The 1,052,043-nt window shown below is 33.9% G+C and overlaps 45 protein-coding genes, 10 long non-coding RNA genes and 2 other non-coding genes across 95 annotated transcripts; 32 read left to right on the top strand and 25 right to left on the bottom strand.

Moving 5' to 3' along the window:
* Positions 1-2,388: 2,388 nt before the first annotated feature.
* Wnt2 (Wnt oncogene analog 2) lies at positions 2,389-62,661 on the bottom strand. Of its 3 annotated transcripts, none has more exons than XM_069037398.1 (5): positions 61,658-62,661; positions 36,251-36,474; positions 4,406-4,677; positions 2,962-3,319; positions 2,389-2,911 (listed from the first exon to the last, which is right to left on the bottom strand). In XM_069037398.1, exons 1-5 carry the CDS (start codon positions 61,681-61,683, stop codon positions 2,760-2,762), a joined length of 1,032 nt encoding a protein of 343 aa, XP_068893499.1. In that variant the 5' UTR covers positions 61,684-62,661; the 3' UTR covers positions 2,389-2,759. The 3 variants fall into 3 exon arrangements, with proteins under 3 accessions (XP_068893499.1, XP_068893500.1, XP_068893498.1); XM_069037399.1 differs by lacking the exon at positions 61,658-62,661 and adding an exon at positions 56,558-56,753; XM_069037397.1 differs by lacking the exon at positions 61,658-62,661 and adding an exon at positions 56,016-56,531.
* On the top strand, positions 9,565-10,080 carry LOC138124462 (uncharacterized). Its single transcript, XR_011157153.1, has 2 exons — positions 9,565-9,647; positions 9,722-10,080. It is a non-coding gene; the product is annotated as an uncharacterized lncRNA (long non-coding RNA).
* Positions 62,662-66,382: 3,721 nt separating the features above from the next.
* On the bottom strand, positions 66,383-70,004 carry LOC138122956 (ataxin-10). Its single transcript, XM_069037396.1, has 4 exons — positions 69,764-70,004; positions 68,735-69,716; positions 68,591-68,654; positions 66,383-68,278 (listed from the first exon to the last, which is right to left on the bottom strand). Exons 1-4 carry the CDS (start codon positions 69,919-69,921, stop codon positions 68,079-68,081), a joined length of 1,404 nt encoding a protein of 467 aa, XP_068893497.1. The 5' UTR covers positions 69,922-70,004; the 3' UTR covers positions 66,383-68,078.
* Positions 70,005-70,156: 152 nt separating this feature from the next.
* Positions 70,157-71,460, top strand: Prosalpha5 (proteasome alpha5 subunit). The gene is made up of 4 exons (XM_069037401.1): positions 70,157-70,317; positions 70,473-70,744; positions 70,800-71,005; positions 71,059-71,460. Exons 2-4 carry the CDS (start codon positions 70,473-70,475, stop codon positions 71,307-71,309), a joined length of 729 nt encoding a protein of 242 aa, XP_068893502.1. The 5' UTR covers positions 70,157-70,317; the 3' UTR covers positions 71,310-71,460.
* Positions 71,461-87,789: 16,329 nt separating this feature from the next.
* LOC138123236 (uncharacterized) lies at positions 87,790-90,646 on the top strand. The gene is made up of 2 exons (XM_069037846.1): positions 87,790-88,200; positions 88,252-90,646. Exon 2 carries the CDS (start codon positions 89,314-89,316, stop codon positions 90,640-90,642), a length of 1,329 nt encoding a protein of 442 aa, XP_068893947.1. The 5' UTR covers positions 87,790-88,200; positions 88,252-89,313; the 3' UTR covers positions 90,643-90,646.
* Positions 90,647-99,661: 9,015 nt separating this feature from the next.
* Vajk4 lies at positions 99,662-101,357 on the bottom strand. Its single transcript, XM_069038684.1, has 2 exons — positions 101,205-101,357; positions 99,662-100,967 (listed from the first exon to the last, which is right to left on the bottom strand). Exons 1-2 carry the CDS (start codon positions 101,214-101,216, stop codon positions 99,873-99,875), a joined length of 1,107 nt encoding a protein of 368 aa, XP_068894785.1. The 5' UTR covers positions 101,217-101,357; the 3' UTR covers positions 99,662-99,872.
* Positions 101,358-121,338: 19,981 nt separating this feature from the next.
* Positions 121,339-168,810, top strand: Poxn (Pox neuro). Of its 3 annotated transcripts, none has more exons than XM_069038956.1 (6): positions 121,339-123,745; positions 140,413-140,451; positions 156,115-156,335; positions 157,437-157,466; positions 167,315-167,531; positions 168,091-168,810. In XM_069038956.1, exons 2-6 carry the CDS (start codon positions 140,439-140,441, stop codon positions 168,579-168,581), a joined length of 972 nt encoding a protein of 323 aa, XP_068895057.1. In that variant the 5' UTR covers positions 121,339-123,745; positions 140,413-140,438; the 3' UTR covers positions 168,582-168,810. The 3 variants fall into 3 exon arrangements, with proteins under 3 accessions (XP_068895057.1, XP_068895059.1, XP_068895058.1); XM_069038957.1 differs by lacking the exon at positions 121,339-123,745 and adding an exon at positions 127,147-127,415; XM_069038958.1 differs by lacking the exon at positions 157,437-157,466 and having other exon boundaries at positions 121,377-123,745.
* A 613-nt stretch (positions 168,811-169,423) lies between these two features.
* Positions 169,424-180,324, top strand: DppIII (dipeptidyl peptidase 3). Of its 3 annotated transcripts, none has more exons than XM_069037687.1 (7): positions 169,424-170,322; positions 176,916-177,255; positions 177,305-177,598; positions 177,649-178,174; positions 179,174-179,322; positions 179,380-179,748; positions 179,808-180,324. In XM_069037687.1, the coding sequence occupies exons 1-7, from the start codon at positions 169,424-169,426 to the stop codon at positions 180,246-180,248; spliced, it is 3,018 nt and encodes a 1,005-aa protein (XP_068893788.1). In that variant the 3' UTR covers positions 180,249-180,324. The 3 variants fall into 3 exon arrangements, with proteins under 3 accessions (XP_068893788.1, XP_068893790.1, XP_068893789.1); XM_069037689.1 differs by lacking the exon at positions 169,424-170,322 and adding an exon at positions 176,712-176,870 and having other exon boundaries at positions 176,922-177,255; XM_069037688.1 differs by lacking the exon at positions 169,424-170,322 and adding an exon at positions 176,713-176,870.
* Positions 180,325-180,671: 347 nt separating this feature from the next.
* LOC138123134 (WD repeat-containing protein 20) lies at positions 180,672-182,632 on the bottom strand. The gene has a single exon (XM_069037690.1). The coding sequence runs from the start codon at positions 182,447-182,449 to the stop codon at positions 181,094-181,096; it is 1,356 nt and encodes a 451-aa protein (XP_068893791.1). The 5' UTR covers positions 182,450-182,632; the 3' UTR covers positions 180,672-181,093.
* A 1,449-nt stretch (positions 182,633-184,081) lies between these two features.
* Positions 184,082-184,546, top strand: LOC138123688 (uncharacterized). Its single transcript, XR_011156884.1, has 2 exons — positions 184,082-184,252; positions 184,321-184,546. It is a non-coding gene; the product is annotated as an uncharacterized lncRNA (long non-coding RNA).
* A 10,904-nt stretch (positions 184,547-195,450) lies between these two features.
* Positions 195,451-198,506, bottom strand: LOC138123211 (UDP-glycosyltransferase UGT5-like). The gene is made up of 5 exons (XM_069037805.1): positions 197,495-198,506; positions 196,470-197,062; positions 196,200-196,422; positions 195,930-196,149; positions 195,451-195,871 (listed from the first exon to the last, which is right to left on the bottom strand). Exons 1-5 carry the CDS (start codon positions 197,706-197,708, stop codon positions 195,583-195,585), a joined length of 1,539 nt encoding a protein of 512 aa, XP_068893906.1. The 5' UTR covers positions 197,709-198,506; the 3' UTR covers positions 195,451-195,582.
* An 801-nt stretch (positions 198,507-199,307) lies between these two features.
* LOC138123212 (ejaculatory bulb-specific protein 3-like) lies at positions 199,308-200,279 on the top strand. Its single transcript, XM_069037806.1, has 2 exons — positions 199,308-199,529; positions 199,890-200,279. The coding sequence occupies exons 1-2, from the start codon at positions 199,352-199,354 to the stop codon at positions 200,084-200,086; spliced, it is 375 nt and encodes a 124-aa protein (XP_068893907.1). The 5' UTR covers positions 199,308-199,351; the 3' UTR covers positions 200,087-200,279.
* Positions 200,280-205,253: 4,974 nt separating this feature from the next.
* Positions 205,254-207,448, bottom strand: LOC138123210 (UDP-glucosyltransferase 2-like). 2 transcript variants are annotated; one of them, XM_069037804.1, is made up of 6 exons: positions 207,294-207,448; positions 207,107-207,231; positions 206,443-207,050; positions 206,170-206,389; positions 205,747-205,966; positions 205,254-205,677 (listed from the first exon to the last, which is right to left on the bottom strand). In XM_069037804.1, exons 3-6 carry the CDS (start codon positions 206,983-206,985, stop codon positions 205,401-205,403), a joined length of 1,260 nt encoding a protein of 419 aa, XP_068893905.1. In that variant the 5' UTR covers positions 206,986-207,050; positions 207,107-207,231; positions 207,294-207,448; the 3' UTR covers positions 205,254-205,400. The 2 variants fall into 2 exon arrangements, with proteins under 2 accessions (XP_068893905.1, XP_068893904.1); XM_069037803.1 differs by having other exon boundaries at positions 207,107-207,446.
* Positions 207,449-211,453: 4,005 nt separating this feature from the next.
* On the top strand, positions 211,454-212,311 carry LOC138123213 (ejaculatory bulb-specific protein 3-like). Its single transcript, XM_069037807.1, has 2 exons — positions 211,454-211,784; positions 211,896-212,311. Exons 1-2 carry the CDS (start codon positions 211,607-211,609, stop codon positions 212,090-212,092), a joined length of 375 nt encoding a protein of 124 aa, XP_068893908.1. The 5' UTR covers positions 211,454-211,606; the 3' UTR covers positions 212,093-212,311.
* Positions 212,312-217,873: 5,562 nt separating this feature from the next.
* LOC138124739 (ejaculatory bulb-specific protein 3-like) lies at positions 217,874-218,627 on the bottom strand. Its single transcript, XM_069039896.1, has 2 exons — positions 218,289-218,627; positions 217,874-218,168 (listed from the first exon to the last, which is right to left on the bottom strand). Exons 1-2 carry the CDS (start codon positions 218,467-218,469, stop codon positions 217,972-217,974), a joined length of 378 nt encoding a protein of 125 aa, XP_068895997.1. The 5' UTR covers positions 218,470-218,627; the 3' UTR covers positions 217,874-217,971.
* A 4,998-nt stretch (positions 218,628-223,625) lies between these two features.
* Positions 223,626-224,200, bottom strand: LOC138122968 (ejaculatory bulb-specific protein 3-like). The gene is made up of 2 exons (XM_069037416.1): positions 223,961-224,200; positions 223,626-223,904 (listed from the first exon to the last, which is right to left on the bottom strand). The coding sequence occupies exons 1-2, from the start codon at positions 224,139-224,141 to the stop codon at positions 223,708-223,710; spliced, it is 378 nt and encodes a 125-aa protein (XP_068893517.1). The 5' UTR covers positions 224,142-224,200; the 3' UTR covers positions 223,626-223,707.
* A 1,771-nt stretch (positions 224,201-225,971) lies between these two features.
* Positions 225,972-227,005, top strand: LOC138122969 (ejaculatory bulb-specific protein 3-like). The gene is made up of 2 exons (XM_069037418.1): positions 225,972-226,205; positions 226,561-227,005. The coding sequence occupies exons 1-2, from the start codon at positions 226,028-226,030 to the stop codon at positions 226,755-226,757; spliced, it is 375 nt and encodes a 124-aa protein (XP_068893519.1). The 5' UTR covers positions 225,972-226,027; the 3' UTR covers positions 226,758-227,005.
* Positions 227,006-228,911: 1,906 nt separating this feature from the next.
* Positions 228,912-231,146, bottom strand: LOC138122970 (uncharacterized). The gene is made up of 5 exons (XR_011156671.1): positions 231,050-231,146; positions 230,822-230,995; positions 230,363-230,769; positions 229,381-230,310; positions 228,912-229,315 (listed from the first exon to the last, which is right to left on the bottom strand). It is a non-coding gene; the product is annotated as an uncharacterized lncRNA (long non-coding RNA).
* A 4,622-nt stretch (positions 231,147-235,768) lies between these two features.
* Positions 235,769-236,249, top strand: LOC138122971 (uncharacterized). The gene is made up of 2 exons (XR_011156672.1): positions 235,769-236,073; positions 236,122-236,249. It is a non-coding gene; the product is annotated as an uncharacterized lncRNA (long non-coding RNA).
* Positions 236,250-239,790: 3,541 nt separating this feature from the next.
* On the top strand, positions 239,791-241,124 carry LOC138122967 (ejaculatory bulb-specific protein 3-like). The gene is made up of 2 exons (XM_069037415.1): positions 239,791-240,015; positions 240,838-241,124. The coding sequence occupies exons 1-2, from the start codon at positions 239,829-239,831 to the stop codon at positions 241,032-241,034; spliced, it is 384 nt and encodes a 127-aa protein (XP_068893516.1). The 5' UTR covers positions 239,791-239,828; the 3' UTR covers positions 241,035-241,124.
* Positions 241,125-246,295: 5,171 nt separating this feature from the next.
* On the top strand, positions 246,296-246,899 carry LOC138122966 (ejaculatory bulb-specific protein 3-like). The gene is made up of 2 exons (XM_069037414.1): positions 246,296-246,550; positions 246,604-246,899. The coding sequence occupies exons 1-2, from the start codon at positions 246,352-246,354 to the stop codon at positions 246,792-246,794; spliced, it is 390 nt and encodes a 129-aa protein (XP_068893515.1). The 5' UTR covers positions 246,296-246,351; the 3' UTR covers positions 246,795-246,899.
* A 207-nt stretch (positions 246,900-247,106) lies between these two features.
* On the top strand, positions 247,107-247,831 carry LOC138122965 (ejaculatory bulb-specific protein 3-like). Its single transcript, XM_069037413.1, has 2 exons — positions 247,107-247,350; positions 247,522-247,831. Exons 1-2 carry the CDS (start codon positions 247,158-247,160, stop codon positions 247,716-247,718), a joined length of 390 nt encoding a protein of 129 aa, XP_068893514.1. The 5' UTR covers positions 247,107-247,157; the 3' UTR covers positions 247,719-247,831.
* A 6,986-nt stretch (positions 247,832-254,817) lies between these two features.
* Brd8 (Bromodomain containing 8) lies at positions 254,818-257,933 on the bottom strand. The gene is made up of 2 exons (XM_069039985.1): positions 257,371-257,933; positions 254,818-257,318 (listed from the first exon to the last, which is right to left on the bottom strand). Exons 1-2 carry the CDS (start codon positions 257,759-257,761, stop codon positions 255,127-255,129), a joined length of 2,583 nt encoding a protein of 860 aa, XP_068896086.1. The 5' UTR covers positions 257,762-257,933; the 3' UTR covers positions 254,818-255,126.
* A 119-nt stretch (positions 257,934-258,052) lies between these two features.
* LOC138124824 (uncharacterized) lies at positions 258,053-258,675 on the top strand. The gene is made up of 2 exons (XR_011157283.1): positions 258,053-258,259; positions 258,321-258,675. It is a non-coding gene; the product is annotated as an uncharacterized lncRNA (long non-coding RNA).
* A 54-nt stretch (positions 258,676-258,729) lies between these two features.
* Ih (hyperpolarization activated cyclic nucleotide gated potassium channel Ih) lies at positions 258,730-450,350 on the bottom strand. Of its 14 annotated transcripts, none has more exons than XM_069039987.1 (13): positions 450,193-450,350; positions 410,783-410,845; positions 323,103-323,615; positions 281,825-281,988; positions 281,631-281,767; positions 275,480-275,617; positions 274,120-274,209; positions 272,285-272,383; positions 271,309-271,458; positions 271,036-271,254; positions 266,561-266,825; positions 266,202-266,490; positions 258,730-261,953 (listed from the first exon to the last, which is right to left on the bottom strand). In XM_069039987.1, the coding sequence occupies exons 1-13, from the start codon at positions 450,258-450,260 to the stop codon at positions 261,623-261,625; spliced, it is 2,526 nt and encodes an 841-aa protein (XP_068896088.1). In that variant the 5' UTR covers positions 450,261-450,350; the 3' UTR covers positions 258,730-261,622. The 14 variants fall into 14 exon arrangements, with proteins under 14 accessions (XP_068896088.1, XP_068896087.1, XP_068896089.1 ...); XM_069039986.1 differs by having other exon boundaries at positions 275,480-275,623; positions 450,193-450,349; XM_069039988.1 differs by having other exon boundaries at positions 266,214-266,490; positions 275,480-275,623; positions 450,193-450,349.
* On the top strand, positions 284,016-287,633 carry LOC138124820 (15-hydroxyprostaglandin dehydrogenase [NAD(+)]-like). Its single transcript, XM_069040001.1, has 5 exons — positions 284,016-284,176; positions 284,238-284,364; positions 284,520-284,626; positions 287,010-287,344; positions 287,398-287,633. Exons 1-5 carry the CDS (start codon positions 284,078-284,080, stop codon positions 287,528-287,530), a joined length of 801 nt encoding a protein of 266 aa, XP_068896102.1. The 5' UTR covers positions 284,016-284,077; the 3' UTR covers positions 287,531-287,633.
* On the top strand, positions 287,728-289,007 carry LOC138124819 (alcohol dehydrogenase-like). The gene is made up of 6 exons (XM_069040000.1): positions 287,728-287,862; positions 287,917-288,048; positions 288,101-288,227; positions 288,281-288,387; positions 288,433-288,767; positions 288,818-289,007. The coding sequence occupies exons 1-6, from the start codon at positions 287,770-287,772 to the stop codon at positions 288,942-288,944; spliced, it is 921 nt and encodes a 306-aa protein (XP_068896101.1). The 5' UTR covers positions 287,728-287,769; the 3' UTR covers positions 288,945-289,007.
* LOC138124822 (15-hydroxyprostaglandin dehydrogenase [NAD(+)]-like) lies at positions 289,057-290,251 on the top strand. Its single transcript, XM_069040002.1, has 6 exons — positions 289,057-289,197; positions 289,254-289,449; positions 289,498-289,624; positions 289,678-289,781; positions 289,831-290,054; positions 290,109-290,251. Exons 1-6 carry the CDS (start codon positions 289,127-289,129, stop codon positions 290,182-290,184), a joined length of 798 nt encoding a protein of 265 aa, XP_068896103.1. The 5' UTR covers positions 289,057-289,126; the 3' UTR covers positions 290,185-290,251.
* Positions 337,903-337,984, top strand: TRNAS-AGA (transfer RNA serine (anticodon AGA)). The gene has a single exon. It is a non-coding gene; the product is annotated as a tRNA-Ser (tRNA).
* Positions 450,351-450,713: 363 nt separating the features above from the next.
* Positions 450,714-455,802, bottom strand: LOC138124823 (uncharacterized). Of its 2 annotated transcripts, none has more exons than XM_069040003.1 (4): positions 455,660-455,802; positions 455,452-455,603; positions 455,096-455,325; positions 450,714-455,045 (listed from the first exon to the last, which is right to left on the bottom strand). In XM_069040003.1, the coding sequence occupies exons 2-4, from the start codon at positions 455,509-455,511 to the stop codon at positions 454,847-454,849; spliced, it is 489 nt and encodes a 162-aa protein (XP_068896104.1). In that variant the 5' UTR covers positions 455,512-455,603; positions 455,660-455,802; the 3' UTR covers positions 450,714-454,846. The 2 variants fall into 2 exon arrangements, with proteins under 2 accessions (XP_068896104.1, XP_068896105.1); XM_069040004.1 differs by having other exon boundaries at positions 455,096-455,310.
* Positions 455,803-457,444: 1,642 nt separating this feature from the next.
* Positions 457,445-460,355, top strand: LOC138123223 (dynein intermediate chain 2, ciliary). Its single transcript, XM_069037820.1, has 11 exons — positions 457,445-457,565; positions 457,622-457,732; positions 457,787-457,991; positions 458,044-458,384; positions 458,439-458,730; positions 458,777-458,938; positions 458,989-459,239; positions 459,296-459,473; positions 459,535-459,763; positions 459,814-460,047; positions 460,106-460,355. Exons 1-11 carry the CDS (start codon positions 457,518-457,520, stop codon positions 460,287-460,289), a joined length of 2,235 nt encoding a protein of 744 aa, XP_068893921.1. The 5' UTR covers positions 457,445-457,517; the 3' UTR covers positions 460,290-460,355.
* Positions 460,356-461,690: 1,335 nt separating this feature from the next.
* Positions 461,691-463,569, bottom strand: LOC138123224 (ribitol 5-phosphate transferase FKRP). Its single transcript, XM_069037821.1, has 2 exons — positions 462,621-463,569; positions 461,691-462,567 (listed from the first exon to the last, which is right to left on the bottom strand). The coding sequence occupies exons 1-2, from the start codon at positions 463,350-463,352 to the stop codon at positions 461,785-461,787; spliced, it is 1,515 nt and encodes a 504-aa protein (XP_068893922.1). The 5' UTR covers positions 463,353-463,569; the 3' UTR covers positions 461,691-461,784.
* Positions 463,570-464,308: 739 nt separating this feature from the next.
* Positions 464,309-467,851, top strand: LOC138123225 (borealin-like). 4 transcript variants are annotated; one of them, XM_069037823.1, is made up of 6 exons: positions 464,309-464,487; positions 466,163-466,250; positions 466,303-466,431; positions 466,484-466,612; positions 467,249-467,433; positions 467,489-467,851. In XM_069037823.1, the coding sequence occupies exons 2-6, from the start codon at positions 466,163-466,165 to the stop codon at positions 467,762-467,764; spliced, it is 807 nt and encodes a 268-aa protein (XP_068893924.1). In that variant the 5' UTR covers positions 464,309-464,487; the 3' UTR covers positions 467,765-467,851. The 4 variants fall into 4 exon arrangements, with proteins under 4 accessions (XP_068893924.1, XP_068893925.1, XP_068893927.1 ...); XM_069037824.1 differs by lacking the exon at positions 464,309-464,487 and adding an exon at positions 465,773-466,006 and having other exon boundaries at positions 466,147-466,250; XM_069037826.1 differs by lacking the exon at positions 464,309-464,487 and adding an exon at positions 465,774-466,006 and having other exon boundaries at positions 467,285-467,433.
* Positions 467,852-471,043: 3,192 nt separating this feature from the next.
* Sema1a (semaphorin 1a) lies at positions 471,044-711,752 on the bottom strand. Of its 4 annotated transcripts, none has more exons than XM_069037258.1 (15): positions 711,452-711,752; positions 682,666-683,030; positions 564,100-564,199; positions 507,165-507,273; positions 494,939-495,134; positions 483,591-483,695; positions 483,435-483,523; positions 483,241-483,382; positions 479,140-479,488; positions 479,005-479,087; positions 476,688-476,916; positions 476,348-476,631; positions 475,801-476,011; positions 475,509-475,756; positions 471,044-473,713 (listed from the first exon to the last, which is right to left on the bottom strand). In XM_069037258.1, the coding sequence occupies exons 2-15, from the start codon at positions 682,757-682,759 to the stop codon at positions 473,709-473,711; spliced, it is 2,244 nt and encodes a 747-aa protein (XP_068893359.1). In that variant the 5' UTR covers positions 682,760-683,030; positions 711,452-711,752; the 3' UTR covers positions 471,044-473,708. The 4 variants fall into 4 exon arrangements, with proteins under 4 accessions (XP_068893359.1, XP_068893355.1, XP_068893358.1 ...); XM_069037254.1 differs by having other exon boundaries at positions 475,513-475,756; XM_069037257.1 differs by having other exon boundaries at positions 475,513-475,738; positions 711,452-711,751.
* On the bottom strand, positions 618,691-630,669 carry LOC138124385 (uncharacterized). The gene is made up of 3 exons (XR_011157128.1): positions 630,570-630,669; positions 629,331-630,509; positions 618,691-629,282 (listed from the first exon to the last, which is right to left on the bottom strand). It is a non-coding gene; the product is annotated as an uncharacterized lncRNA (long non-coding RNA).
* TRNAW-CCA (transfer RNA tryptophan (anticodon CCA)) lies at positions 681,009-681,080 on the bottom strand. The gene has a single exon. It is a non-coding gene; the product is annotated as a tRNA-Trp (tRNA).
* LOC138124712 (uncharacterized) lies at positions 686,688-687,893 on the top strand. The gene is made up of 3 exons (XR_011157249.1): positions 686,688-687,264; positions 687,320-687,703; positions 687,761-687,893. It is a non-coding gene; the product is annotated as an uncharacterized lncRNA (long non-coding RNA).
* An 8,379-nt stretch (positions 711,753-720,131) lies between the features above and the next one.
* LOC138123096 (fanconi-associated nuclease 1-like) lies at positions 720,132-725,703 on the bottom strand. The gene is made up of 9 exons (XM_069037624.1): positions 725,406-725,703; positions 724,995-725,342; positions 723,399-724,452; positions 723,220-723,345; positions 722,238-722,466; positions 721,980-722,188; positions 720,749-721,289; positions 720,589-720,700; positions 720,132-720,415 (listed from the first exon to the last, which is right to left on the bottom strand). The coding sequence occupies exons 2-9, from the start codon at positions 725,335-725,337 to the stop codon at positions 720,363-720,365; spliced, it is 2,667 nt and encodes an 888-aa protein (XP_068893725.1). The 5' UTR covers positions 725,338-725,342; positions 725,406-725,703; the 3' UTR covers positions 720,132-720,362.
* Positions 725,704-726,155: 452 nt separating this feature from the next.
* On the top strand, positions 726,156-728,272 carry LOC138123097 (uncharacterized). Its single transcript, XR_011156715.1, has 2 exons — positions 726,156-727,753; positions 727,811-728,272. It is a non-coding gene; the product is annotated as an uncharacterized lncRNA (long non-coding RNA).
* A 1,254-nt stretch (positions 728,273-729,526) lies between these two features.
* mRpS17 (mitochondrial ribosomal protein S17) lies at positions 729,527-730,466 on the top strand. The gene is made up of 2 exons (XM_069039551.1): positions 729,527-729,850; positions 729,906-730,466. The coding sequence occupies exons 1-2, from the start codon at positions 729,731-729,733 to the stop codon at positions 730,263-730,265; spliced, it is 480 nt and encodes a 159-aa protein (XP_068895652.1). The 5' UTR covers positions 729,527-729,730; the 3' UTR covers positions 730,266-730,466.
* Positions 730,456-734,594, bottom strand: Fcp1 (RNA polymerase II subunit A C-terminal domain phosphatase Fcp1). Its single transcript, XM_069039546.1, has 5 exons — positions 734,271-734,594; positions 734,066-734,219; positions 733,643-734,013; positions 731,103-732,339; positions 730,456-731,052 (listed from the first exon to the last, which is right to left on the bottom strand). Exons 1-5 carry the CDS (start codon positions 734,486-734,488, stop codon positions 730,675-730,677), a joined length of 2,358 nt encoding a protein of 785 aa, XP_068895647.1. The 5' UTR covers positions 734,489-734,594; the 3' UTR covers positions 730,456-730,674.
* Positions 734,595-734,690: 96 nt separating this feature from the next.
* Rab2 (RAS oncogene family member Rab2) lies at positions 734,691-736,596 on the bottom strand. The gene is made up of 4 exons (XM_069039549.1): positions 736,438-736,596; positions 735,834-736,149; positions 735,547-735,727; positions 734,691-735,354 (listed from the first exon to the last, which is right to left on the bottom strand). The coding sequence occupies exons 1-4, from the start codon at positions 736,481-736,483 to the stop codon at positions 735,256-735,258; spliced, it is 642 nt and encodes a 213-aa protein (XP_068895650.1). The 5' UTR covers positions 736,484-736,596; the 3' UTR covers positions 734,691-735,255.
* Positions 736,597-737,557: 961 nt separating this feature from the next.
* On the bottom strand, positions 737,558-738,259 carry Spase12 (Signal peptidase complex subunit Spase12). The gene is made up of 3 exons (XM_069039552.1): positions 738,048-738,259; positions 737,846-737,992; positions 737,558-737,791 (listed from the first exon to the last, which is right to left on the bottom strand). Exons 1-3 carry the CDS (start codon positions 738,078-738,080, stop codon positions 737,675-737,677), a joined length of 297 nt encoding a protein of 98 aa, XP_068895653.1. The 5' UTR covers positions 738,081-738,259; the 3' UTR covers positions 737,558-737,674.
* A 762-nt stretch (positions 738,260-739,021) lies between these two features.
* LOC138124501 (BOS complex subunit NCLN) lies at positions 739,022-741,226 on the top strand. Its single transcript, XM_069039547.1, has 6 exons — positions 739,022-739,308; positions 739,396-739,910; positions 739,966-740,175; positions 740,229-740,633; positions 740,685-740,905; positions 740,960-741,226. The coding sequence occupies exons 1-6, from the start codon at positions 739,143-739,145 to the stop codon at positions 741,099-741,101; spliced, it is 1,659 nt and encodes a 552-aa protein (XP_068895648.1). The 5' UTR covers positions 739,022-739,142; the 3' UTR covers positions 741,102-741,226.
* Positions 741,227-741,341: 115 nt separating this feature from the next.
* On the top strand, positions 741,342-743,031 carry PMP34 (Peroxisomal Membrane Protein 34). Its single transcript, XM_069039548.1, has 4 exons — positions 741,342-741,696; positions 741,747-741,807; positions 741,865-741,934; positions 741,991-743,031. Exons 1-4 carry the CDS (start codon positions 741,637-741,639, stop codon positions 742,661-742,663), a joined length of 864 nt encoding a protein of 287 aa, XP_068895649.1. The 5' UTR covers positions 741,342-741,636; the 3' UTR covers positions 742,664-743,031.
* Positions 743,032-743,168: 137 nt separating this feature from the next.
* LOC138124498 (AT-rich interactive domain-containing protein 4A-like) lies at positions 743,169-758,157 on the top strand. 5 transcript variants are annotated; one of them, XM_069039545.1, is made up of 13 exons: positions 743,169-743,581; positions 743,643-743,913; positions 743,967-744,041; positions 744,096-744,129; positions 744,185-744,403; positions 744,453-744,648; positions 744,706-745,404; positions 745,462-746,119; positions 746,233-748,528; positions 748,614-748,741; positions 748,797-749,072; positions 749,130-749,270; positions 757,473-758,157. In XM_069039545.1, exons 1-13 carry the CDS (start codon positions 743,579-743,581, stop codon positions 757,508-757,510), a joined length of 5,034 nt encoding a protein of 1,677 aa, XP_068895646.1. In that variant the 5' UTR covers positions 743,169-743,578; the 3' UTR covers positions 757,511-758,157. The 5 variants fall into 5 exon arrangements, with proteins under 5 accessions (XP_068895646.1, XP_068895645.1, XP_068895644.1 ...); XM_069039544.1 differs by having other exon boundaries at positions 744,096-744,135; XM_069039543.1 differs by having other exon boundaries at positions 743,967-744,129.
* A 23,851-nt stretch (positions 758,158-782,008) lies between these two features.
* tara (taranis) lies at positions 782,009-805,057 on the top strand. 4 transcript variants are annotated; one of them, XM_069039842.1, is made up of 3 exons: positions 782,009-782,725; positions 786,651-786,846; positions 802,263-805,057. In XM_069039842.1, the coding sequence occupies exon 3, from the start codon at positions 802,272-802,274 to the stop codon at positions 803,223-803,225; it is 954 nt and encodes a 317-aa protein (XP_068895943.1). In that variant the 5' UTR covers positions 782,009-782,725; positions 786,651-786,846; positions 802,263-802,271; the 3' UTR covers positions 803,226-805,057. The 4 variants fall into 4 exon arrangements, with proteins under 4 accessions (XP_068895943.1, XP_068895941.1, XP_068895942.1 ...); XM_069039840.1 differs by lacking the exon at positions 786,651-786,846 and having other exon boundaries at positions 782,014-782,725; XM_069039841.1 differs by lacking the exons at positions 782,009-782,725; positions 786,651-786,846 and adding an exon at positions 786,870-787,260.
* A 389-nt stretch (positions 805,058-805,446) lies between these two features.
* LOC138124693 (U3 small nucleolar RNA-associated protein 25 homolog) lies at positions 805,447-808,241 on the top strand. The gene is made up of 5 exons (XM_069039839.1): positions 805,447-806,677; positions 806,732-806,974; positions 807,027-807,653; positions 807,707-807,883; positions 807,951-808,241. Exons 1-5 carry the CDS (start codon positions 805,589-805,591, stop codon positions 808,113-808,115), a joined length of 2,301 nt encoding a protein of 766 aa, XP_068895940.1. The 5' UTR covers positions 805,447-805,588; the 3' UTR covers positions 808,116-808,241.
* Positions 808,242-808,325: 84 nt separating this feature from the next.
* LOC138124695 (uncharacterized) lies at positions 808,326-826,406 on the bottom strand. 2 transcript variants are annotated; one of them, XM_069039844.1, is made up of 3 exons: positions 824,975-826,406; positions 824,492-824,911; positions 808,326-808,710 (listed from the first exon to the last, which is right to left on the bottom strand). In XM_069039844.1, the coding sequence occupies exons 2-3, from the start codon at positions 824,853-824,855 to the stop codon at positions 808,532-808,534; spliced, it is 543 nt and encodes a 180-aa protein (XP_068895945.1). In that variant the 5' UTR covers positions 824,856-824,911; positions 824,975-826,406; the 3' UTR covers positions 808,326-808,531. The 2 variants fall into 2 exon arrangements, with proteins under 2 accessions (XP_068895945.1, XP_068895946.1); XM_069039845.1 differs by lacking the exons at positions 824,492-824,911; positions 824,975-826,406 and adding an exon at positions 808,802-811,734.
* LOC138124697 (uncharacterized) lies at positions 818,920-822,028 on the top strand. Its single transcript, XR_011157242.1, has 2 exons — positions 818,920-821,402; positions 821,669-822,028. It is a non-coding gene; the product is annotated as an uncharacterized lncRNA (long non-coding RNA).
* A 6,739-nt stretch (positions 826,407-833,145) lies between the features above and the next one.
* Positions 833,146-834,798, top strand: LOC138124690 (transmembrane protein 192). Its single transcript, XM_069039833.1, has 4 exons — positions 833,146-833,396; positions 833,488-833,733; positions 833,785-834,064; positions 834,118-834,798. Exons 1-4 carry the CDS (start codon positions 833,331-833,333, stop codon positions 834,345-834,347), a joined length of 822 nt encoding a protein of 273 aa, XP_068895934.1. The 5' UTR covers positions 833,146-833,330; the 3' UTR covers positions 834,348-834,798.
* Positions 834,799-835,922: 1,124 nt separating this feature from the next.
* LOC138124691 (uncharacterized) lies at positions 835,923-838,856 on the top strand. 3 transcript variants are annotated; one of them, XM_069039834.1, is made up of 5 exons: positions 835,923-836,120; positions 837,584-837,862; positions 838,240-838,443; positions 838,498-838,682; positions 838,732-838,856. In XM_069039834.1, the coding sequence occupies exons 1-5, from the start codon at positions 836,036-836,038 to the stop codon at positions 838,783-838,785; spliced, it is 807 nt and encodes a 268-aa protein (XP_068895935.1). In that variant the 5' UTR covers positions 835,923-836,035; the 3' UTR covers positions 838,786-838,856. The 3 variants fall into 3 exon arrangements, with proteins under 3 accessions (XP_068895935.1, XP_068895937.1, XP_068895938.1); XM_069039836.1 differs by having other exon boundaries at positions 835,924-836,120; positions 838,243-838,443; XM_069039837.1 differs by lacking the exon at positions 835,923-836,120 and adding an exon at positions 836,855-837,447.
* On the bottom strand, positions 838,846-839,603 carry RpS29 (ribosomal protein S29). The gene is made up of 3 exons (XM_069039838.1): positions 839,441-839,603; positions 838,984-839,083; positions 838,846-838,930 (listed from the first exon to the last, which is right to left on the bottom strand). Exons 1-3 carry the CDS (start codon positions 839,500-839,502, stop codon positions 838,922-838,924), a joined length of 171 nt encoding a protein of 56 aa, XP_068895939.1. The 5' UTR covers positions 839,503-839,603; the 3' UTR covers positions 838,846-838,921.
* A 34,612-nt stretch (positions 839,604-874,215) lies between these two features.
* Positions 874,216-874,813, top strand: LOC138124828 (uncharacterized). Its single transcript, XR_011157287.1, has 3 exons — positions 874,216-874,355; positions 874,406-874,564; positions 874,685-874,813. It is a non-coding gene; the product is annotated as an uncharacterized lncRNA (long non-coding RNA).
* A 22,595-nt stretch (positions 874,814-897,408) lies between these two features.
* Positions 897,409-901,709, bottom strand: LOC138122568 (golgin subfamily A member 6-like protein 22). The gene is made up of 2 exons (XM_069036781.1): positions 901,202-901,709; positions 897,409-897,617 (listed from the first exon to the last, which is right to left on the bottom strand). Exons 1-2 carry the CDS (start codon positions 901,707-901,709, stop codon positions 897,409-897,411), a joined length of 717 nt encoding a protein of 238 aa, XP_068892882.1.
* Positions 901,710-959,322: 57,613 nt separating this feature from the next.
* LOC138124030 (limbic system-associated membrane protein-like) lies at positions 959,323-985,553 on the bottom strand. 2 transcript variants are annotated; one of them, XM_069038949.1, is made up of 7 exons: positions 985,346-985,553; positions 984,829-984,895; positions 984,601-984,788; positions 973,451-973,662; positions 968,339-968,549; positions 965,115-965,402; positions 959,323-959,659 (listed from the first exon to the last, which is right to left on the bottom strand). In XM_069038949.1, exons 3-7 carry the CDS (start codon positions 984,725-984,727, stop codon positions 959,547-959,549), a joined length of 951 nt encoding a protein of 316 aa, XP_068895050.1. In that variant the 5' UTR covers positions 984,728-984,788; positions 984,829-984,895; positions 985,346-985,553; the 3' UTR covers positions 959,323-959,546. The 2 variants fall into 2 exon arrangements, with proteins under 2 accessions (XP_068895050.1, XP_068895051.1); XM_069038950.1 differs by having other exon boundaries at positions 984,601-984,771.
* Positions 985,554-1,020,183: 34,630 nt separating this feature from the next.
* Positions 1,020,184-1,027,357, bottom strand: LOC138122567 (uncharacterized). The gene is made up of 3 exons (XM_069036780.1): positions 1,027,304-1,027,357; positions 1,025,531-1,025,654; positions 1,020,184-1,025,267 (listed from the first exon to the last, which is right to left on the bottom strand). Exons 1-3 carry the CDS (start codon positions 1,027,355-1,027,357, stop codon positions 1,020,184-1,020,186), a joined length of 5,262 nt encoding a protein of 1,753 aa, XP_068892881.1.
* Positions 1,027,358-1,052,043: the final 24,686 nt, after the last annotated feature.

The raw sequence follows: 1,052,043 nt of genomic DNA, 5'->3' as shown, positions 1-1,052,043 counted from the left end.
GCATTAGGTAAAGTCAATGTGCGAAGTTTGTCATTTTTTCATCGTGGTAATTTTTTTCCTTACCCGGACGACAAGCGCAAAGAGGATATTCCCCGGACGTGAGCGGGAAAATACATTACCATACGCTCCCACAAATCCCACCATCAGGAATGAAAGCATTCCAAAACCACAAAAAAAATCTAATCTAAAATCTAATTTAATAGAAAAATATATCAACAATCGTCAAAAATAGATACCTACTTATTACTTAATTAGTATCATCAAACTTGAATGTATAATACAATACAAGTATTAAGTGTACAAGTAAAAACAATGGTATGTATATCGAAAATTTATAGAACTTGGGAAGTTTGCGAAATAAGCCGACAAATGAATTGTATTCTGAGGTGCGACCTTATGCTGTATGGCCGATAATAAGTGCAAGTAAATAGTTCATTGAATTGTAAGGATCAATCAGAAATCGAGTACTGTCTTTGACATACTTTGACTTACTGTTGACATTAAAAAATGCAGCAATATTATTCTTTTAAAGTATTTATTTAAATTGTGAAAAAAAATTTAACTGTTAATAGGTAAATAATTTGTACAATCTACAATTGTAAAAAAACTCTCCAACGCCTACTGCGAGGTGAAATTTTAAATAACATCCGATAGTAATTTATTATACGAGTTTTATAAATTATAAGACACCATTTTATTGCCACGCGATTTTTAGAGTACGAGGAGCGCAGCCAAGAGTGACAAAAAGCAAACAAGTGCGACAAAATGGCTTATAAAACGAGTTTAATACAATATTTTTTCTATTTTGCACCTATTTTAAATTAAAAAAAAAGTTCAAAACACAATGCTAGGAAAATTATATTTGGCAAATATAAAGGGTCCGTGACAATGGTAACTAAACGAACAATTGCAGGTTTTGAATTTAAAGTATCGTGAAGCGCAGTGATTAACTGATTACGTAGCAACTATACTCACTGTGAGTCGCTACCAACATTAAATATTTAAAAGAACTCCTTTTCGAAACCCGTTTGAGTGTTATACTAACTGTGTTAAAGGTGTAAAATAGAAAAATAAAATTAGAATTCACACATGTATTTTGTACCCTCGAAAAATAAATAAATAAATAAAATACATAATTTTTAACAAAAATTCTAACAAAACTAAGAAGTTCCTAACAATTTCCAAAGTATTCAAAAATTAAACCAAGGCGGGATTTATTACTGAGAAGAATTTATGAAATTATAATCACGTCAACGACAATTTAAATGTATTCAATTTAATTCAATGAACAGAAAATTATAGGTATGTAACTATGTGTAAGTGTTAAATGTTTAAGAAATCGCAAATATGTATGTATTGTCTTTTTCGATTGCATAAAATGCAAATTGATACGTTTTTATTCTTTTTTAATTAAATGGCACAATAAAGACCTTTATTTCGAATTAGATCATAAGTAGTATACGGGTGTGTCAAAAAGGACAGACACAAAGAAGGTACAAAATTTAGGGTAATTATGGAACTTTTTTTTTTGCATTTGGGATTTCGTTAACGCACAAGAACTTTTGGAAGTTACAACTAAATTACAGGGTTATTCTAAATGATTGTAGTCGAAGTAGGCGTGAAAACTGAATGTAAAATTTATGGTTGCCGCTCCACATAAAAAAAATCATCAAAATGATGTGTTAAATTGGGTGCAAAACAACTCAATATTTTTAAAATTGATTGTAGAACAACTCAATGTTTCTGGATTCAATCGTTAATTTAACAAAAATAAATAAAATCCTCATCACCGCACTTTTCACCTAAAAAATGACAGTGACAGCGACACAACTGACAGTTCACATGAAAGCGGCAAAAACGTAATAACATGGACATGGCCTACTTCGACTACAATCATTTAGAATATGTATCTGTAAAACTAAATAATCCTGTAATTGATGTGGGAACATAATTGTATGTGCCAACTTCCAAAGGTGCCACCAACAGTGTTGAATATGATGAAATTCAGTGTGGGGGAGTAGTTTTCAAACGCGGCAGCATTGCTAACATGCGAATAGTATCATAGTAACGAAAAAAGAACACCTTTAAATTGTAACCGTTTTCATATTGTTTTCAAAATGAGTTTTACCGCAGATGAATAACTTGGTATTTAGCTGCACGGACATACGCTATGTATCCCAATATGACAGTTATTAGGAGTTTTGACCAACGACCATTTTCATTTCCACTTTCTGAAAGTTTTTTATTTAACTAAAAGCTGCAGTCTATGTTATGCTATGCTATGCTACTGAAATGCCTGTCCGTCTTTTTAGACACACCCGATATAATAGTATATTATGTTTTGCTTGAAAAAAAAATTGTACCGTTTTACTGAAATAAAAAAGAACATAAATTTGTAAAAATTTATTTGCAGTTTTACAAAGCACAGTATTTGTAATGATTAGTGGATAAAATTGATATAATAAATAATTTATCAACTATTACTAAAACACTAATCTACAGCTGAGTTAGTTTTTAAAATTAAAATTAACTAGTTAACAATTAAATTGTCAAGTCGGCTACGCTCTCCTACATCTAATTCGACATCAAAATCTGTACAAACACAAAATATTACAAAGTCAGTATTGGAAGAGTATTTATTATGTACACAAAGTAAAAAATACGTTTAAAAATTATGGTAACTGGCGAACGTTGAAGTACGAGTTGTGCGTTACTGGAAACTTAACTAACACTAAAAACGCGAGTATTAAGAATATTAGTTATTTGCAAGTGTATTCTTCAGTTCTTTCACTGCAGGTGTCACAATCGACATAGCAACACCAGTGAAACTTGCATCTACATTGCCACGTCTTGGTATATTGATGTGTGTTGTATCCTCTGCCGCAGCACATCAGATCGCAACCATCATTTCCTGCAACAAATCGGTCACAACAAGTCAGCAGAAGTAAGCACAAGTGTCACCTCTAGAAGTCCGATTGCACGATCTACCAACCGTTCCTAAGGAGCCCGCTGCCAAGTCGCGTTCGCAGTAATTGGGTGACGTTTGCAAAAACACCAAGTCCGATTTTTTTGGTGTCTTCTTAATCGCCATTTTGCCTTTCTTTAAAACTAAATGTATCTTGCGCGCCCTTCGATACGAATCGATGCCTCTAGGACCTGGCGATATAGTGGATGTCACTGGACGTGCTCTGTAATACTTCTTCATTAAGGTATCGCCGACCTGTCTGAATCCTGGAAGAGTTTTCCAACAAGTTTTCATCGTGCAGCTTCCAGAAACGCCGTGACACTTGCATTCAGTCAGCAGACTCGTTTTTACCGCCTGAAAAATTACAATGCAGAATGTGTAATTGTTTTCTCGCAATCCACAGTTTTACTCTGCGCTTAGACGTTACACCCCTTGGCGTAATAATAAATAAGTGTGCAAAATGTGCACTTGCATGCGCCTGGGGTCACCTTCTAGACGCATGTTTCAAAAAGAAACGACTTCAGGCTACTGAAATAACTTCATTGGTATGTTTATATCTCATTATTGGTGAGTAATCGGAGTTGATTTATGTAATCTAACAATGGACTAGGTAGCAATTTATAAAATTAGTCTGCGGGTAATAACTAAGTGTGTGGATAAAAATAACAAACTTTGAAATTCTTCACCTTATAGGATTTACGATGCTGAAGACAACAAGATCTTTCAACACTTGTTTCATTTTATTTAGGTAATAAATCAGTCAACGGAGAACCAATACGTAAAAATTATTGATTTTTTATTTTCAATATAGAAAGGAGTTCTGGAAATGTTCTGAAATTCTCATAAAACGTCATACACAGAAACAGTTAGGTCTTCGTAATTACAAATACATTCTTCTCACAGACTTTAAAAACTTTAATAAATAGAAAACCTTACTGGGCAAATCAATTTATTTGCTAGATTATTTCTAGATTTGCTTTTCTTCTGTTAATTAGTTGGGAAGAAAATGCTGCATTATTGACTGGACCACAAAATGAACAGAGAAATCGATTGACAAGTAAAGGTTTGTCAAAAACACCACATGAGAAGAATTTCATTGGTCATTTATCAAAACGACGACTTTGATGGCGATACACCACATGATTACTCCGGTTAACCGCAAACAAGTTTGTAGGCAATTTAAAAATCATTTAGAGAATTCCATCGGAATCGCGTTTGGCGTACTACCAGATCAGTTCTCATGGCCATCATCGATATTTTTTCGCGTCCGAGTCCCTAATTGACAGGTCCTGAATGATGTGGTAGTTGTCTGCGGTAGTTAGCCGTGATCTCATTGACGAAGATTTAGATGCGGGTCCATCTTCGGCCACAAAAGACGGGAATTTTGGGTTTACAAACGCTACACGCGAGCCTCATAATGACGATGGTGCTGACACGAACCTTTCTCCCAGCCTTGTTGTTGTGGAGGTTCATCAGACTTCTTTCGTCGCCTTCGAGTTCTCGGGCATCCATGAACTTGCGAGCGAACCTCATCCCGAAGTTGATGTCTACGCTGCATCCACCCCATTTCCATCCGGACGGCGCCGGCTCCCGCGGTTTCGGACCTGGAGCACAGCCGCAGGCGGATATATTTCCCCGAGCACACGCAGACGTCACGGCGTAGGCCACTCCGGCACTGGAAATCGCGTATGTGAAAGCAGCCTCCCTGGAGCCTGAAAGGATTAGGGTTCTGCATTAATTTGTCGTAAATGTCGAAAACTATAACATTTGTGCTCACAAAAAAACGGTCGTTTAGAAACATTAAGGTATTTAAATTAATAATCTAGATCGTTTAAAATCATTAATAATCATATTTATATCTCATTAAGAAGGATAAACTGGAAATATTTGATTGAATTTGGTTTTTATTATTTATGTGACCTTTCAAATTTTTGTTTTAGAAATTGAAAATGATCAAAAGTATTTAATTACCATGAATAATTTGACGGTTCCACCTTAAAATGTAATAAAGCGTAATTTAATGACAAATTATTTAGTTCCAAAGCTATACATATAAATTTTATAAATATCTATTAAAACAATTTAATATACAGGGTATTTTACGAGTGATAAAATGATCCCGGCGGAATTGAAAATGCAACCCACAATACATTTCCAAAGTTAAAGTGACTATTTTAAATACATATTGTATTGCTTGAAAATGACATTATGAATCTGTGATACGACGATTAAAATGTATGTACGATGAGAAAGCAGACATGATCCTGATTTATGATGAATAAAACAACTCTTCGTATTTTCACAATTTTAACCAAGTGAATGACGTTTATGTCAAAATTTACGAAACTGCACAGCTAACTATGTTTTATGTTTTTTAAATAAACATCCTTTGGAATGTATTGTGGGTTGCATTTTTAATTCCGTCGGGCTCATCATCACTCGTGAAATACCCTGTATAAATAAAATAAAATAAGATCTTTTTTTATATTCCTTAAGTAGAAAATTTTAAATATGTACAAAGAATTATAAAGTCAATGTCGATTTTATACCAGGTCCCTAAGAAGCAAAATATTTCCATAGATTAATTATTATTATTATTATTATTTGTCGCAAACAAATTATCCAGAACATGAATTCAGAGAGGAAAAAATATAACAAATGAATGTTTGATAGCTGAATTAATTAATTAAAGTGTAGAATAACAGAACACCACAGGATGTCTCTTTTATTATCTTTTTTAATCACATAAGAATCAAAGAGTAACATCTTTGTAATAGTTCAAGACTATTTCGAGCCGGGTTTACTCTCATAAATTATTACCGTCTGTTTTGGTCAGGAGTTAATAATAATCAGACGGTAAAAATGAAGAGATGTCATGTAAGTGATCAGGTATTAAATCTTCGGATTAGCATATCGCATCAATTAGACGAGCAGATAAGAACCTGTGGGCCGCAGTTGCAACAATTAACAGCCGAACACATCAATGATAATTACCAGAGTAACAACTTCATTAGCTCCATTAACGACCTTTAAGCACGAGGATTCTCCTAACACAACTATTTAGCATTCATCAAGCGCTACACTGTGTATGAGCTGCAAAAATGTGAGCAAAACGTTTGACATCCCATATTTCTCACATGAGACTGAGAAACATTAAAGTACTTTTATTAGTTTGGAAGACCATTGATAAAATCATGAGTCGAGTTTAATAGTCGTTTGTTCCTCGTCGGTGATCATTGCCTATATAAATCAATTGCCGCTAATGATTTAGCGCCTCCCACGAGCCGATGCCGTCATTCAAACTGCACGAAGCACACCAATTAATACGTGATTGCGTGACTTTATGTACCCACATTTACCCATCATGGTTCTATCTACAGGCTACGTTCATCCTACTTGTTCCGATAGTGGGAACAATAGGCGTGTTTTATTCAAGTACCTGTACGTGGTTTTTAAATTTATCTGCGCGTGAATTTTGTTGGCAGAAAACTAGTCTCGCCACCTTTGGTCGAGTTATGTGTCAACATAAAAACCGATGCAATTGGCAAGTTTGGCACTGAAAACCCCGAACATGGGCTCGTGATGGAACCGACGAGTTCCAGCAGTATGCTTGTCCCACGTTGAAACACAATAACGCACGTGTTGAAGAAAAATAAGCTACTGATGTACATCTTTTTTGTATTGATAGGTTTCAGTAACTTTCATGTTTAAAATAAAGGTAGTAGGGTAAAAAAGCTGTTCTATTTTAAAAGTCACACCCAGCAATATTTTTTTTAATAATAGCTCCGTCCAACCATACGTAATCACTACTAAGTTATTTGTTTCATGTTAAAAAAATCGAACAATGTACCAAAAGTCAAAGAACTAGTAACAAAACAGGAACAGTTATTTATCATTCTACTAAATTTTGCTATTGAATTTATACCGTTGATTTCGGACAAAAATTCGCGGACAGGTCATCTCCACATGTGGTGCCAACATAACATGTTTTTTGTTCGAATTTGTCAGAACTTGAGAATTTTCTCCTGTGTGAACGGATTTTGATAAATGTCACAACTTGTCAAAAACGTTGTATTCAACTCGTTCGTGTGTAAATTGGTCTTTTTGGCACTCGTGGCCCTTTAAAACGCTTGTTTCACTCGCCTTTTAAACTGGTCCACTCATGCCAAAAAAGCCCAATTTACACATGAACTCGTTAAATAAACTAGATATGATCGTGCTACATATGTATTTAAATCGCTCGATTAAAACAAAAAACGGTATGAGTAAATTTTAGTAGGTATAAGTAAAAATATCTCGTCAATTAAAATTCTCAAAATGAACGAATGTAAAATGTGGCAAAGTTAACTTTGATTAGAAATTTTTAGGCATACTGTTAGTCAAAGGATTTTTTTGACTCTTTGCTAAAATCATGCAGCAATAAAGAAACTTTAGTTGTAAATTTAGATGTGGGTTTGTTGAATGAGAACTTATTATTATTATATTTCATAATTAAAAAGTATAATGAAAAGACTCTTCGTTGACTTTTAATATTTCACACGTTACAACAACAACTTTGCACAAACTGATAATACATACTAGGTATTTAAAATTTAAACACATACATACTTTGTTAAATATTAATTTGATTAATATTTAATTATACCTTTCTTTTTGATTAAATTTTATAATTTACAGTTTTAAATTTAGAGGTAATAATGCCAATAAGAAACATTATGTTAATTTGAAGAGAGAGGGATCTTGGCTTCTGTAATTCAACATTCTTCATATGTAGTGTAGCAAGAACAGTTGGTCCAATGACAAGTATTCACCGGGATTATCTTGAAAAGTACTGACCTACATGAAAAACGCTGAAACAGGTCTACTGCAATGTCACTAATGTCAAGAGTGTGCAATCATTTAAATTAGCTTTTTTATTTTGAAAATCAAGGGTAGTAAAAATATTGTATCTCAGAACTTTTATGTGGTTTTTACCATGCATATCTTTTTAAACCACCATTTTCTGTAAAAAAAAAGTTAGATTTATGTCCCTTCGTGCGTGTAAGCATTTCTTATGTGTTTTTTACATTTTTAGATTTCGAAAATGTTCTTGTTTATAATATTCACACAAAGCAAAAGCCTCCTGTGTTGTGTCTTTTGTGACCAACATTTTTAAATGCCTACACCCATGTAGTAATTAAGTTTACTATTTTGTTGTCATTTGTCTAAAAACCAGTTCAATTTTTCAACCCATCACTTCTGTTTAACTAAATGGATAATAATTGTCAGTAACAGTTTTCTTTGCGAAAATGTCGTCATAACATTTCTTTCATAAGATTCTATTTATAAAATGATGGGATTTTATTCAAGTCGTTTTTATTCTATTCCTGCACAAGTTGTATCCGTATTTTACAAGATAATTACATACATCATTATTAGAATCTGTTAATGGAGTACTTTCCTCTTCTGCTTAAGTCTTTGTGCAGTTAACCTTGATTAATTCTGAAATAGTTATGACCTTATCTCCTACATAGTCACAGTAAACTGTGGAAATTCCAGTAATGAGTAAGATTAGGTATTTCAATAAAATTATTAGTTACTGTTCTGCTTGGTTGATAAATACCCATTCCAAGGTTTAAAAAAACGAAAAACAGTCATCTCCATGTCAGTCACAATCCAAGTGTAAATAGTATACAATACATATTAACATTTTTCTTTAAAAAAATAATTATTTTGTACTTGAATTTTCCTTAAATAATTGTCTGTTATATACCTACTACATTATGCTACAAAACTAGATACAAAAAGATTTAATTTTATAAGGGGGTCATTCACGAAACTCGGTAAGGCTCGATAAGGCGTTGCAAATTGCAATCAGTTTCGAATTTTCTGTTTAAATTCACGTTTAATAAAGAAGTTACTTGTTTTATTTGTTTTGTTTATTTGGTCGTAGAAAAAGTATAGTATGCAACTTCTCTAGACGCTCCCGCTTGTCCCGAATGAAAATCGTGCAGTTTATAAATCTTGTTGCATAATATACTATTAACGATTTTGTTAAAAGCAGTTCAGTTGCCGACCATTCTAGTACCTATAATGTGTTTCAAAATCAAAAATCCATCACCTGTTGAATTATGTTGGCACAAAAAAAGAAATCCCTAGAATAAGTTTTATTTTTTTTGGTTGGCCTAACCTCCCGCCAAAATTTGACATTGAACTGTTGAGTTTATTTACGTAACACAAAAGAATTATTATATACAAAAAGGTGGTAGCTACCATATCATAACTTTTGAGTGATATAATAAAATGAGAACAAAAAAACACGATGAATTACGACCTAAATGACTGTCAATAGTTTTCTTTCATAACCCCACTTTTTTCTGACGCTTGCAAACACACTAAAAACAAAAGTTGGCGACGTTGTTGTCGGTTGTATTTTCGAGGTAGAATGCAGTGTTGGTGGATTTTTGATTTTGAAACAAATTATACACTTATTTTAAATGTATCTAATACTTTAAGGGTCAGTTTATAGAAAGATAATTAAATATTTAATTCGTGTTCAGTTAATCTGGAATTTGATTACGATTAAAAACTTAATTTCACTTCTGTAAACTGGCCCTATGTGTACTTTGACCAGTGGCGGCTCGTCAGGGGTGGCAGGGTGGGCAGTGCCCACCCAAAACCAAATGACATATTTTTTTTAAATGTATGTATTTTAATTTTTAAATTTACCAATTATTTAATTGATGATTTGTTATTAGAAAGTAAATGTTTTTATAGGTACATCAAAACATTTCCAAGGCGAATTTTTGTCAGGGTAGACATGGCTTCCCTGAGAGGTGTTCGTTGAAATATGAAAGCTCTACGAGTATTGTGGCTAACCGTGCGAAACTGCGAAAGAAAGAGACCGAAGTAGAAACGTTTGTTTAAGATTGAGTAATTAAGGCAAGACATGTCTGCCCTGAGTGAAAAGCATTCATTTGTACACATTTTATTTAATTTCTCCCAACCTGTTCAATTGATTTATTCCAAATTTTGTGTAATAATATTTAGGGCTAAGATACATTGAAATAACTAGTAATTGTGAGAAATTATTCACTTAATTTTAAATAAAAAAAATATTAAAATAATTTTTCTTTGACCAAGATTTAATTTTTGCAAAACGCTGGCGTTATTCTTAAAAATATAAAAAAAAGTTATAAAAGAAAGTTGAATATCAGAGAAAAATCTTCAAAAACCTCCGCGACAGCATATGTCTAAAATAAACCATAAAGCTATTAAAACAATAATAAATAAATTCATTCGTATAATACTCGTAGCAGGCCAGACATGTCTTCCCTGTAACTTCGTCAAGAATCGGTACCTAATCGGTAACGTCCGCACAACTTAGTCGTTGGCAAGATCGTTGGTTTTCGTGTGGTAGTTCGTCAATTCGTCACGAAGAATTTGCGAGAATTAGTAAGAAATAACGGTGATTTGGTTAATTATTTAATGACAAACGCGTTTAATAAATTATCGTACGATGACAAAGTTTTTATTAAACAATTAGACAGGCGAACCCCTTCATTAAATTCATTCTAATCGTAAATTTAATTCATCGTGTCATTGGCTGACGGGTAGTGAAATCAAAAGTAATTTTTTTGCTGGCCCTGTCTTTTGTTCAACAATTCCAAATTAAAAAGCCCACCGTGTACGACAGGAGTCGATAATTTGAAGACGTTGCATCAATCGGTCGAAAAACACGGGAAATCTAAAGATCATACGTACGCGGCCTTAAAATTAAAATTATTTGGAAAGCAATAGTTATTTATTTAACGAGTTGAATACAACGTTTTTTTGTTCGACGAGCACCCACCCCCCCCCCCCCAAGGCTTCAAATGGGTGAAAATCTTTAAAATTAGCTTGACGTTTCGTTTTGACAAGTTGTCAAATTCATCAAAATCCATTCACACAGGAGAAAATTCTCAAATTCTGACAGCGTCGAACAAAAAAACATAGAAAATTCTTTGGAAAAGAAGAATTGAGCTTTCCCAGGTCACAATAAAAAAGAAGACTCGTCAAATCGCCGTAATTATAGGAAACTCTCGGAATTCTTGTCTTCTTATGATTCAACACAATAGATCAATTTCGACTAAATAATCTCAGTCAAATTTCGATAGAAAAAGAATTAATAAAATCATTGCGTAAAACGGATACATTTTTTGACCAGGTAATTGATTATTTCGCCGATCGATTTAATTTATAAAAAAATGCAACATCATTTTTTTGTTTATTTAGAATTTATTTTATTTACTTTATTGAGAATTTATTTTTTGTTTTATGTTTATGGAAAATTTGTTATTTTTGTTGACTATATATTAACACTCTCATCACTTCCATAATAACAAATAACACTTCCTATTCCTAATTCCTTTCCCGGCAAGAGATTTTCTGAACCTTCCCGTAGGTTCTTGCTGGACACTGCAATTAGCAGTGACTAACACAGAAATTCCTTTCCAGCAATTACAACAAACATAATAAAAAATGTAATAATAACATTAAAATGTCTGCCCACCCAGCCAAAAATGTTACGAGCCGCCACTGACTTTGACTTCGATTTCTTCACTGAAGAATATAGTTATGCAACTCTACTCTATTTTACTAGTTGTCAGGTTTGTCACGGAATTAATTTATAGCTTCATTACTTTTACACTTTCTGTCATTTATTATTCATTGTTAGAATTAGTTATGTTCAAGTAACAAAGAAGCGTTCCACTTGCTTCGATAATAAATGTCAATACAGGCTTAATACGTTAAAAAGAATTTTGCTTATACTTACATACTTATTATAATAAAAATTGATTTTCTTCTTAGGACGTTCTGACATAATGGCACAAGCGTGACTTTAATGATTCAGTTGCTGGAAATCAGTGTCAAATACCCCATATTATGGGTTATTGTCAATTTACAGGATAACTAAACGCATCGAGCTTAAAGATTTACGAAGTACGACAACCGCTGAAAGCTGAAAGATGTGACGTGAATAAAATAACCTACAAATCCTTCTACATTGTTAATCGCGTTTTAAGAGCCGCAATTTAATTATTTTGATTAACACCATCCACATTTCAAAGTCGACCCACGTGTCGGTGAATCGTGAGTGAGGCAAGCCAGAGTTATGATTCAGAGTATTCAAGTATCGTGGGTTGTCGAGGAAAGGGATGCTAATATACTATTTAATTATTCTGTGCTTTTATGCACCGCCGTCGCTTTAAGGTACTGCTCTCCCTTGTTTTTATTTATTTATATATTAAAGAATAATCTCTTGCGCCTCCTAAATTATATACCGGACCCGACTTTCTCTTCATATTATGTTATTATGATTATTATGCACATAATGCAATTTTAACGTAGAAACACGCCCAAAAACAAAAATCTCGCCCATTTTTTAGAACGCATAATTTACAGACCTATCAGAAATCAGATCAGCCTTTCGTCTGTTTTAAACACAGTAATAACAACAATTAAATTCAGCAGTGAAAATTGTGCCAAAACTGCTTCTGGCAAGTATCGCATCAATAATTATCCCAGCAAAGAAAATTATTGGCATTACAAATATGTATTTCTTTCAGCTGGATCTGATCATTATTATCATTGATAACATTATTTTATACATATAATTCATAATGTGTCCTGTAAGAAAATCAGTTATTTTTAAAATGGTACTTTTGTAACATAAAATGGCAGAAAATTGAACCCGGGAAAGTTTACCTCAGCTTAATGGACACTATTTTAAGTATACAAAATATTTGTTTAATTTTTTCAGCTTGTCTCTGGAGAACAATGGAGCACTAGATTCAGACTCGGCTTTTTTATGGTTCTTCCTAGAAGCCTCGGTTCAATAAGAATTCGTGGATACATCTACTCAAGTTGCAAAATAACCATTTAAAACTGTCGGATGAACTTCTTGACGAATAGATCTTTCAAACAATGGAATAGTCTATCAAAAAAAAATGTCTGCTTCTCTTTAACCTCGCTAAACGTTTTTATTTTATTCACGATCTTGATTAGAATCTTTTCGTTGATATAAATCTGCTAATACATACTTACTTATTAAAAATCATACAAATTTTTTTATTTCAAATATAATTAAAAAAAAAGATCTATGTGGTTTTGTTTGATTATTAAATGAATAATAATTAATAAAACATTTACATGTGTATGAATTCCAATAGAAAATATAGAAGAATAGAAAATAAATTAATTCAAATATGTATTATGGAAATTGGACAGCGCCACCTCATGGTTGAATGTAGTTGAATTAAAAAACTTCTTTTGGTTTTCCATTCCGACTATGCATAACTGCATTGCATTATGCTAAATTGAGTGTAAGCTTTAACAATAAAAGATTTTTGGAAATATTCTATAACAAATCGAATGCATCGAAAGAAACATGTGGTTCCTGACGTAGCTAATTTTTCTTATATCGAGTGTTTTTTAAATTTCACCTTGTAGTAGGCGTTGTGAACCCACCACTAATGTAAAACGTAAGATTTAAACAGTTGATCCGTGATGCGTAACCTGCATGGTGCGTTCACAATCAACCCTTCAACGCCTATTATGGGGTGAAATTTAAAAAAACACCCGATACAAATGTGAAGCAAACCTTATATGTGTCCGACATAATATCAACTACTCACTGCACCGTACTTGGGCAGGAACAAGTGTTGAAATGAATTTGTGGTCTTTCACCTGTTTCATAAAAGCTGATGAAGCTACGCCACACATCAGCAGAAATAAAAATAAGCAGCAAGCTACTTGAATACGCGTCCGACTCGGCACGCTACTTCTACTTCTTGTTCATTGTCGATAAATGGTTCCAAGTTAAAGAGAACGAGTAGCCGATGCCAAGTCTTCACATCTTTGCTATTCGGGACTCCACAAGGAACCGCCTTGACCAACGCTCTTGCATCTGTTATCCGCTACTGCTAGGGTTTTGCGATTTTTGGATGTTTTTGAAAGGATACGCGATTTAAATGGCAGAACCCAGCACTGTGACCAAGCGTTTGAAAAGACGAGGAAGGTCTCAGCAGTGCGCCCTTCATAGGGAGGTCCTGTATCGTCTTTAAAGACAAAAATCACAATGATGTGTACTATGTCTGAAAACGAATCCAATTAGAATGTCCAGAAGTGTTAACTGGAGATTGAAAAAAAGAAATTCTTTATGGCCACATTTGGAAATTGTGTTCAAAAAGTGAAACAAAGTTAAAAAGTGGTGCCGGCGCTTGTGACATATAAATTCAATTGCAATCGAAGGAAGTTGCTATAAAAAGAGTTGTTCAGAATCACAAGCTGCTATCTTAAATATGACATATCGTATAAAATTAGGTACTATTAACTTCAAATTAGTGTAAATAATACTCCAAAAGGTCACATAAAATTCGGCAAAAAATAAAAACTATTGGAAATTTTCTTCAACACACTCTTTTTTCTAAAAAGTATACATTTACAAAAAAATTAACATAAATGCTTCTCGTTCAAAAATTTTGAGTGATACATTTTTAGCGTCGCTATTTTGATTTATAAAAATTGCAATTTGATGGGAAAATTCACTCTAACTAGGACTATTTTAAGAACATTTTTAACACTGTTGTTTCTCTTTTTATATTGGTCAGAAGCGCACATGTGTGACGTTTATTGTATAAGAGATATTTTTCCTTACTTAATTCATCAAAAGAGAAAGATAAAGGATGTATTTATAAACCGTAAGATTACAAAGTAGCTATAAAAACAACAATACATTTAACATTATACATGACCCCACACGTTCAGTATTTTGCATTTGAAACGTTTAGAAACGATTGTTACATAGTTGTAAAAAAAATAACTCGCGTAGAGAAAATGCTAAACGGGTGCATTTATGGTCAATTATATAAATTCCACAGCGGCAGTTTCTAATGCACTTAGCACCAAGATTAAGATCTAAATGGAAACCGAGATCACATTTAATTTCTACTTGAAGAACCCGAGTAGCAAACCAAAATAAAACTTCTTTAAATTGTCATAAAAATATTTGCATAGTGTCTCTGCAAATAAATCACAAGAGCAATTAATCTTGTGTGCAAATATTTCTTCTACTTGGCGCTATATAATATCTATAACATGCTGGTGTATGAAATAAGATCCCATTTGCACGATAGCATCACTCCTCAACCGACTTGCTATAAATAATAAAGAAAAGTAAACATATATTTTACGTTACATCCGTCTTACCGCGGTGGAGCTTTCGTGTAATAGAAGAGGCGTGTTCGTGCGGTGTCTCTTTCACTTCTTTCGCGGCTGCCGCTAAGTGAAACTTCTAGTTCGTGACACTAAGCTTCAAAATGAACAAGCGATTAATAAGAATCCGGACGGTTGGACATGGTCCAGGATTAGCGAGAGTTTCCGTGTAGACAGAGTTGGTTTATAGACGTCGGCTCCGGCTGTGCCCAGACTCCGGTTGCTATTTACGATTCCATTGGACTCTTCAGCGCTTTGTGATCTTCAGACCAAGTACATACATAAATGCGGTTCATTCTATTACGCATTCCATATAAACTATCTCTCATGCTTCGGAATAATAGCCAGTCTAAATCATAGCGTTTCATGTAGCGTGTAAGCTCTCTAACGCCCATTAAATAATTCTTTCCACACCGTGACAGTTCTCTATTATAATTGCTGAGATCCAAAGAATAGCCGAGGTGCTGCCGAATGATCATTATTTCTAGATCGTCATTAAAATAACAATCACAATAACATAACGACCTAACCTAGATTTGACTAGGAGGTATGTGTTTTACTATACCAGGTGTTAGCGCGACCTCTGGACTTTTTAAAGTTACAAATTTGAAATTTTTTAAATGTAGGTCATATCGTAGGGGGACGGAAATTAGTATAGTCGTCAATTCACTATTCTGCCCCAGTCGTCCCCAGCCCTCATAAAAGAGGACATCATTTTTAATACCTCTCAGCAAAAGAAGTGTTAAATTACCAAGGAAATTTTTTGATATTTTTGAGTTTAAAATTGAATATTTTTAACAATTTGAAGGTAATTTCATATTTGTAACGTTAAAGACACCAAAGAAAAAGCACATCCGAACTTCTCGCGGGGGCACCCGGTATACCGGGTGATTCAGATTGGTATTCGCGGCCCTACATCCAAGGGCGTAGCCAGGATTCTATATAGAGGGGGGCAGATTAAGAAAATCCTAGACTATATTGTTTTAATCGTTTAATATAATTTTTAACATATGAGTATCTCACATTAGTAGTGGAGGTGAGGTAAAAATTAAAAACAAAATGTAACAACCAGCTTTATTACTTGATGAGTAATCTGCGCGGTTCTTCACTAAATTTATTTAAAACTTCTCTTACAATTTCATTTTTTTTTTCTTGGACAATTTTCCGGTGTACGCTTAACATACACAACCCGTTTAAACGGTTTTCGGTCATCGTAGACCTCAGCCACGTTTTGACACGTCGCAGGGTAGAAAAAGACCTTTCTATATTACTTGTTGTACACGGTTGTGCCAACGATATAAGTATGGCTTTTTTGGTTGCCGGGAAGAAAGTGTCCGCCTCCTTTAATACATCAGTAAAGTCTAATTTTTCCAAGCCTTCTCTTTCTATACCTTTATCCTTCCAAAGTTTATACCATAATTCGTGAGCTCGTGAGCATTATCCGATCGCTCTTCTAGGGGGGGGCAGCTGCCCCTCCCTGCCCGTACCTCGCTACGCCCTTGCCTACATCCTTTTTGTTTTAAGAAAAAAGTATAGCAAACCATATATATTTGTAAATCGCTTGTGAAACTACAATAGATGATGTCAAATCTTTTCTACGATGACATATGTCAAAGTTAAGACACTCAACTTTTTTTTTTAAATAGTACACTATACATTTATTAGCTTATTCTTGTAAAGCTTTTTTTTCTACATTTGAATGTGTAAAAAAAGTTGACACTTACATCAGAAAAAAATCGAGAAAAATAATAAAATATGATTTAATTTATTCGAAAGCGTTATTTTCTAAAAAGAGCTAGTTAGTCAAACATTTGTAAATTCGCATTATGTTGGTTCCCTGCATGTCACTACTTACAAGACAACCACGTAGCCAAAAAATAAAATTATTTGACCTTGTTTGTTTAAGCCTCGGGTGTGCCTCGGTCAGAAAACTGAGACTCGGACGAAATACCAAATCCATACCGAATTTACTATGCTACTACCCTGCATCTTACTATTTTAAGAATTACACAGCCAAAAAATAAAATTATTTGACCGTGAAATACCCGATCCATCCTGAATTTACTTTATTCGAATATTAGAATTTACACTTATTCGAATTTTACATAGTCAGCTATTCAAATATTCGAATAATTCGAATACGATTCCCAAGACTCATCATGTCATTCATGCACTATCAAAATTCAACTACATACAGGTGTCTCAAAAATGGCGCCCAATCTCCTAAGGGTCTTAAAGAATAGAAGTCTGAGAAGGTAAATCTCAATACAAAATTTTATCGGACCAACAGATTTTGTATAACTTGCTCTTAAATATGGTAATTTCAAAGAGATGTATCTCCTTTATTACCAAATTTTACAGCTGAATTATAAATTACTTTACAATGTTACTTTTTCCAAGACCCCTTTAGGTAGTGGAACAACACCGAAGTAATTCTTTTTAGAGTAATGACCTAGCAAAATACGCTAAAATAACAGTGGCAACATTGACCTCAAAGGCGAATTGGTTTAGTTGATTGTGCATACCAACCAATGTTGCCAAATTTGTTATTTTAAAATGTGTATAACTTATAAAATAGTCAAAGGAAAAAAAATTCACAACAAAATTGAACTCAACTCTTCAAATAGTTTAACCCCGCAAGAGATTGGGCGCCATTTTTGAGACACCCTGTATTTTCATCGTGTATGCATTCAAAGCGGTATAGTTAGGAAGAAGTTAGCTCTTTTTAGAAAATAACACTTTCGAATAAATTAAATTAGATTTTATTTTTTTTCTCGATTTTTTCCTATTGCAAGTGTCAACTTTTTTTGCACATTCAAATGTATAAAAAAAAGCTTTACAAGAATAGACTAAGAAATGTATAATATACTATTAAAAAAAAAAAAATTGACTGTCTTTAACTTTAACATATGTCATTGTAGACAAGATTTGACAACGTCATCTATTGTAGTTTCATAAATTATTTAATTTATGAATTTAAAATAAAAAAGATATAGGGGCGCGAATACCAATCTGAATCACCCGGTATATTATATAAATACCGGGACATTTTTTTAACTCTGAACATGGTCCATACTTGTTCCCTATGTTCAATTTTAAAAAACACAGATCAATGCATTGTGAGTTGCTATGCAACCAACTATAGAGAACACCAGAGATTTTGAAATAATGTTAAAAATTGTTCCGATTGATGGAATTGGTTTATCAGGTGTTGCATTGGAAATGTCACGCACATTTCTAATGCTCTGATTGTCATAGAATAACTGCATTATGTGTATTTCTTCTTCAAACAACTTGACCATTTTGTTAAACTGTCAAGTACTTATTTTCGTTACCTTGGTTACGTGATTACATACATGCATTGACCTGTGTTTTTTAAAACTGAACATAGGGAATAAGTATGGACTATGTTCAATGTTAAAAAAATGTCCCGGTATGTTCTAGTCGGGACTTAAAAAATCACCAGGCTTATCACAATTATTGTTGAAATTGTTGACTTAGAATTAGGTTAGGTAAACTGTGAATACCATTTTTTGTAAATGTAGCACAGCACAATAAATAGAAAAGCTTACTCCGTTGTACTACATTTGATTTTTACCGAGTGTTTGTGATTTATTTAAAATCAAAACAGTCTAAGAACCTAATCATTATACAGGGTTATTCTAAATGATTGTAGTCGAAGTAGGCCATGCCCATGTTATTACGTTTTTGCCGCTTTCATGTGAACTGTCAGTTGTGTCGCTGTCACTGTCATTTTTTAGGTGAAAAGTGCGGTGATGAGGATTTTATTTATTTTTGTTAAATTAACGATTGAATCTAGAAATATTGAGTTGTTCTACAATCAATTTTAAAAATATTGAGTTGTTTTGCACCCAATTTAACACATCATTTTGATGATTTTTTTATGTGGAGCGGCAACCATAAATTTTACATTCAGTTTTCACGCCTACTTCGACTACAATCATTTAGAATAACCCTGTATGTATTTCTTGCTAGAACTAGTTCAAGACGAAGTGAAAAAGTCAGTTCGTAAACGTCGAGTAGCATTTATTTTTCCATCTTATTTTTACTTGTTTTTCAGTTTTCAAATATTTTTCACATTTTTACAGTGTGGAATAAAATGATTTACATCTCGTTACCTTTGGAATTTTCGCACATGTAAATTTTCCTGTACCGCTCTACTTTTTTTTCGAAGTGCCGAACTATTAGTTCTGTCACTAAATGTCATCAATCGAATTAACAATTGTTACAATTTACTAAATTGATTTAACAAACGTTGGTGGCCACTTTCAACACTAGCTGTGACTTGCTTTTGTTAGCTCCTTTTTTATTTCAATCTCAACTTTGCATTCATATCATCCCTTCGCAATAAATCACATTTGGAATTTGGATATATATTTTGAGGTTAGGCTTTCTTTTTTTTTTGTAGAGCGGCATTTCGTATTTTTACAAGGGTAATGCAAAAGTAACTAGATGTAAATCATTTTATTCCACACTGTATTAGAAACATTATTTTTAAATTAACGAACATTTAAATATACACTTATATAATTTCGGCTTTCGTACATTTATAAATTATAAGTTGATAAAAAAATAATGATCGGTAATATTCTAGGCAGTTCTTTATTTTAGACATTTAGACATTACCAGATAAGGGTTTGCGACAAAAAATTAAAGAAACTGGAGTGGGTATGACATCAGACGACTTGAAATAAGAGCAATTTTTTCTAATATTACCACTAAGATTAATTAGAAAAAAATATAAAGACAATATTTATTCATCTTAAACAGATAATGGAATAAATAAAATAACACTTTTTTGATAATAAAATGTAAAAAATAAAGAAAATTGTAAATACGTAAATGACCAGTAAGTAATAAAACTAAATATGCCAATTAAAATTTAATTATGCCAAATATCTTTAAATCAGGAATAAAGCACAATGACATTTAATGTAAAATGTGGTAAACGAGCTGATTTTATAAAGATATTTAAAATTCTAAAAATCTCTGAAATGTTTAGAAAATCTGCAAGATTTTATTACTCTTCGAAGGTCACTATATGCATTATTCAATTTAAGAGGCACATTTAAAAAATGTCAATGGTGATTTTGAAATTATGTCATTTTAGTGTGATATTTCAAATCAAAGCATTATTTTCAGAATTTCTCTCTAAAACCACTAGGTACTTAATTATTGAAGTGTTACGTACTAAAGTCTCATTAATCTGGAATAACTATAGAAAAATTAATTTCATTGAATTTACATTATTTTCAAAAATCAGGACGACGTACCTACTAAATAAAACTGTTCCTTTCAAGAGCAATATGTGTTTATTCATATATAAAAAAAAAATAGTAAAACGACTCCAGACCAAAGATTGCATGTCTTTCCTCAAAATTTAATTTTGTTGCCTGTTATGTTGAACTTAACAAACATTTTCTCGTTGAAGCAGCCGACTATTTTTATGACGATGTTTAACAAGTTGTAAGGAAAGCGGGTGCATTATTCAGAGAAAATGGAAGTGTTAATAGAAAAATCTGTAGTGGAAAACCAAACAGAAGAACACCCAAGGTAGTAGAAAATACAAAAGAAATTATGGAAGCAACTCCATCCACATCTATTCGAAGGGTTAGGCAAATAAGAAATAAGTAAGGTCTACTTTGACAATTTTTTATCGCACTGTATTTGCGGCATGCCATAAAGCTTTTTGAAAAAAAATCATGGGCGGATGTGGAACAGTAAATTCAAAAACTGTTTAGTTTACTATGGAACTCACTTACATTTTATTTCAACAAATGATGCAGTAATCATTGTGTGATACTCTATTTAAGTTATTAAAGAAAATATTCATATAATTTTGATAGAAGTTTATAAATAATGGAGTTGCAAGAATATTAACGGAAAATAAATTACCATATTATTATATTTAATAGATTTCTTTGATCATAATAGGTTTGAATATGTCGAAAAATGAGATTTATTGCGTCAACAAAAAATAGAGAAACTGGTTCTGTGTATACAAAATTCATGTTAATTAAATGTTATTAATATATTAACTGATTAATGAGATAAGATTAAATATTTAATGTAAAGTATAAAATTACAAATAAGATGATTACTTTGACATTTAGATGTTAATAGTTTATACTGACAATATCATTAGTCATTTTGTTAGCATTTTAATTTTTTCATTGCGCACGTAATTTTTCTATTAAGAAAAATATATTCACAACATATGAAAGGATTTTACTTTGATACGATCAAAATGAATCATCGGCAAATCTTCCTAAGCCTAACAACGTCTCGACAACAGTGTTGAATTTCAAAATTTTATTTTAACTTCTTAACAAAACTGGATGCCAAAATGCTTTTGTTTTCAAATTTTTAGATGTGAGTCGGCTCATAGGGTGACGTAATGTAGCATAACTGTCATGTCATTACTCTGCCCTTAGCCGCCCCTAGCTACCCCCACTTCAAAATTATAAATGATACCAAATGAATAAAGTACTATTAAAAAAATAGAAACCTAAATATAACAAATAAAAAAAATATATTAGGTATACTTCGTTCAGCGAGAGATGGGGAGATTTTAAATTGTATTAAATTAACCCAACACTACGAAATGGACAAGAATACATTAATTTAGAGCATAATTTCATGGCAAAAATGTTACTGCTTGTATATTTCAAATTTTACGTGCACTAGGTAGGTATGTACTACTATCTTTACGTAGAATTTACTGATTTTTATGTCAACCAATCTTTCGCTGGATAAACTATACCAAGATTTTTGTTACAATTTCAAAACAATTAGGTATCTACTAAATGTCGTAGTTTTAACTAAATTCATTGATCACCATTTATTCTTTAAACAATGATATAATCGATTCTGAAATTCATTTTGAACATTTTGAAAAAGTTATGGTTTTAAACCAAATTTCTTTTTCTAATCCATAAAAATATTAAACTTTTAAATTTCAGTCGATTATCTCAAAATTTCGTCCGTAAGATTTCACTTTCTTACACAGACGTAGTAAGAATCATAGCCTCCTCCACAATCCGTTATTAAAAATGTACTTTGAAGTGGGGATGGCTGGGGGTGCCTGGGGGTGCCTGGGGGCTTACCTACTGAGACAAACATTTTACAGAAAGAAAAAATGTCAGTAAAATTTGCTAAAAAGTTCTTACTTGCATTTAGACGATAGGTACTGTTATAGGTACTGTTATACGTAGGATCAAAATAGGTGCAAGACTACACAATATTTTCAAAACAGTTGATCTGATTAGCATCAAAATCAATAAGCCATGAGTCGTCACTGTGATAAAGATTTTGCAAAAAGAATCATTCAATCGGTACAACATCTGCCAAGCACAAAATCACGTTTCAATTTAGTAATTTGGAGGACTTGGAAACTAACGGATTCTGAATTATAAGATATCCCAAAGGTACTGATATAATGGTTTTGTATTTACTAAAGCTAAAGGGGTATTATATCAATAATCGCGTTATACCTTTCGGACAACAATATGTCTTTATTCCGTACATTGAAATGCTCACTGGTTTTTTTGGTCCCGCAATTACAAGGAACGCTTGGTAAGACACCTTTATGATTCATAATAATTGAAAATTTTTAATAACCAGCCCTGGAATGGGCCCCTGCCGATCTCGCATAATGCACATAAATCTGAGTTGTTTGCCGACGTCGTCAAAACTCCAAGAGGAACAGTGAGTTCCCATTATCTTGCAGAAGTAATAACTCGCCTCTTCTGACCAATTACATTCGTTGCCGGGTCCTCTGTTGCAATGGATGCAAATTCACCTCTCCCCTATAAATTAGACTCATTACCCACCGTATTTATTACGTACGTATCCACATTAAAGCATCGCATGTTCGCCGACATAAATAACGATGTGCTTTTTAATTTGAATTTCTTCATTCCAACGGTTGCACTCCAAAGTTGCTTGTCTATAACAAGCTGCGACCGTAGATCATGATCTGCCTACCTGTCACTACTTTATTATGTTTCCGGCGACGTTCGCACGTTCTTCTTGTTTCTTGTTGCGGCACCGAGAACACATGGTCTAATGATGGAGATTAATACTCGATTTGATAGGGAATAATTCGAGTGAGCGTGCTCGAGCCTCGGGGGCGGAACGCCTCTTAAAATCCGGACAGATTCTGATATTTGGGAAGATGGACAGCGCAATTAATGTGAACAAGAGTCAAGTATAAAATGTGTGGGTTGGCGGCGGTGACGACTTCCAGACGGATTGCAGAGACATTACGCACGTCTCTGGTTAATTAGCCGCCGTAGATTTATGGCTGATGCATCGATATGCCTTATTGGCGAACAATGGACGGCAGCCACTCACTGATATTTTTGAAAACTATACGGACTACAGGTATGTGACTAGAATACAGATGAAACAAGAATGTCATCTGGCTTACCTTACACGTAATTTTTTAACAAAATCCTTTGGAATAACTAGTTCAGGAAAGATTCCATAATTTCAGATTGAAAAAAACTTGACCTTATCTTCTGATAAATCAAACAAAAATATTTAAAGAGTGAAATCGACCCGTGAAAATATTGTTTTTGCTTACAATAACTGAAAGAGATTGCGAAAATGTCTGACAAAAACTCTTTTTTTTAAGTTTTACATAAAAGAATCTGTAAATGATGTGTAAAAAATTGGATTTAATGTACAGGGTATTTCTTAAGTGATAATGAGCCCGGCGGAATTGAAAATGCAACCCACAATACATTTCCAAAGTTAACATGGCTATTTTAAATATCGTATTCTTTTCAAATGGATTATGAATCCATGATGACCTCGCTTCCAATAATTTTATTCGTCACAATTGACATTTACGAAAAAGTTAAAATACAACGATACAAATGTATTCGTTTTTTTTTTACAATTGCATTTAACCAAGCGAATGACGTTTATGTCAATATTTACGAAACGGCACAGCTAACTATGTTTTATGTTTATCAAAAAAGGAATATCCACGTTAACTTTGCAAATGTATTGTGGGTTGCATTTTCAATTCCGTCGGGCTCATTATCACACGTGAAATACCCTGTATAATTGATATATGATTGACCTCTAGTGCTAGGAAGTTGAACAATAACCTTAAAAAATGTATTCAACCACATAGTTTTGATTTAAAATTGAACATATTATAATCACAAAAGATTACGACTAGTTCCGGCATCAACTTACTTTTCACGTTCACAGAAGAAGTTAGGTGCGGTGTTACACGAACAATTTAAATGAAATATATCGCGGCATTGTAGTTATTTTCTCTACCGTCATTTGAAGTTTGAATTCAATCAAGTTTAACTCAACCGAACAATCGAGAAGAAAGAAACTGTGTTGCAATCATCGCCATTTCCTACATTTATTGCAATATGACTTTTTCTCTTGTTCGCGTTGTACACGCAGTCCTTAATTTAATTGTGTTGTTGATTGGCAAATAGGAATTCCATTTGGTATCGGGTTCGATTCGAATATTAAAAGATTTACACATCTTGTGTAGATTTCTATTAAGATATGGCAGATCACAAGATCTGATTGCAATCTTTCTCCAGTCATATCGCCAATAATTATCGAGGGTTATTAGAACTGTCGAAATGCCGTTCTCTTGTTGGCAATTCATTATTATTGGCAGCAATAACGAAAACACGTACAATAAACGTGTTCTCTGTGATTTTCACACGTGATATGATTTAAAGATATTACAGGAGGTTGTAGGCGATATTGTGATGCCCGACGGCGATGTGTACGCCAACACGACTATGATCCGAATTATACCCACGTGTTAAGATTTTAATTGACTTTATCGATGCCATTATTCTAATCTGACGACCATTTATCGCATCATTTAAATATTATGCTGTAGATTATTGACTCGATCTAGTTGGTAAGAAAGTTCATAAACATAAATAAGTAGCTTAAAGTGAAATTTATCTAGTTTTAGGATCTGAGATGCTACTGCGATGAAACGAATAAACTATCTCTATTTTAATGCTAAACTAGATTCTAATATTTCAAGTCGTACAAGTTTTTATAGGCGGCCAGACTGGAGTTTAAAGAAAAAAAGAAACATTTCAATGACAAATTTTGATGATATAATATTTTTAACACCTGTTTTATAATTTTTACAAATGTTTCTCGTGATAATAAGTTAAAATTCAGTCTTGGTAGATTACACTCCATAAGTAAAACGGCTGTAAAACACAGAATTTAATATTAAAAACGTATTCAGGCTTCAAAATGTCTAAGCACTATGTAGTTATTAGTGTTCCAATAAGATAAGACAATAATTATATTACGGTACTTCATCTGGAAAGTTGTAATTTAAATTGGTTAAGAGTAGCAATACTTAATATATTGTAAAGCAGTAACTGGTTGTTCTTCATATCTAAGATATAGATACTAATGTAAAATAATAATTCATAGTATGGCATTACGTTATCTAGATATATCTTCCTATAGAAGTAATCCTTTTAAAATGAATAACATACATATATATCTTTGATGGCCAACATAAGTCTGTGGCAATGCAAGAATTGTCTTTACAACCAATTTCCTGAAGCAGTAATCTGTTCTTCAGATAAAAGTCGATGTTGAAAATATTCTGGAACTGATTGAAAATTTCTTGTTTGTTCACAATATTTAATCTTGGCGTCGTATTTGAGAGATACCTAATTATTGTAATTTTATTTGAAAATTATTTAATTAAATTTCGTAATTGTTACTGTTTAATTTCCGTCACTAAAGGGCCTGACATGCGAACCTATCAAAATGAACATAACATGTTGCTGAATTTCCCGCGATGTCTGAGTACTCTTCTATTGTAAACTAGTAAAGCTGACAACAATGCATTAGACATTGACGCTATTTATAACCTCAAACGTAGAAAAACATAACCTAATTCAACAGACAGACAAAAGACAAATTAAATGCAAAATTTCGATGGCCTCCCTTTATATCAAAACAACGCTAATGCATTTTAATCTTATTCATTACAGCAAATGAAAAACGTTATTTTTACAATAAGAACTACCGTAAGAGCAAACAAAATTCCATCAAGGATAGCTATGAAAAAGAAAGTGCCGTGTCTTTGATTAAAAGAAATTCGTCATGCATTTGTAGAATCCTGAAATTGCATCTTTTTCCCTACAACTTACAGTCCACAAGCGCACTATGAACTGTGTCATAGCCTCATAGCTATCCTCGATGGCATTTTTTTTTGCTCTTACGGTATATCTAAGCATTGAATTTTGAATAAATGTGGTTAAAATAGTCTTTCTCCACGACTATTAAAGAATGAATGCATTCTTGTTGGATGTTCAATGAAAGAATGATATCAATTCCACACCCAGTGATAAATGTACTCAGGGCTGTCGCCCAGTTACATCCCTCGTATCCTCATTCTATCATCCGCAGATCGTCAATCGGATGCGTTTGTAAACAATAAATCGGGCATCGCGTGGCAACCGCTAAACGAGGCACAATTTTAATTGTCAAATATTAACACTCAAATGAAATGAAATTTTCAAAGATCTTTTTTTCTTAGTATAGTCGTGGAGAAAGTATAGTCTTCAACTCGCGTATAATGGCTATTATTCAATCGGACGATTCCACCACTCGCCTACGGCTCGTGTTGGATTTTTCATCTTGATTTTCCAAATAATTTTTGTTTTAACAAACAATTTTCTTTGATCTATCTGATTAAAATAAAGTAAATCTCATTTAGTTTACAGGAATAAGTAAGTTTATCAGAAAAATTTAGATTTTAACTACAACTAGAAACTTTAAAATTCTGTTTTACTATGAATTCCTTCAAGAAATTAGAACCATTTGGTGCAATATACTTGTTACAGTAATATTTTTTGTATGAATACGATTGTTAAATATACATAAGGTACGTGTGAGAATGTTTATCTTTTGTTAGCTTTGCCGTAGACGTCAATTGATAAATCAAAAACTATTTAGCAACGAAGGATCATTTATTTAAGAAGCCATGAGAAATCCATAAAGACATAAGTGAAATATTAGGCGAATCTGCGTCTTCACGTCAAGTTCAGATACATATTTTAAACTTGACAGACAACAATGTAAACATGTTGTAACAAGAGTGTTGATTAGGTCCAGCTTATGATATTAACGACAGAGTTATGGCTGTTTTGTCATACATTTGGGCTAACATCAGCACAGAAGCACATTCGACGAAAGAGTCCAAGAGGTCTTCGAGGTGAATTTAACCATCTTTAAGAAGAATCTCTATTTTTTTACGTGTTAATAATGTATGAAACTGATCACTTGGACCCAGAGTCAAAATACTAACGGATGGGGATAAGGGTTCATTATTTCGAAGAAAATTTAATGCAACAACTTCAGACGTTAAAGTAACAGATTTGTGGGATCTCGTTGAGAAGGTTTTGACTGACCATTTATTATGTGGATAAAGTTAAACAGGCATTACATAATGTTATTAAAGAAAAAAGAACACCTTTTGTGGACTATGAAGCAATGATGACGGAGATCGGAGAGTGGAATGATAGACAAACTTAAGAATTTTTAAATTTAATTTTTTTTTATCTGGTGAAATATTGAAATTACTCCCTAGGATTTAGGGATATTCGTTACTAGGTTGCTATACATTTGGTTAGGTTGGAGGCTATGCGGTTTCTGGTGACAAACAAAAGATATCGTAACAATGTCAAAAATGTAGGTTAAGTCAGCTTGTATTAACTAGCATTATTAAATTTGCAAATATCTCATTTCTCGCTACAACTGATAGATGTTTTTTTCGTTTCACAATCCTATGAAAAACGTGATTTCCCTAAAAGTTCGAAACCTAGAGAGTAATTTCTTGTTGATATTACCTACTTTACGTTTCCAATATTTTGTAGAACTTCGGGGGGATGGAGTTATCATTCGTAACGCAAATAATAGAAAACTATACCTAACTATCTTCAATTTCAGTAAAATAATTCTTGGATACCCAGGCCTAGTTGATTGCAAAACTTCATCAAAAACGTGTTGATGAGTGTCATAGAATAATTTTCGATTGATGTTTCAAAATGATATGTTAGTTGACCATGATGCCTAGATGATTTGCAAAATTATAGCCACCATAGCCAAGAGCCTGAAGTTGCGCTGTGTCCTCCTCTAGGTATGTTGAAATTGAACGTCTTTCGACGTTTCGACGTAGGTACGAGTATATCTGCGGTTTTCCAAATAATCCGATTGGGTGCTTTTTGTTGAGCCACTCGGTTGCTTGCGAGTGTAGAGGTGTCGCACTTAAGATGAAGATACATAGTTTGATATTTTCGTTGTTTTTAGGAGTAGAACTTCGGTCTCGGGAACAGAACCAATTTTCGAAGTGTTTCTTTGCCTTGGAGATATCTCTAGAAATTACGGGTACTACAAACACATGTTCACAAGCAAATTTTGAGCCCTTGAACCAAGTTTCAATGCAAAAATTACATTTTAATTTTTCAAAAATATTTCGAATTTCATTGTTTTAATATCAGTTGTTTCATTACTTTTTCAATTTTTGTCGACAAAAGAATAAGCATCTAATTTATTATTGCTTTTTAGTTTGTTTTTGACAAGTTTTTTCGTTAAAATAGAATTTTGATCAACGTTTCTTAATAGTTTCTTTTGATATCTCCATCATGAAGTAATGTATCGAGAATTAATTCTATTTGTAAAGTTGGTATGCTCCTAAAAAGTACGAAAAAATCAAACTGTCTTCACCTTAAATGCGACACACTGTATATTAAAATTAAAAAATTTACCAACTGTAGTCAAAACATGAAATCAAAATTTTTTTAGAAAACATTAGCTTTATCATTATTTTGTACATTATCCTGATAATCAGATAATCCAGATCGGTTTAGTTTGAGTCACTGTCGTAAGTGTTACGTTAATGTAACTATGTACCTACATATTTGTGGATACCTGAAACGTTTTGTTTTATTTTTTAAAATTCAAATGTATGAGCAATAATTTTGTAAATCTTGATTTTCATGATACATTTCCATAGTCAATTTGTTATTCTACGCTTTTCGTGTTAACACCTTATCCGGTTCCACCAACCGCAATAAAACTAATAAAAATTAATAACATGTAAAATTGGTTTGCGATTATCGCTCCGTTCAACTCCACCAAATGCCATTAATTAGTGAAACCTTGCACACGAGATACACTTATGGTCTACGAGGGCGTCAGATTGATGTAACTCTCTTGTCCGGTTTAGAATTACAAGAGCCCACAATGCACAATCAACAGATTTATTATCGACATCTTTGTACATTTGCATTCGGTGAAGTACACACACGTCTTCGTCCACCCACAGCCCCTCCGCCAAATGTCTCTATTACGCCCGGAACACTCCGGAATCCGGGCATTTTCACCTGAACAGTCATCAGAATTCAAAGCTCGTCTGGAAGAGTCTTGTTTGGTTAACCAATGACGAGAAGTGGGCCCGACGGTAGCAGTCACGGCTATCTGCGATCAGTAATCATGTTGTTAGCTCCCACGCGACCCTCGACATACACTGGATCTAAACCTTTAAATTTCGTGTAATGATGCTTGTAAAAATGTGAAACGTTTAGGAATCTGGAAAGAAGAGCCCAGATAGGTCGCCACCGTCGACGCACTTATCGAAAGCACAGGATTTCTCAACATCGAGTCCACCGCAGGGAAAGAAAATGTCGGTGCACTTAATTTATACGGTTGCTTGATTTGTTTATTCCGCGAATTAGTTGACAAGCAATATTTAAGGCTTATCTTAATTTGTCGACAATCCGACATTTATTTATTTGCAGAGTATAAGCAGAGAATGTCGATTTAGATAAGAATACGCGAAAGGCAAATTAATCATTACCTGATTGAAACATCAGTGCAGGGCAATAAGCCCAATCGCCACCGTTACCCAATCGCCTTTCCACGCCGATCCGAAAGCAAAAACGCACGGTTTCGCCTTTCCTAATTAATGAATATTGGAATTTATTACATTTATCATCATAAATAATGGTAGCTGCAAATGGTAAATTCACCTACACACCCGCATTAATAATACACAATAAAATGTAATTAATTAACGCAAACGTTGGATTTATGGCCGCGTACATCTTTAACCTCGCATTAATAATTTATAATTTTCATTAAAATCCGATGTCAAACAAAAACATCTTCCATCTTTGTTGCATGGGACGGTAAGGATGTGTCAGGACACCGTCTCTGAACTACGATATTGAATTAAATGCACTCGTGATTTATCTAGACCCAAATAAATAATATCAGCGATGTCAAGTTTGGGATTATCATGTTATCCTCTTTAATCCTGACAGATCATAAACTACGGCATTAATGCGCATAAACAAGTCCTTTGCCAGCGGGGAGGTAACCGTGTTGGACCACAGCTGTGCTTTAGTCAGATTCTCACCACTTCGCTTATTCACTCATATAAAATTATACACTTTTCTCGTTCACTAAACTAAACAACACTCGGATAATTATATGAGTTGTACTTTTCTATTCTAGTCGAAGCAGAATTCTATCCTTCACATAAAGTTCCGTGGCTTTATGCCGCAATTAAAAAATACTACGCCATTTAGAACTGGAACGTTCTACTATTCTAAGCAAACTTTTATAAATCAAACCTACATGTTTGTACAACTTTAACGCTTCCATTATTCTTCTGTCAACTTAAATCTATTTCTTGTCGTATAATTCACATATGAAATTTATTGCACGCATCTATACTACAGTCGTATAGTTATCTATTTCATATTTTAAGATTTATTGTTTTTGAGAAGTCAAGACTATTATAGTACATATACGTTTGATTGATATCTACGTCACATGAAAATGATTGAAATGATTTTCAGCTTCACGCTGCTACACACCACCATAATCGACATGTTAAAATTCCTCTTTGAACAGGTTTCTGAATGGATTCCTTCCTGGGAGTTAGTTGAATCGAAAGTTATATTTTTTACACAACAATTTTCTTAAGTCCACTTTTTGCTTTACTTCAATACATATTTAGATTTAGTCTCAAAGAGATTTATTATGTGATGCCTCTGTTTAAGTAAGACTCTTTAAATACGTTTCTTGCACTTTACGTCAATTCCTCTGACATCCTCATAAATTAAATTTATGTCCAGTTTTTCTACGTTTCTGCACTATAAGTATAATTTGTGCTTTCACCCTCGATCAGGACCAATGGACGATCAGGATCATAGTCTGTCTTTGTCATTTTTACAGAATTTTCTGTGAAATTTAGTATCGTGTCACACTAGTTTAAATCTCTTTTAAGCTCTGTCATTAAAGAAAAATTTAAGAGTGTTTTTTTTTTTAATTTAGCGTGGAAGTTGGCGTTGAAGAGTCGATTGTGAATGAACCACTCATCTTAAAAACACTGATTTTTCAAATTGCATATTAAAAGCACCCAAAAAATGAGGTTAGATTAAACAGCTGATCAGAGTTGTAATCCGGTGGTGTGTTCACAATCGACTCTTAAAAAAAAACACCCGTTATATTTACTTATCATTTGAAAATCAAATTTTCTTTTCAAAAATATTTGATATGTCTTAAATGTATATCTTTATTTTTTTTATATCCAAAAATATATCACTTGTGAGGTTAATTGTCTAATTAAAGTCTAACAGAAACAAAAAAATATTCATTTTTAAAATGTGCAAATTTATAATTTGTAAAGTACTATGTTTGAACTAGCTAAATTAAAATGCTTTAGCCCTTTACATTTATTTCCAGATTTAAATGGTTCATCTTTATGAAAAAAAAGTTTTATAAAAATGAATTAAAATATCGGCTGTTCATTTAAATTTATCCTCAAAGTTGGCGTTGGAAGGTCGATTGTGAACGCACCACTTGTCTGTAGAATAAAAACACAAACAACGCAAAAAGTGAGGTTACATTTAAACAGCTGATCCGTGATCTGTAATCCGTGGTGCGTTCACAATCGACTCTTCAACTCCAATTTTGAGGAGAAATTTTTTTTACGTAAAAATCCTCGTTTTTGGCATAGATTCATAGATTCAGATTCATATTCTAACCAGTGGCGGCGCAAAGAGAGGGAAGGACAACTCAAGTAACAGATGTCAAATTTTATTTTTATGTAAAAGCTGTCTATTCAAGAACGAAAGCATTTTTACGAACTCTTTTTTGTAGTTCAAAATAAGTGGCTGCACAAGATTTTACGCCATAGTAATTATCTTAATGGTTCATAAAATGGTGGGACTCCTATATACAATTTATGTGGCATAAATATTCTTTCCTTAATTTGAAATTAAGTGTACATGTGTAATTAATATTAATGCCAAAAGAATCTGCAAGTAAATTCTTGGATGTAATAAACCGATGATGAATATTTTACACCGAGTCACGGAAATCCAAAGGGAATACCGTAAGATTACTGCCAGGACGGTGTATTTATGGCTCGGAATAGAAGAGGTAACCCAGAACTGCTCATAAATAGCAATTATTTATTAATACGCCATAAATGTATGTAATCTGTCGCGTTAACAGGAAAGCCCATACATTGTGCAGTTTGTGTTAGCGCACGCTTTGCAATTACAAGCTCTATGAGATATTAAGTAACATAAGGACAATACCGGATAATTATTAAATGCAGCTATTTATAGGGTACGTCTAATACGAAGCAGTATTTATTTACGGAGCAACATTCAACTTTTAATGATTCCATAAAATTTTATATTTACGATAAGCCAAGTCGCATTGCTAGGCTCATTATGAAATTAAAAATTCCATGGGCAGTAAATAATACCGATTTGTTATTTAAAAAAGTCAATGCAGGCATCCGACTACCGACACACTAGAAATAAGAAATAGTCGGTGAAAATTGTCGTGATGATAATAGTGGACATTTATGGACGCGACGGTTTTATGTGGGTGATTTTTTATTTTATTATATAACCGTAGAATAAATTAGAATGGAAGGTATATTTTTATCGTCGTTCTAATTTTCAACAGTTTTGTAGACACCTTCACACACTGGCCGACAGAGAGATGTGTCGGTAGTGAATCCACAGGTGTCTACGTCCCGCCCACGCCATTTGTGTTCCGGGCACACAACAACGATGTAAACACAAAGTGACACAAGACATTATGGGCATTTACCACAGGACTGACTTGATGCCGTTTTTCGACAATTTATCTAAGTCGTCTGGATCGTTATCCTGCCTCGTTATTGCTGAAGTCAATTAAACAAGTCTAACTTGTGAAAAATCGTCTGGAACTATGATCGCCAAAAATGGTCAGCTAAGCCACGTTCTCAAACATGTCCATTTTGTAAACCGTATTAGCACATATTTTGAATTAAACATCAACAGTGTATATCAAAAGTTTGGAATAATGGAAATATTTTTTTTCCTGTTGAGCTTTTCGAAAATAACCGGACAGGTCAATTTTATTTTTTTAAAACATACCTACGTTTTTCAACAATTTGCATTTTTCGGCCTCTTTCGTATCTGTGCAATGAGTTATTGTGTAACCTGTGGAGTCTCTCGATATCACTTCATTAGATTTTTATAAATTTGAAAATTTGCTTTGGTTCGTTCGTTCGAAGATTTTCTAGTTTTAAAAATATTCATTTTAGACGTCCTATTAATCTGTAGTTTGGGTTTCCTGATATCGAAATTACTTTGGTAATATTGAAATCTCGAAATCTAACCACGTGGGATTTATTTTCTTTTTGAAGTATCTTTTTTGTGGAATTAATCATAACACGTGTTATATTTGTTGAGAGAATATAATTTATTATACATACAAGTGACTTATTTGCTGTTAAGGCAGGAGTGTAATACATAGTTTTATCCAACGCCTCCTTCTGTAACAGTTCTTATTCTTTTTGATGTTCAATAAACTGTTCAATTCTCTCTAAACTCATTAATTATTATCAAAACAGTTTAATTATCGGTTCATAAGTCCACTGAATTATAAAAACAGTTTAATTATGGGTTCAAAAGTCCACTAGTGTTTTATAGACCTCATAATATACATTATTATGACTTCATAATAAACATGTGTTGGATAAAATTAATTTTTAAAAATGTCAAAAATTTTAAACGATCTGTTAGTTTGACAGTAAATAATTACAGTTACAGGATACTCAATACAATATTTTTTTGGAGTTTTCTTCTCAATTACTTTCGAATCTCTTCCGCGCTAGCACCTCCCCATTGATGGTATGGTGATCTACTGGACTACTGGTTGAAACGTTTTCTAATTTTAAAGATTTTAAGAGATTTGGAGCCTTTACGAGGCTGGTCGAACAAAAAAAAAACGTTGTATTCAACTCGTTAGTGTGTAAATTGGGCCCAATTTACACACGAACTCATTAAATAAACTACTATTATACAAACACAATAAAATCTAGTTAAAAATATCTGGGATCTAGTGCACACAATTCTTGCTTCAGAAATTTTAGTAATCAGTCAATAAATTCATTTTTTGATCGGTTCCAATTCTGTCATAAACCTTCCATCTAAAGTCAATTCAAAAATCAAAAAACCACCACCTGTTTAGGTTGGTAGAATTTAAAAAAACCATAGGTAGATATTTTTTCATACTATGTTGGTAGCTATAAATTATGATTCATTTATATTTTATTTGATTCAAAATAAAATTCAATTGCTTTAAATTTCGTTCATATTGTTTTATTACGAGAGTAGCACGTTTCATTTATTTTATTTATTGATTCTTATTATTTTTACTTAAACATGAATTACAATTCTCACCAAATTTTACATTAAACAGCGTTGCCGATAGTAATTATCGAGGAAAATGCGAGGTTGGTGGTTTTTTGATTTTTGAATGGACTTTAGGTTCCGGTTACTCCGTTGTGAAAATATCAGTAGGTACACATGAAGTAATTTATTTGTGTCGGACATTGTTTGAAAGAACTGTTGCATGTCTGTCACTCTACAGTAGAAAACGTAAAAACGTTTTCCAAATAATACACAATGGTGACGATATCACTTTCAGTGTTAGGCGTAAACTGACTCTTTGAAAAACAGTTGTAAAATTCTTATTAAAAAATTAGGCGAAAGAGAAGTTATCGGAGTCGCATTATTTCATGGAAAACAAAAAAATTTCTGCATGAAACAAAGTTTGTGTACACTGAACCACGACAAAGCTAATCTGTACGTACATATTGCTGTCATAAAGTGATGAGTAATTAATTAAACGCATGCACGAGTTCCCGTTTCTTTTAATCCAAAAAATGGAGTTACTGGGACACTTGAATGGTTCAATTCTGACTAAAAAGGCATATTTCGGAAAAGTCACTATGATCGTCGAAGCTCAAAAAAGGACCACAAAGACTATTCAAAACCAAAACTGATTTTGTTTGACAAATTATGTATCAAAAATTTGTACCACCGAATCAAAAGATTAATGCCACATTCTGGTTTCTACACGTTTAATAACCAGAATAGATTGGGCGTACCCAGACTATCGCGGTTCAGCCTGGTGCAATTTGTTGCGATAATGCGTTAGCGATAACTAAGTTTTTGAGAGAGTTCTCGTAACAAAAATATTTTTCATGTAAGTACCTACATAATTTTTTTGTTAATTATTGTAGAATTACCTGTTTATAGCATTTAAATGCTTAGATTATTCTTTAGTTCATTAACAGTCGTAAAGTCACGAGGTTAGTATAGGTCATTGCTTATATTAGTTAATTACATAAAGTCATAAGATTTTAGTACTCGAAAGGCTACTAAGAGCTAGCCTTGGCTATTTTACTTTTAACGTGGCTTAAACATTTCTGTTCCACATAAAATTCTGCGTGTAAATTGTACATTTTTCGCTTTCGCATCGAACTCGAGTTTGATGATAACAATATTAACAATATGTATGTTATACGTTAGGACTCTTCCTTTGCAAGAAAGAAAGGTGAGGTGAAGAAATGATTTGTGTGTCGATGGTGAGATCGCAAGAGTTGAAAGTTTACAAAATAGCTGTGCAAGTACCCACCTACAATGACGACATGCCCGAAGGATGTCGGATTGTCGATGCCGGTGCAGTTCCATCTCTGATGTCTAAACTGGTACTTGCACTCGGTGGTAGCTAGGCGTATACCGTCGCCGACGGCGACCATAGCGTCCGGGGAGGACCTGCACATATCCCTTTGGCGGCTGGTGAGCCCGGGGATCCGACTGCAGAATACTTCGGATCCGAGAGTGATGACACCATAAACCCTGGAACAAAAACGAAATAAATCGGTCGTCGGCAATTGCGAAACGACAGTATCGCTTTGGCTCTTTATTATTTCGCTTTTGTGTAGTTGGTAGCGAGCGCATTAATTGACATGAGATATCTGTTGGTAATAAGACCGACTCCTTTAAAGACTGACTCGGCGATTATCTTATTTCTTCCATTAAAACGGCCCACATGTTAACGAGAAATACATTTTGTTTAATAAAATACGTAACGGTTAGAGTCCACAGTTAAATTATACTTAAAATCAGTTTTATTGACTTGGTTTTATTGGCGAGATTTTATTGCTGCCACCGTGATAGCGATGTTACTCGTAGGATATTACCGGGTTTCATCCATAACAAGATAAATCTCAAACATAAAAAAAAATCAGCCGTTTATATTGTCATCTCTTACTTGTAACGTGCCATGCCCACACTCGATCGATTTTATTTATGTGTTTTTAATGAGACATTGAATATCTGGCCATAATATTTTTATGCAAACGTGCACCTCGCCGGCCGCATTAACATCATTCGCTTGATTGACTTTCTGCAAAAAATTCGACGGCACATTTTATGGACACTATCTCTGGTGGAGATATGAGTGTGTAATAATTCCACGCTTGATTGGATTCTTGATTTGTTGATGTTTTACGCTTCAACGGGAATTGTTTAATTAATAGCCTGTCATCATTCAAATCCGACCACGTTTTTAAAAATCTTTTACACCTTTTTTATGAGGACTAAAAACAGAATCGTATTCAAGAAAATTACTACCTTATTGCTACATCAACACTACCAAAATTGTTTGTCATGACCAATCTACTTATCAAAGAAGTAACTGAACGAACCTGTCAGTTTCCAATTTCTATATTTTACACTTTGTCTAATAATAATTAGCATTCAACTATTATTTTACAACAATCTCCACTCTGTTTTCTCCTCATAAACTGCTCTTAAATGTATATTAATTACAACTAAAAACTTTAATCACATGTTTACATTTAGAAATGCTATCTCTTTGAAATCATAATTGCAAAAATGCACTTTTAACGTTGGGCTCTTTGTGTTCTCGAACTTAAATTCATTGCATATGTTGTAAACTATTTTTTGAGAAGGCATTTCACTGCTAAAAGCAAAAAGGACCCTTGTGCTGCATCGCTGCATTAAATTTTTATCATGCAAAGACCTGTCTGACTACTTTGTAAAAAATCAGTGGTGACAGTTATTGCAACCAAAGGACCGTAACTGTCAAAGCACAAAACTACAAGTACTTGTTGCGTAGTCTACTTAATTGTAAATATTCAATTGATATGTTAGAATATAGAAATTTTCGGTGCCACCTACGCAGAATGTGCTGTAATCGTGCAAATAGTTTTCTTTTTAAATCATTATTTGTTCACATTGTTACGGCGTAGTGGATTCCAATGTTAACATATTTAAGATTATAAACCTTTCTAATGTTTACAATGAAGAATCAAATAAATTTATTGTATTTTGTAATTTTTGTAATCTACTAGAAAATAAATCATAAATTATTTTCGTTAACGTAATCGCAGTTTTATTTTGCATCTGTCGCAAGGAATACATACACTGTAACGTTGTAAACACTCAGACATAAACTTACGTAAAGAATATATTTTACTCTGCGTACCATGCGAATTAGTGAACAGCGTTTTAGAAATTCTTTCAAAATTTATCAAAAAGAATTGAAACACTTTCGGGACTGATATATTCTAATTCTTTTAAATATTAAGAAATAATAAAAAAAATATAACTAAAACCCACACTTTTTCGTTTCCAGGATGTTCTCAGTTGGCATAACTCAGGAACTTTACAATTGTGCATATTTAAGAGCATTTAATATGTCGTCATGATTATTGTTGTACCTATCATAAAGATTTATTTACGGTAGTTGCAATTGTAAATTTATTTCTAAAAAATAAATAAAAACAAATCTAATCAAGGCTATGACTGTTTTAAAAATAAAAATTATATTACAGTTTTTTTGTATTTCTGTAAAGTCTTCAGATTTCTTTTAAAAATTTCATACAGGCTGTCACCCAAAAAACGCCGCAAACCATATATAGGGTGTTCATTTAAATTTATCCTCAAAGTAGGTGTTGAGGAGTAGATTGTGAACGCACCATGGATTACAGATCAAGAATCAGCTGTTCAAATCTAACCTCACTTTATGCGTTGTTTGTGTTTTTAGTGTTCACACTGACGAGTGTTCACAATCGACTCTGCAACGCCAACTTTGAGAATAAATTTAAATGAACGCCCTATATATTGTCCCGTTTCACTTAATAGAGAAACAGTATAAATGATTCGACAAATAATGTAAACAAGTCTTAATTTTTATTTATTCCAGCATTCAGTACTATGTCAAACGTGAGTTAACTTTCTTTTCAAATTGCTTCCTACACTTTCTTAAATTTAGTCTTGTTCAAAACTTTTTTCTGAACCTAATAGTGTGTAACAAATTAACTTTGGTGCAAAGTTCAACAGAAAGAATTAAACATTAAGTTGGATTTCATTTCCAAATGGGTGATGAAAAACGAACAACTTAATAATAATAATAATAATATCGTGCGTTCATTTAAATTTATCCTCCAAGTTGGTGTTGAAGAGTGTATTGTGAACGCACCACTCATGTAAAAACGTAAGATTTAAACAGGTTAGCCGTGATCCGTAATCTATATAGTGCGTTCACAATCGAGTCTTCAACGCCACCTTTGAGAAAAAATTTAAACGAACGCACGCGATATAATGCTTGAAAAAATCAAAATTGACACCTTTTTACAGTATTGTCCATTCAAAAATCAAAAAACCACCAACGTCGCATTTTCCTCGATAATTACTATCGGCAACGCTGTTCACTGTAAAATTTGGTGAGAATTGTAATTTTGAGGTTAAGTGTTTATTAAATGTCTTGTTTTTCTGGGCATGTTTAAGTAAAAATAATAAGAATCAATAAATAAATGAAACATGCTGCTAATAAAACAATATAAACGAAATTCAAAGCAATTGAATTTTATTTTGAATCAAATAAATGTCATAATTTATAGTTACCAACATAGTATGAAAAAATATCTACCTAGGGTTTTTTAAATTTTACCAACCTAAAGCAACAGGTGGTGGTTTTTTGATTTTTGAATGGACTTTATGTACTATCGACTAGCAAAAAAAAAACTGGTACAGTATGTTACTATAGATACTCACATTTTTGATTGAGTTTTGGAAGTTGTCTAAAGCAACACCATGTACCAGTTTTTTTTTGCTAGTCGATAGTAGGTACTTGTAATTGAATAATTATTTTGTTTTTTTGTTTACTAAAATCGGACAATAAATAATGTAGTTTTGCAGCGTTTTTGAGATACAGCCTGTATAAACCACCAAGACCAACATGTTTCCAGCATGTTTCCAGCAACAGGAGTTGCAGGAGCTTTTAGATATTATTAGTATTACTGTCACAATAGAAAATCTCTTTATGGAATTATTTATCAACAAGATAAAAAAGCCTTCTTAGCATCCATCTACAGACCTAATTTTAGTCGTAAGCGCAGAACACCTAGGAAAGTGTTGCTTGCCTTTGCTGTTCTAACTTCTAACAGGCCGACGAGAACCCTAATGGATAAATGTAGACAGATCACCAATATTTTTAACAAATTGTTGTTTCGTTCATTTTTCCATTAGCATGTTGCCCGTTGCAATGAACTTGTTTATGCAAAATAAAGAAAAAGCTCTTACTACTGCCATACTAAGAAAGCAGGTACCAAGAGCAAGCAACAACTTGTTTTGCTAAATCCCAGTGTAACGAAATATTGTTAAAATGATGTTTTTTCTTTATTACGTCGTAAAAGTTGTAGGTGATTATGTAAGTAGGTACGTCGAGGAAAAAATGTATTTGTCCTTGAGAAGTGGGCAGCTGAAAATTTGTTTTAACCTGTAGATTTCTGTTTTTTCTCATATTAAAACGAACATATCCTGATATTAGCAGTTCATGAGATATTTGGATTTTATTTATATTTATTAATAAAATCTGTACCAACTTGGAATGGTGTGTTTCAGATTAGTCTTCTCCTTTTTGGTAGCGCTTAATCCGGTCCTGACCAACGGAGAGCACTTCTCAACACACAATAGAGCGGCTTCACTTTGACACACTTTGAAAATCCTCCTATTGAGGTGTGAAGCTGTTTTGAAAACACAATCGCTACAAATTTCAAAGCCTAACAATTCGGGTGTATTTTCTTGTGTATCATACATTTTGAATGAAAGTCCGGGCCCTAAGTAGGTAAACAACTAAATTCGGTGCCGGACATTTTATAATAAGCGACAGCCGAGCCGTAAATTGTGATTATAAAATTATCAATGTCATATTATTAAAATTAGTGGTATCTTTAGCTCTCCTTTTTAGTCCATACGAATTTTATGACGCCGCCACCCACCATCTGCCAATAAAACGCGCGACGATTTGTCGAATGAGAAGAAAGTTTTCCTTTATTCGAATTAGATAACTTCATAGCACTAAGCATGACATGATTGTATAACGTGATGACACGATAAAGCTGACCATTGTAATGTCATTTGGAAGCGTGAATCTCCTGACTCACACTGATTTAATTATCTGATGTCAAGAGCAAGTGGGTTGGAAGCTTCTTTACTGCCTCAACTACCGTCCGATGTGGCTTTTTGGTTTATTACTGTGCCTCTTGACAGACCAACTACCGATTTCATTTAGATAAAACCCCACGGGATCTGTTAACTACCCGGACCGCCTCTGGAAATATGCGATTCCGGTCGAAAATGTCACATTTACGCTTTTTTTACACCAGACGACATAAATCTCGTCGTAGGTACACGAATGCTGCTAAAATCTTCAAACTGTGATTGCATCAGCGTTTATTGGTTTTATATGCAAATTCACGGTCAAAATGAATAGTTGGGCCCCTCGATGAGCCACAGACAAATGATCCGTACCAGCGCCCAAAGTCCACCTAGAACACTGCACAACTATTTCTTATTCATTATTTCCAGTATTTTTATCGTAATTTATGTACCAATTAAGCAGAATCTGTTCGAATTAATTATGTCATCAATTATCTTATTATACATAGTTGAATATCAGTTTCTTTGGAAGCGGTAATTCGAGTTTGCCGTCTGGATTTTTTGTTATTTTGAAATATGGTGCAAGAGGACGGTTTGAAAAGCTGGCAGAAGAGGTTTCTTCCAGTGGTAACAAATTTCGGGTCGTCCATAAACTGGCGCGTTGACAGGGTGTCCTGGGTGGTCCTGCCTACGGTTCGCCCTACACGTTTTCAGTGCTCTCCAGGAACCTCGTGATTATTAGCGAAGAGATAAATCAAGAGTCGATAGCCGTAATTGAGCCGTCATCAGAGTTTAGCCTTCGCAGCACCAGTCTGTTTCTCGACCATATTTGTTATCACTCGATCGACATTTATTAAACTTGGTGATTTGCATGTTTCGTCCGTATCGAGGTGGTGTCTTTGATTTATCGCTCTTTGTTACCACAAAGCGCGCAAAAGATAAAACTGGAATGGGCGTCCCAGTTTGCAGAATTCTCAAAGAACGAGATCAGCCGCAATATTAGTCGATTTATTATGATCCCATTGGGTTTCCGACAAACGAAGGCGATAATACATGCTAATTGCCGGTTATATACTTTCTAATTACCCACGGTCTCCTCCCAAACCGCCCTCCTCGCGTTCGACAGGAAACAGCCTCATAATTTATTGATCTTTTACAGTCGTTTAGTTTTAATAGTTTGATAGTGATATCGGATCTTCCTTTCAGGTTCTGATTTATTGCCTGGAGTTAACTTCAATTCAACCGCTTGTGATCGAGTTTGCGGCCAATCCTGGATGGAACTCGTCGTCGTGGTGTGTTCTTTGTTTTGTTACCGTTTAAATTTATCCTGTTTTGAAAAACTTAAAATGTCGTGTCCGTCCAAAAATCTACGATTTTATCAAGCGAGTCAAAATGGAATGTTGAGCATCCGAAACGTTCTCTTCATTTGGAATTTCTTCTTTGTGTAATACAACGTACGTAGAAGGACATCACTTCAGTCGTCAGTTTGACGATCAAGAGTTTTCGGAGCACTCCGTAATTAAAATTTTATTTGTATCTGGTTCATTAATTAATCTTAATTGAGCCCGGAATCTAGATTCTCATTTACTACACCTCTCAGTTTCGTTTAAAGTCGTTATCCAGGTAATTTCACTTTTGCTGTTTTAGCTGATTAAGGATTATTTTGTTTATAGTACTTTAGTTAAATTACACAATTACGTTTGTTTTAATTAAGTATTTATATTGTTCCTTCACAGTATTCATAAGAATTGTGTTAGCAACTTAAACGTCTTAAAGTAAAGTAAAGAGAATTAGAAATGTTGTAAAGATGGTAAACAGAAACATTGACTTAATAACAGTTAAAGCTAAAGAGAAAATTAATATTCTTGTGTCAGGTTCAACTGACAGAATGTATGTGTTTTTTAACATAACAAAAATTAATGGTATGTAACTACTTATGTAATTTAATTATTGTCAAAAATATAAATCACTTGAGTTAAATACATTGGAGTTGTCAGGAAAAACAGATTTATAGTTGCCTGTAAAAATTTAAATACATAAAAAGTTATTGATAGTAAAAACTTGTATCTGTGAGGTTATAATGTCACATTAAAACTGATTTCTACACTTTGAAAACTGTTGTGTAAAACTTTTTTTTTAATTCAGTGTTATAAATTTATAAACGAATTTTTCAAAGTGCATATAAGGAATCATCTAATAATTGAAAACAAAAATAAACAATTTAAAACAAAACTTCAAAAATTGGGAATACATATTTTGGAAACTTATTGTTTTGTTGAAACAACTAAGTAAGTAGCTGTAAGAGGTAAGTACCTCTTAAATTGATTTATTATTATACAGGGCAAGTTACGTAAGGTTAATTTCTGAATTTATTTTGTACGCAACCAAAAATACTAATTACGCTGATCACTTGATACCGTTTATAGTGTGTTTTAATTTAGTAATCAACGTAGGTATGTAATTTGGCTAAAAATGTCAAAATGACAGTTGATGAATTTAATTTTTGATTTCATTATTCTGAACAGGAAAACGTCATTTTGACATTTTTAGTCAAATTACATACCTACGTTGATTACTAAATTAAATCACATTATAAACGGTATCAAGGAGTCAGCGTTGTCAGTATTTTTGGTTGCGTACAAAATAAATTCAGAAATAAACCTTAAGTGACTTGCCCTGTATATTTAACTAAAGACATGACAATTATATCGACAGTTTTAACTTACAGGAATATACAGGATCGCTAAAAAGTATGGAAACAGTTAAATATTTTGAAAACGGTTAATCAGAATTCCTTTAGATTTAACATAGGGTTAGAGGAAGTATGCTTGAATACATTTTTGAAAAGAGCAATTTCTTCTGAATTCAGTGATGTAGTAAAACTTTAAAAAATATATCAAATAAGCTCAATTGAAATAATGTTAAATTTTGTTACCTTTGAAACTTTTTGTCACTAGTCTGTCAAAATTGTACCTACCAACCTGAAGTTGCAAATCTTTTCAATGAAAATCATCTCCAGTTGAACTGTCTCAAAGACTGCAAAGATTTTATAATTGAAACTGTTGGAAAGCGTCCAAAACCTTGACGACCAATAATAATAATTCTTACAAATGATGAAAATGCACTAAATGATGTCAGATACAGTAGAAAAAAAAAAGGCAAAGACTTTCGTGTCGCCGGAAAACATCATCCTACAAAATTAAGTTGCTGCGAGACTCCTTTGACTGCAGAATTGAATTTTTCGAAACAATGGTCTATAGGATAAATCAGGACGTCAATTTCATCAACCGTATGCTCTTTTCTGATAAGTCAACTATCTGCTTAAATGGACATGTTAACTGCAGATATGGGTTAGACAGAAAAACATATGGTTTCAACAAGACATCAGTTACGCCAATACGTACTTACAATTAGATGACACATTTCCGGACTAGCTATATTCTCGAGAGGTGTCATATTTTGGATTATTTAAACTTATTTTCAGTTCATAATCTGTAACAGTTCTCTCATTTTGTTGGTTCCCTAACAACCGACAAGGATTCGGTAAGTTGATTTTACTGTGCCTGTTAACGAAATGGGAAACAAATATATTTTATTTTGTTTATAAAAATAATGGGATTGCGAATTGTACGAAATTGACGATTAGACTCATCCCTAACTCAAAATACAGCTGTCCCAGAACTGCCTTTCCAGAGAAAAGAGGGAGTAAACACCGTTGACGTTGTTTTGGCATAATTGGAGGCCACTGTTTGATTTCCGTCACTAAAGTGCCTGACATGCGGACCTATCAAAATTAATGAATTTCCCGGGATGTCTGACTATTCTTTTATTCCAAACTAGTAAAACTAACAACAATGCACTAGACATCGACGCTATTAATAACCTCAAACTTAGAATAACATAACCTAATTCAACAGACAGTTTTACTACTAAATCAAATGCAAAATTTTCATGACTTCCCATTATGCCGAAACGACGTGAATGCATTTTATTTGGGTAAATGTGATAATGTGAATTTTAAAGAAAAAAGTCCTATCTCAAGCGATAATCGAGAAAAGACATCCTAAATTTGACCAATCAGAGTTGAACACCATCAAGGTAGGATGATGCTATTTTGCGTTGTCGGGGTTTCGAAACTGGGATCCGAAAGCACAAGAAAGCTTTTGCAAGCATACTTGGGATATCGGGAAAACAAATTAATGGAATACCAGGGTTCACCATTTTCTCTAAAATTTCATTTATGTAACCATTTGCAGGACTACGAGTATTCGTTAAGTGAACCCAGTATAACAAGAGGGTATTTCTGTTTTTAACTAGGTACTTACATGATACTACCAAGACAAAAAGAAGAAGTTAAACCTAAGTGTATTGCTCCAATATTAGGAGCTACTATCCCTATTCACGAGATACAAGTCCTAGTTTTTTCTAAAATTAAAAAAAAAACTCTTCAATGCACTCATAATTTGGATGATGGAGCAGTGATGATGAAGGCAAGAAGCAACTTGAGATATAAATTAAAAAAATTCAGTGGGCACCAACACATTTCAGTGTCATTACAGCAAATATATCAGTGTCTGTTGAGTAAGAAAATTATTTGGCCTTTCTTATTCTCTCGTCTCTATGTCAAGGATAATAAATAATAAACAATAAACTCTACTGACACAAAATACAATTTTGACTTTATTATGTGTTTTTACTTTTACCAAAATTAATGAAAAGTATTTCTTATACATATAAAAAGATTGTTAAAGGAAAAAATTGTTGTTGAAACATAACATACTTGACTTAAGTTGATATATGTACACTTCCCCGTTAGTCGTTTAGATGACTGTGTATATTCACCGGTGACTTTGCACAATCATCACCGGATCGTAATGTACTGTAATTTTATTTCTGTGAAACTTTTTTGCTAGTTTCCATTGTTAATTTACCTATATGTAATATATCGGGCGATCAAATAAAATCCTGGACTGAGAAGACGTTGGTCAATTGTTTTGCTTTTTTAAAGTGTAAATTGACAGTTGTAGTTAGAGCATGTTGGCAGCTAACCTAAAATTTATAAACAAAAAATCTTTCTGTTTTTTTTCTTTCTTTGCAATATTTTATATTAAAAATAGAATAACTAACGATTCCTATTGTCGAAGCAAAATACATATAAGGACAGCCTTTATTATGTGCCGATTAAACATAAACAAATGTCGTCATTCGTGTCAAACGGCGTGAAATTCAAACTTTACACTGTTCCAAATGGTTTACTTTTTTCAACGACTACTCAGCCCAGGTTTTCATTTGAACGCATGATACAATCAAATTTAAAATCACTTAGCTATTCTCTCGGCTACATAATTTAAGAACCTTATCACTAGTTATCACGTTAGATCGAAAAAATTATTCTGAAAATGAAAATTCCAAATAAAATTCCTGAATAAGTAACAGTAGCTATGGGTTTCTTTAAATATATTGATTGAATTATTGATTCCAAAATTCGATGCACCAAGTTAAAATGGTAACGAATATAAGATAAAATTGTTGTGTTTGTTGATTTGAGTAATTTGGGGATTATGTGACCCATAATAAAAATGTTGTGGCAAAAAATGTGAACGTTGATTAGTTACCATAAAATATGAATATCTGTAATAAATATGAGGAGCAGAGGAGAATGTTCAGTTTTATGGCTAAAAATCCGATTAGCTGTAACAGGTAATTTATTTAGCTTTTACCTCAGCCATTTATTATTAAATGAAAATTTGTATCTGTCTGTGTTTTGTTGACAAATGGTTCTTAACGTACAGAACCTCCGAGCCAGAATTCTATAATTCATTCAGGATATTCAAATTACTGTTTGACTAGACACCAAACCTGCAATTTACTTAATGTTAACCATATAATTAAGTGATACTGTTGATGTATTTTGGTGCAGAATATCTCAGAGTTGCTCTACATTATAATTTGCTTTAGGGCTAAAGCATCTTTGTTAACGTCTCACCACACGCTGCCTTTAAGGTAAATGTGAGAGAAGTAATCAGTTTTAAGTATGATTTTTGTTTTGTTGTATTACATTTTAATTTAATCAGCTGTTTAATTACTGTTGACGTGATAAATCGGTTGAATTATTGCAGAAAATTAATTAGATCGTGTGCCCAATAAATTAACGTGGAAACGACTATAGCTTACGTGCAGCTCAGCGCAATTAATTTTATTGAATTAATTGTTCACATGTTTGCTAAAATATGGCCTGGAAAGGAGTCGTGGCCAGCAGGAATGAAAAACATCGAATCCTGTTCGAGGCATTGTGGTTTATAGGACCTGATCGAATTTAATCGGTTGCTTTTGGTTTAAACGCTTGTAAAGCTTCCAATAACTTTCAAATTTATGTAAATATTTTGATAACATTCCTAATAATGGTGGCACGTTATTTACATAAATTCTGTTTTTATACCCCAACGTGAAAGTGCTTAAATGAGTTAGCGTGTTCACCTGCTGGTCATCTTGTAACGGTAATTTATAGTATTTGGGGGGTGTGAACGCAGCTATGCACTTATCCTCATCCCATATCGTTATCAAAATGATAACGGCGTCGAATAAAAAAGGCAATCGTGTCGCACGTAAGCGAAGAATGCGCGTTGCTCTCGAACCTTTTACTACCATTTTATCTTCGTCAGCCCTTGTTAGTGAATCGTTCATATTGTGGGAAAATCTCCTTAACGAGACACACTGTCGGTTGTGCTTTCGTTAATCCGGTGCTGTGCCTTCAACGAGCGCAGATATAGACAACTCATTACGATTTGCATTGTTCACTCTCCGCAGATGATTAAAGCAAAAGGTCCACCCACCCACTCACTGCCCCCGTCTCGATAAATTGTAAGAATGTAAGTAAAATCGAGAGAGACCACAACTGTCGACTTTAATTAAACTGTCACCTTTTCAAATCATTACTCGATTTTAGTGTCCGCCCTCCTATCAAGATTTTTAGAAGACAAGCAATTTGTCTGGGTTTAGGCACAAAGTTCATCAACGATTTTATTGTTGTGGAATTATCGAGTGTATATCTTCGAACACGGATACACGCTTTAATAAACTCTGGTAAAATAAAAACTGTTGGATTTCTTGTGTTTAGAGTTGGCTATTTCACTATTCATTCTTGATCGGTGATGATGTCAAATAAATAAGCTCTACATCTTGTGGATGCAACTGTAGACAGGGATCAGGATTTATAAAATGACTAATTTTCGTGTCATAACATGTTAGTGGGAATAGGTAAGAACTGTAGACAGCATTTAAAAAAATTGCTGACATTTGTGCAAACGAACATGGTTCTTCATCAAATGGTGAGAGAAAACTCTAAATATAGAAAGCTTGCGTTATGTAATCAATTGTCATTTTAGTAATATTTTAACATAACATCGTGAGGAAATATTTTGATTGATAATTTATAAGATATTTTAAAAATGCTCAGTGAATAATTCTTGTATAAAATTCTTACAGCTGAGAAACTTGTGTAAATTAATTTGCCATTCAAGTGGGAAAAATTTGAAAAAAGACGAACCATTGATCCCTCGTTAAGTCGCTCATGCTTCTATGGAAATTAGTTAATTTAAAAACAATCATTTATCTAGCATAAAAGTATACCATCACATTCCACAATTTTGTAATTTATCTACATATTTTGAACTTCGAAAATAATCACCACTGTAGATTATAACTTTAAAAACCTTTAGAAATAAATTTCAATGTAGAAATTTTCATTTTGTGGATATAAAAAAGTTATTTACCAATATAGTTAACCAAAGATATTGGATAGATTAATGAGCTATAGCGTTTTTTTTTTTGGACAATTTCAAAGTTGTGCAGATATTTTAAGATGCCTCGTATGTACAAATATTTATGGTTTACAAGAAAATCAAAGGAATCAGTTTGTTTGGGAATCCTGAAAAATTTCAAATTTGGCGGGCAGTTGTGACGTACGACCAACCTAAAATGTCAAGTTTTTCTGTCACTTGAGGTTATGTTAGGGTTTTTATCGTGGAGGGAGAAAAGACTGGAGATGGCATTTCCTATGCTTCCCATGTTAAAAATCCGTACCCTCTAAAAGCACGTGCAACAACCTTTTATGACCCAGTCCACAATGCGCTAGATAAAGAAGCACAATGCGCCTGGAAGGAAGGCGAAGGAAGCTATTGGCCTAGCGTCTACATTCAGAAACCTTTTATGACTCTGTAGTTTTCGCGGGCCGGTACACTTATTTGAATTAGTGCCATCTCCAGTCTTTTCTCCCTCCACGGTTTTTATCGTTAAATTTTTTTTACAGTGCTAGATCTGAATATTCACAGGCTTCACCTGATGAAAACCATATCGGTTTTCTTCAGGTTGGTGAAAGCCATTTGTAATTTAAATTGAAGTTAAGATTCAGGTTCTTGTCAAAGTTACTTCATTTTGTCAAATGACAACAAAAAAGTCTATAATACATTCATTTTTGCTTTAGACCAGAGTAGGCTATTTTAATTTTTTTAAATGTTGGTATCGGAGCTATGTCAAAATAACAAAATCAAAATTGTTCGAACTGCCAGTGTCAAATTTGACATTATTATAAGTGTTAAAGTAAATTAGTTTTAAATTTGTGCAATATTTACATTTATCATTAAATACACATATTATTGAGTCCTCGAAACTATGTAGTTAATTGGAAAATGATAATGCTTGGCTACATGGTCATGAATTTTGACAAGAAAGTGTAACCTCAAATATTATACATGATGTATATTGTCATTCAGCCACAGTCTTACCATACATCTCGCCAAATTTCCATAGCCTACTTTGGTCTAAAACAAAAGTGAATGCACTGTATATACTATAATTTTTTTGACCCATTTTTTCATAAAATTCAGTGGCCTCCAAACTTTTTTTTCTCGAAAAATATCAACATTTGTATAAGCCATTAATTCTCTCAATAGTTACTTATTGTGGAGTTCTACCACTGGTTAAAATATCTGCACAATTTTCAAAATCACCCTGTATTTTACGGGTACAAATAGATATTTTTAAAATTCGCTTGGACAAATCGAATTCCAAAACTTTTCTATTAACTTTACATTTACTTTAGGTACTTTAGTGTAGTAAAATAATTCCAAAATTTAAAAAATGATCGACTAATGACTCAGTTCATCACTTCAATGAGTCACTTTTTGAACAAGAACTAATTTACATTTTAATGTAAGTGCCAGACATTTATTGCGGTAATAATTTTGCACAAAAATTGTTATGTCAATTAGTGACCAATAAAAACTGCGAGTGACGCTTGTCAGCGATTAATTAAATCCATCATAACCCGTCGAGCTTTCTGGTGCAGTTTTTTCTTCAACTCTATATTAATTCAAATAGAAACTGAAAACATTCCTACCGATATGGGTCTGCAATATATAGTTTTTATTGGATATGAAACATTTATGTTTATTATGTGATACAGGTTTTACAAATTACATTATAGGTTGGAGAGTCAACAATATAATTTATAGCTTAAATAAAAAACGAACAACCTGAATAAATGAATTCAAATTAGGCTGATTACATTGAGCATGAAAGTACTTGCATTAAATAACGACAATGCAGAAGAATATTGTCAATAAAAGAAATCGGTGGCCAGGATTCGAAGAACCGGGACCTTATAACATAATAAAAGAGCCAACTCCGGTACTCAGGACGCATTTATACATCAAGTTTGTTGTACGAATATAATGATTTCGGTTTTTTATAGATGTCGTGCCAGGAACCACATTTCTTTCAATAACATTTGTAGAATGAATATATTCAGACATGTCAAAGATGCTCCACCAGCAAAAAGTCGATGCGAACTCAACAACAGGTTCTCAGGTGGACGGAACGTCTAGCTCGGTTCCAGCTGGAACTAGCATTAGAATGACAACCGAGCTGCGATAACTGACCGAGGCATCCGGAATAGTCCGGGATAACTTCTTTAGGTGAAAATTGTTTTATGATTTACGATCACACCCGAGGCGCATTCAATTACTAAACTGGCTCGTTTTTTACCTGAAATATTCATTAAAATGCCGGACTAATTGTAAACACTACAGCAGGTCGTTTGCATTCATTGGTACCCGAGTAGTTCCATATTTCAGAACTTAAAGTCTGCTGTATCATAATGCGCCTGGCCCATCAACTGGAACACTTCGCCAATTAGGCCCGCGGCTACCGAACACTTTCCTATCTATCTTATTTTCATAGCCAACAGGAATATGACTGGTGTTTATGACCGAATAAAAGCTGAAAATGAAAGAACAAACTCCGGTGATTCCTTTTATTGGATCGGCTGCAATTAAGCCACAATTCATTCCTACTTTTATGGTTTTAGTGTGTCGATTAGCAGCGTCGTAAACGCAATTTGGGCCCTGGTCTGTCCATCAGAAGGAGAAAAATCAAAGGGAACGAGACTCCAATTAATAAGATAACAATTCGGAATATTTAATAATGTCATGTAGGAGCTTGGGAGTACATTAACATGTCGTTAAAACATAAATGTCATAAAAAATTTAATGTCGCGAGCTGTAATTTTATGAGTATTTAACAAATACCTCTACCTGCAATAAAAAGGCACTAAAAGAAAGAAAATAATAAAAGCTGCAATAAATAAGTAACGGAGAGGTTTTCAGACAATAATTGTTTTTTTTAGGAAACTTCAAGCGTGGATCAATTGGAGAGTGCGTTTTAAGAGCTTTCGAGCTTTCAGTGATTTAATATGACATCTTATTACAAGCTTCCAGTAAGTCAGAGTAATAAAAATAGTCCGGGATCGTATATATGTCCACTTTTAGTTACCGAAGGTGGTAATGTAGCGAAGAATTATCGCTCATTTATGATTTGCGGCATTCGATTGGTATTGTTGGGTCGCCTATTGTTGTTCGCGGCCGTTAATGCGACTTTACTCGGAAATCATCCCATCCCATTATGTGATGGGTCCGGCAACTGAGAAGCGTGGAAAATTTTAAATCAATTTAAAATTACGTGAAATCGAATTTTCTACTCGCATGTATCGACGATACCCCTATTGAATATTCAAGAGGAAATTGAGTGGAATAAATAATAATTTTTTGTCATACCTATTTAAATTTTATGGGAGTCTGGGACTGTATAAAACATGCAAATAATATACGTGCTGTTGCAAGAGCGAACATTAAATCGACTGTGATATGGCCAAATTTACAACCAATTATCCTCCGATAGAGAAGGAATCGATCGGACAAAAGCCGGGATGAGAAAAGCACGACTGCGGTTTGGGTCGTACTTAATCACCGCCAGATTCCCGTCAAATTACGCGGAATTTTCAGCCGAGGTATAATTAAGAGGACGATCATCAACTTCCAAAAATTACAGTCTCGGCAAGGTCGAATTCCACTTTTCTTCGTCATTTTATTTTAACGCGCGAGGGTTTGAGGAGAACGACACCGAGCAAAAGAACCACATACGGTTGCCACGAGAAACGATGTGCAACCACGTAAGTAAATACTAATTCCATTCATTCACACTCCAGATCTTTTTCAAATAACCGTAAAGTCAACACAGTTAATCTCATCACAACAACGACGGAGAGGACGCCGTCCGACCAACTCAAATAAGTGAAAATGGTCAAGTCGAGTCGATACCTGTTGCATCGAAGAAAGTCACACGATAGAACCACCTCATTCGGTCGGGTCATTAAGGCCATCTCGGGTGAGCGCGTGGAAGCGAAAACTGAAAAATTTGCGACTCTCCCGGGTTCATCTGCCGGTAAAGGCCGTAAATAAATCTCGAGCCCAACGAAATAGAGCTGTCATCGACGCCGCAGGTGGTGGAAATCTTCGACTAACAAGAAGAGCACGCAATTGTTTTTAGCTAACATTATCGTAAGCGTGATTTATCGGGTCTGCAGGTTAGTTCTTAAACTGACTGAAATTGTTACCGCGTCGGTAAATACCTGCGATTAATTAAGGCCGCAGAAGGCATCTGAAAAATATGCAACAGTGACAAATGCGACTGAGCGGAATAAATCACAAACACATCAGACCGGAAAATACACATTGTTAACGACGATTTATAACTTTTGCCTATTGAAAGTTATCCTTCGGGCGGTCCTGCCGAAGAAACAATGCGCCCGAAACACGTAATAGGCGGTTGATTTACTTTTAACAAGGAGAACATTTTTGTCGAGAAATGGTGCAAAAGAGCAATGACTGTTGTAATTCGCTCGCCGCATACCTCTAGAGATTAGTTGTGTAATTTGTAACCTCGGAACTTGAATCAAACATAATCCATACAGATGTACAAACTAAATCTAATAAATCGCTTCAATTAAACACACATCACAAAAAAAAAACGATAAATTCCAAGTGACAAGTATCAACTGTATTTACTCAAGGTTGCTTCAAATTAACTTAAAATGTGAATAAAAAATGATTTAATAATTCTTCTTTGAAATTAATATGCTGCTCAAATTTATAGTGAATATTTGCAGATTTGTACCATTAATCAGGAAACTGGTCGCTGATATGTGAAACATTCTTTACTAACGTTAAATAAATATGTAGATATTTAGAACAAAGGTGGGTACCTACACAGGAAATTTAGTAATTGTGATAGAGGAAAAAATATACGAATGTCGCTTGTGTATCGACATTTATCCTAATTTAATATTCAAAACATCATCAACACTCTTTATTGCCACATTAATTTCCCAACGAGCCGGTGTGTGGAGCTAATTTTAGTAAATTTTCTGTGAAATGTTATTCGTTATATATTCATATCCCAATAATTAATTAAAATAAAATATGTAATTGTTTCTATTATGTGGTATCAAATTAGATATGTTATGTGTTCAAACATTATTATACATATTTAAAACATCCTGCCAAATCGTTGAATAAATTTTAAATTGAAATTGTATAATATTTTCGGATAATAAATTCAACGTGCTTCCGTTTTATTTAAAATTGTACATACATCCAAATTGTATAATATTTTATTAGGAGCAAAAATGAAGTTTTATATGCTGAGGGTGATAGTGCAGCGAAAGCACAAAACAAATTATTTTTTCTTCAAACGTTCATAAGAAATGTTAAGAAACCAGGAATCAATTTAAGGTAGAAGATTTGGTAGACTGATAAATTAATGTAGCTTGTTTTGGAAAGCGTTACTATGACTATGACTAGTATAAACAACGCTGTGAACAAAATTCGAATTTTTTTAAAATAATCGTCTGTCAACCAGTTTTAATTTGGATAGATTTTGTAATTTGCAATTATACACAAGTTTCTTGATTAAATTTTATTTATTTGAGTTAGGAATTTCAAATGATTTAGCTAGTTTACTTTATCTACCGCTCGTGAACGGAGATAATAACTTTATCTGCCACTCGTCAGCTCGTCAGATGTAATGGCAATGAAGTGACACTTTAGCATTATCAATCCAGCAGCATAATGTCATATTCTTAACGTTTGAAGACAAATACATTTTTGCTTCGTGCATTTTATGCACATATTTAAAATCTTTGTAATTTGCCAGAGAGAAAAACAAACATATCAACATAGCCCTTCGCAAAAATTTCAATATAACAAAGCTCCAGAAAAATTTAAAATTTAAAAATAAAAATGATTGTACAGTACCTTGATTTTTATTTTATCATTAGGAAATTCACATTTTTTAAAGAATATTTCTGTGTTTGTTGTTAGATTAAGTGGTAGCTTCCATTATTGTCTGTTATAAAACTACATAACTGCAAAAATGTTCTTAAAATTTCCCATTACACTTTCGAAGTGAATTATTCCTTTAAATTGAAGAAATTTGTATAAATGACCAAGTAATTGAGTACAAAATTAACCAAACAAAAGCTTCAAAAAGTAAATTTAAAATATTTGTCGTGATGATATTTTTATAATCCCACGTGATTAATACGATATTGTGGGTAGGTAAACATAAATAAAATTAACTTATTTTTAAATAAAAAAATTATACACAAATGTATATAATTTGTCTTGCTAAGAAGAACTGAATTTTTCCAGCCAACATAAACTTGTTCATAAAATATGAATTAATTAGTGACAGAATAATCTATAAAAAAATAATTACAAAATAATTTTAGAAATCTTGTACGGGTCTAAAGACAAATACATAAATTAAGCGTATTTTAGTTAAGCTTAAGTATCCATTTCTGAATACGTGAAAAATACATAAAATGTATATATTCCCACGCAGAGCAATTTTGCATTCAGAACCACAACAACAAAATTTTAATTTGTTGATGGTATGTCCCTAAATCATTTTATATTAGGAATAATTGGTTGCAAACGCAACCAATTATTCTTACAAAGAACAAGACAATTCTTTTCTAAACAAACGACAAATAAAAATTAATAAAACAATGCTAATAAATTTAAAAAATTTCTCTTCAAAAATTTACATTTTTAATTGTCCTCCTAAGTAATCAATTTGCATTTATGGTATGAAAATATTTGACCCTTTTAGATTTTTGACGTAATCTTTATTTTATATAAATTTACTTTACGTTTCGCTAATATTTATTTACGAAAATTGGAGCAGACTAAATTTCCTTAGCTGAATGCACTAGCTTAAATTTTCACAACGCTGAAAATTAAATTTAAAAGAGTAAAAACTTTGTACGGTTCAAGCGATAATGCAGATTAGTTCGTTTCTTTTCGAAGGATTGTTTGAAAAAGCAACATACAAAATGTTTGGCCTCTAAAATACCATAGGTAAAAAATGCACAAGATATCCTGATGAGCCAGTCAACAGTGCGATAATAATTCCAACAAATCCGATTACTAACTGTCGATTCGCTAAATGTATTTTTTTATTCGACAAATCATCGATGCAAATCGTGGATGACACAAAGGAGTAAATGTTAGTGTTAGTTGTAAAATGATCACCTGGTAAAATGTGCCGATAAGACCACATGCACAAGAAGTGCGAAGATTTTCCGGGGAAAACCACTAGGGCGCATGCTGAGTCCTCAGCAAATTCATTTGATTATCACTGTCACAAAACATCACTGTACATCACAACACAATCCTAAACTACATCACATAGCCGACAAACCATATTAGCGTGAATAGATAAAAAATAAAAAATCGGAAACGCTTCCTTACACACCCAGCTTCAAAGTGTCACTATCTACAAATTTCAACGACGGCAATATACTGCTTTATTTGATATGCAATAAACCACCATTGTTTAACTTGTTATTAACGAAGTTATGACAGCATTAAACATTGTTAAGACGATTTGTATTTTATGTAATAAGCGCAGTGATTGACATGAGACTCGGCCCTGTGGAGGTCCACATTATACGTTTCGGTTCTCGTTCGCGGTCTTATGGGCAGATTTCGCGTGCGTTTGGAGATGCGGATGGACCGATACTTGGTCAGTGATGCCGTGTACTCCTTGTGTCTGTATCACCTGCTTAACGTACCTGAGAGAACAACCAATCCAGGACGACAGTACCCCACCAACCCTGCTTTACTATGTAGGTGATAATTATACTATACACTGTATTAACCATATTCAATCGAATCTGCGGCCGATCTGCGAACGGACCGTGCCATCCGATTCTGCAGACATTCTTCGACGCGTTTTCACCAACAAACAAAATATTAACTGCACGGACGCAACTGTGCGAGGACTTTGTCAAAGACGTTCTAACAGCGACCGTTCGATGAGGAGCTACTTAAGCGCGAGATAAATCGATTATAAATCACGATGCCGATTAAAAGTGTATAATATATTGACACACAATAATCGAGCCCAACAAAGCCGAACGCGAGCGTCGATAAATTCATGGTAAATTATGTGAGACCTTAGAGACATTTGTTTTCCGCAAAACCAGAAAAATATTTTATTGGTCGTGACTAATACAAACGATTGGCATCTTTCGGCCGAGGCGTCGTCTAAATCTTCATCTGTCGGCGTGACATTTGGTTGCGTTATCCTGCGGGAAGCCTTCTTGAATCATCGATTATTATGATTATATAACGGACGGTAATCGCCAGTTGTGTTAATCGTTAATTATGTTGGCAAAAATGTGGATTAACCCGAGTCAAGCACGCCTTTTCCATGTATCCATTGTTTATAGTCGGACAACTATCTGAAGAATTTCGCCCAGTAACACAAACCCGCGCTGACCCTTATTGCATAAGAGCTGAAAGCAGCCGGAATGGAGATGGGTGCGCTGCAGCTGAATGGACCGAAAATAAAATTATGACACATTTGCACATCGAAATGTTCCATTCAGTCGTCTGATGTAGTAAACAATGATCGAATAGAATGGAAACAACCGTCAATCGCTGGAATTAAGTCCGGTCTGCAGTTTGTACTTCCGATGGGCACAAAGCAGCGGAACTACAGCCCACAGCCCCTTGCGACCGTGTACTAACCTTTAATTATACGTATATTTAATATTATGAAAAGGCAGATATTCATTAATAACCCCGAGACCAGCATAAATCACTATAGACAGATGCCCTGGCCGACCACAATGCGTCCTAACGAGATATTAGACATGATGTTCTTAAGAACTTTTTATCATTTCGAAGGTATATTGGATGCATTAATGCAGCCGAGGGTGTATCGAATCTTATGCGCAACTAATGCGCCCGCTTTGTTTCCACGACCGGCCGAAAAGATTACACGAACCGTCCGAATCAGAAAAATTTCAACTTATCAAACTGGACAGAATTTATGGAGCGCTTACTAATTTCTGTTTATTTTACGGGACGTTATAAATGAGTGAAATTACGACAAAATTAAATTAAGTTAAAAGTGACGTTTTTTAGTGAGTTTTTATGCAAATTGTCAGATTTATGCTTCCTTTCGACGTTGAGAAAAATAAATTGCCTCGTTCCAAATAATTATAAATACAAAATAGTTTCATCCTGGTTTAATTTCTTCATAGAAACTTTCAGTTTCTGTATCACTGGTTTAACCTACCTACGTCGGAAAGTCAATTGACATCGAATCTCAACTAACAGCCTTCATTTTATCAGACATCTGATCAACATAATTCACGATGTTAACTATCTGGATATCGACTTATCTAAACGCCAGGAGCACTCCAAACTAGTTATTATAGATGCTCACTTCTTGGTTCGTTGTCTGCTTCATCGTTGGAGTCTCCGATAAAATGCACGAGATCGGACAAAAAAGCACATTCCTATTTTTTTTTTTAAATTCGTTCCAACTAAATCACTCCCGTTTGAGGACTTAACTACAAGAATTACTAAATTATCGTGGAATTGCCTCGGATATTTACCATCAATCACGTATGCGCAACCCACAAAAAGTTGAAACCATCACCTCCAAGACAAGAACGCCTAAAAATGATTCTCCATCAGACTCTTTTGTGTGTTGATCTGGTTTGACACGTACGACCGCGGTCGTTTCCAAATTTTCATCGTGAAATTGGCTCGCTCTACAAATTATCGAAATTACAAAACCCAATAAAAACAGATTCTCCGAGATGCTATCTCTTGTAGATTTATGGCGCAAATATAAATTGTGATTTAGGATGCATCAGCGGTAATAAATTTGTTGATGACGGCACGACAGCGTTGATCTAATTTTCCTGGTACATCGGGAAATTGCACGTTTTCCTGCAAACACCTGCAGTGCGTTGTGACTAATAATGGTTGAGGAACAATCGTGAACGTGTCGTGTGTTACAAGTGATATCTGTGTTTAACTTAACGTAACTATTTCATTGTGACGTTGTAACCGACATGCGTGTACCTCTCTGTATCATAAAAATCTGTCGTCACGACGGAAACGTAAAAAAGCAGAAATGTCACATATTTCAGACATCACCGTGGTTATCTCGACCGTTTCAGTTTTTATTTTGAAGTTTTAATGCAATGCGCTGTATCCTTAAAGTTCGTTCACTTGAGTGGAGCGCCTCCGGCCCGGCGATTATTAGAAACCCATTTAATTGGCGAAATCTATTTTTGGAACATTTTTACATCGCACCATCATCAGAATTAAAGATTTTTTTAACATACCCACAATATAAATAATGCATTCCGTGTGACTCATTAAATCTACAATTTGGCGTTTTGAATTGCGAAATGTACCCGCTTACCGATCTAGATAAACTATTTTTGTAAGAATAAATAGAGAAATTATTTTTAACGACTTGCTTTATTTCATTTTTTGGAAAACTTGTATAGATGTGTGCTTGGGATATACGAAATTCAGCCTAATTATATAGATGTCTTGAGGCATTGTGTCTTATACATCCTGGCCCCTTATCTAACAGATAAACATGGTTTATGAGTTGTTTTTATCTAAGTAATTCATCACATTATAAATTCTTTATAAACACTTTGTTTGCATAATTACCAGTTTATCTCCAACGTTAGTTAAGTGGTTCTAGCAAATGATTTTACTTAATTAATTTGGTTTATGTTCAAAACCGAATAATTTGCAGTTTTATAAATTTTTTTTTGACAAAATGTTACGATAAGAAATACATATTATTACACACTTAACTAACAGTTTGACCAACAGCTAAATAAATTAGAACACTTCTGTGGTGTTAATTTACTCTTGTTCACACTGTCAACCTGTCAATCAACAAGTTTCATCATTTTTATTTCGAGTCTGTCAGTTTTGAATATTTACTCTGAACTCATTTCTAATATACAAAATTTTGAATACTAATTATATTTACTATAATTTTATCCGTCCCACATATTTTTTTTTCTGTATGAAAATACATATTAATGCGTTAATTGGCTAGGGACATATCTACTAGTTATACAGCCTGTCCCAGAAGGGCCTCCCCATAGAAAACAGGAATATGCCGACAGCAAAAGAAATTCCAAAATGACTAAAATAAAATTTCCTGTAGCTCACATAACCAAGTTATAAAGTTCTCAATTTAACCAATCCTAGAAGTTCGTCCTCAGCTATTATTAAAAAATCGGACAGCTTGCTTGACTGCAAAAATTATTACATATTGATAACTCAACAAAATTCGAAATCCCGCGAAGGCAAAATTACGGTCATCCTACCTTGATGGTGCTCAACTCTGATTGGTCAAGTCTTTTCTCGATTATCGTTTGAGATAGGAGTTTTTTACATTAAAATTCACATTTTCACATTTACCCAAATACTCTCTTTTTTCTCTGGAGAGGCAATCCTGGGACACCTGTATAAAATTTTTAAAGTAAATCTGCATATTTTATTGACAAAATTAAGACAATGTTATGCACCGTTTACTCTTACTTAACACAAAAAAAAATTATAATTAAAATGTTTTAAACTAGGAAAGATGTAGAAAAGAGATTGGCATCTTTTACTGTCTTCCTCTAGATATTTCTTTGTGATTGTTTTTAATAATCTTGATCCTTCAGATGCAGTAAATGTAATTAGCTTATGAAGAAAAAAGTACATACTTAGTTTAGGGCTTTTCATCGGGCATTTATGTTTTCCTCACTTTGTTTGTTTTCATATAAATACACTCCATTAAATATTAGTCTTAATTTCCGGAAATTTACCACTTGGACTGTCGAAGTGTTGGTTTTCTTGTAGCAAAAAACAGTCCAGAAGGTAAATTTCTTATGGGAAATGAAACCTATGTGTAAAGGCTAAAGGCTAAAGAATCACACGCCGGTAACAAAAATCTTGTCTGCGACTCGAGCTTATTTCGACAACAAAAGCATTCATCATGTACGAAATACATAACTTTTTATAAATTCATTCAAAAATTTCAGTTCTTTTGGAGTAAAAATCATTGTTACCTACCACAAGATAAGATAATACTAAAACAATATCTTGAATAAAACACAATTTAAGCCTTCCTTCGGGTAAAAAGGTTTAGACTTTCCTTTGTTACACTTAGCATTATGTAGAATATACACATTTTCAGCTGACTGATCTTTCAGGAAACTAAGCCGAATATGTGTTTAATGCTTTGTTTCAATAAGAAAAAAAATTAGAAATGAAGCAAGAAAATCTCTTTGACAATCAAGAGATCATATCGAAGAATGTCAAAGAGTTGCTTGTCTGATGTACATAAATACACTGTAAAAATAAATCGGAGAATATACTCACCACGTTTCTACTAGTACTATGCAGGTAACCTTTAACTGACATTTTATGTTAATGTTTATTTTAAGAATATGGTGATAAGAGCGCTTAGATGGAACTACACGTTTAAAAAAAAACAAAGACATTTTGTTTTAAACCCGGAACCATAAGGTTTTGAGTTTCTCTTTAATATTCATCCTAATGCGACTTTTTTATACATGGTTTCATGTAACAGTAACATAATATTAGCCACTACGTAATCATTTCAGATTTACAAAAATAAAGAAAAACAGTTCTGAAAATTATTTATTCTTAAATTGAAACGTAGATATCTTATTATTTAATATGTGTATTTATGTATGTGTTAGGGAATTAATTTTAACTATCGTATGATGTCAAATTTACCTCTAAGCAATTGGGTAACAGAAATTTGAAGATTATTAAGCATTTAAACAAGTGACAATTCGCATAATATATTTAATTCTTCTCACCATAGCCAGAGCAACCACTGCCCCATACTTTCTTCGAGTTCACTCGAGTTTCCATCAGAAAACTAGGAGATTTTCTCTGAGTAAAACCGACACGGTGAAATCCAAGTTCATAATCTAGTTTTGTGATTATTATTTACCGCAATACATAAGCACGCCACCACCGCTACTGTTCTCAGGTTTAACTTTACACCTGATACGGTCTGTGATAGCCCGCGGATGTAATACGCAAGCTTATCAACCCCTCTCCCATTGTCGAATCTCTCGTCTTCCAGATGTTACCAAAAGTTGCACCAGTCAGACTGTTATCAAACTGTAATTAGCAATAAGGAAAAACTGCGTGCGATTCATCAACGTCGCAAGGGTGATGATGGATTAAATCAAATAAAAACTGCGCCCTTAATTTAACGAAGTGATGCGTGCAAAAGTGTGAAACATCTTTTTCTACGGATTTATTTTAAATGAGTCGCACGGAACGTCGGCGTGAATTTCCTCGTTATCATGTTACAAAATACGGATATAGTTGGCAATAATGAGCGGTATGAGTTCGTTAGTAGTTGTGTAAAATTCCGGTATTGAGACCGCAAGTCTCGGATTTCAAGAGGGATAAACTTTTCTTTGTACGGATCGGTTTATCTCGGGTGACTCATGTTTTAAAATGTAAAGGTTACCCTAGATTTTATCCTCTGTTACGCTAATTTGCTACAAACTGCCTTATTACCCCTAGTTTCTTACTGACAGAAATTTAATATCTCGGCAGATGGTTCCACAACTCGAATGAAAAATGAAGTAGCGGTGGGTAGCAGTAACAGATTTTAAGTTATAGGAGTAATACCTTCGAAATTTGTACACTTCGTGAACCAGCACTCCCGAATTTACACTTAAACAAATAAAGACGTTCACGCTAACACCCTTAGAAGTAAAAGCACAGCTTATTAAATTGGATTGTCAAGGTACGGAATATGGAAAAAATACTACGGTAATTGTTCACTTTAACTACTTCTGGAATTTTCGCGTTTTTTCTGGCTAGACAGCCTCAGGGCGTCCTCGTAGATCGTTTCCCACCAATCAAATCTTGTGCAAATGAATTTTCCTTACCCTCTAGTTATACTAAAGCTTGTTTGACACGATACTAAATTTTGTAGAAAATTTGTTAGAAAATGAGAGAGACCCTCGATCAGGATCATAGTCTGTCTTTGTCAGATCCTGATCGTTCATTGGTCCTCTCTCATTTTCTAACAAATTTTCTACAAAATTTAGCATCGTGTCATACAGCCTTAAGACATTGGCGCGACCTTGACGCGACCTTGAAACATAACAAGAGAGAAAAAAAGGCATTTGCACAAGGTTTGAATGGTGGGAAACGATCTAGCAGGACGCCCTGAGGGTGTTTAACCAGAAAAAACGCGAAAATTCCAGAAGTAGTTAAAGTGAACAATTACCAATACTACATATGTATATACACCACGGGACTAAAGTCCCTTGAACATGGATGTAGAGGACATCCTAAGCTATAAGAAAGTTCATGTAATGGAGTAATTTTCAACCATTTTCATAAATATGTAATTTGAAATGCTGTTTGTTATCTTAATAAATGCACACAACAATTTTTAAAGAAGTATAATATTTTGCTAATAGGGGGAACTTTGTATAGTGTGATTATTTTTTGTAATACACAACGAAATCACACATTACACAAATTATAAACAGCCTAGAGTTTTTCGTGACAACACTAATCTTTTTTGTTTTTTATGGAAATTAATCAAAGCTTTCTAAATGCAAATGACATGATCTATTGTCAGAGCAGTTCTTCTGAAACACGCTGTATTTGTGAAGAGTTTACTATTCAATAAATAAAAATAGGCACTAAAATAATGTAAGTATCTTTAACATACTCGTAAAAAAATTAAAAAAACTTATATTTATAATTAAAGTAAGCTATGACGTTTAAATTAGATTGGCAACACTGTTACAACAGCGAGTTAACAGTTGATCCAAACCGGGTGTTCGATACAACATGGATACAACCGTTAACTCGCCGTTTCATATTTTGTATTGAATTTTGAAGCGTCACTTTGACAATTCAAATCAAGTTGTCAACAGTGTTGCCAATCTAATTTAAAAGTCATAGCTTACTTTAATTATAAATTTAAATGATCTCACGGTATTTGCGAAATTATTACTACACAACCATGAATAACGAACATAATATTCGTGGTTATTGCATTTTGAATAATTACTATTGGTTTATGCGTTACAATCGATTCGAATTTAACATCAAAAACATTAAAAATGTTGACAAGAAATGTACTTTTAGGTTACATAATGGACTAAGTTTTGAACGTTTTTATCTTCGTCACGCTATAACAAAATTAATCAACTTACATTTCGAACACTATCGATTTATGGGGTTGCGTTTTTATATAAAAAAACATTTTTGTCCTGTGGGATGATACTCGTAGTAAGTACAGCGCCAGCGTGATAAATGACCGAGTCTGTTGGCAATGAAACAATTGAAAAAAAATTTTTTGTCTCATAATTGGCACTGGCCGGATGTTATAACTTGACACGACATTAAAAAAAAAAGATTATCTCGGTTAGGTTTATGCTATTACAAAAATAAACCTTTGATGGTAAATTTCAAATTAGCCTGTCAACACTGTCAAAACTGACAACCGGAAATGCGTTTAGATTACAGTGGTACCAAAATCATTCAAATTTTCATTGTATACCAACAGATTCAGTAATTCTTGATCACGCTGTACAAAGTGTCTACTATAAAAAAACGTAAAGTTAACTCTTGTTGCAAAAAACCACTTTGCATTTGCAACAGCACTTTTATGGTATTAGTCATTTGAAATTACTTTTAAACTGTACTTATATGGAAAATATTCAACCCCAACTATGATTTTCTGGTCCCTTTGTGCCTTTATTTGGTTCAAAAATATGAAAAAAATGCTGTTGCAAATGACAAGTGGTTTTTTGCACCTTGAGTCAACTACATAATGTTGACTCAAGTCAGTCAGGTAAAAATGTTTAAAAAAATCAATCTTCTTTTTTGTAGAAGATATGGACCTATTCGTTATACTAGATGTGGCAACATTTAAAAACATTAGTCTGCAAATATTTAATTTTTGTTGTATCCATGGAAATGGGAGGGAAAAATCAAAGCCGTGTTGCCGTACGCTGTTTCAGGTAAAACGAACATAAAATTACTACTTGGAAATGCTGTAAATAATGGAGAAAATAACTGCAAACCTGATCAGAATCGTTCAAAATTATTAGGGCACTGGCTAGTAAAAGACAAACAGTCAAAATCTTTTTTATTATTTAAAATAAATGAGATCAAAGCTGCACCTTTTGGGCCCCCATATCTTCAAATTTGAGAGGTATAGAATTTTTTTATTATTTTTCTCGTTATTTTTTAACATGAATTGACATTACCTCATTGAGTTGTTCCGCGAATTTTGGGGCACCCAGTATATCAAGAGCTCTGTGGAGTTTGAATATATTTGATTTTTACCGCTCTGTAGCAAATAAAAAACGCCGGTATGAAAGTCCATTAATGACACGTTTTTAATAAAGACTATTGCTGATTTGAGAAAGTATTACTTTTTATAAATTTAGGAAGCTAGAAATTATTAGAAATTGTAGTTTCGGTTGCATATAACGAAATTTTCATCGCCTCTCCTGAATAATCCTGTATCAACTAAGGCTGGGAATCGTATTCGAATGTAATTGACTATGTAAAATTCGAATAAGTGTAAATTCTAATATTCGAATATTCGAATAACGTAAATTTAGAACGGATTGAGTATTTCATGGTCAAATAATTTTATTTTTTAACGTCCGTCAAAAAAAGTGCAAGTTTTTTCATTCGTTTGCGTTCATAAAATATGTGATTTTTGAATCGGTCAAGAAGCGTTAAAAAAAGTGCCATAGCGGTTCATTTTTGCACGCATTTTGCGTTAAAAAAAGTGCCGTAGCGTGTCATTTTTTTAACGCAATTATAAAATTTTTCATTCATAATTAGTAGTTTTTTTAACAAAATTGAGATTTTTTGGTATGAGGGCTAATTTAAAACGCGAGTAAAACGAGCGTTTTAAAGGTCCACGGGTTCACACAGGAGAAAAATGTCAAATTTTGAGTGTCGAAAAAATTGTTATTTAAACTTACGGGAGCCAAAAAATTTTTGTAAGCAACTCGTTAGCAAAGTATCGGCGGCAAATTTTCCTTCTCGTAAAAAAAGTATTACTTCACTCACTTGTTGCATAAATAACTATTTTAATGCTCAATACAATGTGAACGTGAACGGTGTATAACTATTCGAATATTCGAATAATTCGAATTATTGGAGTATTCGATTATTCGAATAAATATTCAAGTGACTATTCGAATACCAAAATCCAAGAAAGAGTATTTATTTATGGCCTAATAATTACAACAAGTGTGTCCATAATGTTTTTACGATTTTATTTTGAAAGTTTGAATTGTTTCAAATTCAGAAGGTAAATTTTTGAATTTGGGCGTAGACTATTGTAGGTAGTAAATTTTTTTAACAATTGCAGAATTTAGTTTTTGTGGGCCCTAGCTTCAATACATTTTTGGTCTGTTTTGAAAACAGGCTAAATAAAAATAATTGACCTTGAGAAGATCTAATATAAAATATTTATTCATTAGAAAAAAAAAACACAAGAAACAGACAAAGGCAAATAAACAAAACAACACTACGTCTTAAATACATTTTAATTTTTAACATTATTTCAAACCTCTTCTAGTTTTTTTATGAGGTTCTGTAAAATATAATTTTCATTTACAAAGGATGCATTTTTTTGTTTTTGACAAAAAATGATAAAAACTCCTTGGGATTATAAAATGTATGTACGAGTATGTTATGTACGTATCCACTATGTATAGCTTTATGTTAGGTATTGTATAGAGCATGGTAAAGAAAAGAACAAATTCTTAGCAACGTAAAAGTTTCTCAGTATACAGAGCACGTTCGTTAAAAACTTGCTGATTTCCCAAAATCGTATTAATATGACTACATATTCCATTCACCTATCATTTGTTAAAAATGGACCAATAAAAACACAATTTTACACATTTGTTACCATGGTTTGAAAAAATTGGACCGAATATTCCCACTCGTGGAAATTGTATCTGTAATACCACTAATGATCCCAGCGATAATTTTTTACAAATGAATGCAGCCTTGAGAATTGCTTCCAAATAGACTCACGTGTCTTTTTTGTGTTGTTGGAAATATTTTCTTCGATTTCTGCGTTAATTTTTTCTTCCGATTTGCTGCCAAATTGCCAAAGTTGGTTCATGGAATAGTCCTCCGAATACAACTCGTAGTCCAAATTTCGTAGACTATTTTTCAAACTGGTTTTACTCATTTAATTGTGCTTGGGAATCTCACTCGTGCTGACGCACTCGTGGATTCATTCCCAAGCACAATTGATAATTCGTGACCAGTTTGAAAAATAATCGACATAATTTGGACTACTCGTGGTATAGTCCATGTAATACCCCAAGTCAGTAAAATGAAAGCTTATATTTTTAATTATAAAATTCATGTGCATGAAATTATGTTATGCATGATATTCTATAAAACAACAAGATTCAATTAATCAACAGAGATGCGTTTTTTTGCTGTAGTTGTCCGTTTTATCCAAAATTTTTATGTTAGAAAAGGATATTTTACTGACTTGGGGTATTACATGGACTTTATTATAAATGAAAATTGGTACCCAACTATAATAATAACCGACTGCTCCAAGTTCAAATAAAATATTTTCAAAATGGCGACACTTCAAATTTGGATTCTACGTCTACGTTAAATTTTGAGTTTAGAACGTCCTTTTGTCAACACTTATCTGTTTTTTGTTTTGTTCCCTTAAAAATATGATAGGTATATTTTAAATCAGATCTCGTAACTGATATAGTTACCTACTTGAAAAGAATGTATGCCTACAAATAGTAATTTATAATTAACATTTTTTTTAAATTGCATCGAATCATATTAAGGCCCGGTTTATTCACCTTCAAGTAACTTTATTTGAACGGTAATTACCATAGCAGATTCTAAATTATAGTAACTACTGGTCAGATAAATTTACTTGAAGGTGAATAAACCGGGCCTAATTGTTATTAAATAAAAAAAATAAAATCCTCTCTGAGAATATAAAAATCCTTGGTTACCACCTTTTATTAGTTGAAAATTTAAAAAATTGTTTCATGGAAACCCAAAACATTTATGCAACCAAAACCGCACGTAAGTGTTACCAAATGCTACTAATCGTTGCCATATCGAACTAATAGTCAAATTTAACAACTTTAGCAAAACTTTTTCATTATTACTTATTATACTAAATTATTTAAAATAACAATGGAAATAACTGTATTAGTAAAAGTACAACTACTTCTTTTGACTCCTCAATACATCCAGAGGAATAATTTTCAAGGAATTATTATCTTCGCTTTGTAAGGTCAGCCCCATCTCTTCTAAAGTAGTAGAACTAACTGTTCCTTCTTGATGTAATTCAGCAATAATTGCTTGATTTTCCAAGTTATTTTCACATAAATTATGAATTGCCAATATAACCCATTGCATGATAACTAGACATTATAAGGTTAATATTTAATAATATACACTGCGTTTTTTATTTCGTTGAACATACAATAATACAAATACAACAACGTAAAATGGCTATGTTCAGTTCTAAAGTGGACAAGTCAATTCTTTGAGATAGGCAACCAAACTTACAGATGTATTATACGTATGTTCAGTAAAATAAAAAACTCACGATAAATGAGTACATGAAAAACAGTAGTAGCAATAATAGATAAAATATATTAGATTATGCTTATAGTTAGAAAATTATGATATATAAGTATTATTTCTTAAATTACATTTTAAAAAAAGGATACAGGGATTTCGCGCGTCCATGTTGCAACAGTCTAAAATGACTGGAATAAGTTCTGCTTCTCTGGTCTATTGAAATATAAATTAATGTCAAATATTTTTTAAATTATGTAATTAAAAATTTAATATGCAAATGTACATAATCTTACCAAATCTTGCATAAGTTTGTTCTTCCAACATAAATTTCCAATAATCCGAATTAGATCAGCTTTAAAACCGAAAGCTGGATGTTCGTGAAGATTTTTATTGGGCTCTCTAATTTCAGCTAAGCTTTGAATTGGTGAAAAACAATTTTCAGTTTCTTTGCCTAATCGATGTATGTTTATAAGCAAAACACCACTATTAATTAATAAATCTTTATCAGTCTGCAAAATTTTTAAATAGTCTTCATTACTACAAAGTGAAGAAATAACTTGCAACAACTGAGATACTTCATATGGTTCTAAATTTGATTCATTACTTGAAATCGTCTGAAATATAATTTCTCCTGAAGTAACAAATTGACTTGTTAAGGTTTTTAATCCCTTTGTAGATAAATGTAAATTTTGTCCTTTAAGCTGTTTATCTCTAATGATTGCTAACATAGTTGTTCTATTATGCATATTGAATTTTTTGTAGTCATTCCAAAAACTGTCATATGCTATGAATTTTTCAAGTAAGAAGTGGATAAATTCTATCTCATTTTTTAAATCATATAATCCTAATATACAACAGTATATATCGAAATCTAACACTAACTCTTTATGCAAAGAAATGTTATATATTAAGGCTGTTGTTTCATACAGGTTCATCTTGTCTTTTAAAAGAGTACATAATAAGTTAAAAAATATATCAGATACTTTATAAACTGCTGATTGATTTGAAACTATCAAATTAATTAAAAACTGTAAAACAATTTGAAGTATATCAGAAGTTCTTTGACTTTGTAAATGAGTAAATATAATTCTAACATTATCTAAAAAATGTTCATTGTTTATTAAAAATGTTTGAACTTCACTATTTATAGCATAATTTCTTAAACTCCGAAAAAGTTCTTTTAAAATATCATTATGTATTTTACTTATTTGTTCTCCTAGAATTTTTTCTAAGATTTTGAGTAAAATATTGAGAGCATCTGCTGAATATTCATATCTAGAAATATTCAAATAACTAAAAAGTAGGACAACAAAATAACTTACTGAAGAGGCACTCCGTTTTGACTTCTTTGAACCTTAAATATGTTTTTCAGATAATTTGCCAGAGAAATATAATCACGTATTTCTAAATAATTATGGGCGGTTTCAGGAGATATATAAACGGGCTTTGACATGACTTGTTTGATTACTGAAAACAACATGTGTGTGCATTAATTTTCATTGTGCTTTTTTGGGTTAGAAAATTGTTTACTATCTGTTTGATGTTTGACATTTTATTGACAAGCATGTTCGCCAACACTATGTTTAAAGAGTCCTCTCGAGGAAAAAGCATAATTTAAGTAATAAATACATATTTTATTTATAACACATGGCCAAATATTTACAATTAAAATTTTTAAATATAATCAAAATTATTGTTATGTGTCGAATTTATAAAAAAGTTTTTTGTAATTAAAAATATATAGTTAGATAGTAATTTAGTTCTTTAGATTGGTACTTCAGTTTCTTCTTCTTGACTGTTGTCTGTCGTAGTTGCGGCACAAGTTTGCAGTGTCAGTGTATTAATTAAAAAGCTTTTATTTATTAATTTGTGAAAGGTAACATCATTTGAAAGTTATTTTTTCTTTAATTCGTAACGAATAACGCATTTGAACATTTTTATTTATTGTAGAAAATAAGACATAAGTTATTAATATTTTTAGTTGCCTTGTCATTTTGTTGTACATAACCTCACAAAATTCTACACTTTTAGATGTTTCTTACAAGAAGTGAATATGATAGAGGCGTTAATACTTTTTCGCCTGAAGGACGCCTCTTTCAAGTAGAATACGCAATTGAAGCTATTAAGTTAGGTTCAACAGCCATCGGGATATGCACAAGCGAAGGGGTGGTACTTGCTGTAGAAAAACGCATTACTTCACCATTAATGGAACCAACAACTATAGAAAAAATTGTGGAAGTGGATAAACATATTGGTTGTGCTGTCTCTGGATTGATGGCAGATTCAAGAACAATGATAGACAGGTTTGAGAACTTAATTGTGTACCAAGTTTTTTTTCCATTATTTAATTTTTTCTAGAGCCAGAGTAGAATGTCAGAATCATTGGTTTGTTTATAATGAGAACATGAGTGTGGAGTCATGCGCTCAAGCTGTCTCCAACTTGGCAATTCAGTTTGGGGATTCAGATGACGATGGTGCAGCAATGTCAAGACCATTTGGTGTAGCAATTTTGTTTGCCGGGATAGATGAGAAAGGCCCACAGTTGTATCATATGGATCCATCTGGTTTGTTGTTGAGCTACATCAGACAACAAAAGTTACAATAAACATGCTTGTAGGAACCTTTGTACAGTTTGATGCAAAAGCAATTGGGTCTGGTTCTGAAGGGGCTCAACAAAGCTTACAAGAAGTTTATCATCGCAGTATGACTTTAAGCGAAGCAACTACATCAGCTCTCACAATCTTGAAACAAGTAATGGAGGAAAAGTTAAATTCCTCAAATGTTGAAGTAATGACTATGACTCCATCAAAATTGTTTCACATGTTTACTAAAGAACAAGTGGAGGAGGTAATTTCAAAGTTATCTTAATTTATACAGATTATTCTTATGTTTTGAAGTTTACTTATTTTGATAACTGTTTACCAATTGCAAAATATACATTTGTTTCTTTTTACATAACACACTTATTTGATATCATTAATTTAGTCGACTGGAAAAATAAACAAATAAGAATAAAATAGTTATGTTTATGATTGTCACCTGTATCCTGATTTTTTCTTGTCAACCCACATAATTACTGATAGTTGCTACAAGTGTTTAAATTGCCGTAACTATTTTTATTTTATCATCAAGTGGCATGTACAAAGTTATTAAAAGGTGCTACCCACATCTGATTTTTATCAATTACTTTTTACACTGTCTTTATTTCGAAGATAGCTTGTTGGTAGTTTTAATGAATCAACTAATAAGTAGGTATTGCAAGTATATTGAAATAAAATAATTCAAGTAGTTGCACCAGTCACTAGTTATAAAAAAACTCGTGTCAGTAACAAATAATTACGGTGAAATTTGAATTTTGTATAAAAAAGAAGTTAATGGCAATGAGAACAATTGAATTTAAATTTTAAACGAAACATTTTGATGAAATTTAATAATATTTAATAATTAATTGACAGCATAATAAATCTATCATATGTCGGACTTTCAACAGAAAGGTGACGCAATTGTAAAACAGTACATTTCTCATAAAACATTAATTTATTTTTAAATACTTGATTTTTTTGTAAGGAAATCTAGTAGGTATATTTTTTATTGTGTTATTTTATATTTTATGGGAGAGAAATCATCCCTGTGTATCATGTCAAGAAAAAACTAATAAAATGGAATTTTCTGATTTTGTGTTTTTTTACCATTTTTCTGTTGAAGGTGTGACATGTTTAGTTATTTCTAGAAATTAACTGTTAATATTTGGACCTCATGATAATCAATGATATGAAACAAATCAAGATTTAAACAAAACTGACCTTATTGCAATTAATTTGTTTGATGTAAATTAATGCAAATTATTTTTGCTGGGTTTTTCAGTTTTAAAAATTTTGTTGGTGAAATAAACGTTTCCAAAGTAGTGAAACAATATTTTATTGCCTTTTATTCAGTACTGACTAACAAACCCTATTGTACTATGGCGGACAATAAATTTAGGCCGGCCTGTCATTGCCTTGACATCAAAATGTGAAGCTGGCATTATGTTCAACTAACCCCATTTTCGATTTTTGTCATTCTTGTCATCGTGACAGGGATAATCAAAATTAAAATTGGCAAAAGAAGCGTGCACCAGAGAGAAGTGCTACTACAAATCAGTAATGCTAGTGCGTCATGATCTGAAAGTTACGAAAAGGGCGAAGGAAACGCCAAACAGCTTGATAAACATTCAGTTTGACAAACTGACACATCAGTCATAATGACAATAAATGGTCGCTTGCATTAACTTTTTTGAAATGTCAGAAATTTGCCGGCCTAAGTTTATTGTCCGCCATAGTACATTAAACTATGTATTTTTAAGAGTTCACAATTTTAACTTCATGTCAAATTGAATATTTTAAATTTATAAATATAGCATAAACCAGTTTGGTTTAATCCAAAAATTTTATCCTTTTTTTTTAGAATTTCAGTAATTCATTGAAACTTGAAACATAGGTATTTTAGAATAGCAACTTTTATAAAGTAAGTATCTTTCGGTTCTGTGTTCGGTAATTACAGTAATACATTTCTATTATAACTAGGTTATGTATCTACATAGTTTCCGACTTATTCATAAACGAAATTTTTAACTATTTTTGTATCTGTTACACAGTCAAAACAGTTTTTCCAGTTGGCCATGTTACCACACAATTATTTGCTAATCATGGAAGGAACGTTTACCGTCTTGTAGAGATGGTTTTTGTCGAATTTATGATTTAAAAAGATACCTGAAATTTTATTTTTATTTTCAAACTTTTTAGGAACCTCATAGTTTATTTCGTTTAAAACTTTAATGACATTTTGTAATACTGAATACTTCCTTATATTTTTATTGAATTTGCCTTCTTCTAGTACAAGTTAGCGTGAAAAGTGAATGTAAAATGATGTGAATAAGTGAATACACACTGTTCAGACAATTGACACTACTATTGACAATTCACATCACATTAGACTTACGTTTGAATAGAGCGGCAAAAATTTCATAACATGGGCATGGTTTGCTTCGACTACAATCATTTATGAAGAATGACGACCGTATATGCCAACAACTCTAAACGCAATGTTTTTACACTTAGAAATATGAATTCATGTTTATCGGTCGTTCTTTTTATTATTGCTAAGAGTAGCGTTAATGATTTGTCACAACTGAATATATAAAATTAAGGCCTGGTTGTATAGAGCTTAGTTAATATCGTGTCAGCTAACACCGCGTCAAGTCGGAAATCCGCCCATTTGATTGGCCGATTCAAATAAAATGTTAAATATCCTCCAATCAGATCGCTTGACATTATGTTAACTTTAACAACGACTTGACATCGCTTTATGCAACCGGGCCTTTTTAGAGTATTTAAGATGTTTTGACAAACCAGAAATAAAAATAAGTACAGTTGCGGAATTAAAATTTCGGACACTATTTTTCTGTCACTTCAACAAAATCTCTGTAAAGCACCTTCTACTGTCATCATGACTGACATTCAAAAATTAAACTTTTCTGTGTCAGTCACCCAATCAATTTTGAATTTTGAGATTTCAGTTAGTTGCACTGACTAATTAAATCATCGCTTTGATATGTTACCCGTTATTAAGCCAAAATGACAATTTTTGAATGCCAAAAAGACAAAAACATGACAAGAGTAAAAAATAAGGTTATTAACGTAAAGGTTGTTTTAGAGTTTATATCATGACATTGACAATAGTGCCCGAAATTTTAATTCCGCAACTGTACATACTTAACACTTTTTAAGAAACTAAAAAGGTTTCACGTAATTCCAAATTTAATACTCAAAGGGCCAGTTTATAGAAACATAATTAAATATTTAATTGAAATTAAATTTTGCGCGATTAACCCATGAATCCGAAATTTCGATTGGTTCAAGTTGATCACGTGTTCAGTTAATCTCGCATTTGATTGGGTACGATTAATTTAATTTCGCTTCTGTAAACTGGCCCCTAGATTGTCGTTAGCATTAATGAGAGATAACTTTCTATTAAAAAATTACATTTATCGCTATATTTATATGTATAGTGTTTTGCATTGTTGGGAGAAGTGACTTTTGTTTTGTAAAAAGTTATTAAAGTTAAATTCAAATTTTTAGGATTCCAAAGGGAAACCGGATAAAGTAATGTCGAATATTCGTTTAATAATGATCATGTATTGTAATTTCAGGTACTCGTGAATGAACAGCTTGTCGATCAGCTACCGGCAAGTCAGAAAATTTCTGCATATTAAAGATATCTCGTTTATTTATTCTTGCAGTTAGCAGTGTAATCCTATAATTTTTGGTAAATATAATTTGGTAATTTGTATGTTGCTAATAAACACGTAATTATTTTAACATAAGTAGTATGTATGATTATCACGACATTTTGTATGTTTCTTGTATATCAGCGAATTCCAGAGAACGTGCTGACCTGCGGGCAAGCAGGATTGCTCACAGCTGCTTGACAGGGGCAGACAAAAAACGACATAATTAAACTAAAAAAGACGACTTCTTCAAATTATGCATTGAAAGCGAGAGTGTTTTTAGCGAGCTCGGAACACTTTCACTGATATGAATTTGAGAATGTGTGGGAGACATTTACGATTCAGTTGCGTAAGTGTTAATCATTTCCGGTAGGAGTTGTGATCCGGGCGTAGATGGTTCAACGATAGTTGTTTATCCAAAAGACGATTAAAGTGTTATGGATTAGTGAGGAGCGGAACTCGTGAGGTGGAACAGCCTCCTCGCGTAGTTGTACATCTCCGGGGCGCTTCGCTTTAGTATAGCGGCGCCTGGTCTCGCCTGATAGAGGTCTCTTGGGACTCGCTTTGTGCCGCTAAATCACTCATTAAAGCGCTCACCCCTCCTGTGTCCCCAATCTCGCCGACCGCGATCCGCTACCGTCAGACTGTCATAAGTTTCCTATCCAATTTCTGAGACGCTTTCGTGCCTCTTCCGCGAAAAACCACCCCGGCCCACCTTTCCCTCACTATCCAATGGCAAGCAGGGGCACTGTATACATTTTTCATAATTATAAACGCCAAAACAATACTTTCTTTGGTGTTGTATTGCTAGAGCTGTTGTTGTTGTTTGTTGGAGTTTCGGCAAAATTCTTCTTCATCATAATTGAAGCTTCGCCGCACAGTTGCAAAAAAAAAAACGGAAAACGAAAATTTTCCTAATGTAAATTTGATTTTGTCCATTTGTCAATTAACTGTCTACTTGACAATACCCATCGAATAATTTTAAAAAATGTCTTGTACAGTTGGCTTCAAAAAAAAACGGGAAATGAAATTTAACCTAATGTGAATTGGAAATTTAATTTGTCGGTTTATGTCAATTTGTGCCTGTTTGACAGTAGTATTTCTGACACATAAGTGCAGTTTTTTAACCTAAATTCTAAAAGGCCGTTTCAAACTATAGTCTGTTTTTTAATCAAAAAACCACGACCTGTTGATTTAGGTTTGCAAATATAAAATTTTACTAAATATAGGGAATTTAATGATATCAATTAGCCATACCAGTCAACGTCTGTCATTTTTAATGTCCTTGAAAGCACGCAAACTCGCAGCTAAAATTTGAACGTGTTATTAAAAATGCCTCGCAAAGTTAACACATTTATTAGACTCTCAAATTAGTTGTTATTAGTTGTTATTAACTTTATTAACATGCTGCGCTACTAATATCTGTAATAACCTCAATTTTTATATGAGATTTTTCACCCTAGGTTAAAAGTGTAAAATGTTGTCAGCTCTGTTTTGGGTGTAAATTGCGGTGTTGTGGTTCTTTGATTAAAAAATAAACTATATAAAAGTTTAATAAAATCTGACAGAACTTTTTCTGACAGTTCCCGTTTTTTTTTTGAAGCCAACCGTAAGAAGCTTTGACACTTTGAAAAAAATTGTAAAATGTGTAAGTTTTATTCTGACAGTTTCCGGTTTTTTTTGCAACCAACTGTACATTTTCAGAAGTTTTTGTTACAAATTCGTATTTTTTCTGCCCAAAATGGTGCGTGAACATACTCGTAGCACTTTTGTCGGCGTGTCGCGGCACTGATGTCTTTTGTTAAGAATATATGTATTTTTTTTAAGGCTATTGCAAAAGAAAGCAATTACCTATGTAAGTACGTAGGTATCTTTTGAAACAATGCATTGACTTAAATCGGCTTTACACTTATTATTATTATTATTATGCACTATATTACTCGTTTCCGATTCCATGTTCACTATGAATCAACCAAATGTGGATGAAATTTTCGTGTTCATGAAGGAATATTTGCCATGTATAGCGAACACATACATTGTTCTGCCTAGAGTCGGTCAACTACCACACATTAAAAAAGCGGATAATAACCATGGCGGTCAGCACATTCGTTAACGTAGGTACATGTGCGGTAGTATACAGTGCCGTGTTTGTTTTCATTTAAATGATTTTTTATTATACCTGAATCATAATCCCTGTTTTTGACACTAAAATGCCTGCGAAAAAGGGCCTCTAAAACACTAAAGCTTTAAGGGTTGCTTAGGTAATAACAAATTCATCTACATTTTGAACAATGATAAATAGACATTTATAAACTCTGTCCACTCATAGATTGCTTGACATAAATGTTACTAAAAGTGTTCGCTCTACGCTACAACAAATAGATTCGGCGCGAAATTTAAAAAATGGAAAGAGCAGGTTTACACGTGATGTTTTATTATTATTCTGCATGTTTGCATTTAGGAAAGACGAAAGAAAACTTCAGTATAGTAGGAGTAATATATTGGGTTTTATTAATACAGGGTATTTCACGAGTGATAATGTGCCCGACGGAATTAAAAATGTAAGGCACAATTCATTTTCTAATTTCCGAAAAAAGCTGGCTACTGAAATTAAAATATCCAGCTTTTTTCGGAAATGACTAAACACAAACAAAAGATTTATTTAATGCATGAACAAAAATTACCTCTGAATCATTTTCGATGTTTGTAATGTCACTTAAAGTGTTCATTCTGATAGATTCTTGAGGCACGCACTCACTTCACAAATTCAAAAAAATCAACAAAAATCGCAACGGAACAGATCAAAACAGCAGCACGATCAAAACTAATAACTTTTAAAACCAGAGGAACGCAAAACATAGCACTAAAGATGAAAAATCGCAAATCTAAATGCTTAAACCACTTGACAGCACTGACAGTTTAAAATTTGAAATGTCTTATTATTTATTTTTCGCGTGGGTTTTATAAGAACCAATGAGAATCAGTGGCGCGAATGTTTCAAGGTATTACCAACACAATCTACGATACTTTAATAATATTTTAATGTTATGGTTTGGGGATTTTGTTATCTAAGGATATTTAAAAAAGTGCAATCTATCAGTGGACGGAGTCTACACAATTTATGATAGCAACGAAACAACAACAATTGACCATTTCTATATCAACGATTAATGACACAGATTACTTCGCAAAAGGTATTTCAATTTACTTTTTTTTGTTATGATTTTCAGATTGTAGTGCAGGTATAATAAAAAATAGCGTATGATACACGTTTATAAGGGCCTTTAAAGCACTTGCGACGTTAAAAGCACTCCGCTGCGCGTCGTGCTCTTAAACTCGTTGCGCGTGCTTTAAAGGCTTCCTTATAAACTTGTATCATAATATACTATATCGTTCGTGTACTCATATGCACTGCGTTTTTTATTTCGCTGAACACACAATGTAAAGTGGCTATGTTTAGTTCTAAAATGGACAAGTCAATTCATTTGAAATAGGCAACCAAACTTACAGCTCCATGTATCCTATGTTTGAAAGATATTTATAAATACAAGTAAAACTCAATTTTTAATTTTTTCATTTTTATCGAATACTTTAAAGTACGCTAAACTTTAGCGTTCTTTACGGCTAAACATGTATGCATGACTCGACGTCTTCTCTCTCTAATGATATTTTAAACAAGTCCTTCAGCGATGTTTGTTCACGAATAACAAATATAATTACGTGAAGATGGGGTATTATTTAGTAAATAACTATACATGAACAATTGTGAAAATTAACGAATATTCGTCGACACATCATGTATCGGGCTGGGTTTAACTACATAGATATCAGTAGGTACAGCTGCGGAATTATAATTTCGGGCAGTATTGCCAATGTTATAATTTATAAAATAAACTCTAAAACAACCTTTACGTTAATAACCTCATTTTTTACTCTTGTCATGTTTTTGTCTTTTTAGCGTTAAAAAATTTTGATTTGTGGGCATAATAACGGGTGGGCAACATATTAAAGCGATGATTTAATTACACTCAGTGCAATTAACTCAAAATTCAAAATTGACTGCGTCACTGACACAGTAAAATTTAATTTTTGAATGTCAGTCATGATGACAGTAAAAGGTGGTTTACAGAGATTTTGTTGAAGTGACAGAAAAATACTGCCCGAAATTTTAATTCCGCAACTGTAGCTACTAATATGTTTTTCTGGGTTTGGATTAAAAGTCGACTAAAGTAACGTAACTAACATTTGAAATCCAGGGAAAACGAGAGCTAACAAATTGTTTTTACTACTCCTATTGGATAACAGGATTCATTACCTACCCATGTCCCGTTGAATAATAATTAGAAAACTCGCTGCAAATATCATAGCAACTAGTTTATTCTATTCGCGGATATTACGCCACTCGCCTGGGGCTCGTCGTACAAAATCATCCTCACGAGTAATAGCCGTCACTATCCGCTCATTGAATAATATGGTATTTTTGCACTCGCGTAAGTCTTAAGTTGTTGATTTCAAACATCGCCAATGTGCTACAGAACAACAAAACTAAATTTAAAGAAAATAATTTTTGAAAATTTCTGCAGCCTCTGGTGGATCATCCTCCGTTCACCCTCAGTTATTGCACTTTTGATAATTTTGATATGTTGCTACGGGGAAATTAATGATATCTGTTCAAATTTTCCTCAAAAACTAAAAGAATTAGTTTTATTGGATCTTTCAGGTAAAGTTCTCCAAGAAAATTTCATAAATTATATCTTATTCTTAGCAAAAAGACGGTATAACATTTAATAATGTTTTAATATAAACAAGGTTTGGCATTACTACTTAAAAATATATGAATTGAAATGTTGTATTTCGTGTCCACCTCTTTCTCAACAAATATTTAAGTATTTCGGTTGCGTTTGCGTACATTATGCTTAGGTGTACGATTTGACTAAAAATTTGTTATTCTATCCAAAGAATTTTTTTAGAGGATTTTCAGAAAATCGACCAATTCTTAAAGGCAAACCACTAATTAAATTTCAACTCTGTTTTCTTATTTTTACTTAAATCTTTGCACGTTAAGAACCATAAGTTATGAACCACCCTCGTAAGTATTAAGTTGCTTTTCTTAACTATCTATTATTGTAAGAATTTTTGGACTAAATCTGCATGTGTTAATTTTTTTACAATATTAATTGTTCCTAGAAAGATGTGACCATAATATTGTACCATCAGATTTAAGTCTGTTTTTTCTTTGTCTTTTTGTTTGAAGAACTATCCCACCTCCACCCGGCGGCACGGCAATTTTGCCGGAGTACATACACTATTACGGATATTACTATCAAGTAATAGTGCAGTGCCTATCAACATAATTACCGGCGTCTTGCCTCCGCATTTTGACTTTGTTGTGTATTATGTTCTGTGTCAATGTTAAGGAACTTCCTCACGATGTGACATGAGTATAATAATATACCTTTTTGAATTTCAACTACCAATGTGTTATCTAAATCCAGAAATTTTAAATTTTTAAAAAGAGATTGCGGTACTATTCCCGTTGCTGAAATTACAAGTGGTAAAATCGAAATTTTTTCTAAACACCAAAGATTTCTCATAGCAACGGACAGCTCTAAATATTTATTAATTTTTGTGTTATATGTCTGTGTTATATTATGTGAATTTGGAACAGCTATATCTAAAAGATATGCTTGCTTTTGTTGTTTATTTAAAATTATAATGTCTGGTCTGTTATGCTTAATATGAATGTCAGTTAAAATTGTTCTATCAAAATATAACTTGTAACTGTCATTTTCCAAACAACTTTCTGGTGTATAACTATAATGTGGTTGTGTATTCTTTAATAAATTGAATTTAACAGCTAAATTCATGTGTATAATTTTAGCGAATATATCGTGTCGTTATTAAGCTTATCGATAAACTATAGCATTTTCATTAGCGACGTTTTCATGATTCGGCGATACTTTTTAATTAGTAACAAAATGGGAATTCCACCGTCATTCAGACGTAAAACAAATGGCCCCGCAAAACAAAAGCGTGCTGGTATAAAACTGAAGTTGATAACGGCCTGGACGCTTAGCGGGGTTAAAAATAAACGGCGGCCGCTTTTCAATTAATGCTCAAAAATGGAAAATCCTCCTAAACCATGCACCATTTCACTGAAACCAGAATCAAACTGTCACATGTACAATCGCTCAAACATTTTGTCGGGTTTCCGTTTTGGAAGTTTACCCAAGACTAGACTGATCATTTAGCTTGAATGAATTTCAATTTACGCGATGTTCTGATAAGAACTGGCGAGAAGTGGCGGCTATGCGCGGTGCTCTCTGCGGGGAAGCTCTATGGCGAAAGCTTGACGTCAAACCGGCAATTACCAAACAGAAATTCCGATATCTATCAACAGACGCCTCGGAATAGGCGTTTTTATGTTCTGTTCCTGCAGATTCTTCACCTCAGTGGCGTAAATAGGCGGATAGATGCCCAGGGCGAAATTACTCTTACGCGACCCTTAATAACATTTTTCAGTTTAAAAAAAGTTATTTTATACACAAGCAAATGCTTCTGGAAGTTATCTCCGTAAGACATATTTATGTAAATTTTCTGCCTACGATTTCGTTTGGTGCTTTATGTTTTATGTATGCTACAGGGATTCAGTTTCTTTAAAAGTGGCCCAATCATTTCCTCTGGTCCCGATGTTGTATTAATTTAAAATTTTGCCCTTCGAAACGTATTCCAAAGATAAAAGCCTGTATTTTGCAAACTGTTACACCGAGGGACATGACATTCAACACTTTACAAAGAGATAAAAACGTTAATCTATTGGGGCGATAGTTCCAAATCGTTGTTGACAAGGAGGCGTTTAGGGTCGCGTGCAAGGGATTGCCTCCACTGATGCAGTGACAATAAACGCTTGACTTGGCTTGGTACAAGTGGCCGCTATCTTCGGTGGACAGGGCACCATGGGACACTTTCGCTTATACCCACAATTCGTAATGTAATTCGCTCAAATGAACACCGGGAATCAAGCTGCTTACAATCACGAGTTCGATTTCACATTCTGATAACTCCTGAAACAGTTTATTTATTAGTTTTTTCTGCGGTAATGGCACATTGAATTTATACGGTTCAGCGTTCTCGTTCCTGGTAGACGTTTTCGAAAAATGTACACCTTGAGGTATTATTTCACAAATCCAGTTTTTAGGGTGGCAGATTGACTGATAGAATCTCCGAACTATATTTAACGTAATTGGGCCATGCCGCGTAAAAAAAAAACTCGTTCTGGACTTGCACGACTTGTAATACCTATAACCCCTGTAATTTTATTTGTGATGGTCTTCAGTGCTGAATATTCAAGTAGCTAAAGTTTTGCGACTAAGTGGCTCTTGCAGGTATTTTGCAGCTTCAAAAAAAGTTATAAATTACTTTGTGAATATTAAGGTAATACGCACTGAGGCTTCATGAATGAAATTATAGCTCACTCTTTTCACAAGCCCGTATCTTATTACCCCTCACTGAAGCTGTAAATCACTGTGGTTATTTAAAGGAATCCTCTTTTTAGATTTATTTGTTAATACGTAGAAATTATCTACTCATGTTTTTCTTACTTTTTATTGAAATTTGCGCAAATAAATTTTGCAAATTGCACTTATCTCTGATTATGAATGTGTGCAGGTGCTTCAATACTTTTTTAAAGGATTTAGGCACTTGATAAGGGTCATTTCCTGTGCAAGAATCTGTTTATTAACATATTATTTTACAGTCTTGATTTCAAAGCTGTAAAAGTCAAACAGTTGTGTATAAATATTTTTAAATTTTTAAACTTTTTAAAAATCCATGTTCATTTTTTTTTTAATTTTTATATTTCTACGTGTGTCAATAGTTGTCATTATGGGCTGTGGAGGAGATAGAAATAAATTAATTTATTAATAATGGACACTAGTCTGGGATGACTTTATTACAGTGAACATTTAAAAATCTTTAGCGTAATTATAGCACCTTTTTATGTGATTTTATTTATTGAAGGTACTGATCATTAAACCTTGAATTATCAATTTCCATTTATTTATTGAATTTGACACATATTACTCCATTACTGTATCAGCATAAGCAGCCTGGGTGCATAAGATGGACAATTTCTCATTGATTCAACAACATTACCAGTGTTACCAGTTACCAGTGGGCGAAGGTTTCTCTTTCGTTCATCGTTTTTCGCTCACTGTCTTTCGCTCACTGGTTTTCATTCACACATAACTGAAATTCGATTTTATGAAAAGAATTTGTATATTGAAAATACATAATAACTAATACTAACTATAACAATTCATCATTTTATATAATTCGTCACAACGACATCCACCTAATATGTCGCCCATCATTAATACAACTTTCTCACACTCTTGATTCTCCGTTTCCAGTAAAAACTTGCAAATATCGTTTCTTGAAAAAGTTCCAGCTTTTTTCGGCTGATAGTTTCTACATTCCTGGTACGACGCCATTTAAATTTTGAAATCCATTTTTTTTTGCTATTGTAAATGAAGATGTACTCTTCTTATTTTTCTCTGTCTGTAGGAATAACAATAAAAGTAAGTATGATCTGCAATATGGGTGTCGCGATTGTTGACACTTGAGCAGAAACACGTTCCTTAGGAAGTGATAATAAAGGACAATTTAGATATACTTATTGACGAAAAATGAAACACTGTAATTTTCTTTATTGGCAAAAAACGAAAAGAGATTCATCGTTCGGAAAGGTCATGGTGTCAGTGTTTTATTATTCCAGGGGTGTAGTAATAACTGATTATCTGCTAAGAGGTTAGGGTAGATCATCATCGGAGAGAATCACGCGAGTTGGATTGATCGGGAATGGTTAAGAAGAAAATTTTAACAAGCATCGTACATCTGCCTACATGTCGCTGTGGTAAAACTTCACCAATTTTACCACCAAGTGTTGTTCCAAACACTTTATTTTACAAGGCTTATAATATAGAGTACCTGCTCAATTTGTTGCCGTAAGGGCTATTAAAAAAAGGAATATGATTATGGAAGATTTGGTTAAAAATTATCCACATACGACCGCTGCGCAAGTACTTACTGACCAGAGGGCTACTACATGAGAGTACCTACATATTTGCACAGAAAATGTATACACAAATTAAAATTGCAAAAAGGCAACTCTTTAATAGGTATAATAAACTACCATTAAAAAGGTACCTAGTTCATTAATATTTTTTACAACACGAAATAAATAGGAGTACCTTTTTCTATTGTTAAAAAAAGCTGTACTATATTTCACTATTTTTAGTGTTAAAAGATCTCTTTGTACAAAATTAAAAAGCTTTAAAAAAAGTGTCGTGCATGTCGTTACTTTACTCAGTAAATATGTATAGTAACGAAATAGCCGAATCATATGAGTGCATTGAAAACAATGAAGTTTTCTGGCGATTTAGAAAACTCAAATTTTAGATTTGTGTTTTGATGGTGATTGTTGACAGTCGTAGAATAGTTATGTTCATATGAGTAGTGCTGCCAGATTACTTTTCAGGTATGAGGCCGAAGTTTGAAACACGAGGCGTTAGCCGAGTGTTGCCAAACGGGTCGAATACCTGAAAACTGACAGCGCACCAATATTGAATAACATTTTTCGTGTTCTTTTGGACAAAATCTTAAAAATCTTTGACATATGTCGAGTTAGGTATATAAACTGAAAAGTTTATGTATTTAGTTATATACCACTTTTTACGTTATGTGTCTCAGGAAACGAACACGAAAAAAATATTGTATGCATGCATAAGGCGGGGATTGCAGCACTCGTCTCTAGCTCCTGCGCTCAAACTTCCCACTTGTGCAAAAAGTACTGCGTTATGCACATGTTGCATAAATTATTATTATTTCACAATCTGGGGAATTTTATTTTCCACTTTAGCACGCCTTCACTTAACCAAATTTTGCTTACTTTGCTACCACAATAACAGTTTTTGCTGCTAGAGTAACATCTCTTGAGTTTTACCTAAGTAACGGAATGACAGTACCCAATTACCTAATTAATTAATTACTTAATTCAAATTTTGAAACTTTATCATTTTTTCAGTAATACACAATGGTGTTGCAAAAATTGTGTATGCAACTCGCCTATAGAGCGCTTTATTTACGCCCTGGATTACAATACTCACTGCGCTCGTGCATGTAGACTTCCTATTTTTAAAGAAAGTAGTGTTTTATATACAAGTTGCATAAATAACTTGTCTTTTTCTTATACATATTGTGATTAGTGCACTCATATAATACATATGTCTAAGATTTTCGTATTTTAGAAATGATTTGCAGCATCTCAGGAAGAGCTAGAAATGATCATTGGAAATTACAGAAACGATTGTTATTCGTGTTCTTATTTTCTATTAGATTTCTTTAAAAAATAAATACTTTAGTTTTAGTGGACGTACGAGTATACCAAACAGAGAACATTGTGGCAGAGTATGAATACATTTTGTCATTTCGTTTTTTGCACTTAATTTCTTGTTGCAAAATACTCGTTACGTAAATATTTTGGGATGGGCGTGAGTCTTGATATCTAATTTCATTTTATTAAGATTTGTTGTATGTATGTAGGTCGAGCCTCTTTGATGTCGAAATCTGCAATAGCCAATTTCCAATTATCAGATATGTAATTTATCATAATTTCCACACCTACTTTGACTTTATAACCTAATATGGCAACAACTTATTTCGTATTCTATTTTGTCACTTAAAAAATGATTCAAGAAAAACTGGAGTTTTATCGTTTTAAGTCAAATCTGATTACTCGATAGCAAAACGAAACAAAACGTCTACCTATTTTAAAATAGAGCAGTAGCTAAAATAAAACAAAGAATTTAGCCAGTTTGCGCCGCCCAAGTAATTTAATGCTAAGTAATAGTTAAAATGGAATTGTTGTTATTTGACTTGTTTATCAGCATAACTAGTTCTTATCCCGATGCATAAAATTCTTGTTCTGCTCCACATTAATATGCATGCCGCATTAACACGTTCATCAATTTTCAATCAAAATAGCCTTTAAACATCCGCAGCTGTAATTATGCGTTTTCAGTCAAATTATCAATCTCCTAAACACGCAAAAATTAAAAGCCATCGGTTCGCTTAAAGCTAAAGTCGTTAATACTTAGGGCAGCTTGCAAAAATGTAGGAAAATTAACTAGTTAACATGAACTGTCTGATTGTACAGATAAAAGCTTAATAATATGCAAAAAAATAAGAGTTTCTTCACTGAGTGGCGGTAAAAGCTGCAGATGTAGATTATGCCCATCAATGAGTGAATAAGATTAACAAATCATTTTATCGGATGCATCTCAACGAGCTTCGGTGTTGAATATGTCAACGACATCTCCAATCGGATTCACCCTGATTCTATTGAAACTAGTAGATACTTTTATCAGTTAGTGTAGAACTGATGTTTGGCAAATGGTCGATTAATTAAACTAGTTGGTACAACTTTCTTCAGCATGTGATGCAATGGGTTATGTGATGTGTTTAATTGCAATTAAATTAGAAATGGCAACAGATGCATTTGCTGAGATATACTGGGTGCCCCAAAATTCGCGGAACAGCTTAGCAGTACGTTGTTAAGTAGTCATTAAAAGATCAGGCAAAAATGTTAAAAAAATCATTCTTCTTTCTTGTAGAAGATATGGACCTATTCATTACACTAAATGTGGCAACATTTAAAAACATTCTATGTATCCCAATAGTCTGCAAATATTTCATTTTTGTTGTATCCATGGAAATGAGAGAAAAATCAAAGCCATGTTGCCATACGTTATTTGAGGTAAAACGGACATAAAATTACTATAATACTTGCAAATGCTAGAAATAAATTTTGGACGCTAGTGTCATACATTCTAAAACGACCCTTCTGTATTAATAACCTCAATTTTGATTGTTGTGTCAATTTTGAAAATGTGAATGTCAGATTTACCGAGAAAACATTCAAGAAGCTTTAAAAATGGAATAGAACGAGGTTTTAATTAATAAAAAAATACACAATAAATAAATAAATATTAAAAACTTAATATTTTAAACCGGTGGCATATTGACAAATTGTAGACAAATTTGACAACAATTTCATCATTCATGTGACAATTTCAATAAAGCATGATTTAGAGTAATTGACAGAAGAATTTTATGTTCGTAATAGTACTATGGCGGCCAAAAAATTTTAGCCATCACTATCTTGACATTCCCATAAATCGTAAATAAACCTTTAGAAACCGTAACCCCACTTTCGATTCTTGTTATTTTGACAATTAATTAAACTGTTTAAAGCTCAGATAATTCAAAACTCCGACAAGAATGAACAAAATTAGAGCAGTCGTACTATTCCGGACACGGAATCTTGACCAACATTTTTTTAGACATTTCTAAAAAAATTATATAAACCAGTCATTAGTGTCATTAATAAATGACAATTATTAAAAATCACTTTGAAGTTTTTCTTGTGACATCAAAAAAGCAGGGAAATGGCATTATCGAGTCAAAAGTTGGGTTATATTCAATAAAGGCCAGTTCACACATATTTGTCAGTTAAATGTCAGTCGTGGCCAAGATTCCGTATCCGGAATAGTACATAGATAACCTGAGGTCAACGTTCTGTGTAGTAGAAATGACAAAATAATTTCGAGTTTTGAAATTTACCACCCAAAAAATAACATTCATAATGAAGACGGTAATCATGTTGACAATAAAGTATGGATTACAATTTGATTTTTTGAAATGACAAACAATGACATAGTACCTCTAGGAATATTAAAATTAATTAACCATCATCTAAAATTGTTGGAATTACACCGTGGGGGGCCTTAACAGATATTTATATTATGCAATTTTAACGAGAATATTAAGAAAATACAATGTTCACTCCATCCAGTTTTGTACTTTTGATGATTTGATGTTATAGATACATCTACTATACTTCGTCCAGCGAGAGATTGGGAGATTTTAAATTGTATTAAATTACCCCAACACTACAAAATGCACTAGAATACATTAATCAGAGCATAATTTCAGGGCACACATGTTACTGCTTGAAGAATATATTTCAAATTTTACGTGCGCTTGTCACCCTTGGTTTTTCGCCCAACATACCTCTTCAGGAATCGTTGGTTGCCTACAAAATTCCCTCTTTTGCTAGCGCGAAGACAAGCGCGCGCGCGACTCCTTCGAGAATATTCCATCTTATCAGGAGAATCTTCACTCACCTTTTTTCTCTTCTGAATCTACCGTGCCACGTGCCTTTGCGGACCGTTTCGTTCGAGTGAAATCAATTTATTACCTGGTGCCAGGGATCTTCGTATTCGTCGAAACCTTGTGGATGGTGTGCTGTATCGTCTCCGTGTGGAAAATTTGAGCGCACCCTTCCAACTCCGCTTAGGGAGGATTTTGGTCCAAACGCTAAGGCTCGTGACGCAATCGAAGTAGACTCCTGCGAGGCATTTCCCTTGCCTGAGGGTATAGGTGAGTCTTCATGTAGACAATGTGCTACACGTAGTACTCCTCTAGGGAATCCTCCATCTCCACCCCCTAGACTTCGACCCCAACCGTCTTACGTCGAGGTCAAGAGAAAACCGTGCGTCGGGCTCATCGTCGACGCGCCCGAGACCTCTGTGGCTCCAGTCTCGTCTCTAGAACCGTCAGCTCCGCTCAAAGGACTTTGCCACCAGATCCCCGAACGACTGGGAAAGGACACGCTCCTCTACGGCCCCTGAGCGCGGACTGCTCCTGGAGACCGGCAAGCCACCCCTCTTATTCGACTCAATTTCATTTTATCTAACCTTTTTCTAAATATCTTACTAACCATATCACAATTTACAAACTAACTCAATCTAGCAAGTGAAATAGCTCGCGTACTTTTGTTATATATATCACATTATAACCTTGTTAACATCTCCGCGTAGACATCAGCGAGATTCGCTTATTGTAAAGCTCTGCGGAAATAGCTATTTCGGCCGGATTGCTGGAACCGAGTTTCCACCCCTTTTTATTGTACATTTTTATATCAATTCACATTTATATTTATATCAATTCAGATATAACTACAGTCATTTCAATTACATTCAATTTTCACCTACATAGTGTGTATCAATACTACCCCCCTCAGCTCGCCCGTCTGTATTTTTTTGGTTTCGCCTGTTTGAATAGCGCCTAGGTCCAGCCACGTCCACTTTGTGCGTTTCTTTTCGTTCTCGCGAACTTCAAACACCTCTCCTGGCCAGGTCAGCAGGCTACTTGCGGGGCCTGCTACCAAAAGAACCCTCGACTTCGCCGCAAGTGGCGCCCTGAGATCGAGCTAGCCCAAGTATTGTGCCCTCTGGCCAGTTTGAACCGTGGCATAATATTTTGGCGCCCAACGTGTTGGCTCGAGGCGATTATTCTCAGTTTTCGATTTTCAATTTTGATTTACCTTACTTCAGGCGAATAAAAGTGACGAGCTGATAGGGTGTTTGATACTTACTATTGATATTCAGTTCGATTTCTAACTATCTCCATTTTCTCTTGGCTCTGACGTGACTCTGTCACTCTATTTATTTCGGTTCGGGAAACGGAGTCAAACTTCCGTTGAACATGGCTAGTCTGCAGTACGAAGTGAACCGTTTGGCTCAAGACGAGCTGGTTTACGAATTAGCTGTTAGAGGGTTAACCGAAGTGGGAACCGTAGAACAGATGCGGAAAACCTTGCGGAACTTGTTGCGTATGGAGCGTGGTCCCAATCCACTCAGTTATCCGGCTCATCCGTTTACCGTTGCGGAAGATCTTGCCGCCCTCACTCAGAAAGCGGAGGAAATTAAAGCTCTCGTGGACGATTTCGACGGAATTTCAGAAACCGGTCGCAAGAAAATCCTGTCAAAATTAGCGTGTGCTTTGGGACGGGCGAATACGGTTAGGTCTGCCGAGACCGTTAATCAGTCAGCCATTTCGAAGATAGTAGTGTCCTTACTCAACTCGAATTCCGACATGGAATACAAGGTTAGACATGCTACCGCCGATCAGTCTCTAGGAGCGTTAGATGTCAGTTTGCTAAACGTTGATAGCGGAGAAGACTCCGATGTCGAGACATCACCTACCGCCGCTACTTCTTTCGCGCGAGGCGACACCTCGTTTAGGGCACCTAGTGTTCCGGTTTACAAGTGGAACCTCAAATTCTCCGGTGAGGACTCTCGCCTTTCGTTAAGCGCTTTCCTAATGAGAGTCGAAGAGTTGCGTGTCTCGCGAAACGTCACGGAGGAGGAATTATTCCAATCGGCAAATGACTTATTCGAAGGACGAGCTTTGACGTGGTTCCGCTCCGTTCGTCGAAACGCTTACGACTGGCGCTCCTTGGTAGCTTTGTTGCGGAATCAGTTTCAGCCCGCTGATTATAACGACAGGCTGTTTGAGGAAATTCGTCGCCGAACTCAGGGTCCGGATGAGAGCATCGCGATGTTCGCTGCAGTGATGGACAACTTGTTTGATCGGGTGACAGTCAGAGTTCCGGAGGCTACGCGTCTTAAAATCATCTTAAAGAATCTGGCCCCATATTACCAAAATCAACTGGGTCTCTCTCCGATCACGTCTCGCGATCAGTTGCTCGAGGCGAGTAGGCTATTGGAAGCCAGAAAAGCATCCGTCGAGTGCTACGTTCAGCCAACGCGCCGCCGCGGACAGATTTGTCTAGAACCTGACCTCGCATACGTCCAAGTGGAGGCCTCTTCGGCGAAGAGCTCCACCCCCAATTCTCTCGACGTCCGGCCCGTGAAGGCCATATCGGGAAAGTGTTGGAACTGCGGCAAGCCCAACCATTCTTTCCGTTCGTGCGCTGAACCCCGGAAGAAATTTTGCTACCGATGTGGTGCTCCGGATTGCACCGTTGCCACGTGCGGTAAGTGTTCGGGAAACGGGACACGGAGGAAGTAGATGGTCGTGAGCATTCCTCCGGTTCTCCTTCTAATATCGACCGCACCGGAATCATCCTCGACTACGTCCTCTCGCATTTACACGGCGATGAGCGTCCATTCCTAAGAGTAAAGATCGCGGGAACTCCTTTTCTCGGGTTGCTCGACTCTGGCGCTTCGCGTACCGTCATGGGCGGTGTCGGTTGGCGAAAATTGCAGAACTTGGGTTTACCTCTCCAACCAAGCGTCGCTGACTGCACGGTCGCCGACGGTCGAATTTGCAAAAGCCTAGGTTCTGTTCGGGCTCCGATTGATCTGTTGGGGAAAGTTCGACTCGTAGAGATACACGTAGTACCCGATCTGACAGAAGGGTTGTTGTTGGGAAAGGATTTCTGGAAGACAATGGAGGTCGTCCCCGACTTAAGCAAAGACGTCTGGTATTTTTCCTCGGACTTGAGCCAGACCGTAAGAGTTGCACCTCTGGGAGACGTCTCCGGATTACTCGACCAGTCATCTCTGACCCCGCAACAAAAGTCCGTGCTGGGATCGTTGATCCGGACACAGTCGCAACTACAGCCTGCGCGTATCGGGAAAGTGAAAGAGGTACAACATCGCATAGAAATATCTTCGGACGTCCGCCCCATAAAGCAGAGGTATTATCCCGTTTCGCCCGCGAAGCAAAAGATAATCGACACCGAAGTTGAGGAAATGTTACGGGAGGGAATAATCGAACCTTCACGAAGCGCTTGGTCTTCACCAGTTTGTTTAGTCCCCAAGAAGGACGGATCGTATCGTTTTTGTGTGGATTACCGAAAATTAAATTCCGTTACGAAGCCAGACGCTTACCCGCTCCCGTACATATCTTCAATTTTGGACCAGCTACGCGATTGCCGTTATATGAGTTCGCTCGACATCAAGAGTGCCTTTTGGCAAGTTGAGGTCGCTCCAGAACATCGGGAATTTACCGCATTTACTGTCCCGGGACGGGGACTGTACCACTTCAAAAGAATGCCGTTCGGTTTAATAAATTCGCCGGCCACCTGGCAGCGCATCATCGACTCCGTCGTAGGTGCTGACCTCCAGCCCTACGTCTTCGTATACATGGACGACATTGTGGTCACCTCTTCCGACTTCGACACTCACATTCGTGTCCTAAGACAGATATTCGATCGTCTCCGTGACGCCGGTATAACGTGTAACTGGGAGAAGAGTCAATTCTGTCGCGCCGAATTACGTTATCTCGGTCACCTGGTCGATAGCAACGGCGTGAGACCAGACACCGCTAAGGTGGAAGCAATTCTCAAGATCCCGGAACCAAAGAACGTCTCTGACGTCCGTCGCTTCGTCGGTACTGCCAGTTGGTATCGCCGTTTCGTACCTCATTTCGCTTCCGTTATCGCTCCTCTTGCGCAATTGACTCGCAAGGGCGTCCCATTTTCGTGGACTGAAGAGTGTTCTTCGGCTTTCGTTCGGGTGAAAGAACTGCTCATTTCCGCGCCGATCCTGTCTTCTCCAGATTTTTCGCGACAGTTCGTTGTGCAGTGTGACGCCTCTTCGTACGGTCTTGGTGCCGTGTTGACGCAAACTTTTGATGACGGGGAGAAACCCATCTCCTACCTATCGCGATCGCTAACCCGTGCGGAACGGAACCTGTCCACGACGGAACGAGAATGCCTTTGCGTCATCTGGGCTGTCGAAAAATTACGCCATTATCTGGAGGGAGTCCATTTCGTTGTGATCACCGATCACCACAGTTTACTGTGGTTGAATCGCTTGAAAGACCCTCAAGGTCGTCTCGCCAGATGGGCCTTACGCCTCCAACCCTACGATTTTGAGATCAAACATCGTCCCGGCAAGGACAACGTCGTTCCCGACATGCTGTCGCGATCCGTTCCGATCACCGCCGTCACTGACTTCGATCCGTCTTTCAGCGATACTAAAGACCCGTGGTATCATCGGTTACGGACCGAGGTCGCGGCAAAACCTCTCAAATACCCTCAGTACCGAGTCGAGGACGGAATACTGTTGAAGTACACTCGCTGTCGAATTCCAGAACTGTCCCTCGAACGAGACTACTGGAAGCGAGTCGTTCCGAAAGATTATCGCGTCAAAATTCTCCGACGTTACCACGATGAAGTCACTTCCGGACACGTTGGTATCTTCAAGACCTTTCAGAAAATCCGGACTAGGTACTATTGGCCTAAAATGAAAGCCGACGTAGTGCGTTACGTTGTCGGTTGCAAAGACTGTGCTCAGCACAAAGTGGAGCAGAAACCTCCAGCTGGTCTGATGGGAAAACGTGTCGCCCCTACCGCGCCATGGGAATTGATAAGCTTGGATTTTATCGGCCCATTTCCGCGTTCTGCGCAGGGTTACGTGTACGCGCTGGTCGTCACCGATTATTTCACGAAGTATGTTCTGACGTTTCCTATGCGATCGGCGACAGCCAAAGCGCTCACCAAATGCGTTGAAGAACAAATCTTCTTGGTATACGGCACCCCCCGAATGTTGATTTGCGACAACGGCACGCAATTGAGAGGCAGATCTTTTCGAGCGTTGTGCGAGAGGTACGAAGTCAAAATACAGTATACGCCCCATCACTATCCCCGTGCCGATCCGACCGAACGAACGAATAGAGTGGTCAAGACCATGATCGCCACGTACATCAAGTCCGATCATCGCCACTGGTCCGACCATTTGGCCGCAATCGGTTGTGCGATTCGCACAGCATGCCACGAAACCACTGGATACAGTCCGTACTTCGCAAATTTCGGGCGCGAGCACAAAGTCTTGGGTAGCGAACACTATCATCCACTATCTCCCGCGGACCCGCGATTAGAGGACTTTGTTCAAAAGCGTCAGCTAGGTTTCCAGAAACTCTTTGGAGAAATCGCAAACCGACTCCAAACTGCGCACGAGAAAAACAAACGAGTCTATGACTTACGCAGGCGTCCCGTGGACTACCAGCCCGGACAGTTGGTATGGCGCCGAGACAAAAGTCTCTCGGACGCGGTTGGCCACTACACCGCCAAATTAGGTCCGAAATTCGTTGGCCCGTTCAAAATCGCCCGGAAAATCGGTTACGGAACGTATGAGCTGACAGACGATACCGGTACTAAAAGAGGCCATTGGCACGTCCAAGACCTAAAACCTGTTCGAGATCCCTATGATGATGTCACATAAGTAAATTTCACATTGTGTTAGGGCTGTAATGACCACACCCCTGGCGCATCCTAAACCACATAAATAGGGCAAGCTCCCCTATGGTCATAGACGAATCAAACGCGTCCTCTGTCGACTCGGTCGACTCTAAGAGCTAAACTTTGTTTTGAATTTTTGTTTTTTTAAATCTCGGATTTATCCCCCTTGCCGTGGTGCAGTAAGATCGTGGTCGGTATGGTTGTCATTATCGTTATCGTTTGGTTTTGGCCGTTAGTCGGTCCTTGTAACCCTAACCCACCACCTTCAAGTTTCTCAATTTCGACATTCCTTTTTGTTACCGATTTCGTCTTTGTTGTTGTCTTGACATCTAGCTGGTTTTGGGGAGCAATCCACCACAAAACCAGGCTAGACCCAAGTGTTTTCTTCCGATCGCGAGGTCCACGAGACCGAAAAATTCCTGGCAGTTGGCGCAGGTCGGAGAAGATTTTGCAGTGGAACATGGCAGGTGGACACGACCGTCGTTGAGTTGGATCTTCTTTCAATTTATCTCTATGTTTCTTTCTCCACATTTCCGTTCCTCTTGCGAGTGTGTCGCTCGACCGCCATGTGCACCGCACCTCTTCTTCGAGATATTTTGTTTTATAGACTTTGTTACCGGAGTAGTCATTCGCTCTGTTTAAGCGTCGAAGCGGCTATACGGCTTCACATCAATTTCAGGCTGGTACGTCTACATTGTACTGGGTCAGTGGAAACCCCGGGCTTCACCCCAAAAAGTCCATCCCGCTTCTCATTTTTTTGTTTTTTTGTTGGCAGAGGTTCAAAGAAAAATTTTCTTCAAAAATTTTTCTTTTGGAGGAAAAGAGGGCCTTGTCACCCTTGGTTTTTCGCCCAACATACCTCTTCAGGAATCGTTGGTTGCCTACAAAATTCCCTCTTTTGCTAGCGCGAAGACAAGCGCGCGCGCGACTCCTTCGAGAATATTCCATCTTATCAGGAGAATCTTCACTCACCTTTTTTCTCTTCTGAATCTACCGTGCCACGTGCCTTTGCGGACCGTTTCGTTCGAGTGAAATCAATTTATTACCTGGTGCCAGGGATCTTCGTATTCGTCGAAACCTTGTGGATGGTGTGCTGTATCGTCTCCGTGTGGAAAATTTGAGCGCACCCTTCCAACTCCGCTTAGGGAGGATTTTGGTCCAAACGCTAAGGCTCGTGACGCAATCGAAGTAGACTCCTGCGAGGCATTTCCCTTGCCTGAGGGTATAGGTGAGTCTTCATGTAGACAATGTGCTACACGTAGTACTCCTCTAGGGAATCCTCCATCTCCACCCCCTAGACTTCGACCCCAACCGTCTTACGTCGAGGTCAAGAGAAAACCGTGCGTCGGGCTCATCGTCGACGCGCCCGAGACCTCTGTGGCTCCAGTCTCGTCTCTAGAACCGTCAGCTCCGCTCAAAGGACTTTGCCACCAGATCCCCGAACGACTGGGAAAGGACACGCTCCTCTACGGCCCCTGAGCGCGGACTGCTCCTGGAGACCGGCAAGCCACCCCTCTTATTCGACTCAATTTCATTTTATCTAACCTTTTTCTAAATATCTTACTAACCATATCACAATTTACAAACTAACTCAATCTAGCAAGTGAAATAGCTCGCGTACTTTTGTTATATATATCACATTATAACCTTGTTAACATCTCCGCGTAGACATCAGCGAGATTCGCTTATTGTAAAGCTCTGCGGAAATAGCTATTTCGGCCGGATTGCTGGAACCGAGTTTCCACCCCTTTTTATTGTACATTTTTATATCAATTCACATTTATATTTATATCAATTCAGATATAACTACAGTCATTTCAATTACATTCAATTTTCACCTACATAGTGTGTATCAATACTACCCCCCTCAGCTCGCCCGTCTGTATTTTTTTGGTTTCGCCTGTTTGAATAGCGCCTAGGTCCAGCCACGTCCACTTTGTGCGTTTCTTTTCGTTCTCGCGAACTTCAAACACCTCTCCTGGCCAGGTCAGCAGGCTACTTGCGGGGCCTGCTACCAAAAGAACCCTCGACTTCGCCGCAAGTGGCGCCCTGAGATCGAGCTAGCCCAAGTATTGTGCCCTCTGGCCAGTTTGAACCGTGGCACGCTAGGTATTACTTTTTCTACGTAGAATTTAATCATTTAAATGTCAACCAATCTCTCGCTGGACAAACTTTACAAAGTGTTTATAAAAGAACGTACTCGCATATCAAAAGTCATATGGAATTCGAATATGTTTGATTTTTCCCGCACTGTAGCATATTGTGCAGGGTCATTATAAATGATTGTAGTCGAAGCAAGCCATGCCCATGTTATGAAATTTTTGCCGCCTCACTGTGAACTGTCAGTTTTTGTCAGTGTCAATGTCATTTTTTGCGGTGATGAGGATTTTATTTTTTTTTTCTAAATTAACGATTGACTGTAAAAATATATAGTTGTTTTGCAACCAATTTAACTCCTGTGTGTAAACGGTAACCATAAATTTTACATTCGGTTTTTACGTCAACTTGGACTACAATAATTTATTATTAGGTATTATTAAATTAAGCTAAATTGCGGAGGCAAACCTTTTACGCAAATTTGTTTAAGCGTTAACAAGTACGAGTAAAATTTAATTAATATAGTCGGATAAACTAAGCACCGAGCGATCCAAAAGTCTTTCTATCAAGTGAGATCAAGTGAGCCACGACATTATTATAATTACACCATAAAATAAAAAAATGTGAAATTAAAAATATCAAAGGATTTGGACAGACTAATAAAACATATTTTTAATTTTCATTTAAATATGCCCAAATATGCTGCAGCCCAACGGCATTCGTTTTCACTGTCATGGTCCACTTGACAGAAAGACTTTTGGATCGCACGGTATATTAATTATAATGACCCTGTAGAAAAGCAGAGGTTATGTTCATCAAATCGCTTCTCATTTAATTGTTGCGTTTTTTAGTCACGTGATGACTACTGGTTTGAGTGATTTGAACAACATATTCCCTACTTCAAAACCCCAATGGACTTCAGTCCTGTATTTTTCCTGATTTTCCAGAAACCTTGTGTATTATATTCTGAATCACTGATTGATCAACTTTGTTCATTTTGTTCTTTATTCGAAGTTTCTGCTGGTTGTTATTTCTTGGTTTCCACCTTATCTCATACATTTTTTCACTGAAATCTATCCAAAAGTCTTGGAAGCATTAGGAAGGAAATTTTGAGATTTCGGAGATAAATGGAATTAGTTAATCAATCACTTTTTGTGGATAATGTGAACTTCTTGGGTTGGACCTAAACAATTATTATTATTATTTGGTGATTATTATCTAGAAACATCTAGAAACCCAAAAGCATCAGAAACTCTACAAATGTAAGACACAATTTTTTTAAATCACCACCTTCACATGTTTAGAATGCGTTTATTTTTTTTGCACTTTAAAGGGATTTTTTTTCAGCTGCTTCTCACTGTATTCTGGAGACTTCGTTCTCCTTTAACTTTTCAATATTTTAAACTTTCTCGTCTCAAATATGTATCTGAAAATTCATCTGATGTTTATCTGACTCATCGAAACTGAAAATGATGCAAGTTCAATGTATTTTTCCGGAAATAGTCTTGGAAACAACATTTTCCTGCTTATTTAGACGCAGGAAAATTGAATTTTCCGGACTAGTACTGTAAAGACTTTTTCTTTATACCATACTGTTATTAGGATTTATCAGTACTCAATGCTTGATTGATATGATACCTATAACAGTCTAGGCCGTTATTCAAAATTATAGACCGTTATTCAAAATTATCAGACCGAGGCCGTTATTTTTGCTGCCGTTGCTACGGTTACGGCACAAATGACAACAAAATTTAATTTTTGAAGTAAAGAGAAATGTCAGTCTTACAAATAAATTATCGTTAAATGTTAAGTATTATTGGTATAAAGAAAACTATAAAACAACATACGGCCGATATGGATATAACAGACTCGGTTGATTATAAAATCTCGGCTCCGCCTCGATTGTACAATACCTCAACCTTGTCTGTTATATAACCCATATCGGCCTAATACCGTTATATACTATACAAGACGCAAAATATTTTTTTTATGTTTTTTACTTTGTAACTATAGTTGCCAACAAAATTGACAAACTTGACTTTTGTGGAATTTGAAAAAAATTTTTCTAAAATTTGTAAATTTCGTCTTTTTTACGATTTCCGGAAAAATTTAATACAAAACACTTCAGTAAAATCTCTTACTTGACTCGGAGCTTTAAAATACTCGGCACAAAGTGCCTCATATTTCAATTTAGCTTCTCTTCAGTAATGTGAGATTTTCCTGACTTTTATGTAAATAACTATTAAAATAAGAGAAATCTTGTAATAACGGATTGCACCAAGATTATAATTCCAAAAGCTACAGATAGCTTAAGCTCCAAGTTGAGGTAATAGCAAATTTCAACGTCCCATTTGTTTCAAAGCTTTTAATTCTCTCTTTCAGAAATTGTCTGTTTATTTATGTACAGACGTTATTTTATCCAATCTCTGGATCAGAAACCAATAGAGCAGTAAAAAGTAACCGTTTTCTACGATAAAAATAAATTATTTTCAATTAAATTCAGTTGTACCGCTGGTGGTACTTTTTCCAGATGGAAATTAAAACAATATCGAAAAGGTTGCCTTTGCTTTTACAATTCCTTTTTACTACTTTTTAAATAAAGATTTCTGTTTGAACCTTAACACTTTATTTTTCATCTGGAGAAAAGTTAAATACTTAAATGACTTTTATTGAAATCCCGATATTAATATATTTTATTTCAAAAATTAACATAATAATTAAACAGCATATTGAAACACTATGTTTAAAAAGAAAGTGATATCGTAAACTGACGAAGAACGATAAATTTCGCCTGAGGTACCTACTTAAATCGTTTCACAAATCACGTTCATTTGATATCTTTTTTTGTCTAATTTGATATTCCTTTTCCTTAATTAGAATTTCTAATTTGTTTCCGTTTTACTGAACGGCGAGTGCAATAATTCTGTTTATCTGTTTACAAACCCGGCAAGAATTAATGAAATCCGAAATTTTTGTCTTACAATCGCATTGTTATTGTGCGATGTGCAACTTTCAATCTACATATTATGTACAATTACACACGTTTCACCTTTTCAAAAAAACTAAAGCACAACACAGTTTTATCTTACTTGAAACTTTCATTGAAAGTAATACTTTTACAGAACAATGCATGAATTGTAAGTTGTTGGCTGTTCGGTGCTAACTAGAGGGAAATGCGGGACATTTAGATAATAATTATAATCACCTGTATATTGCAGTAGTTCTTAAACAAGAACTGTTTACTTACTAAATGAGTATAAGTAAGCAAATGGATTGCCTTACATAAATTTGAAATAATATTTTTGTAGTCGAAAGGTACCTACTTTTTCCTCTTGTGATTGCGTATTTTCAGATCTATGTCAAGTTCCAACACTTGATTTTAAAGATTGCAATATCTGACGGCGCTTTGATTGTAAAGATTGACGAGTGACATGTGTTCAGTTTCTAAAGTCGCCGCGAAATCATGTCCTAGTGTGATATTAAACGGACGGTGTTGAATAACCGTCATCTTCTTTTACTTTCTCCGCAACTGTTCTGAACTGAAGTGCACGTATCTGCGTTGAAAAATACGCATTAGCTAAACATTTGTTCTAGAATCTGAATGTGAACTTTCTATATTCACTAACGTATATTATTATAAGCACCACATTACTAATTAAGTAATATTACTTTCGATTTGAGTCGGCGCTTTCTACATAAACACATACTGCTCCAGTATAACTATTCCAGAATAATAAAACGCAGTTGGACGTAGAAATGATTTATTATAAAAGTAGATAAATATACTAATTAACACAGTTTCTAAGTAATAATACTGTACGCTTTATGAATTTAAATGAGGAAATGATTTAAATTGAGCAAATGTCGAAATGAAGTTTTTCTCAATTAGCGCGTTTAACAAGCACGAAAGTACAAAGTAGTAATTATATAACAATTAATAACGATCTAACAACAACTAGTGGTGGTACCCCCCGAAAGATCCTTCCAAACCCCCGAATTGTTCGTGGTGCGAATGAACCTTAACGGGTATGTGCACGGGAATTTTCACCGGAACTGGTACATGTTTTTCGACTGGATATGGGATTTCCTTGTACACAGGGTAAGGTTTATCGACTGGTACCTTGACTGGAACTGGTACGGGTTTCTCAACTTCGTATGGTACCTTCTTTTCAACGGTGTAAGGTTGGGGCACCGGTACTTTAACGTGGTAAGGTACGGGTTTAGGTACTTCGACGGGGTAAGGTCTGTCGATTGGAACCTTAACTTCATAAGGTACTGGTTTTTCGACTGGTACTGGAATGTGTTTTTCTACGGTGACTGGGTATGGTTTGGGTACGTGCACAGGGTACGGCCTATCCACAGGTACTTTAACTTCGTAAGGTACCTTTTTCTCCACGGTGTAAGGTTGTGGAACAAGGATTTCTACCTTGACCGGGTACGGAACTTTCTTTTCGACTGTATAGGGCTGTGGCACGGGCACTTTGACTGGAACAGGGATTTTCTTCTCGACGGTGTAGGGCTGGGGAACAGGTACTTTGACTTCGTAAGGCCTTGGCACTGGTACTTTCACTTCGTAGGGAACCTTCTTGATGACCTCATAGGGCTGAGGAACGATGTAAGGTACCTTGATGTACTCCTTTACTGGCACAGGAATTTTCTTCTCGACAGTATAAGGCTGAGGAACTGGTACTTTAACCTCGTACGGTACCTTCTTTTCTACAGTGTAGGGTACGTGTTTGGTAACAGTGTAAGGAACTGGTACTTTCTTCTCCACTACAATAGTTTTGACATGTTCGTGGTGGTGGTGCTCACCACCACCGATGTCACCTATTCCGATTCCTCCTTCGAAACCTCCGTGTCCTCCTTGTCCCCCGAACTCAAACCCGCCGCCTCCTAAATCATGTCCACCAAAGTCTCCGCCACCAAATCCGCCATGGTCGCCGAGCCCGATGAGCCCGCGTTTGTCCTGTTTCTTGGTCTCCTGCGTTGCCTCTTTCTTTTCAGGCTCAGCAGCTAGAGCCACGCACAGGCACACAGCGCTCATAACAATCTGAAGCAAAACATATCTGTGTGAAAAGATCTGACAGTTGGCACACTTTTACAATAGTTACATTAATAACAAGACGCAATAAAAAACAGTGAACAAACATCAACGCAATAACTCATCACAAATTAATCGATAATCCTCTTAATTAATTTGCTCACTCAACACGTTGACGTATAATTCACTATTTTTTATCACTGTAATCACTGCGATCACTGCACTGTGTGTCGGAGCAGTACTCACCAAGGCCCTCATGATTGGAGATGTGGAAGGCTCTGTGCCGTAGAAGCCGCGCCGGAGGCTTATATATGGTACCGTAGACGTACTTTCTCATGTGTAACAGTCGTTCACCACCAGAGGGTTTCACTTCCACATCCGTTAAATCTTCTTATGCAATATTTTTCAAATTCCTTTTATACCAGTTTATATTACGATCGCAGATAAACAAACGACGCTAGTGTTTATACTTACGTTGTGTTTTTGTGTCACTCAGTAAATTTTGTAACGTTGTACCGGAAAAAAGTCAAACACTTTCTTTATGCGATTACACAAAATTAATTAAGAACAATTTACGTTTTTATACGTTATCCAAACATAATTTTATTCAGCGAATTTACGACCGCGGTATATTTTAAAACCTTTAACGATAATTATGTTCTACGGGATAACACAGAAAAAATCATGTATTAATTTTTATTTACTGCACTTCATGAGTATGTGTGAAGGGTGTACCATCATTCGTCAGAGGAAAAGTAAAAGGTATATGACGGCAGAAATACATTAAGAGTAAGTACATACTTGTACTTAAGATGATTTACAATTTTATTCTCTCTCGATGCTGTTTTAATACTTGCATAACTGGTAAGCCATAGTTTAATTTCTTATTTGTTTTTATTTTTGAGGATTATTAGAGATTAATATATTTTTAAATTCTTTCATTTATTCTTTTGGAATTAGCTTAAAAAAGAATTTTTTAGGCACCCTTAATGAAAACGGTAATTTTACGTACTCACAGGCGGACGAAAAGTAACTCTTTTTCGGACGCACTTTTTCGGGCACTGACCGTGGCGCCATCTGTTGGTCTGTTTACTAAATTAGCAACGAAACCGACAAAACCGATAATTGTCCTGTCACCATAAATAATTATGTATCTAAATAAATAATTGTATTGCAAATAGTAAATTTCTAGTTTTGTTGGCAAACTGATAACAAATACTATAAAACAATGTTGTTAATATGTATTAATAAATTTATCAATTTGAAAAAGATAGATACAAAATAAATTTGTAATTTTTCTAATGATGTCTTTTGTTTTGTAGTTCGTGCCTTTTGTCCTCGCCTGTTTTGAAGCCTGGGCTGCGCCTCGGTCAGAAAACTCAGACTCGGACGGAAAAGATGCACTTTTTGGCCTTGATACACAAACAACTAAATATTTTATTTAAATAATATTTCCATGTTTGACAAAACTAAAAAATATGACAATTTAGATGAACTGGGAGAAATTTGTCCACTAACAGCAACCTAAGGTTAAATTTAATTATATAGAGTGTAGAAAATAAAGCAAATACATTGACCAAGAGATTTACTGTATTAATTACTAAGCTTCACGTTTCCGAATAAATTAGCTTGAATAATAAGTGTAAGTAATTACGAGGTGAAAAAAGCGCAAGATTATACTTTGTAATTCTTGAAAAATGTGAACGTTTAATTAATTTAGTTATTTTCCAATTTAAAATTGAAGCGATGCGTGATTTTAACTGGGGCAACGTCCTTAAAATTCAATTTACATAAAATTTGTTATGCTATGAATTATGCAAGTGAACTGGGCTCTCTCTCTAAATTAATATTAAAAAAAAATCAGTCCTGTTCGAAATAAGTGGTCGTAGGCGCTTGTATAATGAATTAATTTATTGTAGTATTCTAAAACTAGTGAATTTTGTATCACCGATTGGCGAGTAAAAGTAGAAAACGTGATTAGAATGTTGCTCGCCGTTTCGATATAAAGGGATCGAAGGATAGTACCGTGGAACACTTCGAAAAAGTGCCACCGGAAAATGGCCTGTAACGTATGAAGATTACAGAAAGCAGAATTTATGTAACGGATTAATTTTGTTTAATTTTTTCCTATAGCGAATTAGCATAAATTCTGGTTCACGTTCACTCGCACGATCGTACTTTCTTTCCATTAATATTCCTTTTTTACGAAATCCAAATTGGTAATTAGGCGCCTACCGAACTCTTCTCTGAATTATTGGGGTGTAGCTTTCGGACGGACCTCTTGCTTGACAGGTGCAGAATGACCGAAATTTACCTGTTTTCTAGACATAATTCACACAAAACGAGCAAAAAGATACGCTTAAATGTCCATAACAGAGCAATTACTGATAATTGGCGCAACAAATTGCGTTGTGAAATTCACCGTTTCACTACGCAACGAAATTAAAAGTTTCAATTGTAGATTTGGGTGCAGACCAGTCTGACAAGGGAGGATTCAGATGCGAATAGACTTGGACTGCTGAAAAAATCGTAAAAGTTTTATGGTGGCCGTGAAAAATGATTGCAGGTGTAAATTCGAGTCAATCGTTACGACTCGTATCAAATTATCAACTAATGGTTTAATTTCCAAGATTAATTTTATTGTGGGCTTGCGGGGGCCTACCATGAAAAATACCTCCGGACTAATTTCAGATTATTTTGCATTAAGAGTTCGCAGGTGGGCGATATTTTATTCTCACGAAAGCGATGAGCTTTTGTGTTAGTTTCGACCTTCACTGGACTGGGATGACAGGTGTGATAAGCAATAACCAACAAAATGACAGTGTTAATTTTCACAGGAGGTCATGATTTTTGTCACAATTTTTAGATTTTTTTATGCGTTGACAATAATGGTAATGATCAATTGACAGTAGAAAGTCCAAGAAACTTGCAGGCGTCATGCGTAAAGTCGTACGGAAGCAGCTATGTCTATGATATTATAATAATTACATAAGAATAATGCATTAATGCGAAAATCTAAAATTGTTTCATGCTGAAGTTTGCTGCAAGGAGGACAAGACTTTCTTTAGTTGCACAAATCTTGTTCCCATATTTCACAGAGCGGGCTCTAAATTGTAGGTAGTTATCGGTGAGTCGTGTTGTGAATATTTAAGGCGAGAATTCCCTCAGAAAATATTTTGAAATATTGAGAAAATAATTCGGAATTTTGTAACGGTGTTGTGTGTGTGAAATTACTTTCGCCGGCCAAATCTTGACGTACTTACTTCGGGAATTTTCATGAAACGAAATATTATTTCATACGTTTGCTTTGCAAGATAAACAACAACAATGGGATTGTAATGACATTGTTTCGTAAATATTACGTTCACCGACGTCAATTACCCTAATTGAAAATTTGTTCGTGATAAATAAATTGCATAAATCAAGAAGTACAGATTTAGGTCAAAAAATTACAAATCACGAGCCACTTCATTATTTATAAGGCAAATTTATTTATTGTGACTTTCTTCGTACCTTAAACATTTGTTTTATAACTGTAATAAGCGAAACAAGAGCAACTTGGAGCAAATAGGAACACTTTTGAATAATTTTCATTTAAATTTGTAGTTCACCATGTGATCATGTATTAAGTGTAGAACTTTACAAATCAAATAAGACAAAAACTTAGACGTACGTTCAAGAACACATTGGAAAGTTGAAGAATTTAACCAGGCGATATTCCATACCTACTATAGTTTACTAAAAAGGCAATTACTAAAAAGTAATATTTTTCTAATTTCTTCGAACTAGACTAGATAGCAATTGTAGGTAATAGCTTGCTATACACGGCATATGTACATATGTTTTCTTTACAGCGTTATAATTGGAAGAAAAAGCTGAGAGGAATGAAAAGAAAAGAAAATTACAATGATGATTGCATTCTAAAGTTACGTGATGCATTTTAATCTCCTGCATTATTTAAATTTTTGTTCGCAACCAATCATTGTGGATTGTGATGGAAATCTGCAAAGTAAATGGAAATAGTGCATTCTTAATGGTAACTTGGACGCCAGTAATGCTGATATCCTGATTTGAATTGTGAAAAAGGTTGATTTACAAGTTTTGTTGCAGGTAGAGTTGCATAAAGTATTCCTCTCGTATTTGCATCATTTTATGAAACATTTTACTGGATTTATTACAAATCGTCCAAATTTTCTAAAAATATACAGGCTGCATTAAAAATGACGCATAATATTTATGTCACGTGAAACTATCTTGAATACCACACAAAAAATTCTAATTCGAATTTGGTCTTACCATTAGACGAATATTTTAAAATTATTTTTAGAATTTGCGTCTCTAATAGGTCTATTATTGTATGAAATTTCGAGTCGTTTATGGCTATTTCTTAAAGCACTCGTATTTTAATAGATCTCTAAGAAAATTTTTATCAATATTTCAGTGTATTATTGTCATTTACACCAAAAAACTTCCAATATTAATGTTCAATGTGTATTACCTTGAATTATCAATTAATACAAAATTCTCTAGGATTTGAAAATTCATTTTTTATGTATTTACAAATTTTAAAAAAGGTGCAAATTAAAAAAAATAACATAAAAAACTCATTTTATAAGGGCATTGGCGCACTCGCCCCATAGAAAACTCCCCTACGGGTCGTTTTCTATGCCCGGGACTCTTGCGCCAAATCAACCCTTATAAAACTCGTTCTTTAATATACTACATACAGGTGTTTCTGAAATAAGTGCATTAATTTTAACTGGTAATAGAACTCATCAAAAGGAACAACTTTTCTCTCTGCCATTTCGGCGAAAAACGTTGCGTAATGGCTTAAAAAACTAGGAAAGATTTTCCTAAAACCGTTCATATCTCCAAAACTAAGCTACCTAAAAACGTGAAACAACCAGATTCTTACGAAGTGGATTTTTTGCTATACGGGTAGATTTATTTGAATTTCGATTTCGGCGTTAAAACACGTTTTCTGGATGAAAATGGATCTTTTTTTCATATTAGCGCTGATCTCAATTAGCCAAAGCAGTATTTTTTGTGGCGTAGGGCTATTTTAGTGAAAAATCTCTCCAATTTTTTTTGGAATTAAACATCGTTTTTCGGCAAAATGGTAAATAGAAAAGTTGTTCCTTTTGACGAGTTCTACTATCAGTTAAAATTAACGCACCTATTTCAGAAACACCCTGTATATTATTATCAAAATGACATTAATGACAATCCTTGTTATTTTCTGACTTTACTCAAGTTCGAAAAATCATTCTAGCTTAGTTGCGATTGCGATGTTACCATACATTCTCTCATGCATTCTCTCCAATAATCAAAATGGTAAAATTAATGCTAGAATATTTATTGTGTTATTGATGCTATTTCTACATTACAATCGAAGCAAATTTCTAAGTTTGACTGTTAATAACTCCATGAGCAGTAAATTGGTAATAGAGTTTTTTTATTTATCGTAGAATCATGTGATGTAAATTTATGCGCCATTTTTTGTACAACCTGTATATTATTGTTGATATTACGGATTTGTAGATTTCAAGAAATATATTTAGGTACGTACAATTGAACGTTGTCACATAATAAAGTGAAAAATGATTTTGTCGGTTTTTTCCTACTGAGAGTTTATTAATTTATTAATTTGATACTGACAATTATTATGACAACATGCTATTTGGGTGAAATATACAGTGCGCGCCAAAAGTTTGGACTAATAGAAATATACAGGGTGTTTTCGAAGTTGAAGTGTTCCTTTTAACATGTGATAGTATGCGTTGTTCTAAAGAGTTTTAGCCAAAGTCCCTTAGTAAAATGTGTACGGCAATGAAGATACAATAAGTTAATTTTTTTGAAATTTTTGAAACCGGTCCTGCTCAAATTTGCGCTGATTTGTTAGAAATTAGAATTGATAAAAAAAAATTAAATGAGCAATGACGTTAATCAAAATTACTGCCAGAGTTGTCATCTAATTAGTCGGAATGGCTTTATCATTACGAAAATAATGAGCTCACAGATATGTTGCTAATGTATGGGCAATGTTATCACGTTATCAGAATGCAGCTGCGGCGTCCAGAGAGTATGCAGAGCGATTTCCAGAAAAACACCATCCTGGGCCATGTTAGTTATTAATCTAGTACAGCGGAGAAATGGACAGGACCGGACTCAAAATTTTAGAAAAAAATAAAAATATACAATCAATTATCTCCGTTAATACAAACATTTTACTAAGAAGATTTAGGCTAAAATTCTTAAGAATAATGTATAGTATCTCGTGTTACGAGGAACGCCTCAACTTCGAAAACACCCTGTACTTTCGCAATGAACTTTTCTTAAAACAAAAATATTTTTTTAATATTCATTTTTCCGCCCCTTTAAATTTTGATTAATGTCTACGTACTTTGGACTGACGATTCCTGAGTCACATATTTTTAAATGTGATAAAAGTATCAGTAAAATTCCAATTTTACACCAAAATAAAAAAAAAGAACGAAAATTCTCACAACAGGAAAAAACTGTAAAAGCAAATGCTGAAATTGCAACTAAGAGCAAACATTTTGAAGAGTTTCAGGCTGGATTGTCCTCATTGTATACCGGACCCTTTCCTTCAATTACCCAATTGAAGTTGGCCGATTGATACTTTTGATTTAACCCGATTGATGTGAAATCGAAGGATCGTGCAAGGCACTTAGTAAATCCGCTACCAAGCGTTAATTATGCAACGAGGTCATTTGAGTTTAAAAATTGTGAATTTTTGAAGTTCTTTAATTTGTTGTTTAGTTTGCTTTTGTGAAAATTTCACTCTCACACTGTTTTCACTTTTAAATATCCATAGTTCAGGAGTTATCGTCCAAGAGTCATACATGGAAAATATTTCTTAAAAAAATAAAATGTATTAATCTGCTCAAGTTTTTTCTAATAAAAGAAAGTTTCCATTATTATAAAGTTTTAGTGCACACAAATAAGGAAATCGGTAAATTTTAGTACACTAGAAACAAAAATATTCCATCAAACTATATTGCTAAAAATGGTACATATATACTTTTCTACTCCACCTGCTGTTCTCAAAATGAGCTTCACTACCTTCCTGACAGACAGCCAAATTGTATTAAAATTTGTTAAAAATATTAAGAATAATGTGTGGCCTAATTAGTCGAATTACGTTCTTGCCCTTGGCTATTGAGGTACTGAAATCCTTTTCATTTTAATAGACCGACCTTAAAACTGCTTTCATTATTGGATCATTATTGAGCTTTGCTGTTATTTAAAATTTTTGAGTTGTTTCCCATTGTCTAGTCCTAGTGGAGTAGAGAGGTAAATTTTACAATAATCTATGCTCCGTGATTTATTTGGTCCAGAGCAAAATTGTTAAAACTGCAATAGGATGTTAATTATTGTAAGTAATAGACTTTTCTTCACTTTACTTAATTCCGACCGGTACCTCGTTTAAATAGATTTAGGAGTGATTTTTTTTTAACTGATTGAAACTTGAAATGCACGCAATTTATTAAACAACTTAAAACTAGATTGAACACAGAATCATTCTTGCAGTTTTAATCTTATAGAATCCAGAGAGGAAACTAAGTTAGCTCCACTTTTGCTACTGCGTTGCACTATTATTCAAATAGTTTCATATTTGTATAGAGAATAGGCATTGTATAATTTGTATGAAAAATAATTAACATTTCCTTCCAGCGACGCTGCAAAGGTTGTCAATTTAACTAACCTTTTGGATTCTAAACTGATATTTAGCTGTGACAGATTTATTACCATTACCAATCTAGTTTCGCAAATGTAATATATTTGACCGCGTTGGCTCCATTCTGGTTTCAAATAGACAACTTTGTAGCTGTTACGCTGCTTTCAATCTTCAGCGGAAGAAGACAATTTGTCTTACATAATGGATATAAGTCAAGGAGGTTTAATGTTTCAATCAAAGACTCCGTAAGGTTTGACCCCTGGCTTGTAAGTTCTAAGACACTCATCTTTGTAGGAATGTAATTGAAGAAATTCCGGAACTTCTTTAATTACTGCAAATCTTTTACATTTCAGATTTATTGTTTCACCTTGCTCTTTCATTAATTATGTTAATATGTACTTCAAAAATACAAACATGTTATATGATTATGGTTTATGAAAAATAGAAATGCACTTTTTAAGAATTATGACTAGACCTGACCTGACCCGACCCGACATTACCATAATCAATAGTTATCTATATTATGCAAGACAATCAAAAAGAAAAGAAATCAGAGCAGGCGTTGCAAATTGTTGGTCATGTCGTAGTGGAATCCTACGCAAATAAGCGTTCAATGGATGGGCGTAGACAATTTGCGGTCTCAATCTCATCATGAATTTTAGATGTTGGAATTAACGTCAGTTTTAAAACAATGGTGTTGATGTTAACCTTGAAAAAAGTTTTCGATTTAGGCAAAGTTTTCGGACGTTTCCTGTAATTATAAGCAACAATTATTCCAGAATAAGTGGTGAGTTTTACCATTGAAGATAAAGCATTAATACCAATAAAACGACTGTGCAGGTATAGCAATACATGTGTGTACGATTAAGCTAAGACAGACGTTTCTCGAAAATAGCAGTCTTGCTTTGTTTTCTTGTTGATCATTTTGTAAGTTTAATCTAATTTAAAATATGGAAAATATATAGTCATTAAATTCCCGGGACCAACTGACAGTATATGTTTTTTTCAGTTGATTTATTTTATTACTAAAACTAATATTAGCAATTTACGTTAATATTATCTTCACAAATATTTTCGTAAGTAGGTATCAACGTTGCTGACTTGGTGCAGTGCATACGCTAATTATTGTATGTAATTAATGACTAATAATTATCGATTAATGTACTGTAACAAAAATTAGAAATTGTAATTACCCTAAAAATCTGAAAACTTTTTGGAGCTTGACCAAGTTCGCAATAAAATATCATCCTAATTGCTCACCTACAAATTTAGTAATAATAGCTGCAAGGCAAGTTATCAAAAAACGAAAGTAAAACCCGTCCAGATAACTTTTATCCAATTTAATTGTTACGTACAAACACTTATTATCACATTTCCGTCCCTTAATTTGGGACTAAACATGTAATTGTAATTAATTACGATGCGTGCTCCTAAATAATAAATTGTCAAAGATCCTTTGATAAAACGTATTTCCCAATTACACCCGTCAGGTGTGCAGGATGGTCTCCTACCTATCTACAACAGAAAGTACAAGTTTTGCCACGTTTTCCAAATAAATTGCAAACTGTAATCTCCTTCGATCTGATTTGAAACAGATTAATTACATTGTTATTATCAACCGACTGAAAAGCATTGCTTACTGTTTAGTAAACATCACTTTCTCGCATGTGAAAGTTTTACTGTTATTGTTTATGACGGCTACAAGGACATTAATCAAGGCGGTTGCTAATAAAATTCAACCGGCCCGAATAGTCGATTAAGTTGCATGTGCAAGATAGGTACAAATGCAAAATATGTTGGCGCATACCTATCGTAGCACAGATGTACGTCGGTACTTCTTGCTCATCGTAATTAATTTAATGCGAGGTGACGACGTGCTGTGGTTACGGATGGTGATTTTGAATTATTACAAACCAACTAGGGGTGGTTATGGCAAGTTCACTTGTGTCGAACCTGATTCATGCGAGATGTTTTATTCAAGACTTTTTTAATTTTTATGCAATTAGGCATTAAATCGGAATGTAATTGGCGATTTAGCGTGGGGCTGGTTTTTAAGCATAATTCATTAAAACAAGTCGCTGACTCGTGCTCTTTAATAACGTGGCCCGGTGCATCCATCCACCTTATCAGTCAAAAATCACCGCCTAAAAAGTAACACATCCAAGTCTTCTTCACCTGAGCGGTTGTTGGCTCAGCAGTAAAAACGTACTTAATTCGAGATCAAGATTAACATGTGCTATTATAGCTCTACTTAAATTATATCTTAATTAAGGAACTATCAAGATTAGATAGTGTACCTGCTAAAAATATGTGTGGATAAAAATGTTTGCGGTGGGTTTCTGGCGAGCCACGCTATCAATTAGTTCGTGTGTGCTGAAAGTCGCCTTAATTTATTTTTTCAATTTTTGGAAAATTGTCGCACGCGACGTCACATCTGCCATTATCTTCCAAGGTTAAATGCGACGTGTAATTACGAAGCGGCAAATCGATAAGGGTGCTCGTAATATTTCTTCATTGGGTTATGAGAGCCGATCCTCTGGAGTCGCATTACGCATTATTCGGTGATAATGGTTTTGTTTGGCAAATGTTGACATGTTTGAGGGTATAAATGAGATCGGTGTAGCGCGACCACAACAGTTGCCGTTGTTATACATCACCGATTACCCGCCGGACCTGGACCAATCGGGATGAGGGCCGCCGCAGGCTTGGATTAATGGGGCTAAGGGTGCTGAAGTCCCGAACTGGTAGAACCGAATTTAATAAATCTATAATTGATAAGCTATTATCTGGAAATGTATTATTATAATCATTTTCTCAGCAATGTTCTCTTTCCGCCATCAAAATTATTTAAGCAACTGAAAGGAAAATGTTAATATACCAGGTGACTATAAAAGGTTGTCACTATTTTTGATGCGTTAATAACATTTCTGAAATATTGCTTTGGCAAAGCTAATGTTCAAATCAAGAAAATGGCGTGCCCAAAATAAATTAATACGAGTAAACATTTCTAAAAATGATTTTTACTGTTAAGCACACCATATTTATTACAATGGCCCATTCTATTATCGAAGCAATTTCATTAGAAAAATGATTAATGGGAATATTCCTGACAATTGGTATTTTGTTTTGTACTCAGAAGAATAAGTGCAATATCGTGTTTTCTCACAGAATTGTGGAAGAACGTTTAAATTGTTTGTAAATACTAGTAGTGTAACTAAGTATAGATAAATCTATTGGATGTGCTACAGTTGTTACCTATACAAGTTGTGGAAAATGTAAAACAAATTGTTCAAGAAAATCCACACATTTCTGTGCGTTGTTTCTTTCAATAAATAGTTGGGATGCGAGACATTACCTTTTTTCTGAAGAGGTTTCACCATTCTGGTTCCGTTAAGTATCAAAATTATAGAACTTGGTCCCTACAACGTTATTGAGGTGCCAGCAAAACATTAAACACAGCAAATAAAATTTTAACGAAAAAAAAAGTAATTTTTTATAAAAAATTTTATGTTATGAAAAATTGCCAAAATCTGAACAGCATTTTGAATTAGTATCTCGTATTGTCAAATTAAATCTTTTAACACGTAAATCAACCGACAAAAACACAACATGGAAGTAGCCTAATTTTCAAATAATTTATTTAAACAAAACAATTCGGTTGCCATGGTGACCATAGCACTCCCGATCATTGAAAATATCCCAATTTAACTATAATAAAGAAAAATAATTTCAAGATCATTTATTAAAGAAATCATAATAAGTCGTTTTTTGTGCCGGTCAGTGTATTTTCATCTAGTAGATATAAATAATACATCAAAAATACTCTTCAATCTATTGTAGGGAATAGCTATTTATAATCGAGTGTGGGAAGTTACATTTTGCAGCGCGAAGTTTAATTTGAAGCACGACGCGCAGCGGAGTGTTTCATAAACTAAGCGCTGCAAAATGTTTCACACAAGGTATGTATAATACTTTTTGGCCGACGTTTTTTAATTTAAAATGTTAAAAACAATGACTATTTTTCGAATTTTAATGGAACGCACCCAAGAATTGTCAAATGTAAGGCAGAACCGACAGATGGCGTTGCTATTTTCATTTCTTTTAGATTTTATTTTCTAAACTAATTGAATTCAAAATGTATACATATTGTTCTCCTGAAACTCAGCTTCATTAAGTTAAAATTGTGTATTTCTTCTACGTTTCTTAATGGTTAAAAACAAGGATTATTTACTTTGCCGCATAGTATGTGGGAAAAATTCACCGTCGCACAGTTGCTGTAAAAACAAAGTTTCATGTGACGCGAAAAGTGCGTGTTTGCAAAGTTTCCATCACAGGAGGCCAAAAAACATTTTACATCATCTAAGGTGATATACATAGATTAGAAAAATTTCTTCAAGAAAGCTTCTTTACTTTTTTCATACAAGCAACCATTTTTTACTTCGCTCTCGTCAAATGTTGTTGGAACTTCGTCCAACCACTTTTGCAACACCCCCTCTGTCGAAGGGGTGGGGACATCAACCCTCGACGACAGATCGACACATAGACAAGATCAACTTAACACTCGAGACAAGACTCGTCTCAATGCAAACACTTTCTTGTTACTTGTTTTATATTATTCAATAAATTGTTAGTTTATCCAATATGCGACTATCAATTTTGGTCCTTCGACACAAGTGAACAAATGTTATTTGTCAATGATGCGGCTGTCTGCGTCAAGCCGCCAACAACCGGAAGTTACTTCAATTGTACCATTAAAAAAAAACTCAGTATCACCAACTTAAACAGTTATTCTTGATCACCCCGTAGATACTCTGTATTTTCATAGCTTTATTTCTTATCTGGCAAAGAGAGATATATCGATTTAATATGGAAGCCATTAGAGCTTGATCCAACACTGTACGCCTCTCATCTTGCCAACTTTTCATCTCCGCCGAGCGGGTTATAAACCGGCAATCAGTGTAATTGAAAAGGATAAATGATGAAGACATAAAAAGTCATAAAACTGAAGCGATGCGCGTTAACTTCCATGCCAGTTCGTTACTTTATTCATTAATAAAAAAGCGGTTTTATGTGATCTGGATTGAGTCTGATTGAGAGAAGACTGATGGGCGGACGAGCGTCGTCCTGGGGATATTTCTGCACGATTGACACGTTCGTTGAAAAATGTGTGCGTTTTTTGCCACATCTGCCAAATCTGAGTTTAAGGCCGCTAATGACACACAAAAGCCACGTCTGCCGTCGTTTTTTTGATGACGGACTGAGCTTATAATTATATTTTCGTGATATCTGACTTCAGTGTTGCCAGATTGAAAGTGACGAATTATCGAACTAATGCCTACAAATTATCGTATACAATCGTACACTTTATTGTTTCCTAATATTTTATACCGTACATTCGTACACACGTAATAATCACAGTACAGAACTCAACTCAAATAACATTTATTAAATAGAAAAATGATATTAAATATAGAAAATATAGTATAAAATACAAAAAGAAAGCTACTCTGCTTCTGTCTCTTCAAATATAATCTCTTCCTCTTCTTCTTCTGCTGCTGCTCTTCTTCCAGGCACCGATGATTCTTTATTTTTGGTATATAAATTTGACGACGTCATTGCTTGTACCATTTTATTGGTGGGTTTAAAGTTGACACAACCGTTCTCCAAATTCATCCGCTGTGATGAAATCAAAATGCCATTTAATGTGCTTGTCAATAGTTTGTTCCTTGATTTTGTTTTTATTAAATTCACTTTAGAAAAAACACGTTCACAACTGGCACTTGAGTGTGGAAGCGATAGAACATTCATTGCAAATTTACTTAAATCAGGAAACAGTGGTTCCCCAGCAAATCCAGTTATTTTACTCAATGCAAAATAGAATTCGTCAATTTCATCAGTTTCAGGTATATTTTCAAACGATTTCAAATTCCTCCATTGATCATCTATCTTTTGAAAGTCTTGTACATTCTTTGGATCACAAATTAGAGGAACACTAGTCATCAACGAAAACAATGTATCAGTTTTCTTAATATTGGGCTTGGACAATACATGCATTTTACTCAACACAGGATCTTTAAAGTTGTATCTTTTTTTAATTTCAAGGCATGAAGTTATTAAAAAACGCCTGCATCTTTCATAAAAATCTTGCTTAGCTACTGGATCTGTTACCGACTCCTAGGTACAGTTGCGGCCGTTGAAATCTCAGACAGGAAAGATTTAAACACTCTGTATAAATTCCGAAATTTGATTAGCGTAAACAGGATTTTCATCAAGGATTATAAAGTCAGTGTCAGTATTCGACATATTAGGTCAGAATCGCGCGTAACTTTTGAAATGCCGCAATTATCTGATTTGCAAAAATGTGTTTGACTGAGGGACGGTGTGAGTATAAGAGCCATTGCGAGAGAAATTAATGTGGATAATGTTTGAGTGACATTTTGAGAAACGTCACTTTCAATACCATTTACAAAGCTAAAAGTTTGGCGTTGTCAAAGTGTCTGAGTTTTCAACGGCCGCAACTGTACATATTTTCGCAGGGAGTAAATTGCGAATTATTTGCAGGGTCTATGTTTTCTATGTCTGTTTGTCTTTTATAATTAGGCTGCATGTAAGAAAGCAACAAGTCTTTGTAAGTATCAGCCATTTTCTCGTGCAAATTTAAAATCACTACTTTTTCACTTTGAAAATATTTGTTCAAGTCTACAAATTTCGGTAAAACCCAATTCAAAAATATGAAAAACAGTTTAATTTTCAAATTATTGAGAGCATTATAAATTTCTTCGCTGGCAAGAAGACGATGTTCCATGTAATTTTCAGTAAAAAATAGTTTTAAAGGTTCCCACTGCTCTAGTATTCTTCTGACGACGGACAACAAAGACAGCCACCTAGTTTGCGCAGGCCGAAGAATTTTATGTGGATCCACATTACAAAATATTTGAAACTCTTTCAGCATGGCTTGTCGCTTAGCACTATTTTAAAAAAAAACTATAAATGTTCCTTGCCAATTCCTCGCATAAGCGCGGCAAACACTTGCAAGCTTCACTTGCGCATGGATGGAGGGAATGATATATACATTTCTGCACAATTATCCCTGGGTTAGCAGATATTAATTTGCTGGCAACAGAATTAACTCTACCGAACATAGTTGTACAAACATGTCATCTTAAATGTTAGATTTAAATTCAATAATTGTATGTATTGTAAGAATCATAGCTTCCAGCTATATTTAACCGATCGGGCCAGGTAGCCACCCACCCCTACCAGAGACGACTGGCGGGTAGTTCTTGACCAGACGAGAAGCTTGTAAACTCTGAGAGAATAAACAACAGCCCTAACTTTTGTGTTTAAATCTAAAAACCGTCCAGATTAACAGGCATTCTGTAGATCAAACAAGTGATCCTACAGAATCAAACAATAGTGTTACAGCCGTCAGAGGCAAAACCAACAAGATTTTTTAGAGGAATATCGCTTGAAGATAATGCTGTTTGAATTTCATTAAATAACCTATCCGCAGTTGCTCCTTCATGCGCCTTATCTGGTTCATCACCGGAAAATATTTGTATTAGTTTCCAGAATAATGTTAATACTTTCCCCATCTCAGGATGGAAAAATCGTACGCACACACATAACGTTTTTAAAGAAGCAATGTTTGTTGACTCGTCAATAATCAGGCTAAACTTATTGTTTCTTAGCAATGTAACGATATCATTTTCAGAACAGGTGCCCAGAACATTTCGTGTGATTTGTGTTGCTTTGGTTCTACCGAGGGACATTTCTTGTGCAATTTTTGAGTCAGGGAAACATTCTTTCAAGACTTTTGTTAAATGGTCCACACAGTTGAACGAAATACTGTGCTCTGTTAAAAATCCTGTAAGTTTTAGTTCAGCTTTTTTTTGCGTCTCTACGGAAGTTTCAGCTTTTTTGAAAATGCTCGTGATTGTCGTTTTGGGAATTGCCATGCTTTGAAAATTTTGCATGGTTTTTTATTACAGTCAAAACTGCAGTAATGTCAACATTGCAAGCACGGCAATGTGCTTTTAGGGGATCTGTACAAAGTTGAAGGATTCTTATTGTTAGCAGGGTACATAGCTAAAAGCTTTGTTTCTTACCTTTAGCTGCTGTTAACCAACCCTTAAATTGAATTTGGGACTCCCATTCATGTCGATATTTCTGAGTGCGATGTTTGTTGCCCATGGAACTTTCACCTCGCTTCTTTTTTTTATACTCAGGTGTTGAACACCGTAGATTTTCATCTGAGCTCGACATTATTTTCCCAATAAACAGTTAATAAGAAAATGACCGTTTGAAAATCAACTACATAGATAAATTAAAGGATTCAAAATCTATGAGACAGACGTAAGCACATCAGAAGCAGACCTAGACTGAAGTCTGAAAGTCGACTAACGACCAATAATCAACATGGAAAATGAAATAAAAATCTTAATAAAGAAATCAAGACATCCCATTTTTCTTGTAATTCGATTGAAGAAAATACGACAAAGGTAGCCGAAATCGATATTTTTATCGCAATCTTGGGAATCGCCGCGCCGCAGGCTCATTACAAAGAGCGGCCGACTTTCGATTCTTTCTTTGGCTTTGGCGGCTTTTATCCTATGAATGTTTTTCCGAAAACTTATATTACGAATGTTATTTTTAACAGTTCCAGCAATTATGGAAAAAAATAAGTAGGTAGATACCAAGCAATAGATTTTTTGAATAAAATAAAAAAAATCGTGAGACTTGTATGATTTTAATAAGGAACATTTGTAAATTATCGTACATTTAGGCATTATCGTATACGTGATATCGTACATCGTATCGATGGAAAATAAATCGTACAAATACGATAATTATCGTACATCTGGCAACACTGTCTGACTTAAAATACCGAAATGAATTAGGGATGGGGGTTTTCTACCGATAATAACCGGAGTGTGCAGAAAGCGGTATTAAAGAAATTTCACGCACGCCAAGGGCGAAGTAGAAACGACGGTTGTCGTCATTAAAGGTTGTCAACACAAACACAACAGACACTCTCATCTTACTCATCTCACGTAGAAAAGTGGTAGGTAAGAAGTTGCTGCAGCTATTTTGATGAAAGGTCTTTTTACAAAATATGGAGACACTAACTACTTAGGCTAATAACTGCGATGTTCTGTAATCTTAGGGTTTCGTTAAGTTATTCTGAGCTACACGATAAAGAAGAACTTTTTAATGTAATTAAAAGTTTTTAATTTGGTTGTGTGAAATCTTATTAAACTGCAAATAAAAGTTTTGATCATTTGACATTGTAAAAAATATATGCAAGCTTTCAAAATTTTATGCACATATTTGCGTATATTTATTACCTATCATTTTTTGTAACGGACAAGTTCGATAAACTTGATATACTCGTAAAATAATTAAAGGTGAATTAATTAGCCAACTTTCATAGAAAATTTTTTGTTTATCTGACTCACTCTAGTACATATAGAACTTTCGAAAGTAAAAATTTTAGTTATGAATTACAAAAAGTTCACATGACAAGGCAGACTAGCTTTGCATAATTTGTTTTAATAAGGTAAATACTCGTATAATACTTGTGTTAAATTTGTATCCAAAAATTGGATATGCTGTTTTAAGTATTATACAGGGTATTTCACGATAAATAAACCATTATTTCTATTTAGCCACACCGACTATCAAAGACAAACTTTTCTGAAAGTTAGGTATATGTATACGGTGTAACTTCGATCATACCAACAGCAGCAATGAAGAGAAAGAGAGGCTTTTGCCGAAACAACAATGTTGTTTATGGTAGACCTATTCATCATATTCTTCCTTTCCATTTCGAAAATAGGATTCTGTCATGAATGTTTTATGTTCTCGACCATTTTTGAAATAAAATTCACATAAATGCAAAGGAGTTTATTAAGTTACACTGTAAATTTTCAGAGATTTTGTTATCTCTTTTTTTTGTTGATTGCATTGTATAAGATGCTTTGTTATACAGACTGATAACTTTCCGACCCTAACGAAATTTATATGCAGCCAGTAATCCCTTACAAAAGTCTCAATTATAAAATAGCAGTAATCGATAGTTTTTAATTTTATTTAAGTCGCTCATTATATATCGATATCATATCGATCCGTTCGTCATTGGAGTACATTTTAATTAACAAAAAATATTTCAGAATTATACAAAAAAGAATTATCAAGTGATCAAATAATCGCCGTAACTTTTTAATTTGAAAAAATATGAAAAAATGTTCAATATAAAAATTGTTTGGTTTATTATCATGCATGACGTTCAACAAAAATTGTCAACATTCTTGATATTGCATTTTATTACAGTAAGTTATTTTTATCACCTTTGTTTTTTTTTTAAATTTTATTCTTTTTCCCCATAATGGCAAAACTATATTTATGAATACAGAAAGATACGCTTGTTTGAAAATCACACAAAAAATGTATGGGTGCTATTTAAAAAACCAAAGTTGGTTGCCATAGCAGCGAAACAAAAGAAGATACGAACAAACTAGAAAGACCAGATGATGCAGGATAATACACCAATCAACTTTTATTTTAAACATTTTTTCATAAATTGTCAAATTAAAAAGTTACAGCCAATATTTGATACTTTTGTTCCATCCTGTATAATAATTAGGGATACTTATGTATTATAATTTTTTTTATTTTTATTATATCTTTCTTGATAAAATGTATTTGAAAAAAAAAAAAAAATAATAATAATAATAATAAATATATTTCCTACAGGAAGCACCCAATTACAGGAAACAACGTGCTGTACAACTAGATTACAAGCTAATAAATAAGTCACAATAATGATCAACTCTTCAAAAACAACAGTCGGCACTCCACAGCGTCGAGAATTGTCTTCAAAGAGTCAAAGTGAATGTCACACCCTGCAGCGAACCGATCAAAGTTGTTGCACATTAAAATAATCGGCGACTTAAGCAACACATTTGTTCTGTAGCCAGGAATATAAAACGTAGTGTAGTTTCGACTATTCATGCGAGGAACATGAAAGCTAATTTTGCTTAAAAGAAATGAACAATCAATTTTATGATGTACAAGCTTATACAGAAATGATACAACAGCATTTACTCTGCGAGTATACAAAGACTTAAGCTTAAACCTGCCTAATAACATGTTGTTATCATAATTTCTTATAGGGTAAACACCGTCAAGTTGAAAACTTAAAAACTTCAAAAATTTTCGTTGGACTTTCTCGAGTTCATTAATATTTGTGATGTATATAGGATACCATATAAGTGAACAATATTCCAGTTGAGATCTAATCAATGACGTGTACAGTAGCAATAGAGTTTTTGGATTGCTGAAGTCTTTACAATTTCTAAATACAAATCCGTACGTTTTTAGAGCTTTGCTAACAATATTGTTAAGATGATCGTTAAAATTTAATTCCGTATCGAAAGTGACACCCAAATCTTTGAATTTGTAGACTCGTTCTAAACGATGTTGGTCAATTATATACGTATGTTCCTTGACAGAACGAATCCGGGAATATGAGGATACAAAACATTTAGCAGTATTCAAAGAGAGCCGATTTCGAGATGACCATTCAACAACAGCGTCTAAGTTATTTTGTAGTAGATTAAAATCACTATCAGATTCGATTCTAATAAACAATTTAAGATCATCAGCGAAAAGCAACTTTTCACAGGTAATAACATTGACCATATCGTTTATGAAAAGTAGGAATAGAAGAGGTCCAAGGTTTGAGCCTTGCGGAACGCCTGAGGTCGGTGTAAAGGACTTGGATACAAAGTTTTGGTAGGTAACATAGTGGCGCCTATCTAGCAGATATGACTGAAATAAGGCAAGTAAAGAATTATCAAAACCAAACTGTTCAAGTTTTCTGAGTAGAATGAAATGATCGATTTGGTCAAACGCTTTCTGAAAATCTGTATATAGAACGTCCACTTGATATTTAGAGTCAATTGCCTCTGAAACGTAGGTATTGCGAAAAATAAGCGAGGTTGGTGAGTGTTGATCTTCTTTCTACAAATCCGTGTTGATGAGGTGAAATATAGTTCTTTACGCCTGCATAAATGCGTTTATATAATATAGATTCTAAGATCTTTGAAAAATTACATATTATGGAAATGGGTCTAAAGTGTTCGATGTTTGACAAATCTCCTTTTTTAAAAATCGGTGAGACCCGTGCTTGCTTCCAAACTGTGGGAAAAGTTGAAGATTTAATTATGAGGTTGAATATCGAAAACAGTGGTGTTACAAATATTTGAGCACAATCCCGAAGAAGGAAACTTGGAATCCCGTCAAGCCCAGCAGTCATGGAGGTTTTAAAAGATTTTAGTGAAGATATTATTTCCTCTTCGAAAATTTGTGTAATTGAAATAATATTATGAAAATTAGTGTCAACAACTCTCTTCGTATATTCAGGATCGGATGCTAAATATACTTGATTGAAAAAAGAGGAAAATGCATCAACAATGTCTTGAGGTGAGGATAGCGTTAGATCATCAAAATGCATCGTGCCAGGTATTCGAGAACGGCCCTTTTTCTGGTGAATGTAACCCCAAAACCTTTTCGGATCTTTCGACACTTTACATTCAATGGACAACATATATTTTTTGTAGGAAGTAGAAAAGAACATTAAAAGAATTTAATTTAATTTCCTAAACAACTCTTCGGATAACAAAAACAAGTTTTGTTCTGCAAATTTTATCAAAAAAATCCAGATCATCTTATTTTGATTTATATAATGTTTTCTTGCATTTATTTAAGAACTGTTAGATTTATGTCTACTTAAGTGCTACGTGCTGTAAATAATAGTAATTTATTTAATCTCCATATATCAACAATATCATTTGTTTCCGAGTGATAATGCTATTAAAATTACTAAGCCTTTAGAACTATAAAACCAGTCAATCTACCTACTTAGTATTAGTGTTCTTGGGGCAAATATTTTATTTTGTCAAGCAGAACGTCTGACATTTTGTACCGTGGTATGACCACCTACTTCGCGGTCACAAATTCCTAAAAACCTCCAATTAAGCGGACTTAATTTTACAAAATATGCCAATTATGGTCAGTCTGGCGTAATTTTTGACCACCCTAGTTCCTACATCACTAGCACTTTTGCAACGGGGGTTAAAGTTACAAAAAAATTACAAATTTAATTAATTGTATACCCAGGATTAGGATATGACGAAAACCAAGTCAATTTTAAAAAAGTCTTTAAAATGACGTAACTTTCGATCCTACAGTTAAGCATATCAATCGCAAAAGACATACGGATTCAAATCCATGGATGACTCGATTACAGATTAATTTGATGATATGTAGACATTTTTCACAGGCACAGAATGGAAACGACGCACGATGAAGAAATATTTGCCCCGTTGTGCCTTTTTTTTAATTTCAAGACTGCCAGGCTCCAAACTTGACTAGACAGGGGTTTGTTTCTGAGCACTATTCATTTCGAATGTATCACGCTTCCACTCTGTGTCCTGCTTTGAAATCTTTTCGTTAAAATCTGTTTATGTTTATTAAGGTACACCTACTTGCTGATTTCAATGCCGGTATTTAATATTAACCTGTAGATACCATATTCTAAGTAAAATATTCAAAACTAGTTTACTTTGCTTGATTGCGGGACTCGATTAGAGATTTGTCAAAAATGACAATAATCGTACATTATAATCTCTTCAAAATACACATAAGCTGAATTATTATCTGTGACATTGCATTTACAGTAGAAAAAAGTTGTATCCTATTACACCACAAAAGTTACTAAAATCACTAGATTTAGTAGTGTATATTGAAAATGGAAGGAGTTTATAATGGGTTCTTATGGAAAAATGCGGAATTTAATGTAGTATGTAGTAAGTGCTAAGTGGTTATATTGACGGCCCTGAATTAAAAAAAAATTGTAGACGGAAAGTCCCTGCAAATTACATTGTTCATTTGTTTCTGGTAAGTTAAAAACAAAGTAAAGTAATTGGTATATGATATAACAAAAACATAACATAAATTTAATTTTTTGTAAATTTTTTGTAAAGAATAATATTCCCCAAACGTTGTAAAAACCGTTTTATCCCGTTAATATCTTAATAATCTATAAGGTGGCGGCTGTTGTCCAAACACGATGATTATAAACCATGGAAGACATCGTTGAGAAGCGTGTGAAGAAGCGTCTGCGTCATGGGAAGTCAACAATGAGGGCAAGCGCGTGCCACCTTGGGGCTAAATTAACAGCAAAACGTTATTGGTCCATCTGCCTGTTGGCTCACCAGCTCATTGGTTGCGCGTGCCCCTTGCTGTCACGCATTGGTTCAGAGAGCTTTCACAGAAGCTCTTCAAAGCGTCGATCCACATATAGTTTTCAGTCCGGCATCCTCTTTAATTTACTTCAGGAATTGATCGATTTCCTACTTGAAAATTTTGCCTCACTGAAAGATACAATCTCACTCCAAATTAAATGTTAAATGTTCGTGTCAATAAATCACCAGTATTTTACCGAATCAAAATGTCAGTTCTCATCGTGTCATATTTGCAGTCGAACCTTTTTTTTTTGTAGTGACCCTTCAACAAAACTGGAAATTCGTTTCTTTCTATTTGTCAAGATTTGAGTAAAAGTGTTTGTACCATTTCCGAGGCGACTGATCAAGAGAGTGATTTTTTCGGTGAAATTCAATTCCCATGGGAAATATTTTACTGCATTTGTAGTTGTTATCGCCTCCAAAATTGCCCATGTCGTCTGTGTGGCGGATGCCGCCAACGTAACTTGCCTAATTAATCCCTTGCTCGGTTTCCGTTAATCGAGATAGCATCAGGTTCTGTAGCTAGAACATATCTAAAGACCGGATCGTGACTGAAAACTAAACTTGAACTTGCAAAAGGGGCGGGATGTTTCGACCCTCACACGCACATGCCTCGGAGAAGACCGACAGAAGTGACCGCTGACACCAGTAGCGTGGACGTCGCACGCCGTTACGCCAACTGTGTCGTCGTCGTCCTGTTAAATCGCCTTCGACGAGGGCAACGACGGTGCCGACCGGACTACCTGCCGTTTCAGGACTTCGTCGACACGCTTCAGGTACATGTTTTATCAAAAGTGACACGCTCTTTACCACCATCAAATTTTTTCAATTTTATTTGGAATTACAAAAACATAATTTAAAAGTATGTATATTTTAAAATATGGACATATTTTTAAAAATGCCCTACTTGTTTGTACATGCTCTTTTTGTCATTGAGTTTTGAAGCCATCCTATTTTTATTATCAAGATATCATTGTCACTACCAGTTGTAATTTCTTTAATTTTTTTATTTTTAGAATTTGTTTTATTTTTCGAAAATCGATTGCTGACAAATTTATACACGTTAGATATTCGGTCCACAGATTCTGGACAATTTATAAAATTATTCTTGGTGTTAATGTTCACTCTTTTCTCATTCTCTAAATTTTATAATAATTTTTAATGTAATGAGGGCCAATGATCGAAAAATTCTGGCATCTTTAAATGTTATAGGTACCTACATATTTGTATTTTTCTGACTGATGTAGATATTCTCAAAGTAAAATTCTTGTGTGCTTATTATTAACTTTTTAATTCTAATAATAAGTTACAACATGTACACATTTATACATATGTACAGGTGCGTCCTAAAAAACGCCGCAAGCTATATCTCTGTTATTTATGGGTCAATTTAAATAAAACAAAAACTGGAATAAATCACTTTAAAATCACTATAAGCACAACATACATTAACTTTTTTCCAAAAAGTCATTCAAGGTCAGATGATAGTCAACTTTGTTTTTTCAAATAGCTTGGTACATATTATTTTTTATCATGATATTGAAAGAGATTATTTTTCTGATTCCAACGATATGCCACATATTAGAATGCATTTAACAGTAACCGCAAAAATAAATAAATAAAATAACATTATACCTTAATATGTGATACCAATTTAAGAAGGTATTTTTTTATTTAATTACTAAATATATTTTTCAGAGTAAACGTGTCCTGTTTTTTCTTTAATTATCGAAACAATAAGAAAACTCGTGATCCAATCTAACACAATGTTTTCATTCTAAAAAATTACAATTTTCCATTTTTTTTAATGAAAATAATAATAATTATTAAAATGCATACATGCATACATAAAATAAACAATGTAATTCTTCAAGTGTAGTTACATAAGGCAGAGTGCCCAAAATACTTGCGAATGAGATTCATAAGTTTTACACCAAAATTGAGTTTTACTTCTCTATGACAAGGTATTAAAACTAGATTTTTCTGCAGACGCCGTCGCTTAAGATATACAAATTTTTAAATTATTCATTGTGTAATTTTCCAACTTTGTAAGGTATATGTATTTTCAATTTGTTTGGTCGTGAATGACATTTTCGTTCATATTTTTGCGAAATTATTAATTACATAAAAATTGCAATTCATACCTGACGCAATTTATCTGTAAGAATATCTTTCTTCCTGTTTTTATTGCACTCAGTTTGTGCCATTCCGATCACTAATCCTACTTATTTAATAAAAGAAAACATTTGTTACCAAAACAATTTTCGCTTATAAAAAATTTAATTAGCGGTGTTAATTAGTTATCTTGTGTGCAATTTTGACACATCAGTGTTCTACGAATTGTTAATAAGTAATAAAACCATATTTTCCATTAAGTACTTCAGACATAAAAAAATAAATCAACTATTTTACAGTCATTAGAATTTTAAATTACGAAATTTAAAGTGAAATTGTACTAAATTTTATACGTCTTATGCTCCAAAATACCGGGTGACTTTTAATGATCGAAATTATTTTTGTTCGGTTGGCAACACATTTAGGATTCTACGGGGTGATCAAGAAGGACTGTTTAAGTTGGTAACACTGAATTGTATTTTAAATCGTATAACATGAGTAACTTTCGGTTGTTGATGGTTTGTCGTTGTTAATGCTATACCTACATCAGATATTTGTCAAATAAACCAACAAAACATATCTGGTTGCAGTTTTATAAATAACCGAATTAAAAATTTTCCTTAATTGTACTGCCAACTTAAACAGTCCTTCTTGATCACCCGGTATATTGCTACACTTGACTGTCAAATTCAAATATGACAGTTCAAAAGTCAAAGTAAATCAGATTGTTATTATCAATTTCGAGAATCTTAACCTAGAAAGCGAATCAATAGAGAACTCTTTGACAAATGACTAGGCGTACCAATTATTCAAAAGTGCCAACCCCCTAAATTTGTCTCAATTATTAAAAGTCATCCGGGATATCTGCCGTAATTGAGTTTTCTTAATAGCCAAAGAAAATTAATTTGTTCTAATATTTTTTTAAAATGTAATAAGAAAATTTTAAGTAAAATCCCTAAAAATTTGAGATATTTAAATTACTAATCATTAAAGCTAAATGTTGAGTTGCTCTACAATAATACTGGAATATGTAGTTAAAAAGTGTTTAAGCGTTGCTACTTTGGATCTACGTCACTTGATATAATTACAGAAAATGAACACTCATAAAAATAAAGAATGATTCTATTTTTCATTTTTATTTTTACCTCAGCTTAATGAAAACTTCTCTTTGTTATATTTTTATTTTTTATTTAATTTAATTAAGTTATGAATAAAATGAGAATGAACTCGTGGAGTAAAAGATAAAAGTTATCACATGACATATTGATCTTGCAAAATAATTATCTAAGTGGTTTAAAAAAAAATTATGATATGTTTTTTATTAGTTGAACAAAGCAAAATTTAATCCCCATAACATTATCCTTTTAGTATATAGCATTTTTGCAGTAAAAGACCATCTTAGTCACCCTTTAATTTGATTATAATTTCATTTTCTTATAACTTTTGCTTTTCAATTATGTCAAAAAGAAATTTAAATTGTCTTATAAATAGCCCGTACCTAACAGTCGTAAACTCTAGTGATCATTCTTGGTGTTTTATGGTCGTATATTTTATGCGGGCAAATGCTCTAATAGTAAAAATAATGGAGTAGAATTCAAATTTGCCTATGTGTCACTAGTAGCAACATGCTTTTCTGTAAATGTGCAGACATTCAAAAGATGTACAAAATAGACAAAATTAAAGTTATCTAATAACACCAATAATAATAAATAACCATAATAAAATAATATTGTTTATTGTTTAATAAACAAGACGATGATGTTTCAACTGTACTTCTAAACTACTCGTACTGAACTTTCATGGGAATTTATTAAGATTGAAGAACTAGAACGTAAAAAATTATTAAGTTTTTTTTTAGACTGCAGATTTTTTATTAATATAATTTTGATAAATTTTCTGGTTATAAATTATAATTAAGTTTTTAAGAGCAATGGTTACGTAAATATGTAGGTACTATAAATCAATCAAACATACAGATGCGGCGAAAAATCTGTGCACATACGTATCAAGTTAAAAGCGGTGCTGGTAGTACAAATTTATGAAATCTGGAAAAGAATTAATTAAGCCCATGTTTATGTAAATTTTGCGCATAATTTAAGATGTTTGAGGCGATAGAATGACCACAATGTCGTTTAATTCGCGTTATGAATACAGCAGTTACTTCACCTGCACAAACAGTAACGTGCACAACCCGTATAACCCTCTCTTTTAACACATAAACTCACGCGAATGCATCAATTTTCTTACGGGAATGGTAGTGTCATTAAATTACAAGTGACATTTAATGTTTGGACTTACAGAAAAGCTGATGGTTTGGGCCCTTATCCTAGTGTAAGTGGATAACCTGTATATGTTGGTGCCTTATAGATAATAAATCGCACAATGCATTTTCGACACGTGTAAGAAGATGGGCGTGGAGGACGTCGAAAAATTGCAAGCAAGTTAACAAGGAAATAGTTTAATACTTCTATTTCTATTTTTTTTATTTTTGTTTCTTACACAAGTTATGTCCATACCTTAATTAATTTTGTTTTCATTTTTGTTTCATCATAAAATTCAATGTACGATTTTTCTGTTTTTCTTTTGTCATTTTCATTTTTTGGAAATTTGATCTTTATTTTATGTTCTGCTTTGCGTTTAAGAAAAATCTCTGATTTGTTCATTCGTTGAATTTGAATAAAAATTTAGCATTTTTTGTTATATCGCGCGTTCAAATGAAATCCTGGGCTGCGAAGGCGTTGGACACCGTCAATTGTTGTGCTTTTTTAAAGCGTAGATTAATTGGAGCATGTTGACAGCTAACCTAAAATTTAGAACCAACAATTTGAAATTGAAACTTTACACTGTTCTAAACGGTTTAATTTTTCCAACGCCTACTCAGCCCAGAATTTCATTTGAACGCCCGATACTGGAAATAACGGGTGACTATTAAAATTTTCACTGGGAGTTGGCTTTGAACGAGTTTTTATTTTTTCTGTTACTTTAGACACACGCAAGAACAAACGACAAATGCCAGTCAGTACAATTGAAACATAACCAAATTAAGAGAAAAAACATTTATTGAAATGTCAAACTTGGCAGTGTCTAAGGTGCAACTGAAAACAAAGAATGATCCATAGCCAATCCTAAGTCAAAATTTTAATAGTCACCGGTTATTTTTCTTTCTACCTATTTCAGGAAATATTTTATGTATCCATGGTAATAACGTAGCTTTCTCATTGGATAGTAGATTCATGAATGCGATATGAATGCGATTTTCTGGTTTAGTTTAATCTTTAAATACTCATTAAACTAAACAGTACCCAAAATATCGTTCTTTGAATAAATCATCTTCTTAACACTAGATTTGATAAAAACCTAGAATTGATATTTTTCAATCACATGTTTCAATTTGAGTTAGAATGCTTTTGATGACTATTCAACTCACATCAAATTCTCCAATAAAAATTCACAACTTGTCATTTCTTGACCAATCAGAACGAAACTTCCTGATTATTCATCACATGTGAAAATTATCCGTTATTTTCGGTAGTGATGATTATCAGGAATATTCGAATATTTATTATAAATTTTGTTCGTTGAATAGTCCCTCAAATACAACTCTTAGCCAAAGTTAAGTAGACTATTTTTTTGGTGTTCTCACTCATGTCCCCCACGCTTGAGAATACTATATAAGAATATTATAAGTGATTACAACATCAATTAAATTATTTTAAAACTCAATACTTTTCTATTTTTAAATAACATTCTCTATACCGGGTGTAACAGAAAAAAGTGCATTTATTTTAACCGGTAATAGTACTTATCAATTACAACTTTTCTAAATAAAGTTTTTTGAAATTTGCAAAATTGAATTGCCATTTGCCCCCCTTTATTTTGACGTGCCGTTCACGTTGAATGCAATTTTATAAATCTGAAAACTTTTTTAAAGAGGAATCCTAAAAGCTGAATGTTTTTGTTTCCTTCGTAGATATTGCATTTGATGAATAAAATGGTTTCACTTTCGTTTGTTTTTTTTTATTACTGCTGTTTGTTTTGTTTCTTTATTAAATGTAGTTAGATTAAAATCGTTCCATAGGCGGGTAAGCAAATTTTTAGTAAATTTAGATTAATTTTTAAAACCCTTCAGAATTTGCTTTCGAAAAAATAATTACATATTTAGAAAAGTTGTAGTATAGGTGAGTCCTATTACCAGTTAAAATAAATACACTTTTTTCTGTTACACCCTGTAGATGATGATGATGAAGGATAAAATTTCCGAGTGGTTCGCTAACTACTATTGTAAGCAAAAAAAGTGGGGCATCAAACTTTATTTATTAAAATTTAATTTTATAATGAATTAGATAATCACCTTTATGATATTTTTGTTAGACTTAATTCCAAACAATATTTAACAATGTAATTTAATGCTGATAACTCTTATATTAAGTAGGTACTTTTACATAAAGGATTACTTTCAGATTAATCTGTAAGGTACCTATTTACATATCGATATTACTATGTAAATTATTATGTTGGCATTATACATATTTACACCACTTAATGTGTATATCTGTATATCTACTCGTAGTTGAATTTTGGACTAACTCGTTCATCTAGTAGTGAACTTTTTGACAGCATGAACACCTTTTGTAAGAAATTTTCTCGCTGCCTCTCCCTTACATTAAAAGATTGCAGCAGAATCCTGGGTTTTTTAATACAAATTACGAGTACATATGTGGAATATAACTTTAAGTGCAACGGAAATATGGGGGGTCCACTTCTGAAAATGATAGGTTGGCAAAAATAATAAAATAAGAATAGTTATGATAATAATCAGAGGTAAAATATCTACTTAAAATCTCTCTCGGAAAAACCTAAATTGGCAAGGATCATGACAATTATAAAAAAAAATCAAAATATCTGCCAAGGGAAACTTGAAAACTTTTTTTTTCAGGTAGTGTAGTTTTTTTTTAAAGAAAATCAAACACACTCCGAGCTTATTGTTAATGCATTAATATTTGGTATCACTTGCAATATAGAAATATGTCGAATCTTTCTTGGAAATTATCTCATTTTCGGCTAGCCAAATACAAAATTTATATTTGACTCCATAGTACATTCCAATTTATGTTTTTTATCACCCGTTAATGAACCCTTGAAGGTAGTGATCCACACTTTGGGAAACACAGATGTGGTAGATCAGATGGAAACTGGGTTATATTTTCCTATAAAAAATTATTAAAATTATTTTTAATTTAAAGTTGCTGAATTGTCATTGGTACAAAGTGTCTGTTAAAGAACGTATATCAAGAGTCCTGTGGAATTCGAATATGTATATTGGATTTTTGCTGCTGTGTAGCATATTGTGGTACCAAGTAGAACAGAGATTATGTACAGTCGCGAGCAATAAATTTTGATCGTCAAGGTCATTCTTTGACGCAATCGAAAATGTTCCATTGTAAATACCATAACCTATCATCACGTTGTATGACATTAATTGTCATTCTTTTCTCATTTTTTGACACTTTGTTGACATGGACATAATCAGACAGGGGAAATTTTTAAATTTGTGACAATCTAACCAAATTTTGAAATGACATTCACGACCAAAATTTATTGCTCGCGACAGTAAGTCCATTAATGACAGGTTTTTAATAAATACTGTTGTAAGATGAAAAGTAATTAGAATGTAGAAAAACTGAAGAAATCACAAGCAAAAAACAACTAAGACGTTGAACTTACAACTGACAGTAAAATTTAATAATTTTATATTTGACAGTTTACAGTTCGAGAAAGTTCAACACAATAAAATTATAAAGCCTCACAATTCCACAGGACTCTTGATATACATTTTTTCATAGACACTTTGTACATTTTATTGGGTTTTCGGTTATTGTAGTGACCATTTTATTCATATTACTAGAAATGAGTTTGATGACTTTAAAAAATTATAACAAATAACTATTTGAAAACTTAAAATGTGTCACAGATTTTTAACCGTTTTGAGGATAACTACGTTTTATAAAACATATAATGAAATACTTCTAATTATTTACCTACACTTTTCAGCATTGGTTTATTCTTAGAAATCCATGGGGAATCTTGTATACTGGACTGAAGTCATTTTATAGCCGTAATAAGTACAACGTGCATATGAAGTGATTTTTTTAATAAATTTATAATCGCCAATAAAATGTTAATGTGGCAATAAAAATTTACCACCGTGTAGAAATTCGTTCACAAGTTTTATAAATCTGATGTGACTTTAAATAATTTAAGTATTAAAATTATAGAGTAATAATAATCATCTGTTTTTCAGTACATTTAAATTGCTTGTTAGTCATATTAGTTAATATAAATAATAATATTATTTAAATGAAACTAGTTTGATTCCTTATTTGTAAAACGTTAAACATGGTATCTAGCAATTTGAGCTTTTAGTATTTTGTGTATTTAATGTAATATACTTAATATGAATAATAATATCATCGGAAACCGACTTATTGCGGAATCCGCGATTCAAAATCAAAGAAATTCCTTTTCGAGAGGATTTCCCTTGCCATGCAACGTGGAAACGCTGCAAGCATTCGCAGATTCCGCAATATTATCGGAAATTTTTGTATTGTAAAACAAAAATATTATGTACTTCATGCATTACCTAATATAAATATAGAGTTCCCGCGAAAATTTAATGTTATACAATACAAAAGCTCAAATTGTTAGATACCATGTTTAACGTTTTATAAATAAGGAATCAAGCTATCTAGTTTCATTTAAAAGTCAACATTGATATTTTATTCTCTATGTAAGGTTATATGAGAAGAAATATTGGAAAAATTCAATGTTTTGAGGGTAAACATGTGCAGCTTGAACAATATTTTTACACCACTCACTAAAGATCAAAATCATGTCTGTTTTTTCATCGTTCATGATAAAATCGCGTAAAAACTGACATCAGACACTAAAATAATTGACAATATGGTGCCATCATGGATTGTAAATTATTTAAAATTAAATCAAAGCACTGGCGCTGGCGCTGTTTTAACCTGTATTTTTTGTTGCATAAAATTAAATTTTCGCGGGAACTCTGCGGTGAATAACCCTGTATAGGCATCCGGAAATTATAATTTTGCAATAAGTAAACCTTGTTATCGTATAATCATGTTTTCTTAAGAGGGTTAATGAATTATTAATGTTATATTCAATGATAAAAATGAATATGAATTAAACGTTTAATAAGTTCGATTTATTTGCTCAATATGAATAATAAACCTTACTGCCACTTAAAAACTGTCCCTTATTATTTAAAGTATTCCGGTTACAGTTGTTAAGTTGATAAAGGATGATATAAATTTAGAAATAACAAGGTAGAATATAAATATGATTAGATTAGTAACTACTGTTAAATAGTGATGATTTTGTCAAAATAACCGATGTGTAAAAACCAATCTTTTCAATTTTGATTTATTTAGGAAAATTCCACGTTTGTTATTAACTTTTACTGTTGTAGATACTAATATAAAGTTTATAAAGCTAGTTGTTTAGTTTCAGAAAATAAACTTGCATATAAAAACACATGATGTAAATTGTAGTTATTATATTATTGGTAGCAAAGCTGAAACATCCGCTATAAGATTAAAATGATGTGAATAGTTTTAGTTCGCAATGGATTCGATATAATACAGAAATAAATCTTTTTACACCTAATATTTTAAGGTATATCGATAAAAATATTCAATTTTGTAAACTTCAGAGTGAAAGTGAGTAAAAAAATTTTCTTTCTACCTATCACTTTTTTTATACAGATACAAAAAAAGTTCTTTCATAAATCGTCATTTACAATGTAAACTCATTAAAATTTTGAAGTGTGGGTAGGTGGAGGCGGCTGGGACCAGAGTAATGATATGATAACTGTACTTACATCCCCCTATTAACTGACTCATATTCTAAAATTTTAAAATTGTAACTTTAAAGACACCAAATGTACACCCATCCAGACGTTTCGGTTGGACACCCGGTGTATCTTTAATGTAATCTTTCCAGTCAGAGTATAAGCGACCGTAATTCGTGCAACCCTCTAGTCTACAATAATTGAATTTCCAAAGCTGCTAATAATGTCGGATTCAAAGTATTGACACATGGTATTTTTGTTGGATACCTTCCTAGAAAGTGAGTCCATTCATAGTTACCAGTGGGTGAAGTTTTCTTCCGTTCAGTTCACTTTCCCTCATCGTTTTTCGCTCACTGTCTTTCACTACTGGTTTTCATTCACTCGTAAATGTTTCAAATTTTTTCTGAGAACGTACCTAATTTTGATTTTTTAGGCAACACTTGGTACCTCACGGCACTTGCCTCTTCCAGGACATCATCAAAAACACATAACTCTTCATCATCGATTTTTACAATTTCGGCAATGTGCACACGACCACTTTATTGACGTTACAGAATTTTGTTTATTTTCAGCTATAATATAACAAGTGGTATGATTATTATCGATGATATTATGAGTGAAATTGTGCTGGAGATTTCACGAGTCCGAAGGACGAGTGAAATGTCCTGCTTCAATTTCACGAATTTAATATCATCGATGATTAATCATACCACGTGTTATATTCGATGAGACAATATAATGAATGAAATACAAAATTATTCATTTATTTGTCAAATTGACAAATTTATTTCAATCAAAAATCGTAACGACGAAAGTAAATAAGAAAATATTTTTTTTGTTTTTTATAATCGCTGTGATAGCCATGCAACTAAGAACTTTTACGCGTTTTCATTGGATCATTCATGATCACGTGATACATGAATTATATTGTCTATTTTATGTGATTTATTTTTATTTAAAATTCTGAATACACAGTTACAGACTCGCTTTCTAAGGAGGTATCGAACAATACCAAATACAGTACTCTAGAGTAAGGCCGCTTTCGTTCACTGGAATTGATCGTCCACCAAGCGGAGTGTGAACGAAAGCTTTGCCTTCCTCACTCTTACTGAAAATAACTACATATTTGGATAATGAAATACATAGTCTTTAAAACGAATGTACGAAGGCACAAGCGAAAATAATTTTCCAAGGGCATCAAAGCATTTCAGCATCGTTACGCAAAACGTATTGGGACTTTAAGTGACTGTTGAATAATTTTGTTCCGATTTTCTTAGTTCACAAAATTCTATCATTTGGTACTTTGTTGTGAAATTTATAACATAAAATAAAAAAACAATTAGTCAAAGTCAACTATGGACCAAAGTTCGCGTGTTGTTTCTTAAATTGAATTTCCCCGCCAAAGCGGCCGACCATTAAGACGATTTTTATCAAGTTATATGAAAATTTTAATTAATTTTATTCGCAATCATTATTGTAATATGCCTATTTTTAACCTGATTTAGATTAGAAAATACGTCACTGCTCTCTGAAAATGGTTTCTCTTGGTTGAAAAATCATCACTTGCATCTTTTGGTTGGAAAATCATTACTTGCATCTCTTGGTCAGAAAGTGATGTTTCTGTCAAATCTCAAAAATATCAATGTCAAATATCGGTTCAACGTTTAAGAGGTTAATTAAAAAAAAATGTGTTTCACAGTCTAGGACTGGTTTACAAATCTATGAGGGGCATGATGACCAACTCAATAGACCGGGACCAATGGCTTAACGTGACTTCCGAATCACGGGATAGAATATAGCCTTTTTTTTTTAATGTCGTCCTGGGTCGGAACCGAACCCGCGACCCTCACGTCCTTGAGCCAAAACGGACTCCCTTAGGCTATATTCTATGAGATTTTAAATTGGACACTTTGTTGTCAGACAAATAGAGAAACACATTCAACTTTCCGACCGAATACCTAATAGCAATATATTTTGTTCAATTTGCCAAACATAACCTCAAAAAAATTAGATAAAATAACTGGTTACATAAGTCACATAATGACATTAGAAAATTTACTTAATTCATATGTTGAAGTTTTATTAATTATATTTTTCTTAATAATTTTATTTTACAGAGACTTTATGCAACTTGTGCATAAAGCATTTTTACGCCAGGGATTATAACACTCTCACTTCTAAAAAAGTACTCATTTACACATGTTGCATAATAGTAGTTTATTTAACGAGTTCCTGCGTAAATTGGGCTCATTTCACTCGAGTTTTAAACTGGCCCACTCACGCCAAAAAGAGCCCAATTTATACACGAACAAGTCGAATACAACCTTTTTTTGTTCGACGAGCCTAAATCGCTCCAAATCTTTAAAATTAGCTTGAGGTTTCATTTTGACAAGTTGTGACATTTATCAAAATCCGTTCACATAGGAGAAAATTCTCAAATTCTGGCAGTATCGAACAAAAAATAACTATTATGTATAGACAGTATAATGTACAGTGTGGAACAAAATAATTATCATCTAGTCAGCTTTGGAATTTTTTCACATGTAAATTTTCCTGCGCCGCTCTACTCTTTTTGAAGTGGCCTTACAGTTCTGTCAATAAATGTCATCAATTAAATTGACAATTGTTACAATTTATTGAATTGAATTAACAAACGATTAAAATAGATACCATGCAAGAAAACACTTTCATTATTGAGGCGTATTTCCGATCTCATCCCTTCGCAATAAATCACATTTGGAATTTTGACGCATATTTTGAGGTTGGGGTACTGTCTGTAGAACGGCACCTCGTATTTTTACAAGGGTAATGCAAAGGAAACTAGATGAAGATCATTTTGTTCCGCACTGTATGTGTATTACAAAATCTGAGTGAATTTTGTGATTCTGACATCGTCAAGGTCTCCATTTGCTTCGCTATTAGCCACGAATTATGGCACCTGATTAGTGTTTTTTAGCTGGAAAGCAGAAATAATTTGGCGAGTGGCAGTTCGAAGCTTCTTTCTTGATATATTTATTTCTGGTTAAGAAATTTTGGTTGGTAATTATTACGCTGGCGGAGTTACTAATGACGAAGCTACATTAGGCGAAGATCATCAGCGACAAACACCGTAATGGAACTCACATGGTCGCCGATAAAACCTTCAACGAAATCAGCAGGGTGTCCTGGTAATCGCCAATCATATTCCTAATAATTTGGATAATTTATTTGTGGGAGCGGAATGTGCGTCGTTATAATAACTAATATTAAAGCGGTTATGATAACAATGTCCTAATGAAGCCACCCAGTTGGTAGTCGAGTGACCGCACCGTAACGACATTTCAATAATTGAATTATTTATAGCCTGTCTTTAGACAGGTAGCCAGTCTAACCGCCTCTGATTTCTGTTATGATTGATATTTGATTAGCTCTGTTTATTGGTAATTACCATAATCAGAAGGAATATCTCCGGACCTCCGAAGCCCCAAGCATGGAACCTGAATTACACTAATAAAATATGGCAATTTTTACCAGGATTATCAGATCGGATGTACCGTCGCCGTGCTTAGATTTTTATCAGATTTTCGATTTTTATCCAATACGCCGAACGAGACCATAAAAAATTTGACTCGTAATTTCGTAAGTTTCCTTCATGTAAGCAGAGCCATGATTTTATAAAGCATACAACGACTATGCATGAATAATTTAAATATTGATTATGTTTTATGTTGAAAAATATGAAATTAATGTAAATCAAAATCACAAGCGCGACGTGTTCAAGCCAAATTATTCTGGTAGTTAGCTCTCATTTGCATCGCATATCACGCATTTTTACCCTTAGGGAATACAGATTTACAATTTCAGTAATGTGCTTAAAACATCAACCTCTAATATAACAACAGCTGATTAGTAAAAATTCTGGGGTCAGCTTTAAGTATCGACGTCCATTTATTATCATCGATTGATTTAACAACATTCACAATACATCGAGCCAGTTTGAAAACACAGCAAAATTAACTGGCAAATATGTTTGAATTGGCAGTCCATTCCTTGAAACATATGTATTTCCCTTGTTAACTTTAATTTAAAAATTAAAATTTTAAATTTTAGAATATAAGTAAACACTAAGATGATAATAATAGCACATTAATTTAATGTTTTTGAGGTTATGTCAAAGGTTAAAAACCTTCATGGTTAATCTGTTTTCTGGGTAGTTTTGGAAATGACGATATAGATCTTGCACGCTTTCCTTCAACTTAGATGACGTTGGTTCAGTGAAGTGTGAAGTTCAAGTTCCTTGTTTAATATGTATATTGGAAAGGAAAGAATGTTATATTTCGATTACTACAGAACACATTTTTTTTGTTCATTCAGGGATCAGCATTTCGAACACTAAATAAGTGTATCCAATCTAATTTATGAGACTGCCTAAATTATTTTTTTTAATCTCAACAACTGACATTTTTTTAATGGCATATTTTAAGAAATGTCTCCAGGAAATGATGCTAATGATCCTAAGTAATCAACAACCCGCTGGTATTGTTTTTCATTTGGCTGTATTAGCGTAGACACAAAATAAGAAAATATTATTATTGCTATATGTACACAACTCTTCAAATATTAAAACCTTTAATCTCTCAGTCAAAGTAATATTGATTGACAACATAATTGTTATGTTAATCGAATGTAATTCTTTCATTTTCTCTTGAGATTTTAAATGTAGAAGAGTGGATATATGTACCTACTGTTGTCTTCCCTCCAACAGAAAATGGTTAGAATCGATTACATAATTAAATTTCTATTTTTTTCAAGGTCGTATGTATAGTATACATATTTATCCCTAATAGAAATATTCACTAAAACCATAAATCACACCAACAAAGAAACAGTTTACAAACCACTTACAGTCTTCCACGAATTACTTTTCGTGTTTGTTTCCCGAGATACATAACATGAAAAGTGGTATATAACTAAATATATAAACTTTTCTGTTTATATACCTAACTTGACATATGTCAAAGATAATCTCAAAATTTAGAATGAATTAATGTTTTTTAAGACTTTGCCCAAACGAACACGAAAAACGTTATTCAATATTCGTGCACTACTGCACTGTCATTTTTCGGGTATTCGGTCTGTTTTGCAACACCCGGGTATCGCCTCGTGCTTCAAATTTCGGCCTCATACCTGTAAAATAATCTTCTCACAGTGCTACTCATATGAAAATAACTATGTATTACCTCCTTTCTTTGTTAAATACATAGCTGGATAGGATTCAAAGATATTAAAAATATTTGCCTGAGGTTATTTAGCACTCTGCCATAAATTAATTGGAGTGCTTCAAGATCCGTTTCTTTGTTGGTGTGATTTATGATTTTAGAATATTTCCATTAGGGATAAAATAACTATACATAATTGGAATGTGACCTATAGTCTTTGACCACATCTATCTATAGTTTCTTCTTTCCTCTTTAACAACTTAAAACTAAATAAAAGAATATTAATTACCACACAAATAAATATTATACTTGATATTGTTTAAAATACTTATTTATTGACTTTTGTTAAATTAATCGCATTGTTAGTAATCAAATTAATATCCACAATATTTTATATTGGGTGTTCATTTATATCCTCAAAGTAGGCGTTGAAGAGTTGAGTATGAACGCACCACGGATTAAAGATCACGGATCACCTATTTAAATCTAACCTCACTTTTTAAAATTTCAGGCGGTAGATCCTATTAAATAAAATAAGTAAATTCACTATTCCGAGAAGTTTTACGCGTTCCTAGTAATTTGAAATTTGATTTCACTCTTAATGTTGAGAATTGGACAAAATCGTATTAAAATGTATTATAACATGTTTTAACAGATTTATTTTGTACTTGGCAACTATTTTTATTTTTTATACCCTAAATTACTTACTAGGTTTCCTAAAAAAAGTTTCATTTATTCTGAACTGGGAAACACCAATTACGTAGTGATTTTTTGAAATGAAATAAATGTTCACCGCAGTTTTGGCATATGATTGAAACATTTATTGAAAAACAAATTTCATGTTCTTAAAATTTTGAAAAAATTCACAGTATTTAGATACTGTGAAGACATTTTTAATGTGTTTTGTATGTTGTATTGTGTATGTAATTAGTGGTAATTTCTAATCATTTTCGATTTTTCAACATTGAAAAACATAACATTTCCACTTTTTACTAAACTTTCAAAACCTCCCTAGAGTAGAGAGTGGAGATAGATAGTAATATCGCGAAATTGTACCTATAAAACACTTCACGTATTACATGATCAGTCATCTCAAAAACATCAAATTGATACCGTTATGCCACTTGAATTATGACAGCAAAGCTCACATTTAGGGAGTGATTTGCTTTTTTCAGTGGGCGTAGCCCAAGGGTTAACCTAGTTTATCAGTCATCTATGGATTTGCGATTGAAGCTTAATTAAAAACATTTTTAAAATTGATTTTTTTATTACATAATGTACCTAATTTCAATTTTTCGTCAGCTCCTAATCCTAGGTATACAATTAAATTGTTTGTAACTTGTAATCACCATTGTAATAGTTTACATGAAATGTCAACTGTCAATTCAAGTAAAGACATGCGATTTCGGATTCATGGATGACTCGATTACAAATTAATTTGATCGCCCGATATTTTATTATTTATCATTACCTTTAAATTTTACATGAGTTATTTTTACGTTATAGCATTTTTGACAGTTATGAAACAGTTGCTTTCAAAGTTCGAAGAAATTTTAAATCGAATGTCACATTTAAAGAAGAACTTCATTACAATAATAAATGTTATTGTTGATATGGTGTCTATTCTTCGTTTAATTTTTCATATGTCTTTAAAGCTTGAACGTTTTCATGTAGCACGCATTTTCCTTGTTTGCTATTGGCAGTGTCCATCGTAAAACGTCCTTTGTAACCTAGTCGTTTCAGTTTCGCCATTTCCATTCCAATAATTTATTTCGCCATAATGAAGGTATCACGAAGGGACCTACGCGATGGTATCAATGAAATGGTTTTCAGCAAACGTAAAATTTCCTCGATTGTCGTCGGGTATTAGTTTAATTGATATAGCGGAGCAGTCGGTGGACGATAAGATTAGCTCATAAATATCTGGAGCGTGTTCGGAATTTGTGTATCACAAATCTGTTCCGTGCCGACTGTAAAATAGCACGGTACAGGTGAGCGGCGGACGCTTAATTCGTTTAATCGGGCCCACCTCGGCGACATTTACATCTCAAAGCTCACTAACGACCCCTCGTCACGCTCCCACTGTGACGTGTATTATGCGAGTGGTTGTACCACAAGGGGTGCCCGTTAACCGTGTCAAACACTCATGTACGATCTGTTTTGTCACCCCTCGAAATCCTGTCCATTTTTTATTTGTCTTAATTGTAACCTGCTAGTCTGCTCTACAGATATCTCATTGTCAGCTTTATCTTTACAGGTGGTGACCGATAAAGGAACCGAAATATGCCTCACACTGGTAAGTCACTCTCGTCACCTCTGACAGGAGACCTTGACCCAGGTTTACAGTTCCTGGCTTTTATCGTAATGTACTCGCTTCTTCAATAGAAAATTTCTAACATATTTTCTAAATGTGACAGATTTCCTTATTTTAAGAACGATGTAATGATGTTTAGTTTGTTGATTTTATTTATGTATGAAGATTGCTTTCTCTACTTCTCTTAAGCGAACATTTTAAAATAATTAACGTCAATATTTGTTTACGGCAACCCAACAACTATGAAAGCACCATCATCGTTCTATCAGTGAAGTTAAGCAACATCGGGTGCGAACAATAGTTGCATGGGCGGCCGCTAGGGGGAAACAGCGTTTCGTTGTAACTTCAATACTTAAAAGCTGCATTACTTGATTTTAGTATTGTCTGTAATCCGTAATGTCATATGAACAAATTCCGACCTGGATGTCGTGTATAAACCGACCATAATGCAAAGTAAATGATAATATAAATGGCCCTCTCAAAGGAATTATTATTTGATAGAAATATCCATAATGATAAATAAAATCCGGTGTCCCCTTTTGTTTAATTTGTCAAGGATCTTCCTGCATTTTTCAATTTTTTTTACTATTTTCTTTAAGTAGATAAATCCACAATTTTCAGTAGTTTAAATCATTGATTCATACAATTTCAACTCTCGAGTTAAAAGCGGGTTAAATCTGTCAATAATTAGATGTTTTAGTTTTAGTCAAGAAATTTCCTTTTAATTTAATTATCTAATGGGTATTGTCACAATTATTGTGACATGCTTGTTATTTTTTATTTCATCATTCTTACCCTTCTGAGAAATTATTTTTTAATATCAGAAAAAGTTGTCCAGAATCCAATTTCAACCCCATATACCGAGTTTCAATGCGAAATCGCATTCGCAGCTAGGATAACAGAAATATTCTAAAGCAGTGCTGCTTTTAAATTAAATCTTACTTAATTAAAATTTGATTTTTTTAAATAACGTGCACTCTAAAAAACCCCAAAGCTATGACTATTATGACAGTTCAGTTGGCAGCGCTAGTTTAAACATTTATGTATTTGACAGTCAAGTCTCTTTACTACAGGTTGAAGGATTTAAATATGTTTCTTTCATAACAGCAACATTTAAACTACCACTGTCAGCTGAACCATGATAATTATGGCTTATTTGATTTATTCTTCGATCGCAGGGTATTAATGGGTTAGGGCCCGATTTCAAGTCATGGTGGCAAATAGGTGGTGCAGCGCAAATGTATAGCTATCTTTGTCCTACACATTAATTACCAATATGCGTCATCTTTCTCTCTTGCTCCGTTACCATGACAACAACTGCGACAGTCGCAAGTCAACTTGAAATCGGCCTCTTAGAGATGACGCATATTGGTAATTAATGTATAGGACAAAGATAGTTATACATTTGTGCTGCACCACCTATTTGCCACCATGACTTGAAATCAGGCCCTTAGGTAGTAGTAATACGTACCTCTTTTGCATTCAAAAATTAACCAGGTATTCGTATTCAAGAGATTTTTTTTTTCCAAAAATAAATAAAATCAAGTTCCACACAGTAATAAAATATCTCTATAAAATGAACTTGTTATAAGCTCCAAATATGCCAAATATGCATAAAATGTTGGAGCACAACAAAGCATTGGTTTGATTTCGTCTACCATATCGTTTTCTGCATGATAGAAGAGTTAGTGACATTTATGTGATTGTAAGCTATTTATCTTTTTAACCATAGGGTGTGCAATATAATGTTAGAGTTCTTGGATAACTATAAGTTAATGATCGAGACCATATAACACTTAACAATTAAACTTTGTTTCGCCTCTTATTCCTAAGATATCGGAAAACAACTTGTTTCTCTTTATTTATGTAGGTGTCCTCAAAAAACATAACTTCCTTATTTATCGGAGGATTTTAATTATTTATACACCAAATTAAGTGGTTGTGAATAGGCTACAAAAGGACCTAATTAATTTATGTATAGCCCTAAGGGCTTCAAGGCTAAACTGTCAAAAATATTTTGCTTGCAAATGGGAACACATACTTTTTTTTAGTAATTCTGATAGAGATTTGTATTCTTAAACAACAGTGTATCACGAATATACACTTATTGGGTGATTCAAAATGATTGTGGCCAAGTATGGCAACTATGTACGAAAATTCGCGCAATTTTGAAAACTGTCAAATCAATGTGTAATAATATCAAAAAAATCAAATGCACGCTTATGAAATATCATAAAAATGACAACTCTATCTCATTCACACAGTTGCCACATAAATTTTCGTACATAGTTGCCATACTTGGCCACAATCATTTTGAATCACCCAATACATACCAAAGATACAAAAAAAAACCGCTATTATCGTCTATGCTCAAACTGCGCTAAAGCTTCCAGCTTGGTACTCGTCATTTGTTCCAAAAGTTAGTGTTATTTTTTTTGTGAAGTTATACTTGTTGTTTTCAGAATAAAAATCTCTATCAGAGTTACTAAAAAAAGTATATGTTCCCATTTGAAAAAATATTTTGACAGTTCAGCCTTGAAGGCCTTGAGGCTATATACTAGGCCATCTTGTAGCCTATTCACAACCATTTAATTTGGTGTAAATATAATTAAAATTCTCCGATAAATAAGGGAGCTATGGACTCGTCTTCTTTTTTGGGGACACCTGTATAAATCACTAAAATTAATTTTACTGAAACAAGCCCCTAAACTTATGTTGAGCCACTTTTATATTCACAGTAAATCATGGCAAGATAACGGAATTTGATAATTTTTTAAGCAAAACTGATTTACATAAAACCACTTGAACTTAAAATGTATTAACATATTCGAATAAAAAGTCACATGACTTGTTCAAGAAATATTAATAAATTATTGTAAGGTTTTAAAAAGATTTTATAAAAAAGATTTTGCGACTAAATGAATTATACCGGTTGTGATTCTAATTACCACACAAAATGTAAACACGTGCTGATAAAATAGCAGACCATTATTAATTTGTATATTAAAATTATTTCTTTGCTTTAAACAATATAACTATCGTGTGTTTTTGTAAATTTCACCTCAAAGTAGGCATTGAAGAGTCAATTGTGAACCCACCACGGATTACAGATCAAACTCAAGTGTTCGACATAATGAATAGTTCGAATAGTTGTATGTATATTTAATACCTATACAGGTTTATAAATTATCCGATTTTCGACATTTCCCACTAACTCAATAAAATACAATAAAATATAATATAATAACTAAAACTAACTAACTAAATAATTCAAAACAATAACAAATTAGCAGCTTTCCAAATACAATTATCCCTCCCCACATATTGTCCCTCTTCTCCACTCAACCTTCTTCATCCATTCGATCCCTCTTCCGTCCTCATTCAACATTTCTTCTCTACTTTCCTCTCTCTCTCTCAATTCTACGCATTCATTCAACATATGTTCTATCGTCTCCTTTTTTTCTCCACACATCCTGCACACTCTAATCCTATCCTCATTCCAATATTTATTCTCTCTCTCCTCATTTCCACACCTAAATCTTGCTATTATCACTCTCTCCTTTCTACTCTCTCTTCCTAGGTACTTTGGTAGTTCTTCCGTTATTATTTTTTCATACTTCCCATTGTACCTAGATTCCCTAATTCTCGTTCTTCTTTCCTGCACTTGCACATCTCTGTCTCTCTGCACCAATTCATATGTCATTGCTCTGCCTCCCTCTCGCATTCTTTCTATCTCCGCTCCTGCATAACCATTTCTTTCGAAATATGCCTCCCTCTCTTTCCATACCCCTTTTCCTATTTCTTTCCTTTTTTCTTTCAGACACTCTTGCAAAATTCTACACTCTCCTCTCTCTATCAACCTCTCCTCAAATCTTATTGCTCTCTTTCCTGCTTCTATTCTTATTCCATCCCTTTTTGTTTCCTCCATCACTATATAGCCCGGTGTCTCTCTATCTACTCCTAGCACCCATTTCAAATATTTTCCTTGCACCCCTTCCAACCCTTCTTGCTCTCTCCATCCCCATATTTCCGCTCCATACATCATCACGCTTTTCACCAGACTATCAAACATCATTATTCTCCTTCTAAAGTCATGTCCAAATTTTCTCTCTCCTATCCCCCATACCGCTCCTATTATCTTATTCGCTTTTTTCACTAACTCTCTCACATGTGCTGCTGCTGTGTTTCTTTCATTCATCACATAACCTAAATACTTAAATTCTTTCACTTCTTCAATTTTATCCTTTTCCCATCTCCACTCATTTATTTTTCTCCTACCACCCCCCTTTCTAAACACCATCATCTTGGATTTCTCTACATTCACCGTCAACTTTTTCCTCCTCATATATTTCTCCATATTTCCCAACATTTCTTTCATACCTTTCTCCTCTCTCGCTAGCACCACCAAATCATCCGCGTATGCCAAAGACCACACTTTTTCTTTGCCCACCACGACCCCCCCTGCCTGCCCCTTCCTGAACATCTCCTCTATATCTCCTATAAACGCTGCAAACAGGCTGGGGCTTAGTGGACAACCTTGTCTTACTCCCTTATACGTCTTGAAACATTCACTCACTCTTCCATCCACTCTCACTCTACTTATCGTCTCTTCATATATCTCTTCTATTTTTGTTACCAGATGCTCATTTATCCCTTTCTTTCTCAAGTATTCCCACAGTAAGTCTCTTTCCACATTATCAAAAGCCGCCTTCAGGTCTACAAAAAATGCATATATCTTGCTACCCCTCTTTTTTATCTCATTTCCTATTATATGATTCAAGATATATACGTTGTCCATAGTCCCTCTACCTTTCCTAAATCCCGCCTGCCCGTCTGGTAACGCACCCCGCTCATTCATTTCCTTCATCAGTCTTTCTTCCACAATCATCGCGTAGTGTTCGACATAATGTTAGGAACACATCGAGCACAGCTGAGCGGAAAGGAGCACAATCGAACTCAAATATTGTGATAAATACGGGGTCATTATAAATGATTGTCTCATCGCAGTAGGCATTGGTGACGTAGTTGAATGTGCCGCAAGCTTTATAACATGAGTGAGACTAGCATCGCCGATAGGTAGCGCTGCTGGCGGTAGTGTAAATTTGTCCACTAGTTTGTCTAACGTTGCGAAGCTAGCGGCACATCCCAAATTTGTGTGGGTTTTCAACGCCAACTGCGATGGGACAATCATTTATAATGACCCTGTATATGGGAGGACAAGCGCAAATAAACACCAACATTTACACCCGTTTGGTAATTGTTCACTTTAACTACTTCTGGAATTTTCGCGTTTTTTCTGGCTAGACAGCCTCAGGGCGTCCTCCTAGATCGTGTCCCACCATTCAAACCTTGTGCAAATGCCTTTTTTTTTCTCTCTTGTTGTGTTTCAAGGTCGCGCCAAGTCTTAGTATAACTAAAGGGTAAGGAAAATTTTCATTTGCACAAGGTTTGACTGGTGGGAAACGATGTAGGAGGACGTCCTCAGGCTGTCTAGCCAGAAAAAACGCGAAAATTCCAGAAGTAGTTAAAGTGAACAATTACCACTCGTTTATACGTTGTAAATCAGTACCTACACGATACTTTGTTATTTGCAAAGTTCTCCCCTATTTATTGAAAAACCAAATAAAAACAAAATTATTTTGAAAAATGCTTCAAATAATGCATTTCATATATGGCTTAAGAAAATGCTTAGTGCGACAGAGAAAGTAGTGTTATTCGTTTACGCTTGTTTGACAATCTTGAATGCATCTATAAGTAGAGAATTGCAAAGGTCAAATGTTTTTTGAACTAGACCACTTTCGATTAAATGACAACTGAAGATATTCTTGCGTAAATTTTCAAAGCGGACTAGATGTATCGTTATATAAATATAAATTAAATAATAACGACCCCACTTATGTAGTACTTACCTCACTTACTGCCGTGAAAGAAATGCTTTACCTGTCGTAAATAAGATGGAGATATTTAACAATGTTTTTGTCCGTATAGCTGCGTAAGTATTTGACGCAATTATCTTTTTCGCATAAATTCTTACAAAGGCAATAGGAAGATTTATTATCGTGAATGGTACTGAAGTGATCACTAACTTCACAATAATAGCATTACAGAGAAAATGAGAAGACATTTTTGCAGTTTTAACGTCCTTTCATTTATGTTTTTAAAAATTGTACAGTCTTCAGATTATTTTCTAGTCTATTCACAATGATAGCCATTAAATGTCGTGTTAAAGGTCGCGGAAAGGAATTCTTTTGTACAAAAAGCATGAACGTCACAATGCGACAGTGGCTTGTTTAACAATTGTACAAATCGCATCTACATTTGCTATATATTGTGTTTGCATTTTTCAGTATTTCAGATTTAATAAATTATTAATTAAATTAATGTTTACCAATTACTACTGGTAAATGTTTTATGTCAGCGAGGTGAGCAGCTTTTTTACTTTCAAATAATTGATGACATGCTCTCGAACAGCAAATCTATTAATATTTATATACGGTGTATATCCAATTACGAGACCATCGCAGAATGACTGACTTGTGTTTACCCACATTTCACAAAAATAAAAACATAAATCAAAATAACCATGATAAAACCAGGCAGCATCTGCATCCATTGCATGTTACTGTGTTTTTTACTGTGGTCACATGTCCCATAAATACGTAATAAAACATTTTTTGTGGCCTTCCATCAAGTTTGCCAACATTATAAGAGTGAAATTGACAGAAATTGGAATAGTTTCACGTCGTTTCTTTTTCTTATTTTTTCGAAAGTAGATTTTATTAAATAGAAAACTATGGGTTAATATCCGTATTAAATATCAGTTAAGAATAATTTATTTAGGTGAGAGAGAAGAAAAAGAAAAAACACTTTTAATTTCGTTTACCTTCATTTTACCTATTATCCAGAATTTTAATAAGCCAGGATGTTTCGAAAGACCTCTTCTACCATTAACTCAATTATAAACAACCACCACGGCCTTTACTCACCTAAAACTCCATTTCGCGTGATCCAGTTCCAGCACCTGCCGGAGTATTTCATGAAAAATTTTGTGTTGCGTTAGATTTTTTACCCCCAAATTGCTTGCAGTTGTTTGCAATTACGGAATTAAAATTCGAGAAAATTAGGTATTATTGTTTTTTTTTTCTCGGTGATGGACAGAAAACGCAACGGCGCGACGTAGAGCTTGGCGTCAATTAATTAAAAGTTTAAAATATGACTTGTTTTCCTCATCATGAATATATCTCTTTAATTATCCCGCCGTTGAGGTTAATGTTAATTTGACATAATCGATTCCAGTAGTGGGAAACAGGTTCTCTTGGTTCTGTAGATTTTATCATATCTGGTAAATGTCCTACCAGATTGTACCCAAATTTATGTACTTACATGAGGACGCCACAAGGGGACAAAAAATTAATTACATGAATTCACCGCTTGTTATTAATTCGCCGCGCAAAGGAAGTGCTTTTTGACAACTTCCGGAAAGAAATTTTAATATGCACGTAATGCAACTTGCATTTTCAAATATACTAACTTATATCAAATATTTATATATTCATCTCCACTAATTACCAGTAATTACTAATTATTGATCGTCTGCGAATGAAACTGTATGTAGATATTGGGAATTTTTTCTAGGAAGATTTTGAACAGCATTGGAGACAAGGAACATCCCGGTCTAAGCCCTTTGTTTACTTGAAATGGCTGTGATATATGTTTTCCTAGTTTTATATCACTACGTTGATGTTTATACATTTCTTTAACGGTATCTGTCTAATATCTATGTAATATTTTTATGCTACATCTTAGATTTCAAATAATTTTTGAAGGTTCACAGTGTAGTAGGTTTTTTCCAAATCATTGAATAGCAAATGCGTTTCTATGTTGTTTACTTTCCTCTTTTCTATTAATTGTTTACTTACTACAATATGATTAACAAAAAAAGAGATAAGGGGCGGCAATGGAAAACTTGTGGTGTAACTTAATAAACTGTCACTTGTCAATTTGACATTTACGTGAATTTTACTCAAAAATGATTTTCACTCGAGTATATAAAATATACATTCACGACAGAATCATATTTTTGAAATGAGAACGAATGAAACGATAATTGGGTTTTTCTAATTTGCTGTTTGAACAAAGCTGTTAACGCATTCATCCGTAATCTAGGAACTATTTTCAGTTGGTAACACACAGTGCCGGCAGCGAATTGACTCTGGTATTCTCTGCTATTTGCCGCATTTCTGGATAATTCATCTTTAATTGCAATTTCACTTGCGAAAAATGACAATTATGTTTAGTCTAGATTCAAATTTAGAATTTTACTTTAAATGTTAACCATGAAATAAAAATGCATTTAATGTGCAAATTAAAAAAAATAGCATAAAAAATTCGTTTTATGAAACGTAAGAGCACTCGTCATTTACAGGCACTCCTGCTTGCAGCAGTCGTGCTGCAAACCTGACTCGTGTCTTAACATAAGTTTTATAAAACTCATGTTTTAATATACTATTACGGCAACCTACGCCACACATTTTCAAACGACCTGTTTTCCATAGTCGCCCTTTATATGTGTTAAGGGAAATGTGATTAACCGGTCATCTATATACAGGGTGGTCCCGATATAACCTGCCAAAAGACATCCAGTAATAGGTGACGATGAGTAGAACTCATACACAAAAAAAGTTTCTAATAAAAGTCTTTTCGTTTTCGAGATAAAAATAATTGAAAATTTGGTCAAAATTTGCTGTACGCTAATGAGTTAATCGGTTTTAAAAAGGTAATTCTGGTTACTTGGCTGCAATTTCTTTAGCAACGGTACCTGCAACACCTATGACATTTGTCAAGTTTAATTTTAAATTTTCGAATCCTTCAAAAGGTTATGAAATTCACAAAACAAGAATACGCCGATTTGCATTTACTCTATGGCGAAACACGTGGTAATTCAAGACCGGCAAGGCGACCATACGGCGAGCGTTTTCCTGAAGGAGTCCTTCCGTCCCGTTGTACTTTTGTGGAGCTACATCCGCATTTATGTGAGGTTGGTTCTGACTGATTCCAATACGATGGCGTCCCCGATCCTCCATTTAACCCCTCTGGATTTTAATTTTTGGGACCACACGAAAGATTTGGTATACGAAGTTGAAATAAATACAGGAGGCCAACTCCAGAAACGCGTAACAGACGCCGCGAACCAGATTCGTAAAAACCCAGAAATGCTGAATTCTGTTTATTAAAATTGGTACCAGCGTACTCAAATGTGCTTAAATACCAACGGAAGGCACACAGAACATTTATTATAAAATAATTGTTCTAGTCTAGTTTACCTTTCATTAGTTAGTAGATATTCTCAGTTAGAGTTGAAAGTACGAATATGTAAAGTGTAAATAAATTTATTCAATACATTATTTTGGCTATTTAACCACAATTAAGACGATACTCTTGTTACACAGTTCTTCCACAATTTTGCACACACTACCTCTACATTTATTTACACATTGAGGAACACCACTTTATTTATTACTCATTCATCTCAGTCTACAAAATCAGCTTTTGTACCTAAATAAGCTGGTGAATTAACGCACACAGTGTAGGTACAGCGTTTTCAATAAATGTCATTAATTTGATTTAGTTTGTCACATCTGAGATTTGTCATAAACGATTCAGGTACCTATGTTGCTTAGATACTGTCATACTTACAAACACCAACAATTAATTCCTGAGTAGGTACGTATTTTTGTGGTCAGCAGCGTCGAATGGGTGTGGATAGGGGTTAATTTATCCCCATTATTTTGGACCTAACAAAATGGGGTTTTTTGGATTTGTTAGATCCTTCTAATGACCCAGAATTTTTTTGGCAGGTTATATCGGGACCACCCTGTATATAAAACTGAATGTCTGTTTCTTTATTTTGTATGCAAATCTACAGTTTTACTCCGATCTTGATGAAATTTTGTACACTTGATCTTCAAAACAATGAGAAATTTACTGTCTACTTTAATTTTACAAAAACCAACCCCTACTATCATTTTCAACCCTGTTAAGAAAAGAAGACAGTTTTTTCGAGTTGGAAATACCCTCACCTTCGCCGCTTCACCCCTATTTCATCCTCTGAGTATATCGTCACCTTCGCCGCTTGACACCCACAAAAAGCAACCCCTTTTATCATTTTTAAGCCTGTTAAGCACAAAAAAAAGTTTTTTTTTGAGTTGGAAATCGCGTTTGCATGATATGTTCAGGTGTCATAGTTACATTTGGTGGTTTATAAAAGTAGCAATTTCGCAAAATGTGTTTGAATGGTTGTGTTTTACCGGAAGATGTCTTAAATGAAGCAGAACAAGCTTCAAATAGCTTAATAGCGGAAAAATCAAAAGGCAGGTATCTGAAATCAAACGAGACAATCAAACAATAGGAAGATCTAAATAAGGTTACAACTGAAAATAAAAGTGTTATTTTGGCGTATTTTCATGAATTGGTAAGTGATAATAGTGTTAGTTTCTTATCGTATTGATCTTTTTGTTTATACAGGCTGTTTGATGAAAAACGCCTCAACCTATAACTTTGTTATTTATTACCCGATTTCAATGAACAAAAAAATCAAGATATGGTTTTTCAAGCGCTACAAAACAGCCATAAAATGTTTTTTTTTTGGCGTTATCTTCAATAGCTAACGATAGTCAACTTTTTTTTTTAAATGGACACATGTAGTTTTTTAGGCTTGGTCTGGTAAGGTTTTTTTTTCTGGATCTAATGATGTATTGAAAGTTATCATTTGGTTCATAGCTAACTGAAAAAAAAATAAAACATTTTTTTGTGGTTCAGCTTATAAAATTTTTAAGAGTGCCGTGAAAAACAATCGGAATACAAAGTACGATAAATGTCATCTAAACGTCAGCTTAGAAGTTTTCATCTGCTTTTTTAAACTTTTTTTATTTAAGTATAAAATAACATTGTCAGTCATGCAGGATAGCAGTCATTTGACTATTATTTTATGTTCGAGTGTAATAAAAATCGTAATTAGTCAAAAACAAAAAGTTAATAGAAAAAATAATAATAATTAAAAAAAAAAATATTTTTTTAAATTATTATTTATGTTTTCCAAGAAAATGATAATAAAACTCTTCAAGATTGCACCTGAAAATTTTCAAACTCACACTTGACATTTGTTGCTATTTGTATTCCAATTGTTTTTCACGGCACACTTGAAAATTTCATAATAAACTGAACCACAATTAAAAATTGTTTTATTTTTTTTTCAGTCAGCTATGAACCAAACGATAATTTTTAATACATGGTTAGATTCAGAAAAAAAAACTTTATCAGACTGAGCCTAAAAAACTACATGTGTCCATTAAAAAAAAAAAGTTGACTATCGTAAGCTACTGAAAATAACGCCAAAAAAAAAATTATTTTATGGCTGCTTCGTAGCGCATGAAAAACCATATCTTCGGTTTTTTTGTTCATTGAAATCGGATAATAAATTAAAAAGTTGTGGGTTGAGGCGTTTTTTATCAAACAGCCTGTATAGTCGAAGAAAAAAGTAGTCTACAGTAAAGATTTAATTATTCTTCGTAAAAAGACAAACTTCATATTGAAATTACTTCGTTTATCACAATACATGAAAGTAGAAACATAATTTTAAAACATTCTGAAATTTGCGGGCAAAGCCGCGGGTAAAAGCTAGTTATGAATAAAATGTAATCCATATGAAGCGATGTTTGGTTCACCAATAAAAGTCGTCGGTCTTCAAACTTCAAGTCTTCCCAATGAAACTATTATGAATTTAAATACAGAAGAAGAGTTAATTTTGCAAAATATAGATAAAAAATAATGGAGATGGTAATGACATCAATACAGAAAATGTTGGAATGGTAAAAACTTCTCAAAATAACAAAAACAGTAACTCGAATACAAACGAAGAAAATGAGGAAGAGATCTAACTAACAACTATTCAAAACGACAAAGATGGAATTAGTGGTTTATCCGGTTATAGTTTCGTTAAGGAGTAAGTAGTAAGGTATATTAGAAAAACGAAAAATAGCAAAAGCAAATCTTAACAAGCAGTAAAAATGAAAAAATACCCGTGGAAAAATTTCCTGCTGGAAGATATGACTTTACAATTTCTTATCAAATTCACCAATGGGCACTGGAGATTATGAATAATAGCCGGTAAATGCAATAAATTGCAAGATATTAATTATAATAACCAATATGTACTTATTCTAGTTATAGGTGACTCGATTCGTATAACAGAATCTTCTGATCCATTGTTTCGGTTTGCAACATTTATTTTTAAAATCTAAGGGAGACGTTTAAAATAGTTCAAATTTTTCCTTATTTAAATATGTAAATTTTTTTTAGTAGCAGTCGCAAACTTGTTTAGGGCTATTCAATTTCAAAGTAAATAATGCAATTACTGGAAACCACATTCTTGAATTAAAGATCTTGTTTTGATCCTTTGATTTTGATCCTTGGTGACGGTGATATCTCGCAATGTGAAATCACTCAATAGAGTCCATAACATTATAGATTGTGTTGATTGTTACTTGCATCAGTGTAAAGTACTTACTGTAAAGAATCATCATTTTATTTCGGGTAACGGTGGTAAAAATAATGTGCTACACCGGTTCCAAATGAAGCTTATTAAAGCTTCATTTGGAACCGGTGTGGCACATTATTTTGATCGCTTTGTATAATTATGGTATACATATAAGGTAAATAGTAGATAGATATTAAGCTATTATATACCATAATTATACAAAGCGATCAAAAATAAAACAAATCAGAGTAGGCGTTGCAAATTATCAGTCATGTCGTAGCGGAATTCTATGCAAATAAGCGTTCAATGCATGGGGGTAGGCAGTTTGTGGTCTCAAAGGCTACTTTATAATAAATCATGGTATTATTAATAATTGTGGATTTTATTATTATTATTATCTGATAATGGACGCCACGCCACTGGTAAGCAAATTTGTCGCAGAAATGTCAAAGAAACGTCAACGATATGCTGTTGTTAACCTAGAAAACAACTTTTCGATTTTGGCAAAGTTTACAGAATAAATGGTAAAATGGGTTTTACCATTGAAGATAAAGCATCAATTATTAATAATTAATTAATTTTTAATAGATGTTTCGAGAGGTAGGCAACCAATAAAACGTAATAGTTGATCTAAGACAAACTTTTCGATAAAACAAAAGATGAGGTACGACTCTTGATGTGCTTTCTTTTTGATCACTCGATCATTTTTACAAAAAAAAATTAGTGTCAAGAACGGATCTGAAAAACAAAAGATTTCAAAAGGTATGGCTTAACTTGAATAATCCGACCGTAAATGTCATTATTATGATAGTTGTCATGAACGAAGATCAAAAATAGTCCCGACTAGAAAACGGTTCGTTTTGATGAATCACCGTTACCAACATTTTACGGAACTGCCGTTCCGTAGATGCTGTCCAATAACACTGTAAATTCAAAGTCACGTTATGTGAATTTTATTCTGTGGTTATGTCTAATATGTATTGTAAAGCTACGCCGCATGTTTTCGATAATTTTATTTTTCACGGCCACTCTCGACCATATATTTTTTAAAACATGGCGTATATACAGGATGATTCAAAACGAACGCACCAACTACTAGCAGTTGTACAGAATACAGTGAGAACATAAAAAAAATTGAAAAATTTTTTACAGCGTGTTAAAGTTTTTTTTTGTTTCAATTATACCGGGTGTAGAATTGGTTTACGAGACATAGGATTTTACATGTAATAATAAGGAGATCCAATTATTGGCTCCCCTAATAATTTTATGGCAAAATGGTTAAAATGAAAGTTAGAGAGAATTAAAAGTATTGTCTAATTCTTTGTTTTTTTCTAACATCTTGTGGTACTGAAAGAAAAGCAAGAAAGAAGTTAAGACAAAAATACTAAAAAGCAGTAGTAGGAATGATATTTGACTTCTAAAATTATTTGTCGGGTGGTTTCACTATTATTTAAATTTCTTTTGATCTGCCCTTCAAATGAACTCATACAGGACTACAGGACGAATGAAACGGTATCTTCTATTAAATGTTCAAACTTTTCTCCAATTCTTCGAATTGTTTCTGTGGCTGAAATTGGTCGGTCTGGGAAACCTGAAGCAAATGTTGCTTGGAAGTTTCTTAAAGAGGATCCTCCATAATACCATTTAAAGAAAGAAATAAAATTTCATGCCTAGTAGTACTTTTTAGTATTTTTGTGTTAACTCTTTTCTTGCCTTTCTTTCAGTACCACAAGATATTAGAATAAAACTAAGATTGAAATTAGACAGTAATTTTAATTCTCTCTAACTTTCATTTTAACTATTTTGCCATAAAATTGTTAGGGGAGCCAATAATTGAAACTCTTTATTTTTACATGTAAAATCCTATGTCTCGTAAACCAATTCTACCCCCGGTATGTATCAGACAGAGTATTCATTCAATTGTAATAACTTTCACTAATGAAATTATTTTATCTGCTTTATACGATTACAAGTACATAGTATAGTTGGTACGGTCGTTTTGATACACCTTGTATAACTTATAAAATCCGCTATACATAATTATACCTACTGTCCATTGGAAAGGACACATTTTTCCAATTGTTTTTAGTTCTGTTTTTCTCACTTTTTCTACACGATAATTACGATGGTTTCTTTCTTCAACGATATCTCCTTTTAAACCGAACTAGTTCATTGACTATGACTTCGTCTCATCATCACCAATTACCGGGTTTTTTTCCAAACTTATTTCAGAATCACCCTGTATATCGACAATATTAAAATCACGAGTATCAATTTAAATTATTCCTAATATGACAAAAGGACATGTTATTTCATCAAAAAAAAACATTTGATACAACCTTCTAAGTACTTCTTCGAATTTGTCTTTTTAACCGCTTAACTGTTCAATTTTTGATTAATTGCTTTTAATATTGTAATGGTTAAATCTAAATCTTTATCCTTATTTCAGCAATTTTCTTTAATATAATTAGGACAATAACAAGACTAACAGTAGCAAAACGTCCTTCCCGAATCAGCAAATTAAATTGTTTTCTGAAAGTTGAATAACAACTTGTTAGTTATGGAATATTTTCTCCTTAAATAGACCGGTTACCATTGTTTATTTTCGTCATTTTTGGAGAGCGATTGCTTTAACAAAAACATGTGTTTTGACGTCAAAGCTAAAATTTACCACAACACATAATTTGTGTGATAGAGTCATCCTGCAAAAGTTTATCTACATCGGCCAACGAATTCAGGAAAAAAAGAGAACCAGGTTCGAGAGAAGCACGCGGTATATTATGTCTACAATAATTAGAGGAGACGGCTTCACCTGGTGCATGGGAGGCTCGACACGAGCAGTGACACTCTTTGACTCTTTTGATCCGCAGGTGCTGCCTTGATTCGTTAATAATTACGCCTAAGCGCCGCATCCTGAAGAATAATATTAGTATTGCAAGGCGGACGTTCTTCCAACTGCAACTGCAGATGTAAAATGATGCGAACATGAAGTTTGAGGCCATTCTTGAGGCACACATCGCAAACATTCACTTAAGAGTCATTTGATTCACGATCAGCGATTTTTTACTTTTGAACGATCGCATTATCTCACAGGTTTATTATTGTTTCAGGTCAGGCAGGTGTAAATCAGTTAGGTGGTGTGTTTGTGAATGGCCGTCCCTTACCAGATTGCGTACGAAGGAGGATAGTCGAACTCGCACTGCTTGGAGTACGACCTTGCGATATCTCAAGGCAATTGTTGGTCTCTCATGGATGCGTTTCCAAGATACTTACCCGTTTTTATGAGACTGGTTCAATTCGACCCGGTTCTATTGGAGGATCGAAAACAAAGGTAATTCTACACAAAAACAAGAAAACTTTAAAAGTAAACATCCAACTTATACTGTGCTTGAAGTAGGAAATTTATTTTAATTGGAAACCTTTAAAGAAATTTGTTTACAAATTAAACTTGAGTATCGAGAGAACGAAGTCTTTCACTCACAACTAAACACCTACACATTTGCATTTTAATGCAATAATTAATACAACATCTCTTTATCAAAAGTTTTTTCACTCGCAGAGCACCTTGAATTAATACATTTCTAAACGTGTTTCATCGTAGTAAAAGTAGTTAGTTGGTAAGAGGGAGAATCAAATAAATCATTCAGAGCGTTTTTTTGAAACGGCGAACCGTGTTCTACATTTTTCAAGCTGCCTTTTCAATCGAATAGTTTAACATTTTTAAATTGCAAGATGTAGTAAACGTTTTATGCATCAAGTGTTTTTTTTTTTATATTATTCCTCTCCAATATATTTTTCATTCAGCATAACGACAAGTAAATTGATTTATTTCAGTTTCCTTTTGAGTTTAGAATTTTGAAATTTGACTAAAAGTGTAGAAAGTAAATAATTTTACTACGACAAGATTGAATTGCTACATTTTTTGGATAAAATAAAATTTGAGTATTAAATACATATAGTAATACAATATAAAGTTTAAAACATATGTTCCATTGAGTTAATACATATATTCTTGCGATAATATGTAGATTCAAATATAAATCGAGCGATCAAATTAATTTGTAATCGAGTCATCCATGGATCTGAATCCGTATGTCTTTTGCGATTGATATGTCGAGATCTAACCTGTGTTTCGCGCTGTGATTATTGGAGCGTGGAGTTCAAGTAACGACATACGATTTCGGATCCATGGATAACTCGATTACAAATTAATATGATCGCTCTTTACTTGCATCACATGTCTAATTATTAGAATAATGGTGAGTTACATAAAACACTAAATAACGTTAATTGGAACGAGTATTTTTTCCAGAATTTTTTGAGTAAATACAAACTATGTATTCATATGTTACTGTAAGTTTTCTATGTTTTGCTTAAAAACAAATCTGTTTTTCCAAAATAAAAGTATTGTTAATAAAATACAAAATTACAGGTGTCGAGCTTTACCTTCGTTACAACAAAAGTAAGTGTAACTTTATAAAATTATGCATGAAATTTTAAAATCCTTCATTTAATTGACAAAAATGATTATCAAAAACGACAAAAGCCTATTTTTTATTGTATGCGTTATTTTGTGAAATTTCAAAAAGTTACTTCAAATTAAGGATTAATTAAATGGATTTTAATTCAAAATGTCTACACCTAAATGTGTATTTTAAAAATTTTAAGAGCAACATTTTATAGGAAACCTAAAGCTTTTCGTTTTAAAGCATTACGTGGTTTTAGAAATTCTATGAATATTTTTTTTTTGTCACTTGGAAATATTGATTTATGAACGTACCTAAAAATTTACAAGGATCCATAGAAAATGTATTTTATCAATGTTACTTCATTTAAAATGAAATATATACATATTTCACATTATTGCACTTCCCCCTGCTGCAACTTCCTTGCAATAAATTTGTTACACTTGTTACAACACTGACTATAACAATTTTTTCCATATACCGCGTGAGCAACAGTTACTGTTTCAGTTGGCAATAAAACTATGGTGACTTTTGCGTCCCTGCTGGGTAAATTTGTCACATAACCGGAAGTGACGTGATTTAATAGATCGCCGAAAATTAAGTTGTGTGATGCGAGCAACGGTTTATTGAAAAATGAGTTTTTAAACACAAACAAGTTAGAGCGAGGAAATAGTTATTTTTATATTAAGTGCGCGAAGAGTGTTTTTTGTGCATGAAAAGGTCTTTTACGCCGAGACGAAGTTCGAGGCAGTATAAGCCTTTGAATGCACAAAAATATTTTCGCGCACGAAATATAAACAATATTTTTTCTATAATTGATTCAAAAAATTGAAATTAAAAATTCAAATTTTTGAAGGAACTCTGAAGTTTCAATGCAGTGACCATGTTGCTAGGTAACTAATAAAATACAGTGCGTGAAATGAAAAACAGAAATAGTCGTATGCGTGAAATTGCATTTCACACACTGTTTTGTATGGTTTCTATGGTTTCGATCTTACTAACAATGCAAAAAAAAAAATACACGTCAGAAAATGACCCACTTCAGGCACAGATAACTATGCGTGAATTTCAATTTTTTGAATCAATTATAGAAAAAGGCATTTAATTTAAAGGTACTGCTCCAAGTGACTGCAATTATCAACAAAAGATTTAAAAAATCAACACGTTTAAATTTGAATTTTATGTCAGCTGTCAATAATGAAAATAAAACAAACGGAAGTAGGTATAGTAAATTCATTTTTGTAATGACGAACTAGAGTTACTAAATTTAGTAACTTTTGTCTTGCGAACACACCTTTTTACCGCGAATTTGGGCTTTTAAAAAATTAGGTTATGGGTCACGTCATTTGTTTCAACAATTTTATACTTTTTTATTGCGTTTCTATTATCTCCATGAGTCATTTCTTTTATTTTGTTGACAGTCTTTAAAATGTGCTGCTTCGTCTGTTTGCTTATTGGTGCTATACTCCGTTTTGGAAATTGATTTATTTTGGCAGCGACAATAATATGACAATTGAAATCTTTGTCAACTGTGTAGTTTTTATTTACTTTGTAAAAAAATCTAACAAAAAAAAGTTCCAGCTTGTTCGTCATTACAAAGATGAATTTACTATAGGACAATTCACAAATTTGCATGGTAATTTAATGAAAGCTCCCCTCATTAGAAAATGGAAGAAATACCATCGTTGTAAGATTCGTGTTATGAATTAAAGTCCAGTCCCATTTTTTATTACCTTGCATCGTCAAATTTATCATGAATTACATGTCACGGAAATGAATTTTTTGAAAATGACAATACGAATATTGATTTTAAATTAGAAAAATGTTAGCAAAAGTAATACTAATTGTTTTATTTATGCCTTTTTGTTGTAAGATATCTTTTAAAAAAATCATTCGAATCCGAATTATGGTGGTTAACCACCAATTTAAATTCGCCTCAAAGGTTAGTTGTTCAATGCGCTTCTGATCTGGCGTTAACATTTATGATCTTCACAGCGCAGCAATTTTTTACATTTTTTGCTTAATCTACATACATGCTTCACTTATTTTTTGCGGTATTTTATTTTTGTTGAATATCTAATACAAAATGTTCGGAATAATTTACAGTAAACAGAGGCTCCTCCCATCAAATGTATCCCAAAGAACATTAGAAGGTTCCGTGATATTTGAATAGATTATTTTTTCAACTGAATTTAAAAAAGTAGGCAAAACACAAGTAGATTCTAAAAATTAATTGATGAAGCTAGTTTTCGTGTTATTGTTCAGTAACAAAACAGGAAGAGGGCATTTATTGTAGCAAGACAGCATTTATCGATATTATTGTGTTGATTTTTAACAGTTAAAAATTCAAATTTGATAGGTGAAGGAAATAATCATATAATATTACTGTCACTAAGGACCATACTTTTTAACTTAGGTATGTATTAGGTTTGTTATTTATATTTTCTTTTTACTTATCCTATAACGCAGGTCTACAAAATTAAAAAAAAAAATTGGTGCCACTGAAACTTAAACGTGATTTTAATGCATAGGGTCTAGTGATCTTCTCAGTAATATTAATTTGTGAAAACTACGTACAGTTTTTGCGGTAGCCGCAGCGATAACTGTTTGCCGTTTCACGTATTTAGTGTTGGTGTTTGTTTAATAAAAAACGGTCCGAAATAAAATCTTCGAGATATTTTTGTCAAAACGATCTTATCTAAATGATCCGAATACATTTTGTTATGTTTGTGGCGAATATACGATAAAGAAATGTCGAAAACCTATTTACCTATTTCGCTTACTTCAACATGAAAATCAAAAATGTTGACAAACCTTGGATTCCAAACAATGTTTGCAAAACGTGTAGGAAACATTTGAGACAGTGGATGAATGTCAAAAGACGTCATTCGAAGTTTAGTGTGCCTATGGTTTGGAGGGAACCAAAAAATCACTACGATGACTGTTATTTTTGCTTAATCAATTTACATGGCGCTAACCGAAAAAAAAAAGACCTATCCCGATCTAGAATCCGCCAAGAGACGTGTGCTTGTTGTTGAGGCAACATCATCAAAACCCCTACCTTTTACTCAAGCCGCTACATAATGGTAATAAATATGGTGCAGTACCTATTGCTCCTTCCACTAAATTAAAGGAGGGGTATCAAAACAAATTTCTGGTTTTGGAAAAATTGAAGTACCATGCATCAAAGTCCATTATCTACGAGTACATAATCATTTGGATAAGTTTCCTGCAAATCTTGGCTCTTACAGTGAGGAACAAGAAGAGCGATTTCATCAGAACCTAAAAATTATACCAGGGTCGATATGATGGCTGACTGCTGCTGGGGTATCAGGCGTGAATGTCCTGAAGAAATTCACTCAAAGAAATAACGAAAAAGAAACTTTCTTTATGTTCAGTAATGTCATAAAAGGTGAAAAATATGTACAAGCAGCAGTTTTTGGACACGTGTTATATCTCGGAAACTACACGTAGATTTAGAAAAAAATCTATACCATTCGAATCAGCATAGCAGGCATAGTCAAAAACAGTTTTAATCTTTCCGGCACCAAATCCACTGACCTGACCTGACCTGTGTAATTGAATCTGTAATTTTTTTGGGCACTAAATTGTTATTATCTATTACTATATTTTCAACAAAGATTCAAATCAAATTGTCAATTGGTTTTTTTACAGTATGCGTTTTGTGTATCGTTTTCTTTTTGGCAGGGTTTGTAATTGGGCGTCTAGCCAGTTAGCCTTCAATAATAATAATAATAATTAGTAATATCTACAGTTTTTTTAGGTGTCGAATATTGTTTACATTTACAAATTAGATACGTACAGTCGCGGAATCAAAATTTCGGGCAGAATTTTTCTGTCATTTCAACAAAATCTCTGTAAACCACCTTTTACTGTCGTCATGACTGACATTCAAAAATAAAACTTTTCTGTGTCGGTCACGCAGTCAGTTTTTGAATTTTGGGTCTTGAGTTAATTGGTAACGCTTCCAGAAATATAGGAAATCGACACCATCTTTGTTTTTTTAAATGGAAAGGCCCCATTTTGATTTCACATTTGGATTCTACATTAAATTTCGAGTTTAGAACATTCTTCTGTTAGCACTTATCTGTCATCGTTCTTGATCTACAAGGGACAAGTACGAATTGACACTATAGATGGATGTTGGCAGAATCTTGCCAAAATGATAAATTAAAAATTTCTAGTAGGCGCTAGAGGGTGTCAAAGTTTTAGTGAAAAACTATCGGGGGTTCCTTTACATTCCTCGATACAACTTGAATCACGGCTGCACTTGAAACCTGAACAAACAACATTCTAACCTTACTTTCTCCAATTCTTGTTCTTTGGCTGGCGTTTATAATCGGTGTTTATTTAAATGTATCCTCAAAGTTGTCGTTGAAGAGTCGACTATGAACGCACCATGAATTACAGATCACGAATCAGCTGTTTAAATCTAACCTCACTTTTTGCGTTGTTTGTATTTCTACTATGCAGACTGACGAGGGGTGCAAACAAAAAATACAATTAAGTAACACAATTTTTGTTATAATTTTAAAAGACACTACATAATAAATGTTCTAAAATCAAATTGAATGTTGAAACCTGCCATCGTCTAATATTTAAACAGAAATACACTCTATTCTTAAACTCATTTTGGCTATAGGTACTAATTCACTAATAGATAAAAGCATTCAATTTTTTATACTTCAAAGTCAAATAAGTAGATACTCGTATCTCACATTTTCCTTTAGAACTGATCTATCATTTTCTTTTGATATTTCTGAACAAATTTTTTGCATTGCATATTCCAAATGTATCAAGACACGAATTTCCTAATTGGAAAGTAGAAATATGAATTTTTTTCAGTGATAATTGTATCAATTTCTGAAAGGTGTACCTGTATGGATGTAAACAGCTTTCCACTTAACGAGCTTAAAAACTAACAAACAAAAACAAAGCAATAATGCGTAGATAAAGGCCCTATCTAAATTGCGGGCGCATATTAATTTCAGCGTGCGTGGAGAGCGTGTAAACATAATGGAGTTTTCAAATAGGCGATAATGAGTTTGTTTAACCGAGATTGCAGCTGTGCCAACAGGACATCCACGTAGGAATTAGCCTTAACACCAGGCGTCACAATTCACACGGCGAGTCTGCAGATATATCTGCTCTCATCTAGCATCACTAATAGACCTTTATAGCACCACTTGTCGCTACCTCCAGCGTACCTAATCGAACTTCACTGGAAAATCGTCTGCTGGGGTCGGTCAACACCGGTCAACACCGACGCAGAAATAAAAAAGTTATAACTCGTTTGTTTTTCGGTCGGTCGTAATTTATTCAGGAAATCTTTGGTGACATCTTTTGTAAATACGAAGGGGTGAAATTTACCACACGTGAAATAATTACGTTCTCATTAGACAAAAAATAACGATACAAAACGAGTAAGCAAACAAGAAAGCGACGGATATAATTACACCCCTGTGGTTTTATATAAACATAATTACGATGCCACGTTGTTACGATAAATTACGTCCTATTCTATAATATTGCGTCTACTATTATTGCAAAAGGGTGTAATTATTGTTAAACTTGATTACAACATAACATTTGCGCAATCGTATTAAAAACATCAATCCGGTTCGAGGTAAGGAAGACCGAATCAAAAATGAAAGACGTTCGGTTATTAAGCATGTCGACAATTATTGTTTCTTGTTGTTTTTTATTGCCGACGATCTACAATAGAATTTTCAGTCCTGTAATTACGTTTTTCAGGACATGTGAATGGTTGCGGTTAACGGAAGGTCTTACCTGATGGATCGTCCGATAACGGGGGCTTGTGTCACTACAAACACCGGTCTAATGCGACCGTGACACGCGCGATGTCCTTTTGTCCTCATCCTTTTCAACAGTTAAGCCTCTTGTCTTTTCTACACATCAGAATATTTCTAAAATTATTTGACAAATTTTAATTAAACACAACAAAAACTAAGACTTTGTAAATATTTTCGAGGTGGAAACATCATTGACGAATTTTGTGACAATTTATTGAACAATAGACGAACCAAAGAATTTACAAAATGTTGAAAAAAAAATATAGAAAAATATTTTCCGCAAGTTAACCTAGTTTCGTACTTTTTCGCATCAAACTTAATCCTGAACTAACATCGTGAGGTTTAAATTGATCGAGCTCACATGTTTTTGGTTTTCTATAGTTTGTCCAGCGAGAGATTGGTTGACATAAAAATCACTAAATTCTACATAGAGAAAGTAGGTAGTACCTAGGGCACGTAAAATTTGAAATACATATATCCTTCAAGCAGTAACTACGACAGTAGTTCCAAATTAAAAGGAAAAATCTGATCTATAAGATGTTCAAATTAATATTTTGCGAAATATGACCAAACAAAGGAGTTATTTAACAACTGTCTGACAATCTAAAAATGAGAAAATTCTATTTAAAAAATTTAATTTTAGGTTACTGGATGACATTTTAGTGTATTAACATGGATTTTTTTTTATTAACAAAGCATAACGTTAATAAAGTATTGGGTGATTCAAAATGATTCTGGATAAGTATGGCAACTATGTACGAAAATGTATGTGGCAACTCTGTAGGTAGGATAGAGGTGACATTTCTTTGACAGTTTATAGTCGCGTAATTTTGAAAATTATTGTCAAGTCAATGTGCAATGGTATAAAAAAATCAAATGCACGCTTATGAAATGTCATACAAATGTCAACCATACCCCACCCGCACAGTTGCCACATAAATTTTCGTACATAGTTGCCTTACTTATCCACAATCATGTTGAATAATCCAATACATGAAGTGCGTCACACGGATTTCCTCAATTTAATATTATTGCATTATATTACTTTGTAACTTTCCGTTAATTTGGGAAAATCAAACGTTGTCCTTATGTATTCATAAACAAATCATTATTTAGATAGAATTTATTTTAGCTTTTAATTACGGAATTAATTTATTCTTCTGGTTGATTATTATTATTAGGTAATTTTATCTGGATGGAGAATGAATAAATTTTAAATTTCATTTAAGAATCCACTGATGTAGAAACTACTAATGCAATTAGTTTCGCTGTCACCGTTGTTGCTGCATAGAGTTCGTATTGTCAAAATAACAGGACCCGTCAAAATTGGTGAGGATGTTTAAGACGTTACCATCAAAAATTAAAAAAATATTAGTTGTAGGTACAGTTGAGCGCAAAAAAACGGGAAATGAAAATTTTCCTAATGTAAATTTGGTTTTGTTAATTTGTCAATTAATTGTCTACTTGACAATAGCTATCAAATAAGACAGGCCTACAAAACAAAACTTTTTAATCGTTGTTTTTTCACAATGAACAAAAAAAAATTAAGCAATTTATTGATGAAAATAAAAAGTTTATAATAATTCTTGGTTTAAAATTAAACTAAATTTTTATTCCTTATGAGAATGGCATCTTTGACGCTTTGTGACGAAACTTGTTTTAATTGATTGTCTGCTGTATGTTTTTTTTTGGTACATACATCGTGCTGTAACATCCAGCAAAAGTCTGCCATCATTGATACGCCCCATATTCCTTGATATTACCTGTCCATTTCGTTTATATCTTGGTGAAAACGCTAATATAGCACCAAGATTTTTAGGAAAAAGATTTAAGTGCGAAAATAGGAAATGCACTTTCAAACTCATTATATCCCAAGATGTGAAAATTTTCCAACAATTTTCTTAAATGCGTTCCAGGCATTCCTTTTAACAACATTCATAGAATATTACAGTATCGGAATTTTGAATTAATTCATTCATTCTAGGTGAACATTCCAATTTTAAGAAAAAACGAATTGTGAAAAAACTAGACGTGATAGCGCAAAACCAAAACATTTTCGTAATCTGGGTGTCGAAATCAGTGTAGACCTATGTAATTTTAAAAAATGTCATTGAACAACTCTAACCTATCTCTCGTAAGAAGTTTTCACACTATGAAAAAATTGTAAAAATATGTCAATTTTATTTTAACAGTTCTCAATTTTTTTTTTTTGTAAACAACTGTAGTGTAAATATTGTCAAACTGAAATAGTATATTATTTAACAAGTTCGTGTGTAAATTGAGCTCTTTATCGCATGAGTGGGCCAGTTTAAAACGTGAGTGAAACGTGCGTTTTAAAGATCCACGAGTGCCATAAAGAGCCCAATTTAGACACGAACGAGTTGAATTCGACGTTTTTTTTGTTCGACGAGCCCCTTAAAGGCTTCAAATCATCGCTTAAAATCTTTAAAATTAACTTGACGTTTCGTTTTGACAACTTAGCAAAATTCGTTCACACAGGAGAAAATTCTCAAATTCTAACAGTGTCGAACACAAAAAATAATAATTAGAATTCATTCAAAGTGACACATGATCAATTGATCAAATGCTTTTATCCTTTAGAAGGCTATGAATTTTTATTTATGTTGACACAGATGTCATAGTCGTAGCCGGCTAGATATGGAATTCAAAAAAATCACAAACAACAAAATCATACCCAAAAATTAAAATGTATGCTTCATTTTTGGACAAAAACCGACACAAAAATGCCAAATTATTTTTTATTTTAATAATGTTTTTAATACTTGAGAGAACTGAGTAGGTAGCTGGTTATTACTATCATACGTAAAAATAATAAATAATTTCTTCGAAAAAATGTGGTAAATAAAATTTGGGACATTTTATTCAAAGTATAACAATATATTATGTAATTTCATATTTGATTTTTTTTTTTGAAATTTGACTGTTACGCTTACAAAATACAGAATTCAAATTATTGTTTTTTTTTTAATATATAGGGTGATTCATATATGTAGTTTCATAAATATTTTAACCAGTGAAAGATTCCGATCTCAAAAGGTTCTTGACAATAAAATTTTGAGTCATACATCAAAAATTGGCAACAATTACCATATCGGTTTTTTCACTATTAGTAAATGCCATTCTTCGCTAAATCATTCTACTTTACGTCCAATTTATAATAAATGTCATGAATGTCATAATAGAAGCAAACAATTGTTGTTATAGGGAAAATATTGGTATTATAAAGTTCGCTTTAGTTTCATTTTGACAACAATGCCTAACAGTTTGTTTCAACGTAAAATATTTTCATTTATCTGCAGTTCTTAACAGGTGGTAGTACACTCTTCAACATGCTTTATCTTCAACAATTTTAACCTTGGAACCTAGACATTTTTGTAAGAGTGTGTAAGGATTGGGATCTACCACTTGTTAAAGTTTGTATGATACTATATGAATCACCCTGTATATTAAAAAAATAATTTAAAATTTTCAACAACAAATGCAAAAATACTGTTGCATTAAAATATGTTTCGAACGTAAAAGTATAAATTAATGCAATGAAATAGAAATGTACGGGAAGCACAAATTGTGCCTTCCACCGTAATTCTTACAAAAATAAAAATAACGAGATCAGCGATGTCGGCTTCCATTTCATAGTCCCATAATGATTTTCGATACGTTAAATGTGTACATGTTTACACTAAATGGTTCTGGAGTAGCTATGGAAAATATTTCAAGTCCTGATAATGAAACATGCATGCAGCAGCACTATCGTAGGCCCATCTCGTGTCAATATCGGTGTTTACAGGCAAGGATAAACATATCAGACAGTTGTGCTAGTCACATCGATCATGTTTTATTATGAGTTTACTATATTATTATCATTAGCTGAATTGCACGCGTTATGTTCTTCATTTTACCCATAGACAACCGCCGCACAATTACACAAAACAAATCAACCGTAATTTCTCCGAAGCGGAAACTAATCAATCACAAAAATCTTGTTACAGCAAGTCGCCACTCCGACGGTAGTCAAAAAAATCCTGAGGTTCAAACAAGAAAATCCGGGCATGTTCGCCTGGGAGATCCGGGAGCAGCTCATATCGCAGCGTGTCTGCGAACCCCACAACATTCCTTCAGTCAGCTCTGTTAACCGAATATTGAGGAACAGTGGCGTTTGGCCGGATCCCCCGGAAATACTACACCATGCACGACCTCCACATCCAGGTAAATTAAGAGCTCTAGTGTCTCTACCTGGGACTCTATTAACGAAAACGGCGAATGGTTGAATTTATGAGGATAATATTTTACAAAGTGCATCTTCATCAAGATGTCTTCATTAGGAAATCGACGAGTCCGATCAGAAATTAACTCAGCGACTCCTCCTGCTCGTAAATATGAGACAAGATGTGCACAACAAGAATAAATAAAGCCTCGTTATGATGATCGCGAACTTAAGCGACTTCTTTAACGGTCTTGTAACGATTGACATATTGACGTCGGCGCTTTCTTTTTGTGGCGACAACAAATAAAATTCATTTTTACAAGCAACTCGTTAACAGATTGTTAATGTTTTACATCCTTTAATGAATCAGTGTGAGCGCAATTACATAACTAATTGGAATTAATTGTAGAAAGTTTTATGCTTTTCTAACCTAATCTCACTTTCGATCGTATTACTCGCCTGCAATGGGTATGATCTGCTTAATTTCGATGGTCTGCACCCATCAAATACCTATAATTTGACTTGTTCGTGTTGTGAAATTAAATTAGCCACTTTTTTCAGAGTCTCTGATGAGAGGTGAAATGTATTCAAAAGTATCAACTAGTTTGGGAAGTACTCTTCCGTACTTTTCAATGCACGAGACCGCTTATTCCACCAGTAACAGACTAGCGGCGCTCCAACACCAACTCCACATCGCCACCACGAGTCCTCTAGATCTGCCGGCCTCGAACAACTGGTCTAATTTAATCATTCCCTATCACCCCACTGTCAACTCCTTAAGCAACCAAACCTCCAACCTTGTTGAGGACAAGGAGTGTGTCCTGTCAACCGACACCAAGGAAAAGCAACAGGAGTTGAAGAGAAAAAACCCGTACTCTATCGAGGAATTGCTCAAGAAACCAGACAAAAAGGTGAAACCTCCCAGTATTACGTCTATAGGAATTCAGCAACCTTACGGTGTGTTTGTTACGCACGCTGGAGACGATTTCGAAGAGAAATGTGGAAGTGGTGATAGTGATGTTGAAAGAGAAGTCAAGATTGATGTCGAGTGAACAGATTCATCCTTCTTCGTTTTATTTTTCCGTTAGGATTTGTTTAATTATTATTATCGGTAGGAAATCTGTAAACCTTTTATGCCATACTTGTACAAATATTTATTTATTTATTATGTAATGTAGATATGTTTTTCATTAAAAGATGCCATCAAGTAATGTAACGTTGTTTATGTACAAAACTTGTAGGAACAATCAAGAATTTAATAAAAACTAGCGAGACAGGAAACATTATTTACTACCTGCTTCCTAAATTTTGCGTGCTACCTAAAACATCTCAACGATGATATTATCGGATAACGACAACCCGAAATATAAATGGTACAATGGGTCTTAGATGACAGATAGCAGCTTGTAGCCATCTCCGAAGATTCACCTGCTAACGGAATGATCCTTTCTAAACGGTACCTCCGCAACCAATTAGCAAAAAATCAGGTCCCTGGAATCCTTGAATTTGATCGCTCGTTCGACAAAGTTTGTCAGTTGCGTTTAAAAAAAATGCAATAAATGTTTATAATAAACAAATCGTGACTTGTGGAGATTTTAAAATATCTATTTTCAATTCAAAACATATTATTGGTTTAATGATGTGGGTATTGCAACTTGTAAAACCTTCAAATTCTGTGACTGTCAAAAGTGACAACAAAATGCGTGTAATGATTAAGTGGATAAAAAGTTTAACATATCACTTACGATAATAAAGCTCTGCTGGTGTCGACTGAGTTAAGTTTATGTAAGATGGGACTAGTTGCTTATCAAAACGTTGCAAGTCTGACTGGAAATGAACAAAACTGCAACTGCTAAATAGTAGGTAAGTGAAAACTGTTAGTTGACAAGTGATAATGTTTCAGTGTAAAGTTATATTAGATAATACCAGCGCCAGTTTCCATACTGACTCGCATATTACCGGATTGTTTAAATGTCATTGCAAGCACAATGTTAGAATTAGAAGTGTGAAAATTCGATTAGACTGCATCGAGTATGTAAACGTGGGCAGGTGGTTCAATTTTGTAAAGTACGATAATTACAACGTGATATACAGCGCCGAAGAGATTGTTTACTCTGCCAAAAGAGGAGTCAAGCAAATCAGTAAAACGGAGATGGTTTACCCTTTCAAAATCTACATACCTAGAGATTTGCCATCGACATTTCACCATACATATGGCAAAGTATTTTACGTAGTAACAGGAACGATAGTTCCTTTTATCTGGAACGACTTCACGGATTCTTTCGTAATCACGGTCGATTCGCCGGTGGAAATGCGCGCAATGACTAGAAGTTTTCAAAAAGAAAATTTCTTTTACAAGGAGACGACCTTTCGACGTTTCGGTTTCCGCAGAGAAGGAAAATTGATCATGCAGATATGCTTGCCTAGAATAGCTTTCGTCGCTGGTGACATCATTGATTTTAAAGTGTTTGTCAAAAATGATTCCAGCGAAAAAGTAAAGTGCTTGGGAGTGAAATTCAGCAAACGAGTCAAATTTAAACCGTTAAATTATACGAACACTTACAAACAGTACGTTGAAACCATTCTGAAGTTTAAAAAGGACGGAATTGATGCAAAGGCGGAACGTATCTATAATATAAGGGTAAACTTTCCAGAAGTGTTAGATATACCCAATTTGCAGTCTTGCAGTTTGATTAAACTCGAGTTTATTTTGAAAATATGGTGTCAGATGCCTATTTTCTTAAAAGATAATGTTATTGAAATACATCCAGAGATGGGACATCATTTTACAGGGTAAGTACCAGAGTTGATAAAACCATAAACATTGCATTGAACACAGTTCTGAATTTTTGTTTATTCAGCATACCTAGTTCCCTTCTGAATATAGATACAAGTGAGGATGCCTTAAAAGCAATTGAATGAATCTACAAGTTCAAGAAATGTTACGCCACAGCCTCTTGAATATCATTTATAACATCAAAGTAGAATTCTTATTTACCTTTGGCAAAATTAAATTCTCACTGCATTATCATGCTGCAATTCTAGTCATCAAACATTCAAAATTGTAAGATAAAATGTGGTGTTAACCTTTTGACATAGTAGTACTTTTTTTTGTTCCTACACAATACCTTTTTATCGTAACATTCTTTTGATTTTGGACGGTTTTGCCGTATTTTTGGGGTTTCGACAAACCTAGTGACTTCCATTTGGCACTTTCTTAGCAATTTTTTCTACTGGTCGTATCTACTCATTAGAAGGACTGCATCTCATCTCTACTCACAATCAATCCGAAGAAATTAGGGTTGCCTTTTGTTATGTTATGCGATATTGCTCTAGGCTGCATTTTTTCGTTTTTGCATAAAACAAGCACAAGCTCTTCGTTTTTTCAATTGTTCACTTTCTTCGGAACTGCCCAAATAACCTTTTACCGCCTAATTGTCGCAGTTTCTTATTTTAAGGCTTTAGACCATCTTCATTGCCTTTCAATGTTTCATGATATTCCCAAGAACGTTTATGCCATATGAAAATGTCATAAAAGCACAATGAATCAAACCATCATGCTTAAACTCTGTACGCTCGTAAGTGTGAGATTTACTTTTCAATCGGTGTATAATACAAATAGATTCCGCCATATATTAACGCTATATCCTCAGTCTGACAGAAACCTGGACGCATTGTGTAGGTATGTATTAGTACTTTCATAAATTCTGACATTCATAACATTAATTTTGAAACAAAAAGAGCAAAGACTTTTGAGCAATATTTTCAGATTTTGCTTCATGATAAATAACATTGCAAATAGTGAAGAGTTGAATAATTATGTAGTTTAATTTAAGTGTTCAGACAGTCTCACCATTTACTCGTATCTTAATAAATTGCAGTAGATACTATTCCGGACACGGAATCTTTGCCAACATTTTTTAGACATTTCTAAAAAATGATGTAAACCAGTCATTAGTGTCATTAATAAATGACAATTATTAAAAATCACTTTGAAGATTTTCTTGTGACATCAAAAAAGCAGGGAAATGGCATTATCGAGTCAAAAGTTGGGTTATATTCAAGAAAGGCCAGTTCACACATATGTATTTGTCAGTTAAATGTCAGTCGTGGCCAAGATTCCGTGTCCGGAATAGTACTATTGGGGACACGGAAAACTGGGCAGATGTGTCATTCAGTTGTCAAAATTTCTAAACCATACCTTAGCTACTCATAACCAAGTTGACAGTTTTTTTGAAAATATCAATTATAATGACGGTAAAGGTGCATTTACATTGACACTTTTTGAAATGACAATAACAGACTGCCCAGGATTCCATGTCCCTCATTGTACTTACTGTAGACATAGGACATTTAGCCATTGTTTTATAGATATAAGGAATTTTGCAATTGTTTGATTCGTATTTTAGTATTGAGATGTCAGATGTCTTCTAAAACGTATTGTACTCCTTAAAAGTAAAAAGGAACTTGTAAACCAACAAATTAGATAGAGTTTATCAAAGAACTATTCATTGACAACACGACAAAGCTAGGGTCTGAAGAAATTCGCTGTGCATTTACTACATTTTGTTCCTATTCTTTAGGCTCAAGTTTGAACACCTTTTCCATAAAAGTGGTTTTTTGTTCGACACTGTCAGAATTTGAGAATTTTCTCCTGTGTGAACGAATTTTGATGAATTTGACAACTTGTCAAAACGAAACGTCAAGTTAATTTTAAAGATTTTCAGCCATTTGGAGCCTTTGGGGGGGCTTGTCGAACAAAAAAACGTTGTATTCAACTCGTTCTTGTGTAATTTGCGCTTTTTTGGCACTCGTGGACCTTTAAACTGGCCCACTAATGCCAAAAAAGCCCAAATTACACACAAACTCGTTAAATAAATAACTATTTCCGTCACCTCGTCAGAACTAATTTTACATCAAATCATTAAAAAATGTGGTTTTCTTGGCCCTAAAACTCAAGTTTTTGAATGTTCTTTAGCGTGTAGTGCATAGATTCTAAAGTTTTGTCGGATCCTCCACAGTTAAGACATAAGTATTTTCGCTGGCCAAAAAAAAAACTCGTACAGCCAAAATTTAAGTATTGTAAAATCTACAACGTCAAACGTTATTGTCAGTGTTAAAGTCAATGCGAAAAAATGGGTTGAACTGAAATTCAAAAACAGGCTATAGCGCAACGCTTAAGAGACGGGATTTCGACACGGGCAGTTACTGCTGAGGTTGGTGTTGATAAAGGTACCTACCGTTTAATTGCCCAAACAAAAAATCAAATCTATGCGTACAGTTGCGGCCGTTGAAATCTCAGACAGGAAAGATTTAAACACTCTGTATAAATTCCGAAATTTGATTAGCGTAAACAGGATTTTCATCAAGGATTATAAAGTCAGTGTCAGTATTTGACATATTAGGTCAGAATCGCGCGTAACTTTTGAAATGCCGTAATTATCTGATTTGCAAAAATGTGTTTGACAGAGGGACGGTGTGAGTATAACAGCCATTGCGAGAGAAATTAATGTGGATAATGTTTGAGTGACATTTCGAGAAACGTCACTTTCAGTACCATTTACAAAGCCAAAAGTTTGGCGTTGTCAAAGTGTCTGAGTTTTCAACGGCCGCAACTGTACATAACCTTTATTAAAAAAGCGATGTTTACACAACTCAAATTTTTAATTTTTGGATCTGTTGTTCTGTCATCTGTGTAGGTACAATTGCGGCCAAGGAATTTTGGCCGTCACTTTCATGTCAATTTAAAAAATTTGTCATACTTCATTCATAGTTGCGAACATGCTACCAATACCCTATTTCAATAAAGTGCGGATAATATCTCTGTTCCAAAATTGCACGAGATGAGGAAGTGCGTTTTCTTGCAAGTCAGTCACAGTCAGCATCAAAATGACAAGTCTTCTAATATGTAGTAGAAAGTGAGGTTACGAATAAGTAAGGACCGCTTTACATCTCATGTCAATGGAATGACAAGTGACGGCCAAAATTCCGTGGCCGTAATTGTACGAGTTTTTTTTTTTGGCCAGCGATAGTACAGTGGCGAGCACGGAATTTCGCACACATTGGACATTTCACTGACATAATTTTATTAAAATGAGATACTCGCGGCAGTTTTGTGACAGTTTAGGTGAAACATCAGTCATGATCACATATATCATGATTGATTATAATGACAATAAAGCTTAGACTAGATAGTTATTTTTAATGACATACAAATTGGTGTGCGAAATTCCGTGCTCCCCACTGTACATATTTATTTCATTTTTTTCTTTAAAACATTTGCCAGTATGTTTCTTGTGGGTACTTAATCTTGTCCTCAATATTCTCGAGTGATTCATTCTTTTAGAAAGGACGCTGATCAGCAGGTATACTTAATGTAAATTCATAGATAGTCTTCAACATCAAACGATGAGTGGGCTTCTTAATCTTGGTGTTGAGAATGCCCTCGAACAATTTTGGAACAAAGTACTTCACAAACATGCAATTTATTCAAAATTATTGCAACATTTCGAAAACATTTTTATCCCATACTACAGTTTTAAGGTGCTATTAAAGGTATTCTACTATTCTGTTTTGTCTATCACTCGGCACTCCATGTTATAATTACACTGTTTTTTTTTATTGGTAACCAATTTTGCCCATTTAAAACACGCCTGAGCGTGTTTAAATCGAACTTTAAAAAACGCCCTTTTCCATGGCAACATCGCGCGTTTTCCATGGAAACATCACCATTTCCATGGAAACATCACCAAACCCGAGAGGACCGGAGTAACGTGAAGTCTAAATGTTAACTCATTTAACATAAAAAAAATATATCGTAAAGTATTCATGGAAAACTGGTCTTTAAAACACTTGCTCTATTTCGAACACTCCGGCTGCGCCGTCGTGCGTTTTACAATGGAGTATTTTCCACTGTGCCAAAGTTTGATTTTGACGACCAGTTTTTTTTTTTTGCTCACGACAGTAACGATATTTATGTGAGTACTTTTCGTAAATGTCGGTTGTAACAAAGAAAATTATTGGAAGCAAAGCTATCATGGATTCATAATTTCATTTTAAAACAGTAGGTACAATGAGGGACATGAAATCCTGGGCAGTCTGCTATTGTCATTTCAAAAAATGTCAGTGTAAATGCACCTTTACTGTCATTATGATTGATATTTTCAAAAAAAAACTTGTCAAATTAACTTAAGGTTGGTTATGAGTAGCTACAAAGCAAGGCGATCTACATTTACTTGAGACCGCCTTGTACAAAGCGATCTTCATTTACCAGGCCATGACACTGACCAAAGACAGTGTGCTATGGAATGGCCTACCACAGTCTGGCAACATTGCTTCACCAACATTTGGTGAAAAAATTCGAAATCCACTAAACCTGTTATTGAATTTGCATTTGTCAAATATGAGTGATCTAATTTTGCGAGAGTTCAAAAATGCATTATCGCATTGTAATATACAGTTTAAATCCACCTTCGGGACAGAAAAATAACGGTGCTCATTACTGATAATATTTCAAATGTTCTGCTGTGTTCCGGGCTATTGAAACTGTTTGGTTATAAACTAACGCGAGGTGGGCATTTCCAACTTAAATATAACAATTTTGTTCTCCCCATTGCCTAAATCCCACCCCATATCTTGTAACTTGCTTCTCGGTCTCATTTCAATATTCCTTTTTAAAGCTAAAAGATTTTTCCCAGTGATTGTGTGGTCATTACTAATTTTGATTATTTCTTCCCCAAATGTAATTTCTTCGTAATTATAAGTTATTTGCACCGCGTTTGGTAGAAGTCGCTTCATTTTGTCCCCATTTATATCTGTTCCCCTAAAATATTTAGCGCAAGCATGGCTGCTTTTGCGATTTCTTCACTTTTTGATTATTAAAATTTCTTTCCAAATTGGCTTTCTTTCCTCATTTGATGGAAACTTAAATACAGGTACCTACGTAATTTGAAGAAGTCGCATAATTTGAGTTGCAATTTGGTACGCAACACTTAAAAGGCGCTTTTAATTCAGTTTGACGAATTTGACCAAGACTTGTCAAAATTTATTTTAAATGTCGAATTGGTTTCAAAATTTTAGGAACTGCGTAGGTCATGGAATGGCCTACCAGAGAATGTGGCAACGTAGCCAGTGTCCTGGCCTGTAACTTTAGACCGCCTTGGTAGCTAAGGTATGGTTTAGAAATTTTGACAACTGAATGACACATCTGCCCAGTTTTCCGTGTCCCCAACAGTACGATATTTAAAATAGCCACGTTAACTTAGGAAATGTGTTTTGGATTGCATTTTCAATTCCGCCGGGCTCATTACGTATAACTCGTGAAATACCCTGTAGTATAATACAGGGATATCAAAAATTATCTTGGTTAAAGGTGGTCATGGATATTCAAATAATTGTCGAAGCATTTGTCAAAATCTGTCAGACAGTTTTACCCCTAGTTTTACCTTTTATTTTTTCCCACACTTTGCAGTAATGCCGAAGGTTTTTATGCATGTCTTACAAATTGTGTTGGTGTGTTTCGTGAAACTGGCAATGTGACTCATAAAAAAGATGCTGGTAGAGTGGTAGACCAATCGTTATCGAAGAAATCGTCACACGAAATAGGTCGAGACGGACGTTTTCCAATCCATGATCACCTTTGACCAAGATAATTTTTGATATATCGGTAGATATTCATTTAAAATCATTTTTTAATGAGTTGGATTGAATTTTTTAAGGTTTAGCAATTATTATAAAATATCGTGCGATCAACAATTGTTTAGAAAGAAGCCTTTGAAATTTGGACGTAGGCAGGTATGTCCAAATCAAGTCGTTTAGATGCTCTGGGTGCTCGAAGTATTTTTGTTGCATATACCTGTTTCAATTTAAATTTGGAAATTTTTGCCGAAACTCTGCCAAACAGGCAACAGCACTGAATGTCCATTCTCCGTTATTGAAAACACCATTACCAAAGTAAGATTCAATTATGAATCTTTTATGTTGTGAAATAAAAACCATTTTCCGTTAAAATTTGATTAATAGTGACAGTTGTTTGAGTTAGCAAAGATACGAAAAATCTGACACTGTCAAAGTCATAGCCAGTAGCTGCCCCTTGTCTAAATTAATGTTAATTTTGTTGTTTTTTCGCATCAACGTCGTAGGCAACCCACAGCACAAATGTGCTTTGCTGTTTATATACTCTGACTCTGCAGTTTATGAAAAGTTGTCACTTCACTTTCCTGCAATTAACCTGAGCTTTCGTGTTTCGTGTAGCAGATACGAAAGTGATAGTTTAGATAGAGTTAACGTTAATTTGAGGTTATATTTGCGTTGTTCATTTTCTTTGACATTTTCTCAGCGAAGTAAGTACTTGGTTTTTGTGTGTTTTAACCAAATTTCATGTTTAGTTTTAGAATGAGTTCAGAACTGGACAAGTCTCAATATGTTTTACCATTAGACCAACCCATAGTTTCTTTAGAAGTGGCGTCAGCATTTAACGGCTTAACTGATAAGGAAAAATTGTATTCGCATTATATCAGCCAAGCATCATGGACTGGGGGCTTAATCACCTTCTTACAAACAAGTCCAGAATCAGGACCAATTTTTGTACTTTTGCACAAAGTTTTTTCATCTCAAAACCTAAAAGACCTTAAGAATGCAGCTATTAAAGCTGGGTTGACTGAAGATGAAGTTAAAGCTTTCCTCATTTATACCTGCGGAGTTTTTAGTAATGCTGGAAATTACAAGGTAATAAATAAATAATAATTTTTAATGCAAATGTAACATTTTAATTTAGGGATTTGGGGATTCAAAATTTGTTCCAAGTATTTCTGAGGAAACACTAGAAAAACTTCTTGAAGCGAGTTCTGCCTGGCCTCAAATTAAAGCACTGTGGTCTAAATTAAAGGGGCCTATGTATGATCTTAGCTCAGGAAAAACCTGTTTAGGTTATTCTCCTCATGGGTGTACGACTTATATGTCGCAAAATTGCATCCCAGAAGATAACCAGCGAGTGCAAGATTGGATGAAAACACAGCAAATAGAAGGTTACAATACACGTTTATTCAAAACTGTATCTGAAGATGGAAAGGTAAATATTGTTACATAATAATGATACAATATGTAATTGTCTATTCTCAGATTGATTATGAAATTCGTTTAGCTTCAAAAGAGGAAGGTGAGCTGAAGAGTGAAACTTTTGGGAATATGACATTTCGACTGACCAAAGGTGATTATTCACCACTGATTGGACGAGTTGCTGCGTCATTAGAACATGCGGCAAAGCATGCAGCAAATTCTGTTCAGGCCAACATGTTGAATTCTTATGCCCAATCTTTTATTACTGGCTCACTCAACCTTCATAAAGATGGTTCACGCTATTGGATTAAAGATAAGGGACCAGCTGTAGAAACTTACATAGGTTTCATAGAAACCTACCGAGACCCAGCAGGAGTTAGAGGCGAATTTGAAGGGTTTGTGGCTATTGTTAACAGAGCTATGTCTGCAAAGTTTACAACTCTAGTTTCACAAGCTGAAGACTTTTTACCTTTATTACCTTGGTGTAAAGGATTTGAGAAAGATAAATTCCTAAGACCGGACTTTACTTCACTTGATGTTTTAAGTTTTGCCTCAAGTGGAATTCCAGCAGGAATCAACATTCCAAATTGTAAGTATAAAAAGTTGAAAATGACATATGTATGTAAATAGAAACAGAGAGTTTAAATAAGATAACATATTTAACCTGTTTACTCAGTCTTAATGTTACGAATTCAGAGGCAGCAGTGGTAGATTATTATTGTAACAAAATTTGAAACCATTTGAAATTTAATAGTCAATGAAATGACATTGCTTTATCAATACCAACCCAATGCCATTAAAATAAAAATTACTAGATAATTATTTTATACTTCAAAAAATTAATTAATGAAGCCGAAATAGAAAAAATAGCACGTTACACACGTTTTACAAAAGATTACATTAATAGACAGACTGTCTTGTGCAACTCCTTTATATATCGGGTATTTTTTTTTTTTATTTCACTTCGTAGAGGTATTTTCATATTTGGTGGCGGAAACAAAAGACTGAGAAATGTCACAAAATTGTATTGTCAGTGTCAAATTTCTCATACACGCCGTAAAAAGGAATGTCTAGGTAAATTTAAATTTTCGCTAAATAGACTGAAAAAATAAATTCTAAGGAAACCAGTTTTTGTCAGTGGTTCTAAAGGAAAAGTTATTCTCATATAATCAAACGTATTACAAATTATTTCTCTAGTTCGACGATGAATAACTTTCTTATTGCCAATTTGCTACATTTCTGTCGAAATCACGAACGTCTTTGAGAAATTTGACAGTGACAATACAAATTTGTGACATTTCTCAGTCTTTTGTTTCCGCCATCAAATATGAAAATATCTCTAGTAGCCGTTGAAGAGTCGATTGTGAACGCACCACTCGTGTAAAACGTAAAGCTTCAAACAGCTGATCCGTGATCGGTAACCTGTATAGTGCGTTCACAATCGATTCTTCAACGCCTACTATGAGGTAAAATTTAAAAAAACACCCGGTACTATTGGATTATGTCAATTTTTTAACAAAATATACATTTTAAAGTAAAGACTTCAATTAAATACTGAACAGTTTAAAAAAATACTATTACGATTTAGATGATGACATACGACAGAGTGAAGGTTTCAAAAATGTCTCGCTGGGAAATGTGATACCGGCAAGTTATCAAATGTCCGTGACACCCTTCCTAAGCAAATCAGACGCCGAGCTAATACAGAAGTGGCGAGTGGCTTCTTTCGAACTGCAGGTAGAGCGTTTTTTTTTTTTTTTTTTACTTAATAAAAGTCACTCCAACATCTCTTAGGTGGGTTTGCACGAACTGCTGGGTCACGGATCCGGAAAATTGCTGCACCGTGCGGCCGACGGAAAACTGAATTATCCCAGTACTTTGCTAGACCCCCTAACCGGAAAACCACCCGCTAGCTGTTACGAACCAGGCGATACCTATGATTCACGTTTTGGACCTTTGAGTTCGTCTTACGAAGAATGTCGCGCCGAAGCTGTCGGTCTTTATCTCAGTTTGGAACCGGCCGTGTTGAAGATCTTCGGTCACGAAGGTAAACAAGCCGAAGACGTTCTCTACGTGAACTGGTTGTCGTTGGTTTGGAACGGAATCGGTAGAGCGTTAGAAACTTGGGACCCTAAGCGCGGGTGGCTTCAAGCTCACGCTCAGGTAGTTGTCCTCAAATACTTATTGTATACCTACTTTTTATTTCGTTTAATTTCTTTCAGGCGAGATACGTTTTGGCCAAGGTTTTGCTTCAAGCAGGAGTCGCCAGTGTAACTCAGCCCAAGGAAGGTGATTTACTGGTGACCTTGGATCGATCCGCATTAAGAGGCGCCGGAAGAGCCGCACTCGGTAACTTCCTGTTGCAGTTGCAAGTGTACAAGGCAACGGCCAATGTCGAGGCTGCGCAACGGCTGTATCAGCATTATTCCGAAGTTACTGAGCCGTGGGTCAGTTGGAGAGCAATTGTGTTGGCTAATAAACAGCCCAGGAAAATATTTACTCAAGCTAATACTGTGTTGGTCGGCTCGAAAGTCGAGTTGAAAACTTACGAAGAGTCACCAGAGGGGATGATTCAGTCTTGGGTCGAACGTTTCCCCAAACCTGAACCGCTCTACGAAGCTATTTTAGATTTAAGTGCCTCTGATGAGCACCATTTTATTTAATTTTTGATAAACTGTATTAACAATAGATTTGTGTACTATTCATTTTATCATAATAAAACAAACATTTATACAATGACTGGGGATTTTTAAGGTCGATTACAGGATTTCGTAGTGAAAAATGTCATAATTCAAACTTAATGTGCCTTTTGTCACTGTGAATATAACACATTTGTAATGCCAATAAGTTATGATATTGATAAATATCAAATGGCATTAGAAGAGTGTTTCCTTAAGCAATAGCTTATTTTTTATTCATTATTAAACCAATGATTAGCATAAATTTATAAGCTTCGATAGTATTTGTATTAGTTATTTCAATTCTAATTATTACCATTACTGGACTGCATAATTTTAAAATTTGAAATAAAAGAATTGCATACTTTAAGTTAAACTAAATTTTATTTTATAAATAATATTGATATATCAGGAAAACGTGTATTTATTTTGTAAAATTGATACTTTTTTTTTATTTGTCTAATTTAAGTTAGATGCTACGTTTTTAATTTTTCTAATTTAATGTTTACGTTTTCAGCTTAAGTATAAATTTGTGAAAGTTCGTTTTAAGCGAAAATTAAATAATTTTTCGCAGTATTATTTGTTACGTTAATTTTGTGCAAATGTTCAGTTGAGATGGTTCGAGTTTGTCCTTCATAATGAAAGAGGTGTTTTCAAAAAATTTTGTGTATATTTATGAATGATAAAATTACGAAAAATCACACTGATTAGGTACATATTGTAAAACATATTCTACACCATTAATTATTACACTTATTACAATATATACACTTTGATTTCTAATAGGTATAAAAGTTGGAAAAAAGTCTAATTACAAAAATACAACATATTCAGGAAGGGGGTCGTGCCCATGTGTAAACGTATCCATCTTGGCACGCCGTTATAATGCAATCAGGTCGAAAAACTAGCGCTGTCAACCTCTCGTGAGCAATTTTTTTACAAACTAAAGGTTCCAACACTGGACACTCGTCTAATCGAGGACACGCCGGTGTTCCAACGAGCTGTAGAGGATCAGATCTCCGTTTCACTCTAGGTTTCGACGGTGTCAAAGCGTCTTCAGGCAGTTCCCACAGACACAGTTGTGTGTCGTGGCCTACAGAACCCAGTCTGTAGCACGACTCGGCTTCCAGGAACCAATCAAAAGCGACGGATGCTACCCAAGATCTGTGTCCTTGGGCTCGCCCAATCACGCGCTTTTGTTCCATTGAATAGACAGTGACGAGATCATCTTCTCCTCCAACTGCAATTAGTCGACCGTCGCCAGACCACGCCACGCACAACAAACCACCGAAATATGATCGTGCGGTTCCTAAAAGTTCCATACTGTCATACTGAAATACTCTCAGCAGGCCATCTTGAGACACGATGGCTAACTGTGAACCATTGGGACTGAAGGCTAGTTCGTTGATTGCACTACCCGTGCCTAACAGCCATCGGAATAAGGGATTACGCGTTGATTTTGTTTTACAGGTGCTAACACTAAAACCTTCTCCTGCCTTGAAGGGTTGGTAATGTGGAGCTGCTGAGCCACACGGCAATTCTTCATTATAAACGTACAACTGACCAGAAGCGTGTGCAGCTAAAAACAACGAACGGCTTCCAGGTACCCATCTCAAACAGGTCACTCTACTTTTATCAATTAGCCTTTCTTCATTAAATAACTTATTTAATTCTTTCTTAATGGGATCAATTAACTGAATTTGTCCAGTGCTAAAACCAATTAAGAGACTAACACTTTCGTTAGATGCTGAGGCTACATTGAAATCATGACAAGTAGGATTGGTTCCTTTATACACTTTTTTCTCTAAAGGCTTACTCAAGTCAGCAGCTTTCTTGATACCTTTATATACGTAAACATAAAGTTCTCGACCATGATTGAAACAAATTCTTTCACCCTGATCTGGAAGAGTCACGAGGGAAACACGTACTTGCGGTGGGGTCTGTCCCTGAGTTTGATAGCCTACTCTATTAGGTCTTGAATATTCACTTAGAGTCATCAGACGGTATGTTCCTTCACGAGTTACAAACTGAGTTTTTACATCACCAGGCTCTCCTCCCAGTGGTCTTTCCAACGGTCGTTCTCCAGCTTCCAAAAGTGACTGACTGCATAGTGTATCTGCTCTTGCCATTTTGGGGGCCAGTATGCGTGAAGACATTCTACAACGAATTCTACAATTAACGCACATTTATGGTACTCTATAGACTCGTCTATTCATTTTCACGTTAGATTGCGAGAAAATCAACAAATATATCACATGTTTGTGTATGCTGTTTTACATCCACTACTCTACTTGGGTGTTTATTGGCAATTGATACATAATAAATAAGGTTAAGAAATAAATATTATTTGAAAACTAATTCTACCAACATAACAACTGTATAATGGTAATTGCAAAGGTGACAGTGTCAAAACGAAAATAACTAAAACCAACACAATAAATAAAAAATTAAATAATTCATTAGGTACTTTATTTTTTACTTATATATTTGTTGTTTCATGCATTTATTTATCTGGAATTTGTTGTAATGTTATTTTGATCTTTTTTTTGATGAAATATTTACAGCAATATACGGGGTGATCAAGGACTCTGCTTACTGTTTGAATTGGTGGGACTGAATTTATTTTTAAATGGTACAACTGGAGCAAACTAGAGTAATTTCCGGTTATATATATATATGGTTATTGACGGTTTCACATCATCACATCTGACCGTAGAGCATCTGACATTGACAGCCGCATCATTGACAAGTAGAAAAATATTAATTTGACATTTCAAATTAAATTAAACATGCAGGTGAATCTGTTCGAGAGCCTAAAAAGAAGAGTTAATTTATGTTAATAGCAAAATGGTGGGCATCTCGAGCATTTCCTTTAGTTCATTTTTAAATAATTGTTCCTGATTTCAAGTTTAATTTCTTTTTACCGTTAATTTTTACTCTCATAGTCATCATAACTTACCATTTTGTCTCTGTTATGTCACATATCACTAATATGTTACTTTAATTTAGTGTAAAAAAACACATTTACATGTATTATTATTCCGATTTTTAATTTTTTTATTTTTTATTGTCTAATAAATAATCATAATCATAATAGGGAAAATCCGGAAAATACAACCTATCGGGTTGGCAGCTGTGTATGTCAAAAAGTTTGACATTGTACTATCGAATTCATAAAAAACTAGTATAGTGGCGGCCGGGGAAAATGAGAATGACTTAAATCACTCTGGGCTGTATTCAAATAAAATTGTAATGGTTATCATTATAAAGATTTACGATAGGGCCAAATTTTTGCCTGTCACCACCTGCAAACAAAACCCTTCTTAAATCGTTACTTCTAAGAACACAGGTATTCAAAGAAATCGGCCCCTGTCGTAAATTTTTATAATGATAACCATTACAGATTTATTTAAATACAGCCCATAGTAATTTAAGTCATTCCCATTTTCCCCGGCCGCCACTATACAGCAAAATTTTGTTGGAGTAAATTGGGCTACATGAAAATGTCAAATACTGGGTGTTAGGGAATGGTCTCTCAAAAATTTCAGGGTGAGTTTATTAGAGAAAATGTGGTCGAAAACCTTTATACCGTTTTTGGATAAACTAAAGCACTTTCTGAAAATAAAATTGTTCCCAGCTGTTTTGGGACTGCTAAAATATTGTTTTGTTCAGGAAAAAATGTTTCGATTTAAAAATGATTGCTTGGTAACGATTCGAAATTGACTACTGTCAAAGTATACACTTTGACAGTTGACTTGACCTAATTTTTATCGGTCGCCTGCAAAGATTACAGTCGTTTACAATGTCAGAATATTATACCGAGAAGTATGCAGATATACATTTTGTGTGTGGGGAACGTAGCGGAAATGCCAATGCTGCTGTCCTAAGGTATGCTAATCGGCGGAGACGAGTTCCTCCCGGTACCCAAAATATCCTAATCTTGGATGCAGGTAGTGAAGGGTTGGGGATTAGACTGCATTGCAGGGGTGGTAATTATGATCTGCACATTTAAAAAATAATTTTTATTCTAGTCATCCTTCCATTTTTGCTTTTTTAGATGTACTTATTAGTTTTCAAACATATACGTATAGCAAAATTCAATCTGCAAACAGAGGAATGAAAAAGTTGAGAAACGACGTAAGAAACAAAAAAGAGACATTACAAAAATTAATAGAAAATTGTGAGAATGGAATACTCCATAGAATAAATTTTGTACAAATAATTTCTTATCGTGATAAACCTATGTTGTAATAATATTCCTGAAAGTAAAGATTTTATTTTAATATTTAGTAAGTTTTCCTTTATCTTGCACTCAAAAATGTAAAAATATACCTGTCGCCTTCCTTAATCCTTCGACAATAAGCGGGAGCAACTCGTCTACAGATAACAGCTAAGTACCGACCACCTGTGGTGTAAACTGACCGCTGGGAGGAACTCGTCTATGACCATGCTAATGCTTGTACTATGGCGGACAATAAATTTAGGCCGGCCTGTCATTGGCTTGACATCAAAATGTGAAGCTGGCATTATGTTCAACTAACCCCATTTTCGATTTTTGTCATTCTTGTCATCGTGACAGCGATAATCAAAATTAAGATTGGCAAAAGAAGCGTGCACCAGAGAGAAGTGCTACTACAAATCAGTTATGCTAGTGCGTCATGATCTGTAAGTTACGAAAAGGGCGAAGGAAACGCCAAACAGCTTGAAAACCTTCAGTTTGACAAACTGACACATCAGTCATAATGACAATAAATGGTCGCTTGCATTGACTTTTTTGAAATGTCAGAAATTTGCCGGCCTAAATTTATTGTCCGCCATAGTACATACCTATTAGGGCAAACGGAGGATATTTTGAATATTTAGGTATCATGAATTTTTTCAATACAAATAAATAAAGTTACATAGAAATGAACGAATCTTATTACTTGGTGGTCAGTGCTCGATTTCAAATCCCTTTAGAGGTTGATCGAGATGTGGTATCACAAATAAAGCTGCAGAAATAATTTCAGTTCTTTGCAACAATAAAAGGAGACCTCAAGGTTGTGGTGAATGCAGATAATTATTTTGGACATTTTATTGATTTTGACACTAAAAAATGCAGTCCTGGTAGTTTTGGATGATACGGGGTGATCAAGAATGACTGAGTCTGTTGGTAACAATGAAATTTGGCAAATTTAAAATTTACCAACGAAGGTTAATTTTTGTAATAGTATAAATATAACCTGCATAACCAAGAATGTTTTTAATGTGATCTCAAGTTAAAAAATCCGGTCAGTGCGTGGTCAGTGCCAATTACTAGACAAAAATCACCAGTATTTTCAATTGTTCCATTGCCAACAGACTCAGTCATTGTTGATCACGCTGTATAAACTAGGCAAAAATGAATAGGGAATTCCACAATTTTTCTTGGAAAGCAAAATAATTGCCCCAGTCCTCCCACGTATTCTTAAACACTCGATAAATTTGAAATGTTACATGTACTTGAAACATTACATTTAATGTGTATATAATTTTTTTTCTAACACATTTCATTACAAATTTTAAACTGTAGTTACAAAAATTCAAAAAAGGAAAAATTCTCTATTCACTTTTGCCTAGTTTATTATCCAAGGGAAATATGTAAAACCGAAACGTCATTGTGACAGTAGGTACTCGATAAAATCTGACAAAGAGGCATTGTTTGTTGTTGCTAAGCAATTAATGTTCCTTACAAAACCTTAACTATTTTGTTTCTCTTATATACGGATATACCGTTTATGTAATTATCACAACAATAATAGTAGTTTATTTGACGAGTTCTTGTGTAAATTGGGGTTTTTTGGCACGAGTGGGCCAGTTTAAAACGCGAGTGAAACAAGCGTTTTAAACGCCCACGAGTGCCAAAAAAGCCCAATTGACACACGAACGATTTGAATACAACGTTTTTTTGTTCGATGACCCCCTTAAAGGCTCCAAATCGCTTAAAATCTTTAAAATTAGCTTGACGTTTCGTTTTGACAAGTGGTGACATTTATCAAATCCGTTCACATAGGAGAAAATTCTCAAATTCTGACAGTGTCGAACAAAAAAATGATGTTAAAGCCCCCAACCAGTGGGGCATCATTTAAAATTTTTATTTTTGAGAAAACCATTCATGTTAGGAAAAAGTGGTATTAAGGTTTCCGACCACATTTTCCCTGACAAATTCACCCTGAAATTCTTGGGAGACCATTCCCTAACACCCTGTATAAACGTATGTCATTATGTCAGTTCGAATTTAATATGGTCAACCCAACGTCAAACGTGTTTAGGTTATCTATGTACTTGACATGTTGGACATTAATTACACTACAACATTTTTGAAAAGTTGACAAATCTATGACGTTTTGCTGTACTAGTTTTTCATGAATTCGATAGTACATACAGAGTGTAGAATGGATTTTGGTACATAGGCACTTTACGTGCAATAGTGAAAATCCTCTGATATTGGCTGCCCTAATTATTTTCCAACAAAACCTTAAACACAAAAGTTGTAGAGTAAAAAAAATTGTACCAAATCCTTTTTTAATTATTTTCTAACACCTTCTGGTTCTGTTAGACAAGAAAAATTCAATATTAAAAATCTACTGATAAAATAGTAATAGCCATGACTCCCGACAACAATAAAGTTAATTTTTTGACAAACCTAACGAGTTTGCTGATTCCTCAAAGAATGAACTCTTTTAACAAAGAAGAAAAAGTTAACTTAGTAAAATCGTATCTATTACCCCAGATTGTCTTTTAGAGACATGCAAGCAACATTTCCCATTTCCTGTATTCTATCCGGAGCGACCAATTCCAAGTGTGATATGTCAAATATCGGTCACCTCGGTTACACTTCCCAGCTATTTTGATTTGACGAATCGTTTAATTCTTTTTTCCATTATTGTGTACTTCCGGAAGATGTTCAAAAACAAAACAAATAAGAATTGGAACCATTTTTAAAATTCTACAACTTTTGTATAAAGGCTGTATGACACGATGCTAAATTTTGTAGAAAATTTGTTAGAAAATGAGAGAGGACCAATGAACGATCAGGATCTGACAAAGACAGACTATGATCCTGATCGTTCATTGGTCCTGATCGAGGGTCTCTCTCATTTTGTAACTAATTTTCTACAAAATTTGTTAGAAAATGAGAGAGGACCAATGAACGATCAGGATCTGACAAAGACAGACTATGATCCTGATCGTTCATTGGTCCTGATCGAGGGTCTCTCTCATTTTGTAACTAATTTTCTACAAAATTTAGCATCGTGTCAAACAAGCTTTAAGCTAGTTTGACACGATGCTAAATTTTGTAGAAAATTTGTTAGAAAATGAGAGAGGACCAATGAACGATCAGGATCTGACAAAGACAGACTATGATCCTGATCGTTCATTGGTCCTGATCGAGGGTCTCTCTCATTTTCTAACAAATTTTCTACAAAATTTAGCATCGTGTCAAACTAGCTTAAGGGTTTGTTCTAAAATAATTAGGGGAGCCAATATCCGAGGATTTTTACTTTTACACGTAAAGTGCCTATGTACCAAAATCCATTCTACACTCGGTATAATCCGTTGTATCCGTTGCTTCTTCGCCTAAAATGAGTGTCTAAAAATAAATGTTTAACAACATATTTAAGAGGTCTCCGACACGATAAAAGTCCGATAGTCCGGGACATTTTTTATGTATTTTTTTTGTCAGTGTTTTTCACCAACATTAATTTAATTTTGATGATAATTCTTTATGAGAATAATAAGTAATATAAGTATTATGTGTAAAATTGACATCTTCAATATAAGATATTCACCTCTATAAATTTTTGACTCACCACCAAGAATTAAGTCAAGGCTACAGGTGGATGATTAATTTCTTTAAAACCTGCTTTCCATATAGCTTGAGCTGTGTGAAGTGTGTTCACTACTCAATTTCTATGTTATGTTATGGCACAGTCTATTTCCATTTCCCATAATATGGGCCAATTATTGTATGCACAACAATTAATTAATAACATTCAAACAATGTCCCAAAATTCCGTCATGAAATGAATTTATTCGAGAAACGTAGAATTTTAAACTTCCTTGGGTCGATTTTCTTCGTCCCTGTGTATTCAATGCATAAACCCTTGTTTATTTAGAGTTTAATCGCCAGTTAAAATTACTTCTGGATCATCTGTACCCATCAGATACCTACATCCAAGGCCGTAGCAAAGGGGGGGGGGGGTGGCGGCCCACCCCAGAATAAAAGTAAAACATGTTAAAAACAAGATACATCTGCAATATCTATCTATCATCTGTCTGTGGTTTAAAATCTGGCCCACCCCAGCAAAAAATTATTGCTACGCCCTTGCCTACATCACCTGAACATTTGATTCGCCATATCGGTGTCGATGTTTTTGGTAGGTACGGTCGGTGGACAAATAAAACTGGGACACTTAAAATTTAATCTATATAAATCAGACCATTGAATTGTCAATATATTTGTCAGTGTCTATATAATATGTCATACCAAAGTTAACCTATTTGTGATAAAGTCGTAATTAAAGGATGCAAATTTGTAAATTTTGACTTATGTGATTGTCATTTTTGTCCCAGTTTTATTTGTCCATCGACTGTATATTGCTCATGACATAAGCAACGACTAATGATTGTGCAGGAATTCACCAATGTGATTTTTGTTTATCCTCAACTCTTCACTTATGTAAATTCAACGGTCTTCGGTCCTAGAGTTCCATTTTTTATTTTTTTAAATATTTTTATCGATAATAAGTAGGTAAGTACCTACAGTTGTCGGACAAGCCTTCATTTGACTGCCGTTCTTGAGTGGCACGAGTTCATGTTTATATTCAAAGAAACCTGAATCAAGTTTGTCCTGTGCAAGTGACTTGACCTGATGATTACCAATTTATACCTGATTTATTCAAGGAGAAATAATGTTAGTTGCCTCGAAGTGACCTGAACACAAATCTTCTTTGCAATAATGCACAGATTTTTATTTGACCTAGGTACTTACAGTAGCGCCGTGGCAACACAGGGTGCTATGGAAGTACACGTAAAAAGTTTAATCACCAATAGAACTCTTTAAAATAACATATGTATTCATTTTTTTTTAATCGAGTATTTTTGTTTACATTTTTCTAACCCCAATTCGACCCTTCGCTCATGGAATAATCATCAACTGAAACGAAAGAGTGAATGAAAATGTTTTTGTGCGGTGAAAACTTTACAGTTTTTTGAAGAAAGGACGATCTCTGTTCTAATACTAACAGTTTTTACTATTTATCATTTGAGTATTTAGTATTTTAATCCACTAATTTTTTTTTCGTGCTTCATTATCAATGGATGTGTAAACACATGAGCGGGTATGAATTTTAGGGTTCAAATTATATTTAATTTTAACTCTGTTTTGAGGAATTTGCGGAAAAAATGATAAATAAAAAAATGTCATTTTAACGAGTCCTGGTGGTTAAATTTACTATGTGGAATTTCATAACGCATAACACCCGGTATAATGTTCGGCTTGAACCCAGTCAAATATTTAAAACTAATCTCAATTGCTGAAATTCTAGTTCATAAACCGATTCGTTTTACTCTGAATTTAAGAAAACAGCTTCATCCACATCCCCAAGCATATTTTCAAATAAAGTATCGAGCGATCAAATTAATTTGTAATCGAGTTATCCATGAATCCGAAATCGTATGTCGTTTCTTGAACAAAAAACACAGCTTAAAACATAGATTAGATCTGGGCATATCAATCGAAAAGACATACGGATTCAAATCCATGGATCATGGATGACTCGATTACAAATTAATTTGATCGCTCTTTATTATGGATCTATCTTTCAGTTTAGATTTTGTTTTTATATGTATTTCTGTTAATAAGTTCTTAGCTACAGTGCTACACTCGACTGAAGTTAGGCCTTCATATTTAATCCTTTTGTTTAATGGGAAGTTTAAATAATAATAATAATATTTTATATCCAAGAGACGACAGAATTTCCTTAAAGGATTTAAACAATAGATAGTAATCATAGAAAATACATAGATACTAAAAATACTATCTCTATTGAAAACTCCCTAAGTTATCAATATAGTAGGCTCTCATAACTTGCTATGGAAAACAAAACTTTTGAAAACGTACGACATAGCTTTAATCATACTAATATTCGTGGTAAAGACATATTTGTCGAAATTCCTACGAACAAAGATCTCTACAGTAAATCCAGTTATCATTTTCTTCGTTTCTACTTCGAAAATAGGATTCTGTCATAAATAATTTTTAAATAGTATAATTATTATGATACAAGTTTATAAGGAAACCTTTAAAGCACGCGCGTAGCGGAGAGCTTTTAACGTCGCAAATGCTTTAAAGACCCTTATACACGTGTATCATATGCAAGCTACTTTTTTATTATACCTGCAGTATAATCTGAAAACTATAACAAAGAAAGTAAATTAAAATCATTTTTCGAAGTAATCTGTGTCAATAATCGTTGATATAGAAATGGTCAATTGTTGTTGTTTCCTTGCTATGTACAGGGTCATTATAAATGATTGTACCATCGTAGGTGGTTGTGCGCTATGCTTTAGGTGCGCCGCTACGCCCACTAGTTGTTATAAACATTTATAATGACCCCGTATATTTATTATAAATTGTGTATAATTGTGTATTTATCATTGTTCAAAATGTAGGTGAATTTGTTGTTACCTAAGCGACTTTAAAGCTTTAGTGCTTTAAAGGGCCAATTTTGCACGCATTTTAGTGTCAAAATAGTATATTAAAAGACAAGTTTCATAAGACCAGTCTTGAAGCACGAATTCAAAATTAAAAAACGAGTGGCGTAGCCACGAGTTATTTTAAAGAATGAGTGCTTCAAGGTCTTATGAAACGAGTTTTTTATACTTTTTTTGTAATTTGCCCTTTTTGCCGTTTTTAAACAAAAATGTTTACTTTCCTCGATTTAGGGATTTTTGTGGCGGTTGGTAATGTCTTAATTCTAAAAGGGAAAATTTGATCAAGTCTTCAAAGTCGCCTTTTGTTTTATCCAAATTCTGTCACAAAACACGAATATGGAAGATAATCTTTCATGTACGGTCGCGAATTTGTTGCCTGATAAATCCTGATAAATAATTCTTTGCACATTTTGTAATTTAAACTGACACGCATGACGGATCAAGCTTTGCCAACCTAAAAATTTTCGTAAAATGTTCCGTGAAATAATGGCTATAAGGACATCCCAGATGATGACGTCGCGTTCGTTAATATGTCTATTAGAGAATCAAAATGGAGGCAAATTACAAAAACAGAGATTATGATTCAGGTTTAATAAAAAATATTATTTGAAACTAAACATGTAATTTTATTTTTATCTAATCATTTCTAAACATTGTAGATGTGTTTACTGTAATAACTTCTACAAACTAGTTTGCATCATTTCTCTGTAAACAATTATGGATAATGTTTGAAAAAAAGGTCTTCCACGTAAATACTTAGGAATATAGCCTGTCCCAGAACTGCCTCCCCATAGAAAACACGCATATATACAGGGTGCCCCAGAGTTGCGAAAAAGCTCCATAACTTGTTTGTTATTAAAGATATCAACTTTTACTTTTTTTCTAGATGATAGCTACGGTTCTACTGCACATTCGGAAAATATTGCGGTATATATACAATTATACAGTGTGTCTCAATGTTATAAAAACACTAAAGTTATGTTTTTTTAAACGGAACCTACCCAGTTTGATTTTATTTTTGAATTCTATGCTAAATTATGAACCAAATTTATACAGGTCGTTTTTACTTATCTGCCATCATTTTTGATCAGTGGCGCTTTTTTTTACCAGAATTTCGAATAGCAGGGGTCCCTTCGAAAATTCATACCTTCCAAATCGTTGCAATAATAATGCGGGGTGCCATTTGAAAAAAATGAGTTTTTGACATTTTTAGTTTGTTATATTTAAAAAATCGTAGTAGACATATGCGACTAAGCACGTTATTGGATAAACACTTTACAGATGCGGCAAATATTCAGGAATCAAACAGCGTCAATTATTTTAATTTATGTGGAACTATTTGGAAGGTACGAATTTTCGAAGGGACCCCTGCAATTCGGAATTCTGGTAAAAAAGGCGCCACTGATCAAAAACGATAGCAGATAAGTAAAAACGACCTGTGTAGATTTGATTCACAATTTAGCATAGAATCCAAAAATGAAATCAAACTGGGTTGGTTCCATTTAAAAAAACATAACTTTAGTGTTTTTATAATATTGGGACACCCTGTATATATACCGCAATATTTTCCGAATATGCAGTAGAAGCATAGCTATCATCTAGAAAAAAGAAAAAGTTGATATCTTTAATAACAAACAAGTTATGGAGCTTTTTCGCAACTCTGGGACACTATAAATTTTATAACCGAGTTATAAAGTTTTCAATTTCACCAATCCCAGAAGCTCGTCCTCAGGTATTACTAAAAAATTGGACAGGTTGCTATATCGCAACGATCAGCGAAAAGTTTGGAGATCTTAATAACCCCGACAACGCAAAACTGCGGTCATCGTCAAGTTTATGATGTCTTTTTTCAATTAGCACTTGAGATATTTAGGACTTTTTTTCTTTAAAATTCAGTCAATCACCATTTAACCAAATATTACTCCCTTTTTCGCTGAGGAGGCAGTTCTGGGACACCCTGAATAATTACTTTTGAAAGATTTACATTTAGATGTAGGTATAATTACCATAAATATGTATTACAAAAGTTTAATTATGTAATAATATTTTTAAAGTAACTACGTAGTCATGCAGTTGATATTATAAAAATAAATTAAGTTTTTTGCAATAATTATGCTTTTACTCCAGTCCAGTCACATTGCAGTAATTATCTACAATAACTATGTTTCAGCTGACGATATAACGATTAGTTATATTGAACTTTTTTTTTTTTGTTTATATTTATTAAAGACATGTAGGATTGTAGGTACCTAATTAGTAATTATCTAATGAATGGTATTTTTTCCACTGTAGTTCTTTATTTTAAAATTATATCAATTTTATTTTTTTAATAATATGGGGTTAGTGATGAAACCGGTTTTACATGATTGTGTGTAAATCAACACTAGATGATATGAAGAAATATACAGGGTGGAAACTGGAATAAAATTCATAACTTAGAAATATGGTTTTTGCATATCTGCTCCCGGAAGTGCGCAACAACCCCCAATTTTTTTTTTTCAAATGGAAGGGTATGTCAAGTGACACCTCGTTTGATAGACCACTTCGCAAGGAATACAACGCACATTTGTTTCCTAGATATTTTCAAAGCCTACGTGCTAAAAAATAAAAACCAATTTTATAAGTTTAACATTATTTAATGCAAAAAATGTTCAAAATGGCCACCGTTTGTTTGTTGGCAAATTGCAAATCGATAGTAACCTGCATCCCTTACGTTTTGTAACATTTCCGGTGTGATTTACCTAACTTCATGCCTAAAACCGAAGAATATTGAGGACCTTAAGCAACGTATTACGATGCATGAACCATAAAATTAGCCAAATCACACCGGAAATGTTACAAAACCTAAGGGATGCATGTTACTATCGATTTGTAATTTGCCAAGAGAGAAACGGTGCCCATTTTGAACATTTGTTTCATTAAAAATAGTGTTGAACTTATAGAATTGGTTTTTATTTTTTAGCACGTAGGCTTTGACAATCTTAAAGAAACAAATAGTGCGTTGTATTCCTTACAAATTGGCCTTTCAAACAAGGTGTCATTTGATATACCCTTACGTTTGAAAAAAAAAAGTTGGGGGTGGTTGCGCACTTCCGGGAGCAGATATGCAAAAACCATATGCGTCAAAATGTGGGCAAGGAAAAATAAAGATTGACCTGTTTCGGTATTTTTTACAAAAATCGCCTATTTCCAAGTTATGAATTTTATTCCAGTTAAAGTTTTCACCCTGTATAACGGGTGACTATTAAAATTTTCACTTGGAGTTGTCTTTGAACGAGTTTTTATTTTTTCTGCTACTTTAGACACACGGAAGAACGAACGACAAATGTCAGTCAGTACAATTGAAACATAATCAAATTAAGAGAAAAAACTTTTTTGAACTGTCAAACTTGTCAGTGTCTAAGGTGCAATGGAAAACAAAGAATGATCCATAACCAACCCTAAGTGAAAATTTTAATAGTCACCCGTTACATAACTTTTATGTTATACATATTATTTTCAGTGTTTGTAAAATGGGAAGTCCGTTGAGGGAAGTCAAACTGTTGTTATAATTATATGAATAAAAACTGATTGCTCAATGTAAATTTGTTGTTGTCTTATTTAACCACTTATGTACTACGTCATCATTTTTTAGCAAAGGTAAATCCAATGATTAATAAAATTATATCTAGAATAAATTTCCTAGACAAAAAATATATTTTTTACGACCAATGCCAACATTTAAATTACTTACTTCAATTTGCAAAGTTTGGGTGTGCCGGCAGCCTCGCAACGTTAGACAAACTTTAGTACATAGTAGTCTCACTCATGTTATGAGGCTTGCGATACATTCAACTGACTTTAATTCAACTACGTCACCAACGCCAACTGCAATGGGACAATAATTTATAATAACCCTGTACCCTGTATAACTTTGAGGGTAAATTTAAATGAACGCACGATATTATACATATAATAAAGATTATCTAGATTGCAGTTATTTTTTTCCAATTCTTATCAAGAAATTGTACATTTGTAGGTAAATGTTATAATTTAGAAGATGCTTTTTCCAATTTACAGAAGTAATACATATACATGCAACTTTTACTATTTAACATATCGTTAAATTTAAGATGATCTACAAGTTTCTCCAGCTATGTTAAACACAACGAGAACATACTTTTATCAGTGCAGAAATACTTTTCAATTCTTTCAGAACATAATAACTGGTTTGGAAGAATAAATAAAACAAGTACAAGTATGTATCTACAAGGAGTGTTTGTTTAGCATGTTTGTTTAAAGCAAATGTGAGATATTATGGACTTTGAAGTTTAAAAAATTTAATTCTTTCGTTGATTAGAAAAATCAAGATTGCTTGCTTAAAGCAATGAAAACAAATACGAGAACTTATAAGAGAATATAAAGTACCTATATAATTATCTCCGACCAATTAGGTTACTAATTGTTCAACATTTGAATTATTAACATTGTTTTCACTGATACAGTTTATTTTTTTCCGTTTTGGTATACAAAGCGCTTTACAAAGTGGATTTATAACAAATTTAACTACTCTCCATAAGTATATTTTTATTCTGTATTTTAACTATGAAGTTTTAATCTTTTCGGTAACCGTTTGTTTACTAACACGTTTCAAAATTAAACAACACATGCAAGTAACAGTAACACCTAAAAGTAAGAATACTGAAAGAAGGCAAATTAAAATGATATCCAGATTAGCAATTTGTAGAAAATTCATGTCTCTTGTAGCTAGATTCAAATGTTGTGCGGTTTTGTGTCTTAAAATGTATTCGGTCCAGTAAACAGCGGTCTCCAAAGGTTTATCCTGCTGGTCTTTATACAATACTGACAATTTTTTAACGTTTTCTTTATAACTATAACACATAATTTTAAACAATTTAACAAAACAAAAAATGAAAACATTCAACTTACGACTTATTATTTAACACACTCTGTATAACGTTGTACAAATTCTCTTCTGTAATATCATTAAAATCAATCTTGGCACCGATTCCTTTTTTAACATAGTTTGCGACATTTTGCAACTGATCCAAATTGAATGGAACCCCAATCACTGGTACTGCATTGTATACTGCTTCATGTGCACTTAACAAACCTCCATGTGTTATGAAAAGAACAGTATTTGCATGACCTAAAATGTCTGTCTGAGTGTGTAACAGGTAACTAAAATCTAAAAATTACCAAGAACATCATTTTGTGGTAACCATTTACGAATATGAACATTTTTCGAAAGACCAGGTAAATTATCTTCCTCAAATTTCCAGATGACAGTTTGTGCTAACTTCGACAAAGTTTTAACGATTGCTCTGATCTTGTTCTCGCCTATATCTTTTGATCTTATATTTGACCCGAACGAAAATAATATTACACCAGATTTAGACATATCTAGAATATTTTGCAAATCCTGAAAACCTCTTTTAATTCAGTGATTACAATTTTACTAAATCCTACCTTTGGTAAAGTTTTTGGTTGAATATGTAGACCACCGACTGGTATAACATTAGGAGGTAATGCTTCGACATAATTAAAGACGGGATTATGATTAGATAGCATCAAGCTAACATCTCTTTCGATCTCTTCAATATTTAAATTGAATCGTCCAAAGTACATTGTCGCTAATTCTAATTGTCGCGGAAGAAAAAACATGATTCTAGACACTTCAGTAAGTGTATTAAGGAATGCACTTTCTAGCCTTTGCCACAGAGACATGTGATCCGTATATGCAAGTGTCATAAACGGTATATAACTCTGCCAGATGTTTTTGAAAGTATTTGGTTGATTTATGAATGGGTTTATTGCGATCATGGGAGGTCGCCCAAATTTTTCGACCAAAGGAAACAAACACTGGCCTCCAGTAGAATCCCAAATAATCAAATCAAATTTAAAGTCGTCTGGGTACCGCGTTATTTTCCGTAATCCTTCTGTCTCATAATCTAAAATGCAAGTAATTTCTGAAAATGACCACAATAGGTTTATAGTTTCCCAGTGAGACAAATCCTTCATTTTCATTGGGTCAAAGTGATCTTTTAATTTTTCATACACTCCTGCAAAAACAGTACGCTATGAGTAGTTGAATTTTGAAAGAAAATACATAGTTCGAGCTTAGTAGAGGTGTTGCATTCTCTCATGGGCTGTGACCTTGGAAATATGTGCGCGAAGGCAAAGCCATAAACCAGTGAAAAATCTGTAAATGAGAACTGAAAACGTCGACTACTTTCAAATTCAAATATTTACATATAAATAGAGGAGAGAGAGAGAGAGAGAGAGAGAGAGAGAGAGAGAGAGAGAGAGACACGAAACTAACGTAACGAATGACGATGTTATGCGGTCGGTTTGTAGCACCTACTTGAGACCGATATTCGTGGTTTGCCCAGATATGATTCACAGCCCACTAGAAAATCCAAGACCTATACTGTAGACTAGTTTTGAGAATAAAAATTGTTCACCATGAAAAGACGACAAATTCGTGGTCTTACCTTCCATAATAATATGTGTGTAATTGGGATGGTTATGTTTGTCTTCATCGTGCCCCAGAAGAGTAACGTTGTGACCCCTTTTTGCCAGTTCAAATAAATACACATCATTGAAGAGGTGATGACTTGGAGAAAGAAGAGTCGTGATGGCCAAAATATTAGCACCGCTAATAAATTTGTTTATTAGACAAAATATAAAGAACCTTCGAAGTATCATGACTTCGTTCGAAGTTGTTACTGAATCACAGAAACATTGCGTGTCTCATTGTCCAACACCAACATCTAATCATATCCTAACACGATAAAGAGAAAGCAGTTACATCAAATAATAATTTGGGATTATTAAAACAAGCACTGTGTAATCGGAAGTTCTAATTAAGACGTACATTCTTCACGACAAATAACGTTAAATTCGTTCAAGACTAAATTTAAAATTTCCAAAAAGTTAAACTTGCAAAGATTATGGTGGCAGTTCTTTGCCACTTAACTTTTAGGTACTTCTCTAAATTATCCCTTAATTAAAATTAAGTTTTTCTTCAAACGTCCGTAAATTATGACATTATCCTGCTGCATTGATAATGCTAAAGTGTCACTTCATTGTCATGGCATCTAACGAGCTGCCGAGCGGCAGATAAAGTTATTATCTCCGCTGAGAGCGGCAGATAAAGTTATTATCTCCGCTGAGGGCGTCCGTAAGTTATTATCTCCGCTGATGAGCGGCAGTAAAGTAAACTAGCTAAATTATTTGAAATTCCTACCTGGTTTCTTAACATGTCTTAAATAATTTGTTATGAAGGTTTGAAGAAAAAATAGTATATGTTATTTTTCCAGACTGGAAGTATAAAGACAAATTACGTAAGTGGAAATACCTGGTGTAACGTGGAATTATTTAAAAGTTGTCACTAAGGAATTCAGTGATTAAAAACGAGTTGACCTAATATTCCATTGCTATTATTTTTGGCGACCATTCCGATGAATAAACAAGTGTATTCAAATAAAATTTTCCATAATTTGAGCTAACGGCTACGATTAATCGATAATTATTAATTAAATAAAACAATTAAATGTCCAATCTTTATTTTAGATTAATACACACATAACAAGCAATTATCTTCCAAACAAGAATGTTCAATAATAAAAACTTATGAAATGAACAATTAGTATGTACTAGAACACGTGCCAATTTAAAACGAGTTTAACACAGCGTCATTAAATATTGGTTCTCTGGAAACTGGAATTTTTATTGCAAGACTAATGGATTTTGTACTTTTAGCGACAATTGTCAAGTATTGTTACCTATAAATATGTTTTCAAAGGTGTAGATGTAATGTTTACTTAATGAGCAGTATAATTTTGTTATTGAATTTCGTGTTTTGGCTGACTAATGATATAAGACTACAACGTGATCTAAATTTGCGGAAGTATTTTGACCAGAAAAACCAAACCTTGAACATCTAGACTCATGCAAATAAGACATTTACAAGTTTTTATTGTGACAATAATTTTGGTTTCACATTTTGTGCGAAAATAATCTTGTTTTTGCGCACGGATGATTCTCCGAATTTTTTTTCGCCATTTATTTTTAAATATTTGTTTGCAATTAAAGTGACATCAGTATTAAATCACACATTGTTTCAAAATATACGAATGGTCTCTTACCTTCAATTAAACTAAGTAATTACTATCTGAAATAATGTATTTATTTTTTTAATAATTAAAATTTGCGTCAGAATGAAGACATTTGTCCGTGATTCTTTCCGCTAACCAGTCAAAAAAACCTGCCCACTTATAAAGCTCATTGTTTGTATAAATAAGGTTGCATTTCCAACATCGGCTAATAGTATCGATAGAACTACCACCATGATTCTAGTTGCTCTGTTAGTTCTTGCTTCAGTACAAGTTGCTCTTTTCGAAGAGTACATCATTCCTGACAACATCGACATTGACGACATCCTGAAGAATGACCGCCTGTTAAAAAATTACGTGAACTGTGTCTTAGATAAGGGAAACTGTACACCTGAAGGCGAGCGGCTTAAAAGTAAGTCAATTAACTGGAATAAGACAATTTGTCAATATTTTACTGAAGGTGCGACTAATATAAATGCAACTCCAAAGTGCAGTGCGTACTTTTTTACGTTTTTGGCAATTTAATAAATTGCGGAATTTACAAAATTTTACCATTACTTTTTTAATACTGACAAGTGAATTAATTACTTTTTTTTTAAATATGCCCATATTAAGTGATTAAAATAAAAAATAAAAATATTTAAAAAAAATTATAATTCTAGAATTAACTTTACGTGCTGCAAGTTCTGTAGAAGATTTTTCACAAATTGGGGAACTAACTCACATTAATTAATGTGACAAGAACTATTATTTACTATGATTATTTTTTCAGAGGCAATTCCGGAATCACTCCAAAATGGATGTTCGAAGTGTAATGACAAAGTTAAGGAAGGCACAAAGAAAGTTATTCACCATCTCATAGAAAAGAAACCTGATATGTGGAAAGAACTGGAGGCCAGATATGATCCAAATGGTGACTACAAGAAGAAATATAAAGATCTTATAGAAAAAGAAGGCTTGGCGATATAAATTTTAATAGTAATTAAAATGGATGTTGTGCGAAAAATGTTTTAAAATATCTTTGTAAAAAGCAAAATTTTAATGAAAAACAGTTTTCGATAAAGGAGTAAAACTCAACAAATATACCAAATTTATTGATGATAATTAAACATATTATATCGAAATGTTATTCTTGTCCAGTGATATTAAATAGTTGATTTAATACAGGTTTTTATTATTTAAATCTAAAAGTGTGACGACTAGAACAACTGTAATCCATTTTTTAATTATTGTAAATTATTCTTTGGACATTAAAACTAAATAGTTACTAATCGTCTATAATTAAGATTAAACGGTTCACAATAGAGTATTTATAATTTTTTTATAAAATTAAATTTTAATGGTGTCTAGCGATTATACAGTAAACTGGCTTTAAATGAATGGCAATTAAAAGATTATCATAATTATTTAAAACATATCTATTTTAATTTTTTTTTCCTAGACACAGGAACAATGCATTTTTAATGTAGGTAATCAGAATTTATATCGATCTTTATCCATTATAAAAAGCAATTTGCATTTGTAATGAAATTTTTACAGTATCAGATTACTACTTGTACCAAAATTTGTTTGTTATCTATTCATCAATCAAAAACTAGAAGAAGTAAATTTTACACACCCTGTAAAGTGTGACTACAGATAATTAACAATATTGAAATATAAGCATTAGAAATATTGAAAAATAAAAAAAATAGAAATAGATACTTACTAAATTAACATAGATAATATAGGTACGAGTACGTACATACTCGTATATCCATGTATCCGATGTGTTTCTTTCATTGGTAATTTTTCCTTGAGATATTTGCAATTCAAATGCTTACAATAATTTGTAGTCCCCTCGCATAAGTCGCATATAATTTTATTTACAATTATATACCGGGACATTTTTTAACACTGAACATAGTCCATACTTAAAGTCCATTCAAAAATCAAAAAACCACCAACGTCGCATTTTCCTCAATAATTACTATCGGCAACGCTGTTTAGTGTAAAATTTGGTGAGAATTGTAATTTTGAGGTTAAGTGTTCATTAAATGTCTTGTTTTTCTAGGCATATTTAAGTTAAAATAATAAGAATCAATAAATAAATGAAACGTGCTGCTAATAAAACAATATGAACGAAATTCAAAGCAATTGAATTTTATTTTGAATCAAATAAATGTCATAATTTATAGTTACCAACATAGTATGAAAAAATATCTACCTAGGGTTTTTAAATTTTATCAACCTAAAGCAACAGGTGGTGGTTTTTTGATTTTTGAATGGACTTTAGTTCCTATGTTCAGTTTAAAAAAAAACACAGATCCATACATTGCCAGGTATTTGCTATGCAACCACTTATACCACAAAAATTCAAGATTAAAATGACAATTTCTTATAAAGTTTCGATTAAAATAAAATATGCATGTGTTATATTGGGTGATTCAAAATGATTGTGGATAAGTGTGGCAACTATGTACGAAAATTTATGTGGCAACTGTGTGGGTAGGATAAAGTTGACATTTCTTTGACAGTTCATAGTCGCGCAATTTTGAAAATTGTCAAGTCAATGTGCAATGGTATAAAAAAAATCAAATGTACGCTAATGAAATGTCATACAAATGTCAACTCTACCTCAAATTAGCTTTATATCATCAAAATAAATGATTTTAGAAAATCTTATATATGCTTTACCGTTCTGAAAATATTTAGCTTTATCCGTGCTTTTTAGTGACCTGTATATTTAGTAAAGGTTGGTATTATTGAGTCCAATACAATAACTAATTTCAGAACTACATATGGAAAATCGATATTAGTTTTTTGGTAAAAAATGGTAGAATATGCAATTTTTTAAACAGTAAATATGTGGTAGAAGTAAAGAAAAGTGAAGGTTTACTAGCGTGTAAAAAAAGTGTGATTCACGAGCGATAGCGAGTGGATTACATTTTCAGGGGCTAGTAAACCTTCACTTTTCTTACAAGTTGAACATGCTATTTTTTGTGTACAGTTGCGGATTTAAAATTTCGGGCACTATTGTCAATGTCATGATATAAACTCTAAAACAACCTTTACGTTAATAACCTTATTTTTTACTCTTGTCATGTTTTTGTCTTTTTGGCATTCAAAAATTGTCATCTGTGGCATAATAACGGGTAGCCAACATATCAAAGCGATTATTTAATTACACTCAGTGCAACTTACCGAAATCTGAAAATTCAAAATTGATTGGGTGACTGACACAGAAAAGTTTAATTTTTGAATGTCATGATGACAGTAGAAGGTGCTTTACAGAGATTTTGTTGAAGTGACAGAAAAATAGTGCCCGAAATTTTAATTCCGCAACTGTACAACTCAATGGAAAGGTTTGATGAATAAGTAATTTTTTATACAAATTTCTTGGTTTCATCAAGCTCTATTTTTTAAAAACATGCGTTCGTAACTACGCATAAACAAACAAAATTGTTGTGAAACATATGCATTTGTCAAATCAAGCTTTGATCGAAGATTCTCCTGAAATATTAACAGCAGCACAAGAAGCGACTTCAAATTTGCTACCTACCAAGCCGAGACACAAGTACATACAGGGTGTAATTGAAATGCATGGAATAATTTTAACCACGAGCCACTGGCTTCATGTAGAACTTGGAAAAAATATTTAACAAATTCTATGTAAGAAAATAAAATGACATTTAATGTTTGAGGTACAATTTTTTATAATTGCTTTTAGTCTTCTACGTTGTCCCACAACCTCGTCGGTAAAATTTCGGCACACTTAAAAATATGTACACCCTTGTATTATAAAACGTACACCAATGCGGTTTCTTTGTTTTAAAGGATATTTCCTTGTAAAATTACTGTTTTTCATTGAGTACACAAAAAAAATATTTTGTACCGTAATGAACTATACTACTGTACTCAAAATCGTACAGTGATAGATCATTTTACAGCATAGCAACCATTACTGTACGATTTTCAATAATATTCAAGCTTTTTACGAACAAATTTTAATATTCTTATAATGCGAAAAAACAGTATACGCTTCTCGTCAGAAAAGTGATTTCACTGGACTCGCTGACGCTCGTGCTTAAACTTGCCATACTCGTCTAGTAAACTTCCACTTTTCTGAACTACTATTAATGCGTTGTGTGTATTTTTACGGCGAATGGTTTTGTACAAACTACCATTCTCGATGAAAAAAGTTAACACTAACCCCCTTAAATTCGTAAATAACTATGTATTTCCTTTTAAATTTGTTTAATTGAATGTTGGAATGTAGCAAGGATAATATCACGATCAGCATTAAATACGTTGTACGCTGTCCTTGTATAAATAGCAGCAATTCATTTACAAGATTGAATTATTTGTGTTAACTGCTTATGAATTCTAGTCTGTTCTTTTATAACAATAACAAATGATCACTTTTTACCCTAGTCAAGTAGGTTGTTTGTAGTATTATAGCTTATGTCTAATTCTGCTCTAGTTGTGTTAAAAAGCATTATTCTACTAATTGAAAAGGTTGTTGCATCTGTTTTAATATCTAAAACCACAGCAAACCACGCAAAATTTGATTTATAAAAACCTGTTTTGGTTTTAATAAGATTTTTAAATCTTTTTTATGATGCTGATTTCAGATATGAACTTAATTTTTCTTTATCACGTAAGAGTGTTTTGAAAAAAAAATGTTAAAACACGACATACACGTAAATAAATTTTGATTTAAAATCGGCAATAATCCTAAGAAAATGAATAAGGTATACTTTTGCACAAACTCCGTTATATTTCTTTGTTGTTTCTTGAACATTGAGATAAATTTATGTCTTTTGTCGACATTTCAAAATTTTTTGTAAATATTTATTTCGACAAGGTTTCTTTGTACAAATACCATCGACAATAAAACTATAAAAAATGAATTTAAAATTGCAGCAAACATTTTTTAGTCAAAAAACTTGAGTAGTGAGGATAGATGCAAAATTTTTATTCTAGCTCAGTTTTAACGTCCAAAAAATCTACTCTCTCCTTGTACCAAATTCAAATAAACGACAAACAAAAAAATTTTTTCTTTGAAAACTGGACTTGTTGGAATTTTTTAAATATTTTTGCCGTCATCAGCATCCAAAAGTCCATCATATTTACTCTTTGATTTTGAGACAGGTTTTTCATTGTTGACCTGTGTAAATAGTGGCTACTAACTTGGAATTTCTTAATCGAAAAATCGATGCTTTGTAGTAAAATTCAATAAGTAATAAAAGAAAAGTAACTTAAATGTTAACGCAACAAGAAAAATAACTATAATTCAAAGTAATATAATAATGTCGTTCCCGAACTTCTACGCAACGATTCGTTGACGTAACTCAACTTCTGTTTGGACTAGTGTTTCGTACACTAAACTCTTGAAGTGGCCCCAAAGAAAAAAATCTAATGGGTTAAATCTGGTGACCGAACTGGCCATGCTAGAGGTCCACCATTACCAATCCATCTCTCTGGAAACATTCTATCTAAATAGTTTCTTGCGATCAAACTATTATAAAATGTGTTGGAGCTCCGTCATGCATCAGCCACATTTGTCGACGAATCTCTAGTGGTACTTCCTCAAAGCAATTCTGGTAATGTGTTTTGCAAGAACCTTTGATACATTTCTCCCGTTAACCGGTCAGGTAAAATAATAAGGTAAGTATCACCAATTCTACACCACACGTTTACGCTGAAAGGATGTTGACTCTTACATGACTATCTTAACTATCGTGTGGAGATTTTCTTCGACCCAATAAGTATGCATATTATGAAGGTTTGTGATGGGGTCTCTTGGAAAATTTGCTTCATCCATTCGTGAAAATTATTTTGCATGAGAACACAAATGAATCTGCAGCATTTGGATTTAAAGAATTTTCACAAAAATGTTGGCGTCTTGGAAAATCTCCTGGAAGTAAAACTTGAACCTTCTGTGGTCGATACCAGTAAAGAAGTTGCTCATGCAAAACCATCCAGATGGTCATAATATGACTTCTACCAACTTCATTTGCTAAACTTGTTTTATAACTAGAGTGACTTATTTTATTGGTGATAAGTATTTACCCACCCTGTATAAGATTTAATTGTTTATTGCACAAAGTATTTAATCCTGTATCAAATGTAGCTAAAATTTCTTCAAAATTAGTCTTAAAGATTTTCTAAATAAAACTTTATTATCTTTATTATAACCATTTATTTAATATTGTCTTAGTAGTTGAATTGAATAGTCTAAAAAGTTTTTCAATTCAGCAATTGTATAATCAACTAATAACAACTGAATTCTGCAATCAATTTAGTTTACTTTGACTTTCGTTTTAGTACTGAATAATTTTAAAATTAACTGAATTAATTTCAAAAAGATTGAAATTGAAATGATGCTAATTAAAAGTAGAAAAACAAACACGTCCAGCCCCGATGATACGTAAAAGGGATAATCTCTCGCAGGAGTATTCAAAAAATTAGCTCCTCCGTGACGTATGACGTATTCTATCCAGAATATTCCCCTCTCTAAAGGTGTCTCCGTTCTGTCCTTGAATCTACTGGCAGTTTTCTGCATATTTTCTCTATATCTAAAACAAAACATCAATTAATACAAAAACATTTTATTATCATTTTAAAGAGGTCCAAAAAATACTTACGTAGGATCATCTAGGATTTCCCTTAACTTTCTTAACATATAACCTGCGGTAATACTTTTGAAATCGACAGAAACACCTAACTTTCTCTTGACAATCATTCTTGTATTGATATGTTGGTCCACGAAGAAAGGGATACATATCATGGGTACACCGTGAAAAATAGATTCTTGGGTACTTAACGCACCGCCATGCCCGATAAATAATTTCACGTTAGGATGTCCTACATAAAAATACATTATAAGAAAGTATTAAAATTTCACAGATAACTTTATGTAACTTGCAAAGCCATAATTGTTTTAAATTTAAAAATTGCTAGCAAAATATTTTCCATGTAAGCATGAAAGAATATGCTGCTTTTACATTCTTAATAAATTAATGACTATTTTTTAGTTAGTGAAACATTTGATAATAAATTCAACAGACCTAAAATATCATTTTGGGGTAGCCACTTTCTGACAATCACGTTCTTGGGTAAATTTTCAAGTTCGCTTTCAAATTTCCAAATAACCGTTTCCGAAATTTTACTAAAAGCTTCTAATAACGCCTTTTGTATATTTTTGTCTAACTTGTCAGAACGCACGTTCGTACCTAACGAGAACACAATTACACCATTTTTGGCATTATCAAGTAATTTTTGCAGGTCCTATAACATCTATAATAAGCAAAAATCATCAAAAAACAGTTACATATACACACCTCTGGAATATTATTAGATTTTCTTGTGTGAAGACCACCCACCGGGATAAAGTTAGGAGCTACCGCTTGAGGATGGTCTAATATCGGATCAGTATTGGTTAGTACCAAAGACAAATGACGTTCCAGTTCCTTCATGGACGGAATATTTTCTCCAAATATTTCTTTTGCAGCGTCATGCTCGCTTGCATATTGCTTAACATATCTAAGCCATATGTCAAAATGCATATATACAAAGTTCCAAACTCTCTGAACAAAATTCATTTCTGTTGTGTATGGTAATCCATACCAAGGAATGTATGCAGGATACAGGTGGTTTCCAAAATTATTCGCTACATATGTTGGCAAGAGAAAGGCAGTAACTGCAACTGATGGTGGATAGTTTAATTTGTGCATTAATGGGTAAAAGCAAGTTCCTGCTGTAACATCAAATATGATCAAGTCAAATTTGAAATCTGGAGGATAATCCAATAATCGCCGAAGACCATTTGTCTTTAAGAGTTTCTTGCAACTAAAAAGACACCACTCTTCGAATTCGTACATCATTCTTAGTGCACTATACGATGAAAACGCATTTATGTCAAAAGAATCATGTAGATCATCGTAAATATCTTAAATTAGAAATTTACAAATAAAAAATATTGTTGGAGTGAAATCATTTCTGCACCTTCTAACAAAATGTGAGTATAATTAGCTGGCTTTGGTACTTTATCTTGATCAGGTCCAATAAGTGTAACATTGTGTCCTTTATTAACTAATCCAAAGGCAAGTGCACGATTCCATATATGATGACTAGGGGATGGTACGGGAGAAACGAACAATATATTAGAACCAATACAACAATTAACACTTACTAAAGTCAATAACAAATATTTAAACAAATTATGCATTTTTTTGAGTGTCTCTTCACTAGGTATCACACAAAAACTGGATTCGATTTATCTAATCTTTTATTCTAACAATCATTCACAGCCGAATGGGTTCGATTAAATGTGACCTCTAAACAACTTAAGTACGTTAAATAGCATCATGTCAAGGACGAATGCAATTACGTCAAGTTTTAAATTGAGTGCTCGCCAGAGTTGACACCGGAAACATTTATGTAATGTTTCGTATCAGTTATCTGATTTGTTTTGTTTGTATTGAGTGTTCAGACTTCTGACCGAGTTAAAATTTAAAAATACCTACTCTTATATCTAGTACTCTCACAAATATTGTTTTCCTAACTCAAATTAGTATTGAAATGTATGTATTAGTTCTCCAAACTCTAGTAGAAAAAAATCGGCTTCCCTAAGTGTAAAACACACCTTTACCTTTCTGGCTGTGTAGCTGCGATTTACCGCCGGATGTTGTAACTTTGTGGGGGAGTGCGGTAGCAATCACGGTTTAAAATTAAAGTGGTCATACGTTACTTTAATTTACTGTAAAAACACATTTACATGTATTATTTTTCCAATAAATGTAAAAGTGGTCAGCGGAAAAGTCTAATACAAATGTCGTGCGGTAGGTATTTTACAGCGGTCCAACTAATTAGGTACTCGGCTTCGCCTCGTTCCTGAAACCTAGTTTTCGCGCTGTAAAATACTAAAAGACTGAAAAGTTTGACGTACAACTGACAAAAATGTGACACAGCATGATATAAAAAATAGACGTTCCCATTTAAAATAAGTAATTGAATCGTTGAACATCAATAGGTTCATGATAAAAAGTGTAAATAACTACCTTTGTTTTTGATGTTACACTTTATGCATGGCTAATTAATGAAGTGTGGTAAATATTTAAACTTATGAACATATTTATAGGCCCCCGAAAAAATAAGAAAAAATCTAAATCTTACGATCTTAGAGAAAAAATAAATCATAAGAAACTAAGGAAGCTATCAGCAGTTTTCTGTTATGTTGAACTGGTCAGTATTGTTAGCCTTGAATCTGCTTTGTCTAATTGAGCTTTGTCTAAGTTGCAAACGTGCCGAATGCTATGCGCATGCGTGCTGTCATCATCCCGTCCATTTGAAAAAAAATACTCAATAAATTATTAATAAGGCGTGTAATGAAATGAGTTTCATTTCATACTTTATGCCGGGCATATCTGAGACCTTAAAAATTATTGTAAGTGGTCTAAAGAGTCTTTTATGCTGCAAGTGACTGCTTTTACATCTATAAATAACGCAGTTTTATTACACTGATTTATCATTTGAGAACCTTTAATCTTGAAAGAGATACGCGTATTTTTAATTTATTAAATAATATTTATCATTTGAGGAATTATGTAATAATGAAAAATATGTCACTCACGATGTCCCTGAACTCGCTCCCCAGAGAAAACTGACCAATGCCGACGACAGTCTAGATCCCAAGAATGCAAACGAAGAAAAATTAATGACTTGCTAACATAGTTGTGAGATGTCTAAGAGCCCGATTTCAAGTTGACTTGCGACGGTCGCACTTATTGTTGTCATGGTAACGGCGCAAGAGAGAAAGATGACGCATATTGGTAATTAATGTGTAGGATAAAGATTTGGGCTGCACTACCTATTGGCCGCCATGACTTGAAATCCGGGCCTAAGATCCACCAATTCCAGAAAGGGAACACCAGGTGTTAATGTGAATAGAATCAGTTGCTAAGCGTATATTATCACACTATCAGAATGCCAAAGCGTCAACATCAACATGTTAGGTCATTCAAGATCATCAAGATCTCTCCATATATTATGAATTTATTTTAATTTTTTAAATAAAACAATAAATGGCGATTTTGAAAAGAACCTTGTTTATTCTAATGAACGTGAACAGGAGAAAAGGTATAACATAAGCCAAAAGGGATCATGAAACGAAAAATAAATACAATCAGAGCAAGTACTCAAAGTGGGCACCATTCATTTGCAAGCATAACCGTGCCCGTCGCCCGTCGGTTTAGAATTCGTAACCATTTCAGCAGTAATTGCAGCAAAAGCTTCCTGAGCGCCACCCCTTCTATAGCAACAGGGCTTCGGTATACAATATTTTTAACGTGGCCCCAAAGAAAGAAATCCAGAGGATTTAAATCAGGGGACCGCGCAAGCCAGTGTCGTGGACCGCCACGACATATCCATCGATAAGGATACTGTTGATCCAAAATGTCTCAAATTTGTCGACTGAAGTGAGGTGTGCGCCATCGTGTTGAAACAAGTCGTTAGCACAAAAAAAAAGTGGAATGTCTTAAAGCAAATTGGGAAGTTCTACGTTCAAAAATTCTGCGTAAATGTCTCCCGTTAACTGTGCAGGAAATTCGAAAGGTCCTACCTAAAGAGGGAAGTTAGATGACCATAAACTAATTTCTACTGAAGACTGAAGATTTCCTAATAGAACAGCCCACAAATTTATAAAAAATCGTTCTTGAAATGCTTTTGAAAATAGAGCATGTGGATTTTCTTCCACCCAGATGTGTCAATTTTGCGCATTGTATCATCCTTTGCTGCCGAAAATTGATTCATCAGAAAACAAAATTAGGATTGTATTCTTCTAGATTTAAAAGCCATGTACAGAATTCCCGCCTGGCAGGGTAATTTTCTGGCTGTAAATACTGCACATGCATATAATAGGTACATAGTATGAATGTCGTCGTTCAGTCTTCATCACTCGATGTACAGAAGTCTTCGAAATATTCTATTCCTGAGCAACTTCGCTAATGCTTTCGGTACCTTCTTCAAAGGCATCTAAAATAGCCTCTTCGTTCCCAATAGTGCGTACAGTCCTGGGAGCACCACCAATCTCCTTTCTATTTGGTGAAATTTGACCTGTCTCGACTGTTCGTGCGATAACACTGAGAATCGTTTTGTGACCGGGATCATTCCTGTTAGGAAAACGTTGGGCATAAACCCTTGTTGCCTCTCTAGCATTTCGTCCACATTCTCCATAAATTATCAACATTTCCACATAATCCGCTACATGATGAAAGAGCACGGTTGAGCATGACGGCGGTACCACGGCGGTACTAAAGCGATTTGAATGAAATTTTGACACTGACGTTTCTCAAAAGTTTATTGAAAACGTAATAAAATATGCAACCTAGCAACAATTACGAGAAGTAACACCTGGGTGGCTTAAAACGCCTCGATTGGTCGAATTAAAATGTTCTTTTCTTGAATACCGTTCAAGCTAGAAAAAAATTTCTTTGGCATTATGTGTTTGTCCTTTTTTGGAGATTCTCCCATTTTTCTCTGGGGAACGAGTCCCGGGACACGCTATAGATTTAAAATCATTTTATTATTTGTAATTTTAGACGAATCGAAGGTCCACAAAACTGTACAAATAATTTTGTTCCACAAGTTTACGGGTACTTAAAGTCTTAGGGGGCTTTCACAAAACCCGGTAAGGCTCGATAAGACATTGCAAATTCAAAACTGATATTGTTGAAGCATTATACATTTGGATATTTGCCGTTTCGATCTGAGTTTCGTGAATCTACTCCATACTAACTTTTAGATAATAGTAGTAGATCTAATGTAATATCAATTTATCAAATTGTTCAGATAAATATCGATTCTTAATTAGAAGTAACCCATTCTAGATACATAGATATTCACAGTGCTTATCAAAAAGTTCGCGCCATCTGGGCCAATTTTTTATTCCTTGATTTAGCGAAAAATGTTACTCGGCAATCATCGCTGCTTATCTGAAAATTAGAAATAGAATTCGTTTTTGAATTTTTGTTACTCTTCAAGTTTGAGGCATACCAAAAAATCACCTAATAATTTTTTATTCCCGTTATAACATTTTTATCAAATTAATGAATACATAATTTTTTCCATATGGTGCGAACTTCTTGGCAAAGATTATGCTTTAAATTTTCTTTTCTTTTACATTATTATTTAATTTATAAGTTATTCTTTAGTCACATATTTTTAATTTATAATCAGCGAATTTGAAAAAATGGTGAAATGTGTTAGCTGGTTAAAAATAATTGCAAATTAAAATTTTAGATAAAGACGATAATTAAATGAAATTTAATTTTCAGGACTAACGATGTACTTACTTGCAAAATACATTTGCACAATTAAAAATTTACATCATAATGAATACATTCATGACATTTGTTACCAAATTTCGTAAAAGTTTTTTCCTCTAGACATTTCTATATAAAGTGAATTAAACTAAGTTCGACATCACAGACGTAAACAAGCATCAACATGATCGCAACAGTGTTTCTAGTTGTTATTTGCTTGCAAGTAATTACTTGTGAAGAATATGTGGTTCCCCAAAATATTGATATAGATGAAATTATCAAAAGCGACCGATTGATGAGAAACTATTTGGACTGTGTTCTTGGAAAAGGTAGATGTACACCTGAGGGGGAGGAGCTTAAAAGTAAGTTGAATCAATAGCTGGTACTAATAAAATGTTAAGTAGGTGAATACACAAAATTAATTTTTGTTTACAGTGCATTGCAATAATAACAATAAATTGTCATATTTTTAGAAGATATCCCAGAAGCTTTACAAAACGAATGTGCTAAGTGCAATCAGAAACATAAAGATGGTATTAAGAAGGTGCTTCGTCATTTAATAAATAACAAACCTACTTGGTGGGAAGAAGTTCAAGTAAAATTTGACCCTACAGGAGAATACAAAAAGAAATACACCGATTTCTTGGAAAAAGAGGGTTTATCTCGTTAAAAACGTTGACGATATCGAATAATCAATTACTAAAGTAGTATTGTATAAAATGTATAAACTTTCAATGATTAACTTTTCCTTAAAAGGGTGTATTTAAATGTACCCGCAGATGATAAAAGTGTAAAAATTAATAAATTTTACTAACTACATATTTATATGAAAATATTTAATGACTTATAAAAATGCCCTTATTAAACGAGTATAATATAATATTTTATCTACTTTGCTTTACTAATTCCTGAAATTTCGGCTGCTTAAGTTTTCATATACTTAAGTGGTTATTCACAATGGACATAAGCTTGACATAAGGCATAAGAAATTTGAAATTCATGATACATGCAGTGTGTATGCTATTAATTTTTATATAACTTGTGAGAAGTGACCTCAGTGAACATTATTGTTGTATACAAAAAGGCATGGAGAATCATATTCCAGTTATATAGACACATACATTATTTTCCAATTGCTCAAATTTACAAATTATTCTTAGGTATCTCTTATGCAGTGACGGCTCGTGTTTCGCGAATATGGGTCGGCCGAACATGGGTAGATCGGTAAAGCTCTAATTAGTCAATTTAACTTTTTGATAGGCATCCGCGTGACAAATGTAGGTTCATAATTAAAAAAATGTTACATAGTAAAACTAACAAGTGCAAGTGCACTTGGCTGCCCGTTAACCATATATTTTTCTGGTACAGAGTTTTAGAAAACGCGCGATTATGACCACTTTTCGATTGTATTAAATCAACCATTGAGGGTTATGGAAATGGCAATTTCTTCACAAATATTGTGTCATCATAAGACAATGTATGAAATTTATTTACCAATAAATAGTTAATCAAATCGGCATTGGTATCTTTTACATTTGCCATTGTCGGTGTGTTTACCTACTTACCACTTACACTCACAATTTAAATAATACTATAATAATTAATAACAGATTAAACACACAAAACAGAAACAAAAGACGATACGTTAAACGGTTAGGAGCAGACGTGAATTTGAAATTAAGGAATTAAACTACGCAAACGCAAACTCTAAGGTTCTCGATGATAAATAAGGTAGCGACAACTCATTGTTTTACGGGATGTTTGTATCGTGTCACGGGATGTTTGTATCGTGTCGATTAACTTGCATAGACTCCAAATTAAGTGAGATGGAAATATTGGCGCAACCGTTGTCGTTACCTTAGCAAACTCAGTTTAGCAGCGCCACAGCGCTGCAACAGCTATCGGCCAAATTAACTTTTGCCGGGGTTGTGTGAAACGAGCTAAGCTATCCGTTACAAGTTACAGCAACATAACTTAAGATTGGTGAGACGAGACAGCTGGACGTACTTCTGAACGTATTCATCGTTTCAAAATCGCAGTGCAAAGATTAGTCTGTGTCAGGGGGGTGAAACAACATAGGGCGTATTGAAACCGCGAGCATCAGCGCCATCTGCTCGCCCTGAGACGACTTATATTCTCAGAAGTCAAATATAATAATAAAAAAAACTAGTAACAATAAAATTATAGTACAAAACACAATGTTGTAACTTAATTTTAATGAAAAAGTACATGTTAACTCGTATTTTTTATTTTATTTTATAATTATTTTATATAGGTTAGCGCCATCTATTAGCTCTGAACTAAACAAATATAAGAAACCGTGTAAATCACAGAGTCAGCAGTTCAGCACTTCAAAATTCAAGATCAGTTTAATTTAATTAAACCATGCTTTCGTCGTTTGTGTTTAAAAAAAAGTGTTGTATGCCCAATTGTAATAATAAGGATGCTTAACGTCGCCTCATCCATAATGTGTAACTCATAACGTTCTACAAATACCTAACCTACCGTCTACCGGACTTATAACGTAAATTACTATATTGTTATTAAAACGTTTTAACAGACAATAATTGTACCTGTCTTAAGTTGATTACTTGATTAGTGTCGTTTTGAGTTAATATTTTTGTGATAATACATTTTTTTAACAGTTATTACAGAATGTTTTGTTTTATCTTCGACTTGAATTAATTATTATCACTGACAATTAGTCATTAATAATGTGTTATAAAATTGTATAAAAACAATACAACATAAAGTAACACATTATTAATGATTAATTGTTATTGATAATATTACCTTTGAAATTAAAAATTTAAATTTGGTAGTAGGTTTGGACCCGTGGTTTGGTCTGTTGCCTGGCTAAATGTTTTGGCTCAGGGCGGATAGATGGCTCTGAAACTGGTTCTCATTCTTATACAAAGAGTGGCCTATCCGTATTAGTAATCCGTGGTCTGTGTGCACTCGGCAAATACGTCACTGGCCGACCCTTCCCCTTCCTTGGCCGAATGTATTTATTACCTATTTAATAAACACTTGCCGCAGGAGCCTAGGAACGGCTTTGTCAATTATTGTCGTAGTTTTGTAAATATTCGTATACATTTAATTTTTGTAATGGTGAAAAAATAACTTTAACTTCAATATCTAATTTAAATTGGTCTTTACTGAGGCAATTAAAAAAAAAACGATGAAGGCGAACAGACATCATAATTTATGTTTAGTAGAATTTTGCGTTTATTAAGTGGATTTTTATTTACACACACTTTTTTTTTTCAAAACTATCCTGGATGCGTTTAGGTATTTATACTACATAATATGTGTATTTACAGCACATACGGTACACAGTACAATGTAATTAGGTACGAGACAGAAATGTAAATTGTAATTTAAGTTGTTATTTGTGTTTGAAGAAAAATAACGTAAACATTTTTTTATCAAAGTATGAAAATAAAATTCGTAATTATGTGTGGTACGGCCCGGCCGACTCTGCCGCCCCTAACGAGCCGTCACTGCTCTTATGTATTTCTTATGTCTTATATCCATGTGAATTAGCACATAGACTACGAACTTTCACGTGGGTGGGTAACAGACATTTTTCACAAAAATGTAGGGTTATATTTAGTAAATTTACTTCGTAGCTTGACGCCTGACGTCAAACTGCTGATGTTGCCAATATAACGAAAGCTAAAAGTTACCAAAAACAGTTTAATAATATGATTCATTATTAAACTGTTTTCGATATAACATAATGAACGTATGTCAGTTGGGCCAAAAAGTACGACGCAGGTAAACGGGAGAGCAGGGGGAGGATTAAGTTGACCGTGCAGTTGGGCCAGAGAGATAATGCTCTTAAATTTGACCACATCTGATAGTCTAAGATCCCACTGCATGATTTCTACGTTCATCTGTTTTTTAATGGAAACAAAATTTTTATAGATAATTATGAATAGAGAAATGTTTTTGCAGGGTTGCCTATCAAAATATGGCCGCAAGTATTTTTTAATTAAAATTAAATTAAATAATTTTTTCCCAAACAGTTTCGTTCACTTGTTTTTTACATAAATTATAAGTCATTTCAAAGAGAGATGTGTAAAGAAATTGAAAAGTTTGGGTTGCCATTTCTCACTTGGCCGCAACCCCTTGGCAACCGGGTGTAAACATGTACCTCTCTGTTTAATCTATACCTTCATAACGTATCCTCATAAATTATATATCAAATTAAAGCTATTTTTTTTTCTCTATAGTAGGAATACGGTTGCTTATGGAAAAGTGGCCGCAAATAGGGGTAACTGCTAAAGATAGATAAGAGCCAAAGAGAGTTAGCGTACCACACCGTGCATTTTTTTATGTTGTATCTTTGATTTTAAATATGTATTCCTTGGTGCTGTCGAGAACATAAACATACGAAGAGAAGATTACAAATAACGCTATAATCCTACCCCTAACTAATGATCGGCCCAACTGAACGATAAATAAATCCCTCTACCTGACGCCTGGCCCAACTGACCAACGCCGAATATAATAATAAGCCCATTAGTAACGCAAAGTAGATAAAGATATAATTTAGAACAATACATTTGTACATTTGAGAGAGATTTTATATTTTACATCAAAGAAACTGAATGAAAACAAATTTCAAAAAGCATTCGTACATACATAATGTACATCATTGCTAGATTACTCAATTAAAGTATATACATTTTCTTTAATTCTTCTTTTTCATCTTTTAATTCAAATAAAAATGTTGCAATTCTCTTTCTACTATACAGGGTGATTCTGAAATAAGTTTGAAAAAAAAAGTGGAGTATCCTTGATACAAAATAATTCTGCGTAAATAACTTTTGGAGGTGAAATCAAAAGGAAGGAAATTACCCTATATCCTTGTATTTTCAACGCCTATGAATAGGGAAAATTTGTCCGACTTTGTTCACTTCATTAGCAACCATTGTTACACCAACTCCACAATAAAGGCGTAGGTGCAAGCACACTGCTTTGTAAATGTTTCTATGGAAATGATCTAGAGGGGTAAGGTTACGTTTGTGACTGACGAGCACCTTTGATTATTATTGTTGCTAAACTACCAGGTTAATCGATTCATCACCTTTAACTCAGCAGCGTACTTGCAATTTTGACCAAATTTTCAAACATTTGTATCTTGAAAACGAAAAAACTTGACTTCTTCTCATCGTCACCAATTACCGTTTTTTTTTCCAAACTTATTTCAGAATCACCCTGTATTTAGGTGTTGAAGTAATAAAAACGACTGTACTAACAAAACAGAGTAATCGTGTGTTTACATCATTGTATGTTGTACTCGTAGGCCACACAATAAATTATAAAATTATAATTATGTATTAGTTGATTTGTAATCTTACCTGACACTGAAATACGAGTACATATTTACAATTAAGTGAGTTTAAGTTATTGTTTGTGATTTTTAATAGAGATATTACAAGCCTTGGTTTAAAATTAAATTGAAGATTTTATTTACAAGGAAACATTCCCACGGGGTCGACTTTGTAAGAAACTGGTGTAGAGACGGAGGACTAAGATAATGATAAAGTCTAGGTAACATATAAAATATTAACTGCTAATAGCTTATACAGTATGAGAAAAAAATGGAAAAAATCCCAAGAAAGAAAGATTACTTCAATTTAAGTAAAATTAACTTTTGTGGTATTGTACCAGTCATTATATAAAAAAAGTAGGTGGCTATAAATTTCATTTTAATACAAGTTCTTTAACAAACAAATATCCAATAAATATTCAACGTGCATGGTGCACAAATATATTATGTTTTGAGTATACTTTATCAATTCATCTGGTGAGCACTTTGTTAAATAATGTATACAATGATTTTTTATCCTGTTAAATTATTATTTTCCAAATAATTGAAAAATTCATTTCTCGTATTGTACAAAATATTAGCAGAAAATATTTTGCTTGGTAGCTAAACTTTACCTAAGGTTTCCGTCTGTATGGGTATAGTTTGTCCAGCGAGAGAGTGGTTGACATAAAAATCACTACATTCTACGTAAAGAAAGTAGTACCTAGCGCACGTAAAATTTGAAATATATCCTTCAAGCAGTAACATTTTTGCCCTGAAATTATGCTCTAATTAATGTATTCTAGTGCATTTTGTAATGTTGGGTTAATTTAATAAAATTTAAAATCTCCCAATATCTCGCTGGACGAAGTTTAGTGGAAACGCCGTTATTATTAAGTATTTCCCTCTAACACCCAGCGGCGGCACGGCAACTTTGCCGGAGTACATACACTATTACGGATATTACTATCAAGTATTATAATAGTGCAGTGCTAATCAACATAATTACCGGCGTCTCGCCTCCACATTTTGATTTTGTTGTGTTTTTTAAGTATTATTATTAACACATATAACATTTGATATTCGATAATCTTAAAAAATATATGTAGATCGAGTAATAAGTACACAAAGTTAAAATTTAATTGTTTTATTTTAGATTATATTATTTATAATTTACATTATAGAAACTGAATCTGCTTCTACAAGTGAAATTGTCATTATTTTATAATCTAACGGATTAGTCCTTCCTCCTCCAAGAAATTACTATATTTTTGTTTATATTCTCCTTTGGGATCAAATTTGGCTTGAACCTCTTCCCACCACTCAGGTTTATTTTCAATTATATGATGAAGAACTTTTTTTATACCTTCTTTATGTTTCTGATTACATTTGGCACATTCATTCTGCAAGGCTTCTGGAATATCTTCTGCAAAAATGTAAGAGAAATGTTAGTTTCCCGTATACTTACTAATGAAGCATTTTGATTATGAAATAGGAGCTACAGTAACTTGTTTGAAAATGTATGTTAACGTAAGAAATAACTTACTCTTTAATTCTTCTCCTTCTGGTGTACACTTGCCCTTTCCCAAAACACAATCTAAATAATTTCTCATCAGGCGATCGCTTTTAATTATGTCATCTACATTTATGTTCTGTGGAACCAAATATTCATCGCAACTAACGAAGATTTGAAGAACAAGAAAAATGAATACCGAAGTTAGAATCATATTGTGTAGGTATTGTCTGAGAGAACAATGTTTGCTTAGTGTGTGGTTGCATTATTTATATAAAAAGTTAATGAGAAAGTGGGGTAGCATTTATGTTATTCACAAAAAATAATAATGGAAAAAGTCACGGACACGTTACTTAATTTTATACATTTTAAATTAATTATTAATTATCATTATTTCAAAAATAAATGCATATAAAGTATGGTCCATAAAGAGCAGGAATAAATTATCTGTTTTATAAATACACGAAATAATGGTAGAACTTAAGTGTGTACAAATATAGTCACATGAAAAATCTGTTTGTTCTCGTTTCGAAGGAAATAAAATTATTCAAGAAGAAGAAACACTCTTTTAAAGATTTTAAAGAATTTACCAGTACTCAGTAAAAGTGTTATTTGAGGAATTAGTTTCCGATTCACTTTCTGTGTTAAAGAAAATTGTTATACTCTTTTTTCAAGTTCTCTGTTCTAAGTGGTGAATTTAGATTCATTTTTTCCTCTAGCACTTGTTTCAAACTTATTTAATCATTTATTCTATTTTGGTCAATAATCGTCCTTATACGCCCCCAAATGAGGGCATAAATTGGCCTTTATGGCCCGGATTTGTCAAAAATCTGCCAAGCAAAGGTTGGCTTAATTATTCAAACAATATTTGATTAAAGAAAATCATAGATTATATACACAGTAACCCTAACAACATCAAAATAGCTAACTAAATTTGCATGGACACAACTTTTAGTTGATTTCCTTTAAGGAATACTAAATATTTGTTTGAATCTTTTAGAAATTATAAAATAGAATAAAACGTTGTATGTACCACGGGCATAATTGTCGATTCGTTCCTCGGGCTTTAAACATTCCCTCGTGCCACAATCTCCTGATTATGCCCTTAATACATAAATAACTATTAATCATTAATCTTTGTGTTTTCACTTAGTATTAGTTAGTGTTATTGCTGAGTGGTCGGAAAATTAGTCTTCACATTCTAAACCAAAAAAGAATTACCCATAGCCATCGTTCGAATCCTGAGTTATGGTCTTGAGTTCATAAAAAAAGCACTCAGTTTTCCCCGAATTATTTTAATTTTTTGAGTTATTTGCATCCCGGGGCATATCGACAAAAAAAAAAGAATTAATCAAATATGTCGTTCCTATCGCCAGTTATGTTATGATCGAGAATGCATACAAAAATGATAATTTTTGCCCGAAATTTTCGACTTTCCTTTGTAATTGTCCCGATTTTATTTCTGAAAACTTTTTCACGACTATAATGAACAAAATAAAAAAAAAAGAATTATGCATATCCATCACAAAAAAGCACTTTCAGTTTTTCCTGAATTTTCCAATTTTCCGGACAACTTTTCCAGTTTTTCTTTACATAAAAACCTCATACGGATTATTACGAACATTTAAAAAAAATCTGAAATCGTTCCAGCCGTTCCCATTGAAAAAAGCACTTTCAGGTACGATTAATAAAAATTCTCAAATTTTAAGGAATTGTTACGCAGTGGATTGATTAAAACTAAGAAAAAATTGTAGATATGACTGTAGGTGTGTATCACATAAGATACAAGTTATATTTGATGTAGCCGTAAAAGACGATTAGCTCTTAATCTAAGTAATGAAAAAGTGTTTACTTGTGCTAATCTAATAAGCCATATTTTAGTATCCCTCCGCCACTGGAATTTTTTTTGAAATGAATTGTTTGGCGAGGAATATTTTGGAATGGTGAAATTCTAGTCACTTTCATAACCATCGAGTTAAATTTAATGTTCTTGGTTTATTCAGTACAGTGGTGTATAATACGTTGTGCGTATTAATTATTAAAACACTCCGATTTATGTGCCTATAACCAAGGGATCGTTGTTTTAATAAAATATTAATTTAAGTAATTCTGCACGATTTTAGATCTGTTCAGTATAGGAAAATATTTGTTTAACTGAAGACTCCATAGTTTCCTATTTCGTACATGTTTATGAATCAAAAATATCTTTCATAATAAAAAAAATCAGAAGATTCGAAGGATCAGCCGGCAGAAAGAGAAAATCTTGTAGGTGAAATGGGCGAGAAATTGCAGTTATTGTGCAATTATGTTTGATTGGTGGGGCCGGTGTGAAATGGGTTTATTTGGCGTTTCGGTTCAAGGTCTGGAATTGGAAGATTAGATTGCGCACTTCCTTGTCGGGCGGCGTTTAAAAGTGAGTAACCGGACGTAATGAATATCCATGGCTTGATATATTGGGTTTTGTAAGGCGACGCCTCAAATTGGGCCCCAATTGCCTTGATCTGGAGTACGGCAAAGGCCCCAAATGTCATTTCCTCGCTCAGTTGTAACTGGGTCGTCGTTGGCGGGCAAGGCGGTCCTGATCAATAGGCCGCCGCGTCCGGACTTTACTCGTACATACTCTCATCTTGTGCGTTCATTGCGCTATTGTTTTCTTATTCTATGGCCTAATTCGAACGTGCCCTGAGCGTTAAAAACTTTCCTTCTTTTTAATTCCATTATTCTTTCATATAACGGAACCCGTGACAAACATAAACTCCAAATCTCCACGCGATTGTACAAAATTTTACCTTCCTTCCTGCGGTTTATCCTGACTCTATTTAATATGTTTTGCATAAATTCAAGTCATCTTTTTACAATATTGGCATCACTGATTGTAAACGTTTAATAATATGTAAAACAGTGGCAATTGTATCGGGTGTTTTTTTAAATTTCACCTCATAGTAGACGTTGAAGACTCGATTGTGAACGCACTATACGGGTTACGGATCTCGGATCTTAGTTTTTTTACACGAGTGGTGCGTTCGCAATCGACTCTTCAACGCCTACTACGAAGTGAAATTTTAAAAAATACCCGATATCTTAGATTTTGTTTCGCGTGCAGTGTCACGAATGTCTATTAATACCTGAAATTTCCTGTTATTTCTTTACCATAAAACGGTTCTTTGAATATGTAGTTTTAACTCTTAAAAATAACTTATATTACGAACTAAGCAGCACATAAACAAAAAATAAATAAACATAAATATTCAAAATTATATGTTACTTGGATATCAAATGAGACACAAGATTTTTTTAAACAATAACAATTCCCAAGAAACATAATAAGATTCAGTTGGGCGTAAGTAGAGCAATTACACCGTATGAAAGGCATGTGGCAAAGTGCTTGAAGATTGCGTGCAGGTATAGACAAACCTATTAACTATGGAGGATGCGGTAAATCAATTAAACCATTAACTAATTTGAATAAAAGACCTAACTTATATTTCCTGTGCTTTTGTAGCAATTATATTTAAATTACCTTTAATAAAATCTATTAAAACACCTTTTTCTATGGTCACTATGGAAATATGCATTTTTCCCCGCCTTTACTTTATTAGTCACTTACACGATCGTAGTAAATATTGTATTGTGCATTAATTGCAAAAAGTTGCCAGTTTCTCACGAGTGTGTAGAGTTATGGAACGAGACGAAGTCGAATGCAGCAACCACACGAGTGACAAATAATGATATGTTCCTATGACAACTGTTATTTACATTAAAAGTAGTATATGGACATTGTTATCGCACAGATATGAAGTTTACACAACGAGAGTTTATTATGTAGGTATATGTAAATCATATAAGTGGGATAATAATGTGGTATCTCACACGTTACATACGATCGCTCAAAATGTAAAATCAACAAAACTTGAATTCAACGGCAAAACAGCAAGAGGCACTGACTGTTCTCAAAATTATAGGAACACCTTAGCAACTAGATGAACAGTAAAATTTAGATGTTCGTTCGTTTGAAAATTTGCGAAGAGTTTTTTGAAAAAAATCTGCCTTCAGACATAGAAGTAGCAGCGTCAGTCGTTATTTTGGTTCCCGTCTCTGAAAAAACACAAGTCAATTATCCAATAGCTTGTTTAATTTTATTTAACGTCTTAAGTCAGGACCTGTCTGAAGTGAATGGAATAAATAGGATATGTATATTAATTTCATTTCATTTCCACATCTATTTTGAAAATTATATCATAAATGTACAGTATCATTAAAAATAATGCACACTCAGGTTGAGAGAATTCCTTGATAAAATTATTAATGATCAAATGACAATAACAAGGACAACCATTCCTACCTAGTCCGCTTCTATGTTACGGATGAACCACCCTCGTAAATTGCGATGATTGGTTTTTCCCGAATTTTCCAATTTTCCGGGCAACTTTTCCAATTTTTTTTCTTTTTAAACCACCCCTGTATTAAAGCGAATAAAAGAAAAAATAAATATTCAAATCGGTCAAGCCGTTTTTGAGTTTTAGCGAAACTAACGAACGGCGATTCATTTTTATATAATAGAAGAATATAGAAGAATATATAGATAGAAGGAGATTATTTGGTGGAATGTCTCTGAGATGAGACATAGGTACATCTATATTTTCTGTCTGTAGAGCTGGTAGGAGCTCCTATTGATGATTCAGAAATCAGAATGTAGTGGTCGACACTACAATCTTAATGGTAGTAAAAATCTTTCATTTTGGGTATAAACTCCCTTAGTACTAATTTCTAATTGGAATTTTTTTAGTTAATAATTGATATGAAGTTTTCTTGTTTTTCCAACTTTGCTAATATCAGTTGCAGAATCTGTTCAATATTGTTATCCTGCCGTTCTTTTTTGTCAATTTTTCTTTCATTTGTTACTCCGTTGGTAAATGTTAGATTTTCATTAGTTTAGGTAGTTATGTAATTTCTGAAGGATGCTTTCTTACAGTTTTATTTTTGCTTAAAGCTTTGTTTTTACTTCTCTGTAGCTCAATAGCCACCTTACGAGTACTTCCAGGATTGCTGGGTAAAGAAATGTGTCTTTCTCAACTCCATCTTCAAACTGAAAATTTTAACTTGCTTACAATTTTGTAGGCTTTTTTTGAAGAATAAAATACATTTTTGTTTTTGTCAATAAGAATTTAAATACAATATAGTATAGGCAGCAATTAAAAAAAATAACCGTCGTTTAACACTAAAAAAAATCAACTTTCTATAGTTCTTTTAAATCATTTGCTTTGGTTTCTTTTGTTTACTGAAATAGGACAATAAATAACGGACTTCTGGCTTGCAACCTTATTCGGAAGACAACTTGCTCAATAAAAATATAAGAGTATAATGTTTACGTTTTAATTCATTTTATTTAAATATTCTATGACATGCTACATAAACTTTTTTGTAAATTAAATTATTGTAACCGTTCAGAGCTTTAACGTATTAGTCCTTCTTCCTTCAAAAATGCATTATATTTTTGCTTATATTCTCCCTTGGGGTCAAATTTAGCCTGGAGCTCTTGCCACCATTCAGGCTTATTTTCTATAATATGACGAAGAACTTTCTTTATACCTTCTTTATGTTTGTCGTTGCATTTGGCACATTCGTTCTGCAAGGCATCCGGAATATCTTCTGCAAAAAAAAAAATCACTTGTTTAATATTTATAAAATATGTAGAAATTTCTTACTCTTTAGTTCCTCGCCTTCGGGTGTACATTTACCCTTTCCCAAAACACAGTCTAAGTAATTTCTCATCAGACGATCGCTTTTAATAATGTCGTCCACATTAATATTTTGTGGAACCAAATATTCATCGCAATTAACAAACATTTGAACAGAAGAAAAAATTAAGAATATTGTTAAAATCATGATGTTTATTGTCTGATCCAATAATGTGTACTTAATTCTACAACTAAGCGTAGATGTTATTTATATAAAACACAAACCCTCAAGTGGGGAAAGATTTGTTATTTAACATTTCAACGGAAATTGTCATGGATATTTCTTAATTTTGTACATTTTAATTATGATGTAATTGCATGTATAAACAAAATTACTGATGTTGTTTCTATTGTTAAAAAACTATTAACAAGCACCTAATTAACAGGGGAAATTACTCCGAGGGCCAGTTTATAGAAAGAGAATTAAATATTTAACTCAAGTTAAATTTTAATGCGCGATTAATCCATGAATCCGAAACTTTGATTAGTTCAAGCGTATCACGTGTTCAGTTAAGCGCTCAATTGATTACGATTAACTTAATTTCGCTTCTGTAAATGGGCCTTAAAGTTTCAATACAAGTTAACCATTAATAAAATATGTATATGATTTGGAAACAGACCCAGATGATCTAAAATAATAGTATATTATGTTATGAGGAGCAAAAATGAAGTTTTATGTGCTGTGGCTGGTAGATTGACTGCCGAACGCAGTGAGGCAGACAAACCAGCCAAAGCACATAAAACCATTTTTGCTCCGATTAACATATACTATTTAAGACATGTTAAAAAACCAGGTAGGAATTTCAAATGATTTAGCTAGTTTACTTTACAGCCGCTCATCAGCCGAGATAATAACTTCACGGACGCCCTCAGCGGAGATAATAACTTTATCTGCCGCTCGTCAGCTCGTTAGATGCTATGACAATGAAGTGACACTTTAGCATTATCAATGCAGCAGTGCAATGTCATATTTTACGGACATTTGAAGAAAAAATCCATTTATTCGTTAGAAAAACTGTACATATTTAAGTTCTTATTAACTTGTTTGTTACATCTAATAACATCTCAAGTAATAATAAGTTCATGTTTGCACTCCCATTGAAAAATAGTAGGTACATTATATTATACGTGAAAGATATGCAAAATTATACGTGGGTGAGAACTTTGAATCACGAGTGCGTCAGAGTGATACACATCCTTCGAACTTATAATGACATTTCGCTCACGTGTGATATACGATGTTTTATCTTACAGTAGAAATTCTTGCTCCTAAATGCTTTGTGCTGTCAAAATATGTCGCGAAATGGACAATAGATAGTTACCTACGATAAATATGCACTGAAAGCATTATCTAATAAGCAACAAATTCCCACTCCTGCTATAAATAATAAAAAAACTCACTAGTGAGTAAAACTTCACTTTAGTCACTGAAAACAGTTGTATAATGTAAGTATAGCAATAGCCGCTACTGTAAGATAATAGTACATTATAATAATAAATGTACTGAGAGACATGTAGTGAGAGACATGCAAAATTATGTGCGAGTAAGAATTTTGCATCATGAGTGCGTCAGTTCGAGTATTAATATAGTAACCAACCATTTATGTAAGCGTATTGTCTCACTAGTGAGTAAAACTTCATTTCTAGTCTCTAAAAACAGTTATATGTATAATATGTGCCAATAGTCGCTACTGTAAGATACAAAGTCTTTATAAACTTTTAATGAAATATCGTTTAAAAAGCTTCTTACATCATACCTTTTAACATTTTTTAAACATTTGAGTTAATAAACAATGAGAAAATAATTAATGTGAAATCTTTTGTTCTGGCAACAACAGAATCAATCAATACCTAACTACAGATGACTAGTTATCTTCTATAATTAAATTTTATGTGTATCGTAATGTTATTTGCAATTATATTTTTCAGAGAAGTTTAAATAAAACATGAAATTTTTTCCACTTAAATGACAGTATATAAGTAGAGATTCACCACAAATTCGATCAAGTTTTGTAGAGGTAGCTACTCGTAAAAATGAAGCTGATGTTTGCATTATTTTTTCTTGGGATTGCCAATGTATTTGGCGAGGAATATACAAATCAATTCAATAGTGAAGTAGATGTAGTTCTTAAAAGTGAACGACTTCTGAAAAACTACTTAGACTGTCTTTTAGACCGGGGAAAATGTACTCCAGCAGGACAAGAACTTAAAAGTAAGAATTTTTTTTTATTAAAAATTTAAAAAATTTGATGTTTTAAATGTTTTGTTATTTCTCTGATATGTAATTAATAAACAGTGTGTTCTTAGTTATCTCAAATAGTAACTACTACATTCATCTAAAAAATCCAGGAATAAAAATCATTCTCTGAGTCTACACAGGGTATTTCGCGAGTGATAATAAATAACCCCGACGGAATTGAAAATGCAACCTACAATACATTTTCAATTCCGTCGGGCTCATTACCACTCGTGAAATATCCTGTACTGTGGAAAAATTAACGGGGTGATACTGTGATACATTAAGATTACACTAATTATTAGCCCTATAATGTACATTTCTGTTTCAGAGGATATTCCTGATGCTTTATTAAATGAATGTGCAAAATGTAACGATGAACATAAAGAAGGTATTAGAAAAGTAATTCATTATTTAATTAAACAAAAACCTGACTGGTGGCAACAGCTACAAAACAAATATGATCCCGATGGTGAACATGAGAAAAAATACAAACATTATTTGGAGAAAGAAGGACTAACACGTTAACTTCAAAAGTATTTAAAACTGAAAAATATTGATCGCCAGTTATGCATTGGCTAATATCGAGCAATCAAATTAATTTATAATCGAGTTATCCATGAATCCGAAATCGTATGTCGTTACTTGAACAAAAAACACAGCTTAAAACACAGGTTTGATTACAAATTAATTTGATCGCTCGATACATTTGTACCTACTTATAATTTGTAATATTAATTTCCTTAATAATAATAATCAATAATGCATAGAACTTACCATATAATTTTATTCGTAATGAAATTCCAAACAATTGCTTTGAAAGCTGCTTTTTGTGTGAAACATTTTTTTATATACCGGGTGATTCAGATTGGTATTCGCGCCCCTATATCTTTTTTATTTTAAGAAAAAAGTATAGCAAACCATATATATTTGTAAATCGCTTATGAAACTACAATAGATGACGTTGTCAAATCTTCTCTACGATGACATATGTCAAAGTTAAGACAGTCAACTTTTTTTTTTAAATAGTACATTATACATTTCTTAGTCTGTTCTTGTAAAGCTTTTTTTTCTACATTTGAATGTGTAAAAAAAGTTAACACTTGCAATAGGAAAAAATCGAGAAAAAAATTAAAATATGATTTAATTTATTCGAAAGCGTTATTTTCTAAAAAGAGCTAGTTAGCCATGGAGACAATTGAATTTTGACATTAATAGCGTCAATTATTAAAGTACCTACATTTAAATAAATAGCTATGTTATAACCTACATTTAAATAAATAACTATGATATAACATCTGGCTTCGAAACCTAACTTCTTCCTGACTATACCGCTTTGAATGCATACACTATGAAAATATGTTGTTGAATTTTGATAGTGCATGAATGACATGATGAGTCTTGGGAATCGTATTCGAATTATTCGAATATTTGAATAGGTGACTATGTAAAATTCGAATAAGTGTAAAGTGTATTCTAATATTCCAATAAAGTAAATTCAGGATGGATCGGGTATTTCACTGTCAAATAATTTTATTTTTTGGCTATGTAATTCTTAAAATAGTTAGATGCAGGGAACCAACATAACGCGAATTTAGAATAGTAAATTCAGTATGGATTTGGTATTTCGTCCGAGTCTCAATTTTCTGGCCGAGGCGCACCCGAGGCTTGAAAACAAACAAGGTCAAATCATTTTATTTTTTGGCTACGTGGTTGTCTTGTAAATAGTGACATGCAAGGAACCAACATAATGCGAATTTACAAATGTTTGGCTTACTAGCTCTTTTTAGAAAATAACGCTTTCGAATAAATTAAATCATATTTTATTATTTTTCTCGATTTTTTTCTGATGTAAGTGTCAACTTTTTTTACACACTCAAATGTAGAAAAAAAAGCTTTACAAGAGTAGGCTAAGAAATGTATAGTGTACTATTTAAAAAAAAAAGTTGACTGTCTTAACTTTGACATATGTCATTGTAGAGAAGATTTGACAACATCATCTATTGTAGTTTCACAAGCGATTTTCAAATATATATGGTTTGCTACACTTTTTTCTTAAAACAAAAAAGATGTAGGGCCGCGAATACCAAACTGAATCACCCGGTATATTTTTTTTTGTTCATAAAATACAAAATATCGCACTTTCTTAAATAGGTTTTCGTCTTAGCTTAAAGAAAGACAATATACAGTATACCTACATACAGTATATAATCATATACAGAGTGTCTATAAAAGAACATACATCAAGAGTGCTGTGGAACTCGAATATATTTGATTTTTGCCGCTTTGTAGCATATTGTGGTACCAAATAGAAAAAGAGGTTATGTAACTCCATTCATGACAGGTTTTTCGATTTTTAAAATAAATTTGTTAGGTACAGAACACACCACATGCCATTGTATCTATCTTTCATTAATTACAGTGTTGTCTGAAGAATGATCACTTCCAATTTGTAATACTCGATGGACTAACAATAATTCACATTTTTATTCGGTATAAACTATCAAAACATAACTTCTGCAGACACCTCATAATGAAGATTCGGGGTAATTAAAACAAACACATTTTGGGGGTTTATGTTATCTCTATTTCAAGGGTACTATTACGACCCAAAAGGCGGGCCGGCCACAAACAGATTTCTGGTCCTGATTGGAGTACGGAAGGGAGAAAGAGATGCCAAAGTTCAAAAGACAGCACAACATTTATTGGGTCCTGAAATTACAGGGGCGGCTTGCCCGGTCTCTGCACCGCGCAGGGTGCGATATTGCGAGTACTGGTCACTCCTCGTTCGGGCTTGGATGACGTCGCGTGGTTCAGTGGGGCCGAAGGTGGCTCGAGGGTGGACAGTAATAATTCGTCGGAATGTGTGTGGTAGCCGCCAACGGAGCTCCTCCGGAGTCGGGGCTCGCTTCCTCCCTGGTTGGGCTTCACTGAGGGGTGTCTCCACGAGGTGGTGCGACTGAAGAACTGAGTGGTGGAAGTTGAGCGACTCGAGGGAGTCGTGGGTGTTGAGAAAATTGAGAGTCTCGATGGAATGTTGATTGAGACTGAAATAGAGTCCTGGAAAGGAGAGTCCTGCTGGTCGCCTGTGGGAACAGTGAAAATTTTCTAGCTGCGAGAGCCACCATTTTGGTTTCGAGGTCGTACTTACTTGCGACGCTAGTACCGAAATTTCTCCGTCTTCGACGTTTCCGGTTCCGATCCCTTAATGGTCGCGAGCCTGTCTTTTCGCCGGTTAATTTAATCGGTCCTTTGACCTTCGCCTCCGAGACGTTATTACGCTGAACGCTCGGACACTAATTTTAACTCGGCGAAACGGTACTACGTGTTGTTCAGTGGACCTGGACCTTTGCACGGAAAAGAGAACGATTTCTTCCGTTATCCGTTGCGGGTTTTGCGTCGGCGCTCTTCACTAATTAGTGGGGACGAATTTGCGGGTGGTTTTACCGACCGATAAAATCGTCACAGTACCTACCCAATTTTACAGAAATTGTTGAAAGTGGCCCCCATTATGTTCTAAACATTTCCTAATTCGTCTCTTTTTATTGTTAAAGATATTCTGCAGCATCTGCTGGTCTATAGTGTTGCAGCAGTTTCTTAGTTCCTCCAAAGTGTGCATTCTCTTTTTAAAAACTTCATTTTTTAGATGGCGAAATATACAAAAATCTAACGGTGTTAAATCTGGAGAACGTGGGGGAAATTCAGGATTTAATCTATTACTTATAATTCTATTGCCATAAAATTGTTGAAGATAAACCAAATTCTCTTGTGTTGTGTGAGCTGTAGCACCGTCGTGTTGAAAGTATCCATTCTGCAATTCTTCATCATCCAGCTGATTAATAAATATTTCTAAAATTTGTTCCCGGTATCTAGTGGCATTTACAGTTTCATGGAAAAATATCGGTCCAATTAAACGCCTTCGTGAGACAGCAATCCACACTCCAACCTTTACAGGATGCAATCGGGTTTCTACAAATGCATGTGGATTTTCTGAACTCCATATTCTATAGTTTTGTGAATTTACATATCCAGATAAATGAACCCATGCTTCGTCCAAAAAAAAAAACTGATGTCTAATAATCTGCAAGCAAAGTTAATATTAAAATTGTTTAATTCAATTCATCATTACAAACCTGTCATCATTCAAATTGTTTAAAAACCAATTGCAGTATTCTAAGCGCCTCTCAGAATCACCTGGTCGAAGTTCTTGAAGTGTAGTGATCTTGTACGGATATAAGTTCAGGTTTTTTCTAACAATTTTTTGGCAAGTGGAAAGTGGTACATCAGCTTCATTGACTGGCGGTCTTCCTACACTTTTACCCTTTTCAACACTTCCAGTTGCCACAAATCTATTCACAATCCTTCTAATGTGTGCAATTAAATTTGCTTCCACGATGTTGCAATTTGGAAATTTTGCAAAAAATTCTTCCTTGCAAGCGTTTATCGAGTAAACCCACTCTCCATTCTGCAGGGTATCATTTCGGTAATACGACATCACAATGAAGGTGTTTTGCTCTAGCGATAAAACCATTGCGGTTTACTGAAAAGGTTGCTTATTACTTACTGTAAACGTACGAAAATAACTGTCTTACCTTCGCAACTCCGTAACTTGTTTCTGGTATTATTCACAATTCACGCTTACGCGGAAAATCGTTTTAGTCTATCTGTTTAGTTTAGACTGTTGAAGAAAATCACAAGGAAAACAACTAAGACACGGAATTCACAACTGAACTAAACTGAGAAACTGACGCTCTGAGTCTCTGACGCTAAAACGTATTTATTTGACATTTGTCACTTGACATCAATGATATCTAATTTACCGGCTTCAACGGCTTGACATAGTTCGGTCAAAAAAAGTATAGAGCCGCACAATTCCACAGCACTCTTGATGTATGTTCTTTTATAGACACTCTGTATTAACTAAGATATAGGTACTTATTTTATCATTTTTATCGACCGTAATTACTACAGCAATTCATTTGTTTGAAAGAGTGACTAAATAAATATTGTAAAATAAAACTACTATTTTCAATTATTATTATTTATCTCGTCGAATTACACTGGAAACTTTTTTCTTTAGTGAATTTGATTCGAAAAACTGCCTTTGCCCTCGCAATTTTGTTGTAACAGATTTTCCAGGCAACACCTTTTGGAGGTTTACCTACATTTGGAAAGTAAAACTGGATATTTACCACGTCCACATCCAATTTTACGTTCCAAGTGTATTGTGGGTTGCATTTTCAATTCAGGCTGGCTTATTATTACTTATGAATTACCTTGTATGTTTCATGTATAAGATATTTTGACGCCACAATTTTTGTCTTTATCTTCATCATAGACACGGTTGACTTATCTGGGTCAAGTTTTTGTGTCTACATTTCTCACCAAAATCGCCTAAGACAGTTTCTACAAGTTTTATGTGACTGTGAGTCAGGCCACGGAGTACCTACGAATGCTCCGGATTTTAAAAATCACTTTGGGCCGGTTGCACCAACGTGAGTTAAATTTAACTACAGATTAAAATATACGAAAACATTGTTATAACAATAGGTAACTAAAGTAACGAAGCATTTTAACCTACAGTTAACTTTAACTGGCGTTGGTGCAACCGGCCCTTTAACATTCGGAATGTGGTAGATCTCCAAATTCCTTCCCATTGAAAGTGCTGAGCTTCCATTTAATATGCTGACGATATTACCGAACAATTCTTTTTGTGAGGCAATCGTGTTCCACTTTTTAATTTTTGTAAATGCAAAGGTACCCACAAAATAGTCGTAAGTGACTCATTATTGTAGTAAGGAGGTTTCTTTACTCAAATTCACCTATGCAAAATCAAATTTACCTCTTTATCTTCGAGACAGCCCCTTAATTTCTTGCAAATGTAAACCATCTTCGGAGTTTAAGAGGTTTTAATTTTTTTTATCGTTAAACAAAAACTTAATAAATCGAACAGGGGCTCTTTTTTTTCCAAGGTAGAAATTTATTCAAAAAACAATTAGTCAACCTCAATTAGTTATTAACGTTACATCGACATTTTATTCTTCTGTGTTTATTTGGTTGCATACCTGTTAGAATCAATTTATTGGATTAATTTAAAATTTAAATATCGTGTGATGCTGAAAATTTGTGATCAGTTTTGGAGATGATATCTTCTCAGATTGATATGTTTAATTGTGGTATCTAATACAATTAATTTTAGTAGCTAAAAAATATAATTATTCAATTTTTTAAGCTGACACGTCGTCAGAACTGCAGTTTTTGCTAACTATTTTTTGACGTTAATTAAATTTTTTTGTTAGATTCTTAGAAGACATTTCGTAATTTACATCACTGCTGCACACGTTTACAAACAAACACCTTCCGTCTAACAGTCGTTTATGCAGTACATATTGCTACAATTTAACAAAATAATAGCCGTTTGCACCGTCGTAGTTTAAAATTAAGAAGAGCTTAAAACCTTAGTTACAATTATTAAAATCGTAGCAACAATTGTTTGTAAGCTTGGTTTAAAAATAAAGAACGTCGGTGCAAACGGCCATAAGTGTCCTAATATTCAATTATCGTTAATGATTTTCAACAGTTAGCACGTCCGCCATTTTTTCTTTTGTTTTTTCATTTTATTTGACAATTATTGTTGATGCAGTTCAGTTACGGACACTCCCATCCCAAGGATGACTTGATTATAAATTTTCTTGGACACACAATTAATCTATCATTGCATTGCATTGTAACACATTATGTAAACATAAAAATATTTAAACATGCAATAATTAATTTAAAAATCTCGAATTTATTAAGATTAAATCAGAAAATGCAAATATTTTCAGCTTAGAAGCTTATAAACTACAATAAGTAAATGTAGGTAATGTAAAATACGAGTATATCATTAAGGTCAAATACGACAACATGACTGTCTATTTTCATTTTCCTCTACAACTATCTATAAGGTTTGACGACTTTTCCATTCTTTCAAATAATATGACCATATTCATAATATGTATATACAGGTGTCCCAAAAATGACGTACTAACGGTGCACTACGGTGTAGAAGAGACTACCGTAAACGTCAGAAAAATGTTAAAAAAATTCTATTGGACTTATTTGCTGATTTAGCAGTCTTTGAAAGTGCCATTTAACAGGTAAATTATTTCAAAATATATTTATAAAATTGTCATGACAGCTACTTCTAATCGTACATATTATCACAAAGTACAAGATTTACTCACTACCAATACCTAATCCTGCATAATAGAGAATAGAAGCTTTGGAAATCGAAAAAATTATTTTAAATCCACTACGGGAACATTGCATGGTAATGTTGTACGAGTACATCTTTGTTTACATTGTATTACTATTAATAATAATAATAATAATAATTTATTTTTTCGTCTGAAAATTTTTTTCCATATTTTTTTCGTGTACATTTAAATATCCTCGATACGGTAGTAAGTAGTTAGTACGCCATTTTTGGGACAACCTGTATAATATGATGTCCCATTTTTTTTTTTTTTGCCCGCAATAGTACATATTTAAAGTTATTAAGTTATATTATTTACGAAAGTATAATTTCAAAATGTTTCTAAACAATAAGCACAATAAACATGAAATAAAATAAAATAAACACTTTTGGATTTGGGTTTTGGAAGGATTTTGTTGTACAGTTGCGGAATTAAAATTTCAGGCATTATTTTTCTGTCACTTCAACAAAATCTTTGTAAAGCGACTTTTACTGTCATCAAGACTGACATTCAAAAATTAAACTTTTCTGTGTCAGTCACCCAATCAATTTTGAATTTTGAGATTTCAGTTAGTTGCACTGAGTGTAATTAAATCATCGCTTTGATATGTTGCCTACCCGTTATTATGCCACAAATGACAATTTTTGAATGCCAAAAAGACAAAAACATGACAAGAGTAAAAAATAAGGTTATTAACGCAAAGGTTGTTTTAGAGTTTATATCATGACATTGACAATACTGCCCGAAATTTTAATTCCGCAACTGTACTTAAATTTCATGAATTCTCTAGTTTGTCCAGCGAGAGATTGGTTGACACAAAAATCACTAAATTCTACGCGGAGAGAGTACTACCTAGCGTAAATTATTATTCGTTCGTGCAGCAAGATGCAAGTAATTGCATGTAATTCTCTCTCCACAGCAGCCAACGACCAGTTTTCTTCTAGCACTAACTTTGCAATAGCCCTAGATGTCTGTCGGAGTGAGATGTTGTGGCATTTTAAAATACTTTCAATACCTTTTTTAACGCTAGTGTCAAACTGTGACATTTTAGGACGCCTATGATTTAAAGTAAAAATCAAACTATTAAAAAAAAACGTTCACTTTTGGATGACCGCAATTGTACCTATTTCTTACTTTTTTTTTTTTTGATAAGCCGAAACTTCCTTAGGTACCAAATGAATAGGTACATATACAGCTGAATTTAAAAAAAAACAGGAAATGAAAATTTTCCTAATGTAAATTTGGTTTTAAATATTTGTCAATTAATAGTCTACTTGACAGTACCTATCAAATAATTTTGAAAAATGTCATTGAATTACATATTTATTTATAAACTGACATACCCTCAAATAATTCTACCTTATTTCAAATAGTACCTATATTTGACGAGCTAATAATGCCTATCATACCACGAGGGTGAAACTTTAAAAACGAGTCGGAGTCGAGTTTTTTTATCACCAGAGTGGATTATAGGCATTATTCGCCAGTTAAATACGACGTTTTATCTACGACGTAGGTACGACTTTTTTCATAAAACACTTAGCTTACAAAATTTTTAAGATCTGTGCCTTATGATAAATCACAAGTGACTTATAATAAGTCACGGGTGTAATTTATGACTAGCATAATGTATCTATAGTTACGTAAATAATAAACGTATTAGTTAATGGTCGTAGATAAAAGCCATTTTCAAACTATGACAAAAATGGAAAAAAAACGTGTCATTTTTTTGACATTTCCCGTTTTTTCTGAATTCAGCTGTAGGTATGTCTTTTTACATTTACATAAAGTTATATGAAAAAAATGGTGCGTTCTGTTGTTTTTCTGAAAATAGTAATTTTTTACAAATACTTAACACGTAAACCTACGAAGCTGTCTACAAAATTTAAATAAAATTATAATGTTTGCAATAATTCAGTAACAAGCTTCGCAAGTGTTTAATTTTGTCATATTCTCTGACAAGTGATCAAGAATTAAAAAAAAATGTATGTATTTTATTATAATTTGCGACATTTTTGAATAATTTCAGTTCATTTAGGGCCGGTTGCACCAACGTGAGTTAAATTTAACTACAGATTAAAATATACGAAAACATTGTTATAACAATAGGTAACTAAAGTAACGAAGCACTTTAACCTCCAGTTAACTTTAACTGGCGTTGGTGCAAGCGGCCCTCAGACAAATAATAAATGTATGCAAAACTGATGATGATAGCATCTTAATCAACTCTTTTTATGTAATTAGTATTTAAATATAAAAATTAAAAGTTGTTGTAACTAATCTCTTTAAAAGTATAATTTGATATCCCTGACTTCTTCCTGTAGAGAGTTTTTAGTATTTCGTAAATGTAAACTGCAAATAATTATCCCTTCCTCTACAAGTTTTTGCGTTTATATATTTGGCAATATCGCTTTAATTCTGGTTATTGCAATTTTACATAAACATGAAGTCTTTTGTAATTATATTTATTTGCACATTTTCGGCTATTTCATGTGAGGAACAAATAAGTGTGGAAGAAGTGCTACAGAGTGAGACGATGATTTTGACTTACTTTGATTGTTTAGTGGACAAAGGCGTGTGTCCACCAGGGGGCGACGAACTGAAAGGTACTTTTCACTTTCATTTTTATTCCGTAATACAAACGTACGTTTTAGCCAAGATACCAGATGTATTGGAACATGGGTGTCCAGACTGCACCGAAGAAGTCAAAAGTAATCTTTGGAAAGTAATAGTTTATTTAATCAAACATAAACCAGATTTGTGGAAGGAGTTGGAAGCAAAATATGATCCTGACACCAAATACAAGAAAAAATACGCCACAATCTTACAAGAAAAATTAAACAACAATAATTAACATATTTTTACATACTTGCTTCTTCTATAGCTATTTCCTTATAATTCGTAACGGTTAACCCCTCTCTTAGTTAAGTAACAAAATTATTCAGTCAACTAAATTTACTCAATTATGTTAAAATACATAGTAGTAGTCTTAAAATAATATAGTCACAATCTCACCGTCGTATAATAAGAGGTAATAACTTAGTTAAATGTATAACATGTTACGTGCTCTCAGATTTGAATTCGAAGACTCAAAAATCTTCCATTCAAATTTAACTGAAGTCGTTAAGTTGTTAGCGAAATATGTAAATGACTCTCGTCATTTTTACAGGATGATTTATACTACCTAAATATGTATCGATAGATAATTTAGATTTCTTTAAGTACCTATAAGTTAATGGTCAAGTTGAGTACTAACTGCTGTTAAGGAAAATCCAAGTCAACGATGTTATAAGCAGCCAGAAATTTAAAATCCATGTACGTAGTTTCGTCTTCGCATTTCAAAGTTTTTGTTTTTTTTTTTATTTATTAAACGTTTGCAATTTATCAATTTGTTTCATTTCATTTCAAGGCGACGTTGTCCTAGTATAGGGGCAATATGAAGATATGCAATTTTACAGTGACAAAACGACATCATTTTGAAATTAGAAGATAATTATTTTATACTTAGGTATATTAACAACAACAAAAATGTTCCGAGTAAAAATACAAAGTATTTCACGAGTCATAATGAGCCCGACGGAATTGAAAATGCAACCCAAATGCAAAGTTAACGTGGATATTTGTTTTTTGATTTAAAAAACGTAAAACATAGTTAATTTAATTTTGACATTAATGTCATATTCGCTTTTATTATTTATTACCTGCATAAACGCCCAACGGCAGAAGCATTTTTATTATATAATACATTTTAATTGTCATTCTCGTATTTTGACTTTTTCGTTAATGTCAGTTGTGACAAATAAAATTATTGAAGTACGATATTTAAAATAGCCACCTTAACTTTGGAAATGTATTGTGGGTTGCATTTTCAATTCCGTCGGGCTCATTATCACTCGTAAAATACCTTGTATAATTCATCTATGTGTAACATTTTTAAATTACAATTCTTCATCATTTTAGATAATAGTATATTACATACCGAGGAGGAAAGTGTTCCATTCCTGTCGAGAGAACAATAGTTTACCGAGAGGCTTGCCCTCGAGGTGAACTATTTCTGGAGACACAGGAATGGACTTTCGCCGAGGTTTGTATATTATTTTATTCACAATCAATCATTTAACAAAACAAGCAACAATATAATAATAAAAAATAAATAAAAACCAACCTCCGTAATATTATCGCTTATTTCGGCAAAATATTAAAATAGGCGCGCATGATTGAGATTGTATTAAATTTTAGTTCACAAAAGTGAAACCAAATTGATATTTGCTCACATTTTTTAACAAACAAAGGCCCGGTTGTATAAAGCTTAGTTAACATCGTGTCAGCTAACAACGCGTCAAGTCGGAAATCCGCCCATTTGATTGGCTGATAAAATGTGATAAAATCCTCTAATCAGATCGCTTGACATTGTGTTAACTTTAACAACGACTTGACATCGCTTTATGCAACCGGGCCAAAATGTGCGATAGTAAAATAGAGTGTACCCTCCCCAGAATTGCGGGAATCCACACACAAATTAACACTTAATCTCTTACCTGAGAAAAGCAAATTACATTACCAGAAAAACGTTCAGATTTTCGCTATTTGTCTGACAGTAGCGCCACCACAGGTCAGTTATGGGTTTCATTACTGACCGCTTACGACTCATTACTGACTCCTTTTTTCACCATTGCTGACCGGTTGATGTGTACACGAGTAATCGCTCACTTTCTAACCTTTAAGAGGTTATAAAAGCTGTTTTATTAAATGATTGATTGTGAATAAAATAGTAACTATACAAACCTCGAGGAAAGTCCATTCCTGTGTCTCGAGAACTAGTTCACCTCAAGGGCAAGCCTCTCGGTAAACTATTGTTCTCTCGACAGGAATGGAACACTTTCCTCCTCGGTATGTAATATAATATACTATTATCCCCATTTACATTAGCTCTCAATGCGTGTACGCTTTTTTTTTTAATAGAAGTGTACGTTACTAACCAATTGTGAATAATAGTATACCAAGGTGGTTCATGATTATAGCCAGAGCGCCAAGATTAGATCCCGAGGCGTGCCGAGGGATGTAAAGCGCGAAGGCTATAAGGGATTTCTCCACCGTGGTTTATATACACTTTTTTCACTACTAGATACGTTAGAACCCTTTCTAACAATAATTATTTATTAAATTATTTTGTCCGATGCGACGATCCGAGTTCACATTTTTCAACGTCTGTCTATGTTAACCAATGAAATCAACGAAAATCTTTCGTTGCTAGATGACGGCTGTTCATTATTAACCACTGGTTAATAATGAAAATTTATTAACCAGGAGGAGAGAAATTCTACTCCTGGGTTCAGTTCGAGAGTCAATAATGACGCCTTATATAAGCGAAAAAAAAATGTTTCTAACTTTTTGCTTGTCAACTGATCAATCTACATCCTTCAAATCTTGTTCTACCTTTAAAATTATTGTTTACACCATGAAGAGTAAAAATAACTTTAATTAACACTTAACAGGTTTTCTGCTACCTACGTTTGCACCTTTACGTTCAAAACAACCTAATTATTTTTCAACTTTTTCACCAAGTAATGCAAGGATGTGGGTATAACAATTATTTTTGCTGACGTTCATATTTGTTATATTAAATTTAATTCGGAAACGGAAAAGTTTTTTGGAGTTTTTAAAGGACGCCGATAATATGGATAGTGAACCATTTACAAAATATTAATTAATAAATTGATATACTTATCAAACAATTATGTACTTTAAAAAATCACAAAAAGCATATTTTATGAAATAGATAATTAATTGATAAAGTTAAATATGTATTAAAAAACCGCAAAACTGAAAAATTGCAATTATTTTATTGGTTTATAAAGCAAATTTCAGAATCATTTCTTTACACATTGCATATTTTAGTTGACACTAAATTTATTTTCATATTTCTAATATAACTGATATTTTCTTTTACTGACCGTAATGATCTTTTTATTGTTTTAGAATATTTATAGTTTTTCTTGTATTTATTTTTTTTCTGTATCTACATTGTTAAGGACACTTACTTTTATGACCGCTGACGTTGTATATTACGTCACCACATTATGTGCTTACCTACATCTCTGATTAATTAATATCTACATAGCTATGGTACATTAGAAAATGATAGTGAATACACAACTATTCCATTAAAACTTCGATTTGCTTCATTATATTCCGTTACGACGGTAATAAAAATATCGACGATTAGAAACTTTGAAGTGTCATCTATGTAAATGAAGTTAAGGACATGTCCCCTTAATTAGTAAATAATTATAGTACAGGTATAAGTATATAAACTCAGAACATTTTCGAAATGGTTTTACTGTGATTTAACACCCTCAACATGAAGCTACTGCTTTTTGTCGTCTTGACTACTTTCTGGGCCGTCAGCTCCTCAGCTGAAAAATATACCACAAAATATGATAACGTTGATCTCGAAGAGATATTGAAAAGTGACAGATTGCTGAAAAATTACGTGAATTGCCTTTTAGACAAAGGCAAGTGTAGCCCTGATGGTCAAGAATTGAGAAGTAAGTTTTTTGCATGATATTTTCCGATACATATATCATTTCGTTCATCAACCTTGCAGACATTTACGGCTTTGATAAACAAGAAATTAGACTCGTGGGGATTACCGAATGAACCTGGTGAACCAGTTTTACTAAATTATGTTCATCTGGATTAACTCGTATTTCGCACAAGCTCGGGATCAGTTGCAAAAAATTCATACAATATTATAACGATTTTTGCCGTCGTTAATTGGATTCTCTTTAAAGTGAATTTATTATTGTGCAAAATTTATCACGTATTGTGTTTTGCAAAAAAAATTAATTACTTGGAGCCATTTACACCGTGAGGTGACCTTGTGTTATAAATATTCTCGTGTATTCATCAGTTATTGCAAAACTAGTTAAATAATTGCTTTTTTTCTTAGATGTTAATTTATTAAAATTTAAATAATTATTATTATTCATATATTTCTTAAATTAGTCAGCCCGTGTAGAAGCTACTCTCTTTTGAATGGATTGTTAAAAATAAATCTCGTTTACAATTTTATTCCATCATATCACAAGTTATAGAAAATTATAACGTTTTAATGAAAAAAAAAATATTATACTATACCGAGCACTGCGTGTTTTGTATTATTTTATTTTACATAGATCTCTTAAATGATTAAATCCAGTTACGTCATTTAGTAACTCATGAAAACTCATTAGTCTAACTTTTAGATAAAATGTTAAATACTTACCTCACATAAGGATAATTTTTGGTATTGAAAATGTAAATGTTTCAAGTACATTTCATTCTTTACTTTAATTTATAAATTTTGTTAAATGTGTAATCGCTTTCAGCACATATTTCCGACGCATTGTTGACTGAGTGTGAAAAATGTAGTGAAAAACAGAGAAACGGCAGTAGAACCATACTAAGATATATGATAAAAAATAAACGTGAGTGGTGGAATGAACTTGAAGCCAAATACGACCCTGATGGCACATACAAGAAGAAGTATGAAGAGGAACTGAAAAAAGAAGGAATTGTATTGTAATTACTTTGAAATACTGGTTTGCATTTAAAAACAATGTAGTTATATTTTTAACATATAAACATAATGATGAATAAACAATATGCTGGAGAAGTATTGTATTTAATGACCTTCAAGTTCAAAGTATTTTTTATTAATTATAATATAATTAGGCTTTTAATAAAAATCCTAATAAATAATACTTAAAATATAAAAACAAAATAAAATATAAACCAACAGACAAAATAAGGTCGTTTCTATGCATAGAACACACAGCGGAAAGCCCTATGTTGAAACACTACTTATGTCAAATGCTTGATTACCTTGTTTACTGCTCGTCTAATTTAATTTTTTAATTTTGTTGTAAATCTGTTCTCAACGCAACAACAAAGGTGTGGTTTTACCAATTGTACAGAAATTTTCCGCTTTTATGCTACTCTGCTTCCAATAAGTATTCTTATTATTATAAATTTAAGATTTTTAATATGTCTAATATTATCTATATTTGTTAGGTGTTTCTCATATGTTTTATGTAGAAACCATTAACTGGCAAAATAAAAACTGATTACGGTTTTTTTATTGACGATAACATAATTATGAGAAATTTGATTATTGCATTTTTGTGCATTTAAGAATTGAAACTGTTCATTAGTCAGTTAAATTCAAAGTTATTTTTAAACGGATAAAATCGGTTTGAGCGATAACAAAATAATTTTGTTGAGGTTCCATTGTACAGTATTATTTTTTGGACTATTTCACTCATAACTAGTTGTTTCAAGCAATCATATTCCGTCACTCAACAATGACTACTAAATTTCAACTGGAAAAATCAATCTAATCAAAATTTTGCCAGACCGTATGGTCCAATGAAATCGCGAAGCTAGAGGGTTTTTAAATGGCAAAATTTTTGTCATAGCAACAAGTTTAATATGGCAAGATTGACAACCAAATAAAAAGTCAAAAATTTGTCTAAAATGAATGAACAGAAACGTTTTTGTTCATGAAATAGTTCTGCGAATATCATTCGTGGTAAAATTTTGTCTCGCAAAATTCTACGATTGATTTGCTCGAATTTGTTGCCAATTTATCTCGTGACATTGGACAAAAAACACTCGTCTGCGACTCATGTTTTTTTTAACAATGGCTATGCAACAAACTTGCGTACAATTTTTCCGACAAAATTTCACCACTTATGATATTATACAGGGTGGAAACTTTAATTGGAATAAAATTCATAACTTGGACGTAAAAGATTTTTGTAAAAAAATCCCGAAACAGGTCGATTTTTGTTTTTCCTTGTCCATATTTTGGCATATATGGTTCCGGAAGTGCACAACTTTTTTTTTTCAAATGTAAGGGTAAGTGACACCGACACCTCGTTTGAACACCCACTTCGCAAGGAATACAATGCACTATTTGTTTCCTGAATATTTTCAAAGCCTACGTGCTAAAAAATAAAAACCAATTTTATAAATTGAGTACTATTTAATCCAACAAATGTTCAAAATGGGCACCATTTCTTTCTTGACAAATTGGAAATCGATGCATCTCTTACACTTTGCATTTGCAACAGCACTTTTATGGCATTAGTCATTTGAAATTACTTTAAAACTGTACTTATATGGAAAATATTCAACCCAAACTATGATTTTCTGGTCCCTTTGTGCCTCTGTTTGGTTCAAAAATGTGAAAAAAATGCTGTTGCAAATGACAAGTGGTTTGTTGCAACTTGAGTTAACTATACCTACTAAAAAATAAAAACCAATTTTATAAACTGAACACGTTGGAGGTTTCGTATTTTATCGTAACTTTTTTCAAAAGAAGATCTCATGCCAGCGTCAGCGGCCTTATTTCCAAATCCGTTAGATCCAAATTTATCTAATGAAAGAATATGGTAAGTCTCAACAGGACGGAGCTCCACCCCATTATGCTCTGATCGTTCGTAGATATTTAGACGAAGTTTTCCCCAATCGATGGATTGGAAGAAGAGGTTAAAATGAATGTTCAGCAAGATCTCCGGATCTTACTCCCCTCGACACACTGTATGCCGTCTCTGCTTCTAATTTTTGTACCTAGAAGGTATTAAATAGAGATATTGGACCAAAACTAAATCAAATGTTATGTTAAAGCGTGAATCTGCAAAGATGACGCTGAGGGCACTAAGAATTTTGAAATTTTAGATAAAGTCCATCCATTTTCAATATACATTACTGTTAGGGAATTTTCTTTTTTGTGTTGCAATGAAAGTGTTTTATTTTTTCTAATATTGAACATTCAAAACGGGCGGTTTGAATTTGTCAAAAAATTTGACTCTGTAATTGAAAAAAATACGATGAAGTAGCGATTTAATCTAATTTTCGGCGATATATCACTTCCGGTTATGTGACAAATTTAGCCAACAGGGACGCAAAAAAGTCACCAAAAGTTTTATTGCCAACTGAGACAATAATTGTTGTTCACGCGGTAGTATGCTGCATAATTATTATTCAATTCGATTTTTTTCAAACTTATACTTTGTTTGTTATTATTGTTATTGTTATATGTGAACCTATTTAATGTCATTACAATCCTTGAACCTATAGGACGAAAGAAATTCTATTTAAACATACATACCTACATTGTGAACTACATATTACCAGGAATCCATAATATTTATGTTACGCCAATCTACGTTGAATACCAAACAAAAAATTCGAATTCGAATTTGGTCTTACTGTTAGACGAATATTTTTTAAATTATTATTATTATCAAAAATGACATTCAAGACCATCCTTGTTACTTTCTGACTTTATTCACGTTCGAAAAATCACTCTGGCTTATGAATAGCATTTTTTAAAATGAAATTACAAATAAACCAATAATCAAAATGGTAAAATTAGTGCTGGAATATTTACTCGTTGAGTTATGTCACTTATGTGTTATTGATGCTATTTAAAAGTATTTCTCCAATATAATCTAAGAAAATTTCCAGGTTTGACTGTTATAAATCAATGAGTGGAGGGTCAACAGTAATTGGCACTAGAGTTTTTGCATCTATTTCATCATAGAATCATGTGATGTAAATATTATGCGCAATTTTTAATACACCCTGTACATAGTTTGGAATAGGTATAATACATATTATGTAGTTGTAATTGTATGCAATGTAACGAAATGTATACAACAATGGTGATCTTTTGAGGGGGAATGTAATTACAGTTAAAACGTGTTGTTCGATTTGCCTTTACATTGATAATAAATTCTTGTTTATGTTAAATAATGCAAGTCTTTACACTCGAGCACTAAGTGTGTATATTTATGTAGATAATGAAGTTTAAGGCAAAAAAGTACAATGATGAAACTTAACAGAATAAACTGAAATGAGACACTTTAAATGTACCGGGATATCAAAAATTATGATGGTCAAAGGTGGTCATGGATTTTCAAATAATTGTCGAAGCTTTGTGTCAAATAATTTTTCGAATGTCAAAATCAATTTTCGCGAGCACTTCTCACACTTTGCAGTAATGCCAAAGGATTTTTGTGCATGCCTTACAAATTGTGTTGGTGTGTTTTGCGAAACTGGCTTTGTGGCTCATAAAAAAGGTGCTGGTTGGCCAATCGTTCGTACCGAAGAAATCGCCACAGTGCCACACTAAATAAGTTGTACGGACGTTTTCCAATTCATGACCACCTTTGACAAAAATCATTTTTGATATTCCGGTATAAATGTGAACATAAAAATAATGTGTCGAGGATCGTATTTTTTTGTTAGTGTCATATTCAATTTCGTTATTACCTGAAATGACTCAAATGAAAAAACACTAAATCGGGTGTTCATTTAAATTTCCGGTCAAAGTTGGCCTTGAAGAGTCGAAATAATAATAAATCACACTCCTGTAGAAATATTTTCAATTAATTTTTGTATATTCAAACGTGTCACAATGACTGTCTTGATATATTTTTGCATGTACTATTCCGGCCAAAAAATTTCGTCCACCCATTTCCTGTCATTTCGCAAAAATTGGGTGTAGTTTAACCTTTATTGTCATTATGATTGACAATTGCAAATTACAGTTTGAAATTTATTACTGTCACCCATAAGAACATTGACACAATATGTCAACATATGTATGAAGTGAGGTTATTCGTTCCTAAAGGCTGCTTTAGAGCATACGTGAGTGGAATGACAGTTGTGGACGAAATTTTTTGTCCGTCATAGTACTTTCATAAGAATAAAAAATGTACCTAGTTCAAAGACAAAACCAACATCCCAATTGAATTTCATTGTGAGGAAAATAATTCTTTCGGGAATCCCGAGAAAACATTTTCTGGTTTCTTAAGGTTAACGTTAAATTTTTGCATCTTTACTGCAGCAACAGCGTTTTAATCAAAATAAGTAACAGGCCATTAAATCTTTGACGATTTTGAACATTTAAAGTTTTATACAAACATTCGACTAGACACTAGATAACAGCAGAAGAGTATTTGGTTTAAACACTGCCGTGTTGTTTTCCACTTTTCCTTTAGAAAAAGATTTCTATGATCTTTTAATAATTGCACCTGACAATAAAATTGTTAAATGACAATTTTCTTTTAAAGAATTTCTGATTACCTCCTAGGACATAACTTCTCAACTATCAGAAGTACACTAGTGCACTAAGGGCGACTGACACTCTGCTAGTTAAACTGCAGCGATTTCAACGAGGCCTTAATTCCTTAATTGTTGTTGACAAATCTATCTCCTGTTGTGTGTGATGTGTCGCAATTGCAGTCAAGGTCTGAATGAACGAATCCTAAGAGAATCACTTGGTTCGAGATTAGAGTCCACAAGTAACAAAAATTTGTAATATTTTCATGCAACATTTTCTCAAGCCCAATTGTCAATCATTGTTAATTTTGATAAGGGGTAACATTGTACAGTAACTAACACAGTAACAAAGTTATCCATAAGTTGGTTATTAATTGTATTCACTCAAATTTAGTGATTTTGTAGATGAGGCTACAATATTAAGAAAATGTTAGATTTGTAATTATTATTTGCTACAAGAAATTATTATTTTCTCATTTCATTTTTGCAAAAAGTGCGCAAAACAAAAATGTTGTGCAATACTAATTTAAATATGTATTATGATTATTAATAACGAGGTTAAATTAAAAAAAAATCAAGATCACAAAGCGTTTCAATAAAGCCATTAAAGACTTTCAAAGTATGAATCAACACCTCATCAACATTCATAAAGGCGTGAGATCATCCCCTCTACAATAATACCTTTTGATTATTGTTACGATTTTGATATAAATGGATAAATTAATCACGGCAAGCCAAGTACGCTAACAATTATCAATAAGGAAACAATCATGAAAACAATAGTGGTGCTGTGCTGGTCTCTTGTGGTGATTGCTACTACAGAAGCTCACCCCGAGTCAGAAAAATACACAACAAAGTACGATAATGTGGATTTAGAAGAGATCATCAAAAGTGATCGTCTTTTGAAAAATTACGTCAACTGTCTCTTAGAGAAAGGAAAATGTACCCCGGACGGATCCGAACTTAAAAGTGAGTTAAAATAAGTCTTGTCAACTTTTATTTTTTGATTTCTAATTTTTCAGGAGTTTTACCCGATGCGTTGCACACTGAATGCTCAAAATGCAGCGAGACACAAAAGAACGGCAGTAAGAAAATCATTCGACATTTAATCGACCACAAACGTGAATGGTGGAACGAATTGGAAGCCAAATACGACAAAGACGGCACATACAGAAAACAATACGAAGCAGAACTAAAACTAAAAGCAAAATAAATACTACGGGAACATGAAAATTAAGAGGTAAAGGTTTGAGTTATTCGAAATATTTTTATTATGTCATTTTGCTTGAAATGAGTCAATAAATGCAATAAAAAATAACAGTGTCTTATTTTTTTGTGTGGTCACCTTGCCCTCCGTAAAAATTTGTTCAAGAAATTATGCAAATTTGCACGTTTCATTAATTAAACGAGCTGCCGGTGTATTTCCAGACCGCGTCTGTGGGATTCTCGGAGATGTGTGACGTAAATGGGCCCCCTCTTGGTCTTTTTTTGTGTTAATTCTTTAGATATAAATTTGCGCTCAGGAACCGTCTTATTCAGATCTTCTCAGACATCGAACGAAATTTGTTAAATAACAATGAAAACATTCGTGCTTGTTGCTTTCGCGGTCGTCGTCGGCCTTGCTTGTGCCCGACCTGATGAAAAATACACCACCAAATACGACAACGTCGACCTGGACGAAATTCTGAAGAGCGACAGGTTGCTGAAAAACTACTTCAACTGCTTGATGGAAAGGGGCACCTGCACTCCTGACGGAGAAGAACTCAGAAGTAAGTTAATTTTGTATTTTGCATATTTCATTCACAAAAACAGTTCATTTATGTTAAAAATTAATCATTTTCACTGATTAATTGACATTATTTTACATCCATTTGATTCTAAAACTCACTTGTGCTAACAGGTAACGAAAAGAATTATATTAATTTATCTTTTGCTTGCAGAATTGTTGCCTGACGCTTTACACACCCAGTGCCAGAAATGCAGTGAGAAACAAAAGGAAGGCAGCAAGAAAATTATTCGCTACTTGATCGACAACAAACGTGATTGGTGGAACGAATTGGAAGCCAAATATGACAAAGATGGTGAATACAGAAAGAAATACAAAGCCGAAATCGAAAAAGAAGGTTTAAAATTGTAAATCAGTAGCCATTGTTTGACTTGTTTTAGCTTGATTTAATTTTTTTCCTAATGATAGTTACTATTATGTTTTGAACTAGAGTGTGATCTTTCCAAAATAAACGCTTAAAAATATTTTTGACTATTTCTCTACAAGCGACAGCACTATACACTATACCTGCCGTAAGTGTAAAGTCGAACACTTTCTTCATCCTAACCTTGACACCTGTGATCTTTAATTGATCTTATTAAAAATATCAAAGACGAAAAAAAGTCTAAACAGGTTTCGCTAACGAAGTCGTTAATTTTGTTGTTGTTGTCACTGCATGTACCCGCGTCAAAATATGTCATCTTTAGATGACAAAACAAACACTTTATGTAATTTTTTATGATTTTTTTACGATGGATTGTACCTGAAAATTATCCCATTTTAATTTTACGACTATTTTGGACTTTACTTTTCCTTAAAAACAACCAAGATCAAATATTCAATCCCTCTATTATGATTCTTTATAAATTTCCACTTGGATCGATCCTTGATCCTTCACTTAAGTTACGATCGCCAACCTTAGATGAAATAATGAAGCATTAATATTCACATGATAACAAACGTGTGCGCTGATTTATCTTTGGTAAAGCCTTTCTCGTATCTTAATTGAATATGACGCAACGCAGGAGATATTCAACTCAAAAAGTAATTAGCTACTGTTGTCGACCTTCGGCTGTTATACATAAGTAATTCTTAGCTGGAACAAACTAAAACGGAAATATACAGACAATTTCAGATGATTGTAAAGACGTAATAGAAATAATGACAGTGCGAATGCAACAAAACTGTTTTTTATTTTAATCAATGGTTCTTAGAAGTTAACGATCCTATTAAATTTATGTGTTGACATAAGTTAGCATAAAAACAGAAAATTATAATGAATGATGAATTGAAAACAAACGAAGTTAACGTGAAAACGGAAATTTTTCAGAATAAGTTAAATAAGCTCGAGTCGTAACTTTCTCCATTTTTAGCCATTACATAAAATAAAACAGAAAACCAGAAAAATTCTTAATTAGTTTAAATTTTTCCATCAAGGTAGCATTCCTAATAGAGTCTACTCGGAAGCCATGAATATACAATAGTTCTTCAAATAGGAGTGCAAATTTTGTTATCCTTGTACGTATTCATTGAAGTCTGTTGTAATTTCTTATAAATTTTTCCATATTTTTTATTAATAATTAAAATGTTTTCGTGGACTGTGGTGAATCATGTTAATAACGTCAGAATAAACCGCTTTGACAATTTGATTCTATTAATTTTTGATTGTTTAAGTGTAATGGTACTTTTGTAACATTGTTAAAGTTCAGGAGTAAACAGATTTGACAATTTATTTCAAATTTTTCTATTAATTTTTGATTGTTTAAGTGCGACAGTGCTCTTATTAACAGCATAAGGCGTAAGTCCACGATAAATTTAAATGAAGATTAGGCACTAAAATTATTCCGCTTTTTACAAGATTTCTAATAATTGCATTGTGAGTAAAGCGGAACTAATTAATAAACCAGCCTGCAAATTTTAGTTAATTCATTTTTAGCCATACAGGGTGTTAGGTAAATGTCTTGCCAAACTTTAAAGAGAGCATCAGAATGCTGATCAGATTCAAAAAGTCCTCAGTCGTTTTTGGCTCAGCTACACAATTTATTTTAAATCTGTTGACAAAAAAAGTACCTACACCAACTCGTTGAGAACCACCGAAATAGCTATTTACGTTAGAAGACCGGTAGTAACGTTTTTATGGACGAGCTAGTGAATTACAGGTCGAGCCCGATAGGGCGAGACTTGTAAACTAGCGAGGCCATAATGCGTCTACCGGTCGTGTGACGTACAAGATTTTTTAGTATACTGAGACAATTATTTAAAAGAAAATAAATTTAAATAAAAAAATTTGGCTTTGAAAAAGATTGCTATGCGTTGTTACTGTGATAACAAACGATTCATCAAAATTCAGTCTGTCGAAGTTTTTCATGTGATTTCTTTCATTTGCGCTAACCTCCTTTAATAAAATGAATTCTCACAACCGAACCGAAGCAGAAGTCAAGTTTTCTTCCCAGACCAGAGACCACCTTTTGGAGAAGGTAGATAGTGCGCGATCAAACTTATTGCTCCAAAAATCATCGAGAAGATATTTGACAGAGTACAAGTTGTTCTACAATTGGAGAATACGAAATAAAGTTGTTTGGATTGATCAAAGGGTAATGCTTGCCTTTAGAAAACCATTTCAATGATATAAGTAATTGTACATTTAATTTTTATATAAATAAAATCCAATAAATCTGACAAATTATTTGACATTTGCTACCGGCCGCCGTGGAAAGTAAAACGGACTAGATCATAAACATGTGTCTACCGGACTCGTCGTCAAGGCAGTAGACACTACTACCAGCACAGTATACTAAAAATTGTATTATTGCAGTCACTACTACCGTAAAAAATTTAAGTACATAATATCCTTGGAAACGAAACTTTTTTTTAATTGTGGATCTCAAACGATGAGGTACATTTTTTCCGTATCCCATTTTGAACGAAATTAACATCCAAATAAAAATGATAGAGGAAAAATCTACTCAATTTTGCCTGACAATAAACTGTTTACATTTTGGCAGAGCATTTACCTAACACCCTGTATATCTATGTGTGCTCACAGACCTTTAAAAACAACAACATTTGGTACGTTTTCTGTGAACAATGTTTGGTAAGTTCAACAAGATAAATTTCACAGCTATCCGGCTATGTCTCCATCGATGACTAGATTTACTTCTATTGCTTTTATAGAAAATACTCGTATCAACCCATCTTTTAATATGTGAAGATGGTTCAGCATTTATTTCCCTGAAGCGTTGATGCTTTTTTAAAATTAATCAGTTAATAGTTTTGTGAAGTTTATTTTTTTAACGATGCTTAGAACTGAGATCCGAGCAGTAAGATAATAGTTATTTACGGTACGAGTGTGTTATACCGTGTGAGCAACAAGTACTGATTGAGTTGGCAATAAATTCTAGTGATTTTTGGTGACTTTTATGTCATGTTCCAACGAGAAAACCATTTTATTAATAAAAGATTACAAAAACCAAGACGTTTAAATTTGAAATGTATACCAGCTGTCAATAATTTCAATAAAACAAACCGAAATAGGTACCTACAGTCTTGAAAATTTTATGTAAATTTTTTTATTGCCAACTGTTATTGTTGCTCACGCTGTAGAATATAACACATGAGTGGCATACAAAATTTTATCCAACAACTGCAACAGTTGCAACGACGTTACATAAACAGTAACAAAATTAGTGTACCTAGTTATAAAGTGAGTTTAAATTGCTTTAAAATTATGTGTCCGTCGACCACTATTCCAGGTGAAATTTTTTCAATATGAGATAAAACCCAAATTATGGTATCATCAAGAGAATGTAAATTGCTTTAAAATGATATACGTTCCCTATTATTATTTTTCTATTTTGCACCTATAACACAGTCAGTATAACACTCAAACGGGTTTCGAAAAGGGGCTCTTTTCGATACGGGTTTCAGGAACATTTACTTAAATTTTTAATGTTGGCGGTGACTCATAGTGAGTCGTTGCTACGTGATCAGTGATTCAGTGATCACTGCATTTCACGACACTTTAAATGCAAAACTTACAATTGTTCATCTATTTACCAGTGTTAGGTACCAACCCTTAGATTTGCCAAATATAATTTTCCTAGCATTATGTTTTGAACTTTTTTTAAATTTAAGGGGCAAAATAGAAAAAAATATTGTATTATACTCGTTTTATAAGCCATTTTGTCGCACTTGTTTGCTTTAAAAAACGCGTGCGACAAAATGGTGTCTTATAAAACTCGTATAATAAATTACTATTATAAAAGGGTGGTCCCACCTAGAGCAAGAAGATGAAGTTGTGCTGTTGAAATTGTCACCCTTATGTGTCCCCCTCGATATCAACTGACGTGATTCGACGTTTTCAAAGACAATCCGGGTGGATACTTTTCGTTGGGCCACCTGTATACTGAAAGTTGGAATTGTTATAGATACTTCATAAAATTTCCTAGACTATTAGCCATGCCCATGTTACGAAATTTTTGCCGCTTTCATGTGAACTGTCAATTTTTGTCGCTGTAACTGTCATTTTTTAGGTGAAAAGTGCGATGATGAGAATTTTAATAATTTTTTTTTAAATTAACGATTGAATTCAAAAATATTGAGTTATTTTACAACCAATTCTAAAAATATTGAGTTGTTTTGCACCCAATTTAACTCCTGTGTGCGAGCGGTGTGTACTCTCACTTATTCACATCATTTTGATGTTTTTTATATGGAGTGGCAACTATAAATTTTACATTCAGTTTTTACGCTTACTTGGACTACAATCATTTATAATAACCCTGTAGATTAATTCTGATATCATTGTTGCAATTCCTTTTATTTTCATTGCACATCTAAAGTTATTTTTTAAACTTGTTCCAGTAAAAAGTAGGTAATTATCACTGATTGATTACCTACCGATTGTTTGAATGTATCAAACGATTAGTCCAAGATGATAAAAAACAATGATTATTTTGATGCGACCAAAATGTTATTTCATCTTATTTGTCGACGTATTCCTAGTTTTAATTTTATTTATTTTCAGAGAAAAGAGTAAAAAATAGATTTGACTTGTATGTAGACCGTCGTTGACCAAAATAAAATGGGACAAAGTAAATTTCGATTGTGTAATTCGATGTTTTGCGAAATCCATCTAGGTATTAGCAAACAAGTGTCAAAAATAAAAAATAAAAAATGCTGTTGACATTTATGTTAGTTTATTCATGGGTATAAATTTGAGAATAAAACATTTTAATTTACAATCGCAAATTCATGTTCGTTTTCCTATTTTAGAAAACCAAATAGGTACAGTGTTTGCAAAAAAACGGGAAACGAAAATTTTCCTAATGTAAATTTGGTTTTGTCCATTTGCCAAGTAATTGTCTACTTGACAATACCTATCAAATAATTTTTAAAAATGTCATTGAATTTTGACGTTAATTCTCTCGTAAGACGGTTTCACACTATAGAAAAATTATAAAAATGTATCAGTTTTATTCTGACAGTTCCCGTTTTTTTGCAATCAACTGTACAAATGAACAAGTTTACCAAATTTTCAAAAACTCACAATAATTGAACATAGGTAAGTAGTGACAATGACAAGTAAGTAGTGACAATGACAAGGTGACAAGTAAACAAACACAACCTAACTTTTTGTTTTGTAGATCAATGATCAATCGTCAAGTCAAATCAAGTTGTGTAATCTGAGACAGATACACTACACAAATCTTTGAATTGTGAAACTGTCTAAGGTAACACTTTGTCCTATTTTATTTTGATCAACGAGCAACGACTGTACGTACGTCAAAACAATTTTGAAATAAAAGTAATAAAACATTGAAACGAAGTAGGTAAAGTAAATTCAAAAAACTCCTGGACTGTCAAAATTAAATTTTAAACAAAATACTTGTTTTAACTGTACTTGGGTATAAACATTTTTCGCTAGAGTGTACCCACGTCAAAATCTAGTTACAAAATATATTTAGGTTATGTTTTCCTTTTAATTATTGAACTAAATATACATATTTTGAACATTTGAAACGAAATGCAGCAACTTAAAGAACTGGAGCAATTTAATCAAGTTTATAAAAAACACAAAGAAACATAGGTGACACAGGACAAACTGAAAACCGGTAAAAACTAAACAATAACCAAAATTGAAAATCGCTTCCCATACCTGCCTGAGTCAGATTCACGGATTCCGCTAAGGATATATTGGGTGCAACATCTTTAATACCCACATAGTTAACCAATCAGTTTTAATTAGGTTTTCATTTTCACAATGCAAGATGCTATGTATTTCTCCACAGTTGGGTTAAAATCAGAAACCTTTTTTGTTGAAGGTATCGCTTTATAATATAATAATTTGTTATGGCCCTCTTCTCTCGCGCCAATAGAACCGCCATAGTTCGTTTTGAACTTTCCATTTTAACCTTTTTACAAAATGCACTTAAATAATTTGCAATTTATTTGACAATGTCAATTTAAACAAATGAATAGTTTGAAAAATCAAAAAATCATAGATACCGACCGGGCAATATGAAAATAACTAGTGATTTAACCAACCTAACAACTGCAATTTTGATTTTGACAGTCCAGATGTTTTTTGAATGGACTTTATGTAGGTAGCTATTGACTAAATGAAAAATGTGAAAATGCAGCTTTTAGAGTAACAGTCAAATATGTCTGAATTGAAATTGACCTACCGTACATTCAAAAGTAGTGGAATATATTTTCAATATTTAATTAATAAAATCTGACAATGGCAGACGACTACCATTTGTTTTATCTTATTCTTTTCTTTTCCTCTGTAGTGTTTTTGCTTGTGTGGTCGGCTTAACCAAACAGGCAGGCAATTAAAATTTCCTTTTTTTACCTTGTTTTTATCTTTATTTATATTGGATATAGTCCACAGACGACTAATTTGACATTCTTTATAATTATGGATGTGGAGTTGTTTTCATCTTGATTTATAAATAACTTCTTATTTAATTTTACGTCAAACATTGGGATTTTATTTCACAGTGAATCTTATACATATCAAAAATAAATATTTTCTTCAAAGTCTTTATTTCTAACTTTACCGTGTTTAAATAAAAGTTAAATAAGTAGTCACTAATAGAAAATTAAAAATACTGCTTCACTTTTCATACTTCTATACATTTACGAATGAAAAAGTTTAAGGAATCTTGTTTCAAATCATAGCTAAGCTATTATTATGCAATTTTGTGAGTAGCATTCCAGTATGTTCTATTATTTTCAACGACTTAGGTAAGTTTTATGTACATATTTACACAATTTACTTAAAAAAACATTATGTAGAAACTACTGTCCAACTCAAAAAACGTCAGTCTTCTGTACACGGACAATAATTTTTCTCCATCATAAGAATCCAAAGAACAAAAGTTATTGTTATATCTTACGGCAACCTTTGACAAATGAACTATAAATATTTTCAAGGAGAACAGGACATTAATTGAGAAGACGCTAGTTTAAACAGTCGATCTCAATACCTTTAATTCTACACAAATTCGTTATTTACATTAAGTTACAAAAATATTATAATTAATGTCTATATTATCACTTACTAGATAATTAGATTGATGGACTACTGACATATTTACCAAATATGTACATACATGCTAAATATTGGTCAAAACTCTGAGACGACATAATCAACTCTTCCTTCTTGACAACTTGTGGTGACAAGTAGGTACAATATTTTTTTTTTACATGTAACCGTTAATTAAAAAAAGTCACTAAAATCAAATAACTTATCGGAGTAACGTAAAACGTAATGCTAGTCCTCTTTACGCTTTTTACTTCTTACACCGTCTTCATTTACACGTTTTCTTTTCGAGCCGGGCTCACTGGTTCTTGTTTCTCTCCTAGCAGGCGTGTCCACTTGTGACTGCGCCTGCAAGAGAATCTGAATCTGCTGCATTGATTCTTGCTGCATTTGTCTGGCCATATTGTACACCGTGTCGTTTGTCTTGTTGTACATAATTGCGTTGTTGAACATCAGCAGAACATCTCGCTGAAACTCCTGAGTTGTACGGATTACTCCACTTTCAATATGTTTCCTGATTGTGAGCAGATCCATCGGTCTGTAGACTATACTGTGATAACCAGGAGCTTGGTCGTCTGTGATTGGCTTAGTAAAAAGCGACGCGTATTTATTTGCCGCCAACCTATTGTACACCAGCATCACAGATTTCTTCCAGATTCTGTGTTCGCGATCGTCGTCGTAGTAGTATATACTCGAAACTGGGGAGTTGGGGACTGAATCGATAGGGGTCGCTGGCGTCGACAATCGCCTCCTTGTGCGCAAGTTTGAAACGTCTTCCTCTTCGGTCCACGGACTGTTGGATCTTTCATTTTCGCTTTTGATCTTTGATTTGTTGTCCTTTCTGTCCAATTCGCTATAATCGCGATCGGAAAATGTTTCTTCTACCAATTCGTTGTCGTCCCGGTGGGATTTTTCGATTGCTAGAAGTACATCAAACTCCTTTTCGTCCTTCTTTTTTGTTCTGGAGTAGTCTCGCTTTGCTTTACCGCTCTTGTCCACTTTCACTTCCATATTTATGTCATCATAGAGTTCCTCACTGAAGTCTGTACTTGCAATTGTATTTGCTTCGGTGGAATTGGGAACGTCCAAATTTGAGTCGAATTCTTTTTTAACCGACTCTTCAGATGATTCTTCCTTTTCTTTAACGGGTGACTTTGGCGGATCTTCAAATACTTTCGATTCAGTTTCAACTTTTGGTTCAGAAACATCTACCTTCTCCCCTTCTGGTTCCTCTTTCTTCTCAACTTTGACAGAGTGGACGATATTTTCTATTTGAGACTTGTTGAGTTCTTTGTCTATGTCTTCATCTTCCATAACAACTACTTCTACAATTTCTACAGAACCTGGTACTGTATTTTTCTCTTTTTTTACAACCTCATCAACATCACCTTTTGTTTCTTCAGTTTCATTTTTTGTGGCCAATGTTATTTGCCCCAAGTCTTTATTTTCATCTGGAACAATTTCTTCAACAACTTGCTGTTGTTCATCTTCATTAAATTGCGAAACAGTTTTGCACCCATCTGAGGATTTTGTTGCCACCGGTTTTGATGGTTCAAACACTTCAGGATCTTCTTGAAACTCAAATGGATCTACTGTTGGAACTGACTTTTCAATTGGCTTGTCTGATTCCGTTTGCTCTTCTTTCACTTCAGTTTCATTCTCCTCAAAATCTTCTAGTTCTAGATTTAAATTGATATCACCATTTCCATCCAACTGTAGATGTTGTTCAGGATCAGCAACAATGTCATGTGCATTTTCAATTAAATCAGAAATAATCACGTCAACGTCATTCTTCATCTCCGGAAGAGGGCCATTCTGGATCAAAATACTATTTGCCAAATCAACAATCTTGAGGATTTGCAGATTTGCATCATCTAAAATATCATTTGATGGGACATTCTGTTGCGTTGTTTCTATTTGTGAAGCTTCTATTTCTTCCCCAGTGGGTTCTTGTCCAATTGCTGAACTGACCAATTGTTGCAATCCAGGTGAAACGGTAACTCCTGTTGAAGAATTTAATAAACTGGCGATCATGGGGCTGGTAGTTGTGGTCGTTGGACGCTGATTAGTAATAGCCGAATGTAATATAGAAGAAGTTGCAACATTTGGTACTTGAGAGGGTGACTTCAGTAAACTTGTTAGAAGTGGGGAGAGGGCAGGCTTGGGTGGTTCTTGTACATTTGTAACTTTATGTTCCTCAGTATTTTCATTTTCTACAGGTCCATCAATGGTTTCAGAATTTTTACGTTTTTGACCAGCAACAGGTGCAGGTTTAACTGGTCGCCAAGCTCTTTCGATTTCTTGTTTACGCAGTTCCCGCTCACGTAGCCACTGCTCATGTGCTGCCGCTTCTTGTTCCTTTCTTTGTTCTTCTTCATCAATTTCCTTACACCAAATGTCCAACTGCTCTTCACTTACATTACCTTATGTGAAGAAAATAAATTTACAAATAAAATTAGATAAAAAAAACATTACCTGTTTGAAGTAAAGCTTTGTCTCTTTGTAATTTTTGATACTCAGCTTTCTCGTCTGCAAGTAACTTTTTTAACTCAGCTTTTCGTTCGTTCAACAGTTTGCGTAGAATCGCTTCCGCTGGAGTTTCAATGGCGACTTCACCTCCTGGTGTCCTCTTCTTCCTTTTGGGTGTTTCAACATTGGCCAGCAACGCACCATACTGAGCAGCACAATTCTTTTGGTGGAACCAATCGGCTGGTCTGTTGGGCTCACCGAAAGGTTTCAAAGCTCGACTCACTGATGTTAAGTTTTGGTCGCTGTTTCTCGCCACTGCTAAACACAACTGTTCACGAATTGACCATTTGTCCAACGGCTCCCGTTTTATTTGCAAACGTTCTTCGATTGAAGCCATTTTTAGGTTATCTTTACAAATTTGTACACATTAATATCAACAGCGGCCACATTGTTTATCTACATAAATTTAGGATTGCGTTTCTGTTTACTGATCTTAAAAAACACTCGAAGCACAGAAGCCGGTTAATATGATTCAGAGAAATAAGATTTATGAGATTATTTGTGTACAATTTTAATGCAACTAAACACCGTACGAGATCATCAAACATGGCTAAAAACAAAAACCGATCTTTTGTGATTTTTTTAAATCTCTACAAAAAAAAAATTGAAATCATTCACACTTCATAATAGGAAATTAGAAATTACAACTACAATTTTTTGAATAATTATATATATGATTAAATTAAATAACAAATCATTCTTCCAATCTTGGTTACAAAGTTTGTAAGTAAATTTCCCCAAACTAAATTCATATTTTGTTTGACATTGAGTGTTGACGTTGACTTTTGATTTGAGGGTTAACTTTCCTGTTTAGCAACAAAAATTAGGTCAGGAGGTAGGAAGATACATTTTTTTGTTGAATATAATGTTATTTACGTTAAGGACGTATTCTACAGTTAAGACCTAGGTATGTGCAGTTGAGATATTACTCGTATATTAAAATGGTTAGAGAAGGGCGAATAAGTTACTATATAGACAAGTATGGAGTTTTTCATAAGAGCACGAAAAAGCCGGAAAACAGAAAATGTTTATCGTCATTTCCGGAAAATGCACCTGCAAAACCGTCGTCGACTTGGCTGCGTCTGATAATGATGTTTTGGAATGCAAGAGTAATGAAAGCTGCTTTTCGTTTTGGTGTTGCTGCGATTATTATGAATCAGTATGAACGATTGGGATTTGCCTTACTCCTGTTATGTTTCACAATATGACTTTGATAATGTAATTTAAAAATAAACGTGATTGTGTGTTGGAGATGTGACATGTTATTGTGGAGTGTTTTCAGCAGAAATGTAAACAAACAAACAGTTAACTGTAAAAATGCAGCTTTATTCAATTATAAACCAAATCATAACAACAGTTAAAACATTAAATAATTCAAGATTATTCTAATAGTTGACCAAGAGGGTAGCAATGCGCAATTTAAAATAGGCACTTTTCTACATTTATTTACATGATTTTGAAACAAGATCCTACTTATAAGGTGAATGAGTGTGATGAAAAAAATTGATCCAATTGTAAACTGTGAAACTGAAGGAGAATTTTAAAAAATCGCTCTCATCATCAAAAGCTTTTCCCAAAATTACATCACCTAATTTGATAACAGCATGAGCACTTTTGGTAAAAATATAACAGACTCCATTACAGAATTGCAGTTTAAATCCTAAAGTGTGTATAACTATATCTTTACAACTAAAACATTTCATATACTCTACTTGTCATTATGTAACAAAGCAATATTTATAATTTCAGTCTAGGCTAGGATTTCATCATGGCAAGAATTTGTGAAACCTATTTTAACATAAATTATATGATATAATTGATATTCATTATTCTTTTACATTCTACTTATAAATAGGTACTCTATGAATGTTGCACCATGAACAAACAGACGAAATAAAAGCATGAGAATGTACACTTTTCTATTGCTATTTAATACTATTCAGACAAGATGAGATCATCCTCCCTGCTAGTTCCATTCTTTATCACTAACTAAAACTTACTTAAATTAGAGAATAAATTAATCACGTCTAAGCTAATTAATTCACTGATGCAACACAACTAAATTAACATATATGCTTATTTGATAGTTCAGTCAACTACTTATTAAAAAATCACTGTACAATATTAAAAACAAATATGTCATTTTACAATTTACAAACAAAATATTTTCCTTGTAGCGATAAACTATAACGCGACGAATCGTTATCTATCTATAGTGGTAACAAAAACAATTTATGGATGAACTTTTTTTTGATTTGTGTTTTTACGTAAAAACTGGGATGGAAATTTAATTGAATTGTTGTACCATACATTTTTGTCGAAGTTTAACTTTTGCAAGCACACAATAGCTGATTAAGATTTACATAAAAATTAACTTTGACCCAGAAGTTTCAACGAAACGTGAGTATTTTGTTTCCACATTATAAATTACCGAATAGACCTTTTGTTAAATGATAAGACATCCATATTGTAGATCACAGCTAACAGTGTAGAGTCTCCTTCATTACATCATTTAATTATATTATACAAATTCGAATTATCCACACGAACCGTTTTTCAACACAAAAAATATAACATTTAATAGTTTCACAGAATCATGTTGTATGTTTTCTTCGAAAACAACATCACGAGAAATTGGAATTTGGACAAGGCATTTGACTTAATTTTTAGTCAATTATCGTTTCGTTTACACACATTTTTCATTGTATCAAAACAGGGCCGGCTCCAGGACTCTGGAGTTGAATCTTCACGCGCGAATTCCGAATATCAGAAAGTTTCAAGTGGCGTTTAACATCGAAACTAACGTAAGTTGCTAAAGGGTTTTGTCACTAGTTCTGTTTGCGATGGCCCCAATAAAGAGTCGTACTGAAGCACAATATGCGAGTAGGCATATTGCTGTCTGAGTTACGAAATGTGAAGAAACGTTTCAATTAGTTTCTTAATTATCACAACTAATCTGTACCGATTTCGTCGATGACACACCGGGATCTAACGCACGAGTTTCACCGTGTACGATATTTACACGTCAGTTGTAAAATTTGAAAATAATCTCTGGAATTTGACTCTCACATTTACAACATACACGCAGTGTCCAACTGTTCGTATCGTGAGAAATATTCACGAATACGATATCACTTTGCTCTCGTTCTTATTTTATACAACATGATCAGTCTTTCAAATAATAAAAATCACCAACTTGACAACAAACTAAGATGCGGACGGATCTGGAAGGAGCACACACGGCAAGTTTTATTTGTCATTAAAAAATAAATAGAGTATTTGAACACATCGTGTGCTCCTCGCAGAAACTTCCACGTAGAGTGTTAATGGACTTGGCTTTAAACAGTTAGTTACTTCGTTAAGTTCATGTGGCATATATTCAATCAGTTTTATGATATAAATGGTCCTGCAAACTCATAGATTAGTAAGAGTTTTGTCTTAGGCCTAACTTGCACTTTTTTCTATCTCGCTATGATTAACGCTAATATACTAGTCTGCAGGATACTTCATGCATTTACTTTTAGCAAACAGGTGACTTTCTGTGTGCCGAATGACCACGGTTCTTGACTCGTCGGTGAATTTCGGCAACCGCGATCGTATCAGAAACAACATTGTTGGTTCGGCGGATGGCTTCAGCAGCTGGCAAATTCGACCGGAGTGGATGCCGAGGAACGTTTTTCTCAAATTGACATGATCGCTTTGCTCCACGTCCGACTAGAAAGCGGCATAAACCAGGAAAAAGTGTCGCCCCCCTAACATGAGTTCACAATACATCTTTACAAAATAAAGTGTGGTTTCTCTAAAAAATATGATATGATAGTGGTAGTCTACGCCTGTCCTTGAAGAGTGCGGCCGAGTTGGGGCGCGTCAGGGTGTCGAGACGGCAAAATTCGCCTGCTGCCGCTGCGGTTCGGCCAAAAACCGGGCGGTGTTACTCTAGGATAATTAAATTTATTGAGCACCTAATAATTAAAGCTAACTTAATGTAGTATCTAATATTGCACAATTCTAGCGTAGTGTCCGTCGCACGTATTGCTTAATACAAGACACAGCAAAGCGGCACGCACCAGCACCCCAAGTGTAAGTCAGCAGTTCAGTGGCGATCTGTGCGAATTGCCAGTGCTGCCGTGGCGACCGCCAGCACCGGCAGTTGACACAGTTGTCCGGTTAACACCGAGCACTAGTGCGTGGAGTGGCGTCATTGAAATGCTGATTCCTTATGAAATGTGTCAGATTTGTGAAAGGAAGGTCGGCCGTTGTGCTCGCTGCCCCGCGTCAGGGGCATGTCCTGGGAGGCGAAGTTGTTCTCCGACTTGGGCCTGGGCAGTGTCAGCCTCTGCAGCGTCCTGCCCAGCTCCTGCAGGCTGCGGTCGCTGGCGTGCAGCCGCGCCATAGACTCATCTGACATATTTACATGGTCCGCTTCGGCGGCCAGAGCATTGACCACGGCGTTTATCGTCTTGCTCTCGCTACCCAAGTCTTCTTCTCTGTGCGCTAATAGATTGGGGTTCTTGCCGATCTTGTTCAACCTGGGGAACAACGACGTCAATACGGTTTCTATACCATGCACACCGTGTTCAATGCAAAATAAATTTGAAAAGCATCAAAGACCCAAAATTAAAAGTTTCACTGCAAAAATCCACAACGCATCTTCGAACTGTGTACTTGTGTGTTTTATTGAATTTTATTGACAACATCGCCGCTTCTTCGATTCGTGTCTATCTGTGAGTGTGTGTATGTGTGCGTTTGTCATACTTTAAAATATACGATTCATTTTTCACAACATTTACATTTTAATCAAACGGTGCTCTTTCCTCCCAACCAATCAAATTTTCTTATTTATCTCTCCACAAAACAAAACGAAAAAATCATAAAATTTTCGCCTGTATCCAAATAAAAGAATTCATTCACAAAATAAAACAAAACATTTATTTCAAAACAATGAGCTACAGCGTATAAAATTGGTCTCAGTTGTATCTCTCAGAAATTGGAAATTGTCCTTTTTAGGAGGCACTGTTAGTGGCGTCAACGATATTTACAAACTCCATACGCTTTTCCTGTAAAGAATTTTTAGTTCCAAATAAATAACTGCGGACAATTAACCTGAGTAAATATTTGGTGATGGTAAAATTTGGGTTTACGACAATAACTGTTATCTAAAAATTGATGCACGTTTACATTAACATTGGAAAAATTGGACTCGGTCACCAAACATTTACGTGAAATATATTTTCACGTGAAAAATACTTTAAATTGAAACATGTAGGTCGAAAGATGTGCCACCATAGTCCTCTAATGATATAAAAAAGATGAAAGAAAGATTAAGCCATTTTTTGTGGCTCTAGTGGGAATAGTCGTGAATGGGAAAATCACTTCTACAATTTACGTCTTCAATAAGTAATGTTGGTTTTAGGCGTTTGTAAGTCATTTCCTGTTTGATTTAAATTATGTTTTAGTCGGCAGATATTGTAATCGAAACGGACGTCTTAGTTTTATGTATTTTCTATTAAGAGTGCATAAAGAACGAACCATACAACTGCAAAATTCTGCAATTTTTTTGATAATAAAAATAAAGTGTAAAGTGTACCTAATTATTGGATCTGTTGAATCATACTACACATATTTAGTATATAAATGAAAAAGTCTGTTTGCGGAAGTTATTTTCTCATTGACAATCGATCGTTACAAAACAAAAGGACAAAATTAAAATAAAATGAGTTATGTGCATAGCCATTTCAATTAAATAACGGGTGTTTTTTTAAATTTGGCGTCGAAGTAGGCGTTGAACTGTCGATTGTGAACGCACTATACAGGTTATGGATCACGGATCAGCTGTTTACATCTTACGATTTACACGAGTGGTGCGATCTCAATCGACTCTCCAACGCCTACTTCGACGCCAAATTTTAAAAAACACCATCTCTTTGAGGTTAGAAAGATTTGTGTATTTACATTTGACCACACTAGAGGATTATATCAATTTGTTCTTCTTAAAACATAATTTTGACAGTAGGTAACCGCAATTAAACTTTCAGAAAAGATCTTGTTTGAGTTATTAACAACAAGAATATCAATAATCAATTTCATGAAGCGAATTTTCAAAAAGTTTAACTAATCATGTGTTTTATTTTTTTATTTTAAGGGAACTATTTTTGAATATGTAACATTGGTAATTGTTCACTTTAACTACTTCTGGAATTTTCGCGTTTTTTCTGGCTAGACAGCCTCAGAGGGTCCTCCTAGATCGTGTCCCACCATTGAAATCTTGTGCAAATGCCTTTTTTTAATCTCTTGTTGTATTTCAAGGTCGCGTCAAGGTCGCGCCAAGTCTTAGTATAACTAAAGGGTAAGGAAAATTTTTATTTGCACAAGGTTTGACTGATGGGAAACGATGTAGGAGGACGTCCTGAGGCTGTCTAGCCAGAAAAAACGCGGAAATTCCAGAAGTAGTTAAAGTGAACAATTACCGTAACATTGTACAGGGTGTCTATAAATGTTTGTCTGGGCCTGATTGCTATGAAAACTTGCCAAATTTTGAATATGCGGCTTTATATGTGGGATAAATGCGACAAATTCTGAATGTCATATTTTCAGGTTAGGTTGTTGGCTAAATCCTACCCTCACAAATTTTGTTTGGCTCTAAAACCGGATGCTCCATTTGCAATTTGTATTGAAAAATACAGATTTTTGGTGTTCATTACCTGTGATAAAACGAATATAAGGTACGAAAACTGGATTGAAAAGTGCTAATAAAAGGCCATTAATGTCAGAAGCGACAGTTAATAATAAATTAAAATTGGACATCTGTTTCAAAAAGACGGCACAATAATATATTTTTCTAAAGCTGGCTTGACCCGACAATCATTTATAGATACCTAGGTACTCTGTAGTTGCAATGGTCTATTTTTATTTTATGATCAATTATTTCACCCACTACTGCCAAAAATATTATTAAAACACTAAACGCATCCACATAATTTCAAAAATAGAAACATTTACGTAAGTCATATAATTTACTGTTCATAATATTTACATGTACAGTTGTTTCTAAAATTACCTGGTCTTAATCATGGTAGTGTGAATGAGAAATTGTGGCATGGAACAATCCTATCTTGGGAGACACTACAGCCACTTGGAAAGAGCTTCATGTTTGTCTCCAATAAAATTATTCGGGTACACTGATTGTACCAAAAATTGACAGAGATCAGGAAGTTCATGCGTCGTTTGGACATTAAATCCCATCTAAGTTGTGAAAGCCGACAGCGAAGTTGCAAAAAAACTGTGGGGCACCTGGCGCGCCCCGCAAAATTGAAGCCTTCCCCTCGGGGTGGGCGTCACCCGGGGGGTGACCCGACTTCGTCCCAAGTTCATGGGAATAATGTGATTAATAATTTAGAACTCAAAATCAAAAACCAAAGATGGTGGAGACGAACCCACAAGAAGGCGCCTTTCTGACCAAGTCGATCAGCTCGCCTTGCCACTCTGGAGCGGCAACCCCGACGAGGGAAAATATATCGATCGTGGATTTGACCTGGAATGAAGACAGGTGCAGATCCGTTAAAAGGAAGAAGGTGGAAACATGCGAATATGACCCGCTTGATGAGAAGGATCTGAGTAACCTCAACGCGAAGTGCGTCACAATTCTCAAGAAGCTGGACAAGGAATCGCGGGAGCTCCAGTCGGTCGTGAGCAGCAGCAACAACACAAAACGGGAAATAAAGGACCTGACCGGACTCCTTTTTAAAAGTAATAAACAATATACGCCCCCGAATTTCAAGGCGGGCATCATTAAAGAAGATCTGGGACAAAGGTGCTTACGCCAAACATATTGAACTTTGCTGACAGCTGATTTAAATGAAAAAATAAAGAAAAGGAAAAAATAATTGTTTCTTTTTGGTCGAACAAATTTTTCGCATGGGCAAGAAACAAAACAGTAAAGTGTACGTCCCAGTAATTTAAAAACGCTGTTAAACTTGTGGTTAGGACCGAGAAATGCCATCATTCGTATCTGTAATGGTTTCATAAAACATCAGCCGTGATGGGTAACAGAAATTCGTTTTTTTTGCCACAAAGGTGTATCCTGTATCCACACCAGCAACGAAAACTCGAATGCGTTATAAAACAACTTGATGGAATGAATCCTGTTCACAAACCAATCATTATAGGTACTGCACGCCCTATTATTAAAACATGAAATAGCTTAATGAAGAATTCGGTAATAAACAAATAGATCCTTAACGGTGGGTCTTTAGAAAAATTTTGAAAAATTTTTTTTTGTAAGTATGGCCATTCAAATATTTAAAATAAAGTTTTAGAGTAGTGTGTTTTATGGTATTTTTTATATTGAAATTAATTAAAAAATTGTTCGTGTCTTAAAAATTACAGAACAAACTTATAAAATTTAAGCATCACATAATTCACAGAAAAATGGTGTTAGTTTTTCATGGCTACACACATAAAGATGTTCTTATGTGAAGATTATTAGTCGAACATAAAAGTCCCCTTACATACCACTTCCCGGGGCGTTGTTGTATAGAGTAGTGTTATTTTAAAGTATGACAGTGTTTGTGCAAACAAAAATTCTACATTACATTTCAAGACAGGAAAATACGGATCTCTTGTGAACGTGAGAGGTTGCAGTCACCAGAATGATGTAAGGTATCCAGACGTCACAAACAGCGAAAAATGTGATTGTTGAGAAATGAAAATAGCACACGGTAAAGAAGCGATGATACAAAAATAATTCAATAAAACCTCCTCGGTTTTCTTATACCAACCAACGCACTGACCTCTCCGCGGCGACAGATTCCATTGTGCGTCGCATAAGTGGATATTGATCAAGTACTGCATTAAAATGATCAACAGACAGCGAAAATAAGTTGCAATAAGTTTCCGCCCTCACAGAGGCTACGCGTCTCGCATTCGTCAACAGGCAGATCTCGCCGAAATATGAGCCGTCGCTGAGGCTTGTCGCCACTTCTCCGTTCGCCATCACAATATCCACAATACCTTCTTGTATGAAGTACATTTTGGAACCGATCGTTCCCTCTTTTATTATAATATCACCTGCAAAAAGAGCGGTTACGATCATTCACGGGGACAGAGACGGGTTTGGGTATTTAGAGATGGCCCTTACCTGGTTGGAAGACTTCATATTTCAACTTAGTAACGACATCAGAAACGAAATTCGAATCGGCATTGGCAAAGAATGGGACCGACGCCACCAAAGATCTGCAGTTGTAGTTGATGACGTCCTCTCGCAGCTTCTCCGAAAGCTCCCCCAAAATAATCTCTTCGTCGAAGAATTTGCCTTGGTAACGATGTTCGAAATACTCTGTGATCCGCTGGCGCATCTCCCGAGGCAGTTTCCGATATGCCATGTACTCTTCCACTTGCTTCACCTGTTTGGTGCAGATACGTAATGTGCATAAAAATGTTACGGGCTCGGGCTGCAGTCCTAACACATTACTTGACACATATATTTGTACGATTACAACATTTAATGGAATTGGAATTCGAAAATTTCAAGTCTTCATTAAATAAATATTTAATTTAACACTGACGGAACGAATAAGTACACCAGTAACATAATAAGCACTTTTTAGCCAACATTCTAAGAACACGTATTATTTTGTTAGTAATTATGCAAAAATTCCCCAATAACTTTTATAGTGGTAGCTGTTTAAACAATATTTCAACATCCCATCGATGGACCACAAACATTTTGGGTATCGATATTTATTTTTACTTTTCGTACCTATCTCATAACTTTGTATACAATTATGGAAAAATGGAAAATCATTCACCGGTAATGACGTGCTTGTTATCGTTTCAAGAAATCGTTTAACTGTTTCCTAAAAATAGAAGTCTGCTATTATGTATTTTTGATTATACTTTCTTCATTAACTCGCAGAAAAGAATTTTTATGTGAAAAGATGATTTATAAACGCACGTAGGTGTTACCACAATATTACGTCACATTTAAAAATGAGCTTTATTGGGTGAAAATACATTGGAAAATTTCCATGTCTCGACAACCAAACTCAGAAGATTTTTAGATTGCTAAAGGTTATACAATATATTTTTTATCTCTCAAAATGTTAGAGCTGAGTCGAGTTTCCGATTTTGGATATTAAATGAATTTACTTTGTTTCAAGAGCTTTAGGGTATACGCTAAATGTTGAGGCAGGGGAGTTTTCTATATACAGCTGTAGAGAAAATTTATTTTCGCCAGTTTCATTACACCACTCAGTGGAATAATAACTTACTTATCCCACTCAGTGGGGTAATGAAACTCACTTATCCCACTGAGTGGAGTAATGAAATACGTCCAGTAATGAAGTTCCTTATTCCACTCAAATGAGTGGGATAAGTGTCATTTATCCCACGGGATTAGATAAAGATAATTTATTGTCGTTATTATGGAATGAATAATAACTATATAGGAATAACTGAATTTCATTCACCTCAATGTTACATTCCGGCATTGAGAAAGTGTAGACGTTTCTAAACTGTGAGTACTACTTATTTCTGTTTTCTATTCCGGCTTTTCTCAATTTAGGCACTACGTAGATAAGTATATAAAATCTTAACACTAGGTTTATTAGTTCCGAAAATACAAAATGAAATACAATTAGGTAAGTGTTCTAACAATAAGGGATTATATTTCGAATTATGATTTATGATAATTTTCATAATGATTTGTTAGAATGCAGCGAGGCAATAACAAAATTAGGCTGTTCAGGAAAAACTGACCAATTTTTTTTTCCAATCGAACTTTTATTTATCCCCGTTCATTTATCAAAGCATCTTCAATATTGATTTCACATAAGCTGTAGTAAATAATGTAAGCTGATTCAGTGAACGCTGAAAAAATGAAATTGAAGTGGGTGTATATAATTTTACGATTCATATTTTTTATGTTTTTTATACGAGATCCCGGAAATAAATAATGTCATACATGCTGAGGCAAAATTTATTTTGTAACAGACCCCCATATATCATCAAAATTTTGATGGAGACCTACGTACTCAAATTGTTATAGTTGTTACGTAATTAAATTGTTAAATTTTGTTCCATGTACTAAAACGTTGAATAAGTAGGTAGTTTACGTAAAACTCCGGAAAAAGCGTCTTTACAGAACGCCTAGCTGCTCGTTCTGGAAGGCACCCGTGTTTCTTTACCACATTTTTGGTGAATTAATTCGGGATTCCGAGGTTTTGCTTTGACAAGTGGTGTTTGTTTGCGCTATCTGCTGGTGTTATACTTTATTTGAGGATTTCTCGAATTGATTTATATTTTGGGATCGCAATAACATGTTGGTTAAATAAAATATTAAAGCAAAATTGGATAGTGGAATTGAGGTTAGGTCGCCGTAATTGTTCCGTATTATCGTTGTAACGAACAAAAAGCGACGCTGTCCTTGCAATCGCTAGGATTGAAGCTTCCATATGAACCAAGTGTGGAGGCGGCCCAGGAAGAAAAGAAAAAAAGAAAAAGAATAGGGAAAGGCAGAACAGGAAGACAAGTAAGGGAGGAAGAGGAGGTATTTGGGAGTTGGGACAAGCAAGAAAACAGCAAGATCACCTGCCAAGCAGGCAGGGAAATAGAAAAGATACTAGAAAAGCTCGAGGAAATGAAAGATGAATTAAGAGCTTCACCACTCGCCGAGAACAGTTTCTGAGTTATTCCAGTCTATGTATTTTATGTAAAGCATTTTTTGCCTCAAAATCAAAACCCAACGAATGCTATAAACCAATTTGTAGGAACAAATTTTCTAGGGAAAATACACGTTGATTGTTAGTTTTTAATTATTTATCAATTAAAATTTAGGTTTATGTCCAAAACTTTTAAATAACCTACTTAATAGGTAGGTACCTACCTAGGTACTAACAATATATCTTTACTTATAGCTGGGCATTTTTTGTAAGGATAATGTCCTGCAATTGTAACCTGTTGCTATCTGCTGGAATTGAGTGAATGAAAGAGTCATGTTTCAACAAGAAAATGGCAAACCACATACTGTTAGTGTAATGGCCTGCAAAGCAACGATTTAGAGACCGTTAACTGCCTTATATTACCTAATTCTTCATTTATTCATATTGGAAAAATATGAGTTATTATTACTCAAATTTTGCAAACATCATCCCAATGATGCACTCGGGTTTGCAGGGGGCGAAAAATTAGTAAATTGAAATATATTGCGGTGGAAGTAAAGTTGTTCTATCAGAATAAAATTCTAGTGCACAAGAGCTGCTTTTTCATGTCTTCAATTCATTTCTATTCAAGGGATAATAAATCACTTGTATACGGTTATATTGAGTAGCTTTTTAAGCCTACATTTTAGTTTTTTTGTTTGTGATTTCCTATGTTCCCGATTCGGTTCTCGAGGACAGACGTAAAAGAAAACATTAGATGAAAACATCAACCTTTCTTTCAATGTCAGTAAAACAAAATTGTTTAAAAATTCTCTTGCTTTAATAATTTCTTATGGTGTTAGATAACTTTATTTTTTACTAGTGCTGTAAACCGAACTATGGAAAATGTATTGAACGTTTATATGGCGCGCGATGTACGAAACATTAAAAAATATTTAACATTTTTTTAAACGAATTAAAAAAGATTTAAGCACGATGAAAATATTTGGAAATTAATTCAGAAATAGACTTAAAGTAATAATCTTTGTCACTAGTGTAAAATATTTCATTCCGCAGCACAGACCATAGGTACTGCCCTTTAATAAGCATGTAATGTTTTCTATAAAATTGTAAAAACTAAATAGTACAAGGTCTTTAACCAAAGTTAACTCAGTACACCAAACTCGTGAAGAATTCTAAAAACAATTATAGGTATCTTGTAAAGGTGTTGGATTCTCTCATGGGCTGTGACCTTGGAAATAACTGCGGGAAGGCGGAGCGATAAACCAGTGAAAAATCTGTAAATGAATGACAATGTTTTCCGGTCGGTTTGTAGCGCCTACTTGAGACCGATATTCGTCGTTTACGCAGATATGACTGATAGTCCATGAGAAAATCCAACACTACTTTTTGTTATGCTTATTTCTGATGTTTTTTTTTTATATCTAACTAATTACATTACCTTACTTAACTAGTCATGCAAATATAATGCAAAATACCTATACGTTGTACAAGAAGTTAATAACTGATAAATAATATCACAATACATAATATATTCATATACAATTCATGCCCATATAAATGCATTCCTTTAAAATGTCATTAGAAATACCTTAACCGATCGAATTAGCAATGCTACAATTAACCTAAGTAAATAAAGGCAGCTTTTAACTTGTAAAAAATAAAAAAATAAAAATACCACATTCAAGAGACCATTCATTAGACAATAAAAATAAATATTACTTTAAAATACATTAGCGGTAATTACTTGTTTAAAATAATTTTGTTAAGCGTATTTTAGTGCAATTGAACGGCCAAACAAAACATTAATTCCCATTCCATCAAAAATATACACAGATATTACACAAAAAAGCCGGTTAACTATTATTATTGCATGCCGCTTAAAAACAACATCCACAACAACAACATTTATGACAAGCACAGCAAAACCGCAGCCAACAGGAGCCATATTTACCTTTTCACGATATTGTCTTCGCGATGAATCCAAGCTCTGGATGAGGTTAGTGGCGTGACCAAGGAACAACGCGTAACATGTAGCCCCAGATATCATGGATAACATTGTTAACCACATATCTGTCAAGGACTGGGGTGGAAACCGGCCGTAACCAATACAAAGCATGTGCGACATGGCTTTGAATAAGGCCCACGAGTACTGCTCAAGCCAAAATGCCTCCTGTAAAAATTGTTAATTAAATTGAAAAGCGAGCAGGGTTGAACGTGGACGAACCTGTAATTCGTTGATTGCAACCCAAGAGTTTGCAGGAAATCCTTGGAGCATGGGTACGAGGAATTGGAGGCAACCGGACCAGTGACCGATCAGTAGCATCATGCATATTAGATTGAATATCCTCATGAAAACACTGGCCATATTTAAAAACTGTAACATTATCAGTTAAGTGATTTAATAATTAATTGTGAAAATCTGTTTGCGAATTGTCTAAAACAAGATCAACAAACGGTGCTTGTTTTAAACGTTACAACTACGATATAATATAATTTATCAAAACTGCATACGCTGTAACATAAATAAGAACGAAAAAGAAAACACAACAAAATCGTGTAAAAAAAATGTCAAAGAAGCATCGTCTCCTTTGTCAGTCTAGGGAGCTGATTAACCGAAAATAATAGCCTCAAGCCATTTCAAAGCAGTGCCTTAAGTAAAAACGCACAAGCAACTTTTATGGTAAGCAAGTGTTGTCAATTTGAAGTAACGTGAGCTAAAATTCTATGTACCCAGCACCTCAAACCAAACAAATAATATTATTCCATAAACAACGCTATATAATTGACTTGATTACTGTATATACATTGAAACAGTACTTGATGTTAATGGGACAAAAACGTAAAAAAAGATGTACTGAAGCGACCCTACGACACTACAGGCACCTCTGAACTTACCTTCACATAAAATAATACGGCATGCACCTCAACTGTGCTAATACTTTCAGCGTTAGACTGCCAGGTTGTGGTCAAAAAAACGTGACAACTAAGCGCAACCTGGCCGCTCCTAGGCTGAAAATGTGTGCAAGTGTGTCGTGCAAAGCAACTAGTGGAAACTAAAGGTAGGAATCTGGATCGAAGCGGGTCAACATAAGGCATCAATGTTTTGTAAATGGTATTCCATGGGGCTGGTGGACCTAGGCGGAAGCAGAGGCGCCGCGGGTCGGTCATGCGCATTGCCAAGCAAGCCCGAAGCGGGTTACCTTAAAGATGAGATTGCTTTTGGTGTAATTAGACTTGTTGACGTCCGAACTGAGGCGCCCCCTTCGTTCCGTTCGCTTTTTTTGGAGATTCTGCAAGATCTAGAAAAAGCGAAGAACACAAGGTAGTAGAGAAAAGCGTGGCACACTAGTCTCCAGAAGAACGACTTAAATAGAGAGAGCAATGAAAGTTAGTAGATTACAGTCGGTGAATAGAACAGAGTGCAGTGCGAAGCTAACACGGACAGAGCTACATGCCACCACGACGACAATGATGAGACATTTATAAGCTTGGACGAGAACCAAATGACTACTATGAAAGTGATTTCTATACACCACTACCAGTTGTTGTATAGACACATAATATAAAACGTACAGGGAATTCTGCCAACAACGGAACATATCGTTGTCTCTTAAACCAGTGAGAAGTTCATTTCTTAGAACTAACACCAGAAATCAACAGATATGGAAGATGTTAACTTTACCCAATACACAGAAGTGGGACTATCTATTTCATGGAAATTCTCCTTTGGGTGTTGCATGGGTCTGGTTTACGATGAGATACTCTTTTGATATTTCAACTGACGATTAACAACGCACACATTTCTCCGACTGTATTCACAATTCAACTACAATTCCCTGTACAGCTAAATGTTGAAATACACATACAAAATAAGTCTGGACAAAAATAAGAACGATCTTTGGAGATAAAACCGATTTTATGAAATTTCACTTTGTACGTGTATTTCAAAATTATTTCATATCAGTAAGAATAACATAGGTATACTAAATTTATTAAATGGGCTTATTTAGTTTTATTGATAAGGTGGTCAAATTATACGTCTAAATTTAATTTAAGTATCTAAACATAACACCGGATAATTGCGATAATAATTTAGTAGGTAATTCTAACAGATCTGATAGAATCTAACATGCAGAATCTACATGATTCAAATTTCATGCTAAATATTTAAATAATGGTTTTAATTTTTCTCGGTCTTAAGTATACTTTTCAGCTGCATATTTTTAACAGTTCCTCTTTATATCAACCATTTCACGTAATTTTTATGTGAACTTTTATCCAATTTGCTTAATAAACAGTTTTAGTTGTTGGTGAAAAAGGTTCTCTAAAGCACGGTAGCTATGGATAGTATTGGGTGCGTTCAGCGTGCAAAAGAGGGAACAGTGAGAAAATCACGTGAAACTTACAAACTGTCAAGGAACTGCAGAAAAAAAAAGAATAAAAAGGAATAGTAAAATGGACTTAGTAGAATATATACATTGTATAGTGGTTTTTGGAAAGTGACGTGTGAAAGTATACCTACCAAATGATTTAAAACTGAATCTGAAATTTGTGTTTAAACGGTGGCTAGCAATTGATCAGATATAGCTATAAAATCTAACATAGAACACCAAATAACTTACTTAAGCGCAGATGTGTCTCAATGATAATTTATCGATATGGCTACCAACTTATGACCCTACGCTAGAGAACGTGCTTGCAAATACCGAGCAAAGAACCAAGTCATAGGATGTTGTGCATTTGACATGTAAGGTTGAGGGATGGAGTCCTATAAAAGCGTTCGAGATGGGGAGATTTGCAGAGAGGGCTGGCTAGATCGGATAATGATGAAACCTGTTGAATAACCGAAGAATCGGGGATGGTATTCAAATGCACAACAGACGATGTGTTCAACAACTAACGTCAACGACAACGCCGCTAACATTGACATTCCCACCTCCGAGCTACCGTCACAGCGTGGCGTGTCGACGGCTCGGAGCCAAAATAAAAAACGGACAGACAGGCAGACAGACAGACAGAAAGAGTATTGAAGCACCTCGGTAGTCCTGTCTCTAGGTGGAGGGATTGGGGTACCGTCGGGAGCGTACTCTGCCTGTCGTCCAGGCGGGTGCTGGTACATAGGTATCTGCGCAGCCCAAACACTTCTATTTGTATATTTGGAAAAGGCAGCCAATAAGCAGAGAATCGCCCTTGCCACACAACACTCCGATCTACCTTCTAATAAAACACATGCAGCAATTTACAGCACCGATCTTCTTCCTTAGTGCTTACAGATTGCAACAAGGCCGCCGAAAGGAAATTTTGCTGCGTGTACCTTATTAAAAGGAAATTCGAATTTGCCGAAGTTACAACAGATCGATGTGTCCATTGTGTTTCTCTGCATGTGTAGACACAGTGTCCAAAAAATATTTAATGTCCAGTTGTGTGGCAATGTAAATTTAGACTATAAAAATAAGTATGTAGGTACTTCACTTAAAAACAAAAGTACTATCGAATGTAGATGTTCGGTAGATGTCTTTGCTTCAGTGTAAGTATTTGTTTTGTTTTGGGTGTAACAAGTAAAATAGTAGCGGAAAGGAAATGAAATCATTTTAGAAAATCTAATCAAACTATGTGTGTCTATAAAAGGCAACAGTTGATTTAGATAATTTAGAAGAAAATTCATCTAACTGGAAAAATACTTTCACTACGAAAGGAGAGATTACGGCTTCCAAAACGAGAAGATACTATTGGAGCTTGTCTAGATCGATGTGGCCGTACAAAAATAATACTTCGGGAGAAGTTTTGTCGTTTCCTGAAACCCGTTCTATTTGTTTAAACGCAATCTATCCTTTCGCAATAAAACATTTTGATAAATTTGTTATTCCTTTTAGTACGAAACTTGAGGATTTTGTTTTTAAGAACAGTGATAAATTTCGAGGCAATATTGTAAGCTGAAAAGTGCAAACTGTAACAATGATAAGGTGCTGTAAAATAGCAAACTTAGCCTCATTCCAAGCACGCCTGAGCTTATTGCGGAAGCCCAAAGCTCACAATATAATTCCTGCCTTCGCCTTCCCTAATCTCCCACTTCTATTTTTTATTCGAATCTAAAAACACCTTTCAATTTGTTCGCTCGAGACGAGTCCAATTTAAAATTGAAAGGTACATTTAGACAACTCTCTTATATTTAAGTTGGTTTATTTTAATAAACAAAATAAAACAAGAACTTACTAATTAATACTTAAATTAAATTTCTATAAGGAGATTTCGTGGATTGGACGGATCATCCTCGCAGTATCACTAGAAGATCTCCACGAAATCTCATTATCGAATCTAAGGCAATGAAATGGACTGTTCACAATGCGTGAAAGCATGTGCGCTTCAGTGGCTACCACGAAAGCAGTTCTACTTACATAAACTTCTTCCCACTGGCTGACGTATCTTACAAGACGGGATAATCGCAGCAATCGCACTAAAGATAACAACTTCGCGAGCCGCAAGATTCGTAAAGCGCGGCCCGCGTGAAGAATCTGGAAACTGTCGCCGTAATCCTGGAACAGAGGGTTTGAAAGTTTTGGTAATTCGCCAAAGTACTATAACATCCAACAGATCTATACAAAAAACATGTAACACCACAATCATCTGCTAGCGGCAGTCCTGGTTCTAATCGGTCAATAACCAATAATCATGCCCACTAATTACCTGGCCGATAATCCCATTTCCATAATTATGATATTCTATAATTCCCCACAAAAAGAGCCATCTGATATTTCTAATCTGTTTAGCCGATATAATCTTCCAATAACAAGTTATTAAACCAATTATTTGTTTTCGTTAATTCTGATCCATTGTTTACCGCCACCGCGGCACAATTACAATTATGTTTTTGTTGCGTAAATCAACTGGGAACGTTTGTATAGTGGAGATGTAAATTCATTTTTGCAATATGAACAATTATAAAATTAAACGATTTGTGTAGACTATCATTTAGATCTAATGAATCTTGGCTCTGGCTAACAGCAAAACATGCTAATTCAAATGCTCACGACAATGCAACAGTTAATGTAAATATAAGACACAAGTTATGAGTTTTTTTAATTGTTAATGTGAGTTACAGTTATCATAACAGGCCGTAAAAAGTTGGTTTAATATTACAGGAACAAATTTTATTAGTGAGAAAATCGATTTCAAGTTTTCTTACAATTTTCATCACATTTTACAATACACATTTTGTTCAAATATTCAGGGGATGGATTTTTTTTTTGCTACCGATCTACTTTCACTGGTTCCCGCTTTGTTATTAACAAGCATAGTAAAATTAACTTCAGGAATCCATGTCGGTTATTAAGGAAACAATAAAATAACAGAGCTATTATGGATGGCAGCAGACCTGTTGTGGATTAGAACTGGGTAAGGTGCTGTTATGAACGGGAAATAAGTTTAAAAAGCAAGAAACACTATTTTTTTATTTTTAAGAAGGATGGGTGGCCCAAAAAATAAACTAGGCAAAAATGAATAGGGAATATTTCCTTTCCTAAATTTTTTATAAATACCGTTTAAAATTTGTAATGAAATGTGTTACAAATATATTAATATACACATTAAATGTAATGTTTTAAGTACTTGTAACATTTTAAATTTATCTTGTGTTTAAGAATACGTGGGAGGATTGGGGCAATTATTTTGCTTTCCAAGAAAAATTGTGGAATTCCCTATTCATTTTTGCCTAGTTTATTTATACGATACTCGCTTATAACGGATTTAAAAATTGGAAAAACACTTCGGGTCTTCTTTCTCTTTTCTCTCGATCTATTACTTAGTGATTTTGTAGCGTAATACGAGTAGGTATGTATATGTACTTAGTACATTGGTTCTTGTAATCCGACGATAAATAAAGTTTATGTGCCTTTGTATTTTTTTTAAATGGTTGCAAATTAAATTGTTAATTATCACTTTGGTTAATTTATCTGGACTTGATATTTCTAGTTGACGTTTTATGAAAAAATACACCAGAGAAGGTCATGCGTAGTTATTATAGTGTTATAATACCGTGTGAACAACAATTACTGATTGAGTTGGCAATAAATTCTGGTGACTTTTGGTGACTTATGTCATGTTCCAACGAGAAAACCATTTTATTAATAAAAGAATACAAAAACCAAGACGTTTAAATATGAAATGTATACCAGCTGTCAATAGTGTCAATAAAACAAACCGAAATAGGTACAATTTACAGTCTTGAAAATTTCATGTAAAATTTTTTATTGCCAACTGAAACAGTTATTGTTGCTCACCCTGTAGTAACTTCATGCCGAAATAACTGAAAGAGTGCTACGAGATATTTCACCGATTTCATGAATGGAGAAAACATCAACGTCTAAATACTTCCATAATTTTAGTATTTTCTTCAATATGGACGAAATAGGCCATATAAATGCCGTTCACGATTGTTTTAAACACGCAGGAGGCCATGATATTTTTTTGTTAGATTGGCGTCAGGTCCTGTCATATGACGTTTCGTTATTAAATATTCGTCTTGTTGTCAATTCCCTAATTGATTCAGTGTAATTCAATTATAACCTAAAATAGATTTATTATGCCAAATCAAAATATTGCCAACTAAAATGTCAGATTTTCATAGACAGTCCGAATTTGAAACAATCGTGAACGGATAATACTGAGAACTATCGTAAAAGTATACAGGATTTCCCAAAAATGCCGCACTAACTGTAGACTACGCTGTAGAAGAGATTACCATAAAAGTGAGAAAAATGTTAAAACAATACTATTGCGGTTTACAATCGATCATTGATAAATGTAGGATTTGCGGAACTGAAGGGGAAACCATTGAACATATCATTTCTTCTTGCACCGTTTTGGCTCAAAGCGAATATAAAAAACGTCATGATATATTCGCAAAAATTATACACATGAATTTAGCAGTTAAATTCAATTTATTAAAGGATACACAACCACATTACATTTATAAACCAGAAAGTTGTTTAGAAAATGACAATTACAAATTATATTTTGATCGGACAGTTTTAACTGACATTCACATTCAGCATAACAGACCAGACATTATTATTTTAAATAAACAACAAAAGCAAGCATATCTTTTAGATATAGCTGTTCCAAATTCACACAATATAACACAGACATATAATACAAAAATTAATAAATATTTAGAACTCTCCGTTGCTATGAGAAATCTTTGGTGTTTAGAAAAAATTTCGATTTTACCATTTATAATTTCAGCAACAGGAATAGTACCCCAATCTCTTTTTAAAAATTTAAAAATTTTGGACTTAGAGAACACATTGGTGGTTGAAATTCAAAAAGGTATATTATTATACTCATGTCACATCGTGAGGAAATTCCTTAACATTGACACAGAACATAAAACACAAAAAAGTCAAAATGCGGAGGCGAGACGCCGGTAATTATGTTGATAAGCACTGCACTATTACTTGATAGTATTATCCGTAATAGTGTATGTACTCCGGCAAAATTGCCGTGCCGCCGGGTGGAGGTGGGTTAGAGTTGGACTTATTTGCTGATTTGGGGGTCTTTGAAAGTGGCACTTAACAGGTCAATTTCGGAATATATGTATTAAATTGTCATGAAAACGACCTCGAATCATACATATTATCACAAAGTACAAGATTTAGAAATTTTTAAAATTATCTTAAATCTACTACGAAATTTTCTCTTCTACACCGTAGTGCACTGTTAGTGCGGCATTTTTGGGACACTCTGTATAAAATTGTTGACATCAAAATACGGGAAATTGATTTCATATTTGAAAATTGAATCAAGAACTTATAAGTCTAAAAACGAGAAAACTTTGGAAAGGGAACACATTGAGAAGTTTCTGATTGACGCACCTGACTGTCAATATTTGATGAAGGTTTCATTAATTGGAGTATCTAGTATTTGTCGTCGTAGCGAAATAAGCAAGTTACCTAACAGTTGGCGATGTAGAAGATAGGGAAGCATAATTGTATCTTTCGATATCTGGCATAAATACAAATATGTCATAAAGTTTTATGATCATCAGAGATGCTAACAAAAAGAATACCTTTTTTCTAGACATATGTCGACATTCTTGTAAATTAAAGATAACACCAAGGAAAAAAATATGTATTTATGAAGATACCTATTGTACGTTTCTTGTTGTAACTATTTTTCCAGAACTTATGGAAAATTATGATATTCAATACGTGTTGATATTTTATTAGGTATACATATACGAACCATCTTTAACTTCAGCAGAAATAACTGAAGCATAACCTTCTTTGAGATAAGATTCAAGAATGTAGTAGGCTATTTGAAATGTGCTTGAAACAACATATCAAGCGACACTGGATTCTGTAAAAATTTAGATGATGAAATTTGAAATACACGGTATTTCACGAGTGATAATGAGTCCGACGGAATTGAAATTGCAACTCACAATACATTTGCAAAGTTAACGTGGATATGTATTTGTTTTCTGATTTAGAAAACATAAAACAAAGTTAGCTGTGAAGTTTCGTAAATTTTGACATAAACGTCATTCGTTTGGATAAATAAAATTGTGAAAAAACAAAGAGTTTTTGGGAAAATGTTTATTGTCTGCATAAACGCGTAAAGGCAGAAGCATTTTTATTAATTATTACATTCGTCATAAATCAGGATCATGTGTGTTTTCTCATCGTTCGAATACATTTTAATCGTCGTATTTTAACTTTTTCGTAAATGTCAGTTGTGACAAACCCATCTTGGATTCATAATTTCATTTTAAAACAATACAACATATAAAATAGCCACGTTAACTTTGAAAATGTATTGTGGGTTGCATTTTCAATTCCGCCGGGCTCATTATCATTCATGAAATACTCTTTATAATGAATGCTAATGAATGAATGTTACAATCCTTCGTGGTTGATACTGTTAATAGTAATGAAATGAAACATTTTCGACAGATCTGATTGCGAATTTTGCACAAAGAAACACGATGAAATACGAAATTAACGTCGGTGCGGAAGTATCTACTTAACACGAGAATATATCGCTTGCAATAGATTCGTTAAAAAAGGTATTTTAAATTTCTCAAATATTTGAAATTGTAATAGACTTTGTTGATTTAGCCTTTAGTATTTAAGCAAAACTCCAAGTGAAGGTAACCCTCGTCAAATACTTTGCTTTAAATCATACTCTCTCGAGCACAGAGGTGTTACGTACTGAATCAAACTGTAAACTTCTTCTTTCTCTGGGGTATTGTCAAACCCTTTCATTCAGAACCGAAAGGCTAATAATTCCATTATTCACTGTTGTTCCGGTTCTGCCTGTAGAACAAGTTGTCGATGAACTAAAAAGAACGAGGAGGTTTCCCATTTCATGCCGCTAATATTCCAGACATAATGAATTCGGTAACCATCTGGATTTTCATATATTTGGAAGATTAAAAGCAGAATTTTCCGCGTGTAGCACAAATTCGGCAACGATTATTCCAACATAGCACCAGCTAGTAGATATCGAATTTGTTTCCAGGAACTTATCACAATCAAAGTTGAATTATAGCACATATTGACCCGAAGTAATTTTAGGCTAAATGTTTCACACTTATTTTTCGCTTTATCAAAAGATAATTATATTAAAACAGTAAACAAATCGGATATGTCCAAAAGAATCTACAGTTTTCGTTTTAATTACATTTTATCCATTCTATCACGGTTGTTTATGTTACAGAGACGTACTAAAACTTTTAGTTAACTTATTTTTAGTTGTTTACTGGCGCGTAAATTGAAAAATTCTGCTTGGCTAAAACACACTAGCTAAAATATGCAGTTTAATAACCATGCCAAATAGTTCTGGAATATTTATTTGCTTGCGACTGTAATGTATAAAAGTTTAGAGATACCTATGCTTTGAGGTAAACAGATAAAGACAAAAACTCATAATAATCAATCAATAGGGTTGTCAGCAGTTCTCTAATGTGAAAATATGGATTACGAATTTTAATCGAAATGGTTTTATATTGTTACTAGTGTCGAGTGACAGACATTTGAGATGAGTTATTTACTTAAGCTTAAGTAAAGTCAAGAAAAAAATTGGTGGCGTAATTATTAAAATGCCTTTGGTAATTACGTCCTCCCAATAATAATTATAGAACTATAAAACAACAATATTAGAGTTTTACAAATAAACTAATTCGAAAATCCAAAAATAGGTTAGGGAGCACAAATATGTTGCGCATTTCCAACACAATAAATAGAAAACGGGCCGAAACTTTGATCAGATGTTGTTAGATTAAAAGATAATCTCCAGAAGTAATTGTTGCCAAACACGAAACATCGATTGAATCTACAACCCGTGTTTTTACTTTTTATCATTAGGTTTGTCGATCAACGGACAAATGTGAGCCAATTTATATATATTTTTTTCAATTTAGTCAGCTGCTGGGGCAATCTTTTATCAGCCAACATACGCTTTCGGGAGCCAATGGACATCGTGGTCTTATATTTGCATCTTAATGCAACCATCAATTACCCTGTGGCACTTAAATTAAACTCCACTTACTTGGTTAAATATAAGAAAAATATAGTCTAAGGGGATGGACGAAATGAGGTCGAGGAAAAACCACGTCCTCAGGTAGTGCTTGGCGATCAACTTGGGGTCCAGAATGACCTGTTCAGCGTTATCTTGCTGCATTATCCCTGGAAAAAAATTAACACTTGTCTTAAAAGCAAAGCGGTGACATTTTAAATACAGACCTGTTCTAAAATTGACTACAATATCAATTAGGAATATTGTATCGGACAGACAGTTAAAGGCAATCCAACGGGTGCTCAAGTCATCGTTGAAAAAACTTATAGCCACCGGTAGAATTATGAGGTTGGCCACTAACAGCAGAAGCATACACAGATCCCAGTAAAATCTGAAACAAAATCAATTTCAGACATGTATAATTGAAATGGCTTTATTTAAGTGCAAATTTGTTCGATTGTCATGAAGAGTGTTTAGATGTTGAATGGAAATACAGATTCTTTTGTGAGATAACAAAAATGAAAATTGGATTTGGGAGGAAGACCTCAACGGGGGTGGCATTTCAGCTTAACAAGATTACCAAAAAGCGTCCCAAGACAACAATGGGTTTACATAAGAATTGGAAAGTTTGCGGACGTCACTGGAGGCTGACGTTACATTTCCAAAGCGCAAAATTGAAATGACATTTAATGTGTGTTAAACCGCGCCAGTGCAATCCAATTTCATCAAATTTAGATTCCAGAGTTAAACTGAACAACGGGCGACGAGATTATAAAATTCTTACATAATAATTAATTTCCCAAATAAATTCCAGCAGCCACTGTTTTGATAGTGAGACTTGACCTACCGGAATTAGCCGCAATCGGTCAAATTTTTTTTTAGCAATTGACAACAACATAAATTAGTCGGCAAATGTTTCTTATCTCTTCATAAAAATTTGTGAAAAAACCATATGGTGTTGATAAGGTATCATGTTTGGATGACATATAATCCATACTCTCCCCTTTGTCCCTGATTAAATAACACAAACACAAATAAATTATCAAGATCGTACATATGTTAATTTTGTTTTAGATGATAAGCACTTGACGAGATAATTAAAACTCGTAAGATAAATTACTGCTGGATTATTCCATTTAGACTTTTACAGATGTTTCCAAATTGCATTTATTTATATCGACCTGCTTCCACACATATTCTACTTAAATATCTAGAAAACTTTAAGAGTATATTTTTTAAATAACTGGCTGTTATCACAAAAACCTCCCTTAGAAAATTAGAAATGAAACTCTATCAAAAATAATTTTCAGTTAGATAATTTCTCTCATGGGTATCTACTTTATTATACAATGTATAGACTGACAGATATTTGCAAAATAAATCGTACAAATTGTTGATAAACATTTCAAGATTGATTTATTTTCCTAATGATTTGACAATCAAAATTTCTTAGAATTATAGTTCCCAGAACAAACTAAAAATACAAAATAAAATCAAATAATCCTAATAAAATTTCGTAATTTGAAAAACAAATCTGATTTGATTGTTTTTATAAATTTGCAGGTTCAATATATTTTATGTGTTTTAAAACATCGTTGGTATTTTCAGAAACTGCAATGTCTGTTTATTTCACTTATTTGTTATCGCAACAGACAAAGATTTGTGGAAAACGAAAAGTTTAGAGATTTTTGTGGTCATTGATCATGAAAGTACGAGTATGTCACGTTGAATTAAGTTGGACAAATGATTCTGGAAAATACACTGAAAGTGCTACTTACTGATTATCTTTCAGAATCTATTTGTTGCTTGCAGCATAATTAAAATTAATGATCGTAAAAAATGTTTTATCGACACTTGTTACAATAAGTGAACTTTCATTATCTTCATTTTAAAAAAGAACCAGGACTGTTTCGTTAAAACTTCTTTTTTATTCACAACAGATTGTTGTCTTGTTACTAATGGTGATTAATTTTTTATCATCGAAAAAACAGTGTATTTTCAAAACATTGCCTCGTAATGGTTCTCCCGTCCTAAAAATAACCATAGGGAGTATTTTATTGCTCGTTCAATAAATTGTTTACTGATTTTTTGCTATGTTTATTTTAGTAATTTTATCTACATACTGTGCGTTTTTATTTACAAATAATATTACATAATTCTAACTTTTCACTGCTCTTGTTATTTCTACATATATTATCATACATTTTTCAGAACCTCTGATTTTTTTAAACAGGTAGAATCAGAAATAAAATATTGCTTTCAGTGACAGGATGAGTTAACGAGCATATGTTACATATTATGTATTCACCGTTACTTAATTTGTTGCCATAATAAACCCGAGTTAACTGCTTCTTTTAAATACATTTCCAATGGTTTATCCAATTATCTTATCTGTATACAAGGCATATAAATAAACTGCAGTAGCCCGATCGGAGCTAAACTGTTTGCAACAGTCGTAAGAAAAACTTGGCTCCTCCAACATGGTCTTCGATATCAAAGGAAAAATTGCCTTAGTTACTGGTGGAGCAGCCGGTATTGGTCTGGCTTACACCAAAGAACTTCTTCGAAACGGCGCTAAGGTAAGTTTAGTCATATTTATCTCGAAACTTGATTTATTTTAATCCATTCGACTTGTACCAGGCTGTCACCATCGCTGATGTGGATGCTGCCAAAGGAGAAGATTCAGCGAAAAAACTGAACACTGAATTCGGAGGCAACAAAGTGATTTTTATTCGTACTGATGTCACTAAAGCAGATCAATTGGAAGGTCAGTTATTATTTTAATTATTATTAAATGTTTGTCGGTCATTTGTGTCTTGGATACATTTTCTGTGGATTTTGAAAATTTCGCGTAGCTCTGCAATTTTAACCGGCCAAATAAGATTGTTTTGAAAGTTTTATTGATGTAAATTTCTATTTTAGCCGCATTCAAGACTACTATTAATACGTGGAAAGGCCTTGACATTGTCATCAATAATGCCGGGATTATGAACGACGCCAACTGGGAGCTTCAAATTGCAATCAACTGTGTGAGTACATCATTATTCTTGTTTTCATTAATTCATTTTTCGTTAAATTAAATTTGCGAATTTATCAAGATTCTTAAAGGAAATTGATGAACATATTAGACTGCTGTTTTTCATTAACCTTTCCGTCAAAATTTAATTATGCGCTGACAACGTAATATTCCAAAATCAAATACTGTTCGGAGCAAAAAATTGAGACTGACTGAATGGATTGATAAAGTGATGTGGAATAGGTTGAAAAAAAATCAATGATGGCTGAAAATTGTCAAAAATCAATAAATTTACATTACAAAACAAGCTTACCGAGCTATATTTAGATCGGGCCCAAAATTCAGAGTTTACTCTATTAATATAAGCAAAGTTGAGGAGGGAATTTTGTGTTGTGGACGTGATCAGTTTAGCTGACAAGGTTTCACGTTTATTATGTTTCGTATAAAATTTTCACCGTGGAAAATTTCATCTCTCCGGACAACGGTTAAAGCAGTGTGGACCAACAACCACCTACGTATAAAAATGTTTTAAAAAAATTTAATTAAAATTAGTATAAAATAGAAAAAATGTGTTTACAGTTGTATTTGATTCTATAAATACATTTGTTTTGGATAAGTAAAGTAAAAATGTCTCAAGAGAAACATTCAAATAAAATAGATTTCACGACCGGTGCTTTGTCAAACTTACTATTTTTCAACTCATTCGTTGCACGTTTGTCGTGAATAATAAGTCATCTGTAGAAGTAAAGTCAAATGTCGGAAAGTTTCCGGTCTAAACCTAATTTAGTAGAGGAAATAAAAAAAAGTTTTTTGCAACATAATTCTTCCGCAATTCAAGACAGGCTAACATGTTTAAACCGTGATGAAAACAGTCTCAAATTGTTTTCAAGAAATGTCGAAACGCAGTCACTGTCTGAAAGTTTCCAGCCTAACCCTGATATCAGTTTTCAAATTTTATACAGGGTTATTCACGTAAGATGATGAGCCTGACTAGGTAAAAATGCAACCCAAAATACAATTTATAAAGCTGTCTCGATCCCTATTACATTATCGAAATGCATAAAACATAGATAACTTTTAACGTCAGCCTAATGAATGTCAAGTTCTGTCAGAACAGGAAAAATACCTGTCTCAAGAAAGTATGTTTTAATAACAATAATAAGCAATTAAAATTACAAAAGTAATGGGTAAGTAGGATCATGTCGGTTCTGTCATCGTTCGAAAATATTTTCAAATGTTAGGTAAATACATATAAACTAAAAATGCAATGACAGATCTTTCAAAGCAGTAGAATACCTACTTGGATTCCTGATTTAATTTTTAAATACCAAAACACAACGAATGCTTTGTAAAATGTATTTTGGGTTGCATTTTTACCTGGTCAGGCTCGTCATCGTACGTGAATAACTGGTACTACGGCGGCCAAAACATTTTACCCATCATTATCTTGACATTCATGTAAAGTGTAAATAAACCTTTAGGAACCATAATCCCACTTTCGATTCTTGTCATTTTGACATGAATATTGTTATTCTGACAATCAATTTAAACTGTTTAAAGCTCAGATATTCCAAAAATCCGACATGAATGAATAAAATTTCCAGCAATTCTTGGGGTTCGCCGAAAAATTTATAAAGGGGCTCGATAATGCAGTAATCAAAAATACGCTATTAACTGTTGCAAGAAAAAAATATTACCTACTACTCATTCTGATTTTATATTACCGTAACATTTCCTAAATTATTCAAATTTCCACATGAATTAAATATAAATTAAAAAATTCTCTCTTGGTAAAATTGTATTTTTGGAAAATTTTGTTGACATTAGAAATGATTAACAATCCCAATCCTGCGTTTAAAAACATATGTTTCTACAGTGTGGAATAAAATGATTTACATCTAGTTACATTTGCAATACCCTTGTAAAAATACGAAATGCCGCTCTACAAAAAAAAAAGAAAGCTTAACCTCAAAATATATATCCAAATTCCAAATGTGATTTATTGTGAAGGGATGATATGAATGCAAAGTTGAGATTGAAATTCAAAAGGAGCCAACAAAAGCAAGTCACAGCTAGTGTTGAAAGTGGCCAACTGGCCACCAACGTTTGTTAATTCAATTTAGTAAATTGTAACAATTGTCGATTCGATTGATGACATTTATTGACAGAACTAATAGTTCGGCACTTCGAAAAAAAAGTAGAGCGGTACAGGAAAATTTACATGGGCAAAAATTCCAAAGGTAACTAGATGTAAATCATTTTATTCCACATTGTTTAACAACATAAACAGTCTCAAAATGGTTAAGGAAATATTGTTATCTTCTAAAAAAAAAAAAAAAAAAACATTCAATTACCATCTCTTTAATATAATTCATACAATTATTATTTTTTTACAGAACCATGTCGTTCGTGGAAGTCTCTTGGCGATCCAATATATGGGCAAAAACAACGGCGGCAAGGGTGGTGTCGTGGTCAACATTGCTTCAATCCTGGGTTTGCAAGAACTCGCAGGTTGTCCCATCTACGTGGGCACAAAACACTTCGTCGTAGGGTTGGATCGTTCGTTTGGAACACCCTTCTTCTACAATCTTACAGGAATCCAGTTCCTGACAATGTGTCCCGGAGTTACTGATACCCCACTGATTTCCGAAGCTGGGAGATTTGCACTTCAAGGCATGGGAAAGATCGCACAAGAACTTGTTGATGGGCTTGGAGCTATGCCAGCACAACCGTGAGTTTATCACTTTCGTTATTGAAAAAAAAACGACATGATGATGGTTTTAGACCAGAAAATGTGGCCAAGGGAATGATCACTTTGATAACGGAAGGTGAGAATGGAAGCGTGTGGGTGGCCGAAGGAGGCGAACCCATCTACGAAGTGACCATCCCCCAAAGACAAACTCTTCGCAAGAAATAACCGAAAAGCTGCATTTAAACGTACACAGATCCATATGAATTTATTCTAGACTAGTGTTTTTACATTCATACATTATAAAATTCAATAAAAAATTAGTGAAATATTTTGTGCAATACTATAATCATCGAGCCTGGAGAAATGTTGTATCAGTGATAGAATATTATTTTAAGAACGAGTATTTTTTTTAAATGTTGCTTAAAAAAAATTAAGATAAAGTCAACTGAATTGGAAAAACATCAATGTCAGTTATTACATTTTCTGTCAGATTGATTTTAGTTTTAATGATGGCGTCAATTTCCAGTGTTTTTCTCAGAAAAGGTCTTACAATTATCGTAGGTTGTTGCTATATTATGTGAATCTCACCCTACACTGACGTGTTATCTTAGACACTTTCGCAGTGCAGTCGTCGAACGTGCAGTAATTTATCTGCAGTTAAGTGCAAGATAGCCTTAATCACAGGTGGTTCCGTGGGAATTGGCTACGCATTTGCAGAATCCCTGTTACGATGTGGCGCAAGGGTAAACAATTTCCCAATTATCGTTTTGTTTACTTAACGGTTTACATATCCAGGGCGTGATGTTGGGAGATATTCGAGTCAAAGAAGGCGAAGAAGCAGCCAAATGCTTGTGCAAGAAGTACGGTGAAAATAAAGCATTTTTCCAGAAAACGGATGTAACAAAAAAAGATGAATTCGAAAGTAAATATTTGTGAGAAAACATCACATTAATAATGCCGTTTAATAAACTGTAGATTTATTTAAATGTACAAAAGAAAAATTTCATCAGTTAGATATTGTGATTAATAACGCCGGATTACTGCAGGATAAAAATTGGGAGTTGGAAATTGACGTCAATGTGGTAAGAACGTTTTAGTTAACAGAGTAGTTTGTTCACTTGGTATAGAAAGGTGTAGTGCGAGGGACTCTTTTGGGCTTCGAATATATGGGAAAGCACAAAGATGGCGGCGGAGGAGCTATAGTAAATGTCGCCTCGATATACGGCTTGCAACAAGCCCATGGGTGTCCAGTGTACAATGGGACCAAAGCGTTCGTCGTCCGTTTCAGCGATGCTATGTCACACCCTTATTACGACAAGCTAACCGGAGTTAAAGTTTTTACGATTTGTCCAGGAGTAACCGAGACTAACATGATTGACGAATCAGAGAAATATGCTTTGGAAGGTTTTGGTAATCTCGGAAAAATTTTGAAAGACGGACTGGCTGACCTACCATCACAACCGTAACAGATCCAATGTATGACTATTGAATTCTTAAATTTTTATTTTTAAGGGCCGAGATGTGCGGAAGGTGTTTAATAAAAATCTTGTGTCGTAACGAAAACGGAAGCATCTTTGTTATTGAAGACTGCGAGTGCTACAAAGTCGAACTTCCAGACCGACAGTGTCTTCGTGTTTGAAAAGGGCAAAGGGCAATTTCGTGTATTAAAATTTTTATGGTATAATATACGAATAGAAAAGAACGTGTAACTTTTTAAATTAATAATACAAAATAACGGTAGCAACCTGTCAAACTTAAATTGTCAAATTTGGTCATGTAACTTGTCAAAATTATTAATATTTTTTTCAGTAAATTACAATAATGTTCAGATTATTGTTTTTAAAAAACATAAAAACCTTCACTGCTTTTTTTTTATCCAGGAGGCTTCAAGGGTACAGGTAGATTAACTTCTTTACAACAAGTCTGTTCATTGCTCTTTCCGTTTTAGAAGTATTGTACACAAATCGTCACTGTCAAAGAATAAAGAGACGGCACAAAGCAAACCCAGCAAAAAGTCAAACCAGGAAATATTTTTTCCATCGGTACAGTTGGAAGGCATTAGAGATAAAGTAGCTTTGGTAACTGGAGGTACGGATGGAATCGGCTTAAGGTGTGTCAGAGAATTGCTAACAAGCGGAGCCAGGGTAAGGGTCAAATGCTACATAAAACAGCATTAACTGACCTCGTAAAAGGGGGTAATGATTGCAGACACGGACGAGGCTAGTGGTTATAAACAAGTGATTAACATGACCAAAGAGTATGGTCCAAACAAGGCTGCTTTTATTGAAATAAATCCCGCCAATTACGTGCTACTTAAAAGTATACATAGCACTACGAGAGTTATAATTGAAAAATTTCGAATTTCATTTTAGATGCTTTCATTTCCACCATTAATTACTACAAAGGTTTGGACATTGTCATCAACAACATAAAGTTTAGAGAGAAGAACTGGGAAGACCAGGTTGACGAAAATATCGTAAGTTGAAAGGTCTTGTGTGGTGTGCTTTCGAAACGTTGTCTTGTAGAAAGGAATAGTCCTCAGTACTCAACTGTGTTTGGAATTTATGGGTCGCAATAACGGAGGAAATGGAGGAATCCTGTTAAACATAGCTTCCGATTACAAACAAAATTCAGAATCTTGTCCCTTGCATCTTGCCGTGCAAGATTTCATCGTTCGCTTTGATCGTTCAGTGGCGACAGCACATTTTAATGCTTCAAATGTCAAAGTCCTAACCATTTGTAAAGCTACGTAAGTTTTGAATACTTGTAAGTGGGTTTCCATTTCAGAACGATTTTCTTTCAGCTTCGACACAATTGGGTGTGATTTAGCGACGATAATAACAAAAGGAAGTAACGGTTGTGTGTGGATGCCTTGTTAATAATCACAACAATAGTCTAAATATGTCTTCTTATATGTCACATAAACGGGGTACTCTGTAACTGTAATTGTGTTTTTGCATTTGATTTGAATCGTTATGATGTAATTACGACACCATTACGTTTAAATCATGTTAATTAATGAACGGTGTAAGTGGATTACCGGAAAATTTAGATTTGCGTTTGACGTGTATCTCAGCCGCAATATCCCATAACTGAAATAACATCCCAAACTAACTTTGCCCGGAATAATACCGTTGCACCATGGGATACATTCGTTACAGTTGTCTTTAAATTTTAATGAAGCGCAACACGCTCTTTATATTTACGTATTTATGCATTCAACCGAGAAAATGTCATTCTGTTACGATGCCGAAATGAGATTTTAATTTTTCCGGAATACAATTTCGAATAAAACGCATTTTGGGAAAAAACGTTTCCTTCCTAGTAAATTATTTAAGTATGCATCTAGTTTATGAAACAAGGAACAGTCTGAGTTTGCTTTGTTTTATAATTCGTACGCTCCCAACACGACTCGACTTTTTTGCGGAAAGATTATCAAAAACCGTATTTTAACGTAATAACAATCTGGATTATAATTTTAAAGTTGAAAAACTCACTTTCACTTATTTAATGCACCATCCTCTAGGGGTGACCGGCATAAATTAGTTCACTGTGGCGTAGCCCCAAGGTATTTTAATTCTTTTGCGTTTTTTCATCTTTACTGCTTCTAACATTTTTTTTACTGCTCGGATTTGAGCCGTTTTACAAAAAACACTTGATTTTTGATATTTGAAAAAAGAATAAAGTGGTTGAGTTCTCAATTTTTGTTGTGATAAAACATGTCACGTTTTTGAAAAATACAAAAAAAAATCCGAATTTGCAGTAGTAATTTTTTCATTTATAAGTCGTAACAGAAAATACAGGGTATTCACGAGTGATAATGAGGCCGATGGAGTTAAAAATGCAACCCACAATACATTTGAAACGTAAAGCTGTATATACAGGGCAAGTCACATAAGGTTTATTTCTGAATTTATTTTGTACGCAACCAAGAATAGTAATTACGCTGACCACTTGATACCATTTATAATGTGATTTTATTTAGTAATCCACGTAGGTATGTAATTTGGCTAGAAATGTCAAAATGACAGTTGATGAATTTAATTTTTGATTCCATTAATCAGAACAGGAAAACGTCATTGTGACATTTTTAGCCAAATTACATACCTACGTTGATTACTAAATTAAATCAGATTATAAATGGTATCAAGTAGTCAGCGTCATTAGTATTTTTGGTTGCGTACAAAATAAATTCAGAAATAAGCCTTACGTGACTTGCCCTGTAGAAGCGGTTAAATATCCAGCTTTGCCTTCGCAGTGTATTCTGGGTTGCATTTTCAATCCGTCGGGCTCATTATCACTCCTGAAATACCCTCTATCTTAGAAAATTTTGTTCACCGGCGTTTATTGCACTTTTTGAAGATGTTAGAAGTTAATTGGTAATTAGTAATTGCTACTTCCATTGGAAACGTTATTGACAATTTACGGTTCCTTTTTCTTAATACCTTCATTGAGCCGTCGGCCTTCCTCAAAGAGTGATGTGATGCAGTGCAACATGTACTGATGGAAGGTCACCATTACTCTTTATTTCTGCTAAGTCCTACGACGGCTGTGTAACTAACTTGTTCCCGACAAGACAACTACATTTTTCTCTTTTAGAAAGCGTAAAATTTATCGCTTGATGCCGCAAACCTTACTTTACATATTTAGTCCTTAAACTATTTAAAAATAATTTAGTTAGATGAAGCTTTCTTTACTCACGGGTTATTAAATGCTTTTAATGCAGCTGAAACGGAAAAATGAGTTAATATTTTTACAGGTCTTTGCAATTTTACTTTTTCTTTGTATTTTATTACATTAAGCGAGCACGGTTCATTCAAGAACAAAGTAATCCGTAAAAAGCTCTCATTAAGTGTGAATACCGGGTAAAGAACATTTAGGTACAGCAGAAAAGACTTGTTGCTTGGCTGCTTGGTTATGCTCAGAGAAGTAAACTGGGAAAATTCAGTGGACGTCTTCATAATGTCGCTCACGCTTAAAATGGTTGCAAATCTTTTTAATGGCGCATAATCTAATGAAAACGAGGTAAGTAAGACCAAATTAGGACTGTAATCAATTACCTGATGAAATAAGTACGAGTATGAGACATTCAAGTACACACGTTAGTGCGTGAAAGATGAATAATAAATATTTTCACTTATAATGTACAAGGTGATTCACTACTAATAAGCCCGACGGAATTGAAAATGCAACCCACAATACACTTGAAACGGAAAGCTGAATATGGACGCGGTAAATATCCAGCTTTACTTCCAAATATATTGTAGGTTGCATTGTCAATTCCGTCGGGCTCATTTTTACTCGTAAATCACCTTGTATTTAAGTGCTCTTGTAATTATCGGTAATAATTTGAAGATGTTGGTTATGAAAGTTTTGTTGTCTAATAATAACGCTCGTTTCACTCGTATTTTTTTTATTGTCACTGTCAGTGAAAACAACGAATTCTTGAGTTAGCCTAAAGAATCAATTTGGTTGATAATCATTAAAGCACGAATCAGATTAGGTGAGATTATTGCACATACAAAGCAAAATACCTACAGGGTCATTACAAATTATTGTAGTTCAAGTTGGCGTAAAATCTGAATGTAAAATTCATGGTTGCCGCTCCATAAAAAAAATGATCAAATAATGTGAATACACATCGTTCACATACAGGAGTTAAATTGGTTGCAAAACAACTCAATATATTTAGATTCAATCGTTAATTAAAATAAATAAATAAATAAATAAATAAATAAATAAATAAATAAAATCCTCCCCACCACACTTTTCACCTTAAAAATAACAGTGACAGTGACAAAAATTGACAGTTCACAGTGAAGCGGCAAAAATAGTTTCATAACATGGGCATGGCTTGCTTCGACTACAATCATTAATTGGGTGATTCAAAATGATTGTGGATAAGTATGGCAACTAAGTACGAAAATTTATGTGGCAACTGTGTGGGTGGGGTAGAGTTAACATTTGTATGACATTTCATAAGCGTGCCTTTGATTTTTTTATACCATTGCACATTGATTTGACAATTTTTAAAATTGCCCGACTATGAACTGTCAAACAAATGTTAACTCCATCCTCCCCACACAGTTGCTACTTATATTTTCCTACATAAATACCTACCATACTTAATTACTTATCCAGATTCACAATCATTTTGAATCACCCAATGTAATGACCCTCTAAAATTTACACAACAAATTTTAAATTCTTTTATTCGCAATTATTACTGTAACATGCCTATTTTTAACCTGATTGAGGTTGGAAAATACGTCATTGCTGTCTGAAAATGGTTTGTCTTGGTTGGAAAATCATTACTTTTATTATTCTAAGTTCTAAGATTTTCAGTGAAACATGTTGTCAGACGAATGGAGAAACACGTTCAAATTTCCAACCGAATAAGAGCAATATATTTTGTTCAATTTGCCAAACATAACCTCCAAAAAATTAGAACAAAAAACTGTACAATTATACAATGCTTACTTGAAAATTTCTTTCCCAATAAAGACAACGGAGATGTCTAAATTATAACAGTGATGTAAAAAAATACTCTTCAAAGTAAAAGTTTAATTTTTTTTTACATAAAGTAGGTCGACCTTACCACAATTAAATAATTTATGTTGCCTAAAAGTGTGGAATTAGCAGAGTATTTTAATTTTTTCTTTTGTAATATGATTACTAGAAGACCTTACTTTAGTACGGATTCCTCATATCAAATAAAAATTATGAACTGACTTTCAATTTTATTAGAATCTGGAAATCGACGTGCAATCTCAACAAAACTATCTTTAGAAATTCTGTTCTGAATGGAGTGAACTTTGGAAATCTTTGACTGAAATTTAAACGATGTAGCAGTTTAGCTTCCAGAGCAGAAAAGTGATCAAGTTTTCTTTTGTTAAGATGTCTTGGGAATAGCGGCAATTTTATGCTTTAACATCATCGAACATTTCATATAAGTATTAACAATCTTACGCCCTTAAATTTAAAATTTAAGTCATTTCAGTAAAATATTAAAAGTAAAAATTGTTCAATCAGTCTGTTCGTCTTAGCTCAGGCATTGACTGTTACGGGAAAATTTTCAACTTTATACATATGTATAAGAAACATTTTTCGACAATTTCTGTTTTTCTGCTTTTTTTTCGTATCGGCGCATTTACATCCCCAATTTTTGTAAATAACAACTTCCAATTTCTTGTAGATTTGGATATTTTGATATATTCTGATTTATGCGTATGAACCATATTTTGGACTGATAGTTCCTGAGATATTGATTATTTTGGCATCAACAGACTAAAACAATACATTTAAAAAACATTCAAACAAAATATAATAATTCTGAACAGGATTTATTGGCCTTCGCGGATTCATTTCATTGGATGTTTTATAGAGTTATATTACAAGCAAAGTTTACTTCAACCGGTCAGCTACAATTGAGTAACTGAAAGAAAGGATCCGGGATGAAATTCAACCGAAACTCGTCAAAAACTTTGTTGCGAGTTCTAAAAGTGATTAGCGCACTGCCAACAAGAAAATGGTAATTCGTTTGAACATTTACTTCAATTGCTGCCACGTCCAGTATCAGTTTACTTAATAAGAATTTATTTTTTGTGAAAATTGGAATTTCAATGCTCTCTTTCCAAAGTTGATACATGTACATTTTAAAAATTAACCTGTCCGAGAGAAGCTCAACAGCAAAGAAATATTTCCATCGTTCCAAACTTTTGGTGCTCACGGTCTAATCCGTGAGATTAAAATAGTTGATAGTGATATATGATACTTACAGCGCATTTCATCTTCATCCCGTTCGTTGTCAGTTATTTGACAAAGCCAATCTTTGCTGCCATATTTCAGATGAATCTAAATTACACGGAGATGCATTTAATTTTATTGTTGTTCTGACGTTTACGTTCATTCTATGCTCGAATAATTTATCATATGTTGACGTGCCTCCGGAGATAACACGAATCGCAATTTCGTATGCTAATTTATTGGGTTTATTTCAAAATTTAAAGACAGTTTGGGCATTGCCAAGTAAGCATCTTGATATGAAATATTAAATACAATTATGAGTAAGTTATATTTATCCAATAAGACCAGCACGCGACAAGAAGTTAGTGCTCAACGTGCTGTTCATTTGGTCCCCAAAAGAGAAGAGGAAGTTACTTAAAATCTAGTTTTTAATCACCGTTTTCTCTGTGAAGTAATTCCAAAAAGGTCATAAAAATAGAAAAGTCGAAAAAATTATGTACTATTGTAGCCTTGATGATTAGCTGCAATATGGAGTATTCAGTTTTTCATATTCCGCTTTTATTAAAGCAAAAGATTGAACTTGGCAACAGAATTATAAAATGAAAAGATAACCGTGGCCCCACCCACACACCGCTGTTTCACTTTATATAAATTAATATTAATTAGGAGGTGGACTGACGTACTTCCCGAAAAGCTGTCTGAGTTTTAATAAGTAAAGTGAAGGGCGGTGAAAACATAGAAAATATCTCAACATTAGTGAGATTTCTGAAAGCTCGTTTCAGATATATCAGACTTCATGGTTGCGGCAACATATGATACGTCCCTCTCTGTTATATCATAGCAAATTGGGCAACGTTTTCGCCATAAATCTCACACTAAGGACGAAATTGTTTTATGCCTCGTATTGGTCTCGGTATTACAGGCACCTGCGAATATAAACCATACCTATCTTCAGAAGATTTACACGAAAGTGTAGCATGTCATGTACGTAATAAAAATTACAAAAATAAATAACTTTCTAATTTAATTATTTAGACATTTTGCGATACGGTAAACATCGTACTGGTTGAAAATTTAAATTAGTAAATTGACTTATAAATGTTATGGTGTTACTCTGCGTATACAGGGTGATTTACCCTCGGGTTGCATTTTCTATTCCGTCGGGCTCATTATTCCTCAATAATGAGCCCGACGGAATAGAAAATGCAACCCACAATACATTGCAACAAAAAGCCGAACATCGAAGCGGTAAATGTCCGGGTTTTTCTCCTGATGAATTGCGGGTTGCATTTTCTATTCCGTCGGGCTCATTATTCCTCGTAAATCACCCTGTATAGTTTTCTAATCTAATTTTTTCTAATCTTTAGTCGTAAAGTGATAGTGAAGAAGTAAGCTTGAATTGGCATTTTATTCCAAACCAAAAACTTATTAGCAAATTAAATGTTATAATAATTTTTTTTTTGGAACTAATATAAAACAAATTTTGTATTATCATTGACTCAGTTCATACGATAAAAGCAGATTTCTTTACGTAATTTTTTCCTGTTGAGTCATGATTTTTATTAAAGATTTTTAAACTTAACTCAATTATGTATCTTGTTCCACGAAAAAATGTAAATACATAATTATCGTTATTTTTTGTTGATAATTTGAGTGTGCATCACATAAACCGTTGCATTACGCAAATTTGAAATAAAAACTGAACTGGTTGACGTGGATCTTTATGCTTCAGAAACTGAAGATGGTATTTTTCAGTTTATTGAATTGAATCAAGAGTTATATGCCGATTAAAAGAACTTGTATAAATTTAATTACCTAATATTAATTTCTTTTTGAATGAATAAAAATAATAATTGGAGTAGTGAAAGTCAGTGAGACGACAACAAAATTAAGTTTCATTTTTTTGCTTATCAAAACTGCATCACACATTTTTGTAATTTTAATTTTCTACTCGTATGCTCCAAATTAATGTTTACTTTCCTTAAAGATTAATAAATTGTTGATCAGCCTTGAAAGCAGTAAATTAAAATTTTACACACGTAAGGTAGACATTAGAACGTACGAACTGAATGTTGCAGATATTTTTCTAGGAAAATAAATATTATATTATTTATATTAAAGTTATTCTTTGCGCAGAATTACGGAATTGCCTTGATTTTACTTTGGACGTAACGTCAACACACTCCATATAGACAAATACTAGAAGATGAATCAATTAATCACAAGCTAATACATGTTGTTTGTAATACAGTTGGTTGCAACAAAAAACGGGAAACGAAACTTTTCCTAATGTAAATTTGGTTTTATCCATTTGTCAATTTATTGTCTACTTGACAATTCGTTTCAAATAATTTAAAAAAATATCATAACCTATCTCTCGTAAGAATGTGGAAATAAATGTATGTCATAAGTGACAAGTGACATAGTCGCTCCTTATCTTTTTTTATTGGTCATACTGCACAATTTGATCAATAGCTAAGGAACGGGTATGGAAAACAAAACTTCTGCAAACATGTGGCGTAGCTTCACTAACACTAACAACAATGATGAAGGAAGGGTTTTAAATGGTAAACCCAGTAACGCTTTCTTTGTTCTCATTTGGAAAATATGATTCTGTCAAAAATATTTTCTATCGTCCAGTGAAAACCATAAATAAATAAAATTTACGTATATGTCACAATTGCAAGCCGCTCATTTTCAGAAATTTTGTTTTTCATAGCCACCCTTTATTTTCTTTCTAATTGATCATACCGTATTAAAATGTATACCCATACCACGAGGTTTATCTGCATTAGTGTTATTTACTGGTATCTATGTTATTTCCACATTATATTTTTCATACCTTAATTAATTAAGATCGGAAATACTTACATCCAACCATGCCTGTCGACATTATTATGTTCATTAAACTAATTACACTAATGATGACAACATAGATGTGCAACTAAATAAGTAAAATATTTTATTTCACACTGTCCATGTTATCCATGTTTACGTTAATGATAGAGTGCGGGAAATGGGACTTTACCGGATTCAAACGAAACAAACCAACAGAATTATTATTATTTTCGTGTTCGTTTCCTGAGATACATAACGTGAAAAGGCAATAAAACAAACTATTGATACTCGTTTTTCATAGTTGTCCTAATTTGAATTCGGGAATTTATTTTATATTTGTTTAAATTAAACCAATAATGCCATAATTACAGCATCAAATAAAACGCATTACGTTATACCTGCGTAAATTACTATGAACTCACTGTATCTGACATTTTATATTCTAGGAAATAAATATGTATGTACTTTATTTTGGGTACGTTTCGTGTTGTCAAATTACAGACATAATGTTCAATTACTACTTTTGTTGACAGTAGTATGTTCGTATACATTCCCTCAGATCCCGGTTTCTTTTTTTTTAGATCCTGGAAGAAATCAATACCAGGACATAAATTCTGTAGTATGTTAGGATCTCCTGAGACTCCTCGGATAGAATTATTGCAGGTAGTGCGAGATGTACCTCGGCATTTGCTTAATGCAAGTATACCTTGAATCCACAAATCTCCATGTAACGAACTTCTTGCGGTTTGGTCGGGGATTATGTTGGAATATAAAAACATATAAGCCTTTGAATTTTACAGAGCATACACTTTCCAAACCATTAACTTTCTCACAGCGTGCACTTGGAGGATTTAAATAGTCTAATCCCTTATAAAAATCATTGGTGCAAGAAATTCGCAAAACGAGCTGAAAATGCTTAGGTCGTAGTGTAAAAGTATAGAAATTTACGACACTTCTACTAGTGCGGTTCTGATTTGGAAGTCGAACTGGATTTTCGGATTGAATGGCGACGGCGATGTGCTCACAGTCGTGTAATACATCACGATGGGAACTCCGATGGAAGTGCATGAAAACATGATAATAATGTTAGATTAACCTTTGAGCTTCACTTAATGAATGGTGTCAACTTCACCAGTCAAATGATCACACTCGTGATTCTCTATCTTCATAATACACCCCGATGGGCTTAATTATCTACAAAACACTTAATTATCGCATCGTTACTTTAAAACATAATTTGTATAGGCAATAATTACAGCTGGATTTACCACAGTTCTGATTTGTTTGTCGGTAAAGTTCATTAAACAAAAAGGAAAACAGCAAAAATAATGTTCTCATTGCAAGCGAAGTGGACTAGTAGGTATAGTAACTGTTGTATTATCAGTAGATGGATTTTTTTTTAAATTTCCTTTCTGATTATTGTCTCCTCTTGAGATGTCTTCTGAATTACCTCAACATTTTGTTCATTCATTTGAATTTTTCCGGTTGAAAGTCTTGAATTTGTAAGCTTTAATTACTGCTTATAAATTTTATAAGCCGTAATTAGTGAAGATTTTTCACTAGATCGAAATCAGAACTCGGTGCTGGGCACTGAGTTAATTTTAATGTTCATCAGTAAAAATTCTTTAGTGATTTGGCGGCGTTTTCTGGTTATCATGTTGAAACATGAGGCGTTTTATCCTAGCCAAGTATTTTGTTAAAAGAAATATTTTCAAATATTGTAATATGTAATAGATAGATACTGAACTTGCTTTCCGGTAAAAAATAAAGAGCAGTCTTTCTCTTCTGTAACCACCTGATATGTTTATAAATTGTATCTTCACTGATCTTTCTTTGGTGAAAGTTAAATTTACCGGATTTGTTACGAGTAGAGAGGACACCCTCCTTTTTCATGTTCAGTCAGCGTTAATAGATTTTGAATAGACAAATTTTGAATGTATTTATCACAGCATTAGACGGAGCTGTGACGTAAATTATAACATTTAACAGCTTTCGAAGCCATCGACAGGCAGGTTGACAAGCTCACCTATTTTTATTGGAATTGTATTTGAATATTATTAACTTTTTCAAGTAATGTAAAGAACGTTTCTCTACTTTTGTTTGTTTTAAAACATACATTTTAGTCCGTACCTGTCGATAATGTTCTAAGAGTCTAACAACGACAGCTACCTTACTATATCTTCGGAACTTTTTAATATTTTACATTTCAGTCCAAAGTTAAATCTTCGCAAATAATTACCTGTTGAAATACATAAATAAAAGAAAACGAAAAGTCTCGATTTTCAGAGGGTGATTGATTTCATCCTGCATCACAGCAGCTAATTTCTTTTGAGAATTTATAGTTTGGACTGGACTACACAAGGGAAGTACAGGCTCCCGGAGCACAGTAAGGTAACCTTCCTTGTAAGACCCTAAGATGTAAGGATGAACTGGAGTAACAATCTCAGCAAAAAGTTGCGGAATTCTTATAATGCTATGAAACGTTTATTAAGAGGAATCAATATTTGAAAAAATAGTATACTTATTTCAAACCAAGGTAAGAAAGTGCTTTCTTGCAGACCGCAGGCAAAGATTATAAACCGAGCCGTAGGCGAGGTTTGTAAGTGCCTAAGGTCTGCAAGGGCACTTTCTTAACAAGGTTTGAATACTATTTTTTTCCCTACCGGCACAACTTCGTTGAAAAAAGTCAAAAAAAGAAGGTTATATTCCTGATTAAAACGAAAATTTTGAGAATTGAATAGTAGGCTGGGTTATTTGTTTAATTAACTTATCATCGCATTTGAAGAGTTGACGTTTGTTCGAAAATTTGATATAAACAGGGTAAAGTAATCTACCTACCTAGCTTATCTGTTTATTTTCCAGATTATATGATTGATCTACCAACTTGCTTTGTTGAATTGGCTTTCATTTATCAATAACTTATTTCACTTTTGACACTTTTGACATTTGTATTTTGGCACAGTTTTACCGTAAACATTTCATGATTAACTTTCTTACCTTAGCAAGAAAGTTGAATTTTCTCACCTCAAATGAGGTATTCACAGCCCCATTTCTAACCGATAGGGAAAAAAAGTTTTTAATTTTTGGAAACGAATTGTAATGAGTTGCAAGTAAATTTTGTGTTTATTTTCTTGATATTTAGATAATTACTTATACATACCTATGTGATTTTACAATCTTTTGACTAAGACTGTAGGTACGCAAAAGTAAACAGAAGCACACTGAATTCAATTTTCATTGCATTTCTGTTAAAGTTATTAACGTAACTGTAGTAAAATGTGCGATATCAGTGTAATATTGCATACCGACGTGAATTATATGCATTTTGTTCACTTTTTATTGAAATTAAAACAGGTACATAACCTCAAAAACCGTGTTTTTCCACATATAATTAGCGATTACATGTAAAATCCTCGACCAACATTTTTGTAAATTCATTAGAAAATTCTACGATATCGATACTTTATGTGTGAAAAATTTAAGAAAAATTGGCCATTCTGAAATATGTTTTTTATCAATTTATATACGAGCATTGATCAATTTCTCATAAGAACGCGTGTAAAATATCCCGAAACTTTAAAAGGTAATAACTTTAAAATTCCTCGATCACATTTTTTTAAATTTGGCACAGTACTTTAGCATGGATAGAAGGACTATTGTACCAATTTTGAGCAATTTTCGCCATTTTCGATGTACCTCCAATTCATCCTCTTTGTAGATTGTGTAAATTTTATGAAAATTAACGATTCTCTGTTTTATTTAATAGAGGGTAAAATAAATACAGATTAAATGACTCGGAATTGAAAGGAAAAACCTTGCAAATCCTGTTTAATCGCTGCCATTTTGGTTGAGTGCATTGGTTTCCCAACACCAAATCTGTGATAATTTAACGTATCAGGGTCACGATCGACCATGCCCTAAGACTATGACGGGGCCCTTTCGTGTATCACGAGATGTGTCCGTCTGCTGGATTTCAGCCAGAAACCTTGTTAACGTCTAATTCGCTTGCCTTTAGAAAGGGAAATCAGACAGCAACTTGATCAACTAAATGTAAGTCAAAGACGGTTGATTAGAATTTCTTATTTGTAAGTAGTTAGCTGGAGATACTTTGATGTTGTACAGGAAAAGGATACTTTCAAAGTTGTGTCTGTTTTATCTACAAGGCTTCAGAAGTGTCTTTATGTTATTAAAAGTACTGCTAAACTAAATACCTATTTGCTACGAGTAGTATAATCTTTTTTAAAGTCAAAATAAAAATCTGGACCCGTCAATATTCTTTTATTGACAAAAATTATTTATAAATAATTATGCTTACAAATACTGTGTATGTATGTAGTAGAGAAATTAACAACAATTAAAAGAAAAGTTATTAAGCATTGCATTTTTCTAATTCCTGAAAATATATTATAAAACTAAAAGTAATAGTCATTTCACTGATAAAGAAAAAGTTACGCGATAAGACGGTTGTAAGGTCAGAGATAAAATTCTTTGTTCTGAAATTGTGAAAGTTCGTCCTCAGAACTTGAGTAAATGAACGAAATCTTAAATTTATGTACGGACATTTTCCGTAAATTTATCTTGCTTTTTTTCCCAAGAAACTACTTTAGGTAGATATTTGGTGTGCATTTGTCATTTTTAGATTTTAAATAGGGAACGAAGTCATGTTTGTTCGTGGTTTAATAACTAAGAATTTTGTTGTCGGCCGGATGGGAACTTCTTGTATTCTGTATAATAACTTCCAATTGTTCGTTTAACGTCTTTCAAAAATTGTTGTTGATTTATTACGATCGAGAATTGGCATATTGATAATAATTTCGATCATGGGTAAAATGAATTATTTATGTATGCCATTTGAGTTAAATCAAAATCTAATTATTATTTACAAATAATTTTATGTTTTTAAAAGAAATGTGTTGGTTATGCAACCAGATATACACGAGTCAACAGAATTATTCATGTAATCAAAGCATACAATTTAGAATCGTAAAACATGTTTTCAGAAAATAAAATTTGGCAGTCTTGTTAACATGCTTATTTCTCATGAAATTTATTTCTAGTTACGACAATAACTACACAATTAAAACAACTGCTGGTGTATCGTTAAAAAATTAATAGATCGATTAATTAATTCAATATCACTATTACATACACAAAAGTGTATTCTGATGGATGTGTACAATGTTGGTGATTAACCTCCTATTGAGAAAAATGAGGTGTTGTGGTATCCTTTTTTAACTTCCAATAAAGACATCAGAAGAGACTGAATACGAAAAGTTCTGTCCACATGTTGTAATAAATCAATTTCGAATTAAACGTACAAATTATGTTTATACAAAAGTTAAAAGCACGAATTTATCATTCAATTACAACTTTGTTTAAACGGAAGATGAAAGACGGTTTAAATTGGAACTGATTTTGTGACTGCAAATTCTTTTTATGCTTTGTATACAATGTAAATTTAGTGGCTTTCGTGTTGTTTTTCAACTTATCGTCGTAGCTGATATCGCTCAAAAACGTTTAAGTTTAAAATGGAAAAATTGGTTTGCAAACAATTAAAATGTTTTTCAAAAATATTCATTTTTTCATAATTAAATATAAAAAATGGTTTCATGTAGGTATTCACTTTGGTGTACATTTTTAACGTCTTGTACGAACATAAAATATTATGCAAACTCATAAAACTAAGGAATATAGAATTCTAAAACTTACGTTGTTCCATTCTACAAAGCAGTAAAGAAGCGCTATCAACAAGAAATAATGGTTGCTAAAATACGCGAATTTTTATATTTCCGTTTAAAGTACTATGCATGAATATGTGAAAAACGTATAAACTGTGAAACGAAAATAAAGCTGAATTTATTTTCCCAACAAATAAAAACATTTTCGACGAAGTTCCAATAAATTTTGTCTTCACATTGGTTTCGCCAATGCGTCCATACTTCGGGACTACTGTTTATTGATCATTAAACATTAAACAAACTGTGACATTGAAAACTCAAGCCAATTTCCAGTTAGAACTTAGCAGCAAGTCTTTTGTCTTTTAATAGTAGTAATGGTAGATTTTTCCCAAAATTGGCGCACTAACTACTTATTACCTTATCGAGAATGTTTAAATGTACACGGTTATTCACCGTAGAGTTCCCGCGAAAATTTAATGTTATGCAACACAACATACTAAAAGCTCAGATTGCTAGATAAACTCTGTCCACTGATAGATTGCTTGACATAAACACGACATAAATGTTACTGAAAATGTTCACTCTACGCTACAACAAATAGATCCGGCGCGAAATTTTAAAAAATGAAAGAACAGGTTTACACGTGATGTTTTATTATTATTCTGCATGTTTGCACTCCCTAGAATTTTAATTGTAACCGTTGCAAATGACTAATTTCTCGCTAAGTGATGATTTTTCGTTTCACAATCAATTTTGGTTACTGACCGCATATTTATTTGGATTTAATCTCTCAATTCAAAGTAACCAACCTTTGGCATTCAAAATAACTTTTGAAAATTCTAGTTACACACAACATGAAAAACGTTATTTCCCTAAAAGTTTGAATTCTAGGGAGTAATTTATTTTTGACACGAGAGTAGTCTCAGAGCGGTAGTGCGGCAACTTGCAAACACTTTGACAGTGCGTTTAGTAAATGGACAGTATGTACGATTCGAGGTGGTCTCGGTGCATATGAATCATGAGCATAACCTGGAAAATAATAAATAGAAAGACTTTGCAGCGTCTCTGTAAGTACATTATTGTAATATTTGAATATTTTTCAACAACTACCAACGCACTTTTCCATTGGAACTTTCAAAAATCCCTAAATTCAACTTGACGGCTGAAAATTCCCTAAAGACCACTCACCAAGATAAAGAATGGAGTATAGTTATTTTTATTTACATTACCAGATGCGTAAGTGAACTTTTTTTGGCGAGGAGGTAGTTCAAGGGCTGAGGCGGCAGCCGAGGTCCGTGAAACCTCCGAGGTTAAAGAAGAAACTTACGCATCCTGTATTGTATTAAATTTTTCCTACTACGAAGCACCAACATTTTATAATATTAAAAGAATAGAAAAAACCGTGCCGTGTCACGAGCGTGCCTTGGATCTTGAAAGCAACAACCATAGCAACAGCTTTTACAAACATTTTATTTTTCGTCTTCAAACGGCGTGAACTGTGTAAGTGCGTGGAGCTTGTAATCCGTAATACGGGGTCATTACAAATGATTGTCTCATCGCAGTAGGCGTTGATGACGTACTTGAATGTGCCGCAAGCTTTATAACATGACTGAGACTAGCATCGCCGATAGGTAGCGCTGCTGGTGGTTGTGTAAATTTGTCTACTAGTTTGTCTAACGTTGCGAAGCTAGCGGCACATCCCAAAATTGTGTGGGTTTTCAACGCCAACTGCGATGGGACAATCATTTATAATGACCCTGTATTAGTTTGATAGTTTGTGGTTATTGGTATTTATGCAACAATCCTTGCCGCAAAATATGGAATGTGACGGAATTGAAAGAGCGGCTGGAATTGCGTTAGGCTCGTTGTTGCCTGTCAAGTCGGGTGAGCCATATAACCTGACTTTCCTACTTTCCAACAATTCATAAATCACAATAAATGTGAATAAGTAAATAAATTTTCCTTTGTTGTATTGAATGTTTTCAATTTGACTAATTAAACTACATATTATAAAATGTTTTGCTGTTTTCCATTTGATGATTTGGGTACCTCAATCAAAATTGTCACAAAATAAAATAAATTTTCCTCGTCTTGTAAGCAATCTCCTAGCGAACGTAAAATTTCAAATATGTATATCCTTCAAGCAGTAACATTTTTGCCCTGAAATGATGCTCTAATTAATGTATTCTAGTGCATTTTATAATGTTGGGTTACAATACAAGCCTACAATTTAAAATCTACCCATCTCTCGCTGGACGCAGTATAGTATGTATTCGAACAGCAGTCATTCTTTCTTCAAAAAGAGGATACATTTTTTATTGCACAAAACCATTTTCACTCACTCTTTCGATTCAATTGATGATTATTCTATGAGCGAAGTGTCACATTAGGGGTTACAAAAATGCAAAAAAAAATATTCGACTAAAAAAAGATCAATACGTAAAAAATGTTTACTTTAAGTTCTATTCGTGATTAAATTTATTACGTGGACTTCCATAACACCCGGTATAATATGTCGCAATATAATAAAAATGCTAATAGAGCTGCAATTCGTTTAATAAAGGTAAACATCATCTTCATCATAAATTATAGCTATTAAATATGTAGAAAGTATCCTTTTCTGTCGCCACAGAGTAAAAGTAATTTGTAACAAGATTGATCATAAAGTCACAGTTTATTTATTAATATTAATTCAACAACTACTAATATAATTAAAACTAATTCCAACTAAAATAGAGTTTAATTTTTAGACATTTAATATTTAAACCAAAGCATCGATGGCTTAAAATTTTTACCTTTTCTGAAAAATAAGGCAAAATTACATTTTCTACATTTTTTTGGACATTTCTTACAGTTATTGAGGAGTGATGTGTCATTTCGTTCCTTGTCATACAAATAACTGTAACAATATTAAACAAAAAACACAAGTTAGTTTAATGATAAACATAAATATTTATGTAGTACTTAAACTCGAATTGTTGGGCAATAGAGAAGTCTTATTTCCTATACATTATAGTCGTTTTCAATGACATCCGTGCTATCAATATGACAGTATGTTGGCATCACTTGTTGTTTCAGTTTAGTAATTTTGAATTTCCTAATTTGACAATTTACCTTGACGCGGCAAATTGACAAATTCAAATTATTATCTATCATTTCCGACAAATCAAAGAAAATATGTAGTCTGATTCGGATTACGAGGATGAGTTAGTTTAACCATGTTTTGCACCATGTTGAAAATTGAGTTTTATTGTTTATTGATGTGTCACGAAATATAAATTTTCTTTTACCATAACCTCAATTTCTTGTTTGGCATTTTTTTAACTAGGATTTGCTTCTACTCTGAATACTGGTCATTAATGTTTGTATCCAATCTGCACCAACATATTAAAAATGACAATGAGAGCATGTCGTTGAAAACGACTAATACCTGTTCACGTTGGAAAGAACAGCTGTGGTGCAAATGACTGACCTATAACTATGACAACTCATATGAAAGTGTGCGATTTGCACCACTAATGTTCAATCCAACATGAACAGGTTATACACAAATGTTTGCTAGTCGGAACTTTATTTAATTTAATTCTTTTAAGAATGATTACTTAATTTAAAATAAAGGTGTCTCCTGTGTAATACTTTGTTTATAATTATATAATAAAATTATTTATAATTTTGATGATTTTGAAAATATGTAAATTCCTTGTTTTACGTGGTATTAATACAAATAAATAAAACAGTTATTTAAATAAGTAAGTACATACGAGTACCTATACAGTGCGTTCGTAAAGTTCGGAATAAATTCGATAAAACTGTAAGTTCTATTAATTTTTGAGAAAAATCCTTGAACAGGTCAACTTTGTTTTTAAAAAGTGCATATTGTTCAGTACTTTGCTTATATTGACAGCTTGTCATCTCCTAATAATGACGTTATCAATAATTTTTTTAAATGACAACCCCCATTTTTTCTTATTTTTCTAGTACGCCTTCATACTAGCTAAACGATCAATGAAAAAAATTGACACCTTATATAATAATTTTTTTGAGAAAATGACAAATTTTATTTCAAAAAATTTAATTTAATTTTTAACTTAAATTTTTTTTTTCAATAAGATTTAGTTACAATGGAAGGTTTATTTTAATATACCAAACAATTTAGAACGAAACGGAACAAATAAGCCCTGACATTATTGAGCGCAGTGTACAAAGTATCGGTGAGTGCCAAATAGTTGGCGGGAGGCCATTTCAACATTTGCGTTAAATTTTATTGTTAACCTGAGATGTTTGTTTGATTTTGTTTGAGGTCAATTAAAATTTTTACATTAAAAATTAAGTTAAATTTTTTAAGTAAAATTTGTCATTTTCTCAAAAACATTGTTATGTAAGGTATCAATTTTTTTCATTAGTCGTTTAAGTACTAAGAAGGTCTACAAGAAAAAGATGAAAAAAGTGAGGGTTGTCATTTAAAAAAATTATTGATGACGTCATTATTAGGAGACGACAAGCTGTCAACTTAAATAACGTACAACATGCACTTTTTAAAAACAAATTAATACTTTTATTTTATCGAATTTATTCCGAACTTTACGAACGCACTGTATATTACTTACATGTATATGTATTTCAATTTAAAAGAAATATGCATATAACAGCTAACGATGATGTCTTTGTAGCAGAGCAACTCTTGTCCTTTTTAAATGGAAAAAAAAAAGATTGTAAAGTTTTATGGGAAACTAGAACGCGCACAGGAATAAGATCGATTCAATTATTAAAATTCATTCAAGTAACTTGTTCGAGTATTCATCGTCGAAAACAATGAACTCTTAACGTCGAGAAAATCCAGTAAAATTGTTTTCACTTATTTATTGGCTGGAAACCAAGTGAGCCAACTGTCTGCAAAAATCCAGATAACACTTGTTTGAGTAAAAACAGAATGAACGCTACACGGTACGCGGTACGGTAGGACGAAATGTGTTGAAAGCAATTCTTTCCTTACAAACTTCCCAAGTGGGTGTAGAACCCGGTGCACATAATATTTAATTATACAACACTACAACTTGTTCGGAGAGATTTTGTGAGAAGAGCAACCGTCTGTGCGAAGTTCACGTAATAAATTTGAGGTTTAAATTTTGAACCACGATTTAACGCTCGTCAAGGACAGTAAAAATGCAGCTCTAATGAAGAATTGCATAAAATGGTGCGTGGGTGTTTACAATCAGTTTAATAAGTTCCTGTTACTGTTACAGCTACAGAACAGAACTCCCCGACTAGAACGGGGATTTTTTCATAAAACTAAAATCACATGTGTGTTGTGTACTTTGTATGGATTTCCAGCAAGTCGAAACAGATTCCAAGTTTTAGTTATTCACTAAATAAACACGGCATTATGTTGTGATGCACGATCTATACCATACATTTCATCTCTTGGCTTTAAATAATGGAACATTGTTTGCGGCTTACCAATGAGAGGAGGAGGAGAAATTCTGAATAATCTGGGTTTAGTAAGCAAGGACGAGGACGTGTTCAACCGAAGGGCAACTAAGATTTTTGTAACCCCATATTGTAAAATAATTGCAGCGGACTACCATGCTTTCATGGAACTACTACTGAATAATAAGGTCAAATAAACTGACATTGAACTTTAATTCGTAAAGTCAAAAATATTTCAGATGGAAATATCCTGTCCAAATCAGTTGCTAGGTATAGGGCCCAAGTGTAATAAAAACTGCCAGAGGGGGCGAACAAAAACATATCATCGAACAATATATTGTTATACAATACCAAATCTCGGAGGAATTCGTACACATTCTGTGTAGATTGCGAAATAATTAATGAATCTCACAACCGATTTTTAGAAAAAAATCTAGGAGTACAGTTGGTTGCAAAAAAAACCGGGAACTGTCAGTGCATTCACAATCGACTCTGCAACGCCAACTTTGAGGATAAATTTAAATGAACGCACGATACTTCGTAGACGCGCTGAAGACCTTCATTCACCCACTGTCTTTCGGCCTGAGGTAGGTACAACATTTTCTGCACAACTAAATCAAAAGAACGGGTGACTATTAAAATTTTCACTTAGGGTTGGCAATGGATCATTCTTTGTTTTCCATTGCACCTTAGACACTGACAAGTTTGACATTTCAAAACTATGTTTCAATTGTACTGACTGACATTTGTCGTTCGTTCTTGCGTGTGTCTAAAGTAACAGAAAAAATAAAAACTCGTTCAAAGCCAACTCCAAGTGAAAATTTTAATAGTCACCCGTTATAACTACACTGTGAACTTCTTGGAGGTAGCAAAAGTGCTTTTCTGCACCATTATTGGTTTACTGGAACATTTTTATGTGTTAAATCACGACTTACAAAGTCAATATTTTGTCTTCTTCCACGATTAAAAAGGTATTCAAGTTAGTTCACCCGGTTGCTTTAAACATAAATACTCGAACAATTTATTAATTCCGAATTTGATGGATGTTGTTTCCAGAACAAATACTCCCTCGGGCTTAAATATCCTTGTTTGTTCTTGGTTTGTATTTAATAATGCTAAGGGTTTTACTGTAAGAAACGACATTGTCGAAGAGAAACCAAACAAAACTGTAGTTGTTGAATCCCAACTGGCTCCATTTGTTTGTCTCAATGTAGTTCAAGAACCTTTATGATTTGGTAATAACTTTGTTTTCTTCTTAGTTTGCCATTCCATCGACAGTTGTTGTTTATTTATTATATAATTCTTCCAGTGTATTTTTTATTAAAAACTTTTGTAATTAATTTAACTTCAAGAAGCTACTGATACAGATTTGTAAAAATAAAAATAATAAGTTCGATGAACTTAACGTTATTCTTTTTGGTATCACAAATTAATATTGGACCCATTGTCAACATTACGCAGGAATCTGAAACACCATCAACGAGTAAGTATACACATTATCCCATTTGTGTTAATTACTAGAATTGCTGTTATCTTTCTACTCTTTAATGAGTTGTGTAAAAGCGGCATTGCTGAAATGAAACTTGTGCACATTAAGGGCCTCAGATTTAATTTGAGAGAATGGGACAGTGTATTTGTATAACGTGCTCAAGATAAGATAAATAATAGTACCAAATTTCACTTTTCAAATATTTTTCATGTTGTTCACGCGTCGAGTTTCTAATCAAATTAAGTGGTACTTATAAAAAAAATACGAATAATATGCATTATGTTAACTATTATTTTTTAGGCATCCTTAATAAAAACGATAATTTTACGTACTCACCAGCGGACAAAAAGTAAGTTAACAACGAAACCGACAAAACCGATAATTGTCCTGTCACCATGAATTATGTAAATAGGTAATTTTGTATTGCAAATAGTAAATTTCTAGTTTTGTTGGGAAGCTGATAACAAATATCTATTATAAAGAAAATGGTTAATATACCTGTAATTTTTCCAATGATGTCTTTTGTTTTATATGTAGTTCGTGCGGTCGCCTAAAAAATTTAATGTGCACCTCTGCCAAAAAGTGCCTTTTGTTCTCGCCTGTTTTCAAGGCTCGGCTCTGCCTCGGCCAGAAAACTTAGATTTGGTCGAAAAAGATGCACTTGTGGGCTTTGCTACACAAATAACACTATTAGATATATTTATATGACAATATAATTCATGTATCACGTGATCATGAATGATCCAATGAAAACGCGTAAAGTCCTTAGTTGCATGGCTATCACAGCGATAATAAAAAACAAAAAAATTATTATCTTATTTACTTTTGTCGTTACGATTTTTGATTGAAATAAATTTGTTAGTTTAACAAATAAATGAATAATTTTGTATATCATTCATTATATTGTCTCATCGAATATAACACGTGGTATGATTAATCATCGATGATATTAAATTCGTGAAATTGAAGCAGGACATTTCACTCATCCTTCGGACTCGTGAAATCTCCAGCTCAATTTCACTCATAATATCATCGATAATAATCATACCACTAGTTATATTATAGCTGAAAATAGTATAGCAGTGTGTTTTAACAACATATAAAATCCGTTGGACTATATCTAGATAATGTAATGATCCAAAATTATTATTATTATTTATTAGTCATACATATCTACAAATTGTGAACATAAGTTTAAACCGGTGCGTTCTGAAGATGTTAGAAGTTATATTTATATCAGACCCTAAATTGTTCCCCATGTCTCCTAGGTATCACAAATTTAACTGAAACATAAAACGAAGTTCCTACCAGTTGCGTTTCTAATATTCTCATTTTTAAAGCGATTTAGAGAAGAGCAAAGAAGATCTAAAATTGTCGAAGCTCGTCATATAATTCTTTATATTAGAAATTATTTTACATTTCTGAAAACTACACAAATTAAGGTTTAAAAGTTTAATATCAGGTCCATTTGTGATATGTAAATTACGATGTAATTGTTCTTTGTACATGTCGCAGAACCGTTATGCTAAATATGTAGTTGGACTTAAAAAACAAAAGATAATTTTTATTCGTCTGTCTGTACGTACTTATCAGCAATTACACTGTTCTTTATATGTTTATAAGTTTCAAAAAACCTCGCACCACAATACAAAAATTACAACTTTTTCGATATTCTTTTAATAATAATCATCCCACCAACAGAGTTCTGGAAGTTCGCCCACAACTTAGTTAAAACGATCTTTTCGTTTTAATTATCCTTGGAAACATTTATGTTTCTTTAATCTTGACAAGTTATACTTCAACAGTGAAAAATTCAAAGTTAACTGTACTCGTATAATGAAATTTGCAACTTGAAACTTAATCTTTTGTCGAATACCGATTGCAATTTTAGCGAAGTTTTGACCTACTGCTTCGATAAAGCAGTAGATAGAACAACAATTTTATTTGACACTGAGCTTGTTATCAATATTTTAAAATGCCTTGAATAGGAAATGAAAACTAGTTGTTCGATCGCCAATTTAACAAGTTTTAAATAAAGAAAATAATTCCAACTAGTTAAGTCGTAGTTATTATTTGTTTTACTTTGACTTAATCCAATTAATTTTTCATGTTGATTCAGATCGATTGAAATATTGTAGGTGTGGTGATTGGTGATTCAATTTACTATACATACTTACATTGAAAAACGCCTACTTTCTACGACAGTTAAAAAAATTTATACTATACATATTTTACTATTGTTATTGGGTAAAATTATTTATGGTAATAGCGGCAACAAAAGTATAAAGCGTTAAAAAAAACTGTCGCAACTTGTAACTACATATTTCATTCTTAAGTCGAATTTTAGATTTGTGTTTTGATCTTAATTATTTTTCTAATTGCAAACGGTCGTAGAAAAAATATATGGAACTTGACTCGTGGGATTGCCGCACTCACCTAAGGCTCGTGGTGTCAATTTTCCATTCGTAAAAAAACCTACTTGTGCACTTGTGACATAAATTACTATTTAACAAAGCTACATATATTGTCCCTTAGGAAAGGGTAAACAATTATCTGTCTGAAATCTTGCAAGAAAAATTAATATGCAAGCATTTGACATTTCTTAGGCGCTACAGAATAGATTAATAAAACTTCCAGTCTGACGACGATAGGTAGTCTTTATGTAAATTCTTCAAAAATTTTCCGATTCTTACGAACGAGTATTCATGAATTTTTTATTAGACCTAAGACATCAATCAAAACAAAAAAAACACAAGAATGTGTTGCATAATGATTCTGTTATCCTGACATCAAACTGTGCGTAATTAACATGTTGATGTTCTTCTTTTATTAACCCATTCAAATTCAGTTTACGCAACAAGAATTGATGAAAAAATCAATGTCCCACGTGGACACGCAGCAGCCGACCAAATTTACGCAAATTTACTTTTTCAAGCAACAAATAAATTTGTAGCAAATATCTTGTACATCCTAACCACCTTTTGATTACCTCAGCGGTTTTGGCCAACCAAGGTGGAATATCAAAATCATGCTGATGCCAACACTTTGTGACGAAAATTGTTGATGCAATTAAAAAATGTTAAGGATGCGGTGTGTTATTTATTATACATAACACCAATAATAATAACTTTCTTGCTGGTGCGATAGCTGCGAGAATCTCTGTGACATAAAGCCAGAAAAGAATGAACCCGGGTAAATCTCCGGTGATTCCGTTAGAAGAGATTACCGAGGATTGCCTTAAAGCTGCCAGCACAGAATCCGTTTACGTCATCCTGTACATCAGGATTGGCTATTGCATGTGTTAGCAGGTTTATTGGAAATCTAACCGAAATTAACAACATATTGAATCATCCATCAGGTTTCATTGTGCGGCCTGACTATTCTTCACAGTGCAAAATCCAATGAATGCTGGAATTTAAATTATTCTAATTTGCCCGTTCTTGTGATTAATTAACATGCACTTTATTTTCTATTATAAACAGCTGGAATGCATTTAATGAAACAACCTTGACTTTGATTTAAAAAAATCGGTCGCCGGCCAGATAAATTTTCAATTACGCAAAAGCCATAATTTTTGTCTGGATCTATTGTGACATATCTGCTATATATGTGTCATTACAAAAAACGGACAAAATTATACCATAAATAATTAAGCACAAATTGCATTTCCTTCATGGGTTATTTGGAAATTATTAAAACGTTCTCGTATATAGGTAGATGTGTATAATTTATCTATTATTTATTACGATAGCATGTTTGCTTTTTCTGTGCAGGAAAAAGTATTGTTGGATGGAGCCTTTTCTAATACGTGCTTTATCTATGTTGCTTTATATGAAACATCTTTTTACCGCATTTTGCTGTTTTTCGAAACACGTTCCATTATTCAATCAACTTTGTACTAAGTGATATTACATGTTACAATTTTGACTTTACCTATTCTTACGGAAATTGAAATCCAAAAGTGTGTAAGATGAAATTTCTTCTGTGTAAATTAATATAGATTGAATTTTAAACATTATGTCAACTCGTTTGGAATAGTTCATAAAAAAATAGAATGTATAATACACATCGTGGAAAACAAGAACATAAAAAATTGTTAAGTTGTCTAGTAAAGTCTGTCTCAATTCTAAATTACCACCAACACTGCATTCTACGTTAGAAATACAACCGGCAACACTGTTTGGTGAAAAATGCCTCAGGTTTAGATTATATTTGTGAGGTTATCATTCTCTGTACCTGTCAATTTCCGTTTTTACCACTCAAGAGTCTAGATTAGAATAAAGGAAAAGAACGATGCCAACCTTTTTATCTCTTCGAAACATTTTACTAAAGCATTTTTCATTTTAGTGTCAAGTAAATTATGTTGTTTTCGAATCATGGTTCTAAAATAATTATATTATAAATTAAATAAAATTATATTACCAACTTTGGTTGTAACAATCAATCCCCAATTTAGAAATATTTTTATTTTTCCAACATAATTCAACAGGTAGTGGACATTTAGAATTGAGACAGACTATAGGTACTGCCTTTTCTTTCCGGTAACGTACGGCGTATCTTCATCAGCTGTCAAAGCACAAATGTCAAGCATCATTTATTCCTCGAACAAAGAGCCAAGTAAAATTATACAGAAAACATTAAAAACTAAAACTAAATAACAGGAGTTTTTCTTGCTTTGTTAATGTCACAACGTGGTTTGTTTTTACTTTAAACTAACAATAAAATAATGATCAAAATGAAGCTACGCATCTGAAGGAATTGACTAATTGTCAAAGCATACAATTAACAGAACAACCTGGTGGACTAGAACTTATTCGAAAACTTATTTTTTTACAGATAAAAAAGGACTTTTTAATTATTTATAAAAAATCAGTTTATTCTCGATGTCATGTTTACTAGTTTCTTTCAGCATACTGCATTTTTCAAATGTCATTATTTTACAGAATTAATTTATGCGTACAGATAGGAACCAATACTGTTTAACGAATTTCATTGGCTTCAAATGAATGACAACAGTTCTTGACTAATTATTTAAAATCTAAATGAATGAACAATTCTTTCGTGTTCTTATATAATGCACAATGTGTGTTTACTTTAACTTTCAATTCATCTCATTACCTCAAGGACATTTACTTTTAATTTATAGAATTCCTAATGAAAAATATACGGAATGGACATTCCGTTTTTAATTGTATCTGGGTTCTTTGACTTCAACAGTGGAGACCATTAATCCAATTAATTTTTCATTTAAACTTCCCTTTTTTATCATTTAAAGTTTATGTACGTTAATCAGAATTGCAATTCTGGAATATGACATTTTAATTAACTTCTTCAGGATTTAAGTTTTTACCAGACATAACTGTAAAATAATTTTGTTCTTGTCGAATCTTCAACACACAATGTTTGTTTTTGAATGTTGCCATAACACACTTGTGAGTAAAAACTATTATAAATACCGTGCGATCAACAATTACTTAGATAAGGGGCAAGATAACCATAAGTATGACATTTATACCATTTTATAAATAAAAATATAACAATTTTAAATGTAGGGAATTTTGCAGTGGTTGGTGATATTTATGTGGCATAATTTTAGCCGGCTGTGAAAAAAATTACTTTAAAACGTCAGTTTTTTTTGGCGTTCGATGTTTGAAAATGAATGCTGAAGAAAGTTTATCACTAACGCCGCGGCAAATTAGGCAAATTACACAAAAGACGTTAGAAAATTTACTGCCGGCGAAGTCCAAATCCCAGTATGAAAATTAAATTTTTTGTTTATTGTTATTTATTAATTTGCTTTGTTCTCTGCGAGATTTATATTTTGACGTAGGTCAGTTGACAGTTCAACGCTACCAACATCAATAGGTACAGTAAATTTCACCAATCTATTCTAACACGCCAACGACTTATTAAAACACTCAAATGACGTCATTTGGGTGCTTTATTAGACTTTTTTTGTTCGACACTGTCAGAATTTGAGAATTTTCTCCTGTGTGAACGTATTTTGATAAATGTCACCACTTGTCAAAACAAAACGTCAAGCTAATTTTAAAGATTTGAAGCTATTTGGACCCATTAAAGGACTCGTCGAACAACGTTGTATTTAATTCATTCGTGTGTAAATTGGGCTTTTTTGGCACTCCTGGGCCTTTAAAACGCTCGTTTCACTCGCGTTTTAGACTGGCCCACTCGTGTCAAAAAACCCCAATTTACTAATTCTGAACGCAAAATAGAAAAAAGGTAATACGCCTATATGAGTAACTTATGAATAATTTATCACAATGTTCCTAAGTTGTAATCAAAAAATTGCACTAAAAATAAATCATTTTTAATTTGTACATTTGTTACAATCGTATTTGTGACTGAAGTAAATACAACATCTTGTGCAAAAGTAATTGGACAAAATTGTAAATGAGGGACAAGTTTTCAGATTCATTTTTAAAACTTAGATGATACGTTCGAATTATCTGAACTTCATTTATTAATAATAATTTAGTATCGCCAATGGCCCGGGTTCCTTCATGTTACGTTACTTTCCAATAACTTTCCTAATTAAATTCAAGATAATAATTATCAACTTTAACTAGTTCTTCATTCTACGTTTCAACTGGTTTTCGCTTGCTTCTTCCCACTTTGCCTCATACAATTCATTATACCAAGCTTTGTCCAAAAGTCCTCATGAGTCTTATTGGTTACTGTAGTACATTTGGGGACAAATGGAATGTTACTTGGAATTAAGCAGTCAGTCATTTCATTTGCTTAACGCGAATTTGGTAATATTTAAGACCAAAATAAAACTTATCATTATGGTGATTAGTTGATAATAATCGCCATAATGATAAGTTTTATGTTGATACATACATACTTCTTGATTTTTGATGAATACTTAGAAGTGTAAACCTTAATATTGATCGCAGTCACGAACTTTACCGAAGCAAGGAGCAGAGACACCATTTTTTTGAAATCGTCACCCACACTAAAATTTTATATTAAAATTTTATTTTTGCCGCAAACTTGACTCCACTGGGAGATAGGTACTTGTATTTTATACATATAACACTCGACATTGGATGCAATACTTGTATTCCCAAAAGTGAAGTATTTTTATCGCCCAAGATCAAAACATTCTCGGACTTTGACAACTTGTTCCATTTTTCTACACGTTACAGAGATTTTTTCAGCTGCCTTTCACCATATTTTGGTGAGTTCATTCTCTCCTACCTTCCATCCTTTTCGTCTCAAATTTCTAAAAATCACATCTGGGAAACATTGTATTTCGACGAAATGCTCAGATTTAATGTTCTGACAATACAAGTTTTTATTTTTTTGAATCCAACTTTCTTAGTAAAATCCTGGCAAGTTTTCCCTTTTCGTGTACCAGGTTAGTACAACGAAGTTATGTCAACAATTTGATAAAATCAAAATTGTAGAATTTTTTCAAAATCCTCAGAGATGTCAACGTTATTGTACATCTTTTCGGTTCACCCTCATTTTCGATCTATGTCATTTAAATGGTATGCCACATTTTTTGTGGTATTTGGACAGAAGTTACAAATATGGTCATATAAAATACCAAAGTGTGATATTGACATTGACAGTTTTAGCTACAATTAAGTTTCAAGTGAAAACAAAAATGAACAAAAAGTTGAGTTAGTCATGGAATATACCTATCAAATGAAAAGTTTATGATGTAACCAAAGTGATTGTTGTAATTACATAACAGAAAAAATATATTTTCTTTGTAACATTCATTCACAAATTACGGGTGTTTAGAAAATCATCCGATTGGAAAAGCCTGCTTCAGATAATGTAGATTAAGTAACGACAAACATGTTCCAAACCACAGCCAACTCCAAACGTGTTAGTTTTTGAACACTATTTCTTGTAATTTAGTTTTTTAAGCAACATGATTGCAAACCGTAGAATTTACCACACAATAAGCGGTCAAATTAAAATAAATAATACAACAATAACATTTACCACTGCACGTTATAATTCAACATAATGTACACACGTTTATTTTTATTATCATATTCTTGCCGCATTCAAATAAATGACGTTAATGAAACTCTTCCAATAGAATTTTTACAAAGCAAATGTCAAAATCAGTGTTTTCAATTCATTTAATTTGCAAGAAAATCATAAGACCAGAGTAATTTCACATGCATTTAATATGAACGTCAACAAATATCAACTCATGGGATAGTAATTTGATGCAAAATACTTAAAATATGTGTCCTACTCATCATTTGTGATTATGTGAATGAGTGTGCCACTAGAATGTCCATAAAAATGATTACAACTTGACACAATTCATGTTTAACTAAATAAAAAAAACCGAGTATAACGAATTAATCCGGTAAATTCCAGAAATGTCTATTTGAGCAGGAATGATTTCTAGTTAATCTGAATCTCTTTGGTTGTTGCAGTTCGTATTATTAGTGACTCAAGCAATTGATTTATCGCTGTAATTCTTATGCACTGATTAACAAAAGCTTTTAAATAGATCCTCACATGCGCAAATTTAAATTGTTCGATAACATATTTAATTGATATGAAATTTGTATTATTCCGCGACAATTGCAATAAATCACATTTAAAATTAATAATTACAAAAAAAGAAAAATCAGTCGTTACTGAATGGATTTATTCATGAAGCAAACGTCATATTTATCCGAGTTATAAGTTGCCTAGAGTTAGGAAATTCACCTGACCGAAACAGTGTATTGATCGAAAGAGAAAAAAACACAACCAAAAATCAAATAAATCCGCCAACAAGGTCGTATAATTAATTGGACTTCGTTTCCTATCTTTTTTTACCTCCGCTGTCTGAAGCCACTCCACAGACGTATTTAAGAGACAACGGGGGTCATTACTGGAGTGTAATAAATAACACCGTGCCTCGTATTAGTCAATAAACCGCTTTTAGTAGACAAATTGGATCGGATTAGAAACCGAACGACACAATTAAAACGGATTGACATTTTAGATGCACCGATCCAATTTAACAGTCGTGAATGTGTAAGATTTTACGATTATAGCGGCCATGATGTTAAAGAAGGGTGTGGGGTCAGAAAAATGAGTTAGAAAGATCTCAACCTGCACAATGTAAAATCGTACAATATCCTCATCAACTTTTTATGCCGTCTCCAGAGAAATCGACTGATGCGGGCCGGGATGCAGAGCCAAACTAGCTTCGGTGCCGCTGCCGAAATACATTTTTTAGATGCGCTAACTTTATTTTTCTATTAATAAATGATCGAAAACTTTTACAAACACTTTCAAAAGTACACCGCGAGAGAGTAATTTTCTTTCATCGTTTATTTCGGATTCATTCTGTTTCGGTGAAAATGATGGTTTAATTATCGACATTTAAAGACGTTCGAATCAAATTGTTTTCTAGTAGTAAGTGTCGTAAAAATACATTTTAGTGATTGCTAAAATTTAGATTGTTATCCTTCTAGGAAGGATTTACAACAGAAGAATCACATTGTAGGAACTAAGTTTGTGAATCTTTATTGATTGTAACTTAATCAATTTAAATTGACTAATAAATCTGAATTATGTTGTTGCCTAGATCGAGCAATGTATTTGTGAAGCAAATAAAACAATTTCATTTTTACTGAAACTGAGATTGGCGAAGCTGAGCGAAACTCAAAGAAAATTAGCTGTGGGTGTAATAAAACATCTAGGACCCAGGACGATAAAATTATTCATGAGTTCATTAAAATTAATTTAAATGTTAGTCCAGAATCTATAAGTACTTTCAGGCCGGTAGTACTTGCGGAGTTTCGTAAATTAAACGAAAACAAAATGTTGCTTACAAAGTCTGCAAGTTTCCGGTTACCACTTAATTACAAAATGAACATGCCGCTTGTATAACAGGTGAACTTAATCAGACTAGAAGTGTTCTCTAAGCTTTAAAACTCTTACACAGCTTCTGGCACAAACAGCCTGGATTTTAATTATGAATTTTCTGTTTTTTACCTCCAGGAAATTATTGAGAAGTATGTAACTTCTCAATCCGCTTACTTCAGGTTTTTAAACTTTTTCAGAGTAAAAAATACGTTTTTTCTCGTAAATGATTAACACGAGTAATATCGTGAAGTAATTGTAATTTAACGTACATCCAGCCGGTTACCTCCAATGTGAACACAGACTACGGATTTTTAAATGTAAATTTAAATTCTTACAATTGTGCACTTTCATTTCTACAAGGTAAAATTTTTTGTTTTTAAACTACGAACCGAAATTAAATTAAAAAAAAAATTTTAGACCGTCAAAATTTTCTTAACCTCTTGTTCTATGGAACTACAAGAAAAAAATACATATTTCCAAGTAATAAATTACATTAACTGTCTTTAACGACAGAAAAAAATAAGCGTTAAATTCAACATGTGTGTGAAGTAAGTCAATGGAATCTAAAGATTACAAAAATGTTATTGTAATTTAAAACATTATATGTGTAACTTTATATTTACTCGATTGTTAGTTACATTTCATCGTCTCCATAAAATCGTTTTATGGAGCAATTATAGATTAAAAAAAAAAATACTTGATTTATTTTTGTTGTTTGTCTTGTATTGAATGTTATTAAAACTACTGCTGTTGTAATCATTTTTAAAAAAATTTTGGAAAATAAACTGGTTATCAACTCATTCGAATTCTTTTCTTCTGCTGAGAACTAATTTGATATCTGGAACTTAGAGATTTCATAATTTCGCAACTACATATTTAAGATTAATTTCTTACATTCAAGGACAATTCTTAAACGGTTGAAGACATGGTTCATAGAAACTCCGATCTATTTTTGTCTAAAAGTGTCTTGTTTAGATTTGAGACTATAATTAGAGTGCCATGTACACAGCAATTTTTTAACTTAATTGATCTGGTCAAACAAGTATCTATCATCTTTAGAAATTAAAATTATGTTGGAAAGATAAAAATACAAAATTCAATTTGTAGTTTTTGTATTTCTTTTTAATAATACAAATATTTTGATGAAATATTTTCTTATTTCCAAATGTTAAAGATCTAAAATGCATACAACATTTACTTTATAAAAGTAAAACCGACAGCCGTGTTTTACGTACATACATACAAATACAAAGGGTCTATAAAAGAGCACACATCAAGTGACTTGTGAAATTCGAATATATGTATTTGATTTTTTCCGCTCAATAGCATATTGTGGTACCAAATAGAAAAACAGAGGTTATGTAAGTCCATTAATGACAGGTTTATACTGAAGACTGCTGTAAGATGAAAAGCAATTAGAATGTAGAAAAACTGAAGAAAACCACAAGCGAAACAACTAAGCCGTCGAACTCACAGCTGACTCGAAGATTTAATAATTAAACATTTGACTGTTGACATATGATTTGACGGCTTTAACAGCTCGATGTAGTTCAACACGATAAAATTATAGAGCCGCACAATTCCACAGGACTCTTGATATACATTCTTTTATAGACACTTTGTAATCTTTGTATGTATGTATTAGTAATCAAAATCTTGACTTCACAAGCTTCGAAAACTTAAAACAAATAAAAAAAGTAGAGATATCTCTGGAATAAGAAATAATTAGGTAAGTGTTGTCCAAATAATAATATAAAGATATGTACATACATATATGTATACTACGAATTTAAAAAAAAGTGTAACGATACAATAACATAAAAAAAGCTCATAATCAGAAATACGAGTATCATGATTAGTAATAATTTGTGTTATTTAAATAACTGATGATGATTTTGTAATGTTTAAATGATTTATAATTTAAACAACAGCACCCAACAACACACCACTTTCAATTTTCACATTAACATTTGAGTTGACATTATAACATGAGATTTAAAAAAATAATGAAAGTGGACTGTGAACCACCATCCGCATTTATTTTCTTATACAGGGTGGTCCAACACTTACCATTTTTGCGATTACACGTATTTAATTTTATTAGTTGTTGTGAAGAATTTCCCGCCGAAGAAGCCGCATTTTTATGACGACGTTTACCACCACCATTTTAAGTTCTCATGCACAGATAAATCTGTGCCGTGGGAACCGTACTTAAGTTATTAAAAGTGTTATCAGAAACTATAGAATCCAAGACAAGTTAGTGTCTCTACCTAATTTGAATACGGTTATTTTGTATTTTTTAAATTATTTGTTGAATATAATGTTAATATTCTATCATAAGGCAAAGAACGGTTAATTAATTGTCATGCATAAAGGTGTAAAAAAGTAACAACTTCCTGTGTTTTGTTATGAGTTTTGCAGTTGGCAATATGCAGTTAAGACAGGTTAATTTTTGACTTGCGGCAAAATAATGAATTCACTCAGAGCACCTGTTAAAAACCTGAAAAGCGTTTAACTCTGGTAAGTGCCACCGATAATGTATGTAAAGTACAAGGCTGTAATTTATTTAGATTGGTGGCTAAAATGCCCCTGATCATGTTTCCATTCGGTGACTACTTCGAGTTTAAACCTAATTAGTTAAATGGCTTTTTGCTGTCAAACCCGACGTTTGTATTTGTTAAAGACGGTGAAGCGTCAACTTGAGTTTGTGTGTTTCGTTCTGTTTGCACTAATTTTCGCGTGTGAAGAAAGTGTCACTTACCGAAAGCTGGAGCAAGGATGGATGACCCAGTGTCCGGCGGCCTTCTGTCGTATTCGTTCTTTCATGAGGGCCTTCTTGGAGCCGAAGAGTTTCATGGCTAGTTTGTTGTCAGTGGGCTGGAAAAGGGCTTGCAATTGGTTCTTGATGAAGCTCTGTTTGCCAGCTTCTGCCGAGCCGAGGGGAGTGGGCCCCGGTTCCTCCTTAGGGGTGCCATACAGCGAGACATCGTCCACTCCGAAGTGGACTTTGCCGCTGCCCTTGTAATTCATGTCGTTGGAGAGGTAGTCCGCGATGAGGAGCGTCTCGTCATCGAGTGCGGTCACCAAGGAGTCGGTGCACGTGTTGGTGTTCTCGATGCTGATCTTGATGGAGTCATCCTTGGCTAAGCGGCGCGGCGGCGGCGAGCGGATCTCTTCTTCGGACTGAGCCGCGGCCACCCGGCCGTTCGCTAGCCGTAAACTGGGCACGCGCCGAGCTCCACCGCGTCTTTCTCCGCCGTCCCCGCCGCCGTCCCTGCAACAAACGACAGGACAACATCACCACGTGCTACTGACGGCAACGACGTGCTCGGCCGGTTTGCCGTGCCCACATGATATGACCCACCAAAAATTGGATACTTAAAGAAACCACATCAGAATTGTACAAAAAGGCTAAAAATCCTATCAAAATTCATGACGTTCAAAATCGTTAAAAAATTATATAAAAAAAGTTAACATTCGTTGTGCCTACCAAGATCTACAATGCATGTAGATACTTAAATCAAAGAAAAAAATCAGATCAGTCTCCAACAGCCCAGGAGAATTAAAAAATAAAATTAAAACTAAAAAAGCGTAAAGAAGAAAAAAATGTTGAAGAAAAGTAATTAATCTACAAGCATTGGATGCTCACTTAAGAATTAAATAAAAAATATTTAAGTTAGAATATGATAAAAGACACTTATGTATTACCAAATTCTACAGATACATTAGCTCATGGTCATTGACGAATAAGCGAAAAGTTTTTATGAGTGTTAAAGCAGTAGATTGGTTAAACTATAAAAACAGTTATGGCAATAAAAGAAGAATGAAAATAATACATAACACAATTCTGCGAAATTAAAATCATAAAAAATTGTTAAAGTTTTGAAATATATTTTCAATTTGGATGGATAAATCCAAGCAAGAATAACATAAATAAAATTTATATTACGTCACTTTTAAGTTAATTCATTAAAATTAATTAAATACAAATTTGGCGAAATTGTTTATCTTCTGGCTGCAGCTGGCTTCTAACTAGTCTTCTGAACTCAATGTAAAGCCTTGGCCTTGCCATCACATTCACAGCGGAAACTGAGAAACCCATGTGTAGCTTTTTTATTGAATGAGTATCATAGATGATAAAACTTTTAGATCATCAGATATCAATCATTTATGTTTTCTATCTAGCTTTACTGATTTTTTTTTAGACAGATTAAGCATGAAACTAGCCTTGAAGAAGAAATGTGTTACAAATTTTCTTCCAATCCTACTTCTGATAAATTTATGACAAATTTCTTCTTTGCTCTTGTCAGTTGTCAGGATGTTAATAAAATTTCAAACCGACTCTCCTAACCGACAATTTTTCTGTTAAATCTAATTCATTTCGAACAATCTATTAGCATTCATTCATAATCAAATACACTTCTACATTTCCTTATAACTAACGGATTTTAACGAACTTATATCGGCAGTCTAAAAATTACAACAAATGTCGATAAAAACAAGAAAATGTTTACAGAAAAATTGCAAATCTAAATCAACTGGTCCTCTTGTTAAAATAACACGTGCTATTGATTAACTCAACGAGGTAACAGTGTTAGTCATTTTTGCTAAAGCAGGATTCCTTGGGGTAATAAAACAGTCTTTGGTGAAAAGTTTCCGTTGTGTTGTTTAAATAAAATCTAAGAAAGATGCAGATACCGCTCTAAAAGTGTGCTAAGTATTTCTCTTGTTCTCCCCGTTATTTACCTCCTCTCTTTGGATTGAGTTTAAGTTTCATTAAAAAATATGGTTCGATCCTTACGTCGTTGCCTTAACAAGGAAATTTTGAAGCTTCTAGATCTAGATGATAATTATTAAAATTGAACTTTTTTGTATAAAGCAATTTTTGAATGAGCTGTTTAATGGGTCAGATGAACATAATGTGGAATCCGATTGTAATCAATTCAAGTGTCATATCATACAAATTAGAGAATAATTACGTATTTCTTTTTTTTTTCTACAGCGTGATCAACAAGGACTGAAGCTGTTGGCAGCAAATGACAGCAAAATATTCCCAAAGTATGAAATTTTTTTGTGCGTCAGTGTTGGCACCCGCTGCAAGTTGTGAATGTCAAAAAATTTAGGTTATGTTACGATTTGGTAGTTTTAAAACACGATACGTACAAAACGATCAAAAACAGTATAAAATGTAATTAGCGGTACTTAATAATGGCCCACTGTTTCGATATTCATAAAAGCGACAGGCCGTGCCCGCATGCCCCTCCTGAGAAACAGAAACATGTTTTATGCGTTATTATTTTCGAGCTGAAACTCTGCGGGATGCAGGGATTAAATCCGGGAAAATTTGTAAGGGTGGAACTTTAATTTCTTCTTTAAAATGGTTAGCCAACTTCCATATGACAAGCCTGTAAAGTAAGGAAAAGGAATGACGGGATTTTTAATGGTAAGGATTATTAGGCCCTGCATTAAACATGCCCAACAAAAAACTTTGGATGCGTGTGTTTTACATAAGAATCACGCCTGTTTGGAGTGAAAGCTTTCGCACTGACTTTCGAGGGTTTTGTTCCATTCTACCTCGAACATTCTCAACTACATCTTCTGTAAGTGTAGATGTCCTACCAGTAGGTTTTGCCTTTTTCACATCACCTGTTTGTAGGTAACGTTGCACCAATCTCGTGCAATGCTTCATGCTGCCTAAACGCGACTAAGGTACCGCGCCGCTCAAAGTACCAACTGGCTTGGGGAACATTTGTTGGTGGTGTATTGTCCGTGCTCCGTGGAATACTGCCAACCGTTAGCAGCATCAAAATTTCCAGTCCGAAAGTACGCCATACCAATAAAAATGTCTTGCTCTAGTGTAAAAACCATTTTCGTTAATAAATTGATACAAAAATGACACTTGATTTTGAAGTTTAAATTTGCCCGTCAAAATTGACAACTGAAAATGTAATGCTACCAAATTCACTGAAATTTTCATCATGTTGTCATTGTTGCCAACAGCTTCAGTCCTTGTTGATCACTCTGTACTTCTGTGGTATAATATGGATAAAATGAAAAGTATATTTTGAACTTTTTCCTCCCTTAGAGACAACTTCTTAGCTAATCAATAAAATGATGATTTGTCTAATGGAGTTCAAGAAGGGGGATTCACACAGTAAGTTTCTAAGCGCTTAAGTTCCTTCTTCACATTTTTCTTTGGTGTGTTAAAATGCGACATGCGATTCATGTAAGTTATACAGACGACTAACGACTATATGTATGTAATTTCCTTTCCAAATGCAAAGGAAAAAACTAAAACGAGGCGAGTCCTGAATTGATATGGTTTAAAAGTAAAAGACTTCTTAATGTAAAAAACGAGTAAAACATAGGTTTAAAGTTTTATTGATGTTTTTATATTGATAGTTCTCTCGAAAAATATATTGTTGTTTTTAAGATAATTAATTTTCTAATGAAAAATTAATAGTTTCTTTAATTGTTTTTTATTCTTCCAGATTCCCTTGGTTACTGTGTTTCGCGCTGTGATTATTGTAGCATTGAGTTCAAGTAACGACATACGGTTTCGGATTCATGGATAACTCGAATACAAATTAATTTGATCGCTCTTTATATAATTATATGTTTTTCAGAATTTTTCACGATACTTGGTGTAAAAAATTATGTAGCTTTTTTTATTTAGAGAAGTTAATGTTTTATTAAAATTTTAAAGTCTTTACAGGTTGGTCCAGAAATTCAGCAAAAATCAACGAAGCATTACAGGGCACAAACAAGCTTCACAAATCAAAAACGAATTCAATGTTTATTTTGGACTTTGGAGAAACATATATTTTTTGTTCGTCACTGTCAGAATTTGAGAATTTTCTCCTGTGTGAACGGATTTTGATGAATTTGAAAACTTGTGAAAACGAAACGTCAAGCTAATTTTAAAGATTTTCAGCCATTTGGAGCCTTTGGGGGGGCTCGTCGAACAAAAAAACGTTGTATTCAACTCGTTCTTGTGTAATTTGCGCTTTTTTGGCACTCGTGGACCTTTAAAACTCTCGATTCACTTGAGTTTTAAGCTGGCCCACTCATGCCAAAAAAAAGCCCAAATTACACACGAACTCGTTAAATAAATAACTATTAGTACAATTTAGTCTTTTTTGTGTGTTTCTAAATCTCTCAATCCATGTTGATCTAGAAATTTTGAAATTAATTTTGATGGTTTTGAAATGCCCTATTCACATGAAATGCCATTTTGGGCTATTGCTTTTTTATTTCTTTTGATCAAATATCGGGTGTTCATTTAAATTTATCCTCAAAGTAGGCGTCACCTCACTTTTTGCGTTGTGTGTGTTTTTACTCTGCAGACTGAGTGGTGCATTCACAATCGACGCCAACTTTGAGGATAAATTTAAATGAACACCGAAATAAGTATGAATTTTTTTGCTTTTGTTTGAATTTTACCAGTTTGAGGTGTTTAGGAAAATTCTGAATCTTGATTGATTTAAAAAAAAATTAAGCAATTCTTTTAATTAATTTTTAAATTATCCGGTCATTGATGTTCCAGCAATATTTCATTATGTTACTCTGTTAGTCATTGGAAGTGTCACGTTGCCGGCCCACGGAAGGAGTCAAAACACTCCGCAAACGACTACCGAGCGGCAGCGCCCCCATTGGTGTGAGGAAAAGAAAAGATATACCTTTCATTCCCTCCCTAAGGGGGGCGGGCTGCTGAGGCTTTCCAGAGCCTTTTCAACCACACTGACGGGAAAATTCTGGATGGGTATGGTGAGGATGGGTGCGGAAGGAAGGTGGTAGGTACTTAGAGGTTGATACTGACCCACCATTCGCCTTATCTGTGATATGAGATATACCACGATATTATGTGGGGAAATCTCTGTAAAAAAACCACCGGGGTTGGAACCCGGAACCTTCTGAATGTAAAATGACGCGCTAGGCGCTTGGCCACGGTACTCGGTATTGGTATGAGGTACGAGTATGAGGTTAGAGCGGGTATACTTTGTCCAGCGAGAGATTGGGAGATTTTAAATTGTAGGCTTGTAACCCAACAATACAAAATGCATTAGAGTACATTAATTACCGCATAATTTCAGGGCAAAAATGTTACTGCTTGAATGAAATATTTCAAATTTTACGTGCGCTAGGTACTACTTTCTCTACGTAGAATTTAGTGATTTTTATGTCAACCAATCTCTCGCTGGACAAACTATAGCAGTTTCTGTATTCCGCCATGAACAGCAACATATTACAGCAAGTTAAAAGACACGTCCTTCATTATAACTTACAACTTGTTTAATGAACTTTGATAATTAAAAATCTTGGAACTGTTATGTTTTGAAATACGGAAAAATACTGCAAATTTTAAAATCGATGTCTACTACTTTGACCTACTGAAGTTAGCTTAGTTAGTAAGCCATTTGTAGTTAGTATTCCATCTATTTTATTAGTTATTTATTAATCTATAAATGGACATCTTTACTGAAAAGATACAAATTTATTATCGTCATTAAAAATCTTGTTTATTTAAGTGTATGGTAAAAAAATTTCACTGCTTGATATTACTGGAGAAGTAATGTCAAGCAGTGCCCGCTTTGAGGTATAAGATACAAATTAAAAGAATTCTTGTAATACATATATGTACATGTTATTTTTGAACGAATAACAATATTCAAATATGAATTTTATTTTGATAATGAAATTTTAATTCTATTGATCCTTTCTTTGTTATCACTACCTATTTTGATACAAATGTTTATGCCAAGCAGTTTGAGAAAACATTTAATGAGCAACAATCAGACTTATCGTAGCTAAATAAAACATCGATAAAGTAGACCTTTATTAGTGTTATTAATAATTAAGTCTCAAGAAATATTCAAATTTCAAGATTTTTTTTAAAACTTCACGAAAAACCAATTTGGAAAACGCTGATCGAAAATATAAATACATATTGCATGAAAGAAAAAGATTTCTTCAAAACGGGAACAGAAGGCATTTTATTTTTAATATTAAGCTGAATACTTTGTGGCCAACAATTGGATTTTATTACAATGTGGTTTTACAACGACTTCCATGCACCCTTGACTTTTTAGGATCCTTTTATAACTTAAAGCTGTCCTTTATCCTCTCAACATTCAAAAGCGCTATGAATAAGACTCGTGTCAGAATCTGCTATTTTCCACAACTTTCAACTACTGTTTAATAGTTAAAAGTTATGATTATGAATAAATTTATTCATCATTTTAAGGATGTATTAGATACACAATCTTCTACAAAATAGCCGAAATGGTAAACTTTTAAATAGCCCCGTTCTACATGTAGAAAACTTAAAAAATGTTTTCTACACGTACAAGAACACGTGTAAAATTAAAATCGTGATAACTCATTAACGGTTTTATAAATTCACTTGAATTTTCTTTTACAATATCAGAACGATAAACGAACAATCTCACCAATTTTTATCAGCTTTGTACTATTTTCATTGATCCTACATCATAAATTTGATTTAAAAGGCAATTAAAAAAGTAGGTATCTGACGGCCGTATTCACCAACGCCACTTAAAGTTAACTGTAGGTTAAATTATACGAAAGCATTGTTACAACAATAGGTATCTAAGTATAAGTAACGAAGCATTTTAACCTACAGTTAACTTTAAATGGCGTTGGTGAATATGGGCCTATATCTCATAAAGTAACAGAAATAAAAATATGGGGGAACCTTTACAACATTTACAATCCTTAACACTCTCTAATGAACACGAAGTGATTGACGACATTAAAGGCATTTTATGGAATCTTGGCTAGAAATAGCTTGCAGGACTGACTTGCAGGTGAGTTAAAGTGGGCGTCCAAACCAATAAAACCGATCAAATTCGGTGTAACTAACTGAAAATTCAGGGAATGAACAATACGTTTTCTAAAATTAGAAGCTTCAAAATAGTTCTCTAGAAATAACACTTTATAGTTAAAAAAAATTACACTTAGCTATTATGCTATTAATGTATTAAATAAGTTTTCACAAATGATGATTCACAAAACAAAATATAGCCTAAGGGAGTCCGTTTTGGCTCAGGGACGCGAGGGTCGCGGGTTCAATTCCGACCCAGGGCGAAATTAAAAAAAAAAAAAGGCTATATTCTGTCTCGTGATTCGGAAGTCACGTTAAGCCATTGGTCCCGGTCTATTGAGTTGGTCATCACGCCCCTCATAGATTTGTAAACCAGTCCTAGACTGTGTAACAACATTTTTATTATAATAATAATATGTCTTTTTTGAAATTATAAAAAACACATATGCGGTTTACAATCGATCATTGATAAATGTAGGATTTGCGGAACTGAAGGGGAAACCATTGAACACATAATTTCTTCTTGCACCGTTTTGGCTCAAAGCGAATATAAAAAACGTCATGATATATTCGCAAAAATTATACACATGAATTTAGCAGTTAAATTCAACTTATTAAAGGATACACAACCACATTATATTTATAAACCAGAAAGTTGTTTGGAAAATGACAATTACAAATTATATTTTGATCGTACAGTTTTAACTGACATTCATATTCAGCATAACAGACCAGACATTATTATTTTAAATAAACAACAAAAGCAAGCATATCTTTTAGATATAGCTGTTCCAAATTCACACAATATAACACAGACATATAATACAAAAATTAATAAATATTTAGAACTCTCCGTTGCTATGAGAAATCTTTGGTGTTTAGAAAAAAAAATCGATTTTACCATTTATAATTTCAGCAACAGGAATAGTACCGCAATCTCTTTTTAAAAATTTAAAAATTTTGGACTTAGAGAACATATTGGTGGTTGAAATTCAAAAAGGTATATTATTATACTCATGTCACATCGTGAGGAAATTCCTTAACATTGACACAGAACATAAAACACAAAAAAGTCAAAATGTGGAGGCGAGCCGCCGGTAATTATGTTGATAAGCACTGCACTATTTACTTGATAGTATTATCTGTAATAGTGTATGTACTCCGGCAAAATTGCCGTGCCGCCGGGTAGAGGTGGGATACGAAAATATGTCTTTATTAGCTAATCAGCTATATACAAAGAAAATTCACCACAACCCCCACAAAAATAATAACATAATACATTATATCATTTCAAAAATTTTCCCTGACATAAACACGTAACGACTGCTTAAATTTTACCATAATTGTACAATTTTTAATTTCTATGGGCAACTTATTATACATTCTTAATCCTTCATAATATACATGTACTCTTATAACAGGTATTCAATTGAAAAGTTCATCAAGTTGGCTTTGATCTTTATCGTTATCTTTATCGTTATCTTTGTCTAACCAACTCAATTTACGATGTTGTTGTCTTTTAAAAAATAAAGTCAAAGCTAACTTGATGAACATTAATTGAACACTTGTTATTTAATATCATATCTACAGGTGTCTGATTAGTGTAGCACTGATTAATTTTAATTTTTAAATGAGCAATTTTCGTTCGGTTGTAAAACTTTAAAACCAAAATTAGCACACTTTGATATACTTATGTATATATTTTTTTTAATCATGTGAAAGTTACGATAACATGGTTCGATTATTAAAATTTAGATCATACTCTACAAACAAATTAAATTATAATTTAAAAAACTTTTGTTAGGTATCTTGACCGGCAGATACCTGTCCTGTCGGGTATTCATTTAAATTTCTCCTCGAAGTTGGTGTTGAAGAGTCGATGTGAATGCTCGTCACTGCACGTCAGTCTGCAGAGTAAAAAGTAAAAACACAAACAACGCAAAAAGTGAGGTTAGATTTAGACAGCTGATCCGTTATCCATAATCCGTAATGCGTTTACAATTGACTCTTTATTTAACGCCAACTTTGAGGAGAAATTTAAATGAACATCCTATAAGTACATAGTTATAAAGTTACTCATCATGGGTGTTTTTTTTTGACGTACCTACCTGTCTTGAAAGTTTCACATAAGTGTCGACAAAAAATGATTAAAAAAATCGATTTGAACAAGTTTGTCGTTGGCACTTTCTCTTGTGACCGGCCTTTGGCACTTATACCAAGTTAACTAAGCAACATACATTTACAAGTGTTACTGTTTAATTCAAAACAGCTAAAATAAAGATGATCGAGGGCCGTTATTTCACGAGAACTCGATAAACTCGTAAATTATTCAGAAATTTTCGTACTTCTAGAGTAAATAAAAATTTGGAAATGCAGTTTTTTATGCGGATCGACATGACCTAATGCTCAATTAATAAATAAAGACTCAAATTAAACGGACAATGTCCAATTGTTACCAGTGCCAAATTCGAGGTGAGTCTGTCAGTTTTGTGACATAGAAGCCATGAATGAATGCATGGACCGGAAGAAATTCGAGAGGTAACAATAATCGAAACTTGTTCTAATAACTGGTAATTTACAAAAATTCCAGTAAACGATTAAGATAATTAAGTCACATGCACATGTGTCGTTCATATTGAACTTAAAATTAACTCGATCGTTTGTCAGTAGTGAATCATAAAAATGTATTAGTAGGTGACAACTTTCAGAGCAACAAAATAGTAAATCTGAGTAGTCAACAATAACAATACTATTAAATCAATTACGCACTCAAATGAGACCGAGAATTTAATCGTGAAGCTATAAAGTTGCAGTTGTACATTGTTTCGAGTTAATTTTTGCTTTCAAGAGTCGGTCGGAAAGTATAAATCGACGAATTCTGTTTTCCGTTAACAGTGAGGTAATTCCATTTGTTGATTTGCAATTTGCTTACCCAGTCGCTCGTACAGAGTGTCGATTGTTTGCTCTTTGTGTCGAAAAATGTCACAATTAAACTGTTGGAAATTTACCGCCGGCAACACAACAATAAAATGTATCACTAAACCAAACACTAATCACCAGTTAAAACACGGACGGAGGACCGGCCACGACTATTTTACCACATATAAAGATTCCAGTTAATAAATCCACATGATCTGGAAATTTGTCACAGTACCAAACATGTTAATTTCGACCTTAACTCTTGGCCAGTGGTGAACCTCAAAACTTCGTGAGGTCCCATTATGCGCTCACTTTCTAATTATTATGAAGTACAGCATGACTCGAGAAGCGAACTAAAAATTATTTTGTGCTGTCTTTTTGTGGCGGTGAGTCTTATCTATCAGCGCTTTTCTTGCGAAGGAAGGGTAGACATTCCATTACTATCGAGCATGAAGTGTGCCATATGCCTAGTAATTTTTATACAATGTGATATACCTATTCCAGTAAACAATGCATAGGATGCTACACCCGTCAATTGAACAGATTGCATTTTGCTTTAGCACGCCGATATTTTCTATCGACTTATCTGTATTTACCATCGTAGGGACATAAATGAAGCAAATAGTGTGCACGGTGACTACTTACTTTTATTATTCCATTATCTTCTATTGGCTCAAAGAAAATCATCATCGCAAATATTTATACTTAATTTAATAGTATTTTCCACTTGTGATTTATTGCCGCAGTGGCTCCCGAAAAGACCCGATAAAGGTGGTAATTTTTTATCGACGGAATTTTTTCACTTCTACAAATATGAAACGGAAGGAAACATGAAATTACCGCACAAACATTGCTTTCAAATTGAGAAAGTAAACAGTAAACAGTGTGTTTTTTTTTCAGGTTCATAAACCCGAAAAATTTGAATAACATGCCAGGGGGTTTACATATGCAATGTAATTATATATTAAAATACCGGAGATTTAAGGATGGCCAGTTCCTCTATCTAACAAACAGGAAATAGGTACATGGGAACTGCAGCGGATTACAAGTTTAAAAATGCACAAAAAGTTTTATTATTATAATAAAGATGATTATAAATTCTGGACAAAGTTTTATGAACTGATGTGACATCGTCTGTCTAAATAAACATCTGGCCAAGAGTGCTTTGGAAAATTTAACGAACGTATGTCCTGCAAAATTTGTTACGTTAAGTATATTAACTACGTAACAAACTATTGTGAGGACAATAAATAAATGTCATAGATGCCTTTTTTGTTTGATTGAATAAACAATAAACAAACATTAGACATCAGTTTGTTTTGTTAAAAGAGTAGAAGGTCTTTTTGTGCTTCGCCCAGTTGCGACCTCGACTTCGTCTCTCTTCAATCTCTGAGCTTAGCACAAAAAGACCCACTTCTACTCTTAATGGTATAATCTACAATTATTCAACATCATCCATCAATTCTATGCATTTAACACAACGATCGTACAAGTAACTAGGTAACCCCTCGAAAAAAGAAATCGTTTTCTTGGTCTGCAATCGAGGTAGAGACGTTCGACGTAAATCGACCATTTGAGACTGCCTTGAGTTTTGGAAATAGGTAATGATCCCAAGGAGTCAAGTTAGAAAAATAGTCGACATTTTTTTAAAACCGATTTCAGTGATTTTTTGCGGGGCAACAGGTGATTTGGGTGCATTGTCAAGCAAAGATAACATACGTTTAGAAAGTATTCCTAGACGTTTTTCCACACTGTTGGCTTAAAATTTTGTTAAGAAAGAACAGTAATATTCTCCCGCTATCATTTCTTTTGCCTCTAGTCCATTGTAACTGTACTGTTCAATTATCTTCAAATTGGCTGCAAATCGATCCGGATGTTGTCACCTTCATTCGGTGTTGATCAACGCTCAGGCATTTTTTTAGTTTCTCAAATATATACATACACACATTACAAATTATATGAAAAACGCGTTCATATGAGATGTTCAAAGTCTCTGATATTCGCTTCAGAACAATTGGTAGATTGACCAATCCAAAATCATATCATGGACATTATTAGTACACACAACAATCCAGTGTTTTCTTTTAGATTAGAATAGGAAGAATATTGATCTGTTTAATCTACAAATGTTGTTAATATGTGATCAAAAATTTCCTTGCTAGATAACCATTCAAAAATAAATATTTGATCGCTGAACGGTACTCAATTTTGTCAAAGTTCAAATTTTCATCCGACATGACTTATAAAAAATTATAATTCAACAACAACCGGATCTTCTAACATCAAACTTTGCACATGCACTTATAAATGTTTATACTTAATTTTTATAGTAACGGCCTACACTTTTGTTTATTAGAAGACCAAGGCAATCTACTTATCAATACCTCCTTGTGTATCCATATTTATTTTTTTCAATTAATTCCTGCCACCTTTGATGGAATTTGATAATTCCTCTTCCAAAAAACCTCTTTGGTTTCTTCACAAGGAACTTGCCAACGTCAGTTCCAGTTTTCCAGATTTTCAATTTTTTTTGGAATGTAAAGCGTTTAGTAATTAATTCTCTTTTGTTTAGTAAAAATGCTGTAAGAATGCAGTTTTAATTAATTTTTGTACATTAAAAAAGTAGAAATGATCAATAAAATTCACAGTAAAAAAATTAAAATGACTAATAAAATATGCACAGTATTTAATTATATTTTTTTATTGTATGATAAACAGAGAGAAAATGGTAAGTGCAGAGTAAAAGTAATAAACACTCGATAAGCGTTTGTTGTACTTTTTTATTTAATGTGAATGATCTTAATAATCAAAGTATATAATTACATGTTTACCTTCTACATAGTACCTTTTATGTATAGCTGACCAAAGTGGTCAACTTGATTTTTTTGTTAATGATGAAATCATTTACATACTTTTACTACTGTTTCATACAAAAATAAATATATTTCTTGTATTCTTTCGTTTGTTTAAAATGATTTTTCATATTTTACACTTTTCCTATTGTCCTATTTATAGTCCAGTTTTTACCCTTTTGCGATGACGTCATTATCTGGTAACTTCACGTATATTTGAGCTAGGATCAGAAACAAATTTGAATTGATCATAAATGACTATTATGTTTCAAATTTGTTGACAATTGCTTCGAAAGGTTATGTGAAAGAAATTAAAAATTGTCAAATTGACAGGAGCATAAAATAACCACAAAGTAACAAACAATTACTTTTATTCGGAATCGTATTGTAATATGCACATTCCTAATCTTATACGAGGGCGGAAAGTTAACCATTCCTTTTTATCTTTACTTCCCTCTTTTGGTCAATAATAGGCCACTTTCCGCCCTATTATAAGGTTTTTCCAGTGGCGTACTTACTGAAAGTCGAAAAACAGTAGAAATGAAAGTGCATCAAATTAATTGTTTATTTGCTAAAAATGTAATGATTCCGAATAAAATAGTATACAAACCTCGGTGGGAATGTGTTTCATTCCTGTCTCGGCTACGCCTTGGTAAACTATCTTAGCTCTCGACAGAAATGAAACACTTCCCACCTCGGTATCTACTATTATTTTCCTACTAAACATTCCTGCATTTCCTGCACATTTGTATTTTTTTACTGATCATTTATAGTTTTTACTTAACAAAAGTACCTTTAAGTACGTTTAAATACAATACTGTACAATTAATTTGTTGTCTTGTTGTCTTTACCATTTCTGATTTTCTGGCTTAATTAACTTTTAAGTCTTTTGAAACGGCTGCTGAAGTTGAAAAACAAATGTTTTAAATTTTTTTTGCTTTTGTTGTAATTTTATTAAAATATTATAATAATTACAATTACGAGTTAGTTAATGGTGTCAAAGAAATCTGTTGTTTGCACAAGAAAAGACAATTTACAAAATTTTGTAGTTATGTTTATGTTCACTATTGCATAAAAAGTAAAAACATATGAAGAAATTATTTGTTGGCTTTTCATTATTATTAGATTAGTTTTTGTACGTTGTTTACACTTTCTTTGAATTATTACGTGCGACAACACTTAATTTAATCAACTAATGACATATGTACCTAGCTGTTTAAGAAAAAGCACACAACATCGACGAACAAGACTGAACATTTTTACAATTATTTAAAATTAATAAAAAGTAGTAACGGTGCCATGTTAGGAACAGTTTTTTGCTAAGATCATGAGCATAACTGATCGTCTCTGTCTCCGAATCAATATTGTCCAGTTGTAGTAATTGAAGCGAAATTAAATTGTAAGAAAAATGATTGTTTCCGTTGTAAAAAATTCTAATTTGTTTTATTCTCTTGTGTTGTCATGCACGATGCAACACAGAGGACACAACATTTTTGGTTCTTTTTTCCAATGCAACATGTTCAACAGTTCAAAGGAAGTGTCTATTCGGAAGTAGGTAACGGTTTAATAAGAAGTGGAAGACGTGCGTGAAATTTATTAACCCCAACCTTGGGGTTAGTTGAAATTGCACAAGCAAACTTTGAGTCAGGTCAAATTATTCAAATGACCTTTTTTATCCACCGCTCGGAGGCTGTTCAAACTTAAATTTATGTAGATCTCGTTTCTTATTCATCGAACGCCTTAAATTGATCAATAAGTACCTAATTTTCATAATGTTGTCAACTTTTATGGACTTGTTGAAAGTGTTTACTCTTAATTTATTGGTTGTAACACCAGTTGCCAAGTAATTCAATCAAAAGGAATACATTATTAGAAAAATACCTATTAATAACCATAAATTAGGTTAGGATTTTAGTCCGATCATTCAAAAAACAATTACTTAACAAGCAGTCGTGGCCGAGCGGTTAAGGCGTCTGACTAGAAATCAGATTCCCTCTGGGAGCGTAGGTTCGAATCCTACCGACTGCGCTGAAACTTTTTTTATTAGATTTTTTAATCGCTCACAGTCTCGCTCGATCCCTATATTTAAAAATTGACACACATGCAGATTGGTTTTTCACAGTCCAGAGAAACTTGAACTGCCGCGGAATTTAACTTGCATTTTATTATTTTTTCATGGGATAACGTTTCTCGGCAAATGGATTGCGGCGAGACCTGAATTTTGGTTCGAACTAGAAATTGCCATTTGAATTGATCCGATAGTCGGCTGAACTGTTATGACGTCACGGCTAGGGAATGTCCCTCGGGAGCCTTCTGAATGATAGATGTCCCCACCTGTGCGCCACTGCTTCCCATAACGATAACATCCGGTCGCTGCCTCCCGGATTAAATTGTGTTTGCACCATGAGTGAACTAATGGTCTGTTTGTAAATCATCTTGGACGTCTACATTTTGGATGATGGCGCGATTGCGGAACAGGTTCTCAAGATTTCAGCCAATTTTTTCCGCCAACCAGAATTGATACGGTTTCGTGGTAGGTTAGTGCGGGTTCCAGCTGGAATCGTGAATGACCTTTTCACTTTTTGCAGAACAGTTTTCCACGAAACCCGCTTGATATTTATTTTAAGCGAGCAGTGCAATTGTAAAACTCACGTGAGAAGGCAGAACAAACCTCATTTCACATTTATGGACGTAAATTTCAAGAGTTTGGAACTGCTCTCAGATAAATTGTTTATTTTCCGTGAGAGCGACGGGAGTCGGAGGAATCAATTCGAAGATCGGAGCTGGTCGACGGTTTGAAGTTTTCATTGAACGGAGCCGGCGAGTTATTAAAAATTGAATGCCTTGATGATAAAGAGGTTGAGATAGGCATTGTACCTTTCGACAAAAAGCTAATCAATAAAGGTGGGGTCACAAATACTCTTGAGACGTTCGGCGGCCGCTCCAATTGATTCCCTACCTACATTCACTAAAAAGAATGGCCTAGTCAGAAGAGATCCCTGCGATTTATTTCCCCTGTGGTTATGTGAGGATCAGCATGAATATTAATTGATTTAAATTATTCAAGAGAATCCAGCAAGTTTCTGTCAAGGAAGTTGAGATGAGGAAGACGTGTCTCCACTCTGCCACCGATTCCCATGTAACCCTGACCGAGATTCGATGCAAATCATGATCTTGTTCTGTATATTAAACGGCCTCGCTGTATACCACAGAGAAATGGCCTCAGCTCCACATGTTTCAGCTTTCAGCATTGTACTTGTTGGGTACGCGTTCTTCTTTTTTTTATGAATCAACCTGGTATAATTGCCTGCCATTGGCAATGAAATCGTTTCCGCTGTTGTCACTATTGAAGCGACCTCATTTATCTCTGTCAGCATTGATCGCAAAATATAAATTATAATTTTGATTTATTCGTTCCGAGATAACCGCAGAAGCTAAGCAAGATAAAGATGTTTTAAATGTTTTTCATGAAAAATGATTCCGCCAAATATACGAGTATGTCGCTGAAAATTGAAGCAACCACCAGTTCTGCCAGAGACATGACTGGATTCGCCACTAAGACATAATATTTGTTTGAATGTCGTTACGTATACAGGAGAGCTTACTAAAACAACACCGTTTGAATTCATCGAATTTTCTGTCGTTGTTGACCTAACCTCTGCAAATACGGTTCTCTTCACAGGAAATCTAAAACCAAACTTTCTCATTTTCGCTACTGTGTTAGTTGGGTTTCTGAAGGTTGGAACAGAATAATGTATCAACCCAACTAGTCCATGGTTTCAAGTGAAATGCAGCTCACTAATGTGTTAGAATGTAAATTTCGATTTCGTTTACTTTTATTTAATCAGTTGTACTCGTAAGTAGGTCTGTCATTTTGAACCTTAGAGTTACACTATGTTTTGTAATTAATTGTGATTCATGAGTTACATTTCACGTTTCATTGAAGAGTTAAAACGGTTGCAAGTACTTTGATCAATACCTATATGTCACATATAGCTACATACGCAAATTGTTTACATTATCATAAAAGTTTCTCTATTACACGTCGGGTTAACATGTTAATTGAAATTTTTATAGCAACGTGGTACTTGTCAAATTAATGGGCGGATATAGATCTAATGATAAATTGTTGATAAGCTTTACACAGATTGTTCTGAAAAGAAGTGATACCTACATAACATTAGGTATAATGCATAACGCCCACAATGTTTATCAGGAATTTAGTTGTGTGTCCTTCATATAAATACCTATTTTATCAATCGCTTGAAACAGACATAATTCTTTTTTTTTAATTTGTAAAAGATTATTTTTAGTGATAAATAATAAATAAAAGCGGTACATATTCTCATTTAATGAACAAACATAATACATACCATTTAATTTTTTAACACAGAATATGTGTAGGTACAAAGTGATCATCAAAAAGAAAACAAACCGGAGCAGGCGTTGCAAATTATTATCAGTCACGTCGTAGCGGAATCCTATGCAAATAAGCGTTCGATGCATGGGTGTAGATAATTTGTGGTCTCAAACACTACTTTATTAATCATTCCTCATTAATTTTAGATGTTGGAATTATAATTGTGCATTTTATTATTATGATCTGATAATGGAGAAAATTTATAAAATAAACAATAGCAACATTTTACATTGTAGGAATGGGTAATTTACCAGCTTTATTACCAAACGCGACGCCACTGGTAAGCAGATTTTTCGGTGAAATGTAAAACAAACGTCAGTTTATAAGCAACGGTGTTGATGTTAACCTTGAAAAAAAGTTTTCGCTTTCGGCAAAGTTTACGTAATTGTAAGCAACAATTATCCTAGAATAAGTGGTAAAATGAATTTTACAATTGAAGATTAATTATTATTATTAACCATTATAAAGCTGCAGGTATACCTACATATGTGTAGGATTAAGCTAAGACAGACGTTTTGATAAAATAAAAAATGAGGTAGCACTTTTAATTTGTCTTCTTTGATCACTCTATACTTACTTCTTGTGATCTTGATTAATACTCGTGTGTTATTATTACACAATAATAAATAAATACAAGACTTCTTAAATGCATTACTCTTAAGTAAATTAACTCTTAAATTTGAATAAATATTTCACCGTTCACATCACGGTTACTAAATATTGTGGAGTAAATAACGTAGAATGGAACAAACAAAATGAACGAAGTCTGAATGCATATATTCCATTTTATACAAAATTATCAATATAACTAAGATAAAAAATATGATGAGCATTTCCTTTACTTCCAAGAATGTTTAATTCTGATATATTTTGAAGAATGACATTTTTCGGAAAAGTAATACGTAGAATGTACGAGTACCTACAGTTCTTTCAAAGTAATTTGATTTTTTTAAATACTTTTATTTCAATTCTTCGGATGCGTTTATTATTATCTATTCTATCTTTTTGAAAGGTATGTTGTCTTCCATTCTGTATTAATTGTACGGTGATTCATCAAAGAAACATTTACATTGGTCCAGATTTTGGAAAAAAAACAAGTCATAGTCTTCTTTCCCAAATTTCTATCTAGATAGCTTTGTATTCGGATCTGCGAAAAATTCCCAACTTTCTTCTTGGTTCTTTTTTAAGCATCTGTTACATCTAGTATACCCAGCAATAACGAGGTTTGGTGACGCCCAAGTGACTATACAAGATAGTAGTATTTTGAACAGCTGGTATTTGTTCTTTACTAACAGCAGAAACTGATCTATCCTTATTGTCGTCAAATGGAAGCATCTCAGATTTAAATTCGTTGTAGCAGTTGTAAAAGTTCTTTCAGAAAGTGCTTCCGTGCCAAAAGCTCTACCACTGCATAACTCTTAAATCGTCTTCGATTAAAATCGTTTTTACTTTGCATCCCTTTTAAAAATTTATAGAAAACTAATGATAATAATTTTTATTACAACTCCGTGTACAGCAAGAGCAAGCATGTGATATTTTGCATTAAAAGCCAAACAGCTGGATGGGACATTAATGTTTATTTTTATCTCTTGATGTTATTTAGCAGCTATAAAATAATAATTGATATACAGCGTGATCAACAATGACTGAGTCTGTGGCAATAAACCAACTGAAAAATATTGGTGTTTTTTTGTCTCGTAATTGGCACTGACCGGATGTTTTAACTTGACACGACATTTAAAAAAATGAGGTTATGTATGTCGGTTATGTTTATGTTATTACGAAAATGAACCTTTGATGGTAAATTTCAAATTTGCCCGTCAGCACTGTCAAAGCTAACAACCGAAAATGCGTTTAGATTACAGGGGTACCAAAATCATTCGAATTTTCATTGTTACCAACAGATTCAGTTATTCTTGATCACGCTGTATTAGCCTTATTTCAAATTGTTAATTAATCTGCGACTCCGCTCATTCATTAATTTTGAAAAACTTAGGAACTAAGTTAGTTGTTAGAAAATATTTGTTTTCTTGAGAAATATTGTTGACGATTGAGTGACAATCCAAAAAATATTTCTTACGCTGACAGATACTTTTTCATTAATCTACTGTCACATATTGAGTTTTAAGGACAAAAACATAATTCAGATCAAGACCTTAAACCATTTAACAATTGTGCAGCAAGTAAATCATGTTGTTACGATCAGATAAACTACGTACGTTAATCATAAAGTCGATAAAATTATCCTTAACATTTAGTAGTTTTATGATACATATAACTTATTGCACGTCTTGATACAAAGGAACAATTTCAGGAAAATTTCTTTACCTCTACGAAAAATCAAATCGAATTCATGACCTCTGACTTTCTAGGCCATTCTGGTAGCTACTAGTTGAGTGATTAGAACACTGACCTAGAAAAGTAGAGGTCGCGAATTCGATTCCCTCTCGGTGCTCCATAAAATACAATGGCACTTCGCCGTTTGATTACTCTTACTATTGCACTGATGTAAGGTTATTAGTCAGGAAACTTCTTCGACCTGAAGTTGTTATTGTCAATGGTCGATAAAATTTCCTTGGGCTTTTGCAGATGAAAAAATTGCGGAAACCACACATTTCTTGGTTATTAAAAACGCATTACGTCTCGGTACTGAAAGTAACACTTAGATTAGCCTGTTAATTTTATTCGTTATGCAATTTTACGATGCGGTCGTAATCAAATTCTAATAATTATGATCCCGTTAGTCATAAAATGTATAACAAAAATTTAGATGTATGAAGCTTAAAAATGGTCGTTTATAAGAGGTGAGTCAGCTACAAATTAAATTTCATTGTTTCCAAAGTTCAACCTATATAAAATGGGTATAATGTACGGTAAATGATAAATTCTACTGCTTATTCACACCTTCGAGCATTTTTGGTATTTCATTTTGCTTTTAAAATTCTTTAAGACTTTTTAAGTCTCTCTGTTTTGATGCATCACCCTTTAACGACTTGAAAGTCGTTAAAACCACATTGACTACCACTAGTGTAAGATATAGGAATCTAAATCTTCATTCTAGTGTGCTCAGTCTTTCACCGGGGGATTCTCATCAAGACAATAATTCTTTCTTAATGTAAAAAATGATAAATTTAAAACTTTTCTAATGTCGTTATTTTGAAGTATCGATTAAAAATGTTTTTATCAAAATTACATAGAAATAAAAAAGATTTTCCTTCAAATTACCTACTTTTGCAATGATTTATTTTCAATTTGGATTCTTCGGAAAAGAATATAAAATAAAAATTGTTTTCACTGTTATTAATAATATCTATAATTTAAACTTATGCTTTATTTTTTCAAAATTAAATTATCAAAAGCAAAACTATTATGCACATATAGTTTATTCTTTAAAAATAAGTTAGATGAAAAAGAAATAAACACAAAATGTGGTGGTGAAAATCTAATAAAGTTCTGTGACGTGTAAATATCTTCTGAGGCCGTTAGCACCATTCAGCACCGACGGATAGATTTTCTCATATGGGAATTACGGAAAATTTCGAATCCAACTTGTTCTGTAGGGAATCAAAACTTGATGCTAAAGGCTAAACAAGAAATTGATTCACAAACAAAAACTGCGAGTTAATTAAGTTGTTAGCTTTGTTGATTAATTATATCACATCATGAATTTAATTAATTAGTATCGATTTTCAATGTCCTGTCGAAATTCATTGTGTTATAAAATGTTTTAGACAATTTAGACAATGTTTAGTTTCAGGATTGAAAATAAAAATAACTCACGAATTGTGTAAGATTTTAACTTTATAATGCTTTGCTCAAGGAATCAATCAAACTTGATTGGATCAATGTGATTTCATTAAATATTTTCTTATTTAATAACTACAACGAACTTTTGAATGTATTGTTTTGAAATACACTGGACCTATCATTCATCATTTTCAATAATAATTTTAACTTGATTATGAAAATCTAAACATACGAGTATGAGAATTGTCTCTATCCTTTGATCCCTATTCACTGCAAAACTTGCGTAACCAATGAGGAGGAACTTGATTGAGTTATAAAGAATAGTGACTATTATACATAGATAATAATAATAATAATAATAACATAAATCGGTACTCGTAATAAAAAAAATCCGTTTTTATCTAGTATTTGTCTCTTTCAGAGGCCTTCCTCTAGTGTCCACAATTCGAAACTGGGAAAATTCCTACCGGAAATGCTTGAGAGAAGTGCATCCTGCAAATTCCAGATGGAGCCGTAGTATACTTTCCGATCAATAAATGTTACCTTGGCATACACCGACCAGATCGCGCTGCATGCCACTATCGTTCATAAACATTCGTACTACTTTTGTCAATGAAATGTGAAATGTAAGTTGAATAATTAAGTTTTCGCACGTTTCTCATTGATTGGTTGTGGAAAATATTTTTGCACTTTTTAAATAATACAAGTAAAATTTGAAGGAGAAAACAGTAAATTTGTGTGAAAAAAAAACACAATTACCTATCAGTTATTTTATTATTGTTTTCCGGCGGTTCCAAATTCTTAAGCATTTATATGAACAGTCGCGAGCAATAAATTTTGGTCATTTCAAAATTTTGTCAGATTTTCACAAATTAAGAAAATTTCCCTACCTGATTATGCCCACGTCAACAAAGTGTCAAAAAAAATTAGAAAAAAGGACAGTTAATGGCATGATGATAGGTTATGATATTTTATAATGGAGCATTTTCCATTGCGTCAAAGAATGACATTGACGACCAAAATTTATTGTTCGCGACTGTACATATATCTACATACTAACCCCTCGTTTCCAATCACTTATAATTATAAATTATAATTACGAATTATAATTAACAAAGTTTGGTCCATAGTTGTGAACGACGGTGTGCACAATTAAATTATAATTAGAAAATGATACTTAACAAATTGTGCTTCATTTGTGTTTCACTTATAATTATAAAATTTTTGCAAACTTCAAGGTTTTTACGTATAATTAAATAATTTGACCAATCAGATCATTAGCTGTGTTTAACCTCAAATCTCTGGGGTCGGTTTTTTGCCAAATGGACGCATTCGATGAAAAATTGGCGACAATTAGTTTCAATATCCATTACGCTTACCTTCGTGGCACTTACTGTAACTATTTACTGGGTATATATAATTGCACCAAAATAAAACTAGTAATGTCAAAACTAGTGACAGTTGCTTTGCAAATTTTCTCTAGTTTTTCATTGGTCTGTAGTTGTTATCATAATTATGATTGTGAACAGCAACAGTGAAATTATTTTTTGTAAAGTATAATTTTCTAAGAACTATCCCACCTCCACCCGGCGGCACGGCAATTTTGCCGGAGTACATACACTATTACGGATATTACTATCAAGTAATAGTGCAGTGCTTATCAACATAATTACCGGCGTCTTGCCTCCGCATTTTGACTTTGTTGTGTATTATGTTCTGTGTCAATGTTAAGGAACTTCCTCACGATGTGATATGAGTATAATAATATACCTTTTTGAATTTCAATTACCAATGTGTTATCTAAATCCAGAATTTTTAAATTTTTAAATTTTTAAAAAGAGATTGCGGTACTATTCCCGTTGCTGAAATTACAAGTGGTAAAATCGAAATTTTTTCTAAACACCAAAGATTTCTCATAGCAACGGACAGCTCTAAATATTTATTAATTTTTGTGTTATATGTCTGTGTTATATTATGTGAATTTGGAACAGCTATATCTAAAAGATATGCTTGCTTTTGTTGTTTATTTAAAATTATAATGTCTGGTCTGTTATGCTTAATATGAATGTCAGTTAAAATTGTTCTATCAAAATATAACTTGTAACTGTCATTTTCCAAACAACTTTCTGGTATAATTTATAATTATAATTTCTTAAGTGATTGGAAACAAAGGGTTATTTTGTTCTAGTAATTTTATAATTTTTAGCATTACGAAAATGCTTTCTGTTTTGGATGCTGGTTTATTTAGAATTACATTATTATAATCCTTATACTTTTGATGCCAAGCATTGTAATGGAACGAATGGCCAGAAGCAGTTTACATCCTGAATGGGTTTATAATGCAATTCGTTTTAATCTATTAGATCAGATAACATATGTAGATCTTTATTGAGTACAGCTTTTATGGTTGACTTGAATAAATAGGTAAGTGTTGGATGATTCAAAATGATTGTGGATAAGTATGGCAACTACGTCCGAAAATGTATGTGGAAACTGTGTGGGTGGGGTAGAGTTGACATTTTAATGACATTTCATAGGCGTGCATTTGATTTTTTTTATACCATTGCACATTGACTTGACAATTTTCAAAATTACGCGACTATGAACTGTCAAAGAAATGACAACTCTTGCTACATAGAGTTGCTACATACATTTTCGTACATAGTTGCAATATTTATCCACAATCATTTTGAATCACTCAATATTAGGTGTTATACAACATAATCAACAAAAAAAAAAAGAGATAAAGGGCGTGTTTGTATTTTTCGTAAAACAATATTTCTGACAACGTGCGACGGAATAAATTCTCACTTGTCTGACTAAAGCTGCGCCGTACTTTTTCAGAACTTTTGTTTTCCATAACCGCCCTTTATCTCTTTTTTGTTGATTATACTGTATTTTATTTTAAGAGAATGTGAGATGAAAATATAATTGTTAGTTGAAATATTGTTGTAAAACTATTGAAGTAAACAAGTAAGCTCACAATACGTACTCCCAACATGTCCAGCCAATACAATAAAAATTTTATTGCAGTAAGAATTTACGATAGTTCAAGCGCGCTAAAATACTAGGACAATGAAAATAATGTAGTAAAGGATTATTGAAAAATAAAATGTGACATTTTGACAAAAGCTATTGTTGTTGTGATATTTAAAAGTTTAATTCATGATTTACGAATTTGTGATAATCGTAAATTTATATACAGTGTGTCCCCGAACAGGTGGAACGACTCTTGTAAAAGATAAAACAATTTCGATTTAAATTTTCACAAATCAAAGAATAGAAACAATAGTTTGTTAAAATGACTTCCAAATAAAGCTGTTTCAGATTTTTTTCATATCATCAAAAATGCCATTTTGGATTTTGTGGATAATCGTGTCAAAAATAAATTACTACCTAGAATTCGAAATTTTAGGGAAATAACGTTTGTCATGTTGTACGTAACTAGAATTTTCAAAAGTAATTTTGAATGCCTAAGGTTGGTTACTATGAATTGAGAGATTAAGTCCAACTAAATATGCCGCCCGAAACCAAAATTGATTGTGAAACTTAGCGAGAAATGAGCCATATGCAACTGTTACAAGGAATTCGCTACCTTACGGTTACGATATCTTTTGTTTGTCACCAGAAACCACATAGCCTCCAACCTAACCAAATGTATGGCAACCTAGTAACGAATATCCCTAAATTCTAGGGAGTAATTTATTTTTGACACAATTATATCACATTATCACCACTCTTTATTATGAGAATTAATTCAGCGCATGATCCATTGATATTTATCGATTATGGAGAATAAATTATATGCCATGCCTTTTTATTCTCTCTGGAAATAAATCTTTTATTAGGCATGTATAAAATTGACACTGTCGTGACGTTTGTTTAATGCGTGAAAACGTTATTTTTTAAAAATTGTTTCGTTCGATTTATACTGACCTTTGCTAAGGCTTACACTTTGGTAAAGAAGGTCACTTAAGTAATTTTTGCCACACCAAATTATACAGCTTGTAATTAAAATACACGAAAATATTTAAACACGTACACTTGATTTCAAAAAAATTCCGTAGGAACACCTAATATTTCCCCATGTAATGTTCGCTTTGTTTCCATGGCTACATTAATACATTTTGAACTTTGGAAATGTCAAAACAGTTTTTGTTCTTCAATTTGATAATTACTATTGAAATATTAACGACTCAACACTTCACAGAACTGACAAAAGCCCGAATCATCACTAAACTAGAAGGAAGGTAGCGTATGAAATTCATGTTGCCTATAGTCCATTCAAAAATAAAAAAAACACCACCTGTTGCTTTAATTCGATTGCTTTGAATTTCGTTCAAATTGGTTTATTATTGCTCAGCACGTGTCACTTATTTATTAATTCTTATTATTGTTACTTAAACATGTTCAGAATAGAATTCCCACGAACCCCGATAAATTTGAGTAATTCGACTCTTACTTAATAATAATAATAATAATAATAATAATAATAATAATAGTACTCTGACTTAATAAACACTTGACCGCAAAAATTGACTTTGAATTGACTTTAGAAACAGTTTATAGCGGGGCATTTACACTAGGAAAATATTACAAAAATCGCTCTCAGCACTTGTACGCTATGTTTTTAAAGTACATACTGAATACTTCTGCATCAATGGAAAAATATGCCTTTTTTGAAAAACGGAAGGATACGTGAACAAATGGCAATTTAGACAATAAATTGTGGACGCGCCACTGTCTTGGTTTCATAGTTGAAATAATAATACCCATTATGTAACAAGTACATAATATAGGTCTTTGTGGACGAGCCCTACAGTTTATGACAGAGCGAGCTTGCGAGCGAGGCCAATAAATAGGGCGAGTTCACAAAGCCTAATTACATATGTACGAATTAAGTTAAGTTAAGAAATTGCAGCAAAAGCCAAAGAATCTTTACTGTAAAGTTTTATATTAATTCTATTCTTTTCTGATTTAAATAAAATTATGAAATTTAGTTATTTTGACTTTCATTTTGAGTAATATCCAAAATTGACAAGCGGCCGTTTCACTATCATTACGGGGGCCGTCCATAAAGAGCTAGTTCATGGACAATAAAGGATATCTTAAATCATAACTTATAATAATGCAATCGAACATAAAAGCAATAGTAAAGAAAAAGCGTACTCTCGCTTTTTACAGGCGCCATACAGTTTTTGTATGACAAAAAGGAACGGTGCAGTGTATTAATAATCGTGTATTTGTTACTAAATCTTAAAATCCAAATTTTACAAACGTGCAATTAAAGGATATGGTGCTTGTGCACGGTGTGGCGGGTGGCAACGTGATCCAAGCGTAAATATTGTACCGGTAACAGTTTTCAGACAGGGTTGTTAATTCAAATACGTTTACTTCCCCGGTGCAACGATTGAAAGGCACAGGAAAGTTCCATCCAAGAACGGAAGATCGTGGCAGAGATCGTTCCCAGCGGGTGGTTGAACCAAAAGTACCGCCAAACCAAGGTCTCCGGATTGATGTGATTTTTTGGTAATTGTTCACTTTAACTACTTCTGGAATTTTCGCGTTTTTTCTGGCTAGACAGCCTCAGGGCGTCCTCCTAGATCGTTTCCCACCATTCAAACCTTGTGCAAATGCATTTTTTTCTCTCTTGTTGTGTTTCAAGGTCGCGCCAAGTCTTAGTATAACTAAAGGGTAAGGAAAATTTTCATTTGCACAAGGTTTGACTGATGGGAAACGATGTAGGAGGACGCCTGAGGCTGTCTAGCCAGAAAAAACGCGAAAATTCCAGAAGTAGTTAAAGTGAACAATTACCGATTTTTTTATGGGGGCATTTAAAACAGCTGGTCTTTAGCCAGCCAATAAATTCGGTAGAAGAACTAACTGGACGAGTCGTGGCAGTAGTACCCAAATTCGGGAATATCGTGAAATTTTTTCAAAGGTCCGTGGATCAATGGCGCGGACGACACAGGCGTGTATCACGCATCAAGGACAACATTTTCAGCATTTACAGCTAAAACTACGCTAAAATTAAAAGTGCTTTCTACTCATACGTTTTTCCGACACAATTCAGTATCAGTGGTAAATTTCTTGCATGGTAATTGTTTTCGTTGTGGCTTTTTTACCATTTCACTTTGAATTTTTAAATTCGCAATTTCAATCAGTGTAAATAGTCTTTAAATGTCTTGGTGGTTTATGGTTTAAAATATTTCCGCCTATTTTGGTTACACCCTGTATAAATGGGTGGGAATAATTTCCAAGAGTCATTGAGAAAACAGCATCCACCATCATCAATTTTGAAGAAACAATTTTAAACCACGCAAACCACATCAAATTTTCATGTCGCAATGCGTGTAGATGCTTTAGTTTTATTATATTACCCTGAGCAATTTAAATCTGAATTAATCACGTTTGGGATCTGCTCATCTAAACCGACCTGCATCGTAAAAATGTGCCGAGATGGCAATTTCAAAATTTAAATTGTGGTTGAATTTGTTTCGATTTGACTTAACTTTCATTAAACAGAATTAATACATTCAGAACATATTCGCCAATAAATATTCTAAATAAAGATGTAGCAGTTAATGTAAAATAACAAATTAACAAGTACTTACTACTCTTTATTAAGGTATTTCAGCTATGTAGGTATATGTCTAGTTATATCAAAACGTTCAAGTCTTGCAAGTTGCAACACACTGTATGTTGCTATTTAATGAATTGCCATCGTCAATTAATCATCATTTCATAGCTTTGTGCTTTTTCAGACCCAGGTGGCATAATTTCTTGTGGTTTTTCACCCACCACCCACGTAATAAAGAATTATGAGAATAAAAACTCTCCCATTGATTTCTATAGCGGAAAATGAGGATGTAATATGTAACAACTTTTCCGTTCCATTTATAGGTATTGTATGTACTTGGTACAATCCTCAACATCAGTGTTCAGTCACAAGATATTTGCTTCCATGCAAGAATTAGATTTTTTTGAAAATCTGTATGGAAGCAAATAAAATGCTGTAAAAATATGTATTTTTGGAGAAAATATTACATGTATAATCTGTTTCAAAGTCAAAAGTCCACCACCTGTTGAATTATGTTGGCAGAAAAAAAGAAATCCCTAGAATAAGTTACATTTTTTTGGATTGGCCCAACCTCCCGCCAAAATTTGACTGACAACTGTTGAGTTTACTTACGTAATACAAAATAATTATTATGTACAAAAGGTGGTAGCTACCATATCATACCTTTTGAGTGAAATAATAAAATGAGAATAAAAAAACACGATGAACTACGACCAAAACGACTGTCAACAGTTTTCTTTCATAACCCCACTTTTTTCTGACATTAAAAAACAAAAGTTGGCGACGTTGTCGGTTGTATTTTCGTGGTAGAATGCAGTGTTGGTGGATTTTTGATCTTGAAACAGATTATAATTAATTTTTTTTTTTTTTGTTCGACACTGTCAGAATTTGAGAATTTTCTCCTATGTGAACGGATTTTGATAAATGTCACAACTTGTCAAAACGAAACGTCAAGCTAATTTTAAAGGTTTTAAGCGATTTGGAGCCTTTAAGGGGCTCGTCGCACAAAAAAAGAAAAAAGGCCCAATTTACACACAAACTCGTTAAATAAACTACTATTTTAGTTTTCCATTTTTTACATATTTTTCTAGATCATGAAAAATAGTAGTTTATTTAATTAGTTCGTGTGTAAATTGGGCCTTTTTTGGCACGAGTAGGCCATTTTAAAATGCGAGTGAAACGAGCGTTTTAAAGGCCCACGAGTGCCAAAAAAGGCCCAATTTACACACGAACGAGTTGAATACAACGTTTTTTTGTTCGACGAGTTTTTACAGGGTGTAATCAAATTAAGCGGAAATATTTTAAGCCGTAAACCACCAACACATTTGAAGACGATTTGCACTGACTAAAATTGCAAATTCAAAAATTTAAAATTCACCTCATTCCGGCCCGTAGTCGACACTGATGAAGAGCAAACGTAGGTGAAATGGTAAAAAAGCCACAACGAAAACTGATTTGTATCGGAAAAACGAACAAAACACTTTTACTTTTATCGTACCTTATTCACAGTAAATGCTGAAAACGTTGTCCTTGATGCGTGATACAGGCTTGTGCCCTGTGCCCTCCGCGCCATTGATGCACGAATCCTTCAATAAACTTCACGATCTTCCCGAATTTGGGCACTAGCTGCCAGTAAGTTCTTCTACCGAATTTATTGACTGGCCGATACATTCGGTAGGTCTATACCAGCTGCCCTCATTAAAAAAAATCACAAGTTCACAAGGATTTAAATCCGGAGATTTAGGCTGTGCTACGATCTTCCGTTCTTGGATAAAACTTTCCCTGTTTCTCTCAACCGTTGCAGCGTGGAAGTAAACGTTTTTGGATTAGGTACAACCCTGGCTGGAAATTGTCCCGGTAGTCCCGGTACACTATTTGACTTGGACCGCGTTGCCACCCGCCGCACCGCGAGCACCATATCCGTTAATTCCACGTTTGTAAAGTTTGGCACTTTAAACGATTTAAATAACAAATACACGATTTTTAATATACTGCTACACTGCACCGTTTGTCGAACTGCAACAAATTAATAACTGATCTAAGCTTTTTTTGTCATACACAATGTGTATGAAGCCCAGTCAGTGGCGCATCCACAATTTATTGTGGCATTTTCCATGCCGTTTGTGCACGTATTCTTAGTTTTTTCAAAAAACGCATATTTTCCATTGATGCGGGAGTACTCAGTACTTACGTGTTTAAATACTTCCGTGTATTTTGATTACAGGCTGTATTTAGTGCCTATAATAGTCTATAGCATATGGGCTTTTTGGAAAATTCTTCTAAAACTTAGGTAGGTAGGTATTGTGTTAAAAATGAATTTTAAAACGTGGAATTCTTGTATGGTACTTCATACCGATATTTTTAGGTCGTTTTATTATTTTATCTATTTTGTTGAAAACAATTAACAGACATTAAATAGTCTTTGTTATTAATTTTTTTATCAACCTGAACTATTCTGTAAACACTATTGCTCGTTTTACCCACTTTTCTTAACAAATACAATTATCTCATTGAACCACGCTTCCTTTGACCAGGACAAAAACACTTACATATTTAATGAAAATTTATTTGATTATGACAAACTTCTGGTCTAATTTTTTAATTTTTGTTTAAAGTGAAAAGATATTTTAGATTCTTCGTTTTCTGAAGGGTTAATAATACAGCACACATTAAAAGTAAATTTTAACAATATTTTGCAATGATGTTATATTGTAGTACCCGACACTCAATAAATTAATGTAATTACATGTAATATTCAAAATTAATTAAATTACTGCCCTTTAATTAATAAACATCGTACCCGACGGTTATGAATTAATTTAGTTTTCCTTCTAATAATAAAATTTAAATACAGATCAAATAATAATAATTATTTAATACGCAAAAATTGTTTGCTATGTTTTTATTCGTTTCTAATTTGAACTGTTTGTTATTGTGATCCAGCTTCAAGCATAATAAGAGTACTTTTATAAAAAATGATTCTATATTATTTACATATATTATGAAAATAATTCACTTCTGTTTAAATTTGATAAAACTGGGCGTACAGATTCGTGAATTTATCACAAAATCTGTAAATTTTTTTCTTTAGTAACTACATTATTTTTTTGCCTTAAACCACACTGTTTTTAAAACGTGATGGATCACACATTAAATAAATAGCTAACTCATTTTTTTTTTGTAAAACATGCCATGTTTTGCACACCCATTAATTACGTATAAACGTCACGCAGATTAGTTTTCTTTCTTAATATAGATTCACAACTAAAAAGCACAAGTAAGTAAATAACATGATGTATTCTACACAATGATAAAAAAGGAAATTACAAGAAAATGTTATTGTACACTGCCGAGAAACTGAATTTTTTAGCTTTAGAAATGTGACAGAGTTGAAAGATACATTTCGTGAACTGTAAACAGAACAAAAAAAGAAAGAGAGATAAATTTTAAATTAGTGTTACATTTCATTTCATTCAGTATACTGGTATATAAAGATACAGCACTGCTTTATAAATATTTATTAGCGTTAATATTAAATGCTTCGTCGAAAATATTATAGCTGAAGAAGACTTTTCACACCCGATCAAAAATTGATGTCTGATGTCAAATTTAAAAATTTTAGTTGTTATCGTTAGTTTTTAACGTGAGGCAAGTAATTTATCGGTTTAACCATAACAAAAATTTTTGAAGATACATATTTCGGGCTATTTAAAAATGAACTGTACACCCTAAAATCAGTTTTTGAACCGAAATAAGTCAATTTTTACGTATTGATAAGTACGAGATAATCGTTTTTAATGTTTGAGGTATGTATTAAATATGACTTAGATTACAATAAGTTTGTAATCTTATTCAAAGGCTTATACTGCCTCGACCTTCGTCTCGGCGTAAAAGACCTTTTCATGCACAAAAAACACTCTTCACGCACTTAATATAAAAATAACTATTTTCATGTAAAATGCATTCACGTTGTTTTTTTTTAAAGATCTTTTGGTCTTTATGAACTTTCTTTCAATGTTATACATACAATATTTTCTTAAATTTTAAAACATGATGGCATATTTTACAAATATTTTTATGTGATTTAAAAACGGATTGTACACCATCCTGATCACTTTTTATTTTTGAAATTTCTTGTGATATTGATTTTTTATTTTTATGTAATTAAGAAGCTGTACTCCCCTAGTATTTTTCATTCAATTTTGATCAACACATTTATGTATAAAACATTAAAAGTCTTGTCAACACCTTATATATTTTTCTCATAAAATTTATAAAATATTAAGCAGTGGAACAACTAAAAATAATTTAGCTGTATTATAGTGGATTATAAATTTGCCTGCTCTATATTTAGTCACAGGAAAATCGATTGTTTCGTTATTAACATGAATGAAAAACTTTTAATATTTAATTTCGAGATAGATAAAGCTTAAGAAGTGAGTCTCGACATCCACATTATTCTACCAAAAACTCTACGACAAATACGCGCAACAATCAAAATATAATTGACATATTTTAGCATGACAGCGCTTTAAGAGAGAGTACCGTAATTGTGGTTTCGTAAACCTTCCAATTAATAGTTATTTATGTTACAAGTGTTGAAAACGATCCATTGCTTTACGAACGGTAATATGGCGCGAGACGCAGTCGAGCACTGTATGTGAGTGAGTAAAGCAATGGAGTTTTCACAAGAGTACCATACAATATTTTTTGTGCTGCCTTTTGTAATAAAACATATTTTTGAATCATTAACATAATAAATATTACTTAAACAAAATTATGTTGGTATTCAATTTAGCACTAAATATGTCAAATGTCAATCTGTCAGTGCTCGAATTTCAAATTCAAACGCAACTTTATAGCTTGCAAGGTCACCAACCGAAATTTTTATAAATAAACCCCCCAAACCTAAAATTAACACATTTCAGCATTTTTTAAATATTTACGAAGCACTTTTTGTTTTATAACATTAGAGACATAATTGTCTTTCAGTAATATGTACTTGATTTGCCACACTTAGTTTATTTTTTCTTGCCTTAGATTTCTTGTTTGTCCATTGCAGCACTAGAGTTTTCTCATTTCCATTGCAGCACGCTAATCGTCCACTTAAAATGCCAGTTGCAACTACGGCAGTAGGTACAAAAAAATTATTATGGATTTTGGATTAGTATGTATGAGCGGTGAATGATAAAAGTGAAGTTGATGATCGATCGTCCAATACCACAGGAATAAATAAGTCGAAATAAAAGGGGTTTGAAATAGAGAAATTGTTATTTGTTGGTAAAGTGGAGTCATGCACCACCTAATAAAACCTTGTGTAAACAGTTTGAGTCAAGCATAGAATGATCACGAACATTTGGAAGTTTAGATGTCCCTATCAAGGAAATTAATTCCTAACTTGATTCATATAAACTTAAATATCGAAAATGTCCTCTTATCTTAAAATCGACCTAAAAAATCGATCCTAAAAAACGACTTGTTAATATCTTTTTTTTGTATTTTTTCAATTCATTTTACTAGCTTCGACAAGCTCTATTGTCATGGATCTAAAACGATGCCAAGATCAATGATTCTCATCATTTAAGCCATCTTTAGCCTAGCAACTCAAAAAACATGGCTTTAGATCTACGTAAAAGTCCTTAAAAGACACAACTCGAGCGTTAAAATTGGGTAAATAATTCTAAGAAAGTTAGATTAGATATAAGTCTAATCTTAATTGTTAAGAATTATTAATTAGGCGAACGATATACATAATTGTTATTGGCAGTTCTGAATTGTTTTAATCTACGAACTGATTTTTTCATCAGCTGACCTGCTGACTATGACCAACTGGGCTCCAATGTTTAAAAAATCATACACTATAAATATGAGAAGTACCAACTTGAAGAAAAACATTTGTTGGAATTATACAAAAATGCATCTAAGTGACACTAGTTGTGAGACATCGTGAATAAATGTTTGGACGTGAGGGATATTTTAATAATTCTCGTATCGATGCGCCCACACCCCATCTCGCGGCTCGGCGAACGAATAATTCAAACTGGAGCTGCTTCTGGTGACAGCTCCGCCAGTATCTTAGCATCAGATGCATGTGCATGTCAACACAAATAACAATCAGAAAGTGAAGTCGCAAACATCTCGTACCAGCGGTGGTGTCGGCGGCACCGCGGCGTTGTGCATATCGATCCGATAGAGGTCACCTTTGCTACGTCACTCCATTCACTACTTACCTGGGTGATAGACGTCGTCACCATCGGATTTGCAGGTGCCAGATCGCTTCCAGATTCGCTAATCCAACTCTTCGATGTGAACTTTACAACTCAAAAATCATTCATCGTGTCAGCTTCGTGGTTCTCTTTAAAATTTAAGTGCTGCACCTCCAAGTATATCTCATTTCCGCTTTCATCCTTCCGTTGCTTGTTTTATGGCGTCCGTAAATTTATCTTGAAAAGCTTAACTCATCATAATTTATCATGGATTTTAAACTGCTCTATTTACTGTGCGAAAAATTCAATGGTGCGCTTTACAAAATTATTTAAGAGATCGTTGTCAATTGAACGGGTTGTTGTCCCTGTAGTATTATTACATTGTTTGTTCATCATTTTCCGTGTAGAGCCTCTGGAGGTCCGGTGCTTAAACTGTGCCCGAGGGAGACCATAAACTAGACTGAAGTCCCCAGTTGACATGATTCCCAATCCACGCCAAAGTTTTGTTCACGTTTATCAACACGGACAAACAAAATTTTGACAGGTTCGTGGCTAAGTATTTCAATACATATTTAGAATGCTTTTATTCATTCATAAACATGTTCAATACGGTAATTATATTTTCCGGAAATCGTCTTGGAAACAACATTTTCCTGCTTATTTACGCGCAGGAAAATTGAATTTTCCGGACTAGTCCTGTAAAGACTACAAGACGCAAAATAAAAAAGATACTTTAAAAAAGAACTATTTTCACAACACACGCACAATTTTTTTTTTCGATGTTGTTTATTTTGTAACTATAGTTGCCAACAAAATTGACAAACTTGACTTTTGTGGAATTTGTAAAAAAAATTTTTAAAATTTGTAAATTTCGTCTTTTACGTCTTTTTACGATTTCTGGAAAAATGTAATACAAAACACGTCAGTAATAGCTATTTATGTAACAAGGCAGTAAAGTGACACTTTATCGAACGAGTTTGCAGATTGTGAGACGAGGCGAAGCCGAGTCGAGCAAGCAAACAAGTTGGATAAAGACACTTTACTGCCGTGTTGCATACAAGATTTTATCGACTACCACCTCACTGCTACTTACGGAAGTCAATCTATTTGCTTACTTCAACTGTAGATTTATATTTTAGAAAGTAAATAACTATTTCAATATTAGAACATTATTATTTATTATATATATTAAATGTGAATGTACAACCAGATGGATTATTAAAATTGATACCAGACGTTGAAGGAGCAGCTATTGAAAAAGGTTTGGAAGTGTTTGTTACTATGTTGTTAATATGACTACTTTTCTTTTCCACATCTTCACCAATTAAACAAGTATTTGGATTTTTCTCCATTTCAGATTTTTGTAAAATTTCTATATCGGCGAAAGTTTCTGACTGTGCTGGCTGTTGGTGAATACCGCCAAGAATTGTTTTTGCTATTTTTGTTTTATTCAAAACCGACTCTTCCACGTACGATTAATTATTTATTATGTACGCTTCAAAATATTTGTAAGTAGGCCTAGTCAGAGTCAGGTAAAGTACTTTACCTGCCTAGACAGACAAAGTGACACTTTCTCTCCTTGAATCAGTACGCCAAAATTGTATTTTCGCTATGGTAGTCGATAAAATCTCTTACTTGACTCGGAGCTTTAAAATACTCGGCACAAATTGCCTCGTATTTCAATTTAGCTCCTCTTCAGTAATGTGAGATTTTCCTGACTTTTATGTAAATAACTATTTACCGAGAGTTGTCAAGAATGTAATGAAGTTAATATACATATTTCTATATTTTATACTCGTATGTTTCTGAAAAGAAAACAGGACAAACAAAAAATAACAATTTAAATATTTCAACTACATTTTGGAATGAGAAAATTATTTTAGGTACTACTACTACATTATATTGTATCTACTCTTATTTCTTCTCTCTTGCTCTCTCTTTATTTATAAAATAAAGTATTTAGGATAATTAAAACATGTTTCGCCATTAAGCCCTGTAAATCTATACTTATTTATACATATATTTCTTAAAATTTACCTCTTTTGATAGTAATTAACGTTTTTTGTGAAATTTTTAGTACATTAACAGTAAATATTTGATGATCAATAAAATATTTCTGATGATAGATTTGCCCATTTTCTGATGAAGTGATGACAATCTAAACTGAAATGCAATTCATGGAATGGAAATGTGTAATTACGAGTATCACGAAGAAAGACAAAATGTGTTTCGGTTTAAAAAAATAATTATTAAGAAAACCAAATAACCACCAACACTGCGTTCTACCCAGAAAATCAACCGGCAACGTTGTGTTTGATTGATCTAGCATCCTAGTAATATCAAAATATTGTCATTAGTACACTTTGTGTAATTTTGTTTTCACCAACTTAATTCAACAGGTGGTGGTTATTTGGTTTTGGCATGGCCTATATGTAACATACCTACCGCACATAAGCGCTCCCAAAAGTCTCTGATGGACTTATCCCTTCGTTTGTTAAGAACTAAAACTTCACTTGATAACATATTGATCCGTGGTTTTAAATACATTTCTATCTTAACTGTTGACTTACATTTGGATCTGGGTAACATCTGTATAACAACTGGGCAAATCACAAATCAATGTTTACTCAAATTTTCTGAAAACTTAACTAATGAACCAGTCACAAAATAACACGTCATCCAATATTCACGTGTGGTCAGATTGAAATTTTTGGACCACACTATGTACATTATAATACAATATCAAGTGATCAGATAAAAAACCGAGTTCAAGTTATTTTTAGAAATAAGCGTGGGTAAAGTTTGTAACAATTTCATAAATATAGTAACCTTTTTATCAAACGATTTCTTTTGCAGTATAGTTCAATATGATTTGTCCGTAGGTTTTCAGAACATCTAATTTTCTAAAGTCTATTTAAACTTAAACCTTTTGATATAATTCTTAGAAAATTAACGTATGTGCAAATGAGGTGGTTGAGTGTGTTAAGTGTGTGTGTTGAGGTTTTGCTTATTAAGAGGATGTGCGAAAGGACAAAAGACATGAACCAGATGTATGGGAATGTGGTGTTTTTAGCAATTTTATGTACAGCTGGATGAAAGAGAGCTGATTGGGTTAAGGGCTTGTTCTAAGGTGAATGGTAATTGTACTAATTGGTAGATATAGATATTTGTGGTGGAGTAAATTTTGTGTAATTGCGCTTAGCTTTAATAATTTGAAGTCAGTTGATAAGTTGACAACTTTGTCATAAGTCATAATTAAGAGTTCCTTTATTTATTTAAATTATACTGACGCCTTAATTAAGTGGAAAAATATCATAACACTTCAATTATTTTTTACTTACATATTTATGTATACTCGTTAATTTGAAATCCAGTGCCTACATTTCACAAATTTTCAAGTATTTGAGTAGAGTCATTTCTTACACAAGGAAGCAAGACAATTGAATCCATTTTTAAAGCTTCGTTCCCAAAGTTGTACCTACCTATAAAGTTGTACCCATAAAGACTGTCAAATACAAATGCTTTTTTGAGCCGCTTCATACCTTAACCTAAAATAGACACAAAGTTTTTAAAGTAATCTGTAGGACCACTTCTAGTGGAACTGCTTTGATAAATCGATAGTTACCTACTGCGTTGCCATGACAGTACACTATTAAATTTTTCAAATTAATTTTCCATGGTTTTATAGTGTGACAGCGAGGAAATGAATTTTGAAATCTCTTCAGTTTTTTCTTTTAAGCTTTAATTATTGTGCAGCTCTAAATGCAAATAACACGGCCCACTTATTAACTTAATATTTAACGGAGTCGAATTGGACACTTCATCATTTCAACAAAACTTACAGAATAAAATTGTCAACTGCACGTAATAAAATGGAAATCGAATTAATTTTAAAAAAGATTTCATTGATTAACTGAATACAGTATAATTTAGTGTAACTATTCTTATAATAAAGCACGGTTATGCAATATTAATCGATAGACACTTGGTTGCCGAGGACTAGAGCTTAAAAGTGACATTAACATCACATCAAGGAAATGTATGCATATGGTAGTAAGTTTGTAATGGTCGAAATGATCGGAACAAATGAGGTCATCGAGTGCAAGGTTGGTTAATATTGGCAAATAACCTTGCCGATTGCATGCTCTAACATATTATTACTGTATTCAAAGCTTAGCTTTCCCACTAATGAACTGAGTTTGCGTTAGCGTATAGTAAATTTTCGAAAAGATACGATTAATTCCGGAAGGATTTCGATCTCTCGCCCCGGATAGGAGCTGCCGTTCCATTGACACGATTTTTACGCCCACGGTATCAGCTGCTGCATCCCAAAATGCGACGTCATCTAAAGGCGGTTCGTTATATTGATTCAGTTGCTGTAGTCCAGACAACATGTTTTCCCAAGCACCTAAATTTCGTTATAAATTTCATGTGCCAATTAGAAGACGTGAGGTGCGGTAATTACGTAATGCAGAACAAGGGAAATAGGAAGCAACACCTTAAAAAAACATTACAGAACCCTAACCGAACAGATAAATCTCAATAGTTAATAAGGCTGGAGATCTCACTTGGCTCGTTTCGCAGATACTGTCTGCAGAAATGCCAGGGGCAACGCTTTGTTAGACTCAGAAACACGTTTGCTAGTCTTTTGGATCGTGTTCAAGTTTTTTTCTTCCGTAGGCCTTTGCACTTTGTTTACATGACCGCGAGAGTCAAGTTAGGGCCGCCTCCATTCAGGAGTACAATTAATAATTAACACCGTATGAATATACAAGCTTTTCAAACATCTATTCAAAGTTTATAATTAGTTTGTTTTGCAAAAACGGATGCGCTAGTTAAAACTTGGTATTTTCCTCGAGCACCACCTCTCGTATTTAATTAGTGTCCTTTTTAATTAAGTATGAATGCTTTGTTCTACATTCAATAAACGTTTTCCGTGATTTATCTTGTACTTGTTTTCCTGCTCGTTGTTAAATGAGATGCTTTGCTATGTACTTTGTGTTCTGAAACATATGCTACCTTTTAATTTCTTTGAATCGATTTTTAAACAGGAACATTTTAATACGAGCTTCCTTAGATACGAAAATCAAAGAAAAATGCAGCAAAACACCACTGCTGATTTTTCAACTGTGAAATAGTAGATTATATCATTAAGAGTGGAAGTGAGTCTTTTTGTGCTAAGCCCAAAGATTGAAGGAAACTGGGCGCAGCACAAAAAGACCTGAATGATATACAGGGTGTTTCTGAAATACGTGTGTTAATTTTAACCAGTGGAAGAACGCGCCAAATCATGGAACTTTTCTCTATAACATTTTTACGAAAACGACTCGTTTGGGAAAAATTGTGGTGCAAAAAATCTTGGAATACTTTTACGAATTTTACAAAATGTTATAGAGAAAAGTTTCATAAATTGGCGAGTTCCTTCACTGGTTAAAATTAACACACGTATTTCAGAAACACCCTGTATACTATTTTATTTTCAAACAGCTCTCAAAAAATCGGACATGGATTCATTTATTTTCTTTTACTGCAGTTACAGTAAAACGACAATTTTCAAACCTACATTTTTCACATTTTAAGACCAGTAATTCCTAGTTCTCTATTAGTACTTGAAGATTCAATAATATGTATTAGTAAAGTCTACTAAAGAGAATCATAAATAAAAGAGTATTATTTCAATTTAACATTTTTTTTCTTTCAGTAATGTATTGTATGTGGTGAAAATATTACATTTATTATGTATACGAATCTAATTAATGAAAATGGGAAGGTTTTATAAGAAAAAACATGAACTTCTATTACTCGCATACTAACATCCACTTTTACTACGTTACAAAATTGTCTGAAGTGTAAAGTATTCATAAAGTTCATTGAAGTAGAAATTTAATTTAATAGAACACGTCACCGCTCGTTCGCATTTTCAAATTTTTGTTTTAAAGGGTGTTCGCTTTTGTAATGGTAAATACATATAATTTGCAGTTTATAAAACTATGAATTCCAACCATGACACATTGTATGTACAGTTATTATCAGTGTTCAAATCATTTTGTGTTCAGGCAGGCCCTGGTTTTCGCTTTCTTTTTGAAACTTAAGTCGTCTTTTTAGTTAACAAATGTTGGAGATACATACATTCATTTTCATCATTTATTGTGATCATTCTTTCAACATTTTCTGAAATAGGTATGTACTGATTGATGGTTGTCTACTTCCTCCTTTTCGTTCAACACCTCCTATTTCACAAAATTATTTGACAGCTAATGAAGCTACGCCATACATTAACCGAAACAAAAGCAAGCACCATGCCACTACACCACAATTTTTGTTTAACACACTTTAGCACAATTATTTTTATAAAGATATCTTGTATTACTTCCAATTAGAAAATGACAAGATAAAATCAAATATTTTCATTTTATGTTGTTTTTATATTGCTAAAATTTTATGAACAAATACCTAATTATTTTATACTGTTCAGGGTTTGAATAACTTAGAACGCGAGTGTCATTACAACTCTGACATCACATGAATTTTTAAAATAGTGCTTGAAGAATTCTTGGAAAATGACATACACCACACCTGTCGGCTAGACTTTTATTTATCATTTCGAAATATTATGTATAAGTATATCAAAGGCAATAAACAAGAAATATTCTTTTTATCTATCCATATTTAAGCAGATAGTATAATATACAGGGTGTTTTAAAATGGCGCATAATATTAATTTGTGTCACGCGAATCTATGGTAAATATCAAACAAAAAATTTTAATTCAAAATGACATTAATGACAATCCTTATTACGTTTTCACTTTACTCAAGTTCGAAAAATCACTCTAGCTTAGTTGTGACGTTGCGATAGATTCAAAATTTATGAACAGCATTTTTTTAACTGAAATTACAAATAACTAAATAAGCCAACAATGAAACTGGTAAAATTAGTGCTGGAATATCTATTTAACATGTTATGTACTATTGATGCTACTTAAATGTATTTCTCCATTACGATCGAAGCAAATTTCCAAGTTTAATTGTTAATAGTTCCAGGGAAGGGTTAACACTAACTTGGTACTAGAGTTTTTTGCTTCTATTTCATCATAAAGTCATGTGATGTAAATATTACGCGCTATTTTTAATACACCCTGTATATCCATGAATGTACTTAACTTTATTAAAAAATAAAATGTTAAAGATTAATTTTTATTTTTAAAATACATATTGCGTTTGGTTTCTATTTATGACTAATTTAATGGGTTTGGAGTGCTAAGTTTTCAGTTAATTAATTTGGCTCTGCTACATACGTATGTTTATGATTTAGCATTGGATAAACAATTTAATTTTCGTTGGAAATTTTTACGTTTTTTTTTAAAGCTATTTATTGAAAATATACTCCAAATTTTTAACAAACCTACTAAAGGATATTGTATGGATTAACAAACTTTTTATATGCATTTATGACTTTTAAAGAAGGAAAATTTATATGAAGGAAATCATTCCGCATATAATCGTCTTTGCCTCATTCAGATTTGTTCTAAACTAAGAACCCACTCCAGAAAAAGATCCCTCTTCATGTTGTCGACTTGGGATGAAAACAAAATTTTCCACCATTTGCAAATTCAAGGTTTTCATTTTGTTTTTTAAATGTAAACGAAATAATGTAAACAAATTATTTTGATTAATATTTTCGAAAGGTTCTGCGTTAATGCAGCAGCGTTTCCTTTTTGTATTTCTGTCTAAAAGGGATTTCGTTCCAGTTACATTATACCGGCAAAAAAATAACATTAGGTAATATCACAATGAGAATTGTAGATAAAAAATATAACGGAAACATTTAACAAAAATAGCAAAAATCATTTAAAAGCATTGATTATATCTAAAACAATCAAGTACTGGAACAATATTTTAAAATGAAGCTTAAAACTAAATAGAGAAAGTTAATTGTTTAATTGTTATACATACACTATAAAAAAATAAACATCCACTTACCCAAGGCTTAGAATCTGCAGAACAAAATCATGTTAAGTATTTTAGGTTTGCCGATGCGCTAGCACGACTTGTGACTTGTGACTTGTGGTTCATTTTACACAAGACAAATATAATTTTCTTTTTAGTTTGGCGCTGATATCATTCAATTAGATTAAGTGCAATTCATCACTCTTTGGAATCTAAAATTAAGTACTTACTGGATAACTAGTACATCCTGTGATATTTTAAGGTCACTGTTAAGGATATCCCGTTTTTGTACTTATATTTTAATGATTTCTAAATTCTGGAAAAAAAATTTCAAGTTGTAGATGTATAAAGGTCAGTCAAATAGCAGGACTCTTAAAAGTAATTGAGATAATAAAATTACACAATTCAAAAATACATATTTCAGTATCAGTTACAATATTATACAGTCGAATAATTAACATTACATTATAGATAGATACTTGCATAAATCTGTCTGATGCATTTGCATCTGCTGTTGTAATACCTATACTTGTATTAATTGAATTTGAATGTGATGTCAGTCCAACCCTTAGGAATTACCCCACTAAAACGCGTTAGCCAGCTTTTCAACAAATGGGATATTGCAACAAGATTTTATTTGATGGTGCCATTTTTTGTTTTTATTATTATGCCTGCATTATATTTAATTTGGTTTTTTTTTGCTAATGTACTGTACATTAAAGATAACATTATCGCTTCACAGTTTTTGTTCTTAATGGTTACATAAAATGAAACAAACCTGTGAGCAATTTTGTTCACGTTTTGATAACATTTTAAAAGTATTTCCTGTTTTCTGTCGTTATAGCTAAAAGTGTCGGCGTGTTGGTTTAAGAAATACCTAATCTTTATTCATTCACAGATCGGTAATTATAAGTTAAGGAATATAAACTCTTTCTGGTGTTTTATTTATTCGGACAATAAAAACTTAAGCTGGTAATAATTTATATAGATACTTTGATCGCTTTCCCGTTGAGGAAAAATCAATACGTAAATTATAGATTTGATGTCAGTTTTACAATTTAGTTCGCACTATCTTAGGTTAGGAATTAAATAATTTTATCGATTGAACACCACAACTCGTACCAATGTCATGTTATGTTACCGACTAGAGTAAAAAACACGCTAAAGTTTTATAATACAGACCAGCCGTTTCCGTTAAAATGCCAAAAAGAAAATTTTGCATACTATGTATTATGAACGGCACTTGTCAGCAAAAATAGGTAGGTATCTGACCTCTTTCCACCCGGGTGTTGCATGTAAAAATGATATCATACAAATAATGTCACACAAAAAACGTAATGGAAAAAAAATCTTCAATTAGCCAACTCACTTGGGGTTCAAGGGGCAGATGGTCATATAATTCTCGGTAACACGCTCACATTAGCAAACATTCTTTTTTTCTTTCCTGTGTCGTTTCTTGAACTCATTTTGTTTCATTAGTGTATAGACCAATGGTGTATAAAGGGTGTTTTTTTAAATTTGGCGTCGAAGTAGGCGTTGGAGAGTCGATTGAGATCGCACCACTCGTGTAAAAGCGTAAGATTTAAACAGCTAATCCGTGATCCGTAACCTGTATAGTGCGTTCACAATCGACAGTTCAACGCCTACTTCGACGCCAAATTTAAAAAAACACCCGTTACATACATACATACATGCCACAGATATATTTCCATTCCTCACAGTTTCTATAAAATTTTATTGACAAATTGCCTCGTATTTGAACAAGTTTACGTATGTATTTGGGCAGCATCATAAATAAAAACCGTACTCAGAAATATAATTCATCAATTAACGTTTTACTTTCATTCTGGGTGACATTGTTATATGGCTGTATAACCCCAAATCCTCTTGGGCCATCTATCCTGTCTGCGCTAGATGTGTTGGCCTACACTCATTTTGACACGAAATATTGGCGAGTGTGCCAATTTTGAGCTTATCAGGGGAAATATGTTAGACTGGTCATTTTAACAAAATAAGACGCAGTAATACTTGGGAGTTTTAATTGGAAATTATTCTATTTTTTGTTTATTTACTGCAAATATATGGTTTGCGTAGCCTTATTGACGATATGATGATTCTAACTAATTACATATTATAGTTATTTTTCTCTCCCCGTTATGGCCATCTCCTCCGAAATTACTTCATATCTGAGTTTGTCACGAAGTACTTTATTTAAATACTTTTTGATGTTTGTTCCATTATGTGACGGCGCCCCATTTTGTTAGATACTAATGCCATAAAATTATGATGTTTATGATAAACCTTTTAAATATATTGCTAATAATGAGACTATCTTGTCTTTTTACAGGTGAGATATTGATTATTTGAAAACTAGTCGCAACAGTATCGCTCAGCTCGTTCATTTTACATGAATGTATTTTCCCTGTTTCTAGCAAATTTCCTATTGACACAGGAATTTAGCCCCAGTTCTCTTGTGGATTCCTTAGGAATTTGTTCAAACATTAGTGAAATGTTTAACGATCAGATTTCTCCAGTATCATTTTCAAACTGTCACTTTTAAAACAGCTATTTTTCTATGCTATATACCGGGTGTATCTGAAATACGTGTGTTAATTTTAACACATAGCAGAGCTTGTTAAACAAAACGTTTCTTCTATTTGAATAAATTTATTTAAAATTTGGAATAAATTAGCCATCCAAATGTATACCCGCCTATGGGTGAGGACGAAAATTTTCTGTTGTAATAGAAACGGAACTTTGTCAAAAAAGTTACATTGTTAAAGAAAAAAATTCTATGGTTACAAAAAAACAGAGACTACTCAATCACACAAAACGACTCGTTTGGTAAAAATCTTGGAAAACTTTTGCGATTTTTGCAAAATATTATAGAGAGAAGTTTCATAAATTGGTGAGTACTTTCACTGGTTAAAATTAATACACGTATTTCAGATCCACCCTGTATTTTATAAAAGTAAAAAGACATATTTAAACACATATTGTAACTTTTTTATTGCTTATTTATCGATTATACAATATTTTAAGAACAACATAAAACCCATAAAAATTGCACAGCCAGCAAAAATTTCATTCAGAAAATGCCAAAAAATAAGTTGTTTGCTACAGTAACAAAACTAGAACTAACTAAAATATTTCAGGATATCTACTTCTAATCTGTGGCCTTATTGACTGTTTGATAAAAAAGTTATGAATATTATGCTGACGTGACGCACTAGTCTACGATTTATAATCTCATCTGAAATATAACAGGTGGTAAATATAGTTATGGACGTAAAGATAGCAACAAATGTGTTTCTAAAGTTTGTCTCCCTTAAAATTTGAAAATATAAATAAGTTCAGAGAAAATTTTATAAACTTCTCTTATGACAAGAGTGCATTAAATGCAACGATAAAACAAAGATCAATTTAACAAAGTTTTGTTATAACTCGAAGAAAAATAATGCCCGATCATTTATAAATAATTCAAATTTTTAGTTGAGTACTGACGCTTAAACTTTTGAAGTCTTTTGAATTTCATTCATGGGATAGCTGAAGTTGGGATAATATGAAGTTAGTATTTTATACTAGGACCAATTTCTACGAATTTTGCTCCTTTTGACTTTTCAACGGTCTCTCTGAACATTATTTAACAAAAAATATGATTTGCTTTCCTCCGGTTATGAAAGTTAAATTTTTGACTTCTTTTGATACTGCTTTTATTGTTAAATATTTAGTTAGTGAAGAATTTTGCTACCAATCCAAAATCACATATTTTTTATATTTAAAAAAGTACATTCTAATACATGTGCATGTGATAACCGAGGATATGAGTATGTACAAGATTTTATATTTAACATTTTAACATTAAATTGTATTAAACCTATCACTCACGCAATATGAGATGTAATGCACTGTCCTAGAAATCAACAACCAGGATCTGTTCAATGCGGTGAAGTTTTGAGACATCCGTCGATATAAGTTGAAGGTTAAAAGCGAAAAGTGTAAGAATCGTACAAATTGATTTGACCAAATCAATTTTTATATTATATCATGGTAATTTCCTTTTGTTCGTGTCATAAAGAATTCTGTTCAACATGGATAAAGATACCTGCTACTTAATTTTAAATCAATAGTGTTCGCTTTCACGCTTGTTTTAGAAACATTACAATACAGAAGGATACAAACATGAAAAAATGTTGAAACATTGAATCGATAAGTCCTATCATAAATAAATACAAGGCAGGTACACGCTTGATATAAATTATTAATTTGAGTCTAAATTCTCATTTGGACCGTTCCAGAATTTTTTGTTAGTATGTATATCAAATTCTGTCATGTCTAGTTATGCATTCATTTTGAACAGAGAACTATTACACTTTTTTAATAAACAAATGGTTCTTTGTCAAAACCAGCGACTTCTGTAATATTGATGATATCATGCTTTACGCCTGTTGATAATTGTCAGTTTCAAGTTACAGAAAAATTTAAAAGTATTTTTGTATAGATTTGAACAAAAAATGCATTAAGAAAGAATGAGTTGTCTTCGGCCAAACAACAAACAGATGAAAACTATGAGTAAGCTTTTGAAAAAGTTAAAGCAAAGTCTTGTCGAGCAGCATCAAACAGTCCTGACATAACAAATAATTACACAACATATGCCAACAATTCTGTTGAGTTTTAATGCGGGAGAATTTGCTAATTAATGGCATAATAAAGGGGCGTCTTTATTAAAGTGCGTCAGAGTCAGAGTGTGAAAGTGGCAGATGAGACCGGCTTTAAACCAGAAGTGACAAAAGCAATGCGTGGAGCGCGGGCACGTGTATCCCACGCCACAGTCACCCCAAAGCTAGAGCAAACCGGCAAATCGAAGAAAAGGGGGAAGAAGAAGCAAATTCCAGACGTAGTGAAGATTCCCAGCGAAGCATAAGCGTGCATCAGATTGGAGTTAGTGGGGTACATACGAGTCCGTGTCCGTGGGGTTGTCGCAGGGTTGGGAGCCGGTGCGCCTCAGCCGCCAGATGGCGTGGCGAGCCGCCACGAGGCGAGCTAGACCGTAGCGCGCCACTGTGATCAAGCCGGTGTTGGCCTATGCCTCCACTGCACTAACTCCGGGCGTCGGAACGCCGTTCCGGTGAGTTGCGACGCGCACGCGCCCGGAATCCTTCTCGTTCCGGGACGGACTGCTCCCACGGCATCGAATGTTTACCTTGAAATTTCACGACATAATTATCGACTAATGTGCCTCTTGACGCGCGATTCTAGCATCAAACAAGATTGACAACAACCTGAACGTGTGTCTGATGATTTTTGCATCCTAATATACATCATCCGGGATTTCAGTCACAAAACTTACTCGTTCGGAAGAAATCGCTTAAGTGTCGGTCAATGGAGAGATTTGGGAGAGAAATGACACGGGGTAAATCTCGTTTTGGATTGGCAAACCTCTTTTCCTTTCTGTTAATCATTATTTATAAACGAGATCAGAAGGTGCCACTAACTGTAAAGTTTGAGGACTGCAATAATCATAATTCGGTTTTCCAAGTTCGTACTCGTACATATAATTCTAGAGAGGAGGGAGTTTAAATAGAAATTATTACGCACACTAGGAATTCATCTTTTTGTAATGTGTAATATACAGTATTTACCGACAAGTTCGCACCATATGCGAAAATTCTTTGTTCGCTGATTCGGCAAAAAATGTTTAAAGCTCTGATTAGATTTCTCATATATTTTCTGCTCGGTCAAGTTGCAATTCAATTTTGGAAAGTCACGAGATAACTTTTGTCGGTCACATTTTTAGACTTTAGACAAAGGGGCAAAGCCGTCTTAATGCAAAACTTGGAAAAGGATATCTGGAAAATAAAATCTATTTTTTTTCTATTTGTGAGAATAGAAGAAGAAGAAATGATAGTAATATATCAAATAGATATAATCGTCATATGTTCAAGAAATGTATTTCCGCTGAAAACGTTGAACACTTTTTATTGGTATAGCTTTGAAAGGCTTTTCTGAGAAATGACAATATAAAATAAATCTTCTTATGGAATAAAGGATATCTAATAATTATAATTTCATTCTTTAGCGTGTTAGGAGGAGATCGGAAATAATAAATATAAACTTTTTATTCTTTTGCGTTTTTTTTTGTTCTTTAATTCTATTTTTCTTCTTTAACTTAACCTTAAATCAGTGTAAAGTTCGGCTGACGTAATTTTAAAGGAATAACAATATGTTTCACTGAAATTTCATGAATAATTGCTTTCGTCAGAAAACTCGCACGATTTGTTTTAGGAAAAGTAAATTATACTCACTTATATTTTTCCTGGCTGAAAACTGTCTTTTAATTCAACCTGAACCTAGAAAAATTTTGTTAACACCTTCAAAAAAACTTTGTCAAGGCCATGAATCGAGAGCTTTCAACTACCTCAAGATCAAATTTAGTTAATGGTGCGTTAATAGAGAGAACTGTATCTTTTTCTTATTTTCAACGTCCTGTATTAAGGGAATTTATAAAAAATATAATCCCGTATAACTCATATACGAGAACTAATTACATATTAAAAAAAAAGAATTAAATAGCGTCGACTAATGTTATTTATTATTAACTTAATTCTCTGTGTAATTGCGAACCTAGGTTAATTCGTGTGATTTTGAAAGTTGTGCAGATATTTAACCTGAGGTAGTATGTGTTAAAAGAAGGCAAAATAACCCAACTTGCCTTATAGAAATCTAATGGTTTACAAGAGAATGAAAGGAATCACTGTTTGGGAAACGCTGAAAATTTTCAAATTTGGCGGGCAGTTTCGACGTACGACCAACCTAAAATCTCAAGTTTTTCTGTCATTGGAGGTTATGTTTGCAACTTATTCAAAAAAGAACAAAGACTCAAACAACAAAGCAAAAAGACTGTAATTGTGAGTAAAAGCATAACATCAAAAAGCATAAAAAAGTCAAAAATGTTGCTCAAAATCGTTTGGAATGCAAGCTTCAGCACGCGAAATGTCCAAGAAAGTCGAACTCGATTCAGAATGCCTCTGTTTTGACGAATTTCCTGGGCGGTGTTTTGAACGTAATGAGGCGGTGCACCATTAAAAACATTAAATATTAAATATCTCAAAGTTGTATATTTTATATTTTTATGTTTTACACCTTCCTTGTAAACATTTTGCCTTGTTTCAAATTAGCGGAAACTGAAGCTGGTGTGGCAGATGTTATTTCGCAGGAATGACAATGTCTCTCACTGAAAACTTTGTAAACAATTTTTTATAAAACGATGTTTACTTTGTAAGAAAACAAATGGCGGTGGTTTAACTCCAAAGGGGGAACGAGTCTAATGCTGAAAACAATTCACCTGCTTTTGACATTTCACTTTCAGCAACCCTCACACTTTAAATTTTAAATGGCAAGATACTTCTTGTTGTACTCTAAATGGAAGTTGGTAAAAAAATAAAATGTAACATTTTTCCACGATTTAATCTGGAAATAAATATCATACTTTGAAACTTTCTCTAATGATGCTCATGAAATTTACAGTTTGTAATGCTCAAACTTCTTAAGCTTTAACTTAAGACTTTTGTTGTTCCATGAAAATTTAATTTCTGCATTATTGTGCGCCCAGGATCCATTTCCACCAACGGCTAAAAATTGATGGCATTGTTTAATACCTTGAAGAAACTTTCACATTTATAAAGTTTTGAAATTGTCATAATTTGATATCAATTATAAAAATGACGAATGTACTCGTAACACAAAGTAACGTTCCATGAGAGGCCTAGAATTAAAACTGTCAAATCAAATCAAATAGATTTAGAAATATAATGTGACTTAACAAGAGTGCGTATTCTGGTTAGAACAAGAACTAATAAAAAATCTGTCACATGTAACTAATTTCACACATTACATTATAATGTAATTAGATTATAAAAACAATATATTTTATTGAGAGACTATTTTCCCACATACATATGTTGTATTGTTGTATACCCTTCCTTCCTAAATTGCAAAAATATTTTGAGCACAATTCATTTATTCTAAAAACATCATCAACTTAAATTTTGTTAAAAACTAAAAAAAATCACTATTTTGACTTAAACTAAAATTATACTCATCGCCATATGAGATTTCTGGAGTTGTGTTTGACGCTTATGAATTTATCCAGTCTTCTGACATCTGTTTTCGTGATGCAGACACATGTGCTTAGGTAATCTTAATCAATACAACTGCCACCGATTGTGTAGATGATTTAAGGCCCGGTTTATTCACCTCAAGTAAATTTATCTGGTCAGTAGTTGCTATGATTTAGAATCTGCTATTGGTAGATCCATGGTAATTACCGTTCAAATAAAGTTACTTGAAGGTGAATAAACCGGGCCTTAATCTTCTGATTCCGACGATTTGACACCGAGAGCACCCCCGTGTTGTCATTACATTCGAGACGACTATTGTATACGAAAATTAAATGTAATTGAATAACAAGACATTTTTTTACATTACCAAACTAGAGTAAACGATTAGGCACAAAAATTATAATTTTTAATAAACTTGCCCCGAATGCCTGCAGAAAGGAAGAAAAATACTTCTTGAATTAGTGTGGTTCAGCTTTACATTGCTACACAACCTAATTTTGAATCAATGCACTGCTGTGCTATTTGACCAACCACTGAACAGCAGCACGGTCGAATATTAGTAACGGTGACTCATTCATATAGGAATCAAATTTTTAATTCTTTTGTTTCTCACATTGCCCACATGTTTTTTAAATATACATATAGTAGCAACATGGGTGCTCTTATTTAATGAAAAAAAAATCTTATTTCCAAATTCTAATTTCAGGTCTGGACAATTATGAAATAAAAAATTAAATAAATTCTGCAAGTTGCTGTACATAGTTAAAAATAATTTTGTGCATGTTGCTCTATATCGTGGTGGAAACCACATTTTAACATATTTATAAACTCTTTCTATGGATCAATAAATCGTGTTCTAAGAATAAAAATGTCATCGACTTGTAGTGTTAATTTTTAAAAAAACTGCACGGTAGTTAAAAGATTTTTGGCCAATGCACTCTTGTCTGCACGAAAACGTGCCATTATTAAAACGATAAGTGCTTTCAACAGTTTTCAAGTTGTCGGTAGACGAATAATTAAGTACGCTGCGCAAGTCTACCTATCTCCAACTTTTAATTAATTACACGCGTGCTGATGTTTCCATTGATCATTGTCATGGAAGTTTCAAATTTTCATTGAAGTTGCTAAGGGCGGTAAGAATAATGAATGATTTACATATCTGCTACACGGTAACAAACATTACAGTTGTTTGTATTTGCAATACAGATAATAAACACAATGCGTGTCATGCCACACATATAATAATAATGAAACTGTTGTAAATAATAACCCGAGGGATATCTGCGGCTTACATATAATAGGGAAAAATTGCCTTTTCCAGCCACATTTTTTATGCATTAACTACGTTATTTTGTAAATTTGTACGTCTCTTTTATTTCACCGACCCATTTGTACGTTAGTGGCTATATGAAGCCGCATTTTATTATCCATTGAATGGTCAATTAATAGCAAATAAACCATCAATCTGTATTCGTTTAAGTTTGTTAGTACCCAGTTATACTTCACTTTTTTTAACGTTGAAGTACATTTCACTGCGGGTTTCATCGATTAGTTCATTAACCACAAGTACTCAATGAAATTGTTGACAGAGGATCATAAATCAAAATAATTCTATTTCAAGCTTTTTTGTTGTTTCTAATACTCCTAAGGCAGTCAATAATATTACATATTTAATAAGTATCTAAAATATAGTATAGGTTTTAATTATTCCTCAAGTAAAATTTCAAACCAATTTAATTGAAGAAGTGTTTTATTTTTTGTTATAAAAATTTATATTTTTAATGAGTAATTAATTGTAACTAACAACCCTTAATAATAATCTTATAAATTATTTACAATAAAGACATAATTATTAGTAAAGTTTGTCCAGCGAGAAATTGGTTGACATAAAAACCACTAAATTCTACGTAGAGGAAGTAGTACCTAGCGCACGTAAAATTCGAAATATATCCTTCAAGCAGTAATATTTTTGCCCTGAAATTTTATGCATTTTGTAGTGTAGTGTAATTTAATACAATTTCAAATCTCCCAATCTCTCGCTGGACAAAGTGTAGTCGAATAATATGTACAAAGTTTTCAAAAAGAAAATAAATCAGAGCAGGCGTGGCAAATTATTATCGATCATGTCCTAGCCGAATTCCATGCAAATAAACGTTCAATGCGTTGGCGTAGACAATTTGTGGTCTCAAACGCTATAATAAACTAGCTGATCCGACAGACGTTGTCTTGTCCAATCCAAATTTCAATAAATTTGTTTGTGATCGTTTTGTGAATTTGTAAAAAGCTATTGTAAATGTGTAAACAAAGTAAAAATGAGAAATTTTACACGCGAGATGAATTCTATCACCAGTACACTGCTGAAATGCTGGAAATGTATGATCTGCCTGATTTGTTCCAAAATTTAAGTCAGAATTAATTTCATGTCAAACAAATGATTTATTTTCTTCTTCTTCTTTCTATAATTGTGCATTTTATTATTATCCTCTGGCAATGAAGAAAATTTATAAAATAAACAAGAGCAACATTTTACACTCGTAGAAATGGGTAATTTACCAGCTTTACTGCCAAACGCAGCGCCACTGATAAGGAGATTTTTCGGTTGATGTTGATATTAACCTTGAAAAAAAGTTTTCGATTTCAGCAAAGTTTACGGACGATTTGTGTAATTGTAAGTAACAATTATCACAAAATAAGTGGTAAAATGAGTTACTTACCATTTAAAGCATTAATTATTAATAATTAATTAATCAATAACAGATTTTTCGAGAGGTAGGCAACCAATAAAACGACTGTGTAGCAAGTATAAATATACATATGTATTTTGTAAGGTAAGCTAAGACAGGCGTTTCGATAAAACAAAAGATAAGGTAGCACTCTTGATTTGTTTTCTTGTTGATTGATTACTCTGTATATTCAGTACATATACATTTTTACTCTTACATTTCACTTAGGTAACATATCACAAGTAAAACAAAATGAATGAATAGAACTGAAATGATTCCTTTTAACCCATTTTTCATTCATGCTACTGGCTAAAATTTGCGTTTGTAATCATAAGTGCATATTTCTTATGAATGACAAGTTTTCCAATTTTACGCCATTGTACACAATACACAATGTTACAATGTCAAGTGTATATGTATTTCTCTGTAAATCTTAAAATAAAAATTTGCATAAAGTCTAGAGTTAGAAAGGGTTTTTGAATATTAAGAGTTTTATTAAACTAAGTACGATGTTTTATCCAATCACGGTTAGTGGTCCAGACTGCAAAGTTTCCAAAATGATGCAGAAAAAAGAAAGTTAAGTATATTGATTTAATTTTTTTTCAATATTTTTCTATTGTTTTTGTCGATTAGCGCCGAAAATAGTGTTCTTATATTTCATTTTCACTAAAAATTGTACCTTTCTAAAACCATATACATATAACTTTTTAAAATTACTTCCAAATTTATGGTGTTCTTTAGTTTATTAATATTTGTGCACCGGTTAAGGAATTGTTAGTTTAGTAAATATGTTAATAGACAGATGACTTCAATAGGGAGAAGTGTACATACGTAAGAGCAGAATTTAATATGGGATGATGTCAATATTTGCTTAGTTTATCGCTTTTGGCGAAACTAACTTTAACTTTTGAATTTTAAGTAGTATATGCTGCGAATTTGCCCTGTTTTGATTTATTTTTAGTAGGATATAACATTTAACTTGAGTTAAATATAATTCGTTGTGATTGTAAAATATTAACAAAATATTGAAAAATGAAAAAATAGGAACAAATAGAAAAAGAGAGAGGGAGAGAGAGAATGAAAGTGTAATTTTATTCAAAAAATATGTAGATAGTTCCACTTTAAATTCTAACATGGAAGTTCTTCCAGGTCAGGTTTGGAAGCGATAAATTAATACTTACAACGCTGGCGTCGTCAAGTGTGAAATAACAAGTTCTAAAACTTCATCCATATACCATTACTTATCTTTAAATAACGGTACGTATGAAATTTTTATTTATACGGTACATTAAATGTAAATCTTATAATGATCGTCTCTTTGATGCATGTATTTGGATAGACACATTACAAACATTTTCTTGGAGAAATTGCTAACACTTTTTTCTACGTTTTCTGAGAATAATTTTGCTGCATGTTTTTTCTCAACCCTTATTGCTCCATTTTGGTCCCTTCTAGTTCGACAACGGAGAACGAGAATATATCTAATAAAGAAATACGTTTCACTTTATCCCTCAGAATTACCAATTAAGTAATTGCCGTCGAATTATACATATAACACCCTGTAGATATTCCATTTTTATTTATATGTATAGATGTATGCATGTGACATTTTATAATATAAAATTGGCACATAGTGAGATTTTTTAGATCCGGTTAAGTTTGGATGTCTTGTGCATTTCTGATATTATGTCTATTGACATGTACACTAATCATAAGACTATGCTACAGAATATGTAACAAATGCCATAAACTTCGACGTCAGTTTTAAAATCTAAATTATTAAGCACACTAACAACCTTTCTCTGTAAAGTTAAGATTCTGCCAGCATGAGCAGAGCATACCAGAAAAGCATAAGTAGAATTTATACTACATAGAACAGAATAAGCGAGTATTGTATCAACTAAGTTGAATCTCACTTTTGGGCCCAAGAGAACACTCAAAAACCATACATCTACGTTGCTTTCAAAATTTACTTTGTGAGGTTTTGTTTTGTTTTGTTTTGTCGGCAGTGAGGCATGTGTTGGTAAATCCACACTTTATATTTACGCATAATAGTTTTTCATTTGCTGCAATGCAATACATCACCTCTTTAGTCTCTAGAGAAAAGTACAAATGGTGGCGTTATTGACCTAGAAAGTTAGTTGTACAGAAAACATTGTTGTTACATTATTTAAAAAAGTGAATGACATAATGGTACACTCCGTACTCCGATAGATTGTACGTTTTTTGACAGAAGCCAGACCCAAAGAGTAGTGTGGCGGGAATTAATCTGCAGGGATACAACGGTTTTCTACATAAGGTGAAATAATTGAGATGGAGAGTTTAGTATTTTTCACTGCTTTATGTTTTGGAACTAGAATTTAAAAACCTATTCCTGACGACAGCATGTTAATTTCGGAGAGCTCACCCATTATACTGGTTAAAGGTGTAACATATCGCTGTGTAACTCTCGATCAGTTGCAGACTGATTAGACCCATAAGAAGGCACTATTTACAACGTAAACTGTGAAACAGTCAAAGGCTTTAGTTAGACAGATCATGAACGACAAAATTCATATTTTATAATTCTTACCATTTCACTTGTCACATTCAACAATAACAATTATGTTTTTAAATAATCTACGAGGGTCATCCAGAAAGTAAGGTTACAAGGGTTCCTGAGGCCGGGGCAAATTTTTTGTTTCGAAGTTGGCCCACCTGGAATGTAGGGGGTCAGTTTGTTGGGTCCCGCGTGTTTGTCGGTCAATTTGTTCAGTCATAATAAATTTTTCCGATGGAGAGGTCGTCGCGCGCTCCCGCCACCTCCGTTTTGCACAGGAGGGAGAAGTTTTTCGGGATTCTATCGTGACGGGGGAATGAGACGTCGGTGTGTCTCACTGTCTCTACACCCCAGAATCCAAAAGACAATCACCTTAGTGTCGTCATTTATTTTCCCCAGCCACCAAAATGTTCAAGATCAGCCGGAAAAGTCATGGCATCTGTTTTTGGGACCGTAAGGGGTTCCTTTTGGTGGATTTTATGCGTAAAAGGACTACCATTAATGCAGAGGCTTACTGCAATACCCTAAAAAAAACTCAGAAGAGCCATTCAGAACCGCAGAAGGGGAATGCTGATCCGGGGAGTCAGCCTCCTGCGTGACAACGCCAGGCCCCACACCGCGCCAGTTTCACATGAGTTGCTGACATCGTTTGGATGGGATATTGTCACCCACTCCCCGTATTCACCCGACTTGGCGCCTTCGGACTATCACTTTTTCACTAAACTAAAGGAGTTTTTGAGGGCAAACGTTTTTCCAACGATCAGGAGGTCGAGAAAGCTGTGAAGAAGTGTCTGAAAGAGCTGGCGGTGGAGGTCTAAGACACTGGCATACAAAAGCTGGTGCCCCGACTGCAGAAATCTCTCGATCTCGACGGCGATTACGTTGAAAAATAGTTTAATATATTTGTGAAGTATCCTGTGAATTTCAATTGAATACAAGCATTTCTCGATCCTACATAAATGTTATAACCTTACTTCTGGATGACCCTCGAACTAATGATTAAACTCGTAGAATAGACGCGGCCCCTTTTATTTTGTCGTATTTGTTGTCAGTTGTTTTTTACACTTGTAAGTATAATTTTCATATTCTGGTAAGATAATATCAACAAGCACGCAACCCTACACCACGAAAAACGCTACACAATCACTGGTTTATTGAGAGGGGTAAGTTTTATAGCTTCCCTCAATTTTGATGACCAAAAAAAAACGCCTAAACTAGTACATAATTTTAGGATTGTGAGAATGAAATTTATAGAATGAGCTGCTCCGTCTCCCGACTTCATTCAATTAGATTTTTTTTTGGAATTATATCAAAAGCAAAGTTTACTGGAATTGGCCAGTTATGATTGAGCAATAAGGAAGAAAGGATCTGGAATTAAATAAGGACAATTTCGTCCGAAGCTCTCCAAGATGTTTTTGAAATCTAAAAACGATTGGCGTACTGTTAAAAAAAAACAGTTTGATTACTTTGATGGTTTGTTATTGGCAGAAGAAGGTGTAACGGCGACTCATTCATATAGAAACCTATCTCAAACCCAAAGCATTCTTGATCTTGCTGAAACTATCATTCATTCATGACAGTTTATGTTGGATGACCCACGTTAAGCCATAGGTTTTCAAATCTTTTGTTTTTCACAGTCGCATTTGAAACATTGCGTAAATATGGCAATAATGAACATTTTGAAGATATTGGATGACCACGAATATCATTGTTGCTTCTTCTGTAAATTTAGCATAAATGAAGTCACACACTTTTTGGTTTTAACGACGATATGGATCGGGTGTTCCTTTAAATTTATCCTTAAACTAGGCGTTGAAGGGTCTATTGTGAACGAACCACGAATTACAGATCACGGAACAGCTGTTTAAAGCTAACCTTACTTATTGCGTTATTTGTGTTTCTGCAGACAATCGACTCTTCAACGCCAACTTTGAGGATAAATTTATATAAATAAATGAACACCCGATATAAGTTAGGTTTTTAAAAATAAACGATCAGAATATGTAGATACTAGACGCTCGTGCAGAGCGACGCTTGTAGAAGATAACAGTTATTTACATTTTATTTTAAAGATAGCGCTTCAGTGTAATATCTGCAAAGTTTTCCATGCCGTTACGTAAGTGGCTCATTCATCGATTTCGCTTATATTGTGAATGTGTCACATTTCGTTACCACCGTTACTGTCCTATTACGAAACAATTTTAAAGTTGCCGATTATTATTTTATGGTGTATGTGAGCCGGTTCAGCGACCCTCTTTCCGTTCTTATTGATTCAATCAGACTTGTAGTCTACTTCCGGTTCCATTAACTACATAAGGGAGGACGACTTCCCTGTATAGGTCGCGAAGTTGTGAACCAGGTTGGATACTTTTTATGGAGTGATCTTCGCCGAATTTATAGACACATTCCGACACGTGGCAAATGCATCACAACATCAATACTTTATTTCAGAATTGTATCCTGATGGGTAAGGCGAGAAGCTAAAACGCTTTCGTGGAATTTATGGAGTGTAGCAGTCGATGGAAGCTAAAGCGAAACAGTCTGATGCTAGTGTGCTAGAAAATCTAACCGAACTGGAAAAGTTTTGCGGTAATAACGCCATAAATTAAATTACGAAGCCCGATGGCACAATATGCCAAATTCTCATTGATTCCAGTAAAAAATGATCGTGTTTATCAAGTTGTGCCAGGTTCGTGACAGCATGAAAAGGTCAATTCTGTATTTAACCCCCGAGATGAAGGTGCTCTTTGTTCTGAGGACTGCTTTATGATGACGACTCGGCTCGAACAAACAGCGTCTGAGAAAACAGTAGCAAGAGACGCCGTAAAGGCCATTTACTTTTTGCGCCTAGAGACAAAACAAAGCCATCTGTTGCAAGACGCTTCTCGGAGATGAATGAACGCCAGTTCGATGAAAAACACTTTATTTCACCCCACGCTCATCTTCCGGGAAATTTGGAAACCACCCCGGCCAATCGATTTTTCGTATACATTTTAATCTGCTGCATCCAACTTTCTCGGAATCCCGCCACGCAGTGTTGCGCAACCGTTGACAGTCCCTTCCGAGAAAGCGTTAGTGGGCCATTTTTCAATTTTTTTTTGCTGAAATATTCAGGATTTAAAATAATCATAAGACAAAGTTGGTATAATTTCAATAGTTCTGATTAAAAAGCAAGCCATTCCCAGGGCAACTGGGCGAAGCACAAAAAGACTCACTTCTACTCTTAATGATATAATCTACTATTTTTTGGAATTTCTCACAATTAATGTCATATTTTCTGATGGTAAGTGATTGCTTTTTTGGATGAGAATTGTAATTGAAAATGGGGTTGCAAATACTAAAATGTGTAGAAACACTGAATTAAGAAGAATATAGCAATAAAAATTTCAATATTAAATTTTCTTGTCCTTTGTGTTTTTGTAGTAAATTTCACATATAAAAAACAATTGTCTTCTTCTACAGCGAGAGCTGTTACCCGATTTTGGGCAACTTTCCAAACAGGTGTTAAACTTTTATGGTGGATTGTTTTTTGGCCAGTTCGAATAATATTTCCGTTTTATGGAATCGTGTTTTCGAGCTCCGGACAAAATTACGTCTGCTCGTTAAAAAGAGCGGATGTCTGGAATTAAACACGCAGCTGTTTGATCGAGTCAACGGCGCTATCTAGCGTCGGCAGTTGAATTCAAGAGAAGATTGCGTCGGCGTCTCAACTTCCCGGAAAGTCAGATTATCACACCTCGCTCCGGGCTATAACACCTACGTACACGTAAATTTTACAATGAGCTGCGGTTAACACACCGGAGTAGTTGGTAAAATACCGTTGTAAAATAACAATAAAACACCGGCTTAAAGCTAGGGGGCGGCGTTTGTGTAATTTCCGCGGAGGTGGATTATCGGAAGAGACAATACCCAAGCTGGGCTTGCCAGTTGACTATTTTCTGTTTAACTTACAAATTCGGGAGATGATAACTCAGTTTTGCGTTCCGTGTAAATAATAAAATCTCGGCTGAACGTGACCGAAAGTAATAAAAGTACCACATGAACTTAACTCTGCTTTGCTCTGGAGACCGTAATTTTGTCAACGCTAAGCTTTTACTGCGATTTTAGTTGAACAAGCTAATTTAATTAACAAAAACTGTGTTCCCTTTTAAACCATTTACAAAATAAATTAGTCGGAACAGATTCAAATATGTAATAACTAAACGGGGTGTTCCCGCGAAAAATTCCGATGCGTTTATTTCTGGTGTACGTACTGTACGTAATTTAGGATTGTTGTCCGTCACTAGACTGTCCCCAGTCGTCTTCAGCCATACCACTTCAAAATTTTAAATGACACCTTAAATTTTTAATGAAGAATTTTATAAAGAGAACTCTGTAATTTAAAGAATTTAATATTTTTATCGATTAGAAAAATTAAGTTGACAAATATCGAAACAGATAAAGTTTGATATCGAAGGAGACATGCAGGGTTATTATAAATGATTGTAGTCGCAGCAGGCCATGCCCATGTAATGAAGTTTTTGCCGCTTTCATGTGAACTGTCAATTTTTGCCGCTTTCATGTGAACTGTCAATTTTTGCCGCTGTCACTGTCATTTTTTAGGTGAAAAGTGTGACGAGAATTTTGAATATTTTTTTAAAATTAACGATTAAATCCAAAAAATTTGAATTGTTTTAACTCCTGTATGTGAACGGTGTGTACTCACTTATTCACCATTCATCATTCACCATTCCATTCCATTTATATGGAGCGGCAACCATAAATTTTACATTCAGTTTTTACGCCTACTTGGACTACAATCATTTATAATAACCCTGTATAATAGTGACAAATTCAACAGCTCAACTTCATCCTTTTGACCAGGATGGCTACCCATTGTTTCAATTGGTTTACATTATTTGAAGTTGACTTGAAATTAACTTAAATGAAACAGCCTGTATTATATCATAGAAATAAAGATTTTTTGATTCTCTCTAGTACGAAATATTTCAGGTTTATAAGAAATGATCTTCCAATATTTTTCGAAAATTTAAATTTTGCGTGGTTTCAATATAATGATATTCCACCGAATTACTCTCATTTCGTAAAAAATATTTTAATCCATGTTTTAGTGGCAAATGGATCGATCACGGGGCTCAACGGCTTCGCCAATCCGATCACCTGACTTGGCACTACGTAATTACAAACGGTATTGTTGGGTTTCTAGCCTAGTATGAAAGGAAACTACATATTTACGAAGTAGTTAATATGATTTTATTCAACACAGAATCACCCATAACTCCATGTACTTAAAACACAACTTTCATAAAGTAAATCTAACCTTTTTGAAAAAAAAATCGGTTTTTTGGTCTGAAAACGAGGTCTCTAGGACATCGATTACCATTTTGTGTCGTAGATCTTCAAGCTTTTAAGGCTCTTTTTGATATAGTAAATAGGTAATAGTCTAAAGGGGCCACGTCAAGAGAATGTATTGGATCATCAGCAAAATAGATTTCATTGAGTTGTGCAGGGCAACAAGCAGGTCCCTTGCAAAAACAGCGTAATTTTAAAAAGTTTTTCAGGACATGTTTCCACAGTTTTGGTTCTAAATTTTGTTTAGAAAGAACAATAATAATCTTCCATTATCGATTTTCTTGCTGCATGTACTCAGTGAAAATTGCTCCATCTTTATTCTAAAAAATGGAGGCGAAGATGTTTTTAGCAGACCTTCTGCACGCGAAAGTTTTTGGGCCGAGAACTAGCACGTTTTAATTTTTTTCACATTTCTTTGGTATCTGAGTCATAATGATAAACTTAAGTAACTACACGGTCTAGTTATCTTTAAATTGGTTGGTCAGGATTCAGGCATTTGGGTATCTATTATGACGACAATTTTCTCATGTCCAATTCAGTGTTACTGATACAAAAATGCATTCATAAGTCTTTGATATTCGATTTACGATTTACCCCTCTTTCAAAATCACGGACAATATCGACGTTTTCTGCTATTACCGCAGAAATCCGGTCTTCCAGCTCTTTGTTAATGTTTCTTTTCTTTACTCCTTTTAATACGCTACCACCCATTTTTTTATGGTACAACATGGACATTGATCTGCTAATATGTCATTAAGGATTACTTTGCAAGATAACCCCTCCAAAAATAGCTACTTGTTCACTGAACGCTACTCGATTTTGCCACAATTCAAATGGCATCCGCCATGTCTCTAAAGCTGTAAAATGTCTACAGCTTTTATCTAAACATTTTTTTCTTTTGTTGAAATTTTATCCAGTGTTGAGGTTTCTACAAATATTTAGACACGCTGTACATTTCCAAGAGAACCTGAATTAGATAGGTACGCATGCATCGCAAATTATTATAATCAACAAACCAAGTATAGATCAACTAAATTTATCGTTATTTTTAAATACTGTGAGCATTTTGTTAAAGCAACAATGAAAATCCCTTTCAAAGGCGCCCAACAAAGCAGCTTACAACACAAAACTGAACCGACTGTGGCTTTTCAGGAATTAATAGCTTTTGTAATTGCATTAAACCTGGTAGTTTCAAAAACCCCACAAGCCGTCATTTCCGCGATCTACCTCTCCTCATTCAAGGAACCAAACTTGTTCATCTCATGTAAAACGATGCTAAAATGGCTCGGTCCTTTCTTTCGAAGCCTGTTGCATCATGTCACATTACTACTAATTGCAGCTGCGATGTTTCCTCCATAGAACTTTTTGCAGAGTAACTTTATCCCGGCGCATCCACCATTTTAATACGGCTGCGAAGGTAAAGCTCCCCTGCAATCCTATTAAGCAGGTGACACACCTGATGCAATTTTACTGCAAGCTATGTACCACTTATATGACGCAGAGTCTGTTGGTAACCTTGTTAATGTTTGAAATACAAAAGGGGCATTAATAATGCAATTAAATTTACTGATCCGGAGATCTGTCAGGAATCGTGCGGTTTAGCTTTATGCTAACACGTGTGCATGGCTGAGTGGATCTGACTTGGGAAACAACAAAACCTGTATCAGCCCTTAAAAATCGCAGCGGATAACAATAAGATTCGACAAGAGCCGGCTCGAGGTCTAGGGTGCTGATCCGCGGGGGAGCGGTGGTAGATATTTAGTCTGTTGGGCGCGTACGACGGCCTCCTGGGGTATTGATCGGCCTTCTCGCCGCGACATACTTCTTTTGTTGGCAACACCTACAGCGATCCCAGATGTTATCCCTCTGTATCGTGGGTGGTGATCTGATCACCACAGACATTCATGACGACACTCAATCCTGTTCCCTACAAGAAGTGGCGCACCAGATTTTAATGAAGTAAACATTCCATTGTCTCCGTGGCCCTGATAATAACACGTAATTTATCAAGGTCCGGCCTTGGAATGTATTTTTGCGAATTAGTTGTTTCATAAAGGGACTCAATTCAATACCAGACAGCTTTTATTTGTTTTATTTCCGAATAATAAACTAACCACAAGCTTATTTTACTTGAAAAATATGCACAAAAAATGGAATCAAGTCCTTCTAATAAATATTCTGCAGAATGGTTAAATTTTACCTGATGTATTATAGAATGATACATTCTGCAATACGAGTATATCTTTTTCATGTTACGTGGAATCTCCTCCTCAAAGAGTATGATGTTAAACACAAAGCGGTCATGATAAGAATGCTGCGGATGGTAACAAAGAGTAATCCTTCGTAAATGTAATAAATATGATATAATAAATGGTAACTGATATCTCGAGATTTATTTTGTTTGGTAGGTAACATGTTTACATCGCGTAGGAATTTACCTCTCAATGCTTCAGTAGTAAACTCTAAATTGGACCTCTGATTTGCTACATAAATTATTTAAACAAAAAAATATTTGAAAGGAACCAAACGGATAAAAACGAAAAATAGCAACATGATTTTTCATATTTTCTTCTATTGTTGTTTTGATTCTTAGATGAAGATGAATGAAAAGGAAAATAATAAATTCAACTTTTCAAACGTTATTAATCAAAATTATTAAGCAAAATATAGCCTAAGGGAGTCCGTTTCGGCTCAGGGACGCGAGGGTCGCGGGTTCGATTCCGACCCAGGGCAAAATTAAAAAAAAAAGGCTATATTCTGTCTCGTGATTCGAAAGTCACGTTAAGCCATTGGTCCCTGTCTATTGAGTTGTTCATCATGCCCCTCATAGATTTGTAAACCAGTCCTAGACTGTAACAAATTTTTACTTGGTCGCTGTATTTGTCTTCACTTGCTCTAAATGTGTTAGACGTTTTTAAATTGAATGATCCATATTTAATTTCAGTAATTATATCGAGTGTCCATTTAAATTTCTCATCAAAGTTGACATTGAAAAGTTGGCATTGAAGAGTCGATTGTGAACGCACCACTCGTCAATCTGCAGAGAAAACACACAAACAATGCAAGGCTAGATTTAAACAGCTGATCAATCCCTGGTGCGTTCACATTCGACTCTTCAACGCCTACTTTGAGGATAAATTTAAATGAACACCGATACTTGATACTTGCTCTATTTTTAAAGAAAAAAGAAAGCAGTTTGATCCTTTCGCAGTTGTTTCTAAAGACTTGTATCATGAACTCGGTGTATTTCAGGATGATTTATATAGTTAGAAACTTTTCATTTTTTAATATAATTGTAATTGGTTGCAATAAAACAAAATATTTCAAAAGAAACATATTTTCATGTGTATTATAATCAGTTAATTATAGTGTGGAAAAATGGACTGTAAAGGATACGTTTCTTAATGATTCAGCTACGTCTATTGTGGTTTTGTTCTATCGTAGATGATAAATGTAAAAGAACAGATTTTAGAGGGAAATAGTTATTTACGAACCGAGTGCGAAAAGACATTTTTCGCGCATGAGCGCATTATTTTTTACGCGAATGTGCCGAATACGTTTTCGCGCATCGAAGTTTGTATAATATTGTTTGAAACGAACATTATGTCTGATTTGTCGGGTATCGTTTGTGAATAGATGGCGCTTATCAAAATGTCAAACGAATTAATAGCGAATTATTTTCATCCTTTCGAAATTTTCAACATCCAAATTGAAGAAATGGCGTTTTGTAAACCAGATTTTATTATTATCAAGTCAAATTATTTTTTCTTGGTTGATTTTGAAGCACTAGTGCGCAAAATCTACGTTCGCGCTTAACTGTTGCGGTCGCGAAATGTCACTTTGAAGGTAGTGAATTAAAAAAAAAACTGTTGCTTCTTCCGGACGCATAGTAAGCTGCTCAGACAAGATAAAACTTCAGATTATAATAATATTTTGATTGAAACAGATACCATCTAGTGTTGGTTATCTATAAGAAGAATCTATTTATTCAATAGAAGTCAAGCCGAAACAGAATTTGCTTTTGCAAATTTTCTTAAGATTTCATTTTTGTTCTTTTATATTTTATTCATTCACTAAATCATCTTCCAGGAAATGGGTAAATGTAACTGGATATTGTTTTACAATTAAATACAGAATAACGTAAAAGAAAGAAAACCAAAGGTTTTACTTCTTATTCTTATCCTTTTAATTTTTGGTTTTGTCGGTGTATCGAACATTGCTTTCAAAATTTAAAAGTATACAGGGTGTATCCGAATTCGACCGACAAACTTTCAGGGCAGATTCCACGATAAAAAATAAGCATACAATTCTTAATACATATGGGGTCAAAAACGCTTAGTTTGCGAGATAATGAACAAAAACGTAAAAACAATTACGATCTGAATTCCTTGGAACTTATGGGGTTATCTGCATTGAACAGGGGGGCGAAATTTTGACAATTTTTGTAAATTGTACATAGCTCCTTTTTATTTTTGTACGTTTTTTGTTGCTAGTAGAACTTTTTAGTCGCTTACCTCGCAAACTAAGCATTTTTGACTTTGACCCCATATTTACTAACAGCTTAATGCTTATTTTTGATCATAGAATCTGCCCTGAGAGTTTGTCGGTCGAATTCGGATATACTTACATAGTTCTATGCAAACATTTATTTTTAGCTTACAAATGTTATTTTATTAACCTTGCACCGAAATAGTACACATTTTAATTTACCTTTGCATAATGTTTAAAACATGAGGTGCATTTGGTATTTTAACCCGTAATGCCAACAAAAAATTAATTAACGTTTATTAATTAAAACTGTCAAGTGACGTGGAATTACGTCGAATAAATTGTATTTAATTTAATTAAGTTGAATTAATTTTAGGCAAGCAGAATTCCTCATCAGGGAAATTTCATAAAATATAGCCTACCTACTACTAATATTTTTTACAGAAAATTTATTCTGACATATTTTTGTACTATTTTCTCATGAAAGGAGCACACAATTTAAAGGCAGCAAAAGCTATTTTGAATAATGTTTAAAGAGGGTTCTTGTGAATATGTAGTATCTACATATAATATAATGCTGTACAGAAGCTATTTATTATATTTTTTTCTGCAGCCATAAGAAAATAGATAATTTTTTCACCTATTTCAAATAAGAAATGACGTCTATTTTTGAGAACAATTATTCACATTTACTCATTAGTGTGAAAATTAAATGTCTACAACAATCGATTTAAAGACGTTGTTACATTTTGCTGGTGATGGAGAGTGTTTTCATTCCCAAAATGTTCCTAGAAATATGTTTTTATTACTAATTGAATTTTCAACCACACCGTACATACAACGGTATTGAATTTCCTTCCACCGTGTTGTTTTAAACCGAATTAATTTCTACAAATATCATAAAAATGTCGAAATGCTAAATTTTCCAATTACCTGTTTGAAATTGTGTACTTAAAAAATCGCAAAAAATTAAGGGAAATGTTATGTTATCAAAGGTTTGTTTGTTTCTAACGTAGCTAAAACTTTAACAAACAAATAAACAAACTCGCAAAAGTTGTGATGTTGATAAATTAAGTGTCGATTCAGTTATTGCAATTTTGAGTTAGTTTCACATCATGTTTGAAGGGAATTACGAGTATATAGAAAGCGATTTTGAATACATCAGCAACAGATATGCAGCTTTCGAAGATTATATAGAAGACGTGCTTTTGGTGTATTTTACTGAGAAATGAGAAAGAAGTCAAACCTTCTAGCCTTTGGAGTCATTATTCCATGACTAAATCAATGTTGAATATAAAAAAAGTGAACGTAGGTTTATATTTGAAATGGAAATCTGCAGGATACAAACAAAACAAATCTTTTATTTTTTTTCGCATTTCGAAAGCTTCCTTTACCAATCCATTAACCAGAAAATCGGGTGTCCAAAAATTGTCCAGCAGCAGCATCATAATTCATAATGTATAGGAGCTGCATCTTAATGAAAATGAATAATTTTCCTTATGGTTTCGTTTTCTGTTATTCGCGTTTTCATAACTCCAAAAGTACTGTAAAATGTTAGGAACGTATTTTGGTCCATTTATTATTTAATAATAGTAGATTACATACCGAGGTGGGAAGTGTTTCATTCCTGTCGAGAGCTAAGATAGTTTACCAAGGCGTAGCCGAGGTGAACTAATGCTCGAGACAGGAATGAAACACATTCCCACCAAGGTTTGTATACTATTTTTTTCACTACTAGCCTTAGAAGGCGTCATTATTGAGTCTCGAACTGAACCCAGAAGTAGAATTTCTCTCCTACTAGTTAATAATTTTTTATTATTAACCAGTGGTTAATAAGGAACAGCCGTCACCTAGCAACGAAAGATTTTCTTTGATTTTATTGGTTAACGTATACAGACGATTTTCAATTTTCATAGCAACCGTTGAAAAATGAGAACTCGGATCGTCGCATCGGACAAACAAATTTAATTAATAATTATTATTAGAAAGGGTTTTAACGTATCTAGTAGTGAAAAAAATAATACAGGGTGGTCCCGATATAACCTGCCAGAAGAAATCCAGTAATAGGTGACGATGAGTAGAACTCATACACAAAAAAAGTTTCTAATAAAAGTCTTTTCGTTTTCGAGATAAAAATAATTGAAAATTTGGTCAAAATTTGCTGTACGCTAATGAGTTAATCGGTTTTAAAAAGGTAATTCTGGTTACTTGGCTGCGATTTCTTTAGCAACGGTACCTGCAACACCTATGACATTTGTCAAGTTTAATTTTAAATTTGCGAATCCTTCAAAAAGTTATGAAATTCACGAAACAAGAATACGCCGATTTGCATTTACTCTATGGCGAAACACGTGGTAATTCAAGACCGGCATGGCTACCATACGGCGAGCGTTTTCCTGAAGGAGTCCTTCCGTCTCGTTGTACTTTTGTGGAGCTACATCTGCATTTATGTGAGGTTGGTTCTGACTGATTCCAATACGATGGCGTCCCCGATCCTCCATTTAACCCCTCTGGATTTTAATTTTTGGGGCCACACGAAAGATTTGGTATACGAAGTTGAAATAAATACAAAAAGCCAACTCCAGAAACGCGTAACAGACGCCGCGAACCAGATTCGTAAAAACCCAGAAATGCTGAATTCTGTTTATGGAAATTGGTACCAGCGTACTCAAATGTGCTTAAATGCCAACGGAAGGCACACAGAACATTTATTATAAAATAATGTTTCTAGTCTAGTTTACCTTTCATTAGTTAGTAGATATTCTCAGTTAGAGTTGAAAGTACGAATATGTAAAGTGTAAATAAATTTATTCAATACATTATTTTGGCTATTTAACCACAATTAAGACGATACTCTTATTACACAGTTCTTCCACAATTTTGCACACACTACCTATACATTTATTTACACATTGAGGAACACCACTTTATTATTTTATTACTCATTCATCTCAGTCTACAAAATCAGCTTTTGTACCTAAATAAGCTGGTGAATTAACGCACGCAGTGTACAGCGTTTTCAATAAATGTCATTAATTTGATTTAGTTTGTCAGATTTGAGATTTGTCATAAACGATACAGATACCTATGTTGCTTAGATACTGTCATCCTTACAAACACCAACAATTAATTCCTGAGTAGGTACGCATTTTTGTGGTCAGCAGCGTCGAATGGGTGTGGATAGGGGTTAATTTATCCCCATTATTTTGGACCTAACGAAGGGGGGTTTTTTGGACTTGTTAGATCTCTCTAATGACCCAGAATTTTTTTGGCAGGTTATATCGGGACCACCCTGTATATACACCACAGACAATTTTAAGCCTCGCTTCTTTATTCCTACTACCTCGGCTTAAAAAAATTTCTTCTCTACCTTGGTGTATAATTACTATTATTCGGAATCATTACATTTTTAGCAAATAAACAATTAATTTGATGGAGTTTCATTTCTACTGTTTTTCGACTTTCAGTAAGTACGCCACTGGAAAAACCTTATAATAGGGCGGAAAGTGGCCTATTACTGACCACGAGAGGGAAGTAAAGATAAAAAGGAATGGTTAACTTTCCGCCCTCGTATAAGGTTAGGAATGTGCATATTATAATACGATTCCGAATAAACTAATGTTACATAAATAGTAATAAAATTATAGTATTGTTATAAAGAGAAATTAAATTGGTTTAAAATTACATGTCACTCGTTCACTGTTTCCAATGCAATTTTTCTACTAATATGGGATAAAATCTAAACATGTTGGTATCGTTGTAAAGAAAAAGAAAAATTATTTTGACGTTTTCCGAAATGGAATTAAAAAATCGTTTTAGAAAGGACTCCAGCAGTGATATTGACTACAGTGTGAAAACAATTTGGAATACAACAGGTAAATTGTTGCATATATTGTTGTGATATTATATATTATTATATCACACGACCCCTGCTCCCTATAATAATTCGCAAGAGGATGGCCACGACGATGGACTTGCGTTGCTAAATTTGTCACTGTTAAATCGAGTCCCCCTCCATGTCAAAATTGACCTGTTTCGGCGTTTTTCACGTTAGTCTGTAGCTTTCCAGATAATCCGGTTGGACACTGTATAATGTTATATGGAGTTTTTATAAATAAACCAATTGCGGGAAGTTATTTCAAGTAATTTGTAGTATTTCTTACGGCTCATACACCTGTAAAATTGCCACTAACGCAATTTGTATAATCTCGACTCGGTTGTGAACTGAAAAGTCAGATTTTAGCACGGAAGGTGTCGGCGAATTTAATTTCCTCGTATAAGATTGCAGCTAACCTGGTGTAAGGAAGTAACCGCTTGAGAAGCCGCTAGCGCCTGCTAAACTCGGCGATAATCCCGTTTTCATCAAACTGCGTACTCTAGTTTGACACGGAATTGCGCTCAATATGCTTATTTTACAGATTAGATGTTAAGATACTTTTCATGTAATGTGATCACTTTCGGTCTTTTTTATGCTACATTTCTCTACACTACACTAGCATAAAGGGAAAGTTTAAAATAAATTACTTCATCACTCCAACTTACTTACACCAGATGCGATTATTTAAAAAGCTTCCGTTAAGCTTTCTTTCTCTGTCATCCGATTTCCCTCGAGTGCGGCCTTAATATCAATTAAATGTTGGCTAATTCTAGAAACGTACAAAGTACACCTTGGGGAGAGGAATTATTTATTGATGAAGTGGTGGCGAGATATTATAGGGAAAAGTAAAATCGACTTAACGTGGGCTGAGTGTGTTTTATTACCTTTTGTTTACTCAATCCTAAAAATTTATATTATTGGACACGTTCTGGGCCTAAAACAATAATGGAATTTTAACAACGAAAGATTTTTTTAGCCCAACAGACTATTTATACATGGTATAATGCCTGTCAGCTATGGAATTCAATTTAAAAAGCTATTAAAAAATGTATTTGTGCGTGTTGCTCTCAAGAATTTGTGAAAAATGATGGTTAGTGTGACACTGTTGTAGTTATTTATTCCCACAAATACCACAAAGTGACTAATTTTACATACACATATTTTGCTGCATTAATCATTGTTAATTCTTGGTTTTACAACTGTTACAATCATTATATTTTATTTCAGTTATTATTAAATAGTAATACCTGACACTAATGAAGTTATAAAGTTTTCAATTTCACCAATCCCAGAAGCTCGTCCTCAGGTATTACTAAAAAATCGGACAGGTTGCTAGACAGCAAAAATAATTATTAATGTCGCAACAAAATTCGAAATAAACAATCCCGGCAACACTACCTTTGATGGTGCTCAACTCTGATTGGTCAAGTTTAGGATATCTTTTCTCGATTATCGCTTAAGATAGGACTTTTTGTCTTTAAAATTCAGATTATTACGTTTACTCAAATACTCCCCTTTTTCTCTGAGGAGGCAGTTCTGAAACACCTGTATAATAAAACGTAAAATTTTGCGACTATTATTCAGTTCATAAGCTGAGAGGTAAATAATTATCCACAAACGTTTTATTACTTTTTTGTAATTTGGAGTGGCACTTACTTGCTTTAGATCAGTAAACTTACCAGAGCGAAAAGACTTTTCGAAAAAGGTAGTGAAAGAATAGGAGATTTCAAGTGCAGATTTTAATAAATGAGTAATATTGCTTAGTTTCAATAATGAGCTAAATGAACAAAGACAGTAAGCCGATTCCTTGCTACTTAAAGTGGATATCATAAAGAGGATAAATTTTGAAATCACTGACAATGGGAAAGAGCTCCAGTCGGATACCATATTATACTCCGTACGCTGAAGAAGACACGGTTCTCTAAATATATAACGTGAAACAACTGAGATGGAGAGTTTAGTATTTTTCACTGCGTTATGTTTTGGAACTAGAATTTAAAAACGTGCAATCTATCAGCGTGCGGAGTATAGCAGAGTAGATTTCCATATACGCAAATTTGGAGTATATTACATTATAAATACAGTTAGGTACTGTGGATATTATTTCCATTTTAGTAAACTGTTAAATTGTTATCACGGTCTGCTGGGCATCATAATACAATGTCGATTGTAATATGATTATTTTTAAATTGGAATTCAAAATATATTATGTAGATGGTTTCAGTCGTAACGTTTCTATCTGTTTCAATATTCATGCTTTTGTTCATATTGAACATATTCATGCATATTAGATAACAAGCATGGTAAACGACACATTTCTCACTAGCTGTCCCCTATGAACTGCAAAAGTGTGAAACAAAAAACTACAGTCCATTTAAATACAATTACGTCTGTAAATAAAGCAACTTATCTAATCTAATAAATCAAGAAAGAAAACTAGTTAAGAATTAAGAAATTAAAAGAAATCAGGCAAATAATCGAGAAATTGAAGTAAGAATTAGTTTAAAAATTAACTTTTAAGGTTTAGGGCCAATTTCATAATAAAATTAAAGTGTCTTTAAATTTTTAAAGTCCCTTTATGTATAAGAAACAGTTTCATAATCGTAGGCTTTATTTTAATGGCGCGTTAACGTACCTTTAACTTAAAGTGACATTGTAGTGCCTTTAAATAATTTAAAGGAACTTTAAGTAAGCACACTGTGGAGCAGACATGACAGTTCGCCGTCTTGGATGTGCAGTCTGCAGTGTTAAAATTTGTGATTAGTATAAAAAATATGGACGTAATCAACAATTCATCAAGTTCATCATCATCAGAAGATGAAGAATTTTTGTTTGTCAGAAGAAGGAAAGTCTACAGACAAAGGAAAAATTACTTTGAACACTATGATGATCTCGATTTCTTTGACAGATTTCGGATTACAAAAGCAACTGTGATGGCTTTGTTACATCAAATCAAAATTTGCTAATTTCTTCTAGCAATAACAATTCTTCCTCTTTTCTATAATTATTAGAGCGCATTCTCTTGGCACTAACCATAATTATTAAAAAATATAAATAGAAAAACGCAAAAACCCGCAAAACCGACAATGTGGCTAACAATAACCACACAAAATAGAACCTTACTTTCTCACGTGGTTAACACGAAACAAAGACGCGTAGAAGTAACAACGGAAGATTCAGGCATACCAACATAATGCTCGACGGTTGTCGGAATCGATAAAGGTTACTTTAGTTAAAAAATGCTGCTATCGTTTTATGAAATGCATTTGACTTTAGTGCTTACTTAAAGTGGACTTTATTTTAAAGTTCACTTTAACAAACAGGCCGTTAACAGGCTGATTATGAAATTGGGCCTTAGAATTGTAACGTAAAAGACATAAAACATACATGATACTCTCGTGCGTCGCTTATATCGTGCGTTCATTTAAATTTATCCTCAAAGTAGGCGTTTAGACTGAGATCAGCTGTTTAAATCTTACGCTTTTACACGAGAGGTGCGTTCTCAATCGACTCTCCAACGCCAACTTTGAGGATAAATTTAAATGAACACACAATATTAAAATTGCCGAAACAGAGACCATCTTACTACACCCCAATATGTTGATATTTGGCACAGATGTATCGTTACAGCGCAGCTCCCCGACGCCATATTCTGATAACATAAAGCGTAGATCACAAACAGAAATTTCCCTTTCTAATAAATTTTGTTTGGAAAAATCAATCCATTAATTTTTGTGTTAAGTGGAGTCAAACTGAAAACCAAAAAACATACAAACAGTAATTGTAAACACTGCTAAAATAACTTCTGTATTGCCCAAATCATCCAAAAAGTCGAAAATTATTTAAATATGGAAATAACACAGACAATCTAATTTTACTTATACAATGTATAAATAACACAAATTCAGAAAATCTTGTTATCTATCTCGAGACGTTTATGTACCCCCTTTTTACCCACTGTCTTAACAATTTGTGTCTTACAACACTAGCTTTGATAAAGTTTTTAGGAAGCAATTTCTAAACCAGGGATAAACAGTTTTTGTTTTGATTTCGATTTTTAAGAATATTTCTATTTTGATTATACCAATTTGATAAAATGATCAATGACCGTAGACCGTAAGGTATGAGGAAGATGTATTTTTATAAATATGTCGGCCAGTTTGAAAGTAAAGTGTTTTATCAACTGTGTTCAGTTTAGGAATTGTTGTAAATACGTATACAGCGGACCTGCCAATAGCAAGAAAGATTTTTTTTCAACAAAATCATTTGGGTTACAATTGAAACGGTAGTGCATTCTCGTACATTTAGAGCTTTCTGATTTGGATACTATATGCGAAATGCCGGATACAGAGTTGCTGTAAAAAAATACTCTGCTACTCTATCGGATATTCACAACCCTGAACCGAGTACAATGGAGTGCATGATGTCGAAGAGTGAATTATGTTGTGCTCTCTTATTAAAAAAGAAGTCGAAAGGAGAAAATTTATACAGGTTCATCCTGAATTGATTAACTCCTCATTGTCAAAGAGTATACGCTCCACGTTCACTGTTTGTTCACTTTTCAACTACGCCTAAGACTTTGTAGCTTCTCAGTTGAAAATTTTGCTAATTTGAACTGCTTCGTAAGAGAAGACTTAATGATAAATCACCATACGGAGTATACGAATGTATTCGTCGTCCGAAACAATGCGATAGCGCTATTCGGACTTTGATTCAAAATTTTGCTTATATGATGAGATGAGTGATGAAGATGAATGAAGTCTCTAGATTGTTTTGATATTTTGGAAGTAATCAGACAATGAAGGAACATTTAGATACAAAGCAAATATTCTCTTTGAGGACAAGGATTAGGGTGAAATCGATCAAAAGATCGAAGTGTTGTGTTTGATGATTTTGAGAATATAATATAACAGATATTTGCTAAAATCTCTGCTGATCTATTTGTACATTCTTTTTTTGTATCACACTTACTATTACAAAAAAAAAAAACAATGTAGTCTTCTTAATGTATTCTAAACATTGCACTGAAGGCAATATATTTTAATTTGATAGATTGCAGATTACTTAGTTTTTGTGCAGACAATAAAATATAAAAGATTAATACTTCAGCTAGCACAGTTTTGGCTACAGTTAGATTAGGGCTACCAAGTAGTTTGCGATAATGAAGAAGATAGCAATAACAAATGCACATGTTCGCACGAAATAAATATGTATAAACGAAATCTATAGGACAGCTATGAAGTAGGAGTTTTAAAAGAATATCAGTTCTGAAAACCAGAAATTAAATCTTTTAGAAATCATGCAGCTAAGTAAGAGACTGAGGAAGATTCTAAGTAGATCAGTCCTCTAACAACTTACTTAATGTGTAAAGGCGACGTTTCTGAAACAAATAATCACATCATCATTACACTAATCTAATTGTAACAGTTGTTTAGAGTTAATGAATGCGTGAATTATTAAAGAGGAAATGCAAAAGAGATTCCGGTGTGGCCTGAGGCTGCCCTGCCAGTCTCCTTCTAAATAACGATAACATAAAGAGAAGTTGAATATTTCTCATACAAACAGCCAGGCAAAAAATTTCTCTCGGACTGCTTATTGGATTTGTAAGTTATCCTTTGAGCATAAATGGGTTCCCATTTATAAAGACGTGGGGGCTTTCATCTGCCCACAGTTATTCAAGTGAGATAAGGCAAATTCGCCATTGTTAGAAATAAAATTTGTATATAACCGTCCGATTAAATTTAATTTAAAGTAATTATTTGTCACGGCGCCTCGACTTCTTCCACCAGAAGACAAAAGATACCAATTTGTTACAACTCAAAAATTTTGATTGGTATTTTAAAAGCACTCATAGTGGAGTTGTAATGGTTATAATTACAATTACAGTGAACCAGGAACTGGATCATAGGTAAATTTAAATTTTGTAGTTGTGCGGATTCCTAGATAAATGGGACGCGGGTAATGAATAGACTTCAAGTAGAATCATCGATCTTCGCCGTCACAGCCCCAGTAAAAATAGTGAGTCGTTATCTTTTCCCTTGAACTTTCGTCTGATTTACTATTTTAAGAACTTCTCACACGTACAAATAACCTTAATTACCACCACGCCGAGTCGAATTTAAAAAAGATCTATTCCACCTAAATGTTGCTTTTGCAACACATCGTAAATCACTTGGAGTTTTAAATATTATGTAGGAGCGACAACGAGTTTAACTCAATTTAATCTCGTCCTGCTAGTTATTAAAGAGGTAATCGCCTCACTTGTATAAAACCTGGAAGCGGAATTAAGAGATTATGAGACGGAAGTTCCTTGCACGACAAAACTTTAGAGGAAACCTACTTTTGAATTTACACGGCTATTAAACATTCCTGAATCGTCCATTAGGTTAAAAAAGCTCTAACGAGGTCTCAATCGATGGTAGGCGCGAAATACAGAGAACTGGAACAGACAGATTTTATCTATATGGGACAACCGATTTATGTAAATTTGCAGGTCAAGGTTCGGAGGTGCAATTTGACGCAATTAAAATGAATCGAACAGGCACTCCGTGTCTGTTGTACAGGAGTGCTTCAATATTATTCCACACTTTATTATCATATCTAGTTTATTTTACAATAATTAAAATTAGAGGTGTGAAATTTTGAAATTTCAAACCATGCAGATGGGTTTTCAATTGGTAACTAGAAGAATTAATAATTAATTAATTAATACAATAAAAAGTAAAAGATCAAAATTTCCACTTAAAATTAGTTTTGTCGGCATTTCTATTCGTACAAGTTTGCATCTTGTAACTGTTGAGGTTAGAAACATTATTTGAGAAGAGCAATGTTTATTTCAAATGTACAAAGTTAACACATATCCAAAGTAAAATGTTAGTTAGTTAAGCTTGCTTGCCAACAGGTAATTAGCAAAATTAAAGGAACAGTTGAAATTAAAATCCTTCCTGCCACAATCATAAAGTCGCTGGTCTCTGTTTCATGTTATAGAAAATATTTCAACTAGACACTAGATACCGTAAATATTCAGACTGTCTTCCAAAACACACCGCAAACCATTATTCTGTGATTCATTGTTCGACTTCATTAAACAAAAAAAAAAAACAAGAACAGATAAATTATTCTAACAGTACCTACTTAAAAGTGTTCCAAAATTATTGTGGTGTCGTAGTAGGCTTTGACAATTTGAGTGTTTTGAATTTTGACGCATACTAGAAAAGTGATACTAACTATATAACTAACTAACTATACAGGGTGGAAACTTTAACTGGAATAAAATTCATAACAACGCACTATTTGTTTCTTGAATATTTTCAAAGCCTACGTGCTAAAAAATAAAAACCAATTCTATAAGTTCAACACTATTTAATGCAACAAATGTTCAAAATGGGCACCGTTTCTCTCTTGGTAGATTACAAATCGATAGTAACATGCATCCCTTGGGTTTTGTAACATTTCCGGTGTGATTTGGCTAATTTTATGGTTCATGCCTAATACGTTGCTTAAGGTCCTCAATATCTTCGGTCAAAATGCCTGGAGTGACAAACCAAGACAAAGTTTTGATGCTTTCCAAATTAGAAGAGGGGTGGTCCGTAAGAAGAGTTGCTACTCATTATGGGCTAAATAAAAACTCTACAAGTAAAGAAGAGGCGGAAACAAGAAGGGACCGTGACTAGAAGACCAATCATAATTTTTTTAAATGCTGTCAATATCATCTTTAACCTAATCTCAAAATTACCCGTTCACACAACTAAAATTTTGCAAAATTGTTGTTACTTGATTTTGAATGTGTACGCGAAAGTTTTGAAAGCAAGAGTACACCACTTGCCCAAAAAAGGCAACGTCTAGCAAGAATATATTTTTTTAAATTTCATTACATATTTTATTTTATTCTGCCATATAAATATAAAATTATTTTAGTCTTACTCCCGATGGATCAAAAATGTTACTTTAGTCCAATTTTTGTCGTACTAAAATAACGCTTTATGTTTATAGAAAACTCGTACAAAACATCCTTTAGCATTTTTTCTTGATAACAGTTTCTTGAAACCACAATGAAATGTATTCTATTAATTAACTATTTTGCTTACAATCTGTAGAAGACGAGAAACACTCTCTATCAACAGTTAACCCTTTCGAAAGGGGTCGAATAATAAGCCTCCATCAGTGTGGTTTGTCGTTTCGTGAAATTGCTCGTAGATGATTGTCTCAAAATGAATCTACTGTTTTAAGGGTATGGAGAAGCTGATACGTGGAAGGACGAGAAACAATGCAATGGACGATCGAGGGTGACTAATGAACCTGAATCATCTTCGGCATCTACCAATAAGAGATCTCGTGAAGACTTCAGGATTCGTTGGAGATGAGAACACTTGGAGCCGTGGTTTCTGGAAGTACCGAATTTCGAAAAATTAAGTCAAAGCATATTACCATCTACACTTTCGGTTTCTCCTGACTCAAGAACACAATGCAAACAGGCTTCATCAGTTACAATGTGTATTGTAATGAATGATAATCGAACAGCTTTGGTGTTCATCTCGGGTAATTTAAAAGCTATATTGTCTTTGTACATATTTGGCAAAATTTTATTGAAATAAGTACTTTCATTTATCCTGGATGTTGCGCTTTTTTACTTTTTACTAAAGTACCTACTAATGAAACACACTAATGCATATAGGAATGTAGTTTACTGAACACGAATTCGATGACAAAAGACAATGGAAGTCTGTACAGTTTTATAAAAAAAGATGTTTTTTTTCAATACCTATTACAGTGCAGATTCCGCGAAAATATCTTAACATTACTAAAATCAACGCAAGTTGGCTGTATAAAAATGTTGAGAGACAGGTGCTTTAGTCCATAGTTGGCAGAGATAAAAATTTTCAATCGTGATAGTTTCTCTACTGTAAATTAATAAACTGATCATCTAGAGTGAAGATGTTCTAAGAAAAGAATAAAGACGACACCATTGTAGGGAGAATTTTTTGGCTCGATATGCGTTTTAAGAGATCAAAATCGAAACCTAATAAGAATGTAGGGTCAAGGAACTAATTCATTCCACTTATAATCCTAATATGTAGTAGTATAGCAGGCGGGGTTCTGCGACAGTTCGATGGCATGTCCATCCGCATCTCTTGGTAAGGTGACCTCAAGGTCGCGAAGAAGTCGATCGACAATGACCAGAGGCTGAAGAAGTTCGTGCAGAGGAAGAAGTGGTCGTCGTCAATGACCAGAAGCTACGTCACAGTGGCCGTTACCACACCCAATAAGGGCGTGCCCCCAGGTGTAATTAAAGGTGTTTTTGAGGTGTTTACCTAACAGGTGAAAAAAATTTTTTTTACCTGTATTACCTGTGGCATTACCTGTCCTGTGACGTCAGGATATCATTGGGGTGTGGTTAGTGTAAATGAAAAAAGATTTGGAATTGATGGGTAATCGAACCATGTATATGCGATTTCGAATATGGATGCATGATCCACTTAGCTGCAAATTGTTTGTTGCTTATCAATGTGATTATTGGGTATATAAAATCGAGTTTAGACTTGATGAGCTTAGCCTCGATCATACTTTATTTTAAGAATAAAACACTGATCTTTTTACAAACTTTCTTATATTTATTTAACATGTGAGCTTTATCTATAATTCGATCTATGTCTGTTTGCGTAAGTTGTCGAGGATTATCAAAAACAACAATGATTTTTCTCAATTCATCACGTTGTAGAGGTTGTTTGGTTAACTGGTTTCGTAATTCAAACCTTAAAGCGTTTTTTTCACTTATTTTTGTGGTAACTATCTCGATCGTCAACTTAATTAAATTATTTATTTATTATATTTTAAATAAATATTTCTAATTTATACGCTTTGTGTTTTATTCTTAAAATAAAGTATGATCGAGGCTAAGCTCATCAAGTCTAAACTCGATTTTATATACCCAATAATCACATTGATAAGCAACAAACAATTTGTAGCTAAGTGGATCATGCATTCGTATTCGAAATCGCAAATACATGGTTCGATTCCCAATCAATTCCAAATCTTTTTTCATTTTCACTAACCACACCCCAGTGATATTCTGACGTCACAGAACAGGTAATGCCCCAGGTAATACAGGTAAAAAAAAATATTTTTTTACCTGTTAGGTAAACACCTCAAGAACACCTTTAATTACACCTGGGGGCACGCCCTTATTGGGTGTGGTAACGGCCACTGTGACGTAGCTTCTGGTCATTGACGACGACCACTTCTTCGTCTGCACGAACTTCTTCAGCCTCTGGTCATTGTCTATCGACTTCTTCGCGACCTTGAGGCCACCTTACCAAGAGATGCGGATGGACATGCCATCGAACTGTCGCAGAAACCCGCCTGCTATACTACTCTATACTATACTAAAGCGATGTCAAGTCGTTAAGCGATCTGATTGGAGGATATTTAAACATCTTATTTGAATCAACCAATCAAATGGGCGGATTTCCGATTTGACGCGTTGTTAGCTGTTAAGCTTTATACATACAACCGGGCCCTAATCTATCATTTCAAAACTACATACCACTATCTATTGTTTCAAAATTCAAAAGGGCAATGCAGAAGGGTAGACATTAAAAATGTAAACTCTTCAAAAAAAAACTACAAAGATAATTTCAAAGAATGAAAACGTCTATTTTGTTGGTTCTTGCCTAATTAATTAATTAAAATCTTAAAGGACACATTACAAACTCGTTTCAAAACCCCATTTTAGACAAATGTTGCAGATGGATCACTAGACCCATTTTTGGTGACCAAATCGCGAATTGTTTTTCAGCAAATAAAGTTGCACATGAATGTTCCTATATTCGATAAAATATATGTACTTTGTAACTTCATCAAAAGGAAAGTTGTATAAGACGAGAGAAATTTATTTCTAAGTACAACAATAGAAAAAATATACAATTATTCATCGAATACTAAATATGACGAAAATTACTACTAGATACTAAATTATTTCAGTGTACTTTCACAAAAGACGAATGATTATTTAATTTTGTAATAGACCAGCATGATACATATTTTTTTAAATAAATTTGAAATGTTCAGTTTTTAAGAAAACTGGATAATTTTTGGCGTGGTCCACTACAAATTAATTGCCCCAAATGAATTATTTATATCAAATAAAAAAACTATCTTCATTTTTATCTATCGACAAAGTTTGCCTTGTCGCAGAGTTGCCCCCTTTGTCAAACAAGAAAACCGCTTGAAAATATGTACTGAAATGTCACCCACATTCGCGGTTCTCATTAATTTTATACGCCGAAACGCCACCACATTATTACCACAGCAGAAAAATTTTAAGCGGTAAGGTAAACCGACCCAAATTTGTGCATTTAAATGTTGACTTCATTTGTACCTGTGTAAACCACATAAAAGAAAATTTAGCAGAAATAAGATTAATCCTGGCAGCTCCCAGTTAATTCTGCGACTCTTAAATGGTGCAAAAGTGTTTGCCGTTGTAAAATTGTGGTGAGTGTATCGTATGAGATAAATGTAATAAAAGTGTTAAAACCAAAACATGCGATTCGAACTAAATGGTGACGGTAATAAGAGGAAATAGCGAAAATGCCAATGGAAAGTGTTTACAAAAGCAATTAATATGAGTATTTCTAGAGCTAGTCTAACTACAAAGACAAAAATATCTGAACAGATGAATAACAACGATGCAAAAATTTTCGAATATTTATAAAAATTGAAAAGAAATAAACATGCGCATTGCGCATACCGTCTAACGCTCCTCAATATCGATTCTTTCTTTTGCTACATCCTGGGTCCATCCACAAGTCCTTGCCTGCATCAATAGTATTCTTGTAATAAACACCATCAACAATATTACGACAACTAAATTTTAAAGAGAGTGATTCACATTAATATACATCACGTGTCTAACCCCTGCAATAAAATTCACTCGATCCCTATGTTTCAATTTTATACCAGAAACTGATATACGGTTTAGGTTTCAATTTAAACCTCATGTCCCGTAAATGTAGGCGTACCAAACATTGAGAAAAACTAAACTGTCATGCTGAATCGAGATCCTTCCTCGCAGGAGAAAGACTTACTTTGATTTCAGGCCCAAATGCGAGATTTATCACGTTTGACGTGGTCCACTTTGATTTTCCGTTCCCAATGAACGTCATTATGGGCACGTGTCTACTTGTCCAAAAATATTTAACGTTATATTATGTCACAAAATTAACAAAACGTTGATGTATGTTTTGTTGTTGTTGTTGTTTAAGGACTTAATTTAATTTTTCTAATGCTGTGATCATGTTTGCTGCGATGATTATTGGCCAAATTAATAAATTTTATGGGCTATAAATTTTATGTCACATAATAAAAGTCTAATAAATTAAGCCATATATTCGGGCAAACAAAATTCAAAAGGTTGAAATATCTACAAAATAAATGGGATTTTTTCCAAACTTTATGTACCTAACACTTTTATTATCACTCGGGATTAGGTCACGGCCGAGGATGACATAAATTTGTTAAAATATGGTCAGTAACATGTTTTCCGTAAGCACAGATGGAATTATTTTTCCTTCGCCCTTTTTACTCGTGTTAGAGTTAGTAAAAATTAGACAGGCGACAAAGCATACAGATGAGGTTAATGATCGAGTATAATTTTGCCATCGTGAAACGTTACAGCAGAGCGGTTGAATAGGGAACAGACAAAGAATCGTTCGCATATTACCATCCCCACTGACAATTTTTACGACCAAATAAACGGGAAATTCGCTTGCCGCCTTATAGAAGTCGAGGAAACTGCACGAAGACGAGTGGAAAATATGAGGAATAAATATTCACTCAATAGAAAAAAACTGTTGTACATGTCACAGGATTTGCAATTGAATGTGTTTGGTTCCACATTGTGGATGAAGTTTTGGAGAAAGATACGAACGACGACAAATATCAGGCCTTCAAATAAATATATATTTAGAGTAGGCGTAGGCGACATTCTAATTCTGTTAACAGTGTAAAGTAATTTTTGTAGGTAACCAATTATTCTCCGGAGTTACACAGGTTACATAGTAAGCTTTTTCCCAATTTCATATTGTCATATTCCATGGAGGGGGAATAGGGAGAATGCACTACAAAAATTAAAAATATTTTCTAACCTAGTTTTATTTCGTTAAAATGCCATTTTCTACGCTGGAAAAATGTTGCAAACAATTGAATTTCCATAGGTTGCTCTAAAATAAATTTATTTGAAGGCCCTTTATTTCAGTCAGCCCCATTTGTACCCCGCAAAAATTACAAACTGGGAACTGATTTAAGTATAAGCTGTTGAATTATTTTTCAAGTATCTTTAGATAAAATAAAAATAAAAGAGACATATGAAAAATAATATAGATCTAAGCAATAATAATGTTAAAATAAAACAGTCACAAAAGGATAAGGAAGCAACATAAAATAATAAATTTGCATTTTTCTTGTTGTAAGAAATGTGCATACATAATAAATGTATTTAGAAGCTATACCAAAACCAATTTCTTTTTAAAGTAACTCTTAATACTTACCTCACTGAATTATTGCGTATCAATTTTGAGAAAATTTTATCCTAACTATTGGCAATGCAATTTCTAGTACCCATGATTGTCAATTAAAGTGAATTCAAGAGTATTTATTAGTCACCAAACCGAATTTTTGCTAACGTCATAGAAATGTGGCAGGCAATCATTATTGAAGTGAAAAAATTCATTTGTTGAGAGAATTCTAGCACTTGAAAACATAGGTATCTAATCAATGAGGAAAATTAAAACTAAAGGATGCAGTACCACTACTGGGGTACCATTATATATTTGCAGATTGTCACTTGTGGTAAACATGCAAAAAATAAATTTGATAATGTTCGAATTTCAAAAATTACTGAAGGTGTTTATACCTGGTAGGTATGTTTTATATAATTTTGTTACGTTTTAATATTGTGTCGGGTGTTCATTTAAATGTATCCTCAAAGTAGGCGTTGAAGAGTCGATTGTCATCTCACCACGGATTACAGATCACGGCTGTTTAAATCTAACCTCACTTTTTGTGTGGTTTGTGTTTTTACTCTGCAGACTGACGAGTGGTGCGTTCACAATCAACTCTTCAACTGCAACTTTGAGGATAAATTTAAATAAACACCCGATACAATGAAGCTATTATTTGAAATTACCATCGTTATGTTCTGTATTAGTTTTCTGTTGATTTTCTTTATTTGTGTAATTTACGAGGTCTAGAAAATCTAATTTTATTAATTACCTGTACTGGGGTAATTATTTAATTAAAAATAATATTCTCTGTCACTCACTTTTCACTTTCTCTTAGAAATTTCAAATAATCGAATGTACATACTATGAACTCATTAAAAGCTTATAAAAACTACATTAGGCTGTCAGGAACAACCTGATATAAATTGATTCGACGTAAATTGAACATTATTTGCCTATAAAAATTCAGTACAAACCAAAACATAGAAATCAAAGTGTGTCGGCTCTATTTTTATCAATTTAGATAAACTAATTTTGCCTGAAATTTTTCGAAATATTCGCACCCTGTATATGTGTATAATTATCCGGGATACTTTCTGCAAATTGATATACCGGGTGACCGACGAAAAACCTTGTACTTGACTACCTTGTGTCGCAGGAAGTTTTGATTTTGAACAATGAAAAATACGTATTGCATCCAATGTCGGATATTATGAGTGTGAAACTAAGTATGCGGTAAAACCAAAACAAAAATGGTGTCTTTGTTTACATTCTGCTAATGCTAATGATTAACTCCAAATAACATTACTTGTCTCCAAAGACTTGGACCCTCCTATTATTCCCAAGGCTGGTCCGATTCAGAACTTTTGAGCGACACTAAGTGTATAATGCTGGGGTTACAAACTCAAATAATCTGCACAGATCTGTTAATGCAGTATATCGAAGCAAAATTTGTACAGATTTTGATACACACATTCACTTTGGTTGGAGATATTTTTAAATCGTCTCCTAGGAGCTGTTGCGTATAAAAATGGAAAGTTTCTGTTATTGTCTGCAGTGTATATTTTTTAGAAACGAAAAATCTGAAACGACGTAGAAGATCTAAAGCTTGGTTAATAAACAGTTAATGATACTTTCATATAAATTTAATGAAAGAGCTTCATGATGAACCTAATGACTTTCGCATCTACATATTTGCGTATGGATCAGCCAATATTTGAACGTTTGTTATTTGATAACCCAGAAGTAATTGTTTACGAATCCCTCAAATAACAGGGTGTAAATGGCAACATACAGTTGCCATGTTTTTGCAATTTTCAAAGCAACACACCTGAATCAATATAAAAATTAAAATGAAATAATTCAAACCAGAAACAACAATGAATAAACATTTTTACTTGGTAAAAAAAAACGTTTATTGAGAATTTTCGCAACGTTGGCACTTAATGAATTTTGACACACCGTAATATTTACATCAAACAGACAACCGCCCGTGGATTTCATCTAAACGGCGTTTACACACTCAGTTATCTGCAGCGATCACAGACAGTTATTTTTCAAGCAGTTCAAGCCCAATTTTTTTATTAGCATCAAGCGCAGATTTCCTTTTATTAGACACAACGCTTATTTGAATAATTTGGAATGTTCAGACCGATTTGCGTCAATTATCTGCATAAAAAAATGAAAAAGACGAGGTTCCCGGAAAATTACGAAAAACGAATGAAGGCAAGCCAAGACCATTTCCGATTTTGAAGTTTCCAATTATTTACTCAAACTGTGCTCTGAATTATACAAATGGTTCTGAAAATTTTTATTTTGAACATCAAACATCACTAACAACTTTGCAAAGTTAAATGCAGCCAGTAATACGTTATTCAGTGATAACTTGATACCTTTATTTACTATGAAATCTGGACCCTCCTGACATTATTTGCAATCACTTGACAGTTCCTTTTTGTACTACTGCGGACACGGAATCTTGGACGATTTGTCATTCGATTGACATAAAAATGTAAAACTGGCTTTAGGTGCAACTAACCTCATTTTCGATTTTTTACTGACATGCCAAAAATAAACTTTCAAATGTCAAATAGTTTCAAACGTCAATCATAATGACAATAAAGCGTGGCTTACATTGCTATTTTTTGAATTGACATAAATTTGACGTCTAAAATTCCGTGGCCACAACTGTATAATTCTGAATTAATTTTTGTTAATTAAAATGTGCTCCAATGACGAAAGGATCGATATGATATTGATATGTGATGAGTCAGGTTCTGAAATAAAAAGAAATGTCGATTACTGCCATTTTTAAATTTTTATTATTGAGACTTTGCGAGGGATGTCCAAACCATACAAAAGTTTAAAATAATTCATGTTTTTGAATCAAATTATGAATGAAAAACGCATTGCTGGCTGTATTTAAATTTCGTTAGGGTGGGAAAGTTATGTGAACTAGTCTGTATACAGGGTCTATCAGAACTGGCGGACCAAAATAATACGGTGAATTCATCATCTTCTGGGAATAATAGGAAAAATGTTCAAAAATTAGGAAAAAAGCAATTTAAACTAACCAATCCTGTTGTTGATGTTAAGTTACCTATAAATTAGTTTTCCTGCTTTATTTGTAACTATGGATGCATTTCAAATGATGCATATGCATTGTTGGGTATCTGCATTGTTTGTGCAATGACGGACGTTTTTAGGTTATAGTATATAACGGTATTAGGCCGATATGGGTTATATAACAGATGAGGTTGAGATATTGTAAAATCGAGGCGGAGCCGAGATTTTATAATCAACCGAGTCTGTTATATCCATATCGGCCGTATGTTGTTTTATAGTTTTCTTTATACCAATAATACTTAACATTTAACGATGATTTATTTGTAAGACTGACATTTCTCTTTACTTCAAAAATTAAATTTAGTTGTCATTTGTGCTGTAACCGTAGCAACGGCAGCAAAAATAACGGCCTCGGTCTGATAATTTTGAATAACGGCGTAGTCTGTTATAGGTGTCATATCAATCAAGCATTGAGTACTGATAAATCCTAATAACAGTATGGTATAAAGAAATAGTATTTTTCAGGTTATAGTATTTCTGCTAGGATTCCCTATTGGGAAAACGAACTGCATACTCCTGAGCAGCAATTGTGGCACTCTCATCCCACTGTCCATATAAGACAAGCATGTCAAAATATTCTGAAGAAGTAAACGTTAAGCGTTTTTAATGAGTAATGACTTTTGTAATTGTCAGAAATAATTTATTATGACATAATATTCAATTATTATGTCTTTGCAATAATCAAATTTGTTTCGATAGTTACTAATATAATTGTTTAAGGTAATTTTATATCTACACGCGATTGGTCAATTAAAAACGTTCTTATTTTAAAATCCAATGAGGATGGATTTTTTAAAATATTTTTCCTATTATTCCCCGAAGATGATGATTTCACCGTATTATTTTAGTCCGCCAGTTCTGAAAGACCCTGTATATACAGGCTGGTCCACGAGTGATAACGAACCCGACGGAATTAAAAATGCAACCCACAATACATTTTCGAAAAGAGCTGGATGTTTTAATTTCAGTAGCCAGCTTTTTTCGGAAATGTAGTGTGGGTTGCATTTCAATTTCGTCGGGCTCTTTATTACTCGTGGACCACCCTGTATATATTTTTCCGAAATAATGCTTAGAAAAGCTCAATTCTATTTTATGGTGATCAAATATTCTTTCAAAATCATTTAGAGCTGGACTAATAAAATTAAATGACAGAAAGTCAACGACATTTCGACAAACAAACTCCAGTTGGTGCAATTGTTCCATGTGGATTTAAAAAAAATATTTTTCATCTTCAGTAAAAAACTCTATACGTCAAATACAATTTTGAATTACATATTTTCATACGAGTATTTTCTCTCTTATTTTAAACGTAAATTGTTAGAGATTTTGGATTACCTCATAGGCAGTGACTTTGAAAATATCTGCCCGAAGGCAGAGTGAAACGAACTAATGTAATGAATGACGATGTTTTCTGGTCGGTTTGTAGGGCCTACTTGAGACCGATATTCGTCGTTTGCGCAGATATGATTCATAGCCCACGAGAGAATCCAACACCTATAACAGATTTTCAAGATCTGTATTTAGAATCCACATTCAACTTGAACAAATTTCCCAAGCATTGTACTTTCTATTATCATTTGTGTGAAGTCAGTGAAGTTCCGGTATTTATTTAAACCGGAACTAAAATGTGTTTTAACAGAACATAGATAATAAAGTACTTACATAATATATCAATTCACTTTTCAATTTACTTGTGAAATCACTAATGGTTAAATTTTAGTGTCACATTTTAATAAATTAAGAAATATCGTAACAATTAATATTTACTGACTCTTACATTAGTCAACTTACGAACTGCCATGAATTGCGCCAATTCGTCGTACTTATTGGCCTAATTAGTGTTGTTTTAGGCTGAGACGAAAATCCAAATAAAATTTATGAAAATAGGTTACATAACAACAGAGGCGAATAATCTACACAAGACATAAATTAAATGAAACAGATACAACTACAGTAATAACAGTTAAACGAAATATATCAGCAACAACAAAAGCAAGCGTCAAATTGTAGGTAAGAAAAAAAGAAATCAAACGGTTCGGTACACCTGTGAAGGGAGCAAACGCTCTGATAAACAAGACTGAAACCTCCGAGTGAAAAATGCGCTTATAATAAAACGTTATTACAGTTAGAGTCCCTCCCGGTCGACTTTCAGTCTAGTTTATCTGAGGTTGCAGCGAACAGCAACATTTAACATCGATCCATACCTCCATATGACCGACTGTTCTGCTGACCTAGCCTTTGTGATAAGCAAAGTTTTCTCTCCGTTTCTGTATAATAAGAAAAGAGAAGAATTAATAAGAGCCTGAAGAGGAAATCAAAGTAAAATTAAAGAAGAAATCTGGTCTCGAGTCACATATTTAAATGGCCATTAATAAATGCATGAGATGTTTTGCGTTCCTGTCGAGTTATGAATGGACCAGGCGGTTCAGCTGTCAACATCACTCTCTGCAAAAGAGCTGTTCCGCCACTGCTTTGGCCATTCATCCGGTAAAGATGACAAACGACCCGAGCAATTACACTATACGTAACATTTATACGATTAGAAGTCAGCCGCAGACGGAAAGAAGAATGCCGGGTTAAATGGCTGAAGATTTTTTTCGATATTATCGCGAATAAATGATCCTAATTCGTTGTGTCATGCTCTGCCGTTCCGATAAGGAAAACATTCATGTCGCAATGTCACTTTATATATGACGCAATAGTCGTTGGTTACAAATATCTAAAAAGTTCTATCTTTGTATCCATGAATCTTCCAGACCACTCCCGCTTGTTGCTTTGGTCCGCACAAACTGGATAATGTGTTAACAGTAACGATACGATTAAACGCTTTTAGGGAGGATAATCTATAATAATAAATAAAAAACGTCGACAAGATTAATGATAATTTTCCACTCTCCCTCTTTAAATTTCAAGTCCTCTTTTATACTAAAATCTATTCAAATTCTTTAGTACAAATTAATTTTTCAATGATTCTTTTCATAAAACTGGAACGAAATTGTTGCAGAAGTCAATACGATCTGCTTTTATTGTTGTATCTCGACTTCGAAATCACGTTTTTCATACAATTTCTACACAATTTTGGACGTTCAAATGGCAAGAAACTATCTACAGAATTCAGGAAATCAATCTGAATTTGTTTAAGTTATAGATAAACATTCACTACACGAAAACATTTATAACAGTATGTATAGTATGATACAAGTTTATAAGGAAGCCTTTAAAGCACGCGCGACGAGTTTAAGAGCACGACGGAGTGCTTTTAACCTCGCAAGTGCCTTAAAGGCCCTTATAAACGTATAACGTACGCTATTTTTTTATACCTGCACAACAATCTGAACATTATAACAAAAAAAGTAAATTGAAATACCTTTTCCGAAGTAATCTGTGTCATTAATCGTAATCGTTAATATACATAGAAATGGTCAATTGTTGTTTCGTTGCCATGTAAATTGTGTATAAATGTGTATTTATTATTGTTCAAAATGTAGGTGAATTTGTTGTTACCTAAGCAATCTTTAAAGCATTAGCGTTTTAAAGGCCCTTTTTCGCACGCATTTTAATATCAAAAACAGGGCTTATGATTCAGGTATATACAGTGAGCGGCAAAAGTATGGAATAAATTCATTAAAAATTAAACAAAATTTTTTTCAAAAAAATCTTTGGACAGGTCAATTTTAGTTTATAAAAATACATATTCTAGTACAAAATAAGATTCCAAGCAGTCATTTGTTTTCGAGTTATGACGTCATCGACAGTTTTTTTAAATGGAAACCCCCAATTTTTTTTCTTGATTCTGATAGCCCTTTTAATTGTCTAAACGTCAGTATAAAAATTTTGTTATCTTACATAAGGAAAATTTTGAGACAAAAAATAATAAAGTTGGAAAAAATAAATTTTATAACAAACAAAAACAAGTCAAAAACTGTGTTACTAAGTACTTAAAATTATGGAATTAAATGTTCGAATTTTGCCATCCCCCAGCTTGTTGACAATAAGCAAGTTTATGAAGAAATTTCCCCTGTTTTAGTTTTTTTTATGCCCGCACCCAATCAAAATTAAAATTTCTATACGTTGTGTTTCTGTTAAATGAGTCATTTTCGAAAACGTTTTGTAAAACAAATAACACATACGAATGAAATTGACAGTAACATTTGACTGTTTGATTTATCTACTTGATTTTTTGACTTGTTTTTGTTCATTATAAAATTTGTTTTTTCCAACTTTATTATTTTTTTCTCAAAAATGTCCTTATATAAGGTAACAAAATTTTTATACCGTCCTTTAGACAATTAAAAGGGCTATCAGAATCAAGAAAAAAAATAGGGGGTTTCTATTTAAAAAAATTATCGATGACGTCATAACTCGAAAACAAATGACGGCTTGGAATTTTATTTTCTATTAAAATATGTATTTTTATAAACTAAAATCGACCTGTCCAAAGATTTTTTTGAAAAAAGTTTTGTTTAATTTTTAATTTATTTATTCCATACTTTTGCCGCTCACTGTATATACGAGTATATATTAAAAAATTATTTGTTTTATCACGAACTGGATTTATGTAAACGTTTGGAAGAGAAGAGATTTACTTATCAAAAACGTTAATCACAACAGTTATTATTATCAGTCGACCAGTACAACTTTGTTCGCTTTAAATAACAGGCGAAACAGCTGAATCGTGGTTATGTGTGAGCTAGGGATTACGCAAAGTTGTACTGGTCGACTGTCGGGTACTATTTTGTCCTAACACTGGTTATTATACATACAAGTGACTAAATATTTTGTAGATTTTAAGTCGGATGTCTGCATTCTTTCTGTTCTTGTTGTTGATAATTAGGAAAGCTTATTACAATAAGGAAGTTATTCTTGAAATCTGGCAGTATAATTGCACAATCCATTTTGGTATTTAGGGAAATATTTTTTTGTGTAATGACTAATAAAATTACAATCTTTTGATCTTGTTTCTTTAATAGTAGACGCCTAGCGTATCAAGAAAATTTATTTTAAGGCCTCTTTATCCCTCCAACGGAGAGGGGTTCCACGATGATAATTGACGATGGAGCCTGTAAGCCATGGAATTTGTCAGAGCTTTATGTTATATATCGGGTGTTCATTTAAATGTATGCTCAAAGTTGGCGTTCAAGGGTCTATTGTGACCGCACCACTCGTTAGTCTGCAGAGTAAAAACACAAACAATGCAAAAAGTGAAGTTAGATTTAAACAGGTGATTCGTGATCTGTAATCCTTGTTTATAAAAGCTCTCAACTGGCAAAATTGCGATTTTATCGTTACAATTCTTCTCGTCAAATCTCCAGGCGACAAACTCTCGTTGAAGAACAGAAAATTATCAACAGTAATATCACGAGAGATTAAATTTTAATTTCAATATGGTTGTTAGCAATTAAACGAGAAAAAAATGACGAAAAGATCTTGGTTTCGTTCTTTAAATTGTTCGAGTTTATTTTCCTTCCAGCAACTAATACTAATATAAAAAAATTAAAATGTTGCCAGACTATTGAACTTGGGTAATTTTCTGTTACAGAAACGAAAAGAGTCCAAACTATCATTAATTGTTTTTGAAATTGACTGCTAAAAAATAAATAATTACGTAACGGTAAAAAAAAGTACAATGTTTTTCTTTGATAATGGAGAAAAAACCTCTTCAATATTTTCAACTGTTCTTTTTGTCGGTCGTCCACTGCCTTTTTTGCGCAGAACACTACCTGTTTCCAAAAACATGTTTATGCATTTGTAAACTTTCTGGGCAAGTTGTTGGTAAGTGTTTTGAAAGTCCGGAAACTTTTGTTGAAATTCCTCAAAAACTCGAAGTGTCGAATAGGACCATTCGCCTTTCTCAAGTCTTTCTCCATTTCTGCAGTAATACTGCACAATGAAAATGTTTTGCTCTAAAGCGAACATATTATTGTAACAATCAATAATTAATTTACCATTGTAATGAGTAATGACATTTGAATTAAATTTTTACGTGTCGCCAGCTGAAGCATATTAATCACGGCCTTCTCGATTTTTTTTTATTTAGAATCGCAGGGTATGTACAAAAAAAATTTAGTTATATGTTTCCTAGAACAACTTCCAAAGCTTGTTTTGATACTCACTGTGCAAAATAAACTGCGTGCAATATACAATGTGACAGAACGTAAAATTACTTTTGGCAAAACAGGAAGAAAATATTTATCGCGGGAAGGGAGCATTTACCCATATAACAACGCATTATACATATTATTAGTGATTTTCAATTATATTTTAATTCGTGATTGGTTAAAAATCCAATTTGAGAGAAGAATGGGATAAAATAAATCTCTTGTGTAATTATTACAGTTGGTAATTATTGTATTCCTCCTCCTTGTATTTGGCATTAATAATATACATATTAATAAAGACATATCTTCCTTTTTGAGAATATATCTGTTGTTTATTTACTATTCAATAGATTTTTACTCCAGTCACAAAATTATCTCGTGAAATTACAATTTTATATTTTTAGATACAGTGAGTTTTTTTTAAGTCTTGCCATAGGGTTTTACGTGTTAATTTTTCAACCTCCTGTTAACTTTTGTCCTCATGAAAATATTCAACCCAGTTTTGTGGTAAACTTGTGGGATATGATGATATATTGAAACAATTTCAATTTAATAACCAGAAGCAAGGAATAAGTTAGCAAAAACACGTTTTTTGAATTCCGTTTGCTTAAATTTTAAATTTTCAGTAGGCTAAAATTTCACCTGACATTTGTAATTTTGATAGGTAATTGATTATGTAATTGCTTAACTGCCTATGGAGGCCATTTTGAGCATTTCATTTAATTTTTATTGAAGTAAAGAACCTTGTTATAACATAAAAAATGAATCTATCGTTATTGAAGTAATGTTCAGACTATTTTTTGCAAATAACATTTTGTTTGTAAATTGTCTATTAGAACCATTTAGGTATCACAAAATGAAATAAATGGTGGTAAATGACTAGAAAATATTATTGTTTAATCTAAAAACAGCGCTAAGCTTTGAAAATAAAAGTTAACAGGGGGTTGAAAAGTTAGCATGTAAAACCCTATGGCCAGTCTTAAAGAAAACTTACTGTAGATATTCTTTTTTAACAACTCAAGCACTATTGCCTTGCAGAAGTTTGTATCTAAAAGCTGTCGCAGAAAATTGCAAAGTCTAGGTAACAAGTTTTCGTTGAGCACAGAAAATTTTCCGCAAAAAAAAACACTTGCACTATTACATTCGAATAAATCACATAAGTACTACTTTCTATATACAGTGAGTTTTTTTTTAAGACTGGCCATAGGATTTTACATGCTAATTTTTCAACCCCCTGTTAACTTTTGTTCCGATGAAAATATTCAAACCATTTTTGGAACAAAGTTGGAGGATTTTTTAAACTATCGGATAGATTACAATTCAATATCTCAAACTGTCGAAAAAGTTGGGAAAAAATATTTTTTAGCGCGCCGAAAGCGTCCAAAATTGGAGATCGTCAGGTGCTGGTTGAGCCGACAATGGCGCTACTCTGGCGGCCGCTCGACGTACTATTATTTCGGCGCCCTAAAAAATATTTTATTGCTTTCAAATGTCATAAATTCTCATTTTTCTCCTTTGTAAACTGCCTGCTAACTGCTCTAAAGCAAAAAATAGCAGATAACCAACCGTTGCCCTAGACAACACATTCAAAGTGACATTTCTCGAAAAATTTGTCAAAACTGTCAAAAGCAAATGCGAAATCATTTTAAATAGATTTGGAAGCTTTGGGGCGTCGTTTCAAACAATAAAAGTTTGTATTTATAAATAACTATTTATTTTTTAGTAACACGAATTTGTTTCTTTTCGTCATAGATACAGATTGTAAAAAACAACTCATATCTCCCTTGGGATTTGTCAAATTTTTTCGCCCTCCACATTGTTGGCAACAAACTCATGAGAACGAAACTATAGCAACCACATATTCGCGCAATCTTCCCTGCTAAATATTTTTAATAAAATTTTAACTTTTAAGTAGAGAGACTAAGGCCCGTATTCACCAACGCCAGTTAAACTTAACTGTAGGTTAAAATGTTTCGTTACCTTAGTTACCTATTGTTAATGAATTAATGAATAAATAATTGAATTAATTAAAAGACCGCTTATCTTGCTCTGTTAGCAGTGGTACAAATGTTCTGCGATATGCATAATTAATAATTTTTATTTAAGAAAACTTGTGTTCAAGTTTGAGACCATAATTATAAAATATTCTGTGGGTATAAATCTATTCTTCAAGGCAAAAAATGGTTGTAGCATTAATGTTAATAGGAAATCTAATTTTTGTTGAATAGAAAGCACTGAATTATTGACAGCTAATAAACGATTATTGATCATCAGGTCAATATGGGTTGAAATACAATATTGTCGGTCGTCGCTGTAGAGCTCGAACTAGTATTTATGACCATACCTGAAATTATTAAATTTTCTTCATTTATTTTGTGTGTCAATTTTACGTCAAACCCTTTTCCATTTGATTTTAGGGTGAACAGTTTCTGTGTAATATGATTGACACTGTTATGTTCCAAAGATAAACAGAATTCACAGGAGAGTCAAACTTTACCTATTGCTATTATAATAGTTCGCTTTTGAAATCGCTAAACAATTAAATCGGGTTTCGGGTCGTTCATTTATAATTGTCACAACAAAACCTTATGACAATTTTTGCATTAACATCCAGAACCACGTATCACCGTTTCATAATTAAGCAACCTCCATGAAATAGCCTTTATTAATAGCTTTGTTTTTGTCGGCATTTGTTTCACGAAACTAAACGGGTAGATAAGCATATAGGCAGAATTAGGTCACGAAAGCTAAACTTTTAAACAGATTAGACTGTTTCAAAGGTGCTATGTTAATTACCAGAGTTCTTGAACTAGATTTCCGAAAAAAGTGATGAGCTTTTATGTTCAAAATAATCCACTTTGTTTTTTTAATTTCAAATCTGCGTGTCCGACAAAACGAATTAGCGAATTTAGTAACAGAGAAAATTCAGTTTAGCCTTGTATGTGGTAAGGTTACCTTCTTCACTATCACGCGTTCAAATTTTTTTTTATTGTCAATCATTAAAACTGGTCTCTTGGACCAACCATTAATTTACTTTTAAACAGAGGCAAAAAATATTAAAACTAATATTCACCCAATGGTGTCACAAAAATTGTGTTAATAAATTCAAATAAGTTCAAATGAAAACCTGGGCTGAGTAGGCGTTGAATAAAGTAAACCATTTGGATTGGAACAGTGTAAAATTTTAGTTTTTCGCCGTTTGACACGAATGACATTTGTTTATGTTTAAGTTTACATTAAGTTGAATATATTTGTTTTTATCAAAGGGTGCCCTTAGATATTTGCATCGAAAATAGGAATCGTTAGTTATTCCATTTTGCAAACAAAGAAAAAAAAGAAAGATTTTTTGTTTATAAATTTTAGGTTAGATGTCAACATGCTCTAATTACACTTTACAAAAAGCAAAACAATTGACGGTTTCCAACGCCTCCCCAGCCCTGGATTTCATTTGCTCGAATAATCTCTCTGTATTTTTACACATTTGTACTAGAGCTGTGCGGTTTAACTGGTTTAGCCTGGTTAATTGTTTGTTATAAGGTTAATAATTATTTAACTTTTTGGTCGGTTTTGGTCCTTAACCGGTTTTGCTCTTTGACTGATTTAATTATTGTAACCACGTTAACCGCGTTAAATCAATGCGATTTTTGAATAAAATTTCAAATAAAATAAGTGCTTGATAAAAAAAACATAATATTTTATTCAAAAAATAGAAATTACGCCAAAACGGCTGGATATAGGCATATACAATATTAATAAAAGTGGCCTTAAAATTAAATTTTACATTTATATCATATAATATCAGAAATGGTATATAGTTGCCATTTAAAAAAATGAAGTTTTCGACATTTTTTGATTATCAATTTTAAAAAATTGCAGTAGGCGTATGAAACATAAAAAAATATCACTAATGGCGCAAAAGATCGGCCAAACCTTTAGGAATTCAATTAAAAAAATATATATTATTTATTTCCAGTGGTTCAGGAGTTATACTTCTTTTAATGAAGGCCTGTAAACTAGCTTTTTTGCGAAAAAGATGGCATAGGTCAAAAACGATGATAGATAAGTGTTGACAAAAGGACGTTCTAAACTAAAAATTTAACGTAGAATCCAAATTTGAAATCAAAATGGGGCCTTTCCATTTAAAAAAAAAAACAAAGATGGCGTCGATTTCCGGTATTTCCAGAAGTGTCGCCATTTGGAAAACATTTTATTTGTACTTGGAGCAGGATTTTGGGAAATCTGAAAGTTTCTAACGAACGGGCTACGTAAATCAGCCTGTATAACTTACAATACATATTAGGTTAACAAGAGTAATTTTTTAGGATTTGTTCTTCATCTCTTAATGTTTATTTTTTGCAATATTCATATTTTCCTCAACAGAAACTCCCAATGAATTCCTGAACAAAAATAGTTTTGATTGGAGTCTCTTCTTGTTGTGGCCATTTTTTATGAAGAAATCCGAAAAGGAAGATTTTACTAGTCAGAATGTTTCGTTAAAAATTCAATGATAATGCGCCATTGCGTGTTTACCCAATCAATATCTCTTTATGGGCTGAATTTGTATCTAAATTTCGTGAGCGTTAGCTCATGGACCAATGAGAAAACAAAATGTACATGACACGGCCGTTAATAGTTATGTATTTATTTAACGAGTTTGTGTGTAAATTGGGCTTTTTTGGTATGACTGGGCCAGATTAAAACGCGAGTGAAACGAGCGTTTTAAAGGCTCGCGAGTGCCAAAAAACTCCAATTTACACAAGAACGAGTTGAATACAACGTTTTTTTGTTCGACGACCCCCTTAAAGGCTCCAAATCGCTAAAAATATTTAAAATCAACTTGACGTTTCGTTTTGACAAGTTGTCACATTTATCAAAATCCGTTCACATAGGAGAAAATTCTCAAATTCTGACAGTGTCGAACAAAAAAATTTATTAAATAGTTTTGCTGGTATGTATTGAAATATCAAAATTCTTTTTTCACTTTTAAAAATAAATATTTCAGTAACCATCAAGCCAAAGATCATACATGGCCCATGTGCGTAAATTAGAATTTAATGGTCTACCGTATCCCAATATTTAAAGAGAAAAAATAAATACTATGATATCATTGTGGAAACAGAAAGGAATGAAAAAATTAAAATTATCGAAAAATGTTCCATAAAAAAATTAAATTGACCTATCTGAGTTCTTTTTGAAAAGCCTAACGGAAAAGAAAATATTTTCATTATTCCAAGTTTTTGGAGCATGTACGCATGAAATCATCAAACTTTGGAACGAATTTTCTTAAACATATTTAAATATTACAAGATTAATGTTGCAAGAACACGATTGAACTATTTCAACTAGTTACAAACAGAAACTCTCGGAATGCAGTGGTAAATCAGCAAAAAAAATCTTGTCATTCATGAAACTCGGTAACTTTTAATGCTACCGCAAATTTCATTAGGTTCTAACCGAATTATTCGTGTGTACTTTAATGAATAAGTTAGTGAGTCGTAACCAGCAAGGGCGGTGGCAAGGAAACTGTGGAATTACACTTAACCCTAACATCCAATTCGTTGAAATTATTTTTGGGCAAAAGCACCGGGTTATTTCAGTTGGTCATGATGTTTTTATTTAGCCACGTATTGTGCGAGTCAATGTGGCAAGTCTTCGGTGGTGATTATTCGAACAGTGGCGAATAAGATGAAAGTGAGATAAAGTGAAACGCTTCCGCTGACAGTAATGAGCGTCAAACGCAAACAAAGCTGTATCAGAGTAATCTAAAACAGTTTAATCGCGGACAATCTGTTTACCTAGCGATGGTCCCGGTGACGGCGTCAAAGCTAAAATCGAAGACGCACTCCGTGGGTTGTACCGGACATACGATTTCGGGACACATTATCATGCCCTGCGGAAACCCTATTAGCCGACGCTCTATAAAAAACCAATAAAACCGACTTTCTTGCCAAGCCAATTGTCATCGTAAAATACATCTCTACGAGGGAGATTCAGTTGAGATAAGGCCATATCACGATAACGATATTGTTACTAACGGACTAGATAGCTCATCTTTCATTTCTAATTACAATTGCACCAGATAAAAGACTTTCATCAAGTGATCTACACGCCCCCGATTACCACTGTCAACCTAAATTGCGAACTACACGACATGGTCAAAACACACTTTTTACATTCTGACTATTGCTATATAATGAATGTTATGCACTAAGCCACGAAATTACCGTCCTCACGCTGAATTTTTTAAATAACTGTCACGCTGTGTGAGTGTTATAATTTAGCAGTAAATCTTACAAATTGCATCTGTGCCACCGACTGTTATTACTACTCGGCATTGTAAAAAAAGATTTGTGCTTTCAGTGGCGTATTTACAAATTTTCACAGCTAATTTAGTAGTATCTCAATCATATTCTGGTTTATAATTTTCATTCATAAATTAAAAACACACAATTTTTTACCCTCTTTATATTTTTTGTACTACTTTTAGAGAGAAGTCATTGAGAGGGGAAAAAAACGCTCATCGATTTTTTAAATAAATGCGTTTAAACTTTTATGGTAATTCAACACGAAATTCGGACATCTTTTGCTACTTGGCGATCCAAAATTCAAAATGACAACCCACAAATTAACAGATCTGTCCGTGTTACTGCTGGAAACAAGAGAAGTTTGCCACGTGGTGCCCCATCAGTGCAGTAATCAATAAACATCGAGGAAATACAGAAACAATTGTAAAAACTGACCTTTACTATAAATGTTGTCTATTGTCATTTATTTTTTATTTTTTTTATATTTGTTTTTTTTTTTTCATTATCATAAAATTGAGTTCATTACTTGAAAAAACGTGTAAGAAACATAATTCTAATGCTCTTTAGGATTCTCAACTGGGTATAAGTCTAACAGTATCAAAGCTGCTAAAGGAGCTACTTGCTACAGAACAGTTTTGCGGCTTCTTCCTCGAGTCCCTGTCCTCGAAATGTAGTAGTGCCCAGCAATCTCACATTATTGAAATGCTTACTCAAGCAAAGATGTTATTACAATATCTACAACGTCGCACTAATTACTAGGCAATTAACCGAGAATTTAGTAATTTTATGGGAGAATGCCTAAAATGCTGGCTCCAGCTAAATCTCTCTGTCACACTCTAACAATCGTCCCAAATCAAGTGAATTATTTTGACTGAAATGAATTCAGTTTTACACATACCAATATTGTTTTGTGTATTTGTCTAGCGATTTTTTAATTAAGAGTGTATTTGTTTTGAAATTGCGGATCTAAAAGTTTGAATAGATTAATTAAATTTTGAAAATTCTTCTTAAAGACGATTTTTTTTTCTGCACTAGATAACAATGAACAGTAAAGAGATGTAAAGCACTTCGATTATAAAAGAATGTATTATAATAGTATACAGGGTGTTTTTGAAGTTGAGGCGTTCCTTGTAACACGAGGTACTACACATTATTCTTAAGAATTTTAGCCTAAATCTTCTTATTAAAATGTTTGTATTAACGGAGATAATTGATTGTATATTTTTATTGTTTTCTAAAATTTTGAGTCCGGTCCTGTCCATTTCTCCGCTGTATTAGATAGGATTGTGTCTTTTCGGAAATCGCTCTGCAGTATTCTCTGGACGCCGCAGCTGCATTCTAATAACGTGATAACATTGACCATACATTTGCAACATATCTGTGAGCTCATTATTTTCCTAATAAGTAATTAGATGACAACTCTGACAATATCTCTGATTAACGTCCATGCTCATTTGATTATTTTTGTCAATTCCAATTTCTAACAAATCAGCGCAAATTTGAGCAGGACCGGTTTGAAAAATTAAAAAAAAAACGTATTGTATCTTCATTGCCGTACACATTTTACTAAGGTGATTTTGGCTAAAACTCTTTAGAACCACGCATACTATCACATGTTAAAAGGAACGCCTCAACTTCGAAAACACCCTGTATTATTATATGAGCAAGTAATGAAGATTTTTATCCACGAAAATGAAGGTTGCTGCACGAGCCGCAGGCGAGTGATACAAAAAAAAACAAATTCTTAGTTCACAATATTTTAATTTTTTTTAATTTTAATGGTGGTTTTGTTACCACGGCGACGTTCTTGTATTTGGTTATGTTGATGCAGTTACTGCAATTTCTAATTTTGATTGGTCCAAGTCCGATGAATAAAATGACAATTTAGAGTAGAGCTTTCACATCAATAAAGTTGATTTTATCTGATGATCGTAAATAAAAGCATGTATTGCCAACTGATACTAATTTTCTGCAAAATAGAAAAAAACGAGGTAAAATGGTAAAAAATATCACTGCAGCAAATTATAGAGTGATATAAATATTCCTATTCCCTATTTATATTCAGCAACAGATGTTAAAATCCATAAATAATAATTGTCGATCTGACTGAAAATTTGACCATTAATCTTAATCATGTCTAGAACAAGTCGCTCCATAAAGCGAATCCACTATAACGGAAATTAAAACCTGAAAAAAAACAGAAAATTTTTATTGGATATTAAACGCTTATTGTGGTTTTGATGTATTTGAAATGTTGAACCACTTAATTACTCAAAGTTAAATGAAAGTCCTGATACCGTTTTTTGCCATTAGCCCCTTATTCTTATTTTTTTACCCGTTACGAACAGATCCAAGTCGTTAAATTATATGCCCTAATAATTGAAATATATTCGCAAAAATTTTGACTGACAGATATAACTTCTCCTTTTAATTTTATCAACGTCGCGTATTTCGCTATTACAATACAATGGAAATTTTTAGCAGAGATCAATTACACAATGTAACAAATGTTAACCTTTTTATCCCTGGGTTATAAGTATTATTTTCCTTGTCCTTGAACCTCAAAAGTCAAAAGTGTAAAAAATGGTACTATTCCCCTTTAGATTTTCCTTTGCGACCGGGAATTTGATTATCGGAAACGAATTTGAATTCTCCCCTTACAACAAAAATTATGTTTCATAGTGTTATTAGTTTACTATCCCTCCGCCACCCGGCGCCACGGCAATTTTGCCGGAATACATACACTATTACGGATATTACTATCAAGTAATAGTGCAGTGCTTATTAACATAATTACCGGCGTCTCGCCTCCGCATTTTGACTTTGTTGTGTATTATGTTCTGTGTCAATGTTAAGGAATTTTATTAAAATAATATATCGTCCATTGTGAATACAGATGATCAACAAGAAAACAAATCAAGAGTGTAACCTCATCTTTTGTTTTATCGAAACGTTTGTCTGCTTTGAATCGTACTTGCTATGCACAGTTTTATTGGTTGCCTATTCACCCCGTTTCGAAAATAATATTCTAATAAAAACGCTTTCTCTTCAGTGGTAGGTTTTACCATTTTACCACTTATTCTGAGATAATTGTTGCTAACAATTGCAATAAACGTCTCTAAATTTTGCCGAAATCGAAAAGTTGTTTTCAAGGTTAACAAAAGCACATCGTTAACGTTTCTTTGATATTTCATCGAAAAATCTGCTTACCAGTGACTTCGAGTTGGGGAATAAAGCTGGTAAATTATCCATTGTTAGATACGAATCTAAAATGTTTTTCTTGTTTATTTTATAAATTTTCTCCATTATCAGATAATAATAATGAAACGCACAATTACAGCGTCTAAAATTTATGAGGTATGTTTTATTATAAAGTAGCGTTTGAGACCACAAACTGTTAACGGGTCTGCGCCCATGCATTGAAGCTTTACTTGCACAGAATTCCGCTACGACATGACCGACAATTTGCAACGCCTACTCTGATTTGTAACACAACAATTTTTAGTCTTTTTTTTCTAAATTAAAAACAATCAATGGCGAACCCCATACTGATTATAGCTTTTTTATTCTCTTTTAAATCGAAATACACCCCATGCATAATCAACAGGTATTTGGAATACCTAACGATTATTATTCAACTCAGTTCAAGCTTAATTATCAAATTCAGGACGTGTCCTTTGTGCTTCTATTTGGTTCTGTTCTTGTAGGGGGGGTTCCAGATTGTACTACAAATGTGTTTTTTTTTAATAAATATCAACTCTTCCTTGACTGATTTAAGAAACGACAATAACACCAAATTATTTTTATTTACTCGTACTATGTATTAATTCCAGGTTTAGGAGTGGAATGCTAAGAAAGAATCCTCAAAGACATAAAGGTAAAAATTCTTGGCACACTGACTATGGCTATTTGGCACCAACTGGCTTGAAATATGTAGTTAAATAATAATATGTACAAAAAAAATTGTTATGCAAAAATGTGAAATCACACTGTGTTTCTATATTCCAGAAAAACACATCGTATGAAATAATATCGACTCTGCTGTAAGGTATACACGAATTTTATGTACATATTTTTTTTATGCGGGCCCAGCAAACCGTGATCTGCCGAATTTGTTTAACGGTACGGAATAATTTAGGGTATTTCTTGTTCATGAGCTTCGCGATTGATCTATCCTTATTACGCATTAATTAAACGGTTAATGAGCGAGACCAGGATGAAATTTCGAATTTATACCCGAGAATAATTAGGTGAAATTGCAGTTAGCCCAAGTGGCGGCTAGTTGAGCCGGAACTTGCCGTTGACATTATGATGTTGACACTACGATCTGCGCTCTTGGACGGTAAATATGCAAATCTTTCTAATTATGTTTGCTAGCTGCAAACGGACAATGCGTTCCTGCAACTTGGCAGTACTGAGGGCCGTTATCAAATTGCCATTTGAGCCATTCGAAAATCGTCCGAAATCCGTCACGAATCTATGATGAGTGACGCAATAAATTCGGAATTATTTTGTAAGCAGGTATTAGCGTGGAGGGTGATTAATATCGAGGAACCGAAGCGTCTACTCCCATGTTTTAATTCTGAAAATTCGACCCCGTTTGTTCGTAGAGGCGCCCCCGAGGCCGATTATGTTGATGTCGGGCCGAACCTTGTGCTTCCGAGTCCAGAGATGATTGATGCGCTTGCTACTAACTGATGACGTCAGTTCTGATCGATGTTTCTTAGCGATCAAGGACTTCACCGTTGTAACGCCACCCTACAATTTTCACATTTGAACTATTCAGTCCGACGCTGCACTTTTTACTTTTCTTCCGCTACCGTTTTCGTTTGTTATCTGGAGGAATCTTAATTGGATGGAGTTTTTAGAGCTTTCCTGAGGGATATTTTCCTGAAATTTTAATGAAATTAAAATTATGTTTTTATTAAAATGAAACCCTCCGGTGTCAATGAACATAGGTTTTGTCGACGCATTAAACAACTTTGCAGGCCAACTTAACTGAAAGAACATATGCGGGTAGGAGACCTTTTATCTCTTGGAAATTAGCTGCGTCAATGTACCTGAATACATTATGCATACTTATTTTATCCCAGCTAAAGCCAAATGCAGTTACTTCGTGCCTGTGAATATGACTTTAGGAATTCGTTTTTAAAAATAATTCCGCCATCAACAAATAATCTTATTGTCAGACAATGAATTTATATGGCTTTTTCTTTTCAGTTTTAATTTTTGGAACACTCTTACTCTCACCAGTTTTCTTAGAAAGTACGTAGTTTCCAAATTTATTGAAAAAAATTGTCTTTTCATTACATTTTAATTCGAATGTTTTTATTTACTAAGTGCTCAGGTCCTTCACGCCAGTTACAATTTGGATGATATAAGACAACAGATGATTGATAAGTGTGAGAAAATTAATAACACACTTCAAAATGTTGTATGTAATTGAATTAAAAACAGAATCAAAACATGTCTTGAAGAAGGTGGTGAACACTTTCGACGCCTTTCAAAATAAAATAGTACAGTGCGACAACAATTATTTAGATCAAAGAAGGCTCTAAGATTTTGGACATATGTACAGGGTGATTCTGAAATAAGTTTGAAAAAAAATCGGTAATTGGTGATGATGAGAAGATATCATTGACAAAAAAATTTTCTTATAAAAGTTTTTTCGTTTTCGAAATACAAATGATTGAAAAGTTGGTCAAAATTGCTAGTACGCTGCTGAGTTAAAGGTGATTACCTGAGTATCTTGGTAGTGTAACAACAATAATAATCAAAGGTGCCCGTCAGTCACAAACGTAACCTTACTCCTCTCGATCATTTCCATAGAAACATTTACAAAGCAGTCTACTTACATCCACAACTTTATTGTGGAGTTGATGTAACAATGGTTGCTAATGAAGTGAACAAATTCGGACAAATTTTCCCTATTCATAGGCGTTGGAAATACAAGGATATAGGGTAATTTCCATCCTTTCGATTTCACCTCCAAAAGTCATTTACGCAGAATTATTTTGGGTCAAGGATACTCCATTTTTTTTTTCCAAACTTATTTCAGAATCACCCTGTATATCGATAGATGCCTGGAATGCATGGAAGTATTTTTGGTTGCATGTACCCGTTTCAATTTAAATTTAGAAATTTTTGCGAAACTCGGTCAAACAGGCAACAGCGCTCTGTGTCCATTCTCCGTTATTAGAAATGTTTGTAACCGGTGAGTTTTGAAAGGCACACGAGTGTCGTAATCACTAGCTTCCCGCACTTAAAACAACTAATTTAATAAAGTCTGTTAAATTTTCATGTGGCATAAATAAACTTAAGAAACAGTAATTTGATGAGCAAAACGGTACTTACTATAAAAAATGAATAATTCACGAAATTTGCTTTAGGTAAGGCTAGAGACAGAAATCACAAGGAGTTAAGTCACATAAACATTATAAACCGATAAAAAAGAAGTTATATTAGCGTATTCAGATTTTCAGAGTGTCTTGAGTATATTGAGATGCTGCTCCATCTTGCTAAAAAGATCCCTCTTACAGCTCATCATCAACCCATTCTTCAAGATATGGTTGTATGATTTCCTGCCTAAATCAAGCTGCAGTTATGTTACCTAAACGTATTCCCATCTTAATTTCGTTTTCTTTCAGTGACGTAGATTATTACCTTAAAAAAAGTTGTCCTACCACACACAAGTTTGTCCGGGTGTTCAGAGGACTCAACGTACAAAGCTGGGTCTTCCGCACTCCATGTTCGCATGTTTTGTGAATTCAAATATCGTATAAAACCAAGCTTCATCAGTAAAAAACTTTTGTTTAGTGTTGTAGTATACTTTGTTAAATTGTTATGAAGAATTCTTTATAACCCACTCAGATGAAATAACGATGGTGCTAACTATTTCACATACTTTTAATCTTCGGTCATTTATGTATAATAAGTAGTAACCCTGTATAATACAGTGCACTTATTCCCCACAAATAATTCATAGGTATCGGTTTTTATTTTGGTTAAGGTCATACAAAATAATTTATTACGATACGGTGTTCAAAGTTATTTATTTATTGTTTTGAAATTATGTTAGTACACTAACAGCGCTAGACTACTGCCAAAGAAATATCAATAAATTAATGTTCTTAATTTTCATATGCACTCTGTATAATAGTTCAGAAAGAATGAGAAATCAAAGTTATTAAAGATTACATCAGTTCAGTTCAGTATTGAGTCTGATTTGTGAAACATATCAGTGAAAAATAAAGTTACCTATTACAAAAAAAAAACAATTATTAACTGTTGTTTTATAATTTCATTTTCATAACTTTTGTTGCAATTTAGGTGTTCATTGTGACGTCTGAAAAAAAATTCATATATATTATTCCAAGCAAAAATGAAACTTTATGAGCTGAGGCTGGTAACTCAAGCACATAAAGCTTCATTTTTGCGCGTAATAAGTAACTAATATACTGTTGTTTCACGCCCGGAAAAAATGTCCACTAGAGCATTATATTGATTATCAGAAACCGACTACTTTTTTAATGATGGTGAAAAAAAATATTTGCATCCAAGATTTTCGACACTCTTTGCAATAACAATAACAATAACAAATTCAGAAAATTGTGTAGTTATTTAAAAAATGTAACAAAATGAAAATAATATTATTAATCAATTTAAGTACATAACATTTTTGTTTTATAATACAAAAATTTCCGATAATAATGCGGAATCTGGAAAAGTGCCCCGAATGCTTGCAGCGTTTCCACGTTGAATGACAAGGGAAATCCTCTTAAAAAGGTATTTCTTTGATTTTGAGTGGCCTGATTCTGCAATAAGTAGGTTTCCGATGACATTAATGAAATCGATGGCTTCTTTGCACCAAGGGCCTAAGGGTCTAATAGTTAATTTGACGAAATAATTGAACTATATTTGCTATGTTTGCGTTTGCAAGCCATTTCAGCGGCAAAACCTGAAACTTCAGAAGTTTTCAAAACGTAACTGTCTGCAAGTGTATCTACAATAGTAACGTCCCAAACTAAAGGTTGACCGTTAATCCATGGTACTTAAGTCATCCCATCTGGGCGTTTTCCATCATCCTGAGACAGTCCGTTTGGTTCTAAAGTTGAATTAACATGAATAGAAGTCAAAGACCGGTTAATAATAAAATTAATTTCAGTGTATCTGGAAAATCTACCACTGCTTTTTGAACAACTTAGACCGTGGATGCCAAGTTCGTCAACAAATTTCATTTGCATTTGCAAATATGAGTTGTACAAAGATTACAACCCAATCTTACCCTTGGAAGGAAGTGTTATCTAAAAGAGTAGCAATATTAGGAGAAGGTATTGCATGTAACCAAGATCCTGATTCTCTGCATTGCAAAGCCTTAAAACGAGCCAAGTCTCTAGGTGAATTAAAGATTAACTCATTGGCAATTATTCGTTTGATATTGATATTTTTGGTGCGATTCTGTTTTAAAATTTACCAATATTGCTATACATATAACAATGAACGATATGAAGCTGTTGATTGATTTGATCTATGCAAAATCAATGTTGTTCAATAACAATCTTGCTAAATTTTGAAACAGAATCGCACTAATTATCCCAATTCTTCCGAAATTGTGGGATTGTTGGTCTTTCGTTCTCATTTTCTACATCCCAGACTGCTAAAGCTTCATCATGAAAAATGAAAATATATTTTTCTTCACAATAAATTTGTAATATTTTCATTGTCTCTTCACAGTCTACCTAATTAAAACTGAATGCTACAAGGGTATAAGCTATGTATTTTTGTTCAAAAGATTTGAAACAAAAACACACCCAATAGGACTATAGAAAAATATACATAATTTAAAATTTATATGTACTATTGTTACTTGCTCTGTTGTTAAGAAAATGTATAATAAAATTTCTCAATAACGCAAAACAATTTTTCTTTGTTACACTCGTGAATAAGACGTAAAAATTATCTACGATCCCCTAACAGAGAATAGTTACTACAACACATTTTGATACACATGCACTATAAAACTTGACTAGTGACCATTGCGCATAAAAGCTATTTGGCCAATATTCCTATGCAGTCAGAACAGGAATATTCTTAATATCCAATCATAAATGTTAAATTGGGACATAAAACGCAGAAGCGGACATAAATAATTGTTATGTTCTCATGAACGTCCAGACCCTTTCACGGATTAAAACAAAATTACCCGGAACATTCCAATTCAAACAAAGCTTAAACTTCAACGAATAACTTGCCACTTGCCATCAAGAAAAATGCGGAAAAAATTAATTACCGTAATAGCGGTAATTATTAATAGCATTCCACCTGCAAATGACAGGATTTTAATTAATGGTTAAACTTACATCTATTTGTAATTAATTGCAACGCCTAATAGGAGAATTTTCAATTTTCCCTTATCAAATTATTACCAAGTACTGTTATCCACACAAAAACGTTGACGGTTTCGTGTGGTAATTTATTACCCTCTTCAGAGTAATGATTTCGTACTGCCAAAATTCAATCACTCTTAATTACTACATACAAACTGTTCAAACAAGTTCTGTCAAGAGCTGTATAAAATCGACAATCCCAAACAAAAATTCTAACAACGATATTTCATTTTCAGTAATCTTTAACTATGTATTTACAAATACAGAGTATCTATAAATGATTGTCGGGTCAAGCCAGCTTTGGAAAAAAATATTATTGTGCGGCCTTTTTAAAAGAGATGCCCAATTTTAATTATTAGTATCAGTCACTTCGGACGTTAATGGCGTTTTATTCGCGCTTTTCAATCCAGTTTTCGTTCCTTGGATTCGTTTTATATCAAAGTTAATAAACACCAAAAATCTGAATTTTTCAATACAAATTGCAAATACGTCCGATTTTAGACTACAGACTGGCAAAATCTGTGAGCGTAGGATTTAGCCAACAACCTAACCTGAAAATGTGACGTCAGAATTTGCCGAATTTATTCTACAAATTCCAAATTTGACAAGTTTTCACTGCAAGCTGGACCAGACAATAATTTATAGATATCCTGTATTTATGTTCGTTGGTACAAGATTGTCAAGACTTTTTCCGGAGAGTCACTAAACACCTTTTCTTTATTTATTATTCAAGCCAAATTTGCAATAATACTATCGCACTCTAAGGGCCGGTTTCTGGAAACAAATTTAACCAGCCAGTTAGTTAACTCTCCGATAAATCAGTGTGATTGGTTACTTTTTAGCGTTTCTATAGCAACGCTTGATTTAATCGGTCAGTTAGTTATTGGGCCGTTTCAGAAACCGGACATATGTCCTTCATGTAACTACATATTATTCTTGTTATTATTATTATTATTATTATTGTGTGATATTTCTAACTATTAAATTCCTTCTTAGAATAAAATAACATTTAAATCGTGAATGTCACAATGTTGCAGTTGGTGCGGATATTTATTTAGAAAAAGCATTAGCTAACTTTATTAGACACGCCGGCTTAATCACGTGTGAAATCGTTTAATGATACAATGTTCATCAAGTTTGTGGAGAACACTCCACTTCAATACAATTCCCTTAACTGGTATACACCCAACAGAAAGGAATTCTTGGTAGTTAACTTGGTTGGTGTATTGAGCACGAATAATAGAAGCAATGGAGCACACAATGAATTAAGATGTTTGACACCTGACTGTACAGTGAAGGGATCGTTTATTTATTAGACCGCCTCAATACAATCAACCGCCATTTTCCGTACGCGACGATCAACTGTCATTACTCATTATCATTATGTACGAGTCGCAACCTACACCAACTCGCTTAAATTTACAAGCACGTCATTGTAACGAGACAGACGTGTAAACATTCACAATAATACATTAATACATAATATTATTAGCGGCGGTCTTATCACCTTGAAAGCTGTGATTATAATTCCGAAAGCTGAGCTAGGTCAATCCTTCGATTTTTGTACTCGTACTATGAAAACGAATTTCATCATATTTTGTTTATTCTGCTTTGTACTTTATTTAGGATAAATTCAGCATTGTATTATGCTAATTAGGTAAAGTTACCATATGATTTATCTTATATTCTGCTGACTAGCCTACAAGAAATCATTTTATGTTATCTTACACACCAATAAATTAACAGTATCAGTTCCAAACTAGGAGAAAGAACGTAAATTATAGTAGCGGATTTTTTTCATAAATTTTAAGATCTTAATCTAACTATAAATAATTATATTCACAAAGAATAACGTTAAAAAACCTTAAATAGTTATTTGTGTATCAAGGCCAAAAAGTGCATCTTTTTCGTCCGAGTCTGGGTTGTCTCGCCGAGGCGCAGCCGAGGACAAAGGCACTTTTTGGCAGAGGCTTACATTAAATTTTTTAGGCGACCGCACGAACTACAAAGCAAAATTACAAATTTATTTTGTGTCTACCTTTTTCAAATAGATAAATTTATTAATACATATTAACATTTTTTTTATAGTATTTGTTATCAGCTTGCCAACAAAACTAGAAATTTACTACATACATATTTTTTGCAATACAATTACTTATTTACATAATTTATGGTGACACCGCAATTATCGGTTTTGTCGGTTTTGTGGCTAAGTGACTAAACAGACCAACAGATGGTGCCACGGCTAGCGTCCAAAAAAAAGTTACTTTTCGTCCGCTTGTGAGTACGTTTATGAAGGATGCCTAAAATAGTATATTACGATACAAGATAAGGAATCCTTTAAAGCATGTGCAACGAATTTAAGAGCACGAAATTCTTAAAGTTAAATTAAATATTTTTTACAACTCTGGAATAATAGAAGCTAAAGATTTTTTACAAGGACTAACATAAATAGTCAAGAATTATTTGTTTTAACGTGTATTCAGGTACATATCTCAACAATATAATTATTGAATTTGAACTGGACGTTGTACAGGACAAAATGTTTTGAGTAATTTATTTTCAAATTTATCCAAACAATCTGGGCAAAGATATATAAAAATTGAACACTGGGTTACAGTGAGCTTGAAATTTTACTGTAATACCACTAATAGTTTCATTACTCAACCGCACATGGTGACGTTTATAAATGGTCAGTGGAACATGAGGACTAAATTCAAAGTGAATTAATGAATATAAGATATTTCTTTCTTTACGTCACTAGAGTTATATCAATCATCGCAATTTACGAGGGTGGTTCATCCGTAACATAGAAGCGGACTAGGTAGGAATGGTTGTCCTTGTTATTGTCATTTGATCATTAATAATTTTATCAAGGAATTCTCTCAACCTGAGTGTGCATTATTTTTAATGATACTGTACATTTATGATATAATTTTCAAAATAGACGTGGAAATGAAATGAAATGAATATACATATCCTATTTATTCCATTCACTTCAGACAGGTCCTGACTTAAGACGTTAAATAAAATTAAACAAGCTATTGGATAATTGACTTGTGTTTTTTCAGAGACGGGAACCAAAATAACGATTGACGCTGCTACTTCTATGTCTGAAGGCAGATTTTTTTCAAAAAACTCTTCGCAAATTTTCAAACGAACGAACATCTAAATTTTACTGTTCATCTAGTTGCTAAGGTGTTCCTATAATTTTGAGAACAGTCAGTGCATCTTTCTGTTTTGGCGTTGAATTCAAGTTTTGTTGATTTTACATTTTGAGCGATCGTACGTAACGTGTGAGATACCACATTATTATCCCACTTATATGATTTACATATACCTACATAATTACATAATAAACTCTCGTTGTGTAAACTTCATATCTGTGCGATAACAATGTCCATATACTACTTTTAATGTAAATAACAGTTGTCATAGGAACATATCATTATTTGTCACTCGTGTGGTTGCTGCATTCGACTTCGTCTCGTTCCATAACTCTACACACTCATGAGAAACTGGCAACTTTTTGCAATTAATGCACAATACAATATTTACTACGATCGTGTAAGTGACTAATAAAGTAAAGGCGGGGAAAAATGCATATTTCCATAGTGACCATAGAAAAAGGTGTTTTAATAGATTTTATTAAAGGTAAATTGCTATAAAATCACAGAAAATATAAGTTAGGTCTTTTATTCAAATTAGTTAATGGTTTAATTGATTTACCACATCCTCCATAGTTAATAGGTTTGTCTATATCTGCACGCAATCTTCAATCACTTTGCCACATGCCTTTCATACGGTGTAATTGCTCTACTTACGCCCCACTGAATCTTATTATGTTTCTTGGGAATTGTTATTGTTTAAAAAAATCTTGTGTCTCATTTGATATCCAAACGACATATAATTTTGAATATTTATGTTTATTTATTTTTTATTTATGTACTGCTTAGTTCGTAATATAAGTTATTTTTAAGAGTTAAAACTACATATTCAAAGAACCGTTTTATGGTAAAGAAATAACAGGAAATTTCAGGTATTAATAGACATTCGTGACACTGCACGCGAAACAAAATCTAAGATATCGGGTATTTTTTAAAATTTCACTTCGTAGTAGGCGTTGAAGAGTCGATTGCGAACGCACCACTCGTGTAAAAAACTAAGATCCGAGATCCGTAACCCGTATAGTGCGTTCACAATCGAGTCTTCAACGTCTACTATGAGGTGAAATTTAAAAAAACACCCGATACAATTGCCACTGTTTTACATATTATTAAACGTTTACAATCAGTGATGCCAATATTGTAAAAAGATGACTTGAATTTATGCAAAACATATTAAATAGAGTCAGGATAAACCGCAGGAAGGAAGGTAAAATTTTGTACAATCGCGTGGAGATTTGGAGTTTATGTTTGTCACGGGTTGCGTTATATGAAAGAATAATGGAATTAAAAAGAAGGAAAGTTTTTAACGCTCAGGGCACGTTCGAATTAGGCCATAGAATAAGAAAACAATAGCGCAATGAACGCACAAGATGAGAGTATGTACGAGTAAAGTCCGGACGCGGCGGCCTATTGATCAGGACCGCCTTGCCCGCCAACGACGACCCAGTTACAACTGAGCGAGGAAATGACATTTGGGGCCTTTGCCGTACTCCAGATCAAGGCAATTGGGGCCCAATTTGAGGCGTCGCCTTACAAAACCCAATATATCAAGCCATGGATATTCATTACGTCCGGTTACTCACTTTTAAACGCCGCCCGACAAGGAAGTGCGCAATCTAATCTTCCAATTCCAGACCTTGAACCGAAACGCCAAATAAACCTATTTCACACCGGCCCCACCAATCAAACATAATTGCACAATAACTGCAATTTCTCGCCCATTTCACCTACAAGATTTTCTCTTTCTGCCGGCTGATCCTTCGAATCTTCTGATTTTTTTTATTATGAAAGATATTTTTGATTCATAAACATGTACGAAATAGGAAACTATGGAGTCTTCAGTTAAACAAATATTTTCCTACACTGAACAGATCTAAAATCGTGCAGAATTACTTAAATTAATATTTTATTAAAACAACGATCCCTTGGTTATAGGCACATAAATCGGAGTGTTTTAATAATTAATACGCACAACGTATTATACACCACTGTACTGAATAAACCAAGAACATTAAATTTAACTCGATGGTTATGAAAGTGACTAGAATTTCACCATTCCAAAATATTCCTCGCCAAACAATTCATTTCAAAAAAAATTCCAGTGGCGGAGGGATACTAAAATATGGCTTATTAGATTAGCACAAGTAAACACTTTTTCATTACTTAGATTAAGAGCTAATCGTCTTTTACGGCTACATCAAATATAACTTGTATCTTATGTGATACACACCTACAGTCATATCTACAATTTTTTCTTAGTTTTACTCCTTAAAATTTGAGAATTTTTATTAATCGTACCTTAAATTTATCACTTATCAAGGGAAAATGAAAACACCACAATAGTCCAAAACACTTCCACCTTAGTTATTAAAAGACTGTTAAAACACTCAATACCTTACATGACGTTGAACATTCGGTAACTTGTTTCTAGTTTTTGGAAATCTCTCTTTCTGTCATAGTAGTACATCTGAAAATATGACACAAAAAAACGGTAAGTGTTGCAGCCAAGACTAACAACTTTGCTTAATGAAAATTTCAGCATAATGTGTTTTAAGTAATGAGTTTTACATTAGAAGCAGCAAAAAATTTTCAAAAAGACCGGTCAAGTTTTTGCCCACTTCTGCAAAGAGACATTAAGAAAAATCAACAATTCAACAAAATCCTTCAGTATAGTGCTTTTATAGAAAAAATTGTAGAGACTAACATTTCTTTTTAATTTCAAAAGGGAGTACATAAATCATTTCCTGTGAAGTACCCTAGAACGTGTATTCCATTGTTACTTTGTTGATATCAAGAGAAAGGTGAATGGTCGTTTAGAAAATTACGTCAGAATTTAGAATCGAATATTGTAAAACTACCTAGTTATGAAAGTCATACTTTTTTTCATGAATTAGCAGTTTGATCACGCAAATTAGTGAAAAAAAGAGACTTTCAGTTCAGAAATTTGACGCTAGCTGAAGAACCTGCAGAGGAAGTTAAAGTGCAGAAAACTATATTATATCAGGCAGTTCCAAATACATCTGGACAGCCGAATTGTCAAATCATAATAAACATTAATAACAATAAGAAAGTAATAAAAATAGTATGTAATGAATTGAATAAAATGATTTAAAAAAGTACTAGGTACTTTCATTAAGAGTTTTCGTTAAACAAAGTCAACTTTCATAATCAATATGCAAAAAATAGTACATTATGATACAAGTTTATAAGGAAGTCTTTAAAGCACGCGCGACGAGTTTAAGAGCACGACGCGTAGCGGAGTGCGTTTAACGTGTATCATACGCTATTTTTTATTATACCTGCACTACAATCTGAAAATTATAACAAAAAAGGTAAATTGAAATACCTTTTTCGAAGTAATCTGTGTCATTAATCGTTGACATAGAAATGGTCAATTGTTGTTGTTTCGTTGCTAATGTTGCTATATTTTGTGTTCACATATTTGACAATTTGCAATTAGTAATTGATGAATTTAAAGGGGGTGGAAAATTCAAATTCCAGAGCCCTCTGCGATCCCGCATTCTTTTATAGACAGCCTGTAGGATTGTGAGAGGTTTGAATATTTGCATTAGATTTTAGTCGACAGATTTTAATTTGAATTTTTTTTAGCACCTTCTTACAAGATATACTGATATCGCATTGATACAATTGTGAAAGAATCTCTTTCTAAACAAAAACTATTCTCTTGAATTTGCAAGTTGTAGCACCGTAAAGCAAACTGCCTTCTCCTTTCTCCTGGGTATCAGCGAACTTTGTTAAGTCTATTATGTTTACCAAATCTGAACCGGAAGATAATGGCCGTGTTTCCTCAATTATTCCATGTTGAGTATGTGTAAGACGGCATCAGTCAAATTCTGCACGATTACTTCAATCTCTACAATAGCAGATGTGCTTACAGTGGGTGTCAACCATGGCTGAAATAATTTATGACACCCAAAATGTGTACCATATCTCTGTCAGGTCTGTCAACAATAAGCTACCAACAATTACCGATGGGTCCATATTAAGTTTTTTTTTTTTGTGTGAACTTTTTTTGACATTCGTTATATGTATTCCTACCTCTTTAGAATAATAAATAAATTCATATGTGTGAGAAAGGTTCCAATAATTTTTGTATACTTCACTGTGTTAATCTTCATAATACTCGTAATACCTTGAAGAATAATTAAAATCACCTTAAACATTTTCGAATTACTAACGACAGTAAACTTTTATCCATTTCACAAGTCTTCGTGTTAGTTATGTTTCATTTATTTTTCTTATTCTTCCTATTTCATCATAAGTCTAACTTTATTGACAAACTTATTTATTAACGTAGTTACACGAATTTGCAAGATTTATTTTCATTTTTAACTTTCCATTCTCTACTGTCTCTTAGTTGGAGTTGTGAAGATAAGTTTTTGTGTGAATTTACCAAAACACACAACGCATTGACATGTCATTCATATCTCCAGAATGAATTGTAAGTTATAAAATCGCTATAATTGTAAGTAATAAATTGTGTTTCATTTAAACCACTTGTGTTTTAAGGATGAATCAATACAATAATACTTTCATTTGATTTGAAATAAATTCACGAAACCGTTCCACAAGGTTTGAAATATCTATAGTAAAATATTTTTCGCAGGACAACAGATATATTCTTTATAAAATGATAAAAAAATGGACATGTAACACTTTGGTTCTGATGTAGCGATATATCATTCGCACAAAAAATGAGATTCAGTTGGCGTGTATCAGAACATCATGGCTCGACTCGCTTAGCAGATCCACTTTTTTGAACACATAAGTAAGTTAAGATACTCGATTTGACGTTTCACAAGGTAACGACGATTTATTCCGTCCTTTTACCCACATATCGGTAAATTCTATAAACTGATTTTCACAGAAATTTCAACATCTACAAAACTCTCAGATTTCGCTTTTCTTGCAATGCAGGGGCAAAAATAATTACTTCCCTTCTATTTACTTATTTATTGAGTATTTTTATAAATGGCAATATTAATACCGTGCAATCAACAATTGTTTAGATTAAAGAAGCCTTTGAGATTTTGGACGTTGCAAAAAAAAACGGGAAACAAAAATTTTCCTAATGTAAATTTGATTTTATCTATCTACATATTTGTCAATGAATTGGCTACTTGACAAATAATAATTTTTAAAAATGTCATTGAATTTTGACATTAATTCTAACCTATATCTCGTAAGAAAGTTTCACACTATGAAAAAATTGTAAAAATGTGTCCATTTTATTCTGACAGTTCCCGTTTTTTGCAACAACTGTACGTATGTCCAAATCTAGACGTTCAAGATGCTCTGGGTGCACGGAAGTATTTTTGGTTGCATATACCTATTTCAATTTAAATTTGGAAATGTTTGCCAAAACTCGACCAAACAGGCAACAACATTGTATGTCTGTTCTCCGTTATTGAAAGCACCATTACGAAGGTAAGATTCAATGATGAATCTTTTATATTCTGAAGTTTAAAGCATTTTTACGTTAAAAGTTGATTAATAGTGGCAGTTATTTGACATTTATTAGCTGAGTTAGCAAAGATACGAAAAATCTGACTCTGTCAAAGTCATAGTTGCCCCTTATCTAAGTAATTGTTGATCGCACGGTAGTAAAAATTACAAGTTAGATTAGATATAATTTACACCCCGAGAGCGCCACGGAGCGAATCGCTGATATTCGAGTGTCAGATGTACAACATCCACATAACAGTATAAAAAGAAAATCTAAAATTTGACAGTTAAAGCCGTACCGCTACTTAAGTTAATTATCGACAAACGCCTTGTAAGAAATGATAAATTCATCATTTAAAACCTATTACATTTCTCATCTTCATAGGTTGAATAATTGTTGTAATCCATGGTCAGTTCACTCTTCTGATTTATCTCCATTTGAACATGCCTCGGATACGGTTATAACACGATTGAGTAGCTTCCTCTCCCTCTGAACAGCATAAATGATCGTCAACTACAGATAGAGGAAGCTTTGGATGAGATACCACAAGGTGTCATTGATCATCTTCTGAAAGCATGTCCCACCGAGTAAATGAATGCATAGTCAAGCCACTCATTATTGATTTGCTGACACAACACTGAAACATTTCTCAGACATTTCATGAGATTAGTCACAACGAGTGTAAGAGAAAACAATAAATTGTCTCTTTTTATTATCTCATTGTCAGAAAAATGTTCGAAATGTTTGTCAGCTGCATTTAAGAAAGGAAAGCACCCAGTTGCGATTTATCGATCAGCTTTATTGTTCAATTGAGATGTTGAAAATTTCTATTTTGGAATAACTTTTCGTCAACACAAAAACATTTAAAAAAAATTAAAATTCAACAACTAATATACTACAAAATTGTGTATAAATAACTATTTTTTACTTTTTTTCGTTAAACCAATTAAATACAAGTGATCCAGGAGTAATAATCAGCCTGACGGAATTGAAAATGTAACCCCAATACATTTGGAATTTGGAACGTAAAGCTGGATATGGACGCCGTAAATATCCAGCTTTATCTTCCAAATGTATTGCGGGTTGCATCTTCAATTCCGTCGGACTCATGAATCACCTTGCACGTGGTAAAGTAATGTATCTTTTATTTCTATATATAAATATAATTAATTTAAGTACATAACATTTTTGTTTTACAATACAAAAATTTCCGATAATAATGCGGAATCTGGAAAAGTGCCCCGAATGCTTGCAGCGTTTCCACGTTGAATGGTAAGGGAAATCCTCTCAAAAAGGAATTTCTTTGATTTTAAATCGCCTGATTTCCCAATAAGTCGGTTTCCGATGACATTAATGAAATCGATGGCTTCTTTGCACCAAGGGCCTAAGGTTTCAAAGGCCAAACCTTTAAATACGAGTACGTAATTATCTATAATTAATTATTATTAAACTAAAACCTGTAAGAGACAGAAGTAATTTAAATTAAACACTACTAAAATGAGCACAAAAAGTGAAAAAATGAATTTATAAAAAATAACTGGGAGGCGAAGAAGCAATAAACGTGTAATATTCTTTATAACTCTTCTTAAAGAAATCTGCAAAACTTTCTTACGGCTAAAATCCTTAAATCCTTAAATAACGCCAATATTTACAGAAAAACTGGCTCTTCGCATTTATGGCGCTATAACATCTTAAGAGTACAACAAAATAATGGAATTCTTAATAATTCTTTTGTGTATCCAATTATCCATTGACTAAACTAAATGGTACACTTTGAATTGAAGTGTAAATTCTTGTCTTATGCGGCTAGCAGATCGAAATTAATAAAACAACAGTTATAAAGTGGTATTGATGCGAAATAATATTAGAACTGGGCCGCCCACAGTAAGTAATAATTGTTGTGACATAAAATTATTATTCGTCGTCTGTTCTCCCACGCAATAAATGGGAGGCTAAGCAAGGAACTTGTGGTTCTCGGAGGATTCTAATAACTCACACAAGATTTGCTCCGTAAATCAATCACATACACATCGCCAGTTGCAGATAATCCGTTAGAGTTCGAAGACAGTTTGTATTATTCTGAAAATGAAACTATCGTCATCAATACATATTTTGTACAGAGAAGTGTAATTTAAATTTTTAAATACATTCAACCCTTCAGATAATTCTTGAAAAGTTTGGTTCGCGTAGGATTGCCAAAAGACTGATTTCCGCTCGTTTCGCTCTGTATTGCTCTCTGAGTGCTTAAACAAACAACTCTGAATATATTTTTCGTACGTCAAAGAAGATCGTTAACGAAAATGCACCTGATCACCCGCTCATACTGTAATGGTGCGAATAGGTTCGCTAAATTACGAATTTTTAGTTTTTTAACGAAGCGTCCTTAAAAGCCTTCCGCCTTCCACCTTCCTAACTGAAGGCGGAATATTTGTTAGTTGTAAATTTTCATGTTTCTCAAAATCTTTGTAGGAATAATAATCCTTAAAAGTGGTGATGTAGCACTCGAATGAAATTTGTGGACCGTCTTTAAAATTGTACTACGCATCCGTGGAACAAACCCAAGTACATACTTACACCTACTTGGTAATAAATGTTCATGTTACGCTACAGTTACAGTAAACAAGTATTTGAGACATTTTTAGGAATTTTAGTTAAATCAAGGTATAGTTAATGTTAAAAAATGAAGATTTCAATCTAATTAAGAAGGTTTTGGTAAAGTCAAACAGGCGTAGTACAATTCCCAGAGTTAACAGATCGGCAGAATTGCACGTGCATGGCACTACAAAACTCAAACTTTTTAGGGCTTGCTTAAAAGCATTTCAAGCCTAAATTACGTTTTTAAATTAACGCAAGTTCATTTCTCTTTAGTTCTTGTTGGAGAAAAATTACTGATATTATCACAAATTTAGAATCATTTCAGATTTGCAATCCAACAACAAATTATGTAAATTCAGTCTGGTCCAATTTTTAAAGTAAATCGTGTGATCTTAGAAAGATTTGAATTGCCCCCCCTGTTAAATTTATTACAACTCTACATCTCAAGGGAACAACCCAGTCTATTCTGTAACAAAGTGGGACTTTATTGTTGTTGTGTGTCAACTGGGAGCATCTTAAATTTGACGATGGCTTGTGTGCTCTACGTCAGGGGCCCCAGTTAATTGAGAACAACAGACAGCGGGCAGTTTTCTAACAAATAATAAACAAAAAAATCCTACAATTATCTTTGAACAAGTAGCCTTAACGCAAACACGTTTCCCCCATTGTTCATAATACAAAAAGATTACACACAGCTGAATTTTTTTTTACATTTCCCGTTTTATGTACTGTGGCCGGCAAAAAAAGTTAGCCATCATTTAAATGTCAGTGTCATTAAAGCATTAATTACACATTTGGATTTTGATGTGATAGAAAAGTGATGGCTAGTTTTTTTTTGCCGGCCATTGTATATTAAAATTTAAAAATCATTAACATTTGGTCCAGTTCTATCTCAATTTCACCCTTGATTTCCCTAGTTCATTATTGAGGTTATGTTGCATATGTTTATGAGTTTATGAGTATGAGACACGTGTTTAATTTAAATTTAAATTGTCAAATGTAGAAATCGGTGATAATTTCAAAAGTCAATGTTCCAAACGTGATTTATAAAATTCACTGTTTCGAATTTTCTGCCAACCTGACAACACTCTGACAATTTATTATAAAAAAAACGGACTTTATGAAAATATCTTTATAACAAAACACAATCAGCGAAAGTTATGGAGATTTTAATACGTAATTATAATAGATAGAGAACTTCGAAATCCCGGCAACGTAAAATTGCGGTCATCCTACAATGGTTAACTTTAGCTAATACATATTATTGCTTGAGACAGGACTTTTTTCTTTAAAATTCAGATTATCACATTTACCTAAATACTCCTTTTTTCTCTGGGGAGGGAGTTCGTGGACATTCTGTATATATTATTTTTCATCAAAACTTAAAAAAAAAACAAATGCAATTATAACAAAATATAACCTAATTATCTTTGAAACTTTACAAAGATTTCATGAAACTACAGGAGCCAAAATCGATCCAAAATCTGGACGACCCACAATTGTTGTAAACGGTAAAAATTGAAAATTCACTTAATTTTATGTTAGATGTAGTAGATAATCCAAAGACTTCGGTAAAGCTTTGAATCACAATATGAGTCGGGGATCAGTTGAAGAAATAATAAAACGCGAAACGTATCATTTGTACAAAATTCAGTTGCTGAATTAAGCGAAGACGACTTTAATCGCAGAATTGAACTTTGCGAACCAACGATGCATAAGATAAACCAGAACGTCAACTTCATCAACTGTGTGCTCTTTTCTGATGAGCCATCTTTCTGTTTAATGGACATGTTAACCGTCATAACTGAAGATACTGGTCAGACAGAAATCTACATCGGATGTAACAGATTCATAGCCAACAACCAACAAAAAGTTTGGTCACCATATTATCGGTCCTTTCGTTTTCCAATGGCAAGATATTTACAATTTTTGCAACAACAGGTTGCTTCCAGACTTAAACAAATACTCCCAAACTACGAAAATCGGGTTATCCCAGCTGAAATCATATGGTTTCACTAAGATGAAGCACTACCTCGTTTTGGACGTCAAGTACGCCAGTGTTTATATAAAACCTTTCCCGGAAAATAAATCGGGCGGAGAAACAAATGATTGGCCAGCTTTTGACTGATTGATTTGACTCTGCTTGATTTTTTCTTGTGAGGTCATGTGAAAAATCGGGCTTATGTCAACAGACCATTCAACTTTGAAGAATTAGACGAACGTGTAAGAACTTAAATTGCGAATATTCACGTTAAAAAATTTTTGTCTTTTAATTAAAATTTCTGATTAACTTTCGTTTAAGCTTGTCAATTTTACAAGAACCTTAAACATTTGCTGGAAGTAACACATAAGCCACGATGATGACAACATTTTCAACGCCAACTATTTTTGTTATGGTTTTTAAAGTTGAATTTGATAATAATTACTGAATTCAGAAAAAAAATGCTGATTTTTAAAAATCTTGAAACCTTGAAGCCTTGAATCTCAAGAAGTTCCGACAAACAAAATATTTACTTAACTGTTGTTGTAATGTTTAACGACCCTATATTTATGTATCCATAGGGTGCATTGAAAACGTAACATCATTCTGTGTTATTAATAATTAATTAACAAAAAGAAAGAAAGAAATTAAAATAACAATTAATTAGTGTCATTTGAAACTTTGAAAGTAAAATTGTTTTCTTTAAAAAAAACATTCAAATCATAATGTATTGAATTCTAATTCTTATATTTATGTGGTTGGGATACATTTTAAATGACATATTTTCCAGCTCAAAAATTATGATTACTTCAACAAAAATTTCCAAGATTATATTCTTGAGAGTTGCCTAACAGTAAAATTACATAACTCTAATAAAATTTAATAAAATAAAATTTTCTAAATAAGAACAACCTTGAATGCTGCACCGTAATAATTTATTTTGTTACAAAGGATTTGATCACAACCAAAATCGATATTGATTATACATAGATTGGGTAAGTTTGTTCAATTATTAAAAAATGGACAGTCTTTTAACACATATGGTTAGATGCAAGAACATTGACGATAATTCTCGTAGAAGTAGTAGATGCGAGCCATCACTATAGTTTATAAATTAATAAAAATATGATTAAATGATACTGAACCACCAAAAATGACATTAAAAACTGGCCATAACAAAGGTTTTTAAAAAATGGACAAAATGTTTGTTGGCTGGAAGAAAAACATGTCAGATTCTTAACAGCAAAATAAAATTTAAAATCATTAGAAAAAATCCGACCAGTTTCTTAAAAATATTTGTAATCCTAGATTAAACGTAGATGCACAACGATGAGTACATTCGATAATGAAATAAAATATTAAAACCGTGGAAACATGCCAATTCTCATTTATTGCTGTAGCAAAACTTTAACAATCGGTTTGACGGACCATTACAAGCACCTTGTTCCTGAGAGATATTATGAAACCTTCTAGTTCTTTCATATTTCGTAAATTAAAACGTTTTCTAGCTAGAGAGGATTTCTATAAATGAGGAAGTCACTGTGGCAACGGAAAGACTTTTTGCAGACTTTACAAAAAGCGCGTTGCTGAACTTAACATCGTTGAGCTTATTGCATAAGATATTACAGCCAAAGTTAACAAATAATCTCAATCTTAACACAATTTTTTGATGAGATCACGAATATTTCAAACTGCTTTGACCTTATTTCCTTACACTATTATTAGTTCCATTTTGGAAAACTTTTCATAAATTGGCAAGTTTTTCCACTGGTTAAAATTAACAACTTAGTTCAGATATACCCTGTATATTCTGTTTAGATTAGAAGATTAATAATAATACGAAGCTTCTAAAGTTTCTTCTTGTTTATTACCTAATACAGGTAATTCTGAGGGAGAGTGAATGAAACGTCGCAAAATGGTGGATGCGCCGGGATTTACATTGCACGATAAAATTTACGCGCCAAAATTAGAATTTCGTGAAAATTGTTATGAAAATATCATTTGTTTTTTGAAACTTGAACAACAATAGTTATATGTATATTTTTTCAATATCAATATTTCAATATTTTCTTCCATTACACAACTTTTTCACATAAATACTTTTGCACTAAATAGTTGCACAATGTACTTGCATGCATGGTTCGCTTCACATCTAGATGAGTATCAGTGTTTATAAACAACCGCTTTCGCAGAACACTATTATCTGCGGAAGTTCGGGTGACAGCCTCCGAATTTGCACCGAAAGCGCTGTTTCTTGCAACTCTTAAGCGTCAACAACAATGCGTGCGGTGCAACAGCCTCTGCAGCAATATGGCTGAATTGAATCAATTAAAAATATAATGAGGTGTTATAACGTTCGCATGCAGTTTCCTCTCGAGTTTCCTGGGCCATAAGAGCAGCAGTGAGGCCGACACAGTAATTTGATCGTTAACGCAATTGCGCGGGCTAACAACTTAACCCCAGGTTGCGATTTGGAGGTCAAATCCATATTCCTGATGGACAAATTTGCTGTGATTTGTTACCTCTGTCTGACTTAATGTTGACATTTAACACTCCAAAAAAGATGATTAAAATAGGAGCACAAACACTTTTGCATTTAGGACAAGAAATGCATCGTAAATTTACTTGAAATTTCCATTCAGCAATTTAAAGTTTAAGCAGCCAGTCGGTAATTAATTAAAAACTTACAGTCGGGAGTACCTGCTAATTTACTAACTTTGGAAGTTGATGGATACAAAAATTAATTAAGTACATAAGCCGAAAGACTACAAATTCATTGTTTATTGCCAAACTTGATACAAATACATATTAATCTTAGATTAGAACCTAAGATATACTAACAATAAAAATTGTTAACAGTTTGATTAATGAATTTAATGAAAAATATATAATTAATGGAAAAAGTTGAGGAATTTTTTTTTACAATACCCAGACAGTGTTAACCCAATTCAACAACCTTTCAAAGATTTTAATAAAAGATTTGACGAATAAGCTGGGGATTTTTTTTAGGATAATTGCAATACTGAGACAGTGCTAACGCAATTCAACAAGCTTTTTAAGTTTTTACAACATCCGACAAGTGCAAGAAGTTTGTACACAACAAAAACTTTAATCAAAAACTAATTTAACTAATCAAAGTTACTGACATTGATGTAGCAACATGTGAAATAAATTCATGAAAGACAAGTTGTCTTTTTTATTTACATTTAATATAAACTTGGAGTATTTACCTTGTTTTCCGCTTGGCATCACACTACAGCCAGATCACAATATTATTTCACGTTGCGTCTTGTACGACCCCTTAAAAGTATTCAAAGCGGAACCAGAAAAGTTCATCATTAAAAATATACCATCTGTCGTCCCTCCTAACATCATTATTTCAAATTTTCTTAACAATGACTTGAATTGAAAGTGATGGTGATTTTTTTTCAAAAGGTCCAAACAATTCTACCATCGTATTTTACGTCACCGTGGCTTATTCAACCCTTAGTGTTGAAAGCAATTAGAATAAGAAGATAAGCCTTACAGGTAATTATTTCAGTTTAAAGGCTTCCACTTTATGTCTGGGGTAAGAATTAAATGGGAGACATGTCTTAAATTCACGACTTTGTGTTACAAGTACGTTATCAATATTTGAATTTCTGATGTGGCATATCCTTCGAAAATCAAAGTAACCAATGACTATTCTCCTTTAAAGATATTAACAAAATACGTATCCAGTGCATCAGTTTACGTTTTAACAGGAATTTATCTTTATAAAAAATGTCTTGCTCTAAGAACGTTAACTTAAAACACAAATTAGGCCTCGACATTGGGAGAACTCAAGAGTCAAGACCGTCATTTATGTATTAAAATAAGAATTGAAAAAAAAGATGCGTATATTACATAACCTAAAAATTGAAAATTTCTATCCTTCATGTATAATTTATCAATCATACAGGGTTATTCACGAGAGGGGTATTTCTGAACTTCTTTTTGCCGCAACCCATTATACACATTGCAATAATATCTTGATTTCAAATTTTGAAAATAATTATAACTGAATCCACGATGGCTCTTACTCCTGTCTCTTTGACGTTAAACCAAAAAATCTTTGTCAATTCGAAAAATTTGTCTTTACAATAATGACGAAAAGACTGACATGCTCTCCATTTATGGAGTGTGGAAAGAATTCTGTCACTGCTGCGGATGTTTAGAAGCCGATCGTAGACACTTCGAACACCTTTTACATTAACTTAATTTGTTGAATTTTGATTAAATAGAGGTTATCTGCCAATCTGACATTTCTCACAAATCTATCCAACTTACTTTGATTTCTAATTTAAAAGAATAACACATTTGATTTAGTAGTTACTGTCATTGGTATTGTTGGTTGCGGCAAAATAAAAATTCAGAAGTACCCCTCTCGTGAATAACCCTGTATAATTAAAAAAATACAGATTATCGAATAGATTCTACCGTGAGATCATTTAAATTTATAATTATAATTGAAGTAGGTTGACTTTTAAATTAGATTGGCAACACTGTTGACAATTTGATTTGAATCGTCAAAGTGACGCTTCAAAATTCAATACAAAATGTGAAACGGCGAATTAAGAGTTGTATCCAAGCCGGGAGAGAACACTTTGAACATTTTGTATGGTTCTCAATAAAACTGTATTACTTTCTAGTGCTTCATTTCTTTTAAATTAAAACGATTGAACATGAGAATCCTAAACGTCAACAGTGTTGCCAATCTAATTTAAAAGTCATAGCCTACTTTAATTATACATTTAAATGATTTCACGGTAGAATGTATAAAGTGTCTCTAAAAGAACGTATATCAAGAGTCCTGTGGAATTCGAATATATTTGATTTTTGCCGCTCTGTAGCATAATGTGGTACATACCAAATATAAAAACAGAGGTTATGTAGTTCATTAATGACAGATTTTTAATAAAGACTGTTGTAAGATGAAAAGTCATTAGAATATAGAAAAACTAAAGAAAATCACAAGCAAAACAACAAAGACGTCGAACTCACGTTAAGACGCTAATATTTAATAATTTTACATTTGACTGTTGATATCGACATAGTTCGACAGACTAAAATTATAGAGCCGCACAATTCCACAGGACTCTTGATATTCATTCTTTTAAAGACACTTTGTAGAACAATGACCTTGACAAGCAACCTAAAATTTATTGAGATAATGACCAGCAATTAGACTGAAAACATTTCATCTGAGTAAACTAGTCCTATGCACGGAATGTGCTGCCTTCTTATAACAATGCCTGTAGAGAAACACGCTAAAAATGATTATTATTTCTTCTGGGGACCATCATTTTTAATAAAGAATTTAATGATGATCAATTTTCGAAAGCAATTGATAAAATTCGTTTTATAAATTTAGACAACTCTTGCATTTTTGATGGCAATTGTGTGGCGGGAATGAAACTGTCACTAGGAATATGTCGCTAAGTAAATTCTAGCCAGCAGCTTCAAATTGATGATTTACGATTTAGGTACATTGTTACAATTTACATTGTTTAAAAATGTACATTACTTGCACGATGTACGTTTTATAATATCACCGATAAGACGGTAATGAAAAAAATGTTGTTAACTAAAACTGTCAACTAAGTGATCTTGGTTGAAAAATGAACGACAGTACCAAAATGAAGCTGATATATATCACAAGGCATTATCCCATCTAACATTAGACCACTTCAAGCTTCCTTCACATTGTTTAACTGGTTTCGCTACTGGCACCCTGTTACTAATTGTCGTTGACACTTTATCTGCTATGATGCAGGAAGTTGACGATGAACTTTCCAAGAAGTCTAAAGCAAACTGGAGTCTCCTATAATTAATAATAATGACATAACCATAGAACTAGACAATGAGAAGATTCCTGAAAAAGCCAAGTTTTCACTTGCAGACAGACTCGTTACCTATTATGTAAGTTTCTTATCGATCTGATTAATTCGTATCTAATGGCTAAACGATGTAAAAAAGCTCAACCAGCTTTCGATATAGAGTAATCGATAATTCTGTTTCTAGATTTATACGTTTTTGATTAAAAAAAGAAACTTCTATGTCGTTGTAGAACCACGACGCCGTGACATGGTCTTTTTTTACTACATGTCATATCGTGTCTTAATTTAACCGCGAACCTTGGAGAATTGTGGTGGCATTCGGTTAAAACTAATGTAATAAACCTTCCAGGTTATAATGCGTTGCCATTAAATTTTCACAATAACCAACAAGTGTATTTTTAGAAACTCCTCTTCGCAATTTTCATGAATAACTAATTCATTACGATATCGATCATAATAGAAGTTGTGTTATAGTAATCCCCTATTGATACGTTTCTTGCAAGGATGGGTTTGCCAATGAAAGATTTAGTCCTTCGAGGAAACCGCCGATGTCGTGCAAAATACGCGATGGTTGATTAGATTCGATGTTGGGGGTTGTGGTCGGAGTTGTGTCGTGATCAATGGGCTCGAGGAGTGGTAAATGAATGAAGTCTAGCGACAGGACCGGCAAGGAAGGTACGTCGGGTGTTACATAACGCCAGATGTGAGAGACACCACGTTCGACGTAGGGGGTTGCGCTGCGCCCCCGGGAACTTACTGGTTGTGGAAGTGCTGCACATATCCCCCGGGTCCTGACACCCGGCGATGGAGGCTCCTGACAGACATAGGTCTGAGCTGACTAGCATCGCCCCGCGGTCACCGCTGGCTCACTCCCGTACATTACGCGGGGGTTCCTCGTGCGACCCCGTTGCGCCGCTGACTGCCGTCCTCGAGGATGTTCAGCTGCACCCGCGCATGCTCCCCCGCACAATCATGTGTTAAACAATTTCATACATCTTCATTTAACGCATATCGTGTCGTTTTGCAGTCTCGCCACCTCCCCCCATTAACCCTATCAATCCGAAAAATCCAAGGAGAAGCTTAAAATGTTTCGCAGGCCCCGGAAGCGCCGAGCGCAACTGTCACGAAGATTGAATCGATTAGAAGTCCACCCTTAACGCTCAAGTAGAACCACTTATCATAAACTAAGTGGTTTCGTATGTAGACACAAAAATCCTCGAGCACATCAACAGAATCCTTCACGTTTCGAAGAGGACAGAGTGCAATTAAACACTAGCAAAACTGGAGGTTTCGGTTTATTCACATTTTTTAACAGCAAATTAAAAGCCTATAAATATTTCACTATAAAGTTTTTCGAGTCGCTTTAGGTCCCAGAACTGTGCAAACAACATCACTCATTCATTACACCCGTTTCTTTTGCCCCTTGTGCAAACAACGTGGAAGCTCCTCAATTTTGAATACATTACAAGTTTGTTACAAAACCGGTCTACAGATCTCCACATTTATCAGATTTATCTCTATTACGTACACTTAAAAATTATACCAACGAGGAAGGTAAAATAATACATTAAAAAAAAAAACACATTCCGCAAATAACGTACAGTCTATACCAAAATATCATGACCAAGTTTACAACAAGACTCGGTAGGAAATATGCTTCTCAATGAATATTTTTATGTGAACATCATATTTTTGTTAATAAAAATAGGAGTACAGTTTTTTAAAATTATGAAATTCTACATTATTCGTTTAGAAAAGTTAATCTCTATTGGCACTATAAAAACACTTTTATTATATTTCATTTTCAGTCATTTGGCACACTAGACTAAAACAAATTGTTGCTGTTTAGTACAAATGCAATCACTTACACAAAAATTGGTTTGTAAGGTGTGTCAAGTAGGTATATACAGGATAGATATTTCACGACTGATAATAAGCCCGACATAATTGAAAATGCAACCCACAATACATTTCCAAAGTTAACATGGATATGTTTTTTCTGATTTAAAAAACATAAAACATAGTTACATGTGCAGCATTTTTATTACGTGTACATTCGCCATAAATCAGGATCATATCTGTTTTCTCATCGTTCGAATACTTACTTACATTTCAATTGAAAACTTTAACTTTTTCGTAAATGTCAGTTGTGACAAATAAAATTATTGGAAGCAAAGCCATCATGGATTCTTAATTTCATTTTAAAACAATACGATATTTAAAATATCCACGTTAACTTTGGAAATGTATTGTGGGTTGCATTTTCAATTCCACCAGGATTTCACTTGTGAAATACCTGTATGTATTTGATTTAATTTAGGTAGATAATAAAAATATTCAATTTCGCAATTTTAATAATAGACAAATGTACCATAGTAGGCCTAAAAAAGAGCATTCTTAGCTTGCAGACATCTTAGAATCATTCGCTCTGTTATACACAATCTATATAATATGTATAGGTAAGATACTAGGCGTACTTTTTTTTAACAAGTATAAATCAACACTATATCCTTATTTTCTAAATTAACAAATAAAATGTTTTGATAAAAACAGTTTATTTGCTGGTACTTTATTTTTTTTTTCTTGATAATATATCAAATTTTAGTTCTTAATAATTGCGGGCGTACTACCAGTAAATATTTCTAATTATGTAGAAATAAAAATTAGCTTGATAAAGCTGATAATATTACGACATTAAAATTTTATACACTGCGAAAGTTCGTCTTCCAACGAACGTAAAAGACATTTAATGGAAAATTGTCCCGCAGATTAATTTTTCATTGATGATGAATTGACAAGATCGAATTGTTAAATTGTTTACAAAATTAATGCACAATGTTATAAGAGATTCCGACTGTAAAAACAAGCAATATAAATTTATTTTCGTGTTTTGAAGGTATTTTATCATTTATATCTTAATAGCCTATTGACTCAAATATTAAAAACAACCTTTTCTACTTCTAATTGTATAAATTAAAAGAATTGTGCAAACCGGACTACTTCAAGATTACATTAACAAACTTTAATTTATGGGTTTCGCCCCTATAATCCTACTGGTACGTACATATCTCTGAGTTCAGTAAATCAATAATTTAAGCACTGTGTTAACGAAGGAGCTTGTCAAGTAAGTATATCTAAAATACGCAAATACGTTTTATTCAGAATACATAAACCTACTAACAAACCAAATATTTAAATTTTAAAAATGCTACTCTCGGGGTAGTTGAATTAATCTTCATAATTACAATTGCATTTATTATGTCATGATTAAAATGTAACAGCACTTGTGCAGCTGCAGGATTTGGAATATTTCAGATTTCATAAATATTTACAATTTCATCATAGGGTTATAAAATTCTTTTTTAAATCAAAAATAAAGTATGTCGACGAATTTTATGGAGATTAATCTCTTGCTTGAAATAATTGTTTCTACAATGACTACTGTTTTGAAACAAATATATTTTTCCTGGGAACGATTGCCTCAAACCTTCAATAACTAAATATCATTAGTGAGTATTACAAGAAACTAAAATATGTTTACAGATTGGGCATTAGAGCCATCTTGTATCTGTCAGTAAGGTGCACTTAAGGCACAATGTATTTCAAAATTATTTTAGAAATGGTAATAATAGATAAGAGTTCCGTAATTGTTATATTTGACTATCTCTTACAAGACCGTGGAGCAAACAAATTGAAATAAATGAAGGTGATTCAGTAGTTACCTAAGGCCCGGTTGTATATAACTTAGTTAACATCGCGTCAGCTAACAATGCGTCAAGTCGGAAATCCGCCCATTTGATTGGCTGATTCAAATCCGATGTTAAATATCTCCCAATCAAATCGCTTGACATTATGTTAACTTTGACAACGAACTTGACATCGCTTTATACAACCGAGTCTAAATGTTTTATATGCCTTGAAATTTGCATTTCTTTTTCAAAATAAATTACCTAATTAAGTTTTCTTAACCTAAAAAATTTATTTTCATATGTGTAAAAGGTTATAAAATAACTTCTTTTCAACCTAAAATACTTCTATCAGTGATAACTAATCTAAACACCTTTTATACAGGGTGTTAGCCAATGGTTGGGAATAAATTTCAGGGTGAACTCATTACGAAAAATGTGGCTTAAAACCAAAAAATAAAATGTAGTCCACTGTTGGAGAATTTCTCTAATTAGTTCATTTGTCTGCCTAAAATCGCATTAGTTTTGAATTTTGACATACGTTAAAAAATTCAACTTTCCACGTTTAAATTTTTTCTTTAAACCATTATTAAATCGTAGTATTTCAAAAAAAATACAGATATGCCAGAATACGTTTATTTTTCTTTTTTCTTTTTTTGAGAAAACTACTCATTTTAACGAAAAACTTGATTTAGGTTTTAAGCCACATTTTTCGTAAGGAGTTCGCCCTGAAATTTATTCCCAACCATTTACTAACACCCTGTATAACAAAAAACTAAAATGTGGATAAAATTCGTAATGCTTGGCACTTGTCCTGTCATAAAACATTCTGGTATGTTAAATATAACTCAGCTGATACATTTAGGGACAGTTTATAGAAAGAGAATTACATATTTAAATCGAATTAAATTTTAATGCCCGATTAACCCATGAATCTGAAACTTCGATTTGTTCAATCTGATCACGTGTTCAGTTAATCTCGCATTTGATTACGATTAACTTAATTTCGCTTCTGTAAACTGGCCCTGGAATTTAATATTGAATTAAATCAAGAAGAGTTTATTCTGATTGTTTTTAATTGTAACTTAAAAACTAAGATGTTTATTTTAAAATATCTTATTTTTTATTGTTACTACAACTTATAAAAATAGACGCAATGATTAAATTTGTTTTTAATACAATTCTAAAAAGTTCATATAATTTTCTGAAGCTCTCAAAAAAGGAAATTATTTATGGAAACTGTTTTGATAATTTTTACTATAATCGTGACAAAACCCGAATGTAGTTGTAATATTATGCAAATACATATGTACATCATCTAAATTGAATAGAGAGTAATATTCTTGTTAAAAAGAATTTTCCTCATTTTTATGCATAAATCCGTTTGGTTTTTATCAGAGACAGAAATAATGTTTAATTATTATATCTAAAAAAAAAATCAAATTCAGCTTTCTTGAAAATATTATAGTAATTATACGAAATCGTCAATAAACTATGCATATAGATAACTTTTAAAATTATCACATAATATACCAATTGCACAATATATCTTCTTTGATCCATGCAACACCTGTTTCTGAAAATACGTCTTTAAAAAATATTGTCCAGAAGGTAATACTGCGTTTGTAAATTCTTGATTTTCAATGTTACTATATAAACTGTCGGAATTTCTTATAATACTGGATATAGGTATATATGAACAGTAGGTACATTGTACAAATACCACTACATTATGACACAGAAAGAAAACGGACAACAAGCAAATTTCTTGTACACCGTTTGAGGAGGTACTAGATGTAAGTCCTCCTCTTCCTCATCATCGCCCGATATGCTCATTTCCTCTATGCTAAAAGTGTCCGTCAATTCCTGATGAATCCTCGATTCCTTCCTCGACAATGGAAAAAAATTCACTATGTCCTCTTCGCTAAAATAAAGACTTGTCATAAATCAGGAGAGAAAAAAATCAAGACAAACCTGTCATCAGTATCCCATTGCACAAGAGGTTGATGGTCTTTCGCTCCAGGAATTGGAAGTCTTTGTATCGGAATAAGACCAGGCGTGGTGTGATATTCTTGATGTAATCTACGAGCGTGTTCGATTCGTGCTTCCAACTTTCTTTGAAGCTGACGAGAAGTAGGTAAAGACCTAGGAGGCGATCTGTTACTGTCGGCACTAGAAGAGTCACTCCCCTGGAATGATGAAAACTGTAAATCCAGTTAACTTACACGACCTTTTCATCGCCAAACTAGGTTAATATTTAAAGGGTAAAAGTTTACGACACTTGGGAATTAACCGGTTCTATCAAGTATAAATAAAAAAAAACATCATACTCTTGGTTTTAATGAAGGGTCCCCATTGTGGTCTCCACTATCTATACCACTGTCTTCCATCACAATTCAGTTGACCAGACGCAGAAATAATATGTATCCAGTTTTGTTGCAATCACATGTTTACATACTGGTGGTTTGGTCGATTGGATTATCTAGAATGTAGAATAGAAGATATTAATAATATCGATTAAAATAATGAATATATTACTTATTTGTGTGAATTCTGGATATTATTTGTTAAGTAACTTGTAAAGACAACTCTGTTAATTGCACAACACTGGTAACTAACTGCCATGATGCATATTGGGGTGATACTAAAAAATCAATAAAACGGTTCTGACGCTGGCTACGTGTATCTATGTACGTAACCAAAGGATTATGGACATCATAGATAAGAGAATACAAAAAAAAAGGAATACAAAATTAGACCCCTACTAAAATTTAATTAATAGTAATATGGAAAAAAGAATCACGTCATTAAGCAGAACTAGATGAGCGATCCACATTTTCCGTCGTTTGTTACTTAAAAATTGTCATTGCTTTTTAATATAAATGTTATATTTTTTTAAATGTAGGTAGGTATATTACATTACTAAGGAAATAAGTAAGATTCATGCTAATGAGCATGCGTCGTGAGTTGCAAAAGGCGAGGCAGATTGAATATTTTAAATGACATGAATTCAAATAGTCATTTTTAATAAGTTAAGTGAAAATCAGTCAAATTAATGATAAAATCACTGTCTGCTCATTCGAGCAATTGATTTGGATAAATTATCAACGTATGCCCTGATTTGTTTTCTTTTTAACCACCTTGTAGATGTAGATACAAATTAAATTTTATTGTAAAATATCGGTAATCCATAAGGAAAATATTATTATCGGCAATAATTATATCTTGATAAATATGTGATATATTCTTTTCAATTTTGTGGAAAATTTTGTGACTTGTTGATAGTGAGTATGACTGTACTTTCAGGATGCTGAACTAGACTCGTTAGATTTTGTTTCAGTTTTAGAGCCATACGAGTTTTGAGTATTATTTCTTAAGTAATTTGTAAAGCCAATTGCATTAATTTCACAATACTGGTAGTCTAACTGCCCTGATGTATAGAAATTGGGGTACTAGATACAAAGGTTTTGATGCTAGTTCCATGCATCAATGTACGTAACTAGAATAGTATATTAAAAGACAAGTTTCATAAGACCAGTCTTGAAGCACGAATTCAAGATTAACAAACGAGTGGCGTAGCCACGAGTTATTTTAAAGAATGAGTGCTTCAAGGTCTTATGAAACGAGTTTTTTATACTATTTTTTGTAATTTGCCCTTTTTAAGCCGTTTTTAAACAAAAATGTTTACTTTCCTCGATTTAGGGATTTTTGTGGCGGTTGGTAATGTCTTAATTTTAAAAGTGAAAATTTGATCAAGTCTTCAAAATCGCCTTTTGTTTTATCCAAATTCTGTCACAAAACACGACTATGGAAGATAATCTTTCATGTACGCCCGCTGAAATACGTGACATTGCCAAAAGTACGGTCCCGAATTTGTTGCCTGATAAATCCTGATAAATAATTCTTTGCACATTTTGTAATTTAAACTGACACGCATGACGGATCAAGCTTTGCCAACCTAAAAATTTTCGTAAAATGTTCCGTGAAATAATGGCTATAAGGACATCCCAGATGATGACGTCGCGTTCGTTAATATGACTATTAGAGAATCAAAATGGAGGCAAATTACAAAACATTATTTAGGTACCTCATTGATAAAAGAGAAGAGAGAGTAAAATAACACCACACCTCTATAAAAATTAATTTAATTAAGTGTAATGGAGAAAAGAATCACATTATTATAAAGCGATCTACATTTTCAATCGCTTGTTACGTAAAAGTTGTTATTTCTTCTTATTATATACAAATAATAGGTAATTTATTAATAAAGATTTCATTCTCACTTTCCAACCTTCCATTACAAAAGCAGGTTTCTATGGTGATATATAAACATTGTCATTAAATGGCCACTGTCAAAATAAATTTGTCATTTTCAACATAGTTTTCAAAAGTAAAAATGCCTCCAACAACAACCATAAAAAAGGTTCTAACGTCAAAATCATTGGTACCTAAATCCAATTGTTCTATAACATGCATAATAATTGGTTTTTTTTTTTTTAGAAAAAGGGCCGTCAAAGTCAAAGTCGTGTTGAAGAAGGAGACGATCTAGAAGAATGGAAAAAATCAAAACAATTACTACGTCCAAAAGACCAGCTAGAGTTAACCGAGGCCGTATGAACAAATTTTCTTTAAAATAAAGGTATTTCTCGTTACAATTGTTTTTAGGAATTAAAAGACATAATAGCGAGGCAATTAAGCACAAATGATCCACTGGCTCCTCAGAATCTGGTGCAATTCAACTATGCCGTAGGAGCGTTTGAGTCAATTGCACCTTCTGCTCCAATAGTAATTGTTTATGAAACACAAGGTACCCAGCTACATAAAGAATCAGAAGAGGCGAAACAGCAAGTAACAGAACAAGGACTGGACCGTAGCCACTCAAATTTATCGTTGTTTCTTTATTTTATGTTAACGTTTTGCAGCTGCTATTCTTCTGATTGAAAGCGAGAGTAGTGAAACCATGAAAGTTGAAGAAGAACAATTGCCAGATATCCCCGAAGATATCGAGGAGGGTTCAGTCGCTGTGGAAGAATCCGAAAAGCCTGAAGGTGAAGGTGAGATTGAAGAAGCGGAACCGGAAACGGAGACAGAAGCTGAAGGAGAAGGAGAAGGGGAGGGTGAAGGCGAAGGAGAGGGAGAGGGTGAAGGCGGCAAAACTGAGGAAGATGACGACAAACCACACACCACGGGCAAGCCCAAGAAGTTAACTAATCAGTTTAATTTCTGCGAGAGGGCAGCTCTTACTTACAATAATCCAATGAGGGTAAATCGACGGATTTTGAAATCAAATGAAAAATGTAAATTTGTTGATTGTTAGCCCCAAGAAACGCAAACGATTCCACCACCAATGGGAACATTTTCTGCTAATGTTTTGCAGTGGATCATCTATGATGCTTATCAGCAGGATTACGCAGCGCAACAGTTAGAAAAGGAACTGGAAAGGGAAAGAAAGGAGAAAGAGAAAGCTCCAGTATCTCGGCATCAGGCGTTAGCAAAAAAACTTGTAGGAAAAGCTCAACTGAGTGAAGCTGTGCAAGGACGCGTGTTGGAGTGTTGGAAAGTTTTAGAACGAATGGTTAACCAAAACACCTTCGACGACATCGCTAAAGGTACTCCAGTTTGTTAACGAGCATAATCTAGTTGAAGTAATTTCAGATTACAGATATTGGGAAGATCCGTCAGATGAGTTTCGAGACGAAGAAGGAACTTTACTGCCTCTGTGGAAATTCACTTATGACAAAACTAGAAAAAATACCGTCACAGATATCGAATGGAATCCACATTATTACGACTTATTTGCCGTTTGCTTTGGTTTCTGTATTTGTTTGCAAATGATCTTTAGCTATTATCTATTAAGTTTATTTTAGTGGATTTCATGAAACCACTAGAAGAAGGTGCCGTATGTCTGTTCACTTTAAAGAATCCTTCATTTCCAGACTACATTTGCATGACTGATTCGGCAGTCATGTGTGTAGATACTCACCCCAAATACCCCTACATGGTAGTAATAGGTTTGTATGATGGAAGCGTCAAGGTCTACAACGTGCAAGCTACATGTAAGCAGCCTGCTTTTAGAAGCAATAATGTCACTAACAAACACAGAGGAATAGTATGGGAAGTATGTCGTACTAGCATTCGTTATAAATTTGTTGCAGTAAATTTGATTTCTTGTAGGTTAAATGGGCACCTGATTTACCAGACGGTGAAATGAACTTCTATTCGGTGGCAGAAGATGGAAAAATTAACAACTGGGTGCTAATGCAAAACGATTTAGCTGTAACAACGATCATTACTCTTTATTTGGCAAAAGACGAGGTATTTGGACCAGATGGGACCAAACTAAAAGTCAAAGGTGCGAAACATAATAAATTAACTACTTAACAACTGTTTCTATTTGTCATCTTTGACTGAAGGTTGTGCGTCCTGCGTGAAGTTCCACCCGAAACAACCATTAATCTACTTGGTTGGCACGGAAGAAGGAAACATTTATAAATGCAGTACAGCATACAGTTCCATGTTTCTCTTAACTTACGAAGCTCATCACATGCCTGTTTATAGAATAGATTTCAACAGATACAATTCCGACATTTTTATATCGTGTAGCGGTGACTGGAGGATTAAAATATGGGAGGACAATAGATTGTGAGCAAAAATCAAATTTTTTGTTTGTACATAATTTAGAAATGTTCAAGGGAGCCATTATTCGTTTTCGATGTAGGAGCGTGTGTGGGCGACGTTAAATGGGCCCCCTATTCGTCAACGGTATTCGCAGCTGTGACCAGCGAAGGCAAGGTTTACGTCTTTGACTTGAATGTGAACAAATACAAACCGATATGTGTACAGGCCATAGTCTCAAAAAGAAGGAACAAATTAACAAGGATCTCTTTTAATCCAAAATTACCAATCATAATCGTAGGCGACGACAAGTATGACAACGTGCGCTCAACACGTACTCTTTAATATTTTCCTGTTTTAAAATTGTAGGGGATGTGTTTCTACGTTAAAACTGTCTCCGAATCTGAGAATTCCTTGCAAAGCGCCGAAGAAACAACAACACTTGGATCAGTGGACGCTTCAGTGCATGAAGCTAGATAAACTCTTGTCTTTGGTGAGGGAACCTGCTACACTTGAATTACCTGAAGATACTGCAGAGTCAATAGAATCTTAAAATAGGCGTATTTTATCGATAATCTTTATTAACATTGAATAAACCTCTACATAAATGTCTAAACAATTTTTAACAAAATGAGTAACAATTTGGCACACTTTAATCTAACATAGAAGTATAATTATTTCACAAAATATTGAGCAACTCAGTACTGCTACCGACAAAGTGTCTGTAATCTGGACAACTGTTTACGAAATGTTAACTAACTACGCTTATTGAATAGTACAAAAACAGTATTGTTGATTTATTAGAAAATTAATGAAAAATAAAAAAACAATCATTGCGGTAAATATGCTTTTTAAAAATAAATAAATATAGTAATAAAATTTTCAAACAACAGTTAGTTTAATTATTCCCCATCCATCATTCGAACCGTTCTTTTTTCAAAGATAAAAATGTTCAAGAGTCGAGTGGTGAACTGATCACCTTCTATGTTACATCTAACACATCAATGTACATAAGCGTCTTGTTAAAGTTAATTTAAAGTTACTCTAAGATAGTCATTTTTTTAGTACTCCATATACTTTTCTATTAGAACTGTACATTAATTTTAAGGAAAGGGATATTACTTACTACAACCTTATGTACAGATTAGGCAACTAACAAAATGGTGATGTTGCAACAGTAACTTTTCCCACTTGCGTACAGACCATCAGTAACGAACAGGAGTAATAAAACAACAGCAATTATCTTTTTTTTTTTCGTGCAGATTCGCAAAATGACAGCTCTCAGGTTATATCATATCACGCCTTAGAGTGAGATGCTGTGAAAAATAGATAATTACTGCATTTGGGAATAATTGTTGCCGAGACGGTAAATTGAATATTAGAAACTTCATTGAGAAATTTAAACTTCAGTGAATATTATTTTTATGCAACGCATTTATAATACATAATTGGAAGCGATTCATACGACTGTAACATTTTAATTTTTGAAAAAATATAGGTAAAACTACACGGCATAGATATTTTAAAGTGGCTTTCTGATCAGAATTAATCATTCAACATGATGATTTTTAAATACTACGATAAAAATTATCAAAGGATATAAGAAAATATTTAAGAATGTCCAGTTAACATTTTTAAGTGAGATCTACATTTTTTAATACTGTTATGTAGTGTCATGCAACAACACATTATTTCAATAAATTTCCTATTTTCTTTTTTTCTAAAAATAAATCAAACGTAACTCTGAAGCCTCAGTTTATAAGTATTACAACTAAATCACATTGACACAAATATTTGATAACTGTCTCCTTACTTAATCAAACACTTGGAAGGTTATGCAACACAAATTACACATGGATATTATACAACTTCACAGAAAATTCACAAAATGAAAAAATGTGAAATTTCTTTTGAAAAAAAAAAGAGGTTTAGTGTTTAACTAAGTTGTGAATAGTTACCAAATACCTAAATACTGAAAGTTTATCACAAAATTAAAATAATCACAGGGTTATGCTACTGTATACCACATTTTATCACAAAATACTTAGTTAAGGAAATGGAAGTCTACTTGGATTTGGATATTCCGGATTCTCAACTGCACCCTTTCCAAACTTCAACTCCAAAAAATCTCTGATATTGTTAGGACTTGCTACCTGTCTTCCAATAAATTCAATACTGGACATCGGGTGGAGAAAATTATCTGGAAACTCCATATTTTTATGACTGGTAAACCAAGAATCTTTCGTCATGGTTCCATTTTTAGAGTAAAATGGAAATAGGTTAACGTAAATTTTATTGGTTTTGCTGTAATTAACGCGATAATAATTTCCTCCTGTCGCCTTTTCCCATAAAAATCCTTTCGTATCAACAACAGGTTTGTCTTTAGCTTTCTTCAGCCAGGGGCTTCTTAATAGATCGTCACGATTAAAACCGACGTCTACATCATGGTCCCACGGCAAAATATCTCCACTTCTCATGGCACCCAGTAAACTGCCTGCTTCTAGCCAGTAGCGGATGCCAGCCTCATCTAAGCTGCTAAATACGTGCTTTGCAGTTTTTCTCAAATTAGAAAGGCAACAAGGAGGTGTCCACCTCCCCTCAAATAAATATGAAGGCATGAGATCCAGAATTGGGCCAAAACAACGTGCTGTTTCCCTAGTGCAGCCATACCATTCAGTGACTCCTGTTTCACGGACAACTTGCTTTAACTGAAAGACTTTGTACAAATTTTTCAGTCGATTGGAATTGACTTGTTTTTGCTTCCACTGTGCATGATGTGACTTTAATACTGGTTTACCTTCTTGGACTGACAAATTTCTTAAAATTTTAACCTAAAATTAAAACTTGTATACAACTATTTCAAATCAAATCTTCTTTAACCTACCTTCACAAATAAAGGTGCAGTTTGAATATACAAGGAATGAGGAAAGGGGAGGATGAAGGGTTCTGGCAATTTCCTCAAGAGTTCAGTTTCCATTAATATTAAATGTTTTCCTACCACAGCATCACAAGTGTTGCCCTTTATTGAGTTATATTTTAAGGTCCATTCACGGACATTAACATTAATTCGAAGGCATTCTAATTCTCTTTTGTTTGATGTAGGAACCACAAGTACTGATTCTGGTTGCTTACTAATTTCTGCAACCATCCACTGAAGATTCTGTCTGGAAGAAATTCTTGTCGCATCTGGCACAAAAAGCACATATTTCGTCTTAATTTGTAATACTGGATATCTTTCAATGTATGGAACTTTGAGACTTGGTGATAAATTAATACCTTTCACATTCTTGGTAGTACTATTTTTTAGGTTAAGATCAAGAGGTGGATACGGAAGTGAGTCGTAGATGATTATCACTTGAATATTTGGAAAAACATTCACAAATGATTGAACAGTAGCAGATACATCATTTTCAAATGACTCAAATTCTCTTATAATAACCGTCACCAATTTACTGACATGTTTCAATGGAGATTTTGTGGTGGTTTTAATTGTAGGGGCTGTATAATATGCTTGAAAACCCCCAAAAGAGAGAAACAAACGTAAACTGTAGTATATCACAATAATATTAACAAACACAACCACAAATGCGATTAGCCGTGCAAACTTAATCCGCATAATCAAATGTACTGTTAGAAATAATCAATAAATGCAATTAACGAGTAATTCTTTAATTTTCTTCGTTTCGTTGTACCCCATTGCTCTGTTTTTCTTAAGACATGCTATTATCTGTTAATAAATTAATCACATTTTTTGACAGTAAATTTGACAGATGTGACCTTGAGAACCGCGAGAATGCATTTAGCGCATAGGCAAAGCATTGTCACAACAGCGCCGGTGCGTGATCAGATGATCAGAAATTGCGGCGGCCCCAGATATCAGGTTCAAACGTGCAAAATAATAGTTCTTTTCGATATAAGGACGCTGTCACATCATTTTTCAGGTCAGGTCAGGTCAGGTGTAGTCGGCGTTTTAATTTTCAATATTTAAAATCCGCACTTGAATAGTTAGGGGCGGAGCGTGCTTTGGCTATGCGCTAAATGCATTCTCGCGCGCTAGTCACTGTTATCAGCTGTTTTTAAAAATTAATAAATTACTCAAATTGAAAAAGATGAATTCTGATTTATGGAACATTTGTATCTACTTTTGAATGGCATCTTTTATTTAAAAAATCCATTTAATACTTTACTAGGTATCACAATAAACGAGATTTTATTACTCGTGTTGATTTTTGAATAACCTCTTGAAAGATGTGGAGCAATGTGGAAGAGACCTTACAAACATTTTGAAAAAAAAATGAATCGACTGCTGCGAACTCAGTTGGTAACCAGACCGACCAGCTTGGTCACCCGATTTAGATGTGTGTAATTTGTCTTACGGGAACCAAGGAAGTTATAATCATGTTAAAATGAGACAAAGGAAGGCACTCCATGCTTGTACTGCATATTGAAAGTGATGCACTGGACTGAACCACAGATGCAGTGATGCCAATTGCTAATCAGCCAATCGTTCCTTCTCCAATAACCTTTTAAGGCGGCCTTACACCAAGGCAACAATTGGCAACATGTTGCCTGCAACATTTTTTAATAATTGTTGCCCGTCATTACTAAAAAATGTTGCCGGCAACATGTTGCCAATTGTTGCCTTGGTGTAAAGGCGGCCTTATGACCGTACCTTGACCGTAAACGTCCTTGAACGGCCCATCGCATCGCATTGGCACCAGTGGCGTTCCTGTAACCCCAAGGAGGTTAAAGTAAGTAAGTTAACCTCGTTGATATAGCCCCTCTACTTACTTCGTAATCTATTAACTACTGGCACTCGTGGGCCAGTTTAAAACGCGAGTGAAACGAGCCAAAAAAGGCCCAATTTACACACGAACGAGTTGAATACAACGTTTTTTGTTCGACGGGCCCCTTAAAGGCTCCAAATCGCTTAAAATCTTTAAAATTACCTTGACGTTTCGTTTTGACAAGTTGTGACATTTATCAAAATCCGTTCACGCAGGAGAAAATTCTCAAATTCTGACAGTGTCGAACAAAAAAGCTGTCTTACCGACTTACCTTTTAAATTTTTGTTGAATTGTTAAAGTAATGAAATCTAATTTTGGTATAACTAACAATTATTTGTTTGATTAATGTAAAATTATGATTTTCCGAAAAAAATTCAAAATCTAAAATATGGCTATCTATAGGAGAAAATAAGTTAGAGGCGTAGAGGGATATGGAGGGAGCACTGCCTATGCTGGCAATGTAAAGGAAGCGGCACGTCGCGAGACCTGTGCGGAGACCTTTTATGACGCCTTTTAAAATGACCGCCAGTACTTCGTGAAATTTCGTGACGAGGGTCGTTGGGCATCAGATGCTTCATAGGCGTCGGTGTTCCGTCATTTTACTGGGATTTGCTTTTTTACACGTGAACCGGTTGGTGAATTGTCTTTGTATTTTTTCAGTTGTATAACTCTGATCTGTTTTTATTTTGAACTAAATATTTACGGTCGTCTTCCTACAATTCCTACAAAAATTGTCCCCAGAAAAAAGTTAAAGGGACGCCACTGGAAAGATGAAATATCTGCGTTAACTTCGGTTTCGCTCGGCTCATCTACAGAAAAGCGCGGTCGTATCCACTTTTTTGAAGAGTGCTCCATCCATATGCCTCTACGGTTAGAGGGTCAAATAGCAAAAACAACATTACAGACCCTTGTAATGACATTATCTATAGAAGGGTTATTGTTCTTTTTTGCAATTTTTAACATAACACGTGCTAGTCATCTTCAAAAAGTATGAGTTTTATAATTATATGAAAGCAAACAAATAGGTCTTTTTAAAAACAACAAATACGATACCTCTGCAACCCGCGCAACTGACACATAAATGTTAGGCAAATACAGAACAGATTTGCTATTATTGCTGCATAACTTGCCCTTACTTATAATGTTGCATATCGGAATCAACGCTTTACAATTTTTACATGGTGATGCTCCGTCTAACGTCTATTCTACTTCCCACGTCACTGTTGTCTCTTTTGTCAGTTGCTTCAAGACTTTCTTCGAGAGAAGCGAAAGAAATGTGTTTTCAGTTTAGGCTTAGGGATTTTGCGTTTGTTACTAGGTACCGGATTTTAGACAGTTTGCGCGGTTGGCTACAATTTCAACATTTTGTGTTTGTGTCGACGAAACTGTTGAATTAAAAAACTTGCATAAAGAATCCTTCCTTTTTTATCTATATTTTTTTACCCGAACAGTTTATACAGAGAATTATTTTACGTAAAATAAGGTAGGTAATTACGTCTTGGCTACAAGTTTAGAATACGCTTATTTCATTACAACCCAATTGAAATGTCCGTTCAGGAATAAGTGCTTTTTAGCTGTAGAAATGAAATTATTGAGCGGAAAGTAGCTTACATTGCTTTACAGCTCATTGAATTTGCAGATGCCCCGAACAAAAGCTCCCAGGAAGAAGGTAAACAATGGACTTTCTGAATATGCCCGTGATTTAATACCAGTGATCGAAGAAACTAGTTAGAGGAAGTATGTTTTAATGAGACAATATTTTTCAGTATTTCATTTTAGAAAGACAAATCCATCTTGATCTAGAACAAAGAAGTTCAAAGTTTTTACTTCAGTTGAAGTCACAATTATTGAAATCAAAACTCTCCATTCCCAAGAACATTGCGGACAAAACTATAGGAGAACTAGTAGGTTGCATAAATTACATTGATTAATTTTGTTAATTATGGTGGGAATTAGGTAGAACAGCCATTAAACTGGTCTGGGAACAGCACAAATGCATCAATAATACAAGTTTTGAATGCAACTAAAACACTGACCACAAAGAAAAACAAGAAGACTTTGAGGAGTTCCTCATTTGGAGATGATGAAGGTATGTTATATCTTTATTTATACCTAAACACAGAAGCTTTTGCAACTCACTTTCAATTCTATTCTTAAATGATAATTTTCGTCTATACTGTCATTACTAACACTCATATTCATGAAAAGTTTAATTGTACAGCTTGGCACTGCGGCAAGTGTTCTGATAAAGTATTACAAAAAATTTGCATCATGTTAGATTTTTATTAATTGCAAACAATAGGGTAATGTTACAAATTTTACAATTTAATTTTTTAAACAAAAAATATAAGTTACTGTTTTAAAATACTAAATATAATTGGAGCAAATTCAAAATGAGGGTTCCAGAAAAAAAAATTCGTCTGGTATTAACTTGTTAAACTCTGTTTAAGATAAAATTAGACTAATTGTTAGGCCCCTGCAGTATTGAAAAAAATTATATATTTATCTGAACTTAATCCAATCAAAGTACATGACAAAGAAATAATGGTGCTTGGGATGACGTCACATGTTACATATCAGCATCAGCACTTTATTGCATAAAAGACCGTTAAGTGCGGTCATCCGCAATTTTTGAAATGTTATTGTAACAGCTGAACAGAAATAGAGTGCCAAGCTTCTTTACTAATGTCACATCATCTGTCTAATCTGGTTGGGGCTTGCTCAGGATACCTTACAACTGAAAGTAGTAAAAGTACTTCAGGTGGTAGACAATCTCGAGCGCGCAGCAGACTGCAGAAGACTGCACGTGTCTCGCGGTCCTTGTCCACACGTCAGAAGTCAAGCGTCGATAAGTACAAAACACCGGGACAGAAGATTCCTCCGTCCACTTACGGCACGGTAACACCAAAGGTAACTTCTTCATTGTGACTGTTGGCAATTTGTACGAGTCCTCTCGTTGGCACAGGTCAAACCGAACACGCCTCAGGTGCTCCTGCGAAGGCCCAAACTAGGAGAGGTCATTCTATCGTTGCAAGGGAGTCCTTTGTTGGCGGGGAGCGTGATGAATGACAACGTCGCCAACATCAACATCCCTCTGGACGACGGACGACTTTTGTCGATCCAACCCGAGAAAGGACTGCGTATTTCCCAAATCCCACAGCTCGACGCCGAAACCAAACGTCAACTGGAGACCCTGAGGGACAACCTGAACAAAGTCTGCGCCATTTCTGGCAAACGCTAATAGATTTTTTTTATTATTATGTAATGTGTATGATTGTATTGTATTCTTGTAGAAAAAAAAAATAAATGATTGTTTAATCTATCACTATCTCAAATCTTTTGTCTTTTAGATAATTCTTCACGTGTGCGTCTTTCCTTTGCTCTCTGAATCGACGACTAGTTTGACCAAATCTTTTCCTCTTCCTGTCCATTAGCATTAGCGTTTTGTCAGATTCGTGTTTAATTGTTATTATCGGTATAAATTAGTTACCCAAATAGTAGATTATTACTGAGGCAGTGAAGTGCATGATTTTTACCCGAGGCGCAGTTTGAAGCCCTAGGGTTCTACATAAGCACAAAGCTTTTACTGAAAAAGTTATATTTACGTTTGTTTTATTCAATAAATTAGGGTTATTGTTTTCCGGGTTGTGCCGCGGTCGTCTGAATTGCTGGGTAGCTGACGTTTCAATAGCCATGCTGCTATCTTCTACGGAGCTTGTAATAAGATTTAAATCTGCTGTAGTTCTGTAAATAAAAACATTAGGACCTATAATTTATATAAAAAAATTTTTCTTCAAATGTCCGTAAATTATGACATTATCCTACTGCATTGATAATGCTAAAGTGTCACTTCATTGTCATGGCATCTAACGAGCTGACGAGCGGCAGATAAAGTTATTATCTCCACTGAGAGCGGCAGATAAAGTTATTATCTCCGCTGAGGGCGTCCGTGAAGTTATTATCTCCGCTGATGAGCGGCAGTATAGTAAACTAGCTAAATCATTTGAAATTCCTACCTGGTTTCTTAACATGTCTTAAATAATTTGTTATGAAGATTTGTCTACCTTACTGCGTTCGGCAGCCAGTCTACCAGCCGCAGCACATAAAACTTCATTTTTGCTCCTCATAACATAATATACTATTTCTTGAAATGACTTCCCGAACACGATGGCAAAGTTTTTTTACAACTATTATAAATCACCCTATATATTTATTGTGTATAAAATTTATTTCAAATATTTTGTACATTGAAAAGGTTACGATTACTTGCAAACAGTAGGTACAGTTTGCTTCTGACAGCACCATTATAGTTTTCCATTTTAATAAATAATAATTAACTAACAATTCACGGTAATTTTGAAACAATTCAACTTTGATAAATTCAATTAATTCTGTAAACGGTGTGAAAACGTTATTGACTATAATCACAATGTTGCTGTCGCACGTTTCCAGTTTGTACCTAATTGGTTTGGTAAATTTATCTGGAACCTTGTAGCTGTAGGTGGACCACACAAACTTTACAACTGATGATTGATTTTCAATTTGTAGGTATTCAAATTGATATTCCCAATGAAACAGCACCTTCATTTTTAGTATTAATAAAATGTTTTGCGTTAATGTTGCTGATAAAAAAATGAAAACTTAACGTTTACTTTTTCTTTTATTTGTTATGTAACAGTTCTTTTGTAAATGAACTGAGATGTGTAGGTAAACGGTTTCCCGTAGTTTTGATCTAACGCATCTTTAGTTTCCGAATAATGTTATTAGTTCGTATATTCTTAATTCTTTCTCTTGATCGTAAAAAAGAAACAATCAAATGCTAAAAAATAATAAAAACACTTTGAATTGTTAAATTCTATGAATTTTTTATTTAATAGTTTTTCCGTTGACGGCTTGTTAATTTCAATATTAATGAATTATTTTGTCTAAATGGACCTCATTAATACACTATTTTTCATTAATCAACGATTCTTGCGATTTTGACGTTTTGATGATATTTTGATGTATAAACAACCTCGAACATGCATTGTTTGCACTTACCAACACTGCAGGAGGTAGTGCAGCAGGGTTTTCTATACTTTATTTTTCACTTTAGTATAATTGCATGATAACTCCTAGGATAGGTACGAAATACGTAAACATGTCCATAACAACCGGGGAATAAAACAGGGCGTAATAAGAATAAGCGGGCGTAATGAATTCATAACGCCCTTATCAATTCATAATTGCAAAGATGTCAATTTTTTTTTTTTTTTGAACACGTATAGTGAAAAATAAAATCTTGTATGCACCACGGCGTCACCGAATGATTACGCCCATCGAACGATATCCATCTCTCGGGCTAAAGCCCTCGAGCTGGATTCATCGTTCTCCGGGCGTAATCATCGTTGTAACGCCCTTGGTGCATAAATAGCTATTATAGAAGCTCTATAGCTCTATAACTGCAGAATTACGAATTCACTTTTTCAAAAGCCGACCTTTTTGGTTATAATTCGCATGTTATATTTTTCAAAGGTAACTAGGTTTTCTTAGCAACCGTGATTTTTACGTGAAATTGAATGTGAATGGAGTTGACGTCTTCTGACATTCTTTGTGGAAAAGTGAATAGAAAGTGTTGAAAAATTTTAAAATGGCCTACCATGAGGACAAAAAAAAAAGGATGAAGGTATTTTATAAGGTCTCATCTTTATCGAAAAAGATGAAATTGGTTTTGATGTGGCTTTAATTTGAAATTTTGTCACAAAAAAAAAGTTTGCGGTCAACGAAAATTTTTAGTAATCAACTCGTTTGTTAATGGGCGATTAATAATCTCAACTATTAAAGGCACTCACTCGCTACATTCGTTCGTGCTTTAAACAGTTTCGATTATTAATTGCCTTCATTAACAAACTAGTTTATTAAATAACTATTTTATTATACCTGAATCAGAATCCCTGTTTTTGACACTAAAATGCGTGCGAAAAAGGGCCCTTAAAACACTAAAGCTTTAAGGTCGCTTAGGTAACAAGAAATTCACCTACATTTTGAACAATGATAAATAGACATTTATACACAATTTATGATAGCAACGAAACAACAACAATTGACCATTTCTATATCAACGATTAATGAGACAGATTACTTCGGAAAAGGTATTTCAATTTGCTTTTTTTGTTATAATTTTCAAATATTAGTGCAGGTATAATAAAAAATAGCGTATGATACACGTTTATAAGGGCCTTTAAAGCAGTTGCGACGTTAAAAGCACTACTCTACGCGTCGTGCTCTTAAACTCGTCGCGCGTGCTTTAAAGGCTTCCTTATAAACTTGTATCATAATATACTATTCTATCATAAAGTAAACCTTTCTGTTTAGCAGTTATGAATGATAGATGATAGATGCTATTACTTTATTCTCAATAAAATATTTAATGTCGTGTTTTTGAAAAAATGAAAGTTAAAATTTTCTGTGTGTAGTTGGTTTTCGTAAAGAGTTATGACTTATGAGGAGTGATAATTTTCGGAATAAAAACAAAAGCAAGTTTTATTTGAGTTTCTTTTATTTCTATTAAAGAATACATTGTGTCGTCTAAAGTCAATATCATTAAATGGGTACGTTACATTTTGCCCAGAATATTTAATATACAAAGAGTTTTCCAAATGAGACGATATAAAATCTTTAAGTATATGAGGTACTTCTCAGAAGTAAAAATGAGGGACCAATTTTCTATACAAGAAACAAGAGTAGCAACTAATGTTCTGGACAAATTGTTAATTGTTTATTAAATATAGTACATCTGCGAAAGGCTTATTATTATATAATTACAACTGTCGTTCGCAGCGCCGTTTTTAAAATCTATCTTTAGAATTGTAATCGGTTTCCAGTTTAACGTACTTTCTAAGACATATTGACAAAGTATTTAAATATTTTTTGTCAGACAAAGTTAAGTATTAAATATCTCATTTGTATCGAATATGGAATGTTTAAATATATAACCGTTTGCATGACGTAACGATGTTTATATAATATGCTAAAGGCTTTCTTAGGCAAACATCCAGACGAATCAGACTGGAATCAGTACGAACTGCAGACATACAATTTGCAAATATACTTATCAACTAACTAGAACTATATTACTCTATTATCATAATTATATTGTAATGTTTAAAAAACTGGCTGCAGCCTTACAAGATACAAAATGCTTGCACAGCTATTTGCAGATATCTGCATCGGGGGCTGGGCATGTCCCTCAGAGGAAGCAAGTTATTATTTGATAATCAATTATTAGAATTCACTTTACATTATATTCTATGTGAACTGTTTTTATCAAATAAATAAAATTGCAAATTGATGCCCAAACGAATTTTGTCCTTTATTTTCAAATCAAAGTCTAGCGCTAATATCTATAAAATATCTGAGTGCCAAAATTCTGTAATATTTAAATATTCAACTTGACTAGGTATACTATATTATTAAAATTCTATCTACAATTTTATACAGTTTGGGAAATACAGATGCTGAATATAATAATTTATTGGAATTATCTTACTAGTTAAATTGCTATATCATGTAAAAAAAAATTGAACGATTTTATTGCAATTTTTTGTCGTGTTTTTGATATTAAAATAATTGTTTTGGTATTATAAAGGTGATAAAATATTTACAAATATGAACAAAAAATTGCAACAGTCTCTACAAAACATGACTTTCTGTATTCAATCACAATATGTATGCACAAGTTTGATACAAAAATTCTTCTCAATATGACTTTTATTTTGTGTTACAAATTTATCAACAAATTGACTGAGTTTGTTGAAGGGAATGGCAACAACAGGAAACTATTAAAAAGAAAAAGAAAACAACAACAAAATTGGTGTTTTACTTACTAATCATTCTACGGGATATAAAATATTTGAGCAACGATAAAAATAAATATTATTTATGTGACAGTAAAATAATTAAATAACAAAATAATAACAACGACTAATATTCTAAATGTTCACTGAGAAATGTCATGTTAGTTAATAATGAATTTATAAAAAAGTTACGAATTAAATAGTCGATACGCGTACCGACATGCACGAGTTTTGCTAAGCTTATTAGGAAGTTTGTACTGTGATAATGCGCACAAAACCGAAAAGAAAATAGCTTTACTGTCTAAACTTGGACACGGAGTATTATATATTTCAGTCTTATGTACATTACTAGATGCGTCAATTATTATTTATAAAATAGCTTAATTTCGGAAATGAAAAATCGCACGAAAATAAAATGTATTTGTCCCACTTTGTAACTTATTCAGTTGAAACGCCACGAAATGAGCACGGGAAAGATTCATATGTACGTGACAAAGTGGGCCGCGTTTGATAATAAAATATGGAGATATACAATAACAAAGATACAGATGGAACAACATTATAGCTAAAGAATATACAATCTAATCACAATGTTGCTAAATCATAACAATCTATCTTTACGGACATTCTTACCTAACACATTCATAAGAAGCACTTATTAATCATGAAAATACTTAAACGAGTCTATCTTTCTAAGACACTGCCCTAGGTCTACACTAGCGCACCCCTAATTTTGAATTTTATCCATTTCTCACATGTAAGTGTAAACTATGTCGCTATCTTTACTTCATCCTAACATCATAGTCTCGTTCATCCGATCCAATTTCTCATTAAAAACTGCAACACCATCTGACACGCACGAAAATTTTTTCAATTTTTTTTGCATATAAAAATGTGCTCATTCCGCCCAGGAAGAAGCAATAACAAATCGGGTACATCTTGACGTACTTCAACACATCGAAACGAGAGAACAATTCTTACGTATAATCAATTATTGATTTCTATATAAAATTTAGAAAAACATGTTTGAGTTTTTCTGAAAAAGTATTTTTTTGGCTTTTCCTGGATGTCAGATGGTGCGCACCTGGCTTGTACGAAAGTAGTCCATAGGGCGGCTAAGCCCTATATATGTACGAGGCAGTGCGGGGAGGTGTTGGCGATGGCGATGAGGAGGGCGGCGAAGGGGAACTGGAGGATCCACTGCTCGTAGGCAATGCACTGTGCCCCGAACGTGGTGGGCGCGGCCGTCCCAAACTTCGTGCACCCACTCCGCCCTCCTCACTGTTTTCTCAGAGGTATACCTTCTTCACACTGCGAGTGGTTGCAAAGCCGTCACCCCTCCTATAGTTATCACCCTGTAAATTGTAACTTTTAACACACCAACGTCAAAAAAGATGCAACTCGTACTTAATTACATGAGCTAAGGACTTGACTAATTTTCAGTCGCAGTATTCATTTACAAAGAGCAGTAAGTGTGAATTTATTGTCAACTCTTAAGCACAGTCAATTGACAATTAAGTCCATTGGCTTAATTGTCAAGTCAATTCGTTCGTCGAAATGACAACCAAATTCATTGCTCATTGCTCTTTTTTGTTTGTGTTTAGCCTTTCATTTCTTTAACATGGGTAATGTTTTGTGAAGTGAAAACGACATTATTCCCGGGCAGTGAATTAGTTTCACCGTTACGCGTCACGTCACACGCTCTAAACTGAAAGGCTCATTCGAGTTAGTTCGGGGGATCTAAGTTTAGCCGAGCCAGCGAGAAACAATTAGACTTTGACTAGAGATTTTAATATCGGTTTCTTGACAGAAAAATCAAAGCCCCTTAATTAACCCAAAAGAGAGTACAACAAAATATGGAACTACAATAGACGGAGTTTTTTAAAGATATTTAAATAGATTTGAATTCAAAGTTTTTATTTCGTATTTGTCGTCATTGGTTGTTCCTGATTCCTCCAAGTACTATCATCCATAATAATATAATTTATACAATGAAGTTCATTCACGTTGGATTTTCCCTCTGGGGAATAGTGACCAATAAAATGAATTAACGTTTAATGAAATACAAATTGGTTTATTACTAGCCAAAATGATGTGATATACACAATAACAAAGACGTATAGAACGTTAAATTGTTGTTATACGTTTTAATTTCTTTTGCCTGTAGAGATTCTGGTGGTAATGCCGTGGCCGCGTATCTCCTATTAGTGAGTGGCAACTCGTAAAAACCTATTATAAGACCACTCCAGGGAGCAAAAGTTTCGTCCACAGTAGAGAGCTCTTGGACATAATGTATGTTATTATATTCTTTCTCAAAATCTGTCACCATTTTCAAGGGGAATATGACATAAGATATACTCATCTTTGGAGTTAAAACATGTAAAGGATGATTAATATAAAATCTTTGTTCTGGTCTGTTTTAGAGTACCTAAGTATTATGTGATCTGTCCGTGCTCTAGAAATAAAGGGTGTTTAAATTTGGCGTCGCAGGATAAAAACACAAACAACGCAAAAAGTAAGGTTAGATTTAAACAGATAATGAACCACTTCTCTTAAAAAAGACTGATTTTTCAAACTGCATATTAAAAACACGCAAAAAGTGAGGTTAGATTTAAATAGCTGATCAGAGTTGTAATCCAGTGATGCGTTCACAATCGACTCTTCAACGTCAACTTCGATGCCAAATTAGAAAAAAAAAACACTCGTTATATAAACCACAGAGATTAACCAGAAAACGGAAAAAATATTCACAACTAAGGGTTGAACCATCTATTCATCTGGTTTATCTTGATTCTTATTTTCTTTTTATCTTTGGTTTTTTATTTTTTGTAAAATTATTACCTACTACTTTTAACAAACCAACGTCTCCTACATCTAAAAGTTATCACCTCGCTTCAGCAGTAACAAGTAAGTAGACTAAATTCTATTACTTTAGTTTTAACTTTTGCTTTAATTTATTTTATCTGATCTTTATCATCTTACTAAGTTGATTGGTTAAAATTATTGCCGGCAGTTTTTTTTTCGACGCTTTAATATTTTTGGCCAGGCCCACACATTGTGCCTTTAATCCGGGTCTATGTTGCTATAATATCAACGACCACATAAACCTTTCCACAACATCTATATAAAGAGTATTGTCATCGAACATACCAACCTGATGTGAGCGTAGGGTGCCAAAATTGTCCCGGCCTCGGTAATTATCCCGGCCGTTGTAGCCGGCATCAGTCTGAAATTGGAAGAGGGTCTCAGCATTATTTTGATGAGGTCCCTTTCGAAGCGTGTTCTTTGGCGAATGTAATTTCGGTGGAGGTTGTGGCACCAACACTGGTTCCGCATACGTCACCTCCTCTTGAGGAAGCAACTTCGGTTCCGCTTGTATCCTGAAAAGCGGTAAAGAACTAAATAAAGCGTTGTTTTTGTCGTTTCCTCGGGCGACTCGTACCTGTTCATGTTCTGACGTTGTTCGAAATATTCGTACTCCGTGTCAGGATACGGCAAATTATCGTCTTCGTCTTTATGGCATTTTCTTCCGCAGAGATATCCGGCGATGAAGCCGACGACTAAAGCGGACACAGCCCCGGCTACCACGGCCATGATTAACGTTTCCACTGAATACTGAACTGGGAGAGTATCAGCAGCGGAAACGGCAGGATCTGAAAGGAAATTCCCATTAAATATTTTATATTCACGAAGGATAAACAGACGTGTTAATAAACGAAACGAAAAATGTTTCAGACTGCTTTTAATCCTGCTAATTTACTAATTATAAAAAACATTTTATTAATTCAGCATGTAAAAGTGCGGCCGCTCGAATATACAATTTAATTGCAATATTCTAAGCGGGCCCAATTTAAATCACAGCAAATAAAATCCATTCAACTCGCTCTATTGTACCACGTAAAAATGTTATTCAACTGACTGAGTTTTAACAGTGGACTTTGTAGCAACAATGTACACGATCAAAATCACTTTAACTATTTAATACCAACCGCTGCGTTCGTAAGTTTTATCCTGGATTATATTAATCACTTGACCATCAGGCTGATCCTTACTGGGCTGATGGTCCTGATTGAACTTTGGCTGACTCGAACTCAAGCCTCCTACGGATCCGGCGTCTTTGCCCAACTTGGGTGGAGGACATGCCGAGTGTTGACCAGTTGCAACACTCTGGAAGAAATAGCTTTCCTCTCCCCATCGTCCGGAACCGTGCGACCTGCACTTGCCTTGGACCTTATCCCAGGCACAGTACGGATCTTGAAGTGCCACGCATTCGCTGCAACAATTGGTCGCTTAAAATATTCTCACGTTACAAGTCTTGCATATATTCACCTGCAACTCGATATTTTATTGCTGTCACATCTGTGTAGTCGGAGGGACTGTACTTCGCCGTCAGATATGACGACGAGACGGCCTTCTTGTCGTCCATTTCTTACGACTTTAATTCCCCTAACAGGAACGTGCACAGGGAAAACTTGGATTTCTTCGACGACGACAGGTCTGACGCCGTTTCGGGTTTCTGCCGAGAGGCCGTTCACGGCCTTGATAATTTTGCCGTTATCTGTCAAAATTAAATATATCGTTGATGAAAGACGATTACAAGTAAAATTCAATCAAATTATTAAATAACGAGAAGTAAATAAAATCTGAGTGTGTCATGTTGTTAACAATTAAACAATTTGACATGCACGGATATTTTAATAAATTTTTCTCTGAAAAAAATTTAACTCAAAGAAAAATAAATCTATTAGTACCTACGAAAATACAATACATATTTAATAAATGGTCGTGATACGTATTTAAATTATTTTTTCTATTTCAGTGTTAGAGCATTTTGTGAAAGTTCAATTTTGTATCATTGTTCTAGTGATTATTGAATACGGGGTTGGTATTGATAGCACAATTACTGTAAATTTCAATATCAAATGTGATGTCAAAAATTAATCTGAATCATTGTTGTAGGATCGAAATCGTAATCAAAATAAACTATTAAAGGGGTAGATTATTATTGTAACAAAATTTGGGAGACAATTTGAAATTTAATTTTCAATGAAATGTGATGGCTTCATGAATACCAACCGAATGTCATTAAAATAAAAGTCACTAGATAATATTCATTGTTTGATATTGTTCATTTAAAAAAATTAAATTAATGAAGGCGAAATAGAAAAGATACACTCGTTTTACAAAATATGTTGTCGAACTCGATCTTAGACCCTCTCCGTCGACAATAACTGTCTTGTGCAACTCGTAATTAAAAAAAATTTGCCTAATGACCAGCACTTGGCAGTGAATATTATTGCACTACTGCATTAATTGCTGCTGTCAATTACTGAAATTCAGATTTGGCAGTAATCTGATTGGGAATAATTTTTTGAAGGAAATGATGACACATGTGTTGTAAGGAAAAAAAAAATCTGTTCTTGGCTACGTTGAACTCATTACAGACATTTTATTTTTTAAACAAGTTCAAAGCGACTGCCAACAATTTTTTTTATTTGAATTTAGCTAGACCCGAATAAAATTGCCTCAAATGTGACGTTTTTATCAAAACCATTTTCGCCCATTTGTATGGCAAGTATAGAATGTGCTTGTGAATTTATAGAAAAAAAAACTTCCAACTGTGTAACTTTCGAAGGCTTGTTATTTGAAAGAAGTTTCCATTTCTGACAAAAACTGAAATGAATATCAAATTTTTTCAGCACACTCCAAAATATGTAGATATTGTTAGAATCAATATTTTATCTCTATAACACTTTATAAGTCTAGACTTGTCACAGTTTCAGTCGAGTAAGAACTACGTTAACTACAATTCAGGCCTGTAAAATATGTTTCAATTATTTTGAATTTACGTATCATCAGGTCAATCATTTATTTTAGGACGTAGGTACTAATAATAATGATGCAGTTTTTGTTATAGTGCTTGTATTAAAAGCGATGTGAAAGATGAAAAATAACCGGAATATTTGCTTTCACTATACCACCTAAAATTAAATTTGCACAAAACTCACCAATATAATGAAAACAAGCGTTTATTTATTCAAGCGTCGTCAAAAGGAGAAAAATGTTTGGTTTTGAATGTTAGATGAAAATTAAATGAGTTTTTACCAATTTCATTTATCCAGCAATTTTCTGAATGTATGGAAAATTACCAAGTATTTGACTGCATAGTACATAACGCACGAATAAGAGATCCACCGAAAATGTTCATGTATTTTTATACGAGTTGAACAATGGTTAGAAAATTCTCTATTAAATTAATGACAGAAAGTTATAACGATGTGAACAGATTCGATATTTTGAGAAAAACTGAAATAAAAAAAAAGAAATTATTTCACGAATGCAAGTTGTAGCTGGAACGATAACGAGGGAAAATACGTTGTAAGAAAAGGTCGTAACCGTTCGTCGAGTTTTCTTTTGTCGGTTGTTCACAACGACAAAACCAGAATGATGGTTCGTTAATGGGCAAACGAGTTAATTGCGAATGCAGAGTACGTAGGGTAAATGTTACGTGTGACGTTATAAAATACTGTTAGTAAAACTTTTAAGTTTACTTAACAGTTCTGACAAGCTTTATCAGTTTTAATCGGCGCTTTGAAACAACGTTAAATAGTTTAGCGTAGCAGCAAGTTGAGTTTCCTATAATTACCTGTTCCAATAAAAAGTACGTCGTACGTTTTCCCGCCGGGCACTTTAACTTGCGGATCGACGGCAATTTGGGTGAAGCGATAACTGGAAGAAAAACATTATAAAATCGAATGGCCAGACGAGAGTCGAGGCTTACTGGAAAATCGTTCTGATAACGATCGGCTGTCCGAAGAAGGACGGCACGCTTTCGTCCATCAGTGAATGTGTTTTGATGAAATTGAGGGTGAGATCGGGCAACGTTCGGCTGTCGTTGTGACATTGTCCAGGTCTCGGATCAGGCACTTTCGAGCTTTGCACAGGCAGCCAATTGGAATTTATGGCCGACTGTTCCTTGAAGTTGCCTTCAAAAGTATCCGTGATGTCCTGCAGACTGAAGGCGCATACGGCGCTGCCGGAAATGCTGTTCGGCGGTGTTGTGAACGTGCCGTAGATCAATTGGGCGGAAACATCGCCGTATTGGCCTTCGATCAACTCTGTCGTTGATTCTGCAATCGTTTAAATAAAATTAATGAGTCCGAAATAATGGGGCGACTTTAAAAGAAAGACATCGACAAACGCTAAAAAACTTCCCGCTAAAAGTTTCTTCTTTTTATTTCTTATTAAAGTAATCCATTTCGTTTATGGTAGAGTTATCCCGGTGAATACTAAAGGAGTAAATTGCTCTGGTGTTGTTTGCGTGATTTTCTGAATTATGGAAGTGTATAAACTTTCAGTTGCCCAAATATAAAATGTTTTATTAAAAAGTTGAGATGGAGAGTCATTTCGGTTTAAACTTTTCACATTTTATGTCGTTAAAATGAAAGCACCTACATATTTTAAAAAACGAAATTGTCGGTCGACACGATTTAACACGCAGAAAACGTCCGTGTAAATAATGAAATGTCACCGTATTCGAGCCAAATCAATTTTTGATGCTGAACTCTCTTTAATAAGTTATTCTGTCTGACGATCGTAATGCGGAAAAAATATTAAAAAAGCTGAAATCAAAGACAGTCACCTTCAACGATTCCATGAATTAATCACTCACATTTTCGACAGTTAAATAATTCAAAGCTATCAGATAGATAGGTACTATTTGTTAACCAAATCAATGTTAGTTTTGTCTCCTTTGAATTATGTATGCCGCACTCTTGTCATATGATTAATTTTAAAAAACGGCATTCTGCAAACCCGGGGAAATTACAGTAAACGGAATATCATGTTAGTGAAATTTTAATTAACTTGCGTTGTTTATCGATTTGAGTAGGAAACACCTGACGAGTGGAAATTGCTATCACAATCTTTCTCTTGCTGATTTCTCCTTTCAGTTTCAAAATCTTTCCCTATTATTTTTTCATTCTTATCCCTCATACTATTTATTAGTTGTAGATAGTTTAACATAATGAACAAAATGGCGATTGAAAAAATTCATGACTCATGAGCGCATGCATGACCGTTAGAATGGTCTCTGCAAGATGGATGCTGCGTGCTTACCGTGAAACAAGAACATTTTCTAATTCAAACTGTAAAGGAGAATTTGGAACGATTTATGAAACATTGGATTGAACTTTTCAGATAATTTGTAACCACAGACGATATATGAAGCCAGACAGAGCGTCCAAGCAATAGAAACGTGCCAATTCTCTTCTTCCAAAGAAGACAAAAGCTGTTTCGTTTGTCAGCAAAATCATGGCGTCCGTTGTCTACGGCCCCAAGAAAATAATGTTGATTGATTATTTCCCGAGGAGTCAGTCACAACAGGAGTGGATAACAAACTTATTCATTTTTCAACTTCAATTAGCAAAAGCACAAATGTACGTGAAACAACATCAGCCTAAAACAACAAGGTTAAAGATGTTGGAAAAAAAGATTTCGACTCTACTTCATCTAGGGAAACTAGAATATCAGAAACAACTGTTTGGAAAGTTTTACAGGATTGTTTAGGCATGAAGAAAGTGTCTGCACGTTGGATTCCAAGGCTCCTTACGTCAGAGCAAAAATTTGTCAGGAAAGGAATTACCCAAGAAAATTTGATAGGTTTACAAGCTCTTGATAGCTTTTTTCGCAAATTGTTACCGAGGGGACCCTTCTACCAAACAAGAATCGATGCAGTGGGTTCACAAAAAAAAAACAAAATACAGTCTTCGGCCGGAATTCTGCTTATTGAATATGTGGTAAAAGGTGCTACAATCAATGGAGAGGTATATTTGAAGACAATTCAAAGTTTAAAAGAAACATTGAAATTGAAAGAGCCTTTATCGTGGTGCTAAATGAATCTGCTTCTGCCTGACAATTGCAATGCAATGTTCAGGCTGTAATTCAGGAATGTGGATTTACTGAGCTGCGTCATCCATCTTACAGCCCCGACTTAGCGCCCTGCGACTTCTTTTTGTTTAAAAAACAAAATTAAGGGCAGAAAATTTACCACCGCGAATGAGCTAAAGACAACTGTTGATGCTTATTTTGCGGAGCTTCCGAAAGAATTTTTTCTTGAAGGGATGCGGCAACCCGAGAAACGTTGGATTAAGTGTAGTATAAGCCTCGAAGGTCGTTATGTAGAAAAACAATTTTTTTTTGTTCTCCCACGTTCTCATGGTTAGGTAAAATTACATAAAAATTCACCCTCGTATAATGAATCAATGTACCTATAATCAATTCACTTTTGTAATGACGAACTAGAGTTACTAAATTTAGTAACTTTTGTCTTGTGAACACATCTTTTTACCGCGAATTTGGGCTTTTAAAAAGTTAGGTTATGGGTCACGTCATTTGTTCTGTCAAAACTGGTCCAATTCAAAGTATAGTGAAACTAAATGTGTTTAATTATTTTGAAGAAAAAAGCAAAGTTACACTACACAAATACGAAAAGGCAGTTGAACGTAACAATAAAATAATTTTGCATTTTGCTACTCATCCTCGTCATCGTCGCTGTTTTCCAAGTCCGAATCCGAATCTTCAACCAAATTAACAATATTTGTGGATATGTCATGGATGCTAAAGTTTCCCATAAGCCTTGTTTTTGTCCTTCATTTAAAATTCTATACATACTTCTGGGACTGAAACCTGTGCAGCACTTAGGAAGAGTTTTATTTTAGATTAGGATTTACCAAAAAAACATTCGTCACTGCTTCTACAATTTTGTACTTTACGTATTTACGTTTCCATTGTCTCCATAAGTAATTTCTTTCTTAATTTTGTTGAAAGCCTTTAAAATGTGCTGCTTCGTCTGCTTGCTTATTGATGCTTTACTCCGTTTTGGAAATTCATTCATTTTGGCAGTGACAATAAATCATTGCCAACTGTCGAATTTTCATATATTTTGTAAAAAAATTTAACAAAAAAAAAGTTCCAGTTAGTTCGTCATTACAAAAATGAATGCATTATAAATAGAAATTTACAGATGCTGTCGTAATTTTTCATTAAGACCGAATTTGCAATATCTATTACAAATCTATCTAGTCTTTGGTTGGTTGACATCTGTCTTAACCGTTAGTTTGGAAAACTCCGAAATCTTTGTAAACCGAAAATATCTAGAAATATTTGCCGAAAGTAGAGCATACGACAAATTTGAAATATGTATGTATGAATCACATTCAATTTGAAAGGGGACTACTGTGAGAAAATGCAGGAATATAAAATGGTTATACGTGGCAGATTTTTGTGGATGCAACGCATCGAGGAGTGAAATATTTTCCGGCTTGATTTACAAGTCTCCAAAATGACTAACGATATCTTGAAAAATGCTCGATATTTTCACACGTACGAATGAAAAAACTACAATATTCACAAATGAACGTCAGTGATTTGTTCGCTCGAAAAGATAAACTCAATTCCTTCGCTAAGTAGATTAACATGGCAAATACATTATCTTGGTTTAATTTAAAATGCTTCTTACGTGCAAAGCGCTCGTGGCGCATCTTTTACAATTCGTCTAACTGAGTTAGCGACTAGACCGGATAACTTAATCACAACTTCAGTCTGCAACTGACTTCCTCAAAACTTCCTTTACGATTGCATTTCAGAATTATAGCTGTCTTTCGATCTATACATCTCTAAAGGAAGGAAGATCGGGGCAGCGAACAACCGAATACAATGCGAAGGGGAAAAGTAACTAAAAATTATGTCTTTTTAATCAAAGATCCCGGTACGTTACCTATTCCATTCGAGTTCAGCAAATTCTACTTCTAATGCTTTAAGAGCCCCATATATAACCAGCTAATGCTTTATTAATACGACAAAATATAAATATTGCACTCACGTATCTCGTTGAAGTAGAAGGGAAACTCCCCTGTGACGGAGCAGTTTAGTCTGGATTTGAGAAACGAAGTCCAGCGGTTCCTGAAACGATGCGGCCCACCTCTGTCGTTCTTGCAGACCCGAGCCACACGAGAATAAACAGCCTAAAAACGAAATCCTTTATACAAATAGCGAAAAAACAAAAAAGATATTTACCTTGCCGCAGTTGATATATTCCACGGCGGTCTCACGAAAAAAGAAGTAAACGAAGTCTCTCTGGGTCATGGAGCTGACAAAATCGGGGGCTGAAATGGAAATCAAATTAATCAAAAACAGTCGCAAACAATAAGGCATCGGCCTTAGAAAACTCACCGTTGAGGCTCATTGAATCGTATTGTTCGGTCTGCAGCGGTTCCCTATAGATAATAGGGTCCATTCCGCTGAAATCGGCCACCGTGCCCGTGTACAGGTCCCCGTCTGCAACAAAAACCTTATTGTAGAAAATTTCCTCTACGGCCAAACCCACCCAGCTGAAACAACGGTAATTGTTACTACGATGCAAGAATTTAACGATTATAGATTTGATCTGCCCCAGGAACTAATATATTCCGATCTGTTTCGTGCACTCCTGCGTTTTACAATGCCAATTGTACGAAACACGCAGTTGTGTTGCGCCTTTAAAATTCACACCCTTATTAAATTTACTCGCTTGTAATTGTATCCTGTTCTCGAAGGCGAATTGTTTGCCGTGCTTACAAAAAATTCAAGCACCAATACTCGGCATCAGAGAAACTGCGAGCGACGGAGGGTTGTTTTTGAATTTTGGGAATGTTATCCGGTAATAAAAATAATTAAGAACGGAGGAGATTTAAAAAAGACTGTTAAAAGAGGGCACGCGAGAAAGTGTTTCAAGACGAATAAAAAGGTGAGACAGGTACGCCTCCCCGGCGCAGTTTACGGCCTATATTAGCGACATAAAAAGGACATTAAAAAAAGGCACAGACAACAGGAGTTATAGGTAGTAAAAAAGAAAAAATGTGGGTGATAGTGTATGTGAATGTTATAGCGAATATATGAAAAAAAGTTTAGTGTACCAAGTGATAGAAGGAAAAAATTTTAATAAAGGTTAACAAAACATACATTCCAGCAGACATAATAAGTTAATGAATAAATGTAACAAAAATGAATTGCAAAATGAAACGTACGTACAAAAAACAGTGTATTTTACGAGTAATAATGAGCCCGGCGGAATTGAAAATGCAACCCACAATACATTTTCAAAGTTAACGTGGCTATTTTAAATATTGTTTGTTTTAAAATGAAATTATAAATCCGTGATATACGACGATTAAAATGTGAGAAAACAGACATGATCCTGATTTAAGGCGAATGTAGTAAAGATGCCTCTGCCTTTGCGCGTTTATGCAGACAGTGAACATTTTCCCAAAAACTCTTCGTTTTTTTTACAATTTCATTTAACCAAGTGAATATGACATTTATGTCAAAATTTATGAAACTGCACAGTTAACTATGTTTTACGTTTTCTAAATCAAAAAACAAATATCCACGTTTGCTTTGCAAATGTATTGTGGGCTGCATTTTCAATTCCGTCGGGCTCATTATCACTCGTGAAATACCCTGTATATTGAAAGCATTATTTGCAATATCCTGCCAAAATTTATTTGAATAGCGTACGTGCAATTTTTCATGTTATTTGACTTTTTTATGGACAAATAAAAAGTTCTCAGAAGACCAGCAGTTCATTACTCCTTAAATTAATTATTGACAACGTGAAACTAGTTTCTCATTTTAAACATTTCTTGTTGTAGCCTTAATAAAAGACACATGGAGGTATATGTTCTTCAGTTAAAATTGGGTATAAGTTTAAACATTTACGTTTGTGTTCTAGTTTTGTTGAATTGAAAATAACGATAGATCGGAAATATTACATTTAAGGCTGTTGTTTTCAGTTTGAGTAGCAGTGCTTGTTGGAAGACAAATGCTTTATTTTGTTCAAATATTTCCGCTGCATTGGACAGAAACAGATTTTATTTGGCTTTGTAATCTTACGCTACTTGGAAAAACTGGCAGCGATGCTTTAGAAAACATTTATGTACAGAAATATTCGGAATTCTGCTTTCGCAAATTTATCAAAATATCTGGACAAAACGTTAGGGAATAATGACAATATTTAGAGGCAGAGATGTGGGAATGCAAGATAACATTTGGATGAAATTCAGAAGAATTACGTGAACAGGGGAATAGTCAAAGTATGAAATTTCCATCTGCGAAAATACGTCAACTCTAATTAATCTAAACATCAATAAATAGCTATTGCATTGATTTGCAATGTTATGTAAATGTTTGATCATTTGAACAGTCAAGTTATGAAAATTTACGCCTCGAAATCAAACTAAGTATCTACTAAACGAATACAAATAAAATCTAAATATAAATTACTATACATATTTTCAATATACAGGTGCGTCCTAAAAAACGCCGCACGCCATACTCTCGTGTCAAAAATAAATTACTCCCTAGAATTCGAAGTTTTAGGGAAATAACGTTTTTCATGTTGTGTGTAATTAGAATTTTCAAAAGTAATTTTGAATGCCTAAGGTTGGTTACTTTGAATTGAGAGATTAAATCCAAATAAATATGCCGCCAGTAACCAAAATTGATTGTGAAACGAAACATCATCTATCATTAGTCATTTGCAACTGTTACTACCGTGTGAGCAACAATTACTGTTTGAGTTGGCAATAAATTCTGGTGACTTTTGGTGACTTTTATGTCATGTTCCAAAGAGAAAACCATTTTATTAATAAAAGATTACAAAAACCAAGACGTTTAAATTTGAAATGTATGCCAGCTGTCAATAACATCAATAAAACAAACCGAAATAGGTACAATTCACAGTCTTGAAAATTTGATGTAATTTTTTTTATTGCCAACTGAAACAGTTATTGTTGCTCACCCGGTATTAACTTGCCGCCCGTACATTTTTGGGATATCTTTTGTTTGTCACCAGAAACCGCATAGCCTCCAACCTGACCAAATTTATGGCAACCTAGTAACAAATATCCCTAAATCCTAGGCAGTAATTTATTTTTGACATGAGAGTATCTCCGTTATTTATGGCTAGATTTAAATAAAACAAAAACTGGAATAAATCACTTTAAAAACACTATAAGAACAACATAGATTTTTTCAAAAAGTCATTCAAAGTCAGGTGATAGTCAACTTTGTTTGATAGCTTGGTTATCATTTTATTCCGATTTTGAAAGAGATTATTTTTATGAATATGCCATATGTTGGAATGCATTTAACAGTAACCTGGACAATAAATAAATAAAACAGCATTATTGGAAATTTTTTCTTCGACAATCCAACTCGAAAATTTTTAACCAATCGAATTGCAGCATTTTTCAAATTTGGACCAATCAAATTGATTTATAGTGAAAAAACACCGAGCAGAGTGAAAAAACAACCAGCTGAGTGAAAAAACAACTAGTGGTTTTTCAGCGAAAAAATTTATGTCAAAATGAAACGTCAAATTTATTAGGTCAACTCGATAAAAATTTTCTCGGTGGATTGTCAAGTCGAATACAATTCGTGGTCTAATTTTTTCTGCAAAATTTGTCATTTAAGGCATTCGTAGCTTTTGCTTTTGGAAAATTACACTCGTCTCCTTCGTCGACTCGTGTAATTTTCGTTGCAAAAGCTACTCATGTCTTAAATGACAAATTTTGTCGGAAAAAATTAGACCACTTATTGTACTATATATGACAAAAATCAGGTATACTATGGAAAACAAAAAAACGTTCGTGTGTAAATTGGGCTTTTTTTGGCATTCGTAGGCCTTTTACACACGAACTCGTTAAATAAACTACTATTTCATTAGTACAATAATTCTGAAATATTCCACTAATGTTCTTGTTTGTATTTTTGCGAAATATTCTGTTTAATTTGCAGTTTCATTCTGACTGTGACCTGTCCACAAAACAACCAATAAGAATTTTTTCTATGATATGTACAAGTCAAAGACAACAAATAAATTCTTACACAGTCTATAAATAAATAATACAAAAATGAACTGCTTCAACTAAAGAACTCGGCCTGTCAAACTTTCATGAAGAAATAGTAGGCTTGGGTGGTTTCCTTAAGAGACCAAAAAATTGTTCGATGTGCAGAAGGTGTTTGGATATATTGCAGATTGTTTCTTTGATTACTACGAGTAGGTCTATAAATTTGTCCCTTCATTCCAGGAGCGCAAAGTTTGAGTCCTCGCAAGGAACAATGTCTTTCCACTGCATGTTTATTCTCTTTCTTTCATCTAAAAAATCTTGGTGATTTAAAAAAACTATACGAGTATGTTCGTATTTATTTCTTAAAGTATTCACCACTCATTGAACGCATTTATACATTCGTACTAACTAGTCGTCAAAATTAAAACTGCACTCCTCTGCGTCATTTCAAAAAAAATGGTTATAAAATTTTCAACGGTTTGAAATTCAAAATTGCAAATCATGCATTTTGGCTTTTAATCTGAGGGAACAAAAAGAAATGTCAGGTCAGAACTATTATAATTTTGCTTCCTTAGACCTCCAAGGAGTGCTTTGTTATGCCGATTAAATGAACCGTCGTCATCGTGCGAAACTATTTTAAATTTAGGACGTCGTAAAATACAAATTTCAAATACTTTTGGGACACATATTGTTCTGTACTATTCTGGATTAAATATGTATTGACTATTCGGAGCAACCTTTGCAAAGGTTCCGAATTTTGAGGAAAAAGAAGCAATGATCTTATTTGCTCAAAAACAAAAGGTTCGAAAACTTATGGCTTAACTTGGCTCATCCATCATGAACTGTCATGAAGTAACGAATTGTGATATGTATGTGTGTTGACACTTTCAGCAAGATCAAGAACGATTTTGGTTTGCGAACGGTTCCTATATGAATGAGTCACCATTTGACGGTGCCGATGTCCCGTAGAGACGGTCCAACAGCATTGCAATTCGCAAATCTAGATTATATGAATCTTAGTCTGTGGTTATGTGTAATAATGTCAAGCTGTGCCACAAGTTTTCAATGAAAAACATAAACTTCTCGAATTAAGAATGAAATCTCATTAATTTTATGCGAGTAGTCAATAAAGTTTTATTAAATTTCATTCACTGTCGAAGAACATATTTGCTAACCACTGCTTGCACTGGATGTTCCCACAAATGAAGCCCAACAGTGTAAGAAATAAATGGTTGTACGCATATTTATCAGCGGTGTCGCCACTAAATACCATCCATTTAACCTCATCCCGTCACCTAACTCTGCGCAACTTTGAGGTGTAGTCATCATCGGCCCTTGTCTCTTCAGGCCTAATCAAGGCGTCTTGAAATAATAGGGACAATAAGGTTGATGATGATAATTACATCATAGCGAAATTGTTTCACAATCGGGTAGGTGTCGCGTCTAAAACTGGTCGAATTAATTCAGTTAGGCAAACTATACGTTGCTCAGTCTAGTGTCACATTCACACGGGACCGACTTCAAAGAGCGTCGGGACGACGACGACGACGCGACGGCGCGATACGCCGAGAATAACGAGCGCAAATAATGAAGACGTTTTATGCATGTTTGCTTGTAACAAGGCTACGTCGTACAACACTGGGCTTTCATCTAACCATCCAGTCAGCTTTGGTAAACTTGCGAGTGAAGACCGTAAAAACACTGATTAAAATGCAGACAAACTCCGTTTAACGATGGAATCGTTTCCTCGCTCCACTTGAGGGATGTACACCGAGGATCTGAGACGGTGGCGACCGCTGCGTCCTCGTTAATTGAATGAATTTTTAAAGAGACCGCAATCACTACCCTATAACCAGTAGAATACAAAGTAACAGCGTTAATACGAATGTGCACTCTGATGCAGCCGCCCAAATTAAAAGATGCATTATTTATCGACTGCACACGCAGAGCATCGAAAGTTTTTGACGCCACGTAAAAGAAAACCGTCTCACGTTTAATAGAATAAACTTTCAAAGTTTGTGACAGAACAAAACTCAACTGAAATTACAAACATTAAACAATTACCCAAGTAGTGGTTTACAGTCCTCTGTAAATATATGTTAAACAAAAGTTGATGTAGTTATTATGTTATTAATGAATGAATTACGAAGTTTTGAAGCTGTAAAACTTCCATCGTTTTATTTGTATTCGTCGCTATATTTCAATGCCATTTTCAGAAGATTTCAATCAAAACGTTCCTAGATTTGAGGATGAAAGAAAACGAATGACGTTCTATCAAATTAATTCTTATCTCTTTCACTCTCGGAATCAAAAAATGAGGCCATAAATTACAATAATTCACAAAAGCTACATAACTCAGACACACTGTGACAAGAATGTAAATTATAACTTACGTACAACACATAGATAGCATTATCAAAGTAATTTAAGTTAAGTTGAATTGGTCATTTTTGCATTAAATAACATTTTATACACCAAATGAAGACTACAGAGTGACCAACAAGAAAACAAATCAAGAATACTACCTAATCTTATGTTTTATTGAAACGTCTCTCTTAACTTAATCGTACACATATGTATACTTGCTATAGACAGTCGTTTTATTGGTTGCATAACTCTCGAAAAAATGTATTAAGTATATATTACAAACTGACATTTGTTTGACATTTCACCGAAAAATCTGTTTACCAGTGGCGTCGCATTTGGCAATAAAACTGGTAAATTGCCCATCCTTACCGAATGTAAAATGTTGCTTTTGTTTATTTTATTAATTTTCTCCATTATCAGATAATAATAATAAAATGCTCAATTATAATTCCGACGTCTAAAATTCATGAGGGATGATTTATTATAAAATAGCGTTTGAGATCACAAATCGTCTACGCCTATGCATTGAACGCTTATTTGCATAGGATTTGCTCTGATTTGTTTTCTTTTTGATCACTTTGTAATTTGTGTACAGTTACGGCCACGGAATTTCGTCAGTTATTTTACTGTCAATTCGAAAAAATTTATTGTCATTATGACTGACATTCAAAATATTTGTGTCAGGAATTCTGTCACGCACAATAAAAATCAAAATGCCAACAGTAACGATTTTGACATCCATGTCAAAAATTCCAAAGTGGGGTTAGAAATACATATATAAAACCTGTTTTACAGCTAATGTCAGCTGAATGACAACGACTGACGAAATTCCGTGGCCGTGAGTGTACCTACTATTGCGAGCAAAAAAAAAGTGGTACATCAACATCACTGTCTTGACTTTTAATGTGAAATGAGCCTTATCTGTTTCTAACCCTACTTTGAATTGATTGACGTTGTCATTAAGTATTGTAGGTTGCAGGTAGGGAATGAGAGTAAGCACGTAGTGAATATTTATTTAATGCAGTCCCAATCAAAATCTACCTTTATCAAAAAAAGGGGGCATTTGGAAAAGGAAAATAAATAATAAAATAAATTTTTAAACTGTCAGCTAGAATAATTGTCAAATTTCTATGACAATAATCAAAGGCAAAATGATAATTAAGCTTGAACTACATGGAATTTTTCAAAACTGACATAAATTTGATGTCCCAATAATACAATGTTTGGGGTAAACAAATAAACTCAGTACGAGTTTAAGGTAGGTAATGAACACAATGAGTAAAATAGTACGTGCACTGTTTTGAAAAAATAAATTCTTGGATGGGCGGCAAATGTTTTGTTAAAAACTGTCACTTTTAAAAAAATTGATCAATTTATGAAACAACAATTTGGCGAATTTAATACACTTATTAACACATAAAAAAATGTTAAAAAGTTGCGTGGAAATGTGACGAATTGTAAGTGGTTAACAGTTAGCAAAAATCACAGTTAAAAAGTTTGTGAAGTTGCTGGCCAAGGTTATAACAAGACTGCGTCAGAATTATTGATCAAGTTCTCTCAACTACTTTCTTATATACTCGTAATATAACATAGATTTTGACTGAATGTCACAAAAAGTACAAAAAAGACATTGAAGTGAAGCGTTAACTTTTAATACACCAAAAGAAAAACAGAATAGTACTGTTCCAAATTCACATAATATAACACAGACATATAACACAAAAATTAATAAATATTTAGAGCTCTCCGTTGCTATGAGAAATCTTTGGTGTTTAGAAAAAATTTAAAAATTCTGGATATAGGTAACACATTGGTAGTTGAAATTCAAAAAGGTATATTATTATACTCATGTCACATCGTAAGGAAGTTCCTTAACATTGACACAGAACATAAAACACAAAAAGGTCAAAATGTGGAGGCGAGACGCCGGTAATTATGTTGATTAGCACTTGATAGTAATATCCGTAATAGTGTATGTACTCCGGCAAAATTGCCGTGCCGCCGGGTGGTGGAGGGTTCAGCTAAGTAGGTCTACATTTTCATTTACAATGTGTGAATTTGAGTTATATCATTTTGGTGTAACTTTTAATCATCTACATATTATTATAAAATTTAAACTAGTTAAAATTGTGTTCTTCTAATTATAACATAAAGTGGCACTTTCAAATTAAAATTAACACTTTAATTAAAACTCTGCTAAATTTAACGCGTACGATTTCCCACCAGCAACGGAAGAACTCATAATGAATAAATTTAATAAATAAAATACAACTGGTGATATTTTTTCTGTTCAAAATTAACCTTTCAAACTATTTTGTGATTTGATGCACTGCCTTAGCCCGTGCTCATTAACAATTTATTTATAACAGTGATTTTCTAGCCTGCCATTTCTTCAATCATTTTTAAATTAATTTCAAACAAAATCAGATTTTACTCTGTTACTATCATACACAGAAATCAATATATTCAAGTTGCCATGTCAGTTAAAAAACGGAAATCCAAGTTCTCTTGTTCAATTGCAGACCATTTTCCAAGTTAAAAAGCCCGTGGTAATGTATAGTTGGTAGCAGAAGACACATTTTTAAGACGCTGCATGCTCTTCCATCGTGTCGCATTCTTTAAACTCAACTTTTAATTATGCTGACATTTATGTAAGTACTAAAATCCTTAAAGTAAGTTTGAGAGATATAAATTTAGGACCCGGATGCTCTGAAAGAAGTCTAGATTAACCGCAGACGACGCTCGAGTTTACCAACGAACACATTAATTGATTGCCAGGTGATTTGGGAGCACATGTCTTATTCACGAACGAGTTCAGATTCTGTTTAGAGAGTTGCAATAATCCAATTCGAGCTTCAGAAGTCAAACCAAACAGTATTACCCGGATAAATCATTTAAAAACATGACGACTTTTGAATCCAAGCGTTAAAAGTTTCTAGGAAAAACCAACAATGTTTTTCTTAAATTTACTTTACTAAACTTAATGCTACGAGTATAAACTGAAAAACAGAAAGTGCGGACCTTAAAAGCGCAATTTGAAGGAAGTCAAATTTACGTTTTGGTGTAGTTTGACTTCAAAGTACCTATGCGGTTTTCTATTTAATTGGAATAAACATATTGGGTTTTCTCGATTTTTAGTTTTAAATGTTCGGTGCGGAAATTGAAGTATGGTGATAGGGTCGAAAAATCGTGTTCGAAATAAAGTCAAATCCTGGAAAGAATAGTTATTTACAGAGTGAGGAAGGCAAAGCTTTCGTTCACGTGAATTGCGTGCGGAGCTGAGTGGACGATGCAATTCAAGTGAACGAAAGCGGCCTTACTTTCGAGTGCTGTATTTGGTTTTGTTCAATACCTCCTTAGAAAGTCAGTCTGTAACTTTGTATTCAAAATTTTAAATAAAAATAAATCCCATTTTTGGACGGATCTGTTGCTACGGAAAAAAATAAAATACATACTCGTAATAAACAAGTGGAAATTGTGGAAATGGACGATGAAGAGTTATATTTTCCTAACGATGTCCTGGAAGCGGCAAGTGCCGTGAGGTACCAAATGTTGCCTAAAAAATCAACATTACGTTATCAGAAGGATTTACGAGTGAATGAAAACCAGTGAGTGAAAGACAGTGAGCGAAAGTGAAGTGAACGAAAGAGAAACCTTCACCCACTGGTAACTATGGATACAGACTCACTTTCTAAGGAGGTATTCAACAAAAGTGGTTGGGGAGTTCGGGGGTTTGTGTCTATCTGTCCGTAGATTTTTTTTTGTTCAGGGTAACTTTGTAAAAATGCATCGATTTCATTTTTTGTTTTACAAAATGTTTGTCTCAGTAAGTATTTTTGTACCAACTGGATGAGTTTCACGATAACCTCGGCTAAAATACACCGATTTGGACATTTTCTACAAAAATGTTCCTATTAAAAAGTTATTTTGAAAAATGATTTTGGAAGTTATGTACGGTTTTCCACACTGGTATTTGGAAATTATTGCATTTCCATAATCTAAAACTACAAGCAATAATATCAGTCAATAACTGATACAAATGTTAAACATTATTATGCAGTAAAACCCTTTCTCGTAACTGCATCTTATTTAAGAGGCATTAACTATGTTACGGCTTGTAATATATTAATTAAAACTTTGGTGGACATTATTGCAATGTGTTGCGGCCAATTTCGTGATAAATCCTAAAGGACCTTTAACTTTAATGCTTTAAACTATTGTTGTAACAGTATGTTCCTGTTGTAATAAAACTAGGAGTTAGTGAAGTTTATACATAACAAGATAGTAGGCTTTGTTTTTTTAACTTGAAGTGATGCATATATTCCAAGAAAATACAATTATCGTAGAGTGTGTCGTGTATTCGAGAAGCAAAGCAGGATGGTCCAGGACGATGATGTTGTGGAGGAGAAATAATAAAAATCATGTGCTGCGTTGGAAGGTATAAATCCTATAAAAGAATGTTACAGCTCCAATTCATAATTCATAAAATTTTATTGTTGTTGCTTTCGTCTGATTTCATTTTTAATGTTTCATCAGTTTCAAAGCTGCTCCATCTCTCAAATATCAAATAAAATTTTAATACTTTCATTGCATTTTGCTTTTCGGCTGCGGTAAAATGAAGCTGATTTGAAGAGAATTTCCGAGCCTTTTGTTGAGACGACCCCAAAATCAAATCTTCGCTTCAGCTGCCATAATTCCTGTAGTTTTCTCCGTATACTCGCCGTTCCTAACCATCGCAAAATAGAACTTTCCGCGTGTTTGCTCTTGTCCGCGCTCTAATAAATTGGCCGTTCGAAAGGAAATAGATCATTTTTTGTTTGAGTATATGTGATCTGAAACATATTTATCCGTCTGTTTGTTCGAATTTATTAAGCCCATTTTCGTCTTTATTAGATAAAACAATTAGCACATGGTTTCTGGGAAACCGCCTCCGGAATAATCAATTGAAGTGGCACACTCCTAAATGAAATTAATTAAAGTAGCGAAATTTCAGTGCGAATCTACGCTGATGATATTTCCTTTTGGGTCCAGAATGAATTCATGTTTGCCGGAAATTGGCAGCATTCAACGGAAATCAGCCTGTACTGAACTGCCGTGTACTTATGTGATGAATAGTTTTAATTACTCAATACCTACTCATGCATACGCTTTCAGGCCAGTAGGTACATATTAATTCTGTTACGCGTACATTTGGAACTGCCAACTAATTTACATTTCTGGAATAACCAGTCAAAATATCTGCGAAAGCCAACATGCCGGATCACCGATACGTTAGTTAATTAACGGCAGAGGTTAAAAAATCACCAGGTGTATACCGGTACTTACCAACATAAATGGCGGTGGAGTTGTGGTGGGGATCGTACGGACAGACCGCTTGACCTGGTTTTTCTTTTTCCATGGTGTAATTTCCATTAAGAATATTATACTCTCTGCAAACGGGCTTGAAGGCGTTGGTTCCGCATAGCAATAAGCGACCCGCTGCAGTTTTCGCCATGATTCTGATGTAGTTTTGGCAGTTTTCCTGCAATAAAAAGATCATATAAAATGGGAAATTGTTCACGAACTTTTCTCTGAGACACGCTCAAATGAGAATTTCTCGTGAAAGAGTAATTAATAATTATTTTCCATATTAGTATTACATACTACCTGCAATGTAAGTTATCGCGGTAAAAGTTAAGATGCATTTTTTAAGTGTAAATAAAATTATTGTATTCGTTTAATGTCAATTCCATAGACAACTAAACATAGTAAGACTGTCAAGAGCTAATCAAATTTGAGGGACGCGCGATAGTAGCGACGCCCTAACGTGTGGTCGAACTACATACATGTATAATGAGTTGCATATTCTTCAACTATTGCAACTAAATGAATTAGTTGCATACGGAGATATTACTGCAAGACAGATATTGAATCTCAAAATATTGAATAAATAATAGGTCTCATGGTATCATACAACAATGTTTTTCATTTAACTTATTTCTATTGACCTGTTACCAAGAATTTGTTGTAATCGTAGTTGTCTTTTAGTTATAATAAAGAATTATGAATTACATGTTTCTAGAAAAATTGAGCAAGCCAACTAGTTTTGTATCAGTTAAAGTAGATAAATCTGCAAATGCGAGAGGACAATACAAAAACAGAAGGGCATTGACTCGCATGAATTTTTCATAAGACGCTAATGGCTTCATTCAAACATAATGAAACATGATATGAGGTTATTATCTGTAAATATTTTATTAAGGTTAATTCATCCGAGTGTGGTTTAGCGATTCATGCTCAGTAAGGCCGTCCGGGGCAGTAAAGCATTTTTTATTGGTTTGGCACCGTCAGTTCGCCGATCGCAAAACTTTCATAAAAAGTGAAGTATGGCTGTTTGACTGGATAAAAATGTTACCGGACATGAGGGGATTGCGATGGACTTTGAATAATGATCGAAACGAGGTGGTGCGTCAATTGGTGAAAATAACGTTTCAATCATAACAAAAGCTCGGTTCGGCGATAATAAACTGGACGGCTCGATGCAGCGGCTAATTTATAGAGAATAGCGCTAATGGCTACACGGAGCTGATTATTTCGCCCCGACAAGGCCAGAAAGCAATTAGTGTGGAGAAGAGATGCGAGAGATAAGAAGGAGCTGCTCAAATGCAAAAACTGAAGTTATAAGAGAGACGGTAAATCAGGATCGCACAATGCTAGAGATAGGACCAGGGCAAAAACTTAATGGGGGACCCGAGATTGAGAAGAGATGCCTTCAGACGATACTGTCTGTGAAAAGGGGTGGACGCACGTAAAATTCAACCCCCACTGGCCGTTCGGGCAAAAGAATATAGAATCGCGGAGGCGCTATGCCTACATGCTTTGTATTGCACGTGTACGAGACCAGTACTCTACCAGCAATAAATTTCCAGCACAAAATGTAATGAGTTGTAATAAATAATGGCATGCTGACAAGCCGATGTGATGAAAACCTGCCCGCTTTGGAATTATTGGTGGAGGCGCCGGGTCAATGATCCAACAAAATGTGTCATTTTTCCGAATTAAATTGAATTGTCCTCATGAGCACAATACCGCCAGTGCAATTTCCACATATTACCGACAGACACACCAATGGTTGTAAACAAAAAATTCGCGTTCATTTTTTTTTTATACTGATCATTGGTTATATTTATAACAATGGGTGCGAGAAATCGGGAGCGGCGCAGATACGACCACACATCAGGGAGCGTATCGATCTTCCTCTCGCTTTGTAACATTTACAGCGGCTATCCCCCTTTCTTTCAGGGCTGCCCCATTTTTCTCAAACTTCTTTGTCCATTCCTTTTTTAATCAAGGAAACCAGACTTGAGGAGGTCTTAATGATCGTCAACTATTCTTTCATATTGCGACATCCCGCTTCGTCTACAATTTCAAGCTTCTCCGACTGTCGTTTCCGCGAATTTATTCCGGAAGTGTAGATCTGGCGTTTTAAATGTGATGTGACGAGACATGAAGCTTGTTCAATAAAAATTAAATAAAAATGGGGACCGGAGTGGGGCGTCGTTGAGTCTCGAATTGCCCAACCGCAGAGTATTCAATAGAAAAGAGTTTTTTTGCTCCTTTCAACTCCGAAGATTCTAAATAATGGCATCATTTTCTCCTGGAAGCGGTTCTTTTGTGCAAAGCCGCATGAAGACATCTAAAGATATAGACAACCGGTGGCGTGGTCGCCTTCTTTTCATATACTCTGTAATCGTGTTGGTACATTTATTATCTCTCTCGCACCGAGATAGCGCCGACATCATAATTCATCAGGAACATTTCAAGGCTCCAGTCTGTGACGAAACGTAATTAATCAAAGCAGATTAAAAAACTTCCTTTAAGATTGTTTAGGGCGAGAATTACGTTCCTGTGAATTTAATTCAGGTTTTCATATAATTTGTTAGCAGCTCGAGAAGTAAATAAATTATTCTATTAGGCGAGTATCCGAAAAACACTGACGAGGAGATGGGCCGAGAACAGGATAATCTATATCACGACTACGACGACTACGAAACCCCTTCTACGCTTCGAACGTCCGTCAGTTCAACAGTCGTTAAATTGATTTGGCGGTCTGAATAACTCGATCTACCATGGTGGTAGTCCGGCCGCAAATTACAACCCCGAGAACAAATCCGCTATCGTGCTTCTGATGCAGCTTTTACTCCGGACCGCTGCGTTACACTCCACTCGACGGACTTCTTCGCCTAATGAAACGACTACTGATTTCAAAACGGATAAGAGATGCGGGTGGAATCAATACCTAAATGGATGTAAGAAAGTAGAGAAGCAAAAAGGGAATAACAAGCATGGAACACAATCTGATAAGTGTGCCTCTTCAAGGCGCTGATGGGAGCTACCGACACATTTTTAAGATGCTCCTACGATTATCATGTTGCATGTTCGAAAAACCTCGTCACTTTGATGTTATCGATAATGACCTCTTACGAAACGTCACTTGTTTGCAGCTATTAATTAAAACGGGGCCCTAGACCTCGTCTGTCGCACCAATATGACGAATAAATGACCCAGCAAATTATATTCCACGCAAAAAATTTCAAACGTGGAGGGCCGCTTCTTGCAAAAAGCTCAAAGGACCAACCCCTAATTATACGTTAAGTTATGTTTGGTCATTAAAAGCGTTTACACAAGTTTTATTTCATACCAGATGCTGCTAGAGAGTATCCACTAATTGCGAAAATTTTGTTGAGTTATTAAATTTATGCAACGTGCATGTTTTGCCATAAAAAAGACCTGCCTGCTTAGAGATGACTTTCAAGAAACTAGTACGTATTAAGTGATTAATTTCAAAGAGAACTTGTTCCTTAGCTGTTTCCGTTCAACTCACAAAAACCAAAATGAGATCACATTACAACATTTCATAACTACCGACAGCTGTCGATGAGCTGCAGTCAAGAAACACTCAAAGTTTCTTTGTTCAAGCACATGCATCCGTTAAACCGATACTGATGGATTGCAAGCTCAATCGTAATAAATTTAAAAATAATTACAATTTATTTATTCAACAAAAGGTATTAAAATTAAACAAAGGCGATCAAGAATCTGCGTCTACTCCGATTCTCTTATTACATTTCTTTGCATGAAGGAAAATCACAGTTATTTTTGAAGAAATCTCAACTTGAAATGTGACGTGAACTGAATAAATACTACACGAGTTTGACATAGATGTTTGCAGAAGGTATCTTACAAAGTTTTGCACTAAATTCAGAAAGACATTTTTTACAGGCAAAATTGTATGAGCTTAACAGTCAAAATTTAATTTTAAACTACCAATTTTATTTTAAACTTAGCAATCAATAAATAAAAATTTAACAATTATTATTTTTTAACAATTATTGCAATAATTAATAACCACAAATTAAATTTTTCATAAAATTAGATAATACATATAATTATGTATTATGCCAACGTTTTCTCATTTATTTATTAATTTTTATTAAATACACCGCGAACTGCAAGGTCTGTTAACTTATCTACAATGTGAAAAAGAAAACAAATTAGAGCAGGTGTTGCAAATTATCGGTCATGTCGTAGCGAAATTCTATGCAAATAAGCGTTCAGTGCATGGAGGTAGACAATTTGTGATCTTAAACGCTACAGGGTATTTGCAAGGCATTCTACAGTAGAATTCGTTGATCTAAATTTGTGACTGATGTACTCGTAACAAACAACCAATTACATTTACTTGCCTTAATTTGGTATTTAAAAAAAAACACTTCTCAATTCGTATTTACACATGATCTAATTTTTTGAGGTTTTTGGTATTTCATGTCGTAACCTCAATTATATTTTATCTCCATCACAATTTACACACGTAGTTTATTTTTCACTACTATTTTATTTGTTTTTTCTGTGGCCGAACATTGAAATAATGTGTTGGTCTCGACCTACGTGCTGCTTTTCTCATGCCTTGTTGTACGTGGCCTGTAGTGCGGTGAGTGACAGTGGTCATCTATTTTAACTTACTCTACAGGGTAAAATTGAAAACGTGGTTTACAAAGACGCCCTTACGTTAAAGTGCCAGAACGAATCATTTTTTAAATCTTCGTAATTAATTAACTAATAGTAAAGGTAGCCCTGGCACAACTCCGGTAAATTTCTACCTGTTGTATTTGTCTATAAAAATCCACCGCTTGAGACCAATGCATTGAGACATTGAGACAATGCATTGCAACAAAAAATAGATAATTCATGAGCTCAAAAGATTACGAGAATTCCAACATTGTTATTTAAGACACTATAATATTTAGTGTAACGATGCTGAAGTATTTTGATGCCATAAAAAATGTTTTTCGGTTGTGCCTCGGGAGCCCTCATTAGGATCTTTCGTTGCTGCTTCATCGTCCGTAAAATAAACTAAGGTGTTTTCTTAATCCTAGGAATAAACTAGGGGCTCGATCTGACAAATAGATATGTTGCTTTCAAGTACAGTTTTTGTGGCTTTCCTTAACAGTAACAAATCTTACAAAAAATTCTGCTTGAATCTGATTTTTGGTATTCATCAAGCAATTTTAAACATAATTTAAACAGCAACTTTCTGCTATTAATTTCACCGTGAATTCGTCTATTGTGTCCCAAATCACCGTTTTCTTGTCGCAACAATTCTGCTGCATGCACACAAGATCATCTGCCAACATTCAAAAACTCTCGACATAAGATTAAGGTGAAGATATGTATGATATATTCTTATTTATACTTGCATCTCGATTTTAACCAATTAAACAGGGTATTTCATGAGTGATAATCAGCCCGACGAAATTGAAAATCCAACCCACAATTGGCAAAGTTGATGTGGATATTTGTTTTTTGATTTAAAAAACATAAAACATAGTTAGCTGTGCAGTTTTATAAATTTTTACATAAACGTCATGCGCTTGGTTAAATGAAATTGTAAAAAACGAAGTGTTTTTGGGAAAATGTTCATTGTCTGCATAAACACGCAACGTTTTAATCGTCGTATTTTAACTTTTTCGCAAATGTCAGTTGTGACAAATAAAATTATTGGAAGCAAAGCCATCATGGGATTCATAATTTCAGTTTAAAGCAATACAATATTTAAAATAGCCACGTTAACTTTTCAAATGTATTGTGGGTTGCATTTTCAATTCCGCCGGCTCATTATCACTCGTGAAACACCCTGTACAAAAGCCAAACTTCACTGAAGAATAGACTCATCAATAAATATTATATTATATTTTATATTATGTTACTGTTAACCAATGATTATCTAGAATATCTAGAATATGAGTCCATTATAAGTACCTACTTTAAAAAAGAAAACTGAGTTTTCTACTCAATGTAAAAATTATCAACTGTTAACGGCCGAAAGCATTTTTTTTAATGGAAAACATAACTAATAACTAAAATTAAGCACTGTCAAATTCTGTGAAAAGCTGCATGCAACGTCTGTGGTGCACGGCCTTCAAGCTGGAAACGTCAGTCTAGAATTGTTGGCTTTTACGAGGATATTCGCCAACTATGCAACGATGGATTTGCATAGTAATGGTTTAAAATTTAATTCAGGACATTTTCATTTTCAGGGAAAGCTCAACCAGACAGGTTCTCTTTATGCATTTCAGTTTTTAATTTTCTAATTGAACGGTACAGAAAAAACTCAATGTATATAATTCGTTGCATTAGAATAAATCGAAAACGCACGGAGGTATCCCATTAGAAGGTGAAATCTGCATGAAATGAGACTTTTTAATACAATTTCTGAGATAATTTTCATTAATTATAATATTCGTAATTTCCATAAGCCGTCGTATAAAAAGACTCGCGTATAAAAACAAAGATAAGCGTATCAGAACGGTCTTATCTGTCGGGGAAGTTAAACTTTGTTGGAAACTCGTTTCTTGGTAATTTCCCAACATACCAAAACTATATTTTCCCGAGTGTTCAACGGCCTAAGCGAAATTTGCATACAGAATACAGCCGCGGATCGATAGGGAGGTTTCGCTGCCGCTCACTACGTAATGTCTCACTTACTTGTTTATCTACCGTAAAACATAAGTTAAGTAAGCGGGTGATAGTCTAACATAACCTAATGATCACTAATTACGGCGAAACCAGCAGTGATCGTTACCGCGTCGCGAAATTACTTTACCCTTAATCCCAGGCATTTGCCGGAATGGAAGATTATCTATGGAATACAGGCACCAGAGTTGGCACTTCCACGATACAGGGTTTAAGTCAGCCACCCCAAGTTAACCCGAATTTTTAATACCGATTCAACTATTCGAAAGTTTATCTCGGCCACGAGAAGGGTTGTTCAAAGGAAGCAATTCATCACCCTCCACACCAGGCCATCATAAAGACAATCGCTATTTATACTCTGCCCTTTTCTTTCGCATCCGCAAACAAAAAAAAATTAATCGACGTTTTCGACTTGACGTCAAGCTCTAATCTGTTTAGGAAAGATAAGGCAAAGTCGTGTGGAAATAGATAAAGAGTTTGGTTTAACGACCTTGCCTCGATAATCGGACGATATGCTTTTGATAACTGGAGTATACCCTAATGGCGCAAATGTTCAATATACGATGCTAGCGTTGACAACGAGCTGATCGCATTAGCCCACCCTACACACATAAATAACTAAACCCGATTATATTTCGCAAGTAAAATACAATATTTCTCCAGTATCAAATCAATTTGTGCACGGGCGATGGCATTTGGTGGAGGGGAGGAAGGATTCACGTCGTACTAACCATCTGACACTTTCAGGAAAGAATCACATCAGCACTAGAATTTTTTTGTAAGGAAAAAATTTGCACAGTGCTGCTCTCGACGGTTTCAACGATTTTGGAATTGTTGAAATTTTCGCCTCAGTTCGGAAGGGGATACATACGAACCGATTTTCAGTACACTCTGAAGCTTTCGCAGGGCTTTAAAAACAAATTACGAGAAACCGTTATGCAAATGGCATGTCAGTAAAGTGAATTTTATTAGTGCAAAAAAATAAACAAAATGTGTAATCCATTGTAAAAATCCATAATCGCTCAAATTTGAATCGAATGATACAGGTTTTGAGAGCCAGCCATAATGTAGGCGTTAGTATAAGAGATAATAGGAGTTAATTTCCTGAAATGCTTTAAAATACTGAATTTTTCCTACAACGCTTTCAAAAAATTCAATTTCCGACTGCTAAAGAAACACTCTCCCTCCAGTGTGGTATAATGAAGAAAATATGATAAATTCCAGCGTATAGGATTTTCTCTAGTTTTGAATTTAGTCGAGAAATTCAAATTATGTCAAGACTCGACTGTGTTTATACGTGTGTGGTTGCACTAAGTCGGATAATAATGTAGCGTCATGATAGGTGAATATATGCCCATGACGTACGAGATAACTGTTGCAGACTACTCTAATTAAACGACTCGGCAAATTATACGGTCTTGTGTGGTCATATTTTATACAAAATATGGTATTTGTTACAGTTCTTTGTTTATTACCGTGTATAATTACCGGCAAAAATATCATTGTTATACGAGTATAAATGGTACAGTCATCGGATTTCATTATGTCAATTTAATTTTTCGTTCTATGAATAACGAGTACAAGGAATTTTTTTTATTTTTTTTTACGACAAATACGTTAGACATTCAGGATTTACAACGAAATAATACAATAAAATATCAAACAATGTATAAAAACAACAATTTCACTGCTACACTACCTTTATCTACTCTTACAAAATTTTCCCAAATCTACTTATAAGTAAAGTCCATTCAAAAATAAAAAACCACCAACGTCGCATTTTCCTCGATAATTACTATCGGCAATGCTGTCTAGTGTAAAATTTGGTGAGACTTGTAATTTTGAGGTTAAATGTTTATTAAGTGTCTTGTTTTTCTGGGCATGTTTAAGTAAAAATAATAAGAATCAATAAATAAATGAAACGTGCTGCTAATAAAACAATATGAACGAAATTCAAAGCAATTGAATTTTATTTTGAATCAAATAAATGTCATAATTTATAGTTACCAACATAGTATGAAAAAATATCTACCTAGGGTTTTTTACCAACCTAAAGCAACAGGTGGTGGTTTTTTGATTTTTGAATGAACTTTAGATGGTCCAGCTAAAACTACGTGTCATACGACCAATGGTAACATGCGATCGAAAATAAAAAAAAATCGAGAGGGCCGTGATTAATACGCTTTAGTTGGCAACACATAAAAATTTAATTCAAATGTCATCAGATGTCATTACAATAGTAACTGTCATTATTAATTATTATTGACTATTAAAATGTGCTATTCCAATATGTTCACTTTAGAGCAAAAAATTTTCGTTGTGCAGTGTTACTTCACAAATAGAGAAAGACTTGAGAACGGGGTCTATTCGACACCTCGAGTTTTTGAGGAATTTCAACAGAAGTTTCCGGACTTTCAAGGCCTTTACCAACAACTTGCCTTGATTATTTCGTTTTTCCATACCTGTAAAACAACGTGTTCAAAAACAGACCGGGCACAATTTTCGAATTAATGCAAGTAATAATTACTGCAATTTAATTAATGTCCCGACTTTGCAAAGGTCATTTGAAAACATGAAGCGAAGAGTAGCATTATGTTTTAAATCTCATTGTTTCCATTGTTTCCTAGTGCAATGCACTAGGTGAGGAAATTCTTTTACAACCGACAGGTCACACATAATTCACACCTTTACGAAAATCAAGATTTCAACGTTCTCAAAATCCCTAACCTAACTTTTAAGACTGACTTCTGATAATTGAACTCTTAACGAATTGCCAAGTGAAATTTTTGGTCACAGCCAACTCAATTTACTTAGTTTTCATCAGATCTTAAAAAATATGCGTTGATATAATTTTATAGCTTTTAATAATAGTATTCTACAATACAAGTCTTTGGAAGAAGAGCCGCTCAATATTTTGCCGTGGATTGGTCAATGTCTGAAATGTACTAAAACAAAAAGGCTACGGCACTTTATGTGTATTTCTTCCATTAACACAAATGAGCTGTGGAGACATCTGTAATGTTTGGGAAGAGGTTCCACAAGAGGAGATAAATAACCCTAATTAACCATGGGAAGATAAATACAAATAAATATACAGGGTGTCCCCGAAAAAAAAAGACGAGTCCATAACTCCCTTATTTATCAAAGGATTTTAAATATTTATACACCAAATTAAATGGTTGTCAATAGGCTACAAAAAGGCCTAATAAATTTACGTATATCCCCAAGGGTTTCAAGGCCAAGCTGTCAAAATATTCTTTTTCAAATGGGAATACATATTTTTTTTTACTAATTGTAATAGAGATTTTTATTATGAAAAGAATAATGTATCACAAGTATAACTTACATACCAAAAACTAAAAAAAAAATAATTTAAAAACGCTACTATCGTCTACGCTAAAACTACGTTCTGCGCAATCCCACATGTTATTATTTGTCATTTGTTTTTCCAGCTAACTGCATTTGGTTATTACAGTGTAACGCAATGCATTTTGATAGGTTCTCGCTCGGTGCTCGTCATTTGTTTCCAAAATGGATTATTTTTAATTTTTTTTTAACTTTGAGGTTATACTTGTGATACATTGTTGTTTTCAGAATAAAATTCTCTATCGGAATTACTAAAAAAAGGTATGTATTCTCATTTGAAAAAAAATATTTTGACAGTTTAACCTTGAAGTCGTTGGGGCTTTACGTGAATTTGGTAGGCCATTTTGCAGTCTACTCACAACCATTTAATTTGGTGTACAGATCATTAAAATCGTCCCATAAATAAGGGAGCTATGGACTCGTCTTTTTTTTTGGGACACTCTGTATATACTGTACGATTCTCGTTTATTTTTATTTGAGTTTCTTTAACTTTTTTTTTGTAATTTATCTAATACGGAAACAATACGAATTGACAACAGAGGGATTTGGGCCGGATATTGCTAAATTACATACATCTACAATTATTACACTAATGGGATTGGTCTCGGAAATTCGTAGTATAGTCGTTCAGAAGCTTCAAAGTTTTAGGTATATTTTAGGTTTATTTGCTGCAGCGCGCTCTGTAGACATGATAGAATGCAAATCAAAATGTCATTATGATTGCCTACTTCCCTACAGTATATGTGGTCAATGTAGCCGCATGTGTGTTACGTGTGGTTCTTTAGCAAATTACGTTAACTGCGCTACCTGCAATTAACTGGTGCTTGATTAGAGCTAAAAAATCAGCACATGCGCACTGACCTAGCCAGGGGAATGTGGACTATAAAATCCGATATGTTAAAGAACCACACGTGACAACGACCATATGGGGCACCTACACTGTATTGAAGTAGACAATTATAATGACATTATTGATATCGCAACAAAAAAATCGGACAAACTGCTAGGCAGCAAAAATAATTATTCATATAGCATAAAAATTTGAAATTTGAAATCCGGGCAACGCAAAATTGCCGTCATCCTACCTTGATGGTGCTCAACTCTGATTGGTCAAGTTTAGGATGTCTTTTCTCGATTATCGCTTGAGATAGGACTTTTTTTTTAATTCAGATTATCACATTTACCCAAATACTCCCTTTTTTCTTCGGGGAGGCAGTTCTGGGACACTCTGTATACATACTTCATTAAAAAAAAACCTATATTTTATTGACGTATAGAGTGCTAGTATAAAATCAACTGATTCAACCTCATTTTTTAAGTGTTTCTTTTTTAATTCTGTTTTGTTTTCACACTGTGACCAATAAAAACGTGTTAAATACTGTCATTTAAAAAATAAGTAAAAATATTAGGAAAACTGTGCGACAGAATCAGAATGAGATGTTTCTCGATTTATTTTGGTTTACTACGTTTACAGCACGAACGAGTGTAGCGAATGAGTGGCTTTAATAGTTGAGATTATTAATCGCCCATTAACAAAAGAGTTGATTACAAAATTTTTTCGTTGACCGCAAACTTTTTTTTTTTGGTGACAAATTTTGAAATTAAAGTCAAATCAAAACCAATTTCTTCTTTTTCCATAAAGATGAGACCTTATAAATACCTTGATTCTTTTTTTGTCCTCAGGGTAGGCTATTTTTAAAATTTTCAACACTTACTATTTACTTTTCCACAAAGAGTGTCAGAAGACGTCAACTCCATTCACATTCAATTTCACGTAAAAATCACGATTGCTACGGAAACCTAGTTACGTTTGAAAAATATGACATGCGAATTATAACCAAAAATGTCGGTTTTTGAAAAAGTGAATTTGTAATTGTGCAGTTATGGAGCTATAAAATATAGAAAACCCTGCTGCACTACCTGCTGCAGTGTTGGTAAGTGCAAACAATGCATGTTCGAGGTTGTTTATACATCAAAATTTAATCAAAACGTCAAAATCGCAAAAATCGTTGATTAATGAAAAATAGTGTATTAATGAGGTCCATTAATACACTATAATTTAGACAAAGGAATTCATTAATATTGAAATTAACAAGCGGTCAACGGAAAAAAAAATAAAAATTAATCATCCAACAGTCAAACTAATCAAGAATAGAAAATGTGCTCTGCTTACCTCATCCTTTCCTTTCATTACACACATTTTGGCATCATGTTCATTGGAAAACCACGTTAATTTTTGTTGTTGGTTTAAATCCGACAAACTGAGGTTGTAGACCAAATTCCTGTAATAAACAGAAAACAAAATTAACATTTTATCTCATATATGCGACTACATTCTACATGTAATAATCCTAAATTGGATTTGCACATGGATGCTAGATGAATCATATTACATTCACGCAAAATGGGTTGATTTTCGTTGATAATGCACAATAATATTTAATATGCACGTTACACGGTTATTAACAACTCAAACGGTCCTTTAAAATGATTCTGCTCAAACGTCCACATTATTCATTTTAAATTATGACAAAATTCCGCAATCTATTAGCTGCAACAAATATCTGATAAATCTAAAAAATCGTAAATTAATCAGTCAGATTTTATAAGTTAATTTCTTTCATAAAAATAAAGATAAGCCTGACATGATAAAAAAGTTCCATAAAATTTACGAGAACTGTAAAATCGTTTTGTTTCGTATTTCTTTGTCTCTCGTTTTCAAACAGTATTTGCGGGATGTGCACGATGTCATGGTTGAAATTGCAATAAATAAAATAAAGCGTAATTCAGGCATAATTCTTCGACAGATAACGTTGATCAAAGTTCCAAATTGTATACGATACAGACTAAAATTAATGTTCCCTGAAGAGCTTAATCGCACTTGCGCAAGATACCCATTGCAAATGCTGCACGTATACCCGGCAATACAATTTGTCAGAGTGCACCGGATTATTGACTTGTTTATAGTGATTGTTACAGACTGCATCCGGCGATCAATTGTCGCCCGGGAGATAAGTAAAATGATATTGCTCCAATTTCCACAAATAAACTTGGGGCAAATAGCGCTCATATGCCGGGGGGATTGAACCAAATACACAGTTTCACGAAATTAATACCTAAAAGTTGGCCAATGACAAAACAGAGGGAGCGACTGCATTGTTTGTCTGGAGGGAAACGTAATCAAAGGAAAGAGGAAAGAAGATGCCGGCGCGTCTGAAAATATCTCGCAAATAATTAATCGCAAGTGGTATGATGGATGGGGTGTTCGCTGTGAATTATGATCCCCAGAAAGGGTCAATTCCGAGTATTGGTAGGAATTTTTCGATATATTGTGGGGCAATAGATGTACACTATCCTGGACCGCATGCAAAGTCCGCGTCAGCAGCGAGATAAATGGAGCCAGGCCAGATCGATTCGCAGGCCAAAGCTCACTTTATTGATATGAGAAACGGCCACCTTTGAGCCTGACATCGTCAGCTATATTCAAATCCGACACTTTCAAATTCCTAAATTGAAATCCTTCTTATCTTTCTCGGAAGGGGCTACTTTTGTATTTCCCGTCGGGTGCAAACGTTTTCTAATCATACTCACAACATGCGCGGATCGAACATGTGCACCTACATAACATACATTTTCCTGTTAATCTTGATCCTGACATAACCGGTTAAATCTACGTAGCCACAATAAAACGAAAGCCAAATTGTATATTGATTCATACCAGCTTTCAGTGTGATCAGAGAACAAAATAAAAGTAGACTTTATTTGTCCATAACGTTCATCGTGCTTAGCAGAAGAACAAAAATCAAAGCAGATGATGAACTCTGAATTCATGTCTTCCCCAAAATATTTACATTAGGCATTGGTGGAAAAATTCCGTAAGCTGTGAGTACAACAGGTACTTGTGCTTCGACGGACATTGCAAGAAAAAGGTGGAGGCAAAGCCTTTTCAAGTTGAAGCGAAATTTACTTAAATTATTTTCAGACAGAAAATCTATGTTGGTCTGCTTTGAAGAGTGAATGTCAAATTGCATCTAGCTTCTGATCTTGGAATATGAGTTTTATTTCTTCAAATAGTGAAGGGCAATCGACATAGTCATATTATGTAGAAATACACGTCTTTGATGGAGAGATGTTATACTTTGGCAGTTCATGTGAAAAGTGTTGAACAGGAAGTTTAACACATTTATTTCAATTTTTTTTTACAAAATTTCCTCTGAATACGTTGAAGTGCAATTTATGTGAATGTTATACAACGGATTCCATTATTGAACGTCCTTCCAACTTAGAACGGACGTACTAAATTCTTTGGTGTTTCTAAAAATAAAACCTAACATCTACGATTATAACAGGAATGCTATGTTAAATGAAGCCAATCGTGAAATGTAATATTACATCCACGAAACATTTTTCTGAAATTCAATGTGGACAAATGAAGAAACGAAAAGTCCGTCAGATATTAAAGAACGCCTGGGTATTGTTGTTGCCTTCGTATATATGAAAGTATGAGCTAAACAATTTCGTTTAGGAAGAATGTCCATTGAAGATAAATCCCGATAAGGAAATTATTAATGAGGAAAACAGCCGTATTGTTAAGAAAGAAGTAAATGAAAGACCGATAGAAAGAATTCGGAAGATAAAAAAATCTAAAGTAAATTAACTCATAAGAAATGTATTTAAAAAAAACAAAATTATGTATATATTATGTATATGTACTATGGCGGCCAAAAAATTTTGGCCGTCACTTTCTTGACATTCAAGTAAAGTGTAAATAAACCTTTAGGAATCGTAACCCCACTTTCGATTTTTGTCATTTTGACAATCAATTTAAACTGTTTGAAGCTCAGATATTCCAAAAATCCGACATGAATGAACAAAATTAGAGCAATCGTACTATTGCGGGCAAAAAAAGTGGGACATCAAATTTCTGTCAGTTTTGAAAAATTCGATGTAGTTTAAGCTTTATTGTCATTTTTTTGACACTATTCCAGATGACAGTTTAAAAATTTATTTTATACTCCTATTTTCCTTTTCCAAATGCTCTCTCCTTTTGATAAAGATAGATTTTGATTGGGACTTTGCCTTAAATAAATCTTCACTACGTGCTTACTTACAATCATTCCCTACAACCTACAATACTTAATGACAACGTCAATCAATTCAAAGTAGGGTTAGAATAAGATAAGGGTTATTTCACATTAAAAGTCAAGACAATGACGTTGATGTCCCACTTTTTTTGCCCGCAATAGTACATAGATAATCTGAGGTAAACGTTCTGTGTAGTAGAAATGACAAAATAATTTTGAGTTTTGAAATTTACCACCCAAAAAATAACGTTCATAATCAAGACGGTAATCATGATGACTAGAGATGAGCGATCCGGTGATTTTTCAAGAACGTCGTTCCTGGTGACCGTGATTTCTCAGTCACCGTGATTTCAAACAGTTACCGTGATCACTGATCACAACTAATTTTTACAGGAAATCGTTATCGCTAAATCACTCAATACACATATTTGATGCAGTTACTTTAGATGCAGTTATTTAAGCTGTTTATAAACTATCATTTAAAAGATAATTATTAATGTATTATTACACTCCGGCTTATCATGAACAGAACAGGTACGTTATCACTCCAGATTTAGCTTGGCAAAAATTGCTACCTTTCAGTAAGATAGCTTTTGTTTTGTAATAGTGCCAGATGGTAATAACATTTCAGATTACAGAATTCTGTACAATTTCTATTTTGTTGTGTGTCGGGTAACGACAAGCAAGTAACTGCATAATAACCAGCGATTTAAGAATTTAAGAAAATATGTAGTGAAATCACTAATCACGGTTACTTCGAATATTTGATCACGGTGGTTACCCGTGATTTCCGAGTCACGGTGATAAAATCACCGGTAGTGAAATATCGCTCATCTCTAATGATGACAATAAAGTACGGGTTACAATATTTTTTTTTTGAATTGACAGACAATGACGGCCAAAATTTTTTGGCCGGCATAGTACTATGGCGGACAAAAAATTTTGAACGACTTGTTATTCCTTTGACATATAAATTTAAAACTGGCTTTATGGTCAACTAACCTCATTTTTTATTTTTCCCTTTCTTGTCATGTCACCAGTGACAGATTAGTCAATCATAGATTAACACAAAAATTTTGGTGTGCCTATGTCGGCTCACGAATGGTGAACGTGGATGAATCTTAATCGTTTCGTCTTTGCCGTCGAAATTGCGAAAGTCGCTGCAGCCCCTAGGCTATCAAGTGGTGTAGAATAGCATCAACACAAAATCAGGAATGTCTTCATCATTGATGAAACCAAATTTAGTTCTATTTACGTCAAGACAGAACGACCCAACAGGTTGTATTTTGGTACGCAAATATCAAAAAATTCAAAGTACAGATCAATCCACAATACTAACAAATTATAACATTTATTTATTAAACTTAAAATTAAAAGTTTAAAATAAAAAAAACTTTACAACTAAAATTGAAGAAGTCAATATTTGATCATTGCTCCATTTTGTTGTACAACCAAGAGCAATCTATTCCTCATGGACAGGCACAGATTTCGGTGATAGTTCGGGGGTGCCTCGTTCTGTTCCACGGAAGACACCCGCCTTCTTCCAGAACCTGGACGCCGAACCACCGTCCCAGTGTGTTCCCACTTTCGCATGATGGCATGGATAGTGCCCTTCGATAACCCTAAATTCGTCGAAATTTGCCCATACGACATACCCGTCTGGTGAAGGGTTACTATTTTGGCTTTAGTAAATTCAGATACGGCTGGCATTGTATCACTAAGTTATTATTATAAACTTGAGAGACGTTTACTTCAAACCGTCAATTTTTCGATTTAATTTATAAACGTCATAATAACAGTAAAGGGCAGCTTACATTGACATTTTTTGATATGCTAAAATTTGATCGTTCAAATTTTTTTGTCCGCCATAGTATGTAGGTACTACTAAAATCATTGGACGTTGCATTAACAAAAAAATTTTTTTGTTAAGTACAGGGTAGTTCACGAGTGATAATGACCCCGACGGAATTGAAAATACAACCTACAATACATTTGCACGGCGAACGTGGATATTTGTTTTTTGATTTAAAAAAAGTGAAACATAGTTAACTGTGCGGTTTCGTAAATTTTGACATAAATGTCATATTCGTTTTAAATGAAATACTAAAAATCGAACTTTTTTTGAAAATGTTTACCGCCTATCTACAGGCTGATTTATCTTTTACCGCCGGTGGCAAAATTGACCTTAAAAATTATGATTTCACTTTCATATTTTGCAGACCTAATTTGTTATCCATAAGGCACATAATATCAAAAAATGAAATGTATAAGTTAATTAGGTCAAATTTTGACATTTTCTCAATTATTAATTGTTTAATTTATTCAACCTTGTAGCATATGCACACTCAGGTATTTTCACACAATTTTACCATGTTAAATTAATTTTAGCGTATGGTATTATTGAAATAAACGCATTCTGATATTCAAATTTGTATTTGCTTCATGATTTACGACATAATGTCCAAATATCTTAACAATAAGATTTATTAGAGGATTTTTATTGCTACAGCAGGGGGTCCTTTGTAAAATCGAAGAAATTCGCCTAAGCAGGTCAGTTTTACAAGGTATTCATTGTTAGAGAAAATTTACAACACTAAAAGCCAACAACCATCAATAAAAGCAACTTTTCCATTAAAATCGATTTAATTCAAAAACTATCAAACATTTTTCGAAACGGATTGCAGATATTGATTTTATACGCCATTGGCCACATTCTGATGCAAAAATTTTAACATAATTTTTTTTTGAAAAACAGTTTTTTATAAATATCTGGTCAATAAAAAAATTTTTTTTGAAATAAATTATATCGGTCGAAAGTAAATTTTTCGACAAATGAACTCTGTAAATTTGATAAATTTTTCTCAATTCTTAAGGGTCATTTTGCCACCGGCGGTAAAAGATGAATCACCCTGTATTTTCTCATCGTTCGAATACATTTTAATCGACGTATTTTAACTTTTTCGTAAATGTCAGTTGTAACAAATAAAATTATTGGAAGCAAAGCTATCATGGATTCATAATTTCATTTTAAATTTAAAATATAGACGTTAGCGTTGCAAAGGTATTATGGGTTGCATTTTCAATTCCGCCGGGTTATTTATCTTATCACTCGTGAAATACCCTGCATTATTTGAATATTATGATGGCTCTAAGCAACTTATATCCAGTGTTTGGCAAACTTTTTATTAACTCTCAAAAACAAATAAGTAACTATTTTGAAAAGATTTTTTAATGATTTTGAATATACATATTTCAATTTGTCAAAGTCATAGCCGCCCTTTATCTAAGTAATTGTTGATCGCACCGTGTAATATTTTAGATTTAAAAGCATGTCTTACTATACTAAGGACAACATAATATTTTAACTATGCATCACAGACAATTAAATTATAGTTTAATAATTGTCTGTGCTATCCATTACATTTTCTTAGTTACCAATCAAATAGGTTGTTAAGACGATCTGATTTACACCGAAAAAAAATTCTCACATTCGAATTGTCTTAACGACATATTATTTTTTAAAACCTAAAACAATAATTATGGACTTGACAGTAAAATTCTAACCTTAAGTTTTTTACGTGGTAAATGGGATGAAAAATTATACAGATTGCATCTCATTGGTCAATTTATGTGGGCGGAGCAGAAGTTATAACGGCAATACTATAGTGTAATATTTTTTTAAATTTATTCGGTAGTACATACATACGAGTATTGACAAAATATTTAGTAAAATTCAATTAGCTTAACCATTTCTATGTTAAATAGTTCAATATTTTGTTGTTCTCTGGCGGGTAATTTTGTTTTGTTCAATTAAGCAATCAACTCACTTTCGTACTTACTATTCAGTAAATCGGTTCAGAACGTGCAGACGCAGACATTCTAACAAATTGAACCGTTAAAGTTATTGTAGTGACTATAAACGTTAGCTTCATGATGATTATTTGTACTTTGCTAAATCCAGACATATTGCCAACCAGTCTTAGTGCAGCAACACACAATACAAATAGATTGCAAAGAATTTTCTGCCAGAATTATTCTTCATAAAAGACAAAACACTAAACTGTCTCCAAACTTTAAAAGAGTCATTAGTCTCATAAAAATTGTAATGGTAAAAAATACTTTGTAACACGTAGAGTCTTACACAATAACGAGATTTTATCAATTGCTTATAGAGCTGTCACATTTCAAGGTTCAATTTGCGTTTTAGATCGAAAAAATCGTCATTGATAAAGACATAAAAGTAATAAAATTACCCTCACACATAAAAAAATGTTGACAGGAATTCCATATTTCATGTCGAGCTATTCTTGTGTGTTCGGCATTATTAATCAAATTGTTTACGTTCTTGAAACCACAACAAAAATGTCTAAAAGGTACGAAGAACACAATAAAATGTGTCGTTCTGCAAGGAGAAAATAAATTTCCATGACGCAATTTTGGGCGGAGGACGATCTAGGTTAAAGTGCGACTAGCCGAAATGTTCCCGGATAAAAACAGTTTTGTAGAAAAACAGAAAAAGCCATTCGAACGCGAAGAAGGTGTATCCTGGTGCACCGGCTAAATCTTTTTATTGGCATTTGCGATACGAGGGGCGATGAAATTGGGCTCGGTTTCATTTGATGCTCTCCCTGGGCAACAACAAAATATGTTAGTTTATGATAGCACGCCGGCCAAACGTTCTCAGAAATAATCTTAGAGTATGGGAGAGCAATATATGCAGGAACACCCCGATATTGTGCAATGGTCTGGTCTGATACACCAATAAAAGCCCTCGAACGAACGTCTTGTCTTCTCTCCAACGTCTTTTATGATCGAGGAGGAGGAAAGGCGGCACTTCACATTAATTAATCGATGCTGGAGCGGAAAAAAACTCGGAATTAATTAAACGGCACGGTTTCAGGTATATTCCACGGGACACGGCATTTTCCCGGAAACTTAATTAAATGACAAAAATTATAGAAATTAAAAATGTCCAATTCAAACGTGAAGAAACAGTTTTCAACAAGTTATTAGTTTCTTTTCGTTTAATTAAATTACAAACAACGCATCGGACATAATCTAAAAAGTTAAATGAAGACAGAAAGTTGGGAGTAGTAATTATGGGAACATTTCATTTTTAATTTTCATAAGCTGACAAAAGGAGACCAGCTCGAAGTGAAAAGAACCCGGGAGCCGAGACGAAAACATCGCATAAATCTGCAAAGTTTCGGAGAGGATCTGAACAAATAAGACGAGTTATAGTTGACGTCGCCATTAGGCAGGTGAGATTATCTCAATGGTGCCCATTAGGGGAGCCCGATTGCAATCCGGTAATTGCACCATCTCCTAACTTGTGATGCCAAAACAGACTCATCAAATTCCACATTTAAATTAAAACTTGATCAATGAGAAAATTACATGCCACTATCAGATCTACCTGACAGGTTCGAATTAACCCCGGTCCTGAAGAACACTCCCGCCATCCTTCACCAATATTTGCGGTGCTTGCATTAACAAACGCTAGAGACGTTCGTCGGTCGTAAATAAACGGGGTCTGCACCGCTGTTCGAGCATGGGTCCTCGAGCTCGTGACAAACAGCCATTGTCCACCGAAATAACTCTAGTTTGGCAACTTGAGGGCGTTCTCCCCCTCGCCGCCGAAGATGATGTTCTAGTTATTTGCAGGGGGATGACGCGCGATTTTCGACTGCCTTCCCTCCCTTTCGGCTGCCACTTCACTGCTAATGCACCACCACATCCCAAAATTTGGGCAATTACCCTCGTGTTGTTCTCAGTCATGACGACATTTTTGTTTTTAATAAGGGAGGCGCAATTTTTGCAAATGTTCGCTCGGAACGACTGCTCTCCGGATCCGTAATTATTGTGCAATTTGCTCAAAAGCCTCGTTAAAAATGTTCGTTAATCGTCCCGGATGGAGCTCATCGGGACGTGCTTCGAGACACGGTTTTTGCCCCGACTTACACAACCGTTGACAAAAATTTTCTGCGACAAAACAAAAAAATTCCACCTGAATAATTATTGTTGGGATGAATGAGTACCGTTTCCTTCTAAAAACTAAAAGAAATTCGTGAATTAAATAACGTTGCCTCGTGGAAGTCATTAAACTGAATAAATTTAAGAAATCAATTTTCTGAATACAACAGAAAGTTGTAATAAATGATATAAATTATACAATTTGTGTTTGGTTATTTAAAAGGTCAGTTAGAAAAAAATTAAAATATACAGAGTCATTATAAATGATTGGCCCATCATAGTAGGCGTCGGTGGCGTATTTGAATGTGCCGTAACTCTCATAACATGAATTACACTAGTATCGCCGATAGGTGGCGAAACTGGCCGTAGTGGAAATCTGTCTACTAGTTTGTCTAACGTTGCGAGGCTGGCGGCACATCCAAAATTTGTGTGGGTTTTCAACGCCAACTGTGATGGGACAATTATTTATAATGACCCTGTAGCATTACCTCTAGTCAATGAATCATTAGTGACGTTAAAAATATACTTTCATTAAAACCGTCACACCTAGAATCTGTGGAGCGATTTTATTAAAATTTTCCCAAAATGTGTATTCCAGCAAAAGAAACAAATCATTAAATTTTGAAAGAAAACAAACAATTTTTTAGGTTATTTCTTTTCGAAATGGATAAATCATCAATAAAAGATACTTTTATTTTAAGCCATCTACAATTTCTCAGTTCTGTTTTCCTTAGTGAGTTCTAAACGTTTCGTTTAGGACATCATAGTGCGCCAACAGTTCCATGATGTTGGTCCAGTTGATCTCACAAAGGGATTCATGATCGTTGCCGTAGATTTGGAGCTTAAAGTAGAACAACAGAAGCAATAGTAGAACTTTGGCGTGAAGAGACATACCTACTCGTAGTAAAATGTGATAAAAAAAACAAATCAGAGCAGACCTTGTAAATTATATCGGTCATGTCGTAGCGGAATTCAATGCAAATAAGCGTGTAATGCATGGGCGTAGAAATTTCTAATGCTACTTTATAATAAATCATACCTCACGAATTTTGGACGTTGGAATTATAATTATTATTTACCAGCTTTTTTGCCAAACGCTACGCCACTGGTAAGTAGAATTTTCGGTGAAATGTCCAAGAAATGTCAACGATGCGCTGTTGATAACCTGGAAAACGACTTTTCGATTTCGGCAAAGTTTACAGAAGTTTGTAAGTAACAATCATTATTCCACAATAAATGGCAAAATGGGTTTTACCATTGAGATTAAAGCATTATTTATTAATTTTATTTTTATTTTGATTATATTTTTCGAATTTTAATAATTTCTTTCTTAAATCGGAATACACGTTTCAGAAAGATATAAATTAAATCGGTTCACAGCTTTAAGGTGTTTTTTTTTTTTTAAATAACGTATCTGAAATTTTGCTGTTTACTTGTTTTAATTTCCACGTCTATTTTCCATTTTAAACAGAATACGAAATTTAGGTAAATTGAACAATTTGAAATTGCACTAAAACAACAATTATGTTGTGATGACAGTTTACGTAGGCTAACGACTGGTAAATTAGAGTTGCACAATGTGCATAATGGTAGCAGAATTATATCGTTTGCAAGATAATTGCGTTAGAACAAATTTGTGCATACTAGGTAGTAGCTTTACAAAATATGCAAGCATCGGAATAATGGCTAATTTAAGAAACAACCACAATGATCGAAGCAAAAGAAAGTGCAAATCATGTTTGATGCTTTGCAATGCTGGGCTTTCAGATTTCAGTGCCTAATGTGAAAATAATCCCTTGAAATAATATGAAATCACTATCATTATACTATTACGTTAGCAGAACAACAGACTGTTGTACCCTGCAGTCACGCCACGTCCATTATTATTCATAAAATGATTAAAACGCACTCTAGCAATTTTTGAAATATCCACTTTGATTTTATTTTAGAATGACATAATTCCAAAATTCACAAAATAAAAAAGTCCCAGAATAGCGTTTGTGTCAATCTCTGTAAATTTTAATGTTCATTGACCTTAACATCACTCTGAACAAACGTGCGAACGGTGGTTGACAGGTAATAATTTGTTTTATACTAATTAGTGATCAAATACACAAGCACTGAAACTACAAACAGTTTTTCTGTATTGTTTGAACTAGTTGCACTACATTGCAGAAACAAAATTAATTGTTTATTGGATACATGAAAGCTCGTGTTTCGTAAAATATTCACATCCCTTCAATTGGAAAAATAAGTCAAATGAAAATATAAGTAATAGGTATGTACTGCAAGACATACGTAATTATGTTCTTAAAATAGTTAAAGCCGGAAAAGAGAACATGTAGCAGATGAGGGAGTTTAACCGCCTATAGTTATTAAAAGTACTGGTAATGTTGGCATTTTCCTCTGAAATTATTTCAAACAAATTTAACTTTAACTTTAAGATGGTTGGAGAAAAAAATCTTTTTTATTTATTTTTTTCGTTAAAGAAAAAACAACGCTTTAGTTAATATTGGTATTTCAAACTGTTTTACGAAATGTTTTATGTCTTTGAAAAGAAATTGGGTTACCTCGTAAAGAAGCACTTGAAAAGTCAACTAATCAATATCACGTTTTAAACATTTTAATGTTAACTCAACAATCTGGGAAAGGAAAGGAAAGCGTATTTACAACTTATCATTTTTGTAGAACTTGTTTGTGTCCCGACATGAACTCTCTTTACGTAAAGCAGGGCTTTTTTATTAATGTAGGTACAACAATCCATTAAATGGTAATTTAGTAGGGGCACTTAATGTTAGCGAGACTGGAAATTGCAAGTTGCATGTGTGCGACAGCATGACTACCTTTGAAGTGAACAGTTGCTTTTTATAAGCTAAATTAACAAACTACATGTGAATCGTCTAGAGAAAACGAACGTGGTTCAAACATTTCATCCATTATAATAAACGTACGATCGACACGAAAAAGGAAAATAAAATTGGATGCAGTTCCTGCGATAGTGTTGAATTTTCCTTCAGCATGGGTCCTTCGTGACCGAGAGTCGGGTCACGCTTTGATTGTAGTTTTCGTTTCTCAATCTTAACAAGCACCATCTCGAAAGCTCCAATCATTCTCAAACTAAGAAGGACTTAAGGCGGCGAGTGTCAAAATCTAGGCTCGTCGGCGGCGTAATACGAGAAATAAAAACGTGAAATTCATAACCATCCATAGAAGCGGGTGAATGCATTAAATGTTGGCAGTTTCAGTCTCCGGATCCTTTATCCATCAATAACAATCTTCTGCCTGTAATTTGATGGTACTGTTTACAATTACTTTAATTAACAACGCTGTTTCAAATATTAACCGACCGGATCGTATTAGCGAGAATAATAATTAATACAAAGTTACTTCTTCTTAAGAGTTTAAAATGGTTTTGTAGGGCATTTTTACTTTGTTTTTTAATCAAATTTTGATTTGGCTGATGGTGGTAACGTTTCTGATGTAAAAAATGATATAACTTATACCGGGACATTTTTTTAACTCTGAACATAGTCCATACTTATTCCCTATGTTCAATTTTAAAAAACACAGATCAATGCATTGTGAGTTGCTATGCAACCAACTATACCGAAGACCAGAGATTTTGAAATAATGTTAAAAAGTGTTCCGATTGAGTAATTTTGTGCTAGGGTTAAATTTACAAATTCAAATTGAAACAGGTATATGCAACCAAAAATATTTCCACGCATTCCAGATTATCTGACCGTCTGAACCTCAAGAATATTTGGACATACGTCCAAAATCTCAAAGGCTTCTTTGATCTAAATAGTTGTTAATCGCACGGTATATACTGTTTATACAATGCTAATGATCTGAAGCTAGACAATTAATTGATAAATACTTAAAAACAAATTTACATTAGAAAAAATTTCATCACTACAAAAATTGACACATTCTTTAGACTCAGCCTGTTAGATAACTATTAGATGTGACAAAACTGATATTTGGATGACTGAAAAGTTCATAACTGATGCTTGTTTTCCTTTAGGTAAATTGCTCACTTGAAAGGATGAGAATCCTCAGTAATTAATAGTATATTATATGACAAGGAATCAAAGTGAGTTTATTGCGTTAAATTTGGTCTTTCGTTCGTTTAAGCTCATAATTTCGTCATACTGAATGTGGTACTCTTGTAGGTGATTTTTGCCTTCAACATGTAACATTGCTATAAAAGATTAATTTTACATTATCTCTTTGAATTTGTCTTAGAAACGGCTCGCTTTTCATACGAAAAAGATGTAGGTATACGATGGAGATGTATTCATATCAACTGATCCTCTTAAGTTTCTATTCACACTCTAATAACAAAACTAAGTTTCTTTCTACGTTCTTGAACGCTTACGCTACCATTTTGTTTCCTCGTGGTCTTCAGAGGATCACCATCGAATTGTCGAATTCCGGAATTCTTCAGCATTGAACAGGAGGCTAGAACTTATGCTCAATACTGTAATGATTTCGCAGTAACTGAGGGCAATGTACTTCCTTCACAGACCTCTCAAAGTAAGCATTTAAAACATGCTGCTTTGATACATTATTATTGAAACTAAATGTGTCATTATTCTCATATCTTCCTCGAAATGGTCATATTGATTGTGCACTTGTCAATTCTTAGAAAATTTGCCTAATTTATGAACTGCTCTGATTATGTTTGATTTAGACCGTTTCAGTCTCTGCTGAATGACAACACAATTCATTCAAAAGTGGAGTGTGTGTAAAAATACTTACTACTAATTTCAGCATGAATGCATCAACATTTACTTATGTACCTATATATTTAAAAAAAAACATACAATTAATTTTTATTAAAGTTGCAGTGACATTTTCTGAATGGTGGCAATCGTACCGTTTATCGAGTAGTTTATTAATGTCCTTGGGGTAGTTGGTTTAATAACACGTAAACGACATATAATTACTTATTGGTAACCCCAAAAAAGCAAGTTAGGGAAAGTATGTACATATTTAAAAATTTAGGGTGACAAAACTAGCCTGCTGCTGTTTTAAAAGTTCTTTATGATTCTACCAATATAAACCTTAACATATTTATTAACTATACAGGGTTAGTCACGCGAGACTTCCGATGAAAATTTCGTTATATGCAACCCCAAATACAAGAAACCTCTAGAACTTGATATTTTGTTTAATTCGAAATAAGTTAGCAATCCAAGTAGCTTGGCGAATAAGATTAATCATGACACTTTCTCTTTTTGAGGTTATGAGCAAAAGTGAAAAAGCAAAAGCAAAACTGACATGATAGACAATAAGGGCCAGCAATCGTTGATTTAAGTATTACTAAATTGTAGTTTCGATTGTATACAGGGTGGTCCCGATATAACCTGCCAAAAAAATTCTGGGTCATTTGAAGGATCTAACAAGTCCAAAAAACCCCATTTTGTTAGGTCCAAAATAATGGGGATAAATTAACCCCTATCCACACCCATTCGACGCTGCTGACCACAAAAATACGTACCTACTCAGGAATTAATTGTTGGTGTTTGTAAGTATGACAGTATCTAAGCAACATAGGTACCTGAATCGTTTATGACAAATCTCAAATCTGACAAACTAAATCAAATTAATGACATTTATTGAAAACGCTGTACCTACACTGTGTGCGTTAATTCACCAGCTTATTTAGGTACAAAAGCTGATTTTGTAGACTGAGATGAATGAGTAATAAATAAAGTGGTGTTCCTCAATGTGTAAATAAATGTAGAGGTAGTGTGTGCAAAATTGTGGAAGAACTGTGTAACAAGAGTATCGTCTTAATTGTGGTTAAATAGCCAAAATAATGTATTGAATAAATTTATTTACACTTTACATATTCGTACTTTCAACTGTAACTGAGAATATCTACTAACTAATGAAAGGTAAACTAGACTAGAACAATTATTTTATAATAAATGTTCTGTGTGCCTTCCGTTGGCATTTAAGCACATTTGAGTACGCTGGTACCAATTTTAATAAACAGAATTCAGCATTTCTGGGTTTTTACGAATCTAGTTCGCGGCGTCTGTTACGCGTTTCTGGAGTTGGCCTCCTGTATTTATTTCAACTTCGTATACCAAATCTTTCGTGTGGTCCCAAAAATTAAAATCCAGAGGTGTTAAATGGAGGATCGGGGACGCCATCGTATTGGAATCAGTCAGAACCAACCTCACATAAATGCGGATGTAGCTCCACAAAAGTACAACGGGACGGAAGGACTCCTTCAGGAAAACGCTCGCCGTATGGTCGCCTTGCCGGTCTTGAATTACCACGTGTTTCGCCATAGAGTAAATGCAAATCGGCGTATTCTTGTTTTGTGAATTTCATAACCTTTTGAAGGATTCGAAAATTTAAAATTAAACTTGACAAATGTCATAGGTGTTGCAGGTACCGTTGCTAAAGAAATTGCAGCCAAGTAATCAGAATTACCTTTTTAAAACCGATTAACTCATTAGCGTACAGCAAATTTTGACCAAATTTTCAATTATTTTTATCTCGAAAACGAAAAGACTTTTATTAGAAACTTTTTTTGTGTATGAGTTCTACTCATCGTCACCTATTACTGGATTTCTTTTGGCAGGTTATATCGGGACCACCCTGTATAACGAAATTTTTATCGGAAATCTCTCGTGAATAGGTGACCCTGTATTTAGTTTTTTTTTTTTCAACTATCCCACCTCCACCCGGCGGCACGGCAATTTTGCCGGAGTACATACACTATTACGGATATTACTATCAAGTAATAGTGCAGTGCTTATCAACATAATTACCGGCGTCTCGTATCTAATATTTTAGTATTTTTTATCTATTGCATTATTGTAGTTTTCAAAGTATTCCTTACATACCTAGATTACATTTTAAAACAGTATTTTCACTGTGAAAAATCGATAATAAGTAATAACTCAACAAAGGTCGCACTTCATTAAAAAAAGAGTATGCTTAAGATCGCACGACAGAAGTGAAAACTTCTACGATGTTCGTAGACTTTGCGACTTCTAACTATTGATAAGGTATATTTGAGAATTTTTAAAATTTTCTTTGTTAATAAATAAGACCGTAACAGTTTTATTAGTTTTCTGAAATTAACTGTTAATTTACCTCTAAAGTTTTTACACTAAATTAATCTGTACCTGCTACGCATCAAACCCTGGTGGCACAATTACAAATTTTGACTTGGTTAGCTAAATAATTCGATTTTTTATTTAAACGCAAACCAGACGCGTGATTTATGGCCCAAATGGTATAATTTGCCAACAAAAGGACCATTCACCACTAGCCGACCGTTTTGTATATGGCTACTCCTGTAGCTCTGCACTGACGTAGCTTAAACTTGGTAGGTAACACAATGAAAATTTGGAAGTGCCGCACAGCTGACTGCTTCTCGCTCGGTTGGCTAAACTCGGCTCGCCCGAACTTGCTCGAATGAGCCTTTCGCCTTGGAACGTGTGACGTGATGCGCGATGGCGTGACGGTAAGACTAATTCCGAAAATTTCTGCAAATTCATGTGAGTTGAACCTATACCTACAGTCAGTGCTTCATATTTGATATTATGACAGCTGCAATTTGAGTGTTTTCGTTAATTTTCAATTAATTATTATTAACCCTGAATTGAAAAGTGAAAATGAATTGAATAAGAGAAAATTTACTGTATAGTCAGGCAATAATTTGTCAATCTAAAACTAATCGACATTCATTCATTCTCTCTTAAATTAACATTCGTACCATGATTACTCACTATTTTGAATTTATTTGCATTTAATGTTATTGCTTTGCTACTTTCCTTTTGATGATATAATGCAATTTCCTGCAGAGTTAGCTTCTCCTTAGAAGATACCTACTCAATGAGATAATGTGAAAGCTGGTTATCATTACTAACAGAAAGTTTACTATAAAATGGTACCGATTGCATTTTTGCGTCAACTTGGTAGCAAGTTATTTCTGTGCATCATAAACGAGGGGGCCCTCTGATAATATAAAACGTAGAGTTTGATATAGAGCAGATATTCGGGGGAGTATAAATTGCGACTAGCGCTCACAATGTAAATGAGTTAGAAATGTTCATTATCTAAATTGTCTGGCTGTAATGCGATATCCTGTCCCAATGAAACCGCGCGCCGCCGTAAAATGCGAATTGCACCGGGACCGATAAAAATTAAATAAATATATTGTCGTGTTTCGTTGGATGGTTCCTGATGAGGCTGTGATGCCGGCTGAACTTTATTGCATTTCATTCATTTAATTTCGAATTACATCATCAAATAAACAGATTTTATGGGCACGCCATCCAGAATTATATGGGGTAGGTCTGAACTAATTGGGTCGTTTTGGTCTACAAATCGAATTTTCCTCCCAAAACTTGTTCTACGTTCGAGCAGGTTCTGATACTCATAGAATGAAGATCTAGAGCGGCGACGCCTCACCGGCTAATAACGCCGTTAACCACGATCCGGAATGATTTAAAATTTGTGCGGTTGCACGCCCAAGTGACAGGAAAACAAAGAAAATGCCGGGAAAATCACTCGAGACTCGTTGTTATTCTCATGTTACGGCACGGGGATTTGCGCGATATGTAAATGTCAGGGGGTGTGTTCCCATTGCGAGGTGATAAATTGAAAAATCAGACAGGCTAACTATTCGGAAGGTGATCCTCCCGGATTTGTTTGACGAATCGCGCTTCTAATTAAAAGCGGGGTAGTCAGTTCTGAAAATTTTTAGCGTAGAGTTTAGTCTGCAACCGCATAGTGGCCTTATCTTGGCCATAAATATCTTCGGGGGCATTATTAAACGGCGACAATATGATAGGGCAACTGTACCAAATAACCTGTCAAGTATTTATGGAATCGACCTCTTTTATAAAACACGAAAAACGCAAATAAAATAGCACGATTGCGCTCATCGAGTCTTATCGCGCCTAAATAAAGCGCAACTCAAGAGCCAATGCTGGGCCAAAATGATGATGGCTCCGGCCTCTTATCTTTATACCAGTAATAAAAATATGTACATGTGTACCCACATGATCTGTTCACTTTTATGGCGAAATGGGGAACGGAGCATCATCCAAAAACAAAATTTCTTAACAGGGGGAAAGATAAAAAAGATTTTGCTCCCTCTCGAGTTAAGAATTAACTTTATCTCTCAACCTCGACTTCAACTAAACACATTCGCTAATGTAAACTCCACTGCCAGTTTATGGAAAATAATTGCCCAGTAATATCTCTAATGTTTATTTTTCATTAAACCCGAGTCTGAAAATGTTTACCAGACAGGTTTTTATTATTAAAGTTTTTACTCTAAGCACAGACATGATCTTTCGGGGTTTTTAATGCTGTAATAACAATATTTATTCCTTTTCAAAAATGTCTTATGTAAAAAGTGATGCCTAACAGAACGACGAAGAATGTTGTAAGGCAGATGTAATATCTATCAAACTTAAAAAAACAAGTCTGCCAACAAAAGTAATTCTGAAAAGCAATAAATGTACACAAGCTCAAGCTCGGTTTTTTTGATGACGTCCTTGAAAGGCCACTCTTAGATCTCCCCTCTGTTTCCCCTTTCTTTCTTGGCAACAGGAGTTTACAAAGAAAAATCTTTCTTTCAGTAGGGGCGGACAATTTTTAAAAAATAAACAGCTACCAGCGACAGCTGTTTTCTCGCTGAACTCCGATTAATATATCACATAATTAAATAAAGAGTTTTTTAGGCCCCCTTAATGAAAACGGTAATTTTACGTACTCACAAGCGGACGAAAAGTAACGCTTTTTTGGATGTTGACCCTGGGGCCATCTGTTGGTCTGTTTAATAAGTTAGCAACGAAACCGACAAACCCGACAATTGTCCTGTCACCATAAATTATGTAAATAAGTACATAGTTGCATTGCAAATAGTAAATTTCTAGTTTTGTTGGCAACCGGATAACAAATACCACAAAAAATTGTTAATACATATTTATTAACAAATTTATCTATTTGAAAAAGGTAGATACAAAATAAATTTGTAATTTTTCCAATGATGTCTTTTGTTTTGTCGTTCGTGCGGTCGCCTAAAAAATTTAATGTGTGCCAAAAAGTGCCTTCGTCCTCGGCTGTTTTCATGCCTCGATTGCGCCTCGGCCAGAAAACCCAGACTCGGACGAAAAAGATGCACTTTTTGGCCTTGATACACAAATAAGTATTAAAATAAGATGAATAAAAATCCACAGCTGTGAGTGCTACTGCCTATTTATTTAAAAAATGATCTCATACATGGTTACAGAATTTGTCAATAGTTTTTTTTTATCTTTCTGTCATTATCAAATAGTTTTTTTTAGTTTTAATAAAAAAAGTAAATAAATAAAATCATTGGTACGGTTACTAATTTCGCTACAGTGATCACAACTGCCCTCTTGTGTTCTGTTTACTTCATGAGTTAGTTATTTGGGTCGGACGCACACCTTGGGCAAATTCTAAGTAATAGCCATTTCATAACTGTAAATTTTAGCGATACCTAGTTATCTTAATCATTTTCACTTAAGCGTATTATAATCTAATTCTACTGAAAAGTTAAAATTTACTGGATTCAACAACTGTGCTGTGACAGGACAGGACAGGACAGACGGGGTCCTTACAGAGCAGTACTGAAAAGTCAGTGGCCTGAAATTTTTATGAATTTTGTTGTCTCGTCATTAGGAGAGTTTGGTATTCTTCAGTTACTTAGTGACCGTGTAATCCGACATTATGTGGACTAATCCCGCATGTAACGCATCTGAGCCGGACTGGCCGATAACCGGAGCCCTGCTCATTTCACACTCGAGTGGGTCCGGACTCGCCGCCCGGACTTGTCTGCTCCGATAAACAGCGTCCTGATTGGATAAATCATTGTACTATTGGTTCTGCAAACATGCTTCCAGGCTTCGACGGACACAATCCACATCTTGAAAAGGTACTTTTCGATTGAAAAATAAACGATTCCAAACATCATCATCATGCAACGCTGTCGCAATCTCGACAACAACCACCTGCTTATGCTTATGATAAACTACATCCCGGTTCCGAACGCGGTTTATTGTTGGTGGCTCGTGTTTAATTGTGTGATATTAGCTGACGGGTGCCCAGGTGATTATGGCGAGCTCAGCCTCCAGCAATTTCATTAAAGTTTGACGTATTGCGTCATATATAGGACGATATTACCTCAGCAACACCACTTACGTCACAAGGATAAAAAGAACCATCAAACTGAAATTGTGCCCCGTTCGATTTTGTTAGTTTGTTACTTTCGTTATTGGTTTATTCCGGCAAGTCTATTTCGAAAAATGCATTTTTATTTATACGCGTTCAGCTCGCATAAGACATAAAATACATCAGTTGCCAACTTTATGTTTAGATTACTTTCCGATCAAAATGATAGAAGTTTCGCATTCTATATTTTGTTTTTTAGGTTTCTCAGACTTTTATTTACTTCCATCGATTCTTCAATCTCTAAAGCAAATTTGCAAGCTTCAAAATCGACTTCAGTTCGGCCAGTCCATTGTCACTTCTTCAAGCACACTAAAACTATTCTCTACTGTTCATCTAAACCCCCTAAATTCTAGATTTGAATATTAATGTAAATGAATAAACCTTTTAATATATTACAGACTTGTAACACAATATTTAACGTAAGCAACCCACAATTTTAGCAGCTGTAGTTTGGCCTAAACTAACATATCTACGTTGTGGATGCATTTTCTTACACTGGTCAACAAATTTTATCTTCGAGCGTTCTCTTTTGGGGGAATTTGATCTTGAGATAGTTGAAAGATAGCCTCGAAATAGTTTATTTGTGTATCGAGGCCAAAAAGTGCGAGTCTGAGTTTTCTGACCGAGGCGCAGCCGAGGATTAAAACAGGCAAGGACAATATGCAAGTGGCAAGAGGTGCACATTAAATTTTTTAGACGACCGCACGAACTACATAGCAAAAGACATCATTGGAAAAATTACAAATTGATTTTGTATCTACCTTTTTCAAAGATAAATTTATTAATACATACATATTAACAATTTTTTTTATGGTATTTGTGATGAGCTTGCCAACAAAACTAGAAATTTACTATTTGATTCGCAACACAATTATTTCTTTGCATTATTTATGGAGAAACGATAATTATTATCGGTTTCGTCGGTTTCGTTGCTAACTTACTAAACAGACCAACAGATGGTGCCACGGTCAGCGTCCGAAAAAGAGTTACTTTTCGTCCGCATGTAAGTACGTAAAATTACCGTTTTCATTAAGGGTTCTTAAAAAAGTTTGATTCAAAATAAGATAAGGTAACACAAATAAGTTCAAAAACCAGATAAAATTATTTGATCTCGTTCCCCCAAAAAACTTTTAAGCGAAAGAGCACAATACAAAAAACATGAAATATAATGTGTATAAAAGAAAAAACAAAATTTTTTGGTAAATTGAATTTAGTTGAATTTTATAGAAGATAGAGAAATAAAAAATAATTCCACAACTTTTCACAAGATGTTTCAACCAACTTCAAGTCAAGATGCAGTGCATCTTAATTAACATTGTTATAATGTTGTTCTTCGTGCCTTGCAGTAATTATATTTAAAGTGATGGATTCATTATTAGAATGTTATTTTTGCTACGTTTAATTAAAAGAACAGATACCCACCCACTTACGCGAAAATGCACCATGATTCCGTTCTACGTCTTACATATTAAAAAACGTATTTTTCGTGTATAACTTTGTAAGTATTGATCATACGACCAAAAACTTGGCAATAAAAAAGTCTTTGATATTCTCTCGAAATTGTTTTATTTCATTTTGTGACGCGGAAAGTTAAAATGGTTTTCGTAAATTTTACTTGCCTTGGTAACATTTAAAAATGTGTACAGACAGTCATCCATCGACTGCAAAAGAACTTTTATAGAAATCACAAAGAAACATTTTCTAACTTAAACCACTGCAGAACAATATTATGTAGATTAAATTAAATCGGTGAAATTTATTTCAACATTATGCATTTATTCTGTATATTCGCTTCTGTTCAAAAGTATTGTAAGTAAATGAGATTAACGAAAACTTGAACCTGTAATACAAAACGTACTTGACTACTAGGCACAACTGGAATATATCGGGTGTTAATTTAAATTTCTCCTCAAAGTTGGCGCTGAAGAATGGATTGTGAACCACTCGTCAGTCTGCAGAGTATAAACACAATACACAAACAACGCAAAAAGTGAGATTAGATTTAAATACATAGTTCATCCCTGATCCATAATCCGTGGTGCGTTCACAATCGACTCTTCAACGCCAACTTTGAGGAGAAATTTAAATGAACACCCGATATTTTTAAAAAACACATTTTCTATCTTAATAATGTCCGAAGCACTTAATAAACAATCGCGCTTCATCTTTCTCCAACTGTGTGAAGTACCTAATAATGGTATATGTACAGTACAGTACAATACAGTACAACATAGCATTTATTATTTGTTTTGTAATTACCTTAGCGTGTTAATCACCTTCTTAATTATAGAGCCAGCATTTAAAATTTATATGAAAAAATATGTTTTTACTATTAATGACTTCTTCGCACCTATTTAAAGAATACAACAAGATCATAAGAAGTTTTCATACATTTTTATTCTCTCGATTAATTCCGTGCCCATCAAAAAATGTGTCTTCTAGTAGTTGGCCCTGAAGATTGTGTATTAACTGTGCTAATACTAATCACCTTTATTTTTTGTTTAAATATTTTCTACTACATTGCACACATTTAAAGATAACAGTTATATGGGTAGAAGACCTAAAGCTCTCTTTAAATGTGCTTTACTGCAATTACTTTAACAAACAAATTTAACAAGGGCTTAAAAAAGAAACAAAAAAGTTAACAATACCTTTTGAAGCGGCAATTTACGACAAAAAAGGAACCAATTGACCCTAGAATTCAACAGTTAAAATTAGATAATAATGGACAACGTGTAAACAAAAACAGGACGGCAACTCTGACCGACGAACACAATGTGCAGCTATGTGGATACAATAGCAGACACATTATTACACGTCCTTTGGCAAACTCTCGTCGGAGAAGTTGGCAATAATTGTTCATTGTTCTAATTAGGTTCTCGAGTGTTGGAAGCTAATACCGCAACTTGAAACGTCTCCTCTTCTATAGATTCAGTGGCAAACACGTGTGACTTAAAATTACTCCGATCGCGAATCGCCCCCGAATCAACCCACCTACGACGTCCCACTTTCAGTCTTTCAGGAGGAAAACCTCCGGGCAAACAATGAAGATCTCTAGTACATGCAAAGCACATCTGCACAATGGTTGGTTACTTTTTGCCTTCATTTGTAAGGCGAGCCGTGAGTGAGGCGACGAGATGACATCGGGATCTCTAGATGACGTCGCCTGAAACAAGCCCGTCATGCAAGGCGAAGGGGGATTAGACACTCCAACGAAATTTGGAATGATTTTCCTCTCGAGTCCCTGGTTCTGCCGAAGACAGTTCTTATCTGAGCCCGTCGAGCAAAGACGCAATCAACAATTGTGTTCCATTGTCCGTGGCAACGGGAGATCGCACATCCAGATAGTTACAGATCTCGTTCCGCAGCCGCGAAGGACTAATTGTGTTACTTTCCACGTCTTGCTCTGCCGTCGCCGACTGCAACTGATTCCTGACCTGCTGCACCGCAACTTGAATTCGATTTGCTCGATAACTACTTCGTTATTTTGTAATTTCATACACCACAGAAATTTCCCGACCGGAGGAAACCTCGCAGTGTGTCAATACTCATCTTTCCACAGATAAATATGTTCAGACCACAGCTTTTTCTTTCATTATTTTGGAAAAATAACAGAATACTGTGATGCTGGATTTAATTCAATAAGTGACTCATCCCGTTATCAAAACCGTCAGAGGTTGCAACAGCTAGGGCCGGATCTAGGTAAATCTTCTCCCGGTGCAAAATTATGCAAAACTAAAAATTAGGAAGTTTTACAATTACTTAACATCTTTTATAACTGATTTTTGTTGATATTGGTTTGGCTTTTTTTGTTATGTTCAATTTCTTCATAAATACCATTGCAGTTATAAAAAAGATTAGATTTGTATTCTTGCGTTTCTTGAATTGATAGCACTGGTACCTAGAAGCTGGTTCACGTGGTCCTGGCCAGAGCCGGCCCTGTGATTAATCAGGTGGAGGATCGATTGGTACGATTGAAAAGGCAGTACTATTCGTGGCTACGTAAATATAAAAGAGTGGTTTAATTTAAATATAGTGCACACGCCAGGCAATCTAACGATACAATAGCCAATGTTATTGGAAGGAAAATCAATTAAATTTCTGTGGTTTAGAAGTAAGCGGGGGTCGTAACTAGATTTAATAAATCCGTCCCGCAAGCGGGCGCTTGTGATAACGTCGGATAGCATGCCACATCCTGCTTTGTGCCGCCCAGGAGACGGTATTGTGACGGCCTCATCAATATCCGCACGAAATTGTTATTGCGGACACGACTCCTCTCAGCCTCATCCTCGTGCCATTGTGGCGGCCTGATCGTTACTTTAATGATCGCTGTGTTTACCAAATGTTGCGCCGTCATAATGTGTAAATAAACACTCAACAAAATAATAATTAATTCGTTAAACAGGACGGGGTTGGCTGTTAAACGGGCGGTCACGACAGACCCAAACGAAGACAACACAAAGGAAATATAATTACATCGTATGTGAAATCAAATTTTACTTAATTTATTGTCCAGGACACGAATTAATAATTACATAGATTGCACCGAAATTGCAACTTTTGCAATTGCAATTTTATTTTTCGAAAAACATTTTTATTTTTGTTTATCAAAGTCATTAGTCGCAAGAAAGGTTACTTATTGTACCCTTGGAAGCTTGGTCGAGTTCTTTTAAATATTTTAGTCCACATCAAAGTATAAAAAACAGTTGCTGAGATGCATATTATTTAAGGGTTGAAATCACTGCCTGAAAATTGTTTTTTTCACTACTAGTCTCAGAAGGCGTCATTATTGACTCTTGAACCGACCCCAGAAGTAGAATTTCTCTCCCTAGGTTAATAATAATTTTCATTATTAACTAAGGTCAAAAATGAACAGCCGTCATTTAGCAACGAAAGATTTTCGTTGATTTCATGGGTTAACGTAGACGATTTTCATAGCAACCGTTGAAAAATGAGAACTCGGATCGTCGCATCGGACAAAATAATTTGATTAATAATTATTAACAGAAAGGGTTTTAACGTATCTAGTTGTGAAAAAAATAGTATATAAACCACGGTGAAGAAGTCCCTTATAGCCTTCGCGCCTTAGAACCCTCGGCACGCCTCGGGCTCTAATCTTGGCGCTCTGGCTATAATCATGAACTTCTTCACCTTGGTGTATAATAAACTATTGTTTTTTGCTTGTATCTCAAACTAAGAGATAATTTTTTTTTGAAGCTTCTGAGCATTTTAAAGGCCCACTCATGCCAAAAAAAAGCCCAATTTACTCGTTAAATAAACTACTATTTTCACATTCTTCAGGAATATGGAAAATGAAAAATAAAATTTCATACTTTTTCCAAAAAATATTTTTTGTTATTTAATTCTTTACTATATCCGGACATTTTTTTTAACACTGAACATAGTCTATACTTATTCCCTATATTCAAGTTTAAAATACACAGCTCAATGCATGTATAATGTATTCCAACTTTAAAAAAACGATGCTTGGCCATGACAATCTGACAGATTTCATCCTGTATATCTGAATAAAAGTTTGGTTAGGAATTTTGAAAATTTTGAAGGCACAGTGTTGCCATACTTAGGTTCCGCTTTTTTGCGAATCGATTGAAACTGTATTACAAGAGATTAATAGAGAACCCAGCATTTTTTATTAAAAATAGCAATTGAAAAAAAAGACAAATCAAAATGTAAACATCTGGTGGAGGCTTCAGTCGTTGAATGAGTTTCAAGAACGCTTGCTTTAGTTTAACAAGCAGAAAACGGATAACTTCTCCAAAATGGAATCACTTTTTTCAAAAGACATCTACACTTTAACCTCCTCCATTATTTCATCTTCAGAATTATCTTCATCATTATATTCCGAATCATCTTCTAATGTTTAGCCCACGAATAATTTCGTTCAGATCTCTTTTAAAAAATGGTTCCACTTTTCTAATTTTCCTCTTTTTGTAGTTCTAGTATCCTCCAGACCCTTTTTTGTAATTATGCAATATATAACAGATCTTCCCATCTATAAATTAGTTATACAGTTCAGGATTTCATCGAATACAAATTCATTTGTCTCACATTGAAGATATCCATCAATCAGTTAATAATCGCATCATTACTTAGATCGGGCCTATCTCGTTTAAAATGTGTCTAGCCCTTCAACACACCATGTTTTGTCTCTACAAACACAACTTTTAGCATTATGTACTTGTAGTAAACCCTTTAAATTATGACTTTGTGTTGTCTAATTTAAAATAAATTGGAAAAACGTCAAAATGACATTTATTGACGACTTTATTTACTTTTTGTTTTAGAATCATCTTGCAACATAGCACTTCAAATTTAGTTACAAAAGATTTACAACCAAAATGAAATGAAATATAACTATTGCTTTCCTCAGTACTGCCAATTTAACAAAATTAAAGCATGGCAACCTATCGTTTTTTTAAAGATGGAATAGATTATATGTAATCAAGATAACAAAAATAAGTACTTGACAGTTAAAAAAAAATGTCAAGTTGTTTGAAGAAAAAATACACATAATGCACTTTATTCTATGCCAATCAGAAATGTGCGGGACATTTCTAATGCAACACATGATAGACCAATTCCAGCAATCGGAAGAATTTTTAACATTATTTCAAAATTTAATCTTGAATGACATTTTTCTAGTTCGTGTATAATCGGTTGCATAGCAAATCACAATGAATTGATCTGTGCTTTTCAAAACTGAACATAGGGAATAAATATGGACTATGTTCAGTTTTAAAAAAATGTCCCGATATTCATTTTCAGAGTGAAAGTAATTTTATTTGTTACTTATGCATCTCAGCTGGTAGTTTTTCTGAGGGTTTATGCTTTGATTATTGGCTATAATATCAAAAAGCATCAGGGAGTTAACCTTTTCAATTCATTATTTAAAAATTCAGTAACTTTAGCTGCTTTACAAACAAGATTTTTAAAACGACTTGGTGACGACTTGAAAAAAAATCGCAAGTCTTGAGATTCCAAGAGAAAGGTGCCAGATTAAGACTATACGAATAATGTTTTAATAATTTTACACCTGAGACCTCTAAAAATGTCAGTGTGAGTCGTGTTGCATAATTGTATCACTTTTAGAACTCTACGCACTTCAGTCTTGAAGCACTTTTAGCAGCCATATTGTTGTTTACTATTTTGTGTTAACTATGCACTGACTATCTCGGAAACAACCATTGCAAAAAGCCCAGAATTTACACTTTTACAATTCTAGACTGTTTAATTTTGATGAAAGTCTGTGTTGAGGATCCAGTCCATGTATTCAGGTTTTATGACCTAGTATAACGTGTAGACTACTTCAGACGTATTTTCCTTTCATTTTTAAAATTTCTTTGCCTCATCGTCGCCTTATATTAACATTTTTTGTTTTGTTTCGGGCTTTCGTTAACGCGCAAGAGCTTTTGGAAGTTACAACTGAATTACCTGTAAAACTAAATGATCCTGTTATTGATGTGGGAACATAATTGTATTTGTCAACTCTCAAACGTGTCCTCAAACAGATATTCAAAAATTCCTTTCACGAAAACGTTCGAAATCCGTTTCCTCGTCAGTGTTAAATATGATGAAATTTGGTGTGGGGGAGCAGTTTTCAAACGCGGCAACATTGCTAATATATCATAGCAACGAAAAAAGAAACTTTGTAAAATAAATGTCAATTAAATTGTGACAGTTTTCAAATTGATTTCAAAATGAGTTTTACCGAAGATGAATATTGTAATATGTAAAGGGCGTTTTTTAAAATTTGGCGTCGAAGTAGGCGTTGGAGAGTCGATTTTGATCGCACCACTCGTGTAAAACGTAGGATTTAAACAGCTGATCCGTGATCCGTAACCTGTATAGTGCGTTCACAATCGACAGTTTAAATTAAATTTAAATTAACACCCGTTATTTAACTCTTGGTGTCGCAGAAAATAACGCGCTATTTAGCTGCAAAGACATACACCATGCGTTTTGCCAATGGAAGACATTCCAGTGTGACCTATTGCGTTGCTGCCATTTTCATTTTCACTTTCTGGGAGTTTTTTCTGATTTATGTTATACTACTAAATAAAATGCCTGTTCGTCCTTTTTGACACACCCGATATGTAGATATAGATGTAGATATACTAACCTCTATTTCATGTCATCTCATGTCTAGTATTCATGTTTTATCATTCTTGACACAGTTTTCTTTAATAGCTACCTAGCAGCATACGTTGCTCTTTCATCACGTAAGTCGTTACTAACCCCCTAACGCCCTAACCCCAACCGAAACCCTCTCAAGTTTAAATTAATTATCGCTAGTAACATTTCAGGAATTAAATTAATTATCGAAATATGTACAAATGTATTAATTTTTGGAATGCCAAGCTGCGTAGTAATTCATCGAGAAAATGACATTTGTTGTCTGATTATTATTAACCTAGAGCGCAGCTAATTGTGATAATTAATCAAAGTTCGCGGTATATTTGTGTAGATAATTTAATTAATTAATTAATTAATGTAATTACTGTTTTTTTTTTATTATCGTTGTCGCTTGACTACGCCTTAGCAACATACTAATTATGATTAAATAACAAATGTAATTGGCTAACTAACCTTTTAGACGTAAATTATCAGCTCTAAATAATTCGTTCATCGCCTTTCGATGCATTTTTCATTGTGAAATTATAACTCTACAAGTGTGTCTCGTTAAACACACTTTCATCAAATATCATCTTTTTAAAAAATAATGTTGACAGTTATTATTACAAGTAAATTATAAACTGTCAATGTACAAAACAACAAGCATTTGTTTCATAATGGATTTAATTTTAGAGAAGCAATTGATAACTCCACCCCTGATGGAATAAATCAATGTTCTGTACATGAAAAAAAAAACACACAACACACAATTTGGATAAATCAGTTTTGTTGACTTTATCTTCAGAAATATATAATTAAATTAAATTCTTATTTTTGTTGTACTGATTTTACGTGTGTATTTGAAATCTAATTATATAATATGAGATGGATGAAATTCTAATTATTAATCCACAATGCAGTCAATGTTTTAGCGTCCATGTTTAAATTATCCATCACAATTACCAATTATGTGAAAAGATTTTTAAATATAAATTAAATTGAAGCATACGTATTTGTATTCCCTTTTGTATAGTACGTAACTAACGTAGTATACAAAGGAAGGAAGCGGAGGAAGTAACATTCGCGGAGTAAATATTAGTTCAAAATAAAATGAAAAAAAAAATCCTTTTAAACATTAAAAGATTAAAGATCTCCCAATTTGCAGCAGGAGAAGGCAATTTAACATAAAAACTAGAAAAACAGCACGATATGTTCATAAAATAAATTTATAAACCAAGAAAAAATTTATAATCTGGGAAGACTTTTTATGTGTTTTGTATATATTTTTTTTATGTCTTCTGGTTAAGTAAAAGAATAGAACCAATACATTTGTCCCTACTGCAGAGATCAAGATCAAGTACTCAAGATTTCTTGTACAAAATATGACATTTTCAAATCTATAAAATTGTGTGCTTTAGAACTACGATAAAGACGTGTAATATCAAGAATAGAGTAGAATAAAAGGACACGTCATTTGCGTTTCGTGGTGCTCATAAAAACGGAAATGTATGACCGTATTAGAAATGTCGGCAATATTGAAAATTCGTTGGTGCATGCCTTAAACAAATCGTAATAAGAGAGACTTAAATCTAAAACTTTTCATGTTAAAATAAGGAATTTATAACACCTTTGAAAATTAAAATAGATAAAACGGCTACATAAAACAGTAAAATTGTTGCTTAATACATGGAGATCGTTGGTCTAATAAAATTGCCTTTCCGGAAGATGTTAAAGGTAATTCTTTTAATGCAAGGTTCAGAAGTTTATTTCATTTGGTTACGTCTCGTATAAATTTCCTTTAGCGGTGTGGTCATGTTTATTGTTGGCCATCAATTCCAACCGAGTTACCTAGTAATAAAAAACCTGTCTTATTGAACCAATCGCTTTGATATGCGGTCTCACACAAAGCAGTAAAAATACCGAGTTTACTGATAATAGCCGTAGCTGTCCATTTTACCATTCCTTATTTACTCATAACTATAAACAATCTCCTCGAATGATAATTAACATTTTGAGTCTATAATTATTTTCTTAAATTTGACATAGATTGTACACAAAAAGAAATAACAACAAATTGCACAATAACTTTCTGAAAGAATTGCATTAGTCCTACTTGTAAGAAAATAATCTGTTACAATACTTTTGGTGTACTTGGTGATTCATTTTGTTGTTTCTCTGTATGTATTTATGTGACTTCAAATAATAAGAATCTTGTTCAAGTATTCGTGTTTAATATTAACAATTTCCAGGAGCAAATTATCGGTGAATTTCGTGTTAATTTTGTGAAGGTAATAGTTTCTTTAATAATCCAGTGTTGGTGGTATGCAAAGCTTATACAGCTTGCAAATTCTTGAATGGTCCAAATAAGGACGAACCGGAAAAGGAAATTACGCGACCGGACTGGAAACGAGGCAGTTAGCAAAGCTGCAGCGGTAATGCAAATGTGCTGTATTGCAGAAAGCTGGTGCAACAATTTTATTTAAATTCCGATCTCAGTAAGTGTTGCTTTAATGTTCTAAATTAAATTAACCCTGTTCTGTACGTGTTATTATGTTATTTAATTATCACACATTGTAAGCATACAGTTTTTCTCTAATGTATCCTGCCTGAATGTGGAGACACGCGATCAATAACAGGCTGAAAAGCGCATCGCTTCAGTATCGTCGTAATATCCCGCGATTTTTTTCAACAATGTTGCTTTTATTAGACATTACGTGGAGCGATAGGCATCAATTGCGAGTAATAGTCAGTTTATCACGTCGTTAACCCCAGTAACATCCATTTAAAAATTTATTAAAAAGAAATTACCACCATTTTTGCGCAGTTTTCCTGCGAACGTTAACGACGGACTTTTTAAAGGGGCGATCTTTGGGAACTATTTACTTAGGAGGTTTGGTCACTTGGACGTTTCCTATCCCATTTTATCGTGAGTAATTGCATTTCCGGAAAAGTTCGATGCTGAAAATACATCTGGATCGTCGCTTACGGTTTACAAACTTTACTTTTACAATTTATTTTCGTTTAATTGGAGGTCATTAATCGACGATAATAAGCTAGTTCCGGTTGAAAAGTCGTGACCGTTGCAGTTAATGGTGTTAAGTTTGTCGAAAAAAGGAATCGGTATAAAACGGCGGTGAAAGCAGATTTGCACAATTAATATGATAAGCCGGACGGCCACATCAAAAGGCGGACTGAAATACATAGACAGATCCAGTATGCATGGAAACATAATGCCGCCACGGCTACTCTTACAGAACCAACCGTCCAAATACTAAAGCTTTGTGCTTCATGTAACGTACGGATGCTTTGAGGATTTCTTTATATACCGAAAGGGCTATTTTAAATCCTATTTGAATACCAACACCGTAAATTTCCATTCGCTACGTTTGTTCCCAAAGATAACGAATTAACTGCGGAAAGTTGTGTTTTACTCGTATATTAACAACAAAGTGAATTTAAAAAGTGCCTAAATGATGCACGGAGGGATTTAATCGTCCGATTGATATTACCGTTGCAGGTTCCATCGAATGTGAATGCTTTCAAGCGTTGCTAACAAATTTGTTCCATAATGCAAACAGCTTATTGTGCTCAAGCACTGAAAAAATTAATTGCTTTAGAAAGTGCGATGTGGAATGTTTTATGAATCTCTAAATCCACGTTGCAAGTTCATAAATACACAACAAAATGTGTTATTTATCTCCGTAATTTTTTAAATTACGTTAAAGTATATGACGACGGCATTATTAAAAGAGATGAAGTCGTTTTAAGCCGTGCAAATAAATGCTAGTTTCATTTTAATTTGTGTTTTATGAAACAAGTACCACGATTTAGTGTGAGCGACATTTACTCCATTCATATTTTTGTTATTAACTGATTGCAAATTTAAAGATATTGATGAAAATGTAAAATTAAAAAAAAAAACATTCCCTCTCACTGTGTGGAATTTATACTGTATGACTCATCCATTCCTAGTCAGGATTATTCCTTTCGTTATTACCGATTTTTATCAAGGCTAAATATCTCATACCCTCGCAATGACGGTATTATCAACTAAAAAACGAAAACGACCACGAATGTCTGACACTTAATTGTTTAAATAAAACAATCACTGTTGTTTTCTTTTTATTCTTGTAAATAAACAAAAAAAATTAATCTAATACTGGATTTTTGTCTTATATGTTGCAACAACCCAAAACAATTGTTCATCACTGTACAGGGTCTACCTGGAAGTACCTGTTCAATCTTGAATTTGAAGTATTTTTGTATAAAAATGTATATTTCCAAAACGCACTTTTCTCGATATTATTTCCAGGAAACAAGGAAGTTCCTACTTCCTTCATAAAGCTACCTCGAAGTAAAAATAATGGCACACGATTGGGTTCCCTATGCATATTTTTGTTAATCGAGTCCTGTGATCTCTCCAGAATTTCGGATAAGTGTATTTACCTACAATCAACTAGATACATAGGAGTATATTCTTCAAGTAAATACCCTACATAAGTTCTACCTTATTTGAAGTGTTATATGTAAAAAAAATCGTTAATTGACAATGATCGTTGGTTGGAGCTTTTTCGTGCAGCTGTTCATGTTCTGATCCTTTTTGTTTAGAGGGAACCATTGAATCCCGTTGGAACAAAGCCTATTCAAACACAAAATCTAAAAATCCACACATAGGCAATTACTTTCCATTTTATTATTGAGTGAAATTCAGATAAAACTGAATTGGGTTTTTAAGATTGGGAATGTAAGGAAAATCGGGCTCCGACAATATCTGAGCGCTGATAAGAACCTGTGGGAACCCAATACGACTGGCTCGCTGGCCCCCTAATAATTACCTCGTTTATTTTTTTGTGGAATAGGGAATAGTGTTAATAATAAACTAGCCAAAAATGAATAGGGAATTTTTCTATTTTGGAATTTTTTATAAATACAGTTTAAAATTTGTAATGAAATATGTTAGAAATATGTATCTATACACATTAAATGTAACGTTTCAAGTATGTACATACTTGTAACGTTTTAAATTTATCTAGAGTTTAAGAATACCTGGGAGGACTGGGGTAATTATTTTGTTTTTCAAGAAAAATTGTGGAATTCCCTATTCATTTTTGCCTAGTTTATTACAAAATCTAGTTTGGTTAATGTTTATGGTATATTATAAGTTATCACGGATTTTAGTGCATTTTTGAATGATATAGCTGCAGCTGGCTTAATTGGTTTTTTGCTCGATGTCAACCCCTAACGAAGGGTCAAATGTTATGACTGACTCGCTATATAAAATAGTGAGATGGTGACGATGGTGTGTTTAAGTTAGTGTTGAATTAAAGTTTGTTCATGAAACACGTCTTTCATTGCATAATTTTATAATTTTCTTACAGGAACTAGATACTAGTGAAGTGCAAGTGAAATTTTATTTTTTACAACAGCATACCGAAATCACTTTAAAAAATTGAAATGACGTAAAATCTATCCATACAAAGATGGTTAGTATCTAGTATCGCTGTTCAAAAGTTGAACATAAATGAATAACTAGATTTTTCTCATAATTAACAAAAACTAAATGGTATATTGGATTTTTGACTCTTCTACTGACTAGTGTCGTTTGTTTCTACATTGCAGCTATGTATGCATTTGATTAATTCGTTTTGCTCTACAGAGTTTGGGCCACAGATGTCAACTTTGTTACATAACAAGTTATATAACATTTACAGTTGTAAGTTATTAGAGTGGGTCATTCATTCAAGTCGTCTTGTTGTGGTCTATTATTACAACAACTGAGCAGGTTCTAAGCCAGTGGAAGTAAGTCGCTGTCAAAGATTGTAGCGTGTAGCCAAACCCTTACTACTTGTTTTAGTGTTCGTTTGATTTTTTAAATAAATTAACAAATAACATTCCTTTATCAAGAAACTGAAAGCATTAACAAGGCAATTTTACATCAAAGGTTATTTAGTGAGCGTGCAATTAAAAGTTTTCGGCATCCAGCAATAAACACATCAGCAAATAGTAGAAAAAATTAAACGCTAAAGCACCATGTATGAAAGTAAAAATGTGTCAAAGGAAATTTTAACTGTCAGTAGATTTATTTATCTCAACGTAAACAAATCGGATATTCCACAATAGCATTTATTACTCTCGTAAAAATTTTATTTTTCAAAAAATTTTAATTCTCGGTTTTCTAGTTTATTCATTCTTTTTGAAAATTAATAATAATACTTGGAATGCTATTTATATTTCATTTCATCCCTTTGTAGCATTTTCATTTTAATTATTAAGAACTCCCAAAACACAATGTGACTGTCGATAAGCAAATCCTTAAAAAGCTGAGAGCGTTGAAAAGAGAGTTACTGGAAATCGTTGAAAAAGTTATACAATAATTTTTAAAAATCTTTATTGAAAAGCGGCTATTGAAGAACCTTTCGAATGAAACGTCGAAGTTGAACGACATATTAATTTAGGTGAGGCTTCAATTTAATGATCTATTAAAAATAATCGCCAGCATGAGTAGCGTAGAGTAACAATAGTTGCCATCAATTCACTTTGCCATTAATTTAGACAAAGGTTGATCAAATCAGCCTTTGAATCGTTAATGCTCTTTGAATTTATTAAAATGAACTCCCGTTAATGCTAAATCATCTTACAATACTCGTATGCTTAGTAAAACTAAGCTAACTAGTTTGGGGACAAATCTAACTTCCCGATCATATTACATCAAATCAACATTTACCTTTAATCGTGAAAACATGTATTTTCCTTTTCAAACAGGACACAACCGACACTCTTACAAGGTTACACGAAAGCGGGAAGTTTTCATTATATGCTTTGACAAATTTCGGTTGCTTCCGTTTGATAAAACGTCATCAAAGCACCATCACTGGGGAACAACATCGTTGACCAACACACTCAAAACCTTAAGTAATGAAGTGATAAATTCGATTTAATTAATAGAATAAACAGACCTGAGAGTCGACAACTGTTCGAGTTTAGTCAGCAGAAATTTGTGATCGATGCGATCAAATGCTTTTGAGAATTCGGTATAAATGCAATCAACTTGACCGCATTGATTCAGTGCTTGACAAAGAAACTGGGTTAATGAAATGAGATTCCTAACAATGGGCCCAACATTTAACAAACCTGGTTAACAAGCGGGAAAAGGATCGAGCAAGTGTACTATGAATTTTAAAACTTGCTTTTCAAAAGTATTAGTGATTATATTTACCACATCTAACTACTTTAAATAAAATTCACTTTAGCAGACACCCCAGATTTGAAAATGTTAATTTTTTGTTATAATCAAAAGCAGAAACATAATCGTTATTAAACATGAATAAATAATACAAAGTGTTCCAAAATTATTGTGGTATCGTAGTAGGTTTTGACAATTAGAGTATTTTGAATTTTGACGTATGATACCAACCATTAAGAACCGTCAAAATGACAGGTATAAGAGAGGTTAGATTTATCAACCAAACACTAATAAACTAAATCAGTTTGTAATGGTTTTAAACCTTAGAATAATAAAATGTTTTGACTAGTTTTTGTTCACTAAACCTGAGAGGCCGATTTCAAGTTGACTTGCGACGGTTGCACTTGTTAACGGCGCAAGAGAGAAAGATGACGCATATTGGTAATTAATGGGTAGGACAAAGATAGCTACACATTTGCGCCTGCACCACCTATTTACCACCATGACTTGAAATGGGGCCCTTAGGCATCATTTCACTTTATTGTGAATTTTTGAAAATTGACAACAGGCAATGAATGACAGATATGATATTTGCCAACGGCTTGGAGGTTAAGGTGGCAAACTATTTTTTCCGATTCAAGTACTCTACGATACCACAATTATTTTAGAACACTTTGTATAAAGCAGGTGCCACCGGAAATTTCAATTACATACCGTATTGTATTAGGGACGTCTTCTACATAAGATCCAGGAATACCTTAGGAAATCTAATTCTGTTACATGCAGAAATTAAACTTCTTTTAACGTTTTAATGTGACTCTGACGGCTCGAGTTATAAAACTATAATATTCGGCAAATCACGGAAGCGGTATTTTGCATATTTGCAGGCTACTGCAGTAAAGCTAAACTTGAATTTCACTAGCATGGCTCATTGTGGATAACGGATTGAATAGCCGAGGATCTGGAAAGCGGAGGTGTTACGTTTCATATCTGTCCATTTCATAACAATGCATTTTAAAGAAAAATAACTCTTGTGCTAACAAATTTACAATGCAACTCACAATCTAGAAACAGATACTGGTAACAGCTGTCCCTTTGCTAATAATGTTATACCTTTATAGTTTTACAGGTCCATCCAGCAGTAACTACACAGATAGTTTAAAAACTTTATTGCAAGTATAAAAAACGATAACATTTGATAGAATTAAAATATTCAAAGTTAATGTAAAAAAAAATTCCCTTAATAAACTTATTCTGTATCCACTTGTATTCTGAATAGTCCTAATCAAATTTTAATGTTTAATAATAAAGTTGTTTCCGGTCTTTAAATAATGTATCTTGCATCTTGTTTGTGGCAAGAGATTTAAACCGAACTTTCTTAAAGCCAGCTTAAATAATCGTCCTGATGTTTCTTGACATTATCATTTTTACGGTTTCACGTAGAAACTGAAATATTTATTTAAGTAAAACACCGAAAGCTCATTTTCGAAAGAGATTTTCAAGAGAGGTTCATATGCTTTAAGTATTTTCTCTGTTCATCTAGCAACATTTTCCTTTATTAGTAGTTTTATGAACAATTCTTTGGGAAATGAGTATTTTATGAAATGAGAAACTCTGAACTTCCAGCTCTTCTGTTAGAACCTAGAGAATTTAAAAAATAAAATTTCAGTGTAAGAAATAAGAATACTTCAAACTGAAACACAACTTTGTTAAAATAATTATTATGATATAATGTTTCTGCGTCGTCGTGAAGTGCGAATAAAAACTATATTGTGTTTCTCCTGTAACAAGAGTTTTTTATTGCTACCTAACAATTTTTCTTAATCTACCCATCACCAAATTTATTTACAATATAAAACAATCTTACCTGTAACAAGAGAAACGGCATTAAAGCTATTACTCGCTTTCTTTCGTTTCGAACGATCTCGAAGGTTGGTCCCCTCTCTTGTTACAGGCTAACAACGACACGCCGCCATCTTTGTCGTCACATGTCGCGCGCGCCAAATTCAAAGGTACCGAAGTACAAATTAAAAATAACTAAAAAGAAGTACAACGAACTTTTTACATCTCCCCCCCTGCATGGAAAAACATACATTATATACATTTATAAATTTAAGTTTGATTCACTTAATCCAGAACCGGAACAAGTTTTGTGACATGGAAAAGATTTGATTCCGACTTCCTGTGGCCCGTGTCTACCCTGTATATAGAGTTTGAAAACTTTTCTAGGATCTTATATGGCCCAATCTTCAATTCGTCTAATTTTTTTCTGTTTAATCGGTTTCTGTTTTCAACATACACCCAATCTCCTACTTTTAACTCGCACTTTCTTCTGTTTTTGTCAAATCGTTGTTTGTTATATGTATGTGATTTTTTTGTATTTTCCAATGCGAGTTTTCTATCTTGAAGGAAATCAATGTAAGTTTTTTCGCGTTTTAATTCATCTGGTAATATATCAATATTTTTTCCTACCAATAAATATTTAGGGGAAAATCCTGTCACCGTGTGCTCCGTTTCGTTATATCTTCTCGTGCATTCCTGTGCTATGGTCGTCCAGGCCAATTTTACCTTTGTTTCATTTACCTTACATCTAATTTTATTAACTAGCGTTTGGTTAAGCCTTTCATTCAGACCATTTGAGAATGGTGCGTTTACTGCCGTGAAAACGATGGGTATATTCTCTTCGTTCAAAAATTTTTTAAAGTCTTTTGAGTTTATACCTGGATATTGATCCGATAGAATCATACCAATTTTAATGTTTATAAAATTTTAATGTTTATAAAAAATATCTCTAGAAACCTTTCACTGGAAAATTCTGCTTGCAAAAGAAAAACTTCCATTGTTTCTTTGGAACATATTTTTTACCTTTCTCTTTATCCTTACTCTCTTACTTTTTATCCTGCTATATAACTTTGAAGTGATACAGATATAGATATTTTTTTTTGAATTTTCCGGACTAGTACTGTAAAGACTTTACAAGACGAAAAAATTACTTTGTAACTATAGTTGCCAACAAAATTGACAAACTTGATTTTTGTGGAATTTATAAAAAAAAATTCTAAAATTTGTAAATTTCGTCTTTTTTACGATTTCCGGAAAAATTTAATACAAAACACGTCAGTAAAATTTCTTACTTGACTCTGAGCTTTAAAATGCTCGGCATAAAGTGCCTCGTATTTCAAATCAGCTCCTCTTCAGTAATGTGAGATTTTCCTGACTTTTATGTAAATAAATATTATCTCGCCAAGGTGGGTATACTTAGTACAGAAAAAAAATTGACAAAAAAAAAGAAAGAATATTGATACCCAATGTACCAACAATGTTTATATGCACAATTATTTAACATACGTAAATGAGATCAATACAGTAATATACAATCTAAAGCTGAAATTGCTATCTAGGTACCTGTTTTGAGAAAGAAAGAAGATTCGGAAGAACTGCAGTTTCTCAAGAAAAAAAAAACCTTAATATGTAGAAGCAAAAGTATCAACTGCAGTAGGATGTCCAGTAAAAAATGGATGAAAAGATGATATAGCTTATTCCGTAACTTTTTTTCAAGAAAAGAAGGAGCTATAAAATGTAGGTGCAAAGATGGTATTCTGGGCTAGAAACATGGAAATATCTTTTTTCTTTTAATAACTTACATTAAAAAAATAGGATGTCCAAAATTCTATTCGAAAATTCCTAAAATTTGAAAAAAATCTCAACGTACTTTCTCGATGCTATGTTTTTCAAAATGTCACCGAAGATTTTTATCGTTTAAAAACATGTCAATAAACGATCAAATATCCTATCCTACATTAGAATACCCCTTAAGTGTAAAAAAATATGATTGTATTACGATATCGGTGTTTTCAAATTTAAATAGTCATTTAAATATATCACACTGCGTATAATTTACATTAGAATCCCTTGAGGATTTAGAATTATTACTCTTAAAGACCTTACAGTATTTTTCTGTGTTTTTTTACACCTAATAAAGACCTAATAAAGAAAATGAATTATTATTATTTTCCCATTGAGTAATATTTGATTGTTATCTAAATAACATATCTATGGTAATTCCAGGGTAATTCGGCATGATTATGATATTGTGAAACTAGATTACCATCATTGGTTTAGGTAATGTTTAATGTAAAATAAAAAATACTGTTTTATAAATCGCAAGGGTTATATTTATAAATTTATTTATCGGGTATTTATTAAAGTTAAAAAAAAAATATTCTTACAAGGAAAAAATTTAATTGAAAAAAATCAATCGGTCATTCGGAGTAATGAAGGGCACATACTCAATTTAGAAAATAGTATTTTTCCCCTTTCCTGTGGCTTTACCTTGATAAGTTACACTAGTGCATGCACCACATGGGGAAGGCACAGGCATATTTTAATTCCTTACTATTTGCAGACCATTTTATACACCAGTTGCCTCGACTTTGAACAAGTTAACGTTTGAATTTGGTCGATAAATACCTATATGTATTACGTATTCAAAAATAAAATTCAATTAATACCTACTGCTTTGCTCTTATGTGAGTGGCATTATCAGTTATCACTTATCACACCTTCCTGTATTACTTTTTATTTTTAATCATGTCGTTTGATGAATTTGAAAATTGAAGATGTTAATAACTGATAAAAAAGCAGTACATTCTTGAAGAAGTCCAATAATTAATTTTTATCTAATCCCGTGGGATAAATGATACTTATCCCACTAATTTTCAGTGGGATAAGAACTTCCATTACCTCACGCATTTTCATTACCTCAGTCAGTGAGGTAATGAGTTTCATTACTGTACTCAGTGGGATAAATGACTTTCATTACCTCACTCAGTGGGAAAAGTAAATTCTTATCCCACTGAGTGCGGTAATGAAACTCAATTATTTCACTAGCGAAAATCAATCAGATTTACCTTTTTTTAAATTTGGGGCGGTCTTAGATAAAATTTTGTACATAACACGTGGGCTAAAGCATATTACAGGAAACTCGAGTGATTACAGATCAACTCGGGCTAACGCCCTCGTAAATAACTATTAATAAACTAGGAAAAAATGTGTGTGATACAATTTTTTGCATTCCTATCCCTTGTTTTTTTATTCTCTTTCAAAAGGTAATCGACATGATAACCGTGATCAAATTGTAAATATAAAATGCCATTTTGAATATTCGTCAAATGGTCTCACTCGGGATGAATGGTTGGGGTTGTGGAAGTGCGTGCGAGAATGACAATGTGCAATTATTCGGGCATCGAAGCGTCGCGCCATATCCCGGAGTGTATTAATTGAAAGTCATTTAACGGGGCCTAATGAGATCCGGATCGACGTTGTTCTCCCGAAACCGAACGTGAACATTTAATGACGACAGGATGCGGAGCCCGACCCCCTCAATTCCACCCTCAAGATGCACTTGAATTGGTGCACCTTAAAGCGCGAGATGGATTTTAACGAAGCAAGCTGTTCCACGAATCGATGGTGGTTCCATTTCCTCTAACATTATTCCCAGTTCAAAGCCCGAGGTGGCTACGGCAAAGTCACTTTGGTATTATGCAATAGCCGCCCTCTCCCTCTCCCACGCTTAAACTTAATTTCTTGCTATTTCGGATGCAGCATTTCTGAAACGTCTACAAAAATGACGGAACCGTAAGCAAAGCGACGGATTTGAAATGTGCAAATTCGAAATTAAAGCGTACTGAATTCAATTTCGCTCCCGAGTGGGGACAATGATAAATGTCACTTGTCAATTTGTGCAAATATCCTTTTTCAAACGGAAGTTAACAGGGCACACTTTTTACACGTTATTCCAATTTTAACTTTCCAGTACTAACGTTTTCCTCCTTTTTGTTAAACGTACATCTAGTTTTCATTAGACAAAAAAGACCCTATTTTTATTTCTTGTTTTTCAAGCGAGCTCAATATTTGAATTCGCAAACTGCAATCAATATGTGGGAAAAATAAATCACACACTTTAATCTTTAGTTCGGTCTCTCGACTTTTTGTTAAAGTTTGTCACTTACTTCCTGCTTCTTTTTTCGCTTTTTAAATATTAAATAAATGTGCGATATATTTATCATCCAGAAGGAATTTCTGCAACTAGATAGTTAGACGGCTCTTCGCTTTTAGCTTAATGTATCTTACAATTTTTTGCAAGTTACGTTTTCCAAATTACCACAAACTGAAATTTTCATCTTTACTACGATCATAAGCGAAACTCACAAAGAATACTAAAGGTTAACGTATTTGCGTTTATAACAAAGCTCTTACAGCACTCAAAAGAGTCCGTTAATAGCTGATTTCAGTACTGAAATAGATCAGTACTTACAGTGTCAAACATCCGATGCCAAATCACACTAAACAAATGATATAAACAATAAGTTCAAATTGAACTTTCAAATGTTCCACTGTAACATTTTTGTTACCAACTACCATAAAATTCCCCAAATTTTAAAACTGCGATTTTTCATTGAAAAAGGGCATAAAAGGCGCAAAATAGAAATCGAATTTACAAGGCATTTTCTAGCACTTACTCCTTCATAGCACTCCTCGTAAGCTCGTCGTGCCCTAAACCTATGCGTGCTACAAAATGCATCTTATAAGACTCGTATCATAATACACTATTTCTACTTAGCATTTTAATTATTTTTGTTCAGTTCAACTTTACTTGACACATTAAAGCAAATTCGATGCGTAATTTAAAATAAATCATTCAAAAATTAATCCAAGTTCCTTTACCATAGTGCATCGATATTATTGAGCTGCGGCTTGAAATCACAACGTAGGAGGTGGACATGTCTTTGAATAGATGGCAAAAATTCAGGTGTTTTGCCATTCGACAACTAAATTAAGGCAGAAATGTGGGGTTGTAACAAAACATATTTTTCCTGTCGGACCGTCGTAAAAACAATACCCGGACTGGATAGGTAACATGTTTTATCCACGAGATAAGTTCGGACTTAGTTTTAGTATCGACTTGTCAATAAATAATCGTATCGAACCCTAGACAACATTTCTAAAACTGCCAGAAGATACGACAGCATATCCCACTTAATATTCGAATGTGGGCGTTACTTGTGCTTTTGCAAAGCTAAGTGGTGTCGTAATGCGAATATTACGAGTAGCTAGACAACTATTGAGAACTTCGAAATAGGTATTTGCAAATTAATCCCCCACGGTGATATCATCATAGCTAGTATATTCGATAATGTTTGTTTCTGACAGTTATACGACATGATGTAACTAATTAAAGCTCCCTTTCTCAAATAACCCAGTATGTAGCCCTGCCAATTAAGAGATGTCCTCCCCGCGTCAATTAAATGGTGCGTTAATTAAACTCCCTATTTATTTTAATTTGATTTTTCTGCTAGCCTCCCCTATAAAGTCGGGCTATATTTTATTCGAGTTAAAGCGGCATGATGGTGTTTAACTGGTCGAGTTGCTCCGTAAAGCTGTTATTTTATGGTCGTACCTGGAGGACTACACAAGGAAATACCTTGAGCCGGAGCGAAAATGAAGAACTCTGTTCGTGGATGCGCCGAAGATCCATGTGTCATAATTAAACTTTAACGAATCTCATAACATGCCGTGTTAGTTAGATACGGTTAGAAGTTGATGCCGGCGGAAACTATTTCGTTAAAGAAAATTAGAATTTGTTGAGCTCCGAGAAAAAAATTAAGATAAACTGTCGACCCCCGGCGAACAATTCCTTGAGGTTTCTACATAATTACTGTTTTATTACTGGAGTGATTATTATTTGTACCGGTGTAGCATTTCGGAATTTGCTCGGGACGGTTTTATTAAGATTTAATGACGCGAACGTTCTCATGAACCCCTCCGAATTCCCTCGGGTTCTTGATGGGGCACTTTGCCCTTACCATACCGAAAAGTAATTTCGGGCGGTGCTTCACATTATGAAGTGCTCACTAATTGCCACAATTGGTACACAACGGGAATAAAAAGACGAACACTGATTACCATGGAAAACGAAAACGCTATCTCTGATTAGGATTACATTGCACGCTTTCAAACTGTCACCTCTGTTATCATCCAACCTGCCCTCGTGCGATTGTGCCCGTTACAAATGTTTGCAATAAATTCTATTCCCGTGAAAAAACCAAAGTCAACGAACGGGTAACAAATCTCACTTCTTAAATTTAAGCGTTCGCTCGAAAAATGCAAATTGTTTTCAACGAAAACTATGTGGACGAGAAAAGACCACAGTCGATCAAACGACACCAACACTCTCAAGTACACAAATACAGAATGTTTCAAAAATTAAAAAAGATTAACAAAATCAATAATTCTCCAGAATAGTAGAATCACAACTTTCCAAAAGCTCATACGGTAATTTTAGTTGATTATAATAGTTTGAAATACCTACATGATCATTTAATCTTTTCCAATACTGGCTACACAAACTAAATTTGAGGACAATTGATAATTCCAGCAGTTTTGAAAGGTGTTATTTACATTTTTATTCTAAACCATGTGCGTCAAAAAACTAATTCACGTAAAGTGTAGCGAGCTGAAAATCTGTAATCGCTCTTGCTTTTAAAAATTTCATCAACGTGATTTATCATTATTCATGTATTGTTGCAGTATCACATGCATAACAAACACAGGATGACGTTACAAAATTTACCATCTATCATCGTTAACAGCATGATATGACTCAGAGATGATAACACATTTAGTTGCCCCACACCAGTCCTTAGCGTTTCAAGATTTTTTTTTTAACAATCAAAGTTTCTTCGTTCAATAATGGAGTTGTTTCTTTGAAGTACGATAGTTCACTAATTATACATTCCTCTTTTTATTCTTTCCAGTTATTACAGAAAAATAACCACAAATATGGTAGCAATAATAGATGTGTTAATAATTCTGCATCGAATGTGTGAAAGTTACTTACTTACTGTTTAATGAGGTACTTTATATTTCCGCATTTAAGACCACCCCAAACTATCAAACTATCTACAGTGGAATTAGGTCAATGAGTATCAAACTACCAATATGGTTGGATTCTATTACAACGAATTAGATACCTTAAATGTATTATTGTTCTGATTTACCACTAATTGGCGTATTATTTTAACACAAGAATGTTAACCAATTACTTAAAAAAATAAGATTCAAATGCCATACGACATACTGAAAGATACATTTTCCCAGGAGCAACAATTATTATTAAAAAAAATTTAAACCCATTTAGAGAAGTATCTACGTATCAGTCAAGAAACTATTGAGAAATTTATTGATTCTATGTATTCGACATGTGCAGAAATTATCAACGCAATAGTATCGCGCGTTCAAATGAAATCCTGGACTGAGTAGGCATTGGAAAGATTAAACCGTTTAGAACAGTGTAAAGTTTGAACTTCCCGCCGTTTGGCACGAATAAGATTTGTTTATGTTTAATCGGGACATGTTTATTTTCAGCAAAGGGTGACCTTAGATATTTGCTTCAAGAATAGGAATCGTTAAGTTATTCTATTTCTAATCTATATGTAACATTGCAAAGAAAGAAAAAAAGAAAGATTTTTTAGCTCTAAGTTTTAGGTTAGCTGTCAACATGCTCCAATTAATCACGCTTTATAAATTTTAATCAAATTTTAAATTTGACGGTTTACAAGGCCTTCCCAGCCCAGGATTTCATTTGAACGCACCATATTAATTAAATTTAATTTCTGAATACGTAGGTATGTTACTTCTGATGTCCACCAAATAGATGCGTTAAGTGCTTCAAATACAGTTCACTAGTGCATAAAATGCTATAGAAATATGCCTGTGCCTTCTCCATGTGGAGCATACATTAAAGAAACAAAATAAGACTGAAATTGAAAAGGCCCAAGGAACTGAGAAAACTGTTTCCTAAATTGGGCATATCACACCACAATGGTATTGCATCTGCCCATACTACAGGTGCAATTGCTCGTGCCACCTCGCCATAACCTTCACATAAAACATTGTTTATTTGGACAGCGTCACTTTCTTTACAATTTCGACAATGACAATTACAAAAACCACAAAGTTACTCTGTATACGAATTAATATTCTCCACGGAGAGACCAATACAAACGCCCTATTTGTTTCATTGTACCGAGAACAATCTCCCCATTATAATTAGAGCTATATTTTCATTACTCGACTTGTTCTTCCTATTCATGCAGGTTCGGAAACATTTTGTAGAAGAAATCGAATTACGTCTAGCTTTCGCCTAATTCGAGCGAATGTGCGACGGTCTAATCGAAAACATCGATTTCATGTTGCACAGCAGTTTTGCGGCTTTTTTTTTTAATAGTGTATTCATCGAGCGAAGTCGGTAATAAAAGAAATATGATGGCAGTAACCCTGATGACGTAATTCTATTGGAGGAAATTATGTGCAAGGTAAGCCGTTCTCGCAACCATGCATTTTATCTAGTGAAAAGTCGTTCCTATCCTTTATACGAAGTTTATCGAGTCGTTAAAATCTCAACAGTATATTTTATTTGAAAACCCCTAAACCGATTTCAAACACGTTATCGTTCTAAATCATTTTCGTGCGGCATAAAACCTAAAATGTAATTTTTTGCCGAGCGCTCCCTGCACCACATGGCGTTGCTCGATGATATTTTTGCGCACTAGTTTTTGCGGATATTTCTGAGTTTGAGGCGGACTGATATATTGCCCCTAAGCACGGCCATACCGCGACACTGAGATAGATTCATGTGATACGATATACGACCACTGGGCCTTACAAAAACCGGCGCCGATGAAATTTATGTGACGTCTTCGAATATCAGAGAGCCTTCTTTTCCGAAAAATGAAAATTAGTTTTGTTTCACACATAAATATACAGCAAACGACGTTATTACTCCGGCGGGTCGGAGCGCCTCCTTAATTCGCAAATTTATTTTATTGCCCCCACTGATATACGGAGACGCGACCTGCACTAACGAGTGCGCCGCCAAGAATTTCCTCAACTTCCAGGCACGTCTTCGCAAAAAAGGCCGCAACTTCCCCGGCCGTTCTGGTCAGAAGGATTTATTTCAATCCGGCGTGGAATAATTAATAAAGCGGTAATTAAAATTTTCTGCGCTCGCCTCGGAAAAAAGCTCTGGCTCGCGACTAAAAAGCGAAAAACGTCCCATAACAAATTGCACGTGCTGAAGAAGAGGTGTCGGTGCAACGTACAACAATAAAACACCTATAACTGCTGCGCTGCGAAGAGAACTAATTTGTTAAGTATTTTAGCGTCCTGGTATGACTCCGCCTATGCTTGACAGAAGTGAATTTACGTGAATAAGAATTAAGTCTAATTAACATCTCAAGTCCGCATCTTCGCAGTTATTAAATTTATCTCAATTATTTCGCGCTCGAGCAGAAAAGCGGACCAACACTAATTGCCCTTAGGTGGAATTTATAGGATAAAATGCGTTGAGGCAGCTACGAATTGACATTTATCCATGTGTTACATTGCAGTTGTTTGTCACGTCACGTTTTTCGCTAATACCACAATAACATGAAAATACGTAATTATTACAGACAACTGAATGTTATTATGGTTATTATTATCGTTGACGTAGGTAAGTGCAATGAATTTGTAATAGAATTCTAAAAATATGTTGTACGTGATTTAAAAAGATTAAAGTAACCTTTGCTGCTTTGTGGTTTAAATAGAGCTGCACGTGAAATTATAACTTTTGATGAAATTACCAAGTTTCCTGAACAACTAAAAGCAATTATACAGTCGAGTCTCCCGACTTAATTCCGAATATAGATACGCATCGTTATGTGATGCAATAGCAAATAATGAGTAGCAATTCTCCAAAGTGTTATTTCGAAGATGACCACAAAGTAATTTCAAGTAATGGCACTCTGATGATAAAATCTTTCACAATTTGGCATAAAAACAAAAGCAAAAACAACCACCTGCTTGGTCTGAACGTTACCAACTTCAAACAAATCTAGTCTACCGACTGCGGGGTATACGTATACAGGGTTATTTACGAGAGGACTACTTATAATCTGTTTCAAAATTAAAAATCCACCACCTGTTGAATTATGTTGGCAGAAAAAAAGAAATCCCTAGAATAAATTTCATTTTTTTGGATTGGCCCAACCTCCCGCCAAAATTTGACTGACAACTGTTGAGTTTACTTACGTAATACAAAATAATTATTATGTACAAAAGGTGGTAGCTACCATACCTTTTGAGTGAAATAATAAAATGAGAATAAAAAAACACGATGAACTACGACCAACACGACTGTCAACAGTTTTCTTTCATAACGCCATTTTTTTTCTGACATTTGCAGACACACTAAAAAACAAAAGTTGGCGACGTTGTCGGTTGTATTTTAGAGGTAGAATGCAGTGTTGGTGGATTTTTGATTTTGAAACAGATTATATGATTTTTTTTGCCGCAACCCATTATACATATTACTACAATTTCTTTATTTCAAATTTTCAGAATCAATAAAATAAATGTAAGCAATTTTATTTCTAACTTTACACTCCCCCTGTATAAATGTATGTAATATCTATTCACTTTGATTGTGACCACAACGAAAAACATAGTAGGCGCTGTTTAGCTGTGTGCTGCATACGTTTTACACCAAATATTTGTGTGGTGTGAACATGATGTGAAAATATCAGAATTGTCAAAACTTGACCATGGTAGTAAAGCAATGATTTTAATGTATTTATCAATATTAATAACGGAAATCAATATTTGAAGCAGGAGAAACTAAAAACATTGTCTGATTCTGTGATCACGTCTGTTGAAAACTAAAGGTGTTCAGGACTTTCAATTATCATTGATTAATACAAATAATTTCAGATAAAAACTAATCAGACAGAAAGAAAGACACTTACTAGCCAAAATGTACAACAAAAAAGCACAAATATAGTTAATTTTATTGGTGATGTTCGTTTTTGTGAGTTGTTTTTCCGTTGGCTTCAATAAATGTCTCGAAACAAGTCTATATTAACCGTTTGGTCCCAACTTTGAGAAGACGACGTGGCATTTTCTTTTTGAATTCTAAAATTTTGTACCAAAACTCAATTTTATAGATATGCGCACAGTGTACGTCGAAAAACGTTTGCGCAAGTCGTTCTCCGTTCTGTCTTCTGTGAGCGTGACGTTTCTGTCAAAATGGCGCCTCCGAGAGTTGCCAACTGCGACTGGATTTAGTGTTATCTAAAATTCCCTATCAACAACCTAGCAACTGAAAAGTTACTAGGGAGTGGTCACAATCAAAATGAATAGATTATAGACAAAATTTTAATTTAAAAAACGTTTAGTTTTGTTCATTTAATTTCACATTAATGTTTCTAACATCGAAGTTGGCTGTGATCTATTTATCTAAATATAAATTCGCTACCTTTTCTGAATTTCTAAATTTGACATTTGACAGCTCACATTTGTCACTTTAGAGTTTTCATTGTTGATCATTTTTCAAAACGTAAATTAGGATGATGTGAGTTACTTAAGACAGCAAAAAAATTGTTTTAAATAAGTCTACCTTCTGCAGGACAAACTAATGTCCTAGATAAGTAGTAACTCTACTTATCTATTTATATTTTTTTTTAAACAATATGGGTACACTATGTATTGCAGGTGAAAATTTACTGGGCACATTACGATGTTAGAAACATTTATAATAATTCACACTATATAAATGGAAACATCCATTTAGAACAATTAGACTTGAGTGAATGAACAAAATTAGCAGTGAAATTTTAATTCAGACAATGAGAAAACTAATTTAATTCGTGAACTTCGTAATTCGAACAAATTGTGATTCGAAAAGCTCGACGACGCCATTAAAAAACAGGGCATGTGAGCAGGGACTGGAGAACTAATAACGTTTCGATTACAGAAAACTTTTGCCGCATCAAGTATTTAAAGGTTTTTTTGCGAAGCTACCCAACGTCGTGTTGTCCTGAAACTTTACAAATGAAGAGTACGTGTCAAATTTAGATACAAATTTATTTTCGAAACTATTCCATTCTAGAAAACATTCTTCTTTCTATCAATCAACGTAGCAATGTATTCTTAGCCTGTCGTTATTAATTCAAAACATTTTGAAAATATTAAGATGTAAAACTTCAAATGTAGCAATATTTGAAAGCTGTTCTATTCAGCATGATGAAAATATATCTTTGAAAGTGCACAAACTTTAAAAATAATCCACCTAACTTGTGTTTCTACAAAGTGATTTTTTTGTAATTTCATGAACTTCTGCATTACTCCAATATCGAACAAACTCCTAGTCTGAAGTTCATTGTACGATGCATTTCTCACATATTTGAAACACTTTTCTTGGTATAAATATCGATCTCCAAACAAGTAGATGCAAACGAATGCCAAAATTAATTTGAATGTAAATAACTTTCACGCTCAAAAAAATATCTACGTTGCAAAAAAGAATGGGTGTTGCATGTTGTATGCGACACGTGTAATAGGTGGAAAATTCAGTCGAATTTTTGCACGCAGTAACGTTTTCAAAAGAAAATTAGATTTTTCACAGATACATGATTCCATTATTCTACCATTAACTTCAGTACAGCAATATTAGGTACATATGATGTCATGATAAGAACCACTAAAACGCTAACAACTACTCAAAATCTAAAATACCTATCCTAAAATTTCTTAATCATTTAGGCCTTGGAAATGACATCTCCTTTGTCCTTTCCGTGAAAATATTACTAGAATGAACTGACGTATTTAATTTATCTAATTTTCATCCCTAAGCTAACAACGATGTCTTTATTTAACTTCCTGAGATTAAGTACGCAACGGTAAATACTTCAGAATCTACCATACTTCACATAATTTGGAACACTGTAAATATTTAAATAATCGGTGAAAAGTAGCAGCTCCTTAATATACAGTGTGTCGCACTTGAGATCAAGGCAGTCTGATCTGTAGGAATACAAATTTGCACTTGTAGGAGATGCATTTTTGAGATATTCAACTCAAATGTAATTTTAATTTGTAAGCGCATTCAACTGCGACCTCGCAAATAGGACCAATTCTTCATATTGTTTAAAATTTGTGTTTGATAAGTTCTTTCGTTTTACTGGCACTTTATTAAAAACTGAACACTAAAAATTCAACTTACATATTTAAAAATCAAAATGCGAATTTTGCATTGTGCAAGGTGATTCACGAGTAATGAGCCCGATGGAATTGAAAATGCAACCCACAATATATTTGGAACGTAAAGCTGGATATGGACGTGCTAAATATCCAGCTTACTTTCCTCGTGAATCATCTTGTATATAGTGTTAAAGTTACTATTTATTCGACAAAAATTGAAACAGACACAAATTGATTCTGAAAATATGAATTACTGAAACTACAGGAAATCAAAATACGAATTTTGCGATGAAACTCGGTACGTGGAATCAAAAGTTGATTCTAAAGTTTCTTATTTGTGATATCACGGTTGGCTGGGTTTACAACAGTTTAGTTAGGTACCAGAAAAGATGCACCTCATGAAGTTCTATGAGTGTAAAAAAAATCAAATCTCTGCTCCTATAGATAATGCAAATATCAGGCCGTGCGACACACTGTATACGGTGATAAAAAAATTACCACAGCATTCTCTGTTCTACATATTATGCCTCAATAAAACTTCACAATATATTTTCGAATATAAATCAACCTCACGCTTTAATAAAGTAATAACAGTGATAATAGTGAAAAACGAACCGATCAATAGCGACAATAGTGTGCATCCGATGTTAATACAGAATATGTTAATTTATTTCGGCAGTAAATGAATTTACGTGATTTTCACATAAAATAGAACATAAGCCACCCCTTAAACGAATATTCAAATTGCCAACACCAGCGTTAAAATTGATCAAAAATAGGAAATTTATAAACTGATGGTCGACTGCCTCAATTGTAAACGATTGAACAATTACAACCACCAGTATTTACCTGTCAAAATAGCTAAATTCGTCGGACTATTGAATAGACGCTTTTGTGTATTTTGTATTAAAAGTTATGCCACATGATTCACTTCCAAACACGATTTTAACAGTAGATTGCTCGTGACAGAGTTAGAATGATTGGGAAGGACACGACGAAAAAGTTGCCACTTGCCGCACCCATCGTCATCATTTCCGGTTGTTGACCAAACGGGCCGTTACAAGGCATTTTGTAACTTGGGTTCATATCAAAATATATAGTTAATTAATATCCTTCGACATCCACTCTCGGACGAATCCTTTATAAGATTGACTTCAAAAGTCCCTTAAAAAAGGAGCGAGGAAGTGAAAAAGTGTACCTGCTCATGGTGATTCGTGATTGAAGTGATTAGTTGATATATTTGGCTTCTTGATTGTAAGTTCTAATTTCTTCAAGAGCTAATATTCTTTTATAGTTAAATAAATTCAATATAGTCCGAGTATCGCATAAATTAATTGAAATAGTTATTTTTGTATTAAGTGCGCAAAGTGATTGTTTTTTGTTGGGGCATGAGAATGAGTTTTTGGTCGAGACCGTCAGGTCGAGACTTCAAACTCATTCGAATGCGCCAACAAAACAATCATCTTGCGCACGAAATACAAACACTATTTTTTCTACAACAGCATTTTAAAATTTTTGAATTTTTAAATTTTTGTAAAATTTTCCTTGGATGCTAAAATATTCGTCAAAAAGTTTCCTTGGGTGCTAAAATATAACTATTTTAGCATCCAAGGAAACTTTTTGACAAATATTTTTTCACTATCAAAAATGACATACTTTGCGACTTGATAACGATGCATAAATGTCACGTTTTTTTGACAGTTGTAGAAAAAATAATTTAATCTTATCGCCTTATTGCCACTGCCGCAGTTATCATAACACGAAAATATCGATTAGTTCTACTCACTTTACCAAAAACTTCAGAAAACTGTAAATTTAACTTGTTAGAAGATGTGAAAAGTCTTGTCCTCTTCCCCTAACCATGTGTATTCTTATTTTTCAGCAACATCCGCTTGATATAATCTGTTCATTTTCAATTTTGACCTTATGTATTCTTCTCAAGCTTTCTTATCATCCAACCTTTCTTTCTGCCATTTGTTAAATATTCAAATGTTTACATTAACTTTCATAGCTTATATATTATCACGTCTTACACCTTTGCCCCTGTTTTTGTACTCCTTGATCTCAGCTCATTAAATATTTTCTTTTATTTCTAATTATAAGTTTTGTTTGCATTTATCTGTTCTCTACGAAATCATTTCTCCTCTATTTGTCTAAAAAATGTATTCGCTTAATACTTTCACCTGTTTCTCGTTTGAAAACCTGTTGTACGATATTTACAATTACCAGGGGCACATTATCAGACACATTTACAAATACTTGACAGTATTTTAAAACAGAAGTACATGAAGAACAAGGAAGTTAAATCGACGTCACAAGCCAGTAACTAAAAGAAAAAGCCATCACATGCGATCAATCAATAGAAAATAAAATGCGGGCAGTAACTTGAGATATTTCTTTCCCGTCTTCGGCTTCGAGAAAGGTAAGGTAGGGTGTGTTGGAAAAGGACTGCGACGTAAATCAAACAAGGCAAAACCAACATTTGCAGAAGCTTTAACTAATTGCAATCGTTTGTAGTAGGAGAGGGTCAGAGGAGAGTATACACAGGGCCTAAACTTATGTAGAAACCCAGAGCCACATACGCGTATGGATATTAATGCTCAGGTGGATTATAAGGCGTTATGGGATCTCAGAGTGCCCGACTAAATCTTCATTCCTTTACTTAATGTTCGTTGATAACAAGATACCTCCTTGCTTTATGCCTAAATACGCCTCACACGCTCAAGACCACCATAAACTGTAAGTGCGCGAATGTGTTTTTGGTGATTTTGATAATTTACACATATCCTGCTTTGTTACATTTATCCCCAAGGGTCGCCCACATCTTCACTATACGACTTACCACGGCTACAACTTCTCTCGAAAAACACATCTCAGAGAGGCACACCCCGATTTATTACCATATAATGTGCACCGCAACTGCCTTTCTAAATAAGCGTCTTCACTAGCTGAAATTTACAAATACCTAACAGATTTCATCTTGGCGCAGCATCTAAAAGCTAGATTTGCAAAAGGTCGCCGAAAAGTGGGTATTATTTCAAGTCCGCTTCTGCACAAATAGCATCTGGGGCCGTCTTGACCTAATGAATAAAACGAAACACCCCTCAGCTACTCAAAGCAAAATTACATCAACCCCGGCAAACATGATGGTACTATTGTTACTGCTTGCTGAGCATCACAAAGGCTTAAAAGGAGGCCCGAATGTGTCGCATAATGACACGATTTATCTCCGATCAAACAATGTTTTCCTGTACACTCGTAGGCACTCGACAGTGCGAGTCGTGTTGGTTTTCTTGGACTGGGAAGAGGTGGGAGGAACCCCAGCTGGGTGGGCATCAAGGTGCGCCGCAAATTCAATTCCATATTTCAACACGAAAACAAGACAAGATCGTAATCTGTTCCGAAATCGAGTAAATAATAAATTTAATAAAAACAGGCCGAACGGAGGCCCGAATCGCAACGGGTAAAACGCCCTCATCAAATTCACATTAAGCATAAATGACAAATGGATTTCGGGAAAATAAAAAGTCAGGATTAAAAGTAAGTTAACAAACATCACAGATTAAAGTCACCACGACATCAGGTCCTAAAAAATTGCAGAAATTACGTAACGTTAAAGTAAAATAAAAGCACAGTCCTTGATAATTAATTAAAGACGAAAGCTAGAAAGTTCAGTCAAACAACAAGAAATTATTAATAGGAGTTTTGCCTGAAACATAAAGATGAATCCTTCTAAAGTCGTCTCTAATAAAATAATCAAAAAGAAAGTTCACAAGAAGATATCTGAAATAGCAGCAGCTATAAATAAAATGATATTTTCCCAAGCCAGCTAAATATTTTATGATTTTCACACTATATCACTTTTAGTTGAATTTTCAACATTATTAAAATGAGAAATAAACCGGGAAGTTTTTCAATGAAATCTTATCAAATAAACACAAGATTTAAAATACGCCATGTACTTTATAAATTACCTGAATCTAGTCGTAAATTATCTTTAAAACCATTTTACAACGTAATTTTCTTATTTAATTAAGATAACAAATGGCACTGTAAAATTACTAAACCCTGTGTGATTTGATGTATGGCATCATATACAGGGCGTATCTGAAATACTTGTGTTAATTTTAACTAGTGGAAGAACTCACCAATTTATGAAACTTTTCTCTATAACATTTTGCAAAATTCGCAAAAGTTTTCTAAGATTTGTGCCCCCCAATTATTACCAAACGCATCATTTTGTGTGATTAACTAGTCGCTGTTTTTTTTAAATTTTAATTATTATTTAATTTTTTCTATAACGATGTAATATTTTTAACAAGGCTCCGTCTCTATAACAACAGAAAATTACATTTTGATGGCTATTTTATTCCAAAGTTAAATAAATTTGTGACGATTTTTCGTAAAAAATTTAAATAGAAAAACGTTTCATTTAACAAGCTCTGCTACGTGTTAAAATTAACACACGTGTTTTAGATACACCTTGTATAAATAAATTCATGTTGGCAATGCAAATTGTGTAAAGTGTAATTATTACTAATAGATCCATTCATGATAATATCAACAACGAATTAGTTATACGGCAATTAAGTTCTCTGATTTTAAAATATGTATTTACTATACTATTTTTTAATAATAATTAACAACAAAAAAATTAATAATTACACAAAGCAAAAATAAACGAATGATGATAATAGACATAATCATGATGGTTACTGCCATCCATAGTAATGTCTAGAGGTCTCTCAATTGAAATTTTGCTTTGAATAACATGTGAGAATATTTTGTTTAGGAATTTTTACTTCTCAAATGAAATCTAGGTAAAATGCATTCACTTTGTTTTGGCATAATGGGAGGCCATGGAAATTTTGCATTTGATTTGGCAGTAAAGCTGTCTGTTGAATTAGGTTATGTTTGAGGTTATAAGTAGCGTCTAGTGCATTGTTGTCAGTTTTACTAATTTGCAATAGAAGAATACTCAGACATCGCGGGAAATTCAGCAACATGTTATGTTCATTTTGATAGGTCCACATGTCGGGCACTTAGTGACGGAAATCAAACAGTGTGTCCAACGTTAAAAAAATAAATCAGGGCCTACCATTATGCCAAAACAACGTGAACTGTGTTTACACGTCTACTACAGGGTTATTATAAATGATTGTAGTCGAAGCAGGCCATGCCCATGTTATGAAATTTTTGCTCTTTCATGTGAACTGTCAATTTTTGTCGTTATCACTGTCATTTTTTCGGTGAAAAGTGCGGTAATTTTTTTTAAATTAACGATTGAATCTAAAAATATTAAGTTGTTTTGCAACCAATTCTAAAAATATTAAATTTTGCAACCAATTTAACCTTTGTGTGTGAACGGTGTGTATTCACTTATTCACATCGTTTTGATGTTTTTTATATGGAGCGGCAACCATAAATTTTACATTCAGTTTTTACGCCTACTTGGACTACAATCATTTATATAACCCTGTATATCTTATAACAGAAAGTAAATTTTCGTTAACATTTTAAAATCAACAAGTTTTTTAAAACCTGCAGTCTCCATTCTGATTTCTATTATTTTTGATTTGGTCAATCTTTAATAAATACGATTTTTAAGTGAAAACATTTTCAAAATTGCCATTTGATTTGTAGAAGAAAAATCTGTTTAACATTAAAGTGGTTAATGTAAAACTGCTTAAGTGTAAGATAAAATAGCGACGCAAATAACATTTATGTTAGGAAAAGTGTTTTTGTTATTTTGTTCTCCTACCTGGTCCAAGGAAGTCAAAAGTTTTTTAATACATTTGCGATAAAGGAAAAAAATATGTGTTTTTTTATAAGGGTGTTATTTTTTACACCAATGATGAAGGGATATATTTCAAAGTTAGCTAGAGAATGAAAATAGCGGCATAGGCGCCGCAACATTTAAGTTTCTCTTCTGACGTTACAAACAATTTATGGCGGCGTTGGTTGGAAATTTGCTCACAAATCTTGTAGATCTCCATGTAACATTATTTGAATATTTCTAGGATAAAAGGGGTCGGAAGTTACTAACAAGGCAATTCATTCGATCGTGAACTCCACCAGTTTCAAGGGTAGCGTTGTGAAATCGATAAATGCAAGTATTTATGAAACCCCAGTTCGAGATCTCATTCGACGGAATAGTTCGAGGTGTTCTTCCTTGATTGAAAAATGAAAAATGAATGTATCGAAACTCTGCTGAAACTAATAAACTAGATGCCACCCCGGCGCGGCATGGTCGCAAGTTGGTCGAGAAAAAAGACAAGACAGACAGCAGTAAAAGGTTTCCGATAAATTCCAGTCGTGTGGTCAAAGTCATTAAGAACAAACATCAAAGTGGCACGAGACCATCAAGGAACAATATCCGGCGGGCGGGTGCCCCAGCACCGCGCCATGTTTCCACTTACCTTCCTCCCACAAGCAGAGAGTCTCCATCTCGCAGCATCAACCGGAAGTAGTCGGTGCGAGTATCGTTCCCCATGAAGTGGTGCACGTCGTCTTCCGCTCCTGTGGACAACAAAACATTCATGAGTTTCTCACTGGCGTAATCCTCAGCGAATTGGAGCAGAAATTCAGCAAAAACTAACACACCTTCGCCATATATAAACGGGCGGAACCGACGACGCGTCAAAAAGCTAATTGAAACAAAAACGGTTTATAATTCCGGAACGATAGTTTACCCAACACACTACCATTATAAATTTAACTCAGTCCAACAAACATCCAACTTGATGTATTCAACCTTTTAATATTGTCATCCGCATTCGCACTAATTAAACACAAAAGTTAAATGAATGCTGTAGTAACGTCCTTTCTCACCCCCTCGGCATATAACGTAATTAAAACACAAATATTTCAGTAAACCGCAACCTGACAAAACAGTCCCGCCACTTCAGAGCGCTCCGTTTCAAAAAGCCCATGCTAATGTCATACACCGGAACCAATATCTCATGCTTCTTCTTCAGCCGCCGCCTGATTCAGCACATCCCTCCAAACTTTCTTTCACCGTCATTCCATTTTCTTGCGGATTAAGTAAACTTATATTGTAAAAACCTACCAAGTTAGCAAGATTCAGCTTTTTCACTTCGACCAACTCAATAGTTTCCGGGATGAACGCCGGAGGGCAGGTGATTAATGACCGTGAGGTGGTGGTGCGCAAGACTAAAAAATACAACTGAAACAATTCGTGCTGCCGGACACCTGCCACGATCCGATTTTCATTCCAAAAACTAAAAAAATTTCGGGGATATCTTTTTTCCCACAAAAAACAAACGGAAATTTAGGGGAAACTATTTAAAAAACCGGCGCTTTCGAACCACGTTGCTTACTTTGAATTCGTCTTTTTACGGCCAGTTTAAGACCGAAAAACAAGTTGGTAACCGCTCTGGCACGCTAAAATGATGTAAGTTGTCAGACAATTTCGTTATGAAACTAGCACGAAGCTTACTTTACAAAAAATGTTATCCGAGTACTTCGTCTTCTGACTGGAGTATTAAAATTCGTATTGGATATTATGATCGTGAGCGAACTTCGCATCTTTCCTCTTTTACGACAAGATCCTCTAAATTACGTTTTTTTATGAAACCTAGCATTCATGTTGTTTTCATATATTTTCTCCAGTATTCCTCTTACAAAGTCTGTGTTCATTATCCGAATCAATTAGTTTTCACAGCAGTGCGAAGCTCAGATATGATAAACATAAAACATCTTTCGCTTCAATTCCTAGATGGTAATAAAACAACAAAGTTCTTCATGACATGAAGTAAGGAATCCAAACGAACGAAGAAAGTTAACGTTTGGTTTCCTTCTTATATCTCAAAACCGTGAGAAATTAATTATCTCCAAGACAGTATTTTTTGGAAACATGGCACCCTTGATTGTTTTTAAAGATATTTTGAGCATCAGCAGCATTCTGTAACCACTTAAAATAATGAAGGATCAACTATTTTATTAACGTTCAATCATGTAGTCTCATATGAACCATAAAGTTTCTGGCAACCAGTGAAGTACAAACTTCTTTGGATTCTTTCTCGTTAAATGTATAAAAGACGATACACTCCAAAATTTCAACGAATAAGATTAAATTGTTAGAATCAACAGCAAAATGGGATTACACCCAAAAAGGATCCTCCTAAAAATTAGGTACGATAAGACCGACATTCTTCGATTTGAAATGTTGAAAAAAAACACGATCAAAAACCACGAACCTCAACCTGAAAGTTTAGTCTCATCCAGCATTCTTTCCAGACATTGTTTCAAGAAACTACCTGTTCCGTGTTTTACAAAAATTCCTAAGTAAAATGCAGTACGTGATAACTCTTTAGCAGTCCCTTTGCTAAAATGTTTTCGGAATTTCTGCATTACATGACCTACAGCTTGATAAAAACAGCTTGGCACATGAAATGCGCAGAAAAGGAAACGAGAGAGTGTCTGTAAGACAAGGATATGGCTACGGTTGTAGGTACGGTACACTCAATGAAGCAAATCTGCTAAACAATCCGGACAGCATTGTCCACTTGAAGCGTTTTATTCTGTTTATAATTTTTCGCCCGTTTATACATGACACAACAAACAAGTGAGCTCCGCTAGTAGGAGGGATTTCGGTCCACTGCGCATCCCTCAGCCATGTGCCAAGCTGTTTTTGTCGAGCTGTGGGTCAATTTCATTCTCAAAAGGAAAAATTGTAAGAATCATGGGTAATTGTTCACTTTAACTACTTCTGGAATTTTCGCGTTTTTTCTGGCTAGACAGCCTCAGGACGTCCTCCTACATCGTTTCCCACCAGTCAAACCTGGTGCAAATGAAAATTTTCCTTACCCTTTAGTTATACTAAGACTTGGCGCGACCTTGACGCGACCTTGAAACACAACAAGAGAGAAAAAAAGGGCATTTGCACAAGGTTTGAATGGTGGGACACGATCTAGGAGGACGCCCTAAGGCTGTCTATCCAGAAAAAACGCGAAAATTCCAGAAGTAGTTAAAGTGAACAATTACCGAATCATGCACTCAACATGTATTCATGTTAAAATACAAAATCAAGATAAAAATCACTAAAAATCAGTACACCCAAAGTTCAGACGTAATTATATCTCAGAAGGGCCAGCAAATATAGAACAAATGATAATCATTATTGTTGCTAAATGTGACAAAATTGATTTGTTCAGTACACGACTTTTGATGCAGCATTTCGATGACAAGAATTGTTTCCTGGTGGAATTGGGTCTGCTACATCGAGAACTATGTTTTCAACTTCTCATTGTGCCCCAGTGTTTCACTGACGCAATAATAAATTTCGGCTGAAGCTGCCAATGAAACATTTGTGTACAGTTCAATGATGCCTGTGCAATGACCGGTTAGATTACATGCGATGTCACTAAATAATGCGGAATTGATTTATCTGTGAAGCGCTTTGCGACAGGCGCTCTCTATAATGGATGTCATCTGATACTATTGATGTTATACTCAAAACATGCAAATGAAATTTAACACTCTCGACAAATTACCAAGAGAAATAAAATATGACTGATGCACATGATATATAAATTGCCTCTGAACTTTAATGTTTTGTTTAAACATACAAGCTAGGTAATTTTTAACGTGCTCCAGAGCAACCAACAATGTAACGATATTATTTCATGATTTAACAAATGAATTAGTTGAAAACATAACAAAAGCTTTGTTAATATCATTTTGTAACAATGAAGAATAATCTGCGCGAAGTAAAACCGACTAAATAAATATTTTAACAAATCATAATTATGCCGAATGAAAAATAACTACCCTAAACAAATAAATGAATGAATTTAATAAATCAATTTTAAAAAACATAAACAGAAACTGAAAACTTTACACTCGTACGCTAAGTAATTGTTGTTGTAAATGACAACCAATATTTTCCAATTTACAACAAAAACATGCAAAAACCATAAAATGAAAAAATCGGGGTAGCTATAACAGAAAATGTTTTGCAGAATTATTGACTCAAATATCGTTTTCATGAAAAATTTTCATTCATTTGCATACTTATTACCCTTAGCGAAAAATATATTGTAATTAGATAGATAGAAGAGAAAATTCTAAAAACCGTTAAAATGTTTTTTCGGCGTCCGTCCAGAAAATACTGATTTTCCATTGGTCTAAAGCGTCTTAAAAATGGCATTTGCGTACTTTGGCAAGAAAATCCAAGTAGGAATTTTTAATGAAAGATTTTAGGTTGGCGGCACTGAGTGTCAATGTCATGTGGAATTTTTGTACAATTTTTAATTGTGAAATAATGATGTTGGGGAAATTTGTATCCTTTGTCCCAAGCTGTACATTTGTGTATAGCAAAAGTGGAATCAGTAGAGGCCGAGGGGGTTATCACACTTACGGGCGGGCAGCCACCAGGCGACGGGTTAGGAATAACAGAGAGGGCGACGACGGTTTTGAATATTTGAGGAATTGATTGACTTTTGCGGTGTCACAGTCGCTTCTTGGATCTTTTATATTACCAATCCCAATTCCCTCTCCGGTAATATTGTAACAAAAATTATTATCTTTTGCTTTAAATAAATTGTCGGCCGAACTTTTTTTTTGTACTTCACGGCCAGAAACTGTTTTGCAAGTGCTCGGCTAACGCCTCTGCCCACAAACCGTGCTCGCACTTGACAGTTTCTAGCCTTGTGCTACAAATAATTATTCTGTATGGCGCAAGCAACTCAAAAATTCGAAATTCCAATTTTATTTATATTTGCTTGGATGGAAAGCTTAGAAACTAATTTTATGAAATAGAAATGCTCTCAGATGTCGGTGTCGATTTAAATCATCCGATAGGCAAGCAATGGTGCATATCTGATGGAAAGTAGGTGAAGAAAAGCTCCAACATGGGGTACATAAATATTATAAAGCTCGCGGAATATAAAACACGTGCGATTGCTATGCCAAGAGCGTGCTTCGTGATAGAAGAAGCATATTGAGAAATTTCAAATATCCGATTGCCATCCAGGATTGTAAAAAGTTGGATGGAGAATTGCGGCTGATACGACCGCTTCAATGCGACGGCAATAGCAATAAGATGACTTGTCGGACAAGAACTGAGATTGCTTCTTGAATATGTGCCGTAATATCTCAGTACATCCAAACGAAATATTAAAAACGAACCCGGATTTATAGACTGTTCGACCGTCCTTATCCGAAAATCGGTCACAAATCGTCGACGATGCCATCGACGCAGTCTAGCGTACTTACACATCCCCAGATTCCTGCATTGTTAATAAGTTCATCGGCTGGAATTCACATTTCACACAAAATTTATCCGCACTTGGCTCTCCTACGACGCATTTACAAACAAAATGGTGCAATTCTTTACACACGTATCATTGCCAACTAAAACGGGGAATTTATTTTATTATGTTCTCTTAAAGCAAAAAGTGCAGAGACGGTTTAGAGAAATTTATGATGGGCGATTACATCGTTATGTGATGCCTCCATAAACGACAAAGTCATCAGGGTAGGAGGGAAGATAAATTTTATTCTGTTGATGATGATGGGTACACGTCCCGCCACACACAATCGATTCTGCTCCATTAATTACAAGCATATATGCAGCCACGATTTAATAACATCGCCAAATGAGACACCGCATGTCAAGGAGTTAACGGCGCAAAAAGGCAACCGTGGACAAGTTTAGTAGAATGGAGAGCGCAAAGTGGCAACCTGAAATGAAATTGCCCGAGTGATTAATCGTCGCAATAGCTCTGAGGACATGTATATCCTGGAAAGCTGCTTCAATCATTGTGACAAATAACAGTCGGGCCGCGACAACTACACTTTCTCCTGAAGGCAAAGGAACGCGTCCTCTCTATACAAGGCTCCCAGATTTGATTACCGAATCCCCAAAACCCTGACGCTTTACCATAACAAATTGCGCCCGGAGCAATCGTTTCAGGAAAAACAATCCTAGGGTCCATATGTGACAAACAAACCTTCTCACAACCAGGAAACAGGACACCATTTTAATTTACTTAAATTAATAAACCTTCCCCGAAGGCTGAAAAACGAATACGAAATACAAATTGAAATAATCTAATAGTTTCGTGTCTGTCCCTAGAATGCTGCAAAAATTATCAATTTTGTTATACTCTCAACTTAGCACGTCAGATGAGAAAGTTGGTATCCCAGACAATATTGCTATGTACTTAATACGATTTACTACATTTTACCAAAAATATTAGACTAAATCCGACTTAAACGTCAACGGCCACCACCGGTTTTGTCCTTTAAAATGTTACTTTCACCTGATTACATAATTCATTATCATTAGATTTATTTCGTCCGGATTAAACATACTATGATGTCTCTCTTTTTACTTCGCATAGAGAGATAACTAATCAATAATTCAAATATAAATTGCCCGATTTGAAGACGTGAAAACGTTGCACTTACATGCATTTTAAATTTTTCATTTTGTGGCTCCACCTGCCAAACATAGTTCTTCTTGCTGTTGGATAAAACACAATTCCATTTGATAATGCAAGCGTCTGCTATCATACTGTCTGTCTTAAAGCTAAAGCGCGAGATAACCTGCGTGTTTTCCTTTGACAGAATTTAAATTAGTTTCCAATGACTTGTACAAAAATGACTTCAGTGCATGAAACGTCTGTAATTGGTAAGAGGAATATTGAAAAAGAATATTCTCCTACACGAATGCAATTCCATGCAAAGCTTTATTCTTAGATTAACACCAGATAATTAGCGATAAATAAATCCGGGTTTGATGCCATGTGGCCTTTTATTTTAAATATAATATCATTTATTCACAATATTGTGTTTTGTACAAAATAGTACGCAATAATCCTCTTTGTTCAATATTAAATAACTGATGATGGTTAATTTTAAAATTAAAATTTTGTAAAATTCAATTTTCATACAAATTGTTTCAACTCAAAAACGCAATCTAAATAGAAACATTTAAAAAGGTATCAAATCATTTTATTTTATTTAATCAAAAGCTGATATACGCAGGGTTGGAAATGACACAGTAGAAATTAATTTTTCATTTACACTCACGGCAACTCTCAACATATAACGCAATTTAAAACAGTAGCAATTAAAACTAAATTAGATTATCAACTTTTGATCAAAGCACGATGTACCTGCATAAAGGTAATTTTGTTGCTTATGGGCAAAAATGGCCAAAGGAAATTGGTCTCACAGCGAAGTGCCTTATTTTATAAAGCCCTTTATAGTGCATTTGAAATTAAAAAAAAATACTCAGCAGTCCGAAACAAATAAAGGAATATCAAAAAGAACCTGTATACGCATCAAGACACCATCGTAATTTAATTAACGACGCGTTCTGTTAATTTTAATTTGAATTCTGAAAAAGAAGCTTCAAAGGAAATAAGAACAAGTTTTACAACAAACGGATTTTATTTTGTGCATCGAGAGTACGCTTGTCCGATTAATTTAATACATTTAGGTGAGATTCCTCTGAATTTGTTCCCTCACGAATAACGTAAACAGCATTAAATTTCTTGTTAGTGTTTATGTATCCCATAATACTAAGTTGATGTAGGCATCATATAAAGTAATAAAATAATAATAAAAACAGAGGCTCTCTTAGAACGGAACGAAGTGTTTCCATGACTACCGCTAATGGTTTTCGCGTGTCGCTCTATTATGCCTTCCATCGCGGCAAAATCGTGAACGTTTCCCTAAATTTAACTCGTCGGCTCTATTGTTTGCATTTCTATTCGTAAAAATGCAACTAATATTACGTTCATCGTGTCGAGGAAGTCTGTTTTGTGTCAAATTTAAACAAAGAAGGCATTCTGTAAATCCTCGTTACAAAACTCTGTTTAAAGTTTCACTTGACTGTCGTATTTAAAAATCGCGTTTCTAATTTAACACAGCTATTTTTAGAAAAAGAAATCAATAAACCTCTCCTAAATAGGGAACAATTTGCATAACAACAGCACAAAACCTAATATCTTAATTCATACATGTTGCACGTTTTATCAGCTTAATTTTCCGAAACGAAATGGAATTATACACCAGTTACGCTAAATTCATAACCAAAATGTACATTTGCCCAATCACGTCAGCCATTAAATTAGCAAATTATCTTTTTCAGCTTACAACATAACGGTAACACACGTAATTAATAACCCAACAGAACTCTGATTAAGTACTTTTTGTTAATTTATACGTGACGTCATATTCACCGATAAACATCAAGTGCTTGTGAAGTGGTCTAGGTAATTATACGATAAGACCTACGTGTTACACCACAACTCCGCGCCCTCCTGTGCCTCAGATTCCAAACAACGCTGTAAATTTTACAGATTATCACGATCACAGCATTCTATTTGCTTATCATAACTTGGAAAAAATTAAAAGTTTACAGAGTAATGGAAAAAATGTGCGTAAAAAGTCAAATTGCAACGAAGCGGTGAACATTTTGTGCATATTAGATTTTTGGTGGAGGCGCCGGGCGACTCTACACGTTTCTGTAATAAATGACACAATTTTAATAGCTATTTATGCACCAAGGGCGTTACAACGATGATTAGGCCCGGAGAACGATGAATCCACCTCGAGGGCTTTAGCCCGAGAGATGGATATCGTTCGATGGGCGTAATCATTCGGTGACGCCGTGGTGCATACAAGATTTTATTTTTCACTATACGTGTTCCTAAAAAAAAAATTGGCATCTTTGCAATTATGAATTGATGAGGGCGTTATGAATTCATTACGCCCGCTTATTCTTATTACGCCCTGTTATTATTCCCCCGTTGTTATGGACATACGTATTTCGTATCCTAGGAGTTATCATGCAATTATACTAAAGTGAAAAATAAAAACACTTTACTGAAATATCGGATGTTCATTAAAATTTATCCTCAAAGTAGGCGTTGAAGGGTCGAGTGTGAACGCACCACGGTTACAGATCACGGATCAGCCGATTAAATCTAACCTCATTTTTTGCGTTGTTTGTGTTTTTACTCTGCAGACTGACGAGTGGTGCGTTCACAATCGACTCTTCAACCCCAACTTTGAGGAGAAATTTAAATGAACACCCAATATATTCACAAAGTTTCTAAAAAACAAAGAAATAAAGAATCTTTGGATCAAGATGAAATTTGTCGGTGCGATAAAATACATTTTGCAAAGTTGGTGCATTAAACGAAACATTTACAATAAAGTTTTTATTAGTACAGTAAATAAATGTTTTATGTTCGAGATAGTTTCTTTTCATTTTGTTGACAACTAAACTTCCGCTGCTAAGCCGCTTGACTTGAAGAACCTTATCTATCTCCAGAAACTTGAAAATACTTGAAAACTATTTTAGTGCAATCCCAAAAGCCGAATTATACATGCCGTACTCCCTAACGTGAATTCATTAAATAGTTTACGAATTTGTTAGAGAGCTTTCAGCATTTATAAAGAGTAAAACATAGATCAGAATCCGTGTCTGAATACTTAGTATTTTGATTTCGTTTTGGTCGAATGCAGTGGAAGTGAAGCGTTCATGCATGGCTCTAATAGCCCACCAACTAAAAGTATTTTAATCTAGCTTTTTTCCCTTTCACTTCCGTTGCTTCACTTTCATCGCATCAATCTTTCGCGAGTTGTTGGCAGGCAATCAATCTATTGTAACACCCAAGCAATACTATATAATCCGATTTCAATGTGTTTTTTCCGGGCCGACTTAGCAGCTTTTTCGAGTTGAGACGCGCCTCTCCCTCTCCCAGGATCGATAAAAAACTAAAGTAATAATTACTATGCAAGCCGGAAAATTGAAACCAGAAACACGACGCTGGCTGGTATTTAATAAACTGATTTATGCGTTCATACATAATACTTTCAGCCTCCAATTTATCCAGTCCAGATAACACAGAAATTGAATGTTTTTGTGGGATCTTACAAATAAAACCGAAATCTGACAAATGTATCGATATATTCAAAACTCGCACAAAACCGAGGATTATGAAAGCCGCTATTGCTCCACCAAAATCGACATAAGCAATACAACGTGATTTAATAAATGAACGTGTATTTGAAAAGTGATTCGCACAACTTCCGCCTACACATGTGGATCCTCCTTGGTGTATCTGGTAAATAAATACGAGTATGTCATAGACTAAATATACATAATTTTGTGCATCCGTAACATATATGTACGAGTACTTGTAAAGGGTGTCAGGTGTTAGAAATTCAGATCAGTTCTTTTCATTGTGGAGACTTAAATAAAAAAAAAAAAGATTTCCACCGACATGTATTGATTAATTAAAAACCAACCAAAATCATCTCAGTTAAAAGGACAAAACTTCTAAACATTTCCGGGGTTCACTCAACTAGTTGGACTAATTTAGTGAGGTTGTAATTTGAGAAGTGGTGCAGCATTAGTTTGTGGTTGGTGCTAACAAACGGGATACCAGAAACATTTCATACTTATTGTCTCTAAATTAACCTGTAATATAGGAATTACGTCAATTTCCCAAAAATCAGTTGATAACTAACTTCTTGTTTGTGGTATCGGATGTTCATTTCAAATTTATCCTCAAAGTGGACGTTGAAGAGTCGATTGTGACGCACCACGGATTACAGATCACGGATCAGCTGTTTGAATCTAACCTCACTTTTTGCGTTGTTTGTGTTTTTACTGACTTTTAGACTGACCGTGGTGCGTTCACAATCAACTCGTCAACGCCAACTTTGAGGATACATTTAACACCCGATATTAATTCTTACGAAGTTACCTTCAATATAATTATATTATTAATTAATTTTGCTTCAGACATGCTTTTCTCCCTATTTATATTGAGACGGAAGTTTTCCAATACATGACCACCTTTGATATCCCGGTAGAAATTAGTCAAATATAACTAAATCAATATTCAAACACCATTAAGAGAATAATGCAATTAGCTGATTTGTTGTTAACACAGTTATATTCTTGGCGTCGTTAACATTTATTTATATTCATTAAATTGGCTAATTTTCGAACCATTCGTGTTATCTTATGTTCTTTGATTAGGAGAAACTACACCTACACCTATGTCAGAATTAAACTCACCTGACATCTACGTAAATATCAAAATGACAATGTTGAACTGGTGCGAAAGAATGTCCCAATGTATTATTTTCCTTCAAGATGACGAATACGTTTCTTGAGTTTACAACCATCAATTACCATTCAATCGATTCCATTTGTGGGATTTAGAGACCATAAGCTCTTGCTTTATTTTTGTACAAAATGTCACAGACTGTGTTTCTCTATTGTATGTTTTATAGATTTTAGGCAAGTTTTGTCACTTATAATTTTAATGTGTAAAAAAAGAGTGCAGCACGTTAATAATGAGAGATTAGTATGCTGCGATTAAAAATTAATTATTCAATTTTCGTCATGAGCCATGATTAATTTCGTCAATCGATTAAATTAAACCTAATGACGTTTTAGTAATTGATTTGTACTCAATTAATAAAAAATGGATCGATTAATTGCCAATAATGTTAAATATTGAATTGAACTGAATGACTTCCATATATCGGTGATATAATAATCTACAAAACTATACAATCATTCCACATACAATAGCACCCAAAAACCGTTTAAATTAACCGGCATGCTATTTTTTACTTCAAATTCTATAAGGAAATGGACGCGGAGAAAAATCGTTTTAACGATAAGGTCTTCTTATTGTTCTATTCTTTCTATGTTTTCTGCATGGCGCTGGCGAGGCGACTCAACGTGTGTCAGTCTGCATGTTTGTGTAATTTTTTTCTGTTCATTTTGTTTTGTCTTTACAAAATGTTTATCTCAGTAAGGACTCCAGGCTTGACGTTGATGTCAGTTGGATCAATGGTTTTGGAAGTACAGCTTGTCCTAGAACTGCCTCCCCATAGAAAACAGGCATGCATGTACCGACAGCAAAAGTCTCCAAGAAGTTATACACCAGAAATAAAAAAATTAATCTGCCTTCGAGGTGCTGTTACCTGTCGTCATCAGTTCATCACATTGCGAGGCAGCAACATTGCGCCGCAAAATTCTTGGTGCAGGTTTCCGAAATGCGGGTAAGCAAATTTTTGACTGGATGTACACCGGCGCAATAAATCTGAAATGCGTCGGAAAGTTGAGCGAAGTTGGAGCCCTATGCAGTCATCCTCTTGAATAATTGGTCGTGGTTTGGCGCGTGATAAATGCGCGGGTTAACGGATCATTATTAAACCTGTCTGAACGACGGCTAATGCCTCGAAAGCTCGTCTGTCCGATTTCGTTGTTTCAGTGGCTACCGCCCCTTCATCTTTTCCTGATTTGCCACAGATGTGTGGACGGTCTCGGCACTCAATAAAAACTGCTCGTTTCTCATCAACAAAAATTAAACGCATGCAGAAAATAAATTGACCATAATCCGCCTGTCACGAGTGCGTTATTAATTTCACTAATAACAGCGGAGACCGATTATCCTCGACAAAACTGGGATGTGCTGGAAAACTTTCCGGTTTTTGTTGGTGCCTGTTGGCTCCATTATTGCCTTCGGTGCCACACTATACCTACTACATTAGCCATAATGAATAGACAGCCATTCGGTCGAAGTACAGTGGTTTCAAATTTAAACTCTCCTGACATTCCTCGCTAATGTTACTGCAATACCATTGACATACAAAACCTATATTTATTGTTTTGGGTGAAGTGCACCAACATACTGGCATCTCGTTGTGCTCAAAATGTAATACTGTCATTCGCTCGCAAACAGCTTTGATGTATACGGTGCACTCTGACACGCTCGACTAAAATGCGATGAAGAATTGAAAATTCCAACAAAAAATTGCTTTTTGCACTCTTGCACTCTGCGTATCATGGCATGAAAAAGCAGTTCGTATTGTTCTCCTCTTGTATGCCTTCGATGACCCAAAAATTAAAATTAAAACCTGTCAGTCAACGCTCGGCGATTTTTAAAGTTTGTCAGCATTTTATCAGATAATTTATTGACGTTCACACTCATCGGTTTCTTGCTCGTTTGTCTATGTTTTTAATTCTAGCATGTAACACTTGTTAAAATAAACAGCTTCCTCAAGTATTACCAGATAAGGCTTCAGTTAGAAATATTAATAACGGACTTCAGATTTTACATTGTAACTCTGTTTTACTAACCTTCTTTCACACTTGTCGAACTTGTTGTATCAAAACATACCTCCAGCAAATAGAGCATTTGAGGTGAAGATAAAATCGTTCGTCCTCACTGATTCATATCTCGATAAAAACATTACATACATATTTGAAAACCTGATATTTTGAACAGAAATAATGATGATAAGTTCCTGATAATCTCCGCAGGAAAGACTTCACTATTGTGAACAACACCAACCGATTTAAAAAAATACAACAAAATTTTAATTAGGAAAGGTGAAATAGAAAAACTTCCTGAAAGTGTCAGATGTGCGCGATAATTTTAGGAGGGCCACCACAAGTATTATAAAAATAATGGTAAAATAGGGGTAGCTTTTTTGTTGAATTTCTTTAAAAATGGGGTCATTATAGCTTCTCATTCACAATCCAATCCGAATCTTAGAGGGAGATTTTATTTTTTTCAATGGGAATTTAAACGAATTAAAAAAAAACAGCAGAAAAACTAGCTCTTCTACCCAAACATGTGGTTCATAAATTATTATGTTCGAAAAGGTCCTTGACTCGGGGGTGATTTTTCACACAGACGAGACAGTGAGGCTCGGCAGCTGGAACAGAACGAAGCTGTCCCAGTGAGGGCATGTGTGGCCCCGGGAGTGGTGCAGTACCAGGTCTTCTGGTAATTGGGTGATAGCAGGTTTGGGCAACCTGGGCTATGATGTCGTACCATCAATGTGTTAAAACCTCTAGCAGATACCATGGTATAATTCCTGAGCACCGAACCAGGTTCGCGTAGGGCCCCTTTGGCTCATGACACGGCTGGGCCGTTGATCGGTTGTGACAGATGTGTCAGGTGTCGTCATTTACATGTTTGTACCATCTTAATTTGTTCTTTTGTCAACATAGAGTGAACTAGTGTAAACTTTGGATCACAAACAATATCATTTGTTGCCTTTTGTTGAAAGAGAAATATATATGATCGACAACATAAAAATAAGCCTAGGAAAGTACCATTCTCGGAAAACGTAAACCGTAGAAGAACAATACGTACACGTATCAGTAGACATTTTAAGTGATACGAAAGCACAAATGCTCGCTTTAGTACCATCCAACGCTGGCTACTTGAAGATGAAGGGTGACCTCAAACTATTATGAAATCTGGAGGTAAAAGAATCAGAGCACCAGAATCAACACACTTGTCCTTACCACGGTTGCGTATCCTCGCTAGTTGTGTCTCCTTTAAGCGGCATAATACACTGGAATCATCACCAAAAATAGAGATGTCAACCAGTAACGAAGGAATTCTGGTAGAGAAAATGTGTACGTCGTAGAAAGAGTGTATTATCTTATTTGCGTATAATGGTTATTACACCTTTCTTGAATAATATACTGTTTTCTTAAAACATTATTTAATTTCCCACCTTGCAAATATTATCCAGAAATACTCGTTAGAACAGAACTTGAAAAATATATCGCACAACTGTTCCAGTTAATCTTCTGACTACACAAATACAGCTTTTGATAGAGATTTGTACACTAATCGGTTTTACTTGAAAATTTAAACCATGATTCATTGTTTGCATATTTATTGTTCTATACAGGATGCGATTAAATATCCCTAAAGTTTCTTTTACTGCAAAGCAAGTGTCATGTATTCCGATCGCTCCTCTACCCTTGATAGGATTACGAAGAAAATACCACAAAGTTCTTTTTTGCGGCCCTCGATGTTCTTACAAACGATAAGAGGCTCAACATTAAAAATTTGTATAACTGTGAAGATCAGAAGCGATATATGTCTCTATATTTTATTGAAGATAAAGCATTTGCAGCCATTGTATTATGACTACTACACATAATAGTCAATAAACATAATCAATACCGTCTGATGTTGCAATTGTGTCAAAAGGACTCTTGCAAGTCGTTAAATAAAAGTTCACCCTTACAGGTTGTAAGAAATTCATCGTATTGTATTTCATGATTCAGCAGTCACTAATGAGACAAGCTAGCCGACCTATCAGAGAACAGGAGTTCGTATTAAAGTTTTCACTATTCATCTGATATTATGGAAATAAGTTTGGTCGTCTGTGGGAAATGAGAAGATTAGGTAGAATTTCCATGACGGTTTGTTAGTGCATCGCGATATACCATAGTAGGTATACCCTTCGCAAACACCAGGAGTGGCACATTAGACATGCAGCTTATCGGTTCCCACCAGACTACTGGAAAGAGAAGCAACGCGAGAATACATTTGCTCCTGTTTCATTGCAATACCTTATGTAGCTAAAAGATCATTTAGTTAGGTGGAATAAGACAAAAAATAAAATTTACTCTCTTTACTTTATCGTTTATATAAAGAGCTACATAAACTTACTCCTAATTAGCGAATTGAAAGAGTGTTTTGCTGTACTCCCATTTACTTCAACCACCTCATGTAACAGAAACTTTCACGTTAAGACCTGACACCAAAACAAGTCTTAATTGTATTTTAACACCCACACGAGGTACAAGGTTTATCGGATGGAAGTTGTGTCAGTTGAATTTAGAGCATATAATATCGCATGCGACACCAAGAACCAATTCTAGTTGCGACAGGAAGTGGAAACTTTTAAAAGTAATCTGTTTGAATTTGAAATGATTTGAAGCGCACCAGAGATTGTAGATGATCCCCTGAACAATCGATAGATACCGGTATAATTGTATGTTCCAGGAAAAATAATTTAGGTTCTCGGTTATTCTCTTTGATGGATGCAAAAGCGTGGTAAACAGAATAACGTGTTGTTGATTAGAGTTTAAAAACACTTATTAAAGTGGGAAATGTCGAATTTGTCTTCATTCGCACAATGCTGGTTCCAAATTGAATCTTAAAACTTTTGCATTATCAAGATTTATGTCATCTCTGCCGTTAAGTGAAGCTATTTTGCCAACGCAGAGAGAAATGGGCTACTTTGAGAAATGTCCGTTATATCTCATCTCTGCTAAACGCCCAACAACTGCAGACATTGACGACGAATCTGTTTGAAATTTCTTCCAATTTTTTACTATCGCCTTGGACGAGCGCCTCCGCCGTTCTAAATGTTGGATGAATCGAGGGATGAGGAGGATATTTTCAGGTGGGCCCTGTCAAGCAGTCCAGACGTCTTCCTTAGTTGAACGAGGGTTGACGGCCCGGAATCCGCTAAATATCGGCCCTTGAAACGTGTCTTTTTGTACTAGGTTTTGCGCAAATATCCTTGCCGGTTCTACCGAAACGCCGGAGAAGGATAATTAGTCGTGTAATTCAGAAATGTCGCGTCTGCACGAATTCAAATGAAACTTGGCGAGTTGTTTTAAGCGTCTAACCCGGAATGTGTGCGATTGCACAAAGCGCCTTATAAATTTAATCAGCAATGAGGGCAATGCAGCTGCCTCCTATTTAAACGGAATACGAACATTTTCTCTTCATTACCCGTATGTAAAATAAGATCTCGCGCAATATTGCGTTACCAGCCAGGCCTGACCTGGAGGTTTCGCTGCTGAGTCCGCAACGCCCGCCTCTAATTATCCCTCCACCTCTGAATCTGCAACATAAGCTTAGATATTCCTCATTAAAAGTTGGTTCACGTTTTCCTGCATGCATGATGTAAAATAACCCATATCTCGTGTTTGTCTTTTGTTTCGTGGTTCATGCGCTGACGAAGTGTTTCAGTTTATCTAAATTCCAACCTAACCGGTCATAATTTCACTTTATAATGTAGAAAGTGTTACCGCGAATTGCGGTTGTGACCCACGTACAGAACTCAGCCATTGACAAGATTACACCCTTTCAGGACGCTCACAAAGGCAATCAAAAAACTAATCCGCCAACAAATTTATCTGAAACATATTCCGTAATCGCTTAGTATTGTATGCAGATCCAACACCTTTGTTGTACCATACTTGTTCCAGTAAACAATTTTCTCCAATGTTACTCCGATTCGTCGGAGTCTAGGTGCATGTTCCACGAATAATCCGGAAATTACCACCACCCACCTTTATAGGCAAGCTTCTATTAAGGAGCGAGTTGTGTTTCTTACCAGCGCAAATTGCGAATCTTTAAGATTCTCATCGAATTCACAAACCTGCTACAATGAACCAGATTTACTTATTATATATTAAGTAATTCTCACCTTCCTGACGTAATTTTCAGCAAAAATTTTTTTAATCTTATCGCGCCTGCAGCTTATGACAACGTAGAAGGTTAATTAAAAAAATGTAAAATGATATTGTTACCATTTTTTATTTTCTTTTCAGTTAACCTCTCGAAGAATGTATAGTTAGCTAATGGAAACTCATATATTGCAGACATTTTTCTCTGCTTTCCCCCAATTTCTTCAACAATATGTATTTTTACAAGTCTTTCGAAGTAATCTTCATTTAACTAAACTTCTCAAACGTGATCAGAATTTAACAAAAATTATATTTTTTAATTAGTGGACCTATAAGGCATTCACGATCTTTTTGGGACCGAGTTGGCTATGACCATCTAGTGATTTTGTTGGCAGTACCTCGGTGATAACTACATTCCCTAAAGGAAATTGACACTTTTTGTGTTAGGTTAGGTTGTTTTCAGTTTAGGGTTATATTTTCTGAATAGGTACATTGTTGCCGGATCTCTTAAATCTGGTCTGTCCTTTTTAAATTAAATTAAATCGTTTAATATTTTTTTTTTATCGTAATAAAATTATTTTGGCAATTTTGACTGTTCCTTTGACGGAAATTTAATTATTTTTGCACACTTAATAAATCATTTAGTTTCTTACGAATATTAAAGTAATAAATATGGCAATGCGGTGGCAAGAAAATGTCGAACAGACACTGACAGGAAAAAAAATTGCATCCGTTGCATCACTGAGTCAGTTAGTCCAACATGAAAAGAAAAAATCATAGCCAACTCGGTCCCAAAAAGATCGTGAATGCCTAATACCTACACTAGATAGCTTCTAAATAACTTCTGTAAACATACTGACTAAAAGAGACGATAACAATAACTGAAGGGAAACTTGACAGCCGGTCCTTCCAGAATGGTAGAATGTCTTCAGCATTTGTTTATACATTTGGTTATTACTGTACATAATTTCCTTTAATTATAAATTTGAACTAAAAAAAAATTGTTGTCAAGTGTGGCCTTCTCAGAAATACCGTCAAAATTTCTTGTTGAATAACACTAACTTTTCCTAGATATTAATAGTAATTTATGGCACAAGTGCGTAAAAGTAGCAAGTTTGTTTGCAATCCCATGTGTGAAAAAAAGACCCTTTAAGCATGAGTTCCAGACAATATTTTTTGTACGATTGTACAAATAGAAAAACAATCAACATCAAAACACAAAACTAACATTTGGCATTTCTAAAGCAAATATTGCGAGATAACTTCAATTGTTTTCAATGCACTATTTCGGTTATTCCGGTGCACATATTTGCATAACGCCAGTGTGACAGATTGCATGACATGCTTCGGCACTTTTTTTCACTGTTACCATAAACAGATGTTTTACGCACTAAAAATAGTAAAATATAGTGCAGTTTTAACAGCCGTGGCGTGGCAAAATGTTGTTTCCTAATTGTGTATACTTCAGAAGTATACAGAGTGATTCACAAGTAATAATGAACCTAACAAAATTTGTGACGCAACCAACAATACATGTCCCCTATACAACTGAAATTGTTAAGTTAAACAATTATTCCACATAATGATTTTGGTTAAATTTGACAAATGTAATGTCGGGCATGTTGACTATCTTTTACAAAATTAAAATATTTTTTTATCCACATAATCGGTGCAAATGTAATGTTGATTGCGTCACAAATTTCATTATTACTCGTGAATCACCTTGTAGAAAATTATTCTACACAAATTTTGCTTTTGTGATGATGACAGTGATATTTTAAAATTCAGAAGTTCATGGATATTTGGCATACGACAAATTTTCGACGCGTTTTCTGCCTTGCATAAAATTTTAACACTAGTGGAACACTTACGTCATTGACAGTTCTCCCCAAACTGTTGGAGAAGTCTTCTGAGAACTTCAGCGAAGAAATGCAACGATAATGATAGTACACAGGGCTTTTTCTTCCCTTCGGGATCAAAATTCTGCGTTAGATTTGTTCCTCGTAGACATCAAGTATTAAATTCCAAAAGCAACATTTATGGGGAATAATGAAATTATTTTATAAACTAGAGGTATGAATAATTAGGAAATAATACTTGTAAGGCAGGCATAAAAAACATTATAACAAAATGTCTTTTATGGTGTACCGTCTAGGCAAATAATGCTCTCTTTGTATGGGTGGCATTTTTTTTTTGGGACACGCTAAATCAATTATTAGTCAGAATCGTTAAAAAGGTCAAAAGAACGGAGCTTAATTAATTACAATACCGAACTTGAGCCGTTTTCATGAATAATTGACAAAGAAAAAAGTTTGGGAAATTATATCAAGCCAACGCCAAGAACTTTAAAACGTTTTTCATAAACATCAAAGTAGTTTGCGTTGTAGGCCCAATAGTTCGAACGAAGACATAAAAATCCTTTTACTCTGGCAACAGCAGAAATATATTCAAAAACACACATAATATCCACTAAAATTTATGAGAATCAATAACTCTTCCCGTTTTATGTTCCGCAGTAAACATCTAAACTTTTATTTAAACAAAATTCAACGTCGCCCCACCCTTCAATTATACGCCAGGGTAAAAATGTATTCGCCTTCCTCGATTTCGTGGCACTAACGCGCAATCTCCTTCATAAAACTCCGGGCGTAATAAAAAGAAATACGCTTTAATTATTGATAAATGTTCTTGATATCAACGCAGGAATTATCAAAAACATTATCATTATTTCTTAATTTATATTTTGTCCTCGCCGGCGCAGTAAATCGCGCAGAACTTCGAGACTGGCGCAAAAGTCACCCCTCACAAATGCACTTAACCCAACTCCTTGTCTAATCTGATAACGGCCTCCCTCAAGTCGCGGAATTTGAATTAATTTTCATGTAACGAATTCGAAAGTTTTTATATTCCGGATGGGGTTGTTGTCGCGTCGCTAGGGGCCTGTATATTTACAGTCGAACCGAGTTGATGCGTATTCCGTTTTTCAGAGACATTGTTTAATAGAACTCTGGCGGTGACAGTCGTCGCCGGAACGTCTGGCGTGGAGTGACAGGCCTGGAGCCCTGCGAGGACGACTCCCAGCCCTCGCGTGTTCACTACAACAGGCCTATTCGAGCATCGCTCCAACGGAATATCTAAAATGGAAAAGTTTCCAACTCCGATTTATCTTGATGAATATTTTATTTCTTCAAAATTGAACGACAAGAGCTGCTTTCGTTGGAAACTACCTACGTTAAACAATGTGCTCAACGACGTCTTTTATTGAAGAACATAATTCATAAATTGCTATCTGTATTCATGACGTTAATTAAAACGTCGCTTCTTGTTATCGTGCCGGCGAGCCAACCAACAACTTTTATTATTTCACTGCGGGCATCCGCTTCCCGTTATGACCGAACTTCTGATTTGCCTCGAATTCACATCAAGTATATATCGCACGACCCAAATAAAATTATCATCATTTCCAGAGTGTTCGACTCCCGAAAGGAAAGTGCCGGACAAGTGGCCCACCGGCCCTGTCGAAGGCCCATCCATCGACTCGCAGTTAACGCAAATGTTCTTCCGCCTGGACGCTCACCCTGACTTGTTTAACAATGATCCCCTTTTGTTAATCTTGCACCGTGTTTCTCTCGTATTTATTAAAGCTTTATAACACCAAATTAAAATTACTTATGGATGATTCATTTCAGACGGAATTTATAATTTCCATTCGTTCCAGCCGTTGTTGGGCCACTTAATATGAATGAATTCATGAAATACAAGTTTGATCAACCTTCTTATACATCGAATGCTCCGTTCCATTCGTTGAATCTGAATCGCCTGTTTAATCTGTAATGAAGATCGACTACAACACAATACAAGCTGCGCAACAAAAGAAACACCGTAAGCTGATTGCCGTTTCTACACATAATGTACATATCTCAAATTGCCATTACCATGTCGACGATCCTGATATTCCAAAAATGCTAATGATGTCTGCTCCCAACCGAGGCATTTATCGATTCATGTAAACGTCTCGATAATTGTCAAATTAAACCGTCGTTTCTTGGCAAAGTTTCACAAATTTCAGATTCTTCCGTCGCCACAACAAACAGAGAAAATCAAAAAGTTTTTTAATAAAGAAGTTGTCCGGCAAGTTCAAAGTATAGGACAGCTAATAAAAAATGAAGAAAATTATGAAAACTCTCGCAACTAAAACGGCGGAAAGTACCATCTTGTATTTGCTTTTATTCGAAAAGAAACTCCGGCGTAAGCTGCGGAATAAAAAACCGATCCAGATATTCCCAACTTGTACGCATATCGGAGACTTTAATTCCCTGTCCAAGTGTCGTTTGCTCAGACGTCCCCAAACTTTCTCGACGATCCCGTAGATAAAAATCTCACTAAAAAGATGTGCAGTAATTTGAATTAAATTTGATTTTTCTCCAAAACTCGAATCTCAATTCGACCGTGGCACTTTGCCACCTCCTGTCACAGTTCGGGTATTTCAATACAATAGTCTCCACACCCATTTGCTTGTGTTATTGGAAGCCTCCCTGCAATAATATTTTTCCAGGCGCTGAATAAACAGTAAATATTCCCCGACGTTCTCGTGGAGTATCTGAGCAACTTCTTTTCCAAATTGCCATTACTACTTAATGTAATTTTATTTGTTTTTGGAGAAATAGGTTAAAAAAGAAAAAATCAGGACACGCAGATTCCATTTGCAGCTAACAATGAGAAATGGGTCTGATTAGGTTTGTTTGGTTGTCGGACGTGTCGTAGATCTGGGTCGACTTTCCAGTCTGCTGCTTCTGTCAAGTTACAAATTCAATTTGAAGAAGTGTGACTAACTTACGTAATGCCATTTCGCCCAAGTTCAACATTCATTTAAGGCAAGTCTTCAATAGTGCATATAATTATTGGAAACGCAGATTTGACCGAGCAATTCAGACCGGACGGGATGAAAAGTGTTTAATAATCTTTCAAGTGTAAACACTAGCAAATTAGGCAGCTGAATGTAATATCGTTAGTCGCGGGGACATTCAATTTACTGTGCCGACAAAATTTGAGCCAATTTTCTAAAGCGACTCGCAATAAAAATATTATTTCAAAGTAGACAAATTGAAGCCTGAAAAGCACTTCAGAGATCAAGGACACGAAATTACCTCGGCAACTCGCGTAAGCGCCGTAATTATGAAAGCACGGTGGAAATACACAAGAATTGTTCCATGTGGGGACAGAAACGGCAGCCATAAAAATTTCTTGTAGGCGCAGAATTTTGTCTAGTGTATCGTAATTATACGTGGCGCAACGCGGCGACAACGACAGTGGTTCCATCTAAAATTTATGATTCATGACATCATTATGAATAATGATCGCATGTTATTGCAAACGGAGAGTATTCAAATAAGCGATTGTGTATTAAAGATTTATCATTCGCGCGCATTTGCGTTGATTCTCATAATTGGTTTAGTGCCGGGGTACTGGCAGATATTAATAGCAACAAAACAAGAGGTGTCTTCTTAGCGTCTGCACCGTTATTAATCAAGACTTGTTTTGGAAGCGGATAATGTGATAATGTTTCACTTACTAACGCTCCCATATTTCATCCCCGAAAAATTAGTCCGGAATTAAAATCCAGCTCCACGTGGAATTTCGAAGGACCCTCAAGGATGCGACGACGAACCCGTGATAAATCACCGGAATGTTAAACACCGTTCGCGACACGAATACAATATTCAAAATTAGAAAACACTCTGTAGAGCCGCGATAAAATGCGTCCGATTCCATAACCCAGCGCGGACGTACTCGTAATGGTGATGCAGCTCGTTTCACGGTTGAGCGCCCGCCGACTCTAATGGTCTTCGTCTAAGTATCATAAAGCAAAATCGCGGATAACCATAAGCCCATTGCATAATGAGAGGAGATACGAAAATCTTCCATCAACAGAAAGTTCCAAAGAAAAAACCTGATTAATTAGCTCGCCCCGGAAACGACGAGTCGAGCAAGGGGTGAGTAATTCGTCGCGATTTCCAGATGAAATAACGGCATTACTCACAGACAAATATCGCCAAACAAAAGGAACGAGCTTTAATCAAACTAGGTGACGCCGGATGGAGACGTCGTGCAGCGGGCTCTCATGAACCCCGACGGTTAGCCGAGTTAATTCCAGTGTGCACGCGGTACGATGGCAACGGCAACAGTACAAATTTGGGTAATTACTAGTAACCAGCATCAGGCACGAACGATAAACTGCTCATTAGCAAAGTTGGGGACCAGCCAGAGTCTCGGCTGGGGGGAAGGGGATTCACGGAGGAAATTGAAGACGAAAATGGTGATTTAGATGCAAGCCGACGAGATTAAAATTTATTTTCAAGTGGTGCCGACATGCGGGAATACCGTAAGCTGGGAGAAACTTTTTTACATTCCGCAACTTTTTTACTCGAAACATAGACGACGCAGCCCGGCGCATCCACCATTTTGGATACACGCTTTTAATTACTTTCAACAGTTAAATTTCAATTAAGGAAGATAACAGCTAATGTCCATGTTAAAATCGGTGTTTATCCTATTTTGGTCCGTATTTCTTTAATCTTCTTACTAAAAAATTCATCTCTGATCTATTCCTTAATTTGACAAAGGGAGCAGATCTGGTTTTACGTTTAATTTTAATGTTCCACATCTTGTCATCAATCAGAAAAAAAACTGTCCAGGACGTGCTTAAAATAATGTACATTTCGGGGATGATAGACTATTTAGAAATATTTAGAAACGACTCCTCATTCACTTGATGAATTTACATGTTCTAAAACTTATTTTCATTTTTACGTGATTACAGAAAACAACTAACGTCAACTAAAGACGGAATCCATTTGCATTATTAAAATTTGTTATCAATCATGTTAGACAGTAAAGAAAACTAAATAAAATCTATTGTCCACAGAAATGATTTACGAATATTTCTCACGGCAAGTCACGTTACCGATGTAAAATGTAAATATGTTGAAAATATCATAGTGAGGAAAGCAAACAAGGTCGCGGGATGTGTTTGGGGAATAGGGGAGAGAAAGTGGGGAGATGATTTCAGGAGGAGATGTTTGAGAGCATGATAGAAAGTACCCTGTCATCAACAATTACTTAGATAAGGGGCGGCTATGACTTTGACAGTGTCAGATTTTTCGTATATTTGCTAACTCAGCTAATAAACGTCAAACAACTGTCACTATGAATCAAATTTTAACGCAAAAATGGTTTTTATTTCAAAACATAAAAGATTCATCTTACTTTCCAAATGGTGTTTTCAATAACGAAGAATGGAGTTTCGGCAAAATTTTCCAAATTTAAATTGAAACAGATAAACCAAAAATACTCCCATGCATTCCAGACATTTATCGACATACGGCCAAAATTTCAAAACCTTTTTTGATCTAAATAATTGTTGATCGCGCGGTATAGTGATGTACGGGGCAGAGATCTAGGGATGGAAGAAACAAGAACAGAAGGAAGAAGGTGCAAGGAAAATATTTGAGGGGTGCTAGGACTGAACAGAGGAACGCCAGGTTACATAGTGAGAGAAGACTGTAATAGGAATAGGCTGAGAGTGAAAGAGGGAAAGAGAGCGGCAAAGCTTGAAGACAAAATGGATGGAAGGGAAGAGTGCAGGATACTAACCGAATCCTGGAGAAAAGAAAAAAAACGGAGAAGAAGGAGAGAGAGAAATACTATCAGAGAAACGGGTATGCCAGTGAAGAAGTGGAAAGATTAAGAGCAAAAGGAAGATGGATGAATGTAGAGCTGTGATAAGGACAAAGACATAGACAAGCAAGAAAGGAGGGAAAAAATCAAAGAATCCAGATATATGATAGGAAGTATGAGAGGTGTATAACAGAGGGGGGTAGCTGGAGAAAGAGGGTGTAAAAGAAAGAAAAATGATGGCGAGATTTAGATGTGGGAAAGAGAGAGAAAACAGGTATTGGATGAAAAGAAGGTGCAGAATGTCCTATGAGGAGAGAGAGAGACAATCGAGCACATATGGAATATATGTAGCGAAATGAGAGAAAGGAACGGGGAGAAATACTCAATGAAGACGGAAAGAAGATAAGACGTCAAATAAAAAAGATAAGATGGCAAATCTGTAATTATTAATGTTTTTGAGTTGGTATTTTAAAAAACTGTGATCATTGCGCTGAAACGGAAAGAGAAAGAAAAATGAAAATTATCAGAAAATGGGTCTTTTAACAAAATTAAAGAAAGACTCAATGGTAAATAAAATGCTTCCTCGATTATATATTTTGGTGCTCATTGTGGATATAAAAATCTCACATAAAATATTTGACCATTGCAGTAGATGTAGTAGATAAACTTCCCTACGGGTCTAAAGAAACTAATAGAGTCTTGTTTATATGAAAATCAACAAAACATACGCTTTTAGAATGGATAACTATTATTTGTCGTAATATGCAAATAGATTGACACGGATACAAAGCTCTAAGGATTTAGATCGGCACGCCTGAAGTGTTGGTCAATTAAATGTACTGTCGGTTTTACTTGTCGATTCCAAAATTGATTTCTAAGCCGTAAATTTCTGTCAATTCACATTCACTTATCACGATTTGTACGCATTACAATATAATAAATTACCCATTTCCACTTAAACAATACCATTTCCTTCAAAGAAAATTTCGTTCAATCAGGTTTTATGATTATGTACTTTTAGCTACACTGAACTCTTAAACGGCGCCTGCCTTTTAATCAACTGCCTAAGTTAACAACCTTTACTTCAACATTAACTCGCAGCTATATAATTTTAATTTTATGTGAAAATATATTATTTCTACACTAATATGGCAATTACCCAAAACAAAATCATTAAATTACATGAATTCGTTAAAACTTTATTAGATATGGTTTGGATAAAATGGGCTGAACCCATTGTAAATTAGGGTGTAGATTTACTTTGACATTTAAAACATGAAGCGTAAACTCGCAGGTTTTATGTGCAATTTTATATTAAAGTCAAAGAAAAAAATGTCGCTGTAAAATGTTTATCAAATATATATTTAAAAATTTAATAGCCATATTATAATTAAGGAAGTTATAAAAAGTTAAGCAGAAAGACAGAAGCATAAGAACATTTTTGACAGATTATAAAAACTATCAATTGATGAGATTTGTTACTGAAAATTGTTCAATGTTCAAATTGTGAAACGCTTTGGCATAATTTAGGTTAGAAATTAATTACAAATTTGGACACCGCTCTCAGCGTTTCCTTCAAAATCTGACAATACAAAATTTGTGTAATCTATCTATCTGCAGTATCTGTAACATAAAGTTTCTTTTATGATTGCAATCTCCGAGATAAAATAATAGAAAACATGTAGAAATCGGATCACACTAATACTGTTATTGTGTCGTAAAGGCGCCGGGCGTTTATAAAAATAAACGATCATTTGAAATATCTGGGTGTTATGCATGATATTTCAAAACAACGGATATTCGATTTTTACGATTTCAGGATTTCTGAAAAAGGCTGAGAGAGGCGGTCCTTGTAAGTCGCCAGGCTGAAAACATGTGATTTAGTTGACTTTTTCGCGTTATTTAAGGTGAACCTGAATAGTCTAGTTTAGGGCGTTGTTCATTGTCACGCACACTACACGAAGGTGTGTTATAACAAAGCCACAAAAACATCCACTTGCATTAATTAGCATAACCGGAGCGGATAAGCCGAGGGTTTGACGTTTCTGGAACAGCCACCAACAAAATTATCTAACAAATGGTGGAAATAAAAGGTAAAGAGTGAATTTAAAAACAGTGAGTATGCCATTGCACTAGATAAAATAAATGCGGGAAATATAAAAGTACGAGGAGAGTTCGTGTCGGTGGCGTGAATTTTTCAACGATGGAAACCGGACACTCCCTCGCCAACCCCGGCCATAATCAATCATGTGTCGCAAATCCCAATGGCGCCCGCCTAATTAATAACACAGACCTCTGACCGCAAATTTGCCTAATGCATTTTCTACTTACATCATGCACGGGATTAAATGCACAACAAGCGCTCGCCGGATCAAATCAGGGAAGAGGTGTTCGAACTGCGGGCGCTTGGTTTTATTTCCATTTGGGGAGACGATGCCGTGGCACAGCCAGGATAAATCGGATCGAAAGTACAAACTAAAGTTAAAAACATCAAGCGGGTCCGTTGTCTATTTGAAACACATTTCCCAACGCCGTTCCCGAAGCTGAACAAGACTTGGCACTTTGATGCAACTAAGTTGAAAGTCTCTGTAAGCTTCACACACACCCACACTTGAGACAATTTCCTTGGCACCGCCAATTGGAGCCTTGTCAATCGATTAGAAGAGGTGGAGCAAAGACGAATGCTCCTAGAAGAGAAGTGGACGCGACGATGTGCTTAACCGCCTCAAAGCCGTTATTTTAAAGCAATGTATTTTACTCTTCCAAATTACTTCTGCTCTTGTGAGATTTCCACAAGACGTGTTTTCTATAGGCCAAACTTTGGACACATACTCGTACACTACAAGGCTAAAACAAAATTAACTTTCGGCCTTGTTTCGCTGTCTCGGACACCGTTATTATTTACGCTTCGACAGGGACATAAAATCTCGATGATACTAAAGACGCCCCTTCAACACACCCACACAAGAACTTATCTCTTACGACCTCCTTTTACGATAAATGTCAATTCAGTTAAACTAGTTTAGTATTATACTTGTGACGATGATAAGAGGCAAGAAGCGCTGAGGATGAGGCGATACACGGGTACATCCATTCATGAAAATTGGGACATAGCATGAATGGAAGATCGATCCTAAGAGATTGTTTAATGTCGGAACTTCGGATATATCCCCCAGCGAACCTCTATAGGAAAATCACTAAACTACTCAACCACCAAATTTTTTCTTGCGCTCACTTGCCTCTCGTCGAATCTAAATTGCTCCAAACAATTATACGATGATGTCAAATATTAATCATAAACCTCTTCTCACAAGTTGCTTAAACTCCAAATTTAAATTCATTTCGAATACACGTCCTTCCTAAAACATGGATCAACGCACAAAAATACGTTTCAACCTGTCGATACTTGATTTATGTCTTTTGTTCACAATAGGGAATAAACGCATGCTCATTGTTCCGTCTGCATCAGGGGTGCTGAGAACGCAGTATTTTACACAATGTGCAAGAAATATTTTTATAAGTGACAAAAATGACCAGGCAACACGATCTTCTTGAATCTATGGCTTGGAGTCACTGGATAAGTCAAATACAGTAAAATGTGTCTCAAGCGTACAGAATTTCACAAAATGTGATTTCTCCATTTTGGAATTGCTTTTCGAAACCTGGAAACATCCGATAAAGTCAAGGCCAAGGTCGATCATCAACTACCAATATTTGGCATTATTTGAGCGAATAAACAGTCGGCTTAACGCAACCTGCTGGAATTATTATTGTTAGTATTACAGCACACACTATAAAATCCTCTTCACAACAGAGGTCTGTATTGTCGAAGATCAATAGTTTCCACTCTCCTTTATTCAAATTAAAAATGGAATGGGAGTATGTGGGCACAGCAACACAGCAACTGAACGCATAAAGACCGGATTAAGTACTATTTATTCACGAGTCCATATTTAGCGGACAACCTAACAATAAATTTACTTTGATAGGTGGTGAACGTGGAACAATTTGTTCGAGAACGACCACAATATGAAAGTGGTGGTCTGGAAAAACTGCTGATAGTTCATTACTTTATGCTTAATGATTCCTTGTAAGCTCAAAAGTACCACCATGATTGTACAACCCATAGTGCTTCCATCTGCAGCAGCAGTCGGTCAACAGTTCATCTTTTGATTACAACCCACTGATTAATTGCGATCAGTTGAAAAGCTTTTTAGGAATCCTTAACAATCTGATCCTGCGTATGCTATTGAGATTTAATGTTGTTGTTGCTGTTAGAGTTCTTTACTAAAAGTTTAGATGCCAAAAATACTTGGGTCACACATTCAATGAAGAAGCCACGGATAAAGCACACATCGGAGAGATAGTGAGGAAAGCAGACAAGGTAGTGGGATGTGTATACTGATGTATGGGGCAGAGATCTGGGGAGGGAAGGAACAAGAGGAGGTAGAGAGAGTGAGAAATATTTGAGATGGGTGCTAGGAGTGGACAGAGAAACGCCAACTTACATAGTGAGGGAAGAGTGCAAGAGGAATAGGCTGAGAGTGAAAGTGGGAAAGAGAGCGGCAAAGTATGAGGAAAAAATGGACGGAAGGGTATACTAAGGAAATGCTGGATAGAAAAGAAGAACACGGAAAAGAAGGGGAGAGAGAGATAGAGAGAGAGGGAGAGAGATAGAGAGAGTGAGAGAGAGAGTGAGAGAGAGAGAGAGAGAGAGAGAGAGAGAGAGAGAGAGAGAGAGAGAGAGAGAGGGATACTACCAGAGGAACGGGTATGCCAGTCAAGAAGTGGAAAGATTGAGAGCAAAAGGAAGATGGATGAATGTAAAGCTGAGTGAAGAGGACAAAGACATGGACAAGCAAGAAAGAAGGGGAAAGAATCAAAGAGTGCAAGAGAAAGAAAAATGATGGCGAAATTCAGATTTGGGAACGAGGAGAGAGAAATCAGATATTGGATGGAAGGAAAGGAAAGAAGGTGCAAAATGTGCTATGATGAGAGAGAGACAATCGAGCACATGTGGAATAGATGTAGCGAAATGAGAGGGAGGGGGAAGGAAGGAGCGGGGAGAAATACAGAATGAAGACGCAACGTAGATAAGATGGATGGAAGAGATAAAGAAAGACTAGAAAAAGAAAGGGGTGGGGGAATTTTTTTTTTTTGGAATTGTATTTTCATGTTTGTAATCAGGAATCCAAGAGCCCGTAGGGCAAAATAAAGCATTTACTTACTAGATTGCCTACACCTACACAATTTTTTTTAAATAAAATTTGTAATAAATTTTGATAACTGAAACATTTTTTTTGTAAAAATAAATACGTTATGAAATAAATTGAATTTTTATTCCACACGATATTACAATTGTTTTGAGCAGTGTATTTTTTCAAGATTAGGCGTCGTCCATTCACATACTTTCACATCCACTTATTACACGCTTAACTCATCCAGTTTCAGGAAACACCAAATCTGCATGTTCCTTCGCAATATTCATGTGAACTTCCGTTCTCTCCAACGTAAGCGCTTTTGACCCAACTTGTAATACCATATCTAGTAGAACTTCAAACTATTTCCACTTCCTCGCATAGCTGCAGAACTTAAAACCTTCATTCGCAACTTAAATAAGTAAATACCTTATTAAGAGGTTAAGTCCCGACATTACACCTCCTAGCTCGGAAGTAATTGAAAATTAATGTTTCACATGTGGATCGACATAAAAATGTTCCCGTTTTGTAAAAAATCGAAAACTATTAAAATCACGTGAAACGGTAGTCGCATAGTGGTGGCCATTTATTTGAATATCGATCACAGACGGCCGCAATTAATCTCTTTAATTAGTTTTTTCCGACCGACTAACTTTGAAGTCGCCAAGGATTGATCGGTGTTCCGTCTGTCACTGACAACAATATATGACTTTGAATTTTTTTCCTTCCGTTCATTTTGCTCCCTGCTAAGCGTGTATCAAACGCGTGTCCCATAAATGTTTCCTCACAAACAAAAAGGAAACGAAACGAAAAGTAGCGTCATCATCATATTTGTCACATAAGACCAGTCATAAGTATATACAGAGACATTCTAACACGAGAGGAGCGATAAAGCCACCATGTTATCCAAAGTGGATGTTTTATAGTCCAATTGCTATAATGCTAATAGCATTTGAGCGAATTTATTTACTTTAAACCCCGTTACTGGAACTGGATATATTTACGGCGACTGGAAGCAAAATTGGATTATGTAGGATCCAACGCCATCTACTCTTGCAATATGCAATATTTCAGGCACCTAAGACTGCTTCCCTCCTTTATGTAACGTGCAATAGACGCATCATGCAGCGCCTTTATACTGCTCCACAAAAGTCCACTTGAAAAATTATGGCTTCCGTAAAGCAGATCTCCGAAACATACAGACAAAACAACAGCAAATAGTTGGACGTTGGACTAGTTAATTAGGTAAGAAAGAGTATTCTGCCGACTTCTGGTTAGTCATGAAGTAGACTAGACCAGTGTATAGATTTTCTACAGTATTTTTGCATCCCTCACTCTAAAAGCGTTATTATTTTAAGGAAAATTTAGAGCATTCTTAATCAACCCGGCTTAGTCGGTATATTTCACGGAAAGGATAGCGTTCTTGTTATTTATACACGGCAACGTAACCCTTAAATACGTACAAGAGAAGGCTTGGGTGAATTAATACACCGCAACCAACTGAAGTAAAAGTTTCCTTATTTAATTTGAACACGAAAAAAGCGAATTAGTGCATTCGCAAAGTTTGTTTTCCAAGTTGGTAAGTGTATGCAGATTAGAAGTTATGTAAATTGCAACCGTATTCCGCACCAGAGGGCGCGATAAGAACGGCTGCCAGGATGATATACGCATGACGTGTAGAACAGGATAATTGGAACGGAGGCGGTATAGGTCAATCGCATCAGAAGATACCTGTCGCTTGCTTCATTTTAACCGACCCGACGACAACTTCCAACAATCACCAATTTGGATCGGACCATTTACAGTGGAAAATCGTTACTCTGTGACTCACCTGCAACAAAAAAAATATGTTACCAACGAATATACAACCAAAATGACAATTACAAAGAGAGAATCAATTTCGCTGATTAAACAACGAGGTTGCAGCTTTCAACAGTTCCAATTTAAAAATTAAAACCAGTCACAATTGAGGAAAGAACAAATTGCAAAAGTTTCGTGTTTTAAGTCTGTCTTTGGTACAGTATTGCCTTAATTGATCTAGTTCTAGTGAAAAATTAAACTTCCAAATTTAAGATTATTAGAATAAAAAGTGTACGTTTCAAACCATCATTAAAATACCATTACAACATTAAAGTCAGACCGACGCTTCGACCACTAGTGTTATTAAAAAAGTCAGGATAGAAATAATTGTGAGAAATACAAAGCCCCGTATCATATTGTATGCATTATCCGTAAATACATATTGATAGATCTACATTTTTACGTTTGTGATAATAACACTATGTAGGCAATTTTTGTTCATGGATAATAATAGTATATTATGTTATTAGGAGCAAAAATGCAGATTTATGTGCTAAGGCTGGTAGTTTTACTACCGAACTAAGTGCTTTTGACAGACTTTCTTTCCCAAGTGGTCTTATAAGAATTCCAAGAAGTACAACAGTTTAATTTCAGGTTGTTCACTCATATGATTCAATAAAAGCAATTGCAACAATTATGACAGTACAAAGGGCTTCTGACTACATTATCAAAAAAAGTTATTTCCTTACTGGCCAATTTTCTTTCCTTCTATCCTATCCTCTTTTGAGGCATTAGGAATCAGGAAACAACACATAAGCCGGGCATAAAAAATTAAAATAAAATGTTATATAGTTTATTTATTCTCAGACATAGAGCACATGTCTGCTGAGTGCTTAAAGAGGGATTCCAATTCTATCATTAATTGAAGAAAATAAGATTATTGCACAATCGCAATGTATTTTTTTAAATCCGGACCCCCTACTTGAGGATTCAGTCTCGGCCGCTGTGGTATTTAGTCACGGCGAATCTCTCTTATCTTAAAAGATAATTTAATACAAAACTTTTGGGGACACTGGAGACCACTTATAAAATTTGTGCTCGATTCAATTCGAGACATTACCGCGCAGAAATAAGGGTACATTTTATTAGGGAATGAATGGTAAATCAGACTTAGCCCTGTCTAATGCCGGGCATGACTCATAGCATCCTGCCATAATTGCGTACAATCCCGTCCTGATAATCTTCCGCTTACATTGCCGCCTCCCCGTGCTCATGAATTCAGACTAATGTAAGTTTTATGTTAATTATTGCTATAGTTGGATCGGGCTGCGTAGTGTAGGAATTAGGGATAATCCCACGACTGCACGGGACATGCCTAATTTTTTATGAATTGCTTGTAATCAACGGGCCGGAGTTTGTTGAAGCTGTTCTCGTGAAAATAAACCAAGCAGCAAGAAAGCTCACATTTGTTTGTTTAGTTTGTTGTGAGAGGATTCATATCGTGGCATCGCACAAATCCCGAACTGTTTTGTGAGGCAGCAGGCTTGACGTCGGTGAAAACGCGTTTGATTTGCTAGCCGACATGTCACCCTTTCCGCGTAAATATTTCAATTAGATTAGCGCGATATGGTTGTTATCATGGTGCAACCGATGATTGATGATGTACTAATCTGTCATGATGTTGGACAGTGCACGTTGTACAATTTATAGGCGGACAGGCCGCACACGAGGCCTTAGGGACCAACAACCCGGACTCTGTGGGCTGCATTATGGATGCTGGAGAAATTACAGGAGTACCATATTCAATAATGCATGATTCGGCCAATTTCTGCATAACTCAATTATATTACTCATATAATAATATCAACAATAATAAGCTAATTTGGCACCGCCAGTGAACACTCAGTTACCAGAAACAATGTGATATAAAAATATAACAAAAACTAAACCGTTGATAAATAAAGCATTTACTACATACAAATATGTATCATGCGTTCAAATGAAAACCTGGGCTAAGTAGGCGTTGAAAAAAATAAATCATTTGGAACAGTATAAAGTTTGAATTTCCCGCTGTTTCACACGAATGACATTTGTTTATGTTTAATCGGCACATAATTGAACATGTTTGCTTTGGCAATGAGTGCCCTTAGGTATTTCAAAACATTGAAAAGAAAAAAAAAACAGAAAGAGATTTTATTTATAAATTTTAGGTTAGCTGTCAACATGCTCTAATTACAACTGTCATAATTTGCCTTGTATTTTAATTAACCAGCGTCGATGCCACAGTTTTCAAAATTCACGAAGAATTTATCCACCTACGAGCAAAATATGAAGTAGTAAACAGCCATAAAGAGAATTCTATACCTAATAAACTAGAAACACTAGAAATAATATGTGTTGTGCTTTGTAAAATTAACTTAAAGAGACAACACAATACTCCCATGACCTTTGTCTGGATGAAACCGTCTAATTGAGGGGAAATATTTTTAGATGTCCGTAAATGGATTCAAGAAAAAAATAGAAAAAATTGGAAGCCAGCAAACGACACCGTTTTTCATTTATCTTACTGAAGAAACTTAGCTGAGCTTAACTTTGTGATAGAAAAATCCTTACAAATTCCACTTGTAGGACAGCAAATTGTAAAAGGTTTTGTTGCAATAGCCAAGCATGATTAGATATACTAAATTTGAAATTATAAATAATAATATGTAATACTTTATTTAAGAATTATAATCCCCAGTTCAAGTTTATGTTATATCAGAACTAAAACCTCTTCCGAAGCGGGGTATATTGTGTTGACCATGGGTCTGAATGCTTTATGATATTCAGGAAAATTCCTTGTTAGTTTATGTAACAATTTGCTTCACATACAGTAACAACTCTTCTTACTGTAAGGCACGTCGTTGCCTTCTGCAAGGGTTTATTTAAACATTTATAGCAATTTGATGAAAACAATTTTGAATTAATATAATTTGGAGGTAAATTTATAGTAGGTCTAATTTATAGGTAAATACAATTGGAAGTACATAAGTCTATTTCTAAAACTATTTTAAAATCTACTGATTCTTTCTCAAGCGAGATCTACAAAAAATATTTGGGACTTGTATGTGCAAAAGAGTTTTCACTTTTGGTCTACCTTGGGTTTATAAATTTCAATTTCTTATGAATAATTCAAATTAAAATTTTTAAACTGTTTCCAAAGACTAAACAAAAGAAACGACTCCGTCTCTCGTACGACAGTAAAGATAAATGAAAGGCAATAAATTCGTACAAAAAGTTGTTGTTCGTGTCTGCATTACAGAAGTATAAACATACATAATGTACGAGACACAGAAAATGTATCCGCCAATGGAAATGTTTGTAAAAAGTTCTACTGCACTATCTTCCATCGACAGAGGTAACGTATTTGGATTAGATGAAATATAAACGCTATTAAAAAGTTCCCCGAAGCATCAACTGTGGTTTAGAACTCCATATTTCTACGCTGCTGAGTTCAATTCAATTTTGAATACAAGTGCTACCTATATTTTTTGTATTATCCATAAACCCTGAGTTTCTAACGGCAAATGAAATTATTTTTTGGATTTCTTGCAAACAAAAATACATATCCTTGGGGCTTGAGTTGCCTTGTCAAGGTTTTATTTAGATTAAAACACAAAAAACTGTTTTTTGTTGAATAATATGATGTTACGTCTCACTTGTTCACTTTCGTAGAGTGGGTGTTATCACAAATGCCAACTCAACTATCACGAACCTTCTAATGATGAAATCCCTAACATGATCCGAATCGAAGCACCAAATATTGGGGCTTAAATTATTTTGCCAAAGCTTTGTTGTACACTATAAAGAAACTGTATTCTGCTAGATGATATATTTGGTAATTACAATTACAACGATGACGTTAGTATCTCCTTTGTTCACTTTCGCGACGTGGGTGTCATCACAAGTCCCAACCCAACCCCTTGAATCTTTTAATGATGAAATCCCCAACACATTATAGTGCGAGTGCTACTCAAAGCCGAATGTATCACTACAGGAAATACAGACACCCCGTCTTATATTATACGCTGCGATCAACAATTACTTAGATAAGGGGCGTCTATGACTATGTCACTATGATTACTATGAATCATCTTACTTTCGTAATGGTGTTTTCAATAACGAAGAATGGACATACAGCGCCGTTGCCTGTTTGGCCGAGTTTCAGCAAAATTTCCAAATTTAAATTGAAACAGGTGTATGCAACCAGAAATACTTCCATGCATTCCAGACATCTGTCGACGTACGGCCAAAATGCCAAAGCCTTCTTTGGTCTATTCTAAATAATTGTACAGTACTACGTAATACGTATACGTAAAAGATAAAAAGAGATAAATTCATCAACAAGCAGCAGACACATAATTTTGTGTTGTTCTGTTTGAAATTAAAACAAAAGGTTGAGTTAGCGTAAAAACATTGATGCTTTTAGTTGTACATGCATGTTTTAGTGATGGATAGCCATGCAGTTGCAACTCACGTATCCAAGTTTTAAAAGTTTTGTATTTGACTGACGAAAAACACAAAAAGCTTCTTATATGTATGAACATATCTCTGCTATTTATGAGCGTATTCGACTTTTAAAATGGATGAGGCAAAAAATTGAGAGAAGGAAGAACAAGACACTATTTACAATTTAGACCACAGAAGGTAATTTAAATATGTAATTTATACTTGGGAAGGGGTTCCGTGGAAATTATCCTGTACGCGGGAGCGCTAAAAATGTAACTATGTATACTACACGTTGAGTAAGAACTGTATCCGGCCGTAAAACTATTAACTATCTTATATTTATAGGATACAGATGTCCGCAATTTATTAACTACGAGAATATGAACTGCAAGAGGCAGTTATTAGAAGACAATGATTAAATGTAAATGTAAATTGTAGGAATACGTTCTGTAACGATTGATATAACCAGAATTCGACGACAGATGTCTGCAGAGACAGCAAAAACCCATCAATCAAGAAAAAATTAATGGCCATAATGAAACCGCTGTGGACTAGCGAAGAGGCACGCGATGCGCACGCGACTCCTAAATTGATCCTCTGCAATCTACAGATTTTGATTGCCAAATAAGCATTACATCTGGCCACATTACGCATGCGCCCTATTAAATTGCGACCATCGGCAGCCCTCTTATCAATAAGACGAATCAGCAGCTCGCATCATCGAGAACGACTTCTTTATCTGTCACAACTGGTGCAAAACTAAAATGTGGATTGGGGTCGTCGTCGCAATTTCGATTTCCGCTGAATCATTCGCAGTTTTACTGTCGGAGGATAATAATTAGTACACGAGCTGGTTATCACATTGTAGGACAATAATCGGCAGGAAATGAGCGAGGGCTTCCGTAGACGAGTCCCTTATGGTAATCCGCTCACATAGCGGCTGTATTTCATGGACATCGAGGATCGGGAGGACGTATATCTAATGAAGACTGTCGCCGGATCGGGATTTTCTGAGCTAAACGTGTTAAGATGTGTGTTCTGTGCGATAGCGGGATTACCGCGGAGCAGGCGATTTGCATTCATGAGACGATACAAGATTGCCGCGAGAACAAATATTAGACTTCCGACTTCTAAACACTTCGGAAATAACGACGAAAATATGTCATTGTTTCCGAGTTTTTAAACAGAACTCATTTCGTACGGCATCCTCTTACGGGGACAATGCAAATTTCGGCCGGATTTATCAAGAAACAAAACCTTTTAAAGTTTTATGCTTAACTTTTCATAGCGAATTTGTTCACAGTTATCTAGCTCGACAAGAACAAGACCTAAATTATTGATCATGTCAAATCTTTTTAATACAAGCGGGATCAGACCGCTTCTACGTGTATTACGGGTTATTACTATTCCTCCATATTATATAACGATCACTTGTATGTTTTGATTTCATAAAAGCGGAAACAAACAGAGGGGAAAAATAATGTAAATCTAATAAATAATTCCTTGTAAAATTTTTATACATTTTGAAATCGGAAACAATGATACCGGATTCAGATATGTACTTGCAAATGTCGACAATGGCATTAGTGCAATCTACCCCCTGTCCGTTCTCAAACTCGAACATAGGCAATTAACATTGAATTGAACGTTTTTGCTGATTCCTGCTCGCCAATTGAACTTACAGGTAAGGTAATGGTATCAATAGAAAGATAAAATTATTGCGCTTGAAATGGTACCAGTAATAAGATTAAAGGTGCTATTTTTACTTTAATATGCTAATTTAAAACTTGGCGATTTTTAAATATGACATGCCATGATTTTCAAATTTGACAGCATTTGTCAAAAAATTTGAAATTTGTTGGTTTAAGTCAAACGAAAAATGAATTGTTACTCCAATGAAGAACGAATTTTTATGGTAAAAACCTTTTACAGTGGCGTTAGTTTGCGGAGAGTTAGAGATTTGTTTGCCGTAAAGTTTCATACCAGACCTATACCTTCTGTTAGTACTATTCACAAATCTGTACAAAAATTTGAAAGATGTGCAAATATTTCTTTAGAATCAGAAGCTAGTGGTGGTAAGTAATAATATTTTGTATTGGTAAGAGAAAATATTCAAAAACAATAATTATTCGCAGGAAATAGACAAATAGTTGACCGTACAGAAGAACGTGTTTTGGCGATGGTAAATTTGGACCCAACATCCAGTTTAAGGCAAATTTCCCTTGAAGTAGGTTTATGCAAATCGCGGATACAGACTATCCTCAGAAAATATAAATATCATCCCTACAAGGCACAGTGCCATCAAGAGATATTTGCTGTTGACGAAGAAAGTAGGAGTGCCTTCTGTTATGAAATGCAAGAGCGTGCTAACAATGATCGTCGCTTTCTGTCGGCAATTTGCTTTACAGACGAATGCACTTTTACGTTAAATAACGAACCAAATGTTCAAAACACGCGATATTGGGCTCAGGAAAACCCTAGAGTTAATATTTCTACTCGAACTCAGTATCCTCAAAAAATTAATTCTGGGCTGGGATTTTTAATAACAATATTATTGGTCCATTTGAAATAGAGGGAAATTTAAATTCAGCAACTTATTTAGATTTATTAGTAACTAAGGTAGGACCTGCATTGGAAGAAGTTGCAAGAGAAAATCAGGAAATCTGGTTCCAACAAGATGGCTGTCCCGCGCATTTCGGCCTAGGAGTTAGAAATTTTTTAAATGATTCATTTCCAAATTGTTGGATTGGTAGAGGTGGTGCTATAAATTGGCCAGCAAGATCTCCTGATTTAGCACCTTGCGACTTTTTCTTGTGGGGCCACCTTAAAAGCAAAATTTACAAAAGACGCCACCCAGATACGAGTATTAATTCTTTGAGAGAAGCAATAACTGCCGAGTGCGCGTTAATTACTGAAAGGCAGTTGGCTAATGTAAGAAATGCTTTTTATAACAGATTTGGGTATTGCTTATTTCAAAACGGGGGGTTATTTGAATATTTATTGTAATTTTACCTTTTTCTTTAGTTTCTTTGCTTTTTTTTATTAAGAATGTTATAATAAAAACTGCTTTTAAAATGTTAATTACTTTATTATTATTAATTCTTTAATGTGTGATGTATAAAAATAATAGCATAATGCCTATAAACTGAATGCACAATGTTAATTGCCTATGTTCGACTTTGAGAATGGACACCCGGTATAATATAACAAGTTAATGTGCTGCTCCGATTTCAAGAGTCATATCAACTTATCACGAGTCTATATTTGATGAATGAATAAATTAGGAACATTCAAATTCATAAACAGATGATGAGTGTATTTTTTGGTACCGACGTTTCGACAATAATTAGTACACCTTTAGTTAGCTTATAAGCACGCAATTTTAAGAAACTTTTATGTAGTTGTGAAATTTGACAAATTTCGTTACCGTTAGAAACGGACAAAAGTAACATGATAGGTTGTTTTACTGTCAATACCCTATTTCGGCCAATTAAAATCGCTGAAAAGGGATCGTGTAACGCATGAATTATATTCCCAATTCAATCCCATTTTATAATAACTTTGGCACAGATAATTTTACACCATAAAAGGAATAACTATTTTCAAATATCAAAAGAAAAATACAATTCTGAAACATTTTCTTTCAGCTCGACAAAGGGCATCACCGTACCATGTTGCCCAGAAAATTTCTTTTATGCAAGCTCAGTAACTATTGCTTCGAAAATATGTACTTAGTGCGTTGTTTGTGTTTTTAATTTGTAGTGTTTTCAAGACGAGTGGTTCATTCACAATCGATTCTTCAACGCCAACTGCGATGCCAAATTTAAAAAACACCTTTACATGTAACCATAATCTGAAATCAAAAATTATGTTGTCGAACTTTTTGCCATAAACGTGTTAAACTTTTTGTGTTATTTTTTCCAAATTAAGCAAATAATATTTTTTGAGAATTTATCAATTACAAAACAGTTTTATAAATTTGATATATTTTTTAATTACAGTACATAGTACAAAACAGTGAAGCATACAACCCTGCAAAAAAAAAATCGTGCCTCGCCCTTTTACTAACTATAGTTTCTCAAAGATCTGTGCATTTTAAGGATACACTTTTTCATACTACACAAAACTGTGTCATAAACAGTTCATCTCGCAACGTTGGCTTTCATGTGCTTGATGACGCATGATAATACGTCTCTAGCAACGTATATTTTAATCCATCTGTATCCATCTGTTCTGTACCCACAGATTAAAGTTCAGGCAAACGTTACTGTAGCAAGAAACTGTAACTATACTCCGTTTCTGAACTCGATGCCGGTAAATCGTAAAACCGGATTGTCATAAATCAATATTAATCACCGCCTAAAAACCCACACGCAAATTTCTTTTGTCGGGAAGATACTTGCGCTCAGTTCACGTTAACAAATTAGCCATCCTCGTTCTGAAAGCTGTGTGCGGGCGTAAGAGTGAGAAAACATGATGTTTGGAAGATGCCAGATAAGGGATAGTACTTCAGAGCGGGAAATCCAAAATGTTGAATTGTAGGCATCTTGAAAACACTCCTGTTAATATTACAGCTGAATTGAAAAGAAAACATAAATGAGAAATATTGGATTTATAACGACTTCCCCGCCAAAGGGTTGCTCATATTTCTCTTCAATTTCTTAGAAATATTAATCTTTCTGCTTATGATTAATTATTTATTAAATGTTTTGGATGCACTGGAATCTGTCGGCGCTTCGGTCGTTTTACGACTTACCGGCATCGAGTTCAGAAACGGAGTATATCTGCTCCTGTTTCTCATTCAATATTGCGTCTTTGATACTCCACTTAGCAAAATTACGACACATTCTTTTCGTTGATGATTTCGTCCTTTTCACCGTTCTCGAAAAAGTATATCCCGATATCAAGCGCTGGTGAATTTGTACCTACACAGTATGATTCGAATTAAATTGTTCCGGCAATTTATCGTGAGGCACAAATAAAGAAAATTCTGGTGCAGTTTCAACTAAAATATTCAATAAATAGTTGATCCATCCATTGATCTTCGAAGTGTACTTACAGGAACTTTCCTTTGTGATGTCAGAAGTGAAGTAAAATAAATTTTAGACTTTTATACGCAGAAAAATTCTGAGTGATTCTGCTCTTTGACGCAAATCCAACAGTTGAGAATTGTTTGGAAGGATGTGGAAATATTTAGGTAATGCGGCAAAATGTGTATTTTAAAAGGTACCGCATGTCGTCAGCGGGAAAAATATTACCTCATCGTGTCATTGGAATATTGAAAACGGCCAACATTATTAGAACACATCTGTCAACAAGATTGAGATATATTCGGTTTTGGGGTGCTGTATTTGTACCGCAGGCGGGCTGATATTATGCAGCGGTGCTGCTGACTCTGCTACACGTGTTGCAATTCCATTACGTCCACCATTGTGTCGGTTGCAATTCGCACCAAATAACACTCGGTGCGGTGCAGTTTAGGCCTAATTTTATGGTAATTAAATCAGTTGCATCGCTCCCTTGAGACGGGTCTTAATTGCACGCACGGTTCTTAAGGGACATTTAATTCTGTCGTTAAGTACAGACTCGCTCGGAATATAAAGTACCGTCCAGTGCCCCCTCTTTTGGGGCTGATTCAGCACGTCGAAATTTGGCCGTAATCGGCTTTGAATATTTCCAGTCGTGCACGATATCACCCTGTGCGTGAACGGATGTATATGTGGGGTTTTTTTCCGAATGGATTTAAATAAGCCGACAAAATAATGTTTGGGAGTTAAGAAGGAAGATTAAATAAAATTGTTCGCATAATTTATGCGCACTTGACATGAAGGATTTTTACTCGTGCACCACTGCCTAAATCCCACAAAAACATAATAATAAAAAAAAATCTCTTTCTCGGTTGTATCAATTTTGCTCCTGGCAGATGACAAGTTTCGAATCTTTTGAAGTTCCTAATACTTTCCTGGCGGCGATATTTGTACAGTTCGGGGCGCTGCACCCCATCTTAACCGCGGGCTTTCTTTCCCAATCAAATATTGCTAGCGTTTCGTTGAATGCACCGTCTTCGTTTCTTGTTCTCTCCTCTTCACATCCTACGAATATTCAAGAGAAAGACGCCATCAACGCTACGTCACCCGACTTTTTCCTCCCACTGTACTTAAATACAATAGGGTCGTAATAAACACCCCCTAAGAAGTGAGCTTATGTCCTTGATTACCGCCGAAAGCCGTCTATGGGAAAACACGTCTTTTCCCTCAAAATAATGCGCCGTCTCCCCAAGGAAAACGGCCGTTTAATCTGACCAAGTGTATCGTTCTAGTTTGTAATATCGGAGAACCGCGGCTCAAACAAACGACATAAATCACCCTGTCGCTCTCTGTTAACGCCAATATCATATTATCCTGAGGGTATCGATACCGAAGTCGGGGGATTCCACGCGGTGACCGTCTCCTGCGAGCACGGCAAAAGTACCACAAGTGCATTAGCTGTAATTGGTGTAATTGAGTAACAAGTTCAAAACGATTCCAGTTGCATACCTCTCGTCTAATATGATAAAAGCTCGTCTCGTCAGTCCCCCTGTAGACATTCCTTTTAATAACCTCCGCAAATGATGGCGATGTTTCGGTGTAAGTTAAATTCAATTTGAAAAGCAAACAAACTAAATTATTTCTGTTACACATGGTAGGTAGTTCGTTTACGTTCTTGCGCAACAGAGATGCTGGTGCCTGCCATGCAACCATTCCAGTGGCACTAGCATGCAGTTGGTTCGGTTCTCACCGCAGATAGTTGTTGTTAGTTGGAAAACTCGCACGGATTTAATTGCATTTCCATACTTTACTGCTTGCGGTTACTGTTGTACATTTTAACGCTTGTATTTGTCGGGCCGCCGGAATAAGGTGTTTTAATTTTAATTGAGGACCCGGGTTTGTTCAAGAGACCCCAGTGTCCATGGCCCTTCTAATAATGCGGCACGCTTCCAGAGTTATTAATGAATACTGAACATGGACACTTCCTTTAAAGTGGATATGAATAAGTAAATTTTGGTTAATAAATTCAAATAACTAAAACACTTCCATAATAGAAGAGTTGGTTACAACGGACCTCATTATAACATGACTATTTGTCACAACGAAATGGAAAAGATTTTATTGAAAATTATCTCGATTCTTTACAAAAGATAGGTGCGTAAAAACTTAATGTATAGTATAGGACAACGGTGGCCAAACTTTTTGTTCTCGAGTGCCACTTTATTTTATTAAATATTTATTAAAAATATTTGACGTGCCACTTTTTCATTTCTGTTTCATTCTCCTGAATGATAATGCATTATGTACCCCTGCCCTACTGTTTCATCTGAATCGAATAACAAGGAAACACTTTTTACTTCGCGCGAGTATTGTCACCGCGGGCAAATAGTAGCACGCGTGCCGCGGGTTGGCCACCGTTGGTATAGGACGTGGTGAAGAACTAGATAGTTGCCCAAAAAGAAGACAAGGCCTGGCTACTGTGAGGATGTCTGCATTCTCTGCAAGTGTCACGAATAGACAACAGATTGTCGTCAGTTCTATTGAAACATGGTATTAATGCACCAACTCTTTTGTAATCTTCTGCTGCATGAAAAGAATATCGCATTTCACTTCACTGTTCAAATTTTCCTTTGTTCAGAAAAAGAAACTAGTAAGTTCAAAAACTCGCCTCGTGTAACCATTAATTATAAAATTCATTTTACGTCTAAGGAAAAGTCGAATTCTTTACGAGCTACGTTCAAGTCGAAGCAGATGTTTTCCAACGTCTACAGATAACTTTCACATGATTACTTAAGAAATAACTCTTCGAGCTGCTCTACAATGTAGAATATGCAACAAACTAATTATTGTTAAAATCTTTTTCTTCAAACGTCAGTAAAATATGTCACTATACTGCTGGATAAATGTTAAAGTGTTACTTCATTGCCATGGCATCTGACGAGCTGACGAGCGGCAAATAAAGTTATTGGGTCATATGCATAAACTATTAGCAAATGCTTTTACTTGTATTAGTGAGAGATAGAAATACATGGACTGTATTAAATAGAAAAAGACAAATATATATTATAAGCAAATGCTTATTCTTATGCATACTACCCATTATCTCCGCTGACGAGTGGCAGATAAAGTAAACTATGTAGCTAAATCATTTGAAATTCCTATTCCGAATTTATATATGTACAGTAGAAGCTCGATTATCCGGAACCCGGTAATCCGGAACTCCGCATTATCCGCAACAAAAGTGTTTTTCAATTTCACCGCTTTATCCGGAATTGTTGGCTCTTGGCCGCCGTTTTATCCGGAAAGTTCTAATGAGATAGAAATCTGATTCTCTGAAATAATAAAATAATTGTTTTGACTGGAAATCTGATTCCCGCTATTTATTTTGTCTGGAATTGACACCGTATTGTGGCAAAATTCATTAGTTCACGTTTTTGTGATGGAGAGACTATGCATCAAGGAAACGTATGACTGAGCATAATAGCCTTCAATTTCATCATATTTTCATGAATATATTTTTTCTCATTTTGTAATTAATTTGTATATTGAATAAAATAACATGATCATTGCAACCAGGAATTATTTGAATTCTCCGTATTATCCGGAATTTCGATCATCCGGAATGGGTCTACCCCCATTGTTCCGGATAATCGAGCTTCTACTGTATTTATATTCTGAATCTGACGTTTTAAAAGATGAAGTGAAGTGAAGCTCACTTCGTTTGGCAGCCAAACTACCAGCCGTACTGAGGCTTCATTTTTGCTCATAATAACATAGTATACTATTTTGTCTCGTATTTTTCGAAATTATGTTTTTAACATGGCTACTATAATATCGAGTTAACCGATTGATTTTAAATGTGGTGTAAACTTTCAGTGCATATATCATTATCGACGGTATCAGAATAATAACTTCTTTGTTTCATTTTTTAAGATTTTAAGAAGAACAAATGGCAGCCATTTGAAAACTTTTTGCCGCGGAAATACTTACCTAATTGCTTATAACAAACAAGCTTAATTGTAATTTGACTTGTTTGAAAAAATGTATGTCTTATGTCAAATCAATGGTGATGATGTTGTACACAAAACACCAAAAATGAAAAGTTGTATAGGTAAAAAAAAAATCTTAAAATGAATAAAATATCGTATCCTATGCTAGAATACCTGTAAACAACTAACAAAAACGAAAATGTTTGCTCCTTCTCCTTTTATTCCTTGACTTCTCTCTGTATCAGAGAGTATTGATTTCTATTCAACCTAAAACGTTTCTCATAAGTAAAAGTAAATGTTTGACAAATAGTTAGATCAAGTTTGGTAGTAAAAAGTTTAAACGATTGCTTACTGTGAATTTTTAAAGAAAATATGACAGACAAACATTTTAATTTCGATAAAATTGAGTATCGCCGGCGATAATAGTTATTTATGGTAGAAGTGTGTTCTAAGGGAAATAAGTCACGAGAAAAAACGGGTAAGCCACGAAAACGCAGTGCGAGTGGCTTTGTTTTTACGAGTGACTTATGACCGAGAACACACGAGTTCCATACATAATTTTATCCAACGAATCAATTTAACTATTTCTGTTAACAAATTAATTGAACTGATGCTGCTCATAATTCGAAAACCAAATCATTTTATGAGAAGGCCAAGATTCATGTTGCCATAGAAAATTATTAATTTTGTTGTAAATAGTTACACGAAAGAAAAAATTGAAATGGAAGAAACTGTGTTTGTGCCTTTGGAAATTCAGGAAGAAGCCAAAATTGCCTGCTTAAACTTGTTGCCGATCAAATCAAAAGACGTCTACGAAAAGGAACTGCAGAATTTCAACGCATGGAAACAAGGAAGAGGAGTGTCTGGTATGAACGAGGATGTAATATTGGCATATTTCCTCAGCCTCCAGAAAAAATGTGCCAGCTCGTCGATGTGGACGAAGTATTCCATGTTGAAAACAACGTTGAAAGTACACAACAATCTGGACATATCAAAATATGGAAAAATGAAAGCTTACCTGAAAAGTCAATCTAGAACATATAAATCAAAAAAGGCCAATGTGCTGGAGAAAGAGCACATCGAGGAATTTTTACTAAACGCATCAAACAGCGAACATTTAATGACAAAGGCAATAAGTTTTAGAAATGCAACTTATTAAATAACAAACATTTTATAAATTAATTGACTTTTGGTGATACCCCTACTGTCAAATTGACAAAAAAATAAATTATCACACAAACATAATTTTCAAGGTGCTAATTTTGAATATCTTTGTTTAGACTGCACTACTGATGGGAATTTTTGGGGCCTGCCGAAAGCAAGAGCTAACCAACATGAAAATTAATGACGTTGAAGACAAGGGATCCTATCTATGTGTTGCGATACCAGATACTAAAACCAATAAACTCGAACACGGTGGCCAAAGGATACATTGAAGATTCGATCAATGAGAAAATTAAGACAGCAAGGAAAATTCAAGGAGGACTAGCAGTGTCAGAGTCCACTGGTGTCAAGAGTTTAAATGCAGTTTGTAACGCAACATCTGAAATAACAGCAAATGAAAGCTTCAATTTAGTTAGTCCACAAAGTAATACTCCTAAATCTTTTTCTTTTAATTTTAATATTAATTTTCATTCGAGTTGAGAAATTAAGTGTTAACTATTTGTATTTATGAATAATAGATTTTTTAAAGCAAACATTTGTTTTCTTTTAGAACTTTTTTATTGTTTATTGATGGTGACTTATGACCTTAACTTACTAGTGGGTTATAATTATAAATCACTAGTGAGTTATAGGGCACTTTACTAGTTTCAAATGATATCAATTATGGCTCAATAACTATTATGAGTTGGATAAAATGGTTATTTTTGAATGAATTCTCTCGTACACAAATTTATGCAAATATGCTCAAGACACCTTCCCACTCCACAATCTTTCAAAATTGGGTTGACTAACGTAAGAGAGGAAGAACGAAGATTAGAGACGAATCTCGCGTTGGAAGACCTATTTCTGTTGCCACTTCACAAAATATCGATACTGTACACGACGCTGTAGTACTAACTAATTTTCGTGAAAAAATAATGGAGAAACGTCGAGGTAAAGTTTTCAAAGGTGCCTTCATCTCGAAGAACAACATAATTGCTGGTAGGTGCCGGTTCAGTTGCAAAAAAATGATTAATAATGAGCTGATTGGTCATCCTCTACATATATTCTCCGGATTTCGGACCTTCGGATTATCATCTACTATATTTCCAAAACCCAAAAAATATTTGAAATGGAAGGAGTTTTCTTCAAATGATCTAAGTGTTGTGGAAGAGACAAAGAGAGAGAGAGTAGTTTTTTAACAGTCTAGAATTACTGTGAGCGGAGCATCAAGTACATAATTTTAAACGAGAATAAACAAAATTCCTTCCTAACTCTAAACATATGGACTGACCGTCAAAAATAGTAGATTATATCATTATTCATTAAGGCTAGAAGTGAGTCCTTTTGTGCTAAGACCAAGACGAAGTCGAGGTCGCCACTGGGCGAAACACAAAAAGACCTTCTACTCTGAGTGATACTAGTTTATCTTTAAGGGGATCAGAAAAAAAATCGGACATGAACTCATTTATTTTCTTTTGCTGCAGTTACAGTAAAATGACAATTTTCATATGTACTTACAATTTTCAGATTTTAAGGCACCAGTAATTCCTAGTTCTCTTGTTGCAATGTTATTATTACTTGAAGGTTCAATAATATTAGTAAAGGCTACTAAAGTCTAAAGTTTAGTTTTTAACGATGAACGACCATTTTATTATTTTTGATTTTGACACTTTTTCAACAGGAATAATTTGATTATTAAATATTTCGTGTAATTATTGATAAATAAATCGTGAGAAATACTTCAAATGACCTTACATTTGACTCGGTCGAGCCGCCTATGGACATTTCAATTCCTTGGATTTCAACTGTTTCAAGTCCGGTTACAAAAAAAAAGCCGCTTCAACCGTTTCTATAGAGATACACAAAGGCGCGATTTTCGACCGCTTGAAGATAATATTATATTTTGTTCGACACTGTCAGAATTTGAGAATTTTCTCCTAAGTGAACGGATTTTGATAAATGTCACCACTTGTCAAAACGAAACGTCAAGCTAATTTTAAAGATTTTAAGCGATTTGGAGTCTTTAAGGGGCTCGTCGAACAAAAAAACGTTGTATTCAACTTGTTCTAGTGTAATTTGACCTTTTTTTGGCACTCGTGGACCTTTAAAACTCTCGTTTCACTCGCGTTTTAAACTGGCCCACTCGTGCCAAAAAATCCCAATTTACACAAGAACTCGTCAAATAAACTACTATTTCCTTTTTTCAAAAACTATCGTATCTAGACAATGAAAGTTAAATTAACTCCACAATAATATATAATTTCAATAAAAAATTATTACTGGCAAAGTGAAATATTTACCCAATATGCCAATGATATTCGATACTTATCTCTGACTTTTGACCGGTAATGTTGTAACTAGCTTTTCATCTGCTAATAGCGTACAATATTAGAATTAATTCATTAGCTAAGTTAAATGCGGTTTATTTCTATAAAAGTTTCACAAATTGACTGTTTATTGAAACGGTGATTATATAAATTTGTGCACAACCTATCCCAAAAGATAGCGATATTTAGCGCAGTGACATTAATTAGTCTACAAAACCTTATTATTGTATTACCAGAAAACATAAAATTTTTCTCGTTAGCTTGAAACGACATGAACGTCGTCGGAAGTTGGATCGTTTCCCCAGATATGAATATTCTGCCTTTCATTTTTTATAACATTTCGAACATAATGACCTCCCTTTGCAGAGATGGACCCGGCAACACGAGATTTTCACCTTCCGGATATATTTTTCTGCAATAATATTCCCATTTTCACTTAAATAAACAGACCACGTAAAACGAAAACAAATGCTCTATTATTTGCTTTAAATTTGATTCGCTTTACCCTGTGAGTTCTGAACATTGTTATTTCATTTGGTTTTTTATTTTTGTAATTTATGCGAAACGGTGAATGATTATTCATTTTATACAAATGGTGGATACGTCATTTTATTGTGCAGTTGTCATGCGTTTGACATGACTGCAAATGAAGTGAACACGGCGAAATTGTACCCCGGTGATGTATTTTTTCCTGGCATTCCGTTAATTTATTCGACGGTCGATGCGTACGCGAAAATCTCTCTTCGCATCTATTCTAATAAAGTTTTTCGCATCCGTCAAGATATATTATATTTCTCTAGTTTGTCAAAGGCGCAAATATAGTGGAAGTTCTGCGTCAGACTCCCCTCTGAAATATACCCGCTGATTTGACTTTCAGATCACAACCATATCGCCCTCAGATTGTTTGCCTCCTTTATATTAGACTAAGTAACTCTCCGATATTAATCTTTTGAAGAATGTATTTGTCGCCGTGCTAATATATCCTCTAGTCGTTTTCTCACATAAGCCGCAATAAGTGACACACCTGCTTTAATCGAAGATTTGATCATTCCTCAGACACAAAAGTTACGTTGCGATAGTTCAACAACTGAAAGAATGAACGTTTTTTTTTTATTGGAGTCCACATGTTTAGAGATAGAAAATGTCGTTAGTAAAACAAGATGGACCGAACGTTTCGGAGATCGCAGTTCAAAAATGGAAAAACTTTTCCACTTGCCGTGTGAATAAAAATAACCGAGTGAAGGATCCAAGAGGTGTTATTGCCTGTTTCCCAAAAAAGACATGGCCGATGGCTTTATCAGCCCAGCATGAAAAGTCTCAATGCAATTTGTTTTTTGATTTCACAATGTGTTCATGGCCGAGCTGACGCTGAATCACCGCAACAGCGGCTTTTCCATGCAAATATATTCAAATAGAGGGAGGGTCAACGGCCCTGGCGCCTCCACAAGAACAATGCATCTTGGGGTTTAGATGCATTGTCTAAGCATCAAAAATAGTTCCCAAATGTCAATTATTAGACCTCGACTATGTCACACTCCATTTATTTTTTGTTGTTGTTTACTGATCCGAATCTGCGGATTTTTTATGTGAAAAGTTCCGGGCGAGGAGAACGTGTTTTTGCTGTATACTCTGAATAAAATTCCGGGTGTGTATTTGAACGATATATAAAGATATATCGAGAATGTGTTACCTCCAAGTGGACTTGGATCCTTCTTTTATCGCTTTTCACCCGCAGAATCGATACTATAAGCACCGATTGGTTCCAATCGGCTCAGTACGGTGAACAGTAAATAACGGAGGCTAACGCCACTCGTCCAATTCGCAAAGATTTATTCGGACGTTTTGCTCTTTTAATCAGAGATTCCCGCCGAGGTGCGAACTATCGACAAGAAAATATGAAGACAACCTCCGAACGACAATTCCCAAATTTTTCTACGAACCGAACAGGGAATAATTCGAGAAGGCGAAGGAAAAGAGGCAACTACTCGATCAATCTGCGAGGCACGACTCAAGAATGCTACATACTAATGGCATTAGCATCCGAACTGGTCCATAAAGCCGATCCGCGATAAATCCGACTCACAAATTGAAAACCTCCACTCAGATTGAGACGAGACTTGCATGGCGGGTGTTCGAAGCCATTAAAAAAGAGTATGCAGCACTCCACGCGCCATGAACTTACTCAACACTTAGAGCATTACACGAGTAGCTATCATAATACCAGTTCTGGACCAGGGGGTAATCACCCAGAATTTGTTTTTTAATTCTGCACGATTACCTCTTGGTCCAGAACTGGTATTATGATACCTACTTACACGGTTTCGCCTACTGCTTTTCAAAAAAATTCAACCCCACCATTTAGCCGAACCAAATTTTAGCCGGAAATATTACATATGTTGCCGGCAATGCTACACAAAGGGAATGCGATGCTCGTTGAAGCCACTACATGTGTATAACAACAACAACGACGGTCGATTTCAGGTGGTGCCTGGTCAAATACAGATGTCGACCTCAAATTATGAAATTACAGAACCATTACACACGTTCACCAAAATTATTTGGATGTTGCAAAACTACGGAATTGCCTCGAATGTTCGACAAAAGTTATAACAAAGACCTCTCAAAATGTCCATTGTTCGCGGTTTGTTACTTCATTGTTATTAATTTTCATCACCGATGTTACACAAATGAAACATACCTACACACCAGATTACAATTGAATAGCAAACCCACATTGAGCATAACGAAAATTTCATAATTTAAGCAACACCAATCTTAAATCTCGGAACAGAATTCAGTGCTTTCGATATTTTGTTGTGGAGCATGTTTCTCGCATTGTTCTCGTTTCAAACCCAAGTACGAAACAATACCATTAACCGTGTTCCTAATCAGAAGAATGTGAACACAAATTCAATACATATCTTAAAATTCACACAAAGAAAATTATGTTTTTATTCCACATCTAAAAAATTAATGGAAATTTTTGTTACATTTTACTTTTTATGTAATTACAGAGCAAAATGGGATCAATAGTGTAATAACTCTAAATTGTGAGAGTTTGTATGTTCATATTACAGAGAGATGTAAACTAAAAACTGATGAAGATTAGTTTTGAAATGAAGGAGTCGTGGAACTAAAACTTAGGATTGTTTTCTGCTAAATTACAAAAAAGTAATATTCTGGAGTGATCATTAATAATTGCAACCTCCTTCCATCTCTACTGTAATTATAATTATCAGAAGAACTGATTTAGGAGGCAAGAACACAGTAATAGCCGTCTGTCAATCACTTCATTTTATACTACGTGGGCGATTTGAAAACTCAGCGGCCTGAAATTTCATGTGATGCCTTCACTATGGTTTCTCATGTAATTATTCTAAACTGTGATCTTTAGTGCGCATGGGAGTGTATAAAATGTTTGAAGGTAGTATCGTGGGTACTTATTTGACAGTGCTTGATTGAAGACAACGTCGGCGTCGAAGTTGGCGTTGAAGAGTTGATTGTGAATGAACCACTCGTTGTGAAATAGACTGATTTTTCAAACTGCATATTAAAAACACGCAAAAAGCGAGGTTAGATTTAAACAGCTGATCAAAGTTGTAATCCGGTGGTGCGTTCACAATCGACTCTTCAACGCCATCTACTCCTTCATATATCATAACGAGCGGGCAGATCTTTACAAACACGGTTGCTAGAGGATTGAAGATATGTAGTCTTTATGCAACAACTGCGGAACATCACATAATACTGTCAATTTGAAGACTGAAAGTTCTCAAGGTACACAAGCAAGGTAAAGGTTTACTCAAAACGGTTGCAGTGTTTGCTGACCGAGAAGTAAGAAAAAATTCAATTCCAATACATACAGGGTGTCCAAAAAGTCTGGAAACACCCAAATGAAAACGTAACGCATAATTTTTGAAAAAAATCTAAAGACTGGTCAATTAGTGTTTTAAAAAAGATTTCTGCTGATATTTTTTTTTTTTGGTCTTTTCGACGACCTTGAAAAAGTTATTAAAAAAAATAGGTTTTTTCAAAAAAATTTCTTATGTAAATTGAAAATGTTTTTGACTGTCTGGTTGTCTACCAGACAAAAAAAAAACATTTAAAAGACCTATTAAAAACAGTATGACATCATAACTCTTTCAAGGTCATCAAAAACAGGAAACAGATACCATCAACAGAAAGCTTTTTGAAAACGCTAGTTTGCCTGTTTTTGCGTTTTTCTCGAAAATCATTCATTTCTATTTTATTGGGGTGTTTCCAGACTTTTTGGACATACTGTATACGTTTTTGAAATGCTATTACATATTTAAGAAAAAGCTATTAAAAAATGTACACAAGAATACTTCCATAACATCCTACGCGTTGCCTTATTATAGCCGATAGTTATTGTGAATAAATTGATGAAATGTACAATAGACCCAGCAGGTTGTAGCCTGCATTTGTCACGAGAAAAAGACCCACATGGCTGCACGATAACGCCCACATATATTACATATAACTGTCAGAAAATTGAATCAATTAGGATAAGAAAATATGGTGGATGTACCATATTTGGCTGATTTGTCACCAGTCTATTATCATTTCAAACAGCTGGCAAACTTATTATTCTTAAAAATCGAAAAGGGTATATTACTTATTCGAATATAATTTCGAAATGATTGCCATTTATTATTTAACAACAATTAACATTTAATTTAACAATTTAACATGAAGGAAGAAGACTTTCCACAGGGACTGAAAAAAACATGGTTTCAACAGATAATCTAATTATTTATAAAATTATCAAAAGCATCTTGGACATTGGCATTATCGCCATTAACACAATCTTACAATACCACCTGGATGAAAATTTGTTATCATTGGGTTTTCCACCATTTAACGGATTCTTAAAAATAACAACATGTCAAATGATGCAAAGTAAAGACTGGTCTAAACACTGTATAACAATATCACTAGTGACGAAACAGGGATACATACAGGGTTATTCACGAGAGGGGTACTTCTGATTTTTTTTTGCCGCAACCCATTATACATATTGCAGCAATTTCTTGATTTCAAATTTTGTTAATAATTATAACCGAATCCACGATGGCTCTTGGTCTTGTCTGTTTGACATTAAAGCAAAAAATCTTTCTCAATTTTTTACAATAACGACGAAAAGACTAACATGATCCTCATTTATGGAGGGTGCAAAGAACGCTGTCGCCACTGCAGATATTTACAATCTAATCGTAGACACTTCGAACACCTTTTACATTAACTTAATTTTTTAATTTATTTGTTGAATTTTGATTAAATAGGTACAGGTTATCTGCTAATCTGACATTTCTGACGAATCTATCCAACTTACATACTTTGATTTCTAATTTAAAACAAATAACACATTTGATTTACACGTGCCATTTGTATTGTTGGTTGCGACAAAAAAAAATCTGAAGTACCTGTATACAGTGCATTTTTTTTAACTGTTGCCATAGGGAATTGCATGGTGAAACTTATACCCCCTGTTAACTTTTGTTCTGAAGAAAATATTCAAACCATTTTTGGCACAAAGTTGGAAGACTTTTTAAACTATCGGACAGATTACAATTCAATATCCTAGATTGTCGAAAAAGTTGTGAAAAAAATATTTGTACCACGCCGGAATAATAGTACGTCGAGCGGCCGCCAGAATAGCGTCCTTATCGGCTCAACCAGCAACTGCCTATCCCCACTTTTAATTTTTGTTAGTTTCATTTAAAAAATAAATAGCGAGATCTTCTCGTGGCTATGATTAAATGTCTTTATAAAAAAACAAAACGTAATAACGTTAATGCACAAATAATTCAACAAATTAACAGAAATTATCAAAAGAATTGTTCAAAATGTTTTTCTTCGACTATTTTGTAAATGTCGCACTGTAATGGAATTTGGTCAGATGCTGGTTGAGCCGACAGGGACGCTATTCTGGCGACCGCTCGACGTACTATTATTCCGACGCACTTTAAAATATTTTGTTCACAACTTTTTCGACAGTTTAGGATATTGAATTGTAATCTATCCGATAGTTTAAAAAATCTTCCAACTTTGTTGCAAAAATGGTTTGAATATTTTCATCAGAACAAAAGTTAACAGGGGGTATAAGTTTTACCATGCAATTCCCTATGGCAACAGTTAAAAAAAATACACTGTATGTTTTGGAGCCTGAAAGGTAATCAGCACAGTGGGTTCAAAATCTGCACTCATTGCAAGGATTGAGCTGGAAAATCGGCGGACAGTTAATCCAGAATGATACATTAGGTCTGCCAAAATTGTTTTGCCTTATGGTAATGGCCTGGTCTCATACTGCTCAACAAATGAAGCATTTTTTGAGAGATTTGGGAGTTAAAGCTGTGGAACATTTCCCTTGCAATCCCCAACCTCTCACCTTGCGATTTCTTTTTGTTTCAGAGATTGAATTACAAAATGCGTGTTATTCGATTTTTAAGTCCCCATGATGCGAATGAAAATTTAAAACGTTTCCGGAAATCAATAATAAGAGTTTTGATAATACATAGCTGAGGCTGCTTCTAAATACACATAATTTTAAGATGTCTTAAAGTTTTAACGTCGCAAAGTTTGAGGGGTATTTAAATATGGAAGAGTTGGAAAAATTCTAGATAGTTGGTTTTAGTTTCATTGCTCGCTGGCAATCAATAATAACATACAAGTAGATACAGAGCGAAAAAAATAAAAGAGCAAACACTTTAGGACAGACATCGAGCAAATATTTACGTGAATATCTTATATAGCAGCCCATAAAATGCTTGTTTTATCCGGACACGGTTCAAACAAATCATAAAATCCAAATTTGATACGAAACACAAATTCAGACGTTTCTAAGCAAACACAATCATCTTGCAAGTCATGCATAATAGATGAAATATGGCCGGTAGTTTTCGGGGAGGCTGATAACAATGGCATATACACCTGAGGGTGATACACGCGTGTACGCCTGAAATTACTCACAGAATTCCTCTAGTTAATAATTAACGCAGACTCAGCAAAGCTAATCAATTCCGAGTGAATCTGTAGAATTACAAGGATATTCGGACATGGCGCGTCCTGAAATTGTTCAGATTGTTTTCTCCGCGAAATACCGACGTAACGAATTACGCATTTTCATCCTGGCAAAGCAAAAGGACAAAAAATATTGATGTTCGATCTAGAGTTACACTATTATAAAACAAATCTCCTGATGGCTTTGGCATAAAAAGGGGCCAACGAGCCGGGATAATAAAAAACACAACAGAAATTTATGAAATTAATAAGCGTTTTAATGGAGCTTCATCTATTGCGGCGTTAATCCAGCGTTAAGCCGGCATTAGCAAAATTAAATTCTCGTCCTAATTTATCGATAGAATATATTTTATTCGTATATTTGAACACATGGCGTTTTAGCGTGGCGACGGTACCGCGTAATGCATATTCCGGGGGGAACGCAGCATGCTCCGGAACTCCATTAGCCCCGAGCGGTGCCCCAAACCTAAAACACATCTGCACACCGATCAAAAGTACACTCGCAACTTAGGAAGTTTGTACGGGAGTCTCCCAACTTAAAAGTATTGATATCGCCTTTCACGTAACACTAAACTCGCTTCAAAAAAGTATATTCCCCGCATCAACCATTTATAAGGACCAACTCTTTCAAACGGAAAACCGAGACATTAATTTTTCATTATTATGCCATCTTCTCCTAAAAACTCTTTTTATAAGACATTTATATTCCGACAGCGATAAATACAAAGGCGAGATATGAGAAATACCCGAAAAGAATATACGACACGAGCGCGGAATTTGTCAGTGGTAACGATATTGATCACTGGAACCGATAATTTCTTTACGCCCCCGAATTAACAATTCAGTCAATTCCCGCGCCGCCAATCGAAATTCTTTAAAGTGGATCGACATTCCGTGTGTAATTCGTTCGTCGTCCAAGTTGTATTGAACTATAAATTGGATTACTAGTTCGGAAGAGTCTAAAACAAATTGTCTCTGAATAATTTTGAGCATATTGTACATTATTGTTCTCAAAGCGGTCATTAAATGCAAGTTCATTCAAACCCAATCAAAATTTTAAAATAAAAGCACCCCAACAATCAAGAAACGCTCCTGTGCCTTTTTATTACGCGGCAGAGAACAGAACTTTCCAAATTGAATTCATTGTTAAACTGTTTAATAATATAAAAGTTACCCCGTCTCGCTTGAAGCCAGAACAATTCAACATTTTTGAAGCGAACGCGGTCAAAAATTCTCTTTATTTTCCTCGATAACAAACAATTTTTATTACCTAGAATAATTAAATATCAATGTGGCAATGTGCAGATAGCTCCGAACAGGAGGGAATTATTATTCATTGTTCGGAATATGTTGGAGCAGTATTGAAAGACTTTTGTTAATTTCCGAATAACGTGTGTTGCATAACAGTCGACGGAAATTGACATTGATCGAATGTACTTTAACAGGAATATATAATTAGCAGTGGTATTGTGTGTAGCAAAGGTGATTAGCGTTACAACTGATCCCCATGAATATTAATGAAACGGTTAGAAAAAGTTAACATATTTTTTCCAGTTTGGGCGATAAGCGTCTCGAAAAATGAAGATTTATTGGCAAACCAGACGAAAATTATTTTCTTGTAAACAAAATTACCGTGCTGAGAACTGTCCCATACTGCATGTACTTTTCTAAACTTTCTAATTATTAATGTCACGCAAATACCAGTTCGATAAAATAAAACTTTAATTTGAATTTGATCCCTGCTGCGATCAATGATGAAATTTTTAATTGCAGGATAACGACGAAAATTTGACATTTCCAATTAAATTTGGATGCTACGTCAAAAACCTAATTAGATCCCATAATTAATTAACCGAATCACCGACAACATGGAACACGAGCATCAATCAACAGAATAGCTGACATAGAAAATAGAACTAAACGGCTAATAATTTATCTTTGGACCACAACTGTCTAGTTTTTCCGATAGTACAAAACTGGAGGTAATCACAAAGCGTTTAATTAATCCAATTTTTCAATACAAACCTCTGCAGCAAATTCAGTTAACTCGGCACAACCGGTGTTGAACCCGTGACCCGAACGTCCGAATTGAAACTGATTACTATCCGGTCGCAGTAATTTTTGCGATTCTTCGCCAATCGACTAATCCGGAGTGGCAACGACATGTCAAATGACCGAAGACGTCCGTCGTGACGCAGCTTTTCAATTCGGAGAGCACCTGTCACGGCGATTTATGCAACAAACTAAGCAATTTGTATTGACCTCATACCACAAACAGTACTCTCGACATCGATTGTTATCGTCTCCATTGTCGTAGACAATTCAACAGAGGATGTAATTAATTATATCCAATGTAGATTTCCGACTGGCTCCTTCGTTCCAATTGAAGAGGACGATTGGGAAGATACGAAACGAAAACTTATCTCCTCGATGATCAAGAACTCAGAAAATACGTTCGCTGGAAATATCAAGCTGAATAACGTGCAAAACGAGATCCTCCATCACTTCGCTTGAACTACGGCTAATTTATTAATTTTTTATATTGCTTACTTCTCATCTTCCTTTCTTTTCATTTATCATAGGGAAAAATGAAAATTTTGAGAAACAATAAGATACTTTGATGCGAGTAGCACAAACATGATACATTCACAAACTTATTTTGCACTTTTATACAGTGCGTTCGTAAAGTTCGGAATAAATTCCATAAAATTGAAAAATCCTCGAAGAGGTCAACTTTGTTTTTAAAAAGTGCATATTCTTCAGTACTTTACTTACGTTGACAGCTTTTCATCTCCTAATTATGACGTCATCAATATTTTTTTTAAATAGTAACCCCCACTTTTTTCTTCTCTTTCTGATAGACCTTCGTACTACCTAAACGATGAGTGAAATAAATTAGTATCTTACATAACAATTTTTTTGAGAAAATGACAATTTTTATTTAAAAAAATTTAATTTAATGTTTGAGGTAAAAAAAAATTTCCATGGGTTTAGTTAAAATCCAAGGTTTATTTTAATAGACCAAACAATTTAGAAGATTTGCGGCAGAGACTTTGCGCTGAAACGGAACAAATAAGCCCGGTCATTATTGAGCGCAGTGTACAAGTGTCGGTGAGTGCTAAATGGTTGGCGGGAGGCGGCAATTTCAACATTTGCGTTGAATTTTATTGTTAACCTTAGATGTTTGTTTGTTTTTGTTAGGTCAATTAAAATGTTTACAATAAAAATTAAATTAAATTTTTGAAGAGAAATGTGTCATCTCAAAAAAATTGTTATGTAAGGTATCAATTTTTTTCATTCATCGTTTAATTAGTAAGAAGGCCTACCACAAAAAGAAGAAAAAAGTTGGGGTTGTCATTTAAAAAAATTATTGATGACGTCATAATTAGGAGATGAAAAGCTGTCAGCATAAGCGAGTACCTACTGAAGAATATGTACTTTTTAAAAACAAAGTTGACCTGCACGAGGGGTATACGGCTGATTATTTCCTGAATAGAATGAAACCAAACGCATTACGTATTTCCAATCCTTTTTCTTCTATTTTTTTTTTTTTTAATCAGGTACCGACATTTTTTATTAGATTATTGCACATGTGCATTTTAGAGAAATTTTATCGGGTTATTTTTTGTTTTCTCGTTTTGATTGGTCAATATTTGTCACGCAATTGGTTGCTAAACACATGAAGGAAATAATCTCAAAAATTAATACTTACAATTTTATGGAATTTATTCCGAACTTTACAAACGCACTGTATTTTTGAAAAAAATCTGACGAAATCTCAGAAAATTTTACTATAATTAAATATGTATTTCACAATGTTGGAGTAATGTGTAATTAAAAAAACTGACCTTAATGCCGTATAACCACCGTGTTACCAATTTTTAAATGAAAATTCGGTTTCAAAACTTAAAAAGCAATAGCTTCTGTGAATTAACAAAAAATAACAGTTCGCAACCCATTAAGTGATTACAGATTTTTTTAAACAAAATTTCTATTAAAAAAATTAATTAGAAAAGTTGAACATTGGAAAAATTCGAGTTATAATGAAAATTTGTCAAATATTTATTTTATTCCATCGAGCTTTTGCAACATTGTTTTCAGGCCTGAAGTCCATAAAAGAGAATAATACCCGAGATCGCTGCCAGCGACATCAACTAAAAAAATGTAAAGTTCTGTCTGAAAAACGTATAAACATTTCGGTCGAAAACTTTCAGAATAATCTGAAGTATGTACTGTTTTCGTTACAACATTAAATTTTTTATGATATTATTTAAAAATACTTCTGAAAAAATAAACTGCTGACTGACTACATTCAGTGCCGTCTATTTTCCGGAGGAAGTTCTCTAATGTCTAGAGAAGACATTTTTATCGCTCACTTTAAAATTCAAAAAAATGTGTCATGGAGGTAAAAACTAAAATAGAAACATATAAAAACACATTGAAAAGTGTAAAACGTCAAACAGAAATTAAAAAAAAATATGAATCACCTCAAACATTTTTGTTATGTACTTGACATCTTTAAGAAAATTGGAAAATGTTGCCATATGGAGAACGGAAAGTTGCCCATTGGTGAGAAATCAAATTTTAAAACAAATTACATACATTCGGATCTCCCGAACTTACTCGAATGAGCCTTTCACCTCGGAGCATGTGACGTGACGGCGTGACGCGTGATGCGTGACGGTTGAAAACTAATTGACTGTCCGGGAAGAATAATGTATGAGGTGGGCCTAAAGAAGTTTTCACTTCAAAAATATTTGCCACAAAACATACTATGTACTTCTATCGATAAACCATCAAGATGTACTTTAAAAATTGCCAAAAAATGTGAAAATAGCTATTTTTGTTCGACACTGTCAGACTTTGAGAATTGTTTCCTATGTGAACGAATTTTGATAAATGTGACAACTTGTCAAAACGAAACGTCAAGTTAATTTTAAAGATTTTAAGCGATTTGGAGCCTTTAAGAGGGTCGTCGAACAAAAAAACGTTGTATTCAACTCATTTTTGTGTAAATTGGACTTTTTTTGGCACTCGTGGGCCTTTAAAACGCTCGTTTCACTCGCGTTTTAATCTGGCCCACTCATACCAAAAAAAGCCCAATTTACACACGAACTCGTTAAATAAATAACTATTATGTAACAACCAATTCCGATATGTCTCATTTTTTGTAACGAGTGGGATGTTTTCGGAATGAAAAAACCGAGTTCCCGCAAAATCACACAAGTTAGACAAATAGAACTCATAAAGTATGTACTGGTATCATTGGAGTAGACTTCGTCGTGAATGATCGAGATTTGTCATTATCCTAAACTGTTACTAAGATAGCAGAGCCCAAATCTCCATTATCTCTCATTGTCAAATTGGTGATTTCATCGCATTGACAAGCGACATAACCTACAATAATAATTTATAATTCTTCCTCTAGGGAACTCAAAAATTTCACCTTTGTAGCCAGACGCTATTCATCAGGAGCATTATTTAGAAATCATATACTTTTTGGGACTTTGGTGGGATTAGATCCTGCATAGAGTTTGCCGCCATCTGCGTGAATTCCGGTGGTGTGCAATACATTTTGTTATCAATGACATCAGACATTCTTCAGTTATTCGCTAAATATAACAGAAATTATTATCAAAACGTGAATAGCAAACGGATACAACTTACAACTGTTCACTTCTTAACAGTAAATGGCCATCTAGCGCTATTTTTGATTTTGAGATCTGACACCATGGACACGCCCACACGGAGCGACTCGTGTTACACCACAGTGGCACCGGTTAAATATTGGGCAATAATTTCGTTATTTTTTTTTAAGAGACTTTTTTATAAATATGCAATGTAATAGTGTAATTGACAATTGTAATTGATAAATAAATCGTTACAAATGCTTCAAATGACCTTACATTTGATTCAGTCGAGTTGCCTGTGGAGTTGTGGACACTTCTACTCCTAGGACTTGACTTACTGTATTTCTACTCACAAAAAAAATAATGCAAATTTAACCATTCCTATGGAAATACACAAAGGCGTGATTTTCGACCGCTTGAAGAAAAAGAGAATTTTCTTACGTGTCTCATACAAGATTTTCTAATTTTGTCAAAAAGCGTTCCTTAAACTTTAAACGGGCGAAACTGTTAATTTCATGATTTTTATTAAAACCCGTTTATTTCGCTTATCAGTTTGAATTTTCGTTATATGAAAAATGTTTGATTCAAGTTCTGATATACCAAATGCAGTATCATCAGTAAATCCGACAAAATTGGTAATAATTGGATCAATAAAATCATGGTCCTCTACACCACGGCTTCATAACTTTCAAACAATGAAAACAAAAATAAAAAAACACCTAAAACATTCGCCTATATAAATCTAAAAATAAAATTTTGCACCTTCCTTAGAGAAAGGCTTATTAAAAAAAATTGAAAAGCTCCAGTAAGTGGTTTATTAAACCAGATTTGCTTGCTACTTGGAGTTAATAATGGTGGTATTTTTTGAAGTGAACAGCAATTAATGTATTAACTCTTAATAGCTAGATAATTTCGGTATCTACAAATTTCATATTTTTTTTTACTTTATCCACACATAATAAATTTGCTGTATATATTATGATTATCATCTTTATAGTGCTTTATTTTTTTTTAAGTGAGGTTATATTTATTCTAATCATATAAATGTAAATTTTTTGTTTGAATACAAGGACCAAAGACCAATAAATCGGAGCAAATTATTTTCTTCGAGCAAATAAAAAAAATCTTGGCGGAACAGACCAGGTACAATACGAGCAGAACAGAAGAAAAACAAATAAAAAAGTAAAATAAATTGTTTTCTAGGTTGTTGAAATTTGCATTTAATATAGTCGACATGATGCAAGGTAAAATATCCCTCTGCACCTGCCACAACACCGTTCGTTGGGGCGCAAAAATCCGACAGAGAAAATCACTGGGTGGAAAAAATAATCTAAATGGCGCACATGAAGGTAGCTGTTTTATGATGCGAAAACTAAATTTATTTTATAACAATCATCCGCACGTTGGGGATGGCGGGGCGAAGGCCTTAATTGAAATTTTTATTATACGTGAAACCCCACCGCACAATTAAGGGATAATAAAATTAGTATATAAATTTGCGTCAAAATGAAAATTTTATGGATTCGTTCCAGAAACAGAAGCCGTCGAGCTGTTCACAAACAGTTATATTAAAGTCTCAAAGCTCCAGTTTTCCAATAAACCCGGAGGCAATCTAATCTCATGCGCAATATGCAAAAAGTCGTTGCTGTTCTATTAATAATAAACCACCCCATTATGCCCAGCGTCCAAAGGGTGATGACCACCGATGTCACATTTCGGATAGACGTTTAATTAGAATTCATAATAAATTTTGCATACATTAGCGACAGTCCCCCATTGTGAACCGAAACTATTGTAATTGACGCATCGCACCCTTTTATGCCTGTGTTATCCACCCTCATTATTAGACGGAAGCCATCTTGAATTTGCTAAATCAATTAATAACCCCTTGTCGACAAAGATGCAATTAGAAACGAATTTCGATTATTTTTCCAATCGTTTTTAAAACGATAAAAAATGTATACAAGATCAATCGGTTCGTGTTGGGGTGGTAGTTTTGCCTACAGATAATGAGTTTCTGATCCATTTGAACACAATATAAAATAAACACGATCACCATCGACTTATTTCGATGTGCGCTAGCTAATTAGGTTAATAACGAATGCACTAAAAGCCCCATTATGGGGTATCGACATGCACTCAACTTGACATTCTTGAATATTCATTATTATGGTAATATAGGGCATCGCTGCTGATGGACTTGATACCAGATCAGATTTCACCACTTATCTGACAGTTCTGTGAATCCCCTCCCGTTCACGCGTCGATATGATTGACTTATTTATTAACCACGTGATATTAAATAATTCAACCGTGCAAGTTATCGTCACGCTTTGGCAACACTCTGTAATTATGGCAAATGGAAGGGTAAATTAATATTCATAAGTGATCAAATGTACAAATTCGGATATAATCACTGGTCGCCGACATTAATCCGTCAACGGATTTTTTGCAATAGTTAGTACGCCAGTTATTATTTTACCACGCTCGCATTAGGAGTATAATTAACATTCATAAAGAATTAAAACAGCCGCATGTTAAATGCAAACTGAAATTAAGCGCATAATTTTCGCTGGCACAATTTTCAACATCACCCGCAATGTATGATGAGATACGACCCCTAATTATGTTGCCTAACGATAATATTTATTTCCATTAGATTCGCGCATTATGACTATAAAAGCAGACACAAATTTAAAGCATTGCAGTAAAACGTAACACATCTGGAATTAAAATTGATGGATAAATATTATTTAAAAAAACAGTCCAACGAAACGGAAAATGTAGCTCCATTTCAAAATTATTCCAACGGAAGACTGAAATTTTATAAAATACGTCAATACGACTTGGTCCACGCACACAGATCACCTCTTTTCTTATGAACAGTTTTACACTGACAAATAAAAAATGGCATCCTGTACAGTCGTAATTTTTTAAATCCTCAGTAACATTTTTATTGTTCAGTTACGTCCCCAATCCTTCGCCTAGCAAAAAATACAGAAATAAAATGTTTCAGCGCCTGTACACAGCTTGTCCTCCACAGGATATAAAAATTTGTTGACTAAAATGAAAGGATGACATAGGTTTACACGGAAGAATGTTTAATATTCCTTCTCAGAACACATATTTGACTGATTACATAATATACAATACAATCCAATTATTCCTTTCACCTTTTACGACGAGAACAAACTGGACGCTTCATTTATTTTAATTTCCATTTATCTGCTAGCTTTCACAAAACGTACTTTGATTCAAAGTAATCTTTTCACATCACAAGAACAAGAAAATAAATTAAAACGAAATTCAACCACCCAAGTGTTTATGATTTTACTCCCGTTGTAATTAGCACTTTAAGGTTATTGACATGTTAAAATTATTTTTGGCTGTCGTTACTTATCTGAAATAAAAATGTAAACACCCTTGAAAATCTCCCCCAAAATAAATTTAGAAGAAAATATACATAATACGAAAAATAAACAGTGGCAGTAAGATTGAACCGATAAAATTTTAAATAAATTTATCAAATAATAAAATCTGTTGCATTATTTCCACTGTAATTTAACATTTATAAATTACATCGTACAATGATACAATGACAGAGTGGTACCTTAAAATTATAAATACAAATTGATAACCTTTATAATAAATAATGATGAAGCGACAACTGCTTTTCCTCATTAATTTGACCTTTCCATAATAATAAATTGATCTGTGCTGCTAACCGGAATAAAGCAAGTATGTAGTATGATTCTAACGCCATCTTCATTATTGTAATTTTGTGTAATATTTAAAAGAATTAAATTGTTCTAATACGAACTGCGAGACTGGTTTTTGCGACGTACGAGTACGTTATCTAGTGCCAAATGTTAGAAGTTACTGAGCTGTTTCTCCATGTCGTAAAAACGTAATTCATGAACTTGTTCCATTTATACCATCACCAATTCAATTTTTATTTGCAATCTTTGCCAGATAAAATTTTACGAGGGCGCAGATTCCCTTGTCACATGAATAGAGGAGAACTCCTGAAACTGTACGCCATCAATTAGATAGAGCAAGTCTGTTTAGGTTCAACCAACCCATTTAACAAAGCGGATAATCTTCGTGTGCCAAGTTAGTAAAGCATTTATATTTTTCATCGGCCTAAAAAAAACAACGCATCAAGCCCGAATTCATTTACTGTTTATTACAAAGCAAGGGAGTTTTCTTATGCAGCGGAAAATTTCCCAGAATTACGGCCAATTATCTGCGGCAAAAGAGACCTGAAAGAGGGACGTAAGTCTTCGCCAGTTGGAAACAATTGGGTTCCAGTGGATTAAACGAAGAAAAATGCTGAATTTATTAGGACTAAGCCAGTATCTGCCATTGCATAATTACTTCGTAATGGGCTCCACTTAATTAACTTATCCATTGCAACTTCAGTGAAGACTCGCACTCCAAAACTATACTACTCCACTGTGCCATATTTCACGACTTCAAGACTCCCTTATTTGAATGAAAGTTTGAAAGAGGCCTAAATTAACCAATAGACGCAGCATTCACGCATTGCTTGAAAGGAAATATAAAATCGATACGGTCGGAAAGCGAAACTTTCATCGGGAAAAATGGTGAAATGCAAAATATAACGCTTTGGACTAATGCTGTTCTATAATTAGATATAATAAAGGCACTGCATAATTCATAAAGGTGAAATATTCAGGACATGTTCACCATTGTGTGCATATAAAATTGCCGCACACATTGCTATAGCTTTTTCGACCAGGACAATGCATTAAATGTAAAAGCTTTGTATGTAATTAGAATTCCATCGGGCCATAATAAAACGATTTCTTCCACTTCAGATTTCAACAAAATTGAAAAAAGTTAATTAAGACAAAACACAAAAGCAAAATTCCATGAAGTTGGTTTATTTTGAAAATGGACTAAATCGAAATCGGAATAGAAAAGCTTGTTGCTGCAAAAAATCGTATAATTGGAGCATTACGTGAATCTACGCCTTCAGGTGTGTATCCATGGGAAGTATAAAGAATGCCCATTATTCTTCACAATAGTAGGTTATATCATTAAGAGTAGAAGTGAGTCTTTTTGTGCTAAGCCCAGAAATTGAAGACCGAGACGAAGTTGAGATCGGCAACTGGGCGAAGCACAAAAAGATTATCCAAGATTTTACACCTTTGCAATTGGCTTGTCTACAACATGGGCAATAACATCTTGGTGTGCATTTAATGCTTGCAACATAAAAAAAAAACACATCTAACCTAAAAATTTACAGATTACAACATCGGTGGACTTTCGTCAGGTTTTGTATTCAATGTTACCAAACATGTAGCCAGAGACATATCGTGCACTCGCATTACATATCTATAAAATAAATTTAGTCAAAAATGTCACTTCTTAACGTGGTCCTAACCTAACTTTTGTCACAATGTTGTGAAAAATTCAAAGGTTACTTGATGAACTTTTCAATTGAACAATCGATACATCCATAATGCATTTGATTGCAAAATTAAGAATATAAAAAAATCACTGGAAGGAAGATGGTTCATTAAAAGTATTGATTATGCGTAGCAGAATATATGTAAAAAATGGCATTTATACTGTTTTTAAACAAAACTGTAGATATTGCAAAGAAACCAATGAAATTAAATGGCTTCGATTGGGATCTGCGAGGAAAATGTAATTCTGCGGAATATTTAACAGGAACGCAATTTTAGAAAACCGAAATTAATCAAATAAATCGCTGTCCCATCGCATTTTAATACGATGTGCGAGCAGAGTGGCTCTGTTCTGGTTGGAACGGGGCATTAGTATAAAGGTCTCTGGTAAAAAGGAAGAAGTCAGATGGACCGGAAGTAATCTGGCAGTCGTGTTTATGCCGGTGCAGATACGCCTAATCGGATTGCGGACTCGTCCCGCTTTTTCTTTAGGATTTATTCAAAGTAGTTTCGACCCCAATTCGAGGAATAATTATTATTTGACTTTTGATCTCTACAACGAATAATAAATTGCTGAATGCAAAACATTTATTAATTCCTATCGCCGGCTGACGTATTTTCTGCTTTTCACCGCAATAATTATCGGCCTCGTTTAAGTCGTAAATACATTAAGCCAAATAGACCTAGATGTCCTACACACATTCAACTAACATATATCACAATTAGAGATATCTAGGTATATACAATGGTGCATAATAGCGCATAAAATTAATTAAAACACATGCTGGTTCGTCGATGTAAATTTCAACATAACTTACAATACTAAATTCCAGCAAATTAATTCCAATTGAAGTCCCGAGCTGGAAATTCACTATTGCACATGCCGGAAAAACGAACACCTAAAACTATACCATTACATTCAGATTAGGGATAAGGATTTTTCACGCTACATTTTATTCAAATACATAAAACATGACCCATCCACGTATTCAATGGAAGAGATTTATTAATTTAAACAGAGCGTTATTGGAATGAATAATGTAAAAATGTGATCACAAAACAAAACCAAAAATCTCAGCAAATATGTAAACAATAAATTGTTCGATGAAACATGCACGTAGGAGGACTAATTCCCTAGTCACATGTTCAAATCATCCAAACCCACAACTTCTTGAAAGGAGTGAACAACCTTACCGCTCCTGCAATTTGTATTGTTGTTGGGAGTTGTTAACTGTTTTATTTAACTACTCTAACCTCTGGATCTGTCCTGTTTATCTACCCAAAACCATACGTAACTAGACAATAGCTTTCAACTCTGTTTTGGTCGCTTGAAAACCAGATCTATAACTAGCGTCCTTACACGATAAGAATAGTTATTACTTTTTGTACATTGGTTCCAAACTCTTACCAACAACCATAAACGACTGCTAGATAAAAGTTTTCAGTGGACGTTTATCTTAATGAAGCAATTTGCTCTTAATTTCGTTTAAAATTACGGACATATAATTAAAGTCCGACATCATAACGTCGGCTACAAAATACATTAGACTGTTTAAGTTCGGGGCCATGCAGCTGCAAATGCTTGGCAGCGGCCCTGGCAGTGCTCAATTCCGTTTAAATTTGTGGCAATTGCCCTTTTGACTTCTGTTGAGATGCAGTACGAACCGTGCAGACGTGTGTTCAAGGAAGAGTAGCGCATTCCAGCCAAGAAACTTATCGAATGTATGGCGTTATTCTGTTATTCTAATTAAAGTGTAGGAAGAAGGAGAAGAGGAGACATTAATTTGTTGGCTCTGCGCAATATCAAACTACTCGTTGATCTATGTTTGACTGCCTCCTTCTGAACTCGAGAGTAATTACTTTGTAGAAGTAATATCGCATTTGAATTAAATAAATTGCTCTAGCTTTCTGGCAACATTCTGGCGCACCATTTACATCACGGGCAAAATTGAAACCAAAATGTATGAGAATTCATTTTTCGTTTTCGTTAAAATTAAATGAAAAACATATGCAAGCGGCGGAGATTTTCAGTCGGAGCTACAGCGGTTCACCCCAACATCAAAGGAACCTGTGCTTTGGGCTTCGGCCGAAATTTTCTGATATTTCATAGATTGCGGGGTACGTAATGTCAGTTTTCTTTACAACACTCAGTTTCAATTATAAATCAATTTTAAGAGAAACCTGGGAAACGTGGGATTACTGAAAGGGGGATTTGACTTGGCCTAAGTAGTCACTCCTAAAGAAACAAACTGAAGTGCATAAAAGCAACAAACACGTCACCAATAAAAATACGAAAATTTCAGCCTCCAGTCTTTTAAATGCAAGAAATTTCCCAAAAGGTTAATCGAATTTCAAAGCAATATCCTTGAAAAGAAAATAAAACTGCGGTTACTTTAACGTTTGGCCTCGGAGTGGCGGAAAAGTCTTTGCTCTGGGCGATATACCTCGTTTTCAGACAAACACTGGGCAAAAGGAAACTGAGACGACACGTCACATACATCTCATCCCGTATCAATAGCGACCGTGAATGAAAACTTTTCAACCAGAAGCTTTAAAACTCCCTTTTAAAAGTTTTAAGAGCATTCCATTGCAACTCCGTTTCATATCTTCGCTACATTAAAAAAATCGAGCTCCGCGGAATTGAAAGATGCATTATTTCTCCGATTACAGTTCTGTCTTAGTACGCTCAATCATACGACGGAAATTAAATCTCCTACTAAAAATGAAATCCGGGGAGTATTAAAGCGAAGATTTTATTTCCTCAATTTAAAATATTCGAAAACTTCACCCAACTACTCCACCACTTAATTACTTTAATGGTTATTGATTGCGACATTCTTCTTCTGTACCAATTCGCAAGGTCGCTAAAATTTTATCCTCATGGCAACAAATTCCTTGTTTAAAGCTTCCATTTCCGTTCAGTATCAAAGCATAAATCGATAAATTATTATCACCAACACAAACCAAAATCTATTTAAAAAAATTAAGAATCAAAACAAATTAAGATTTTAGTACTTTGATAATAATAAACAATTTATCTAAATTAGAATAGCGACCATCATACTTGCTTTAAATTATACATATTACTAAATGCAGACGTATTAAGCTGATATAACATGTAATTCTCCACAATGTGTACCTACATAATATCCAATGGTGGAAATTGGGATCAATAAAATATTTCTGCATGGCATGTGTGCATAATAGACGTTAAATTTGATTATGGTTATGTCGGAGCATAAAGGCAATTTATAAATTTGATGAAAAATAAACACAAGTGCGTCAATGAGAATTAAGTGAGAATTCATCAATTTTGCCATTTTCTAATTAAATGTTTTTAGAATGGAGTAATACATAACGTACACAGGCAACTTTTAATTTTTTGTTAAGAACACTTCTTTCTCTTCACGGTATTGAACTGAATTTATATTTTTCAAAAGGACATGCACCAATTTTGCCATTAAACTGTAGCTACATTTATGCCAGTCGCCTTCAGTTACTATATCGGATTATAAGGATATTTATTGTTTAATCAACATAAGTCAACAGGTGGTATATCCTTGACGTATGAACAGGCAATAGGTATTGGATGCAGCATTATTTGACTAATGCTACTAATTGATTGTCGGCCTTATAAAATAATAATCAAAACGAAAAAAGAGGCATTTCTTTGTTGTGTTAAATTTTACTTCTGATACACAAGAGACCGATAAAAGTTTGAGTCCACTTAACAAAAAGTGTCGAGAACACAGGTTTGGAGCAAAACAGTTATCTTATCGACAGTTGCGACAAATGCGTTTACCCATTTTCTTCTTTTTGCTTGGTAGACCACGAAGTCGTAGAGTGTACCTATCAGAGTCGTGCTGCCATAAATAGGGCCTAGATAAGGTATCAAATCGATGATATTGTTAGAAGACAACCTTATCCGTCTCGTGCAAGGACAACTTCCGAGAAAAGACCATGTGAAACAGTTTTGGGCCACCAGAGTACGCAGAAGTACTGCTGCAACGCTCCAAAATGAGCTGGTAGAGATGACAAGAAGCAGAATAGGTACCCAAACAATACCGAACTGGTTTCATGAACGTGAGTTTAACGCGAGAAGACCAGCTAAAGTAATCCCTTGAAGCCCTGAACAGCGTAGAGCAAGAAGGTTATTCCTCAAGAATTTGTTGATTGGAACTTGGAGCAGTGGAGCAACGTGGTTCACTGACGAATCCAGACTCTGTTTGCATCACATCGATGGAGTTTGAATGTAGAGACGCCCAGCGGAACGGTATTTAGATTATAACCTAGAAGAAAAGGTTCCATTTGGAGGAGAGTCCATGATGGTTTGGGGTGGGATAGCTTTGAGTGGACGCACGGAGCTGGTGGTAATTTGCGAGGGGTCTATACTGCTCGAAGGTACACAGACGAAGTTTTAGAACCACATGTGATACCATTTGCAGAGAATATGGGCCCAGAATTCATTCTGTACCAGAATAATGCAATCGAACACGTCTGGAACACACTTGGGCAGTGATTGAAGGAGCGTCAGATTCTCTGGAATCTTCAACACGTTGAAGAAATCCTTCTGAAAGAATAGGAAAAGACAGTTCCTCAGGTTATTCGAAATTTAATTGAAAATATGTATGCCCAGTGGTTGTGCGGAAGTTTTGTGGGTTAGAGGAGGTCATACCCATTAATCATTTTGCATTTTTGCTTCTTTTTCATAAGATTTTCATTTGAACAATAAAGAACTTCCAATACAGATTTTTGAATTTAAGTATCACAAGCAGATTACAATAGATGATTAGTAATTTTTAGAGAACACTCTCCTATATTGCAATAACAACAAATTATCATAATAAATTATTCCAGTACACAAATATTTACCTTCATAAAAGTGGCTGTTTTTTCGCTTTGATTAGTGTATTAACCATAATATCATAGTAAATAAAACCATTGTACTGTGACTAATTCTAACCTAACAATGCTGTAACACAATATTCCCATAAACCAGGACACTTATGAGCATCAAAAAACGACGAAAAGAACTAGAAAACTGCACAATTTGACAGCAAATAAAATTAAAATTATTACCAATTACCAGTTTAGTTAAAAAACGTAAACTTTGCAGTATGTACTATATTATTATACTTTATACAAAATTCGTTAAGAGATTACTCCTTTGTAGTTCCGGACATCGAAGCACAAGATTAAGAAAATTGAGATAATATTACTTCTCAACATAGTCATTTAAGACACTAATACACTGCTTCATAAAAATGAGTATGTACCATGAAAGTACCACATAAATAATATCAACGGAAAAATAGGAAGGTTTCTCCAAAATATGGAGAATATGGAGAGTGGTTCTTGTGAGCTCCAGTGTTACCCAAATGGAACAAAGTACTTCGTTTCAATGTTTCTCTCCATTTCTCCTTAGTCTACGTTGCAAATTAGTATAGTATAATATTCACATATTACACTATCTGTACAATAATCAATTAAAAGCACTCGAAATGATCAAATGGAATGCAAATAATGAGTCTAAGTTTCTTCCACCACATCGAATCTTTTAATAAATTCATCTGATCTAGGCTAACATGGCCACCTTTATTGTACAAAAATGTTATGCGCTAGCTGTAGAAAACCAACACAAAGCTATTAATTATTTCACTGTGACTCTCGAGAAGAACCCGTATCATAGACCGAATCAATGTTTTCTTGTGTCACAACAGTCTCTAGGTTGTCGGACGTTCGGTGCGTGTTAACAAGATTCTCTTAGAACTTTAAAATGTCTGAATCAATTTTTAATCGCTTGACGTGAATGTAAATATTTTATTCGAACGCTTCGGGATTAAAGAAAACACGATTCTAACGTCTGGAATAAAAAATGAACCACCCTAGATATCGGTGTGAACAAATGCAATTAACAACCCATCATAACTATAATTACGAGTGTATTTTAACTTTCACCACCACCGGTCAAAAAAGTATTAATTTGCTTGCGTGAACTCTTATCAACGACACAGGTTAGTTCTTGCCTTCTTAGATTAATCCGAAACTTATTTTCTCTGTAAAAAAGACGATACAACTCTGTGGTGGTGTCTTGTTCAGGAAGGGAATAAATGAAGCTGACCTTTTAAATCCGACCCACAACAAATTTCAACCTCCACGTTCGCAGCGACATCAGAAAATCGTGTGCTTGCTTCTAAATTTAAATCAACATGTTCTCAAGCAATTCTACAATAATGACTTTTTAATCGAATTTTCCAACACCATTTACATCGGATCGTACCTGCGACATGAACGATTAAAAGTTGCTTTACTAAATTTAGTTCGGCATGTTAATGAAGGAAAATCGACGACATCACGTGCTAAAAATCACCCTGTTAGAAAATACAGTGCAATAAACGGATACAGTCCCCACATAAAAATCAAGCGCGAGTAAACAAAGAGTGGTGGTGGCGGCGGCGGTGCTTTCAAGGGGTGGTTGTTTCTCCTCGTCATCTTTCCCGAAAATCATGATTGCAAGCACGCATTTGGCGCGGAGCGAGTTCATGTGCGGTCTTGGGTAAATACACGTTCTGTATGATAAGGCACCGTGTTTATGGCATTATAGACACGTCCCAATTGTGTTTTCATTCCATTAGCAACGCTTCAAGGAGCACTCGCATCAATACTGAACTCAGACAGACAATCGAAAAACGAAAATAACACACAAACGTCAAAACCACGGACCTAAATGTGACCGGTACCGATCACCAACATTACCTTCCGAATCTGACCCGCGATTTATACCCAACGACATATCCATTGTGAGTTAACGTAAACGCATCAGTCTAGGTGAACTGTCATCAATAAAATGTATTCGATTTATAGCAAGATAACGATGTACGCCATTAACTTGCACCAGACTTTGAATGCAACAATAACACAATACTAAATTATAGGTTTAGTAACAGTTTTTATCGAAATTCGAAGCATTCAAAAATAAACCGCAAAAGAACAATAAATAAATTTTTTGTGCAGCACAATGGTCGGAGGTTTATGACTTGAAAAAAGAATTAAATAATTTTCTCTTGAAATATCTCATGTTAAACTATCTAAACGCAATCCCAAGCTTAGTAGGTTATTCGGGGGCTTAGTAAACGCATTACTCTTCGTTGGGTTATATCTTGCACATGTTCCACGTGTCGAAGTAAATTTTAATGTTTATGTCAGAATTTTGCTTGTTTTCTCTTCATAAATCTCACCAACGAAAATAATTTGGGCATTGCGATGAGTAAAAAGAATTCTCATCTTTTAAATCGTGGCGTACAATATTTTCCCACCGAAAACGTATCAAAAAACTCGATTCGTTATTATAGAAAAACGTGTGATCATTAGACGTCATCAATCTTACGGACATTACAAATCTTTTGCTTCTACGGTAATCCAATTAGATCTGTCGTCTTGATAATGATGACAAGTGGGCTTTATAAACCAACAGCGGCAACAGCCAAATTACGAACTGATTATATCTTTCTAATTCGAACAAATTAGAAAGTTGCAAAATATCTTTCGGATTTCTTTAATTACATAAAATAAAATGATTTATGGAAGGGTCTTAATAAATCTACAGACGCTAATCCAAGGGAAATAATTGGATTAATAAATTGAGTAAAAGTGTGATCAATTCCTTATTCAAATATTATACATTTTAACACTTGATTAAAAATCTTATCTATTAAATCAAATATGTAAATATTTCAGTTCAGCAATACCTATTAACACTTTACGAAAAATACAATTTGGCAAAATTTGATTCTCCGCTCTTGTAGACAAACGAGAATTAAAAATAGAATCTTCTCCTAAAAAAGCTCAAATATGCATGTATTAGTAATATATACGGGATCATTATAAATGTTTGTAGTCGAAGCAAGCCATGCCCATGTTATGAAATGTTTGCCGCTCTATACAATAATACAACTCTGGTATGGTGTGAACTGTCAATAGTGTCAACTGTCAACCAACGGTGTGTATTCACTTATTCACATAATTTTGATCATTTTCATATAGAGCGGCAACCACAAATTTTACATTCTATTCTTGCGCCAACTTGGACTACAATCATTTATAATGACCCTGTATATTGATCCTGTACCATGATATATGCAAATTGAAAAAAAAAACAACAATATTTTTATGCTTATGTAAACACCTAGTTTGTTTGTTGTTAATAACAAAACTGGTAATTGTTTACTTTACCTACTTCTGGAATGTTCGCGTTTTTTCTGGCTAGACAGCCTCAGGGCGTCCTCCTATATCGTTTCCCACCACTCAAACCTTGGCAAATGAATTTTACTTTATACTAATTCATTGACGCGACCTTGAAACACAACAAGAGAGAGAAAAAAAAGGGCATTTCCACAAGGTTTGAATGATGGGAAATGATCTAGGAGGGCGCCCTAAGGCTGTCTCACCAGAAAAAACGCGAAAATTCCAGAAGTAGAAGTAAACAATTACCACAAAACTTTTTAAATTACACATTATTATTGTTAATGACTTTTCCATTCCACTGTTTAAAAATCCTACAAATATCCTTCAAGCGGACACTTTTCTATTACGAACAAAACTTTTGTTCCCTCGGGTCCCCATATTACAGGGGTTCTACTGTACAAGTAGGTACAAAAAACCTTTCACTATACATAGTTTACTTCGTGTTGACGTTCAGTCATAAAGTCCTAAGTAAGTTTCAGGTTATTACCAGATGTCTAGGAATTTAGTTTTTTTTGCAGAAACTTTGGCAAAGTAGTAGGAATTATATTTATTGCAATAAAACTAGTTGAACACATCTATTTTTATAAATAAAATGGAATGAAATTTTATTTTGCGTAAGCGACAAAAAATGAATAATGAATAGATACTTTTTCAAACGCTTAAAAAACTCTTTTGTTTGTTTAACGTTGAGAATCCGAGATTTCGTATTGACGTGATTTTAAAGTATAGCTGTAGAATCTAATTCTACCCCTATAAATATCCAGTCGAAGTGTACATAAATCTACGCATAGAATTGGAAGCATTTTCAGTGAGGCCATACAAGCTCCGAATGGATTGGATTTATATACATTTACATTCGAGCCAATGTAGTGATGCTGACCTGGGCAAGTTGCTTTAAAAGCTTCCACATAAATCTTAGGCTAAATATGAGAAAAATCAAAAACGAAGACGACCGATGAAAAATTTCTCAATCTGAAAGAGTAGGTACGAATCAAAGTAACTATTTTTAGATTACAAATCAGACAACCGGTACGTAGGATCGAGCCCACCAACCACTTGCTCTCACACTTAAACGACATAATGAAATAATCATTAAGTTTGAATTACACATCCGAAAATTCCCAATTACGTCAATTCGTCCACAATACGCTTCCTGTGTCACTTGAGATCCTAACAACTGGCGACGTTAAATAAATTTTGAATTTACAAAGTTGCGTTCTTGCTTCCTGAATATTCAATCCAGACAGAAAGCTTGACGAGAAGACCAAGCAGTCTATCACAATTGCATTACTGCGAATTCGTCCGTGCCCCGCGTTTACTCTTCCCGATAGAAAATAGGGGCGATAACAGTGGCGTTCGTCCCTTCGGTTACCATTTTTCCATATTCATGCCGGGCTCCGGGACAAAATGAAAGCGATTTGTTGCGGGAGTGAATCGTCCATTTGGGGCGTGATTGGCGTGTTAAAAGTATAGCCGGCGTTGATAATGTCAAAAGTTCGGCGGTGGCTCTATATTTCATGTGAAAAAAGAAGCGGACGACGTCGACATTAAAAATGATTAAGATTCACGCTCACGTTTCCGTTACATATTGACATGGAACACCCCCAGCGGGATCGACCTCGCATAGTTCTTCAGTAACCAGAGCCGGAGTCTGAATAAAAGAGTGGAGATAAATGGAGAAAGCGTCGCGCCACCTATATATCGGCATCGGAAACGTACGTCCAACACATAAGTCACATTATCTGGCACTCCGGGGAGCGAATTCCATGCAACAAATACGGAACATGGTTTGCTTTTCACGTCACGGAACAATATCATTATAGATATCAAATGCTAATATTCTCAGTGGAAATATTGACGTTGTCGACGATTACGTATTCGAACTGCATCGAAACGGGCAATCAATTTGAAGCGTCAATCAAGGTTGACTCGCGGGGACCGTGTCACCGACGACGGTGAATGTGACCGCACGTGTACCACGCCACCAGAGAACCTCACATTCTCGCAAAAGTACCGGGATTCGCTCAATTTCCCAATCGGCACAATGCACGGAATCAAATTAGAATACCCTGAAAGGCCCTCCTCTGCCACCGACATAGCCCTCGGAATAAAGAACCAAGAAATGTCGGGAAATCTGCAGATAATTGTCAGTCGTTATATGAGAATGCGACGGCATCGATCTACTAACCTACCCATCAAATAAGACCACTGACGAGATAAAGAGATTCAACATAAAGAAGCTCGCATTCAATCAAGCACGTCCTTGCCGAGATGTTTTAGTCTTTCTCAAAATAAAAAGACCCATCTATATAAACATCTCCGATCTGCTTCGCACCACCGTCGAACTACCTCCACTTTATCGCAGATTAAATTATCTGCTGCAATGCAGAGAAAGTCTAAAAACGTAAACAAAAATAAATTATGAAAACTCCCCTTTCATATCGATGTGAAAGCTCCTGCTGAAAACTAATTTTCACGGTGTCAACCTGTATGTGTGTATATCGGAAATTTCAATTAAAAACAGAAACACAGCATAACGGATTTTTACATTGGAATATAACCCCATAATTTATTGATGTGCCTGTGTTGAATTAACAAACAAATTTCAAATTCCGCGCCCGGGGACACGATCGATTTTTAAAAGTCTCCCTTTACTGCTCCTCTCCCTCCACCGGAACATGTTACAAAAACCAATTCTCCACTACGTACTGCCACTTTCCAGTATAATATTTTGCCCGACATCTATTACAACGTAAAATATATTTTACATTACCTCACCAATTACCCAACAACATGACGTTCACGACAGAATCTGCTCCCCTGGAACCGAAGTGTCTTCAGAGAAAATTTTATTGTCGATATCGTTCTACTGTATCTGGAAATCATGTATCTATGAAACTACTTCGCCGCTTAAATTTTAGTGAAAGTGAAAACCGAACTGAAAATAGTCGTGGGAATTCGAAGGCAGGAAAAACAGATAACGCGTTTTACGATTTCCGCTTGAATATCAATTATTTTGGAAAGTCTTTCCGTGTTGGAACAAGAGATGCGTTTATAAATACAAAAAAATAGTGGAACCAGAAAGAACATTTTACTTATGTCAATTTTAAAAATCGTTATCCATCCAGCTTACTTTGGCAATAAAACAAAAAAGACAAAAATTTAATTTTATTTAATCCATAAGTATAGGTGTTGGATTTTCTCATGGGCTATGCGTCATATCTGCGCAAACGACGAATATCGCTCTCAAGTAGGCGCTACAAACCGACCGGGAAACATTGTCATTCGCAAAGACGTCTCTACTAAGAGTAGATGATAGGGTTGAAATTTGCCGCGTCGCTAAAGTAGTCGACGTTTTCAGTTTTCATTTAGAGATTTTTCACTGGTTTATCGCTCCGCCTTCGCGCAGATATTTCCAAGGTCACAGCCCATGACAGAATCCAACACCTCTACAAATGGAACAAGTTTCTTCCCCGATTTCATTGACGTAAACAACTTTAGAGAGAATTTTTTTAGAATTTCATAAAAAGCATCTGGTAATTAAAGAGATGCTTTTATTCTTAAATCATGGAACCCTGTCACAATTTTTTCTGTCACCATCATGCAATATGTAGTCAACAGTCATTTCATTGCCCCATGTACTTCTTCCTTGAGTCATCTTCAATTGTTCTTTCAACAGCGGCTATGTTTTCTGCAGTAACAGGAATTATTTTCCTTCACACAAATCGTCGCTAAACTGAAGTTTATTGCACCAGTTGTAAACAGTTCTCTAAGAAGGTGCTTCATTGCTAAAAGCAGAACGACGCCTTTCATTGAATACGTTCACAACTCTAATGTTTTCTCATCGCAATTAATTAAAATTGTCAATGCATAAGACAAAAAAATAGAAGTTAGATCCTTTCATAGACTTTAGTAACAACTCATTATTTTCAATGCAGTTAATAATCAATCAACAACAAAACCTGTGAAGTTTTAAAATATATTCTTGGATAACTAACGAGGCTCCCCTGCTATGTACCCTTCAACCCTTCGCGTCTCACTCGTTGTAATTACTTATTAGCGAGACTAAAACAGCTAAAAACAAAACAGTTAAAGTGCTGAACATGCAATTAGCCCATTTTTTATTGTCATGTATCAAGTGAAGCATGATCAATATCTAGAACTGAATAGGAAAGAATCCACAATATCCTCCGAAAAAATACTTAGAAAATCTGAGAAACTTCGCAACAGATAAGCAGGAATTAATTCCGCATAAGTCTGTGAGGCTGGTGTGGTCACGTGATAATTACAGTGTTTTCCACTGCCAACTTTACAGTTAACTGCAGGAAACAATTGCCGCTGCTCCTATATGATTATACTTTCAAAGGGTTTTCACAGCAGAATTTGATTATATCAGAGGTAGTACTGCAACAGCTTTAAGTAATTTGCATTATGACCGATAAATTCAGTTTATGACACAACACTCATTAATTATCGCCATTAATTAACAGTCCATTAACAAAACTGTACCTTTCGAAAGTCGCTCGAAGCTCCATAAATTATGCGCCAGCGATAAACTACCAATTAATCAGCTACTCACTGGGAAGAAGAAATAAGGGAGGGAGCAAGAAAGAAGATCGTCTGGTGTGGTTGAGGTCACTGGCCCTTCGATAACACAAACTTATAGACCTCCAATCGGCCGAGTGAACCCCAGCCGAGCTGTCAGTCACGGATTAGGCAGACAAGTCTACTCTCGTCGGGAACAATTTAATCACACGCATCAGTTGCGAATGCATTGTCTGTAGCAGAGCCGTCGACATAGACAGGTAAAGCGCATCAATCCATAATTAGCTTGCAACTAGTCATTTACATATTCCGAATGGCCAAGACTGATCGCACTTTGTCGGTCCATTACTATTCATCCCAACATATCACATCAAGACAAGAAACTGACTGATCATGATCTTGCAAAAAGAATTGTCTAAATTGAAACGGCCATAAATCAAACACTGTCAAAAAGGTTGATTACGAATTCCTCAGATGGTCAAGGATCAAATCCAGAAGTGAATGTAAATTTCACCAAAGGTCTTTTTTGTGTCTACGTATGTGCTGCTTTCTTTCAAGGTCACACCTGTTTATATTCTTGACAATAAACACAGAGACCAACACTGTGCAAAACGGAGAAAATTTATTACGAAACAATAACAAACTGTTGTCTTACAATGAAAATAACAACTGAATCTACTAAATTATTCTGAAATGTATTGCATCAATATTGTTGGTTGATGAAGGCTCAATGTATTCAGCTGGCACTAAAATACCAATAATACAATCACATACTATACATGCATAGAGCCTAGAGCATAGAGCCCAAGTATTTATTAACAAATTTGTTTCATCTTTTCTACGCACTTAAAACAATTAATTTATGTAAAATAATTCCATGTCGTATGTTAATACTGGCATGTACTATGATTAAGAAAATATCTGATGGAAGTGAAGTTTTTAAAGAAGAGTTGAAAGAGATTACATGCAGTAAAATATGAGGAACCTATGGTCTGTTGGTCAATTAAAAAACAATTTTGAATTCCATAACGGTAAAATGTTACTATAGTTAACAAGATCGCACATATTTTTCTTTCTCTTATTTTACTTTAATGAAATAACTGTGAGGCAAAAGTTTAAACAAAGACTATGACCTTAATTAAGCACCTCCGGTTGATAATATGATGCCACAGGTAAAGGCCGAAGCAATTATATAATGGATTATAAAGCCCATCTGACCTTTACCTCCGAGGATTAAGCGACCCTCGACTGTTGGAGGAATTTACGAAATCCTGTTAAAAACTGGTGGAGGTGCCGGGCAAATCCGACCAAAGTACAAGACTATAAAGACAAAATACTGCATACTGATTTTACATTTAAGCGTCTGGAAGGGGCAGACAAGTTATTATTCATACGAATGGCTGAGACTCGACTCAATAAAGTGCAACTCAACCGAGTTCAACAAAAAGAACTCAATTTACAAAATAACAAATCCTCTCACAGCGCTCCCAAACTTTTATTGATTTATACATGTTGAAAGAGTCGATGATTTTTATGCTCGACGACTCAGCTCTCGGTCATTTCCAACGCTTCCGGAGACTCACCTGTAACAAAAAAGAGGAGAAATCAAATATTGCTGAATAGTAAAAATAATTAAATTGAAGCGTTTAATTAGATTGAAGCATTTTTTACTGGCACAAAAAAAGCCTTAATCCAATCGCCTGCCGTCTGCAACTCAATTAGGTAATGACTGTTAGTTAATTAAACTAAATGTAATAGCTATTAGAAACAGAGGCTCACATTTACATAGAAAGCGGAGGGTCCGGAGTTTATTACCCCGAGGTGACAAATTGCACTGGTGTGATGATTGATTTTTTTCGTTACATGTCGCAGCCGAGCCTTGTTTTTGCTTGTTCTAATTTAAATTAGAGCAGAGCGTGAGGTCAATATTTTCGTTGCTGTTCTCTTACAAAAAAGTAATAATTTTTAGTGACGGCTAAATTGAATCCTATTACGTTGTACTCGGAAAAACGCTGCACAACCACCGCAAACATTTAAATTTCGTAAAAACACGCAAGAAACTAAACGTAAATTCACATTTCCCCATTAACTGGCAGATTCTCAATTCGAGATGACGAACAGTTGTCGTTACAGAAGTGAGAACCTCGAGCCGAAAACATTTTATAATTATCTCTTCCGAGAAATTGTCTGATAACATAATTGGTAAACGACTCGCAACCCTTTTCAGCAAGTTGCCTGAAAGTGAATTCTTCGCGAGTTTGGCGGTGCCGAGTTTCAATTAGTAACTGAATTACTTTATTTCTCAGAAGTTTTTACCGAGTAAGTGAATTTCGCTATGAAACCAATTTTAAATACAATTAACTCCGAATTGGATCAATTAATGTAATTATGTAACTGCTTCAGGTCTCAGAGCGAGTAATGCGATTTCTAACCGCTAAATTCCGAATTATGCAATTATCATTCATTCGGGTCATCGATGTTGGAGTTCACGAATTTGGACGTTATTCAAGTGACAAAAAAGTTTAAGTAATTGGTTAAATCTTATTTCGGAAGTCCATACCACGCGACATTTATGTCGCCTAAAGTATGCCGAGGTCGAGGTTCTATGTCTGGCAGCGAGCCAGTCCTGCGATCCTATCAACTCCAGAAAATAAGTGCACCTAGACATCCAACAAATTTATTACAACCGGAGTATTAGTTAGCTTTTGTTCTTCGGTGATAACGACAATTCTAAAGCCGAATTATCATTATAGAGATATATTGTGGCCTTAGATGTTTATTCCTGCACAGAAATTAATTAATTCATTTGATGTCAAAGACAATATTACCACATACAGAACTGCAAATTAGATCAGAGATAAGGAGGGTTGCCTCGTCGTTTTTAGAACGAAACCGGGTTAGTGCCACTGGATTAGTAGAACAATAACTCACGACTCTGCTAAATGGATGAGCTTATTTTAAAGAACGTTAATTATTTTCAGATACCGTTGATATTATTCTGTTTACCAATTTCGCATTACGGTCATCCACCGATATTTACCGGTTCCAGTTATACATGATTTGTGGTCAAATACATCGATTGCCGAAATAAACAAAGTTTGAACCCACACTCAAACAACAAAGTTAACGACCAGATTACCGCTGATAAATACACCACCCCATCTCACACTGCACAGCTCGTTCCATCGGGCTAATATTTACAGTCAGTATCGAACCAGAATTATTCGGAGATCTTGCTATCTAGTGAAATAAGTTTCAAAAATCCCATTAAAAATCAACAATCCAACACGATTTTGACATTCTCTTAAAAATTTTACTTATCCAATTTCATTTGCATTACTTTTGTTAATCTCTCGAAATAATCTCAGTTGGATGTACCTTTCAATGTTTTTGATTAATATCAAAGACTGCATAAATTACAATTAATTTATTTCCTGTAAGGCAGAGCTTCACCGTTTAGTCATTTTCTAAATGCGCATTTAGTAACTCAATTTAAGTGATGAGTTTACAAACATTTTCGCTTTATTTACTTCACTGCTTTATTGACAAAAGGAAAGATTGAATTTTCAACCGACAATAAACAAAATCTAATTGTTAATTAGGAAGTTTATTTAACCTCTGTGTAATCAAGCCTTTCGTTCCTAGATTTACTTCCAGTGGGAAGAAAATGTTAGCCAAAGGAATTAGAACTTCAAGAAAAACTTTGGTCCATCGAGCTCGGTCTCCATTAAAAAAAATGGTTCCTTTTTTAATCAGGCAATTACTCAAAGTGTCAAGATCAACAGTAGTAAAAAAGCTCAATAAATATATCATTCTTTCATTAAAATGCTGCAGTTTTAACTTCTTCAAGGTTTTCTAAAGCATTTTGATTATAAATTTTACAGGTGTACCGCAAGGTTTCAATTCGGTAGAGCTATTGGATCCTCTCATGGGCTGTGTCCTTGGAAATATCTGCGCGAAGGCGGAGCGATAAACCAGTGAGAAATCTCTAAATGAAATCTGAAAACGTCGACTACTTTACATGCAAGTAGACGGGGGAGAGACCACACTAACGTAACGATTGACGATGTTTTTTGGTCGGTTTGTAGCGCCTACTTGAGACCGATATTCGTCGTTTGCGCAGACATGACTCATTGCCCATGAGAAAATCCAACACCTATACCAGTATTATTACTGAGAAAAAACATAAATCTCCGGGTGATGAAGAGTTGTTTTATATTGTCTCACATTGCGGTACAATTAAACGTCTAAATATTAATTCACAATTCTACTCCACGTTTTATGCTTCACGCTTTCAGATTTACTTTTAGTACCACCAAACTGTATCGTAATTTATGCGATTAATTAGTGTATCCATTATACAAATTATTTAATTATTCTAAATTCTAATAACGAGTAAGTATTATCTTTTAGCGAATTCTGGGCGAAATTTCAAGAGAATTCATTTTTTATAAAAGCATATAAATTTTAATTAAGGGTTTTAAAAAGTATGATCAAATATTTTTTTAAAAATTGCACTTTTTCCATATACATTATTTAACCCTTTATACTTCGCTGTAATTAATATTATTCTCCTACCACAATTTAAAGTTGAGTGAAATACATCTGGCTAATTTTCACCTCAATACGACTCTTTATTTTATTACAAATGATTAATCCATAGAACTTTCAAATAAAATTTTCATTTAAAGCATAACAAACAATATTTTGTACGAGATGCGCTATTTTCTGTCTCCATCCACAATTGAGAGAGAATGAAGTGAAGATACAATAAATTTCGCCCACTTTTAATACAGAAATATGTACACATAATAAGCTGTTAGCTGACTGCGACGTCTACACATTTTTCAGCTTCAACGTATAAATATCTTCCATTCGAGGATTTATATTGTGCTGATCTCGTTCCCAGTTCAAAAAGAACAATCCCTGCAAGAAACAAAATTAAACCCAAATCGATAAATTCAATATGTTTCCTCTTTGTGACGAAGTAAAAAACATTCCAAAGACGTATCTTATTGTTACGTCATTAGTTAGCGATCTCGGACAACCGTTGCTTCAGTGTAAAGCATGATTTTCTGTGATTGTGTTTACGACAGTCTTCTTGTTGTTCTTGTTAACTCGAAAGCAATTTGTAACAAACTCGATTCGTTAAGTTATAACAGTCATTGAACAAAAGCAAAAGTTAGATTTCGTCATATGTGACATAACAACAAATCAGCGAAAATTAATATCGGACACGTAATTTCCACCACACGATACTAGTCCCTCGTGAAGTTTGAATTCTTGGCAGCACGAGTGTAAATTCTCGATCGTTTGTTAAATAAAGTAACGGTTTAAAAATTAAAACGCGTTCACGATTTGCCATCGAACAGTCAAACAGACGACGCGGGATCACATGTGTTCGAGGAAAGTTCACATCTTAGGCGATGGAAATGAAGAACCCAGGCACCGAGTGCGGGGTGGCTATCGATCGTTCGCCACGAGAGGAACACGACCGTAAAACTTACATCTTGGTGGATGAAAAGGAATACACTGAACAAATACAGATCAATGCACCCCGAAAATCTGTAGAAAGAAAAGATTAAATAAGTAAAAAGTGAACACAAAGGCAAGTCAGGGATAAGAACGTCGTATTAGTCAAACGTATTTTCGAAACGTTCCACACCTGTAAACAAATCCTCAGACTTCGTGGATCTAATAAAAAATCCAATTTCATTCTTGTTTGCTCCTCTTGTAATTCGAAAAATTAAAAGTGACAGTTAAAGCATGCTAATTTCATCACCACCAAAATTGAAAGCAATACCATGATAGGCCACGAGGGAAAGTCCGGGAGCGTCTCTTGAAAACCAACGGCCCACGCAAGCCATTCTGTAAGCGCGACAAACGCAAAAACTCAAACCTTCTCGTTCAAAAATGGACCCCCGACAAGAACGTTAAGTTATCAATATTTATGGCATTCGTTCGAAACGGGCCTGCTGGGAACAATCCGGGGACAATTCTCCCGAAGAGAGGGTGCAGAAAGGATGCTAACGGTTGGAAGTGTCGTGCGTGCGCGGCTTTGGATTACAAGATGGCAGAGGTCCGATAGCTACAAAAGCTGCGGTTTGTTCTAACCATAAGCCAGCCATACATTTATTAAGAGAAACCAATACGAGATTATCATGCAAAACTTAATAAACCAAGTTTGGCAATGGTCTTCGATGTAACCCATTTAACTCCGAATTAGGTCAATCTAAGTAGATTTGTTACCGCTACATTTATCTTCCATAACCCAATTTAAATTCGAATTCACGGAATAAAGTGATTTGTTTCCAATAATACATACGCCAATTACGAGTAAAATAGAGTCATTGCAGGAAATGAAGACAGCAAGCTTGTACTAAAAATTGCAGACAATCAAATAACATCGATAATAATCAACAGTAACTAGTGCTGAATTAAAAATTGCTTCTTGATAGGTGGTTTTGTAGGTTCCATAGATTGAATAATAAGTGTTTATGTTAGCATTTTTAACAAAAACAAACCAGCACATAGCGTGACTGAAAACATATAAAGAGCGTAAGAAAACTAAGTGTCAGTACAGTGACATTTAATACGCGCCATACACGCGATATTTATAGAGCAACAGAAGTAATTACCCTCATTAAAAAGGTGGAACAAAAAAGCTACTTGCCACCTTGATCCTTGGGTTAAAACTGGCTCCCTTGCCAATATTCTAAAAGTGTGTGTAACCAAATATTGTTCCACTACTTAGGTGCTTTAAAACAAAAAGCAAGTCGAGGCTCTAGAACTTGGCTAAAGAGAAGTTCTAACAAATTACGTAATAAACGTTGTGCGTGTATAATTTTATCAAGCACAGAAATGCCAAATTAAGACGGGAAAGAACATTTAGCTTGCCTTGCAACCTACATGAAGTAGAATTATCCTTGCAAATCGCACAGAAAATAACCTAAGGACTTTCCAGGGGAGGCATAAAAAGACCAAAGCTTCTTTGGCGTAATCGTATATTCTTTACACTGTAACGAAGATTCGAGGAGATTTTAATATTCATCCTGTTTATTAGAGGTATCATTCTGGCGTAATTAGACCCTTGGAGAAATAATGATTTAAAAAGCGGCGATAATAAAACTGTAAAAAAAGCCTGGTTCCAGGTTTATGGAGTGCTTCATCCAGGAAATAACAACGTGGGTGATTTAATAAGGTATGAGGGTTTCGGAAAGAAGCCATAAATCTGTGAACGAAAAACTATCAGTGCCGCAAAAATAACGAGAATCACCAATACTCCGCCATCAAATCCAGATCAAATCGGGCACGTGCATATAACGATATGTCCGCATCATTCCTTGAAATTTGACCGAACTTATAAAGCTCGAAACATAAAGTAAAGCCGCAGGTCCTCGTAAAACAAAACCAACTGCCTGTCGTCTTGCTTCTTGCACCTCTACATCTGCGTTTACGTCCGCATAAAGACTTTGCGTACAACGCCATTGTAGACTGACATTAATGTTCACGCAGAGTCACGACCCAGAACAAACCAACGATTGTTAAAAATATAAAACAGGAACAACCCTTTCCCGAACAGAATATTAAACTGTCAAAATCAGAGAACGTTTCGGTTCGCATAATGTTCTGCTTCGTTCCGTTGCCGACGAAAAGTTTAAATTAATTACGCCAATTTTTATATTAATGCTAAATCAATAAGCAACATTGTGTTTAGAATTCACCGAAAATACAAATATTCGATAACGTTCTTTGCCTTTATTTTATGAGTTCGACGAGGCAGGCTTTTAAAGCTCACTTACGAACTCGACCTGTTTTTTCAAAAACCTTAAGAACAAAAACATACGCAAATTGAAGAGCTTATTATTTAAGTCTCCGTTGCAACAAACAAGCTGTAATGTGTAGACGTCGCAGTCAGCTAACAGCTTATTATGTGTACATATTTCTGTATTAAAAGTGGGCGAAATTTATTGTATCTTCACTTCATTCTCTGAATTGTGGATGGAGACAGAAAATAGCGCATCTCGTACAAAATATTGTTTGTTATGCTTTAAATGAAAATTAGCTGTAACTTTGTGTGACTTTACGCACAGAAAAAAGTAAAATAGTACACACAGTGATATGGATATCAAATAAAAAAAATAGCATTTTTAAGAATTATTTTCCCAATTTCAACACAACTTCTTATCTATTTTTATTTTTATTACAATGGTCATTAACCGATCAGAAAATTAATTTTATCTAATCGCGTGGGATAAATGATACTTATACCACTAATTTTGAGTGGGATAAGAACTTCATTACCTCACGCTTTTCATTACCTCACTCAGTGAGGTAATAAGTTTCATTACCGCACTCAGTGGGATAAATGAGTTTCATTACCTCACTCAGTGGGATAAGTAAATTCTTATTCCACTGAGTGCGGTAATGAAACTCATTTATTTCACTGGCGAAAATCAATAGATAAGATTTATTTTTTTAATTTGGGGTGGTCTTACATAAAATTTTGTACATAACACGTGGGCTAAAGCATATTACAGGAAACTCGTGTGATTACAGATGAACTCGTCATCTGCAATCTTCACACTCGAGTCCTGTAATATTGCTTTTATCCCACTAATTATGTAAATAACAATTGTATGCCAAATATCGTCAGATTTGACAATTAAAGTTAAAAAACAGAAAGTAGTGAACTTTTAGATCATAAGCAGGTCCGTTTCCAGGAACATGGTCTATAAACTATGTAGAGCAGTTATTTTGCTCTTACAACTATTCACTATACACACTGATCGAAAACAAAACAAATCAGAGCAGGCGTTGCAAATTATCGGTCATGTCGTAGCGGAATTCTATGGAAATAAGTGTTAAGTGCATTGGCGTAGACAATTATTTGTTGTCTCAAACGGTACTTTATAACAGACGTTGGAATTATAATGGTACATTTTATTATTATTATCTGAAAATGGAGAAAATTTATAAAATAAACAAGAGCAACATTTTACATTCGAAGTTTTCGATTTCAGCAAAGTTTATGGACGTTTCCTGTAATTGCAAGCAACAATTATCCCAGAATTGTAAAATGGGAAAATTAATTAATTAATAATATATTTTTCGAAAGGTAGGCAACCAATAAAACGACGTGTATAGCAAGTATATATATGTGTACGATTAAGCTAAGACAGACGTTTCGATAAAACACAAGATGAGGTAGCACGCTTGATTTATTTTCTTGTTATCACTCTATACTATACAAAAGAATACTAACGCAACAAATTAAATATCTATAATAGCAGCAATTTCTAGGACAACAATTTTTAGAACTTAGTTCTGTAACAGTTTCATTTACATAAACTTGCCAGTTTCAAATCACCAATTTCCAAAAAAGCAACATCAGATTGCAGTACTAAGGTAATGGGAAAGTTTCTGTAAGCCAATGATGTATAGAATCTTATCTGGCCGGTATTATTTCCTAAATTATCCCCTATTGAATAAGTGTGACACTATCGATTACACTATTAGAAACGATTATGCGAACTCTCTATAACCCTAGATCAGCCTAAAGCAGATATCAAGTACTTGGAATAACTCACTCCAACTAGAACAAGCTATCTCATCCGAAATAGTTATGCCGAGCACAATAGAGCATCAATAATAATTTATTAATTTATATTAATCATTTTGTAGCGTTATCAATGTGTGCACAATAAAAAAAATAAAGTAAAATTTTTGCGCGTATGGAATTGTGTTTTTGGTAACCAAATATTTGACATCGTTTAAAAGATCTTAGTAATCATACTTTCCTTCAGATTCGGAGGAATGTATTTGGAGAAATGAGCAGAACTGATAATCTTTAGACATGCTGATTGAAAAATATGTCAATTCAGCACCAATTAATGGCAACTGCAGATAACATTTTATTCAAATGTTTAAAGGTAATTAATTATTGCCATCACCAATAATGCTTTGAAAGAGTTAATCTCTGTGCGTAGCTAAAATTTTATTTATATTTAGCAATAAAATATAAATTCCCCAATAAAATGTGGACTGCAGCTGTATAACTTCCTGAACAGCATACCTACAATTTATATAAATTAACAAAACATGGTTTCATTGAAATGATTTTAATATCAAAAGTTTGTTGTATGTTTTTGAGCATCAGGCATATCAAGTTCTTTCAATTGTAAACTGCTATAAAGGGTGAATTAAAATGCGTACAGCAGGCGATTAAAACCTTTAGATTTGAAATTTCGTAATATCTTTGGAACATCTTAAAAAAGTCAATCGTGCTATTTGCGCCGAATTCGTCGCTTGCAGAAACCTTGATGAGTTTTTAATAACAGCACTTCGCTTGGCCAAATAACAAGTCGCAGTGAAAAAAAATTCAACAGAACGAAAATCGAGATAGTATCGATCGTTCCTCGGCACCGGCCAAAATTCATCAAAGCAGAAATCGGCAATTACGAGAAAAGACATCTGGGGTAGTTTCCGCTGGTCGAAATAATTATTCGTCTGATTAATGGAAAGGCCACCGATTGTCCCTCGGTAATGAATCTGGATTCCCGCTGCTAACGTAAACTTTAATTTCTTTGTCGATGGTGGGTGGCAGGACTTTAAAATTTTCCAGTGCGAGTGGATGTGTGTTCGTTCCATAAGATGGGGTTTGGTTTTTACGAGCAGCCGTTGTCACATCAGCACTCTCCTGATGTTCGCAGTGGACGCGAATTTTAATAAAAGTGGTCGGAAGCTTGGTCTCGTACCGGTCGTTTATTATACCCTGCAGTAATGTATACTGAAATAGTCCACTCCTGTCTGCCTCTGCAATTTATATTTTCTTATAAAGATTCTATGCATAATTTTCATTCTCTAAGTGTTCGATGCGTGTCGGACTTTCAATAACGCGGTCTTATGTTCTTACAGCCGACCAACTCTTGATAGGGTACGTCAGAAATATTAATCGACATCTCCGTGAGATGTCAGGGGAAACATTTTTAAATCACCACGGATTAAACTGGAGTCGCTTCACGTTTCTTCCTCCAACAGAAGCGAAACTATAACATAATAAGATTAAATTCACTAGAAATGGCTAGAAAATATCTCGAAGATTAAAGAGTGTTTTTCACAACTGTTGTAAAGCTTTAAGACACTGGGTTAAACTATTACGATTTTGGGCGACCAGTTTGTCTAATAATGAAACTTATTTATCAATTTCTTTTCATGGTCGTAGAATAAGTATAGCTTTCTACTCGCGGATAATGGCTATTACGAGTAATAGCCATAATTATTCGCTCATTGAATAATATACTATTACTACCTGAACAAGAGAAATAAATTTTACACATAGTAAAAAGATAATTATACTGTTTATTCACACTTTTTTATTAAGAGTATTGTGTAACGTAAGTTCGAATTTTTTTGCAATTTACCTATGTAATCTAAAACATTTAGAATTTGTACAAGATTCTCGCTACGCTTGTGCCTAATAAAACTCGTGACTGAAAAGGCGTTTATAAACCTTCCTGCGTAATATACTATTAAAACTTTCCCTAGTATCTAATTCCAAAATCCAAATATGTATGAATAATACTCATGTCATATAATATTATGTCAATTTGTTTTGCACTACATATTCTCAAGCGGTTCGAATTTTTCTTTTAGCAAAATGTTTGTCTCAGTGCCAATTGAATCAGTGGTTTTCAAAATATACCCAATTTTATGCAATTCTTGCGTTCACGATAATTTCTGCAAAAATATACCGATTTGAATGTTTTTTCATTTATTTAAGGGCTCCAGGCCTACTGAAGATATTGGTGCCAATCGGATATGTAACTTTGAAAATACATACGAGTATACGATATTTAAAATAGAGACGTTAACTTTGGAAATGTATTGTGGGTTGCATTTTCAATTCCGTCGGGCTCATTATCACTCGTGAAATACCCTGTATATGAGTATATGTATTATAGTCCAATTTTTACCCTTTTGCGATGACGTCATTATCTAGTAACTTTACGTATGTTTGAGCTAGGATCAGAAACAAATTTGAATTGATCATAAATAACTATAAATGTGTCAAATTTGTTGACAATTGCTTCGAAAGGTTATCTTTGTAATCAATGTAATAAGTGAAAGAAATTAAAAATTGTCAAATTGACAGGAGCATAAAATAACCTCAAAGTGACCATCAATAAATAAACGTGCCTTTTTTTTGTTTTTTTCTGTTTCTGTCGTTTCAATAAAGAGAAAGCGAGGAAGGAAATCGTGACGTCACCTCAAAAGGGTAAAAATTGGACTATAATACACATTGTATCAGGTTATTACGAATGTTTTGTCACAAATTCTGTTTATTTCTCGTACCTACACTGCGTTTTTTATTTCGCTGAACATACAATGTAAAATGGCTATGTTCAGTTCTAAAATGGACAAGTCAATTCATTTGAAATAGGCAACCAAACTTACAAATCCATGAATCCTATGTTCAATAAAATAAAAAACTCACCGTATATTGTAACTTACGAAACTTCAAGTTTATTATCCAATTATTTGTGATTGAGTGTCTCTGTTTTTCATTTTGTGCTCTAGTTTTATTTAAAAACAGATTTTTTCTCACAACTAACTCATATCTGATATTGCAAAATACCATTATGATTTTTGCAATGGGGACAATATCAGCCATCTTTTACGATTACAATGATTTATCGCTTAGCTAAATGTAACCCGTTATATCCTCATGTCTATGTTATCTACAATTCATAAATACATTACTTTTTTCTCTATCTACTTCCATCGATGTCAAGGATACAATTATAATAAATAAAATAAGAGAACAAAATATTTGTCTGAAAAGATGTTTTGAAATTAAGAACAAAACTCTGAGTGCCAATCGATTTGTCCTCTGATAACATTTTTGTGAAAATAATAAAAAAATAACTGAAAAACAAAACAAAATCATAGAATTCCTGATTTCACATTTCTTAGTATTCAATATGGCTAAGTATAGTGTTGACAATGGCGATTCGATTATTTAGTTGTTTAATTTACATTTATCTACTTTCCACTAGATTTTTAAAATTATATGTGTGTCAAAGAGATAAACTTTACTGCTTTTGCAGTCTCGCAACACCAACACAAACTTTCGATGTATCGATTATCGTTTCAACAACCAACAATTAACAATTATGTCGGTACATATTCTAACTGAAAAAAGCACACTCCTTGCGCATTTCTCTCGTACTGCACTACCCAAAAAATTTGCGGTCACCTTTCAAAATTTTCTTAACGCTGCGTCAGTATTGGACGTCTAGGAAATGCAAGGCAGAAAGCATGACTCGTAACATCGTGTCAATATTTTTTGAAACTCAATATCCGATGAACTGATGGAAGTGGAAACAACCTGGGTGTGTCTAATAATTTTCTTGATTCTACTAAATGAGGGAGAAAATCAATTCATCTGATAACAGAAAAAAAAATCCATGACGCCGGAAAAGTTAGCTTTACGGGCATTTGTCTGTGGTTATTGAATTGTGTTTGCTTTCACCATAAAATGCTTTTTTCTACATTTCAAAAAAAATTACAACACTACAAGCGCAACTTTCCGGTCATTGTCACTACCAGTTAGCGACAAAATTTTATATACCTACCAATAAAATAATGGTAGTTTCAAATACATATTAGATAACTCTTCGATTTGGAGGTTGGTGTTTTTAAATTAAAACAAACGCTATAAATTCGCTGTTTTTGTTTAATGCTCCTTGTATTTGTCCAATAGATATATAAATACAAATCGCAAAGGAAAAAAATCCAATATTGGTACTCAGAAATAATTCAAATACTTTGAACTTTGTTCATGATTGTATTTGTACAATTTGTAATTACGAGAACAAAAATTCGAATAATTAAATGTAAATATTTGTAGTCGATGCATAAATTTACAATCTGAAATTTGTTTACATATTCTTTCATAATAATAATTGCTTGTGTCTTCCCGCTTAGGTTATTTTTCTCTCAATGCAATTTCATTTAAAAAATAAAGCTCCGAACGTCACTCCAAAGCCAAACAATATTTCCACATTTTTACGAAAGCTTCTTCAATCATTGTAAAAGTTGGTCAATTCGTTGTAAAAATCGCAACCAAAACTAAGTAAAACAGCGAAGTGTGACTAAATGTAAGCGAATCATACATTGCACGATGTTCTGTTGACAATAACCTTCATAAAAACTTTAACCTTCAAATTTAAAAACAGCTCCCTTAACGAAAAACACCCCCTACACCTTTTAGTCTCTTGGGGTACGTCATTGCCTTGTAAGAAATTCCAGAGAATGTCGAGCACCATTTACTAGAGAAATTTAGTATTTTGTAAATCCTCTAAATTAATTAATTTAGCACCTCACCTTTTAATCTGATTATAGACGAGTACACTTGAACGTGTATACTCTGCATATTTTCCCCAAAAATTTTAAATCACTTCATGTTGATTGAAATATGCAGTTTGTTGTAGAAAATAAAAAAGCGTCAAATGATGTGAAAACAAGTGAGAAATATCATTTGCCGGAAGAACACAAGTGCCAACTACATGATCTTAATACGTCAAAAACTCCACTGTTCTTTGCGGAGATGGATCCTTCCCTCGGACATTTATTATTGCAGCTACGTTCGGGATTGCCGTTATTTGTACAACGGTATGCGTTTATTATATTGCAGCGGTGAACAAACGCTGTTTGAAGCCGATATTAACACGCTACCACACCGAATTAGAATTTCGAGTGAGTCGCTCGATGTCGTACAAAATAATAATCATCCTACCATAAATTGACCAAAACACGTAGGAATTTTACAATTATTTGAGCGAAAGCCGAGGACGATATTAGAAATTTTTAATCAAGCTGCCGGACGCCGAACCGTTAAATTCCAAAACAACAATATCCACATTGTGGTTGTGTTGCTGTCGACGACGTACGTAGTCAGCACATACAATTTCTTTCCCGGGGCGCTGCAATAATAGTTTCCGAGGTGAAAAATTAATTTAGGAGAATTGGATCCCACGCACAACGTCAAAATCATATTTACACTCCATCAAAACGCGACCCTGCGGTAGCAGACGGTTCACGATCTTGTCCTGCCCGCGGGGAAATAACATGATGTCCTGCAGAACCATTGAAATAAAGCTCTAGAGGGACTGCAACGGCGTTCATTATAATTGACAACACACGCGGTCACGCCGGGTTATATGCTCATAATCCTGTCACAATACTAATAAAAAGCCAGTTAGCAGTCGACCACTGAAATAATTAAAAGTTGAAGTCAGGTAAAGTGGATTAAATTTAATTCATGTACAAAATTAGGACAACGTCCAAGAATCTAATAGATTTTTACGAAAAAGAATCTTTCACACTTCTAATTATTCCGTCGGACACAAACGTGACTTTTAGGCATATCATTTTCCGGATGTCGACAAATAAAGGAAGCCATAATAAACGTATACTCAGCTTTAGCTGCCATTAACCTAAAATATCCTGACAAACAGGACAATTCTACAAAAGCCTTGGAAAAACCACACACAAAACGAAAACTAATTAAGCTAACACAATATGCAACCATCAAATAAAATGTTTTACAATCAGTGTATAGTGGGTGGATGATTCAATTATACGTTAATTTAATTTGGACCTCTGACTCACTTTTACTCTGTTGTTCATGACAAACTAATTTTATCAAAGAAGCCTTCAATCTGTTGGTAATAAATACACCAACGGAATTTATTTTCCGGTAGGATAGCTCTATTATAGAAATCGAAAAGTGGATAGGTCAGTAATTTTTATCGACTTATCGATAAAACACCAGTGTATCGAACAGTGTTGTACATTTATCAATACATACAGGGTTATTCATGAGAGGGGTATTTCTGAATTTCTTTTTGCCACAACCCATTATACACATTGCAACAATATCTTGACCTCAAATTTTGAAAATAATTATAACTATTATTACTAAAAAATTCAGTGAAAATTTGCACAAATGAATTTTATTCATATCTTTATTTTTACTTACAGTAAATCATAGTATGTACAACACAACAATATAATATTGTAATAAGAAAAATCGAAAATGAAAACGTTTCTAGTATTGTTGGTTGCATAACTTTGTAACAAAAAATATAATTTAAATTTGACTTTATACATACAATCAAGCAACAATGATAGTACCTCATGGGATTAAAAAAAAATAATGATCCAAAAAATAATTACATACATATTACTGTCAAAATGGCACTATTTTTAACTTAAATTCAAATAACATAGACTGAATGACACATGTCAGTTACGAAAACAGGATTAATAGTCTTCAATAGCCTTTTTGGAGAATATAAACGTTACTAATTTCTTGACGGAAACAAAGAGACCATTGACTTCATCTTTGTATGAGTCAGATCACTCTCACAACTAAAACCACACAATACACCTACTCTTATATTTTCTCTTTCATCGGAACATCGTAACAATTATTAAACGCGCATAATGTATCCTCGTCACTTTCGTACAACGTCGAATACAAATATAGGCAACTAAAAACACACCGAAAGGTGTAAATTATGTGGGAGTTTAAATAATCTCCATCCCCCAACTCTGCACGAACCAAATGTTTTGTCTCCACAAGTAACACCTACCCATCTAATTTCATCACATTTTTTGTGGTAAAATAATTAACTGATGGAGCAACACTGGTTTATTTTATGAGTAAATTTTAAAGCAATCAAGTTCACAGTTTTTTCAAGATCCCGCAATTCATTAATAACACCAGGAAAAAATCATTACTCTAATTTAAAATACGTAATCAAAAATGTGATCTTAGAGTTACATCGTTACGTTGTGGACATTATTTACTGAAGTTACAAAATAAAATGCCAACAAGGAACAATTTCAAATAAAATAGGAATAGAATTACATAATAAACCTCAAAACATACAGTGTGGAAACTTTAACTGGAATAAAATTCATAACTTGGACATGGGCGATTTTTGTAAAAAATCCCGAAACAGGTCGATTTTTGTTTTCCCTTGTCTACACTTTGGTGCATATGGTTTTTGCATATCACCTCTCAGAAGTGCGCAACAACCCCCAACTTTTTTTTTTCAAATATAAAGGTATGCCAAGTGACACCTCGTTTGAAAGCCCACTTCGCAAGGAATACAACGCACTATTTTCAAAGCCTACATGCTAAAAAATAAAAACCAATTTTATAAAATAAGTTCTATTTAATGCAACAAATGTTCAAAATGGGCACCGTTTCTTTCTTGGCAAATTGCAAATCGATAGTAGCACGTTTTGTAACATTTCCGGTGAGATTTGCCTAATTTCATGCCTAATACGTTGTAGGGTTTTCAATACTGTTTGGTTTTAGGCATGAAATGAGGCAAATAGCACCGTTAATGTTACAAAACTTCAGGAATGCATGTTACTACCGATTTGCAATTTGCCAAGAATGAAACGGTGTCCATTTTGAACATTTGTTGCATTAAATTGTCTTCAACTTATAAAATGGGTTTTTATTCTTTAGCACGTAAGCTTTGAAAATATTCGGGAAGCAAATATGCGTTGTATTCCTTGCTAGTAACCTTTCAAACGAGGTGTCATTTGGCATACCCTTCCATTAAAAAAAAAAGTTAGGGGTAGTTGCGGTTGCGTACTTCCGGAAGCTGATACGCAAAAATCATATACGCCAAAATGTGGGCAAGGAAAAACAAAAATCGACCTGTTTCGGGATTTTTTACCAAAATTACCAATGTCCGAGTTGTGAATTTTATTCCAGTTAAACTTTCCACACTGTATATTTATCGGGTGTTCATTTAAATTGCAACCCACAATACAGTTGCAACGGTAACGTGGATATTTTAAATATCGTATTGTTTTAAAATGAAATTATGAATCCATGATAGCTTTGCTTCCAATATTTTTATGTCACAACTGACATTTACGAAAGATGAGAAAAGGGACATGATCCTGATTTAAGGTGAATGTAATAAAAATGCCTTCTCCTTTGCGCGTTTATGCAGACAATTAACATTTTCCCAAAAACTCTTTGCTTTTGACAATTTCATTTAACTAAGCGGATATGACATTTATGTCAAAATTTACGAAACTGCACAGTTAACTATGTTTCATGTTTTTTAAATATAAAAGATATCCACGTCAGCGTTGCAAATGTATTGTGGGTTGCATTTTCAATTCCGTTGAGCTCATTATCACTCGTGACATACCCTGTATAACTCGATTGCTCGTAATTTATCGCTGAAGAGTCGTATGAAATTGATTACCGACGACTGTCGATTTATATGGGAACCATCAATAATGAAACATTACTGTGAATCAAATGGAGGATTTGATGTTATATAAATATTATTACATATTTCATTTCTCGCTGTTGGTCGTTCCTTAGCTGAACGTAAGAATTGGAAAACTGTCCAACACTCTTCGTGTCTTAAGCTTGTTTGACACGATGCTAAATTTTGTAGAAAATTTGTTAGAAAATGAGAGAGACCCTCGATCAGGACCAATGAACGATCAGGATCATGATCATAGTCTGTCTTTGTCAGATCCTGATCGTTCATTGGTCCTCTCTCATTTTCTAACAAATTTTCTACAAAATTTAGCATCGTGTCATACAGCTTTTACGTGAAAATGCTGGCGAAAAATTTAGATACGAGTAAATGTCTGAATATCTGTGTTTTTTTTTATGTGAAGACTTCAAAGCAGCTTCTACGACTAAAAACACACTAGTATAATTGGCACTAGTACTGAAATGGCAAAATCAACGCTACCATATATTCTCGCAACAATAAACAGACTTCAGTAAAAATGCATTTATTTATAGCGGCGCTACTAAAAGGCGAGGTGAAAAGGACTGTCGCGTTCCTGATTCCACCAAAAAAATCCAATATAATTTCCAGTCATGTCGTTCACTCCAACTTTTTCTTTTTTCTATGACATTCCAGCGATACGTCCTTTCGTTTACAATTAATGTTGAATTTGAAAATATTTTAATTTCACAGGCCGAACAAAAGTTTTCAAATGAAACACGTTTTCTGTTTGCACTTTGATGACTTGCAATCCTACCGGATCCGTTCGAAATACCATTCTACTATCTCCTATTATTTATAACCCCTATGGCTGCCTGTCTCGTCTGTTTGTCTAATTAATCACTTTACTAACATCTTTTATCGCGTTTAAATATGCGACATTACCGTCAGTGAAAATTTATTACCGTCGCAATACGACACGAAAATGCAGTTAAAACGACTCGCGGTCAAAGTTGTCCTACAAATTTTTGACGGGCTTATGAGGTAAGCAAACGTGGCATTTATGCATTTTTCTTTTCTTTCTACCTCTGCTGTCTTTCCGAAAGCTTTACGGTTTCCTTTGCGGAATGATTTCGTCCTGTCGTGACCACGAAAGTAAAACTGTCGCATAGGTATCATATTTTCCTGTTTATTCAGAAATTCTAGGTGTGACTTTTTACAAACAAAATAAAATATCTCTACAATTTAAAGTTTGCTTCCTCACTTTGTGCTTTCCGACCCATGAATATAAACTTAGAGGTAAAGATTTTTCCAGGTGCGTCAAATGGAAACGAATGGTTCGTTTCGCTCATGTGCTGCATATTAGCGATGACTTAGTTGATGATGACACGCGTTCTGTCGTGACGACCGCCCATTTAGCGCCACCTGGTCCTCGGTTTCGCAGACGTCGTTACCGTACCACGGGGTCGTCTCATACGTGTGTTCGTACCCATTATTAATTCATTGACTTCACAAACTCGGAAACTTCTCCTATTCGAAAAGACGGAACGTTACATTTCTATATTTATGGAAACTAACTCCCACAATACCAGATTGTTTGTGGTTGCCATAAATAAAACCGGGTGCGTAGGCCACGAGACCAATAAGTAAACCTTGTGGTGAGAAACAACCGAACCCTACACTATTTACGAAATGAAGAACGATCAACAAACAAATCAAAGTTAAAACGAACACTCATTTTACAACCGAGCAGATTTCTACTTATCTAGTACTAGTAGTCTCGATTTTAACTGGCTTAACGTGGTTTTTAAATTTGTTAAAAAATGTTCTATTGTGACAACGCTACTTCAGGAGATGAGTTGAAATCTGAAGGACGCCAATTCCAAGAGTAACACTCGTCTTTCATTCACCACATTTAACAAACGAGGTCGTGAGAAATTATAATAAAGGTCAATTGTGATTCTCATCTGCTGTGACATACTTTAATCTCATGAACACATTTAAATATAAAATCACAATTGCCAACTGCATAATGACCATCGACACAAACACTTGCACGACCAAAGCAAATATTTTCAAATTCTGAGATTTTAAAATACAAGCATGTATTCGGTACTGAACATAAGTAATTAAAAAGGATATTTAAGCTGAAACTTCTTAATTAAACCCGATAAGCTGTCAAATTTAAAGAATTTTATTCTTGAACACGAGTTTTTTTTTATTTAGCTATTTAACATAAATTTAAAAACTCTTTAAAATTCATATTAATTTTACTAGTTCCCTAAAACAGTTATTGTCGGACTATACTATACGTATTTTAACTTTTTCGTAAACGTCAGTTGTGCCAAATAAAATTATTGGAATTATTAAAACGATACGATATTTAAAATAGCCACGTTAACTTTGCAAATGTATTGTGGGTTGCATTTTCAATTCCGCCGGACTCATTATCATTGGTGAAATGCCTTGTATACATAAGTTCATTGACCTAAAATATAATTTGTGGTTTAGTAGTATTTTTAAAAATTATTGCATGTCATTCGTTTTGTTTCAGCTTTTATTTAGAAATACCATTTAATTTTTATTCAGCTGCCGTGTAATAACAACAGTGATAGTTGATTGTTCAACAGACCAATTATAATTACAAGGTAACAAAATAACAATAGAGTAAACACGTACAAATACGGTATGTCATATAAATAATAAATTATGTTTGTTGAATTTTCTACTTACGTGGTAAAACCGAATTCCCTTTAAATAAAATGTAAAACGAGTAAATTAAAATTTAATAATCCGGTTCATTTACATATAATAATTCAATAATACAATAAATTGTTCAACTCGAATTGGAGGTAACGAAATTGTACAATCTAATAAAACAGGTAACACCAAAATTAAAAATAGAATTCAAGTCTATGACGGATATATGAGTGAAATAGAGAAGGAAAGGTGTTGGGGGTGAATGTTCTAGTATGAATAAAATGTAACGGCAGAGTAAACACGATGCATATGACAACAGTGATAAAATATGTCCACAAATAATGAAATATTTGAAACTCGTAAAAAACAAAATATCTGTTTTTTCCTACAATCCCTCGAACCCTGTTACTTCGTCATATATTTAATTAAATCAGTGGTTCGCTCAGATATGGCTGTAGAAAAAATAATACAAAAATAACAGTTGAACATAAAAATGGCGAAAGGTCAAAGGGTATATTTTCTCGGAGTCGGTCGTGAGACGGAATAATTGCCGTGAAGTTTGCTAGATACGACAGCAAGATGATAGATTGGGCGATTTAATGTTTCTTCTTTAGCAGACAGTCGCAAAATTTAAGAGTTGGAAGACAAGATAAATAGAATCTTTGCCAACATTAGGTATACTTCAAATGTGCTGAATCACAACTTTTCAAAGAACACGAAATTATCCTTCCCGACCCACCATTCTACTATTATTGAATAAACAGCAAAATCGTCAAAGTATTTCAGACAGTTCATCACCACTCATGACTCAATTTAGCGTGAAATGCTCAAGTCCGAATAATAACTCCGGGTTTGTAGCCCAAATAAAAACTCGGGAAGATTCAGAACTATGTGATAAAAATATGAAACTTTAATATACTGCTTTTAACTTAAGAGCCACCTAAAACAAAATATCTAGGGGATGAGATTTTAAACAGACTGACGACATCAAAAAATAAAGAACTTTTCTGAAATTTACTATCCCTTGCGAAGTCCATAAAATATGCAAGCGAATTTGTAGTCCCTGGCATTGACGTTTACACTTAATAATTCACTGCAAGGGTGAGATGATGCACCGAAAAAAAAAACGTTGCAAAGCTTCAACCGACTAAAATAATGATTTTTCTGTTGAGTTGTGTTGACACGATCAAAGCTGATCGTTTGAAACCACTAAAAAAAAAGTCGCTGTCAGGTCATAGAGTGCAGTTATCAATCTTACGTGAGCCATCGGATGAAATTAGTGTGTAAAGGCAAGTGGATTTGCAACGGACTTGTTACCCTACGGTCGTTGTTATATTGGCTGAACCTAAAGCAAACCGTCCCAGGTAGGTAGATAATAAGGTCGACATCCGTCAATATTTGAAAGATGGCATGACCGAGATTGTGTACGGATCTGTATCAAAATACGGTTTCGGTTGCCGGGGGTATTTATTTGATTTATATTCGTTTCCGACTGGAGACGACATGATTCATACGTGGTTAGAAAATGAGATCTTACTTATTCTACACTACATAATACCCTGGAAGAGCATTTACGTGTTTCACCCTATCCGTACTTCACTAGGAAGACATTTCAAAGCCCGAGTGCCACAAGGAGCTCCATTAGCGAAGGTAAACAGCAGTTCTCACGTGTCGGGATCAAGTTCAATACCCGCACCTGGAGTAACTCCTTTAGATGTCCCCGTTTTATGGTTACGAACTTTTCGATATTTCTCTCTTTGTAAACATGCGAGATTTAACGTTTCGGTTGACGCCGGTGCACAAAGGCGCCGGGGTTGAGTGTGGAAATCGTTAATTTTATAGTTTCTTCGGGAAATTATGAAGTTCTACTTGAACTCTGCAAGACATCAACGGAAGCGCCGCGATCTTGCTAAAATGGAAATGGTTAAAACTTTCTTCTGACAGCTATTACCGCCGACTTTATGAATATGTATTTTAATTGACATACCACTTTTTACTTGGTCGTTTATTAAGTTTATTTGTGTACACCTTCGCCGAGCACGTATTGATTGCCTGCAACGTAACAAATCGCCAAAGTTTGAATCCTTTCCATAATGAAACTGAAAAAAGAAGAAATATCACCGGACTTTTCTTGATAAATCGTTTGACTTTTGTTCTGATTACTACTGGCCGGGCCACAAAGGACTCCTGGAAATAAGATATGGCAAAGATTTGTTCCCGATCGCATCATATTTATCAATGAAAATTTTACAGAGAGACCAAATGAACCGAAAATGCTCCAATACTTCTCGAACGTCTCCAAACTCATAATGTAATATCTAATTTTCCCTTGACTTTTATTCGTTTTCTAGAAATTCACCGTTTGAACAATATCGAAAAATACTGGGAAAATATTGGCAACATCGATACATCTCGATTAAACAAACGAGGATGCACGAGCTGTAAAAGTAAATGTAGCATTTAAATGACTCAAACGCTCTTCCTTTCTGCTCAAATCCGGTTATCATAAAAAACTATGTATTAAGAATATTCATTTAAAAGCGATATCACTGTCAAATATTTTTTTCGTCGAGTACGAATTCAGATCTCGCTATGCAGAGAATATGCCACGACTGACCCAAATCATGTCTGAGCTTACTCAACATATTCCATAACCACAATAAATGTCAAAAATGACATTAATCAGACAGGCAAGGATGGAAGCTTAACATCGTCTGAATTTCATGCATAGTCTGAATTTCAGTTTATTTTAATAAGACGACCTATTAGTGGCAATAAAACGTCAACCTGACCGAATTGATTTTGATCTGAACTGAGGACATAAATTCAAAAAAAACTGTGGAAAGTAACTGAGAATGGCTGCAATTGTTGATAAAAATCCCAAATACAAACAAACATCAAAAATCGCCATTTTGCATAGAATAAACATGGAAGACAATGTAGTGATCCTTGCAGAGGCAGAAATGTTATTTGAGCAGAGCAAATTCAAAATCAATGCGAATTTCTCTTTGAATATTGCAAATGTTAGAATAATTGCGGTTTCAAAATATCTGTCTGTGGGCATATTAATATTTGACAATGCCGTCTCTTGCCGCAGTTTTTTATAGGGTCTAAAACGCAAACAGGTAGGCATTCAGATGACATTGAAACACTTCATATGTAAATATTTAAGCTACCACATTTCATATTTAAATTTTCTGTCTGGTCTTAGTTGGATAAAATAAACCCCCATTTTAACAGAGATTACTGGATCGTAGCCTTAACAACCCGCATAATTCATCTGAAGACCGCATCTCCACGCTTGTCCTTGCATAAATCAAAATAATAACGTACACATTCTATAAGATGCACCCGCATAATCGCATTATGTTAAATAGAATGCGACGTAAAGAACGACCTCCATAATCCCTACGACAAAAAGATTCAAACAAAAACATCATAGCTTCACCCAAACGCGAGCATCTTTTCGATAAGTAAAGACGTCAATATTGATTTGAAATGGGGTAATTAAAATGTAGGTGGTAGATTGAGAAAAACAGAGACATGTGAGTTAATGTTGCGTGTTTAACTAGATGCAAGTTGGGAGGAAGCAATGCGAAGTGGTATAGAGCCCTAAAGTTCCAATACTTGTGGTTCAGTAACCAAACATCCGCAATAGCAACCCTCATCTCGACCGTTCGCTTATGAAGACGCTGTCAAAGTAAACAGATGCATCTGCAAACATTGAAATCTCAGATTCGGCAGACGTTTCAGATGAAAAAGTACCGAACAGTCGCGCTCGCAGAAAACAATATTTTATCAGATTTGCGTAATCGCGAAGCATACATCCAGATGTAAATCAAAATGGAAACGGGACCGAACGTGTTGTTAGTATGCCGCGCAGTATTGCCAAAGACAAACAAAATTAGGCTTTGTCGGTGTAAATTAAAACAGACGTACTAGGTTACGACAATCGTAATCCCCCATGACGACAATTTCGCCATCTGCGCTGTATATTTTGCCAACCAATGACACGAAAAACGAAAGAAAAGAGAAAAAACAAATAGCACTCAATTATTATATTTTGGTTGAAAGGACTGCGAATTCCGGTCACCGCCGAATTGTCACCTTTCAACTGTACTGTTTTCATTATTAATTATCTGGCTGGCTGCAACAGCTTGAGCCTCAACGATCCATACGAACGAAATTGTTTACTTTGAAGTAATATCAACAACGTCGATCTATTCACAAATGAGCAAACTCAGTTAGGACGACGTGGAATAACTAATTTAATTAGCGTAATAGCGCTAGACTGAAAGGGTGTGCAAATTATTAATGAGCATAATGGTTCGTCGATTGTGCCGGAGTTCGCTACAACGGCTATCCGCTCCTAAAACGAATCGGGGCAATAAATCATATTTTAACAAAAACATTAAAACATCGTCGACAAGAGGCAGCCCCGATCAAATTCCAGGTTCGAAAAAATCCTTGTTCCCGATGTCAGGATTTCAACTTCCTGCACTGTTACAGCTTAACAATTTTAAACTCCGGTATCTATGTATATGATCAAATACGTTTACTTTGTTCCCGCTTACCAGTGCTGGCGGATGTAATGAATTCTTGTCTCATAAATATGTAACGTTACACTTTTCAACTTACCTGAAAAAAGCAGACCTTAGAAAATAGAATTGAACCGGCGCATCCGCCATTTCCGTAACGCAAGAATATCCAGTTGCCGTGCAGGTACTCGATTATTACATTAAGGTATGATCGAGTTGTTTACAAAGATTATTCGATAATTCGTAAAGTTTATGTGGACCACTTGATTCCTCAATTCCGGAAATCCATACACGGCACGGTCTTTTGAATAATCAGAATTTATGTGGAAACCTATAAACCAACTTGAAGACATCTTTGTGTGCAGTTAGATTAGTTGAGTTGCGAACAAGTTATGTATTAGTGGCGTCACCGGCGTCGCGTCGCTGCTTTGCCTCAGCTGAATTATGATGGAATACTGGTTCAACGAGAAATTCCACCAGAACTAAAACTATTCTCATTTACTTTTGCAAATATTACGCAACATTATGTCATAATCGCTCCCAAGTTTTCCGCAGACTGAAGAATGGCTTCCTATTTTTTGTCACCAGCAGTAATACGAAATGCAATTTATCGAAGACGGAAGAAACAACGGTTATCGATCAACGAAAACAATCACCCAAGGCGAGACATAAACTTTCCATTATTTCCTGCACTAAAACCGTCTTGTATAAAAATGAACAATTTTTCAGAGCGACGAAACTATCAGTATAAGATATCGTATTAATCATGCCCCTCTAGCAGCTTTTTGCAGCGACGCGTTCAATGCACTCATTTGAAACGATAAAAAACACGACTGCTACTCCTGCGAAATGATAAATGATTCCAATCATTACTAGCAGATACCGACACAATTTTGATGGATGATGTATGCATATCGATGTTCCATGTACACTGTTTGAAATCTTCGCTTTCCCACCAATCAATATTCAGGATCCCATTTCCACATAAATAAGACACATACACCCTCCAAAACACGAGGCGAATCCAGAAAGCTCCTCTCCACCCACTCCCCATCCACAATACTCCCAACTTATCTGTTCCGCCGGAGTGCAACGACTGTGCGACAAGATGCATTACACATGTTGGAGTAACTCGAGTGCGCATTATCATCTGTCGCATCACTTCATAACGATAAAATATTAAAATGCGCCTCCTCATGAAAAAAACATGAAATCCAAAGGTGTGAGAAATACACGGCAGATGCGCCGTCCCTAATTGGTCCTTCCCTGGGACACAATGCACCGATGCATCCGGTAAGTGGAATACATTTGCATCGCAAGTCGACGGGAAGTTCACCTGTCTAGATTGAGACTGGGCAGGATCCTCGCATAAAGCTCACGCATCCTACATGCATAAAGCTCAACGTCGACAATCGAACAACGCGACCTCGACATCCCAACTTTTACAGTTAATGCCCACGTATCAAGTTAAGGAGCACCGTAAAGTGTCCTAACGACCGGCAACACAATTAATTAAAATCCCCAAGCTCATGTGGTTGGCAAGTTTCCTTTGCGAGCCCTCCATAGAAAACATTCAAATTTACATCAAGATTCCGACACTAATTTTTACACCCGACAAAGCAACAGCTCCCCGTGATACTCACGACACGTTTAATGTGTCCTTTCATCCCCAAAACTTTATAACTAAGCCAATACCGTAAAATCTCACAACTCTCTACCACCTAAAACAAACTTACTACCAAGTCACTGCAAGAAAAACAAACGACAATTGTGTTCTTAAATGATGAAGTTAAATTGAAAGTACAAGGCGTTACATAGTACCCTTTATTTCTTTACTTCCTCAAACAAATCTGGATCTTGAAATGCGTAACACTTGAGTCAACAGTCCAAAGATCATTAAACTAGTGATTGAGTCTTTAGAACGGTCCGAGCAATGAGCGTAAATTTTTCCCATCTCGTTCCATGTCGACATGCTTTATTGAATTTGCGGACATAAAATAAGATTGCACTTGAATTCTCTAGGTAACCAAAACACGTAAAGAGCAATAAAATGACTGTAACAGGACGTTCACCAGTCAGTGTGGGCAACCGAGGAGGACCGAACTATGTCGAGGATGAAGGGTGGCAGAAGTGGGGTGTGGATCAATACGCCAAGAGGCCTACCCGGGTTATATGATACTTTTAATAGGATTAGCAAAATTACAGAGCATCCACAGAGAAAACGTTTAATTTAAACAACTTGATGACAAAATGAACGGAGCGTTTTTTTAATTCCCTTTCCCAAGATGCTTTCGATTATCGAGTCCGCCGAATTGAAATGTTTTAATATGTAAAGACCGCACAACGTGGTTGCGTGACCACTATTTGACACACAAAAAAATTGGTGCGCCGCATGGAACCAACGTCAGAATGAAAAACATAATAAATGCATAAGCAAGGCGGAAAATTTGTTTCAGAAATAACGATGATTTATTCGCGAAATCACAAAATCGTACGCGGATCTGCGAAAACTGGTCACAAAAACCACCAACGAGAACGTATTGCAAAATTGAAACTACCAGGGAAAAGCCATAGGTAATGCCATTATATGCAAATGAATATTTAAACCAACTGTTGCAGAAAACGTGCAGGTGCAACCTGTTCTGAAGGTGGGATTTGCCGGAATCAAAAGTTGTGTTTGCAATACAGCAGAATTTATATTGTCACCCAGCCCCCAATACCCCCAGCAATGGCGATTTAAAATTTTGTGCCATGATTTGACTTTTGATTTGTAGAAGGCGCTTAAAATACAACAGCAGTGGCTATTTAATGTTAAAGTAAAAGAAGACAGACCGTCGTAAAGAATCGTTTATAAAATCAAACACAGTTTAAAGTAAACCTAATAAAAACATATCGTAACGTAAGTCAACGTTAAAAAGTTGTTAGCGTTTTAGTATATTTTTAAAACCAAGCTGCAGTATCTATTCGTGCCGATTCTGCCTAGATATTAGAGAGAGAAGGGCAATTATTTTTGACGACGCTCCGGATTTAATACTTCGATACATTTACATTTTAGGGTCAGTTATCTGTCGCAAATTGTAAATATCTTGGCAACAAGAAGAATTAAATTAAGATTTTTGTTAAAAAAATTGTAATTTACTCGTAAGTATTATACATATGTATTACATTATACACGGTTATTATAAATGATTGTCCCATCGCAATTGGCGTTGAAAACCCACACAAATTCTGAATGTGCCGCCAGCCTCGCTACGTTAAACAAACAAGTAGACAGATTTCCACTACCGCCAGTATCACCACCTATCGGTGATACTAGTCTCACTCATGTTATGAGGCTTGCGGCACATTCAACTACGTCACCAACGCTAACTGCGGCTATGGAAAATGAAATTTCTGAAAACGTGTGGTGAAACTTAATAAACTGTCATTTGTGGCATTTACATGAATTTTATTTAAAAAAAATATTTTCACACTCAAGACAAAATATTCATGAAGAAATGGAATGGATATGGAAACTATGAAAATTTGTGACCCACTTTTCTAACCTTTCATTCGGTGCGATTCCAATTCAACATGGTTATCCCTTAGCAATGCCAGAAATGGTTATGTAAACATTTTCTGGTGATATAAAGAGTCTTGTCAAAAAATGCTATTCCAGTTTGATAAATCATATAATAATCTTTTTTTTTTTTGTTCGACACTGTCAGAATTTTAGAATTTTCTCCTGTGTGAACGGATTTTAATAAATGTCACAACTTGTCAAAACGAAACATCAAGCTAATTTTAAAGATTTTAAGCGATTTGGAGCCTTTAAGGGGCTCGTCGAACAAAAAAACGTTGTATTTAACTCGTTCGTGTGTGTGTAAATTGGGCCTTTTTTGGCACTCGTGCCATAACGATGGATATGATGGATCGCGGCAATAACAATCATTGCTCAAATTTGTAGATAGATAGCAATGTTGTTACTTAGCAATCCTGAATTAGGCATCGAATATTATTGCTGTTAGAGGCGTATTCTGTAATTTTTAAAGGGGCGTTAAAATTTTAGCGTCTTTTAAAATTTAAAATTTCTAGCCCTGATTGGTCATTGCTATGACAACTTAATTTAACGGAGCAGTTACAGAATACAGAATATATGAATGATAAAAGCTATGCCTCACGTCCCTGATCCCTTTTTTTGTTGATCATATTGTATAATCCCAGTAAAATTTATTTGGTTTTTGAGATACACTCGGAAGCCTCTTGTTATTTCCCAAAATATTGATTCGTGCTTAAACTTTAAGACCTTATAAAGCGTAAAGTATTTTTTTGTTCGACACTGTCAGAATTTGAGAATGTTCTCCTGTGTGAACGGATTTTGATAAATGTCACAACTTATCAAAACGAAATGTCAAGCTAGTTTTAAAGGTTTTAAGCGATTTGAAGCCTTTAAGAGGCTCGTCGAACAAAAAAACGTTGTATTCAACTCGTTCGTGTGTAAATTGGGCCTTTTTTGGCACTCGTGAGCCTTTAAAACGTTCGTTTCACTCGCGTTTTAAAATGGCCCACTCGTGCCAAAAAAGGCCCAATTTACGCACGAACTCATTAAATAAACTACTATAATCTAATGTTTTAAATAAAGGTGTATGACCTGAACTTGTTTGCTCAGAGATTATTTAAATATTCAATATTCGTGAACATTTTAAACAAACATGTAGTCAAAAAAAATTGAAAAAACTGATGTATGTATAAATAATAATTTAAGTTCTATGCGCTTTGTTTCTTTTGAGCATGTTCGGAAGATATTTTTAACAATTTCAAATCACGATTACGTCAGTTTTCAGCATCCTGAAAAAATAGGTAGGTATATTTCCAATGTACGAGTATAGCAACTAAATTCAAAAGATTGTGTTAGGTTTTTTTTCATTTGTAGAAAATGTAAGTATGAATGTTTACTGTACTTAATATTTTAACTGAAAATGCAAGATATACAGGGTGTCCCAGAACTCGCGGATCAAATTTACAGTGCGTTTTCCTTGGTGATAACTGAAAGCAATAGCGTTTAAACAAAAGGACAGGGTATAATGGATTTTTTGTAATGAATAATTAAAGTTGACCAATCAGAAGGACGCTGTTAATTTGAATTTCACGTAAATTTAACCAAAGGTTTGAATTGCCTAGCAACATAATTCTAGTAAGAATGGTATGGAATTTCAAGTAAATGTTTGGGCAACTGTAAAGATTTTGACAACGTCAAGTTCGAAATTGTCAAACTTCGTATTGAAATCATGTATACAGCTGCAGAGTATGTTGAAATGCTCATAATTTATGGAGAGTGCCCGCGCAATGCACGTGAGGATGCAAGAGAATATGCAATACGTTTTCCACGACGTTTGCCATATCCAAATTATAACGTATTTCTACGGTTGGTGTACCGTGCTCGAGACACTGGGTTCTTGGTGCCTACCTGACAAGAAATTGGTGGTCCCCCGCGAGAAGTTAGAACGCCAGAGACTGAAGATGCTGTTCTTCAGTCCTTTGATGACGACGGTACAAGAAGTATATTTGAAGAACTATATTTACCGCGAACCTATCAATATTTTAGAAGAACTAATTGAGAAATGACCACATTCATGAAACACTGGCTACTGTTATTCCTAATGTGCTTAGACTGGCAAAGGAAAATTTAATAAAACGAGCTCGCCTATTCCTTCAGATGAAAGGTGGTCATTTTGAACAGTTGTTATTAATTATTCTTTTTATTTTGCATGTTTCTTATTTCATTTGTTGCATTCTACATCGTTTAGTTATAAAATTTGATCATACATTTTTACTAATAATGATGCTAAAATAAATAGGTTAGTTCAATCCAGTTTTGTCTCTTTCTTTCAGAACTGCCACTATGCTTGATCTGTTGTTCAGAACCTACGTGTAACTCCAGCTTTTTTTGCAATGTCAAGAATGTTCTTAAAAGTCTTTTCTTTCATTTCGACGATGACGAGACCCGCTCGTGTAGCTGCGCTAATACGTTGCAGATGCAGAGTGTATGCACAGGAGTCAGGATACATTTCTTGTGATTCCGATTCACTTCACAGGCCCTGCATATTTCACTTTTTACTAAGATTTTTAAGGTAGTAATATGTATTACTCACTTGACGCTACGTCGCCAATTCGCCATTTTACCTTCCATCCACAAAGGTTCAATTCATCATATCCCTCCCGTCAATTTCCCATACCCCTCAAGGTTACAATTGCTCTGGAAATTTTCACTCATAACAAACCATATTTGCATATTTCATTCATTGCCGGAAGAAGAAACTTCTTACGTTCCCTGATTTAGATTCTATACATTTGTTCACCTGCCTTTGGCGAAATTATCCCATTTTTGGTTATTTCAAAAGTAGCTGTCACTTTTGACGTCTGTTTCGACAAGTTGACCAGATAAATATTGAAAATAATTTTATTATTCATCGAATTATACGTTGCTTGGCAATTGAGGGAAGGTATTCAATTTTCTCATAAAGGGAAAATTAGATCGAGCTCTATTGGTCAATTTGATTAATTCATAACTAAAAAGCTGTTGCACCCTGAATATTTTTCTAAACGTTTTTTACCTTCATTACCATCAAGGAATATACAGTTTCAATTTGATCCGCGAGTTCTGGGACACCCTGTATAAGAGTCTATAAATATGTATTTCTTGTTTATTTTACATACATCCGCGAAATGTTAAAGTAAGACCAAAAGATAAATAGATTTGGAAATTTCACAAACAGTAAATTTAACATAAGATAAAATTTAATGAGAATTATTTAACAATAACCTGTTTTAGATAAGCTACCAATAATTGTTATTTTACAGTTTACACCATCTCTGCTTAGGTATACGTCATGTGATTAGGTATTTTAATTTAACTTCTAATTGAAACAGTGAAATTTTAATCATTTTCAATAATCGCAAATTTATCTGTGCAACTTATTGCATTTCCTCACAAGTCATACATTCCACGATAAAAATAATGATCTGATTTCTTCAAATGAGTCAGATTTTGTAATGTGTAGTTCCCATGCAACGACATAATTAATAGTTGGTCGGCGTCTGAAATAAAATTTTAAAATGAAGACAACTACGTAAAGTAAATTACAATTCTAAAAAACCCTATGCAAAGAAAAGTATAAAAGCGACAAACATATGCAAATCACCAACAGAATTGAAGCCAACTTACAATTCATATTCATGTAAGTCACGATACCACCTGACCCAAAGATGTAAAGAATATTATATTTATTCTGTGTTTCCTCGCGACGCACTTGGCTGCAGTTGAACAGTATTCGTGCATGGAAGAGTCTTCCAGCGCCTAAAATAAACTTCTTCCGCCGAGAACGCCCGCCGTCAACGCTCGTGAGCCTCTTGGTGCTGGCAACACCCAACACTTTAAAAACTCGGCATCCGCTGACAAAGGCGCACGCTGTTGCGTTAAAAATTCACCCACGTTCTCGGCCTATGTTTCATTAAATTAAAACCGAAATTAAATTTATTATTCAGAACGGTATAGTCGCACCTCGATGCCGCGTATGTTTCCGAGGGGTTGTTAGGCCAGCGAATAGACCGGAAACGGAGTAAAGACAAGGTAACTTGGAAGATTTATAACATGAAACTAGGAAAAACAAGTCGCAGTAGGACACAGTACGAGGAACCGCGGCACGCTCATAACAAGTTGACTTATGCTGCTGGCACGTGTGGGGGTGGTAAAGCACAAAACGTCAAAATAAATTCGAAAATGTCAGATGTACATTTTTAAACCGGACCATAAATTATTCCACTTTGCTCTAGTACTGTAGCGACTTTGCGGTTGCGGATTTATATCATAGTGGATAAACGTGTCTCTTGAAAAACGGACTAGTCAGATCTGTAAGTTGCAAAAAATGAAATGTACAATATCAACAAAAAAAAAAAAGCGGTCACATTAAAATTTTAATCGACGTCAGTACCAAAATAAAGTTTTAGAAATTTATCCTGGCCCCTTATTTGTTAATCTGACGCAATTAGATTTTAAACAGATTTGGAAAAAATGTGATGTATTCGTAATAAACACACCGAAATTCAAAAAGTTGTTTTTTAGTAGTATGTAGAAACAACATGCCCGAATATGCAGTAAAAAGTCATAGCAGCAATGTTTTGTTTCAAAGTCTCTAAAGAAATACACTTTTTAAATTTCTCATCGTATTAATCAATATTAATATTTACTTGCGTTGATACCTTCATGGCAACTGTAGGAGCCAACAGTGAAAACGTCAAGTCAATTAAAACTCGAGCGAATTTAATTACATAAACGAAGGTAATAAAATAGTATATTACGATACATGTTCGATAAGTAAAATACTGTTGCCCCAACACCAACCCAGCACCAACTGTTTTTTTTTTTATTAAAGTTATTTGTTTAATATTATACTCAATTTGTCTTGATTAATAAGAATACATTTAAAAAATTCCCCTTTCATACCGATTATTTTAACTTATTTACTGTTCATAATAGCACTCGTACCGTTATAAAGGATCGGTTATTATGTTATTTTCGTAACGACCGACAAGGAATCGGTAAGTTGATCTTACTGTGCCTGATAACCTAACGAAGCGAAAATCGGATGTAAATCATGCTGCTTTGTAGTAAAGAACAGTATAACGAATACTCTAATATTTTGGGATAAATAAAAAATGCAAAAAAAAATTGTGTTTAATTATTACAACATCAAAATTAATACTTTAATGAACATGTACAGTGTAACTGAAAAAATATTCCACCTAAAGAGACCTACGAAAATCAAAAACAAAATTGCAGGGTTATGCAGTTAAACTGTGCAAATGACATGTCGTATGCCATATGAATCTTAACAACCTGGAAATAACTGTGGTCGCCATTTTCGCATATTTTAAATGAGCTGTACATTGAGGTGGGCACTAAAACGTATAAACATCGCTTAAATGAAATTGCGTAACATTAGTATAGTGCTTTATAGTTACATACATCATGTACACGCTGCTGTCAAACTGATTTAGTGTCAGATCTTTCAATACTGTATATTTGTTGGCAGAGTAACAATGTAAGCTCGAAAATAATAATTTATGTAGATTTTTACATGTTTGTTACCGGTTTGTCCAATGAACGATTCTCATTGTCAGTGAGGTCAAATGATACAGGTGTGAACACTGCAAAGCGCTTGTTAGCAAATTATGTGAGATTAGGAAGTAAATCCGGTAGTACAAAAATAAATACGTGATGCGTTTTTATGGCCAAATTTACATTTAGCATAAATTATTCCCACACAAACGATTACCACCAACCGAAAAAATTACGAAATATTAGAAGAAGCTTAAGCTGGGCGGGTATTTATTAAACGACCCACTCGTAGTAACGCAAAGTAATTTTCCTATGTAACTTTTACTGTAAACATATTTATCAATAGCTATTCACAAAAATATTTGTAGTTGAACAGTTTTTCCTGTAAGTAACTACATATTTACCTTCGCGATTAATGTGCAATGCTAATAAAAGGAAATTATAAAAATGGGCAACATCATTCTTTTAATAATCTTAACGTCCATCTAAAAAATATATTTTTCATTAATACATTAATACCGAAGCTGTTGTTTAAATCACGAACGTGTTTTGTCTTGATTTAATTCACTCCTCCTGGTATGTATTGGTTTTAATTCAACAAAAGTTGTTTTAATAATTCAAATGGATACTTATGCAAAAAACCGCAGGTGTGCATCGCAGTGCACACAATAGCACAAAACATCCTGATTTTTAATTAGCGAGAACCATATTGGCAACTACATAAAGCGATGTTTGATGTTGATAGCCTTAGGTGTAGATTAACTTTACGAAGAAGTTTCCCTACATACCGTACATCGCGAGACACAAAGTGTATTACCACATCACTTGCATAGGTCTCGGTGACCGAAAGTTCCCAAACAAAACTTATTCCGGTGTAAACACAAATTACTATTTTTGCCTCAGTAACCACTTGAGAAAATATTTATTTTAATTTCGTGGGTTGAAAATTCACTTCGAGATAAATACAATGAATATTTTCTATTTCATTAATGGCACAATATACGCTTAATAAACGCTTTTTTTTTAACATATGATTTTAACTACAAAATTAATAGTTATTTACACAGTTAGTGGGATAAAAGCAATATTACAGGATTCGAGTGTGAAGATTGCAGATGACGAGGGCGTTAGCCCGAGTTCATCTGTAATCACACGAGTTTCCTGTAATATGCTTTAGCCCACGTGTTATGTATAAAATTTTATCTAAGACCACCCCGAATTTAAAAAAAAAGGTAAATCTTATTTATTTCCGCCAGTTTCATTACACCACTCAGTGGAATAATAACTTACTTATCCCACTGAGTGGGGTAATAAAGCTCACTTATCCCACTGAGTGGAGTAATGAAATGCGTCCGGTAATGAAGTTCCTTATTCCACTCAAATGAGTGGGATAAGTGTCATTTATCCCACGGGATTAGATAAATTTATTTATTGGACATGAAAATGTTCACCAATGTAAATGTATAAAACAAATAACGTCAAAAAGACTTTCTTTGTTTCAAGAAATATGAAAAATGCATGTACAATTTCTTACTCAATACTCGTACAACAGTCTTCTATTTTAATAAAATGTGGCCTTGTCCTCATAATAATGATCTATGAAATGTGTTATGCACGAACATAATGTAACCGCTTAATGAACCGAAATAGGATACGAAGGCGAATTCTCCTTTTAAATCCCTAATTAGAACTGTTGTGAACAGCGAATTACTACAAATTCTGACATGTTACTGATAAATCCCAAGATGGTGCTACATACACTGAAAATCTAGGTTAATCATGTAGAAATCAAATGATCACATTATTGTATCAAATCACATTTCCAATAAGTCGATACATTCGCGACATTCTGACTAATTGGCACCATAGTATAAGTAACTAGGCATACGTAATTAGCTAACAATGTTAGAGAAACATCAGACAACAATATACCGACAGAATGTTTTCCGACGATAACTAAATAAGGCATAATAAGACATAGTTCAGCACAAAATGTTAAAATTACAATTAAAAAAATACTGACTGTCCCTGAAAACATAGCACCTCCGAAAATGCGTATTTCAGTAAAACAAGAGTTTGAAAGAAAACAAACACCAATTGTTTATGTTACTTTTTTTTGGAAGCGATAAAATTATCAATACACGATATATTTGTCATGAAAATCTATCAAAAATTTCACAGTTCTGTTTTCGCTAGTGTGTTGTAAATGTTCCGTATAGATCCCTATCGCCTCTCATCCAGAGAGCCCAAGCTTTCAGTAGGAACAATCGCTAACAGTGTAGGAAGTAGAGTGTCAGCTCTAACTTCAGGTAGTGAACAACGCCGTAGTGAAGAAGTAGAGTCCTGAGAGAGAGATTATCCACAACACGGAGTATTGGAAATGAATGGAGGGAAGATATAGAACGCCAAATCTCATATAATCGATTATTGCCGGACTTCTGGACTGGTTTCCTATCGTCAACTTTTGTGCCTTCCCAAGCCTTCCATGGCCTGTTCGGTCTCCCGATTTGTCTCCAATCGACCATATCTAGAGACTTAAATGATCTTCTACTGCGATTACCGTAAGGATGGAATGACTTCAGGATATCCATTTAATTGAAAACATGACTTGACGTGTAATCGAGTTTTACGAAACAAAACTCATTATTTCATTTTATTTTTATTTTGCCGATTACATACATCACAGTTCACAGTTCAAGATGTTACAATTTCCATAAAGGTATACCTATACCTATTATCCTCAAATTAATAACATCCTTATAAAATTCTGTACACATTTTCAATTCAGTTCAAATACAGATTAAAATAATATGTACTTCACATGATAACTTTCAAAGTGTGCATAATAAAATTGCTGTAAAACCTCCCTGAAAATTATAAATAAAAAAAAAGTAGAAAAAAAAAGCATTGACCCCGACGTGATTTGAACACGCAACCTTCTGATCTGGAGTCAGACGCGCTACCGTTGCGCCACGGAGTCGTTACAAATGTACGTGATCCTCAGAGAGATCAAATTGTAACGACATTTAATATTTGTCATAATTGTTTATTAAAAATTATATATTTAAATTTACATACATAAATGTCTAAGAGGGACAATTTCATTCAAACAGAAGTACTTTCACTGTTTATAGAAATGGACGTTACGCTCCATTTACAACATAACCTCATTGGTCATTTATTACCTTCCATTCAACGTCAATATTTTATGAATCTTGATGGTTTTTGAACTCACCAAAAGCAAAATGTCAAATAACGAATGCCACACGACTAGAGTAGGTTCAAAACGTTGCAGTATTTTTTATTTGATGGGTAATTATGCGGATATACTTCGTCCAGCAAGAGGTTGGGAAATTTTAAATTGTAGGCTTGTAAACCAACAGTACAAAATGCACTAGAATACAAAAATGTTAGCATTTAGTGATTTTTATGTCAACCAATCTCTCGCTGGACAAACTATACCACAGAACTATACCATGTAAACACGTGAAAACACCCATCGAATACAATTATTATGATAATGACTAAACGAAAAAGTACTCTTTGATACTACAATGATTTTCAACTAACCAAAATCTTCAAGTGAGATAATAAAACTTGAAAAATTAATTTAATTTCATTACTCAAGTGTAAAAGTTCGAGACTTCATTCATTATATCTAATTAATAGCTCGTCATGAATAAATAATACAAAAATGATATACGAGTATTTCAATAACTAGGTACGAAAACTTTCAACACTGGCTTCATTCTTTTGCATTTATTCTCTTAAAATCCATATTTTTCACAATGTAAATGTACAACACACTGAATGCAGTAATAAACTCGTTCAAATAAAAATCTACAACAAAAGTGCTTTCTGGTTTACATTACAAATGCAGCAGTGTATTTGTAAACATATGCAATTGTAGAAAATTAAATTATTTCTGCAAAATCATAAAACAACACGGAGATAAAAAGGAGTATGTACATTCGTACTAGTGAAATTATAAAGATCGATTCATCATCTCGTAACGCAGGTGCCACAACCTTTACCGAATGAGAACAAGTATTTGATAATGTCTGTAATCTACAAGTAATTTTTAAATCTCGGTAAAGATGTACTTGTGAACACTTTAATACTTATAATTGCCAGGCTGGAAGTTGCTAAAAGTTTTAATTGCACTAAAGGCGACTTTTAATATTTTATGCAGATATTTTGTTCAAAAGTCAGCGAGTTGACTGATGCTTTTTTTATTTTTTTAATGCATATTGCGCAAATAACACTAAAAAACTCTATCTGAAAGAGTTTGATTTTTAAACGAAACTAATCTTCTGAACACATTTAAAAAACTACTTTCTCTGCAGCAATTACCCAATTAAAAGCATCCATATCTTTTAAAACAACAAAATAACACATCTGTTAATTCTAGATCATCTTAAGCTTTTAAATTGAATTTTGATTTTTATTGCTACATAAATGAAGAGCTTAAAGTATCAAGAGTTGTCAACTCTTGCTGGCGATTTCTCTTTGCTATATTTTTGTTGTCTTAGTTGAAAAATGCATATTTTGAAAAAATCACTCACCTAATTGGACGTACATCTTCGGCCTTACATTCTCCTGCCAAGCCGCAAGACACGCGGAGAACGCGCACGCGGCTATAACAAAAAGGCTTTTCATAATTAAACAGCGCTACCACCAAAACATGTCAAAAAATCACAACACTCAAAAACACGAATCGCTCGTTAAAACTACAGAGTAGTTCTCATCACAGATAGAAAGCACTATCGAGAGCAACACAACACATTTGTAGTTTGTAATGTAAAAAAAAATTGTGACGCGTTGCGACGCAATCCAAATAGACGCCTGACGTCGACTGGCAAAGCTTCGTCGCGACGCCGGTGCCAGCTGACTTCCCCTCCACTTGCACTGCGACAGTAGCGCCAGCAACCTGCAACGGACATACACACAATTAGACCGGGTGCATGGACCGTGAAGAATTAATATCACATAGAAGGGATGTATGGCATAGCGCAGAGAGCTATGGGGCGGCTCGACAGGACAATGCGACTTCTCATAACCCTAATTAGCATTGACGGTCGCCGGAAAGGAAAGAAAGCGACACCACATCTGTCCGATGGCCAAGAAGCAATTATATCAATACGTAAACAAATAAATAAAAGTACGGTAAACAGCGACCATTTCTGAGATTTTTGTACGCCCATGAAGGAGTGAAACAAGGTTCGCCGTTTAATACTTCAACTTGATTCATCTTGGCTCAGTTTTTCATAATAATCCATAGACATTCTCAGAATTCATTAAAAGATGTACGTCCACAGTGTACAAGTAATAAATCACTGAAATTAAAGTTCACATTCTGGTGCGTATTTTCTAACAATAAGATGATAACATTGTCAGAAGTATATTTTTAATTACACAACAGTTACAACTGTCATTAATAATAAGAACTAACCGTGGCCATAATTATCTAACAATTAGCGGTAAATTTTCGTTCGTATCAGTTGCAAAAACGATCACCCATTTTGACTGTCAAATAAAGTAAAATATATTGGAAAAGATATCTGGAAATGCTTTTTATCTAATTTCATTGACAAAAATAAAAAGTCTGGAAAAATATTATACATTAATGACTGACTTGCCCAAGCTTCAAGCAATCAACAGATAAGAACTCGCTGCCTTTTTTATACTTTATTTAATACAAAAGCTCCAGGACAATTTGGGTTCTATCCCCAAGAAACACTGAATTATTTGCAAGCAAATCTTTCAGTAATAAGGTCGGAATAAATAACTAATATTGGAAAATACGGAATTTATAGTGTACGTCTCGATAAGTGTCCTTGTATGCAAGACGAGTTACTCATATGCATAATGTAGATTATGCAACGTACATAATTATAATGCGTAGACAATATTTATTATGTGTTGCTAATAGGAAGCGTTCGCTTAAATAAATGTGCCAAATAAAAAATTACAGGATAATGCAACCACAAAAAACTGCACCAAGAATAAGTCTATCCTCGATCTGGGTTCCAACGCTTTATGAGATGGGATATGCCTAATTGTATGTCGTAAGTTATTCTAATCACACTTGATAGTACAGAATTACTATAAATGTTTGTTACATCATAGAGTACTGTGGAATTTACGACCTACTATAGATAGTGGAACTGCAACGATACTATTGATGTTATTACTCGGTTATCTAAAACCCAGAGAATTCTAAATAAAGTAAATTAAAATAAATACTGTGTTTTCAATTTGGTTGTAGGTCGTAAAATTTTATGGTACTTTAAGTTAAAGATCTTGCGGGGCTTATAAATCCTAGTTTACCACTAGCAGGTAATATTTTAAGCAGGGTTGTATTGTACATTTTGTATATTTGCATTGTACGGCAAACGGCACGCGCCGCTTCCCAACCTTTTCAAACCCAACCATTGTGCCCGTTAATCGCTCATAATATGCAATAAAATTTTACGACCTACAACCAAATTGAGAATACAATACATACAATACAATACAATACATAGTTGTCAAAAATTTAATTCGTTCAATCACTTACTATTTTATTGAAAAATTACAAAAATATACAGGGTGTACCTATCTAAAATGCGTGTGTTAATTTTAACACGTAACAGAGCTTGTTAAATGAAACGTTTTTTTTTCTATTTGAATTTTTTACGAAAAAGCGTTACAAATTGATTTAAATGTGGAATACATTAGTCATCAAAATGTCCATCCGCCTATAGTTAAGGGCGAAAATTTTCTGTTGGGATAGAAACGGAGCCTTGTCAAAAAAAAATATGTACGGTTGGCTTCAAAAAAAACGGGAACTGTCAGAAAAAGTTCTGTCAGATTTTATTAAATTTTTATAGTTTGAAACGGCCTTTCAGAATTTAGGTTAAAAAACTGCACTTATGTGTCATAAATACTGCTGTCAAACAAGAGACAAATTGACATAAATTGACAAATTAAATTTTCAGTTCACATTAGGTCAAATTTCATTTCTCGTTTTTTTGTGAAGCCAACTGTACATTGTTATAGAAAAAATTAAATAACTGAATTTAAAATTTGGTTACGCAAAAATAGAGACTACGGAGATCATTCACGAAACCCAGTAAGGCTCGATAAGACATTGCAAATTCAAAACCATGACAACGACAAATGATATTGTTGAAGCATTGTATTTGTCATTTCGTTAACGATTTGCAAACTATCTGAGTTTCATGAATCTTCTAGTTAATCACACAAAACGACTCGTTTGGTAAAAATTGGGGAACAAAAAATTTTTGAAAATTTTTGCGAATTTTGCAAAATGTTATAAAGAAAAGTTTCATAAATTGGCGAGTTTTTCTACTGGTTAAAATTAACAGAGGTACACACCCTGTATATAGCACATAAAAAGTGTACCTAATAGTGTTCTCAAAGAAAAGACTTAATTATTCTTTTTTTCAAAAATGCTCTGCAACATTACGGTGTAATTTCTTCCTGCAACTCTTGTGAGTTACTCGGTTGTCGTACAAATATCCAAAAATTGTAAAATCCAGCGGTGTCAAAACAGGAGAACGTGGTGGACATGTGGATGCAGTCCTAAACTTTTTACACGATGATAAAATTGATAAAATAAATGAGTTAATGTTGCACCTGCTCTGTGTGCCGTGGTTCCAACCTGCTGGAAATATCCAAACTGAAGTTGATCAAGTTGATTAATGAATGGTTCCGAAATCTCTTGCCGGTATCTTTCTCCAGCAATGGTTTGTTAATGAAGATCGGCGCATATAATCGCCTACGAGAAACTGCCAACCACAGTCGAACTTTTAAAAGATGGAGAAGTGTTTCAATAAAAACATGTAGGTTTTCGTAAGACCAGATTCTGAAGTTTTGTGAATTCACATGGCGTGATTGATGAAACTACGCTTCAACACTAAAAATGTAAGATCCAACAACCTGTCATCGCTTAAATTATTTCGAAATTTAAGACGATGTGGCGGATTAATCGGTAAATGTCATTAAGCACTCGATATTATATGAGGATGCAGATGTAGGCCTTTTTTAACGATTTTTTAGCATGGAGTTACTTTCGATTGTGAGACAATCTTTTTAACAATGTTCGTAGGTTACGCCCCAGTTGTTGCCTTTTAAATCCTCCTCCTGATGCCCGACACAGGTAGTCTTGAAAAAGACTCGTTTGTTGCAGTAACTAATTCAAAATATTGTAATTAACACTTTGAAAACTGCCAAATAATGAAAACTGCAAAGTGACAAGTACCATCTGTCAAATGTCAAATTTACAAATCCAGAAGAGCCGACGAATCTACACGTGTACGATAAATCACAGACAACTACGATCTAACACACATTTATAATAACCCTGTACTTACTCTAAGCCAATTTACGATCGCGCGAGGTAGCTAAATTTAGTAGAAGTACACAGTATAGATCAATTGAGAAACTCTGTAGTTACTTGGATTCTTATACATAGTTAACCATTGTGTAAATGTGTCTAAGCAAAAAAAAATGGCACCTTTTGTGATAGTACCTATGTGGTGTTGCGTTCGAGATTTTTTTTACTCAATGGCATACAGAGTGATCAACAAGAATCCAAATCAGAGCAAGCGTTGCAAATTATCGGTCACGTCGTAGCAAAATCATATGCACATAAGCGGTCAAAACATGGGCGTAGACAATTTATGGTCTCAAACGCTACTTAATAAAAATGATACTTTATGAATTTTAGACGTTGAAATTATGATTGTGCATTTTATTATTATTATAAGATAAGGGAAACAATTTATAAGATTAACAAGAGCAACATTTTACATTTGTAAGAGTAAGTAAATTATCATCTTTATTGCCAAACGCGACGCTACTGGTACGGAGATGCTTCGTTGAAATGTCACATTTCAAAATTCAAGGTTGTTGTTGTTGACAATTTAAGTGATTTAACCTAGAAAACAAATCTTCGATTTCGGCAAAGTTTACAGACGTTTATTGAAGTTGTAAGCAATAATTATCCCAGAATAAGTTGTAAAATGGGTTTTACCATTAAAGAGAAGGCATTTTTATTAGATTATTTTCGAAAGAGGGTGAAACAAGAAAAAGAAGACTGGCCTTACTTTGTACCCCCTTACACAGAAGAATTTTAAGCCAGATGTCCGAACCTGATGGTATTGGTTATCAACAAGTTTATCAATGTCTTAAAATTATAGTGCCTAATTTTAGCATAACATAACCCATCATTAAGAAGAAGTCAGGTCAGTCCTTAGTTCAAATTTTAGAAATGGTGCAAAATGTTCAACAAATTATCAAGGAACATCCCTCAACTTCCATAAGGCGTTTAAGACAACAAGTTAAATTGTGCTATGGCACTTATCAGAAATTTTTTAAGAAGGATATTAATTTGTTTCCCTTTGTGTGTTGCAAGAAATAAAACCCACACATTACCCTAAACAAATTGACAGCTTCATAAAGGTTTTTGAAATTATGAGAGGCGAGTTTGATTCTGTCTGGACCACAATGGAGAACATTTTGAGCAGTTTTTGTGAAAACTTATTTTTTGACCTTGGAGTAATTTAAATGTTTTAAACACTGCTAGAAAAGATACGAGTAAGTTCTCAATTACCCAAAAATTAGAGAATAATAACTTTTACACTTTTCTTACAGAAAACAACAAAACAAAGAATTGTGAAAAATAATTATTTTTAAAATTTTGTAACTCAGGATTGTGCCTTATGAAGGAATTTTGTGTAACTGTGTGTTTTTTCCTTAATCAATAATAAATAATAATTAATTATAACTTGCTTTTAAATCTATTATTCATGAATTACAAAAAATTTATAAAGGCAATTAATGATAGATTTTTGAGAGGTAGGCAACCAACAAAACGAGTGTCCACAGCAAGTAAATAAAAGGGGCTGATCCATGATAGAAATACGTTTCGATAAAACAAAAGATGAGGTAGCACTCTTGATTTGGTTTCTTGTTGATCACTCTGTATGTACAACTTACTTAAGCTCTTTCTATGCATCATCAAATTTATCTTATACTATAGCTGGAAGCTGCACTGACATACATGCACTGCACATATTTCTGGTTTTTTGAAATTTCTAAAGCAAAACAATTACATATTTCAATTCTGTTAAAATGTTAACAACTCCAATTATAGTGAAAAGTTCTTTTTCGGCCTCCGTCTAGAAACACTGATTTTTCATTCGTCTAAATCGTCTGGCAACTAGCATTTCCCTGCCTAGGCAAGAAAATCGACACAGGAATTTTTAATGAAAGATTTTAGGTTGGCAGCACAAAATGTCAGTGTCATGTGGCATTTTTCTAAAAATTTTTAAGTGTAAAATATTGATGTCGAGCAAATTTGTATCCTTTATTGCAAACTGTACATTGTATAGGAAGTAAGCAATGGTTTAGGAATAACAGAAACGACGACGACGGTTTTGAATATTTGAGGAATTGGTTGATTTTTGTCGTGACAGTCGCTTCTTGAATCCTTTATGTTGCCAATGGAAGAAAAATAAATTCTCTATCTGGCAATTTGTTAACAAAAATGATTATATTTTGCTTTAAATAAATTGTCGGTGGAAAAAATTTTGTGTATTACACGGCTAGAAAATGTTTTGCACTTCGGATTATGATTAGCTGATGCTTTTAAATTAAATGCAATTAGAGAAAAACTGTCCAATTTCAGTAAAAAGGTGCATCTCTACAATCACATTATCCGAAAGAACTTTACCAACAGAACTAAAAGACAAGAGTATGGAAAGTTTCCCGAATTTAAAAACTTAAAAAAAAAATAATAAAAATTACCTACTCAAATTTTGAAAATAGTAACACTAGGAGCTAATCCTGGCTAATACAGGGCTCTTTTTTTGTTGATAGGAGAGCGTGTTTTGGAAATTTGGTCTAATACTTCATGTTATGCTCTGTGCACCAGGCAAATTAATCAATCAAGAGCACGCCATTCAAATTCCAAGAAGCTATTACTAAATTTGCCTCAGCTCACTTTCATTAAGCTAACTTCATTTTTTTTGTAACTCTATGCTATCAATTTTGCTGAAGTTCGATTTTGGTACCATATTATGAACCAAATCAATGTTTTCTTCTGTTCTGGAGTGTCCGGCATCTGGTACTTGATCCCAAGATACCCTGTCAAGTCAAAATCTCTGGACCAGTTTGTAACCACTTAATATGAAAATTTACCTAATCGTTCACTTACATTCTTGCAGATTTGAATATTAATCGGATAACTCTTAAAGAAAAAAGATGCATCAACCAAATTCTACTCTCATATGAAAATAAAATTATACTAGCTAAATTAAATTAGCTGTTTAATTAGCTACCTGATTTAAAAATTGAAAACTACATGATCAAATGCAAATAAGATAATGCTAATGTACATCCGTACAGTATTTTTATCTCAGACCACTTTACAAGCGGGGCATGCAAAAAAGTAATCCTGCATTAACGACTAAAAACATAGGTGAGCCAGTTCTAATGCGGATGTGTTACTCGTTAGTCTAAACTGGCATGTTTAATTTCATTTGTGTATAGAATTATTCATGATTTTATCAATATTTGTTCCGTACAAAAAATATTTCAGTACTCAGAACGTATTAAACTGAAAAAATACATTTTTATAATCCATCTAAATCCATTAAAGTATCAATTAATTTATGTGTAATGAGCATGTCGCAACAAAAATAAAAAGTTTCCTCTAATTAATTAGTAGTAATGTCCTTGATTCCCTAAAACAACTAGGACAGAAGCCATCATTTCCACGATGAGACGTCAAATGTAAAAGTTAACACATTTAACAATGTTGTAGGTATACTTCATCCAGCGAGAGATTGGGAGATTTTAAATTGTAGGCTTGTAACCCAACACTACAAAATGCACTATATTACATTAATTAGAGCATAATTTCAGGACAAAAAATGTTATTGCTTGAAGGATATATTTCAAATTTTACGCACGCTTTTAATAGTTTGATTTTTACTTTAAACCATATAAAATGTCACAGTTTGACACTAGCGTTAAAAAAAATTATTGAAAGTATTTTTTTTTAATGCCACGACATCTCACTCCGATTCAGACAGTTGGGGTTATTGCAAAACTAGAAGAAAATTGGTCGTTGGCTGCTGTGGCGAGTCAATTACATTGGAGTAAGACTTGCTTGCATCTTCAATATAAAGAGGCGTTGGCACCTATGCAACCTTTAAAGCTTTAGTGTTTTAAAGGCCCTTTTTCGCACACATTTTAGTGTCAAAAACAGTGATTATGATTCAGGTATAATAAAAAACATATTTTAATTGATAATAATGATTGGACCAAATTATATTCATTTACAATGTTTTACATACAATTTACATAATGAAATGGTTGGAAAATTTAAAATTCTACTGGGAATTCTACATATGTATTTTTTTTAATAACAAACCTCGTCACGTACCAAAACAACTTATTGTTCAATAAAGAAAAATAATGCATTTAGTAAATTAAGGGGTCATTCATGAAAGTCAGATAATTTGCAAATCGTTAACGGTCTTATAGAGCCTTACCGGGTATTTAACATAAAAATGGGAAGAACATTTAGCAGGTAGAAGGAATCTTAACTTTTTAATTTCAATTTTCTTCACAACAGAATATCTAATTACAATTAGTTAAATAAAATCTACACATATATCTAAAGAAATAATATTGTCAACAGCAACTCCTTTCCCTAATTTAACAGCACTATTTTGTTTTTCGTTTAACAAGTTAATAGTAAACAAGGGTATGGTATGCTGAAATTGTTTCATTCATCAAACAAAAGTTAGAGCATAGATTATAATTCTAAATTTATATGTACCGGAGCTCTTACACGTCAAATTTTGCGGTGTTCCTAATGCATAATAATCAAAACATCTTAGTAGACGATAAAACTATAGAACTCTGAGTTTCTTTAATATTCTTATGAAACACTTGCAAAAACAGGATATACCTACCTCAGACAAAGTAGATTGATTGATTAAAGATTACAGTATAAATACTAATAATATTTCTTGAATGTTTATATGTATGTATTTACTTTTAATATTTATTAAATATTTAATATTTTTTATATTTTCATATTTAATACATATTTCTTAAATATTCATATGAACTGCTTGTAAAGACCGGAAACACCTCAGACAAAGTGGATTGATTGATAAAATAATAAAAATACCAGTAACAGTGCCATAATACCGAATCGGCGGATTTATACATATAAATTTAAAAAATCAAATTTGTATAAATTATGTATTTCAGTATGTATTCGAACTGTTACGCAGTCTTATTACTTTGCAATCTAATTTTAAAACCTATTTACCAGGTGTTTAATCTGCGACTGATGGTATTCATTAAATTAATGGTAAGGTTCGATCCATCAGTCCTCAAAAGGTGACGTATGGTTTCATCATTAGCCCATTAGCTTCCATTACTAACTTCAAGTAAAAAATTTGACCAAAATTCGATTAACTTTTATAGAAATATTGTCATGTAACTATGCATAATGATACCAATTTGGAAAATATTTAATGTTAGGTTCATGTGGATTCTTCTCCTTCCTCTTTTACTATAAAAATATAGCTAAAGCAATTCTGTTGTATTGAATATAACGAGTGAAATGTGAATGAGCTTTTTGTCCCTTTGCCACAGTTGAAATTACCGATATTTAACCGATTGTCTTTGATTTACTCTAATGTTGTGTTCTAAAAAAATCATCAGTAAAAGAAATACATTTTCGGAATGCTTTAAAAAGCAACGTCAACAACCATCTTAAGCACGCTATTACTTAATTCCAACGTGCTCGATCACACAACGACAAGTCAAAAAGTTCAGTGTAATATCAATACATAATCACAGACTTTATGATATTCCTTTGAATGTCATAACGGCACTTGTGTGGTAAAGTAAAAATAAAGTGTAGTTTTTGTTGTCTTTATCTGATATCAATTGCCACATTTGTTGCAATCTCGATTTCCGGGGAACTACTTCCTTAGTCTGTATCGTCTGTATTTTCAATCAAAGGTGACAGACATACAAAATGTGTTGTGCCAGTTGGCCTGTTGGATATACATATGTGTTTTTTTCTCATTTACTAATTATTCCTTGCCATATTAGTTGGTATCAGATAAAACTTTATTTATAAGTAACATGTATTTTGTAAATAACTGTTAGAATAAAATATTGTATCAATGAGTTAATTTATAATTTTCCTACATACATTTATGTAGAACAATGTTACGTAAATAACGCAAAATCTTATAATTTCCAGCGTAAGTTGATTATTAGATTTCATTTTTGGCGAACTGTATTGCCTAAAAACAGCTGAAACATATTGGGCGTCCACCACGTTCCTTTAGATATAAAATACGTTCAACATATCAAAAATTACAGTTAACTAAATTTTATTGTCCGAGTTATCGACGAATATAAAAAAGTATAATAAATTATTTTGCAATCGAAAAAAAACATTATACCAAACGTTATTCCCTGTTTTATTGTCCTCAACTTGTTTTAAAAACAAACAGTCCTTCAAAATACAGTTATTATTTTTTGAAATCAAATATTTTTTTTTTGGCTACAAATATTTGCCTCATGTTTGTGGTTCTCCGTAATTCAGCATACCTAAGCAAATTAGTGAAATGCAAATTAAAATGTTAAGGATGATAACTTTTCAAATTCCATTCTTCTTGTAAACACCAAAAGCGGCAAATTGCCGGACATTAAAATTCCACAGAATGACCACTTTCGGAAATGGGATGTTAAACCACTAAGATTCCCGTCTGTTTCAACAATTTTACACAGTGAGACTTTAGTTATTTTACATGTAACCACTTCATTTAGTCAGTTTGTTGATACAGAAACGTAAAACATATTATTGAAAAAATATTATCTTGTTAATACATACGTACATAAACATTTAACGACTAAGGTACACATGTGGCTGTTATCTATAGATATCCCAGCGGAAAGTCTCTAGCTAAAAATTACTCATGCAATTTTTAGCCATTATTTATCTTTTTCCGTATTCACTTAGTGAAAAATTGTCGCACAGAGAATTTACATCAATTCCCTACAGGTCCATGAAAGCAGATCGTTTATGAATACAAACGAAACTCCTTAAAATATAGCAGGCAGTTATTACTTAAAAAAAAAACTGGTAAAAATATGCTTCACGACTCGTGCTACAATTTGCAATATTTTGTTTCACACGACTATATTTTTCTGTGATTTCATTGTAGAATTTACACTGTTCCTTATCAACGCATACAAACATCTTGCAACAATCCGGTGCAACAGGATAATGCAAACAGCCGAGAAGGTCGCACGTTATCACTTTATCGGCAGGATCCGCAGCCCACATTGTTTTCGATGCGTGTCCATCAATCATCGCGAGATGGCCAGAAACAGATGAACGGCCTTTCCATATCAACCCCGTGACTCACCACGTCGAGGGTGGGCAGTAGAAATAAGAAAATACCCTAATGAAATCGTTCTGGCCTCACTAAACTGCCCCAACCTTGTTGTAGACCGTAGTGATGATGAAGCTTGTTTAATTTTAAATTTAGCACAGGAAAGACAGACGAAGGAAAGGAAAAGATTTTTCCGCATTGTATGATTTGGCTAATAAGAATTGCAATTAGCGACCGAGAAACAGAATAACTTAGAACAAACCCATAGAAAAAACACAATAAGGTGTCAGAATAAGAGAAAGGGTAAAGGACCTGCAAGGGGCGAGTCAGCACTTCGCGTTATGAATGAATAATGAGATCTGTCCAAACGAACACACCCCATAAAAGTACGTCACATCCGCTTCAGTTAAGACCGTCACATTTTGTTTACATGAGAACGGGAGAAGTGCGAACGACCGCCGTGAATGGGAGAAAAACGAACACTTAAGAGAAAACAGAAACTAAGCGGGACGATAAATCAGGCCAAATCACAAATGCTTGAGATGTTCGCTGGCGGGTAACAACACGATGAAAAAAACACAATCGACCTCAATTACTTTAAATTAAAAGACTGTGGCTGATGAGAGCGAGGAACGATCGAATAATTCTTCTATTCCAGAGAACGAACCCTCCTTCCAGGAATTCCCCTTCTAACTTTACGAAGATACTCCAATTTAACCCTTACCACTGCAGCGGCACTCCAAACTAGGTATTTATAAATTTAATAAAGACATAACACGACACAAAAATCCTACCTGTCAACCAGTCGATCGGGCACGCAAAACGCGAAAAACAAAGAAAAGACGCTCGGGGGATGATGGCCACTTATTTATGTAGAGGAATCGAGATTTTTCTGCTCTCGTCGATAAAAAGTGAGTCGTAATATTTTACTGCCAATGAAAATTGTTATTACTGACAAAAAAATATCTCCTCTTCCACGGTCAAGGCAATTATGCGCATTTCTGGAAAAAGGATTATCCTCCACAGATCAACTTTCCGATCCAAAACATGCAATATTCATGGTTTAATGTCCCTTTTTATGATTAAATAGGCGTCGTTATCCTTCCGTCACATTTATACGTTCTTGTGCAAATAAGTTAATGCAAATTCTCTTCTAAAGTGTCAGAACGTTTTAGTTCAACTAAATTTTGATTTAAATTTGTTTTACAATGGCATCTCGAGATGTGACATTTACTGGCTTTAATTTAAATAATAATTAAGATTTAAATTACGTAAATCTAAATAGCAAGACGGCGAGTCCTTAATTACTACAAACTTACTGCAAGGAGCTTTAAAAAAACTTAAACTTGGGTAACAAAAGTAATGATAACACTTGCTTAAAAAATTTGCTACGAAAATTCTCTTTGCAAATAGAAATAAAATTGTCAATATTATGCTTTTACCGAAAAAAGTTTCTCCAACAGCCAAGTATAACTTGGTATTTAGTGGATACATCATTGGGGGTTTAAAAATCTGCTCTCCTACTGAGCCTCACCATAAGCAACAGTGTAACTGTCACAATTAAATTATTGTGATGTTATGTGATCCACGTTCAGACAGTTTCAATTCGAGTTCATACAGATACAAAGCGTTAAAAAACAAGCTACAAGACTGGAAAAAAACTCCTTTCAGTTGGAGGTCTCTTTCACAGATTTCAGTCTGTCGATGTATTTTATACGATAAAAGTTGCTTGAACTGAGTAATATTAGACGATGCCATTTTCACATTTCATTCTCTTGGTGAAGGTACTGGAACAAAAATCCATTTACTTGAAATGTATACTCGTCCTAGTTTTATTTATTAGTGGGAAGTTGCATCGCGCAATTCAACACTACCTACTCACCTAGTTTATACAGTTGTCATATGACATATCACCTAGATTTGGTATTGACATTAAAGATAATAAAGTTGGGTCATCACTTAGGAAGCGTAAAATACTCCAAGTCCAAACTTTTTATTCTTCCGGTAAGTTTTTATTTTTAAAACTTCTTAAAAACTTTCCCCGATTAGTTATCCTACGTGTTTGTCAATGGCAGTTTAAAAGTGAATTTTGTTGCTTGGTTCTGAAAAATTAATATTTGATCAGATTTCATCAAAAGTTTAATCTTCGCATAAAAGGATGTTTTGTCCAGTTTAGTAAATCAATAGAAATAAATTTTAACACGCGTAAATCAGCCCGCAGATAACCAAACCAGAGCAAATTACTATTCACAAAAAAGCACCTACAGTATTTTACAGAGTTGTCACAACAAAAATAAAACCCCTGTTTAGTTTTAATTGCCAATTCCTAGCTGATTTTTAATTAATGGCCTTTAACAGTAGCACGAAACAAAATATTTTAATCCGACAGAGAACAAATTGCTTCGGTTTAGTGAATGCGTTCAAAAAAATTTAAATAATACAGTTTTAAGCAACTGCTAATTTCCAATCAGTATTCAACAAGAACCACGTATGTTGAACAAGTGGTATTCAAATCAAAAGAGAATTTTATACGGCTCGCTGGATTAATGAAGCATTCGAAACAATGTCATCGCTTCTGTGATTTCAAATATTTCACTCATCTACTCACATTTTCTTATTTGTAACTCAAACTACTGAAGAACTAAATATGAGCACGTACCGTACAAGGCGTTGTTAAATTAAATACGTCAGTATTTTTTTACTTATTGCAGACGTAAAACTGTATAAAATAGCACCGAGTCGGAACATAATTCAGTTCAGAAATGTATACTCGTACTCGGGTTTATGCATATTTTAAATGAAACAATAATGCAAATGACCAATATTTTTCTAACGTGCAGAAAATTGCAATTTAATAATAATGTAATGTAATCTACATCTCTGGCAATAAAAGAAATTTCTGCAACAGCTTGACTTAGAGACTTTAAAGTACACCCAACAGAATAAAAAACTTGACCAAAAGCTTGTGATGAAAAAAATGAACTAAATAATACTGTAACAAAGTGGAACTCATTCCAAGAATAAATTTTCTGGGTTCTTATTCGACTGCCTGTCATGACGTCAGGAACGTGTCAGAACAAAGCTAGACCCGGAGAAGTTTTTTTTTGCAGCAGGTAACAAAACCACGAATCACTTGATAGATTTGCTTTTATCATTTTTCAGTCGTAAAAGCCAAGAAGCATCACAAGCAAAGTGTCAAAGTACATCTGCGAGAGTGACACATCGTCGGTTGAGATTTGTGCAGAAAATCAAAATTGGACTTTCACCATCAGAAACCACATGCAAAGGCAATGCAGTGCAACAAGAAAGAGAGAGAAAAGCCGCAATGTAACTACGGTCGGCTCCATGAATGGCTGGCTGCTGTAGTCCAGATCAATAGCGGTGGTCCAGCAGAGAAGAGGGTGTGCACTGTACGCGCTGCGTGTCCTCTGCAGAACCGTATTTACCGTGAAAAATTTAAAGAAACTGTAAATCTCCCGGATGACACTTTTTGATATCAAACAGTCTGAAGAAGTTAATCAGAAACTGATCGACCGGAACAAATCGAAAACAACGAAGATCGCGCCTGGCAATAAAAATGATGTTAACAAGTGAGCTGAATACTACCCTGTTCGGTTCCCGCCGCCAGGAAAGATTGTAAATATTAAACGAAATAGGGGTCGGCAACCATAGAGGAGACCGAAAAGCCAACGTTTGCATTATACTAATAAAAACCGTTCAAGTGAAAACACGATGTTGATGAAAATTCTGTCATATCTGCTATTTTTCTACAATAAAATAAATACGAGATAACACAATAAACCTTTCACCGCAGGACCCATGCTGGGCCGTTCGTTTCCTGAAAACACACTGTAGTCAAAGTTACACATCGATGGTCCTGATTATCGCACTTCCTTAGATTTTCCACCGGGCCGGGCACTTTCAAGAAATCAAAACAACCGACGTTTATTTATTGTGCCGGAATCAAACGAAATTTCGTTCTAAAGGCGATTACCGGCCTAAAGTTTCAGCAGTTGAAATTTCCAAGCTGGCTGGATATTCTGCTAATTAAATCAGTGGCATGATTCAAAGTCTGACGAGATTAAGAACAAATTACGGGACAGTTATCAGATCATTTGAGAAAAACTCATCCTTCAACCCCGCACCGTCGGAAAACTTTTCACAAATCCAATAACGCACCGTTGAACCAACAAACTAAAATGAATCATTGTGGAAACAATTTTTCGCGAAAACCTGACCTGAGTAAAATTCTCAGGGCTACAAAGGAATTCAATAGGTTTTTAATTTACTCCAACAGTTGCGAAAGAAACTTTACCCGCTCCCATAAATCTTACGTCAAAAGTTCGCTACCTGTATGTCGACTGCATTTTAAATATGTGTTTTCCAAACGAATTACTTCCATTTGTCTGAAAGCAGCTGCACGTTACCGTAATCCAGTACGGCATGGTACCCCCCGCCATGGGGAAAATTCCGCAATTTTCGATGCGAACATAATTGTGAAGCGCATTTTTCGACACATTTGCCAAAGTCGTTATATAATCAAGCCAAGCTGCTGTTTTATCATTTGAATTCCATGTAAATTTTAACGGCACAACAGTAGCACAAAACGATAAAATTATTTGAGAGTTCCGAATTCAATACGTCCGTGTTCAGAATAGGAATTCGAAAAACGCCACTCAATACCACCCGAATCGCCATTTGAATAATGAATAGCGTCTATATTTACCTACGTTTTTTATTCAGAAATATAATTCTATAATTACCAGGAAGCGGACCCGTGAATACGTGGGCACAACGTTCATTGGGTCGCTCGCCTAAAGCGCAAACATCCGAATTCATATCAAATATCGTTTTAGGAACCAAACCGTCCCATTTGACGTTAAAGCTCGATGCACATTTTCACCCTATTAACAGTTACACCAACAACTGCGTCCGTTCGACAGATTCTACTGTTCCAAAGCTAACAAATCAGTACTTATCGGTAATTATTTTCCTTTTGCATCATTTTAATAAATGTTATCACCAATAAGTTGAAATATTCTTCAATGACTCAACCGAGATTAACATTCTAAAATCTAAAGTACCTTACATTCATTTACAATACATAAGTAATGTTTTAGGAATTTCAATTTTATTAATATGTAATATAAAAACCTGGGCTGAGTGGGCGTTGAAAAAGTAAACCATTTGGAACAATGTCCAGTTTGAATTTCCCGCCGTTTCACACGAACGATATTTGTTTATGTTTAATGGGCACATAATTGAGCATGTTTCGGCAAAGGGTGTCCTTATTAGATATTTGCTTCGAGAATAGGAATTGCTAATTATTCTACTTTTAATGTAAAACTTTGCAAAGAAAAAAAAAGAAAACAAAGATTTTTTGTTTATAAATTTTAGATTAGCTGTCAACATTCTCTAATTACAACTGTCAATTTACACTTTAAAAAAGGGAAACAATTGACGGTTTCCAACGCCTTCCCACCCCAAGATTTCATTTGAAGGCCCGGCATAAGTTATGAACTTATGAACCTCTTGGTTCATATTTAATCCATGCTTAATACTTGTTGGTGAACAAAAATTCCTTATGTTTACATATTTATACCGAGTGACTATCAATGATTGAAAATTATTTTGTTATGTTGGTAACACATTTGAAATCTTTAGTTGGCAACATCGTTGGCATGACACACGCAATTTTCGAAATTGAAACAAACGTCAAAAAAATCTATTTTTTTTCCAACGCCAATCTACGGTCGGTGGACAAATAAAACTGGGACACTTAAAATTTAATCTATGTAAATCAGACCATTGAATTGTCAATATATTAGTCAGTGTCAGTGTATAAGTATGTCATTCCAAAGTTAACCTATTTGTGATAAAGCCGTAATTAAACGATGCAAATTTTGATTTATGTGATTGTCATTTTTGTGCCAGTTTTATTTGTCCACCGACTGTACTTCGTGACTTACCTAACCTAAATAGAAATGATTGACAGATGATGCACGAGAAGATTTGCACTACCAACTGCATCAGTGTTGCCAATCCACTATTTTGCTTCAATCATTTATAGTCACTCTGTATTTGGCACCATACACGAAACTATTAAATAATTCTAATCGTAACAAAAAATAAACAAATCCTTAACTTAACAAGCACTACCGTACGAAGTTAATTCCTACTCGTTTCCCTCTGTCATGACCTAAATAAATTCCTAAGAAACGCAGAATTTAATAGATTAATAAATAAGTAACTAGTTCTAATAAAAACGTCGCAAACCATTGATTTTTAACTTAATAATTCATCACTTTTACACGAACACCTTCAACAATACCATTTAGAAATTCATTGTTTGATTAGTCACATAGATAAAAATTCTCTTCGTTCTCTGTTATTACTCTACATAACTCTGTATAACCACATACATACTGACATAAACTAATGTATCGGGTGTTCATTTAAATGTATCTCAAAGTAGGCGTTGAGGAATCGATTCTGAACGCACCACGGATTACAGATCAGTAGATCACGGACCAGCCGCTTAAATCTAACCTCATTTTTTGCGTTGTTTGGGTTTTTACTCTGCAGACTGAGGAGTGGTGCGTTCACAATCGATTCTTCAACGCCAACTTTTAGGGGAAATTTAAATGAACACGCGATACAAAAAGATGCCTTATTATTAAATTTGTATTACTAAATGCGTTTGATATAATCGGAACCTAAGAATAATAAAAATTACGCATTTGCAGTGATCATTTTCATATTATATTGGCTACGTGAAATAAATTAATTAAAAATTGCTTAAATATAATGAATGTTTTTTTTTTTTTATATAATGCAAATTATCAATTCTAACAAAGGTTAAAGATCAACAGAGATTGATGCTCATGATTATGTACCTATCTAATAAACATTCCTTAAAAAAACATATTTATTTAAGAACGTGCTTACGTACACTTGAGATTAAAAAAAAAGACGTTTATTGGAAAATAAATAAATATAAAGAAAAAACTTGTTACTAAAGTTTCATATTAAATGTTTTAATTTTTGTTCATAGTATATCCTATGAAGGGTGAATAAAATTGCAAATTTCATTTCATTCGCAGAACGTGATCCACGTTTCATTTTCGCCCCAAATTAAGTGGCTTCGAGGTACATTCTCAAAACACACGTTCGATGTTGATAGTTTACTGGGAAATAATTTTTTCATACGAAACTACCACACGAATGATTCAACTAATTCCAATCTCGTGGAAAACGAATCAATACAAAATGAATATTTTCTGCTATTCTGTAAAATCCGTGACTCATTGCTTCTCTGGAACGAAATAGCTGCTTGAATAGCCCTTATATCTCTTTAGCTAGATCTAGAATGAAGTGCAACACGCCAAAATTGTATTAACAAAAACGAGAATCAAATCGTGATAAGATTATGCGCGGATGGTCAGAATAGGGTGGCTTATCATTAGCACGACGTAGTTTGGGGTGCAAAAATCACAACGTAACGTATCATCTCTATCGGATATTTCTGTTTACAAAGTAGATCAAATAAAAAAAAAGACTTGAAATTTCTACGGTTGACTGAGTTGTAAAATTGACAAATAAAATTCTTTCCAAAAGGGAAAACAATGGCAGAAGTATAATGATTAAAGCACGTATAAGTATTAAATATCTGCACCCGGTGGAAAAGCAATATCTAGGTCGCGTTTATTCTCATCATTGTTAGCTAAAGGGGTTGTATAAAGCAGACTCCCGTTTCTAATTTAAATCTGTAGATAATTTATTCGTCCTCGATGCAGAACAACTGACAGAGCAGTAAACGACATTAGTATACAACGACGAAAGTACTTAGGACAATTTTAAAAAATCACAAATTACTGCAGCCAGTATTTCATTTACTGGCGACGTAATTTCCGTGAAAACGATCAACTCGAAACATAAATCACATAAGTTGTTTAAAGTAACAGTTGAAGGTTACACAATTATTATCATACTGTTCAACTGATTAAATCTGTTTGCGGATGATGGATGTTCACCCTCCAAAATTTCAGGTAAAAATAACTTTCGAACAACGCTAAAATGGAAAATGAGAATATTCAATTTGGATGAAAAAACTTTACAACACCAAAATAGAATGTGAGAACAGTCAATTCACTCGACAGAGGGTTTAAAATGAAACAAAGAAACTTATTTCAACGCAAGTCTTTTCCGAACGACTACTCAGATGAAACCAAACGAGTTTGTATCACCGGCATCAAATTTGTATTCAATTAATTTCAGATATTTCCGTCCGTCATTCATTTCAAACTAATTTGAAATATAACGTCGGTTCGTAATTAATGAACATATGTTTCAACAAACAATCAACAACACTAACAAGTTTAATAAAAATTGAAATGGTTGATTGGAATGTTTCAAAAGCAAAAAGGAATGACAGGCTACAGCAACAGCAGAAACAAGGTAAACTCAAAGAAGAAACAAAATCGAAAATATGTTTAATGGAAAGTTTTTAATAAACAAAATTGGCATCTATTATTGGATGGTTTACAGTTCTATTTAAAATCTTACATGATTATTTAAACACGGGATTTGTGTCATGCAACACATTTTTATCAGTTTTACTGATATGGTAATAACTGTTATCGTAATTTAATTTTCCGTATATTGATACAAAATACTCAAACGCTCGAAATATTAAAGTAAAAAAAAAATCTTACGTTTTATTAAGGTTAAGTAATGAGTTGAAGTACTTATATGCAAAATGTATCGGGTGTTTTTTTAAATTTCACCTCGTAGTAGGCGTTGAAGAGTCGATGTGTAAAACGTCAAATTTAAACAGCTGATCGGTGATTCGTAACCCGTATAGTGCATTCACAATCGACTCTTCAACGCCTACTGTGAGGTGAAATTTAAAAAAACACCCGATATATTCTACGTTGAACATTATGTAGGAGTAAAATTAACTGAAACTTTTTAATCTTGAAAAATAAATTTCTTCAAAAAGCAGAACTGGATGCATTTCGTGTAACAAATTCTTGTAACACTTCATTTTCAAGTTTCAACAGACAACATTTAAGGAGATAACTCTATTTTGTGATGATAAAAACTCCTCTTGGAACCATACTAATTGTATAAGAACCTGTATTTTGCAGTTTGCAGGGAGTCCTACAATTTACAGGACAACTTCCAGAAACTTGTAAATTCAAAAACTTACGGGTGCGGCAGCGAATTAATACTTAACTGCAACAAACACATTCGTTCTGCCATTCTGGAATATTTCATACGGTCGTTATATGCCCCTTACAGAGAACTAATGCTCTTATTTTTAATTCAACTTTGCAATATAACCTAAATAAAATATTCGCATGTTCCTTGAACGATCTGAGCAACTGCTGTGTTTACACCTTTGTTTCATAACTCATCTATTTCGATTTGATCTGCCCATTTAAATATTATCAAAAATCTTACCAGAGGTAAAATTTTACAACAAATTAAAAACAAAACTTGATTAATAAAAATGCATGAAATTTCAAATAGAGGTGTCCCAAAATTCGAGGAATGGCTTAGCAGTATGTTGTTAAGTATGTAATCATAAAATATCAGGTAAAAATGTTTTAAAAAATCTATCTTCTTTTTTATTACACTGAATGTGGAAACATTTAAAAATGTTCGATTTATCGATGGAAATAAGGAAGAACAATCAAGGCCATACGTTATTTGAGGTAAAACCGCACAAAATCACTTCTTGGAAATGCTGAATCTTTTTTAATATCTAAAATAAATTAGATCAAAGCTGCACCTTTTGAGCCCCCATATCTTCAAGTCCACAAGATATAGAATTTATTTATTATTTCTCTCATAACATTCGAACATGAGTTGATATTGCCCCGTAGAGTTGTTCCGCGAATTTTGGGGCACCCAGTAGATATAGGGCTATAAATGTGTGCATATATCCGAAGGCAGTTGTCCATTGGTACAACAGATTCCTCTGTCGGTTAAAGATTATGGAGATTTTTACACCAAAAGACCAGATGTACATTGCACATTTTACCTGCATAGAATTTTTAGATCAGATCAGAAAGCAATACAACGAATACCGTTTACGTAGGAACAAGGAAAAGCTTGTATGCATGACTGTAAGCCCACTGTAAATATTTAACAAGTTTACTGTTTATATTAGTAGTAAGTTCTTCATCGTGTACAAAATAGGGTATAACATCATATCTGCAGTAGCAGGCAAGTGTATACATTTATAAAATTTTAATTCACAAATGTATTAACCATAGGTCCAGATCTGAATCCAACAAAACTTGCTTAGGTGCTTAGGAGAGCTATGTGAAGTTTTAGAAATTGTTCTATCGAAACAAAAAATAATTGTGAAATGTACGTTTATTGTGAAAAAAAAAATACATATGTACGTGAATAAACTCAGTTACAAAACCAAGCTTAACAGTTCTTTGTATTGAAAATTAATACTAGTTGATATCTTCTAAAATTCATATGAAACAAAGTTGCAGTTTCCATTTTTCACTCTAGATAATGATATTTTAAAAAGATGTATGTACTTAGGTATATAATCCACTCAAGAGACAAAACAAGAAAGCAGATTTTTGACGTATATCGACAAAGAGAAACTCTAACGAAATTTTATAATAATGTTAAAAATCCCAACGTATAGTCGTCCAAGAATCCTAACGTTATATTGCACTTTAAGTCTCGTCTTACTAACAAAACGACTATTCAGCCTAATATGGGCTACGTGTACACTCCGCTTTGTTTTTAAATCCTGGGCTGTTTAAAACTTTCGAACAATCTACTTTATTTATAAACCTATATTTAAGCAAAGTTAGATATTAGAAACAAATCACAATTCGCATCCTGTCATGTTGAATACCCCAGGTCAAAGACCGACCTTTAAAAATCTGTTTGTTTACGTCCATTGTCGGTTTCTTTGTTATGTTATATAACCTTTTGGTAATTGTTCACTTTAACTACTTCTGGAATTTTCGCGTTTTTTCTGGCTAGACAGCCTCAGGACGTCCTCCTACATCGTTTCCCACCAGTCAAACCTTGTGCAAATGAAAATTTTCCTTACCCTTTAGTTATACTAAGACTTGGCGCGACCTTGACGCGACCTTGAAACACAACAAGAGGAAAAAAAGGCATTTGCACATGGTTTGAATGGTGGGACACGATTTAGGAGGACGCCCTGAGGCTATCTAGCCAGAAAAAACGCGAAAATTCCAGAAGTAGTTAAAGTGAACAATTACCAACCTTTTAATAATAGCACCTGAAATATAACGTTAAAATTCTCAGACCACTATACCTCAATCATTCCTTTCTCTCAATTACTTTAGACCGTTTATTTATTTTCACCACACCAACGCCACAGAGAAACAATTGCAGAACTCTTACAACAGTAGATTTATAAATACTTACAATAAATATTATTCAAAGTCGATTATTCATGTTATGTTTAGGTGAGTTAAACGTAAGACAATATTTAAATTGTCTGATGATGATAAAGTAACTAAATAAAACATCAGTCACTCATACATCTTATGTAAAAATACTGTTTTGTGTCACGACCGACTTCGATAACACTGATAAGCACTTAAAACAAGGTCTGATCGAGTACAACCAAAATGACAAAAACAGCCATAGCACTCCTCAAAGTTTGTTATTCAAGTCTTCACAAGAACACACTATTTTCCAAAGATGTAATAAGGTATTTTCAACAAATAAAGTCTTTATAAACGAACAAACACAGACTTAAAGATGTTAGTTTCAGAGGTCTTGCTCAAATGACAGCACAGCGTTGACAAAGCGCCAACGAATGATAAAACGACAAGTTCTGTACATCTTCTTTTTACAATGAGAACAGTGCAATTTGAAATTTGAAATTATAGTAAACGTCTCCGGTGAAACAAAAGCAGTTGAATAGATGATAACGACATAAGAATGGCAAAGCCTTTTAATTCAGTAATCATAAAAAAAGCTGTGGATGTTCAAACAAATTTAATTACCTAAAGTTAGAAGTTAATTTCAGAACATGTTACAATAAGAGTTTAAGACATATAAAAAACACATCGAAACATTGTTTCAAATGTTGTTACATCGAGCAATGACAAAATAAAGTTTCACTCAAAATTATATAATTATGTCTGTAGACATAACGGTGTCGCTGCTTGCCTAAAGACTAAGAAGAGAGCTGACAAAGGTAAGATGTCTTTTCTCGATTATCGCTTGAAATAGAACTTTTTTCTTTAAAATTCAGATTACATATCACATTTACCCAAATACCTCCTTTTTTTCTCTGGGGAGACAGTTCTAGGACAGCCTGTATATGTACTTAAATAAGATTTGTACCCTACAAAATGCAATTCTTGGTTTCTTAAAACTTATAGTGAGTTCGGTCCTGGTAGGTATCTAGACTTGCATAAATTTCGTTTTTAGGCTGGAAAATTGTCAAATTCAATACGTGCTTTGAAATAAATTTTGTTGATAGGTGATTTATGATTATGAGGACACTAACACTAAATAGATGCACCCAGGAGATCATTATTTTCTGACACCTCTGTTATAAATTACAGCTGACAACATCGTCAACGGGATGTTGAATGAATTAACGAATATCAGGATTATTAATTTAAAAATTCAAAAATTATTTTTTGTACTCATAGCCTTGAAAGCAACGCTTCCAACATTCAACGCTCGCTCCGAAACGAGTGCTTCCCGGTCGACTCGAATGTAAAAATTGCAAAAAACACTGGCCCTTTGAGGCATTCAAAAAAAAATCTGTCTTGATAATAATAAAATTTAGGTCATAAAATACAACTTCCCTGGGTTTTCCTCCATTAAAAAATTACGGTAAGATTTATAATCGTTGAAAATTGTTCCTACAAAATTCACAAATTATTGCAAAAATTGAAATATCAAGTGAAGCAATTGTTTCCAACAGCCAAAGATCACTGCCTACTTGGTTTTATGTTCGTTTATGTTTAATGTATTAAAACAAAAAAAATTAATTTAATTTTCGTACAAAAAATATTGTACGAACCACTTGCGTGAAGACATCTTCCGTTCATTCGCGCGTTAATTAAAGGCACTCGCTCCTTCGTCGCTCGTGCTTTAAAAAATGCGCTCATGCGAGAACATCGTCTTCCCGCACTTGGTTCGTAAATAACTATATTATACGTGGTTCATCAGCATAAAATCGTCTAGGAAATACGCCTGTGCATCTGAAGCAAAACTATAACATTTTATGATAACTACTTTTAAAAAATTGTTTTAACTATTTTATCGAATTTAGACTAAAATGGTTTTTTTAACTTAAAGGAAATCGTAGCTTTCTGACGTAAATCACAATCCATAATCTAATCTCTCCCTGTTACATCGCATAAAAAAGAAAATCACAATCGCTTTGAAAAAAGCACACCAACATCTTTGTTGTTCTACCCTAGAGTAAAGTAAGTATGTACTTTGTTACACGCTTATTAGCCGAATCTAAAATTCATAGTCATTGCAAGTAAATTCAACAAAGTTCACCCTACCGTAAACTCACTCCTTTATAGCTACCAACTCTACAGCTGATCAAATTTCCCCACTTGATTTCCCTACTTGCAACCCACATTTAATTTATCACATGTACTAAAGCTTTTGTATGGTGTAGACCACAAAAATGTCCACAGTAAAGCACAGAAATCGCTTAACTTTACAAAGTTTCATTTTTGCTGCTGCCATAAACGAGACACATATGGCTCGGGCGTGTTGTGTCACATCACTAATAGAGGGAGAAACCAGGTGCTTCGAGGTATAATTCTTAAACCATCAAGCCCTCTGCCGCATAACATCTGGTTCCGATCTTACTAATATAATACGGTTTCATAAAAAAAAAAAAGCTAAAAGAACTCCACAAAAAATATATGACAAATTATAATTCTTAGTTTTCATTTTAAATTTTACATTGGGTTGAAATCATCATCTGCAAAAAAGGGTCAAAAGAGATGTGGTCGGCACGTTTCTTAAAATTAGTCGATCGTGACTAGGATGTAGTTTTCCTGAAAGTAATTTCACTTTTCACATTCATTCTGTTAATGAATGACAATTGCCAACAAGTAGCAATCAATGAAATGTCCTATTTAAATGCTTGGTTATCTAAGCGCAACGAAAACAATCAACACCAGCAGTTCTAAACCTATGTCGATACTAGTTAGAAATTTCCAAGGGTTGAATGATGAAACAAAACAAAAAAATCTTATGTGAATTCATGGTAACAAAGAGTCAAAATGTTTGTCAACTTTACAAAATTGATTAGCAAGATTAAGCATATGACAACTATTGGTAACCACTGAGTTTCCGCTGCATGCACCTGTCCGAAGTTCTGCTACTAATTAGTTCAGCTAATTAAACAGTGAACAAAATTTTTATAAATTGAAAAAGGTTCGTCTTGATAAAATCGGCTAAAACTATTACGTCCTTAAAGAAGAAAAGTCTGCTCTTGTACTTATTGTGTCGTTTGATTTCAGAACCTAACAATGATCACTTGAAGCCTTAATTCGTGAAATGTTATAAAAATCCAATCGAGGCAATTACGCTTTATTTCTCTGATAAGTACAACGTTAGATATTTTTCACGAAGTGAAAGAAATCTGATTCTCTTTCGTAGCGCAAATGAAATAGTTTCTTCGTTAAATCATCGATTTTAAAAAATTTGGTGCGACCCATTTTCTCTTAGGTCACATCTTCGCTCCTTTAATTTCCGTCATAGATCACTGCAATTTCATTTCCTTGGCTAACACATTTTTGCATTTATTGTTGGCAGGTAAACATTTACCACTAATGTTAATTTAGTAATTAAGTAGACAAATTTAATATGGTTCGCAAACCAAAACACACATACAGAACTCTACGCCTTTGTACCACGACAGCCACAACATATCTGGCGGTGAAAAATAAAGAAGCACGTTTGTAAGATCTACAAGGCGCAAATGGCCTGGAGATAAACAGGTGTTTGATATAGAACGTCAGCTATGCTTTCGCAGTCAGCAAAACGAAGAATTTATTAATTTCAGATTACTGCAACCGCGTCTTGTTGCTGGGATGGAAGCGGTTGCGTCGGTACTTGTCACTTGGTGCATCAGGTGATATGAAATTTAATACCTCATAAATTGTAACAGACACCGACCCATACTTCAAAAGAGTTATCCAGTGAAAGTCAAACGCATCAAAGATGATTTATTTGCATTGAAACGGTGCTGAGTGAAATTGTAAGGCTTCCTACACACGAAGCCCGGACCTGTCCGTATGAATAAAACGTATTTTGTATTCATCGCTATCGTCCTTTAACTCTGACATCCGTCATTCCCTGACCATTGTGCTTATATAATGGCCAGCTTTTGAGTCTTGTTTACCGCCTCCATTTTACATTAACTATGTTATTCACCGATGGTGCGCAGCCTGAAGCAATCGTTTTATACGGACGCTGGCAAAGTAACTTGAACAAGAAAAAAAAATCGCCCATCGTTGTAAAGCCTGATTTGCATCTCAATCTACGACGAAACAAAATGAACAGCGGATTTTTTTTCTTCGTGCCAGGACTCGACAAGGTTACAACAGGGAGAATTACTAATTGTTTTCACTCAGTTCAATTTACCAACAAAATTGTATACATAATATCTAACAAAACTTCCACTACGAGGAAGGTTAACATACATTACTCCCGGAATCTCAGTCTATTTTACAATCCATTCCCTAACAATAAATTAACTACTGACAGTGAGATGCCTATTTACAGATGGACTCGCCCACTGAAAATCGTTTTCGTTTTTAGCTTAATCTCAAAAAATAAAACTGATTTATCTCATACTCCACAAGAGAATGTAAGTAGATGAAAAATTAGAAAAAAATTGATTCAAAAATATAGGTCCTATTTTCAGGGGGCGCAGCGGTTTAATCTTTGAAATATGTATCTCAGTGGCAAAATGTCTGTAAGGGTTTACACTTTGGAATGGACAAGAGAATATAAAAATCGACTTACATTCCGAAGGTACAGTAAGATAATCCACCTTGTCATAAATACCTAAACCACTTAAAAATGTTATGTACTGATCAGATCGTCAGTTATTGAATTAGAACATTATCATGATGCAACATTTAGAGTAAGTATCATGACTATCATGCGTTCAAATGAAAACCTGGGTTGAGTAGGCGTTGAAAAAAAGTAAACCATTTGGAACAGTGTAAAATTTGAATTTCCCGCCGTTTGACACGAACGACATTTTATTATGTATAATCGGCACATGATTGAACATGTTTGTTTTCAGCAAAGGGTGTCCTTAGATATTTGCTTCAAGAATAAAAATCGTTAGTTATTCTATTTTTAATGTAAAACATTGCAAAGAAAGAAAAAAAAACAGAGATTTTTTGTTTATAAATTTTAGGTGCTCTAATTACAACTGTCAATTTGCACTTTAAAAACGCAAAACAATTGACAGGCCTTCTCAGCCCAGGATTTCATTTGAACGCCCGATACTTCATCAAAAACAAAAACTTCTACCATATAATGATGGGCTTAAACGAATGAAAATTATTATTTTTGTGAGAGTAGATGATGTTTCTCAAGGTAGGGTATTTATAGTATAGTAAAAAATGGTGTTCCAGGGCTGTACTCACATATTTGGATTATTATAATATGCTGCCCTAACACAAACACAAAAGTAATTCTAACTTCTGCAAAAATTCCGGAGTGACAGATAATAGGTTTTCCTTAGCAACAAAATTTTGTTTTATATTGTCACTTGCGAAAAAAGATTATTTTGGATTCCACGATTCAAGAGCATATAGAAAAATGATACATCTTTACAACTTTGAAATAATGAAACAATAAATTTGGCTACAAGAGATAAACTGTTTGTAATTGGCGTTCTTTGATCAGTTCTAACCAGATACATATACAACAGCAGGAAACCAAATTAACTACACATGTTTCAAAACTATAACAAGAAATTTGACCTCCTTGTTATCAAAGATGTGATGAAGAACTAAGCAACACCACGAAAATGAAAAAAATGATGACTTCTGTCCGAATTACAAATTTATGAATGTTCTAAACTATGTATTATCTAAATTAAATCTGTCTTAATTTGCTTCTCCTGACACTTTCCATTTTTTCTTAAAACACAATATCATTGTCTCTAATATATTAAAGATATTAGAGAGGTAAATAATGGTTTAACAATACAAATAATGAGGAACGCTGCTGAAAACCGTTTCTTAAAATTAATAATATGAATTATGAGATTAAATGAACAGCATTTCTTTCTCAAAATGTTCGTTCTGACAACTTTTTTGTCAACAATTGGATTAAACATGCACTCGTGTTTTAGCTCATCTGGTTCTTGACATTTTTTACTGTAGGGATTGTGAAATGAAGTTTTCATTAGGCAATCTTGACTGCGGCAGAGTTAAATAGAGCAGAAGATAATTAAATGAGTCATTGTACAGTCCAGGGTACATACTGAAAGACCCATTTCTATCAACGAGTCCAAAACTGACTTTTTTCGGATGATTTTTTCATACAGTAATTAATGTGGTAAACAATAATATCCACCGGCTTTACCCACAAGGCTTAACACGGATCTCTGTTAAAAATGACTGTAACATGTGACATGTGCAACATGTTGATGGCGCTTTTTTCTACAATTCCGTTAGGGATTTCTTAATAAATTCGTGTACTGTTTCTGCATTTGGAGCTCCTTTAATTCCTCAACAAAAAAATGTGTTTATCAATTGCTTGGTTTCACATCACCTGAGCGTTTCATAAAACATTCTTTTAAGAATGAAGTACCTATCGGACCGATGACCGCTCGATACATTTTATACATTTTCAGCAAATCGAGGGGACTTACAACTATCAGATTAGTGGCATGTCCCATTAAAAAACTTCATCCCTTCACAGCGTGGTAGTGTACTGATATAGCGGGTCGTGAGGGTATTGTAAAGAACCGTAACGGCAGATACACTTCACAAACTTAACAGAACTACAACCGGTATAAACACAGGCACACATGTAGAGTGTTTTTTCATTTAAAAACAACCATGTTTTCTTTTATCAAATATAAACACAAATACATGAGCATATTGACAACACTAAACGCGCTTGCCCGAGCACAGTTAACACTTCTGCGTGGAGGTTGGAACTGAATGGATTTTACTGACATTCTCTTTGAACTTCCGCGCCATCTGTCAGTCCAAGCGTGCATCGTGCTGGTTCTTCGTGCTCGGTTCAACAATTTTCCGTTGGTTTGAAGATGGTCTCAAATTTAAATTAATTTATGGAATACTGACACGAGTAGAATGATAATATATGAAGAATGTAATTTGCAGCGCAGATTTCAAAATTTTATAAATAATTTTTTTTTTAATTATTTTAAGAAATTTTCTCTTTTTTAAATTCGAGGAGTTATTAGACAAAACATAAATTTGAACTTCTGAAGTAATTCTGTTGCTTTAATTCAACGCTTTATAATAAATACCTGCATAATTTTTTTTTTTTTAAATCGTGTCTTAATCGATCATTGATATCACTGATTCCTAACTTCGTAACAACTCAAAACCCGGAGAACTTTATGAAATATATCCATTTTTGTTACATGTACGAATTTTAAACCTTTTGTAGTTGTAAAGAAACAATCACCAATCCATCCTTTGACAAAGGGAGCTAATCACTGTCATAAACTCATACATTTATGTAATCTGAAATCTCCAAAAATTTCAGACAGTTATACGAGGTATACGAGGGCAGTTTTCCGTTTAACATATGTTAAAAAGTAGAGTTTGAACATTAATATTGGAAGTTTTTTGGTGTAAATGACATTAATACACTGAAATATTGATAAAAATTTTCTTAGAGATCTATTAAACTACAAGTGCTTTAAGAGATAGCCATAAACGACTCCAAATTGAATACAATAATAGACCTATTAGAGACGCAGATTCTAAAAAGGTATATTATTATACTCATGTCATATCGCGAGGAAGTTCCTTAATATTAACACAGAACATAATAAAACACAACAAAGTCAAAATGTGGAGGCGAGACGCCGGTAATTATGTTGATTAGCATTGCACTATTACTTGATAGTATTATCCGTAATAGTGTATGTACTCCGGCAAAATTGCCGTGCCACCGGGTGGTGGAGGGTTAAGACTTTTCTAACTTACAAAATGTAGTCTTCTTTTTTAAAATGTTTTCCACAGACCCTCATATAATTGCTGTTCCGCGAATTTTGGGGCACCCGGTGTAACTACTAAAATACAGTTTCTTTCTTGTTATAAGTGCCTTTTTTAACGCTGGCCATAGGGGTTTACATGCTAAAAAGTTTAGGGTCTGCTAATGAAATTTGTCAGAATATTAGATTAGTATTTTATAAACCAATTTCAGTTTGGTCCATCGTACAAAAGAAAATAATCACGGAATTAGAGCAAAAATAAATTTATTTATTGCTTTCAACTGTCATAAATTCTCATTTTTCTCCTTTGTAAACTGCCTCCTAACTGCTCTAAAGCAAAAAATAGCAGATAACCAACCGTTGCCCTAGACAACACATTCAAAGTGACATTTCTCGAAAAATTTGTCAAAACTGTCAAAAGCAAATGCGAAATCATTTTAAATAGATTTGGAAGCTTTGGGGCGTCGTTTCAAACAATAAAAGTTTGTATGCAACTCGTTTCTGTGCAAATTGGGCTTTTCTAATTGCCCTCGAGGCCTTAAAATCCTCGCTGCGCTCGTATTTCAATCTGGCCTCTCGGACAATTAGAAAAACCCAATTTACACAGAACCTCGTTGCAAAAATAACTATAAATTTACCACGTGCCAAGTAGGGTATGACATTATGTAAACTCAAACTCAACAAACGTCAAACAGTAATAATTTTCAATGGACACCTTTTCAAATAAAGAAATGGTTGAATGGGATAGACTTTGAAAAATATAAGAAATAGGAAATCATGATTACGTCATGGCCTCTTGAACAAGAAATACTGAAATAAATTATAATGTACTTTTTTAATTTATTCCGTAATTATTTTATTCGGTAGAATAAAATAAACAGATTTATGTATTAAATATTATTCTAATATTCAACCAAATTTTACTTAAAAATTCCTGCTAAAAAGTTTATTAACATGATCCAAAGTTTTTATCATGTAAATCTGTATGGCCAGCGTTAAAAAAAGGCACCGTATTTTTGACCTTCGCATTACATGTTTATGTAGGTATTATTGTATTTGCATGAAATATTAAATTAGACTGAAGATTACAAACAGATATTCTGAATTAATTGCCTGTTACTGTAATAATGTAATTGTAACAATACCTTAACCCAAAGCGCATTAAATAACGTCAATGGATATTGATCGAAATGCAACAAGCATTACTACAGAGAACTCGGATTTGACTCTACTAACTTATCGCCAGTATATTTAGATACATGCATAGATGGATGGACAGATAAGAGTGATAAGACCATATTTGAAAAACAATGTTGTATTTAATCTCAAAATCTATACAATTTTCACATCATTTTTATACCTACGAGTACATGAAAATATGTAAACAAACAAAATTTCTGTGTTATACTTACATACGAGGGCAGTTCATCAATTATTGTCCCTAACATAGAAGCATACAACTGAGAAATTTGAAATTATTTTATTTTTCAACGTAGTCCCCTGACAGGTTTATACATTTAGTATATCGCTGCTCAAGTGCTTTAATGCCTTTGGAAAAAAAATCTTTGTCTTGTTCTGCAAGCCACTCATTCACTGAAGTCATCACCTCTTCATCATCAGAAAAATGGGTTCCTCGAAGACGTTCTTTTAATTTTGGAGATAGGAAATAGTCACTAGGGGCTAGATCAGGGGAATAGGGGGGCTGTTGGAAAATTTCAAACCCTGCATTGTGAATAGCAGCCATCGAAACACAGCTTTTGTGTGGGGGAGCGTTGTCTTGATGGAACAGGACGCCGCATCTCAATTTTCCTCGTCTTTTTTCTTTTATTGCCTGGCGAACCTTCGGTATTAATTTTGCATAATATTCACCAGTTATGGTATGCCCACGTGGTAAATAATCAACAAGAAGTACTCCTTCAAAATCCCAAAAGACTGTTGCCATGATCTTGCCGACTGAGCTGGTGACGAGAAATTTTCGAGGGGGTGGTGAGCCTTTGTGCCTCCATTCCATACTTTGACGTTTTGACTCTGGATCGTAATGATGGACCCAAGTTTCATCTACCGTGACAATTTTTTTCAAAAATTTATCGGGGTCTCTATTAATTAACGCTAAATTCGTCTCAGCAGTGAGATGTCTGACGCGCTTCTGATCGGAGGTTAACATTTTTGGTACCCAACGTGCCGAGACTTTTTTCAGTCCCAATGCATAGTGCAAAATTTTTTACACAGTGCCTACGGAAAAGCCACATCTTTCCGCTATAAATCTGACAGTGACTCTTCGATCAGTAAGAACCACATCATGGACTAAATCAGTATTTTCTTTCGTAACGACTGTTTTTTGGCGCGCCAGCACCTGGTGCGTGTTCACAGGACTCTCTTCCCAATTTGAAATCTCGAGACCAGTTCTTAGTAACTTGATACGATGGCGTGGAGTCACCCAACACTTCCACCATATCTTTATAAATATCTTGCGGCGTTAAGCCCTTTTTACAGAGGTACTTTATCACAGCTCTGGTTTCAAATTTATTCATTTTTCAAAAATCGCGAACACCACGACGAAATTAAATTAATAGTTTTTAAACAGAAATTCACAGACAAACGTAACTTGACGTACATTAATGTCAATAAATGACAGTTCGGACGAACGCAACTTTTCATCTGTCAGTCAACGCCTTCTATGTTAGAGACAATAATTGATGAACTGCCCGTACAGACATGGACTTTTGTTAAACGATCCACTACAAAGTTGTCGTTTCTAAAACTGCACTCATGCCAGTTTGAAAAACGTCTTATAAGTAAATATTCTACTCGTACCTATGTATATCTACCCGCAGTACCCGGGTTAAAAAGATAGGAACGCATTATACAGTGTGAACATAAAGTTTGGAACAAAATTCATAAAATCAATAAAATTTAAGGCCAATTTTGAAATAGTCCCGTCAGCCATTTGGCACTTACCGACACTTTGTACACTACGCGCAATAACGTCAGGGCCTATTTGTTCCACTTCAACGAGAATTCTCTCCCGTGAATCTTTTAAATTGTTTGGTCTATTAAAATAGACCTTCTACTTTAAATAAACCCATACAAAAAAAAAAAATACATACAAAATAAAATTAAATTTTTGAAGTAAAACTTGTCGCTTTCTCAAAAAAAAAATGTTATGTAAGGTATCGGGTGTTTTTTTTTTAATTTCACCTGAAAGTAGATTATTTTAAAATATTTTCAATTTTAAAGAAACCAGCAATCACTACGTGACTGAAACATTACGTAAATTAACAAAGACAAGAAAAAGTAAATAAATCGATGCAAATATTTCATTGATAACGATAATACACTATAATTTCTATAATAAGATTATAGACTTTAGGTATACCTACTTATATTATTGGTAAAAAATCTTCATCATAATTCATAACTAAATTGTTGTTATAAAGTTCTTGCAAATCTTGGCGTATTAAATTTTGTCTTCTTAATTTACTCGTACGTATTATTTCAAATGAAAATCTTGAGGTCTCCAAACAAATCTGGTTGAATAACACTGAAGATTTGGTAGTACTTATTGACCTCATCTAAATAATATTCGAAAAATGGTTCATGAGACTGGACCTAGAATTTGCCTGATGGTCGTCAGGGTGAACACCATTTGCCTCATCAATGTCATAAAAGTAAAGTTATGCATAAGAGCGAACTTGGTGGCCACTATAGTACAAAATCCTGCAAGGAAATGCAACCTCCCTATTGGTTATTCTATTCCACTAACCAATAGGGAGGTCGCATTTCGTTGGAGGATTTGTAAATGGCGCGCGCAACCGCCTACCAGGAAAAAATATACTTTAGCTGGTTTATACACGAACAGATTGTTATAACAGGCCACAGCCCCTGTCTGTTCGTTAGTGGAGGAAAAAATCTACGGGCCGGAACAGGTACAGTTGGTTGCAAAAAAACGGGAACTGTCAGAATAAAATTGGCACATTTGTACATTTTTTTCATACTGTGAAACCGTCTTAAGCTTGTTTGACACGATGCTAAATTTTGTAGAAAATTTGTTAGAAAATGAGAGAGACCCTCGATCAGGACCAATGAACGATCAGGATCATAGTCTGTCTTTGTCAGATCCTGATCGTTCATTGGTCCAAAATTTAGCATCGTGTCATACAGCCTTTACGAGAGATGGGTTAGAATTATGGTCAAAATTCAATGACATTTTTAAAAATTATTTTGTATTGTCAACTAGACAATTAATTAACAAATGGACAAAACCAAATTTACTTTAGGAAAATTTTCCTTTCCCGTTTTTTTTTTCGCAAACAAGTGTACAGTCGCGAGCTTTAAATTTTGGTCGCAATGAAAAATGCTCCATTGTAAAACGGTCATAAACATTATAACCTATCATCATGTTGAATTGTCGAATAAATTAATTGTCATTTTTTCCTCATTTTTTTGACATTTTGTTGACAAGGGCATAATCAGGCAGGGATTTTTTTTAATTTGTGACAATCTAACCAAATTTTGAAATGACATTGACGACCAAAATTTATTGCTCGCGACAGCACGAAGGGATCTACATATAATGTATTCCAACTTTAAAAAAACGATGCTTGGCCATGACAATCTGACAGATTTCATCCTGTATATCTGAATAAAAGTTTGGTTAGGAATTCCGAAAATTTTGAAGGCACAGTGTTGCCATACTTATGTTCCGCTTTTTTGCGAATCGATTGAAACTGTATTACAAGAAATTAATAGAGAACCCAGCATTTTTTATTAAATATAGCAATTGAAAAAAAGACAAATCAAAATGTAAACATCTGGTGGAGGCTTTAGTCGTTGAATGAGTTTCAAGAACGTTTGCTTTAGTTTAACAAGCAGAAAACGGATAAGTTCTCCAAAATGGAATAACTTTTTTTAAAAGAGATCTACACTTTAACCTCCTCCATTATTTCATCTTCAGAATTATCTTCATCATTAGATTCCGAATCATCTTCTAATGTTTAGCCCACGAATGATTTCGTTCAGATCTCTTTTAAAAAATGGTTCCACTTTTCTGATTTTCCTTTTTTTGTTGTTCTAGTATCCTCCAGACCTTTTTTTTTGTAATTATGCAATATATAACAGATCTTCCCACCTATAAATTAATTATACAAAATTATACATTTCAAAATCTAAGAAATTCCTTTTTGAGAGGATTTCCCTTGCCATTCAACGTGGAAACGCTGCAAGCATTCGGGGCACTTTTCCAGATTCCGCATTATTATCGGAAATTTTCGCATTGTAAATTAAAAATGTTATTTTATGTTAAATTTTAATTATACAGTTCAGGATTTCATCGAATACAAATTCATTGTTCTCACATTGAAGATATCCATCAATCTATTAATAATAGCATCATTACTTAGATCGGCCCTACCTCGTTTAAAATGTGTCTAGCCCTTCAACACTCGACAAACACAACTTTTGGCATTATGCACTTGTAGTAAACCCTTTAAATTATTACTTTGTGTTGTCTAATTTAAAATAAATTGGAAAAACGTCAAAATGACATTTATTGATAACTTTATTTACTTTTTGTTTTAGAATCATCTTGCAACATAGCACTTCAAATTTAGTTACAAAAGATTTACAACCAAAATGAAATGAAATATAACTACTACTTTCGTCAGTACTGCCAATTGAACAAAATTAAAGCATGGCAACCTATCGTTTTTTTAAAGATGGAATAGATTATATATCCGTGGTTGAAGTTTATATGGATTTTGAAGTGATAAGGACCTCCTTGCTGTTCACTAATCGAGCTTTCGAGCTGACCATTGTTAATAATTAGCTTCCCATTATGAAAACACTTCAAGAAGCCTCCAGTTGCTGACGAATGTGAAACCAACGAGCATGACAGTGTTGACAAATCTTGTGAAATAGCTTCAATAAGTGTGAATAATAGGTATCAAATGAATGAGCTAAGGGAAATGATGAGGGTTGAAGACGATTTGCTCGAACCAAGTTCCTTGACGTACACGTTCCATTAATGGCACATTTAAAACGTTATACAATCAAAAAGAAAAATACATTTAAAAACTCTACATAATTCGAATGGGCATGTGTCAATTCCTAGACATTTGAACTGACATTTTAAACAAAAATAATCGGTAACATCTGCACCGAAATTGTGGGGGACCTAGAAAATGGAATAACTTCAAGCCACGAGCTTTCGAATGATACTATGGCGACCAACAAATTTTAGCCGTCATTATCTTGACATTCACGTAAAGTGTAAATAAACTTTTAGGAACAGTAACCCCACATTCGATTCTTGTCATTTTGACATGCATATTGTTATTCTGCCAATCAATTTAAACTGTTTAAAGGTCAGATATTCCAAAAATCCAACATGAATGAACAAAACTAGAGCAGGGCTATCAGAAAAACATCGATGACATCATCACACCAAAATAAACGACTGCTTGGAATTTTAAAATATGTATTTTTATAAACTAAAATTGACCGGTCCAAAGATTTTTTTGAAAAAACATTTATTTAATTTTTAATGAATTTATTCTATACTTTGCCGCTCACTGTATATTAATAAATTTTGAATAAATAGATTAATTCTGTGAAAATTGTCTTTTTTTATAAAAGTGATAGAGCATATTATAGCATGTTTATGCATATTTTTGCATATTTCAGTGCATTTTTAGTTAAAAAGCATGTATAACTATATATGCGCATATTTTCTTCATTTTTTAGTGCATATAATCCAAGCTTTAATAATTATATAATTTTGGACAAATTATTATTCTATGAATTTGCACTCGCCACTGACCGAGATATTTTCAAAAAACGCGGCACCGAAACTTTGTCCCTCCCTCACAACCGAACCAGTGCGCAACATTTGCTTTTGCCAATTTAGAATGTCCAAACTGTAATTACAATTATTAAAGTAAAGTATCATTTATCACTGGACAACTACGCAGGACTGCATGTCAAAATTGTCACGATGCACATGACGTTGTCACATATTTGATAGCAGGACAGTTAGTTGCTAACAGCAACCCCCGAAAACAACCCCAAACGTCAGAATCATCAGAACAATAGGATTTTTCGGTCTACGCCCAGGCCGCTATAGACACTGACTATTTTTTTTTTTTTTTTTTATCTATTTTAGCAGGTCGTGGCATACATGAACATGAGTGGAATTCCAGTTGTGGACCAAATTTTTTGGCCGCAATTGTACTTCTATGATCCATTTTGAGCAGAGTTTTGAGGTTTCAAATTTTTGTTAGGAAGATAATTGATGTATGATGAGGATGAATGGTCGAATGTCGTCGAATGGTTCCCTTATTTTAAAATTTAAAAAGATATAACAAGCAATAATACGTAGCATATAATAAAAATCAAACTTCCTACGAACATTTCCGTATAAAATATGAATTATAAAATACAAATAGGTAAAGTAAAAAATAACAATTATAATTATCTCTTACGTATAAAAATAGAAATGCTATAAGTATACTTCAGTACATTTTTTCTCGGTAGTATTTGAATCCTTTCAATCGTCATGGCACTAGAAACTTGCAAGTATCCTGCACTGCAATTATGTTTTCATTTTCTTTTCTGGCGTTTTTATTTTCTTTTTAGACGCTTTTGCTAAAAATGAAGCATTAATCAATGTCGACATTTGACACGAAATAGTACAGTGGGAGTAAGTGCATTTATAACAGAATCGAGAGAGAGTTTGAAAAATCGAGACGAAGTCGAGATTTTTCAACTTCAGAGATTCTGTTATGGCCAAGCAAAATAAATGATAAGTGTATACTTACGTTCAACATAACAAATTTCTATACTAGCTCCTATATCCATTAGATAATTTAGCCACAATTTTTGCTTAATAGACAGCGTATCGTTCTCTCCCTTTACCTCCACAAATTTCGCCTAAAAACAGTGTTGTATTAAATTAATTACAAATATTAACAGTTCTACCTTTTTCTCTTCCAAATTCCACAACAATAAATCTGGAAATCCACTTCGGTACACTTTGAAATTTTTTACAAGTCTTTCAAATATTTTGCTCAAGATATTCCTTCCAATACAAATAATCACATTAAAAAGATAGACAGGGTCATTAACAATACTGTCTACGTGACGAACGCCACTTTCATGTGAATGCCTTGTCCAGTTGTCAATAACGGTCTTTTTTAATTCCTCTTCTTTCCAATTTTCGGCAATATCCTTAAGTCGTTTTTTAATTAGGTGCTCTCTGTTAGTATAGAAGAGCGGAGTGTACATGTCGAGTGGAGCATCTTGTACCTTTGAAACGAAAGTACCTTTAACGTATTCTTCATATATGATGTCCCAAAATAATAAACAAAATGACGCGATAATTAAACTCCCTTCGCAATGCTCTCCACTAGGATAACCCAACGTTCGATAATATTCCATTGCAGTTTGTTCAACAGACAAGTAATTCACATCACCATTCTCACGACGATGTACGTACAGTCGTTTCCGTCCTGTCTGTTCACTGAAAGAAAATACAATAATAATTACAGTATAAATATCGAAATAAGCGAGACATTTTACTGTACTCAGACATGTACGTTTGTTAACGCAAAATTTATATAAAGCATAAGTGTCAACAAGAAAATACCAATATCATTTATGGTGTTTTGGACAGGCTTTTTTTACTGTTATGTATCGACTTATTTCAATAAGAAATCAGTTCTTTTCATGACTACATATTTAATTATCGAAGAGTTTCTCTCGAAATGTACGACGATTGCACTACTTCGGCCGGGGCCCATGACAAAAGAAAAGTTAAAATAAATTAGACATTACCTTTGGTAATTTCATTTTTTTATTCACCCCGATATGATTTGCGTTCTTTTTTTAGGCGAAGTTTACACTCCCTCCCCGATAAATTTATTATAGCCAACATTTCCCACACTTCAAAACGATGTAGTCTAGCAATGTGCAATAATAGGTATATTGCATGAGCGTTTGTTTATCCACGAGGCGCCAGCAAAGTGCAGCCAATCACACGGGTGCATGAAGACACTTTCCAGCAAGTAATGGACATTATTTTTGTTGCAACCGCATTGTGCTATTTATTAATGTATATTCAGTTCATCAACTGAAACTCCTCAGTTACTTTTAGTCCGAGGAATTCGAGAATTGAAGTTTTAAATAAGCAAAAACCAAAAAAGAGTTATACTTGTCCATAGATTTACAATCCATCATTGTGTGGGGCCAATTGCGATCACAGGTTCGTGGTGACAAAGAAGCAATTGTGTCGTGAGAAAGTGCTGACAAATTGTAACTTTTTCTGTTAAGAATGTTTCCTCTGTGTGCCAACTCGTGTAACTGCACTTCTGAAAAATTCTCCTTCTCTTTATTGAAAGCGTCAATTATTAATTTGGCAGCCTAAAAATTGATTCTAAATTTAAAACAATTAAACAGCTTGTACCCTTACTTTTTCATAATCTTTTAGGTACTGTGTGTATATCAAAGCTAGGCGACAGTACCAGTCACCACGCAAATAGTTGCAGTACTTTTGAGAAATCAAATGTTCCATCCAAATTCTAACTTCAGTAGAATAAGTAGTTGTGAGACGTTCTGCCCCCTGTGTCACAATGCGAATATACTTAGTGTTTGAAGTAAAACGTTCCAGGTGTGGTTCTCTAGATTTATCGAATGAAGTTCTGTAAGACAAATTTAATTAGAACATAATGTGAAAATAAACAAAAAAATCAGGTCATTTATGCACATGCATTTTAAAACACATTTTGACGAATAGATGAACTGACATAATATTATTATTATTATATGTTTAGCCTTATTTGGCTGACGTTGCTTTAAAACATATTCCTCCTGTAAACCCATTTACTTGTTCACATATCCATCAGAACAATATCAGTAATAAATAATGAGACAATGGTATATTATTTTAAGAGTTTTATAAGATTGTGAACTAGTGTCACATTACGTCTTAAAAAACGAATGTAATATACTATTTTTTCTACTTTCGCCACATTAATTTGATAAAAACTCAAAAATCTAATTATGAAATAATCTAGGGACTTTTGTGTGGCATGAGTTATGGTGACATTTGTGTGAAATTTATGTGAAATTTCAAATGTTTAAAATTTTAATTGTTAACAGGAGCTCGCTAGAGATGCCGAACGCCGGCCAGCGTGCTATTACAGTAATACCAACGTAATACGTATACAAAAAAAAAAAAAAAAATAGTTTCACAAAAAGTGCCCTTATGACACTACTTTTAGTTTCACAAAGACTCACTTATGATACCAAAGTAGAAAAAATATATGTGTCACTATTGGAGCCCACGAGCGATGTATCAATCGTCTGGGGGAGCCTAAAATGTTTTTGGAACAATTCGCCTATTCGTCAAAACGTAATCTTTTTGTCTTCAGTATGTGTGTTTCAAAATGTACCCTGACTCCTCTTCAAGACGTTTTAACTCTGCAAATGCACGTTCGCAAATTTGGAAAATCAGTGGGTTATTTCTCTTTTCAATTGCCGTTTCTAGTTCGAGGTATAACTGTGTAGCAACTGCATATCTGTAAATCGGTATACAATAATGTAAAACGCAACCTTTAAAATATTCCCTTACTTTGAAAATTCTTCTTCTGTATAAAAAATATGAAAATCTTCGACCTTATAGCTTGGAAAAACTACATTGAAATATTTAGTGTTTGTAAAATAATCCTGTGGTCGTACCAGATCTGAATTTGTGAATGTGTTCAACAGAAAAACGTGGTACAAACATTTTGTGAAGCGACTTGAAAGTTTAACGCAGAATCCCATTTTCTCTTTAATCCGTTCTCTTAGTACCGCTTCCATGTTTTTCGAGCATGTTAAAGTACTTTGAGTGTCGCAATTCTTTAACAATTTGTTAATAATCCCATCTTTGGTCATATCTGTTTTAGGTAATTTAAAACTGCGATGAATTTCTCTAAGTTCTTTTACGCCTAAAATATTCAAGAGCTTGTACGATTCTTCAACCATATAGTCTGTGTCAACAAATTTGTTTTCCTTTAAATATTCGTACATCCTCGTAACGTCACCGTCAATCATGGTCAGTTGAATTTTTTCTAGATATTTAAATATGTTATACCACATGGGCTTCCACATGAAAAGTTTCACGCAAACATATTGATAAGACTTGTCACTCCCAAAAAATCTGTACAACATATCTTTATCGTCGCTGCTTAATAAAGATTTTAAATGATTACTCTTCAACACGTTATCAAAAAACTCGTTTATTACTTTTACGTGATCATAATTTAATTTTCCTTCTCGTTTGACTAAATTCTCCTTCTCTACTTTTATAATTTTCTTTGGTGACTTTCCAGGGGATCGAATTACAACATTTTCCAAAATATGAACTATCTTTGAAGAACTTTCGTCCGTTTTAGTTACGTTTGAAGTTCTAGCCGGACTCTTGGAAAAATCAACTGGTAAGGATTTTGAACAACATGGATCTCCTGCGTGGTTATATACCGCACTCGTAGTTAATGGTAAATTTGAAACTGAATCATGAAATAGACGTTTTCTATGAAGTCCGGCTGAAGATGAAGGAGTAGAACTAGATAGCGGTTTCAAACTTGAGGAACTTTTTGAAGGAACACTAGATGATGACGCATTAAGTGAAACTGATTGATTTCCTGTAAAGTAACCATAGGTCAATTTGGAATTAATAAGTTTTATCTTAATTCAATAAAAAACGAAAATAAATCGAATCATTGTTAAATACATTTTGAGCCTTACAAATGGGAATGCCTAACAAGAATAATTTAAAAAAATATCCCTGATATTTATAAATTTGTTCAATATAAGGTAGATATCTTGAAAGAACTCATTTTAAAATGAAAATAATAAAAAATAATAATAAACAAAATACCAGTTCAAATTAATTAATAATAATTTAGTAACCCTAGAATGTTATGGTATTGTATGTAGGTAATATGTATAGTAATTTCTGTAGCAGATAACTTACTTTTTGGAGTACATATGTTGTAATGTAATAGTACATATGTATTCTTTATATACAATATCAAATTTTGTTTGATGAGATTGAAAAATGTTTACATTTTATTTTTCCATCAAGTCAGTTCACTTTTTTATTATTTATATGTAAAATAAAGTTCAATAACTATATACGAACAAGAAAAAAATGAAGATACAAATACAAAAAATATTTCCTCACCATTATTTGGATCTGCACTTTTTATATTATTAAGTTCACTTTGACCAGTCTCATCACCTTCATCATCTGACAGAATTGATTTTGGCAATTTTCTCTTTGGAACATTAATCTTTGATATGTTTACATATTCTTCAAATGATGGTAGTGCAGATTTTCTTCGGTTTAAACTATTACTCTCCTCGTTTGTTGAAGATATTGACACTTTTCGACAGCGCTTGTAAACGCGCTTCTTCTTTAGTGGCATCATTTCAGTTTGAGGAATCCTCTTGATAGGTCCCACAAAATAATTACTGATTCTTGTCTGATATAATTTTCTGACGCTTCCTGCCTTGGACTCCGTCATTTTACCTGAATTTAAACAACATATTTTACTCTTGATTAAGTAAAAAGTGTTTGGTTAATATTGTTTACCTGTTGAGAAGTTCAAGGCACATGTTCCATCCTTGCGAAAACATCACACATAAAACACAACAAGAAAACAAAAATCTTCAAAACTAACCTCTAAAACGACCAAATGTTTTGGCGCGCCTTGGCGCATTGAACGCGGGAGTAAACTGCAAAGAAATGGCGCTATTTGCAAATTATTATTAACAGATTTATTCTTTTAGGTATCTGAATTTACGTAAATTGTGCACTACACACTTCAAATGACTTGATTCTGAAGTTTCAATAAAAACAACTGATGAAAATAGGAGAAATGTTGTGATAGCGGGGATTCCCAAAGCAATTTCCAATGATTCCATCGGACAAACACTCAACACCCCTGATAAAAGATAAAAACCGCTGATAAGAATATGCTAAATGCCACTTTCTAAAATAACATTCTGTACACTGATGACCGATTTTTATTAATAATATATTTGGGAATTATGACCTTTGGTAGGGTTTTTCAAAATAATAAAAAGTAATTGTTCACTTTAATTACTAACGGAATTTTCGCGTTTTTTCTGGCTAGACAGCCTCAGGGCGTCCTCCTAGATCTTTTCCCACAATTCAAACCTTGTGCAAATGCCTTTTTTTTCTCTCTTGTTGTGTTTCAAGGTCGCGCCAATGGCTTAGTACAACCAGAGAATACAGTATAACTAAAGGCTAAAGGGCAAGGAAAATTCATTTGCACAAGTTTTGAGTGGTGGAAAACGATGTAGGAGAACGCCCTGAGGCTGTCTAGCCAGAAAAAACGGGAAAATTCCAGAAGTACCTAGCGAAAGTGAACACTGACCTAATAAAACATGAGCGATTCGAAGACGTGTGCTTTAGGTACTTGTCGTCAAACTAAACTCTTTTTTCCTTTTTTCCATTTAACCTTTCATTTATACTAACCCTCCACCCATCCTCCACCACCCGGCGGCACGGCAATTTTGCCGGAGTACATACACTATTACCGTAGAGACTATTACGGATATTACTATCAAGTAATAGTGCAGTGCTAATCAACATAATTACCGGGGTCTCGCCTCCACGTTTTGACTTTGTTGTGTTTTATTATGTTTAGGAACTTCCTCGCGATATGACATGAGTATAATAATATACCTTTTTGAATTTCAACTACCAATGTGTTCCCTAAATTCAGAATTTTTAAATGTTTAAAAAGAGATTGGGGTACTATTCCTGTTGCTGAAATTATAAGTGGTAAAATCGAATTTTTTTCTAAACCCCAAAGATTTCTCATAGCAACGGAGAGCTCTAAATATTTATTAATTTTTGTGTTACAGGTATGTCTATGTTATATTATGTGAATTTGGAACAGCTATTTCTATCATTTTATTATTTTGCACCTGCGTCGGCCTACACTAGCACTGCCACAGTTATTGGTAAAGCGGGAAAGTCCCTGCTGCTTCAGCTGATGTGCTGATGACATCATCCGATGATGTTGATGAAATCACATAGGTATTATATTATGATAAGAATAAGAGTTTGGAAATCGAAGGTTAAATAACTAAACAATGATCCAAAAGCAACGAGCTTTATTTTACGATAAGGTAGAGATCTTCACCAACTCACTGCAGATGTTTCTTCCGGTGCTACCATGCAATCACATGCAATATGCAATGCACTGACGAATGGTCATTTCTGACCATCTTGGATTTTTTTTTATTATAATTTTTAATTTGATCTGATATTAATATTGCCCGCGAATTCATGTTGTTGGCATCTGTTGTAATTTGGTAATTTGTATGGTACATTTCCATTTTGAGCTTTCACTATTTGGGTCCATCCCGTAGAGGGTCCATCCACATCACAAAAATTTTGATATTCCTCGTCTAAATTTTTATCATAAGTTAAATTGTTAAAAACATCATGAATATCATAATTTGTGTGCTAAAAATGTTAATACAAGAGGTAATATTATATCTAGTATTTACACTGGAGAAATGTGCAATATTACAGTGTTCTGTTTCTGTACTGTCAATCAGGTCGATCAGGTCCAAGCTGCCATTTTTGTTTCATCGTGTCTTAATTTTCCTTTCGTGGTTTGTGTGTGTTTTTTTGTTTGTTTTGTGTTGTGTCCATTTATTTATTAAAAAAACAGTTCTTAGAGGTTAAGAAGTTCTTATATGTCAACAAGATGTCTCAATTTCGATCACCAAATAAGTAAGTTGGATTTATGCTAACAGAAAGTAACAGTTTTTTATTAATGCATATAGCAAATTTCTCACAAGCCGAGAAAGAAATGATCGTTAAAGTATTTCGTGAGATCTCCAAGGATTTTGCCGAGTTAACCAAGACGGCTCAAATGGAAAAAACTGCAGATTATACTGGTATTGTTTTCTGATTTTTTTTTTGTTGTATCACAGCTTAATTACTTTGTGTTGAAGGTTGTGGATTTAGAACCATTCAACGATACTTGGCGGAAGAAAAGAAGTGTGGGCAATTACAGGCACCGAAGAAACCTGATAGGAAATGTATGATTCAATTGGATGAACATCACAAATATCTCATTCGAAAAACAGTGCACTCATTTTTCTCTGCAAACAGAATTCCTACAATTGATGCTGTGTAAATTAAGCCTTTTCCTTTTCTCTTGCAAAATACATGGTTATTATAAATGATTGTAGTCGAAGCAGGCCATGTCCATGTTATGAAATTTTTGCTGCTTTCATGTGAACTGTCAATTTTTGTCAATGTCACTGTAATTATTTTTATTTAGGTGAAAAGTGCGGTGATGATTATTTTATTTTATTTGAAATTAACGATTGAATCCAAAAGTATGGAGTTGTTTTGTACCCAAATTAACTCCTGTATGTATTAAATAAAAATAAAAAATGTTGTACATTTAATATTTGTTATCAATTTTTCCACGAGTTTATTCATAAACTTTTTTGTTTACATTTTACAAATTATACAAAAATTAAATCATGAACATGTGTTTTAATATGCAACCAAAAATAATGATCCCCCTAGATTATATGCAACCAAAAATACTAACAATTCCTGCATCCTGCTAAAAATCTTAGCTATGTGATTCTACCTTTCGGAGATGCGCACGCACGCGCCTACCAGGAAAAAATAGACTTTAACATCTATATTAAATACAGTAAAGTTATATACAGGCGTGTCAGAATTCCACCGACAAACTTTCAGGGATAATTCCATGATCAAAAATAAGCAGTTGGGCCCGGCCCACCTCAGAATCCTTCTGGCCCACCCCAGAATAAAAGTAAAACAAGATACATCTACAATATCTGTCTGTGGTTTAAAATCTGGCCCACCCCAGCAAAAAATCATTGCTACGCCCTTGGATCCCACTGCATGATTTCTACGTTCATCTGTTTTTTAATCAAAATACAGTATTTTTCTTTTGGTTTTCCTCTTTTGTCAATTGTATTTCACTATTTCTCAAAACTATTTCATATTTACGTCACTTTGACATTTAATAGAGATATTATTATATGGAATCAATTAAAGGCTTTGCCATTTCTATTGAAACACCACTTGTTGATTGACAGTTTATACGGTGACAGTATATACGGTGCGATCAATTAAAAAATAAATAATAAATCGAGTCGGCTATGGCAACCGATGCTATAGCATAGGTTCCAAAGCAAACTCGATTTATTTTTTAAATGATCGCTCGGTAGCATTAATAACGACAAAATGGTAGGTTATTATGAGAGTAAAAATTAACGGCAAAAAGAAATCAAAGTCGGAATTCGGAATAATAATCTAAAAATTAACTAAAGGAAATTCTCGAAGTGCTCCCCGTTTAGCTCTAAACATAAATTAACTGTTCTCTCGAACGATTCACCAGCATGTTTAATTTAATTTGAAATGTCAAATTTGACTCGTCATTGATGTGAAGCCGTCAACAACCGGAAGTTACTCCAGTTGTACCATTTAAAAATAAAATTCAGCATTACCAACTTAAACAGTCCTTCTTGATCACCTCGTAGAATGCAGTAGTGGTGGAAATTCAGAATTGAAACAGACTATAGTTTGTTACGGTACGGGCGTAATAAGTGAAGCGCACTTCAAATTTAGTAGGCCATGGTATGTATAACTTTTACTCCCTCTAGTGAGTGAAATACCAACTACCAATTTTACTTCCGTTCCGAACCGAATGTTCGAAACTTCGAATTTCTGTGCTTCGAATGTTCCGATACCGAATCACCAAAAAAGTGAAACACTGAAACGTAACACGCAAACACGTAACGTAACCGGCACTCCGATTTTGCTGCAATATAATTAAAAAGTTTCTTCTATACCTGTTTAAATTGTATCTTGAAAAAACAAATTAAATGTCTCTGCAAACCGTAGCAAAAACCTCCTTGTTGTTGGGACGTTGCGTTCCGTCTCTTAAATTAAATGCTTCAAAATTTAAGGTTAAGAGACTGGAATTGGATACAAATTTGTTAATGGTGTGCAGGTATAACTATTTTTATTTAACCTCATCTTTTGTAAACTTTATTTTAGTATTTTGGCAAGGAAGAATTTGTTTATGCTCATGATCCTCAAAAAATTTGCAAAACAGGTGATATAGTTTTAATTGAGCAACTTCCAGCGAAAATGACACGGCTAATCACACATACTGTTAAGAAGGTCGTTTATCCTCTTGGAGACATTACAGACCCCTTAACTGGAAAGAAAGTTATTTCTGGCAAATATCGAGATTATATTGATGCAGTAAATAAGGTGTATGGGGAATCAGAAGGTGCATTCAAATATGAAGATGCACCACCTAGAGGTTGGCAAGAGGATCAAAAAGATTTTACACATGTGGAAACTTACATTAAGTACCATGATTCAGGTGAAGATGATCCTTACGCTGTTTAAAGTTGTTGGAATAGTAGTGAAGAGTAAAATTGAAAGGACATGCATACAGGTGATACATTTTTCTATGAAAAAATTCATCTTAATGAACATTTAATTCAGAATCAGAAAAAAAATGTCAAAAAAACAGATTTCCCTGATAGAAAAACATATTGGTTCTTGTTACTTGTGAGTGTTAATAAAATAGCCAAAATCAATTGTCAACAGTCTTTATTTCAAAATCTTAAAATTTAAATTAAAATTAATTACAATTGTCTAGGTAATTAAAAAAAATAGCAGTAAAATTCAGCGCAACGTTGAACTATTCAGGTAACAGATTTTCACAATTATATTTAATTGTTACTATCTTAATACTGCATTTTCTAAAAAATATAAGATTTAAAAAATTAACTCTACATTTTTTCTTAAATAATTAATTATTTGACAAAAATTCTCTTTCAAGAGCAGCACCCATCATATTCCATTCTCCATCATCAACTTCATCTGGAGCTTCCACACTCCCATCACTGTCTTGCGAGTCTTGTTCTATATCTAATTCACTCTCTACCAATTCTCCTCTCCTAAATTTTATACTGGGCGATTCATCATCTTCTGTACTATTGTTAACATCATTTACAAGATTATTTTCCTCTCTCTTTCTCTTGTAGCCTTTTGGATATTCGCCAGTTAACGAATCTTCACTGCTACTGGTACTACTATTTTCTTCATTCTTCGTTAAATCAACTGCTGCTACTTTCGTCGACGTTTCATCTTCACTACTGTCGCTTTCGTCGTCCAAAATGTCTTCAACCTAATGCGAAAACGTCACTTAATAATTCAAAACGCGCTCACAAATTTTACCTCTTTATCCATGTCTGCTATGTCCGCACTTGAAAATGACATGAGCGGATTAATCGTGTCCATAAACCTACCGCTCGGCGTCCGTTTTCTCATGGCCGGCGTATTGTGTTCTGGATAATTTATTATGTGCTCTGGACTACTGCAATGTGGGGGCGGATGTCGGTTTTTTGAACCTTTACTGTTGAGCGCGAATATCTTCTCGTCGACGTGTTCCCACCTTTCCGCACACGACCACAACCAATCAGGTGTTACGATCTTTAAATTCTTCTTTCTCCTGCCGGCATTTACTTTGGCGGTTCCTGGCCGCACGGCTACTAAGTGTGTTGTATCTTCTTGGAGTTCTTGAGTCACTTCTGCCCCTAAACTTTTTGCTATTTGGTACGCTTTCGACTGTTCGAGTTTGATGTGAGTTGGAACCAGCCCACTGAACACTAACTTGCAGCCCTTTAAAACACGTCCTCTAACCATTGGAATCACTTTCTTTAAATCGGGTACTTCCCCCGACTCCATTTTATCATAATCTTCATAGAAAGCTTCGTGAATTCGTTTTAAAATATCTTCTAAATGCAAGAGGTAGTCATCAGAATCTTCAATTTCCACTAAATTATTTTCTTGGCATTTTATTCCACTTTGACTGTTTGCCTTCTCATCTAATTCATTTTTCATGTCTGCACTTGTTTTGGATTGATCTTGTTCTGAAGGCTTCTGACACTGTTCAGATGTTGTCTTTTCACACTGTTCAGATATTGCCTTTTTACACTGTTCTGATGTTGTCTTTTCACACTGTTCAGATGTTGCCTTTTCACACAGTTCAGATGATTTTTCGGAATTTTCTGCTGGAGCCTTTTCGTCTTTGTTTTCATTACTGTTGGCCGCATCGCCATTAATATTAGCTACTCTTAACGCATCTTCTTCAACATTGTTTTCTTTTTTTTCATCGGTTAAAATAATATTGTTTTTGTTTTCATTAAGCGTTTCACTGTGGTCGTCGGTTGTCGACTTGGTTTTATCACTGTTAACGTTCTGTTCGTTTATTTTGGAGTCTTTAACTCTTGTTAAATCAACACCTGCTTTATTGTCATTTTCATGCTTATCTAAGCCAGGTGGTGCATTAATATCACCCGTGTGTTGAAAGAAGTGGTAGGGTTTGACGTGTATCAAATTTGAAGCATTTGACCACACGTCTTCTCTATCGTCGATGATACACACCATGTTGTCGCCGCACGGAAATAACGCCCTGTTGAAACAAACAAACTTAGCACATCAAATTTATACTGTCAAACGTTTGTTAAATCAACAAATCTTCCAAACAAAATAAACACTAGTCTTTTGGTATCATCACCTTTTTTTATAATACTAAAACTCAAATAAAGAGGACTTCAGCTCCAAGACCTGATCTGGGTTGTTCCCCTTTCTTTCAAAAAAAAAGTACTCCATATATTAAACACCTATAATGTAAAAGGCCTTTGCACTTTGTTGTGTCATGATTGACAATTCATCTCAATAAAGCATTAAACATTACAAATATCTAGTAATGAACATAAAAGTTAAAACTATTTTAATTGTCATTATTGCATAGTTGGTTTTTTTTTTTACCTGAGTAAAGGAAAGAAGTTTTATTATTCTTGTTTAGATCAGTGTAAAATTCAAATCTTTTTCTTTTTAGTACCTTTTTTATTACAGCAAAATCAAATCTTGAAAACGTCAGCCAATTTCACGGCGTTATTTTGAAAAATACAAAAAATACAAAAACAAAACAGTGAAAAAAAATAGACAAAATCTATGTGTCCAAAAGCTTTTGCAGCGTTAATATAACTTTACTATGCAATGGTTAACTCAAAGTACAGATAAAACCTTCGATCATATACAGGATGTTTGAAAATTGCTAGTACAAAAAAATACTGGTAATTGGTGATGGTGAACTAAAGTCATCGGCAAATTTTTTTTTTTAATAAAAGTCCTCTAGTTTTCGAGATAAAAATTACTAAAAATTGGGTTAAAATTGTTAGTACCATTGTTAGTTGCCAAAATCTTGCAAAAAAATATTTATTTTTCATGTTGTATAGTCCTTCATTATCACGCTTGGTTACCAAGGTTTAAAAAATGCTGCCCCGCCTGAGGCGTAAAATATGCTGGGATAGGGTTACTCTATCCCTTTTGTTTAAAAAAATTAAAAATTGGTTTTTTGGATTTCTTAGGGCTTATAGATGCCACAGTTTTTTTTTTGTACTAGCAATTTTCAAACACCCGGTATATGATCGAAGGATAAAACTTATTTAAACCAGGGAATCACAACAAAAAAGTCACCAAAGTTACCAAATTTAGTTACTCAGGTCAAAAAAAAATCTACTGTATTTGCAGTTTGGCAGTATTTTAGAATAAAATTAATAGTGTGGCTAATAATTCATGAATTCTAATATTTTTTAGTTAATCTCTGTTTCTGGAGATGTAAATACAAATTTATTTTTTTTTATAATAATTAATATTTGTTATTTACTTAATTGTGTAAATTTATAAATGTATGAGATTTGGATGCTTACTTTAAATTGGCCTTTTTACTAGTTGGATCAAAACATTCATCCCTGGACAGAATGCGATTTGAGAAAAACTTCTGGTCACCATCTAAAAATGCTGCAATCATGTGTGCATAATTCCTTGCTCCAAAAGTGCAAATATGCAATTCAAACAATGGATAAATATTATTTAAAAACTCATGTGTTCTAGGCCTCAGTCTTGTATAATACCAGGGAGAATTGGGGCCATACAATTGAAAATGGTACACATCTTTAATGTTTGGCTGTATGTTATCATTAGTTGTGTGAATTAAGGTCTGATCTAAATCAACCAGTAAAACAAGTTTTCGATCTTTAATCAATCGTTCAGCATCTGCTTTACCCAGCTTTTGTGCCAACTGAAAAAACACTTTTAGAGCAAGTTGCACCATTAACTCAATAAAAATGTACCTCTTCACTGACTTTCAAATCAGGAATGGCATGAACCATGGGAACTGAGGCGGTAATAGTAACGTCATTTTTCCGAAGATCTGTGCCGCATTCAGCACACATATCGTTCATAACCGTCGGATGTGTACATTCTTTGAGTTCACACAAGGATTCTCTAAAAACTTAATCATTCAATTTGGCGCGAGATTTTAAAATTGTTGCTTACCCTGGATTGACAATGGCGCCTTCCTGCGCCACAATCTTATGAATTGTACCGGCCTGTGTTACCTTTAATTTACGTTGTTCCTCCTTAGAAGCCCCATCAAAGTCATACAGAAGGATTACTCTACCGATTGAAACAGTGCTTCCCTCGCTTACTTTCCACTTTAAAATTTTTATAGGTTTTGTTTGTTGCTGTGATATGCACATCGTTTTTTCCGCCATCTTGAACGGAAACAGCTTCACTCATGAGCGCCGATACGCTATTTGATTGGACAACATTGCACTTTTCCGCTGAGCTACCAACCAAACGGGTTCGTGGACGCGGATTTTTTCGAATTCTATAACATTCCAACGTCCAACACTTCGTTACATTGTGTTTTGTTACTTCCGCGATCGGTCACTAACAATAAGATAAGAGAAAAGATAAATGGCAATACAACTTATATTTGATTATATTATTTGAAGCTTACATAAAAAATTACGTTTTACAATACAAATTTATTTACTTTCATGAGAGGTACACTACACTTTTTTATCGATTAGGAATAATAAAATATGCAAAGAAACACACCATAACACACTAGTATCACCATAAAAAAAAAAACAACAACAAAAACAATAACTGTTTTGGAAATTAAGTTAGAGCGTGTTTGGAGAAGTTTCTTATTTGGTACTCTACAAAATATGAAATAAAAACAATAAATATGTGATCTGTATTATCAGACTAACTATGCGACACTCTTAAAATAATCACAATAATATTTTCATTACATAAATTAGTGGGTACCAATATCACCATATGTATCAAAATATTTTGAATGTTTCTCCATCTAACACTGGTGAACAATAATGTAAAGTGCAAATTTGCTAAGTTGGAAGATATCAGATCATTAATTTATGTAATAAACCTGTGCAGTCACTTTCAGTAATTCTTTAAACAGGGTTTTCTATCTTACACATAATCAAACCCATAAGACAGATAAATAATTTTAACAGCAACTAGAACCCTGAGAGCCACCTGCACCACCTGCTCCTGGCAGTGATGGATTTGTGGGAGAGTGTTGAGGACCAATCTTGATACCATTTGCCTAAAACAGTAAATCATTAAATTACTTAAATTTCTACTGAACTGACAAGGAGTATTCAAACTTTAACCAAGTATTGATTATTTTCAAAGGTCTACACAATCAAGTTGTTAACATTTAGAAAATGTCAATTTAAAAGGCATCATTTAAAATATAGTCAACAGAGCAGAAACATAGAGAAAAAAATTAATTCACCTCATTATTAATGTCAAAAACACCCTCCTGTATTTTTTCATAAATCTCTTTTGCAGTATTTATGAATGCCTCTTCAACATTGGCTGCAGTTTTTGCTGAAGTTTCCATAAAGACTAGTCCATGTTCTCTAGCAAAAGCTTCACCTTCTTCTTTCTTAACTTCTCGTCTGCTTTCAAGATCACTAAAAGAAGAACAATCTTCACTGGTGATTTAAAAATATACTTATGTAGAAAAAACATAACTTGACTTAAAAACTTATAAAACCTGTAACTGTTAAAAGATAATACCTTTTGTTTCCGATCAACATGATCACCATATTCGAATTGGAATGTTGGCGTGCATCATCAAGCCAGGTAGTCAGATGATTGAAAGTTTCCCTTCTTGTAATGTCATAAACTAAAAGAGCTCCAGCAGCTCCTCGATAATAAGATCGAGTAATAGATCTAAAGGCTTCTTGACCTGCTGTATCCCATATTTGTAACTTAATTTGTTTTCCATCAATAGTGATCATTCGAGCTCCAAATTCAACACCAATTGTTAAATCATGAACTGGTTGGAACCTTTTGTCTGTGAACTGTAGTAACAAGCATGATTTTCCAACACCTAAAAACATGATTGTTTACTCTGTGGTTGATAAGAATTATCAATAGGCCCTTAAAAATTGATTGGTGTTACCAATCAGTTCAATACTTGTGCTTTCTTCTGGTGAAAGAAATCACAAGACAATATCTATATTTTTCAAAAGGTGAACGTTAAATTTTAAAAACATCAACAGATTAGACCTTGACACCTCTCCAAGATGAATAATATATTGTTACAACATGCAAAATATAAGAAAATTTACGGCAGAAGTCACAACTTGTCTTCATTAATACTTCAAGTGGTACATACCTGTGTCACCTATTATAATATACTTAAACAAATATGCGTAAGACATTTTTGCCACTGAAAAACTATATCCTAAGGAATTGTTTCACTGATTACCAACGAGAATATCAACTTCGTAAAAAGATGACAGCTGTCTGCCGAACGTCATCCCCTGATGCGCTTCAGCTTTTTGCGCAGCAAACAAAGCCGCCTCCGCATTGGTCAATAATAGTGGAATTTCAAAATAAAACTCAATGTTTAGTATTAAAACTCTCATTAACAAACATATTCTTTAATTCTGATGTTCCTGTCGTTGTTTCACTGATTTTAATCATTCCATTACGTTTTTATAAATAAATTAGGATTTGCATTTTGTTCGATGGCAACACTGTGTAGTGGCAAATTCAAATAAAGAATATGACAAGACACTTCCGATTTTTATAGTGTTCATTTAAGGTAGCTAAAAAATATCAGGAGTATATCACAAATCAACTAAGAAAGTTTAAATCCTTTGGGCAAAGTTCGACATGTATTTAGTTCTCGATGCCCCCGTGGATATTTCAGTATCGACCGCAACCGGAAACTTCATTACCACCAGTTAAAGCAAAGCACACAAGAGTTGATTTGGTTCAATTTTTGTGTTTGACGCACAATTCGCAATCTTTTCCTGGGTACTTTAGCCAGCGATTGCAGAGTTAGTGGTTATAACTACATATAGAAAAATTTTGAGAAACAGTCAAAATACTTTCTAATAAAATAAACTGTTGCCACAGAATCAATCGCCATTTTTAAAAAGTTCTTGGGTGGAACTAACACCTTATTAAATATAATCATTTCTGATGTTTTTATTTGATTGAATTTATGGTGCATTTAATAACAACTTTTAAAATAATTATGGTCTACCTACTTGCATAATAGAACAAAAAACCTGTATCAAATTGTTGGCATGAACGCAATTATAAAAACTTTCACAAAAACTGAATACATATAAGAAACACTTTATACAAATGACGTTTATGGAGCATTAAGATTTGAAACTGGGCTAGCCACTCAACCACACTAATTACTGGTCAAGAAACGCAAAAACGCTTTATACTTCATTAAGACTTAAGAGTGAAAGGATATGCAGACAGATGATTTCAAATTAAATCTTAACTATAATGTATTATTTTTAATCCAACCTGATCAAAACATCTTGTTTTTAAAATACCAGTTTCAAATAATTTATGACTTGATATCAAAAACCAACATATATACATATTTATTTTTTCTTTCCTTTTTTCAGTCCATCCTTATTCAGATTTCCATCATTTCCATCTCTTGCAGGTTGCCAATTTAATGGTTTTCTGCGGTACATTGGCCAAGGTGGAATGGTAATCTACAAGGTGCATGTATGATTAATAAAATTTACCAAAAATATTTGCAGTTTTACTAGAGCAGCTAAAACAAATCCAGCTCCCAAAATATAAACTGTTTGTGAAAACTGTTGAATAATATAACCCCAGACCAAACCTACAGCTCCGAAAAGGGTTATAATAATGCGAGACAATTTTTCGGCGGTGGCTTGACCCTCAAAATCCTAAAGCATGGTACAAGTAAGTTTTACATAATGGTAAAACACTTCAAACATTTACCATGTGTGTAGGAATTGCTTGTAAAAAATTCATATTTGTAATTATTCAAAACAAGTATTTTATAATGGGAAAATCTACAACTAGGAAAAATGGAATTGTATTTGAATTTACTATCAGAAATTATGTGAAAAATAATAACCAACAACACAATATTTCAACACACGTCAAATGTGTCTGCGACAGCAATCTGCGTCAAGCCGTCAAATGTCAACTTTGGTGTCAACTGTGCGAGAATGCATTTAGCGCACAGCCAAAGCACTGGCACATCTACGTCGGCGCGTGATCAGAAATTGCGACGGCCTCAGATATCAGGTTCAAACGTGCAAAATAATAGTTCTTTTCGATATAAGGACGCTGTTACATCATTTTTCAGGTCAGGTCAGGTCAGGTCAGGTCACGTCAGGTGTAGTCGGCGTTTTAATTTTCAATATTTAAAATCGGCGCTTAAACAGTTAGGGGGGACCGTGCTTCAGCTATGCGCTAAATGCATTCTCGCTCGCGTCAATGTCAACAAACCACGTCAACATTGCGATTGCGCATAAGCGAGCTTGTCAAACGCAACACAACTTACACAGCGCAACAAAGAGAAGCCAATAATAAAAAAAAATGCTTTTTTGTATTTTTCTTTTAAATTGTTGAAATTTTAATTTGCCAAAAGAATACACTACACACTACAAATGGTTAGTTGGACCTACGTTATCCAGAAATAAAATCTCAAAGATTAAATTTAATGATAGACTATTAGCGAGGGTGTCAGCTAAATAGTAAATACGTATAAAGTCAAAATTAAAGGCTCCAAATATCTTAAAATCTTTAAAATTAGCTTGTCGTTTCGTTTTGACAAGTTGTGACATTTATCAAAATCCGTTCACACAGGAGAAAATTCAAATTTTGACAACAAAAAACAAATTTTTTAGACGACGCGGCTGACGGGAACAGGCAAACAGTAAAACACGTTGGTCGCGCGGGTTGCATAAGTAGCGCTAGTATTAATTATTCATTTTGATTCATTTCATCCTCATCAATTCGTTGTAAAAGTGTCATGCTTTATCATATTTAAACATTTTGTGTATTTTGTAAATAAAACAAACAAAAATGTGGTTAGAAGAGGCCGAGGAATTGTTTAAAGGATACTTACCATATTACGTTTTAATAGTTTTACCAATTTTTATTATAATATCGCCAGCAAACCCAGTTTCAGCATCACATGAATTTCCTGTGTATAGAATGCAGCATTTTGATTTACACGGAATAGCTCACGGTATTAGAATTATTAATGTATTGGATCGATCATTATAAATATTAATATAAGTTAATCGTGAATTGAGGTTATGTTCTCATATTTTAGGTTCAAGAAGTGCCGCAGTTAACCTAGAGGCGAGATCCTTAACAAGTTGGAGTACATCTCGCCATTGTATAATTTCTAAACTACAAGATTTGACAATAGATCATTTTCGTAACATCAGAACAAAGGCAGGAGCTTTATTAGTTGTATTACCGAATGATCTGTCAAGACTCAATTTTGAAGAAAAACAACATCTTTTGTTGCTTGAACATGCCATGTTAGCTCAAGAAATTTCAATTCCTGTGTACTTTGCAACTTGGACATCTGAACTGGAGAATATTTTAGATGAAGTATCACAGAATGTAGTGCCTAATGACATGAGCAAGTCAGCAGCAGAAGCAATGTTTAGTTCGGTAGCTGCAAATGGATATCAATTTGTGGTTTCACCAGGTACCACCAGTATTAAGCAGGATGTTAAAGTTGCCACCATTCAAGGATATCTCTCAGGATACAGTCAAGAAGGCAAAATTCCTACAATTGCTATTATTGCACATTATGATAGCTTTGGTGTGGCCCCTGTGAGTGAGTTTAATCTTTAAAATCTTTATATTTGACATATTGCTATTCCAACAGAATTTATCATTTGGTGCTGATTCAAATGGATCCGGTGTTGTAATACTTTTGGAATTAGTTCGATTATTTTCTAATTTATATTCTGATCCTAAAACTCGAGGAAAATATAATTTAGTTTTTCTTCTTACGGGTGGAGGTAAAGTCAATTATCAGGGAAGTAAAAAATGGCTTGAAGATCAACTGGATGCCTTAGATGGCTCAATTATTCAAGTAAACTGTTAACTAATTTAGAGATTGTATAATTAATTGATTCCAATTTGTAGGATGCATCCTTTGTTATGTGTTTAGACACCTTATCTTCTGGAGATTCGCTTTACATGCATGTTTCTAAACCTCCAAAGGATGGATCACCTGCATCTTTGTTTTTTAAGGAACTGAAAACAGCAGCAGATCAGTTCCCTGGTACTACAGTAGATGGAGTTCACAAAAAAATTAACTTGGCAGAGGATATCTTAGCATGGGAACATGAAAGATACAGCATTAGAAGACTGCCTGCATTTACACTTTCTACTTTGAAAAGTCACAGAGAATTAATGAGAGGAACTATCTTAGATACAAGAAAAAACTTGAATACTGACAAGTTAATGCAAAATACAAAAGTTATTGCAGAAGCTTTAGCTAATTACATATATAATACATCTCTGGGTGAAATTTTTGGTGATTCTTTGGTGTGCTTGCAAGTAATGATAACAAACTATTTGTAATTGTCGATTTTTTAGAATGTGGACAAGAATTATGTGGAGGCCTGGTTAAACTACTTAACATCTCACCCACGTTCTCCACAACTTTTAAGTAATAAGGATAATACTCTAGTCACCTTTTTAAAGGAAAATTTTAACAAATATCTTAGAGATGTCAAAGTGTCTTATGCAATTCCTGATAAAAGAGATCCTGATTTTCTTTTTTACGATGTCACAAAGGGAATTGTTAATGTATATAGGTAAAGTATTTGAATTTTACAGTTATTTTTTACTCATGTTTGCACGTTTTGCAGTGTTAAACCAGCAATATTTGACCTTGTTCTAACTCTGGCAATAATTCTATACTTAGGAACTGTGTATGTGCTTGTACAAAAATTTCCACTTCTATATTCCACTGCTTGTTCTTTAACCTCCAATAAAATAAAGCAGAATTGAGTATTCAAGTTGCCAAATTGTACTTCATAGTTGTATCCTTCAATTATAAATTGATAATGAAGTTGTATTAGATTATTTTCGTTGTTATGTTTGCGATATTTTCAATAAATTCAGTTGTAATTTTATGCTCTATTTATGAACATTAAATTCCCGTTCAATATTTACTGATAATTTGCGAACAACCTTGGCAATTTTGTTATCTATTTATTTAACTAATTAATAACGGGAACGCGCATTGCGTGAGGTTGAAAGTTCATTGCTTATAAACGATGAACGGATGTTTATCGACGTCTACGTTTATTAGTACTCCGTGCATTTATGCCTCGAGTGGCCCCCACTGCCCAACGATCATCCGATGACCACTTTCGTTGTGGAGTAACATAACCTTACTTTTAATTTTCATGTTAACTTTTTTTTACCGCATACCCACTTAAAGTTAAAAAGTTGGTTGTCATTGTGTGTAGTTTTAAGTGATAACTGATAACTTCTGAAGACGGACTTCGTAATTTAGAAGTCGTAAAATATTTGAGAAAAAATGGCGAAAAAGAGTATCTTTAATTATGAAACGTTGGTTCATGCAACCGCTGGGGCTGCGGTAAATACAAAAAAATTGTATTATGTGTTGTATTAACTTTTTTTATACAGGGAAGTATTGTGGCAATGTCAGTTATGTATCCATTAGATAACATCAAGTTTAGAATGCAGTGTAGGTTTTTAATTATATTTTTTATTAAAATTAATATAATTATACACATTTTTGCAGTAGAAGATAGTGCAGTAACAGGAAAAACACCAGTTGAAGCATTAATTTATATTTTAAAAAAGGAGGGAATGTGAGAATGGTTTTAATTGATTAAATTGGATTTATTAATTTATGATATTTTTGCAGTGAAGGTCTGTATCGAGGAATTAAACCAGCCTTAACTACTTTGGGTGTGTCCAATTTTATATATTTTTATGCGTTTCATGGCCTCAAATCGCTAAAATTAAATAACTGTGTGAACCCTACTCAGACTGACCTCGTGCTGAGTATAGTAGCAGGTGTAATCAATGTAATAACAACCAATCCACTATGGGTTGTCAACAGCAGACTAAAAATAAACAAGGAGCTTTATTTTTCTGGATTGTTGGATGGACTTTTTCACATTGGCAGCACAGAAGGAATTAAAGCTTTATGGTCGAGTCTTGGCCCATCACTATTACTTGTGTCAAATCCTGCAATTAATTTTACTGTATATGAGGCATTGAAACGTCGAACTTTGTCAAAAACTGCACTTTCATTTTTTATTATGGGAGCAGTCTCAAAAGCAATATCCACTATAGTAACTTATCCACTTCAAGTAGCACAAACAAGGCAGAGATACAACAGGGATGCTAAAATGAATACAGCAGCGCTCTTGTTGGATATGGTAAAAAAGAATGGGCCATCTGCTCTGTATCAGGGATTAGAAGCTAAGCTGTTACAAACAATTCTTTCTTCAGCTTTAATGTTTATGACCTATGAAAAGATTGCACAGTTTGTTTTTACATTGCTCATGACAAATAAGAAGGTAGCATCTTAATAAATTTAATTTTATTTCCAGTATGGGTGTAAGAATACTGTGATAATGTAATTAAATAATAGTTTTTTTTTTATAATGAGTGTAGATAAACAGTTTATTCTGCATTTTTAAAAATATTTAATTGTTACACATTTTGAAATACACTATAAACTGTATGTCTAAAATTCAGCTTTTAATAGGATTTTTATTGCCAAACAGCAGGTTTCAGGGATCTAGTCATTAGAGGAAAATGTTTATAATGCGATTTACAACTTTTCTACTGGTGTAATTAATCAAATTGAACTTGTTAAATTGTTGATAAAATGGGAAACTGAAAACTATAACAACAGATGTAATATGTTTTTTAATAAATCAATGAAACAGTTTAATCTTCTTTGTAAAAAAAGAGAACATTTCTATGTAGTGCATTAAATTGGAACATTCCTGCAGTATGAAATTTAATTGGATCTAATTTTGGCGCCACAACCTTAAATGTGATTGGTTAACACTTGAACGAAGTGGTTCATCATTGGTCGTGAGCCGGAGAGGTTTTTTTCTATTAAGTATTGAGGTTTAGGGTTATTGTTATTGTTCCATGTTTGGCTAACCTGTTTGCGAAAAAGTGGAAGTTGATTGTTGACAGAATGTCATTTCAACCGCTTCAAATAATATTTTTACTTTTTAACTTAGAGAAAATTAGAAAAATCGGTCAAAAGTCACAACATTGTTGCGTAACGATAGTGCTAAAGTAGTAATTTTTTAGTTTCAAAACCACTTGATGTCAAAAATATTCCCAGTGGTTGCAATGCATTCCTTTGATGCATTTTAATTTTTTCTGCAATATTGTGGTGATTTTTGATGATTTATCATAATTATCGGAAGTAAAACTACGAGCACTTTTTAAAGTACAATAAATGTGATTAGTTTAAAAAAAAGATGGTAAGTGTCAAGAAATTCCTTTGTTATTTGTGGTAGTCACTTTGTTGTTTGTGACTTAAAGCAGGCGGACGATCCACCGTATTTATCCGTTGGTACAGCAGTTAGTGCTAAGTACAAAGGGGCATTTTGCGAGGCAAAAGTGAGCAAAGTTGTTCGAATTGTAAAATGTAAAGTGACCTACAAAATGGGTTTGGGCACTGCCACCGTAAGTGATGAACAGATCAAAGGTACTCTTCGTGTTGGTCACACAGTCCAAGCTAAACACCCAGATAGGAAGGAATTTGTTGAAGCCACCATCACCAAAATTCAAGACTGCAGCCAGTACACAGTTGGTAAATGGACTGAGAGTAAAATACACACTTAGTTTTACCAATTTTACTTCCAGTATTTGATGATGGTGATATCACTACCTTACGGCGTTCAGCTCTGTGCTTAAAAAGTGGAAGACATTTCAATGAAAGTGAGACCTTAGATCAGTTACCCTTGACCCATCCCGAACACTTTGGCAATCCAGTTGTAGGTGGCAGAAGAGGCAGACGAAATAGACAGTTAAAGTATGTCTGAATGTCCACTACAAAACTTACCTAACTTTTGTATTATTAGGGAGGACAGCAGTGAAGGAGAAGCAGAAGAGGAAAATGAGCCTGATTTAGAAGGCTACTCCACAGACATCGGACGTGTTGTTAGTGTTGAAGCTACTGACAAAAAAAGGGGTAAAGATAACTGGTTTCCAGGACTGGTGGTAATACCATCTGCACAACCAACTGTGAGGATTAATGTTAAAGATGAATATTTAGTTAGATCATTTAAGGATGGCAGATAGTGAGTAAACATTAATTTAATATGAATGTTACTAATTCTTCAATTTTAGTTATACTGTGCCTAAAAAGGAAGTTTCAGAATTTAATAGAGAAGTAGGTGAGAAAGTTGAAAGTTCTGTTTTATCTGAAGCTGTACATAAAGCGCTAAAATATCTTGATAATAATGAATTGCCAGTCCATTGGGAAAGAAATTCATTATTTAATATGCAGTCAATTGATACTGATTCTGAGGAAAATTACAGTGATGTAATGCCCTCCTTTTTTTTTTTTCACATACATTGTCTGATTTGAACATGTTTTTAGTCCTCTGATGATGAACCTAATGAAGAAAAGGATAGGTTTGTGGCACAATTGTACAAATTTATGGATGATTCAGGAACACCATTAAACAAAAGTCCAATGATTGCTAACAGAGATGTAGATTTACATAAATTATTTAGAGTTGTTCATAAATTAGGTGGTTATAACCGAGTAACTAATCAGAACAAGTGGAGATCAGTTACAACTCGGTTAAAACTACCAAACAATCAGATTACATATAATCAAGTTAAGAGTGTTTATAAGAAATGTCTATTGAGTTATGAATCTTTCTACAAGACTTTGGGTGTGACAATGTTAAACCACAATTTGTCCACGAAAAAGAATCGTGGCAGGTCATTAATACGTGATAAAGATCGAGCAACTCCTGTTAATAGCCCTAAACCTGAAAAGGATGATGACATACCAGAAAAGAAAGATGATGAGAAGAGTGTCTCAGAAGACAAGACAAAAAAGAAAATGGAGTTTAGAAAAGAAGATGATAAGAAAAGGAAAGAGTTGATTGAGAACAGTGATACAAACAGTAGTGATGCAACTGACCAATCAGAATCAGTTCCAAGTACTTCAAAAGACACTGGAAGGCCACGTCGTTTAGATAGATCAAAAGAAAAGAAGGTAAAACCTACACCTATCATTGATAAAAGTAAACCTGTTGAGAATATAAAAAAGGAAGATGAAGAAAAGGTGAGCTAATCTATTGGTGTTTAAGTAATTAATTGAAGTACATAAATATAATTTTAGCAGATGCAACAAACAAGGTCAAAGTCACAAGTCTTAAAACTTAAAGAAATGGTAAACAATTTAAATCAGAAGAAAGACCCAAAGTTAGTTGAAAATGCGTCAAAATTAGTTCCGAAACAAGCACCCAAAAAAAACGACGAAGACAAAAAGCGCGGGAGGAAAAAGACCAATTCAGAAGAAAAATCTTCTGTGGAAATTATCACTGATGTCGCTTCGGGTCAAACAATCAGTGTGGGTGATAAATTGAAAGTTTTTTACGGCCCTACTCACGAGTACAAAGTCACTTACGAAGCCAAGGTCATAGAAATTGACAAAGATTCTTCTGGTCTAGTGTATCTTGTACATTATACAGGCTGGAATACGAGATACGACGAATGGATAGCTCCCACTCGCATCGCAGAGAACCTCAGTGCTAGCACAAAAGCTAAGAGATTAAAACAAAGTAATGTGACAAATTCGCCTACTACAACTTCAAAGCAATCTTCTGCCAATAAAGCGGCTGCCGCAAAACGTGGCCGTGGTACACCGTTAGCGAGTAAAAGCACGGCAGGTGAAGTGCCACGGTCGACAACTCCCTCTAGTGTCACTTCTTCGTCTTCTAGAACAAAAAGCCCGGCTACTCCCGCTACAAGATCGACAAGTAGAATGACCCGCCTAGGTATGATCAATTTATACTTTCAATCTTTAATTTACGTCTCTGTAAACCTACGTAACTATCCAAAATTGTGTGTGCATAAGTTGAAATAACACAAGAAAACATGTATTGTTTAGATTACGGACGAAAAACTAGAAGAGCCTCGGCCCAGACTGACGTCTCCAATCACTCCGAATCTGATTCCGAAATATCCGAAAGTGAATCGGAATTGACACGAACAAGAAGCGGAAACAAATCCGAAGATGTAGAAATTAAAACGTACAAGAAGAAAAGCCCAAAAACTTCGACAATTACGAAATCAGAAAAAACAAAAGACAAAGAAGATACGGAAAGGGATACAGAAAAAGACGAAGAGTCCGACAGACCAAAACGTACCAGAAAACTGAAAAAGTCTCCAGAAAAGTCGGGAGAAGAAAGTGACGATGACAACGGATCAAACCGTCCAAAGGGAAGAGACTTCGATTTGAATCAAATTAGGTCCGAACTGAAGGGTTTCAATAAAGCCGTCAAAGTTCCTTCGTTGGAGGCGTCTGAAAAGGAGGTTCTTTCGTCCTCCGACGATTCAAATACGCAAATATCGACGAAAGCCGAACAAGCGGAAGATAACAAAGAAATTAAGCCGCCGGAGACGTCTCCAGCGTCAGACGATATTTACGAATTCAAGGAACCAGAACCTTTCGAATTTGAGTCACGGGCGAAGATGGTCGTCGACGATAAAACTTGTAAAAAACGAATTCCAAGACTGTATGAAGATATCGAGAAAAGTCCGAAAAAGAAGACCGCCAGATCTCCAGGGAAGTCTGACAAGGACAGTCCCGAATTAGAAAGGAAACGATTTAGAAGAACGCCAGTTCGAAAACAAGATGATTCGGAAGATGACGAGAGAAGAGAAGAAGATCCGTTTGATAAGCTTGTCGAATCGCCTTCGTTTAATCTGAAGCCCGTAGAGAAGGTTCCCGAGAATAAAGCAAAAGTTTCAAGAAGCCCTCCAGAAGAACCATTGAGTGTTTTTAGAGACAGCGTCGATGACTATAGTCGAGATATTGACATATCTGATAGTGAATCGCAAAGTCAACCAATTTTCTCCGGGAATGACGAACTGTTCTCAGGCACTTTCTCGAAATACTCTCCCGACAGGAATCCTTTGGATCTTGGATTTTCAAGTAAAGTAGACGATTTGAAGAAGGAGAATGACGATTTAGAATCCATAAGGGAATCTATAACGAGAGCAATCGAGAGGACTCCTTCTAGTGATGAGTGCGATAATCTGAGTGACGATGAGGATTTGGTCATAACTACCACGACGACGACGTACCAAGCCAAGAAACGAGAGGTAGAACCCCCACCTGGGTTGTTGGAATCAAATACTTCTGATCCGCCAAGTCAAGGAAGCGTTGAAGTTAAAATCGAAGTGAAGGAAGAAGTTGCACGCAAAAGTCCCATTTTGCAAATCTCTCCGGCACTCCAGGAGAGTGACAGCACTTTATTAGAATCAATTTGTGCTCAGCCGTTGTCAATAACGGCGAAATTAGAAGAAGCAAAAGATCTCAATTTAAAAACTGGCACAAAAATTGCCGACTCACTACTGCAAAAATTCAGCTCTATCAAGAGCAAAAGCGAAGTATCTCCAAAACCTGACTCTGACAGCGAACAAGATATTAAAAAAGAATTAGATAACGAAGTGGAGTTGGAAGACGAAACAAAATTGTTGGAAGTGTCGCGAATGATCAAGCCAGTTGAGTTGAAGGTGAAACCGTCGGAGGCAGAAGTAAAGAAAGCAGTAACTCCGACGAAGTGCGAACCCAATAGCGATGTTAAAAAAAGGAAGAAAGTTATCAGCAGGCCTTACATAGACGAGTCTGATACCAACAGTAGCGACTCGGAACAACTTGTTATCGCCAGGTCCGACGAAGATTCTCAGACGAACTCATTAGACAAACCAGATCTGAAAGAAAGCGACAGTAACATGTCTACTGCTCAAATTGAAACCACCGACGATTCACAATCGCAAGAAGAACAACGAAACTTTAATTTCGACGCGATAGAGAAGTCACCCAGTCCTGCGCCGGTTAAAGAAGAGCAACCGGAACCCGAAAATGTCAAAGAAGAGGAACCTGATTCACAGCTTCATTCTTTGTTGTTGTGCGAAGAAACCATACCGAGAAGTCCGGCGCCTGCTTCTGAAGGGTCCAGCGTTATGGAGCAAAGACCCAAACCGAAATCGGTTTTAGAAATGCCCTTTGCTAGCGCTCCCGGAAATAGCAATAACAAAAATATGTTATTGACTAGTGAGCACAAGCTTGTAAATAAGCCACAACCCCCACCACTAGTATTACCTTTGGGAAACAGAGATAATCGTGAGGTTTCGACCGTCATTACTCCACCGTCCACACCAGGGAGTTCCACCAGTGGGTACGTATTTAGTCATTTTGATTATTAAAAATACGGAAAAAATTTTGATGTGTATGCTCTTAATACTGTTTGGTATTTTGTTTAGGGACCATGGAGACCTGTCTCCCAATACCATTGAAAACGAGAGTTGTAAATCAAATGATGCTGAGTTGGATTATCCTAGAAAACGAAGAAATTCTTCCCTCAATAAAGTCCCTTTGTACAGTGAAGATGGTAAGTAGTGGACTGGATAAGAGAAACACGTTAATTTCGATAACTGTTTCAACAGATAGTCAGATGACAAATGAGCCTAGCAGCGGGAAGAAATCTAGGGAAGAGTCTGTCCCTGCTTCTTGTAGAAAGCGTCGAAAATCTGCAAGAGCTACGGATGAAATACCAACGAAACGCGGCCGCAAGCCTCTAAACCGATCGAGACACAACAGCGACAGTGACGATACATCCGAACATTCGTTGACGGGTTCTTCTACAAACTTAGGTTTATCAACATACGATAGGACGTCCAAGTCACCACGACCTTCAAAGTACAACTTTTTCGTAGAATTCGGTAAGTGTGCATTTTTTTGCAATGTTGTGGAGAAATTTTTTGTTTTATTCTTTGCAGATCCGAGTTTAAACAGTGGCCAAAGAATTGCCGTATTGCAACAAAAGTTGTCGGAACTTCGTAAAACCTACGCCGAAGTTAAAGCCGAATTAGCGGCGGTTGAACGGCGTAGAAAAAAAATTAGACGAAGGGAACGTGAAGGTAAGCGTTATTGAATCTTTCAGAAAGGCAAACTAACTTTGAGAGAACTTGTGATAAAAAAATTAGATTTCCTTTATTTATTACGTTAACTGTAATTGTGTACCAGGCTGATTTTGTATATAATATTTTGGACCACTGTGTAAAATTAGTTTTATAAACGATGTTAAAAATATGTCGCAATGACAAAAAGCAAATTGAAAACTGCCAGGAAGAGCAACTGTTTATATTATTGTTTATTGTGAAAACAGATTAAAAATAAAAATATGTACTATTGTACGACGTTCGATTTGTTGACTTTCATTGTTTAGTTTTTCAGTGTTCTAAATTTTTAGTTACTGTCAAGAACCCTTTCCATCAAGGAGTTTAGTCACTTTTTCCATTTTAATTTGTATTTCCTAATTTTAGTAAATACAATAGTTAAAAAGAAGGTAACTATGTATTCTATTTCGTAAGAGTACATTTTATTCGTGTTGGATGAACTAAAATTTATCCAAAAAAATGTTACACAGATGGTCCTTTTAGTTAAAGATTGTTCGGAAAATGCTGATTACATGTTTCCAATCATATTAATTACAATTAATAGTTATTTATGCAATAAGTGAGTAAAGTAATACTTTTTTTACGAGAAGGAAAATTTGCCGCACGAGCGCAGCGAGTGCGCAAATCGGCCGAGTAAAAAAAAGATACTTTACTAACGAGTTGCATACAAGAAAATTTTGGCACCCGTAAATTTTATAATTGCGTTAAAAAATGACACGCTACGGCACTTTTTTAACGCAAAATGCGTGCAAAAATGAACCGCTATGGCACTTTTTTAACGCTTCTTGACCGATTCAAAAATCACATATTTTATGAACGCAAACGAATGAAAAAACTTGCACTTTTTTGACAAAAACCGAGCGATGTAAAATGCCTACCGCATTAGTAATGTATTATACTTTTTGGCCGACGACCCATTAAGTATGTATTTGTTTTCTCAAATTTGAAATTTGTTGTAACCAATAATTTTGCAAAACCTGTCAAAGACTGACATTTAATTAATGAAATGGCAGAAAGTTATCTATTATACCGGTAACTGACACGCTTACGATTTACACCACAAGATAGCGCCATCAGATTTCAGAAGAAAACAATTACTTTCCGTTCATTTTTGAAAACTGGGCGGATTAATGGTAGCGGTATCTTGTCTTAGTATAAATGGACTTTACTTGTGATACGCTAAACATTTTTTTGGAGGTTCCAGAAAGCTTAAAATTTTCTTGTTATTTTACACACTCCGTGCGGTAAAATGACAGATAGTTTAACTAGTGTGTAAAAATCACGATATCCTAGCTGTTCAAAATGTGTAAACATGTCATTTATAGTTGAGGAGGCCAAAAAGGATATTTCCGTCTTGGTATTCAACAAACTATTGTTTTTGAGTTTAGTGTTAATAATGACATTAACAAAAACAAAATAATGCGCACATAGATATTTAGTGCGATTCTGATTCAAAATTTAGCAAGATTGTTATTGAACAATATTGATTTTGCATAGATCCAATCAATCAACAGCTACATATCATAGCAACTACAACATTGTTATACAGCAATATTGGTAAATTTTAAAACAGAATCGCACCAATTGTCTATTTTTTAATCAAAGAACCACGACCTGTTGATTTAGGTTTGTAAATATAAAATTTTACTAAATTTAGGGAATTTCATGATATCTACTGGCTATACCAGCCAACGTCTGTCATTTTATATTATACCCCCTGTCCGTTCTCAAACTCGAACATAGGCAATTAACATTGAATTGAACGTTTTTGCTGATTCCTGCTCGCCAATTGAACTTACAGGTAAGGTAATGGTATCAAAAGAAAGATAAAATTATTGCGCTTGAAATGATACCAGTAATAAGATTAAAGGTGCTATTTTTATTTTAATATGCTAATTTAAAACTTGGCGATTTTTAAATATGACATGCCATGATTTTCAAATTTGACAGCATTTGTCAAAAAATTTGAAATTTGTTGGTTTAAGTCAAGTGAAAAATGAATTGTTACTCCAATGAAGAACGAATTTTTATGGTAAAAGCCTTTTACAGTGGCGTTAGTTTGCGGAGAGTTAGAGATTTGTTTGCCGTAAAGTTTCATACCAGACCTATACCTTCTGTTAGTACTACATATTCACAAATTTGTACAAAAATTTAAAAGATGTGCAAATATTTCTTTAGAATCAGAAGCTAGGGGTGGTAAGTAATAATATTTTGTATTGGTAAGAGAAAATATTCAAAAACAATAATTATATCGCAGGAAATAGACAAATAGTTGACCGCACGGAAGAACGTGTTTTGGCGATGGTAAATTTGGACCCAACATCCAGTTTAAGGCAAATTTCCCTTGAAGTAGGTTTATGCAAATCGCGGATACAGACTATCCTCAGAAAATATAAATATCATCCCCACAAGGCACAGTGCCATCAAGAGATATTTGCTGTTGACGAAGAAAGTAGGAGTGCCTTCTGTTATGAAATGCAGGAGCGTGCTAACAATGATCGTCGCTTTCTGTCGGCAATTTGCTTTACAGACGAATGCACTTTTACGTTAAATAACGAACCAAATGTTCAAAACACGCGATATTGGGCTCAGGAAAACCCTAGAGTTAATATTTCTACTCGAACTCAGTATCCTCAAAAAATTAATATCTAGGCTGGGATTTTTAATAACATTTGAAATAGAGGGAAATTTAAATTCAGCAACTTATTTAGATTTATTAGTAACTAAGGTAGGACCTGCATTGGAAGAAGTTGCAAGAGAAAATCAGGAAATCTGCTTCCAACAAGATGGCTGTCCCGCGCATTTCGGCCCAGGAGTTAGAAATTTTTTAAATTATTCATTTCCAAATTGTTGGATTGGTAGAGGTGGTGCTATAAATTGGCCAGCAAGATCTCCTGATTTAGCACCTTGCGAATTTTTCTTGTGGGGTCACCTTAAAAGCAAAATTTACAAAAGACGCCACCCAGATATTAATTCTTTGAGAGAAGCAATAACTGCCGAGTGCGCCTTAATTACTGAAAGGCAGTTGGATAATGTAAGAAATGCTTTTTATAACAGATTGGGGTATTGCTTATTTCAAAACGGGGGGTTATTTGAATATTTATTGTAATTTTACCTTTTTCTTTAGTTTCTTTGCTTTTTTTTTATTAAGAATTTTATAATAAAAACTGCTTTTAAAATGTTAATTACTTTATTATTATTAATTCTTTAATGTGTGATGTATAAAAATAATAGCATAATGCCTATAAACTGAATGCACAATGTTAATTGCCTATGTTCGACTTTGAGAATGGACACCCGGTATATAATCTGTTTCAAAATCAAAAATCCACCAACACTGCATTCTACCTCGAAAATACAACCGACAACGTCGCCAACTTTTGTTTTTTAGTGTGTCTGCAATTGTCAGAAAAAAGTTATGAAGGAAAACTGTTGACAGTCGTTTTGGTCGTAGTTCATCGTGTTTTTTTATTCTCATTTCATTATTTCACTCAAAAGGTATGATATGGTAGCTACCACCTTTTGTACATAATAATTATTTTGTATTACGTAAGTAAACTCAATAGTTGTCAGTCAAATTTTGGCGTGAGGTTGGGCCAATCCAAAAAAATGGAACTTATTCTAGGGATTTCTTTTTTTCTGCCAACATAATTCAACAGGTTGTGGATTTTTGATTTTGAAACATAAGTATTTTATAACCTCCATGATTTTATATGCCCAAGTTATAGACGCAAATCAGCCTGTCCCACAACTGCCTCCCCATAAAAAAACAAGCATGTGCCGACAGCAAAAGAGAGTCCAAGATGACTAAAATAAATTTTCCTGTAGCTCACATAACCGAGTTCTAATGTTTTCAATTTCACCAATCCCAGAAGCTCGTCAACAGGTATTACTAAAAAACCGGACAGGTTGCTAGACAACAAAAATAATTATAGTTATCGCAACAATCAGCAAAAAGTTGACTAGAATTTTGACGTTTTCTGATGTGGAATTTTGTGGACATTATATGACTTGATAATCGCAAAAATCGATGACTTAATACAAAAATAACTGTTCCGTACACGCTCATAATTCACAATTAATTCAAAGAACATATTTATGAAATTCGCATCAAAAGAAAGTGATTCGATTTTTTTTTATCCTTGAACAAGTCACTCATAAGTATTTTTTTATTATACCTGAATAATAATCCCTGTTTTTGACACTAAAATGCGTGCGAAAAAGGGCCTTTAAAACACTAAAGCTTTAAGGGTTGCTTAAGTAACAACAAATTCACCTACATTTTGAACAATGATAAATAGACATTTATAGAAAATTTATAATAGCAACGAAACAACAACAATTGATCATTTCTATATCAACGATTAATGACACAGATTACTTCGAAAAAGGTATTTCAATTTACTTTTTTTGTTATAATTTTGAGATTGTAGTGCAGGTATAATAAAAAATAGCGTATGATACACGTTTATAAGGGCCTTTAAAGCACTTGCGACGTTAAAAGCACTCCGCTACGCGTCGTGCTCTTAAACTCATCGCGCGTGCTTTAAAGGCTTCCTTATAAACTTGTATCATAATATACTATTTCTGCATTTGTTCAGATTATCGTAATTTTTAGATCGGTTTTTGATCTCACGTCAAGTTTTTTTTTTTAATGACACGTCATATTTTTACATCATATTTGGATTGGACGTTAGAATTCTGAATTCGCCCAATTGGCAAAATATGACATGACGCTTTTCCAAATAGTCAAGTTTAAAGTAAAAACAAAATTGACAAAGATTGAATCTGATGAATATTGATAGTTTAATAGTGTCGCAACGATTTATATTTGGTAAAATAACGTTAATTTACAGAAAACAATAATTAAATTGAGTGTTCAAATTACCATCCATTAACCTAAAAAAATCGACAATTTCGATTTGATCGAATCGGTCCCAGACTTCACTCTACTATACAGGTATTTCACGAGTGATAATGAGTCTGACGGAATTGAAAAGCAACCCATAATACATTTGCAAAGTTAACGTGAATATTTGTTTTTTGATTTAACAAACATAAAACATAGTTGGCTGTGCAGTTTCGTAAATTTTGATATAAACCTCATTCGCTTGGTTAAATGAAATTGTGAAAAAACGAAGAGTTTTTGGGGAAATGTTTATTGTTCCATAAACGCGCAACGGCAGAAGCATCGTTATTACATTCGGCATAAATCAGGATTATGTCTGTTTTCTCACCGTTGAAATACATGTACTGTCGCGAGCAATAAATTTTGGTCGTCAATGTCATTTCAAAATTTGGTTAGATTGTCACAAATTTAAAAATTTTCCCTGTCTGATTATGTCCATGTCAACAAAGTGTCAAGAAAATGAGAAAAAAATTACAATTAAAGTCATACAACATGATGATAGGTTATGATATAATGGAACATTTTCGATTGCGTCAAAGAATGACCTTCACGATCAAAATTTATTGCTCGCGATTGTACATGTAACTTTTTCGTAAATGTCAGTTGTGACAAATAAAACTATTGGAAGCAAAGCCATCATGGATTAATAATTTCATTTTAAAACAGTACGATATTTTAAATAGCCACGTTAACTTTGGAAGTGTATTGTGGGTTGCATTTTCAATTCCGCCGGGCTCATTATCACTCGTGAAATACATTGTATACAGAATTATTATAAATGTTTCCAGCATTATACCTAGTGAATTTTTGTGAATATTTTTTTCACGTGTATAAGCATAAGAACAAAAAAAAACATTAAACATGCATCTCAGCAGATAATTTTGTGGAGGTTTATACCGTGCGATCAACAATTTAGACCAAAGAAGCCTTTGAGATTTTGGACGTAAACGCTGTTCAAAAATCAAAAAACCATTGTGATGCAAATGAATTATCTGTCACTGTGATAAATACCGGGTAATTTTAAATGATTGTGACTTTTTTTCTTAAGTTGGGAACATTTTTCATAAATTATTTTGGCAAACTTAATACCGGGTGATTTTAAACGAATGTGACTTTTTTCATAGGTTGGTAATATTATTGTTGATTATTCTGCTTTTTAATGTGATAGTTGACATAAACATAGGCCTCCGCGCCTATTTGACAGAATTTATTAATACATAAAATATCAAAATGACGTACGTACGCCAATGTGTTGATTAAGGTATCAAGTTTGCCAAAATAATTTATGAAAAATGTTCCCAACTTAAGAAAAAAAGTCACAATCATTTAAAATCACCCGGTACCTTTATCAACACATTGGCGTACGTACGTCATTTTGACATTTTATGTATTAATAAATTGTGTCAAATAGGTGAGGACGCCTATGTTTAAATATCACATTAAAAAGCAGAATAACCAACAATAATATTACCAACCTATGAAAAAATGTCGCAATAATTTAAAATCAGCCGGTAGTAGGAAATGTCATGAAAAATGTGTGTTATTTGCACCACAATGGTTTTTGATTTTTGAACAGCGTTTATATCCAAATATTATCGAGGTTCAGACGTTCAGATGCTCTGGAATGCATTTAAAATAATATATACACCACGGCAGAGAAGACAATTTTAAACCTCGCTTCTTTATTCCCCTCGAAGCTCGCTTCTCGGGGAATAAACTACCTCGGCTTAAAAAAATGTCTTCTCTACCTTGGTGTATAATTACTATTTTGTTGCATATACTCGTACCTACCTGTTTCAATTTAGAGTTGTAAATTTTTGCCGAAACTCGACCAAACAGGCAACAGCGCTGTATGTCCATTCTCCGTTATTGAAAACACCATTATGATTCAATGATAAATCTTTGAAATAAAAACCATTTTTGCGTTAAAATTGGATTAATACAGTCAGTTGTTTGACGTTTATTGCATGAGTTAGCAAAAATACGAAAAATCTGACACTATGAAAGTCATAGCCGCCCCTTATCTAAGTAATTGTTGATCGCACGTTACTTTGGTGTGGACTGCAAAATATAAAAAAGTCATGCGTTTTATTTTTTCAAGAAATCTTCGTTATTCCAGTAATAATCACATATTTATCTTCTAGGATTAAGTACCTATAAGTGACAACGTTTAAGTTTTGAATTTCTTTCAGTAATGAAATTATTTTCGTTACTGTTAAATAGAAATATATTTGTACTGCATCTTGGTTTGACCATCACTATTTCTCCTTATTTTTCAGCATTGTCCATCGTGTCGTTTAGACACAATTGTTATAGATTTACTGAACATTTATTATTTTATTTCCTACTGTCCCATGGATGTTCGTTCCATTACATTATCAATTTGAGTCCGGTAGGTGAGTTATAACAGTATCAGAGCCGGAAAGTGTGTCGCTAAGCAACACCTACCGGACTGTTTTAATTTTTATAAATCAAATCTGACATTGAAAAGTGAAAAAGTCAAAAAATATTCAATGTAAAAAAGGTGATGCGATTTTCACAATATAATGTGATTTTTTAATTTTTGAAATAAAATTATGATACAAAACAGACTTCCAGTATGAAATTAAATACATTACGAATTACGATACACTTCCGGTATTATTTGTAACCTACCGAACTTATAACGTAAGTAATTATTGCTGAGCGCATACCATTTTTATCAAAAGTTTAGTTCCTTATGAAACATATTTTTTAGACTACGTTTATGACCTTTTTTCAGTGGTCATTTATAATTTTTACCGAACAATAGTGCTTCACGTTTAAACACAGTACCTACTGTATTTAATTTGTTGCCAACTGTGTTGGCGATTTTAACTAAATGATTTGAGAAAATAACTGACGATGCCAACGAATAATTAAAAATGCACCATAATGTTAACCGATAGTTTTTAGTCGTGCATAAACGAACAAAGTAAATACTGTAGGTACACTCATTTTACTATTTGTTTACAAATTAATCAGTGAAAGTTTTTGATACATTTTAATTCGAGTCTCTGATCTAAACATCCTACTTTACCGATTTTCTTTTACAGCAAACATTAATATACTCGTACAGTAGTACTATCGCAATGTATAGTGATCATTGTATTCTTTATCAAACTGTTCTTGTCTCTAGCTACAATAATTTATAATGAGATTCAGATGTATTTAATTAATAGTATTGTTCCATGCTTGGAATTTTTTTAATTTTTTTTTTTTCAAAACGTTTTTAGCGCTCAAGGCTTCAAAACAAGAAATGGTTTGTGGATGATCCTAATTGTACAGCCAGTGTTCTTCCAACATTAGACTTCTTAATGAAACTGTAAAATATTTTTAATTAGTATAGTGTTACTTTAACAAAACTAGGTACCTAATCCTATGGGTTCATCGTCTGTAAGGTTTTTTTTTTTTGTATATTAGTTGTTGTAGAGTCTTTTTAACAGATATTGTTATATTTACATACATATATAGGTATATATTTTGTTGATTGAAGACTCAGTCGAACATTTTAATCGATTTAAACGATCTCATCGGTACTTTTAATAGCGAAGTATAAAATCTGAACGATTTTAATATCACCCGAACTGTAATTTGTTCATATATTTTTGAATAACACATAGATGAGTATAAATAGTACCTAAATTTATTTGTATATAATTTGTTAATCTTGTTTAATTAAAGACTAATTGATGTACCATTATAATTATTAGGCATTAAATTAACTTCCTAGGCAATCTGTTTGGTCCATTGTTTATATATTTAATTTACTTGGCTCTATATGTTATTTCAAATAAGTTGTATTAAAATATCTTTTAAAAACGATGCTAAATTGTTGTAAATTAAATATATTTGGCTGTCACTGTGGCAATAATTTTATATGATTTTATTTATTTAGAATAAACAGAACTAATAATTTTTCATTTGATTATTAAAAACAAAGGATCAGACATTTCCATCGGGTGAGTATTTCGCCGATCAGGTAAGTCCTGTTGGATTGATTTTTTGTGTTGAAAAATTGGCATTTCACAAATTTCTTCGGCATTTCCTCAAATTTGCCATAACAAAAATGCGACACGATCGTTGTGTCAAAGCGCTGCAAACCTAGCGCGTCGGCGGAGACAAATTCACCGTCGATTTCTACATAGCGTGGCAGTCAGTGTATTAGCCAAGTCTAGGCCGGATATTTAGGCTGGTAAAAACCCAAAGACTTCTCCGTACCGTTAACCATTGCCTCGTCACTGCTGTAGAAAGCTAAGCAACAACCAACCAACACACGGTCGATCTTCACATTCCTCTTGTATTACTACCATCCGGCCATCTAACATTAACAGTGTAGCGTAGAGCGTACCCATTTGGCGTTTACCGAGGCTACGCCACACTTCGCTCGCCACCCGCCCAATGACAAAAATCAAGCTCGATTCTACTTTTTATCGGACCCCCACATCAAAATTTCCAATTGCTTCAAAATTCACAAGAGATGTGTACTGTTCCCCAATTAATTTCGAAGATAAAATTTTTTGGGGAAGTGGAATATTGGCACGAGGGACATGCAGGAATAAAAACTACCTACGTCTATTTTGCGAGATAAGAACTTTATAACGTGTTAAAGCTTTAATAAAAGGTAACGTCCGTTTTAATCTTTGTTTTGCGATTATCGATTTTGGGCGCGCACCGTTATTAAGCGGAAAATTTTGAATCGAACAGCATTTTCCAAACACATTAATAAAATAAATGAAGGAAATGTCTGCGTTTTTCAGTCTTCGTCATAGCACCTGCATCGAGATTCGTTTTTGTTCGTTGTTTCTGGACAATTAATTTGGTCTATTGGAGATAAAATGTTGGATTTTTTTTTACTAATTGCCACCAAGCATAGACTCCCAAGATTCGTTTTGGATGAAGTCGGAGCCCCATTTGGCATGAATGCGTCGTTCTAGTAAAAAAAAAAATGGCAGAAAATAATGACCAACTTCACATCACACCACATGCGGCGGTGGTGGTGGAACAATGATGTGAATTTCATTTCCATCCATGAGGACGGCGGCGTTTTCCCACAACACTTAATAACCAGAGGATCGAGATTTATCCCATTTAGTGAAAGATATGCCGCGCCGCAAGAAAAAATCCATTCGAACAAAAACGTCCTAAGTTAAAATGAATTACGTAAATCAAATAAAATGTCATAGTCGAAAATTACATTCTAGATATAAAAATACTTCTTCTACCCCCTAATACTCATGAACAAATCAAAGACCCCGCGTTTGCGCTGTTGGATTTTTAGAAAAAAAACTTGACTGGTCCACTGGCGTGCTGGCCGACTGGATTCCCTGCTTCACAATGTGACCGGGGCTGTAGGTTTGTCCTTTTCTAGCGCGCGGCCGGTCGTATTCGCCTCTCTGTCTCCTGACGTCAGCCGTAGATGTGAAGGGACCGAGTACAAAAATAGCTCCTATCGCTCAAACGCTGCATGGAGACCAGCAGCGCTCGAAACGGTCGTTTCAACCAAAAGGGAAAAGAAGCAACGTGCCAACAAATGGGTAGGAGGAAGATTTGGTCTTCTGATGGATCTGATGTGCAAACGATTATCGACTTGCTTAAAAAGATATTCATGGAGGGTACAAACGCTGGACAAAATGTTTCCCGATCGCTTTCCATATTTGACGCCAATTTGTTTTGGGTTTGCGGTTTTTTTATTGGATTCTGTGAGTCAGCTCGAACAGGACATATTTTCGTGCATCGTTAACAGATTCTTGCGTCTTTTTGTTTCATCTTTCAAATGATATATGTAATTAAGGTATATTAGCCATGACGTGGCAAGAGGAAGTCGAGATTCAAAGGTCACATTGCCAACAAAATAACAAAGATTCCATGTAGGTAACAATTTACTCGTAAAACGAGATCACTTTTATCAGTATTTCCACTTGCAAGTGTTACGTCATTTATGAAAGAATTTTCTGTGCTACTGGGCTAACACTGTTGGATGAAAATAGGAGAAAAAGAAAATACAAAATTCAAGATAGGTAGGTCATTTGTAAACAAGAAAACATTTATCAGATCTAAAATCTATTGCTTAAGTTTTGCAAATATCGATCAAGCTAATTTTGCAAACTGACTAATTCATATCGTTTGATAAAAACTACAAAACGCTGTCAGTGAATGCAATTCTAAAATTTGCATTTACATCACCTGCGCTTTGTATCGTGTAATCATTCTGTCAAAAAAATCCAAATAAACTCTTGTATACTCCGTACACTGATAGATTGCGCGTTTTTAAATTCTAATTCCAAAGCATAACGCAGTGAAAACTACTAAACTCGTCATCTCAATTGTTTTACGTTATTTAGGAAACCATTGTAGCCTTGCAAATTAATTATCGCCAATAGTAATCTTACGCCTATGATGTTGTTTACAGAATTACAGCTGTCAATCAGAATTAAGTTTCAGTACAAGTGTTTTCAATTGTTATAAACTGTTGTTGAAAATTATTGATTCTTCGAGTATGAATGATATAACAAATGTTTTGGGCACTATTCTACTTTTTACCGCATAGACACTTCTCTCTGTGTCTGTCAAAATACGTGCAATCTATCAGTGTACGGAGTAACGGAGTGCCTTCAAATAAATTCGGAATTAGAGTAGGCTATGATTTTGTTATGAACTTGGCAACATGTAATTTTTAAAGACAGCACAACACGTGTTTATTCTGATCGTGACATAAAACTATGACAACTGCCAGTGCTAAAAACTCTACCAACCGTTAATAGACAAAATATATAAATCACAGCCTACTCTAATTCCCAATTTATTTAAAGGCATGGTATTACATATCTGATTATGATGCATTTCAAAGTTGGTAAAACAATCTTTTTTGAAGTAAAAACACAATTTTTTCAAATGCTATTTTGGGTTACATACTCTCTTGTCAAAAATTGATTACTCCCTAGGATTTAGGGATATTCGTTACTAGGTTTCCATAAATTTGGTTATGTTGAAGGCTATGTGGTTTCTGGTGACAAACAAAAGATATCACAAAAATGTAAGACAGCAAATTAATTGTAACAGTTGCAAATGACTAATTTCTCGCTAAGTGATAGATGATTTTTCGTTTCACAATAAATTTTGGTTACTGGCGGCATATTTATTTGGATTTAATCTCTCAATTAAAAGTAACCAACCTTAGGCATTCAAAATAACTTTTGAAAATTCTAGTTACATACAACATGAAAAACGTTATTTCACTAAAAGTTCGAATTCTAGGGAGTAATCCATTTTTGACACGAGAGTATTTGCTTCAATCGTGGAGGGAGAAAAGGCTACAATATATTTTAATATAAGTATTTTTGTCTCCACTTTCAAAAAATGTGAACCTACATACTCGTACAGTTGGTTGCAAAAAAACAGGACATGTCAGAATGATGTTGACACATTATAAAAGAAAATTCATAATGTGAAACGTTCTTCCGAGAGACAGGTTATAATTATGTTCAAAATTCAATGACATATTTAGAAATTATTTGGTATAGTCGTTTTCAACGACATCCGTGCTGTCGGTGCCATTTTTAATATGTTGTAGCAAATTGTACACACAAATTCATAACTAGTATTCAGAGTATGTATAAGCAAATCCTAGTAAAACAAATGTCAAACAAGAAATTGAGGTTATGGTAAAAGAAACTTTATATTTCGTGAAACATCAACAACAAACATGACATGGTGTCAAATATGGTTAAACTAACCTACTCGTAAGTCATCCTTGACATCCGAATAAGACTTAGATATACATATTTTCTTTGATTTGTCGGAAATGACAATAATTTGAATTTGTCAATTTGCCACGTCAAGGTAAATTGCCAAATTAGGAAATTCAAAATTACTAAACTGAAACAGCAAGTGATGATGCCAACATACTGTCAACACTGATGTTATTAAAAACGACTATAATTATTTTTTAGATATTGTCAAGTAGACAATAATTATTAATCCACAAATAGACAAAACCAAATTTACATTGGTAAAATTTTCATTTCCGTTTTTTTTTTGCACCAACTGTACTAATGTAGTCTAAGCTTTATTGTCATAAATGACATAATAATTAATTCTGACTAAACTTCAAAATAAACTGCCACAATTAATTATGCTTGCAGTTTCGTATTTTTACAAAGTAAGAATTGTAATCTTGCTTCAAATGGGAATGTCCCACAGACGAATTTCGGAAATATTGGCCATTCCAAAAAGTACGGTAAATTCAATAATAAAAAATGAAGGCAGACGGATAGGTTGGAAAGGCTGTCAAAATGACATGTGACAATAATAGATAGGTATTAAAATGAGGTTATTAATACGTCTAGCACCTAAAGCCTATTTTATATCTTATAGTAGTTAAATTTTAAGTCTGCCCGAAGTTCCGTGCTTAGTAAAAAAATCAATTTTGAAAAGTGTTTTTAAGATTTAAATTTTGTTTTCCGTTGACCACTTGTTAATTTCAATATTAATGAATTATTTTGTCTAAAATATAGTGTATTAATGGACCTCATTAATACACTATTTTTCATTAATCAACGATTTTGCGATTTTGACGTTTGGATGTATAAACAACCTCGAACATGCATTGTTTGCACTTACCAACACTGCAGCAGGTAATGCAGGAGGGTTTTCTATATTTTATAGCTTCATAACTGCACAATTACGAATTCACTTTTTCAAAAGCCGACCTTTTTGGTTATAATTCGCATGTCATATTTTTCAAAGGTAACTAGTTAGTTAGTAGTTGTTTTCTTAGCAACAGTGATTTTTACGTGAAATTGAATGTGTCTTCTGACACTCTTTGTGGAAAAGTGTTGAAAAATTTAAAAATGGCCTACCCTGAGAACAAAAAAAGGATGATGGTATTTTATAAGGTCTCATCTTTATCGAAAAAGATGAAATTGGTTTTGATTTGGCTTTAATTTGAAATTTTGTCACAAAAAAAAAAGTTTGCGGTCAACGAAAAAAATTTGTAATCAACTCGTTTGTTAATGGGCGATTAATAATCTCAACTATTAAAGGCACTCACTCGCTACACTCGTTCGTGCTTTAAACATTTTCGATTATTAATCACCTTCATTAACAAACTAGTTTATTAAATAGGTAACTATTCATTCTCAGGGCGAACGTTAACCGAAAACTACTGAATAATTAAAAAAAACGCATTGTAATTTTTAATTTCATACTTTTATCTATCGTATGTGCAATGAAACAAAATGATGTAAAAGTAGATTCAAACATTCTCTCCATAATTTTATCAGATGCTCTAACAATCCCTCTAATGTCACATTTTCAACAGTAATAAACCTTTACACTCTCAGCATTTTTTCACATTTACCTACTACAATACTTGTCCCTCTTTAGCACGCAACGACCCTCTCGAGGATTTTAATATCAAAAATGTACAGCTTCTACAGGTAAGGTTGCATCAAAAAGTGATATTTCAACACAGTTAATTTGTCAAATTTCTTTCCTAGAAATGTGCAGTACCTACTTAAAACGCAAGTGTAGGGTTCCATTGCCAAATACCAAATCATGAAACTGACTTCTAATAATTTAATTAGGATCCGTAATTTTCTGTTACCATTGATGTGAATACCCATTACGGTTAATTAAATTCAATTATTATTAAGAGATGATAAAGTCGATTATCAACACTTCCATGTGCAAAAAATAAACAAATCTGTCACCTGGATTAGTTAGATCATTCTCAGATGCAGTCAGGGATCAAGTTAGATCGGCTGAAACTAGAACATTGGAAGCTTTCTAGTGTTGTTGAATTTACGTTCCAGTAACTTGTAGTGTTACAGTTAATCAAAATTCAAACTTCGAATGATATTTAGGTAAGTAAAAAAAGACCAATCTTTCTGCGACGGAATTACCTACAGAACGCCCAGAGATTTCGTTCTACGTTTCAGTACGAAACGCGCACGACCATATTTTTGGAGTGTCCTTGTTTATTGGAAAACAAAACGAAGCGGTGCCATTTTGTCGGACGCTACCTGTGTTTCCCCGACGTGCTGGAGGTGAATTTTGAAGGATAATCCACTCGACATTGTGCAGTTGTTTACTTGTCGGTGCTGCTAGTCTCTATGACAACAGAAGTCTGCCTTGGTATAGCGAGCGAGCAGCCGGCTGTATGGTTGTCTCTTCCTCTCCCACGGTACGGAGCAACTGTTGTTATTCAGCCAACCGTCCTCCATCTCTCTTTCTGTTTACTGCTATCCGTGCTCTACAATTTCATGTAAAAGAAGAAACCAGCAACAAAAAGTCCTCGTACTCGCACAAAACAATACACGGAAAGCTCCGATAACACTCGACCATTATCCGCGGCGCCAAATTACGGAAAATTCATCGGAAAGCCCTTGACAATTCCGAATTTTGACGGAACTGTATCTGATCAGGCAGCGAATCGGAATTTTGCAGGGCCGCCTGTGCAAAATCTGAATTCCACCGCAAAATTGTTGATAATGTTGCCAACAGTGGGAATGAATTTTCTAAATTCCGCTTTGTAGCCGTGGTGTTATTATATTTTTAGTAAATTAATTCTACGAAACTGCCTCAGCGGACATGCGCCTGACGTCACACATTTGAAAGTCGCACGACGCTGCCTACAAAATAGGCAAAGCTTACTATTTACAAGCGATAAAATAGGCGCTGTAACAAATGCGAATTTTTCAACTTGGCCGTTTCTTCAGACGAGACGGCTTCGTCTTGACTTCTCGCTTCGAAATTCAAAAAACGGCATTGCTAATCGACGGATGCAGTGTTATTAGCAAGAACAATTTCTCCGTATTTTAAACTGGGGAATTGAAAATAGTTCATGAACACGGACGCGGACGTGCTGCCCTCTCTCCAGAGTCGCTTACACTCGCACCGCTGATATGTAACTTTATAAATTCAAAAATTTTCACTGCGTTATCACGTTTTCATGAAAAATTTTACAGTTTTGTCTGACAAAGTCTCAAATTTTGATGCAGCTGCATATTTTGTCAACCCGAATGCTGAGAAAAAATTACCTTGTAACTATTTCAACGTTATCGATTCTTGTTTCATTTCGTTCAATAAAACCATATACGGGGGTACATCAAAACAATTTTTATGTGATTCTTATTTTTATACTCTGGGTTTAGAAAATTTTAAATAAAAGCATCCATACGTTTCGCTCTGTTGACTGCCGTAGCGTTCTCCTTGGCTGATTTTGGTTTCGAGTGTCTCTACACTGTTAATTTCTCAACTTACGGTTAATTTTTCGAAGATTCTTTTTCAAATTGTTACATTTGAAACTTTAAAAAGGCAGAATTATAGCTATATTGAAGGTTTTTTACACTAACATATTGTGGTTTTCTTTTTACCAATATTTGCGTCATTTAAAAAACACTTCAGAATTTCACTAAATTGAAGAACTATTAGAATTAAGAAGTCTACTGGTGTTTCTTTAATGTTTGGTATTACTGCTACATATTTTGAATTTTGATTAGGCAAAAGTAATGACACTTGTAAAAACGATTAATTTTTGGTATGAAATCTAATAAACTCCATACACCGACAGATTGTACGTTTTTTGACAGACCCAAAGACAAGTGTCTACGCGGTAAAAAGTAGAATAGCACGCAAATTTGTTATATAATTCATACTCGAAGAATCAACGATTTCAACAACAGTTTATAACAATTGAAAACACTTATAATGAAACTTCATTCTGATTGACAGCTGTAATTCTGTAAACAACATCATAGGCGTAGGATTACTACTGGCGGGAATTAATTTGCAAGGCTACCATGGTTTCCTAAATAACGTGAAACAATTGAGATGGAGAGTCTAGTACTTTTCACTGCGTTATGTTTTGGAACTACAATTTAAAAACGTGTTATCTATCAGTGTACGAAGTTTAGTAATCATGCATAAACTGTATGAACAGTTGTCAACAAAATATACAACATCTAAATAAATATGCCTGAAAGCTACTTTCAAAAACATAATGGACATCTTTAATGCCTTGAATGTTCATCATTATTTAAACAGTTTTCCGAAAAGATTGCTTTACCGATTTTTATTATTATTATTCTTAGATGACCGTAATTTCTTTTGATTTTGAAAAATCATTACTTACCTATTTGTGTAATAACGTAATAGAGAAGATGAAACCGCAGATAAACAACACTTCCGTCATACTAGAGAGATCACTTAAATGGTAGAAACTTTTAAAAACTTTTAGTTTTAAGTAATAATCATGCTAAAATATAAACTGTTCCAAAATTAGAAAACCGCCAACATTGTTCTAACCTAAAATTACAACTGGCAACACTCTTTAGCCGAAAATTTAAAAAGTAGGGTTATATGATCATTATTAGGTATTACAGGTTGTCTGACGGTTTTAGAAACTGCAATCCAGTTCTTTACTGCAAAAATTCTAGTTTAGTCTCTAAATGGCGTTGTGATATGCAGGCAATTTGATAATTTAAATCATGACTTTTCAACTACAGTTATGGAAATAATATTTCGGGCAGTATTGTCAATGTCATAACATATAATCGTGTCAAATATAAATTACTCCCTAGAATTCGAACTGTTAGGGAAATAACGTTTTTCATGTTGTGTGTAACTAGAATTTTCAAAAGGAATTTTGAATGCTCAAGGTTGGTTACTGTGAATTGAGAGATTGGGTGCGTTTTTTTATTAAGCATAAATTTATGGTGGAAACCAGCAATGGTGGGAAACTGATGGAACTACGTCATGACTTGGTGGCAACAAAACGTGGATATTAAAAAAACGAAGTTGGTTGGTTCACCAGTCACCACTCAGCTGTTATTCAGAATAACGACGCTAAAAAAAAAAACGGCACGCCGCATATCTAATAACATCAAAAGTTGAAAACCTTCCAAACTAATAATAAAAAAAAATTGATTTCCGTTAATCTCGTAGATGTTGGACCTTAGAAGTAATCACTTGCGCCGCAATTGCAACAAGGGTGTTTTTATTCATGTGTTCACATTGATATGAATACCGTGTAAGCAACAATTACTGATTGAGTTGGCAATAAATTCTGGTGACTTTTGGTGACTTTTATGTCATGTTCCAACGAGAAAACCATTTTATTAATAAAAGATTACACAAACTAAGACGTTTAAATTTGAAAAGTATGCCAGCTGTCAATAATGTCGATAAAACAAACCGAAATAAATAGAATTCACAGTCTTGAAAATTTCATGTAAAATTTGTTATTGCCAACTGAAACAGTTATTGTTGCTCACCTTGTATAATTTATGACACGAAAATTGTTATTTTAGGTTAGTTGTCAACTTCCCGCCAATTTCCAAGTTGGTGGCAACATGTGAATTCCATCAGTACTTTAAGAACGTTTCTTGATGTTTCCACCAAAACGATTAAGAACGGTTTTGGTGACATCAACTTCACCTGGTGAACACACCGGTGAATAAAAGAACGCACCCATTAAGTCCAACTAAATATGCCGCCAGAAACCAAAATTGATTGTGAAACGAAAAAACATCGTCACTTAGCGAGAAATAGAGCCATATGACATATGCAACTGTTACAAAAAATTCGCTACCTTTCGGTTACGATATCTTTTGTTTTTCGTCAGATACCACATAGCCTCCAACCTAACCAAATTTATGGCAACCTAGTAACGAATATTCCTAAATCCTAGGGAGTAATTTATTTTCGACACGATTATAAACTCTAAAACAACCTTTACGTTAATAACCTCATTTTTTACTCTTGTCATGTTTTTGTCTTTTTGACTTATATCGGATGTGTCAGAAAGGAGGGACACCAAAGAAGGTAGGTACTATTGGGAGCACGGAATTTCGGGCAGCAATTTATTTGTCATTTAAAAAAAACCCGTTGTAGTCTAAGCTTTATTGTCATAAAATAAAGGTCATAATAATTAATTTTGACTGAACTTCAAAATAAACTGTCACAATTATTTTACATTTTAGTTATTGATTTCCAAAGTTTAATCGAAGACTGTTTAGTTTTCGGAAAATCACATCAAAGCACTTGCAACTTTTCAGGATTGATGAATGCAATTTGTCAAAATGTTATTATGTGACAATAGTAGATAATAAAATGAGATTATTAATACGTCTAGAACCTAAAGCCTATTTCACATGTTATATCAGTCAAATTTGAAGTCTGCCCGAAATTCCGTGCTCCCAATAGTACACAATTTAGGGTAATCAGAGAACATGAAGAAACATTTTTTTTTGCTTTTGGCCTTTCGTTAATGCGCAAGAGCTTTTGGAAGTTACAACTAAACTACCTGCAAAACTAAATAATCCTGTTATTGATGTGGGGACTTAATTTATGTGTCAACTCTCAAAGGTGCCCTCAACAGATATCCAAAAATTCCTTTCACGAATACGTTTGAAATCCGTTTCTTCGTCAGTGTTGAATATGATGAAATTCGATGTGGGGGAGTAGTTTTCAAAGGCGGCAACATTGCTAACATATAGCAACGAAAAAAAAAACATCTTTATAAAATAAATGTGAGTTAAATTGTGACAGTTTTCAAATTGTTGTGAAAATGAGTTTTACCGAAGACAAATATTGCAATATGTATTTAGCTCTTGGTGCTGGAGAAAATAACGCGACATTTAGCTGCACAGACATACACCACGCATTTTCCTGACAGAAGGCATCCCAGTGTGAATATTATTAGGCGTTTTGACCAACGACTGAGAGAAAAAAAATGTAACCATGACAACTAGGTATAGTCTGTCTCAATTCGAAATTTCCACCAATACTGCATTCTACGTTAGAAATACAACCGGCAACACTGTTTAGTGAAAAATGCGTCAGGTTGTGTTTGTGAGGTTTTTACAACTCAAGATTTTAGAATAAAGGAAAACAATGTGCTAACCTTTTTATCTCTTCGAAACATGTGACTAGAGCATTTTTCATTTTAGCGTCAAGTAAATTACTTTGTGTTCGAATCATGTTTAGAAAATAATTATATTGCCAACTTTGGTTATAACAATCCCCAGTTTAGAAATATTTTTATTTTGCCAACATAATTCAACAGGTGGTGAAAATTTAGAATTGAGAGACCATACCTACGGTATAATCTTGTCAAAAATAAATTCCTCCCTATGATTTAGGGATATTCGTTACTAGGTTGCCATAAATTTGGTTAGGTTGGAGGCTATGTGGTTTCTAGTGACAAACAAAAGATATGGTAACCGTAAGGTAGCGAATTCCTTGTAACAGTTGCATATGGCTCTATTTCCCGCTAAGTGATGGATGTTTTTTCGTTTCACAATCAATTTTGGTTTCTGGGGGCTTATTTAGTTAGACTTAATCTCTCAATTCATAGTAACCATCCTTAAGCATTCAAAATTACTTTTGAAAATTCTAGTTGCACACAACATGAAAAACGTTATTTCCCTAAAAGTTCGAATTCTAGGGAGTAATTTATTTTTAACACGAGAGTAGTTTTTAATGACCCAGTGCGTTGCTGCCATTTTCACTTTCACTTTCTGAGAGTTTTTTTTTGTTTAACTGAAAGCTGCAGAACAGTTTTTGATACAAAATCGGGGTTTATCTTTATGCTATAATATATGTAAGTACTACTAAAACGCCTGTCGGTCATTTTTGACACACCCGATATATTTGCATTAAAAAATTGTGATTTGTGGCATAATAACGGGTAGGCAACAAATCAAAGCGACACTCAGTGCAGTTAACTCAAAATTCAAAAACTGGCTACGTGACTGACACAGAAAAGTTTAATTTTTGAATGTCAATCATGATGACAGTAAAAGGAGGTTTACAAAGATTTTGTTGAAGTGACAGAAAAATGCTGCCCGAAATTCTGTTTCCGCAACTGTACAGGGTGATTCAAGTTTTACCTCCCTAGCGAAAACAACCACTTCTAATCGATTTAAAATTCTCAAAAAATTCGGTAGAACATTCTGTAAAAAAATTAAACTTTTTTAATGAAACAAGTAAATATTCCGTTTTAATTCAATAACCACCTAATTAATTTACAATGGCCGGCAATAAAAACTAGCCATCACTTTTCTGTCACATCAAAATCCAAACGTGTAATTAATGCTTTAATGACACTGACATTTAAAATAATGATGGCTAACTTTTTTTACCGGCCACTGTACATAATTTTTCGATGAGAGTCCTTTCAAACATTTAGGAAAAATTTAGTGTCGTGAAATCATGAAAACATCACCGGTTTCCGAAATGAATGGAATTTGACATTAAAGTGCAAGATTTAGCTATAATTTATTATTAAATTGGCGGTCACTTCCACAAAAGAGGTTGACATGGCTTGTTTATGGTACCCTTTAGGGACTTAAAAATTACTAGAAAAGTTGTCAACAGATGTCGCCCAACAATGAAGTGTTTATTTATGACACTGCAGTTGTAAATCTTGGTCATTTTTCGTTCTTAATGTTAAAATTGAAATAATTCAAAAACTAACAATTTTCTTTTAATGCGAATTTCATAAATCTGTTCTTTGAATCAATTGTGAATTATGAGCGTGTACAAATTTTTTTTGGTCAAAATCGATTTTTTAAATTTTATGAATGAAGTAATACGGGAAAATTGATTCCACACATTTGAAGCCTTATATGAAGGGAATGTAACACCAACGTTTCATAATTTTTACAAAGTTTTTAATATGGTTTATCGTGCGATCGCTAAAACTTGAATCACCCTGTACATGATGACTTTTTAAAATATTTTCCATGTTTGACAGGATCATCTTTAAGAACTTTTTTTTCTAAATGTCTTCCCCTTTACCTGGAGAAACCATGTTCTCTCTTACTCGACAGGAGAAATTGTTATACGACCAACACCAAATTTTCTCACTTTATTACGAGAATTTCTCATCAGCTAATGGCACCGCTTACAAAAATATTCATCGCGACTCAAATTTCCCGAAACACGATCCACGATCAGTAAAAATACAAAGTTTAATAAAACTCACACTCAAGCCGAAATAATTTCCTTAATACAAGATACAAGATATTATGTCAAAAAAGCTTCAGTTTTCCATATTTTAACATTAAAAAAGTAGTTACATAAACTGATGTTAATTGTGACACAAAAGCTGTTACGTGATACATTCTGACAAAGTTCTAGTGGCACGAAGAGTCCAAGCTACGCAAGAAAATAACATTTATTGAAGGTTTTTATTACTGTAATCACTGGTGCCTTTATGTTTATAATTTCTTAGATGTAAAATGGTTTCAAATGCTGAAAAACGACTTACGAAATTACGAATGTGGAAAGAAGTATCTTGATTAATCTTTATTTGGCAAGTCAATTGTAACGGTTAAAGTGGCTTTTTTTGCAAAAAAAAACGGGAACTGTCAAAATAAAATTGACACATTTTTACAATTTTTCCATAGTGTGAAACCTTCTTACGAGAGATAGATTAGAATTAACGTCAAAATTCAATGACATTTTAAAAAATCTATTTGATAGGTATTGTCAAGTAGACAATTAATTGACAAATGGACAAAATCAAATTTACATTAGGAAAATTTTCGTTTCCCGTTTTTTTTTGCAACCAACTGTAACCTGAAACACTTCAAATCCAAGGAGTTGAAATGTCCACAGGCGGCTCGAGTCAAATGTAATGTTATTTGAAGCATTTTTCACTAATATTTAATAATGAAATTATCCCTATTTAAAAAAAGCCTTAAAAAAGCTAAATAATGAAATTATTACTCAATATTTAACCGGTTCCACTGTGGTGTAACACGAGTCGCCTAGGTGCACGGATGACAGATGTCAAAATCAAAAATAACAAAATGGCCGTTGCAAACTTTAACAATATGTACATACTTTACTAATAATAATTGAACCTTCAAGTACTAATAATATTGCAACAAGAGAACTACTGGTGCCTCAAAATTTGAAAATTGTCATTTTACTGTAACTGCAGCAAAAGAAAATAAATGAGTTCATGTTTTGTGATTCGCTTGAAGATAAAATAGTATGTATATCACTGGACTTAGCACAAAAAGACTTTCTTTATTTATTTTATTTATTATAATTTTATAATTATAATAACTAGAAAAAAATTATGTATGAAACTCATACACCGTGATCAACAATGACTGAGTCTGTTGGCAATGAAACAGTTGAAAAGTACTGGTGATTTTTCTCTCGTAATTGGCACTGACCGGATTTTTTAACTTGAGACGACATTAAAAACATTTTTGGTTATGCCGGTTATGTTTACGCGTTTACAAAAATGAACCTTTGATGGTAAATTTAAAATTTGACAAATTTCATTGTTACCAACAGACTCAGTCATTCTTGATCACACCGTAGGATTGGTGCACTCGCTATGGCTCGTGTGGTTAAACTTCTCAATCGAGAAAAAAAGTGCTACTTTATGCACTTATTGTGGCATAAATTGCACCGAGGGAGTGAAGTACCCGAGGTGCACTTTGTAGTTCGAGGGCGTAGCCCGAGGGTTCTACCAAGAGGGTAAAAATCATTGACTCCCGAGGTGCATATACTATTTTTTATACGACTCAACGATGGAAAAAACCCGAAAATTTGTAAATTATGACTAACTGTCAAGCTAAAATTAAGGGTCATATTGACAGTTAAAAATTATTTTGAAACTCGACTTTTTTCAATTAAAATTGTTGGGTCGTGAAAAAAACAGTATAAGCACCTCAGGAGTGCATGATTGTTACCCTCGGTGCTCTGTAGGACTTTCGGGCTTCGCCATCGGGCTCCAAACTGCACCTCGGATAAAAAAGAAAATTTATATGAAATAAATATGTATCATAAAAGGTTGAGTTGCCTATGTTTTTTTGCCCAAGGGGAAAAAAGAACCACGAATATGGAGAACTGAATGTTATTAGAAGTATCCACACAAAGGCGATAGGGGTTCCTTTAAATGAACAGGGGGATATAGTTTTCCATACCATGAAAGAACATGTTTAGCATTGGTAACTTTTATTGATACATTTTCGTTGAACTTGTTTTTCAACAAGTTTTTTTCTAATAAATATTCTAACGACATAAATATATTTTAAGAAGTTTTATTTACATTAAATGTATGACAATCTTTACAAAGAAAATATTAAATTTAGAGACAAAATGAAACATTTGAAGATTTTCTTGTTTAAAAATTATTTGTAGGCAACCAAAAAATGCGTCTTCAGTGTGATTTATATTTCCTAAATCAAATTTGTTTTCAGCAGCAACTTCGGTAAACAATGTAAATTCTATTTTTTTTGCCATTTTACATGAACAGCAATAATTGTTCTTATGACATATTATGTAGTTGTTTAATTTTGCAATAATTAAATACTACCAGTTAGTTTTGTTAAAAATGTTCCATGGTATAGCGTTCTTTTTTTTTTCTCCATGATTTTTTTTTTTTTACTAGGGACACTTTGATTTCTTCTTATTATTCTTAACTATTTGAAACCCCTTTCAGTATGTAAAAACAATGGTAACGTATTATCATTGTAAAGAATAATAAAAATTAATTGTCATTGTGCAGAATAAGTTATACATAATTTCAACTCAAACTCAAAGTAATGAACTGAGTTAAATTTTTCGTTTATCAACGGTTTTCATTTTTGAAGAAGTTATAATGAAAAAAAACTTTTCTGGATTTCGTTAATAATTGCAAGTATGTAATATGTCAGAATAATTATTATTGTCTAGATTTAGTAAAAAAAAATTCTACTATTGGATAATACTGTAATTATTAATGTTTTAATGTTTTAATGTTTTAAAATGTTTTTCAGTGGATAACAGGATTTATTACCCACGGCCCGTTGAATAATAATTTCAGAACGCACTACAAATATCATGGCAACTAGTTTATGAAGTCTAATTGCAAATACAAAGTAATAATTTTAAAACGTCAGTTTCAGTGACTTATTTCAGTGAAACTTATTTATCAGTTTCTCTTCATAGTCGTAGAAAAAGTATTCAACTCGCGGATAATGGCTATTACTCGCTCGGATGAATTACGCCACTAGCCTGCGGCTCGTGACACAAAATCATCCTCACGAGTAATAGCCATCATTATCCGCTCATTGAATAATATACTATTATCCACGATCATCAAATAAAAGCAAAATTATTGATGTGAAAGCTCTAGTCTAAATTGTCATTTTATCCACCGACAAATTAAAAAAACAGCTTTTATTGGCCATGGATAAAATTGACAGGACCTTTTATCCATCGGAATGTGGATCAATCAAAATTAGAAATATGTATTGGGATTTTTATTTTTCCACCAATGTCATGTTGGCAACAGTTTGCAGTAACGGCACCAACATAACCAATTAACTAAATACAAGATGTAGACAATAGCCATGGTAACAAAACGAACGTTGAAATTTAAAAAATTTAAAATATTGAACTTAGAATTTGTTTTGTATATTTGATCGCAGATAATAGTTATTTTTAAAATTTCATTAAAAAAAGTTGACTATTTTTCATTGATTTTAGTGTTAGTGAAAAAAAGTTATGATGTCAGCAACTTTTTTTAACTGCTTGGTTTTAATCCATGAATGAACGATATAAAGTCCATTCAAAAATCAAAAAACCACCAACGCCGCATTTTCCTCGATAATTACTATCGGCAACGTTGTCTAGTGTAAAATTTGGTGAGACTTGTAATTTTGAGGTTAAATGTTTATTAAGTGTCTTGTTTTTCTGGGCATGTTAAGTAAAAATAATAAGAATCAATAAATAAATGAAACGTGCTGCTAATAAAACAATATGAACGAAATTCAAAGCAAGTGAATTTTATTTTGAATCAAATAAATGTCATAATTTATAGTTACCAACATAGTATGAAAAAATATCTACCTAGGGTTTTTTAAACTTTACCAACCTAAAGCAACAGGTGGTGGTTTTTTGATTTTTGAATGGACTTTACCTCCGTATTCTACAGAGAAGTAATTTATCAAAATGAAAACTGAAATATCGATTAGAACAATTAGTAACATTAAACCCACCTTTCTTTAGTCCACTAGTAATTTCAGGATCTTCATCTGAATCACTCATTTTGACTTTTATTGAGACTGACATAAAACTGACAAATTAATTTTACAACAATAAACATATAATGTTTCCGTAGTTACCACAACCGGCCACCGCACTTGACCAAAATGGAAGCACAAATTACAGTTAAAATAGGTTTTGATTTATGACATTTTAAAAATTTTTATAGACAACTCGTGTTAACGTGCTTTTTTTTTCATGCGTGTGGATTATTTAACTCGTCTACGACTCGTTTAATAAACTTCCACACTTATGAAAACAAGTTGCACTTCTAACACTCGTTGACTAAATAACTATTATTATATTGTCGCACGCTTTTTTTAGAGCACGAGGAGCACAGTGACGAGAGCTATAAAGCAAACAAGTGTGACAAAATGGCTTATAAAACGAGCATAATACAATATTTTCCTATTTTGCCCTTTAAATTTAAAAAAAGTTCAAAACATAATTCTAGGAAAATTATATTTGGCAAATATAAGTGTTGGTAACGCTGGTAAATAGACCAACAATTGTAAGTTTTGAATTTAAAGTGTCGTGAAATGGAGTGATCACGTAGCAACAACTCACTATGAGTCACTGCCAACATTAAAAATTTGTAAATGTTCCTGAAACGCGTATCGAAAAGAGCTCCTTTTCGAAACCCGTTTGAGTGTTACTCGCAAGTAAAGGTTTTTGTCCACTCAAATGCACTCGCCTTCGGTTCGGCATAAGCAACGAACCTTGTTAATTTCAAAAGAATATGACAGTAACTGATGAAACTCTTGTCCTTTAGCGGTTTAAAAAAAATATATTAGATATGTACTTGATTACATACTCGTATTACTAATATAAAAACGTGCATCCATTTACACACTTTATGCTGGTACTAAGGATTTTATCTAGGTTCTATCTGCTTCCACATCAAATAGTTGAATTTACTAAATTTTGTTTATCAAAGATCGTATTTATTTTTTTTGTTTAATAGTACGTTACTGTGCTTTACTGTTGTTACTAATGGGTGTCTCCGTTCTTAAATATTTAAGCAACTGTTAAATTTAAGTGCCAACCAAAATATTCCATATTCATCGATAATTAATTTAACCTTTAGTTAAATCGTTAATCTAAATCTGTACAAATATCTCCCAAAACTCACAGATACTCTCGTTCGTTAATGAGTTCTATAAGGTTAGAACAAATTAAATAAATTATTATTCGTGAGTATGTGACCAACTGAAATTAAAAATTGTGATGGACACTTGAAAATAGTGACGTTTTATTATTTAGTGTATTTAGGTAAAATAAAGTCGAATTACGCTCTTAAATTTTTATCACGTATAAGTTATCTTGGAGAAACTTACATTGAATACAATGAAATAACTTAAATGTTGTTTCAATCTTAAAAATAAGCAACACAAAGAGATATACGGAAGCATTAATATCAGACAAAAATATTTACGTTACATCTTAAGGCGGCCTTACACCAAGGCAACAATTGGCAACATGTTGCCTGCAACATTTTTTAGTAATGACCGGCAACATTACTAAAAAATGTTGCAGGCAACAAGTTGCCAATTGTTGCCTGGGTGTAAAGGCGGCCTTACGAGTACATTTTTTAAAGAAAAGAAACATTATCTAATAGGTAGGTGGCATTGGTGTTAGTAAATTTTAAATTTGTTTTTTAATTGTAACTAAACACCGTTCACGTTGTTTTGGGCATAATGGGAGACCATGATTAATTTTTTTAACGTTGGACACACTGTTTGATTTCCGTCACTAAAGTGCCTGACATGCGGACCTATCAAAATGATCATAACATGTTACTGAATTTTCGGCGATGGCTTCAAACTTAAAAAAACATAACCTAATTCAAGAAACAACTACTACATGTACAGTTGCGGCCGTTGAAAACTCAGACACTTTGACAACGCCAAACTTTCGGCTTTGTAAATGAGATTGAAAGTGACGTTTCTCCAAATATCACTCAAACATTATCCACATTAATTTCTCTCGCAATGGCTCTTATACTCACCCGTCCCTCAGTCAAACACATTTTGGAAATCAGATAATTGCGGCATTTCAAAAGTTACGCGCGATTCTCAAAAAACGGGAAGAATTTTTATAAAAAACGCAACAATATAAAGTAAGTATGGAGAGTAATCGCAGGAACTCTCAAACATGTAAAAATTGGTTGTATGTTGTTACGAACATAGATCAAAGTCAACTAATAACCATATAAAGCAAAAAGTACCAAAGGTAGCTCTGCCAACCGTAGTGGATGGATAGTGATGAACTCGACTTTTGGTGCTTTACTAAAAACATTGTTCAAAGTAGGTGGTGAACAATGATAAGTTCTCTTTATTTGTAGCTTTGTAGAATCATCACTTCGTGAAGAACCATTTAAATTTTTTATAAATTTAAGACTCAGTATTTTTTATTGTCAAGTTGTAAGAAAAATTGTATTCGATAGTCCCAATAGGTCAATTTTTTATGTGTAGTAAAATCAATTATTTTGGAGAAAACGGAAAGGATGGTTTGGAAGAAAAATAATTCTTTTACTGGAAGTAACACCAGCTTGTGGTTGCTGCAAAATAGTCGTATTGAGACTATTGAGAGTTTTTAACAGTGAAATGTTTGACGTTCTAGTAGAAAATAAACTTTTCGAGGGACGCCTATGATGCGTTCACTACAGTGGCGTACACGATATAAACTCGACGACCTACGATTTAATCGGTAAACAGCCTTCGACGCTGGATCCGCGAGTGAGAAATATTGTCTTCGCATGGTGCTATAACACATCTGACCCTTTTCTTCCACTTTTAAAAGCAGAGACCATAAAAATGTTAATTGTCACCGGGCGACGCACGCTACGTTATTCAAAGTGCGTTGCACAACGTGAAAGCCTGGGGTCATATTTTTTTGAGGTTAGATTTTAGCCGCCAAATTTAAAAAGACGGTAGGATTCGATCGATGCTGACATTTATTTTTAGGAGCAGACCGACCGCCTCCTCCGAACAGGATGAAGAGAGAGCGAACGAGCCGCTGGTGAGACTGTTGCCTGCCGGATTGGAAGTTGGAACACACATAAACTTGTTTTCGTCCGGTTCTTTTCGGAAAAAATCCGTCATTAAGCGAAATCATAATTTTTCAACATCTAATTACGATTTTAATAATCGCCCGATTCGGCGACTTGCTTTACGGATAATTGGACCACTAGCGACCCCACAATCGTAAAGGGAATAATTTGCGAAAAACCCTGAAAGAGGACTCCTCCGCTGTGGAGAGAGAACTCGTTAAATTATTCCTATTATTTGATTTGAATATGTGACGTATGCGCATAACAGACGAATCCCGGAGAAGCGTCGAGTGAAAATTGACCAAACCGCAAACGGGCATCATCCAGAATCAAGCACGCCATGAAGGGGTGATCCACGTCAACGCGGCACGTATGAAGAAGCAATAATCGAAGGTGGCGGTCGCCGTTTCGCTTCTTTTGTTTCATCCTCGGCCATCTAGACGCGTCGCGATAACGCCGTTCCCGCGTCGCCCCACAAAAACCGTCTAATTACGGTAACATTTCCGAACGGGCATTTTATAATTTCAATTTAAATTCGAATCGGCCCTAAAATATGTCAGGAGATATTTAGCCGTGCTTTATATACGCGCAAATTTTGATTATCTTATTTCCATTATTATGCTTGAAATACAGAGTAGAAGTTTCGAAATTATCCATTCCATGGTTATATGTAACTAGAAGTGTGGCCCAGCTCGCAGCTCGGACCCGTTTGCTTTGTTTATCGAACGGTCGGGACCGCTACCGGACTGGCCGACTGTAGGAGAGAAATAGACTGGAGGGTCGGTGCCGTAGCTTTCCGTGAAAGCAGTACACTGTAGCCTAGCTACTCGCACTGAAATGGTGACGTCAGTAGAAAGAGAGGGCGCGACGCGACCGCACCACGTGCGAGTGAGACACCGACAGAAGAAACTTATTAGGGAAGGGAGAGCCAAGCGACCCAACCTAACCACACTCCAGCCGGTCCGACGAGCTATACGAATGCCGGAATAGAGAGAGAGGGACTATGTTTTATGCATGGCAGTGAATCGTGCACCGGTCCACAACGGCTGAGTCACAGTAATTGATAATAACTTAGGCATTGCTCGCTCTGTACGTTCAGATCTAACGTAGCGCAACTTTAAACACACACTTTTATAGATTTTCAGCATTGATTGACGGACTGTCGGAGGATCAGGATCGCGCGAACTGTCACACGAAACGACGCCTCCGATTTTTTGGGCGTCTGCATGCAGGACAATACCATGGCTAATGCAAACGTATCGACGGGATTTTTTCGTGTCGAGCGAAGGAGACGGTTCCAGGACACGCCGGTCCTGATCGCTGAAATGGAAATGAAGAGCGCCGCGGTAATTTCGGCCGGTTATGAAATCGCCACCGAGAATATGCATCGTTCAGTTTAAGGCCAGTTTACACAGGACGATAATGCGGGCAGGACTGCAGGACACGACATTCCATTAGTCATTAGCAAATTCATGTTTCGCTAGCGTCAATGAGCGTCATCGCGGCGGAACACGTACTCAACAATTCTACCGCCTGTTTTACGAATTATGTTTGACAAAACTGCGTTTCTGTCTTATTTCAAATATTTTCCTCTCTTTACCCAAACAAAAACTTCTACAATTTTTGTCACATGTGTCAGAACTTGACAATACACTGCAAAAGTCGATTCGCGAAGTAATAGCTTTTTTGGTGACTTTTACGATTAAAAATGGTACGCCCGGAATAAAAAATTGAAATAAAATGTGCCGCACTTCCGTTTCTACTTTCTGCTTGTCTGATTGGTGTGCCGTTGATAAATCGAAGAGTCTAAGCGCTAATGTTGAATTTGTTTGACTGGTGGGACAATTACAAATTTTTCACGTTCCCAACAACAGTGGTCGTTCGTATTTAATTGAAAACACTTGCATGTTGCTAAACAATTTTATTCAGATACAAGGAAACTGGCGGACAGATAACATATTTTTGACATTTGTACCTTGAACCCTGCCGGGTACTATATCCCGCGTAGAGTTTCAAAATTTGATCTCGGTCGAAAGAGTGACGTCATCGAAGATTTGAAAAGTTAAAAAAGACAAAAACGTATAATAATAAAAGCGTTCTCGATGACGGTCAAATCGAGTTTGATGTTCTTCTAAACAAGTACACCAGTACTGGCTTGAATTACTTGCAAAAACGAAATGTTTATTTCAATTAGAAAATTAGTACAAGTAAATTTTAGAAAAGTCAAACGAACTTACAAATTGTCAAAGAATAATGTTGAAATCTCCAAATATCCAAAGTAAAACATTTGCGATGTTTAGGTAGCTAATAAAAAGGTTAAAGCATTAATAGCGCAGTAACCTCCAACAGTGCCACTACCATTATGCCTTTTTAATAATACCTAACCTGTCACTTTTGTGTGCGTATTCTTGATAATCTATGAGACTTACGGGCCGACGATTCCTAATGAACTGTGACTTTATTATTTGTGTTTTGAAAGAATAATGTGTTCATACCTATTTGCAACAGGTTCAGTTAAGTACTTGACCGAAGATTAAGTTGTGACAACTAGAATGTGTTAAATCTCTTGGCGCAGCTAGTGCAGAAATGACATACCTACTCTTAATTGGACGAAATTTAAGCTTTCTCTCTTGAAAAATTATAATTTTTACTGGGCGTGCTTTTTTCCTTAATCGTTCGTTCTTTATGCCCACCTTATTCTCAATTAATATTTGCTAAAAAATACTGATGATTTTTGCGAACATAAATTTTTAATCAAAATAATACGATTAAACCGTTAAAAATTAAATAATCAGAAAACGTAAAAGATGAAACTGACCAAATTCGTTTTTCCAGCTAAATCTTGAATTTTAACTACACATTTCGCGTATTCAAAATTTACTTGATCAATAAAAACCGGTAATACCTACTTATGTTGAAACAAGTACAACAACGGACAACAAAAATGGTTTTCATCAATTTTTGCACATTTGTAAGGAATTAATTCAAACATTCGTTGCTTTACAACTACATATACTTCTAGACGTAGTTATTTAAAAACAACATATTTTTTGTTGTGTTTAGGTATCAGTGCTAAAAAAAACAATTACAAAAAGAGTACCATTAATTTCTTAATAATCCTGTATTTGTATCAAGTGAATTATATAATTAAGATGAATTAACTTTTTTTTTTTTGTTCACATTTCTGCCCGACAACAAATTTTATTATCAACACTAAAGCAAAAACAAGACTGCTACGGATTTAATTTTTGATTAAAATAACTCAAGTAAGGCAGTATACGTCGTTCATATTCAGATTTGTCTGTACTTAATTAATTGTCAATGTCCGGCAGTGTGGTTTCTTGGGTTTTGCGTGTTGCTGGCATTGCAAACTTTTATGAATATGCAAACACCCATTATCTTCAAACATGACACGGGTCGGTCATTGAGTCTTAATTTTTTTAAAAGGCTTCGAGATCTTCACTCCTCGATTAGGGAATATCCGTAATACGGATGGTGAAGCGAGCTTTTTGTCCGCACCAGAGGTGTCCGCATCGGCGCGTTTTTTCACACAATTTGCGCATTCGAATTGTTTGCAAGTGATAAATATAAAATTTTGTCCGTGATGAGACGAGAATTTGTCCGTGTCCGCACCACAGAGGTGTAGTGTGCACGTAAACCAGAGAGCATGGAGTGTGCATGTCCGTAATGAGGGTCCCCTGCGATCGTCCTTCGTCGTGCGTGTCTCGCTTGTGACCGTTTCTTCGGTTTTTTACATTTTTGGGGAAATTGTTGGCGAAAAAAGGGTGATTCTTGCGAGAGGTTGGAAGCGTGCGTGCGGACAAAAGTGCGATCCGCGCGTGAAAAACAGCGGCCTGAAACGTAAACACCGTCAGTCCGTCTGGGTGAAAATCCGCAGACGCGTTAGCCGAAGTCGCCGTGCATAATCGGCGCAATGGTCGATTGGTTTTTGGCAAAATATGCGAAAAAGTGGAACGGGAAACGACGGCGATCGTCGAGCGATCGCGGTCCAGCATCGGGGTCAGCTTTTCAGGCGGCCGTCGCTGAAGCTGAAACGTCGCAGATAAAACGAGCGTCATTTTGAAAGTCCCAAAACCCGCCTCAACCGAGCTGGAATATTTTCATCTAACCTAACCTTTCAGTCGGTTGTGGGTACGATATGCAGGTGGGCCGAGCGCGGCCGAGCGTCTCCGACCGCCACCGACGGTTTCAGACCGGTCTTGGCGCTGCCGTATTTTGCTTGCGCACTCTGTTAGACTGTGTATCGCTCCGTGGACGATAGTTGATGCATGTGATAGTGTGTTCTTCTAGTGAGATGTTGCACCACGCAACAATGACATCCCCGAGCCCGAATTAATCATGTGGTTTGAATCTCAGGTAAGTCGATTCACCCCCGACAGCCCCCGAATTTGCGCCCGGATCGGCCGCCGGGCGCGTTATGTGTCCCGCAAAAATCCGGCCTTTCGCCGGGGACACTTCGAGTTTCCCCCGGCGGAGCGCCGGACGGGGCCCCGGGTGCTCGCCTCGCCGAAAATCCGACGGCGGAAGCGCCATTTTCAGTCAGCTTTTCCGAAATTTAGATTCCACGTGACAACTGTCAAACTCGATCTAGTTACCTATGCTATCTCCGCATGTGTTTTGTTTTGAAACGAGCGGGATCGCAGTGCATTGAAATGGTTTTATGTACAGTGGACCAGTTGCGGCGCGGGCATACATCGAGGGCAGGCGGCGCGTTCACCCATCCCCACTGTTCGGTCTGGGCTGTTGGACATTAGTCTTGTACTTCAAGACAGGAAAGTGGAGGGGGCAGGCGCCACAGTCAGACGGTTTGCTGTTTACGACGCTCACTTATTTTTTTCGGAAATTTGGCCATTATTTAGCAGGACCAATTCTGGCCTTTTTGATTTTCTCTTTTTCCGAACGTCGTCACGTTGGCGGTTTTTTACTAATCAAACTGTCACGCTCGAACTGCATTCCAATAAGAGTGAGGTTATGGACGTCTTATCAACGCTTTTTTCAACTGACAACTCCTCGACATGCTGACCGAAACTTTCAATTTTTTCAAACATCCACCGACCACCTTTGCCACACCGTCCATCTCTTGCAGCAGAACTGGCAAAAACCAAAGTAAAAATTACTCGCGGAACTGTAGGTATTATAAAGATATCAGCGGTGTCCCGCTTTCTAAAGCGCCACGGACTCAGTCCCGTTTACTCGACAGCAGCGCCTTCCCCCGCCGATTCGTTGCAACTCGAACACTCTGTATACACTTTTTCGATTTTTCCTTGCCACTTAACGATGAAAAACAAAAATCCAAACGGAAAAGTTGCCATATTATATCGATTGTTTAGTTCGGGTAGCGGGTCTAATAACACCGCGTTGGTGTCGTAACCATGGCAACGGTGGGCGTAACTACCGTGCTGTACACATCACAACGACATGCGTTCATTCAATGAGTAAGTTTACTTACAACGTGCGAGTGCATTTTTCCGATCACGCTGAAATTTCCCGTTGCTGAAAGGCTGAAAGAATCCGGAATGAAATTTGGAAACGTGGGTGTACAGTCATCGCATTGTTCAGCGTCGACTCTGATGTCACGTTGGGAGTTTATGGTTAAAATGAATCACACTGTATTTGTACGGTGTGGCTCGGAGCGAGTTATTTTGGGGCCTGAGGGGCCCCTTGCGTCTTTGCGATTCGACAAAAATAGAACGGTACTACGTTCGAGCTAATTATGCCCTCTTGGATACAATCATTTTGCAAAGATTTGTGTTTTTATTTTCGCGATAAGGGAGTTCGCGCTTCGAAATGAGACAATACATATGTACTTGTTTTTTTCCCCGAATCTTGCGCTTACTCTTTATTTGCCACATCAGGGTCGGCTCTAGGATTTTATTTGCCTTTGTGTGCACTTCATGTTGACGTTATTTGGATTTGAGATGATGCCGATTCTTTTATATTTCCCAATTGAACTCCAATGTTTCAATACTTTTATGCAACATTGAGAAAATTCAGATACTGACATGCACCACAAATTGACATTCTTGTTTTTCTGACGTAAAATGCAATAGTTATTTATTTATTCCTTTTTATTGTAGACATATTTATTGGGTGGTTGTGGATAAGTAATAAGTATGACAACTATGTACGAAAATTTATGTGGCAACTGTGTGGGTGGGGTAGAGTTGACATTTGTATGACATTTCATAAGTGTGCATTTGATTTTTTTTTATATTATTGCACATTGATTTGACAATTTTCATAAATGCCCGACCATGAACTGTCAAAGAAATGTCAACTCTATCCTACCCACACAGTTGCCACATACATTTTCGTACATAGTTGCCATACTTATCCACAATCATTTTGAATCACCCAATATTATGGAGCATAAAAATATTTTCCTACCCGATTTTCTTCGTTCAGCAAAAGGAACGCAATATTCGTACCTTTTAAATAAAAGAATCAATTCACTTAATAGTACAATTATTTTTTTTAATTGACGTGTAGTTATGAAAGATTTTTCTTTTCTAACTCAAATCCAAGTTGATACTGCCTCCTGGTCCGCATTCACAATTTTATACAGATTTTTTTACGAAATTAATATTTAAAAATGTAATCGTTACGAAACTAGAAAATCATATTGCCTTATTGCCAACATCACACCCTTTCTAATGGGTGATTCAAAATGGTTGTGGATAAATAAATACGGCAACTATGAAAATTTATGTGGCAACTCTGTAGGTAAGATAGAGTTGACACTTCTATGACAGTTCATAGGTGCGCAATTTTGAACGTTGAAGTCAATTTGCAATGGTACAAAAAAAAAATCAAATGCGCGCATATGACATGTCAAACAAATGTCAACTCTACCTCACCCACGCAGTGGCCACATAAATTTTCGTACATGCAAAGCATTATTAGTTACATATTTTAAAATAAAAATTACTACGAAAGTTGTACCTAATTAATAATTTACTGTCTGATGCAATTTTTTAATAGACAATATGGATATTTAGGTTTAAATTTTTTTTCCAAATTTTTTAAACGTGAGAAGTTCTTCAAAATATGTATTTTTGTTTGTAACATTACAATGATTCGTCCCACCAATAGTGAGCAGGATTTTTAGCACTGAAGTTTTTGATAGTGTTGCAAATGAAATTGTTGCGGTGATAATTTCTGACCATTAGACATATGAATATTGTATTGCAAATTGGATTGTCAAAAATTGGGATCAGATTCCGGATGAATGTTTTATTTTTTGCAGTTGCAAACTCGCTTTTCTTCAGAAAAAATTTTCAATTTGTATTTTCTCAACCAACCGGTTTTGTAGTTATTGCGTTTTGTTGTTTTCCTCTTTGATGTCGCTGCGAGTACCTATTCAATATGCATATAAAATTGATTATAAAATAAGAGTATCAAGAATATCCGGCAAGAAAATGGGATGAGAAAATTATTTGAAATATATTTTGCTTTCGAGTCACACGATAAGTAAAAGTTGCATTGGTGACTAATTTTAAGATCCCACTTTAAAATACAAACGCTTTCGATTTTTCTATTTTATTTTTAACAAAAGAAATTAGAATTACCTGCACATTTGTCAGATATCGGGCGTTCAAATGAAATCCTGGGCTGGGAAGGCGTTGGAAACCGTCAATTGTTTTGCTTTTTTAAACTGTAAATTGACAGTTGTAATTAGAACATGTTGACATCTAACCTAAAATATATAAACAAAAAAAATCTTTGTTTGTTTTTCTTCGCAATGTTTTACATTAAAAATAGAATAGAATAACTAATGGTTCCTATTTTTGAAGCAAATATCAAAGGGCACCCTTTGCTGAAAACAAACATGTTCAATCATGTGCATAAATAAATATCATTCGTGTCAAACGGCGGGAAATTCAAACTTTACACCGTTTCAGTGGTTCACTTTTTTCAACGCCTACTCAATCCAGGTTTTCATTTGAACACATGATACTTGTAACACGAGGTGAGCTTAATTATCGATGCAAGATAGAATTTTTAATTTTGGATGCAATTTCTCATTCAAATGTAATTGGAAAAATAGTGGACGGCTGACTAGAAATCTGGACGTTTATTTCATGATCAAACATTTTATTTGTAATTTTATACACTTTGAGGCGTAGCACTGTAGTCAAACGGGAGGGTACATGTTTGTATGCAAGTGTGAATTTGAATGCAAAAGTACAGTTTGTGGTTTTCCTGATGTGATAAAGTGGAATGTGTCATTTAAGTTTTTTGTTTGGTAATCTAGTGACAGAATACATTGATGTAATTTCAGAGTTGTTAATATTTGAAGTTGATGGTGTCATCGGACGTAGAGCACTGTCCGATTTAAAAGAACTCCGACCAGGAAGAATCGGTGGAGTCGAGCCCAAAAAGAAATAAATGCGAGGTTAAAGTTTCGCCACGGCCCGCCGAGAAATGCGAGCGGAGAGTGCAAGGATCACGTCGGCCGCGGCGGCAAGACCCGCGAAGTAATGGGATTTTCATGAATGGGACGGCGATGTTTACGTTAAAGCGGAACAAATCGTAAATTATGCGATTGTGCAAAAGTTCGCGGCAAGTGTCATGAGGTGGCGCTTAAAATGTTGTCGGCATTCGGGCGAGCGAGCGAGGCACCGCATCCGTCAATGATGGAGCGTGTCGCGGCTTATCCGTAACACCTGTTAGACCGACAGAGTAAACAGTAATTAGCATCGCAAACGAGAACAATGGAGGACGCGGAGACAGGCCGGGCCGCCTGCGATCGACGCCGCCTAACTTAACTAGATCGGCCGTAAAAACGTCATAAAACGGCAAATCATGCCTCATCAATCATCGGAAGCGGCCGCCGGTCCAGCCACTGACCTCGCACAACCTGCCAGATTCTGAAGTGAATGAAGGAACAGGTAATGTCACACAGAGAGCAGCACACTTCCGATAATAAAGCCGCGATTGGGTCCAACCGGCACGTGGGCCCGCCCCTCTGCCCGTTTTTATTGCATTATTGGCCGCTCACGTGTGTGTACCACTAATCTAGCAGTTCGTGCCGACAAGTGACAGTCGGCACGCGCCAAAGCGCTGCAATTGTCATGTCTTGGGTCGCACGGGTTACAGGTTATGCAAGTTGCGCCGCTCCTGCCGACCGACGGTGTTTCGCCGCCGTCCGTCCGTCGCTTTATGAATGGGTTCCGCTCTCGGCCGCACACCGACGACGCGTTCTTCCTCCTGATGCACTCCTGCCTTTATCTCTTGCCCTACTTATGCCAAATCGAATCGCATCCCTCTTTCATGTCGTAATCGAAAGTGAGCAGCGAGCGTCATTCATAGCGGGCCGCGAAACAACTCTGAATGGGCACTTACTTGGACTCCGCGGTCCAAGATTAATTCCTGATTAACATCCTGGTGCTTTGTCGTCATCCCGTTCTTTCGCGGTGAATTTCTTGTTATCGACACTTCTCTCCTCTCTCGAAGACTTCTTCCATTTTTTCCTTATTCATTCGTCGCACCCTGTAATTTCTGCAAAAACATCATCTTGTAATTTATGCTATCGGATTATTTACTACAAAAATTTCCTACGAAATCCCATTAATGCGGACGCTTCTATTCCGGACACAACTTTTGCTCCCTCGAGTATCCGCGCTGTAAAGGTTTTGCTGTAGGTAACTTAATTGACTATTAGTAACAGTTTAAATTAAAATGGAGATACATTATGTAAAATAATTGCGTAAAGGAAATTGCCGTAAAAATAAGTTAATTGGGTGAGTCTAAAAATCGCGGCCTATTTTATTTCACTTTAAAGTAAGAGGATTTAGTGAGGGTTTTCGAATTACGTGGCGTATTTTTTACGGGATTGGATGAAAGTAGAAACTTGAATTGTTCATAGTCATTACATTTTTTATGATTAGAGAACAAAAGATGTTAGTTGGAGCAAGTGCTCCAGTAAGAATAATACATCTGATAATTCTAACGTTCCGTTATCAATTTTCCAATAGATAGAAGAAGTTTTGATGGAAAGATCTAATTCGACACAGATGAAGTTGATGGTTGTGAAATTTCTGCGCGTTGTAATGTACAGTGTGAATGTAAATAATCCGCTCCTCCTTTCTGACATTGAACCGGAAAAGATAGGGACATCGGACAAAAACTGAATGAATTGGAACTTACTGCTTTCAATCGTAAAGTTGAAGCGTGAATCTGCGAAGATGGCGCTGAGGGCGCCGTCAACTTTGAAATTTCAAATAGCGAGGGAGGTCATGTGACACATCATTTGAGAGGTCTTTCAGTGTTTTATCGAACAGTGGTTTGATTTTTCAATTCCATCAATTCGTTCTGGAGTTACGGTCGTTTGAATCTGGTTTAGCTTGGGTGATGTGGACATTATTTTCCAACAGGATGGAGCTCCCCCGCGCTATTTTAGGTCTGCACGGATTAGGTGGATTGGTAGAGTTGGTTTCACCGAATGGCCAGCTCGTTCGCCCGATTTAACTCCTCTCCATTTTTTCTTATGGGGATATTTTTCAAACGACGGGTTTACATTACCCAACCTGAATCTTTGGAAAATGTCAGAAACAGAATTACCAGGAATATTTGATATTTTGTTTTATTATGGTACATATTTATTTATCAATTTTAACTACTTATTAAAATTGTATCCAACTCAAACATGTTTAAATCCGAGGACGAAACAATTTATGCAACATACCCACGAAACCACATTCAAATGATCGTAATTCCAGGACAAATTGGTGGAATTGAAAAGTCACTAGAGAGATATTGCAGTGTTATAACGGGTGACTATTAAAATCTTCACTTGGAGTTGGCTTTGAACGAGTTTTTATTTTTTCTGTTACTTTAGACACACGCAAGAACCAACGACAAATGTCAGTCAGTACAATTGAAACATAACCAAATTAAGAGAAAAAACATTTATTGAAATGTCAAACTTGTCAGTGTCTAAGGTGCAACAGAAAACAAAGCATGATCCATAGCCAACCCTAAGTGAAAATTTTAATAGTCACCCGTTATAACGGTTAGCAGTATTTAGAAAGACGTTATTTTGACATATAAGTGTCAATTTTTAGCACGTAGACGGTAATAACGATTGCGCTTTACGTAAATTGCGAACGTATACCGCAAGACGTTAACGTTATTTTTGACATTTCTCATATGTCAACAGTTTGACAATTCAAAAAAGTTTGAGTGCGAAATAAGTTAGAAATAAAGTGATGAACTGCTTCTTTAATATCATCGTCATTTGCACCACCTAAAATTGCAGCTTCTAACATTTCGTCCATTTTTGACACTATTTGTCAACTTTGCAATGTCTTTTAATAACGTTAACGCCTTGATAAATTGCAATAACTTTAAATCGCTATGCCGTTAAAGCATAGCGTTATTTCATAGCGCATGCATTTATTAACGTTTTACTTAAATAAAGTTTGAATGCAATATCTCTCTATTGTTGAAAGATTCACGCTTTAGATTTAAGTACGTTAAAAAGTAGTAAAGTCCACATTATATGATTCAGTTTTTGTTCAATGTTTCTGTCTTGCTGGTTCAAAAGTTAAAAAGGAACAGCACTGTTTACGTCCTACAAAATGACATTTAAATTATAAATTGTCAACATCACCAAAGAACAAAAAAAGTAGCCGTTGAAGAGTCGATTGTGAACGGCATCACGGATCAGCTGTTTAAATCTAACCTAACTTTTTGCGCTGTTTGTGTTTTTATTCTACAGACTGACGTGTAGTGCGTTCACAATCGACTCTTCAACGCCAAGTTTGAAGATAAATTTAAATGAATTCATACAAGTTTATTTCGAAATTTTAATATTATGTTTATAAATGTACAGAAAATGATATAAAACATTTATAATTTTTTTTGTTGAACGGTGCTCAACCGGTGACATTGATCAGTGAAAAGTATCACTTGAAATTCTGATGATGAAGGTTGAGGGCAATGCCCGGGAAACTTAGACTAAGTATTTTAAGAACGTTTTAAAATTGTTCGTAAGTTGCGCAAAAATACAATTACATGGGTATTGTAAAAGAATTATTTTTATATTTAATTATTATTTGAAGTGCGATATTGGAAGCTGCACCTATTGGGTACATTAATTTGTAAATTTTACCGAATGTACCTTGATACCTATTCTTTCTTGTAGTTATAAATTAATTGTAGGACTGTGGATAGTAAACAAATGCCCAAGAGTATTTCATAATAATAAGCAAATACTTCACTGGAAATGAATAGAGGTGTGATGAGTTATTGAACTTTCCAAAAATTATTTTGACTGTAAGAACCTTGAAAATGACAATGCAATTTGGATTGGTGATGAAGTCATGTGCTCAATAATCTTAATAACGTTTAGTAAATAGTATTTTAACAATTTTTTTTTATCGCGTGTTAATTTATTACAATCGATTATACCTACATTTACATCAGGTTGTTAGCTTATCCAATATTTATTGGTAAAGTTACTGAACCGGACAATATTTGTTTTACACTGGAGATTTATTTTACTTTTTTGCGGTGTTTAAAATCAATAATCGGTTATGAATGAGTATTCGCTAATAAAAATTACACAAAAGCTCATTACTGAACTCACAATGAACGAAGCTGAATGGCGATCCTTTCCAGCAAACATTTTCGATAATTATAACACTACTGCATCTCTACTTCTTTCAGAAACATGATGCTTAGTTTAAAAATAATCGTAATTTATTTTGGTCTTACGGTTGTCGAGAGTTTTTGACTAAAATGCGGTATTTTTTATTAACCACTTTGATTATTTTTAATGTGATTTTGTTTTGTAACGCCCCTCTGTATCTGTGTCCATCATATAAAAAAATTCAATTATTGATCACACAAATACATAATTAAGTTAAATCGATCACATATATTTTTTTAAAGTAAAGTAAAGAAGGATATTTTTTATTTTTTATGGAATCAATCATTCTGACGTTGCACTTCTGTCAATGTGCAGCAACGCGCGTGTTAATATTCTTCTGTTTAATCGACAAGGATTTAGGTCGTGACCTTAACCACACTATTGCTCAATTTAACGACTGATTCATTGTTTGGACGAAGTAGGGAAGTACAACTTGTTTCAGCTGACAGAAAAGAATGTGTCAAAAAAGGGACGATGCGATAATAATGACATTATTATTGCTGTTTACATGTTGGGCAAACTCGGCAGCCCAGTCATAAATTGACCACATAAATCCTCGGGAATTTTTCCAAATATAATCGGTTTACTAAGTGTGGTCGCTGAGAGGCGGTGACTCCAATTATGAAGGGTGTTGCAGCTACAAAAGAGTCATAATTGTGGGGTTTTGTGGACGATTAAGGTGTTAAACGGGTGTTTGCTTTTTTTCTCTTCGTGCGAGGGTTGTAGAGGTACAATTTAAAGTTGTCTTGAACAAAACGACATTGCGGGAATGGTTGAATGATGAAGTAGTGAAAGTTGTACTCGAGCATAAAGACTCCAGACTGAACATCCCTGACATTCATGCAAAAATAGAAGTCGATGTCATTTCCGATTTCAGCGGAACTTTTATTGTAACGTTGCGAATCACAGCAGTGAAGATTCGAAAATGTGTGCTCGAAGTTGTTCCGTCAGTTTTACAACAGATTTATGCCGTATGTGTGTTGCTAAATGTTTGTTTTATTTATTTATTTTTTTCAATCCTTTTAACGTGGGTCAAAGCCAGCGGGATTGTTACGGTTTTAGGACGAGCCGACCGTTTTGTTAACATCAACGTCGATTCCGAATGATTATGGGCTCAGCGTCATTAATCATCGTGAATTAAAAGAAACACCTGATTTGTCATTGATTTATTATTGGAATCGGGTTCAAAGATCGCGCCGTGAAGTATTACATAAATAAATATCTACATAATAAAGTCGACACAATTGTAAAAACTAATCTTTTTTATCTCAATAGCGTATTTACATAATAAAGCTGTAAATGCGATGAAATAAATTAAAGTGTTCACTAACCTGGGTCAACCTAATATTAATTGTTTGTTTTGTTGATATGACATCTTATTAAATACTTAAATTGTATTTTTATATTTCATTCATAAATCGATGGCTCTGTCGTAAGCGTAAACCCACTTCCGCTTGAGTTAATTATTATTTTACGAGCTCTTACTAATTTGTTGTTTTTATCGGTTCATTGATATGTTTTTAATTTTCGGCAGATGGAACGCGTCGATATAAACACCATCAAAACATTCCGACGAGTTGTTTGGTGGTCGGAACGCAGCATTGTTTTTTGACCCACGGTGATTTAATCCATTACAATTAACTCAAAGTGTTATTAATTTTTACCCTCTCATTTATATCGGCTGTTTTCCAGGTGCACTTGTGCCATATTTAATTTTTTTACGAATTAACAATTAAAAGATTCGTTGTGTAGGTTAGTACACCGTCATATTCACACCTGGTATGTTCCTCTTATTTTCCAGGAGAAAATTTATTTTTGTAACTTGAGATTTTTAAATGTTTCTGTATGTTTTCTAAACATTTCCAATACAATTTTATTTTATTTTTATTCTTTGTACACTCTTAACGCAACAACCATAGGCCTAATTTATACTGATGCCCTCGGCTATATTTTATCACGTACGGGGTTGTGAATATCAGACTCACCACTTACGAACAAATTAATTTAAAAAATAAAAAATGATAAAAGCTCGACGGTAATTTAACTTTTAAAATTCTAATGTTAAACACATTTTGAAGTCCAACACTTCGTAAAGAGAATGATGCTGCACTTGTATGTTACTCTGATAGGATTTTCCTTTTTCTATTGGTGGTAATAGGTGCCTACTGTTAAATTTATGACGGGGGAAAGAAGATGTTGCATTATTTATGGCCTAATTAGTGGAGGTAATTCTCGAATTTTGTGGTTGCAGTAGTAAACCCCACCCACTATAAAATAATGATTTCTTACAATCCCAGAATTTGGGAAATGGTATAATTTACGACTCTGGTCAGTTGACCAAAGACGATCTTTTTATGATCTGCTAGACCCGAAAGTTGTCGGATCAGGAGCAGACAATATTTTTATACCTACATAATCTACTTATTTCGTAGATGTGATAACTGTTCATATCAAGAGACAGTAAACACTCCAGATATGCTACTTGTGCAAATTTTGTGTCGAATTGCATGAATATTTACAAATCCGTTTGTAATTTTTCGCTGGGGCCCCAAGATTTTTTTTTTTTACTTTTAGTATTTTTACTTTAAAAATTGTCCGAATACTTTATACATGTACACACGCGGCCACCCAAAAGTGCACGATTTTTTTTCACATTAATGTTACATAGGTATCATATTTTTTCAAGACTAACTTTAGAATTTTGACTTTTTTAAACAAAGCATACATTTGTCATAAAAAAAATGCATTAATCACAAACGCCACTGGACAGGTCCCGTTTTAATCTAGGGAAAAATTGACAACTGCGTTCCAGCTATCGTGCACTTTGGGTGGCCGCGTAAGTACTTACACCCTTTTTACAAATTGTTTTTTATAAATAAATAAAATAAACGTTAAACGTGTGTGTTTTATATTTGAAAGTTTTTTGTGTATTAATCCTCTTCACCCACCTGGATTAGGTCGGTGTCGATAACTTTGTTTTTTATCGCTGGCATTGTTGACGGGATCCAGATAAGAGCGACGAGTTTTGCAATATTTGAGGTTCATCTCTGATTTCGTCATTGTAAGGAATAAGATAATCAGCCAAATTAAAATTACCCGTTCAAATATTATTCACTTTGTTCGGTATTAGGATCGAACATCCCGCCGAACGCATAAATACTCTCGTCTTATCTTAACCGTGTCGGCGATCTGTTCGTATTAAAGACGGTGTTTAACAGAATCTGCTTCCCAATAGGCAATAAATCGGCGGCAATAAGAACCACCATCTCTACATTGCATAAACGTTATCAGCGCGCGATGTACAAATTGCATATTTGCCAAGTAGGGAATTTACATGCAGTGTAAGCGCAGCAACCTGCGATATCTGAATATCACGTGATCTGTCGTGACCACGTGGTTTGACAGAGCACAGGAGCATCACCACCGTCGCAAATGCACTCCGGTGCTGGGTCAAAGTTGACCGTGGAGATGCATCGCACTGTTAGGTCCTTTTATCTCGCCTTACGCATGATTCTGGTTCTATTTTAGGTTATGACAACGCTGTTTGTCGCTTTCATTACGCCATTTACAGCCGTCGCCTCTGTCAATTGATGACACGGCGAAGAGCGAGAGTAATTGGATGACTGGCGTGTGATTGGTGGTTCGGTTCTTCTGTTTTTTTCCCGAACAATGACAGATCTACAATAATTGTTATTTTTGGTCCGAAGTCTAGTTGAATTTTTTCCGGTTCGTCGTGAGCGGGTTCGATCGGAGGCGGTAATTTTGGTTCCAATTGGACTTCGGTCGTTAGGATGATTGTCAAGTTGGATTCAAAATGGCGAGGAATTGAAGTATCGTTGATCCAAGGCCTGCTGTGGCAATTGTGATGGAGCGATGTGAGAAAAAAATGCCGCACGCGCCATCGATCAGTGCAATCTGAACCGCAATTAAGCGGCGTATGATGACTCTGATGTACTCGCGATATACGCAATGAGGTAAACAAGTGGTTAAAAAACATTCGTTTCACGCTGTAATAACGACAGGCTAAAGAAAGTTGGAACGGTGTTTGTTTTAGAGGCACAATATCTGCGCAATGTCATGCAATAAGGACGACAGTCGCGTACTTTCCGTGCAAATCGCGCCGGTGCCAAGCGATTTTGCTCCGTAAAGCTCTCCCCTTGCCTGGGCCTCCGGTCTAGCGATAAGAGAAAATGAGTCTCGTCGAGATCGCACCGGTTCGTGCCGTCCGATCGAGGGAGCCGTCCGTACGAACAAAGCCGAACGAGTACGCTTCGGACTCGGTCCGGATAAAAGAAGGCCAAGCTCTGAACTTTTCTCTAGCGGTAGCGCAAAGATACTGACGTAGCTGGCAATCGTATTATGGTGAAAAAACGCGTTGATTTGTCGTCGTTCGCTTGAATGATGCAGCGAGGCGCTACTTTACAGTCATGTGACCCCGAAAGCTTCACTTGTTTGAATGCTGCTGCACGTGGGATTGCGTCGAGCTTTGCACGGCCGCCCACGACAACGACGATTTTTTCACGTGGAAAGATGGTCGACTGGCGGTCGGCGGTGGCAAGGCTCTAACGATTTCCTAACGAACGAGCCATTTCACGTGGGCTCGTGAGGCCGGATAATTTGACGGTCTCAATCGAATTTGAGGCACTTTTTTCGAATTGGCACGACTCGACCGAGCCGGCGTCGGTTCGACTCGTTTTTGATCGAATTAAAAGGCAATGCCTTTATCCTTTATGTAATGACGTGCCCACGTGAATTTTGACAAGAGTATCCAAACAAAATGGGATAATTGCATTAGCCAGGACCACGTGCTTTTTTTGTTTTACGAGTGGTGGGGGCCGGTTCGGTATTGATATCGGATATTTGAGGTGGGCGGTGCTTGCGCGGGCGCCGTTGGCGGCGGGGGTTCGGCGTCGGTTTTTCGAAAATAAAGCAAAAACCGGGGGTCCCAACAGCGGCTTCGGTTAATATTTGCAACGAGCAAACGGTGCCTTCGAGCTGCTGGGCAAAATTAAGGACGAACGTAAAAAAATAGCGATGTATAAAAGCAAATCGCGTGAACATGACGGCGAACCGTTGGAGGGGAGATCCGCTTCGCTATTGGCTCGTCGTCATAGCAACGCGCCTACGTTACCCCGTTAGTACTCAACAACCGGCAAAAACAAAATGCGAACGGTGCTCTCGGGTTGCTCGATTTTAATTTGAAATATCCTACACGGGGTACGGATCCCCTCCTGTTCTTTCCGAAGGAGCGGGAGAGCTTTTTACTGCCGAGGCCGGCTTTTTGTGACGTGAATTCCGTTTTTGTCAGGTTCGGGAAGAGAGCGAGGGTGAACTCCGGGAATATATTTTTGGGCCGTTTTGAACTTTGTTCCCCCTCTAAAGGAAATTAATGGGGAAAACAGCTTTGAGCCGTATGGAAGGGACAATTTTAAAGTTTGTTGAGTCATATTTTGTTCTATCCCGGCTTTTAGTTTAGTTTGAGTTAGGGTAATTTGATGAGGAGGGTTGGTAACGCTCAGTCCTGGCCAACTTTATTTCACCTCGGCTTGTCATTTTTTCCCCGACACAACTATATTTTCTCCACACTAATTAAAACCAGTCACAACTAATGTCGATTCCCTGATCTATCTTTCAATCTTCAATTTTTGACAATTTTTTTGAAACGAGCTGTCAAAACTTAAAAAAAACAGTACAACTCTAATCGCTGTGCTATTTATCTTTCCATTTTGATAATCCCCTTTATCTTTCTCGCAATATTCTTTGTTTACTTTTTTCATTACAGGTTAGTATACTTGACACAGATCAAATTTTTTCTTAAACAAATCATTACATCACATATTTTTTGATATACAGAGTGATCAATTAAAGTTTAGGATACCGTTTTTATTATTATCTTGTCTCTTTCAATATCTATTAGTTTTCACATTTATTTTGTTTGTTAAAAATACATTTTTTTGTTAACTTAGACGCGGCAAGTAGCAACCTACGTTCAAAGGACCTACTTTGCGCTCACTAGGCAAAAGCGTCCTTTTTGCAGTCTTTTCTCATTCCACACATCGCTAGAGTTTTTATAACGTTTTCGCTTTGTAAATTTCTCATCTAGCTGTCCTTGTTTTTCGCACGCCGAATCGATTGACCGTCTTTGTCTGGAAGACGTAGTCGTAATATCCTCGTGATATTTGAAAATGACAAATGATAGCGGGGTAGATTTATGCAGCCCTTGTGACTTGCTCTTATCAGCTGAGTTGGCTTGTACAAATGCACTTTTTTTTATTTTGTTGCTTCTCACCACAAGTTGTCGCATTTCAACAATAATTAGCACTTTACGAGTCGCCTTATAAATAATTCGGCGAATTCGCTGTTGTCGTCAGTTGTGGCTTGTTAATAACAATGTTTCGAGTTGGAGTTGGGAGTCTGGTTGGCACCGATTGAACGGTAGATGGAGCCAGGTAGTGTCAGTTGCGTAAAGTAGGCCGTCAAGGAAAAGTACCACGACAACGGTGTATTGTTAATTATTAAAATCAACACTTGGGTGCGCTCGCTCAAAACAGGACAATTATTTTTGTTTTGTTATAGCGGGAAAATGCGATTGCGAATTCCGGCGATGGATTTTCCTATTGAAAAAAATGCCGCCGGTGTCTTATCGCACGAGGACGAAACGTGCTTAGGTCGCCCAAGTAACATTCAAACATAACCTCCGTTTTCAGCGGAGGAGAGCAACATGGAAATTTCCCCATTTAGCGGTGTTTCTGCATTACCTACGTTGTAACAATGATAAAGTACGGCGCATGCGTCTATACCGCCAATCCACTGGTGAACGCCAGTCATCCAAGTTACCCTCGTTCTCGGTGTGCCAGTGGCACCGAAACGGTTCCCCACACTTTCTCAACTCTGACTAAAACCGCCTACCAAACAATTGCACTAATACTTTCTGTGCAATAATTAGTACAATAACACTGTACACACTACCAAATCTTGAATAGCAAACTTGAAAATGCTCACTAAGCTCTGTATATTTGAATATATTTTTTTTAAATCGTAAACTTTGTCGAAACAAAGTAATGGACGTTAAATCATTATTAGCAAAATCTGCACTCTTGTAGTATGTGCTTATGTAGATGTTATCTACCTGTTGTCTGTCTTTAAATCGGTGGCTTCTTTCTGCAAGCCTTAACATTTCACTAGAATAATGTAAAGTTGTAAAATGTCAGATTTTTATTTCGATATGTCCAGGTTACTCTGTCTTATGATCCAAGGCGTTTCACTAGAATAAATACATAATAGGAAAAACAACATGAGTAAGCAGTTCTCATCTTTATTTTTCTTATAGATATCGGGTGTTTTATTAAATTTCACCTCGTACTCGTACTAGGCGTTGAAGAGTCGATTGTGAACGCATCACTCGTGTAAAACGTAGGACTTAATTAAACAGCTAATCCGTGATCCGTAACCTGTATAGTGCTTTCACAATCGACTCTTCAACACCTATGAGGTTGAAATTTAAAAAAAACACCCGATATAAATGGCGCCAATAGGCCAATACCTACAGAAACTTCTTGTTTTCTTAAAATGGCTTTCAAAATTATAAATTTTGTATTTCTAAAAATTTTTAAAGATAATGGTTTCAGTATACATAGATACATATAATATAAGTACCGCAACAATGGTACAGTTGCTTGCAAAAAAGCAGGGAAAGAAAATTTTCCTAATGTAAATTTGATTTTGTCCATTTGTCAGTAATTAATTTTCTACTTGACTCGTACGAAGGTTTCACACTATGAAAAAATTGTAAAAATGTGTCAATTTTATTCTGGCAATTGCCGTTTTTTTTTGCAACCAAATGTGCCAATAATACTAGCGACAGTCGAGCGTTTGATGCACTTTTTTTCATATTTTTCTGTCTTTGATATCTTTAATAAATAATGAAAATCTCTGGTAGCCCCATGGTAGATTAGCAAATTATTACAAATCTTGTAATGGAGAACAATGACTTTTATAATAATTTTAACAGAAATAGAAAAGCTTTGGTTTTCTGTAAATAGACAAAATCTTTCCGTGTTGATTCCTGCAGAAATATGCAAATAATTTGTACTTTACTAGGTGTTTGTCGCAGTGAGACACCCGACATTTGAATATTCCTTACGGTTTCGGTAGGATGAGGCATAATGAGGTGGAGTTTGTCGGAATTTTGAAGGATTGCTACTTCATCTCAATTTCAATATAATGAGAACTAGCGTGTTGCATTTAGATTTAAATCGCGTAAAGAATACTAAAATGTATTAACCAATTCCGACCAAGGTTTTACGATTTTGCATTTTGTGTTAAAATGTCGAAGTTGTTGGAAAAAACGTCAATTCTGCAAGTAGTGTAGCCAAACTGTCGTTAATATTCCAGCCTGATAACATCTATAACGTGATAAAGATAAGTACTTTTTAGATAGACGGTGTTTGTGCAATAATAGAAACATTGTCGGCGTAGAAAGAGGGGTTTTTATTGTGAGGAAAGAAAACATTTGAGGACTGCAGGTTGTGCCATAAGGCCTGGTGGCGTGTATATAGCGCCGGCCGGGCGACGTTCCGACCCCGCTTTTGTGGAGGGAAGTTCCCTGCGTTGTGTGAGCCCCTCGACCGCGTTAGGGCCGCTACCCCAGGCGGGGGCCCCGCTTACTAATCCCGGTTGCCTGCCAGCCCCGAATATCATCCACACTTCGGGGAACGCACCAACGTAATGGAAAACTGTATTTCAGATTTGACTCACCGTCGTCATCAAATTACGTCACATATCTTTCCGAATAAGATTGTCGGTAGTGGCGCAACCCCCTTTTTAGATTAATATGCGAAAGGAACATTTTCCTAATGATTCAGGAATCGAAACTGAAATTGTAATTAAAACAATTAAAATTAAGTCATTCCAATTATTTTTCGGTTTCCGTTTTTCTCCAAGATGAAGGCATTGAGGGTGTTTGTTTAATTTTGTGAATCGTCCACCCCATTAGGATCTCGAGTTTGACCCACAGTCGGTCATAATTCACCGATTATTGTCAAAGTGGACCTACTTACAACGAGGAATGTAATAATTGATTCCTGAATAAATTTACAAGCTGCAAACCTGCAGGATGTTCAAATTTAACAGATGCTCTGGCACCCTCGAAGTTTCATGGTTTCTACCTGGCATTTGGCCGCAACCCGGGGCTCTTCTTTTCTCAAAACTTTCAGGTAGACGAGATCTACCAGTTTGCACCATTTGGTAGGTAGGGTGTTTTTTGTGAGAAGGTAGAAGTTACCCTTCGAATTCAAATTTCAGTAATCTTTCCTTCTACAGTTTTTGTGGGGTTGTCCTTCCACTGGAAGGAAAGATTGTTAAATACTCCACATTATGATGATAAGCTAAATTTAACAGAAATTATTGGAAAATATGCCGTGATACAGGGTTATCTTTGTGTACAACATTGTAATCTTTCGGCGTATTTATCGCCGAATTAACAACATAATTGAATCCTGGAACATTTCGAGAACATACTGTGACCAATCGAACCGTCGGAAAAGGAAAATTCAAAATATAAATTCAATTTTTTGTCATTGGGTGTCACATTTAAAATGTTTCTAAAAGTACCGGAGGGTTCAAGGTTCCGTTTCGACCTCGTGGTTTTTCTTGTTTTTCAAAGTGGCACAACTTATCGGCAAATAATTTATCTCCGGTGCTTAGTAGTTGTTATAAGGGAGGAGGCAATATTCCTGTAGTAATTGCACAAGGTGTGTTGGGATAAGGATTAAACACAGATAACCTTGAAGAGAGTAGTTTCTCATGCGACGAGTTACGACCAAGCGGCCTTCGAGAGACCGGCCTATGGCCACTCGCTACTGACTGCAGGACTTCACTCGCGCAGGAATAACTAAATTAAATAGAAAGCGTTCATATAAAATCAAACAGTTGGACGGGACTCATTCGACGTTCACTCCAACTTAAGTTGTAATGCATTATTTTGTATGAGTTTCTCCAGCATGTAATGACTCAACTTGAGTGTTTTCAAATTTGTAAAAATCTAACGGAATACGTCAAGTATGCTCCACTTCTTCTAGTAGTATTTTTCACGGAGAAATATCTATAATCATTTTGTTCTGAAAGTCATGTAGGCGTGTATCCCACCAGATTTCCCGCAGTATCGGTATTATTATAGCGGAATTATGGAAGATATCTATTGATTCTCGGACAAAAATATTAAATGTGTTGTAGTTTGTCTAGAAATATCAATTTAAATTTGAAAAATGTTGGGTGTACATTGTGCGAAATTCTGAAAGAACAAGCAACAAATATAGGCAACCCAATATACAAAAGTATTACTTAACGTTCTCCCACTAAAGCTAGCGCAAAGAAATGCGAGCACACTATTTAAGTGTAGGCGTTTTTACGCATAAACTATGGAAAAGCATAAATATAATAATTAGATGAAACTATATTTTTTTAGTTTTTTGTCTTTAATAGTAAGAAAAATTATAACGTCACCAACACCAAGTACATACATAATGTATAACGTCAGCAGCAAGAAGTAATATCTCAATATCATATATGTAGTTTGGTAATACGCAGTGTGTTTTAGACGTAGAGGTTTTAGATGAGCAGAATTGATTGTTGTAAATACAAAATTAAGTACGAGGATAGATCGTGAACGTTATTCTTAGGTTTAAGAAAAAGAAATCCAATGCACATTTCACTTTTTGATTTTCAATAATACCCCAATTGTAAGGATTTAATCGTCATCGATGAGGATAAAAAAAATCTTCAACTTCCTGACTGTATGTTTTTGTATGTTTGTTGGTTCCGAAGAGTTGTGTCGGTCTATTTTTTTTCCATTTAAGTTTGTCGTTAGTATTTCTTTATATTTAGAGATTACTGTTTTAAATTCATTAGTAATAATCCAGATTTGATGCATATCTTGTTATCGTGATTACACCTAATCTTTGTTAAAACGAAGCGAGCAGGATTTGAATGATTAGGTACCCTTCTACATTTAATTTGCTTCTCAATTCGTATGTTCTTGCATCTTATGAGTTTTTAGCGTAATAAGTATAGTATGAGTATATTTTTGAAAATGTCGAGTCGGGAAGTATCAAATTAACGAGTTCGTTAAACGTGCGAGTGGCGAGTTGAATTCGGTCGAGTAAATCGCAGATAAATGTGAAACATGTACGAAAGGAACGATGTACGTCGATGGTTAATGGTTTGTTGTTTTTGTTTTAGAATTGTGCCATGATGGGTCTGCAGGCGACTACAGGGAAACGTAAGTTAGAAGCGGCGACAGCTCCAGGAGATTCCTCCCCTCCAAAAACAGGTCGATGGGAGGCCGACGATTGCATAGCGCGCCTCCAAGCCGTGGCCGTGCCCAGCGACACTTGGAGATCGCCGACGCCGTCCTTGGCGGCGACGCTGTTGTCGAGCAGCGACGACTACGAAGACGACGACGAGTTCGACGACGAGCTGTCGGACGACGACCGATGCGTCGGCGTGCCCGAACCGGCAAGATTCAGCCAACCCTTCAATCGGTACCAGTCAACGGACTACTGGCAGTACTACCAACCTCCCCAGCAGCAAACGATTCGCTGCGAGGAAAATGGAAAATCGTACCTGGAACTCGGTGCTTCCCCGCCCGTGCGGACGCGGTGCTGTGATGGACGAACGAGGTGGTGCCACGTGCCCTGCTACAGGCAGAGGCGGCTGGCGGTGTTGAACTTATCCATGTGCAAGTTGGCGAGGTACCGACAGTGTTCCGACCCCTCGCTGAGGCGCTCCGTGCTCATCTGCAACACGCTCAGGCGGCTGGAGCGGGAGATGGAGGCCGAGCCGCCCGAACCTAGTTATCCGTTGCCCGAGATGTCGCCGCCCAGCAGACCTTCCCCCGTGCCTGAGCCCAATTACGAGCAGAGCCTGCGAGAGATGACGTGCTCGTCGGGGCGCGCCACCCCCTTCCCGTCCGCCGCCCCCGACACCGACTCGGGTCTCGGCGACGACGAGATGACGCGACCCATCAACTGGGGCTCCGTTCTCAGCCTAACTTCCCAAACGGATCTAGAGTCTCTCAATAACAACGAGCTGTATGCAGAGTTGGGCTTGTCGAGTGATCCGCCCGAATGGAAGGAACCGTCGACGTCTAGAACAGACAATGAGTGGGACGGCTTTATGCACGTACTGGTTGGAGGTACGTAGCAGAATGTTGGTGCTTCCGCTTTCCTCAGGTTGTGATCACTTAGTTAAAGACATCAGTGCAGTGCAGGAATTGTGCAGCTATTGTTGACTGTTTTTATTTTTATATTCTATTTAGCATCTTTTTACCTAGCGATTGGACTGAGGTACTTAGACAGGTCGGAGGTTTCTCACTTCCTACTAGACTTATCGCAACGGATTGATCTCCATCGCTCAATTAACTTAACTAAGCTCAAGACATGAGTTTTATTTGTTTATTGATATTATTTCGTGTTACTGACCCGTTCGGGCATTCCTGTGTAAATAATTTTGTAATATAATGTGCATAATGTACATAAGAGAAGATTTCTAACTAGGTCTATATTTGTAAATAATTCTATGTTATACATATATTTTAAACGATGTGTGAATTTATTAATTAAATTGGCAATATGGTTCTACACGTAACAAATAACTCCCAGGCTGAAGCCACAGCGAACAAATACCTTCCTAACGTTGTTTCTATTCATTTTTGACTGATTCTCGACTAAATGACGGTCGTTCTCATTAAATAAATCATTATCACTGATAGTTCAAAACTACGCCTGATGTTCCTTTCTTCAACTTTAAAGTTACCGTAGCAGTTAGAAATAATTTTTTTACCTAACGTTTAATGTCCAAAAAAAAAACAAACAACAAACCTAAGTTTTTCTGTCGATGTTTCTATAAATGTAGACTTTAATGTTACAAATTTCAACAGCTGGGAGGATGAATCTAGTCCATCATTGGCCATTATCCAGAAGATTATAAATATGAGCCAGTATTATACTATATTAAAAAACTTAAAAATGAAATGGATAACTTAAATACTTGTTCAAACCGTCCCAAAACTTCTTCGATGATGGCTGCAATGAGATGTTTGTAGGTGTACACCATGTTATTTCATAACTAGTTAATTCTCTGTGCGGCTGCTTTTACATCAACCAATCTTGATGCGAAAGGAGCTTTTCAGTTTCTTGCCATGACACTTCCTTTCAATTTTTGTATTTTTTTATCGCTACATTCGAACTGTGCTCCGTTAAATATTAGTTCCTCACAACTATCAAAGAATATAATTTTTTAAGCAAACGATAATAATAGGTATAATAATATTAGAACGCTCTCTGCTGTTACAGACGATATTACATGTGAATTAAGACGAAGAAAATTTTAACGGGGTTCAGTTGGAATGCTACAAAGTTTATGGTGATATTTATTTATTAAAACAAGGTGTTGTATTAACATCAATAAATTAAAAGAAAATTAGTTTGTAACAAATAACAATACAAGGGCACAATTAAATACTGTTATATATTAAAAGTATTGAAATAAGAAATTGTTGTGGTACGATAACTTAAGTTGTTGAAATTGCAATTTTATTCCACCTCTGTAAAATAGTAAAATTGAACCGTAAGGCAATCAATATTATACAGTTTTATGAAAAATAGCTGTGTTTTTTATTCTAAAAGAAATTATATGTGCACAGAAATTTAAATATTTTGATAAGATTGCAATAAAAAGATTTTTTGAAACATGTTGTTTCGACGCCTAAATTTTCTGGACAAATTGTGCCAAACACAAACCAAAATTTTTATTTATTACTTAGTAAGACAACGACAAATGGTATATATTTATTTTGCGCAATTCTCCTGAAAATCTGGGCTTATAGTTTTAAGTAAAGTACTTGTACTTCGTCCCACATCGACGTGACGTCAATAATAATTACGTACAACACTTGATTGTGTGCAAGTAACATGTGATATCATGTAAAATGTTAGTGTTAAAAAAATAAATCGGTATATATACATATTACCTCATTTCTTGTTTTATATTTTTATGTTTTAATATAATGAAATGATTAAAGCAAGGAGTCTTTAATTAGTCAATATTTTACCAATTACTACGTGACAGTCTAAGCACAAGTAACGACAAATTTGTTGATCAAAGAAAGAGTAATGTTGTTAAAATCATATCTAGCAAATAACTTTTGGAATAATTTGGTAACCAAATAACGAGTAACATTAACAGCAAACAAATTTGAGTAGTACTGTGTAAGCACAAGTGTTTCTCTATTGCAATAAATAAGATTATGAAAAGAGCTATTAGAAGGATTGCTAGTTTAGCAGAGGATTTTGCTAAAACAATAAAAGTTGCTGATATGGCGAAAACGAATTTTTAAATTTTATTTAGTGATTTCATTTTGAACTATTGGCAGGATTGAAAAGTTGACGTTTTGCCATGTGCGTGAAAACAAATATAACCTCAAATTTGTGCTGAGGCATTTTTCAACTTAAAAAATATAATCAAACATTTATTTCTAATTTTCAAAGGTTGTTATAACATAAAAAATGGCACGTGGAAAATTAAAATACCGTGATGTAGTAGGGGGCAAATCTAAAAAGGGTAGGAAAGATCCCAAAAAGAAAATACGTCCGCGGAAAACGTACAGTTTATATCAACGTGACAATAAAAATACTACCAAAAAACGTAAATTGGACTTTCGAGAGGAGGAACGTGAAGATGATAAACGTCAGAAAGTTGAAGAACAACAACCTGAAGTGGAGTCTTCTGAAAGTGAGGATGAGTTGGAAGATCATATGAAACAGTTAAGGGCATCACTTTCTACAAAGTTCCGGAACAAAGAATTGCTTGCAATTGAAAGCAGTGAAGACAGTTCAACTGAAGAAGAAAGTGACAACCTGAAAAAACAAGATAATATTGATATAAATAAGGATCCTGAAGATACAACAAATCTTAAGTTGTCAACTGAAATTGATGATGATGATGATAATAATGATGAAGGTGGTGGTGAGATTTCAGAATCTGATGAAAAGGAAATTGAGATAGGAACAACAAGTAATGAGGAAGGGGATGATAACTTTAATGATCCTTTTGTAAAACATGTATGCTATGAATTGCATGAGAATGCATTAAGTTCTTTACAAAATGTGCCAGTAATAGCAAACAATTCAATGCAACATTGGCCAACTTTAGGAAAATTGCTTATTGAAATACCTAAATATGAATTAACAGAGGAAAAAAATAAAAATGTGTATAGTATAGAAGAACAAAAAAAATTTGCTCCCCCTGGGTCTGCTCCTACCAGAATTACTAATGAAGATTTAGTTAAACCAGAAAATTTGTTCATAAAATCCCAAATAATTGAAAATTTATCAAAAGCTAACAAGTCATTAAAAGATGAAACATTATTTACTGATTTGCAGAGAGAAATGTTTTCTGTAATAAATAATTATCAAGATTTATATTATTGTCAGAGAAGTTTTAGTAATGCTGAAGAAATTAGATTTGTATATTGCCTGCATACGGTCAATCACATTTTGAAGACGAGACTAAAAGTGGTCCATCACAATGCCCGCTTGTCAAAAAAGGAAGATGTCCCTGATGAATTTAGAGACCAAGGGTTAGTAAGGCCAAAGGTAATGTTTGTTGTGCAGTGATAGCAAAAAGTTTATCATTATTATTTTTCTCAGGTCCTTATAATTGCCCCATTTAAAGATTCTGCATACAAAATCATTCAGATGATAACAAGCATATTATTGCCTGAAGACAAAGGTCATGTTATGAATAAGAAACGATTCCTAGAGGAGTACACTGGAAATGAGATTTGTATGCCCAAAAAGAATCCAAAACCTGAAGATTATGAATTAACATTTACTGGCAACACCAGCGACGATTTTAAAATAGGAATAACAGTAACAAAAAAGAGTCTAAAGGTTTACACTACATTTGTCAGAAAATGAAATTCTATTCATTTATTTTTTGTAGCTTTACGCCGACTTCTACTCTTCTGATATTATAATCGCGTCGCCATTAGGAATGAGAACAATAATTGGCGCGGAAGGGGAGGCCAGTCGTGACTACGATTTTCTCGCATCAATTGAACTACTAATTTTGGACCATACAGAATTATTTTTTATGCAAAATTGGGACCATTTCATCCATGTCATAAACCATCTCCATTTACAACCGAAAGAGTCACATGGTACAGATTTCTCCCGAGTGCGTATGTGGAGTTTGAACGGCTGGGCAAAGTATTACAGGCAGACGTTAATATTCTCGTCAGTTGTTCTGCCAGAGATCAATTCAATTTTTAACAAGAAGTGTAACAATTACGCGGGAAAAATTAAAATTTCAAATCCCATCGAATTTGGGTCCATCAGACAAGTTTTCGTTCAAATCCCGCACGTCTTTCACAAGTTTGAAGCACCAAGTGCTCAAGAATTAATCGACGCGAGATTTGACTTTTTCATCAATAAAATTTTGCCACAACAAAGGGACAGTCTGATGAAGCAAACGCTGATTTATATTGCAAACTATTTTGATTATGTTCGACTGAGAAACTATTTCAAAAGAGAAGATCTCAGTTTTGTACAAATTTGTGAATATTCAAAAGTTCGTTAAAAATAGTTCATGATTGAATATTGTCAACAATATGTTTTTTTTAGGAGGGAAAGATTGCCAGAGCTAGAGATATGTTTTACCATGGGGACGTCCACTTTTTGTTGTACACTGAAAGACATCATTTCTTCAACCGAATCAGAGTGAAAGGGATTCGACATTTAGTTTTTTATCAGCCACCAAATTTTCCACACTTTTACTACGAAATGTGTAATCTGATGCAGGTGCGTCACCTTTCAGGAAAAGGTCTTGTTAATTTAAAATTATTTTTACATGTGGAGTATATTTTAGGAAGCCAATATGAACAAAAAAATTGGGAACACGTCTAACATGACTGTAAATATTCTCTATTCAAAATATGATGTTCACCAATTAGCGGCGATCGTTGGAACAGAGAGAGCCACGAAAATGTCGCAGTCTGACAGAAATGTACACATGATGGTTACAGGAGAATGAAAATGCAAGTTCTTGTGGTTAAGAATAAATAAAGTAATTCTCATGTGAAAAAATGTGATTGAAGACTAGTTTCAGTTTTCAAAAATTATAGTAAAGTAAATTTTTTTATTAAATGGATCAGTCGTTTATAGATGGATCAGTAATAATTTTGTCCGTGCCATCTCTTGACAGCGATGTGACATAAAATTTATTTGAATTAAGAGCGGTAAAAGTGTTTCAATGTATATTTTTTTAATATAAATCAATAGTGTAAAGTACAACAAAGTTTATAAAAATAATAAATTATGACTAATATCAAATTGCAATATATTTTACGGTAGGTAATGCAATATTAAACTATAAACAGGGATACTGAAGCTTTCTGGAGACACTGTGTAAACAAGTCTTATAAAGTAAACAGGAAGTAGCTATGTGAACTAGTCATTTTCCGCGTAGGGGTATTTGTGCATTAACTTTTTTATAAAAGTGCTTGTCTTTCCAAATTCATTGTCTAAGCTGAAGCCATATTGAGGGGAGGTCGTGTTGTCGTCGGCAGTAGAGGAGGAAGTGGAAAGTACTTCGTTTTCTCCGGCGCCCGTTATCTGTTGTTGCATTTCTGTAACAAATTCACAATTAAAACCAAATCGTCGATGAGGAGTAATGTTCTCGATGTCGTCCTCCAAGGGTTGTTAAGTTTGTGGTCTCACCTGCTATGATATTATCGCATTTGACTTGCGATTCGTGTTGCACTGGGTATTTGGGCAAATTCCTTTGACCGCCGTTCCACAAGAAAACGTAGTACAAAGAGAGCATAATTGCGGCTAATGAAACGAAAAACACATACGCGATGACCGTGAGAACCCTGACAAGTTTCTTTTTGTGTTTGGGTTCGTAGAGACGGTCCTTGGCTTCTTCTCCGGCCAGTTTAACACTCGTGTCCACTAGGTTATTATTTTTAATCCACTGCGCTTCGGTACAGTTGATACCATTTTTCATGGAGATTTTGTAGGACATTTTCGATTTTAAAATGACGAGAGCTTTAGTGAAAAATTTACACGCCACGCTGACGGATTGTGTTCAATTACTGGTTTTTATTAATAATGTACACTACAATGTGGTCTGGTTGTTGTAAGTTATTTCTATTCGTTTACGTTTATCCGGGTGGGAAAGTTTTTTAAAACAATCGATCATTTTATGTCGTTAAATTCGGTCGGCCGCAACGTATTTTCGAAATCGGGACACGGCTGTTGTGATTTTAGCATGTTTTACACCGGGTCAATCAATAGTTCCAGCTGTTTACAACAAGACACTACCGGGATGCCGACGCGCAGCCTCAGAGATTTTCAAAATTCTCTTTTACGTTAATTTACAAAGGGAGTAACGTTTCGACGGGATTGAAATGTTGTAGCTGTACATATTGACGTGATAGGTATGTGGAAGAATGTAATCGGGTTGCAACGTGTAGAGGAAGTTTTGATTTCAAGATTATTTTTACTCTTAAAGCAAGCTGGCTTAAAATAGGCGCATTTTTTGAAGCAAAGCAGAATTGTGGTGCCGGAAAAAGTCAACACGTCAACTTTCTAAAGATAGACGTCTTCAATTTTTTTATTTGGAAAATCGATTTTTTAATCACCCACCCAAAGCTCAGCCGTAATAAAATCTGCATAGGAAATGCAGCAGTAATCGAATATGCTTTAACCGGTACTTGAAGCTAAATTTAATTGTTTCGTGTTTAAAATAAGCTGGTTAAACTGGGGAAGTAGATTTAGGTCTTGATATTTCCTTTATGCGAAAATATTGGACGAGTTATTCGTCAAGACAGACTCTAATTCTCAGTTCTTTGATAGACGTCCTAAATGTGACATCCGTGGTTTTGTCCTCATACCGGAACACTTTTTTGATTAGATTTTTTATAGTACGTTTAAGTAACATAAAAAAAGAGAAGTCAGTTAAAAGCATTTGTAAATTTTGTAATCCATTTAATTGTGATTAGAAATTGTCTTATAATATATTTTTTATACTCCTATGTTTCAAACGCCCTTTATCGCATATGTTTCCATGACGCTAAGTAATTTTTTAAATACACCTTGACAAGCAATGACTTTGTGCGTTTTAGTCACGAGGTGAAGTTAGCAACGGGGTTTTTAGTCACGCTCTGGTTTTTTTAATAGCAAAAATCATGTGACATTCAAAATGAAGTTAGTTGTCACTTCTCAATTGACGTTTATCAAGTTCGAATTTTATGTTTAAATTAACGTTGAATAAAGTAGTTACGTGTTATATTTGCATTGTTCATTTGGTCGTAGAAAAAGTATAGTATTCAACTCGTTTTTTTAGACGCTAGTTTATTAAACACTCGCTCCGCTATACTCCGCTCGTGCCTAATAAAACTCGTGTCGTTTATAAATTTTGTTGTTATATTATTTTATGACGCAAGTTTTGTTTAAAATTATTATGAAGATGCGCGAAAGCGAGTTTATAAATTTTTAAATCCATTGCAAAGGAAAATATTCGTTGTCATTTCAAATTCGGAAATATTATGACATGAATAAGATACAATGTTATACATACCTAAGACGATATGAACACGAATCACAATGCTTCACATATTGACTTAAGAACAAAGGGAATGTTCTGGGAATACGAACAAATTGCTGTGCTTCGATATTCATTAATATTAAGTGAAACCTACTACGTGGAGAAGTTGCTAAATGTATTTCAAGAACAGAAGAATGAGCCTCTGGATGAAATTTGTTAGTCAATAGGCTGACAAAATTTGACTGTGTGGATGGGGTTTCTACCATGCAGGGCATGCAAGATAGAAAACGAAAATACATAACATAGGTACAGTGGCCGGCAAAAAAAGTTAGCCATCATCTAAATGTCAGTGTCATTAAAGCATTAATTACACATTTGGATTTTGACGTAGGTAACAGAAAAGTGATGGCTAGTTTTTATTCCGGACACTTTGAAGTTTTTCTTGTGACATCAAAAAAGCAGGGAAATGCCGGAAATGGCATTATCGAGTCAAAAGTTGGGATATATCAAGATCGCCTTGGATATATTCAATAAAGTAAAGGCCAGTTCACACATATTTGTCAGTTAAATGTCAGTTGTGGCCAAGATTCCATGTCCGCAATTGTACTTCAATATTTGCAACGTTGGTCCTGCTATTTTTTCTAACAGAAAAATCATCCAAAACAACTATAAGTGAATGTTATGTAAACATTTAACATTGCCTTTTTAATGCACGTTTTCTCTTTTTTTGAAACGAGTAATTTTATCACCACTTTTTCCACTGTTTAATTTGTCATCATCATTATGTTTCATCGGCTTTGTTATGAGCGAGTGTGAAAATAAAAGATACATTTTTAAACTCATATTGCGTCCTAAGTTCCGGAATTTTTGGAACATTTCTTTCACTAACCTTTTGCAATTCCGGCTTTTATTATTGTCAAGAAAATATTTAGTATGTAACAGTTTTAAATGCTGTCGGTGCTTTTTTTTTCAATCTGGGAATGTATTACAAAGGTATCGAAAACACATACCTTGTTTGTCCAAAGCTTTTGCAAGTTATTTCTCATCAAGTTTCATGTGACGTACACAACAAAATTTTTTCCGGGTCTCATAATTTGGGATTAGGTCATTTTTTCTTCTAGGTCATTCCTTTTCGGGCAACAATATGATTGTATACATACATACATACCTACATACATGCATGTATACCTAAACAATATTTATTTCTTCAATTCCATGGAGGAGACCATAAAATAGGACAGTTTTTCTCAATGAATTTTTCAGGAAAGTTATGATTTAACTACTCTGATTGTATTATTTGGAGGTACAGACCATCGTGCGAATACTATATAAAGTTCTCGTCGAAAAATAGTCAATTTTGATTTAAATTGTAAATCATTTGACAATAGGAGAGAAAATACCATAAATAATTCCATTAGGTATACCCTCTAATTTTATTGCCCCTTTGTTGTGCAGTACCGACTCAAAGAAGGGCAAACATCTGGTAAACTAACAACCCCTCCTTATTTATGGTAGTTATAAGACAATTTGCTCTCCTATTGTAAAATGATTTACAATTTAAGTCAAAATTGACTATTTTTCGACGAGGACTTTACCTCTGCTACTTACCACGTTGCGCTGTCAGAGTGTCAGGAGGACGTTTTCCAGACCGTCTACTGTGCTGGTCAAAAAATTCTGGTAGTTCTCATCAATTAATCGTTGAGATGAAACATGAAGTCCAACTAAATTTTCACGGGCGACTCTAATCCAAACATTTATTGAAAACTTTTCTTGAAATGTTCCTCTCCAACCACGAGCGGGCTAAGGCAGCCACTGTTTATTAATAATTACACACACCCTTTTACCTTCACCACAGATAGCACACTGACATAATTAGGTACCTAACTAAAATAATTCAAATTAAACAAAACTGACCAGCTCAACACATGTTTTGCCGTGTGCTGCTAATAACAGCCAATTCATTAGATTTGGAACAATTAAAAAAAATGTCTTTGGACAAAGAATTTTTTTCGTATTTTTTCAGAGGCCTATAATTAATTAAATTGTACGCTTGTATCCCAACACTACAAAAGGCACCAGAATACATTAACTAGAGCATCATTTCACCATTTCAGGGCGAAAATGTTACTGCTTAAAGGATATATGTATTTCAAAATTTATGTGCGCTAGGTACTACTTTCTCGACGTAGAATTTAGTGATTTTTATGTCAACCAATCTCTCGCTGGGCAAGTTATACCGCCATAAGATCGACGTTTTTGATGATACATTAGAAACAGAAAAAAAATAGACGTGGAGTAGAATTTGAAATATCGCGACACCACACACATTTTTAATTTCAAAGAGGATTCAAAATGGGTTTATTTTGTAAATTAATCAATTGAAAACTGATTTTCAGGAGATGAGGGATTTCTAGCCCAAAAATATGTTTATTATATACAGGGTGAGCAACAATAACTGTTTCAGTTGGCAATAACAAATTTTACATGAAATTTTCAAGACTGAATTGTATCTATTTCGGTTTGTTTTATTGACATTATTGACAGCTGACATACTTTCAAATTTAAACGTCTTAGGGCCGGTTTCACCAACGCCAATTAAAGTTAACTGTAGGTTAAAATGCTTCGTTACCGTTTCGTTACTTTAGTTACCTATTGTTATAACAATGTTTTCGTATATTTTAATCTGTAGTTAAATTTAACTCAGGTTGGTGAAACCGGCCCTTAGTTTGTGTAACTTTTATTAATATCATGGTTTTCTCCTTGGAACATGACATAAAAGTCACCAAAAGTCACCAGAATTTATTACCAACTCAATCAGTAATTGTTGCTCACATGGTATGTTAAATCTGCTCGTATAAGCAATTTGTAGGTTATAAAAATATCTATGGGGCTAGGTCCCAAATTGTTGAAAAAAAAAAAAAGATTAACACAGTAACCAACAAGTATGTGTACTTTTGCTAAAAACCGCTTTTGTGTTTTAATAAATAATTCGAATTTTTTTCTTTTTATTTTCAATACCATGCGCTAAAAGTTTTGACTATTAACTATTGAAGACATTGAATATAAAATGTTTTCACCGACAAGACGTCTTTAACGTCATTTTGCAAATTTTTCTAAAAGTACTTGCTTTCCATTAGTCTTCACCATCAAATTATTTATGTTAAAAAAAGTCTCGGAAAAAACCTCTGTCTATAGTGTCTATGCAATTATCTGGGACAAGAGAATTTCAATATTGGTGAAATAATGAAACTTATTGTATTTTTTATTCTTATTATCGTTATGATAGCGTTTAGATAGTGAGTATGTATTCTGATCCGAAATTATTAGTCCTTTACCAAGCTAAAAGTACTGTTAAAAAAATCAATTTTGCTTTTAACCGCCGCCTGTCCCCCAACATTTTAAAATGTTATATGGTGGGTATCTGTCTTATTAGGAATTTTTTGGTCATACTCAAACAAGACCTTGCTTAACGTAGGCGTAGATGATATTTATATTACACTCCTGGACAAAAAAATCCGGACACTAGAATTTTTAAATTTATGTATTAATTAATTTAAGATTTAAGAAAGTAAAGAATAATATTACAATCATGATAACAAAGAACTTTTATTTATAACAAGACAGAGGTGAAAATTAACTAAAACAGGTAACAAACAAGAAAAGTAACATTTTTGAAAAAATTAACAAAAAACCAATTATTTAAACAAACATAAGCGTCAGTTTTATAAAATTTCAACCTAATGTTAGTAACCTCCCTTTCGGGGAAGTTTTTCGATATGCGTAGGTATTGTTACATTTTAAAAAATGCAAGTCGTCTCGATCATCTGATCACGGTGCCCACGACTCGCGGCGAGTCCGTTTTCCGCCGAATATAATAAAAATCCGAATTGAAAGGGGCGAAACTATAAAACAGAGGAACGAGTAGGAGGAGGGGGCTTGGCTTTTGGGTCTTTGGTCTTGGTTGGAGGTACGGGACTGTGAAAGGGTGAGTGGTTGAACAGCGAGAAAAGGGTGTGGAGACGTCGAGGGTCCGAAGAGGCTGGAAGAAGAGTCCAGGAAGTCCAAACCCAGACGCCGAAGAGCTGATTTACGGATCCCCGACGGAAGGTTCTCGGAGCTTCTAACAGATGACTAGCCGGAACAATTGATGTCCCGAAGTACGGATGATGTTAAAAAATGTTCATGCGTTCATTTCTAGACCATTTTCTGCCCAATCCTGGTCTTCTATTGTATTGTCCAGTCTGATGGTACCTTGCAAGGGTGTCATGAACACTACTTTTAGCAATATTCAACAAATTTGCAATGTACTATACACTGCGGCCATCTTTATTCAATGCCCCCACTTTTGCAATGATTTTGGATCTCATTTCCGCACAATTTAAACAAAATGTCTACAATAATCTGAATTTCATCAAAATAAACGTGACGTGAAACACAAAAAAATACATTGCTGCAAAACGACAGAAAGTGCCACTTTCTGCAAAACTCATAATTGTTCTTGTCCAAAAGGACTTAGATACCTACATTTAAAAACAATCGACTTGTGTAGAGTTAATTAAAGAATTGGAAGAAATGTGTACGTACAGTCGTTGACCAATATAAAATAGGACAAAGTGTTACCTTAGACAGTTTCACAATTCAAAGATTTGTGTAGTGTACCTGAGACGTATGTGTCTCAGATTACAACTTGATTTGACTTGACAATTGATTTACAAAAAGTTAGGTTGTGTTTTTTCACTTGTCATCTCGTCACTGTCACTATGTTCAATTGAATGATTGTGAGTTTTTGAAATATAGTCGAATGATGACACTTATCAGACTTATTTTTTTATTTTTGACACTTTGTTTCCTAAGAGATGGATTTCGCAAAAATATCGAATTACACAATCGAAATTTACTTTGTCCTATTTTATTTTGGTCAACGACTGTACCTCGCTTCTATTGAAAGGTAAATTTAAAAAAATCACATTTTTTCTAGAACTGTCAAAAAAACGTGACATTTTTTGCATCGTTATCAAGTCGCGCAAAGTTTCTCATTTTTTCACGTGTTAAAAAATAGATTTTTTTTTTCACGTGTTAAAAAAACGATTTTTTTTCACGTGTGAAAAAATGTGATCTTCATTTGCACATTTCCTGAGTTACAATGACTTGATACTTTGATTTTCTTCATCTAATTTGCCTTCAAAAATCAAATTCTTTTTTTGACGGTTGTACAAAAAATAGTGTTTGTATTTTGTGGCAAAATTCGTGTTATGTTGGCGCACTTCGTACAAAAATAACTAAGTATTTTAAGTGTCCGGATTTTTTGTCCAGGAGTGTATTTTTACTGGAAATAACAAATGCTTTCTTTTTTAATTGAGGCAATAAGCTAACGAGTGATCATATAAATCTGTGATCACGCAGGGTGAGGTTTTCTTTCTCTTTTCTGAACGTAGTAACGTCTTTTTAGTTGACAAGCTCTTCAGATGCATAAGCTCATTTTGATCATACCTTCATTTTTTGTGATAAATGAGAAATTGACGTTTTCGGCTCATTTCATATAACTTCCTTGACTGTTTAAACGGTTTCTGAAATTTGTATCTGTTTTGATGATCGTCCACTTTCACTCTTTCGCTCCACACTTATTGTTTCACGAAAAATTTTATATCTGATGGAGCTATGCCATACGTTAACGCAACCAAAGCAAGAACCAAGCCTTTTGACCTCACATTTTTTGCACACACATTATTTAACACCAAGAGTAGTATTTTCGATGTTAAAAATTGCTTTTTAAGTTAGTCATACAAAATATTAGGCGAAATCAGATCTAAAGTGTATTTTGAGTAATTTATTAAGATTGATTGACACTTTGTGACATGTAGGAGGCACATTTATCCCAAAAAAGTTATGAATAATGAAAAAAAAAATTTACTGGATATGAGAGTATATCAGTATATGAAGTTTTTGGAGTGAATTGAATTTAATTACCCAAAATCCTTACAAAATTTCTCTTTGAGATTCGTTGAAAATAACAATGTTTAAAATTACGATTAAACGAGAATTCGTTGATGTTAAAAATGTTTAAAGCTCGTTAGTTTTGATAAAGGGAATAAAGCAGAGAGATCAGTCTGCTGAGCACATTTTTACGATTTAGGTTGTTTGCTGGCTCAGATCTGCCACCCGTCTTCGCCCTCCTATCATGTACTATCCACTAACGTCCGATTCAGTTTTTTGGTTAGTCAGCTGGATATGTGGGTGGAAAAATCAATTTTTTCTATAATTGATTCAAAAAATTGAAATTCACGCATAGTTATCTGTGCCTGAAGTGGGTCATTTTCTGACGTGTATTTTTTTTGCATTGTTAGTAAGATCGAAACCATAGAAACCATACAAAACAGTGTGTGAAATGCAATTTCACGCATACGACTATTTCTGTTTTTCATTTCACGCACTGTTTTTTATTAGTTACCTAGCAACATGGTCCTTCAAAAATTTGAATTTTTAATTTCAATTTTTTGAATCAATTATAGAAAAAATATTGTTTATATTTCGTGCGCGAAGATGTTTTTGTGCATTCAAAGGCTTATACTGCCTCGACCTTCGTCTCGGCGTAAAAGACCTTTTCATGCACAAAAAACACTCTCTTCGCGCACTTAATATAAAAATGACTATTTTGTTGTAGAATTTTGTAACTTGTTTGAAAATTAATGTAATTGTTATAAAATGTATATGTTAAAGAACGGAGAACCGATTCTTCTGGGATTTTTCGTATTAGAGCTCTTTAATTACTATAATTTGCTGGTAAACTTTCCTTTCGGTAGAAGAATATTTCAGCTTCAAAATGTTTGATACATAGGTACATTGTATTTTATACCTGTATGTGCTGTAAGTATTGAATTGAGGTCAAGGACCACTTATGAGGGTTTGTAATATTTTTATTGTGTTATGTAGAGTGTATCGCGCGTATGTGTGTCAGCCAGATCAAACAATGGGTTTATGCCCTGTGTATACCTAATTTCTCAAAGTAGATAAATAACATTAATATCACAAATTATCACAATGATTGTTTTAGTTAATTTTAAGGCCTCCTATTATATTAAAGAAAAGATTTTTGTTTCCAAGTTGCTGGACAATTCTCCTGTCGCCATGTGCAAAGGTGTCGTGTTAAGTAGAGTTGACTGAAATAAAAAATGCCGTTAATTGATGTAAAGCATAATAATAACCTATTCTGACTTCTGCGTAGAACACCAAACAAAATTTAGTAGATATTTCATCTTGAGTGAAAACTGCGTCTAAAAATAATAATCATTCAATAGTTATCGACATCCCGTCGATGTTTGTTTGCTTATTATCCGCACATAAACAGACAACAGTTTGTCATGTTTGAGACAATTATATGAAGATCGTTAACTTGAGAACGTAAGCACAGAATTCTTGAAATATAGTTGAAATGAAAGACGACTTTATTTTAATTTAGTACTTGCCTCTGTTTAGCATTTGGCAAAATCACGGTTAAATATTTTTATCTACGGTTGCTTGGATAAGTCGTTATTACCACACTCATTTACAGTCATTTGAGTTGCGTAATGTAGTTCATTACCGCACTGGTTTCATTACGTAACGCATTTTTATTTAGAAGCAAACAGACAAAATTTATTGAAATACAACAATACAAAAGAAAAGCTAGGTACTTATTGTAAATACATAACACAGTCCTTGCATTTTGTTCGCCCAGTACCTAGCCGGCATCGACTTCGTTTCGGTCTTCAATCTCTGGGCTTGGCACAAAAAGACTCACTTCCACTTTTAATGATATCATCTACTACTCTCTTTTGGATTACTCACACAAGAGACCACTTTGTAATACACGTCATACTGGAAAAACGACGCAAACTGCAGTGACACCTCCAGAAACGCTCGTCTCTTGCACTCCAGGTCGTCCTCGAAACAGAATCACACACGTTTCCATTCCAGGTTCTGGTACTTTTCTCACTTGACGTCGGGGTAACCCCAATGTACATTTTTCGAAGTCACTTCACTTTCGAGAGGCGCGATAAGACCTAAACGACCCGGTTCTCAATTATGAAAAATTTAAAACAACGCGTTGTTTACAAACAGAATTAGCTGGTTGTCCTGGTATTGAGCAAATTGTTTCAATCTTGTTGCTTTGATTTTGAATTAAAACGATTGAAACTGACATTTAACAATTATCAAAATATATTTTTGTAAATGTCAAATTTGACGTTTTTGCCAAAAATTGATTTTTTTAATTAATAATTCGCAGCCGTAGATAAATAACTATTATAGTAGGTAATTTTGAAATAGTAAAGTTAATTTTTTATGCTAAAAAGATTATCGGTGTTTTAGCAGTAATGTTGTTTTTGTAATTGTAATGTCTATCCAAGAAGTATTTACAAAATATGGTAGAGATTTCTTAGGTGAAGAACAGTGTGTTCCTTCTTTGGAACATAATTTAGGATTATTCAAGGAAAAAAATTTGAGGAAATTTAAATTTCTTCTGTGAAACTAATCTTAGGGAAGTAAAAAGGAGATCCGTTCAATTGTGTGTAAGTGTTGAAGTCGTAGGGTAAATAAGATTATTTGTCGCTTTATGAAATATTCGATTGTAAAAATTCGAAAACAGTAGATCCTTGTTATTTTTTTCACATGTGGGTAACAAGAAGGAATTGTAGTAAACTACAATGTTTGTACAACTAATCTTGATATTTTTGACAACGTAACCATAACATCCAAAAGTCAACAGTCAGTCATTTTGAAAATAATGTAGTATTATAATATGTATGTATAGTAATTTACGTTATAAGTCCGGTAGGTTACTTGTAACAGTACGAGTTCTTTTAGAGACACTTTGTAGTCTTTTAAAGAATTATACATTTTGTGGATACAAAACTTACATGTTTTTAAATTTTGAACTCACGCATAAGTTGTTAAAATTTCTTCCTAAAGCGTGTTCTCGTTAGGTCGTAGAAAAATATTTTTACTAGGGAGTGCCGTAATTTTGTCCCGGAAAACCAATCTCCTAATCACACAAATGTGTCTAGTGTGATCCGACAGTCAACAATTATAAGTAAGTTGAAGCTGTTTCAAAATTTTTGTGAAGTACCTAACTACTAGTAAGGCCCCTTCAGCACACATCATTTTTTTAAAGATCCTACCTTGTTTTTAAAGCATATTAAAAAGCCTTCGGAATCACCCAGTTTTTTTATTGGGCCACTTCAGCACAGATATGAATACGATTTCGGCCAAGCAAATTCACCTTTGAAAACACTTAAAATTCGCCTTTTTGCCTTGTTTTTTGTTGGGCTATTCAGTACAAAAATGAATACGGTTTCGTCCAAACAAATTCCGACAAGTCCTCATGAGCGAAGCGAATACACAGCCCTGTTTTTAAGGTATATTTAAAAATTAACATTTTTCCAAAATTTTGCCTTAATTTTAAAAGTATATTTAAAAAGCAGATATTTTAAGGATTCTGTCCTATTTTTATAAGGTAGAAGGGATGCTATACAAACTCATGTAGATAACGATTTTAAAGGGTGAACACCCTGTTTCTGTGAAATTGATGTAAAAACTGTATTTATAATGAATATGATTTTATGCGATTTTGCTCTGGTTTTTAAGGATTTTGGCGTTTTTAAGATAGTTTTTTAAAAAGTAACATTTTCAAAGACTGCCCCGTTTTTAAAAATTTTTGATGTATATTTGAAAAAGTAAGTTATTTCATTACCTACCAGCTAATAAATTAGGTTTTTCTTTTAGATTTAGAAAGGAATTATTTGATAATTCAACAGTCATGGACGTAAAAAAAGTCAATTAAATGGAAGTAGAATTATCTAAAAATTAAGAAAAAATAGTTACAGATGCCTGAAAAAAATAATTGAATGGAGAACAAGCAGTTCACTAGAGTGTGTCAGAAAAGGGCTAACGCTCTGTATACCAATGTTGTTTTGTTGTCAGATAATTAATTTTACTTAGCATGTCGGTAAATTAACAAAACTATCTTTTCAAGTAACTTATTAAGTGGTTTTTAAACAAACATTAAAATGTAAAATGCCCGTTAAAAAAACAGAGCAGCCTTTGAAAAACAAATCGTATGTCGTTGCTAGTTCTCCGCATAAGATTTAGGTAGTTTTATTACAGCATTATTCTGTCTATAAGTAAAAATTAAATAAGAAACGTTCTGCTTTATAAAGATCAACTTTTATCAACTTTTCATGAAATATTCTGCAGTAGTTGCAAATAGTTATTTAAGATATAAGTGTAAAAAGTTATCCTTTATTGCACGAACGGGTTTAAAATACGACCGAGGTACGAGGGAGTATTTTAAAAGATGTGAGTGCAACAAAGGAACTTTTTACACGTATGTCTTACAACATTTTATCTACGATCGTGAGATCATCACACCGGTTTCAACATAAATTTGTATAAAATAATTCATTGGTTCAATATTTCATGAATAACCAAAGTCGTTTGAGAACCACGTCGTTTAGCAACCTAAACAATGTTTCCAACAAATTCGATTGTTGTATTCTGACAGTTCTGTGCCATAAAAGCGAAAAATCGTGCTCTAAAACTTTTAGAGAACGATTCCGTCAGTTTCTCTAAACGTCAACTTTGACAACGATTTTTAGTGCAAAAAGTGCCTACTTTTTACGCGATCGTAGATAAAAATAATAAAGTAGTTCCAATATATCTCACAATCTATCAAACAACTTGGTTTTCAAAGCCGACTCTGTTCTTTTCATTTTGAATCACTTGATATTTTGTTGGGTAATGTTGACTCAAGTTGCAAAAAACCAATTTGGATTTGCAACAGCAATTTTATGGCATTAGTCGTTTGAAATTACTTTAAAACTGTACTTATATGGAAAATATTCAATCCAAACTATGATTTTCTGGCCTTTTTGTGCCTTTATTTGGTTTAAAAATATTGAAAAAATGCTGTTGCAAATGACAAGTGGTTTTTTGCAACTTGAGTCGACTTTATGTGTTGTTGGATAGTTTTTTTGTATTTTATATGAATTCTCATTTTTTAGGTTTTCCTCCAAAAGTTTCTGCAATTGGAAAAAATGAAGTTGAATAATAAACAACGTGCAAAATTAAATAGTTTCAAGGAACGCCTCGAGGGCCACTTAGATCGGGAGATCAGTTCAATTACAACCATCAGAAATAAATTGGCCCATCCTAGATCCGCCAACGACTTAGCTACGAGGCTTCGTAAAATTTCATCAAATGAGCATTTTACAAATTTTCTTAATAAGAAGCAAAAAAGTGCCATGAATAGCTTAAAATCCGCCCTGGAGGCGTATTCTAAATTATGAGATTATTGTTGTTGTTCACTAAATTATAAACAAAAAATGGAGGCGTATACTAATATGTAGTTATTGTTACATTATTATTATTGTTATTTATAAAAATGCCAGAAAAAAAAATTGAAAAAAAAATAAAAAATTCTGTTCTATTCTACTCTTCATTATTTTGCAAAAATCCTTGGTTCGATAGATCCATACACGTTCTTTCCACCATTCTAACGGGTTTTCAGTTCTTTTCAATACTATTTCTGACACATATTTGTTCGACAATCTCTGCAGCGGCTGCATTTTCTTTACTGAATTAAGTTGGCAATTTTTCTTTGTGTTAAGGAAAATTTATTTTTGAAGCCAACATTATCACTAATCTATCATTTTTACTTCTTCGAAGGAATTGTTAGGTATTTGAACATCCTCATCTTTAAATGAAGGAAAAATGCCCATAGCGAAAATATTATTGTGTTCAATGTTTATAACTCGTTTGCTTATTTATTAATCTAATAACTTATATTAGAGACATACCTATAAACGGTATAAGCTGTCGTGAAAAAGGAGATGCTGTAAGAATAGATCGGATTGTAGCATTTGTAGTCGGAATGAAAACGGGGAATGTTTTGCACTTATTTTTATTAATTCTGTAAATATTCTGAATCCAAGATTTATCATGAAGGCATAGTCGAATATTGGGGTATTACAGATAAAGCTTTCAGAATCGATGTAGACAAAGAAGACAAAGTATTATGGAAAAATTTAAACTTGGGGGGGTTGAATGGTAATGAAAAAATAAGCACAAATTATGATTTTTGGAAAATTTGATGTCTTTTTTATTACACCGGCATCAGAATCGCCGTTTTAAGCACGCCTGAGCGTGCGAAAACAGGCGATTCAAGCACGCCGAGCTTTAAAGGTTGCTTAGGTAACAACAAATTCACCTACATTTTGAACAATGATAAATAGACATTGATACACGATCTATGATAACAACAATTGACCATTTCTATATCAACGATTAATGACACAGATTACCTCAGAAAAGGTTATTCAATTTACTTTTTTTGCTATGATTTTCAGATTGTAGTGCAGGTATAATAAAAAATAGCGTATGATACACGTTTATAAGGGCCTTTAAAGCACTTGCGACGTTAAAAGCACTCCGCTACGCGTCGTGCTCTTAAACTCGTCGCGCGTGCTTTAAAGGCTTCCTTATAAACTTGTATCATAATATACTATTTCGGTTGTTTACTTTTGGGAAATTATATAAATTTTTAGGATTCTGCCTAGATTTTTAAGACGTCAAATATCGTAGTACCCTCCTTGATTTAGTGTTGTTTTTACTTTTTTTTTGCATGCGCCAAATGGCTTGGTCCAGAAATAAAAAGCCATTTTGGGGTGTGTAAAAACAACGTATTTTGTTAGTTTTTTAGGGCGTTCTTGAGGTAATTTTCCATTATTTTGGGAGATTTTAACGGTTTTTTCGTGTGCCTAATTTTTGGTGGTCTACACATATTTGGGAACTTTTGAGGTGGATAAAAATTAATGATTTTTGAGAGGTTTTGGGCCCTTTTCGGTTGTTTGCTTTTGGACAAACAGCTAAATTTGTAAGATTTTGCCTTGTTTTTTAAGACGCCAAATGTCCTGGTCCACAAGTAACATTTTATATACTACTCATTAAAAAAAGGAATTTTCATAACTCTTCTTGTTTCAATGTTAACTTATCACCATTTTTAAAAATTATTATTGGGTGTCGAATGTGGTTTACGTAAAACTGCATTTCATTGTGAAACCATAAATTCATTAGCATATGGGAAATTTGTTTATTAATTTTGCAATATTGTCACTAAAGGTGAACCACTACATTTCAGTGATAATTTAGAAATGCCGTTTTAGTGAGTACTGTTGTAATTATGTTTAATTAGCTGTTTAATCAGTTTTCAACAAATCGATCCTATCCGTGCGTTGATAAGAACTTTTCCGCAAATTGATAGCATTTAATGTTTCTTGTTATAAAACTGGTAAATCACAACATGCGTATTTTATAAAAACAAAATATCTGTTCAATCCAAAAGTTTATAATCCAAACGATTAACGTATGTAATAATTAATTTACTTCAGTGGTTTAAAACATTAAAGTATAAGCCACAGTTCTATTTTTATATTCTTAAAATGGCAGAATAATGCAATTTTTACTGCGTTGTAAGTTTTTGCCATGAAAATTTTACATAAGCCTAATCCATTTGATATTATGTTGTTGCATAAATGTCTAATGCTCAAAGTGGGTAGGTGTATGGTTTCCTAGAGTTGCTATTTTTATTGATAAAGGAATAAGAAATCAATAAAGCCAATAATTCCAATTACCGCACTTAACCGTATTAAATTACTCCACCGCCGTTTTGTGAAAAACACGATCTTCATCAAATTAATTAATTTCTACCGAAAATTTTATTACAATTGAATTACATTCTCAGTCCTTTTTATATGTGAGTGAAATCTTGATTGGCTCTGATTTTAACCATTTTGTTCACGTCTTACTCGACATTAATTCTTAAGTACCTCTTTGAGGAAGTCCCTGTGTAACGTAATCGGACTCAGAAGATGTGACATTATCTTCTTCCATAGTGTAGGAGGAAGACGCGACGCTTATGACAGGCGATGCGACGCTCAAGGAAAACGACACATCACTTGCGGAAGGCGCAACTTCATTATGTGGTGCTGTGTAAGTTTTCTGTTCGTTCCACATGAAGATGTAATAAATTGATAAAAGTATAGCTGCCATAGACACGCTGAGTATGTAAGCAAGCACGGTGAGTACACGAATGACCTTAGGTTTGGGTTTTGGTTCGAAAAGTGCATTGTCCTTTGGATTTCCGGGCGAGTCCGGTGAGTTGTCGGCATTTATGTCTTCCTCCGATGACATTTCCTGGCGACGTTTCTACCGCAGATGTTTGCCCGATTCTACCATCTCTTCAACACCTTTTGACAATCGAAGGCACGATTAAATCATTAAATATGTAAAATTCCGAAATTTCAACTTACTTTAGTCAAGCATTACGAAACTTTTGCACATGGTTTGTCCGGTGTTTTTCTTCAACCTTCTTTAAAACTTTAAGAATACTTATTTATTATGTTTTGCAATACAGAAAACATTTCATTTAACGCAACAAAGACTACAGAATTTTTGGTGAGTTTCTCAACATTCTTACACGGATGCACACTGGTTATTATGTTATCTAAAGCGCCGCGACGACCGTGAATGTTACACAAACAAATATTGGAGGAGAGCGTCATGTTTTTAATGTAAATTACACATGCGCAAAATATCTTTTTCAAATATCATTTTCAGATAACTGAAATTTATGAGAATACTGATAATAGATCAAGTTTCTAATTAATTGTTTAGCTTGTAACTGCCGCAATCATTTTAATTGTCCCAGAATTTATAATTCATAAAAATATTTTCAACGTAGTAGAAATTGAAATTAATTTTTGTTTACTTTATGTATGAGTGTTTATGTTCAGTTCCCTCGTGAGCTATAAATATTTTATTGAGCTTGTTGCAAAAATGGGTAAAAAAACTATTTTTTCCTCTGGTTAAATGTTGTGGCATACTCTTAACTCTCAAAGCTATTAAGTAGTCAACTTTAATAACATCGCTAAGGAATTTTAATGTACGTTTAATACCGAAATTTTATTTTATTTTTGTCGTAAAGAATTAGTAATTAATATAAATTAGTATAATGACTGTGAATTTTAGAATGTTGCGAATCCAAGAGTTTCGAATTCTTTGTGTTTGCGTGAGCTCAAGAATTTTCCCCGCTGCATTGCGGTTGTATATTTAGATTTAATTTAATAAAATTTAAATTTAGCTTTACACGTAGATTCTGACTTTTTTTGGAAATGGTCGAAAAACTTATACGAAATGTAATTTTTGTTACCTATCTGCTAAACTAAAGAAAATAAAATAAGTAATTTCTGCGTTGTTTTTGTTAACAGTATCGCTTCCATGAACAACTAAATCATTCACTTTTCATGATTTGGAACTGATAAGATTATGGCAATGATTGTAGACGTTCATAATCCTGGAAAGATATCTTATCAAAATTTAATAAAAAATGTTTCATATTAAATTGTACCATGAATCTACATAACTACATATTTAATAAGAAATACATCTAATTGTGATTTCTGATAAACCGTTTATGTACATAGTAAGACAGTAAAAAATAAGATATGTAGGTCTGTGTCGAATTAAAATATTTTTTTGTTCAACACTGTCAGAATTTGAGAATTTTCTCCTGCGTGAACGGATTTTGATAAATGTCACAACTTGTCAAAATGAAACGCCAAACTAATTTTAAAGATTTAAAGTAATTTTGAGCCTTTAAGGGGCTCGTTGAACAAAAAAACGTTGTATTCAACTCATTCGTGTGTAAATTGGGCCTTTTTTGGCACTCGTGGGCCTTTAAAACGCGAGTGAAACGCCCACTCATGCCAAAAAAGACCCAATTTACACACAAACACAAATCTCATGAAGAAAATGCTTGCGTAGGTGCTGATAATGAAACTAATCCCAAATGCCGCAACTGTAAGAACATTCGCATGTCGCAAAAATTAGATATTGACTGTAATCATGCAACATTTGAGCATGAGAAATGTTTTGCTTTCAAACTTGCCACGGCGAAGTTCAAAGAAAATCTGTTTGGCATCACAACTGAGCTGCCTGTGAGCAAAATTTCTGATGGACAGCACTCTGTGGCTGGTGATAGCTCTAATAAGTGACTAACTAATCTTTCTTCCAATCAGTGTGATAAAATAATTGACACTTTTTCAATATTTTATCAAAATGTACGTGGCCTTAACACCAAATTGGTGCAATTTTATAATGCTGTATCTGTTCTTGATGTTGACGTGGTTGCTGTGACGGAAACATGGTTAAAAGACGATGTATTATCTACCGAATTGTTTTCCTCTGATTATATTGTGTTCAGAAAGGATCGTAATTTTAGTAGAACTCATCAGTCCAGAGGTGGTGGCGTTGCTCTGGCTGTTAGATCTACATTGTCAGTGAAGCTGATGGATGTAGATTTAGCCTTTGATAATCTACCGGAAATTGATTTCATTTGTGTTAAGGTTCATAATGTCAACTCCACTATCTACATTTGTCTTGTATATATTCCTCCTGGTCTGACTTTGCATAGATATCATGAATTTTCTTATGCTTTCCTTTCCTTGCGGTTTCTGCATGGTTCTAAAATAATTTTCTTGGGTGATTTTAATGTCACTGAATACATTACCTTTTTGAATTTAGATCAACTTCGGGGTAATGCAGTTCCGATTTTTCATATTTTAAGTGAGTTATCTATTCAGCAGCATAACTCTATTACTAATGATAATGATCGGCTACTCGATTTGGTTCTGTCGAATTTACATTGTAGTGTGACCAGGGGTGAGGAGGGTCTTGTCCCTGAGGATCCTCATCATCCATCTCTTTTGGTATCCATTGACGTTAGAATCAAGATAAGGAAGTTCATTTATGGTGTTGATGATGGTGATAATTTTAATTTTAGGGCAATTGATATGGAGATGGTGCGTAACGAACTTCTTCTTATAGATTGGTCTTTTCTTGAGAGCTATGAGGATGTCGATTTGGCATGTCATGGTTTCTACAATAAGTTATTTGAGCTGTTTGACTTAATTGTTCCAAAGAAAAAAAAACGTAGGCATAATTATCCGCCTTGGTTTTCGTATGAGCTTATTAAGAAAATTAAGTTGAAACACAGAATATTGAAGAAATTTAGGGTATCTGGCAAACTGTGTGATCTGGAGAAATATAGAATGTTACGTCGAGATATTAAAGGTGATATTAAAAGGCAGTATGATCAATACGTTGCTAAAGCTGAGGCTGACATAAAGAGAGATCCTAATAAGTTCTGGCAGTTCGTCAAATTCAAACAGAACGGTACTGGTATTCCTCTTAATATGACTTTTTCTGGAGCGGAAGTTTCTGGCGCTGATGAGATTACGGGAGCTTTTGCTAATTATTTTGAGTCTGCTTATTGCGAAAAAGCTTCAGTCATAGAGTCATCTGTTGAAGAATGGAGTACATCTTGTAATTTCTTCTTAAATGCTGTTAACGAACAAGATGTTTTGAATGCAATATCCAAACTTAAGTTGAAATTCACAGCTGGTCCTGATATGATCCCATCATTTCTAATCCGTGAATGTGTTGAGGTTTTCGTTTCTCCTTTGGTAGTGATTTTCAACTTGTGTTTGAAGACTAATGCGTTTCCTGCAATTTGGAAAACTGCAAGGGTTGTGCCGGTTTTTAAGAAGGGTGATCGCAGTTGCATTGAAAATTATCGGCCTGTTTCGATCTGCAGCAATTTTTCTAAAGTATTTGAATTCATAATATCAGATACCTTGTCTTTTCATTTTAAAAGTTATATCTCAGAGTCACAACATGGCTTTGTGAGAGGTAGGTCAACGATATCCAATTTATGTACTTTCACACAGTATGTAGCTAATTCAATGGATCTGGGCCTCCAAACTGATGTGATATATACTGATTTTTCAAAAGCTTTTGATAGGCTGGACCATGAAATCCTTGTCAGAAAGCTGGAGACATTGGGTTGCTCTTCTAACTTTGTAAATTTTTTGTATTCTTACCTGAGTGGTCGTAAACAGTTTGTTAGTGTTCATGGACACCACTCTAATGTTTTTGATTGCTCCTCTGGTGTGCCTCAAGGATCTGTGTTGGGACCGCTACTCTTCAATATTTTTATTAATGACATAATTGAGGATCTTTCAGTATCCTGTTTGCTGTACGCAGATGACATGAAGATTTTTACGTCTATTAAAGAATTTGGTGATTGTGTCAGGTTGCAGGATAATATTGATTTAATCTCCACTTGGTGCATACGAAATAGCCTTCAGTTAAATATAACCAAATGTATTGTAATGACTCTTAGTAATAAAAAACAAAAGATTGAATTTGATTATAATATTGATGGTGCTGTTTTGGAGAGACCTGAATTGGTTTCTGACTTGGGAGTGCTGTTTGATAATAAGCTGTCTTTTACAGGCCACATCAACTCTGTTATAAAAAAATCCTGGAAGACCTATGGCTATATTATTAGGAATACCAGAGATTTCTCTAATATCTCCACATTAATATACTTATTTCAATCATTTGTCAGAAGTAAACTTGAATATGCGTCGATTGTTTGGTTTCCTCATCATGCTGTTCACATTGCTAGTATTGAACATTTGCAGCGTAGATTCTTAAAATACTTGTGTTTCAGAGAGGATGGACGCTATCCTCCTATTGGATATTCACAGACCATTTTATTAGAACGTTTCTCGTTTAAAACCTTATCTGAACGCAATAAATTAATGAATTTATTGTTCTTGTACAAAATCGTTCATAACTTGATTGACTGCTGTTCTCTGCTCAGTCAGATTAATTTTTGTGTTGGTAAGCATTCTATTACTACTCGTAGTAAAAACTTATTCTATTTATCAACTCCGAGAACGGATTTTCTTAAATTTTCTCCTTTGAACAACATGCTCAATATTTCCAACTCTGTCGGTGATCTTGTTGATCTGTTCTCCTGTAGCATTGAAGTGTTAAAATCGTTGGATTTGTCGGATATTTAATTTGTATAGGTCGAATTATACGTGCTCTTTAATTGGGATTTTCCTGTTGAGCATGAAATTAATAATAATAATAATAATAATAATAATAATAACAAACTCGTTAAATAAACTACTATTATTGATTTTATTGCTTTAAGAGTGTGGAAAAAGAGTAGCTTCTACAGTACACTTATTTGCAAATACATACATTTAAAAGATTACTTTGTTAACTCAAATGTTAGAATGCTGGAGAGAAAAAAAGAAGGAAAGAGAGAAATACTACCAGAGAAACGGGTATGCTAGTGAAGAATTGGAAAGACTAAGAGCAAAAGTAAGATGGATGAATGTAGAGCTGAGTGATTGTATTTTGGACGGAAGGAGAGGAAAGACGGTGCAGAATGTGCTATGAGGACAGGGAGAGAGAGAGAGAGAGAGAGAGAGAATTAAGCACACGTGGAATGGATGTAGCAATAGAAAGTGAGCGTCATAATGTAAATGTTTTCTTTCTTGTTTAGATTTTCGAAGCGAAATTGAACTGATCAACACTATTTTTTTTAAGAGAAACATTTTCCGAGAATTTTAATTCTTTCACCACTTTCCGTTACTGAGCAATGATGTCGTTATCGTTTTTTTTTTTTAACTGATACTCCCATTTTTTGCAAATTCAGGTAGATTATCAAATTTTATTGTATAAGTATGTAATGTACCAAATGTAAATTTTTAGAATCGTGAGATATCGATTAAAATTTCAATTTTACACCCAAATTTCACGGCCATTGTCAATAGGGTTATTGTTTTCCGGGTTGTGCCGCGGTCGTCTGGCACTTCAGAATTCAATTAACATTATAAACTGCGGATTTTCACAAAGTTTGGGGTGTTACAGGGAAGCATCGCGTCCCAGAACCAAAAGCCGGAAGAGCTTTACTCCCACTAGACAGTTTAACGATTGTCTAAAGACATCAACAAGAGCAGAACCGACGTGAAAGAGGTGCATGGTCGGATTTACGCTGAAGACGAGCAATAAGTGGTCGCATTCCGGGTAGCGCTACAATATTCCTAACCTCAAGCCTTTCCTTTACGTCATTATAAAAGAAGTATTTCAACCCAACAAAGTTGAGACCCGAAAACTAGAAAGATTAACGAAGTCGACATAGGTATTGTACCTTAGTTTACTCCGTTGTCAGTGTTGTCACTGATATCAGAACTTGCTGGAACGGACTTTGGACATTAGTGAGAGTTGGATAGTCTTTCTAGACGGACGTAATGAGACAATAGGCGTTTCTTCCACCTTGGTCCTGCCCTCGTTTATGTCGAGTAGGTCCTTTCGGTCAGCGTTCTCTCAAGGTCCTGTTGTTTCCCAGTAGGACTACAGACTTTATGAATATGTTGTTCATAATCGTTAACTGAATTTTTAAGTATCAGTGGAGTGGAGTCTATTTATCTGTACGCTAGATATAATTGAAAATTTAATGAAATTAGTAGGTACTGTTACGTTATAAATTACGCTGCCGAAACTGGGCAACCCTGTTACCGGTTACAAATCCGGAATGTTCAGGGGTATAACGAACAAGTCGTGGCTTCGACTCGGTTTACAATGCGAACCACGAGAAACGCCGACTGAAGCTGAAAAATTGGTGAGAACAGCCCGGAGTACGGGAAATGATACACAATCTTCCAACTAATCGTTAATTCAGATGTCAACAATGAAAATAATGATATAAATGAAAAAGAAAACAACGAAGCCTGACTAGCCTGATGGCGTGTACAATTTTAAATAACCCTAACTCCTCGGAGGGTCCTTCGGGTCCCAGACGTTCAACAAACGAGTACTGGCGAAACAATAAAAAAAATTCCTTTCTTTAGCGAAGGAGGAAGGCCGACTGATCCTACGTAACGTCGCTATTCGGCTACGCCGCCCGCATAAGCGGAGAGGTCCTCCAAGTCTTTCTTCGCTCCAAAAAAAAATTGAAGTTAAATTTTTTTCTTCTGTAGGGACCGGTGAAGAACCACGCGCAAAAAAATGATCGGTGAGCGCGATACACAATTCCTGGCGAGGTCGCTCACGGATTGATAATAATCGTTCGTGACTATAAAAACCCGACGGACTTGATAAGGAGATTTTTTCTTAAGTTAGTAAAATTATTGAAATCACGCGCCTTATGACCAAAACTGCAACTTTAACAGTCGAACAAAATATGAATCCTAAACGCGATAAACAAATTAAATGAATTTGATAGAAACTATTCACCCGTCGAAATAATGAGTCGTGACAATGGAAATTTGACAATAGTTAAATACAAACGTCGAACAATTAGTTCGACGGAGTGACAAATTATACAACCGAAACTTTGGTAAGCCACGGTCTGTGGAAAATGGGGTGTCACCACTGCTCCTGACTTGCTGGTGGGTAGATCCGGCACCTTCCGGTGAGTTCGGGGACGATCTGGACTGAGAGGACCCGACGAGATCCTGATCCGCAAAAGCGTTCGGTCTGGAACCTTCCGTAGTGAAGTCCGTGATCCGCTTGGCGATGTGGGCGGTGGTACTTAGACGAATCGTCTCCAACGGCCCTCGTGAACTCCACTACGTCGTCTCGTCGGCCCTGCAAATTCACTCGATCACTGTCCCCTTGACTCTCCCCACCGGCAAAAGGTCGTGAAAAATCTTTCTTTCCGTCTCTGGTTCCCCCGATTTATAGCTTCCACCCCCTCGATGCGCAGATTTTTCGGCGGAAGTCCGAGTACGTTTCCGTCGCGATGGATTCTAGAACATTCTAGACAATCGCGAAGATTTACAATCGCGCGGCGATTTAAATCGTAACAGTACCTACCTGGAACGAATTGACCGACGACCGAGTGATGTAGCCCTAGTTCAAAGGGCAGACTTTCAGTTGGTGATTGGCTTATACATTTTTCAAATTCCCAAATCTTATTTATAAAATGTGAAAAAAAAGAAAAAAATACCTAATTACCCCAAAAAAATTATTAATAGCCCTTTGCACCGTCGTAATTTAAAATTAAGAAGAGCTTAAAACCTTAGTTACAATTATTGAAATCGTAGCAACAATTGTTTTTAAGCTTGGTTTAAAAATAAAAAACCTCGGTGCAAACGGCCATAAGTAAACTGAAATCCTTTTTTTAAATGTTGGGTTATTCAGTGTCTGTACCTACTAGTCTGTACTTCATTTAAATGTTTCAGTTTCTTCGACTATTGACGAATGAATGAGGATGACTATGAAATTCGGTGGATCTTAGTTTTGGAAGTACCAAGAAATAAAATCTTAGTCGTTAGGTTCAAGTTACTTTAAGTTGTTATAATTTAGTTATGAGTACATATTTTAAAATAAAAATTACCTGGAGTTACAGATTTGGTTCTGTGCATTCGAAATCATATTTGTGGGTAATTTTTCATAATGCAATAATTTGGTTATTAAGTCTAACCTTTACACTTTTTATGTTGTTTACAATGATGCCGATAAGCACTCATTAATTATTTCAAGCAAGTACATTCAAAGCTGGAATCCTAGATAAAGAACGCTGGAATATCTTAACCAGTTGACTAATACGATGTCGTAAGATCATACTTTAAAATAAATATTCTTAAAAACGTGAATGCAGTCTAGCTTGCGTGGGAACAGGATCGTTTAGTGTCAAATACATAAATTTAATAACAATAATAAAACGCAGAAAGTACCTATTTGTTGTGAAAAGTGTTGTAACACATTTGTGTAAAATTTGTACCTTGAATATGTTTGTGTATGATCGACGAAAGTAAATTAAAAACAATGGTTAGTTTGTCTCGAAGTTTTAATACAAACTCTGGGGTAAGGTGAATTTTTTATCAGTATTCACGAACATAACCTCATTTTGTTTTGACAAATGTGACTCATATCTACAAATAATCAATGCTCGCAGGGAGCAACATTTTTCAGTGAATCAGGAAATATGGCAGATGCGGAATATTTACAACCGATTTTAGAATCGTATGGAACCTTTCGGCCTTTAAATACAGTGCCCGCTTTCAGCGTTCACCTTCTGGCAGCCCTTGCATTAGAAATAGTCGCCATAGTGTTTGCTGTTCAACATCCAGACGAAAGCAGTAAATGTCGTGAATATTTTATAATTATATATATTCATGTGGGGTTGTGGTTTGTAACATTGGTAATGCAGCAATACATTTTTTTAGTGTAGATAATAACAAACTTGCTCTAGATTATCGATCAAATAGTGCGAAGGAAACACTACAACCTGAGGATAGTAGGCTACTTGGAATTTTACAATGATACAAAAATTCATCATCAGCTTCCTTTGTATGTTGTGAGCCTATGGAATACGATCATAATGTGTGTGCAAGCAATAGCTCAGCAGTTCTATCCTGACAATTTTGCAGAAAAATGTATCAAAAGTGGCACAATGTCCCCCATAACCTATCTTTGTGCCTTCATAACTTTTGAGTTTTGTGTGATTGCTGGAATAAATATTAATTATATAAGTAGGTTGTGGGATGAGAGTTTGTAAAATTTGTTACATTGTTTTTGATTTTAGTAAGGGTACAAAGGTTTAACAAACAAAAAGCACCACCTGATGTTCAAAAGGAAGAATGGAATGCTTGCATGAGTCCGGAACCTACAGAAATAGGATCTCCTATGAGAGGAGAAAAATTATATGACTTTTTACAAAAGCAAGCTGATTTGATTAGGTTTTTAAAGGAACATAATGCAAAATTGGGTGAAAAGTTGATGGTGCTCAGTGCCCAAATGCAAGCAAGAGGATGATGTGTAAAGGAAGAATACATATTTTTGTGATACAATTTGTTAGTCCTTTTGACGTGATTTTAATATAGGTATATTTTTATATAATTTAGTTGTGTTCCTGGTCAAGTTAAATTTCAAGTCATAGAGGATATAACTAATTTATATATGTATCATTTATATATATGTATATATTTTTTAACCATGTAAAATAAAGTTTACTTATAGTAAAGTGCATTTGTTAAAAATTGGTAAATAAGTTTTATTGTGTGCTAGTGTTCAAGAATGCAGAATGAAATGTAACAATTTAGTAATGTTTTTTAATTTTATTCATAATTAATCTATGAATGTTACAAATATTGGAGTAAATTATGTTTGTTTGAGAATTGTTTTTTTGTAGATATGTATAACGATTAAATATATATATGTATTTATATTTTTCTAGAAATTATAATAAAAATGTAATTTTGTTAAACGTGTATTTTCAATTTTCACTTAATAACAATGTTCAAGTTGGAACAATTTATGAAGAAAATTACTGCTTTTGTGTTGTTTTCATAGGCAACCAAACATACTTTTTGAAGGGTCATTTAAAGACCAAACCTGGTAATTTTTTATTATTGCAGTTGTCGAGATCGTACGGTAGATGGATACTGAAAAAGTCTCACATTTTTTTTTTTCAAATAAGGATTCTGGATTAAATCATTCGTTGGTGGTTAATAACATTTTACTGACCAATTAATAAATTTAAAATTGGAGACCATTTGCAGTAAACTCTAAGAGGCAAATTGAATAAATTAAATAAAGAAACAAAACTGAATAAATGAATGAAATAATCTAATGATCATAACAATATAAATAATAAGACAAAAAAAAAGTTTTTCTAATTATTCTTAGATATTGTCAAGAGCGATTTTTTTTATGTTCCTATTATACATTCTTTCTAAAATATTTTAGTGTTTTTGACTTTTCCTAATTTTTGTTTTTCAAATGAACATGGCTTTTGTATTTTTTTAAATTTCTAAATACATATGTTGAATTTTGGATATTTACCTCAGTTAATTCTGAACCTATTAAAAACTCGTGTGGGCGCATTTTAGTACTTGTCTGACAACTTCGTCTGGATAGAGAAAAATTCTGCAATGTTCGTATTCTATAATGCCATAATCACATAATACTGTTATGAAGTTATTATTTTTCACCTTTTTATCAATATGTAATACGATTTGAATGCATTTTACTCCAAGAAATTATTTTCATGTGTCAACTTGTCTGGAAAATATCAAGAACACTACCTACACGCTTAACAATAAAATGACCGAATGGAGAGATAAGTTCATCTTTTGATCTTGCTTTTGAGCTACTCCACCCACGTCCACGTCTTATTCTTCCTTTGCATAGGTTTTCAGGACGGCTGTGTCATGCTTTTTTATCATGCACAAGTGTATGTTTTCTAGGACATTAATAATTGTTATTGTACATACATTACAACTGATCTAATTTAACACAACTATTTTTTTTACTTAATTCAGCAGAACATTATTATCGTTCAGTGCAATTTTAGTGCTGCCACTATCCCTCTTTCTGCTCTTTGTCACTCCGTGAAAGCAAAAGTACCACATACTGAACCACACTCGTAGCGGCAATTTACATCTAAGCAGATGTGATATCGGTTGTAGAGATGTAGGTAGTTAAAAGTGCAAGTGGTGAATATGAAACTTGTAATATTAGATTTTTTTACGTTTTTCCTGTTGGTAAACTATCGTGTCTTGTGCCAAGAAAAAAATTTGAAAACTGGTTAGTAGGTACCTACCATAATTATATTTCAAGGACTAACGGTTCAATCAATACCAATCACATTGCATCAACACAATTATTATTTTTAAGTATTTTTTTATATTCCTAACTGCATATTTTCAGTTTATCGTAGGTATTTAGTGTCTTCTCTCTTTTAATCCAATTCATTACCTACGTATCAATAAATTAATGCGGCAGTAGAAGTACAGTAGAGATAAAAAAATCGACTCGAATTCTTCAGATTTAAATATGTAGAGGTATTTTCATATTTGGTGGCGGAAACAAAAGATTGAGAAATGTCACAAAAATGTATTGTCAGTGTCAAATTTGTCATAAACGCCGTAAAAAGGAATGTCTAGGTAAATTTAAACTTTCGCGAAATTGATTGAAAAAATAAATTCTAAGGAAACCAATTTTTGTCAGTGGTTCAAAAGGAAAAGTTATTCTCGTATAATCAAACGGATTACAAATTTTGTCTCTAATCCGACGATGAATAACTTTCTTATTGCCAATTTGCTGCATTTCTGTCGAAATCACGAACGTCTTTGAGAAATTTGACACTGACAATACAAATTTGTGACACTTCTCAGTCTCTTGTTTCCGCCATCAAATATGAAAATATCTCTAGTTACCTACGTTTTAATTTATGATCATTTACGACGAAAAATGACTAATATAACTTTTTTAATTACATTATATTAAAAAATTGTACGCCTGCGGGTGCTTAATTTTAAATATGCTGCACCAATAGAACAATCAAAGATTTTTAACTTTGTGTTTTCAGTCAAAAATTCATTTTCTATTACTTATTTGTTTCTTCGAACGAGATTAAAAAAATGTTTTCTTAAGTTAAGAGATTTGATCTATGACAAATGTTGTAATATGTACCTACCTATCGCCTACTGAACTTACTTCTTTTTATAGTAGTTAGTCGTAATGTCTATACATAATGTTGTAATTGCAGTTCTATAAAACACTACAAACTTAATAATGTTATCTTTACGAATTTCGGAATTATTTTATTAAAAAAAAAAAGTACTAAAAATAGATATACCTATAGGTACGCAAGAACTAGTAAAAAGCAACAGAAAATACTAATTAGAATATAATGGTTGTGTGTGGAAATGTCCTTAAACTAACGTTGCACATTAAAAATTTGGTTTGTTCTGAAATATTCATTGTTTTCAAATATGGAAGATTGCGAAAATTGCTCTTCGGATACGGAGTTTTTAAGAGCGCTCTGACGAGGCGAGAAATTGTTACGCCAATTTAGTACAAGGTTGATTGTTCATTTGAATGTTTTAATCATCAGGTTTTAAATAAATATGTAAGTTCTTGCAACATTGCAACATCTATGTTACCGTCAAATGCATATCCTTCGTACCTATTCACGATCGGTTTAAAATTGATCTTCTCTTAGTTATGGGTTCATTTCGCCATTCTGTTGAAATTTCTAATTTTAGTACAAAATGCCATATCTGATAGTCAAACAACCAAAGAAAATGAGATTACAAGGAAAATGATGATGATGGACTTGCCGAAAATTACATCACAACCGGTGGGGAAAACTAAAAGGCCACCTAAACTCGTCTGTCCAGTAAGTCAAGGGTTCAGACCTTTTTTTGCCACACCTTGTAAAGTGACCAAAGAATGCTCGCAGCTGGGTAACAAAAACATGCTTTGTTGCAATGGTAGGTGTCAGAAAGGAATCCCAGCGCCTCCACCCGAACCTGTTCATTCTCGTAAGTTGATTGTTTGGATTTTTCATTTTAACACTGCGGCGATGTTAGGCCAAAGTGATATTATCTAACGGCCCCGTTGTATAACTATCGTGAATTCAAATGTCAATGTAAAATATGAGTGTGAAATTCCGATAAGGATATTAAATCTTTGAAAGTCGATTATGTAATCGTTAATTTTCCAAATACTTTCTTCATTATTCACGAGTGATTCAAGATGAGTCTGTTACTTTTCATTACCACTTGCATAATCGACTTCCTGTGGCAATTTCTTTGATTCGAGATCAGTGAAAGTCGGACGTACTTTGGGTCATTACCGGCAAGATATGACTGATTCGGTTTTACGACCACATTAAATCATAACACTTGATTATTTCCAGCAGGATTGTTTGGGCTGATAGAAAGATCTTGTCCGACGGAGCGTATCCCTGAAATACTACAAATCAAGCAGTGTACTGTGGACGCGGAGTGCTCGCCCAGAATATGTTGCCCCGAAAAAATGCATAACGGGGATGTAGTGGGCTACTGTAGGACTGCTGAGCCAAAACTGGATAACATTCCTGGCGTTAATCGGTTCGTTGAACGTAAATGCTCGTAACAAATCCGTTGTTCCTTTATGTTTACCTATATTTTTTCAGCGCTGAGACTAATGATGAGTTACATGCAGTGTACTCCTCCGCCACCTCCATTTTTAGATCTCTTTCCTAAAGTATGTCGGAGTCCGTTAGATTGTTTCCCAAATTTATGCTGTCAAGAAAGGGGGAAAAGATACTGCAGACCTCCAAAACGGTCTTTGTTAGCTTTGCTCACGACAGTTGCACAAGTATGACAACAATGTTACCAAAATAACCAAATTAAATGTTTACTTGTAGAGAATAGTACCTTCAGACGCTGCTAGAGCATTTATTACGAGGATCACCACATAGGATACCTGACTGAATAAATTATTGTAATTGTTGTACAGGTAGATTTATAAATAAAACTAGTTTTAGGACAATTTGTTGTTTATTTTAAACAAATTTAAATTACATTAAAAGTACCATATTTTTTCTCCGGGAATTTTTAATCGAGCTGGAATAAAATTTTTTGTTAGAAATCAAATTTAAAGTTGCAGTAACAATTACCTTTTTGAAGCCGATGTCAGCTGCATATTCTCTAAAACATTGCCGGCAGATATTTAAACCATATTTACGGATTAATCCATGCCTGTTTGAACAAGCTCGGCTAAAAACAAAAACATTGTATCTAATAACAAAATTAGTAATTCTTTCAGTTATGGTTATTCATATATCTAAATCTCCATAAAAACATTACTTGTGCGCTGCGTTACAAGAATCAATAATCCATTTTTTCAGACTTTTAAAAAAATGGAAAAATTAATCAATAAACAACAAATCAATATTCCATTTGCAACTTTAATATTTTCTATGCCGATTACTGAATTTTTCTGTACATAGCACAATTGCAACAAAGATAATTCGGAAAGTTATCAGTTACAAGATGACCATGTTGTTTTTTTAGGTTAGGTTAGTTAGTAATTTCGCCTATACATTAAGAATATTTAGTGGTTAAAAAACTTACCAAGATCTTGATCCCTGACCATATTTGCGAGGGTGAGAATACCAGATATTTTGGAAACCCATTTTATATGTTGTTTGCAATAACAACGATAACAACACGTCCAAAACTCGTGCGAAAGCAAGGTTGAAAAGAGCGATGATTGGGGAAACGGATATAAATGGCGACTCTACACGGTGCCAACCTAAAATTTACGCGCGAAGTTTGAAAATGACATTTAAGAATTATGAAATTAGTTTTATTAGTAGTAATGCAGTTTTTATAGTATCTGTAACATTCACATTTAAATATGTTGCTGTAATATTTTCCAATCAATTCTGTTCGCATTTTATTGTAGATTTTGTAAATTTCTTTTCCTCAGAGTTGGTTATTGTGGGTATTTAACAATAGAGGACACTCACAGTACTAGAAGTTCATAAAGTTCTTTGCTAACATTGAAACATTTTTGAATTGATAAATTGGCCATTTTTTCAGTCACTATAATGTGATGAATTCATGTGTAAAGTGATTAAGTAAAAATGCAGTGAGAAAAAACAATTGGCGCTAATTAGAGAAAAGTATTCATCAGGATATAAATTTCTTTTAGAGGAATATCTCAAAGCTGGTGAAGATGTGTCAACACTGTCAACACCGTTCAAAGTGTTTTTATAAATCCTTTAAAGCCGCAGAATGAAATACAAGCAAAACAAATTTACATAAAAAGGCTTTGAAGGAAATGTTCATGAACTGTAGCGAAGGCGTACCTATTTATTTTACCTACCTACTTAATTAAATCTTTTCACAGCTACATAAATCATTTTTGTCATTAAAGCGGTGAAGATAAATTAGACAGTAATTTAAGTAACTTAACTAAATCAGTACAAATTATCATTTGTTAAAAAGATTTGATACAAGATAATAATAAAAATAAAAAATCGCGATCCGTGATAACTTCAATACTTCAAATTTCACTACTTGGTTTCAGTGTGGTTTCAGTAGTCTATAATCCGGTATGTCATATGAACAAAAACAAACTCCGTATAGCAAAATAATAATAAAAGATAACGTAAAAATAGTGCTTTCAAAGGAATGATCATTATTTGGTTCGTAATGTTATACGTGGTAAAGTGGTTCAATTGTTAAAAGAGAAAATTATTTGGAGAAAAAGAAGTTCGTGTGTAATTCGACCAGATAATTTTGTGACTCTGGATTAAGAAAAAATATAAAATCGAGTCCTTCACTAACCGGCCACTAAACTTGTACTGTTGGCAGAGGATGCCATATGGAACCAATTTTTTATCCTCCGATGTTCCAGTTTTGTATCAGTGGTGAAGGTTAAAGGTGCGTGTAATTATTAATAAACGATGGCTCCACGTGGTTCAAAAAGGGGATTTTTAAGAAGAGTCTTTAATAAATGTGTGGGTTGCGCTCATTGGTGAAAATTTATTTGGTCCTCATGTTTCACCTCAATGTCTGAAGAAGATTATTATTCGAATTTTTTGGCCAGAACCTTAGATGAACTCCTGGAAATCGTCCTCTTGACATCCTAATAACGCAACGTGGTCTATGTAGTATTTGCACCTTTTTATTATGCGGTCATAATTTTCATGAAACTTGAATTGGGAGAGGCGATCTTGCTTTATAGCCTCGTCGTTTTTTTTTTGGTATTTTTTTTGTGTGGGTCACATGAAACTGTATTTCTAGTTTCTACTTTATCCATCATCCATATCGATAACGAAGATCACTATTTATCGCTATTTTAAAGAATTTTTGTGAATGTGATTGTATTATTTTTTATTTTTCACTTTAGTATAATTGCATGATAACTCCTAGGATACGAAATACGTAAACATGTCCATAACAACCGGGGAATAAAACAGGGCGTAATAAGAATAAGAGGGCGTTAAAAGAATAAACGGGCGTAATGAATTCATAACGCCCTCATCAATTCATAATTGCAAAGATGCCAATTTTTTTTTTTTTTAAGAACACGTATAGTGAAAAATAAAATCTTGTATGCACCACGGCGTCACCGAATGATTACGCCCATCCAACGATATCCATCTCTCGGGCTAAAGCCCTCGAGCTGGATTCATCGTTCTCCGGGCGTAATCATCGTTGTAACGCCCTTGGTGCATAAATAGCTATTTGACTTTCACCTTCATATTCTAAACACTACCTACGTAAATACTAGTTTACAACGGAGTTTTTGTGTGATTTTTTGTTCAATCATTACGGCAACTTTTCCAGCGACTATCAAAAATTGCAGAATATTTTTGTTTCTACAATAGGTACAATTTCTTCGTATTCTTTCAGTGGTTTATAACTAGGGACCTCTTGCAGGTTTAAATATTTGTTACAATTCATGAATAACTCTAAATAAGTAACTCTTACGTGAAAACCCTCAAGTACGGTTATTTTGAATGTAAATATTTTTTACCTATTACGTACTGCCTTCAAGTAAATATCAATTCTAAAGGAATTATTAAAAATATCACGAAATTGAAGAAATAAGTAAGTAGGTATTTTTAATTAATTTACCCCTTCATAAATATTTTTGCAAAAAAATTAAATAGTTGCTTAATAGTGGTAAGGACAGTAGAACATGTGGTTTACATTGCAAAAAAGGAATAGCCTAGAAGAACTGACCTAATCCCAAGACCAAGACGGTATTTGCAAATTTTGGAAGACTAGGAAATAGTACAAAGTGTCTGTAAAAGAACATCTAGCAAGAGTCCTGTGGAACTCAAATATATTTGATTTTTGCGGCTCTATTGCATATGGTGATACTAGGAAATAGAAAAACAGAGGTTAGGTAGGTAACTCCATTAATGACAGGTTTTTCGATTTTCTGTAACTTCTGTAAGGTACCTACAGGACACACCACATGCCGTTTTATCTCTCTTTAATTACAATCTGTTGTCTGAAGAATACAATACATTTCACATTTTTATTATAAACTATCAAAATATAACTTCTGCGGACACCTTACAATGAAGATTTGGGGTAATTAAAACAAACACATTTTGGGGGTTTATGTCTTGAGTACCTACCCATTTTTACAGAAATTGTTGAAAGTGGCCGTCATTATGTTCTAAACATTTCCTAATTCTTTTATTTTTATTTTTAAAAATATTCCGCAGCATCTGCTGATCTATAGTGTTGCAGCAGTTTGTTATTTCCTACATAAGTTCTTCCAAAGTGTGCGTTCTCCTTTTAATAACTTTATTTTTTAGATGGCCAAATACACAAAAATCTAACGGTGTTAAATCTGGAGAACGTGGGGAAATTCAGGATTTAATCTATTAATTATAATTCTATTCCCATAAAATTGTTGAAGATAGAGCAAATTGTCTTGTGTTGTGTGGCTGTAGCATCATCGTGTTGAAAGCATCCATTCTGCAATTCTACATCATCCAGCTGAGTTATAAATATTTCTAAAATTTGTTCCCGGTGTGGCATTTATACAGGGCGTCCCAGAACTGGCTCCCCAGAGAAAAAAGGGAGCCTTTGGGCGAATATATTAACGTGTATTTTAAAGAAAAAAAGTCCTATCTCAAATGATAACCGAGAAAAGACATTCTGAAGTTGACCAATCAGAGTTGAACACCATTAAGGTGGAATAATCGCAATTTTGCGTTTCCTAGGTTTCCTTTTTATCCGTAAACCTCTATAATTCTGTCCATTAGATTTGGTCCACTACATTTATTAGAATGATTGTTTACGTCAGTTTGACATTTGTTATGCAATTTCGCTGCGATATTTAATTCAAGTGTATCATTTAACATGTATTCTTCCTCTCAGTACGTAGATATGATTCTTACTTTTGCACGATGTGGGAACAATGCACGTGAAGCAGTAAGGTTGTACCGTGAACAATTTCCGCAAAGACAAAGTCATTCGGATCATAAAACAATCCTGAAATTAATCGCTCGGAGTCGAGAAACGGGTCAGATGCAGCCAGTTCGAAGAGAAGTTGGGGGTGCTCCAAAAAAAGTAAGGACTGTCGAACACGAGGAAGCCGTATTGAATGTCTTTGAGGAAGACGGCACCCGGAGTATTCGAACAGTTTCTCGTGAAATGGGTTTATCCAAGAGTTCGGTGCAGAGAGTTCTAGCTGATAATAGGCATCCGTACCACTATACACGAGTACAACATCTTCTGCCAGAGGATTATCCAATTAGGCGAGAATTTTGTCTATGGTTAATAAACCAAAACGATGCTCCACACTTCTTGTCACGGATACTGTTTTCTGATGAGTCGCTATTTTTCCAGTAAGGTTGTTCCAATTATCACAACCTTCATATCTGGGCAGAGGAAAATCCAAGAGAATTATTTCCCAGACGTTTTCAACATAGGATTTCTGTTAATTTGTGGACTGGGTTATTGGGCGATCGTTTGGCAAGTATAAGTGTGGTGGATCCTTCCATTTGTTAAAATTCCGAATCTCCCGCTCTAGATTGGACCGCAAGATTAACAGGGGCAAGAAATGCTCAGTTTATTGGCACGGAGCTACCTGATCTACTTGAAATTGTACCTCTTGCTTATCGCATAAATGACTGGTTCCAACATGATGGTGCTCCACCACATTTTAGGAGAAACGTTCAGGAAATTTTGGACAACCAATATCCACAGCGCTGGATCGGTCGAGGAGGACCGCATCATTGGCCTGCCAGGTCTCCAGATCTGAATCTGAATCATTTGAAATCTATCATTTATCGGCGGCCCATAAATTCAGAGGCTGATCTGAGAGTTCGAATTCAGGAGGCTTTTGTTTCAGTTACTGAAGGAATGATAACAAACGCTACTACAAGAAGTTTGTTACGTAGAGCACAATTGTGCATACAAATGAATGGTGGTCATTTCGAACATCTGCTTTAACATTATTACCTATTTAAATAAATGGTTCTTTTTAGAATCGCCATTTTTATTGTTTTATTTCGAAGTTATAATCTTTTACACTTGTCAAGTCTTGATGTTGATGACAGATAAACGAATTTTTATATCGGAAAACGTCAAAATTCCAGTTGCCCAAACATTTTATTGATTTGTGCGATATCAGAGATTTTTTGTTGTTGTTTAGCAACTGATCGTATTTTTTAGTAATACCTGAGGACGAGCTTCCGGGATTGGTGAAATTAAAAACTTTATAACTCGGTAATTTGAGCTAGCAGAAAATTTATTTTAGTCAATTTAGAGTCTCTTTTGTTGTCGGCACATGCCTGTTTTCTCTGGGGAGCCAGTTCTGGGACATCCTGTATTTATAGTTTCATGATTAATGAAAAATATCGGTCCAAAAAAAAAAGAGGAGCCCGAAGACTCTTTATTCAAACAAAGCGCCAAATTGGGCGCTGGGTACAATCAATAAGAATGTGGTCGACAATTTCGAAACATTTCAAGATATAACTTAACCTATGGTGTATTTAGGGACGTTCCTCAAGGGACCTAAGGATATCACGTTGGAGACAGTACCTTCCTGCTTAACTATATTATCATGTGTGAAAATTTGAGGATTGGGCCATTATTATTTTTACACTATTTCACTAGCACGACGCAATTTACGGGCTATTCTCTTAGTGTACACTCCGAATTATTTCATTCCATGGTGTTTTGGACTCGATTTGGTAGTTCGCTACTGATGTGCTCGTCCGTCTTTAATCTGCCTGTTGTCTACTGGGTCTTCATCTTGGGTGATTCTGGGAGGCGACGCTCCCGGCTCCCGCGCGAAGCTGTGAAGAAGTTCTAGTGGGATGTGCAGGATCCGCTCAAGGTCTGGAATCCCACCCAGGGCCACCCGAAGCTCAACCCTTTCCGCGTCGAAGGTAGGACACTCCAGAATGCGATGGATCATCTGGGGGTCATCTGGAGTGCCGCAAGTTGGACAGTTTTCTGTGTCAGATTTGCCTACTCGGTGCAAGTGTGTGACGAACTGTCCATGACCGGAGAGGACCTGGGTGCTCAGTCTCGTGAACTCCGCTCTAGGAGCCTCAGGAACATTTGGAAAAATATCGGTCCAATTAAACATCTTTGTCAGGCAGCAATCCATACTCCAACCTTTGTAGGATGCAATGGGCTTTCCACAAATGCATGTGGATTTTCTGAACTCCATATTCTATAGTTTAGTGAATTTACATATCCCGATAAATGAACCCATGCTTCGTCCGAAAAAAAACTGATGCCGAATAATCTGCAAGCAGAGTTAACATTAAAATTGTTTAATTCAATTCATCATTACGAACCTGTCGTTATTCAAATTCTGTAAAAACCAACTGGAGTATTCTAAGCGCCTCTCAGAATCACCTGGTCGAAATTCTTGAAGTGTTGTGATTTTGTATGGATAGAAGATCAAGTTTCTTTAAAACAATTTTCTGACAAGTGGAGAGTGGTACATCAGCTTGAAGTGATAACTTCCTGAGGGATTCTTTTGGGCTTTGTTCCATTCGTTGGCGTAAATTTTCAACAACTTTTTCATTCGCTGGCGGTTTTCTTACATTTTTACCTTTTTCAATACTTCCAGTTGCCACAAATCTATCCACAATCCTTCTAATGTGTGCAATTAAATTTGCACGATGTTGTCATTTGGAAATTTTGCTTTCAATATGTCAGATTCAGAAACGAATTTGTTAAAATTTGAGTTAGGAATTTCAAATGATTTATATAAGTAGTTTACTTTATCAGCGGAGGCAATAATTTTTATTTTTCACTTTAGTATAATTGCATGATAACTCCTAGGGTACGAAATACGTAAACATGTCCATAACAACCGGGGAATAATAACAGGGCCGAATAAGAATAAACGGGCGTAATAAGAATAACCGGGCGTAATGAATTCATAACGCCCTCATCAATTCATAATTGCAAAGGTGCCAGTTCTTTTTTTTTTTTTTTTAAAGAACACGTATAATCTATTCCATCTTTAAAAAAACGATAGGTTGCCATGCTTTAATTTTTTTAAATTGGCAGTACTGAGGAAAGTAGTAGTTATATTTCATTTCATTTTGGTTGTGAACCTTTTTTCACTAAATTTGAAATGCTATGTTGCCAGATGATTCTAAAACAAAAAGTTATCAATAAATGTCATTTTGACGTTTTTCTAATGTATTTTAAATTAAACAACACAAACTAATAATTTAAAGAGTTTACTACAAGTGCACAATGCCAAAAGTTGTCTTTCGAGACAACGTAGTGTGTTGAAGTGCTACACACATTTTAAACGAGATAGGCCCAATCTAACGATGCGATTTTTAATAGACTGATGGACATCTTTAATGTGAGAACAATGAATTTGTATTCGATTAAATCCTAAACTGTAATTATAGGTAGGAAGATCTATTATATATTGCATAATTACAAAAAAGAGCCTGGAGGATACTAAGACTACAAAAAGAGGAAAATCAGAAAAGTGGAATTATTTTTTTAAAAGAGATCTGACCGAAATTATTCGTGCGCTAAACAGCAAAAACGAGTTTTTTGCTTTAGACACTACTGGAAACAGTGAAGAATTTATTAGAATTTACAGGGGACCGAACTACTTTATACAGAATATTAAAATCAATGGGGTTTTTAAATACAAAATTGTTAATAATAGAAAAATTCTTTGTGAACAAAAACACGTCAAAATTTCAAAGCTACAGTTGAAGCTACAGTAGAAGATGATTCGGAATCTAATGATGAAGATGATTCTGAAGATGAAATAGTGGAGGAGGTTAAAGTTTAGATGTCTTTTAAAAAAAGTGATTCCATTTTGGAGAAGAACTTATCCGTTTTCTGCTTGTTAAACTAAAGAAAGCGTTCTTGAAACTCATTCAATGACTAAAGCCTCCACCAGATGTGTACTTTTTGTTTTCTTTTTCAATTGTTATTTTTAATAAAAAATGCTTGGTTCTTTATTAATTTCTTTTAATACAGTTTCGCAAAAAATCGGAACATAAGTATGGCAACACTGTGACTTCAAAATTTTCAAAATTCCTAACCAAACTTTTATTCAGATATACAGGATGAAATCTGTCAGATTGTCATGGCCAAGCATCGTTTTTTAAAAGTTGGAATACATTTATATAGTGAAAAATAAAATCTTGTATGCACCACGGCGTCACCGAATGATTACGCCCATCGAACGATATCCACCTCTCGGGCTAAAGCCCTCGAGCTGGATTCATCGTTCTCCGGGCGTAATCGTCGTTGTAACGCCCTTGGTGCATAAATAGCTATTATTTCATCCTGTGTCAAATTTCAATATTTTACGTCATCAGTTTGAATCCGGAAAAACGCAAAAAACGGCCGGACGCCGGTTAAGTGTTGCTATTGGAAACACACAAGTAACAATCGCAATATCAATTATTCAGGTTTAAGAAATGTTTTATTCAAAACTAGATCTAAATACAAATTAACAATTTAACTATTTCGGCCACAAAGAAGATGATGCACTTTCTTTCTCAGACTAAAAACGTTAGTTCACAAATAAAATAATACAACCATTTAAACCAAATCTAAAAAATAGGCCAGCCAGCATAACCTCTTCCGTAATTTTCTTCATATTATTTGCTGATTTCCATTTACAAAAATGGCTGAATTGTTTTTGATACCTTTCACCAGACTTGCTACTCTTGCTAGGTATTAATTCAGCACAGGCTTCTGCAGTCATTTTGACGCACCAAATTATTTCAACAAAATCAACAAAATAAACATTGCCAAACAGCCGTTGCTAATCATGTTCCAAAAATGTGACTAGATTTGGAGAATTTGTTGAATTATTTTGAAATTAATGTCAATGTTTCTTTCAAACGAAATTTGAGGCAGGATGAAATCAAATACATAACGACATTCGGCCGTGAACTCTTTTTACAGTACTCGTTTCAAGTTTCAAGACTCGGTTAAACGTCTCACTCGTACTGTAAACTATGAGTTCCCGGGCTTATAACGTTAATTACTATATCTGCCTTTCGTCAGCGGAAATAATAACGTTATCTGCCACTTGTCAGCTCGTCAGATGCCATGGCAATGAAGTGACACTTTAGCATTATCAATCCAGCAGTATAATATCATATTTTTGAAGAAAAAAATATTGTTGTCTTTACGTCATATAAAACTTGATTTAGGCCCGGTTTCACCAATAGTAAATAAATCGTCAGTTACTTATTTAACGAATAACTTTTATTTGTACGTTAAGGAAAAAGTTGTTTCACCAAATAATTTTGATGTTCAGTTAACTATTTCGATAACAACTGTTTTTAAAATAATTTTCTCATTGATTGTACCCAAAAATATTAAATTATTCTGACGTTTTACGTCATTTCAATCATCTGCTGCGACGATTTGAGAATGGATCAAGGGCAAAAAAGAAAAAGAGAAAGATCCAAAAATTTTCTTGAAGAAGAAAAAGAGTATCTGTTAGAGTTGGTTACAGATAAAAAGGGTATAATCGAAAATAAGAAATCGGACACTATTAGCGCCAAGCAAAAACGTGAAACTTGGAACTTAATTGCAAACCAATTTAATGCCAGCTCAAAAACCGGTACGCGTAATGCTCAACAATTGAAGCTCCTTTACGACAATTTAAAAAAATCAACATAAAAGAAATTGGCCGATGAAAAGGTAGTAAAATTCTAAAATTTTGAATTAAAATTTTAATGGTTCCAATAAATTTTAGGTGCAAACTTATAAAACTGGAGGTGGTTCAAAATCAAAAACTCTCACACTTAATACAACTTGCGACAATATGCTGGTTAATTTATTAGGACCCACTATAACGCCTCATGAAAATCCTTATGATAGTAACGGTAATATTTCTGTGGCGGTCGTGAAAAAATAGGTAAGTCAAATAATTTTAAAAATGAGTTAACGATGTTTACACCTTAATAATAAATCATGGAGTTAAATAATTCAGATTTTCACAGTTTAAAATTTACTTATATTGAAAGCAAGTACAGGTAGAAAGAAGTTTCTATTTAATTACAGGATTTTAGGAATGATGTGGAATTTTGAATCGTTGCCCTGAAAAATTAACATTTTCAACTTACCTACTTTTTCACGACCGCCACAGATTTGACAAAAAATATTGTAACAATAACAGTAATAATCGCTGTACTTTCTTTATAGAGTTACCAGTATCAGTTCATGATTTCACTAATCACATATATGATCATAATATTGATAATGATATCACTGAATACGTAAACGAAGAGGCCCAGATTGATGAAACAGTCATTATAAATACTGAACTCGAAAAGCAACTGTATCTTAAGTACCAGCCCCGATATTCTAGAGGAGGAATGTGAAACTTCTGCAGAGGCTGTTGTAGTCCCTGAAAATACTAGAATTAAAACGTTTTTAAAAAACATCCGTTCTAATAAGAACAGTAAAAGAAACACAAGCATCGATTCCATTCAAAGAGAATTATGGGCCTTAAAAAAAGAAAAATATCAAAAACAAATTGAAGTATTAGAAATTATTCGAAAAAAAGAGTTAGAAGACTTAAAGGGAAAAGAATTGGATAACCTATTAAAAACTAAACAGTTAAATTCATTGTAATATTTTTTCTGTTTTTCAATAGAATTCCTTGTCAAAATTTATTTTATTTTATAAAGGTGCACGTAAAAATATAAAATGTTAAATTAGATTCTTACTACCTATTAAAAATGGTGTTACGAACAGCCCTATTTTCATTGTTGTTAATAATTTCGACGTTAAAGATATCATCTGGGTCTTCGAAATGTGGAATATCTATTTCTGGATCTTCTATTGGGTCGTCCTCATTCACATCAATTGATATGTTATGCAAAATCATTGTGGCGATTATAATTGGTAGTACTTTTTCAGTTTGTACACGTAAACCGATCGCCAAACATGGAAAACGCCTCTTCAGTACTCCAAAACTTCTTTCAACCACATTTCTTGTGGTTTTATGAGCAGTGTTATATCGTTGCTCTGCTCTATTGTTAACAACGAGAAGTGGTGTAAGCAAGTATCTTTTGCATGCATACCCACTATCGCCTAATAAATAACAATTTGGAAATTCGTTATTTTCTAGACGCATTCTTATACGTGAATCATTAAAAATTGTAGAATCGTGTACGGAGCCAGGCCATAGCGCAACAACATCGATAAATTTTAAATTGGCATCAGAAATAGCTTGAGTATTGATAGAAAACCATGACTTCCTATTTCTATATAATTCCCCATGATCACCTCCTGGAGACTGCACCTTGATATGCGTACAGTCTACTGCTCCAAGCACATTGGGAAATCCAGCAATTTCGTAAAAATCATTATGAATTTTTCGAATTTCATTTCTGCGATCTGGCAAACGTATAAATTAATGGCGTAAAGATGCTATGGAATTTGTTACTCGATGAATTATTCTACAAACAGAAGATTTTGATACGTTTACCAGATCCCCTATGCACATTTGAAACGTTCCAGTAGCGTAAAACCGTAGAGTTATCAGAAGTTGTAACGCGGGAGTGATTGGATCGTTTCGATCACTTAAATGTGCCAGATTTTCTTCAATTAATGTTAAAATTTCCCTAGCGCCAATTTTAGAAAATCTGAAACGTAATTTAAATTGGAATTCAGTGTATTCCGTAAAAGGATCGCCACGCATAATTGGTCTTGGTGGTCTTCTTATAGGAGGCCTTATTTCCTCATCTGATGAATCCGATGACGATGACGACAACATACTTTCAAAATTGCTTATTCAAGAATTTATCTTATTTATTAGTAATTATTTCTTACTTATCTGTTATCAATTTTCCAAATTCGCAAATTTTCTTATTTTGGTATTAAAAATAAAATGACAAATGTATTGTCACATTAATTTAACTGGGGTTTTAACTGACCAAATTTGGTCAGTTAATTTAATAGACGATTTATTGAACGAATAGTGCTAATTGTGGTTGGTGAAACGACATCTGTCACATTTATTCACAGAATAGCGCTAACGGTTTGTTAAATTATTTAACTGACGTTGGTGAAACCGGCCCTTAATGGAACAATTTGCAAAAGCTTTGGACGAGAAACCGTGTTTCGTTATAACTATAATATTTCATAGCTTCATTACTTTCATTCAGTATTGTCTGTAATCCGTTATGTCAAATGAACAAACTCCGACGTCTATGTTAACATAATATTTAGTACTTTTTTATTCTTTGTATTTGAAACCTTCATGAAGCTCTTTTTTCATTATTGATTCAATTAGCGAAACAAAAAATAAAAAATATATTCATGCCCAATTAAAAACAAAATTTCCCTGTGTGATATTTATTTCCATCCTCGTGGGACATCCGTACACGTATTTAATTTTTATTTGTACGGCTACGTCCGACTTTTCCGTAAAAGCCATTTCATTTGTGTTAAAACAACAAAAATTTTAGTCCGGATATTACAGTAGTGCAGTCCATTTCCGTTTCATTTCTAGTTTTGTTCATTTTAAGTTCAGCAGCAGTAAGTCAACTATAGGTATCTGCAAAAAAAGCATTATATCAATAAAATATTAAATTACTAAAGGTTCTCTAAAAATTGGTTTCGGTTGTTGAAGTGTTTTGAAAAAGAAACGTGAACATTCATTTTACAAACTCAAATAATCCGGTTACTTGCTCGTGTTCCTGTTTAGCAAAGTTAATTGTCAATATCTCGTGCTCAGGAAGAGCTTTTTGTTTGGTCTGGAGCCATATTAATGAGTTGGAATGGAAGCAAGTTCTTACTCTAGTTGAACAATAATTGATTAAGTGGAAAGTCGCTTTAGAAATGCAACTGTAGCTTTATACACAATAAAGTTTGAGCCGGCAAGTTTCTAGAAGGGATTTAAGCTTCGAACTGGAAGAATTGAGGTTTATAAAATTGAAAATATAACACTTTGTCTTGAGTTGCAATTATTAAGCTTCTTGCTGAATCTTACAAAGCAGGTGTCGCCTTTCTCGTCATTTACATCTTCTAAAGAGCTCCGGTCTCAACTCCTTAACAAATTTTTTAAATACACTTGGCGTTACAAAATTTGATTTCCCGACGAATCTTTGGAAACAGACTTTGTTTTGCGATACATATTTACATAAAGCGCAATCGATTTTCGTACGTATTGTTCTGAAATTATTCTCGAATTCTTCCTTCGAGACGACTTAATTAATATTAGAGAAATTACGACTGCGAAATTTACACAATAATGTCAATATTTACTCTGGCATGAAATATTGACTTCGCAGAAATAATAAACCACAGCTTCATCAAATATGAAACAGAAATGATGTGTATACAGGGTGTTTTCGAAGTTGAGGCGTTCCTTGTAACATGAGGTACTATACATTATTTTTAAGAATTTTAGCCTAAATCTTCTTAGTATGTAAAATGTTTGTATTAACGGAGATAATTGATTGGATATTTTTATTGTTTTCTAAAATTTTGAGTCCTCCGCTGTACTAGATTAATAACTGACGTGGCCCAGGATGGTGTCTTTCTGAAAATCGCTCTCTGGACGCCGCAGCTGCATTCTGATAACGTGATAACATTGCCCATACATTAGCAACATATCTGTGAGCTCATTATTTTCATAATGATGAAGCCATTCCGACTAATTAGATGACACCTCTGACAGTATTTTTGATTATTGAGCATGGATCATTTGATTTTTTTTTTGTCAAATATAATTCTAACAAATCAGAGCAAATTTGAGCAGGACCGGTTTCAAAAATTAAAAAAAAAAACTTATTTTATCTTCATTGCCGTACACATTTTACTAAGGTGATTTTTGCTAAAACTCTTTAGAACAACTCATCCTATCACATGTTGAAAGGAACGCCTCAACTTCGAAAACACCCTGTATATTTGTTCCATACTAATTGTGTCAGTTATTAAACAAGCAAGATAAATGTATTTGTTTGTATTTATTATATGAACGTAACAAAAAAAAAAAAAAAAACTAAACGAAACATACAAACGATAACAGACAATTTTTTTCTTGAAACAATATTAATTCTCAAAATTTAGAATTTGTGTAAACATGAATGGCTTTTAATATTAAAAGGATAATTACCAATCTCTCATTAAAACTTAATAAGATAGTGCAACCCTGATGAATTTATGAACTTTGAAACATAAATTTCTTAAGAAGTTGTGGTAAACGAAACTATTATTAAGCAAGTTTCTCTTATAAAAAAAACAACAGCTTTAAAGAGAGTTTTAAACTTAATGTTTTGATTAGCCAGCAAATTTTAAATGTAAAGTTAATAATATTGTGACAGAGATAATATAAAATTCTTATTCAACTTTTTGCAAGTTCAAAGTTAAGTTGGTACACTTATTTTTGTTATAAAGCTGTAATATTTTAATTTATTTGTTCAATATGTAGTCAAAAGATATTTGTTCATATAATGTTACATCAGTGGTAAAGAAATCTAAGTTAACTAATATAAAAAAGTAGTAACTTGAAATGTACAAAAGAATGACCTCAAAAACTTTCCCAAAGGAGAAATTATTTATAAATAAGAAATAATTGCTTTAACCTTTGTGCTCTGTTATATTCTTAGAAAGAAAAGTTCATCGTAACGTAAGTACCTACAGGATAATTATAACATCAATTACAGAAAATAAGTCTCTAAATGTCACTTTTCTATCTTTATACAGCTGTTTTTATTAAGGGCAAGAAAATACAACTGATTTTGTTAGTGTATTTTTGTATTTTTTCTAACACTAATATCTTATACTGTTTCCATGGTGCATTTGAGCTCACACCTTATGTTTCCCATAAAATACGCTTTTCTCTATAAGACACGTCGTCAATAGCAACGTATCTTATAGAGTCATAAAATACGCTCACACATATTATTCAAGTAACATTTTATTCATCATTTTTACAGTAATTATCACAAAAATGAAAAGTACAATTATTGAATTGGAACTGCCACATTAGCTTCGTGCTCTTGTTCCTAACATCTTCTTCTTTAACTTCTGCTGTTTCATCCAATGCAAGTGGCCGGCCATCGAAAACTGGCAATCTTTACATTTTCTTCAAATGATTCTTGCCGTAGTGTGAATTAACTTTTAATGAAGTTCTACACACTTACCCCATATCAAGAAAAGCCAAAATGACATCTTCCGTTACCTCCGTGATGCTTTTTTTATTGTTCCGGCCTTGAAACGAAACATACACCTTTTCGTATGCACTTTTAGACTTCATTGGTAACAAATTGCCCCTTTTTTCTTATTTCTTCTGGAACGTTTTGGCACATTTCAACGATGAAAATTGTTTTTTTCCAAATTTGTTGATATTATTACCATAGTACCCACGGCAACCTCCGCATTTTGTGAATTGTGACGCGCCTCGAATAATTTCTGAATTTATTAAAATTTCTGATAAGATGTTAGTGTTAGAAAAAATCTTGAAGACAACGCGTGTTTTATAGTTTAAAAATCTCGATCTATTAAATCCTCGCTCCCTGCGGTCGCTCTGATTTAAACTACGATCTCGATTTTTAAATCGTCTATAAAACACTTGTTGTCTTAATTGCTATAAATACGTTTGTTACATTCAAATTAATGATATGATTTTAAAAAGAAATTAAGTAAGCACCAGCGGATTTTTAATATTTTATCGATATAATAAAACTACTAAAGCAGAGCACTGCAATTAACTTAAAACGTTAGATCTAAAAGACTTTGTAGGTACACTTGCTTTCAAAACTTTCGCGTACACATTCAAAATCAAGTAACACGATTTTGCAAAATTTAAGCAGTGTGAACGGGTAATTTTTAGATTAGGTTAAAGATGACATTGACAGCAATTAAAAAAATTATGATGGGTCTTCTACTCACGGTCCCTCCTTGTTCCCACCTCTTCTTTACTTATTACTTGTAGAACAGTGCTTTTATTTAGCCCATTATGAGTAGTAACCCTTCTTATGGACCACTCTTCTTCTAATTTTGAAAGTATGAAAACTGTGTCTTGTTCTGTGAGTCGGGCCATTTTGACTTTTCAAAAGTTTCAATGTCAGAGTTGATTAATTACTACCCTGATTTAATACAGCAAAAAATAGGTGTACGCGAAAGTTTTGCAAACAAGTGTACATACTTTTATGTACTATCGGTGGACATAAAAAACTGGGACAAACATCAAATTTGTATAAAGTCAAAATTCAAAAATATACATTGTGTAAATTTGGCTTTTTACAAATAAGGTTATGAAAATTATGACATACTAATAACATATTGTCAAAAACATCAAGTTAAAGTTCAGTTCTTTAATGACAATTTTAATTTTGAGTGACAATTCAAAAGTCTGAGACACAATGAGCAAATTTTGGCTGTCCCAGCTTTTAATGTCCACCGATAGTACGTATACCTATGTACAACGTCATACTCATAATACAGGGTGTTTAGGGTATAAGGTAACAAACTTCTCCCGTGTAACGAAATAGACAAAATAAGACTTTTATTCTTGTAACATTTTTTAATATGTGTTATACTTTTCTAGTAATCATTTTTTCAATTTGAGGAACCACTGTTTGAGATTCACCGAATTTCTAAATTATAAAGGCGGCAGCTAAGGCATTTTCTTTCACAAACCTGTATTAGCTTGGTATTAATAATTACGTGTTTACAGACACGAACAGTGGCTCTCAAACAGTGGAAACAGAGTTTAGTTCAGCGTTATAAAAAAAGCAAATTGAAATAAATGTCACTAAGAAAACTTGTTCATTTAACCTAGCTGTGCATCTCAGAAAAGTTTGTTATCTTAAACACTAAACACCCTGTATTTTTTTTATTAAAAGTTTTTTCTTTTCTAATCAATTTATAACTGCATCAATTTACTAATTATGTGCCTTTTTGTCGATGCACAAACTGCACATTACATAAAACGACTTATTAAACCAAAAACGTATAACAGACATAACAATCAATGATACATGAAACTAACGGATGACGGATGACAATAAAATATCAGAGCAGATATTCTTTAACTCACACATCTCAAAATAAGAACCAAACGGAACATATCGGATGTATATTTAAATTTGTTGTCAAAGTTGGCGTTGAAGAGTGATTGTGAATTCGTGTAAAAACTAAAACACAAACAACGGTAAGATTTAAACAGCTGATCCGTGATGCGTAACTTGTAGTGCGTGCACAATCGACTCTTCAACGCCTACTTAGACCGGAAATTTAAATGAACGCCCGATACAATGCACTGTAGGTATGTTTTAACCAAAATCGGCAAAATCACAAATTACCTGACTAGGAATTCATCAATTTGTGTTTTTTATTTAGTATTTTACGAAGAACGAGATGTTCAAAAATATTGTAGATGACATTTTTAAGTGCAAATACTAGAAAATGGATGCAAAGTAAGTATTAATTTTACGTAGAGATTGAATTAGCGAGAATATAGCAACATGTGTATTAGGTTTATTGTGATGTATCCAACAATATCTTTGCAAACACTAAAGAATGAAAAGTAAACACTAGAAACTGCCATATTATATTATGGAAGCAAAATTTTCTTAAACTCCAATTATTATTATTATATTCAGGTGCATTTTAAATGTAAAAATTCCATTGTGGATAATGAAAGCCATTTTAATCTAAGTAAAATATAGATCTAAAAATATAAAAATAAAATAATGCTCCACATTGTACGTTGTATGTGGTTGTACTGTAGGGAATTACTGTAGGTACAAATACAAATTTCTTTCAAAAGACATTCTTAACCATTTTTCTTCAAATTCAGAAATAATTAAGCATAAAAAAATAACAAAAACCTTAGTTCCATTTTTACAGAGGCATGATTTATATGGTGAGTTTTTTGAGAAGATGATAAAAAGGTTTAATTAAATACAGAGTTATTCACGAGAGACTTCCGATGAAAATTTCGTTATATGCAACCCACAATACAAGAAACCCCTAGAACTCGATATTTTGTTTAATTCGAAATAAGTTAGCAATCCAAGTAGCTTGGCGACTAAAATTAATTATGACATCTTCTCTTTATTGAGGTTATGAGCAAAAGTTAATTTAAATGTGAAAACTGACATGACAGACAATAAGGGCCAGCAATCGTTGATTTAAGTATTACTTTTTATAAATTTAGGAAGCTAGAAACCATTGGAAATTGTAGTTTCGGTTGCATATAACGAAATTTTCATCGGAAGTCTCTCGTGACTAACCCTGTATTAATATTTATAATATTATATCGAGCGATCAAATTAATTTGTAATCGAAATACTTCAACATTATCTAATTCGATATATTTTTTTCGATATATGTATATTTTTTGACAGACGATATGATAGTCAACTTTTTTTTTCAAATTACACTGTATATATTTTTCTATTCGTTCATATTGAGAATTTTCTTCTGAATATCGATACATTAAAAAAACCTACAAATTTATTTTAATTGGAAAAAAGAAAAACCAAAAATCAAATAACCAAATTGTCTCCATGCTGTTCCAAACACTGTCGATACCTTCCAGAAACGCTCATCGTTGCATTCAGTAAAAAATTTGGGGGTATTTCCTGACAGACTTGTACATCCTTCTGCTTAACTTTTCTCGGGTGAGAAGAATTACGTGGAGCCAAATAAACATTGTTTCGAATGTAACCCCATAGAAAGAAATCCAATGGATTCAAATCTGGGGATCTAGGAGACCATCGAATAGGTCCGTAAGTACCCATCCATCGATCACCAAAATGATTATTTAAAAATGCAACATTAATGCGTGTATTATGTGGTGTGGCGCTGTCTTGATGAAACACGACTCTGTTCGACACTGCTAATGGCATGGCATTGCATCCAGAAAGTTGCTTATATATATTCCCTTTGATAACAGAGCATGATATTTTGTCTGATTAATAAAAAAGGACCCACATGTCCAATCTATCTCCAAAAATACCACACTAAACCGTCTTTGGAAATTTTCTTTCTTTATTATTAAACTGTTTTGACAAATGGCGTGACTGACAAATATCCAGAGCTCCGGTTTCTGGAAACAATTTTATTGGGCCAGTTACGAGTAGTTAACTCTCCGGTAAATACAGGGTCAATATAAAAGATTGTCCCATCGCAGTAGGCGTTGGTGACGTAGTTGAATGTGCCGCAAGCCTCATAACATGAGTGAGACTAGTATCCCCGATAAGTGGGGCTACTGGCGGTAGTGGAAATCTGTCTATTAGTTTGTCTAACGTTGCGAGGCTGGCGGCACATCCAAAATTTGTGTGGGTTTTCAACACCAACTATGATGGGACAATGATTTATAATGACCCTGTATAAAAATCGTAAAATGTGATTGGTTACTTTTTAGCGTTTCTGTAGCAATGCTTGGTTTAACTGAACTTTTAGTTATTGGGTCGTTTCAGAAACCGGGCATTAGTCATTTCGAGCATTTAGAATAAATTTTTCTCTTGTTTACTTTAGTCACTTGATTTTTAAAAGTTTTATATTAACTCCTTAATCTCTTGAATTTTGTTTAATGTATGGGTATAGTATTTTTCATTTTTATACAGGGTGATTCACGAGGAATAATGAGCCCGGCGGAATAGAAAATGCAACCCGCAATTCATCAGGAGAAAAACCCGGACATTTACCGCTTCGATGTCCGGCTTTTTGTTGCAATGTATTGTGGGTTGCATTTGCTATTCCGCCGGGCTCATTATTCCTCGTGAATCACCCTGTATTCAGAAAAAAAATCTCTGTAATATTGAATTAAAAAAAATGTGCAGTGCCATTTGAAAAAAATAAGTTGATGTAAATCTGTCAAAAAGTGGACGCAAGAAAAAAAATAGTAGGTATTGAAATGTTTTGAAAATTGTTTCATTTGATGTGTCATTTATTCAAATTGGATAAAAAATAAGCAAGATACAGCATCAAAGGTTTTTCGTCAGTCACCCGGTATACAAGGTGATGCACGAGTAATAATGAGCCCACGGAATTGACAATGTAACCCACAATACATTTGGAACGTAAACCTGGATAGGGACGTGGTTAAATATCCATGTTTACCTTCCAAATGTATTGTGGGTTGCATTTTCAATTTCGTCGGGCTCATTATTACTCGTGAATTACCTTGCATTGTTTTACAAAGGTTGAAAATTTAAAAATAATAGTTATTTTTGATTCTATATTGCGAAATGCTATTTTTGCATTCAAGAATGAGTTTTTTTTATCAGTTTTCGAAAAAAAACCTGTTTCCTATCATAATAATGCCGGTTACTATTCGTATGTACGTATAAAGATTACATTGAGTAGTATGTATTGGGTGATTCAAAATGATTGTGGCCAAGTATGGCAACTATGTACGAAAATTCATGTGGCAACTGTGTGGGTAGGGTAGAGTTGATATTTCTTTGACAGTTCATAGTCACGCAATTTTGAAAACTGTCAAATCAATGTGTAATGATATCAAAATCAAATGCACGCCTATGAAATGTCATACAAATGACAACTCTACCTCATCCACACAGTTGCCACATAAATTTTCGTACATAGTTGCCATACTTGGCCACAATCATTTTGAATCACCCAATACTCGTATGTAACAGGTGTTTTTTTAAATTTGGCGTCGAAGTAGGCGTTGAAGTGTCGATTGTGAACGCACTATACAGGTTACGGATCACGGATCAGCTGTTTAAATTTTACACTTTTACACGAGTGGTGCGATCTCAATCGACTCTCCAACGCCTACTTCGACGCCAAATTTAATAAAACACCCTTTATGATTTATTTTTATACAAATATTTATAAAGAATAAGTTAGAAATGTTCCAAATAAATTATTGTAATTTTTTTTTAAATTTTTTCTCTAAATAAGCCAAATCTAATGTTTAATATTTCATTCATAAAGTTTCTACTTTTGTCCTTTGATTGTTTCGTGCACCTCCAGCGAATTTTTCAATTACTTACATTTTACTCGGTTCTAAACCAAGCAATCACAACTTCAGCGCTCAGTTCAACGACACAATACTGTCTGTTGTTTACAGATACAACGTGTCCCAGAAATAAGTACGTTCATTATTGATAATAAGATGGGTCAAGAGCAACAACATGTTTAAATACTTTTTTTCTTAAACCCTTTAGTTATCAAGTTAAATTGTTGAAAGATTTGCCACTAATTTCGTTACCTGCTTATGGATAACTACTCCATAAAAGCATCTTCACTTGTTTATTGTTACTTTAAATTCAGCAGTTATTTGTCGCGCTCCTAATTGTTACAATATAAAAAAAAATACTTGATTCATCAGTTAAAAATCATGAATAATACACCATTTTACCAGTGGTCTCCACCATCTTGCCCTGTCGTAACGACGGCGCATCCTTCTTAAAATGTCAGAGAAAGACTTCTTTTAAAACCGTCCGCTTCGCATTTTGAACTGAATGGAAGGAAGATCATAAGAATTAATTACAATAAGTGTTTAAAGTGACCGGCGTTATTGTCAGTACAACACTGACGATGGCGATGAAATGATTTTTCAACTTTTTCAAGAAACATTCTGTTATTGTGAATCGTTGTAGCAGCATTTTCCACCTGTTCTATTAGTAAAACTTCAGTTGTATCAATTGGAGCCGAACATACTCGTACTAGTCCTTCATGTGATCTCACAAAAAGAAACCGCTCATACTCGTAGTTAGGTTTGGCGATCCAGCAGGCACGTTACAGAATCCATGGTGTACCAATCGTGTTTAGCCACTATCATGCTAGCAATACGTGTTTGCACGAATTTCTAGAGGCAAATCTTCGAATCACGTTGTTTAAAATATTCAAATACGTTTCCCCATATGGCCGTGTTGGCATAATGTCCAATAAGTCGTCCATTTATATGTAATTCCGGCCCAAACATTAAGCGAAAATTGGTGCTGAAAATTGCGTTCCCTAACAGCGGGAGGATTTTCGTCTGGCCAGATATGTGTTATTTGAAAATCCCTTTTCTGGTAAATTCAACCTCATCAGTTGTCAACACAACTGATAAAAAAACATTCTGTTTGTTTATTTTTGTAAGATTGTATTCACAAAATCGATGTTTTCGATTTGTGTTGCGAAAACTGGACTTTTCGAATATGATACGAATACAATTGTCGTCCTTTTAATATTCTGCAAATCGTAGTTCGTTATAATCTATATTTCAGTAATAGTCGGTCCCTGCTCGAACCTCCGCACTCTCCAAAATAGCCTCAGGACGTAGTCTACCACGCTCGTGGAATAATGCACTTTTAGAGAACCCGTGATGCAACATGCATAAATGTACGCACATCGGGGGTGGGACGATTTCAAAAATGTTAACATGTAAATTCTCTGGTTTCGAACAGCGATCCCGGAAGCTTAACCATACCTAAGCTAACACAATGTCCGTGTATTTACTATTCGAAAATGCAGGCATTTAAAAAAAAATTCGTACTAAATCACGGAATCACCAAATGTAAACGTTAGCCATTTAAAGTAAATAAATAATGAAATGGTTTTATGTAGTTTGGCTGCTATAAATTGTCAAATTGATGTTTCCGAACTCATAAAAATAAGTTGTCAGTGGGATCTATTCTGTATTTTTTTAACAGCTTGTTTAAATTTAACAACCTGTTAAAATATTAAATACATTTCTCTGATTGGTCATTGCCATTGTTACGAATGTTTAGAGGCTGTTAAAATTAACATGTAAATTCCAGAATAGACCCCAGTGTCAGTTAGAACGTTAGTGTGTGAATATAGTCTATTCACGATGAATGTGAATAAGGGGTGGCTGTTTAATAAAATTTCTTTTTTCTTTTTCTAAAGTTTCTTTTACTGCAAAGCAAGTGTCACGTATTCCGATTGATCCTCTACCCTTGGTAGGATTGTGATGAAAATACCACAAAGTTCTTTTTTACAAACGATAAGGGGCTCAACATTAAAAATTTTTATGTTCGATTGTATTATAATTCATGATTTATGATATCGTTTATTGTCCACAAATTATCTGTTTATGGACTAGTCCATAAAGATAGTAAAACGGCCGCTTGTCAATTTTGGGTATTACTTCAAAATAAACGTCAAAATTTTCCTAATTTTATTTAAATCTGGAATGAATAGAATTAATAGAAAATTTTGCAGTCAAGATTCTTTAGCTTTTGCCGCAATTTCACTTACTTTGCTCATTATTACAACCAGAAATAAAGATGATTTCAGTTCGTATTTCAAACACAAACACTGTTCGTTTTCAAATAAATAGCAATAAATAATTTCGTAACCACACAAACAAAAACAGAACACTTGGAAATTATCGTAATTTTTAGAATCTATTAATTTTGTATCTAAAAGAAACAATCGAACATAAAGCTTTGTATGTAATTCGTACATAATTAGGCTTTGTGAACTTGCCCTATTTATTAGCCTCGCTCGCAAAGCGAGCTCTGCCATAAACTATAGGGCTCGTCCACAAAGACCTATATTATGTACTTATTACATAAATAGCTATTTGTCTTCGTCACCAAAAAATTTACACTACTGCGCATTCCAACGCAGTGTAAAAACTAGATCATAATTTTTGAAAAAAAAACAGGGGGTCAATTCTTGACTATGATCGTTTATTTGCGAATTCGCATTTTTGCGAAGAATAAATTGCGAATGGTGGAAAGAAAGCTTATTCTTGACGAGTCTTCGTAACCCATTTTTAGGCATTCGTAAAAAAGAGTACAGTTTATATGGCAACACTGCAAATACCACAAATCGAAGTTGTCTAACTGTCATATACAAATTAAAAAGCTGTCACTATTGTCCATGTTTTGTGCTTATCCTAATTTTTGATTAAAATGAACAGTAATAAAAAGACACGGGGAACGAATGTAACTAAAAAGCAAAGGCAAATGCTGGCGTTGGTGGAGTGTTTAAAAAAAATCACTTCTTCTGAATCTTTTTGAAAAAAAGAAACTAAAACAATTTTAGTACATTCCTTGCACAAATCTAAGAAAACGGTTTTCCCCTACGCTTATCTAATTTTATTTAATTCTTGAAGACTATTTGAGAACGCAACCCATTCATTTAATAGCGTTGGATTGTTTAAAGCTTCAACTACCTCGTTCATTGAACGAGACATTGATGCTTGGGAGATATTTATATATTTATTTAAAATAACATCATTCTGGTTAACCCCACCAGCGAAAAATCGTACCTACAGCTGTCAACACTTTAGAAAAAATATTTATGAAAGGATATCAATTATTATTCACTGAGAATAATTTCAGACTAACCTTCGACCTTAAATCAAAATTAGTTGCCCTTTTCGGTGAACTTAAGTAAAGTTCTAAATCATTTATTAAATAATCGCATAAATGCTTAGGCCCGGTTGTATAAAGCTTAGTTAACATCGTGTCATGCGTCAAGTCAGAAATCCCCCCATTTGATTGGCTGATTCAAATAAAATGTTAAATATTCTCCAATCAGATCGTTTGACATTATGTTAACTTTAACAACGACTTGACATCGCTTTATACAACCGGGCCTTAAGGCCCATTCACAATGGCGTTAACGTTACGTCGATGTTAAAACGTTAATGTTAACGTTAGATCTAGAAATTCAAAGTTACATGTATTTCAGTGTAGATCTTTCACAATGGCGTTATGATGAAAATTAATGTTGCATGATATTGTTAGCGTTAACGTTAGACCCAGAAATGTTCCGGATTCTTAACGTTACATTCTAACATTAGTCAACTGAAATAATTTTTAAAAAATACAAAAATACATGTATGTAATTAGATCTAACGTTAACCTTAACGTTTTAACATCGACGTAACGTTAACGTCATTGTGAAAGGGCTGTAAGAGAGACGACACATATTTCATTCAGTTGAACAAAAGGATCTTCTGGATGTCTCGCGTTAATATCACCATTTCGTAATTCGGCATTTTCCAAATTTCGGATTGCCAAAACATTAATTAAATTATCCATTTTGACCAATTTTCACTTAAATATTGATATTTTTTCGTAATCGTAATTTTACACCACTTATAATTCCGCTCGCAAAAAAACGAATAGTATTTTGCGAATTCGTAACAAAACGAATGGTCAAGAATTAGATTTACGAAAAATTCGCAATTTTGCGAATGTTCGCAAAGTTACGAACGGTCAAGAATTGACCCCCTGATCAGTTGAAAATAATACTTTGGGAGCTTTGAGACAAAAAATGAAGACAGTTATAGTCAATTTGCAGCAAATTGACATAACTGCCAACCACAGATAAAATGATAATATAACCTGATTTTTTAATTTTCCAATATCAGTTAAGCCTTCTCTACATGTGAAGTTATGGTTTCTTGAGATATTGATGCGTGGTTTTATTTCGTTTTCACTGGTTGTTAGACAGGGTGCAAAGGATTACGCTGCATTAATTTTCGGAGAAAATACCTTTAAGGAGAAAAGGGAGAAATTAGCTCAATTATTTTTCAACTGGGACGAGATATGCTGTTCCCTGAGGACAACGTTTTGACTAATAAGAATCACATTTTGGTGGTTTCGTTAAAGTAGTTACCCTGGATTCAAAATTAAGTGTTTGTCTTCTTGGGACCTATTTTCCGGATCATGAACACGTAAGTAGGTAAGAGAAATTTTTTTTAATGGGATCGTGACACTTCTGCACCGTTACACCAAATGCATCAATGTGCTAGGTATTTATTAACAAATAAAATTGTTGGAGTTGCCCTAGTGTTTTGTTTCTAAGTTATATTTTATTTCCTAGTTCTTGAATGACTCAGCTCTAAAAATTTTGAAGTTGTTTAATGCAAACATATACATTAGAAATTGTTTAAATGCTAGTAAAAGTTTTTACTTATGCTTTAGACAAGTGATGATTAGTAAGATATTACGGCTTTCATGTTATTTAATTTCTTTTCAAATATGTAATGAATTTTGCCTAAGGGGATCTTCATTTTAAATCAGAGAACATCCATCTTAAAGTGGATATGGGTAGCTTTTTGTAAATACACTCTTCGTCTCTCTCATATACCTAAAATAAGGAACAATTGTTCTTTTCCTTTTTTCGTATTTCGCCTGAAAAGAGATGTAAGGTAGTACGTTTCCATCTACCATAATTGGTTTCAGTTGTTGTTATATTACAAATTGATTTAAATAATAAAAACATTGGATGATAAATTCTTACGGAAATACGTGCATTTCACTTAAATTTTCAGCGACTGTATCGCATTCAATTTATCTTAAATTATCACGTTTGTTTTGAAAGTTTGAAAAAAGTAGACGCAGTAAATAAGAGTTTGTGTGCGAGAAGTGCTCTTCTCTATGGGACTACTCTGTATAATAGCTTAAGTTTATGTTTCATTCCTCCAAGTAATTTCTACAATTTGTCTCGGCTGAGAATATTATACATCAGAAGTAATAATTGTTGCAGCATCTTCCCGTACCTGACTGGTATAATCGTTCCAAGCTAGGATAATACAGACGAGTTATTGAATTACGTTGTAAGAAGGAAATTCTGCTTGATGAAGTTACATGACAAGTTAATTATGCTCACCAAGTCGTGAGTTATCTTGACATCAAACAATCGAGTGTAGCCAGATCTAGGGAAAAATATTTTCTTAAAGTGAACTTAAAATGTAATAAAGACGGTTTAACGGGACTTTTGGTCGTTTTGGTCTTGTTGTGAACGGCAGCATTCCGTTGTCACCGAGTCGAGTTAATAAAACAGGAAACAAACCAGAGAGGACCAAGTCAATTATGTCCTAAGTAAAATTCCCACAATCCTGAAAGCTACAACGAAAGCTTTATTTCTTAAGAATTGGAGGGAATCTGCATATCTGATTCCCCGGACTATTTGTCAACTGTAGAATTGTGCCGGTGTCGGAACTTGAAATGTGGCTGCAAAAGAAGAAGAAAGAACCACCGCAATAACCGTAGCTACGAGACTCCATTTAAATGGAAATGATGGTCTACATCCGCAACCATTTACATCCTGTTATATCGGTTGTGACAATATGAATATGGGTATATTGATTGGGCCGGGTTGAGGTTTGCGCGGGAACCCTACGTTTATTAATCGAGTGGAGGTGTTTCGGAACGCCTGAAAAATTTCCCCTTTCAGCTAGTTTTCATTTCAGACGGGGCAAATCAGGCAGGGCGCAAGGAACAATGCAGTTTCACTTAAACGGAGCGTGTTTCACTGAAATGCATTGTTTACAGAGAAAACCCAACAAGGTTGAGGAAACGACCGTTTTATTGTTTTGGATGAGGCCTGAAATAGAGCCGTATATTTAAATGAAGCACGTCAAGAGATGGTTATCTCGTAAAACGCTGAACTTTTCCATTGTGTCCAAAAATTATATTTATACGACTATGTAAATTGCTACGGTTAAGCTCTTATTTTCCTTGACAGTTTTCATTATTTATTTAATTGTGCCATAAAACGAATTCTTTCACCTGAACACCACCGTCATACATAAACAGAGGCTGACTCGGCCTTCTGCTCTCTAATACTTTAATTAAAAACTTTCAAGTGCGATCTGAAGCTTTTGCTTTTCAGCAACTTTCGATATTAGAATTCGGCAGATAGCTCGTAACTCTCACGTGATTAAAGGCAAAGTGAAGCCACACTTTGAATGACCGATCTAGCAAGAGGAAATTCAATCAGATAAAATAAATTAAATGCAAAACTTGGAAAATTTAATTAATCACGATAATTACCGTCCACGAAACGATCCAAAGAATAATTCAGCAATTGCGTCAAGCTCAACAAAATATTTTCTTTATTGTAATAAAAGCACAACTTTTTGCGGTATTTTTAAACAATTTTACTTTCAGTGTAATGTACTCGTACCTCAATATTTCTATTTTACGTGACTTTTAGTTGTGTTGGTAAATTTTCTTCTCTTGAATTATCATGTTTCTCTGCCATGTAGTTAATTTATTTTCGCATTTTTCAGCAGACAGAAATTATTAAATCGGGGTGTGTCTTATAACAAATTTGTTTTTCCTGCAAAATCTTTATTTATGGTGCAATTCTCGCCGCTTTACTTCATAGGAATTATTCTTAAATGTGAGTTATCACAGTGAATGTGAGATTGTAAAGTATGCCTGACATTTTTTAGAATCCAACGAAATGTAGGTCATTTTTAAAAAGTTATCAGTAAATTTTTTAAAATAAAGCGGAGAAGTTTATTTAGATTTTGTCGTATCGTCGTTAAATTATTAATGTAAAAAATAGTTCATTAGATACTCTGTTAAGAGATTTTATTTTTCAGCCAAACTTTGAAAGGCACGGAATGAGCTGAATTTTAGTCAATGCAAATCGTCTGCAAATGTTTTGGTGGTTTACGGCTTAAAATATCTCCGTGTATTTTGATTACACCCCATGTACAGTCCGGACGCTCTTAGTTGGCAAAGGCAAATGTTGCGCACTGGTGGGGTTGTACGGGAGGGAGAAAGTTTGAGCGCCGCCTCTTTTGAAAATATCTCGGTCAGTGGCGGGTGCAAATTCATAGAATAATAATTGTTCAAAAGACTGATGAATCTGACATCGACAGTTATGATAGTAATATTGAATAACATTTTGTACTAATTTAATTTTCATTTATTATTTTATGATGTTTTGTTTTGTTTAATAAATATTTCTTAACATTAATTAATTCTATATGTGAGTTACGTGACTAAAGTCTTTTAAATGTTACGCCACTGGCTCTTGTGTTTCTGTATGACCACTAGACACGAAGCTCCATTTGGTATGCGCCGGAATTTGCCAACTGATGGCGACCGGACTGTAGGTGTAGACTCATCAACTGTCAAAACCATAAATGTCAAACGTCACTTACTCAGTGAATAAGAAGAAATGTGATTTTTTTGCAAAAAACACAATTCACCGAGAGTCTTCTTGGTTATCTTAGTGAAAAATGATGGTACATATTTATTTTAATCATACTTTACATAAATAAAATAATGATAAAAGTGAGGGTATTTATCCTAAAAATGTCAGAACATACTGTCTTTGTAATGGAGAAAGTAAAAACCACGGTCTTCCTTGACCACAAATTTTGTTGCACTCTAAATATCTTGACTATAAGTATATTTTTTCCACTGTCTAGATACACCTGATGTTCGAGTTTGCCCTTTTTTGGGTCTTTTGCATATTTGAATGTTGTAAAAATTAGAAAAAATTGCCAAATAATCAATCATAAATTACAGATTAAGGGATTGACTATTTGACAAGAGATGAATGCAACACTAGAAAAAAGGATTAATTAAAAAGTTTTTTTCGATTCAAATCGACTCAATAAAGTTGGACTTAATGTGCAGTCTATTATCTAAAAACTGAAGAAATTCTAATTTTACTTAAAATCTTTGGCAATGTCATTTATAAAGGTTATATTTTTTTATTTAAAGAAAGTTTCTGTTCAAAGTAAGAACATGAGATTACTAATGACAATAACGTGTCGCACAATTTTTTGTTGTTTATTTGTAATATTGATTTTCAATATTTATGTTTGTCTACTTTTTTGGATATACAGGGTGGACCATCGTATGGCATTTTTTAAATTTAACCTATTTAAAATTTTCAAAAAAAAGATGAAAATTGGAGGAAATGATCTTCAATTTTGATACTACGGGGTGATCAAGAAGGACTGTTTAAGTTGGTAACACTGGATCGTATTTTAAATCGTATAACAGGAGTAACTTCCAGTTGTTGGTGGCTTGTCGTTGTTAATGCTATACCTATATCAGATATTTGTAAAATAAACCAACAAAACATATCCAGTTATAGTGTTATAAATAACCGAATTAAAAAATTTTCTTAATTGTACTGCCAACTTAAACAGTCCTTTTTGATCACCCGGTATAACATGGCATAATTATTTTTTAGAAAACAAAATTGATGTGAAAGTTTATTTTGATAGCATTTTATTTTCAAAGTAATAAAGCAATCCGGACTTTTTTCTTACAATCTCATCCACAGGGCAATGTCGATTATGATTATACAAAATTTGGCATTTAAATCAGAATAATAACTGAATAAATTGACATTTAACATCTACGAGCAAAGTAGTAGCATATTTATGGTAGTATTTTAAAATGATGGAAATCATCAAACGGTGGTAAAGTTTGATTTACAAGGGTCTTCAATAGCTTACAAATCCAGGACCGCACCGCCAGTTATGATTTACAGCTGGTTGTTTGCGGTAAGTGACCATTGTCAATCAGGAATATGACCCATCGAGGGTCGTCGTCATAAATTACTCACATTTTTGGTACCAAAAATTATTACGTCAATTAATTTGAAATCAATGCTTCCTTCATAATTTTTAATATCAGAAATTAGTTCTCGGTGGTATTTTCAAACCAGGGAGTCGATAAAAAAAATTTAATAATAATAATAATTTGGAGCGTCTGTTTGAAAAAATAAAAAAAAACGTAGTACTTTCAGTGTAGATCACTGACCGCAAAATTCAAATTTCTAGGATGATTAGAAATATGGTTTATTGAGAAAATGCTATGCGATGGTCCATCCTGTACAATCATCCATGTAATCGTAATTGGACTTAAGCTTTCTAAATCTAATAAGATATTTATGTAAAACAAAGTACAGGGTCATCATAAATGATTGTCCCATCGCAATAGGCGTTGGTGACGTAGTTGAATGTGCCGCAAGCCTCATAACATGAGTGAGACTAGTATCGCCGATAGGTAGCGCTACTGACGATAGTGGAAATCTGTCTACTAGTTTGTCTAACGTTGCGAGGCTGGAGGCACATCCAAAATTTGTGTGGGTTTTCAACTCCAACTGCAATGGGATAATCATTTATAATGACCCTGTACAAAAATCATGTAATGTGATTGGTTACTTTCTAGCGTTTCTGTAGCAATGTTTGATTTAACTGGACTTTTAGTTATTGGGTCGTTTCAGAAACCGGGCATTAGTCATTTCGAACATTTAGAATACATTTTTTTCTTTTTTACTTTGGTCACTTGATTTTTAAAAGTTATATATTAACTCCTTAATCTCTTCAATTTTGTTTAATGTATGGGTATAGAGCTTTAAGGGTCGGGCTTTGGCCTGGGGACTCTGGGTTTAGAAAGAGGGCAGACGATAGCAGGTAGTCTCTCTTGGATGAAATGTTCCTCTTCTCACTAGGAGATGGCAAATATTAATCCCCTCGTTATTGCCTATCATAAAACGTTAGACTTCTGGGATCACTATACTTGAGTTTTGTTATGACATGATGAAGATTTTCGTCTCACTAAAACATCTTTTTCTATTAAATTGAATTGAAAAAATTAAGTCGATTCGCATTTTATTCTAGCGTTTTTTATTAATTTACGGGATTTTTCAAACACGTGGTGATTGTTGATTGCTAGTTCTATTTCTTGGTATTTGATTAGTCAATTGTATGGTACGAGTGTTTCTTAGGTAATAGGTAAGTACTGTTAAGTTACATTTTATGTTAAGTTTGCGTTTATAAGAACTTTGGTTAATGCCGTACAGACGTGGATTTGAAGATAAATAAGTTACGGCCAACCTCTATCTTGCCTTTAAGCAAATACCATATAAGCTAAAGGGAGTCTAGCTCGCCGCAGCGTGAAGGGAGGGATTTAAAAGATACCAACTTAATTTTCCTTGTGACTGCCCCGCTACCCACGTAATCTGATAAGGCCAGTGTGAACCCCTCGCCAATATTACCTACTACATGTGTCTCTAGTTCGTTTTAAGTCTTCTCCCTAGAAGAATTATATTTATGTAGCTCGTGATCCAGTTCCTGTCATATCTGTATGTAAACTACTAATCCTCGGATTCAAACGTATCTCTGAGCTGGATTCTTGATATCCAGTCACGCACTATCATGCTTATCTCAGTTAAATAGCCGAGCTTTCTGTGCATGATATTGATGTTTGGCTTTAGTAAAGTGAAAATAATTTCCCGTTATAGCTTGCAGCATTTTGATGCAAATTTTATTTGCAATTACACTTTACTGAATTTGTTTTCTCATGCCGCAGTGGTATCCTGCCTAAATTTGCTAATTACTTTTAGTTCCACGCAACTGAATAAAACATTAGGGCTATTAAAATTAAATAAAATTGCATTGTTTGTTCCGAATAGTTTGTTCTCTCTGTTGAATATTTGCATTGCACATTGTTTTCAAGCTTAAAAAATTTATTAAAGAAATAATTCCAACAGAAAAAGCGGAGCATTAAATAAAATAAAAATATACTCAAAACATGCTACCTTTATTAATGTTTTTCTTAACAAAGTCTAAATTGGAAAATATATTTTTTGTGGAACCGTGTGCGAATCGAGCACTTCGCTTACCTAAAACGTTTAACAACGGCCGTTAGAGTAAACGTCATTTTAATAGATACTTGATACCAATCAGAGTTTCTATGTAAGACTGGCGTTTAGATTTTTCGGGTATGACATTAGAAACCGCAGAATTTATAATACAAACTTTTTAACTCTGGAGGAGTACCCACGAAATCATTTAACATCCTCGTGATTGTCCTGTTTCGGCCGCAAGCGGCCTCCGTGACAATTTTTCTCTCGGTACGTTAAAGAATGATTTCGCGGCCTTTATGTACAAGTAACTATTAGTGTATTAGTTTAGAAATAAAAATACATGTTGTATAAATATTATACCGGGACATTTTTTAACTTTGAGCATACTTAGTCCCTATGTTCAATTTAAAAAAGCAATTGATTTCGAAAGCAGGAAGAAATGTTGTCAAAATATTATTTTATACAGACAATTGAAGTTTGCGTCATTGCAGATTGATATTCCAGTTTATTTATCAGCCATCTGTATTAGAGAATTGTTGAATCTTGGATGGATCGACAGAAATTCATGACATAAATGTTATGGACGTTTCTCCCCTTTTTTTTTTATATAAAAGACTATTTGTCGGCGGAATAATGTTACATCTTTCTCAATAACAATCTAAATTCTATACGGACGTAAATCCTCCGAAAGAAGTGTATGATTCTCCAGCGACATATAAATGTTCTTGGACAAGATATAACGTGTATTATCTTCCTTCTAATGTGCGGAACGCCCCTATGCTCTGAGGCTGAAGCTGCTTGTGGAACGTTATCGTCCTTAATTGCGTGTCGAATCCAATCTGATTTATGGCAACTTTACACGGCGTACTTACAAACATTTTATCATTATATTTATAAGATACGGAGTTTATTGTCTATAAACTAAACCAGATAACTACTTCTCATTTGACGCTATAAAGAAGAGAACGTGTAAGCGTTCGCAATTATTCTGTGAGTCACAATAATTCTAAAACTTGGCACATATTTCACCGAATGTTTCATTCCTGAAACTTCGACATGTTTATTCGTAAAAGTTTTTTAATATTCTGATTTGCTTTGATTTAGGACCAGAAACCAAAGGGCAACAGCGCGTTGCTCTTAAACAATAAATCACAGAAAAAAATCGTCTTGTTACTTAACCTAACAAAAAAAAAAAAATCCCAACGCAAAACAAAGCTCGGGATTCGGGGTATTACGATTACCGCTTTCGAACAGTCTGGCACATTTGAAATTTCAAAAAGATATCTAGTAAACAGAATTTATCGCGTTGCTATCGAAAAGTGATTATTTTTTAATATTTGGCGTGATTTATGAAACCGGTAGCTTACCATTATTTGTGCCGAATGTTTCCCATTTCCACAGACCCATAATAAATTTCCCCTGGGTATAGTGATGCATTTCAAACAAGCGAATTCGCAGATTTCGTACTATTTATCTGATGGCCACGACAAAGGACGGACGGTTTTATTAAACCTGACAAACCGAATCTGACGTATGCATCTAATAATTGTGGCATTGATTACCTGTCCGGAGAGCGGCTGGTTTGTGAGGGAATGGAACCCCAATCTCCACTTCGTTTCGGAAAGTAAAACGGACACAGGCAGCGTCAACATCCCTCCAGGGAACGGGATAGTCATTCTGCGGGATTTAATTCTAATACATTGCGGCGGGATGAACATATATGTGCCTAAGGAGGGCATTTGCCCATAAATGATTCACTCAAAAAAATTATCTACTTACAGTCTAGATAGAGGACCATTAAAGCTTGTGATGTTGTCTCTGATAATTTTTACGTAGCACATTTTTTATTTATGGAGGAGGGCTGGTTCCTCGCGGATACAGACTTTGTAAGATTATTTTTCTACAACACTTGCGAAAATTATTATGAAATGCAACTTGTTTTCGTTTGGTTATTCATTTTACTATAAATTGTATATACAAGGTGATTTACGAGGAATAATGAGCCCGACGGAATAGAAAATGCAACCCGCAATTCATCAGGAGAAAAACCCGGACATTTACCGCTTCGATGTCCGGCTTTTTGTTGCAATGTATTAAACGAGCGTTTTAAAGACCCACGAGTGCCAAAAAAGGCCCAATTTACACACGAACGAGTTCAATTCAACGTTTTTTTGTTCGACGAGCTCCTTAAAGGCTCCAAATCGCTTAAAACCTTTAAAATTAGCTTGACGTTTCGTTTTGACAAGTTGTGACATTTATCAAAATCCGTTCACATATAGTTTGTCTCAATTCTAAATTTCCACTACCTGTTGAATTATGTTGGCAAAATAAAAATATTTCTAAATTGGGGATTCTTATAACTAGAGGTTGGAAAAGATGCAAAATGCATATTAAGTGCATAGATGCATATTTTCTCTGTTTTTTATAAATGCATATGTAATATAAATTGCTGCATATTCAAGGCGTTTTTGTCTCTTTTTTCCGAAATTTACCAAAGGGATGTTTCCATTTCGTATTTATGCAGGTAGAAGAACGTCTAAATCTTTACAGGTAAACTTAGGTAAATTGCTTCCCAGAACGACAGAGGTAGTTTTTCCAAGAGAAGAGTTTCTTCGAACAAGGGTCGAATTGTCTCGCACTCGAATTTACCCCATGCGGTTAATTATTTCGAAAAATGAGGGTTTTAAGTGCCTTTCACCTAACTGTTTTGCCATTTTCTGGAAAGGTGGAATAACTATCAGATAAATAATTCTCATACTACGAAATTTTCTTCAGTTCTTACCGTTCATTCAAACGCGTTAGTTTACCAAGAGTGCTAAAATGCCGAAGCAAGTAACAGACAAAAACACCCTACTAAAGAGATGGATCGCCGACAGAAATTACTTGAAAATAATTGACTCGTGTCATATTTTTTGCACCGTCTGTGAAAAAAGGGTAAGTTTACCATTATTTTATACATAATATAATTTTATTCAACAACAATACAAATATTCTTTAATATTTGTAGTTCCTTTTTATCCAAAAAAAAATTGTAATTTTTTATGTTTTTCACAGATTACTTGCGATAAAAAGTTTCAAGTGGATCAACATTTGGGAACTAAAATTCATAAGGAAAAGAAGCAAACCCCCAACACATTGGTTCAACAGTTGTTTACAAATAATCAAGCAGTGAAAAATTCCCCTCAGGAGAATTTCTCTAAGGATCTGACTAACCTGTTCGTGAGTTTAAATATTCCTCTGCACAAAATTGACCACCCGTTGTTTCAACAATTTTTTAAGACTTATTGTCCAGATTCTAAAATTCTTATTCTTCAACATTACGTAAGAAATTTGTTGATTCAAATTATATATCTGTAATGGCGGCTCATGGTTTAAATAGGGTTGCCGAAACTATTAGATTAGAATTTCCTCTTGTAAATAGTTTAGTAACAAACATTAAAAAAGTATTTATTAAAGCCCCCCTGCGTGTTCAAGTTTACAGAGAAAAGTTACCAGGAATTCCGCTGCCCCCAGAGCCTGTGCTAACTAGGTGGGGTACCTGGCTAAAAGCTGTAGATTTTATTTCGACAAATTATAATGGAATAAAAGAGGTAATATCCGATTTTAGTTGCGACAGTTCAATAGCTATTAAAAAATGTGTAAATCTTTTTCGTGATCCATTATTAAAAAATCAATTAGCATAGATTCAAAGTAATTTTGTTTGTATTGCAGATGCAATAACAAATTTAGAAACTAAAGGCGATTCATTGCATAAATCTATTTCTATTGTAAATGGAACAAAAGAAAAAATTTCTAAATTAGAGGGGTCAGTTAATGTAAAAAATAAGTTTTGTTCCATTATAGAAAAAAATGTGGGTTTTCAAAAATTAAACGAAATTAGTGAGGTTATAAATGGTAACTTTTCAACTGAGTTAGATTTGGAACCACATTTCATCAGCAAATTTAAATTCGCTCCTATAACATCTTGTGATGTTGAAAGAGTATTTTCGACTTACAAATATATTTTAAGTGACCGCAGACAATCTCTAACAGTTGATAATATAGAGAAATATTTAGTAATTTATTGTTTCAATAGGAATAGTGACTAATGTTTATAAATTAAAATTAAATGTATGTATTAATTATTAAATTATTATAACATTAAAGTAATAAAACTGTTGTTAGTTTATATTGTGTATATTAATTACTAATTAATAATTACGTTTAAGTTTGTAAATAAACATATGTAAATATATAAATAACAAGAAACTGTTTTGATTTTTATCGTGTGTGATCAGCGAAAAAGACCAATTAACGGCATATTTCAATGCATAAATGCATATATAAATACATATTTTCTCTCTTTTTAGTGCATACTTGCATGCATATTTTGGCCATTTTTTAGTGCATATTTTCCAACCTCTACTTATAACCAAAGTTGGCAATATAATTATTTTATAAACATGGTTCGAAAACATTAAAATTAGTTCATAAATTTATTTTGCTTTTAGAATTTGATTTTCTACCTACTTATTTGCTGCATTTTAAAAAAGGTTTTCGTTCTTTTCCTGTATTCTAAAATTTTGAGTTGTAAAAACGGAAACTGACAGATAACCTAACAAATACAATCTGACACATTTTTCACCAAACACTGTTGCCGGTTGTATTTCCAACGTAGAATGCAGTGTTGGTGGAAATTTAGAATTGAGACAGACTTTAGGAGAAAATTCTCAAATTCTGACAGTGTCGAACAAAAAAAGAAATTTGTTAATAAGTACTGAAATTTTAGCACACTTAAGCGCTAAGCAACAATCAAAAGTGACCAAAAGTGTTAATTTGTTTCAAGTAGGTTTGGCAGATTACGTTAATGACCGGGTCACGTACTGTTCCTTTTTTTTTTAATTTGAAGGAAGCAAGGGGATTCTCCAAAAATACGTAAGTTAAGGTTTTTTTCCTATTTTTTAAAATTTTCTTAATTTTGAGACTTGTTAAGTGTTCATTGTTGTTCTAGCTCTAGAGCCCCAAGAAAAATGCTATGAACTGTCCTAAAAATTAAGCAGAAAATAATTTTTATAGATTCAGACAGTGGAATTTTTGTGTGGAAGTAAATGTTAACCGCTGATGATATAACTCACTAAAGAATCATGTAATCCAGTCTTAAAATATAGTTGTGATAAATTTATATTAATCTTGGTACCTACTCTTTTTTCCTGTTTACATATTTGTTTACGAATTTTTGATTTTTGGTGCAATGCCAATCGAGTAGAAATGTCTTAAATTTTTGTTTTTTTTTCCGTTACGGGTTAAGGAGTTAAATCGGATGAACGCGGTGGCCATTAGATTGAACCACGTCCACCAATTCCGATTTGATCCAGGCAATCTCGTGCAGTCCTAAAATAGTGCAGGAAAGCTCCATTGTATCCATCTCAAACATGTTCCTGAATGACATTTTTGTTTGAAAATTGCTTTAAATAAAAGGATGAAACATTTATGCAGCATACTTATGAAACCACATTCACGTGATCATAACTGTAGAACGAACTGTTGAAATTGAAAAATCAAATCACTCTTGGATAGAAAACTGGAATAGTTATTTGTATATAAAGGCCGCGAAATCATTCTCTTACCGAGAGAAAAACTGGCAGCACAATTTCCAGTTTGTTAAAAGATTTCGCGGTCAAGGTGTACACAACATTTTTTTGTGCAATTGTAGTGAAAGCGATGTTTCAGGTTCGTGTGGGTACTCCTTCAGACTTAAAAAATACGTATTATAAATTTTGCGGAAAAGTTTAAACGCCAGTCTTACATGGAAACTCTGATTTGTATCAACTGTTAAAATTAATAATCGTCGTTAAGAGCAACGGCGGCGAAATTGGATTTCGCGGACTGTTTTAGGTACGCGAAGTGCTCGTTTCGCGTACGGTTCCATAAAAAACCTTTTAAATGATGTTTCACATGGTCTCTCTTGCTATTTGAAAATTCGAAGTGACAGCACCATCTTTGCAAATTTATGCTTTAGTTTTACGTTAAGGAACAGTAAAGTCGATACCATTTGATTCAGTTTTTGTCAGATATCTCTGTTTTGCTAGTTTAAAAATTAAAAGTTGGGTACATATTTACTTTCCTACTGTATATCAACCATTATGATCTAGATTTTTAGAATTTTCATCAACCTTTTAATAATAATTACTGATTGGTTGTCGATGTGTAGAAAAGTCACAAGTTAATGTTGAATAGTTGTGTTAAATAAAGCAGTCTAGATTATTGGTATTAAGATAGTACGAAACTGATGACGGTTAGCCGGCAAGATTTCGCAATTAGTTAAGTCTTAAGCTAAATAGGGTCATTATTGCAAAGATTTCCTAAAATGAATCGAAAACGGTGATAGTTGAACGATATGGTATAAACTGTAATTTAGAAACTATGTACAGCTCTGGATAAGACCGTTAGATATTACTAATTAGTAATTAGCAAAGCTTATAATAATCGTGGATGCGCCGGATTTGCGTCAACATTTTGTCCAACAGCTCACAGATCTACGATGACGATGATAAGAGTTAAATAAATAAAACACCTACATGCAGCACGTTCTTTCTCATACTAAAGTATGGTTTTGTTTTTGTTTGTTCTTTTCTATGTGGCAGAAACGCTTACCACAAAGCACATTATTGCTAATTACGTTTTCACGCGTCGGCGGTGAAATACCATACACTTGTGTCAACACATTTTTCAAATTCACATTCTTCTTTTTGTACTTTCTATGCAGTTTTGCATTAACGCTTCGACTTGTTTCAAAGTGTTAAAACTAAAATGTAGTAAAAATTCTGCGAATAAATTTACGACCACAATAAAACTTCCGTTTATCCGTCACTTTATTTTATTCCCAGTTAATGGTTATTTAAATCAACTGAATAATTGATTGACTATTAAATATTAATTTTTAAAATAATTTAGAGCAATGTTGTATGTACGCAATATTGTTTACCACAAAGTCAAAATTATAAATTTAGTAGAATTATTTGTTACCCTATTTATTGTCTCTTTTTGGTAAATCTTATTTAACCCCATTAAAAACTGATTGACTTGTTATTTTTATTTACATTTTTTGACTTGACGTTATCCGTATACAACCTGCGTTCAGAAACTTATCCGTTTGGAGTAGTCTGTGCGTTTTGAACGTATATCTCTTTAAGACTCAGTTGAATTTTTATTCGCATAACGTAAGTTTAATTTTATGTTATGTAAGTTAAGTAATACGTATTGATAACCATAGCCAACTCCACTGCCAGTTTATGTTAAAATCGACTACACATGTAACAGGTATCTAAATAATAATATGGTCAAGAGTGCTTTGTCACAAACTCTATTGACCGTATGTTGCAGCTTATGAAACCTTGTACTCGTAGCTGTCATTGTTGTTAAGTTTACCTCCAATGTTTTTGTATTGGAAAATTGCTACGTCAGCGTCAGAAGTGAGCAGATCAAACTGTTGCCTCAGGCGGTATAAATAAAGAGGCGGCATTTTTAAAGCGTGTTAAAGAATAAAAACACTACAAACTAATATTCATTTCTATTAATTTAAAGAAAAGTTAATACAAATTATTCAAAAATGTTGGGTTAACTAAATTATATTGCGGTTTGAACGGTTCTTGTTCATTTTGTTATTAACATTTTTCTAATGAAATTTTGCCAAAATCTATTGGAAAATTAATTTTGAAAAATTTTGATGACAGATATAGCAAAGAGTAGGAGCTGTTTTGAAAAAAATAAATAAATGAAGAAAGTGAATGAAGATGTACTAGTATGTTAGCAAAAATGCTAGATGTGGTGATTCAAAGTTTTTTATTGCACCAAGTTCTTATCAACTAATTCAACCAAAAACACTCGTCGACGAAACAAACCATATTATGAAGGAGCTTTTAATGAACGCTGTCTTCTGTAATCGACGTAGCTGGCGGTTGTCGTTCAGAGGAGTGGCATAGTACCATTCAGCAGACATTCAGAAAAGAGCGTTTAGTATCATTAATGAGGTGAAGGGGTTTAGGAGGTACATACATTGAATTGTAATACAAAAAATTTGGTGTAAAATATACGCTGTTTGTTGGTTACCGTAATTGTAAATACATCTTCCAAAGAGTCAATTGCAGAATTTCTTGGTTTGAAAGATTTTGAAAACTCTTCATACAGCTGCTGTTTTGTTTTGTAAACGCTGGTGTTGATCTTACTGTTTTAAAAAGGTGTAGGAAATCTTTTTTTATAGATTGCTTTCAAAATACATATAAATAATTTAAGAAATTAACATTATCAAATGAAAAAAAAAACCTTACTGATACTTCATAAAATATTGAATTATTATTAGAGATTTTAATGAAAAATTATTTTTACTTCAGAACAAAATATTCATTATTGAATCTTACTTTCGTAATGGTGTTTTCAATAACGGAGAATGAACATACAGTGCGTTCGTAAAGTTCGGAATAAATTCGATAAAATTGTAAGTATTAATTTCTGAGAAAAATCCTCGACGAGGTCAACTTTGTTTTTAAAAAGTGCATGTTGTACAGTACGTTATTTAAGTTGACAGCTTGTCGTCTCCTAATAATGACGTCATTAATATATTTTTTTTAATGACAACCCTCACTTTTTTCATCTTTTTCTGGTAGACCTTCTTAGTACTTAAACAACTAATGAAAAAAATTGATTCCTTACATAACAATTTTTTGAGAAAATGACCAATTTTACTTAAAAAATTTAACTTAATTTTTAATGTAAAAATTTTAATTGACCTCAAACAAAATCAAACAAACATCTCAGGTTAACAATAAAATTTAACGCAAATGTTGAAATTGCCTCCCGCCAACTATTTGGCACTCACCGACACTTTGTACACTGCGCTCAATAATATCAGGGCTTATTTGTTCCGTTCCAGTGCGAATTCTCTGCCGCAAATCCTTCTAAATTGTTTGGTGTATTAAAATAAACCTTCCATTGTAACTAAATCTATTGAAAAAAAAAAAAAAAGTTAAAAATTAAATTAAATTTTTTTGTAAAATTTGTCATCTCAAAAAAATTGTCATGTAAGGTGTCAATTTTTTTCATTGATCGTTTAGCTAGTACGAAGACGTACCAGAAAAATAAGAAAAATGGGGGTTGTCATTTAAAAAAATTATTGATGACGTCATTATTAGGAGGCGACAAGCTGTCAATATAAGCAAAGTACTGAACAATATGCACTTTTTAAAAACAAAGTTGACCTGTTCAAGGATTTTTCTCAGAAATTAAGACTTACAGTTTTATCGAATTTATTCCGAACTTTACGAACGCACTGTATAATACAGCGCTGTTGCCTGTTTTGCCGAGAGAAAACAGGGATATGCAACCAAAAATACTTCCATGTATCCAGAGCATCTGAACGTCTAGATTCGTTCAAAATCTCAAACGCTTCTTTGATCTAAATAATTGTTGATCGCACTGTATTTGTGTGCTCCCACGTATTATTATTTTATGACATTCATTAGCTTTTTCTTTCTCCACCAAGTTTGAATTTAACTCGTAATTCTGACAGTTTGTGTACTTTTAATGAAAATCGTACGCCTGCATATCATTCATTTGGTAAAGCATCTTTTTAAAATAATTACGATACAGCAAAATTTTACAGAAAATATGGTAAATAGATGATTATGAAAATGCTAAGCAGCAGTGGCTACTCTTAGTACCATTTCAAGTCAGGGCGTAATGAATGTAGGATAATTTATAGCAGACCTTACTTAAGAAAAAGGGTTATTACCAGCCGAATTAATTATGGTTCTAGACCAGAATATTTCGAAGTAAATTTGCATTCGAGTGTACTATTCTAATCAATCAAGTCTGCAAGCAGGCGCCGACAGCTCAATATTACTCGACCGTGATAGCCGTTTTAGTAAATATTAAATTAATTATATAGTTAAACATTATAAATAATTTAATTTTGTCAAAATTAGTATCAAGTCGTTTTTGATGGGATCTTTTTCAAGCTTAATTCAATTTTGGACGTGTTTGATTAGGAAGCAGTTGACGGAATTAATTTGTACGGTGGGCCAAACAGACTGAATTGCTTTATCTTTAGGTGAAAAATCGAGGAGGACCCTCCAAGATTTACACAGTTAATTTCCATAGCTTAGTCGACCAAGCAGGGAACAAATTACATGGCGACAACGTTAAAGTGGGCACTCGGGAATCTGGTTTCTAGATTACAACCTCGTCAACATGTTTTACTGCAACCAATTTATTTGCACATGCATATTAAACCATTCGCTTAACTTTTAGACCGTAAAGATGAGCAAGCTCCGTTGGAAAATTATTAATACTACTTTTTCCGTTGGAGAAAAAGCGCCCCAACACCGGCCTTAATAGCAATAATTTCTGCACACACATCGCTTTCATTCGGATGAAATTTTTTTGGATGCGCCGACGGTTTTCAGGAGGATGCTTTAATTTTTAAAGCTCATTTATTTTCTTGACATGCCTTTTAGGGCTAACCTTCCAGTTTCGCTTAAACAAAAAACAATAAAACGTTGATGACTATGGAAAGGGTTAGCACATCAATGGTCGCTCGTTTTTTTTACTCAGCGAATAATTTTAATTTGGCTAAAGTGTGGTGGTTAATCAACAGAAAACCAATTTCCGTATGCAGCAGACTAGAAATACGATATACAGCACAAATTGGACGTCATTAATAGTAATGGCTCTTTGTTGTGGGGCCGCAATAAAAGCGTTGGTTCCAGAAATAAAAATTAATAAGCAGCAAACTTTTTAATTTCAAGCGGAATATACCGTCGCGTCAACATGACCCGAAACAAATCTGGATTCGTTAAGTAACTGAATTTTTACTCTAATCAAATTTTGTTCATCAAAGTATTAAGAAAGAACAGATTGTTTGAGTTGTAACCTTAATCCAAAAAATGATTAACTGGTTTTAAGTAAACCGAGTACTAAATCAGTTAAGAAAAGGTTGTTAATACTTTAGAAAAAGTTAAATAACTAAATAAACTAAAAATATAATTATACATTGCTGGTGATGCTATTTCCTCTAAAGTTCTCGCTTAATGTGAACTAGTTAGTAAAATTTCCTTATCGTTAATTTCTTAGTTAGAAATAAGAAGCGCTTTGCAAGATTAACAGAGAGTTATATTTTTCTTTTATTACCGCCTTGGAAATATGTACTCGTACTTTATTATGCTGGTGCACATTTTCACTGCTGATTTTAAAGCTTCATGCAGTAACAAGATAGGTATGTTGACGTTTTTATCAAAGGTTTAGTAGGTGAGAAAATAAGCACAAAGGCTTTGATGTTTCTGTTGTAAATAATTTTTATGCATAACTGCATCATGATGAGCATGTACGATGTCCTGAGTACAAATGTTAACAAGATTTTTTCTTAAAATAACTTTATTATTTGGGATTACTTCAGACATTAATTTGCTAATGTGATCACCATTTAATTTATCCTTCAAATAGTTTGCAACAACACTTCTTAGACGCTGCACTGGACTGCAGACAAATGGCATATATGTATTTTCAATTGATAATATGATTCTTTGGTGAAATGATTTTCCCTTGTTCTGTTATTACTTATTACTTATTATTCAAATTTGTACGTAACTTTTCAAACAAACTCTTTTAAATACATTTCAAACTATGATATAATAGGGTATTAATTTTGTTGATTTATTTTAGTACTTAATTATAATGGTATATTCCGCTGGAGAATAAAATATAGGTACAGTGCGTTCATAAAGTTCGGAATAAATTCGATAAAACTGTATCGCGCGTTCAAATGAAATCCTGGACTGGGAATGCGTTGGAAACCGTCAATTGTTGTGCTTTTTTAAAGCGTAGATTAATTGGAGCATGTTGACAGCTAACCTAAAATTTAGAGCCAAAAAAATCTTTCCACATTTTCTTTCTTTGCAATGTTTTACATTAAAAATAGCATAATTAAGGATTCATATTCTCAAAGCAAATACAGGGTGATTCTGAAATAAGTTTGGAAAAAAATGTGGAGTATCCTTGAAACAAAGTAATTCTGCGTAAATGGCTTTTGGAGGTGAAATCAACAGGATGGAAATTACCCTATATCCGAGGGGGAAACCGCTAGCTCAAAAGTGTACACCATAATCTCACTTTAGGTAAATAATCCCACATAATCCCAAATAATCCCACATAATCCCACATAATCCCATATAATCCCATATAATCCTACATAATTCCAAATAATCCCATATAATTCCAAATAATCCCAAATAATTCTAAAAAATCCTTAATTATTGCTTCATAATTTCTAGGAGTTATGGGGAGTTTGACGTAAATTATTGTTGAATATACTCGTACGTAACACCACCGTTATGCAAAACATTAATTTTATTTATACACGACCCAAGGAAAACAAACCAATGAGACAACAAAAATAAAATTCATAAACTTCAAATACATATTTGTAAACAATACAAAAAACGAATTAAATAATAATAATAATTAGACTTTAATACAGGATTTGATATTATCATATTTGTTAGAAATCTCAGCGTATGTGATTTCATCTAAATAAAAAGGTTCCATTTCGGCGGTAAATTTAACAGGGCCGTAAAAAATGTATTCTCGATCAACCGTGGCTACATCTTGTTTAAGTTTTGGCCAGGTAAACATTTTATTTTACTTTCCTTCCACGTTTTAAAAAATTAATTTCAAAAATTGCATCATTGATAATTTCAATACTTTGGCCTATATGGCCTGTTATGTAAGTAATCTGCAGTAATTCAGAATGCGAAGAGTTACAATAAATTGGAATTTTTTGTTCTGTGAAAAATTTCTTGTAGGTGAAAGATAACCAGTTGCGTTGCTGTTTCCAAATTATTCAAAATTCATGTATGTATCAAGTTTTTCAAGAAAACAAAAAAAAACATAACTGTCAACTGGCATCGGTATTTCAATTATTGTGCCTGCAAATGCCTCTATCCTTCACAAACATAGAATATGCAAACATGCATTTGGTACATGGTGCGGTTGGACAAAACAGTCGAGCTGCGGTAAGACGCTATCAGGAACTATATCCGAATAAACGGCTTCCAAGCCGAGGAGTCTTTGCAGATGTCCACAGAAGGCTTTGCGAATTTGATCAAGTTCAGCAAAATACTTGGTCGGTGGAATGATCCTTTCCTTACAAGATCGAGGCATACACAACATCCTTTTTCAATAAATGTTTGGGCAGGTATTCTTGACCACACTGTACACAATGTAATTGAAGAGTACAGAGAGAATCTTCCAGTGGAAACTTTCGCAAACATGTGGTATATGCAAGATAAAGCTTCTCCGTGTATTCACCATGACATTTTAAATTATTTGAATAATGAGTATGGCAACAATTGGATCGGTAGAAATGGTCCTGTAGCATGAGCACCGAAGTCCCCGGACCCAAATCGCACTCTCGTTTAAAACACCGTTCCTCAAAACCGCCCTGACTTATGGATCAGAATTTTGGATACATTAAATCAAATACGAAATGATCCCGAACTTCTTACATCCGTAAAAGGGTCATTGCTGCGGCGTTTACAAGCACACATTGAAAACACTACCCGACATGATTTTTCTAACTGACCCAACTATAAGAATTTCTTATACCTTTCATTTATTGGAACTATATGACACCCGATTTCCATATTCCATCACGTCACGTTTGCGAACTAGACACCTATGAACATTTTTTATGTACTCGTGTATAATAATAATAATAAAACAATATAATGAATGAAATACAAAATTATTCATTTATTTGTCAAATTGACAAATTTATTTCAATCAAAAATCGTAACGACGAAAGTAAATAATAATTTTTTTGTTTTTTATCATCGCTGTGATAACCATGCAACTAAGGACTTTTACGCGTTTTCATTGGATCATTCATGATCACGTGATACATTGAAAATTGACTTGCGTTTAGATGACTGCTAGGATGACAGCAATATCGTACTATTATTTATAAATCGACGCAGACGATCTGTACTGACTCTACCCTTTGTATCATCTAAAAGCCAACATAAGGATGACTTCTTCATTACGACAAGTTTTCCATCGATATTCACTGTAACAAAGAGCCCGGTTCATAAGTTTTCCTCGAAGTTTTCTCACCGTCTTCTTTTTCGATTCTTCAAGAAAAATCTTTGAAATTCAGATCATTCTGAAATTCAAGTGTAGTATATTCAAGGGTATTTTCATCTCTTGATGTAGTACTCTGTTCCTGATCGTGTTCCGAGTCACGAAGGTCCGAAACTAATTGAAAAACTTTATCTGCCTCTTCTGTGCAAGCAACAATATTTCCATCGATTGATATCTCATAATCATTTGAAACATTCTCGGAAACATTTGTTTCCATCTCGGACCCCATTACAACTGAGACTGACAGAATATTCCAGCTGTTCTCTTCTACAGTCAGTCATAGTGTACCTTTTATGACATCTCGTAACGCATTTTCAATTGACTCTCTTATACATTCATTGGAAAATGATTTGCAGTTAAATGCAAAGTCAGTAGTTGACTCCCAAGATCTCTCCACATTGACATCAGCTGATGAAATCCGCTTTTTTACTTCCCTTGGAAAAGTAAATACTTCTTTTAAGTCATGTAGAATGCTATTGATCCTCTTAATTCTGTCCAATCTTCGCATAATGTCCTTTATACTGTAGTTAACCACTGTTGATAAGGTAGAAGTCGTTGATGTCGTAGTTCTGAATATTTTTTCACATGGTTGGCTGCCGAATAGGTAAGGAAGGAAAATCTCATTTGTTAACAGAGGTTTGTCGCTGAAGTCACAGATGATGTTACGTCGCTTTTCAAGCATTTTCTGTTAAAATTCAATTTTACCCTTACTACTCTGATTGGACCATCGACATGTCGTTTAATTTCAAATTATAACGGGTGACTATTAAAATTTTCACTTGGAGTTGGCTTTGAACGAGTTTTTATTTTTTCTGTTACTTTAGACACACGCAAGAACGAACGACAAATGTCAGTCAGTTCAGTTGAAACATAACCTATAATGTTAACTATAATGTCAAACTTATCAGTGTCTAAGGTGCAACGGAAAACAAAGAATGTTCCATAGCAAACTCTAAGTGAAAATTTAAATAGTCACCCGTTATAAAATACAGGGTTATTCTAAATGATTGTAGTCGAAGTTAGCCATGCCCATGTTATTACGTTTTTGCCGCTTTCATGTGAACTGTCAGTTGTGTCGCTGACACTGTCATTTTTTGGGTGAAAAGTGCGGTTATGAGGATTTTATTTATTTTTGTTAAATTAACGATTGAATCCAGAAATATTGAGTTGTTCTACAATCAATTTTAAAAATATTGAGTTGTTTTGCATCCAATTTAACACATCATTTTGATGATTTTTTTTATGTGGAGCGGCAACCATAAATTTTACATTCAGTTTTCACGCCTACTTCGACTACAATCATTTAGAATAACCCTGTATTATATCGAGCGATCAAATTAATTTGTAATCGAGTCATCCATGGATTTGAATCCGTATGTCTTTTGCGATTGATATGGCGAGATCTAACATGTGTTTCAAGCTGTGTTTATTGGAGCGTGGAGTTCAAGTAACGACATACGATTTCGGATTCATAGATAATTCGATTACAAATTAATTTGACCGTTCTTTATAAAATTTTGTTGATTATATGGTACGATAGGTATCTACAAATATTTTCTCATCATAGAATACCTCATAATTTTTATGGAATCCTTCATAATTTCCGTGGAATCTCTATTCCAAATGATCACAAATTCCAAATAATCCCAAATAATTCCACATAATCTCAAATAATTCCACATAATCCCATATAATTCCACATAATCCCATATAATTCCACATAATCCCATATAATCCCATATAATTCCAATAATCCCAAATAATTCCTGGAATTCCTTGAGAGTGTACACCATAATCCCTCAACGGTTTCCTCCTCGCCTATATCATTGTATTTTCAACTCCACAATTGTAAATGTTTCTATGGAAATGATCGAGGGGAGTAAGGTTACGTTTGTGACTGAAGGGCACCTTTGATTAATTATTGTTGCTAAACTACCAAGATAATCAGATTTAACTCAGCAGCGTACTAGCAATTTTGACCAAGTTTTCAATCATTTGTATCTCGAAAACGAGAAAACTTTTATAAGAAAATGTTTTTGTCTATTACTTCTTCTCATCATCACCAATTACCGGTTTTTTTTCCAAACTTATTTCAGAATCACCCTGTATCTAAGGGCACCCTTTGCTGAAAACAAACATGTTCAATTATGTCCCGATTAAACATAAACAAATGTCATTCATGTCAAACGGCGGGAAATTCAAACTTTACACTGTTCTAAACGGTCTAATTTTTCCAACGCCTACTCAGCCCAGGAATTCATTTGAACGCGTGATATTAATTTCGAAGAAAAATCCACGAAGAGGTCTACTTTGTTTTTAAAAAGTGCATATTCTTCAGCACTTTACTTATGTTGACAGCTTTTGATCTCCTAATAATGACGTCATCAATATTTTTTTTAAATTACAATCCCTAATTTTTTCTTCTCTTTCTGATAGACCTTCGTATTAGCTAAATGATGAATGAAAAAAAATGGTACCTTACATAACAATTTTTTTGAGAAAATGACAAATTTCACTTCAAAAATTTGACGTTCAAATTTAGTGTTCAAAATTTCTAAATTGTTTAATTCTTGTATATTATTCTGTTTGTTATATATTTACTTAAAACATAAATATTGTATTTACTTGATAAATCATGCATGTCTCTGATATTGAGATAATTAAAAATTTTAGTAAGTAAGGTACCTGTTCCAAATAAGGCCCGCTCGAAAATAAGGCCCACTAATGATATTGACTTAGTTATAGAAATCTCCAAATATACGACAACATAAGGGGTTCGTTTAGCATGAGTGCATAAAATTCGTACAAATGACCGTACCAGATACGTTCAAATTTCGCGGTAAAATAACATTGCAAAGTTCACCCATCAGTGTTGTTAAAAAGCGGGAAAAGTGAGTGTAAGATTTTCAGGTATTTACCACAAATTTCTGTTTGAAAATAGCATTGCAGTATTCCTTGGAAAGTTCTTTTTCATTGCATGCATTTATTTCATTCTGCTTTTAGCTTCTTTTCGTTTCATATCTTATACCAATTTAATGTGAACTGGTTTTAATAAGGCCCGGCAAAGGAGTGTGGGGCTTTTTAAAACTGTAGTGGGCTTTATTCTTGAATTATTATTTTGACAGAAAATCAAATAAGGGAAGTTGGTATCGCCCCTGATGTGACACCTATGAAATGATAGTTATGCGTATGTGCAAGAATTGTTCCGTTTGGTACCACGAAGCTTGTTTGGCCTAATGAAAGATACTGATTTGGATTATTTGTGTAGTTCATGCAAGTGAAAATTATTTTTATTTAAGTATTCTAGAAGAAAACGGTGTTTTATTAACTTTTATCGAGAATTTAATGGGTGGGCCTTATTAAGCACATCGCACGCAATAAGGCCCACAAACAATGTATTTTTGAAAAAAGAATAACTTCTTTGTTATTATTTTTTTATTTATATGTTTTATGCTGTTATGTTAAGAAAAGAATAAACTTTAATTTACAACCCACATCCAAAGTTCTTACTTGTTTTTACTAACCAATATTTGAAAACAAAAATTAGGTGGGCCTTATTTGGATCAGGTGCCTTAGTTATCAATTATCATGTATGTATGTAGTTATGTATTTTCAGTTTTTTATTTTATTGTTGCAAAAAATATTTATTGATCTGTTCAAATTTCTACACATCCAGTAAAGGCAATCGTGATAAAGTCTATACCACTTCAACCTACTCTATAATACAGACTTCCACTCTGGGGGAAAATTTAACAAAAAGCAATCTGGGACCGAAAAAAAATAGCTAGTCTACTGCTTGTAATATTAAAGTTGGTCTGGGATCAGGGTGGCCATCTTTGGTTTAAAATTGTTTTCTTGTATCTATTTATTCTGACTCTCTCTGATTTATATTATTTAAGAAAGAATATTTACTTAATTTTACAAATATTTTCAGTAATTTTAAAGAAGTTGTTCATTCTAGAATTACTACATTACCCAATTGTATAATATTTGAATCGATGGAAATTTGTTAACTATTTTTTTTTTATGGAAACGAAATAGGTATACAAAATATTAAATAGGTAATATGCATTATCCAAAAATTGTAGAACATCAAAACATGCTTTGTTTCAATTTATTGGAGGTGCCTTAATGCAATAATACGACAATTAATTTCTACGAAAGCACAGTGACACAAGTTTTTTACTGAAGCTGTTTAGGACTAACTTGTCAAGTAGAAGGGGCAAAAGATTAAAGTAAATGTATGTAGACTGGTATAACCATGTTAAGAATTAGTTTGGTGTTTGGAGAAATGCTGTAGTGGATACCTAAATTTGCTCATCTTATTATATTGTTTCGTAAGTATTTTGAAGAGGCTAAGTTAATAAACCAGAACTTTGGGACTTGAAATAGAAATCTTCGCTGGCTCAGAAGTTAAACTAATTACAAGAATTCAGTTACGATGCAGTCTCGGTCACGACTCATAACTCTTAAAACATAGTTTTGAAGGGAATTTCTGAAACGTATTTGAAGTTCTACCGCAGTCGAGATGTCGGCTAGAGTGTTGTGTTCGTACGACTGTTGAGTGTAATAATTGCGTTATTTTAAACGTCTCCTTTAGTTCCATTTTCGTCTGAAATAAATCAGACACTGTCGAATTTGGTAAAACCATATTTTTCTTGTTGTAGTTTTGACATTCCTCTTGTTGGCTTAATCAGTGTTTGAGAAAAAGAGTTTACGCTTGGACGCTGCTTTTATCTCATCAAATCACGAACAGGACAAACCAAAGCTGTGCAACCAACAAGAAAATTAACTAACTTCCTTAGAGAGATGTCCTGCTGCCCGCTTAGCTGATTTCGTCTTTTCCGAAGACGTGAGTTATTTTATTAGAACCAGACGCGTTGTGTATAAAGAACGAACAGCATTTCCCCGCTTTTTTTTTATTAGATACGGATTCTGTCGGTTTGAAGTAATGAAAAAAAATTGCAAATCATATTTCTATTAAAATTCGAATTAAATCCGATTCTTCTCTTGATTTTCTTTATAAAGGAGAAAGCGAAGAAAAAGTACGTCGCCCTATTCACTCATCAGAAATGAATTTTAAATCAGGAAAATTAAATGCGTTTGCTAAATTGCCAAGTCGAGTTTAACACGACGAACCATTCAAAAGCCCGCTTTACATTTACACTTGGACTCGTTTTGCATTTAGAAAGGGTGCTGCGAAACTGTATCGCATATGTACAGTCGTAATACTTTAGGGGGGATTTGCAAATCGCAACAGCGTCACTTTGTGTAAATTTTATTTTCACTTTATTTATTGTTCTCTTAAAATAGACTCGGCCTTAAAATATATTGTAACATTAAGCAAATTGATCTTGCTTGCAGCGTGAACACACCGATTGCTTTTAATTAGAGAAATAATTCTCCAATTTAACCGCTACATTTACGTTTCTATTATTTTTTTGCAACAAAACGTTTAAATGTAAGTTTTAGTTATCTAGTACAGGAACGATCGAGAAAAAGCTTTATGGTTCTTGGATCGTTGATAACCCAGTTTAAATATAGTGATGTCTGAAATATGTAGGTACGAGATAGTTTTTCGTTATCCAAATTTTCATCTACTTGGAATAAAAATAACCAACGACATTTGCATTTTTTAGTAACTACTTATAAAGATTATTCAGAATGTGATAATAAAAATTAAAGTGTACACCGTTCCTAAAGAATTCTAGATTAAATAGGAATGTTCTATAGTCCATGTCAGTAGAATGAAAGCATATATTTTTAATTATAAAATTTATGTGCATGATAATAAAGGGTGTTTTTTTTTTAATTTGGCGTCGAAGTAGGCGTTGGAGAGACGATTGAGATCGCACCATTCGTGTAAAAGCGTAAGATTTAAACAGCTGATTCGTGATCCGTAACCTGTATAGTGCGTTCACAATGGACAGTTCAACGCCTACTTCGACGCCAAATTTAAAAAACACCCGTTATGTTATGCATAAAATATTGGGTGATTTAAATTGATTGTGGATAAGTATGGCAAGAATGTACGCAAATTTATGTGGCAACTGTGTGGGTAGGATAGAGTTGACATTTCTTTGACAGTTCATAGTCGCGCAATTTTGAAAATTGTCAAATCAATGTGCAATGGTATAAAAAAAATCAAATGCACGCTTGTGAAATGTCATACAAATGTCAACTCTACCCCACCCACACAGTTGCCACATAAATTTTCGTACATAGTTGCCATACTTATCCACAAGTAACTCGTGATGTCAAATCAACTCAGAAATTTTGAGTGTTCGAATAGAACCCATACAACCCAAGGTTTGCTCCGTGGGGTTTATTGGGTGGTTCTTTGGGTTTTATTCTAGTGAGGGAATACCTAATGCGTGATCGACAGACCCTGTCGTAAAAGTTTAGTGCACTATGACGTCACGAGGAACTTTTGCGGGGAAAAAAATGAACGAATTAAATGTAGTAATTATAAAAACTATTGATTTTACACCTAAAAATTATCGTGTTCCGAACGGGCCCACATGGTAGTTGAGTGTGATTAAGAATGGTTGGAATTTAATGTGTCAAAGGGGGGGGGGGGGTGCGTTCTATGAAGGTTTGAGTTCTGTAATACATGGAAGTAGAAGCTCTTGATTGTCAAAGTTTACTTACCATGTTGTCAAAAGAGAACAATATGGCTTAACAGATATAATCTGCTGTTACATTAAATATGATGAGATATTACAACTATTCACTCTAGTCTAATCAGTCCTAGTTGTTTGAACAGGAGCTGAACTTACCAATAATGCATGACGACGTACTCCTCAATCTTTGTTAGTTTGGGAAGGTTAGATTCTCCAGTATAAATCCACTCCTGATAGATAATTGAAAATTCAAGAAGCAAACGTAATAATAGTATTAAAAATGTTTCTAAACCCTGCTGGTGGAATTTCATATCACTGTTTGATATTTACAAAATAAAAAAATCAATTAGTTTGATTATAATGCCGTTGATATACTACAGTGTTTGTTTATAAAATATTCAGAATATGAGCTGAAAATAACAGAAAAATGCTGCGTATTACGCACACTGATCCAGACGCCAGAATCAACTTGACAGCAGTCGGCTTACCTACAGTTATTTTTTTTCTAATTTACTGTTTTAACAAAGCGTTAACGCATTCATTTTGAATACGTTAATAAGCTATTAACACATCTGACATCTAGGAACTTTTTTCAGTTGGTAATACACATTGCCGGCAACAAATTGACTCAGATATTCTCTGCTATTTGCCGCATTTCTGGATAATTCATCTTTAATTGCAATTTCACTTGTGAAAAATGACAATTATTTTTAAATTTATTTAAATACATATTAACTATGAAATAAAAGTGTCACCAACACAAAATTCCCTACATTACTAAAATTGATTCTATATGTAAAAAACATGCATTTAATATGCAAATTAGAAAAAATAGCATAAAAACTCGTATAAAACTTAAGAGCATTCATCATTTGCAGGCACTCCTGCCTGCGGCAGTTGTGTTGCAATCTGACTCGTGTCTTAATATTAACTTTTATAAAACTCATGTTTTAATATACTATTACCACTTCATGCCTGGTAAAAAATGAAACATATAAATCATATCTTAAGAAACACTTTATTAACACACTCATATTTTCAAGGTGAATAAAAACAATAAAAGTAAAAGTAATGAGTTGACATTGCCCCATTGAGTTGTTCGGTTGTTCCGCGAATTTTGGAGCACCAGCAGAGAATGTAACAGTTTTTTCTAAAAAATTAGACGGTTTTTTCTGTTTTACATTCAACCAGATTTAGAAATTATGGCGTAATCGTTTAGAACACAGTTCATTTTAACTAATTTATGAACTACCAATTTGCAACATGATAATTAACTCCTTTGTTATGGGCGCAATGCAAACCTGCAGAATTACACGTAAACGAGTATGCCATGTAAAATAGGGAATTCTGATGCATTTATTGTGCAAAGCGTGCATTCTCTATTGGGAAGTCTGTTGCATCTGCATGTAAAAATATCAAATGCTCAGATAGTAGTTAATTTGTTTTATTTTTATTATCATAAAATTCCTGCATTTATTTTTTGAAGTGACTGTTTTGGTCCTTGTGTAAGATAATAATCGTTTTATAACGAAACCTATTACGTTGATTCAGAATGGTCGCAATCAAGAGAAATCGCCCATTCATTAGGAGTCCAATAATCCGCTGTCTCGAGGGGGGTTGCATGTTGTAACAAAACGGACAAATATGTCAGAAGACCAGAGCAAAGCTGAAATAGAGCCACGGCAGCTGTAGATGATCGCTACTTAAAATAACAGCTTTTCGATTATGGCTTAGTGGACCACGAACGGTACGAGGGTGAGTTCAAAAATAATGAGTCTTGGGTAGCAGGAAAAACTTTTTGGAAAAAATGTTTCGATGTAACTTCCTGCGAGACTAATGTACTTCTCACATTTCGAGTGCATTTGTCTGCAAAATGAGCGTCGGTATTGATTTTACTTCATCTTCGTCGTTAATTCCCGTCTCCGTAATTCTTTTTTTTCTAAGAAGGTAGTAATCTCTGAGGGGAGATTCGGACTGTGCGGTGGTCGACTAGGTTTTTCAAAATGTCAAGGGCTGAAATCCTTGATGAACTTTCAGTCTTGCTGCCGCAATTATTATTTGTCTGACTTGTTTTAAATAGAAACAATAATGATCCTATTTCAGACAAATCATTAATTAAAAACTTGTCGCAACATTAAAATGGTTTCTATCATGAAGTTCTCCAGTAGCTAGGAATTTAATCTAAATATACCGTAAATTATTCTTGTACAATCGAGGAATTATTGAGAACATTATTTGACATGTCGCCCTGGACTGAATGGAGTGAATGTTGTAGGAACCGAGAGTGCGTGAGATTTACTAGTAATGTTCAATTGGTTAAAAAGGATTGCGTCCAACGTTTCTTGCTCATTTTGACAACTAATTGAAAATGTATCATTATATATTTTTATGTATTTATATATTTTTAATATTTGCTGTAATATGAAGGGTATTCCGTGTTCCTTTTAGTACATAGATGGTTTTCCTTTTTCTGCAAGACGAGGTTATTTCTTGATATGAGACATCCCCGCTGATGGAAAACACAGATTTCAGGATAAACATGTAAAAATGCTACTAATACAGAGATTATTGGAATCTAGATGATTCGCGCAAATTGGAAAGAAATACGTTGATGCTTTTAGAGCAGAATCCGGGATTATTACTGTTTTTAAATATAACTTCATATATCATGCGTTCAAATGAAAACCTGGGCTAAGTAGGCGTTGCAAAAAGTAAACCATTTGAAACACTGTAAAGTTTTAATTTCCCGCTGTTTCACACGAATGACATTTGTTTATATTTAATCAGCAAGGGGCCATTAGATATTTGCTTCGAGAATAGGAATCGTTAGTTATCCTATTTTTAATGTAAAACATGCAGAGAAGGAAAATAAAAACAGAAAGATTTTTTGTTTATAAATTTTAGGTTAGCTGTTAACATGCTCTAATTACAACTGTTAATTTACACTTTAAAAAAGCAAAACAATAGACGGTCTTTCATTTGAACGCCCTATATACACTTTGGAGCAAAATTCATAATAGCGTTATGTGATGTTTTTAAGAAAATCGCTCAGACAGGTCGATTTTATTTCGAAAAACGCCATCGTGTGACGTGCAAACTTTTTAAATGACGTCATTGGTTTTTGCGCAATGACCTCATCACCAATTTTTTTAAATGACAACCACCACTTTTTTCTTCTCTTTCTGATAGGCTTAAACGATGAATGAAAAAAATTGGTACCTTATAGTGTAACATTTTTTTAATGCGGTTATTAAAATCGAGGCTTGGTAAGAAAGAACAATATTTTATGAACCTAGTTTCTAAACTTGAAAGCTTTATGGCATCCCTTTCCTTCCAATTAATTTAACGATGTTGCTTATATTGTGAACAATGTCAGACAATATACTGGTTGTAGCAACTTCCTAAGAGACTTTTTTCAAATACGTTTAGAAGAGTTATTGATTTTAGCAGGATGTAGTCCGCCGGATTAATGATAAACCTAAGAATGTTTCAATTTTGTTTTCTGTTTCCAAGCTACTAGAACTAGATTAAAACTAAACTAAAATTTTTCAAACGTCGCCGTCGTTTCGTTACTGAAACCGATTGACATGTTGCAATGTTGCAATCCATTCTCTTCTTTATCAATGGCTTGTCATATCAAGTATGTAGTTTATAAACAATTTTTTTTCAAGTTTAAGAGTTTTTACTATCGATACAGCAGAGTTGTTGACGCCATGAAAGTATTTCTTCTAGGATGTTAACTGGAACAACAACGCGGCCTCGTGAATTTTGTCACCAAGCAAGAAGATTTCGCCTGATTCTGACGGAGCTTTTTTTTTCTAATATAACTGTCATTATTTTAATCAATTTATTTATTTAATTGCTCTACAGGCCATGTGGATCTAGGGCTAAAAAACGAATAAATACATAATTATTAACTATTAACTACAGTTGAACTTCTATAACTCGAATATTTATATAACTCGATATTTCACACGTAAGTCGAATTTTTCTGGGAAATCCTTAGTTTCGGATAGAGATAAATTTTTCTTATGTGTGGACGAACGGACGAAGAGCGAAATTCAGTAGCAACCAGAACTTTCTCCCATTTTTCAATATTATATTTGAAGATAGTTAAAATTACTGCTGCTTGGTGGAAGCGAATTTCTGCGTCCCTAAAGTGGCAATGCGAAATTTAAAGCGCTTTTCCCTTGAAGAAAAATGTTTTGTTAATTACCGAGGTAGAAAAAAATAAAAAGAAGAAAAAGGATATTGCTGTAAAATTTGGTATTCCTTTTAACACTTGTCTATCATTTTGAAAAACAAGGATACATTAAAAAAATCAAAGACTATGATGTTAGCAGTAAACGCAACCGGTGTGTATGATGAAGCTATGATTAAATGGATAACCACGGCACGTGATAAAAATTTACCCGTTTCGGTAACTATAGTAAATTAAAGAAATGGCCAAAGAATTATCAGAGGTTTTGGGGCATGAAGTTTTTTCATCCAGTGTAGGATCATTCATCTATTGAGAAGCTGAGCACATTTGTAGAGTCCAGAAATAATGTCCCTGATCACATTTATAAGACTTTAAATTTTGTGGAAGTTTTTGTATTCAAGGAGAAGGGGTCTCATAAAATAAAAAAAAATGTTTACTGGCTCAAGGAGGTAACTGACTCGTCTTCGACTCGTCAGTTATATCCTCCATTCGCCAGTAAAAACCATTTTACCTGGCTTGTAATGTAAAATACTATTACCGAACTTTGAAATTATCAAATACACGTTTCTCTTGTATTTTTTTGTGTATTTTCTGTAATTCGAAGTTTTCTGCTTAGAACTAACTTTGACAATCTCTCTCAAGTTTGTCTTTTACTTTATCCTTTTTCATTGCCTTTCATTCGCTAACTCTTCACTTGTCCTTCTCATGTCCATTTCCATAATTTGGGTCGTGATCCATTCACTAATTATTTTCTCGAATATTTCTTTTTTTGTTCCATGTCCATCTTAATCGTTAATTATTAGCTTTTGGAAGCCCATTTTTACTCTATTTCCAGCTGTTAACTCTTCCTTGACCTTTTTTCTTATGTTCTCCTGTATCTCCTTTTCCCATTTGCTTATGTCATCATTCATAAACACTTTCGGATTCTCCAGTGTACTTAGCCTTTTCCTGTTCTTCATTATTTCCTCTTTATCTGTTACGTTGTTCAGTTTCACTAGGAATACTTTTGTGCTCAGCTTTCTAGCTCCTTTTACTTTTATTTCTAACTGCTTAGCCCCATTATTTTAATTTTTTATTATTTAATTTTTGCAGTTTTATTTGATGCATATAAGCTTATAATGTGTTGTTGCTTTCCGTTTTTAGATTTGACATTTTGAAATTGACATTGGAAATACGATTGTTTAAATTATTTCTTTCTGGAGACAACAGATGAGGAGGAAACGTCCGGCGTATCTCATATCTTGATAAAATATTGTTCAAAATAGAATTCGTTCTTCTCTCTGGAGATCTGTTTCAGTTCTGCTAAATTTATTTTAGCCAAAGCTACTTTTTTGCGCAACAGCATGAAATACTCCAAAGTCATTCGGTTTCCACCAAAACAGTCTTACCATTACTGCATGTGCAGATATTTAATTTTTTCCAATCTGTTTTATTGGTGTATTCACCTTATTTTAAGGACTAATGTCCTATTTTACATCCACACTATATGCGATTTTTTTTTACCTAAAATGATTTCGTCCTTGTCACAAATGAAGGCGATACAATTTTATAACAAATTTGTCATGATTTTAAAAACTACATTTTTGTATTTAAAAAAATAAAGAAGTACGGATGTTGTTTATTTATAAAGAATTGTTTTTAGTGCCCAGTTTCCTTAAAATTTAATCATTCCTGTTATTTATCTGGACTCACTTCAGTTACATGTGTAAACAAATGTATAGTTGGTATTTTTTAAAACTGAAACATTTACTTTTTTAGCATGACTAGACTGGCGAAGAAAAAGTGTTATTTGGATGAAGCATGGGCCTCCGCCGGATTTATAGGCAATCGATACTTTTTCTCTTAGCTGATGAAGGCAGTAACTCGATTTGCATTTATTTGACTCAACTTTTTGTCATTACTTAGGGCAAGATAACAAAATAAGTTGTTCAAAGACAAGAATCAGTGAATGTAAATTTCTTGTTATCGGCAGTCTTTGCCATCTTCTTGTTGCTCAAGTTCCCATTCAAATGTGGAAGTAAGCTTATCAGCTTTGTTTGTAGGAGACTTTTTCAAAGGTTGCAATGACTTAATAGAATTTAAAAAGCGTTTATTAAAACGTATATTTGCAAACCTAATCATCCCTATATGCCCTTCGTCGTCGCGGCATCGGCTTTTCAGCTTTCAATCAAATCGATCTCACCGAATAATTAATCTTATTCATTTCTCTTTTGAGCAATTTTCCGATATCTACAAGGATTCGCTCTCAACGGCAATGTTTCCATCAATCACGCCTGTTAATTACTATACCATTACGCATATTAAAAAGCGGCTGTTAAATTGAAACGAGCCAGACGGATTCGATTATTTATTTGGTCCCCTCAAGATCGGTCCCTTCGAACAATAAATTCAATTAGTCGAAATTATCAAGTGAAAAGCCATCAGGATTTATTTTAAGAGGACGCTTTTATTCCCGACACAAAACAGGCGCGAATGCGGTTTAACACAAATCCCTCCGGACCAGCCTTAGTTATTTTATTTGTTTACTATTATTTCAAACTAGGGAAAGCTTCTTTGAACGAATTCCAATTAGTACAAATTTCTTGTCGGCGTTGTTACCAATCCTCTTGCCGCTTTTACTGAAAATTAGTATTGACAAGTTTCTTAACCACCGGAACAAGCAGATTAACCCAGTTGTCCGGTTGTTCTGGTAATATAATTACCTCCAATGTTCCATTGTTTCAACCTCGTTAAAAAGCAATTAAATGACAAAAAGGGCAATCATTCAGCACGTTCAGTTCCTGAACTCCGTCCGTCATCATTGAGTGATCGGTCGCCAATAAAAAATTAAAACGTTTCGATTTCTCAAGCATTACTTCGAATGGTGCGGCTCCATTATTAATCTGGAACCGGTTGGAAACGAAGACATCAGCACTTCTGTTTGACGTTAGCTTCACGTGTGAATGATTGATGAATCTCGTCAACATGAACCTATCTTTGAGTTTCTGAATTCATTCCTTGCATATCGTGTCTGTGTTCGGATGGAGACGTGCGATTCTAGCATGATTTAATGTGAATCAACCATAATAAATCACTTTGCGAGGTGAATACATGGACGCCGTATAGATGGAGTGCACGATCATATGCCGACTTCAATGTAAAGCTAAAACACTTTTATGATAAATCTGAAAACTTTTCCGCCAATAGAATATTTCCAAATGTAGGTGGAACATTTTTCTTCAAGATTCAGAAGCAATATCGCTGAGTAGGTTGTCTCTGTACTAAAATGAGATGGGTGTTCATGGGGATATATTATCTTTCATGACTGTGAACAATACTCTGCACTATTCATTTCCGACAACAAACTTTAAAAATTCGTGCAAAGTGGTAGTTAACAATAATAAATTGTGTACCGGTGCGTGACACACTCGTAAAGGCCGATGCTTCCAAGTCTTTCAATTTTTCTTCCTGCTGAGAATGTTGAAAAAATTAATGCGTGACTGCAGCGGTGCTTTTAATAAGTACGTCTTTAAAATTGTGACTCCGTAAAGCTAAAATACAATATTTACCGCTACTACACTTAACTTACCGTTTAATCCTCCGCAAAACATTTTAAAGCAGAATTTGTGTTATCCTACGTATTTGTGGTACACAACAGAATATACAATACAAGCTATTAGATTTAACATTTACTGCGTTTGATTATGTTTGTTAGCGAAAGTAGAGTTGTGATAAAAATTCAAAATAATACCACGTACCTACAGTCTGATTTTGAAAGTTGTGCAGATATTTTAATCTGAGGTAGTACGTGTTAAAAGATGGCAAAGTAACCCAACTTGGCTTATACAAATGTTAATGGTTTACAAGAGAATCAAAGGAATCAGTTTGTTTGGGAACCGCTGAAAAATTTCAAATGTGGTGGGCAGTTTTGATGAGTATACGATCTTCTCTGTTTTCTTTCATTGCGTCTTCGACATGTCTTCTTGTTGTCTTTATCTCTTTATTGTATATTTTCTTTCCATGCATCTTTCTTCTTCTCCCTTTTCATGTCGCTTTTCTTTAATCCCCAATTTGACCCCTACTATTATTCCCCCGTTAGCTCTTCCCTTTTTATTTTCTCTTTTTGCCCCTTAATCTTCCCATTTATACTCTTTCGGTAGCGACTTTCCCCTTTGTGCTTCTTTTCTGATTTCCGTTTTCTTTATCCGTCTACCTTCTTATTCACCTTCTCTTTATACCTTTTCTCGTCGGTTCGTCTTCTCTTCTTTTCGCCTTCTTCTAAAAATTTTCATTCAGATTCTCCTCTGTCTCATCCCATTTAAACCATTCCCCGTTTATCTGTATCTTCCTGTATCCTATTTTCACGCTTTTTCCTTTATCTCTCTCTTCTCTAGCCACCTCTCTTAATTTCTTTTGTATTTTCCTTTCTTCGTTTGTCAAATCGTCATCCTCTCACCTGTTCTTTCCTTCAACTTACTCTTATTTAGCATAATGTTCTTCTTTTGCTCCCAACTTTATATTTTTGCCAGCATCATCTTATCTTTATTTATTTTAAATCCTTCCTTTACGTTCACTTTCATCCCTATCTCCCTTTCTAACCATTTTTCCACCTCCCTCTCTCTATATTTCCTCTTATTCCCCCTATTCCGTTTATTATAATATTATTCTTCCCCTCCTTCTTTTGTCTTTGTTCCATCCTTTCCTCTATCATCCTCATCCTTTTCATCCAATCTGCCTCCTCCGCCTGGTATTTTTCTTCTCTTCCTCTCATTTCCTCTCTCATTGCCACTAATTCTTTCTTTAGCTCACCTTTCCCCTCTCTCACTGCCGCTAATTCCTTTCTTAGTACTTTGTTCTCCTCTTCTATTCCCGCCGTATCCTCTCTTATTTGTCTAATCATGGTTTTCATTGCATTATCCATTTCCTTGCTTTTATTTCCTTCTTCGTTTCTAGTTGAGGAGCTTCTCGTTCTGGAACTCTTTCTGAATGGGTTCATGCCTTCTTCAGACGTCCTACCCTCTTGTCTTCTCTCTTGTTGCTTTCTTTCCTTATGTTCGGCGAATTTGGCATGCCCTCTCTTTCTTGCTCGCTGCCTTCTGCTTATCATCTCTCACTCGTTCGTCGCTATTTGCTAGACACGTCCGCGTTCGCTAAACTACAATGCGATCTTCTCGTTGGCGGCCAAGATCGTGCTTATTCATTTTGAAACGCGAAGATGCTGCACAACGTTTATAAAGGTTCGTGCATTGGGAAGTATCGTTTGAGGAAACCTTTCACCGTAGATTTGCTGTGCTAGTTCTGAATGTCCACGGACTTCGCCATACATCAAAACCATATCAATTTTCTCCAGGTGGTGAAAGCCATCTATGATTTAAATTGAGGTTAATATTGATTTTCTTGTCAAAGTGACTTAATTTTGAATTAAATCACAGCAATAAAAGTCTATGATTTTTTAAAACTTTATTTATAAAAGCGGTGGAAAACCATGTTTTAATTTTAAAGCTAGAGTTTATATTTGCCCAAATTATTTAACACTCCCTCTTCATCATCTCTCCTTCATAAGTTTCCTCTAAGATTTTGCACTTTTAAACTAATATCTAACGAAGACACAATCCTGTTCGTTGACCTATATCTTTTTTATTTGTAAATCTCAGAAACTTTATTGAAAACTAAATTAGAGATAAAAATAGAACAATTTGTTCGCATTATACGAACTATAGAAAACTTATTATGTAGTAACAAAATTTTATTCTACAGTAGTGGTAAAGAATATGTACAGACTGTGAGATTGTAGATGTTCACTCATGCACGAAAACCTCCAACTTAATCAGATGGAGCAGACTCAGCGTGCACTTACTTGTTACTAATATATCTGAAAAACGGTGCAATGATCGATAATGTGGATTCCTAATGTCAGAGCACTGATTTCTTTAACAGAGACAAGAAATTGCATACAGATTGGAAAAGTAATTTTTCTGTCAGACCTAGAACCTGACAAGTCACGAAAAAGCCAATTTATGCATATCATTCAAAAGATGCGTCAAGAATTTTGTCAGAAATAACTTCTTCATGTTAATATTGTAATAACGTTTCCGTAAAGAAACGAACTACAAAAATAAACATTAGTAAAACTTTGATCGATTTTACTCAAATCAGATATACGAGTATGCTGCAGAATGATGAAAGCTTACTTGAATGAATAATAGTTTTGAGTAAAAATGTATGATTTATTTTTAACACTTGTAAATACTGGGATTAGTAAATTGAGTTTAAATGAATGATTTGTAGTTAATTATTATCAGCAAAATAGTCCAAAGAAAATAATTAAAACATCTCGAAAGGATGACCATTTTATTCCTTATGAAGTATGCATTTAAAATTTTTAATTTTAATATTTTTAATATAAAATGAGGAAAAAACGATAAGGTCAAATTAAAATGAATTTCGTAATAAAGTACGGTTAGTGACAATAAAAAGTGTGGGCTTTTATTTCATTTGAAATTTAAATTACTTTAAGATTTTATGGGGAAGTATTTCCGAGATTGACCGTTTCAAAGTTCAAAAGAGAAATTAATTTTCTTTGTTATTCGAACCTGAAAATTTGCCACTGCAGCTGCTGGTTAAGTCTGATTGTTTCCGATAAAGTTTTCATTGTTACTGATTGGAATTATTAAAATAAAACTGGTGCAATTATTGTATTAATTTTACAGTTTTTATTACTCATAAATATTCCTCAATACCTGTTACATTTGCCAATGCAGAAATTAGGTGTATGAAAGGCAAATAACTGAACACCACTGTGTGCTATTACGCCTAAAGGACATTTTCTTTTAAATATAAAACAGATTTAGGAATCGTGAATATTCCGCGTAAGTGAAGTATAAACAAGTATTATGTTTTCTTATTTGTACCAATAGTACAATGTGGATTAAATTCTGTCCTAGACTTTATTTTCTTTGATAATAATTTTGATTCAGTTTTGATCAATGTAACGAATATTTGTGATGTAAAAGTTAAAAAAAATCCTCAAAAATTTGTTGGAAATTAGCAGCTTTGTCATATTTAATTCACTTTGGTCGAATGTCTAGCAAATAATATTTGAAATCTTTATTTTTCTGGTGTTTTGGTGTTGTTGGTTTGGCAGTTAAAGCGTTCCAAGTTGCATTTTAGTTGTCCACCTTTGGGAAATAAAAAAAAAGACATGGGGACATCCCATCCTACAGCGTAGCATAAATTCAGTTTGGCAAAAGTCTCAAGGGTGAAACCCAAACATAAAATGATAATACTCACTAATATGGTTTCTAGTCGATATTTTGTAGCAAATTTGCTTTCTGGGGAGTTTGTGTTACTTTTTATTTATGTAACCGTAGAAATAAATAATTCTCTAGGAGCAATTTGTGTAATGAGATTGCTTGATACGATTAGGATAATTGGTTTAGCGTTAAAAGGGTGTGAAAATGAAATTTAAAGGTGATAAAAGTTTCAGAGATCGCTTTGTGTCACAAATAATCCGATATAAGGGTGATATGTATTTTAGACCGAACACTCAATAAGACCACCAGAGATTCACATGATATTCGGCTGTTTTTCGATGTTAAATTGGGGAGAGACCTTTTCTCCAACAGGAGCAGTCGGAATATTCAAGTAAGTGTAATAAAAAAAAATCACAAAGCCATGAAGTTCTGTTATGAAAAGGTGGGTGGTTATATAGCGTGGAGTTCGCTTAAAGTTATTTCTTTTTAAGGGTATATAAAATGTATAAATATAAACATGAGTTTGAACTAAGATAACAAAATTTCTGGAAAGGTAGGTACTTCTAAATTAGACCCTCCGGGGTCGCCTCAAAATTTAATAAAGGTTCGTCTCAACCACTCCTGACAAATTTCATTTCTTTTAGATACCAATCTTCTAAGATAAAACGATAATAAAATAAAGTTCGATGTAAACTTTTATAAAAAGAAATTAATGAACCTTTCAATATTTATGGATCATCTTTTAATGAAGCGTCCTCTCTGATTATTCATTGAAACAAAACGAGCTTACAACAGGTTTTTAGTCTGATTGGACCCGAGACGGAATTAGTAATGAAGTTCCAATGAGGACGGAGACATTCTCTTAACTGTAATTATTTGTACTAACAAACGAAGCATTTAATGTCAGTCAGTAGTACTAGTGTTCACTTGGTTATTGATCAAAGCAAAGTTCGCAGTTCAACCATCGCATTCATTATGCTTTGCTACCGAGACGATGTTTACGCGTCAGCTCTAGATTCGCACAATGGCATGGAAGTTAATTATTACTCAACTTGAGTCTGCATTTTCATACCGACTCAGCTCTTCATATTCCACCCTTAAGCTGTTTATGACACAAGTTACATTACTTCTTTTGTGTTTCCCTACGAAATCCTCTGCCTCGTTATGAATGATGACATGTTTGCTCTTAAAAGCATAATGACTGATCAAAAGAACCATTACTGGGATTATTTTTTGATTCATGCCAAACATTTAATAACGAACGCTTTGTCGAAGTATTAATTTCTACGTTGATGTTAAAACCCAATCAAATATTTTAGAACGTGATTAAAGGCAACCTATCCACTTAACGTACTATCTAGGTAATAATTAATGTGTTCGATTTAATGTTGACCATTTTGTGGCAAACAGCCGAGGTGATGTGTGCCACTCAGTGGTTAAGGGTTAATAAAATTTTGCAATAACGAATGCAATACAAATTTTAGGTCTATATACATATTTACATGTATATGATGTATGTTTGTCTGCAGAGTAAAAACACAAATAACGCCCGTGATCTATAATTAGTGGTGCGTTCACAATCGACTCTTCAATGCCAAGTTTGAACATACATTTAAATGAACACCCGATATTAGGCAAATTAAATGTCAAAGAGAAGGAAAAACAATCGTTAATATGGATTGAAAAGGCAATTTGTTGAACTAGAAAAAAAGTAATTTAAGAAATTCAAGATCTAATTTTCGCTACCATTTTATCAATAAAAACTGTAGTGTTTCTTTTATTTAAAATATTATATTTTTAATAACATTAATTTATACATCTTTATTATCAAAATTAGAGCCCGAGGCGCGCCGAGGGTTGTAAGGCGCGAAGGCTATAAGGGACTTCTCCACCGTGGTTTATATACTATTTTTTTCACTACTAGATACGTTAAAACCCTTTCTGATAATAATTATTACTCAAATTATTTTGTCGGATGCGACGGGTCGGAGTTGTCATTTCTTGACAGTTGGTATGAAAATCGTCTACGTTAACCAATGAAATAGACGACAATCTTTCGTTGCTAGGTGATGGTTGTTCCATTATTCACCACTGGTTAATAATGAAAAATTCACTGGGCCAACGTAGAAAAACGAAACTTCTCAGTGTTCTATGACAACCGATAACGCTAGACTTTATTACTAGTAGTGAAAAAAATATTTTATTTATTTATTTATTTATTTATTTATTTATTTATTTATTTATTTATTTATTTATTTATTTATTTATTTATTTATTTAGAAATATTTATATGCATAAGAATACCGTTTAACTCTTTAAGATTATGAATTTAAATATGTATGTTTATTTCCCTTGCCATTCAACGTGGAAACGCTGCAAGCATTCGGGGCACTTTTCCAGATTCCGCATTATTATCGGAAATTTTTGCATTGTAAATTAAAAATTTTATGTAATTATGTTATCAATAGTTTCTATTTATAAAATAAATGAAATGTATTAATTTAAAATTAAATAAAATTCTCGTAAAAATAATTTGTTTTCTATAAAAGACTATAGTGGAGTAACGATAGACAAAAATACGGCGTTATTTCGGAACCGGTAGCAAGAGGTCCGATTGTAATATGTAATTTATTTTTTTTTATGTCATGAATACAAAATACTAAAACCTTTATAGGTTAAAAATTGACGCTCATAGTGGGAAATACACTCACCGGCACAAAAAGCGACTCATTATGATTTCCTTAATAAATGAAATTATATCTGTGCTTATTTTTTTTTTATAATAGTTAAATTGGGATATTTTCAAAGATCGGGAGTGCTATGATCACCATGGCAACCGAATTGTTTTGTTTAAATAAATTATTGAAAAGTTTGCGCTACTTCCATGTTGTGTTTTTGTCGGTTGTTTTACGTGTTAAAATTTTTAATTTGACAATACGAGATACTAATTCAAAATACTGTCAAATTTTGACAATTTTTTATAACATATCTACAATTTTTTTCTAAAAAGTAACTTTTATAATTTTTCATTAAAATCTTATTTCCTGTGTTTAATGTTTTGTTTGTCGGAAATTCTTTGGCAAAGAATAACTTAAATAGCACCTACCAATACAACATGATACCAAAAAAAAATTCTAAGACAATGAATTACTTAAAATTCAAAGTGAGTAGAACTCTTCAAACGATCATTGTGACGGGTATTGGTAAAAAATATACAAGAGATGCTGAAAGTAAAAATGTATTAAGAGTGTATTATAAAAATTAAATATTTTCCCCAGTTTCATCTAAAATTGTTGATGGTGGGCAACTACAGCGGCCTATTTTTGAAAACGTTGTTTTTCAGGAATGGAAAAACAAAATAATCAAGGCAAGTTGTTGGTACAGTTGGGAGTAAAAAAAACGGACATCAAAATTGTGACATTTTCAAAAATTCAATATAACCCATTCTTTATTGTCAATGTGACAGTTTATGACAACTGGAACATTTGAAGAATTGATCAGACGTACAGTCGTTAACCAAAATAAAATAAGACCTTACCTTAGACAGTTTCACAATTCAAAGATTTGTGTAGTGTAACTGAGGCGTATGTGTCAGATTACAACTTGATTTGACTTGACGATTGATTTACAAAAAGTTAGGTTGTGGTTTTTCAGTTGTCATCTCGTCACTGTCACTATGTTCAATTGAATGATTGTGAGTTTTTGAAATATTGTCGAATGATGACACTTATCAGAATTGTTTTTTTATTTTTGACACTTTTGTTTCCTAAGAGATGGATTTCGCAAAAATATCGAATTACACAATCGAAATTTACTTTGTCCTATTTTATTTTGGTCAACGACTGTACCTACTACCTTGTCAAAAATTAATTACTCCCTATATTTCGAACTTTTAGAGAAATAACGTTTTTCATGTTGTGTAACTAGAATTTTCAGAAGTAATTTTGAATGCCTAAGGTTGGTTACTATAAATTGAGGGATTAAGTTCAATTAAATATGCCGACAGAAACCAAAATTGATTGTGAAACGAAAAATCATCTATCACTTAGCGAGGCATTAGTTATTAATTTGCAACTGTGACAAGGAATTAGCCACAGCCTTACATTTTTGACAAATCTTTTGTCTGCCACCAGAAACCACATAGCCCCCAACCTAACCAAATTTATGGCAACCTAGTATCGAATATCCCTAAATCCTAGAGAGTAATTTATTTTTGAAACGATTGTAGCACAGTAATTAACTAAACTGTCACAATCAGTCTAAATAAGTTTAAATGTAGGAAGGGCGGTTTCACACTTATGACTGTTATGTCAAAAATTATGTCTGGTTTTTTTTACTCTCCACTGTAAGTGCCTTGACAGTTCGGAAACTTTTGTTGAAATTCCTCGAAAACTAGAGGTGTTGAATAGGACGATTCGCCGTTTCTGAATGAATGAAAATTTTTTGCTCTGAAGTGAACATATTGCAATAGCAATTTTAATAGTCAATAATTAATAATGACTGTTCTCCATTGTAGTAACATCTGATGACATTTGAATTACATTTTTACGTGTTGCCAACTGAAGCGTATTACTCACGGACCTCTGGATTTTTTTTATTTTCGATCGCATGGTATTACTAAACACTTTTTTGTCAAAAACCATTAAAAATAATTTTATATTTTCTTCAAAAAATGCTAACTATGCGACTCTAGAAGACAAACTGAACGTGTTTCTATCTGAGCCGGTCAACACCGGGCTACCGAACATCTGCCTATTGTTCTTCTTTTTCCACATACAATTAATTCCAAACAAGTTTCAATATAACAATATACTCTTCCCAAAGTCATTCTATATTGTTCTCTAGTATTTTTCTTGCGAAAATAACGATTTCTAACTGGAAAATTTCAGTTCCTATAAATAAACAATAAATTAATGAAACAAACAATGAGCGGTAATTTTTAACCTATAAAGGTTTTAATATGTTTTATTTATAACACATTAAAAAAATTTCGTTCAAATCCGAGCTCTTGCTACCGGTTCCGAAATAAAAACCTAACGTTACTCCACTACTAGTACATACTTAATTAGATGTATTACATACAGGTTGTCCCCAAAAAAAAGACGAGTCCATAGCTCCCTTATTTATCGGAGGATTTTAATTATCTATACACCAAATTAAATGGTTGTTAATAGGCTACAAAACGGCTTAATAAATTCACGTATAGCTCCAAGGGCTTCAAGACTAAACTGTTAAATATTTTTTTTCAAATGGGATTACATAGTTTTTTTTAGTAATTCTGATAGAGATTTTAATTCTGAAAACAACAATGTATCACAAGTATAACTTCACATAAAAAAAAATAACACTAACTTTTGAAACAAATGACGAGCACCAAGCGAAAAGCTATCAAAATGCATTGCGTTACAATGTAATAACCAAATTAAGGTAGCTGGAAAAACAAATGACAAATAATAACATGTAGGATTGCGCAGATATGCCACCAATGTTTAGCGCAAAATGGAACATAGACGATAGTAGCATTTTTTTACATTTTTTTTGGTGAATTTTTGGTATTTAAGTGTATACGTGTAATACATTGTTGTTTTCAGAATAAAAATCTCTATCAGAATTACTAAAAAAAAATATGTAATCCCATTTGAAAAAAAATATTTTGACAGTTTATCTTTGAAGCCCATGGGGCTAGACTTGAATTTATTAGGCCATTTTGTAGCCTATTAACAACCATTCAATTTGGTGTACAGATAATTAAAATCTTCCGATAAATAACGGAGTTATGGACTCGTCTTCTTTTTTGGGGACACCCTGTATATGATTATACCATGAGATCGAAAAAAAAAATTAGAGTAGGCGCTGACAAAAATTTTACTTAGCAATTCGTTAAGATTTCAATTATCAGATGTCAGTCTTAAAAGTTAGGTTAGTGAACTTGAGAACGTTGAAATCTGGATTTTCATAAAGGTGTGAATTATGTGTGACCTGTCGGTTGTAAAATAATTTCGTCAGCTAGTGCAATGAAACAATGAGATTTGAAACTCCCGCAGCTTTATTCAACGTCAACGGTGAGCACGCGCACGCCGCTTGTTTATAAATCGATCCAACGATCATCGATCAATATTATCCAAAGAGGTTGTTGTGGGGGCACTTATTGTCAAGGGGCACAACAGACACACGATAGGGAAAAATGTGCAAATCTTTTTTAAGGTTAAGCTGAACTGTACCAAATGATAGGTTAGTTTCTTGGGTTAATCTATGCAATTCTTTGTTCAACCTTTTCAATATTTTCAGCTGATCTTTTTGTCGGTCGTCTACTGCCTTTTTTGCGCAGAACGCTACTTGTTTCCAAAAACATGTTTACGCATTTGTAGACTTTCTGGGCAAGTTGTTTGGTAAATGCCTTGAAAGTTAAGAAACTTTTGTTGAAATTCCTCAAAAACTCGAGGTATCGAATAGATCATTCGTCGTTCTCAAGTCTTTCTGCATTGCTGAAGAAACATTGCACAATAAAAATTTGTTGCTCTAAAGTGAACATATTGTACATAATAGCAAATTTTAATATTCAATAATTAATAATGACAATTACCATTGTAATGACATTTGAATTAAATTTTTACTTGTTGGCAACTGAAGCGTATTAATCACGGCCTTCTGGATTTTTTTATTTTCGATCGCACGGTAGAAATATTGGCATTTTTACAAATATAAGTGTTTTTTATAACTCTAAAATAGAAACTATTTATTTATAATAAAAATATTTAATAAAATATAATTGTTAATATAAGTTGTTAATATTATGTAAGAGTATGAAGAGTTAGTGAAAAGACAGTGTCAAAAATCGACGTGCGTTTCTGTCTCTGACCGTAAATTGTGGTTTATAATGTTAAGAGAGTATTGGAATGATAAAACGTAATTCTGGGTGATTTCTTCTCAGGAGAAAGGTACGAAATGATCAAAAATATTCATGTGACTTTTCGGTGGAGACCGGAATATTACAAAATTAGATTGACCCTTTTCCTTTCCGTGAGTAATACAGGAATCAGCATTTTTATTAAAAAATATTTTCAGTGGTAAGCAATTTTGAGGTATAATCCAACCAAGCAGAAATGGAATCGTTTCTCCCCCAGTTCTATTACATCTCAACACCACATGGCTAAAACGAGGTGCCAAAGTGATCATCGTGTCGGAATGGAATTTTTTTTATTTATATTACTTAACTTCATTTATATTTTTTACGAAATGATACGGACATAAGTTTTGTTCCGTCACCTTCGTGCTCTTGCTTTTTAAATATTTTTTAAATTGTGCGCCGTGGTACCTATGAATTTTATCTCACGCAATTTATTCAGTGGCACGAAGCTTCGTTGGAAAATTTGTCTTTTACTACGTGAGTTTTATAAGCTGCTTGCTTTGAATCTGTATTTGCACGGAATAAATCTAAACTTTCAAATATCTTTTTAAAACGCCTTATCCCGAACCTGAAGGTAAAATTAGCAGCATAATTAAGATGGATTAAGCTGTGAAATAAATCTTCCTTGCAAGTGACGCAAGGTTATATTACATTCGCTCCAATGAGCCCATTCTTTTTCTGAATCCTCTGCAGGTTCACAGTAATTAATGCGTTATTAAAGCGGCTGCCGTTGGCAAACTGCAACTTCAATCGATCCCCTAAATATCTTGCCTTCTTATTCTCCCTCATTATTACGTTATTATGTCTGGTATGGCTGCCGTCTGACTCATAATTTATTTACAGGAACATCGTTAGTGTAGTTATATCCTCATTTCAATAAATTATCACTGTCGTTAAAAGGACATCAAAACTTTTTATATTTTTTATTATTTAAACTCCAGTAGAGTGAATCAAATATAAATCACAAAAAGGTGTTGTATTGGGTGTTCGTTTAAATTTCCCGGCAAAGTTGGCATCGAAGAGTCGATTGTGAACGCACTACTCGTCAGCCTGCATAATTATTAAAAACACAAACAACTCAAAAAGTGAGGTTGGATTTAAACAGTTGGTCTGTGATCCGTAATCCGTGGTGCGTTCACAATCAACTCTTAAACGCCAACTTATGTTGTCAATGAAACTGTGCCATAATAAAGCAACTAGACAACAATTGCTGCCGTAGATGATTTTACGAAAGCAATTTCGTATAAACCTCCGGTCTGCGTCTAGGGAGGAAGCGGTAAATTAAAAACGGTGGAAACTAATAATAAAGCCAAGCGGTATTTTTAGAGAGAATGATTGAAATCAAAATACCGTTTTAATATAAAGTATTGTTTGAGTACACATTCGATATTCAGCGCCTTTATTAAAGAAAAAGCAAATTGCTGTTAGCGAACTAATACTGAAAATAAGTAATATCGTTAGCAGCGTGTCTCGGTTTGATTAATCAAGGGGAATATTTGCACCTCAAAACAAATGGTGTAATTTAATTAACGCTGAATTTGCCACACTACTGTCGGTTGCTACTTTTACAATATTAGGAGAAGACATTCGTTCTAATTAAAGTTAATCAAATTAGAAAGGATCGGTTGGTAATTTTCAAGAGTCATTTTATCCCATTACTTTCAAATACACCGTTTTTATTACTCTGAAATAAAATTTCGAAATGTGGAGGGTAGTTATTATATATTAATCATAATTATGAAAACATTTTACACCAACGTTAATATTATAATAATAATAATAATAATAATATAATATATTTCCCAACAGACCATACGGTCCATAAAAAGGATACACAAATCTATCATACATCGTATCAGAAAATATAAAAGAAAAAATACTAAAAAGAAAAATACTAAAAAAGAAAACCCTACCAGAAACAAGATAAAAACAATAATACACTAATAACTTAATTGCTATACATAAGTAAGCAGCTACAGTTAATTATGATGATGAGTTAACATCAAAAACATGTTAAATTGAGGCGCACACATGAAGGGCGTTTTTACAAAACGTATGAAAGCATCTGTAATTTGTAATAAAAATGTCAACCGCATACGAGATGTCACTGTAGTTGCGGCACATATTATTCAAAGGTGAGTGAAAATGCTGATTGGTCCTACAGTGTTCTATGCTAAATGTTATAGGGTGCCTCGCATTTAAGCGAGGTACACGGAAGAGAATGTCATTAAGAAGTTGAGTACAAACAATTCGACCATGTACTAATTTATACAAGAACAGAATGCTAGCTAATTTTCTTCTTAGGTCTAGAGAACAAAAGTTGAACTGGTCTAGTAATACATTAGTTGCAATGTGTCTTTCTGGGTACCTACGAAACCTAATGTAAAATAAATACTTACAAAATCTCCTTCGGATACGTTCCAACAACAATATGTGTACATTGTAATATGGTTGCCAAACGATAGAACAGTATTCAAGTTTGGATCTTATATAACTATTAAACAGGGTTATAAGAGAGTCTGTACTTTTAAAGCTATTAGTGTTTCTAACGATAAACCCTAACATCTTTGTTGCATGAGCGCAGATATACTGAATTTGGGGTACAAATGTTAGCTTAGAATCAATGATCACCCCTAGGTCTTTATATTGGGTTGCCTGTTCAATTAACGTACCATTTAGGGTATAGTTAAAATTAATAACATTCTTAATTCTTAAGCACCTTAGCAACTTACATTTACTTACATTAATACTCTGTTTATTAATGGAACACCACGTGTTAAAATTATTTAAGTCCTCCTGTAAATCACAACAATCATTTTCCGAATATATTATATTTACAATCTTGAGGTCATCAGCATAAACTGGACATTTAAACTGGAACAACACATCGTTAAAGTATATGATGAAAAGTAAGGGACCCAGGTTAGATCCCTGGGTCACACCACTAGATGCTATATATTGACCTGATCGATAACCACCACATTCAACATATTGTTTCCTGTCAGATAAGAATGACGCAAATAATTTGACTAAGTTGTCGCACAATCCAAAAGAAATTAGTTTACCTAAGAGAATACTATGATTTACAACATCAAACGCCTTACTTAAATCTGTATATACAATATCAACTTGTTGTTTATTATGAAGGGCGGTAGATACATATTGAACGAATTGACAGAGGTTAGTAGCAGTTGATTTATTCTGAACGAATCCATGTTGACTATCGTGGATGTAGTTGCGGATGTGACTTTGCAAATTTTTGGCAACAATAGACTCGAACACTTTTGCAAAGTTAGGAATCAGTGCTACAGGTCTAAAATTTTCAATGCAACTGCGATCACCTGATTTAAAAACAGGCACCACTCTCGAAATCTTCCACTCCTCAGGAAATACTGCTTGCTGGATGATTAAATTGAAGATATGACACAGTGGTTCTGATAGACAACTCGCGCAATCTTTTACAAGAAATGCTGGAACGTTATCGGGTCCCATGGTAAAATCAGATTTCAGTTTTTTGATTGCACTTAAAGTATCACAGTTATCTATCACAAAATTGTGCATAACATTACCTATATCACAGACAGCTTCAGAGATCAGAGTATTATCACAGTCATTGTCACGTACAAATACTGAACTAAAACATTTAGCGAAACCGTTCACAATCTCTTGTTCTGAATGTAGGTCGTGATCTTTATACTTCATTGTTGATGGAACATTCGTCACATTTCTTTTTAGATTTATATAGCGCCATAGATTTTTGGGTTCAGCTTTAATGTTAGACTCAGATGTCCGAATGAAATTTTTATATTCCTCATTAATCTCAGATTTAATTTTCTTCCGTAAGAAGTTAACCTGGTCTAAATCATAACGATAACCAAGTTTTTTGAACCGTTTCCATAGTTGACGTTTTTGCTTTATAAGACTGATTATGTGTGGTGTGAACCAAATGGGATGCGATGATGAAAAACGTGGGCTTTTTGGCACATACGTGTCGAGCAAATTGTAAATCTCTTCATAGAAGTATTTGCATGCCTCACCAGGATCATTGATTTTAGCAAGTTCAGACCAATCTTTGATTGCTAAAGACTGATAGAGCTCGCTGTAATTTCCCTTACGAAAATTATAGAACACAGCGTTAGTGGATTGCTTGAATTTACCACCAGCAGATGTACCAGGAATACCAATGGCCACGTACAGAGAAGGATGGTGAGAGTCCTCGGGCACTAATGGCGTATCACATGCGTTTACTGAGCACGTTAAATTACCAGAGCATAGAACGAGATCCAAAATTCTGTTATTAGAGTTCGCAATCATATTATTTTGTTTTAAATCATTAAAGTTAATAAACTCATTAAGAGGAACACACGGCCCGCCAACACGGTCCCCTGGTTCTCCCAATATTAATTGGTTGTAGTACTGAGGAATATTGAAATCCCCCAATATCACAGTATCCACCGCAATGGGACAACTACTTTCGATGTAGTCGAAGATATCCTCATAGCATGCTACACTGGTACCCGGTGATATGTACACGTTTATTACTCTGAGATGTATGTCGTTGTAGCTCTTATCTTGAAATAATTGTGTTTATTCGTATAATGTTATCTTGGTTGTAAAGGTCAAGCACATATATGTAGGAATAAATTTTATCAATAGTTGGGGGGGTTAATGTTGCATACATTAACGAATTTAAAATTTAACATTTACTTCTTCAACTTTTGCGCTAGACCAGTATTATATTGTCGACATACTGAGTATTCGAACGAAAAGTAAAGTAAAACAGATTTGAAATTTTAGGATGAATCAGCACAGAGTCTGCGTAATAATGCTAAGCAAAGTTTAGAGATATTTATCCTTGACCTGTATAAAATACATACTTTTATCGATTGGAAAAATGCTGGAATTGGAATCTGCTGTCTAAATCATAAAGGTGACCATTTTAAACATTTACATTTCCTAAGATTAGAAATATTATTACCTATACTCAAAATAATGTTAGAAGTCCCACGGCAAAAATGTGAACTAACGGACATTTATGGTAACGACTTAAAAAATTTAAAGTAGGAACATCCAAAACTACTTTATTTGACATCCACTTTTCATTTCTGTTGCAAATCGAAACTTTTATTAGCTCGAAATTTTTATTTTTAATAAAATTACACATGCATTAGCGCCACTGTCACGTTTGACATGGGACTTCTTACATTATTTAGAGTATAGTTATTTTCACAATGTAACAAGTCTTCCCATTTTTTAATTTTTTAATCGTTAATCGCATAATTAAACATTTTTCCAGTTAGTCCCATTTAGGTTTTGAGTACTTACTACCGTGCGATCGAAGATAAAAAAAAATCGAGAGGGCCGTGATTAATACGCTTCAGTTGGCAACACGTTAAAATTTAATTCAAATGTCATCAGATGTCATTACAATAGAGAATTGTCATTATTAATTATTGACTATTAAAATTTGCTATTACATGTTCACTTTAGACAAAAAAATTTCTTTGTGCAGTGTGACTTCAGAAACGGCGAATCGTGCTTTCGACACTTACCAACAACTTGCCTTGATTATTTTGTTTTTCCATACCTGAAAAACAACGTGTTCAAAAACAGGCCTGGCACAATTCCCTAATTAATGCAAGTAATTATGTACTTATAACTGCAATTTAATTGATGTCCCAACTTTGCGAAAGTCATTTGAAAACATAAAGCGAAGAATAACATTATGTTTGGAAGCTGAAGGAAGACATTTCGAACATTTGTCGTAGTTCTTGTAAGAATACGATTGGAGCTCCTCCTGTATGATCCTTTAACACAATGTTTGAGTAATAAGGATAATCTTCATCCTGGAAAAAATATTTGTTCGTTGATTTCATTGATCAATTTTATATTTACCAAAATTTTGACTTCAGAAAGAGACAATAGAAAAGAGCCCCCAAAAACATAACCTCTCTGTAAACAATTGAGGTGCAGGTGGTCCTCCCCAGAGAACACGGAACGGTGCTATGCTCACCGTTGAATAAAGGCACGGGAGTTTCGAATCTCATTGTTTCATTGGACTAGGTAAGGAAATTCTTTTACAACCGACAGAGCGACAGGTCACACATAATTGACTCCTTTATGAAAATTAAGATTTCAACGTTCTCAAAATCACTACTAACTTAACTTTTAAGACTGACATCTGTTAAATGAAATCTCACGCATTGTCAACTGAAATTTTTGATCACAGCCAACTCTAATTTTTTTTTCGATCGCACGGTACTTTAACGAGACCAACTTGATTTTTTAATGACCGTTAAAAATATTTAATTTTGAAACTTTAAGATTAAAATATCCCAGTGTGGCCTAACACTTTTTCTACACCTCATAATCCGTTATTAAAAATTTAGTCGCAGGTAAAATAACAAGACCTAATTTTTTTATGGGATAAATTTTTGAATTTCACGAAAATTTTTTGCTTTGACAATTTTACGAGTTGAATTTGGGCATTTTTATTCTGGTTAGGTTCGAGAGCTTTAGTTCGAGGGTTTAACCTTTGAATAAAAATACCCAAAGATCAACGAGTAAAATTGTCTAAAGCAAAAATGTTTAAGTGAAAACTGGGAAATTTATCCAATTAAAAAATTAGGTCGTGTTATTTTTGGAAAGATTAATTCCAGAATTCAAACTTTAACGTTAATTATACAGAGTGTCCCCAAAAAAGAAGACGAGTCCATAACTCCGTTATTTATCGAAAGATTTTAATTATCTGTACACCAAATTAAATGGTTGTTAATAGGCTACAAAATGGCCTAATAAATTCAAGTATAGCCCCATGGACTTCAAGGGTAAACTGTCAAAATATTTTTTTTCAAATAGGATTACATACCGGGTGTAGAATTGGTTTACGAGACATAGGATTTTACATGTAAAAATAAAGAGTTTCAATTATTGGCTCCCCTAACAATTTTATAGCAAAATAGTTAAAATGAAAGTTAAAGAGAATTAAAATTACTGTCTAATTTCAATCTTAGTTTTATTCTAACATCTTGTGGTACCGAAAGAAAGGCAAGAAAAGAGTTAACACAAAAATACTAAAAAGTACTACTAGGCATGAAATTTTATTTCTTTCTTTAAATGGTATTATGGAGGATCTTCTTTAAGAAACTTCCAAGCAACATTTGCTTCAGATTTCCCAGACCGACCAATTTCAGCCATTGAAACAATTCGAAGAATTAGAGAGAAGTTTGAACATTTAATGGAAGATACCTTTTCATTCGTCCTGTAGTCCTGTACGAGTTCATTTGAAGGGCAGATCAAAAGAAAATTAAATAATAGTGAAACCACCCGACAAATAATTTTAGAAGTCAAATTTCATTGCTAGTACTGCTTTTTAGTATTTTTGTCTTAACTCCTTTTTTGCTTTTCTTTCAGTACCACAAGATGTTAGAAAAAAACAAAGAGTGGAATTAGACAGTAGTTTTAATTCTCTCTAACTTTCATTTTAACCATTTGCCATAAAATTATTAGGGGAGCCAATAATTGGATCTCCCTATTTTTACATGTAAAATCCTATGTCTCGTAAACCAATTCTACACCCGGTATATTTTTTTAATAATTCTGATAGAGATTTTTATTTTGAAAACAACAATGTTTCACAAGTATACACTTAAATACCAAACATTCACAAAAAAAAATGTAAAAAAACGCTACTATCGTCTATGTTCCATTTTGCGCTAAACATTGGCGGATATCTGCGCATTCCCACATGTTATTATTTGTCATTTGTTTTTCCAGATACCTTAATTTGGTTATTACATTGTAACGCAATGCATTTTGATAGCTTCTCGCTTGGTGTTCGTCATTTGTTTCAAAAGTTAGTGTTATTTTTTTTTATGTGAAGTTATACTTGTGATACATTGTCATCAGAATCACTAAAAAAAAGTATGTAATCCCATTTGAAAAAAAATATTTTGACAGTTTAGTCTTGAAGCCCTTGGAGCTATACGTGAATTTATTGAGCCGTTTTGTAGCCTATTAACAACCATTTAATTTGGTGTATAGATAATTAAAATCCTCCGATAAATAAGGGAGCTATGGACTCGTCTTTTTTTTTTGGGACACCCTGTATATTTATAAAACCTACAGTTATCACTTTTGACAGATGACAGAGTAGTTTTATTTAATTAATTAAAATTTTGAGGTGAGGATGGCTGGCGACGGCTGAGGTCGGAGTAATGACGTGACAACTATGCTAATAAGTTACCTCCCCTAATACTGTGACTCATGTCCTAAAATTTTAAGTTTGTATCATTAGAGACATGATAGATATACCCATTCGAAATTTTTGTGCAAACACCCGGTATAAGGTTAAATATTATTAATAATGTTAGCAGACTTCTATTTTCTAAAATATATACATAGGTGTCCCAGAAATGGTGGTCGATTTGAGTAAACATAGTCCAAAATAACTCTTGAATCTGAACGTTGAAAAACGTTTTTTATTATTGATAGTTTGTGGATCAATGTTATCTGATTTGAGGTTATTAGGGATAGTATATTCGATCTGCGCAAAATATCCGACTGTGTAAAGTCAGTATTAATCTTCTGATTAAGGTTGAGCTAAAATGTGTCAAAAAAGGACTGAGTGCCATTTTAGGTCTAAAGCAAGAAGGTGCGTGTTATTTACATAATGATATGACGGTGATTTATCATATCATTTATTATTTCTGACACAGAGACAAAGGACTACGAAAAATCGTTATTTGTCAATTCAATCATCTAAGACCCTAATATATGTATTTGGTGTAACAAGTGTGCTTTGCTTTGACGTCCTCAGGTTCTTCTTCTTCTTATCCTGAGGTACTTATTTATTTCCGTCATCACAGTTTTATTGGAATTATGGTCAAGAGCTATTGAGCTCTTCCAGATCGATATTCTGATGGAATAGCTCATCACAGTCTCAAAAATTAATTTTCCTGTTGAAATAGTTGCATGAAATTTCAAGGAGGACGTTGTTGAGTCTGTGTGTTCCACCTCACACTTTGACATCTTGATACTGGATCATGCACATTCTACGCCACAGACTTGTGTCTATTGTTGTCAATAGTAAACAATAAGTTAAACCATAGCAACCCGACAATGCTATGAACAAAAATACAACAAAATTATTATTGTTGCTTGACAACCCCAATTATGTTTTTAATTACCTTTAATTCAGTAGCGCACTGACAATTTTAACCAAAATTGAATTTATTTTTATCTCGGAAACGAAAAGAATTTTATTACAGAATTTTGTGTGTATGAGTTCTATTCATCCTCATCTATTACCAGTCTTTTTTTGTATAATAAATAGTAGAAAATAAATAACTAGATTTCCTTACAAGGAAATATGTATTTGACTGTGAAATATTTATTGGAAAGTTCTATTGAAATCGGGTAAAAAATATCAATTTAAAAGTTTTGAATCACAACATTTTATAAAATCTTTGACAGCGTATTTCTAGTAAAAAATAATAATATGCAATACAAATTTTCAGCATTGTGTAAGTAGGCATAAAATATGTATTTACCCAAATTGAGAAACATTTTTATTTCGAAAGATTGCGAGGATGTATGCTTTCAGATTTGCTGCGAGTACTCGGCTAGAGTCAATTTAAAAATAAATTAAGCATTGGGAGATAATCTAAATAAATTTGATAATAGAAATTTTCCACAACATAAAAGCAATTTCCTAAGTTGGTAAAGACTTGAAGCGATATATTTAGGAAAACCGAGTGAAGGGATCTGAGAGCAAGCAAGCGAGGACCCATAAAAGAGTTTCATACTAGTTTCAGCAATAAATTACATTCCTTTTAAACATGTATTCGTAGTTCTCGGTTCCGCATCTATGTACCACGACAATTACACATAAAGCCTAGTGCCATTTCCTGCAATGGCATCCTAGTGAACGCCGCCTAATACTTGCCTGGCTCCTACGAATGGTAATTGTAGATAATTTGCGCATATTTAAGCTAACTAGAACAATATAATGACTTTTAGTTTAAGGGGGAGGCGAGATGAAGTAGCGAACAAAGTCAGTAATCGAGAGTTTAATAACTCGACAAAGTCCTTACCTCGAATCGAACGAAATCGTCCGCGATCAAAAGTTATTGCCGCTAGTTCTTGGCGTACTAGCAAGTACAGATTAAAATTTTTGTGGCTCGATTTTGCAATAAAAATTCTTCATTTCGCCGAAGCTATCCATTTTACGCTCCACATAAAAATTTCAAATACTTATTATCTTTCAGCTTACAATCTGTTAAACTGGAGAGCTTGTCGCGTAAACGCTTTAAAAATAAATTTCGTGTTCGACCTTATGTGAAAGAGTTTTTGCATGTTCGAGGCGCGGAAAGCTCGCAGCTTTATGGACGCTACAGCGACAAACCGTTATTTATTTTGGTTGCACCGCTCTTTGTTGTCGGACTGTTTTCTTATCTTTCTAATTATTTCGAGGGATAAGTTGAAATACTAAAAGTGTCGCCGTCATGTAATAAAACACCTCTCCACCACTGTCATATACTGGTAATAGAGTGCGCCGTTACCAGACCCAAATGCGACAGATTTTCATCACCAGGAAAAATATAATAAGATGTGTGATACAGCCATAAAAACCCGAATACAGAGGGATGAAATATTTGAAGCAGTTGGAAATGAACATAGTAAAAATTTTATAATACTGTCATGCGACAACCTTGGGTCTATTTTTCACGCGGTACTTATCTGCGTTTTTGTTTTCCGACGGATTTAAGACTTGTTTTCATACACACGCTAGATAATCTCTCTGAATTCAGTTTTTCCCTTGACAGGGAAAAACCAGTTTTCACCAAATTCGCAAGTAAGGACTGGTAAACTTTTTCATGGTCGCCCTTGTTATCGAATGCGATATGCATGATTTCAGTTACATATTCTTGCGTTTCCATGCGGCGTTTGTGGTAATTGTATTTCATTTGCATGCAGCTTATAAAGCGGCATCACATCACCAGATAAAGTTAAATTAATATGCATGTAGTGGATCCCCTTACGCTTTAATGCGTAAATTAACAAATAATAGTCTGGTATTAAAGCTATGATGGTCAACGTTCAAATTTAACTCGCGATTACTAACCAATAGTCCTTTGATTTGTCTGGAAACGCCACAAGCGTAAAATCATTCCTGATACATATTCGCTTTTCATTTTTTCCACCAAGACGTGTCATGTGTTGTATAACATGCCTCAAGCCGTCAAACACATTATTATTGACTCACTCAGGAGATAACTGATGACTCAGACGTCCTCGTCAAAATGGAGAACTGTTATTTTGCTGAAAAGGTGGACCGGTCTCCGTTGGGACGTCCTGAAACAATCCATTTCAAACTTTCTCCACAATAAGTGTTTTCTGAAATGTTTAGGGTTTAGCAGTGCTCTCTAATAATTTACTGTATCTTTTAATTTGAATTTTTTAGGGTTTATTTTTTCTCAGGACAAAGTCAAGCGACATTATTTTTATAATTGCTGTTTGCCTTGGCAAATACACTTTAACGTCTGTTTTCAGTTAAATTACAGCGACATGCACGTTGGAGTGCGATCAAGGATATTGATTATCCTTTGCCTTTGTAAACTCCTCTGGCAGAGTAAAATATAATTCGAGTCAAAATCATTTGTCTTTTAACTGGAACAATAAATCAATTTGGAAATAAAATGTAGCATAAACGACGACTTCGTTGAAGAAAACAAGTTCATGCTCAATTCCTGCTGTGTTTCCAGAGCAATATTTCATTAATGTGTGCAGCTAATTTTTAAAACTATGGCGAAAGTAGTTAATTGAGTGATGAACCTAACGCTGTCTCGGCATACGTTTATTTTGAATTTCCCTTACCAAAGTATATCTAAGAAGTGAAGGATTGAAGCTGAAAGAACGCAGGCTTTTGTTGGCTTTTCTGTAACGTCGTCGTTAAAATTTCGATAAATCTTTTGCAGGATTTGTTTAGCGAGAGCACGAGGAAAGTCCGGATTTCGTATATCTTTGCAGTAAAAACATGCAATTTTCCTAGTTTTAATCTTGCAGCATCTTAGTTGACACAGTGGAGATTTTTAAATAAAAAATCGTTCGAGATACTGTACCTGAAAACATTTATTAGATGTACGTATAGGTGCCACTTATTCGTTTTCGAATACCCAATTTTTTATATTGGAATCCTTATAAGCACATAATATTATTTCAGTCGTTTTCCGATCAAGTAGATCGACAGAATTCAGCGAGATTAATTTTATTCTTATTATGTTCCGTCCTGAGTAGACAGACATGGTTTTAATGATGGAATAAAATCAGACTCCGCGTTCCTCTCACAGTGCTTAACGATGGCTTCAAGAAGTTTGCAGCTACTGATACCACATTATGTCGGTTCCATTACGTTTGTCTGTTGAAACAATTATTACTGCAGATAATGTTCCGTAAAAGAGCAGTTAATTCATAGTCGCGCTGGTTCTTTGACTAGGACGAGGTCTCACTGAAATGGAGTAATTCAAACATTTTCCGTGTAGCGCAGATCATCTATTCTCATTCTAAAGTGCTCGCGTTTAAGTAGAAAATACGCTCTTTTTACAGCGTATAAGTTTGCTGGGTGAGGCATCCATCTTGATTGGTCTACGTGGCGACAATCTATTGCTGTAATAGTAGAATTCTTGAGGATTCACCCTTTCTATTTTTCGATAACCATGACTACGAATTCATTGAGTTAACTGTAATATATGGCGATGGTCGCACGTCCCAACTAACGCAACTCGAATTCGAAATCAACTTGAACGCAAGGCAATAATGTTCTAGCTGACGGTTTGCGATTTTAAATGCGGATTGTTTTACAACCTTGACAGACCAGGATTGTTAGAGATGTTTGTAGAAAATTCTCGAGAGATTCGGGGAGGTTTTAGTGAATTCTCGACGTTTGGTGAATGACACGGAATGGAAGAAGTGTTGAAGCAAAAAAGGTTAATAAAAAATGTTAAGATTAACCACTTTATATTTACACAACTCAGAGGTGCTTTAGTTGTTTAAAAGACGTAACTCAGATTTCTTGTACAAAGAATAGACGCATTTCAAATACTATTTTCATAACTTAAAGAGATTAAAGGAAGTGGAAAGATAATTAGAGAATGTGCATAGTTTCCCTGTGCATTTGATAGAGTAAGTAAACATTTACAATTTGTTGTTACTCTGTGAAGAGATTTCATTAGAGTTGTTAAAAATGATGCATAAAAGTCTAGTCAACGCTATCATTGTTAACGCGCGACAAAATGCGAATTGTAACTTGAGTCCGCTTTTATCTGACATTATTTTTTAATCGTATCTGTCATCTGTCAGATTTATTGTGTGCACATTTTGAAAGAGTCAAAATGGTATTCACTTCAATGCAGTACAATTATTCCAAGAGCGTTTTGACAGATGACATGACAATGCCAATGTTAAAAGCAGGTTTTCATCAAAAAGGAGTGTTTGCTGAAATATAGTAGGAATGATTCACTGACTTTGAGATGTTCAGTCATAATTAGATGACTAGTGGAGAATTTTGCTGTCAGTGGTAATTTACAGTAAGTACTGGGTGGAAAACAATCTTGTGAACCAAAAAGATGTTATACATTACACCGTATCCGCCTTACTTCCCAGATATGGCCCCAAGCGATTACATCTGTTCAGGTTGTTGAAACATTTATTATTTTCAACTTCAAAACTATGAAGACAACTTCTTTAGATCAAAGCGAAATCAAACATTGCATGCGTTGATGACAAATATGTTGTACGAGTAATAATGCGCCTTAGAAACATTGAAACGCAACCAGTTATACATTTTCTTCGCCACGTAATGACAACTGGAAATTGTCTTAATAAAAGCAGTCTTGGATTCATTAAAAAATAAAAAGATCAATTGGTATTTACTCGTTTGAGAAATATGTTTATTTGGTTGCGTCCGGACGTTGTTACCCCCATTATTACTCGTGAATACCCCTGAAAAAAAATAACAAAAAAGTTTTAAGGGCGGGAAGTTGTTATTATATTTTTCAGTGAGATATAATGCTTCACATGTCTCCAAAAGAATTGAAGTTAATTTCTTATTGCCTTCGTTTAGTTAAATTGAGTAAGTGCAACTTTAAATGAAAAGTGGGGTGCGACTGTGTTATTAGCATTAATTTGAAAAATGTGTCTTGTGATTTCTCAATTACTGATTTACAACAAGTAATTACGCAAACTTCGACATAGCGTGTCGGGTAGATGTAGGTGTGATATACGATTGGCCATAAAAAAGTTAATTCCTCTAATATGTTATTTTCATTAAATATACAGACCTTTATTTTGTATAAAATGTGTAGAAACTTTCAGAAGTTGGTGATACACGGTTCTGAAATTTTTTTTATTGTTACTAATCATGCGAACGGTTCTAACTAATAACGGTGTGATGGCAAATCGCACACGCACGATGTGCCATTATCACGGTAAAATCAATTACTCTTAACGAATTGCTTTAGAAAAAATCCGCATTTAAATAATTCATGCGGAAATTATTGTTGAAACGTTGGTGGTTCCGGATTTATGTTTGTCAAGGATTGATAGTGATCGTTATTGTCTCCCAAATCGGCAGTAATTTCGGTTCAGTGTCTCCGTAAAAAATACGGGTAAGCTCAGGCCGATATTGCTTTCCTGCTACTACAAATGCGTGTTTTTTGTGTTTGTTTTAAGACGGCCAACACAAGGAACCATAGACGTAATTTGTCAGCGTGTGAGTGATGAGAAGAGCTCGTTCATCACACTGACGAGAATCCCAGCAGGCGTGGGGCCGTCCATCTTACCGGAGACTGCTTGCACATGCTCCTCATACCGGAATTCCGTTCTAAACGGATTTGCAATCATGTTATACCATTCGCTCACACAACCAGACGACAAATTATATTAATTACATGTGTGCCGTGTTCCCTATCTAAATATATGGCAGGATGCACCTGCGTGAAGAGACTCCGCAAGCTCATTGCCGCAGTTTACGAATTGTGTTTGCAGATTATACTAATTTGATCATGTTCAATATGCTGTTGGCTTCGGATGCGATGGAAACTCTGATACTCAATTATGAATACAATTACGGCCGAAATGAAAATCAACGGAATTGAAATTTCTGGCTGTTGCCTTAAGAAAGTCGGAGTTGCTCGGTAACTTTTTACTCCTTGCAATCGGGACCCTCATTTAAGGTATAAATAAGAAAATGACGACCTAAAATGGTCGACCAAAACAGTAAAGACAGGCTCGTTAACTTCTAAATTAGGCAATTTTAGATAAAAAATTTTCTTTTTAACAATTTTAAGAGATGCTCTAGACAAGTGTTTTTCTCTAAAAGTAGTGTTGACTTTTATCTTGGGAGTACATGTTAAGGCGAAATGAACGTCTTTCCTCCTTTGCTTTGAGACTGTTGAAACTTCGTAGAACAGTCTTTTCAAAGATTCAGTTGCTTTACTTAAAAAAAAACTAGTTGGTTGCTTTGATATGTTATTACATAATTTTCAAATGAATACTTGAGCGACATAATATATTAAGACAGGATCTTCACACTAAATAGGTACATTTAATCAAGCATCACATTAAATATTTAAAAAACTAATAATGAACTTTTGATAATTATACAGAAATGCAGAAATAAAATGTCTCAGGTGTTTAACTGCAAGTTCAGTAAAAAAAAAATTGAGACAATTTACTGATACACATACAGGTGTTTTTTAAATGCTAGTACAAAAAAAGAGCTATATTATATCTCTTGATTCGGAAGTCACGTTAAGCCATTGGTCCCGGTCTATTGAGTTGGTCATCATGCCCCTCATAGATTTGTAAACCAGTCCTAGACTGTGAAACAAAATTTTATTTTGTTGTATTTTTATATCGGGTTGCTATAGTTTAACTTATTGTTTACTATTGTTTTGTCTGTGGCGTAGAATGTGCATGGACAGGGTGAGTTTATCCCTACCGTTTTAGATGAAAAAAAAATGGTTTTCTAGACTCTTTAGAATCCCCAGATGACCTAGTTTATTTTGTACTAGCATTTAAAAACACCCTGTATACCCTATCTCAATTATAAGAATAATTATACCAAATGTTGATAATTAACATGATAGCTGTTTTGACCTTGAAAAATAAAAGTTGATTAGTAAATTAACCCGCAGAGTATGATACAGAACGGACTTTCAGTTAATTGAATAATTAAAGTTTACTATAATTCCGTGGCAATGTAAGTTACGAGTAAAATATGTAAACACCGTTCACGTAGTTTTGGCATATGGCCATGATTTATTTTTTTAACGTTAGACACGCTGTTTGATTTTCGTCACTAAAGTGCTTGACATGCGGATTTATCAAAATGAACATAACATGTTGCTGAATTGCCCGCGATGTCTGAGTATTCTTCTATTGCAAATTAGTAAAACTGACAACAATGCACTAGACACTGACGCTATTTATAACCTCAAACTTAGAAAAACATAACCTAATTCAACAGACAGCTTTACTACCAAATGAAATGCAAAATTTACCTGGCCGCCCATTATGCCAAAACAAACCGCATGTTTTCTTCGATTGTTTTTTTGACGCCAATTTAATTTTTTTATTAGATTCTCTGTAGATATTTCGTTGTTGTTATGTGAAACATCAACGAACAACTTCCTTCTCGCATTCATGTTTTTAGCAGTCGTTTATATACAGTACATGTTGCTATAATTTAATAAAATAAACGTCCTAATAATTTCCTTTAAATTCACTTATTAATGATTAAACCTTGTTTAAAAGTTATTATTTTTCCCTCATCTTTTCTTTTTGTTTTTTAGTTTATTATTATCGGTGCAGTTCAATCATGGATATTTTCAAGCGTGACCTAATCATACATTGTCATGTTCACAAGATATTTTCAAAATGGTTCGCTGTCAAAACCATGAAAAATTAGTAAAATCTATCAGTAACAACAAAGTATTAAGTAACGAGAGTTCAAAAAAGTTTGCAATTTTCTCTCTTTTTTCAAACGGGGGTAATTTCCTTAATTTGTCTGTTTTGACATTTTCTTCATATGCATAACATCAATTTCATCATCATTTTATTGTAAATGAAATCAGTAATTTGAAACAGAAATCATCACGAATCAGTGAGAAAACCAGGAAAATTCTCATTGATTATTTCTAGGATAATATTGGACTTGTGAATTTATTAAGTTTCTGGTCATAAATAATGTATAGACTCTTAATTGACCTCCTTTCCTTTGTTTCGTAAATTACCTTCTACAATATATAATTCAATATAGGAGATACGATATCGGATGAACTTTGCAAAGATTAAGCCAATCTTAGATCCGCTTAGAAAGGGTATCATGTATTCTTGAAATAACTCACTAAAGTCAGCAATTCCTCCAAACTTGGAAACTCTATTGACAAGAGCAGTGGACTAAACATTTTTAATACAACTTTTTCCTACCGGAATTTTGATTGAGTGTTAAAGGAGATATTGAGTAAATATTAATTGTCAATTGCCGCTGAATTTTTTAATTTGCATACACTATCAACCAATAATAATTTAAATATTTTCAATTCAAGTGAATAATATCCAAATTGATTGCATCTAATTTTAAAATCTCAAAGTAGACTGCTATCACCACCTTCACTTATGAGCTTTTGCTATTGAAGTTTAAAAGGATAGTACCTATTCAACCAAAAGTTAATTTATTTTCTCAGCCGATTACAAGAATTTCTAACGATAAAAAGCGAGAAAACCGATCTTGTTGGTATACTCTTCTCCGACAGCATATTTTATTAATCTTACAACTTTATAAAGTTATGAAAAAAGCGAGAAAGTTGTTGATTATTTTTTTATCACAGTAATTAAGACATGTACTCTAATTGGTTTTATTGCAACAAAGAATTAGTACAGTGTGATGTAACTCAGGCTCATACCATTTGTTCCAAATTATTTTATTAAAGTGTCAGAATAACAGTTGTGTAAATTAATCAGTTTTGTGACACAATACAGTTTTGTTTCGGTAACAATCTAACATGAACTCCGAAGTCAACACTGGAATGGTATTTATCAAATTACACTTCACAAAACCTACAATAGTGGAAATGCGCAAACATTTAAAAGCCACATTTCAGATATCCAATTTCCGACGTAAATTCACTTGACTTCATTTGACGAAAAACGACGACATTAACGTTAGACGATGTTCTAAGGCACCAACTTGTCACATGAAATTGCTATGACAATGTACAAATTTTTATTTTAGATGTTAGCAATTTCCTCTTGAAATAACTAACCTCGAAATAACAGCATTAATAAATTTTCATTTATAATCCATTTAAATTCCATAAGTTCTTGTGTTCGTTTGGCCAAAATCTTACGTTATCATTATTTTAGGAGTGTTTATTTAAACATGTTAAGAAAGAGTAACTCTGATTGATTGGCCAGTAAGAATATAACAATCAATTAGAAATTATAACAAAGTATACTATGCCGTGACTAAAAAATTTTTTTGTTCGACACTGTCAGAATTTGAGAATTTTCTCCTGTGTGAACGGATTTTGATGAATTTGACAACTTGTCAAAACGAAACGTCAAGCTAATTTTAAAGATTTTCAGCCATTTGGAGCCTTTGGGGGGGCTCGTCGAACAAAAAAACGTTGTATTCAACTCGTTCTTGTGTAATTTGCGCTTTTTTGGCACTCGTGGACCTTTAAAACTCTCGTTTCACTCGAGTTTTAAACTGGTCCACTCATGCCAAAAAAATCCCAAATTACACACGAACTCGTTAAATAAATAACTATTAAAAATCAGTGATCTAATGAGTACTGAGTTTCAGACACGCAATTTCGTTGTGCATTTCATCTAATTTTTAAAGTTGGAAACTCTATTTCCATTACTATTTATCAAATTCTAATAAATATTGAAAATTAAGACGTAATATCAAGCGAACAAAAATGTGGAGTTTTGAAATTAACAAAGAGGAATACACAAAAGTGAACACATTAATAGCTGCTTCAATTAAATTAATAGCTATTACTCATGTAAGCTGCTTAACTTTGTAATGAAATTAAATTTCCCATTTCTAATTTGTACGAAATGTGACTCCGATTACCCTCCACCTAATCCACTTTAACCGGTTCCGCTATATGTATTCCTCTCCTTGATACTCCAATTTTCATTCTAATTAAATAAATGATGTAGATGAGTTTCAAAAAGTTATTTATAACTTAGTAAAAATTTATTTTATTATGTGCCGAATCCTAGTGAAAATGCGATGATGATTAACTTTGTGTTTGAAGCTTCTTAATTCTTTTATTAGCATAAAATTATGAAGATCTCACTCTAAAGTTAGTTTTGATGGAAAAAGTTTTAATGATGTTAAAAATACAACTTTTAAGACGAGTATAATGATAGAAAATATTATCTAGATTCAAAACTTTTAATGTTGGTCTATCAATTATTTACCGTTTAGAAATAATTAAATTACACAAAAGAGGAGTCAACTGCAATTATAAATTAACCAACTAAATAAAGTATTTGGTTTGTTGCGATTTGAATAACGTAGTTTTGGATTTTATTAGCTATTGGGACTCGATAGAATAATTTATTTAGTGTTAAATGCATTTTTTGTTAAGTTTGTTAAACTGTCAATAGGCCTTAACTTCAACTCTGACAAGTTACTGTGTTTTATTGAGAAAATTTAATATTAAATGAATAGTACTCGTAGATTATATCGTTAAGAGTAGAACTGGGTCTTTTTGAGCTAAGTCCAAAGATTGAAGGCCGCGACGAAGTCAAGGTCGACTTATAATACATTTAGTAAGTCAACACTTATTTTGTCGAACAGTTTGATCCATATCCATATAACATTTTGCATATCGATCCATCCAAGGCTTAAGTGGAGGATCACTTGAGTGTACACTACAGTAATGGATTGTAATTACTACTGCTATTATGGTAAATGTATTGCTTGTGAAATGAAATCTTAATGTATATGTGGATGTAATGAGAGTGCTGAAGCAGTTGTCGGCAAAAGATGTATTAATTAGTTAATTATATTAAGAGGATTACAATTTTGTAAAATAAAATTGGTAATGTGCATATTGTACAATAATAAATGGTTATTTATATTTCAACTAGCTGACCCGGCGAACTTCGTACCGCCTCAGAATCAATAAATGTTGTATTAACTTATTAGGTGAATTAAATTAGGTTTTTTTATTAAAGATAAAATGAATAATTAAAATGAATTGAAATTTAATGATTTCATGCATACACAAACAAATTTAATACAGTTGGTTGCAAAAAAAAAAAACGGGAAACGAAAATTTTTCTAATGTAAATTTGGTTTTGTCCATTTGTCAATTAATTGTCCACTCGACAATACCTATCAAATAATTTCTAAAAATATCTGAATTTTGACTCTAATTCTAACCTACCTCTCGTAAGAAGGTTTCACACTATGAAAAAATTGTAAAAATGTGTCAATTTTATTCTGACAGTTCCCGTTTTTTTTTTTTTGCAACCAACTGTACCTTAATTTAATGCTAAGCACTACCGCCCTCCGACGGAGATTATTCATTCGTATTCACGTCACATGATGTGCAATTTCTGCACGGATGTTGGCCTTCAGGTCTTGTAGGGTCCTTAGATGGTTGATATAAACGCGAGATTTCAAAAAAACCCATAAACAAAATCGCAAGGGGCCAAATCTGGCGAGCGAGTTCTCTACTACAAATTATTGAAGTGAAACTCCAGTTCTTCGTCTTGTCGCACTCCCGGTTTGTCTGAACGTAGTGACCCATGTAACAATTGATGTCTGGTTCGGGACACGACCCAACATTGAAGCGATTTCGGAAGGGTTGCGATCACAGAATATCAGTTTGAAAAGTAGACCTCGACGGCAAACGCAGGGTCTCCATCTCCACTCTTCCAACCATGGAGGAGGGAGCATTCCCTATAGCCCTATACCGTCAATGCTTTAGATGCGGTATCAGTCGGCCACTCTCTGGTAGAGGTCTTCCATTATGTCATGAACCAAACCTGCGCGAAGGCGGAGTCAGCTAGGGATAAAGTGAATTCTAAAAACATCATCTTCGAAAATTCTCAAAATGAAAATGTTTCAATTAAAAATATTTCTAAATATCATAATTGTAATTTGATAAAGAAAGACTGATTTGTTCAAATTAAAGCCAAAAACACAACGAAAACGTAGGAAACACAACACCAGTACTACTCGAAAGCCAGACTGAGAATGAAAATATTTTTCTAATGTTTTTGGGTCGCCTAGTATTTAACGCAGCGAACAAATTTGGTCGTTCTGCGCTGGTTCACGAGATAATGGAAGACCTCTACCACTTTATGACTCTTCTCAAACTACGCGCAAGCGTTAGTGACACTGCTGGCCCTCTGCTGGGATCTTTATGGCAGTGCGCATTTACGCGGCATTTACGCTTTTTTCAAATAGTGCTCCCTCCTGTTAATACTACCTCCATGCTTCCAACGCATGATGGCAGCTGACAGAGATAGGGAACAAATCTTTAAAACCACGGTACCACGGCTTCCGAATGAGACCACTCCCGCCCCATTACAGTCTGAATGGCGCGTATTTCAAAAAAGGAAGTTATGTTGTCGCACCCTGTACAACGCAAAAATAGGTAAGGTCCAGTTCCATAATAAATTTAAAGTCGACTTTATCTTAAAGTGACTTTAATGAATTGTTGTAACAATATGTTTCTATGGTAAATGGTAAACTTTAATGTTAAAGGAACTTTAGGCTGATTATGAAATCGGGGGTAAGAGTAATACGTGTTGATCACCATTGATCACACTTGGTGTCAAAACTCAGCTGACGTTAAATCTCAATTAAGTTCAAATTGTCAATGCGCGCACAATGACAGATGACATAACCTTACAAAATGAATTTTCTTCATAATTTTTTTTTTCCTTAGTTATTCGATGTTTTAATAGTTATTCTGCTAATCGGGGCGGAGACAAATCCAACAATGTGTAACACAATAAAAATCATTGGAGTGAGCTCGTGACACATGTCGAGTACTTTTGAGGTTATATGAAATCACTGAATTAACTGAACGATCAAGTTATCGACCGGGGTTGAAAATTATTGAATTACTAATATCGCTATTAAAAAATAGGGGTTGATGGTAGAAGGGTGAAAATTTAGGGTTGTATGTATTTTTTAATGCCACATCATAAAAAAATAAAAATAAACAATTTTGTCCAAAAAATAAAAAATAAAAATTTTGGGGTGGACCACGCTTATCACTTAGGGGTATAAAAAATAGATAACAACCTATTCTCAGACCTACTGAATGTACATATAAAATTTCATCAAAATCGGTCAAGCCGTTTCGGAGGAGTATGATAACTAAAACTGTGACACGAGAATTTTATATATTAGATTTCGGTTTTTTTTACAATATTAGATTAAATGTGGAAATCGGTTTTATTTAAGCGTTGTCTTGTTCAGTTTTTTTTTTAATTCATAACTCTGAAATATATCGTATGATCAAAAAGTCTTTGGATCGCGGTAGCCATTAAATGTAAAAACCATCTATAGAATTATTTACTTCTACTGTCCGTAGTTTTTATGTGTACTTCAAAGTAGTGCTCTCATGGAACTCGTTTAAACATAAACGAGGCGAATAAATCCAATCATCATTTTTACCAGGATTTCCATTATTGTAGTATGATTTAATAATAAAAATTGTATGTTCTCTTTGAAACATTTTGAATTATAACCTGCTAACTTGAAAGTTGTCACATAAATGTCAAAAATCATTGAAATAAATAATTTCCTAGATACCTTGTTAATTCCACGGCTACTCTGATCCAAAGACTTTTTGATCATCTATATACAGGTGTCCCCAAAAAAAAAGACGAGTCCATAGCTCCCTTATTTATCGGAGGATTTTAATTATCTATACACCAAATTAAATGGTTGTTAATAGGCTACAAAATGGCCTAATAAATTCAAGTATAGCGCCATGGGCTTCGAGGGTAAACTGTCAAAATATTTTTTTTCAAATGGGATTACATACCTTTTATTAGTAATTTTGATAGAGATTTTAATTCTGAAAACAACAATGTATCACAAGTATAACTTCACATAAAAAAAAAATAACACTAACTTTTGAAACAAATGACGAGCATCAAGCGAAAAGCTATCAAAATGCACTGCGTTACAGTGTAATAACCAAATTAAGGTAGCTGGAAAAACAAATGACAAATAATAACATGTGGGATTGCGCAGATATGCCGCCAATGTTTAGCGCAAAATGGAACATAGATGATAGTAGCGTTTTTTTACATTTTTTCTTGTGAATTTTTGGTATTTAAGTGTATATTTGTGATACATTGTTGTTTTCAGAATATAAATCTCTATCAGAATTACTAAAAAAAATATGTAATCCCATTTGAAAAAAAATATTTTGACAGTTTACCTTTGAAGTCCAAGGGGCTATACTTGAATTTATTAGGCCATTTTGTAGTCTATTAACAACTATTTAATTTGATGTACAGATAATTAAAATCTTCCGATAAATAACGGAGTTATGAACTCGTCTTCTTTTTTGGGGACACCTGTATATAAAACTGAATGTCTGTTTGTTTGTATATTTTGTATGCAAATCTACAGTTTTACTCCGATCTTGATGAAATTTTGTACACTTGATCTTCAAAACAAGAAGAAAATTACTGTCTACTTTAATTTCATAAAACCAACCCCTACTACCCTACAACCCTGTTAAGAAAAAAAGACAGTTTTTTCGAGTTGGAAATACCCTCACCTTCGCCGCTTCACCCCTATTTCATCCTCTGAGTATATCGTCACCTTCGCCGCTTGACACCCACAAAAAGCAACCCCTATTATCATTTTTAAGCCTGTTAAGCATAAAAAAAGTTTTTTCGAGTTGGAAATCGCGTTTGCATGATATGTTCAGGTGTCATAGTTACATTTGGTTGTTTATAAAAGTAGCAATTTCGCAAAATGTGTTTGAATAATTCAAATGATTGTGTTTTACTGGAAGATGTCTTAAATGAAGCAGAACAAGCTTCAAATAGCTTAATACCGAAAAAATCAAAAGGCAGGTATCTGAAATCAAACGAGACAATCAAACAATAGGAAGATCTAAATAAGGTTACAACTGAAAATAAAAGTGTTGGCGTATTTTCATGAATTGGTAAGTAATCATAGTGCTAGTTTCTTATCGTATTGATCTTTTTGTTTACTCGTATATAGTCGAAGAAAAAAGTAGTCTACAGTAAAGTTTTAATTATTCTTCGTAAAAAGACAAACTTCATATTGAAATTACTGCGTTTATCACAATACATGAAAGAAGAAACATAATTTTAAAACATTCTGAAATTTGCGGGCGAAGCCGCGGGTAAAAGCTAGTATTATATAATTAAAGCACATTTTAAATAACAGAGATAGTTTTTCGGCATTCCTAAACCACAATATCATTTTAAGCAGAATGATGAAATTCCGTGTCTGCAATCGTTACGAGGATCGTAGATAAAATACTCAATTCAGAAGGTTTCGGTTAATTAATTAGGAAATTTAATTGGCCGAGTTTAATTTACGTGAGTGCAAATACTTTTCAGTCAAGAGATAACCTCACCTCGACTACGGCTTACCTTTTGGGCGGTATATGTTGGTTGAACAACTAAAAACAAACAGGGCTTGTTTACATGCGGAAAAGGCTCTCTCACCTAGCAAATAGGTTTGCAGGAAATGGCGGTCTGCGTCATTGCCTAGTCGTGTAGCGTCGACATGAGCAATACTGAATGCCTGTAAATGGTCCTTATGGCGGATCTACTTCGACACGACTTGGTACTCGACATCGGTCTTCACTTTAGATGCCGCAATGTAGATCAATTCGCAAATGTTTGCCAGGATGTATTCACAAACCGACACGTTTCAGGAGATCGCTTAGTCGAATGCTCCTCACTCTGGCGCCAAGTTTGCTCGTTTCACCGTACAAACACCTCGGAAATAATATTTTTCCTGGGAGTATTTTTCCCTTTGTTGCGCCGTACGCACAACTCTTTTAGAGGAATAGTTCTACACAATAATTTTCTGTTGGCGTTTCAACTTGTTGATCTTAGGAATCCATTCGTATTTTACGTTATACATTCTCCCCCTATTTCAAACATTTGTTTTCTGCCAGCAGAGATATTTAAAGATGTTATCTTGTCGTTATTAACAGTGGCCCATACATTCTCGCGGGATCGCTATAAATTACGCTATAACAAATGACCATTCTTTATCACGAAAACAACATATTTTACTTGGTTTGCTTGTGATTTGTCTATTGTACAATATTGCTTGCTCGTGGAGAGGATTCTTCCAGCTCAGTATTTATTTCAGATGAAAATAAATGAAACCAATCTATACCTACAGGTAACATAATGTTCAACACAAAGGTAAATTTTCAATTACTCTATTTACGAAGCTTATGGTGTCCGATAAATGAAGAAGGATGGGTTTTCGTTCAGCGATTAGCTTTTATCTCTCTGGGGAACAATAAAATGAACTGTAATTTGTAGGCGAGCTTGTGAATATTTAATCTTCGGTACCGCCCCTACCTTCGGGTAATTTTCAAATTTTGTAAATTAATTTTATTACAGTTATCTACTAAAAATTATCCTCAATCCTAAAAAAATATCAACATTTAGTTTATTTGATGAACGCTTTTAATTATTTAGAGTCTTGGAGGTTTGAAAATGTATAGTAGAGTCTAACTCTACTTGCGTTAGTTGTATTAGTCAAAAACACTCTTATGTAATAAGTTAAATGAAGAGCGAATAACTTGTGTTGTATATCGGGTGCTCATTTAAATTTCTCCTCAAAGTTGGCGTTGAAGAGTTGATTGTGAACGCACCACTCGTCAGTCTGCAGAGTAAAAACACAATCGACGCAAAAAGTGAGGTTAGATTTAAACAGCTGATCCCTGATATGTAATCCGTGGTGCGTTATTTTGTCATTCATTCTCTGGTAATGTAGTTTGAGCGTGTACCTATTATTTTTGCCAGGCAATTTTCTCCGTATTTCTAATCACCTTGTACTAAAGCGGAATGTGATAAACTTATATAGGGTATTTCATGAGTGATAAAGAGCCCCACAATACATTTGCAAAGCAAACCTGGATACGGAAGCGGAAAATTCCAGGTTTGATTTGCAAATGTATTGTGGGTTGCATTTTCAATTCCGTCGGGCTCATTATCACTTGTGAAATACCCTGTATGCAACAATTTACAACTGTACAGTTTTGAAGCTATCACTTTTCCTCACACCACGATATGAAACACAGAGTGTCCCAGAATAGCCTCCTCAAAGAAAAAGGGGTATATAAAAAAGTTCCTGTCTCAAGCGATAAATCGAGAAGACATCCTAATCAAAGTTGAGCACCATCAAGGTAGAATAACAGCAATTTTGTGTTGCCCGGATTTCGAATTTTGTTGCGATATCAATAATTATGTTTGCTATCTAGCAACCTGTCCGATTTTTTAGTAATATGTGAGGACGAGCTTCTGGGATTGGTGAAATTGAATACTTTATAATTCGGTTATGTAAGCCACAGGAAAATTTACTTTAGCCATCGGAGCCTCTTTTGCTGTCCGCACATGCCTGTTTTCTATGAGGAGGCACTTCTGGGACAGGCTGTATTATTAATTTACGTTACATAATTTGTAATTTACATTAATAATAAAAACAGATAAACCGGTACAGGCAGAAGCAATTATTGTTCAATGAAAATAAAAATTTTAATAGCTTTTGGCAATTTATGTGTGCAAAATGGTGGATGCGCCGGGATACCTATATTGTCTGTATTCTAATAACAATAATGGGAATGTGCTTTTGTACAATTGAACTTAATGGATTAATCTTTTTATTTGCGAAAAGTACAAAACTGTATGCGTAAAGAACCAAAATAAACAAAATTCAATTAAATCGCGGCCTTCAAATAATTTGGTTGTTTGTTAGAGGATTTTCAGCTATCGTTAGCAACAACGGAAATTGTGTTACAAGTCTGTTGGTAAATTTCTGCTAAATTAATACTTTAATCGTTATTCAATGGAATTACGAATCCCCCTCTTTTTAATAATGAATCCGAGTTATTGGCTTTTCTTCTTCATCGGCGTAATAACCAATAAAGCGGCAAGATTATCCAGATTTTCTTATCGGTTAAATTTTCAACCAAAAAATCGGCAACTAATAAAAATTTAATCATTACATAATGATGTATGTAATGTTATTATGTGCTTTATCATATTAAAGTAAAAGTCTTATAACATCGATTAATCTGATTTTGCAATAATGAGATTGATGGCTGGTGAATACAATGCGTGTCACAATTCAAGAGCTCGCTTGTTGTTACGCCCCAAAATCAAATCGATCAAAAACATGACAGCAAACTGAAAGCAAAAGCCGATTGAATTTTAAACAGGCGCTTTAACTAGATTCTCAAATACACGAGACAGTGGTTATTTTTCAAAATTAAATCGAATAACCGAAAACGAACCGAAGATGAGCGTGCTTGTTATAAAAGTGAATCCGGAGCCAGTCAAACTCGCCCAAGTTGCTGAATACATCAGTGTCACCGTGAATTGTGATGTTCGGAGAAGTAATTTCAGGTTTTAATGTTCGAAACTTGTGTAAATTATAGCTGGAACGCGATTGCAGGGGTGAGTTTTTCGTTTAAAACGGTTGTCTATGTCAAAAAGTCGCGTGTTTACGAGTTTACCGAGCCGTAAACATAGAACTGCGAAAAGTAGCATAATAAGTTTTTCACATCCACCTCTCGCCGGAAACTAAAACGTAACTCACTTACATTTAATGTGCGCATAATTTTATCGCATCGTAAAGGGAAACTGTCGAGTCGAAAGAAACATCTCGCGCAGTCACAACCTGCCCCAATGATGTTGTGCACCCCTATTAATATCATTAGAAGTTGTTATTTATTTAAAATTCCACTAACATAAATCTTAATATCAGAGATTAGCTGTCTGGAAGGGCGCTCACGCATGAAATATGGGATTCATTTATCAGCGCCGTTCGGACGTCGTGTAAATTTCAGGAAATAATGTCAAGACTTGTTACGGCGTAATAAATTCAACGCAGCAGGATTTGTTTATTAAAAATTCATAACATGTCTTTATCACCCGGAAACGATTCATCAGCTGCAACGAATAACTTTAATTAAAAACGAAAGCAATTATTATTTTTGCCCCGCCTAACGAGGCTGAATAAGACGGCGACTGTTTTTCTTGAGCAAATCTAGATCGGAATCGCGAGACGCTCGGCGGCGGCGTAAATATTGTTGTTTCTGAAATGTTGGAAGGCTCTTGATGTATATGACGTGTTCGCGGTGGCCATAGTTCGAAGTGTTCACATTACACTCAACATGATCGATAAAATCCATTAAAACGGAACATTTAAACTTGTTACGGGCACTAAAATGTGTATGTATGTGAAAATACGATACATTACCATAACCGTACTCGAAAGCATTCAAAAACCAGAGTGAGTGATTTACTTTTGCAATGTTTTTTCGTATAAAAAAAAATGCAAAACTTCGTGGCATTTAATTAATTTGTAGCGTTTTAGAAGCTTTACGGTTTTTACGATAAACTCCACAACTCCACGCGACATTCAATTGATTCAATGAAACTTGACACTGTGTTTTTAATATTTTATTAATCTAAATGGGAGAGTAGTAATTTGGATAAAATATTTCTAGTTGTTTTATAATTTCTGTTAAAATTATACAGGGTGTTTTCGAAGTTGAGGCGTTCCTTTTAACACGTGATAGTATGCGTTGTTCTAAAGAGTTTTAGCCAAAATCACCTTAGTAAAATGTGTAGGGCAATGAAGATACAATAAGTTAATTTTTTTGAAATTTTTGAAACCGGTCCTGCTCAAATTTGCGCTGATTTGTTAGAAATTAGAATTGACAAAAAAAAATCAAATGAGCATGGACGTTAATCAAAACTACTGTCAGAGTTGTCATCTAATTATTCGGAATGGCTTTATCATTACGAAAATAATGAGCTCACAGATATGTCGCTAATGTATGAGCAATGTTATCACGTTATCAGAATGCAGCTGCGGCGTCCAGAGAGTACGCAGAGCGATTTACAGAAAGACACCATCCTGGGCCACGTCATTTATTAATCTAGTACAGCGGAGAAATAGACAGGACTAAGTAGATTTAGGCTAAAATTCTTAAGATTAATGTATAGTACCTCGTGTTACAAGGAACGCCTCAACTTCGAAAACAGCCTGTATATACATAGTTCCATTTAAAACTACATAGCTGTTATACATACTTTAATATACGTCTGTTGTAGTTTTCATTATCGTTATTAACATATCCTTTTTGCCAAATTCAATTCTTATTATGTGATGACTAGTCGGAATGGGAGTGTTAATGGAGTAAATTTAGAAGTAGGTAAAATTAAAACGGTAAAGGAAAAAGGAACGTTAGCTGACACATCGCTTAACGTTCTCGTGTAGGTAATTACTGAATTAAATCAAAATCAATTTTTTCCCGTCATTGGTGTTGAAACAAATTCTTCATCACCTGTTGCAGAAAGAGTGACGTTTCGAAGCTTTAGTTAATTTTGAAAAATTACATGTGAAATTTAGAAAACTACGAATTATTGCACGGCGTGCGGTAAAGTCATTAATCATTATCTGCCTGAAATGAATTGATAAATAGGATGAGTTGTCCGATCGAACGTACATTTACAAAAATAGTAATTAATGAATAACAAGTTTTTGATAAAATCACTCTTGGTGAAAAAGATTAAATTATGAACTTGTGTAAGAGGGTTATAAGATTAAATATTTTCTGAGTAATCGATTTAGTGTCAATATTCTTTAATAATTTTTTAAAGCAGGAGTTATTAATTAAGTTAAAAATTACAGGAAATTTTATTTTTGATTTGCTCAACAGTATTAGCCAGTTAAAATAAATTAAGCGGAACTTTTCTGAATTTGTATATTTTTCAACTAAAGCTTAATTTAATGTAAATAGATTATTAACAAATCAAGAATTTTTTTCAATGAAAGAAAATTCTACAGCTTAGAATTTTAATGTGACGGGTTTTATCATACGTATGTAGGATCGTTAACATTGCTCTTAGTAATGCTGGCCACGACGATAAATGTTGAAAGTTGATTTGCTTAAACTATTCTAAAATTAAAATAAAATGAAATATATTTTAGTTTTATCATTCCGTAAATAAAAAGTTAATATCATCCTAATTTAAATCCAAAGTAAAAAATACATATATTTATTGTTGTTATAAATGTAAGTTTCGAAGTGCAAGTAACGTTCCGTTAGTCAGAATAAAAAAATATTTTACAACTTAAACTAAGTATATTCAAAAATAACTCTCTAGTTAGAGATGTTTGATAAATTAATAAAGTAAAACCTCGATTCACTGTCTATTTATTTTTTTCGTAAGTATCTTTCAACAAAAATCCCCCATGTGAAATGAAATTTCGTTCAGACAGAAATTCTCATAACACTAACAGAGCAAGTAGAAAAAATATTGTATCACATTCGTTTTATAAGATATTTTGTCGCACTTGCTACTTTACTTGTTACCTCGCTACGCTCGTCGTGCTTTAAACCCGCCCGTGCGATAATATAATATCTTATAAAACTTGTACATTGTGTCCCCCAAAAAATGACGAGTCTATAAGTCTCTTATTTATTGGAGGATTTTAATTATTTATACACTAAATTAAATGGTTATGAATAGGCTACAAAAAGGTCTAATAAATTCCCGTATAGCTCTAAGGGCTTCAAGGCTAAACTGTCAAAAAAAAATTGTAAATGGGAACATATATTTTTTTTTTAGTAATTCTAATAGAGATTTTTATTCTAAAAATAACAATGTATCACAAGTATACACTTACATATGTACCAAAAATACAAAAAAAAAATTGTAAAAAACGCTACTATCGTCTATACTTCATTTTGCGCTAATCATCATTGGCCGCATATCTGCCCAATCCCATATGTTATTATTTGTCATTTGTTTTTCCAGCTAACTTAATTTGGTTATTACATTGTAATGCAATGCATTTTGATAGCTTCTCGCTTGGTGTTCGTCATTTGTTTTAAAAGTTAGTGTTATTTTTTTTATGTGTAGTAATACTTGTGATACATTGTTGTTTTCAGAATAAAAATCTCTATTAGAATTACTACAAAAAAATATGTATTCCCATTTGAAAAAAAAAATTGTTGACACTTTAGCCTTGAAGTCCTTGGAGCTATACGTAAATTTAGTAGACCGTTTTGTAGCCTCTTCATAATCATTGAATTTGGTGTATAGATAATTAAAATCCTCCGATAAATAAGGGAGCTATGGACTCGTCTTTTTTTTTGGGGATATCCTGTATAATAATATGCTATTTCTGTCTATTCCAGAGAAGTGCATAACAAGTATATGTCACTTCAACCGATATTGTTATTACATATTAATTAATACTAATCGCGTATGATGTTTGATGTATTAACAAATTGAAACTTCAAAAGAAATAATCCATCAGTTAATGGTATACTGCACCGAGAGCTCAAAATAAACAATTATGATCGTTAATTGACATAAACCGTAAACACATGTTATGTACGTTTCAATTTAAATTATTTCAGCTGAAATGATAGAGTTAGAATTCAAGCGGGAATATCACAACTAAATAGCTAGTTTGATATAGCTAAAAAATTTTGCTTACTGTACTGTGAAACGTTATAGAAATGTTTATTTATGCACACTGAAAGCGTCAAAATTGCCAATACCTTTTTAGAAATACAAATAGTTTTGGTAAGTAAATGTAGAGATAAATAAAAATGTTGATAAATCAGTTTTTAATAGCAATGGTACACGGAAATGTAGGGGAGATCACGTCGGAAGTAATGAAAAGTACATTTAGTGTGTCACAATTCAGTAAACAATTGCAGCTGAAAGCGTGTAAAACCACTAGATAGAATGTCATAAATTTTATTTTGCTGTAACGTAAAAGGGTGTAGCTACCAATTCATACAGGATATCACTGAAATGCGCGGCAAAATTTTAACCACGAGCTACTGGGCTTCATGTACTATTGCGGGCAAAAAAAGTGGGACATCAATGTCATTGTCTTGACTTTTAATGTGAAATAATCCTTACCTGATTCTAACCCTACTTTGAATTGATTGACGTTGTCATTAAGTATTGTAGGTTGTAGGGAATGATTGTAAGTAAGCAGGTAGTGAATATTTATTTAATGCAAAGTTCCAATCAAAATCTACCTTTATCAAAAGAAGAGAGCATTTGGAAAAGCAAAATAGAAGTATAAAATAAATTTTTAAACTGTCAGCTGGAATAGTGTCAAAAAAAATGACAATAAAGCTTGAACTACATCGAATTTTTCAAAACTGACAGAAATTTGATGTCCCACTTTTTTTGCCCGCAATAGTACAACTCCGAAAAAATATTTAAAAAATTCTATGTAAAAAAATAAAATGTGACATTTAATTTTTGAGCTACAATTTATTTTAATTGCTTTTAGTCTTCTACGTTGTCCTACAACCTCGTAGGTAAAATTTCGCCACATTTTAAAAATACACCCTTATACCTATATCATATTTTATAAAATGTACGCCAATGCGAAGTAACCTCTAGGAAATATGCTTTAAAATAAGCAAACCGTATTGGTGTACGTTTTATGAAATATGATATACAAGGGTGCCGCGCATTTCAGGGACACTTGTATGTATGAACAATGTGATCAAAAAGAAAATAAATCAGAGCAGGCGTTGCAAATGATCGATTATGTCGTAGCGGAATTCTATGCAAATAAGCGTTCAATGCATGGGCGTGGACAATTTGTGATCTCAAACGTTGAAATTATAATTGTGCATTTTATTATAATTACCAGATAATGGAGAAAATTTATAGAACAAACAAGAATAACATTTCACATTCGTAAGAATGGGTAATTTACCAGCTTTATTGTTAAACGCGCCGCCACTGGTAAGCAAATTTTTCGGTGAACTGTCAAAGAAACTTCAACGATGCTCTGTTGTTAACTTAGAAAACAACTTTTCAATTTCAGCAAAGCTTACAGACGTTTAGTGTAAGCAGAATAAGTAAAATGGGTTTTACCATTGATGATAAAGCATTAATTTATTAATAATAATTCATTAATTTTTAATAAATTTTTTGAAAGGTAGGCAACCAATTAAACGACTGGCATAGCAAGCTGGGTTGCTGGTTGCAGTTTGCATAAGATATCTTTTAATTATTACCTACCTCCATGGAGCATTCATTAGGATTACAAAACCGCAAAGTTAGGCATTTATCAAAACCCGCAATGGTAATAGGAGTCGCAATGAATCTCACTGAAAGAAATCGTTATTTTAATAATAATTAGTTGAACAAAATCTGTTTATGTCGGGGTTTAATTTACTTCCATTTTGCGTTTGAAATTGAAAACAAGTTTAGGAAAGAGTAATAATTTCCATCTATTAAAGAAGAGATTCTGACAGGCAATTCTTACTTACTTAGTATTTTATTTATTTACTGCATAATTAAATAATCGTTTGCAGATTGTAGGAATGTTACCGTCCCGTTTTCGGTGTTCCGCATCTGCATGACAGGTTGGCTTTAAGAAGATGAAAATTGCAAAATTATGAGGTGGTGTCGAAAGTTTTCTTTGTCACATCTTGAGCAAGGACAAATTGTATTTTTAACGTATTATGCAAAACTGCGAAGAAGTCAGTTTGATGTTCACAGTTGGTGCGAACTTTTTGCTATGTTTGTGAAATAAACAAACTCGGGTCTCCGAAGGTGGTGTTCCGGGGGAGCATAAATTTAAACAGTAGACTTGCGGAAACGAAACAAAACATTAGTCTTTCTCTAACACTATTTCTTTCCAACTTGGACGCTAATGAAAATCGCACAACGAATAGCGGGATAATAAAGACTTTCTACCTACAAAGACCATCGCGTCGGGCTGGTTTTATATATTTCTTTGCCACGTTCATTAGTTCCATGTAGAAGCGCTTACGTTATGCTTCGTAAGCGGTGGGTCCCACTTTGATCTGCTCGGACAAATTAACAACTAAACTTTAGCAGAAACTAACTGAAAAGATACCAATTAAAACTGATCCATGTTTTCAGAATCATATTGCGTTTAGAACTGCAACAAATATATTTTAATTTTCTACTCAGTCAAAACATTAATAAAAGCCTTTTGTGAAAAAAAAATATTATACATTAATCAAGTATTAGCCCAAGTGTACAAGTATGAAAAGAAAAGTTTAGTGGAAAAAACATGAAATTTAATTTTTAAAATTTCCTATTTGTATAGGTATTTTTCCATTGAACCTTTTGCACAATCTCTTCACTTTTCGCTACAAGCGAAAATAAAAGAAATACCTGATTTTCAGGAGGCGATTTCACCATTCAAACGTGCACTTCAGTAAGGGAAAGTAAAATAAGAAGTCGACCTAGGTTCCCGAGGGTACAAATAAGGTAACTTTTCTGGTTAGCCACATGGTGAAAATCGGTTTATCTATATTTAGTTGGGCTCTTTAGCAGCCATCGTGGGTCCTCAAACAGTACCGAGATTCGTCATTAAAGACAATTGGATGCCACTCTAGGAGGTAGAATCAGTAGTAGGCCAGATACGAACAGTATAATTCAATGTTGACGTAGAAACTCTTCATCCATTTGCACCAACCAGTCGGTTCCAGTTGAAAATTGGTCCCTGAGGGCAGAAAGCTTTGAAATGCTTTTAGGATGTTCCTATTTCGGTCTACATGTATTTTGCCATCTTAACTAATAAAGCAGAACTATCGAACCTTACGACCCACTCGGTGGAAACTGAAAATTCACCTTTCTGGTCCCAATTATGTGACTTCTGTCAACTAGAATCCACTCGGTGTAAAATATTTTTTTTAAATTTAGAACCGAAATATCACAATATACATATGCAGAGTGTATCGGAAATACGTGTGTTAATTTTAACCACTGGAAGAATTCTCCAATTTAGGAAACATTTTGCAAAATTCGCCGTTTTCTAAGATTTTTTGTCCCCAATTTTTTGTCGTTTTGCGTAATTAACTAGACTTTATTCTTTTGTTAATTATTATTTATGGTTTTCTATAACAATGGAACTTTTTTGACAAGGCCTTGTTTCTATCACAACAGAAAATTTTCGCCCTTACCCATTGGCGGGTATAATTTATTTCAAATTTTTCGTAAAAAATTCAAATAGAAAAAACGTGTTTCATTTAACAAGCTCTGCTACTTGTTAAAATTAACACACGCATTTTAGATACACCCTGTATAATAATAATTAAAGCAAGAAAAAACATTCGAACAAAATATAAAATATATTTAGGCATTTAAACTCTGAAGTAAAATAATATGTATTTATTCGCCCTTAAGCAATATAACATATTGAACATTTCGGTGTGATATTTCAGCTAGTTTGTTTTTGACAGGCAATTGAAACAGTTGAGGCGGCCTTGTTCGCGAGTATGTTGGAATATCAAAATTCATATCGCAATAAAGTGCCACCTGATAACGAAGGGTTTAAACGTAATTTAAATTAAAGCCGATGTCGACGACGCTCTAGAAGAGTTTGCTCTTTCATATTTGACTGTAAGCAGAGCAGACAGAACAGATTGTATGGTTTATAAATCTTAACCCTCCACCACCCGGCGGCACGGCAATTTTGCCGGAGTACATACACTATTACGGATAATACTATCAAGTAATAGTATAGTGCTTATCAACATAATTACCGGCGTCTTGCCTCCACATTTTGACTTTTTTGTGTTTTATGTTCTGTGTCAATGTTAAGGAATTTCCTCACGATATGACATGAGTATAATAATATACCTTTTTGAATTTCAACCACCAATGTGTTCTCTAAGTCCAAAATTTTTAAATTTTTAAAAAGAGATTGCGGTACTATTCCCGTTGCTGAAATTATAAGTGGTAAAATCGAAATTTTTTCTAAACACCAAAGATTTCTCATAGCAACGGAGAGTTTTAAATATTTATTAATTTTTGTGTTATATGTCTGTGTTATATTGTGTGAATTTGGAACAGCTATATCTAAAAGATATGCTTGCTTTTGTTGTTTATTTAAAATAATAATGTCTGTTCTGTTATGCTGAATATGAATGTCAGATAAAACTGTACGATCAAAATATAATTTCTAATTGTCGTTTTCCAAACAACTTTCTGGTTTATAAATATAATGTGGTTGTGTATCATTTAATAAGTTGAATTTAACTCATTTAAATTCATGTGTATAATTTTAGCGAATATATCATGACGTTTCTTATATTCGCTTTGAGCCAAAATAAATATTATCATTACATCATTTAATCAAGAAAACTTGTAATTGAGTTAACCTTCGTTGATTGAATTGGTTCGATAATTGACAAATAAAATGGAAAAAAAAGTTAATGTAATCATGTGTACCACTGCGGTTCATGTAACAACGAAATGGTCAGCGAGAATTAAAAAAAAAAGTTATTAAACTTCAAAAGAGACAATGGAAAGGTTGCACTTTCAACGTATATGCTCAGACCAAAAAGTATGTCAAATTTCTAGCCAGTGACATTAATTGTGTTAAAGTCTTGAATATACAAATTGGAGAAGACATATGATTTCATTTCGTAAGGGTTCCAATTACAAATTTTCTTGATCACACGATATATTGATTGGATTATATTGTGTTGCCTAACCGCCGATGCCAATTGAAAATGAGTGACATTAGACCATAAACGTTGATCGAGTAAGTTTCATCAGTCAACCAATGAATTTAGTAATCTCAAGATAGTCGTCGCATTTTTTCACATTCAAACAAAATAGCTCTCTTGAGGGCAAGACACTAAAACGATTGTTCTATTTATATGTTGAAATAGCCTCTTTTCTACAAAACCCCTAATTTCAGCTAAAAGAATATTTTTACAAGATTCAATTTTCTATTTGATGGAATGAAATATTTATGAAATTAAAAAAAAATAATGACAGGACAGAAATATTTACAACTCCATCAATTACACATACAAACTAATCAAAAAGAAAACAAATCAGAGCAGGCGTTGCAAATAAGCGATCATGTCTTGAAGAGTTTTTCCGTGGTCGAGTTGTAAGCATGGGAACTTGGCCAGCAAGATCACCAGACCTCATCCGTTTAGACTTCTGCAAATTTGACTTTCTTAAAACTGAGTTCTTCAAAGAAAGGATCAATAATTTGCAGGAACTGATGGCACTGATCAGATTGAAATGCAACGAAATATTGCAGCACATTTTTAATAATATGAAACGTCGTGTAGTGTTTTGTATGCAGCAAAATGGTGGCCACTTTCAACACTTGCTGTGACTTGCTTTTGTTGGCTTTCTTTTCAATTTCAATCTCAACTTTGCATTTACATCATCCCTTCCCAATAAATCACATTTGGAATTTTGATGTATATTTTGAGGTTAGGATACTGCTTTCTTTTTTTTTGTAGAGCGGCACTTCGTATTTTTACAAGGATAATGCAAAGGTAACTAGATGAAAATCATTTTGTTCCACCCTGTATATGCAGTGTGATAAAAATTTCTTCGATTAAAAATAACTGAACTTTTAGTAATTTAATTTTGAATGAATTCTGTGAAAAATTGTACCGTGTGATCGAAAAAAAATCTAGTAAGCCATGACTATCGTGGTTCAGTTGACAGGGCTAGTTTGCCTTTACCTCTAATATAGTATAGTTACGCTAAGGGTTGTAGGTGGCAAATTCAAATTAATTACGATGTAAGAAGCATTTACGATAACTTCGTACTTATCTAAAGCCAGAATAAATGACCGAACATTTTTTGTTTAAAACGAATTTTACAGTGAGGTTGCGCTGTCCAATTTTATTGTTGGTTGATTTTAATTTTATATTTGAAGTGCAGAATAAAAATTACCACTATTAAGTATGTAATATAAATCACCAGATTCTAAAATTATGCTTTCCTGTTCGTAGGTAGTTATAATGTCACTAAGTTGGTTTGTTTCCAACCTTAATATATTTTGATTATCTAAACCGATATTGTTTTGGTTATGGAGTGTGGGTATTGCACCCAAGAGTGAACAGATGCAAATGTCAGGAAAGGTTATTATAAATAAACTGATATTATAGATTGGAATCGATTGTCTTGTAAATGAAAAGAGGAAAGCGAACAGCGGGTCTCAACTTGTATGTTTATTTGTTTCCCCGAGTTCTGCACTCTGAACAAAATAAAAAAAATAAAAGTTGAATATCTTATTTGCGAAAGGAACAAACGTTCCGCACAAAAAATATTCGTATACCTATCTGAAAAAAGCAATTCAATCAAATTCTACGCTTAGCTAAATGGAAATAAATACTTTCGTACAATAAAAGTTTCCACCTCGGAATGTTACGGCGGACAGGAAAAAATGGGCCTGGTCTTCTACGACAGAGTTAAAAACAAAGTAGTGTCATCTTCTTCCACGGAGAACTGACACGCGATACAAAGTAAAATTCCACCAGTGGCTTACACCCACATGGGATAAGTTAATGCCATGTCCATTTTCTCTCTCGAAGGTGCTTTAGGATTAGGGAAGCTTCACGTATTTCACGTCAGATAATCGATAGCTCGTAATGATTAAGGGTATTTAGCTGGTTAGATTGACAAGCTGTTGGTCTTTGTGGACATGCGAGATGAATTGGAGAACTCTAGTCATACACTAGCTTGTCTTCTCTAAATATACGTCTTTCTTTTCTCATTACCTTAAATTAAAATTAAACGAATTTTATACCGTGCTATAGTCGGAACGTTATATGTAGATGTGGATTGTCAAACTCAAGGTCGCTTAAAATTTAGTGAGAAATCTGTCATAAAATCCAAATACCTTACAAGCGCGCCTAGTTACTTTTCCTGGTAGTGCCAACTTAACGACAAATCCCAGTCCACATTGTATAAAACGTTCCGACTATATCATTTTGACAGAATATTCTGCACCATTTTATTATTTTTTTATAGTGCAAGCATTATAAAAATTATTATTATTTTTTTTTAAAGAAAGTCGATGATTATATCGGATGTCTAAATCGTGCTAATTTCTTGTATGTTGCAATTTGCAGCTTATGTCAGTTCTGTCACTGTTGTCAAGTCGAAGTTTTTTCATTTTGTACGGTAACCAAACAGTTTTTTCAATACTCATTGATATCTGATATCACAAAATGGTTTATTCGACTGAACAAAAGCAATTATGATAGAATTTTAATGATTTATCAGTGAGTTAAATGTAACATATTTATTATGCAGGACAGATGTTCGTTGAATTTTTAAAGCACTCCTTGCGTAGCACATTTATAAAATTTCGTGTAAATATTCATTAACAAACTTTTGATGAATTTATTTAGCTTTGAGCAATGAAAATGTTCTTTTAACATCTAAACTTTTCCTAGATCTTTATATCTTTAAACTTTTCAGTTTCAAATACCTACTTTGAAGGAGATTACAGAGTAGGTCAGGTTGAAGAAACAAACTAAGTGACAGGCACATATTAGTATTCTTTCTATAAATTTAGGTTAGTAATGGAATAGAACTTGTAATGAAGCCAGTGGGTGGGACTGTTTTTAGCATTGAAATTCGAGACTAATTATTGTGGTAATGGGAATTGAATTACAAATGCCCTACGTTGTCATTAACGTAATTTTATTATTACTTCGGGTTCTGTATTTAGATTGTCATTAAATGGAAGAAAAAATCTGGAACTAAAAAAGTACAAATGAGGTTTCTTGGAAGTTCCGCCTGTCATTTATAAATAACTATCAAAACAATTTTACTTCAGAACTTAAGCAACTAGTTTTGTTTACAAAATATGGTCAGTTAGTTTTTACCTACGAAAAAAATATTAAAATATTACATATACAGGGTGACATTGAAATGCATTATAATATGTAAAGCATAAGTTCAAATTTCAATAAGTGAATAAATCGAAAATGTGGTTAAACATCTTTTTTGTTCAACACTGTCAAAATTTGAGAATTTTCTTCTGTGTGAACGGATTTTGATAAATGTCACAACTTGTCAAAACGAAACGTCAAGCTAATTTTAAAGATTTTAAGCGATTTGGAGCCTTTAAGGGGCTCGTCGAACAAAAAAACGTTGTATTCAACTCGTTCGTGTGTAAATTGGGTCATTGAATAAACTACTATAACTTCAAGAAGTCCGATTTAACTTAATTCCATCCTGAAGCTTCTGGAAGCTCTAATAAATCAAAACATGAATAGCCGCAAAACGCTTTAAAACAGAGAGACACAAAATCTCACTACGAATGAAATAGCCGAAAATAGTAGATTATATTATATCATTAGGAGCAGAAGTGAGTCTTTTTGTGATAAGCCCAGAGATTGAAGATCGAGATGAAGGCGAGTAAAGTATGTAAGTATTAAAAATGAGCGAGTTTAGTTCCCTTTGCGTAATTCTATTTACCTTTTTGTTATAATAAATTATTTTTAGATAATAAAATGGAATCACGTCTTGATGTGTTCTGGTAATATGAAATGATTAATATAAGGTCTTTTACTATTGAAATGAATATTTTAGTCGTAAAATAAGTCGGACGGTAATATTTCCGTGAAAGAAATCGGTTTGCACACCGATTCGAGTAAAAGCAGCAAAACGTGTTAAATATATTCGCCACGCCTGAGCATTTTCCAGTTCAGTACTGGTGAATAATGTCCTGTTAAGGATTTTGCTGCGGAGCAGAAACCAGAAGCTTGGCCAAGACTTTTAAACATGGAGACAGATGTTGACAGAGCTAAGTCACAAGAATCGATAGGGTCCTTGGTGAAAGCCAAGCAACTTTCCAGTCCCCAAAGAAAACTAATTTAATAGACTGGTCGTGTCCCACGTCTGACTTTCCCAAACCAACCTAATAAAGTGTGGATCATAAAGAACGTCGATAAATAGTTTTATGTTCTAAATGCTCACAAATTTGTCGACAACGTTGAGGCGTGACGATTATAAGGAGTTATTTATTGGGGTAAGAGTTGGCAGTCTAATCGTAAATTAATTTAAGGTTTGCTTTTCGCATGTCACTGGGTATATCTGTATATTTGAACACGTACAAGAGCCACTATAGATAGAGAATTCCAATTTCCTAGGATTTCAGCTTGACTTGGTTGATAACAAGCCATCCTATTCGGTGTGCTCTGTCTCAGAGATTTGTGAGACTATCGTTGTTTTCGCTGAGCTGGGGAATGCGGTAGCGTTTTAAAGCCTAATCTTTCCTTTGATAGTTGTTTGGTATGTAACTCTATCTCCGTTAAACGATCTAAAAATCCAACACTTACTCATATTCCCCTTGAAGCCGTTTCGTTGCTCGTTCGAGCGGAAAGTACGAAAAGGACAAGTCGACGCTTCTTGCAATTAGATAATATTCCAGTCGGATTGGATATTCTCCCTCGGACAATCACGACCGCAATCTGAAGAACGCAACCACTCGCAGCACTGTTATCGTTGCCTTCACTTAATTAAATGAATATTCATGAATGCGCTTGTTGAATATTCCAGCCGGCTTTACCACATCGGAGGAAAATTGTCACGGTATAACAAACAGAGAACCAAATGTACATATTTTCAAACTTTTCGTTTATACCGAAAAGTCTACATTTCATATTCAGGCCACACATGCTTTTTAATTGAAACTCGTTTGCCTCTAGTGATTCCACTGAAATAGACCAATATTGGCTCGTTGCAGAAACGTTAGGATAACGTCACATACACTCGTTCAAAATTAATACAAAAAACCTAAAACTACCACTCTACACTGTTAAAAACCTTTTGAAGCTTGTTGCAAACACAGTGATTATTGTCATTTTAAGAAAGAAAAAGACATTATTAACCAATATTAGAAAATTCGAAATTGTTTCTGATACACGCATATAATTGCATTCTCTGGTTAGATACTGCAATTACATAGTTATTGAACTGCTACTTGCATGCTGAAGGGAATGTTGCGCTCTTTTGCTTTTATCTGCCAAGATTGGAATTCTTGTCTTGCTACGATAGTCGCATCATGTTAGTACATGTTACGATCCGAATTCTTGTTGTCTTGTTTTTTAATTTACTGAATTGGACTTGTGTTAAAGCACTGCAAGGAATGACAAATTGTCAAAAAATTCTAATATAAAACAAAAAAGTACGCTGCATTTCGTTGTTTAAATAATAATAAAATACAATACATATTAATATCAATAAAATAAGTAAGTGAAATTTAATTTTTGTGGACAAAGCTTTCTTCACCTTTAATTGAAGGTTATGAAGTTATTACATCTAACTATTTTAGAAAATATAACATAATTTTAATAAAGAAGAAAATTAAATTAAAATAATGAAAAACTGATGGAGATTTATAGGAAAACTTACCGATCATGGTTTGCTATGATTATAATTATTATCCATCGATTAAGAGCTCTTGAAAAATCTGTATATGCTGTATTTCGCTGAAATAAATATAGAGCTAATGATACAGTCATCACGTTATTAATGTTATTACATATAATCTGATAGCAGAATATTTTTAAGCAAATCATTTCAAAAGAAAAATTATAATAAAAGTAGTATATAGGTGTCCCAGAACTGCCTCTCCAGAGAAAATAGGGAGTATTTGGATAAATGTAAAAATCTGAATTTTAAAGAAAAAAAGTCCTATCTCAAGCGATAATCGAGAAAAGATATGCTAAACTTGACCAATCAGAGTTGAGCACCATCAAGGTAGGATGACCGCAATTTTGCGTTGCCGGGATTTCGAAGTCAAAATTCCAACTAAATTTTTCGCTGATTGTTGAAAATATCAATAATTATTTTTGCTGACTTGCATCCTGTCTTGCTTCTGGGATTGGTGAAATTGAAAACTTAATAACTCGGTTATGTGAGCTACAGGAACATTTATTTTACTCATCTTGGAGTCTCTTTGCTGTCGGCACATGCCTGTTTTCTATGGGGGGGGGGGGGGGGGCAGTTCTAGAACAGGTTCTAGGTATAGACAGATATATATATATATAGATATAAATGGCAGTCTCTTTTTCTAAGAGGACACCGAATACTGTGGCCAAGCGCCTAGAGCGCCACTTTACATTCGGGAGGTCCCAGGTTCTAACCCCGGTGCCGCCTGACCAGGTGTGGGTTTTTTTCAAAGGTTTCCCCACACCATCACATCGTGGTATGTCTCATATCACAGATAAGGCGAATGCTGGGTCAGTATCAACCTCTCAGTACCTACCACCTTCCTTCCGCACCCATCCTCACCGTACCCATCCCGAATCTTCCCGTCAGTGTGGCTGAAAAGGCTCTGGAAAGCCTCAGCAACCCGCCCCCCTTCGGGGGGGAGTGAAAGATGTATCCTTTCCTTTCTAAGAGGGGAATTATTATACAACTTTCAACGCTTCTGAAAGGTATTGATTTTACTTACGAGATTGAAAAGTAGTGTTCAAACTTTAGAAAATACTGCAACATAATTTTTAATTGAAAACTAGAAATAATTCGCTCTAAATTTAGAATTTCATTTTTCTAGTTTAGAACCAATTTGTTCGTAATCAACAGAAAAATTGTTTTCACAAGAAAAAGCTTTAGTGCTATTAAATCTATAGCGTACTTGCGCATAAATCAATAATACCATTTTCTCACTACTCGCAATTAGAATTCTAGAACGTAAAAATGAATATCTCAACTATCTTTCTTTGCCTCAAAATATGTAATTCCAAAATTAATTGAGATCAGCCGGAATGTTGATTGAGTACGAGTGTAAGCTTTTTGTCATATTTGACAATCCCCAAATTATTAAATTGATTACATTCATTACATAAGTGAAATAATGATGGGACAGATTTATATAAAGAGTAAAAAGTTAGATACTGCTTGTAGTAGAGGGATAAATGGACTGGGGGGAGGAATTACCACCATTGCTTTGTAAGTAAGCCGAAGCGTACGGTAAAGGTAACTAGAGATCTCCGGTCATCTCCCCTAGTGACGTCACAACTCTCCTGAAACTTTAATGTTGACCCAAGCATATCTCTGGCTAATTGTATTTATTTTGCTTCCCACTAGTTGCTCAACTGCAAAACTTTTAAGCCAAAAAGTAAATTACTATATAATAGCTGTTGTTAATCCATATTTATAAATATCTTGCTTTGTTTTGAGTTAATTGGAATAACTGGTGAACGGAGTTGTTGTATTCATGGGACGAGTCTTGTTGAAATTTGTGTGTGTTTAGGTAAAACATTTGGAGCTCGGCCTGAAATATTATTTCCTCCCGTGTCATCGTATTTTTGATGATAAGAACATGCGAGCTCAAATCAGTATATTTTTATTAAATTATTATGTGTCACGTCTGATAAACTGGAACACTGTTTGCTACTTTACTGGAAAATGATCTACCGAAATGGATTACACAGAAGAATAGAGTTCTTATCGGCCTTAATTCGGGTCAATTTCCTACGGATCGAATGTAGGGTATATAAAAATGAGACACAAAAAGTTTATAAGAGCGTAAATTTGAAGAGTAAAACTGTTTCTGAACTGCACAGATGTTCAAAGAAACGGAAAGAATATCTGCCGCCGTTAAACTTCATCTAAATGGAAATTGCCACATATTGCTCGGCCTAAATTTACGGCATTTCCCGGCAAAGATAAGGAAACAAGAAACGCGGAAAAATTATTTTCTTTTTTAGCTGCAATTGACTGAGTTTATAGATGAAAAAGTCATCAATGGATTGCTGCTCTTATTAAAACCTCCAATCAATCACTGAACGTGGACGTAACGTGCCTTGGACTACTGACCTTTAGGGGATCAATCATAATAAAAAACAGCACCGGCGGCAAAGAATAATTTAGAAATTGCCTCGAACCTGTAAGTTAATCGACAGGATGTAATGTAATCGCAATAAAAACCTTGACGTCGACGACTAAAAAACATGAGCTATTTTAATCAACTTTACAATGTGATCAAAAAGAAAACAAATCAGAGCAGGCGTTGCAAATTATCAGTCATGTCGTAGCGGATTCTGTGTAAATAACCGTTCAATACATTTTATTATTATCTGATAATTGAGAAAATGTATCAAATAAACAAAAGCAACATTTTACATTCGTAAGAATGTGTAATTTACCAGCTTTATTGCCAAACGTGACCCCGCTGGTAAGTAGATTTTTCGCGGAAATGTCAAAGAAACGTCGACGATGGCGCTGTTGTTAACCTAGAAAAGAACTTTTCGATTTCGGAAAAGTTTACAGACGTTTATCCAGCATGCAGAATAAGTGGTAAATAGCAAGTATTATGCGTATTTCGATAAAACAAAAGATGAAGAAGCACTCTTGATTTGTTTTCTTTTTGATCACTCGGTATTACTCCGAAAGTGAACTGATTAAAACGCACACCTTGATAATACTGAACCACTCATCAGTTGCTGGATGCAACGGTCTTTCAGAAGCTAAAATCGATTCTCTACATTTCCTGTAACTCATACACGCTTTTTGTTTGCTGCATGTAAAAATAATGAGGAGCTGCATTTATTCGAAAAGCTTTGGAAATATGTCAGGAGGTGAAGCTGACAGCTTCGCTGGAGAAATTAAATCAAGAGAGTCTTCACAAAGACAATCCATATTCTTTAATTTCCTTTCGAATACAGCATCTGCTGTGATTTACAGCTTTAGAGTATCATTTCGCTGTATGTATCAGGAAATATTTTTTTATTAGTGTGAGATAGATCTTTATGGTTCAATTTTTCCCGGTATAAAACTTTCGAAGGAAAATATTTCAGATAAAATAAATAAGGATAAGTGTTGTTTGTATTGTTATTGCGTTTGGAGCTTGCAAGGTAACTTGTCATCTCATAAAAAATAACCGTGGGTAATATTTCCTTCCTTGGCACCGCTGGAACGTGTCGGAGAAATACAATACAGCAACAGACGCGAAAAACCGTGTTTTTCTTTAAATAATATAAATTTTCAGTTGTTCGGTCGGCGCAATGGGTGCCTCTTGTGATCGTGTTGTTTGCGTAGCTTTCGGTGGTTCCGACCGCGCCAAATAATTTATGTCATGTTCTCTCATTGTTTGCCGTTCCAACCACTTAAGCACATTTCATTATTTCTCTCATTTATTTACGTTATTTAATGTCTTCTCGGCAAATAATCGTGTGAAAGAGTATGATTTCTCTCGTGTGCGTGGCTTTATCGATTGGACTTCAAAACGAGCAGCCTGCGATTTCCGTCAAGAATTTTTTTTTCAATGAAGAAAAATAAATTTACAAACGTGATAGATACCGTGCATCGGAAAATAAAATGAAAGCAGTGCGAATGGTATTGGGGTTGTTCGTGTTTCGCAAGGGTGTATGGTGAGATAGGTGGTGGAAAATGTATGAGGTCAGATAGCTACGACTAAAAACAACTCACACATTTACAGTTCGATAAGGTAAACACAATAAAATTAATGCAGCATCATTAGCCAGCTATTTTAAACAAAGTAATGTAAAATATTTACTTGCAATTAGATAAATTACGAAAGCCATAAAAGAAAAATCAAATATAACAAAAAGCTAAAACAATTATAACGTTGGATATATCTATTTCCAAAAATTGTTGCTTTTTGAAGGTCATTTCTTAAACACGTTAAAGCTCTTTCCACAGTTCTGTTGTAACAAAAAACAACTAAACCAAACAGTTTCCAAGATCTGCTAAACAGAATTAGAATCAGTGTTTCTATTTAAAAATATTAAAACTATACAGGGTCGCTAAAAAGTATGGATCAAGCTAAATATTTTCAGAACAGTTTAGCAGAGTTCGTTGAAATTGATGAAGTCCAATCGCAAATTTTAATGCAATGAATGGTATCAAGTATACAAAGTAATAATTTTAAAACGTCAGTTTCAGTTTGTCTAATAATGAAACTTATTTATCAATTTCTCTTCATAGTCGTAGAAAAACTACAGTATTTTATTCGCGGATAATGGATATTACTCGCTCGGATGAATTACGACACTCGTCTGCGGCTTGTGACACAAAATCATCCTATTTTCTATAACTGCATCAGAAAGTTAATGTTTTTGCACCCTTTTTGGTACACAAAACATGTAATTTTTTAACATGATTTGCTTCGCGCACTAGGGCAAGAAACAGGTGTTTCGCGCACTGTTCTAGACGGTTTCGCGCACTGTTTCATATATTTGAAGAAAAAGAACCTAGGATGACCTAGATAAAATTTGTAAATTTCAATGAATTTTAAACATTTCAAAAAATTGCAGTTGTAGAAAAAATGGTGTTTATATTTCGAGCGGAAATGTGTTTTTTCGTCACCTCAAAAGCGCTTTAGGATCTCGACCTTACGGGCTCGATCTAAAAAACTTTTTCGTGAACTAAAAACACATTCCAGCACTTAATATGAAAATAACTATTATGTAGATCATAATAGAGTTACAATTATTTTATTAATTATAATACAACTCAACAAATGCAGTAAATACAGAAGCATAATAACGCATTTACAGAAACAGACACTGTAATAACACCGAACGAACACCGGAAGAACGAAGAACACAGTGCGCCACTGGTCATGATAGATTTGGAAGATTAACCAACTTTGGTCTCTGCGCATGTTTATTGGCATGTACCTTTTAGAAAACAAGCTTTACTTGTTGGTGTTCGTTCGTAACGTCTGCTCAAAAAAATTGCGGTCAAGTGGCCTGATGCTTGCTTTTGTTTTCGTTAACATATGGTGTAGCTTTATCAGCTGTCAAATATTTCGTGAAGCAGGAAGTGTAGGTCGAAAGAGTGGAAGTGGACGATCATCAATACGTATTTCAGGAACTGTTGAAAAAGTTAGGGGAAATAATATAAAATGAACCGAAAACATCAATTTGTCGTTTATCACGATCTGCTTGACCACAAATTTGTTTGAACAGTTGTTATTTATTCACATTATTCGACGAGTTCTTTGTTTGTCAATATTTCGCGTGTCTTGACGCACCTTAAACCCATTACAGCTCCAACAGATGATTGACATAAATGCATTCACCAGGCAGGGTTTTCTTCTATACATCTTTACAAAAAAAATATTTAATAATAAATTATTATTGTTTATGAAAATTTAATTGTTTTAACTTATGTCACTATCTTGTTGGAGCTTTGAATACCTACCAGGACGCATTTTAATTCTATTTTTTCCCCAGATCTCAGTAGAAACTTCTAATCAATGAAAAGACGCAAATGGTATCGATCAGAGTTAGGGTGTCAGATAAAATTGGACAATTAATTTTCTTTTTCAGCTTGAACTTGATTCGTTATTCTCGACCATCTATCACGAACTCAAAAATGATACCTCGATTTAATTTTCATTTTTGGATGCGCCATATTCTTAACAAAATTGCGCGCTGCTCGTTTGGTGTCGCTTCTAACGTGGAAAATCCGTGTAAAAAATAAAAAGAGCCTGATATTTTAGTCGTTTATTCAATAAAAATAAAATCGAATCATTTGACATATTACATGGAAGTGTTTGGCAATAATACAATCATAATATTCCAATTTTAATTAAACGTTTATAAACAAATATTTACAAATTTACAAAGTTGAGTTAGGCTTACGAAGTACTATTATTTATCACCTTATAAAACATCACAAATAGGAGTCCGACAAATCCCGTCCACTGTCACGATCACGTGTTTGGCAGCACCGGTATGAGGGCGATGAGGAGGATGCTGCACCTCGCGAGGGAGTACGATGACGAAGAGCTGGTGTTGGCGTGTTGCATCGCTGCTGGTTTTTCTTCTAAAACAGAAAGAATGTAAAATTACGGCAAAAATGTTCCTCAACGTTAACTAAAATTTGTGCGATTTAATGAGACCGGGACGCTTTTGTTATTCGCATGGTTGAATTCGAATCCAAATTGCATCGGGATGTTCAAAAGAATCGTGTTCGGGAAATTCGCGTTCACAAATTTTATCGCAATTTCCACGCGTATTTAATATCATCTACGTTTTCCCCACGGCCCGATTTTACCCGACGCATTAATGAATTTTAAATCTGACTAAAATATATTTTAAAACGTGACCCAATTAAGTGTGAAGTTCTTGAGCAAAGAGGATTTAACCCCGCCTTTATGTACAGAGGGGCCGATTTTATTACGTCTATTACATATCTCGTAATTCTGTTTTAACAGACATGGTATGTGATGAATGATGACATCGATTAACCAATCGAAATATTTACAGATACTTAGTCTTTTTAAGTCGAAGCACATTTTTTTTTGTAATTTTGTGTACACATTGTCGAGAAAATGAACATATGTACTCGTACTTTAAATTCTGGCGCTTCGCAAAACTCTATCAGTATTCGGAAAGGTATTTATTTACCTTCAGTAGAATTTTCCGAGCAATTAACACGTACTGAAAATGCAAGCAAATAAACCTGATTGGTCATTAATTTGGGCTTCGGTTCTTTCCACCGTTAAAAAAGTAAAACCTACCTAATTGAGTTTTACGTGACATCGGTTTTCCTTTTATTCGCAGTATTGACTGCGATCGTACCATAAACGGATTTTTATTGTTTTCTTTACGACTGAAGTAGAAAAATTGTTTTCATCACAAATAAGGCGTTAAGAATATTTATTAAGCATAAGCGTCAAACAAAAAAACATAATTTTTTAATTTGTATCAGCAATGATAGAACAAAAAAATCAGTATTGCCCTTTGCTTTATAAATTCTTTTCTTACAACATATTATACAATGATACAGGTATTTATTTAATTAACTCCAACGAACCACCATTAATATTTACTGATTTGTATTTGTAGACTGCAAAAATTTCAGAAAATAAATCATATTTGTAATTTCTTTTGCGGATTTTCATTTTTATTTTATTCATAATTGATTCTTTGAAGTTGTAGTTGTCGCAAGTTTCCGTAACAAATTTTATTCAGAGTGTTGAAAGAGAAGTCGAAAGCAAGAGATCTAGGAGATTTTCCGCTCTAATATCATTTCATTTTTCAGTGGCATTAAAAATATGTCGAAATGCGACGACAGGGAAATATAAGAGATAAACACGAATGAGTATTTTTATCTTTGGGAAATTAGTTATTACAAATGTTTACTTTGTTACATTGAAATGTAATTGTGCAGGAAACAATTTCAAGTCGGATAAAAATTGGTCGTCAAGTAGCTAGAGCAGAGCTCTCTTTCATAAAATATTAATATTATATTGGACGTATAATTTCATTTTTTAAAAATAAATGTTTATTCTGGAAAAATAAAAAGACCTCGAGTGTAATACAATGATATAATTTTACTACCTACAGAAAGTCAAATACAAACAGGAAAATATGATTTCTTAAAAAAAAAGTTTTTACAAGAAAGTAAACAGGTTGCTACGAATTGTGTATTATTTCAATATACATACAGAAATTAATGCTCAAGAAACATGAAATTGGAAACATCTTATATTTATTGGTAGTTTCAGTCTTGTTTATAAAAGCAATTTTGGGAGGAAGAAGAAAGGCTGAAAGAATTATAGTTTATAATATTCAGCACAGTTCATCACAGAAAAGGAATGCCAAATATTTATATGTATGTTTGTGCCAGAAATATTAGTTAAGTTCAATGAAATTGGAATGATGAACCATTTTAAACTTTGGAGGGTGGCATGATATAATTTGTCTGATTGAAAGAATATTTTCTAGTAATATAAAACCCACCATATACTGTTTTTCTAGGGGATGAAAAATAAGACAGTAGAAACGATGAATCGATCCGTTTCTCTAATATGGAATATAATGATATAACATAATTTCGTAGTTACATAAATGATCATATTAAAATATAGATATTCGCTGATTAATATAATATAACAAGGGACTAACGTGCATCTTTTCACTCCGATTGTACGTCTATTTGCAGCGAGGGCAATAATTACAAGGGGGATCGAAAGATAATTTAGTTCTGTGGTCTATAAGTTACAACTAACACCTCAGAAAAAACGGGGGTGTTTTTGTAACCACTTAACATTAAGTTACCCTAAAGAACGCAATAATGTATATAAACAATTTTGCAAAAAAATTTTAAACAGTGTAATTTCAGCAGTAAATACTTTTCGTAAAATATTCAACGAAGAGAGAACGACGAACATTTTCATTTTACATTGTGCTTATATTGAATATCATACAAAATAAATTTAAAGTAGAAAATTGTTGGCTGCATTTTTTGAGACAGTGCTTCTCTCAGTTTTTATTAAATTCCTAATAAATTAGTACTAGGTACTTTTAGTGACATAACTTACTGAAGTAGCTCTTTGGTTTCTATTTTTTGTGCCACTCATAATGGAAATCCCTGCATAAAATAAAAAAGAGCTGCAAAAAATGACCAACAAATATGTTGCAGGCACCAACTAACATTGAAATTTTATGAGTAACTTACGATCTGTTAAGAATTGTTTTGTTGGGGTTTATAATTTTTAAGCTTGAGAATAATCTGAAAAGTTGCATATTTTACATTATTGATTTTTGATTTATGTATGTTAGAGCTGAACTCTATGGCTAAATTACTTTTATCTTTGTACACTGAATGCCAAAGCAATGCCGCACATCAACTTTCAAGATCTTGAGAACTTGTGCATATACGTAGCACGTGCATGTGAAGTTTCAGTTTCGGTGTGCTGATTAGATCGGTATAAGAAATACAGGGTGATTTTGAAAGTTGTGCAGATACTTTAAGCACGAGCTACTGGCTTCATGTAGAACTCGGAAAAAATGTTTAAAAAACTCTATGTCAAAAAATAAAATGACATTTATTTTTTGAGCTACAATTTTTTTTAATCGCTTTTAGTTTTCTACGTTGTCAAACAACGTCGGAGGTAAAATTTCGGCACATTTTAAAAATACACCCTGTATATCATATTTTATAAAACGTACACCAATGCGGTTTCCTTGTTTTAAAGCATATTTCCTATAGGTTACTTCGCATTGGCGTACACTTTATAAAACATGATATACAAGGGTGTATTTTTAAAATGTGCCGAAATTTTACCTATGAAGTTGTAGGACAACGTAGAATTTTTTAAATATTTTTTCCGAGTTCTACATGAAGTCAGTAGCTCGTGATTACAATATCTGCACAACTTTCAAAATCACCTTGTATAGTATAATAAATACGTGATTTACATCACACATAAAATTTAGAGTACTTTAAAATCAAAATAAAAATTTAATACATATAGGTATACTGGTATGTATCTACTCATATATTAAATTGTGCTTCTGTATTGCCTTTGGCTTTTTTGTGCTTTAAAGTTCAATAATGAGGAATGTGTACAATGGATTGGCATTAATTATTTTCTAATTATACATTTATTCAGATGTTATAAAAAATAATTTTGGAACGAAATTAAATTAATGATAGAAATGGTGAGTTGAAAATAGTAAAAAAACTATACACTATTAGTACACACGAATTAACAGTAATATCTGTAGCAACTTTTCAGACAGATAATTGTTACTTTTCTTATACCGTATCATTATAATAGGTAATATGAATATTTATAGTTTCCAGTCTATTTATGGACATAGCTGCTTCTCATTTCGGTTTATAACAAATCGTTTTCGTGAATCACCTTGTAAGTATTGAACGTTCCTTTCACATGTTTGATTATTTATAGCTCAGTAATGTTGGACACATTAGGATAAAAATATAAGGCAGAAATGCAGACAGTGACTGACAGAAAGAAGAAAAATTATAAGACTAATGAATAGTGACATTTGTCTATAGACGAGTCAATTACGACGGCACTCATGAAATTACTTGCATTAATTATAAGAGAACAAAAAGCTATGAGTGGTACAAATGGGTTTGTCAGATCCTGTTAAATATTTGTACCGGAGGAAATACTCGGGAAATCGTCTAAACAAGTTTTGAAAATTCCTCATTCGCAAACCTCTGTATCGAAAACTGCGGCGATAGAGCAGCAAAATTGTACTGAACTTTTCTTGTAGGGCATAAAATTTCCAATAGAAAAGTCATATTGTTGCTATTATAGTTTCATCTTAAAAAAACGTTCAAAAATGCGTCTCAATTTGGCGTTACTTACTTATATTCGTCAATTATCGAAAAAAAAATCTCAAAATTTGAAGAGTATTATTAAGAGTAGAAGTGAGTCTTTTTGTGCCTAGCCCAGAGATTGAAGGCCGAAACGCTGTTGAGGCCTACAACTGGGCGAGGCACAAAAAGACCTTCTACTCTGAATGATATACATATACTATTTTATCTTTAAGCGGATCACAAAAAAAAATCGTTACATTTTCAATTCCGTCGGGCTCATTATCACTCGTGAAATATCCTACATACGAGTATTATTATTAAGTTCGATAAATTAGCTACCTACTACCTACTTTATTGGTATACAAAATTATTACTGAAACTTGAATTTATTTATAGGTTTTCTTATTCATATGGCCTGAAAATTATAGCTACTAATTAAAAACATTGGAATGCTGCAAAATATCTTTAGAACTTTACTTTTGATGCGTCAAATGTCTAGATACGTTTTATTCCATTCCAAATAAAAAGAGGTTTGCCGTCGGAAGCGTCAACCGTATTATTTGGAAGAGTTCAAGGAGTAGATGTAGGAACCAATTAGTGGGCAACAGGAATTAAGATGTCACATTTCTTTACTTGAATATCTTAACTGCAAAAGTTATGGAAGATTAGAGCAATTTCAAAACGGAAAGGGCGTATCAAATGGCTCAAGAGTAAGCGGGTCTAATGTAAATTACAGCGTCTCCCGTGTCATATTTTTCTCGAATTACTCCATCACTATTATTAAAAAATTGTATGTCGTCTGTTTTATAAAAGTGGTAGTTTCCAGTATCATGTTCAAGGAGTTGCGATAATTAAATCCTCAACGAGTATCTTCTCGGTGATCACGTTTTGTTTACGACAAGTAATTAATCCCGATGACATAGGTGTACCGGTAACAATAAATTGTAGGAAACGACGCAGTAAAAAAAATAAATATGGTGTAAAGGACAATTTTATGTGGGACCTAATTTCGGGGTGGTCGGGTCCCCCGACTGACGTACCATTAAAATAGAATGATGTGTCTCGTTGAGCGGTCGGTGTATTACGTCGGTCCTTAGCGAATTATTAATAGGATTAAAGTCTGGTCGAAATGTTGGCGGTACGGCCGTATATGGGCGGTTTAATTGCGAGAAACACTCAGAAAGTGAAGGATGCTTACCTGCCGTGGCATTAAGAACGTGGACGTTAATGGATGCGGGAACCGCGTTGGAGGGGCTGCAAGTGTAGTTGCCGTTGTGACTCTTATCAGCATCTTGGAGGAGGAGGACGCTGGAGGAACGGCCTTCTTTAACCGTGACCCCCGGGTCGTAGTTAATCATTCTCTGTTCGTGATACCAGAAAACGAAGGCGGGAGGTTCCGTGGAATGCCGCAAGGTACAAACTAAGCGAAGCGACGACCCCGCTCGCATATACAAGTCCGGGGCACCCTGGATTTCCGCTAAGGCCTCTGGAAACAACACAACACTTCCATCAAAGGGGTTCACGGCCATAATTGGCCCGGCATAACCTTTGCTAATTAAAAACGTCGAAAATGTCGTTCTCGAATTTAGGACCTGAACAAAAAGTTTTCCTTGTTAGGGAATTTTTTAATTGCGAAAAGAATTTTTTGATGCGTAATTTTGCACCGGAACGGGGCACAACCGTCACATCAAAGACTATTTAGTTGGGTTTGAAATTAATGTTGCATATTTCGTCGTAAAACATAGATAATTGATGCTAATTAAAGCGAAAGTTTTAATTTATTCACCGATGTTCTGTTATTTAATTCCGAAGTTATTCCTCTGAACAGAGCCGTGCCGGAAAAAATTTGGAACTTGTTTTGTACGTTGCATCTTAGGTAGTTGCTATGTCTTGTACAAAAAGCTCATGTTTTATTCAAATTTTAAAAATTCAATAACAACATAATAAGTATTTTTTTTTATGTAAATTTCACCCCCCATTCTTGTTTTATCATTATTTTAATAACATCCACTATTTTTGCTTTTAGTAACAACGTACTTTATTAAAGTTTTCATTACTGCTTGTACATATTATATTCAATTCTTGCTATAATGCCGGACTTATAACGAGCGTTCAAAAAAACCTGTGGTCAAGTAGCTAGTGCTTTTTTCTCGCTGTTACAAACTCAGCTAGTCTTTTTGGTCGGTCTGCTTTAATTCACATCACTGTTTGTTCGCTGAATAAGTGACGTTTGACATTTATAGTCACCTGATGAAACTAATGAAAATAAAAGCAAACATTAGACACACGTTATATAGTCAGAATGTAACATCAAAGATTTCTCATTTACAAACCCGATTTATTTTTCGCAGTAAAGTGCTTAGTGAAAATTAAAAGAATTCTCTTGAGATTTCAAATTGAAGCCAATTTATTAACTAGTATCGGTTGAATGAAACTATTGTGTACTTTTCAGTAACTTTTGAAAAAATATGTAGCGAACTGTAAAGCAATATTTAAATTTTTAGAGCAATTATAGTTTATCTTTTTTGGGGTAAGTATGCTTAACATTGGAAAAATGTTTTTAATTTTATAACATATTTAGAGAAAAAAATTTGGACAAGTTCATTATTATTTAAATAACGTGACTTCAACTTAGTAAACATCTTCAAAGATGGCAATATGCCAGAAAAATTTTCAAACATATGAACTCTGCTGTAGTAATAGTATTAAGTTGTTGATCCAGCCGGTCTCAAGAAGCGGTTTATGAACGTCGCTGTGGATCTGGATGTCCTCGGTTAACCACATATCGTGGAGCGTCAACTTGGAATTTAGACCTTAAAAGATAGATTTGCTACAAGCAGAAACGTTGAAAATATTTGGGTGGAAAATCTACGATAAAAACCGTCACTGCGATCCTTTTATCGCCGGACAAAATCTTTTGACTTATTTCTTATGTTTAAAATGTATGACATTGACTTTTAAACTTTTATTTCAAATTTCGAAACTTGCCTAGAAGATTTTGAAATCTCTGACTGGTATTGTACAATATATATTTATGTCAAGTAGAAATTTACTTTCATGTTTTTGACAATTTTGTTTCGTGAACGCGTTATTAATTATGTATGTTTGTTTTCATGATATAAGATATCGTTCCACAATGTGGTTTTTTTTTGGGCTTTAAATTCTTTGAATTTATTAATTTTTCTTAATATCGTTGAAACCAAGAATGAGTTGGGATAAAGAACCATTGATTTTTCTATTTGACAATTCTATTAATATATGTACATCTACTTGCAATTTAAAAATTTATTCCAGAATGACTTTTGCTTTTTAATCAATGATAACTTGGTTACAACTACATATACCCTAATTCTTTTTATTTGGTACATAAAAAATCTAATAGATTTTAGCAAAATGACCGAGTACTGTGGCCAAGCGCCTAGCGCACCACTTTGCATTCCGGAGGTCCCGGGTTCTAACCCCGGTTCCGTCGCCTGACCAGGTGTGGGTTTTTTTCAGAGGTTTCCCCACACCATCGTGGTATATCTCATATCACAGATAAGGCGAATGATGGATCAGTATCAACCTCTAAGTACCTACCACCTTCCTTCCGCACCCATTCTTACCGTACCCATCCGAATCTTCCCGTCAGTGTGACTGAACAGGCTCTGGAAAGCCTCAGCAGCCCGCCCCCCTTCGGGGGAATGAAAGATGTACCCGTCCCTAATGTTTTGTAATAATGTTAATATTTTTTTAAACTTTTATTCATATCTTCACTGTACCGTGTATTACATTATTTTACATTTCTTATAGTGTTTCACATTTGTTTATTTTATTTTCTCGGATTTAATTGTCTCCCATTTTGAAAAAAAATTACTCATAAAGAACGCTTACTCTTCGTTTTTCATTAATCGTTCACAGAAGCTCAAAACCATAATTATTAACGTTTTTTCCGCTGAATTACCTATCGTTGTTTCACGTGTACACACAAAAATTAATTTTTAATAATTCGTAGCAAATTTACATTTAGCAATAAATTGCTTTATATTCAGTCGGAATAATTGCCTCTGTGTGTTTTTTTAATTTCAACAATACAGGTCAAAATGTTATTTTGAACTTTTGTAAACAATATTATTGATCTGCTTTCAAATTTTCTTTTAATCATTATATCCAAATTTTACCTCTAGTTTTAGAATTAGTACCTACATGTTGACTTTTTGGTTGTGAATCATAAGAACTAGGTAAGTACATAGTTTATTCTAGGGAAGAATAACAAACTTAGTTAATATAGCAATTTTAGAAAGCGTCCAGATTTCAGGTGTATTTCATTACTACGAACACAAAAATGAGACAATTAGATTGCTTTTATTTTCAGCTAAAAGAAAATGAGCTAAAAATGCGACCGTAGGAAAATTGGACGTGGAAAATGTGGGTGATACTTACTGGTGACCTTAAGTTCGATAAGAATACTTGTTGGTGGATGAGTCGACATTTGGCACTCATAGAAACCTGCATCGGAGGGCTGAACGTGCTTGATAAGGAGGCCCCAATTTTGAAGATGTCGAACATGCTCCACCAAGAAGCGGTCGTCTGTATTGTACGTCGTTGGACCGACTGTCAGGAGGTGATAATCCTGTTTGCGAATCCATGAGACCTCGAGATAAAAAATTCAATTAACTTCGCATAGACGCCAATTTTCAATTACAGTCGTGTGCTTACACATTACTGGTGCTTCTAACTAGCCAAATCATAAGGGAACGAGTGTACTACTTATGAAAAGCTAATAATGACGCCCCAGGAGGTAAAATCTCATTTTTGTTTGTTTGCCTGAAATTTAAGGTACAACCGGCTAAGTTAATAAATATTCTATTGCCAAGAGATATCCAATGTTTACAAACAATAAATGCAAATTTTATCCTTTCCATTATTTCTTTAAAAATTCGTACTCTAAAATTTGCTTACCAGATTTTGAGGAGAATAATGTTTATTCGTCCTTAAAAACATTTCGAAAGTAACGTACAAAGCAAATTTAGGTCGACCAATATTTTATTTGCAATCTCTTTAACTGATGCTTGTAATGTTAATAATACATAAAAAAAATTGTAAAATATGTATATAATTTAAAACTTTTAAATTACGCATGTGAAGAGAGGTTATATCATAGCAATACAACACTGTTTAACTGACATACGCTTACATTTCCAACACTTGAAAATAGGAGCTTTACATCACACAAGGTCCGAGCTCTTTAAGAATCTTTTTAGGATTTGTTTTGACTGAAAGGATAATCTTACGTTTGTCGTTTGGATAGAATAATTTACTGAACAATTTACTTCAGAAATTTAAGTTAAATTAAAATGGAAAACAAATTAACTTAGTATTGCTTGTCAAATTAGATAATAATATGTAAAGCTGTTTACAAGTATTACTAATACCTTGGTAACCCTGAATGCATGTCATTAGGCGTCTTAACTGTTAAAGCACTTAATTATGGTATTTGTGCTACTTTCTAAAAGTATGTTTTAGATTTAGGATAAAACAGTAAGGACGAAATTTCTTTGTTTAATTTAAATGCTTGCTAAAATTTTTTTTTGACGTGTCTCTTTTTTTTTAATCTACAACTGTTCCTATTTGTTAAATAGCAAGTTTTCAGTTTGTTACATTTTGGATTTTTATTTATTGTATATAATAGAACAATTGTTTAATTTACAAAGCAGATTTAATTACTTACAGGCTGATACGCCACTGTTAATAAACGTGATATTGACACAAAAAGTCCATTTACACTGCGTAAAAATTAAAAAAAAAAAACGTAGAAAACAAGGTGAGTACATTTTGTTGTGTTTAATTTTTTAAAATTCATTTTCAGGATTCAAATAATAAAATAAATGATACTAAGGCGACCTTATTGAAAAACATCGATAGCATCTACGAACATGACAATGCCTCTGTTCACAAAAAACTACATGACAACACAATGAGGAACAGAAATTTAAAGTTTTGTCGGGGACTGTGAAATCGCGCTTTATAAAAAATTCATGGCATTTAATGGTGGAGCATACGCGAACAATCGATAACATCAAAAGGCCAATAAAGCTAAAGCTAAAATTTAAAAATTTGTGGTTAAAATTGAACCAAATCAAACAAAAAGGAAAAGGTATTTAATTACAACGAAAAATTAGACTTTTGGTGAATGTTGTGTGAAACAAATGAAACGTTTTCTAATTTATAGACGTTGATAAAATTTGGCTTGCCTTTTTAATTTCTATGGCTTGGCTCGAATAATGTAATTGCCATTCAAAGAACTCCCAGCATTTTTGACATTTCGAGTTTCTCAAAATGATATAATTAATGGTAATCTTTTGAAATTTCGGTCGGTCATAGGATGATTAGATCCTATTTACAGCCAATTAAAATCGTAGGTGGTTAGTACTTATGAAATAAACAAAAACATTTACATATAAAATTGCAAATGACAGCGTATGTCACGGGAGATTTCTGAATAGTTAGTAGCCGCCATTATTACGATAAATAAACAAGGATCAAAATGGTTTTGGTTTGAGAATGATTCCTAAATGAATGAGTCACAGTTAGCAATACGTATTTAACTGATGTGTGAATCTTAATCTATGGTTAAGTGTAAAGCCACGTTACACGTTTTGATGTTTTTGTTTTTCACCGCCCTTTTGGTCATACATTTTGTGAAACATACGGTATAACCATTTAACTTAAAATAATCTATGGTTTTATTTGTATAGAAAATGCGCAAAATTACCAATATTTCCATTTTAACTATAAGTAACTTAAACTTTTGAATAACTTTAGAAATTTACATAATTTTCACAACATTATTTCTTTTTGTTCTAATCGCTGTTTATAAAGTGCATTTTACTTGTAAGCAATTTTTCTGATACATTTTAAAAAGCTATTAATGTTAAAGTAATAAACTTTGCACTTCACGTGATATTGCATGCTGTTCGTTATCGAATAAAAATTCAAAATTGTCACATTAGAAATTATTTTGTCGTATTCAGTAAACAAAGAAAATAAATAAAACACATAGGTGTGTACAAAAACGTTGTTTCTGATTTGCCAGTGACGCTTTGTATTTTTTAATTTAATCTTCAAAGTATCCTTTACATTTGTGAGTCGATTCGGTTGGGTGATACAGAGAATGGGTCAAAGTTTCCAAATAAAAGAGATATTTACACAAGAGACATGTTCGTATCACTTTGGTCGGAGCTTAATGGAGTTTTTCATTATTCCCGTATGCATTCTTCAAAGCCCTGTCGAACGCATTAAATCATGCATTCGTAACAAAATCCTTGAAAATCGCGAATGAAGTAGTCTCCCAAAATTATTGCATTTACTAAAAAATTAATCGGTATGTATTTCGTAGTAACAATATTTTTAAAAATTGTATACATTAGGCAACTTATTCTTCATTGATATGATACAAAGTTTAAGAGAAAGAAACAACTAAAGTAATTTGCTCATTTATTTTCCACATACAGGCTTTTCAATTCTTTTGATTTATTTATAATTTTATTTCACGAACTATTTTAAGTAATTTTTCATCAAGATCTAAATTCATTTTATGAATGTATCAATCAAAATATTATTATCCGAAAAAAACACTTCACCCATTTAAAAATATTTATACCGGGACATTTTTTTAACATTGAACATAGCCCATACTTATTCCCTATGTTCAGTTTTAAAAAACACAGGTCAATGCATGTATGTAATCACGTAACCAAGGTAACGAAAATAAGTACTTCACAGATTAACAAAATGGTCAAGTTGTTTGAAGAAGAAATATACATAATGCAGTTATTCTATGCCAATCAGAGCATTAGAAATGTGCGTGACATTTCCAATGCAACACATTATAGACCAATTCCATCAATCGGAACAATTTTTAACATTATTTCAATATCTCTGGTGTTCGGTATAATTGGTTGCATAGCAACTCACAATGCATTGATCTGTGTTTTTTAAAATTGAACAGGGAATAAGTATGGACTATGTTCAGAGTTAAAAAAATGTCCCGGTATTTTACACGGCTTTAGAGAAGACAATAACAAGATATTTTCATTACTTTGAGTTCCTTTGTCAGATAGCTGGGTATGTATGTACTGTAACATAATTTAAGTGTCCAATAATATGTTTTCCGTCTAATTCATCACAGTAATGTTGAAAAATTAAAGTGTTCAAATTAAAAACGGGTGAGGAGCCAAAATCGATGTGGTAAGAATTTTAATAAGAGGTGCTAATTACAGAGTTAAAAGCTTTGCGGATAAAAATGGAAAAGGTGAGTTGAAGTTAATTGTAATTATAAATTTTCAAGCATTTTCATGCGGCAGGTAAAATTTTTTATTTCTGCAAGAATTTAAAGAGGTGAATATTATCGAATCTGAGTTGTAAACGCATTGAGAAAAAAAACGTAATATCATATAATGTAATCTTCTTAAGGAGTAATATTATTTTAAAGTTTACAAAATAAATTGTATCCTGCTAGAGTACTCTACCTTTACTACGTAACTGCAAAAAAAACCTTTTCCTCTCATGTTAAAAAAGTACTCCTAGTTGCTTTTTAATCTATAATTTAATCTAAAGTAGTCAGTGTTTCACGACGTGAAATAAAATATATATGTACTTTGTTTTAAAGCTTGGGAGCTTTATTTCACACTTGATTACACTTGCATTTAAATCACGGTATTCACTCGTTTTACGGGAATAATTGCAAAAGGTTAAATGTGCAGAATTTAACCTAGTGACAGATTCTGACCTTTAGCTGGCTACCTGAGTTACGTAATGACAGTGGTAAATTATTGCTACCTAATCAAAATTATCAAGTTCTATGAATTAATTTTTTCGTAATAATTTTATTTTGTAGACACAACAATGCTCAAAAAATTATGTGCAACTTGAATGTAAAGCACTTTTTACGTCGCGTTCGTGCATGCAAACTTCCCACTTGTAAAAAGGTAGTGCCATCTACATGTTGCGTAAATAACTGTCTTATAAAAGTTGTATCGAAACGTTACCAGTACATACAAGGAATACAAGTTTAAGAAAGTTAGCCAACTGCGAGCTCGCAAGTAGGAGCAATTCGCGGTATTTCTTTTCGCGTTGGAGATTATCAAAAGATGTTGTTAGAAAAATATAATGAAGCGAATCTATAAAAATAAACTGTTTATTAACTTTAGTGTTTAGTGAAATGTATCCGCGCGAAGTGAGCTCAACAGCCATTTGCAAATACAAGTACATTTGCAACTCGGAAATGGTATTAACAAGTAAGTATCAATTTATAATCTTTATGTAAATAAGTACATAATAGCAATAAGTTAAAGTTAGAGTAGGTTTCGTAGAGTTTAATATAAATATAAATAGAGAATGTCTAATGATAAGCTAACAGACTTGAACCCATTTTTGTAAAAAAGAAAAAGTAATAAACAGCTTGAAAAAGAAACATTATTAGTGCAAATGGAAATAATTTTTAGAATAAAATGTCATTATCTACCTGTGCAATTACATGAACAGGCTACTTACGACTCCGTTATTGAACTTTCTGACGACACAAGGGAGCGTAGCCGTTCCGCCGATTTGTGCGACGACCACTGTGCAATTTTCCGTAGCAAAAACCCCCGGCTTACTCCCATTTGACATACTTTTGACCGAATTGCTATCTCCAACACTTTCTTTTCCTTTGCGGCGGAGCTCGTAGCTTCTTCTGTGGCGAAACATAGCATTCTCGACGTTTTCTGCAACAAAGAAAACGAATGGCGGTTTCAATTCTGTTTCTTATTCATATTTGTGTTATTTTACAGGCAAGTGGTTTTAATGTAAAGACGGCATTAAAGCACCCTCGTCGTTCAAAGTACCTTGATACATTTCTTACAAACAGACCGGTTCATTTTTTATAAGGGAACCTGGTTTGAATTTTGAATTCTTATGAAATATAAATTGACTGTAAAAGTTTCTTTATGGGACTGTGGCACATATGTGGAAAGTTTCGTATAAACCGGATTCAACATGTATGACTTTTCTATATGGAAATTTTATTTCATATTGAAAATAAATTATGTGACGCGATCTCTAGGAAAGTCGTCTTATCACACAATTAGTCAAAAAAGATCTCCACATACATCATTCGGCATGTTGCAAAGTAAAAAAGTTTTGCTGCGTTTTGATACGGCTGTTATAGCTAATGCATTAGTGCTACTCAACAGAAATCCACACAGGTATTGAGAGTATTATTCTTACTTTCTTGTAGTTTCTAAAGAGAATAGAAAATTTAAAACAAATTATTAATCTGACTTAATTAACATTATAGTAAAAACAACGCATTACTTGTAAACTCATTTCATTTTTCAACTTGTAAAATAATTTACAATTTTACACATAGTTTTCATTATTTGAAATATGAAGTGCTAATTGTTATTACTTATAATAAGATAAAAAAATTACATACATATATAGTTTATGCGAAAATATCAAGTTTTCTTTTGGTTATAAACTGATTTTGAATCCCACCTTTCTCCACTCGTCGTGATACAATAGATTTATCGAAATGTAGGCAACCAATAAAACGACTGTGTATAGGAAGTATAAATATGTGTACGACTAAGATAAGGGAGACGTTTTGATAAAACAAAACATGAGGTAGCTCTCTTGATGTTTTCTTGTTGATCACTCTGTACATATGCATGTAGAATTGTAAACTGCCTGAATTTACCTGCAAATTATTCGTATTTGATACTGCGATATGTCAAAGTACTTAAATGCTTTCCGGCTATAGGCAGTTGTCGTTAATATTTATCTGGGACAATATCTGCAATAACAATTTCCGCTTAATTAAAAAACATTATCCTTTTTAAGCGTACAGGTTAGCGTTAAAGTAATATTAGGGTTTAATGTCATTTGAGATTATTAATGTAAATTATAAACTCGAAAATTCCACCATAAATCTACTCAACCACAGCAATTTCAAAAACTTTTAGGCTGGTGCGAGCAAGTGGTTAGCCACAACTTGCGTGTCGCACGCATTCCCTGCTCTCCTGCTTCTTTCAAAGCTGACAGGAGCCACCGTACAAGTAAAAAGTAAATGGAAAAGGTTGCCCCTTTTTAATAAATGAGATATGTCAGATATTATTTACAAGCTTTGGCAGTTTGTTAAAAGATTGTCATCAGGATGCCCGTCTAGTTTTCATTAGTGAAATTATTAAAAATAAATCTATTTTGTCGTGCTTAATTTTTTCGGTTTCGTATAAATTGACACGCGATGCAGATTTGCTGCATTACCCCACTTCACGGAAACGAACTCGTGTTATTCCATTAGAAATATGTACTACTAAAATGGGATTTATAAGAAAGTAAGTGCAGTCTGGAGCAAATTAAGTATACGCACGCTTCAAACAGGAAGAAGTAGTAAATAAAGAAATTCGTAAACATTCACCAACATTTCGTATTCTGAAACTTTCATATCTGTACTTTTATTTTCGAAATTGCTCACTGGTTCGGCACAGAAGTAATTCAGCAGTATTGATTTCTATTTTTTTAAGTTTGAAGTTTGTGATATGTCAGTCGCTTCAGTCATGATTTTATTACAATAAAAGTTTGTGAAGGAAAAGACAGATATGAAAATATTTGAAGCCGAGCAATAGTTACATACTTATACAAAGTGTCTTTAAAAGAACGTATATTAAGAGTCCTGTGGAATTAGAATATATTTGATTTTGGCCGCTCTGTATATATTGTGGCACCAAATAGAAAAACAGAGGTTATGTAAGTCCATTAATGACAGGTTTTTAGGAAAGATTCTTGTAACATGAAAATTAATTAGAATATAGAAAATCACAATGAAAAACAACTAAGAAGTCGAACTCACAATTGAGGCTGAAATTTAATAATTTTACGTTTGACAGTTGACATCTGATTTGACAGCTTCAACGGCTCGACATAGTTCGACACAATATAGCCTCACAATTCCACATTCAATATTAATCATAATCGTTTATTCACAACAGTGAATTTGGAATTTATAGTGGGAGGAAGCGTGTTACAAACACGAATCAATTTAATCCATATATGTAATTTAATTTGCATGTTGGGAATTAATATTTTATTGTTTTAGTTTAAAATACAAAATATTTAAAAAACTAGTACATATTTATTTAATATACGTAGATCAATAATGAAAATTGCTGTAGGAATTGTAATTTTAAAATTCTTCAAGCGAATTATTTTGGCGACGTATGAATCTGCACAAGGAGTTTCTTAATCATTTAAACTAAAATTTGTCGACCTCCTTAGAGAAAAACGTTGCAACCGACACGTGGTCAGTATTATTTTAACAAATTCCATCACTGGAACAGTGTTCATTAGCATAATTGTGTATTATTGAATATCTTCATATGAAATAAATAAACCATCAAAATTGCATCATATGAGAAACCAACAAATGACGAAAATGTTCAGTTAAATTCGATTCTGTTTTGTTTTGTAATCGTGTAATTACACTGTATATTCAAAATTCATGTCGGAATAAAATATATTAGACACCTAATTTATAAATCAACAAATAATTATTCGAAACTTGTGCGTAGTGGTCACGTTGTTTAATGTTCTATTTTCTTATTTATTTCTCAAAATTTTTAATCTTTTAATCATCACTATGTATATAGTTAATTTTTTTTGTTAGAAAAGCTCTCAGCTTTTAGATGAGGACCGAGGCAGGGTACCTCGCAGAGCTCACAAGAGCAGCTCCACCATTTAGATATAGAAATGACCCTTAGGTTCAACTGATATGAGTAGAAGATTCTTTGTACTCTGCACACTTGACTTGGTGAATTTCAGAGTGGAAAAAATATAAAAGAGGCGACCATGTGGGATCACCTATGGTGCTTATCAAAGAAGGAATTAAAATATTTTAATAAAATTTGGTAAATATTTATAATTATAAATACTAGATAAAGAACCAATAATAAACATTACAAATTTTGGTTCTCATTTTAATGCACCAATACATTTGATTATAAAAATCAATTTAATTATACCGTAAAGTGGGCACTGTTAATAACAAATTGATAACTACCCCTAAAATTTATGTTTTGTAATCATAGCCTCAAAATCGGTGTTCCCGGTTGTCCTCGGAGTGCGGAAACAACGATTTCCCGCACGCGGTGTTTTTTATTTTGCAGCAAAAACTAGGGGAAATTGCATTGTAAGGTTGGTGTTTAATGATGTAGACAGACGGAAACGTCAATTCACTTTAAAGAAATGGACGTTTTGTCACATTTGCAAATGTAAAATTAAGTCTCATCTACACAATAAATAAGTAATTTTATTATAAAACAAAAAGGTAAGAGTAATAACAGGGCCCTGAAAATAATTATTGTAGTTTTTCAAGTGAAGGGGAAGAATTTCTTCAATATGTTGTGTGATCGTAGAACATGCGATCGACGCTTTAAATTTTAATAATCTAGTAATCGCCGCGGAAGGTGCTACCAACCCAATTGTAAAAAAAGTTACTAATGCTACATTGTTAAATATTTATGAGTTATTCGTTACAAAAAATATTGTACCTAACTTTTGCGCATACGTTAGATAAATAAAAATAACTATTACCAAAGCCTTTTCCGTTACACGGGCTAGCAAATTAACAATAACAAATAAAATATTAAAGAGAAAGAAAAAAAATCGAATTTGATATCGTATTTAAGTAATAACCGATTAAACATCCCATTATAAATGAAATTTTCAATATTGTGAAATCACTTTGATGTTGTCAGGTTCGTTTGTTTCGTATACCAAATGACTAAAATAAGAGGTAAGGTAACATTTCCCTTGTCTTTTTTTGTCAAAATCTTGGTTGGCTTTCTATGAATAAGCAATGAAGACCGTAAAAAAATTGAGAAAGGTTTACGGTCAGCAGTGCTTGTTTGAAAATATGAGAGCACCTTTTAAAAATATTGCCATCGGATGAAGTAATATTTTCGAATAATTGGAACAAACAAGAAATTATTAATGGAGGCGACGTTGTATTCGATCTAAACAAAACAAAACCGAGAGAAACATAATCAAATTGTACCACTTGGTCGTGGACAATGCTGATTCTTTGTCGCATTATAATATCTAAAAGCGTACGTGCGGAAAATGAATTTCTCCGAAGAATCACCGTCTGGTGTATTTATTAGAATAAAACTGAAAGCGGAACAAAGCACTCTGACATTAGGGGCCGAGTATTATTTCAACGGTGACGTATAAAATCCCCTTTCGTATGATTTTAGGCATTTATCATGGAAACAATCGTGGGAGATTCACATATATCATCTTTACATCAAGACTGTTTAAATTTGCAAAACAGGACTTGCACACGTCTCGTTAAAACCGTGTACGCCTAAGGCGTCAATGGTGAAAGATCGTCAAAGTAATTATGTCGGTGGCAGCCACAAATATATGAATGGTGTATTTGAATGCAACAAATACGGCTAAAATTCGATATAAATTCAAAAGCCCCGTTCTCAAAAGAGATCTGAAACATTCAGCGTGTGGCTCGTAGGATTCCAATTCCTCCCGAGATTGGATCAAGATTGGACCGATGATACTCTTAAAACTCTATATTTTAAATTTGATGCGAACGGATCCGGTCGACAGAAGCAAGAAAATACATTTCCTAGCTTCGTCGTGTCACATATTTGATCAAAACTTCCACATTCGACTTCCGGGAAGTGTTCAGGTTGTCTGACATGATCAAAGAGCAGCCGTAACTCGGCTAAACGGATTAGATAAAAAAAAATTACAACAGTAATTTGTCACTCTTGATTTATTTAATTTTTACGGCACCCAAAACTATGTAGTTTAGGGTATCTATCCTATTTGTTGAAAAGCAAATTTGTAAATATATAGGTAGGGTATTTCACAAGCGATAATGAGCTCAGCGGAATTGAAAATGCAACCCACGATAGATTTCCAAAGTTAATAACGTGGCTATTTTAAATATCCTATTGTTTTAAAATGAAATTATGAATCCACGATGTCTTTACTTCCAATAATTTTATTTGTCACAACTGACATTTACAAAAAAGTTAAAATCCGAATAAATTTTGCTTTGTACATTGCAACTTTGGAGAGGAATATTAATTTAATTACATATGTATTCCAATTGTGTTTTAAATATCTTGAAGTTTTTGCAATATATTTTGGAGATATGGCGATATGGAGAGAAGCCATAAATTTTGAGTATACTTTAAAAGATGATAAGATTATTTAGTTAAAAAGAGAGTTTTTAATATAAAATGAAAAACACAAGGGCGAGGTAAGTGCTATATTAAAGTAACATTGCGTACACCTGTACACTAAGTAAATAACCAGGGCATGAATTATGAACCTCTTCTAATCTTCCAAAAGAGTATGTATGTGAGATTAGGTGGTAAGGTTAACCATTGAAGGAATTTATAAAAGCCTCCTGCTATAAGCTCCGCTCCAGCGAACTAAGTGGATCAATTATTGAAAACCTATTTTGTATAACGAAAAAATTTTTACATAATTATGTTTTTTTACATACCTTTCAATAATTTATATTAGTTGAAAATAAATATCTTTCCTAGTAACAATCATTAAAAAAGTTATTACCATTTTTTCATTTTATCAAAACTAGATTTACCACTACGACGAAAATGTAAAACTTTAGTTATAAATAGAAAATATAAGGGGTATTGGTTTATATTTTTCAAGAGCTAATTAATCTTCATTAAAAAAAAGTCATTTCCTTATTTTTTTGAGTGAAAATCGGCGCTAAATGGCAAATGATAATTAAATTTATAATATGGAACATGCCGAATAGACTATAATTAATTTATGATTTACTCATGATGGTGAAATGTGAAGTACAGCTCGTGGCGAGTGCTGTAATCGTCCGACTGAGTCAGCCATTACATGCGAGTTAAATACGATAGTTTTATTTGTTATGTTCAAATTTCATCATTTTTATATCAGGTTTCATTTACTACTAGTTTTTAATTTAAAAAAGTATAACTACTTATAAATGATTTAAAAATAATTATGGCACACGAATGTTGCGCCTATCATTAATTTTTTGCATTTCGTAATGAAAGTAACACTTTTTTAAACGAAAAATCGTAATGAAAGTGATACTTTTTTCATCATTTTATTCAATCTCCTTGGAGATGATTGTCAGAGCATACCTACTTTTTTTTTTAATTTTTCATAAATCCTTTTAGGCAAATTTCTCAACTTACAACAATATGCAAAAAAATATCGTCTACAACACGTCATGAAACTCTCTTTTGTTCATTCATTTGCTTGATTAACTCGGGCTACGCCCTTCGTTAATCAAACTGCAAATTCATGAAAAAAGTATGACTGTCATAATTAGTTGTACAAATAACTACATATTTATAGTCTTTGTAATACAAACCGTGGAGAAATGAATTAATGACGGCCTTGAATAATGAATCTTATTATTACTTAACAATTACCACATTATACATTTTGAATAAAATTAGTTTTTTTTAAATATTTATAGCTATATTTAATAACGAGAAATTAATTACACACCTACACACCAATTTTGATTCAGTCTTTAATTAAAAGTCACTATTTTTGGAGTGGAAGCACCCGGTATGATGAATGTAGAATCTTTAGTAGGAATAGAAAAATATAATTAAGAATGTTCAACTAACAATCAAAAGTAAAATTTTTTAAGATTTAATTATTTTATATTTTTAAGTAATTATTAAATGTCTAACTGTAGTGTGGGCTGAACATTGAACAATATTTCCATGGATTTTTTTGCTGCCAGAACAAATTGCAGATTTCATTTATTTGTCAAAGTTGACATGTGGTTGTACTTTTCAAAAGCAATTTTACAGCAAAATGCCTAACGATAATCAGATAACCATTGAATTGTTAATTTTAGCTAAAATATTTTTTCTAATAAAATATCGTTGGCTTTCTTTAGAAACCGTGTATGTCTAATTAGAAAAAAAATCTGGAAAACTGTTTCAAATTCTTATTTTTTATGTTAGCTTTTTGGAGTAACGTGCAAAAAATGTGTATTAAAGTTTGGTACAGTATTTTATCAAAACAGTCTGCTGGTTGTATTATGAAACTTATTTAAATAATTAATAATTAATAATCAAAATGGGACTTACACGGTTTCTAAAGAAAGTCGACGATATTAACTAATTAAATGCTTGAAGAACTCACATTAAAACACCAAAAAGAAGTTGTTCCAGATTTATTTGAACATTACTGTACGTACTAAAGCATTTAAGTTACAATTCATATTATTATTATTATTTGGACATTTATTTTTTATTGAACCAAAAATAAAGTAGGAAGATTTTTACACAATCATTTTTAGAGATTTTTAGTTTAATTATTAAACTGCTGTTTTATGAGATTCATGTTTTAATAGAAAATTTAATATGAATATTACACTTGTTAATAACCTTGTTGGGCAATTAATCAATGTTACTGTCAGTAAAATCAGCGTTGCTTCGTAACTTTATTACATGAACGTTTTTTTACGAAGTTTAGGAAGGAAATACGAGAAAATCAACTTAATTATCACTAACAAAAAGCTGTGCTGAAATTATATTGTCGATAAAACTTGGCACGGTTACGTGCGCACATAAAATTTCGTAATACCGAAAGCTAAATAGCCGACCTAAAGATAAATGTTTATCATGTGAAGCATTTTTCACCCTTTACTTTTATTAGATTGAAGATTGCGCTTGTTTTTTAAAAGTAGCTCCAGGTTTGAGATTTTAAAGCTAAACAACGGAATTGGAGTATCACACGTGGCTTATTCAGGAATGTAATTACATATAACAGAAAAATATGTTTGCTTCTGCTGCGTTGCTTTTATTTGTATTTTGCAAAGTCCAAACGTAATTACAGAGCAGCAGCCACCGAGTTTGAGTTTTTTGTTTTGTTTTTTTTACAATGTGCTTTCATCTGTAAAATTGTAATAAAATTTCATTTTTCAATATAATCTTATAAAATGTAAGTACATATTAGACATTATAAGGGGGAATAAATAATGTATACACATTGCGTTCCTAAAGTTCGGAATAAATTAGAAAAAACTGTAAAGTATTCATTTCTGAGAAAATCTTTGATTTTAACTAAACCCATAGAAAAAAAATTTAATTAAATTTTTGAAATAGAAATTACTATTTTCTCAAAAAAATTGTTATGTAAGGTACCAATTTTTTCACTCATCGTTTAGGTAGTATGAAAGTCTATCAGAAAGAGAAGAAAAAAGTCGCAGATGTCATTTAAAAAATTTATTAATGACGTCATAATTAGGAGATGAAAAGCTGTCAACATAGCTACTGAAGAACGTGCAGACATTAATACTTACAGTTTTATCGAATTTATTCCGTACTTTACGAACGCACTGTATACAATAGGTACAATGATAATTAAAGATTTAGAAAAACTGCATTTAGCTGCCTTTGGAAAAATAAATATGTATTGCGGGATTAGACTGAACAAGAGCTCTGTAAAATCCCTTCTTTGTGGTCGTCTAAAGGAGTTAGGCGTGGCGTCTTTAATTTCATTTGGAGAATAAAAGATATTATTCTCCGCATTTGGTTCTTTTATGATTCACATTGCTGAATACGAACCCTCGTAAAATTCATTTTATATTGCTAAAATTATTCAAATTGAAATCTTTTTTCTGACCAGTAACAATGCTACGTAGTAAGTATTAATCTTTTTTTCTGCAAATGTTTTCATTTTTAAACGGAATTTATTATATTTGTGAAAGAAAAGAACACTTTTTTAGGGTAAGGTAAAATAAACAAAACAAAAATCCACGCCAGCATTGTATTCTCATATACCGTACGATCGAAAAAAAAAAATAAAAGCATGAGTAAGCGCTAGCTTCGAGGGCTACAACTTTCCTTGTTGGATATTTTTAATTAAAAAAAAAATGTGATATTTACGTTACTACCTTTATGTTTCTTCCTATCAACAATTAGAATTTTGTACTAGGCTGTTTGAGCACGTTTTATTTCGATTATTGAACGTTTTACTATGTACTTTATATCTGCAACTGATATTGAACTGATATTGTATTAAAAATTAATTCCTAAGTCTTGGAAAAAATAAAATAAGTACATATTATAAGACGTATCATTAAAATAAAAAATACCTTGAACCACTAATTTAACACATCTTAAAATTTTCATATTTTATATCTTCGACAGAATACTGAAAACTTTATAAATTTCAGATTTCCTATTTATGAATACTATACTATGGTAAACTGTGAGAAAGGAACGTATATCAAGAGTCCTGTGAAATTGTGCGGTTCTATGTCGAACTATGTCAATCAAATCAGGTGACAACTGTCAAACGTAAAATTATTAAATTTAGCGTCAGTTGTGTGTTCGACGTCTTAGTTGTTTTGTTTGTGATTTTCTTCAGTTTTTCTATATTCTAATTACCTTTCATCGTACAAAAGTCTATTAAAAGCGTGCCACTAATGGAGTAACATAACCTCCTTTTTTCTATTTGGTATTGGTACCACCATATGTTAGAGAGCAGCAAAAATCAAATATTATATCGAATTCCACTGGACTTTTGATATACGTTCTTTGAGAGATACTTTGTATAAATTAAGAATTAAGAACTTTATACCTAATACGTAATACAAAATAAATGCACAATAATTTTCATAAAAAATTATAAACACTGTTTTTATATTATTTAAATAGCACACGTTACAAGCTTATATTGTTGGAACTATATTTTTTCCACAAAGAGACTAGGTGAATGATTAATAAATAATTTATCTGACAGATGACATCCATGTCAAAAAACAGTTCGGTAGTTCTGAAAATACACTAGGAATGATCTAATCAATCAAACAACCATTTTCTGCGAAAACGATACGGTTTTGTAATAAATCATTACTGTGATACCTAATCGATTGTTTGTCTGTATCAGAATGACAAGACATCAACTAAATTATTAAATAATAACAATTAGAGAATTTTGAAAGCGAGTGACGTGCCACATGTATACCTTTACTTGCACAACGGTGGAGGTGTAGTGAATTGGGAAGGGTTATAGACACACTTTGTCATTTAAATAGAGCCTCAAGGCCACTCAGTGATTACAGTAAAGCCAAATTGTAACAAAAGCCAGTAACAACGGAAAATGTCATTATCAGATTGTGTTTCAATGAAAACGGAGTTGCTGGAAGTTACGTATCAATTTTATTTTCCTCGGTGTCATCACTTTTATAAAATTTGATGTCTTTTATACCTTGTACAGCAAAAACCGCTTTTAACAATCTCCCGTTCTACAACACTCTTTTTGTTAGCAATCCTGTCGAGTAGCGTTTGTCGTAAACCTTTCAGTCAAGAAATAACCGCCCCTAATCAAGACGGACCGCCTCCCTTAAAGACAGCCGGGAAGATATTTTTTGTGCGGAGCAACGACAATTTGACCGCAGGAACGAATTGTTCAAGAGAAATTCTTAATTTTATATATAACCACAGTCCCGGAGATTTATTGGTTTCATAAATGGTTGTGACAACCGAGCGGGAATTATTGATGTTATCGAAAATGAAATACCGGAGTTCCCGTTCCGCTAATGGAAAATTTATTTTGGTAATTTAGACAGTTCATTGTCGCACGAAATATAAAGGTGCACTTACTCAAAGAATGAGATGATCCGTTGATAAACTGAACTAGACATAACAGAATCACGAGGTACGTTAAGAACTTTTGAGAACGCAATGCCATTCTCGTCCAAGTTGGGAGCACTGCTTTTTCAGGCGACATCCATCTTGATTCTTCTTGATGTTAGAATTCACGTCATTGACAAACTATAGTTTAACTTGCACTAAATTTTGGTTTAGACTAATGTCCCTCACCACATATACCTCACATTCTCCCTCTTTTCGCAGGGCGCCCTCGCCGCGAAACTCCCCCGTGCTTGCCAACCTCGCCCTGTAACAAAGTGACATTATTAACATTATTGTTATGGGTGCGATAAAGCCGAAAGCCAATAAATTATGCCTGCTTTGTGCAGTCGCCACAAAAAGGAAACATGCACATAACTGCTCTTAACAGATTCATCATAATTCCGTAAAATATTTGCCATTGCATTATGTATGAGGTGTTTATCACGTAATCTTCCGTAACGATATATTACGGGCGAGGGGTGTTTAGTTCCGCATTAATGAAAACTTGCATCGCCTACAAATTTTTTCTTTTTCATCGCCGCCGACAATAAAACTTTCCGAAGCGAGATAAAACTTTCTAGAGCGAAATAGGAATGTAAATTTTTACCGACGCGTTGTACTCGCTGTTTCTTTATTGCAACAATTTCCGAACAAATTTTTAAACGCGAAAATTACTTTGCGGTAAATTTTCTTCAGTTTTCACGGAATTGCTCACCTTCGGTTAATATTTCCGGGCACTGCACGATTTGGCTCGATTCGTGTCGGGATCAAGTCCCTTTTATCGCCGATAAAAGTTGAAAAGTCTTACAGCACACAATACACAAACACTCCACTGTACGTCATGGCGTAATCTACCCCGCTGAAAACTACACTGAACTTAACTTCGAATCATCCTCTCAACGGCCTGAAACACCCATGCGCAACAATCTTGCTGCATTTCGCAGGAATTATGAAATTTGTAGCGGCGGCGGCGATACACGGACCCCGGGGTCGGAGTCGTTCGGAGCCGGGGAAATTACAGGTAAGTACAAACAAATAGTAACGGCTCCGGATGAAATCCGGCTGCGGGCCCCGCGTCGACTATTCCGGAGCACGAAGGCCGGCATAATGGATATTAAAATTGGACGAAATTTCAGGGAAGATGTGATTTGTTTGACGTGTTAATGGTGGTTCGTCGCGTGAAAAAGTGTTTAGATAACGCACGGGTATGGCTAACGATAGTGTCTGCTTAATGGGGTGGAGAGTGTTATCACCCCCCTGAAACTTCGCGAGCCGTCGAACCGCGTTTGATTTAAAACGATGCCCTAAACTTGGCCTATTTCCAATTACTCGACGGCATTAAATGTTTAACATTTATAATTAATGATGCGGCGCCCATACTACACGCACAGTATTAATCTTCGTGTCAAGATTCTTTGTCCCACTTCACGCCCGTATCATTGATGCATTTATACCACAGTACATAATGTTTTCACGAGGTATTATCAGTTTCCGCAATAAAAGCATACAGCGGCCATTTCGAAAGTCAGAAATAATGTCTTCGGGTCATCCAAATCGTTGTGCTTATGTGAAGCTTTGTAACCGTGCATTACGAACTACGAACAATATGTAAGGTAATAAGTAAGAGTAAAGTATGACATTTGGTAGCCGCCATTACATCACCATCGACTGACTGATTGTTATGTGGCATTGAGAATTTCAGAAATCGGAGAAATTTACACGGTGATTGTAGGGATAAAATTTAAAAATACTACATTCTAGCCCGGGAAATCGACTGGTTTATTGTTCAGCCGTTGGCGCTGTATGGGGTTCGCACCATTAACTTGACAGGGTTTCCCAGAGTAGGTGAGAATATTTTTTAGACTTATGGTTAGGTGTTTACACAAAAAACCAGTGCAAATAGAGGGAACTTAGTTATTGATTTTTCTTGTAAGTATACATTTAGTAAAAGAAAGATTTTGTGACCAAGTCCTCAGTTCGATCCAAGTTTAAATTATTATCACGTCCTCAACGTTAAGAAAATATTTTTTTGTATTTACGAGTATGTACATATTTCATAAAAAGTTATTTCTGGAGATTGTCTATTGAACAGTGTGACATTAAATGAATGGTCAGTGTTTTATGTGAGAAAAATTAGAAATTTAATAAAGCGGTTCACCGGTGGTATATCAGTTAATACGTTAGGTGTTAGGCAAATTATATCGGGAATGTTACAAAAGGAAAGGGATGCATCTTACTAGCGATTTGCAACTTGGCAAGAAATAAACGGTGCGCATTTTGAACTTTTGTTGCATTAAATAGTATTCAACTTGTTTTTTATTTTTTAGCACGTAGGCTTTGAAAATATTCAGGAAACAAACAGTGCATTGTATTCCTTGCAAAGTGGGCTTTCAAAAGAGGTGTCACTTGGCGTACCCTTCCATTTGAAAAAAAAAGTTAGGGGTGGTTGCGCACTTCCAGGAGGTGATATGTTACAAAAATCCCTTATATCCAAGTTATGAATTTTATTCCAGTTAAATTTCCAAACTGTATAGTTAGTTGAAGCTTATTTCCATATAATCTCTATGTATACAGGGTGTTTCTGAAATACGTGTGTTAATTTTAACCAGTGGAAGAACACGCCAAATCATGGAACTTTTCTCTATAACATTTTTACGAAAAAGCAATACAAATTGATTTAAAATTTTCTGTTGTGATAGAAACAGAGCTTTGTTAAAAAGTTCCATTGTTATAGAAAAAAATAAATAATCAAAATTTAGATTCTCATGGTTACAAAAAATATAAACTAGTTAATCACACAAAACGACTCGTTTAGTAAAAATTGTGGGGGAAAAAATCTTGGAATACTTTTACGAATTTTACAAAATGTTATAGAGAAAAGTTTCATAAATTGGCGAGTTCTTTCACTGGTTAAAATTAACACACGTGTTTCAGAAACACCCTGTATATAAGTACATACTTACATATAGAGATTTATATCGATTTAAAGAGCAAAATTTAGAATATACACAGTGGGTCGAAAAAAACGCTTCAAATTTTGTACGCTCTTATCAGTCTTATCTTCCTGAGTTATTACGTTTTTTAAATGATTAATATACCAGTGAAAAGCCCAATTTCTATTGAAAAGATGAAGCCCTCTTGCTCTTGCTCTTGAGAGATAGTCCTAACTCAAAAGTTGTGCGTCATAACATGAAGGCATGCAAAAATTCTGGTTTTGCAGATATTTAGTGTAAAAAAAATTATCTCAGTTATAAGCTTATAGATTTGGTTCAATATACCCCCCATTTTTATTAGCTACCATTTGTAATCGTCTTCGCCAGTGTCCAATTGCAGAAGCTATTTGTCTCTGAGGTAGCTGATTCCAGCATTCCGTTATTCGTTCCTTTCGTTGATTAATATCGCGAATTCGTGTTCTATCGTAGACCGCTTTTTCCAACTGACTCCAAACGAAGTAATCTATCGAATTCAAGTCTGGACTGCAAGGTGGCCATAAATTGGGTTCTATAAAATCAGGACAGTTCAGCCCAAGATACATGATTGTTTGTGCCGCTCGGTGCGATGGTGCTCCGTCTTGCATAACACAACAGTGTCTTCGATATTGGGAAGCATTGTGGCCAGGATATCATTACAGTACGATTTAGCATTTAATTTTATACCCATTTCTACAAATATCAAAGTAGTTTTTCCTCCATGTGAAATTATAAACTCCCGCCTTTGGAGAGCTTTCATTAATGTGATATATCATTGATAAAACAAAGTGTAAACACTCCTCCAATTGATACGTTTAACTGTAGCATACAAATTCACGTGATTTGATTCTTTTATACTTAGTGAATGACAAATATGCCACATTTCTTGCGTACTTGTTACAGAGAAATAAAATTATCGATTAGAAAAAGTTGGCTTGACTAGAGCAATGAAAACAAATTAATAAATTGGTCAAAGCGTAAATAGGGCAAAAACATATTTAGTAAAGCGATACAATTTTATAACCATTAGGCAATAATTGTTCTAATTTTAATCAAATTAAATATTTTAAATGGTCATTGTCAATTATCTAAACAAACAATGATTACATTATTTACTATTTCATTCATAATTAATGAAATAATATTCAATTTGAAATTTTTCTCGTATTAAACTACACCAGATTAATTATTCTGATATTGAATTTGAAAGTCAAAGGAATACATATTTAAAAAAAATGTCCTTGTATTCACTAATTTTATCATAACCATCACTCATAGATTATTACAAATTCATGTTGTGTCAAATGCAATTAATGAATTTATTCAGTAATTCCAAATAATACATTGTAATTTGAAAATAAAGGGTTAACTGAAACCGCCCAAATTAAAGTTCTAAAAGAAGTTGTGAAAAAGTTTTATTTAATGTTATTTATATGTCCGACTTGGAACTGGTATCTTTTTTCAACAAATTCAAACTGTCTTGCATAATAACTTTACTATCCGTTTATGGCTAAGTTTATTCTCAGAGGAAATGTTTCAAAGGCTTACTTAGGTTTCCTGTTTTTATGTTCGCTACTTTGTAGACTTGTACTAGAGGTAATTTCTAGCCAAGGAATCTAGGACTCTTGAGCTTTCTACTTTATACAACGCTATTAATTTTACAAAACTGAACCTGTTTCTGAATTAACTGCACGTGATGAGAAGCTAATTAATTTTAATTGAGAATGAAACAACCTATTCTGATTTTGCACCAAAGCGTTGCAGTTTCACACCAGAATATATTTTTGGACAAATCGAGAATTAACAGAAGCTTGTTATATTCTCTATTATAAATTATATTTTGCAGCTGTCATATGAAGAGCCATTAAACTTAAAGTTCAACAGATTAAATTGTTGCGACGCGGTAACTTGAATAATTAAACGAGTGTTCTGCAGTCGGCATGTTTATTTTTTCTTGGGGTGAACATGAATTAAAATGAAAGAGAATCGAGTTTTATCTGTGTAACTTGAGACAGGAAAGCGGAAGCTGTTTTTGTTAATGGTTATGGACTTTATTATGTAAAGTATCCAAAACAGATGGTGTAAGTATCTGTGATTATGTAAATTAAGTAACACTTAAAGAGTATATTTTCCGAGCTGCAGGATATTTACTATATTGTGACTAAGTGAACTTTCCGTAACACCCCCCTTATAAATGGAATTATAATTGTTATAGGCGGAGAAATAGAGGTTAATTGGGGGGGTTTAAAAAGGGAGTGTAGCGTAAAAATGAAACCACCTGACAGCAGAAAGTTATTCTACTTGTGCAAAGTTTTCAAAGTGTCATAACCAGATGATGTCGGTCGGAGGTTATTAATAAATGTTTCGGCGCCCGAGGTAGATAGTTTGGAGACAGTTGTGGGCATTTTCGGTGGGTCCGTTGATTTTTGAACAATAGTTTGTTGTTGAGTAATCGTCGATGAAAGGCAAACAATTTTCAAGTAATGTATTGATCTCGGCGAAGCGCTCATGGGGCAATGCTTAATTTTGCGATGATCGAGTTAACTGACTGTCTACAAGTTCTCCGAAAGCAGCAGGAGGGAGCAAATTTACACCGAAATATAATTCATTGCCTCATAAATAACACATGACTAACTAGTTAAATTCCGGAATAGTCCCCGGAGCTCACGCATGCCACCAGACCACATCTGTCGTTTTATGGTCCATACATCCAGCGACCAAAGTGCCCGCGCTTCCTGTTCTTGTCCCAAATTTCCCCAAGATTAGATCGCGACCGACTCGGATCTTTTCCGCCCATCGCTTTCAGCAACCCTCTCCAGAAAGCGCCGTTTAATAAGTGGGAATACAAGGAGACGAGCTCCTGATATCGAGAACGCAACACCGCATTCGAGATATTCAATTTTTTTCAATTCTGCATTCAATATTTTTGAAAAATAGGCCACACGATTATGTTGAGAAGTAAACGAGAAGCTACGCTTCCATTTTCTAGGCATTCACTCTTGAATTTATGAAGTTATTCTTCCATTTCTTTCCGTTGTTCGCTTATGTAGAAATCCGAAGTGCGATTGGGAATATTGAGATAAGTTCGACGTGATATGGTTGTTAGAAGCTTAACTTTATCCCATTGCATAATACAGCAGTCCATAATGCGGCCTGTCATTTTATGGGATTTTCAAGTCAATTGATAGTTTCAAGTGGTCTGAAACTCCGGTTTCTTTTCTGAGGGATCATTTTTGTTTCCTGTTCGCAGCAGCTGTCACGCTGGAGAAAGCAACTCATCATTTTATTGATTAAAAATGAAAGATGTTTCCTTTAACGTTCAAAATTCACCAATGTTACAGAAACGCATTTATTAACTAAATTAGGGAATCTCTAGACTGTAGACGTTTCTTGCTTCTTAATTTTGAGCCGAGTACGAGGTAAGAAAGTGGAGGTATATAAAGTATATACTTGTTTTCTGCTTTGAACTATTTATGAACTCAACTTAAAATTCGAATTGTGCAGTTCATAGATTTGAATTAATTATAAAGTTTGAAATGCAATAATATTTATAACTGTAAATAAAATCAAATAAAATTTTAATAATAATAATCGTATAATGTTTCACAGTTTGCTGATAAAAATAAATTTAATTTATGTATAAATTTGAAATTTTAATAAGGATCAATAGTGTTGTGTTTTCGAGGAGGGACAATCGTATTTATGAAAAATTAATTAATCGTTTTCTCACCCGTATTTTATCTCGTAACAGGCATTCCGGTTTAAAATATACGCTTTGCACGTGACTTTATGGTAGAACGGTGCTTTGCTAAGCCAAGATTTAATCAATATTAAGTATAAAATATCGACAAGGTCGTTATTCAAATGGTATGTAAAGAGCTACAAGTCAATAAATTTGAAAAGTTTCACGTTACAGAAACAGCGAAGGCCTAATTTAAAGATGTAGGTCGTCAAATGCAGCTTTTATGTTCGAAAAATACAAAGTTTAATAATTTTGCAAGTGACTAGTCCGCCCCTTCTCTAGTTACTTTATAAGTATCGGGAGAGCCGAAGAAAAACTTTGACAAAGTAAATTAATCACGTATTTAATTATGTCATCTGTTGTAAATTGAAAATCATTACATTAGCGAACGTGTCTTGAGCATTATCACGTTTCTCGTTTCGCCCATTCTCAGCTTCATTCAGGGTGTACCTAGATTGAACGCTCCTGTCGCCATTTTATCACGTGCTTTTGACACACACTGTGTGAATATCAACACTGAAAATATTCATTGTTGTAACGTTATTAACGAACTTTCTTTCCAATTTGCCTCGGTCTCCAACCGCCCACCGGATTCATACATAATTCATGGATTTCGGCAGCCACTGCTTTCTACAGATTGCTTCTGTGAATTTTTTTCAAAACCCGTAATTCCTGCGATATTGTAAATGACACGGCCATATTGCAGCCGGTTGTTCTTTGGATAGTTGCCAGACTAAGTTTTTGTTGATGCTAGAGATCAAAACGCTCATGCATGTAGAGGCTTTCCCGTTCTCCTATAGCGGTTAAAATTTCATTAATATTTATGTCGGAAAGAAAACACCATCTCTGCTCGACAAAAACTAGTTTTATGTTTTAATTGAAATGTCAAAGGAAGACAGTAATGAGTGAAGCACAAGTTTGTAATAAGGGCGTCGTTGTATTCAGGTGCATTATAAATTTGCCGGAACAATACATGCACTTCCTCGCTCTGCAAATGATATTCGTGGTTAATTAATTACAGACCTTACCTTCTAGCACTCCCGGAAATATTGCGAGACGGCTAGCATAAAAAGGAGTTTGTAACTATTGTTCTTACACTACTTTGAAGAAGTACAAAAAGTATCTACGATCAGTAATTGTGACATTTTATTCAATAAATTAATGACATGTGGAATTTTTGTACAATATTCTAAGTGTGAAATATTGATGTTGGGCAAATTTGTTTCCTTTATCGCAAACTGTACATTGTGTATAGCAGAAGAATTTATTTGTACGTTTATAATTATAATTTTTTGCTCGAAAAAAATTATCGGCCGAAAAAATGTTGTGTATCACATGGCCCGAAACTGTTTTGCAAGTGCTTGCCCTTGCGGGGCCTCGGCTGACGCCTCGGACCACAAACCATGCTCGCTCTTGCAAAATGTCTCTGGCCTTGTGATACAAATAACTATTGTATGCTAACGATATTCTCTCCCAATGGTTTCTGAGATATCGATTTTGAAAGGTGAACACAAACTGGCAGTAAAATTATAACTTGTCATCGAAATTTCCACAAAAAACAAATTCGAATCAGTCCAAAGGTCATACATTGTGTGTGGGCATAAATTGGAATTTAATAGTCTATCTCAATCTGTAAAAAAAACTGGAGGTGCTCTTTAAAAAAATTGGGTATAACGTCATTGCGTGGAAACTGGAAACGGAAGGGATCAGAAGGATAAAAATGATCCAAAAATGTTTGTTAAAAAAAAGAAAATTTACCTGCTAGGTTATTTTCGAAAAACTCAACGGGAAAGAAAATATTTTCATTATTCCGCATTTTTGGCGCGAGATGTATTCTGTTCTTGCACCTACCATAAGTAGTTGAATGTATCTAGGAAATTAATTACGTTTGTCTTTATAAAATGGCAATACACGTTTGGTAAGATTTATTATTTGAAGTGTAAAGTATACTAAGTTAGAATTTTAAGCAGATTTTGTTCAATAAGTTTCAAATCAAATAAGTTTTAGTGTGCACGACAAATGTTTACTAAATGTAAAAATATACGAGAGCATTACAGTTTTCCAACATTTTGCACAAATGTAAAATACAAACGAGTGTTTTTCATTTTGTTTTTAAGGATAATAACGTGGTTTTCTGTTATATGAGTAGGAACCTTTTGCCTCCAGGTAATATAAAAATAATGAAATTTTTCCGACTTAATTTTTTCAAAATAGGTAAACAAAGATACAATTTTTTAGAAGTTATTGTAGTATGTAAAAAAGTGTAGTTGATAAATGCCATTATAAGAGAAAATATACGTAGGTGAAATATAGAGTACACTGATGAACTGATAACTGAAGGAACATTTTTCTTTATTAATTTAAATGATCTTAACCCTCCACCACCCGCCGGCACAGCAATTTTGCCGCAGTACATACACTATTACGGATATTACTATCAAGTAATAGTGCAGTGCTAATCAATGATTATTATATATTGGGTGATTCAAAATGATTGTGGCCAACTATGGCAACTATGTACGAAAATTTATGTGGCAACTGTGTGGGAGGGTAGAGTTGACATTTCCTTGACAGTTCATAGTCGCGCAATTTTGTAAGTTGTCAAATCAATGTGTAATGATATGAAAAAATCAAATGCACGCTTATGAAATGTCATACAAATGTCAACTCTACCCCATTCACACAGTTGCCACATAAATTTTCGTACATAGTTGCCATACTTGGTATTATTTAAATTAAGTAAAAAATAAATAAGGAAGATTCTAGGATTATTTATGTTTAAATCACTTATTCCTGCTAACATCAAACATATTTTCTACTTCTGTTGGATAATACATACTGTAATTATTAAAGTGTTTTTCATTGGATAACAGAATTCGTTACCCACGGCCCGTTGAATAATAATTTCAAAACTCACTACAAATATCAACTAGTTTATGAAGTCCAATCGCAAATTTTAATACAGGGTGAGCAACAATAACTGTTTCAGTTGTCAAAAAAAAATTTTACATAAAATTTTCAAGACTGAATTGTACCTATTTCGGTTTGTTTTATTGACAATATTGACACCTGGTATACATTTCAAATTTAAACGTCTTGGTTTTTGTAATCTTTTATTAATAAAATGGTTTTCTCGTTGGAACATGACATAAAAGTCACCAAAAATCACCAGAATTTATTGCCAACTCAATCAGTATTTGTTGCTCACACTACCAAGTATACAAAGTAATAAATTTAAAACGTCAGTTTCAGTTTGTGTAATAATGAAACTTATTTATCAATTTCTCTTCATAGTCGTAGAAAAAGTATAGTATTCAACTCGCGGATAATGGCTATTACTCGCTCGGATGAATTACGCCACTCGCTTGCGGCTCGTGACATAAAATCACGATCAATATACTAAATGTTTCCTGGACCACAATGTGTCAATAGAAGTGAGTCGACTATTGATTGATTTTATTTGAAGTTTTGTAACGAGTTACAATTTACACTTTTGAAAGTCTAGGGTTGCCTGTACAGCAAAGGCAAACAGAACCAACATTGAACACACTAGCATTTATTTTCTTTCAAAGTAAACAGTACGAGAAAATTGCACTCGAAATTTTCAGAGAGATACAAAGTGCGTACATGGTATCGAATAAAAAACGCAAATGAATACACTGCATAAATAAAGGTTCCTCCTGGGGATTTTTAAAAGAACTTTATTTTAACTGAATGTATCTGACGGCTTTCTAAATCATCCACAAATGTGACCATTTTCGTGTACAAGAACTGTGATCCATATATCTTGTAAAGTGCTTCAGGTTTTTTTCTGAGATGTGACATATTTTATTAACCAGATTTGGTATGCAAAGCATCTGTAACAGATACATAATTGCGTAGGCTTCGAAAAAAATTGTACAAAAAGCGGTGTAATTACCACTATTTATTAATGAAAATTTTAAATTAAATATGTTATTGGTCATGTTTCTTCGTTAAGAAGAAAAAGCATGTGCGTGTACGATATCAACATTATACGAAGTTCTTTTGAGGGATGAAAAATGCAAAATTGTTATGTTTGAACAAATTCCTGAACGTACACTTTTTGAAGAATGATTGATGGATATTTAAAGCTTCGCACAAAGGATCCCAAAATGTCAGACTTTAAAGCGGCACTAAATACGGTATATCAAAAATTTGCTGACAAAGTCAGGTACGATTCTTATCCCGCAAGAGAGTCAAATTTAAATAACATCCTTAAAAAAATTTTTCTATTGGAGACAAGGTTCCTTCATCAACTCAAGCTGCTCTTAACTTGAGGAAGATTTTTAGAAAAAGAATTTTTTGCGAGATGGAATGCATATGAACGTCTTATTAAACACACTTGTTAAATTATTTCTTCTTTTTATTTTATATCATCCTCCTGTGTATTGTATAAATAATTTAAATAATTTTTCTTAAATTTTTTATGTAATAAACTTTCCAAGAATTAATCCACCTTGATTGACATAATTTTCATATCTTAAATTTAACAAATTATACAATTTTTTTAAATTTTATTTATATTTGCAACTGTTACAAAGCTGCAAACTTTTAAAGCCAATTTAGTAAGCCGTTTTTTTTAGTTTTAAAAAATTAAAAATAAAACATTTAATTCAGTCATATTTTTGACTGTTGAAAGTCATCGTTTATTACCGGGATAATGGGATGAACAAATCAGAACACTCTTTGTAATCCGTGTAAATATAACCAAATAGGTAGCTTTTTTTACTTAGCACGTAAGCCGGTAGAAAGCCCCTGAGGCAATTTCCCTTTCCGACAGTTTTTTTCAGTATCAGTAGCCTCTCGTTACGCATTCTAATGTATAACATCATCCCTTAGGGACCCTGACGGACGTGACTCGAGCAAATTGCTCCAGAAAATTTGACTACTTAATTTCGTTTTGATTGTGTGAAATGTCGCACTTTTAATTAGTTTTAAATTTACATCTACACTTAGGAAGTGGGAATACGCCGGAACGGTCAACTCAAAAAATTGTAATGCAGGACGTTTGATGGTTTTATTGAGGATTAAATTTGATTAAATTTTATGTGCAAACCCGGAATCGCCCCTCTAATTACTACGGAATTACTAATTTACATTTATAAATCTTCAGAGGCCCGACATTTTGACGAAACTTGTAAATTAGTACAGAATTAAGCTAACATGCCTATCTGTCCGCTCTAAAAATCCTGAACGTAATAATTATACACAAAGGGAATTAAAAATTTGACGATTATGAATTTTAGTCCAGTTGTTATCTATCTGTATTCCGTCATACATTGTTCTTCCACGTGTCACCACCTACTACACCAATTAATCGGTGGAATTCTAATCTGTTGATGTGCACCCTCCGGATGTCCGACGCTTAATTGCAGGGTGGTGGCGATTATAATATGACAAATTTATTAATTAAGATTAGCTCGTAATAAATTTATGGTGCGTTGTACGTGTATCGGCTTAATTGCATTCTAATCTAGTTAAGGTGCCTCGTAATTAAACGCCTCATTTGAATATTAATTTTCGCTAAACATCCACTTGTGTATGTCACGTCTAAAAGTTGGTTGAGTTTCTTTGACAGCACGTTACGACTTACTTCAGGGAATTATTTTGTTCGCAACAAAATTACCGCCTTTGGATTCGGATGATATGTTTTAATTAAGAGATAGGTACGGCCACCAACTTTCACGCTAATTCAAGTGATGATGGGATTTCAGCCAATCAAGCTGATTTAAAGCGATAAACGTACGGTGGACGGAAATGAGGACATATTCACCGCATATTTGTAAAGCTCATTGGCGGTATTACTGGAAAAAAAAATTCAAACTGTTATTGTAGGAAGCTGATGGACTCTATACGTATTGTGTCCATTGTTGAATATATGAAATCAATTTGTGTGATCTTTTGTTGTGGTGTAAGGTTATCCTGTTATCACAAAGACTCATCGATTACATATCCATTTTCAGATAGCTTTCCCTATATTGATTTCGATATTTTCATTTCTACTGAAAAAGAGTCGGTTTCAAAAAAATATTTTCCCAATTTACGGATTGTTAGGTATATTCAGTGCAGTTTCTTGATTTTCTTAAATTTGTTTCGAATTTGTGGTAAGACAAATGATCTAACATAAATACAATAAAAAATCACAAGATGTTACTAACTTTAAAAAAATAAAACAATAAATAACTACTAGTTTTAATCTAAGGTGTAATCCCACGCTTGAAAAAGTGTACAATTTTCATACATAATTTTTGGAACACAATTATTTCCATAAAATGACTGACAGAAACTATTTTTGTTATTTATATATTTCTGAAGTAAATTACCTGAAATTTGATTAAGTTCAATTGTACTAAAGCATAAAACAAAGTTCTTCAAACCGTGAAAAACTTTATTGCACGAATACAGCGAGGGCAATAATTACATGAGGGATGAAAAAACACGTTAGTCCTTGTATGTTATTTTTTGCACGTCCTACTTAATAATAATTTATTTCTCTGGTAGTATTAGTGCCATTTATTTAAGTAATTTTCTTTCTGACTACTGTAAATACATTTGTATAGGTAGAGGAATAAAATATTTATTTATTTATTTTTCTATTTTGCACCTATAACACAGTCAGTATAACACTCAAACGGGTTTCGAAAAGGAGCTCTTTTCGATACGCATTTCAGGAACATTTACTTAAATTTTTAATGTTGGCAGTGATTCATAGTGAGTTGTTGCTACTGCACTTCACGACACTTTAAATTCAAAACTTACAATTATTCGTCTATTTACCAGCGTTAGCAACCTTTATATTTGCCAAATATAATTTTCCTAGCATTATGTTTTGAACTTTTTTTAAATTTAAGGGGCAAAATAGAAAAAATATTGTATTATACTCGTTTTATAAGCCATTTTGTCGCACTTCTCGTAGTTATATCAAAAATAGTCTAGTAGTCCCAAAAACTGTTTCCATTCTTCTATAGATTGTTCGAAATTTTCCAGGAGGTGGAGAACTTTTGTGTCTTTATCCTATCAAGTGATGAACACAAATTTCATTCATATTGATGTTGATATTTTTGGAAGCAAAGCAACGATCTTTTTGAAATCTAATCCAACGTGAATTTTTTTTTTTCACCCGCTACCTTTAAGAAAACTCTGCTTATTTAAAATTAAAAGGTGTAAATGTCTAACACTTCAGTCATGTAATTATGGGTTTGTTGTAATAAGAAGCACTTTTTACATGAATATTTTATATCCATTACAATTTCTCATTTACGTCTACGGTTTTTATACCTCAAAGACAGTAAATTTACAACACCCTCGAATAGCTCCATTTCATTTTTATAATATTACTATTTATGAGCACTCCAATATCATACTTGTGAAATCATAACCAAAATGCTTATCGATTGACCCATCCTATTGAATAACACCTGCTTTAGTGATGAAGCCACTCCTATGTCATTGGGTGGTAATGTCAATAAGGATGATTGTTGTGGAAGTGTGGAAAAATTAACATTAACTGTAGATGAGGTACTAATCAGAAATTTTGTTTCTAGGAGTTAATCAAACTCCTAACGTGTCATAATGGAATTAATACAGAAACAGCTTATGATGACGAATGTTTCTGAAATAATATAATGTAATTCGCTATCACGATTTACCTAAACTAGTGATTTTTTTGATGGAGACATAGCCGACTAGATGTGAAATTAAAAAAAATCACCCGCTATAATGGCAACTGAATATTTTTTTTTTGTGTCACTTTTACTCTCATGAAACATAATGCATGCCATTGATTTCATTTTCATAGCTTATCATCTTGGCAGAGAATAATTGAATCATAATTGCACGTCTGGTATTCAATATGACATCCTTTTTTGGTTTTCGTTAAGGGAACAAAATGTCATCAGTTATTTCTAAGCCTCCGAAAGATTTTTCAGTTTCAGTTTATTGCAACACAGTTGCAGCGTTTTTGCAACACTATTTTTAAACATCTTCCTAATAATTTAGTGCTTAATCCTAAAATATTGTGAAAAATAGTCATAAGAATTGTACTTAATTTTATTGCACAGAAGTGTACTATTGAACTTTACTACAATCCACTGCTAGGCCCGACTGCTCTTATGTTCAGCTGTAGCAACTACAAGAATCAACAACGTACGGTCGATGGACAAATAAAACTGGGACACTTAAAATTTCATCCATGTAAATCAGACTATTGAATTGTCAATATATTTGTCAGTGTGAAATAAAGATAGCACGAAAAACTCCATCAAATTACCCTTTGCAAACTGAAATTTCTCATTAATATTTAAAAATGACAGTTTTCTCTTAAAATACAAATTTATGATAGGAGGTACACAAGTTGAAGTCATTTTTATACTCCACAGAAACTTAAAATAACTTTTTTTCACTACTAGTAATAAAGTCTAGCGTTATCGGTTGTCATAGAACACTGAGAAGTTTCGTTTTTCTACGTTGGCCCGTTGACAGGTAAATAATTTTTCATTAACCAGTGGTGAATAATGGAACAACCGTCATCTAGCAACGAAAGATTGACGTCTATTTCATTGGTTCACGTAGACGATTTTCATACCAACTGTCAAGAAGTGACAACTCGGACCCGTCCCATCCCACACAATAATTTGATTAATAATTATTATCAGAAAGGGTTTTAACGTATCTAGTAGTGAAAAAAATAGTATATAAACCACGGTGGAGAAGTCCCTTATAGCATTCGCGCCTTACAACCTTCGGCGCGCCTCGGACTCTAATCTTGGCGCTCTGGCTATAATCATGAACTTCTCCACCTTGGTATATAATATACTATTTCGTGTTCGTTTCCGGAGATACATAACGTGAAAAGTGGTATATAATTAAATATATAACATCTGTCAAAGATAACCTCAAAATGTACAATTAATTTGTTTTTCAAAATTTTGCCTAAACGAACACGAAAAACGTTGTGTGTACCTCGGCCTAAAAGTGCCTTTTGTCCTGGCCTGTTTTCAAGTCTCGGGTGCGCCTCGACTAGAAAACCCAGACTAGGACCAAAAAGATGGACTTTTTGGGCCTTGATACAGAAATAACTATTTTATACGCGCTCCCAAAAATTGCTATTTTACGAACTCATTTAAGTCCCTAAAATGAGTCTTTTCCGGACTCAATCTCAAAAAGTTGCCAAGACAACTTTTCCGGATTAATTAGGTAAATAAAACATAATGGTTCAATACAACAATCTGGTTGTATGGTGGTACAGTAATTAAAGTTGGCATGATAATTAAAAGTTCACTCTTTTCAAGAAATTTTTGCTCTAATCACATTAATCATACATAATAAGAGGTTTGAATGTGTTTTTGAGAGCTTTAACAAAAAAATGTTGTTTGTAACACGTACTTAAAAAGTTTTTGTGGGCTCTTATGCCGTCCGACTCGGCTATCGCCTCGTCTGGAAACAGCAACGATTCGTCGCAAAAAGCTGTATTAAACTATTAAAGGTAAATAAAGATCAGTGAATACTGTTTTGAATTTTTAATACATCATTTTTGTGTCACAGATCGTTGAAATAATGCCACATTTTACACTATTATAGAAACACAATTATAATTTTTGTATTGCATGGGAATAATTTCTGTGTACATCGTAAACGCGGTGAGCTAAAAAAAATCTTGTGCTATTTGTAAATTGTCCCAAAATCTTAGCGTTGAAAAATGTAATTAATTTAATGTGAACCGCTACGAAAGTACGAAGTATCATAATAAGAAATCATGATTGGACAAGTTGTTAAGCTCTAAAGGAGCTATCCACCACGGGGAGAGTATTAAAACAATAATTCCTTTAAGAAAGTTTTCAGAACAAAGAAGGTGCGAAGTTCTTGTTACCTAAGCCCGAAGAGAATAATAGAGTAATGTCTGCAACTATTATCTTGTGGTGTATTGTTTAAAATTCAGTTATGAATTTTGTTCTAATTATTAAGGGTTGTGTAGATACAAAAACGAGTAAGTAGCGTAAGAATCTTGATTGTTCAGTACAGTCTACTTACAAGAAATAGTTTACAATAAAAATATACAGTTACGTTATAAATAATTTGAAGGAATAGCTGTCACGTGAGTATCTACCTGTTTTTTTAATTTTTATGCCATAGAGAGAGAATATTTATCTTTCATATAAAGTTCGACACATGAAAGATACCCTAATGCGTTTTCTTACAAACAGATAACATTTTACGGATTGCACGGGTACTTCTGACATGTTGTACGGTTGGCATCACTTCGCTTTAACAATACAGGATGCCGTCTCCTCGAGCTTCATCTTTGAAAGTCCATAAATTAACGTCGAGGTGACAGAAATATCTTTACCTTGCAAAGGTTTCCCTTAACATATATAACCTGTTATGGTTATTGTCGGTGGCGGATCGTTAGTTACTCTTTCTGTCGTGATTTTATTTACACACCACAGATGAGCATTTTTGTTTACTCTTTATAAGATAAAATCGTGTTGTATTTAAAGACGATCCACCGCATGCTTAAATACCTCTCAGACCATTTCTTTCCGTTGATGGATGATGATGTTGAGTGAATTTTTAATAAAGATTTATTCGAAACGTGAACGTTTCAGGGAACAAAAGTTTCTTTTATAAATATTATCTTTATTGGCCACGAACAGAGTTGCGTTGAGTAATTGAGATTAAACTGCCTCATGTTGTATTCACCATGTGAAGAGGAGGATGTATTTAAAATGTAATAAAGACCAAAGAAATTTCCACTCTTAAATCTCGCAGGGCCAAGCAAGGTTCCACCGGCAGGAATTTGCACAATAGCAACTCGCCCTCTTTTCCGCACACGCAGCTTTCACTATTGAAATATTTTCTGTGCCGTTACCAATTCGCAGGTCACGTATTTGGGAAGCTTACCACACGCAATTATTTTGAAGTATCCTTCCGACGTGCGCCCGTCCGAATTATTAGACAGTGGTAAAGGGTTCTTCTAACCAGTATCGACCCGGAAGAATGAAACGATTGGTTCAGAAATCGGCTTTGCATCCTTTTCCCGGACCGAACCCGGAGCTGCGGCTACCCGAACCTGGACGACATCATCAAGACAAATGGAAACCTATCCGTTGTAGTGACCTAATTGAATCGGAAAATGACCATCTCGGGATCATATGGAATTAGTCGGACCATCGCTTCGTAATATTAAACATGTAAGTGTGGAGCCGCTCCGGAGTCCAACTTTACTTGCTCGGTGAGCAAATTGCCAATGGTTATGGCTCTGTGCATGTTCACATTTACCATGCTACACTACACGGGAAAGCAATTTTCTATTGCCTTGGGAGCTTGATTGCACTGCTGACGCGTCCCGTGTCACCACTGGAAAACTAACTACAAAAAGTTTATTCAATAGGACACAAATTTAATGGGTGGGTGTATAATAGTCGGTGGCACGAATAAGACATCCACAAGCCTTTAAAATGAAATTGTTTTTCAATTTACTTGGGGTTGTATAGAAAGAAATACCTTAAATTATTCCACTCGTGTGAATAAGCAGAAGGATTTATTACAATTCTTTATATTTTGTTATAGGAGTTATAAAATCTGTGCAGATGGTTTACCCAAAGCTATGAATAAGAATGAAATTTGAGGAAATTGTTGGTGAATAATAATGTACACGATTTTTCATGATTTTATGTATTCTTGTTTTTGACATAACGAAGCAAAAAGCAAGCATTTATAAACAAAATACATAACCTACAAAAACGTTTGTTTTTCAGCAGTTATTATGATTTTATTATCTTTTAGCAAGGCGTTGTTTCCATGATTTATATCCTTATTGTATTCACCAATTACAAAATATTAGTCACTCTATGAATTTTCAAAAATTAACAATAAATTAATTGACAATAATTAATACTTAAATCGAGCTGTTATTAAGTTGTATTTGTCAATTTATTTAAACTAAATTAAAAATATGGTATCTAACATTCTGTTATTTGATTTTTTTTATTAACGTACATTTATATCATGCGTCAAATGAAAATCAGGGTTGAGTAGGCGTTGAAAAAAGTCAACCAAAGTTTAAATTTCCTGCCGTTTGTTTATGTTTAATCGGCACATAATTGAACATGTTTTTTTTAGGAAAGGTTGCCTTTAGATATTTGTTTCGAGAATAGGAGTGGTTAGTTATTTTATTTTTAATGTAAAACATTGCAAAGAAAGAAAAGAAGAGAAAGATTTTTTTGTTTATAAATTTTAGGTTAGCTGTCAACATGATCTAATTACAATTGTTAATTTACACTTTAAAAGAGCAAAACAATTGACAGTTTTTAATGCATTCCTAGCCCAGGACTTCATTTAACGTCCGATATTGAGTGTTCATTTAAATTTATCCTCAAATTTGGCGTTAAAGAGTCGATTGTGAACGCACCACTCGTCTACAGAGTAAAAACACAAACAACGCAAAAAGTGAGGTTACATTAAACAGCTGACTGGTGATCATCACAATCGACTCTTCAACGCCAACTTTGACGGGAAATTTAAATGAACACCCGATACATAAAGTATGGAAACACTCAAATGAAAACGTAACGCATAATTTTTGAAAAAAATCTAAAGACGGGTCAATTAGTGTTTTAAAAAAGCTTTCTGCTGATAGTGTCTGTTCGGTATTTTCGATGACCTTGAAAAAGTTACTGTTATAAATAAAATAAATAAAATGGCAACCTCGCATTTTTACTTTTGTTTTTAATGAATCCTTCTATTCTCTAAACAACAGTCAAGAAATTTCCATCTTACGTAGGAAAATGTCCGAGAAAAGCTTAATTAAACCTGAAAATTTAGAAGACTTGCGACAACGAATTGCGAACGAAGTAAAACGAATCACTAGTGAAATAATAGAAAACGTCCAAAACGAATTTTATTATCGTTTAGGATATTGTCAAGATGTTCAAAGACAACATTTTGAACATTTGTTGTAAGAATTTGTTGCCTTTCAAAATTATAGTTTTCTTTACTTTTTAATAACCAATTAGGTTTTTGCAGGAAGTTTCTTATGTAAATTGAATTTTTTTTGACCGTCGGGTAGACAAATAAAAGATCTATTAAAAACGGTAGTGAAAATGCGACGTTGCCATTTAAACAGCCTCTGATGATATTCATAACTTTTTCAAGGTTATCAAAAACAGCAAACAGATACATACCATCAACAGAAAGCTTTCTGAAAACACTAGTTTACCTGTTTTTGCGTTTTTCTCGAAAATCATTCGTTTCTATTTCATTGGGATGTTCCCAGACTTTTTGGACGCACTGTATATACAGGGCAAGTCACATAAGGTTTATTTCTGAATTTATTTTGTACGCAACCAAAAATACTAATGACGCTGACTACTTGATACCGTTTATAATGTGATTTAATTTAGTAATCAACGTAGGTATGTAATTTGGCTAAAAATGTCAAAATGACAGTTGATGAATTTAATTTTTGATTTCATTAATAACGTCATTTTGACATTTTTAGCCAAATTACATACCTACGTTGATTACTAAATTAAATCACATTATAAACGGTATCAAGTGGTCAGCGTCATTAGTATTTTTGGTTGCGTACAAAATAAATTCAGAAATAAACCTTATGTGACTTGCCCTGTATGTATTCATAAATAGGAATTAAATTTGTGTTTTATTTTCACAAGCGCAGTAAATTTGAAAATGTTTTATTCTACTGTGAAATGTTTTAATACAATTTCTACTCTTTATCGAATTCACTACGTTAGAAGATGTGCTATAAGTTTCTAACCGGTTCTTCTTAACGGTAAACCTGGAACTTTATTGCCCGGCGCATCCACCATTATTGAGAACATAATTGCAAATGCCGCTATTGGAGATTCTATTGGCTTACCTTGAATGGATTGTACTATACTGCATTATGTTGTATGTACTGTATTTGTGCTATACTTTAATCCAGATAAATTATGTTCGTACAAACAATGATCTATTTTACTATTTTACCTCGGAGACGATTTATGCGCCAATAATATATGCTTACATCACAATTTCTTTCTAAACTAATAATAGTAATATTTGCTATCTTATTGTTTACATTTTTTTTTAATTTTCAAATTTGATGTAGAAACTTAAATCTGTGCACAATCGCACTATGCCAAAGGTTAAAGTACGCTAAATTAACTAAAAGTGGCAATTAAGTTGGCCACTTGCGCCTATACATAAAGAAAGTTAGTCAATAAAAGTTTTACTTTCAGCAAATTGTGCCAGCAGGAGAAAAAAAGTTCTTTATGACTTGCAATTAAATGTTGCGTGATGCGAATACAGGTTGCTTCTTGCTGGCGAGAATCCCCATAAAGATTAATAAATAAATATGCATTGACTTAAAATAAGAAGGCATACAATATAAAAAAGTTTTTTTATAGCAAATATCAAGACGAATTTTATTTGTTATGTAAAAAATGTATAGGAACGGGAAGGCATTGTGTGTCCATTCTATCGCTGCGATAACACAACCTGAATTATTGCAGGAACGCGCTCTGTGCAAACTCTTTTATCAGGGACAGGAAGAGCTACGGATTGTTCTCAGCTGCCAGCGGAATACCAAAACTGAACAATTGTTTCCGATCAATTTTTTCAGAATAAAACGATAATTGTAACGGAAGCCGGCCGACAATGCTGATGATACTCCAGATTAAAGTTAAAACCGGAAGAATCCTTAATTAGATGCCCGGAGGCGGATACGGAAAATCCACCGAGAAACATACAAATCGAGGCGGCAAGGATCGGTAGATTTATGGAGGTTTTCCTTGATTTCATTGTAATTAAGATGGGCTCAATAAAATTCAACCCTAGGCTGTGCTAATTCCTGTACTCCGAACTAATGACTGTTAAGATCCATTTTGTAATTAGCTAATTCTTCTGGAACAGGCTTTGTTAATGTAGAAGTGATGACATGCAACGCAGCATCATATCAAAAACGAAAACTGAATGACGCGCCTATAATCGACTCTCCATAAATCACATTAAATCACCGCGATATTGGAATTCTTCGTGCGTTCAATGATAAACGACAGTATAATATGAAAAATTGAGATTTTAATGAGTTTTTAAGCTGTGCCGTCTCTGATTTAAGACGAAAAGTAGTTTAAAAGAGAAGAAGAATTGGACTGATACTTTTTATATTTAGAAAGACTGGGCAACTGACAGATCCTTTTTTAGGGTTAGAACGCTGATGGAATCCGATTATTTTTTTATTCTTTTAACTTTGCGCAGTGTTTTATGACACATTCACATCTAATTAATTTCGTTAATTTCGAACTTGTCAATTTTAACAAGATTGTTCGAGAAATAAAATTCTACTGCTGTTTAACGTGCAGGATAAATTTATAATTATAATTCTATAAAAGAGATAAAATCCCGTATAAGCGTTTTTTCGGTTATTTAAAAATTAAAATAAATCAGATGAACCAAGCTTTTAACTTACCTCTCGTCGTAAAGAGATTCTAAACGTGTTAACGTTGGAATTATAATTGTGAATTATAATTGTGCATTTTATTATTATTATCCGATAATGGAGAAAATTTATAAAATAAACAAGAGCAACATTTTACATTCGTAAGAATTTACTAGCTTTATTGACAAACGCCACGCCACGCCACTGGTAAGCAGATTTTTCGGTGAAACGCCAAACAAACGTCAGTTTTAAAGCAACGGTATTGATGTTAACCTTGAAAATAGTTTTCGATCTCGGCAAATTTTACGGACCTTTTCTGTAATAGTGAGCAACAATTATCCCAGAATAAGTGATAAAATGAGTTTTAGCATTGAAGATAAAGCATTAATTGTTAATAATTAATTAATATACAGGCTGTTTGATAAAAAACGCCTCAACCCATAACTTTTTTATTTATTATCCGATTTGAATGAACAAAAAAACTAAAGATATGGTTTTTCATGCGCTACGAAGCAGCCATAAATTTTTTTTGCGTTATTTTCAGTAGCTAACGATAGTCAACTTTTTTTTTTTAAATGGACACATGTAGTTTTTTAGGCTTAGTCTGGTAAAGTATTTTTTTCTGAATCTAATGATGTATTAAAAGTTATCGTTTGGTCCATAGCTGACTGAAAAAAAAAACAATTTTTAATTGTGGTTCAGCTTATTATGAAATTTTCGAGTGTGCCGTGAAAAACAATTGGAATACAAATAGCAACAAATGTCAAGTGTGAGTTTGAAAAATTTCAGGTGCAGTCTTGAAGAGTTTTATTATTATTTTCTTGGAAAACATGAATAATAATAATTTTTCTATTAAATTTAGATTTTAATAATTATTATTTTTTCTATTAAATGTTTGTTTTTGACTAATTACAATTTTTATTACACTCGAACATAATAGTCAAATGACTGCTATCCTGCATGACTGACAATGTTGTTATTTTATAGTTAAATTAAAAAAGTTTAAAAAAGCAGATGAAAATTTCTAAGTTGACGTTTAGATGACATTTATCGTACTTTGTATTCCGATTGTTTTTCACGGCACTCTTAAAAATGTTATAATAAGCTGAACCACAAAAAATTGTTTTTTTTTTTTAATTAGCTATGAACTAAATGATAACTTTCAATACATCATTAGATTCAGAAAAAAATACCTTACCAGACCAAGCCTAAAAAACTACATGTGTCCATTTAAAAAAAAAAGTTGACTATCGTTAGCTATTGAAGATAACGCCAAAAAAAAAATTATTTTATAGCTGTTTTGTAGCGCTTGAAAACCATATCTTTGATTTTTTTGTTCATTGAAATCGGGTAATAAATAAAAAAGTTATGGGTTGAGGCGTTTTTTGTCAAACATCCTGTATACATAATAGATTTTTCGAGAGGTAGGCAACCAATAAAACGAGTATGTATAGCAAGTATACATATGTGTACGATTAAGTTAACAGAGACGTTCCGATAAAACAAGAGATGAGGTAGCACACTTGATTTGTTTTCTTGTTGATCACTCCGTACATAATTTATCATCATTGTTTAGGGTTCTTGAATGCAAGAGTAAATTATGGAGTCCTTCCATGTATTAAGTTATGCCCACAAGTTTGCAACAAACACTTACTAAGAGAGTTTGTTAAATAAGCACATCGACATAAGGAGTTAAGGTATTGTTAATAGCTAGAAGACGACGAATAGTGGTGAGATAATTTTAATTAAAATGTTAAATAGTTGGGTGTTAAAATTAATTGTCACTGACTTCACAATGTCTCTAATGAAGTTGCTTAATAAATTCAACTTTTCCAAACGTTACAAAAGTTACAGTTTACATTTATAGTACTTAAAATTACGCACATTAGTGCTCTATTTATTTTTATGTAATAGAAAAAAATTAAAATAAATCTAATAACATTCAGATTTAGGATTTTTATCATCTTAAATTCTTTTCAAACCACTCCTCGCTTTTTCGACAACTAAATAATATGTTATTTTGACTCAACATGTATATGTTTTGTAATAATTATACTACTTTATTTTGTACTGTGAGATCATTTAAATTTATAATTAAAGGAGGCTATAACTTTAAAATTATATTGACAACACCGCTGACACCTGGATCTGAGTTGTCAAAATGACTCTTTAAAATTCAATACAAAATATGAAACGGCGAGTTAACAGTTATATCCAAGCCAGGTGTTTGATACAACTGTTAACTCGCAGTTTCATATTTTGTATTGAATTTTCAATCGCCACTTTGACAAACCAAATCAAGATGTCAATGGTGTTGCCAATCTGTCATAGCCACCTTTAATTATAAATTTAATTGATCTTACGGTACTTACACAGTTTCAAATCAGAAGAGGCCAAAGCCATCACGTAACATCTACCTACTTTTCTTTCCTGGCTCAATTTCCAACAAGTTGAAATGAAGGCTTTACTGATTATTATGCTGAAACTGGATACGTAGAGTTATTAGTTCCTCAAATTTGTTGTTGTAAATAAACCGATTCTCCAATTAAACAAGGTGGTTTTACAATATAAACATTACCTTCTTCTAAGAATAAACTTACTCCCTGGAGTCTGATGGCATTTTCACGTTTGTGCTGAGTATATATACATTGCTGAAACATAAACTTTACTGAAAATTCGGTTAGCGGTTGTTAAGTATCAATCAATATTAAAATATGTACTCATGAATTACATTTTCGTCATCACATCAACATGCAAGAACGTCCACACAACACAAATCACGATAGTTTTCTACCATTAGAAACGCTTTATTAAAATTGTTTCTTGGTCCGAAGATTTTCTCATCTGGTGTAAATAAGTGCGTAATCGTGCGTTTCTGACGAACTGTTATAATGCAAACCAATCCTCGAGTTTTCATTTTTTTTACATTTACAAACATAACTAACGTCGCTGAACAATTAATTAACCGGCTAATCTTGAACGGAGCACTAACCAAATTTTACACGTTACTATCAACAAATTACGGAAATTAAATGAAATCGTCTCTTCACTTAATTTATGTTAATTTTTCTTCAAACTCTCCAATTAGGACTTCATTGCCGCCTATAACTAATGAACTACGAGTAGCAACCACAAAAAAATTGTTTTTCACTGTTTGGTAAAATTTAGATGCTTGTTATTTTGTGGGGTAATTTAGGTCAAATAACTTCCCATTATTTCCAGTCGTTAAGGAAGCAACGAGACAATAAATCGTATCAATGATCGTTATTTTATAGGAATGCGGAACTATCAAATTTTCACGGACGATATTTTCAGATATGTAATTTGCAATAAATCTAGTTAGTGCCTTTTCTCGTCTATTTAACTGCACTCTTATGCTATTATTGCTTATACTCGTATGTTATTATTGTTTATATGGATTTCTGAATCGTTTTAAGGAGACTATAATAAAATAATAACCGAATGGAATTCTTACCGAGGGGAAAACAAAACAAAACAAGAATTTCAAATTTACTCGATATTATAGCACATGAAACAAATTCTTAAGCAAACATTGCTACAAGTGATACAAGAAAAAAAAAACTATATCTGAATAAAGAAATGACTATAAATAGCAAATTTCTAGCCAACGCAATTTTTGGTCTCTCCAATCCTGAGAATTGCAAATATCAAATTTTGACAGTGGTTATCAAAAACAAGCAATGCCTTGGTGTAAACTTTTATCTTATTTTGACCAATCAACGACGGGAAAATAGTCCCTATGCTATTCTATACTGCATACTTATTAACATTTCAATTATGTAAATATTTTTATTTTTTCACCCGTTTTCCTTACGCTGCAGAAGCTTATAAGTAATTAAGCAGTGAATCCTTGTTTGTCATGTCGAAAATCAAATTTACATAAGCTTTTATTTTTGGCAAAGGTAAAAATAATTTTGCAGTCTACGACGGTATGCTAACTGCGGTTCTTACGGAGTTGATGTAAAAAATACGGTCCTGACAAGGAAAACATTTGAAAATGTAATAATAACACCAGTTTTAAATAGTCTCCTATGTAATTAGACATGGCTATTTGCTAATGATGACAAAAACCGTAAATTACTTCGTACTTCATTAATTTTTTGTGACACATTGCAAACTACATTCAATCTAAAGGCCTAAGTATAACTAACCGATTTATTTTATTTTTAACAATTATTCTATTCCTGCAGCCTCTCAGGCAAGGCGGAGATTTTAAGTAATCAACAAGGTTTAAATTTTATTGATTTTGAAATCAATGTTGTAGTACGAGTTCAGTGAAATAATGTACTATAAATAACATATTGCATAATTAAAATTTCATGAAATGTACGCGCACCTGCGTTCGATAATCGAACGACTTTGTCAAATGGAATTTTGTACGGTACGAGATATTTTGTTCATTGAATGGATGCATTTGATGAAGTGACACAGTAATGAAGTTGTTCTGCTACTCAAAATACATATAATAATAATACATTGATCATAAAATATTATTGCACAATTTATGAATCAAATAATTTAAGTTAAAGTGAGAAGTTTATAATTTTAAAAAACTGTAACTTATATCGACAATTTAACTAACAGCTGGAAGAAATATTTTCTCTAACAAAAGCAAATGCACACTGGAAAGCTTAGATATTATTACATTTTGTTGTGTTAAAACCTCCAAATGAACAAACTTACACCCGAATTAGTTAAAAATAAGTGTTTAATTGAAAAGTTCATCAAGTAGCCTTTTTTCACAACATTGTGAAGTATGTCTTAGAAGATCAATGACAAAAGTTAGGTTAGGATCATGTCATGAAGTGACATTTTTGACTAACTTTATTTTATATGCAATGTGAATGCCAGTTTATCAAACATGTTTATTATTATAGCAAGACATGTAATTAATGACTAATTTTATGCAAATTACTCTACCTATTCTGTTCTCATGTATCTACGTCAAGGTTCTGGTAGATGAAATTCTATAAAATTTATTGGTGGATGGATTATTCATGTCATACATTAGCTCTATTTGTAAACTCCATTAGTTTATTTTCAGATAGCTACAATTATACAATAAAATGAGGACGGAGCGTCAACACATCTATAGAGTTGAAAAATGTTTCACATTCAAATGTGAAAATCTTGACACAAAATGTGTCGAAAAAGATATCGGATTAGCATTGTTAATTACGTAATATAAAAAGAGGTAGATAGAATTAAAAAAAAACCGGGGCAATTCGTATTGCACAGCAAGCCGGCAGCCGCCGCCACTTCATGAATGGTTCGATGAGCGGCCACCCTGCGGGTCAGTAAATTTAGCTTCCGGTAAGCCCGGTTTGGTCGAGGTCGAAACCGGCTCTATAGTCGTTATTGTTTCCAATTAACTGACCCTATATTTGGAAAGTTTGCGACAACTTACACTAAAGTAGATTTAAAAATTGTGTGAAAAAGCAACGAATTTATCGTGTCTAGCGCTTCCGAAATCAGAAGCCGTTAAATCTTCGTTCCCGGCGACATTAACCTTATTTTACGTCTTGGTAGTCGATAAATTCCGCCACCGGGTGCGATGAATTCGGTCCCCCGCCCGTCGAATTAATTCACTTGTTATTTATTGATAGATAGCCAAAGCGCCTGTACTTCAAAACAAAAGTTTTTCTTATAAATAAACGAGATTATGAAAAATTTTCAGTTGCTTGTATAACATTCGCGATAAAAATTATCAAAAAATGTATACAAGGATATCTCCTTGCTTGCTTTGCTATCGCAAATTTTATAAATCCCTGAACGAAATTAAAACCGGATTATAATTTAATTTACCCACTTAAGGTCGGTTGCACCAACGTGAGTTAAATTTAACTACAGATTAAAATATTCGAAAACATTGCTATAACAATAAGTAACTAAAGTAAAGAAGCATTTTAACCTACAGTTAACTTTAACTGGCTTTGGTACAACCGGCCCTTTGAATATTAATTTTTTGATCCGTTGAATAATAATTTCAAAATTTAATGCAAATTTTAAAACGTCAGTTTCAATTTGTTTAATAATAAAACTTATTTATCAATTTCTCTTCATAGTCGTAAAAAAAGTATGTATACGATTCTATTCGCGGATAATAGCTATTACTCGTACAGATCAATTACGCCACTCGCCTGCGGCTCGTGACACAAAATCATCCTCACGAGTAATAGCAATCATTATTCGCTCATTGATAATATACTATTACAGAACTACAAAGAATTATGCTGCAAATTTTCATTCATTTCAAAATGGTAAACATCTTTATAATGGATACAAAACGAAGTTGAAAAAGTTTTGACAATTTTAGACCTACAAACATATAGAAGGGTATTTTGTTAAAATTTTCATCGTTGATGCATTTGAGAAAATATGACCCTTCTATCCACTTAAGTTTTTTGTTATTTAGTATACATATTTTAAAACATGTTTGGTTGGCTGTTGTCTCACTATTAACAAACATTATTAATTCAGGATATAATTATTAGGTTCTGACCCACCTCCACACATCCGCTGACACAATCAGGTCGAATTAATTTTTCATCAAATATTGTCATTAAGTAATTATAAAATTAATAATTAGCGACTCACCTCGCGATAAAGTCAACGTGAGTACTCACCTTGTAACTACACTTGAAGTGTAATATTATTCTACGTTAAAAAACAATCTAACGATATGACAAGACCAGAATAATACCGCTTTTTACAGTTGCATCTACTTGTCTTTTATAATATTCTTAAAATGTCTACAATTTGACCAAAAACTTTTCGGGTTCATTACAATAAATGAGATCAATAAAGGACCTGATGGCAGGATCCGTTGAACTTTTTTCCGGATGTTGTACAATACATTGTACAATATGATGTACAATACTGACATAAATTTAAGTCATTGCGGGCAAAAAAAATGGGACATCAAATTTCTGTCAGATTTTTTATTTTTATTTTATACTCCTATTTTCCTTTTCCAAATGCCTTCTTCTTTTGATAAAGGTAGATTTTGATTGGGACTTTGCATTAAATAAATATTCACTACGTGCTTACTTACAATCCATTCCCTACAACCTACAATACTTAATGACAACGTCAATCAATTCAAAGTAAGGTTAGAATCAGATAAGGGTTATTTCACATTAAAAGTCAAGACAATGACGTCGATGTCCCACTTATTTTGCCCGCAATAGTACAAGAATTTCTTGTTTACGCCAAAGCTAGTCGTTGTTATACATTATAAATGGTTGTCCCATCTCAGTAGGCGTTGGTGACGTAGTTGAATGTGCCGCAAGCCTCACAACATGAGTGAGACTAGTACTAGTTTGTCTAACGTTGCGAGGCTAGCGGCACATCCAAGATTTGTGTGGGTTTTCAACGCCAACTCCTGTATGAACGGAATACTTTATGACTTGCATCTAAAATTAGAAAATTGTTACAGAATGGATAAATTACTGCGAAAGAACGATGTTTAAGAAAAAAACTTATTACGACTTTTAAATAAGCTCTGCTTCGAATTATAAAACAGTATTCTTCTATTACCGTCCGTAACGAAGCACATAAAACGAAAATTATTATTCCAAAGTCTTAATTTTTATGATTCATCTGAGAAACACAAAAGGCACAAAAGGTATAACAGGCTTTATCTTACGTTAGTGCTCGTTTTAGTTAATGAAATTGTAAGTAAACGAGCTTGCAGCTGTGTGGCTAATAGATTTTTGAAGTAGTTAATTAAAACTGATGATTGACAAGGTTCTTATTAAAAATTTATATTTCTGCGTGTCGATCTAGAATTGGTTATGAGGGCCAGCTCAGTAACGGTTTTTGGTCCAGCGATAATCGTAACGTACGCAAGAATCTTTATTATCCGAGTCCGTCGTTTTTTTGAGCCGGCTCCTCACATTTTAGCTTGATGCCTTTTGTTCGCCCTTATTTTATTTGATACAGATTTGTAAATCGCAGTTTTCTGACATGAGGGCTAATAGAATTTTTATTCAAGACAATAAAAACATCACGAATGGCCCCAATAAAAATCTCTTATCAGTGCAGTTACGATTTAATGGGGGTTCACGAAGCGAACAAATCAAAAACTAAAAGCAATAATAAGTTTTAAAGATACCTTGATATCCTTTGCAATATTTGGAGAGGATTCGTTCGTTGCGGTCCGAATTCGAAATAAGCTCTCTGCGCGATCTTTCTAATAGAGAAATCGTTTTATATTCTGTGAGGATTTTCGCATCGCCAAGTCGCTTTAAGGCCGAGTATTTTTGTTTTTCCTCTTTGCGTGATTTTCGAAAATCGGCGAATTATGCTAATGAAATTAAAAAGTTTTCGAGGTAATATTTGACTCGTGACATGCAGCTATTTGTCTCGCGAAAGCAGAGTGCCGCCAGTTAAACGTAATTAAGGACTTTTCCGGACTCCGGCCTTATCGTTTGCGAACACCCAGCTTGTGTCAACAAAAGCCCACCTGCAGAGGTGCGAAAAAAATTATCACGAAACGACTTTTTCCAATTTATTTTCCCACTTCTGAGCCTACCTCTGAAATATTACGACCCTGCAATAAAATTGTTATACGGATATCTACGTAAATGTCGATATGCACGGCCTAACCCTACACACCAAGCACATTTTAATAGTATGAGGATGAAATATTACAGTGTATCTTTTCACAAGAAATTATTATTTGGTGTTCGACGTTTCAATAATTCGTGCAAAATACTTAACAGTTACTATAGTTAAACATTTGTTTGAAATATATTGTTATAGTATCAAAGAAGTTATAATAATTGGGATTACTAAAAGTAGTATTTATTGAATATGTTGTAATGAACAGCACTGACATTTGGGTTTCCGACAATCGTATTATCCATTTAAAATAGTAGATTATATCGCGCTTTCAAATCAAATACTGGGCTGAGTAGGCCTTGGAAAAATTAAATCGTTTAGAACAGTGTACAGTTTGAATTTCCCGCCGTTTGACACGAATGACATTTGTTTATGTTTAATCGGGACATAATTGAACATGTTTGTTTTCAGCAAAGGGTACCCCTAGACATTGGCTTCAAGAATAGGAATCGTTAAGTTATTCTATTTTTAATGTAAAACATTGCAAGTTAGGTTATCTGTCAACATGCTCCAATAATTAATCTACGCTTTAAAAAAGCACAACAATTGACGGTTTCCAACGCCTTCCCAGCCCAGGATTTTATTTGAACGCGCGATATCATTAAGAGTAGAAGTGAGTCTTTTGGTCCTAAGCCCGAAAGTCGTTTCTTGTTGATAAATAAATCGTGAGAAATGCTTCAAATGACCTTACACTTGACTTGGTCGAGCCGCCTGTGGACATTTCAACTCCTAGGATTTAAAGTGTTTCAAGTGCGGTTACAAAAAAAAGCCACTTCAACCGTTTCTATTGAGATGCACAAAGGCCCGATTTTCGACCGCTTGAAGATAAATCATTTCATTTTCCACTACCTCCTCTCAAAATAAGGAAAATCAAATTCAAATCATTTCTGATGTCTTGTTGAATGTTTTTTTTATTTATAACTTTTTGCCAATCATTCATGACAACAACGTGCATACAAATGATTGTAGGGTAACCTGAAATCAGGGTAACAATGGTCTACTTGTGAAGCTGACAGTCGCAAAAAATATTTGTCGTTAGCATTCCTTGAAGTTTCGACGATAGAGCACAAGAGCCGTGATCTTCCATAGGTGACTGACGACGGTGCTCAAATGAGACGTGAAGAGAGTCTCTGATAAGTCTGATGACACTTTTCCCTTTTGTTCACCGGATTATTCCAGACTTCCCCGAGTAGTTCCCCTGGGATACTCGTGAAAGGTTAAATTTGGACAGGAGACAAATCTTTATGAGATCACATGATGCGCATGTGAAACTTAAATAACAAATACACCAAAATGCATTCACGTTGTTTTGGCATAATGGGAGGCCATGGAAATTTTGCATTTAATTTGGTAGTGCAGCTGTCTGTTGAATTAAGTTATGTTTATCTAAGTTTGAGGCTATAAATAGCGTCAATGTCTAGTGCATTGTTTTACTAGTTTGAAATAGAAGAATACTCAGACATCGCGGGAAATTCAGCAACATGTTATGTTCATTTTGATAAATCCGCATGTCAGGCACTTTAGTAACGAAACTCAAACAAAGTGTCCAACGTTAAAAAAATTAATCATGGCCTCCCATTATGCCAAAACAACGTGAACGGTGTTTAGTATGATTCGTTAATTAATTGTGGGATTCAAAGTGGATTAAAATTGTCAATTATGCTTTTTGATTAATTATAAATAATCCAGTTTTAATTACAACATATTTATAAGTTTCTTCTGAAAAATTGGAATTTCATTTCATTACCATCCTGTTGTCAGTTTTAAAAATCGATATCTCAAGAACCAGTCCAAGCACACGTGCGTAGGAGTAAATCAGAATTTAATAGCCTTTCTAAATGAGCAAAAAAATGTAAAGTTGTCATTTAAAAAAATTGGCGATGACATCATTGTGCGGAAAACATGAGAGATGAACAAATAAAAATTATCGAAATGTATTTTTAATGTATTTTAATTATTATCAGAAATAATACCATTAATAAAATGAATAACAAACCTGGAAAACGGATAATGAAATACATAATTGAATCAGTTCTTGTACATCAAAATTTTAATTAAGAGTTTAATTGCATATTCGATTTTTAAAAATAAATAATTTCTTTGTTTCAGCTGAATACAATGAATTTCTCCCATGTAGATTCTGCAAGTTACTTTTATTTGATCGATAAATATAAGACCCACTAGAGTATCGGTGCACATCATGTAATTCATGGTTGGAGCTTTTATGGCATTTGAGAGCGATTGAATGACATAGTGCTTCGTAGCCTACAAATAAGTTTCTCAGCATTTTACTACGAGTATACCCCTTGACATGATAAAATAAGATTTTTATTTTCTGAGTCGGAACAACTTAATTATTCACGTTTCTTATTTTGGTCCTTCGGTGAATGCTGATATCGACTGGCTTTGTTATTAAAACCTAAAGATGACTTGCATTTGAAAGTTGCTATAACATTTTTTGTTTATTTGATACAGCGTTATAGAAGAAAGAACGAAAGTGGTAAAGCGTTGTTCACACGGGTCACGCATTTTTTCCCGGCAGGATTCATCTATAGAGGTACTCGAGGTGCTGGGCCACATCGGTTTACGACCATGGTTCTCTCCCATGTGCAACATAATCTCGGATTTACTGGTTCTAATCCAGTACACGTATACACTCTAACTTACTAACCTTGTGTAAACAACCTGTACTGATAATCTCTTCGATTCGATCTTTTCTTTGGGTTATGGCGTAAATAAAACAAGATATCTACAAATTCTGATTATAACATTTTTTAACGGATTAATAAACCATTATTTAGGAGTGCGTTGACTAGGAAAAGAGTTGTTTACATCATTTTTTTAATTTTAAATTTAAAAAGAATATTATGGCTATAGATATTGCCAAAATTAAAATAACAAGTAAACTAAGAAACTGAAATGAGAGAAAGTGTAGTAATCCATAATAAAAAAAGTGACGAATAAATAAATAAATAAATATAAATAATAATAAATAATAATTATATGAGCAAAGGCATAGGACATAAGAATCAAAATTAACTTACTATTAAATATTAAATGTATACCAATTGTAAACATTGCACAAAATAAAAAAAGGTTTAGAAAAGGAAAATGATACAATAAATATGAAAAATATATGGATGTATAAAAAAGTAATAATAAATAGGGTGGGGTAAATAATAAAGAAAAAGTAAATGGTTTGTAATTCAATCAATATGGATCTGAGATTTGTATGAGCATAATAAATGTTAGTTTTGCCTTTAGGTAACGCTGATACCAATAATGGCATACATCACTATACTTGGGCTAACCAAGAGATATAGTAATAAAAAAAAAGGGGATGCGGCCTAGTTGCGTAGAACGATATACGCCGAAGCCTGTTTCACAATGAAGCGTACCACGTACCACTTTCTAACAAATAAAAGAAACAAGTCTTTAAAAGAAAACGATTTTGTAATACAAATCGAAAAATGCCAAGGAAAACAAACAAACATAAACACGTGGTCATACTCCCGAAGCGAGGTTAAAACGAATGAGATGCCGGATGCCGTCAAGTAATTTTTGTGGATGTACATCAGGCTTTCGAAAATCTGCGCACGTTTTGAATAAACCAATTGGAAGCTGCTATTTAAAATACGCGGGCACTAGGGGGCGGTTTTATTACTATATCTGTTGGTTGGCCCAAGTATAATAGTAAATATCGGTGTTCATTTAAATTTGACGTTAAAAAGTCGATCGTAAAAACACAAACAACGAAAAAATTGAGGTTAGATTTAAACAGCTCACTCTCAGTTCACAACTGACTCTTCAACGCCTACCTACTTCGAGGATAAATTTAAATGAACACCCGATACATAAATGTACACACTTATCTCCAGCTGCTGTATTAAATTCTGCTCACTAAATTCCATCCATATTTTGTTTTCCTTTTAATATGATGAATTATAAATAGAGAAATTTCAAGGTAATATTAGTTCATTAAAATTTTATGAACACACTAAAATTCTGTTTATTTGAAAACGTAAACTAAAAATACAGTACATTATAGGTATAAAATCGTGTTTTTTTTTTGGTGCGTTTATAAAATTGATCGTAAATGATTAATTTCAAATTTATTTTTAGAACAAAATTTTGCTTTTTTCATTTGATTTCCTTGGAAATAACCTCGCGATTTAGAACGAGATGTATAGACACACTGTTGACCCTGATTCGTCCGATTAGATTTCCCCGAACAGATCTATTGGTAGTGCGGATATAAATAATCAAATCAATAACATTGAACGATTAATCACTGTTGGGTGGTGATATTAGCCGTTCAAATGATATAGTCGTCTTTGTATAACTACTTAAAAACTTTATTGTATGACAAAATGTTGATGTACAAGTGTTAAGTACCAAGGATAGTGGTAGACTCTGGTTTTTACCGCTATATCTCGACTTAAATAAGGGTGGGTGATTTCACCCCTCTCACAAAGAAAGTAGGCAGGACTACCTGCTACAGTACCTGTTTCTAACAATAACGTTCAAAATTACATTATTTTGTACATATACCGCCCCCCTTGAAGGCACGGACTTCAAAAATATTGGAATTAGCAAAGATCGAACATGGTTATTAGAAAAAGGATTGTTACATAATAAACATGACAAAAAACATTAAAAAATACAAACATTGAAGTCAATTGTAAAAAAGGGTTAATGCATAATTATAACAAATATTTACACGATACAAACATAGTCTATTCATTCGCTGGCAGAACGCACACCTTTCGCGTGGCTCTTTTGAAGATGCCATTGACAGTCTTTACGGACACTACGCGCACAACACCGTCACTTCCGGGATGAAGTTCTACGATGCGTCCCAATTTCCATTGTAGTGGCGGCGTGTTGTCCTCAACTAGAATCACCATGGAACCAACTTCCAAGGCGGGGGTAGACGGTCTGGAACCGGAACCACGGAGCTGCTTGGAACGATTGATGTTTTGAACAAGGTACTCCCTTTGCCAGCGGTGCCAAAAGTGCTGCCTCATCTGTTCCACTCTTTGCCATTGCGTCAATCGGTTGATCCTCGTCGTCGTAAGATCTCTTTCGCTTATAGAAGTTAATGGCTCTCCGATGAGGAAGTGACCAGGGGTTATGGGATTAAGGTCATTAGGATCGTTACTCAAGGGACACAAAGGTCTGGAGTTTAGGACTGCTTCAATTCTTGTTAACAGGGTATACAATTCTTCGTAGGAAAGCACGACTTCTCCAATTGTTCTCTTTAAATGACCTTTTATGGATTTTACGTTTATTTCCCAAATACCGCCCATGTGCGGGGATCTGGGGGGAATGAAATGCCACGAGATACCCTTATTAGCCAGATTTTCTGTAATTTGACTAAATGAAGCTGACTTTAGAAATGTTCTTAGTTCCAGTAATTCTCTATTGGCGCCAACGAAATTTGTAGCATTGTCCGAATAAAGATGGTACACATGACCACGTCTTGATATGAAGCGTTTTAGCGCATTCAAAAAGGTTTGAGTCGTTAAGTCACCAACCAGTTCTAAATGAACGGCTTTAGTTGAAAAACAGACAAAGACGCAAATATATGCCTTCACAGTACGCTTACTGCGACCACGACATTCCTTGATGTAAATAGGCCCGGCATAATCTACGCCACTGATTGAAAATGGTCTGGTTGGTTCGACACGGGATTTGGGCAAATTACCCATAATAGGATACATAACGCTTGGTTTGACTTTAAAACATTGCAAACACTGGTGCAAAATCTTGCGTACCACACTGCGTGGAGAAATTATCCAAAAATTTTGACGTAACGCGGCTAAAGTTCCCTGAACACCAGCGTGCAGTTGCTCAATGTGCACGTGTTTGACTAATGCCTTAATCAAATGGTGATCGTTTGGTAGCACGATGGGATGTTTGACATCGTAAGTTAAGGATGAGTTTTGCAACCTACCTCCCGCGCGAATTAAATTATCATTCTTGTCGAGAAAAATATTTAAGCACAGTAAACGTGATTTCTTGTTAATCGGTTTGTTTTGTTTAAGGCAAGCTAATTCATCGTTGAATGCAACTTCTTGAATTAAACGCATGATGGCCTTCATGGAATCTTTTAATTCTTCACATGTTAAAGAACTAGAGATTTGCCTTTGGTTTGGCTTCCTACAATTGTTGATGAACCGTAATACCCATGACATTACGCGTTCAGTTTTTTTGTAATTTGAAAATTTTGTAAGAAGCGGTAGTTGTCTTTCGCGAGAATGAATATTGGTCAGAGTGACAGTTCGCCGTTCTGGAATTTCAATATCCGAAAGATTTACGTTAGATACGGGCCAAGTGTCGTTGTTTTCTGACAGCCAATCAGGACCGTTCCACCACAGTTTATTAGTTTTGAGTTGACCAGGTAAAGCACCTCGGCTTAGTACATCCGCAGGGTTACTTTCGCTTTTGACATGATACCAATCTTTCGCATCCGTTAGCGTTTGAATTTCGGAAACTCGATTTCCTACAAATGTTTGTAAGTTTGAAGATGTAGCGTTTATCCATGCCAGAACGACTGTGGAATCTGTCCAGAGAAATTGCTGATCAATTTTGACATTTATCGTTCGTAAAACTGTATTAAATAATCGCGACAACGTTAAGGCGGCACACAGCTCCAAGCGTGGTAACGTAACAGCGCGAAGAGGAGCCACACGAGATTTAGCGCAAATTAAGTGAACTTGATGATTGCCACTATGATCAGTTGTTCTTAGATAGACAGCAGCGCCATATGCGATTTGTGATGCGTCACCAAAACCATGTAGTTGCACCTGTACGGGGCTTGATTTTATTATGTTTCTGGGAATTTCGATTTCGTTTAAGTGAGCGAGTTCTTGCAAGATCTTAACCCATGCACAATAAATAGTTTCAGGTAATAGATCGTCCCATCCAATTTTCAAACTCCAGCACTGTTGAAGGATTATTTTTGCTTTTACTACTACTGGCGCCACAAGACCCAATGGATGGAATACCTGGGCAGTTTTAGACAGGATTTCGCGTTTTGTTAGTCTTTTCGGAATGTCGCACTGTTTTACCTGATAGCGTAACGAATCGTGATTAGGATTCCAAAAAAGCCCTAACGTTTTAGTGTAAGCATCCTTATCGAAACTGACGTTGAGATTAGGCTCGTGACTATCTGGAATTAATGCAGGATGATTGGCGGCCCATTTACGTAATAAGAAACCACCATGAGCTAAAATTTGAATTATTTGATCTCGTAAAGTGATTAGGTTTTCAAGTGAGTCTCCTCCCGTCAGAAGATCGTCTACGTAAAAATCCTGTTGAATTGCTTTAGCGGCTTCCGGGTACTGATTTACGTTTTGAAGAGCTAGTTCTTTAAGACATCTTGTTGCTAGAAAACTGGCCGGTTTTGTACCGTAGGTTAGAGTGGTTAATCTATACGTTTTTAGCGGATCTTCGGTGTTCTCGCGCCAAACAATTCGTTGATAGTCACTGTGATCGGGATGTATTTCTATCATACGGTACATTTTAGCTATGTCCCCGTTTACGACGTATTTAAAAGTTCTGAATCTCAACAAAATTGCAAAAAGCTCTGGCTGGATTGTAGGTCCTGCCATAAGATTGTCATTTAGACTTAATGCATCAGCTGAGCGAAATGACGCGTTAAAAACAACTCTTAACTTGGTCGATGTAGAATCCTTGAGTACCGCGTGATGGGGCAAATATGTACAGTTTGGTTTATTTAATTCGCAACCCGGAACTTCCTCCATGTGACCCAAAGAGATGTAATCCCGCATGAATTGCACATAATCTGATTTTAGTGTAGGCCTTTTGTTTAGGTTTCGTTCCAGATTGTTAAAAAACTTTACAGCACTATCGCGGTTTGACTTGAGAATTGGAGGATCATTTTTTAATGGCAGTTTAACAAGAAACTTTCCGTTTGTTTGTCTGCACGTATTTTGAATAAAATGTTGCTCGCACATAATCTCTTCATTTGAAAAGCATTTTTGTTCGGAAGGGTTGCTGCATTGTTCTAGTTCGAAGAATTTCTGCACCTGGTTCTCTAAAATGTCGGTTACCGACGTTAGAGAAAGCGAGCAGGTGCTTGAGCTATTGTTATTGTTCATATTTAGTGACCCACCCGCAATGAAACCTAAATGGGTATTTTGCAGCATTAGTTTGTTATGGTTCTTCAGTGTTATTTCCTTGCGGTCTTGACATAAAAGGTTCCAAAACAAATCAGCCCCGATAAGTAAGTCTACTGGTGCAGTTTCTAAGAATTTCGGATCGGCTAGCTGTAATTCCTTTGGAATATTTATTGCAGACATGTTTATGGTCACCAGGGGAAGATTTTCGGTTATTTTTTCCAGAACAAAACAACTTAAGTTCGCCGAAAACTTATTGTACTGAGACTTGATGTTTACCTGGACGGCCTGTTTGATGTTCGTCGAAATTTGACCAATTCCGCCAACGGTTATATTTACGGCTTTCTGCTGTAGACGTAATTTTTTGGAAAATGATGACGTAATATAACTGTTCATGGACCCTGCATCCAGGAGAGCTCTACATTTATGTGACTTATTATTACGATCTTCTATGAGAACGATCGCGGTTGATAACAAAATAATTGATGATTGGGACCTCATAGAATGAGCGTTTAAACTTTCTACCTGTGCTGGTGTTTCATTGGTTTGCGTGATTTGTCTTTCTTTGTGAAGCAGCGTATTGTGGCTTTGATTGCATTTACGGCATTTGAATTTGGACTGACAGTTGTTAACAAAATGATTGGTTCTTAGACAATTAAGACATAACTTCAGGTTTCGAGCTTGAGCGTTTCTTTCCTCTACATTTAATTTTGTAAATTCATTGCACTGAAAGATTGTATGATCGTCATTTTTACAAAATGTACAATGTAGTTTGTTTGTGGCAACATAAGATGTAGTGCTTCGTTTTTGTGACATATTGTTTTTTGCATTATTGTGATTCGGATTGACGTTCGATTTGGGGTGCAATAGATTTAAGGATTCCAACAACTGACATTTCTTTTCTAAAAATTCGATCGTTTGACCGTAAGTTGGAACCTCGTCGGTTAATGTAGCCTGCCATTCTCTTGCAAGATTGTCGTCTAATTTGTCCACAATTATTACGACTAGAAGAGCGTGCCAAGTATCAATCGGTACTTCTAGCTGTCTTAACGCGGCAACATTTGAATTCAACGTATCTAAAAAACACCTAAGTGACGAATGCGAGGCTTTAATTACTTGGGGTGCCTTTGTGATGGCTATTATGTGATCGTGAACGATCAGCCGTTTGTTGCAGAACCGTTTCTTTAAGATATCCCACGCTACATTATAATTTTCTGATGACACCGTTAATGACTCGACTGCTCGCAAAGCTTCACCAGATAAACATGATCGCAAATATTGGAAACGTTGACAGTTGTTTAGCATGTTGTTTTCGTCTTCAATAATGGATTTAAATGAATTTTGAAATGACAACCATTCCTTATAGCAACCAGTGAAAGATTTTAAATTTAAAGTTGGCAGATTCAATTTGATTGATTGATCACGATTAGAGCAATGTGAATTAGCGCTGGAACAACTACCGTTAGGATTCGCTGTGGCCGCAGTGTGCGGTGGAGGCGTCGTTTGTCTAATTTTTGTTTGAATTGATGATAATACATCGAGATACTTTAAATCAATTTCGTCGCGGTCCTGAGTCTGTGTCTCAATCGCCTCTGATGAAAGATCGAGTGATTCAATTTCAGTCTGTACCTCGTCATATTCTTTGAATATTTGTTCGATGAATGTTTTTCTAGTTTCTAGTGGAGACACATCATTATCATTTGATTGAAAATTAGACACAAAGTTCTGAATACGCGTAATTCTAGCTTTTAATGAGGTTCTTTTCCTTTTTAGAGCCTCTAATTTGGCAATTGATTCATCTAATAAGGATGTCTCGGGCATAATGATTGATTTGATTTACGTGGTCGAGATGAAAATTTGCGAAATTAGGAACAATAGAAAAAGTCGTACGTAGTAATGCAGTTTGGAAGGGAAATTGAAAGGATTGAGAGCCACTAACCTTTGTTGATGTCTTGAGTGATGATCGCTTCGCTGCTACCCAATTCGGTGACTATTCGTGCTGCCCTTTTGCCCTTGCTGAAGGTGACGAAATCGTTGCTGCCCTCTGGGTGTCGAAACTGTTTCTTGAATTGTTGTTGTATTACACTTGTTATTACACTAGACGACCGTCGTGTGATATGGATTTAATCATCCGGCTCGAAGGACCAAAATTATGAACGATTAATCACTGTTGGGTGGTGATATTAGCCGTTCAAATGATATAGTCGTCTTTGTATAACTACTTAAAAACTTTATTGTATGACAAAATGTTGATGTACAAGTGTTAAGTACCAAGGATAGTGGTAGACTCTGGTTTTTACCGCTATATCTCGACTTAAATAAGGGTGGGTGATTTCACCCCTCTCACAAAGAAAGTAGGCAGGACTACCTGCTACAGTACCTGTTTCTAACAATAACGTTCAAAATTACATTATTTTGTACAAACATAAAATCAGAAATATTTTTTTAAATAAAAACAACTATGCTTAATTAGAGCATATAAATGTAATAGTATTAACTCTCCCACACATAAATGGCTTGTCACTCTTACTGTGAAATTTAGGTTAACGAAACTCTAGTTTAAAATGTCTTGTTAGGTACTAACCATCTGCTCCGAATGAGAAATTCTACTACTATTCAGTTCACTAAAACTACAGTTATAGAAACATTCCAATAATTAGTGAAGACCCCACCAAAATCTATTTACCGGTTTATCAGTTACAAGCGCACAAAATTTGTTTTTTATTAATATGATAAGTAGTAAGTACCCTCACGATCGTTGTTCTTTTGTTTTTAGCATTTTTCAATAAGAATACATAATAAGAAAACGTTGCAGGTATGCAGCTCTTTAAAGAATCCGTATTCAATCATTTGTACTAGTGAGTCAGTTTACTTACCCTGTAAACACTTCTAGTCACATTCTTATCTCACTTCTCTGGATAATTGTGGGTTTGTGGTTAATAATTGGCTTTCTATGAGCAAATTGTTCAACTACCAATGTGGAATGTTACAATTGTGTAAATTACAATGAGTTACGACATGATATACAGCTTATTTTGGATGAGATACTACAATAGTATATTGATAACCTCATCATCAGAAGCATGCAAAATTGAATCATACGCAATAATGTGATGTATTATTTTTTCGTGTGCTTGTTTTTTACAAAACAACAAATATATAAATATTTCGACAACCCTATCATGTCTAGAAGATGTAACCTTTATATCCCTGAGTAAGTATTCCACCAGTCTTGTATCAAGTGATCAAAAAGGAAACAAATCAAAGCAGGCGTTGCAAATTATCGGTCATGTCGTAGCGGAATCCTATGCATGGGCGTAGACAATTTGTGGTCTCAAACGGTTTCCTCGCCTATTTATTTGACGTTGCAGTCTGCTTCAAACAAAACTTTGCGTTGATTTACGTCAGGAGTCAAAATGGCTAACGGACAGACAAGAAAATATTCCAAATAAAAAATCACTGTTTTTGTACATTAAGGTCATTTACAGTCAAGCTTGAAGTGTAATTCATTATTATCATTACAACCAACATGGGAGGATCGGATATATAATATTAAACATAACATTTATCCTCAACCTCGGTTTTCTCATATGTGATTATTTTTCCAGGGTGCCATTTTCACGATTACCGGTCTTAACTACGTATCATTAAGCGGTAACTCGTCACTAAGTTTATACAGATTTTAAAAGCGTTTGCTCAAAGTTGTCATTACAGCTTTTAGTTTGATGCCGTCTCTTATTTTCTCCGTATAACGAATTAGTGCCATGATCGATCACAGTGAACCGAAACGTTTCGCTTTCGCCATTTTGTTTGTGTCGAAAATTTACAGATGAATGGGCGATAGCATTTCAGTACTTAACGAGTTCTTGCATCGTCTCCGCCGTGTTTACCGCATTGCAGTTCTCGCATAAGAAAGCAAGGACAGCTTTCCAATACTCCCTCTAATAATGATCGATTCTGAAAGTGCCACCGACAACAATTCTTCTTACACAGTGTTGCACCTAATGAGATCCATATTCATAAGCTTATAAAATATTCAGTTGAGAAGCTCAAGTTCGGACAAGGTTGAGTGTCAAAATTGTGACTTTAGCAACTTTAATTAACAAATAGTACATCGGGCTGTACTTCGAGTTGATTAACTTGAAACATAATTACTTTCCAAATTTTACAAACGAGTTTTTAGTCTCTCCACCTAAATTCTGAATTTAATTTCGGCATATTACACAAGTAGGGATACACAACAACTACCATCATCCAGCAAAACCGCCGTTTTTCCCCATTCAGCTTTAAATATTTTGTGCAGTACCTAACAACTAAAGGCTCGTGTGATTTCTCCAAGGGATCGACTTCAACTCAGTTTATAAGAAACCCTGGAGAATAAAATCAGAATAAAGCCACCTAGCTGCTAACATAAATAAAATGAAAGCCAACGAGCTAACATGATTAATACGGTGCTGCCAATATTACTTAATTGTGGCCATTCAAGAATAGAAATTGTATTAACAGAGTTCCACAAGGGAAATACATTCATTCGGTTTTACAATTGTCTGACGATCGTGATAACACTGCCTAGAATATTTAACAAATCGTCACAGAAATCAGTATTTGAATTAATTTAAGCATAATAATTTATAATAATCATGATACCAAAGTTTTGCTTAAGGTTTAATCAGCCATGGGCAAAGTTAAGCTTTGTTGTATGTTTTAAATTTTGGACTTTATAATTCCGTTTTTTAATTTTTCATTCAAACGAACAAAAACATTTACACTTGCCGGTCAATCAAATCATGAGCACGGGCATGAAAAACGCGGTCGACTAGCTTTTGTTACAGTGTAATAAATCCGAAGGTACATTGTAACATTTTTATTGTTGCAGTACAAAGTCAACTTACAAAATTATAAATGTGCAATGTCTCACCTGTTTTATGAATCATTATTTTGTGATTATAATATTAGATTTATTATGGTGATGATTTTTAAATCACCTTATTTATTATAATGTTAGGGAATCGTGTCTCAGTACAAAAATTGATACTCGGCCAGGAATGAAGTAAACAGCATTTTAGAAAAGTGATCATAAAAACTGACCCAAAATTTTATTTTAATGTCATCTATTTATGTATGCATTTTTTTCTACTAGTTTTGTGTCAGAGAATTTTATGTAAGTGCATTATTTTATACCACATCATTTTTAATGTTCAATAGTAAAGTGGGATACAACAATTTAATTCATAAAAAATAGTAACTGAATTATTGAAGGATTTTACTTTATGGTTCCATACATGTCAAAAACAGATAAGAGGTGAAAACGGTTTATTTAAAATGAACATTTAGGACTTCTACGATTGATCTGTTCTTTCTTATAAAGTTACATAACGGGTGATATTAAAATTTTCACTTAGGGTTGGCTATGGATCATTCTTTTCCGTTGCACCTTAGACACTGACAAGTTTGACATTTCAATAAATGTTTTTTCTCTTAATTCGGTTATGTTTCAATTGTACTGACTGACATTTGTCGTTCGTTCTTGCGTGTGTCTAAAGTAACACAAAAAATAAAAACTCGTTCAAAGCCAACTCCAAGTGAAAATTTTAATAGTCACCCGTTATAAAGGTGGGACCGGTTGAACTCGGGATTTTTTCAAAGGTAAAATAACAAGATCTAATTTTTGTATCGGATAAATTTTTCAGTTTTACAAAAACTTCCTGCTTTGACAATTTTACGAGTTGAATTTGGGCATTTTTATTCTGGTTAGGCCCGAGAGCTTTAGCTCGAGGGTTACCCTTTGAAAAAAATGCCCAAATATCACCGAGTAAAATTGGGAAATTTATCAGATATAAAAAATTAGGTCGTGTTATTTTTGGCAAGATTAATTCCAGAATACAAACTTTAACGTTAATTATTTATTTATAATACAGTTATTAAAAACACAATTATTAAAAACACAATTATTGAAAACAATTTGAGAATCTGACAGCAGTAGCATACAATTTTAATCACTTTTGACAGGAGTAATAGGACGTTTTTATCACGATAAACATTTTTGATTGGATGAAAGCAGCTGCTCTGATTGGCTGAATACGCATGTTTGATGTATGTGGGAATTAATCGATATAAATGATGACTTAAAAACACGATCAAAAGTGGTAAAAATAAATAAATTGGCACATGCTAATAAAGTATAATATTATTATAAACTAAAACCTTAAATAAAGGACGCTCTGACCGATAGAGTGCGTCAAACAATTTGTATAGCTAATAATTGGGCTAAGGATATGAAAAGTTATGGACAACATGATAAAGGGGTGAATGAAGTAGTCAGTTACGAAAAAGCAAAAAGTATTTTACATGAAAAACTCGATCCCCATTTTTGCGAGACATTTTTGTGAATTTCTCAGCCAATGCTATAGATATAGGAATGCGGTAAAAAGCAAATTATTTCAAATTTTTTAATATGTATTCATCAATGGTAACCACTAAAACATATGTTTCGTTGTTAAGCCAATATAATGCTAAAAACGAAAAGTATGTACGTAAATATTTCAGCTGATTCAATTTTTACATTATTTGATAGTTCATAGTTAGCTCGAGGAAAGTTTCTGATAAGACGCTGATATATGTTAGCGATTATCGAGTTAAATGTTAACTCGATTTCGCTATACAAAATATCTCGAATGAATTATTATTAATGAAGCTTCTGATTTCAGAAATAGCTATAAATTTTATTTATTAATATAAAATTAGTGTTGTAGTTAATAATTTTATTCAAATCCTGTTTATAAATCAGTGCATTCAGCGTAACAGCCTCAACTGAATATGTTGTTTATTTCACAAGTTACTTAACCTAACAGGAAATTATACAAGAGACATACAATAGACTGCAGCGGCTCAAAGCGCGATAAATTATTCCATGTCATCCTGAACATCCCTGTCTGATACACTACGAGAATGACACTTTTTATTGTTTCTTGGTATTTAATTCTTTTTATTTCTCTGCAATTCCACATCTTCGGGTCTCGTTTTTTCTTAAAACCTCTTTCAACCATTTTGAATATTGTCATCTGATGACAGAAACGCTTCATTACTTTTCACATTTCGATTGATGTTACTGGGGCTTGGCATTACTGGCTTGTACTTGTGTGCAGCGATTTTCCAATCTAAACTTAGCGAATTGGTTTCAACTAGCAATAAGTTTAAGTGCATTGTCCTCGTGTCAATAAAACTTATCCAAGTCACACGTATTGATAGTCATGCGAACCTTGCGCAATTCAGCAACCTGTGAATCTGTAAATTGAATCGCAGAGTTTGAATTTCCAATTGGTTGGGTTCTTCAGGTTCAGTGATTTGTAATTTATTTTATACTGATTTAACTCTGTTTGTATCAAGCCTGTTAACCTTAACAATGTAACTGGAGTGCGAACGGTAATGAACATTACAAATATTATGAAGAGTTGTTTCGCAATTTTTATCCTACAATCAACACTTATTGTATTTTCACTAGAAAATTAGGTTTTTTGAAAACTCAATCCTCTTAATAATACCGGAACAAGTTGATTCTGGTGAAAAATTAGGGCAACAAATGACAAACAATTCTTGCACAATTATCCGTATTATTGCAGTCACGTGTCTTACTATACTAAGGACAACGTATCTGCCCCGCCCATTTCATTTTCTTAGTTACCAATCAAATAGGTTGTTAAGACGATCTGATTTACACAGTAAAAATTTCTGACATTCGAATTGTCTTAATGACATTTTATTTTTTAGAACCTAAAACAATAATTGTGGACTTGACAGCAAAATTCTAACCTTAACTTTTTACGTGGCAAATGTGATGTAAAGTTGTACAGATTGAATCTGGCTTTGATTCTGATTGGTCAATTTTAGTGGGCGGAGCAAATAAAAAGTTATAACGGCAATACTATAAAAACTATTGAAACATAATACCAACTTTATTTGTGATTTCAGTATTATTATTTTATACTTCTATTAACATACCGGTGTGATAATTTATAGCATCGTAATATGCCTATATGTAGTACCAGATAATTATACAGGGTGAAATTGAAATGCATCATAATGTGTGAACTATAGTATCTTCAATAAGTGAATAAACCGAAAATGTAGTTAAATATTTAAATAAACGCTTTAAAAGTAGAGAGTCACAAAATCTTACAATGAATGAAATAGCCGAAAAACTTGGGAAATTATTAATACATATTTCAATATTCTAAAATTACAACAAATTTTTCGTTTGGAAAATAACACTTAATTAACTAAAATACTTTTTGTTCCACACTGTCAGAATTTGAGAATTTTCTCCTCTGTAAACGGATTTTAATAAATGTCACAATTTGTCAAAACGAAACGTCAAGCTAATTTTAAAGATTTTAAGCGATTTGGAGTCTTTAAGGGTCTCATTGAACAAACAAAAAAACGTTGTATTCAACTCGTTCGTGTGTAAATTGGGCCTTAACGAAATATTTAGCGATAAAAAGCTTGGTAGGAATCGTCTGGGAGGCCGATTTCAAATTGACTTGCGACGGTCGCACTTGTTGTTGTCATGGTAACGGCGCAAGAAAGAAAGATGACGCATATTGCTAATTAATGTGTAAGATAAACATAGCTACACATTTGCGCTGCACCACCTATTTGCCACCATGGCTTGAAATCGGGCCCCGGGCTTCTAAACGAGGGACATTGTTATCGCCAATGCGGTACTTTTAATCTTTCGATCTGAATTATCTTATATAGATATTGATTTTTATTATTCGCTCTTAGGTACGTTTGCGGATTGTCCAGTATTCATTATTTTCGTAAGCTGGAACTCAAGCGTAAGGACACGGTCTTTATGTTGAGCTGATAAAATAAAATTCTTCCTACTCTATAGATTTAGACTCTAGGGAGATTTCCTAGGGAATGTATGATCACATAATTGATTCTTAAAAATTTCCAGAAAATTTAATTTGATTATTGTAAGTACCTAATACGTTTCGGTGAACGAGAAAAAAATTGTTTAGACGAAAATTTAAAATCAATTCCACCCGTTTTCCAATTTTTCGTCTATTTGTCTAAATTATTTGTTTACGCTATACTCGACTCGAACGCAATTTTTGTTAAATGAAATTTAAATTTTGCAGTTTTATTTTATTCGAACGGTTGGTTTTTGCTTTGTAAGTTTCAGTTAAAAACCAATCCGATTCTCAGAAATATAAGGATATCCAAGGTTTTTATTTTCTTCCAGCATATTCAAGATGTGTTTATTTAGCCACATGTTTAAAAATGACGCAAAGTGTATATGACTGTATACCAATTTTATAATTCTGTAGAAATCTTGTCATCGTACAACATACTAGAGTCCGCCCGTTCTAAGAGTAGCACACTGAGTCATGCGAATCTGACAAGTAGAATCTTACCAGTGGCGTAACGTGTGCGCACTTCACTGAAATCAAATGGTTAAAAAAGATATTGTAAAAAGGATTCAATCGAAGGTAAAATAACAAAACCAAATTTTTTTATCGGATAAATTTTTCAATCTTACGAAAACTTTTTGCTTTGACAATTTTACGAATTGAATTTGGGCATTTTTAGCTCGCGGGTTTAACCTTTGAATAAAAATGCCCAAATTCAACGAGATCGTGTTATTTTTGGCAAGATTAATTCCAGAATACAAACTTTAACGTTAATTATCTTTTTATAATACCTACAGTTATTAAAAACTGAACACACACGTTTGATGTACACGGGAATTAATCGAAGATCAAATAACAAGACCTAATTTTTTATCGAATGAATTTTTCAATTTTACGAAAACTTTTAGCTTTTACGGCTATTTATAATTTTTGCCCGGTGCAAATAAATAAAATAAATTAACTGGTAATTTTTTTATTTTGGTATTAAAAATTATTAGTAAAGAATACTGTAAAACTGTGTAGCCCTAAAAAGAACTGTAATTTGTCATCAACGCAGGTTTATTGGTGTGCTACTCTTAGAACGGGAGCACTCTACCTGCATCAGACCCTTCCGATTCATACTTCTTCATATTTACAAATTCAAGTTCTCTTCCCAGGTGGAAGGTTTTGGATTCTCTCATGGGCTGTGACCTTGGAAATATCCGCGCGAAGGCGGAGCGATAAACCAGCGAAAAATCTGTAAATGAAAACTGAAAACGTCGACTACTTTACATGCAAACAGACGAGAGAGAGACGACACTAACGTAACGAATGACGATGTTTTCCGGTCGGCTTGTAGCACCTACTCGAGACCGATATCCGTCGTTTGCGCAGATATGACTCATAGCCCATGAGAAAATCCAACACCTCTGCTCTTTCGCTTAATGTGAATCTAAATCTGTTCCGATTGCTAACACCTACTCCGTAAGCAACAAACTCGATTAAAGTGTTTTAATAATGTAACGAGAGGATGTCAGTGAAGTTGTTTGGCTATATTTCAAACTACTAATAATTATTGTTCAAGGGAGAATATCAGTTCACTGTCTCCCTTGGGATCCATTCAATAACATCGATATTAAAGACGTGAAAAAAAAACTTGATGCTAATTAAGAAGTTTTACAAACAAAATTTTATGTATTACATATTGATTATTGGTCAGAAAGTCTCAACTGAAACAATTCTGGCAACTTTCATTTAAGAATACAATGCAGCACTGGAGCATATTATTCTATGTCACGATCTGAGGAATGGCGGTAGCCAGTTTGTTTGTAATTAATGAATTTGTTAAACATAATGTAAGTTCAATAATGTTTACGTAAAGTTTGCGTTGTCCTAAATAAATAAAATAGTTTGAAGCTTATAAGTGAAAATTTAATCAGGTCACAATCGGTAAATTACAGACCTACTATAAATTTCTTAAAAATTTAAGTCGCAACTCAAAATTCTTGACAACAAAAATAAAAACACAAAAATTATTTACTAGAGGAGTTGGATATGGAATTTAGTTTCTTTTACATACTTTTTCTCAAATTTCAGTTAGAGAAGCATATTATACTTATTTTAACAAATTTTGTTTATCAGGTTGTGATTCCTTTCAGCGTAAACGTCACTGTACCGAAAAGTGAAAGGGGTACGGGTGCAAGAAGCGTATTTTACGTAAATTAATTTTCCCGTCTCTTTGAAATACACCCGCAAAATTGGAAAGTTCAGACACTTACGTAAAGGGATACTCATAAAACTTAACGTTCCAATTAACATAATAATTTAAACTCCAAATTACATCGAGGAAAGAATGAAATGTATTATTTCTTTGATTGTAAAAAGTATCTTCGCTGATGCGTCATAACATCTTAAATGATAAGTAATTTACGTGAACGGTTTGATATATTTAGAATTACTAGTTCTAAAAAATTATACAGCTACCGGGGCACTTCATTTTCAAATTATTACTTCAATAACTTCCGAGTCTGACTTTTTTAATTAAATTGAACGAGATTCCAATGAAAATTTAAAGAGCTAACAGACGTAATTTAGTTTGGCTACACTCAAGGAGCTTTCAAAGTTCTCTAGACTCGAAAATTGTACAAATAAAAACAATTTAGTAATATAAATATCCAAGTTAAAATTAGCGGAATAAAATAATTTTTAAACGTACAAAATTAAACTTTATGTTGATATCGAGAGTAAGGTAACGACAACTAGAACCGTCTCTCCAATCGGCACTAATTTCAATTTGTAATTATCGCCACTGAATTTCCAATTAAATCCTTCTCCAATCTCTCGTTTCGACATAATTGGATGCACCAACAACACCATTAACTGCGAATAGTATCACGCAAAGCAAACACGGGGCTAATATTCTATATAAAGTAAATAGTCGAATGGCTGTAAAACGTAAGGGAAACAATAACTCCTACACTTGTTTATTGTAACACGAAATTGAGGTTATTATCGTGTGTTTGATCTGGCTGCAACCACAATCATAATACAGCTGATACTGATACAGTATTCGGCGTATGTATTACCACTGCATATAAAGTAGCAGTTTAGAAGAGAAATTACGTATTCATATGCACCTAATTACTGGAACACGATGTTTGTAGCTACTTCAATAATCCTGAGCTCGAGTACTTTGGGAATTATTTATTACTCGCCGCCCCCATTAAGTTCCACCAAGAAAGTGATATAAAATTTTATTTTACGTCTTATCGGCGTCACAGGTTAGTGGTAAAATTTATTGCTGAAACATAATCCCAATTAGCGTTATGAGTTTCATTGGATTTTGATTATTACCTTTGTCCTCGTAATTAGTGTGTTGTTTGATTAGCACGTTAATGATAGGGTTTTAATCATCTAGCTGTGACAGCGACGCTAATTTACGACACTGTTCGCCGCAAGTGTATCAAATGGTGTATAGGATCACTTTTCAAAATTTGATTAAAATTGAGTCGACAAATATTGTATCCATCTGTAAAAAACAAAAACCATGCAAATGTTTTAGGCTTTTAATTATTATTTAAAAATGTTAAACTAATTTAACGATTTTATTTTTGTTTACTGGATCACCACTGACATGTCACGTGTACGAATATTATTTATGAAAATGTTTTATTGACTCTAATTATTCTTATGGTGCAATATTTTGAATACATTGAGAGATTTTCATGGCATACTTTGTGCAATTTAGGTTAGAGCGTCACTCGATGCTCGAATATATGATGTGTACACAAGATGCATTGAGGAAATTCAGGAAAAATTGATGTCACTATAATGTGATGCTTTCTATTCCAGGCAGGTATATCATCACACCCTGCTTCTTAATAGAATTAATTTGCATATTTTTGAACTTAGTCGCGAACTTGACGTTCTATGTTTTCCTAATGGTTTTGTTGATGCAGCACCAGTCTCACCAGAAAGTATTTCATTTATCTACGTATCTTTAGATGACATAGTTTTACAAAAAGACACTTTACGACCATAATTTGTTTTTGAAAACCCCAGTATATTATGTTGTTTCCTAAATGTATAAACAGATATGTATTAATTAATTTCATTTAATAAATAGCTTTAAGGAGTTAACCATATTCATAATGGTAGATAGTAAACTTTGTTCAAATTCAAAATCAATGTTTATTCAATTACTTCAATTAATTTGTATGTGAATAATGAATATGTAGAATTTGTAGTAATTTTTGATCATGAATTGTAATCCAACATCTATTCCATATTTGCATCGGTTCAATTTGACAAGTCTGGTAAATTGAGACTCATGAAACTAGTACGTATAGTTTAATATTTACTCAACAGCTAACAGCACCTGTTGAAATAACAAATTGTATAGACCCCATTATACAGGTGTCCCAGAAAAAAAGGTACCTAGTATAACATTTAATATTAACAATTTTTAATGGCTCAATATTATTTATCTAACATACAAATGTTATATTAGTTCACATTTAAGAATTCTTTTAAAATTTTGTTTGTTTATCTGTTTAGAATTTTGTATGCACACGTACAAGGTCATTCATGACCATGAGTAATAATAATGAGCCCATAGAATGAGCCTAACAGAATTTGTGATGCAACCAACAATACATGTCCCCTATAGTTTTTTAGTTTGTTTTTATTGATTATTCCACTTAATGATTTTGATTATACAGGGTATTTCACGAGTGATAATGTGCCCGGCGGAATAGAAAATGCAATCCACAATACATTGGAATGTAAACCTGGACATAGAGGCGATAAATATCCGGCATTCCGGCTTTTCCTCCTTTTGTATTGTGGGTTGCATTTTCTATTCTGCCGGGCTCATTATCACTCGTGAAATATCCTGTATTTGAAAATGTGATATCGGACATGTTGACTATGTTTTATAAAATAAAAATATATTTCTTTAAATCCATATAAATCGAGGGAAATGCAATGTATACCGTGTATATTCTTGCCCTGTAATTCTTGCTTGTTGACAATGCAATAAAAAAAATCATGAATTAATTTTTTAGGGTATCTCTCATTGTTTTCTTATTTATTTATTTATTTAGATATTACATTTTATAAGTATTTAAATAAGAAACAAGAATTACAAGATTGAGCTTCATTTATTTTGGTCATGTATTTTAATTTAAACTAGAATATCGTGTTTGTTGAATTTGTAGGTGTAATAAAGCGGGTTAGGTGTCTGCGCAAAGAAAGTAATGTGTTATCTTGGGTGACTCGCATACCAAGCATCGTTTAATAATGACAACAATTATACGGTAATTACAAATTAAACTTTAGGTGATTAAATCGCTGATTCAACGGAATGTCATTATCATAGTCGCTTATTGAAGGTTCTAATGAAGGCTTTCACGATCAGGAATTCCATCCAACTGATTTAATTAAACCAGAGATTATCTTATTTTTGAGATCGTTTATCTTTTACGGCTGGTAAATTTTAAAGCCTCATTTGGAAGTTTGAGAGTATTGAGAACCCCTTCTGCGAGTTTTAAGTTCATTTAGCTGCCATAAATGTGTCTTATTTTGAACGGTATATTAAAGCGAGCACAGCAATTTCTTCCACTTCCTCAAATTTATTAGTCGAAGTAAATTGCAAATTTCCAGCGTCCACTAAGAGACGCTCACATAAAATGTCTGTTTATCGTCGACAATTTATTTATGTCGAATATGGTTATGTTGGGGATGGCTATTAGAGCTTTGGTCAGGCAAGCCGCAACTTGTCCATTAAATGTAAAGTTCAGTACGAACCTCAAAGGATTATCGCAAATGGATTTTGCTGAAACCGACTGGCCAATGCATATTCAATAGTTTGCGTTTCGCCTTTCCAATTTCTAACCGCACGCCCTTCACTTAATATATTGAGATACTTGAACAAATTGGTCCAGACGAAAATCAAATTTCAAATATGTTCGAATTAACTACTCAGCCTTGCTTGCTCTTTTGCCGGCACTAATGGAACGAATTTAACACACGATAAGGTCCAACTTAACATTTTATCAAAATCTCAAAAGTAAAACAAAAATTGTAGTTCTCGCAGTTGCGTTAGGATACACTTGAATTATTTCGTTCCTATTCATCGCCCATGATAAAAAAATTTACGGGAATTTTTCATCATTTAAGCAAATTAATAAGTGGAAATTTTTTGGTACACTGTTGGACAAAATTTCAGTATCTTTTCACTAATGCTTTTATTATTGCTAAAAAAATTTTTTTAAATAATTCATGCACTAAGAAGACTACAACTGATAACAAATATTATTATACAGGTGTCCCAAAGTTGCGAAAAAGCTCCATAACTTGTTTATTATTCAAGATAATTATCAACTTTTCCTTTTTATTAATTTAGTCATTTTAGGATAGCACCCTAGATTTTCAGATTAGACTGTATAGTCTAGTCTGAATAAACACTATTTTGTTGAAAAGCTTGTTAAAAAGCTTTCGACCAATGCAATTATAAATACGGGGGGCCATTTAAAAAAAATGAGTAGGCATATGCGACTGAGCAGGTTATTGAGTAAACACTCAACAGATGCGGCAAATATTCAGGAATCAAATAGGGTCAATTATTTTAATTTATGTGCAACGATTTGGAAGGTACGAATTTTCAAACGGACCCCTGCAATTTGAAATTCTGGTAAAAAAAACTCCACAGATCAAAAACGATGGTAGATCAAGGTTGGTAGAACTGACTAATTTGTAACGGGTGACTATTAAAATTTTCACTTAGGGTTGGCTATGGATCATTCTTTGTTTTCCGTTGCACCTTAGACACTGACAAGTTTGACATTGCAATAAATGTTTTTTCTCTTAATTTGGTTATGTTTCAATTGTACTGACTGACATTTGTCGTTCGTTTTTGCGTGTGTCTAAAGTAACAGAAAAAATAAAAACTCGTTCAAAGCCAACTCCAAGTGAAAATTTTAATAGTCACCCGTTATATAGTAGGTTGCCTCCTTGAAAATTGGGGGCGCGGGGAAAAGCAACTCTTGACGTAAAATCAACCTAGAAATTTTAAGTGTTCGAATAGAACTTAAGGTTTATAAGTTCCTTAGGGTTTACTGGGTGGTTTTTTGGCTTTTATTCTAGTGAGAAAACACCTAATGCGTGATCGACAGACTCTGTAGTAAAAATTTAGTGCATTATGACGTCACGAGTAACTTTTGCGGGGGGAAAAAATTTAAACTATAAAACAATGGCAACGAGGCAACCTACTATACAAATTAGTCAGTTTTACCAACTAATGTTGTTTTCTACAGGGTCATTTCATTATAAATGATTGTCCCATCGCAGTAGGCGTTGGTGAGGTAGTTGAATGTGCCGCAAGCCTCATAACATGAGTGAGGCTAGTGTCACCGATAGGTGGCGGTAGTGGAAATCTGTCTACTAGTTTGTCTAACGTTGCGAGGCTGCCGGCACATCCAAAATTTGTGTGGGTTTTCAATGCCAACTGCGATGGGACAATCATTTACAATGACCCTGTTATAAAACTTCTTTTAAACATGTAGGAATTTAATCCTTTTTAAATTTTAAATCCAAAATATAAAAAATATGCATTTGAGTTCCATGAAATAGTGATCTCTAGTCAGTCTAAAATATTTTCATTTACAGTATTTTACCGACAAAACCTGTATTGTAGAAGATTAAAACGTACTGAAATTTTGATGGTAAAACTATAAATGATCGCATAAAGATAGGTCATTTATTTAATGGCATACTTTCATGTCGCATATAATCAATAGACAGCGATGAATAAAACGTTAAAAGGGTTTAACGAAACAGGACATGTAACGATCTCCTTTAATCTTTCGATTCTCTACTTTTGTAAAATAACGCTAAATGTTTCCGATTAACTAGTAATGTCACTTAGGAGCTGAATGTTGATTAAAACGAGTAGGGGAGAGAATTTTTATTATTTTATTAGTGTAAATTCTATAACAATAATTTTGTTAAAAGTGGAACCACTTTATAAGTTTGCTGTATTCTGAGAAGGATGAGTTCTATATTAACAGTATTTTAATAAGAGCAGTTCATGATGTAAAATTTGAATACTAGACATCTCTAAAAGATCAAAGTACATAATGTACACGTGTAAGTCATTATCTCTTTTAATTAGTTACACGCAATCAACGCAATTTTACAAAAGATGAATGGTACAATTTTGTGTCCATACAATCTATGCACGTATAATAGAAGGCAAACACAAATATAAAGCTTTCAATAAGTGGATCATAAAATTTTCAAGAACTTAAATTGATTTATTAATGTGTTCAGTATAGAGAGAAAATACGTTCATTCTATAAACAATCCTTTTCATTATGCTTTTAGCAGCCTAAAAAAAATGTTTAACCGGTACCAGTGTGGTGTAACACGAGTCGCCCAGGTGCATGAATGACAGATGTCAAAATCAAAAATAGCAAGATGGCTGTTCAACGTTAAATAAAAGTAAACTTTAGACTTCGCCGAGTTGCAACCTCGACTTCGTCTCGGTCTTCAAACTCTGGGTTTAGCACAAAAAGACTCACTTCTGCTCTTAACGATATAATTTATTTTATTTTTTAAATACAAATGTAACGTATTTTTAAATAGTATCTTATTCTGATATAAAATAATGTTTTTCAGTAGTAATTTTGTGTTAAGATAGTTTCACGCTAACAGGAATTTGTAAAGAGTTGAGAAGTGTGTTGGATGAGAGTTTTAAATTCGCTTACAAGCATATAAGCTTAAACGAGCCTCACATGGGTTCTCCATAAACCGTCGGCACTAGAAAGCGTATACAAAGTGCACAATCTTATTTCGGAGGTTCTCCTGTTAAAGGTGTATCAAATTGCTAAAATGTGAGCATGTGAGACAAACGAACACTTCAAATCCTCATCGAAGAATTAGGTATCAAAAAGGTGGGTGCCATTTTTGTTAACAGTAGATTCTAAGTTCTAATTTTTCAAGTGTACCTATTTGTAAACACTGATGAGATGAGATCCACAAGAAAACAGTAAAAACAATTCTTTACCACCAAAAGAAAAGTAAAGTTAGTTTTAATCATAGAAAAGGTGATGGTTTTAATTTTTTGCACTGCAAAAGGATATTGTTGTAAGATTATCTTTCAAAAAGGCAAATAATAAAAATTAAATTAAACAAAAATATTTTTAGAAAACAAATAAGATAGAAGAAACAAGGATAATCTTTTACTGGAGCCTAACATACGTGCCAATAGGTATGTCATTTGTTTACAGAGAAAACTGAATTGAAGTCAATTTTATTGTCACATCAAGTGTGTTTGTCTGATATAGCTCTATTCGTTCCAAAATCTGAAAAAATCGTTTTCAGCTAACTAGAGCAGATCCCAAAAAAATTATGAAAGTACAGGGTATTATCCCATCGCAGTCGGCGTTGAAAACCCACACAAATTTTGGATGTGCCGTCAGCCTCGCAACGTGAAACAAACTAGTAGACAGATTTCTACTACCGCCGGTAGCGCCACCTATTGGCGATACTAGTCTCACTCATATTATGAGGCTTGGGGCACATTCAACTACGTCACCAACGCCTACTGCGATGGGACAATCATTATAGTGACCCTGAACTTACACACTCAAAAATAAGGATAATTTCAAAGTAAAAAGTAAAACTTTTTACAATCAGGTGGCTAACTTTCCAACAACCCTGGTATAATGTAGATTCATATTTCCAGAAATATGTAAATGAAGGTAGTTTTTGCTAGTAGTTGGTATTAGTTCCAATTGGCTAAATATTCGCTTATTATACCCACATAGTGTAAAACAATCTTTATCTCGAAATACTCACACAATCAATATTTATGAGGCTATACTCTGGTGCAAACAACAGTAATTTATGATAAGCGATGGCAACCGCTTTCAAATCGTATTAATTTAATTACTTTTGTCACGCAGAGTACCTTATCTATAAATTACATGTGACGAGTTGCTATATTCTTTAGAATAAGGCTTGATAATCAAGCAAAGAGCGTAAACAAGTAGAAGTTTAGTCATGTTGAAATTTAGATAAAAATCAAATATCAACAAATGGAAATAACCTTTCTAGAAAAATTAACGGTTATCTCCTTTGCGGTAAAACATATCTTGTTTTTGCTTAATATAAAATACCAAATAAAAATTAATATAACAAAATAAATAAAGAATTTAAAAGAATGTTATTTAAATTAAGATTTATAAAGATGAAATTATTGTAGTTCTTATTTAAACACTTGGCCCATTAACAGTACACTAACTTCAATACATTAAAAAAAACTAATATTTTATGGACCATATTGTGGAAAGCATTTCTCTACAATAATTATCGTATCACGCATCTGTTGGCTTATTGATTCTTATTTTAGCTTCGGATGTTTTAAATGCATTTGTGTTTCCTATGGCAAATTTATGTTTCTGTAAAATAATATCTAGTAATAATTAACGAGAATAATATCTCATAGAAATGGTTTTGAATAAATTTCTCTAATTGCGCTTAAATTACGCTTTAGTTACTTCATTAAGTGAGAAAAAACAAGTTTTGTCCATAACATCTGCTTTGGAAATTTTATTACGTCGTTGTTCATGCTCACTTTACTTTTTCATGTCGCTGTTGCTCTCGCTTATAATAATTTCGGTTAAAAGGAAAAATAAGATGAAAAATTACAGTCATCCAACCAGAAAATGCCAAAAGTTCGGCGTCTGTTCATCGTTAGCGAGCGTTGATAATCCCCCTCTGTTTTTGTTTGGTAATCGCTGGTCTTTTCGACCAGATGATTAATAACCTAAAGATCTTGGAAGAGAGATTCTCGTACGCCCCAAACACAAGATCGGCGCGCTTTTTGTCTATCTCACAAAACCTCAATTTTCTTTTTGCTTCTCCAAATTGACGTCACGGAGAGAATTACTAGTGGGCTTTTTCAGTACTTTTTGTTGTCGCATTTATTTTCATAAGAATGCACCCCTGTTTACATTGGGCGGATTTTAAATGAGCAAGTGCAAGGGGCGGCCAGCCAGCTTCTCAACTATCTACTTCTATCGCGTATAAATACGTCGTTTATTTACGTGTTTTCGCCAAGTTTTGTCTTGAGCTGAAACGTGCTCTACGATGATAAGAGCTTTAATCAATCACTCGGTAAAGGCGGTCAATGTTCGCCTGTGACGTACTTCATAAAATCTACACTATCCTTTTATTGGAGATTCGAAAGACGTTTGTAATCCCCAGCGCATTCACCTTCATATAAAAGTAACGCTGCTGATCAATGAAGCATCAGCAAAAAATTCCATAAAACCACGGCGAAAATAAAATAAATAAGATATTAACAACTTAGGATGTCAAATCTGGACCCCCAAGAAAACCTATGACTCATTAAAATTTAGCAGCTTCTTGTTATACGTTTATGTTTTATTTCTCCGTCGTGTCTTTCGTAGTGCGCTTGATTCGTTTTCTTTGGTTTGTTTTCTTGAAGACGTGATGGCTTTAACTTTTGAACTGTGTTCCTATGCCCCAAAGGCACTGTCTGCGGCAAAGGTTATCGTTAATTGCGTTACCATAATAGCTAAATATTTGAGAATAAGCAAATGCTTTTAACATGTATTATAAAACAGATATTAATTATTCCTAAGAAAAATGTTTTGTTCTATTAACGAAAGTTGAACTGATGTAGCATTTTCTTTGAACCAAAAAATAAAGTCAAATGTACAAAGTCACAAATGATTAAAACAAATGTTCAATTTTAATCAAAATTACAAAATGATTATTGCACGAATAAAATAAAAATGGTGGATGCGCCGGGTTTAATTCATCTGATTGTATTTTGTGTTGTCAACAAAAACAAGAAGATAAATAAACACAACATTTTTTTCATCAATCAAAACTATACAGGGTATTACACGAGTGATAATGAGCTCAGCGGAATTGAAAAATATGCAACCCACAATACATTTACAACGCTAACGTGGGTATTTTAAATATCGTATTATTTTAAAATAAAATTATGAATCCATGATTCCTTTACTTCCAATAATTTTATTTGTCACAACTAATCGAATACAATCATACCCACATTTATTTTACACAACAAAGGTGCAGATTTTGAACTAGTGTCATACACTATTTATTTGTTTCAGGAAGAGGTTACAAAATTTCTAACGCGTCTCGAATAATCACATAGCTGAAAAGAATGCGTCTGAACGGAAATGCTGAATTGAAACAATTTGATGAAGAGCGAATTTGACCCTCTCGGTTTAACTGTGAGCTTGATTTAGTCAAGATCACAAGAACGTTGTTGTTTCACCAATGTATTTGTGTAAACTTAGTACAATTAAACTTTGAATTGATCCTGTAAAGCTCTATTTAGTACATCAAAAATACTTGAAACGGTTCAATTTAACTAACAATATAATGTTTAGTTATTGTTTAACAAGTGTTATTTGGCGCGTGTGGCGGCTATTCATGTGATACACAAATATCATTAAAGTTCATTTTACATCTGAATTAGATTTTGTTGTGTTCTAACAAAATTTCTTACAAAGGAAATGAAGGTGGAGCAGCAATGCTTTAAATTGTGAGTTCTAGAAGTTTTTTACAGGAATAATAAAGAAGAAGTTCAGTGCTACAAATTGTGTAGTAGTGTAACTTATGCTATAAGATTTCTTTTATCCTCCCTAAGATCATTTTTCTAATTTCAGCTCCAAAAAATAATCATACCTCGAAACAATTAAATCCACACATAATTTTTAAACAACTTACAGCCGGTTTCATAATCCGACCCTAAAGTCTCCTTTAATAAAATGCGCCTTTAAGGTAAATGCGACTAAAACCAAGTGTTTCATACACCCGGACGATCGAAACATTAGTTAAAATTTGCATTAGTTCGAAAACGAATCATCCACCGTGTTTACGTAGCCATTTTCCTAGGGTATTCTAGGGAATTTTACAGTAAACGTTTGAAAGTTTTGGTAACTCGCAAACTATTTCCCTCGGACTTTGAACTGTATTTCGAGTATTTTAATTTTTGTTTACATTCTGCATTTTACATTTTGATGATTTTGCTAGTGGAGCAGGGCCAAATTAAAACAGCCGATTAATAAAAGATTGCGACCAAAGATACCAAATCCAACCTTTCAAGTCAAGGAAGAATTTTATAAAGCAAAACTTGTATAAAATATATATATAAAATATACTTACAGATTGAATTAGCAAGAAAACAATTGAGCAATAAAAACTAATGAATTCATGGAATATCTTTATTTTCCAAACACCTACATGTTTCCGAAATGTTAATTTATAATCAACAAACTTATTGGGTACTTACTAATTCACAAAAAAATACAGCAATTTTTGGAAATGCACTAGAGAAATGTCACTTGTCATGTAATTGAGGTTATGTTCCCTATTTAAATCCACCTTTAACGAGATAAAAGGCCGACGAGTGATAATATCGCGCGTTCAAATGAAATCCTGGGCTGAGTAGGCGTTGGAAAAATTAAAGCGTTTAGAACAGTGTAAAGTTTAAATTTCCTGCCGTTTGACAAGAATGACATTTGTTTATGTTTAATCGGGACATAATTGAACATGTTTGTTTTCAGCAAAGGATGCCCTTAGATATTTGCTTCGAGAATAGGAATCGTTAAGTTATTCTATTTTTAATGTGAAACATTGCAAAGAAAGAAAAAAAGAAAGATTTTTCGGCTCAAAATTTTAGGTTAGCTGTCAACATGCTCCAATTAATCTACGCTTTAAAAAATTACAACAATTGACACTAGTTATTAAAGGAAGCACGTTTGACAACTAAAATGACATATCACAATGGTTGCTTTTCGTAACTAAATTAGAAAAATTAACATAGACAATGTAGATGATGTTCGCCTGTGGATTTAGGATAGCAAAAATAAGACATAACAGTACTAATTATGTGTTAAAATCACTCCTAGATAAGTTACTTAATTATTGGAAATTAGATAAAACTTAATTAGGACGTTAAATTTAAATTATTGAAGTTTAAGATATTGCATTTAAAAGTGAAGTCTGTAAAATATTTGTTTCAAACAGAGATTTATTCATATCCATGCTTCTGTTGTAGTTTAAAGAACTTGAGAACTTCTATATAACTATCTCTCAGAAAACATCAAATATTCTTATGTATGAAATCCGTATGGCTTTGTTTTAACCAGGGACGAATAAATTTGTTAGTTATTAAAAAGATGTTACATAACAATTACAATAGTTATAATATGTTCTACAGTACCTATTGAAGAAATTATATAAAAATATCATTTGACGTAATACCATGGAGTAAAATAAAATGTTTACAAATAAATGTTCAATTATGTTATAATAGCACTGTATAGTTTTTAATACGCTGGCAAGTTAATGGTCTAGCTATAGCTCTTACTTAAGAGCTATTACTTAATTACGTTAAGAAACGACGTAGTTAATTTAGAATACCAACATTCCGAAGAAAAAAGGTCGATTACTTTTCCATTCTAATTTCACTTTATTTACTTATTTTACATTTTTATAGTGACAGTAAAAATAAATAAAATAGCTTTCAATCATATCGTGGCTACTTATTGGAGATGCAGAGCACGTTGTAACAGCGTACAAGCAAATGAAATTTGTGTCCTCATTTTGACCGTTCCAAACCGTTTCAATCATTGATTTCAGGTAAGCAGCTTTATTCATGAAAATTCGACGAGGTTAATTTAATAAATCTGTCACAGCACACATTGTCAGATCCGTACTCCAGTACAAACGAATCGATCAAACGTATTGTGCCCAGGGGAGAATCCGTCAGCAAATCCGAACCTCCGGAACTTGTACAAACTTATGGCTCAATCACTCAAATGTGACACACTGTCTCCGGTTATTTTCCAATGCTGTCACTAACCTTTCGCAACATAGAAAAGGACGAATTCCTTCCTGTTCTCTCAGAACAAATTTATTTTGGCGATTTTTCTTCCTGTATTATTACAGGAAGCCCACAGTAATATTTATAGTCGAATTCCGATCGTGTCAATATTTTTTCAAGCAATACCCAATGTCTCGGACACGAGCCGGAGCTTAGGCTCTGTGAGTCCTTAAACTAACACGAGGTCATCAGGATCGAGTTCGATTCGATCGTGCTCGTCCGTGAATTAAGTCGTTCCAAGCTATTAAAAATTATCCAGATAATGTCGCGAGTTCAACCGACGGAAAACTAATGAGCAAAATAATAAAAAGCAACATGCAATTATAGGTGACTCAGGATTTGGGGTTAGATCGCAAAGTTCTTGTCAAGTTCATTTTTGGTTCTTTTATGTAATTAATACTCCATTAAGCTGCGCCCTGGAGTATAATAACAAAGAGAAAAATGCGTCATGAATAATACAATCGTTTAGAAGAAACCGTCCAAGAATTCTTATTATTTTTTCGAGAACCGTCGCTCGTCATACATTCCGGTTCCTGTCTCGCAGCATAATTAGTCCCCCGAGTGCAAATTTCCTCTTTCACAAAGAATGTCGATCAAATCCGAGCGTTAAACCTGACTTATCTGCGTCATCTGAGCTTTGTGTGTCGGTGCTTCCGTTTAAAACGTGACGTTCTTTCTTCCGGCTCGAATCTCTTCACACCGACATTAGCTGGGTGGAACTTGTCGACTCGTTTCTCGTCTTTCGAACCACATATCGACCCTTTATCAATCAATCCTGATGAGTAGCGAACCTTACGATTCCTACGAAAACGGGGAAGAGATAGGGATGCTAATTCGCAACCCTCCCTTTGCGGTGATCATCTTATCTTGTCAAGCTTACTCAGCATCTCTATATTGCTCACCTCGTTCGGTATCACCTGCAACTCTGAACAAGCGGTAACTCTATCGGTTGCAGAATACTAACAGGATCAGATGCCATATTGTAATATCCGATATTCGAGTTCGCAATATCTGTCATTCTACATTGTTTAACAGCATTGTAATATTCCTTTTACGACCGCTTTTGTAATATGCGTGCTTCCTATTTTCTGGCGCAAAATTTTCAACAAAATTCGATAACCTCCAGTCTTAAATGAAAATATTTTAGATTCCATCGCATACACGATCTTGCACAAATCCAATTTTACCTGTATGGTGCATAAGTAAACGATTTTTAACAGTTTATTAACTGATTGGAGTTTCTCAATCTGTAAACTCTAATAAAAATTATTTATTTATTTACTCATATGTAAAACATCTATTCGTTATAAAAAAGAATGATCACCTGCCTTAAGACTTTAAACACGAGTAAGCCTACCTTCTTTTCAGTTCATAGTTTTTATTAAAATAAAATCATTCATTATTTTAAGACTACCTATCTCTTATTCTTCACCAATGGGTCCCAGCGCGCAGCGCTCTGATTTTATTTTTGAATGTGTAAATTATACAGTGTCTATAAATAATTGTGGGATCGAAATAGGCTTTGAAAGTTTGCCGACTTTTTCACCAGAAATCGAAGAATATTTGTCTGATCTACGATATGCAACCCCCAAAACAAATTGGTTTTACTGGTTGCCTAGTTTATCAAAATTGATGCTTACAAACAAAAATTAAATGAAAATAATTGAATGCATAGGGCTCAACACTCTCAACAAATTACGTACTTATTATACACATCAGTGATTCAATTATAAAAGTAACAATGAAAATTAAAGAAAAGGCACGAAGTGTTCTCCATTTTACTCTGAACATCTTCTCACTCTCACTTTCTTGGTTTCAAAAATATTTTGTAACAACCAATAAAATCACATTCATTCTTTGCATATTGATGGAGGTCATCAAGGGTGAAATGTTGTTTTTTTGCATGCAGGGAATGAATATGTGTACCCAATTCTCCTAAGTCAGTTTTATAATGAACTTTGCACCGTCTTTTTTTGGGGTTGAACATATTTTGTCATTTTAAAGTCGTTACATATCTTGAGTGCAGACGTCCACTGTATCTATTTTAGAAAATTATTTACGGAAATATTATTATTATTATTTAATACGATACATTGAATATGTTTGGGGCCGTCTCACAAATCGCCTTTGTACTCATTTCATTTTTAGTCAAGTGAAGTGGTACTTGCTGGTATTTCTGTTATGGTGTAGCATCATCAACTGTCAAACCATAAATGCTAAAGACAAAGAGTGCTGTGAATTATTTCTCTTACAAAAAGTAGTTTCTTTTTTATCTATTTATCTTATAATGAATCCCTTCACATTAAAATGATGACCAAAGTGACCTCACATATTTGTAGGAGGTTTCAAAGCATACTAGCTAAAAGGACTACCTGCGTTTATAAGAAAGAAAACCATAATCTATTAGACCACAAATTTTTCTGACAGCTCGTTATTAATAAATTAATTGTTATTAATAATGTTTTTCCTGTGACAGTTAAATCAGATCACATTCATATTTCATAAAGCTAATAGGAATAATTTAGTTTCTGATATTTTACCTATTATATAAATAAATCTGGTTACATAAATGTAGTAATTTATTCAGATTAATTAACTCAGATTTAAATATATTTTCCATATTTTTGAATATCATATTTACAGAATATGGCAACAACGTAAAAAATACATTATACTTACAAGATTTTACAATTTCTTGCTTTCATTCTTTAATATTTGAAACACTAAACATTTTTTAAACGAACGAAGAAACAAAGTGTATAAGAATTTTAACGTTAGCTTCCCTTTCTTTTTGCTTGTTGAAGTTTTGTTTATAATTTTTATTTTATTTTTATTATACGAGTATATTAGCTTTTGCCTGCGGCTTTGCTCACGTGTATTAAATAATATGAAAACTCAATATCAGGATAAATTTTTATCCAGATACACATTAATTAAAAATTAAGAAATTAGAGTAAATTAGATGAATAATCTTACCTCTAGATTACTGTATTATTTTCATGCGACCCCTTTTGAGTGTTTTTACCGTAACATTAGTTTATTTTTAAAATAAATTAGGACCGTCTTAACCTCCTATGAACTATTTAAGTAAAATAGGCCCCCTAAACCTAAGTCAACATTTAAAAAACCCTAAAGTTTCACTGTTTCTAAATATTTTAACTGTAAAAGCTCACTACATTTCTTCAAGCTTTTGTAAACCCTCTTTAAGAACATCACGTTTCCGGGGGTCTAGGGATCACAGAATAAAAACCACTGTCTTAGACCATAAGGACATTAAAAACGAACTCATTTTCGGCTCAGATTTATACCTCCCTGACGTCATATCGTGATGAAACTAAATGCAGAATACCGTCAAAAGTTTTCATTTTCTAACAAAAAATGCTAAAATGAAAAAAAAATTATGATAGAGTCAAATTTTATGTATGTATGTATAGAGTTTTTAATATTAGAAACATTAATAGTTATTTGTGTATCAAGGCCAAAAAGTGCATCTTTTTCGTCCGAGTTTCAGTTTTCTGACCGAGGCGCAGCCGAGGCTTGAAAACAGGAGAGGACAAAAGGCACTTTTAGGCGACTGCACGAACTACAAATCAAAAGATATCATGGGAAAAATTACAAATTTATTTTGTATCTACCTTTTTCAAATAGATACATTTATTAATACATATTAACAATTTTTTTTGTAGTATTTGCGTGCCAACAAAACTAGAAATTTACTATTTGCAATACAATTACTTATTTACATAATTTATGGTGACAGGACAATTATCGGTTTTGTCGGTTTCGTTGTTAACTTACTAAACAGACCAAGAAATGGTGCCACAGTCAGCGTCCGAAAAAGTGCGTCCGAAACAGTTACTTTTCGCTTGTGAGTACGTCAAATTATCGTTTTGATTAAGGGTGCCTAAACATATTTTTTTTATGAGTAAAACATCGAAACACTGGGGGTATTCTGAATTAGGCTTTCAGTAGTCCTCGATATTTTGTGTTCTTTCCTTTTCTTTTAGAAAAATATTTTCTCACTTCAGACAACCCACTACGACAAAATATTTGTTTGGAACATTTGTAGCATTCTAGCATTAGCATTGTCTAGTACAGATGATGTTTTTAAGCAGAGATCTTTTATTTTATTAGAAAAACAACGAACAAAATTTGTTAAATTTTCTGTAAAGGTGCTGTCCCAGAATCCACCTCTACGAAGCCGTTTATGAACTTAAAAGAAATAAATTTAACATTAGACTTGCAAATTTAAATTCAATTTGAATTACTTATACTTAGAAAATTGTTAAACCTTTTCAACATAGAACATAATCCCATGAGAAATAAGTAATCTAGATAATAATTGCACATAAAACTTTTATTGTTCCCCAACAATTAAACGCTAGCTATGTCTGAATTTTGGTCATGCTGTATTTGAAATTCAGCTCTAAACCTAAAAGGGTATTAGGTAACAGAATGTATTTTCTTAAATTATGTCGTATAAAGATTAAGCGGGTTATCCGTTTTATTTCACCAAGTGGAAGACCTCATCCCTTATCTTAAACCCAGACCATTAACTTGTCACTTGTTCCTTGTCCTCTGTCCTTTAACTATCCATCACTT

This window comes from Tenebrio molitor, chromosome 2, assembly GCF_963966145.1.
Source record: "Tenebrio molitor chromosome 2, icTenMoli1.1, whole genome shotgun sequence".
In the NCBI taxonomy this organism is placed as follows: domain Eukaryota; kingdom Metazoa; phylum Arthropoda; class Insecta; order Coleoptera; family Tenebrionidae; genus Tenebrio; species Tenebrio molitor.
This window is presented reverse-complemented; position numbering and strand designations above follow the sequence as displayed.

Bases quoted from the DNA above. Each gene is read 5' to 3' on its own strand.
- Wnt2 (XM_069037397.1), bottom strand. From the start codon at position 56,089: ATGCGCCCTAGTGGTTTTCCCCGGAAAATCTTCGCACTTCTTGTGCAT. The intron at 36,475-56,015 runs GTGATCATTTTA...TTTTTGTTCCAG, and splicing joins TTATCGGCACATTTTACCAG to GGTTTATGGTGTCATCACTC. The intron at 4,678-36,250 runs GTGGGTACTTGC...TAATCCTTTCAG, and splicing joins CGGGCATGTCGTCATTGTAG to GCTCCAGGGAGGCTGCTTTC.
- LOC138122956 (XM_069037396.1), bottom strand. From the start codon at position 69,921: ATGTTGTTTTCAGTAATCAAACAAGTCATGTCAAAGCCCGTTTATATA. The intron at 69,717-69,763 runs GTAAGTTATTTT...GAATATTTCTAG, and splicing joins CAAAACGGAGTGCCTCTTCA to ATATGAATATTCAGCAGATG. The intron at 68,655-68,734 runs GTAAGATTATGT...ATATTTCAATAG, and splicing joins ACAAACTTATGCAAGATTTG to ACCAGAGAAGCAGAACTTAT.
- Prosalpha5 (XM_069037401.1), top strand. From the start codon at position 70,473: ATGTTTCTTACAAGAAGTGAATATGATAGAGGCGTTAATACTTTTTCG. The intron at 70,745-70,799 runs GTTTGAGAACTT...AATTTTTTCTAG, and splicing joins TCAAGAACAATGATAGACAG to AGCCAGAGTAGAATGTCAGA. The intron at 71,006-71,058 runs GTTTGTTGTTGA...ACATGCTTGTAG, and splicing joins GTATCATATGGATCCATCTG to GAACCTTTGTACAGTTTGAT.
- LOC138123236 (XM_069037846.1), top strand. From the start codon at position 89,314: ATGGCTAGTCTGCAGTACGAAGTGAACCGTTTGGCTCAAGACGAGCTG.
- Poxn (XM_069038956.1), top strand. The intron at 156,336-157,436 runs GTAATTCTACAC...ACAAAATTACAG, and splicing joins TTGGAGGATCGAAAACAAAG to GTGTCGAGCTTTACCTTCGT. The intron at 157,467-167,314 runs GTAAGTGTAACT...ATCTTGTTACAG, and splicing joins TTACCTTCGTTACAACAAAA to CAAGTCGCCACTCCGACGGT.
- DppIII (XM_069037687.1), top strand. From the start codon at position 169,424: ATGTTTCAGTGTAAAGTTATATTAGATAATACCAGCGCCAGTTTCCAT. The intron at 177,256-177,304 runs GTAATAAATAAA...ATTTTAATTTAG, and splicing joins GTAATGCTGGAAATTACAAG to GGATTTGGGGATTCAAAATT. The intron at 178,175-179,173 runs GTAAGTATAAAA...ATTACGATTTAG, and splicing joins AGGAATCAACATTCCAAATT to ATGATGACATACGACAGAGT.
- LOC138123134 (XM_069037690.1), bottom strand. From the start codon at position 182,449: ATGTGCGTTAATTGTAGAATTCGTTGTAGAATGTCTTCACGCATACTG.
- LOC138123211 (XM_069037805.1), bottom strand. From the start codon at position 197,708: ATGATACTTCGAAGGTTCTTTATATTTTGTCTAATAAACAAATTTATT. The intron at 196,150-196,199 runs GTAATTTTTAGA...CAGACATTTTAG, and splicing joins ACCACAAAATGATGTTCTTG to GTCATGCAAATACTGTTCTT. The intron at 195,872-195,929 runs GTAAGTTGAATG...TATGTGTTATAG, and splicing joins AGTGTGTTAAATAATAAGTC to TTATAAAGAAAACGTTAAAA.
- LOC138123212 (XM_069037806.1), top strand. From the start codon at position 199,352: ATGATTCTAGTTGCTCTGTTAGTTCTTGCTTCAGTACAAGTTGCTCTT. The intron at 199,530-199,889 runs GTAAGTCAATTA...TTATTTTTTCAG, and splicing joins TGAAGGCGAGCGGCTTAAAA to AGGCAATTCCGGAATCACTC.
- LOC138123210 (XM_069037803.1), bottom strand. From the start codon at position 207,329: ATGCATAATTTGTTTAAATATTTGTTATTGACTTTAGTAAGTGTTAAT. The intron at 206,390-206,442 runs GTGTGTATATGT...TAGATGTTATAG, and splicing joins AATCTAATAATATTCCAGAG to GACCTGCAAAAATTACTTGA. The intron at 205,967-206,169 runs GTCTGTTGAATT...ATTTTTATGTAG, and splicing joins ACCCCAAAATGATATTTTAG to GACATCCTAACGTGAAATTA.
- LOC138123213 (XM_069037807.1), top strand. From the start codon at position 211,607: ATGATCGCAACAGTGTTTCTAGTTGTTATTTGCTTGCAAGTAATTACT. The intron at 211,785-211,895 runs GTAAGTTGAATC...TCATATTTTTAG, and splicing joins TGAGGGGGAGGAGCTTAAAA to AAGATATCCCAGAAGCTTTA.
- LOC138124739 (XM_069039896.1), bottom strand. From the start codon at position 218,469: ATGATTCTAACTTCGGTATTCATTTTTCTTGTTCTTCAAATCTTCGTT. The intron at 218,169-218,288 runs GTAAGTTATTTC...ACATTTTTGCAG, and splicing joins AGAAGGAGAAGAATTAAAGA to AAGATATTCCAGAAGCCTTG.
- LOC138122968 (XM_069037416.1), bottom strand. From the start codon at position 224,141: ATGATTTTAACAATATTCTTAATTTTTTCTTCTGTTCAAATGTTTGTT. The intron at 223,905-223,960 runs GTAAGAAATTTC...TTTTTTTTGCAG, and splicing joins CGAAGGCGAGGAACTAAAGA to AAGATATTCCGGATGCCTTG.
- LOC138122969 (XM_069037418.1), top strand. From the start codon at position 226,028: ATGAAGCTGATGTTTGCATTATTTTTTCTTGGGATTGCCAATGTATTT. The intron at 226,206-226,560 runs GTAAGAATTTTT...TTTCTGTTTCAG, and splicing joins AGCAGGACAAGAACTTAAAA to AGGATATTCCTGATGCTTTA.
- LOC138122967 (XM_069037415.1), top strand. From the start codon at position 239,829: ATGAAGCTACTGCTTTTTGTCGTCTTGACTACTTTCTGGGCCGTCAGC. The intron at 240,016-240,837 runs GTAAGTTTTTTG...AATCGCTTTCAG, and splicing joins TGATGGTCAAGAATTGAGAA to CACATATTTCCGACGCATTG.
- LOC138122966 (XM_069037414.1), top strand. From the start codon at position 246,352: ATGAAAACAATAGTGGTGCTGTGCTGGTCTCTTGTGGTGATTGCTACT. The intron at 246,551-246,603 runs GTGAGTTAAAAT...CTAATTTTTCAG, and splicing joins GGACGGATCCGAACTTAAAA to GAGTTTTACCCGATGCGTTG.
- LOC138122965 (XM_069037413.1), top strand. From the start codon at position 247,158: ATGAAAACATTCGTGCTTGTTGCTTTCGCGGTCGTCGTCGGCCTTGCT. The intron at 247,351-247,521 runs GTAAGTTAATTT...TTTTGCTTGCAG, and splicing joins TGACGGAGAAGAACTCAGAA to AATTGTTGCCTGACGCTTTA.
- Brd8 (XM_069039985.1), bottom strand. From the start codon at position 257,761: ATGGCTTCAATCGAAGAACGTTTGCAAATAAAACGGGAGCCGTTGGAC. The intron at 257,319-257,370 runs GTAATGTTTTTT...TCTTCACATAAG, and splicing joins CAAAGCTTTACTTCAAACAG to GTAATGTAAGTGAAGAGCAG.
- LOC138124820 (XM_069040001.1), top strand. From the start codon at position 284,078: ATGGTCTTCGATATCAAAGGAAAAATTGCCTTAGTTACTGGTGGAGCA. The intron at 284,177-284,237 runs GTAAGTTTAGTC...GACTTGTACCAG, and splicing joins TTCTTCGAAACGGCGCTAAG to GCTGTCACCATCGCTGATGT. The intron at 284,627-287,009 runs GTGAGTACATCA...ATTTTTTTACAG, and splicing joins TTCAAATTGCAATCAACTGT to AACCATGTCGTTCGTGGAAG.
- LOC138124819 (XM_069040000.1), top strand. From the start codon at position 287,770: ATGTCAGTTATTACATTTTCTGTCAGATTGATTTTAGTTTTAATGATG. The intron at 288,228-288,280 runs GTAAATATTTGT...AATAAACTGTAG, and splicing joins AAAAAAAGATGAATTCGAAA to ATTTATTTAAATGTACAAAA. The intron at 288,768-288,817 runs GTAACAGATCCA...TTTATTTTTAAG, and splicing joins GCTGACCTACCATCACAACC to GGCCGAGATGTGCGGAAGGT.
- LOC138124822 (XM_069040002.1), top strand. From the start codon at position 289,127: ATGTTCAGATTATTGTTTTTAAAAAACATAAAAACCTTCACTGCTTTT. The intron at 289,625-289,677 runs GTATACATAGCA...ATTTCATTTTAG, and splicing joins CAATTACGTGCTACTTAAAA to ATGCTTTCATTTCCACCATT. The intron at 289,782-289,830 runs GTAAGTTGAAAG...GTTGTCTTGTAG, and splicing joins ACCAGGTTGACGAAAATATC to AAAGGAATAGTCCTCAGTAC.
- Ih (XM_069039986.1), bottom strand. From the start codon at position 450,260: ATGTCTGTCAGGAGCCTCCATCGCCGGGTGTCAGGACCCGGGGGATAT. The intron at 410,846-450,192 runs GTAAGTTCCCGG...CTTATTATACAG, and splicing joins GTGCAGCACTTCCACAACCA to AAACGGAGAGAAAACTTTGC. The intron at 271,255-271,308 runs GTTCGTCCACGT...CAATTTTTACAG, and splicing joins TTGCAATCAACGAATTACAG to GAGGCATTTTGGCTTGAGCA.
- LOC138124823 (XM_069040003.1), bottom strand. From the start codon at position 455,511: ATGGAAGACAGTGGTATAGATAGTGGAGACCACAATGGGGACCCTTCA. The intron at 455,326-455,451 runs GTATGATGTTTT...CTGGATTTACAG, and splicing joins ACCCTTCATTAAAACCAAGA to TTTTCATCATTCCAGGGGAG. The intron at 455,046-455,095 runs GTTTGTCTTGAT...TCTTTATTTTAG, and splicing joins CAATGGGATACTGATGACAG to CGAAGAGGACATAGTGAATT.
- LOC138123223 (XM_069037820.1), top strand. From the start codon at position 457,518: ATGCCTCCAACAACAACCATAAAAAAGGTTCTAACGTCAAAATCATTG. The intron at 458,731-458,776 runs GTACTCCAGTTT...AAGTAATTTCAG, and splicing joins CTTCGACGACATCGCTAAAG to ATTACAGATATTGGGAAGAT. The intron at 458,939-458,988 runs GTATTTGTTTGC...AGTTTATTTTAG, and splicing joins TGCCGTTTGCTTTGGTTTCT to TGGATTTCATGAAACCACTA.
- LOC138123224 (XM_069037821.1), bottom strand. From the start codon at position 463,352: ATGCGGATTAAGTTTGCACGGCTAATCGCATTTGTGGTTGTGTTTGTT. The intron at 462,568-462,620 runs GTAGGTTAAAGA...TTTTAATTTTAG, and splicing joins CTGCACCTTTATTTGTGAAG to GTTAAAATTTTAAGAAATTT.
- LOC138123225 (XM_069037823.1), top strand. From the start codon at position 466,163: ATGCCCCGAACAAAAGCTCCCAGGAAGAAGGTAAACAATGGACTTTCT. The intron at 466,251-466,302 runs GTTAGAGGAAGT...ATTTCATTTTAG, and splicing joins ACCAGTGATCGAAGAAACTA to AAAGACAAATCCATCTTGAT. The intron at 466,613-467,248 runs GTATGTTATATC...GGGCTTGCTCAG, and splicing joins CTCATTTGGAGATGATGAAG to GATACCTTACAACTGAAAGT.
- Sema1a (XM_069037254.1), bottom strand. From the start codon at position 682,759: ATGAAAAGCCTTTTTGTTATAGCCGCGTGCGCGTTCTCCGCGTGTCTT. The intron at 483,524-483,590 runs GTGAGTTTTCTA...TTTCCATTTCAG, and splicing joins CGATTCAATGAGCCTCAACG to CCCCCGATTTTGTCAGCTCC. The intron at 476,632-476,687 runs GTGAATATATGC...CAATTGTTGCAG, and splicing joins AATAAAATATCGAGTTGCAG to CGAATGCGTGGCACTTCAAG.
- LOC138123096 (XM_069037624.1), bottom strand. From the start codon at position 725,337: ATGACGGAGTCCAAGGCAGGAAGCGTCAGAAAATTATATCAGACAAGA. The intron at 720,701-720,748 runs GTAGAACTGTTA...CACTGTTTTTAG, and splicing joins GGAATTTGGAAGAGAAAAAG to GCGAAATTTGTGGAGGTAAA. The intron at 720,416-720,588 runs GTAAGTATACAC...CTTCATTTTTAG, and splicing joins AGAAATTTGTTATGTTGAAC to CAAAAGCGTCTAAAAAGAAA.
- mRpS17 (XM_069039551.1), top strand. From the start codon at position 729,731: ATGTCTCTGCAAACCGTAGCAAAAACCTCCTTGTTGTTGGGACGTTGC. The intron at 729,851-729,905 runs GTGTGCAGGTAT...ACTTTATTTTAG, and splicing joins TGGATACAAATTTGTTAATG to TATTTTGGCAAGGAAGAATT.
- Fcp1 (XM_069039546.1), bottom strand. From the start codon at position 734,488: ATGGCGGAAAAAACGATGTGCATATCACAGCAACAAACAAAACCTATA. The intron at 734,220-734,270 runs GTAAGCAACAAT...TTAAGTTTTTAG, and splicing joins GGCGCCATTGTCAATCCAGG to AGAATCCTTGTGTGAACTCA. The intron at 731,053-731,102 runs GTAAAATTTGTG...TTTTCGCATTAG, and splicing joins TAGCAGACATGGATAAAGAG to GTTGAAGACATTTTGGACGA.
- Rab2 (XM_069039549.1), bottom strand. From the start codon at position 736,483: ATGTCTTACGCATATTTGTTTAAGTATATTATAATAGGTGACACAG. The intron at 735,728-735,833 runs GTATTATCTTTT...TTCTTCTTTTAG, and splicing joins ATGTTGATCGGAAACAAAAG to TGATCTTGAAAGCAGACGAG. The intron at 735,355-735,546 runs GTGAATTAATTT...TTACTGTTTTAG, and splicing joins TTTTTGACATTAATAATGAG to GCAAATGGTATCAAGATTGG.
- Spase12 (XM_069039552.1), bottom strand. From the start codon at position 738,080: ATGAATTTTTTACAAGCAATTCCTACACACATG. The intron at 737,993-738,047 runs GTAAATGTTTGA...ACCATGCTTTAG, and splicing joins AAGCAATTCCTACACACATG to GATTTTGAGGGTCAAGCCAC. The intron at 737,792-737,845 runs GTAAAACTGCAA...TGCACCTTGTAG, and splicing joins GATTTGTTTTAGCTGCTCTA to ATTACCATTCCACCTTGGCC.
- LOC138124501 (XM_069039547.1), top strand. From the start codon at position 739,143: ATGTGGTTAGAAGAGGCCGAGGAATTGTTTAAAGGATACTTACCATAT. The intron at 740,634-740,684 runs GTGTGCTTGCAA...TCGATTTTTTAG, and splicing joins AAATTTTTGGTGATTCTTTG to AATGTGGACAAGAATTATGT. The intron at 740,906-740,959 runs GTAAAGTATTTG...CACGTTTTGCAG, and splicing joins GGAATTGTTAATGTATATAG to TGTTAAACCAGCAATATTTG.
- PMP34 (XM_069039548.1), top strand. From the start codon at position 741,637: ATGGCGAAAAAGAGTATCTTTAATTATGAAACGTTGGTTCATGCAACC. The intron at 741,697-741,746 runs GTAAATACAAAA...TTTTTTATACAG, and splicing joins ATGCAACCGCTGGGGCTGCG to GGAAGTATTGTGGCAATGTC. The intron at 741,808-741,864 runs GTAGGTTTTTAA...ACATTTTTGCAG, and splicing joins CATCAAGTTTAGAATGCAGT to TAGAAGATAGTGCAGTAACA.
- LOC138124498 (XM_069039541.1), top strand. The intron at 744,404-744,452 runs GTGAGTAAACAT...CTTCAATTTTAG, and splicing joins TCATTTAAGGATGGCAGATA to TTATACTGTGCCTAAAAAGG. The intron at 748,742-748,796 runs GTAAGTAGTGGA...CTGTTTCAACAG, and splicing joins CCCTTTGTACAGTGAAGATG to ATAGTCAGATGACAAATGAG.
- LOC138124693 (XM_069039839.1), top strand. From the start codon at position 805,589: ATGGCACGTGGAAAATTAAAATACCGTGATGTAGTAGGGGGCAAATCT. The intron at 806,975-807,026 runs GTTTACACTACA...TATTTTTTGTAG, and splicing joins TAACAAAAAAGAGTCTAAAG to CTTTACGCCGACTTCTACTC. The intron at 807,884-807,950 runs GTGCGTCACCTT...AGTATATTTTAG, and splicing joins AAATGTGTAATCTGATGCAG to GAAGCCAATATGAACAAAAA.
- LOC138124695 (XM_069039844.1), bottom strand. From the start codon at position 824,855: ATGTCATCGGAGGAAGACATAAATGCCGACAACTCACCGGACTCGCCC. The intron at 808,711-824,491 runs GTACTTAAGAAT...AATTTGTTACAG, and splicing joins ACAGGGACTTCCTCAAAGAG to AAATGCAACAACAGATAACG.
- LOC138124690 (XM_069039833.1), top strand. From the start codon at position 833,331: ATGATCGACGAAAGTAAATTAAAAACAATGGTTAGTTTGTCTCGAAGT. The intron at 833,734-833,784 runs GTAATGCAGCAA...AACTTGCTCTAG, and splicing joins GGTTGTGGTTTGTAACATTG to ATTATCGATCAAATAGTGCG. The intron at 834,065-834,117 runs GTAGGTTGTGGG...TTTTGATTTTAG, and splicing joins AATAAATATTAATTATATAA to TAAGGGTACAAAGGTTTAAC.
- LOC138124691 (XM_069039834.1), top strand. From the start codon at position 836,036: ATGAAACTTGTAATATTAGATTTTTTTACGTTTTTCCTGTTGGTAAAC. The intron at 838,444-838,497 runs GTAAATGCTCGT...ATATTTTTTCAG, and splicing joins CGTTAATCGGTTCGTTGAAC to CGCTGAGACTAATGATGAGT. The intron at 838,683-838,731 runs GTATGACAACAA...GTTTACTTGTAG, and splicing joins TGCTCACGACAGTTGCACAA to AGAATAGTACCTTCAGACGC.
- RpS29 (XM_069039838.1), bottom strand. From the start codon at position 839,502: ATGGGTTTCCAAAATATCTGGTATTCTCACCCTCGCAAATATGGTCAG. The intron at 839,084-839,440 runs GTAAGTTTTTTA...TTTTGTTTTTAG, and splicing joins GGTCAGGGATCAAGATCTTG to CCGAGCTTGTTCAAACAGGC.
- LOC138122568 (XM_069036781.1), bottom strand. From the start codon at position 901,709: ATGATAAGCAGAAGGCAGCGAGCAAGAAAGAGAGGGCATGCCAAATTC. The intron at 897,618-901,201 runs GTTAGAAAGGGA...AAGTATTCCTAG, and splicing joins GAGAGGGAGGTGGAAAAATG to TGAAACTGAACAACGTAACA.
- LOC138124030 (XM_069038949.1), bottom strand. From the start codon at position 984,727: ATGTCGCCTGAAAAAGCAGTGCTCCCAACTTGGACGAGAATGGCATTG. The intron at 968,550-973,450 runs GTAAGTAGCCTG...TTTTATCTCGAG, and splicing joins GAAAGTTCAATAACGGAGTC to GTCTCATGGATTCGCAAACA. The intron at 959,660-965,114 runs GTAAGCATCCTT...TTTCTGTTTTAG, and splicing joins CGTTCTTAATGCCACGGCAG to AAGAAAAACCAGCAGCGATG.
- LOC138122567 (XM_069036780.1), bottom strand. From the start codon at position 1,027,357: ATGGCACTAATTCGTTATACGGAGAAAATAAGAGACGGCATCAAACTA. The intron at 1,025,655-1,027,303 runs GTAATGACAACT...CAACAATTCAAG, and splicing joins ACGGCATCAAACTAAAAGCT to AAACAGTTTCGACACCCAGA. The intron at 1,025,268-1,025,530 runs GTTAGTGGCTCT...TGTCTCCACTAG, and splicing joins CACTCAAGACATCAACAAAG to AAACTAGAAAAACATTCATC.